This window comes from Moschus berezovskii, chromosome 21, assembly GCF_049115385.1.
Source record: "Moschus berezovskii isolate FMDL1 chromosome 21, NW_MosBer_1.0, whole genome shotgun sequence".
NCBI lineage: Eukaryota > Metazoa > Chordata > Mammalia > Artiodactyla > Moschidae > Moschus > Moschus berezovskii.
The window spans coordinates 45,271,082-46,424,514 of record NC_142480.1 but is presented as its reverse complement, the minus strand read 5'-3'; the positions used below and the strand labels follow the sequence as shown (position 1 = coordinate 46,424,514).

General features: G+C 42.5%; 6 protein-coding genes and 3 pseudogenes across 15 annotated transcripts; 4 read left to right on the top strand and 5 right to left on the bottom strand.

The window, feature by feature from the left end:
* Window positions 1-318,385: 318,385 nt before the first annotated feature.
* MEX3B (mex-3 RNA binding family member B) lies at window positions 318,386-323,736 on the bottom strand. The gene is made up of 2 exons (XM_055417901.2): window positions 322,105-323,736; window positions 318,386-321,282 (listed from the first exon to the last, which is right to left on the bottom strand). Exons 1-2 carry the CDS (start codon window positions 322,382-322,384, stop codon window positions 319,787-319,789), a joined length of 1,776 nt encoding a protein of 591 aa, XP_055273876.2. The 5' UTR covers window positions 322,385-323,736; the 3' UTR covers window positions 318,386-319,786.
* Window positions 323,737-396,986: 73,250 nt separating this feature from the next.
* Window positions 396,987-509,825, bottom strand: EFL1 (elongation factor like GTPase 1). Its single transcript, XM_055417902.2, has 20 exons — window positions 509,713-509,825; window positions 508,840-508,949; window positions 507,421-507,488; window positions 505,626-505,710; window positions 500,438-500,571; window positions 498,319-498,456; window positions 496,516-496,730; window positions 489,139-489,262; window positions 486,813-486,889; window positions 485,954-486,090; window positions 484,674-484,796; window positions 481,363-481,462; window positions 475,562-475,713; window positions 475,145-475,311; window positions 471,669-471,807; window positions 425,720-425,851; window positions 423,466-423,613; window positions 417,323-418,308; window positions 404,121-404,305; window positions 396,987-397,311 (listed from the first exon to the last, which is right to left on the bottom strand). The coding sequence occupies exons 2-20, from the start codon at window positions 508,928-508,930 to the stop codon at window positions 397,123-397,125; spliced, it is 3,390 nt and encodes a 1,129-aa protein (XP_055273877.2). The 5' UTR covers window positions 508,931-508,949; window positions 509,713-509,825; the 3' UTR covers window positions 396,987-397,122.
* LOC129550337 (dynein light chain 1, cytoplasmic pseudogene) lies at window positions 472,279-472,605 on the top strand (annotated as a pseudogene).
* A 27-nt stretch (window positions 509,826-509,852) lies between the features above and the next one.
* On the top strand, window positions 509,853-529,300 carry SAXO2 (stabilizer of axonemal microtubules 2). 4 transcript variants are annotated; one of them, XM_055417903.2, is made up of 5 exons: window positions 509,869-510,008; window positions 511,073-511,523; window positions 511,722-511,901; window positions 518,573-518,775; window positions 526,552-529,300. In XM_055417903.2, exons 2-5 carry the CDS (start codon window positions 511,309-511,311, stop codon window positions 527,493-527,495), a joined length of 1,542 nt encoding a protein of 513 aa, XP_055273878.2. In that variant the 5' UTR covers window positions 509,869-510,008; window positions 511,073-511,308; the 3' UTR covers window positions 527,496-529,300. The 4 variants fall into 4 exon arrangements, with proteins under 4 accessions (XP_055273879.2, XP_055273883.2, XP_088685724.1 ...); XM_055417904.2 differs by lacking the exon at window positions 511,073-511,523 and having other exon boundaries at window positions 509,853-510,008; XM_055417908.2 differs by having other exon boundaries at window positions 509,866-511,208.
* Window positions 529,301-545,809: 16,509 nt separating this feature from the next.
* On the bottom strand, window positions 545,810-568,218 carry LOC129550063 (ADAMTS-like protein 3). Its single transcript, XM_088829716.1, has 5 exons — window positions 568,115-568,218; window positions 567,037-567,116; window positions 550,869-551,052; window positions 548,164-548,368; window positions 545,810-546,016 (listed from the first exon to the last, which is right to left on the bottom strand). Exons 1-5 carry the CDS (start codon window positions 568,216-568,218, stop codon window positions 545,810-545,812), a joined length of 780 nt encoding a protein of 259 aa, XP_088685842.1.
* A 3,520-nt stretch (window positions 568,219-571,738) lies between these two features.
* LOC129550338 (ADAMTS-like protein 3) lies at window positions 571,739-979,785 on the bottom strand. Of its 5 annotated transcripts, XM_088829596.1 has the most exons (30): window positions 979,647-979,785; window positions 978,099-978,202; window positions 908,600-908,719; window positions 851,556-851,683; window positions 818,048-818,093; window positions 806,625-806,861; window positions 797,291-797,417; window positions 770,053-770,127; window positions 758,286-758,443; window positions 742,754-742,865; window positions 738,630-738,768; window positions 737,033-737,083; window positions 733,987-734,191; window positions 730,076-730,223; window positions 727,580-727,664; window positions 709,537-709,826; window positions 692,924-693,053; window positions 682,139-682,331; window positions 681,866-682,045; window positions 664,042-664,195; window positions 649,123-649,410; window positions 648,339-648,474; window positions 640,661-640,788; window positions 638,092-638,220; window positions 619,765-619,947; window positions 606,745-606,928; window positions 604,130-604,334; window positions 597,053-597,153; window positions 574,695-574,909; window positions 571,739-573,717 (listed from the first exon to the last, which is right to left on the bottom strand). In XM_088829596.1, exons 2-30 carry the CDS (start codon window positions 978,165-978,167, stop codon window positions 573,611-573,613), a joined length of 4,323 nt encoding a protein of 1,440 aa, XP_088685722.1. In that variant the 5' UTR covers window positions 978,168-978,202; window positions 979,647-979,785; the 3' UTR covers window positions 571,739-573,610. The 5 variants fall into 5 exon arrangements, with proteins under 5 accessions (XP_088685722.1, XP_055273888.2, XP_055273890.2 ...); XM_055417913.2 differs by having other exon boundaries at window positions 648,339-649,410; XM_088829595.1 differs by having other exon boundaries at window positions 573,554-573,717; window positions 574,678-574,909; window positions 648,339-649,410.
* Window positions 976,457-977,399, top strand: LOC148774551 (6-phosphogluconolactonase pseudogene; annotated as a pseudogene).
* Window positions 979,786-995,164: 15,379 nt separating the features above from the next.
* Window positions 995,165-1,104,516, bottom strand: SH3GL3 (SH3 domain containing GRB2 like 3, endophilin A3). 3 transcript variants are annotated; one of them, XM_055417551.2, is made up of 10 exons: window positions 1,104,329-1,104,516; window positions 1,048,622-1,048,690; window positions 1,042,473-1,042,545; window positions 1,040,054-1,040,197; window positions 1,035,531-1,035,664; window positions 1,031,522-1,031,680; window positions 1,024,679-1,024,782; window positions 1,021,368-1,021,477; window positions 1,007,913-1,007,963; window positions 995,165-995,822 (listed from the first exon to the last, which is right to left on the bottom strand). In XM_055417551.2, the coding sequence occupies exons 1-10, from the start codon at window positions 1,104,371-1,104,373 to the stop codon at window positions 995,617-995,619; spliced, it is 1,095 nt and encodes a 364-aa protein (XP_055273526.1). In that variant the 5' UTR covers window positions 1,104,374-1,104,516; the 3' UTR covers window positions 995,165-995,616. The 3 variants fall into 3 exon arrangements, with proteins under 3 accessions (XP_055273526.1, XP_088685915.1, XP_088685916.1); XM_088829789.1 differs by lacking the exon at window positions 1,007,913-1,007,963; XM_088829790.1 differs by lacking the exon at window positions 1,104,329-1,104,516 and having other exon boundaries at window positions 1,040,054-1,040,190; window positions 1,048,622-1,048,664.
* LOC148774550 (actin-related protein 3-like) lies at window positions 1,087,763-1,104,242 on the top strand (annotated as a pseudogene).
* Window positions 1,104,517-1,153,433: the final 48,917 nt, after the last annotated feature.

Below are 1,153,433 nucleotides of genomic sequence, written 5' to 3'. Positions count from 1 at the left end.
AAACTGGGTGCATTGTGTAGCCAGGCTGTTAACTCTGCTTTCATCTACATCACTGTTCAGTTCTCATCTGAGATCTTGTATATTCCTCAGAGCCTCTTCAGCTATTCTAATGTCCCAAATCTCAATCCCTTTCTCCTGTTTTGTTTCTAAATAGAGAAACTATCTAATGTAAAAGGCAGAAAAATAAAAGAGACACGAGGATGTAAGCAGTTGCCTTCCTTAGAAAAGAGACCTAGCTGCATCTAAAAATCTTTAATATCAAGATCATTGTGTTCATTTTTTTGGTTCTCTAATGTGTTTGTATTTCACATTTTTATATTTTGCAAAAATATTTATTTATTTGCCTGGTAAATGGTGATCTTCGGAGGAATTGCCTGAAAGCTTTTGTCATCATCCCTGGTGGCTTAGATGGTAAAGAATCCACCTGCAATGCAGGAGACTAGGGTTTGATTCCTGCGTTGGGAGGATCCCCTGGAGTAGGGAATGGCACACACTCCAGCATTGTTGCCTGGAAAATCCCATGGATAGATGAGCCTGGTGGGCTACAGTCCATTGGGTGGCAGAGAGTTGATTAACGTTTTCATTTTTAATCAATAGCTTCCTTTGCTCAATTGAAATTAGGGCCCAGTATGAACCCTGTTTCAAGACTGTTTTAGAACTCTCATGTTTGCTCTATGGTTTCTATATATGGAGCTCTCATCCGCTTATAGCATGATATGCATGTCTGGAGCAATCTGTCCCCATGCAGAGGCTGTGTCATTGTTCTTCTCTGGACTCCAATCCAATGCACTTGCATTGGCTCCCTGCCAAAGCACAGCATCTCCAAGGAAACCTGGGGCTGGTTGCCATGGACACTCCCTTTGCTGATAAGTCACATCACACCTCTCTACTTCTCTGCACACCCACAATAACAGTCCTTTGGGTGATCAGGCAATTCTATGCATTGACATTTCCAAACCTCACAAGCTCACATTCATTTCATGTGCAAGGAATAGATACACCAAGGAGCCTCTCAAATATTCGTACCTGTCCAGACGAGTCTGTAGTGAAGCCATCTCATTGCAGTTTGGTTTTGTGCCATGGAGAATAAGTAAGCTTTGGCAAATATCAGGCCTGAACTGGAGTGATTCCACTGAAATGATCAGAGCCCCAGGAGGGAGGATGGCTGTGAAATCTGGTCCTTGTAACCTTGTAATCACTTCTTCTTGACTGAAATTCTCATCCCTCTGTCTTTCCCGTGGGGGTTTATGACAAGACTGGGGTGGCCTATAGGGGTCATTCCTATTAGCACTGTAAATGTTCAACAAGTGACAATTTTTAAAAAGATTTTTTTCATGTGGACCATTTTTAAAGTCTTTATTGAATTTGTTACAATATTTCTTCTGTTTCATGTTTTGGTTTTTTTGGCTGCAAGGCAAGTGGGATCTTAGGTCCCTGACCAGTGATCAAACCTGCACCCCCTCTGCATTGGAAGGCAAAGACTTAACCACTGGACTGCCAGGGACGTCCCACAAGTGACAGTTTTTTAACAGTGAATGCTTTGTTTTTGATTTCACAGTGATTATGCACTAGATGTCTGTCACTTTATTATTATCACCTGAAAAGTTTTTCTCTTGAACCTGGTGAGCTGTTGGTAGTGGAAAAGTGAATTTTACTAAAAAATTTTCTGACCTGTTCTGTTTTCTAGTGAAAAAAGCTGCCCATTCACTGGAAATTCTATGTTAAAACCAAACAGGGTGATCTCCCTGGGATGTGGTCTCACGGTTCAGTTGGTTACTTGACCGTGCATCTTTTGGGTCTTTATTCACTACTTGACCGGTAAAATTAATCATGAAACAAAGGGATACCAGACAGGAACTATGGTTTCCCATTAGTCCACGGAGATGAGGTCATAGACATTTAAATGTTTAGCATAAACCAACCGTATATGTGAACAGACAGAGAGGAAACTATGAAAACATAAACTTCACATTTGTTATCTTAGAGGTGGAGGAGAGTGGGTGAAATTGGAGAGTAGGTGGAGGAAGATTACTCTTCCCTTTAAGTATCTCTGTAGTGTTGCCTTTTAAAAATGAGGATGTGTTATTTTGCAGTTCAATAAGCAAAGTATTATTTTTTAAAGGAAGCTGATGGCAATTTTTCTTTTGGAACTAATAGTTACATGCTATGAATATTAAAAAGTGGATGCAGATAAGTTGCAGGAAGAGGTATACTTTGTCTTTCCCAGGAGTACAGGCTAAAAAAGATTGCTTTATGCAAAGTTAGAAGGACTTAAGAGGAAAAAGGTGTCTAGAGTCCAGGAGCCACAATTACTGAGCCCATGCATCCTAGAGCCTTCTCCAGAGCAAGAGAAGCCATGGCAACGAGAAAGCCTTGCACCGCAAATGGAGAGTAGCCTCTGCTCACCACAAGTAGTGAAAAGTCTGTGCAGCATTGAAGACCCAGCATCAGTTCAGTTCAGTTTAGTCACTCAGTTGTGTCTGACACTTTGCGACCCCATTTACTGCAGCACTCCAGGCCTCCCTGTCCATCACCAACTCCCGGAGTTAACTCAAACTTATGTCCATTGAACTGGTGATGCCATCCAACCATCTCATCCTCTGTTGTCCCCTTCTCCTCCCACCTTCAATCTTTCCCAGCATCAGGGTCTTTTCAAATGAGCCTGTTCTTTGCATCAGGTGGCCAAAGTATTGGGGTTTCAGCTTCAACATCAGTCCTTCCAATGAATATTCAGGACTGATTTCCTTTGGGATGGACTAAATGAATAATTATTTTAAATAAAGGTGATTCTACCTGAGGGGTGTCATTTCTCTTGCTCTTCCCAAACATTGATAGCAATGACCACAGTAGTGTATACATAGGAAAATCTGCCCTAGCACTGAAAACCGAGGAAGAATGTCACACATCTACAGGTCCTTAAGGGAGTCCAGCTGTCCACTGCCTGTGGGGCCAGGCTGAAGGACCACTCCACATTGTCTTCTGAGAAAGTGGGAATGTAGCAGAGACAGTGTTCATGACAAGTCAGGTGGAAAGGCTACTTCAATGGGAATGTGCACAGGGACCATTTCACTCAGAAACAGTAACCAGAATCTAAAGGGAGTGTGGCTCGGTTGTGTCCGACTCTTTTTGACCTCATTGACTGTAGCCCTCCAGACTCCTCTGTCCATGGGATTTTCCAGGCAAGAATACTGGAGTGGGTTGCCATATCCTTCTCCATCTAAAGGGAGAGGGGCAAGCAAACCATCAACAAGCAGAAAGAGGGATATGGCAGGGCTCTCTTCACCCAGGGCAGGACATCTGGAAGGGACTTTAGGAAGACATGAGGCTGGACAGAAGACCAAGTGTGCAGACCTGGGGTTTGACTCAGAGGGGACAGGGCAGAGATGGTTTCCATGCTGAAACGTGGAGTCTTAGCTGTGGCACCACAAGAGAAGTCCCTCTCCTTTATTTTTCTTAATGAGTAAATGCATTCTCCCAGTCTGTCAGCTTTCTGTTAACTTTATGACTGTTCTTTATTAATGCAGATAGCTTTAAATTTTATTTAGTCATATAAAAAATAATGCCTTTTAAAGTTTTGTGCTTTTGGAAGCTTAAGAAGACCTTTGCCATCTAAAGGTAAGAAAAAAATTCAGATTTTTATTAATCTACTTAGAGTTGAAATTTGCATATATTGTGTGGACATAACCCTGCCAAGATCTTCTGTCCATGGAATTGTGCAGGCAAAAATACTGGAGTTGCCAGTATTCCAGTTGCCAGTACTCTGAGAAGAATGGATTAGCCATTCCCTTCTCCAGGGGATCTTCCTGACCCGTTGCAGGCAAATTCTTTACCATCTGAACCAACAGGGCAGCCCATATTGTGTGATAAAAACCCAAAATGATTTTCCTTCATTCAGTTCAGTTCAGTTCAGTTCATTTCAGTCATTCAGTCATGTCTGACTCTTTGCGACCCTATGAATCACAGCACGCCAGGCCTCCCTGTCCATCACCAACTCCCAGAGTTCACTCAAACTCATGTCCATCAAGTCGGTGATGCCATCCAGCCATCTCATTCTCTGTCGTCCCTTTCTCCTCTTGCCCCTAATCCCTCCCGGCATCAGAGTCTTTTCCAGTGAGTCAACTCTTCGCATGAGGTGGCCAAAGTATTGGAGTTTCAGCTTTAGCATCAGTCCTTCCAATGAACACCCAGGACTGATCTCCTTTAGAATGCACTGGTTAGATCTCCTTGCAGTCCAAGGGACTCTCAAGAGTCTTCTCCAGCACCACAGTTCAAAAGCATCAATTCTTCACTGATCAGCTTTCTTCACAGTCCAACTCTCACATCCATACAGGACCACTGGGAAAACCATAGCCTTGACTAGATGGACCATAAGTCATATTCCCCCCAGCAATAATTTCTTCCCAAGTTTGTAATATCTTTTAATTTTTATAAGATCAAGATTTCAAGATACCCAACTTCAGCAATCTTTTCTGTTTATTCCTTCTTGTTCCTGTTCAAGGATGCTTTTGGAATCCCAAGGTTATAAGTATATTCATCTGTATTTCTACTAAAGTACCACCTTCTTTTGATCTTTAAGTTTTTAATCCTTTTGGAGTTGATTTTTGGTTTTTGATGTAAAGATACAACTTAATTTTTCCTCCATATAAATAAATATATTTTCCAGCTTAATTTATTGACTAGTCACTTTATCCCCCAGTGATCTGTTATGCAACTTTCATCATTAATAAAATTCTATAATGTAGCAGTTTGTTTCTGAGCTCTCTATTCTATTCCACTGGGTACTTTGTTCATCCTTGTGTTACAACACAGTGTTCCAGATAATATACCTGCACAATAAGCCCTGACTTCTAGTCAAGCATGCATCCTGCCCTTATTCTTCTTTTTCAGACAGGTCTGTCTTTTTAGTAGCATTTTGTCAGAGTCCATGGAAAACTCTCTTAATTGGAGTTGTGTTAAATCTAGATTAATTTATGGAAAATTAGCATCATTTTTATATGAAATCTTCCTAACCATGCGATGAGAAGGAAATGGCGACCCATTCCAGTATTCTTGCCTGGGAAATCCCGTGGACAGAAGAGTCTGGAGGGCTACAGTCCAAAGATGTCTCAAAGAGTCAGACACGACTGAGCAACTTCTTTATGTCTTTTAGTGAGCTTTTATCATTGATATGTGCATATCCTCTACATTTATCAGATTCATTACTAAGGATTTTATTGTTTCTGTTGCTGTTGTAAGTATGTGCTATGTAAATTGCATTTTCCATTTGTCATTGTCATGGTACTTAATCAGCTACATTAACTTTTTCCTTGTTATTTTCTGTTGCTCTGCTTTTCTAATGCCTTTGAAACAGGGTCTTAACCTATTCTTCTGCTTATTAATTTGTTCTTCAGCTGTACCTATTTTGTTATTCACTTCAGGCATTGTATTTGTTATCCCAATTCTTGTATTTTTCATGTCTGGTATCTGTAATTGTTTTTATCATACAACTGCTTGTTTCTATTTCATGCTACCAAAATTTGCTGTTAAAACTAGTTTCTATATTTATTTTACATTCCAACATTTTCTTTCTCCGTAAAAACTCAACAATGTATGTTCTTTCTTATATGCAGATTATCTTAGATATTTTGACACTTTTCTCCCCAAGTTCCTGTTTTAAATGGCAACCCACTCCAGTGTTCTTGCCTGGAGAATCCCATGGACAGGGGAGCCTGGCGGGCTGCCGTCTATGGGGTCACACAGAGTCGGACACGACTGAAGTGACTTAGCAGCAGCAGCAACAGCAGCAGCAGCAGCTATTTTGGCAAGTCACATGCACCCAGGGGCAAAACTCTCAGGGAGGAAAGTTCGGGTGATATGCCACAGAGAAGAGAGTGTTGGGACTTCCCTGGTGATCCAGTGGTTAAAACTCGGCATTTCCAATGAAGGGGTCACAGATTCGATCCCTGGTTGGGGAACTAAGATCCCACATGCTGCCAAGGATTGCCAAAAACATAAATAATAGGAATCCCCCAAAGAGAAAATGGGGCAGATGGAGAAGACATGATTAAAGAAGTCATGGAAGAACTTTTCCCTAAAATTTAGAAAATTTCTCTTGGAAAGGGCTATTGGCATTGGAGAGTTATTAGGATGTGTGTGAGGTCAGTCTTAAGCCATCTTGTAACCTGTGAGGATTCCTGTATTATCTCCCTTCGTGTATTTATTCTTCACAAACCAGTCACTCAAGGACGTGTCACAACCTTCTGTGTGTGTGTGTCCTCAGTCTTGTCTGACTCTTCTGTGACCCTATGGACTGTAACCCACCAGGCTTCTCTGTCCCTGGAATTTTCCAGGCAAGAATAATGGAGTGGGTTGCCATTTCTTCCTCCAGGGGATCTTCCCAACCCAGGAATCAAAACTGCATCTCTTGCATCTCCTACATTGGCAAGGGGATTCTTTGTGTACTGCAAAGTTAAAGACTCTGATATGGGAAGGATGTGGTAGAGCAATAAACAATAAAACAAAAATATTTTTATTTAAATGTTTATGTATTGTCGATATGGTATGAGATTTAACACAATTATTCAGATATTAGAAATAACATTATTGGCACATCAGTCAGATTCTCTAGAAGATACAGAACTAATAAAGTATGCATGTGAGTGTGATGTGTGTATGCGTGTGTATGTGTTCAATGGGACATTAATTGTATAAACATTACACAGACACTTCCATCCATAGAAATTAAGTCATGCCCTGTGTTGAAATCATGTTTGTGAAGATTATTTAACAACATAGAAAAATCTTACATAACTTAAAGAAAATACAAAAGCCACCATATGATATATATGTGTATAAATATATATATATATATACACACACATGCTTTTACAAAGTTCATGTTGATTTCTATTGCCCAGGAAAATGTACCAAATGGTAATACATCAGTGTTAGCAGAGGTCAATTGTGGACAGTGGGAGAGTTTCAGGTGGCTCAGTGTTAAAGACTATCCCTGACAATGCACGAGCCGTGGCTTTGATTCCTGGGTTAGGAAAATCCCCTGGAGGAGGAAATGACAACCTACTCTAGTATTCTTGCCTGAAGAATCCCATGGACAGAGGAGCCTGACAGTATACAGTCCCTGGGGTCAGAGTCAGACACAACTGAGCATGCTTGCATGCATGGGGGAAGGGGTTAAGGATTCATCTTTTCTTCTTACTATTTTGTTTCCCAAATAGCCTCCTGTGGAAATATTCTACTCTAATAATGATTAGAAAAAGTTATTTTTAAAAGGGGATCATCTGGTTTTATCACATTTCGGGCAGATGGTCTGCCAACCTGAATGCTTTCAGTGTGCAAGAGTCTCAACATTCCCCAGATTATCCATTCCACTGTGTGATGATTATAATAATTAGAAAATGTGCCTTATATGGAGTCAAAGTCTATCTCTTTGTTAATTCTATCCATTGGTCAGAAATGCATCTTCTCTTCCATATGGCAAGTTCTCAGATATTTGAAGATGAATGTCATGTCTCTTTCCAGTTAAATCTCCATAGCTTCTTTAACCATCCCTAGTAGAGACAACGTCTAGTTCACTGGTGTTTCAGTTGCAGAATTAATTATATATTGGATAAGAAAAGCTTAACTATTAGAGTCAGTTCTGCTTTGCTGAGAAAGAAAACATCAAGCCTGCCTGTGGCCGTTTCTCCAAGCCTCAACCTGGTCTTCACTGCATTCTTTCATAACAAAATAACAAATAACCATATTTTAGAGTGTGTTTGGAGGCAACAGGCTCTCACTCTGGATCCCTTTCTTCTCCCTTACCCAGCCAGGTCTCAACCTCCTCCTCACTATCAGGATAGAATACAGGGACTTTCCTCATAGTCCAGTGGTTAAGAATCCACTTTCCAATGCAGGGGATGCAGGTTCGATCCTTGGCTTGGGAACTAGGATCCCACATGCTGCAGAGCAACTAACCCCCACCCCTCAACCCCGCAAAAAGAGCCTGCATGCCTCAGTGAAGACCAGACATAGCCAAATAAGTAAATATTTTACAAAAAACTTGTTAAAAAAATGAAACACAGTGCCTTTGTCTTGGTCCAGGCTGAGTTGCAAGGTGTCTACTCTTGCTCTGCTATTCTCTTTATGTCGTTTATTGTTTAGTCACTAAATTGTGTCTGACTCTTTGCAGCCCCATGGACTAGAGACCGCTAGGCTCTTCTGCCCTTGGAATTTTCCAGGCAAGAATACTGGAGTGGGTTTCCATTTCCTCCTCCAGGGGATCTTCCCAACCCAGGGATTGAACCCATGTCTTCCGAATCTCCTGCATTGGCAGGTGGGTTCTTGAGCACTGAGCCACTTGGGAAGCCCTTGGAGGGGTGGGGAGGAGGACAAATAGGCAACAGTCAGCACAATGTGTTCTTTGCTGAGATGCATAGAGGGAGTAAAAGCTTCCTCTAGGGCTTTACTTGACTTTTGTTAGAAAATAATAGATATCTGATGGTTTCCTCCCAAGCATAATCTAATTGGAGCACCTACAAAGAGTCCCAAAGCCTCAATTGTGTGAAGGGCAGCTGGGATTTAATGGTGAGCTAGGTCTCATTCTTGCCCACCGAGATGCCTTCAGGGCAGGCTGCCTGGGAGATCATATTACATTAACATCCATCTGGAGCAGGGCAGGAACACTGGAAAAGCCAGCGGCCTCTCAGCCACATGGAGAAGAACAAAGATATCTAGGCAGTGTTTCACGGGTCAGTGTTTGCCATGAGCCACATTTCCCACAGAGGTTAAAAGTCCTATAAGGTTTTCTTATGTCTGTATTGGTGTGTCTCAACTGTCAGCCCAACTTTATATCTCCAACCTCGGCTACCTTAAGGAAAAAGGGAGAAACAGTTATCCTTTGGATCAAGGGTGGGTTTTCCCAGGTGACCCTAGTGGTAAAGAACTCTCCTGCCAATGCAGGAGACGAAAGAGATGTGGGTTTGATCCTTGGGTTGGGAAGATCCCCTGGAGGAGGGAATGACAACCCACTCCAGCATTCTTGCCTGGAGAATCCCATGGACAGAGGAGCCTGGCGGGCTACAGTCCTTAGGGTCGCAAAGAGTTGAACATGACTGAAGTCACTTAGCATGCTTGTACCCAAGTTTCTGAAATTCCAGCTGTGTCATAGACAGATCTCATAACTCAGGGAGGGTGCTATTTCCATCTTGGGTGTGTACAATCCCAAAGATGATAGACACTGATATTTAAATGAATCTCCTATTCTTGGTGTCCTTATATATTTTATGATAATTTTGGTCTGGTTCAGGTCATGCTCTAAAATTTCCATATTATAGAAGAGAGATTTTATAGAGACAGATCTGCAGTGGAACATAGTATTTATTTTATTCAGGGTTGGGAATGTGGCCTACATGCTATCAGCTCTCCAGGAAAGAACTGTGCCTGAGGGTTTCCAAATCCTTATTAGATATGAGATTCTTCCTCAGTGTCTCAGTGGTAGAAAATCTGCCTGCAATACAGGAGGCCCCAGTTTGATCCCTGAGTCGGGAAGATTCCCTGGAAAAGGGAATGACAACCCAATCCTGTATTCTTGCCTGGGGAATTCCATGAACAGAGGAGCCTGGCATGCTGCAGTCCATGGTTTCACAGAGTTGGACTTGACAGAGTGACTAACACTAACACTATCAAATATGAAACAAATCCACAGATATTGCCAGCAACTGTTTGTCAAGAGATGCCCTCAATGTTCACAGCCTGGTTCCTCCCTGCCACCAAAGCCCTCCCACCACACCCCCTTCAGTGGATATTTCTCATTGTGCATCCTGTGTCTCTACTTTTTTGTCTTGCATTTGACTAAAATTATTGTGGTTAATAATCTTTGGAAACTCAGTCATCATTCAAACCTGTGCCAACTGGACATCTGTTTGCTCACCAACTTTGTGATCCATTTTGTGTTCAATTCACTTCCGACTGTAGCCAATTTTTTCCCCACTTTGAGCTTTTTTTCATGTATTGGTCAAATATTTCCCTTTATCTTTTACTTTTCTCTTCTTAGCATGTACCTAAACCTTTGATTAAATGGTGTTAGATTTACCATTGGTTCTGACCCATTTCTACATCATACCTCCATTTATTTCCCTGCCCATTCTTATTTTGTTTTTGCTTTTTAAAATTTCCCTTTTTTTCCCTAAAATTAATTTGTATTCTCATACTGTACAGCAAAGTGAATCAGCTGCATGAATAAAAATATCCTCTCTTTTTTGGATTTCCTTCCCTTTTAGGTCACCACAGAGCATTGAATTGAGTTTCCTGTGCTATACGCAGGTTGTGATTTAGTTATTTATTTTACACATAGTATCAGTAGTATATATATGTCAATCCCAGTCTCCCAATTCATCCCACCCTCTTTCTCTTCTTGTTTTCTATATCTGTCTTTCTATTTCTGCTTTGCAAATAAGATCATCTACACCAGTCGTGTCGGACACGACTGAGCGACTTCACTTTCACTTTTCACTTTCACACATTGGAGAAGGAAATGGCAACCCACTTCAGTGTTCTTGCCTGGAGAATCCCAGGGATGAGGCAGCCTGGTGGGCTTCCGTCTATGGGGTCACACAGAGTCGGACACGACTGAAGTGACTTAGCAGCAGCAGCAGCAATACCATTTTTCTAGATTCCATGTGTATGTGTTAACATGCTTGTTTCTATTTTTTAAGAAAAGTGTCATCAGAATTTTCAGTCTGATAGGTATTTTCGTGTTTTGAGTCTCCACTGCCTCTTTGTCTCTTTTCTTTCTAATCTCCCTTAAATTTTACTCAGCTCTCTATTATGGATTCGCAGTCTTTCTTATTATTAAATGTGTCTCATACGCCATATTATTACATCACTTTGTTAGACTACCTTCATGAGAATGTCAGCCTGCCACCCCCTCCAATTCTAGCCATCACTCAAGTCATGTATTAGCATGAGAAGATTTTTTGCCCATTGCTAACACTTGTTGCACTTAGAGGGCATGTGCCATATATTAATAGTAAAATTCTAGATAAAGGAGATTTCTTTAGCCAAGAGTGCATCTTGGATTCAACACTACCTCATATGACAATTATAGCTCCAAGACTGCCCTTGCCCTCTGTGCTGCAGCCTTTTTGGATAAGTTTTATTTGGCGAGAGAATTTTCAGGAAGAGAGAACCCTTGGAAATTGCAAATGATTTTTCATCCCTGCAAGAATAATTTCTTGAGTTTTTTTTAATTTAAACTACTCTGTGAGTTTTCTTGATTCCTCCTTCCCTTTTTCAGTCTGCAAATATTTAAGTGAGTTTCCTTATATAGTTAAAAGTTTTGGCTCCTGGAACAACAGCCCAGTTTCCTGCTTTTCAAAGACTTAAGTCCACCTGACTGCCCTGGCTCAGTTAGATCTAATCCAAAGTACTTTTTTGTTGCCCAAAGGTCTGTTAGAGGATGTAATTTCCTCAGTTCTGTCTCACTGCAGCAAAAATTTGAAGTGGTGGACTAGTGTTACAGCTTGGTTACAGCTCATTTTAAATGGTGGACCAGTGTTACAGCTCGGTTACCACTCAGTTTTATAATGCAAGCAAAGGAAAATACATCCTTGAGGCCTGAGGGTGGGCTGACCCAAAAGAAGAGAGCGGGCTCAATTTTGGTTCCTCTTTTTACATGTGTTTTTCTCCTCCCACTGAGCCTGCCCTATATGAATTGGGCTAGTGAGGAGGGCTGTTTGTTTCACCTGAGGTTCTCACTCCAGTCCTCAGACCTTTCTTTTCTCTATTTTTGCAGGCTTTTTCCTTTCTTTGTCTTTTAGCCACCTCTATTTTGAACTCTTTTTTCCTATTCCAACTACCTAACAGGTCCAAACCCTGAAGCTGTCTTTTTGGAGGATTTGGGATGAGCATAGACACAAAGGCAGAAAGACTATAGTCTAGGTATATGAGCATCCTATCTCCAGGGAAATCAGAAGGACAGAAGCTTCTGCTCACTGCCCTCCAGCCTGCCAGGTGCATTCTATCTCTGCCTCATCTCACTGAGGAGCAAGGTTGACCCTATTTGTTTCCCTGCCTGGAGTTTTTCTATTTCTGGGCTGACTGGTGATGAGATGCTCATGTCACCTCTAGATTCCAAGCTTTGTTTAGTATTCCAGTTCAGATGGACTTCCCACTAGGCAAAAGGGTGACTTCACCCTAACTGGTACAGAAGATGCTGTCATAAAGGTGTATTGGTGTGTCTCACCTGCCAGATGCTAGCTCATAAGTGGTATTTTCTGCTGAGAGGATAAGTCCTGTGCAATTATTTTTTTTTTGAAAATTCTTTTTTAAGATCAAACTCTTCCATGTAATCAATGAAAACACAAGGAGTAGTTTTGACTACTGCACTGAGCGATAAAATCCAGGGGTGGGATATTCTTTATTTTGCTCTGTCATTGAACTTTATCCAGTTATTTTGGTTCTTAAGCCTTCAATATTGCTGATACCAGAAGAGACAACCTCACCAACTTGAATAGACTCAGTCACCTCCCTTTTGAGAGTCAGTCTGTTGGACAACCATTAGGTCATTTGGAAGATCTCAGAATTCAGATTTTGGTTATTCTAGTAGGTGTGTTCTAATAGGACTTCCTTGATAGCTCAGCTGGTAAAGAATCTGCCTGCAATGCAGGAGACCTGGGTTCAACCCCTGGGTTGGGAAGATCCCCTGGAGAATACCCACCCCAGTATTCTGGCCTGGAGAATTCCCTGGGCTATATAGTCCATGGGATTGCAAAGGGTCAGACATGGCTGAGCGAGTTTCATTTTCAAAAAAATAAGCGTGCAGTGGTATCTTATTGTTGTTTTAACTTGCAGCCTGATGACATATGATGTGGGCCATTTTTCATGTTTATTGTCATCTGTATATCTCCTTGGTGAGGTGCCTATTCAGGTCTTTTGTCCATTTTTCAACTAAGTGGTTTCTTAAGTTGAGTTTTTAGAGTTCTTTTCATATTTAGGATAAGAGGTTTTTTTTTAATATCAGATATATCTTTTCCAAATGTTCCCTTCTAGCCTGTAGTTTATAGTCTCATTCTCTTGACAGTGTCTTTTGCAGAGCAGAATATTTGAATTTTAAAGAAGTTCAATTTACCAATTATTTCTTTCATGGACTGCACTTTTGGGGTTGTATCTAAAAAAAAAAAAAAAAGATCATAGCTATACTCCAGGTCATTTAGATTTTGTCCTTTATTATCTTAAAGGATTTTTACAGTTCTGAATTTTACATTGGGTCTACGATCCATTTTGAGTTAATTTTTGTAAGGGATAATAGGATCTGTGTCTGAATTCTTTTATTTGTTTTTGCATGTTGATGTCCAGTTGTTCCAACAGCATTTGTTGAAAAGACTACCTTTTCTTTTCTTGTATAGCCTTTGCTCCTTTGTAAAAAATCAGTTGACAAAATTTTTGTGGGTCTATTTCTGGGCTCTCTGGTGTGTTTCATTATCTTTTGTTCTATAGCGCTTGATTTTGATGTGCACCTTCAGCCATGACCTCTAACGAATGGTCAGTGGCAGATGAATTGCCTCCTTGACCTAATTCCTACTTCAGTGGCTTGTTTTGATTCATTCCTGGGTGTTTAGGACTCTGGAGGTGTCTCTGCCCCTTTTCCCTGAGCACCTTCCTCACTCAGTACTAATCTATCCCTCTGGTTTTCTGAGGCATGCACAGATGTCACCCCAGGAAGTAAGGCATAAATCACCTCTGCTCTTGGGTTCTTCCTACAATCCTCTGAATTTCTTGCCAAACCCATTTGGGAGGCAGCATGTCCTTCTTCTGCCAGAGTGTTGGATTTTTATTTTCTTTTGGGCAGGAACTAGATTTTATAACAATCTGCATTCTCTTTCCAAATTATTTTATTTTAGAAATTTTATGTCTTCCTTCTTTAGAGCTCTTAGTCTTTTTAGCTTCAAAAGACCTCCTTTCTCTCTCAAAAGCAAATAAACAAAAGACTTATATCCTGAAACTGAAAACCTTGGCTTTAAAAACTATTATTTATGAGTTTAATAAATCCATTTAGTAACTTCATTGATGTCTGTTGTTCCTGTAATTCCAGGGCCTGAGATCTCTGAGACCAGTCCATGAAACAAGTTATCATGACTTCCTGACTAGTGGAGAAAAGACAACAGTATTAAAAAGCATAAGAAAAAAAAAAGGTCTAGTTAATATCACAAAATATTCTGGGTAAGCGCATAGACACATGTGTGGTCTTCAAATAGGAAAATAAATAACCTTGCAGCTCAAAAGAAATGAAACACTATATACATGTTGGTGTATTTCTCACTAATCTTTAATGGAGAAACAGTTTTGCATAGAGATGACAACAATAGCGCATGGGTTAAAAGAACTAGCTAGGTTCTACATCTGCTTATACCACTAACTAGTGGTATAGCTGAAAGCTAGTTCTTATTTCAGTTCCCTTATCAGTTAAATACAATATTTAACAAAATATTTATCTAAATATGTAGTTCAGTTCAGTTCAGTCGCTCAGTTGTGTCTGACTCTTTGTGACCCCGTGAATCACAGCACGCCAGGCCTCCCTGTCCATCACCAACTCCCAGAGTTCACTCAAACTCACGTCCATCGAGTTGGTGATGCCATCCAGCCATCTCATTCTCTGTCGTCCCCTTCTCCTCCTGCCCCCAATCCCTCCCAGCATCAGAGTCTTTTCCAGTGAGTCAATTCTTTGCATGAGGTGGCCAAAGTATTGGAGTTTCAGCTTTAGCATCAGTCCTTCCAATGAACACCCAGGACTGATCTCCTTGAGAATGGACTGGTTGGATCTCCTTGCAGTCCAAGGGACTGTCAAGAGTCTTCTCCAACACCACAGTTCAAAAGCATCAATTCTTCAGCACTCAGCTTTCTTTATAGTCCAACTCTCACATCCATACATGACCACTGGAAAAAACATAGCCTTGACTAGACAGACCTTTGTTGGCAAAGTAATGTCTCTGCTTTTTAGTATGCTGTCCAGGTTGGTCATAACTTTCCTTCCAAAGAGTAAGCGTCTTTTAATTTCATGGCTGCAGTCAGCATCTGCAGTGATTTCGGAGCCCAAAAAAATAAAATCTGACACTGTTTGCACTGTTTTCCCATCTATTTCCCATGAAGTGATGGGAACATTGGGCTGGAAGAAGCACAAGCTGGAATCAAGATTGTCGGGAGAAATATCAATAACCTCAGATATGCAGATGACACCACCCTTATGGCAGAAAGTGAAGAGGAACTAAAAAGCCTGTTGATGAAAGTGAAAGAGGAGAGTGAAAAAGTTGGCTTAAAGCTCAACATTCAGAAAACAAAGATCATGGCATCTGGTCCCATCACTTCATGGGAAATAAGGAAACAGTGGTAGCTATTATTAATAATGGTACTTTGGTGTTTTAACTTTTCCTTCATTTGCATTTTCCAATATGTTTAAAAGACATGAAATGTTTAACCAAATGTCCTTTCCTAAATTAAAAAAAAACTGTAAAAGGTAAGGCTTGCTATGAGATCTCATCTTCACCTCTCATATTGGCAAATACCCCTTCTTCAAGTACCCCAAACACTTCCTAAAAGCAAATAAAAGTTCTTCCTGCCTGCTAGACCTTCTTATAATGACTTGCTGCTTCTCCTTCAAATGCAATCTTGAAAACTAAGCTCATCACCAGTCATCCCTCTGATACTTATTTGGTTTATTTGGTTGAACATCTATGACTCAGAAAGTTCATAATCTAGGGGGAAAGGAAGATGTAAATAAGTGCTGGACTAGGTGCTGGACTGTGTACTAGGTATTCCAAATATTTGGTTGGCCAAAAGGTTCATTCAGGTTTTTCTGTAAGACGTTATGGAAGTTTTGACCAGCATATAAATGCACAGCTGTTCCCTGGTCCTTTCAGGGGTTCTCCCTCCTGCCAGCCACTTGAGCATCATTTAGCTTTGGTTTCTCCTGCTCCTCTTCCCTCATATCCAGGTAAACCAAAGCTTATTAATTGCAGTTTCCTTGCTCTCTTTCCAGTCTCTACTGCCCTTGCTTATGCCTTTATTATCACTTCATATCAACCTTATGGGTTTTTTTGGTTGCTGGTCTTTGCTTTCCACAATTTTATACGCATAACTAGAGTGAGCATCCAAACCACAGCCCAGGGGCTGTCATCCAGGTCCAAATTGATCCACTGGCTCCCAATGTCAAGAGGATCAAAAGAATCAAATCCCAATTCTCAGCTCAGTAGTGAAGGATGGTACAGGGTTCCTGCTGACACCCCACCTCCTACATCATCCACCCTTTCCTGTATTCCCATGGGCTCAGCCACACCAGGTCACAGATCATCCTAGATTACCTGTGTGCCAGTTGGCTCACAAGTGTTCCCAAGCAGGACCCTATAGGGTCTTCTCCCATCCTCTGCTTTAGTTCCTCTCTAAAGTACCTGGCTTCCCAGGTGCCTCAGTGGGTAAAATAATTTGCCTGCCAATACAGGAGATGTGGGTTCCATCCCTGGGTCAGGAAGATCCCCTGGAAGAGGAAATGGCAACCCATTCCAGTATTCTTGCCTGGGAATTCCCAAGAACAGAGGAGCCTGGCGGGCTACGCTTTGCCTGGGGTCTCAAAGAGTTAACTGGACTGAGCAGAGATAGAGAGAGGACTGAAGTATCTAGATAATATTATATAATTCACATTTCCAGAGTTGTTTTGCAGATGTAGAAAATCTCCCCTCTTCAACAAATAGAAGATGTTAACTACTTGATACCCATAAGCACAGAGCCCCAGGCCTCTTGGAGCGTAAGGATTGATCAAGTTCACACTTGTGACACCACCTGTTACCTCACTATCAGCCAGTCAGAGAGTTGTGCACAAGCTGATCACAGACCCTGGATTTTATTTTATTTTATTTTATTTTTTTGAACAAAAGGAAACTTTATAATTCCATGCCCAACACAAAAGTGCTTTACATTTTGTATCTCCCCTTCCAGACCTTTAAAATGTTGAATCCTTACTTTAAAACATTTCTATTAAACAAACACGAGAACCAATTGTAGAAACCATCACAAAAAATTATAAAAGGAAAACAATTAGCATAATCTCTAATCCTTCTGCCCAGAGAGGAACACTGTTAATATGTATAAATGTAGTTCTCTCTTCATACATTAATGTATATATTTTTTATTTTTATTTTTATTTTTTTTGCTTTACAGATTTATTTTTATTTATTTATTTTTTTTTATTACAGTTAAAAGTATTTTTATTAAAAAAGCACAAATGCAAAGAAATGAACAGAGGAAAATTTATGCGTCGAACCTGGACTGGTCACTTATGATAATATACATGCTACAATTCCATTCTCCCCAATCATTCCACCTTCACCCTCTCCCACAGAGTTCCAAAGACTGTTCTAAATGCCTATGTCTCTTTTGCAGTCTCTTATACAGGGTTCAGGTTACCATTTTTCTAAATTCCATATATATGCGTTAATATACGGTATTGATGTTCTTCTTTCTGGCTTACTTCACTCTGTATAATTGGCTCCAATTTCATCCACCTCATTAAAACTGATTCAAATGCATTCTTTTTGATGGCTGAGAAATACTCCATTGTGTATATGTACCAAAGCTTTCTTATCCATTCATCTGCAGATGGACATCTAGGTTGCTTCCATGTCCTGGCTATTATAAACAGTGCTGCAATGAACATTGGAGTACATGTGTCTCTTTCAATTCTGGTTTCCTCGGTGTGTATGCCCAGGAGTGCAATCGCTGGATCATATGGCAGTTCTATTTCCAGTTTTCTGAGGAATCTCCACACTGTTCTCCATAGTGGCTGTACTAGTTTGCATTCCCACCAACAGTGTAAGAGGGTTCCCTTTTCTCCACACCCTCTCCAGCATCTATTGCATGTAGACTTTTGGATAGCAGCCATTCTGACTGGTGTGAAATGGTATCTCACTGTGGTTTTGATTTGCATTTCTCTGATGATGAGGGATGTTGAGCATTTTTTCATGTGTTTGTTAGCCATCTTTATGTCTTCTTTGGAGAAATGTCTGTTTAGTTCTTTGGCCCATTTTTTGATTGGGTCACTTAGTTTTCTGGAATTAAGCTGCAGGAGCTGCTTGTATAATTTGGAGATTAATCCTTTATCAGTTGCTTCATTTGCTATTATTTTCTCCCATTCTGAAGGCTGTCTTTTCACCTTGCTTAGAGTTTCCTTTGCTGTGCAGAAGCTTTTGATTTTAATTAGGTCCCATTTGTTTATTTTTGCTTTTATTTCCAATATTCTGGGAGGTGGGTCTTGGAGGATCCTGCTGTGATTTATGTCGGAGAGTGTTTTGCCTACGTTCTCCTCTAGGAGTTTTATAGTTTCTGGTCTTACATTTAGATCTTTAATCCATTTTGAGTTTATTTTTGTGTATGGTGTTAGGAAGTGTTCTAGTTTCATTCTTTTACAAGTGGCTGACCAGTTTTCCCAGCACCACTTGTTAAAGAGACTGTCCTTTCTCCATTTTATATTCTTGCCTCCTTTGTCGAAGATAAGGTGTCCATAGGAGCGTGGGTTTATCTCTGGGCTTTCTATTTTGTTCCATTGATCTATAGTTCTGTCTTTATGCCAGTACCATACTGTCTTGATGACTGTGGCTCTGTAATAGAGCCTGAAGTCTGGCAGGTTAATTCCCCCAGTTCCATTCTTCTTCCTCAAAATTGCTTTGGCTATTCGAGGTTTTTTGTATTTCCATACAAATTGTGAGATTATTTGTTCTAGTTCTGTGAAAAATATTGTTGGTAGCTTGATAGGGATTGCATTGAATGTATAAATTACTTTGGGTAGTATACTCATTTTTACAATATTTATTCTTCCAATCCACGAACACGGTATATTTCTCCATCTATTAGTGTCCTCTTTGATTACTTTCACTAGTGTTTTATAGTTTTCTATGTACAAGTCTTTTGTTTCCTTAGGTAGATATATTCCTAAGTATTTAATTGTTTTCGTTGCAACAGTGAATGGAATAGTTTCCTTAATTTCTCTTTCTATTTTCTCATTATTAGTGTATAGGAATGCAAGGGATTTCTGTGTGTTGATTTTATATCCTGCAACTTTACTGTAATCATTGATTAGCTCTAGTAGTTTTCTGGTAGAGTCTTTAGGGTTTTCTGTGTAGAGGATCATGTCATCAGCGAACAGTGAAAGCTTTACTTCTTCTTTTCCAATTTGTATTCCTTTTATGTCTTTTTCTGCTCTGATTGCTGTGGCCAAAACTTCCAGAACTATGTTGAATAGTAGTGGTGAGAGTGGGCACCCTTGTCTTGTTCCTGACTTTAGGGGAAATGCTTTCAGTTTTTCACCATTGAGGATAATGTTTGCTGTGGGTTTGTCATATATAGCTTTTATTATGTTGAGGTATGTCCCTTCAATTCCCACTTTCTGGAGGGTTTTTATCAAAAATGGATGTTGAATTTTGTCGAAGGCTTTCTCTGCATCTATTGAGATAATCATATGATTTTTATTTTTCAGTTTGTTAATGTGGTGTATTACGTTGATTGATTTGTGGATATTGAAGAATCCTTGCATTCCTGGGATAAAGCCCACTTGGTCATGATGTATGATCTTCTTAATGTGTTGTTGGATTCTGATTGCTAGAATTTTGTTAAGGATTTTTGCATCTATGTTCATCAGTGATATTGGCCTATAGTTTTCTTTTTTTGTGGGGTCTTTACCAGGTTTTGGGATTAGGGTGATGGTGGCCTCATAGAATGAGTTTGGAAGTTTCCCTTCCTCAGCTATTTTCTGGAAGAGTTTGAGTAGAATAGGTGTTAGCTCTTCTCTAAATTTTTGGTAGAATTCAGCTGTGAAGCCGTCTGGACCTGGGCTTTTGTTTGCTGGGAGATTTTTGATTACAGTTTCAATTTCCGTGCTTGTGATGGGTTTGTTCAGATTTTCTATTTCTTCCTGGTTCAGTTTTGGAAAGTTGTACTTTTCTAGGAATTTGTCCATTTCTTCCAGGTTATTCATTTTATTGCCATATAATTGCTGATAGTATTCTCTAATAATCCTTTGTATTTCTGTGTTGTCAGTTGTGATCTCTCCATTTTCATTTCTAATTTTATTGATTTGGTTCTTCTCCCTTTGTTTCTTGATGAGTCTGGCTAGTGGTTTGTCAATTTTATTCACCTTCTCAAAGAACTAGCTTTTGGCTTTGTTGATTTTTGCTATGGTCTCTTTTGTTTCTTTTGCATTTATCTCTGCCCTAATTTTTATGATTTCTTTCCTTCTACTGACCCTGGGGTTCTTCATTTCTTCCTTTTCTAGTTGCTTTAGATGTAGAGTTAGGTTATTTAGTTGACTTTTTTCTTGTTTCTTGAGGTGTGCCTGTATTGCTATGAACTTCCCCCTTAGCACTGCTTTTACAGTGTCCCAGAGGTTTTGGGTTGTTGTGTTTTCATTTTCATTCATTTCTATGCATATTTTGATGTCTCTTTTGATTTCTTCTATGATTTGTTCATTATTCAGCAGCGTGTTGTTCAGTCTCCATATGTTGGCACTTTTAATAGTTATTCTCCTGTAATTGAGATCTAATCTTACTGCATTGTGGTCAGAAAAGATGCTTGGAATGATTTCAATATTTTTGAATTTACCTAGGCTAGATTTATGTCCCAGGATGTGATCTATCCTGGAAAAGGTTCCGTGTGCGCTTGAGAAAAAGGTGAAATTCATTGTTTTGGGGTGAAATGTCCTATAGATATCTATTAGGTCTAACTGTTCTATTATATCATTTAAAGATTGTGTTTCCTTGTTAATTTTCTGTTTAGTTGATCTATCCATAGATGTAAGTGGGGTGTTAAAATCTCCCACTATTATTGTGTTATTGTTAATTTCCCCTTTCATACTTGTTAGTAATTGTCTTACATATTGCGGTGCTCCTATGTTAGGTGCATAAATATTTATAATTGTTATATCTTCTTCTTGGATTGATCCTTTGATCATTATGTAGTTTCCTTCTTTGTCTCGTTTCACAGCCTTTGTTTTAAAGTCTATTTTATCTGATATGAGTATTGCTACTCCTGCTTTCTTTTGGTCTCTATTTGCATGGACTATCTTTTTCCAGCCCTTCACTTTCAGTCTGTATGCATCCCTCGTTTTGAGGTGGGTCTCTTGTAGACAACATATATGGGGGTTTTGGTTTTGTATCCATTCAGCCAGCCTTTGTCTTTTGGTTGGGGCATTCAACCCATTTACGTTTAAGGTAATTATTGAAAAGTACGATCCCGTAGCCATTTTCTTTATTGCTTTGGGTTCAAGTTTATACACTCTTTCTGTGATTCCTGTCTATAGAAGATCCTTTAGCATTTGTTGGAGAGCTGGTTTGGTGATGCTGAATTCCCTCAGCTTTTGCTTGTCTGTAAAGCTTTTGATTTCTCCTTCATATTTGAATGAGATCCTTGCTGGGTATAGTAATCTGGGCTGTAGGGTATTTTCTTTCATCACTTTAAGTATATCTTGCCACTCCCTTCTGGCCTGAAGAGTTTCTGTTGAAAGATCAGCTGTTATCCTTATGGGAATCCCCTTGAGTGTTATTTGCTGCTTTTCCCTTGCTGCTTTTAATATTTGTTCTTTGTGTTTGATCTTTGTTAATTTGATTAATATGTGTCTTGGAGTATTTCGCCTTGGGTTTATCCTGTTGGGGACTCTCTGGATTTCTTGGACTTGGGTGATTATTTCTTTCCCTATTTTAGGGAAGTTTTCAACTATTATCTCCTCAAGTATTCTCTCATGGTCTTTCTTTTTGTCTTCTTCTTCTGGGACTCCTATGATTCGAATGTTGGTGCGTTTAACATTGTCCCAGAGGTCTCTAATATTGTCCTCATTTCTTTTAATTCGTTTTTCCTCTCTGTTTCATTTATTTCTACAATTCTATCTTCTAGTTCGCTTATCCTGTCTTCTGCCTCTGTTATTCTACTGTTTGTTCCCTCCAGAGTGTTTCTGATCTCATCTATTGCATTATTCATTGTATATTGACTCTTTTTTATTTCTTCTAAGTCCTTATTAAATCTTTCTTCCATCTTCTCAATCCTTTTCTTCAGGTTATTTATCTGTAACTCCATTTTACTTTCAAGATTTTGAATCATTTTCACCATCAAAATTCGAAATTCTTTATCAGGTAGATTCCCTATATCTTCTTCTTTTGTTTGTGTTGGTGGGCAATTATCTTGTTCCTTTACTTGCTGGGTATTTCTCTGCCTCTTCATCTTGCTTATATTGCTTTGCTTGGGGTGTCCTTTCCCTCTTCTTGCAGTTTGTGGAGTTCTCTTTATTATGTAGTTTCTTCGCTGTGTGTGGGGTTGGACAGGTGACTTGTCCGGGTTCCCTGGTTAGAGAAGCATGTGTCAGTGTTCTGGTGGGTGGAGCTGGATTTCTTCTCTTTCCTTTAGAAGACAATGGGCTGCTTTTCTGGGAGCCTGATGTCCTCTGCCAGTATTCAGAAGTGGTTTTGTGGACTTTACTCCACGTTCAAATGTTCTTTTGATGAATTTGTGGGGAAGAAAGTGGTCTCGCCGTCTTGTTCCTTCCTCCCCAGAACACTGGATTCCTATATTCCACCTGGTCGTGGAGTATCCCTTCCCAGCTGCTCCAGCAAGGCGCAGCCGCTGTACCCTACCTTGGACGAGGGGTATCTCCTCAAGGCCGCTCCTCCTGCTTTGAATGTGGATCAGCTCCTCTCGGCCCTCCGGTGCCCAAGCAGCCACCGCCTCCTAGACGTGGTACAGCTCCTCTCGGCCACCACCCCAACCCTGGGCGCGGGGCAGCTCCTCTCAGCCACGATTCTGCACGTGGTCGGTTGCGCCGGGAGCCGGGCGTCTCTCGCGTCTGCGCCGCCGGGAGCCGGGCGTCTCTCGCGTCTGCGCCGCCAGGCCCATCTGGATTTTAAAAGGAACTTGCCCAAACCCTTCCAGGAGCTTGCGGCTTTTTAGGGCATGAGCAACTAGTCTCCTTGCATGGCCCTGCAGTAAACCTTTCTCTGCTCCAAACTCAGACATTTCTGTTTGTTTGGTCTCACCATGAACCAGGCACAGAAACTTGCATTAAGCCTCCTTCCCTTCCTTCCTTCTCTCTCTTTCTTTATATAGAGGCAGAAAAACATCTCAATCTCTGGGTGGATTGAAGAGGGATTAAGAGATGAGGCAGTGGATAATTCATCTGTGAAAGAATAGCAGTGGAGAAGGAAATGAAGCCTGGTGTGGGAGTGTCTGTTGAAGGAGAGGAGAAATTGGATCCGTGGTCGTGTTGAAATGCTGATGGAAAGACAAACTTCTCCTGGAGAGGTGGGGTAGGGGTGTGAGTCAGAGCACAGGTGAAGGGGTTGGCCTTTGGTAAAAGGAAAGACATTTCCTTAAAAGAGGTCTTAGTGAAGAGAGACTGGAAATATCCTTTCCTTGGGGAGTGTTTACTGATAAGTGTCTTGAAATGTCATTAAAAGGCATCTGTGCTTATATTTCAGTTTAGAGGGAACTGCATCTCCAAGGTGGCATAACAGAATAGTTGTGAACTGCCCTCAGGAACAAAGAATCTCTCCACCTAAATATTGGAGTATCTTCCAACAGTCAGTAGATGGGGTAGGGGATGAGCAGTGTGTTTTATGGAAAAACAGGGACTGTGGGAGATGTGGGTTTGGGTTCTGTCTCTACTATTCACCAGACAGGTAACTGGGCCAATGCTCTCAATCCATCAGAAACTCAGTTTTCTCACTGCAAAATGGGAACAAGAATAACTCCTGTTTATGAGGTTCTCTGAGGATTAGATAGATCGCATATCATATACCTCCCATGCAATGTTCTTGTTGTTCACTTGTTAAGTCATATCAGACTTTTTGTGACCCCTGGCCTGCAGTTTGCCAGGCTTGTCTCCAAGAGTATGTTCAAACTCATGTCCATTGGGTCAGTGATGCCATTCAACCATCTCATCCTTTGTTGCCCCCTTTCTCCTTTTGCCTTCAATCTTCCCCAGCATCAGGGTCTTTTCCAGTGAGTGATCTGTTCACATCAGGTGGCCAAAGGATTGGAGCTTCAGCTTTAGCATCAGTGTTTCCAATGAATAGTCAGGGTTGTTTTCCTTCAGGATTGACTGGTTTGATCTCCTTGCAGTCCAAGGGACTCTCAAGAGTCTTCTTCAGCACCACAATTCAAAAGCATCAATTTGAAAGCCCATGTAATGGGTCCTTCACAATGTCAGGTTGCATTTTAGATAAGTGTCTTTCATGATTTCAGTATTTGACATTGAGCATGAAAAATTGGGATGAACACAGAACTGATGACACAGCACATCCTGTGACTGGTAATTCCCATGTTAAATATTCTTTTAATGGCTCCAAGTTTACATTAAAGCTCTGCTCAGCCCCACTACATCTTGCTCACTGTGTAAACTGGGTATTTTGTTGAAACCGAGGCTGTTGACTCTCACTGAGAAATCTTTTAGAAGGACCATTAAACTAAATGGGTTGAACAAAGGCTGGTACCCCTGCTGAGAGTAAGAACTGATTCCTGGGGTTCAGAGGAATAATTATATTCTTTTTTCTCCTTCTCCGTAGTTTGTTTATTGTTGAGAAACGTGGTACAGGAGTCAGGAAGATAGAGATTTAAAAAAAAACAGCAGTTTTATGACTGCAGTGCCCGATTGAAGAACTAGGTCTTGCATCTGCCATGCAATGGAGCCTGAAGACATCCTCCCAGACCTTCTATACCCGCCTCCCGCCCCTGCCTCCCCTTATCAAGGTCAACACCTGCCTTGGTTAGTCAACCTCATGGAAAGTCAGAGAATGGCCATTTCCTGCAGACAGGCTGATCCAAAATGAAATATATCTGGGACTTTCCTGGTGGTCCAGTGGTTTAGAATCCGCCTTGCAAAGCAGGGTATGTTGGGTTTGATCCCCGGTCAGGGAACTAATATCCCACATGCTGTGGGGCAACTAAGTGTGTGTGCCACAACTATTGAGCCCGAGCTATCGCTAGAGAGTCCATGTGCATGATGGAGTAAAGATCCTCTGTGTCACAGCTAAGACCTGATGCAGCCAAACAAATATATTAATTTTTTTAAAAAACAAAACGTATCTGAAGAGCTGCCTCACACACACACACACACACACACTGTTTTTTCCCACTTTCACCATGGAGAGGGAATGAAGAAGGTAGAAAAGAACAATGCCATTGTTATTCCAAACTGCTTCATTCTGGAAGATCAAGTTCTCTCTCAGAAACATGAATATGGGGAAATCAAAGCTCTCACCTCCACCTGATTCAGGATCAGACTGGAAGCAAATGCCTTGCTTTGTGGACCTATCAACAGGTGTGGTCTGGATGGGGAGTGATGCTGGACAGTGACAAGCCATGAAGCAGCCTTTGGAGGAACTGAAATATATGGTGGATGTTCAATATACAGAGATGCATTGACACACGGTTATAGAGTAGGGATTAATCATTTCTGCTGAGTAATTCAGTGCTTTTTTTTCAGTTCAGTCTTTTTTAAATTAATTTTTATTGGAGTATATTTGTTGTTATTCAGTCACTCAGTCGTGTCCGACTCTTTGCGACCCCATGGACTGCAGCATGTCAGGCTTTACTGTCCTTGACTATCATGTTCATTAAGTTGATGATGGAGTATATTTTGCTTGGGGCTGTTTTGATTTTTCAGCTATTCCTCAATGGTGCCCCCAAACTCTTATGCTTATTTTGCAATGGAGAAAATTCAAGAAGGACCAGAGAGATGAAGAGTTAAGACTTGGGCCTGAAACTCCTCATACTCAGGCCAAAGTCTTCAGAAAAACTGAATTGAGTGAGGAAAGTGAAAGATGTGGAGACCTGACCATAAAGTCCCAGCATTAAGAAGTTTCCCAAAGTGCCCACCTTAGGAAGCCCCTGTGCCACAAGCCCAAAGGGACAAGCACAGCTGTCAGTCAACAGCAAAGAAGGGTTGGAAGACCAGCCCCCTGGAGAGAGACTTAGCACATTAATGATGTGATTTGCATATGCTTAACAAGGCAGCCTTGGAGAAATTAACCATAAAGGAGTAGCATGGTTCTCAGAGCTAATTTACAAACTCTTCAAGGCAAAAGGCTTTTAAACATAATGAGGATGAAAGTTCACCAGCATGAACCCCAAAACATCTCCCAGAGGTGGCTGGGGGCTTCCTCTGGCTGGCAGCTCCCCTGGGATCCTCCAGGGCCAACAGCATTGGTGGCAGCAGCATCCTTTTCTGCTCTGCATCCTTTATACTAGAGAAATCCCTTAAATCTGGTCCCATGTCTCTCTCTTAAGGATTCCTTCTAATAACTGGCCCATGGGGAAAATGGCTTTTTGTCCCAGGAAGATGAGGACTGAATATAGGTCTGATAGGTCTTGCCCTCTCTAGGCTGCCTCAGCATTTGATTGCTTCTTGAATTTCAAAAGAAGTCTCTAGGGAGACTTCTTAGGCAGTCCACTGGTTAAGACTTCACCTTTCAATGCTGGCGGTGCAGGTTCAATTCCTGGTCAGGGAGCTGAGATCCCATATGTCTTGGGGCCAAAAAACCAAAATATGAGACAGAAGGAATATGATAATAAATTCAACAAAGACTTTAACGTGGTCCACCTCAAATATATCTTTTAAAAAAGTCTTGGACTTCCCTGGTGGCTTAATGGTAAAGAATCCATCTACCAAAGCAAGAGACATGGGTTTGATCCTTGGTCTGGGCAGATCCCATATGCTGAGGGGCAACTGAGCCTGTGTACCACAACTACTGAGCCTGTGCTCTAGAGCCTGGGAGCCACAACTACTGAGCCATTTGCAGCAACTGCTGAAGCCTGCATGCCCTAGAGCCTGTGCTCCAAAACAAGAGAAGCCACTGCAACAAGAAGACCATGTACGGAAACGAAGAGTAGCCCCCACTGGCTGCAACTAGAGAAAAGCCTGTGCAGCAACGAAGACCCAGCACAACCATAAAATAAATATATGTATGTATATATCAATTAATTCATTAAATTAAAAAAATCTCTAGTGCAGAGCCTGCAAAACACACATGCGTGAGAAAAATAAACACACATACAAAACACTAACTCCTTTGAAAGATAGGTAATATTGAGTTGGATGTCTATAATACAGTTTCAGAGAGTGTACTGAGAAGTTCCCTTGACAAAGGGGGTCGCAAAGAGTCGGACACGACTGAGCAACTTTCACTTTCATTTAGTACCTGCTCTACATGTACAGCCTTGGTTCATCAGTACAACAACCCTATTAAGTATACAGGTGCTATCTCCGCTTTAAAAATGAGGAAACTGTGGCCCAGGTTGGTTAAGTAGCTTGCCCAGAGTCACACAGCTAGCAGATGATAAAGTTGGGATATACATCAACACTATGTCCATATACAGACCCATAAATACTATATTCTCTATTGTCATTCAGTGGAGAAGATTAGCATGTGAGAATGACAGTTTCCTATCTTCCTTTTCAATCTTTATCTCATTTTATTTTATTCTACTTTATTTTATATTTTAGTTTAAATTTGGCTGCATTGGGTCTTTGTTGTGGCATGTGGGATCTAGTTCTCCGACCAAGGTTCGAACCCAGGTCCCCTGCTTTGAGAGCTTGTAGTCTCAGCCACTGGATTACCAGGGAAGTCTGTGAGCCTGTTTTGTAAATAAGTTCATTTGTATCATTTATTTTTAGATTCAATGCATAAGGGATAGCATAAGGGATTTCTCTTTCTCTGTCTAATTTACTTCACTCAGTATGAGAATCTCTAGGTCCATTCCTTTTGCTGGAAAGGAGTTATTTCTTTCTTTTTAAAGGTTAAGTAATATTCCATTGTATTTTGATAGTTATTCATCCTATTCTCTTTTTCAGTGATAACTTTTTTTTAAAACGGGTATTTTTGATATAATGAAGTCTAAAGTTAAAAATTAATCAATATATCTTTCTCCAGCCAGACAATACAAAGGGAAGCTTTAACTGCAATTTCCCTCTACTGCTTCCATGTTATTGCTATTAAGCACTTAATTTTATATTTGTAGAATGAATTATACAAATTAGCACTTTCTATAACATTTGATAGGGCATTTCAAATGAACCAAAGTATTAACCAATTTCTTGAGTAGATCCTTTCTTCTCATCCTGTTCTTTCCTGAGGGATTCCATTTCCGTTTTGCTGAAGAACATTCTTTAGTATTTTTTTAAAGTGATGGTCATTGAGAAACACAGTCTCTCAGTCTCAGGAAATTGAAATGACTTCTGCATTTACTTTTAAAAAAACTTACGTAGTAGTCTCCCATGTATTTGTAAAATACCAGGATGCATGTGATGATCAGAGAGATTATAATACAGATACTAAATTAAATTGGCTGCATGCTTGGAATTTGTTAACTCACTTTTGAAAAATAAACTTTATATTTTAGAATAGTTCTACATTTAGAGAAAAATTTTAAACATAGTACAGAGAACTTCCCTAGATCCTCTCTTTCAATTATGTTTATTTTTGGTGAGCAATCTGTTTATATACATTGCCCATGTTTTAATTGAAGTTTTGGTTCATTTGTTATGAGTTTGTAGGACCTAGTAATGCATGGGGAAAATTGGTGTGTGTGTATGTGTGTGACATATATACCTGCTGTATGTTAGTTGCTCAGTTGTGTCCAACTCTTTGCAACCCCATGGCCTATAGACTGCCAGGCTCCTCTGTCTATGGAATTCTCCAGGCAAGAATATTGGAGTGGGTTGCCACTTCCTTCTCTAGGGGATCTTCCAAACCCAGGGATTGAACCCAGGTCTCCTACGTTGCAGACAGATTTTTACCATCTGAGAGGCCACCACAGAAGTCTTACATAATTTGCAGTAATTAACCCTCTGATTTTATCTAACTTTAAATTTTGCTTCTCGTTTTTTTCACTATGCATAAATTTTGTATTTTTATGTAATTATGTTTATTAGTACAGAAAGTTACTAAACCACAAAGGTTTCTATGTTATATATCATCGCTGAAACTATTTTTAATTCTGAATTTATAAAATAGCTCATATTTTCTTCCTTATTTAATAGGCAGTCTTTTCCCCTAATGGTTTTAGATTCCCCTATAGGGACTATTGGAGAAGGCAATGGCACCCTACTCCAGTACTCTTGCCTGGGAAATCCCATGGACGGAGGAGCCTGGTAGGCTACAGTCCATGCGATCGCTAAGAGTCGGACACGACTGAGCGACTTCACTTTCACTTTTCATGCATTGGAGAAGGAAATGGCAACCCACTCCAGTGTTCTTGCCTGGAGAATCCCAGGGACAGAGGTGCCGGGTGGGCTGCCGTCTATGGAGTCGCACAGAGACAGACACGACTGATGCAACTTAGCAGCAGCAGCAGCATAGGGACTGTTAAAAAATGTTCCATTTTAGGGGGTCTACTTATGGCATGTCTATTCTGTTTTACTAACCTGTTTCTTCATATGTCAATATCATGTTGTTTTGTTAATGGGTCAATATTACACTTTTATATTTGGTACAGATTCAGGATGATATGTAATGTGTAGTATGTGTGGTTCCAAAAGGTACACACGGTAACAACTGATGTTGCTGATATTGACCGGGCATTGTGACATGTCCACGACTGGTGTTTTACTTTGGAATTTTAGAGGTCAGTAAAAAAAATATGCAGCCAAGTCCATAAAAGTAGTCTTATGCTTTGATTCAGCAATAGTATTCTTATAAGTTATCAAGAGAAATAATTGAAATAAATGAACATTTTATATGTATGGAGACATTCTCTGTTGTATTACTTATTACAGGGAAAAACTGGTAAGAATCTAAATGGATAGTAATAAGGAAATCAGTAATTAATTTTGGGAAATCTGAATGAAATAAAATCTATTCATTAAAATAAAAACTATGAAAGCCATGTAGCATACCAGGAAAAGTTATGGATTAACTAAAAAGCATATATGAAATTTAGAAACAGGGTAATGATGATCCTATATGTGAGACAGCAAAAGAGACACGATGTAAAGAACAGACTTTTGGACTCTGTGGGAGAAGGCTAGGGTGGGATGATTTGAGAGAATAGCATTGAAAATGTATATTATCATATGTGAAATAGATCTCCAGTCCAGGTTCGATGCATGAGACAGGGTGCTCAGGGCTGGTGCACTGGGATGACCCTGAGGGATGGGATGGGGAGGGAGGTGGGAGGGGGGTTCAGGAAGGGGAACACATGTACACCCATGGCTGATTCATGTGAAAGTATGGCAAAGCCAATACAATGTTGTAAAGTAATTAGCCTCCAATTAGAATTTAAAAAAATGCTACAACATACATGTAGGAAGCATATACATTTATGGGTAGTTAGCAATGATTAATTTTTGTTCCTTCTTAAGAGTTTAGCAAGATATTTTTCAAAGTTTTAAACTGTGTATATAAAATATTGTCATGCCCCAAATGCCTTTTATTTGGAAGTTCTCTAAAGGTTAGTAATTTGTCACGTATTTATCCATTATATTTTATTATGATTTTATCCTTTCCCACTAGTCAGTTTGAAACACTTAAAAGGAACACTTTAATAGTGTACTAATTATTTTGCTAGGAAATGGCTAATTCAGAGATTGCCATAGCAGAATGACATTAAAATCCAAGTCATTAAAAAAAAAATCACCTTTTTAGAACTGTCGACCCATAAAGCTTGCACCACAGTTAAATGTGTAACAGGAGGAAGAGGGGAAAGAGAAAATAAAAGGAAAGGAGTTTCAAGTTTTTCTTTTCTTCATATGAGCTGTAAACAGTGACACTTGCCCTGCCCACTTCACAGGATGGTTCTAAGGCTCAAATGAAAGAAAATGTGAACTTCAGTGAAAAGTTATTGTAATTGTAAAGGACTTATTAATGTCATTCCCCTTGTAAATGTGCTGTGTCCCACCTGCCTTGAAAGAATAATGCCACCGGTCCCGCTAATGCGTGTAGAGGTTGCTAATGTCTTACAGAGATTTGGTTTAAAGAGAGGCCAATTATGTCTAGCTCCACACTTCGCAGGGAGCGAACTCTCTCTCTCTCTTTTTTTTTTTTCCTTTGGGGACAGCATCTCTTCACAAGTCTTGACCTCACTGGAGACTGAATGAGAAAATGCACAGGCTGACATTGACTTTGAAATATCTGACAGGACACAGGGCTGAAAGCATCTATCAATAATTCATTTCAGGTTATGGGGTAGCACAGGATCCCCACTGGTTTTAAAGCCATTAATTGGTTGTTAGACTCCATTAAGTCACTATGGATGTGAAAAGCGTGTCTGAAGTTTTAAAAGAGACACATAATAAAGGCAGGTCATTTTTTATTTCTCTCTCTCTTTTTTTTTCCTTGTACAACTGATATGACTCCTTTGCCAGCGGGGGGAAAAAAAGCCTAGGTCAAAATGGGCTGAAAATTGAAAATTGACAGTTAAGTGTCATTCAGCTTTGCATATAAGACCCAATAAAAAATGGCAAGTCTCTCTCAAACCATTGCCTTTTCTTGTCAAAACATACTTTTTTTCTTGAATGTTAGTTTCCTGACGGTTGTGACCTAATTTTGTCATGAATATTATTGGCAGATTTTTTCTTAAAAGTGTGTGTTTTAAAGACCAAAAGGAACTCGTAGGCTCAAAGTCAATCTCCCCCTTCCCAAAATAAAATAATTTTGCTGAAAATCACCTATTCATCAAAAACTAAGACAGATTCCTAAAACAAATTCTAGGACAGTTTGCTGTAATCATCTGGCCACTAAAAGCCAGAGCAAAGGCAGAGACCAGGAGGGATGGGGTAGAAATCAATGCAGAATGACAAGGGACAATGGACGTACAGGGGTGGGGTAGAATCATTTGGTAAAGCAATGATGAAGTGAAATGGTGGTTCCAGAAACTTATTTTTTGATCAATTGACTTTTAAGAGAATTGTTTTTCCATTTTTTCAGTTATGTCCGAGTATCGGCCATCAGCAGGTGGCATTGTTCCTCTAGACTGCAGTCCCTTGTCCCATTGTCCCTCCAGACCTGACATTGCCATGGAGGAATTACAGGGGAAATCTTGAAAGCCCTCTTTAATTTTATTTATAGTATATTTTTAAATATAAATTTAATTATTTTAATTGGAGGCTAATTACTTTACAATATTGTATTGGTTTTGCCATACATTGACATGAATCCACCACAGATGTACATGTGTTCCCCATCCTGAACTCCCCTTCCACCTCCCTTCCCATCCCATCCCTCTGGGTCATCCCAGTGCACCAGCCCTGAGCACCCTGTATCATGCATCGAACCTGGACTGGCGATTCGTTTCACATGTGATAATATACATGTTTCAATGCCATTCTCCCAAATCATCCCACCCTCTTTTTGAACAGAGTCCAAAGGACTGTTCTATGCATCTGTGTCTCTTTTGCTGTCTCGCATACAAGGTTATCGTTACCATCTTTCTAAATTCCATATATATGCGTTAGTATACTGTATTGGTGGTTTTTTTTCTCTGGCTTACTTCATTCTGTGTAATAGGCTCCAGTTTCATCCACCTCATTAGAACTGATTCAAATGTATTCTTTTTAATAGCTAAGTAATTTCCATTGTGTATGTGTACCAAAGCTTTCTTATCCATTCATCTGCTGATGGACATCTAGGTTGCTTCCATGTCCTGGCTATTATAGACAGTGCTGCGATGAACATTGGGGTACATGTGTCTCTTTCAATTCTGGTTTCCTCGGTATGTATGCCCAGCAGTGGGATTGCTGGGTCATGTGGCAGTTCTATTTTGTTTTTTAAGGAATCTCCACACAGTTCTCCATAGTGGCTGTACTAGTTTGCATTCCCACCAACAGTGTAAGAGGGTTCCCTTTTCTCCACACCCTCTTCAGCATTTATTGCATGTAGACTTTTGGCTAGCAGCCATTCTGACTGGTGTGTAATGGTATCTCATGGTGGTTTTGATTTGCATTTCTCTAATTATGAGTGATGTTGAGCATCTTTTCATGTGTTTGTTAGCCATCTGTATGTCTTCTTTGGAGAAATGTCTGTTTAGTTCTTTGGCCCATTTTTTGATTGGGTCATTTATTTTTCTGGAATTGAGCTGCAGGGATTGCTTTATATTTTTGAGACTAATTCTTTGTCAGTTGCTTCATTTGCTATCATTTTCTCCCATTCTGAAGGCTGTCTTTTCACCTTGCTTATAGTTTCCTTTGCCGTGCAGAAGCTTTTAATTTTAATTAGGTCCCATTTGTTTATTTTTGCTTTTATTTCCAATATTCTGGGAGATGGGTCATAGAGGATCCTGCTATGATTTATGTCAGAGAGTGTTTTGCTTATGTTTTCCTCTAGGAGTTTTATAGTTTCTGGTCTTACGTTTAGATCTTTAATCCAATTTGAGTTTATTTTTGTGTATGGTGGAACAAAATTCTAGCAAGCAGAATCCAACAACATATTAAAAAGATCATACATCATGACCAAGTGGGCTTTATCCCAGGGATGCAAGGATTCTTCAATACCCGCAAATCAATCAATGTAATACACCACATTAACAAATTGAAAAATAAAAACCATATGATTATCTCAATAGATGCAGAGAAAGCCTTTGACAAAATTCAACATCCATTTATGATAAAAACCCTCCAGAAAGCAAGAATAGAAGGAAAATACCTCAACATAATAAAAGCTATATATGACGAATTCACAGCAAACATTATTCTCAACGGTGAAAAATTGAGAGCATTTCCCCTAAAGTTGGGAACAAGACAAGGGTGCCCACTCTCACCACTACTATTCAACATAGTTTTGGAAGTTTTGGCCACAGCAATCAAAGCATAAAAAGAAATAAAAGGAATCCAGATTGGAAAAGAAGAAGTAAAACTCTCACTGTTTGCAGATGACATGATCCTTTACACAGAAAACCCTAAAGACTCCACCAGAAAAATACTAGAGCTTATCAATTAATATAGTAAAGTTTCAGGATATAAAATCAACACATGGAAATCCCTCGTATTCCTATACACTAACGATGAGAAAACAGAAAGAGAAATTAAGGAAACAATTCCATTCACCATTGCAACAAAAAGAATAAAATACTTAGGAATATATCTACCTAAAGAAACAAAAGACCTATATATAGAAAACTATAAAACACTGGTGAAAGAAATCAAAGAGGACACAAATAGATGGAGAACTATACCGTGTTCATGGGTTGGAAGAATCAATATAGTGAAAATGAGTATACTATCCAAAGCAATCTATAGATTCAATGCAATCCCTATCAAGCTACCAACAGTACTTTTCACAGAACTAGAACAAATAATTTCACAATTTGTATGGAAATACAAAAAACCTTGAATAGCAAAAGCAATCTTGAGAAAGAAGAATGGAACTGGAGGAATCAACCTGCCTGACTTCAATCTCTACTACAAAGCCACAGTCATCAAGACAGTATGGTACTGGCATAAAGACAGAAATATAGATCAATGGAACAAAATATAAAGCCCAGAGATAAAGCCACACACCTGTGGACACCTTATTTTTGACAAAGGAGGCAAGAATATACAATGGAGAAAAGACAATCTCTTTAACAAGTGGTGTTGGGAAAACTGGTCAACCACTTGTAAAAAAATTAAACTAGCCCTCTTTAATTTTAGAACGTTCTCATTCTATTACTGGTCTTCCTCAATGACCATAAGTGCACCAAGAAAACCACAATTTCATATCTGATTGTGCAACCATATGTTGAGCAATGCTGTTTACCTGTCAAGAAGAGCTTTATTGACCCTCCTTTGTGCATGTAACGTCTTACATTTTGTTTGGAACACATTGCCCTTCCCCAAGCATTCCACTCTCATGAAAACCCAGACATGAAGCTGGAACAATTATTTGTATCTTCATTTTTCAGATGAGAAAAATGAGACCTGGAAAGTTGAAATGAATCTAAAGACAAAACAGATGTAAACTTACATACATTTTTAAAGAGTGTTTTTTTTTTTTTTTTTTTTTTTAATCTTGAGAACCTTCTAGGCAGCATTCTATAAAGTCCTCACCTGATTCTTAGGATAAGGGGCACTGGGGGAATGATGACAAAGTGTCTGTTGAGTCCATGAAAAATGCAGAAAAACTGTGGCTCAGGTGACTCAGCGATTCTGAAAATGAACCTTCAAAGTCCAAGAAAAAAACACAGATGTCTTCAGGCTTTTTGAAATCACTGTGTTTGTTTTATTTTTCCACCACCATGGCTGCTGGTAGCAGGGGAGCTCTCCAAACCAAACCCAAAGAATTGTATTCAGTATCTTCAGAATGCTAGCAAAGTAATGCTCAAAATTTTCCAAGCCAGGCTTCAACAGTACATGAACCATGAACTTCCAGATGTTCAAGCTGGATTTAGAAAAGACAGAGGAACCAGAGATCAAATTGACAACATCTGCTGTATCATCGAAAAAGCAAGAGAGTTTCAGAAAAACATCTACTTTTGCTTTATTGACTATGCCAAAGTCTTTGTGTGGATCACTACAAACTGTGGAAAATTCTTAAAGAGGTGGGAATACCAGGCCACCTGACCTGCCTCCTGAGAAATCTGTATGCAGGTCAAGAAGCAACAGTTAGAACTGGACATGGAATAACAGACTGGTTCCAAATCGGGAAAGGAGTACATCAAGGCTGTATATTGTCACCCTGCTTATTTAACTTATATGCAGAGTACATCATGCAAAATGCCAGGCTAGATGAAACACAAGCTGGAATCAAGATTGCTGGGAGAAATATCAATAACCTCAGATATGCAGATGACACCACCCATATGGCAGAAGGCGAAGAAGAACTAAAGAGCCTCTTATTGAAATTTAAAGAGAAGAGTGAAAAAGTTGGCTTAAAACTCAACATTCAGAAAACTAAGATCATGGCATCTGGTCCCATCACTTCATGGCAAATAGATGAGGAAAGAGTAGAAACAGTGAGAGACTTTATTTTGGGGGGCTCCAAAATCACTGCAGGTGGTGACTTCAGCCATGAAATTAAAAGATGCTTGCTCTTTGGAAGAAAAACTATGATCAACCTAGACAGCATATTAAAAAGCAGAGACATTACTTTGCCAACAAAGGTCCGTCTAGTCAAAGCTATAGTTTTTCCAGTAGTCATGTATCAATGTGAGTGTTGGACTACGAAGAAGGTTGAGTGCTGAAGAATTGATGCTTTTGAACTGTGGTGTTGGAGAAGACTCTTGGGAGTCCCTTAGACTGCAAGGAGATCAAACCAGTCATCTTAAAGGAAATCAGTCCTGAATACTCATTAGAAGGACTGATGCTGAAGCTGAAACTCCAATACTTTGGCCACCTGATGTGAAGAACCAGCTCATTGGAAAAGACTCTGATGCTGGAAAAGATTGAAGGCAGGTGAAGAAGGGGATGACAGAGGATGAGATGGTTATATGGCATCACCGACATGATGGACATGAATTTGAGTAGGCTCCAGAAGATGGTGATGGACAGGGAGGCTTGTCTGGACTGCGTGCTGCAGTCCATGGGGTTGCAGAAGTGGACACGACTGAGCGACTGAACTGACTGAACTGCTCAGAACGTACTATGTACTATGTAGTCCATTTCTCTGGACACAAGATGTCCCAGAAGAGTACCTACTCAAATTCAGTGGTTCCCAAAAATCTATTTTGAATTGCCTTATTTTTTTTCACATGGGTCAGCTTTCTAATAATTATCATTATGACTTCCATCATGAATATCTGAGTATGTGCATGAGCATGAAGTTAAAATAAGGAGATCTCTGATATAATAGTTCAATTCTGTTTTCAGAGGTGAAAAAACAAAGACCCAGGGAACTCTAATGAATTACTCCATGTCATGACTTGTAGGAAACAAAATCATAAAGTATTTTCATGATTCCATTCTTTACACAATATGAATTGTTCCTCTAGTCTTCTTGAATTCTGCTTATAATAAGGTGAGTACTGTTTTCAAAGGGGTAGTTCAATTGTCTCCATTGGAATATATTATATTTAAATGAGCTCTTGGATGTGTAGATGGTCATGTGCATGCACGTTCAGTCGTGTCCAACTCCCTGTGACCCCATGGACTGTATGTAGCCCACCAGGTTCCTCTGTCCATTAGATTTCCCAAGCAAAAATACTGTAGTAGGTTGACATTTCATTTCCTGCATTGACAGCAGATTCTTTACCTCTGCACCACCTGGGAAGCCTTAAAAGGCCATTTACTTCTGTTCTAAAGTAAACACAGGGGCTTCCCTGGTGGCTCAAATGGTAAAGAGTCTGCCTGCAATGTAGGAGATGCAGGTTTGATCCCTGGTTTGGGAAGATCCTCTGGAGAAGGGAATGGCTACCCACTCCAGTGTTCTTGCCTGGAGAATCCCATGGACAGAAGAGCCTGGTGGGCTACAGTCCATGGGGCCGCAAAGAGTCAGACACTTTGAGTGACTGACACTTTCACTTTCAAAGTGAACTGAGAGGTTAAGTAACCCAAAGGTCAATGCTGAATGCACAGAAATGGTTTCTGCATCAACAGGTAGGCAAAGGCTGGAGTGAAGCAGTGGGCCTTTTGCACATGTTTGGAAGACTCACAGAGAATCAATAAAACCCAGAGAATGATTTTGCAAAATAATTGATCTGCTCCATTAAAATAACTGTTTACTTTTTTGTTTCCTGCTGTCTTCTTATTGAAAATACGGTTTTACACAGTGACAGTTCTTAGCACCTGTACTTATTTATCATGCATCTCTCCTTAAATTTTAATATAAACATTTACTTCTGCTTTTCTGTGAGCCTTTTAAAATTGTTTCATAAAGGTCTTCGAGGACCCAATTGATCTGAAGCACCTAAACTGTGCTTTTTTTGTTATCTGACATCCGATTCTGAGTGACATCAATTTTATTTTCTGCAAAAGACTGTTCATTGAGTTATTAATTCCAAGTCATATATTTATTGAATTTGATCATTACTCAAGCCACGAATTTTGTTTTAAGAAATGCAGTGAATTTACAATGAATTAGTAAATGTAATAATTCCATTGGGGCATCCCAGGTGACGCTAGTGGTAAAGAACCCATTCAGGAGATGGAAGAGACATGGGATTGATCTCTGGGTCTCAAAGATCCCCTGAAGAGAGAATGGCAACCCGCTCCAGTATTCTTGCCTGGAGAATTCCATGGACAGAAGAGCCTGGCGGGCTACAGTTCATAGGGTTGCAAAGACTCTGACACGACTGAATCAACTTAGTACTCATGCTCGAATTAATTCCATTAATATTTTAGTATATCCCCTTCTATTCTTTGGTTCCATGTGTATATTCTGTAAATAAATTCTTTACACATGATACATAACAGCATGTGTATGTAACTTGTACTAATTCAATCATCCTGTACATTGTTTTGAAGTGTCTCCTTTTACAAACAGAAATATATCAAGACATTCTCTTCTGTTATTTTATATTCTTCACAACATCATTAAGTGGATATCTTATTGTTTAACAAGAATTTGCCCATCATCAGACATTTAGGCTTTCTCTCAGTTTTACTTTTAAACATATTTGAGCTATGATTACCTTTGTCTAATACATTTCTTAGGGTACTTGGCTGGATCGAAGGATATGTACTTTATAGGACTTTGATTAATGTTCCCAAAATGCCTCCAAGCTTGGACTCCCAACCACTGGATCACCATGGAATTCCCCACCATTAGTATTTTTAAATTATGAATATTTGTGAGATTAACGTTGTATATGCTCACTGGCCCCTGCCTTCCTCCTGTATTCCACCTCCTCTTTCATTTCCTTCAGTGCCTAGATTATTCTTGGTTCTTCCACAGTATTTTAATTAATACTTTATAATATAAATGAGGCTTACCAGGTGGCACCAATGGTAAAGAACTCACCTGCCAATGTTGGAGACTTAAGAACCCCGGGTTTGATCCCTGGGTCAGGAAGATCCCCTGGAGGAGGGCATGGCAACTCAGCCCTGGTGAATTCTGTGGACAGAGGAGCCTGGCAGGCAATAATCCATAGGGTCGCAAAGAGTTAGACATGACTGAAGCAGCTTAGCATGCACACATGCACACTCTACATTATTGCTAATGTAACTGTGATTTTATTTTTGCCATTGTATGCTGTAGGCTAGGGTTGTCTAATAAAATTTCTGTGATGATGGAAATGTTCTATATTTGCATTGATCAATAAGGCTGTCACCAGCCATGTGGCTCATGTGGCTACTGAACATTTGAAATGGAGTTAGTGTCATTGAGGAACTGAATTTTTACATTGTATTTCATTTTAATTAATGTAAATTTAAATGTCACACCTGGCTACAGGCTTCAATATAGGAAGACATATTAAGTGATTATTGATGCTTTGTAACAAGACTGTTTAAGGCAGTATAGTAAAACAGTTAAAAGCATGGACTCTGGAGTTATGTGTTATGTGTTTACATCTTAGTACCACCATTCTTAGCTTGGTGGGCTTATGCTGGACAACAACCCTAAGTACTAGTCTGCAGGTCTGAAGAGATGGAGAAATCCTGAGGAAGGTTAACTTTGTCAAATGGGGGACCTACATCATCTTAGACTTCATCACAGTCTCCATATGGGTCACATTTTCCTGTTTTTTTATATGGTGAGTAATATTGGTTAGCATACTTAACATTGTGAAAGATGTGTTTAGGAGATTACAATACTCTTTCAGGCTTCCCTGGTGGCTCAGATGGTAAAGAATCTACCTGCAATGTGGGAGACCAAGGTTCAGTCCCTGGGTTGGGAAGATCCCCTGGAGGAGGGCATGGCAACACACTCCAGTATTCTTGCCTAGAGAATCCCATGGACAGAGAAGCCTGGTGGGCTACAGGTCCATAGGGTCACAAAGAGTCAGACATGACTGAGCGACTTTACTTTTTTTACTTTATACTCTTTCATATTCCTCTAAAGAGCTTCGGTTTTTGCTTTTTGCTTTGTTTTACCAGGCATTTAATTTGTCTGGACTCAAACTCCAAACTCTTTCTCCCCTGGGTGAGATGTACTTAAAAATCTCCTCTTGTTATTTTATTCTTAGCCGAGCTAATGAGAGTCAGCTTGTACATTTGTAGTTCAAAGGCTTAGACACAAAAAGTTGTGACTCCTCCTCTCTGGTTCTTTCTTCCTCTCTGGCTACTTCTTATCTGCTGTGACCATACTCCCATTCTTCAGCCAGTAAGACTGAGAGTTTCTAGTGTAAGCTTGTGGGTTTCTGTGTGTTTTAGCAGCTTCTGACCAGAGTCTTGATGCTGACCAGAGTCTTCCCATAAGCAAAGAGCAGTAGAAATAGAAAACACCTGGCCTGACTCCCTTCCTCCAAGTGTCCACTCTTGCAGTTCAGAGTACCTCTCTAGTACCTCCATGAAGTTGTTTTAAAAATTTTGTCCAGAGTTTACAGTTTTCTGCAGATTTTGTCTAACAGGAGCCACTCGGCCATTACTGAAAATGTAATCTCTTTCTCAAATGTTAAAAATGATTTGTGCAGAAAAACATCTAGTTCCAAAACCTAGGTTGGGAGTGAGGTCATTTGGGTAGAAAAAGGAGAAGATACAAGAATTTAATTTTGGAATAAGCATCTGTATCTTTGTCTTTTTGAAGAGGAGATATATCTATACGTATAGCTGATTCACTTTGCTGTATAGTAGAAAGTAACACAACATTGTAAGCAACTATACTCTAATAAAAAACTTTAAAAGGGGGCTCAGGACCCACAGCTAATGTATTTAAATTTTGCATCCCTAAGGCCAATTTCTCTTGCCTGTGTTTGATATCATAAATGCTTGTTGCTCTTTTGTACACTAACTAATCCTTTCAATGTGCTTTTATTGAACACATATATTAGAAATGTGGAAAAGGCCCAAATAATAAAGATGCAACTTAATTCTTAGAAAAAATGAATAAAGGTTTTTTGGTACTTCCATTTTTGATGAATGATATGTTTTCAGTCATGAATTTCTATCTAGACTCATGGGCTTGGTAAATGTCTCTTTGAGTAAGTAATTTGACATCTTTGAACTCCTCCTCATCCTTGTTAACAGGGTTGATCATGCCCCCAAAAGATTCAGTTCAGTTCAGTTCAGTTCAGTCGCTCAGTCGTGTCCAACTCTTTGCGACCCCATGAATCACAGCATGCCAGGCCTCCCTGTCCATAACCAACTCTTGGAGTTCACTCAAACTCATTAGGCACTCCTTAAATGTCCATTTCTCTGTTTCAACTCCTTATCTATCACATGACTCATTCAAGGGTTAGGTCTGCATTTTATTCATCTTGGAAGCTACCAATCTAGATAATTTTTGTTGTCACATAAATGTTTGTACCATAGATAAATAGACTTGTTTGTGAATGTAGACAGTACTAAGGTAAAATTTGTACATATATTAAGCTATTTTTTTCAAAGTAGGGATATTTTATTACTCTGTCTACAGACTGAAATCTACTTTATTAATACCCATGTTCCTAGGAATGGAGTGACATTAGCTTAATTTTGATGGTAATTTTGATAGAGTGAACTCTGGGAGTTGGTGATGGACAGGGAGGCCTGGCGTGCTGTGATTCATGGGGTTGCAAAGAGTCAGACATGACTGAGCGACTGAACTGAACTGAACTGAACTGAACTGAAGAGTCAGCACTTCTATTTTTATGGCCTTTGTGTACTCCTTCAGTTCAGTTCAGTTCAGTTCAGTTGCTCAGTCATGTCCGACTCTCCGCGACCCCATGAATCACAGCACGCCAGGCCTCCCTGTCCATCACCAACTCCCGGAGTACACTCAAACTCATGTCCACAGAGTCGGTGATGCCATCCAACCATCTCATTCTCCGTTGTCCCCTTCTCCTCCCGCCCCCAACCTTTCCCAGCATCAGAGTCTTTTCCAGTGAGTCAACTCGTCGCATGAGGTGGCCAAAGTATTGCAGTTTCAGCTTTAGCATCAGTCCCTCCAATGAACATCCAGGATTGATCTCCTTTAGAATGGACTTGTTGGATCTCCTTGTAGTATAAGGGACTCTCAAGAGTCTTCTCCAATACCACAGTTCAAAAGCATCGATTCTTCGGCGATCAGCTTTCTTCACAGTCCAACTCTCACATCCATACATGACCACGGGAAAAACCATTGCCTTGAGTAGATGGACCTTGGTTGGCAAAGTAATGTCTCTGCTTTTTAATATGCTATCTAGGTTGGTCATAACTTTCCTTCCAAGGAGCAAGCGTCTTTCAATTTCATGGCTGCAATCAGCATCTGCAGTGATTTTGGTACTCCTTATTACTGTATAAATAAATATAGTTTTATGTTGTTGTTATCATTCAGTCACTAGGTTGTGTCTGACTCTTGGCGACCCCATGACCCACCAGGATCCTCTGTCCATGGGATTTTCCAGGGAAGAATACTGGAATGGGTTGCCATTTCCTTCTCCAGGGTATCTTCTCAACTTAGGGATCAAACCCTCTTCTGCATTGTAGGTGGATTCTTTACCACTGAGCCACCAGGGAATCAGCCATAATTTTATGTATATTTATTAATGTTTATGTATACTTATGAATAATAGTTATATTGAAAAGTTCTACAGAAATGCCTTGGTCTAAAATCAGGTTTCTTAGCTAGGTAATAAAAATATTTTTCCTGGAGCCATTTCTAGGAAAGCATTATAATAGTCTAAAATCTGACCATTGCCTAGTATAATAGTATAACTAATAAAAAATTTGTAATTGTAGGTCCCTTGGAGTTAAGTGACTTATATTAATGTTGTGGGGAACATTGTCCTTGAGTGAACAAAGTTCTTTATGTAACTAAGCTCTCAACTCTGAGAAGGCCATGCAGAGCTCAGTTTATAACAGCAGGTGATGGTAGGAACCACATCCTTAGCTGTTGGAGGGAAGAGTTTGTTCTCAGTAAAACATTTTGTCATGGTTGTTTATTTAAATAATTTAAATCTCGTTCTGAGCCCTCACCAACCTGAATGACAGAGTGTTTAATTATTCCCCAAAACTGGGCTTCGTTCCAATTCCATTCCAGTATGAAACAAATCCAGGTCTCATCTGTCTTTGCAAATCCTGTCCCAGTCCACCCATTTTTGCAACCGTCACTTCTGGCATTCTGATCCAGGAAGACATAGAGCAGTGCTGAGAATAAAGCACCTAGTACACATTGCAGCAAGAGCTGAGCATTGTGGGATATTTAAAGAAAAAAAACAGGGCATAATCTTTGCTTTCAGTGAAATGCAGGAAGAATTCCAGGATCAAAAACATACAATTTACAGGCTTTTGGACATAAACGTAGTCCAAATGTAGTACTTTTAGTGTTGCTACAGCCAGTATCAAGTGGAAGCCTGTAAAAAGCAGGACTGTGGAAGCTTTACAAAAAACATAATGAAAATGGCCGAAAATTCAGTTCTCAGCAGAATCCTGTCAACAGGAGAAATGCGACTTCCACAAATTCCTGAGGGGAGGAAGGGGTTCAGAGAGCCTCCCAGGCTGTCAATAAAACATGAAACCAAGTACAGAGCAAATGAAGAAAAGTTTCTATTTTCTTTCTGACTTAGCCTTAACTTGCGGTTTATGTAAAAAAAAAAAAAAAAAAAAGTGGACTAAGCTCTTCTTGGAGCCATTACAGAGCTGTGCGGCTATGTGCTTGCACTGACATTGTTTATTTCAGAACATCTGTGCCATAATCTTTGGTCATGCCTGTGGAATATATGAGGTCATCTCTTTGGATGTTTATATAGCTGAGAAATAATCAAAACCAACGCACCAGAGATGGATCCCCTTTCCCAGATCCGTAAGCACTTTTGCCCTTTTCGTATCACCACTCAATTTTGCTCCACCTAGCAGCAAATGGTTGTTGTGTTAATTAATGAGATCATCTGTCTCCAGACTTTGCCAGTGTTGTCCCTTCTCTCTCTCTCTCTACACACACACACACACACACAGTGCAAAACATGAAAGAAAGATAAGCAATATGGAATTATAATGAACCGAGTTCCTGGACTTGATACTATCATCAGTTCTGGAACATTAAGCAGATCTAGTCCCCCATCTGTCCACCAAGGTCAACTCTCTTTGTTCTTCTTCTCAAAATTCTTCTTTGACTTCCCATAGTGTTCAAGGCAAAGTCTACAAGATCCTTCACGTGGTGGCCTTTGCCTACCTTTCTAGAATCATCTTTCACAGTTCGACCAAAATGGACCTGTTAGTAACCACTCTTCACTACTTAAAACCTTCCACTTGAACAAACTCTTTCTCTCTACCCTCCATGTCTTTTTTTACATTCCCTTTCACCTGGCTTCCATGATAACTCAGTTGATAAAGAATACACCTGCAATGCAGAAGACCCTGGTTCGATACCTGGGTCGGGAAGATTCCCTGGAGAAGGGATAGGCTGCCCACTCCAGTACTCTTGGGCTTCCCCTGTAGCTCAACTGTAAAGAATCCACCCACAATGCAGGAGACCTGCATTTGATCCCTGGGTTTGGAAAAATCACCTGGAGAAGGGAGAGGCTACCCACTCCAGTATCCTGGCCTGGAGAATTCCATGGACTTTATAGTCCATGGGGTCTCAAAGAGTTGGACATGACTGAGTGACTTTCACTTTCACTTTTCACCTAGCTGCATTTCCTCACCTGTCTCTCCATCCTCCTTCACCTTCAGCACCTCAGGGATCGAACCCAGGTCTCATATATTGCAGGCACATTCTTTACTATCTGAGCCACCAGGGAAGCCCTCAGCACCTCAACCACATCTTTATAGCCATTGAGTTTTAGTTACAGTTGACTCAAAGGCAGTTCAGGGGCTAAAATGGGTACAATACTGTAGGTAAGTGATTGTGGTTCTTTTTAAATTGGGAAAGAATGCTCTTAAATCAGTAGATCAGTGCATCCATACATGTTTTTTTTTTTTTCAGTGCATCCATTTGACATGAGGAATTGGAAGATTTCTTCTTGGTACCTACAAATTTTGGACATCTTCAAGATCTTTATCTACTTCCAGTTTTTTTTTTCCTTTTCTCTTTTTCTTTTTCCTTCTTCCCTCTTTCATTTCCCCATTCCCGTCTTCCTTTCTTGCTTTGGTTTTTGTTGTTCTAGTCACATATATTGAATAAACTCTATTCTCTTTCCAACTTTTGAAGTAACAAAATCATTATATTCTACATTGCTACATATATTTAGAATTTTTTCTGGGGTTTCTGCTTTTTCTATTGATTTGCTTATCTGGTGACAGTTTCATTGTATCTTTATTGTTGTAAATAACAATTGTGTAAAAGTTAAAGAAAAATCACTTTGAGATTTTGATTAGGAAAATATTTTCTTTGTTAATTTAAGGAGAATTGATGTTTTTGTAATGCGTCTTTTCATCCAGAAACATTATGCTTCTCCATTTATTCTTTTATGCTGCTTAGTATGGTTTAGTTGGAGAAGGCAATGGCAACCCACTCCAGTACTCTTGCCTGGAGAAGTCCATGGACGGAGGAGCCTGGTAAGCTACAGTCCATGGGGTCGCTAAGAATCGGACATGACTGAGCGACTTCACTTTCACTTTTCACTTTCATGCATTGGAGAAGGAAATGGCAACCCACTCCAGTGTTCTTGCCTGGAGAATCCCAGGGATGGGGGAGCCTGGTGGGCTGCCGTCTATGGGGTCGCACAGAGTCGGACACGACTGACGCGACTTAGCAGCAGCAGCAGTAGCAGTATGGTTTAGTAACTTTTTTCCAAATGCATTCTATACATTTCCTTTAAATTTACTGGTAGACATTTTATATTTTTGGTGTTAGGAAAATACTTCCCCCTTATATTTTAATAGCTTATGCTTTATAAGAAAATACCGCTTTTTACAACTTCATTTTGTCACTGGTTTTCTGAATTGCCACTATTTGCAGTTTTTTAAATGATTCCTGGTTTATTTTCCAGGAATTAGAATTTCTTTGAAGTTTTGAGCTAAGTCAGAAAATCCAGAGACTAAGTGCTTCTGGTAAGATCTGAAGTCTATGTACTGACTTGAGAATGGCTATTGCATTATTGGCTCTGTTTCCTATTGACTATGCTGTATTTCCAGAGTTCATTTTAAAACTGAGGTAAAATTTATATCACTGGAAAAGACTCTGATGCTGGGAGGGATTGGGGGCAGGAGGAGAAGGGGAAGACAGAGAATGAGATGGCTGGATGGCATCACCGACTCGATGGACATGAGTTTGAGTGAACTCCGGGAGTTGGTGATGGACAGGGAGGCCTGGTGTGCTGTGATTCATGGGGTCGCAAAGAGTCGGACACGACTGAACGACTGAACTAACTAACTAAAACTAAATGCACAGAGATCTTCATGATACAATTCTGTGTTATCAATATTTATGCACCCACCACCCAGATCACTGTATAGAACATTTCCAACCCTCCAGAAACTTCTTTCACTCTCTTCCCCAAGCTTCATTTCCCCACAGGCAACCTCTTCTAATTTCTATCATTACAGAAGAGTTGTGCCTGTTGTGCAGCTTCATATCAGGGACATCATGTGTCATCTTTCATGTTTGGGTTCTTTTGTTAAACACACTGTTTTTGAGAATCAGTCACACTGCTCATTCCTCTTTATTACTGAGTAGTATACCACTTTACAAATATACCAAGTTTGTTTATCCACTCTTTTGTGAGTGGTTATTTGGGTTGTTTTCATCTTATTACTATGAATATAATTGCTATGACTCTTTCTGTAGAAGTCTTTCTATAAACATATTTTCATGTCTTTTGAGTAAATATCTAAGGGTGGAATTCCTGGATGATAGGGTAGGTGTGGACTTGCTAAGGGTCTCAGTGATAGATTCTGCCTGCCAGTGCAGGATATGTGGGGTCAGGAAGATCCCCTGGAGAAGGAAAGGGCAACCCACTCCAGTAATCTTGCCTGGGAAATCCCATGGACAGAGGAGCCTGGAGGGCTACACAGTCATGGGGTTGCAGAGTCAGACACGACTGAGCGACTCAGAATAACACAGCACAAACATATACTTAACTTCTCTCAGCAATTTTTACTAAAATGAATTTTTACTACTTCTGTTTCCTTCCCTATCAGAGACTGAGATGGAGTCTTTGTCTTCACCGGCCTATGAAGCATGACCTTCACATTCTGTAATGGTATAGACCATGAGATCCTTAGGGTTAATAAAAGATATATTGGATATTCTTGGATGATGGAGACCAAGATGATAATAACAGATTACACTGGTCGAATAATACTTTGACCCGGGTTTGTCTGATTCAAGTGCCTTCACTGCTAATGATAGCTTCTCTTAGCTCATTTTTAAAAAGCATCTTTTCTAAATTTTTGCAGTGAGATAGTTTAAAGGAGAGGCTTTCTTCAAGCTTGGGCTCTATCCTGTAACGATAGCCCAATCTTCAACAGATAGGAAGACTTGGCTTCTTGAAAGGAAAAGTTTTGTATTCAACAATAGTGAGAAAAATGTAGATGTGGATGGTTTTTTAAAGATTTTCTGATGTGCATCATTTTTAAAGTGTTTATTGAATCTGTTACACTACTGCTTCTGTTTATGTTTTTGGTCTTTTCAGCCATGAGGCATGTGGGATCTTAGCTCCCCTGCTGCTGCTACTGCTGCTAAGTCACTTCAGTGGTGTCTGACTCTGTGCGACCCCATAGACGGCAGCCCACCGGGCTACCCCGTCCCTGGGATTCTCCAGGCAAGAACACTGGAGTGGGTTGTCATTTCCTTCTCCAATGCATGCAAGTGAAAAGTGAAAGTGAAGTTGCTCAGTCATGTCCGACTCTTCGCGACCCCATGGACTGCAGCCTACCAGGTTCCTCCATCCATGGGATTTTCCAGGCAAGAGTACTGGAGTGGGTTGCCATTGCTTTCTCCACTTAGCTCCCCTACTAAGGATCAAACCCACACCCCCTGCATTGAAATGTGGAGATATAACCACTGGACCACTGAGGAAATTCCTAGATGTGGATGGTTTTTAAACATCCTTTTAGGGTTAATCAGTGGTTTGTAGCAGGGACAGGACACCATCACAGTCAAAAACAAACATTTGGAGAAAAAGGAAATTCCTCCAATAAACAAAGGTGATGCAGCAGGGTAAGCTTACAGCATTTGAGAAGTGACTGACTTCCTCATGTGGATATAATCTTACCAACTTCATAATGCTATTATGATGCTTAAATAAGGTAATGCCAGCTATTGTTAGTAGTATAAAAATATAGATACTCTTTCCATGCAGATTGGCTGTGGTGGGACTTGCTTCTATAATGAATTTCATTTTGATGTCATCTGTTTTTGCTATTTGATATCATCTTTCTGAGTGGCTCAGTGGTAAAAAAAAAAAAAATCCACCTGCAATGCAAGAGACACAGGAGTCACTAGCTGTTTCCCTGGGTTGGGAAGAACCCCTGGAGGAGCTCATGGTGACCCACTCCAGTATTCTTGCCTGGAAAATCCCAACAACAGAGGCACCTGGTTTTAAAGCGTTGTAGGGATATGGTGGAATTAAAGAGAGATTTGCATATGGGCTTTTCCCTTTGTGTTACACAAGGAAGCTTGAATCCTCCACTTCCAGTCAGGGAGGAACGACTTTACCATAAAGCTTTCACCAGGTCGGAGGTGGCCTCTTGGGTTGAGAGACCACATTCTCCTGGAAAATTAAAAACAAGTGCTTATTTTTAGCTACAAAAAGGCAATCATTCTTGTGCTCAAATATGCTTTACATTACCCAGAAGAGAGTTTATTGGCCCTGGGTCTGTTGTGTAACTGAGGAAACCATTGTGTACTATAAAAACATGCTAATGTGAAAACCAGTCTTGAGAGCAATAGGCTGATTGGAGACTGTTCTGGAGGGTGTATAGAAAACTGCAGGGAGAAAAGCTGCTTAGTGCTGCAAGTTTAGCACAAAGGCATCACACATGGTTTCAACACTTGAGCAAAGGAATTCAAAATAGAGGAATAATTGCATTAACAGTGAGTGGAATTATTCATCCTGTTTGGATCCAAATTTTCGTCTCCTGCCTGTGAGTGTCCAGGAGTCCAGTGGATGAGTGGGTTGGCAGTGGCCTGCTGCAGGGTCAGGGGCACTAAGGGTTGCAGTGCATGCATGGGACCTTTTGAAGGAGGTCACCATTATCTTCATTACCTCCACCATAGTTTGGTCTCAGGTCAACAACAGGGAGGGAACACAGCCCAGACCATCAATAGAAAATTGGATTAAGGATTTACTGAGCATGGCCCTGCCCATCAAACAACAGGGAGGGAACACAGCCCAGACCATCAATAGAAAATTGGATTAAGGATTTACTGAGCATGGCCCTGCCCATCAGAACAAGACCCAGTTTCCCCTACATTCAGTCTCTCCCATCAAGAAGCTCCCATAAGAAGGTGGACAGAATGAAAATCACAATCACAGAAAACTAATCAAACTGATCACATGGACCACAGCCTTGTCTAACTCAGTGACACTATGAGTCATGCCATGTAGGGCCACCCAAGATGGACGGGTCATGGTGGAGAGTTCTGACAAAACATGGTCCTCTGGAGAAGGGAATGGCAAACCACTTCAGTATTCTTGCCTTGAGAACCCCATGAACAGTATGAAAAGACAAAAGCTATGACACTGAAAGATGAACTCCCCAGGTCAGTAGATGCCCAATATGCTACTGGAGAAGAGTGAAGAAACAACTCCAGAAAGAAGAAATGGAGCCAAAGCAAAAACAACACCAAGCTGTGAATGTGACTGGTGAAGGAAGTAAAGCCCAGTGCTGTAAAGAACAATATTGCATAGGAAACTTAAATGTTAGGTCCATGAATTAAGGTAAATTGAAAATGGTCAAATAGGAGATGGCAAGAATAACCATTGACATTTTAGGAATCAGTGAACTAAAATGGACTGGAATGGGTGAATTAAACTCAGATGACCATTATATCTACTACTGTGGGCAAGAATCCCTTAGAAGAAATGGGGTAGCCCTCACAGTCAACAAAAGAGTCTGAAATGTAGCTGCTGGGTGCAATCTCAAAAATGACAGAATGTTCTCTGTTCGTTTCCAAGGCAAACCATTCAATATCACGGTAATCCAAGTCTATGCCCCAACCAGTAATGCTGAAGAAGCTGAAGTTGAACAGTTCTATGAAGACCTACAAGACATTCTAAAGCTAACACCCCTAAAAGATGTCTTTTTCATCATAGGGGACTATAATGCAAAAGTAGGAAGTCAAGAGATACCTGGAATAACAGGCAAGTTTGGCCTTGGAATACAAAATGAAGCAGGGCAAAAGGTAATAGTTTTGCCAAGAGAATGCACTGGTCATGGAAAACACCCTCTTCCAACAACACAAGAGAAGACTCTACACATGGACGTCACCAGATGGTCAATACCAAAATCAGATTGATTATATTCTTTGCTGCCAAAGATGGAGAAGCTCTATACAGTCAGCAAAAACAAGACTGGGAGCTGACTGTGGCTCAGATCATGAACTTCTTATTGCCAAATTCAGACTTAAATTGAAGAAAGTAGGGAAAACCACTAGACCATTCAGGTATGACCTAAATCAAATCCTTTATGATTATACAGTGTAAGTGACAAATAGATTCAAGGGATTAGATCTGAAAGACAGAGTGCTTGAAGAACTATGGAAGGAGGTTCATGATATTGTACCGGAGGCAGTGATCAATACCATCCCCAAGAAAAAGAAAGGCAAAATGGTTGTCTGAGGAGGCCTTAAAAATAGCTGAGAAAAGAAGCTAAAGGCAAAGGCAGAAAGGAAAGATATACCCGTTTGAATGCAGAGTTCCAAAGAATAGCAAGGAGAGATAAGAAAGCCTTCCTCAGTGATCAGTTCAAGGAAATAGAGGAAAACAATAGAATGGGAAAGACTAGAGATCTCTTCAAGAAAATTAGAGATACCAAGGGACCATTTCACGCAAAGATGGGCACAATAAAGGACAGAAACGGTATGGACCTAACAGAAGCAGAAGATATTAAGAAGTGGTGGCAACAATACACAGAAGAACTGTACAAAAAAGATCTTCATGACGCAGATAACCATGAGGGTGTTAACTCTCACCTAGAACCAGACATCCTGGAATACAAAGTGAAGTGGGCTTTAGGAAGCATCACTATGAACAAAGCTAGTGGAGGTGATGAAATTCCAGTTGAGCTATTTCAAATCCTGAAAGATGATGCTGTGAAAGTGCTGCACTCAATATGCCAGCAAACTTTGAAAACTCAGTAGTGGCCACAGGACTGGAAAAGGTGCTTTCATTCCAATCCCAAAGAAATGCAATGCCAAAGAATGTTCGAACTACTGTACAATTGCGCTCATTTCACACTCTAGTAAAGCAATGCTCAAAATTCTCCAAACCAGGCTTCAGAAATACATGAACTATGAATTTCCAGATGTTCAAGCTGGTTTTAGAAAAGGCAGAGGAACCAGAGATCAAATTACCAACATCCACTGGATCATGGAAAAAGCAAGAGAGTTCCAGAAAAACATCTATTTCTGCTTTATTAACTATGCCAAAGCCTTTGACTGTGTGGATCACAACAAACTGTGGAAAATTCTTCAAGAGATGAGAATACCAGACCACCTGACCTGCCTCCTGAGAAATTTGTGTGCAGGTCAAGAAGCAACAGTTAGAACTGGACATGGAACAACAGACTGGTTCCAAATCAGGAAAGGAGTACGTCAAGGTTGTATATTGTCACCCTGCTTATTTAACTTGTATGCAGAGTACATCATGTGAAATGCTGGGCTGGATGAAGCACAAGCTGGAATCAAGATTGCCAGGAGAAATATCAATAACCTCAGATATGCAGATGACATCACCCTTATGGCAGAAAGTGAATAAGAACTAAAGAGCCTCTTGATGAAAGTGAAAGAGGAGAGTGAAAAAGTTGGCTTAAAGCTCAACATTCAGAAAACTAAGATCATGGCATCTGGTCCCATCACTTCATGGCAAATAGATGGGGAAAAATGGAAACAGTGAGAGGCTCTATTTTTGGGGTCTCCAAAATCACTGCAGATGGTGACCATGGCCATGAAATTAAAAGGTGCTTGCTCCTTGGAAGAAAAACTATGACCAATCTAGATATCATATTAAAAAGCAGAGACATTACTTTGCCAACAAAGGTCTGTCTAGTCAAAGCTATGGTTTTTCTAGTAGTCATGTATGGATGTGAGTGTTGGACTATGAAGAAGGCTGAGTGCTGAAGAATTGAGAGTCCCTTGGACTGTAAGGTTACCCAACCAGTCCTTCCTAAAGAAAATCAGTCCTGATATTCATTGGAAGGACTGATGTTGAAGCTGAAACTGCAATACTTTGACCACCTGATTGGAAGAACTGACTCATTAAAAAAGACCATGATGCTGGGTAAGATTGAAGGAGGGAGGAGAAGGGGATGACAGAGGAAGAGATGGTTGAATGGCATCACCGATTCGATGGACATGAGTTTGAAGAAGCTTTGGGAGTTGGTGTTGCACAGGGAAGCCTGGTGTGTTGTAATCCATGGGGTCGCAAAGAGTCAGACACGACTGAGTGACTGAAACTGAACTGAACTGTATGGTCAAATGTCTTGGAGATCTCACATTTTTGTTTTCTGTAGTACCTTTCTGGAGGTGAGATTTTCAGACTCCTAAACTGCAAGGGTGGATAAATACTCCCAGTGATTCTTAGAGGGTGGGTAGAAACAGGCATTTTAAAAGTAGGCTAACCAAAGCTTCCCAGGTGGTTCAATGGTAATGAATCCACCTGCCAAGAAGGACACTCGGATTTGATCTCTGGGTTGGGCAACCCACTCCAGTATTCTTGCCTGGGAAATCCTATGGACAGAGGATCCTGGTGGACTGCTGCTGCTGCTGCTAAGTCACTTCAATCGTGTCCGACTCTGTGCGACCCCATAGACGGCAGCCCACCAGGCTCCCCCATCGCTGGGATTCTCCAGGCAAGAATACTGGAGTGGGTTGCCATTTCCTTCTGGACTAGGGGGTCTCAAAAGAGTAGGACAGGACTTAGCAACTAAACAGCAACAATGACTAAGGCTAAACTTTAATAAAAAAACTCAAAGGAAGACAGATTGGACTTGACTGAGCATAGACTTCTTGCTCTCCAGAATTACTAACTTGGTCTCCTTGTGCCTCTGGGTGTTATATTTGTAGCTCTTAGAAATTTTTATTTACTCTTAGTACAAGCGCATTCTTAGTAAATGTAATCATTAAAATAATTGATATTAAGATTTCTGTGGATAGTTTGGGGGCTGGAAAGTCTCAGCAGATAACCACAAATATTTTCCTCCACCTGATTTAGTGGCTGACCACCTGATCTAGCTAAGTTCCCTTGTGAAGGTTATTCCTCTGATCTGAGATGTTATGACAAGCCCTGTCCCTCATTCAGTCAGCTCCCTCCTAGACTAGACATTGCCAGGGTCTCTCTGACTTCCTCCTTGTTTCTATGGAAAGCACTTCTCCATGTTTCTAGGGACCCAGACCTTTTCTCATTCATTGTCATTAATTTTTTAGTAATCATATGCCCTGCCACCTCTGGGCAACACACAGGCAATGCGGTAAGGAGGAAATCCAAAAAAATCTCATTAGTGGGTGGGAAAATCGGAAAGAAGGAAATAGCTGAGATAAAAGCTGAAGTTCATGAAAAAGATTTCTCCTTCCCAAGAAATGATTTGATCAGCAAAACTGAAAGCTTTGAAATGACTCATAAAATGGACAAACCTTAGGCAAATAGGATCAAGAAACATGAGGTGCAAATAACATGAAACATGAACACAGAGATACAGAAAAGATTTGAAAATTATAAGAAGATACTATGAAAAACTCCTATGACAAATGTGAAAACAGTGTTGAAATAGGCAATATTTCTGGGACATAAAAAATCAGACTTGGCTCAGATTCTTACACATGCAGGGTCTATTTACTAGATTTAACCCTTGTATTTCCAGTTACAATTTTTTGACTCTGAATCTCATGCTGTCTGCAGCACAAACTCTGCCAAACACCTGTTCAGGTGTTATAATTGATTGCTCCAATTATATCTGCTTATTCTCATAATTTCATTATTATAAATGGCATTGATGGAGTGAACAGAGGATGCATGCACACTTTGGGGGCACTCAATACTTTGCACCTGATGTAAAGAGCTGACTCATTGGAAAAGACCCTGTTTCTGAGAAAGATTGAGGGCAACAGGAGAAGAGAGCAACAGAGACTGAGATGGTTGGATGGTATCACTGAGTCAATGGACTTTGAGCAAGCTCTGGGAGATAGTGGAGGTCAGGGAAGCCTGGCATTCTGCAGTCATGGGTTTGAAAAGAGTTGGGACACGACTGAGCAACTAACAACAGTGTTCTCTGCAGCATCCCCTCTGACTCCATGAATCCAGCCTTACCCGCTCCCCAAGTTCCCTGTACTGGGAACATTTTCCAGTTGTGTTCCTATTGTTTCCTCTTTCTCCACAAGGTGTCGGCGATCCACCATTCGTGTTCCCCTGAATGCTCCAGGTTCATTCACACACTCTCCTCTACCTCTGTTCACTAACCTGAGTGCATTTTTCCCTCCAAAACAAGAGTTTCCCCAGCAGATCAACATTTTCAATTCAACCTGTGTCTACATAGAAAGCTGACTGAAAGACTATACAGCAAAACGCTCAATGGGGTTTTCTCTGTGGAATGAGATTAGAGGTGTTTCCTTTCTCTTTGTGTTTTTCAGTTTTCTATCTTGAGGCCATGTTATACTATGAAAACTATTTTTAATTTATTTCTTTATTGGTGTGTAGTTGAATGACAATGGTGTGTTAGTTTCTGATGTACAGCAAAGCGAATCAGCTATACGCATATATATGTCCCCTCTTTTTTGGATTTCTGTCTCATTTAGGTCACCACAGAGCACCGAGGAGAGCTTCCTGTGCTATACAGTAGGTTCTCATTAGTTATCTCTTTTATGCATAATAATGAATATATGTCAACTCCAATCTCCCAATTCATCCCACATTCCCATCCCCTTTCCCTACTTGGTGTCCATACATTTGTTCTATATATCTGTGTTTCTGTTTTGCTGTGATTCATGGGGCTTCCCTGATATCTCAGTTGGTAAAGAATCTGCCTGCAATGCAGGAGACCCTGGTTCAATTCCTGTGTTGGGAAGATCCCCTGGAGAAGGGAAGGGCTACCCACTCCAGTATTCTGGCCTGGAGAATTCCATGGACTGTATATAATCCATGAAAGAGTCGGACACGACTGAGAGACTTTCACTTCACTTCACTTCATTTCATGGGGTCTCAAAGAGTCAGACACGACTGAGCAACTGAACTGAACTGATACCATTTTTCTAGACAATTTATTTTTTATTGACCTATAGTTGAATTGCAATGTTGTGTTAATTACTGCTGCACAGCAAAGTGATTCAGTTATGTATATCAGAATGTGTATATATACATTTCTTTCATATTCTTTTCCATTATGGTTTATCACAGGATATTGAATATATTTCCCTGTGCTATACAGTAGGACTTGGCTATTTATCTCTTTGTATGTAATAATTTGCCTCTGTTCATCCCAAGCTCCCTCTCTACCCTCCCCCTTGGTAACCACTAGTCTATTCTCTGGGTCCCTGATTTTGTTTCTGTTTCATAGGTAGGTTTATTTGTGTCATACTTCAGATTCCACTTATAAGAGATATGTAGTATTTGTCTTTGTCTTTCTGACTTAATTTACTTAAAAACAACTTATTTTAAAATTTAGATCAAGTTCTAACACCCCCTCCACTCCCCACCCCTCCTGTCCCTCTCTCTCTATTTCTTTTTACATTTCGTATGGAGAGTTCAATCTTATACCTAAATCATGTTATACTATATTTCTTGTTCCATGAATTATATTTCCCTCACTTAATAATGTGTCTGAAGAACTTCCCACCTTCATGCACATAGGTTTCCGACCATTTCCTTATAAGCCCTGCAGAGTCAGGATGTACAGTGTTTACATTTGTTACTGGTCTTATCTGCTCCAACACTGCTGCAATGAACTTGCTTGAACTTTCACATTGGGCACCTGCAGGTGTATCTCTAAGGTCGAAACTGAGACAGGGAGTTGCTGAGTCACAGACAATATTGGTCGTTTCATTCTAATAAGATATTGCCAACATTGGACTGTGGAGTAGCTATGAAAATTTACATTCACAAAAGTGATAAATAAGAGTATTCATTTCTTTGCAACATCATCCAAATTTTATATGAGTTTGTTACTCTGATGAGTACAAAATTACATTTCTTGGTTCTAATTGGTATTTCCTCCTTACTGGGGAAGCTGGGCATCTTGCCATGCATTCATTGGTCATTTGTATTTCATTTTTAGAAACAGGACTACCTGTTCATAACTTCTGCCCATGTTTCCACTGAGATTTTTAATTTCTTTTTGAAACAAATATCTTTGTATGTTCCAAATAATAATTTTGCTTTGTTGAAGGATACCCTTTCATAATGCATTCAGACAGGAACCACAGATGGTTTACTTTCCACATCCAAATAAATTGGTCTTGGATCTTGTATGAGTGGGATGTCCTTCCAGTCATAATTCCTTTGGGAAGAGGAGCTCCCCAATCCTCCTAAGGCTGCCAGTGGGGCAATATATTGTTTTATCTCTCAGATGCTAGCACCCGGTTATGTGATGCTTGGCCCAAGGCAACGAAACAGAGGGGCCAACCCATTCAGCTCTTCTCTGCTATCCCAGACAAGCATCCAGATGAATGCCTTAGATCACCTGCCTATCTGCACCTCTGCTGTCTGCTCTCTGGGCTGGCAGCACCTCCAGAGCAGCTCCATCTTTTCAACCATCCTGCCTGTACACACTTGAGCCTATGATTTCCATTTCCTATTGGATCCCATATTCTTTTCTCCTTTCAGGAATCTTTAGAGTTTCTCTCTCTCTCTCTTTTTCATTTCATTTTTTATTTGTCGATATTTCAACAGGGAGGGCTTCCCCCGTGGCTCAGTGGTAAAGAATCTACCTGAGGTGCAGGAGCTACAGGAGAAACAGGTTCGATCCCTGAGTCGGGAAAATCCCCTGGAAAAGGAAGTGGCAACCCACTCCAGTATTCTTGCTTGGAGAATCCTACGGACAGAGGAGACTGGTGGGCTAGTCCAGGGAGTGGCAAAGATTCAGACATGGCTGAAGCAACTGAACATGCACCCATGGAAATAGAACTATATAGATGGATTCGAGAGATGGAGTGTCATGCTGACCTTATTTATTTATTTTTTTTAGCTTTGTGAGGTCTGATTGGTGGCTCAGATGGTAAAGAATTCACCTGCAATGCAGGAGACCTGGGTTCAATCCCTGGGTTGGGAAGATCCCCTGGAGAAGGGCATGACAACCCACTCTAGTATTCTTTCCTGGAGAATCCCCATGGACAGAGGAGCCTCGCGGGCTGCAGTCCATGGGGTCATGAAGAGTTGGACACGACTGATAAATTAAGCACAGCACAGGTCTGATTGATAGCCTCGTCCTGTTTTCCAGTGTGGGCATGGATGGTGTGTTTGTCTGCATGTATTTCTTCTGTAGTTACTAGGTATATTGGATGTTGCATGTGTGTTTATTCTGACAGCCATCTTGTACTAGACGTGTTTTGTGATTTTAAAATGTCACTAAAAAAGATAAAGCTCAAGGAAGCACACAAATGTGAAAATCTTCCTACTGTGTCTTAAAAATAAAGTTATTTCATTTAAAAAATATTTTTTACTCAGCTACAGCACTGCTCTTGGCCCTTTACTGGGCGTCAAGGTCAGAGGGGTGACTAGAACCCAGCTCTCAATCTATGAAAATGCAGAGTAAAAGGAAGAAGAGGAAGAGGCATGGATCAGCTGCACATGCTTCAAATATATTACATCAGGGGTATTACCCAGAAGAAGGTTCTGCCAAAAGCTCTTGCCTAATTAGTAATTATAATCAGGCCTCTTCCACAATAATAACTAGACTATACATTATAATGAGCAAATTCATATTCATCAGCCCATTTATTCTGCAAAACAGCCCTGTAAGGTAAGAGCTATTTTTGTCCCACTCTGCATATGGGAACTATTTTAATACTCTGAGCAGACAGTATGTATCCTTCCCGTGCACTATATGCCATAAGAAAAGAACAATTGGTTGACATTTTGCTATGGCTTCTAAGGGGAAGTTTGAGGCCCCAAACAACTGAGAAAACCAACCCTACTCCCAAACCTATTGATAAGAGCTAAGGCCCACACTTTGTCAATTATATCATTGCTCTCCTAAGTATTCTTTTGTGTTAAATTGTTAAATCCTCACCATATCCTGTGAGGGAAGTGCTGTTATGACTGCTCATTTTCCTAAGGCACAGAATAGTTAAGTAACTCACAAAAGGTAACACAGCTTGTTAGTTTTTGAATTTAGTTTTAAAGTGTCAGGTTAGTTTTTAAATTTATTTTATTGAAGTATCAGTTCAGTTCAGTCGCTCAGTTGTGTCTGACTCTTTGCGACCCCATGAATCACAACACGCCAGGCCTCCCTGTCCATCACCAACTCCCGGAGTTCACTCAAACTCATGTCCATCAAGTCGGTGATGCCATCCAGCCATCTCATTCTCTGTCGTCCCTGTCTCCTCCTGCCCCCAATCCTTCCCAGCATCAGAGTCTTTTCCAGTGAGTCAACTCGTCGCATGAGGTGGCCAAAGTATTGGAGTTTCAGCTTCAGCATCTGTCCTTCCAATGAACACCCAGGATTGATCTCCTTTAGAATGGACTGGTTGGATCTCCTTGCAGTCCAAGGGACTCTCAAGAGTCTTCTCCAGCACCACAATTCAAAAGCATCAATTCTTCGGCGATCAGCTTTCTTCACAGTCCAACTCTCACATCCATACATGGCCACTGGAAAAACCATAGCCTTGACTAGACGGACCTTGGTTGGCAAAGTAATGTCTCTGCTTTTTAATATACTATCTAGGTTGAACATAACTTTCCTTCCAAGGAGTAAGCATCTTTTAATTTCATGGCTGTAATCAGCATCCGCAGTGATTTTGGAGCCCCCAAAAATAAAGCCTGACACTGTTTCCACCGTTACCCCATCTATTTCCCATGAAGTGATGGGACCAGATGCCATGATCTTCGTTTTCTGAATGTTGAGCTTCAAGCCAACCTTTTCACTCTCCTCTTTCACTTTCATCAAGAGGCTTTTGAGTTCCTCTTCACTTTCTGCCATAAGGGTGGTGTCAACTGCATATCTGAGGTTATTGATATTTCTCCCAGCAATCTTGATTCCATCTCGTGCTTCTTCCAGCCCAAAGAAAGGCAATGCAAAGAATGCTCAAACTACCGTGCAATTGCACTCATCTCACACGCTAGTAAAGTCGTGCTCAAAATTCTCCAAGCCAGGCTTCAGCAATATGTGAACCGTGAACTCCCAGATGTTCAAGCAGGTTTTAGAAAAGGCAGAGCCACCAGAGATCAAATTGCCAACATCCGCTGGATCATGGAGAAAGCAAGAGAGTTCCAGAAAAACATCTATTTCTGCTTCATTGACTATGCCAAAGCCTTTGACTGTGTGGATCACAATAAACTGTGGAACATTGTGAAAGAGAGGGGAATACCAGACCACCTGACCTGCCTCTTGAGAAACCTGTATGCAGGTCAGGAAGCAACAGTAAGAACTGTACATGGAACAACAGACTGGTTCCAAATAGGAAAAGGAGTACGTCAAGGTTGTATATTGTCACCCTGCTTATTTAACTTATTGAAGTATAGTTGATTTACAATGTTGGGTTAGTTTCTGCTGTACAGCAAAGTGATTCAGATATATATAACGGCCTTTTTCATTATATTTTCCATTATTTTTAAAAATTATTTTCAGCTTTTTATTTCTATTGGAGTATAGTTGATTAACAATGTTGTGTTAGTTTCAGGTGTACAGCAAAGTGACTCAGTTTTGCACATACATGTATTTGACTTAGGAAGTGACAGCTTTTGGACCCAGGCAGTCTTTCAGAGTTTATACTCCAAACCACAGGCAGCAAACTACAGCTGTTTTTGTTCCGTCTTGAAGCTAAGGGTAGCTTGTGCCATTTTCAAGGTGTTTAAAAACAAAGACAAGGAACAACAACATGTGATCAAGCTTACATGGCCCACAAAGCCTAAAATATTAACTCTCTGGCCCTTTACAGAAAAATGTTACAGATCTCTGCTGTGAACTAGAGAGTGTTGAATTAACCCTGAACCAAATTCTCTTCATTATTAAATTTTTATTGGAATATGATTGCTTAAAATGTTGTGTTAGTTTCTGCTGTACAGCAAAGTGAATAAACTACACTTATATATTCACTCCCTTTAGGATTTCCTTCCTGTTTACACCACCTTCTCTGATAGCTCTCTATCCAAAGCTCATCCCAGAAGCATGTTTGATTGTGATCAGGTTTCCCTGGTGGCTCAAATAGTAAAGAATCTGCCCACAATGCAGGAAACCTGGGTTTGATCCCTGGGTCGAGAATATCCCCTGGAGGAGGGCATGCAACCCACTCCAGTATTCTTGCCTGGAGAATTCCATGAACAGAGGAACCTGGTGGGCTATAGTCCATAGGGTCACAAAGAGTTGGACACAACTAAGCAACTAACACTTTCATAGCAGCAGAGTATGAAGAACATTACTGAATTAAAATACCAGAAAGAAACAACATTCGAATATAGAACATTTTGTTTGGCTCTTCGAGTTCTTTTATTGGCTATAGCAACTTACATTCCCATCAACAGCATAGGAGGGTTCATTTTCCTCCACACTCTCTCTAGCATTTATTATTTGTACATTTTTTTTGATGATGGCCGTTCTGACTGGTGTGAGGTGATACTGCATTGCAATTTTTATTCTCTAATAATTAGTGATGTTGAGCATTTTAAAAAATGTGCTTATTGGCCATCTTTATGCCTTCTTTGGAGAAATGTCTGTTTATATCTTCTGCCTAGTTTTTGATTGGGTTGTTTGTTTTGTTTTGATATGCACAGGGAACTATACTCAGTATTTTGTAATAAGTTATAAGGGAAACAAATCTGAAAAAGATACATAACTGAGTCACTGTGCTATACATCTGAAATGAACACAACATTGTAAATCAATTATACTTCAATTTTTAAAAAAAGAATCATTTATACTGACTAAAAAAGGAGTAATGCAATTCCAGGGAGGCCAGGGCAGTTTCACTCACAGCGAAGAGGCCACACTCTCCATAAAGTTCAATTAAGGCTTGTATTCAAAATTTTGTGTGTGATGTGATTACATATATAATTCTGTTGCGAGTGTGCTTAGTCATGCCCAACTCTTTGCAACCCCATAGCCTGTAGCCTGCCAGCCTCCTCTGTCCATAGAATTTTCCAGGCAAGAGTACTGGAGCAGGTTGCCATTTCCTGTTTCAGGAGATCTTCCTGACCCAGGGATCAACTCATGTTTTCTGTGTCTACTGCATTGGCAGGCAGATTCTTTACCACTGAGCCATCTGGGAAGCCATAATTCCAATGATAAAATTATATTTAATGAGACATATTTACTGTGTGGATATATATAATTTTGAAAGTATGAGTGTATATAGGGTGCATATTAAATATGTGTGTCCAGGCACTTCCCTAGCAGTCCAGTAGTAAGGACTCCACATTTCCACCACAGTGGGCCCAGGTTCGACCCCTGGTCAGGGAACTAAGATCACATACACTGCACAGTGTGGCAAAAAAACAAAAAATGTGTTCACATAAAGTGTGTTATTTGTGCATATACATACATATATACTATTTTGCACGTGCACATATTTCTCAAAGTTGGACTCTGGAGCATTATCAGAAAGGTAAATTAGAAACGCTTGAGTTGTATGTAGGAAACTCGGAAAATGTAATCATCTAGCAAAGGTCCATCATGCCCAGTGCCTCATGCAATTAGGGCTGCTAGCACATTTTATTTTTCACGATTTCTCTAATCATTTGCAGTTCTTCTATAATTAACTGTGTTCAGCTTTTGAATGAGTAGAGAAAGTATTTGCTAAGGGCAAAGACTCAATAAGACGCACGCAAATGTGTGTGCCTCTCTGACATGTGCTGATCTTAAAATCAGCAGCTATTTCTGTATACATCCCATATAGCAAGCCTATGCAGGAACCAAGTGACTCGCCTACTCATTGTCTGTCAATTACCTTGTAGGACATGTATTATTAATGGCAGTCATTGCTTTCTGACCTCCTTGCAGTGATCCATTTCTATCCATTAAGACATTACGTTATCCACTTTAGCAAAACATGAATCATAAATGAAATATTGATTTAAAAAAATCACAAACTGCTTTGCATTTATAAAAACACAGTTCCTATAAAGCAAAACTTCTGCTAAACTGAAATAAGAATGCAGACAGTTTAAAAGGCACAATGCTGTTCTAGGACTTCATAGTGATCCAAAAACATATTCCTGTGTCATTTCTTTTTATGATAACTTTATTTTTAAGATCTTAAAATTATTTGTTCTTCAAAGTTGTCATTACTTTATTGCATACATTTGGAGATATTTGTATCTTTTATTAAAGAAAGAAGAATATATTTTAAAAACCACAAATCTGTTTTCTAGATGCTCAGTGGGAGAAATTAGGTCTCAGTTTCAGAAGCAACAGTGAAGACAGTTCATCAGGAGGATGATTCTAGGGTAAGGTGTTATTATTAAATGTGTAGTAGCTTTCAATATTGTTAATATTCTTTGCAGAAGAATGAAAGAAATTTGATCTTCGGTGACAAGCAAGATGCTGGATATTTATGGAAGCATAAACTTGTCTCTCTAATTGGGGTAATGTGAGACAAGTGGTTAAATCCATCATGAAATACGATTGACTCTTTTGAATAAGACTTCACCCTCATCACTGGAGAAGAATTATGGTTTATGCAGAAGTGGTTAGTTCTGTCTTCATAAAAATAACATGTAGTGCTGAGAAACTGCGTCTCTGAATTGAACATTATGGCAAGGATGGGATGATGAATTCTGGCCATGTTCTGACTTCACTTTTAAAGCATGGAGAGATCCTTAAACACATAGAGTAGAGGTAGTTCCCTCAAGCTCAGACTCTCTTAAGGGAAAAACAGATCTACAGCAGGTATCTCTATCTGTGTCTATGTCTATACAACACCGCACAGAAAAGATGCACATCAGATAGTCCAGGAGCTCATTCACCTGCTAAGACATCCAGGTGAGTGCATCCTCAGTATAGATGCTTATACACTCACTACCAAAGTCTCCGCAAACAGGAAGGAAATGAATACTTTGACCCATGGGCCACAGTCCAGGGAGGACTTCCGCATTGTGGTCTATCACTGGCGTTCATTTCCTAAGCGTCTGACTTCCCAGAGAAGAGGCAAACCCGAGATTTGAATATTCAGCACTTGATGAGAAATGCTCTGGGTCGGTTGTGCAAGGCACAAAGGAGAAAGTAACACTGGATATTTTAAGGTCTTCTCTGGCTTAAAATTCTGAAGTGCTCTTTTCTTGGTCAAGTATACTCCATTAGGAAATATCATTGTGGGTAGATAATGAGGAAGACGACATCACCATAATGACTGAGTAAGAGACCAAAGAGTGGAAAGAAACAGGAAGAAGAGAGGAGAGAACAACAGGATGGGGGTGGAGGAGAGGGAAGGGGAGAGAAAGGGAGAAGGAGAGAGAGCCCTTGGGGGATGAGTACACACAGTTCAACCGAAGGATGTGAGCAGCATCATGCATGTGGAATTGACTGAGACGCAGAGAGATAATTGTGGGTTTGAGGTTCAGTGGATTGGCTAGTCCTTGACCACATGCCAGAGGATGTAAAATAGGGGGTAATCTGCCACCTTTACCCCTAGAGCCCTTACTCTGCAGAAGGACCAATGGCGGGACCAAGGATTGAAATTTTCCTGAGGGCTGAAGCTCAATGGGAGGGTCTGAGGGATGACACTGCTCTTGCAGAAGCCTGGGGGTTGGGGATGGTGGTAGTTCGGTGTGGCTGGCTTTTTCCTGTTAAAGGAGCCCACGGGGGAATTTGTTAGCTCAAGTATATTTCAAAGTGGTGAATCAATAGTCAGGACCCAAGTGTTCCTGTGAACTTCTCTAGGAACCAAAGTTTGATTATAAGAACAATGTATTTCAGAATGTGGGTTTTGGTTTCCAGAAACGTCAATCAAAAATGGAAATGAGAAACTTTGAGATGTAAAACCATCTATATGTCATGTCTTTTAACCCCAACTTTTATTAGGGTTTGAATTTCCTCCTTGAAATACCCGAGGCCAGGGGTTTCATTATACCTCAACAAGTAGTCTATCCCATCCCTAGATAGTCAAAAGAGATGAATTGATTTTATTCTTGCCATCCTCCTGTTCGCATGTGAAAGGGAAAGTGTTAGTCACTCAGTCCTGTCCGAATCTTTGTGACCCCATGCACTGTAGTCCTCCAGGCTCCTCTGTCCATGGAATTTTCCAGACAAGAATACTGGAGTGGGTAGCCATTCCCTCTTCCAGGGGATCTTCCTGACCCAAGGATGGAACCCAGGTCTCCTTGCTCTCTGGGGGTGCACAAAATAAATGTAGGACTTTTTCACCTTGACAGACACCTCAGTATTTGATAACAGTGATCATGTCTTCATTACGTTTCTTTCTTTCCTACCCCAGGTTTCTCATTGCCTTTAGATGTTCATCTTGCATTGAGTTACACATTATATTATTTATCCAACAATTAATTTACATAAGTAACACTATCACATATTTTTACATAAGTTTTGTCGACTAAAAAAGATGTACAACTTGAGAGTTGTGAGTTAAGTTTTATTTGGGGCAAAGTGAGGACTGCAGCCTGGGAGGTAGCATCGCAGATAGCTCTGAGAGACTGCTCCAAAGCAGCCATGGGGGAGGTCAATACATATGGTTTTGGTGAAGGGAGAGTTCAATACCATGAAGCACTCATTTTACAAAAGGTTTTTTGTTATTCATGGGGATCTGATGTCACCATGAAGGGATTTAGTGCTTCTCTAGATATGAGGAGATGCAAGGATTGAGATCATTAAATCATTCCTAAAAACATCCAACTATCTAAAGACCCATCCCACCAGATTCCTTGGAGCACAGAGTGCCTCAGTCCACCCTGAACTCCCTCAAGGGTTGTTGAAGGTCAATAGCTATAGCGGCACAGGGTTCAATCTCCATAGAGGCAGATGGCAAATGTCTTTGTTGTTCAGTTGCTGGCAATGCTCTTGGTAAGTGCCAGTTTGCAGTTGACAGTTTAAACAATAGAGGGCAAATCCAGAATAAAATGCTAAAATCCCTCTTCATTACCCTTCACCCCACCACTTCCTATGTTTCTCTTCAGAATGGAACACTTAATTTTAACAGTTTGATGTAGCTCTTTCCAGCTTTTCCCCCCCATACATTTACATTCTATATCAGTATGTACACAGAATGTTGCAGTTTGTACTTGCTTTTATTTAATGGAATTATATTACAGGTTTTATAGATTTCCATTGATTTATATACTTCCATTGAGCACTAGTTTTAGAGATGATAGTATAGCATAACTTACAGACATAGCTCATTCTATTTAATGGCTGCAAAAGTATCCCATAGTATGACTGCATCATAATTTATTGAACATTCCTTTATGGCTAGCCCTTTAAGTGCTTTTCAGTTTTTCACTGTTACAACCAAGGCTGAAATAAATATCTTTGTCCATGTATCTTTGTCCATATGTTCAGATATTTCTTACAAGATAGATTACTAGCAGTAGAATTGCTTATTAGAATGATAAACTTAACTTTTTATAGAGTCTGTTTTAGCAGCCTCCTATTATTTCTATAGTCTTGGTGCTAATTTGCAAACCTATAAACAGAAACATTTTCACATGACCACATATCTTCTTCCAAGATGACTGATACAGAAAACGGTAGTAGGAACTATCAGTACAAGAAAACATAGGCTATATGGCATAGACTTCAGGGCCTATGAAGTCTATGTTGAGCCTGAAGAGATGGTAACTTACATTATGCAGTAGTGAAGCAAGTGGTCAAGCTACTTCCCTGATAACTTGGAAAGCAGGTAATATGTCAAATGAACTGAGGGCTTTAGGCAAGGATGTTAGAAGCAGAATGCTAGTAGCAAGCCTTGGTGTTATTGACTCGAGGTGACAAAATGCTAAAGAGATGAACTCATAAAACGACTGCTGCCTTAAAGCGATTAGAGTCTAAAAATTCCAAGATTGCAAACTGAAAGATCCAAACAGCTCTTTTTCATCTTTAGTTCTTTGAACAATGAAGACCATTAACATGTAGTCTTGTCCAAAAGCAAGGCACGCACTCAGCACCCTGAGGCAAGGCATTAAGAAGAACCCAGTATCCTACGTGCAACATTCCTAGAAAAATGCACAAACTGAATGCACTGTGACTAAACAGACAAACCCAAACGGATACATAGTCAACAAAACAACTGACTCATACTCTTCAAAAACAATAATGGCGTTAAAGACAAAGAAAGGACACAAAAGACACATGACAATTAAATGCAGTCTGTGATACTGGATTAGGCAAATAACATCATTGGAATAATTGAATAAACTTGAACATGGAGGATATATAAGAATAGCACATCAATGTTAAATTATCTGAATTTGACAATTATACTGTGGCTATATAAAAACATATCTTCATTACACACTGAAATACTTGAGTACAATATCGTCAAAGCAACTTCCTCTCAGATGGTTCAGCAATAATGATGTGTGTGTGTGTGTCTAAAGCTAGCAAGCAAGAAATATCTAAAGAGAGAGAGAGAATGTGAATGTGACAAAATAATAACAATTTGTGAATCTGAGAAAAGGATATATGGGGATTTCTTATGCTATTCTTACTACCTTTGTATAAATTTGAAATTTGTGGAAAAAAAAAACTAAACCTTGGAACAAAGTCACAAAATCTTAGACCTGCTACCTTTCATTAAAAATCTCTGAATAAAATAGCACTTGATAAATCATTAAGTTGGACGTGACTTAAGGAAGTGAGAATAAGGGTGTGGTTCTTCCACAGAAGTTCAATACACTTAAGATGTTCATGTATAGAAATAATTTGGGTTGTCACTATTGGCATATGGAGCTGAGTGAAATCAAATAGATAAAAACCAACTAACTTTTTGATGAGTCCTATTGTCACAGAAATGCCAGCCTTGACTGAGAATTTGATAGATTAAAGCTCAGAACCGTCTTGTCTACAACCCTCCAGGAGCAAGAAATAGGCAGAGAAAGATGCTCAGCCTCTCAAGAGGGTTTATTCCTCAATGCTCTTTTCAGATGTGGTTAAGGAGAATATTGGAGCATGGACTTCCTGGAGCATGGAGTTAAAGGCTTAGAAAGCAATGAACCTGGACCCAAACAAGGAATATTCCCTGTCCCCCTTGTATGGAACCGTTGCAATAGCTGTACAATTTGACTTCAGAATGGCCACGGAAAACTAATTGCTATGAGCCTCCATCTTTCTGAATGTGGATGTTCATGGAGGTTATTCAGTTCTGGTCTCACTATTGTTTGCTGAGTTCGGGATGTATAATGTGTCCTTTTGCTTCACAGGACTCTTGGCCAATAGAAAGCATGAGAGGAAAAAAATAGCATGCAGTTCTGAACTTTGAGCCTAATAGAGTGATTTCCAGGCAGTTGGGAGTTATTTCTCTTGGGAAAGGAGTGATGAGGAGATTCTGTATAAGGAGAGAGCTGATGAGTCTGTTGGATTGTATCATCTTAAAAATATTCATCGAGCCTTTTAATAAAATTAGATATCTAGCCTCTTGATACTGGGCTTGGCCATTTGCTTTCCTTTGGTAAGGTTCAGTTCAGTTCAGTTCAGTTCAGTCGCTCAGTTGTGTCCGACTCTCCGCGACCCCATGAATCACAGCACGCCAGGCCTCCCTGTCCATCACCAACTCCCGGAGTTCACTCAAACTCATGTCCACAGAGTCAGTGATATGACTGTTAAATTTTCCATTCAAAAATAGCACACATCACTTTGGTAAGGTAAATATGAGCAAAAGTGATGTGTGCTATTTTTGAATGGAAAATTTAACAGTCATATCCACTTTTGACAATCTCTCTTTTCCTTCTTGCAGGAGACCAAAATTTCCCAGGTGGAAGTTACTCTGTCAGTCTGAGCGAAGTATATAAAGATGTTATGGGAGATTTCCCTGGTGGTCCAGTGGCTAAGACTCCATGCTCCCAATGCAGGAGGCCTGGATTCCATCCCTGGTCAGGGAACTAGATCCTGCATGCTGCAACTAAGACCTGGTGCAGTTAAATAAGTAAATAAACATGTATTTTTAACAAAGAAGCGTGGGATGGCCTTTAGTCAAATCATGACAGACATGTAATTTGAGAAAGAAATAAACTTTGAAGACTATAAAATAAATATTTTGAGGTTGATTTTTTTTTTTAATCACAAAATAGCTTAGGTTGACTGATACTGGAATGATAACAATTGAAAGAGATGGGAATCCCAGACCACCTGACCTGCCTCTTGAGAAACCTGTATGCAGGTCAGGAAGCAACAGTTAGAACTGGACATGGAACAACAGACTGGTTCCAAACAGGGAAAGGAGTATGTCAAGGTTGTATATTGTCACCCTGCTTATTTAACTTATATGCAGAGTACATCATGAGGAACGCTGGGCTGGAAGAATCACAAGCTGGAATCAAGATTGCTGGGAGAAATATCAATAACCTCAGATATGCAGATGACACCATCCTTATGGCAGAAAGTGAAGAGGAACTCAAAGGCCTCTTGATGAAAGTGAAAGAGGAGAGTGAAAAGGTTGGCTTGAAGCTCAACATTCAGAAAACGAAGATCATGGCATCTGGTCCTATCACTTCATGGGAAATAGATGGGAAAACAGTGGAAACAGTGTCAGGCTTTATTTTTTGGGGCTCCAAAATCACTGCAGATGCTGATTGCAGCCAGGAAATTAAAAGACGCTTACTCCTTGGAAGGAAAGTTATGACCAATCTGCTGCTGCTGCTAAGTCGCTTTAGTCTGTGAAGCGACTTAGCAGCAGCAGCAGCAGCAGGCTGGTCATAACTTTCCTTCCAAGGAGCAAGCGTCTTTTAATTTCATGGCTGTAATCAGCATCCGCAGTGATTTTGGAGCCCAAAAAAATAAAGTCTGACACTGCTTCCACTGTTTCCCCATTTATTGACCAACCTAGATAACATATTAAAAAGCAGAGACATTACTTTGCCAACAAAGGTCCGTCTAGTCAAGGCTATGGTTTTTCCTGTGGTCATGTATGGATGTGAGAGTTGGACTGTGAAGAAAGCTGATCGCCAAAGAATTGATGCTTTTGAACTGTGGTGCTGGAGAAGACTCTTGAGAGTCCCTTGGACTGCAAGGAGATCCAACCAGTCCATTCTAAAGGAGATCAATCCTGGGTGTTCATTGGGAGGACTGATGCTAAAGTTGAAACTCCAAAACTTTGGCCACCTCATGTGTCGAGTTGACTCACTGGAAAAGACTCTGATGCTGGGAGGGATTGGGGGCAGGAGGAGAAGGGGACGACAGAGAATGAGATGGCTGGATGGCATCACCGACTCGATGGACATGAGTTTGAGTGAACTCCGGGAGTTGGTGATGGACAGGGAGGCCTGGCGTGTTGTGATTCATGGGGTCGCAAAGAGTCGGACACGACTGAGCGACTGAACTGAACTAAACTGAACTGAAGTGTTTAAATATCCTCAAATTATGAAGCTTACATATAAATTTTATACTTCTTTGTTCACAGTATATTCTTAGGATAACCATTAAAAATAGAAGTAATATATGTAATATCTGCTGCTGCTGCTGCTAAGTCACTTCAGTCGTGTCCGACTCTGTGCGACCCCATAGACGGTAGCCGACCAGGCTCTGCTGTCCCTGGGATTCTCCAGGCAAGAACACTGGAGTGGGTTGCCATTTCCTTCTCCAATGTGTGAAAGTGAAAAGTGAAGTCGCTCAGTCGTGTCCGACCCTTAGCGACCCCACAGACTGCAGACTACCAGGCTCCTCCATCCATGGGGTTTTCTAGGCAAGAGTATTGGTAATATCTAGTGAGAAGAATAAAAAATAAAGTTTCAATCAAATTTTTTAAAGGTCAGGAAAAAAAGGAAAAATCATAAAATAAAAATAAGAGAAATAAAAGGAACAACATGGTAGAAAATGTACAAATATATCAATAATGCAAGATATCATAATGTAAAAAATATAATGAAACAATATCACCATTTAAAAGACAAACACTGTCATATCATATCAAATTAAATAAAATCCAAGTAAAACCTGTTTGCAGTCAGCACATCTAAAAGATACAGAAAATCTGAAAGTCAAAGGACAAAAATTGTAGATCAGACAACAACAAACCAAAAGAAACTTGTGGTAATTGCATGTTAACGCAGACATTATTCAGACAAAATAGACTTTAAAACAAAAAGCATTACTGGGGGAGAGAGTTTACATACATGGTGATAAAAGTTTTAATTCATGAGAGGACACAGCGGTCCTTAACAGTATGTACCTTATAACGTAGGTTCAAAAATAGAAAGCAAAGATTCATAAAATGACTGGAAGAATTCGACAAACTCTCCATATTAGTGAGCTTTTTAAACATACTTCCTTTGGGACCTCCCTGGTGGTCCAGTGGTTAAGACTTCACTTTCCAATGCAGGGGTTTGAAGGTTTGATCCCTGGCTAGGGAGCAAAGAACCCATATACCTCACAGCCAAAAAACCAGAACATCAAACAATATTGCAATAAATTCAATAAATAATTTAAAATGGATCATATTTTTAAAAATCTTTTAAAAAACACATTTTTAGATTGCTTACAGAATCAAAAGAGAAATAAAATTATTTTAAAATATAAAATAAATGTTTTGTCAAGCCATGAGAATGTTTACAATAATTGATCACACATTAGGTATAAAGCATGTTTCAGCAAAATACAAAGGACTGGTATCATACAGATAATGCCCTATTTTTTTTTCAAATCCACACTTTTGTTTATTTACTTTTCAGTTAAGTTTAAGTCTTTGAGAGGTACAGCAGCACAAAGATTCTGTGTCCAAAGGCCTTAGCAAGAAAATTGCTTTGAAATTGGGCACAAGCCATGACACTTTCCATGATTGTGAGTTATTAATACTTTTTCCCAGTTTGCTCTGGGTTTGTTCAGTTTTCCGCTGGGAGTTACTGTGTTGTTCTTTGCTTTGTACACATAAGTATGTCTCTTGTCTAGATAGGATTCAGTTTCATCTTGAGCATGAACATCTTCAACTGAAAATAAAAGCTGTCTTCCCTCTTGGTCCAGAGACCCTGCTGAGAACCAGCAACAATGGCCTTGAACCACAGCCTTCCAGACATCCTTCTTGTTTTAGAAGTCCTGTTCCCAACAGGTGTCCACAGGCACCAATGTGCTTTTAAGAGCCAGGTAATGCCATTTTGATACAATACATTTTAGAAATCAATACTAAAGAAAGAAAGAAATTCTCATATGTTTAGAAATTTAAAGCACATTTTCGAAGCATTTTTAAGTCATGGAAGAAATAAAAACGGAATTAAAAAAAAAAAGCCTAGAACGGAATGACAATTAAAATACTGTGTATCAAGCAGGAGGAATAGAGTAACTGCTATGTTTGAGGCAAACTTACAAGTAAAATACCATGTTTTGAAAAGAAGGGAGAATAAAAAGTAACAAAATATGAGCTTATGAAATTAGAGCAAAACAACTGAATAAATGGTAGTCAATTAGTAGAAAGGATCATCAAAGCCAAAAATTGCTTCATTGAGAAATCTAATAAAATTGACATAATCTCTGGCAATAATGACCAAGAAAACAGAGGGAAGATACTAAGAAACAATATTAGAAATAAAAAGGTAATTCAAAAGACAAGACAAAATTAAGTTTATGTCAATAGATTTGAAATTTGGATAAAATGTGTATATTCTTTTTAAAATAGCTTAGAAAAACTGAAACCAGGAAAAAATAGAAAGACTGGTAATTCCTAATATACTCACAGGCAGAAATGGTAGTTATCTCACCACAGAGAATGTTTTCCGAGGTGTTTTCCAAGCAAATATAAACTTTTCAAGGAAAGGTCATTAGACTTTATACAAACTATTCTAGAGAACTGACAAAGAGGAGATATTCCCAATTCCTTCTATGAGGCCGGTGTAATACTGAACTGCAATATTTTAAAAGACTAATATTAGAAATATGGTCTGCCCTCCATACCTGCAGGTTCTGCATCTCTGGACTGCTGTTGTTTTTTAGCCGCTCAGTCATGTCTGACTCTGTCACCCTGTGGACTATAGCCCACCAGGCTTCTCTGTTCATGGGATTTCCCAGGCAAGAAATCCACTGGAATGAGTTGCCATTTCCTTCTCCAGGGGATCTTCCCAACCCAGGGGTTGAATCCGTGTCTCCTAAATTGGCAGGCAGGTTCTTAGCCCCTGTGCCACCTGGGAAGCCCTACATCTCTGCATAGAGGGGCTAGACCGTACTGCATTATTTTATGTAAGCAGCTTGAACATCTGCAGATTTTAGTATCAACGGGGGTCCTGGAACCAGTATCCCCACAGATACTGAAGGGCGATTGTATTATAGGCCATTTCACACATAAATATAGATGCAAAAATTCTAAAAAATATACCAGCAAATTGAATTCAGCAGCATTAAAAAAAGATCTAATGAGGGAGTTGGGGTTATTCCAGGGTTTAAGTGGTTTCACATGGGAAAATCTATATGTGAAACAAATGCAGAAGGAATGGCAATTAGAAAATTACAATTGTGTAACTCTTAATAAAGTAATGGAACTCAGCAGTGATCATCAACAGATACTACAGCCATTAGGTGAAAGATTGATGGGAAGTGTGTAACGGAAAGACCATCCTAACTCCACTGATCAATACTGCCTTGACTTAAAGCAAGACAACAGGATGTGATAGGAGATTCACCATATCACCTGGAAGTATTCTTAACAAAACTGAGCCTGAGCCTAGAACCTTCTATGTTAACTATCATAGGAATAGAAGAGAACAAGTTAAAAGACAATACGAAGAAGCAAGCAGCCAAATCTCTTACCTAATTTCTACAAGGCAGTGACATAAAGAAGAGAAAGAACCATTTTTATAGAATTTTTAAAATAAAAGCAATGAAATTAAACAAAAATGTCATTCAGGTGCATCCCACACATATTCACACTGGAGTGTGTTGATGTATGGACTCATCTTGAGGAATTATCTAAAATTAATGTAAAAAGACTTCAAAAAACACATTTGCCTAGCCTTATAGAGATTTAGAGTGCCTGCCTGAGCTTCCCTGGTGGCTCAGTGGTAAAGAGTCTGCCTGCAATGCAGGAGGCACAGGAGATGCAGGTTCGATCCCTAGGTCTGGAAGATCTCTTGGAGGAGGTAATGGCAACCCACTCCAGTATTCTAGCCAGAAAAATCCCATGGACAGAGGAGCCTGGCTGGCTATAGTCCATGGGGTCACAAAGAGTCAGATTCAACTGAAGTGACTAAATACAAACACATAGGGATTTAGATTAAAACACTTATGCATATTCCTAGGAAGATACATTTACACATTACCACATAGGTTAAACTATGGATTTCTTTTCAATAATATTTAGTGCATAGATCTGTATCTTATCCTCAAAGAGTTAGAAATAGAGAAATTGGCGTGTGAAACTTGTATAATTGCACACAGACACTGATATATTTGCACATTCTTAGTGATGACAGATACTATGCACATACATACTCAAGTGTATTTACAATTACAGACCTAGTACAAATAAATTTACCTCATCCTGCTTTACTAGATGTACAGATACACTTGAATAATATTAAACAAGTTCCAGATCAGCCACACACACAAATATCTTTGTTGTCGCTCAGTCCCACTCGATTTTGTCTGACTCTTTGCCACCCCATGGACTGCCACACACCAGGCCTCCCTTGTCCTCACCATCTCCCAAAGTCTGTCCAAGTTCATGTCCATTGAATCGGTGATGCCATCCTGGCATCTCATCCTCTGACGCCCTCTTCTCCTTTTGCCCTCAATCTTTCCCAGCATCAGGGACTTTTCCAATTAGTCAGTTGTTCGCATCAGATGACCAAAATACTGGAGTTTCAGCTTCAGCATCAGTCTTTGCAATGAATATTCAGGGTTCATTTCCCTTACGATTGACTCGTTTGATCTCTTTGCTGTCCAACACTATCATATATATATCTTGCTGCTGCTGCTAAGTCACTTCAGTCGTGTCCGACTCTGTGTGACCCCATAGACGGAAGCCCACCAGGCTCCCCCGTTCCTGGGATTCTCCAGGCAAGAACACTGGAGTGGGTTGCCATTTCCTTCTCCAATGTGTGAAAGTGAAAAGTGAAAGTGAAGTCACTCAGTCGCGTCCGACCCTTAGCGACCCCACAGACTGCAGCCTACCAGGCTCCTCCATCCATGGGATTTTTCTAGGCAAGAGTATTGGAGTGGCTTGCCATTGCCTTCTCCGATATATATCTTACATAGTGTCAAATATGTGTCTTTATACAAAATCCCATACAGATATATGGGGAGCTCTGTTTGCATAATTCTATACTGATAGTGACATACATTTACAAGTTTTCATATAGAAAGAGAAGTTAGTGCTCTAAATAACATAGATACCATACTAAGCTAGGTTGTTAATTCTAAACATATAAAGTTATAGATACTAATTGATATGTGTAATTTTTGAAGATATATTTATGTGGGCTAAAGAGATAAAATTACTGGTATGGCAACATTCTGTAATACTAAGCAGACACCCATACGTTTATAGAAGACTATATAGACACTATTCATGTATTAGCATTCTATATGTCTATATAAATTGGAATAGATATCATTGTATAAACTAATATGGAATCAGAGGGAAAAAAAGTTTGGATCATCCTCTAGAATCATGGGTATATTTCCATAATTTTAAGAAAATGCCCTTTTGCATAATTCATTTTGTAAATAATCCCTTTGCATAACCCCTTCTGAAGGTACAGATATACCGACGTAACCATTACAGGAGCAGACTTCTGTGTAAATGTCTACATATCCCTATATAGATAGATGTATATGGTGATGATGGTCGTTTAGTTGCTAAGTTGTGTCTAACTCCTGAGACTCCATGGATGATAGCCTGCCAGTCTCCTCTGTCCTTGGGATTTCCCAGCTAAGAATACTAGAGTGGGCTGCCATTTCCTTCTCCAGGGGATCGTCATGACCCAGGAATCGAATCCGTGTCTCCTGCACTGGCAGACAGATTCTTTACCACTGAGCCACTTGGGTTTATTTACACAAATCCATACAAGGATTTCTGCACAGATATATTTACAAACTAGTAAATGTTAAAAATATAGAGAGATGCATTTCATAATTGTATAAGGCAAAACATGCTGCTGCTGCTGCTGCTGAGTCACTTCAGTCGTGTCCGACTCTGTGTGACCCCATAGACGGAAGCCCACCAGGCTCCCCCATCCCTGGGATTCTCCAGGCAAGAACACTGGAGTGGGTTGCCATTTCCTTCTCCAATGTGTGAAAGTGAAAAGTGAACGTGAAGTCGCTCAGTCGTGTCCGACCCTTAGCGACCCCACGGACTGCAGCCTACCAGGCTCCTCCATCCATGGGATCCTCCAGGCAAGAGTACTGGAGTGGCTTGCCATTGCCTTCTCCAAGGCAAAACATAGATACATTAATATGTGTATTTGCACATATATATTCCTACACACATTAGATTTATATACTTAGATACTTAAGTATGATTTTAAACATATGTGGAATAAAAATCTTATTCTGGTACAGATTTTTAAAAGTCTGATGAATAATCCCATACAGTCAGAAAATCTATTTTCATAATCCTATGCACCTATAGAAATATAACATCCTATATATAATTGTGTATAAAATGATTGTAGTCTCATCTAGATCTAGCTTTGAGTTTAATTTTATACCCCTAATTGCATTCCTATTCAGGTCCACAACCTCACACAGATGTCTATCTTCAACTTCATTCCATCTATAGCCATGACCAAAATTAAACCCTAACCTGAGCGCCTCTCCAACATTATATGCCATTCCAATCTCAAGTCCATGTATATACTTGTGTAAATATACACCCAATTATACCCATAATCTGATCATTTTCCATTGTTGTTGTTCTTTAGTCACTAAGTCATGTCCAACTCATTGCAAACCCATGAACTGTAACCCACCAGACTCCTCTGTCCATGGGACTTTCCAGGCAAGAATACTAGAGTGGGTTGCCATTTCCTTCTCCAGGAGATCTTCCTGACTGAGGAATCAAACCCATGTCTCCTGAATTGGCAGGCAGATTCTTTATTGTCTCAGTCACATGGGAAGCCCCATTTACCAAGACTCCTGTTTAAATGGACATCTTCATAATCTTAGATGTATTTGTTGTTGTTTAGTTGCTAAGTCATGTCTGACTCTTTGTGACCCTATGGACTGCAGCATGCTAGGCTTCCCTTTCCTTCACTATCTCCTGGATTTGGCTCAAACTTATGTCCATTGAGTCGATGATGCCATCCAACCATCTTATCCTCTGTCACCACCTCTTCTCCTGCACTTAATATTTCACAGCATCATTGGGCTTTCCTGGTGGCTCAGTGTAAATAATATGCTGAATGGTAAATAATCTCCTGCAATGCAGGAGATCTGGTTTCTATCCCTGGGATCAGGATGATCCCCTGGAGAAATAAATGGCTACCCACTCTAGTATTTTTGCCTGGGAAATCCCATGGACAGAGGAGCCTGGTGGGCTACATTCATGGGGTCACAGATTCAGACACGACTGAGTGATTAATGCTTTCACTTATATACATAAGCATCTACATATTTGTCTTCTACATACATAAATATATGTATATTCTATCATGTGTATATTTGCTTTCTTCCCTTTACACACTCACACACACTTTATTCTAAATACAAACATATACAGATACTTAACCCTATATATACTGAATTTATTATAATAATACTTTAGCTTATTTATTTGCCTAATCATATATATATTTCTATTCATAAAAATAATTCAATTTTTATACACAAATATGCATAGTTTTTTGTTTGGAAAGAGTTATTGCTGGTATGTATCTCATTCATTCATTTGATGGACACTACATTTCTTTCTCATTTTTGCACAACTAACAATGGCATAATAAATAGCTATGATTACGGATTCTTTGTAATGTGGCTTTTGTGTCTAAAGAAAATTTTGCCAGAAGTGAATTTCTAGGTCAAGAGCTATACGTTATTTTAATAGGTGTTGTCAGGTTGCTTTTCAAAAAAGATTAACAACTTACCTTGCCACTAGCAATGTGTAAGGGTACCTTGGGCTTCCCAGGTGGCTCAGTGATAAAGAATCTGCCTGCCAATGCAGGAGACCTGGTTTGATCCCTGGGTCCAGAAGATCTCCTGGAGAAGGAAATGGCAATTCATTCCAGTGTTCTTGCCTGGGAAATCCCGTGGACAGAGGAGCCTGGCAGGCTACAGTCCATAGGTCAAAAAAAGTCAGATGAGGCTGAAAATGCACACACAGAACCTTGAGACACAGTAACATTCAGAGTTAGAATGCAGGTTATTAAGGTTAACCTTGATCCAGTAGGACTGGTGTCTTTTGTTGAAAGGGCAGTTTGGATATATATATATAACTGAGGGAAGGCATTCAGTTCAGTCGCTCAGTCGTGACCGACTCTTTGCGACCCCATGAATCACAACACACCAGGCCTCCCTGTCCATCACCAACTCCCAGAGTTCACTCAAACTCATGTCTATCAAGTTGGTGATACCATCCAGCCATCTCATTCTCTGTCGTCCCCTTCTCCTCCCACCCCCAATCCCTCCCAGCATCAGAGTCTTTTCCAGTGAGTCAAGTCTTCGCATGAGGTGGCCAAAGTATTGGAGCTTCAGCTTTAGCATCAGTCCTTCCAATGAACACCCAGGACTGATCTCCTTTAGAATGGACTGGTTGGAGATGCAAGGAAAACACAGCCATTTCCAAGTCAAGGACAGAGGCCTGGAATGCATTCTTATCTCACTGTCTCTACAGGGAACCAAACCTGCTGACTCTGATCTCAGACTTCCAGCTTCCACAACAGTGAGCAAATAAATGTCTGCTGTTTAGGACACCTCATCTGTGGGGCTTTGTTGTGAAAGCCTCAGGGAGCTGATACAGTAGCCTCAATGCTGGGGAAGATAGAGGGGAAGAGGAGAAGGGGGCCATAGAGGATAAGATGGTTGGATGGCATCACCAACTCATTGGACATGAGTTTGAGCAAACTCCAGGAGATGGTGAAGGACAGGGAAGCCTGGTGTGCTGCAGTCTTTGGGGTCGCAAAGAGTCAGACAAGACCTAGTGACTGAACAACAATAAGACCAAGTTGGTGGTAATAGGAATATGGGGGAAAAATTCACATATCTTTTGGGTACAGAATCACAGATGTACTGATGAATTATCCAACATAATCATACAATGAAATAAAAGGTGTAAATATCAGAAAAGAAGAAACAATCACTAGCTGCTGATGACACAATTGTTGCCTTAGAGACCAGCCTAAAGCTGTAAATAAGCTAGGCAAGAGATCATAGAAATGATCACTGATGTGGGAACTTCCTTTAGCCATCTCACTTAACATTTTTTAAAGCTTAAAATATATATATATATAATATATATTATTTATATATTAGAGAGAGAGACTATTTTAAGGTCTTATTGAATTTGTTACAATATTGCTTCTATTTTATGTGTATCTGTGTGTGCTTTTTTGGTTTAGAGGCATGTGGGATTGTAGCCCACCAACCAGGGATTAAACCGGCACCTTCTGCATTGGAAGGGGAAGTCTTAACCTCTGGATTGCCAGGGAAGTTCCCTCACTTAATGTTTTTTTATTTACCAATTAAAAGACTCAGAGCCGGCAAAAGACCTGATTTTAAAAAACTAAGGGCAGTCTGGGGGTTAGGAAGGTCCTCAAAGGCTGAAAAAGAAAATGATAGAAATTCAGAGAGGCTCAAAAAAGTCATAACAAGATAACCATCCAACAAAAAGAGCCTCTTAAGTAATGAGTCTCCTGCCCTGCAAAGACTTAACCAAAGGCTAAAAGATGAAAGTGATGCCGCTTTCTAAAGGGAGAAAGACTCTGCCCTGAAAGGGAATTGAGATTAGACAATCTCATCTCAGTCCCCTTCCAATTCTGATTCAGTGATTCCAACAAGTACAGGGGTTTACAATTGTTTATTGGTGGCTTATGAAATACCTTGTGGATTTTAAATGCTGATACAGGAAAACATTTCTTAGGCCTATCTACCTGCTGCATATTAGTGCGTGCGTGCGTGCGTGCTTAGTCACTCAGTTGTGTCCAACTCTTTCTGACCCCATGGACTGTAGTCCACCAGACTCTTCTGTTCATGGAATTCTCCCACTGGAGTGGGTTGCCATGCCCTCCTCCAAGGGATCTTCCCAACCCAGGGATCGAACCTGGATCTCCAGCATTGCTGTCGGATTCTTTACCGTCTGAGCCACCACGGAAACCCAGCATATTAATGATAGCTTATTGAAGACATTCCCTAATAATTGAGGCTACCAAATCCAGTTTCTCACTATGGTCATTCTCATGTATTTTGTTATGTGCCAGACACATGATCATCTTACCAGCTCACTTTATTTTAGGCCAGCACATAGAGAAATAGCACATCCTTTGAATCACTATTAACATGTATCCAATTTTCACTTTTTTTAAGCAACATGGCCTACACATGTTTCCACTTTCTTTTTAGACTCATGTTACTCTATGGCTTTTTTGTCCCCAGGTTTCATTACAGATCAAAGAAGTCCCAAAGAGTATGTGAATAGGCTCTACAGCTTGCATCCTATAAAAGCTGGCTACAGGCTGTGGTTCATGAGCTAGTCACCATTCGTCAAACCCTTTCAGACTGGTCTTGCTGTATTTCTTGCCAGGAAATTGCTCAATCGCTACATACCTGATGTTTGTGATTGGCAAAAATAAGCTCTCTTAGAGTTGGGACATGTGTGTGTGTGCATTTTCAGTTGGGGCTGCCTTTTTTTTTTCCAGTTTTCAGATATTTAGAAAACATTCTTCACGTTGCTGATAAAATTGCAAACTAAAGTTTCCTTCTTGACATTCAGTACAAGCTTGTAATAAAGAAAATGTTGCAGCCACACAGACAACCTACAACTCCATCCTGCAATTATGGTTTGCAAAAAGTCATAGGACAAGAAGGGCTTCCCAGGTGGCGCTAGTGGTAAAGAACCCACCTGCCAATGCAGGAGACTTAAACAGACATGGGTTTGATCCCTGGGTTGGGAAGATCCCCCAGAGGAGGGCAAGGCAACCACTCCAGTATACTCACCTGGAGAATTCCATGGACAGAGGAGTTTGGCAGGCTAGAATCCATGGGGTCTCAAAGAGTTGGACACGACTGAAGTGACTTAATATGCACACAATGGGCCAAGAAAGGATCGTGAGCTAGTCCTTAATACTCTGGCACTTCAGCAGGGAAAGGCAGTTGCTCAAGTGCCAATTTGCAGGATCTCAACCCAGCTCAAGCCAGACCACAAGCATTCTGAAAGGGAAACAGATTTCAGTGACCATATGTGCAATTATGATTCATCCTTATGATAACTGAATAAAGAAGTGTGTTGGCCTATCTGGGGCCCCCATTGCTGAAGCTGGGAAAGGCGGATTTCACTCAACCCCCAAGCAAGTCCCACCCGTCCCAGAATCCAGATCCAGAATTACCCCCAAGGAGGTGGGGATGGGGGAACAATCTTAAGAGACCTTAGGTCAAGATCACAAGGTAAAGATTGTGTCACCAAAACACATGTCACCCAGATGCACATATATGGCTTTTCCTTATGGAATGCAGTTTCAGTTCACTTCATTGCTGATGCCATGTGAAATCCTTGGCTTTCACCTGACCCAGATTAATCCTGTCTCCCTAACATATGCCCCCATTCCTCTATGAGGGGATTACATACTACCTTTATATCCTAGTTTTTTTTAAGCCAAGAACCAAATGGAAGAGTCTCAATAATTTCACACCAGATATTTATAATAACACAAATTGATGAACAAACAAAGGGAGTTTTGATTCCTCCTGCTTACCAAATCTTTCTAAAAGTCAGACCTCCCCTGCTTTTCTCTTTGTCTAATATTGGGTTAACCCTGAAAAAGAAAATGGCAACCCACTCCAGGATTCTTGCCTGGGATATCCCATGGACAGAGGAGCCTGACGGGCTACAGTCCATGGCGGTGGTGGGGGGAGGTCACAAAAGAGTCGGACAAACTGAGCAACTAAAACAACAATAACATTATTTCTAGTATTATTACATCAGCTCCACCCAGATCATCAGGCATTAGACCCCAGAGATTGGGGACCCTTGGTTTACTGAGCCTCTACTACTAATATATCCCAAGCACTGTTCTAAGGAAATGCAGATGGCTAAGATTAAAAAGGAGGCTGAGGTTGCCTCAACCCACCGTCTGGCTTCAAGGAAGCTCCTAAATTAGTTAATCGGCAATTGGAATCATTTTCAATCAAATTCAATTATCTCAGCTCCTCATCTGAATGAGAAGTGTAAATTCCCATGGAGGGAAGTCATAAAAGATGCTCTTGAAAGGCAGTGATGGCAGACTGCTGCAGGGAATCCTACAATTTAGCACGGGCTGGCTCCAAAGCAAAGAATTAAGATTTCAAATAAAGTCCTCCTCGGAGATCTAATGTCCCTTAATGAAGAGTGGATTTCAGAGGTAATATCCTAAAACTTTGTGAAAATTCTGAGAAATGATGCTAGTAGGTCTCAACCCAGGGAACACTGATACCTCCAGGAACGGCATCAACTGATAGGAGAGTCATTTTTCAGATGTGGAAAAATGAAGAGATTAAAGAATGACAAAAAAAACCCACATGTATTTTCTTTTAAATAATTTTTTTATATGAACCACTTTTTTGAAAGTAATTGGCAATTTTTTATTGAAGTATAGCTGATTTACAATATTGTGTTAGTTTCAGGTATATAACAGCAATTTCTTTTTGTGTGTTTTTATTTTTTAAATTATGAAAATATGATAACACATTTACAGGAAACTTGGAAAATACAGAACAAGGTTACCTATACTTTCACTATATATTGCAATTATTTTTAAGTGGATAAATTAAGGTTTTAAGTTGGAGTTTCAATATCAAACTCTCAAAAATTAATAGAATGAATATACAGAGAAGAGAGTCCCTTGGACTGCAAGGAGATCCAACCAGTCCATTCTAGAGATCAATCCTCGGTGTTCATTGGAAGGACTGATGCTAAAGCTGAAACTCCGATACTTTGGCCACCTCATGCGACGAGTTGACTCACTGGAAAAGACTCTGATGCTGGGAAAGGTTGGGGGTGGGAGGAGAAGGGGACGACAGAGAATGAGATGGCTGGATGGCATCACTGACTCTGTGGACATGAGTTTGAGTGAACTCCGGGAGTTGGTGATGGACAGGGAGGCCTGGCGTGCTGTGATTCATGGGGTTGCAGAGAGTCGGACACGACTGAGCGACTGAACTGAACTGAACTGAACTGAGAAGGGTATAGTAGACCTGAAAAGCACTATGAATCAATTCAGCAAAATTAAGATTTATACAGTTTTCATACAACAGTAGGATACAAATTCTATTCAAGTCCTATAGACTATAAACTAAGAGACACTGGAATATATCCAGGGACATAAGACCAGGTGCAAAAATTTGATGGTTCTAAAGGTATTGAAATCATACAGTCTATCCTCTTATCACTGTGAAATTATGTTAGATATCAATATAAAAAGATATTTGAAAATAACCTACGTATTTTCAAGTGTAACATGACGTTTACCAAGAGAGATCTTTGATTTAGCCATTGAAAGCTTCAGTAAAGTTAGAATACTGAAAAAATATAGAGGGTGATTACAGAGAAGAAAGCATTTAAATTGGAAATTAATATCAAAGATATTTTAAAAATCCCATGTATTTGGAAATTAAATGTCCACTTTTAAGTGATGGGTGTGTATAAGAAGACATAACAGGAAAATGAGAACATATTTGCAATAGAATAAAAGTGTAAAGAGAATTTAACAGAATTTGTTGCATGCAACTGAAGTGCTTCAGTGCAATTAAATACAACGTGGAGTCTTGAATGAGGTATGAAAGCAAATAATGGACACTAACATAAAATTTTGTGTAATTTGAAGAACATCTGTACTTTATAATAATACTTTCAGTCAGTTCAGTTCAGTTCGGTCACTCAGTCGTGTCCGACTCTTTGCGACCCCATGAACCACAGCACGCCAGGCCTCCCTGTCCATCACCAACTCCCGGAGTTCACTCAAACTCATGTCCATCGAGTTGGTGATGCCATCCAGCCATCTCATTCTCTGTCGTCCCCGTCTCCTCCCACCCCCAATCCCTCCCAGCATCAGACAGTTATGTCAATTTCCCATTTTTTAACAACATATTTATTTATATTCTCAGAATTGGATTAGAAGAATTGGATTCAAGACTCATTCATTTTTAAAAAATCACTTGATAATAAATTTTCTAGATTTTAGCATTAATACTAGATGCTAAAATACATAGAACTATATCAATATATGAACCATTTTAAAGTCTTTATTTATTTGTTTTTTTAATCGAAGGATAATTGCTTTACAGAATTTTGTTGTTTTCTGTCAAACTCAATATGGATCAACCATAGGTATACATATACCCCCTCCCTTTTGAACCTCCCTCTCATCACCATCCCCACCCCACCCCTCTAGGTTGATGCAAAGCCCCTGTTTGAGTTTCCTGAGCCACACAGCAAGTTCCTGTTGACTATCTATTTTGCATACGGTAATATAAGTTTCCATGTTACTCTTTCCATACATCTCACCCTCTCCTCCCCTCTTCCCATGTCCATAAGTCTATTCTCTATTTCTGTTTCTCCATTTCTACCCTGTAAATAAGTTTCTCAGTACCATTTTTCTAGATTCAGTATATACGCATTAGAATACGATCTTTCTCTTTCTCTTTCTTACTTCACTGTTTAATAGCCTGTAGGTTCATCCACCTCACTAGAACTGACTCAAATATGTTCCTTTCTATGGCTGTGAGTAATATTCCATCGTGCATATATACCACGACTTCTTTATCCATTCATCTGTTGATGGACGTCTAGGTTGCTTCCATGTTCTTCCAGGGCGATGGGAGGGAGGTTCAAAAGGGAGGGAGTATATGTGTACCTATGGCTGATCCATGTTGAGGTTTGACAGAAAACAAAATTCTGCAAAGCAATTATCCTTCAATTAAAAAACAAAAAAGACTAAAAATGGTTCATATATTGATATAGTTCTATGTATTTTCAATTTAGCTATTGTAAATAGTGCTGCAATGGACAGTGGGACACATGCGCCTCTTTCAGTTTTGGTTTCCTCGGGGTAGCTGCCTAAGAGTGGAATCACTGGATCATATGGTGGTTTTCTTCCTAGTTTTTAAAGGAATCTCCATACTGTCTTCCATAGTGGCTGTATCAATTTACATTCCCACCAACAGTGCAAGAGCATTCCCTTTTCTCCACACCCTCTCCAGCATTTATTGTTTGCAGACTTTTTGATGGTGGCCATTCTGACTGATGTGAGGTGATATCTCATTGTAGCTTTGATTTGCATTTCTCTAATCATGAGTGATGTTGAGCATCTTTCCATGTGTTTGTTAGCCATCTGTATGTCTTCTTTGGAGAAATGTCTGTTTAGGTCTTTCCCCCACTTTTTGATTGGATTGTTTGTTTTTCTGGTATTGAGTTGTATGAGCTGCTTGTATATTGTGGAAATCAATCCTTTGTCAGTTGTTTCATTTGCTATTATTTTCTCCCATTCTGAGGGTTGTCTTTTCACCTTGCTCATGGTTTCCTTTGCTGTGCAAAAGCTTTTAAGTTTAATCAGGTCCTATTTGTTTACTTTTGTTTTTATTTCCATTATTCTAGGAGGTGGATCACAGAGAATCTTGCTTTGATTTATATCATTGAGTGTTCTGCCTAGGTTTTCCTCTAAGAGTTTTATAGTTTCTGGTCTTACATTTAGGTCTTTAATCCATTTAACCCATGGTGTTAGGAAGTGTTCTAATTTCATTCTTTTACATGTAGCTGTCCAGTTTTCCCAGCGCCATTTATTGAAGAGGCTGTTTTTGCCCCATTGTATATTCTTGCCTCCTTTGTCAAAAATAAGTTACCCATAGATGCATGGGTTTTTTCTGGGCTTTCTATCTTGTTCTATTGGTCTACATTTCTGTTTTTGTGCCAGTACCATACTGTCTTGATGACTGTAGCTTTGAAGTCAAGAAAGTTGATTCCTCTAGCTCCATTCTTTCTCAAGACTGGCTATTCAGGGTCTTTTGTGTTTCCATGTGAATTGTGAGGTTTTTTGTTTTTGTTCTGTAAAAAATGCAATTGGCAATTTGATAGGGCATTGAATCTTTAGATTGCATTTGGTAGTATAGTCATTTTCACAATATTGATTCTTCCTACCCAGGAACATGGAATATCTCTCCATCTGTTTATGTCGTCTTTCATTTCTTTCCTCAATGTCTTATAATTTTCTGTGTACAGTTGTTTTGTCTCTTTAGGTAAGTTTATTCCTAGTTATTGTATTCTTTTTGTTGCAATAGTGAATGGTATTGATTCTTTAATTTCTCTTTCTGATTTTTCATTTTTAATATATAGAAATGCAAGCAATTGCTATGTATTGATTTTGTGTCCTGCAACTTTGCTAAATTCACTGATTAGCTCTAGTAATTTTCTGATACTATCTTTAGGGTTTTCTATGTGTAATATCATGTCATCTGCAAACAATGAGAGTTTTACTTCTTTTCTTATCTGAATTCCTTTTATTTATTTTTCTTGTCTGATTGCTGTAGCTAGAACTTTCAAAACTATGTTGAATAATAGTGGTGAAAGTGGACACTTGTCTTGTTCCTGATCTTAGGGGGAATGCTTTTGGTTTTTCACCATTGACGATAAAGTTTGCTGTAGGCTTATCATATTGGACCTTTACTATGTTGAGGTTGGTTCCTTCTATGCCCATTTTTTGAAAGTTTTAATCATAAATGGGTGCTGAATTTTGTCAAAGGCTTTTTCTGCATCTATTGAGATTATCATATGATTTTTATCTTTCAGCTTGTTAATATGGTATATCACATTGATTGATTTGCATATATTGATGAATCCTTGCATCCCTGGAATAAACCCAACTTGATCATGGTGTATGAGCTTTTTGATGTGTTGCTGAGTTCTCTTTGCTAAAATTCTGTTGAGGATTTTTGCATCTATGACCATCAGTGATGTTGGCCTGTAGTTCTCTTTTTTTGTGTTGTCTTTGGTTTTGGTATCAGGGTGACGGTGGCCTTGTAGAAAGAGTTTGAAAGTATTCTTTCCCCTGCAATTTTTTGAAAGAGCTTTAGAAGGATAGGCATTAGCTCTTCTCTAAATGTTTGATAGAATTCTCCTGTGAAGCCATCTGGTTTGGGCTTTTGCTTTTTGAGAGATTTTGGATCACAGCTTCAACTTCAGTGCTTGTAATTGGGTTGTTCATAATTTCTGTTTCTTCCTGGTTCAGTCTTGGAAGATGGAACTTTTCTAAGAATCTGGCCATTTCTTCCAGGTTATCCATTTTATTGCCATACAGTTCTTCATAATAGTCTCTTATAATCCTTTGTATTTCTGCATTGTTTGTTGTAACCTCTCCTCTTTCATTTCTTATTTTGTTGATCTGATTCTTCTCTCTTTTTTTATTGATGAATCTGGCTAAAGGCTTGTCAATTTTATCTTCTCAAAGAACCATCTTTTAGTTTTATTAATCTTTACTATTGCTTCTTTCATTTTTTTTCATTTATTTCTCCTCAGACCTTTATGATTTTTTTCCTTCTACTAATTTTGTTTTTGTTTTTTTCTGTTCTTCTTTTTCTGGTTGTTTTAGGTGTTGTCTATTTGATGTTTCTCTTTTTTCTTGAGGTAGGATTGTATTGCTATAAACTTCCCTCTTAGAACTGCTTTTGCTGCATCCCATAGGTTTTGACTTGTGTTTTCATTGTCATTTGTTTCTAGAAATTTTTTGATTTCCCTTTTGATTTCTTCAAGTAACCTGTTGGTTATTTAGAAATGTATTATTTAATCTCCATATGTTTGTGTTTCTTACAGTTTTTTTCTTGTAATTGATATCTAGTCTCATAGCCCTGTGGTCGGAGAAGATGCTTAATAAAATTTCAATTTTCTTAAATTTACTGAGGTTTGATTTGTGACCCAAGATATGGTTTATCCTGGAGAATGGTTTATGTGCACTTGAGAAGGTGCATTCTTCTGCATTTGGATGGAATGTCCTGAAGATATCAATGAGATCTATCTCATCTAATGTATCATTTAAGACTTGGGTTTCCTTACTAATTTTCTGTTTTGATGATCTGTCCATTGGTGTGAGTGGGGTGTTAAAGTCTCCTACTATCGTTGTGTTACTGTCAATTTCTCCTTTTACATCTTTTAGTGTTTGTCTTATGTATTGAGGTGCTCCTTTGTTGGGTGCATAGATATTTATAACTGTTATATCTTCCTCTTGGATTGATCCCTTGATCATTACGTAGTGTCCTTCCTTATTTCTTATAATATTCTTTATTTAAGGTCTATTTTTTCTGATATGAATTGCTACTCCAGCTTTCTTGTGCTTCCTATTTGCGTGGAATATATTTTTCTATCCTCTCACTTTCAGTCTGTATGTGTTTTTATGTCTGAAGTGGGTTTCTTGTAGACAGCATATATATGGGTATTCTTTTTGTATCCGTTCAACCAGTCTGTGTCTTTAGGTTGGAGCACTTACTCCATCTTCATTTAAAGTAGTTATTGATATATATGTTCCTATTGCCATTTTCTTAATTGTTCGGGGTTGATTTTGTAGATCTTTTTCTTCTCTTGTGTTTCTTGACTATATAAGTCCCTTTAATATTTGTTGTAAAGCTGGTTTGGTGGTACTGAATTCTCTTAACTTTTGCTTATCTGAAAAACTTTTTATTTCTCCATCAATTTTGAATGAGATCCTTGCCAGGTACAGTAATCTTGGTTGTAGATTTTCCCCTTGCAGTATTTTGAATATATCCTGCCATTCCCTTCTGGCCTGCCAACTTTCTGAGAAAGATCATATGTGTGTTACTTGTTGCCTTTCCCTTGCTGCTTTTACTATTCTTTCTTTGTGTTTAGTCTTTGGTAGTTTGATTAGTATACGTCTTGGTGTGTTTCTCCTTGGGTTTATCCTGTATGGGACTCTTTGCACCTCTTGAACTTGATTGACTATTTCCTTCTCCATGTTTCAGAAATTTTCAATTATAATCTTTTCAAAAATTTTCTCTTTCCCTTTCTTTTTCTTTTCTTCTTCTGGGACCCTTATAATTCGAATGTTGGTGTGTTTGATATTGTCCCAGAGGTCTCTGAGACTATCCTCAGTTCTTTTCATTCTTTTCACTTTATTCCACTCTTCAGAAGTTATTTCCACGATTTTATCTTCCAGCTCACTAATTCATTCTTTTGCTTCAGATATTCTGCTATTGATTCCTTCTAGAGTGTTTTTAATTTCAGTAATTGTTTTGTTTGTCTTGGTATGTTTATTCTTTAATTCTTCTATGTCTTTGTTAATTGATTCTTGCATTTTCTCCACGCTGTTTTCAAGGTTTTTGATCATCTTTACTATCATTCATTATTCTGAATTCTTTTTCAGGTAGTTTGCCAGTTTCCTCTTCATTTATTTGGACTTCAGTGTTTCTAGTTTGTTCCTTCATTTGTGTAGCATTTCTCTGCCTTTTCATTTTTTTTTTTTTTAAACTTACTGTGTTTAAGGTCTCATTTTCCCAAGCTTCAATATTGAATTCTTTCTTCCTTTTGGTTTCTGCCCTCATAAGGTTGGTCTATCAGTTTTTGTAAGCTTCATATAGGGTGAGATTTTGTGCTGAGGTTTTTTTGTTTGTTTTTCATCTGATGGGCAAGGCTGAGTGAGGTGATCTGCTGAGACTGGATTTGTACTTTTGTTTTGTTTGTTGTTTAGATGAGGCTTCCTGCACAGGGTGCTACTGGTAGTTGGATGATGCCAGGTCTTATATTCAAGTGTTTTCCTTTGTGTGAGTTCTCACTATTTGATACTCCCTAGGATTAGTTCTCTGGTAGTCTAGAGTCTTGAAGTTAGTGCTCCCACTCCAAAGGCTCAGGGCTTGATCTCTGGTCAAGAACAAAGATTCCACAGTGATTTGTTATGACATTAAGTGAGATTAAAACTACCCCAAAATGGGAAACTAAAGATGAACCCCACACAAATGGCAGTTAAAAAACGAGGCAAATAATAATTAAAATAATGGAATATACACATATACATGTATACCCATAAGCAAAATCAAAACAGTCCAACAAAAATAAGGTACAGGAGATTGGCCCAGGAAACAAAGGAAATCAAAAATTATATCTACCAGTTAAGAAAAGCACAAACTGGAAAACAAAACTAAAGCAAAGTGCCAAAAGGGGAATAAAGCAATGAAAACAAAACTAATAAATATGTTGAGAGGAAAGGAAAGAAAGGGAAGAAAGAAACAATAGATATGCAAAGTTAAATAGAGGTAGATAAAGAAGATTTATATACATTAAAGATTAACTACGGGGGGCCGGGAAACAGTAGGAAAAGCAAACAAAGGAATAAATGTAGAAAAAAAAAATAATAGATTTTAAAAAATTAAAAAGAAAAAAAGAAAAGAAAAAAAAAAAAAAAGAAGAAGAAAGAAGGAAAAAAAAAGGCAGACTCCGCAGAACTGCAAAAGCCCAACCTAGAGGCAGAGGTTTATAGCAACAATAAAAAATGTGACTGAGATTAAGAAAAAAGCTCAAAAGCTTAATTAGACTTCATAGTGCCAAAAAAATTGACAACTACAACAGAGGGGCTGGGAGACAGGAAAAAAAAGAGAAAAAATCCAAAAGAATCTACAGAAAAGTCAAGACATATGAATAATAAATGTTTTCCTTGAGTCACTGCTGTCAGAGTCCTTTCCCTCACTGGGAGTCACAGTCCATCTCACCTACCTAGGATGCCCTCCAACACTGTGCTTGTCTCTGGACCTACTGTGGGGGCAGCTCAGATTCTAATCTGGTCCTACTCCTGTGTGTTCTTGCCTCCAACATCCACAGGTATCAGAACTAGTGCGTTTTCTTTTGTGGGAGCTTTCAATGACCTTTTATATATTCCATAGACACAGAGTCTGCCTAGTTGATCATGTGGATTGAATCTGCAGCTTGTACAGCTGGTGGGAAGGTTTTGGGTCTTCTTCCTTAGCCACACTGCCCCTGGGTTTCAATTGTGGTTTTATTTCCACCTCTGCATGTGGTTCATCCACTGGGGTTTGCTCCTGAGGCTGCTCTGGAGGACTTGGGTCTGTCCCAATGAGGGCCAGGTGTGGAGGTGGTGCAGCTGCTTGGGTTTCAGGGTTTCTGGCAACACCAGGTACTCATGGGAGTTGGTGGCTAGGGCAGCAGGAAATTCAGTGCTCTAGAAGGGTATGCCAACCAGCTTGGCCAATACACTCCAGTATTCTTGCTTGGAGAGCCCCCCTGACAGAGAAGCCTGGCAGGCCACAGGCCACAGGTCAAAGGGTCACAAAGAGTTGGACATGACTGAAGTGACCCTGTGTGCATAGATGCAAGACGTTTTTTGCCTGTGGCAGCTCTGCCCCAGTGAGGGTTGAGAGTGGAGCTCTGCTTGGCTTGCGGGGACGCTGGTGGTGCCAAGTGTGCAGGGACACGGACTGCCTCCACTGCAGGAGTTATGGCCCTATGGTCTTCTCTCAAGCTTCTTGTAGCTGGTGATCAGAAAGCCTCTTTGGCCAGTCTTTCTCCATAGTTCCAACTGTTCAGGTATTTAGAGGACTCCCTTGCCTGGGTCCTTCTCTGTTGTTCGGTGCGTCAGGCACATAGAAGGGCCCCCCTGGCTGGGGTCCTACTCTGTAGATCAGCACATCAGGCAATTAAAGGGGCACCCTGGGTGGTATCCTACTCTGCAGTTTAGTGCCACAGGGCAGGCGTTTGTTGGGCCAGCCTCTAATTGTTCAGCTGCTGATGCTGGCGGGTGGGGAGAGAGAGGCTATAGTGATGGCTCCACCCCCTACATGTGACTGAGCAGTATCACCTTGCTTCCATGGCTGCCTGGCTTTCCTCCACAGGCATTTCCCACCACAATCTCCTCTCTTACAACCCCACAATCTGTCTTTCTGCAGTCAATAGCAGCCCTCACCCTGGGATTGCTCCACAATCCCTAAACACCAGCTCCCAGCTGCTGCTCCTTCTAGGGAATCTGTGTCCCTGTCTGGGGTATATATGGCTGAGGCTGCCACAGATCAGCTGTTTCATTCTCAGCCTTAAATGTTTCTCCTCTGGCTCAGACAATTGCCCTAATGTGGGGTTCAGACCCCTGCTTTAGTTTCCCCACCTGCCAAGGGCAGGTCCAGTCCTGCTAACACTCCTGTTTTTCCCCCTAGTTCCTTCATCCTACCGAGTTTTGCGTGGTTCTATATATTATTTTCTGCTAGTCAGGTACTCCTGTCCACTCTCAGCTAGTGTTCTGCATATACTTCTGAGTCTGAAAGTGTATTCCTGATGTATCCATGGAAAGAGATGTACTCCATGTCCACCTACTCTTCTACCATCTTTGCACTCCCATTTTTAAAGTCTTTACTGAATTTGTTACAATGTGGCTTCTCTTTGATGTTTTGGTTTCAAGGTATGTGGAATCTTAGTTCCCCGACCAGGGATCAAACTTGCACCCCTTGTGTTGGGAGGTGATGTTTTAACCACTGGACTTCCAGGGAAATCTCATGTATTTTTGTTCAGTAGTTTCTTCTTTTCCAAAGAGAAATAAAATATTTACAAGTAACTCTATGCTTATAAAATTGAGAAAGCTACTTCTATTCAAGGACAAAAGTGCTATGAATACTTCAGCCACTAAGATGAATTGCTACCTGAATTGAATGTCCTTACCTGACACATTTCCTTCTGCCCTTTGCACTGCCTTCCACTCCCTTCACTGCCCCCTCAGGCCCCTTTGTCTGTTTAACACTCAGTTCAGTTCAGTTACTCAGTTGTGTCTGACTGTGCGACCCCGTGGACTGCAGCACACCAGGCTTCCCTGTCCATCACCAACTCCTGGAGTTTATTCAAACTCATGTCCATTGAATCGGTGATGCCATCCAACCATCTCATCTTCTGTCATTCCCTTCTCCTCCCATCTTCAATCTTTCCCAGGATCAGGGTCTTTTCCAATGAGTCTGTTCTTTGCATCAGGTGGCCAAATTATTGGAGCTTCAGCTTTAGCATCAGTCCTTCCAATGAATGTTAAGGACTGATTTCCTTTAGGATTGACTGGCTGGATCTCCTTTCTGTCTCCTTTCTGACTCTCAAGTGTCTTCTCCAATACCACAGTTCAAAAGCATCAGTTCTTCAGCACTCAGCTTTCTTTTTAGCCCAGCTCTCACATCTGTACATGACTACTATAAAAACCATAACTTTAACTGGATGAACCTTTGTTGGCAAAGTAATGTCTCTGGTTTTTAATATGCTGTCTAGGTTGGTCATGGCATTTGACACAGTAATCAGCAAAATGTGATCCCAGCCCACCGCCTGTTTTTTTTTGCAGCCCTTGAGCCAAAAAGAGTTTTTACACTTTTAATGGTTGGGGGTATGGGATTGTTTGAAATTTTAATTGAAGTGCTATAGACAATAATCAACAAATGAGAGTAGCTGAGTTCTAATAAAACTTTATTGGATGTTTTTGTACCACAATGGCTGAGTTGACTGGTGGTAATAAAGACCTCATGGGCTTACAGAGCCCAAACTGTGGACGGCCTGGTCCTTGACAAAAATAAAGCTGGACAATTCTTGGTTTACTCTAGCTCTATTATTTTTTTTAATTGAAATATAATTGCTTTACAGGGGGTCCAAAGAGTCAGACATGACTCAGTGACTGAATAACAATGGCTTTACAGTGTTCTGTTTGTTTCCATTGTACAATGAAGCGAATCAACCATGAAAAGTGAAAGTTGCTCAGTCATGTCCGACTCTTTGTGCCCCATGGATATACAGTCCATGAAATTCTCCAGGCCAGAATACTGGAGTGGGTAGTCATTCCCTTCTCCAAAGTATCTTCCCAACCCAGGCATCGAACCCAGATCTCCTACATTGCAGGCAGATTCTTTACCAGCTGAGGTACAGAGGAAGCCCAAATCAACCATATGCATACATATATTCCCTCCCTCTTGAGCATCCCTCCCACTCCACCCCCATCCCACCCCTCTAAGTCATCACAGAGCACCGAGCTGAGCTCCCTGGCTTTATAGAATGTTCCCACTAACTACGTATTTTCCAAGGAAGAAATAGAGATGTAGATGCAGAGAATGGATCTGTGGTTATTGTTCAGTCGCTCAATTGCATCTGACTCTTTGTGACCCCCATGGACTGTAACATGCCAGGCTTTCCTGTCCTTCACTATCTCCCAGAGTTTGCTCAAACTCATGTCCATTGAGTCAGTGATGCCATCCAACCATCTCATCCTCTGTTGTCCCCTTGTCCTCCTACCTTCAATCTTTCCCAGCACCAGGGTCTTTTCCAATGAGTCAGCTCTTCACTCAGATGGCCAAAGTATTGGAGTTTCAGCTTCAACATCAGTCCTTCCAATGAATATTCAGGGTTGATTTCCTTTAGGATTGACAGGTTTAGTCTCCTTGCTGTCCATGGAACTCTCAAGAGTTTTTCCCAGAACCACATTTTGAAAGCATCAGTTCTTTAGTGCTCAGCCTTCTTTATGGTTCAACTCTCACATCTGTATATGATAGGGGAAAGGGCAGGGTGGGATGAATTGGGAAATTGGGATTGACATATACACACTACTGTATGTAACCTTATTCTCCTTCTTGTACTTGGTCTCACATGTTGGCTCTGCTTGTGTCTCTAGCAGGTCTGTTTCACTTCTCTGGCCTCAAAATGTGTGTTTAGCACCTTGTCTGCTTCCTTGAATAATGAACTTGCATACCAGCTACATTCTCCCAAAGGTTAAGTGGCCAGTTGGCTGAAACTCAGCATTGCTGGCCCAGCCTTCCCTGCTGCCTCCACATACCCAACCTGCAGGGTAGGTTTCTTTAAAATAAATTTTTAAAGAATTATTTATTTGGCTTTGCTGGGTCTTAGTTGTGGCAATGGGATCTTAGTTCGTTGACCAGGGATTGAACCAGGACCCCTGGCACTGGAGTACAAAGTCTTAGCCACTGAACCACCAAAGAAGTCCTCCAACCTCTAGACTTTTTCTTGTCTTGGTGACTCTCACAGAGGCCATTCTTCATCATTTTATCTCTGGCACTTTTTTTTATCCCCCCTAGAGTTCTGCTATGAAGTCTTCCCCCAACCTTCTCTGCAAAAAGTTTAGTAGGCTTGATCCCAAGTATTCTGGACTCCCATGTCTCTTTCCTCATCTTCCAAGGCTCACACCACTGGAGACACAAGACCATTTCCAATGTGACCTTGACTCACTTCCTCCTTAGACTTCCACCTGAAATGCTTGGCTTCAATCAAAGGTTCTATGGGCTCCAAACATCTTTGACTTTCTCTAAATATTTTAACACAACTGATCAAAACAAAGCTGTTTTTTAGTGGGTGCAGTTTTTTTTTCCCCCTCTGGTAAACTGTTTGGAAATGTTTGTCACAGTACTTCTATTAAAGCCACATGGTTAAGACGAAGCTATGACTCATGATGTCAACATTCCTCTTGTCCCTCAAAGTTGTTTTCCTAAACAGCTTTTACTTTTCCATGGAAATGGATGAGCTGAGAAGGTGCAGAGGATCATGAAGCAGGGCTATCTGCTGATACTACTTTCTTCAATTCCTTACTCAACTCCAGGACTGAGTGGTTGGACTTCATGGGCTACTTCCTTTCTTCTAGGTCCTACACACTCTGTTTAAATAGAGAAAGTGACAAACAAGGAAGGACTCAATTATAGAAGTAGGAAGAATAAGAGTGAGAGACCCTGATTATCTTCCAGGAAATAAACTGAGTTTTCAGTATTTGAAGTAGGAGGAAGTTAGAAGAAGAGGTATACTATATTCACAAGAAGGTTGGTTGAGTTGCAGTACTGTTTATTACTTTTGAAATTAAAAGAAAACAAAACAAAATTGACTATTTTAACCTTCCTCAACACCACTATGAAAAGAAGTGTGGCCCTAAATTATTAAGACCTAATCTACTCATCCTTGTCATTGTCATTCAGTTGCAAAGTCACATCTGACTCTTTGCAACCCCGTGGACTATGGCTTGCCAGTATCCTCTGTCCATGGGATTTCCCAGGCAAGAATACTGGAGTGGGTTGCCATTTCCTCCTCCAGGTGATCTTCCTGACCCAGGGATCAAACCCACATCTCTTGCATTGACAGGTGGATTCTTAACCACTGAGCCACCAGGGAAGCCCAGTCTGCTCATTAGTTGGTCATTTATTCTAGTCTCATTAATATCAATAAAAGATGAACTTGTTTAGATCTCAGTGTTAGAACCAATACTCCTCAATGAGGGCAGGACATCCCCTACCTCTACATGGGAGCAATAGAAAACTGAAACCTCAGCAAAGTCAGGGGTGCAGCATGGATAACCAGATCCATGAGCTTCTCAGCTGGACAAGTTCTATATCCAAATTCTACTGGAATTATTCTCTATTGAATGGTGTGCTATATTGGCCATCCTGATTATTCCAAGCATACCTTCAGTAATTCTTTAATTCTGAAGCGTTCTTGAACCTGAGGCTTCTTCTGGGAGATGGAAGCCATTGAATCTTGAGAGGTGACGTTCTGATGTCTCTGGAAACCCCCAGACCTTTCAGACACATGCCTCTGTGCAATCAGTATAACTTTCACGTAAAAACCTACAATTGGGAACCTGGGAGCCACCTAGACTTTGCCTTTCCGTGAGTTATATATGCCTATATATTCTTTCCAAATAACCACACATATAAGATGGGGATCACTAACTCTGAAAGTGACTATAAGTTCAATATAAGAAAAATACAAATGTCACAGCTTTCTCTCTACATTCTTCAAATGAATCCAACTCTCCCATCCAGGAGTTAAAATAGAGATATGATCATTAAAATTTAAGAGAAAGAAATTTTAGGAAGTCTATGTAATGCCAGACATTACTTTGCCAACAAAGGTCCGTCTAGTCAAGACTATGGTTTTTTCCGTGGTCATGTATGGATGTGAGAGTTGGACTGTGAAGAAGGCTGATCGCCGAAGAATTGATGCTTTTGAACTGTGGTGTTGGAGAAGACTCTTGAGAGTCCCTTGGACTGCAAGGAGATCCAACCAGTCCATTCTAAGGGAGATCGATCCTGGGTGTTCATTGGAAGGACTGATGCTAAAGCTGAAACTCCAATACTTTGGCCACCTCATGCGACGAGTTGACTCACTGGAAAAGACTCTGATGCTGGGAAGGGTTAGGGGCGGGAGGAGAAGGGGACGACCGAGAATGAGATGGCTGGATGGCATCACCGACTCTGTGGACATGAGTTTGAGTGAACTCCGGGAGTTGGTGATGGACAGGGAGGCCTGGCGTGCTGTGATTCATGGGGTCGCAGAGAGTCAGACACGACTGAGCGACTGAACTGAACTGAACTGATGTAATGCCAATCTAGATTATATATAACTGTAAATAATAATGACTATTGCGGCTTAGGCAAATAAGGGATTATTTTTTTCATATAATAAGTAGCTCTATGCAGCAATCAACATTTCAGGAACCATCTCTCTGCCCACTCCACCATCTTTAGTACATGTTTTTATCCTAATATGTGTTACCTCATGATTCAAACAGGGCTGCTCCAACTCCAACGTGGATACTATGTTCCAGGCAGGAAAATAAATAAATGCTATGGTTTTTCCCGTAGTCATATATGGATGTGAGAGTTGGACCATAAAGAAGCCTAAGACCCAAAGAACAAATGCTTTCAAATTGTGGTGCTGGAGGACTCTTTTGAGTCCCTTGAACTGGCAAGGAGATCAAACCAGTCAATCCTAAAGGAAATCAGTCCTGAATATTCTTTGGAAGGAATGATGCTGGAGCTAAAGCTCCAATACTTCGGTCACCTGATATGAAGAGATGACTCATTGGGGAAAAACCTGATGCTTGGAAGGATTGAGGGCAGGAGGAGAAAGGGGTGTCAGAGGACGGGGTGGTTGGATAGCATCACCGACTCAATGGACATGAATTTGAGCAAAGTCCAGGAGATAGTGTAGGAACGGGAAGCCTGGCATCCTGCAACCCATGGGGTTGCAAAGAGTTGGACCTGACTTAGCAACTGAACAATAACAAGAGGGAAGAGAAACAGAAACAAAATGAAAAGAAACAGAAGAAAACAAAAGCACTTATCAAACATAAATCCTTGCTGCTGTTGCTGCTGCTGCTGCTGCTGCTGAGTCACGTCAGTCGTGGCCGACTCTGTGCGACCCCACAGACGGCAACTCACCAGTCTCCCCCGTCCCTGGGGTTCTCCAGGCAAGAACACTGGAGTGGGTTGCCATTTCCTTCTCCGATGCATGAAAGTGAAAAGTGAAAGTGAAGTCGCTCAGTCGTGTCCTTAGCTGACTTCTATTTGTATCTCATTGTTCATAATTCTAAACCATAGCCATTTCTATGCTTAATGCCAACTGGAAAAATGAATATTTTATCTGGGTTTATCTCAAAGCTAGCATTCTGCTAGTGAGATAAAAAAGAGAGAGAGTGGAAACAGGGTAGACAATGAGAGGTGTCTGCCACATATATATAATTTCCAATGGAGAGTTCACAAGACAACATGTTTAACTGTAGCTATCTATAGCTTTAGGCAGGGATTCTGTTCAAAGTGTTTCCATTTGATATCAAATATCTAGCTATATTAAAGCCATCTAAAATATCTTCACATTCAACAGATGTTTGGCATGCTGGAACCCCAGTCTCTGGCTGCTGATGTCAACCAGTGAGTGTGCATGCTAAGTCACTCAGTCTTGTCTGACTCTTTGCAACCTCATGGACTGTTGCCTGCCAGGCTTCTCTGTCCATGGGATTTCCCAGGCAAGAATACTGGAGTGGGTTGCCATGTTCTTCTCCAGGGGATCTTCCCTACCCAAGGATCGAACCCACATCTCTATTGTCTTCTGCGTTGGCAGATGGGTGCTTTACCACTAGCACAACCTGGGAAACCCAATGTTAACCTAGTCATCCTTAGAACTATGGCTCTGTGAGTTACAGAATTAAAATGAAATACAAAGCTCTCCCTTTATTAGAGCCAGTCAATTGTGTCCAAACATGGAAAGAATGTATGGAATGATCTATAAAAAACAAAGTAAATAATTTTGTTTTATGTGTGATATAGTAAAAATTGTTCTGAACTAGAGGCCAAAGCTGACATACTTGCAAGTGGAAGATGGATTCACTAATTACTTTTGAAACCCCAGGGTTAGTCATTCTTGCCCAATTCTACACATCTTGGGACTCTAAACTGCCAGAATTCAAGGTTTGGAAGTTTCAGATCCATATGGAAGCTGACTGAAAAGCCAACCCTCTCCAAGGATGAGGTTTGGCTGACTGGATATACTATGCCTTTACAAAATTATTTTATTTTTTTATGTCCAGATTGCATTGAGACTCTGCAGTTCTGATTGCATCTGAAGTTCATGCAGCTGGCATTCATTTCCAGATACTAAATTAAATAACGCCATTACCTGCTACCTTTCTTTCTATGAGAACAGAAGTGAATATGTTTAGATGAAATGAAATTTTTTTATGTGTCTGGGAGAAGCAAACTCACTTTTATTGAATAGCTACCATGAACCAGATCCTGTGCTAAACTCTCTGCGTATTTGCAAAGTAAAATGATACCTTAATGTGTAAGTCCTCTGGGAAGTGAACTTTTTTTATGACAAGGTCATGCTGAAAAGGTCTAAATGTCAACCTAAGAAGTTGAGTTGTATTGCAATCCACCTGAACAGAAGTTCTGTGTTATCGTTGTGATTAAAAGAGGTCAATGCGGTTGAAAAATCTTTGTGGTGAGCCCAGTTCAGCTTTTTCTCTTCAGGTCTTTCTGTTTTTTTCCTTCATGGTGAATTTTATGAAGTTTCTTCTCCACTTCCTTCTAACTGGTCCAAACTGGGAAGATATTATATGTTGTTTTCTTGACAGATTACAGTTACATATGTGAGTGTGTTGGGATGGGTACCAATTTAGTGTGCTATTTCTTTTTTTCTTAGATTTAATTTTTTTAAATTGGAGAATAATTGCTTTACAGTGCTGTGTTAGTTTCTGCTGTACAATGTTAATCATTCATAAGTATAGATATATCTCCTCCCTCTTGAGCCTCCCTCCTACCCCACCCCAGTACCCACCCCATCACAGAACACCAGGCTGAGCTCCCTGTGCTATACAGCAGCTTCCCACTAGCTATATGTTCTACACACAGTAGTATATTTATGTCAAATCTAATCTCCCAATTCATCCCACCCTTCTATTCCCCTCTCCATGTCCACATGTCCATTGCCTGTTTGATATTTCTAAATGCTTTTAATCCATACCTATGGGATAAAGACTTTGTTCCCATTTTAAATGTTAAGTCCAAAGGCACTAGGTCAGAAAATTTGACCAGCAAGTTTTAGAAACTATTCTAGGTACACAAAATTCCTATGTAATATAAGGTATTTTGGAGCAGAGAAAACAATGGATATCTGCCCCAACTGATTTTATTGACCTAGCAAAACCCTTGTAACAAAACCAGACAAGGATAACTTAAAAAGGAAGATTGTAAATCATTTCCCTTACAACTATAATTAGTCTAAACAAAAAATTACCAAACCAAATGCAATAGCAAATTTAAAGTAAGGCTCACGATGGCTCAAGAAATTCAGCCCATCCCAGTCCAAAGTGGCCTAGGTCCCTACAGGCCCTTGGAAAAGCCAACTAGGGACTTTTACACCCCTGGGTAGGCTAGGATCTGCGGACCCTGATCAGCAGGAAGAAACTTCAGAAGAGAACTTTGGCCCCTTACCCCTTAAGAACAAAGATGTAGAGTCTCTCATGGGGAATGAGATAGGCTGGAATCTGGGACCCTCTGCTGCAAAGTTTGCACCTGGACACACTTCTCCTAGAGCACCAAAATACAAAGAAACTGTATGGGACTGTAGCTGTGTACATGTGCAGCTGGAGCAAATTCTGGACCCTATTGACTCTGTAGGGAATACCAGACCATGTGACCTGCCTCCTGAGAAATCTGTATGCAGGTCAAGAAGCAAACAGTTAGAACTGGACATGGAACAACAGACCGGTTCCAAATAGGGAGAGCTGTATATTGTCACCCTGCTTATTTAACTTATAGGCAGAGCACATCATGCAAAATGCCAGGCTGGATGAAGCACAAGCTGGAATAAGATTGTCAGGAGAAATAGCAATATCTTCAGATATGCAGATGATATCACCCTTATGGCAGAAAGTGAAGAAGAACTAAAGAGCCTCTTGAAAGAGGAGAGTGAAAAAGTTGGCTTAAAACTCAACATTCAGAAAACTAAGATCATGGCATCCAGTCCCATCACTTCATGGCAAATACATGGGGAAACAATGGAAACAGTGAGAAACTTTATTTTTGGGGGCTCCAAAATCATTGCAGATGGTGACTACAGCCTTAAAATTAAAAGACGCTTGCTCCTTGGAAGAAAAGTTATGACCAGTCTAGATAGTATATTAAAAAGCAGAGACATTACTTTGCCAACAAAGGTCTGTCTAGTCAAAGCTATGGTTTTTTCAATAGTCATGATTGGCTGTGAGAATTGGACTGTAAAGAAACCTGAGTGCCGAAGAATTGATGCTTTTGAACTGTGGTGTTGGAGAAGACTGTTGAGAGTCCCTTGGACTGCAAGGTGATCCAACCAGTTCACCCTAAAGGAAATCAGTCCTGGGTATTCATTTGAAGGACTGATGCTGAAGCTGAAACCAATATTTTGGCCACCTGATGTGAAGAACTGACTCACTGGAAAAAACCCTGATGCTGGAAAGATCGAAGGCAGGAGGAGAAGGGGATGACAGAGGATGAGATGGTTGGATGGCACCACCAACTCAATGGACATGAGTTTGAGTAGGCTTCGAGAGTTGGTGATGGACAGGGAAGCCTGGCATACTGCAGTCCATGTGGTTGCAAAGAGTCAGACACGACTGAGCAACTGAACTGAACTGAACAGAGTGACTCTGCAGTTCAACTAAGTAATCACTAAGAAAGTATTTGCATGTGTATATAAGGATTAATGGGGCTTCCCTGGGGGCTCAGACAGTAAAGAATCTGCCTGCAAGGCAGGAGACCCAGGTTCAATCCCTGGGTTGAGAAGATCACTTGAAGAAAGGAATGGCAAACCACTCCACTATTCTTGCCTGGAGAATTCCATGAACAGAGGAGCCTGGCTCCAGTCCATGGGGTTGCAAAGAGTCTGACATGACCTAGTGATTGAACAGCAACCACACTGAGTGCTGCAGGGGAAAGGGAGAGGATTCTGTGGACAGCGGGCAACCAGCAAGGTCTTCTCTGCTGTTCTCAGTCATTTAGTTCTGACTTTGAAACCTCATAGACCCCTCAGCAAAACAATGGCCCTTCAGTAACTAGGCCTACTCTCCTTACAGGACAATTAATACATTTGCTTTCCAAGTCTTTTCTAACCCTGAATCTATATGCCTCATGACTTTAGTCATTCCAACCACACTTGCTACTCCCCTTAATGAACTCTGGCAAATGCAATTTTCTCCAATTTTTTCACCTGTTCCATGGTTGCATCAGTTTTCCACGGTTGCATCAGTTTTCCATGGCTGCATCACAAATGACCACATATTCAGAAGCTTGAATAGTATATGTTCACTACTCACAGTTTTCTGTAGGCTAGAATCCAAGAACAGCATAATGGGATTCTCCACTTCAGGGTCTCTTCAGGTAGAAAACCTGATGTAGGTCAAGATTAGGGTTTCACTGGAGGCTTGCCTGGGGGAAAGATCCAATTCAAAGCTCCCTTGGGTTGTTGCTGAATTTATCTCCTATAGGACTGAGCTCACTGCTTTCTTGCTAGCTGTCGGCCTCGAGTCTTTTTCCTGTTACGGAGGCTGCTCAAAGTTCTTCATCATGTGGTCCCTCTCCATAGCCCATCTGATATCATGGCAGCTCACTTATTCAGAAATGGCTTTGGACGCCACTGTCCTTGGGTGTGGGGTCATTGTTGGTTCTGAGGCTGCAGTGTTCATGATGAACTTACTTCAGATTATGTGTGACCACTGGGTACATAGTCATGTACCCATTGAACTTGTCTTTGGATGTTATCTAGGTAGAAAGAATGATGGAAAGCTAACTGCCTTCAGGAACAAGAATCTGTTATATAAAAGGAAATTGAGATCCAATGAAGAAGTCACCTGGATGTAAAGGCTGTGGCTGAATTACAGAATGTATTGTTGTGGTTTAGTTGGTAAGTCATGTCCAACTCTTTGTGACCCCTTGGACTTCAGGCGCCAGGCTTCTCTGTCCTCCATTGTCTCCAGAATTGGCTCAAATTCATGTCCGTTGAGTTGGTGATGCCATCCAACCACTCATCCTCTGTTGCCCCCTTCTCCTCCTGCCTTCAGTCTTTCCTAGCATCAGGGTCTTTTCCAATGAGTCAGCTCTTTGCATCAGGTGACCAAATATTGGGGCTTCAGCATCAGTCTTTCTAATGAATATTCAGAGTTGATTTCCTTTAGGATTGGCAGGTTTGATCTCCCTGCTGTCCAAGGGACTATCAAGAGTCTTCTCCAGCACCACAGTTTGAAAGCATCAAACTCTCTGATGCTCAGCCATCTATATGGTCCAACAGAATGGTTGCACTTTTTAAATTATAAGAGAAATAGAAACACATTCATTAAAAAAAGTGAGAGTGGAGAATCACTCTTGAACATATTTGCACATGCACACACATATACACACAGTAGTGTGATGACAGATGTTAACATCTTGCCACTTTGACCACAGTTTTCTTTTTTTAAAAAGTCTTTACTGAGTTTGTTACAATATTGCTTCTGTTTTACCTTTTGGTTTTTTGGCCATAAGGCATGTGGTATCTTATTTCCCTGACCAGGGGAACCCTGATTGAACCTGCACCCCTGCACTGGAAAGCAAAGTCTTAACTACTTGACCACCAAGGAAGTACCCACCATAGTCTTATTTTATATTAGTTTGAGGCAAGTCACAGGTTTCACCCACATTCAAGGGGTGATGATCAAGACTTGAACATAAACCCTTCAGTGACTACAGCTGCCCAGGGTGGGGGGTCTGTCTGCCCCAATGGTGGGTTTTTTACCATTTATGCATCAGTGCCCTATGAACCAGCTGACTGGTCTACTTCTTCATCTAGTTCTGGAGGGATGATAAAAGTCAGGACTAAATTACTCCCTCTCCCTAAATTCATGACAACTTCTTTCACTTCTTAGAAGATTAATGTGTTCACTTAAAAATGAGAATGGATTTTCAATTTTACATAATTTAAGTGTTTAAGTAAAGACAAGTATTTGAGCTTTATTTCTTGACCTTTGCTTCTGAGCAATCGCTGTTAATATTTATTTGCAAGTCAGCTCAGCTCTGCTTTTGCCAGTTTCCATTGAAGGGCAAAACTCATTCATCTCAGGGCATTTGATACGCTTGCAAATGAAATCACTAGAAATGCAGTGTGAAGTGGTAAGCCATCCATTAGGCCTCCATTTTACTTAAAGAAACAGGCTGTAAAGTATCATGCTTCAATTTAAAGAAATAATGGCTACAAACAACAGCCCTGATAGCTATCCTTACAGAAATGAATGAGTGTACACCCGTGATATTGGCACCTCCTCAAGAGAAGAAAGTTTTTCAGTGACGAGGCAGCATGACTAATGTTTCCACTGGTAAAAGGTTATTTCTTTCCATAGAAAGGAAAGGCTCTCAATGACCAGGAGATTGAAATTGAAGAAAACAAAATGAATAAACATGGAAAGGATATCTGGGGTCAGAAAGGATAAATCCATCCCCCCAATTCACACATACCCTCAAAGATAGAAATGGGACGCCACCATAAAGAACACATCTTATTTATCCAAAGGAGACAAAGGCCCGGTCAGGGAAGCTAATAGGGAACTTATTAACATAACACAGAGAGACCTCATGGCAGTGCCCTTTTTCATGTCTTTGGGGTGGTTGGTTTCTAGAATGGGTGGTAGCATTGCCCCCTTCTCTAATTGTGGCACTTCTCTCTATTTTACACAGCAGATCCATTCCTTGGATTTCAGGAAGGAGAGTTGTGTCGATAGCTCTGTTTGCCCACATCTGTCTACTCCCTAAGGTCACTCATGATGTTGACCCTCTCTTTATTTGCTGCCAAATGGCTACCCCCTCAAGTCCTTTCCTCTCCCAATTACAAGGAAATTTTGGGGGTAGTTCTGATGGAGACACTGGCCAGTTCACATTGGTTGAACCATAGCCTGGTTGGAATTTCTCAAAAGATTGGAAAAAGTGCCGGTCAAGAAGGTCCTCAATGTGTCTCTACAGTTATGGCACTCTTTCCTATTTTTCAAATTTCAAGTGAATTTTCCAATCCTTTATAGTTTGGTCTGGCTTCCCCAGTGGCTCAGTGGTAAAGAATTCACCTGCCAACACAGGAGATGCAAGTTCAATCCCTGGGTCAGGAAGATCCCCTGGAGAAGGAAATGGTAACCCACTTCAGTATTCTTGCCTGGGAAATCTCATGGACAGAGGAGCCTAGCAGGATTACAGTCCAAGGGGTCACCAGAGTCAGACATGACTTGGCAACTAAACAACGTAGCTTGGTTTTTCAAATAGGAAGATGAAAGGGTAAGGAATTAAAGATTAGTTCAAATCAAATCCTTTATTTCCTTTCCTCATAGCTCATTCATTACTCCTTTGTTTTTGTGGAGTTTATTTTCTTTGTGCTATGGTAAACAATGAAGGCATCTCAGGTTAATATTTTTTTTTCTGATTATAGGTTTGTCCCTCTTCCATGGGGTTTCATATGTAATGTTCTTCTTTTCATAATTGTTTATAATGTGTGTGTGTGATTTCCTCTTAATGTACCATACCTTTTTGACTTTAAAAGGGACATTTTCTCATATTTTAACATTTTCAAAATTGGATTGTGACAGAGAGTAATGTGAAGAAATAAATTAACATCTTTTCAATACAACTGTGGATACATAGGAACTATTAAATCATTCTTTGTGTGTATTTATATATTCAGAATATCTTAGAATTAAAATAATTTACATGCTTAATAAGAGAATAGGCTAAAAATTGAGGTATGGAAGGAAGTAGAGTAGGAAGATTAAAAAAAAACATCTAATCCAATCTGTTGCTTTCACTGATGATAAAACTGAGATCATTTTAGAGGAAATTACAGGTCACAGATTTTTAGGCCAAAATCTTAGGGGGCACTTCCCTGGTGGCTCAGTAGTGAATAATCTACTTGCCAATGCAGAAGACATGGATTCGGTCCCTAATCCGGGAAGATCCCATACGATGCAGAGCGACTAATCTCGTGCACCGCAACTACTGAGCTTGTGCTCTGGAGCCTGGGAGCTACCACTACTGAGGCCACGTGCAGCATCTCTGGAAGCCTGTGCACCCTGGAGCCCATGTTCCATGTTCCACGATGAGAGGGGCCACTACACTGAGAAGCCGAGCACCTGCCTGGACAGTAGACCCTGTTCAGTGCAACTGGAGTGGGGCTCGTGCAGGGCCGAAGACCCAGTACAGGCAATAAACACATTTTAGGGGCAAACTGTCTGTGGAGTGTGTCCTCTGAAATGAATGGCCTTCCAGATAATCCACCAGTACCAGGGCTCTTCACTGAATGTCTTTAAACTAGTGCAAAACTCTAAAAATAGCTCCTTAGCAGACTTTCTAGGATGTCTGGAGCAACCCTTATTCATTTCTTTAGACTAAAACACTGGATAATTCTAAGAGACTAGCCTCCTGAGAACATTAGCATCCTAACCTGGCACCTACTTTAAAACCTGGACCTCAATGTACTTTTTTTTTAAAACTGTGCTATGTCTTTGTTTCTGTGCAGGTTTTCTCTAGTTGCAGCAAGTGGGGGCTACTCTCCAGTTGCGGTGCTCAGGCCTCTCATTGCAGTGGCATCTCTTATTGCAGAGCACAGGCTCTAGGATGTATGGGCTTCAGTAGTTGCGGCTCCTGGGCTGTAGAGCACAGGCTCAATTGTTGTGGCGCACGGACTTACTTGCTCCAAGGCATGTGGGATCTTCTGGGATCAGGGATCAAACCAGTGTCCCTTGCATTGCAAGGCAGACTTTTAACTACTGGACCATCAGGGAAGCCCTGGTGGTTCTGATACAATCATATCAATGTATTTACAAGATTTGATTGCAGGTTATCTTTCAGCACCCAGATGGCATAGCACACAGAAAGATTAATTCTGAAGAGGGGAGAATGATGGGTAGGAGAAGTCCATTGCATATGAGTGCACCCATGCACAGCATCTGTTGATGGGACTGACTGTGAGCAGGGGAGGGAAAGGTGAACAGCCCATGGATGCCAGGGTTTAGCCAGGTCACATGGTTGCTGAGGCTGGGACCAGGCCAGGGCTGAGGGTGTACCCCCTTCAGAGTCAGGCTCCCCTGCACACTGTGCATGTGACCAGCCTGGAGTTGTCTCTAAGCCCTTGCTCTGTTTTCCAAATCTGTGAAAAAAACAACAACAAACAACCTTCTTGACCAAATGACAATTTGTTGACCTTTGAAATAATCTGAGCTGGGAGTATTTAAAAGGAAATCTATCATGAATTACCTTGCTGGAATGACATCTAAATGTTTTTGCCAATTTCACATCTGGAAATTAATAATAAAAATAAGAACATAAACATGAGAGATTTATTTAAAATTATAACTTTTAACTTGTTCAAGTCTTGATTTTATTGCTTATTTTGCAGCAGGAGAATTGAAAAATAAACATGATCATAAACGTGTATTTTTAAAATGACAAAATATTAAAATCACGTGTTGATGAACACTTTTAGAAAAATAATCAAGTGCAGATGGTATTTTGTGTGTTTAGCAGCAGAATTCTTTTATTCAGATGAAGTCTTATGGGAAAGCTGGTATTTAAAAGAGCAATGAGTGGAACTTTACCAGTTGCAGGTAGAGTTGGGGACCAAGAGGCAGCTCATTTGGGCTATGTATCAGTTAGCTTTTGCAGCAGTAGAGCTGTATAACAAAATTGTATCCCAATTTCTAAAAAAATTGTTTTTAATTTTTTCTTGGCTGCACTGCACAGCATTTGGGATCTTAGTTCCCTGACCAAGGATTGAATCTGTGCTCCCTGCAGGAGAAGCCAGGTGTCTTAACCACGGGACCACCAGGGAAGCCCCAACATCAAATTCTTAGTGGCTTACAACTACCAATATTTCTTTCTTGTTCACGGGTCTGTGCAATGGCTTTCATGGCTCTGTTCCAAGTTGGGGAATTGGTTTAGAGTTTTGCTCCATGTGAATTCTCACTGTAGGACCAGACTGAAGGACGATTTCCTATCTAGAACTCGATGTTCTCATGGCAGAGAACGGGGATGCAAGTGGTTAAAGTGGAAACATGAGATACCACTTGAAAGCTCTGCTTAGTGCTGGCACATAGCCACATCCACACAAATTCCACTGGGCAAAGCAAATCGTATGGCCATAACCAACATCAGTGGAGTGGGAAAAGTAACCTCCTATGGAAAGGTGGGAAGAGCATTTGCTAAACTGAAATTTTATCCACTTGATAAGTCCTGAGTGCTGTGTCCCCCTAAAATTCACATGTTGAAACCTATCTCCAAAACTGATGCTGTTAAGAGGTGGGGCTTCTGGGAGGTGATTAGTCACAACAATCTATTTCGGTTTCTAAATGATGAACATCCTTTTAGTAATATTTTCTGATGGGAAAAGAATGTTAAATATGTATTTTTGTTGTTGTTTAGCTGTTAAGTTGGATCGGACTCTTTGCGACCCCATGGACTGCAGCACTCCAGGCTTCCCTGTCCTTCACTATTTCCCAGAGTTTGCTCAAACTCAAGGCCACTGATGCCATCCAACCATCTCACTCTCTGGCCCCCTCTTCTCCTCCTGCCCTCAATCTTTCACAGCATCAATTGCTGCTGCTGCTGCTGCTGCTAAGTCACTTCAGTCGTGTCCGACTCTGTGCGACCCCATGGACGGCAGCCCACTAGGCTCCGCCATCCCTGGGATTCTCCAGGCAAGAATACTGGAGTGGGTTGCCATTTCCTTCTCCAACGTGTGAAAGTGAAAAGTGAAAGTGAAAGTGAAGTTGCCCAGTCTTGTCCGACTAGTAGCAACCCCATGGACTGTAGCCCACCAGGCTCCTCTGTCCATGGGATTTTCTAGGCAAGAGTACTGGAGTGGCTTGCCATTGCCTTCTCCGCATCAATTGCTACTAATTAATATTTTAGGGATAATACTAATGAAATAACCTGTCATCTCATCCAAAAAGATAGAGAGAGAGAGAGAGAAAGAGAGACCCCAGAGAGCTCTCTCATACCTTCCATGATGCAAAGACATAAGCAGGAGTCTGTGACCCAGAAGAGGGCCCTCACCCAACCATGCTGCACCCTGATCTCAGGCTCTTCCAGCCTCTAAAACTGTGAGAAATAAATCTGTTTAGCAGACGATTCTTCTCTGCTAAACGGTAATGCTCTAAACTGCTTAAATATATCTTCTAAATACTTAAAAATTTGAGACTTGAGGCAAAACTTATAATTATAGAGGATGCAGTGAGACCATTAATTAACTTGTACCTAGAGTGGATTCAGCCCACTAATTCATATCTTCTGATTTTGTAGATGTCAAAAGCATCTTGGCAAATATTTGCTGCCAACCGCAATCACTGGGCTTGGTCCTAAGGCCCCTTAGGATGGAAGACTGGATGAGATTTGGGAAGAAACAGAGTGTTTTGATTTTGTACTTGTCATCGATTTTCATTTCATGTTTTCAAATTTGTTTTATTTTATTTTTTATTTAATTTTGTACTGGAGTATAGCTAATTAACAATGTTGTGATAGTTTCAGGTGAACAAAGCAAAGGGACTCAGTCATACGTATACATGTATCCATTCTTCCCCAAACTCCCCTCCCATCCAGTCTGTCACATAACATTGAGTAGAGTTCCCCGTACTGTACAGTAGGCCCTTGTTGGTTATCCATTTTAAACATAGTAGTGTTTACACGTCCATCCCAAACTCCCTAACTATCCCGTCCCCTCATCCTCCACCCTGCACCATAACCATACATTCATTTTCTAAGTCTGTGAGTCTGTTTCTATTGTGTAAGTAACTTTATTTGTATCTTTTCCTTTTAGATTATGCATACAAGCGATATCTTTCTGAGTTCCTTTACTCAGTATGAGCAATCTCTAGGTCCTCAGCAATCTCTAGGTCCATCCATGTTGCTGCAAACAGCATTATTTCATTCTTTTTAATGGCTGAGTAGTGTTCCATTGCATAGATGCATCACTTGTTTGTTTTAACCTGGGACATTCTCCTGATGAAAACAAAGAGCCCACCATGGAGCTATCCTATAAGAATGACATGTAAGTCCCACCAAGCTCAGGAGGAGCCACAGACAAATATGATGGAAGGAAAAAACAGCCCATTTGTATTTTTCAAGATTCCCCCAGATTTTTATCCTTATACAGTTAGCAAACACTTTGGGAAGATTCTTAAACTTCTCTTTCTGCCACTAATGGTCATCACACCAGCCTGCAGATTTTAGAGCAAAGGGATTTCCTAAATCCTTAGCTCCTTCTTTATTAAAAAAAAAATTATTTATTTATTTTGGCTGTGCTGAGTCTTCACTGCTGCTCTCTGGCTTTCTCTGAGCAGCGGCTCCTCTCCAGTTGTGGCACTCGGGCTTTAGGATGCAAGGGCTCAGTATTTGTGGCTTGCAGGCTCCAGACAGCAGTCACAGTAGTTGTGGCACTCAGGCTTAGCTGTCACAAGGCATGTGAGATCTTTCTAGACCAGAGACTGAACCCAATGCAATGTCCCTTGCATTGCAAAGTGTATTCTTAAACCTTAGACCACCAGGGAAGCCCTTCCTTTAGAAGCAAGAGTACTGAAAGATCAGTATTGCTTACCAGTTGGCAAAAGACTTAAGCATAGCTTTCACCTCTCCTGTTATTAAACAGCAGAGAGCAGCAGTCCCAGACTTGCTTCATCCTTAAGAAGTGAGCTTTTGTGTTTTGGGTAGAGAAATCTGGCTGCCAATGGATGGGTGGTTCTTTGGTGCCTGTAAACCCATGGTCCCTGGAGAGCATCTTTGTGAGGTTGTTTGACATTTCTAGAGGCAGATTGGCAGCACCTTTACCCTGAGAGCTTCCTTGATGGCTTAGAGGGTAAAAAATCTGCCTGCCAGTGCAGGAGATGTGGATTCAATTCCTCGGTTGGGAAGATCCCCTGGAGAAGGGAATAGCAACCCACTCCAGTATTCTTGACTGGGAAATTCCATGGACAGAGGAGCCAGGCAGGCTTCAGCCCATGGGGTTGGAAAGAGTTGGACACAACTGAGCAACTAAGACTTTCGCCCTCCCCACCTGATGTTCCTGTGATCTGAAGATCTTGCAAACATTCAGGGAAGAAACTTTAACACAGAGTGGAAGTGTGTATCTCCCCAGAGAGATGGGCAGGGCAAGGGAGGAACCTGACAACAAAAAAATCAGGGCCAGAACAAGTGACTCTTCTGGTGCCTTCTTTCTGGAGTGTAAAATGCACAAGGAGAGAAACCTCAGCTTTTGGAAAAATAACCTAACATTCTCCTGAATAGATTTCACTGCCAATAAACCAACACAATACTTCAGCCACCTCATGCGAAGAGTTGACTCATTGGAAAAGACCCTGATGTTGGGAGGGATTGGGGGCAGGAGGAGAAGGGGACGACAGAGAATGAGATGGCTGGATGGCATCACCGACTCAATGGACATGAGTTTCTGTGAATTCCGGGAGTTGGTGATGGACAGGGAGGCCTGGTGTGCTGCGGTTCATGGGGTCACAAAGAGTTGAACAGGACTGAGTGACTGAACTGAACTGAACTGAACCTGGAAGCAATCAAGTTAATGATCTAGCTGAATGTCCATTCATCAAAAATCAAATCTTAATGATCTAGATCAATGCAACCAAGCAGAATGCTCTAATGTCTAGGTATTTGCAACCTTTTGTGCCCCTAAAATTTCATCTGTCTAAGACTTGAGCAAAACATAAATTATGTGAAACATTAGCTTTGTTTTAGAATTAATTTGGGAACCCCATTTCATTTCTATATCTCTTTTTAAAAATAGTTATTTGCTTATTTATTTATTTGGCTGCACTTGATCTTAGTTGCAGCATGTGGGGTCTAGCTCCCAGACCAGGGACTGAACCTGGGCTCCCTGAATTGGAAGTGCAGAGTTTTATACACTGGACCATGAGGGAAATTCCTCTGTATCGCTTTCAATGAAAAATACAATAGTTATTATAATCCAGCATGCTGCTGCTGCTGCGTCACTTCAGTCATGTCCGACTCTGTGTGACCCCATAGACGGAAGCCCACCAGGCTCCCCCGTCCCTGGGATTCTCCAGGCAAGAACACTGGAGTGGGTTGCCATTTCCTTCTCCAATGTGTGAAAGGGAAAAGTGAAAGTGAAGTCGCTCAGTCGTGTCTGACCCATAGTGACCCCACGGACTGCAGCCTACCAGACTCCTCCATCCATGGGATTTTCTAGGCAAGAGTACTGGAGTGGCTTGTCATTGCCTACCCTTTGAAATCAAAGTGTAGCATTTTAGATCTAAAAAGCTGACTATTACTCAGTCATAGAAAGGAATGAAATTGCACCTTGTGCAGAGACATGGATGAACTTAGGGACCACCATACAGAATGAAGTAAGTCAGAAAGAGAGAAACAAACATTGTATATTAACACATATATGTGAAATCCAGAAAAATAGTAAAGATGAACCTATTTGTAAAGCAGAAATAGAAACCCAGACATAAAGAACAAACAAAAAAATATCAAGGCGGGTAGAGGGTTGGGATGAATTGGGAGATCGGGAATGACATATAAATACACACTACTCTGTATAAAATAGATAACATGAGAACCTACGATATACCACAGGGAGAAGTAAAAGAAGGTATAATCTATTTGTTGGACATATATTAACCTTAAGAATGCATTCCAATACACATGAGCTGCAGAAAAATACTGTTTCATTTCACTTATAAGGTACCTGCTGCTGCTGCTAAGTCACGTCAGTCGTGTCCGACTCTGTGCCACCCCATAGACGGCAGCCCACCAGGCTCCCCCGTCCCTGGGATTCTAAAGGCAAGAACACTGGAGTGGGTTGCCATTTCCTTCTCCAATGCATGAAAATGAAAAGTGAAAGTGAAGTCGCTCAGTTGTGTTCGACTCTTAGCGACCCCATGGACTGCAGCCTACCAGGCTCCTACCTAGGGCTTCCCTAGTAGCTCAGCTGGTGAAGAATCCATCTGCAATGCAGGAGACTTGGGTGTGATCCCTGGGATGGGAAGATCCCCTATAGGGGAGTATGGCAACCCACTCCAGTATTCTTGTCTGGAGAATTCCATGGACAGAGGAGCCTGCTGGGCTACAGTCCATCTGGTCACAGAGAGTCAGACTCAACTGAGCAACTTTCTCTTTCACCTACAAGGTACTTAGAATAATGAAATTCATAGAGTCAGAAAGTACATTGGTAGATGTCAGGGACTGGGGGCGAGGAGTGGGGGTTGGGGAGGGTAAATGGGGAATTAGTGTTTAATGGGGACGGAGTTTAGTTTCAGTTCAACCCTAAAACTGAAAGTAAATGAATTCTGCCACTAACTCGAATGAACTCAGAAGATAAGATTCGGTCCTGGCCAAGATCTGTTGAGACCCTGAGCAGCAGAACCAACTAACCCATGCTGTAGACTCACAGTTGGTACAATAATAAATCTATGTTGTTTCTAGCCAAGTTTATGGTAATTCGTTACAGAGCATGGAAAACAAATACACTTAGATCAAACCTGGAACCCAGGCAAGAATGGACTTAGAAAAGTCTCTGCACTGACAACTTAGTTTCTTCCTGGCTAATTCCAGGAAGACCTCAGCTATCCCCCAAGAGGGAGACAAAGCAACACACAACCCCCATCAGAACCCTTGAGAAGGAGTACACCGAGCTGGGTTCCTACACTCAGTGGGATGAGCACAGCCAGACCCAAATGGGGCTTGTAGCTTTATCCTCACAAGTTCATGGCAGAAATCACAACACTGACAGCCCAGGGCCCCAAAACATCCCGCAGACATGGTTTGCTCAAATGCTTAAGAAAACTTGGGATTTGTTGCCAATATATATATAAATTCCCAGGTGGCGCCACTGGTAAAGAATCCAAGACACAAGAGACAAGGATTCAATCCCTGGGTTGGAAGGTCCCCTGGGGAAGGAAATGGTAACACACTCTTGCCTGGGAAATCCCATGAACAAAGGAGCCTGACGGGCTATAGTCCAGGGTCACAAAAAGTCTGATACGACAGATGCATGCATGTAAAAATCCAGAGATTTTATACAAAGATTAGAATTTCTGGCTTTTCTTGAAAACTTGGGAGATATGACAACATGAGGCCCATGGGGACTGAGCAGCAGTGCCTTTTTCAACTGGGACAGTCATGGCAGACCCCGTGGCTCCAAACTGTCTTGCACCTGGGCTGTTTCACTCGTAAGCTTTAAATGTCAGGTCCAGGGAGACTGTTGCTTTGGCACATGCTTAGGGCCATGTCCTTGTAAGGATCAAGTTGACAGTTCAGTACAGAGAATGCAGCAAGCATCCCTAGGTATGGGCAGGGTCGGCAGCCTTTCTTCCAGCGGTGCTGTGGTGTCGTGCTCTCAGCCTTTTGATACTCTGGCAGGGGAAGCAGGAGAGGGAAGGGGAGGAGAAGATGGGGTGTGTTGGCTGCTTGCCAGGCAACTCCAGCGTCTCGGAGCAGGTAGGAAGATACAAAAAACTGAGTGGCTGCAGCCAAGCTTGGCTGGAAGACTGAACAAAGAACAAACTGCTGGCGACTCCCGCCTGGAGCTCTCAGCTTGCCAGCAGCCAGGGGCCCCCCGGGAAGGCAGGCTGTGACCCCCACACCTGATTGCCATTCATTTCCAGCGAGGCAGCTCTTAGCAACGGCTACTGGAGCTGCATGTCAGCTAGAAACGCGTGGTCCCCATGAGCCCGGCCAAGCAGAGAAGGGAAGGCAGAGCAGAAAGGAAGACTTCCCCGGCTTGGCAGTGCAGGCAGCATCTTCGGCACCAGGCAGGAGATCCGCTTTTCACTGATGAGCATCCCTGAGCTCGGGCAGCCTCTCACTATCATGCACCAGCCCGCCGGGCAAAGCTCCCAGGAGGCGAGCTGTCTGGCATCCAGGGTGCATTGATAAAACGCAACCCTTGTTCTTTGGCTCACTTAGTCTCGCACACTCCAGATGGCCTTTGTCTGGGTCCTCACAGCCTGGGCCAGAGCGCAGAGAGAGGTGGGCAGCCCACCAGCTGCCAGGCATTGTGGAGATGGAGGCTGAGGCAGAAGCAGAGGCGCCGGTTGGCGGAAGGGGCAGAAACCACACTGCTCAGCTTCCCGGGAGGGAAAGGTAAGGGGGGTGGGAGGCACACAGGCCTGGATGCTGGACTGCCTGCTGTTCTTAAAGCGCTTTCCTGAATTTCATGAGGACTTGAGAGAGCAGGTTCCCTTTCCCCGTTCCTCACCCTGCCAGTGTCTGCTCGCTCCATCGGCAGCAAACACATCCTCTTACATTCCACCACTGGACTGGGGAGCAATGGCTACTTGGGAGGAGGATTAACAGGGTGTGATGGGGGGGGGGCTATGTCTTCCTGCCAGGCGAAGATGCCCATCCCTGCTCTGCAGAAAGAGTCCCACCCAGTGCTGTGCAATTAGGGATAACCATGGTCTTCTGTTCATCCCCCCAGGCCCCGCCCTTGGGCATCCCCTTGGGGCCCTGGTCTGGGTTTACGCACAGGGCAAAGTTGTCCTGTAGACATTCTGGCCCAGAGCCAAGTCCTCATCTGTCAAGTAAAGGGGGTGCCCACAGCTGTGATGTGAGCAATCTCTGAGTCTGTAGGTCACCCCTGAGGGCCTCACCCCCCACCCCAGTTGCTGGCACTGGCTGTACTTTTGTGTCTTCCCTTGGTCTCATTCGCATCCAGCAGCTGACACGCTCTTAGGTCTTAATGTAGGAGGGCTCAGAATCAAGCCAGTGCCCTAAACTGAAGTCAGTGCAGCACTGATAATCTAGCCTGGACATCAGCAAGGATGAATGCCTTCTGTTGGGTAAGGAAATGCATAGGAAAGCATTCCTGAGACTGTAAAGCACAATTTGTTGTTGTCGTTCAGTCGCTAAGTTGTGTCTGACTGTTTGCGACCCCATGGCCTGCAGCATGCCAGGCTTCCTTGTCTTTCATCATCTCCTGGAGCTTGTTCAAATTCATGCCCATTGAACCGGTGATGCCATCCAACCATCTTTTCCTCTTCTGTCCTCTTCTCCTCCTGCCCTCAATCTTTCCCAGCATCAGGGTCTTTTCCAATGAGTTGGATTTTTGCATCAGGTGGCCAAAGTATTGGAGCCTCAGCTTCAGCATCAGTCCTTCTGATGAATATTCAGGACTGACTTCCTTTAGGATTAACTGGTTGGATCTCCTTACAGTCCAATACAAATGCCCAAAGTGATCACTGGTAGTCCTACCATTTGAACACTAGAACCCTAAATATAATTATGCATTCTCCTGTTTGTTTGCAACTGACTTTGTACATAGAAAGTCATATATACTTTGCATTCCTTTGTACAGGCTTCTGTTGTCTCATTTGGTTGGAGACTATCTCTTCAGGAGATAGTGGCACTTGTCTCAGGACATCAGATGAGAATGCAGCCGACAGGGTTTTGCCACTTGCCTCTAGGCACCCAGGGGTGGTGTGAGGCTTCTTGTACTTCCCAGGGACTACCTTATATCTTAAACAGCCTAGGATTGGCTCAGTCCCCTGTGCTGGGCACGAGGTCCTCCCCTGGGTTTTTTTCCACTGGTGGGTTCTTTGAGTCCCATTCAAGAGCTTTGCCAGCTCAGATGGTGAAGAATCTGCTTGCAATACTGGAGACCCAGGTTCGATTCCTGGGTTGGGAAGATCCCCTGGAGAAGGGAATGGCAACGCACTCCAGTATTCTTGCTTGGAGAATTCTCATGAACAAAGGAGCCTGGTGGGCTACAGCCCATGGGATTGCAAAGTGCCAGATACAACTGAGCTACTAATACTAGCACATAACACTAGAACAAGGGCTTTGCCTTTTTGATGTGCACAGTGGAAAGGAGTAATTAACAAGGAAACACCTTCAATGTGTTCCTCCTCCCTGGTTCAGTTCAGTTCAGTCACTCAGTCATGTCCGACTCTTCGTGACCCCATGAACCGCAGCACGCCAGGCCTCCCTGTCCATCACCAACTCCAGAAGTCCACCCAAACTTATGTCCATTGAGTCAGAGATGCCATCCAACCATCTCATCCTCTGTCATCCCCTTCTTCTCCTGCCCTCAATCTTTCCCAGCATCAGGGTCTTTTCCAATGAGTCAGCTCTTCGCATCAGGTGGCCAAAGTACTGGAGTTTCAGCTTCAACATCAGTCCTTCCAATGAACACCCAGGACTGATCTCCTTTAGGATGGACTGGTTGGATCTCTTTGCAGTCCAAGGGACTCTCAAGAGTCTTCTCCAACACCACAGTTCAAAACCATCAATTCTTTGGCACTCAGCTTCATACATGACCACTGGAAAAACCATAGCCTTGACTAGACGCCCTGGTTCAGGGAACTGCAAATGACTCACCGGTGCCCCTCCCCCACTGGTGTCTTTCCCATCTCCCAGGTGAATGGTTCCTTTTCCTTGGTGCCAGCGTGGCTTAAGTGCCTCTGCACTAGATATTTCTCCTGATCCAAGACTCCTTTTGTTATGGCTGAATGAAAAAACATAGAACCTGCAGGAATCAGTGGCTAAAAGCCTTACATTTAAGGGGAAAACAAATCTTCCAACAAAACTGCTTTTATAAGATGCTCCAAATTGGAATGTGATGTCTGTCTTGGAATGGCTGGTCAGGATGTGTGTCACAGCTCTGCAGAGAAGCTGCAATTTGTTTCTTTCCAAGTCTTCCTTTTCTCTTGCTTTCAAAGTAAAGGTACTGCCAGAAACATTTCTTTTCTCAAGGACACACAAATTACCTCTTCTCTGAGTCACGCATTTATTCTTGATTCATTCAGTAAACACTCTGATTGATTTCCACTGATTGGGGATAAGGATACACAGACTGAGGCATTATTTGTAAAAAAACAAAAACCTCCCGGATCTTGCTTCTGTCTTACAGTACAATTAAAAACCATCTTTCGAAGACAGCGGGACAGTACGGAAAATGACTTGTAGAGCCAATACTCAAGTCCGCAGACCTTGTGTAACTTGTGATTTGAACAAAAGCATTGAACAAATGTTCATATGGTGTGGAATGATTTTTTTTTTTCCCCAATGTTGAACAATAAGCTGGTTATTTCACATTTTGAAAAGTCAGTTGCTTTTTTTTTTTTAATCTGAAAAAGAGAACCTGGAAAGGAATACAAATTCCTTCCTGGAAAACACATATCCCTTCATGCCGTCCCTCCACCCCCGATAAATAGCACGCGCATACAGCGATTAGCCAACTGCAGCCCCAGGCATGAGCGCCACATCTGTTACTGAGACGCTGGAAAGACAGTGGAAAGCAGCCTGGCTGCCTGCCAACCCTCAGAATCCAGATTTTTGCTGACAAGGCTGTCAATAAATGGGCAGATGGCATCAGCTCCGCTGGCAGGAAGGTTCAGTTCACCCAACACGGGATGTTATCACAAATTCGTGGTGCACTGGGCTGAGCCCTTTGTGGGGCCATTAAAATCATTCCTGGAAGGAGGAGAGAGAGCAGGACAGACCGAGAATTCAGGAGGCACTGGCTTCGTTTAATGAGATTAACTGAGCCGCCCACAATCGGAAGGCCAAATAAGATTATCCCTGGTGACCATGCAAGAGATGCGGAGGGGGAAGGGTGCCATATTCACACACTGCATTTTATGCCATTTAAACACAAGGATCTGATCCTTAGTGGCTATGTGTCCCTCTGTGAAGAGAACTTGACCTGAAATAAACACTCGCTAGGAAGGCGCTGCTTCTCTGCTTTATAAGCATATGTGCTTGCCAGCTTGTCTTATAAGAAATGTGTGCATGTCCTGAGCCTGGAGCCAGCAGCTCTAGATGAAAACTCGATGATGTGGGCTCTCTGTCATATTTAAGCCCCAGAATAAATAGCACAGGGAACCCTCAGAGAGGTCCCCAGGGGTGACCTGGGGACAATGCCCTTTCCTGTAGGTTGTTGTTGTTTAGCTGCCAAGTCCCGTCCAACTCTTTTGCAACCCCATGAGCTGTTAGCCCAGGTGATGCTAGTGGTAAAGAGCCTGCCTGCCAAGGCAGGAGATATAAGAGACCCTGGTTCAATCCCTGGGTGGGGAAGATCACCTGGAGGAGGAAATACTCCAGTATTCTTGCCTGGAGAATTCCACAGACAGAGGAGCCTGGTGGACTCCCATAGTCCATGGGGTCACAAAGAGTCAGACTTGACTGAGTGATTGAGCACACGTTCACACAACCTTTTACGCTGCTGATTCTCCCACTTCCTTCCAGCATTCTTGCACATCAGATTTAAATAATGAAGTCTCACCTCCATGAAAGGCTTTTTACTTTAGGTTCTCATTATCTGATGAGAATATACATCTACCCAACACTGGGCCTGGAAAAAGAGGAATAGAAGCCAGCCTTAAAATTGTCAATCGAATCCAAGGATTTAGGGGGTTAAAAGGAAATGAGGTGATTTCAGAATCTATGGGTTTGAGGGTTTGAGATTCAGCTACAGATGGTTTCTTTCTCATTTCTCCTCTTGGTTTTTTAGTTGCTTTGGACTGCCAGGAGAAGAGAGAGAACCCACACCCAGTTTTAAGGGTGTAGCTGCCCCTTTTAGGGGTAAACCTCTGATCCGCCTGCCCTCTGTCAAGAAGATAGGCTGAATTGTGCCCTCCCCGCATCCCCCCCACCGCCCCCGCCATTCATATAAGAAGTCCTAATCCCTAGACCTCAGAGTGTGATCTTCTTTGGATATAGGTCATGACAGATTCAGTTAGTTAAGACAAGGTCATGCAGAAGTTGGTTGGGTTCCTCATCCAACTTGACTGGTGTCCTTATAAAAAGAGAAAACTTGAACACAGACATGAACTCAGGGAGAAGACCATGTGAAGACGAAAGCAGAACTCTGGGTGATGCGTCTACTAGCTGAGGAACACCAGCAAAACCGCCAGAGAAGATTGCCAAAGATTGACAGCAAGCCACCAGAAGCTGGAAGAAAGATGTGGAAATTCAATTCTTCCTCACTGCCATCAGAAGGAACCAACTCTGCCAACACCTGGATCTTAGGCTTCTAGTTGCTACTGAAGCATTCAGCCTTACTTGCCTTACTTAAACCCTAGCAAACTAGTACAGTCAGGTAGCTAGGAAATGAAGCCAGATAATCTTTCTTACCGGAGTCATCCTCTACCTACCTCCCAGCCCCACATGGTTATTCCTAAAGAGCATGCAACTCTCTGCTCCACTTGGGCAGCCAAAGCTGCCACCCTATCCCATTGTGTGTGTGCTAAGTTGCTTTGTCCCACGCTGTGATCCCATGGACTGTAGCCCGCCAGGCTCCTCTGTCCATGGGATTCCCCAGGCAAGAACAATGGAGTCGGTTGCCATTCCCTTCTCCAGGGGATCTTCCCAATCCAGGGATCAAACCTGGGTCTCCTACAATGCAGGCAGATTCTTTACCATCTGAGTCACCAGAGAAGACACTCCATCCTCTTTCTAACAAGTAAAAAGAAGGAAGCTATCTGCTCTATGAAGAGCCTCATTTTTTAATTGGCCCATTCAAGGTTTCCAGGGATATCTGCTACATGGTTGGCAAACTCTTAAAAACATCATGACAGGGTGGCAGATGAAGGGGTGTGGCTGCTTACCTTTGTTCCTTCTACTCCATATCTTGGAGACCAGGAGTTTTGACACCCCTCGTAAGTAGGGTTGATTCAGTTGTGCTCACCTCTGGCCATGCATTAGCAACATCTGAGAACTTAAACAAAGCACTAGGATCTGGGGCCCCATCCAAAAATCTCTGGTCAGGGATGCTTGAGCATCAACCTCAGGTAATCCCAATATATAGCCAGGGCCGAGCCCCGTTGGACCAGAAGGAAGGGCAATGAGGCCTGTAAGGAGAGACTTGTAGGAGAGAGTGGGGATCTGCAGAATTTTGTGATCATGCTGTGGAGGAGGCAATGCCGAGACCCTGAAGAATTTTAAGCTGAGAAGTAATATCAGATTGCCATTTTAGCCGCGATAAAGGATGTTTTGGAAAAAAGGAGCTAAGGGAGACATGAAGACAGTCAGAGGCTTTTGTGTGGTCCAGGTGAGTAGTGGCAAGGATCTTAATGGAAGTGGTGGAGATGGGTTGTAATGGTGGGGATTTAAATGATCCATAAGCGATAACTTGCATGGCAATTTAGACAAATTAGATTTGGGCACTGAGAGGGAGGGAGGAGTCAATGGTGAAACCCAGTGGGTGTGTGGTGGCGACATTTACTGGACAGGAAACCCAGAAAGCAACCCCATCAATTCTGGTCCAGACATGCTGGGACACGGAGTGGGGAGTTGGGAAGCTTCAGGAGGAGACTGGAATGCTTTGGGTCTGGAACTCAGATGGGCACTTTAGGGTGAGTTGTACTTTTAGAAGTTGTCACTGTTTCTTAAAAACAGATTAAGAAAGAAGGGGTCACTGACAAAACTTGGGGACCACCAAGCCTTAAAGGGAATAGGAAAAGGAGATTAACAAAGTAAAGAACATCACACCAAGGACAAATGATCACGCACAGCCCTGCTTTGATGGGTCTCAGCTCTTATAAAACTTCACTCCTCAACATGACCTGTAAGACCTCCAGGATCCATGCTTTCCTCTTTGAGACAGGCTGGGACCTGAGACCCTTCACTGCACTGCTTGCACCTAGACACAGCTCTTCTAGAGCAACAAGATATAAAGAAATTGTACGTGACTAAAAATCACTGTATGCAGTGCAGTTAATAAATTCTGGACCAAAAGATACAAAAAGACAGCAACAACAAAAAATCAACTCAACTGCCATTTCTAAAGAGCTGGGAGCAAACACTGGGTGTTGGGAGGGAAAGCAGGGTACTACACATGTCCCCTGCACACAATACCCAACCCCTGGACACACCCCTACCCTCACACCCATATAAGGAACAAGCTCACCTCCCGCCTTGGGGAGAGAGCAAGGGAACCTGTTGCTTGTTTTTACCTCGCCATACCACCTGCTGAAGCACAGACCCAGTAAAGCCTTGCCTGAATTTCTTGTCTGTCCCCCAGTCAATTTCTATTGACTGGGGCAGGCTCAGAAGACTGGGGAAGGCTGGTTGGTATCACCTTTTCTAATTCCGTAATCTCATCAGCTGCTCCTCCACAATCCCCACCCCCACCAAGCCCCTTTCCTTCTCCCAGCCTCATGAAACTATTCTCTGCTCCCCTGATGCTCAGACCTCTTGCCTGATGGTCTCCATGCCCCTCAGGAGTCCTTTCTAATGTCCTTGATCTTAGAACTCTACTCATCCTGCAAGACACAGCTTCTCTGATCTTCAAGTCAGAATCAGTGCTCCCCAAGACCCTTCCATCCACATGATGAAGCATCTGTAAAGCCACGTAATTAATGGGCTAGCTTTTTGTTCCCGAGACTGTCTTCAAGGGCTGGGACTTGAATCTGACTCATCCCCACTCGCACTGTGCCAAAGGCAGCTCTTGGCACGGGGTAATTAGCTCCTTCATCAATGTTTACAGTCCACATGATTAAATCAATGAAAGCCTATCACAAAATCAAAGCCTTGCTTTTCAGTGGGTAGAACCATGCCGTTTCTCACCTGAACCTGGCGGTGGAAGCCAGCGTACTTAAGCTTGCAAAGAGAGGAGGGTGGCAGGGGTTAATGTAATCAAAGGTTAGATGATCTACCAACATCTTTCCAATTTCCTCTCCAGAAATCATCACCTTCTAAATGGCTGCTCAGAATAGGCGAACAAAGGAAGTATTTTTCTTCAATCATTAACGACACACTTAAGGATAAAAAAAGAGCAAGTTCCTCTAATATCTCTTTAATCCCTACCTGAAGTAGCCTGAGGGAATGAATATCTGATTCTGAGTTTTCCTGCCTAAAAAGAACAATGCTTAAAACTTGCAAATGTCAGAAGATGCTAAGGTTGGTGGCACTGTTTGATCTATAGAAAGGAACTCTAAACAGGAATACCTGAACTCCACATCAAAGCAAATCACCATTCCTCTTTTCAACAGCAATTAACACAACCATTTTATGATTTGTTTAGGTGGAGTCAGCTCAACTCTCTCCATTAAAAAAATGCATAAATTTTATCTTACGGAAAAATCCCGGCAGAAATATAAACTCCTCATCCTCTTCCTTTCCATAGCTAGAATCAAAAATATCTTTCAACGGGTAACCAACAAGGACCTACTACTGTATAGCACATGAAACTCTACTCAATGGATACATGTACATTTATGACTGAGTCCCTTTGCTATTCATCTGAAACTACTTCAACATTGTTAAGTGGTTATGTGCTAAGTCACTTCAGTCCACAGAATTCTCCAGGCAAGAATACTGGAGTGGGTGGAGTGGATAGCCATTCCCTTCTCCAGGGGACCTTCCCCACCCAGGGATTGAACCCGGGTCTCCTGCATTGCAGGGAGATTCTTTACTGTCTGAGTCCTAGGGAAGCCCTACAATAGGGATGATCTTAAATGTATCCACTTCATGGATCATCTCCTGGTGCTGTAAAGAGGATGAAAGCAGTCGACATGAATAAGTGTTTGGAACATGAACTACCACGGAGTAAGTGCTGTGAGTTTGGTTATTGCTGTTCTGAAGGGAGGGGGCAGGTTATCATAGTTTCCAGCTCCATGGTCACAGCTGACCACCGTCAGGGTGGGCACATGACTTACGAAGCTAATTAGGGTCTACCCTTTGGGGTTTTCTCCGCGGACCTGGGTAGGGAGAATCAGTCCCTCTGCAGTGCCTCCATTCTGAGGGGTGAGGTGCAGGAGCTTCTTCCAGGTGGGCTGAGGGGTTCTTTCCTCTTTTTTTTTTTTTGAAGTCTTTATTGAATTGTTACAATATTGCTTCAGTTTTATGTTTTGGTTTTTCGTCTATGAGGTACTTAGCTCCCGGACAAGGGGTTGAACCCACACCCCATAGTGGGAAGGCGAAGTCTTAACCACTGTGTGGCCAGGGAAGTCCCAGGGTTCCCGTTTATTAACTCACTTAATCCTCACAAGAAGTGGAAGAGTGACGTCTAATAACTGTGCCCAGTCTGCAGGTGAGGAGACTGAGGCGCAAAGAGCGTGTGGGCGTGAAAGCTCCTCGTAGCCCCGCTGTGGGTCACGTGCGCCTCCGATGTCACAGACGCTGGCAGGACCCTGAGCCCAGGAGGCAGGGGGAGGCGCGTGTGGGAGCCCGGCAGCCCCTCCAGTTCTTTGCTCTGTCCATCCCGGGGCCAGCTCTTCACACGAGACGGTTCAGAAAGGACGAGTGTTCATCTCCGCAGTGGGCTCAGGCCCTCCCCCAGCCATGGACACAGATTTGTAGAAACACACTGATGTCCTGGTTCTCTTTGCCAGCTAATGATAAGGTCAGAGCAAATGTGGTCAGATAATGATTCCAAGTCAATACTACACAGCGATCACGTTCTACCGCCCCTAATGCTTCCCTCAAGATCAGTCCCACTGGCATTAATAGAATGTTCTCATTAAGAATATATGAGACGTGCTGAGTGGCGTATGAATGGAAAATAAACATTAGGAGATGAAGTCAGTCACTGTGCTGAATCCATTCTTCATTGACTTCTCTTTTTCTCCAAATTCTCAGACCCCCACCTCGGATCATTGCTAACTTGTTACCACTGATCCATACAGAATCGCTGCCTGAATGACAGCTCCACATAGCAGGACGGACACTAGGCCTGGAGTGGAGTCTTGGCTGTGCCACCCGGGGCAAGTGTCTTAACGTCTCTGAGCCTGATGTTGCTTCTGTCTGAAATGCATGCAATTAAAAATCTCTTGACTGCCATTCAGGTCTCTATGAGCCCCAAAGGAGGGCACAGATGGCCCATCTCTACCACCACCCTTGCTAATGATCAGATTTTTGCAAGTGACATTCCTGTGCAAACCTCAGTCTCCATAACAGGCAATTGTGGATGGCAATCATGGAGTTGATGAGGGCAAGCAGGAAGGAATAGATGGACACAGTCTGCAAACTAGGATGTGCTGTGCAGGCATAATAGATGCCTCCTGCCTCCCGGTTATTTCACAGGTTAAATATAAGAACTAGAGTTTCACTGAAGCTGAGTAGGATCATCCAACTGGTTCTGGCCAATGAGATGTGTGTAGGAGTGACTTGTGTCATTTTGGGCCCAAGGAAGTAGAAACCCAAAGCCTGATTCTCCAGTCTTGCTTCCCTCCTGCAGCCACTAAGACTACCTCGTGGTCCAGACAAAGTGCTGTGTCTCCATTAGCTCAGCTCCCTGAACGGCTGAGTATAACAGAGTCCCTGCCAACTTGTGCTACAAAGGTATGAACGAGGAATAACCTTTGTTTTATCAAGTCGCTGAGAATCCGGAGTTCATTTATTGCTACAGTAAAACCTACCTGGGCTTCCCAGATGGCTCAGTGGTAAAGAATCCACCTGCTAATGCAGGAGACTCAGGTTGGATCCCTGGGTCAGGAAGATCCCCTGGAGGAGGAAATGACAACTCACTCCAGTATTCTTGCCTGGAGAATTTCATGGACAGAGGAGCCTGACGGGCTGCAGTCCATGGGGTCACCAAAGAGTCAGACACGACTGAGCGACTAAACAGCAACAATAAAACTTAGCTAACATGAGTAATATGCTATTTTTAAAATAAAATCACCACAAAAGATGCGTGTGAATGTGTGTGTGTTTAGTGAAATATTTGGAAATTTATATTCCAAAGTTTAAATTATGACTTTCTCTGGGTGATGTATTTCCATCATTGTAATTCAATCTATACTTTTTCCCCCTGAACTTTCTACAATAAACAGGTATTACTTTCACAATCAGAAACATTGAAGCTGTTTTCACTTTGACAAATAAAAAACACATTGATACTATCTCAGAGAGGATTATCCTGGTCATGTGAGAGTTTATGTATGCTCACATTCAGCTATTACTAGGGGAAGGCAATAATCCTTTAAGGATGCCTTTCTCAATAAACAAGCATATCATGTTTGGGTAAGAGCATGTTTTCCTTCAGGACCAGTACTGGGAGGGTTCAGAATGGAAATGCCAGAGTGGGTGGATGTCAGCTGAGAGGACCCTTGAACATCAGTTTACAAAGAAGCACCTAGAAGGGGAGAAAGGAGTAGAGAATAAATGAAACGATGGAGCCACGGGACTCAACATGTTGTCCCGACTCCACTCCAGTGAGGTCCCAGGGGAGCTTGAGTGGCTGTTGGAAAAGCCAGAAACCTGTCAGAAACTGTGAAATCAGCCACATAAGTTAGGGTTCTGTTTGTTCAACTTTGGTCACAGATTGTTATTCATCCTGTGAACAAGTTTTTTAAAATCATAATTTTTCTCAGGATAAAAAGTAAAATCAAAGCAGGAGATGTGGGTTCAGTCCCTGGGCTGGGAAGATCCCCTGGGGGAGGGCATGGCAACCTACTACAGTGTTCTTGCCTGGAGAATCCCATGAACAGAGGAGCCTGGGGGGGATACAGTCCACAGGGTCGCAAGGAGTCAGACATAACCGAAGCGACTTGACACGCACACACGCAAAGCATATATATATGGAATCTAGAAAAATGGTACTGATGGACCTATTTGCAGGGTAGTAATCGAGACGCTGGAGAAGGCAATGGCAAGCCACTCCAGTACTCTTGCCTAGAAAATCCCATGGATGGAGGAGCCTGGTAGGCTGCAGTCCCTGGGGTCGCTAGGGGTTGGACACGACTGAGCGACTTCACTTTCACTTTTCACTTTCACACATTGGAGAAGGAAATGGCAACCCACTCCAGTGTTCTTGCCTGGAGAATCCCAGGGACGGGGGAGCCTGGTGGGCTTCCGTCTATGGGGTCACACAGAGTCGGACACGACTGAAGTGACTTAGCAGCAGCAGCAGCAATCGAGACGCAGAAGTAGAGAATGGACTTGTGGACACAGCAGGGGAAGGAGAGGGTGGGACAAATCGACAGAGCGGCACTGAGACACACACACTACCATGTGAAAACAGCTAGCTAGTGGGAAGCTGCTGTGAGCACGTGGAGCTCAGCTCGGTGCTCCGTGATGATCCAGAGGGGTGGGAGAGAGGCTCGAGAGGGAGACGGCATGTGTATACTTACGGCTGGTCCACGCTGCTGTATGGCAGAAACCAACACCACACTGTAAGGCAATTATCCTCCAGTTAAAACTAAAAGCAAATTTAAAAAAAGAATGAAACCGATACATCAATAAATGTTTCACTCTTTCCATTGCGGGGTGCGGGGAAGTAAAGGCACAGACTTTGATGTCATTTCGTGATCGGACTCCACATCCTCACGGGCTCTGGGCTCCCCCTGCTCGTTCTGTGTCCTCCACCACTGCTGAGAGCTCACAGCTCATCAAGGGCAAGGAGGGACGAAGTGAGGAAGTAGAGTCCCGGTAGAACAAGGGCCCAGGAGGTGTTCTGAGGCCCGGAGATGGAGTCTGAGAGAGGAGGCAGTATTTTCCGATGACCCGCCCCCATGGGCTGTGGGGTGGGGGCGGCGGTTCAGATTTCTGGAATCTTTCAGTTCAGTTCAGTTCAGTTCAGTCGCTCAGTCGTGTCCGACTCTCCGTGACCCCAATCTCCCCAAATGTTCATTGCGGGTATAAGCAATCCAATAAGTATCAAAGGGACTTTGTAGGAGGAAGGGCTGGAGTGACAGGAACTCACTGATCACGTCTCAACTCCAAATCCACCCCCCCAACCACTCACCCGAAGTCTTTTCCAGCTTGCAGAGGGTGCCCCGATTCCATGGCTCACGGCTCACACCACTCTGACCTTTGCTTCGTCCTCACATCTTCAGACTCCCCTTCTTCTCTGATTCACTTACAAGGGCCCTCCCCAGGGAATCCAGGTTAATCTCCGCATCTCTGGATTCATTTCCCTAATCACATACACAGTCTTCTGTGTGACACAAGAAAACGGTGTTCACAGGTTCCGGGAATGGGGATGTGGACAACTTTGGGGGCCGTTACTCTGTCTCCCACAGGAGCCAGGAGAGAGGCTTGTGCACACCAATCCCTGTGACCTTCAGAAGTAGAGGTAGGTCACCTGCTGAGAGTGCGTGTGCTGACTCCGTTGGGTGAGGTGGCAGTCACATCACCCAGGTGTCATCTTGGGCTTCAGCAAAGGTGACAGAGAGGTGGAATGTGGAGAGTGGGCTCAGGATGGAGCATAGCAACAAGGATGGTGAGCAACAAGGTAAGAAGTTTCCATGACCCATTGTGCTGGGAAAGTCCATCTTTAGCCCTGAGCCCTAGGGCAGCCAAAAAGTGAACGTGTTTGTCGCTCAGTGGAGCCCGACTCTTTGTGACCCCTCTGTCCATGGGATTTCCCGGGCAAGAATGGGTAGCCATGCCCTCCTCCAGGGGATCTCCCCAATCCAGGGATCAAACTTGGTTCTCACTCATTGCAGGCAGATTCTTTACCATCTGAGCCACCAGGGAAGCCCAGGTGGAGTCAAGGTAAGTAGCAAACGGAAGGAAGGAGACAGGAGGAACGACTAGAGCAGGTATAGGTGGAGGCGATGCTTAGAAGAACCTCACTAGCATTCTAGTCCTGTCCGAGGAATATTGTTATGGCCAGAGTCCTCCCTGCACCCCTTGCCCCGGATGTCATCTCATAGAGAACCCACTGGGACAGGAGCCAGTTGGCAATAGTTACCTACTGAGGTTTTATTATTGGTGACTTAGCAGCCAGGGCTTCTGTTCTAGAACACCTGCCAAGTTGGCCAGCAAGAGAGGTTTTGTGCGCATGCTGGGCCAGAAAAAGCAGCCTCTGTGTGCTCACGTGGCTTTTGTCTGACAGGTTTAAGAAGCAGCAGAAGTTAATTATCTGCACCTTAATTTCCCAAGTGGAGTCATAAAGGAGCAGCGACAGGAATTAGCAGCTCCCATGCAACCTCTGGAGAGAGAAGCCTGCAACACAGACCCCTTCCCGCACCAGGCATGTCCTGGCCACCATCTTCCACGTCCCACCGCCATTTCATCCACATCAAGCCTTCCAGGCCCCTGGCTGAGAGGGCATGAAACAGATGCAGGCACAAAAATATGGACCATGACAAAGGTGTCACCTTCTGTCCTGGCACATCTCTGACTTCCTGGAAGACAGGGGTTCCCAGCCTCTGGGACCTAAGGCCTGATGATCTGAGGTGGAGCTGATGTAATAAAAATAGAAATAAAGTGCACAATAAATGTAATGGGCTTAAATCATCCTGAAACCATTTCTCTACCCCCCAATCCATGGAAAAATTGTCTTACACGAAACTGGTCCTTGGTGCCAAAAAGGTTGGGGAAAAGTGCTCTAAGACATGTTTTTTCCCTTCATAAGAGGCTCTCCAAATATTTCTGTCATCTTTGAAAGTGAAGTGACAGTCACTCAGTTGTGTCCAACTCTGTGCAACCCAATGGACTGTATAGCCCACCAGGCTCCTCTGTTCATGGAATTCTCCAGGCAAGAATACTGGAGGGGGTTACCATTTCCTTCTCCAGGGGATCTTCCTGACCCAGGGGTCGAACCCAGGTCTCCTGCACTGCAGGAGGATTCCTTACCATCTGAGCCACCTGGGAAACCCATAGCTCTAGGAAAGCGCACATTAATATGGATGGCTACCATAGATATTTTTAAACAAAAATCTCTCCCCCAAAAGAAGTAAGCCAAATTGCTTCATTTCAGATGATTTTCCATATTTCCTCCAAGTTTCCATAACTCACTTCCATGCATCTTGAGAAGAAAATTGTTTTCCAGGACGAATTCTCAACAAGCACCTCCCCTCTGAAACAGCTCCTGAGGCTGTCAGTGTGGCAACTCCGTGAGGATTCTTGTTGTTGTTGTTGTTTAACAAAGATTAATATCACTGGAAGAGATAGAGCCCACTCCTCGGGGGACCACTTCTCACACAGTGCTGCCTGCTTCCTTTCCTTCCCAGGGAAGACAAATGATGAACTGCATAGAACATCTCCTCCTTTGCCACTGGTGCGGGGGTGGGGGCTAGTTCTGAAAGTCAGCCTAAATGGATTATTTTCCAATTTAACTGGTGTGGTTTGGTTTGTTTGTTTTTCCGCTGTTTCCCAGGTGCCTTGCCGGAGATTTTCTTCCCCAGCGTGCTTTGTTTTATATGAACTTTTGTCAGTAAGTGGTGAAGACTGTCAGAGATCAGGACAGGGAATAAACAGGCCGGCCAGGGGACCATAGAGGTAGTAAGCTGGGGCTGCAGAAGCTGGCTTATCCTTGCTGCCCTGAAGATATGAAAGGTGAACCTGCAAATCAAAAGGAAATAGCATCCTAAGTAGAATCAAAACCTCATGTGATTAGAAGTGAAATCATTTGAGACTTCCCTGGTGGTGCTATTAAGGTTAGAGACTTTGCTTTCTAATGCAGGGAACCAAGATCTCACATACCTCAAAAGCAACTAAACCCTCACCACCACTATTGGGCCTACGTGCAGCAACCAAAGAGCCTTTGTCCTGCAGCGCAAGATCCCACATGATGCAGCTAAAGACCTGATACGGCCAGACAAAAAAATAAATTAATTAAATAATATTTTTAAAAGAAGGTGTTAGGAGCCCTAACATCTGAGTAGCCAGAATAGGCCTGAGACCTTGCTTAGGGCTAAGTTTCAATTTCTTGGAGACAGGGTGGAGGCTAAGTTCACAGAAACTCCTCCCTAAGAAGATCCCGCCAGCGCCAAAATTAAGAAACTCCTCCCTAGAAAAATCCCGCGGCGCCAAAATTGGGCCAATCAGAAGAAAAAGGGAAATCCCCCAGAGAAAACCCCGCGCGCGTATAAACTGGCCAATGAGCTTCTGCCAACTTGATCTTTTGAACAGAAATAGGTGCTTATGTAACCTGAGACTATAAAAACCGCTGTGACCTGGGCTCGGGGCTCTTGTCCCACTCCTCTGTGCTGGAGGAGGCATGAGCCCTAGCTCGAGCTAGAAATAAACCCCATTCTTGCTTTTGCATTGCTGCAAGTGTCTTATTCTACCAGTATGGGGGAACCGGACTCAGGGCATAACAAAGGTACTTTTAAATTGCATTACAGACAGAATCTTCTGCCTCCAAAATCTAATAAAATAAACAAAAACTTTAAAAAAAAGAGAAGTGAAATAGTTAAACACCACCGAGATGTAATAGGTCCTTTAGAATTTGTGAGTCTATTGAGCCTGGACCCAATCTGTAAGTTACCACGTGCACCCCAGAAAAGTATGAAAAATAACCTTCTTTCCATCAAAAGAGAACAGAAAGAGATTAGGCAGCTGAGGAATGTATACCCGGCGTAGTGGGAACAGAAACTGCAGGTGCGTGTCCCCGCTCGGTGATGTGGCCAAATTACGCAGGATGCCTGCCCTAACCCAGCTACTGTGGTAAGCCCTGGAAGTACAGCAGAAAACAAAACTGATCACATGTTCGTGGAAATTAAACACTATGCACTTGAACAACCAGTGGGTCAAAGAAAACAATTTAAAATATCTTGAAACAAACAAAATGGAAACACAGTATATCAAAACTTACAGGATGCAGCAAAAGCAGTTCTAACAGGGAAGTTGAAAGTGATGAATGCTTACATTTAGAAAGAAAAAACTTCACAAATATACAACCTAACTTTATTTCTGAAGGAACCATAAAAGGAAAAAAACTAATCCCAAAGTAAGTAGAAGGAAGGAAATAACAAATATAAGAGCAGAAATAAATGAAATAGAGACCAGAATAACAAGAGAAAAAATCAACAAAACTACAAGAGCTGGTTTTTTAAAAAGACAAAACTAATAAACCCTTTAGGTAGAAAAACTGAGGGAAAAAAGAGAGAACACTCAGACATATAAAATCAGAAATGAAAGAGGTAACATTATAACTGATATAACAGAAATTCAAAGACCCATAAAGACTATTATGAAAAATTATATACCAACAAATTGAATATTCTAGAAAAATGGATACATTCTTAGAAACGTACAACCTACCAAGACTGAATCATGAAAAAACAGAAAATTGAAATGGATCAATAAAGACTGAAAAGATAGAAACAGTAATCAAAAACTTTCCAACAAAGAAAATTTCAGAACCAGATGGCTTCACTGGTGAATTGGACCACACATTTAAACACCAATCCTTCTCAAATTCTTCCACAATATTGAAGAGGAGGATATACTTTCAAACTCATTTTATGAGGCCAGAATTACCCTGGTACCAAAGCCAGATAAGGATATTACAAAAAAAAAAAAAAGTACAGTTCAGTATCTCTGGTGAATATAAATGTGAATATAAATATAAATAAAAATTCTCAACAAAATGAGAGCAAACCAAATGTGTTAAATGACATTAAACTGATCGTACACCATGTTTAAGAGGGATTTATCCTTGAGCTACAAGGATAGTTCAACATACATGAATCAATAAATGTGATAGGCCACATTAATAAACTGAAAGACAAAAGATCATGTTATCACCTAAATAGGTGCAGAAAAAGCATTTGCCAAAATTTTTCATCTTTTCACAATAAAAACTCTCAACAAATGAGTATAGAAAGAACAGATGTTAGCATAATAAAGGGAATACATGATAAACCTAACATTATAATGATTACTTTTGGAAGGTGGGATTGAAAATGTCTTTTTATTTTATTGTTTATGCTATTATCTATTTCCCAGTTTTCCTTCTTTCTAACTCTACTATTTAAGAATCAAAAAATAAACAAACGTTATTTCAGAAAACATTGGCCTGAAACCACCCAAGTTCCAAGTATGAACTTGATTTGCACCACCTTGCTTTGAACAAGAGTAGCTGAAAAATTCTAGCAGATTCAGGAGTAATAGATTTAGGAGAGTGTTCCATTTTGAGGGAGGAGTTGGAGTGAGTGAGAAAGGTACCCCATTTGGTATGTTTGCCATATGGCAGGCATCAATCAGTCTCGGGTTGGTGGCCATGAACGGTTTTGCATGAAGGTTGTTGCTGTTCATGGGGTGGAGAATAGAATACTCTGGTTGTATTGAACATTTAGAAAGTCTATCTTACTCTAATTGTTAATTACATCAAGGCATGCACCTCAAAACCTCCAATAATAATACAAACAAAACTCATGGTTTTCACTCAAGGTGAGGGGTAAACAAAGAAAAGATAAATATTTGAGCACTTCATAAGAAGAAATTTGCAAAACAATGAAGGAAATTAAAGGGAAGGAAAAGGAATGGAGGAGGGAAGGAAGAAAAGAAGAAAAAGGAGGGGTAGATATGGAAATGAGAAGAAAAATCATGCTTTATTTTTTTTTAGATTTATTTTTTATCTGGACCATTTTTTAAAGTCATTATTGAATTTGTTACAATACTACTTCCATTTTATGCTTCGGTTTTTTTGGCCACAAGGCATGTAGAAATGTTAGCTCCTCGACCAGGGACCAAACCCAAAATCCCGGCATTGGAAGGTGAAGTCTTAACCACTGGACTGCTAGGGAAGTTACCAATAAACTTTTTAAAAAGCCATTGGAGAATGCAGAAAGCAATGTGCTTAGAGTCAGTGCATGGGCTGTGGCCCTAGTCTTGGTCCTTGTGTGACCTTAACCCATCTGGAGCCCCATTTCTCCTCCTCCTACAAAGCAGATAGGGTGGCAGGTGGGCTTTACAGGTTGTGGGGGAAGGTTTTAGAATAAACTGGCAGAGTAACACTGACATATATACACTAACATATGCAAAACAGACAGCTGGTGGGAAGTTACTATATAACACAGGGAGCCCAGCTCAGTGCTCTGTGATGACCTGGGGGGTGGGTAGGATGTGAGGGTGGGATGGAAGCTCAAAAAGGAGGGGATGTATGTACACTTATGGCCGATCTGCATTGTTGTATAGAAGAAACGAACACATTGTAAAGCAATTATCCAATGTAAAAAGTAATAAAAAAATATTTAAAAATAGAATACATTGCAACAGGATTTAACCAGTAATGATCACCCGTTATTTCTGTCCCACAGTAAGCAGTGCCATTTCGTACACATGCTTTCATTTGAACAAGGGCAGACTTGGTGGAAAAAATTATACCATAATCTTCATCTCATAACCGTCTTTGGGTGGTGTCACATCCAGAGAAAAATAGAATTTTAAGTTCAGGGAGTGATCATACATGCCAAACATGACCAAGAGGGCTGAAAATTGTGGCTTTAGTGAGAACGATGACATTGACGACTTTGGCAGTCATGGCTTTAGCCAGTGGTTGGAGCAGAAGATGCATTTAAGTGGACTCAGAAATTAGAGGGATGTTTGGAAATGAAAAAGTGAAGATGGGGCGGGGATTCACGCTTTGAAGCAGGTAAAATTCATGAAGCACAACTCTGTGCTGCTGTGGGAGAGCCAAGGTCATCCGGAGGTGACTGCAGCTTCCTTGTTATTTGTTTTCAGGTACGAGAGACTCGCACACCATTGTGGACCACAGATATGACAGGAGACAGGAAGAGATTAAAGGTTAGAAACATGGGACAGCATGGAGCTCCTGGAAACAGAGAAGCAGTGGGGATGAAAGTCAGGGATGGAAGGGGAAATATCAACCATAGCTGAGCTAGAAAGGAAGGGTGAATATAAAGGAGAAAAGAAGACAGGAGGTGGGTTGAAGTGGGATCCTGCCGATGGCCTCCCAAGTGGAAGATGAAGCCATCGGCTGATAGTGCACATACAAGGAGGAAATTCAGAGCTGGGAGGGGAGGGTCTGTAGTAGCTCCTGATGGTGATGGGAGCGAGGAGGTGACCAGGTTTGCATAAATGTCTTACAAATGTCTTACAAAGATATTCGCAGTTTTCAGTGATTTTTCTCCACTGCTGCTTGACTACTCCTGTGTAGGGTCAGAAAGTGGATGATTAAAATAATTCAAGACTGAGCAAGACAGGATGATAACTAATGAGAACCTGCTGTATAGCCAGGAACTCTCATAATGCTTTGTGGTGATCTAAATGGGAAGGGAATTTAAAAAAGGGGTGGGGGATATGTGTAAACAAATAGTTGATTCACTTCACTGGACTGTGCTCAGTCGTGTTCAACTCTTTGCAACCCCATGCATTGGCGCACCAGACTCCTCTCTCCATGGAATTTCCTATGCAAGACTATTGGAGTGAGTTGCCATTTCCTTCTCCATGGGATCTTCCTGACCCAGGGATTGAACCCACATCTCCTATGGCTCCTGCATTGTGGGCTGATTCTTTACCTGCTGAGTCATTGGGGAAGCCCGTAAAGGAACTTTAGCCTAATTTTTAAAAAGCTTGAATAAGACAGAATGGATTTTGTAGAAGAACATAGGACAGTGAGGGTTTGGGCGAGGACGTTTTCTCGGGTTCGGGCTGGATGGGAAGGACATGAGGCCAGGAGGGATGTGATAACCGGGGGAGGTGAGGAGAAGTGGACAAAGGATGCTAATCCTAGAGTGGGAGCTGCTCTTCCATCCTGAGTGTGAATCCAAGCTTTGGTTAAGGCCAAGGGTGAAGTAAGCATTTGGCAAGGGAGCTGAAATTTTATGAGCGTGTATCCTCACAATGGCTGGAGTTCTAGAGGAGACGATGAATAGGATTGGAAGGCTCCGTAGCGAAAAGCCAAGGAAGGAAGCATGGTGAAGCAGGAGAAACAGTAGGGAAAAGATGAGCTGAGAGGCTCACATGTTGAATGGTGCCAGGAAAGCATGCAATTAGCAAGCCTCCTGGTATGAAAAGACTAATGATTCAAATTTTATTTGGGAAGGAACTGAGCTGTTGTGAGTCACTGTTCAGGTGCTCAGAAAGTATTTGTTAAGCTGAATTTTCCCATCTGGGCTTTTAGAATATCCTCTTACCTAGTTAAAAAAAGAATCTTGGGGCTTTCCTGGTAACTCAGTGGTAAAGAATCTGCCTGCCAATACAGGAGACTCGGGTTTAATCCGTGGGTCAGGAAGATCCCCTGGAGGAGGGAATGGCTACCCACTCTGGTATTCTTGCCTGGAGAATTCCATAGAGAGAGTAGCCTGGCAGGCTACAGTCCATGCAGTCGCAGAGAGCCGGACACAGCTGAGGGACTAACACTTTCACTTTCTTTCACATGTTTTGGGGACACAGAGACATCAACCACCCAGATCTCTCAACCCAAGGCACATTATGACGTTTAACTATTTTGAAGGAAAAACTCTAAAGTGAACCACTAAATGCTATGAACAACTAAAATGCATTTTAATGAGCAACAGAAAGCTTATAATATCCCACGGCTCTAGCCAGCAATATGTCCTTTCCTTGCCAGTAATATTTTCAATGGGGAAAGTATCTACAAGTATTTCTCGCTGCCTTTAGTGTTGTTAAAAGTACCAGTGTAACCTAGCAACCACCAGGATACAGATATTAAACAGGCACATTATAATATATTTCAGTACTTTGCCATCCATTCAGTGTACATGTCTACATTCTAATAATTACCCATTCCTTATTTATAAGAATAATTTTATGTCATTTTTCCCACTGTCTTTTTAAGGACGCCTTCCTTTTACTTTCCTCTCTGCTCAGTGTTTTGACTGATCTATTCAGAGGTAGAGGTGAGTGGAAGAAAAGTCAGGTAAAGAAAAAAGAAGTGAAAAACAGTGTACCTTGATGGGCAGAGCAGGTGGTATGAAAGTATTATTGGACCAGGTTCAATGATATGAGTTGGACTTCCTCATTTTAAACCTGGACAGGCTGCTTTATCAGCAATGAAAGGGCGTTATTTTGGTAGAAAATCTATTGGATCATTTCACAAAGAGTCACACAGGCCCCTGTGATAAATATCTCTGTTGTTGTTTTCTTTGTTGTTTAGTCACTAAGAAGTGTCCAAATGTTTTGTAACCCCATGGACTGTAGCTGGCCAGCTCCTCTGTCCACTGGATTTCCCAGGTGAGAATACTGGAGTGAGTTGCCATTTTCTTCTCCAGGGCATCTTGCTGATCCAGGGATAAAACCCATGTCTCCTGCATTGGCAGGTGGATTCTTTATCACTGAGCCACCAGGGAAGCTGATAAATGTCTAAGATCAATGTATATTTCAGTCTGGGGATCTTCCATTTGGCTGAACCATAAGGCAATGAGCAATAGAATCCTAGAGATGAGGATTAAAAAGTCTTGAAAGTTGTCTCTGCCACACTCCCACATGTCTTTGACAAGCACCCACCCATCCTGATGCAATACTTTGGAAACACAGATCTCACTGGCAGGGTTTGTTACCACTTAAAAAAAAGACTGAGATCTAGACTAAAGGTAGATGAGGAGCATCTGAAGTCCTTTATTTTTTGTGAGGCTTGGCTATGAATGGAAGCAAGGGCACTGGGCATTCACTCAAGGCATAGAGGAAGTCAAACCAGATCCTTCTAACCTCCCACTCCCTGTAGCTGATATCCATGGGCTTCTGACGTTAACAGCCAATTTATTGGAAAAGACCCTGATGCTGGGAAAGATTGAGGGCAGGAGGAGAAAGGGGTGACAGAGCGTGAGATGGATGGATGGCATCATGGACTCAGTGGACATGAATCTGAGCAAGCTCCAGAAGATAGTGAAGGACAGGGAGGCCTGTGCTGCAGTACATGGGGTCGCAAAGAGTCGGACAAGCCTTAGCAACTGAACAACAGCAGCAATGGTAAATGAAGAGGGAAAGGCTGATGGTCTTAGGGAAATGTGCAAAAGAGAGTGCAGAGCCTGGAGGCTGAAAAGCCGGAGAGAATGGAATCAATGAAGTTCACATAGGTCAAATGGTTAAGAAAATCTCCTCTTAGGCATGAAAATGAAAGGAAAGCAATGTGTTAGAACTAACCAATGAATTCAGTAAATTTGCAGGATACAAAATCAACATAAAAAATTTGGTGTATCCTTATACACTAATAACAAACTATCAGAAAGAGAAATTAAGAAAATAATCCTGTTTACAATTATATAAAAAATAACAAAATACCTAGGAATAAATTTAACCAAAGAGGTGAAAGACCTGTACACTGAAAACTATAAAAACATTCCTGAAAGAAATCGAAGAAGACATATAAATAGAAACATAAGAAGTAATATTGTTAAAATGTCCATACTATTCAGAGCAATCTGAAAATTCAGTGCAATCCTTGTCAAAATGTCAATGGCATTTTTCACAGAAATGGAACAAACAATCCTAAAATTTGTATAAAACCACAAAAATACCTCAAATACACAAAGAGATTTTTGAGGACAAAAAACAAAACAAAACTGGAGGCATCGCAATTTCTAATTTCAAGCTATACTTCAAAATAATGGTAATCAAAATATCAAAACAGTATGGTACTGATATTTCTTTTTTTAAAAAAAAGATCAATAAAACAGAGTAGCAGTCCCAGAAATAAAATCACACTTATTTTAAAAAGGAAAGGAACATGAAATAATTGGAGATAGAGGTATAATTCTAAAAATGTTATTTCATTTAAAACTTTGATTAAACTATTCCTCTCTGCCAAGCACTGTCCTAGGCACTAGTGTTAAAACACAATTCCTGGTGTCTAGCAGATGTTCAAGCAGGTTTTAGAAAAGGCAGAGGCACCAGAGATCAAATTGCCAACATCCGCTGGATCATGGAGAAAGCAAGAGAGTTCCAGAAAAACATCTATTTCTGCTTCATTGACTATGCCAAAGCCTTTGACTGTGTGGATCACAATCAACTGTGGAACATTCTGAAAGAGATGGGAATCCCAGACCACCTGACCTGCCTCTTGAGAAACCTGTATGCAGGTCAGGAAGCAACAGTTAGAACTGGTCATGGAACAACAGACTGGTTCCAAATAGGAAAAGGTGTACATCAAGGTTGTATATTGTCACCTTGCTTATTTAACTTATATGCAGAGTACATCATGAGGAACGCTGGGCTGGAAGAAGCACAAGCTGGAATCAAGATTGCTGGGAGAAATATCAATAACCTCAGATATGCAGATGACACTACCCTTATGGCAGAAAGTGAAGAGGAACTCAAAAGCCTCTTGATGAAAGTGAAAGAGGACAGTGAAAAGGTTGGCTTGAAGCTCAACATTCAGAAAACAAAGATCATGGTATCTGGTCCCATCACTTCATGGGAAATAGATGGAAAAACAGTGGAAACAGTGTCAGACTTTATTTTTTTGGGCTCCAAAATCACTGGGGATGCTGATTGCAGCCATGAAATTAAAAGACGCTTGCTCCTTGGAAGGAAAGTTATGACCAACCTTGATAGTATATTAAAAAGCAGAGACATTACTTTGCCAACCAAGGTCCGTCTAGTCAAGGCAATGGTTTTTCCCGTGGTCATGTATGGAAGTGAGAGTTGGACTGTGAAGAAAGCTGATCGCCAAAGAATCGATGCTTTTGAACTGTGGTGTTGGAGAAGACTCTTGAGAGTCCCTTATACTGCAAGGAGATCCAACCAGTCCATTCTAAAGGAGATCTATCCTGGGTGTTCATTGGAAGGACTGATGCTAAAGCTGAAACTGCAATACTTTGGCCACCTCATGCAATGAGTTGACTCACTGGAAAAGACTCTGATGCTGGGAAAGGTTGGGGGCGGGAGGAGAAGGGGACGACGGAGAATGAGATGGCTGGATGGCATCACCTACTCTGTGGACATGAGTTTGAGTGAACTCCGGGAGTTGGTGATGGACAGGGAGGCCTGGCGTGCTGTGATTCATGGGGTCGTGGAGAGTCGGACATGACTGAGCGACTGAACTGAACTGAACTGAGCAGCTAAAAAGAAATCCAGAAATGGAAAATCACAGTTGCAATAAATAAATAAAGATAAATAGAGCAATGAAAGCAAGAGGTCAAGAGGAGGGAGATGCTTCATTCTTGCCTCGGGATGATTCCAAGGGGAAGTGGCATATAATTGTGATAAGAAGGAAAGATGGTCAAAGTTACTTTAAGTACGTAGTGATGGTTGTAGTTTAGTCACCAAGTCACGGCCAACTCTTACAACCTCACAGCCTATAGCCCGTCAGGCTCCTCTGTTCATGGAATTTTCCAGGCAAGAATACTGGAGTGGGTTGCCATTTCCTTCTCCAGGGAATCTTTCCAACCCAGGGATCAAACCTGGATCAAACCTGCAGGCAGATTCTTTACCCACTGAGCCACCAGGGAAGCCTAAGTAGGCAGTAAGTATTTTCTAACCCACATATTTTTTTCTTCCTTTGTAATTAAGAAGGATAAAACTATGTGACCACATTTAAAGTTAGATAAGAACTGAGAGAATGAGAGGGTGAGTAAAGCAATCAGGAAATTTTCTTATTCTTTTTGACTTACACGAACTTCATTGACTACATTTCCTCCAACTTTTCAGCCTCCAGGCTTTGCACCCTCTTTTGCTTGTTTCCCTAAGACCATCTTCTGTATCAGAAGAGAGTACCTTGCCCCATTCTAGAAACCTTATTTTAAGGGCATATACTGATACATGATAGATGCCAGAGAAGATGAGTAGATTGCAGAGAGCATCTGAGGGCATGTCATATAAGGAATATCTCAAAAGGTGTTGGTGCGTTCAGGCTGAAGCAAAGGGGATGGAGGTAGTCCTTGATCATGGCTGAGTACAGATAGAAACGCATCCCACAAAGGGTTGTAAAAGACCCTGATGCTGGGAAATATTGAAGGCAATAAGAGAAGGGGACGGCAGAGGAGGAGATGGTTGGATAGCATCACTGACTCAATGGACATGAGTTTGAGCAAACTCCAGGAGACAGTGGACAGAGGAGCCTGGCAGTCCATGGAGTTCCAGAGTCAGACACAGCTTAGCAACTGAGCAACAACAACAGATAGGAACCCTTTCTAGAAACCATCCAGTGATATATTGGTGGGAAAATGGCAGCATCGGTTTCCTATATCCACGTTTCTTGCTTCCTGTCCCCTTGCACCATGATTGGAACAAATGGGACTCTTTTTTCCCGGAAAAAAAAGTGCTGCCTGCCAAGCTTAGCACCATCTGTCATATGTCCCACTACAATCCCACTTTGCTGAGGGCATTGCCTCACGTCCTGGTTAGTAAATGTTGTCTGAATCGCTAGGATAAATGGGATGGGAGAGTCAGAGGGAGATAGGACCAAGCGGGTATTCACCAGGGTTAAAGATGGGGTAGAAATTCACACCAGACACAACGGAAGTCATCATCAGCCGGGGGAGTGGCGTATGGAAAGATTTCACATCTGCTGAAGTAAAACAAAGGTCCATCAACAGAGAAAGAAAGGGACTTCCCTGGTGGTCCTGCAGTTAAGAATCCACCTTGCAATGCAGGGGACACAGGTTCAATCCCTGGTCAGGGAACTAAGATCCCACATGCTGCAAAGAAACTAAGCCTGCTGGCAGCAACTACTGATCCCACGTGCTCTGAAGTCTGCACACTCCGGAGCCCAGGCACCACAATTAGAGAGTGGGTGTGCTATAAAAAACAAACAAAGAAATAAATATTAAAAAAAATTAAACATAGAAAGTTAGGGATGAAGCAGAATCAGGGCTCTTGAGCTTGGCAGTAACAGTATCAGGATGGATGAAAGTTGGCATAGAATTCAGGAAGATGGTGGAATCATAGTTGCAAACGCCTGAGGCTGTGTTCAGCTTCTCTTCTTAAGCCTGCAATGCCTCAGCTTTTTTAAAGAGCCAGAGGGAGGGCAAATAATTAGTGTCCACCTGAGAAACCAGGCATCCTTCTCCATGACCGTCCCATCACGCACCCCGCGCAAACCTCAGCTTCTCCTAACAATATCTTACAGAAATGACATAGACAATATGTGTGAATGTGAGCCCTTCTGCGACACTTCCTTACTGTGTGGCTGTCACCAGTAGCTGCAGACAGATGAGGGGAGCGAATGCTGCAAGAGTTTTCACAAACAGCTGAGGGAGCAGGGTCCTCCGAAGTGCTTAATTGCTTTGTTGCTCACAGGTCTGGTTAGCAAGGGAGCGCTTTTTAATCCTTTCTTATTGATAGCGCCACCTAGTGACCCTGCTGGGCAAAAATCCTCCCTGGCTGTCAGGCATCATCTGGTCACCTGAGGAGTCCTGTTGGTGGTTAAAAGCTGGTGCTGGTGATTACTGACCTCACACAGACAGCTCAGTTTCACTTTTTCATTCCTATTTTTATCAGTGCAGGAGAAAAAAATAGCATCATTGGTGTTTTATAATTGGAAACATGACCTATATATTCCTGGCCGCCCCAATCTTTCCTAGAAGCGGAGGGGGGTGGGGGGAATAAAATTCAATTTCAGAAACAAAGCTTTCTTAATCTGTGTACTGTGCATTAATGCCTCCAGGTTAATTAAGGACAATGAAATGTGGTTGACTGAAAATAATGTGCAAACGAGGCAGGGAACTTAGATTCCAGAAGCACAAAGCTTCCAAGAGGAAATTGAAGCATAGGATACATGCCTACAGCAGTCACGGGAGTTTTCAATAGCTGAATCTACTTAACTTGTAATTGAAGTCTTATGAACACAGCTGTCAGAAAGGGATGTTTCTGTGGGGCTTGGGAAGCCAGTCCAGTCATTCAATTCTGGCCCTTGAGAAATGAAGGTGCTAGTCACCACTTGAGGCTGAGCACTGAAGAACTGATACTTTCAAACTGTAGTGCTGGAGAAGACTCTCTTTTGAGTCCCTTGGACAGCAAGGAGATCAAACCAATCAATCCTAGAGAAATCAATCCTGAATATTCACTGGAGGGACTGATGCTGAAGCTCCAATACTTTGACCACCTGATGTGAAGAGCTGACTTGCTGGAGAAGACCCTGATTCTGGGAAAGATTGAGGGCAGGGTGGGAAGAAGGCGACAGAGGATGAGGTGGTTAGATAGCATCACCAACTCAGTGGACATGAATTTGAGCAAACTCCAGGAGAAAGTGGAGGACAAAGGAGCCTGGCATGCTGCAGTCCATGGGACTGCAAAGAGTCAGACATGACTTAGTGACTGAACAGCAACCTGAACACCACCTGCTTCAGAGGACCATGAGCAGGTGACTTGGTATGCCACTGGACCCAAGACAAGCACAGTTCCCAGAGAAGTGAGACTCTTAGACGCTTTTTCCTCCCTACCTTCTCCCCTGTTCCTATTATTGCTGTTCAGTCGCTCAGTCATGTCTGACTCTTTGGGACCCCATGGACTGCAGCACGCCAGGCTTCCCTGTCCTTCACTATCTCCTGGAGTTTGCTCAGACTCATGTCCATTGAGTTGGTGATGCCATCCAACCATCTCATCCCCTGCTGCCCCCGTCTCCTCCTGCTTTCAATATTTCCCAGCATTAGGGTCTTTTTCAATGAGTTGTCTCTTTGCAACAGGTGGCCAAAGTAGTGGCGCTTCAGCTTCAACATCAGTTCTTCCTATTTTCCTATTTTGATGCTATTGTCTGTCTCAAAGGTCCAGTGTGGACTCTCAGTCCTACCCAGCCCCTGAGCCAATGAGACTCCGGTCTGACAGTCACACATTGGATCTGATCCAGCCCAGATCCCAGGATCTCTTGAATGACTCCCAGTTCTGGGAATTAATCAAACTGAAACTTTCCTCTGGGATCCCTTATGGGCTTGGGTAGGATTCAGCCTGCTTCCAGACGTGCTCCCTTGTCAAACAGGAGTCAGTCCAGACCATTCAGAGGCAGGATCCCCTCACAGTTCCTGCTGGTCCCAGTCTAAGAAAGACACTGAGACCAGACCTTGTCGCCATGGATACCATGCTATGAAGCCTCACGGAGACAGCCTGCTAAACTCTCGTGGCAACAGCTTTCTTCTATCACCTGTTGCTTTAAAATCCTTAGGGGTTCTGCTTCCCACTCTGTGTCTTACTAACTTGATAACCTCAGAAATGTCACTTTCTTGGTGTGCTTCCTCTGCAGTGACATGGACACAATGACTTCTGTGCCTGTCTCTGCAATTCTCCACTCTCCGAGGCTGTTCCAGAACCTTAGGAGTGCCTTTCTTTAGCCCCTCAAGCAATATGTGGAATCGAGAAAAATGGAACAGACAGACGATCTTATTTGCAAAGCAGAAATACAGACACAGACGTGGAGAACAAATGTGTGGATACCAAGGCGGGGAAGGAGGGGTAGGTTGAGTTGGGAGACTGGGATTGACAGGTGAACACTCTTGATACAATGTGTAAAACAGATCCCTTGGACTAGGAAATGACAACCCACTCCGATATTCTTGCCCGGAAATTTCCATGGACAGAAGAGTCTTGCAGGCTACACTCCATGGTGTCACAAAGAGTTGGACATGACTGAGCACATCCACACATAAAATAGATAACTATTGAGAACCTGTGGTATAGCACAGCAAACTCAATTTAATGCGCTGTGGTGACCTGAATGGGAAGGAAATCCAAAAAAGAGGGAGTATGTGTGTATATATAACTGGTTCATTTTGCTATACAGTAGAAACTAGCACAACATTGTAAAACACTATACTTCAATAGCAATTAATTAAAAAAAGAAAAGACAGTCTTACCACCGTGGTGGAGATCAGTGGCCTTACCTACAAAGTAACTGAGGAACGAAGAGACACAAGTGAGTGACTTGGAATGACAGTTGTTGCTTTTTGCCCAGTAGGTTTTCATTCCTGTATTCTGATCACAGAGCTTTTTAACTTGGGCAATTTTCTCCCTAACTTCCTCCCCACCAAGTGCCCTACCGTCCCCTCCCCAGCCCATAGGGAAGGACATGAATAAGCTAAGCAGGCACTGGGTCCCTCCACAATGTGACCCAAAATGAACCACTTTGGGACATTTATGAATAGGAGATAATTAGCTATTAACGGTTCTTTCTTTTTACCTGTGGATTGAGAATTCTAAGGATGATAGACACACTACTGTTGATGATCATTTTTCTCAGTCACATAGACAAAGATGAGTGAAAATGAGGCTCTGCTCAGACAAAAGCAAGCAGAAAGGAGATGGAAAATGATTCTTGATCATCTCTCTTTGTTTTCTTAGATAATTTCCCAATAAACCCTCTTCCCACCACCAGCACCCTTGTGGGTGGGGGAGGGCAAAGTCAGTTTGAAAGTCTTTATTGTATTTGAATCTGAAAGTGTGTTGACTTCCTGCTCACTCTTGATCTCTCTGTGCCTGAAACCCAGCTCCCATCACATTTCAGTGCCTTGATTCCCTTCATGGCACAAAGCTGCCATGGCATGGACTTTCTGCCAGCCTGATGTCCCTGTGGTCCTTCCAAGTCTTTTAAGTATCTTTAAGCCCTTGTTATTGCTGTTGTTGTTCAATCACTAAGTTGTGTCTGACTCTTTGCGACCTCCTGAACTGCTGTATGCTATGTTCCTCTGTCCACCACTAACTTGTGGAGTTTGCTCAGATTCATGTCCATTGAGTCGGGGATGCTTTCTAACCATCTCATCCTCTGCCACTCTTTTCTCCTTTTTCCTTCAATCTTTTCCAGGATCAGAGTATTTTCCAATGAGTCAGCTCTTCACATCAGGTGGTCAAAGTATTGGAGCTTCAGCTTCAGCATCAGTCCTTCCAATGAGTGTTCAGGGTTGATTTTCCTTAGAATTGATTGGTTTGATCTCCTTGCAGTCCTTGGGACTCTCAAGAGTCTTCTTCAGCACCACAATTTGAAAGCATCAATTCTGGGGCACTCAGCCCTTGTGACAAACACACTCACACTCCCAAGAAACACAACCCAGGAGTCGTATTCAATTGTGCTCTCTTAATTTGGAGGCTGTGAAGAAAGCTGATTGCTGAAGAATTGATGCTTTTGAATTGTAGTGTTGGAGAAGACTCTTGAGAGTCCCTTGGATTGCAAGGAGATTCAACCAGTCCATTCTAAAGGAGATCAATCCTGGGTGTTCATTGGAAGGACTGATGCTAAAGCTGAAACTCCAATACTTTGGCCACCTCATGCGAAGAGTTGACTCACTGGAAAAGCCTCTGATGCTGGGAGGGATTGAGGGCGGGAGGAGAAGGGGACCACAGAGAATGAGATGGCTGGATGGCATCACCGACTCGATGGACGTGAATCTGAGTGAACTCCGGGAGTTGGTGATGGACAGGGAGGCCTGGCGTGCTGTGATTCATGGGGGTCGCAAAGAGTCGGACACGACTGAGTGACTGAACTGAACTGAACTGAATTTGGAGGAACAGTGTCCAGGTATGTGGGCATACCAGCCAAGAAAGGGAAACCCCAATGATGCCAGAGAGAGGTAAAACCCACATTTACAACGCTTGCCTTGACTCACCATAGACCTCCAGAAAACAAAGGCTCCCTCCCCTAATTCCCTTAGGTTAATCAACTCTATTCATCTCACATAAATGTAAATTAATCCCAAGTGGAAATGCTTAGATGAACTAACCTGTCCACTCAGCCTAAGGAAAGTGACCAGGATATATTATGTGTGTGTGTTGTTCATTCCAGTTACAGAGTCCTACAACCTCCATTTTTTCCCTTTGTGCTTTAAACAATTATTTGATTAGTTAATTTTTAAACTGGAGTATAATTACTTTACAGTGTTGTGTCAGTTTCTGCTAAAGTTTTTTGTTTTTATTTTTTGACTGCCACATGCAGCATGTGGGATCTTAGTTCCCCTACCAGGGATTGAACCCCTGCCCCATGCAGTGGGAGCGTGGAGTCTTAACCACTGGACCACCAAGGAAGTCCCACAACCTCCTTTTATTTTTTTAAGTTTCTGATTCCATAGGTCATAAAAGGATCATGCAGTTTTAAAACCCTAAAATAAAACATCAAATACAATAATTTCACACCTTAATTATTCCGTGAATAACCACATCCAATTTAAATGTGTCATTTGGCAGAGCCACAAAGGCAAAGGAAAATGCTCCTAATGAATAATCTTTGGTAAAACAGCCCTGGAAAAATCTTAGTGCTTTTTGGAGCACAGCATACTAAATGCAATTTTATTTTTCCATTTTTTCTCCCCAGGTTTCAAGCGGCAGAAGCAATCTGATGGGCTTATAGCTCTGTATGTAGGTCACTGGCACATTTGCATGTCCTCCCAAGAATCATTTTCCATAGGGTTTCTGCTCAGGGAGGGAACACATCTAAAATTGAAACTCACTTTGGTGAGGCTGATATTCGAGTGGGAAAAATTAGAGAGTGGTTACCAAGCTGTGCTGATAATGTTGGTTCCATTTCAAAGTGTCTTCAAGCTGATGGAAATTACAGAGATGACCACCTAAGCTCCCAAAGCGTCGAACAGCCTAAACTGTATTCAGGGGAAAAAAAAGATTGTGGTGTCATTTATAATTCACATGTGCCTTTCTAGATTTATGCTCAAAGACATCTTGTCATTTATCATTTGGCCAATGCCTCTTGGAGACATTTTTTTTCCTGTAATTATTTCCACGCATTTTCACAGAAGCATCTGCTCTCCGAAGGTGATGCCCAAGAAAAGAATTAGAGGGGCTGTATACCCAGAAAGTCCTGGAATCTGAGTTCTCAAAATGAGAAGCGACGAAAGTCGAGGAAGGACACAGGATGATGTTTCCAATTCTGTATTTAGAAATTCTATATTCGTCTACTAAGCTACTGAGGATGCAACAAGAATCGCTTTTGCATTTGCTTTCATTCTTCCTTCTCCTGCCATCCAACAAAGGGGAGGGTAAATCAGACAAATGTCCCTGCCTGTCCCCTTAATGGATACGTTGTTCTAATGGACTCTGAAGGAAGTTGAGCGCCTGATGCAGTTGCTTGTCTGTCTTCAGTCTGGTTTTTATCGTTGCCCTTTCCTGGGAGAAGAGAAAAAGGGATCACGGCAGCCTGCTAACCTTTAGGAAGACTTTAGGCCTTACCTCGGGCTTCCCAGCTGGCATTAGTGGTAAAGAACCTGCCTGCCAGTGAAGGAAACATAAGAGACATGGGTTCTATCCTTGGGTTGGGAAGATCCCCTGGAGCAGGACATGGCAACCCAATCCAGTATTCTTGCCTGGAGAATCCAATGGGCAGAGGAGCCTGGTGGGCTACAGTCCAAAGGGTTGCAAAGAGTGGGACACGACTGAGCAACTAAGCACACACAATAGATCAGAGCACTGCCTAAGTTTAAGGTGTACAGCATAATGGCTTGACTTATATATTAATATATCATGAAACGATTATCAGTTCAGTTCAGCCACTCAGTCATGTCCAACTCTTTGCGACCCCATGGATTGCAGCATGCCGGGCTTCCCTGTCCATCACCAACTCCTGGAGCTTGTTCAAACTCATTGAGTTGGTGATGCCATCCAACCATCTCATCCTCTGTCATCCCTTCTCCTCCTGCCTTAATCTTTCCTGGCATCAGGGTCTTTTCCAATGAATCAGTTCTGACTCATTGATTATCACAATAGGTTTATTGAACATCCACCATCTCCTATAGCTCCAACATTGAAAAATAGAAAAAATGGTTTTTTCTTTGTGATTAGAACTTGGAACTTACTCTCTTAACTTTCATATATAATGTGCAACCATGATAATTATATTTATCATATTGTACATCACATCCCCAGTACTTATTTATCTTCTAACTGGAAGAGATAAAATATCTTTTTGACTATCTTCATCCAATTCCCCCTCACCACTGTAGTCACAAATCTGATCTGTTTTTCGATGAGTTCGTTTGTGTTTTTTTGAAGTATAATTGACCTCCAACATCATGTTAGTTTCTGTTATACAACATAATGATTCGCTGTCTCTGTGCATTTCAAAATGATCATCACGATAAATCAAGTTACCATCTGTCACCATACAAAAATATGACGTAATTATTGACTATATTCCCCATAATGTGCATTTCATACCTGTGACTCATTTATTTTGCAACTGAATGTTTGTGCTTCTTAATTCCCCCTCACCTGTTTCTCTCCTGCACTGCCCCTCTCCCCACTCCTTTGGTAACCACCTGTTCTATTTATGACTGTTCTGTTTGGTTATATATGTTCATTTGTTTTGTTTGTTAGATTCTACATATAAGTAAAAATCATATGGTATCTGTCTCTTTCTGAATTATCTTACTTAGCATAACACACTTTCGATGCATCCATGTTGTAAATAGTAAGATAGCATTCTTCTTCTGGCTGAGTTATATTCTGTGTGCATTGTCTTTATCCATTCACCTATTTCTATTCATGGGCATTAGGTTGACTCTGTATCTTGGCTATTATAAATAATGCATCAATGAACATAGGGGTACATATATCTTTCTGAATTATCAATTATTCAGATAATTATCAATTCAGAAAATTATCAATTTTCTGCCGACAAATACCCAGGAGTGTAATTGCTGGATAGCGTGGTAGTTCTGTTTTAAAATTTTTGAGGAATCTTCACACTATTCTCCATAGTGACTGCACCAATTTACATTCCCACCAACAGTACACAAGTTCCCTTTTTTCCGCATCCTCACAAACATTGTTATTTGTTGTCTTTTTGATAATAGTCATTCTGACAGGTGTGAGGTGATATGTCATTGTGGTTTTGTTTTGCGTTTCCCTGACGATTTGTGGTGTTGAGGATTTTTTCACTTGCCTTTTTGCCATTTGTATGTCTTCTTTGGAAAAATGTTTATTCAGGTCTTCTGCCCATTTTTTAATTGAGTTGTTTGTTTTTCTTATGTTGAGTCCTATGAGTTCTTTGTATATTTTGGATATTGACTGCTTATTGGATATATCATTTACAGTTTTCTTCTCCCATTCAGTAAACAGCTTTTTCATTTTGTTGATAATTTCCTTCACTGTGTAAAATCTCTATAGTTTGATGTAGTTCCATTTGTTTATTTTTGTTTTTGTTTCCCTTGCCTGAGGAGACATATCCAAACAAAGTACTATTAAGACTGATGTCAAAGAGTATACTGCTTGTGTTTTCTTCTAGAAGTTTTATGGTTTCAGGTCTTACATTTAAGTCTTTAATCTGCTTTGAGTTTATTTATGTGCATGGCGTGAGAGAGTAATCCAGTTTGATTTTCTTGCACGTAGCTGTCCAGTTTTTCTAACACCATTCATTAAAGAGGCTGTCTTTCCCTGTTGTATGTTTTTGCCTCCTTTACTGTAGATTAATTCCCCATATACACATGGGTTCATTTCTTTTTTAGTGTCTTCTTGTTGTTGTCTTTACAAATCTTTAAGCATTTTAAGGATTTTTAATCGTTCACAATTTCACACTTATAATTAATAGCTATGAAATCTGAGGTGCAAGCCTACAGCCGACAACAGTCATTTCTTTGAGAACTCTCATTCTTTTCCTCTTGATTTAAATGGATTTAACATTTTATGTCTAAATTTTCTACACACAGTAACAACACATCCAAACTGTTCCTGATTAGATACAAACATTTCTTTAGCAACGTATGGTTGGTTAATTCTGATGTCTTTTACATTTTTTCATTTACTTTATGTTTAAAAACCTGTTAGAAATATATACAAGGCTAATTTGAGGTATTAGCAAGATAGTTGGAGAAGGAAATGGCACCCCACTCCAGTACTCTTGCCTGGAAAATCCCATGGACGGAGGAGCCTGGTAGGCTGCAGTCCATGGGATCGCTAGGAGTGGGACACGACTGAGCGACTTCACTTTCACTTTCATGCATTGGAGAAGGAAGTGGCAACCCACTCCAGTGTTCTTGCCTGGAGAATCCCAGGGATGGAGGAGCCTGCTGGGCTGCCGTCTATGGGGTCGCACAGAGTCGGACACGACTGAAGTGACTTAGCAGCAAGATAGTACTAATGATGGAAAGCTTTTTAGAGTAGAAAAATACATTCAAAACCTCCAGAAAGAAATCAGAAATAACAAAGATCTTATCACATTTACAAGTAGAAGATTGAGTGACAGAAAAATAGCACTTTACATGGAAAAAATATTCATTTATTGTGATTTCTCTTTTTAGCCAAACTTTTGGAATTTCAGAATTTGCTAGCCAGCTTCTCAGGTGGCAGAACAATTTTAGATTAGCTCATAACTAGAAGATATTACATAATCAGTAGCCAAACATGAACACTTATGCCAAAGCTCCTGAAACAGTCACATGAAACTACCACTGACACATATGATATGGATAATGAGTTGGTCATTTGAGGAATTGAATTTTGGCTCATTGGGTTTTTGAGACTTAACTGGTGTCCAGATTGCCTGATTTTGAAAAAGCCAATTCCTTTCCCCCAGGGAAGTCTGTTTCTACAACCCACTTCCCAGGGGCAGTTGGTCTCCAGGTTGGTTGTATTCTTATCCATCCACTCCTACTAGCACTTTCAATTAGATCATAAATCTTGGCCAAATCCAGAGCCCTTTTTGAGTCTGTCACTCTAGCTTCCTCCATAAGACAGGATGGGACTAAGATCAGGAGCTGTACCAACACCTTAGCAGCAACTGAGTCCCCTTCCATTAATCTTCCCATATATCTATCCACTAGGACCAGGAACTTTTCTTTCTGTCAGCTTCTAATGTAGGAAGGAAGCCTCGGGATTTCTGTTGAAATGCCGACTTCTGTTTTTAAGTGAGTCAGAGCCCCAGGGGCTATCCCTTTCTGACTGAGTGCCTCAATACTCTTGATACCTAAATCCCAGCCTTCTTGTTTTGAGACAATTTTTCTCCATTTTACCCTAGGAGTGTCATCCCAGGTTTGCAGAAGGAAGACCTGAGAATTTCCTTGAAATTGTATAAAATCTCCCACTGCCATTGGTCTGGGAGAACAACACAGGGTAGAGGAAAATTCTAAGCTCAAAGTCAGGAGACTTAACTCTATCCAGATACCTCTCACCGGGTGACACTGAGCACATTTCCTTTTGAAGACTTCAGAGCTTTTGTTTGTTTGTTTTAAGATTTTTGATGTGGATCATTTTTAGTCATTATTGAATTTGTTACAACATTGCTTCTTTTTTATGCTTTGGTTTTTTTTTTTTTAACCACAAGGATCTTAGCTCCCTGACCAGAGATGGAACCCACAGCCCCTGCCCTGGAAGGCGAAGTCTTAACCGCTGGACCACCTGGGAAGTCCCCAGCACCTCAGTCCTTCTCACTGTGCAGTCAGGGCAGGGTTAGGGGATGGGAGTAATGGTCTCTGCAGCCTCTCTCAGTTTTAACTCTTCTGTGATTCTATTATTCTTAGAGCTACTGCCCATGTGCAGAAAGTGAGACGCCCTCTCCGTAAGCCACTCTCTTCTGAATCATTGACAAACTACTTTCCTCACTTTTTTGTTTGTTTCCTATATTTGATTTCAAACTAATTAACAACTATCTCTATTCAAAAGAAGCCAAACTTCCATAACTGAGATAGGAAAGCCAAGGGAGCAGGTGTCGGCCATGCTGGTCCAACAAGACTCCATCGCAGGCTCCGTTCTGTCCTAAACAGAGCACCACCTCTATGCTTTCTGTCTTCTCCTTTTATACACAAGGATAATCATACTCCTCTTCTGCATCAAAAAGGGGAAATATGTTTGCCAAGATGTTAAAGTGTTTTAAAGTTCAAGTTGTCATTCTGTTCTAAAAGAGCGAGGTTTGGGGCTGGATAATTCTCTATTGTGGAGCAGCAGCCCTGGCTTTTATCAACTTGATGCCAGAGAACATCCCACCCCAAGCTGCGACAACTAAAAATGTTTCCAGATACTGTCAAATATCGCCTGGGGGCAAACTGGCTCTCACTTCTGAACCGCTATTATATCATAAATCTAAGACACAAAGCTAAAATTTAGGCAAGTCATTTAGTATATCATGTTAATGATTTGTTGCTGTTTAGTCACTAAATCATGTCCGACTCTTTGGCACCCCATGGACTGCAGCACGCCAGGCTTCCCTGCTTCTCACTATCTCTCCAAGTTCGCTCAAACTCATGTCCATTGAGTAGGTGATGCCATCCAACCACCTCATCCTCTGTCATCCCTTTTTCCTTCTGCCCTCAATATTTCCCAGCATCAGAGTCTTTTTCAGTGAGTCAGCTCTTTACGTCATGTGGCCAAAGTATTGAAGCTGTATGTTAAGGATTTACATATATTAATGGCACACGATGTCTGGAAGTCAAGAATTTTCAGGCATATTGAAAAAGATTAAGAGTAGACCTATGAGGAAGATGAACTTGGCTTTGAATCCTGCTTCCTCAACCTACTAGCTGAGTGATCTTAGGCAGGCAGCATTACCTCTCTGAGCTTCCATTTCTTCACCTCTCATAAAGTGTTGTTGGGAAGGTTAAACGTGATGACAGGTACTTAGCTAAGTGGGTGTTCCACGACGCGACGCGAGAGAGGCCGGCCCCGGCCCCGGCGCAATGAACCACGCAAAGAGGTGCGGCCGTGAGGAGCTACCCCACGCCTGAGGCCAGGGCCGGCGGCCGAGAGGAGCTACTCCACGTCCAACAGGCGGTGGCTGCGGGGGCGCAGGAGGGCGGAGAGGAGCTACTCCGCGTTCAGGGTCAGGAGGGGCGGCCTTGAGGAGATACCCCTGGTCCAAGGTAAGGTACAGCGGCTGCACTTTGCTGGAGCGGCTGTGAAGAGATTTTCCACGACCAAGGTAAGAGAAACCCAAATAAGACGGTAGGTATTGCTAGGGGGCACCAGAGGGCAGACAAACTGAAATCATAATCACAGGAAACTAGCCGATCTGATCACATGGACCACAGCCGAATGTGGTCCACTGGAGAAGGGAATGGCAAACCACTTCAGTATACTTGCCTTGAGAACCCCATGAACAGTATCAAAGGGCAAAATGATAGGATACTGAATGAGGAATTCCCCAGGTCGGTAGGTGCCCAGTATGCTACTGGAGCTCAGTGGAGACATAACTCTAGAAGGAATAAAGGGATGGCGCAAAAGCAAAACCTATACCCAGTTGTGGATGTGACCGATGATAGAAGCAAGGTCCGGTGCTGTAAAGAGCAATATTGCATAGGAACCTGGAATGTTAGGTCCATGAATCAAGGCAAATTGGAAGTGGTCAAACAGGAGATGGCAAGAGTGAACGTCCACATTCTAGGAATCAGTGAATTAAAATGGACTGGAATGGGTGAATTTAACTCGGATGACCATTATATCTACTACTGTGGGCAGGAATCCCTTAGAAGAAATGGAATAGCCATCATGGTCAACAAAAGAGTCCGAAATGCAGTACTTGGATGCAATCTTAAAAATGACAGGATGATTTCTGTTCGTTTCCAAGGCAAACCATTCAATATTAGAGTAATCCAGGCCTATGCCCCAACCAGTAATGCTGAAGAAGCCGAAGTTAATCGGTTCTATGAAGACCTACAAGACCTTTTAGAACTAACACCCAAAAAAGATGTCCTTTTCATTATAGGGGACTGGAATGCAAAAGTAGGAAGTCAAGAAACACCTGGAGTAACAGGCAAATTTGGCCTTGGAGCATGGAATGAAGCAGGGCAAAGGCTAATAGAGTTTTGTCAAGAGAATGCACTGGTCATAGCAAACACCCTCTTCCAACAACACAAGAGAAGACTCTACACATGGACATCACCAGATGGTCAACACCGAAATCAGATTGATTATATTCTTTGCAACCAAAGATGGAGAAGCTGTATACAGTTAGCGAAAACAAGACCAGGCGCTGACTGTGGCTCAGATCATGAACTCCTTATTGCGAAATTCAGACTTAAATTGAAGAAAGTAGGGAAAACCACTAGACCATTCAGATATGACCTCAATCAAATCCCTTATGATTATACAGTGGAAGTGAGAAATAGATTTAAGGGACTAGATCTTATTGATAGAGTGCCTGATGAACTCTGGACGGAGGTTCATGACATTGTTCAGGAGACAGGGACCAAGACCATCCTCATGGAAAAGAAATGCAAAAGAGCGAAATGGCTGTCTGAGGAGGCCTTACAAATAGCTGTGAAAAGAAGAGAGGCGAAAAGCAAAGGAGAAAAGGAACAATATAAGCATCTGAATGCTGAGTTCCAAAGAATAGCAAGGAGAGATAAGAAAGCCTTCCTCAGTGATCAATGCAAAGAAATAGAGGAAAACAACAGAATAGGAAAAACAAGAGACCTCTTCAAGAAAATTAGAGATTCCAAGGGAACATTTCATGCAAAGATGGGCTCGATAAAGGACAGAAATGGTATGGACCTAACAGAAGCAGAAGATATTAAGAAGAGGTGGCAGGAATACACAGAAGAACTGTACAAAAAAGATCTTCACGACCAAGATAGTCACGATAACGTGATCACTGACCTAGAGCCAGACATCTTGGAATGTGAAGTCAAGTGGGCCTTAGAAAGCATCACTACGAACAAAGCTAGTGGTGGTGATGGAATTCCAGTTGAGCTATTTGAAGTCTTGAAAGATGATGCTGTGAAAGTGCTGCACTCAATATGCCAGCAGATTTGGAAAACTCAGCAGTGGCCACAGGACTGGAAGAGGTCAGTCTTCATTCCAATCCCAAAGAAAGGCAATGCCAAAGAATGCTCAAACTACCGCACAATTGCACTCATCTCACACGCTAGTAAAGTCATGCTCAAAATTCTCCAAGCCAGGCTTCAGCAGTATGTAAACCGTGAACTCCCAGATGTTCAAGCAGGTTTTAGAAAAGGCAGAGGCACCAGAGATCAAATTGCCAACATCCGCTGGATCATGGAGAAAGCAAGAGAGTTCCAGAAAAACATCTATTTCTGCTTCATTGACTATGCCAAAGCCTTTGACTGTGTGGATCACAATCAACTGTGGAACATTCTGAAAGAGATGGGAATCCCAGACCACCTGACCTGCCTCTTGAGAAACCTGTATGCAGGTCAGGAAGCAACAGTTAGAACTGGTCATGGAACAACAGACTGGTTTCAAATAGGAAAAGGTGTACATCAAGGTTGTATATTGTCACCTTGCTTATTTAACTTATATGCAGAGTACATCATGAGGAACGCTGGGCTGGAAGAAGCACAAGCTGGAATCAAGATTGCTGGGAGAAATATAAATAACCTCAGATATGCAGATGACACTACCCTTATGGCAGAAAGTGAAGAGGAACTCAAAAGCCTCTTGATGAAAGTGAAAGAGGAGAGTGAAAAGGTTGGTTTGAAGCTCAACATTCAGAAAACAAAGATCATGGCATCTGGTCCCATCACTTCATGGGAAATAGATGGAAAAACAGTGGAAACAGTGTCAGACTTTGTTTTTTTGGGCTCCAAAATCACTGGGGATGCTGATTGCAGCCATGAAATTAAAAGACGCTTGCTCCTTGGAAGGAAAGTTATGACCAACCTTGATAGTATATTAAAAAGCAGAGACATTACTTTGCCAACCAAGGTCCGTCTAGTCAAGGCAATGGTTTTTCCCGTGGTCATGTATGGATGTGAGAGTTGGACTGTGAAGAAGGCTGATTGCCAAAGAATCGATGCTTTTGAACTGTGGTGCTGGAGAAGACTCTTGAGAGTCCCTTATACTGCAAGGAGATCCAACCAGTCCATTCTAAAGGAGATCAATCCTGGATGTTCATTGGAGGGACTGATGCTAAAGCTGAAACTGCAATACTTTGGCCACCTCATGCGACGAGTTGACTCACTGGAAAAGACTCTGATGCTGGGAAAGGTTGGGGGCGGGAGGAGAAGGGGACGACGGAGAATGAGATGGCTGGATGGAATCACCGACTCTGTGGACATGAGTTTGAGTGTACTCCGGGAGTTGGTGATGGACAGGGAGGCCTGGCGTGCTGAGATTCATGGGGTCGCGGAGAATCGGACACGACTGAGCGACTGAACTGAACTGAACTTTTGTAATCACAGCGACATCTATTGGCAAAATTTAATATTACCACTCAGCTCTGTTAGAACTTTGTTTTTTTAAAAAAAAAAAATTTTGTTAGATTATAGTTGCTTTTGGGTTTCCCAGGTGGCACAGTGGTAAAGAATTCACCTGCCAATGTAGGAGATGTGAGAGACACAGTTTCAATCCCTGGGTTGGGAAGATCCTGGAGGAGGAAATGGCAACCCACTCCAGTATTCTTGCCTGGAAAATCCCATAGACAGAGGATCCTGGTGGTCTGCAGTCCATGGGACTGCAACTGAGCACACTACACATCACATCATACCGACATGTAAGTCCTCATACAGTGAGGGAGGCAGTGCAAATGCAATCCAAAACAGTTCTAGGTGACTACAGGGTAAATCAGATTGAATTTCACTAGAACTGGAACATGGCCCAGTCTGAAGTAGAGTCCAGTTCAAAGGACTGAGTCTGGGTGGTGTATTTTGAAAATGATGGGGAATAAGAGTGAGAAACTGAGGCGATGTCAGTGGTAAAGAAATGCCAGTCAAAGGTACTTATCGAGCTGGCAGCTGCTGAGGGCAAATGGGCCATAGTCCAGTCCTGGAGGGGCCTTCTGGGAACCTGCATAGGATGTCCCTCAAAATCCACTCGAGATGTGGGAAAGGGAGGTTTTAATTATGGGCATCCATCCCACACTGATCAAGGATTATTCTGGAGGAGTTAACTCTCTCATTCCCATAGTCTTGAGCTTGCATCAGAGCCCTGGGCAGACTCTTGCAGGGATCCTATAATGGTAAGGGCAGAATGTGTGGGCTGTTGTGCAGAGCTGCTCAGGAGAGGTGTTGTCAGCTACATTGAATGTGGCTATTTGCTAGAGTGACACCTGAAACAAAGCAGTGGGCTGAAACATTCTAAGGGGAGTTCTATTAGGCATTCTGTATGACAGAAGCTCCATAGGAGGAAAATCCCCAGACAAAGAGGGAGAAACAGCAAGAGCCCAGAAACAACCTCTGTAGGCTTAATTATATTTATTAAAGATATGTTATATTTATTTAAGATATATTCAGGGACTTCCCTGCTGGTCTAGTGTTTAAGAATCCACCTTGCAGCACAGGGGATGTGGGTTTGATCCCTGGTCGGGGAACTAAGATCCCACATGCTACAGGGCAACTAAACCTGCATGCCATGACTATTGAGCCTGCGTGCTGCAATTAGTGAGTCTGTGAACCTCATGATGCAAATAAGGTCCCACATGCAGCAACTAAGACCAGAAGCAGCCAAATAAATAATAAACGAAATAAAGAATTTTTAAAATAAATATTTAATGAGCATTTACTATGTGCTAAACACTCTGCAAGGTCCTTTGAACAAAGCAAGATAATGTAGAGATAAATAAGACGAAGATCATCCTTACAGTCTCAGCATAAACTGAGAAAAATCGTGCTTTTTCACAAGGCCCACATGGCTTAAGAAGCCTTCTTGAACACCTTGCCGGAAGTGGATTGCTCTACAGCAGACCTCATTTTCCCACAGAAACCTTATCACCGTCTTTCAGTGTATTTCTGCATGAAGATTTGACATCAAATACCTATCTTCAATTTAAGAAGTAAAAAACAAAAGAAGGCTAAGACTTGATTTTTAAAGATTTTTTTGATGTGGACCATTTTTAAAGTCTTTTATTGAATTTGTTACAATTTTGTTTTTGTTTTATGTTTTGGATTTTTGGCCACAAGGCATGTGGGATCTTCGATCCCACAGGGATCAAACACACAGCCCCTGAATCAGAAGGTGAAGTCTCAACCACTGGACCACCAGGGAGGTCCCCCTTTATAACTTTTCTAAATTATAAAAGTAAGCTCTATTAAATAGGTTTCATAGAACTATAGATATTGTCCACACAAGCTCACTGTCCAGTCATGGGACAGAGCAGGGATTGGAATCTTCCAGACACAATCCAACTCTACAACTAAACATCCACTGGACTTGGATAAGTCATGGACCCTCCGTCAACCCTGGCTCCAGTTCATATCTGTCTAGAACCTTCATCTAAATAAGACTTTCTCCATCCTTTGAACTCTTCCAACATTTTAGGATTTACCTCTGATTTTTAGCATTTCATGTCTTTCAGTCTTGTTCTCATATTTCAAAGGTTCATGTTGAAGTAACCCTTCTCCAAAAGTGATATAAAATGACCTTAGTTTTTAAGTACCTTTAGCCTTAATGACGGAGAAGGCAATGAAAATGGCAAGCCACTCCAGTACTATTGCCTAGAAAATCCCATGGATGGAAGAGCCTGGTTGGCTGTAGTCTGTGGGGTCGCTAAGGGTCGGACACGACTGAGCGACTTCAGTTTCACTTTTCACTTTCACACATTGGAGAAGGAAATGGCAACCCACTCCAGTGTTCTTGCCTGGAGAATCCCAGGGATGGGGGAGCCTGGTGGGCTTCCGTCTATGGGGTCGCACAGAGTCGAACACGACTGAAGTGACTTAGCAGTAGTAGCAGCCTTAATGAAGTGAGAGGGTAAGATGGATAATGAAAGATAAATGAATTAATGTGTATGTGTGTGTGTGTGTTTGTTTGCCTGAGAAAAAGGCCTGGAAGTTCAGATTTGATCCCTGGAATCATAAACATTCAAGGTCTTGGGGTTAGAAAGCACTTTAAAATGGATTCTTGAATTCTTTCAGTAATGTTCCCACCCAGCGGTATTCACAGTATGCCTCAATACATGGACTACAGGGAGACATTAATAACAAAAATATGTATAATAATTAAGGGCTTATATGCTGGTTGCTACACTAAGCTTTTCGCACACCTTGTCTTTTTTAACCCTCATGACAACTTCAAGAGGTAGACACTATGCTTTTCATTTTATAGAAATAGAGAGAAGGCCAAAGAGGTTAAGAAACTCATCCAAGAACACAGAGCTATCCAGGCAGAAGGTCCAGAGCCTCTGCATTTTCATCATATTAAGACTTCAACAAGACTCTCCTCTGGTAAAGGCTCAGCTCCTTGGGGCTCCATGAGTTACATCATTTCTCGAATAGCTGCAGACTCCATATGGAAACAGGAAGCTCGGGCCCCTGGAGGTCGGTAGAGTAGAGAAGGGGGAAGGGGAATGAAGCTTTAGGTAGAAAAATAAAAATCTTTTAAAAAGTATATCAAGGAAGAAAAGGCCAGTAGGAAAAAGGAGGGATGTCAAGCTGGGAAGTGAGAGTTAAAATGAGAGGCACCCCTCTGAGAAGCTTAAGCTTGGTGCCAAGGGAAAGGCATGCAGGAATTCTGCAAGCAGAGCCAGGAATCCAGGCACATGTGAGCTACTCTTAAGTTGCTGGAGTGTGCCTAAGAATCAGAGGGAAAAAAGACTCCAATTTTTCAGAGATTCAAGACTGAGGAGAAAAATTTTGATAAACTGGAAACATGCTATGATGTGGGAAATGCAGGCACTGATGTCAGACAGACTCACTTACCACCTGTGCAGGCTGGGCAAGTAACTTCACCTCTCTGAACCTCAGTTTCTTGGTCTATTAAATGAGAATAACAACAGACTCTTCAGCATTTCATAAGGTCATATAGTTAATACACATAAATGAGTGTTTAGAACATGGTAGGTACTTAATAACATTAGTTCTCTTCCTAGAAAGAAAGAAGAGTATCCCAAATTGCCTCAGGAGGGACATGTCATGAAGGCCAGGAACTAGAAGGGGGAAAATGTTGGTAAAAGCCTAGAGGCAGAGAATTAATTATTTATACCATGCTAGCTACACGGGTTAGCAATAGGAGTGATTTAGTTACACATTACACATACATGTGTGTATATATGTGTGTGTGTGTGTGTGCTTTGCAAATAAGCTCATCTGTATTATTTTTTAGTTTCCACATATGTGCTGTGCTGTGCTAAGTCACTTCAGTTGTGTCCGACTCTTTGTGAACCCACGGACTGCAGCCCACCAGGCTCCTCTGTCCATGGAATTCTCCAGGCAAGAATACTGGAGTGGAGTGCCGTCTTCTCCTCCAGGGCATCTTCCTGACCCAGGGATTGAACCCTCATCTCCTGCAGCTCCTGCGTTGCAGGCAGATTCTTTTACCACTGAGCCACTGGGGAAGCGCTCCACATACAAGTTATATCAAATAATATTTACCTTCTCAAAATACAGTCATTTTGGCTTTTAGACTGTTCCCAGGACACTGGGTAACTTTGAAGGGCAAAGTCTAGGCTTCCCATTGATAATAAAGGCGGGGACAGAGGAAGAATTCCCGGGAGAATGACAGCAGGAATTCCTCATGCACAGCCTTGGCTGAAGGTTAACTGACCCCCAGAGAGAGGCTGACCACGTCCATGTGCATGGATATCTCTAAGCTCCTCAATATAAGAAGCCCATGGCGCAGGGACTGTCTTATTCACCATGATTTTCTTACAGTCAACACAGCAGCAAGTGTAATTTTGTCCGGTGCTCAGAAAATAGTGAATGAAACATCTTGGACTTCCTCTTTCAATTTTGGAGAATGTTTTCTGACTCTTTTGAATGACCTTGGAAAGAGAAGATTCTTCCTCTTTCAAGAGAACAAAGACAGGCACCACAAAAAATGAACAACAGATAGACAAACATACACCCATTGCAAACAAAGCAGGGTAGTTACTTTATCCTTTACTTTATTAAACAATATTTAGCCCCCTTCAGTGGAGCAACATTAGGCTTCCCTGGTGCCTCAGACAATAAATAATTCGCCTGCAGTGCAGGAGACACAGGTTCAATCCCTGGGTTGGGAAGATCCCCTGGAGGAGGAAATGACTATCCACTCCAGTATTCTTGCCTGGAGAATTCCATGGACAGAGGAACTTAGTGGGCTATAGTACATGGGGTCGCAAAGAGTTAGACACGACTGAGCAACTAACACACACTACCGGCGTATTCCAGCACATTCTACAGTTTGTGACTCAAGTGGAGAACACAACGGAGCATGAAGAGAAACCTGCAGCAAATCAACCAAACAGAAGGAAAGGCCTGGCAGAGGCCCGAACACCACTACTGAAGGATTTGGTTCAGGGCCTCAACATAATTTTTCTCCCACATGCTTAAGGGCCCGGGAGGAGGAATGGACACCCTCTCCCAGGCATCTCTACCCCAATAAAAAGATAAAAGCAGAAGAGTGGGTAATTGTCATGCCATGCAAATTGCCTTCTATGGCAGACTTTTAAAAATTAGGTGTATTATGTCTTACAAATTCATTTTCAATTATTTAGAAATGAGCTTGATCCAGCCATTGCCATAAGCAAAATGTTAAATGTAGCAAATGCGGATGCTCTGATACAATTGCAGTTAGGGGACCCTGTGTTCTGTGCTATGTCTTCACAGTATTGAACCACGCCCGCAGATCATCAGCTAATTGCTAAAGACAAGGAGAAAATACAGTGGACACATCTCTAAATCATGAAAACTGTTTATATCAAATAAGAAACCTGGTCAATACTAAGTCTCTGAAATGGTCTTTAATGCTGCCAAAAAAGAATAGGCATGGCTAACTGGATTTCCAGTTCAGGCAATTGTTATAATTTGCCAGTTATAAATCACCATTCTATAGCATAAAAATAGTCATTAAAAAGCTTCCAGGTTTTAAAAAAATCAGCTGATGGAGTGATTTATAAAAGCTAACTTAAACGTGAAACGAGATGCCATTAGTACGGAAGAAACAAAGAGAGGCAGCCTGAACTTGTACTTGCTGTGGATAATGAAGCGCCGTGGCCACTCTTGGTGGCATGATTCATTTCTGCTCCTAGAATTGTACTTTGGGATGAATTGGAACGGGGTGAAGCAATTTTTCTAAAAAGCCTTGATGAAGCCTCTACCGTTCTAATGGGGTAGAGCTGTTATGAAATTCCAATTGTTGATTAATTCACAGAAAGGTAATTATTTAGTCTTTTCAGAACAAAGAGTATGGGAAGGGAAAGTGGTTGAATATGAAATTATAGAACCTCAGCGCTTAAAGTGGCCTCATTTCTCTTAGCTCAGCTCTTTACAAATGGAGTGACTGACCCTCAGGAAGGTGTAGTGGCTCACCCACACCACCTTCTAAAACAGAGAATATTGAATACAGTTCAGGATACTGCCCCCACAAAGATGTCTATGTCCTAAGGTCAATGGCGCCTTTACATGACGAAAAGGTTTGCAGATGGGACCAAGTGAAGGATTTTGAGATGGGAGATTATTCTGCATTATCTGGGTGGGCCCTAGATGTAATCACAAGGGTGCTCATAAGAGGGAGACAGGAGTGTCAAAGTAAGGAGACGACTTGACAAGGAGATGACATGACAATGGGAGCAGAGGTTGGTGTGATGTAGGGAAGAATAGTTCTAGAGCACAGGGGTCCCCAGCCTCCAGGTCACAGACCAGTGATACCTCCTGTCAGATCAGCAGTGGCTTTAGATTAGAAATAAAGTGCACAATAAATGTAATACCCTTGAATCACCCTGAAACCATGCCCACCCCACCCCCAATCTGTGGAAAAAATTGTCTTCTGTGAAACCAGACCCTGGTATCTAAAATGGTTGGAGACCACCATGCTAGAGGAAATTCTGTTTAAACTGAGACTTAAAAGATAAAGAGAAATATACTAGGCAAAGAGGAGAGCTGCACAGAAAACTATTAAAGACAGAGGAGACAGCATGTGGAAAGGCCCAGTTTTTGAAAAAGTGTGGGCAAATTCGAGGAACTAAAAGCTGACAGTCAGTATGGCTGACAGTCAGTGGGGGCCGGCTTTTACATAGCTTTCTAGATCAAATTAATCATGATGAGAATTTATTCTAAGGGCAGTGGAAAATCAGTGGAGGGTTTTAAACAGGAGAGTATTATTAACAGATCTGCATTCTGAAGTGGTCAGTTTGACACCGTGGTTAAGGATAAACTGAAAAGGGTGGGAGAGGAAGCGGGTAAGCCATCCAAAGTGTGACAACGGAGGCTGATTTAAGTAACAGCGACGGCAGTAGGGAGGGAGACAGGCAGACACATCTGAGTGATCTTGAAATGACATAACCAACAGACCTGTGTGACATTTACATGTGGAAAGCTGTGGGGAAAGTGGAATAAGGATGCCTTTAAGGTTCCTGTTTGAAACAACCAAACAGAGTAATGCCACTTCCAAACTGAGGGAACACTTGAAGAAAAGCAAGTTTGGTCCTTTAAAAGAAGAGGACAGGAAGGACAACTTTGGACTCAATGCATTAAAAACCTCAGTGCCCATCAAGATGGTAACAGATTAATATATTCTGACAGTTGTTACAATGGAATACTCTGCAGCATGTACAAAGGAGGAGCTATAAGAAAAGATAAGAGATGGTCTTCAGTTAAGTGAAAAAAAGGCAAAGTACAGACAACAGGGTAGAGTGCGGTACCATTTTTTATTAACGTGTGTATGTACTTGTTCACTTATGTAAGCATAAAAACAGAAGAATATAAAAGAAATGACTGACTGTGACTATCACGAGCAGGTGTACTGGAGACACCAGTGGGAGAAAGACTTGCTTTTCATGGTACAGTGTTGTGCTACTTGAATGTTTTAATATGTGTATGAATTGCCTATTTATTGACATTGAATTTCAAATAAATACATAACTAGATGTGAAGTGTATACCTTCCTGAAAGAATGGAGGCTATAATGCCAAGAAAGTAAATAAAAGACAAAGAAGAGATAATATCAAACAAATTAGAATTCCTGCCAAAAACTTTTAACAGGACAAAACAGGTTATTTTGTGCTGAAGAAAGATACCATGCAGAATTAATATATAATTATCTTGAAAGTTTACCAAACATCATAGTCTAAAGCACATGAAATTTTAAATCTTGAAAATATGAAGATAAATTGAAAAAAACTAAAATCACAAGGGCAGTTATAAATTACCTCCTTTGAACAGATACAGAATAAAACCACATAAATGAAATTGAATAATAAAATTTAAAGTATTATTTACAAAAAATAATGAACTTTGTAATCTACAGTCTATCCATCCCTTTCAAATAAACAAGGAACTTTCACCAAAGTAAAAATTATATAGAATCCATTCCCTTCCCATAATGCAGAAAAATCATCAATTAATATTTGGAAAGCAATCACTAGGAAATTAAAAATCCATCTCTGAAAGAACATTTAAATTGCAATTACATGTTGTTTAGAAAAATAACAGCAGTGACACAGTGAAAACATTACATAAAAAAACGCAATGGGGTATGACTAAAATTGTATTCAGAATATCAATAGCCTTAAATGTTTTCATTATTTAAAAGGAAGAAATAATAACAAAAATGAATAAATTTAGATCAAACTCAAAAAGTTAAATGAAAGCAAGAAAATTAAATCTAAGGCAACATTTATCAAGTTGTTTGTTATTGAATATGAGTGAATCCCCTAGGTTCAGATGTAACACACCACACACACACACACACATTAAAGAGGAATCAGAACCTTCCATCCTTACATAGTTTGTGAAACTTTTACTTGTATACCCTCTCAGTTAAACACCAATATAGGGCTGTCCTGGTGGTCCAGTGGCAAAGAATCCACCTGCCAAGGCAGGAGACACAGGTTTGACCCCTCGTCCAGGAAGATCCTACACATCTCAGAGTAACTAAGCCCATATACCACAACTACTGAGCCCAAGCACCCTGGAGCCTGTGCTCTGCGACAGGAGAAGCCACTGCAGTGAGAAGTCTGCACACCGTAACTAGAGAACAGCCCCCACTCACGGCAACTAGAGGAAAGCCCACACAGCAGCAAAGACCCAGCACAGCCAAACATAAAATAAATAAATAAAATTATTTTAAAAATCACCAATGTACATTAGCATGTTGAAGTTGTGTAAATGTTTACCTTTAAACAAGAGACTGTTTAATTTTGTACAGCTCTACTAGCACAATATTGAGATCATCTTATGGTGGGATAAAGTATAAATTGGATAATTTTATGAAGATAAATGTGTCAATATGTATCTAAAGACAAAGAATTTAACTGACACTTTGGCTTCTGGGTAAATATTCTAAAAAAACAATCCTAGAGATGTTCAAATACTTACCTAAAAGGATTTTCAAAAGAATTATTACAAAACTTTGAATGTGCAGCATTGGAAGAGCAATGACTAATTTCTGGATCAGTCATATAGTAACATCCTCAGCAGCATTTATTATAAATTCATGCTGAGGATTTAATTACTGGCAAGTGGGAAAGCAGCTTATAAACACAGTGTATAGAGCCCCAATTTTGTAGAATGCCTTGGCTACTTTCAAAAACAAAATCGCCATGAATAAGATTCAGAGATTTCCAAATATAGTTATCTTTGATACTAGGAGAACGAGCTCCTGGTTCTAACTCTGTTTAGCTACATGACTTGGAAAAATTTATCTTCCCCTCTGGATCTGTCTGTTCATCTGAGAGGGATAACTTAAAGTAGCCTCTCCAGGTCTTAAATACCATGATTCTTTTATTCTATGCCTTCAAAATGATAAAGTCATTTTAGGTACCTACTGTAAATTCAGATATAAGTACTTATATTTTGTGAATGCCTATTTAATTCAAATCACTATTATAAAGATAACTCAAAGGCTCTGACATGATTATCCTAAAGCTAAGGTATATTAATAATCAATATACACAAATCAATTTTCATCTTATGGCAAAGGCAGAAAGCAAAGAATGTAAATCCATAAAACCACCTACTGTTTCAGAAATTTTATTTTGCAGATAAAGCCAAGATCAAACATGAGTTCTGTTTATTTCACATCATAGTTTTAATCATATTTGCTTCATCCTTCAACTTTCAGGTTATCTTAATTTGTGCGTGTGTGCTAAGTCACTTCAGTCATGTCCGACTCTTTGCAACCCTATGAATTGTAGCCTGCCAGGCTCCTCTGTCTGTGGGATTCTCCAGGCAAGAATACTGGAGTGGGTTGCCATTTCCTCCTCCAGAGAATCTTCCCAACCCAGGGATCTAAACTGCATGTCTAATGTCTCCTGCATTGGCAGGCTAGCTCCTTACCACTAGCGCCACCTGGGAAACCCTATCTTAATTCAGTCAACATCTAATTGTTACAACTTTCCTATGCACATGGTATGTTAATTTAGGGAACTGTGCAGCCATCTTTTCCCTTCAAAATGATTTTTTTTTCATTTCCTAAGAATAAACATTTCTAGACTTTTAATTAAAGCCTCCCAAATGCGAAGCATACTTTGATTCTTTCTCTTTCATCCTTTTGCTTTCTTTCCCCTTCATGTCCTTACTTCTTAGCTCAAGTTTCAGTTTTCAGTTTCTAGGATCTCAGCATTCTACAATGAATAGATAATTTTCCTTTCAATTTGTAAGTGCAAGGTAAATGGCACTGGATTTCCGGCCATGGAGATGTAATTTTCTCCAGGCTGGCTAACTAGGTGTGGGGAACTGGGAGTCAGGAAACCTGGCTCCAGCCCGTCAAGTCACTTCCCACGCAAGATCTCAACGTTCTCATCTGTTCAGTTGAGTTCAGTTCATCGCTCAGTCGTGTCCGACTCTTTGCAACCCCATGAATCGCAGCATGCCAGGCCTCCCTGTCCATCACCAACTCCCGGAGTTCACCGAAACTCATGTGCATCGAGTCGGTAATGCCATCCAGCCGTCTCATCCTCTGTCATCCCCTACTCCTCCCGCCCCCAGTCCCTCCCAGTATCAGGGTCTTTTCCAGTGAGTCAACTCTCGCAGGATGTGGCCAAAGTATTGCACAAAAAGGAAATGGAGGGAGAGAAAACTTCTTCCAGGAATTGCAAGCTGGGGATGCTTTCAAGAGGCTTTTGAGTTCCTCTTCACTTTCTGCCATAAGGGTGGTGTCATCTGCATATCTGAGGTTATTGATATTTCTCCCAGCAATCTTGATTCCAGCTTGTGCTTCTTCCAGCCCAGCGTTCTTCATGATGTACTCTGCATAGAAGTTAAATAAGCAGGGGGACAAAATACAGCCTTGACGGACTCCTTTTCCTATTTGGACCCAGTCTGTTGTTCCATGTCCAGTTCTGACTGTTGCTTCCTGACCTGCATACAGGTTTCTCAAGAGGCAGGTCAGGTGGTCTGGGATTCCCATCTCTTTCAGAATGTTCCAATGTTTATTGTGATCCACACATCAAAGGCTTCGGCATAGTCAATGAAGCAGAAATAGATGTTTTTCTGGAACTGTCTTGCTTTCTCCATGATCCAGCGGATGTTGGCAATTTGATCTCTGGTTCCTCTGCCTTTTCTAAAACCTGCTTGAACATCTGGGGGTTCTCAGTTCACATATTGCTGAAGCCTGGCTTGGAGAATTTTGAGCATGACTTTCCTAGCGTGTGAGATGAGTGCAATTGTGCGGTAGTTTGAGCATTTTTTGGCATTGCCTTTCTTTGGGATTCGAATGAAGACTGACTTTGTCCAGTCCTATGGCCACTGCTGAGTTTTCCAAATTTGCTGGCATATTGAGTGCAGCACTTTCACAGCATCATCTTTCAAGATTTGAAATAGCTCAATTGGAATTCCATCACCTCCACTAGCTTTGTTCGTAGTGATGCTTTCTAAGGCCCACTTGACTTCACATTCCAAGATGTCTGGCTCTAAGTCAGTGATCATGTTACCGTGATTATCTTAGTCGTGAAGATCTTTTTTGTACAGTTCTTTTGTGTATTCTTGCCACCTCTTCTTAATATCTTCTGCTTCTGTTAGGTCCATACCATTTCTGTCCTTTATCGAGCCCATCTTTGCATGAAATGTTCCCTTGGAATCTCTAATTTTCTTGAAGAGATCTCTTGTTTTTCCTATTCTGTTGTTTTCCTCTATTTCTTTGCATTGATCGCTGAGGAAGGCTTTCTTATCTCTCCCTGCTATTCTTTGGAACTCAGCATTCAGATGCTTATATTGTTCCTTTTCTCCTTTGCTTTTCGCTTCTCTTCTTTTCACAGCTATTTGTAAGGCCTCCCCAGACAGCCATTTTGCTTTTTTGCATTTCTTATCCATGGGGATGGTCTTGGTCCCTGTCTCCTGTACAATGTCACGAACCTCCGTCCAGAGTTCATCAGGCACTGTATCAGATCTAGAACTGAAAAGCCTCTTGATGAAAGTGAAAGAGGAGAGTGAAAAGGTTGACTTGAAGCTCAACATTCAGAAAATAAAGATCATGGCATCTGGTCCCATCACTTCATGGGAAATAAATGGGAAAACAGTGGAAACAGTGTCAGACTTTATTTTTCTGGGCTTCAAAATCACTGCGGATGCTGATTGCAGCCATGAAATTAAAAGACGCTTGCTCCTTGGAAGGAAAGTTATGACCAACCTTGATAGTATATTAAAAAGCAGAGACATTACTTTGCCAACCAAGGTCCATCTAGTCAAGGCTATGGTTTTTCCCATGGTCATGTATGGAAGTGAGAGTTGGACTGTGAAGAAAGCTGATCGCTGAAGAATTGATGCTTTTGAACTGTGGTGCTGGAGAAGACTCTTGAGAGTCCCTTGGACTGCAAGGAGATCCAACCAGTCCATTCTAAAGGAGATCAGTCCTGGGTGTTCATTGGAAGGACAGATGCTGAAGCTGAAACTCCAATACTTTGGCCACCTCATGCGACGAGTTGACTCACTGGAAAAGACTCTGATGCTGGGAAGGATTGGGGGAGGGAGGAGAAGAGGACGACAGAGAATGAGATGGCTGGATGGCATCACCAACTCGATGGGCATGAGTTTGAGTGAACTCCGGGAGTTGGTGATGGACAGGGAGGCCTGGCATGCTGTGATTCATGGGGTCGCAAAGAGTCGGACATGACTGAGTGACTGAATTGAACCAAACTGATGCTTTCAAGAAACAAGCAGGGACTTCCCTGGTGGCCGAGAGGTTAAGAATTCACTTCCAATGTAGGGGGTATGGGTTCAATCCTTGATAGCGGAAGTAAGGTCCCACATGCCATGGGGTGTGGCCAAAAATTAAATAAATAAATAAAATGAATGGTTCTTATAAAAAAAAAAAAGCCAAGCAGGTAACACAGTGAATGAATTGGCCAGGTGGGTAATGGGACAAAATGGAAGGGTTCATACCTCATCTTCAAGAGCAGCTGTGACTCAGCTTCGGCCCCTAAATCCAGTGCTGTATCTGATTTTTTTCTCCAGGGATGCTAGGAATGTGGGGTTTTATATGAAATCTCCCAATTATTAAATGTTGACTATTAATTCCATATTTTAACATGGTACCTCCATCCATGGGGTTTTCCAGGCAAGGATACTGTAGTGGGTTGCCATTTCCTTCTCCAGGGGATCTTCCCGACTCAGGAATCGAACCCAGGTCTCCCGCACTGCAGGCAGACTCTTTACCATCTGAGCCACCAGGGAAGCCCCTTAACATGATACAGACAGACACAAATGTCGACAGCCTGAATTCTTTCTGTAGGACAACAGTTGGCCACTTCTAATCCAGGAGACTATCAAGTCCACACTAGTGAGAAGATGCCACCTTCACAGACTTGTTTACAGTTCATTTCGTCACGTGATGCACAGCTCTTGTCACCATCAGTAACAAATCTGCCTGAAGCAACTACTGTCAACAGGGCACATGCTTGTCACTGGCCAAGCAACACAAGCATAGACCTCCACCCAAGCTCTAATGGACACAAATACCAGAGAAATTTCCTCCTTTAAGTGTAACTTGCCTGTCTCCTCCTTTTCAAAAACTTCCCTGTCTCCTGCTCCCATCATGTCCCAACCCAAGCAGAAGAAACGCCTCTCTCTTTTACCTACTTGTAGCATGTTGCACAAAACACTTTCAGACCTTATTACACCTTATTATAACTCTTTCTTTCAGCGTCTACTGTTCTCAATAGGCTGTGAGCTCACCGAGGGCAAGAAAGTACCATTTTCCTTTTGTATCCACAATGTTTCATTTAGGACCTGTCACACTCTTTGCAAACAGATATATTGTCAGGATAGGAATGCAGAACACACGAGGTCTGGGCTGGGTGCCCAGCATCCTTGAGAAATGAAGAGTTCAGAGGAAGCTCCATTTCTCGAGCTGAAAGAAGAAAGAGTGGGTTTTGTGGAAGAGATGCAGGTAAGCAGAGCACACACCCAGAGTCTACAGGAGGCAATCTGAGAGCAGAAGCGGGGCTCTCCTCTCCTCTCTTTGGCATGACCAACATCGTGGGGTAGGTTTAACCAAGATGCATCCAGGGTCTCCTTTTTCTCTAAAATGCAGGAAAATTGTTACGGATCCTCCAATTCTACAGCTTATGAAACTATGAAGCATTCTTACAACAGCTCAGGAAGTTTTGGTCTTCAGGACTACCTCCTCCTCGGGGTCTCAGCTTCACATGCACTTTGAATGTTAATCACTGTGAGGACCCAGAGACGAGGCCAGATCCTTCTCCATTCTCTACAAACACATCCCTCCTCCATCCACACGACTACAGATGCCTCACGCAAGGCTCACGTCAACGTGACCAAACTTGCTCAGGATCCAGGAGGGAGACAGATGAACTGGTCATATGACAGCGACAGAAACCACCCAGGTCCCACGGGGAGCTTCCTCGCCATCACCTCCTCCTCTGAGAGGCTCTGTTTTTCTGCAGCCAGTCAAGCCCTCGCATGCACAAAAGCCATGTCTAACTGCAACAACATTCTCCACTGTGCACCCAGCCTCCTGCCACCCAGAACCAGGACCCAGTACTTCCATTCCCCTTTTTTACCTCTGCTCCCTTTCATGGCTCAAGCCCCTGCCAGCTTCTGTGGCACATGGGGTCTCATTCTCAGCCCAGGGGCGCATCACAGACTGTTACAAGCAAAGGTAGCTTCCTTCACAGGAAGGTTTCTGCTGCTGGCATTGCCTCATACTGAGTCACAGAGCCTACAGGAAATCTGACTCCTGGTCCTGTCAAGAGCCCATCCAGCAAGCAGTCAGCACAGTCCTCACCTTGTAACATTTAGGATGACAAAGTCAGCCATGAGTTCATGGTCAACTGGACAGAAGACAAATTATAGAAGTTAGGGTCTCTCTCTTTGGTTTTAAAGAGCTGTTCAGGGGGGTGATGGGGAAGCTATGAAGTCACCTCTTTTCTTGGTTCTTTTCATTTTCTTGAGACCAGATTGGAAGAAAGGGACGAGATTTTCTGAGACAGATTCAAAGGAGGTAAAACTTGAGGGACTTCAGAATAAATTCAGCATATCTTTTGGCCTTCCTGTGGGAATGAACATGAAATCTAAAATTCTCTGATCAGGTGTTCCCTCATCAGGAAAGCATCTTTTCAACCCCAGGCCCAATTGGACCCAGGGGCAGCCCCCAGAGGTTGGGAGGCTAGCATGAGGGCCTCACTTTGCACTTGACTCTGAGCAAGGGCTCCTTCCTCTAGGTCCTCACACAGAAACATAAACATCTGCATTAGCCACTGCAGTTCCTTTTTGTTTTAATCCATTTTCTAAGCTAATGCAGTGTTTTCAATGTGATCCCACAGGGTCTTGGCATGGGAAGGGCCATGATGTCATATTCCAAGTATTCATTATGATTCTAATATGTGAGGGGAAATGGCCAATTCTCTTCTGGCTCTGTGTGTGATGGCAGTATGCACATTCTCTATCCCTTTAGGAGTAAATCAAGATGAAAAAGACCTATAATTTCCCCAAGAGGGCTGCAGCAGACAGCCCACATAAATTAGGAGTTGCTTCCTTGGAGGATATATAAACTTGGTAATTATTTTTAGGAGTAGATAACAGTGATCAAAGTCAAGAGTTCTATTGATAGAAAAGAGGGAAAGAGAGGCAGAGAAAGAGACAGAGCTATAAGGCAATGGAATCCATCTCAGGAATTTTGATTCCTGGGTGTATTTCTCAGAAGTGAGGTTAGGAGACAGCCGGGAGCCAGAGGAAGGGAGAAGCATGAATACCTTCCGTGTGGGCTGGTTCACAAATGGGTCCCCAGAGTCACAGACACTTCGTTCTGGAAGAAACTGAGGCCCAGGGATGGGAGGTAATTTGACTGCATCTCTCTAGCAAGTTTTGCCAGAATAAGGATGAGGAAATGTGTCTTCCAGTCTTCAGTTCCTAGCGGCAAGCTGTTTACCTTCACTCGAGTCCTCGGAGCTGTGTGTTTCAGAAGTACAAGCCAGCGTGGTCTGCCTAAGTCATATTTGTTATTTAGTTGCTCAGTCATGTCCCATTCTCTGTTGACACTGTGGATTATTGCCCACCAGACTCCTCTGTCCATGGGATTCACCAGGCAAGAACACTGGAGTGGGTTGCCATGCCCTCCTCCAGGGGATCTTCCCCACTCAGGGGTTGAACCCACATCTCTTAGATCTCCTGCTTTGACACACAGGTTCTTCACTACTAGAGTCACCTGGGAAGCCCACCAAAGCTTCTACTTAAGTTCTCTCCTTACTACCATTCCTTCAAATAAAGTAATTTTGTACCCTTCCCCACAAAAAAAAAGAATCCTAGAGTGGTTTGCTATTTCCTTCTCCAGGGACTCTTCCTGACCTAGGGATTGAACCCGTGTCTCTTACCTTGGCAGGCAGATTCTGTACTGCTGAGCCACTGCTGCTAAGTCACTTCAGTCATGTCCAACTCTGTGTGACCCCATAGACGGAAGCCCACCAGGCTCCCCCGTCCCTGGGATTCTCTAGGCAAGAACACTGGAGTGGGTTGCCATTTCCTTCTCCAATGTGTGAAAGTAAAAAGTGAAAGCGAAGTCGCTCAGTCGTGTCCAACCCTTAGTGACCCCACAGACTGCAGCCCACCAGGCTCCTCCATCCATGGGGTTTTCTAGGCAATAGTACTGGAGTGGCTTGCCATTGCCTTCTCCATTCTGCTGTACTTCTTCTGTACTGCTGAGCCACTGCTGCTGCTGCTGCTAAGTCACTTCAGTCGTGTCCGACTCTGTGTGACTCCATAGACAGAAGCCCACCAGGCTCCCCCATCCCTGGGATTCTCCAGGCAAGAACACTGGAGTGGGTTGCCATTTCCTTCTCCAATGTGTGAAAGTGAAAAGTGAAAGTGAAAAGTGAAAGTGAAGTCGCCCAGTCGCGTCCGACCCCTAGCGACCCCACGGACTGCAGCCCACCAGGCTCCTCCATCCATGGGATTTTCTAGGCAAGAGTACTGGAGTGGCTTGCCATTGCCTTCTCCGGCCGAGCCACTAGGGAAGCCCAAAGTTGTTTTTACTGTAACTTGGACTCCAGCTTTTTGCCACTCCTTAAAACAAGCCCGGGAGAAAATTTCCCCTCAGGAGTCATGGGGGATGTAGGGGTGGGAAGACTTTCAGGATGCAGGATCAGAAGGCCAGGATACTAGCTCAGACTTCCCTGCCCTTTGTTCAGGGAGACTTGGTTTTCTTGTCAAGATGAACAAGCCTAGCCTGGCTCACAGAGCCCAGTGCGGATCAAGCCAGATGAAGAAGGGGGAAGCGCTCATTGACTGTAAAGTGTGAAGTGCATTGTGTGGTGTTGACAGTGTGACTCTCATGATTAACAGCCCAATGGGGGAGGTCTTCCAAATGAGTGTGGGAGGCATCGCCTAGGGCTTTGTGGTCATTTGTGCTTGCCGCTTGGAATCCAAGAGACTCCGGAGATCCAGACATCAAACCCTTCCCCAGAAGGGACACAAAGGACCTGGGAGCCCGGATGGATGCGTAGGCAGGCTGGGGCAGTATTCTCAGATGATGCAGAGCCTCCACAGCCAGCTTCAGGGCATGTCATCAACCTCCAGACACCAGACACACAGAGGGAACACAGCTCACTCGATTTAAAAAGCATCACAAAAGGCAAAAAATCACACAGCGTTGACTTTTATCTCCAAAGTCCCAACTCAGTAGGTCTTAACTATCCAGTTTCTTTTTTAGGGTTGGAACAGGGTGGGGTCTTCTTAGTGGGAACCCGTTGAAGTAGTTAGCTGGTGTTTCAGCCCATATTGTCCCAAAAGTACAGAAGCATACACTCTGAGGCCCTGGAGACTGGCTGGGCTGAGCAGGTAGATGGGTCACGTTTCCCATCCTATGTGACTCAGGATGAGCTCATTGATGAAGAGGATGAGCAATGATCCCTCCACCACTTAGATGGCTCCCTTTCTCTCCCTGCCCCACTCTCATGTTTATAATTAAATTAGCCCATGTGATGTGACTCCTCTGAACAAGGGTTGGAGCTCTGGACCACTCTCACTATAGAGGTCATTCCCCTCAACTGTGTTTACCATTGAGGTTCCCTCCAGCCAGCAAATGTGTGCCGTGATGGGCTTAATCAGCGGGATCAGGCATGGTCAGCTGATCATGGGCTGGGGAGGCTCCAAAGAACCAGCTGAGATCCGTCTGCCTCCAGACCCTGCAGGAGTCCCATGGCAGAACTTCTATCAAACTCTCAGCAAAGGACTGAGAGGAGCATATTGGAAATGACCCCATAGAGGCCTTTCTCTTATTTCCTTGATCTGTGGACATGAGCTGTCTAGCCTAGGGTAATTCCTCTCCTTTCTGTGCTCAGTCACTCAGTAAAGTCTGACTCTCTGTGACCCCATGGACTGTAGCCCACCAGGCTCCTCTGTCCGTAAGACTCTCCAGGCAAGAATACTAGAATGGGTTACCATTTCCTTCTCCAGGGGATCTTCCCAACCCAAGTCTTTTACGACAAGTCTCCTACATTGGCAGGCAGATTCTTTACCACTGTGCCACTTGGGGGGCCTGGGGAAGCCCCCCAAAGTAGTGGATGCTAATACACATTCTTCACATTTTAAGAAATATTAAAAATATCAACAATACATTTTAAAAAATACACGTGCCTTGTCATTCATTCAATAAACATGATTTGTTTGAAAACAGGTCACAAAAGTTTGATTTACCAGAATTCTATACCTATTTCCTGCCTATTTATTTCAGTCTTAAATCTGACTTTATATTAAAAGCAGTAGTTTAACAATTTATTTCATAAAATTAATCCCAAGAGTTACTGGATAGTTTTCAAACTATTTCACCCTTTATAAATTTATATCCTCAGAAAGTCTTGACCAGTGGTTCCTTGCATCACACTTACCTGGGGTGCCCCTTACAATGTGCATGGGCCCTACCTAAGAACTAATGAGTAAAAGTCTTCCAGAAACTTTTCAAAAAAGTTTCCAGGTGATAATATGCAGCCTAGTGTGGAAACCTCCTTTCTGGGGTCTGTAAATTACAAAACTTGGACTAGATGAGCTCCAATCATCCCTACCATTCTACCTGGAGCAACAATGTACTATTATATACTGTGACTAAGTCAATTTCGAAGAGACTCAACATGATCAACACATTCATTTGTAGCAACATAGTGCTACATTCTACAATTTAAAACAAATTTTATTTTTTTGGCTGTGCTGGTTCTTCGTTGCTGTGCAGGCGGAGGCTACTGTCTAGTTGCAGTGTGAGGGTTTCTCATTGTGATGGCTTCTCTTGTTGTGGAGCGCGGACTCTAGGGCACATGTATTTCGGTAGCTGTGGCACGTGGGCTCAGTAATTGCGGTTCCTGGGCTGTAGAGCACAAGCTCGTTAGTTGTGGCACACAGACCTAGGTGCTCTGCTAAGTCACTTCAGTGTGTCTGATTCTTTGCAGCCCTATAGACTGTAGCCCGCCAGGCTCCTCTGTCCATGGGATTTCCCAGTCAAGAATGTTGGAGTGGGTTACCATGCTCTCCTCCAGGGAATCTTCCCAACCCAGGGATCAAACCCAAGTCTATTACATCTCCCACACTGACAGGCGGATTCTTTACCACTAGCACCACCTGGGATGCCCCCTTCTTACATTAGCCCCCTCCTATCCAATTACGAGACCCCAGGCTTGGATCCAGACAGTTTCACAGGAAAGTCACCCACAATGCCCACCTCTGAGTTTCCATTGGTCTGAACCAAGCACACAAAGCATCAGGCTCACAGTAGAGAAACTGCAATTTCTGGGGCTCACCCATCAGCCAGCAGACCCAATGGATCATTTTTCCTCAATCTTGGTAAGAGTCAAAGTAAAAATCATGTTGATTTTTAAAAATCTAAGTCTGAAATAAATCAGCAACAGCTGACTTCCTCGTCTGAGCCACAAACCTGCAGTCATGAAACATGAAAAAAAAAAAAAAAAGCATTGAGCCAGAAATTTTTTTATGATTTCCTATGAAATATCATGTTACCTCCCCACGTCCTGGAGTTTTCTCAGCGTTCGCTGGAAGAAACCCCCATCAGATAAGGGGCAGAGAGTAAGGAGCTGTGGCTGAAATTCCAAGCCTTTTCTAAACCCTGAGTGAGCTCAAGGGACTGTTCTCTTAGAGTTCTTCTAAGGTCAAGGGTATTTGTTTGCGGACAGGAGTGCCTGCTGAGAACATGCTACAAACAAGCAGGAGTTTCCACTCACTGTTCTTTGTAAAAAATCACCATGTTGCCTAGCTCTGTGAGATCTAACCAGGTGAATAATTTGGTCACATGCTCATTCCTTTTTTTTAAATAGTGCTTTATTATTTTTTAAAAATTATTATTTATGCATTTTTGGCTGTGGTGGGTCTTTGTTGCTGCTCGGGCTTTTCTCTAGTTGTGTCGAGTGGGGGCAGTTCTCTAGTTGCAGTGCATGGGCCTTTCCTTGCTGTGGCTTCTCTTGCTGCAGAGCATGGGCTCTACGGTGCCTGAGCTCAGTAGTTGTGGCACATGGGCTTAGTTGTCCCATGGCATGTGGGATCTTCCCGGACCAGGGATGGAACCCGAGTCCCCAGCACTGGCAGGCTGATTCTTAACCTCTGGACCACCAGGGAAGTCACACATGTTTGTTCGTTAATGGAGGGTTATGTATGGAGATTTGGGGCCAAAATAGAAGGAACACAGAAAAAATCTAGGTCTTTATAAACAAAGATAAATAACAAATAGGATTTTCTTAATTATTAAACACAGAATTATCTTCACATTGTAGATAGTATATCTTATTTTACAAATGGTGCAACAGACTCTGAAAAGTTAAGGAAATTTCTACAATCTCATTCAGATAGTCATTAATGGAGACAGATTTTTGAACAAGTTTATTTTATTCCTAATACTCAAGTCTTGTTACACTGAATTAAAACCATGAGTGAGGTTTAATTGTTAATGTTCTTTGTTTTATTGAGGCTCACTCAAGAAAAGAAGTAGCAATTTGGAGGATTCTGATTTCTTGATTCTTTGCAAAATCATCACTGAAATTTTTTGTTATCTTTTAATTGTCCCTATATGGAAACTAATAAAATAAGTCAGTTCCTAATTTGATTTGAAGATTTTTTTTATAAAAGCCTTTTCTCATTTCATTGCACTTACTATGAATGCTCTCTTTTATTCTCTCCCCTGTTTATAGAATTCCTAATGTTTCACATACTAGAAGGAAGAATTTTGCACTGTATTAAATACTTTTATTTATGCAAAGCACTTTTATCCACCTTATTTTATTTGATCCTCACAAGATACAGTCATTGACCCACTATACACTCTCTGAGGCTCAGAAAAGGTAAAGAAATTGCCCAGGGTAGCGTAGAGACTGATAAAAGTCTGGATTAAGAAGAGGCTGGACTTCCTTCTGTGTCAAATCCCAAAAGCATTGGGTAGATTCTCTTGTATGTTTATGGTTTCCATCCAGTGTTGAGTAGGTTCTGCCCATGTTAAACACGATATTCCAGTGTCCTGAGGCAAAGATGAATTTACTAAGGTATGGCTTGACTAAGTGCTTGCATCCTATGAAGAGCTCTTCCTGGCTCCCCAGGCCGGCTGCTGCCTGCAGTGTGGGTGCAGCCGCCAGGTGCACTGGGCCTCCTGGAGGATAACCACGCAATGCCAGCCGGCAGCCCACAGTACAGGTTTCCTGAAGCACATGATTCCATTCAGATTCACTGTAAACAACTCTATTTTAAGAGCAGAGAGTGGCTATTATTAACTTCGATTGCTATGTCCAGAAATGGAAGCAAAATGCAGAGGAAAAACAGCAGTGTGCGGTTTAATCATTTCCATATTAATTTTCCATGATTATCAACCAGCATTTGATCTATCCTTGACCTTTTCTCAGACTAAACTAGAAAATGGCCTTCCAGGGCAGCATCTGTCAGGGGCACATACAGAGCTGGGGCTCTATCCTGGCTGGTGGCTGTTGTCACCCCCTGCCTAGCTCTGTTCCAGGTGTTAAAAACATTCTACCCACCCACTGCTTCAGCACAACCCAGTAGAGAGTTTGGGAAATTTGCTCTTTCCTTGGATGTGGCATTCCAAGTGTCACCCTGCTGAGGACCTGTGCATACACACATACACACACACACACTTCAAAGAAGTGGGGCTGGAATATCTGAAAGATCATCTAAGACAAAAAACTAGGACCTCATTTTTTACCCCAGGATGAAGGTTGAACTTGGAATGGGAGGAGTGAATCAATTTTAAAGAAGCCTGGACAGATGTTGTTTTTCCGTCTGTTTCCACCAAGCTGGAAAGCCTTTAGTTAGCCAAACTTTTGATTGACAGCTGCCCATCAGTTCAGTTCAGTCGCTCAGTCGAGTCTGACTCTTTGCCACCACATGAATCACAGCATGCCAGGCCTCCCTGTCCATCACCAACTCCCAGAGTTTACCCAAACTCATGCCCATCGAGTCGGTGATGCCATCCAACCATCTCATCCTTTGTCATCCCCTTCTCCTCCTGCCCTCAATCCTTCCCAGCATCAGGGTCTTTTCCAATGAGTTAACTCTTCACATGAGGTGGCCAAAGTATTGGAGTTTTAGCTTCAACATCAGTCCTTCCAATGAACACCCAGGACTGATCTCCTTTAGGATGGACTGGTTGGATCTCCTTGCAGTCCAAGGGACTCTCAAGAGTCTTCTCCAACACCACAGTTCAAAAGCATCAATTCTTCAGGGATCAGCTTTCTTCACAGTCCAACTCTCACATCCATACATGACCACTGGAAAAACCATAGCCTTGACTAGACGGACCTTTGTTGGCAAAGTACTGTCTCTGCTTTTTAATATGTTGTCTAGGTTGGTCATAACTTTCCTTCCAAGAAGCAAGCATCTTTTAATTTCATGCCTGCAATCACCATATGCAGTGATTTTGGAGCCCCCAAAAATAAAGTCTGACACTGTTTCCACTGTTTCCTCATCTATTTCCCATGAAATGATGGGACCAGATGCTATGATCTTAGTTTTCTGAATGCTGAGCTTTAAGCCAACTTTTTCACTCTCCTCTTTCACTTTCATCAAGAGGCTTTTTAGTTATTCTTCACTTTCTGCCATAAGGGTGATGTCGTCTGCATATTTGTGGTTATTGATATTTCTCCCGACAATCTTGATTCCAGCCTGTGCTTCTTCCAGCCCAACATTTCTCATGATGTACTCTGCATATAAGTTAAATAATCAGGGTGACAATATACAGCCTTGACGTACTCCTTTTCCTATTTGGAACCTGTCTGTTGTTCCATGTTCAGGTCAGTTGCTTCCTGTCCTGCATACAGGTTTCTCAAGAGACAGATCAGGTGGTCTGGTATTCCTATCTCTTTAAGAATTTTCTATAGTTTATAGCTGAGTATTATAACTATATTTCATAGAATGTAGGTGTTAGTGGGTGAGATAAATATCATTATTTTGTGTATCAGTTTAAGAAACAAAATCACTTCGAATTGACCTATGACTTGCCTTCAATTCTAAGAGACATTCCAGCATCAGAAATGTTGAAATGCGAAAAAGAAAAAGGTCTTGGAAATGACAGAATAGTCTGTGTTTATTTTCTGGAGAGGAAGGAGGCTCAGAGAGGGTGTCTGGTTTACTCAAGGTCACACAGTTCGTCTGGTATGCAAGGCCAATTATTACCTCTGACTCCAAAGTCAAGATTCTTTCTTCAAAACACTTCTGTGTTCTACCCACCGAATTCAACCTTTCAGACAAGCAAATCCCTGAAGCCTGGATTCAAGAATAAATCTAACTAGTCCTGCGATCATTTTAATGATTATTAGTTTGTTCTATCTTTTCATCGATTTCTTAGAGGCATGTGGCATACTATTGTAACTCAATAGTGAGGCTAAGCTAGCCCACTAGGTACTGGAGACGAAAACTCAGTCAGATAAAAAGCAGGTCACCCTGGTATACACATACTGTATTTTTTTCCATGGCTATGCAAATTACCCCACAAAATTATAAAGAAGCTGCAGCTGAGGTCCAGGAAACTAAGAAAATAAATAGGTAGTCATTGAAAGAGTGTTTCTATTCAATAGAAAAAATAAGTCCTTGACACATTTATTCCCTATCCACCCATTTATTTATTATTCATTATAAAAATATTTATTAAGCTGCTACTTTGGGCCAGACTGGGACACGTGAGATAATAGAAGCAATTCAGACAGGACTTCCAAGGTACGTAAATAGAGAAATAAGAAGCACTACTGAATAGAACAATTATTATGATGTGTAAAATGTATGCAATGTGTGCATAAGAGGTATTTATCTTGTCCTGGGGAAGTAGGAAGGACAGGAAGAGTCAATGGAGGTAGTGATCTTGTGGTTGAAGCTTCAAGTGAGAGTGACTCCTACTATCACAGCTCAGTGATCAGGAGAAGTTAAAGTGTTCCAGGCAGAGCCTGTGTATTCAGTCATGTCCGACTTTTCTGACCCCATGGACTATAAGCCCACCAAGCTACTCTGTCCATGGAATTTTCCAGGCAAGAATACTGGAGGGGTTTCCATTCACTCATCCAGAATATCTTCCCAACCCAGGGATCGAACCTGCATCTCCTGCAGCTCCTGCATTGATAAACAGGTTCTTTACCACTGAGCCACCTGGGAAGGCTGTTCCAGGCAAAGAGAACCCCAAACCATTGATTGCTGGAGGTTGACAGGAGCTGAGATACCTTGCAACTTCATATTTTCATTTTAAATATAGGAAACCTGGGACTTCCCTGGTGGTCCAGTGGTTAAGAATTTGCACTTCTATTGCAGGAGGCATGGGTTCAATCCCTGGTCGGGAAACTAAGATCCCAAGATCCTGCATGCCACACTGCACAGTCAAAAAATAAGTAAGCAAAAATAAATGATAGGAAACCTGAGGTTTGGAGCAGACGTATCCCTGCACATAATCAGAAAAGCTAGATCCTAATTACTAAATTCAACTTTCTTGACTCAGCCTTCAGGGTTTACACACCAAGCTTCCACACAACCAGAGTGACTAGTTGGCTGAATTCTGAATCGGAATTCACGCATTCTTACTTACATTCAACCATTTAGAGATGACGTCTGTGTGTTTTAGATGATAAAAACATGAGTCTATCATAGACTCTGTGTTCAAGGACTTTGTACCAAGTCATTATAATAAAAGGTAGAAATTGCTAAGTTCAAAAAAAGGGATGCAACACTCATGCTCATGAGGATGAGAGGCAACTGGAACCCTCATTCATGGCATGTAGGACTGCAACACGGTACAGCTGCTTTGTTTTTTAAACTTATTATTTTGTATTGGGACTTCCCAGATGGTGCTAGTGGTAAAGAATCCACCTGCCAAAGCAGGAGATGGGGAGTTGGATCCCTGTGTAGACCCCCTGGAGGAGGAAATGGCAACCCACTCCAGTATTCTTGCCTAGAGAATCCCATGGACGGAGGAGCCTGGCCAGTTACATGGGGTCTCAAAGAGTCAGACACGACTGAAGTGACTGACATGCAGGGAAGGTCTCATTTGTGCTTCTTTGAGTACAGTACAGTCGCTCCCTACCCCTTGAGTAATGGAAGCAGAGAAAAATAAGCCGTGAGCCCAGGGCAGATGCTGTGGCTACCAGACCCTGCAGAGAGGGTGGGAGACCACATGCTGCCGCTTCTCAGCCGGATGGGAGGACATCAGCCAGTTAGGAAGAAGGATCTCGAGCCACTTCATTCTTGCCACAGCAAATGGAGCCCAAGGTTTTAACTCCCTGGGAGCCTTTCAGGACAGAGCCTCACATAATTTCTTATTTAGGAAAGGTTTGAAGAGATTTGCGCTGGAGTATTTAATCCTAAACACTGGAACTGTCCCAGCAGAGGGTGTAGATTAGGGGACAGTTGACTTCACACATTGATATTCAAAATAGAAAGTCACTATTCTTTCAGAGTGGCAGGGAGAAGGGTGAGTGACAGCAACCACAGCTGTGCGGAGGCACAGATCTCACTCCCTCAGAACCTTCAGGAGTTTCCAGAGCTCTTGGCAAACTGGCTTCCGGCTTGATGGAGGGCTCCCCTGACTCCCCTGAATACCCAGGACTTTGCAAGATCAACCACAGTCTTGCTTGCTTTCAAGAAGGAGCTTCATCACCTCTCTCTTCCCACCCTCTCCGGCCATCACTCTCTCTTTTCTGTTCTATTTCACCGGCTTTTCATGCCACACGCTAGGAATGTTTGCACTTGGCAGGGAGCCCATACTCATAAAATCCAGGAAGTCTTGTTTATAAGAATTCTGCCATTAGGGTAAGTTCAATAGAATGTTTCCATTGAAAGTAAGCAAGAAGCATCAGGTAATCCATCACCAATTTATATTTTCCATTGAGAGGACAGCATTTATCATGTTCTGAGAATAGCCACACGCTCCTTCTCAGGGTTTTGCCAAGTCAAATACCTGGCTGGTGGTGAATGTTAGACAACCCTGAGAGAAAGTGAACACATAAATCAAGTCTTGGGGGTTTGTGGACAACACACAGAGAGTCATAGGAGATGCCCACAGAACCTGGAAAGAAGGTGAAGCCTGATAGCCAAAGTTAGAAGAACTGACTCATCGTGCTTTATATTTAGTCTCAAAAAGAAGCGATTCACTGCAAGAGGCAGTCTGGAAGGTGGCATGGAGGAGATCTAGGGAAACTCAAGTTCAAACAGTGATCATGAAGGGTGATGCCAAGGATGCAGGGCTGGGGGAGTGATTGATAGCAAGGGAGGCTGGTGATGTGTCCCACCTATAGGAACACTGCAAACAAAGAGGAGATTAGAGAGCGCTAAGGCAAGGGGACCCAAAGATCAGGGTGTGGGTGAGTCCAAGAGCACCAGTCCTAGCTCTGGGTTGGTAAACCAGTAGATGAGAGTCCAGTTACAGAAACCCTAGCCAAGTAATGTATTCCATTCCTGGTGCACGTCCAGGCAGCCAGAGTGCCCAGTCTCATCCTTTTTTCTTCTCTGTTTCATCGCTGTGAGAAGTTAACGGCTTTCATTTTTCACTCTGTGGACTGAAAAGTATTCACAACCTAAAAGCTGAGAAAGAAAAGTGAAAGGGTTAGTTGCTCAGCATTGTCTGACTCTTTACGACCCCATGGGCTGGACTATAGCCCACCAGACTCCTCTCTCCTTGGAATTCTCCAGGCAAGAATACTGGAGTGGATTGCCGTTTCCTTCTCCAGCGGATCTTCCTGACCCAGGGATCGCACCCGCATCTCTTTCGTCTCCTGCATTGGCAGGCAGGGTCTTTTACCATTGCACCACATGGGAAGTCCTTTTGGTGACGTATCTGCTACCTTTCATTTGCCTCGGAAATTTGAGTTATTTTTGTGTAACAAGCAGCCGCAAAAATCTCAGCAGCAGAAAAAAGTGCATTTATTTAACTCACACATCTGTGGATCAACAGGAAGTCAGCTGTTGAAGGTCGAGCTCAGATGGGTGAATCTCCCAGTCTAGGGAAGCTCCTGCACACAACTGCGGATCAGCTGGGGACTGGCTGATGTGGGCTTGGCTGGGGGTGTCAGGCTGGTGTCACAGTGTTCCACATGTCTGCTGTCCTCCGCCTGGGACCACCAGGCCCGCCCAGGCACGTTCTTTCCAGAGTGAAAGGACAAATGCCAGAATGCAATCCCAAGTGCGTTGGACATTTTAAACTTTTGGTCTAGCTGCCCCACTATCATTCCAAAGGCCAAGGAAAGTGATTGATACACCCAGTGTCGGAGGGTAGAGAAGTACACTCCATCCATGGAGCATGGAGAAAGGGGACAGCAATGAGAGGAACATATATTTCTGAACAACAATCCACGGGCCTTCAGGTTTTAAAACGTTCAGAAACAATGAGGAATGAAAAGAAGGATCCAGAAGGCAAGAACAAAGGTAGGTCTGATTCCATTGCTACTTTTGTCAGACAAACCACAGGTACTCTGACTTCTCCTCCAAGAGAACAGATGACAGAAGTCAGATGTGAATACTTACTTTTTTCTGCCCATAACTGATACTGCATGACCCCCGTGTGCACATCTAGCTTTGCCCTCAAGAGAGACTTTAAAAGCTAACCTCACTTTCCCAACTCAAACATCCGTGGCAATCCTATGATGCAAACTGTTCAGCTGTCACCATCCAAATAGTTGGCCCATTTCCCAGAAATAATTATTCTTTAAGTGTGGAGTGGGGATACATTTTTAAAATCAATTAAAGGTCAAGTATGAATAGAAACCAACATAAGGACTTGAGATCAGGGTAACATAGTGCTCAGTGCTAGAGAAGTACTTCCACACACTTGCTTGGATCAGAATACTTACTGGTGATAAAGTATAGAAGTAGGTAAGTCAAATGACATTACTCAACTCACAATGAAACAAAAGTCTCTATGGATTAAAAGTGGAACAGAAGCCTAAGATACTGAACAGAAATGAAGTGGAGGAGCTGTTGGGCTTCAGATCCAAGAGACGATAGCAGTAAAAATGAATGAATATATGGGACTTCTCTGGTGATCCAGCAGTTAAGAATCCACCTTCTAGTGCAGGATGTGGGAGTTCAATCCCTGGTGAGGGAACTAAGACCCCATAAGCTTTGGGGCAACAGCCCACACTCTGCACCTAGACAGTCTGTTCACCATAACTATGATCCGGCATGCAGCAGTGAGGACCCAACGCTGCCAAACAAACAAATAAATATTTTTTAGAAATGAATGAATATGTGCATCAACATGGACAGGTCTTAAAAATATAATGATATGTGAAAGAAGTCAGACAAAAAAGTATATGAATGGTAATAATCCAGTATAAAATGAAGTTCAAAAGCAGGCAAGACCTATCTGTGGAAATCAGGATCATGGTCTGCTACTGTCATTTAGTGGTTAAGTCATGCCCAACTCTTTTGTGACCCCATAGACTGTTGCCTTCCAGGCTCTTCTACCATGGGATTCCCCAGACAAGAATACTGGAGTGGGTTGCCTTTCCCTTCTCCAGGGGATCTTCCCGACCCAGGGACTGAATCCAAATCTCCTTCATTGCAGGCAGATTCTTTACCACTGTGCTACCTAGGAAGCCCTAGAATAATGGTTACCTTGGAGAGAAGTGGAGAAGACAGTGGCTGTTAGGAGGCATAAGAATGATTTCTTGAATGCTATTAAAGTTCTATAGTGCTTAGTTGCTCAGTCGTGTCTGACTCTTTACAACCCCATGGACTGTAGCCCACCAGGCTCCTCTGTCCATGGGATTCTCCAGGCAAGAATACTGGTGTGGGTTGCCACTTCCTTCTCCAGGGGATCTTCCCAACCCAGGGATCGAACCCACTTCTCCTATGTCAACTGCACTGTTGGCAGATTCTTTATCTGCTGAGCCATCAGGGAAGCCTCCTGGGTGGTGGTTACACAGAAATGCTCACTTCATAAAAATTAATTTGTTGTGTACTGAGGATTTGCCCAATACACTGTATGCACATTATGCGTCCATAAAAAGTCTACCAAAACTGTAACCATTCTGCTTTCAGCAATTATGAACCATGTTATTTCATGTTGACTAACTCGTCTGCTGAACAATATTTATTTTAAAATCTAAATACATCAGAGACTTCCCAAGGCAGAGGCTAAGAGTAAGCTCTGTCTGAATTTGACACTGCACTCCATTGGTGTCAGGAAAGTGGTTAAAGAAAGCATTGAGTTCTATTATAATTTAATAAGTCAGGATTCCATGCTGTGCATCTAGAGTAACAACAAAAAGTATAATAATTTGATTGAATAGTCCAGTCAAGAGACAAAGATTTAAAGTCAATATCAGTTGCATTTCACAGATTTGGATTCTCATTTGTGTAGGGGAATAAAATGGTAGGGGGCAGCAGGGAGACCCTGGTTCAAAACACTCTATTGTATACTTGAAAGTTGCTAAGTGAGCAGATATTCAATGTTCTTACCACAAAAAAATGAAAATAATTATGCAAGATGATGAAGGTGTTAACGAACTTTACTGTGGTAATCATTCACAATATACACATGTCACTGACACCTCAAGTTTACACAATGTTTTCTATCCACTATATCTAAATAAACTTAGGGGTGGAAAAATCAGTAGAGATGGGAATCTAATAAAAGGTGAGAAGCACATATGAATGGGTAGATGGATGGGTGGATGGATGGATAGATAAAAAACAGTTACAGATAAAACAAAAAATTTCCATTCATAAAATGATTCTCTGAGGACTGTACAGAAGGAAGCTTACAAAGCATGTACTATAGACTGAGGATCCAAGAGTTTAGAATCTTGAGAAATGAAGATTCAACCACAGGTTACACCATCATTGCTTGTCGGTACCTGAGAACCATTTTTGCTGAGCAGTTTGTTGGTTTAATAATAGTTTCTTCAAGCACTAATGAAAAATAACCTCTGGAAATACTTCATTGATAAGTACAAGAAGAACAACAGTGTTTTCTTTTATTCAGAATGAACTGGGCAGGAGGAAATAAGGAGAAATGACTTCAGAAAGTATTACAAAGTAAAAACTGAAATTACATGATCAAGTACCATGTAGGAAGCATAATTCATGACTTCTGTGAGAATGAATGGAATTCAACATGTGGCACCAGTCACCCCTCTGTTCCAGGAAACAACACGAATACTGTGGTCATTCTTGTGTCAACACTGCAGACATTTCCACACATGCTACAGCACAGAAACATGGAGAGCCTGTTCCTCTAAAATCGTTTAGCACAACAGGTGCTCATATGCAAGCAATATTATAAAACATGAAGTTTACCATTGTGATAAATCTATCAGAACAGGCTTGACAATGACCACAGACTTTTATCTGTCAGGCTCAAATTATTTGGACACGTTTGTGAAATATTCATGTTTCTTTTCAAAGGGCTTACAATTCTTAACCAGATTTGTGTTAAAGAAAAAAAAATGTAGCTCTTGAGTCTCTCATCTTCCCATCTACCCCCAACTCATGTAGGATCATAGTCCATGGTGAAGTCTATCCATCTACCCCCACAGACATCATAAACACATTTGCACAGGGATTCCCCTGGTGGTCCAGTGGTTAAAAGTCTGCCTCACAATGTAAGGAATGCGAGTTTGATCCCTGGCCTGGGAACTAAGATCCCACGTGCTACAGGGCAGCTAAGCCCGTGAACCACAACTACGGAGTCCAGGCTCTGGAGGTGGTGAGCCACAACTAAGACCCAACACAGGCAAATAAACAAATATTTAAAAATAAGTAAACAAACACATTTACACACCCAACATGCCCATTCATTTTGGAAGAACCCGGGAAGATTCTCGAACATATTTGCAAATTCCATGTGTTATCGCGTGGCAGCTGCGGTTTCAGCCCTCTTGTCCTGTACCTGTCTTCCCCCTTGAGTATGTCCAGACAAACCCAGTACCTACGAGGGAGAATCCTATCTCTAATTACGTTGTGCAATGGCAAGCCACTCCAGTACTCTTGCCTAGAAAATCCCATGGATGGAGGAGCCTGGTAGGCTGCAGTCCGTGGGGTCGCTAAGGGTCGGACACGACTGAGCGACTTCACTTTCACTTTCCTTATCTGTTTATGCCCCCAAACGTCTTGCAGAGCTTTGTATGAGCCAGCACTCTCAGATTTTAAGACTGGCCCTCTGCTTCCTCACTAGCACTCAGCTGAATTAACTGGGAGCCAAGTCTAAGTGAAAATAGAGCAGGCTTGACTCAGAATGGCCCTTCCTCACTGATAAGTTTTTCTTACTTGGCCGAGATTATTCTGTTTCTTTAAAGCGGATGCTCGTCCACTAGGGTGCGTTCTGTGCCAAGGAGCTTCTACATCTCTCAGGCACACTGGTTCCTGGCAGGGCTACCTTGTGGTTCTCTAAATGGACAGGGGCTGAAACCCAGGGTCTGAAACCCAGGGATGGGCACTTATTTTAAAATTAGTTCCTGCCTCAGTTTTATTAATGACTTGTTTGAGGTCACAATCTTAGTCCTGAAGGTATTTGAAGTATCTATTTACAGTAGCCAGGATATGGAAACAATCTAAATGTCCATTGACAGAGGAATGGATAAAGATGTGGTACATATTATACACAATGGAATATTACTCAGCCATAAAAAAGAGTGAAATAATGCCATTTGCATCAACATGGATGGACCTAGAGATTGTCAGATTGAGTGAAGTCAGTCAGAGAAAGACAACTATCATATGGTATCACTTACATGTGGAGTCTAAAATAATGATAAAGAATAAATAAAATAATGGTATAAATTAACTTATTTACAAACAGAAATAGAGTCACAGATGTGGAAAACAAACTTATGGTTACCAGGGGATGGGGGAAGAGATGAATTGGGAGATTAGGATTGATAGGTACACACTACTATATATATATATAAAATAGATAACTAATAAGGACCTGTTGTACAGGAACCTCTACTCAATACCCTGTAATGGCCTGTATGAGAAAAGAATCTTAAAAGAGCGGATATGTGTATATGCATAACTGATCCCCTTTGCTGTACGCCTGAAACTAGCACAACTACACTCCAATGAAATTAAAAAAACCTCTTGTGGGAAGATTTTTAAAACCTAAAATAGACAAATTACACTGGCCTACTTTTCACCAAATCCCAACAAGTCACCGACAATAAAACTTGCCATTTTCTTTTGTTCTTCACCAGACTAGGAGAGTATTGAGGCTTGGTTTGCAATTTTCCGCTAGTCAAAAAGACCACTCTCTTAAATGACAGCCTAGAGGTATCGGCACCTATGAGATCCTGGGCTCTGTGGCTTCCCTCCCCGCCCCCCCAAAGGGGAAGGGCTGTAAGTGATCTCTCTGCCCATAGCTAATAAATTTATCATCTAAGAGAAATGTATCTTTGTTGGTCAGATCTATGATTCCCCTAATGAAAAGCACATTTCTAGACCTATTCTTAACAAGATCTCATGGAGGGCCTGTGAAGGATGGAGCAGCCAAAGCGTGCACAGCTTTCAAAGCTAACTGCCTCCAGGTGCATGGAAGAATATGACTTGAACTCAGCAAGCGCTATTTTCAACCTAGTGCCTGAGTGTCTTTGTTCCTACAAGTGTAAAGTTTCCCTCATTCCCCTTTTTATGGCCACAGGTTTCTGGGTTGCATAACACCCAATAAGAGGGCACCAAAGGGCTTAGTTTTATTGTTCTGCTGTGTTTTATTGACTCCATGTTTTATTCAACTAATGTGTGCAGTAGAGGCAGGCAATAACAGTTCAATTACACTGCTAGGGCGCTTCCTCTCCTCCCAGAGCCTGACCACAACCCAACATACTTTTATTACATCCACATGCAGACGAGAAAGGGAAGAATAAAGAGATGAAGGAGGACTGGGAGGCGCTTGGTTAAAGTGTTAAAGCTGGAACCTGTCCTCTCCCAAATGATCCTTGAAGGCCAAGAGATTTACAAAGAGCACTTTGTTCCTGCTGTGGCCATGGCGTCAGTCACCCAATCTCTTCTTGGGAGCAGAATGCTGTTGCTCTTTGGAGAAGAGCCAGAGGAAACTATTTGGAGGGTTGGGGGCACTGGGATTGTGCCATGAGGGCCCAGCAATCCCTGAGCTGTTGGTCCAGTCTTGGAACCAAAGGCATCTCATTGAACTCGGAGGAGTTCACTCACACCTCCTTCAGTTCAGTTCAGTTCAGTTCAGTCGCTCAGTCGTGTCCGACTCTCTGCGACCCCATGAATCACAGCACACCAGGCCTCCCTGTCCATCACCAACTCCCGGAGTTCACTCAAACTCATGTCCATCGAGTCGGTGATGCCATCCAGCCATCTCATTCTCTGTCGTCCCCGTCTCCTCCTGCCCCCAATCCCTCCCAGCATCAGAGTCTTTTCCAGTGAGTCAACTCTTCGCATGAGGTGGCCAAAGTATTGGAGTTTCAGCTTTAGCATCAGTCCTTCCAATGAACACCCAGGATTGATCTCCTCTAGAATGGACTGGTTGGATCTCCTTGCAGTCCAAGGGACTCTCAAGAGTCTTCTCCAGCACCACAGTTCGGTTTTGCTAATATTAATTTTCATGATTTTTTAAAAAAAATATTGGAGTACAGTTGTTTTACAATGTTGTGATTTTTTCTGCTGTACAACAAAGTGAATCAGCCATATGTATACATATCCCCTCTTTTTTGGGTTTCCTTCCCATTTAGGTCACCACAGAGCAGTGAGCAGAGTTCCCTGTGCTGTATAGCAGGTTCTCATTAGTTATCTATTTTATGTGCATTCGTGTGAAGTAGCTTCAGTCATGTTCAACTCTGTACGACCCTATGGACTGTAGCCCACCAGGCTCCTCCACCCGCCCATGGGATTCTCCAGGCAAGAATACTGGAGTGGGTTGCCATGACCTCCTCTAGGGGATCTTCCCAACCCAGGGATGGAACCCACATCTCCTGTATTGGCAAGCAGGTTCTTTACCACTAGCGCCACCTGGGAAGCCCCATCTATTTTATACATAATATTAATAGCATATATGTGTCAATCCCAATCTCTCAATTCATCCCTCTTTTGCGCCCACCTTGGTGTCTGTATGTTTATTCTCTTTGTTTGTGTCTCTATTTCTGCTTTGCAAATAGGTTCATCTGTACCATTTTTCTAGATTTCATGTACATGTGTTAATATACGATTTGTTGTTTTCTCTTTCTGACCTTCTTTACTCTGTATGACAAGTGATGATCTCACCCTAACTTGAACTAATGTTTGAAAGTAATTCACAAGCAGCCATAGGCTTCCCCGGTGGCTCAGATGGTAAAGAATCTGCCTGCAAAGTGGTAGACTCAGGTTTGATCCCTGGATTGGGAAGATCCCCTGGAGAAGGGAATGACAACCCACTCCAGTATTCTTGCCTTGGAAATCCCATGTACAGAGGAGCCTGGTAAGCTTCAGTCCATGGGGTTGCAAAGAGTCCGACACCACTTATCAGCTGAACAACAACAACAGCTAGCAGGCCAGGAACCAAATGCATCCAGCAGCCTGTTTTCATGGGGTCTGTGAGCTAAGATGATTTTTACATTACATCTTAAATCAGGTTTATGACTTCAGTTTCTGTAAGGACTGGGAGGAAAAAAAAAAAACAGAAAATGTAAGAAACATTATGACCCGCAAAGACTAAAATATTTGCTATCTGACCCTTTACAAAAAATGTTTGCCAACCCCCCAGCAGCTGATTTCTCAAGACTGATTTATTAAGCATATTTTCAAGACTCTGGCTCTGTTTTTGCATTTTAGATTTCCCCTTGCCTATCAAAATGCATGTACATTCTCAGTCCTGTCTGACTGTGACTCCATGGACTGTAGCCCACCAGACTTCTCTGTCCATGGGATTCTTCAAGCAATAATAAAGGAGTGGCTTGCCATTCCCTTTCCCAGGGGATCTTCCTGACGCAGAGATTGAACCTGCATCTCCTGCATTGCAGGCAGATTCTTTACCACCTGAGCCACAAGGGAAGCTGTGCTAGGAATGACATCACAAGCCAATTTGAATATATAAGGAGGGGGTGGCACCCTTTCCCACGATAGAAGATATGTGCAATGACATTTCATTAAAAAAAAGAAAAGTATTCTGCATAACTAATATTTAACCAAAGGAGCTGGGGCTGGGTGGTAAGTGAGAACATTGTGGAATATTTCCAAGAACAGAAGGAGCCCAGTGATTCCAGATTGAAGCCCTGGTTTCGTGGAGAGACATGCTGTTCCAGGAGCAGAGTGAGGTGAGCTCAGAGCAAGATGGCTGCTCATTAAGGAAAAATTAAAAATAACAAAGGATGCAATAAAAGAGTTCACTGATTACATTTCTTATCATCTACATCTCTGTTCATATGCCTTCAACATTTTCTTTTGAGAAATATGTATTCCTCATGTATGATGCTTGAGGTACAAGTGGAAGCAGGGAGGGGCTGCAGAGGGAGAGGATAGTAAAGAAGGGAATGGGAAGAAGAAATTTCTGTGGGAAATAAAATAAAACTAGAAGGATGAGTAGGTGCAGAGAGATTTCTAGAAGGGGAACCAGCTCCTAGGTGACGGTGATCAGGGTCTGCAGTCAGAGGCATTCCCACCTCCCTCTGGTCTTCCAGCATCTTTGGCTTTGCCAGGTGGGTGGGAAAGGCCAGGACCAACAATCGGACCTCCTCTTAGAGGCTTGGCTTCCTAGGTGGCACTGGTGGTAAAGAATCTGCCTGTTCTGCAGGAGCCACAGGCGACCCCTGTTCGATCCCTGGGTCAGGAAGATCACCTGGAGAGGGGCATGGCAACCCACTCCAGTATTCTGGCCTGGAGAATCTCATGGACAGAGGATCCTGGCGGTACAGTCCATGGGGTCTCAAAGAGTTGGACATTACTGAAGCGACTTGTCACACATGCATAGAGGCTCATCCTTAGTTCCAAGGAGACCTGGAGGTCTGAGTCCAGTCATGTCACTTGGAGTGCATGTAATATAAACAACTTCCAGCTATGGAAAGACTACTGGAATTTAGTGGAAGGGAAACTCATCTGAATATATTAGCTTCAATTGTCTTCCTTGAAGATGCAAATGCTCCAGGGGAGCATCTAATTAGCCTCCTGTGGGTCCTATGCTCACCTGCTCACCAAGAACTCCAGCTTTGGCAATCCCATTAAGACTGAAAAAAAATTTTTTGAAACAGTGATGGCCAGAAATGGGGTCATTATAAGGCATAATGGAGGCTGAGTGCCAAAGAACTGGATGCTTTTGAACTGTGGTGGTGGAGAAGACTCTTGAGAGTCCCTTGGACTGCAAAGAGATTAAGCCAGTCAATCCCTAAAAGAAATCAACCCTGAATATTCATTCACTGGAGACAGGAATGGCAAACCACTTCGGTATTCTTGCCTTGAGAACCCCACGAACAGTATGAAAGGGCAAAAAGATATGACACTGACTGATAAACTCCCCAGGTTGAGAGAATTATCTCTATTCATTTCCAAGGCAAACCATTCAATATCACAGTAATCCAAGTCTATGCTCCAACAGTAATGCTGAAGAAGCTGAAGTTGAACAGTTCTATGAAGATCTATAAGACCTTCCGGAACTAACACCCAAAAGAGATATCCTTTTCATCATAGAGAACTGGAATGCAAAAGTAGGAAGTCATGAGATACCTGGAATAACAGGCAAATTTGGCCTTGGAGTACAAAAATGAAGCAGGGCGAAGGCTAATAGAGTTTCGCCAAGGGAACACACTAGTCATAGCAAACACCCTCTTCCAACAACACGAGAAGACCGTACACATGGAAATCATCATATGGTCAATAATGAAACCAGAATGATTATATTCTTTGCAGCCAAAGTTGGAGAAGCTGTATACAGGGAGCAAAAACAAGACTGAGAGCTGACTGTTCCTCAGATCATGAAGCCTTTATTGCCAAACTCAGACTTAAATTGAAGAAAGTAGGGAAAACCACTTGACCATTCAGGTATGACCTAAATCAAATCCCTTACGATTATTCAGTAAAAGTGACAAATAGATTCAAGGGATTAGATCTGATAGACAGAATGCCTGAAGAACTATGGACTGAGGTTCGTGACATTGTACCGGAGGCAGTGATCAAGACCATCCCCAAGTAAAAGAAAGGCAAAAAGACAAAATGGTTGTCTGACGAGGCCTTACAAATAGCTGAGAAAAGAAGAGAAGCTAAAGGCAAAGGAGGAAAGGAAAGATATACCCATTTGAATGCAGACTTCCAAAGAATAGCAAGGAGAGATAAGAAGTCTTCCTCAGTGATCAATGCAAAGAAATAGTGGGAAACAATAGAATGGGAAAGACTAGAGATCTCTTCAAGAACATTAGAGACACCAAGGGACCATTTCATGCAAAGATGGGCTCAGTAAAGGAGAGAAATGGTATGGACCTGACAGAAGCAGAAGATATTAAGAAGAGGTGGCAAGAATACACAGAACTGTACAAAAAAGATCTTCATGACCCAGATAACCACAACGGTGTGATCACTCACCTAGAGCCAGACATCCTGGAATGTGAAGTCAAGTGGGCCTTAGGAAACATCACTACGAACAAAGCTAGTGGAAGTGATGAAATTCCAGTTGAGCTATTTCAAACCCTAAAAGATGATGCTGTGAAAGTGCTGCACTCAATATGCCAGCAAATTTGGAAAACTCAGCAGTGGCTTCAGGACTGGAAAAGGTCTGTTTTTTCATGACAATCCCAAAGAAAGGCAATGCCAAAGAATGTACTCATCTCACACACTAGCAAGGTAATACTCAAAATTCTCCAAGCCAGGCTTCAACAGTACGTGAACCGTGAACTTCCAGATGTTCAACTGGATTTAGAAAAGACAGGAACCAGAGGTCAAATTGCCAACATCCATTGGATCATTGAAAAAACAAGAGAATTCCAGGAAAACTTCTGCTTTATTGATTATGCCAGAGTCTTTGACTGCGTAGATCACAACAAATTGTGGAAAATTCTTCAAGAGATGGGAATAGTAGACCACTTTATCTGCCTCCTGAGAAATCTGTATGCAGGACAAGAAGCAACAGTTAGAACTGGACATGGAACAGCAGATTGGTTCCAAATCGGGAAAGGAGTACATAAAAGCTGTATATCGTCACCCTGCTTATTTAACTTATATGTAGAGTACATCATGCGAAATGCCAGGCTGGATGAAGCACAAGCCGGAATCAAGATTGTTGGGAGAAATATCAATAATCTCAGATATGCAGATGATACCACCCTTATGGCAGAAAGTGAAGAACTAAAGAGCCTCTTGATGAAAATGAAAGAGGAGAGTGAAAAGGTTGGCTTGAAACTCAACATTGAAAAAATGAAGATCATGAGATCTGGTCCCATCACTTCATGGGAAATAGATGGGGAAACAAAGGAAACAGTGACAGACTTTATTTTGGGGGGCTCTAAAATCACTGCAGATGGTGACTGCATCCATGAAATTAAAAGATGCTTACTCCTTGGAAGAAAAGCTATGACCAAACTAGACAGCATATTAAAAAGCAGAGATATTTCTTTGCTGACAAAGGTCTGTCTAGTCAAAGCTATGGTTTTTCCAGTGATCATGTATGGATGTCAGAGTTGGGCTATAAAGAAAGCTGAACACCAAAGAATTGATGCTTTTGAACTGTGGTGTTGGAGAAGACTCTTAAGAGTCCCTTGGACTACAAGGAGATCCAACCAGTCCATCCTAAAGGAAATCAGTCCTGAATATTCACTGAAAGGACTGATGCTAAAGTTGAAACTCCAATTCTTTGGCCACCTGATGAGAAGAACTGACTCCTTGGAAAAGACCCTGATGCTGGTAAAGATTGAAAGCAGGAAGAGAAGGGGCCGACAGAGGATGAGATGGTTGGACGGCATCACCCACTCAGTGGACATGAGTTGAGCAAGCTCCAGGAGTAGGTGATGGAAAAGGAGGCCTGGCGTGCTGCAGTCCATGGGGTCACAAAGGGTCAGACACGACGGAGTGACTAAATAAAAGCAACATGCCAAACAGGCGAAAACCACAGAAGGCCAGGACACTAGCCAGAAATCTCAAAGGCATGAAGTAATCCTGAGAAAAGCAAAATCACAACTTTTTCAGTCAATGGGATTAGAAATGAAAATCCATCAAATAGGGGATGATAGACTCTGGGAAAAAGGAGGAAAGAGGTGGTCAGTGGTCTTACTCTGAGCTCACATACCAGGCAACGTGCCTTGAACTTTGTAGGCACCACCTCTTCTGTCCTTAAGACAAACCAGTAAGGTAAGTTCTAATATTTATCCCTATTAAACCGATGATGAATGTGAGTTTCAAAGAAATAAAGAGATTTTCTTAGGATCACACAAGAGTAAACAGATGAGGAAGTGGGAATCAGAGAACTGATCAGAGAATTAACAAGTCACAGAGAAAATCATAAACCCAAGGGTAATTCCATCACAGCTTTCCCTGTTGACCTCACAGGTTTGGCCCTGAGCCATTGTGTTCTATGTAAGATATTTTTTTGCTCAATACATAATAAACACAACAATGCTTTTAAAACCTCTGATGGAGGTAAAAGTATAGAGATTTCCAGATTCCAGCCCATGAAGAGATAATAGGTATTGTGTAAAGATTCTACGGGCTTCCCAGGTGGCTCAGTGGTAAAGAATCCTCCTGCCAATGCAGGAGACACAGGTTCCATCCCTGGGTCGGGAAGATCCCCTGGAGAAGGGCATGGCAAACTATTTCAGTATTCTTGCCTGGAGAATCCCATGGACAGAGGAGCCTGGTGGGCTATAGTCCATGGGGTCGCAAAGTCAGACACTACTGAGCACATAATCACAGAAACTGGTTTCAGCAAGTATTTTATGCCACAGTGGCAGGAGAAAAAAAATCTGTAATTGGTTAAACTCTCATGTTAATTCCTTACAATTTGGCCATGGCTACAGCCCATGAGTCACTGAGCATATTTTAGATTTCAATCCCAGGCATGGTAATGTATTATATAGTTTAAAGTTGAAGCTTTTAAAGACAGAGTCAAAATTAAAACCATTTTAAAATAAAAAGGCTGAAAATTATTACATGTCACCTTGATGCTTTAAACTATATATTTAATGTTTTAGTTCTTATATCAATTATTACTGTGAAATGTTATTTATTTGGCACCTTTTTTAAACTCATTGCACCCAAACTATATTCTTTAGTCCTCCTATTAATTGGAAATACCCCACTATATCTGAACTTGTGTGCCGGAACTCTATTCTCATAACAATGACAGTATTCAATTTTAAAACTCCACTATATTATTGCAGAGTGTATAATTTGTGCCCCCAAAGCTTTTGTTAATATTTCCACAAACTGTGACTCTTTTATGTGGGCTTCGTCATAGCATTGATCTCTAAAAACTGAAATGCCTGTCCATTTCTTCCCTGTCTTTACCAAACAATTCAGCTTTCAGAATTACTATTTCTGAGCCTAACTTCACCAAAGGAAACCTTCATCCAGCTGTGACACAGAGTGGCCTATACACACACAGCCTCAGAAGGAAGGGGATGAGGATAAAAGGTCTGTGACTGTTGTATTTTCTTTCTGGAGTCTCTGTGATCCTTTTTAAATGTGTGATGCAATAGAGAACACATGTTTGGGGGCTGGAAACTCATATTGTAGAAAACCATCTCCATGGCTAAGCTCCTTGGACCTCAGTCTCTCCCTTTCTGGAGCTCTTTTCTAGCACACCTATCGTTTTTGTAATTATTTTTAAGAAAGTGTGTTATGAAGACGAACTAAGATAAAGTTGAGATACTACATGGTGAAGAATGATATTAAAGCACATTTGCATGATATTTCCTTTGCAGGTGACAAAACAATATGACATGCAAGTTCCTTTTTGATGGATTCAATAACTCCACGTGGTAGAGAGGAGACAGAGCTAAAAACATGGATTCACATGCCTCCGCCACAGTTAAGAGCATCATGATGCTGGATAAGTTACGAAATTACTGTGCAGTTCTATTTCACCTTCTCTAAAATAACAATTATAATAATATAAACATTTTGGAGGGCTTCCTTGGTGGCTCAGAGAGTAAAGAATCTGCCTGCAATGTGGAAGACCTGGGTTTGATCCCTGGGTCAGGAAGATCCCCTGGAGAAGGAAATGGCTACCCACTCCGGTATGTTTGCCTGGAGAATTCCATGGCCAGAAGAGCCTGGTGGGCTACAGTCCATGAGGAGGGTTAAGTGAGTAGAAATGTGTAAAGGATGCAAAACAGCACATGGCATGTGCTAAGTTCATAAATGAAAGTCAAGTTCTTCTGTCCAGGGGATTTCTCAGGCAAGAATACTGAAGTGGTTTGCCATGCACTTCTCCAAGGGATCTTCCTGACCCAGGGATGGAACCCACATCTCTTACGTCTCCTGCACTGGCAGTTGGGTTCTTTACCAGGAGGGTCACCTTACCTATCTCCTGCTTAAGATCTCAGCAGACTCCACAGTATTTTGTTATAGAAACAGCAAAGAAATGGGAGTCAGAAATTCTGGGTTCTTATATCTTTGCATCCATGCAAAAGTCACGCCCCCTCTCTGGACCACCATGTCCCAACTGTAAAATGAGCCCGCTGAGACATATAGTCTCCCAAGTCCCTCCAGTTCCAACAACTTGAATGCTTGTGCCTTTTCTGAGCCAGGGAAGTTTCTTTCAGATGCAGCTATAATTATGTTTGTTGATGATAATTGTGATGGAACATGAGTGGTAGAACATTTGTTTTTTAAACTTGTTTATAACTAAATGAGATTGAACTAAATATGGAGGTTTCTCTATCTCTGATCTAAGGAATTTAGGGGTGAAAAAAACAGACAAATTCTGAAAATGCCCACTCTAGAAGCATCTGATGGTCAGCCAGATGAAATACATTGTATGCATAATTCCTATAGATTAAATAACCCCCAAAATCTAACTATTAGTAATGAAACACAAATGTAATTTTATAATTTGGCCAGCTGGCTTTTACAGGCTTCTGTCATCATCTTGAGGAAATAGAACATTTTTCAAATCTAAAGCTGAATAACACAGGCTGAAATTAAATTACAAGTGCAGTCTGGACATTGTGGTTTCCAGGGACTGATGAGGACAGAGAAGTAGTGAGAAAACCTGGTTCTCTTTCTGGTCCTGGTTCCTGTTGTATCTTTGTGTGTGTTTAGTGGTTCAGTTGTGTCCATCACTTTGGGACCCTTGGACTGTACAGCCTGCCAGGTCCTCTGTGCATGGGATTTTCCAGGCAAGAATATTGGAGCACAGTCTAGGCAAACCAGGCCTATTGGTAAGTAGCTGAAAGGAGTCAAAAATGCTGATTCAGACAAAGACAAATATCATCACTTATATGTGAAATCTTAAAAAAAAAGATACCAATGAACTTATTTACAAAACAGAAACAGACTTACAGACTTAGAGAACAAACTTATGATTACCAAAGGGGAAATGGCCAGAGGAAGGGATAAAATTAGGAAATTGAGATTAATAGATACACACTCAGTTCAGTTCAGTTCAGTCGCTCAGTCGTGTCCAACTGTTTGCGACCCCATGAATCGCTGCATGCCAGGCCTCCTTGTCCATCACCAACTCCCGGAGTTTACTCAAACTCATGCCCATCGAGTCGTTGATGCCATCCAACCATCTCATTCTCTGTCGTCTCCTTCTCCTCCTGCTCCCAATCACTCCCAGCATCAGGGTCTTTTCCAATGAGTCAACTCTTTGCATGAGGTGGCCAAAGTATTGGAGTTTTAGCTTTAGCATCAGTCCTTCCAATGAACACCCAGGACTGATCTCCTTCAGGATGGACTGGTTGGATCTCCTTGCAGTACAAGGGACTCTCAAGAGTCTTCTCCAACACCACAGTTCGAAAGCATCAATTCTTTGGTGCTCAGCTTTCTTCACAGTCCAACTCTCACATCCATACATGACCACCGGAAAAACCATAGCCTTGACTAGACGGAACTTTGTTGGGAAAGAAATGTCTCTGCTTTTTAATATGCTATCTAGTTTGGTCGTAACTTTCCTTCCAAGAAGTGTCTTTTAATTTCATGGCTGCAGTCACTATCTGCAGTGATTTTGGAGCCTAAAAAAAATAAAGTCTGACCCTGTGTCCACTGTTTCCCCATCTATTTCCCATGAAGTGATGGGACCAGATGCCATGATCTTAGTTTTCTGAATGTTGAGCTTTAAGCCAACTTTTTCACTCTCCTCTTTCACTTTCATCAAGAGGCTCTTTAGTTCTTCTTCACTTTTTGCCATCAGGGTGGTGTCATCTGCATATCTGAGGTTATTGATATTTCTCCCAGCAATCTTGATTCCAGCTTGTGCTTCCTCCAGCCCAGGGTTCCTCATGATGTACTCTGCATATAAGTTAAATAAGCAGGGTGACAATATACAGCCTTGACGTACTCCTTTCCCTATTTGGAACCAGTCTGTTGTTCCATGTCCAGTTCTAACTATTGCTAGATACACATTAGTATATATTAAACAGATAAACAACAAAGTCCTACTATATAGCACAGGGAACTATAATCAATATCTTACAATAACCTTTAACAGAAAAGAATCTGAAAAAGAATTTATATGTATGATTGAATCACTTTGTCCTACACTTGAAACTAATACAATGTTGTAAATCAACTGTTCTTTAATTAAAATTTAAAAATGTTCCAACTCAGTGAAGAGAAGTAAGAAAAGCCAAGGGCCAGCACAGTCAGGCTTCCTCCTTGCAGTGCATTCAACAATTATTTCCCCAGACTGTCTCCAGATTACAGAGTCTGGGGAGGATGCAAATTACACTTAGTACCTGCTCTTGGGCTTCCCTCTGTGACTGAGCAGTAAAGAATCTGCCTGCAATGCAGGAGCCACAGGAGACTCAAGTTCAATCTCTGGGTGGAGAAGATCCCCTGGAGGAAGGAATGGCAACCCACTCCAGTGTTCTTGCCTCGACAATCCCATGGACAGAGGAGCCTGATGGGGTACAGTCCATACAGTCACAAAGAGTTGGACACAAATGAGCAACTTAGCACTCCTGCTCCTCCTTTCCAGGAGTTTACATTCAAGGAATAGAGATAAGACAGATACAGAATTGCTCTACAAGACTGCAGCAAATTTCTGGGTGTCTATCTGGAAAATCCAGAGAATGAGTTAGAAAAACTAACAAGACTTATTAGAATTAATGAGAGAGTTCAGGAAGATGGCCAATTAGAGAATTAATATGCATATGTATGTATATATAGGAACGCTACATATAGTGTCCTGATAAGCCAGCAGTAATCAGTAATGGCATACAATTTTAAAAGACTGTAATAGCAACAACTATATATGTGTGTGTGTGTGTGTGTGTGTGTTTGTGTGTGTACACTAAGTCATTTCAGTCGTGTCCAACTCTTTGCAACCCTATGGACTATAGTTCACCAGGCTCCTCTGTCCATGGGAAGAATATGGTACATCTTCTGATTGCTTTTCAGGTCTTCTGTGCTTTTTCAGTAAAGGTCTGTAGCTTTTCTTTTTATTCATATGAGTCTATTTTTTGTGATATACATAAGAATAATTATCACAAAAATAGATTCATATGAATAAAAAGAAAAGCTACAGACCTTTATTGAAAAAGCACAGAAGACCTGAAAAACAATTAGAAAATACACCAGGTTTCTCTGTGGGAAGAGTCTGCTGCTGCTGCTGCTAAGTCACTTCAGTCGTGTCCGACTCTGTGCGACCCCATAGACGGCAGCCCACCAGGCTCCCCTGTCCCTGGGATTCTCCAGGCAAGAACACTGGAGTGGGTTGCCCTTTCCTTCTCCAGTGTGTGAAAGTGAAAAGTGAAAGTGAAGTCGCTCAGTCGTGTCCGACTAGTAGTGACCCCATGGACTGCAGCCCACCAGGCTCCTGTCCATGTGATTTTCTAGGCAAGAGTACTGGAGTGGCTTGCCATTGCCTTCTCCGGGGAAGAGTCTAAATATAAAGATATCAGTGCTCCCCATGTTAACTCATTCATTCAAAATGCCTCCAGTCTAAATTTGTAAGGGGTTTTCAAAAATTTTGTCCCACCCCAAAATTCTAATATTCACCTTGAAGAGTAAATAAGGCCAAAATATACCAGACCATTTAACCTGCCTCTTAAGAAATATGTATGCAGGTCAGGAAGCAACAGTTAGAACTGGATATGGAACAACAGACTGGTTCCAAATCGGGAAAGGAGTATGTCAAGACTGTATATTGTCACCCTGCTTATTTAACTTATATGCAGAGTACATCATGCGAAATGCCAGGCTGGATGAAGCACAAGCGGGAATCAAGATTGCTGGGAGAAATATCATTAACCTCGGATATGCAGATGACACCACCCTGATGGCAAAAAGTGAAGAAGAACTAAAGAGCCTCTTGATGAAAGTGAAAGAGGAGAGTGAAAAAGTTGGCTTAAAACTCAACATTCAGAAAACTAAGATCATGGCATCCGGTCCTATCACTTCATGGCAAATAGTTGGGGAAACAGTGGAAACAGTGACAGACTTTATTCTGGGTGGACTGCAAGGAGATCCAACCTGTCCATTCTAAAGGACATCAGTCCTGGGTGTTCATTGGAAGGACTGATGCTAAAGCTGAAACTCCAATACTTTGGCCACCTCATGCGACGAGTTGACTCACTGGAAAAGACTCTGATGCTGGGAAGAACTGGGGGTGGGAGGAGAAGGGGACAACAGAGAATGAGATGGCTGGATGGCATCACCGACTCGATGGACATGAGTTTGAGTTAACTCCGGGAGTTGGTGATGGACAGGGAGGCCTGGCATGCTGTCATTCATGGGGTCGCAAAGAGTCGGAAACGACTGAGCGACTGAACTGAACTGAAAATCACTGCAGATGGTGACTGCAGCCATGAAATTAAAAGATGCTTGCTCCTCGGAAGAAAAGTTATAACCAACCTAGACAGCGTGTTAAAAAGCAGACAAGGGTTCATCTAGTCAAAGCTATGGTTTTTCCAATAGTCATGTATGGATGTGAGAGTTGGACCTTAAAGAAAGCCGAGCGCTGAAGAACTGATGCTTTTGAACTGTGGTGTTGGAGAAGACTCTTGTTGGAGAAGACTTTGTACTGCAAGGAGACCTAACCTTTACCATCTAGTCCCATCTTAAAGAAAATCAGTCCTGAATATTCACTGGAAGGACTGATGCTAAAGCTGAAACTCCAATACTTTGGCCACCTGATGTGAAGAACTGACTCACTTGAAAAGACCCTGACGTTGGGGAAGTTTGAAGATGGGAGGAGAAGGGGACAACAGAGGGTGAGGTGGTTGGATGGCATCACCGACTCAATGGACATGAGTCTGAGTAAACTCCGGGAGTTGGTGATGGACAGGGAGGCCTGGCATGCTGCAGTCCATCTGGTCGCAAAGAGTTGGACATGATTGAGCGACTGAACTGAACTGAAACAAAAGAGATAGCCTGCTAGATATTAAAATCTTAATAAAATAACTGAAATAATTAAAATACTGTGACACTGCTGGTGGACTAGACAGAAAACACAGACTAGAAACAAAGCAAAAAAAAATACAGAAAACAGTTTACGAATTTAGTACAAACAAAAGATTTCATTCAAGTAAACAAAGAAACCAAACAAATATATTGAATTAAATATAGCCTTGGGGCTATTGCCCAATAATTTAGAAAACAGGGAATGTAAATCCTGCCATATTTTCATACCTTTTAAATAAATTTTCAACAAAAATAAGATTTAAATATAAAAAATAAAATGTTTATATATACTTCAGGTAAAATGGATTTCAAAGCAGGATAACAAAAAGAGAAATAATAAATGAAAAAATGAATATAATGCAGATTTGAAATTGAATATATAGGGACTTCCCTCGCAGTCTAGCAGTTAAGACTCCATGCTTCCAATGCAGGGGGCATGGGTTTGATCCTTGGTCTGGGAACTGTTGTTCTTCAGTCATTTTGTGACCCCTTGGACTGTAGCACGCCAGCCTTCCCTGTCCTTCACTATCTCCTGAAGTCTGCTCAAACTCATGTCCATTGAGTCAGTGATGCCATCCAACTATCTCATCCTCTGTCGCCCCCTTCTCCCTCGCCCTCAATTTTTCCCAGCATCAGGGTCTTTTCCAGTGAGTTGGCTCTTCGCATCTGGTGTTCAAAATATTGGAACTTCAGCTTCAGCATCAGTCTTTCCAATGAATATTCAGGGTTGATTTCCTTTGGATTGACTGGTTTGATTTCCTTGCAGTCCAAGGGACTCTCAAGAGTCTCCTCCAACACCACAGTTCAAAAGCCTCATTTCTTCAGTGCTCAGCCTTCTTTATGGTTCAACTCTCACACCCATAGGTGACTATGGGAAAAACCATAGCTTTGACTAGATGGACCTTTGTTGGCAAAGTGATGTCTCTGCAATTTAATACAATGTCTAGGTTGGTCATAGTTTTTTTTTCCAAAATCTGGAAACTGAGGATCCCACATACTGTGCAGTGTGGCCAAAGAAAATAAATAAACAATAAAATAAAGTAAAACTGAATATATAATTTACCAGCCATCTCTTGAATACTTTGCCAGGCTTACCCTAAGTACCTAGACTCTACTACCTGCTTCTCATCTGGACAGCTCATATGACTAGTCTGGACGATAATACGTGGCTGGAAGAGATGTGAACCAATTCATTTGCCTGGGTCTACTCAAGAACAATCAACAACAAACCTCTTGGTCTTCCTCTCGCTCCCCTGTTTGCAGCAGTCTTGGAAGCCACATGTTGAGGATGCTGTCACACGATAAACAAAGACTTGATCCCACAGTCACCACTGGAAAAGGAGCTGCCAGTCCACGAACATCCCCTTGGAACTTTGCATGAGTAAAGAAGAAATCATTCTTATATTAAGCCATTGAGACTTGAAGCTGTTTGTTACAGCACTTTGTCTTAACTGACTAATACAACAATTATTACTGATATTGGGATTGGCTGAGCAGGCAGAGGCAGTGAGGAAGCCCATGGCAGTCTGGGGGGTTGGATATACATGCTATACAGAGGTAAAATATTCAGAAAAGACTGTCATCTGAAGTGACTCAAAAGGTAGATCAAAAAAAAGGTAGATCATGCATGCATGCTCAGTTATGTCTGACTCTATTTGACCCCATGGACTGTAGCGCACCAGGCTCCTCTGTCCATGGGATTCTCCAGGCAAGGATACTGGAGCGGATTGCCATTTCCTCATCCAAAAGGTAGATCTGGAGCCTGTTGATACTAGCGGAAGAGATAGAAGACACATCAGCTGTGCATGTTGGTTGTTACCTGCTGAATCTGGGAAGGCCTGATAGGAAAGGACTGACCCAGGAAAGAAGTAGTTGGTTTATAGGGAAAAACAAAAGAGAACAGAAAGATTTCAAATATTAATATTTGCAACAATGAGGGGCAATAAAGCCAACTGCTTCTAGACTCCAAACAAGAAGAAGATGGGATTGAAAAAAGCTGTTAGTGGCAAAAGGTCAGTAAAACGTTGTGGGGGAATCAAATGACCCCAGGCAGTGATTGCAGTAAGGGTGTATCCTTTTTCTCGAATGCTGTTTTAGATAGACTGGAATATGTGTGTGTGTGTGTGTGTGTGAGTGCATGCAAGTGCTCAGTTGCTCAGTCGTGTCCGAATCTTTGCAACCCCACAGACTGTAGCCTGACAGGTTCCTCTGGTCATGGGATTTCCCAGGTAAGAATACTAGAGTGGGTTGCCATTTTCTTCTCCTCCAGGGAATCCTCCTGACCCAGGGATCAAGCCAGAGTCTCGTGCATTGGCAGGCAAATTCTTTACAGCTGAGCCACCAGGAAAGCCCAGATAGATTCGATGGGGCTGCCTGAATCAAGACTGTATATGGGTAGGGAAGCAAAGAAACCAAAAAAGAAATTGGCAGGGTGGTGTGGCGAGATTTGTGTGTGGCGAGCACCTAGTATTGAATGAAAACAAAGTCTTCTAAGTTTTAAAGGGAGTTATGAATTGCTGAAGAAATTAGTGCGTTTTTTTTTTTTAAAGAGAGATTTGGTCAGGATACAAAACTTGGTTTTTCAAGTTGCAGGCAATATGAAGAAGGTAGTAAAGCTGCATAGCTCCCAAAAAAGGTCACCGCTTCTACATCACTTCCTATATGGCCAAGGAGGACAACAGAAAAGGAAAGGGTTTCCAAAGTGTGCAGTCAGGGGCCCCAGAGAGCATCCCTTGCACACCGTGCTCTCTGTATATCTGTCCCTGCCTCTCTCTCCTTTCCCACCCAGGTTCCCTTCCAGGACAGAATTAAGCCCTAAAGCCCCAAGGCATTGCTTCCCTTATAAGGGGCTTCCCAGGAGGCTCAATGCTAAAGAACTCGCCTGCCAATGCAAAAGACATGGGTTTGATCCCTGTGTGGGGAAGATCCCCTGGAGAAGGAAATGACAACCCACTCCAGGATTCTTGCCTGGAGAATCCCATGGACAGAGGAGCCTAGTGGGCTATAGTCCATGGGGTCGTAAAGAGTTGGACACGACTTCCGTTCCGTCCGTCCGTTGGTTCCAGTCATGTACCAACCATGGGAGAATTGGAAATAGTCACTCAGGTCATTTTCTGTATGGCTTTATTCTCTCACGGAACCCCAATTGAGAAAGGATTTCAGGGAGTTCCTTCCAGAAAGTCAAACCAGGGTTTAATAAGGAAATCTCCACGAGTAAGGCAGGAGAGTTCAGGATTTTGACATTGACAGGGACCAGAAATTTCTGTGTGGAAAAGGAACACTCCTAAATTACACTGATGGATGTGAAAACTAAGTCAATATCATTTGAGTGTAATGCAAAAGGGCTTTAAAAAGAGACAGCTTTTTAAACATTCTTAGGGTTGCATCTCAAGAAAATAATTATAGATACGTGCAAAGGTATTCACTGAAATGTTAGTGCTGGAGCAAGTCTTGAAAGATGATGCTGTGAAAGTGCTGCACTCAATATGCCAGCAAATTTGGAAAACTCAGCAGTGGCCACAGGACTGGACAAAGTCAGTCTTCATTCCAATCCCAAAGAAAGGCAATGCCGAAGAATGCTCAAACTACTGCACAATTGCACTCATCTCACACGCTAGTAAAGTCATGCTCAAAATTCTCCAAGCCAGGCTTCAGCAGTATGTAAACTGTGAACTCCCAGATGTTCAAGCAGGTTTTAGAAAAGGCAGAGGCACCAGAAATCAAATTGCCAACATCCGCTGGATCATGGAGAAAGCAAGAGAGTTTCAGAAAAACATCTATTTCTGCTTCATTGACTATGCCAAAGCCTTTGACTGTGTGGATCACAATCAACTGTGGAACATTCTGAAAGAGATGGGAATCCCAGACCACCTGACCTGCCTCTTGAGAAACCTGTATGCAGGTCAGGAAGCAACAGTTAGAACTGGTCATGGAACAACAGACTGGTTCCAAACAGGAAAAGGTGTACGTCAAGGTTGTATATTGTCACCTTGCTTATTTAACTTCTATGCAGAGTACATCATGAGGAACGCTGGGCTGGAAGAAGCACAAGCTGGAATCAAGATTGCTGGGAGAAATATAAATAACCTCAGATATGCAGATGACACTACCCTTATGGCAGAAAGTGAAGAGGAACTCAAAAGCCTCTTGATGAAAGTGAAAGAGGAGAGTGAAAAGGTTGGCTTGAAGCTCAACATTCAGAAAACAAAGATCATGGCATCTGGTCCCATCACTTCATGGGAAATAGATGGAAAAACAGTGGAAACAGTGTCAGACTTTAATTTTTTGGGCTCCAAAATCACTGGGGATGCTGATTGCAGCCATGAAATTAAAAGACACTTGCTCCTTGGAAGCAAAGTTATGACCAACCTTGATAGTATATAAAAAGCAGAGACATTACTTTGCCAACCAAGGTCCGTCTAGTCAAGGCAATGGTTTTTTCCGTGGTCATGTATGGATGTGAGAGTTGGACTGTGAAGAAAGCTGATCACCGAAGAATTGATGCTTTTGAACTGTGGTGTTGGAGAAGACTCTTGAGAGTCCCTTGTACTGCAAGGAGATCCAACCAGTCCATTCTAAAGGAGATCAATCCTGGATGTTCATTGGAGGGACTGATGCTAAAGCTGAAACTGCAATACTTTGGCCACCTCATGCAACGAGTTGACTCACTGGAAAAGACTGATGCTGGGAAAGGTTGGGGGCGGGAGGAGAAGGGGACGACGGAGAATGAGATGGCTGGATGGCATCACCGACTCTGTGGACATGAGTTTGAGTGTACTCCGGGAGTTGGTGATGGACAGGGAGGCCTGGCGTGCTGTGATTCATGGGGTCACGGAGAGTCTGACACGACTGAGCAACTGAACTGAAGTTTCTTAACTGTGCAGATTTGAACATGTGAGAAATTTCGATACATTTTGTCATTTTATAATACAAATCAGGATGTGGGGAAGGGATAGTTAGGGGATCTGGGATGGACAGGTACACACTGCTATATTTAAAATGAGTAAGCAACAAGGACCTTCTGTCTAACACAGGGAACTCTGCTCAATGTTATATGGCAGCCTGGATGAGAGCGGAGTTCGGGCGAGAATGGATTCATGTATATCCATGGAAGGGCTGAGTGCCTTCGCTTTTCACCTGAAACTAACACAACATTGTTAATTGGCTATATACCCCAGTACAAAATTAAAAGGTCAAAAGAATTTTTAAAAAGAGAAAAAAAAAACCTGCCACAACAAAGCTACACATCAATAAAAAAGAAAAATTGATCGTAAAATGGTTAACCAACCTACATAGCACAGGGAACTCTGCTCAATGCTATTTAACAACCTAAATGGGAAAAGAATTTAAAAAGAGTAGATACACGTACATGTATAACTGAATCACTTTGCCGCACACCTGAAATCAGCACTACATTGCTAACCAACTGTACTCCAGTATAAAATAGCAAGTTAAAAAATAAAAATAAATGAGTAAATGAATAGAAATAAACATGGTACCCCTACCGATCATACCAGGAAGGTGGAAAACCTGTCCTGTCTTTTTTTGAAGACGCTTCTCTCTTCTTGGGGTCTCAAGTCTAAGGAATCAGGAAGTTTGCATTGAGTCCAATCTTGGTGGACGCGGGTGATCTTTTCTACACCGCCTCATGTAGGTGGCACCCCCTTGATTCTGTGCCTTGCTTGGAGACAAGAATACTTGCCAGACTGGGAGTAACCCCTCCCTCCTGCCCCTCCCAAGCCCCAGCCCTATGTCCGCCCTGAGCAGCTATTCCCAGGGATGTCCTACACCCCCTCCCCACCCCTGGGGCACTGCCAGACCCAGACTCAATCCTTCCACTCTCTCCTCTCCCTTTTATGACTGCAGAACTCCTCTCCCACACAAAGCCACTTGGCCCGTACTCTTTGCATAATCCCCTCAATAAACTGAGACTTGCCCAACAAAAGCCAAGGAGAGAGAACTGTCTTCATGCGGGGCCACAAAGGCTCTCAGAGGCTTTGGGCTCCCTTCTTAAAAGGAGGAAGAGTGAAAACTGGGGAGTAGGGACACAAAGAACCCGTGTCCTTTCTTATTCCTTACCACGGTGAAAAGAAAACGCCAATGGTCTTTGTAAATGAGTCTGTACCTTTGCGATATCAAAGCTACTGGAAATAAACTCTATGATTTACAAAGTGAGGATGTTAAATTCATTACCATTTATTTAGTGCAAGAAATAGTACAAAAGAAGTAAAACAAAAGATACAGAAGATTTTTTCAAAAACTTTTAATTTTATATTGGAGTATAGCCAACTGACAATGTTGTGATAGGTTCAGGTGGACAGTGAGGGGACTCAGCCGCACATATGCATGAATCCATTTTCCCTCAAACTCCCCTCCCATCCAGGCTGCCATATTAACATTGAAAGCGTTCCCTGTGCTGTAGAGTAGGTCCTTGTTGCTCACTCATTTTAAATATAGCAGTGTGTAGATGTCCATCCCAAACTCCCTAACTAATCTCTCCCCCATTTCACTTTTCCTGCTCCCCCCGCCCCGCCCCAGGCAGCCATAAGATTTAATAACAGCAAAATGTTTTACAAAACAGTAAGTGGGGGGCAGGAAAGGTGAAAATAGGATGACAAAAAAGTATTTAAATATATCCCACTTCTAAAAACCCAAAATCATAATGTAAGAATGTGTGTAGGTAACTGAGCCTACAGACACGAATAAAGACGTTATTCCAAGACACATGGCACACACTAAAGTGTGTGGTTCAATGTCACATCTCTTGTCTATTTGCTTACAGGTATGTAGCATAGCTTTTATAATGACACGTATTTTCAGGATCACATGTTTATGGAGAACCTACATCCTCCCCCACCCCCCTGCCCCCCGCCGCCACCCTCTCCCGCTCCGCTCCTGCCTGGCTTACAGCTCTGGCAGCTGCCATCAGCCTGCTCGCGCAGACTTCGAACAGAGCCTGAGCTCTGTGAATTATAATTGAAAACATTCTTCAAGGGCTTTAAAAGCATTATTGGCTCCGGAGTTTGTGCTGAGGATGAGCCAGCCCAGGCTTCATGGGAACTGAAGGGCAGACGGAGAGCTGGTTTCCTGTCAGATCTGGAGGGAAGTTGTTGGGGGGGAGGTGAGGAAGGTGGGGGTGGGGAGGCAGAGGGCAGGGTGCAAAAGTGTTAGTCGCTCAGTCGTGTCCAACTCTTTGCAGCCCCATGGACTGTAGCTCACCAGGCTCCTCTGTCCATGGGATTCTCCAGGTACCAATACTGGAGTGGGTTGCCATTCCCCTCTCCAGGGGATCTTCCCAACCCAGGAATCAAACCTGGGTCTCCTGCCTTGCAGGCAGATTCTTTACCATCTGATCCACCAGAGAAGCCCTTGGAGCATCTCCTTTAAAGAAGAAGCAAAGTACGTGGATGAGCCAGGTTTGGATCCTTGTGAATCTTCCTTAAATAAGACTTGATTCATGTGAGGTGTTGAAGATCTTACAAGAGCGTTAAGTCTGGACATCTACTATTTACACTGCTCCCAGATTCAGCTTACTGTGTATTAACCTGTGGTTCCTCAAGTCTCATTAGAGGATCCTTTAGGGCCAAACCAAATGAAAGTCTTCTGAACTGTGCTCCAGGAAAATGACTGTGGGCAGGGCACCCATGGGAGCAAGATGGGCTCTGCTACTAATAAGATGCCACCTCCTGCAGACCTGTGTTCCCCAGAAAAATAGATGCCGGCTGAGCTGAATTATGCTCATCAGGGTCAGTGCAGAGACCTCTGAAGGGGGTAAATGGGGTGGGGGTATCACTTCTCCACTTGGGCAGCTCCTGATGGGTTGGCTCAGTACCTGTATGTCTGTGTGTGTGTATCTCTCCCTGTGTGTACGCGTGTCTGTGTGTGTGTCTGTTTGCATCTCTCTCACACTTTGTAAATGCTTTCGTGTCATTTTTTTTATGCTTTACAGCTGGAAAATGGTCCAGAACTATAACCCTTGATTTTTGCATTCCTTTTCTCTTCTATCATTTGGTGATTGTTTTAAAAATCAGTGCAGCAGCAACAGCAGGGTAATTCAATACCAGTGTGGGAAAAACACCTAGCACAATGTGGGAGCAGCACAGGGGTCTCTGCCACGGTCAGTCCTGGGCTACTCCACTGACTGTCTCTCTCCATCTCCTTAGAAAGGTTAGCACTTCCCGTGTGGGTGTTGAACAAGGACTTGTAAGAAAAAAGGAGAGAAATATAGAAAGTGGGAGATAGAGAGAAAGGCCCAGGGAGGAGGGAAAGAGGGAGGGAGTGGGGAGAGAGCCTGCCGCCTGGGGTGGTGATAGAACATGGATTGTATTATCACCTCCAGGGGCTCTCAGTGCTTTTGACTTCTTAGGCTTCTTCTTCCATAAAATGATGTTGTTGTTGTTTTTTAGTCACTAAGTCTTGTCTGACTCTTTGCGACCCAGTGGACTATAGCCCGCCAGGCTCTTCTGTCCATGGGATTCTCCAGGCAAGAATATTGGAGTGGGTTTCCATTTCCTTCTCTAGGGGATCTTCCCGACCCAGGGATCGAACCTGCGTCTGTGCATCTCCTGAATTGGCAGGTGGGTTCTTTCCCACTGAGCCACCTTGGAAGCCCATAAAACGATATTAAAAGTTCTATTTTACAGCTGCACTGATATGAAGACACATTTAATCTAGCTTTGATTATGTCCATGGTCTTTTCTCTGACTTCTGATTTTAAAACAAATGAAGGTGTTCTGCATGCATGCCTGCTAAGTCATTTCAGTCATGTGCGACCCCTGGACTGTAGCCCACCAGGCTTCTCTGTCCATGGGGATTCTCCAGGCAAGCATACTGGTGTGGGTTGCCTTATCCTCCTCCAGAGGATCTTCCTGGCCCAGGGATCAAACTAGTGTCTCTTGTGTTTCCTGTATCGGCAGGAGGATTCTTTCCTAACAGTGCCACCTGGGAAGCCCAAACGTATTTTAATGGCCTCTAAAATTATCCTGAGCCCCCAGCACTGATCCTGCTTTTGCCTGATGGGGAAATAGCCCCAGAGCCCCACCAGCCTCTGCCCCTTGTCCATGATCAGCTCCTTCTAGGATCGGCTTGTCCCTACCCTGACCCCACGCTGGGTGCAAATTCCTGAAAGAAGGATCTAGTTTTTAAACATCTGGGAGACGGAAAGTTAAGCATAATGTTCTGTAAGAATTATTAAGGCCTCTCTGGGGGAAACCATCACAGAAATGGTAAATCCACTGGAATGAACAAATCCCCCCCCCCACCTTCCCCTCTCAACCCCTTCACCCTCATCAAGAGAAAAGCAAGCAAATAAATAAATAATTGCTTGGAAGAAATTAGCAGATCGTTATTGAATGGTTTTGCTGGGTTTTAGCAAAGTGCAGTCGGCATTCTTTCTAGTGTAACAGGCAATTAACTGCACAGCAGAGACAAGAGGCAGAGGCTCATTATAAAAATAAAAGAAACGTGTGGCCCGGGTGCCAAAAAGGAAGAGACGCGGCTGCGTGTCATCCCAGCCTGGGGTTTTGTAAAGTAACTGGCCCTCCATCTGAGTGTTTAATACACAAAGTGAGCTGGGGGCCTGGGACGTGCATGACATACATGAGTGCATGCTCAGTTGTGTCTGACTCTTTGTGACCCCATGGACTGCAGCTTGCTGGGCTCCTCTGTTCATGGGATTTCCCAGGCAAGAATATTGGAGTGGGTAGCCATTTCCTTCTCCAGGGGATCTTCCCAATCCAGGGATTGAACCTGGGTCTCCTGCATTGCAGGCAGGTTCTTTATCATCTGAGCCACCAGGGATAGGGTAATTTAAATAGTTAAATGAGGATGTATTGTGCTAAGCCTGACTTACTCACAGAACTGTGTGCAGTATAGCCTCAGAGGACCCAGCCAAAGCAGCATGCTAAGCAGACGCCTGGTGCAAGTGAACAGAGGTAGACAGTTTCCGTCCTCTGAGCTCTGACTGATTGAGAAGGAGCAGGATAAAGTCTTGACTCTGTAAATAAACAAACAGATCCTCAGCTATATAAAGTCCAGGGCATGGAATAGAGGTCAGTGGGCTGGGTAAAACCCAGATGTGGATAAACTTTGAGGATAGAAATAATCCAATAAACAGAGCAGACACGGTCACGACGTCTGCAGTGAGAGACAGGCTGTGTCTGCCCTAAGCCTGGGGTCCACAGAAAGCCCAGAATCTGGCTGGAGGCCAGGGACCCGTGAAGCCGGATAAGTCCTAATGACTGATGGTGTTGGGTGAAGTTTAGACTTGAGAACCGCCGGGCTCTTCTCTGTGCGGCACAGCTGTTCGCCACTGTTCCCCTTCACTGCCTAGCCAGTGGCATCGCCTTAAGCTAAATTCTATCCCCCACCCCAGGGGCAGAAACAAACTAATCTCTCTGATACCTTCTTCAGAAGGTGACAAGTGGACCCAGTGTCTATGTGGTGCCACTCATCTGTCAACTTTCTCCCAGGACTCTTTTTTGTTCATTTGCTAAGTCGTGTGAACTCTATGCGACCCCATGGGCTGAAGCACACCAGATTTCTCTGTCCTCCAATCTCTCCCAGAGTTTGCTCAAACTCATGTCCATCAAGTCGGTGATGCCGTCCAACCATCTCATTCTCTGTTGCCCCCTTCTCCCCCCTGACCTCAATCTTTCCCAGCATCAGGGTCTTTTCCAAAGTGTTGGCTCTTCTCCAATGTGTTGGCTCTTCACATCAGGTGGCCAAAGTATTGGAGCTTCAGCTTCAGCATCAATCTTTCCAGTGAATATTCAGGGTTGATTTCCTTTAGGATTGGCTGGTTTGATCTCCTTGCTGTCCCAGGGACTCTCAAGACTCTTCTCCAGCATCACAGTTCAAAAGCATCAATTCTTCAGTGCTCAGCCTTCTTTGTGAACCAGCTCTCACATCTGTACATGATTCTTTGTCAAGTGTTAATCACTCAGTCGTGTCCGACTCTTTTGCAGCCCCGTGGATCTTTAACCCATCTCAAAATAGGTTAGGTTTTGTCCTCTTTCAGGAAGGCGGCTGTAAGGAGCTTGCACTGCTCCACAGAGCACTGGGGGCTCCCAGGATCTCCTTAGGCTCTGAGACCCGCCTGTAAGTTCTCTGCACTGGTCATTACTACCTGCAATGTCACTTGAAGAAAGGTCTCCACCTTGTTAAAAAGTTTGAAAAGCCCCGGGCATATAGTCAGTCAAGTCCCTTCCTGCTGTGTTCACCCATCATTCTGTGACAAGCCTCTTGAGCCAGAAATTGCAGGCACCAGGTGTGGGGGCCCTGCAGGCACAGACCTGGATTGATTTCTCTCTGGCCCCCAGCCAGGATCTGGCACGGTCACTGCACCCTCCAGCACTCCAGGGACCAGCCCTAGGAGACACTCTGGCTAGCTTTCCAGCTGATGGGCAACAGCTGGCCAGATGTTGGCAGCAATCTCATGGAGCTGCTGGCTCAACTTCTCCCCTCCTGCTTTCAGCGACCCAGGCCACCAAACTGAGGCCAGCTTCCCCTTGGCCAAGAGCGCCTCGGCAAAGTTAGAAAAGACAGACTCAGTTGGAGGCTTTCTGGGGGTTGCCAGAGTAGCCAGTGAGCCCCAGGGAGGGCGAGGTGAGCTTGCACAACCTCAGGAAGCCATTATCATGACCAGCATCATCCCCTTCTCAACCTGTTTCAGGTGGGAAGCCCGACCGAGGACGGGAACACCAGACCATGACCCCTTTCCCATACAGGGGCGAGGCCAAGGCTCAGAATCACATTTAGCCTCCTCACCTGCCTGGTCTCAAGCAGACCTGCATTTGGACAAAGGTGCATTTGAATCCTGGGTCTCCACCTTACCAATTAGAAGACTGTGAGAATTTATTTACCCTCTCTGTGCATCCATTCCCTAAAATGGAGGTATTAACGCCTACCTGACCGGGTTGCCGAGTATCCGATGAACTGTTTTTGTTGTTGTTGTTTTAAACTTTTTTTTTTTAATACTGGGGTATAGCTGATTAACAATGGTGTGACAGTTTCAGGTAGAGAGCAAAGGGACTCAGCCATACATACACATGTATCCATTTTCCCCAAATGCCCCTCCCATCCAGGCTGTCACATAACACTGGAGCAGAGTTCCCTGTGATGTATGGTAGGTTCTTGTTGGTTATCCAGTTTAAATATAGCTGTGTGTATGTGTAGAGAGGATCTGATGAACTATTAGAAGAGCATAACACAATGCCTGCATCTTAGAATGGGTTTTTTATTATTATTAAATTTTTAATGAGCTGTGTGTGTCTGAGGCTATTCAAAAATGCAAAATCTCTTTCTGGGTGCACGCTGGGGAAGAATCTATCATTTAAATGTTGATCACAGGCTCCAGGTGACCTCACTGCCCCATCCACCTTCTATTCCATCTGTGCCACGAATAAGCTGAATGACCTGGATCGGGTCTCTAAAACAAAGGACTTGGATTAATCAGTGGTTCTCACACTTTAGCATGTGTCAGCTGTAAAACATGGATGTCAGGGCCTTACCCACAGAGTTTCTCTTGAGAATCTGTATTTCTAATTCCCCAGCAATGCTGATAGTGCTGGTCTGGGCCATACTCTGAGAACTACTGGATCTTAAATATCTTTTCCAGTTCAAATGTTTTATATTTTATCTATATTCTACATAATTATATTTTAAATATTTATATTTTATGCTTTTAGGATTTTATAGTCTAAGACTAATATGGGGTTTGGACTGGATAGGTTTTTCCAGGAAGAAACTGCAATGTGGTATTAAAGAGCTGACAGCTGGAGTTTGTTAGTCAGCCTTGGGAAGCCTGGCTGCTTGTAAAGATGTATACATGTGACCTTGAAAAAAATTGCTCTTTTACTACATCCTTCTCATTTGGGAAATGGGTGTGATAACAATATCCTACTTTATAAAATTTGAGGTGCAGACTGATGGTCCTTCCTCTAAACCCCCAGGACAGAATACTTGTTTCATACCCAACCTCAAGGTATGGATCATAATTAGTCAAAGCCAGTTACATTCTTTTTTGCCAGAAACTGTTGAGGGGATGATCACATGATAATTCTACAAAGGGAAAGTCTGTTGGGGCCTTCTAGAAAAGACATTCACCCCTAATTAATGACAAGAATTTCTCAAAGGAAAGTCTTTTTTTCCTGTACTTTTTTTCACTGCTTTCCTGCTTGTGCTGATGTCCTGTGAAGATATAAAGCTGGAGCTGCAGCAGCCACTTTGCAATCATGAGGCCATCCACCAATGAATCACTGAAGATGGCACAATGGAGAGACAGAAAGGACCTGGGTCCTTGAGTGGGCATTTGAGTTGCTGGGCCAACCTTAGGTCCATCAACTTCCAGATTCTTGTTCATAAGATGCCACACTGGTGAGCACTTACTGTATTTACTGTGCATCAGATGTACTATTATATCAGATGATACATGTGAAGCATGTTTTTATACAATGCCTGGGACATACTTTGTAATTAGTAAATCCAAGCTCTGGGCAATGATGAAAACCCCAAAAGTTTCCTATAGAATCTTCTTTAATTTTTAATAAAGCTTTAGCTCAAGGAAACTTATTTTGAGAGGCAATGTACATTTACTGGGTTTTCCTGTTGGCTCAGTGGTCAAAGGATCTGTCTGCCAACCAGGAGACTCAGGTACAATCCCTGGGTCAGGAAGATCCCCAGGAGAAGGAAATGGCAACCCACCCTAGTATTCTTGCCTGGGAAATCCCACGGACAGAGGATCCTAGTGGGCTACAGTCCATGGGGTCACAAAAGGATCAGACACAACTGAACGACTGACTATAGCGCCACCACAAGACAGTTGATCAACAGTTGTATTAGTTTTAAGTGTACAGCAAAGTGATTCAGTTATGCATCTACATGTATCTATTATTTTTCAAATTCTTTTCCCATTTAGGTTGTTACCTAATATTGAGCAGAGTTCCATGTGCCATCCAATAGGTTCTTGTTGGTTATCTGTTTTAAATATAGCAGTGTGTACATGTCAATCCCCAACTCTCAATCTACCCCTCCCCCACAGCCTTCCCCGGGAACCATAAGTTCATTCTCCAAGTCTGTGAGTCTGTTTCTGTTTTGCAAGTAATTTCATTTATATCATTTCTTTTTAGTTTCCGCTTATAGCGTTATCATATGATATTTTTCTTTCTCTGTCTGACTTACTTCACTCAGTATATGACAGTCTCTAGGTTCATCCATGTTGCTACAAATGGCATTCTTTCATTCTTTTTAATGGGACCCTCTCCCATTTTCTTTATGAATGAGCCCAGAAGTTCCCTGGAGCATCTGCATTTTAACCATAGGTACAGTCAGGGATGCTGAGAACAGCAGAAGGACAGGGAGAAAGGAAGAAAAGGGAAGACTTCGGCTCCCCATTTTCCCTTTTGTTTATGTTATTAAGGTAACTGAAACTAGCCTCCTCATCCTGATGGCCCCTGCACCCTCAGGGGAAACCCCATGTACAATAATTCAGGATCTTCTTATTTCCCGCGTTAACACCCAAAGTTGTTATTTCCCACCCCCCAAGTCAGAATTGGATGCTATATTTGTAAGAATTCATTACGGGGATATTCCACCTGGCGACCAAATCAGACTGGCAGCAGAGTAAGGCTGATTATACAAACCCCCATCTGTCCTCATTAATCTGGGTAATGATGTGCACAGCCCCAGCCGGGTACCCTAGAAGCTGGCGCCGAGGGCCTCTGTGCGGGCGAGTCCAGGCAGTGACACTGCCTCCCTCTCTGATCTGCGGGAGCCACATCAGAGGTGATGACAGCCTGAGGTCTGAACATAGCCACAGAGACAAATCATTAGCTGGTGTCAGAGAGGACGGGACCAGTTTTCTACAAAATTCAAGTCCATCCCATTTCCAAAGGCTCAGGTGGCTCAGTTCACCTCTCCTTCCTTCCCCATCCTGCTCCACCATCACCACCCATCAAAAAATAATCTAGCTTACTTAAAATGTAATTTTACAACCTTGTGGATGTTTAGAAGTCAAAAATACAAATTCATGGGCTTCAAACTTTGTCAACACCCTCGCTGACCAACTCACAGGCAGACTCTACATCCTGGAGTTACCCCATGGGTTGCCATGGCTGGGACGTGACTGACAGGCACACCAGGCATATGCTCATGACCCCAGCCCCAAAAGGATCCCAGAGTTCCCCCTTTTCCAACAGTAAAAGCGCTGCCTGCTCAGCTCCCCTGCACCACCTCATCGGAGGCCCTGTTCAGTACCAACCCAGACATGCTGCTAAGAAGGCTGACATTACAAGTGGTTTCAGAGGGCCATTAACTCTGCTTGTCTGAAGCTGAATTGCTTCCCTCCACCCCACCCCCAACATTTGAATGAAGTACTTCTCCCAACACTTGAATTTTTATCCTGGCACCACTGCCCACAATCCAGGAGACCCAGGTTCAAGCACTGGGTCAGGAAGATCCCCTGGAGGAGGAAATGGCAACTCACTCCGGTATGTTTGCCTGGAGAGTTCTGTGGACAGAGAAGCCTGATGGGCTACAGTGCATGGAGTCACAAGGTGTCAGACACGACTGAATGACTAACACCACTCTCCTGGAGTTCACGTTCTCAGAACTGGAGCCTCACACTCCTCCGCTCCCTCTCAGAGCCATTGTCCTCACTGGATCAGCTTCCAAACTCTGGCATCATTTGGCTCCTTCCATGTCTACGTTGATGGCTACCAAGTTCAGCCATTCATTGTGCATGCATGCTAAGCCGCTTCAGTCACATCTGACTCTTTGGGACCCCATAGACTGTAGCCTGCAAGGCTCCTCTGTCCATGGGATTCTCCAGGCAAGAATACTAGAGTGGGTTTTCATGCCCTCCTCCAGGGGATCTTCCCAACGAAGGGATCGAACCCAAGTCTCTTATGTCTCCTGCATCGGCAGGCAGGTTCTTTACCACTAGTGCCACCTGGGAAGCCCTCCTTCTTGATTACCCAGTAATATGAATGCCCTCAAAAGTATTTGTTATTGACTAACTGACTGACTTCCTGGCTCCGTGAGATTTAGGAAGGACTGTCCTGGCACTTCCTTCAGTGCAGCCAGGGATACCTGGGCTGGTGAGGGTTCCCCAGGTCAGTTCTGCTGAGTGCCGCATGCCCTCTGACTGGGTGTCTGCCCTTTCAGTGTTACTTTGAGCTAGATTTCACAGCATAAACAAGCAGGTTCTCTGATGCCAGAGTTTGACTACGGAGCTTCATTTTGATCTCCAGCTGCCTTAAATTCGATGACATCACCAGGAAGAAAAGCCATCTGTCCAGAAATCCAGCCCCCAACTCTCAAGCCACCATTCTTGGAGACAGCCCCTGACTCAGATGAAAAAGAGGGAAAGATCACCTTGGAAAATCAACCACATCAGAGGTTCAGCGTGCCACGCTTCCCCGAAAGGGAATTTGGGACTTTTGTTACACGGTGCAGCATCTCTCAGTTCGAGAGCTCTTTGTTGTTGTTCAATCGCTAAGTCGTGTCCAGCTTTTTGTGAACCCATGGACCGCAGCACGTCAGGCTTCCCTGTCCTTTACCATCTCCCAGAGTTTGCTCAAACTCACGTCCATTGAGCCAGTGATGCTATCTAACCATCTCATCCTCTGCCGCCCCCTTCTCCTCCTGCCCTCAATTTTTCCCAGCATCAGGGGTTTTTCCAGAGGGCTCAAGTCTTGTTAAAATTTAGGGTCGGAGTCCCCTAATGTTCACAGCAGCACAAAATGCAAAGCCTCCCATGTTAGCACCTTGCCCCTGATTAGACATTGCCAGAAAGCAGCTGATTGCAACAACATCAGCAACATCCCTTCTCTGATCCACCTAAACAATAGATATAAATATCTTTATGTGTATAAATATGTTGTACAGTTATAGATACAAACATTTATCAGGCTAAAGAAACTAAGGAGACTAGTCTCATTTAATTCCCCACCCACACCCCCAGCTCTAATCAAGATGAATTTTTTGGAGTCTGCTTTCAATTCCAATTAAGGGATGCTTTTATACCTTTTATTGAGGAGCAACTATATTTAACAGTACCATTCGCTCAAAGTAGTAATTGGATTTTTTAAGATATGAAGCTTTTAAAACTACCTTGGGGCTCAGTAACCTTCTCTCTGCTGCTCATGAGCCAAGTTGACTGAACTCAAGATACAGAGCTCTCAGGAACTTCCTAGGCACCATAGAACCCACATCATGCCAACAGGACAACTGTAAAAGCAGGGGGAGAAATATGCAGAAATATATTCTGTTAGGAAAAATATATCCATTGGTGGGGGGAAGAGGACTTGTACAATATCCACTGAAATTAATCATGATGTGTCCCATCTCTGCTTTCATAACAAATCAGAATTTCTACATCTCAAACAATCACCTGTGCAAAATTCAAATAAAAGCAAGAACAAAACATCCATTGTGCCAACAGGATAAGTTTACAAAACTAAACTTTCAGATGTGAACCTGCCTTTATTACAGCCCAGGCATCTGCTAGTGGCTCCATCACTTTCCTCCAGAGGGTATTCAAGAGCTGATGGACACAAGTGCATCAGGACAGATTTGCTGGATCCTGGGAAGGTGGTAGAGTAGGAAGCACAAAGAATCTGTCTTCCCATCTAGACAACAATTGCACTGGAAGAATTTGTCTACTGTAACTATTTTGAAATTCTGGAGTTTATTGAGAGCTTGGAACTTCTATGGGAGAAGGCTTACAAGGGGTATTGCAGTTGGTGGTGGTGTTTAGTTACCAAGTTGTAACTCTTTGCAACTCCTTGGACTATAGCCCACCATGATCCTCTGTCGATGGGATTTTCCAGACAAGAATACTGGAGAGGGTTACCATTTTCTTCTCCCAGGGATCTTTCCAACCCAGGGATCAAAACTGGGTCTCCTGCATTGGCAAGCGGATCGTTTACTGCTAAGCCACCTAGGAAGCACTGTCGCTGCTGCTGCTGCTGCTAAGTCACTTCAGTCGTGTCCGACTCTGTGTGACCCCATAGACGGCAGCCCACCAGGCTCCCCCGTCCCTGGGATTCTCCAGGTAAGAACACTGGAGTGGGTTGCCATTTCCTTCTCCGATTCATGAAAGTGAAAAGTGAAAGTGAAGTCGCTCAGTCGTGTCTGACTCTTAGCGACCCCTTGGACTGCAGCCTACTAGACCCCTCCGTCCATGGGATTTTCCAGGCAAGAGTACTGGAGTGGGTTGTCAGTGCCTTCTCCTCAGTTCAGTTCAGTTCAGTCGCTCAGTCGTGTCCGACTCTCCGCGACCCCATGAATCACAGCACGCCAGGCCTCCCTGTCCATCACCAACTCCCGGAGTACACTCAAACTCATGTCCACAGAGTCGGTGATGCCATCCAGCCATCTCATTCTCCGTCGTCCCCTTCTCCTCCTGCCCCCAACCTTTCCGAGCATCAGAGTCTTTTCCAGTGAGTCAACTCGTTGCATGAGGTGGCCAAAGTATTGGAGTTTCAGCTTTAGCATCAGTCCCTCCAATGAACATCCAGGATTGATCTCCTTTAGAATGGACTGGTTGGATCTCCTTGCAGTATAAGGGACTCGCAAGAGTCTTCTCCAACACCACAGTTCAAAAGAATCGATTCTTCGGCGATCAGCCTTCTTCACAGTCCAACTCTCACATCCATACATGACCACGGGAAAAACCATTGCCTTGACTAGACGGACCTTGGTTGGCAAAGTAACGTCTCTGCTTTTTAATATACTATCAAAGTTGGTCATAACTTTCCTTCCAAAGAGCAAGCGTCTTTTAATTTCATGGCTGCAATCATCATCCCCAGTGATTTTGGAGCCCAAAAAAACAAAGCCTGACACTGTTTCCACTGTTTTTCCATCTATTTCCCATGAAGTGATGGGACCAGATGCCATGATCTTTGTTTTCTGAATGTTGAGCTTCAAGCCAACCTTTTCACTCTCCTCTTTCACTTTTATCAAGAGGCTTTTGAGTTCCTCTTCACTTTCTGCCATAAGGGTAGTGTCATCTGCATATCTGAGGTTATTGATATTTCTCCCAGCAATCTTGATTCCAGCTTGTGCTTCTTCCAGCCCAGCGTTCCTCATGATGTACTCTGCATAGAAGTTAAATAAGCAAGGTGACAATATACAACCTTGACGTACACCTTTTCCTATTTGGAACCAGTCTGTTGTTCCATGTCCAGTTCTAACTGTTGCTTCCTGACCTGCATACAGGTTTCTCAAGAGGCAGGTCAGGTGGTCTGGGATTCCCATCTCTTTCAGAATGTTCCACAGTTGATTGTGATCTACACAGTCAAAGGCTTTGGCATAGTCAATGAAGCAGAAATAGATGTTTTTCTGAAACTCTCTTGCTTTCTCCATGATCCAGCGGATGTTGGCAATTTGATCTCTGGTGCCTCTGCCTTTTCTAAAACCTGCTTGAACATCTGGGAGTTCACGGTTTACATATTGCTGAAGCCTGGCTTGGAGAATTTTGAGCATGACTTTGCTAGCGTGTGAGATGAGGGCAATTGTCCGGTAGTTTGAGCATTCTTTGGCATTGCCTTTCTTTGGGATTGGAATGAAGACTGACCTCTTCCAGTCCTGTGGCCACTGCTGAGTTTTCCAAATCTGCTGGCATATTGAGTGCAGCACTTTCACAGCATCATCTTTCAAGACTTGTAATAGCTCAACTGGAATTCCATCACCTCCACTAGCTTTGTTAGTAGTGATGCTTTCTAAGGCCCACCTGACTTCACATTCCAAGATGTCTGGCTCTAGGTCAGTGATCACGTTATCGTGACTATCTTGGTCGGGAAGATCTTTTTTGTACAGTTCTTCTGTGTATTCTTGCCACCTCTTCTTAATATCTTCTGCTTCTGTTAGGTCCATACCATTTCTGTCCTTTATCGAGCCCATCTTTGCATGAAATGTTCCCTTGGAATCTCTAATTTTCTTGAAGAGGTCTCTTGTTTTTCCCATTCTGTTGTTTTCCTCTATTTCTTTGCATTGATCACTGAGGAAGTCTTTCTTATCTCTCCTTGCTATTCTTTGGAACTCTGCATTCAGATGCTTATATCTTTCCTTTTCTCCTTTGCTTTTCGCTTCTCTTCTTTTCACAGCTATTTGTAAGGCCTCCTCAGACAGCCATTTCGCTCTTTTGCATTTCTTTTCCATGGGGATGGTCTTGGTCCCTGTCTCCTGTACAATGTCACGAACCTCCGTCCAGAGTTCATCAGGCACTCTATCAGTAAGATCTAGTCCCTTAAATCTATTCCTCACTTCCACTGTATAATCATAAGGGATTTGATTGAGGTCATATCTGAATGGTCTAGTGGTTTTCCCTACTTTCTTCAATTTAAGTCTGAACTTCGCAATAAGGAGTTCATGATCTGAGCCACAGTCAGCTCCTGGTCTTGTTTTTGCTAACTGTATACAGCTTCTCCATCTTTGGCTGCAAAGAATATAATCAATCTGATTTCGGTGTTGACCATCTGGTGATGTCCATGTGTAGAGTCTTCTCTTGTGTTGTTGAAAGAGGGTGTTTGCTATGACCAGTGCGTTCTCTTGACAGAACTCTATTAGCCTTTGCCCTGCTTCATTCCGTGCTCCAAGGCCAAATTTGCCCGTTACTCCAGGTGTTTCTTGACTTCCTACTTTTGCATTCCAGTCCCCTATAATGAAAAGGACATCTTTTTTGGGTGTTAGTTCTAAAAGGTCTTGTAGGTCTTCATAGAACCGATTAACTTCAGCTTCTTCAGCATTACTGGTTGGGGCATAGGCCTGGATTACTGTAATATTGAATGGTTTGCCTTGGAAACGAACAGAAATCATCCTGTCATTTTTAAGATTGCATCCAAGTACTGCATTTCGGACTCTTTTGTTGACCACGATGGCTACTCCATTTCTTCTAAGGGATTCCTGCCCACAGTAGTAGATTCTAGGAATCAGTGAATTAAAATGGACTGGAATGGGTGAATTTAACTCAGATGGCCTTCTCCTAGGAAGCACTAAATTGCACTTATGTCTTGTCAATTTCAGCTTGTAAGTTTTTAATAGCCACCATCTCCACTCCAGTCCCATGGCAGGCCACTGTATAGCTATTCCTAGAGTAGCTGGCATAAAGTTTTCAGAAGTCAGAGTGGACAATAAGAACCCTGTTCTCCCAAAATTAGGTATCCATGTTCTGGTCACCAATTGCCCATTCTGATCACAGAGGGGCAAACAGAAGCATGCAGCCATCGTTTCACCCCCATCATTGTTGTAAGCTCCTTTCAATCCTACTGAAGTAACTTCCAGAGGATTTAAAAGGCTGGCTTTCCCCTCCCCAGTCCATTTCTCTCTTTTTCTCCTTTAGGGAACCAGGCATTAAAGACTAGATCATTCAAAGGCAACAGCTGTATACAGTGGAAATTACAGTCACTATGTATGCCCAGGGAAAGGTTTAGGCTCAGGAGATAACTGAGGAGACCTTTAAGTTTACACCTCAACATTAAGAGAGCCTACAATAACTTTTTAAGGCAAAATAAAAACAGCAAGCCCTAGAAAAAGGGAAGAATTCTGACTTCCATATCATTGTTAGCTTCAAGTGTCCAGTTTTCAACAAAAAAATCAGACAATTCCCAAAGATGAAGGAATTTGTTACCACTAGATCTGTTGTGTAAGAAGTACTAAAAGAAGTCTTGCAGGTTGAAATGAAAGGACACTAGAGAGTAACTCAAAGCCATATGAAGAAATAAAAATTTCTATAAAGGTAAATACATGGACAATTTTAAAAGGTAGAATTGTTGTAACAATGAATTGTAACACTGCTTTTTATTTTCTACATTATTTAAAAGACTAATGTGTTTCTAAAATCACTTATTCAGTCATTCAGTCAATTCTGTTGCACAGTTGTATCTGACTCTTTGTGACCCCATGGAAATCACTTAATAGCTTACCCTTTTGGAATACAATGTATAAAAATGTAACTTTATGACAAAAATGACTGAAAGAGATGGGAACAGAACTCTGAAGGAGGTTTTATATTTTCTTGAACTTCAGCTGATATAAACTCAAATTAGAGTTGTATAACTTTAGGATGTTAAATGTAACCCCCATTATAACCACAAGGAAATAGTTGTAAAATATATACAAAAGAAAGTAGAGAATTAGAATGATTTACTACAAAAATCAACTAAGACAAAAGAAAACAGAAATGCAAGAAAAAGAGGACAAAAATGCTATACATATAGGAAACAAATCATAAAATGACAGAACTCTCTCCTTATCAGTCCGATTCTGTGTGACCCCATAGGCGGAAGCCCACCAGGTTCCCCCTTCCCTGGGATCCTAAAGGCAAGAACACTGGAGTGGGTTGCCATTTCCTTCTCCAATGTGTGAAAGTGAAAAGTGAAAGTGAAGTTGCTCAGTCGTGTCTAACCCTTAGCGACCCCACGGACTGCAGCCCACCAGGCTCCTCCATCCATGGGATTTTCTAGGCAAGAGTACTGGAGTGGCTTGCCATTGCCTTCTCCTCTCCTTATCAGTAATTACTTTAAATATAAATGGATTATACTCTCAGAGAAATTGAAAATCAGAAATTGGCAGAATGGATTAAAAAAACATGATTCAACTATACATTGTCTAGAAAATATTCATTTTAGGTCCAAAGACACAAATAAGTTGAAAGTGAACATGGAAAAGGTTATTCCATGCAATGGAATATCTTCCACTTTAAAGAGAAAGGAAATTCCCACACTTGTAGGGACATCTTACTAAATGAAATAAGTCAGTCACAAAGAGACAGATATTGTATGATTCCATTTATACTTGTACTAAGTCATTTCAGTCATGTCCGAGTCGTTGTGACCCCCTGGACTTAGCCCATCAGGCTTTTCTGTCCATGGGATTCTCCAGGCAAGAATATTGGAGTGGATTACCATGCCCTCCTCCAGCAGGTTGTCCCAACCCAGGGATCGAACCCCCATTTCTTATGTCTCCTGCGTTGGCAGGTAGGTTCTTTACCACTAGTCACACCTGGAAAGCTCTCCACTTATATGAGGTACCTAGAATAGGAAAATTCATGGAGACGGAAAGTAAGATGTTGGTCGCCAAAAGCTGGGGCAAAGGGAGAAGGGGAAGTTACTGTCTCATGCATACAAAGTCCCAGTTTTGCAACACAAAAAAGAGTTCTGGAGATGAATGGTGGTGATGGTTGGGCAACAATATGAATGCACTTAATTCCACTGAATTGCAGACTTAAACATGGTTAAGATGGTAAACTTTGTGTTACATATATCTTACCACAATAAAAATAAAAATGTAAAAAGAAAACAGATTTCCTGGTGTTGGCTGGGCTAAGCTCACAGTTTATGAACCCAATTCCACATCCTCCCACGATGTCATTTCCCCATTCTCTTGGTTTCATCTCAGTCTGGTTTTCATTGCTGTCCTGTGCTTAGTCATTCGGCCGTGTACGACTCTTTGTGACCCCATGGACTGCAGCCTACCAGGCTCCTCTGTCCATGGGGATTCTCCAGGCAAGACTGTTAGAGTGGGCTGCCATGCCTTCTCCAGGGGAACTTCCTGACCCAGGAACTGAATGGGGGTCTCCTGCATTGCAGCTGGATTCTTTACCAGCTGAGCTACCCAGGAAGCCCTTCATCTGGTTTTCATTATTACCTGGAAATGTTACAGCTGAAGGACACCACCCCAACTCCGAATCCCCCAAGTTTCATTCTCCATGGACTATGTTGTTCAGAGGCTAAGAGGACCGACTCTTGAGCTCGACCACCTGGGTTTGAATTCCAGCTCTGAAACCGAGTAGCTGGATGACATTGGGCAATTTATTTATTCTCTCTATACCCTCAGTTTTCCTATTTTTAAAGTGGAGATGATCATGGTCCTTTTCTGTCAGAGTATTTCTCAGAGTTAACTGTTAAATCGCATGTATAAGGCTGATCATAATTTCCAGTCCATACTGGGTGCTCAGTGATTCATGTTACCAACATTCCGCTAAAACAAGCACTGGAAAAAAAAAAAAAAACAATCCTCAGTCAGATAGATAACGAATGAGAATCCACTGTATAGCACAGGGAACTCTACTCAGTGATCTGTGGAGATAAAGAGTGGCTATATGTATATGTACATATACATTCACTTTGTTGTACAGCAGAAACTAACATAACATTGTAAAGCAACTAAACTTCAATTTTAAAAACAAAATCGTACAGTCCACATTCTTCTATTTCCCAGAGCACCCACCTTAGCTTTGCAGTCTTTAAGTGGTCTCCCTTCCTTCAGTTTTGTCCCTTTCTAAAATCCATTATCCCCCTCCAGGCTAAGGAGATCTTTCTAAAAGACAAATCTGGCAAGTCCCTCTCCTGTCGAAAACTGTTCAACCACCATGGCCATAGTATGGTTCCTGTCTTTTACTATTCTCCAGAATTTCACCCACACTCCAATTGCACTGACCTGCTTGCAATTACTTGAATCTGCAGTTTTTAATTTTCCATCTCAGTGCTTTGTCCACACAGCTCCCCCTCCTGGAAAGTCCTTTCATGCTTGGTCCACCTGGCAAGCATCAGTCACATTTGAGGCACAGTTTTGCAGCCTCTGTTCCATGAGGTATTTCCTGGTCACCTTGGCATCTGATCTCAGAGGTCCTAACATTTGAGTGAACCTCAGTTATATCTATCTGGTGGGACTGACGTTTATTCCACATCTCATTTCCAGTTCCTACCAGGGTTCTGGCTCAAGATAGACAATTTGGGGTGAATGGACCTCTGTGCACCAGCAGACAAGGAGATGTGAGTCATGACGTCTGCTCTCAAAGAATTTGGAATTATATTAAACTTAGAGAACGCAGTCAATGTGCAGTAAATGTCTCATTAAGGGTGCAGATAGAGCCTCACGTTCAAAATGAGGAAATCACCTGGGGAGATTTTACAAACATTCAAAGGGTCTTCCCTGGGGACTCAGATGGTAAAGAATCGGCCGGCAATTCAGGAGACCCGGGTTCAGTCCCTCAGTGGGGAAGAGCCCCTGGAGAAGGAAATGGCTACCCACTCCAGTATTCTTGCCTGGAAAATCCCAAGACCAGAGGAGCCTGGTGAGCTACAGTCTATAAAGTTACAAAGAGTTAAACATGATAGAGAACAACAATAAGCAAGCTCTGTTCCAACTGCAAGGCAGGTGCCTAACATATTGTAGCTTCAGCTTCAGCATTAGTCCTTCCAGTGAATATTCAGGGCTGATTTCCTTTAGGATAGAGTGGTTTGATCTCCTTGCTGTCCAAGGGGCTCTCAAGAGTCTTCTCCAACACCACAATTCAAAAGCATCAATTCTTTGGCAGTCAGCCTTCTTTGTGTAGTCACTTTGCTGAAGCTCAATACATAACAGCTCTTTTCCTTCCTGTGGAAGTCGTCGGTTCTAGTCTGCATTTCTTAAAGTTCTTCTAGGAAATGGCACATCTGTTTTCACTGAAAGGAAGTCACTCAGTGGAATCAAATCATTACTTTTCAATGGGACCTTAAAGAGCAGCCTCTCCATCTTTCTGCTCCTCTCATCACTATGGAAGTAGGCATCATGGCTATCAAGAATAGATCAGTGTGTATTGGTAAAATGCTCTGTGTGATTCTAGCTTGTTCCAGTATTAACTTCCTCTAAATTCAGAAGCCCCTACCCTGTATTCACACAGAGCTTAATATTCTCCACCAGCAGAATTCATTGCCATTGTCACTAAGTGGCTCTGTGTGGGACCTGAAGTTAAGACTCCTGGCTTGAGAGAGAGCAATTAAGATAGAAACTTGATAATGCTGAAGAATTTTCTATTTCTAGTTCATTATTATTCAACAGTAATTGAATTTAAATGTTAACAAATGTCATTTTTGCTACCATTGAGAGTTGTTTTTTTTTGACTTATGAATACATATTATAGTAAAATATTTCTGTATTTCTAGAATCATTATTGTATTTCTGGAATGTTGTTAATTTGGTCATGAATTCATCTTCACTTAAAAGAATGCTAGTCTCAAAAAAAAAAAAAGAATGCTAGTCTCAATTTGCTAGTGTTATAATCAGGAGTTTTTGTTTATTTTCATAATCCAAACTGAACTATATATTTTTTTGTATTGAGGTAGGCATCATCTCAGTTCTGTTACTAAGGTTATTAACACATGAATAAGAAAACTTTCCATATACTTCCTTGTTCTGTTTCTTATACATTTAGTGAAACAAACCAACAAAACCATCCATCCAGGCCCACGAGTTCTTGATTTAAGTGTAAATGTTGGCATCATTGGAAATCAGTCTTTAGTTATTTTACCTTTCAGAACTTCACTTCTAATGTAAATTTTTATGGGTGTACTTTCCTTAAAATTAGACTGTTTTGAGTTGCTCAGATTTATTTTTCTAATTACACGGAAAGTTTTCTATATTCTTTTATTTCTTCCTTCACCTAATAAGAATTAGAGTTTAGATTAATTTCTTTATAATTTCCATAGTTTACTGTCTTTTAATTGTTGATTTTTGGCTTAATACAGACAGACCTTGGAAATATCGTAGGTTCAGTTCCAGACCACCACAGTAAAGTAAACATTACATATAAAGCAAGTCACAGTTTTTCTGGTTTCTCAGTTCATAAAAAAGTTATGTTTATACTGTACTGTATTCTATTAAGTGCGCAATACCATTATGTCTAAAATCAATTTATATACCTTAATTTAAAAAATACATTTGATAAAACAAATTGCTAACCATCATCTGAACCTTCAGTGAGTCATACTCTTTTGGTGGCAGAGCCACACTGACAACCTGTTTGGTATACCCACCTTCATTAATTATCTTAGTCGGGTCTACTGGATGACTTGCCACATCTTCTACATCAGAACTTGCTGCCTCACCTTGCACTTCTAGGTCATGGAAGTGGCTTCCTTCCTTAAACCTCATGAACTAACCTCTGCTGGCTTCTAACTTTTCTTCTGCAGCTTCCTCACCTCTCTCAGCCTTCATGGAATTGAAGAGCATTAGGGGCTTGCTCTGGATCAGGCTCTGGTTTACGGGAACATTGCGACTGGTTTGATCTTCTCTCCATACCACTGCAGCATTCTCCCTATCGACAATAAGGCTGTTTTGCTTTCTTATTAGCCATGTATTCACTGGAGCAGCACTTTTAATTTCCTGTAAGAACTTTTCCTTAGCATCCACAACTTGGTTACTATTTGATGCTAGAGCCCTAGCTTTTCAGCTATCCTGGCTTTTAGCATGCCTTCCTCACTCAGCTTAAGCATTTCTAGCTTTTGATTTAAAGTGAAAGACATGCAATTTTCCTTTTGCCTGAACACTTAGAGGCTATTGTAGGGTTAGTAATCTACATAATTTCAATATTGTTGTGTCTCAGAGAATGGGGAGGCTGAGGAGAGGGAGAGTGATGGGGAACAGCAGAAAGAAGGAGCAGTCAGAACATACAAGTTTTTACCAAGTTTGCCACCTTATATGGGCACAGTTCATGGTACCCCCAAAATAATCACAATAGTAACCAATGATTACTGATGACAGATTATTATAAAAATATAATAATAATGAAAAAGCTTGAAATACTGTGAGATTTTCCAAAATGTGACAGACAAGAAGTGAACAAACGGTGCCAACAGACTTGTTCTACATAGAGTTGCCACAAACCTGCCATTTATAAAAATGCAATATCCAGAAAGTATAATAAGTATTTCTGTATTATTTTTTCCTCCTGTTTTCATCAGATTTAGCTTATCTTTCCTTTTCAAACTTGGATTTAATCTTTGATCAACTGAATTCATTTCTCATTCCTATCGTTTATTTTTACTTTTGAGCCAAAAACCTTCTTTTTATCACTGCTTCCACAACATCTTTACGTCTGATATGGAGAATTCTAATTTTCATTCTTTTCTAAGATGTTTGAAATCACAGATTCAAGCTGACTATTTTTTTAGGTGATTTCAATTTTTGGTCTGTGTGATTGACATTTGTGATCACAGAAAATGGACTATAAAATTTCTCCCATTTGAAAGGGGTTAAGGTTTTCATTGTGATCTAATTACATTTTATAGTTGTTCAATGAACTCTTACCAAAGGGTATTCAACTGCTTGCAAGGTACAAATTCCAATTTGGTCTACTTAATTAAGCTCAGTCATGTTATTATCCAGATTCTCTATATTCTCACTTATTTGGCTATTTGATCTTTCAGAAATGTAGAAAACTGTGCTCAAGTCTTTCTTTTCTCCTAGCTTACAAAATTTTTCTTCTTGTGTACCTTATGCAAAGTATTTTTCACTATATGTCAGTGACATGCATGTATATATCCTTATGTCTGTAGGGAGCCTTGTACTTTTTCTCAAAATAAAATAACCTCCACCAATTTAAGTGCTTTTATATGTTTAATTCTTAATTACATAGTACTTTTATAGCAGCCTTTTATTTGAGATGTTTGCTTTTTTGTTTATTTACCTGTGTGTATTAGCCCACAACTCCAGGAGATAGAGAAGGACAGAGGAGCCTGGCATACTGTAGTCCATGGGGTCACAAAGAGTAGGACACGACTTAGTGACTGAACAGTAACAACATCAATTAGCCAAACATTTTGGTTTTACTCTTGTGGTTTTCTTTCTTCATCTTTCCTTTCTTGGATAGATACAGACATACTTCAGGGATGTCATGAGTTTGAATCCAGACCATAGCAATAAGCAAGTTATATACATTTTGGAGCTTCCCAGGGTATATTATGTCTAAAAAAGCAATGCACATACCTTAATTTCAAAATATTTTATTGCTAAAAATCCTATCATCTGAGCCTTTGGCAAGTTGTAGTAGTGACACCAAAGATCCCTAATGAGAGATCCCCATAACAACCAGAACTAATCATTTTAAATGTTTGAAATAATGTGAGAATTACCAAAATGTGACACAGAGACACATAGTCAGCAACTGCTGTTGGAAAAATGGTGCTAGTTAGACTCAGTTGCGAAGCACAGTAAAAGGAGGTACGCCTCACTTTACAAGTAACATGCAATTTTATTTACCGTTTTATTGTTTTTCGTAGTTTTATATCATGTCTTATTTATTTTGTCTTCCCTGATGTTATTAAAATTGGTAATATTAAAAATTCATATCAGTAATTACTTCTAAATTTTGTAAAACTGTACTTGAAAATATACTTCTTTAATGATCAAATCAAAACTAAAATCTCTTGCATGGACAGCCACCTTTCTCCAGGCAAGACTATTAGAGTGGGTAATGAAACAAGTATCAGCTCAGTTCAGTCGCTCAGTCGTGTCCGACTCTTTGCGACCCCATGAATCACAGCATGCCAGGCCTCCCTGTCCATCACCAACTCCCGGAGTTCACTCAAACTCATGTCCATCGAGTCGGTGATGCCCATCCAGCCATCTCATTCTCTGTTGTCCCCTTCTCCCGCCCCCAATCCCTCCCAGCATCAATATAGTAAAATGTTAATGGTAGAATCTAGGTAGTGAGGATATTGATGTTCATTATAAAATTCTTTCAACTTCAGTGTATATCTCAAAATGTTCAGAAATAAAATGTTGGGAAATTAATTCACTATCAATTAGACAAATAAATAATATCAAATAAATAATAAAATCTCTTTCACTACTCCTCTATAAGATGGCGCATTTGGTTCACAATCACCTATGACTGTTTCTTTAAGTCTTTATTGAATTTGTTACAGTATTGATTCTGTTTCGTGGTTTGGGTTTTTGGCTGTGGTATGTGGGATCTTAGCTTCCTGACCCGGGATCAATCTGGCACTCCCTGCACTGGGGGTGGATTCTTAACCACTGGACCACCAGGAAAGTCCCAGCCTATCTGTGACTCTTACCTACTCTCTTCATAGTTTAGTTAATAATGCTTAGAAGTTTTTGAAACACTATTACAATGAAATGTTAATTGATCCATTTTATTTGTTCTGTTTTTGCATTTAGTTTACAGAGGAGGTATAAAACAATTCTATTTAATTCATTTAATTCTGCAAGTGAATACTTCCGTGCTGTAACAACCACATTTCCACTTATTTTGATTCATCTCTGGGCCAACTTCCATGGTTTTGTGGAATAATATTTTTTAAAGAGAGTTCATGGATATTTTACTTTCTGGAAACTTTTAGCCTCCTTCTCCCACACCAAAAAGAGGGAAGATTTTTCTTATCTTTTCTTTCAAAAGAGTGACTTGGAGAAGTCTGAATTAAACAAATAGATTTTTTAATCTTTATTTATATGTGGCTGCGCTGCGTCTTCACTGGTGTACAGGCTTGTCTCCAGTTGCGGCGAGCAGGGCCTACCCTGGTTGTGGTGCTCAGGCGTCTCACTGCAGCGGCTTCTCTTGTTGCAGAGCTCAGACTCCAGAGCACAGGCTCAGTAGTGGTGGTGCATGGACTTTAGTTGCTCTGTGGCATGTGAAATCTTCCAGGACCAGGGATCAAACCCATGTCTCCTGCATTGGCAGGCCGATTCTTTACCACTGAGCTACCTGGGAAGTCCAATTTGCTCCTTTACTATTTCTATTATTGATTTTGATTTGATGATTTCATTTTTAATGCCCAATACTATATTTAGTTTATTAGACTCATTCTAAACTTCGTGAAGTTGTATACATAATTCCACTATACACCTGTAGCTTTCCAAAGCTTAAACTCTACATTTAATTGGCAGCACAGGCCAAGAGGTTTAAAAGTCAGATTTATTAACACTTGGAGCAGTTTTAATGGTATATTTGGCATTCATTGATGTTAGGTTTCTTTGAAAAGCCAAAATAGTAAAGAAGGAAATTAATTTATAATTTTAGTATTTAAAAATAAATTTTGAACTACTGAAAACATCTGTCCAAAGGCGGGAGGAGTGCAGGATGTGGAATCAACTCCAACAACCACATAAATTGAAAAGGAATGCAATATTCTGTACATATTTGTACATTTTTTCTTTGCATCCAGATCTGTTATAATCCATTTTTAAAAGTCAATAAATTTGAGTTTCTTTAAAAGCTTTAGTTATCACAACAATCTCTCTTTTCATCAAAGTCTATTGTGTTTTTATCTCATTCTTGGCTTCCTGAAGTTTATGGAGCTCAAGTTAGATATTTTCTAAGCATTTTCTGCTCTTTCCTACCATAAATTTTTTTCCCCCAAAGTGTACTGTTCCCAGGCCTCTTGAGTCCCCTGTTCTCTCTCTTACATGTTCAGTCCTTTGATCAGAGAGAGATCTCAGCCTTGATATTTGCTCATAAAAGGTGTGTGCAGTTCTGCTTTGTCCTCCCCCGCCCGCCCCCGTCCTCCCACATGTATGTGTCTTCCATGGGACTGCACATCTCTACCTATTCCAAGCCGACTTGCCTGGGATTCGCAATCTACTTAAGCTAAAGAAGGAGCTGCCTGGTCAACTTTCTAAATCTGAAACAGTGTATATTTATTTCCGTGTTGAAACACTAAATGAAAAACAGAGTCTCCTGTTTGCGCTAATACCACAGTTTTTCCAGTTATGAGATTCTCATTTCTCCTTTAGCATATTAGGAGTTGTAGCCCAGGAGTCAGTTGGAGAGACTGAAAGCCTCTATAATGGGGAAAGAATTTCCTATGACCGCCTTTTCCCTGTATAGCGTTACTCCATTACTTAGCGTGTCTTCTGAGCTCAGTAAAGTAGAAATTCCTCCTGGCTTCTCATAAGTTTTTTAATCAGATTTCTGGTTCTCGGAGTTGTTGAAAATTTGAATCTCCTTCTGTATTTTTATAATTATGTCAGTGGGAAAGTGGGAGAGGGGTAGATTGAGAGTCATTGGTTTTCGGCCATCAGAACCCACAAATTAGTACAGTTACTCAAATGCATTAGGCCACTGATCAAAACTGCAATCGTCCTTGAAATTATATGGAATGACTGGTAGTGTTGGTTTTTTAAAATTATTTATTTATTTAGCTGTGTGTGGTCTTAGTTGTAGCATGTGGGATCTTTCGTTGCAGTGCACGGGTTCTAGAGTCATGCCACATGGGCTTAGGAGGCCCATGGCAGGTGGGATCTTAGTTCCCCCAGCAGGGATCAAACTGAGTCCCCTGTATTGGGAGGCATATTCTTAACCACTAGACCACAGGGGAAGTCCCTGAAATGACTGGTAGCATTGAGAGTGAATTTGTCCCTTGAATGCTAGGGAGTCAGTGGAGATCTTGTGTGTCTACATATGTATATGTGTGTGCCTATTTGTGGAACATGGACATATGTACACATGATACAGAGGTGGTAAAATAATCAAGGGAGGGACAAACAAGAAAGGTCACTGAATTTAAAATTGGAGTCTGTTTACTAATCTCTGGGTTGTTCCATACGGCGACTATTAATGATCAGTTATTTTCTCTCTCCTTTGGACTCGATTCTACTTGGTGCCTGGCATTGTCTGGTGGTTGTTGGTGGTTACTCAGCATCTACTCACCTCTTCTTCTATGCTCACACTACCCAATTTTATTTCAGCTCTTCAATTCCTTTATATTAACGGTTCCCTTACAGTTTGGGGAAAGTTGACCCAACCCTCAGTGCCCTGGGTGGATCCTGATGGATCTAATCCAATGGGGGTCTGACCCTCTCCCCTATCACAGGGTTTATTCAGGTAACTCACCTAAGCCAATCAATGTCTAGCTTTCCCCAGCCTTAGGGACTAATCTAAAATTAGCAGGTGAGGACTTCCCTGGTGGTCAAGTGGTTAAGAATCCTCCTGTCAATGCAGGTGACATGGGTTCCACCCCTGGTCTGGGAAGATCCCACATGTCTCACAGCAACTAAGCCCATGTGCCACAACTACTGAGCCTGTGCTCTGGAGCCTGAGAGTCACAACTACTGAAGCCCATGTGCCTAGAGCCTGCTCTGCAATGAGAGAAGCTACCTCAACGAGAAGCCCAAACACCTTAGTCAGAAAATAGCCCCCACTGGTCGCAACTAGAGAAAGTCTGCATGCAGCAATGAAGACCCAGTGCAGCCAAAACCAAATAAATAAGCAAGCAGGTAACCTGATGAGATATCAGGAGGGGTTTCTGAGAAATTCCGGGAAAGGAAAAGAGAGAACATATTGAAAGAGATGCTTTTTCTTTAGGTATATGGTATATCTATGTGAAACCTAGAACAGTGAAGACAGTTTTGCAAATATGAAGGGAAGTCACCTTGAAGTTGAAATTGATGCTGGAAAGAGTTGAGCAGATATGGGAAAGGTGGCTGGGTCCTTGAGAAACTGTCAAGTAAATAAATCAATCCCATCCTGAAGCCTCTCCATCTTTGGAATTTCCAGTTTCATGAAACATCGACCTTGACTTTTGTTGTTTAAGCCATTTTGAGTTGTTTTTTTTTCCTCATCTCCAAACAGAAAGTCCCAGCTAACTCAGGGATGAGGGGTCATGTTCACCTCTGTTTCCCTTCCCTTAAGCATGACATCAGCTGTTTCACTCCATCTGTTTCCAAAAGATTCACTTTCAAGGAAGGAACAGCATAATGATCCAGAGAAACCCACAGTGTCAGCACCAGAGTACTGTTCATCTCTGCAGGATGGAACCATGCCCACTGCCGTCCTCAGAGGACAGCCTCCCAATCAATTCAATCACCTTGGTTTCTATTTTATGGCACACACAGCATTATCAGTTGAGACCATAATCCCTCCCACAGCAAGAGTACTTGCTATATCTTTGACATTTCCCTCCAGGGTATTCTTGGCAGGCCCTCTCATAGAAAAGGAGATGACGGACTCTGTAAATGAAGATTTTCTCTGATTGGACTCAGATTACTGTCTATGGGACCCATTTCTATGTCCCCAGCACTAAACCCAAGGCCTGATTCACAGATTGCATCCCAAGTGTCTTGTCAGTGATGACGCAGGAAACCCAGCCTTCTGGAAAATGCCTGATCTTTGACATGTTGTTGTTGTTCAGTTGCTACATTGTGTCTGACTCTTGGTGACACCGTGGACTGTAGCCCACCAGGCTTCCCTGTCCCTCACTACCTCTCTGAATTTGCTCTAGGGATATAAATATCCCTTCTTACAATGCTCACTGTTAACCTAATCAAAGCTGCTGCTACTGCTACTGCTAAGTCACTTCAGTCGGGTCCGACTCTGTGTGACCCCATAGACGGAAGCCCACCAGGCTCCCCCGTCCCTGGGATTCTCCAGGCAAGAACACTGGAGTGGGTTGCCATTTCCTTCTCCAATGTGTGAAAGTGAAAAGTGAAAGTGAAGTCGCTCAGTCGTGTCTGACCCTTAGCGACCCCATGGACTGCAGCCTACGAGGCTCCTCCATCCATGGGATTTTTTAGGTAAGAGTATTGTCTCCAAATGGTAGGGTTTACTGCAGAGATGTTGTAAGAACAAAGGAACAAGAAATAGCCAATCCAGTTAGAAGTAACCAATACAGGTGAAAAGGCAACCAGGATGGCCTATGGATAGTTCACAGAAAGGAACACATGGTCAAGAGTCCTGGCTCACAGATATCTTTCTGTTGATGAACTGTGTGATTTTGGATGGTAACATATCTCATTCTCCCATTACACAGGAATTTTCAAAGAAGCCATACAGGGTTGTGGATACAAGAGGAAGTTTCAATGGCAACACAAGTTAGAACACATTCTAGGTTCTGGGAGCAGGCAAGGTGAATAAGGTTTACAGGGAATTAATTTTCAATCCAAAGAACTGACCATTCAAAAACTTCCTTGTGACGTTGGAAATTTGAATGAACAGCTCTTTCCATTTCCATTCACCTTGCCCAACTAGATTCTTATTAAAATAACAAATGGAAAATATATTAAAAGAGACGAATATCTTAAACATATGGAACACTGACATCCATAGTTCAGTATTTCATGATATATTCTAGTATAACTATGTGGGAAAACATAAAATAAGATCCTTACCACAAAGGATTCTTCAAAACAAATTACAAATTTCATTATATTATATTAAGTATGTTACAATAAATGAAATCAAACAACGAGGAGACAATTTACTCATTTATTTTTCCAGTTATATTTTTTTAGTTTGACTGTGTTTTAAATTTATTTTATTGAAGTATAGTTGATTTACAATGTTGTGTTAATTTCTGTGATACTTCAAAGTTATTCAGTTATATGCATATACATTATATTCAGTTATATACATACACACATATATATACATATATTTTTTTTCATATTCTTTTCCATGATGGTTTATTATAGGATATTGAATATAGTTACCTGTGCTGTATATAGGACCTTGTTGCTTATCCTATTTTTCCAGTCTTATAATGGATAGCTTCTTCCTTAAACACAAAATAAAATAAAGATTTCAGAAGAGAAAAAAAGACTGAGAAGTGTAACTGTATTTAATAGAATTGTCATATTTCATCTCTTTTATGATATTTTTAAACAGCTCTAAAAGTGGGATCGATGACATTGTTAAATTATATTCAGACACACAGTTGTTTTGAAGTAATTGTCATTACTTGCATGTGTCCAAGCCTGGTTATCACTATTTGTGTTGTCTTTGCTTCAACTGAGTCTGTTCATTATTTGCACTATGTGGCCAAGTAACATAACTGAAAATAAAAAAATAGAAGTTGCCAAATCTTCAAAGCATCAAGAGACTGGCACTACCAATTAACACATCAAGCAGGCCTGTAGTTAAGGTGTTGAGCACTGGAAACTTCCTGCAGACTTTGAATAGAATGTACTTAACTTTAGTGGCATGTGGTTCAATTAAAGAAAACACTAAGTCATGAATTAACTCAAATAGAGAAGTGGCAACATAAAAACTTGCAGTTTTGGCAAGGTAGGGGGAGTGAATAACAGCTTGGAAGAAAGTCATTAAATTAGCCAACGAGTACGTTTTTTAAATTACTGCGTCACCAAATTGGTCTTGATGGTACAAAGGATAATATTGTATAGAAAACATAGGTATCAATAACAAGTTTTAGGTTCTTTGAAAAAAATGCAACTTGTCAAAACTGACACTAAGGAGAAATAAAAAATGAAAACACTCCTGTATCTATGAAAGAAGTTGAATGCCTAATTTTAAACCTTCCCATAAAGAAAGCTCCAAGCGCAAATGGCTTCTAGAGTAAATTCTTCATATTTAAAAAATAACTCTTATCTTTTCCAGAGAATAGGAAAAAGTTGAAACACCTTCCAGTTCTTTTATTCTTCATGCAACATTTCTTTGATTTTAAAACCTAAAAAAAATACTATAAAAGTGTATAATCCAATGAACACTGATGTAAAAACCAAAAACAAAATGTTAGAAGATCAGATGATCTGGTGAAACAAGAAAAAGAAAATGAATAAGGATCAAAAAAGTTGGCTTTATTCTAAGAAGGCAACTTGGTTTAACATTTAAAACTTAATCACCAAATTAACATAAAAATGGAGAAGACTTTTCTCGAATAAGTGAGAAGGAAACACATTTGGGAAATTAACCACTTACTCATTTTTTTTTTAATTTTAGCAAATTGGGATATAAAAGGAAACTTTTTAAATCTGACAAAAGGAATCTGCAAAATATAAATATACAATAAACTTAATTAATGGTGAAATTTGAAACTGATTCACCTAAGTTTGGAAATGAAACACATGCCATTATCACCATTTCTATATAAGCTTCCCAGGTGGCGCTAATGGTAAAGAATCTGCTTGCCAGTGCAGGAGACCAAGAGACAGGTTCAATCCCTGAGTCTGAAAGGTTCCCTGGAGGAGGAAATGACACTTCACTCCAGTATTCTTGCCTGGAAAATTCCATGGACAGAGGGGTCTGTGGGGCTACAGTCCATGAGGCCACAAAGAGTCAGACACGACTGAGCACAGAAATGCTAATTAAATAAATAAAGCAAGCAAAAAAAAAAAAGTGTTAGGGAAAGTTTTGGAAGTAAGTACCCTTCTGCACACATGATGTAACATCCAAAGAATCTAGAGATAAGAAGTAAAAGACATCTATACAGAAAATGATAAAAACTTACTGGGAAGAACTTTTTAAAGACCTAAGTTACTGAGAGAATACACCATGACTATGGATTTGAAAATTCAATACTGTAAGGATGTCAGTTCACCCAAATTTATCAATAGATTCAGTGTCATCTTAATCAGATTCTAGAAGACCTTTCTGTAGAAATTGACAAGCTGATGGCAAAATTTATATGGAAATGCAAAAGGGGCACTACATTGGAAAACGAACTTCAAGACAAAGAACACGTTTGAATGATTTATGCTTCCAGACATGACAACTTATTATCAAGTTCCAGTAAGTAAGACTGGGTGGTGCTGGCACAAGACTAGACAAAAGAATTAATGGAGCTGAACTGAGAGTCCAGAAATCCATATATATGTTCACATAAATTTCAACAAAGAGAAAATTGCAGTGCATGTGGAAAGGATGATCTTTTTCATAAATGTTGCTGGGTCAATTCGCTCTTCAGAAAAATTAGAATATCTGAATCCCTAACTCTTAACATAAAAATCAATTCCACTTGGGTCATAGACCCAAATATATAATAGGTAGAATAATAAAGTTCATAGGTAGTAGCATGGGAGAACACAAAGTCTTCATGATCTTGGGGTAGGCTGATATTTCTTTATAAAGATACTATCTGCCCTCTCCCCCAAAACAGTTCAACCCTAGGTAAGAATTCCTATTTATTCTAAGTCAGGAGTGAAAACGTGAAAGACAAGCCAGTGAGTGGGAGAAGAGAACATTTACCTAGCATGTATAAAGGACCCTTACATAAGGATTTTTCGATTTTTTAAACTTTCCTAACTTTTAGTTTGGATGTGCTCCAATTGTGGCACATTGGTTTCTCTCTAGCTGTGCTGGCTTTTCTAGTAGTGGCATGCGAGCTTCTCTTGTGGTGTTTGGGCTCTAGAGCCCAGGGGCTCAGTAGGTGCCATATGCGAGCTTAGTTGTTCCACGGCCATGTGGCATCTTAGCTCCCCCACTAGGAATTGAACCTGCCTCCCCTGCATTGGGGAAGGTAGATTCTTAACCACTGGACCACCAGAGACGTCCTCGTATCAATTTAAAAGAGTTAACAGTTCAACCCTAGGTAACACTCTTGAACAGGAGATTCACAGAAGAGAATCTCCAAATAGCTAATAAATTATGAAAAAAAAAAATGTTCTCAACATTATCAATCACCAGGAGAATACATATTAAAACGCAAAGAGACTTCACCATGCACCTGCTAGAACATCAAAAAAATTTTTTTGATTAAATAATGCTCAGTGAAGTTCAGTGGAGTTGCTCAGTCATGTCCAACTCTTTGTGATCCCATGAACCGTAGCCTACCAGGCTCCTCCATCCATGGAATTTTCTAGGCAAGAGTACTGGAGTGGATTGCCATTTCCTTCTCCAGGGGATCTTCCCGACCCGGGGATTGAACCCAGGTCCCCTGCATTGCAGGCAGATGCTTTACCGTCTGAGCTACCAGGGAAGCCTGCTAGTAATAATGCTAGTTATAGCATTATTAAAGACATAGGACAATTGGAACTCTCATAGGCACCTAAGAGAAGTGTAAACAAAATACAATCATTTCAGAAAACTGTCAATATGTACTGAAGAATAATCTATCATTTTAGCTATAGTTTATGCATAGCATGAGACCCACTGGGGGTTCCCTGGGCTCAAATAGTAAAGAATCCGCATACAATGCAGGAGACCCAGGTTTGATCCCTGGGTTGGGAAGATCCCCTGGAAAAGGGCATTGCTACCCACTCCAGTATTCTAGCCTGGAAAATCCCATGGACAGTGGAGCCTGGCAGGCTACAGTGCATGGGTTTGCAAGAGTCAGACACTACTGAGCAACCAAACAGCAAGACAGACATGTAGAGATTTCCCATGGCCCACACAGATACTAAGTAATCAAGTTGAGATTTTAATCTAGGTCAACAGTATTACAGATGTCCTGCTGTCCTGTTTCCAAGCACTTATAAAAGTTGAACCTTTTCTCCTCACAGTAGGGAATCCAGAGATGTGAGTTCAGTGATAGAGATGCCAAGGGCTCACTCTGGACCATGAGCAGGTCACTTTTCATCTCAGGGACTCGGTTTTCTTATCTGTAAACTAAAAGGCTCAGTCCAGATGATCTCTAAGACTTCTTTCCACCCCATCACCTAATAACTCCTGAACAGAAAAAAAAAGGTATTAATCTAAGTCACTTGCAATATGTTTTTGCTGTTCGGTACAACTATTTTTAGACCATCACAGAATAAGAGCTCATTTCATGGAGCCAGTCACAGATTTCCCACAATCTTTGGGGGAAATCCAGGCATGAGGGATTCTAGTGCTTAATGAGATGATGTAAGGCAGGAAAATATATAGCTGGAAGAAAATTTTATTAGTGTGAGTAAATGTACATTTTCAAGTGAATTACAAGACTTTAAGAAGTAAATGTATATGCCCCATGGGGGAAATCACCTAAGACTTTAAAACAGAGCATGTAGTGTTCATTTTCAACCATTCTGAGAACCTCTGCAGATGTGAGTTATAAAGGAAAATTGTATAGGACATTTAACCCTAGAAAGAAAAACAAATGACCTCAGAAAAATATTTTCAATTAAACAAATTAAGAACACTTCTTGACAGGTGCAATTGTTAGATAAAGGGGCTTTAAACACAACTTGAGTTAGTATATTCATTCAGCAGAATCACATTTAGGTAAATCTGCTGATATGAAATATACAGGATTAACAACGTTTAAGAATAATGCATGAAACTGGTCTGGCATTCAAACAGGGAAGCTTGCACCCTCCAGCTCAACACACTTATTTAAAAAAAGAAAGAAAAGCATGTTGGCTCATGCAAATACAACATGTAACATTCTGGGTCATATAATTTCTTGAAGGGTTTTTAAGGTGTCACATACCTATCCTATGTTTGACACATGCATGCTGGCAAATTCCAATCCCGTGATGTCAATTTCAGAATTTACATCTGTGACAGGCTGTTAGGGACTGGGGAGTATGGTTCTTTCCATTATTTCAATAGCTAATCTTAAGTGAATAAAATAACAGAGACATGGAGTACCAATGAGAAAGATGCCCCAGAGATATGCTCCTTTGACCTGTCTTACCTGTTCTACCTCTTCAGAGGTGCTCCTGGTATTTTCCAGTCATTAAACAAGAATTAATCAGTGTGCAGGCCGTGGCTTAGTTGCTAAATCATGTCTGACTCTTGCGATCCCATGGATTGTAGCCTGTCGACTCTTTTGTCCATGGGATTTTCCAGGCAAGAATACTGGAGTGGGTTGCCATTTCCTTTGGCAGGAGGATTCTTTACCACTGAGCCACCAGGGAAGCCCAATGTGGCCACGCAGCAACTCTAATTCTTCAATAAATCTTGGTTCCCTCTTCTATTGGAAACTAAAATGTAGAGGATATGGTTAATACAAAATCCCCCCCCCCTCATCAAAGGGTTAATGCTATCAAACTCTGAGACTAACAGTCTGGTATTTAAATAATTTGTTAGCAGATGACTTTGAAAAAGTCAAGCTTTAAATTTGAAACCTCTGTGTTGCGGGGTCAGCCCTCAGTCTATAAAACCCTGCAATCTGGAGGGGAGAGAACAGGATGGCGTTCTGTGCAAGCAACATAAATGTGCCACAACCCCACGGAGTCAAAGCTTTACCAAAACAATGCAATTCTCTTACAAGCCCGAGATCCCTGACAGCTACATTATAGCTCTGTAATTATCTATAAAATGCCTGCAGATCATAATGGCCCTTCTTTCTTCCCCATGTCAGTGGCAGCCTTTCCCTGCCATTTGGGGTCTTCTCTTGAGCAGACGAAAGAAGTCAGACAAGACAATGCACTGAACCGTTTTTAAATTTTTTTCTTTAATTGGAGGATAATTGCTTTACAAAGTTGGGTTGGTTTCTGCTGTACAACAAAGTGAATCATCTACATGTATACATATATCCCCTCCTTCTTGAGCCTCCCTCCCACCCGCCATCCTGCCCCTCTAAGTCATCACAGAGCGCCAAGCTGAGCTCCCTGTGCTATACAGCAGGTTCTTACTAGCTACCTAGTTTACACGTGATAATGTATATAGAGAGATTCCATGGTGGCTCAGATGGTAAAGAATCTAGTTGCAATGCAGGATACTCGGGTTTGATCCCTAGGTCAGGAAGATCCCCTAGAGAAGGAAATGGCAACCCACTCCAGTATTCTTGCCTGGAAAATTCTATGGACAGAGATGCCTGGTGGCTACAGCCCACGGGGTCACAAGGAGTGTATATACGTCAGTGCTACTCTCTCAATTCAACTTTGAGGGTCCTGATTCAGGGGGAACTCATTCATCCTAGTGCCTCTCACCAGCCCCTTTTACAAACTTTCTGTGATGGACATCTAAATGTGTTTAAGCATCACCATCATCAGAGCAATGATAAAGGGGAGGGGAGGGGATTTTTCCACTGGAACAACTGGGAAGGACAGTGTGGAGTTCGAGTACCTGCTCTCCAGGCTCCTAGATTCTGCTTCTCTCTGGTCACCAACCTCCTTTTCTCTTCCTACACATGGCCTCCCTCCTGGTGCCTCCCACAGGTGTCATCTGATTTATTCTCCGTTTGTGGTCGGATTTCATGAAACAGGAGCTGACCCGAGATAGCTCCGTGTTCTCCTTTGACCCTTCCTCCCCAAACCACCCTAGACTCGTTTCTGTCCTCGCCCACTGTACTTTAAAACTGCTCTTCTGTTGCATTTGCTTCTTTGGCTCGCTCTGCATCCTGCCTCTCTTGCCACACTCTCTCCTGGGCTCTTCCCGTCCCCCTGGCTGACCCTTCTTGGGGTCCTTTACTGGGTCCTCTTTCCCGATCTCTTAAACTGTGTTATTCCCCAAGGTTCCGTACTGAGCTCTCTCTCTCTTTTCACACCATATATTTTCTTTGAATGTGATGTATCCACATTCTGGGCTTTGACACCCCTAAGTGATGTCTTTCTGTGTCCAACCTAGGTCTTTCTCTTGAATTCCAATCTTCTACCTGATAATTGACTATCTCCTTCCCAATGTCCAAAGGCGCCTGAATTCAACATGTCCAAACTACACTCAGCACCCATTCCATGGCCTCCAAAGTCATTTCCCTTCTTATCTGAATGGCACCATTCTCCCCTCGGGATCCCAAGCTAGAAGTTTCATGACCCTACAGGCGTGCATGCATGCTCAGTCGTGTTCAACTTTTTGCAACCCCATGGACTGTAGCTCACCAGGCTCCTCTGTCCATGGGATTTCCCAGACAAGAATACTGGAGTGGGTTGCTATTTCCTTCTCCAGGGATGGAACCCAAGCCTCCTGCATTGGTAGGTGGATTTAACTTTGTCATTTCCTACCTGGACAACTGCAAAGATAGCCTCCCGAGTGGTATCTGTCCTCAGTCTCCCCTTCCTATCTTCTTCTAGCCCAATCTCAAAACTCCATCTGAGTGAAGTAAGTCAGAGAAGCAGAAACATCATATGACATCCTATATTTACAGAATCTAAAAAGACACAATGCAAATGAACTTATTTACAAAACAGAACAGACTCAGACTTAGAGAAGGAACTTATGGTTGCCAGGAGACTGGCGGGGTGGAGTATGGAGAGATGGGATAGTTAGGGAGTCTGGGATGGACATGTACACACTGCTATATTTAAGATGAATGACCAAGAAGGACCTACTGTATGGCACAGGGAACTCTGCTCAATGTTATGTGACAGCCTTGATGGAAGAGGAGTTTGGGGGAGAATGGGGACATGTATATGTATGTCTGAGTCCCTTTGCTGTCCACCTGAAACTATCACAGCATTGTTAACCGGCTATACTCTAATATAAAATTAAAATTTTAATAAAATGAATAAAATGGAGAAAAGCCCCACAAAACTCCTACAAGTGTGCTCTTTTCTAACATACAACATAATCGTGATCGCATTAATCACCCCTCCCACTTAAATTCTTAAGTTGCTTCCATTGTTTTCAGAATAGTGTGTGTGTGCTAAGATGCTTCTGTCATGTCTGACTCTTTGCAGCCCCATAGACTGCAGCCTTCCAGGCTCCTCTGTCCATGGGATTCTCCAGGCAAGAATACTGGCGTGGGTTGCCCTTTCCTCTTCCAGGGGTTCTTCCTGACCCAGAGATCAAACCCACATCTCCTGCGTTTCCTGCATTGGCAGGTAGATTCTTTACCACTAGTGCCACTTGGGAAGTCTTCAACATCTCTTAGGGGGAAGGCAATTCAATTATTACTTATAAAAATGCTCCAGATCCACATGTAAGCACTTCCCCACTAGACTTTAGACACGTCTTCACCCAGAAATTCACAGGTCAAAACTAAGCAAAAGACCAAGACCCAGTGAGGTCACCTAACTCTGTCTGGCCATTTGTTCCCTCAGAGAAACTAAGCTAGTCTTTTCATCACCTTCCAGGCCAAGAAACAGAGCACAGATGTTAGCAAAGGGTCACCCATAGTGACAGGTCTGACATGGGCCCTTCCATATCCCACATTCTGCCACAATGATGAACAGCCGCTCCCTTGGGGTAAGAGTAAGCCAGAAGTACATTGGACTCCCTGCCACCAACTCAGCAATGAGGGGAGAGATGCTTTGGTGCTAAACAAAACAGGGAGAGAGGCGGTAAACCGACATTAACCCTTATGCAGAACTATAGCCCCAATTCACATCACCATGTACTCTAAATTCTTCTTTGTCTTTTGCTTATATCAAGCTACTGAAAAATGAGAAAGTATCTGTTTGTCCAAAAAGATGGACGAAGGGACAAAACTGAAATGATTGGTGGAAGAAAGATACAGCATCTTTAGAAAAAAAAACAATTTAAATCAAGACCATGTAATATTGATACAAATACACTATTTTTTTTTCTAAAAAAAAAAGAGTGAATGAAAAACTCTTTAGATTTTTTGGCTTGACACTTTAAAAGTTTTAAAATATAGTCTAACAGTGTATCATTTTTGCTACTGAAACTATATATAATGAAAATTCTGCATTGTTCTGACATCTGATTAAATTTCTTCACTTCTTTTGCTTTTTATGTCTTTTGTTTAAAAAAAACTATCTGGGCTTTTTGGACAGGAGGGTGTTATGACATTGTTGGAGAAAATTGCATTGCTTGGAATTCACGGGTTTTGAAAACATTAGGAAGCAGCAATGTTTTCATAATGTCACAGTCAAAACAATTCTCAGGTCAGGAGTTCTACCACCAAGAAGCCAGGCGCGGCATCCGTGGCCTCCGAAAGTTTGAAACCCTCTTCTTCACCTCAACACTGCAGTAAAATGTCATCCTCTTTGTAAGAAGGCAGGTGGTAAGTGAGATAACAGGATGGCTGTCAAATAAAATGAGGCATTTCAGGACTTGAAGGAGCCTTAGAAATCAATGTGTGTGACAGCTTAAGTGGATCCTTTTGTAGGACATAGTCACTACTGAGCTGTTTGTCACACAAAAGAAGCCCAGGTAAAGGAAATCAGGGTGAACAGTATAGAGGACAGCTTAGGAAGCTGTAGCACTGCCTAAAGATTTCAGTTCACTGCTTGATCAGGCGTTCAGATGGTGCTCAGGTTCCAGGGTCTCCTGATCACAGAGGGCTTTACCTCTAGCCAAGAGGTACAAAGGCCCAGGGTGTAAACATCTTCTAGGAAGGACAGGCAGGGAAATTATTTTGCAGAAAACTGGCTGAAAGAGAAAAAAGGCATCTCTACCTCCTCCGAATGTCAGACCTACTCTGACCTAGAGTTAGCATATTAGAGACTAAATAGCTGTGGTTATAAAAATACAGCTAGTAAAGACTTTGTCAAAGGGATTAAATTTGAGTTGTCACAGATAAAAAGACTGGAAATTGATTTTTTATTGGAGTATAATTGGTTTACAATGTTGTGTTAGCTTCCAATGTACAATAAAGTGAATCAGCTATACATGTACATGTATCTCCTCCCTCTTGAGCCTCCCTCCCACCCCCGCCCCACCCCTCTAGGTCACCACAGAACACTGAGCTGAGCTCCCTGTCCTACACAGCAGCTGCCCACTAGCTACCTGTTTTGTATATGATAGAGTATATATGTCAAAGCTGCTCTCTCAATTCATTCCACCCTCCCTTTTCCCCTCCTGTGTTCATAAGTCTGTTCTCTACATCTGTGCCTTTATTCCTGCCCAGCAAATAGGTTCGTCCTATTTTTTCTAGATTTTCCGTACCATTTTTCTAGATTTTGCATATATGTGTTAATATATTTGTTTTTCTCTGACTTACTTCACTCTGTATGACAGACTCTAGGCTCATCCACATCTCTACAAATGACCCCCCAAAAATTTCCTTTTTAATGGCTGAGTAATATTCCATTATATATATGTACTATATCTTCTTTATCCATTCATCTCTCAATGGACATTTAGGCTGCTTCCATGTCCTGGCTGTTGTAAATACTGCTGTAATGAACACTGGGGTACAAATGTCTTTTTGAATTATGGTTTTCTCAGGCTATATGCCCAGGAGTAGGATTGCTGTGTCCTATCCATAGGTACAAGTGCAGGTTCTGAAATAGGTCATGGCAGCACGGAGGGGTGGGTGAGATCTAACAGGGAGCATGTGAATGAACTGAAGCCGCGATGATTCAAAAGTGGGAGAGAGTTATTTCCCCTGGCCACACCTAGCTAAACCAGTCCAAGGTCCCCTAATGAAGTTCTTAACTGTTAATACCAGACCCACCAGTGCAAGAACGGAAGCCTGCTAAAATAATTATACTGTTAATGAACTGTGCAGCGTTTTTCCATAGGATGAATTCACTCATGCTCTTGTCATTTAAAGAGGCAGTTGTCATTTAAGGAGGTGCTAAGGGACTGTCAGAACAACAACTCTCTGGACCAGTTGGACCCAATTGGCAGACACAGCCAGGTCTTCACCAGAGTGGACAGACCTGTCCAGCACACCCTTGCCCCATGAGGTTTATTTCTTCCTGAGCATCTTCCCAAGGCACTTTTGTCTCTCTGGGCTTCAGAGTTGTTCATATAATGAAGGGGTTGGACAACATCTTCTGTGCCATCCCTTACAGCAGCCCAACGAATCACCACAGACGTGGTGGCACTTAAGCACAACTTTGCAGTTGTGAGGACAGAAGTCTGACATGAGTCTCACTGGGCTCAAATTCATTTGCCAGCAGGGTTATGTTTCCTCCAGATGCTTCAGGGCACAATCTGCTTCCGTGCCTTTTCCAGCTTCTAAAGGACACCGCTGGTGGCTCAGATGGTAAAGCATCTGCCCGCAATGCAGGAGACTTCCCCGGGTTGGGAAGATCCCTTGAAGAAGGAAATGACAATCCACTCCAGTATTCTTACCTGGGAAATCCCATGGACAGAGGAGCCTGGTGGGCTACAGCCCATGGGGTCACACAGAGTCAGACATGACTAAATGACTGAACAGCAACACAGGGCACAGAGCAATTCAAAGAGAATGGAGGATGGGGTTGGGGCGCAGTTTGGCTTCCTACAACTGCTGAGAGGGTCACCCCAAATTTAGACACTTCAAACAGCTGACAGCCTTTGTCTAGCAAGTTCTGTTGGTCAGGAATCCGGATGTGGCGTAGCCAGGTGTTCTGGGTCGGGGTTTCCGATGAGACTGCAGCCGAGATGTCAGCCGCTGGGTTCTGACACTCACTCACGTGCTGTCAGCAGGTGACCCCTAGCCTCTCCGTGGGGCTCTTGGAGTGTCTCTAGGACCTGGTAGCTGACTGCTCTCAGAAGGAGAGAGCAGAAAGAGAAAGCAAGGAGGAAGCCTTTGAGTCTTGCATGACCAAGTCTTGGAAATGGACACCATCATTTCCACTTTACTCTCTTCACAAAAAATGAGTCACTGAGTCCAGCCCAAACTCCCAGGAGAGGAATAAGACCCCACCTGAAGAAGGAAAGAGTATATATCAAAGCATTTGTTCATATTTTAAAACCACCATAGACTGGGTGGTGATTCAGGAAGGGAATGATGGCGGCGAATTCTGTTGTGCACATTACTTGGCAATAAAAACACTATTGTTGTTTTTCTTTTTTTTGGTGTGTGCACAATTTATTTATGGTTTTGCTATATTAACCACTAAACAACAGAGATACATAGACAGTGGCTTGCGATTAATAGTATTCTTATAGTTTCTTAGTACCAGTTAGTATTTCAATATTGTATCAGTTTCTGATATCCTTCAAATGTGAATTAAAGGGAAGAAGGAAAGTCTTTCATGGGTTATCATTTTTAACTTCTGAACAAAATAGACATCATACATTACTCATGTTCCTAAGAATTTAAGAATGCAAATGCCTAAGAAAATGTAGTGAAAAGTAAATGGCAGCTAAAAGTAGTGAGCTGCCAAACATAAGAATGACATTGTCATTATTAGCGATGTTTGAAGAAGAGCAGTTTATACATTCTGAATGTAAATAGGCTTGCATATGTTGTGACTCAGACAGTATAGAATCTGCCTGCAATCAGGAGACTTGGGTTTGATTTCTGGGTCAGGAAAATCCCATGGAGTAGGAAATGGGAACCCACTCCAGATTCTTGCCTGGAGAATCCCATGGACAGAGGTGCCAGGTGGGCTACAGTCCATGGGGTCACAAAGAGTCAGACATGACTGCGTGACTTTCATGTTATTGTTAAAATTAAAAATAAATACAGGGACTTCCCTGGTGGTCCAGTGGTTAAGATTCCAGGCTTCCAATGCAGGGGGTGTGGGGACCTAAGATCCTACAAACGAACAGCATGGCCAAAAACATAAATAAATTAATTTAATTAAATTTCAAAATATATAAATAAATACAGACTTAAATGATCCAGTCATCTATTTTGTTGACCACCTAATGGATATAAGGACCTGTTACAGATGTTCAGATATACAAAGAGAATTAAGATTTATCACTGCCTTATCCGGCCCTTTAAGGACTTGTTTGAAAATGAAATTCAACATGGAAAATTAAATCAGTTAAAACAGCCCTTTAAGTAGAACTGTCGTTAGGTAGTTTACTTTCTCACATAGTTGCTTCCAGACAGCGATTTCAACATGGCGGCTCCTTGACACGAATGTAGCATCACTTGTATCTCTAGGAAACTGATTCTGCATTAGCACAGCCCTTTCGTTTGGTTGCTCAACACCAATAAGCAATTGTATCGACTTATTAGGAAGGTCTTGCAGGTCATGGGCTCTTTGGGGGAACCCAAGCTTAGCTCACTGCCCCCCAGACCGACCTCAAGGCTGCCCTGAATGTAGCAAACTAAGCACAGTATGTTGAACCCTTTGCATATTTGTGCCGCAAATTAAATTCATATAATTTTGTAGCAAGAGATCGAGTTTTGTCCCTGCAAAGGCTCCCTCATTCCATCTCCGATAAAAATAAGCAAAGCTGCTTTTAGAAGCTTTGTATACTTTTTCCCCTTCTGACAGCCTTCAAGTGGCAGCATATGATTTGGTCCCCGAGACATACAAAGTGTTTTAATTAAAGGTTGTCTAAAAATACAGAACGTTTTCACAACCACATCTGCCATTAACTCTTCTGACATTCTGGCAGCATTAGGTCCTGGAAAATTCTTTACATATTAAAAAGTATCCAAGTGTGCTTGCTGTTTGCTGGCTGTTTGCACCAACAAAACCAAATGGTATGTTTACAAGTCAGTGACCACAATGATTAGAAGCACTGCCGGGCCTGTGGCAATTTGTTCTTACAACTTGAGAAGCAAGCTGATTTTGTGGCATATTGCTGAATGACTGTATGTAAACATCCTGTGAGGAAAGGTAACAGTCTAAGTGTCCCTTAGAGCAGAGGTCCCCAACCTCCAGGATTTCTGATGCCTGATGATCTGAGGTGGAGTTGATGTAATAATAATAGAAAAAAAACACACAATAAATGTGATGTACTTATATCATCCCAAAATTATTCCCCCACCGCACCCCTATCCATGATAAAATTGTCTTCCATGAAACTGGTGCCTAGTGACAAAAAGGTTGGGAACCACTGCCCCAACTCAGAGAACTTTTTTTTTCTCTACTGTGCATGCTAGGTCACTTCAGTTGTGTCTGACTCTTTGAGATGCCATGGACTGTAGCCCACTAGGCTCCTCTGTCCATGGGATTCTCCAGCCAAGAATACTGGAGTGGGTTGCCGTGCCCTTTTCCAGGAGATCTTCCCAACCCAGGGATCAAACCCAGATCACTTACGTCTCCTGCACTGGTAGGCAGGTTATTTACCATTAGTGCCACCTGGGAATCTCCCAGTTGGGTGCCAACTATTTCTGTGATCTTGAACAAATCAGTGAACTCTTAGTTTCATTTTTTTATCTATAATAGCAGCAATAGCTATTGAGCAGGAACAATATGCCAAGAAATATACAAACTGCTTTACGATGATGATGAAACCTGATCCTAACTACATCCCAATGAGACAAGACCTATTATTATGCTCATTTTATAAGCCTCCTTCCTTTTGCTTGTTTAAACTTTGTGTGATGGCAAAGAAAACTTTTCTCTGAGAGGCGATGGAGGGTCATGATAAACAACACTCAGACAAAGAGTGCCTAGTTTCTGTCATTTACCAGCTGTGTGATCTCAGGCTAACTACTTAACCTCTCTGTGCCTTCTTTTTTCCCTGCAGCAAAATGTGGGTAATAATAGGACCTACCTTATAGGTGTGTTGCTGCTACTGCTGCTGCTGCTGCATCACTTCAGTCGTGTCCGACTCTGTGTGACCCGATAGACAGAAGCCCACCAGGGTCCCCCGTCCCTGGGATTCTCCAGGCAAGAACACTGGAGTGGGTTGCCATTTCCTTCTCCAATGTGTGCAAGTGAAAAGTGAAAGTGAAGTCGCTCAGTCGTGTCTGACCCTTAGCGACCCCATGGACTACAGCCTACCAGGCTCCTCCATCCATGGGATTTTCTAGGCAAGAGTACTGGAGTGGCTTGCCATTGCCTTCTCTGATAGGCGTGTTAATAAGAATTAAATAAGTTAATATGTACAAAGTACTTAGAACAGTGTTTGGTATATAATAAATTTGGTGAAAAAATAACAAATCTGCATGATCTTGGGTTGGGTCTCTTCTAGACAGAAGAATTAGGTCAGGGAATTGGATCCTTGATGAGTTAGGGCAGAGAAAAAAGATGTGCTTTTGTGAATGGCCTTTGTCCAGATGGGCCTTTAGAACCACCAACCTGAGGCAAAGAGCCTTAGGGCTGCCCCAACGAGCCAGGTTGGAAGATGCAGAGTTGCCCTGTGGTCTCTGTCTGTATTTGGAGACAGCTTCACAAAATGTAGCAAAGCTCAACCAAACACACAGCAACAAGAGCCACATTCAATGAGGGGCAGAAGTAACCATGCTGCATGCACAATTCCAAGCTGCCAGTCCCAATCAGGCGCAGTTATGACCCTCTTTTCCTCCTTCTCTGCCAGCCCAACAGCAACCTTGCCAATAATCTATCAGAACCCAACAGCTTAAAGCCAGTGTTTGTTCTTGGTCCACCCTGGCCCACATATGGACAGCAACCTTGCAGGAACAAAGTATTAGCTCTTTCATTCCTTCTTCAGCCTAAATATTCTTCTCTTACAAATGAGAGGCTGCTGTACATATATCCCCAGGCTACTGTGGGTAGCATAGGAGTTCTCCTCTTTGAGATCACAGGTTGAAGGTCTTTATACCCAGGAACGCACCTCATGGATCTTCTCAGAGGCAACCAAAAATGAATTTTTCATTCATCAGAACTTAGGGAGTGAAGTAAGAAGTATAGATTAAGGAGAGAAAATCTGGAAGCCCCTCATATGGAAGATGAGGGGCTTCTGGAAGCTGGAGGTTATGAGTAGAAAGTGGATCTGCATTGAACAGGTTCAGGAGAATTAGGTTCAGGTGAATCAGAGGGAAGAAAGCAAGAGAACAGATAGGAGGTCAAAGAGAATCTGGGGCTGAGCATTGTTTCATGGGAGTAGCTGCAGTCCATGTGGGGGACACTAGAGGAGACACTGAAAGAGAAAAATTTTAAGAAATGTTGCTGAAGGGAATTCCCTAGTGGTCCAGTGTTTAAGACTCCATGTTACCAATGCAGGGGGCACAGGTTCAATTCCTGGTCAGGGAACTAAGATATCACTCGGTGCAGCCAAAAACAAAATAAAAATTTTGTAAATAAATAAGTGGGAGGAGCTGAGCCAGAAACCATGCAGCCTTCCATGGAGCAGGGAGGGACTGGGTGAGTTATCTCTTCTACCCTTCATAGCATCTCCTCTTCTCCCCTTACACACAAACACACTAGATTTCTTATTGAGGCTATCACCCCAGCAATAATATCAACAAGCCCCATGATGATTCCTGAGCCCCCTTCTGACAAGGCTTCACACAGGCTTCTGTGCTGGCGGGGACTCTCTCTGGTGGAAACCTTTGCCCCTCCTCCCTTCACCTTCCATGACGTCACACTGCCTTCAGTCCTCTGACTGTGCCTTCTCTACTTCTCTGCAGACTTGCATTCCCCTACACCCTATTTTATTTTTCCTAAGGTCTCCACGCTAGGGTCTCGGTGTATCACCGTGCATCCCTTCCCTGAGTAGCCTCATCAACACACACAGCTTCACTACCATCCAGAATGTAAGAGTGCTCTTCAGAGCTCCAAAGAGCCCTGTCTGATTGTGCGTTTACATCTCCACTTGGATATCTCAAAGATCATTCCTATTCAGTGTGTCCCAAATGGAACGTGTTATCTTCCCTTCAGACTTGGTTCTTTTCCAAGATTCCACCTCTCGGTAAATATCAAAAATAATTAGAGTGAGAGCAAACAGACACTCTGCTTCCCAGATCTGCAACACCATGCTACACATATTAAAAGTGACTTCTATAAATCTCTCACTTTGCACCAGAATCCTAAAGTGTGGTTCTTTATTATCACTTCTTTTACAAATAAACAAACAAAGGAAAAAAGAAGTTAGATTACTTCTATCCTTTAATAAGTGGTGGCTCACGACTACTGAGCCTGTGCTCTAGAACTGGGGAACAGCAACTTCTGAGCCCATGCACTGCAGCTGTCAAAGCCCACCTGCCCTAGAGCCCATGCTTCATAAGAGAAGCCACCGCAATGAGAAGCACACACACTGCAACTAGAGAGTAGCCATGCTTCCTGCAACTAGAGAAAAGTCCAGGCAGCAGCAAAGACCCAGAATATCCTAAATAAATAAAGTAATTTAAAAAAAATTTTTTTAAGTGGCGGTTCTAAGAGGTGGAAGTAATACATTCATTAATGGATGAATGGCAGAAGAAAGTGTGGTCTATACACACAACAAAACGTTATTTAGTCTTAAAAAAGAAAGAAATTCTGACATAGGCCACTACATGGATGAACCTTGAAGACATCATGCTAAGTGAAATAAACTAGTCCAAAAGATAAATCACTTTGCCAACAAAGTTCCATATAGTCAAAGCTATGGTTTTTCTGTAGTCATGCACAGATGTGAAAGTTGGATCATAAAGAAGGATGAGCATTGAAGAATTGATACTATGGAACTGTGGCGCTGGAGAAGACTCTTGAGAGTCCCTTGGACGGCAAGGAGATCAAACTAGAACATCCTAAAGGAAATCAATCCTGAATATTCATTGAAAGGACTGATGCTGAAGCTGAAGCTCCAATACTTTGGCCACCTGATACGAAGAGCCAACTCATTAGAAAAGACCCTGACTCTGGAAAGATTGAGAGCAGGAGGAGAAGGGGGCGACAGAGGATGAGATAGTTAGATGGCATCACTGACTCAATGGACATGAGTTTGAGTGAGCTCCGGGAGATGGTGAAGGACAGGAAAGCCTAGTGTGCTGCAGTCCGTGGGGTCGCAGAGCTGGACATGATTGATCAACTGAACAACAACAGCAAAGAGATAAATATTGTATGATTCTGCTTCTATCTAATGCAGTCAAATGCATAGAGACCCAGAGTAGGACTGTGGGTGCTAGGGGCTGGGAGAGGCAAGTAAGGGAATGATTGTTCTGTGGGGACAAAGTTTAGGTTTTGCAAGATAAAAACATTCTAGAGATCTAGTAGATATAGTCAGCACTAGTGAATTGTGCACTTAAAACCATGATGTTATGTAAATGTTATCTTCTGTGGCATTTACCACAATCAAAAAGAAGCAGATAAATTAAATAAATAAATGGTGGCTCCACTTTCTACATGGTTGTCAAACCAGAAGCCAGGAAGATGTCACTGATGCCAATGTCTGATGGATGGATGGATGGATGGATTATGGATGATAGAGGGATGGATGAATGAATGGATGGGTGACTGATTAAATAAAGAGGGACGATCAGAAGCCGAACCTACTTGCCCCTGTTTTTGTCCTCCACATTTATCTGAAAGATAATATTTTTTTGTCCTTTGCACACTCAACCATGTCTTCAGTATATTGTGTGGGTGTTAAGCACCAGAAGTCAAGTGATTCCTGTAAACCTAAAAAGAGGCCAGCTGCCAGACGCATGATAGCAATGAATAAAACTGGAGAGGAAAACAGAGTTCTAATCACAGCACAGGCGACAGTGAAAGAGCACTAAACCGATGTCTAGAAACACGCTTCCAGTCACAGCTTTGTGGCACGTGATTCGTGACCCTGGGGAAATCTCCTTGCTTTCTTAGTTTTTCCAGTGCTATTTTTTAAAAAAAGTTAAAGATAACAATGCTGTCTTCATAACTCAGAATCCTTCAGTTAAGTTTAGTAACTCAGTCGTGTCTGACTCTTTGTAACCCCATGGACTACAGCACACTAGGCTTCCTTGTCCATCACCAACTCCTGGAGCTTGCTCAAACTCATGTCCATTGAGTCAATGATGCCATCCAACCACCTTACCCTCTGTGGTCCCCTTCTCCTCCCACCTTCAATCTTCCCAGCATCAGGGTCTTTTCCAATAAGTCAGTTCTTTGCATCAGATAGCCAAAGTATTGAAGCTTCAGTTTCAGCATCAGTTCTTCCAGTGAATATCCAGGACTGATTTCCTTTAGGATTGACTGGTTTGATCTCCTTGCAGTCCAAGGGACTCTCAAGTCTTCTCCAACACCACAGTTCAAAAGCATCAGTTCTTCAGCGTTCAGCCTTCTTGTGGTCCAGCTCTCACATCCATACATGACTACTGAAAAAATCATAGCTTTGACTAGATGGACCTTTGTTGACATAGTAATGTCTCTGGTTTTTAATATGCTGTCTAGGTTGGTCATAACTTTTCTTCCAAAGAGCAAGCATCTTTTAATTTCATGGCTGCAGTCACCATCTGCAGTGATTTTGGAGCCCAACAAAAGAAAGTCTGTCACTGTTTCCATGTTTCCCCATCTATTTGCTGTGAAGTGATGGGACCGGATGTCTTGATCTTTATTTTTTAAATGTTGAGTTTTAAGCCAGCTTTTTCACTGTCCTCTTTCACTTTCATCAAGAAGCTCTTTAGTTCCTCTTCACTTTCTGCCATCAGGGTGGTGTCATCTGCATCTCTGAGGTTATTGATATTTCTCCTGCCAATCTTGATTCGAATCCTTACTTGGCTTATTAATGAGTTTCAGTTTATTTTGATTACAGCATTTGAATTCTTAGATGATTTCACATGGGGTACAAAAGGAAGGCTAAAAATCAGAAAATTCATTTAAGAAATAAGTATCACCTGTAATTTCTATCTGGTGTGGTTTCCAGACCAGGTACTAGTGTTTTGCTGCATTTAAAAATATCAGTTTTAATGTCCTGCTTTTATCCACTGTAGTCATTTATTTGGGGCCTCCCTGGTGGCTCAGATGGTGAAGAATCTGCCTGCCATGTGGGAGATCCGGATTTGATCCCTGGGCTGGGAACATTGCCTAGAGAAGTGAATGGCTACCCACTCCCATTTTCTTGCCCTGAGAATTCCATGGACAGAGGAGCCTGGCATCATTTATTTGCAGTTCTATAAACTCCTTGGAAGGAAAGTTATGACCAACCTAGACAGCATATTAAAAAGCAGAGACATTACTTTGCAAACAGTAGTCATTTATGGATGTGAGAATTGGACTATAAGGAAAGCTGAGCGCCGAAGAATTGACACTTTTGAACTGTGATGTTGGAGAAGACTTTTGAGAGTCCCTTGGACTGCAAGGAGATCCAACAAGTCCATCCTCAAGGAGATCAGTTCTGAGTGTTCATTGGAAGGACTGATGTTGAAGCGGAAACTTTAATACTTTGGCCACCTGTTGCAAAGAGCTGACTCATTTGAAAAGACCCTGATGCTAGGAAAGATTGAAGGTGGGAGGAGAAGGGGCCGACAGAAGATGAGATGGTTGGATGGCATCACCAACTCAATGGACATGAGTTTGGGTAAACTCCAGGAATTGGTGATGGACAGGGAGGCCTGGCATGCTGCAGTCCATGGGGTTGCAAAGAGTCGGACACAACTGAGCGACTGAACTGAACTAAAACTACACTTTAAATTAACATAGAGGAAGTCATGGTTATTTCATTATTAGAATGATTACCTTCTCCTTATCATAAATACTACTGAGTAAAGTCATTTTATGAACTGCAGTTCATGACTGCAGCATATCATATATGTGTCAGTCATCAAAACACATTTTTTTTTAAAAAGTTAATAAACTATAAGTACCACAAATTGAGCTTCATCTTCTTTCTATAATCACTGAATTCTGTTTGTGCCCTTTCCAGAAATTACTTCTGTAAAGGAAGAAAACCAAGCTTCAGATCTGCATTAAGTCTAATTAAGATAAGTACAGTGGATGACTTGAGTGAGACCCATACCACCAGGCAACTTTGGTTCATTTCCTGTCTAAGTGTAAATAAACACATCCACTTTGCTGTTAATAAAAGCAATGACAGGGCAATAAAAAGCTTAGCTGACATGAATAAAAATGCAGTTATGAATATTTAATGACAAAATGCCCCAGTTAAGAGACACAGACCTGGAATCTGTCAGTCCAAAAGCATGTGAATTTCCACCAGTGAGGAAAGAATGTGTAAGTTTCACAGTGATGCTGAGTTTCAGATGTGTGAGTTGCATAAACTCAACCTCAACCAAGACTTTGGGGTTTATTTTAGATTTGGTATTTTAAATGTGGGAGAGAAGCAATGCTCATAAATGGTAGATGCAATGTTCCTTTGTCAGGGGGTGGGTGAATGTGGTTGAAGAGAAGCCAAGTTATAGATTTAAAGAAATGTAATCCCATGAAATTAAAAGACGCTTGCTCCTTGAAAGGAAAGTTATGACCAACCTTGATAGCATATTAAAAAGCAGAGACATTACTTTGCCAACCAAGGTCCAATTGGTCAAGGCTATGGTTTTTCCCGTGGTCATGTATGGATGTGAGAGTTGGACTGTGAAGAAAGCTGATCGCCGAAGAATCGATGCTTTTGAACTGTGGTGTTGGAGAAGACTCTTGAGAGTCCCTTATACTGCAAGGAGATCCAACCAGTCCATTCTAGAGGAGGTCAATCCTGGATGTTCATTGGAGGTACTGATGCTAAAGCTGAAGCTGCAATACTTTGGCCACCTCATGCGACGAGTTGACTCACTGGAAAAGACTCTGATGCTGGGAAAGGTTGGGGGCGGGAGGAGAAGGGGACGACGGAGAGTGAGATGGCTGGATGGCATCACCGACTCTGTGGACATGAGTTTGAGTGAACTCCGGGAGTTGGTGATGGACAGGGAGGCCTGGCGTGCTGTAATTCATGGGGTCGCGGAGAGTCGGACACGACTGAGCGACTGAACTGAACTGAACTGAATCCCATGAAATTAAAAGACTCTTACTCCTTGGAAGGAAAGTTATGACCAACCTTGACAGTATATTAAAAAGCAGAGACATTACTTTGCCAACCAAGGTCCATCTAGTCAAGGTTATGGTTTTTCCCGTGGTCATGTATGGATGTGAGAGTTGGACTGTGAAAAAAGCTGATCGCCGAAGAATTGATGCTTCTGAACTGTGGTATTGGAGAATACTCTTGAGAGTCCCTTGTACTGCAAGGACATCCAACCAGTCCATTCTAAAGGAGATCAGTCCTGGGTGTTCATTGGAAGGACTGATGCTAAAGCTGAAACTGCAATACTTTGGCCACCTCATGTGTCAAGTTGACTCACTGGAAAAGACTCTGATGCTAGGAAAGGTTGGGGGTGGGAGGAGAAGGGGATGACAGAGAATGAGATGGATGGATGGCATCACCGACTCTGTGGACATGAGTTTGAGTGAACTCTGGTAATTGGTGATGGACAGGGAGGCCTGGCGTGCTGTGATTCATGGGGTTGTGGGGAGTCGGACATGATTGAGCAACTGAACTGAACTGAACTGAATCTTTATAGTCAAAATTATGGTTTTTCCAGTAGTCATGTACAGATGTGAAAGTTGGACCATAAAGAAAGCTGAGCACTGAAGAACTGATGCTTTCGAATTGTGGTTCTGGAGAAGACTCTTGAGAATTCATTGGACTGAAAGGAGATCAAACCAGTCAATCCTAAAGGAAATCAACCTTGAATATGCATTGGAAGGACTGATGCTGAAGCTCCAATACTTTGACCACCTGATGTGAAGAGCCAACACATTGGAAAAGACACAGATGCTAGAAAAGATTGAAGACAACAGAAGGAGGTGACAGAGAATGAGATGGTTAGATAGCATCACTGACTCAATGGACATGAATTTGAGTAAACTCCAGGAGATAGTGAAGGACAAGGAAGGAAGCCTGGTATGCCACAGTCCATGGGGTCACTAAGAGTCAGACACAACTTATCAACTGAACAACAACAAAAATCTTCTTTCCTGTAAGGGTTAACTCCAAAAGTACAATTTTTAAAACCTGTTTGAAAGTGTTTATATCCCAGAAAGCCAAACAAGAGATTTTATCCAAAGGAAAGAAAAAAAGAGATGCAGGTGGTAACCACATTTTGTTTAGTGCTCAGGCAACCAAGCAGATTGGAGAACAGATTTACATACGTCAGCAGGCGACCCTGGGCACATCCCTTTCCTATTCTGGACTCAGTTTTCCTGGCTACACACTTTAAGATGGAAGTCCTCCAAAGTCTCATTAGCTTGGGACCACACTGGTGGTCTAGTGGTTAAGAATTCTGCTTTGCAATGCGTGGGATGTGGGTTCAATTCCTGGTGAACTAAGATCCCACATGCCATGGGACTCTGCCCGCCACAAGGAAAGAACCCACGTGCCCGAACGAAGATCCTTCAAGCTGCAACTAAGACCTGACACAGCTAAATACATAAATATTTTTTTAAAAAAAGAATTTGGAATAATAAAGGGAAGGTATCTACTTCAAATGTATTACAAGAAAATTTCACTTTAAAAAACAAAACAACAACAACAAAACACAAAGTCTTTTAAGCTGGTATATTCCAGGATTATATTCAAAATCTTATCGAAGCATAGGTTGAACTTTTCCTGCTTCCAAATTTTCATAAGTGAACATTTCCCTTCTGACTTGCATGTGTGCTTAGTCGCTCACTTCCTGATAGATCAGTCCCTGATAGCTCAGTTGGTAAAGAATCTGTCTGCAGTGCAGGAGACCCCAGTTTGATTCCTGGGTCAGGAAGATCCCCTGGAGAAGGGAAACGTTACCCACTCCAGTAATTTTGGACTTCCCTGGTGACTCAGCTGGTAAAGAATTCACCTGAAATGTGGAAAACCAGGGTTTGATCCCTGGGTTGGGAAGATCCCCTGGAGAAGGGAAAGGCTTCCTACTCCAGTATTCTGGCCTGGAGAATTTCACGGACTGTATAGTCCATGGTCACAAAGAGTCCGACATGACTGAGCGACTTTTACTTTCACTTCCAGTTGCTCAGTCTTTCCTGACTCTTTGTGACCCCATGGACTGCAGCCCCCCAGTCTCCTCTGTCCACGGGATTTCCCAGGCAAGAATACTGGAGTGGGTTGCCATTTCCTCCTCCAAGAGATCTTCCTGACCCAGGGATCCAACCCATGTCTCTTGCATCTCCTGCATTGGTAGGCAGATTCTTTACCTCTAGCACCACCTGGGAAGCTCAATTTGCATGTGAACATCTCAAGTTTGGTTGTTGAGAGTCATTCCAGACAACTTGATCTATTTTATGGCTTTCAATCATTAACTCAGCAGACTTGCTGAATGCCCTGTACCTTGTTTTTAGAAAGTGTCAGGGAGCCACCCGGCTAAAAACCAAACCCTGAAATGAATGCCTTCACTTGAAATTGGTCCCCAGGGAAACCCTCCCTGTGTAGCAGATGCTCCCTGCAGCTACTATTTTATTTCATTGTTTTCTAATGCTATTGGTGTTTCTAATTTAATCTATAGAACTAAAATAAAATTTACATCTGTCTATGCCTTCTTTTTAACACCAGACTGAACAGAACTTCAACAAATGTAGTAAGAATGCTGGGAACAGACAACTGCACAGTATAGAGTCCGTGGCCCATCTAAAATTGCATGACATCCCTTCTATGTGGATTCTAAAAAGAAATGATACAAATTAACTTATTTGAAAAACAGAAACAGACTCACAGACTTAGAGAATTAACTTATGGTTGCCAGGGGGAATGATGACGTAGTTAGGGAGTTTGGGATAGACAGGAACACACTGCTGTACTTAAAGTGGATAACCAACAATGTCCTACTGTACAGCACAGGGGACTCTGTTCAATGTTATGTGGCAGCCTGGTTGGGAGGGGAGTTTGGGGGAGAATGGATACATGTATATGTATGTAGGTGCTGTGCACCTGAAACTATCACAATGTTGTTAATTAGCTATACTCCAATATAAAGTAGAAAGTTAAAAAAAAAATAAAATCTACTTTGAGTAGCCTACAAGTATGTCTCTTAGAGAGGTGGTCTTCCCTCAAGCCAGCTAAACGTGAGGTTCAACAGGATGTCCTGGTGTCTGCCCGTGAGGAAATCAATACACTGCTGCTGCTGCTGCTGCTAAGTCACTTCAGTCGTGTCCGACTCTGTGTGACCCCACAGACGGAAGCCCACCAGGCTCCCCCGTCCCTGGGATTCTCCAGGCAAGAACACTGGTGTGGGTTGCCATTTCCTTCTCCAATGTGTGAAAGTGAAAAGTGAAAGTGAAGTCGCTCAGTCATGTCCGACCCTTAGCGACCCCACGGACTGCAGCCTACCAGACTCCTCCGTCCATGGGATTTTCTAGGCAAGAATACTGGAGTGGCTTGCCATTGCCTTCTCCAAATCAATACACTAGGATACTATAAAATAAATACATAAAAATAAAGGAAATAATTAAAGTGAAGAAGAGTATACACAGTGCAATGTGAGTAAAACCTAGACAGAGAGAGAGGCTTTTGATAAGTGGTGAGAAGATAATAAACTTTTCATTTGACACTTTTTCGTGATTTTTGGGTTTTGGACGACATGTGGATATTATATCTATTAAAAATAAGAATTCAGGGACTTCCCTGGTGGTTCAATGGTTAAGACTTCGCCTTCCAATGCAGAGGGTGTGGGTTGGATCCCTGGTTGGGGAACTGAGATCCCACATCTCACACAAAAAAGTAATATTGTAACAAATCCAATAAAGATTTTAAAAAAATAAGAATGTAATAACTTACTTTACGAAAGAGTGTAATCACAACACAGGAAAGAGACAGAGAAAATGCCATCCACAGAAGAATGAACGTGGGCAGATTCAAGGTGACAGAGAAATTCAGTGTAAGCCTAGAATATTTGCTGACCTCATCTGATTATAGAGTCAAGGACACTCTGAAAAGACAGAAAGAACTAAAAACACAAAGGGGCGAACAGACCCTGGGCTGTATTTGTGGCAGGCTGGAGTATAGGTGATGAAGGCAAACTATTAAGCCTAACAGTCTTCACTACAAAAAAAATTCAGTGACTTTTATCAACTGTTCTATCACTCACTTGAAGAAGGAAAAGAAGCAAAACTCTTTGCCAAGCATTGTCTTGTCTCTAATGGATAAACCTATTATGCTGAATATCCAAAGTAACGATTATTGTTGTTTGATGTTTTCTATCCTATGTTCCATTTTGGAAAAACACTATAAGTATGAACCCCTCTGGTTCTCTTCTGATCCCTTCCTTCCTTCTTCTCCATCTTTCTGACTTCCACACTCTTAATCTACCTGGGGCAATTGCCCAATAATAACAAAATATCTAATGCCACGGTGGTTGGGAAGACCCCGTAGTTCAGCACCACACCCCTCCATCAGGGTATAAGTGCTGGTCTTTCTCTTTGAAGACACCAGGTGCTGAGAGAAAACAGCAAATTCATCCATAGCAGCTGCCTTCATCCTTCAGCAGGTGTAGAAGACATAACCATTATAGGAATTGCTACGCATTCCTCCAGATTTTGTTTCCATTGTGCATACTATCACTCTTAGGAACATTCAGGTTTTCTGCCAAGAACTGAAATGGGAGTTTAGAGGTTCGTTATTGCATACCCAAATTCAAGACTGTACCATTTGCATCTGTTAAAATGTTCTTTGATCCACCATTTCTATTTTAGATATCTATCTTAGAAAAATATATGTACCTTGGCAAAATAATTCATATACAAAGATGTCTATTGCACTGGCTCATAATAAAGCAAAAACCTAACTATTCATTAATATGGAAGTGGTTAACCAAATTATGATGTACCTGTATTATGACATACAAGATAACTTGTAAAAACAATGAGATTTACATATACTCATATGGACAGCTTTCCAAGACATATCAACAAAGAAGAAAAAAGTCAAGGTTCAGAAACACATATATGAGAAGGTGTTTATTCCAAACATACATCTATTCATATAAGAACATAAATATACTGAAAAAGGACAAGAAAGATTCACACCAAACTGATAATGGTGGCCAAGGGCAAAAGTATTAGGGAAGGGGTTGAAAACAAAGGATTCTATTTCTTCTAAATTGTTTGGATTTTTATACAACCAATATTTTTCATGTGTATTATTTGTATAATAAAAAATACTAATCCACTAACTTTATGAAAATTGTGAAAAATATAAAAACACATAAAAAAGAGTTAATAAATTTACTTAAAATCCCACTGCCTAGTGATATCTGCAGTTAATATTTGAATGCATTCTTCCAGTATCCTCAGGACATTTCTATCATGACATGTTCAAGGGTTTTCTTGATAAAGAAACATATAAAGAAATCTTCCTGGAGGACGGCATGGCAACCCACTCCAGTATTCGTACCTGGGAAATCTCATGGACAGAGGAGCCTGGCAGGTTACAGTCCATGGGGTTGCGAAGAGTGGGACATGACTGAAGTGACTTGGAAAGCACTCATGCAAAGAAACCTCTATAAAGAAACATAAAATCTCACAACACCTCTATGCATGTGTGGCAAGTCACTTCAGTCGTGTCCAACTGTTTGTGACCCCACAGACTGCAGCCCGCCAGGCTCCTCTGTCCGTGGGATTCTCAGGCAAGAATACTAGAGTGGGTTGCCACGCCCTCCTCCAGGGCATCTTCCTGGTCCAGGGACTCTTCCTGGTCCAGGGATCAAACCCACATCTCCTGTGTCTCCTGCATTAGCAGACTGATTCTTTACCACTGAGCCACTTGGGGATGTGATGTCTTACTTCTCCCATTGTCTTATTCAAAGAGATGGGTCATTGCCAAACTCCTAAGTGGGCAAGGCTGCGGGTACATTTTCTCGGTGTCTTTAGAGAATGACCGCACCTGCCACATGCTCCAGTGTAAGGGAGTTCCTGTAAGGACAGCTTGCTGGGGAGAGACAGAAGGGCCAGCAGTATATATTGGATGCATGTTCTTTGCATACCTTATTAGTTCAGCATATCAGAGAACAGAGATCATTGTGTTTCCACAAAGGAGAGTAAAAGAGATAAGTAAAGAGGAGAGAGAAGGAGTAACTGAAGTGGAAAAACAACTATAAGAAGAGTAAAAATCCTCATTGGACAGAGTAAATGACAAAATTGATGGTGCAGGAAAAGGAAACAGTAAAGTGGGAAAAAGCTGGAGAGCCATCCTCAGACTGAAAAGAATGGGAGGAATGGACTAAAATGATAAAAGATAAAATAATATGTAGAAGATAATGGATCTTATCTTGCATCTTCCCAGGTGGTTCAGTGGCGAGGGCCCCATGGAGAGGAACTAAGGTCGATCCACTGTCATGTCAACAAGTATGAATGTGCTAAGCATGTGAGGAGCCATCTTGAAAGTGGATCTCAGCCCCGCTCAAGCCTTCAGCCAACAGCCGACATGGTGGTTACGATTTCATGAGAAACCCTCAGCCAGAATCACCCAGCTAAGCTAATTCCAAATTCCTGCCCCACAGAAACTCTGCGAGATAAAATAAATCTTTATTTTTGCATTAAGCTGATAAATTTAGGGGTAATTCATTACGGCACAGGAGACAGACATGAAGCCCTACGCTACCTGCAGAGTTCAGCGGTTGCTCCAGGTGAGCTCTTAACAGAAACTGCCACTTCTCTTAAGGGATTGCATCTTTACTGAAAGAACAACTGGCAAATGACAGTTATTTAGAAGCGGATGCGTGACATGCTTTTTCTCAAAAATGAACAAAGTGAACCTGTCACTTCAAGGACAACTGACCGCAAGTGTTGCCAATGACAAAACTGAGGCTTTCAAAAGGAGATTAGACTTTTTTTTAATTTGTATCTGCCACACATGGGTCTTTACAATTTTCTAATACATAAAGTTTTTTTCTGATGAGACAGTGGTGATATTAACTAATGTGATTTTTAAACTATGGTTTAATGAAATGTGTGGGTATTTGGAAAGTCTATAGAACTCAGAGACTTAGTATATCTTCTAAAATGACCAAAGAAAGTGAAGTAAAAGAGGCTCAGTCATGTCCAACTCTTTGCGACCCTTTGGACTGTGGCCTGCCAGGCTCCTCTGTTCACGGGGATTCTCCAGGGCAGGATACTGGAGTGGATTGCCATTCCCTTCTTGGGGAGATCTTCCCAACTCAAGGATCAAACCCAAGTCTTCCGCATTGCAGGCGGATTCTTTCAAGTCTGAGCCACCTGTGAAGTCCAAATAACCAATGCATGATGCTATAAAAGATCCATTTGAAGTGCAAAGTAAGTCAGTGGATTTTAATGTAACAGAGGACAAAGAGTTCATTGATATGGTTTCAGCATTTACATTGTAACTCATCTTTAAGAAACTAACATTTGCCAAGTTTTGGTATAATATCAAAGAAAGTTTTTCATAACTATCCAAAAAGACTTTTAAAATATCCCTTTATTCTCCAACTACATAACTGTGCTGCTGTATTTTTTTTCACACTTCAATCAAAACAACATAATGCCACAAAGTAAATTAAAAGAAGCAGGTATGAGAATTTGGCTATCTTTTTATTTAACATTTACTAAAGAGATTTGTAATAATATAAAGCAATGCAACTCTCCTCAGTGAATTTTATTTTCCAGAAAATACAGGTAGTTTCCATAAAAATACATTATTTGCAAGATTTAGTGAGTTTATTATTCTATTTTAAATGAGTTAATAAATACTTTAAATTTTCACTTTTAATTTCTAACATGGCAAAGAATGATAAATATATCTCACACAAAGACAAGTTTTCGGGGAATGTTCTCAGAAATCTGTAAAACCAAGACCACCTAGCGAAACTCATGCAGGAATACTAGAGTGGGTTGCCATTTCCTTCTCCAGGGATCTTCCCAACCAGGGGGTCAAACCCCGGTCTGCTGCATTACAGGAAGATTCTTTACAGTCTGAGCCACCAGTGGAGCCCAAGACCACATGCTTGATAAAAACTGCTTTATATGAGGGCTTCCCAGGTAGCGCTAGTGGTGAAGAACCTGACCTTCAATGCAAGAGACGTAAGAGACGTGGGTTTGATCCCTGTGTCAAGCACGGCATTCCAGTACATGAGGGAAAAGATTGAAGGGCTCTGTTATTTAGAATTGATTGAGATATATTTAGATAGATAGGTCTATAAATATACACGTATATTTCAAATGATGTAAAAGATAAAAACAAAGCTATTTAATAAAGAAACAAAAGAAAAGTTTAAGAACAGAGAGCAAAAAAAAAGATCAGATACTATCAATTATGATGATGATTGAAACTAAATCAAAATCTTTTTTCAAACAGGAGGGACTCTCTAATAGAATATTAAACATGCTGTCTATAAAAAGCATTTTTAAAATATGGTGAAAAAGATTAAGAGTGAAACGAGAGGCAAAGTATATCAAGCAATAGCAAATAAAGCCAAGATATCAATTTACTTTACACAAAGTTCAAGCAAATAAAAAAGCATTAAAGAGCACAAATATGGTAATTTTATCCTGATAAATATGGGGTCGCAAAGAGTCGGACACGACTGAGCGACTGAACTGAACTGAAATATAATTTACAATGAAAAAGTAACTATAATGAATCTTTATGTGTTGAGTAACCGTGTATCCACTTACCTTTCAGTTCAGTTCAGTCGCTCAGTCGTGTCTGACTCTCTGCGACCCCATGAATCACAGCACGCCAGGCCTCCCTGTCCATCACCAACTCCCGGCGTTCACTCAAACTCATGTCCACAGAGTCGGTGATGCCATCCAGTTACTAAAAGAAATGAATGCATTAGATGTAACTGAATAAAAAGTGTCAAGGTGTGATAGATCAGGCAGGTAAAAACTTAATAAGGATATAAAAATAGGAATACAACAGAAACCAAGAGAATTGGAAATTTAGGCTATATCTTCTCTAAAATTCATGAAACATAAAATTGATCATAGAAACGATTAGAAGTGAAACATAAGTTTAATACATTTCAAATAGCAGAAATTGTATGAGCCAGATTTGCATATAAAGCATTCATGAAATTAAAAATTAATTTTCAAAAAAGGGGAAAATTTGATTTACTGCCATAAAGAAAGAATTAATATCAAGGTATCATTAAAATAAAAAGTCAAGAATGGCTTATATATTAGAAAATCTAGTATTATAATTTATAATGTTAATAGTTCATGAAGAAAATTAATCTTTTATTTTAAAATACTCACTGAAATGGAATTTGATAAAATTAAAAATGCATTCTTATATCAAGAAATATATATATACTTAGTAAATGAATAAAAGGAATGTGGTTTATTAACATTTTTAATGCCTACTTTGATGCAAGAAAAATTATCACTATTGATGGTGAAACACTACGAAAGTGAGGCCTCAAAGAATTCCTCCGCAAAGGGATTGCAATTCGACTAGCCAAAAATGTATGTAAAAGTAAATATAATGATTATATGATCAGAAAATTACACTCCTAGGTACACACCCAAAATAATTGAAAGAAGCAGTCAAATTGGTACTTGTACATCAATTTTTCACAATGGCCAATAAGTGGCCATCAACAGACAAATGGGTAAACAAAACGCCATATACAGTCAGCCTTCCACATTCACAGGTTCCAATCCATGGACTCAACCAATCCTGGGTCAAAAATATTCAAGGAAAAAAAATATCATGTGCCTGAATGGAAGAGCTTGATATTGTAAACATATCAATTATCACCAAAGTAATCTAGAAAGACAACTATAATGTATTTCTCATCAGAATTCGATATTCTTAACTTGAAAAAACAAATTTACAAATTCATTTGAAAGAGTACATGAATTAAAATGACTCAGTAAAAATGTGCTCTAATGTATTAGTTCTAATGATCTACTATGTATTCCTAGAGACTTCCCTGCTGCTGCTGCTGCTGCTAAGTCGTTTCAGTCATGTCCGACTCTGTGCGACCCCATAGACGGCAGCCCACCAGGCTCCTCCATCCCTGGGATTCTCCAGGCAAGAACATTGGAGTGGGTTGCCATTTCCTTCTCCAATGCATGAAAGGGAAAAGTGAAAGTGAAGTTGCTCAGTCATGTCCGACTTATCGTGACTCCATGGACTGTAGCCCACCAGGCTCCTGCATCCATGGGATTTTCCAGGCAAGAGTACTGGAGTGGGGTGCCATTGCCTTCTCCAAGAGACTTCCCTGGTGGTTCAGTGATTAAGATTCTGAGCTCCCAATGCAAGGGTTTTGGGTTCTATCCCTGGTTGGGGAACTAAGATCTCACATGCTGCACGTTCCGGGCAAAGAGAGAAAAAAATTTAAAAAAACATAAATAAATTAAATATATTCCAGTAACAGTTCAGTTCAGTTCAGTTCAGTCGCTCAGTTGTGTCCGACTCTCCGCGACCCCATGAATCACAGCACGCCAGGCTTCCCTGTCCATCACCAACTCCCGGAGTTCACTCAAACTCATGTCCACAGAGTCAGCGATGCCATCCAGCCATCTCATTCTCTGTTGTCCCCTTCTCCTCCCGCCCCCAACCTTTCCCAGCATCAGGGTCTTTTCCAGTGAGTCAACTCGTCGCATGAGGTGGCCAAAGTATTGGAGTTTCAGCTTTAGCATCAGTCCTTCCAGTGAACACCCAGGATTGATCTCCTTTAGAATGGACTGGTTGGATTTCCTTGCAGTACAAGTGACTCTCAAGAGTCTTCTCCAACACCACAGTTCAAAAGCATCGATTCTTCGGCGATCAGCTTTCTTCACAGTTCAACTCTCACATCCATACATGACCACGGGAAAAACCATTGCCTTGACTAGACGGACCTTGGTTGGCAAAGTAATGTCTCTGCTTTTTAATATACTATCAAGGTTGGTCATAACTTTCCTTCCAAGGAGTAAGCGTCTTTTAATTTCATGGCTGCAATCAGCATCTGCAGTGATTTTGGAGCCCAAAAAAACAAAGTCTGACACTGTTTCCACTGTTTTTCCATCTATTTCCCATGAAGTGATGGGACCAGATACCATGATCTTTGTTTTCTGAATGTTGAGCTTCAAGCCAACCTTTTCACTCTCCTCTTTCACTTTCATCAAGAGGCTTTTGAGTTCCTCTTCACTTTCTGCCATAAGGGTGGTGTCATCTGCATATCTGAGGTTATTGATATTTCTCCCAGCAATCTTGATTCCAGCTTGTGCTTCTTCCAGCCCAGCGTTCTTCATGATGTACTCTGCATAGAAGTTAAATAAGCAAGGTGATAATATACAGCCTTGACGGACTCCTTTTCCTATTTGGAACCAGTCTGTTGTTCCATGTAGAGTTCTGACTGTTGCTTCCTGACCTGCATACAGGTTTCTCAAGAGGCAGGTCAAGTGGTCTGGGATTCCCATCTCTTTCAGAATTTTCCACAGTTTATTGTGATCCACACAGTCAAAGGCTTTGGCATAGTCAATGAAGCAGAAATAGATGTTTTTCTGGAACTCTCTTGCTTTCTCCATGATCCAGCGGATGTTGGCAAGACATGCCAATTGTTCAATTCATTTAACATTGATCCAGTAAAAAGTATTGAGCATATACTATGTGAGATGTGCTAAAAATACAGTGATGGACAAACAAGGTCCCTACCCTCATGGACCACTGGGAGGCAGGGCATTAAGTCAGTGTGGAGGAAAAGGAGGAGAGAGAGTATATAGGCAAGAAAAAGTTTAACTTGTTCTCCTTTACCTGTCTTGGGTTTTTTGTTGTTTTGCTGTAGCTCTGCAGATTAGATTTTTAAAAGATGAATGAACAGGAGAAAAACAGCATTTGCTAATACATGCATCATGTGTACATGTGGGAGAACTCAGGGATGAATAACTCAGCCATGGTTAGAACTGGGGCTTTACACACCATTTTAACAAAGGGCAATAAATTTGTGAAGTGACAAGACAAAGGAAGAGGGATTTAGGCTTCTAGAGGTAGCAGACCATGAGAAGCTTAACACATGTGGGAAAGTAATAAAAGATAAGGGCTATTTTAGTGAAGATTGTTATATGTTCTTTTTGTGCTCTCGGCTGATAAGTGTTGGGAGTCCTGATGAGTTTTTTCCTTCCCGATACAGGAAAGAGACACCTTTTCAAACTTATGTCCTGCTTTCAGGCATAAGAAGAGGGCAGTTTCTTGTGTCTGTTTCTTCTCCTTTGCCTTCAGCTCAAAATAACCTTTATGCTTGGAGCACACTTAGGATGGCAGATTTTGGTTCCCTAGGAAGGAAAGAGAATTGCAATCAACCCTATGGAGAAAATAAACAGGATAACATAAGAAGAACTAACAGAAGAGGGATAAGCCCACCAAGACAAAATCGTCAAAGAAAAGGAAGGGAGACAATAGAAGTAAGAACTAAAGAGTGAGAAGTCAACTGTGGGGAAAATAGGGAAGGGTTTTTTGGATTCAGTAGGAGGTTGTGTCACAGGAGTAGCACAAGCTGGCCAGAGAGGTGAGGATGGGAGAGCTGGACACAGGACTTAGATCATGAAGAAACTGTAAGTCAAAGTAAAGACTTTGGATTTTATTTTGGTAAGATGTATACTTTATCTTGGTAAGAATTATATTTTATTTTGATAAGGATGATAAACGTTATCCTTGAGACTACATGATCAAATTTATACTTTTAAAATATTAGGCTAATTATTGTGTGAAGAATGGATTGTAGGGAGAACACAGATGAAGCACAGAGAATAGTTAGGGTTTTGAAGTAATGTAAGACAAGGATGTGGCTTCCCAGGTGGTGCTAGTGGTGAAGAACCCATTTGCCAGTGCAGAAGACATAAGACATTCGGGTTCAATCCCTTGGGTCCGGAAGATCCCCTGGAGGTGGGCATGACAACCCACTCCAGAACTCTTGCCTGGAGAACCCCATGGACAGAGGAGTCTGGTGAGCTACAGTCCATAGAGTCACAAAGAGGGCCAGTCACAACTTAGCAACTGAACAACAACAAAGATAGCTTTAAGGGATGCTGGTTAAGTATTTTGGAGAACATCCCTCAATTTAAATTTGTCCAATGCCCCTCTCAGGAACAGACTGGCATAACTTCCTTTGTAGAGGACCACAGAAGTAAAGTGCCATGGCATTACATCATATTGAGTGATGGCATGCCATTCGCACAACCTACCATGATGACTCTGAGTACCTCTCTTTCCTGCTTCCATACTGCACCCTTCAGAAGGATGCCTCTGTGTGCAGCCATGGTTAGGAAGAGGAAGTTCTGCTCCACCTACTTGAGGACAGAACTACCACACCACTTATTTGAAATTCTTCTCCTTGAGAGTTTTGTCCACTTTCCTCCCTTTATTTATTTGTTGTTCAGTCGCTCAGTCATGTTCAACTCTTTGCATCTCCATGAACTACAGCACGTCAGGCTTCCCTGTCCTTCATGATCCCCCAGAGTTTGCTCAAACTCATGTCCATTTAGTCAGTGATGCCATCCAACCATCTCATCCTTCAATCATTATATCAGTTTGGAGTCATGGATATTTATCTTATGCTTGGCTTTTAATCTAAATACTACTTTATTTCATTGTTCAAACTGTCCTAGCTTCAGCCATTGGGAGCTCTTTAGTTGGTTGCTGCGCAATTTTGTTGTTTTTTAGGTCTTCATTGAATTTATTACAATATTGCTTCTGTGTTATGCCTTGGTTTTTTTGGCCATGAGGCATGTGGAATCTTAGCTCCCCAACCAGGGATTGAACCCACACCCCCTGCATTGGAAGGCAAAGTCTTAACCACTGGATCACCAAGGAAATTCTGACATTTTGATGTACAGCCTTCATCACTTTCTTTTATGAGCACTTCCTTATTTCCTTGCAACACAGAACACTCTAGAGTTTCATTTTGTATATTTTCTACCCCACACCTAGAAGCAGTTTCTTTTCCAAGAAGTCCTGGTTGCCTTAGTTGGAAAATGGTATTAGAAGCCAAGAACTAGGTGCTGCTGTCTGCTGCTGCTGCTAAGTCACTTCAGTCGTGTCCAACTCTGTGCGACCCCACAGTTGGCAGCCCACCAGGCTCCCCCGTCCCTGGGATTCTCCAGGCAAGAACACTGGAGTGGGTTGCCATTTCCTTCTGCAATGCATGATAGTGAAAAGTGAAAGTGAAGTTGCTCAGTTGTGTCCAACTCTTAGCGACCCCATGGACTGCAGCCTACTAGGCTCCTCTGCCCGTGGGATTTTCCAGGCTAGAGTACTGGAGTAGGTTGCCATTGCCTTCTCCTAAGAACTAGGTACTAGGTGTTAAACTCTTTTCAAATAAATCTCATATGATTCAGTGCTGTCATAGTAAAATTGACGCTTTCATCCATTACGGATGGAGTGACTGATACAATTAAATTTTTCTGGAAAAATAAATTTTCAATATGTATACAGCCTTAGAACTTTTTATGCAGACTTTTATGTTGTATTTTCACATCTTAAATGCAAAACATTTTGCTGTATTATTTACAATACACAATATTAGAAAAGTCAAACAACATGGAAATGGTTAAATCAAAGAGTAAGAATCATTAAAGTTTAAGCCATCTTAAATTATTTCTTGTATAAGATGGCTGGGGAAATATATAGATACATAAATTTATGGATACCATAGAGCAATGGTTTTTAAGGGATGAGGCATAATAACACTGTATCTGTGTGTGTCTGTACTGAAATATATTCTATAATTTGTTTATAGGGAAATATCTTCTAAAACAGGAGGAAATTTTCTAAAATATTAATAGTGATGGCCTCTGGATTATGTAATTTTAATAATTATATTGTGTAATTATACTCATAATAATTATAAATTAGTACATATAATATATATATTATATATAATATAGAAAACTATGTAATTTTTACTCTATTTTTTCTGTTTTTCAAAAATTCTTTTAAAGGCTGATACTTATAAACATCCAATGCTAAATACAAAGAAATGTCTTAAATTTTGCTTATATATAGTTTATTTTGTCTTAAATTATATAATGAACTAAAATAATAGTATATAATGTAGCTCTTACATAATTGATATGATAGGAAATCATATAGCATGCATCAATCATCTAGATTCACAAAAAACAATTTAGTGGCTTGAAAATGATATATTAAGTTCTGAGGCTGAAGATATATTTATTTAGATATCTGAAAAATGAAAGTTACTAAAATCTGCAAAAGGATATATACACTCATGACTGTCCTGTGTTTATAAATTTGTCATTAAGTGGCACAAAGTGGCCATCTAAATAATTTTACTGTTGTTATTTAATTGCTCGGTCGTTTCCAACTCTTTTGCGACCCAATTACTGTCGGGCTATTTGTATTTCATGGATGACTAATTTACCATGATTTCTTTGTTTTTGAGAACTTATTATTCATTTATTGGCTGCAGTGGATCTTTGCTGATGTTCTCAGGGTTTCTCTAGTGGTGGCTTCCCTCTAGTTGTGGTGTGCAGGCTTCTCATTGTAGTGGCTTCTCTTGTTGCAGAGCATGGGTCTAGGGCGCATGGATTAGTAGCTGCTGTTCACTGCCTTAGTTGCTCTGTAGCATAGGAATGTTCCCGGACCAGGGATCAAACCCGTGTCCCCTGCAATGGCAGGTAGAGTTTTAACCACTGGCCCACCAGGGAAGCCCGACACCATGATTTCTTGACCGTAAGGGCTTGTATCTGCAATACAGGAGGGAGGCCTTAACCAGGAGACAGATTTTTGGGACAGATCTCAAAATCACATGGCAAGTTGATGGCAATGATTGAATTCAACACAGCATTAGACATTAGAAAGGGCCCTGGACTAAGGGTTAGGCCATCAAAATTCCTCTGGGTTGATTGGCTTTATCACTCTTCTCCTGGCCTTGCTAATGCCTTAGAAACAGACATACCCTCCTGGGTCATGGGGAGGATAAGGGAAAGCAACACACAGATCTGAGAGTTATTACAGGGAGTGGAACATGTTGAAATTACAAAGTCAAACAAACTTGGCTTTCAGATGATGGCAAGGCGGGTAATTAATTCACTTGGGACTTTGAGTTCTGGTTTTGTTTTTCTCTTATGCAAATCTGGGTTTGTTTTGGTGAAGAAGTAAGTAATAATTTCGTGTTGTCTTCCCCAGCTACAGAGCTAGGTCACGTGACCCAAAGTTTTACCAAAAGCAGCACTTTTATTCTGTAAAGTTGCCAAGGCAACACCAGCTGCTTATGACATCATGTGACTGAGGGGACACAGGCTGATTTTAGAAGCCTAAAATTATCACTCAATCTGCTCACCAAAATTCTGAAACAGCCAAGAAGGCCTCAAGCCCAAAGAAAAGCTTCATTAATACAGTTCTGTGAAAATGGTGGTGGTAATGAATTATGTATTCTTCTCAAAAGTCTGGTACCACAGCCTCAAATCACATACTAAAATACTCAAGATCAACACATGCTGGGCACGCAGGACATACTTGCTAATCTGTTTTCAATTAAAGTTTTTCCAACACTGTGATGAATAAAAATAATTTTTCATTTCTGTGGAGCTGAAAAATTCAAATTTATTTGTATTGAACTCAAATTGTTCAAGATCTATTAGAGATGAAGAAAAAAAGAATGATATATGGACTTCCCTGGTGGTCCAGTGGTTAAGAATCCACCTTCCAATGCAGGGGGGACAAGGGTTCGATTCCTGGTTAGGGGACTAGGATCCCACATGCTGCAGGGCAACTAAGCTGGAGTGCCTCAGCTATTCAGCCGGTACACCATCACTAGAGAGAAGCTGGTCCAGTGAGATGAAGTCCCATGTGCTACAACTAAGATCTGATACAGCCAAAAATAAATGAATACTTTTTTAAAAAAAGAATTATATTTTTCTATTATAACATGTAATTATATAGTAATGGGGAACATATATAGTCATTGTTTCAACATTTGCATGATAATTAACTGTAGTCTAAATTTCAGGGTCTCTCAGAGAGAATGAATTGCACACATGGACACATTGAAGAGAACTAAATCATTTGCCAGGCATTGAGAAGCTCGGACACTGGTCTTAACCTCACATTATCTTCTCTTAGAGGACAAATAAATTAGAATGAAAAGTAAAAACTAGACTTAACAGCAAATGTAAGACTTTAATCATATTGTGGTGCTCTGGCTTTCCTCTTTTTCATTCTCAAAAACTCACTTTTAAATTAAAATAGTTGCATTGAAATGTATGCTTATGCTGACAAACAAGTAAGATTCTTGTTGAAGGAAAACAACCGCCATATAAACACTCCTTGAAAACAGCAAGACTTCTCAACCCTTTACATTTAATTGTGTAAAGATGAATAGCTGAGCACCTACTATGTGCAGGACAATCTCGTGGGTCCTATGAGGGTACCAAGATGAACCAGACGTCACCCTTTCCTCCAAGGAGACAAAATAAATGTACAAATAGCTCAACAAAGGTTAAAATAATTAAAACTAAGAGCAGGGATTTGCCTGGTGGTCCAGAGGTTAAGTTTACCTTGCAATGCAGGGAACACGTGTTCAATCCCAGGTTGGGGAACTAAGATCCCATGTACCTCGGGGCAACCAAGCCCACATGCCGCTAAGTCCGCTCTGCAACTTGTGATGCAATGACGATCCTGTGTGTCATAAGCAAATAGCGAAAATATTTTTTCAAAACAAAACAGAAATCCCTAAAAGCAGTAAAGACATGGGAGCACAGGAAAAGCAAAGGTCCTTCCCTAAAAGGACCAGGGGAGGTTTTGTGAGGAAAAAAAGATATTTTGGACTGAAATGAAGGATGAGGAAGACTAACAAGTTGAATGGGGAAGAGCACATCAAGGAGGAGGCACAGTGTGAGCCAAGGTGGGGAGCCAAGGGGAAAGCTTGGGTGCCAAGCGAAGAGGCGAAACGTACTCAGGAAGTTGTTCGATGGGAATGGAAGGGTAACACAAATATTGCAGGGAGAAATCAATTCTGACTCCGTGTTGGAACTGTTTCTTTGACTGGCTTTGGTTACTATAATCACGCATAATGACCTGCCTCAGAGGACCCTGCCCCTCTGCTGACTGTTAAACTAAAGTGCCTTTTTTCAGAACCCTGTCCACCTGTAGATGGCAGGAAGGAAGAAATTAACACACCCATGCCTGAGGCTTGCCCTTCTAGGAGACATTTGCAAGATTAATGGCCTTTTTTTCTTCGTTTCCTCACCTCCACAGTCTCTGATCTGTAAAAGAATCTGGCATCTAGACCCAGAGAAGGTGGTCAGCTGGCTCTCCGAATAAAGTCGTATTCCTTACCTCAGCACCTCGTCTCTGATTCACTGGCCTGTTGTTGCGCGAGGAGAATGAGTTTGGACTCAGTAACGCAGAGACTGGGACCAGCCCCCAGAAGATGCTGAAAGCCGTCCTGAGGCACTTGGACTTGACTCCAAGAATAAAAGGAAAGGACTGCAGACTTTGGGCAGAAGATCAACAAGTATAATAAGAAGCTTAATTGGGGGACTGTCCACTGTAGGCAGGCTAACAGGGAGGAGAAGGAGTCACATCTAGAGCTGGTGGAAACCACCCGTGAGAAGCAATGGAGATGCAACCTGGATGAGGATGAGCAAGCAAATACCCTGAAGAGGTATGGGGGATAATCAGCAGCTCGTGGTATCCCTCTGCACCAGTGTGAGTGCAAGGAAGTACATCACAACAACACAGATGGGTATTTGTTATTGTTGTTTGGTTGCTAAATCATGTCCAACTCTTTGCTACTCCATAGAGTGCAGCACACCAGGCTTCCCTGTCCCAGAGTTTGCTCAAACTCACATCCATTGAGGTGGTGATGCCATCCAACCATCTTATCCTATGCTGCCCACTTCTTCTCCTCCTTTCATCTTTCCCAACAACAGGGTCTTTTCCAATGAATCAGCTCCTCGCATCAGGTGGCCGAAGTATTAGGTATTACATGAAGACAAACAATACTCTGACCCCCTGTGCTCGCTGAAAGGTTTAGGCTTTGTCTATTGAGCTTTTACCCACTGGCTTCCTTCTAAGGAGGAGTGTGTATGGGTTTGCGCCCCTGTACATGTGTTCACATGTCTATGTGATCAGACTTGGGAGGAAAGAAAGAGGAGAAATAGACTTGACAGGGCTAGAGGAAACACTGTCAGGAAATCTAGAAGAGAGAGAAAGCAGGGGATGTAATAGAAGAGAACTAGAACAGAAAGTGAATGCAAAAGTGGGGGTGCAATGTTGATCCCTTAATGCATAACAGAGCAAAGAATCCGATTCAATTAAAATTATTTTTCTCTAATTTCCCTAATTTTCCCCTGTTTAAATCTGCAGGCCACACGCCAGAATTGAAGCATTTAGATCACAGCTTCAAAAGGGTGACATATATCATCAACCATGGTTTGGTTGGGTATTGTCCTGAGGATGGCAAAGAAGGGAGAGATTTTTCATTTAATTTATTAATATTTTTTATATTAAATGTAAAGGTCCAGGTTGCAATGTCTAGAAGCAGTTCTAATCATTATAATAGAAATAATTGCCCTGAGATCCATGATCACTGTTGAAATGGATTTGTTCATCTGACCAAAATGACATGTGGCTCAAGAAATTAGGTAAATTAGTCAAATTCAGATTCTAGCTATAGCAGCAAAATTAGCTCTTAGAATATTAATCTGCTATAAAATATACATGTACATTCTAAAAATTACACCTGTATCTAAATACAAATTAAAAGAAAACGTATAGTATTATGTAAGTAATAGTATCAAATAATTCAATTGCATTTGGGAGCCCTGATTAAACCAAAGTTGTCTGAGTAATCATTTAAACTATATAAATTTGAAGTCTGTTAAGTATGTATCTTTTTTCAGATAACTCAAGGGCTTTGCTGGTGGCTCAGTGGTAAAGAATCTCCAACTCAGGAGACACAGGTTTAATCCCTGGTCCAGGAAGATCCCACATGCCTCAGAGCAACTAAGCCTGTGCACCACCACTCCTGAAGCTTCTGCTCTAGAGCCTGAGAGCCACAACTACCGAGCCCACATGCTGCAGGTACAGAAGCCTGAGAGCCCTAGAGCCCATACTCTGCAACCAGAGAAGTCACGGCAATGAGAAGCCCAGGCACCACAACTAGAGCATAGCCCCCACTTCCCACAACCAGAGAAAAGACTGTGCACTAACAAAGACCCAAAACAGGCAAAAATCATTCATTAATAACTGGTTTAAAATTCTTTAAAAAATACATAATTCAGTTTCATTTTAGAGAATTTGAAAGGTAGACAAAAGTTATCTTTTATCCACCATCCAAATAACAACTGCATGTTGATATATTTATTAATCTTTTTTCTTTATATAGATTTCTTGGTTGCTTTATATAGTTTAAATTATATTTTATGTAAATTTGTGTCACTTAATATGAGTATTTTCATGTTATAAAATTTTCATAATGATTTTAATGATAAGTAACAGTCCATCAGGTCAGTATACCATGATTATTTAATTATTCCTCTATCATTGAAACTGTAGATATCTGATATTTTTCTGTAATAGAGAAACATCTCATTGCATTTTTTTTCAAAGTTAGGTTTGTTCCCTTGAAGCATATTCTCAGAAGCAGGATTGCTAATGTAAATGTAATTTGATTTTAATAAAAACATCTCACCTGATGTATAAATTCAGTCTCTCCCATTTCTAATTTTGGGATGCTTGGTAGGAAAGAACAAAGAATCATAAAACTGCACATAGCAATCCCTAGCATGACATCATTTTCTCTCTTTTTTAAAATTTATTTTTGGCTGTGCTGGGTCTTCCTTGCTGTGAGGGCTTTTCTCTAGTTGTGATGTGTGGGCTTCTCATTGCAGTGGCTTCTCTTGCAGGTCACGGGCCCTAGGAGTCTGGGCTCAGTAGTTGTGGAGCATGGGCTTAGCTGCTCTGAGGTATGCGGGATATTCCCAGATCAGGGACCGAACCCGTGTCTCCTGCATTGGCAGGCGGATTCTTATCCACTGGATCACCAGGAAAGTCTTCATTTTCTCTTTTTCTGCTTTTCTCACTGTCAAGCAATCAATAACTAAAAGCAAGAAGGGTAAACTTTGAGGCTGGTGTCACATGCACTGTGCCAGAGGAGTGGGAAGCGTGTGGGGACCACTTGTTTCCCCCATCCTCTGGTTCTAACTGTGGGTCTCTGTTTTCTCCACCTAGTTCTGACTGGCCACTCTGAAACTTTGAAACTCTGAAACTTTTCATCAGTCTCCTCTGTCTGTACCCCTGGCCTGTACCTCAAAGCCCCAGCATCACGGAGAAAAGCAATCCAGATCTTGTAATATCCATATGTGTTTCTTCTCTCCAAACAAGCATTCTGCTGCTGTGGCTGCTGTTTAGTCGCTAAGTTGTGTCTGACTTTTTTGCAACCCCATGGACTGTAGCCCTCTAGGCTGCTCTGTTCATGGGCTTTTCCAAGCAAGAATATTGGAGTGGGTTGCCATTTCCTTCTCCAGGGGATCTTCCCAACCCAGGGCCTGAACCTGTGTCTTCTGAATTGACAGGCGGGTTCTTTACCACCTCTTTACCGCCTTCAGTAAAGAATCACCTGTTAACTTTACTGAATCACCAGAGAAAACCCAGAAGGCATTCTAGGCTCCACTTAAGAAAAATTGACTTATGTTTGTGTAACTCTTTCATGTTGTTGCCCCAAACTATAATTTATTCATATTGAACACAGTCAACCAGTGTTTTCCAAAATTCAACATGTGTCAGAATCATACGAAGGACTTGTTGAAACAGCATTGAGCCTCACCTCCGGAATTTCTAATTCTAGAATCAGGTCTGAAGAGGGGACCAAGGATTTGCATCCCTGACAAGTTCCTAGGTGATGCTGAGGCAGCTGGTCCATGGTCCATGCTCTAGAGTCACTAGAGTTTTCCATTATGTGAGGACACTGAAATGTGCTTATACTTTCTACTGTTGATGGACATCTCGATTCTAATCATTTAGGAGCTATTATAAATAATAGCTCTGTGAATTTCCTTGTACACAAAATTTGTTCACATATGTAACACATTTCTGTTGGGTCCCTGGGAATTATTGGGTTATAGAGTGTATATATGTTCAAAGTAAGTAGATCCTGCCAACAAGTTTCCCAAAGTAGTTGAACTAACTTACACTCTCAGGAGAAAAAAGTATTTGAGACTTCCTGTAACTCACAGGATCTCCACCAACATTTAGGCTCAGGGAGCTTTTAAGTGTCTGCCAATCTGTTGACGATGGGTGATTTCTCATTGTGGTTTTAATTTTCATTTCCCTGATGACTAATGAGGTGGAGGCCTTTTAATATGTTTATTGGGCATTAGGATTTCCTTTTATATGAAGTGCCTCTTCAAGTTTTTGCCCATTTTTCTAATTGACCTCAATGAGTTCTTTATACATTTTAGAGACTAGGTCTTTGTCAGTTCTATGCGTGGCAAACATTTTCTTCCATTGTGCAGGATGTTGCTTCATCTTTGCAGGACCTTCTTGTGAATAGCATTTCTTGATTTTCACGGAGTCTATTTCAGTGTTTCTCAGACTATCTTGGCGAAGCTCTATTCCGCAACCCCCCCCCCCCACCCAAATCAAATGGGAACTGAAATTTTTGAAAATACAGTAAAATGACTGAATATAAACATGAAAATTTTAAAAGGGCTTTCCTGATAGCTCACTTGGTAAATAATTCCCCTGCAATGCAGGAGACTCTGGTTCGATTCCTGGGTTGGGAAGATCCACTGGAGAAGGGATAGGTTACCCTCTCCAGTATTCTTGGGCTTCTCTGTGGCTCAGCTGGTAAAGAATTCACCTGCAATGTGGGAGACCTGTGTTTGATCTCTGGGTTGGGAAGATCCCCTGGAATAGGGAAAGGCTACCCACTACAGTAAAGTGACTGAATATAAACATGAAAAAATTTTAAAGGCATCCAAAACACTTTAAGCATTTTATTATCAAGCAGTATATTCAGGAGACCCCTCTCCTTCTCCCTAAGTCTCAACCAATTTTCTGAGAATATGGTACCCAGAATGAAGTGAAATTCAGGAGAGAGTGGAAATTTTGAGCTTAATACTTATCAATTAACCCTTAAGCAAAAGAACATTCAACTGCCAAGTTTTTTTATTGCTGAAAAATGTCACAAAATATACTCTTCCCTTATTCCCCTGAGTTTCTTTTCACCCCGTTCTTGACTTTCACTCCATTTATCTCCCCACTGATGACCCAATCACCCTGAAGCATAGGGATGGTTAAAGTCATGGACGTGTACACATGATACGTAGCAACGAAACCACATGACCCTGCAATCCCATTCCTGGGCATATACCTGGAGAAAAACATGGTCTGAAAGGATACATGCACCCCAGTATTCATTGCAGCACTTTGCAGCACTGTTTATAACAGCCAGGACAAAGAAACAATATAAATATCATCTACAGGGGAATGGATAAAGAAGTTGTGGTGTACACACACACACGTATATAATCAAATATTACTCAGCCATTAAAAAGAATGAAATAACGCCACTTGCAGCAACATGGATGGACCTAGAGATTGTCATACTGAATGAAGTAATTCAGACAGAGAAGGGGAAATATCATATCACATCCCTTATATATGGAATCTAAAAAGAAATGATACAAATGAACTTATTTACAGAACAGAAACAGACTCACAGACAGCAAACTCAGGGCTGCTGGGAGGGAAGAACAGGGGGATGGGATAGTTAGGGAGTTTGGGATGGACACGTACACACTGCTCTGTTCAAAAGGGATAACTGGGCTTCCCTGGAGACTCAGTGGTAAAGACTCCACCTGCCAATGCAAAAAACATGGGTTCAATCCCTGGTCCAGGAAGATCCCACAGGGCTTGGAGCAACAGAGCTGTGCACCACAGCTGTTGAGCCTGTACTCTAGAGCCTGGGAACTGCAACTATGGAAGCCTGTGTACCCAGAGCTCCTGCTCCACAGCAAGAGAAGCCACCACAATAAGAAGCCTGAACGCTGCATCCGGAGATAGCCCCTCCTCACCATAACTAGAGAAAAGCCCTTGCAGCAGCGAAGATCCAGTACAACCAAAAAATTGATTAATTAATTAAAAATAATTTTTTTAAAAAGGATAACCAACAAGGACCTACTGTACAGCAAGGGAACTCTGCTCAATGTTATGTGGCAGCCTGGATGGGAGGGGAGTTTGGGGAAGAATGGACACATGTATGTGTATGGCTGAGTTCCTTTGCCGTCCACCTAAAACTATCATAACACTGTTAATCAGCTATACTCCACTATAAAATTAAAAGTCTAAAAAATAAAAATAAAGTGATTACCAATTAAAATATTATTTTTAAATTATATCAAAATGTCTCCAGAATTTCTTTTACTCTGAGTTAAAATTTCATGTACACTAGGTAAGTTACCTACTCACACTGTTGCTTGATTTTTAACAAAGCATTTAAAACTCTCTTGTAGTATTTATTTACAGACAAAATGGCGCAATGAAACAGGAAGGTTATATGGTTAGGTAATAGAAAAGGGAATGTTTGAGCAATATTATTATATAAAAAGAAATTAGAATGTAATGACTGATTTAATTGATATGACTCTTATTTTCTTCTCTGTTAAGATGACTTACAAGGATGATTATGTGATTCATATACTGTTTCTGTGTTCATCTCCTTCTCATTTTGAACCCCTTGAGGGCAGAGGTTATGTCTTATTCATCTTTGCACTAGATTTTTTGTAGGTAAACTTTAACAGGTTAAGAAAGTTCCCTTCTATTCCTAGTTCATTACAAATTTACCATGAATGGAATTTCCGTGGTTGTCCAGTGGTTAAGACTCCCCTTCCAGTGCAGAGGGTGTGGGTTCAATCCCTGGTCTGGGAGCTAAGATCCCACAAAAAAAAAAAATACATAAAACAGAAGCAATATTGTAACAAACTCAATAAAAGACTAAAACTTTTTTAAAGCTTAAAAAAAATTTTTACCCCGAATGAATGCTTAATTTTTTTTACATGTTTGCCCTGCATCTATTGTAATTATCACATGGTTTTCTGATTTAATCAATGAATATAAAAGAATGCATGAATAGACTTTCTAAATTAAACTCTTCTTACATTCCTGGGACAAATCCAGTTTGGCTATGATGTATTGTTACCTCTACACATGGCTGGATTCAGCTTGCTAATTTTTTGTTCAGAAGTCCATGTTTGAAACTGGCCAGAAGTTTCCCTTTTTCTTACTGTCTTTATCTGACTTTGATATCAATGTTATGCTTGCTTTATGAAACAAGTAATAGAAAAATTCCCTTTTTTCCCTATTTTATGAAATATTTATGTGAGACTAGAAAAATACGTTCCTTAATGCACACTTAACTGTTTGTTAGATCCCAACTTTAAAGTCTTTAGACTTTAAGTACTCGGTTTAGGAAAAGTTTTTAACTGTTGATTTCTTTCTTTAATGGTTTCTAGGACAATTTACATTTTCCATATTTCTTGGGTCAATTTGATAAGTTATATTTTTCTAGAAAATTGTGAATTTTATCCATGTTTTAAAATGGAGCACAGAATGAAATTAGAATATTTACTCACACCATACATAAAAATAAATGCAAAATAGATTAAAGACCTAAATGTAAGACCAGACACTATAAAACTCTTAGAGGAAAATATAGGTAGAACGTTCTTTGACATAAAGCAAGATCCTTTTTAACTCACCCAGAGTCAATGAAATGAAAATAAAAACAAAAATAAATAAATGGGACCTAATTAAACTTAAATGTTTTCACATAGCCAAGGAAACCATAAACAAAACAAAAAGACAACCCTCAGAATGGGAGAAAATATTTGCAAGTGAGCCACCAATAAGGGATAAACCTCTAAGATATACAAACATCTCAGAGTTCCAAGTGGTTCAGTGGTAAAGAATCTACCTGTCAATGTAGAAGATGCAGGAGACATGGGTTTGATCCCTTGGTCGGGAAGATATCCTGAAGAAGGAAATGGCAACCCACTCCAGTATGCTTGTCTAGAAAATACCACAGACAGAAGAGCCTTATGGGTTACAGTCCATAGGGTCTCAATAAAGTCTGACATGACTTAGAGACCAAACAACAATACAAACAGCTCATAGAGCTCAAAAAAAAAAAAAAAAATGTACCTTGAGGAAATCAGGGTTGAAAAAGACACATGTATCCCATTGTTCTTTGCAGCACTATTTACAATAGCTAGAACATGGAAGCAACCTAGATGTCCATCAACAGATGAATGATATAGAAGTTGTGGTACATATACACAATGGAATATTACTCAGCCATAAAAAGGGATGCATTGAGTCAGGTCTGTATAATAGAACCTATTATACAGAATGAAATAAGAAAGAGAAAGATAAATATCATATTGTAATGCATATATACAAAATCTAGAAAAATGGTACTGAAGAAATTTATTTACAAAGCAGCAATGGAGAAACAGACATAGAAAATAGACTTATGGACATGGGGAAAGGGGAGGAGAGGGTGAGATGCATGGAAAGAGTAACAAGGAAACTTATATTACCATATGTAAAATAGATAGCCAACAGGAATTTGCTGTATGGCTCAGGAAACTCAAAAAGGGGCTCTGTATCAGTCTAGAGGGATGGGATAGGGCAGGAGATGGGAGGGAGGTTCCAAAGGGGGGGGATATATGTGTACCTATGGTTGATTCATGTTGAGGTTTGACAGAAAATAACAAAATCCTGTAAAGCAATTATCCTTCTATAAAAAAAAAAATTGAAAAAAAAAAAATGGGACATAGAGTTGCCCATAATAGTATCTTATTACATTTTAATCTCTGCAGTATATGTACTGACGTTGTGCTGCTTTAAGTTTGTGATATGTATGGCAGCCACCTAAAACTGATACACCACCCCTTAATATTAGTGTTTCTTAGGCTCTCTCTTTGCCTAACTGGCCTTCAAATTTTACATTTCTCTGGGGATGTTGTCAAGATTAAAAAAAAAAAAAAAAAAATCTATGTGCTGATATCTCCTAAATCAGCATATTCTGTCTGACATTCTGCTCAAATTTCTACACCCAGCTGCTCACTAGATATGTTCACCTCCACATTGCATGATTGCTCAAATTCAGTGCAAACAGAGCTTACCCAAACGTACTCCTCCTCTGCATCGCTCTTCTCTGAATTAGGGGCTTTTGACCCAAATACTTTGGCATCCTGATGCAAAGAGCTGACTCATTGGAAGAGACCCTGATGCTGGGAAAGATTGAGGTTAGAAGGAGAAGGAGGCGACAGAGGGTGAGATGGTTGGATGGCATCACCGACTCAATGGACGTGAGTTTGAGCAAACTCTGGGAGACGGTGAAGGACAGGGAAGCCTGGCGTGCTGCAGTCCATGGAGTCCCAAAGAGTCGGACACGACTGAGCGACTGAACAACCACCTATGACAACAGCAGGCACAGAGGACACGGAGAGGGAAACACTGGCACTGCTCTCAGGAGCTGGCGATCTAGCCCACAGTGAACTTGCACTGGGGCCCACCTGTCTTTAGAGGCGACATGGCAGAGTATCACAGATGCAGCTCTTCTCTGGCTCCACCCCCCAGTGGCAGCTCGCTCTCTGATTGGTGCAGCCGTGTACGACTCAGCTGCTCTCAACCACTGGCAATCCAGCAGGAAAAGGGATTCCAGGGGTGGTACTCCCATTCTGCCCTGTCCTTCTGTTTTCCAAACCAGGGTGTGTTTCCTTGCATTCTTTACCACCCTACGGATTCTCTGGAAAGGAAGCTACAGGCGAGAGATTAGTTCCTTCCTTCCTTCTGGTCTGCTCTTGACAGGACTGGGTAGAAATTTCTCCAGACTATCGCCTGTGGGAGGCCTCTTTTCTGAGACAGAATTTCCCGTGTTTAAGATCTTTTTTTGATTTTCAATTGGAATGGACATGGAGCAAAATGGATAAAGTAATTTCGTATATATACTATTCATACATGATAAAGTATATATAAAGTAATTCTATATGAACTAAATTTATATATATGTACTGCTGCTGCTGCTGCTAAGTCACTTCAGTCATGTCCGACTCTGTGCGACCCCATAGATAGCAGCCCACCAGGCTCCCCCGTCCCTGGGATTCTCCAGGCAAGAACACTGGAGTGGGTTGCCATTTCCTTCTCCAATGCATGGAAATGAAAAGTGAATGTGAAGTCGCTCAGTTGTGTCCAACTTACTATAAATTATTATAGTCAGTCAATCGTAAAGGAAATCAGTCCAATGAATATTCCACTGAATATTTATTGGGAGGACTGATGCTGAAGCTGAAGCTCCAATAAATACTCTGGCTACCTGATGAGAAGAGCCAACTCATTGGAAAAGACCCTGATGCTGGGAAAGATTGAGGTCAGGAGGAGAAGGGGTTGACAGATGAGATGGTTGAATCGTATCATCAACTCAATGGACATGAGTTTGAGCAAACTCTGGGAGATAGTGAAGGACAGGGAAGCCTGGCATGCTGCAGACGGTGGGTTCGCAAGGAGTCAGACACGACTGAGCCACTGAACGACAAGATAAAGATACAAACATGATAAAGCTACCATTTTACCCAGAATTGGAATGAGCTGAGAGATGAAAGAAAGAAGAAAGCTGGAAGCTAATTGCTACTTAATAGCAGAATAAGGAACTGAGAATGGCCTGCTTTACTTATTATTTGTCCTCCCTGAATTACAAAATAAACAGGATAAAACAGTATTTTATCTATACAGACTATAAAGTGTGACATTAAGATTCTCTGCTAATTAAACTTAATTGGAACCAGATTTACAAAATGGGCCATGAGCTGTGGAGGACAAGGACTCTGTGTCCTTCACCTTCCTCTTCTGTCCATGCTGGTTATTATTACTATTGTCTAGCTGCTATCTTAATTATCATGCGTAACAGAATTTAGAAATAGTCACTTTGGAGAATGATCAAAATGAGATTTTACTTTTATTGATGATTATAAGATTTTTCTAAGCTCCATTATGGGTGAACTAAAAGACCACAGACCTCTTCATAAAAGGAGACTTCCTACAGCAGGATTGATGATAACTAAAAGCTGCAAATCAGATTTTTGTTAAACTCTTAGAAAAGTTAATTATTCAAAACCAATTTCTCCTTTTCTGTCAACTGCACAGTCAGCACTTTATTGTTGTTAAGTCGCTAAATCCCAAGAACTACAGCATGCCAGGCTTCCCTGTCTTTCACTATCTCCCAGAGTTTGCTTAAACTCAAGTCCATAGAGTCAGTGATGCTTTATAGCTGCTTTATAGAACTTTATATATGTGTGTGAAAAAGAAAACTGCATATCTGTAAACATAGTCGGCTGCCCTTGTTTCAGACTGACTTGTTCCATCAAGGCAAAGGAGTGCTGTGTCACAAAAGCCAGCAGGGGCTCCACATAGCATACAGAGCACTTGGGAGATGGGAAGGTGGCAGGGAAGCACAGCCAGGAAGTACAGAAGGGGACAAATGCAGGAAGACAGTGTGTCAAAAGAGGATGGGAACCACGTGGGGGAAAGGAGAGGTGGCACCTCAGAGAAAGAGAAAAGGAAAATAAGAGCAAGAGGGGAAAGCAGTAGAAAGCATGAGTGAGAAGTGTGTGGGGAATGGATCTGGCCAAAGGGACACTGCAGTGAGGGTTCCCCTCCATACCTGGATCAGAACAAAGGGACAGATGGAGGAGGATGTGTGTGGGAAGTGAAATGAACTCTCAACTTTCTATTTCCTGTTCCAGAGTGTTCTTGATGGGGTTGTGTTATATTCATTTTCATCCATGTAGCAGGCACCACGCATGTCTTATCTAGGACAGATGATTCTGAAACTAGTATTTATTGAGCAGCTGTTTTGGGTCTTGCCCTCCCCCCAGGCATATTGCATATTGTTATTTCATTGAATCCTCATAAGTAGCCTGTGATAGAGTGTTTATCCTCCTGTTAGGGGTAAGGGAAATTAGTCTGAAGGGAGTCAAATAATTCTCATGGTTGGACCTTGAGTGATATTTGTGTGTGTTTAAAAAGTCCTTGTCCTGAACAAGAAGACCTAACGTACTTTCAAAGCAAAAAGTCAGAGAAACACATTGTCCCTAAAGCCACAGTTTCATCAGACAGAGACCTTGGTTTTAAAATTATCAGTAGTGGGACTTCCCTGGTGGTCCAGAGGTTGCATGTCTGAGCTTCCAATGCAGGGGGCACAGGTTTGATCCCTGGTGGAGGAACTAAGATTCCACATGTGCAGCCAAAAATAAATAAATAAATTTTTAAAAATTAAAAGAAATAAATCACACAAAAATTAACAGTGTTAACAGCTTTACTGAATGTTTGTTGCTGCATCATGTGGGCCTATGTCTTTCCATCATCCAATAGCCATTTCCTTGCTATGTGATGAAGACCTAAGAAAAGTGATATAGATGATCTTATTTGCAAAGCAGAAACAGAGACACAGACATTGAGAACAAACGTATGAACACCAAGGGGGACAGAAGGGGTGGGATGAATGGGGGGACTAGGATTGACATATACACACTAGTGATATGATACTATGTGTAAATAACATAACTAATGAGAACCTACTGTATAGCACAGGGGATTCTACTTGGTGCTCTGTGGTAATCTAAATGGGAAGGAAATCCAAAAAAGGTGGGATATATGTGTAATTGATTCAGTTTGCTGTAGAGCAGAAACTGACACTGCAGTGTAAAGGAACTATTAATATACTCCAATTAAAAAAAAAGAAATATTTTACAAAAAAAAAAAGTAAGCCAAGGACACATATTTTAGGTTTTTGTTACAGCATCACCTCACTCCAAGATACTGGGTACCAATTTCTGAACTAAATAAGTCACCCAGCTGCAACACAGCAGATAAACCACAAAATCTCAGGGCATAAGAGAATATTAGCTTATTTCTGAATCATATTAATCCAGAATAGGCATTTCTGATTAGCAAGTTCTGCTCTCTCAGTGAAAATTCAGGAACCCAGAATCCTTCCATCTTGTATCAACAGCTACCATCTCCAAGGTTGATGCAGAAAGTCAAGAAGAATGTGTGGGAGGCCTGAGTATTGGGCAAATCTCCTGAGCTCACATTTCATTGGCTAGAACTCAAACACATGACCACATTCATTGCGAAGGAGGCTGGGAATTGTAATCTAACTGTATTCCCAGAAAGAAGAGAAAATCTATTAATATATGGTTATCGGCTACCCCTGCCACATACACCAAGTTCCCAAATTTTAATTTAGCATTCTCTTCTGGTTTCCAGATATAGAAAGAGCCAAAATAATGATGGACTGTTTAAAGTACTTTTGCCTCAAATATATACTGAGCGTATGGAAATGAGTGGACTAGACAGGATATGAAATCTGCTTGGAACCATGGATGTCAGTAGAAGCTTTTCTGTAATATCCATCATGTTATTTGCTAACTGCCTTCTTTCCAAAAGAAGGAAGGAAACACGTGCTATGTCCTCGGCCTTTTATTAGGAGGGAAGATGGAAGCAATCGTTTTGATGGGGGCCAGTTTTCACTGGGGGAAAATGATGCTCTGGCTAAATGCTCACCAGAGGGTTCTGGTTTCCAACCTCTGCCCATCCTAGAAACACCAGGGACCCTCCCCGTACTTCTGGGTATCAGGATGCTCCTGCCTGATCCTCAGGGATACCCAGGCATCTCCCAGCTCTCTTCTCTCACACAGCAAGCACTGTCATGCCAAGTTCAGACTCGGCTGCAGGCAGATGACTAGACTACAATTTCCTTCCTCCCACCCCTTCCAACCTCATTAGAAACCCTGTATCATCCAAGATGGTTTTCCTGAGCCTCTACAGATTCAATTCCCCAGGCCTGTGTCATGGACAATGGGTACTGCAAGCTCCAGAGCATCCTAGCACATCTGCCAACTGTAACCTGGGCATCCTTTGCCCACGCCCTTAGGCTGGAGCTCCCTGAAAAGGACACATGTCCTTCTTACTTCCTCTAAGTTCTCTGAAGGTCCCTGTGCCCCAGGACCCACCAACCTCCCTCTCCCTGGTCCTTCACAGACAGCTTGTTTTTGCGGGGGCGGGGGTGTGAGGGGAGAGGTGGGGTTTTTCTTTTTGTTTTTTTTTGCAAACACATAGTCTCTCTTTTTAAAAATATTTTTAAATTGAAGTATAGTTGATTTACAGTGTGTGTTAGTTTCAGGTATACAGAAAAGTATAACTGATTCAGTTACATACATCTATCTGGACAGAGGAGCTTGGTGGGCTACAGTCCATAGGATCGCAAAGAGTCAGACACGACTGAAGTGACTTAGCACACATGCCATATATATTTATACTCTTTTTCAGATTCTTTTCCCATATAGGTTATTCCAAAATATTGAGTATTGTTCCCTGAACTATACAGCAAGTCCTTGTTTATCTACTTTATATATAGTTACTCCCAAATTCCTAATGTATGCTCCTCCCCGACCCCCTTCTTGGGCTTTCTTGGTGGCTCAGATGGTAAAGAATCTGCCTGCAATGCAGAAGACCCAGGTTTGATCTCTGGGAAGATCTGTTAGAGAAGGGAATGGCAACCCACTCCAGTATTCTTGCCTGGAGAATTCCATGAAAAGGGGAGCCTAGTGGGCTATAATCCGCGGTGGTCACTAAGAGTAGGACTCAACTGAGTGACTTTCCCCCCACCTTGGAAACAAGTCTGCTTGTTTTGTTCTAGACATCACATCTCAAAACTGATCAAGCCATCCCAAATGAAAACAGAAGGCTGAATATGACTGATTCAAGGCCCAAAGCCAATAGAAGTGCTCTCAGTTCATAGAACTCCTGGGGATTCCCAGTGAGGCAGTCCAAGGAAGACCCCCTGAGAACAGAACCCAGAAAGGATGATGTCATATAGCCAACATCCACGTGAAGAGACTCCCGCTTTGCTCCTGCTCAGCACCCTTTCCCCTGACTTTTCCAATGACAGACTGAGCCCAACATCCACACCTCTGGTTCTGGCATTTGTCTTTATGCTCCTCCCCAGAGTCGGACACAAATGAGCGACTAAACACACAGCACACCCTGGGTGTATCTTTGCCTTGGTGTCCAGAGAAGGATCAGAATTGGAGCTAGCAGCAAAGCACTATGGTGGTCAGCCTCCCTCGGCCTCTGGTTTCCCTGTGGGAGAGGAGTCCACAGCCGCTGGAGGCCAGCAGAGAGTACGTGGATGCAGCCGAGCCAAGAGGCATTCACCTCCTCTCATTCATTATCTAATTCATCTGATCAGTCTACAGACATATGCTGATGCCTTCTCTCTGCCAGGCCTGCTGCTGGACCGTGAGGACAGGATGACTCACACAGCCTCTCTGTCCAGACTTCATCCCGGGGGATTTTCCTCCCAGGAGCGACTCGGTCCCTTCTAGCACAATCCCTTGCAAAAAGAGTCAAGGAGGGCCCCTTCTCAGCACATTGGGCAACAGTCAGAGATTAGAATGGTAATGGATTTTCCCCCCCTGAAGGTATGGGTGAGGGATTTTAATAAAAAAAAAAAAAAAAAAAACAGTCCCCTTCAGGCCAAATAGCCTTGGATTCTGAATATGCATGCTTTCCTGAATCACGGGCTCTCCTCAGTTTTTTGCGAGGTTTTTGCGAGGTCTTTGCGAGGATCTCAGGATACACGTTTTCTCCCTGCTCTGGTGAGGAATGACGGGGAGAAAGGGGATGATGGTCTTCCTTAGAAGAAGAGATGTAAACTCATATCTCCTGCCCATGAGATTTCCTCACAGCCTGGCAGCTGCTCTGGTTTCTTCACATTTCGAAGAACTGTTTCCCTGGGTCAAAGTTCAGCCCCCTACACTCAACAGCTGACATTCCTAGAACCTCTTCCATCCACCCATTACCAACAGAACTCTCTCTCACGTTAACAGTGAGGTGCTGCTCGGGTGCTGAACTCCCTTTCCTGATTAGGGCCTGCTTCCACCCTCTTCTCTTGGGCTTGGGTGTCTCTCTAAGGTCAGCTATTCTGAGACTCTTCCCAGAACACCTGCTCCCGGGGCCGGTCCTGCTGGGCTACCCGGAGTGGGAGGGGGGATGTGTGGCCAATTCAAAGGTCCCTGCTGCGGAGCCTTGGAAAAAGAGGCCAAAACATTCCACTTGGTTGATTTCTGTTCCTAAGTTGAAGGTCTTTTTATCCTCAGTCTCATCTTAGGAGCAGGGGGTTCCTTGTCCTTCTGCCAAGGCTCCTGTTTTTTGCAGCCTGTCCAGCTGTTTTTCCAGCCTGTGCAGCTGCTGTCTGTGCTCACCCAACTGCTCTTACAGGACTGGACATGTTTCTTTCTTTGCCGTCTCTTATCTCTTGGCAGCGAGCCAAGCAGCAGAAGCCACTAATAGTAACCAGCTACTCCAGCTGAGGTCACTGCCTGGGGCCTTTCTTTCTCCTTTATCTCAGGAACAAGCTCTGCTAGTTCAGATTCTATCTTGTCTCCAAGGGTCCCCATGGAACTGTCCAGGGGTCCGGAGTTAGTTTTGCCTATTGGAGAACACTGCCCTCTCCTGTAAGCTCAAAGACTCGGCATGGAGGAAGGGGAACCTCAAGGGGTTAAAGACGTGGTCCCTGCCTCCCATTCAATGCTCCCCTCCCTTAGGGTCCTCCACTGATTCTCTGATGCCCCACAGTCCAGTTTGTTGGTCTCGGGAAAGACTCCTCCTTCACTGCCCACTGCCCTTTTCCTGGGTAGATTCTTCATTTGGACGATCCAGCCAAGGATATTTTCTCTTCCATAGTGGAAATCCCCGTGAGGTCTCTGGACCGCCCTGCTTGTCTATAACGTAGGGCAAATTCTCAAGCAGAGGCAATTTGACACTCCTGCCAAGGAATATTTGGTAATAACCTGAAGACATTCTCTTTTTTACAATTTATTTCTTTTTGGCTGGGCTGGGTCTTCGTTGCTGCACAGGCTTCGCCAGTTGCGGTGCCTGGGTTTCTCACTGTTGCAGAGCACATGCTCTAGGGTGCACAGGTTTCAGCAGCTGCAGCAAATGGGCTCAGTAGTTGTGGTTCCCCAGCTCGAGAGCACAGGGTCGGCAGTTGTGATGCATGGACTTAGTTGTTCTGTGGCATGTGGGATCTTCCCAGACTAGAGATCGAACCCGAGTCTCCTTCATTGGCGGGCAGATTCTTTACCACTGAGCCACCAGGGAAGCCCTGGAGACATGCTTGATTGTCACACGAGGGTGGAGGGATACTGCTGGTAGAGGTGGTGAAGGGCAGAGGTCAAGCACTCCAGTAAACATCTAAGAAGCACAGGACTGCTCCCTCAACAAAGGTTACCTGCACTAAAATGTCAGTGGTGGGGAGGTTGAGAAACTTTGCCCTACGGGTTTTGGTCTCAAGGGATCTGTGAGGTTCTCTCCAGCCTGGGAGTCTATGAAATCCCAACGGCTTTGTCCCACTCCCACCCCAGGAGTGGGTAACTCTTCCCTCATTTCAAGTTCTGAGGGCATATTACTTGGGGAATATCCAATTAGTGTGTGATTTCAAGCAGACTAATAATAGTAATACCTAATAACAAAATAGTATTCAACTTAAATAAAACATACCTTGTTTGTAGATGTTGTGGCCCATTTTGTGCATTTTGTGTTTGTAGAGTACTTATCAGTTTGTTTTTAATTCCAACATTTGGCTTTTTTAATCAAGCAGAAGTGCAAATATTTGTCATTGCCTTCTTTTTTTAAATTAGTTTCTATTGGCATATAGCTGCTTTACAATGTTCTGTTAGTTTCTGCTGTACAGTAAAATGAGCCAACTATACATTTACATATATCCCCTCTTTTTTGAGTTTCCTTCCCATTTAGGTCACCACAGAGTTTGGGGTAGAGTTCCCTGTACTATACATTAGGTTCTCATTAGTTACCTGTTCTATATATAGTATCAATAGTATATGGGCTTCCCAGGGGGCAAGGAGAAGGAAATGGCAACCCACTCCCATATCCTTGTCTGGAAAATCCCATTAATAGAGCAGCCTGGCGGGCTACAGTCCATGGGGTCACAAAGAGTCGGACACGACTCAGTGACTTAACACACACACACCCACACATCAAAAAGTGTATATATATGTCAATCCCAATCTCCCAGTTCATCCCAACCCCAATATTTGTTTGTTGACCATTGGATGAAGCTGTCCATTGGGACCTGGAAATTTTTTTTTTTGGTACTAAACTTTCAAAATGCAGTTTTATCTCAATAGAGGAGAATGTGATTTTCCTTAGTCACTTTCTAGTTTAAGTAGAAGAAATATTGACCTCTTTGAAAGTAAGACATTTTACATCAGCAAATATATTTAAGGAAGGAGGATGGATCTTTTCTTTCTGTTAAGGCTTTCACAAGATTTCCTGATACAGAGGTTTTCACTTTTCCCTCTTGATCATGTTCCAGTAGGTTATCTATAGACTTGAAAGTAATGAAATTGCCTTTCTCTACACATTTGCCTCTCAAGTCAAAGTTCTTGCATCCAGATTAACCCCTAGAGGGGAGTCAAATAATTGACATCTGCTGGTCTGAAATCTTTGAAGTCAGAAGCCAATTCCTCAGTCCAAAGCAGAGCTCAGGGAACTCAAAGGGAAGAAGAGTTTGTGAAAGTTTGTGTGTGTGACTGTGGTGTGTTAAGATGGCAGGGCTGCAGCAGGAAGTGGGGGGGTATCTGTCAGGAAGGGCAAAGGAAGAGGGAAGGGAAGCAACCAGAAGAGTGAAAGGAAAAGAGAAAAACAAGAGTTCAAGAGAAGCGTTGGGAGAAGCCACGGAAGAAGGAGAGGATGGAGAAAGGGAAATGGGACAACACAGGGCAACAGGGATGTGGGGCCAGGAAAGATGGACAAAAGAGTGAACCATGGCAGGATTCCAATGTTGAACAACAAACTCCATGTTCTCAAACTAGGCAAACTTTTTTCAATAAGAAAAATGTGACTGGATAAAGAAGATGTGGTACATACATACAATATTACTCAACCATAGAAAAGAAATGAAATTGTGTCATTTGCACAGACAAGGATGGACCTAGAGATTGTCATACAGAGTCAAATAAGTCAGAAAAAAATGTTGTACATTAGCACACAGGTGGAATCTAGAAAAATAGTACAAATGATCTTTGCAAAACAGGAATAGAAAAACAGATAATAGAGAACAAATGTATGGACACCAAGAAGGGAAGGAGGGGTGGGATGAACTGGGAGATTGGGATTGACATGTATTCAGGTGAAATTGCTTTAGTCATGTCTGACTCTTTGCGACCCCATAGACTGTAGCCCACCAGGCTCCTCTGTCCATGGGATTTCCCAGGCAAGAATACTGGAGTGGGTTGCCATGCTCTCCTCCAGGGGATCATCCTGACCCAGGGATCAATCCAGTATTCCCTGTGTCTCCTGCACTGGCAGAAGGATTCTTTACCACTGCGCTACCTGGGAAGACCATTCATTCCCTGAGCACTTCTTAATACAGAGATCCGATGCTGCCATCTTGCCCACCCCTCGGTGTATACACTGACTCTCAACACGTCTTCTTCTTTTGCTTAATCCAGTCACTTTCTCTGAGATGCTCCATCTCTGCTTCCCTAAGCACCGCCCATCAAGAGCTCCTTTTCCCTCTTAAAATGGTGAAAAATAAGGTCCACAAGGCCTTTATTCACTGGTAAATTTCTGATTCTTCTTGGCACATCACCTTTTGAGGATTCCTTGCTAAGCCACAGGACTCATGTCAGAGTAAACCCCCTGAAGAGGTTCCTGGGTGTGTGCTAAGTTGTTCCAGTTGTGTCCAACTCTTTGTGACCCCATGGACCATAGCCTGCCAGGATCCTCTGTCCATGGAATTCTCCAGTCAAGAATTCTGGAGTGGGCTGAATGCCTTCCTGCAGGGGATCTTCCTGACCCAGGAATCGAATGTGGGTCTCCTATGTCTCCTGCATTGGCAGATGGTTTTGTTTTTTTTAACCACTAGTGCCACCTGTGAAGCCCAAGGAGAGATTCCTAAACCCCACTAAACCCCAGGCAGTTCAGTCATCCCTGATGACTTCCTTCATCCTGGAATTCCTCTTGGAACTGGATGACTCACTGTGAGATCAGCAAGGAGGACCTCATCTCCACTGGACCTCATCCCCTGGCACAAGGTGGCTACCTAATTGCTATAGATTTCACAGCTGGTAACCTGAGATGTGGGCTTCACAGGTGACTCAGTGGTAAAGAATCTGCCTACCAAGCAGGCGACTCAAGTTCGATCCCTGAGTTGGGAAGATCTCCTGGAGGAGGAAATGGTAAACCATTCCAGTATTCTGGCCTGGAGAGTCCCACAGATAGAGCCTGGTAGAAGAGGACAGAGGAGTCCACGTGGTCACAAACAGTTGAACACAACTGAGCATGCATACCCTCAATTTTATCCTTTATCTTTACCAGAAAAATGTAAATTCCATTCAAGGTAACATTATGTCCAGTTAAAATATTTGATTTCCCAACCACATGAATAGTTCTGGCCAGTGAGAGGTAGACCCTGAATGAAAAAGCCAAGGTGTAGCAGATACATGCCTCCTTATGGTCTCCTTTGCCTTTTCACCCCAGCTTTTTCATGTTGGAATCACAGATAAGAGGCCTGGGGCTGGAGCAGCCATTTTTTGACCCTGAGGCATTAAGCACATAACAGATGACAAAGCAAAAAGATAGAAAGAGCTAGATAGAAAGAGCTATGATTCTGGTTGTGGCTCTGAGCCACCAAATGAGTGCTGAACTGCTTATTCTGGGACTGCCTATATGTAAATCCACTCAAATCCTGCTTAAGCCACTATAGAAAGTGTTATGGATTGACTTATATCCTCTGGAAAACAATATGTTGTGGTCCTGGTCTCCAGGAGCTCAGAATATGACCTAATGTGGAGATATGGTCCTTACAGAAGTAATCAAGTAAAAATGAGGTCATGAAGGTGGACCTGAATCCAGCATGACTGAAGTCCTCATCTTCAAACGAGATTTGAAAATAGATAACAGATACAGAGAGTGCATACAGATACTGGTTTCATCAAACAAGTCAATCCTAAAGGAAATCAACCCTGACTATTCATTGGAAGGACTGATGCTGAAGCTGAAACGCCAGTACTTTGGCCACCTGATGCAAATAACCGATTCATTGGGAAAGACACTGATGCTGGGAAGGATCAAGGGCAGGAGGAGAAGGGGGCAAAAGAAGATGAGATGGTTGGACGGCATCACTGACTTAATAGACATGAGTTTGAGCAAAGTCCGGGAGATGGTAAAGGAGAGGGAAGCCTGGCGTGTTGCAGTCCATGGGGTTGAAAAGAGTTAGAACCAACTGAGTGATTGACAACAACAATTTGCCATGAAGTGATGGGGCTGGATGCCATGATCTTAATTTTTTGAATGTTGAGTTTTAAGCCAGCCTTTTCACTCTCCTCTTTCACCTCCATCAAGAAGTTCTTTAGTTCCTCTTCGCTTTCTGCCGTTAGGGTGGCATCATCTGCATCTCTAAAGTTGTTGATATTTCTCCCTGCTGTCTACAAATCAAAGGGACCAACAAGAGAGGCTTTGCTCAGAGCCCTCAGAAGAAACCGACTCCTCTGACACTTTACTCTCTGACTTCACACCTCCCAGAACTGTAAGACAATAAATTCCTGTTGCTTCAGCCCCTCAGTGTGGTGTTTAGTTAGCCCCCACAAACAACTACAGAAGGGTTTTCTGTTATTTGAAACAAGATGCCTGCCTATATGATATGGCCACACAACCCCCATCTCCGCTGCCTCCCCCACACTCACCCTACCTAGGACCTCAACCGTCATCTGATCTAATCCAACATTTGGGGAAAAAAAACCTCTCTGACTTAAGATGACTGTTCAGTGAGCTGTGGGGATCATCAGTAAATTGTATTTAAACTTAATGAGCCATTAAGAACAACTGAACCACCAGAGAGATTTTTCAGAGCTCTTAACAAAAGCCAAGAGTTGAGTTCCTCCCACTCATGGGGGAGCCCATCGCGTTTGGAAAAGCATCAACTTGTGTACAGACTGCCTGTGGCCACAGTCCTATCACAGTCTTGAGTCAATAAGATAGGGCCAGGCAATAACATGGTTTTGCATTCTGACTGTCCTGGGTTCTACATCCTGCCTGTCTCTGTCTCTATCTTGAGAAGCTTTCTAAGACTGATGGATTCATTTTGGAGATTCATTTGGAGGCAGGAGTTTCAATATTCTAACCATTTGTTGTTCAGTTACTAAGTCGTGCCCCACTCTTTGTGACCCTATGAACTGCAACACACCAGGCCTCCCTGTCTATCACCAACTCCCGGAGTTCACCCAAACTTATGTCCATTGAGTCGGTGATGTCATCCAACCATCTCATCCTCTGTTGTCCCCTTCTCCTCCTGCCCTCAATTTTTCCCAGCATCAGCATCAGGGTCTTTTCTAACAAGTCAGCTCTTTGCATCAGGTGGCCAAAGTTTTAGAGCTTCAGCTTCGGCATCAGTCCTAACCATTAAGGGAGGATTAAATGGGTTGCCCCAGAAAGGACTTCATTCGGGTTTCCAAATTTAATATATAGCCTGTTCCACCAAGAACGTGGAGGCCTGGATTATTCTTCACTGTCATATAGTGAGTTACCTGGCAGCCCCAACTTTATGAAGCAAAGGGCAAGATACTTAGTAAATTCAAATTCCCACCCCATCCACGAGGTACTCAGTCCCAAACTTTTCATAAATGCTTGAGTGAAATTTGAGGTGCTCTTCCTCCCCCAAATGGAAAATATAGATTGGAGGTTTTCATTCATTTTGATCTCTTCTTTGGAATGAAAGTGCTGGAATCTAGCTGGCACTTAGTTCTAAATGTATATGAATGAAGACTGAGCTCTTGAAATTAAACTTTAATGACAATAACACATTGATGTACACGCTTATACAAACAAAAGATTTGAAACACTGCTACTAATGACAAATGGATCTTAAAAGCTTCCTAGGAACAAATGTTGGTCTTAGATATTTAATTACACACAAGCTGAATCCTGTGTAAGACACACTGTTCAGCAAATTCTAATGGTGACTGCTAAACTATTGTGATTCTTTATTTTGACATGTCATTTTAAATACAGTTAACATTTTTTTCTTCTCAGATTGAACATTTAGTGAGTCTGGGGGTCAAATATATTCCCTTTCTGTGCCTTACTTCTTACTTTGCTATCATATATGTACTATTGTTTGTAAACCTGCTTACAGATTACACTGTGATTCTTAAAATAAAGTGCCTCAGACAGAGCCCAAGTTTTAAAAGCTATATTTCTCTAGTTCTTAAAAATCTTCAACTTTTGTGTCATAAAGCCTTGGAAACACAAGATTCTTCTAAAAACCCTTTTAGTTACTGCAGTAAATTCAAAGTCAATAACAGATATTTAACTTTAATTGTTGTAGAATCTCTAAACAATTTCAAAAAAGATTAAATAAATGAACTCTCAGAAATGTAATCAACCTTATAAACAGAAATCATATTCCTGTCACCTATTAGTATCAATGTGTGTATAAAGCAGCAATGGAGATTTTCAGAAATCTATGAAAATGGTATATTCATTGGTTAAAACAATTACATAAAAACCACAGCCATGAGAGAATGGGTGCATGGATGGCTGGGTCACTTTGCTGTGCACCTGAAACTGTCACATTGTTAATCAGCTATTCTTCAACATAAAATAAAAAGTTTAACTTTCAAAAGTGTTATGAAGGCACAAAAATGATGATGTATATCTGCATTCATTGGTATTGAATAACGTCTATGGCATATTTTTAAGGGAAAAGGTAGATTTCAATTTTATCATGTGTAGTACAATCTCATTAAAATAAATATTTTTAAAATTTTTAAATTTATTTTTAATTGGAGGATAATTGCTTTACACTGTTGTGTTGGTTTCTGCCTTACAACAACATGAATCAGCCATAAGTATACATATGTCCCCTCCCTCTTGAACCTAAAATAGATATTTTTAAAATAAATTAAATATTTTAAAAAATAAAATTAAAAAAAAAATACCCATGAGAAGGCTGGAAAACTTTCTTAAGCTACACATACACACACACACACGCATCATTTTGAAATAAACAAGCACACTGAGCTCTCTCTAGATATTCACTTCTCCTTTATATGCCTGTCATGTCTTTGCTTCCAAATGCATCATTTGCCTAAGGATATGGAAACAGACTCTTTAATATACATAATCAAGATAAACCTAGCACAAATTGTTCCAAGTTGTATACAAACCCAGGTCCCTAATCTTCCTGTTGAAGAGCAGTTTTTTTATTTGAAATCATCCTCAACAGGTGGAGACCACACCAAGTCCTTACCTGGCTCTCAGGTGAGCCTGTGGGTAGAGGTGAGGAAGGTCTGACGTTTTAACATGGTCAGAATATTACTAGACTCATGTATGAAACCTCCTTTTCCCTGGACCAGCTTTTTTCCTGTCCATCTTCCCTGGTGGGAAGGAAGTCTGTGACAAACAGGAATATAAAAAGAGGGCTGTGACTTAGAATACACAGTCAAATTCATAGAGGCAGAAGGTAGAATGGTGGTTGCCAGGACCTGGGGAGAAGGAAGTAATGGGGAGTTATTTATTGTTTCTTGAAAACAGAGTTCAGTTTGAGATGATGAAAAGGTTCTGGGGGCTTCCCTAGTGGCTCAATGGTAAAGAATCTGCATGCTGACCAGGAGACCTGGGTTCAATCTCTGGGTCAGGAAGATCCCCTGGAGAAGGAATTGGCTCCCCACTCCAGTTCTCTTGCCTGGAGAATCCCAAGGACAGAGGAGCCTGAGGAGCTAGCACAACAAGGTAAATGTACTTAATGCTACTGAATTGAACACTTCAAAAGAAGATGTATGTATGTTTATATACATACACAATGGAATATTATTCCTCCATAAAAAAGAATGAAATTTTGCCATTTGCAACAACATAGATGGACCGAGGGGGTATTATGTTTAGTGAAATAAGTCAGACAGAGAATGACAAGGATGTTATCACTTAAATTTGGAATTAAAAAATAAAGATAAAAACAGATAAATACACATAACAAAGCAGAGACAGACTCACAGACACTAAGAACAAACTCTGGTTACCAGTGGGAGGAGGAGTAGGGAGAGGCAAGATGGGGGAGGGGATTGAGGTACAATTTACTACAGATAAAATAAATAAGCTATCAATACAAAAATATATTGTCATTTTAAAAGTAAGATTCTTAGCTTCTAACCCAGACCTATTGCACCAAGTATTTGCTGGAGAAAAAATCAAGCATCTGTATTTTAGACATTCCCCCAGGTGATTCTTACACACGGTAAACTTTGAGAACGACCCTATCAGGTAAATAGAAGCCCAAGGCAGTCAGCTTAAACTCCCAGATGAAGTTAATTTTCTCTACCTTTAGAGTATGATCTAAAGGATAAGGTGAAGGCAGGGCTTCTCCAACACATATTTCCCCCAGTGATACTGAGCAATGTTTGGACATATTTGGGGTTGTCAAATTTGGGACTATGCTGCTGTTAAAAAAAAAGTGATTAAAATGATAAGTTCATGTTAAGTATATTTTAACCACCATTTCTTTTTAAAGTTGTGTTAGTCACTCAGTTGTGTCCGACTCTTTGTGACTCCCTGGACTATAGCCCATCAGATTCCTCTGTCCATGGAATTCTCTAGGCAAGAATACTGGAGTGGGTTGCCATTTCCTTCTCCATCTTTTTGAAGTTAAACATAAACAAAGAAGGGCACGTTAGTCAAACAACATCTAGACTCATCATGTCTGACTCTTTGAGACACAATAGACTGTAACCCACCAGGCTCCTCTGTCCATGGATTCTCCAGGCAAGAATACTGGAGTGGGTTGCCATGTCCTCCTCCAGGGGATCTTCCTGACCCAGACCCAGGAATTTAACCTGCATCTCTTATGTCTCCTGCATTGGGAGGCGGGTTCTTTCCCACTAGCACCACCTGGGAAACCCTTTTCTACTCCTCTCCAATGAGTTCCCTTAGGAATCTGGAAAAAGATGTGGACCATATAGATGACTTCTTCAGCTGGCCCAGAGCCAGTGTTCATGGCAGAGCCCCTGCTTGGAGAGCAGGTCTGGTCCTCACTAACCTCCACATCCAGTCACTCACCAAATCTTGTCACACACCTGGCAGTAAGTGTGGTGCACCCTCCGTGGTCTGTGTCAGGACCACTCGGCATGGGCCAGTATGACTAAGCCACCAAGAAGGTGAATGCTCCCCATGGTGATGTGAATGGAGGTAGGTGCCCTGGCTCTGCTGCTGTGTGAGCATACCTGATTACGGGTGTCCAGTCATGCGCTGCCAGACCTCAGGGTGGACAAAAGCACATCATTTACAGAAAAGTGAAAGCCCTGGAGCTACACAGCATGGAAGAGGAAAGGTTCAAGTCTCATAGTGTCTTCAAGTCACTGGTGAGACGTCAGGAAAAAGGTTAACGTAACTTGGTTCATAACACGAAGGCTGCTGGGTGGGGCTTCAGCTTTAGACTCTGGACAAGGACCAGTTTTCTCACAGTTAGACCAGCCCAAGGGCAAAAGGGTGATGAGGTTCCAGACAGAGAATGACAAATACTGTGTGATTTTACTTATATGTGGTATCTAAAAGAAAGAGTGAAGATAACAAAACAGAGTCACAGATTCAGAGAACAAACAGGCAGTTGCCAGAGGGGACAGGGTTGGGGGAGCAGAGAAATAGGGGAGGGGATTAACAGGTATAAACTTTAAGGGCTTCCGGGTGGCTCAGTGATAAGGAATCCGTATGCCAACGTAGGAAACATGGGTTCAATCCCTCGTCCGGGAAGATCCCACATGCCACAGAGCAACTAACCCTGTGGGCCACAATTACTGAAGCTCACAAGATCTAGAGCCCATGCTCAGCAACAAGAGAGAAGCCCCCACAGTGAGAAGCCTGCACACCACAACTAGAGAGTAGCCCCTGCTCACTGCAAGTAGAGAAAAAGCCCACACAGCCGTGAAGACCCAGCACAGCCAAACAAATAAATAAGTGAAATTATTAACAAAAAAAAAGATATCAACTTTCAGTTACAAAATAAATGAGTTACAGTATGAAATGTACAGTGTGGGGAATGCAGTCAATAATTGTGTAATATCTTTGTGTGGTGACAGGTGACAACTAGACTTAGCATTTTGAAACATATAGAAATACTGCAACACTATGATGTATACAAGGAGCTAACATGGTCTTGTAGGTCAATTACACTCCAAAAACAAATTCCTAGAAAAAGAGATCATACCTATGATTATCAGATGAGGCAGGTGGGGGGAGTGGAAATTGGATAAAGTAGTTATAAAATAAATAAGTACTAAGGAGATAACATACAACATGGTAGAGATAATTAACACTGCTCAATGCTATATACAGAAGTTGTTAAGAGACTAAATCATGAGTTTGCATAACAAGGAAAATATGTGTATTTCTTTAAGGTTGTATCTCTGTGAGATGATGCATGTTCACAAACCTATTGTGATAAGCATTTCATGATATAGATGTCAAATCACTGTGCCATACACCTTAAATTTATACAGTGCTATAGACCAATTATATCTTAGTAAAATTGGAAGGAGGAGAAAAATGATGACTTCTCAAAACTCTTCAAGAAAATGGTGGCTCCAGCATTGGTAGAGGTGCTGTTTGAATTAGATCACATTTATTTATTTTTAGCAAAAAAAAAAAAAATATATATATATATCACTATCATGTAGCATAAAATTGTGAAATTGATTAACTTATTTAATTCCTTTTTTCAATTAAAAAAATTTCTTATTGGAGTATAGTTGCTTTACAATGTTGTGCTAGTTTCTGCCATACACCAAAGTGGATCAGCTATGCTGCTGCTGCTGCGAAGTCACTTCAGTCGTGTCCAACTCTGTGTGACCCCATAGATGGAAGCCCACCAGGCTCCCCCGTCCCTGGGATTCTCCAGGCAAGAACACTGGTGTGGGTTGCCATTTCCTTCTCCAATGTGTGAAAGTGAAGACTGAAAGTGAATTCGCTCAGTCGTGTCCGACCCTTAGCGACCCCATGGACTGCAGCCTACCAGGCTCCTCCATCCATGGGACATACACATATATCCCCTCCTTTCTGAACCCCCTTCCCATTTTGGCCACCACCCAACGTTGAGTAGAGCTCCCTGTGTGATACAGGAGGTTCTCACTAGCTATCTATCCTATTGTTTAGTCACTCAGTCGTATCCAACTCTTTGCAACCCTGTGGACTGTAGCCTGCCAGGCTTCCCTGTCCTTGGGATTTCCCAGGCAAGAATACTGGAGTGGGTTGCCATTTCCTACTCTAGAGATCTTCCCAACCCAGGGATCGAATACAAGTCTCCTGTGTCTCCTGCACTGGCAGGTGGACTCCTTACCACTGAGCCACCTGGGAAGCCCATTAATAGTGTATATACATGATTTAAAGTCCCTACTTGTGCCAAGATTCTCTAATCACCTCATTTCATTCCCTCCTTCTGAGTCCAGCTGCTATCTCCCTGGGGTGGGGAGCTCACCATCTCATCTTAGGTCACTGATCTTTTTTTGTGGGTACTCAACCCTGCCTCGGAGAAGGCACTGGCAACCCACTTCAGATCTCTTGCCTGGAAAATCCCACGGGCGGAGGAGCCTGGTAGGTTGCAGTCCATGGGGTCGCTAAGAGTCAGACACAACTGAACGACTTCACTTTCACTTTTCACTTTCATGCATTGGAAAAGGAAATGGCAACCTACTCCAGTGTTCTTGCCTGGAGAATCCCAGGTATGGGGGAGCCTGGTGGGCTGCCGTCTATGGGGTCGCACAGAGTCGGACACGACTGAAGTTACTTAGCAGCAGCAGCAGCAACCCTGCCTACCACCAGCAACCTCATTTTCTTAAAATATCATGTTCCTTCGGGTGCTGCTTCATTCCAAGTTTCCTTCCCAACCCTGTCAAATGTACATGCTTCTCTCTGCCTTCCAAATTTTCCATAATCTTCCTCCACCCCGATGAGTTCATAAACTGTGCTCCAGGTAGATCTTAGATCTTTCATGTTTCTTTTTTAGCAGACTGCTGCTTGGATTATATATATATATATATATATATATATCAGCATCTTTCCTAGGCAGAGGGAATGGTTCAGACAAAGGCATAAATACATTAAAGCACAAGATAAAGTCAGGAAATAGTAAGCAAAGCTTACTCTAAGCTTGCACTAAAATTCCATGACACTCCATTTAGTCATCACCTCAAACATCCTCATTCCTCTAATTTTAATAACAGTTTTCTAGCCACTGAGGCTTAAATCCCCAAATCACCCTGCCCAACATCACCAGAAATGCCCTCTGCCCCATCGCACTGTTGATTCTATTAGATTAAATGCATGAAATAATGGTCCAATATCAGCAATTTCACATGACTCAACCTAACGCTTTTCCCCTGCTCTCTCCTCCCATCATCCCGGATGCTCTGCTACTTAGTGCCTAACCACCCACCTCCTGGCGCTCCACTGGGCTCCCCACCCCAGCCTGTCCTGGAGTTTTCCCAGCCTGTATGGCTCACAGTTCTCAGAAAACACTATGGGATTTCCTTGCTGGTCCTGTGGTAAAAAATCTGCCTGCCAATACAGGGGGACACCGGTTCAATTCCTGGGCTGGAAAGATTCCATATGCCACGGAGCAACTAAAGCCCGTGTGCCACAGCTACTAAAACCCACAGGATCTAGAGCTCGTGCCCTGCAACGAGAAGCCACTGCACTGAGAAGACTGCGCACCACAGCAAGAGAGCAGCTCCCGCTCCCGCGATTGGAGAAAGTCACTATGTCATAGCCAAAGTAAATAGGTAAGTAAATAAGTGCATGCTTTCAAAAAGGAAGAGACCACTATGTTCTCTTCAAGGGAAACCATGTCCCCTGATGCCTGCAAGACACACCAAACCCCCATCCGAGCTTTCCAGGCTCTCCACAGCCTGTATCCAACCTGCTTTTGCAAACTTACCTTCTACTTGCCGGTTCACCTGAAACCATGGGTGGAAGGGGCCTCATACTCAGCCAGCCCAGTGATTCCCAAACCTAGCTACACATCAGAATCTCAAAGGGAGCTTCTAATTTATCAGGCTAGCCTTCCATTCATTCATACATAGGTCCACCATGCCTAGCACTTTTTAAAAATTTGTTTTCATTAGTAGACCTTATTTTTAGAGAACTGTTATGTTCACACCAACATTGGGAAGAAAGTAGAGTTCCCATCCCTCCCCACACACCCCCACCCACCCCGCCACACATGGCACGCACACACAGCCTCCTCCACCATCAACACAATACATATGTTACACTCAATGAACCAACACGGACACATCATTAACAACTACAGAAAATGTTTTTGAATAGGCAACACACAATTTTTTCTAAAAGATCCAAATGCTACAAAAAGATACATGTCTCTCTCCAGCCCCGGACTCCTGACTACCAGTCTCCCTCCCCACAGGTCTATTTTATGAATATACAATTATACTTGTAGTAAGTCTCCATATACAATTTTAATACAAATGAATAGCATGGCATACTATATACATTCTAATGTACCTTAAAGATTTCCTCTGAAGAATACATATTGTCAGTATCAACACAAGTTAATCTGCTTAATTCTTTATAATAGCACTCTGCAGGGTTGTCTAAGGTCTAGTATTTTTATCTTTAACTAACGATCCCCTATTGAAAGAATTGTTGTTTAGTAGCTAAGTCGTGTCCGACTCTTTTGTGTCCCCCATGGACTATAGCCTGCCAGGCTCCTCTGTCTGTGGAATTTCCCAGGCAAGAACACTGGAGTGGGTTGCCATTCCCTTCTCTAGGGGATCTTCCTGACCCAGGGATCGAACCTGCGTCTCCTGCATCGGTAAGCATATTCTTTATCACTGAGCCACCAGAGAAGAGAAGGAATAGAAGGAACTTTTTAAACTGCAGTTTTCCAGTTCAGTTCAGTTCAGTCGCTCAGTCGTGTCCGACTCTCCACAACCCCATGAATCACAGCACGCCAGGCCTCCCTGTCCATCACCAACTCCCGGAGTTCACTCAAACTCATGTCCACAGAGTCAGTGATGCCATCCAGCCATCTCATTCTCCGTCGTCCCCTTCTCCTCCCGCCCCCAACCTTTCCCAGCATCAGAGTCTTTTCCAGTGAGTCAACTCGTCGCATGAGGTGGCCAAAGTATTGCAGTTTCAGCTTTAGCATCAGTCCCTCCAATGAACACCCAGGATTGATCTCCTTTAGAATGGACTGGTTGGATCTCCTTGCAGTTTTCCAGATCTCATCCCAATTGTACTGAATAAGAATTCCAAAGGGATAGAGAATCCCATGGACGGAGAAGCCTGGTAGGCTGCAGTCCATGGGGTCACTAAGAGTAGGACACAGCTGAGCAACTTCACTTTCACTTTTCATTTTCATATATTGGAGAAGGAAATGGCAACCCACTCCAGTGTTCTTGCCTGGAGAATCTCAGGGATGGGGGAGCCTGGTGGGCTGCTGTCTATTGGGTCGCACAGAGTCGGACACGACTGAAGCGACTTAGCAGCAGCAGCAGCAGCAGACTCTGAAATATCTGTCTCATATATGTTTTCCAGGTTCCTCTCATATAGGGATTAATATGCTGAGAAAATTGGAAATGGAGTATGTATAGTGATTTTCCCAAAGGCTCAGAGCAAAGGCAGAGGTAAGAGAACCATGGGATTTCCTGAATAGGAAGTGTGGATGACTGATTGGATCTGGGAGGTACACCATAAAAATGTGACTGTGATAAGTAACCCCAAATATCATGGTCCATTTTATCAAGAGATTTTAAGTGATTATTTTCTTGCTGTACAATTCATTGATGTTGAAGTGCTTTCTGAGTCATCGAAGGAATATTAAGGCAATGTCATCATGATTTTTAATGAGAAGTATGTTTTACTGGCCTCTAAATCCATGGGTGGTAGGTTTGGATATTTTCAGCAAGCAGTCTATTAAATTTACTCGTAACTCATTGGAGTCACTCTGGGCTGTTCTATAAAAGCAAGAGTCTTCCGTGTATCTGCACAGGGCATGTTTAGAGAGAACTAGCTTTCCAGAAATCTCTAGTCTCCACTTCACCAAAGACACCCTGTTGGGCAACACATTTAAGCTCAGTTTCTCAGGCTATGAAGTGAGGATAATAATGAAAGCTATATTATTCACTACTTCATGGGGTGGCTAAGAGTTGATTCATATGAAAGCATTTTGAAAAGTGTAATGTATCCTCTATGAAATAAAATAATAGCATTGTATCACTTTAAAGATACGTTGTGCTTCCCTGGTGGCTCAGATGGTAGAGAGTCTGCCTGCAGTGCAGGAGACCCAGATTCAGTCCCTGGGTTGGGAAGATCCCCTAGAGAAGGGAATGCCTGGGAAAGCCCATGGACAGAGGAGCCTGGTGGGCTACAGTCCATGGGGTTGAAAAGAGTCGGACACAACTGTATGACTAACACTTTCTTTTACTAAAATGTTCAGATGTAGAAGATCAGGCCCAGACAAAATTGACTAACATCACTCATGCATCCAAGTCTAAATTCTTCAAATTATTTTCAACCTATGAAAGTGATAAAATCACATAGTAAAAAAAATTCAAAGGTCATGAGGATATTAAGTGAAAAAATAATAATAGCATAAGGACTGAAAGATAGATGGAAGGTACATATCATAAGCCATGCATTATCCTCGATGCTTTTCAGAGTAGCCTTTGGAGGTACGTTACCATTGTTATCTTCATTTCATAAGTGAGGCACATAACACAACATTATGAAGCAACTACACTCCAATAAAAATTAATTTTAAAAAAGTGAGGCACAGAGAAATCGAGTAACTTTCCCAAGATAACACAGCTAGGAAATGGCAGTGCTAGTTTTCTGTCTTCACCCCCAAATGTCAGCCTTCTTCTTCAAGGGTGACCACTGTTTTACAGTTAATTACCTGTCTGTATTCATTTCTGTTTCTACATAACAAATAGCCCTAAAACATAGTGGCTTAAAAGAACAAACATTTATTATCTCACTGTTTCTGTGGATCTAGAATCAGGGTTTGTCTTAGCTGGGTGTCTCTCTGGCTCGGGGTTCTTAGGAGGCAGTCAAGATGTTGCCCAGGGCTGCAGTCTCAACCGAACACTGGACTTAGAGAGGTTCTGGCTCCAAGTTTATTCACATGGTGGTTGGTGGGTCTCAATGCCTCACAGACTATTGGACTGAGCATCTCAGTTTCTCACGGCCAAGGACTCCCCTCTACTTCTCAGCACATGGACTTCCTCACTGGACTGCCTCAGGACATGGCAGCTGGCTGAGATCACACCCAAGAAGCCGGTCATTTTATAACCTAACTTTGTAAGTGATATCCCATCACTTGTGCCATATTCTGTTCACTAGAAGCAAGTCACAAAGGCCAACCCGCTCTCGAGGGGTGGAGGCTACACAACAGTGTGAACACCAGGAGGGTAGGGGATCTTTAATGGCCATCTTAAAGACTGTCTATTGTGGGACTTGCCTGGTGGTCCAGTGGTTAAGAGTCCATCTTGCAGTGCAGGGGCTGTGAGTTCAGTCCCTGGTCAGATCCCACATGCTGCAGAGCAACTAAGCCTGTGCACCACAACCACTAAAGCCTGAGCACTCGGTCCAGTCACAACGAGAGAGCCTGTGCGCAGCAGTGAAGGATCTCATATGACGCAATGGAGATACTGCGTGCTACAACAAAGACCCAACACAGACAACCAAATAAATTTAAAAAAATTTTTTAAAAACACTGCCTATCATGATAGCTTTCTAAAAATTGTTTGTGCATGCAAAGTGAAAGTGTTAGTCCTTCAGCCGTGTCTGAGTCTTTTTGATCCCATGTACTATAGCCCACCAGCCTCCTCTGTCCATGGGATTCTCCAGGCAAGAGGACTGGAGTGGGTTGCCATTTCCTTCTCCAGGGGATCTTCCTGACCCAGGGATTGAACCCGGGTCTCCTGCATTGCAGGCAGATTCTCTACCATTTGAGTCACCAGGGAAGCCCAATGCATACAAAACTTCTTTCCCAAAATATCCTTGGCGTGTGCCTTTACAAACATCAAGAGGATCCTCCCATTTATTATAACACAAAGAATTCCACCAATTGGCAGTTGCATAACTTAAGTCCACGATTGATGGGCATGCAGGCTTTTTCAAGTCAAATACCCTTTTTACTAGTTTTCCTGGTGTGTATTGAGCATCCCTGTGGGCAAAGCTCTGTGCTGGATGTGGGGAACACAGAGATGGAAAGATAAGACCCCTGACCTCAAGGCATCCTCAGCCTAGTGGGGAGAAGGACAAAGAGACGGACGATTGTGAAGGCCCCAGCAGACATGACTGTGGCAGGAGGTTCAAGGTGTCCTGTAAGCCCCAAAGAGGGACTAAGCACGTCTGATAATTCCAGGAGGAAGTAAACCCTTTCTCTTCCCACAGATAAGCAAAGTAAATCACAAACCTGCCATTTTTCTCACCTACACCTTCCCTCAAAATACACGCTTTTGTTGGAAACAGCATTACAGACTCCTGGGGTGAGCAGCATGCATGGGTGTGTGCTAAGTCACTTCAGTTGTGTCTGACCCCATGGACCGTAGCCGCCAGGCTTCTCTGTCCATGGATTCTCCAGGCAAGAATACTAGAGTGGGTTCCCATGCCCTCCTCCAGGGGATTTTCCCGACCCAGGGATCAAATCTGTGTCTCTTATATCTCCTGCATTGACCTCCATAATGCCATGTCTAGACCATGTCCAGATCCTATAAGGTCTAAGAAATGCCCTAGAAAAATGATGTCAGTGTGAAAGAGAAAAAAAACAAAACACAGAACTTGGCATTCTGGAAATCAAACAAGTGACTATATTTCACTTTTTAGTCAGGATGGTTTTGGCATCTTTTAGTCACTGTCTAAATTAGTTCATGTGACATTTTTATGGATTTTTTTTTTTAGAGAAAGAGAATTCCGTATTCACTTTACCCTCATTAAATGCTAATTTATTTTGTCTACCTGGAAAGACTATACTACAGAATTAGCTTATTGTTCATTGTTCATTTGGTCACAAAAGTCACTTGAGAATACATGTCGAAGAAATACCCCTGTGTGTGTAAGGTATTAATCATGCTTTGGGTTCTCAGCAGCATTGCTGTGTGTCCTGAAGTCATTATAGCAACTGGGCCCTGATCCATCTTTCAGATCAGTTAAAGGTTCGTAGAGTCAAAGCAATGGTTTTTCCAGTAGTCATGTACAGATGTGAGAATTGGACCATAAAGAAGACTGAGCACCAAAGAAACGATGCTTTCAAACTGTGGTACTGGAGAAGACTCTTGAGAGTCCTTTGGACAGCAAGGAGATCAAAGTCCATCCTAAAGGAAATCAATCCTGAATATTCATTGAAAGGACTGATGCTGAAGCTCCTATACTTTGACCACTTGATGCAAAGAGCTGACTCATTGGAAAAGACATTGATGCAGGGAAAGATTGAAGGCAGGAGGAGAAGGGGACGGCCAAGAATGAGATGGTTAGATGGCAGCACCAACTCAACGGACATGAGTTTGAGCAAACTCTGGGAGACAGTGAAGGACAGGGGAGCCTGGCAGACTACAGTCCATGGGGTCGCAAATAATCAGACATCTGACTTAGTGACTGAACAACAGCACTTATCAGTAAGAAGGGGACATCATTCCCATAGTTGACCATTTTGTAACAAATGAGTACTGGGTTTTCTGAAAATATCTCACTAAAAAAACACTTTTCTCAGGAATTTCCTGGTGGTCCAATGGTTAAGAAACTCCGTTCTCCTAGTGCAGGGGGTCGGGTTCCATTCCTGGTCAGGGAACTAAATTCCACATACCACAACTAAAACCTGGAGCAGCCAAATAAAATAAATAAATATATATATAATTTTTTTCTCAAATGGTAATAATAGAGGCTTTGGATTTAGGTACCCAAGTAGGAATCCTAGGTCCAATGCTTAGGATTGTGTGACCCGAGGTTAAGTCATTACTTTCCCTCCAACTCAGTTTCCTTATGTTTGAAATGGGCTTAGTCACACCTACCCCACTGGGTTGGATTAATGTAAAACCCTTAGCACAGTGCCTGATTCAGAGTGAGGGTTTATTGAACTATAGCAATCATCACCGATGTCCACTAGACCAGTGTAAGAAATGCTTAATTCTCTCTCACATTCTGCTCCCTGGAAAACAGATGGTTCTTAACAGAGGCAGGAAAGAGACATTAGCTCTTTAAGTATCACTGGTCAGGTTTTGACTGGGTCGGGGGGAAAGAGGAAAGCAAAAGAGGGGCAGGATTCAGCCCTAGAAGGGCCCTTGCTCCTAAGCCAGGGAGGGAGGGATTCCCTTCAGGTGAGAAGGTGTGAGTGAACTCACTTGTTTGTTGTTGTTTAGCTGCATAAGTTGTGTTTGACTATTTTGTGACCCCATGGACTATATAGCCCATCAGGCTCCTCTGTCCATGGGATTTCCCAGGCAAGAATACTGGAGTGGGTTGCCACTTTCTTCTCCAGGGGATCTTACTGATCCAGGGATTAGAACCTGCGTCTCCTTATAAACCCATCTCCTCCCAAGTTGCTTTGGCTCTATAAAGCTTTAAGGATAATTACTACAAGCATTGCACTGGCTAGCAGGCTCAAAACCCCCTGACATGGAGCAAATTTGTTTATATTTCTTGGAAAGATAAGGCTTAAGAGAAAAAAGTTCTGCATCACTTAATGCCTGTCATTCACTGACAGTAACAGAGCCAGTGCTGGTAGGATAAGGGGGCCCCATGCAATAGGGGAAGCAGGAAGAAGAGTGGCTGGCCCAGACCCATTTCTAGAGTTTACCCATAAATCTGCCTCATAGCTTCAGGCAACCTGACAAGACAGAAAGAGTGCAAACAGAGGCTAGAAAACCCAGGTTTGAGTCTGCAAGGGCTATAGTTTGAGTATTCATGTTTTACTACAAACATGCACCGGAGAATCACAATGGTTTTTCCCTTAGGTTGTAGGAAGGACGACTGGAGAGAATGGGAAAGAAAACATTTTAAATACTCCACGCAAACATTTTAATTTTTATTAAAAAAATAAAAATCATTATTCACTGAGTGCAAGCTACCTCTGTTTGGTGAATAAAAGTGATTTCCTTCATTTGGACCCCCTGCACTCACACATCTGCTTTTGACTTTCCCTATAATATTCCCTGATAATATCCCTGGTGGCTCAGTTAGTAAAGAATTCACCTGCAACATAGGAGACCTGGGTCCGATCCCTGGGTCAGGAAGATTCCCTGGAGGAGGAAATGGCCATCGGCTCCAGTATTCTTGTCTGGGAAATCCCATGGACAGAGGAGCCTGGCGGCCTACAGTCCATGGTGTCACTAAGGATTGAACACAACCGAGCGACTAAACCACATAAACCACAAAGTATTCCTCATATCACTAGAGATACCCTGGGTCATGCTGCTGCTGCTGCTGCTAAATCGTGTCAGTCGTGTTGGACTTTTAGCGACCCCATGGACTGCAGCCTACCAGGCTCCTCCATCCATGGGATTTTCCAGGCAAGAGTACTGAAGTGGGTTGCCATTTCCTTCTCCACCCTGGGTCATGGGCAATCCCAAAACACTACTGAGGGTCAACCTTTATGCATTTTCTAAACTTTTAAATTATTTACTTTCATCTGGTTGTACTGAGTCTTAGTTGTGGCATGCTGCATCTAGTTCCCTGACCAGGGGTGGAACCCAGGCTCCCCTGCATTGGGAGCACAGAGTCTTAGCCACTGGACCACCGGGGAAGTCCCAACCTTTATGCCTTTAAATGTCAGGATAATGTCACCAATTTCAAGGCAGTGAAAAGACAGCAGGGAAGATCCATTTAATTCTTTGTCTACATCAGGGTTTCTCAACCTGGGCTGGATAATTCTTTGTTGGGCTTTGTAGGCTGTTCAGCAGCATCCCCAGCTGCTACCCACTAGACATCCGTAGCACTCACTACCCCATGTGGTCATAACCTAAAGAGTCTCCAGAGATTGCCAAATTGGGAGTGGGGGTGGAGTGGGGGTTACAAGATCACCCCTAGTTGAGAACCAGATTGCATAAACAAAGGACACATGCACTAGTAATTTGGGGCAGAGATGTCTGCTGGCTGATATTTTGTTGCTGCAGAAAGATTTCAGGTGGGTAGATCCCCTGGAGAAGGAAATGGCAACCCACTCCAGTATTCTTGCCTGGAGAATTCCACGGACAGAGGAGTCTGGTGGGCTACAGTTGACAGGGTTGCAGAGTCTGACTCAACTGAGCCAGTGAGCTTGAGCATGAGAGCAGGGAGTACAGAGGATATCTGATGGCTCCTATCATGTTCCCAGGTGAACTGTCACCTCCACGGTCACTGACCACCTCCACCGTTGTCATTTGAGGGGACCTGGGGAATGGAACAAAAGGCCTCCCTTGGATCAGAAGTCAATATTATCTAACCTCACTAGCAGGATTTCCCTGGTGGCTCTGACAATAAAGAATCCACCTGCACTGCAGGAGACCTGGGTTCAATCCCAGGGTTGGGATTCATGTGTCCACATCCTCCACTCGTGACAAGGGCCTGCCCTGCAGAGGAAACCAATGATGGAAAGCTAGCTCCCTCTCTTCTCAAGAATCCTGGTTTTACTAACACATCCCCAAGTTTTATGTCAGCCAAGGGGACCCCTCACCGCAAAGAAATACAAGCCATCCAAGGGTGTGCCAGTAGCCTCCAAATCTGATATTTTTTTCTTTTTCATTTGCTAAAGCTTTTCAAAATTTGATTTTTTTTTCATTTTTATGGACCATAAAAAATCTCAGTGAGCAAGATCCCATGAGAAATTCAACCAGTGGAGGCTTTGATTTTTCCTCGCCGTCTGTGGAATCATTCTGCTAAAACAGCAAAGCAAAGATGCGTTATTAAAGATGTAAGTGCAAAAAAGACTCTTGGTTCTGTTCTAGGCACTTCGGAACAGCTGAAAGCGGGGATTGGACTGTCATGCTGCTCCTTGCCAGGCCTCAGCTAACCTCCAGTCCTTGAGGGTGCAAAAAACGGGGGTAAACACCGCCTGGGAACTTTCCAGAGCTGATGATGCCAGAAAATTCCCAAGCAGGGCCTCTCCTTTTTCTCCTCCCACCCCAAAGGCTGTCTCCTGCCTTTGCACAGAATCATTCTAACCAAACAAATCAGGAGCTATGATGTAGGCAGCGACTACACTTCTGGACAAATACAGATGAATACAAAGGGGAAAAGAGGAACCGTCAACAGAGGTTATAGTCTGCTCTTTGGACTCACCTGCTAAATGGTACCCATCAGCAAAGATTAAAATAAAAGCCTGCCACATTCCAGGCAGACACAGTTCTCCAGGAGCAGCTCAGCCTGGAAGTCTGCTGGCAGTTCAGGGGCATGGTCTGGTCATTCCTAAGTACTCTCTAGAAGGCAGAGTTGCAGGTCAAGGGAAAGCACGCTGGCTCCAGCCCTTGACAAAGCCCCACAGCCAGGGAGCAGGTGTAGCCTGCCAAAAACAGACAAAAACTTCTCCCAAACAACAACACACAGTTAACACCCGCAGCCTGTCAACACCAATTAGCCTGCCTGACAAGCAGAAGCCTATTAAGACCAGCACTCCAGCCCAGCCAAGGTCCCCTGCAAGCAGAAACTGGCATCTCCGGGGTTTCCTCAAGGAAGTGACCTTTAGTGGAAACCCACCACAACCCGCACAGCCCTCAGGTCCCCTGTAATTTTAGGGAGTCTTGCTGGGTGCAATTATGACTTTCCTGGGCTCTAGGCACTTTGGTTCTTTCCTCCATAATAATATTAAAATGTATTTGTGATACAACTTTCAGTACTTTGATACCTAGTTTTTTAATGTTTCAGGCAAAATTGAATAGATTTTCAAGGGCCTGAAAATATTTTGCAGTATTTTCATTTCTTTTTTTTCCTTCAAAGAGAAATTAAACATTTTCCTGGGCCCCTAAAAGTTTCTCAGATCCTTGGCACTGTGCCCACAATGTCTAATGAAGCCAGCGCTGATTCAATAGGTAACTTGCAATTAAAAAATAAATACCGTTACCCACAGCCTAACCATCTAACTAGGTACAACCTTAGCCTTTCTAAAGTCCATTCTATTGATAAAATACTGACATAATACACCTGGAAGTTGTTTCAATTCATCACTTAAGAATGATTCCTTACAAAGGGAGATGCTGAGAAGCTTAAAAAAAAAAATCAAGTCACCACACAAGATAGATTTTCTTCAATATTTTATTTATATAGAAATACTTAAAAAATGAAGTAGCACCATTACTTAAGTTTTACCTTTATTATGTAGAACTTTAAATGTCAGAAAAATAAAACTCTTGATACAATTTCAAATCTTGTCTCAGCAAATATAATATTAGTATTTGACCATGAGGTTAAAGGCCCTTTATCATAAAATAAAATATACTTTGTTTTTTTAAACTTTGCTCAGTAAAGTACATTTAAGCTCAAGTAACGTCACCTACATATACATAAACAAGTGGTAAACAAATGTATTAAAATAGAAATACTAAAACTATAGTGGTGCAACAGAATTTTTGTAACTTGCACTGAATTCTATTTATACAAATGTTAGAAAGCATCAACAGTTCCTTTTGACATGTTTATACATTTCCGTTTTTTGTAATAATATAGAATAAAATATGCTTTATATCACTGAATAGAAAATATGCTGGGTGAAGCAGTTCTAGAAGATTTGTCTGAACCTATAAAATCTCCATCCCAACAGAATACTGTTCAAAACATTACACATTTTATGGTTTGTAATTCCGTCACAATTGTGTGATTATTAAAAAATAATACAGTGTTCTTTGCCATAAGGCCATACTAAAATAAAAAGATTTAACCCAGCTACAAAAAAGTTCACTGAACTTAAATTAAAATACTTGTAAACATCTTTGCAATATGAAATATAATTTTTCAAGTCAGAAAAGAATAAAATACTTCAATCTGTATTAATGCAATTTCTCTTTAAAACTTTTAAACGTTTTTTTTTAATATATAAGAGATATGTTACAGTTTCTTTAACTTTAATAAAGCTGCAGTATCCTGGTATTACAGGAACTCCTGGCCCTTCTACGAACATTCAAAAAGGATCCACTGTGTTCTATAATAAGAATGGTAGGAACCCAGCCACAAAGGGGAACACACAGAAACAGTCCACACACATCCCATAGCACTATTATTATCCTCTTCATCATAATAATTATTGTTCACTTTTTTCCCTACTTTTAAGAAAATGGAAAACTTGTGGGATTTTCTTCTTTTGGAAGCTTCCTATTAAGTACAGTGTAAAAACTATCATTACTAGAATGTCGCCGTTCCTATTATTTATAGAGCATGCATTTCAGGTGGTTCGGAAGTTTCCCAGGCTACAGTACTCTGGATGCTGATATCCTGGCAAGTTCCTTTGTTTAAAAATTAAAATAAAAAAAAAATGAGCGGATACTACAGCTTTCCAAGCTCCTCTTCGGATCTCAAGAGTGTGAGCAGGAGGTCGGAGAGGAGGTGGGACACCTCGAGTTAGGCAGAGAGGCGTGGCCAGGGAGTGAGGACAGAAGGAAGCGGGGGTCCTCCTTCTGCGGTGCGCGCAAGCGCGCGCTGCCTTCAGGAAAAGATGCGGATGGCCTGAGTGACCGCGGTGTGGCAGACCGGGCACTCGGGCTCGCTCTTCTCGCAGATGCGGTTGGCGCACTCCATGCAGAAGAGGTTGTGGCCGCAGGGCACCAGGGCGGCGATGACTTCGCTCTCAAAGCACACGGAGCAATCGCGGCTGCCCTTACGCCGCAACCCGGAGGAGGAGGAGGACGACGACGACGACGACGAGCTGGAGGACGAGCTGGACGAGGACGATGAGCCGGACGCGTCCGACGACGAGGGCTGAAGGCCCGCCGGCAGCTGCGCCCCCAGCCCGTTGGCATAGGCAGCGTAGGCCAGGCCCCCTCCGCCTGGGTCGCTGCGCACACGACGAGCCAGGTGGTGCTCGCCCGCCCCCGGGGCCATGTGCAAGGGCGGGGACAGACGCGGGCAGCTGGCGCCTGGGTGCAGCCGGCGGTGCACCGGCAGCCCCAGGTTGGCGCCGGAGGGCGCGCTGGCTCCGCCCCCAGGAAAGACCACGGAGGAGGACGAAGCAGCGGACGAAGATGCGGAGGAGGAGCAGGAAGAGGACGCGGGAGCTGCAGGTCCGCCTCCTGGAGACCGCTCGAACTGGGCCCAGAGAAGGGGCGCCCCGGGCGGTGGAGCGGGAGCTGGGTCAAAGGCGGGCGGAAGATCGGGGCAGCCGTCGGGGGAAGGCACTGAAGCCTCCCCCGCCGCCGCCGCCGCCGCCGCCGCCGCGTAGGTGTATCCATTGCCGTTGTTGTTGTTTCCGTTGTGAGCAAAGCTGAGCGCGGGGCTGGGGGGGCTGTAGTCCGCCAGGCGCGGGGTGGCGGCAGCGCTGCCGCTGGTGCCCGCGCCGAAGTAAGAGTCTGTGGAGGCGCTGCCGAGCGAGCTGGAGCTGTCGTTGCGGTAGCTGGAGAAGGGCTTGCGGCCGGGAGTGGGCGTGATGCTGGGGGTGGGCTTGCTCCAGAGGCTGCCTGGGCCGGACCCGCCGGACCCATGATGCAGATCGAAGCCCACATCCGTGCCGTTGGCGTGGAAATCGTTCTCGTCGGTGAGCTCAATGATGCCGCCGGTGCGCAGGGCGATGTGGGCCTCGATCTCCTCGCGGGCGCGGTCCACGTTCTCCGGCATGCCCGTCACCTCGAACACCGGCTCCTTGTCGCGGCTGGGCGTCACGATGTACGTGTGCGTCTGCTGCTGGATGCGCTTGATCGTGGCGCCCTTGGGCCCCACCACGAGCCCCACCACGCGATAGGGCACGCGCACCTGGATGGTGGTCTGCCCTGGCAGGTTAGGCGGCCCGGGCACTGCGCCGTTCAGCGCCGTGTTCTTATTGCGCGAGGCGCGGATCATGGAGAAGTGCTCGGCGGCGGAGATGATCTCCCTCCGGGCCATGGCCACATCCTCCTTCCTGCCCGTCACAACAAAGACAGGCTCCTCCCCGCGAACTGGGGTCTTGATATAAGTGTTGGTCTTAGCCCGCAGCGCTTTGATTTTACAACCTGGGAGTCCGGGTGCAGGGGAGGGAGTGGGAGAGATAGAAGACACGCCCATTAACCGCGGAGACCTGGGACTGCCCGCACCCGGCAGCTGGAAGACAGAACGCGCGATGGGCGGAAAGGGGGCGGCTCCCTCAGGGACCCCCGGGTCGCGCCACCGGGCTCAGAAGCCGGTTCCACCCGTGAGGCGCTAGAGGACCAGCCCACTGGCTGCCCAGCCCTCCCCCAGTGACTGCAGTCAAATCCGAGAATCCCAGAAAAAAGTCAGCTGGGGAGATGCCGCTGGGACCCAGCGGGACGCGCCGTCCGCCCCGAAGACGCGGCAGAGGGGTTCGGGGAAGACTACCAAAAGCCGGGATCCTCCGGCGCGGGGGCCTTGGTGGGAAGTCGGGGGGGTGGGGGAGCAGTCCCGGGACCCATTGTTCCTCCTCGGGGCTCCATTCCGCTTTGCAGAAATCCAGAACCCTCCTCCCATCCGATGCTCACTCCTCCTCCTCCCCCCTCCCCAAGGACCGCTCGGAGGCCCCCTCCCCCAAGCAGCTATTTAAATTCTGTTTCCCCGGAGTGGGCTGGGTGGGGGGTGCCAGGGGAGAAGGCGGTGATTTTCTCAGGAGAGAGTGTCTCCCGCCGTGGCCGCGGCGCAGCTCTGGGAGACAGCTTGCCTGCACTTTCTTTGTCTGGGGCGCCGGCCCATCGCGCGGCTCTGCCTCCCTCCTCAAGGCTCCCCGGCACCACGGGTCTCCCAGCCTCCCTCTCGCGCCCTCCCCGAGGGGCGGTGGCCCGAGACCCTCTCTCCTGCATCCGCCCATCCCCGGCCGGACCCACCTTGCCGCCCCACGATCTCGGCGACATGCTCGGAACTGGGCACCGGCACGCACTCGGTCATGTTCACGCTCTTCTTTCGCGGCTCGCTGTCGTACAGAGACGCGCCCTCGTCACTGTCTAGCCCCAGCAGGGAGAGCTGGTCGAGTGCGAGCTGTAGGGCTCTTTGGTCATCCAGGGTCTCTCCACCGCCTCCTCCTCCTCCTCCGCCGCCGCCGCCGCCGCCGCCCCCTCCGCCGCCGCTGCCGTTGCGCTCCAGGTCTGCAAACAGTGAGCTGGGCATCTCTCGGCCGTGCGCGCCGCGCCCCCGCCGGCCCTGGGCTCGGCGGAGAGAAGCTTCGGCCACAAAGGCAGCCGGGAAGCGAGTGGTCAGGGGCGGGGAGGCCGGCCGGCTGCAGACAGCTCCGTGGCTCTTTCCTCGGCTCCGGGAGGAGTGGATCGCTCCTGGCAGTCCGCGCCGGGCAGAGGCTGCGGGAGCCGCCGCCTGGGTCCCCACCCCAGATCTGCTGGCGGGTGGGGTGGGGGCAGAGTTCGAGCGGCAGCCGCGCGTGCCCCCCGAGTGCCCGGCTGGCTGGCCACAATGCCGAGCGAGAAGCGAGCAGGCGAGCGACAGCAGCGTTTCTTTAAGGAGCCCCTCCCCGGCTCCTCCACTCCCTCCCTCCCGCCCGCCCGCCCGCCCTCACTCAGCGCTTTTTCCTTCTCTCCTCCCCGCCTCTTGACTGAGCCTCTGCAGCCAGACGGCTCCGGAGGGGGACGAGGGAGGCGCAACGTCACCGGCGGGAGCTGACACTACAATGCTACTGACACTATCGCTGGGGGAGGCGATTGGCGCGCGCCAGCCCGGGGGCGGGCGGAGGCCGCAGGCTGAGCGAGCTGAGAGCTAGCGCCCCCCACCCCCGCGCTCGCCGCAGCCCGCCCCGTCCGCCTCCCGGCCGCGCCCCTCCCCCGCCGCCGCTAACGCCTCTCTTTGTTGTCTAATGCGGGACCGGCCGGCCCGGGACACTTGCCTGCACCTCTCAGCCGAGGACAGTTACTATCCCCAGGTCTCCTCCCTCGCCAGACTGAAAGAAGGAAACGCGCCCAACTCTGATGCCAGGGCCCCAGCTCCAAGAGAGCGGTCCTTAGAAAGTCCCGTTAGCGCCCCCAAATAAAGCACCCCTAGAGCCAACGATGCCTCCGGGAGAAAGGTCTATTGTCTGCCCCCCAAAAGGCAGACGGATCCCTCGGACACGAAAGACAGGTATCGAGATCCTTGTGTGCACTGGCCAAGTGGCTCCCGGTCGGGGCTGCCCACCTGCACGCGAGCGCAGGAGACACAAAGGCATACGCCCGCTCGCATGCCCACTCGTGCGCGCTCGCGCCCGCAATTCTGTCCCCTTGGGCGGCAAATCGCCCAACTGGCCCCGAAACTGCAGATCAGAAAGCCAGAAACAAGCTGCAGTGCCGACCTGGCCCTCCCGGCCTCCGGCGACTTCTGGAATGCACCGCGCAGATGTCCTGCCCGTGCCCGGCGCGCGGGCAGAGACCCCGCGGGCGCTGACACGCGCACGAGCGCCGCGCCGCCACCGCGGGGACGCCAGTCATACCTCCAGCGGGCGCGGGCGCGGGTGTGCGCGCCCACCGCTCTCCGGTCCCTCCCAGCCCCACGGTCGGGCATGCGCAGTGCGCGCGACGAGCGGGCGGGCCCTTTAAGGCGAGCGCGGCGGAGCTCGCCCGCCCCTCCCGCGGCCCCGCCCCAACGGGAGGTGTGTGCTCGCTGCTCGGCCGCTCTTTGTGCGCTTCTCCGGGTGGGGGTGGCGGCGGAGGGAGGGTGCGATGGGACCGGCCGGCGGGGACGGCGAGTTGCGCCCCCTCCCGGATCTCCCGGGGGCCGCCTCAGAGCGCAAGGGAGAAGAAAGGAGGCTTTGAGGGGCGGGCCGGAACGGGGCGCGATGCCCGGCCGCCCCGCTGCTCGGTCCCTCTCCGCCCGAGTTCCCCCTCCGCCGCCGGCCCTAGCGGATGCCCCCGGGTCTTGGCGCGCGCTCCCCTCTTTTGTTCTGGGCTCCGCCTGGCTCGCCGGGCCCCTTGCGCCTGACCCCGGCCGTTGGGGCCGCGAATCGCGAGGATGGCCAGTGTCCGCGAAGCGGGGCTCCGAAGAAGACAATGAAGACAATGAGGCCATGTGCCCGAATCCACAGACGGGTTTACTCTGGAGTCCTCGCGGTGCCGCGGGGCGATCTCGGGGCTCGAAGGCAGAGGCTCCCCAAAGTGCCCCCTGCGTGACCCAGGGACGAGTGAGGGAGCGCCCTGGGTGGGCCTCGAATCTTTTTAACTCATAAAATAGGGGAAATCAGACAGCCTTCCCCACCTCGTGGGTTCTGGAAATTAGATGTGCCAATAGACGGGAGCGCGCCTAGTAGGCAGTTAGGCACACGCCTAGATTTCTGAGAACGCGAAGGTGTTTTTCCTGCCTCGCTCACCTGGAGCTGTCTTGGCGAAGAGGTGCTGATTATTTCCTTAGGGAAATGAGACTTGGAAGCCACTTGCAGTGGTTATTTCCGCAGGATGTTTACATCAGCTTCCTGGTGTGTGTGTTTCTTCAAAGGGGAAGCTTGGTGAGGGGGTGGGGATCGGGATGGGGGTGCTGAGCCTTCCCAGAGAGTCACTACCTGGACCCCCAGTAGAGAATTCTTCTATTTTTTAACCTAGTTTTTGTACTCAAGCCCTACCAATTTGAGAACCAGGAGGAAGTGTCCTTGAAGATTCCTGAGGGCTGGGAATAAAGGGTCCTGGCTAGGGGTAGGGGGGTGGCACAGAGAAGGCTCAGCCTGGAGCCCCTCACTAAAGGTCTGTAAACACCAAAGCAGACAGGAGAAGCCCTCCTGTCAAAGGCCTCAGCATTTGCATCTTGCCAACACAATCTACTTTTGGCCTCTCAACTCAGTTTCTAGGAGTTTCATACACTCCCATCAGGCCAACTGAGGTTTCTTTTTTCAAATAACAGACTTGATGAAGGTCAAATTTTTGCTGGACTTCCATGGCTGATGAGGCCTGTGCCCGGGTAAATGAAGACCCCCCCCACACCTGTTTCCTAGGCAACAGTCCTGTCATACATCCTCCCCTTCACACTGAAAGCAGTGTGAAGCTTTCAGATGGTCAGTTCAGAAACTGGACTGGAGATCTGAATGCTTCCAAGTCCCCGAGTCCTCCCCAGAAAGGTGAATACACTTTGTGGACGTGGGAGTGACACGTGTAATATCTTCCTTCCTTACTAAATCAGGAAGCCAGGAACTCCACCTGCCCGTAGTGCAATGCTCCATGAAGTCTCAGCCCCCATAAAGGATAAGCTAAAACTCTGACCACAGGACTTCATGGAAAACTGCCAATCCCGAGGTGCCCATGACCTGCCACTCAGCTCAGGTCACCCTCCAAGGACCAGAATTCTTCAGTTAAAACGTGTGCAAAGATAGCACATTTTCAGAAAATACCCATGAAATCTAAGGGCCTCCGGAGAGTAGGAGGGGTATGATCCTGGTAACTAGAGCTGGGATGGCCGACAGATCTGGTTCTCAGTCCAGTTCTGCCCCAATGTTTCTTGCCTACAAAAAGAAGCTGGTATCCAGCTTTCCATCTACTTCCCGAAGGAGGGGGTTGGTTTAGCAGGTAGACAATGACAGTGAAAAATGATTCCTTGTACATTGCAAAGTCCTAAGCAGAAGTATTGGAAAATGGGTGTTTTCCCCACAGCCACTTCTTACCTATTGTATTTATTAATAATACTGACTAGTCAGGGTATCTTCTGACACTTGAATGCTATTATGAAAGTAACAATCTGGAAATTTTAATTCTCAATTAATAGCTTTTATAAGCTAAGATGTCTTAGAGCTTGCAAGTCTAGTTCTGTTTTTAAATAGATAATAACACCCAACCCCAAAGTTTCTGGTTAGACTTTCCCAGGCTCCTTCAGGACCCCAGAGCTTAACTACTTTTCCTGACACAGGACATGTTCCCAAAGGACATCCCTGATGTGGCTGTATTATTTTTTGTTGTCATTAGCAGAAGAGAGAAACTTGCAGAATGTGATCTGGTAAGATAATAGGGAAATTCAGTTGTCATAAGAAAAGGTAAAAGTCATGCAAAAACAAGATTAGCAAGACACCGCCCTGTTCTCCAGAAGCTCCAAACTGTTTTGCACACATCTTGCTTCCCCTTGGCAAACTAATTAGCTGGCAAAAGAAACTAAGATCCTCATGGGAACACAAGTGCACTTTCAATCAATTCATTCAACATTATCTAGCAGCTACATACTTTATTATAGGTGCAGAGTAAAGTGCTGAAGCTACAGAAATGAACAAGGCAGAGGAATCCTTTCCCTTGGACCCCCTGCCTACATGGGTACATGTGTGCTAAGTCGCTTCAGCTGTGTCTGACTCTCGGCGACCCTATGGACTGCAGCCTGCCAGGCTTTTCTGTCCATGGGATTCTCCAGGCAAGAATACTGGAGTGGATGGCCATTTCCTTCTCCAGGGGATCTTCCCAACCCAGGGATCAAACCCATGTCTTACGTCTACTTGCATTGGCAGGTGGGTTCTTTACCACTAGCGCCACCTATGAACCGCTCCCTTGGACACTGGTCCAAATCCAGTTCACAGCAGAGGTAAGTGTCCAAATGGTAGTGAATCTGCCTAAGGTCCCAGGAAGACTTCGCAGTGGACATTTGAGCTGCGCTTTCAAAGAATGAGGTGGGTGAATTAATTGAAACTAGTGGGTAGCATAGCATATGATAGGACCTCAATAAGTGTTTATTAAGTGAATGAGTGAACCAGGATGAAAAGGCCTAAGGCATAATTTTCTTAATTATATGGATGAATACCAGTGTCTGGGAAATGGCTCAGATGACTTCAGCCGCAACTACATGATTCTGAATAATAATATTCACAGGTTATAATCATTAAGCACTTATTATGTGCCTGGCACTTTTACCAAATGCTTTATAATGCAATATCTTAATGGGCTTCCCAGGTGGCTCAGTGGTAAAGAATCCACCTGTCAATGCAGGACATGTGGGGTTGCTCTTTGAGTTGCGAAGAGCCCTTGGAGAAGGAAATGGAAACCCACTCCAGTATTCCTGGCAGGCTACAGTCCATGGGGTGGCAAGAATTGGACACGACTTAGCAACTAAACCACCACCACCTTCAGTATTCTTGCCTGGGAAATCCCATGGACAGAGGAGCCTGGAGGGCTGCAGTCTGTGGGTTCACAAACAGTTGGACATGACTGAGTGACTAAACACACACACACACATACAGGTGCAGCTTAAGTCTCTGGAGCCTTCCCTTACACAGGCTGTTCCTCAATCTAGGAGGTCAGTTCAGTTCAGTTGCTCAGTCATGTCCGACTTTTCGTGACCACATGGACCACAGTACACCAGGCCTCCCTGTCCATCACCAACTCCCGGAGCTTACTCAAACTCATCTCCATTGAGTCGGTGATGCCATCCAACCATCTCATCCTCTGTCGTCCCCATCTCCTCCTGCCTTCAATCTTTCCCAGCATCAGGGTCTTTACAAATAAGTCAGCTCTTCACATCAGGTGGCCACAGTATTGGAGTTTCAGCTTCAACATCAGTCCTTCCAATGAACACTCGGGACTGACCTCCTTTAGGATTGACTGGTTGGATCTCCTTGCAGTCCAAGGGACTCTTAAGAGTCTTCTCCAACACCACAGTTCGAAAGCATCAATTCTTCGATGCTCAGTTTTCTTTATAGTCCAACTCTCACATCCATATATGACTACTGGAAAACCATAGCCTTGATGAGACGGACCTTTGTTGGCAAAGTAATGTCTCTGCTTTTTAATATGCTGTCTAGGTTGGTCATAAATTTCCTTCCAAGGAGTAAGTGTGTTTTAATTTCATGGCTGCAGTCACCATCTGCAGTGATTTTGGAACCCCCCAAAATAAAGTCAGTCACTGTTTCCACTGTATCCCCATCTATTTGCCATGAAGTGATGGGACCGGATGCCGTGATCTTAGTTTTCTGTGTGTTGAGCTTTAAGCCAACTTTTTCACTCTTCTCTTTCACTTTCATCAAGAGGCTCTTTAGTTCTTCACTTTCTGCCATAAGGGTGGTGTCATCTGCATATCTGAGGTTATTGATATTTCTCCCGGCAATCTTCATTCCAGCTTGTGCTTCATCCAGCCCAGCGTTTCTCATGATGTACTCTGCATATAAGTTAAATAAGCAGGGTGACAATATACAACCTTGACGTACTCCTTTTCCTATTTGGAACCAATCTGTTGTTCCATGTCCAGTTCTAACTGTTGCTTCCTGACCTGCATACAGATTTCTCAAGAGGCAGGTCAGGAGTTCTGGTATTCCTGTCTCTTGAAGAATTTTTCACAGTTTGTGGTGATCCACACAGTCAAAGACTTTGGCATAGTCAATAAAGCAGAAATAGATGTTTTTCTAGAACTCTCTTGCTTTTTTGATGATCCAGTGGATGTTGGGAATTTGATCTCTGGTTCCTCTGCCTTTTCTAAAACCAGCTTGAACATCTGGAAGTTCATAGTTCATGTATTGATGAAGCCTGGCTTGGAGAATTTTTAGTATTACTTTGCTAGCATGTGAGATGAGTGCAATTGTGCAGTAGTTTGAGCATTATTTAGCGTTGCCTTTCTTTGGGATTGGAATGAAAACTTACCTTTTCCAGTCTTGAGGCCACTGCTGAGTTTTCCAAATTTGCTGGCATATTGAGTGCAGCACTTTCACAGCATCATCTTTTAGGATTTGAAATAGCTCAACTGGAATTCCATCACCTCCACAAGCTTTGTTCGTAGTGATGCTTCCTAAGGCCCGCTTGACTTCAAATTCCAGGATATCTGGCTCTAGGTGAGTGATCACACCATCGTGATCATCTGGCTCATGAAGATCTTTCTTGTACAGTTCTTCTGTGTATTCCACCAGGGATTCCATGGTGGCTCAGATGGTAAAGCATCTGCCTGCAATGCGGGAGACCCGGGTTCGATTCTTAGGTTGGGAAGATCCCCTGGAGAAAGAAATGGCAACCCACTCCAGTACGCTTGCCTAGAAAATTCCATGTATGGAGGAGCCTGGTGGGCTACAGTACATGGGGTCGCAAAGAGTCGGACACGACTGAGTGACTTCACTTTCTTTCTTTCTGTGTATTCTTGCCACCTCTTCTTAATATCTTCTGCTTCTATTAGGTCCATAGATTTGTCCTTTATTAAGCCCATCTTTGCATGAAAGGTTCCCTTGGGATCTCTAATTTTCTTGAAGAGATCTCTAGTCTTTCCCATTCTATTGTTTTTCCTCTATTGCTTTGCACTGATCACTGAGGAAGGCTTTCTTATCTCTCCTTGCTATTCTTTGGAACTATGCATTCAAATGGGTATATCTTTCCTTTTCTCCTTTGCTTTTCACTTCTCTTCTTTTCCCAGCTATTTGTAAGACCTCCTCAGACAGCCATTTAGCTTTTTTGCATTTCTTTTTCTTGGGGATGGTCTTGATTCCTGTCTCCTATACAATGTCACAAACCTCCATTCATAGTTCATCAGGCACTCTATCAGATCTAGTCCCTTTATTTCTCACTTCCACTGTGTAATCATAATGGATTTTATTTAGGTCATACCTGAGTGGTCTATTTTTTTTTCCCTACTTCTTCAATATAGTCTGAATTTGACAATAAGAAGTTCATGATCTGAGCCACAGTCAGCTCCCAGTCTTGTTTTTGCTGACCGTATAGAGCTTCCCATCTTTGATTGCAAAGAATATAATCAGTCTGATTTTGGTGTTGGCCATTTGGTGATGTCCATGTGTAGAGTCTTCTCTTGTGTTGTTGGAAGAGGATGTTTGCTATGACCAGTGCAATCTCTTAGCAAAACTCTATTAGCCTTTGCCCTACTTCATTCCGTGCTCCAAGGCCAAATTTGCTTGTTACTCCAGGTGTTTCTTGACTTCCTACTTTTGCATTCCAGTCCCCTATAATGAAAAGGACATCTTTTTGGGTGTTAGATCTAGAAGGTCTTGTAGGTCTTCATAGAACTGTTCAACTTCGGCTTCTTCAGCGTTACTGGTTGGAGAATAGACTTGGATTACCATGATATTGAGTGGTTTGCCTTGGAAATGAACAGAGATCATTCTGTTATTTTTGAAATTGAAACCAAGTACTGTATTTTGGACTCTTTTGTTGATTATGAGGGCTACTCTATTTTTTCTAAGGGATTCTTGCCCACAGTCTGGGAGGGGTCTTAGCAATTTATTTATAGGATCACAGATCTTAGCAAAATTTTTAAGAGTAAGGTTTTTTTTTTTTATTCTTTTTCTTAAGGAGTACCTCTAAAATGATGTAACCTTCTAATCTTAGATCCACTATTGCACCTAAGGTCTGGAAGCTAGTAAGTGGTACCTGAGCCTATGATCTTAATCACCCCTAAGTTCCTTCTCATTTCTGAGACACAGTTCCTCAGCTGGAAGTTGAAAATTTTTCCAGGCTTGCTTCTGTAACAATCACATGTTTGAGGGGGTTTGACAGCATTTTGTTTTTCTGATGTTCTATGGCTTTTATACCATTAACGTGTATGTAACATATAACACATGGAACTTGCACATATATTTTAAGAATATTTTAATAATATGGGAAATGTTCTTATGTTGAACAAACGCAAATAGGGAGATAAGGTATGTGTGCGTGTATACTACTAAACACTCAATAAGCTTTAGAAAAAGCAAATTAATAGGCTAGAAAGAGACATTAAAGTTTGACAGTGAATATTCTTTAAGTGGTGGGTCACAATTTTATTTTCATTTTGCTTTTCTGTGTGTTTCAGACTAGGCATACATCTTTATTCAATTTGTTTTTTAAAGTAATGCATGCTTAGTTTAAAAATTAAATAGTGCTAAAAGTCTTAATGCGCTTCCCAGGTGGCACTGTGGTAAAGAGCCCTCCTGCCATTGCAGGAGACATGAGAGATGCAGGTTTGATCCCTGGGTCCAAAGGATCCTCTGGAGGAGGGCATGGCAACCCACTCCAGGAAAAGACACCAGCATAGCGAAAAGTCTCAAAATCATGATGTATGAGAAATAATGGAGGGAATTATGACTCTTTGGACAAGAGGAGCTTGGGGCTAACAATATTTATTCCTCAGAGTTGAGAGTGACAAACAGATTAAAGTAATAAAATAGGGACTTCACTGGTGGTTCAGTGGTTAAGACTCTGTGCTTCCAATGCAGCAGGCACGGGTTCAATCCCTGGTCAGGGATCTAAGATCCCAAGTGCCTCTCAGCCAAAAAGCAAACAAACATGAAACAGAAACAGTATTGTAACAAATTCAATAAAGACTTTAAAAGTGGTCCACATAAAAAAATCTAAATAATAATAATAGAACAAAAGATAAAGTGCCTCACAATCATAAGTCAGTCCTGAATATTCATTGGAAGGACTGATGCTGAGGCTGAAGCTCCAATACTTTGGTCACCTGATGTGAAGCGCCAACTCATTGGGAAAGAACCCCAATGCTGGGAAAGATCGAGGGCAGGAGAAGAAAGGGGCAACAGAGGATATGTCAGAGGTTGGATAGCACCACTGACTCAATGGACATGAGTTTGAGCATGCAGGAGATAGTGAAGGACAGGAAATCCTGGTGTGCTGCGTCCATGGGGCTAAAAATATTCAGACACGACTTATTTTGTTGAACAAGAACAATAAAAACAACAGTCTTAAGTGCTCAGTAAACAGAGGTTTAAAAAATCAAAAGTGGGAAGAGGGGCAGGGAATGGATGGTTTTAGGATATTTAAAGAACTACTCAATGGGAGGTGAGTTCTGTGAAACTCTGTGGAGCAGAGCAAGGATAGAAGCTACTGGAAGGCATACTGGCAAAGGATAATAATTTGCTTAAGCAGCAGGTGATCAGGGTGGGCCACCTCACAAGGGATGCTCACAGACACGAGGACCACTGAACCAGGAGATACCTACAGAGGGTTCATGGGCTGGCTGGGCAGATAGGTGAATTTAATCAGTGGTAAAATTTTGAGGTTTTTTTTCCTTTTGGTCTGTTAACATTCAAGTAGTCACCTAGTCTCTGAGCATCAGTTTTCTCATTAGCAAAATAGAAATATTAGTCCTTATGTAGGCAGGTAACAAATGTGAGATAGTCCTTCTTGCCAGTGGGATGCAGGCATAGTCTAGTAGATGAGGGTTTCCTTGTTTTCTTGTCAGAGCTCTTGTAAAGTGATAGAATACAGAATGGGGGAAAAGTAGTAAAGGCTCTTTAGTCTTTTTCAAGACTTTCTATGAGCACATTGTCTCTGATCTCATAACTTTTTTATAAAAAGTAAGGGATACTTCTATAACCTAGAGAAGTTTTCTATGTATATTAAACATCACCCCCAAAGTCGGGATGCTAATTAATAAAATGCAGCTGGTGATCCGGTGGTAGAGACTTCACTTTCCAATGCAGGGGTTGCAGGTTCAACCCCTCGTTGGGGAGCTAAGATCCCACATACGTCAGGGCCAAAATACCAAGACATAAAACAGAAGCAATATTTAACAAATTCAATAAAACTTTAAAAATGGTCCACATTAAAAAAGAATCTTAAAAAAAAAATACAGCAATGATATTCTCACAAAGAACTCTGAACTATAATCTAGTTTATCCTCATGATAAAAGCATTTTTTTCCCATGCATTTGAGTTCAAACAATAAAAATTATGTTGAGGCTATTGAAATTTTAGCTAATAATAGAATCAGTTTTGTCATGTTAATATAATAAATCATGGGGATGATGGTCCAATGGTTAAGAATCTGCTTTGCAATGCAGGGGATGCAGGTTTGGCTAAGATACTAGTCAAGGAACTAAGACCCCACGAGCTGTGAGCATGCCATAACTAAGACCTGAAGCAGCCAAATAAATGTTTTTAAAAATAAAATCTTTGGCAATTTTATTAAAATTCTACCATCAGTAAAATGTGTAGTCAGCCATATCAAGAAGATTCACTGACCCTGACAACCAAAGAAATACTAGTGAAAGAACACTTTGGAGTAAGCATAATCGCTAGTAAACCTAACCAAAGAATTAAAACAGAGGTCATAAAGTAAATCTCAGGGGTAAAACAAGAAATGTGGTCTCTAGCTGGAAGCATTATAAATGAGAAGTATAAAGGAAAATACAATAAAGCATACAAGATCATCGTGTGCTTAGTTGCATCCAACTCTTCTCAACCCCATGGACTATAGCTTCCCAGGTTCTTCTGTCCATGAGGATTCTCCAGGCAAGAATACTGGAGTGGGTTGTCACGCCTCCTCCAAGGGATCTTCTCAACCCAGGGATTGAATGCAGGTCTCCCACATTGCAGGCAGGTTCTTTACCATCTGAGCCACCAGGGAAGTCAAAGAATACTGTAGTGGGTAACCTATCCCTTCTCCAGGGTATGTTCCCAACCCAGGAATCAAACTGGGGTCTCCTGCATTGCAGGCAGATTCTTTACCAGTTGAGCTACCAGGGAAGCCCATACAAAAGCATTAAACAACCAAATAAAGCAAATGCCAACAAGTTGGTAATAACAAATTGAGAATAGATTCCTTCTTAAAGAGAGTTTGATTGTCAGGTTTAATTTTACCTTGTAAAGGTCTAGGTCATGGTCTCTGGGAGAAGACTTTTGGGTTTGAGAGCTTCCAGTCCTGCTAGTTATGTCTCCTCTTCCTGGACTCAGTTTCCTTATCTGTAAAAGAGAAGTGGTTACAGCACCTGTCTCCCTGGGCTGATGTGAATGAAGTGTGAAGGGTGATGCTTGCCAAAGGCACAGGGTGGTGCTCACATATCTGATAAGGAAAACTCTGAAATAAAAAGAGCAGCACGTGCACTCTCGTGTTTAACTATGTTATGCAGCTGTAAAAAATTAAAACTGCATACATCGGCATCAGATGAGAGCTAGATAATTACAATGGACATAAACATTTAGAAATAAACACAAACTGTAAAAGTATTTACTATATGACAAGGATAGAAATGAAAATGAGTGGGGGAAAAGATACTCCAAAAATGATGGTGAGATATAGCTGGCTGTTTAGAAGCACTACATTGGGTTGATTTTCTTTTTAACCTCATTGCATACAATGGAATAAATTCAAGGTGGGTTGAGGAATTAAGTTTGAAAAATGAAATCATGAACGAACTGAAAGGAAATCACTGTTTCTATGATTTTTAAGTTGGAAAAGGGCTTTCTGAGCATGATCCTAATGGTGGAAATCATTTAGGGAAAGGCTTATGTAAAGAAACTATGAAACTCTAGTGCTGGACAAAATAATGTACAGCGGGACTTTCTCAAATGTGAGGTAGCAGCAAGGACCTTGGAAGGCACACAGATAAGTCTATTTTGTTTTAATCATTCTATATTTATTTTAATTGAATTATAAGATCTTAGTATACCAAACCTTAGAATTTACTGATATCAAGGCAAGGAAGAAGCTAAAGTTGATATGCATGCTTAAAAGGAAGTCAATTTGGACAAAATATTAGATGAATAATATAAGAGTTTGTTCTCAGCTGTAGTAACAAATACATAATAAAAATGTTTACTATTTACCATAGCCAAGACATGGAAGCAACCTAAATGACCATCAACAGATGAATGGATGAAGAGGATGTGGTACATATATACAGTGGAATACTGCTCGGTCATACAAAAGAAAGCAACGCCATTTACAGCAACGTGGATGGACCCAGAGATGGTCATACTAAGTGAAGTAAGTCAGAAAGAGGAAGACAAATATCATATGATATCACTTAAATGTGGACTCTTAAAAAAAATTATACAAATCAACAAATTTACAAAACAGAAATAGACTCAGGAAATAAATTTATGGTGACCAAAGGGGAAAGGGAGGGGATGGATAAATTAGGAATTTGGGATTAACAGATACACACTACTACACATAAAATAGATAAATAACAAGGAGGTACTATGAGCATAGGGAACTATAGTCAATATCTTATAATAACCTATAATGGAAAGGAATTTGAAAAAGTATAAAATATATGTAACTGAATCACTTTGCTGTACACATGAAACAGTAAATCAAATATATACGTACATATATATATAAACAAGTGTTGTATGTGTGAATGGTGATTAGAGGTGGAGCTGGGTGAAAAGGTGTTCTAATTAAGTTAATTATCTAAAATTCACTTAGAATTTTATATTAGGGCTTCCCAGGTGGGGCTAGTGGTAAAGAACCTGAAATGCAGGAAATGTAAGAGATGTGGGTTCAATCCCTGGAGGAAGGGGAGGAGGAGATCCTCTGGAGGAGAGAATGGCAACCCACTCCAGGATTCTTGCCTGGAGAATTCCATTGACAGCAGAGCCTGGTGAGTTACAGTCCATGGGGTCGCAAAGAGTCAGACACGACTGAGCAACTTTCAGTTCACTTTAAACATATAACCTACTGTACCATGTGGTACAGGGAACTCTGCTCAACGTTATGTGGCAGCCTGGATGAGAGGGGAGTCTAGGGAAGAGTAGATACACATATATGTGTGACTGAATCCCTTTGCTGTCCACCTGGAACTATCACAACATTGTTAATTGGCTATACTGCAACATAAAATTGAAAAAACATAAAAAAAATTTAAAACCTGAAAAACTAAAATAATAATTAAAAAGAGAAACTATTTGAGTTATGAGATATGTACTAGATGGCATCAACATCTGGTACTTGGATGGTATCACCGAATCAATGGACATGAGTTTGCGCAAACTCCGGGAGGTAGTGAAGGACAGGGAAGCCTGGCGTGCTGCAGTCCATGGGGTCGCAAAGAGTCGGACACGACTGAGCGGCTGACTAAACAGCAATAACTAGTATTATCTCCAGTTTCTCTGTGGTTAAAGATTACAAGCAACCCTATCATTGCTGGACGGGATAGTTGTAAAGAACCTTTCCACTTGCTTCTCCCTAGCTACTTCTTTTCCTTCCATTTTTTTTTTCCTCCCCTTCCCTTCCTGCCTCTGTTCCTTCCTTCCTGTTCTTCCTTCTTGACACAAATATGTAGAGTGCCCTGTGCACCAGGGACTGCCTGGGCCCTGAGATTCAAGGATAATCAAGATAAACGTTCTCGGGGAGTTTACAGCCTAATGAGAAGACTAGCATTGATCACACACAAATAAATGGATAATTACAAACGGGGACAAGTATGCTGGCAGACAAGCATGTGCTGATCTGTGGGTTGCCTTTGATTTAAGGTTTCCCACTGAGGTGGGAAGAAATGTAAATCTGTTTTTCTCTTAAAGTCAGGAGTCTTACATATTTTCACAAACCTCCCAACTCCCTACATCCATGGCCAGTGTAATGAAACCGTGAAGATTCCCCATGTAGGTTTAGGCAAAGAAGATCTGGGAACTTATGATTTTTAAAGGGCTTTGTGTTGAGGAGGAGAATCCTAGAAGGAAAAGCCACCTGTGCCTTTAACATTGTCAGTTTGGCTTTCTAATCACTCGTTGATCTTAGATCTTTTCACTAACAGTGTTTTTGGTTTCCGGTCTTGGGAAAGGAATGATTTTATCTTTACCATACCTAAGTGGCATTTAGGCAAATGTCCCCTAAGAGGCAGAAGCCACTGGTCTTCCCCTCTCCTCCTCCCCTGCCCCATACTGAACGGTCCCGCTTTTTGTTTATTTAGTATATACACACAAGACACAACACACACACACACACAATTTTCCTGTACTTTTTTCAGGTTTGGCGCAGGTGCCCCAGGCTTGGCCGGGGTGTGCACCTGTGGGAACTGGCTCCCCTTGGGATGGGTTTCCTATCCTTACTAGCATGTCCTGTGCTGCCAGACAGTCTCCAGAGAGCTGACCTGGCTACTGTGAATGAGCCCTTCCCTGCCCAGGATGCCTGGGTTCCCATCATCCGCTCCATCCTGCCTGTGGGGCCCACCTGCCAGGACTCTCTGCTAAGTCACCTACCAACTGCATAGCAGGAGTAAGTTGTTTTGGATAGTTTTGTTTTAGTGGGATTTTTAAAAATTATTTATTTATTTTTTCCAGGATTTGGAAAAGCATCAAATACCAGAATCAGAGCTGAGACAAGAATAAGGAAATGGCTCGGGGAGGGAGATGATCTTGTCTCCAGAGCATCTTTTATCCTTCGAGCCTGCGACTTTTTAAAAAGATGTCTTATATGTCCCCAAGCAGGGAGTGATCACCAGCCTGATCAAGGCTAAAGGCAGAGAGGATGGAAGCCAAACTCCCAGCGCAGCTTCTTAAGCACTTCTGGACTTAACCCCCACCCACCAGCACCAAGCACCACTATTGACATCAACGCTACTCTTATTGCTGCTCCTAATATTGTCACGACCACGCCTGTTACTCCTGCTGAAGTACTATTGCTATTCCTGCTACTCTTACTGCTGCTGCTATTCCCACCGTTACTGCTGCTGCTACCGTTACTTCTCCTTCTTCTCCATCTCCTCCCTCTCCTCTCCTCCGCCTCAGTATCATGGTTGATCAGTTAGCCATTATCAGGAAGCTCTTTTTAAGCTTGCAGGTTTGCTGCCACACCAGACGTGTATAACCAGCATGATGCCGCCATGCCTCCCTTTCTCATTTGTGAAGTGAGGGTGGTCCTAGGACTCACTCTGGATACTGTTGCTTTAAGTGAGTTGATGGACCTAAAGTGCATCCCACAACGCTCATCACTTAGGTAGGGCTCAGTCAATGCCAGCTGTTATCATCTCAACACCCACGGAGTTTTTCCATCAACAGAGCTCACCATAATGCTGCCTTGAATTCCCCTCTTCTAAAAATTCTTTTCCACATGTAATTTTTCAGCATTCTCTTAGGCGCCATTCAAAGGCCACCTCCCCGATGAAGCTTCCCGGGCCAACCCAGAATCAAACATGATTCCTCTCCTTTTCATCTCCCAGCCAAGAGTTAGGGTCTGTCATCAGCACCCCTCTCCTTCAGCCTGATACAGTAAGTCCCTTACAAATGACCCTTTAAGTTGTGAACTTTCCAAGATTCAAACATGCATCTGGTTCAGCAAGGAACCAGAACCTGTGCCATCAACGTCAGGCCTGAGTGAAACAGCAGCTTGCCCTCCACCTCCTACTGCTGATGACCCTTCAGCTCTACCATCTCCCACCATATCCCCCTCCTCCAGTAAGTAACTCTTCTTGCCTATTCACTCGACGCCAGCCCCCGTGTGCCTGCTGTTGTTCTGCACTACTGTACTTCTCAAGGTGCTGTAAGATTGAAAATATTTCCTTTGTTTTGTGTGTTTGCTTATTTTTTATGTATTATTTGTGTAAAGAGTATTATAAACCTATTACAGTATGGTACCATTTAGCCGATTGTGTTAGTTTAGGTACCACGGCTAACTTTGTTGGACTCACGAACAAATTGGACTTATGAAGGTGCTCTTGGGACATAGCCCGTTCGTATGTAGGAGACTTGCTGTATTATTTTTCTTCGTGGATCCTCTAACTGCCCCTGCGAGGCCACAGGTTCACTGGAGAAATCTCTATCCCACTTTTTCCTGTGTCACCCCAGAAACTACTTAACCCCTGTGTCTCATTCTCCACTTGTGAAAAATAGGGGTGCAAGTGTGCTAAGTCGCTTCAGTCGTGTCCGACTCTGTGTGACCCCATGGTCTGTAGCCCACCCGGCTCGTCTGTCCATGGAATTCTCCAGGCATGAATGCTGGAGTGCGTTACCATTTCCTTCTCCAGGGGATCTTCCTGACCCAGGGATTGAACCTGAGTCTCTTACATTGCCTGCATTGGCAGGTGGGTTCTTTACCTGTAGCGCAAACTGGGAAAATAGGGTGGGGGCTGCTGCTGCTGCTGCTAAGTCGCTTCAGTCGTGTCCGACTCTGTGCGACCCCATAGACGGCAGCCCACCAGGCTCTGCCGTCCCTGGGATTCTCCAGGCAAGAACACCGGAGTGGGTTGCCATTTCCTTCTCCAAGGCAAGAAAGTGAAAAGTGAAAGTGAAGCCGTTCAGTCGTGTCCAACTCTAAGCGACCCCATGGACTGCAGCCTACCAGACTCCTCCCATGGGATTCTCCAGGCAAGAGTACTGGAGTGGAGGGATATTAATTGTATGATGCTCATGAAGTCAGTACAAGAATTTTTTAAATGCCACATGTAATCACATCATGCGGTTCCCAGCATCAAGGAAGCAATGTTACCCAGTAAGATGCTCAGAACATGTTTGTGGAGGGTTGCTCATGACAGCTGACATGGTGAGGGTGAGAGGGTCTACAGCTGGAGGCCTCGGGGTCGCTGTGGTGAATGGAGTCAGCAGATGTGCAGGCCACAGAGAGCCCTAACTGTCCCCACTCACAGTGGGTGAGTCTGCAGCCACACTGACGCCACTGTCCCCACTGCCCTCCAACTGCAGGCCCCACTGTTCCGAGGGGCTGCATCTGTGGCTGCAGGCCTGACACCATCTGGGCGTCTGCCCCAGCACGTGTCGGCTGGCTCCTCCGAGGCACAGGCGTCACTGTCCTCCCAGCATCACATCTGCAAGGCAACACACCCGCCTCTCACGGAACACAGCCAGCTGAACTTGAAACAGAGTCAAGGCCCAGAAATTGGGAAAGAAAACTGGCCGTGACGAGTCAGTCTGAAGGGAGTGCTCATTCAACATTACCAGCCTCTGCTCCCTGTGTTTCAAAGAAACACATTGTATTCATCACACCTTTTTCTCTAGAGTGTAGATTTTTTCCCAAAGTCAGCAATTTTTTTTTTTAACTTCAGGTATTATTGTTATTTTTAATTTGGGGTATAGTTACTTTAACAATGCAGTAATTTTTTTTTAACTTCAGGTATTTTTCTTTTAATGGGGATATAATTGCTTTACAGTGAAGCAAAATTTTTAATCTTCTGTTTAACTTTTATTTTCCCTTTTGAATTTTTTATTTTGTATTGGGGTATAGCCGATTAACAATGTTGTAATGGTTTCAGGTGAACAGCGAAGGGACTCAGCCATACGTATACATGTATCCATTCTCCCCCAAACTCCGCTCCCATCCAGGCTGCCACATAACGTTGAGCTGAATTCCATGTGCTGTACAGTAGGTCCTTGTTGGTTATCCATTTTAAATATAGTGGTGTGTACATGTCCATTCCTGACTCCCTAGCTATCCCTTCCCTCCCCAGCGATCAGTTCATTCTGTAAGTCGGTGAGTCTTTTTCTGTTTTGTAAGTTCATTTGTGTCATTTCTCTTCAGATTGTGTACATAAGAGATGCCATATGATATTTCTCTTTCTCTGTCTAATTTACTTTGCTCAGTATGACACTCTGTAGGTCCATCCATGAGCTATTAATACAATGTAGCGATGTTTTTAACTTTTCACTTCAAACTTACAGAAAAGTTGCAAAAACAAGAATAGTGCAAAGAATACTCCTATACTCTTTACCCAGAATTCACCCAGTTAACATTTATCTCACTTGCTTTTTGTTGTCTCTTCCTCTCAATATAAACATAGATGCAGATAGTTAGATATAGATACACACAGAACGAGTATGTGCATCACAGTGTGTACATCATGGCCTTCACCACTAAATACTTCATCATACGTTTTCTATGAATAGGAGCATTTTCTAACAAACTCATACTGCAATTACCAACTTCAGAAAATTCAACATTGATACAACACTTCTATCCACTCTACTGTCCTATACCAGTGTTGTCATTAAGGGTCAGAACTTCTAAAAATTCTCTTCAAAATAAAAAAAGATGAAGTTATTTCCCTGGTGGTCTCATGGTTAAGACTCTGCACTTCCACTCAGTGGGCGCAGGTTTGACCCCTGGACAGGGAACTAACTAACCTGGGCTTCCCTTGTGGTTCAGCTGGTAAAGAATCTGCCTGCAGTATGGGAGACCTGAGTTTGATCCCTGGGTTGGGAAGATCCCCTGGAGAAGGGAAAGGCTACCCACCCCAGTATTCTGGCCTGAAGAATTCCATGGATTGTATAGTCCATGGGGTCGCAAATTAAAAATATGAAAAGCTCAAATAGGTTGAATAGGGTCATGTTTATTCTAAAACCTTCAGCTTCAGGGGGTAAATGTTAACATGTACACCTGAGTGCACACAAACACACACACACACACGACTGGCCGTGCTTCCAGCATCCCATCCTGGTTTGCCTTCAATCCGCTCATGTTCCTGTTACGCTGACAAACTGTCCAGCGTCCTGTGTCAGTTGTGGTGTTCTAGGAAGGGCACCCCTGCAGGTAATTAGCACCTCAGGGAACGATTGAGGAGGAGTGGGAGTGGGGTCTGCCCAAGCCTGTAATGACTGATGCATTCAATTCTTTCTACAGTGAGCCATCCAGCATCTCCCCCAGGCCAGGCATCAAAGACACAAATGTCAGAGACAATCTCTGCCCCAAACTTGCTTACATGAGAGCTGAGAGCACAAACTTAGGAGTAGAAGAACCTGGGTTTTGTTTACTTGTTTTGAGATGTAGGTGAGTTACCAAGCTCTGAGCTTCTGAGCTAGAAATGGAGGTGAGAGTAAAAACTACCTCGGATGTCTTCCCTGGCACTGCGGTAGTTAGGACCCTGTGCTTCTGAAGTATGAGACAATGGGCCTCTGGGCTGGACACCTGGTGTTCGTCAAGCAGAGTAAAACTGAGCTTTTGTTCTCATCCAGATACTCCAAGGACAAAGCTAGTGGCAAAAGTTGAGCTCTGCTAAAGCAAAGAGATAAGATGCCCACTCTGAGGTCAAGGAAGGCGTCCCTGTCTGTACATGCGCAGGAAGCCTTCTGCGGGTTGAAAAGGGAGGGGTGGCTCCACCCCATCATAAGTGTGGACAGGTACCCATAGGCCTCTGCAGTGGGATCTGTCTTAGCAAAATTTCCACATGCGTCTTGGGGAGGGTCCATGGACTAGTCGGTGAATGGTGAAGAAACAAGATAACTGGCCAAATGTCAACAAAGACCTGGAAGGACCGTCCTATAAAAGGGATGTAAATCGCCTCTTTACTGCATTCCTCCTCACTCAGGAGCCCCGCATTCCTCTCCTGGTATGTACCTCTGCCTAGTTTCTGACTTCTGACTTACTGCGCTACTCCCCGCTAGAAAGGACGGCCAGGCATACAGCGCTGCCTAGTTTTGACTTACCGTGCTCCCCACTCAGGATGCCCACATTCCTCTTCAGGAGTGCATTTCTGCCTTGCTTCTGTCCTAAATAAATAACTTGTTTCTCTGTGCTCTCTCCTATACATTGTGCTGTGTCTCTAATAATAACTTTTGTACCTGTTTTTACAGTGTTTGCCTCCTGAGAACATTCTTGCTCTCAAACATGGGCAGGGGTCAGGGCCACTTTGCCTTTAGCCTCTATCCCCTCGTGGTCTAGTGGCTAGGACTCTTGGTTTTCATCCAGGTTACCCATGTTCAATTACTGGGCAGGGAAATAAGATCTCTCTTCAGGATCTCTCCCTGCTCTTCCTCCGAGATAACTTCCACTGCAGGGGGAGCATTTTGGATCCCCATTCAGGAAGTTCTGCATGCTGCCAAAGGGAAAAAAAAAAAAGGCCACTTTGCAGAGTTGCTCTGATGATCCAGTGAGAATATTGGTCCAAAATTAGTATAATACCTGGTCCATGGAAATATTCCATAAGGGCCAACTAGCGTGATCAGGGGGAGACAGGCACATAACCATGCATTTATTATACACTCAACCTATTGTTATCATAGTGGTCCAGAGTGCCAAGGGATCCCCAGAGATGGAGGCTCTGGGTCTTTCAAGTGGAATCGGAGATGTCTTCAGAGGAGGAATTTGAGCCAAGATTGGAAAGGATGGGAGGGAGCCTGGAGGCTGAAGGGAAGGAAGAAGGAAGGAAGGGGAGGTAGTACTCATTCCATGCAGAGGAAATTGCACGTGCAAAGCACGGATGACCAAGAGATGACAAATTACTTCACTGTGGCTGGCCCCACAGTTAGAGGGGTTGGTCACTAGGAGGTGAGGCTGAAAAATGACCAGGGGCTCCGCAGCACCAGTGATGCGCAGGGAAACCTCCCTCAAACACTTGCATGCTAAAGTCATCAACCACACTGCCTTTGGTCAGCTTCAGACACGGGGACCAGGAATGGCTAGAACAGAGCCAGCCATGCATGTGGTCAGCTCATCCTTCTACTCTAATAACTCAAAATGACCAGACGCTTTTCCATGAGAAATACTCTTTTTCTGATTACAAAGTGAATAACGTTCATTATTGCTCTGTTACCTGATTGTGTGTGCTCCAGTCCTGTCCGACTCTTTGCAACCCCATGAACTGTAGCCCGCCAGGCTTCTCTGTCCAAGGGATTTTACAGACAAGAATACTGGAGTGGGTTGCCATTTCCTTCTCCAGGGGATCTTCCCAACCCAGGGATTGAACCCACATCTCCGGCATCTCCTAGGTTGGCAGGCAGATTCTTTACCACTGAGCTACTACAGAGGATTGCAAAAATATTTTCTTTAATCTCTTTTTCCACTTTCAGTCATGGCTCTGTTATCTGGTGTGTCGAGTTAATCAAAGGCTGGTTATAGAACTCCTGCAGTCTCCTCGCTTCCACCTTCCCTCCTTGTCTTTGGTATATGCTGAGTAAAAACCAGCTCCCTCCCATCGCCCCAGCATCACTTCTCATCTTGTTGCTTTCTTTTCTTTGGGTTGGGAAAGTGTCCTGTGATGCTAGTCATGTGCTGCTTTCCTCAAAAGTGGCCCATTTTAAAAGCAATGGATTTTGCCAAAAGTCAAAACTGAAGCTTTTCAATAAGACGCATTCACCGTGGTTTCTGACTGGAAACTGGTGGCTGAGTTACCAGGGAGCTTTGTCAGCTCATACAGCCACGCCCTCCCCCATGAGGGGTGGGGGTAGGGGCCGTGGGCTGGGGTAGGGGGCTGTATATGGGGCTATACCTCCCCCTAGGTGATGCAGAGGAACAGCCCTGGTTAAGAACCTCCCCATCGGAAGGGGTCTGTTTACTCACTTCACAGTCAGTGGAAAAGGACCCCAGAGCAAACTAGTTACACCAAACCCCAAAGCTGGAGTCCCCTCATTAGAGCTCCACTCACCCCATTGTTCCTTTAAACAGCACAGTCTCCTGGAGCTTTAAAGTGCAGTTTACTTTCAAAAAGTCAGTGCTCACTCCTTCTCTTCCAGTAATAGATTTGCTCAGTGAAGTCAGGCTCTATAATCTGGCCTCCACTTGGCTCCAACAGCAGTTAGTAAAAACAGCATGAAGCAGAAGTTGGGTCCATTTAGATGGTTAGTCCTGTTCACTGGGGCTTTTCCAACATAATGCTTTTGTTTTCTGATTTTCAAAATATGATCTTCCACACAGGCTCATGAAATGTGGTCCACTTCACAAAAGCATTTTAAAAGTATATAAGAGTGGGCTTCCCAGGTGGCGCTGCTGCTGCTGCTAAATTACTTCAGTCGTGTCTGACTCTGTGTGACCCCATAGACGGACACTAGCTAGTAGTAAAGAATCCACCTGTCAATGCAGGTGACATAAGAGCTCCAGGTTCAATCCCTTGGTTAGGAAGATCCCCTGGAGGAGGGCATGGCAACCCACTCCAGTATCCTTGCCTGGAGAATCCCATGGACAGAGGAGTTTGGTGGGCTACGGTCCACCTTTGAATGTGAGCCATTGTTAAAAAGTCTTTATTGAATTTGTTACAGCATTGCTTCTGTTCTATGTTATGGTCTTTTGGCCAAGAGGCATGTGGGATCTTAGTTCTGTGACCAGGGATCAAACCCACACCCCCTGCATTGGAAGGCAAAGTCTTAACCAGTGCACCCACCGTGGTTTATATCAAATGTCCAGGGTAGGCAAATCCACAGACACAAAAGCAGATTGGTGGTGACCAGGGACAGGGGAGGAAGTGGGGATGAGAAGCAACTACTTGACAGGTATAGAGTCTCCTTTGGGGGTGATGAAAATGTTTTGGAACCAGATAGAGTGGGTGGATGTACGAACGGCCACCAAGCTGTTCACTTTACAATGGTTGTTGTTGTTTAGCCACTCAGTCATGTCCATGCAACCCCATGGACTCTCAGCTCACCAGGCTCCTCTGTCCATGGGATTCTCCAGGCAAGAATACTAGAATGGGTAGCCATTCCCTTCTCCAGGGGATCTTCCTGACCCAGGGATTGAACCCACATCTTTTGCATTGCAGGCAGATTCTTTACCACTGGCAAGCCACCAGGAAAGCCCATAAAACTGTTACTTTTATGCTGTGTGAATTTCGACTCAACAAAACACACACACACAGTTATCCATTTCCCAGAACCCTCCTCCCTCTCCTCCTCCCATCAGTTCCTGGGGCCCACCCCCAGCCTCCTGCAGCTCACCCTTCAAATCCCAGGGTGCACCCCCTGACTCCCATGCCCCCAGTCCTGAGGCCCCATTGCGCTCCCTCGACCCTGGGAACATTCCTTCTCTTCCAACAGCCAACTGAAACACTGTTCCCTCTCCCAGCAAGTCTGAGTTTTCTGTTTTCCTGTATTTTCCCACGGATCAAAGTCTGGTTCTTTTGTATAAAGCTGTGTGTGCCCTGTCCCCATAGCTCATTAAACAGCCTCCCCTGAAAAAGGAAAAAAAAAACAACTTGTCTACATATTTCTCGTACCTCTGCCTTGGATCCCTTCCTTTGTGTCTCCGTGGAGATCTTGCTTTATCATTTATCCCCCTCACCTGGGCTTCCCAGGTGGCACGGTTGGTATAAAATCTGCCTGCTCAACACAGGAGACATAAATGACGTAGGTTCAATCCCTAGGTCAGGAATATCCCTTGGAGAAGGAAATGTAACCCACTCCAGTGTTCTTGCCTGGGAAATTCCCTGGACAGAGAAGCCTGGCGGGCCGGAGTCCATGGGGTCCCTAAGAGTCAGACACGACTCAGCCCGGTCGCACCCTCTCCACTCAAGTTCTATCTCCTGTATCTTTAAATTCTTCCTCATATATGCTCGCTTCCCATTAGAACGTTGGCCTGTCCCACTCTCTTCTTCATAAAGAATTTCCCTCCCTTCACTCCACACCTGATTTGAGCTCCTGCCCTATGTCTCTGCCTGTTCATGTAAGATTCCTGAAAGAACTATTGCCTCAGTTTCCTCCAGTCACCTCTGACATCACAAAGGCATCCTGAAGCCAGTCTCACCCTGCTGCTGAAAGGACTCATTCTGCTAGATAATTCCACCACCTTTACGTCCCAGAGTAGCTTTCTCTTCATCTAAGAAAGCTTTGCAGACGCCCAAGTCTGGACTGAGATCTCCTGGGTGTTTCCCAAAGCGCTTATGCTTACTTTGTCTAGAGCATCTGTCTTATTGCACTGAGGTTGCCTGTTCAGCCTGTGTCCCCTCCACAATAATGAACATCTGAAGGGACACATCTGTGTTAAAAACAACAACAACATTCTCCACTCAGCACCTGAAAGCACTTTGCATGTTTCTCAGCGCCTAAATCACGTGGCATGTTGAGTCAATGGACTTATCCTCCTATACTTTCCTAGGTGTCTGCTGTGCATTTATGCGTGTGTGTGTGCGTGCGCCAAGTTGCTTCAGTCAGGTCTGACTCTTTGCGACCCCATGGACTGTAGCCTGCCAGACTCCTCTGTCCATGGGATTTCCCAGGCAAGAATACTGGAGTGGGTTGCCGTGCGCTCCTCCAGGGGATCTTCCTCCCCTAGGGATGGAACCCACGTCTCCTGTGTTTTTTGCATTGACAGGTGGATTCTTCACCACTAGCACCACTTGGGAAGCCCCCAGATGTCAAGCAGCACTTATCAAATAATCTTTCATTGCTTTCTGGTTCCAAAATGCTAAATATTAAATTTTTATATTTAGCCAAGTATATTTCTGGACCTTTTGCTCTACTCCATTCATCTATATTTAGTTTGAATTTGCACATATTTTAATATTGAATTCTAAATCATTTTACTGTAACTATTTCATCTGTCTTTTAAAATAAAGTTTGAAATTATTTTCTGTATCTCCATTAAATAGTCTCTTGACTTTTTCATTCTGATTATAATGTCTGTAAATGCCTCATAGAGAAAAATCATCTTCAATAGCATTTAGCCTTCCCCCATGACACATAGTATAGTTATTTATTCAAATCTTTATTTATATCTTCCAAGAATATTTTATATATTGTTTTCTCTTTAGATATTTTGTACTTCTTAAACTGGGTACTGTGAACTACCACTTTCATTTTTTTGCTTTGTAATTCCCTGGTGGCTCAGACAGTAAAGAATCTGCCTGCAATGCAGGAGACATGGGTTAGATCCCTGGGTCGGGAAGATCTCCTGGAGTAGGAAATGGCAACCCACTCCAGTATTTTTGCCTGGAGAAGTCCATGGGCAGAGGAGCTAGGTAGGCTACAATCCATGGGGTTGCAAAGAGTTGGACACAACTGACCAACTAACACGTATATATATCTTGCTGCATGTGTATATATATATATTCAATTATGATATGAACCTAACAGAAGCAGAAGATATTAAGAAGAGGTGGCAAGAATACACAGAAGAACTGTACAAAAAAGATCTTCATGACCCAGATAATCATGATGGTGTGATCCCTCACCTAGAGCCAGACATCCTGGAATTCAAAGTCAAGAGGGCCTTAGGAAGCATCACTACAGACAAAGCTTGTGGAGGTGATGGAATTCCAGTTGAGCTATTTCAAATCCTAAAAGATGATGCTGTGAAGGTGCTGCACTCAATATGCCAGCAAATTTGGAAAACTCAGCAGTGGCCACAGGACTGGAAAAGGTCCGTTTTCAAACCAATCCCAAAGAAAGGCAATGCTAAATAATGCTCAAACTACTACACGATTGCTATCATCTCTGCTGCTGCTGCTGCTGCGTCACTTCAGTCGTGTCCGACTCTGTGTGACCCCATAGACGGAAGCCCACCAGGCTCCCCCGTCCCTGGGATTCTCCAGGCAAGAACACTGGAGTGGGTTGCCATTTCCTTCTCTATCATCTCACATGCTAGCAAAGTAATGCTCAAAATTCTCCAAGCCAGGCTTCAACTGTATGTGAACCATGAACTTCCAGATGTTCAAGCTGGATTTAGAAAAGGCAGCGGAACCAGAGATCAAATTGCCAACATCTGCTGGATCATCTAAAAAGCAAGAGAGTTCCAGAAAAACATCTACTTCTGCTTTATTGACTACCCCCAAAGTCTTTGACTGTATGGATCACCACAAACTGTGGATATTCTTCAAGAGATGTGAATACCAGACCACCCAACCTGCCTCTTGAGAAATCTGTATGCAGGTCAGGAAGCAACAGTTAGAACTGGTCATGGAACAACAGACTGGTTCCAAATCAGGAAAGGAGTACGTCATGGCTGTATGTTGTCACCCTGATTATTTAACTTATATGCAGAATACATCATGCGAAATGCTGGGCTGGATAAAGCACAAGCTGGAATGAAGTTTGCCGGGAGAAATAGCAATAACCTCAGATATGCAGATGACACCACCCTTATGGCAGAAAGCGAAAAAGAACTAAGAATCTCTTGATGAAAGTGAAAGAGGAGAGTGAAAAAGTTGGCTTAAAACTCAACATTCAGAAAACTAAGATCATGGCATCCAGTCCCAACACTTCATGATAAATAGATGGGGAAACAATGGAAACAGTGACAGATTTTATTTTGGGGGCTCCAAAATCACTGCAGATGGTGACTGCAGCCATGAAATTAAAAGACGCCTGCTCCTTTTTACACAAAAGCAGGGACATTACTTTGCCAACAAAGGACCATCTAGTCAAAGCTATGGTTTTTCCAATAGTCATGTATGGATGTGAGCATTGGACTATAAAGAAAACTGAGCACTGAAGAATTGATGCTTTCAAACTGTGGTGTTGGAGAACTCTTGAGAGTCCCTTGGACTGCAAGGAGATCCAACCAGTCTATCCTAAAGGAGATCAGTCCTGAGTGTTCATTGGAAGGACTGATGCTGAAGCTGAAACTCCAATACTTTGGCCCCCTGATGGGAATATCTGACTCATTGGAAAAGACCCTGATGCTGGGAAAGATTGAAGGCAGGAGAAGAAGGGGATGACAGAGGATGTTGGATGTTGGATGGCATCACTGATTCGATGGACATAAGTTTGAGCAATCTCCGTGAGAGTTGGTGATGGACAGGGAAGCCTGGTGTGCTGGAGTCCATGGGGTCTTAAAGAGTCAGCCATGACTGAGCGACTGAACTGAAGTATTTCATAATAAAAAAAGATCATAATATCTCAATTGTTTTATTCCCTTGTAATGAAATAATTTTATTAAATTCAAAAGGCCAATTTCCTTTTTAAGAATGTGGTCAAGAATGCTCCTTCAGCTAGTTACCTGGCATCTAGTACTGTATGTTATTATGTGTCCTTAAAATGATGACATCCTTGTGTCTCTTTCCAATGTTGCACTCCTTTTATTTTTCATGTTCAGTTACATTGTCTAGTCTTTGTATTGTGTCAAGCAATCATCCTCCATTTGTCAGACACTGTAACAAAAAATCAGAGTTCTGATGAGTGTGTGATTGAAGCTTACTCAGAGGTACAAAGGCAGTTGAGTTTCACTGACGGTGGTGAAAAGGAGTGGTGCCAGCTGGAAGTCAGGGAATTGATAGAAAAGATTTCTTCCACTTTAACTGATATAGACATTAGGTTAAGTTCACATTCAGTTTTGATGAAAACATTAGCCTTCCTTAGGAATCAGAACATTGGGCAGTACACAAATATGATTCTAAGTTTCATTTTTGTACTAAATGTTCTTTAACCCTGACAGCCAAAAATGTTTGCTTTTCCAGAAAGAGACAGAGAATGAATTTATAGTTGCCTGGGGGATGAGACAGTTAGGAAGTTTGGGATGTATACACTGCTATATTTAAAATGGATAACTAGCAAGGACCTACTGTACAGCACAGGGAACTCTGCTCAGTGTTATGTGACAGCCTGGATGGGAGGGGAGTTTGGGGGAGAAGGGATACAGGTATATGTATGGCTGAGTTCCTTTGCTATGGGTAGCAAAACTATCCTTTTTGTTAACTATCTTTTGCTATGGATAGTTCCTTTCAGGTGGGCAGTTTCCACCTGAAACTATCACAAAATTGTTAATTAGCTATAACCCAATATAAAAAGTTTAAAAAAATAAAAGAAAAAAATCTGATACAAAGTGTTTGTCTTTTATAGGTTCTCATGCTTTGGATTAATTTCTAAATTAAGAAGGATAGACAAAAAGTTGTCTTCAAGAAAGAATATCTTCTGTTTTGAAGCCCCGCCTTTTCCACCAGCCCCCCAGCAATACCTCATCTTCACTCTCACCTAAATCGCTCTCCTTTCTGAGCGTTGCTTCTCTGATTGATTAAAAAGTCATTGGACTAGATGACTGTCATGAACTTGTGGGACTGTGGATCTATGTCGAAAGCACATTTCCTAGTGGTATTAACTGGTTGATTACCAGATTTGTTGAGACACCAAAACAGAAAAATGTGTTTCCATGGGTGTTATTGCCAGAGACGGAACTTCTAAATTCCTTCTGAAAACAAGTGCCAAGTCCAGGACTTTAGAAACAATTATCTGAACACATTGTTCAATGTTATTTCTTTTGCGAACATTTTCCAAACGTCCTTCAGACACAGAATTTCCCATGCCTTCCTGAATGCTACTTTGTAGACACCTCTGTTGGCACTTTCCACCCTGCACCTGAATTATCTTTTCACTTGTTCTTTGTCCCCATGAGACAGTAAGTTCTCTGTAGCATGGGGCTGTGGCTTATGACCTCTGTAAGACTATCGGCCTTCAGCTTAGCATGTGGCAGGTATAAGATGCTAGGAGAACTTCTGCTGAATAAGTGAGACAGAGAGCGAGTAGGTGAATAAATGACTTGAACCTCCAGCTCTGGGGTACAGACCCACGCTATATGGCAGCCACATGTGGCCACTTAAAATTCATTATGATGAACTGCAATGAAAACTCAGTTTCTCCACCACACTGGTCACATCTCAAGTGCTCAATAGCCACATGTGGCTGGTGACTACGGTATCAGACATCACAGACTGTAGAAATTTTCCATTATGGCAGTAAGTGCTTTTGGCACTGGTCCAAACTCGTACGTGCATTGCATACACACATACACACACCCCAAGGGATTACAGGGACTCTCCAGTGGAGTTACGAGGAGGGTCATCTCACTCCGACTTAGTTGAGTCACTACCAGATACGTATGGCTCCCCTGCTTTTGATGGAAGGAAGAAGAGGTTCCAGAGGAAATAAAAGGGTGTGCCTTCCACTCCCTACTTCAAACCCTCTTAGAGGTCAAAGTGCAAGGAGACACCCAACTGCCACGATGTTAGATGGGATTTCATTCCTTTTCCAGATAACAAGCTTTCCATGATACTCCCATTACTCTATACTTTCGATTTATAAAGGGAAACTCCCATGTCTCACATGATAAATCATCTTTATTTATTTAAGGCTGGGAAGAGGCCAAAAAGCAAACTGTCAGCGAACAGCACACTGTAACCACAAATGCCTGCCCAGAAAGCCCTCGTGGAGTGCATGCGTTCCCTGCAGATTCCAAAACACTCTTTGTTGAGCAATGCTTGCTGGGACATTTTCAAATGTGCTGTGTGCTTGTCCCTGGGGCTTGATCTTAAGCTCTGCTCATCCGTCACCTTCCGAATATCCACTGCTTCGGGAGAGATGCCTGGCCACGGGGATGACAGCCCCCTTCAGCCACTTAGGGCTGTGCTCAGACACTGCCAAACTCCCCCATTCCCTTTTTGGAAACAATAAGCAATGGTTACTGTGTGCGACAGGGAAATCCCTGGGGCGATCACTGGATTCTTAATAAAAATTCAAAACTGCCCACAATCTTCCAGGCAGCAGCTTCTATGAATGGAAGATTTTTTACGGGACAGGGCTCCCAGAATGCTGCTGCACGACAAATGCTACGTAGAGCATGGATTGTCACCATCTTAGGCTGGACATATAGAAAGGAACCTTTATATCAAGAAAGTGTCAGACTTCCCAGGCACTCCAGTGGTCAAGACTCCTTGCTCCTGATGCTGGGGGCACAAGTTCTTTTGCTGGTCAGGGAAGTTTTGCATGCCACAAGGGGCATGGCAAAAAAAGAAAAAAAAGAATATACCATTAAAAAAGAAAGTAAGTGTCCCACTCTGTTTGGCCCTGGGAAGCACACATCAGTCCAGAACTTGGGGCAACACACTGGCGAATTGTCTAGAGCACAGGTCCTGAGGAAAGTGGCAAAGATGATGAGGAAGTATTGCCTTCCCAGGTGGCTGAACGGTAAAGAATCCACCTGCCAATGCAGGAGACACAGGAGACATGAGTTTGATCCCTGGGTTGGGAAGGTCCCCTGGAGGAGGAAATGGCAACCCACGCCAGTGTTCTTGTCTAGAGAATCCCATGGACTGAGGAGCCTGTGGGCTATAGTCCATAGGGTCCCAAAGAGTTGGACACAACTGAGTGTACACACACACACGCACAACCATTGCCTTTGGCTACTAGAAACCATATTGGCTGACATTTCTCTGGACAGAAGGATGAGGAATCAAAATATGCCATCAGGCTGACATTGTGATGAGGTAGATCTTAACAAACAAGAATAAACTCTGGCAACAAAAGAGTTTATTTGGTGGCAAAAATTAATTTGTAAAAGTAAATGCCTAAGAGTTTCAGATAACCACAAGCTCATTATAAGGCAACACAATAATTGTGATATTAAAAATAAAAATGTAAATGCTCGTGAATGACATGGACTGAGTGGGGGTGGCTAAGAGTGCCCCCAGTGCTGAACACCAGCAGTCACCTCCAAGTGCTTTCTTAGGAAAGGGGCTCAGAGAGGCACGATCAGGATGTCATGGGCTGGGAGCATTGACTCTGGAGAAAAAGTATTGGTGCTACTGATGGATCTCCACAGATCTCTTGAAGGTCACCTTATAGGGGAGAGATTCGATAGGCGTTTTACCTGTGTGGTTCATTGTTCTGAACAAGTCACTGGGCAGAGAAATGAGATGCTAGGGGAACCATGCTAGAGGCATGACTTCATTTAGTCCTTAGGATAACTCCAGCAGATCAGTCTTATTATTCTCATTTGACACATGAGAAAGATGCTTATGAATTATCAAGTTCAAGGTCACAAGTTTGTAAGTGGCAAAGCTAGGACTCAAACCTGCACCTGGGAGTCCCCTTCCTCCAAGAAGTCTCCCCTGATTATGTTCCCCCTAACCATTCAGGAGGGTTTCTCTGGTGGCTCAGATGGTAAAGAATCCACCTGCAATGCAGGAGACCCAGATTAATCCCTGGATCCAGAAGATTCCCTGGAGAAGGGAATGGTTACCCACTCTAGTATTCTTAGCTGAAGAATCCCATGGACAGAGGAGTCTGACTGGCTACCATGGGGATGCAAAGAGTCAGACATGACTGAGCAGCTAAGCGCGCACACACGCACGCGCACGCACACACACACACACACACACACAACTATCCAAGAAGTTCATCCCTTTGACCTCTGACCTCTCTCTCTCAGGTGCACCTTTCCTCTAGGGCTGCTTCTATCTCTCTCTTCATCCATTCCCTGGGACCTTTCCTCCTATGCCCTCCACAGAACCCACACACTCACAAAGTTTCAATCTTCATCACTCCCTGTTGGCAAGTCCCAATCATTACCCCCTTAGCCTGCCAATTTCCATTGCTCCATTTTATATCTTAGGGCAGCTTTATCACTGGTAGGTACATAAAGTTCCGGACAGTGACCAAACACAGCAATCAGCACTGCTTGAACATCTACCAGGCTCAGTGGGAGCAGGGGGGTGGAAGTTATCAGAAAGCAACCAATGGGAACAAAAGATGCTCAGAAACCATCATTTGGTTGTCAAAGAGCACATTCTCTGCATAATTAGCTAGTACTCAGTCCCTGACATCTAGGTATTCCCCATCCGTTGGGAGAAAAAAAGACAAAGATATGCTAACAAATAATTTCAGGTATTGTGAAGTGATTCAGGGGCTTCCCTGGTGGCTTGGTGGTAAAGGACCCACCTGCCAATGCAGGAGACATAAGAGACACAGGTTCGATCCCTGAGTGGGGAACGTCCCTTGGAGAAGGAAATGGCAACCCACTCCAGTATTCTTGCCTGGAGAATCTCATGGGCAGAAGAGCTTGCCGGGTTACAGTCCATGGGGTTGCAGAGAGTCAGATACTGCTGCAGTGACTTAGCATTCACGCACAAAGTGATGTAAGGGAGCGCAGAGGCAGAAGAGTGAGGACCTGCTGAGATGTCTCGGCCACTGTTCTGGAGGAGTTTGAGGGCAGACGGCGTGGCAAGGTCTTTCCACACAAAATCAGATTGAAATAGAGAGTGTGGGATGCCACCCACAGTGGTTGGCCTGCACTGTTTGGACATGCCAACAAGTATGGGGTGACTTGGGGTGTTAATCACAAAAGACAATAAGTTCCTCCATCCATGGGATTCTCCAGGCAAGAATACTGGGGTGGGTTGCCATTTCCTTCTCCAGGGAATCCCCCTGACCCAGGGATTGAACCCACGTCTCTTTCATCTCCTCCATTGGCAGGTGAGTTCTTTACCACTTGCACCACCTGGGAAGCCCCCACAATGGTCAAGCTGTCAGCTAATAATGAGCAGAGGTGAGGAGATGGGCATTTGGCATACATGTGACTCAGGCATACATGCTTGGTACTCATTAAGTGTATTTATTAGAAGAAAAGTCCAGAGACTTTGAGGAGGGAATTTGGACACTACCTGATGATCAATTAGAGATGAGATAATTTCTGACCCTGCAACTCCACTCTAGGACTTTATCTTACAAGAATGCCCGTTGTTCAGTTCAGCACTTTTTAAATTTTTTTGGCAATAGTGGAACACAGGAAAAGATTCCAAAAAATGTTTTTTGCCAAAGAATTACTTGGCAAATTATCAAAACATCATACAATGGAATATGATGGAGCTGATAAAAAGGAATGAGTTAAATAAATATGTATCCACATGGAAGGGCTTCCCTGGTGGCTCAGTGGTAAAGAACCTGCATGCCAATGCAAACCCAGGTTCAATTTCTGGGTCAGGAAGATACCCTGGAGAAAGAAGTGGCAACCAGCTTAGTATTCTTGCCTGGGAAGTCCCATGGACAGAGGAGCCTGGTGGGCTACAGTCCATAGTGTTGCAAAGGGTTGGACACAACTGAAGCAACTTAGCATGCACACATCCAGACTTTGAGGACTTATTACAAGGCTATACCATGCATTTATTCAGTCTTTCACCAAGCCCCTTACTGTATACCAAGCCCTCTTCTAGTATATTAGTTAGCTATTGTTTTTGGCTGCTAGTTACAGGGAGCCAAACAAGCTATAGTGGGTATTTTTCTCTCACATAACAAAAATCCCAGAAGTAGGGAGTCTAAGACTTGTATGGTGGCATCCTATTTCATTAATAACATTCTATATTTCTGCTTTACCTTTTTTTCACCATTCTGGTTTACAGTCTAAAAGTTGCCTAATGATCACAATATTACTGCTGCAATTCCAGTCATCACACCTAAATTCCAGTCAGCAGGGAAGAGGACAAGGAAATGGCAATAAAGGCATATTTTCCATCTGAATCAACCTCTTTCAAAACAGCTTTAATGGAAACTTTACCCAATTTTATTTGTATTTCATTGGCCATCTCTATGTGCAAGGAGAATGGGAAATGTAGATTTTTACTATAGCTCAATATAATACAGAGGGAGGAAAGAAAAAGATGCTGGGAAGATATTTCTCACAGCTGAGCACCATGGGTGATGCAGAGATTAACACATAGCTCTGCTTTCAAGGAGCTCAACCTTCAGGGAGAATAATTTCCTTCCAAAATGGTTAAAATAATAATTACATCTTGAGGCATAAAGTTTCACCTCAAGAAAGAGACTCTGTAATTTAGGACTGCACCATCTCAGAAGATTCTAGACCGTAGAGAATTTTTCTGAGTTTGTTTGTTTGTTTTCATTCACTAAGAACTGCATTTCTGTCTATGAAATCGCTTGGGCCCTGCTCCTACCCACCAGCATTTATATTTATATTGCATATAACTCTGTGGTAGGAAATGGGAGAATTATTTGCTGATAGCAAATGTCCACAGAATTTCTGGGCAGATTTCCCCGTGAGACAAATGACAGGGAGATGCAGAAGGTGTTGCAGTCCTGTCTGTCCCCTCCCCTCCCTTAGTTAACCTGAGTCATACTCAGGCTGCGGGCACTGTGGCTTTATTAAGAGAGGGATTCCTGTCGGAGGGGTTCAAAACCCTCTGTCTGTGCATTATGTAGCTCCAACTCCAGACACAGGAGAGACACATTTTTCTCTCTCTTGTTTTTAGACAAAGTCAATGTGGTGGGCTCTGGTGGTTTTCTGCCCCCAAGGGAAAAGAGTGATTTTTTTTTTTTTTTAAGCTGGTCTCTTCTATTTCTATCTTGGCTAGAGGTGAGGATTTCCCCCAGAGCTAAGAATAAAGCATTAGTTGCTCAGTTGTGTCAGACTCTCTGAGATTCCATGGACTGTAGCCTGCCAGACTCCTCTGTCCATGGGATTTTCCAAGCAAGAATATTGGAGTGGGTTACCATTTCTTCCCCCAAGGGATCTTCCCAACCCAGGAAACAAGCCCATGTCTCCTGAGTCTCCTGCATTGGCAGGCGGATTCTTTACCACTTAGCCACCTGGGAAGCCCCATTTTTTTAAGCAAGGAAGGGTCAAAGATCTGTGTGACTGGCTAGGTAGAGCACAGCTTTAGAGCAGGGCCACTCAGCAGTCAGGCAACAACCTAGGAAGTACAGCCCGAACTTAGACTAGTCAAGACACCAGAGGTGAGGGGCAGGTACACAAGCTGCCAAAGGGATAAACCAACAACCACTGGTGAGTGATGGGTATCAGGAGCCTGGAGAAGGACTTGGTTTGGAACTGAGCGACTTTGTCCCAGCCTCCCATTCTGGGCAGGGGAAAGATGAGTCCAAAGAGTCTCTGTGAGTGAGGGGTTTCGTGGGTTATCACAGAGAACCCTCGGTCAGATTTGGGCTCTGGGAAGACTATTTCCTCTCTTCTGCTGCCCCATAGGTCTAAAGACAAAAGAAGGGCTTCCCTGGTGACTCAGTGATACAGAATCCACCTGCCAATGCAGGAGACTCACGTTCAGTCCCTGGGACTGGAAGATTCCCTGGAGGAGGAAATGACAACCCACTCCAGTATTCTTGCCTGGAGAATCTCATGGACAGAGGAGCCTGGCAGACTACAATTCATGCGGTGGCAAAGAGTCATACACGACCAAGCAACCGAACAACAACAACATGAGCATAAGGTGCCATAAGAATGAAGCAGATGCCTCAAAACTCAGCAGGGGTGGGGGGAGAGGGGAATTTATATGAAGACTTTCTTGTCACTTCCTACAGGAAACACATTTCTTCAGAACACCTTGATAGGTGAGTCCTAGAATGAGTTCCATTTGACTCATAATGAATCTGGAATCAGAGACGGAGAGTGACTTACTCAAGGTGACCTAGTGGATTAGGGACAAACAAACATCAGGTTCCAGGTCTTTTGATACTTGGGTCAGATCCAGGCAGGGAGTTTCACCCAGTGGTCTGTCCATGGACTTTGGAGTTTGGTTTGACTTCATACTCTCCTACCTGCTCACATCTCTGAGCCTCTGCTTAGTCATTTGCAACTTGAGGATAAGGATTCTATCTGCTCACCGGGATGCTGTAGGACAAGACTGAGATAAGACACACCTGTAACACACTTCACACTGCACCTGATGCTAGAGCTGCAAAACTGCCACTGTGACTTAATAAAGGGACTAATGGGACGTCCCCGGCAGTGCAGTGGTTAGACTTTGCCTTCCAATGCAGGGGGAGACGGTTTGATCCCTGGTCAGGGAGCTAAAATCCCACATGCCTCAAGGCCAAAAAACATATAAAACAGAAGCCATATTGTAACAAATTAAAGACTTTTTAAAAAGGTCTGCATTAAAAAAGAAAAAAAACCATGAGGAGACTAGAGTGGACCCTGCCCCTACAACAGAGGGAGCTGGTCAATGGAATGTGAATTTCTCTGGATCAAAAAAGCTGAGTTCATGCTCCCTCCAAAGCTTCATGCAGACCAGAGTCTGGCCCCCAACTAGTACTCGAAGAAGAATTTAAAACCCACCCTCCTGGTGAGCCCGACTTAGCCAGAGACAGCAGACAACACCCCTTGCCCGGCGGACACAGCCAGGCTCCTCCCACTCCCCAGCCCCTCTTGCTCCTCCCTTCCTGCACGGTCCTCCCCTCTCGGAGTCGGGCCGGGTGGAGCCAGGCCCAGGAGTGGGGCTGCCAGGGCAGCATGAGGAGACGAGGCCTCAGGCAGGGGCGTGGCCGGGGCGGGCGGGGGCGGGGCCGGGGAGAGCAGGGGGCAGCATCTCTTTGGGAACCGCCTTCCCGCCGAGCGGGTGCCAAGGCAAGCAGAAGGTCTGACTCAGCCCAGCTGCTTCATCCGAGCCCCTCGTCACATGCTCGCGGTCGGGACCACAGGCCCCAGCGACGATGGCACTTAACCGTGAGCGAGCCAGCTGACGGCTCCGCTGTCCCATTCCTGGTAGGGCCCCTGAGGATTTCGTGAAATCTTGTTCCTGTGGTTGCTACGGACCACTCTTGGAGTTCTAAAGTTCAAATGTAGCCTTTTCTTTTAAAAAAAATCTGCCACAATTCAAAGTGAACTGTGTTTCTATAAAAAGGAAAAAAAAAATAGTACTTTTTCGGAAAAACCATAGCCCAAACTGGAACATTTAAATATGAGACCGATGTATAAATATGCATACCCTCTCATAAAAATAGAGTGGTTTCGGCTTATGCTTCTTTTTTCCCTTCATGTGTTGAGTGTCATTGAAAATCCACCAAAAGCCATCTTGTGGGGAGTAGAGTCAGTGGGTCATGCCCCTCCCCTACTGATGGAGACAATTTTTTAAAGCATTATTTATTATTAGCCATTTTATTCATTTGGCCACATGGGATCTTAGTTCCCAGACCAGGGATGGAACCCATCCCTGTAATGCATTGGCATTACAGAGTCTTATCTATTGGACACCAGGGAAGTTGACAGAGACAACTGTTAATCCAGGGAATGGATCTTCAAGCTGCGTACAGAGGCATGGTTTGTTGATTAAATAGTCATCCAGTCACCTATTTCCATTACCTTGCGTGGAGGTGTGTTTCCAGACCCCCAAGCAGAGATGAGGGATGGGCATGGCCTGAAAGGGATGGTGCTGAAGGGTCCACAAGGAATGTTTCAAAGGAAGGAAAAGTGGGGAAGACTTGGAGGTCCCTGTCCCCCTCAAAGAGGTGCAAGGACTGCGCTTGCTCCAAGAAGCAGCTAAGGGAGCATTTCCTCCAAGTCGAGGCCACTGAGTTGTGTAAGAGAAGCCTTGGGTTCCGGCCCCACTGCCTCTCTGCATGGTTCCGGCCCAGCTCTTTCACATCCCTGATGAGCTGGATGAGCTGGATGGTGCTGATGCAGAGGTGTGCTGGGGTGACGAACTGAAGACATGCCTGCTCAGCCAGGAAGAGACGTGGGCAGTCCCTGGGTCACCCACGGGAGAGGGCTGGGCGTGTTTGGTGCTCTGGCAGTCGAAGCATTTATTTTACTTCAGGAGAAGAAAGAATTAAGAACAAGACCAAGAATAGCCAAGAGTGGGGATGACAAGACAAGAAGGGAGCATCTTGTAGTGCCCAAAAGTAAAAAGTGATTAAACACCCAGGCACAGGTATGGACGGGAGTTTGTCAAAGGACCTCAAGGAGGATGAAAGAGCCCCCACTATGGCAAGCTGGACCGATCCGAGCAACACAGTTAAGGGACATTGGATTATAAACCAAAGTATAAAATAAATGGGCTTCCCTGGTGGCACAGTGATAAAGAATCCGTCTGCAATGCAGGAGACGCAGGAGATATAAGTTTAATCCCTGGGTGGGGAAGATCCTCTGGAGGAGGGCATGGCAACCCACTCCAGTATTTTTGCCTGGAGAATCCCCATGGACAGAGGAGCCTGGTGAGCTATAGTCCATGGGGTAGCAAAAGAGCGGGAAACGACAGAGTGACTACACAACAACATACAATAAATACCCCTGCCTCATACTGATAGATGGAGAAGGAAATGGCAACCCAATCCAGTGTTCTTGCCTGGAGCATCCCAGGGGTGGGGGAGCCTGGTGGGCTGCCGTCTATGGGGTCGCACAGAGTCGGACACAACTGAAGTGACTTAGCAGCAGCAGCAGCACACTGATAGAAATAAAAGATTGAATAATTAAGTGAGAGAGAAGAGACCAGTGCCCCGTGCAGAAGAATCCTGAGTCATTCCTGTTGGATGCTGACCCTTCCAGGAGTTGGGCATAACTCCCTATCCCTTATGTGCGTTCCATGTGTCCTGGCTTCCTTCAAAAGACCAGAGGATGGAAAAGCGGGGGGAAGGGGCAAAAAGAGTAGCCTTGGGACTTCCCTGGCGGTCCAGTGGTTAGGACTTTACCTTCCTATGTAGGGGGTGCTCGTTCAATCTCTGGGGAAGCTAAGATCCCACGTGCCTCAGGGCCCAAAAACCAAAACATAAAACAGAAGCAACATTGCTACAAATTCAGTAAAGACTTTAAAAATGATCCCTATCAAAAAAAGACTTAAAAAAGAAAAAAAGAAATAGAGTGGCTTTATGGTGCAGAAGCTAACACTCTGTCTCCGAAGTGATCAAGGCCAATGTGGGCAGCCGTATTTCACATTGAGAGTACGTACTGTTGATGTCGGTGTCATAGGCTCTTTCTTGCTAAAACCCATAACCCCAGTCTAATCATGAGGAAGTCACCAGATCTATTCCAAATGAGGGACATCCTACAAAATACCTGACCAGAATTCCTGAAAACTGTCTAGGCCACCAAAAACAAGGAAAGTTTCATAAATTGTCAGCCAAGAGGAACCTAAGGCTATGCAAAGACTAAATGTAATGTGCTGTCCTCAATGGGATTCTGGAACAGAGAGGACATAGGGAAAAACCAAGAGAATCCAAATAAACAGTGGCCTTTAATTAACAATAAGGGACCACTGGGCATATATTCAGAGAAAACCGTAATTCAAAAAGATGCATGCACCCCAGTATTCATGGCATCACTATTTATGATAGCCAGGACATGGAAACAACCTAAATGCTCATCGACCGAGGAATGGATAAAGATTTTATGGTTTACATACACAGTGGAATTATTCAACCGTGAAAAGGAACAAAATTGGTCCATTTGCAGAGATGTGGATGGACCCAGAGAATGTCATGCAGAGTGAAGGAAGTCAGAAAGAGAAGAACAACTATTGTATATTTAATGCATATATGTGCAATCTAGGAAACTGGTACAGACGAACCTATTTGCAAGCAGAAATAGAGATACAGGTACAGAGAACAAATGTATGGACACCAAGTGGGGAGAGCAGGGTGGGATGGGTTGGGAAATTGGGACTGACATATATACACTGTTGATACTATGTGTAAAATAGATAACTAACGAGAAACCATTGAATAGCACAGGGAACCCCTACTTGATGCTCTGTGGTGACCTAGTGAAAGAAAGTGAAAGTGAAGTCACTCAGTCGTGTCCGACTCTTTGCGACCCTGTGGACTGTAGCCTACCAGGCTCCTCAGTCCATGGAATTTTCCAGGCAAGAGTACTGGAGTGGGTTTCCATTTCCTTCTCCAGGGGATTTTTCCCAACCCAGGGTTTGAACCCAGGTCTCCCGCACTGCAGGCAGACACTTTACTGTCTGAGTCACCAGGGAAGCCCAAATGGGAAGGAAATCCAAAAAGGAGGGGAGATATATATATATATATCTGATTCACTTTTTTGTACAGCAGAAACTAACACAACATTGTAAAGCAATTATACTCCAATAAAAGTAAATAATATGGACCACTATTGTTCCATTAATTCTCACAAGTGTGCCATGCTGGTAGGTAAGGTGACAATAATAGAAACTTTGTTGGGGGGCGGGGGGTGTGTAGGAGAACAGTTGGTACAGTCTACTCAATGTTTCTATGAGTCTAAAACTCTTCTATTCTTAAAAAGTAGAGTCTATTAATGTAAAGGAGGAGGAGGAGGGCAGGAGGAGGGAAGGTAATTTTTAGTCCATGCCTCCATAAAGAGCTGACTGAGAGAGGGTATGGTCGGCAGAGAAGGTGAGGGTGACTCAGAGGAGGGGAAAATGGGGTATCCTCATACTCCCCAAAGTTTCAGGGAGATGGACAGACCTCCAAGGTGAGCCAGGGGGAGGAACAGGCATCAGGGACCTGAGTCCAAGGCTGTCCGTGTGCCTGCAATGCAGTAGGAACACCCAAGGTGGGGAATTTCTGGTTCTTGAAACTTGATTCTGTAAAGGAGGAAAATGTCTTTGCTATTTATAACCACAATAGCCCTCTAAGGAAGGGGTGCTCTGGCCCACAAAGACTCTTTTGTTCTGCCAAGCACCTCTATGAATGCAGACCCTCCTGGAGCTAACTCTGGAAGGGGATGAAAGGCAGAGGCAGGAAGAGAAGAGATGGAGAAGAACCAGCAAAGTGGCAGAAGGCCGGGGGCTCTGCAGGGTGAAAGGGCCAGTGAGAAGCCCTCCTGTAGGTCGGTCAGAAGGACTTTTATAACAGGAATGTCCAGTGTGCTGTTTTAAGTTGCTTGCACTCAAATCCACCACCTGAACTTCCTTGGTGACCCACAGCTCATCCATAGATGCTCCAAAAGCAATGGCCTGGGACTTCCCCGTTGATTTTCTGGAAGAGAAAGAAGGTGGAGAGTTTCCGTGGGTCATTACTTGGGTGGAGATAAAGAGGAAAGTGCAGGGAACAGAGCATCAGATAATTCAGTAGATGTGGAACACTGGGTATGGAGGTGACTGTGGGGATGGAGGCCCCCAGGGAAGCCCAGGCATCTTGGGGAGAGTTGAACCTTGCTTGCATCCTTTGGGGAGGGGCTACTTGGAACAAGGTGTCAGCCAGGATCTCCTGGACCTCCATGGGCTGGGAGATGCCCGCTGACGACTGGGCTCTCTGCAGTACTTTCTCAGTGTGGGAGGACTTGCCACGGTGACCAGGTCCATGTGGACAGAATGGCTGGGTTCGTATGTCCGAGAAAGTGTGCCTGGGGCCCTTCCTAGGGAAGACAGGCACCCAGAACTTGCAAACTCAGCTCACACCACGGAGCTCTGCACCTAATAGGTCCTCCAACCCTGCACACCTAGTTCCTTTTCCAGTGAAGCTTTGCTTAAAGAACACACCAGCCTGATTGCATCAAAAGAGCACAGTGCGGTGCTGTTCCTTCCAACCGGGAGTGTGTTTGCTTCATTGCTGACAATCATCTCTGGTAGGTAATGACGAACACACCATTCACTAATTAACACCCCCCCAAAACATCTGTTTTTCTTCTTTCTGGTTGTCATTTGGAAATAAAAATCACCGAAGATCTAAACTGTCCGTGTGTGTGTGTGTGTGTGTGTGTGTGTGTGTGTGTGTGTGTTGGCAGGGTGCAGGGTGGGACAGCAGGCAGGCAGCCAAGAGTGACTCTATTTAAAATCTCCCAGACCAGCCACAGCTTGCTGCCTGGCACAGAATAACTGGCATGGGTTAGGCTTTCAGTAAGTGGTGGCTGTGGTTGGCTGTGGTTGTTACTGTTGTCGGGAGCCGCTGAAGGGTTGGGGTGGTAGGGGATGAGCATCCGTCTCTGGTGGTAGAGTGAAGGGGACAGTGTGTTAGTTGCTCAGTCATGTCTGACTCTTTGTGATCCCACAGACTGTAGCCCACTGGGCTCCTCTGTCCATGGGATTCTGCAGGCAAGAATACTGGAGTGGGTTGCCATTCCCTTCTCCAGGGGATCTTCCTGACCCAGGGATCGAACCCGGGTCTCCTTCATTGCAACAGGTTCTTTACTGTCTAAGCCACCTGGAAAGCCCTTGGGTTCTGGCAAAGGATAAGCTTTAGAACATCACCTCTGATGCTGGACACAGGAGGATGAGCTTGTGGTTGGATGTGAGATATTTTCATCTGGATCAAAATTCTTATTTTTATTTTCTTAATTGGAATATGATTGCTTCACAACATTGTGCTGGTTTCTGTTGCACAATAAAACGAATCAGCTGTATGTGTGCATATATCCCCTTCCTGTGGAGCCTCCCTCCCACTCCATCTCACACCTCTAGGTCACCACAGAGCACTGAGCTGAGCTCCCTGCGTGAGACAGCAGGTTCCCCCTAGCTTTCTGTTTTACACATGGTAGTGGATGTATGTCAGCACCATTCTCTCAGTTTGTCCCACATGTGCATTCCCTATGTGGAGCAGACTTTTTAATATTACATGTGACTAGTAAGTGTATATGTTTCTGGGATGACATTAAAAAAAAAAAAGAACTGCACAGCTGAAGTTGGGATTTTTTTTTTTTTTGACTGTTCCATGTCTATACCCCCTTGAGTGCAGGCTGTTTGATAAACCGGTTATATAGGTATAGATGTGCATGTGGGCAAGTTTAGAAAACATTTGTCTGGAGAAAGATGGACATAAAAATCAGCTAGATAAGGAAAGAAAAATATTCACTTTTTTTTGTGAGTAACATTACAGTTTTGATGCAGTGTCTTTGTAACTTCTTATTTTGATGTAATGTCAAACTTGCAGAAATGTTGCAAGAGACCTACAAGGTGTTGCCCTGGACTGTCCACCCAGATTCACCAATTGTTCACAGTTTGCCTCATTTGCTTGATTTTTCTCCCTTTATTCTCCCTTTCTCCTCTTTCTCCCTGGAGATATATATATATGTGTGTGTGTGTGTGTTGATATATCCAATTATTTTTATAATATGCTAAGTATATTCTAATATCTTTATAGATATATTAAAAGTTATTGTGACTATTAAAAAGTAATAAATTTTAGCAATGTACTTATGTAATTTAGACAATTTCTGAACTGTTTGAGATGAAATTAGAGATACCAAGCCCTTTATCCCTAAATACTTTAGTGTCTATTTCCTAAGAATAAGGCTCTTTCAGACCCACAGTGCCAGTATCAAAATCAGGAAATTTAGTATTAATGCTATTATGTAATCCACAGTCTGTATTCAAGTGATATCAGTTGTCCTAATATTCTTTTTAAGTTTATTTCATTTTGGCTATATTGGTTTTTCACTGTGGCATGGGATTTTCTCTAAGTGTGGCATGCAGGCTTAGTTGCCCTGAGGCACATGGGATCTTAGTTTCCTGACCAGGGATCAAACCCAAGTTCTCTGCATTGGAAGGTGGATTCTTTACCACCAGGGAAATCCCCTAATAATCTTTACAGTAGTTCCCCGCCCCCCGGATCAGCAACCAACCCAGAATATCACAGTTCATTTAATTTTCATGTCTCTTTAGTCTCCCTTAATCTATAAGGGTTCCTCAGTGTTCACCTTCCACGACCTTGATATTTTAAAATACAGGCCAGTTAATTTACAGGAAGTCCCTCAGGTAGGGGTAGGCTGATGTTTCCTCATGTACAACCCATCCAGGTTATACATTTTTCTTGTTGTTACAAATGCCCTAGAAGTACTGAGCCTTCACTGTGTCTTACCACGGTGCACATGAAATGGACTTACCTCGCTGTCAGTGATGGTCAGATATTAAGGAAATTGGGTTGCACTGGAGGACACTGTTTTATAAACTGCTTTTTCACTTAACAATTGATTACAAATGTTTGGCATACTTTAAATATTCTTATACAGAATCACTCTAATAGATGCATCGTTTTCTACTGTCATATCATATTTGCTTATTACAACTCCTATTATTTTGCCAAATTTTAATGTTTTGCCAAATATCTCCTACCATGAGCAATGCGACGCTGAATATTTTTATAAATAATTCTTGTCTATATCAAAGACTACTTCCTGAAAGTAAATCCCTAGAATTGGAGTTGACAAAGTTTACAAATAATTTTGGCTCAGACGCTGAAGAATACCTGTAATGCACGGGACCTGGGTTCGATCCCTGGGTCGGGAAGATCCGCTGGAGAAAGAAATGGCAACCCACTCCAGTATTCTTGCCTGCAGAATACCATGAACAGAGGAGCCTGGAGGGCTACAGCCCATGGGGTGGCAAAGAGTAGGACACAATTGAGCAACTGAGCACGCACTTATGCTGTCATTGTTTCACACACTTGTAAATGTAGTTGTAAATAATTTTTCCACCGGTAATGAATTTGTGGAGTTAGGTCTTCAGTTAAAGAGCACAACCAAGGGACTTCCCTAGGGGTCCAGAGGTTAAGAATCCTCCTTCCAATGCAGGGAATGTAGGTTTAATCCCTGTTCGGGATTGGCAATGAACAATCCCACATACAACTAAGACCCGATGCAGCCAAACAAATAAAAAGAACATGACCTAGAAGCGTGGTGGTGAAGAGCACAGGCTTTGGGGTCAGGCTGACCTGATGTTGAGTCCTGGCTCCACTGGGTGACTCTGGCTGGGTCAGTCACAGTGGGTCTCAATTTTCTCAGCTGTAAACTAGGAGATAATAATAGGGTCGTGGTGAAGATTAAATGAGTTATTGTGTGTAAAACGCCTGCTACTGGGCACTCAGTAAATGTTGGTTGTAATGGTTGTTTTGTTATTGTAACCCAGTCTACTGAGGACTGTATTCAATGAGATTCTGATTCACCAGGAAGTATGTAAAAGAGATGAGAAGAGCAGACAGAGTCCAAAAAGGAGCAGCAACGGACAAGAAGAGGGGCTTTCAGAGACATTCTCGGTGGGGCTGGGTCCTGTACTTACTTGTTATGTAACATCCTGCAATGATCTGCTTTACCGACTCTTTCCAGGCTCAAAGTTAAGGAGGCTGAGTGGTTAGAAAAAGTGTTGAAGTGTGAGTCCCTGAGTTGTGTCCTACTCTCTGTGGCCCCATGGACTGCAGCCCGCCAGGCTCCTCTGTCCGTGGGATTCTCCAAGCAAGAATATCGGAGTGGGTGGCCATTCCCTTCTCCAGGGAATCTTCCTGACCCAGGGATCTCCTGCATTAGCAGGCAGATTGATTATTCACCATCCGAGCCACAAGGGAAGCCCTCTGAGTGGTTAAGGGGTTGTCATTGTTTTTCTTTAAGTATATTTTTAACTTTTAATTTTATATTGGAGTATAGCGAATTAACAACACAGTGCTAGTTTCAGGTGGACAGGGATTGTATCCATTCTCCTCCAAACTCCCCTCCCATCCAGGCTGCCGCATAACACTGCGTAGTGTTCCCTGTGCTGTACAGTAGGTCCCTGTTGATTATCCTTTTTAAATATAGCAGAGTGTACCTGTCTACCTCAAACTCTCCAGCTATAAGGGGCTGTCATTTTGATGGGTTTACTTTTCTGTGCTGCGTAGACGCCTGTCCCTTGGCGACTTTCCACAGCTTTTTAAGGTCCCTGGAGGTATGCACATCCGCAGGCTGCTGACCTGGAGTTTCAGCCTCAGTCAGGAGCACTTTGTTGTTGCTGCTCTTCTCCTTCCGTCTCCCTCAGCATCAGACTCTTTTCCAGTGAGTTGGCTCTTCGCATCAGGTGGCCAAATGACTGGAGCTCCAGCTTCAGCATCAGTCCTTCCCATGAATATTCAGTATTGATTTCCTTTAGGATGGACTGGTTTGATCTCCTTGCTGTCCAAGGAATTCTAAAGAGTCTTCTCCAACACCACAGTTCAAAACCATCAATTCTTCAGCGCTCAGTCTTCTTTGAGTTGAGTTTACTCAAACTCATGTCCACCGAGTAGGTGATGCCATCCAAGCATCTCATCCTCTGTTGTCCACTTTTCCTCCTGCCCCCAATCCCTCCCAGCATCACGAACTTTTCCAATGAGTCAACTCTTTGCATGAGGTGGCCAAAGTATTGGAGTTTCAGCTTTAGCATCAGTCCTTCCAATGCACACCCAGGATTGAGCTCTTTTAGAATGGACTGGTTGGATCTCCTTGCAGTCCAAGGGACTCTCAAGAGTCTTGTCTCCAGCACCACAGTTCAAAAGCATCAATTCTTTGGCAGTCAGCTTTCTTCACAGTCCAACTCTCACATCCATACATGACCACGGGAAAAACCATAGCCTTGACTAGACGGACCTTGGTTGGCAAAGTAATGTCTCTGCTTTTTAATATACTATCTAGGTTGGTCATAACTTTCCTTCCAAGGAGTAAGCATCTTTTAATTTCATGGCTGCAATCAGCATCTGCAGTGATTTTGGAGCCCCCAAAAATAAAGTCTGACACTGTTTCCCCATCTATTTGTTATGAAGTGATGGGACCAGATGCCATGATCTTTGTTTTATGAATGTTGAGCTTCAAGCCAACCTTTTCACTCTTCTCTTTCACTTTCATCAAGAGGCCTTTGAGTTCCTCTTCACTTTCTGCCATAAGAGTGGTGTCATCTGCATATCTGAAGTTATTGATATTTCTCCCAGCAATCTTGATTCCAGCTTGTGCTTCTTCCAGCCCAGCATTTCTAATGATGTACTCTGCATATAAGTTAAATAAGCAGGGTGACAATAATCAACCTTGATGTACTCCTTTTCCTATTTGGAACCAGTCTGTTGTTCCATGTACAGTTCTGACTGTTGCTTCCTGACCTGCATACAGGTTTCTCAAGAGGCAGGTCAGGTGGTCTGGTATTCCCATCTCTTTCAGAATTTTCCACAGTTTATTGTGATCCACACAGTCAAAGGCTTTGGCATAGTCAATGAAGCAGAAATAGATGTTTTTCCGGAACTCTCTTAGGAACCCCTAAGTGACAAGTGACGAATGAACTTGGAAAACATTGAGCTGAGTGCCTGGTACATAGTAGGGACTTATCTAAGGTAACCTGCTTCCCTTTCCCCCACGCCCTCTCTCCCCATTCCTCACGGACATAGCAGATGATGGGTAAAAGCATGAAGCAGAAACCTGGTCCCAGTCTGGTCCTGCTCATTACCTGCTGTACGATACTGGGCAGGTCAGGTACACTACCCTCGGAACTTCTTTTTGCTCCTCTATGAATCATGGTTTGGGGACAATGTGCTTTCAAAGGGCCCTTTCCACTCTAATATTCTATGAGTTTATCATTTAAGATTTTATAGAACTGCTTTTTCCTGGAAGCTCACACCTTTGCGATATTTACACACAGGAATCAAAATATAAAGCGAAGGGTGCAAACCACCCAAAGAAGGAATGCCCAGGGTGTTCAAAAGAACCTCCATCTGCTTAGCCTTTTATCATCTGACCTGCTTGCCAGGCACTAAGTGCCTCCGTAGAAGCTCCTCATGGCCGGTCCCCCTCAGAAGCCAGGTTTCCTATGGTGACTCCACTAACTCACTCCTTGTCAGACCCAAGCTATGCAGTTGTCGGTAGGGAGGGTGGAATTCTTTCCAGCCTCACGATGGAAATTTCAAGAAAATCATGTGAGACCTTCACAGAGAGCTGCACCCTCACCACCACAAATGGTATCATGGCAAAGACAAATATGTAACATTTCAGAACTTGGGGAGCGACCCATGCTCAGAAAGGGAGCAATCTGGCTGATGCACGGCCATCCTGTGGTCCAGCGGAGGGAAAAGAAAAACAACAGAGTTTCTAATTACCCGGCCACAATCCTGTATTTTGATGGCAAAGAAAGGAAATAACAGAGTTCTCCTCTAGTCCCAGGCATGCCAAAGGGGCCAGGAGAAAAGCCTTCAGCTGAGACGACTGCTGAGCCCAAGGCTGGCCCTCGGCCCAGGCGGCCCCAGTCGACACTCCTCAGATGAACCCCCAGAAGCTGATGGTGGTCCCCACTTCTTCCTCTGCCTCTTTTGCAGGAGTATCAGCAGCAATTACCCCCTCAAAACCTCTTAACTCTCTTCCATGTCCTTTCTCAGACATATGTGTTGGTGTGGGAGGAGTTGGGGTCAGGGAGATCAAGCAACAACACTGCTCAGTGATAAACCAGATCACAGCTCATCCACCCGGGGCATTTCCAATCTGGGTTCCCAGAGCTCCTTCACTCTGCACTCTCTGAAGCTCTGACACATCCTTTAGCTCTTCTGAATGTCACCTGTGGCCATGAAGTCAGTGAAGTTCTCCCGTCTTACTGGACTGCAACAGTAGCAGACTGAGCTTCAATCCTAAGATTTTTAGAGCATGACTCATCCCCCACCTCAATAATTTGTCAGAAGCGTCAGCACAGAGAGTCTGGCATGAAAGGATGCTGCTGTTGTTTAGTCGCCAAGTCACATCTGACTCTTTACAACCTCATGGACTGTAGCTTGCCAGGCTCCTCTGTCCATGGGATTTCCCAGGCAAGAATACTGGAGTGGGCTGCCATTTTCTTCTCCAGGGGATCTTTCCGACCCAAAGATTGAAACCCAAGTCTCCTGCATTGGCAGGTGAATTCTTTACCACTGAGCTACCTGGGAAGACCAGCCTGTCGCTATACCCATCATTTAATCAATGGGAACCCTGAAACCTCTCCCAAGATTTTGCAGCACATGAAGGGCAGAGCTGGATTGGGTGTCCTGGGCCAGATCCTAAACTTTGCTTAGGGTGTCACACGGCTGTGCTTAACTTCATGAGTCCAAACCAGGAGGTTCTCAGGGAGCGGGGATGATCCCTGGGGGACATATTAGAGACACAGATCCCCTGGCCTCTGACCCACTAACTCAGCAACTCTGACTGTGGGTCCCAGAACTCTGTGTTTAACAAGTCCTACATCACAGGAAACTAGTCGATCTGATCACATGGACCACAGCCGAATGTGGTCCACTGGAGAAGGGAATGGCAAACCACTTCAGTATACTTGCCTTGAGAACCCCATGAACAGTATCAAAGGGCAAAATGACAGTATACTGAATGAGGAATTCCCCAGGTCGGTAGGTGCCCAGTATGCTATTGGAGATCAGTGGAGAAATAACTCTAGAAGGAATGAAGGGATGGAGCAAAAGCAAAACCAAAACCCAGTTGTGGATGTGACCAGTGATAGAAGCAAGGTCCGGTGCTGTAAAGAGCAATATTGCATAGGAACCTGGAATGTTAGGTCCATGAATCAAGGCAAATTGGAAGTGGTCAAACAGGAGATGGCAAGAGTGAACGTCCACATTCTAGGAATCAGTGAATTAAAATGGACTGGAATGGGTGAATTTAACTCAGATGACCTTTATATCTACTACTGTGGGCAGGAATCCCTTAGAAGAAATGGAGTAGCCATCATGGTCAACAAAAGAGTCCGAAATGCAGTACTTGGATGCAGTCTCAAAAACGACAGAATGATCTCTGTTTGTTTCCAAGGCAAACCATTCAATATTACAGTAATCCAGGCCTATGCCCCAACCAGTAACGCTGAAGAAGCCGAAGTTGAACGGTTCTATGAAGACCTACAAGACCTTTTAGAACTAACACCCAAAAAAGATGTCCTTTTCATTATAGGAGACTGGAATGCAAAAGTAGGAAGTCAAGAAACACCTGGAGTAACAGGCAAATTTGGCCTTGGAGCACGGAATGAAGCAGGGCAAAGGCTAATAGAGATTTGTCAAGAGAACGCACTGGTCATAGCAAACACCCTCTTCCAACAACACAAGAGAAGACTCTACACGTGGACATCACCAGATGGTCAACACCAAAATGAGATTGATTATATTCTTTGCAGCCAAAGATGGAGAAGCTCTATACAGTTAGCAAAAACAAGACCAGGAGCTGACTGTGGCTCAGATCATGAACTCTTTATTGCCAAATTCAGACTTAAATTGAAAAAAGTAGGGAAAACCACTAGACCATTCAGATATGACCTAAATCAAATCCCTTATGATTATACAGTGGAAGTGAGAAATAGATTTAAGTGACTAGATCTGATAGATAGAGTGCCTGATGAACTCTGGATGGAGGTTCGTGACATTGTACAGGAGATAGGGACCAAGACCATCCCCATGGAAAAGAAATGCAAAAAAGCAAAATGGCTGAGGAGGCCTTACAAATAGCTGTGAAAAGAAGAGAAGCGAAAAGCAAAGGAGAAAAGGAAAGATATAAGCATCTGAATGCAGAGTTCCAAAGAATAGCAAGGAGAGATAAGAAAGCCTTCCTCAGTGATCAGTGCAAAGAAATAGAGGAAAATAACAGAATAGGAAAAACAAGAGATCTCTTCAAGAAAATTAGAGATTCCAAGGGAACATTTCATGCAAAGATGGGCTCGTAAAGGACAGAAATGGTATGGACCTAACAGAAGCAGAAGATATTAAGAAGAGGTGGCAAGAATACACAGAAGAACTGTACAAAAAAGAGCTTCACCACCAAGATAGTCATGATAACGTGATCACTGGCCTAGAGCCAGACATCTTGGAATGTGAAGTCAAGTGGGCCTTAGAAAGCATCACGACGAACAAAGCTAGTGGAGGTGATGGAATTCCAGTTGAGCTATTTCAAATCCTGAAAGATGATGCTGTGAAAGTGCTGCACTCAATATGCCAGCAAATTTGGAAAACTCAGCAGTGGCCACATGACTGGAAAAGGTCAGTCTTCATTCCAATCCCAAAGAAAGGTAATGCCAAAGAATGCTCAAACTACCGCACAATTGTACTCATCTCACACGCTCGTAAAGTCATGCTTAAAATCCTCCAAGCCAGGCTTCAGCAATATGTGAACCGTGAACTCCCAGATGTTCAAGCAGGTTTTAGAAAAGGCAGAGGCACCAGAGATCAAATTGCCAACATCTGCTGGATCATGGAGAAAGCAAGAGAGTTCCAGAAAAATATCTATTTCTGCTTCATTGACTATGCCAAAGCCTTTGACTGTGTGGATCACAGTAAACTGTGGAACATTCTGAAAGAGATGGGAATCCCAGACCACCTGACCTGCCTCTTGAGAAACCTGTATGCAGGTCAGGAAGCAACAGTCAGAACTGGACATGGAACAACAGACTGGTTCCAAACAGGAAAAGGAGTCCGTCAAGGCTGTATATTGTCACCTTGCTTATTTAACTTATATGCAGAGTACATCATGAGGAACGCTGGGCTGGAAGAAGCACAAGCTGGAATCAAGATTGCTGGGAGAAATAACAATAACCTCAGATATGCAGATGACACTACCCTTATGGCAGAAAGTGAAGAGGAACTCAAAAGCCTCTTGATGAAAGTGAAAGAGGAGAGTGAAAAGGTTGGCTTGAAGCTCAACATTCAGAAAACAAAGATCATGGCATCTGGTCCCATCACTTCATGGGAAATAGATGGAAAAACAGTGGAAACAGTGTCAGAATTTATTTTTTGGGGGCTCCAAAATCACTGCGGATGCTGATTGCAGCCATGAAATTAAAAGACGCCTTCTCCTTGGAAGGAAAGTTATGACCAACCTGGATAGTATATTAAAAAGCAGAGACATTATTTTGCCAACCAAGGTCCGTCTAGTCAAGGCTATGGTTTTTCCCGTGGTCATGTATGGATGTGAGAGTTGGATGTGAAGAAAGCTGATCGCCGAAGAATTGATGCCTTTGAACTGTGGTGTTGGAGAAGACTCTTGAGAGTCCCTTGGACTGCAAGGAGATCCAACCAGTCCATTCTAAAGGAGATCAATCCTGGGTGTTCATTGGAAGGACTGATGCTAAAGCTGAAACTCTAATACTTTGGCCACCTCATGCAATGAGTTGACTCACTGGAAAAGACTCTGATGCTGGGAAAGGTTGGGGGCGGGAGGAGAAGGGGACGACGGAGAGTGAGATGGCTGGATGGCATCACCGACTCTGTGGACATGAGTTTGAGTGAACTCCGGGAGCTGGTGATGGACAGGGAGGTCTGGAGTGCTGTGATTCATGGGGATGCGGAGAGTCGGATACGACTGAGCGACTGGACTGAACTGAACTGAACAGGAGATTGTCAGCCTTCCTAGGTGACGCAAGTGGTAAACGCAGGAGACATAAGAGATGCGGGTTGGATCCCTGGGTTGAGAAGATTCCCTGGGGGAGGAAACGGCAACCCACTTCAGTATTGTTGACTGGAGAACCCCACGGACAGAGGAGCCTGGTGGGCCGCAGTTCATAGGCTCACACAACTGAAGTGACTTAGCGTGCACACACAGGTGATGCTGAATCAGGGTCAAGTTGAAGAATTTGTATCCCTCAAGATGTGGATGTTTCTGGAACACTCAACTCCTCAAAAGCAACAGTATATGACTTTTCACTCTTCTTCCCACATCTAGCATGGGACCTGGCGGTCAGGCAAGTCTCAGCAACAGGCTGTGGTCCTGCGGCCCCCACAGCCTCCAAAGGAGGTGACCTTGATGGAGGGTAGAAGCAGGGGGCTCATTTTCCAAAAGGGGCATCTATTTAGTGATTGCTGTTTATGATAAAATGGAGATTATTAGGACTACACTGAAAAGATATTAGGGGAAGTGGTTGAAACCAGAGGGTAAGAAAGGCGGAGAAAGCAGGCAGAAGGTGGGGCCTGTTTTAAGTGGTCACTTCCCACCGAAGCAGCCTGCCCTTGTCCAGTTCACTCACTGACTTGCTTTCTGTTTGTTTGTTTCTTAAATATTTACTTATGTGGCTGTTCAGGGTCTTTGTTGTGGCATGCAGGACCTTTCAGCTGTGGCATGTGGGATCTAGTTCCCTGATCAAGGATCAAACCCGTGCAGCCTGCATTGGCAGCGTGGAGTCTTAGCCTCTGGACCACCAGGGAAGTCCTCACTCACTGTTTTTAGAGCTCCCCCAAGTGCCTATATTCAGGAACAGTGTCACCTGAACAAATGGACTGCTGGGGAAAATTCCTGAAAGCAGTTTGCCCAAATAGATCAATATTTAATTTCCAATGAGCAGCTTTCAATTAGATCCTCGGTTTGACCACTGTCTGACCATTCACCCGTGGCCTCGGCAGGCCTTGTGCTCCAGCCAGTGGCCAGGAGTGGCTGACTTTCTAGCCGTCCCACTGTTACACCTAGGCCAGTGGTTCCTAACTGGGGCAGCTTCACCATCCAGGAAACATCTGACGATATCTGGGGACATTTCTGGTTGGCACAACTGAATGATCTAATGGCCTCTAGTGGAGATAAAAACGTGGATGGTGCTAGACATCCTTCGTGCACAGGACAGAGGCCCCACAACTCAGTGACCTGGCCCCAAATGTCCATCATACTGAGGTAGAAAAATCCTGCTCCAGGCTTCCTCTCCCTGGTGATCAGTCACTTTCTTAATGACCTCTCCACCTCCAATCTCATTCTTTTTTGTTTTTCAGTATTTATTTATTTTTAACTATTTGGCTGCCTGAGGTCTTAGTTCTGGCACATGGGATCTTTGTCGCAGCGCTTCAGCTTCTCTGTATGAGGGTTTAATTGCCCGGAGGTGTGTAGGATCTTAGTTCCCTGACCAGGGATGGAACCCCTGCCCCCTGCATTGGAAGGAAGATTCTTAACCACTGGGCCACCAGGGAAGTCCATCCACTCATTCTTAGAAGCTTATTTTATTTTGCAAGAAGGCTTAAGTCAAACATTAATTGCACACACAAAAATTCAGACACATAATATAGAACTCAATCACTGCTTAGAAGCAGCTTTGTTCATGCCACAAGTGCACACATGCACACACACACACACACACTGTTCACAGCACTCATCACCCACAGTCCAAACTCCGACACCTGTTTAAGCCTTGCACACTTAGGGCCCACTTGCTCGTCTTTCCAGACTTCCCTGGTGGTGCTAGTTGTAAAGAACCCGATTGCCAATGCACAAGATCTAAGAAATCCTCCCTGGGTTGGGAGGATCTCCTGGAGGAGGACATGGCAACCCACTCCAGTGTTCTTGCCTGGAGAATCCCATGGACAGAGGAGCCTGGCAGCTACAGTTTCATGGGGTCGCAGAGAGTCAGACGCGACTGAAGTGATCCGGCGCACACTCGTCTTTTCATTGTTGTATCCTCATCTCTCTCCAGTCTCTGGACTAAAGTCCTGACCCTGGCGATTCTGCACCAGAATCTCCTGGAGGACTTGTTAAAACTGTGGTTACTGGGCTCCATCCCCAGAGGTTTTGATTCTGTCGGTCTGGATAGTGGGCTGCAGGATTTGCATCTATTCTAGATGAGACTGCTGCTGCAGCTGGGCTGGGGCCCACACTCAGAGAACCTCCACCCTCCACCAACTTCTCTTCGCCTCTGGTCCTGGCCCCCAGCCTCTGCTTCTGTCCAGAATGCTCATGCTTTCTGTCCCTCGACCCACCCAAGTTCTGTCCTTACAGTCCAGCTCAAATGCCACCAGGGATCGAACCTGCACCCCTGCATTGGAAGGCGAAGTCTTAACCACTGGACCATCAGGGAAGCCCCCTGGAGAGAGTTTATTTAGTCAAAGGGACTATTTAGAAAGACACTGGCAGGTTTAAGGGAAACTAACAAGTATGCTGACCCACTCCAGTGTTCTTGCCTGGAGAATGCCAGGGACGGGGGAGCCTGGTGGACTTCCGTCTATGGGGTCGCACAGAGTCGGACAGGACTGAAGCGACTTAGCAGCAGCAGCAAGTATGCTGAGGCATCCTAAGACCGGCCATTGCTGGAAGCCATGACCACTGTGAAGGACAAGGTGGGGAGATAGTTCCTGGAGTCGGGGGAGGAGGAGCCACGGGCTTGGGAAGAGGAGCACAGACATGGCTAGAGAGCAGCCTGGCAGGCAGGGCATCTGGGGAATAAACGCCCCAGCCTTTCTCTCCAGCGCCTCTGCTGTCCTGCTAGTGCCACCCACTGGCTGAAAGTTCACTCAATTGAGTCTGACTTTACGATCCTATGGACTGTAGCCCACCAGGTTCCTCTGTCCATGGGATTTCCCAGGCAAGAATACTGGAGTGGGTTACCATTCCTTTATCCAGGGGATCTTCTCGACCAGGGGTTGAACCCCGTCTCCCACATTACAGGCAGATTCTTTACTGTCTGAGCCACCAGGGAAGCGCACTGGCTGAACCCAATAAGAAAACAGAGACAAGGGAAAGTGTTGATCCAGTTCATAGAGGTCAGCCTCCAGGGGGCCCAGAGCAGGTGGAGAAGGTTAGCGAGTTGGCCTGGGCTGGGGGTGGGGTGGGGTGGGGTGGCAAAGAGAGAGTCTCCAGCACATGGCTTCTTTCCCTTCTGTGAAACCCTAGAGTATAGCATCCATATCAGAATTGCCCCCCATGACCCATGACAAGCCTAGGGCTTTGCATAATAGAGTGGGTTATTAATAACTATTTGGTGAGTGAATCTTTCATCATTAGCTGGTCAGTATGTCTAGTGATTAATTTTCAGACATCTCATGGAATTTGGTCACTCAAAGAAGCTTCTCAGAATATTCTAAGAATGTTCATAACTCCAGAGAGAAACCTGCCAGCTGAGGCCCCCATGACGTGGCTGGGAAAACCAGCTCATCGTATTTCCCAGCCCTGTCCACCAATTTCTCGCTTATATATCACTTTATCTTTCAAAGCAAAGAATATAAAATAGTGATATATCAGGCTTGTGGAGGAATGTTTTCTCAGATTTCAAGTCATCAAAGAAAACAGAAAAGAATGGAATCAACAACAGAGCAACTAGTCTTTTAAAAGTGAATTATAACCAAACTAAAATTACAGGGAGAAAATTATCTGCAAACCATCTTTGCATTAGAAGTAATCCTGAGTTAAAATGGATTAATGTTGTTGTTCAGTCACTAAGCCATGTCTGACTATTTGTGACTCCATGGACTGCAGCACACCAGGTTTGCCTGTCCTTCACTGTCTCCTAGAGTTTCCTCAAACTCATGTCCGCCGACAGTGATTCCATACAACCATCTCATCTTCTATTGTCTCTTCTCCTCCTGCCCTCAATCTTTCCCAGCATCAGGATCTTTTCCAATGAGTCAGTTCTTCGCATCAGGTGGCTTCAGCTTCAGCATCAGTCCTTCCAATGAATATTCAGTACTGATCTCCTTTAGGATGGACTGGTTTGATCTTCTTGCAGTCCAAGGGACTCTCAAGAGTCTCCTCCAACACCACAGTTCAAAAGCCTCAGTTCTTCAGTGCTCAGCCTTCTTTATGGTCCAATTCTCACACCCATACATGACTACTGGAAAAAACATAGCTTTGACTTTAGGGACCTTTGTCAGTTAAGTGATGTCTTTGCTTTTTAATATGCTATTTAGGCTTGCCATCGCTTTTCTTTCAAGGAGCAAGTGTCTTTTAATTTCGTCCCTGCTGTCACTGTCCACAGTGATTTTGGAGCCCAAGAAAATAAAATCAAATGGATTAATTTCTTGTAAATATGTAAAAAAACCCAACTTGAGCTTAAGAAAGAAGTGGTCCTATATTCTAGCACAACTGGTGATCATTTATTGAGCACTTAGTATGTGCTAGGAACTATACAAAGTGTTCTATGTATTTTATCTCATTGAATCCTCACAACTGGCATGTGAGCTCTGAAACATTGTGATTTTCATTTTTCACAGATGTTGAAACTGAAGTAGTGAGAGGACAAGTAAGTTTTCCTGGTTCTCATAGCTGGTAAAAAGGCAGAGTTGGAATTTAAATCCGGATTTGCCTCATTAAATCCAATTCTCACTAGAAAATAGATAGCTAAATGCTGAGATTGTAATCACTGTACAAATTCAATCTAGTGACTGAGTGCCATTCACACCTACTAAATAAGTTAACACATTTAAAAAACTGTTGTTCAGTTCCACTGCAGATCAGGCACTAGTAAAAGGTGTGCCCACAGAGCTGGTGACACCATGGATGGATATACACTTTGGGGAAGCAACACAGCGGAACCCCTCAGAAATTAAAACCACAGTCACAGCGTTTCTTCCGTGATCAGAAGACTGGTTCACTGTGCTGTTGGAACAGCATTCTGTATGAGGGGCAAGGATGTGCGGTCCGGGTCTTGGCTTTGCATTCTTTGCAGGAGAAAGACAAATGTCTTCAGATATGCGAGCCACTGTGCTCTTATCTATATGACCCAGCCCCACCTAGGAGCAGCTTCCCCCAAAGGATTGGGGTGGGGTGGAGTGTGGCATTGGTCAGCTGACTGGGCTGGATGAGGGACAGGATACGGTCCTACTAAAGCCTTAGGATGGGGTAGCCCAGGCCCTAGGACCCAGACAGATGGGCACGGCTATGTTCCAAGTTGTGACCTTACCACAAGACTCTTCGTTTGCTCCCAAGCCAGATTCTCACTCACCTGGCTATAGCTGCTCTTAGAGGTGCCCCATGTTGATGTCCAGATATTGAGCAGGTCGAGCCAGGAGGTTCCTAGCTAGAACGTACTGTCCTTTTCTGAACTGGAGGACAGCTGTCTCCCTGTGCCCCTGCTGTGAACTCTAGGAACTGCAAGGGACTTTCTGACATCCCCATCCTGATTGCTTCTGGAAACGAAGCGGGAATTTTCTATTTACTTCAGTCATCTCTTTGCCTGATCTATATTTTGGGCTTTCCTAGTGGCTTGGTGGTAAAGAATTCACCTGCCAGTGCAGGAGACATGGGTTTGATCCTGGCTCGGCAAGATCCCCTGGAGAAGGGAATGGCTACCCACTCCAGTATTCTATCCTGCAGAATTCTAAGACTAGAGGAGCCTGGTGGCTTACAGTCCACGGGGTTGCAAAGAGTCAGACACTACTTAGCGACATCAACAACAACAATAACCTCCCCCCCCTCCCATATTTTAGTGGAAGAAGCAGACTGAGCATCCCAGCACTGCCGCTCACGCACTTAAAGTCTCGTTCCCCTGCTCCATCAACACTATCACCTGCCTTCCAAGTCCGTCCTGAAACAAAATACACTGTGTTTTGTAAGGGCCTGGCACGTAACAGGCAATCAATAAAGATTCACTTTCCCTTTTTCTTTATTTTAACCCCTTCAACAGATGACAAGTGAAAACACCTCGGAGTGTCTTCATTTTATATGATAAGGCCCACCTCGTGTGGGGCTTTCGCTTCCCTCACATTTTTTCTTACAGGTTCAAAGGGTTAGACAGCGAATCCCACCTGGTAAATCAACCCGGGGCAGGCAGGGCAGTACAACAGGGATCCACCAGGGGGCAACAGAGAGCCGGGCTCCACCGGGCAGGGTCTGCACAGGTGACCTCAGGAGTAGGGAACCACACGAGGCTGCAGAAGCGCTGGAGACCCTCCCAGGCTCTGTCATTAGGGGCTGAAGATTTAGGGAGAATGAGCTGTGTCACCAAACTGAAAACTCTAGAGGCGCAGACCTAGGTGAGGTGAGCCCAGCATGGCTCTTAGGTTAAAGAGGAAGTAGCTCTATAAACTTCTATTATATTTATAAAATATAAGCATATTAGTTCAGTTCATTCGCTCAGTCGTGTCCGACTCTCTACGACCCCATGAATCACAGCACGCCAGGCCTCCCTGTCCATCACCAACTCCTGGAGTTCACTCAAACTCATGTCCATCGAGTTGGTGATGCCATCCAGCCATCTCATTCTCTGTCGTCCCCTTCTCCTTCAGCCCCCAATCCCTCCCAGCATCAGAGTCTTTTCCAGTGAGTCAACTCGTCTCATGAGGTGGCCAAAGTATTGGAGTTTCAGCTTTAGCATCAGTCCTTCCAATGAACACCCAGGCATATTAATATATTTATAAATATGAATATATAAATTATATTGTGTATACTATAAATACGTGCCTATAAAGCTATATGCTTTATATTTTAAAATATATTTATAATATAATATATATTTATATTATACACATATATAGAAGTTTAAGATCCCCCCAATAATATCCTTACTGTATCAGCACATTTGATGAATAGCATCTCTTATTACTATTACTCCCCTATCTGAGAGGGTTTCTTCTGGACTATATTTAGGCTGCAGCATGTGGGTCTTAGCTCCCCTCACCAGGGATCAAACTGGTGCCCGCTGCATTGGGAGCACAGAGTCTTAACCACTGGACCGCCAGGGAAGTCCAACCAGTATTTATTTTATCTGTGGTCATGTCTAATGTCAAACCCAGTATACTCAGGTAATAGAGATACTTCTGGAGCATAGAGAAGACAGCCCAGCAGTCACAGGCTTCAGGACCTGGGGAAGGAGGAGGTATTGTGTAGGAGGAGACTATCCAGACAGGAGGAAGACTTGGAAATCCTGCTGTCTCCTCTCCATTGCACCACAGAAGGAAGACAGAGGAGGAGACGCAGTGGAGCAGACACGTGCGTCATGGGCTCCCCGCTGCAGCCCAGCTCACAAGATGTGGTGGGGCTGGATGTTAAGATGAGGGAAAAAGCCAAAAATGGAGGGAGGGACCCGCCATAAAGGTTACAGAGTCCACAATTTAGCAGAGGTCAGGTGGAGGGTGTGTCTGAGATTCAGAAGGCTCTGCAGTATTGAGAACAGTTGGCCAGGGAGAAAAAGCAGACTTCAACTGCAATAAGAACACAGGCTTCAAGTTCATGTCCATACCCAGGGAGAAGTAGCCCACGGGGAGGGTGGGCATCCCTGCCTCTGTGTCTGCCTTCCAGCCACCCTCCCCAACCCCTTCACAGCAGCCACACCAATGTTCTCAGGCTTCAGTGCTGTCAGGCTTTCACCAGCCACAGTGCCTTTGCACATCCCCACTCTCCTCCCTTCAAACTCAGCCTCCTGGCTCGGTCATCTTCTTCTCCAGGCTCTCCTTTATGACAACACTTGTCATTTTATTGACTTGTAATTTTGTCTCTATCTTTTTTTAAAATTTGTTTTGAATTGGAGCAGAGTTGCTTTACAATGTCATGTTCATTTCTACTGTACAACAGAGTGAATCGGCTGTGAGTACACGTTTGTCCCCTCCTTCTTGGACCTCCCTCCCTCCTGTCACCCCCATCCAACCTCCCTATGTCATCACAGGGCACCAGGGTGAGCTCCCCGTGCTATACAGCAGCTTCCCACGCTAACTGCTTTATATGTGGTAAGGTATGTCTCAATGCTACTCTTTCCATTTGTCCCACCCTCCCCTTCCCCTGTCCCTGTGTCCACAAGTCTGTTTTCTACATCTTTCTATCCCTGCCCTGCAAACAGGTTAATTGGTACCATTTTTCTAGATTCCATATATTTGCAGTAATATACAATACAGGCTTTTCTCATTCTGACTTACTTCACTCTGCACGACAGTCTCTAGGTTCATCCACCTCAGTTCTGCCTCTGTCTTGGATTAACCCCCGCCTCCCCCACAAGATGATAAGTTCCCTGGGGGCAGGGATCATGTTTATTTTCACCCATCACTGTGTGCCCAGCACCCAATACAGACACTGGCAAATGACAGACCCTCAGTCAACCTTTGCTGAATGACTGGACACACAGTGGAATGAGTGAACATGTGGCAACAACTTCATTTCCACTTTTGGAAGAAGGAACGGAGGTCAGCAGGGAGCTATGTCTGCACAGAAGGTGGGGGAGACAGGTCAGAAGCAGGGCAGATCCTGCCCTCCTGGAAGAAGCAGACCCATTCCCACATCACACCAGCTTTTCCTTCACCCCCAGTCAGAGCAGCATTTTTTCTCTTCAGATGAAGAACCTGAAAATTTGCAGGGTCTTTTGGAGAAAGGAATGGCTACCCACTCCAGTATTCTTGCCTGGAGGATCCCCTGGACAGAGGAGCCTGGCGGGCTACAGTCCATGGTTACAAAGACTCAGACATGACTGAGAGATTAACACTTTCACTTTGGTTTTGCATTTACTTCTCATTATGAAAATTTTCAGCAGATAAGAAAAGTGAGAAGGACAGTATACTATCCATTGGAGAAGAAATATTTTAAAGTAAATTACGGGGACTTCCCTGGTGGTCCAGTGGTTAAGACTCCACTCTTCCGCTGCAGGAGCATGGGTTTGAAACTTGGTCGAGAAACTAAGATCCCACGTGCTGTGAGGTGCAGCTCCCTAAACAAGTTTATGACAGGACAACAGGAACAAAATGATATTTAGAAAAATAAAGCAAATTACAGTTATCGTGACAATTTTCTGTCAAGACTTCAGTTTTCATCTTTGCTTTATTTATGTAGCTTTGTGTCTGTTGTTAGGGGACTAATGGTTTATCTTCTTTGTGAATTGTACCTTTCATCTTTAAAAATATTCACCTTTGTTTCATTTAAAAATAAGTAAATAAATTTTAAAAGAGAGGGACACTTCCCTGCATAACCCAAATATGGATTGGGTTGATCCATAATAGGATGATCAAGAGTTTCTTACTATCATCTCACACTAGGGCCTTGTTCAGATTTCCCCCACTGGGCTCCAAAATGTCTTCTACACTTGGTTTTCCTAGAGCCAAATGAAGTTCTTGCCCAGAGCAGCATGTTTTGAAAACCATCTCGATTGTCTTAATTCAGACCATATGCTGACCAGCGTGGAACCAGATGTCTTCCATTTACACACCAGCATACTCGGTCCTTCGTGCTTCTCATCCATTCCTGGACAGCCTTGCAAGTCCAGGGAGGAATCGCCACAGAGCCCAGATCCCTGGGGGGAGAGACCCACAGCGCTCCCCCCAACCCCAGGAGAAGCATCATGCAAGTCAGAGGAGCAGAGAGATGAGCCAGATGGAAAGTATTTTCTTTTTCCAAACTTGCCAAACCCTCCCGGGAAATCTTGCCACCCCACCCCTTCTCAAGGAAGATGCTGCCCCCAGGCGAATCCTGGGGGGGCGGTGCTGAGGTCGCCTTTTGCAAAGTCACCCACTTAAGAGACAAGGCACTTTCTGTGGCTCCCGGCCCCAGAGAAGTCGGCCTGAGGTCGGCCAGAGGGGCTGTAGACGGGCGTGTCACCAGAATGCCTGGGAATTGAGCTAGGGGGTGGACCCAGGACTTGGCTGTGCCAGTGAGATTTTTTTTTTCCATCTTGATGGGATTTTGTGGTTTTCACATTGCCTTGGGATAAAGTAGGACCTGGGTTCATAGTCCCGTGAGGATGTGGCTGCTGAAGTGTCCTGCAGATGACTCTCCTAGGTCTCCAACTTACACCTTATTCCTTCGGGGCTTTGGGGGTAGAGCTTCCCCTGCCCCCTACCCTTGTGTGTGCCCTGTCACTCAGTCGTGTCCGACTCTTTGCAGCCCCATGGACTGTCGCTCGCCAGGCTCCTCTGTTCATGGGATTCTCCAGGCAAGAATACTGGAGTGGGTTGTCATGCTGTCCTCCAGAAGATCTTCCCTACCCGGGATCAAACCTGAGTTTCTTAGGTCTCCTGCATTGGCAGGCAGGTTCTTTACCACTAGCGCCACCTGGGAAGCCCAAAGCGTCTATACTCCAATAAAATTTAAAAAACAAACAAAAAAGGGTGGAAGAGACTCTTGGCTCACTGTCCCCTCCTGCCCCATCGGTGCAGACGCGTCTCTGAGGCAAGGCCTGTGCTGGGAGATGGAGGGTGTTCAGCAGAGGCCCGGCCTCTACCCATGAGAGGCCAGGAGCGTCTCCAGACATTGCCCAATGTCCTCTGGGGGCCTAAACCATCCTTGCTGGAAAATCGCTGGTTTAGGTCCTAAACAGAGACTTGTTTTAAAAGCCAGGAAAGTTCCAGAACTGTGCACACCAGGTCAACACAGGGAACTCCGGCGATGGGGGGAACTCCCGAGCATGGGGCCTGGCAAACCTGGGAGCGCTGATGTGTCCAGAAGGAAGCTTGTCTCCCTCCCGCTTCCCTCTACATCTGGCCTGGGCTGGTGAGAAGCGGGTAGATGGAGGGACTGGATGCAGCTGAGGTCTGACAGCCAGCTCAGGAGAAGAAGGGCGGGAATACAAGGATGAGGGGTCCGAGGGGAGCAGGGAAGAGACACAGGAGGTCCCGGGGAAGTGGGTCCTCTGGCAGCCCCTGCTGGGCAACCCTGGGAGAGGCGGGCTGAGGGCCATGTGAGCGCCTGGCAGGGGAGGAGCCCCTGGGATGGGGCCAAGGGGCCACGTGCAGTCCCGGCTCCCGCCATGGACTCTGAGGTAAAAGCTGGATTGTGCGACTCCGCTGGCCATTTCACCCCCCTCCCGTCCTCTGCAGGGGCTTGACGGCCTTGACCTGTCGGCACGTCAACCACATCCCCCTCCTCCTTCCACACAGGGCCTGTGGTGCTAGGCTCACCCGTAAGCATGTGGTTGCTCACTGTTACTTCTGCTGAGGCTCCTCCAGAGGAGGTCAGCGTCCTCAGGATCCAGGAGCCCCTTGGCTGCTGGCCCTCCTGCCTCTCCGAATCCCTTCTGCCGCCAAACCCGCCTACCCACCTCATGAGAGGTCCAGGCCTCTGCGTCTCAGGCTCCCAGGCCCCTTCGGGCTTCAGTCCGTCCTCTGACCATCTCCAAGCGGCCCAAACTCACCCGTCCTTGTGGCTCCTCGCCTGAGTCCCCGAGCCCGCCCTGCTCGGCTCGGCCATGTCCTCCGCCTGCCTCACCCGCCTGGGAACTTGCCGACTGACGCTGCTGTAAAGGTCGCCAAGCCCTTCAGGTCACCAAGCTCTCTGAGCAGCTGCCAGTCTACCACAAGCCTCTCTTCCGTGTTCCACGACCCCATCCTCACTGCTGCTCTCTTCCTCTTTCACTGAAGAGCAAGACCAGATGAAGTAAAGGCCACCAGGGGACTTGCTCTGTTTCAAATATGACCTTCTCTCCATAATCACAGTTGCCGCCCAGGTCAGACCACTGTCACCTTCTGCCCAAAGCACCACAGTCCTTCCCATCTGACTTCCACAGAGCTGCCAGAGTGACCACTTGTAACAAAAAAATGTAAGTCAGCTCATGTCACCCCATCTAGAATCCTCCAAGATTTTGATTGCCCCTAGGGAAAAGATGGGAGAAGGCAATGGCAAGCCACTCCAGTACTCTTGCCTAGAAAATCCCATGGATGGAGGAGCCTGGTGGGCTGCAGTCCGGGGTCGCTAAGGGTCGAACACGACTGAGCGACTTCACTTTCACTTTTCACTTTCACATATTGGAGAAGGAAATGGCAACCCACTCCAGTGTTCTTGCCTGGAGAATCCCAGGGACGGCGGAGCCTGGTGGGCTTCCGTCTATGGGGTCACACAGAGTCGGACACGACTGAAGTGACTTAGCAGCAGTAGCAGCAGGGAAAAGATGAAATTCCTCAAATGGCCTTTTGGGTCTGGCATCACTTCCCTCCAAGCTCTCTCTGCTCTGGCTGTGCTGCTTCGTCTAAAGTCTTCAGACCTACAAATATTCCCCCTGCCACAGGGCCTTCGAACACTGTTGGGTCTGGAACATGATATCCTCACCCATCCTGGCCTTGTGGTTGTCGTTCAGTTGCTCAGTCCTGTCTGACTCTTTGTGACCCCATGGACTGCAGCCCGCCAGTTTCCTCTACCCTTCACCATCTCCTGGAGTCTGCTCAAACTCATGTCCACTGAATCAGTGATGCCATCCAACCATCTCATCCTCTGTTGCCCTCATCTCCTCCTGCCCTCAACCTTTCCCAGCATCAGGGACTGTTCCAATGAGTTGGCTTGCCACATCAGGTGGCCAAAGAACTGGAGCTTCAGCTTCAGCATCAGTCCTTCCAAGGAATATTCAGGGTTGATTTCCTTTAGGATGGACTGGTTTGATTTCCTTGCTGTCCAAGGGACTCTCAAGAGTCTTCTCCTCGAAAGCATCAATTCTTTGGTGGTCAGTCTTCTTTATGGTCCAACTCTCACATCCATACATGACTACTGGAAAAATCATAGTTTTGACTCTACGGACCTTTGTCAGCAAAGTGACATCTCTGTTTTTAATAACTTTCCTTCCAAGGAGCAAGAGTCTTAATCTCATGGCCAAGATGTGCTCCAAGGTCACTTTCTCAATAGAAGCTTTTTTTTTGGTCCCCCAGGAAGTCAGGTTGCATTAGCTTACATCCCTTCCTTCCAAGACACTTACCCTAGAGAACTGAAATGTCATCTCCCCCAACTAGGACCACCAATATGTCCAGAATGCCTGGCTCAGCCTTTGGCATGCAGTTGGGACTCAGCAAATGTTGCTTGTTGGACGAATCTCACCTCCAGTCCTTCACTCTCAGTGGACCGTGTCCTGATCTCTCTTTCCTCCCTCTCTACCCACACCCCACATCAGAGAGTCTACTAGTGGTGAACTCTTAACCGCCGTTCCCTTCACCCCACGCCCAGCCATGCTCGCACGTCAGAAGTGGGCATTTGTGCCTCCACAGCCACTCTGAACCGACCACAAGAACACAGGGGGTGGATTCCACAGCTGTTATCGAAAGACTTTCAGAACGGCTTGAGTCTTTCCGCTGAACACTAGACTGGGTGAAATTCTTGGAAACAACGTGCTTCTTACGAAAGAGATGAAGTTGAATGTTTCTCAGCAGCTTCTTCCTGGTCTGCCAGACTGCGCCTTGCTAGCTGTGTGCTTTCTGGCATTTTCTGGCTCTCATTTCCATCAGGGAAACCATGTGCCAACGCCCCGGGGGGCCGTGTTGAGAGCCAAGGCCCAGGAACTGGAAGGGCTGAGTCTGAGGCTCTGTTGCAACCACTTATTAGCTGTGTGACCTTTTGGGATTTATCCAACTTCAAGGCACTTTAGATCAACATCTGTCAATGGGGGAAATAACTAACATGTACCTGAGTCAGTTGGGAGGCAGGGTTTGGGAATATGAGGTCTGCATTCCTTTTTAAAATTTTATATATTTTTTCTTTGGCTGCACCAGGTGTTAGTTGCAGCAGATTGGATCTTTAATTGCAGCATCTGGGGTCTTTTTTAGTTGGGGGAGAGGAATATAGCTCCCTGACCAAGGATCGAACACTGGGCCCTTTGCACTGGGAGCTCGGAGGCTCAGCCACTGGACCACCAGGGAAATCCCAAGGGCATCTGCCAAGACCTTAATTTTTGTATGTAAATAATGCTAACACCCAGAGGGAGGGTGATGAAAGTTCACTCCATTTAATGAAAGAATTAGTGATCACTGTGTGTGCGAGTTTTCCCAGAGCCCATAAGATTTGGAAAATATACCATTTATGGCAAAGCAGAGCTTCTTCAGACCACTATCACTGGAAAGCAGATGCAATTCCACCCCTCTGGCTCTCACCCACCTGCCATTATATGACCTGTAGCTCTTAAAAAGGAGGCCCCTAGTTTTTTCTTGAAGTTCCCTGAGAGTGTCTCTGAGGTGGGCCCTTGAGCTGTGAAGACAGAGCTGTGCTCCCTCGAGCCCTCTGGGTGTTGAGACTAAGCTGTGTCATGGGCGTTAGTGGGAGAGGTGTCTTTGCTCTCTCCTCAGCTGCCCTTTGGGCCAGGTGGAAGGAAATTGTGCAGTCTTATCTCTCTGGGGGCTCAGAGATTTAGCAAAGCAGCTTTTCCAGTGTTTACCCAAAGCCTGCTGTGGGTTCAGGGGGACAAATCTGAAATGCAGATCCTCGGTGAATTCACAGTTGCTTCTGTCTTCTTTCCTTGCCATTGTCAAGGGCATATGTGCTAAGCTGCTTCAGTTGTGTCTGACTCTTTGAGAGCCTATGAACTGTAGCCCACCAGGCTCCTCTGTCCATGGGATTCTCCAGTCAAGAATACTGGAGTGGGATGCCATTCCCTTCTCCAGGGGATCTTCCATACGCAGGGATCGAACCTGGCTCTCTCATATTGGCAGGCGGATTCTTTACTGTCTGAGCTTTACTTTACGCAGATAGCCATCTGCGTGCATCCCAAGCTACAGCTCGGGAGTACCTGTCTGGTCCTTTGGAGAACAAGGTGCCAAGGAGCCCGTTCACTCAAAACTCCATAAACCCCAGGACACCAGCTTCTGCTGCTGCTGAGTCGCTTCAGTCATGTCCGACTCTGTGCGACCCCATAGACGGCAGCCCATCAGGCTCTGCCATCCCTGGGATTCTCCAGGCAAGAATACTGGAGCGGGTTGCCATTTCCTTCTCCAATGTATGAAAGTGAAAAGTGAAAGGGAAGTTGCTCACTCGTGTCCGACTCTTTGCGACCCCATGGAGTGCAGTCCACCAGGCTCCTCCGTCCATGGGATTTTCCAGGCAAGAGTACTGGGGTGGGGTGCCATTGCCTTCTCCGCCAGGACACCAGGGCCCATCTCTTTGAGGCCTTTCGTATACAACACCACCAAAAGGAAGAGGGCACTCAGCACAGTAATCCGTCCCGCCTGGATGAAGGCAGCACATCACTTAAGAAATATTAACCTTTCCTAAATCATAATTGAAAAAGACAACATGCACCCCAATGTTCATCACAGCACTATTTACAATAGCTAGGTCATGGGAGCAACCTAGATGTCCATCACAGGATGAATGGATAAGGAAGTTGTGACACAGATACACAATAGAATACTGGCGGTGGTTGGTGGTTTAGTCGCTAAGTCGAGTCTGACTCTTGCGACCCCATGGACTGTCACTCAGCCATAAAAAGGAACGCATTTGACTCAGTTCTAATAAGGTGGATGAACCTAGAGCCTATTATGCAAAGTGAAGTGAGTCAGAAAAACAAATGTCATAGATTAACGCATATATGGGCCACAGTCCATGGGGTTGCAAAGAGTTGGACATGACTTATCGACTAAGCACAGCACAGCAACGCATGGATATGGAATCTGGAAAGATGGTACTGATGAACCTACTTGCTGGGCAGACAGAGAACAGACACAGAGGGGAAGAAGAGGGTGGGATGAGTTGAGAGAGTAGCGCTGAAACACACACATGGCTCTGTAAACTAGAAAGCCAGCGGAAACTGCTGTGTGAAGCAGGGCGCTCAGAGCCGGTGCTCTGAGACAGTTTAGAAAGGTGGGATGAGGGCAGTGGTGGGAGGGAGGTTCACGTGGGAGGGGACATGCGTATACCTATGGTGATGCATGTTGCTGTATGGCAGAAACCGACACAATATTGTAAAGCAGACATCCTCCAGTTAGAGACATTTTTTTTTTAAAAGAGAAATATTAACCTTTCCAGGGGAGAGAGTTATCACTGCAAGAGAGAAGCCTGGGCAAAGTCTCAGATTTGAGGGTATTTTTGCCTTCTTTGGAGAAATATTTGACCAGGAAGCACCACTTTTTCTATATCAAATTCCATCTCAAAGGCTAAATTCTATTTATTCCGAAGGGTTGAGGTGTGGTGGTGGTGATGGTAGCAATTTTAAAATGTTTCAAAGCCTCTGACAACAGCCAAATGAATTCACTTCTCATTGACATTCTCAAAAGTGCAGTTGTTTTAATAAAGGAAAATATATTTGGAAAGGATAGGCTGTAAAATTAAAACTGTGTACTTCCAATGATCTCATGTGCTTTGCTGGACAGAAAAATTCCCAAGCTCAGATTTTTCTAGCCGCTCTTAAAAAGAAAGATAAAAGAAGGGGAGTAAACATTCATAACTAGACATCTCATAAGGTCACTTCTTTTTTTCTTTTTTGAATTAGGGCACATAAAAAAAGAAACATCTAAATCTGATGTTCAAACAACCTTTCAGTTTGATCCATTCTCCTCGCCTTAAGAGTACATTTTATAAGTGCCCCAAATCTTTGAGCCTGTTCCTCCCTTTCTCTGCTCCTACCAGGTTTGAAAGGCAAATAACTTCTTCCTCCATCAATGTTCTGTCCAGAATGAACACCATATGGATGCTCTTTTTCAAACTGAATTATTTTTGGTTAGTTCTCTCCTTTGACCTTTAGCCTCCCAATCCTAAAATAACAGTGTACACATTTGAAAAGACTTAAGAGTTTCCATATCTACCATGGGGTGGAAGAAAGTTAATTATCCAAATGAGGCCTTGTAAATGTTACTTAAAATTAGACCTAAGAGGTATAGCATGCATTTTTGCTTGCAAATCAGGAAGCAGTTAAGAAAATTTTCAAAAAGTGCAAAGTATAGCTTTATTTCCTTTATTATTACTTTTTAATTTATTTAACTGTGCTGGGTTTTAGATGCAGCACAGGGGATTTTTAGTTGAGGCGTGTGGGATCTAGGTCCCTGACGAGGGATCAAACTGGGCCCCCTGCACTGAGAGGGCAGAACAACTGGACCACCAGGGAAGCCCCGAAAGTATAATTTTAAATAAATGGTAATTAAAATCTCTATGGCAGTTGCTTTCAAACTTAAGTATGCATCGGAATCCCTTGGAGGCCTTGTTAAAAAAAGAATACTGAGTTCACCTCAGTTTGATAGAGGAAGTCTTAGATGGGACTTTGCATGTCCCACAATCTATGACAAACCTAGACAGCATATTAAAAAGCAGACATCACTTTGCTGACAAAGGTCCATAGTCAAAGCTGTGGTTTTTCCACTAGTCATGTACGGATATGAGAGTTGGATCATAAGGAAGGCTGAGTGCCGAAGAATTGATGCTTTCAACTTGTGATGTTGGAGAAGACTCTTGAGAGTCCCTTGGACTGCAAGGAGATCAAACCAATCAATCCTAAAGGCAATCAACCCTGAATATTCATTGGGAGCACTGATGCTGAAGCTGAAGCTCCAGTCCTTTAGCCACCTGATGCAAACAGCTGACTCACTGGAAAAGACCCTGATGCTGGGAAAGATTGAGGGCAGGAGGGGAAGTGAGCAACATAGGATGAGATGGTTGGATGGGATAACCAATTCAATGGACATGAGTTTGTGTAAACTCCAGGAGATGGTGAAGGACAGGGACTGTCTTCAGTCATCCTCAGGACTCAAGATCAAGTCTCTGGCTCTCCAGCCCTGGGCCAGGACTGGCCAGGTTGGGAGGGTCTTGGTCCCTTCACTTCTGCCCTTGCAGGGAGCCCTTCTGTATGTCCTGCCCCCTTCCTTTCTTGGAGTGCATGGCATGTGACTCTCTCGTGAACTGCAGGGCTCACAGGCCACAGGCTGAGAAGCCTCCCCACGGCTCATCCCTGAATTGAGAGAAGATGCTGTCTGTGCCACAGGCTCTGTCTGTGGAAGAGGACCAAAAGAAAGTCTTCTCAACTTCCATGGTCCAGTTTGTGTGTTTAGGTTGACATTCGTAATCCTGTTTTTAGAATCTGATCTAAATGCTTGGCTTTTATTATTAATTTTATATATTTTTCCCCTAGTTTCCGAAGTCTCAGTGCTTTTTGCCTTAAAAAGAAAGGATTACTTGGATTGCTTCACGAGGACACACCTTCTTATTCTTGGATTTGTCTGTTCAGCTGGAGGGCTCTGGGCCTTACTTGTAAGACAGGTTCAGTCGCTCAGTCGTGTGACTCTTTGAGATCACATGGACTGCAGCACACCAGGTTTCCCTGTCCTTCACCATTTCCCGGAGTTTGCTCAACCTCATGTCCATTGAGTCAGTGATGTCATCCAACCATCTCGAGGGAAGGAATCTTACCCAGTTTTAAGGGCATGGGTTAACCTAATACCTGAAATCAATTATTTCTCTAAACTCACTGGCCATAAATCTGAGCAAGATAGGTAATGATTTTGAATCTTGGACACTGGCAGGTTTACCTAAGTTTGAGGCACAGGATAAAAATATCATCAATATGAAGACGTTCCTCTTGTCCTCTGTCATAGTGAAGATCAGGCTTCTGTGGATAAGTACTCTGACCCTGACACAAATCAGGCCACAGTCCCTGGAATCCTTTTGTGATGTACTCAAAGCAGGGCTTAACAAGAGGTGCAGCTGAATGAGATACGGGACCATGGGCCATGCAACATCTTCCAGGTCCTCTTCTCATACAGCACATGTGAGGATCCAGTGAGGATCTCTCTCCCTCTGTCCCCTTGCCCCTCAACACACACCCCCATACACCCGGGGTCATAACAGGAGATGGATATTTCTACTCAAGCCAAGTAGTACTAGTGGTAAAGAATCTATCTGCCAATGCAGGAGACCTGGGCTGGATTCCTGGGTCAGGAAGATCCCCTGGAGAAGGAAATGGCAACCCACTCCCGTGTTCCTGCCTGGAGAATCCCATGGACAGAGGAGCCTGCAGGCTACAGTCCATGGGGTTGCAAAAAGTAGGACATGATGGAGTGACTGAGCACGCTGAAAAGTCTCACCCACCCAGACCCGCCGCCCCTCGCCCACCTGTGCCCTGGGGTTGTCTTAGAAAAGTCACGGGATTGATGTTACCTATGTCTGTCCTCTGAGATCTCAGCACCTCAATGCCAAGGATCCTCCAGGAGTGAGGGTCTTGGTTTTGTAGCACCCTCACTGCCCCCCTGTCTAAAATAACTGCCAGAGACCAAGCCCAATGTAAGAATAGAAACACCGCCATCTCACTTTGGGACAGGTTAAATACTTGGTTCAGGCTTCCCAGGTGGCCCAGTGGTAAAGAATCCACTGGCCAATGCAGGGGACACAGGTTCATTCCAAGTCAGGAAGATCTCCTGGAGGAGGAAATGGCAACCCAGTCCAGTATTCTTGCCTGGGAAATCCCATGGACAAAGGAGCCTGGCAGGCTATAGTCCATGGGGTATCACAAAAGTTGTCTGGGACTGAGCGTCACAGCTTCTTGGTTCACTTTCACTGCATTTCATACGTGCAGGTAGGGTCTGAGTGTGGCCCAGGGACATGAAGTAGACACACACCTCCCTGAGCTGTCACACGTGATGGGGCATCCCTGGCTGGGGCCCCTTCGCCAGTTACACAACATGGCAGATGACTCACGTGGCAGATTAGCTGCACCCTGTGGCCTGCCTGTCTGCAGTCACCTCACTGCTCGTTGCTACCTCCCCAAACATGGAGAGGGAAGAGTGGCCATCTATCAGGCTGACGTCCTCCCCCCTCACCAGCCCATCTGGCAGGGCCGGCAGAACGCAGTGAGCGCTCCAGCTCTCTCGGGGCTGTGCCTCTTTTCTATTAAACGCAGAGTTTGCTGATAAAGTGGAGAGTCTAAGAATACTTTATATGGTACATCTGGGAGTCTGAATGATGTTATTCACAAATGCTATAAATCGATGTGTTAGCTCTTTCTGTGTCACCCAAGTTTTTAGATAAACCAGTATGTGGTGGAACTCTCCTCAATTAATTCAGATTATTGGTATCTGTTCAACTTGGACAGACAGTGAACTATCTAGCTACACTTTCCCCAAAGGCAGGGTCAATCAGACTTGACCAGATTTGCCAGGGCTCCAATGTTAAGAGTGACCTAGTGTATTAAAACAAAACAAAAAAATAAAAAAAAACCCTAAACAAACAAAAAAACCATTAAAAGCATTTCAAGTCTGGTCTTATAATTTTATGCATTTTGTTAAAAAAGCACAAATGCAAAGAAATGAACAGAGGAAAATTTATGCGTCGAACCTGGACTGGTCACTTATGATAATATACATGCTACAATTCCATTCTCTCCAATCATTCCACCTGCACCCTCTCCCACAGAGTCCCAAAGACTGTTCTAAATGCCTATGTTTCTTTTGCAGTCTCTTATACAGGGTTCAGGTTACCATTTTTCTAAATTCCATATATATGCGTTAATATACGGTATTGATGTTCTTCTTTCTGGCTTACTTCACTCTGTATAATTGGCTCCAATTTCATCCACCTCATTAAAACTGATTCAAATGCATTCTTTTTGATGGCTGAGAAATACTCCATTGTGTATATGTACCAAAGCTTTCTTATCCATTCATCTGCAGATGGACATCTAGGTTGCTTCCATGTCCTGGCTATTATAAACAGTGCTGCAATGAACATTGGAGTACATGTGTCTCTTTCAATTCTGGTTTCCTCGGTGTGTATGCCCAGGAGTGCGATCGCTGGATCATATGGTAGTTCTATTTCCAGTTTTCTGAGGAATCTCCACACTGTTCTCCATAGTGGCTGTACTAGTTTGCATTCCCACCAACAGTGTAAGAGGGTTCCCTTCTCTCCACACCCTCTCCAGCACTTATTGCGTGTAGACTTCTGGATAGCAGCCATTCTGACTGGTGTGAAATGGTATCTCAATGTGGTTTTGATTTGTATTTCTCTGATGATGAGGGATGTTGAGCATTTTTTCATGTGTTTATTAGCCATTTTTATGTCTTCTTTGGAGAAATGTCTGTTTAGTTCTTTGGCCCATTTTTTGATTGGGTCACTTAGTTTTCTGGAATTAAGCTGCAGGAGCTGCTTGTATAATTTGGAGATTAATCCTTTATCAGTTGCTTCATTTGCTATTATTGTCTCCCATTCTGAAGGTTGTCTTCTCACCTTGCTTAGAGTTTCCTTTGCTGTGCAGAAGCTTTTGATTTTTTAATAAAATTCTTTTTAAAAAAAAAAAATTTTATGCATTTTGAAAAAGAATCCTTCTTTTAAGTGGCTATAAAAGGTATTAGGGCAACATCAAAAATTACAAAATCTATTTTTGACTGGATTCATTTGTCCCTTATATGGGCATCTCCCTGAATGAGGAAACTGAGGAGATTCAGGGAAGACATTTACAATAAAGGCAATAATCTCATCATATAATACCCTTCAGTAAGGCTAAGAGGGAACAGCTAAGAGAATTACAGAAATTTACTTTTTTTTTTTTTAAAGAAAAAAGTATCAGTAAAGTCACTCAGTTGTGTCCGACTCTTTGTGACACCATGGACTGCAGCATGCCAGGACTCCCTGTCCATCACCAACTCCCAGAGTTTACGCAAACTCATGTCCATCCAGTCAGTGATGCCATCTAAACATCTCATCCTGTTGTCCCCTTCTCCTCTTGCCTTCAATATTTCCAGCATCAGGGTCTTTTCCAAAGAGTAGATCTTTCCATCAGGTGGCCCAGTATTGAAGTTTCAGCTTCAGCATCAGTCTTCCAGTGAATATTCAAGACTGATTTCCTTTAGGATGGATTGGTTGGACCTCCTTGCAGTCCAAGGGACTCTCAAGAGTCTTCTCCAACACCACAGTTTAAAAGCATCAATTCTTCGCTGCTAAGCTTTTATAGTCCAACTCTCATATCCATACGTGACTACTGGAAAAACCATAGCTTTGACTAGATGGACCTTTGTTGGCAAAGTAATGTTTCTGGTTTTTAATATGCTGTCTAGGTTGGTCACAACTTTTCTTCCAAGGAGCAAGTGTCTTAATTTTATGGCTGCAGTCACCATCTGCAGTGATTTTGGAGCCCCCCAAAATAAAGTCTGACACTGTTTCCATTGCTTCCCCATCTATTTGTCATAAAGTGATGGGACCAGATGCCATGATCTTAGTTCTCTGAATGTTGAGTTTTAAGCCAACTGTTTCACTCTCCTCTTTCACTTTCATCAAGAGGCTCTTTAGTTCTTTGCTTTCTGCCATAAGGGTGGTGTCATCTGCATATCTGAGGTTATTGCTATTTCTCCTGGAAATAATGATTCCAGCTTGTGCTTCATCCAGCCCAGTGTTTCTCATGATGTACTCTGAATATAAGTTAAATAAGCAGGGTGACAATATACAGCCTTGACATACTCCTTTCCCGATTTGGAACGAGTCTGTTAATTTAATTAACATTTATTTAAATATGAGTGATGCAATATATGAAGGAATTGTGAAAACAGAAGGTTTAAAGGCCAACAAGTGAACATTCCATTGTTTTGATGGACAAATAAACCTTAAGATGAATCAGCTGTAAAAGTGACTTGGTTTAACTAAAGGTAACTGGTCTTGCAAGTTTGTGGTCTCTTCAAAGGATGTTAAATGATGTGAACCAAAGATTACATATAAAATATGTTTCAGTGGAGGATGTAGTTGGAAGTGTGATGCTGACAACAGACAGAGGTGGGTTGTTCAGTATAGAGGATGCAGCCCCCACAGCAGGGTCTGCACACCCTGCCCTCAGCATTGCGCAGACTGCCCTCATCACAGCCTGAGTTTTACTGCCAGGGGCAGTTACACACAGGGTAGGGAGAAGCAGGGCATGGCAACCCACTCCAGGGTTCTTGCCCGGAGAATCTCATGGACAGAGGAGCCTGGCAGGCTATGGTCCATTGGGGTCGCAGAGTCAGACATTACTGAAGCACATGCAAAGGGAGAAGGTAACAGCTTCTTGCTTTGGAGCAGAATCAATTACAAAAAAATTCTGGAATGGCCTATGTAAAATATTATATGGATCAACTTTATTGAAAGTGAATGCACAGAGATGATGCAGCATAAAGAAACCTTCCCAGTATCAAAGCCCGGGTGACCTTTCCTCATTTATTACAAAGGGAAGGATCAGCTAGCAGGGGCGGTTACTTATTCTTGCTGAGGGTTCTCTGCTTTTCTGCATGCTCCACAATCTTCTCTTCCACATAGAGACCCTTCCGCTTCCGCACTGCATTCATGTACTTCCGGGCCTGGTTCTCGGAATCGGCCTTTTCCCCGAAGTGCAGGTACTCCTCCTCGGTGGTTGGTACCCAGAAGGGGTCGCTGGGGATGATCTTGTAAAGGAAGGTGACAGAACGTGCTAGATTAGACAACTATACTTTCATTCCCAATGCCGATTCATACAGTCTTAGCTTAAGAAACCAACACGAAGCAATGAAGAAGTAAGCTTGCTAGAAATGGTAATAACCATGAACAAATGGAGGCAGATTCAATGAAACCTGTAACATACATGTTAGTCTTTACTCTGAGAGCCTTTATAGAACACTAAGGAAGTAAGAAAACTATTACTTCTGAATAATATAGTAGGAAAGACTCTTCCCTACACTACAGTACCCCTGGGTAGAGGCATTACTTCATTGATTTCACCTTTGTCCTCAGCACAGATCAACACATGGGTCTGTTCTCGATTCTTCTGAGTTTTTGCTCCAAAGTTCAGCGCAGTATCAGGAGGTCAGTATTGCCAACACACTGACCACATTCTACACAATCGGCTTTACCAGTAAGGACAGTGAGATTCTGCCTTTCCTATTCCTTGTTCTTTTTGGTTTTTTTATTTTCCAATTGGGCAGAAAGAGGTGGTATGTCTCAAGTGGTCTCAAATCCCAATACTCTTTGGTTTAAGATACAGAAATGAAAGAAGAATTTATTATATAATAGTCACTCTTCAATACCAGAGTAGGAAATTTCTGTGGACCAGGAAGGGAGAGAAAAGAGCCCACAGTAATAAATGGAGGTACAAGCCCCATCCACTTCCCACAGGGAGCCAAGGCAGGAGTGGTCATGAGGGCCAGACTCTTCCTGCCCACTGAGGATGGACAGGCCCAAAGCCACATACCCAGGCATGTGGGGTCCAGAACCACCCAGTCTTCTTGGGAGGTGGAGTAACTGTGTCTGTCTGGGGCTGTGGCTAGAAGTGACTAGTAGGTCACGAGAGAAAAGCCATCACTTTCTGGAGACGAGGCTCAGCCCGTGCAGAGTCTTCGGTCCTGCACCATCCCCACTGGGGAAGGCACTGACCTGAGCCTCGGCCCTCAGGAAGGCAGAGGAGGAGAGAAGTCCCACTGCAAGTGACCCTGCCAATGAGGACAAGAGGAAATCCAGCACCATGAAAGACAGGTGCCAGACTCAACAAAAGAACAGTCAGATAGAGAGATAACAACGCAATCTGAAGACCAAGTTCTAGAGAGTTCATATAAAAATCCTCCAAGAAATAAAGGAGATGGGGATGGGGAACAGCAGAGATAAACAGTAGGCATAAAACAGTAAAAAAGAACTAGACCACACGTCACAGTTTCGTTAGTGTGTAAAAGCACAGCACAGTGCCCTTAGGCTCAAGTACTAGACATGAGGACTCAGGTGTCCTCAAAAGGTATATGTTCACACAGCATAAGCAACATCTCCAAGGGTGCCATTAGCAGAGGACTGGCAGGAGGCTGTTACTGTTCAGTCAGTCACTGAGTCGTGTCCAACTCTTTGCGACCCCACGGACTGCAGCACGCCAGGCTCCTCTGTCCTCCACTATCTCCCAGAGTTTGCTCAACTTTATGTCCATTTAGTTGATGATGCCATCCAGCCATCTCATCCTCCACTGCCCTCTTCTCTTCCTGCCTTCAATCTTTCCCCGCATCAGGGTCTTTTCCAATGAGTGGCCTCTTCGCATCAGGTGGCCAGGGTGCTGGAGCTTCAGCGTTAGCGTCAGTCCTTCCAATGAACACTCAAGGTTGACTTTCTTTTAGGACTGGCAAGTTGCTGGGGTCCTGCCCACTCCAGGTCTCATCTGACAAGGTAGCAGAGCAGTGCGAGGGGTGATGCTACTGATCTGGAAGTCCCCACATGTGAGAGGACGTGGAGTGACCAAGAGGCTGGTAGCAGCCTGGGCGCAGGACAAAGGCAGCTGCAGGTGGGGACTTCCAGAGATCAGTGGCTGTTGGAAAGGTTCCTGAGATTGTTTGGTGCCACCATACTGGCTCTAGCAGCTAGATGGGACTGGACCAGGCAAGCCACTTCCTGGACAAGGCCACTGAGGCTCTAGAGGGCACCATGCTGAAGCTGAGGTCCCCACCCTCTCCCCACAGAAGGCCCTCTCTTTCTCGGAGAGGGGAAAGGAAAGAAGGTCAGGAAAGAATGGTCCATTTACTTGGGTCGTCATCCACAAACACTGTACTTGTAGGAGACTAGTTCTAAGCCAGTCATTAGTGTCCCCCTCTAACTAGTTGGAAGATAAACACATCATGAAATATAAAGAAGCCACATATTCTTAGCAGGTCTCAGTGGTAGCAATGAATACATTTTTGTTGTTGTTGAGTCGCTAAGTCGTGTCCAATTCTTTTCGACCCCATGTACTGTGGCACGCCAGGCTTCCCTGTCCTTTACTCTCTCCTGGAGTTAGCTCAAATTCTTGTCCATTGAGTCAGTGATGCCATCCATCTCATTCTCTGCCACTCCCTTCTCCTCCTGCCTTCAGTCTTTACTAGCAGGAAGTGAGGGGCTGGTTTGGAGACAGAAGACTCAGACTGGTCAGTTTAAGACCAGAGTCCTTTTTTCAAGAAGGCAGCACCCAGGAGTTTCAGAAGGGTCCCGTTTTCCCTCAGCACGTATTTCTGAAGTTTGGTCAGTTTGCTTCCCGAGACTCTGGGGCTGTTGTCTGTGTTCATCTGCTGCCCAGGGACTTGCCTGACACGGTCCCAGTTGCCTGCACCTCCTCTGTCCTGCACCTGTCTTCACCTGTACCCCTCCTGTTTCTAGGTTCTTGCCTTGATATGTCGAACAAACTCTCAGGAGAGGGGAGATGGAGTACTTTTTGTCAGGAAGAGGCTAGCCTGGTTCAGCCCCATTAGACTGCATTAGGGTTATTATGAAATTTCTTTGTGGGCGATGACAAGGTGACCCCAAAGACAGGACAGGGGATGCTCATAGAAAAGCATCTCTGAGGCAGGAGAGCAGAGCTTGCTATCAGTTTTGAAGAAAAGGTGCTTTCTTCTAACAGGATCACCCAGAATTCACGTGCCTGCGGGGAGGGTATTTTTTGCACCTTTAGAATCTAAAGAGAACTTCATCTTCTAACTCACAGGAAGTAAGGCACCCAAGGGCTAGTTGCCCTGCGTGTTTAAAAAAAAAAACAAAACTAGAAAATAAAAAAGCTTTGGGAGCTCTATTTCAATACTTTGCCCAATTCTTCCTGTGATTATAGCTGGCAGGTGGGAAATATCACGTCCAAATTACACGCCTTCGGTGCTATTGCAATCACTTCCTCCTCACCCCGCATGGCCTTTAGAGCACCCCCCGGGGGAATCTCAGTATTAAACAGTGAGACTCGAGGTTATGCTGACATACATGTAGAACAGCACTGACTGGTAATATTTCTTTCTGTGTCCCTTATTAGCTCCTTTTCTTCCTTTTTTTGCAGAAGGGTAAAACATAGAAAGAGAAATTATGAGACTGCTGACTTCAAAGGTTTCCTCGTGGAAAATGCCTGTAATTTTATTTTCTCTATTTTTCCGAAGCACTTTCTCTCAAAAGCTCTTGATTGTAAATTATATGGTGTGGTAGAATACAAATGAAAAACAGTGCCTTGGAGTGAGAAGCCAGATCTCGACAACTGTGTTATTTCTGAACCTAACTATGCTGGGGGGTGTGGGGGGGGGGCGCGGGAAAAAATCTGAGACAGCCAGAAAATATCAGATCAGTGACATTTAAGTGTAATGGATTTTCAAGACTTTCAAAGATTTGAAGCTTTGGGGAATGGGACCATGGCAGGTGGCAAGGGGATGACAGAAGGATGGTATAAAACTTCAGCTAACTTTTCTTGACTACACTACCCCTACAGTTGTTTACTGAAGGATCGATTTGTAATAACAAGCTATAACTAAGCCCAAAACGAGTATTTTTTAAAAACTACTAGCAAGTATATAAGATTAACTTTCAACCCCTACCTCTTTTTTCACATTTTGAGAGAGAAAGAAGACTGAAGCAACCATCATGATTTTCATACTGACAAAATCTGCCTATTTGGTCAAAATTTGCTGTTTTATATTCAGTTCAGTTCAGTCGCTCAGTCGTGTCCGACTCTGCGCGACCCCATGAATCACTGTTCCTAAATACCTATTCTCCTCTTTTTCTTTGGTAATAGGTATTTTGGGTGGGCATACAGACGACCAAGGTTCTGGGGGGAGGGGTAAGATAGTCACACCTTTTCTATAAAGCCCAAGACAGTAGGGAAAATAGACTGTGGGCCACGTGGTCTCTGTCTTAACTGACAGTCCACCTGAGAGCAGCCATGTGAGATATGCAAATGAAGGGGTGTGGTCATTTTTTATTTACCAAAACAAGGAATGGGTCAGAGTCTGCCTACTCCTGGCTCTAGTGGCAAAGAAGCCGCCTGCCAAGGCAGGAGACGCAAGAGACACGGGTTCCATCCTTGTGTGGGGAAGATCCCCGGGGGAGGAAATGGCAACCCACACCAGTGTTCTTGCCTGGAGAATCCCATGGACAGAGGAGTCTGGTGGGCTACAGTCCATGGTGCTGCAAACAGTCAGACTCAATATGACCCACGTAAGACCACATTGCTAGCCTCCTTGTCAGGTGGAGCCTTGCCTGACGTGCTGGATGAGTTGTTCTGGGCAGTGGATGAAGGGGAGTGACTTGGGCAGCATTCTCTTAAAGGGATGGAGTGCGCCCTCTGCCTGTTCCTGGATCTTAATGGCTGGAATGCAGGAGTGACGGGAGAAGGTGGAACAGCCGCTCCAGACCACCAGTGGACGCTGAGTGCTGAGAAAGGCAGCCCTGGACTCAAGAAAGAAACTTCTGCTTTATCTGAGCCACTCTACCTTGGGATTCCTTCCACAGAGCAGCCTTATCAGTTTCATACACAATGTATTTGCCAGTTGGGAAAGAATGAGAAGTTTTACAGATTTAAAAAAAAAAATGTGCATTATAGAATCACTTTCAAGGATAAGAGTGACTATAAGGTGATGAAGTATTTTAAACAAACAATAGAATAAGCGAATTCCAATATAGAATTCTTTCAATGATGATGCCATTTCAAGAGCTCTGATTATGTGTCTTCCATCTGCATCTATAGAAAATCCCACTGATCACTCAACCTACACTCTGTTCTGACCAAACATCCTGTCACCCAGTATTTTGCACCAGGGTTGATCTAGGTCTTCTTAATGAGATGCACTCGTCATCTCTTAAGACATCAGGAAGCACAAGCTCTAAGCTCTGAAGGCTGTTTTCAGTAGTGGTAGCACAAGTGAATAAAGTGTTTCATTTCTCAAGGTCATTACTTGGAAGTGGAGTAAGTCTTCTGTTCTAAGTATCACTTTTCTTCACTGTCCTATAATCACATATCTGGTTGGTGGAACGTGTGGGATACAATCCTGTTTTTCATTAAGAATGTCAGTAGTATACTTATCCTGCTCCACTATGCTCGCCTGGAGGATCCCACGGACAGAGAAGCCTGGTGGACTTCAGTCCATGGGGTTGCAAAGAGTCAGACTCGATTGAGTGACTAACACTTTCACTTTTTCACAGACATAGTTCTTCAGAAGTTGCCTTTATGAATCCATTCCTTCTATTTTTCACTGGTTTGTGCTCTTATGTAAAAGTTGAGTGCCAAAAACCAAAACCAAAAAGCTAAAAGTCCGGATAAGTGGGAAATTATTACCCATAAGCATGGGGATTAACAAATAACTTACATGTTTTGTGCTACTGTTTTCTACATAATGAAGTCCAGCAATGGTATCTACTCAGACATAAGCCAATAAAGCCATAGAAACATCATTTAGTTTCGAGACAAAAATGCAAGAAAAATTTCATAGGAAATCACTGTTAAAATGTAACTTGTACCAAACAACCAAAAAATGTAACCTAAATTGGAACAGTATTAACTTTAGTTCTATCAAGCACAAAGTTCTGGACTAGCCACAGATTTAGATGATATAAACTTGCCCAATTAAAAGCAAATTTGCACTGTCCAAGGTTACTTTTTCTAAAGTGTCACCATTCTTTACTTTGCCAGATTCACTTGACTACAGGATGCATGTTAAAGAGAAAGCTCTCCCTCAATTATTTCCATTTCCCTATATTATCTAAATTTAAACTGTTCATTTGAAGTGTTCCAGAGAAGGGACCCAGTTGACTAAAGAAAGTAAAAGAAGTGAGAAGAGCTTAGCACAGAACCTAAACCATGAGCTTTGTTTAAACTGTTTAAGGACAAAGTCTGGATTATTTGTTTGAAGTTGAGTTCCTTGTGCTACACAGTAGGTCCTTGTTGGCTATCCATTTTAAATATAGCAGTGCATACGTGTCCATCTCAAACTCCCTGACTATCCCTTCCCCTCTGGTAACCATAAGTTCGTTCTCCAAGTGTACGTGTTTTGATGAGTCATTTTGTGCCACAACACCCGAAGCCCACAGGAGCCTTGAGTCTTCATAATGGGGACTGAAGAACATGAAATAATTTAAAGTTCTCTCTTGTAAGAAGCGTAACTGTTTGCCTTTAAATGTTAGAAGTGCTTTTCCCCCAGAAGAAACACTAGAGTTCCATTTTCAAAATATCTGTGGTTTTCTTACCTACAATATATCTTTGGAAGGGAAAAAAAGGATTAAACGTTCTATCTTAAATTTTCCATCAAATGAAAAATACATGAGTACGTGTGTGTGTGTGTATTACAAAGCACAAATAATCTCAGGTCTTCCAGTCTGGATGAAAAGAAGGCATCTGCTTTGTCCTGTTCATCTGACCAAGCAGGATGAGGTAAGCCCAACCGGCCTGGGAAGTGGTTGAATCCTGGGGGGGCCCCCTGTGGGGAAGTACAGCCTGAGATGATAAGGAAGGAACTCGGATTTGGCTTCTTACCTCCCAGTGGCTGAACACCAGCTGTGGGCTGGCCAGGCCACTGGTCCTCTTCCGGATCTCATCAGCAAAGCCGAAGCTCTCAGCCACGGGCAGCACGGCCTTGATGATGAACATGTCTGTCCCCTCTTTCATCTCCTCCTGCAGCACTCGTCCTTCTCTCTTTGACAGGACTGCGTAGACCCGACCTGCAAAGCCGCACATTTTTAAAATTCACCGACCAGTTACATGTCTTGAGCTGCACTGAGATGTGACTATTTCTACACTCTCTTAACACTCTATTGATGATTAACTATGATCCCAGTAATTCTGGCTTACAAAGGCATGGGAAATATCCAAGCATTTATTTAAAAGGATAAGCGTGACAATCACAGAAAAATTAGAAACAAGTAACAAAAGGTGAAATCACCCCAAAGTGCATTACCCAAGACAACCCCCTCCACACAGCATGGAAAGGGGGAGACCTTTAAAAGGACCCTGGGTACACTGTCACGAGGAGCTGTCTTTGAGTATGAGTTAGTGTGACTGGGCTTTATAAATGTTAAAAATATTTTCACAATTACAAGATATTATTAATGTGATGATGATAATTATAATGATGACGAGCTATTTGGGCCTAGTAAGCAAGCAACTGGCACGATGACATTTTTATATTAAAAATTAAAGCCAAATATGAGCAAGCATTTATATATATATATATACATATAAATGCTTGCTCATATTTAAGCTGATAGTATTTCAGTGGTACAAGAATATGGGTTTTATTCCCTGAAAACTGATTGTGTTTGGAATCTTTAACATCTGTTAAGAATTTTTGGCTTCTGGGCTTCCCAATGGCTCAGTGGTGAAGAACCCCCCTGCCATGGCAGGAGACCTGTGTTCAATCCCTGGATTGGGAAGATCCCCTGGAGGAGGAAATGGCAACCTACTCCAGTATTCTTGCCTGGAGAATCCCATGGACAGAGGAGCCTGGCGGGCTACAGTCCATGGAGTCACAGAGTCAGACATGACTGAGTACACACAAGTTTTAGTGCCATGTCACAGGAATCCTAGCAAATCCTCTTGGTTAACACCTTTATTTCAACTTCAGGCATAATTCTGCCCTCCACACAGAAGGGAAACAACCTCCCCTCGGACTGGCCTCTGTATGAGCACCACTGGGTACTCCAGATACCCCTCCAATCAGTAAGTAGAACAGACTGCAAAGAGCAGAGATAAACCAAAAATCACAGACAGTGGTGAGGAGTTTGCTCGAGTGAGGGGATACAAAGCCTTCTCCTCCAGCTACCACTTAGACAAAATACTTCTAAGGACACAGTAGTCTACAAACACGTGATCCTGGAGAATTCACATTGCATTGAAGCAGAGCACAAATCTCCTGGGATTACTGCATGGAGTCCGGGACTCTGCCCTCCTCAATAACTGGGCAGGGAGCTGGTGTGGAGGTCGCCCACCTTGTCTTACATTTTACTTTTTAGACTAGAAACTAAGTGCACAGAGCAAAGCTGTCTGAACTGGCAAACTTTTCTCTCTGACTCAGATTTCCCCCTGGTGGTGGTGATGAGGAAGAAGAAAGGAAAGCCAATGGCAGGAAACCCGTTGTGTCACAAGGCTTAAAAAAACAAAGAAAAACTTAAAAACTCTGATGGGCCTTCGCATCTCCAGGCTTAGCAGAAAAACAAATTAAAAAAGCCCACAGTGATGACAGGGACACCTGTCCTCTTTTCTAACCTGCTGAATGCCACCCCCCACCCCCGGCACTGCCCTCCCCATGTGCCCAGAGGGGCTGACACTGGCTTCTTCACCATGTGCTGTCTTTAACAGCCGGACTCGACCAGCTGCCCTGAGCTCTATTAAAACTGCTTCTTTTCAAATTTCAGCCATTTTCATATTCCCCCAGGTGGCACAGTGGTAAAGAACCCCCTGACATCACAGGAAGACGTGTGTTTGACCCCTGGGTTGGGACGATCCCCTGGAGAAGGAAATGGCAACCCACTCCAGTAGTCTTTCCTGGGAAATCCCCTGGACAGAGGAACCTGGCAGGCTGTAGTCCGTGGGGTTGCAGAGTTGGACATGACTGAGCAACTAACACACACACCTCATCATCAACCTAAGTGTCTTTTCCTCAATCCTCACTCTCTGTGACCTCTCTGCAGTTTCTGCAACTACTGAGTAACACTCTGACAAACCTCAACAATTTTAGGGCTACTTTCCTCTGACTCCTGGCCCTCTGACCATCATTCTACTGCCTCCGACAATAATTCTTAAGGGTATGATTTCTTCCTAAGAGTATTCTTTGAGGCTCCAAGCTCTTCTCCAAACCACCTTTCCCTTCAGAGAGCCCCTTCATTTCTCACTGGTGTGGTTTAAATGATTAACTTTATGTCTGGGAAGCCTGGGTCTCTATTTCTTGGCCAGGCCTCTCACTTGACCTCTGATCCCACATTTACTGAGACTGTGGCCCTCAGGGCATCTCCACGGTGGAGGGTGTGCTAAGTCACTCCAGTCGTGTCCCATGACCCCATGGGCCTTTAAGCTGCGTGAAGACAGCGTCAGCCTTCTCTCCTCCAGTCTTTCTCTGACATGACCTTCCTTTCCTCTTGCATCCTGACCCCTCTCCTGTTTGAACTACTATTAATACAACTTATTTACACAGCTTTTAGAACACAGTATCTAGAACTGAAAGCAATATTTTAGATACAGTGTGAAAAGTTCTTGAAAAAAGCAGAACAGTTAGTGTCTTTATTAGCGATTCCTCTCTGGGCTGTGTAAGATTTGCCTGAAATTCCTATGAGGGAAAAAAATTCACTGGAATTAGCCAGCGTGTGAACTAATCATCTTTATTTACTCTGCCACCTCATTCTAAGGAAAGTTTTAAGGTAGTTTATGGAAGTATAGCCAAAACAAGGGGGTAGGGCAGGAGAAAGAATGAGCAAACTGGGGCAAATGCACCATGAAGAGGTGGGCCAGTGGGGATGAGCCGACAGACTCCGTCCCTCCACAGAGGTTAGAAGCTCCTCCCCTTCCTTCACGGGTCATGCCACTAGGCGTGGATCAATATTTGTAATCGAAACTGAACGTAATTAATCATGCAAATTTGGCCCATTCCATCTTAATTCTGCTAAAACTAAAAAACTGGGACACAGTGATGGATCACTGAACAAAGGAAAACAGCCACAAAAAAAAAAACCACCGAGATACACTTGGTGCTCATGACAGGTGTGTCCAATTCTTGGAAGCACTCAGGGACACTCTGCACAGCCGCTGTTCAGCTAGGAAACAAATGCAGCCACATCAATGAGGATTCGTGAGCCTGTGGCTCCTGACTAGAAATATTCTGATGCCCTCTTGACTGGGCATCTGCTCCATCAACCCAAGTTGTTCGTTCACTCACTCAAAGGAAGCTCACTGTGCGCCCAACTGTATGCAAGGCAGCAGGGGAGAGGCCTCCTCCAGGATGGAGGCCAGCAACACAAAGGTTAATTGCTGAACTGGTTGTGATCAGGGCTCCGGTTTTAATGACTACATTATAAATGTCTCAGCCTGTACTCCAGGCCCTTTATGACCTGGCAGGAACCCAACACCCCAACTCCTGAAACGGCCAGACCCTAGTGCACGGACCCTACACTCTTAGCCAAGATAAACCGTGCACTGCCCACAGGACACGTTTGAGGTTTTTCCACTCTGAGCTCAGTTTCTCCAACTCCGAGCACACTCAGCCCAACTTTACAGTCAAATCCTTTCCATTGTTTAAAGCCCATTCAAAAACAACGTGTTCCATGAAGCACTCTGTGAGATCCTAAGATCAACATAATCTCTTCACCATTTGGGCCTCACTGGGCCTCATCTGTTCTTTTGTGGCATTATAGATTCTTATGTATCAATACATATTTTCTTCTTCCCCGCTAGGCAGTAAGATTGGTCTGCAGATTCTACAATTTTTAGAGCTAAATTCTGGCAATTAAAGTTGACTTTTTTTTTTCTTTTCTTCTGAATTAGCAAAGGAAGGAGTGGTTCATAGCAATGTTTTCTCTAATAGGAAACAAATAGGAAACAATGTGACTTTCCAATGTGGGGATGATGGGAAGTAAACTATAGCATATCAGATTGATAGGATATTATGCAGAGGTTAAAATGCAAATTATGACTACTAAGAAACCAAATGGAAGTGTGTTTATAAAGTAAATAATAAATGTAAAAAGCAAAACACCTAGCAGCCTCTAGCATAATACATAACAGCTATGCAAAATGCACTGTGGACAAAGATTGTACAAGAAAATGGAAAATGATGGGGTGATTTCCAAGAAGGAAGATCTTTCTTTCATCTTATGGTTTCTGTTACTGCTGGTGACACTTGTGGTTTAACTTCAACTAAACACACACACGCACACACACACACACAGAGAAATCGGTGGGCACTTCTTATTCCTACTACACTAACTTCTCTTCCTTTTGTCATAGAATACCCAGACTGCTAAATCAAGCCAGTGCGGTTGACAGGATGCAGATGGTCTTCAACCAAACATGAGATAAAGTGTGCTGTGGACACAATGCGGAGTGTGGGCTGGTGGCTATAAGATAGATGGATTCAGCCACAAGTCTATAGGAAATGGATGTTAACCCTCACTCCCACCCAGGATGGATGTCCTGAGTTTAGAAGGATCAGTGCTCTGCTCACAGTTCTGTCCTTATTATGATAATCAGCTACTTAAAAACCCAAAACGCATGGGATCAAATCCCAAGTTGACATGAAGCTGGCAAAGGTAATAAATACTTTGACAGGATTAGGATAACTATCTAAGAACCCAATTTAACAAGACAAAGTGTGGGTAAACGCAAGGTTTCACTGTTGGGTTCAGTCAACCAGTGGCCAGGATCAGAAATACAGTGCTGCATTTGCTGTTGTTGGTGGTTAGTCGTTCAGTCATGTCCAACTCTTTACGACCCCATAGACTGTAGCCCACCAAGCACCTCTGTCCATGGGATTCTCCAGGCAAGAATACTGGACTGGGTTGCCATTTCTGTTTCCAGGTTATCTTTCCAGACCAGGGATAGAACCTGCATCTCCTGCACTGACAGGCAAATTCTTTCCCACCCAGGAAGCCCCAATAATGCTGCAGAGCAGTTCCTAGAAAACCAACTAGAAAGGCATTTAAGTTCAATAGAAGTTTCTGGTGCTGCGGACAAAGACAATTTAATATCTAGTAGATAAACACAAAATTACTCCATCCGTCAAAGCTTATTTCAAAGTTCAGTCACTTTCAAAAGACTTACTTGGTTTTGAATTTTGCTATCCAAATGTCTCATAAAATTTCTCCAAAAATTTGTACTTATTCACTAAATTCAATTGTATTTTACTAACTGTTTTACAAAATCAAGCTCTTGTCACCTTAACTCATCTCTCAAAGCAGGAACCATGCTTAACATAGCATTGGCATATACAGCTCAATGAATTTTTGTTGCACTGAATTATGAGATGCTGGTGAAATATAAAAAGAATTACAACTATGAAAGGTTTTTAAAAGTAAACAGTAATACTAAATAGGCTTCTGATACATTAAAGTACATATATTTATAACAGTATAAGCATCTGTCCCTAAAATAAGACAGAACTACAATAATTGTAGATGTGATTAAAACTAACAGAAAAGTCATTTTTTATATGTGAAGTTCTCACCCAAAGATAAAAAACAATGAAGAGCATGAATGACAGATGTAAACAGTTGGAAGAAGAAATATGAAGAGAGACAATTTACTAGTTACATGATGATCAATTAAAAACACAAACCAATTCTGATGTCTATTCAAGCCCATTAAAAAAATTTTCATGGGTTAAAAAAATTCTAATAAAACTACACTGCTAGGAAAGTAGATTTTTCAAGTAAAGAAGGTCATTTTCTTGGTATTATTTCCCCAGACAAAACAATTTTAAGATGATTATTTTTTCTGTAATATTCCCCATTTTGACCATAAGCAATTCTACACATTTATAAAAGGATTTCTAATTTCAGCAATCTGTGTAGAAAAAAGTTTTAAGAGACTAACTCTTCTTACTAAGTAAAAAAGGCCTGAACTCGTCCTTTTGTCAATTTTTGCCAGTTCTTGGAGAGTTAAAGCAACTGGCAGCCTTCCATGGTGGCTCATGGTAAAGAATCTGCCTGCAATGTGGGAGATGAGGATTCAGTCTCCAGGCTGAAGTCTTGTTGGAAGATCGCCGACCATCCAGGTAGGAAGCAAAAAGTCTCAGGAATATAGAGATCTCCTCATTTCTTTCTCCAGTCATAGGTAGTGATTTAGAAAGAAAAAGCAAAACGTAGAGAACACAAGAGCTGACTACTCTGACAGACCTCCAATACTAAAAACCGGTTATCACAACCAAAGCATTCCCCCAAACCAGAGAAAACAGGTTTAGGAGGTAATTCTCTAGTTTAAGAAAACTTCAAACCAATTAAAAAAAAAATCGAACAAATTCTAGATCAAATCTAATTACAGTTTTTTGTAAGGCAGTGGGTAGGGCAGTCAGTCAGTCTCTGAGAAATGTTACGAAGGCCAACCAGTGACATTGGTACAAACTGTGTACAGCGGACCCTTGAACAACACAGGTCTGAACTGTATGGGTCCACGTACACACGGATTTTTCTAAGCACATACTATGCTGTTGCTGTTCAGTCGCTCAGTTGTGTCCGACTCTTTATGATCCCATGGGCTCCTCTGACCCTCTGGGCTCCTCTGACCCTATGTAGCCCGCCAGGCTCCTCTATCCATGGGATTCTTCAGGATAGAATGCTGGAGTGGGTGCCATTTCCTTCTCCAGGATCTTCCCAACCCAGGGATGGAACCCACGTCTCTTACATCTCCTGCTTTGGCAGGCAGATTCTTTACCACTGAGCCACCTGGGAAGCCCAAGCACATCCTACAGTAATACACAACCTGCATCTGAATCCACACATAGGGAAGGCCAACTCTAAAGTAATATACGGATGTTCAGCTGCATGGTCAGTCAGTGCCTATCATCCCCGTGCTGTTCAAGGGTCAACTGGATTAACCCTTCTCCACATTCACAGTTGAGATTTGTACCTGGATAAGGCAAGGCAAAGATGCGTTCTGTTTTTAAGGGAGAAGACGGCAAAGAACCCTGAGGGCTGAGATAAGCATCTCTTCCTAGAAAATGTCAGAACTGACTCTGCTGGCCAAGTGGAAAGTGCCAGGTGAAGATCAAAGAGCAGGATGACAAGAGATGCTCCAAGGACTGTGGGGCACGGGCAAGGGCCTGGTGGTGATCTCCTAACACAAACGAACACATGGGCACAGAGGACCAACTCCACAAAGGCGACTCAGCAGTCTGCTGGGGACTTCCGGTAAATGCCAACAGCTGATCCTGGCTTCATTTGCTGTGCTGAAAAAGCTGTCTTCTCAGAAAGGTCAAAAACTGCTTCGAATGGATAATGCAAGGAGAGATGGCAATCTGGGAAGGAGACATGTGTTCCCGTTACCCTGGGAGTGCAGTGGAGAGACAGGCAGGCACAGACCTATGTGGACCCTGGACCCGGGGAATGTATCAGAGAGAAAGACAGGCACAGGCCTGTGTGGACCCTGGATTTCAGGAAAGACCATTTCAAACACACAAAGGAAAAGAAAAAAACAACAAAACACTTTTCAGGATAACAAACCCTAAGATGAAACTCCTTTTTGGGAGTAATGGGAGTATGAAAATATCAATCGTGAATGATCCCAATGAAAAAAAAAGGAGGAAAAATCCTCCCCACCCCAAAGCTGTCAGGTCACAGGAGGTGCCTGCGGTGCCTCTGACTCCTGTTTTAAGAGGAGACACACAGGAGATGGGAGAAGAGGAAGACAGCAACTGAGACTGAGGCGGGGGGCGTATAGTATGTCCCGGATGGTGAGAACTGGAATAAGGTGAGCTGACCAAACTTACAGTTACGAGCAGCAAAAGGGTCTTTTCCATGACTTTCAAAACAAGGACGAGACACCCGTACAATGTGGAGAGGCTAGTGTAATGGTAACAGAGGACAGCGGGATAGCAGAGGCTCCTTCTCCACACCTACGTTAACTCCATTATCCCCAGCAAGGAGACTGGAGAAGAAACCAGAACAAGTAGAACAAACCTCACAGAGGAAATGCTCAAGTTCAAGACATCTGAGAAAGTGACAAGCAACTTCTTAAACCCTCTTGACCCTTCAAACAAGTTCAAGTCTCCAAGACCAGAAATGTATCCTGTGGTCCTATAGAAATCTGCACTTTTCAGAACTTATGCGTAACACGGTAGCTGCCAAACTACACACTAAGTAAGAAACTCTTTAAGGATAAAGGCACTGGATTCCATAAACTACAGACTAGAAAATCATATGCTAATCTCTTACAAAATTTTAAAAAAACATTATAAAGATTGGAACGCTGGGCTGGAAGAAGCACAAGCTGGAATCAAGATTGCTGGGAGAAATATCAATAACCTCAGATATGCAGATGACACTACCCTTATGGCAGAAAGTGAAGAGGAACTCAAAAGCCTCTTGATGAAAGTGAAAGAGGACAGTGAAAAGGTCGGCTTGAAGCTCAACATTCAGAAAACAAAGATCATGGCACCTGGTCCCATCACTTCATGGGAAATAGATGGAAAAACAGTGGAAACAGTGTCAGACTTTGTTTTTTTGGGCTCCAAAATCACTGCAGATGCTGATTGCAGCCATGAAATTAAAAGACGCTTGCTCCTTGGAAGGAAAGTTATGATCAACCTTGATAGTATATTAAAAAGCAGAGACATTACTTTGCCAACCAAGGTCCGTCTAGTCAAAGCAATGGTTTTTCCTGTGGTCATGTATGGATGTAAGAGTTGGACTGTGAAGAAGGCTGATCGCCGAAGAATCGATGCTTTTGAACTGTGGTGTTGGAGAAGACTCTTGAGAGTCCCTTAAACTGCAAGGAGATCCAACCAGTCCATTCTAAAGGAGATCAATCCTGGATGTTCATTGGAGGGACTGATGCTAAAGCTGAAACTGCAATACTTTGGCCACCTCATGCGACGAGTTGACTCACTGGAAAAGACTCTGATGCTGGGAAAGGTTGGGGGCGGGAGGAGAAGGGGACGACGGAGAGTGAGATGGCTGGATGGCATCACCGACTCTGTGGACATGAGTTTGAGTGTACTCCGGGAGTTGGTGATGGACAGGGAGGCCTGGCGTGCTGTGATTCATGGGGTCGCGGAGAGTCGGACACGACTGAGCGACTGAACTGAACTGAATACAAGCATGAGTTAAATGAAGACATGGACTTTCTAACACAAAGTCGTTATCAATCTAAGCTTATTTCTTCTTCTAACATGGCTAGTAAGTTGGTAATGAGGGGAATGCTATATACAGAAAGGACCTCAACTTCATCAAAATATCTGATTCACTACTTTTCTTTTTTGCATCATGGGGCATGCAGGATCTTAGTTGCCTAACCAGTGATTGAACCTGCATCCCCCTGCAGTTTAAGTGTGGAATCCTAATCACTGGAGTGCCAGGGAAGTCCCTGATTCAATACCTAGTGACCTTTCTTTCTCACCAGGACACATGAAAAAAAAAAAAAAGAAAAATCAATGTGTTAAGATTATGGTGTTGAGAATTTTCTTGGCATTAAAAAACAGCCAAACTTCCTTCATTACTGTAATGTTTATTACTATTTTACACACACACACATAAAATCTAAGAAAAAAAAATTGTATAGACCCAGTTTACTCATATGTAAATACAGGGGTTCTAGTAGGACTACATCACTTCAGTTACTGAAATTTAAACCCAGTTTTTTTGGGAACAAAATAGGAGCAACAACAACAAAAACTTATTAAAAAAAAAAAAAAAAGAAGTTGATCCTAACTCCTCACAAGTTAATGACAAGACGCAACTGCTGAGACTGCGTTAAAAGAACACTGTGCCACCCGTGGGAGGTAACAGCGTGTCGGTGTTCGGTCCTGGTGAGATAGTATCTTAGATTACTTAATTTAAGAGGGAGGCTGACCAAATAAAGTATGTCTAAAGGACAGCAACTGGATTGATGAAAGGATTAAAAAAAAAAAAAAATCATATCCTGAAAACCAGCTGAAGGATATGGAGAGTTTTCCCCTGGATGTAAAACTAGAAAATAAATGCTCCCCTCACACATATGAAGTGCTATGCATGTGAGAGGGACCAATGGTGGGATGAATGGCAAGATACTGGCAGGAAACAAGACTTTTTGCTCAATATGAGAAAGAAACTGTTTAATCTCAGAACTGGCTGTGAGCTACTCATCCACAGAAGTATTCAAACAGAGCACTTGTCAGGGTAGGAGAGATAGGAGGATACCTCTGAAGTCTTCTTCAAGGATCTGAAGGAATCAAGACTATTTGATTCTAATTCTACCTTTACCTTTTCGGAGAAGGCGATGGCACCCCATTCCAGTACTCTTGCCTGGAAAATCCCATGGACGGAGGAGCCTGGTAGACTGCAGTCCATGAGGTCGCAAAGAGTCGGACATGACTGAGTGACTACACTTTCACTTTTCACTTTCATGCATTGGAGAAGGAAATGGCAACCCTCTCCAATGTTCTTGCCTGGAAAATCCCAGGGACGGGGGAGCCTGGTGGGCTGCCATCTATGGGGTTGCACAGAGTTGGACATGACTGAAGCAACTTAGCAGCGGCAGCTACCTTTACCATTTAAATTAAGACGGTTAAGCTGGCTTAAAACTCAACATTAAAAAAAAAAACTAAGATCATGGCATCTGGCCCCATCATTTCATGGCAAATAGAAGGGGAGAAAGTGGAAACAGTGACAGATTTTCTTTTCTTGGGTTCCAAAACCACTGCAGACAAGGACTGCAGTCATGAAATTAAAAGACACTTGCTCCTTAAAGCAATGACAAACCTAGAAAGCATATTAAAAAGCAGAGATATCACTTTGCCAATGAAAGTCCATATAGTCAAAGCTATGGTTTTACCAGCCGTCTCATGTATGGATATGAGAGTTGGGCCAGAAAGAAGGCTGAGTGCCAAAGAATTGATGCTTTCGAACTGTGGTGCTGGAGAAGACTCTTGAGAGTCCTTGGGATAGCAAGGAGAGCAAACCAGTCAATCCCAAAGGAAATTAACCCTGAATATTCACTGGAAGGGCAGATGTTGAAGCTACAAAACTGCAGCCATCTGATGTGAAGAGTCAACTCCTTGCAAAAGATCCCGATGCTGGGAAAGACTGAAGGCAAAAGAAGAGGGCAGCAGAAGACAAGATGGTTAAATAGCATCACCGACTCAGCGGACATGAGTTTAAGCAAACTCCAGGAGACTGAAGGACAGAGGAGCCTGGCGTGCTGCAGTCCATGGGGACGCAAAGAGCCTGACATGACTTATCGACTGAACAACAATAGCAACAGTGGAAGTGTGAAGAAAACCTGGGAATGGTCTAGACCAGTGTTCACTGAACTCAACGGTGGATTCCATGAGATGTTAACAGGATGCTGTACTCCAGGTAGGCTGAGAAACACTGCATGTTCCAGGCCATATCAGCAGGTCTGACACCTGGTACACACCGACTTTAAGCCACCCAAGGGTAACCAAATCTCTGTGCCTTTGTTTAGCTCAACTGTTTTTGAAATGGTGCTATGGGTGCTCAATTCCTTTCACAGGAACTTTACTGTGATGCAAGTCTAAATTTCTTTGGGGGGGGAAAACCCCCAACAACTGAGATTTATGCTTTTAGCAATCAATTAGCAAAAGAACCAAACTAAAAGGAATGCAGAGTAAGCACATACTGACTCAAAGGGCCTCAAAGCTAGAGAAAATCCAGCGGTTTGGTCCACTTGCTCAACCAGTGCAGGATCCTCCATCTGCCCTCCTCACTGCAAAGCAGCTCCATGATCTCAGGAGGGTAGGGGAACTACTGGATGCCAGGCCTGCTTCTGGGGCCCGTATTTGTGTTCCCATGTTACTCTCCACAACTTCCAGTGAGTTATTACCTTCCTTTTTCAGAGGTGAAGAAAATACGTCTCAGTGAAGTCAAATCTTTCAAAAGTCAAAATAGCTACTGAGTCCCAGGCTCAACGTCTCCTCAAGAGATCCTAAACATTCTTCTCCCAAAGAGAGAAAAATCAGGAGCAGCATTTGGTATAATGTTAGCAGTGGGTAAAGTCCTCAAGTCGCCTCAGAAGAGATCCAGAATTCACAGAAGCCCTTTGTGTTAGGGGCACAAGAGTGCTGTCTGACTCTGATCGTTGTGACAGCTTTGCTTACCCAGATTGATATGGCGATTCCCTTGTGAAAAACTACTGCACAGGTTTGGATGGTAATGTATATGAGCAGTTTAAACCTCATTTACCGGACCTTTCATTACAGAAACGAGTCTTTCTACTTTCGCAGTATAAAATATCCTTAGTTGTCCAACTTCCATTCCCTTGCCCCCAAGATTTTTATTTTACGTGTAAGGCCTCTGGCTTTGCAAGATCTTGCTGTTGTTTAGGACTGTAGCCTGCTAGGCTCCTTTGTCCCTGGGATTCTCCAGGCAAGAACACTGGAGTGGGATGCTGTTTCCTTCTCCAGAGCGTCTTCCCAACCCAGGGATCAAACCTGCATCTCCTGCATTGGCAAGAGGATTCTTTATCACTGAGCCACCTGGGAAATCCTAGTCTAAGATCTTATGCCATGTGCTCAGTCACTCAGTTGTGTCTGACTCTTTGTGACCCCAGGGACTGTAGCCCACCAGGCTCCCCAGTCCATAGAATTTTCCAGGCAAGAATGCTGGAGTGGGTTGCCATTTCTTAGTCCAATGGCTTGGCTTTCGTGTTGGTAAAAGATGCAAGAATCCTACGTGGCTGGAGCCCCACACCTTGATAAAACTGAGAACACAGTAGCTGTGACAAGGATGGTATCGGCCCCTCTTGGGCCCCTCAACTGCGAGTTACCCTTTCCTTTGGCTCGGGGAGTCTCCAATATTCTCTCCAGGGTCCTTCTTGCCTCACCCCATCGTGGCCTACCTCGAGGGACTCAGAGCCTGAGTTTGGGGCTGTGCGCTAATGGATGCAGGGTGGCCCACGGGGAGGTGGCTAAGATCTTATTAGTTCCTTGATAAATCAGATAACAATGTAGCTTCTGTGAAAACATATTAAATGAGTTTGGTTTTCTATCTACAAGAGGTCACTACTACTCAGGGCATCTGTCTCTCCCTCTCCCGCCTTACCGAGAACATCGCTGGTGGCCATGATGTCGCAGGTGTACATCGCCGCCATCAGTCGCTGCGGCTTCACTTGCAGTGCGTAGCGACAGGCTTCCTTCATGGTGGCTATGAGCTGTCCTGAGAAGGGCCCGTAGCAGTCAGTGAGTGGAGACTCTCCTCTCTGGGAAGCCCTTTTCTCAAAGGGCTCAGAGCCACCGTCTGGCAGCTCCTGCTGTTCGTCGCCACCTGAGCGGGTGTCACCTTCCCTCTGTCCCTCCTTTGCCAGATCACCCGGTTCTTGATTCCGTTTATTACTTGCTGTCTGTTCTTCAAACTTACTCAGGTCCCATTTTTCCAGGACAAAACACACACCCATGAGCGGCTCCTCGCACATGGGGCCGGAGAGGGTGGCTAGCTGGAAGCCGCTCACAATGCTGTTGCCCAGGTCTCGGTACCGACTGGCTTCTTTTGAAGCTCTGCCATCGAGGCCTGTCCACACTGAATTCTGAAAATCCTCACTTTTATTTACCAGTATGTTGGGTCCACATTTTCTTGGGCCAAATGACCAGATTTGGTCCACCGTGTTCCTCCACTTCCTCCCGGTGAGGTGGTGCTCGAGCTTTCCTTTGAATTCCCAGATTTTCTCTTGGGTCTTCTGATGGATCATCTGAGAATTATTTTTGCCCTCGTTTAGAGAGGATGTTAACTGCTCCATAGAACGAATCAGGTCACTGCTTTCTTCTAGAATCTGAGTGACCTCCTCTGGGAGTGGCAGGGCTCGGACGCTGAGTGTGGCAAGTTTGTTGGGAGTCGTCATGGTGATGAGCCCATCGGAGTCAACCTGGATTCCTTCAGGGATTTTGCTCTGATCCTCCTTTGTTTGGTGGATGACCGCAACTTTCTGTTGTTTGCCAATTTCTTCATTGACCATGTCGACTTTCGGGGGTTTTGTGATTGTTTCTCTGAATGGAATGATGGGTTCAGATACACTGATTTGAATCTTTGCAAACCTACAAAGTTGAGAGGAATAACACAAGGTTATCATCAAAATGGCATCAGAACTCCCATGGAGCAATATTATATAATGAATATTCTGCAAAAATGCAGGTATATAAAAATTATTTCACTAGGAAATATTGGTGATTTACATTCTATCAGAATTCAAAAACTGCTTTCATTTCAGATCGAAAAGACTACCTCTAGTGGGAAGAGATCTTCAGGGAGTTCCCTGCATACACCAGAATCTCACTGCTTTGTTCATTCATTCTCAAAACAAATAAACCATGTATTTAGATAAGACTGTTGTGAGTGGAAAATAAAGGTTTTAATAAGATTGACATATTAATTCTTTAAAATAATATTTGCCAGTTGAAGAATCTGGATAAGGAAAGCTCAATGGTGAAAACAATAATAGAGAGAAAAAAAAAATTCACAGAACATTAGGATATCCACTCAAATCCTGACAGTGTACTTGGCTTTGATGAGGCTCACGGTGAGGCCAGCAAGGTCGAGGAGCTTGTTTAGAGCGGCTCTCTCCTAAAGACCTTCTGCTTTGATGGGAATGTTCCGTACCTGTACTGTGATTACTGAGCACTTGAAATGCAGCTAGTAAAATTAGGGAAATCAAGTTTTATTTTTATTTAATTTTAATTACATTTAAATAGCCACTCGTAGCTACTGAACATCTGAAATGTGGCTCGTGTGACTGAGGGACTGAATTTTCAATCTTATTCAACTTTAATATCTGGCCACTATATTGGACCACAGAAGTCTTGACCCTCAGTGTGGCATCAAGTTCGGAAAGCCCCTTTTCTCCCACGCCATCAAGTTTAGTTTCACGCTGCACTTTCTTTCAGATGAGTTGTAAGTTCACCAAGGGCAGGTTCTGGAAACTGGCATGGTTTGAGTCTGATGACAACAAAACCAGGCAATCTTTCTTTTTCTCTTATTTTCTGTCTACCTCATTCCCAGGTAATACTAAGGCTTTGGTCCTGTCTACCATTGGCAATGTGAATGGATATATGTATAAACGTACAGATATATGTACATACATAAGTGCATATGTATGTACACATATATGCTATGAGATTCTCTGGATCCTGGAATAACGCTTCTTCCCTGGGAAATGTGATTCAATAAGGAAATTAAATACTGAAAGTAAAACGTTTTGAAATGTTTACTTTTGATTATAGGCTTGTTTTTGCTTTCTACATTTTGTGGGTATAGGGTAGGTATTTGGTTTATCTGACTTTATGCTTTTTGATAAATTTGAAAATTCAATAAATGGTTTTCTAAAAATAACGTTATCACAAGTGGTTTTAGAATACAGAACCCAAATAGAGTCATAAAATGTGGAAGAAGATTAAAATGTTCTGAAAAAATAATCCCTTTCAAGGAAGATTTTGGTCTTGCCAGTGAGTATGTTTCCTTCCAAGGATTAGTTTATTCCAATGCTATATATATTGTTGTAGAATATACAACAAGATGGATATCTACCTGACACTTTACTATTGCTCTGACACTTCAACTTGATAAAGGTGGCAGACACACAAAACTGCAGTTCATCCTTACCTGAGAACTGGCACTTGTTTGAAACATTCACATGCTCTGCACTGCCAGGGTTTAAAGAACCTTTAGCCTGAGATGTAAAATTTAAGATAAAATAACAATGCAAAAAGATGTATATATATACATACATACATGTATGTGTGTGTGTGTGTGTTTTATTCCCACTAATCACTTATTATGTACGAGGCACTGTGGTACATGGTTCACATGTGTTACTTAGTAGGTGTATTACTATCTTCATTTTGTAGAGGAGAAAACCAAGTAAGAAAGATCAAATAATTTCTCCAAAGTAAGCTGGGTTTCAAGTCTACGTCTGACCTCAGAATCAATGTGTTTAGCCATTATGCTATCTGGAAAAATCCAATTAAACACCATATTAAAGGAATAATTCACTACAATACTAAGTAGTTTTTATTATAGGTTATAAAAATTGATTTGTATTAGGACATCTGCTCAAAAATCACATTTAAAGTATCTAATATATTTTTACAATGCTAACTGGCACTCAGTAAAATTTAATATCCATTCCTGGTTTTTTAAAAAGAAAAGCACTTAGAAATCTTAGAAATAGGAAAATGTTTTTAAAATTATCATTATTTAGAGAAAATAAGAGAACACTCAAGAAAATAGATTGCACAGCTACTGAAACTGTGAGAGTGAGTCCATCTACGACACTGTCCCGTTTTCCTTGTATTATAAAGTCCAAAGGGCGAAAAGTCTCACTAGTCCTTTTAATTTCTAAGGTTTCCAAGATTTGTCCCACAGTCATCACTTGTAAGATTGATTAGAATCACTCCACATCATGGAAAGGTTGGTGCGTGTATGGTTGTCATACCGACAAAGTGCCTCAGAGCTAAACGCTGTTTAAACCCTGACAGTGCAGAGCATATGAATATTTCAAAACAAGTGCCAGAGGCTCAGACTACATTAGTAATTTTTCCGTGGCTTCCTGCCATACCTGAGCATTACTACCTTGAGAGGTGGACGGTGAGAACTCTGACAGTTTTGCTGGTGAAAAGACCACTGGTAGCCTCCTTGTCTCCCACACCTGTACTAATGCATTCCTGAATATGTATATCAAAGTCAAAAGGGCTTATATATTAGAAGGCAGGTTCTGTCGTATGAGAGGTTAAAAAAAAAAACTTTAGAATTTTCCATATGTTCTTATTCTAACTATAAACTTTAACAGTCATATCGAACAGTACACAAAGCAAAACTCCACTGACCTATGACTTGTCAATGTGAACACTCATGTAAACCACTACTCGAGTTAAGAAACATTACTAACCCTCAGAAGGCCCCCTCATGTGTTCTCCCAACCCCACGAATGTAACGACTATCTTGATTTTCACTGTAATCCATTTTAAATTATTTTTTATCACCTAAACATGTAACCCCTATACTATATATGTTCAGTTTGGCCTGCTTCTTGGACTTCGTGTAAATAGAATCAAACTTATTTTTATCAATTGTCTTCTTCTGCTCAACATTATGCTGTGAGAGTCATCCATGTCTGCACAGTTAGCTTGAGATTATTCTATAAAATTTCATAATTTTTTTATCCATTTCGAGTTTTTCTTCAGCTTTTGCCTATTAAAATTTTTATTGCTATGAATATTCTTTTTAAAATTTATTTATGTTTTAATTGAAGGATAACTGCTCTACAATATTGGTTTCATTTCTGCCATACATCAAGCTATGAATATTCCTGACACAACTGTCCACTGTGTGTTACATGTAGGTGGAACAGAAACGAGAGTGGATTTGCCAAGCTATAGGAAATAACTATCTTCTACCTCAGGAGATAAACACCAAGTAACTGCTGACTTGAAGTAGAATTCTAAGTACCAAAAAGTATTATTTTTAAAGGCAAGTTAATGACCTGAGAAATGTAAGGTTACTTAACATTGGGTTTTAATTTGGTAGCAAAGAGTGCAAAAAGAAAGAAAATAGTTCAAAAACTCCAAAAAATAATATTTCAATATTGTTAAAAAAAAAAAAAATAAACCCTCTGAGGGACTTTCCTGGTGGTTCAGTGGTTAAGAATCTACCTGCTAATGTAGGGGACACTGGTTTGATCCCTGGTTGGAGAACTAAAACCCCACATGCCCTGAGACAACTAAGCCCGTCCACCACAACTACGGAGCCCAGAAAACCTACAGCCCACGCTCTCCAACAAGAGAAGCCACTGCAATGAGAAACCTGAGCACCATAACTACAGAGGAGCCCCCACTAACACAACTAGAGAAAGCCCAAGCACAGCAAAGAAGACCCAGCACAGCCAAAACTAAATATGTAAATAAAATCCCACACACACATATATACAGAGAGATACAGAATATAAACCCCAAGTAGGTGGTGCTGCAGAAGCTGCTCTTCTTATTCTACTGTGTTATTACTAGTGAAGTAGAACTACAATACCACGACCTACTACTACCACTAGTGCCACTACCACCAATTTTACTAGGTTGTTTTAAGAATTAAAAGAGACATGCAGACTTTAACAGTGACTGATATGTAATATTTAGTAGGTAATTATGTTGATTATTTATAATTATTATTTAACTGTAATGATTATGGTTATTAAAGTCCCAGAAAATTGAAAAAAAAAAAGGAAGGAAGGCCACTATAGGGCCATTCAACAAAGAAAAACAAATGATCAATAAATACATTAAAAAACGTTCCAGTATCATTACAAAGCATAGAAAGTGTATATTAACAATGAACAAACATTTGTCTTCCAGACTGATGAAATTTTAAAAAATTATGATATACAGGGCTGCCAAAAGTTTGGGAAAAGGAACACTTTCAAATACATTTTGCTAGTTACAGTGTAAATTGGTACAGACTTTAAGGATAATACGGATCATAAGCCTAAAAAATATGCCAGCGATATAATATGCCACCTTCCGAGTTAGCAGTTGTTAGCAGTTAGCAGTTTATCTGAACCAAATAATCAGAGCTGTATATATAGATATCTGTAGATATTTGAGTATGCATAGAACAGACTAGGGATTTATCAACCCAAATATAATGGTCATAATTATCTCTGCATGGTAACTGAATGATTCTTTTTATTCTTCTGTATTTTCCTAATTGCTGTAATAAACATATATTACCTTTGGAATTAAGAAGAAAAACAACTCACAAAAAGTTATTTGGGATGCCTATTTTATGACACATATCACTATGATAGAAAAATATGAAGATTTACTGAAGGTTTGTACTGCAGAGATGACATCAATAAGGAAGGAAGTCTATCCTAATTACAGCCTAAGTTCACAAAATATAATTTTGTTTTGTTGCCCTGACATGCTGTGTGTGTATATGCTTAAAATAAAATATGTATTTATGAAAACATTTTATGATTTACACTAAAAATGCAAAATCATGCATGTAAAGCAGAGAATACTATTAGTAAAATTAAATCTATGATCCAAAAAAAAAATAAATCTGTGATCCAATAACACAATAACAATTCATGTTTAAGTTGAGGACACTTAATTCTTCTCCAACAAACAATAGTATAAGTTCAAGGGGTTTAACAAACACTAAAATATCTCATTGATTTGGGGGCTCCATCTCAGTCATCACCTAACCTTTCTTTTAAGTCATCCAGGCAGCGCTGAAGGTGGACTTCCCCTGCTGTGACTAAAACGTGCTCTCCTGTTTCCTGAATTAAAATCTGGACACAAGGATCAGCTTGGTTTAACAGTTTCATTCCTTTGACGAGTTGAGGCATTTCACCTAGGTTAACAAAATGAAATACTGATTAAATACAAGGTAAGGACTAACATAATCTAAAGACAGCATCCATGGGAAAACTCACGACAAATTCTGAAGGGAAAAGCATAATGCGATGAACTTTTACAATAATGGTTTACTCTGTTTTTCCACATAATAAATATAGCAATGTGAAGAAAACTATCCTCTACCAATTTATTTATACAGATAGCTAACAAGAGACACATGTCACAAACTTAACATCAAGGCTCCCAAAGCTGATCCATACCACTTCTTCAAACTCTCAGCAGACATAAATTACCATTATTATACTTGTAAATCACCAAAATATATTACAAATGTATATATACGTAGAAATGTAACAGAACTCTTTCCATAAAGTAACTATAAAACTATAAAATCAGTATTCTAATTAGTATGAGAAAAACTGAGGTCAGAAAAAAAATCACCATCTTCATTTCATCAAAATCTGTGTAACTGGTAAGTGGGACTGTAAAAATTGATATCATGACTCAGTAAAGCCAATGACGCATGTCTTCCATTGGACTGTGTGTAACTTTGTGAGGTGCATTTTTCAGTAATAACAGTCACTAAAATCAAGTGCTACAATAAATGGAGCCTAGAAACAGATCTGTGCAGCTCTCTTACAAAGTGTTATGGTAAGGTTTTAAAAAATAATGAAGCCTCATTGTGGAAGGCAGACTCCAAGATGGCCCCAGGTCACCCTCATCTTCTGCTAGTCACACTCCAGCGCAGTCCTCTCCCACAGGGAACTGGGCTGGCCCATCGGACCAACACAATACTGCAGAACTGGTATGTGACTCCTAGGGCAGATCACAGAAGGCTTCTGCTTTAGTGTCCTGGACTCCTGGTGAAAGCCAGTCACCACACTGCACTCCAGGATCACTGAGCAGCTTTGAGGAGAGGTCCCTGTGGAGGAACCCAGGTCCCCATTGAGCACCGACTTGTGAGACCCTGTGAGTGAACCACCTCGCAAGTCCAGGCACACCTTCAGATGGCTGCGGCCTGTGGTTACACACAACCACAACTGCATAAGACCCCCTAACTGAACTCCTCCAGAACACCTGACCAGAAGAATCGCCAAAAATAATAAGTACATAGTTACTGTTCTCTCAAGTCACCAAATTTTGAAGTCACATGTTATGCAGTACTAGGTAACTAACAGAATTATAAACCACAATCACAAATGATTGGGCTGGCCGAAAAGTTCATTCGAGTTTCCCTGTACCATCATACGTATCTGTTAAGGGTCTCCGGGATCCTCAGTAGCTAGGATATGTCTCAGAACCTGGGGCAGAGACAAGCTTTCTAAAGGCCTGCCTCTGAGGAGAGAGGGGATATACAGATGCAGGGGCAGTGAGGCTACTACACACACCAACAGAAATCTGTGTTTGTGAGCAAATCACACGTTTGCTCTCTGGTTCCCCTAGAGCAGTCTGGAAGACACTTCACTGGCTACCCCTGAACGCTGGGAACAGCAGAGTTGCGGGGAACAGGGAGTGAGTGACAGTCACAGGAAGTAAAGTACAAGAGTCAGTGAGGATTGGCCAGGCACACGGTAGGAACCAAAGACTAAGTATTGGTTATTAATACGATAGGGCCTGGTGTATGTGGGTATCACACAGCCAGACAGAAAGGGGCAGGGAGTGCTTTCCAAACACAAAGGGAAAGCCAGATGATCTTGCACACCCACAGGGGAGCAGATGTGAATTCTGAATCAAGCAGTCTTGTATAAGATTCTACAGAACCAGTCACATAAAACATGAGCTTTGCTGAGACATGACCCTGTGCCAGGGTTCTGGGGGATGCAGAAATGACCCTGTTTCTGCCATGAAGACGACGATAAAGTCTCTCTGGATAGCAAAGGTGCCTAAATACTCCAGGTTCCTAAGATAGAGGTTAGATTCCCCTGGAAATGGTGATGGTCTGTATAGCCTTATGGCTGGGTAAGTTATATACCCCTGTTATATACCTCCATGAAAATTCACAGTCTACTACTGAAACAAACCAGGAGAAACCAAGCATTAAATGCAGGCATTTACAAAATGTAATGAACATCACATGCTTTTAAAAACAAAGTTATCTTACTTGGGTGTTTCGGTTCAATAGCAACCCTCACAATAGGGGTGGCTTCAAAGTTGAGAGGTATGAACGGGGGGCAGGATGGTGAGGTACACAGTGTGGCCGACTTCAGCACGAAGTCCTGAAGGCCTCCAATTCCTGCAGGGAGGAAAAGACCCATGGAGTCAATAAAAGATGACAAATTCTGAATTTATGTTAGAAAAATAACGTCAACCCAGTATATATGTCACAGAGAAAAAACACTTAAGAAATCAGGCTAAAACGTACCTACTTTGACCACAGCAGTGATCCTGTCCAGATATGTATGTCTGAAGACATCAATTACTTTTTAAATTGGAACTCTAAAATTTTTAAATACGTTAATCTGATGAAGATGAGGCTACTGAAATAACCTCTTTTGCCAAATTGACTTGCATGCGGGTAAATGGAATTTTAGAGACTTTCAGATGAGAGTATCAGCTACCCCCTACCCCATCCCTCCCCTGCCCTGATCCACTTCAGGCTCCCAACTGGGAGTTGCATAAGCTTCTAGAGCAGGGGTTTCCACCCTCTGGGCTGCATACTGGTATCTCCTGTCAGATCGGGTGGTGGCATCAGACTAGAAATAAAGTGCACAATAAATATAAAGTACTTGAATCATCCTGAAATCATCCCCACACCCCCAGTCTGTGAAAAAACTGTCTTCCATGACACTGGTTCCTGGTGCCAAAAAGGTTGGGGACCCCTGCTCTAGAGGATACATATTTGTCTTCGAACAGATAGGAACAGAGAGAATGCCTCCAAAAGTGAGATGAAGGGGTCATACTGAACCTCACATCCAGAGTAAGAGTAGACAACACTTTAGAACAAATTAAGAAACACATGGGCTTCCCTGATAGTTCATCTGGTAGAGAATCCACCTGCAACACAGGAAGATCCGCTGCAGAAGGGATAGGCTACCCACTCCAGTATTCTTGGGCTTCCCTTGTGGCTCAGCTGGTAAAGAATCCACCTGCAATGCGGAGACCTGGGTTCGATCCCTGGGTTGCGAAGATCCCCTGAAGAAGGGAAAGGCTACCCACTGCAGTATTCCGGCCTGGAGAATTGTCCATGGGGTAGCAAAGAGTCAGACACGGCTGAACAACTTTCACTTTCAGAAACACATAGAAGGGCCATTTTTGTGCTTTTGGTTTAAGGTAAACATTAAAGAGGGCATGGCAGGAGAGGCCCCCTGTTTTAGGAGAAAGTGACACAGGTGGAAGGGGCAGGGACATTCAAGCAGCATTCTGCTTCTCCATCTCCAGCTTAGAGACAAGTATGGAAAGGAAGTAACTCTGCTGCTGTTGGCTGACAAATGGATGTAAAGGTACAAGGTGCTGGGGTGCCACACCATGGACCACCCATCCTGGAGGAGGGAACTGAAGCAGAGCTTTCTGACACACAAGCCCAGAAGGTGGCAGAGGTCTCTCTGAGTCGGATCACACAGGGTGAAAGGCCCCTTCCAGCTGCCCCTCCTGAAAGTCTCCAGGCATCACTCTCCCCACTACATTACAGGGGCACTTCGGCTATAGGAACACCTTCTTCACATTGGCCTGGAACATGTCTCCCCCATCTCTACACACTGTTTTGAGTTCCATTCCTCAAAGGTCCACAGAAAATGTGCTTCTTCCACTTTTACCAACTACCCTTTGGGTTTCAGAGGCATCTGTCAGGCCCTTTTAATCCCTTTCTGTCTCACACTAAACTTCATTAGGTCCTTTGACTTTAACTCATGGCATGACCACTAGAATTTTCCTGTGCAGGGGACCCTCTTCAGACTGATGTCTCCAAGATGCCGCTGGTTCATTTCCTTGGTCGAGGTCTACACTTCTTACTGCTGTGCATCTTGGCACAGCACACAGAGACATCTATGCCTGGCCATGGCTTCCTGTTAACGTCCCCCATGTACCATGGCAGACCTGGGTCTACCCAAGTTTCCATCAAGTCTACTAGAAATAACAACACCTGCCATGAATACAGGAGGTGAGGACAACCTCACAGTAAATACTCTCCCTCAAACTTCATCCATCCTGCTCTGACTTCTGGCAAGCAGGCACTTCCTTCCTGCTCAGATAGCACGTGGTTTCAAAGAAAAGATAAATGCTGGCCTCTCTTCTGTGTCACCAGGCAAGTTGGCTGCAGATGGTCACTATATTCTGAACACTGTCTCTTTAAAAACTTCTGGTTTACATTTTTGCTGTTCTTGGTACTTAGATATGCCCAGATTTGTGAACATGATTGTAACTCCCCTAAAAACAGAAAACAAAAAGTCAATACTACAGTATTCCTAGTCAAGATTAAGATTTTAAGGAAAAGATTATGCTCCAATGACAGTCATTGGAGTTATTTGGGTGAATCACAATAAAACGACTAAAAGATCACTTTGAAAATTTCTTGTTGCACTATCAGATGATTATTACGTATAGAACTTTATATTTATACAAAACACATTTTAAAACAAGCTTTCTGTTTTAAAAATGATGCCATCAGATACAATTTAAAAAAAAAATTGGGACTTCCCTGGTGGTCCAGTGGCTAATACTCTTTGCTCTCATTGCAGGGAGCCAGGGTTCGATCCCTGGTCAGGGAACTAGATCCCACAAGCTGCAACTAAGAATCTGCATGACGCAACTAAAGATCGCACACACCACAACTAAGACCCAGCACAGCCAAGTAAATAAATAAAAATTGAAATAAATAAATAAATAAACCCACCATATCCCCATGTAATACCATTCTAATATTGTCACTATTTTCATTTGATATATTTCCCTTTTTAGTCCTTCCTCTATTGGCACACATAATTTACACTGTTAGAATCTCCATATAGCATCACTGACTCAATGGACATGAATTTGTGCAAACTCTGGGATGCCTGACGTGCATGTGGTCACAAAGAGTCGGACACGACTTAGTGACTGAACAACTATGACAAAATTTCCATATAATTCTGTGCCTTTTTTTTTTTTCCTATTTAAGTCGTGGGATTTTCACTTCACTTGTTTAAATCACAACTGTATCAGTTAAGGAGGAATGATTCCTTCACATACAGTACACCTGCTCAAGCATTTCTCAACTGGGATCAGGGCTGAAGGACATGTTCCCTTCAGGAAATTATTTTAGAATTTCTGGAATAGGAGACGTGATAGGCCAGAAAAAAAATATGTAAAATCAGCATTGCATGAATTTGTTTCAAAGATTGAAGAGGATGCAAAGTTTTTTCCATGCATATTTCTAAAAAAGCGTATGATTTAAAGAAAAGAAAGAAAAAACAAGGTGAAGAATATGGCGCAAACAGAATTTACTAAACAGCAAGAATTCTAGCTTGTTTTCATACAAACGCCAGTAACTTTTGTCTGACTGTAGATGAAGGATCCAAGTCCTCGCTGGTCCCAATTCTCTATATAACAAGGAATATTAGCTATTTTGGGAGAGTTAACTCTAGCTTGGGCTTCCCAGGTAGCTCAGCGGTAAACAATCTGCTTGCCAATGCAGGAGATGCAAGACACACCAGTTCAATCCCTGGGTTGGGAAGATCCCCTGGATGAGGAAGTGGTAACGCAATCCAGTATTCTTGCCTGGGAATTCCTATGGACAGAGGAGCCAACTGGGTTACAGTCCATGGGGTTGTAAAGAATCGGACACGACTGAGCAGGCACTCATAAACTCTAGCTCACAGACTGGGGTGACACCCAAGTAAACACTGAGTTCTCCCACTGGGTACACTGGCCCTTACCAGAGTGTATGCTGTACCCTTCAAATGCTTCTTAATCAAAAATCTGCATTTTTGCCAACACTGTCAGACCAAAATTTTTTTCCAGCCTGTCTCTATTACAAACTATTCCACTTTTCGTTTTTTGAGAAACTACTATACTGTTGTCCAATGGCTGTACCAATTCACATTCACACCAACAGTGTAGAAGGGTTCCCTTTTCTCCACATCCTCACCAACATTTGTCATCTGTGTTGTTTTTGATGATGGCCATTCTGACAGGTATGAGGTGCTGTCTCATCATGCTTCTGATTTGCGCTTCCCCGATAATTAGTGATGCTGAACATCTTTTCAAGGGTCTGTTGGCCAACTGTTTCCCCTTTGGAAAAATATCTATTTAAATCTTTGGCCCATTTTTTTAGTCAGATTGATTTTTTTTTTTTTACGTTGAGTTATACTAGCTGTTTATATATGTTGGATATTAACCCCTTATTGGTCATATCATTCACATATGATGATACGCAAAAAGATGTTTCAAATAAAAAGTAAATGTGTTATTCACAGTAGCCAAGATATGGAAGCAACCTGAGTGCCCATCAACAAATGAATGGATAAAGACTGTATGTATATAATGGAATACTACTACGCCATAAAAAAGAATGAAAACATTGCCATTTGCAGCAACATGGAAGCACTTGGAGGGCATTATGCTAACTGAAATAAGTCAGACAGAGAAAGACAAATCATGTATGATATCATTTATTCTTGGAACCTAAAAAGTACAACAAACAAAGAAGCAGACTCCCAGAGATGGAGAACAAACTAGTGGCAGCCAGCGGGGAGGGGTGAGGGCAATACAGAGGAGGGAGGACAAGGCACAGAATTACTGGGTGTACGAGGCTTAAGGGCGTACTACGAGAGGGGGAGTAGAGTCGATATGTTATAATGGCTGTAAGTGGAAGGTGACCTTTAATGTCTGTACACAAATGTTTAAAAAAGTATTCCATAAACAAGCAACATAAAGGGGCACACCTTTTATGATGTGAGACTGAAAATACTGTATGGGGCTGGAGAGATGGATGGGCCTTTTGTCGACAACTGTTTTCCTTTAATGACCCCCTGCTGCACAGGTTGAATCAACTGAAAATGAGGTCACACTGGCAGCAGGAACACGGTGAAGTCATTACCGAGTTCTAACGCCGCTTCGTGGGGACGAGACTTCGAGCTGTCTGGACAGAGGACGGCATTACTATCTTTAGCAAAGTTTAGATGTGTAAAGTGCTCTTTCATTGCTGGTATAAAAATATTATTGGAATTGAAAAAAAAAGAACTTTGTGGTAAAACATGTTAGGGCTCTAGACAGAATATGGTCACCTAATCTCCAAAGTTTTATTTCAGGCCAACTTTAACATCACTACAACCAGAACCACCAACCTGTTCCTCTTAAACTGTTTAATAAGCCCATGTTAATGGATTCCTTTAAATCTTCACAGTAAATCCAAGGTATGTACCGTGAATGTCTAAAGAGCCTCAGGCCTATGACAGTAATAAACACTACTTTAGAAGATACACGAGGATTCAGACAACTATCACACACAAAAAATGTTTTTTCTAAAGTACAGGTTCACAGACTAGTTGTTGAGAACCTAGAAAACCTTCGTTCTGGTCCTTCTGTCTTTGAATACCAAGGAAGGCCATGTCCTCTGCCTCTCATTTGTGTCTTTATTCTGCACCTTTCCCATCAAACTTGGATTCTGCTCTCTGTGAGTCAACTACAAAGGCTATCGGGGATCCCTGTGCTTTATAACCCTTGTCATGGAGGCAGCAGGCAGGCAGCTCTGATATAATAAATAGGAAACGGGTCTTTTCCAAGCCTGCTTTCCCAGCATCTCCAGCACAGACCAGTACTGCTAACGTTTTCAGAGGATTAGCAAGTCTGTCCATTATGCTAAACACGTTTCTTAAATCAACTGCCCTTTAGCTTCTTGGTGTTATAGGAGGCCCAAGGGAAAACTCTTACAAAATGACATCACTGTGTCAGGATTCTTTTTTCTTCTCCTAGGGACAGATGGAGCTCATAACCAGCTAATAACAGTTTTTAAGAAAGTTTCATCAGGATCTGGGGCCTTTTCCTCAATAGAGAGACTACAATAAATGGAAAATGTAACACTTTAAGAATAAAAACCTTTTTTTTTTTTTTTAAAGCACTGTGTAGGCTTGCTGCCTTCATCTATACTTGAGAACAGGTGGAAACTTGGCGTCAGGGTCCTGAACCAGGTTAAGGGAGCTATAATTAGGGTTCACTGTGAAGTTTCAATTTGTGCATCAGGACCACTTTCATTTATGCCCCCAATCACCATTCCTGTGAAACAGAATTACTTGGTAGAGCTGGCTGTCACCAAGAGAATTAACACAGTTGGAAGGGTCTAGGATTCAACAGGGGAAGAAATTTCATCGTGGACCTGGAGGCAACGCAGAGTGCCTGAATGGTGCCAAATGGTGTATCTCAAGGTGAATGAAAGGGCAGTCAGTATAAAACAGTCCTCTGGTTGTCTCCTGGCATGTGATATCATGATAAAGAATCTACTGATGCTAACCCAGGAGAAAGGATGATGCACATAATTAAAATATTTGCAAACAATGTTTTCCATTAGAACGGAAATAGAAGTGAAGGACTCTGGGGAAGGAACAAGCATATATTAATACAAAGTGCTGGAGTGCGATGGGAACCCAAAGTGGTTCAGAATACCTGGTGCACAGAACACAGGGGGGCTGGTGAAACAGGAGGCTGACGGAAAGCAGAGACAGATTGTCAAGAGATGTGGATATTAACCTGAGTTTAGACTTTACTCTGAAGGGTGTGGATGTGGAAGACCGTAGATAAACTAGAGAAGCAAGGGTAAGCTGTCAAGTCTTGGTGGTTACTTAGGAACTGGAAAGAAGGGACAAGGAAAAACGAGGATGAAATCCAGATTTCTAACTTGGAAAACTAAGCAGATGATTACTTAGTCAAAGCATTTCTCAACTCTTGAGGTTCATAATTTTTTCCTGCCATTTTTACTAGTTCTTTATGTAATAAACACTTTAACTCATCACATTTTTTCCTACAGACTACAGTTTCCCCATTTATTTTGCTTCTATTTTTTCTTTTTAGTATCTTTTTGAGCTTTTTCTATTTGGCGTCTAAACTCCAGAGCTTACAAAGTTGTGCTTTCAAATAACTGAAATTGATTCAATATTCAGTTAACTTTTTCAATACCTTGGTTTTAAGGACTGGGGCACAACTGGACACTTCATAAAGTTTCTTCAATGAACAAGTGAACCTGGGGGACTTTCCAGATGGTCCAGCGGTTAAGACTCTGAGCTTCCTCTGCAGGGGGCATGATCCCTGGTCAGGGAACTAAAACTAAGATCCCCATGCCACGTGCAGCCAAAAAATAGGGGGGAAAAATCTGAAGGGGGACGAAGGCAGATGAACAAGCAATTACAATGTAATGTAGTAAGTGTCACAACAGGAACAATACAAGGTGTGCTTATGTGAGGAGAGAAACTGCGAAGTTACAGACTTCCCAGAGAAGGTGACACTCAGGAGTATTTGAGACAACTCTGAGTGTCGAATGGGGGAGATGGCAAGAGTTGAGGCCCAGGTGAGAATCCAAAGTCATTACCTACAGGTGCAATGAGGATCAGAAAGCAGGAATGAAGAGACACTGGCATCCCGTTCATGCCTGATTCTCTGAGATCTTGCAACTGCCATCAATTTTCTCCTTAGGCAACACGCATTCTTGTTATATTCGATTTGGAATCAAGAGGGACTTGAATTTAATTAAAGCTCTAACCTTATGCCAGTGACCTGATCCCTCCCTAGTGTTAGTTTCCATATATACTTATGGCACATGGTACTTTTGTAGGGTTACCGTGAGCTTCAAGTAAGTTTAAAGAATAAGAGAGTCCCTGGCACAGAATCAGCACTCATAAACGGAGGTGGTGGCAGTGGTGGTTATAATGGTCATGGTGGTATCAGCAGCTGTCCTAGTAATAGTTTTGTTAATTAATTAGGGTTTTCTGGTGGATGTATGAAGAGCATATTTAATTTTTTATATATTCCATTAGTTAGTTAACTGTAATGAAGGTTGCAACAACTTCTTGAAAGGCAAAAGCTTATAATCATATCCATTTATAAGCTCTGAATCCCATCCCACTGACCTAAATTTATATTTTGTACAGTAACACATGATTTTAAGTGATGCTCCTTTAAAGATGTGCAATTCAAAGATTTCAATAAAATGGAGGAAATATATGATGTTTAGAATGTAAGGAAAATAAAACGCCTAGAACAATATTAAACAATAACAGAAATTTGTTTCAAGATTTTAAAAAAAGAGAGAGATGACTTTATACAACTGGGAAACTGTAACTGGATTTCTTCTAGCTTTAAACTAAAAATATTTCCTATTAAAAACAGGAGGCAGAGACACTTCTGGATGAAATGGCAACTTCATCACAAGTATACAAAAGATTCCAACTGAAATGACCTAAGGAAGAAAACAAAGAAAGAACTGAATGACCACTGAAACTATAGAGACCACTTCAAACTGTGAGCCATTTCTGCTAACCGTAGAGCAAATTAAAGAAAAATAGCAAGCGTCAGTTCATAACTCCGTTCTTGAGAAATCAACACAACTTAAAAAAAAAGATTGTATACACCATGTACTTCAGTTCAGTTCACTTCAGTCGCTCAGTCGTGTCCGACTCATTGCGACACCATGAACCACAGCACGCCAGGCCTCCCTGTCCATCACCAACTCCCGGAGTTCACTCAAACTCATTTCCATCGAGTTGGTGATGCCATCCAGCCATCTCATTCTCTGTCGTCCCCGTCTCCTCCCACCCCCAATCCCTCCCAGCATCAGACTCTTTTCCACTGAGTCAGCTCGTCACATGAGGTGGCCAAAGTATTGGAATTTTAGCTTCAGCATCAGTCCCTCCAATGAACACCCAGGATCGATCTCTAGAATGGACTGGTTGGATCTCCTTGCAGTCCAAGGGACTCTCAAGAGTCTTCTCCAGCGCCACAGTTCAAAAGCATCAATTCTTCGGCGATCAGCTTTCTTCACAGTCCAACTCTCACATCCATACATGACCACGGGAAAAACCATAGCCTTGACTAGACAGACCTTGGTTGGCAAAGTAATGTCTCTGCTTTTTAATATGCTATCTAGGCTGGTCCTAACTTTCCTTCCAAGGAGTAAGCGTCTTTTAATTTCATGGCTGCAATCAGCATCCGCAGTGATTTTGGAGCCCCAAAAAATAAACTCTGACACTGTTTCCACTGTTTCCCCATCTATTTCCCATGAAGTGATGGGACCGGATGCCATGATCTTCGTTTTCTGAATGTTGAGCTTCAAGCCAACCTTTTCACTCTCCTCTTTCACTTTCATCAAGAGGTCTTTGAGTTTCTCTTCACTTTGTGCCATAAGGGTGGTGTCATCTGCATATCTGAGGTTATTGATATTTCTCCCGGCAATCTTGATTCCAGCTTGTGCTTCTTCCAGCCCAGCGTTCCTCATGATGTACTCTGCATAGGAGTTAAATAAGCAGGGTGACAATATACAACCTTGATGTACTCCTTTTCCTATTTGGAACCAGTCTGTTGTTCCATGTCCAGTTCTAACTGTTGCTTCCTGACCTGCATACAGGTTTCTCAAGAGGCAGGTCAGGTGGTCTGGTATTCCCATCTCTTTCAGAATGTTCCACAGTTTATTGTGATCCACACAGTCAAAGGCTTTGGCATAGTCAAAGAAATAGATGTTTTTCTGGAACTCTCTTGCTTTCTCCATGATCCAGTGGATGTTGGCAATTTGATCTCTGGTTCCTCTGCCTTTTCTAAAACCTGCTTGAACATCTGGAAGTTCACGATTCACATATTGCTGAAGTCTAGCTTGGAGAATTTTGAGCATGACTTTACTAGAGTGTGAGATGAGTACAATTGTGCAGTAGTTTGAGCATTCTTTGGCATTGCCTTACTTTGGGATTGGAATGAAGACTGACCTTTTCCAGTCCTGTGGCCATTGCTGAGTTTTCCAAATTTGCTGGCATATTGAGTGCAGTACTTTCACAGCATGTACTGCTGCTGCTGCTGCTAAGTCACTTCAGTCGTGTCTGACTCTGTGTGACCCCACAGACGGAAGCCCACCAGGCTCCCCCGTCCCTGGGATTCTCCAGGCAAGAACACTGGAGTGGGTTGCCATTTCCTTCTCCAATGTGTGAAAGTGAAAAGTGAAGTCGCTCAGTCGTGTCCGACCCTTAGCGACCCCACGGACTGCAGCCTACCAGGCTCCTCCATCCATGGGATTTTCTAGGCAAGAGTACTGGAGTGGCTTGCCATTGCCTTCTCCGACAGCATGTACTAGTGGTGGCCTATTTGATAACAGATCAACAGAAATGAATGAAGAGCCCAGAAACATGTATGTGTGAAGGTGAAAAAGTTAATGAAATGGAGAAAATAATACAACTGTGTCTATACCATATACCATCTAGAAAAATAAATTTCATGTGGACTTGAAAGCACAAGTCAGGATGACATCATGAGACTGCAAAGTCTACTATATTGTAAAACCTATAAAACAAAAATACCATAAACTAAGTAAAAAGTTATAAAATAGATGATTTCAATGTCAAAACAAGACAAAGGATTAGTAGGCATAGTACATAAAGAACTAGTACAAATCAATGAAAAGGAAGGCAACCAACAGGAATGTAGGCAAAGAATATAAACAGCTTAAAGAAAAGAGACCAGAAGAAAAGGAAGCTCAAAACACTCAAAAAACATACCAAACAACTTAAATCTCATTAATAACGTTAATGTAAATGAAAATCATGAGATACTATTTGACACCAATACAACTGGTATAAATCTGAAGAATCCACATGCTGGCAAGTATGTGCAGAAATCACAGGTCTCATGAAGTGGAAATGGGAACAAAAATTGCTACAATCATATGAAACAAGTGAGAGAACAAGTCTGTGATGTTCCGCCAAATATGGGTAGATGTGCAACTCACTGGCTTGATTTCTGCTTGTATTTCCCAAATCAGCGTGAGCAGAAGGCTCAACAGTGTACCAGGAACATACCACGAACAGTGGTACAACCCTAGGTGATCTGGTAACTGGCGGGAACATTTCTGGTTGGGGCCGACCGCCAGCATTCGTGGGCAGGGCCAAAGATGAGGGTCTTGGAGCATGTGCAAACATCCCACCCAAAGAATTTTCCTAAGCTGCGTGGCTTCTGAGTATTCTGCTGGACAAGCCTGTTTGTAATGATCTGAGTTTAAATTTAACTCCATTGAAAAAACAAGGTACTTTTGGCACACATTAACACATGTTGCATTTTCAGGAGTTTTATTCTATTCACCATGAAAGTGAGCCTGTCACTGTTTTGGCAACAGCCACTTCTGGCGCCAAGTCATCAGCATGGTCCATGAGCATCACACCGTATCCACAGCCCTCACAGGCACAGTGACTACAAGCACGTATCTAACTCGATCTGTCATCTAGTGTAGTCACAGTGGAACATTTACTCACTGCAGGTTGAAAATGAGTCGCTCAGTCAAGTCTGACTCTTTGCGACCTCATATAGTCCATGGAATTCTCCAGGCCAGAATACTGGAGTGGGTAGCTTTTCCCATCTCCAGGGGATCTTCCCAACCCAGGGACTGAACCCAGGCCTCCTGCATTGCAGGCAGATTCTTTACCAGCTGAGCAGGTTACTTTATCGTAAAACAACAACAAAAATTTTTTTTAAACAGTAAGAAAACAACCTTTCTTAGGCTTCAGCACCTTGAATACTTGCATTGTTTGAATTATCACACAGCCATAGACCCTGGGATTATGTAGTAAACACATTACATTTGCATTAGCCAATTTAGGCCCTAGAAACCGAAACCGCTCTCACCTCTAGACTGCCAGCCACAGACTTCCCTGGAGCCTGGTGTGCGCAGAGGGAGTCTTGGATTCCTACCCGATAGGGAGCTGAAATGTTTCTCGAGGTTAAACAAGGTCCTGAGAGCGGGGCATATGGCAGCCTCAGACTCAAGGCCCTGCTCACTCTCAGTTCCACGGGAAGCCCCTCATCTCCGGGTCCACCCACAGGCTGCCTGGCATGAGAAGTGAGCCTGCGTCGCCTGATGCCACCTCTGTGCCTTTACCATCTATAATGACCACTTTTTCAGTGGTAAACATTTTCTTCAAAGTCAGTTCAGGAATTACAGAATTTAGTGGGGCCTGTTGAACACTATGTTGTTGTTGTTTAGTTGCTCAGTCGTGTCTGACTCTTTGCGACTCCATGGGCTGCAGCACACCAAGCTCCTCTGTCCATGGGATTCTTCAGGCAAGAATACTGGAGTGGGTTGCCATTTCCTTCTCCAACACCATACACAAAAACTCGAAATGGATTAAAGACCTAAATGTAAGGCCGGGCACTATAAAACTCTTAAGAGGAAAACAGGCAGAACTCTCTTTGACATAAACTGCAGCAAGATCTTTTTTGATCCACCTCCTAGAGTAGTGAAAATAAAAACAAAAATAAAAGATTTTAATTAAACTTAAAAGCTTTTGCATAGCAAAGGAAACCGTAAACATAACAAAAAGACAACCCTTGGAATAGGAGAAAAGATATGCAAATGAAGCAACTGATGAGAGATTAATCTCCAACACAACAAACAGCTCATGCAGCTCAATATCAGAAAACCCAAATAACCCCATGAAAAAATGGCCAGGAGATCTAGACATTTCTTCAAAGAAGACATACAGATGGCCAAAAAGTACTTGAAAAGATCCTCAACATCACTAATTATTAGAGAATGCAAATCAAAACTACAGTGAGGTGTCATGGACACCAGTCAGAATGGCTATCATCAAAATGTCTACAAACAATAAATGCTAGCAAGGGTGTGGGAAAAAGGGAACCCTCCTACACTGTTGGTGAGTATATAGACAGGTACAGTATCAGTTCAGTTCAGTTTTCAGTCGCTCAGTCATGTCCGACTCTTTGCGACCCCATGAATCACAGCACGCCAGGCCTCCCTGTCCATCACCAACTCCCGGAGTTCACTCAAACTCATGTCCATTGAGTCGGCGATGCCATCCAGCCATCTCATTCTCTGTCATCCCCGTCTCCTCCCACCCCCAATCCCTCCCAGCATCAGACTCTTTTCCAGTGAGTCAGCTCGTCGCATGAGGTGGCCAAAGTATTGGAGTTTCAGCTTCAGCATCAGTCCTTCCAATGAACACCCAGGATTGATCTCCTTTAGAATGGACTGGTTGGACCTCCTTGCAGTCCAAGGGACTCTCTCAAGAGTCTTCTCCAGCACCACAGTTCAAAAGCATCAATTCTTCAGCGATCAGCTTTCTTCACAGTCCAACTCTCACATTCATACATGACCATGGGAAAAACTGTAGCCTCGACTAGACGGACCTTGGTTGGCAAAGTAATGTCTCTGCTTTTTAATATGCTATCTAGGTTGGTCCTAACTTTCCTTCCAAGGAGTAAGCATCTTTTAATTTCATGGCTGCAATCAGCATCCACAGTGATTTTGGAGCCCAAAAAATAAAGTCTGACACTGTTTCCACTGTTTTTCCATCTATTTCCCATGAAGTGATGGGACCAGATGCCATGATCTTTGTTTTATGAATGTTGAGCTTCAAGCCAAACTTTTTACTCTCTTCTTTCACTTTCATCAAGAGGCTTTTGAGTTCCTCTTCACTTTCTGCCATAACGGTGGTGTCATCTGCATATCTGAGGTTATTGATATTTCTCCCAGCAATCTTGATTCCAGCTTGTGCTTCTTCCAGCCCAGCGTTCCTCATGATGTACTCTGCATATAAGTTAAATAAGCAAGGTGACAATATACAACCTTAATGTACTCCTTTTCCTATTTGGAACCAGTCTGTTGTTCCATTGCCAGTTCTAACTGTTGCTTCCTGACCTGCATACAGGTTTCTCAAGAGGCAGGTCAGGTGGTCTGGTATTCCCATCTCTTTCAGAATTTTCCACAGTTTATTGTGATCCACACAGTCAAAGGCTTTGGCATATGGAGGTTCCTTAAAAAACTAAAAATAGAACTACCATATGACCCAGCAATCCTAGTCCTGGGCATATACTCAGAGAAAATCATAATTTTAAAAAAACACAGTCACTCCAATGTTCACTGCAGCACTATTTACAACAGCCAAGACATGGAAGCAACCTAAATGTCCACTGACAAGAGGAATGGATAAAGAAGACATGGTACATATATACACAATGGAATATTAATCAGCCAAAAGAATGCCATTTACAGCAACACGGATGAACCTACTGGTATTGTAAAGAAATCAAAATGCTCTATAAAGAAGAAAGGAATCTATAGTAAAGAGTTGGATTAGTGTAGACTCAGTTAAAAAAACAAGTGAAAGTAATTAAAGCAGGATTTTACTCAGAAGATATAAAGAATGCCTACAAATCACTATAAAAAGGCAGACAATCTTAAAAAAAAAATGTAGGTAAAGACTTAATGACAATTCACAAATGAGCGAGAATCAATAGTTAATAAATAAAAAGGAGTTTAACGTCCCTGGTCATCAGGGAAACCAACTACTACTCCATAGACATCAGAGTGACTCAAACAAGAACAAAAACAAATGTTGGCAGAGAGATGGAGCAAGTGAAACTTGCAGGCCCTCCTGGTGGAGCATAAATTTGTACACTCACCAAGCCTCAACGTAAACCTGCCCTATCACAGCAACTTCTCTTCCAACAGATGTGTACAAATGTTCAGCAAAAAACATGCACATGAATATTCAAAGCAACAATACTCCTAACAGACCAATACCGGAAATAAACTACAATGTCCGCCAACACAAGAACAGAAAAATGGTGGCAGTCACACAATACAGCTACTAGAACAGATTACAACCATATGCAATGACATGGATGAATCCCACATTCAGAGTGAATGAATACAAAAAGCCCAACCCAAATGCACTGTCTATAACTCAGCCTGTACAAAGCTTAAAAACGTGTAAAATTAACCTATGTTAGAAGCCAGGACAGTTGCTGCTCTTTGGGGTGGAGGGTGCAGGTAACAGTGACTAGAAGTGCATTTCCCTTCTGCACTCGGGCAGTGTTCTATCAGGTCTGGATGCTACCAACGCTGGCCTATGTTCAGTTTATGAAAACCTATCAACCTGTGGTTTAAGATTTGCATTCTTTTCCATATGGCTACTATGCATTAATAAATTACTTAAGGGTGTAATTTAGCACAAATTATATGGGTATTTAAGGTGCTTCTGAGTCTTTCAGAGATGCCATTAGCTGCAGCTAACAAGAAGGCAGTGGAACCCCACTCCAGTACTCTTGCCTGGAAAATGCCATGGATGGAGGAGCCTGGTAGGCTGCAGTCCATGGGGTTGCTAAGAGTCGGGCACGACTGAGTGACATCACTTTCATGCACTGGAGAAGGAAATGGCACCCCACTCCAGTATTCTTGCCTGGAGAATCCCAGGGACAGAGGAGCCTAGTGGGCTGCCGTCTATGGGGTTGCACAGAGTCGGACACGACTGAAGCGACTTAGCAGCAGCAGCTAATAAAGATAAACCTTTTTTAGAGCCTTTCAAAAAGAACTGGCAGCAAGAGCGAGCGGATGGTCTGTCTTGTTTCTCTGCACATCATCCGAAGACTAATGAAAGGTATCACTCACTTCAATGTCCTCACAGAGGTTCTTCTGAACATGCCTGCCCTTGAGCAAATCACTTCTTTATTCAAGTAAGTGCATCCAGGAGGAGACTGGCTGCCCTCTGTTGCTCACACTCTTTGGTTCTTCACTCAGAGATTGGTCCTTTTAAAACATGCACTGGAAGATAACATAAACGGTTTAGAAAACTATCCTTTGGGTTTTGGTCTGTTTCATTTGTTCTTGCTCAGACTCTTAAGTTGTGTCCAACTCTTTGCTACCCCATGGACTGCAGCACACCAGGCTTCCCTGTCCTCCACTGTCTCCCAGAGTTTGCTCAAACTCACGTCTGTCGAGTCGATGATGCCATCCAACCACCTCATCCTCCGTCACCCCCTCCACCTCCTGTCCTCAATCCTTCCCAGCATCAGGGTCTTTCCCAAACGACTCAGCTCTTCACATCAGGTGGCCAGAGTGTTGGAGCTTCAGCATCACCATCAGTCCTTCCAGTGAATATTCAGGGTTGATTTCCTTTAGGAGTGACTGGTTTGATCTCCTTAATGTCCAAGGGAATTTTAAGAGCCTTCTCCAGCACCACACTTTGAAAGCATCAATTCTTCAGAACCCAGTCTTCCTAATGGTTCAGCTCTCACATCTGTACAAGTTTCACTGGGGGTGGGGGAAACCAATCCCCAGCAAACACCACATAATTCTCTAAGACTGCCTTTATTCAACACAATACCCAAGAATTTCCAAGTGTCTCATTCCATTTTTACTAGCTACCACTGCTGAAAACTAAGGACCATTAGAGTAAAATAATCTCAGCTCCCATCATCAGAAATGTTCCTTGGGCACTAAGGAAAACAGAGTAAGTGCTATGAAAAGTAGGTCAGCAAAGTAATGTGAAAGTTGTTTTCAGTTGACTATTTCCATAATATGATCCATGGCAGCCTTGTGTATATTCATCTCTTCAGCAAATATCCCAGAAATACTGAGGTAAGATGATCATTTCTAACTGACCCCAAATAGGAGTCCCGCAAGAAGGGCATGCCAGGCGGCCCTCCTTGACTCTACCAAGGCACCTGGCTCTGTTTTCTCAAACAGCCACGGGTGTCCTTCTGGTTTATGAACGAGCTCCATCTCCAGTGAAGTCTGTGGTAAACTAAAGAATTCTGCCACGACAAAAGGCAGAAATGTCAACTCAGCATCTAAAAAGCAGCTTTCACAATAGAGACTAATGGGAACCACTGACTCAAGACTTCCCAGACTGTGCCGACTGGGTGGAGCTGGATGCCAATAACCAAATCCCACTGGTGCCCTGGCCCCCACCAGTTCACACGGGATCTTCACCTTCCTGACCATCACCTTCTCTGGGAATCCCAGGGGCTGGTCCTCACGGGCTCATGAGCCCACACCTGCCACAGATACTCAGGTACTTGTGTTCTCACAGTGCAGAAACTCTGAGGGGTCTCCGATGCAGGGGCAATGCTTCCTTTGAATGCCATATGCCTTTCGAGGGTAGACAATGCTAATGACCCAATGTCTTAGAGTCAACTCTTCCGGCCTTTCTTCCTACCTTCGAAGGTCTCTGTCACGGGAGCAACAGGGTGGCGCCACAAGGCAAATCCAATGATAGGTGTCATGCCATTCCTCCCTTAGTACTGGACTATCCTGTCACATCTGGTTTCTTGTTCCTTAGGAGAAGCTTCCCTCCAGGAGGTCTCAGTCATTTTCAAGGGCCCTTTCCACTAATACTTTCGTATGCCCCTCATCTGAATCCTGGAAGGTGAAGTAGCCCATGCTGAAGTTGATCCTTGGTACTTCAACTATTTGAGTTACTATTCTATAGTAAGAAAATGACTTGTGGTATTTGGCTCAGGAGCAGAAGAGAAGGAAGCAGTGACAGTACTGAACACCCCAGGCTGTGGGGAAAGCCCTCAGGGAGATGGGAAAGCGGCCAGCTTCCCAGATTGAGTACTGTGTATCAAGTAGGTCACTGCTTCATGGAGGATAAAATCTGCTCTAGAAGTATCTAACGTTTGCACACAACTTTTACAGCTTGCTTGTAAAACATCACTGTCCCTAAATTAAAGACAGAAACATCAAATTTCTACTTCAGCAAGTTCTTGGGCTTCCCAGGTGGCAGAGTGGTAAAGAACCTGCCTGCCAATGCAGGAGATGCAGGTTCAATCCCTGGGTCAGGAAGATTCCCTGGAGAAGGGAATGGCTACCCAGTCCAGTATTTTTGTTGGGAGAATCCCATGGACGGAGGACCGGGCAGGCTACAGTTCACAGGGTCACAAAGAGTCAGACACGACTCAGCGTCTGAGCACGCATACCTCAGCACTCCCTAGAGCTCCTCCCTTTCAGAGGCGGGAAATCTGAGGGGTTCAGATGGGAGAGACTGATCTCACATCAGTTTCTGGCAGTTCCAAAAAGGGTCTAGTTTTCCTGACTCCCAGGGCAGGGTTTTCCTCTATGCCACGCTTCATCAGTGGATTCCACAGAAGATGAACTTCTTCTTCTGATGAAGTAGAAGATGATGCATTTTTCCAGCACCAATAAATAGCCACGATATTTCTTTTCCTTTCCAAAATCCATGAAATCTCATTCAGATCACCTGTCCTTCAGTGAAGGAAAAGTAAAAATGATGAATCTGGTAAAGAAGACGAGAGGAGGAGGAAGAACTGGTGGGGACAAAGAGCGATGGATCACTCTATCCCCGTAGAGCTGGTAACAACAGGGTGTAGGAGCAGGGTGGAGTGGATGAGGTGTAACTCCTAAAAGACTCCAGTACCTGAGCCCCTGTGCTTGCACTGCTGGGGGCACAGGTTCCATCCTTGGTCGGGGAACTAAGATCCCAGGATGCTGTCACACAGCCAAAAGATCTAAAAATAAATAATTTTTAAAAATCGTATTCCTTGTTATTAATACAACACCACTGCCTCTAGCTGTGCTCTTTGGAATTAAAACAAGCCTTTAAATACTTTTGAAAGCTAGCTATCACATCTCCAGCAACACTTCTGTTTCCAGAAAACTCCCTAAAAGCTTCTTAAATTTTTTAAAAATTTTTGGCTGCACTTGGGCCTTGGTTGCTGCGCACAGGCTTTCTCTAGTTTCAGCAAGTGTGTGTCTACTCTCCAGCTGTGGTCCACAGGCTTTTCACTGCTGTGGCTCCTCCTGTTGCCGAGCACAGGCTCTAGGGTGCCTGGTCTGCAGCAGTTGCCACCCACAGGCTCTAGGCACGCGAGCTCAGCGGTGGTGGTGCATGGACTTGGATGCTCCGTGGCATGTGGGATCTTCTTGGACCAAGGATCAACCTGTGTCCCCTGCACTAGCAGGCGGATTCTTATCCACTGTGCCACCAGGAAGTCCCCTCGAAAAACTTCTTTTCCCTCTGTGCTCCATATATAAATTTAACAAAGTACTACATTTAGGTCACAAAATAAGCTGCCCACACTGGTACAATTTCAGGCAGTCATTTGTGTGAAAAAGGTCTATGGTGTGTGGCTGACAGCAGGTTTGCTGCAAGCTAACAGTCTGAGGTAGCTGCTAGTTCAGTCTTAGGTTTCCTTCATGAAGCCTGGGAACCAGTTCATAAAGTAAAAGGTGCCAGCGACAGTCACCTATACGTGAAGTATTTTTCTGTGAGGAAGGGTAAGGACAAACCGGAGTCCAGCCAGAAATGGCAATAGAGGATGTCTGTGAACCATGTTCTATAGTTCTGAAGCATGAGGAGCCAAAATGTGGTCTGAAGTCTGGCTTAGTCACCAGAGCAGTCGGCCTGTGGAGGCAGCAGCAGACCAACAGGTGGGGGGGAAACCTGGGCACCCACCCTTTCGTCAGGGCCAGAGCCTCTCTGGCATGGGGCATCTGTAAAGGGCATGGGATGGGGAGACAGCAAGGAGGCTGCAGGTAAAAGGGGTCACCCAGCAGGAAAGGGGAAACGGTGCTGACAGTTGCTGAGACGCAGGTTTGTAGGGGAAATGGCAAAGCTAAGTGAGGACTTGTCCAGGGAACTGAACTATAGAAGCCCTTTGCTGTATGTTAAATATTTAAATGATCGATTTCTCCAATGAGGGAAGAAAGAAAAGTGGGTAATCATATTTTATAATAATTTTGCCCTGAAGAGCTAAACTTGTTTTCTCTAGTAATTCATAGAGCACTTTACATATGCCAGGGTATATCTGCCTAATTCTTTAAGCACATGGGATAAAAATAAATATGGCAGTGAAGTCTTTTTTTTTTTTTTAAAGCAGGCAGCTCTCTCACTTGCTTCTCTGGTAAGTTCATCTCTTTATTTTGCAGCAGGTAGGGGTGGGGGGAGTGAAAGTAAAAAAGTGTTAGTTGCTCAGTCATATCCGACTCTTTATGACCCAATGGACGGTAGCCCGCCAGGCTCCTCTATCCATGGGATTCTCCTGGCAAGAATACTAGAGTGGGTTGCCATGCCCTTCTCCAGGGAAATCTTCCCAACCCAGGGGTTGAACCTGGGTCTCCTGCATTGCAGGGAGATTCTGTATCTGCTGAGCCACCAGGGAAGCCCATTCTGGCAGGAGGGGCGAGGAATACCTGACTCCTTAGGATGTGGTATCACACCGCCACTCAGGGCACCTTCTAGTATTACTCACCGCCGGTCCTGACCCTGCTGTCCCTGTTCTACTGGGTGCGTCACTGCTCCACTGACCACAGCAGAAGCCAGCCGAGGAGAACAGGATTGGTGATAAACTGCACCCACCCAGCCCAAACATAATGGAAGGAGTTGAAAGAAATGGAATAACAAAGGTTCAAAGGATGGGCCAGCAAAATGTATTCAGTGGCTCTGAAGCACTGAATTTTTAGCCATTCAGAATATTATTGCTGGGTTTACAATAGGCCCCTGTGTTCTCTGTTTGTGAGCCGGGTCAGCTGGTAGCTGGCTGGCTGCATTTCTCTGGGCGCTACTGAAGGCAACAGTAAAACAAAACCAAGAACAGAATTCCCTAAAAAGTGCAGAGCAGTCGGAAGTCACCCAGAACACGGTCAGGTTATCTTAGGAGTCTAAGAGCAGAACACCGAACGGTACTTATTATTACTGAAGGGCTCACCTTTCCGGGGGGTGGGGGCACTCCAGGACCTCAGAGGAGAGGAGAGATGGTTGTCATTTCCCTGAACTTGAAACAGAGGTCACCATACCACTCTGGATGTTCTATTTCACCTTCTTACATAAGCTATTTTTGACCTATTTTTAAGAGTGACGTCATACATGTTCTCTATTATACGTCGCCTTTAAAGGAAGTTAGCAGGGGGATGATAACAGCTGGAGCTACTGCAGTGCTCTTCTACAGAGGAGCCATCTGCAGATGAGCAAAGGAACAAATGCTGTGACATGTACTTGGAGTTCAAGTTTCATTGTTTTAAATAGTGAAAAAAAAAATTGTGAAATGGGTATCACTTCCACTCAGGCTATTTGGATAAGATAAAATGCAAATGTTTTAAATCAAGGAATTACCTATATCCTACAGTTGCAAATTTAATTTCTAGTTTGTCCCAAAAGTGACTTAAATTGTATTTTAATATCAAACTGGTGAGAACTTTTTTGAATAACTTTTTACTACTAATTTCAAGTTTTAGTTTATAACAGCCTGTGCAGTTTGTATTAGGAGGGCTTCACTAAAATTCTGGGCTTCCCAGGTGGCACTAGTGGTAAAGAACCTTCCTGCCAACGCAGGAGATGTGAGAGACAAGGGTGCCAACACAGGAGACTTAAGAGACAAGGGTTTGATTCCTGGTTCGGGAAGATTCCCTGGACAAGGGAATGGCAACCCACTCCAGTATTCTTGCCTAGAGAATCCCCATGGACAGAGGAGTCTGGTGGGTTACAGTCCATGGGGTCGCAAAGAGTCTGACATGACTGAAGTGACCCAGCACACACAGCATTAAGATTTACTTGTGACCTAGAATCTAATTTTAAAATTTGATTTCTACACAGAACACAATGTTTCATGTATACGTAGTGAATCCACCTTACATTCTAATGGGGGAAACAGATGAGCCCAGAAGGTTCCACATTTTCCTCCCTCTCAGAGTTCTGGAGACAGAAAGAGAAGTTTGATGCTAACTTCATTTTCTTTTCTCTATTTTAAGTGGGTGTTCTGCTTTAAGCTACCTGGATTTTCTGTAATATTTTCTTTATTTTTGAAATTCAGACTTCTGTCTGACATATTTCTAGGAGTTTTCTTTTTCCCACAACCATGCCTATTACTAAGGGTGTCTTTTCACTACGAGGACTCAAGTCCACAGAAAACTGTATATTATTTCTTTCGAGCACAGACACATATACACATTCGTAAACCCTATTTACACTGAATTGTGTTTATTTTCCACGTTTTCAATCTTTTCACTGAAGATTTTAACCTTTTTTCTTTTTGGTTCTACTAGAATTTTTTTAGCTTTGTTTTCATTCACTGATTCAGGTTTCTTCAGTACTGAATCTGCTCCTCATTGCTTTGTTTTAAACTTCTACGGCCATGTTTTTAATTTCCAGTAATTTTTCCTCGTCTCAGACCCTTTATTTTTGGTGACTGTTGGCTCTGGTTTTATCAGGGTTGTAGTTTCCTAATCTTACTTGGATAGCTCATTTTTCTAAGTTTTTTCTAGGTCAAACAGTCCTATTCACTCCTGACGTCAAACTGGTCTTTTTCTTTTGAATTGTCTTCTATTTCTCTATATCCACGGCATCTTCTACATTCACTCCGAGAGGGGAAGTGACCATGTTAGTTTTCTGAGTGATGGACTGTAACAGACAGCACACGTTTTCTGTTCTAATCTAGACTGTTCACAAAGTGAGGAGGGAAGAGTTTAGAGTTATTGTAAATTTCTTTGTCATCTTGGTGATGAGATCATCTCTATGGTGTAACAAAGGGCCAGCAAGCAGAATCAAGGAAGAGGGTTTACTTCTCAAATAGTATCATTCTCATGTCCTGAGTAAAATAAGAGATAATACTGATTTAACAGGGGTATATGGGTATATGTATGTGTGTGTGCGTGCATGCACAAATTACCTTTAATGTCTGTGGAACCATTTAAAAATGGACTCTATGTCAAAACTGAAACCTCACTGAAGTCCTCAAAATATATTCTGTACAGCTATTATTTTAGGCTCTGATCTTCATGACTTTTTCCATCCTAGTTTACATGCTTATGCAATTAAAAAAAAGAATTATATACCAGGAAAATTATTAAAACTGTACTCCCTTCACCTTAAGTACTTAAGGAAAAGTGACAGTTTTCTTTGCCCCTCTTTTCTCCTCGGCTGCATCCACAGCTTTCCCTAAGCATATTACTTTCTCTCTACATCTCAGTAAATTATATATATTTGCTATAAAAAAGAAGAATAACAACAGAAGCACTGAGCTGCTAATTTCTAAGATTACTCCAAGCAATAGTTTTCTTTTACAGAAAAGAAAGTTTAAAGTTTCATTGTTCAAATGTAGCCTATCTGGAACACCTGGAAATAATTTCAAAGTTTTCAAAGTCACTATTCTAATAGATACTACTTCCAACCTTACCATTACTGGCCTTTGAAATATAGAAGCTGAAAGCTGACTGGACAGATCAAATACTGTAGATAAAAGCATTGTGAAATGCATACAGTGCTATAAAAACGTAAGGTGGTGGTATTAAAAATAGATTTGAACATGAAACCCCAAACTCATTCATTTCAATGATTGCCTTAAATCTTGGAACAAAGGCAGAAAATAGTGAGACTAATCCAGACCCAGTTCTGCATCTCTCTGGGATCATTTCAGGCCGGTCAACTCTAATCAAATTACACTCCATCCGCCAGGATTAGAAACAAACTGAGAGGTTTTGGTCAAGTGCCACAATTTTTCACTCAAAGCCATCATGCTCAGTTTATTGGGGGACGTCTGGAAATTTTGTGATCAAATCTGAAAGTAACTTTTCAAGCGCTGTGCGCAGTTGTTCTGACAAGAGTTTTATACTCGTGGTCAAATTAACATCTCTGGCTATAACTAGGTAGCTGGTGAGAAAATAATCAGGATGACAGTGGATACAAGACCTAAAAAAACCTCAGACTTTTAACACACCCATGCTAACTGAATAAAATTTACGGTACCACTCTCATCCATCCAGAAATAAATGGCCAAGATACAGTCAAAAACATAGAAGAAAAGGACTGCTGAAGATTCAACTAATGGGATTTTTTTTTTTTTACAACATCTGAAAAGGCAAAGAAAGTCAGGCACACTGCATCTTAAAGTAACAAATACAGTAAGAAAGATCAGGTACAGGAATGTACAGGACCTAGTGAAATAATTCAAATATTTGGTCCTTTTAGAATTATTCATAAATAATTATTAGCAATCATGGTGCTGACTAAACAAAGTGCTTCATGCTTAACCAAGTGCTTTAATAAACATTACCTTATTAGGGTTTCACAACAGCATAGTGAGGAAGCCCCCACATGAACTGTCAGGGGGTTAACAACGGTAATGAACTTGAAATGTGTCAAAGGAGACTATACACTCATAGTGCAGTGCCTCTTGACACTGTGAGCGAGAGCCCAATGCACAAGTGCTGAACTGAGCTAAACTGACAATATGTTCTCTAACAATTTTATGAGGCAGATGAAAAATGCAAAAACACATGCGTGCCTGTGCATTGTGTAAAGAAAACCTTCGGAAGGACACATGCTGGTTTGTTTTCAACAATTATATCAGAGAAGAGGCTGCAGGGAGGAAACTACTAATTTTTGACATTTCTATTCTGCCTGGATTTTTTATAGACATGTATTACTTTTGAAACCCAAATGAATGAAATAAAAATAAAACGTACCAGCTAAATTTGCCAACAAAGAAAGGGTGTAATTCTGAAGATAGAAAACAAATTGTGTGTGTGTGTGTATTTTTAAAAATAAACACACCCTAGGATTATGCTATGGTTTGTGAAATTATTGGAACTTAAGAACTGAATAGTGAACTTCATGATCAAATATACTTGCCAGAGGAAAAAAACACAGATTCACCTGTATTTATTGTGCATTAACCGTCATATGCTAAGCAGCTACCTACCAACTTAGGACTCAGAGAATTTTATTTGCACTACCAGAGCCTTCCTTATTTATACCCAGTTAGAGCACTTCCAGCTTTGCAGATGAGCAACCCTCACACCCTGAATATAAATTCAAAGATTGCTATACTTTCTAAATATCAAGTTTTTAGTCACGAATGTCTACAGCATTATTACATGTAAGCTCAGTTAGGCTGTCTACATTCTTCCTAAATTTGGAGGCAGGCACTTAGCTAGAGTAAAATTTGGCAAAGCCTTTAAAAAGGCTAATTTTTTCCTAGTGTTGTAAACTGCCTATTATGATAAAGTACAAGGCATATTTTGCAGCTCAAATTCTAAAAAAGGGCATCCTTCCCTCTTCTGGCTTATACGTGATTAACTGTTACTAAACACACCTAGCTTTCAAATCAAGAAGCCAAACTTATTCCTTAGAAATACACGTGGTTTGACCAACTGGATATGCTCACAAAAATCTCTTCTGTGAACCTGCACAGCTCCTCAACTACCATCCCACTTGGTCTCTCCCACCTAACTTGGTTCCCGCACCCCCACCCCACCCTGTCACCTCCTAACCCCAGACACAGTGCTGTCGCCGACACTGCTGGGGCCACAGTGGCTGAACCAAGCCGCTCTCTCTGTCTCAACCCTGAAAAACTCCTCGGCCTTTACAGTTAGCAGGAGTGCAAACTTCTAGAAAGAAAGTGAAAGTATTAGTTGCTCAGTGGTGTCCGACTCTTTGCGACCTTATGGACTGTAGCCCACCAGGCCGGGATTTCACAGGCAAGAATACTGGAGTGGGTTGCCATTTCCTTCTCCAAGGGATTTTCCTGATCTGGGGATGGAACCTGGGTTTCCTGCATTACAGGTGGATTCTTTACCATCTGAGCCACCAGGGAAGCCCTGTAACCTTCCAGAAAGGACTTTAATTAAAAAAGTTTACTGAAAACTTCCTTGAGAGTCTCCAGGTAAGAAAACAAGACAAATGGGATCTCTTCGACAACTGAGTTTGGGCAGTGGTACTGTGGGACTGACTGGATCTTCAGCTTCAGCCCCTTTACCTGAAGGACGTTATTCCCAGACAAGATCGAAACTCACCCTTCCTTCTGTCAGGCCAAAGGGTCTCCTAAGACTCATTCCACAAGTATTTCCTGAGCACTTACTTAGTTCAAAGCATCCTCCTGGACACTGGCAGAGACACAAGGACCAGGTGCCACCCTGAGAGGATTTACAGGCTACGTCTTATTTATGTGGCAGGACACATAGCATTTCAGTGTTGACTCTTAAGTTCAAAGAGCGCTTTGAAAAGCATAGAGGCCAGCCATTAACAGAATTAAAAATATAATAGGAAATGCCTTCTAAAACATTAGAGGATCTAAAAACAGAGGAAACTGTAATAAAATACACACTACAGAAGCACTAAAATCAAGCATAAAACAAAACAATCAAGGACAAAGCATATCAGTCATAACTAGAGTGACAACAGAATTCATTACCCAAGCTAGTTTTTTCAAAAGTGAAAGGGGGTGCTATTAGTAACATCTCCAAGACAACAGGCATAAGCCAGGATGTCTGAGCAAGCCAGGCAGTGAGGTTTCCCTACTTACAAAAACAGCTGCTTTACTAAGAAAGGAAAATGGAGTTAATAGGTTCAAATGATCATCTTCCTTTCAGAATCTGAAAATCAATGAGGTATACTGAAAAAAATGGAAAACAAAATCAGATACACAAAAAATATTCTTTCTACAATTTTTGCAAAGAACAAAGCTCCAGACTTGTTACATTTAAAAATAAATTTAAATTTGGTCATAATACTGTGAGTTTGGGAAATATATTATTTAAAGTCAGTATATCCAAATCATCTATATCAGCAAGCTAACACCCTCTACGTGTTCAGGCTTTTCATTTTTTAAAGACAACTCCATATTTTAACATAGATTTAACTTACTGGGCTCAGTTATAAACTTGTCTAACCTCATAAAGGGAAATCCTTCCAAATTTATTATGAAAAAATCTTTGAATATATTAGATTTATGTAGACAATTAAGACTTTTATGGGCCAAACAAATCCAGAAAACACTCAAAGGTACTCAAAATATGAAGATCTTTTGAAAGTCCTGAGAAGACTGATGTTATACTACTTACAAACTCCTATAGCCATGAGATTTCAGGCGTGAACAGCCCTAAGGTATCTCGCATCTGGCAGATTAATATACCTGCACATGTAAGACAGATGGCCACACTTAGGTCACGACACCCAGCCTAGATGTCTGCTCCAAGTTCTACACCTCTTGTAGATTAATTACACCTCTTGTAAATTAATGCAGGTTCTTGGGAGAAAGTAATTCCTGGTGAACACACTGAACATGAGGAACAACACAGCAGCAGCCCAGGAGCACAAGACTGGTGATCACGGGCTAGGAGTGCAAGTGCTCAGTACTCGGGTCTTCCATTTCCTGTTCCTGATCTGCAGTCCCTCAATTTTCCCATATGTAATCTAAAAGCCAAAATGCCAACAAACTGGTGAATAACTGTAGTAATATCTCCTAGAACTTCCACAGACTTTCTTTTCCTCCTGCTCAAAACTCTATTTCATCTCTGTGCAGAAGGTCCAGCTGGGAGGGGAGCACACAGCCACCTGTCTATTCACTTACACTTGACTTACAAGTGTCCCAGTGAAGTGCACTCCGTGTGTAACAGGACTGGGCTCAACACCAGAGATGCCCAAAGGAGGATGATCCTGGCCCAGAAGCTCAGAAACACCATCTGAAAACACACATGGTGGAATGGAAGAAATGCTTTAACGTTTAACATATTAAAAGAGGTATAAGGAACGAGAAGCAAGGAGCCAGATGTCTCTGCCTGGAGCCACTGGGGAGGCTTCAGGGAAGGTGCCTGTGAGCCGGGTCTAGATTCCAAGTTGATCAGGCAATAAAGGGAAAAGGAACATGTGAGGAGAAGAAACAGCAGGTGCTGAAACACAGGGTGATAAAAATCCTGATCTATTCACTGTTGGTGGGAATGTAACTGGCGTAGCCACTATGGAAAACAGTACGGATGCTCCTCAAAAAGCTAAAAATCGTATGTATGTATGATCCAGCAATTCCCACTTCTAGGTATACATCCAAAAGAAATGAAAACAGGCTATCGAAGAGAAGCCTGCACTCCCATGTTTATGGCAGCATTATTCACAGTAGCCAAGATATGGAAGCAATCTAAGTGTCCGTCAACAGATGAATGGACAGAGAAGTTGCCACACACACACACACACACACACACACAATTCAGCCATGAGAAGAAGGAAATCTTGCCTTTTGCAGTAATACGAATGAACCTTAAAGAGTATTACAGTTAGATAAATCAGAGGAAGACAAACATGGTATGATATCACATATACATGGAATATAGAAAAGCCAAACTCTGAGAAACAGAGAACAGAATAGTAACCAGGGGAAATTGGGAAGATGGTATTTAAAGGTACAAACTTGCAAGTAGCAAGTAGTCAGTCCTGGGCTCTAAACCACAGAACAGTGATTGCAGATGACAGGACTGCATAATAAACTTCACAGTTACCAAGAGACTAGATCTGAATTGTTCCCACCACAATAAAGATACACAAAAAAGAACCCCCCTGTGAGTGCAGGAAACAAAAGATGCGGGTTCTATCCCTGGGTCAGGAAGACCCCCTGGAGAAGGGCATGGCAACCCACTCCCATAGTCCTGCCTGGAGAATCCCACGCACAGAGGAACCTGGCGGGGTATAGCCCACAGGGCCACAAAGAGTCGGACATGATTGAAGCGACTTAACACAACAACAACACAGTAATGATGTGACACGACAGGGTGTGAGCTAACACTACTGTGGGATCATACAATACACAAATGCATCAAATCATGTGTTTTGTACACCTGCAACACAAACGCTGTTCAATGTCAGCTGTATCTGAAAAGAAAAAGCCTAAAAGTTCTGATGGACTCAGGAGCGGTGAGAACTAAAGCGCAGGGTTTGAGGTGCGGGGAAGCAGACGGTGAAGCGTCCGTGAGGCGTGGACACAGAACAAGTCCAGGCTCCCAGCAGTGTGACAGCGGCAGTGAGCAGGAACAAGGCGCCAGGGAAAACACTTCTCCCTGTGGGAGGGGAAGGGGCGTCTCACCACCTCACCTCTGAGTGGCCTCTCTTTCCCAAACTGGGTACAACCGACAGTCTCACTGTTCAGCTTCTCTCTCCCCCTTTTGAGAGGAGCCAAGCTACTTCTCCTCCTCTCCTTCCCAACAGTTTTCTTCCTCCATATAAAAGGACAGGCCTGAATTCTAGTTTTAACTCTCCCTTCACAAGCTTACAAAAGACCCAATCTTGCCCTGAATCTCGGGCTCCCTGTTTCCCTTTTTATAGGAAGACGGGACCGGACTACGTGAACCATGAAATTCAAGGACACCGTGAGCAGAATGCCCAAAATCATTATAGCATATTTTCATTTCAACACTCACAGGAAGCGAGGAGACCCTGTAACAGAAGTTTTCTGAACAATCTCAGCTGCCCTACCGTCTAGGACACAGCATCTGCCTCCTATAAAGGATGGCTGGGATGGTGTAAAAAAACCACCTCACTCCTGGTTTTCTCACGTGCAAACTGAAGATAATACATTTACCACTCGAGTTTGCTGTGAGACTTAAGCGAGAAAACTTATACGAAACTGAGTCACTGTACACCTGGCATGCAATAGGTGCTAAGTCAATGTGGGTGAAATTTAGCTTGATATATTACCTGTCAAGTACATTTCTGTATGTGACATCTCTATGAGTAGCAGTTAACAAAAGATACGCAAACATAACGACATTGATTAAGTAGACTATTTAGAAAACGAAATTTCACAATTCTCATTTTAGAAAAATTGAAGGCTTGAGGTAATGAAGAAAAACAACCATTATACAATAAATCTAACTGCCGCTTCTGTAAAGAACTAAAAGAAAAGGTTCCTCTCATTACCCTACTCCTACCCCCGGGGGAGAGGGGCTTTGCCTTTGATATTCAAAGCATATCTGATTTCTTCCAGCCATCACAGAGTCAAATAAGATGGATTTAGATACAGCAGTGAAGGAATAATAACTCTTACTTCAATTCTGCACTTGAACCAATAGACCCAAACCCTTTGAAATATGATCATCAATGCAATTGCATGCTGAACTGCTGTAAATTAACAAACAGTCATCTGGGAAACATAAAGCAAAACTGGTAACAATGTGCTTCTAATTGCACAGTAGAAGAAGGGAGATCAGGATATTAGTGCTATTTTATATGCTGCTTCACTGCCCAATGACTGGCACAGATTTTCGTAATAATGTTTTTTTCAAATAGAAACAACCCAAGGAGTCATAACTCAGTTTCCAAGGTGAAGAGGAAACCGAAGGGAAAAAAATATATGCAATTGAAACAATCCCTTCAGTATTGGAAGAGAGCAGGGAGTGGCAGGAGAGAGAAAGAAAGGGCCAAAATAAATTTAAACGACGGCTTGGAAATCAATCTTCTGGTTCCACAAGGAACTAAACTGATTTCAATTTCCTTATCTTAATGATTCAGACATCTCAACCTCTGATGATAAAAAAAATACCTGCCTTCATGTCTGCAAGACTCTGACCTGGGCAAGAGGGGGCAGTTCACAGCGCCTGCACAGAGTCCTATTTGTGTTGACAAACTCAGTCCAGCAAAGCACAGAACCTACTCAGCACTCAGATGCCCTTCACCTGACTGCTTAATACTCTTTATACCGACGTAGAGGCTACAGATTTTACATGGGGGATCTGGCGTGGAGCACAGGCTCACTCACACGTTCAACACACAGAAACCCGTCTTTGTGCCTCTGGTTTCTGATGTGGTGAAAATCCGTGGGAAAGGCTGCCCCCTGGTGGTCACCTAGGAGAAGCGCCACCCTTGCTGGAGGAGGAATAACCGCATAGTTGAACATGGCCTTCCATCCATCCTAGGATGGCTTCAGAGAGCAGACTTAGCCCACTCCACCACTGCCCAGAAATCTAGGCTGGTTTAAAGGATGATCTTCCCCTGCGCTTTCAGTGAAACTGGCAACGCTGCTGAGTTGGTTCAAGTCCAAGAAAACCATTCTGCACCTCGATTAAGGCACAGCCATGCGCAGCTGGTCCTAGTATATATAATCAGGATGAGAACCGCTTTTTGAAAGCTCCTGGTAGTTTAGATGTTTAGAGGGAAGGAGTTCCTATCTGTCAAGTGGCCTCTGGAACTCTGGTTTTCTGAATGTCATCTAGAGAAATCCAAAGATGGGGGCAGAGAGGGTACCAAGAACAGCAAAGCAACCAAAAGAGGTAGGAAAGCCCAATTTAGGGGCAATTAGGAAAGTTCCTGGAAAATCAGTAAGAGAGAAGGAAAGGCTTATCGTAAGAGATCATCTGACCCAAGGTTATTTTCTATGGATGTGCCTTCAGGTCTGGAACTTCCCACAAAAGTGGTCAACTTGCCAGAGGTCTCAGCTGGCATTACCAAGTGCCTTTTCTCATGTAAGTTCAGTTTAGTTCAGTCGCTCAGTCGAGTCCGACTCTTTGCGACCACATGAATCACAGCACGCCAGGCCTCCCTGTCCATCACCAACTCCCGGAGTTCACTCAAACTCACGTCCATCAAGTCGGTGATGCCATCCAGCCATCTCATTCTCTGTCGTCCTCGTTTCCTCCCGCCCCCAAATCCCTCCCAGCATCAGACTCTTCCAGTGAGTCAACTCGTTGCATGAGGTGGCCAAAGTATTGCAGTTTCAGCTTCAGCATCAGTCCTTCCAATGAACACCCAGGACTGATCTCCTTTAGAATGGACTGGTTGGATCTCCTTGCAGTCCAAGGGAATCTCAAGAGTCTTCTCCAGCACCACAGTTCAAAAGCATCAATTCTTCGGCTATCAGCTTTCTTCACAGTCCAACTCTCACATCCATACATGACCACTGGAAAAAACCATAGCCTTGACTAGACGGACCTTGGTTGGCAAAGTAATGTCTCTGCTTTTTAATATGCTATCTAGGTTGGTCATAACTTTCCTTCCAAGGAGTAAGTGTCTTTTAATTTCATGGCTGCATTCAGCATCTGCAGTGATTTTGGAGCCCCCCAAAATAAAGTCTGACACTGTTTCCACATCTATTTCCCATGAAGTGATGGGACCAGATGCCATGATCTCATGTAAGACGCTACCTTACTGGCTAGTTTGGGATCAAAGTTGTGAAGGGCCTAGAAATAATTTGGAAGATTAAATGTAAGCATTCAGCATGAGAAATCTAACCTACTGGATAATATATTAATAGAAATATATTAATATAGTGAGTATGAAATCCACGTATGTGAGAGAATGACGAGCCTATACAATTAAGAAAATAAAGATTTGTCTTTTCAGAGCAAATGACAGTTCACTACATGTTTAAAAAAAAAATCCATCTTTTTTTTTTTTTCTTTTAAGAGACTTTGGATCCTGAGAAAGAAGGCTTATCAGAGATACTGATAGCCCCTCCTCTCTTCCCTGAATCCCTAAACCTCCAATCTCAAGTGAAATGTACAAAGAAAGGGAAAAATGAGGGAAAGGCTATGTCAACTCAGGAAAAGATTTCATCCAAATGCCAGCAAAGTGTGAAAAATGGAGCTAAATTAAAGGTCACCTAGGCATCCTAGAATTAATAATATGCCACTCAGGGAGCAACTGGTCTCTCCAGAGTTGAAAATAAGAGATTCTGGACCTCATAAATACCTACAGTAAGAAAGCCCAGGGCAGGTATTTTCATTCCAGGCAAGACCCTGGTTGGGCCAGAATCAGTCATTCTGGATGCTGGCCAGTGGACACAGTTTGAGACAGCCAGACCCAGGGCCCACAACAGAGGCACTTATTTGAAAATAGGAAGAACTTCTCCCCAAACAAACTGGTACCGGTACAATTTAATGGTTTAAAATGATTCGGTCATAATTAAGTTAGGAGGCCAGAACAACACAGAGCTGGGTTTAAGTCACAGCCAGTTCCTAAGCTCCCCATCTCTAGAAATGGCTTAACACATTAAGGATGTCAGCTCTTCCCAAATGAATGTATCAATTCACACATATAAAATTATTTCTTACTGTAAGACATATGTATGTAGGAAAAAAACTTATGCATGGACAGAAGTTTGGAAAAATATACATTATACTGTATATTCTAAACACCTACAGTAATTACCCCTAGGATGGTAATTCACCTAGTTTTCTCAATATTTACTGAGCTTTACAGTAAAAGCAGGTGATCACAATTTACTTCTGTAAATAAATAAAATGTCTCAATACAGATATTTAATTTACTGGGATGAAATAAAATGATCTCAAGTTCATATGGAAAAATAAATGTTCAAGAAAAGCCAGAAAAAAAAAGTATTAAAACAAAAAGTGATAAAACCAGATTAAGAAAGGACTAAAATCATCAAACCCAAACAATACAGACTGAGGGTGGAAAACAAGAGCCCGGAAACAGACGAGTACAGTATTTGTAGAAATTTAACTGTGACAAAAGTGGTGGCGAAACTTAGGGTTTGGGGGGGAAGGTTTATTTGAGAAACTGAGGGCAGAATAGCTATGCAGCTGGAAAACAAACAAACAGAAACGCTGGAATATTTGACCAGTGGGTAACCTGGTCCATGCCAGAGCTTAGCTGGGCACACAGGAGCTATGTGACATGAAACAGTCCAAGAACAATGTAAGAAAGAGTATAACTGCCAAAAGTATGTGATACAGGACAAGAGAATTAAACAAAAAGAAAAGAGGAAAAGTATCATGGGTGGTCCCTAAACACCACAATATGATGCAACAAGTGGGGACAAACCAGTTCTCAGCTATGGGGGCTGAGTTCTGCCTTATCCAGGGAACTCTCTTAGTCAGGACGCTGGAAAAGGGCCTCAAACGGCTCCTGGGACGGGGGCAATTTTGGCCTTTACAAAGTCTAGGACAAGGCTCTTCTCTTGCCTGGACCAAGGCACACAGAAAAGAACCTAAAAAGACTCAGATATCTCTGCTTCTCCAACACCAAAAAGCCTCTTGTAGCCAAGAATGCACCCTGTGAATCTCCCAGAACACCTGGGATACACAGAATGGAGGAAGAAGCAATTCGTTTCAGTGTCTACATGAGCCAAAGGAAGACTCTCCAGTGATAACAACACCCGGCGCTGGGGCACCGGACAACCCTATTGCATTAAAACGTCACTGTCCTGATACACTTTTAAATGAGAAACGCTCAGACCAAGCAAGGAGTCTGCTCTCTTTTATGAAATCATGGAGTATTTATGATGAAAAGCAAATGTGTTCACTTCTAAAGGAAAGTTTTCCACATTCTTTCTTTTGTACTTGAGAACACTTTAAACTCTGGAGAAATAAATGATCAACACCAAGTAGCTCTGGCTGCTCATGTGTTCTTTCAACTAAGCTCAGTGATCTTCCGATCTGATGAACTGACTCATTCAATCAATCCTCACTGAATGCAGCGCAGACTTATGAGGCCCGGTGGGTAAGGTATCTGCAGTCGGTGCCTTATGCCCAAATTACAGCCTGTGTGAAGCATTAGGATAGTGTAAGCTAAGCGTCCACCAGTGACGCAGAAAGGGGCCAACTTCCCTAGGAAAAGGTGAACTGACCTTCCTCCCCATGCTACAGAACTAGAAAAAGGACAAGTACTTTTGAAAAGACCGCAATATAGTTTATTCCAGGGCAGAGCTGCTTTCAGCCCCTACTGCTCTTAATACAATTCTAGAGATCCAGCTAAGGATGTACCTTACAAATGACAGTTTAAGAAAATTAATGTATTTCCTTTCAAGAAAACAAACTATTCTGCTTTTTTTGTGAAGTGCTTTATATTTAGTAATCACTATTATTTTCAGAATAACATTTCAGAAGAATATATACTCAATTTATAGTTAATACATTCTTGAAAAGGTCTCCCCAAGTGGCTCAGAGGTAAAGAATCCACCTGCCAATGAAGGAGATGTGAGTTCAATCCCTGGGTCGGGAAGATACCCTGGAGAAGTGCGTGGCAATTTGGTTCAGCATTCTTGCTTGGGAAATCTCATGGACAGAGGAGCCTGGTGGGTTACAGTCCATGGGCCCATAAAAGAGTTGGACATGACTGAGTGTGTACACACACACACAAACACCCTCCTTCTTGTGGGGAAAAAAATTAAACATTAACTCTGAATCTACCCCAAACAGCTCATGGCTTTGTTGAGGCAATGACGTGGCCCCTCAGGGAAGAATATGGGATGATACCACTGACTATGTCTTCACTCTGTGTTCAAGCTGGTACACGTGCTTCTCAAGGAAACTAATTCTTTCTGTCATGTCTACTTCAAACTTTCCCTTGAGGAAGTTACTGAAAGTTCTGATTCTCTGATAACTCTGAATAACGAAGGATGAGAGGGAGAGTCAGAGAAATAGTTTCAGTAGGAACCAAAGCTTCCCTGGTGGCTCAGTCAGTAAAGAATCTGCCTGCAATGCAGGAGGCCAGGGTTGGATCCGTAGGTTGGGAAGATCCCCTGGAGAAGGAAATGGCAACCAACTCTAGTATTCTTCCCTGGAAAATCCCATGAACAGAGGAGCCTGGCAGGCTACAGTCTATGGGGTTGCAGAGTCAGACACGACTGAGCGACTTAAACCACTGCAGGAGGCAAAGCATCTGATTCCTTTTCTATACACATATTTTTGGAGGATTTTTTTCAAACAGCATTCACAAGAACAACAGAATGTTTATGGTGGCCGGCCTGAACTTTTTCAATTACATCAAAACAGCTGCATTTATTAATAAATAAGCAACATGCTAAATTAGAAAAGTGTTCTTTGATCTTCATAATTATATGCTTCACTTAAGATTTATTTTCTTAATATGTGTGACTATTGGCAGTCAATTAGCTAATGATAATGTTTTCCGTGGAAATTAATGTTTTCCGTGGAAATCAATGGAAAATAACCATGTTACTTAATTAACATTTTGCCTTTTGATATTTTTTTTTTTTTAACAAAATAAAGGGCATCCTCCCGCTGTTTTCCATTATCTTCATCTGCAAGATGAAATGAAGGATCAGAGGGGTTAAGTACCTTGCCCAAGGCTACAGCGCTAAAAAGTTGCTCAGCTGGAATTTTAACCCAGAGGATGCTATTTCCAATTCATATACTTCATACTTTTCCACTCAACAGCATAAATTCAATGGTGTCAAAGAAAGACATTAACACTGTCTTCTCTTCTGAACTTTTAAAAAATCAAATTAGATGATGTTTAAGGTATAAAAAAGGTAAAAAGAGAAAGAAAACAGGTGTCCTGCTGTCACCTGTTCTTCCAAGTGGTTGTACCAATGTACAAATTACATTAAAAGGTTATAAAAGTTTCCAAGGCCTCATCCCTACAACATAGGATATTGCCAGATTTTAAGAATTTCACCATTCTAACAGCTATCATGATTGAAAAATACATGCATTTCCTTGATTACATTCACATCTAATGAGTCTGCCACAGTTTAGTCAACTAGAAACATTTCTCTCTCCAATATCACACCTTCCTCTCAACCACATAGTTTGTTTTTTTCTGAAAAAACCAAGAGATGTTGAGCCTTTATAATTACTGCCACCACTCAAAATTCACAGTGACTGTTATCATTCAAAATCACTTCAAACTATTTCAAGATTCTTTACAAATACTTCTTTTTTGGAAAATTTTTTAAAAATTCTATTGAACCCTCTCTCCCAAGACTATAATAAATATCTTCACAGCCAAATCTTTGCGCACAATACTAATAATTTTCCTCTGAATCAATTCATAAAGGTAGCACTTTGGGGTCAAAGGATATGATGATTTTCCAAGGTGTAATTATCTTTAAAACTCTTGACACATACGCCAAGTGGTACTCCAATGGAAGGTATCAATTCTTCCTAAACTGCATAAGCCATTTACGGAAGTCAAATTATTTCCCCATTCTGGCAGGCATTAAAAACACTAAGAGGTCCAGTGCCTCACCGTCAGGCTTTTAAACCTGACCTTTGCATCATCCCTTACCACCTACTTTTTCCTACTTCCTATATCTGACATTTGATTTGCTCGTATCTGGGCAGCTTAGCTAACTTCCAGGCTCTGACTTCCCTGGCCTCCCCAGGGTTGGCGTTGGCATGAAAAATTATGCAGATTCAGCTCACAAGTATGTTCCCAATACCATCTGAAGTGGAATATGACCTGCAGTACATTTACTATTACGTGTAAGTTCTAAATACAACTGTTCACTTTTTCTATCTGAAGTAGGCTTGGCAGGTAGGGCCAAAATCAAATAGAAATGAGGAAACCGCAACAAGCTGATGAGCTGTCTGCTGAGGTGGCTCACTGATAGGTGAGCTCGCTCCCTCCCTGCCAACTAGGTCTCAGTGGTATTTCCTCCAGGTTTACACCTGGGACAGCTCCAAAATGTCTAAGAATAGTCTACAGTCCCTCCCTGACGGGCACCAGACTCAGGGCAAACTTCCATCGCTACATCTGAGCAATCCTCACTAAACGTCCCATCTCCACTTCTTCCCAAACCATCTGGCAGTTCCATCTAGTCAAGGTATAATCCTATGTTGTTGCTGTTCAGTCACTTAGTCGTGTCTGACTCTTTGCGACCCCATGGACTATAGCCTGTCCATGGGATTCTCCAGGCAAGAGTACTGGAGAGGGTAAAATCCTATGATCTACCAGTTAGCAAAAGTTCACTGTGGTTCCTCCATAAGTTATCACATGCTTTGAAATTTTCCAAGTCTTCCTTCGTCTTACAGCCAACCAGGTCTTTCACACTGTTGAGTTGCAGAGGTTATATTCTACATACCACTCACCACTGGAACATGTCACTGCATCCTTCATCTTTCCCCTTTCACGACCTCTTTTAAACTCTGAAAACAACTATCATTGAACTGTATCTCTCTCTTTCTCTCTCACACACACACACTCTCTCTCTCCCCCTTTGCTTTCACCCAACCACTCCTTCAGACTATCAACCCACAGCGTGCCTTCCTTTACTGAAAAACTTCAGCAAAAATCATTTCAATTATCTGTTCCTTTATTTCCTTTGACAAGCTAGTCTCTGTAACTGCCATGTAAGAGTAAAAGAGAAATACAGTATTTGGAGACGGATACCCTTCACAGGAAAAGGTAACCCAGTAGTCTTGCCTGGAAAATTCCATGAACTGAGGAGCCTGGTAGGCTACAGTCCATGGGGTCACAAAGAGTCGGACACGACTGAGTGAACTTTCACTTTTTCACTTTCACCCTTCATATACTCGTTTGTTCTCATATAATGTCTACAGTGGTAGCAGGCTAATTAACAGTCAATTTTTAGGTTATGAAGTTGTATTCATCTACCTACTCAAATGATGTTATGCAGTTTTAGCCAGTTACTCCAGTGAGTAAAAATGTGGATTCGACAGACACATCTGAAAATAAGCATTTTACTAAACCATATGGTAACAATTCCATCCGAGGTAACAGACAAGAGGGCTCCAGCCATCCCATAACCTGCTCAGCTGCCTCAAGGCTAAAAGGAGCAACAGATTGTCATATTTGTTAAGTGCAACTGCAGTACATGGGTTGAAAACTGCTGAATTATTTTTATTACACATAAAAATGTACTAATAAAAAGAATGTTGCATATAAAACTAAAGAAATCCAGCCAAAGTTATCAGTAAGATTCAGGCTATGAATACTTTCACTTGGAAAAAAAAAGAAAAAAAGATGAAACAACTCTTCTAAATAAAAAAGAAAGAGACGGTAACAACTCATAACATTATCGAATCACAACCTGACAACCAACCAGGTGTAAATTTCTTTTAAATGTAAACTGGTAATTTTTTTTTTTTGCTGTGCTGCACAGAACGCAGGATCTTAGTTTCTTGGTGAGGGATCGAATCTGTGCTTTCATGAGGTTTAATCAAATTTAAGGGCCAAAAAATTCTTGTGTTGATAAAACTGTTCTGCAAAATAAACAATGAAAATATCTCCTAATTTGTTATTCCTGCATATAGCTTAGTATAAAGCTGATATTTAAACTACACAAACATAAAATATTCAAAAAACTATAGACTGGGCAAACTTACAAATACTATAAACATTTTACAGAAAAAACTCCCCAAAAATTGAATTCACTGTTCTATTAACATATTGAAATACACTCATCAAATAGTTTACCCCAGAAATATAAAGCTGGTTTGATATTAGAAAACATGTTAAAGTAATTCACAATATAAGTGGATCAAAAGGGAGAAATATCTATCACCTGAAAGATGTGGAAAACACCGCTTGATACATCTTTAACATCAACCCACATTTAAAAAATTAATCGAGTAAGCAGAAACAAGAGGATGCTTTATTTTCATCATATAGACTATCCAAATCCAATCTCATGGAAACACTAAAACGTTTACAGGAATTCCTCTACCTTAAAAGAAATAAGATACTACTCTTACACTCCTCTTCAACACTGCTCTAAGAGTTATAGAAAATGCACTGAAACAAAAGGGCAAAAGCTATAAATGTTCTGAGAAGAGATTATCTCAAAGAGAAAAATAAACAGGCTATAAAACTTATACAGAAAATATGATTTTTTTGTATTAAAAATATACTACAGGGATTTCCCTTGTGGTCCAGTGGTTAAGAATGTGCACTTCCACTGCTGGGGGCATAATTCAATCCTCACCAGGAAACTAAGATCTTGAACTCTGTGCAGTACAACAACAACATCAAAAATTATCAGTTTACATTTAAAAATCATTAAGAAGGTAAATTCTGTGTAACTACATTTTCATCACGATTTAAAACCTAAGGACACACATGTAGAGATTTTAAAAAACACTGGTGGCTATCCCTATGTAAGATAGAATTCTTACCTGGCTTCTCTGCACTTCTCAAATAGATCTCCATTGTGACCCACATTATGCTGAAAATGTTTAAAGATGATTATCACATTCTATAGAAATTTCTCCAGAATGACACTGTCCAAAATGGTAGCCATTAGTAACATGTGGTTACTGAGGTCTTGAAATGTGACTAGTGCATCTGATGAAGTAAGCTTTCTTAATGTTATCTGATTCTAATCTTTAATGGCATATGGCAAGTGGCTAACAACTGTAGTTCTAGAGGGTAGAAAAGATGGAAGTTTCCCATTTTGGAATCACCATGACACAAAGAAAATAATGGCAATTTTATTAATCATACAAGAAAAGTCTGGATGAAATACTGGAAAATTGAATATAATAGTGTATGAAGAAAATATGCAATGCTCAAGTATTATTTTCTTCCAGAAACACAAGGACATCTTAATAATCAGGAAATAACTAAATATAATTCATGACATCAATTACAGCAAGGAGAAAAGCTCTATAACCCTGTCTTCAGATGCTGAGAATGCATCAGTAAGATTTAAGTATTTATTCCTGATTTTAAAAAAATCTCAGAACTTTCCTAGCATGATTAAAAAATACGAATCTTTGGGCATCAGCAAACCTATAACTAACATACTAGGAATATTTCCATTAAAGTCAGGAGGAACAAGACAGACGAGCAGCTATAACTATTATTATTTATCATACCTTTACATGCAATATAAAAATAAAAAGAAATAAGACAACTATTACAAAATCGGAGAATAAATTATCATCTATAAAACAAAAGTTATTAAAAATCAGCTGAAACTATTAATACTAAGAAATGAAGAGTAAGGCTGCTGGTTATTCTTTCCAAGTGGAAATGCTGATAATAAATATATTTAAAAGAAATCCACTAGTAAGTGAATTTAAAGTATTACAAAAGTACTACAAAGACTTAAGAGTCACAAAATGTTGAGCTTTCCCTTGAAACAATCAAATCAAATCTGCCAGTAAAACTCTTCAAAGGTTTCTGACTCTTCAGTCACCCCACATGAGTAAGGATACACACACTCTCTCATTCAGTGCACCCTGACTTCCTACCAACCCAGCAAACAACCACGGCAAAACTAAAACTATTTCAGAAAAAGGCTAGTTAATATTTATTTTCTTTATGTTGAAAAAAGAGAACTATCATGTTTCCTCTTGGAATATGCCCCTGAAATGTTAAAGAGTTAACCATATGGAAGAGATCTAAAAGTGTATGAGAGAAAGCTAAAGATTTGGAATCCTAATTCAATTTCCCCTCACATTTTAATAGGAGCCTGGAGCAAACATTTATTTTTAGAGATACTCTCAGTAGAGAACTGAACAAAAGACTATTGTGTGTTCAACCTGGTAAGGTCTCTGCGGTCCCATCTCTACCAACTTTCCAAACATCAGGTTGGAGTTAAATGATTTTCAACTTTCAATTGACTATTTCCAGACCATAAAATCTAACCACACTTATCAGACGGTGTAAGTATTCCAAGTGAGTTACAGCTGAGTTCAAATGTGAAATCTGCATTTTTCAAGTGCCAGTAAAAGAACTTTACTTTAGACTTTGACTCTATACACTAACTTGCTCAAGAATGCCATGTAATGTTTTCATTTCCTTCTCCAACAAAAATTTTCATCTGCAGCTGATAAATCTGACTCGGTATCATTTTGGATGAAAAGCATATGGGTATCAGTCATATCACTCTATGATTTTCTTATTAAAATAAGAACTGTACCTTTTCCTCTAAGTTAACAAGAATAAAAAAGATGAAGTTACTAGGCATGCCTGATCACTATAAACATTACTGTCTCAATTTGTAGTGTGTGTCCAGCCACAGGCCTGCTACGATATAAAAAGAAAGAAGAAATCACCTTTGATCCATGGTGTGGACATCTTAAAACATGTCCTCGAATTCTCTGACATATCTGTCACTGAAGGTGGAGTTAGTTCGCCCCTTGTGAGTCTGGACCAGGCTTAGTGACTCTTACCTCTTAATGAAGAAGATGTGGCAAAAATGAGGCTGAAGGCGTTAAGGGCTAGGCCACAGAGGCTGATGCAGTTTCCTCCTGGGATGCTCAGCTGCAGAACCCTATCAGTGTGCTGCAAGGAAGCCAAGCAGCCACGTGGAAAGGTCACACGTTCCAGCCCTAGCGCCACATCCACACAAGGTCCCAGCCAACAGGCAGCATCAGTCAGCAGACACATGAGTGAAAAGCACCTTCACATGATCCCAGTGCCCAGGCTTTGAGCACTTCAACTGACACCATGTGGCGTGGAAACAAGCTGTCCCACCAAACCTGCCTGAATCGCAGATTCATGAAAAATTTAAGACTGCCTTTGCTTGAAGCCACTAGGGCTTTGGGTGGTTTGTTTTGCAGTAACAGTAACTAGAACATGTATAATTCAACCATGTTTGGCCATTCAGTTTATTCTTTTCATTCGCACCCCACCCCATCCGACTCTCCCCCTCCCCTCCCTGCTCATCCCGTGACAGGAATACTTTTTAGTAAACAACAACAACAACTATGCTGGCACACCTGGTCTCAGTCAACTCACTCTAGAAACCATAGCTAGAGCCCCAGCACTTATTACCCCTGCTGGCGATCAGCTTTCTCTTGTTCTGTCTGCTCCTCACCTCTTAACACACCCCTGTCCTGCCTTAAACTTACTCCTCACTCTGAAAGGTTGTATTAAACACCTGGCTTATGAAACTGCTACTGCTGCTACATATGCTCCAGTTTTTAAATCAACGAACAAGTGAAATTTGCCTTACAAATTGGTAACTAGTTCAAGATGTTCTGATGGAGCCACTGAAACGGGTTCTCAACCCAACCTAGGAACCATATCAAAAATTTACTGTTCCTCTAATGAACACTAGGAAGAGAAATGTCCTAATAACTGACATAAGATTTTTCTTTAAAAAACACAAGCCTGAAAAGTTAAAGCTAGAGGGGACCTTGGAGATGATCTAGTGTAGGACTTTTTTTCAATCAGTGAGTGGTATACTGACATAATCCAGGGACAATTTTCATGACAAAAGTACTAAGCATTTTTATCTCACTCTATCCTCACTGAAATGTCAACCTGCCATAATATAATGGCAATTACAAACTTCAATTTTGTTTTATTTTATTTTTACATTAGTTTGTATGTATTTTAAAAACATGATGTACATAAAATTTTGTTTATATTTTATAGCTACGGTAATAAAATGTATCCGTACAATGCCGTTTAATGTTCTATCCTTAAAGTTTAGGATATACGATAAATATAATAAAAGAAGCTCTGAAAGTCCATAAGAGTCTTAGAAAAAAAAATTAAAGTAGCTATTCTATTTTTACAATAAGATTGTTAGTAAAAATTACTCTAGTCCAAATTATTTTGGAAAGCTGGGGACCAGAAAGGTTATACAATTGGCCTGAGGCCATAGACTAGTTAGTGGCAGAACTATGAGCAGAATTTTGGTATACTCATGCTTTATAGTTAAGCACATGGCTCAAAAAGATCTAGGTTAATAGACAGAAAACAATTTCTGTATGCTTCAATTTAGAAGGTAAGCTAAAGTGGCTGGCTGGATTCCAAACCCTTCAATGTTGCATTTATAATCCTTCTGGCAGACTATCTTCCTCCCTAACGTAAAGAAAGAAAACCGTAATGAAGGGGCTTCAGGCAACACCAGGCAAACGTGGAGGAAATGTGGTTGAGAGTGTGGACAGGCTCTTCAAAAACCATTCACCATCCCATATCCCCTGCCTTACTTGTAGAGACTGTGAGACTCAGCCTTTGGCTTTCACTGCAGCTAGGGGTGACCACATGACAAACTCACAAAGAAGCGAGGATACATATAATACATTGGTCACTAACCGGGCATTTCTTCCCAAATAAAAACACCAGTGCTTGCTCAACAGGGACCCCAGATGTGCCAGACTTAACCCTTTAGCCCTGGATTATGGGGAAGTCCAGGGGGAAAAAAGGTGCCAGGCAGTGGGGGTCGAGGAGCAGTGCCTGCTTATTCTAACCTCAGGTTGTGGTATTTCCATACGTTAAGACTGGCACCAGTGTGAGCTGGCTGAACACCAGCTCCGCTTCACACCTGCCCACATTTCCCACATCCAAACCGCTGAACTTCCTCATCACTCCACAGAGCAAACCAGACCTTTTCATCCCAAACATATCTTAGTTTCTAATTCCCTACTGAGAGAGATGAAAGATGGCATAATGGAATAATCAGAACACACATGACAACTGATATTTAGGAAAGATGTATAAAGCCTCTATTTATGAGCACTTCTTAGTAAGAGATATTCTAGATATCTGTCTAATAGACCATATATGGGGTGGTCACTGCCAAAGGGTTTTCAAGTAACATCAACCAAATCAACCAAAATAAAGAAACTAATGGCCACAAAAATAAACGAAACATCAGTGCTGTGAGAGGCCTTTGTGCCCTCTTCCTGCCAGGAATGTCGATAGAGAGAGATGCCATCTTGGTTCCATGGGGACAAAGCCCCATGCTAAAGACTGCGAACAGGCAAAGAGAGGGAACCTGCTCCCTGATGACCTAAGACAGCCATGACACCAGTCCTCAACTATCTATACTCTACCCTAATCTTCCCACTGAGGGAAACTGAAGACTGTGCGGTTGGTTTTTTGATCACTGGCAGTTAAATACAATCCTAATGCTTCTCCAAAATATATCTCACTTTTCTCTTTAATTCATTTTGTCCCAAAGTTGTGTGTCTACCTTATTTTTTTAACAACTGAATTTGATAAACAAATGTTTAACCAACAGGCACCTTTACCAACACCCTAGCTCTTACCACTGCTCCCAAATAACTTCAAAAGATCAGTAAAAGAGAATGAGATATTTCTCTCTTCCCCAAGACGAAGAAGCTTTCTTTAATCTGTGGTAGGTCTCCTGCAGATAGCAGGGTTACAGCTGCCTTAGGAGGCAGATGAGAGAGAGATGGTCTCCCTGCTCATAACACAGCTGGCCTCAGGGCTGAGCAGCACATGGCAATCTAGAAATAGACAGAAGGAAACCAGAACTACTGCACGTCATGTTCCTGACCTCTGCTGGGGACAGAGCACAAACAACGACCCTTGACTGGAGGGGATACGACAGAAACCATGCACTGAGCCCTTATTCAGGACTTCTCTTTTCACTTGAACGTTGTGTTAGGCCTCACCTTGCAAAGAAACAATTGAGTGTGAGGAACACAGGAATCACAGGAAGGCTTATAAACAAAAACAGTGCTTTCTATTCATCTTCCCATGTCCTTCCAGATAAAAAATGTTTCCTGGTTACGGAAGCTCATAAGTCATGTCAATTGTTAGGGTTCAACAGCACTTTCCAAAGCGGGTGAAAAGAATGGGTAACACTGAGGAGAGGCTAGAAGAAATTCATGCCCCCAAAAAAGCAATGAAAAAACAATTTTAATTACGTATTTCTGCAAGGGAGCATCAAAACGAAAATTTCTTGAACTAAAGTGGACAAAATCCAGCAGCTCCAGACCAGCAGTCTAGACCATTTCTCTAAAACATGAAATGAAGCTGGAGCCCAAGGAGTCCCCCTGTAAATAGCTCTACACCTGACAAGGGCTCCAAGGGTTCAGAACGGGGCCCAGCACTCCATATCACACTCAGAGTGACTATGACGACCCAAGGGAAATTCCTTCATCTGAGTCTCCAAGGTTGCACTGAGGACCTTTAAAAGTGAAGTCCGCAAAGAAGTGATGAACATTATGGAGATGAGGAACAGTATCTATGGATTTATAATATAAAACAACATTCAATGGATTAAAAAATCCTGGAAGAAGACAGACCCTTGTATCAGAATAGTTTCTAATACTTCAGAACCAGAAGTGTCTTATTCATCTGAACTGACTTTACTGTGAGCAGAAATTCTTTCTCATCCCCAAATGAATGGAACCTCAGCTTATTCACAGATTTCTTAAGCAGTTACTTTTTTTTCTACCATAATTTACAGCAAGTTATTGCTGTACATGGGCTTCCCTGGTAGCTCAGCTGGTAAAAAAATCTGCCTGTAATGCAGGAGACTCCAGTTCAATTCCTGAGTTCGGAAGATCCCCTGGAGAAGAGATAGGCTGCATACGCCAGTATTTTGGGGCTTCCCTGCTGGCTTAGACAGTAAAGAATCCTTCTGCAATGCGGGAGACCTGGATTCGATCCCTGGGTTAGGAAGAACCCCTGGAGGAGGGTATGGCAACCCATTCCAGTACTCTTGCCTGGAGAATCCCCATGGATAGAGGAGCGTGGTGGGCTCTGGTCCAGGGGGTCACAAAGAGTCGGACATGACTGAGCAACTAAGCACAGCACAGGACTACTGTACATGCTAATTACTGAAATGCACTAAAACCAAAAGACACGACCCAAATAAATAAACAAAAAAGACAAGAATGAGACCCAAGTCATCTCCCTCAGAGATCTCACGTGGTCTGGGTGACATGCCAGGCCACACCTCGGAGCGGAGCACAGATGTGACACATGGCACCAGCCTACCGAGCACGTTTCCAGGAGGCACCTCCTTGAGGTCTTCCAGTTCCCTGCCCATCAGAAGGTACAGGTTTTCCAACGTACAGCACGCCATGTGGGGGACCGGGGGAAGGGCCTCTAACGGAGCTGAGAAGCCTAACGGCACCTGGGCGAAAAAGAAAAAAACCAGAAGCTACATTAGGAGACGTCAAAGGAAAACAGGTTTGGGTTAATACCTACAAAGTTACTTTGATTCACAAGTAAGATACAGTGCAGTCACATTTCATGTAAACCTGAAACACTCAGATCTGAAATGGTATGATATAAAAATAAGTCTCAGTTTATGAGTAAATTCTGAACTAGAGACTTCTCATATACATAAAGCCTGTCAAGAATTTCACATAATTATAAACTTTATGGCTAATATAAATTCTGCTGTGACCTGGCAGCATGATATTAACACACAAAAATCCCATACCCTTTGCCAGTATTTATATGAACTATGTCAGACACGTTGGACACCAGAACCACTGTGTTATTATTTCAACACTCATTGTTACTATTATCAGTTAAAATAGCTTTACCATGAGATGCACCACGGCTTCGGTAGAGTCTGCCTCTCTACATGAGTGTGAGCTTCACCAGCCCCTCCCCCAGGAGACCGCTGCAGTCGGCCAGCCCCTGCTGCTTGGTAACCATGTGTGACCGAAAGGCCGTAATCAAGAATGCTGATATGTCGGAGGAGATGCAACAGGACTTGGTGGAGTATGCTACTCAGGCATTGGAAAAGTGTAATACAGAGAAGGATACTGCGGCCCGTATCAAGAAGGAGTTTGACAAGAAGTACAACCCCACCCGGCACTGCATCGTGAGGCGGAACTTCAGTAGTTATGTGACACATGAAACCAAACACTTCATGTACTTCTACCTGGGCCAAGTGGCCATTCTGTTCAAATCTGGTTAAAAGCATGGACTGTGCCACACACCCAGTGATCCATCCAATAACAAGGACAGCAGCCTAAATTCCAAATACCAGAGACTGAAGTCTTCAGCCTTGCCTAAGGGAACACCTCCATCTTTGAACCTTTATTTTGTTTTGTATAGGGCATTCTCTGTACATGTTTGGGGTTATAAAACAAATAGTAAAACAGCTCACATTTGTATTTATTTTCTATTCCATACCTCTCTGCCCCATGTTTTTTTGCTTCAAAATCCATTCCTTTAAGGAAATAAATCTATTGGAGAAATGTGCGTTAAAAAAAAAAAAGCTTTAACGTTATTATATTGTCACGTCAGTTACAACCTTACAATGTCCTTTAGGCATTTCACAAGGGCTGGTGCTAAGGCTGAGTAACACAGGACCAGGAATAACTCTGAGTAGTTAGATGTCATAAAAACGCCATGTAAGGGCCAGACAGCCACTATTCTAGGTTGGGCTGTTAAAGTGGGAGAGAGCATGCTGTGAAACATTGGGGACTCTGACGAGAAGACATACGACACTCACACAGCAAAGACGCACTACATGGAGCTCCTTCCACGTCACATTTACTCTCATGGAGATTCTGTCTCCAATTATTCAAGATATTATCTTGAATTATTCAACGATTTCCATATAAATGCAAGTGCCCCAACGTAATGTCAATGAAGGAACCGACTTATCTTTGGTACCCTAGGCACTGTGCTGGTGCTGTGAAGAGGAAAAAATGTCTAGAACATCACATACAAAAAGATAATTATCACTGGCAACACAGAGTGAGGGGCAAAAAAGGAACCACAGGTAAGTAAACGATAGTCTCAAGAGGAGAGAGAAGCTACTGTGTTAGGGCAGACTTGGAAACTTCATGAAAATGATGACCTCTGAGGTACAGGCTACATGTACAAGCGTGTGTTCTGACTCACTGACAACTCTATAGGGGAGCTCTAGAGATAGGCCGGAAGAAATTTAAAATATAAGGATCAAATTGGAAGAAACAGAATTATGCACAGACAGTAGGACCGTTCACTTAAAACAAACTACAGAAAAATTACAATTAGTAAGATAGTCATACGCAGACCAACATACAAAAGTTAACTAACTGTATGTCTATGGATTAGCAGTAGGAAAAAAAGTACATACATATATATTTAAAACAGTAGCTTTCAGAATACTAACAAAATACAGGAGAGTTAGGAATAAGTAACAAAAGTGATTAAAGATTTTTATGGAGAAAATGATAACACTTTAAATGACCTAAATAAATGAAGAACTATACCTAATACATGGATAGATGGTAACCAAGATGCTAAGAAGATCACAAGTAGATTTTTATACCCCTTATTACAATACTTTTCAGTTCAGTCTCTCAGTTGTGTCCGACTCTTTGCGACCCCATGAATCACAGCACGCCAGGCCTCCCTGTCCATCACCAACTCCCGGAGTTCACTCAAACTCATGTCCATCGAGTCGGTGATGCCATCCAGCCATCTCATTCTCTGTCGTCCCCTTTTCCTCCTGTCCCCAACCCCGTCCAGCATCAGCCACAACTGGGTATTGTTTTTGCTTTGGCTCCATCCCTTCATTCTTCCTGGAGTTATTTCTCCACTGATTTACCCTCCCCTAAAAAGTAACTCCAAACACACCAACTGCTGTACTCCTCCTTGCTAAATCTGAACATGTCACAGACTAGCACAAACTGCTCAGTCACCACTCGGCATGGCAACGAGTCCAAGGATTTGTCCAAGGATTCACCTGCTACTCACACTGATGGAATAAGCATTCAAGGCAAGGAGGAGTTGATGGCACAGACTTTCTTCTGCCACCACCTCCCCCTCTCATCACAGCCATGCACAGCAGCGCTCCTGGTTTACCTGTGCCAAGAGGAGCACGAGCATCTTAGAAGCCCCCAACCCACAGCTTCTTGCTGATGTTGCCTGGCTCCCTGAACCTTTGGCATTCATCCTCTGCCCTCTATCATTTAATTACCACATATGCACTTTCCATATGTCCAAAAATGTTCTGAGACAGCTCTAGCTTGTGGTTTATTTCCCCTTTGGTCCAGACATACTTAGATGCTGGCTGTTCACTGACTGTCAGACCCTCCTGATCAATGTTTGGGATCTGCCTGCCAAGAAACCACTGCCTATCACCTGCTCACCGCCCATGCCTTTGGCTCGTGCCACCTGGGTTTTGGATCTTTATGTCTTGAACACCTGGCATCGTCCTGGCTCCACCATGACATCTGTTCTTCTCAGTTCTTTCCTCTAGCCTTGAATTTCTAGAAAAGCCTTATAAATTAACTAAATAAGGTTTGAAAACTTGATTCTTGTACTAGCCTAATTTCCTTAATGCTATTACTTGAGACAGGTTTACCAAATGGTACCAAAGTGACACAAGAGGAAGTACAGAGATTCACTCAAATGCACCTCGCTAGAGATCAAATGCATCTACCAATAAGGTAATCACTAACCTAACAAGAAAGCAGAACCATGAAACAATATACGAATGTTTTACTTCCTGTTCTTACCTGCTGCAAAAACTCAAGTGGACTGTATTTGGGTCCCAGGACAAAAATTCTCTTTCCTCTTCGTGCCACACCACTGAACACTCGAGCGAAGGCGATAAAAGACTCCTGCTCACTTCCTTCCGGAGGCACGGGTTTGGGGGTCTCACCTTCCACCTCCTGCTCATCACCTGCCAGAAACAGAAGGACCATGAGTGCCCAGATGCTCTCTGCATCCAGGAGCTGCTGAGAAACAGAGAGGGGACAAGGAAGACACTATTGTTAGTTGAGACTGAGCAAGGAAACACCAAGGATGGAAGTATATTGATGAAAGCTACCTTCAAAGCTAAAAGCCCAAGAGCAGAAGGACCAATGTTCCAAGTTTGGCAAAAACCCCATCCGTATCACCGAGGATAGGGAAACTACTGAGAAAAGCTGTACCTTTTGGCTCTTCTCCCTGTGGACTCATTTCAAGGGTGCCTGCATCTTGGGTGGGCTCCACGGGTGCCTGGCCCTGTGCCGCTGCCAACTTCTCCGCGTGCCTTCGCCTTGCACGCTCTCGCCTCTCAGCAATCTCCTCCTGAGTGAGAGGTCTACAGGACACCACAGACATGTTAATACCTGGCCACAGCAAGGATCTCAGTCTGTTCCAGCCAAGAAACAGCTAGTATTAACATGGACAGCAAGGAGATCAAACCAGTCAATCTTAAAGGAAATCAACCCTGAATATTCACTGGAAGGACTGATGCTGAAGCTCCAGTATTCTGGCCACCTGATGCAAAGAGCCAACTCATTGGAAAAGACCCTGATGCTGGGAAAGATTGAGGGCCAGAAGGGAAGGGCACGACAGAGGATAAGAAGGTGGGTGGCATCAATGACTCAAAGGACATGAGTTTGAGCAAACTCCGGGAGACAGTGAAGGACAGAGAAGCCTGGCGAGCTGCAGTCCACAGGGTTTCCAAGAGTTGGACACGACCTAGTGACTGAACAACAACGTGGCTGGAGAAGACAGTGGTTGGGCCCTAGTCCCTTCCTGGTGGAAAGTTTCTCAGAGTTATCTCGTTCACTGCAGCAAGAGAAGAGAAGGCCTATCACACTTTCTCTGAGAACACTGCAGCTGTTGTTTAGTCACTCAGTCGTGTCAGACTCTTTATGGCCCCACGGACTGTAGCCTGCCAGACTCCTCTATCCAAGGATTTCCGAGCCAAGAATACTGGAGTGGGTTGCCATTCCCTCCTCCACTGGGAATGCTCGGTCCCCAGCTACTCTTGAGCTTATGAAACGACATGCAAGAGCCCGTGTCCCCACACAGTCACGCATAACAGCATGGAACCTTTCTCAGGCACCCATGTTCCTCCCCTATAGGGCAAATGGCTGGAAAAGAAAGGGAATCAGTAACAGATACCACAGCTCAGAACACACTAACAGAGAGAGAAGCAGATGCCCTCAGTAAGAAACCGAGCTTTTTTCCATGAAAGTAGGAAAATACACCTCCATGGGCAACTAGGGTCCAGGAGGAAGGGCCAGGCTGAACGCTGGCAATTCAGGCTGGACAGAGGTCCAACGGTGATTGTCAGTCACGGTGTTAGACCCGAGTTCCACCAGAGGAAAGGTGTGAGTGCACATGTCTGTGTGTTTGCTGGAGGCGCGCCCAGGGAGAGGGAGGGCCCTCGCTGGATCCTGTCACGTTGTGCCCGCCTCCTCTACCGCCCCCCCAACTTGGCACTATGACTCCTGCTGCACGCCTCCACTTCCGGCTGACAACCTTGTCTCCCATTCCACCATTCCCCTTCCCCTTCTCTTTCCTGGAAGCCACTCGATGGCTGAACCGAGAGTGCACTGGTCCCGTGCATGCTACATGCCACGTGCTGCTGGAGCTGCTCACTTCAGGTGCCCTAATCCCCTTTCTACATCACGTGGGCTGCCCCACACGTAAGTCACCAGCTGTCCACTGCTGTCCTCTTCGGACATCCACCTGCTAGACAAGACCTCCCCCCAGGACTGGACATCACTTCTATTCTCTTAGCACCTGCCCCTTGAAATGGATGAATTTGGTTCTAGGAGTCGGCCCCTTCTAGTCAGACCCACCCCAATGTAGGAGGCAGGGCTGTGCCATCAGATACTGAAAAAGAAAAGGGAGCGACCTTTGAGAATGGCTTGCTCAGGGTTGTCGGAAAGTCACATCTGCTGGCAGAAGCTCCTCTCCACTGGAAGCTCTCAGTGTTAAAGGCCTTTCACACACAGGATGAAATCTCTAGGCTCTTGTTCTGTCTTCTGGAGCAACACCCAACAAACGTACTCCCCTCTCCTCACCTTTCAATCATCTGCCCTCACACCCTTCCCCTCGCCCTTCTCTTCTTCAGGCTACACACTCCAGCTGCCCTGTCAATCAACCCTTATGTAACTTATCTTGCTTCTAGACTTTATACAAGAGTATCTGAAAAGTATGAATTAACCTATGGCTGATTCTTCTTGATATATGACAAAATTCTGTAAAGCAATTATCCTTCAATTAAAAATTAAAAAAAAAACATGGAATATCATATTATCACTATAAACAGAGAGGTAAAAAACAAACAAAAAAAAAACGGATGCACTGGTTAGTGCAGAGAGACATGGTCTCTTCCAATGGGCTTATCAGTTCAGCTGAGTTCAGTCACTGAGTCGTATCTATTTTCGACCCCAAGGACTGCAGCACGCCAGGCCTCCCTGTCCATCACCAACTCCTGGAGCTTGCTCAAACTCATGTCCATTGAGTCAATGATGCCATCCAACCGTCTCATCCACTGTCGTGCCCTTCTCCTCCTGCCTTCACCCCTTCTTAGCATCAGGGTCTTTTCCAGTGAGTCAGCCCTTCACATCAGGTGGCCAAAGGACTGGAGCTTCAGCTTCAACATCAGTCCTTCCAATGAATATTCAGGACTGATTTCCTTTAGGATGGACTGGTTTGATCTCCTTGCAATCCAAGGGACCTCTCAAGAGTCTTCTCCAACACCAAAGTTCAAAAGCATTAATTCTTCAGTGCTCAGCTTTCTTTATGGTCCAACCCTCATATCCATACATGACTACTGGAAAAACCATAGCTTTGACTAGACAAGCCTTTGTCAGCAAAGTAGTATCTCTGCTTTTAATATGCTGACTAGGTTGGTCATAGCTTTTCTTCCAAGGAGCAAGTGTCTTTTAATTTCTTGGCCACAGTTACGATCTGCAGTGATTTTGGAGCCCAAGAAAATAAACTATTTTCATAACTATGGCACAGACATTGTGTTAATCATTCTGCATATATTACAGCACATACTTATCCAGACAATTAGATGACACAGGTATTCTTACTCCTGTTTTACAAATAAGAACTGGAGCCTTAGGAAAATTACATAAGTTGACCCAGAGTCACATGGACAATAAACAGAGGAGCCGTAATTCAGACCCAGATCTGACTCCAAATTCCATATCATCATCTGTGGCTATACCCTCCATTCAGAAGGAATCAGAAATGATAAAATCATCACATTAAGTAAATGTGGTTTTTTTTAGCTTTGGTTAAGAAAGAAGCATATCTGTTCACGGATATTAAATCCTCATTTTGTCAGATATCATAATAAGATTAGCATTTACATTCATGAAGTTGACATCAAATGTACAGTCTTGCTGTCCATCAACGCATCTATCCATCCACCCAGTTAACACCTGCTATGGGTCAGGCACTGCTGTGAGCTCTGGGAGTGGTGACACAGGTAAACAGAGCAGGCAGAAGAGAAGGCAGCAAGGTTTTATTTGAAGAACCCATTGTGTCAACTAGTATTTACAGAGAATAAACAGGAATTCACTTGCAAGAGAACAGAGCTCTACTAGTCAAGGAACGTCTGTGGGTGCTGACTTATTGAGGCTGTAGCGAGCTAACTGTGGATGACAGTTCTGAGGGGACAGCAGTGACCAACAGTAGAGGTGAAGGCGACCAGAGGTGAGAATGAGGACTGGAGATTCAAAGGGCAGACTGGGGAGGTGAGGCTGGAGAAGGAAGGAAAGAGGTGACAACACAAAACCATGCACCCTCAGGCTTCCAAGCTGAATGTCCATGCCCTGGCCCCTGTGGAGCTGGCTACAGGGGCGGGCTGGGGGAGAGAGAGAGAGAGAGAGCTGAGGAGCTGGCTGCAGCTGGTGCTACCAGTAACCTCAGCGCCAGGGAGCTGAGATGATGGGAACTAAGGGAGCAAGGAGTGCAGTTTCTGTCTGAACATCACATCCTGCTACTACAAGAAACTGGTTCTTAAGAAGGAAGCCGAAGCAGCACACTCAGAGATTCAGGGGGAGAGGAACTGCCTGAAAACCTCCTAGCGGGATCTTACTTAGCAGGCACTTAAGCATTCAGTAAGAATTTCTGATAGAGTATTAGAGAAAACGGTGGTTGAGAATGGTCAGAGCAAAGGCCCAGAATCTAAAAAAAGCGGGCAGGCTGGAAGGCTGTTGCCAAGATCTAGCGGTGGAGATTAACAAGCTGCACAGATGATGGAAGCCAAATCCCACTGGTGAACTGGACGCCGGAGGCTGTCCACCTGGACAGATGTGGATTCACATACTCTCTGGCCTCCTTCTGGCTATGTGACCTTGAGCACACTCAGCTCAGTTCAGTCGCCCAGTCGTGTCCGTCTCTTTGCAACCCCTGGACTGCAGCACGCCAGGCCTCCCTGTCCATCACCAACTCCCGGAGTTTACCCAAACCCATGCTCATTGAATCGGTGATGCCATCCAACCATTTCATCCTCTGTCGTCCCTTTCTCTTCCTGCCTTCAATCTTTCCCAACATCAGGGTCTTTTCAAATGAGTCAGCTCTTCGCATCAGGTGGCCAAAATACTGGAGTTTCAGCTTCAGCATCAGTCCTTCCAGTGAATATTCAGGACTGATTTCCTTTAGGATGGACTGGTTGGATCTCCTGGCAGTCCAAGGGACTATCAAGAGTCTTCTCCAACACCACAGTTCAAAAGCATCAATTCTTTGGGGTTCAGTTTTCTTTATAGTCCAACTCTCACATCCATACATGACTACTGGAAAATCCATTACTACTTCAACTTTTTAAGGCCTCTTCACTTCCCCAGGTTAGACTGAAACAGTAAATACTTGCACTGCAAAACTACTGCTAGATTTAAACGGCATAATCAACAGTGAGGCAGGAATATTATAAGCTTAATAAACTGGAGCCAATTATTAGTGCTATTACCATTATTATTTAGAACCTAAAAAAGCAAGATTTGAGATGCTGCCTAAAGTACCAGGCCCTTCTTAAGAAGTACTACTGATTTACATTCATTCTCTCAGGTTATTTGAAAGATTCCCACACAGAAAGCTCCCAGAATAGATGTGGACAGTAAAGAAGAGGCGCCTTCAAGCTCCTGGGTAGAGTGAATCTTTTCACTCCAGACACCAATATCCTGATGGGAGAATGGCAAGTGGACCGGCCAAGTTAGACACTGGGACAGCAGAACCAGCTAGGCGGCTAGTGCCATGATTCCCACAAGAACAACTGGGATCTAATCACTCATACTAGTCGGGGAGGAGGACCTGTACCAGTTCATACGACGTAGAAGAGATTCTCCAAGACTTCGGAAACTTGAGAAAGGATCCATCTCCCACGGCTGTACTCCACCCCTCTCTCTCCCCACCCCTCTCTCTCCACACACACAATATACACAAAGATCAGCAGAGGTACTCACAGGTTCAAAAATCTCTACTGAAGCAGACAGGCTAAGATGAGAACTTGTCTGACTTTCAACAATTGCTAACTGTGGCTACCACTACTCTAACTACTCTTCTTCAAATTTATGCGAATTCAGGGACTTCTCTGTTGGTGCAGTGGTTGAGAGTTCACCTTCCAATGCAGGGGATACGGGTTTGATCCTTGGTTGGGGAACTAAGATCCCACAGGCCATGGCACATCTAAGCCTGTCTGCTGAAACTACAGAAGCCCGCATGCTGCAAAAAAGACCTGATGCAGCAAAAAATAACAATACCTTTTTTTAAACATGAATTTGAATTAACAGTCCCAGAGCTGATTACAACAACCGTTTCCTCCAGAGGGATCACAAAAAGATCAAGTACTCAGTGAAATTTACATTCCCACAGGGGCTGCTCTACATGAGTTCTGGGCTGAGGACAGAACTGCACCTTCCCCACCGCACAGCCTCCCTGCACCCCATCAAGTCCGCCCCACCTCCCTGGCCCAGCCTGGCTTCCCTATGATCCTTACCTTGGCTTATTCTGAGGCAAAGCCTTAGCATCAACTGCAAACATTTTGGAAACAAAGATAATGACTGGAGCAGTATCTTCACTTCCGCATTTCATAAAAGCTAAACAGACAGGAAAGAAAAATGTTACTTTAATAATCCAGGCTTTTCTGAAAACAAGAAGTTTAGAACATGGCATCATCTAAATACATAAGCAACCTATAATCTTTTACAACTATATGAAAAATTCCATTTAGAAAAGAATAAGATTGCTAGAAAAACAGTAGCGTGAGAGAGAGAGAACTGGCAGAAAGGAGAAAAGAAAAGCAAGACTGACAGGGTGAGAGAAGAGCTGGAGGAACTCCAGGTAGGAAATGGGCTGAACTACCCACCAGAAGCCCTCATAACTGTTTCCAGTGGAGAAGGGACAGAATTGAGGAGTTTTACCAAAGGACAATAGTCAACAAGGTAGCTTATTAATAAAATACATAATCAGAAGTTTTCTCAAACCCTCAGGAAAGTAAGTTAGAAAATAAAAGACAAAAATATCATAACAAAAAAAAAAACGTAGAAATGAAGATTAAGATGCAATACTATAAAGATATTGATTTCCCCTAAATCTATAAATTTTAACATAATTTCCTAATCAGCATATGGACATTTTTCTTAACTTACATTAAAAAAATATTGTTAAAGGGAAAAAAAAAAACTCACTGGTGAGTAATTTTTTCAAATCACCCTACATCAAAATAATTTACACATAAAGAATTCAAGAGTAAAATTCAAATAAGAAAAGAAGGAAGTAAGAATTAAGTATCTAACAGAAGTCTTGCCAGGGAAAACTTTGAAAGGCTTTGAGGAACAAAGTAACATGCCTTGACTCCGATTTTAACAGGCTCACCCTGGCTGCAAGCAATCAAGAACAGACTCAGGGATACCAGCTGGAAGGCTATTATACTACCAGGTGAGAGATCATGGTTGCTTGCCCCAGGAAGGCAGAAATGGAAATGTTGAAAAGTAGTTAATTCTGGATATATTTCAAAGGAAGAGTAAACAGGATTTAAAGATGGACTGGAAGCAGGGGCATGAAACAAATGCGGAAATTAAAGAGCACGCCACTGTCATGGGAAGCCTAGATATTGGACAAGATGAACAGGACAGTGACTGCAGGTAGAAAACAGATGAGATCCAAATACCAAGTCTTGCCTGGGGCATCCCACAGTTAAAAAGTCAAGGGGATAGAGAAGAATTGGGGAAAAGATAAAAACTAAACAGCCAGCTCTGATGGCAAAGATGTGGCTTGGTTTCTTAGCCTCAAGAGGCTATTAGAAGTTCAATCTGGAGATTCCTTATGAAAAGTTCCAGCAAGAGATTTAAAAGAGCCTACATGGTGAACTGCTATTCATGCTGAACCTATAAAAATAATGAGGCCAAGTTTAATGAAACTAAACTTATTCTGCAAACAAATGAGTCTTAATTTGGCTATCTTGGGTAGAAATGAGTGTGACTTTAGAGAGAAAAAAATTATGTTTCAACAGAAACTATAACACACACTTGGGAATATTAGATTCTAGTTCTGTTACCATCTTTGAGGTTGTGTTTTACTATCTGTAAACTGGGCTGGATCCTGAATTCTCCTCGTTTCCTCAAACATTAGGCTATAACTCTCCAAACTAACATTTCCACTTTTTCCTCCCACTTCTGATGTGGAAACACCGAGAACCAAAGTTGCTCCTTTCCTGAAGCCCTGCAACTTGAGATAAATTTGAGAGCGAGACCACCACAGAATAGCCCATTTGGGGGCAATATTCTGGCCCACTGCTGTGCAAGCCACTCAGGAAGTTTACCTGAACACTGGAGGACATCATCAAAGACATTTCAAATTGCAACTGATACTTGATTCTACCATCTAGAAATCTGGACTGGTTGCTCTCTGGGTTCAGAAGCTGGTTTATAATTTGCTCCAACCATGAACCTTTTTGTCTTCACAGAAATGCCTCTTAGAAATACCGGATTGCTTGCACCTTAGAAGCCTAACTTTGAGAGCCCACCTGCATCACTGCTTGCAGAAATGGATTTAAAGATGTCTAGTTAAACCTACTGTCAGGACTAAGAGACTGGCTTAATGAGATACAATCTACCATCTTGGCTTGTGGACTGTGAAACTCCACAAAGAAGGTTCAAAGGCAGAACTGCAGAAGAGCAAACTTCGCCACTCCATAAGGTGTTTCTTTAGCGGAGGGTTAATTTAGGCTGATTGTTTTCAAGGAGCAGAGAACTTAGGAAGTTGTTCTTTTTCTGTCCCCTTAGTTGTCTAAAGAATTGAGATAAAGGGCTTGTTCCTGGAATACAACTATAACCAGAAATATCTGCAAAGAGAAGTGGCTGGTGTGGTGGGGAAATCTGGAAGGGCCCAGCGATCACAGCCCACTCTGTGGCCCAGCAAACACCCTTTGTAACCAGACTTTGACTTTTTCATTTTCCATGGCAAATGCCTTTCTCCCCTTTGAGTTCTAAACCACTGACAGTACTTAAGGTGAGGGTTTCAGATGTTTTAGCAAGTTATTCTGTTTTCCCAGGTCTCTCCCTTGTATACATGTTATTATCTTCTGTTTGATTTTTCTCCTGTTTTAATAAAAAACTGGGGGGGGGGATGGGATAAATAGCTGGGGAGACAAGCAGAAACAGGTGGAAGGCCAAAAGTCAAAGAAGAAAGGGTCTCAAAGAGGAAGGAGGGACTGTGTCAAGTGGTAGTGACAAAGCTAGTCAGGAGGACTGGGAACTGGCTGAGAGACTGAACAAAGCAGAGTCAACCATGGGTCTGAGAACAGCAGGGATCTGAGGGCAGGGGCCGCAAATCCAACAGAACGGGAGAAAAAGAGGAGAGTGGTGAGCACCGATGAATTTCATGGAGCCACATGAACCCGGGAACAAATAAGGCTCCCTCTCATGGGGCGAGCATATGCGGGGCTTCAGGAGGGAACACAGACCCTGGAGTCACTGTTCCACAGGCCCTGGAGACACAGTCACCTCAGGAACGCATTCCTGGCTACCTGAGAGGATGGAACAGAGCATGATGATAAGATTATGAACTGTGATCGGCAAAAGGGAGAGGTCTCAGGTCTCCGCACTCCACTGGCAGAGTAAAATGGCTCTGGCGAAACTGAAATGTTAGAAAACAAAAAGCAACTGGAGAAATGTTTGTGAAATTGTTTACCCGGGGGAGTTAGCCATTTGGCCATTTAGCAAGCTAGCATTCAGCAAGTTGGTCTAGAGTAGTCTTGCCTTAAGATGACCAAAAATACACTGATGGCCGTGTTTGTCTTTACCCCACCTGCTTTCAGGGCTTGGGTTTCTGGTGGGAGAGAATCAAAAGTCTGTGATCCTGAACACATCAGTTTCTCCACTCTCTCAGCTGTAATGTCGAGCGGACTAGGAAGCTTCTGACACACCATAGCTGAAGTCTGCTGTTAAGGACTCAAAAGCCTGAGCAAGTGCTCGTCACCCTGGAAGAGACTCAGGCTGTGCACGAAATACTGAAGTAACAACATTGTCTATACGATGCCTGTGGCTACAATCTCAGGGAGTTCATGGACGCTCTAGAGCCCAGAAAAGATGCTCATGGCCGATACTCTAACACTGACATCCTATGGAACAAACGAGGAAGGAGAGCAGAGCTCAGGAGCTCAGCTGCCTGTGACCCAGTCCTCAAAACCTTCATACAGTTTCAGTCTCTATCAACTGGCATAAAATCACCATCAGCCGCTAGCTGCGGTACAAGCAGGGCCTCCAACAGAGCGAGGTCACCGTAGGGGTCTGTGTTTATCACAGCTCTGTGGTCTACTATTGGCCCACTCCCCAGACCCTGCACCCTCAGCCCACCCCACGGGTACCACTAAGTACACACAGATCAATGACAAGAAGGTATTAATAGTCTAAATTCCTCTATAAAATTACTTTGGTTGGGACTTCCCCGGAGGTCCAATGGTTAAGACTTCACCTTCCAATGCAGAGGGTGTGGGTTCGATCCCTGGGTGGGGAGCGAAGATCCCACATGCCTCTCAGCCAAAGAACCAAAATGTAAAACAGAACAAAAGTAAAGCTGAAAAAAATTCAATAAGGATGCTAAAATTGGTCCACATAATAAAAGTCTTAAAAAAAAAAAAAAGAAAGAAGATAGTCTAAATTCACCTATAAAATGACTTTAGTTAAGGTAAGCCGCTTAAAATCAAGTCCTTTTGGAATCACTAATTTGAGAGGAAGTATCAACAAAGTAAAGAAAATATGGGTTAAAATGAACCAGTGATCCTAACACAAACATCTAAAGTATCTACTTCTATGTAAATCTTAGCCTAAGAGTTTTGATTTTATGGATTAAGAGACAAAAATTTAAAATGTTTTTTAAGAACATTCAGATTCGTATTAATATTAATATATTAATTTCTAAAGTATTTAATACAGTTTCATGGTAAAATATTAAATAACCCCAGAAAAAACTTACTCTGAATTGGCATGCGTTATTTTCAGAGGACCTCCTGATGGCCAATAACACACTGTTTTTTCTTGTTCTGTCAAATCTATGATTTCATTTACAACCATTAATATAAAGGATACCAAGAACAGCTTGAGATATGGGCAGCCACTGACTGCAGATAGCATTGATCTGAACTCTAGGATCTGAATGCCGTGCCTCTCGGGCTCCGATTTTCAATCCTAAAGAAGTCACGATTTTATCAGTTTTTTCCTTGTCCCTATAGTGAACAAGAGATGGGTGGATGGGAGATGAGCAGAGAGAAAGGTCACATAAAGATGAAAAGGGACAGTGAGGAAGAGAAACGCAACATTACACGACACATTTACTCCTAATGCACTACTTGACTACAGAAAACCAACAATGGAGGTGGGCTCCTGCCATAGGATTAAACTGCTCAACCTCTACTTTTCACTTCCAAATCAAATTCTCTTGAAAATGTCCCATGAAGCACCATTCCACAATCATCTTAAACACGCTATGTCAACTGGTCAAGCGATTTTATAAATAAATACTAAAACCAAAAATCATTATTCCACCACTGGAACAACTTGGAAATTTACTAAAAAAGCAAACTTTCTTTTCCACTTGTATCGGGCAAGATTTTTTCCCTAAGTGACCCCATGAGTGATTCTCAATATCAAGCAGCTTTTCTGCTACATTTACATTTTACTTTAAACTGAGTTTGTAAAAATGAGAGTCTGATGTTTCTTCCCATCCTTTTATCTCTTTGCTTCAGCACTCTTTAAAATATTTCTGTTCTGTCCCTCCCGTAACCCTGTACTTGGGTTACCCATACTCCTTTAAATGGTTTCCAAGCTCGGGAATCAAAGCCTCTGTAAAGGCTTTCTTCACTTTCCCAGTCTACCTAGCTTTCAGAAGGGTAACTCGTCAAACTGCAAATTACACTGCCCAGAGATAAACAATTTATAACAGTCTTACTTTTTCAAAACAGCATCATACAAACTCCATATATTTTCCAGGATCAACTGTACAAATAAAGGTTTCTTTCCTTTTGCCTGTAAAAAAAAAAAAAAGGATGTATGGGTTTAAAATTTCTGAATATTTCATCACTATCTAACGTATTCATTCATTCTTGATGTGCTTTATTATCGATGCTTCATTTCTACTAGAAAATACTTACTCAACAACAAAGTGGAGGAAAGTAGCTATATGAATGCTTTAAACAGCCAATAATCCACAGTCAGTTACAACTCACTCTTCTCTTTCCGAACCGTGGACACCACAGAGGAAACCACTCAGGGTGCGGGTTGGGGGAGGTGGATACATCACTGCAGGTGCCCTCCCACTGCCATCAAAAGAACACATGGTACCCAAGCTGAGAGCTAAAACTCCACTCTAAAATGTCCATGGACTTCGTTCTAAAGGATATTCTTAAAATACGAACACTGTTCAACTTCAAGGAAGAAGATATTAAAAAAGACAAAACCCCTACTATTTCTCTTATCAAACTATACAAAATCACAGCAAGAGCACTTTGAGATGGATACTCTCATAGGTACAAGAGATGGAATATAAACTGAAACCCTCTTTCTCAAGAGCTACTGGCAAGGTATTGGGAAATGAAGTCATTACCTTTGAATGACTGGTTGAAAAAAATCATAAAGGCCTAAAAATGTATGCATCAAGATGCCTATATCGCAGCTTTACTTAAAATATCAAAATATTTGAGAAACAGAAATAAAAACTATGTTCAATCTTAGGAAAATGATTACATGAATGAAAATGATGTAACAGGGTGTTTACTTCATGACAGGAATTGCTCTTAAGACTTTTCTTGGCTATTTCATATAATTATCATAATCACTCCATGAGATAAATATTACTATCTTCAATTTGCAAAGGAAAGAAACAGACAAAAGTCACAGAACTAGAAAGCAGTGGAGCTGAGACTCAAAGAGAATCAGATTCTCAAACTATGCTCTTTGCTACTTCACTCCACAGGCTCCTTTTTAAATTTATTTTTCATTTATTTATTTTTTAAAATTTTACAATGTTGTGTTAATGCTACTTTCTCCATTCGTCCCCTCTCCCCCTCCCTGTGTCCACAAGCCATTCTCTACATCTGTCTCCATCCCTTCCCTGCAAATAGGTTCATCAATACCATTTTTCTAGATTCCATATATACGCATTAATATACTACTATATTTTTCTCTTTCTTACTTCAGTCTGTATTAATAGGCTCTAGGTTCATAAACCTCACTAGAACTGACTCAAATTTGTTCTTTTTTATGACTAATATTCCACGGTATAAATATACCACATCTTTATCCATTCCTCTATTAATGGACTTCTAGGTTGTGTCCATGCCTTGGCTATTGTAAATAGTGCTGCTGTGAACGCTGGGGTACCTGTGCCTTTTTCATTTATGGTTTTCTCAGAGTATATGCCCAGGAGTGGGGTTGCCAGGTCATATGGTAGATCTGTTCCTAGTTTTTTAAGCAATCTACACACTGTACTGTTTATAAAGAACTTTCAATGACAAGGGAAGATGGTCACAATAGGATGTCAAGCGGAAAAGCTGCTACATTGTATAAACAGCATAATCTCAATCGAGGGATATATGTTATCTAAACAGAAAGAATGAAAGAAATGAGAACCATAACATTAGCAGTGTTGGCCTCTGGTATTTTTTTTCTTTCCTGTAGCTTTATACTAAGGAATACCTTCTAAAAGGAATATATATGCTCTTCAATGAGAATACATTTATAAAATCCTTAATTTTACATTAAAAAAAAAAAGTCTTCAAGAAAAGCATCCTTCCTTTGAGGCTAGGTGACTCAGCAGCCCTACAAGACCTCCACCAACAGAATGAAGTGCTCCAGGGAGCACCTGCCTCACCCATCAGCAATCCATGGTGACTGGTGTTCAATGAGGGGGCCTTGGCTGAGGCTAGGAATACAGGCCACACAGTGACGTCTATAAGAGACGTCTCTTTAGGAAGGGGACACACAAATGCATGATGCAAAATATGTGTCTTGAAGTTCACCGGCCCAGGATCTGGGATTTCTGCTCCTCTTAAATAGGAAACAACAACAACAACATGCAGTCCTCTGATCCTGATAAAGAACTCTGTTTAAGCAATCCTTGGACATAAGACGCATGAGCTTTAGCCAAATATACACAGTAGAAAATCTCCCATAAACTGACTCACATAAACTGAGGCAAACTACAAATGTGCTACAGTGCAGGTTTTCAGAGGGCAAGAATGTGACCACCGATCAACAGGGACAACAGACCACATTACCTGATCCACCTTCATAATCTTCTTAGCCTTCATATTTATATAATAATCTCCCCATAATGTTTTCAAAAGAACTTCCTTTCTGATGCCAGTTTTTTGACTGTAGATTTTGGCAAAGTGTTCAATTCTGAAAGAAAAGCAAGTATTCAAATTATTAATAACAACAGAAATAAGTATGAGTCTAGCTAGCATTTGGGTGTTTCTGTGCCAGGTACTGTTCAACATGCTCTGAATTCATTTCAACTCTCTTACAAGGTAGGTACTAATTATCTCTCCCCTTTCACGGAAAAGTATAATGAAGCACGAGATATCACATAGGTAGCAAGTAAAGCTGGGATTCAAAGCCAAGCAGTCTCGCCTTTGTTCCTGTCCAACTTTCCCTACATTCATATGAATGAGAGTTCGTGCTATCAATCCCTTTCTTAATTCTGCAAGCATAAAACAAGAGGAACACTGGCCAAGGAAACAGGCTCCAGCTGTCCACTGCAACTGTGCCAACAATAAACTCTGTTTCAGCCCTTCACTGTAAGTTTCTATTGCTCATGAAGTAAATAAACCCTACAGCTAGAACCTGCCAAAAAAGGCTCTATAGCATCCGAGATTAAACAGGAAATACAGGGATTGCATTGAATGTATAAATTACTTTGGGTAGTATACTCATTTTTACAATATTTATTCTTCCAATCCACGAACACGGTATATTTCTCCATCTATTCATGTCCTCTTTGATTACTTTCACTAGTGTTTTATAGTTTTCTATGTACAAGTCTTTTGTTTCCTTAGGTAGATATATTCCTAAGTGTTTAATTGTTTTCATTGCAACAGTGAATGGAATAGTTTCCTTAATTTCTCTATTTTCTCATTATTAGTGTATAGGAATGCAAGGGATTTCTGTGTGTTGATTTTATATCCTGCAACTTTGCTGTAATCATTGATTAGCTCTAGTAGTTTTCTGGTAGAGTCTTTAGGGTTTTCTGTGTAGAGGATCATGTCATCAGCGAACAGTGAAAGCTTTACTTCTTCTTTTCCAATTTGTATTCCTTTTATGTCTTTTTCTGCTCTGATTGCTACCAACAATATTTTTCACAGAACTAGAACAAATAATCTCACAATTTGTATGGAAATACAAAAAACCTCGAATAGCCAAAGCAATCTTGAGGAAGAAGAATGGAACTGGGGGAATTAACCTGCCGGACTTCAGGCTCTATTACAAAGCCACAGTCATCAAGACAGTACGGTACTGGCATAAAGACAGAAATATAGATCAATGGAACAAAATAGAAAGCCCAGAGATAAACCCATGCTCCTATGGACACCTTATCTTCGACAAAGGAGGCAAGAATATAAAATGGAGAAAAGACAGTCTCTTTAACAAGTGGTGCTGGGAAAACTGGTCAGCCACTTGTAAAAGAATGAAACTAGAACACTTCCTAACACCATACACCAAAATAAACTCAAAATGGATTAAAGATCTAAATGTAAGACCAGAAACTATAAAACTCCTAGAGGAGAACGTAGGCAAAACACTCTCCGACATAAATCACAGCAGGATCCTCCAAGACCCACCTCCCAGAATATTGGAAATAAAAGCAAAAATAAACAAATGGGACCTAATGAAAATCAAAAGCTTCTGCACAGCAAAGGAAACTCTAAGCAAGGTGAGAAGACAACCTTCAGAATGGGAGACAATAATAGCAAATGAAGCAACTGATAAAGGATTAATCTCCAAATTATACAAGCAGCTCCTGCAGCTTAATTCCAGAAAACTAAGTGACCCAATCAAAAAATGGGCCAAAGAACTAAACAGACATTTCTCCAAAGAAGACATAAAGATGGCTAATAAACCTAGATGTCCATCTGCAGATGAATGGATAAGAAAGCTTTGGTACATATACACAATGGAGTATTTCTCAGCCATCAAAAAGAATGCATTTGAATCAGTTTTAATGAGGTGGATGAAATTGGAGCCAATTATACAGAGTGAAGTAAGCCAGAAAGAAGAACATCAATACCGTATATTAACGCATATATATAGAATTCAGAAAAATGGTAACCTGAACCCTGTATAAGAGACTGCAAAAGAGACATAGGCATTTAGAACAGTCTTTGGGACTCTGTGGGAGAGGGTGAAGGTGGAATGATTGGAGAGAATGGAATTGTAGCATGTATATTATCATAAGTGACCAGTCCAGGTTCGACGCATAAATTTTCCTCTGTTCATTTCTTTGCATTTGTGCTTTTTTAATAAAATTCTTTTTTAGATATAAAAAAAATTAAAAAAAAACAAAAAACAAAGATGGTTTTGCTGCACACTTCCATAGAACACGTGTATGTGTGTAATCTCTTCTCTACATCCTCACGCGCCCTAGGTGTTTTTTCCTGCTTCTTGATCTAGAGGATATAGTTAAAAAAAAAATAAACAGGAAATACATATACACTTACTTAGCTCTCTCCAGCCCTTAGAGAACAAGTTAGCAGCAGGTCTGCTCTACTGCAAACCCCAGCCAAATGGGAGCAGTCACCGGACAAATAAGGATGCTGTATATTATGACATCAGCAGTGTCTGGATAAAGGACCCCCCAAAAAAATACTTTTTGCAGAGAACAGTATGTTCCTACACAATCTAAGCTTTGAGTCCAACTCTCAAAGTACCAGCAACTTACAAGACACCTGCTGTATTTTCCAAAGCATCCAGGGGTTAACTACAACCAAGTCCAATTGGCTGACATTCTCTTATGATAACGAAAGCCTGGTGGGAGCAATAAGAAGCTGATAATGGAGTGGAAGATGATAATTATGGTTGGAACCAGAAATATGAAGAGCACCAGGCAGCAACTTAGAAGCAAAAAGAGACACTACAGAAACTACTGAAGATAAAAACCCAGTGCCCCCTCTCACTGAGAGTCACAGGAGAGAAAAATACCCAATCAGGAAGCAAAATTCGTATCACATGATTATAAGCCATCAACGTTCTGAAAGAGCTGACCTCAAGGGTCCATCTCATGCAAAGTAATTCACGATTTAAAGCTTTATTTCCCATTTGATCCAAAAGATATTAACTTAGTAGAGGTCTTAAAAATTTTTTCTAAAAGTTTAGTTTCTATTACATTATTTATAACTTTTATATATTTTATATAAGTTTATAGTGATATTAAAATATAAACTATAATATGCTATATGTAAATAAGTTTATACATTTACATGTTATACTGTTTCATACAAAACTTTTTATATAAGATTATAAATAAATTTGTATACACAACATGTATATAACAGGGCTTCCCTGGTGGCTAAGATGGTAAAGAATCCCCCTGCAATGCAGGAGACACAGGATTGATCCTTGGGTTGGGAAGATCCTCTGGAGAAGGGAATGGCAACCCACTCCACTATTCTTGCCTGGAGAATCCCCTGGACAGAGGAGCCTGGAGGGGTACAGTCCACGGGGTCGCAGAGTTGGATACGAGTGCACAACTCACATATATAACAATACATAATTTATATATAATTTATTTATTTATGTTGTTGCTTGCTCACTCATGATTTTTTTTTTTCCTAATGAAATTTCCTTCTTTTAAAAAAACAGTATCTCAACAGGGGGTACAAATACTTACTGTCACTTACTGTTCTGATCAGGCACATTCTATTCATGCTTCTAGGATTTTTTTTTAATGTTGATTTGTGCTTCCCAGACTGTTATATTTTCTGTTATCCTTTACAACATGTCAGATATATGTCCTATTTTTAACTCACAAAGTGGTAAACAAACACTTTCGCAAACACTGAAACTGCTATAGAGTCATAAATTAAAGTAAGACACTTGCCCATCTGCTTACAGGTCACGGTCTTCCACCGTTTTCTAGTCTGTCATTTCTATACACATATCTACACATACAGACACTTAAAAATCTTTGAAAATCTTGTTCTCCATCCTTTACCTTCTTTTTCATCCCCTGGTTACCACAAAAGTTGCTTATCAACATCAAACCGTTCTCCACTATTGCTCAGTGCTTTTATTCCTTTATCTGTCGTTAGTTATAATGACAGCTTCTAGCAGGACTTCTCCATTCTTGAGTTCTATTTTAATTCACTTCCTCTACTGAGTAACTTCAAACAGGATTCTCAGAAAAGATCTGCAGAACATGTTTTCCAGGACTTTACTGACCCATCAATCTTTGGCCAATCCTCCTGAATGAGGATGTGGCCACATATGAAATTACTGGGCCACATATGCTTTTGAGTCCGAGGTACCCAATGGGCTAATATTAATTGCAGGATTCTAAGATGCTGCGGCATGAAGAACTACTGGGAAGGGCTTTTCATCATCTCTTTCCTGTCCCTGTTGAATAGGGTCGGGCCTCAGCTCTGTTTACCATAACCGGAAACTATTAACAGATCATTGTTGCCACCTACCCAAGCCACTGTGTTGCTGGTTTTTCAGAGCAGATTCTCCTGGAGTAACAACTATTAACAGGACAAATTCAGGCCATACGGCCACTAGTCACACTTTTTAATCCTGTCCCACTACGTGAGAATTCATAGAAACATTTTCTAAATTCTGAAATGTGCTCATTTCTCACGTTTTGTGACACATGGAGTTCCCTATTCACTGACATTTTAGAGGAAAATTGGAAGGAAAGGGTCTCCAGTGCTTTCATTTCCAACAGCCTCTTCCCATAAGTTAACATGTCAACTAGCTGAGAACAGGCACTTGCAGACCTCCCCAATACAGGGGATTGACCTACTGACTGAACCTAAGTTAAAAATGGCCAAAGTTATGAGGGGTACTGAAGTTCCCTGATTTCATTCATTCAAATCTCTCCCCATTTCTTCTCCCATGATCAACTCTCCCTAATTCGTGAGATTTAGACTAAAATGCACATAAAACATTCAATTATTTATGAACATAAGTACTAGAAAAGGATAAGCCCCCCACCTTGTGGCTCACTAACAAAATGCTTACAAATTAAGAAATCAACAGGTCTGACTCTCTTATATGACTGAATGAATCTCTGAGCTTTTTAGCTCGAAGAAACTCTTAGACATTATCTTAGACCCACATTATTAGTTTTCAAATGAAGAAACTGAGGACCAGAAAGTTGATAAAGGTAAGTCAACTGCATATGAAAACTACAAATGTTCAGGTTTGTTAACTTCCACTTTCACTATAATCCATTATCTGAATGTATTTAAGTCTGATATGATCTCTACAGTAAACCAAGGAATCTATAATTTATTACAAACTAACACACAAAAAAAATTACAGTATTATAACTTATTATACTGCCCTAGGCAAATGTGTTCAGTCAAAAGGAAGTTGGAGAGTAAGTTCCTGTAAAAAGGGAGGTAAGAAATAACCAAGGTTGGTTTCACCTGGTCCCTTATTCCTGGTTCCATTATCCCCACAAACTGTATGAAAGGTTAAGCCCACAACTAAAGTAAATTTCATTATATCCCACAACTGTTTATCCAAGTCGAAGACATTTTTTCTCAAGGTAAAAAATCCTTTGAATTTTCTGATTCCACGAGTAAGCAATGGTTGTGGTTAGAAATGTAATCAATTACCTAGCACATTCAAAACTGCTATCACTACTACTTGGCCTGAGCATATACATATCCAGAAAGGCAATGAGAGGAAACAAGGGTCCCAGTATTGCACAGTGTAGATCCCACAGAAGCACCACGGTAAGAAAGCATGAATTTCAGTGCCAGGCAGTCTTTAAACTTAACAACAGCTCTGCCACTCAGTGGCTGGGTAATGTTTAAGATATCATCACATCATCTTCACTGCAGCATTACTGACAACAGCCAATGTATGGAAACCACATAAGTGTCCATTCACAGATAAAGATGATAAAGGATAAAGATGATGTGGTGCGCGCACACACACACACACACGAATAGTATTCCACCATTAAAAAGAATACAAACTTGTCACGTGCAACCACATGGATAGACCTTGAGAGCATCAGGAGATACGTCAGACAGAGAAAGACAAGAACAAATACTGCGTGATCTCACTTACACATGTAGACGCTTTAAAAAACAAAACCAAAAAAACAAGCATCTTACAGATACAGAGAACAGAATGGTGGTTGCTAGAGGCAAGGAGTAGAGGGTTGGCAAAATGGTTGAAGGGGGTCAAAAGGTACAAACTTCCAGTTATAAAATAAGTCATAGGATGCAATGTATATAGCATGGTAAGTAAAGTTAGTAACACTGCACTATGTAACTGCAAGTTCTTAGGAGTCAAAGTTAAAAATCCTCATCTCTCTCATATATACACAAATTTTCTAACTATGTAGTGTGATGGAAATTAGACTTACTGTAGTAATCATCTATATACAAATATAAACAAATATTTACACAATATGTACAAAGATAGATTATGTTGTATATGTGAAATCAATATAATGGTACACGTCAATTATACCTGAACAAAAACAAAGTGGGCAAAGAACATGAAAAGACATTTCACCCAAGAGGATATATAGATGACAAATCAGCTCATGAAAAGGTTCAACCTCAGAAGCTGTTAGGAAAATGCAAATTAAAACCATAATAACACATCAGTATACACCCAGCAGAATGGCTAAAAAAAGAAAAAACAGAAATAGTGATGATACCAAATGAGGGTTAAGATGTGGAGAAATGGATCACCACACATTGCTGGTGGGAATATGGTACACCTACTCTGGAACAATTTGATAGTTTCTTTAAAAATCAAACACATAAAAACCCTAGGACTCAGCAAATTCATTTCCGGGCATTCATCCCATAGAAATGAAAAACTTATGTTTACAGAAACACCTATACATGAATGCTTATAGCAGCTTTACTCACAGTAGCCCCAAACCAGAAAAAATCCAGACATCCTTCAATGGGTAAATATTTAAACAAACTGTGGTACAACCAATACCACGGAATAGGACTAGACAATGAGAAGCAAACAACCAGTGATGCATGCAACAATTTAGGTAAGTCTCCAGAAAACGATGCTGAAAAAAATCCAATCTAGAAAACATTCTATGCTGTTCAAGTGCATTTCTATAACATTCTTGAAATGACAAGTTATAGAAATGCAGGACAGTTAGTCGTTAAGGAGGAGCTGAGAGTGGGATGGAAGTAGGTGTTGCTACGTTAGTGCAACGCAAAGGTGCTCTGTGGTGATGGATTATATCCATGGTAACAGCCCAGCTGTGATGTCACACTACAGTTCTGCATGATAGTACCTTTGGAGGGATACTGGGGAAAGGAAGAAGAGAACGCTCCTTTTCTTTTTTACAACTGTATGTGAATCTACAATACCTCAAGATAAACGTTTATTTAAAGCACCAGTTGTAGACAGAATCCACAGAGATTTCATTGGAGTCAAAAACTTACCCAAAGCCCCACCCATCTATTGCACTTGTAAACACCACATTCCCCTGGTCAGGTGAGAAGTACAGGTGGGAGTCATCCGTGTCCTCCAAGCCGGTGCTCCAGTCATACACTTGCTCTCCTTGTTCAGAATTCGGGTTCACCTGGGATTCAGCCTCTCTCTCCGCTCTTTCTTCTAGCACTTTAGAAGTAAAAAGAGTTCCTGTGAGTGCATTAATCTAGGAGAGATGGCAAAATGGCAGAAGGTCATTCGGATGCATGGCACGCCCATGACAGGAGACACACTGTCTAACCCTCCTTAAGTCTAGACTCCTAAGTCACAGTCTGAAATCCTATGAAGCCCATGAGGATGGAACTGATGTTTATAGCAATCATTAACTTACATGTTATCAGCCACTTATTTCAATACCCAGTAAGGCTAAATCGTAAGGCTTTTGGAAGGTCATTTCTTTTTTTAACGCAAACACTGATCTGTCGTATCTTCAATTTGTTTTTCAGTATGAGGGCCAGGTGTCACTAGAACTCCTGGTTTCCAAGCCCTACAATCTGAGTTTATGACTTTTGTCAACTCCCTCTCTGTTTCTCATGTCAGATGTTTGAACTGTTCCCCCGTCTCTTCAGGCCCTCTTCCTGACCTCTAAGTCCCAAAGATTCTCACTCCTAGGTGACCAATCTTATTTCCTACCTCAGAGAGAAAACGGAATCTACTGTTCAAAGATCCTGCAGGCCCCCCATCATCCAACCTGTAAGTCCATCTGTACAAACACTGCGGGGTCTCCTCCTTCCGCGGCAGGGCAGGAGTATTCCACCTGTACCGTGCCTGACTGTCTCTTCAGGGAACTGGATCCACTGACCCAGACTTTCTCACTGATCTACCTTTATCATTTCCTTCCTGTAGCAAACAAACATTCTCAACATGGCCTCATCAATGGTGCCCCACTGTCTTGAAAAGGACATTTCAAACCTCCATGCATGGCATACAGGGTTCACCAGAATCTAAACTGCAATCCTTCTTTTCCCATCTCTTATCACTGCTGTACTTGATCTAGTTCTTCAACTGTAACCAATAATTTACATTTTTTGAATGAAATCTGCACTGTGTTTTCTTTCCTTTACAAAATGACTCTGCATATCTTATTTCTTCTCTCTTGAAGGCCTTTGCCATAATTCTCCCCTGGCACACATTACCTTCCTTCCATCTCGAGACTCCTATTATAAGACTCTCCCTAACTCTCCCCTTCCTATTGACCCATTCTGGGTGAGGCAGGCCTCATTTATGTTCTCAAATCATATTTAGGGTTTGTCTCATTGTTTCCCAAACATCTTTTACGTGTTTTTCTCCCCTACCCCACCGTGAGATCTTTGAAGACAGGGACTCTGACCTGTCTGTCTTTCAATCCTGAGCATGAAGTAAACCTCCGAGAACTCATTTACTCAACATACAGTTACGGTAATGTCTGCTGCATAAATGAGTGAACGAAAGTTTTGGTAAAATTTCACCCAAATACAGGTAATAAAAAAAGCCAAAGAGTTTCCTAATATTGGCTTCACTTAAAAACCCAACCACAAGACTTTAAACGAGAGAACATTAAGACCTACTGTCCAAGTTTTCTATTCCAGGATGCCCCCAGGAGCTGGAGGCGACTCCTGAGATGATGCTAGCTCTACTGCCTCTGCTGCGGTATGATGACTTCAACACATTTAAGTGGATTTTCTGCAGCAAAGCCTCATACTCAGCCTAGCAACTTCCTTACAACTCTCCTTTGAGCCACCGTTCTTAAAGTACTGAAATAAAGGATAAAATACCTGTTCTAATATATTCTTGAGGTGAGAGTAGGCCTCCTGTGGGGTGAATTTCAGTTCCACTATCAAGCGATCTATCTTATTGATCACTAAAACAGGACGGATGTTTTCGAGCCAGGCTTGCCGCAGAACTGCCTGTGTCTGATTAAAGCAGAAAAGAAAATGTAAAGCTCATGATTTCAATTAAAGCACATGAGAAAATCCTGATTAACAAGTAGCTTATTTTCGTCCTCCTCTATCACATACAACTCAGACCATGCCAGTCAGGCACAGGTATTCATTAGACAGTCAAAAATATATAACACAGAAGCAAAGAACTGCAGGCAGGAAATTGTTCTTGCTTTTATGGAACTGACAATTTATTCAAGAAGGATAAATAAAAATTGTGTACAAGATAGTAAGAGTTTTGTGAAATTAAACACACATGAGAACACACAGTTTGTTGAATAATCATTAAAAAAAAAACCAACCACTCATGCTATAACACACAGGTGGAAAAACAGAGTATGTCCCCAGAAGCTCCCTGTGTACACTTTCCTGATCATAAACGACTTCTTAGCATTAACCACTATTCAGCTACTTTGAAGTCACGTCTGTTAATTTAACTTGTCAGGACACCCAGCACACTACATAGACTAAGGTTTTGCTTCTCTAGATGCAGGACCTGTGCGCTTACAGGAAATCAGAGAAGTTACAGAATAAGTACAGCACAACTTCCCGGAATGATCAGATTTCCTCCATTCCTACAAGAAAACCTTATTTCACTGTGCTCTGCTTTACTGTGCATCATAGATGCTGCTTTTCTTTTTTTTAACAAACTGAAGGTTTGTGCAACTCTGCATCAAGCAAGTCTACTGGCATTCCAACAGCATTTGTTCACTTCTTGTTGTTCTTTCAGATTTCGGTAATTCTCATGATACTTTATATTTTTCATAATTAATATAGTTGTGATCTGCCATCAGTGATCTTTGATGTTACTATTATAACTCAATGAAGGGTCAGAAACGGTTAAGTATTTTTTAGCAATAGAGTATTGTTTTACTCAAGGTATGTATATTTTTTTAGACATAATGCTATTGCCTACTTAAGAGACTTCAGTATAGTATAAACGTAACTTGTATATTCACTGGGGAACCAAAAAAGTCACACGACCTGCTTTACTGCAATATTCACTTTACTGCAGTGGTTCAGGACCAAACCTGAAATATCTCCGAGGTATGCCTGTAATGTAAGCTTTTTACTCTTCTTTTTAAAAATCATTAAAACAAACAATGGTACAATAAGGAGGACACAAAGGTGACAACACTTTTAAAGAAAAAACATAAGGTTTCAAAGAAGAATTATTTTAAAAACTGAGATTAGAAAGCTACTCTGTTAAGTAATAATTATTTTTCTTCCCTCACACAATTCATTTCTCATCTAGATTTTTCCAAAGAAGGCTATGCTATTGTCACAGACCCTTCTGTTTTTAGAAAAATAATTATTACTTAACAAGAAAGTTGTTTTAATGAGTCTATGCTATTGTTATTTTAATCAACTGCTATTTTAATAAAGATATACATATGTATCTGAAGAAAGAAAAAAGAAAGCAAGCCACTCTGAGTTTCATGCTGACCAGAGCTGTATGTTCACTCTGGCCTCAGGGAGAACTATTTGAACTTTGGTGGGAAAGGTAAGAAAGTGCAGATTAAGAGTCTGGAAGAGAGGGCAGGAAGGGAGAGAGTGTGTGTAAATGTGAGGGGCCTGCAGACTGAGAAACCCACAGAAGAAGGGCAGAAGCAGCTCAGAGTTTCGCTGTCAACCACCCCTCACAGTTGAGAGATCTTTCACTGGAGGAAAGCCCCCAGACCCCGCCACATGCCTCTCTCATTTCCACTGAGCCCCTCTCCCAGAGAATACCACAGGCATGTCAAATACGTTAAAGTCACTCTCTCTAATATCCCTTCAGAACTTGGGTGACTTAACTCCACCACAGACTGGAACACTACGGAATGTGAAATGGAAAACTAGCTTTCTGGTGTAACAGGAACGTCTAAAGTGCCACGTCGTCATTGATGGTCACTGCCTCCTCTCCCGCTGCCTTCTCTAACTAGTTAAACATTTCCAGGCTACCATCCACTACCTGCGGGCAGACCCCTTCCACAGCGTCCACTACGATGATGCACCCGTCACAGATGCGAACAGCCGTGGACACTTCTGAGGAGAAATCCACGTGGCCTGGAGAGTCTATTAGGTTAATCAGGTACTCCTCATCGCCTGAAATGAGATTTGAAAACACATACTGAGCAGTGCAGGTATGCAACCCTCCTCCGCAGGCGACTGAGAGCAGGAGAGCTTCTAAGAAATGACTGAAGAAAAGCTCTGTCACATAAAACAAAAGCTGTGAGGTTCTTGAAATCATTCAGCATTTTCATAGCCCAACCCTTCATTTCATTTTAGCTTTCATGCTAAAGCTCCCAAAAGGGAAGAGATTTACCCAAGGTCACAAAAGCAGTCACAAGTCAGAAACGTACCCAGGTCTATCTATCAGCTTTGTTACTTCCTGTAAAGGTCACAGGTGTCTCTAGACTTTGCAACTGGGGAAACAACACTTGTCTGTTCATCCGGCTCAGAATCAGAATAAGAAACCCTGGAGTGAGAAAAGACTGATGGTCACTGTCTGGAACCCATGTAAATGTCCTAAGCCTCGGCAATCTACTTGGAAATTCTCTATGTTCATATGACCCTAGACAGAAAGTCAGAGATCAAGGACCAACTATGCTTCACTCAATTTCACACTGCAAACATGTGCCATTATCGTAAAGCACAGGGCCTGCTGTCAGAGTCACTGAAAGAGTAATAGCGGTACACTTTTGTCTAAGTCTTACACACAAATACACACAATTTAAGATGAGAGGCTTGAACACGCTTAAAAGTTGACAGCACCAGGACACAGGATGGAAGTCCAGAGCACAAGCCTTTCAGTGTGATAGCAGGCAAGCAAAGATACTAACTATATTTCACTTAGAGGGGTAGTGGCAAATAGCTGAGAGAATTTCCCTTTTCTCTGTACAACAGAATAGACAAATGTCTGCTGAGATTGTAGGGGAGGGGCTGAGAGGTGGACTTGAAGAGACAAGAGGGTTTAAGAGCGCTCCAGCGGGAGAGAATGAGCAAGGTCTGACAGAGGACACACGGAAGTCTGCCAGCAGCCCAACGACCAGCCGAGAGCCGAGCCCAAGGGTACGAGGCAAATGTGTAGAGTCAGCTCTACCAAGGGTTAGAGTTTTACTGGGAGGACAGGAGGCGAAGACAGCAGATACACTGAGGGCCTCAGCGAGACTGTCAGAAAAAGACAAGTCTGGATAGCAGGAGGCAGAGATGAAATGAAGGATGCCAATGGGGCGCAAGAGACTGAAGGGCTTCCTGAAGTCAAGTGGGTCCCTTGCTACACAGGTGAGAGAGCTGGAAAAGTAAAGGTCGTGCAGAAGGGAGTATTTAAATGGGAAATATCAGAAGACCAGTAAGGGGCGATACTAAAATGCGGAAAGTAGCCATGCCAGTGGGTGGGTGAAGCAGAGGGATACAGCACTACTGCTGAGAAGCCAAGTGCAAGCTGTTGGAAGGGGTCATTTTTCAGACACAGGAAAAGCTACCTTGGTGGATTTGGGTAAAAAGGAAAATGATGAACTAGGTGCCAAAGTCACTAATGAATGGCGACCAGGGACTGTAACTGGAAGTTGAGACGGTGAGAAGGGGTGGAGAATAACTGGACAGATGGTAAGAGGCTCGAAGGAGATGGAGTTTTAAAGCAATTGTGGAAGAACTGAACTCTGAACCAGAACCAGGGAACAAGGAGAAGGGTGATCCCATGTTCTCACCCAGGGACGGACAGAGTATGACAGTATAAACAGCATTCACTCAGAAGAAGGACAAGAGAGCAGTGACTAGAAAACAGCCAGGCAGGGGGAGGAGGGAAAACTGCCAAAAGACGCTGAGGACGGAGGGACATGTTTACCCTGGAAAGTTTTCAGAGAAAGGCGTGGGCAGGAAGGGCGAATAGTGAGGGGTTGAGGGCAGGTACAAGAAACACGGGGACAAGATGCCTGAGAGGCCAGATCACGTGACCTCCATTTTGGGCAGCGATCAAAGACGAGAGAGATGGGGGTAATGCCACAAGAGATGCCCGTAAGGAGCCAGAGCAACCCCTGGTGGACAGCAGAGAATTTCACTGAAGGGGGAATCAGTGGTGGCCTGGACTGAATGACTTTTGAGAGACTCCTGGTCCAAATAAACAGGCTGGAAATGTATTAATAATTCCTTGGTTCCCAGGACCCCTGAAGTAGGAAATGGCTACCCACTCCATTATTCTTTCCTGGAAAATCCCATGGACAGAGGAGCCTGGAGAGGTACAATCCATGGGGTCACAGAGAGTCGGACACGACTGAGCACGCATTCATTATGCAGGACTACTGCCACACGCTAACCACTCTGTCTCTGGGAAGGTCTCTTAATCTCTCTGAACTCCGTTATGAACACATGTAAAACGAGGAGAATCTCCATTTCCCAGGATTGCCATGAGGGTTAAACAAAATCACGCAGATGAGACACGCAGCTCACAATCAAACCGTGGTGCCCCCATCTTCTCCGATCTTGCATCATCTGAACGCTTCACAAAGTACAGCATTCACCATCTTTAGAGGAAAAAAGTCTGACCTTTAGTCAAACTAGGCACAATGGAAGCCCATCCTCCAAGCCTGGTCCCAAAGGAAAAAGACAGTGATCAGAAACACGAATGAATGTTTACGTGTCTGAAAGCGACAGTAGCTACTGATACGTGCCAGCCTTGTGTGCATCTGGATGGCATGAGTCAGTGTCCCCAGGGCCCAGTCTTAGAGATTAAGACCAGAGGGTCACAGAGCTGAAACCCTCTACTCGCCCATAACCACAGACCCCTGGAGGTGTTTGCCTAGTGGCTCAGATGGTAAAGAATCTGCCTGCAATGTGGGAGACCCAGGTTTGATCCCCAGGTCGGGAAGATCCCCTATGAACAGAGGGGGCTGGCAGGCTACAGTCCATGGGGTCACAAGGTGTCAGACACAACTTAGTAACTAACACTTTCACTTCCTGGAGGTGTTTACAGAGGGGTGAACTTACAAGTGGATCTGTCTGCAGACAGCCTCCACATCCTTGGTCTCCACATGTGGAGCACATCTAAGCTACAGTATGGCTGCCCCTTGGGTAAATACTGAGTGTCCCCCTGAACCAGGCTGTCAGCTAGCACATATGCCTGAAGTACAGACTGAAAGCCTATTAGTGAAAGCCTACTACAATCTGCTCTATACTGTACTTTACCATTTTTCAATAATTGCCAGTTTTTTAAAAAACTAGATGAGTTTACCAAAAATCTGGATGCTTTTTCTTGAAAACAAAACAAAACAAAACAGAAAAACACAGGGCATCTATCAGTTGGAGCTAAAAAGCACTAGCTACCCCAGGTAGAGGGGGTGTTTCATGGTGGACCGAGTCTATTCTCTGGCTCACAGCAGTCCCACCAGGACGGCCTCATTCATGCAGAGGTGCTGATGCCAGCACCACACCAAGAACTAATGATACAGTACTTAATAATCAAATGAGACTGGTGTTGGACTAAGTAGTTACCTCTTTGTGGGGGGTGGGATTTAAGTTAGAGACCTACCTCTCAGCTTGCAAGCAGACACATACACACGCACAGTTATGACAGGATTAAAAGCAAAAACATAAAGTAACTGGGGGTCAAACTAGAGTAATTTTTATTTCAATCTTGTGTTTTACTGCAAATTTTCTACAACACATATAAAACTTGTAAATTTTTAAAAAATTTTTAAACAGAATGAAAACTTCATTTTAGAAGTTCTGTGATAGCAATTATTTGTTCACAGGTATAAAGAGTGGCTGCTGCTGCTGCTGCTAAGTCGCTTCAGTCGTGTCCGACTCTGTGCGACCCCACAGACAGCAGCCCACCAGGCTTCCCCGTCCCTGGGATTCTCCAGGCAAGAACGCTGGAGTGGGTTGCCATTTCCTTAAAGAGTGGCTACAGAGTAGAAATGACAACAGGCCTTCTAAGACTGTTTAAAGAACAGTCCATGAACTTCTAAACTCTTCAAGTTCATAAAAATAAGGAGAAATAGGGAAAAAACTGACCACTGAGCCATTTGCTGAATCACAGAATTAGGACATACTCTTTAAAATGTGAGAGGTAGTTTTTTAAAAATTAAGGCATTACTTTAAATACATTGGGAATTCATGTACTTAAGAGCTTCAAAACTGGTTTAGTTCAAAACCGTTTTAAAGACTGACCTCAAAGAGAAGAGTCATGCCCCACACAGGACAACCCTTGGCATTAGTGTCACTGACATGACCCTGTGAAGGATAAACCACAGGGCAGTCTATCAGGGAAATGAAATACCTCTTTATTACTTCTTCTACTTATCAAAACTCACATGTTGTGTAAAATTTCCACACAGTACAAAATAAATATTTTGAAAACTGTGAGTTTTCACATAATCCAGTCCCTGATAATTATGGTTAAGGTTTTGGTATGCAGCCTTCCAGACACCTTCATCTACATACTTAATATATTCTTCTCATCAAAACACCTTCGTGTCTTATAAGTATTTACTCTGCAATTTGCTTTTTGTCTCTGACTGTCTTTTCTGTATAATCACACAGTTGTTCAAACAGCTGCAGAGCACTTCAGAGCATGGATCTATCAGTCTACTTAACTATTTTCCAAAGACAGACACTAAGGCATTTTTTTCATTGATACAGACATTAGGGTGAATATCAATGAACACACATCCCACATGCTCGTATGACTATGTCTGTCAGGCAAATCCCCAAAAGTATTACTGTCAGAGTGGCATCCTGATCTGCGGATAAAAGCTACAGTGACCATAGCAATGCAGAGTCAAGTAAATAAGACTCTAGATCAAACAGGTAGGCCAGAGGGACAGAACGAGGACCCAGCAAGGAAATGGGACGATAAGATTGAGCCAGCAAGGTCCTATGACTCCAGACCTTCCCAGAGAAGATATCTCCACAAGCACCTGGGTGGACGGGGACAGGTGTGAACTGCCAGTGCGTCTGCCCTCAAGCCAGTCAGAGGTCCCCATCTGTACCCAAGTTTGGACAGCCTGACTCTGATCTGAAAATTGATCATCTGGAAAGGCCAGAATGAAGTTTGTGGAAGGTAAAGCAAAAAAAACCTGAGGCGTGAAACTGACTTGGAAAGAGAAAGGAAGACACAAAAGATACGAAACCGCTGTTCTATAAAACGCAGACTGACTTACCTTCCGCATAATGCAGTGAGATGGCACTGGATTTCATAGTGATCCCTCGGACCTGTTCATCTTCTCTGCTGTCCATGTACCTCAACTGTAAAAACGCAACCTTAACGTTAAAACAACTGATGTGGACTTTTGTTTTAAATATTTAAATTTTTAGGCTTATTATTGCCGTGAAGTTGTTCATTAGGTCCCACTATTATTACCTTTTAAATCTCTGCAGCATTTTTCTTGCCTGCTGCTGCTAAGTCACTTCAGTCGTGTCCGACTCTGTGTGACCCCAGAGACGGCTGCCCACCAGGCTCCCCCGTCCCTGGGATTCTCCAGGCAAGAACACTGGAGTGGGTTGCCATTTCCTTCTCCAATGCATGAAAGAAAAGTGAAAGTGAAGTCATGTCCAACTCTTAGCGACCCCATGGACTGCAGCCTATCAGGCTCCTCCGTCCATGGGATTTTCTAGGCAAGAGTACTGGAGTGGGGTGCCATTGCCTTCTCATTTTCTTGCCTAGTATCATGTATTTCTTTCTCCTTTCCTTTTTCCTTGATCAGTTTTTAGATATTTATCAGTTGTAATGCAAGATAATCATACAATGTCTACATTGCTAGTAATTCTTTTTAAATTAATAGACTTTCTTTTCAGAGCAATTTTAAGTTTCTAGAATAACTGGAAAGTAATGAGGTTCCTAAGTACTTCTACACACAGTTCCCTATTATTTACGTCTTTCGTTGTGTGCAGTGTGGTACATGTTACAATCAATGAACCAATATCAATACGTTACTATCAATTAAGGTCTATAGTTTACATTAGGATTCACTCTTTAAATGTATAATGACATCTCCATCATTACTGTATCATATTTGTTAGTTGTATGAATCTTTTGAAGAACAAATTTGGCTTCTTTGATCTTTTCTACTTCATTAATTTATGCTTTATTATTTCATCTACTTATAGGAGGGTTATTGTACTTGTTCTAACTTCTCAAGTAGGAAAAATAAAAGCACTTTATTACTTTATTTCACCCAGTTTTTGAAGCCTCCTCTAGACAGTATCGTGGGCCAATTTCCTCGGGATACAACCTGCCTCAAAGGCCCCATTCTTCCTTTAGTATCTCAGGTCTACTTTTCAAACTCAATTTTGCTTCTCCATCTCCTCTTCTCTGTATTACCAATCACTGGATAAATCCTGCTGACTATATCTTAAATTCACTGAAGGAAGGAATATCTTTATTTTTCTACTACAGATAAATCATTCCAAGTCCTTTAATTCACAGCTAGAAACAAAGGTCTCTTTCATTTCCTAAAACACGATTTTCCTCACGACCCTCATACTTAAGAAGCCTTCTTTTGGTACTCAGGTTAGCCTTCAAGATCGTCATAATCTGATACATTTTTTTGTACCAGCACATTTTTCTTTCTCAGTAATTGCTAGGCAAATGTTCCACTCAAATCAAGTGCAACCCACAAATTAGCCTTTATCCATTTTATCCGCATTATTTCCTGCTGTGAAGCATCTATTCCACCTGTGAAATCTTCCACAATCGTGCCAGGTTATCATCTGACTTGCTGCAAAAACTCATTCCTGCACTTATAAAATATTAATATAAACTAATATAAAAGCAATACAGAAATAACTTTTTGTCCACAATCTATTTTGTCTTGCTAAACGGACTGCCAGTCTCTTAGATGCAAGAACTATGCTCGATACTTTTGGGGTCTTTATGAACACAGCAAATGCTTCATCGCATTGTAGATTTGCTAATACTTATGGAAATACAAGTTTATATCAAATATAATAACATACCTTGCCTGCCAGGCGGCTGGAGATGATTCCATTGCTAGATATAAGACAGTCAGCCAGAGTAGTTTTTCCTGTTAAAGTAACAATATTAATTTAAATAGACTTCTTTTCTTAAAGGGGGAGGTAGGTAGATTGCATCTACATATTTAACATTTAACCATAAGAACTGCTTTACCAAGTATTTCCTATTTACCTACAGTAAGTGAAAGAAGACACATGAGCATTTTAACTAGACTTTTGAACAGTGCACTGTCTGGAGGGCAAAGATTCTAGCACTCCACAGTGCTATAATCTGTATCTCCAACCCTATGGATCAACCTCACTTTAAAAGCTGTCCAATAACTTTTTTTTTTTATTGAGGCATACTTTACACAGGGGCTTCCCTGGTGGTTCAATGGTAAAGACTCTGCCTGCCAATGAAGGAGACGTGAGTTCAATCCCTGGGGGTGGGGAAGATCCTCTGGAGAAGGAAATGGCAATCCACTTCAGTACTACTGCCTGGAGAATCCCAAGAACAGAGGAGCCTGGTGGGCTACAGTCCAGAGGTTGCAGAGTCAGATACGACTGAGCAACTAAACAACAATCCTTATCCTAGTGCCTTGCTGGCAGGAAGGGGTCTTTAAGATACAGCAGAGCCTATCTCTTCACTTTTATCTCCTCCTCCCTCACTTTCAGGATGGTATACAGGTTTTATTTCACACTCCCACCTCTTATCACTTTGCTGTGACTGGGTGAACAAAAAGCAGTTTGAAACCAAGAGCAGGCTTAGCAGGAGGCGATGCTGTGGTATGAAAGCCATGTTTGTCGGGAGCTAAGTACCATGGATCAGCCCACCTTGCCCTCGTGTCCCAGCCTCTGGTCACATACATTTCTTTCTCCCCTTCTGACACTATTCCCACTTGAAATGAGTGTCCCCATCTGCCATCTTGAATCACCCTTCAGGGTGCATCTCTAATACTAATTATGCTATAAAGCCTTTTCTTAACCCATTCCGAGCTTCCTGACTCTCCAGCTCTCTCAACCCTTATCATCTACTTTTTGCCTGTCTCACTTTGTGTTGCCTCAACCCCCAAATCACCTCGACAGCTAAGGGGGTGCCCTGTTCATAAATTTCTACCGTCTGACATAGAAGGCAAAGAACCCTGAACTTAGAACACAAGTTCTGAGAATATTATGTTAAGACTACAGACTTGTTATATTAGAAAGCCATTTCAAAAATAATTGATAGTTTAACAAAAACTCAACTTCTCATTTAAAAACACAGTATACTATCTAGAAGAACACCAATCCCTAGTTGGCTGTGTTCTACCACATCAAACTTTTAAAAGAAATAAGACTTGCAACTTAGCATCACTCCAATGACACGTGTGGAGACACAACCCCTTAATTACTGAAAACAAGCTATTTAGAAAGGGCACTTACCATGGTCTACGTGAGCCAAAACACAGATATTCCGAATGTTAGCAGTGTTTTTCTGGAGCTGAATCATCTTATCCAAACTGTTGAGCACCATGGTCACTTATTTCCTGTGACTAAAAATTAAAGACGCATTACAAATGACTAAAGATCGGGACAATAAAAAAGGGTTTTTAATACTGTGAACTGAGAAGATGTTCTCAAGTTCCTTCAAGTAAAAACCCAACAAACCGCTTATTAAAGGCAGATACCCACCCAGACCTAAGTCCAATTTGAGCACTTCAGCAACTACCGTACTACGACTGTGGATTTTACTCGTCCTTCCGGATCTGCGATGAATCAGAGCTCCTTAGGGCTGGGTGCCCAGTGACACCAGAAACTCTGCCCTGTACTCTGTACTGGGGTGAATTTCCCCTGTTCAGTGATGACGTATCGCAAGGGTCGCAAGCAGGAGAGAAGATGCTGATATCTCTTCTTCCGCTCCTCGATCTTTTTCCAAGTCCCTCCTCCTATCACTCCAGCTTGCTTTCACTGGAGGGGAAACATTCAGCTTGATGATTGCTACGGAGCCCGAATAAAGTTTTGGGTCACGTGCTTATTTGCTGAGCAGGTGCAATGAACGTCTTTCATTCCTTCCCACACTGGGGAAAAGAAAAAATAAACCCTCATCTCCACCTTCCCTTCTTCATCACTCCCTTCTTTGAGGACTCCGGGTCCACACTGAAAAGCAGTCGGGCGCGAGCGGACACTAAGCTTGGACTGCAGCCGCTCCCAGCCCGGGTTCGCCCCCGGCCCCGCTCCGCCGCCGCGGCACCGGGTCCCCCCACCGCCTGGAGCTGCCAGAGGAGGACGCCCAGCGCCCTGCGGGCCCGCACTCACCAGCTCCCGCCGCCCAACTAGTCCCGCTCGGACCCCGGCGCCGACCACACCACGCAAGTCGCAGGCACCCACAACTAGGTGTCTCCCGAAGACCCGTGCGCCGGGGGCGGGGCTAGCGACGCACGACCTTTGACCCGCGCGCGTCTCTGTCGCCGCCGGAAGCCGGCGCCGCGTCCGTCTCCTGGGCTCCCGCGGTTGCCTTGACTACGGAGGGCGCGGTGGAAGCTGCGAGTTTGTAGGAGCGGAGGAGCCGGGAGCATGAGGACCTGGTGTCTGTGTCAGATTTGTACTTGCGGGTAAGGAACGTCCGGCGTTGCGGCGGCCGGGCTCGGAAGTGAGCTAGGGCCGCGGGGGGGACGAAGCCCTCACAGTGGCCGCCTCGCGGAGATGCGGGGACCCGGGCGCAGCGACGTCCCCACTTATTCCCTCGTCCCCGAATGCTGGCCGCGCACCCCGCCAGCTATCTCGGGTTAAGCAGTTCTGCTTTGTGGGTTCCTGGCACTTTCCAGGTGGCGCTAGTGATAAAGAACCCGCCTGCCAATGCAGGAGACCCAGGAAACGAGGTTCCATCCCTAGTTTGTGAAGGAGGGCACAGCAACCTACTCCAGTATTCTTGCCTGGAGAATCCCATGGACAGAGGAGCCTGGCGGGCTGCAGTCCATAGGGTCGCAAACACGATTGAAACGATTTTGCACGCACGCACGCATTTGTGGGCTCCTATCCAGGGGCGCAAACTCCAATGCCATCCAGCGGAGGGATTTATATGCCTGTGCAGCAGCGGCCGGAGGTCAGGCTGCTAAGTGGGGGAGATCTGATTCGACTGGGAGCGTGTATGCCCCACACTACTTTAAAAATTAATAAAAGGAAACAGAAGAATAGAACGGTGTGCAAGTCGATGAGTTTTCGACCCATGTTACGCTTTCTTTTATCCCTTGCTTTTTTCCCCACCCCTGCCTGACCTATATTTTCTTTCCCAAGCCCATCCAGCCTGCGCTCCTTTGGAATCTGACTTCCTGAAACCTAGAATTGGTCAGTGAGTCCTGCCTGACAACCTCCCATTACCTAAGAAATGGTCTTCTCCTTCCTCAACTTCCCTGTTGACCCAGGGATTAGATCACTATTTGCTCAGTGAATATTATGAATATGTCAGCCCTGTATTGTAATCTCCTCCAAAGGAAAGACACTTAGAATGTTGATGAAAGCGGTTTTCCCCTTAGTTTCATGGTAAATGTTTATAATTAATAATCCAGTGTGGATTAAAAGATAAATCGACATTTGAGGATTTGATTCATATTTGAAAACCCTGATGTGCACGAAAATTAATTATTATTTCTAATCTTTCATTTCTATTCAACCCAAGTTCCTTTCACATCCAGCTGTCAGGAATTTTCAGTCTTCATGATGTTGGAGGATCCCTTTTCTTCAGGCAGTTAAACGATCCAGGGAACTGAGGCATTGCCAAAGCAAGAGGAATCTTCTCTGGGCTTTAAACATTGGTAATGCTTCCCACTGACATGTCTCTTGCTGAAGTTCTAAGAATCCCCTCAGCAGTGGTGCCACCCCTACTTTCAAGTGTATGTTTGAGGTACAAGAATCATGGCAAAGCCGGGAGCCACTATTGAAGGATTCACCTCATCAACTCTTGAGATCTGGCCACCACCTGCAACTGTGATAGAGTGGGGCAAAAATCCCTGCTCTTCTAAGAGAACAATCTCATTGATGTTTCAATACACTGCCTCTGTCTATCAGGATCAAGATTGTTGGGCCCCTTTGCCTCTGTCTATCAGGATCAAGATTGTTGGACCCCTTTGGTAAATTTTGACCAGTGTCTGTTACTTTTTCATCTTGCTATTTTAATCTTTTTTCCTACTATGTAACTAAAAATTTCCAAATGTCTATTTCTTTCACTTTATCAGTCAAAACTGCCATCCGTCATATTTTCCTCTGCAGTGTGCACATGCAATTGCTCATGTGAGTTCAATTGTGATGAGTTTTTTATGTTTGCATAGGCGACATCATTGCCCACATGAAACCACAAGGATTTATGAAAATTCTGGCGGGTCTTGTGCCACAACTGAATATTTGGAAAAATATCCTACATACGGCAGTGTTCTTCCACCTCAGAGTATGAAACCCAAGGAAGAATTTCGAGCATATCGTGGCAAGATGGAAGGAATAACAACATTTAAGTAAATATCAAGAAACAATTTGCTTTACTTAGTTTTTCACCACTCTCTTGGTTTTAATAAAGTTTTCTTTAAACCATTTAGTTTAACTCTTAAAACTATTTAGTTGATTTAAGTTGAACCAATCTAAAAAGCAAGAAACTGGTTGAGTCACAACTTGAGAAAAACAGAAAGATGAGAACTAAGCTAGAATGACAAAAATGAGAATGTAAAAGGGAAATATAAAAAGTTCTGTTGATTTCTTTTTAACCTCCTAAAATCTTTTTTTTTCTGCTTTCCAGTGTGACCAGAATGCAATAACTTCCTAAAGGTTATGTTTGTATCTACTCCAGCTTTTGCATCTCTGATCTGTTTTCTAACTTTAGGTGACCAAGATGACCTCTTTCTTTTTTTAATTTTATTTTTCACTCAAGTATAGTTGATTTACAATGTTGTCCCAATCTTTGCTGTACAGCAAAGTGACTTGGTTATACACTTACAGACATTGCTTTTTTAACATTCTTTTCATCACAGGATATTGAATATAGTCCCTGTCTATACAGCAGGACCTTGTTGTTTATCCATCCAATAGATTCAGTTCAGTTCAGTTCAGTTCAGTCGCTCAGTTGTGCCCGACTCTCCGCGACCCCATGAATCACAGCACGCCAGGCCTCCCTGTCCATCACCAACTCCCGGAGTACACTCAAACTCATGTCCACAGAGTCGGTGATGCCATCCAGCCATCTCATTCTCTGTCGTCCCCTTCTCCTCCCGCCCCCAACCTTTCCCAGCATCAGAGTCTTTTCCAGTGAGTCAACTCGTCGCATGAGGTGGCCAAAGTATTGCAGTTTCAGCTTTAGCATCAGTCCCTCCAATGAACATTGATTGATCTCCTTTAGAATGGATTGGTTGGATCTCCTTGCAGTATAAGGGACTCTCAAGAGTCTTCTCCAACACCACAGTTCAAAAGCGTCGATTCTTCGGCGATCAGCCTTCTTCACAGTCCAACTCTCACATCCATACATGACCACGGGAAAAACCATTGCCTTGACTAGACGGACCTTGGTTGGCAAAGTAATGTCTCTGCTTTTTAATATATTATCAAGGTTAGTCATAACTTTCCTTCCAAGGAGCAAGCGTCTTTTAATTTCATGACTGCAATCAGCATCTGCAGTGATTTTGGAGCCCAAAAAAATAAAGTCTGACACTGTTTCCACTGTTTTTCCATCTGATTACAATCTGCTAATCCGAAACTCTCAGTTTTTCCCTCCCCCACGCCCTTGGCCACCACCAGTCTGTACTCTATGTCTGTGAGTCTGTTTTTGTTTTATAGATAGGTTCATTTTTGCCATATTTTAGATTCCACATACAGGTTATATGGTACTTGTCTTTTTCTTTCTGACTTACTTCACTTATGATAGTCTTTAGTTGCACTCGTATTGCTGCAAATGACTTTATTTCATTCCTTTTTATGGCTGAGCAGCATTCCATTGTATATATATGTACCGCATCTTCTTTATCCATTCATCTGCCACAGGACATTTGTTTCCATATCTTGGCTATTGTGAATAGTGCTGCTGTGAACATAGGGATGGTGCATATATCTTTTTGAATTATAGTTTTGTTGGATATATGCCTGGGAGTGGGACTGCTGAATAATATGGTAGATCTATTTTTAGTTTTTTGAGGAACCTCCATACTATTTTCTATAGTGGCTGTACCAACTTACATTCCTACTAACAGTAGAAGAGAGTTCCCTTTTCTCCACATCCTCTCCAGCATTTGTTATTTACAGACTTTTTAATGATCACCATTCTGACTAATGTGAAGTGGTACCTCGTTGTAGTTTTGATTTGAGTTTCTCCAATAATTAGTGATGTTGAGCAAGATGACCTTTTTAAAATGCAGATCCAATCCTATCACCTCCCTGCTAAAACTGCTCTTGTATTTTCCCATTATATTTAATATACAATCAAATCCCTTCATTGCTTGGTCCCCACTTTCTTCTCTGATTTATTTTCACTGTAATGCCCTTTGCACTCTTTTGGTTACATTTAATAGGACATTTTTCATTTCTTGAATGTACTAAGTTTCCCTTGTCACATAGCCTTCCAAGATACTATTTTACCTGCCTGAAATTCTTCCTGCATCTTACCCTAGTTTTACGTTGGTTCAACCTATGGATCTCAACTCAATTATTAATCTGAAAAGCCTTCTCTGACACCCAGTTTTTGGTGTGGTAAAAGTCCCCTATATAAGTTCTCAAAGTATCTGCCTGTTATTTATCGTTAAGCAGCAACTGTGTCTTCTTATCTCAGCATTCTATTTCCCGAAACCTATTACACTAGCAGCAGCAGCAGCTCATAGTAGGTGCTCAATATTTACTCAGTGTGAAAGACAGAAAAGTTCTTTTAAGCCTCAACTTTTCACTTGGCTCAGCACTTCTGATCTCTTTGTATCTTTGTTAATTCAGTTCTTTTCTTTATTCTGTTGATGTGCACGCTATATTCAAGGCACAATCTAAGGCGTTAAAAAATATCAATAAACATAGGTTCTTGCTTTCAAGGAACTCGTACATCAGATTTCTATTATTTAGGGTTTTTAAAATGCTCTAGAACAATGTTAACTTTTAGTATTATCCATTTTCATTTTCAAAGAAAGATCATTTTACTTACATAGCAGAGGTGGAGACCTTCAAACTTTTAGTCCAATACTTATACCTTTAACATTTCAGGCAACTCTTATGGTTCTTTCTGTAGGTGTGTGGCTCTTCCAGAAATGTGAAGATCTTCCATAGTCCTCAGACTTTTGTGTGATTTGGAATCATCAAGAAAGTTTACAGTTATAGGTTCCAGACTACCACCTAAAACAGTCAGTAGCTAATGGAGTGGATTCCGGGAATATGCATTTTTAACTAGCATCACTGGTGATTCTCTTGCTACAGACTCAATGCAGTGACCAGGTCCTGGACTGTCCACTAGGTCTGATGTGGAATGGAAAGAAGGGCTTTCCCACCACTGTTTATAGTCTTATGACTATAAATGGTCCCCAAACAAAAATCAGACAAACAAGATAATCCCAGATCGTAGTAAATGAGATGAAGAAGCTAAGCAGCTGATTGAGACACAGCAAGGGGAAAGGTTGCTCTTTTTTTCTCCACCTCTACTCCTTTCTTCCTTGATGCCTTAGTGATCCATAATGGAGATCTGAAATAAAGTTCACAATATTCATATTTGTTGAATAAAGAGTTTGCATTTAACCAACTCTAAAAAATGAAGAAAATTTAACCTGCCAAATGTTTCTTTAAGAAAGTCAATTGCTTTTCAATTCTGGGTTTTCTCCATTGCCTTGTTCAAGTAGCCTTAATAGTAAAAATAAAACTAAATAAAGATTCAGATATATCAACAAAACGAAATCTTCCATTTCTTAAATCATCTTTACACTTAGTAAAACACTAAATCTTTTCTTTATATTTTGACTAGGGAATTAGCAGTATCGTGGCTCAGATGGTAAAGAATCCGCCTGCAGGAGACTCGGGTTCAATCGGGAAGATCCCCCTGGAGAAGGAAATGGCAACCCACTCCAGTATTCTTGCCTGGGAAATCCCATGGACAGAGGAGCCTGACGGGCCGTAGTCCATGGGTCTCATAAAAGTTGGGCACAAGTTAGCAACTAAGAACAGAAGTATTTCCAAGGACCACATTCAAGGGATTTGGAACTCTTGCTTGACTCCCTCATGTTGACGATGTTGACTAGGCAGCAGATAGCAGCTGATTCATCTGTACAATTAAAAATAACGTGTCATTCTGTTCTATACTTTCCTGTACTGTAGGAAGAGACAGTAAAGAGCAGATGTCTGGACTTGTACAGGACTTTTGGTCCTTTAGAGGATTACAGTTGTAGCACAACCAAGGACTGCCAGAGTTGGCAGGAAGGCTGCCCTGAAGGTCTGAGTCCAGACATGTCCAGTGTTTTAGGATATATCAGATGAGTAAGAGTGCATTTACCCTTCACTACATCTCCATAGAAAGTTGCTTTGGGTTTGGAGGTACACTTTCTAACATGTAACTAATCTAACTAGAGAAATTAAGACTTCTAAGCTTTCTCTGTCCTCTCCCTGATTCTTCCACTTCCTGATTGCAATTTAGCCTGTTCTTTTCTAGCTGGTATTTGGGAAGAGAAAAGAACAATTCAGATATCTTGAGAAGCAGAGGTATGTGATGTCTACTATTGTTCATTTTCTAAATAGTATTTCTCAAGCCTTTGTTAAGTGTCAGGCGCTATGCTTGGTGCCTGGGATACAGTGATGAGTGGAAACAGTCCTGATCTCTGTGCTTACAGACACTGCAGTCTAGTGGAGGTGGCAATCAAAAACATCATTCAGAATGAGTATAAAATTCCAACAGTGATCAAATCTAGGAAGGGTAGGCACCAGGTAACTTGAGAGCCAGAATAAGAGGCTTGACTTTATCAGGGAAATGAGAAGAATGATCTAAAATCTGAAGGCTGTAAAGCACTTAACTGGATTAAGAATGTAAGAAAGCTTTCCAGGCAGAGAGCAGCATGAAGCAGGAAGCAGAAGACCAGCAGGGGCAGAGAAGCACAAGGTGAGTTGAAGCTAGTGGAAGGGGCCATCCTCAGTTTCTTCTGTATCCTTAGAGCAGTAAGAAGCCACTGAGGGTTTCTTTTTGGTGTGTGTGTTGAAGGGGGTATGAAAAGAGAGAGAACTAGTGAGTGAGTTTAGGAAGCTACTGAACTGACGTGGATGAGCTATTACAAAAGCTTAGAATATCAGGGTTGTGGATTAGACAGAGAAAAGCAGTTAGATTTAAGAGAGATTTAGGATAAAAAGCTGAGAGGAGGTGGTGATAAACTAAATTTAAGAGGGAGGTGAGGCTTAAAGTGGCTTCCCAGGTGGCGCCAGTGATAAAGGAACCTGCCTGCCATTGCAGGAGACATACAAGAAAATGGGTTCAGTCCCGGGAGGCATGAAGGGTCAGTCTAGGTTCCCGACTGTGCAGCTGAAGAAGTGGTGGTGCCATTCACTAAGAAGGAACAAGCGAAACGGGCCAGATTTGTTGGGGAGAAATATTTTGATTAGGGGTATAGTACTTTTTTTTTTTTTTTATAGTATGTTTTGAGGTGCCATTGACTACCTGAGAGGCCTTGTGAAAACTGGTCTAGATCTAAGAGAAGTGGTCTAAGCAGAGATGTAAGTTTGAGAGGCATTTCCATCTAGTTAGTGATGGCAGCTGTGGGGGTGGAGGAGCTGTGCTCAGGAGGGAACACGGGATGAGCAGAGGAGAGTGTGCAGACCCAAGTGCTGAGGAACTCTAGCACTTCATGACTGAGTCTAGGAGGGTGAAGCGACATAGGAGACTGAGAAGAAATCATGAGGAAGACAGGGAGAAAGAGATGTCCAGAAATAGAGTGGTCGGTAATGAAAGCTACTACTGGAGAGGTCTGGTAAGATGAGGACTAAGAGTGATGCATTTCACCATATAGAAGCCACTGTGGACGCCGCAACTGCTGAGAAACCAGGTTGAAGTGGATTGACAGGGGTGAGTTAACAAGTCTAAGAAGTCACATTGTGAACAGAGAAGGGATTCAGTGAGTTTTGTTTTTGGGAGGTTATGACCACATACAGAAAATACTGATTAGTAAAAAAAAAATGGTCTGAATAAATCATAAAATAAGTGACCATAGCCAATAGAAAAGAAATGCCAATAGAAAGTCAGTGCCAAAGAAAAGAAAGCCATTTGGAAGACTTTTAGTAATAGTAGTAGTAATCAAAATAATCATTCTTTATGTGTACAAAACAGTCATGTGTATGCTGTACATGCATATATGTGTCAGTCCTTAAAACAACCCTGTATGAGGTAGATGACATTATGGTTCTATTTTATATATAAGGAAACTGGAACAGACAGGTGAAGTTATCCAATATAATACATTTAGTGAATGACAGAGCCAGGATTTGGGCCCAGGTGGTCTGATCAGTCCAAGGCTGTGGTCTTCTCCAATTCAGCAGACAGCCTCAGTGTCTGCAATAACATAATGTTTATCAAATGCCCAGGGTGGCCGGGGTACCCTATGACCCCCATCCCTGGCAAGAGCTGCTGGGGGATCAGAAGATGAGTAAGACTTACGTCCATGCTATGAATATGATTGATGTCTAAAGGCCAGAGTCAGATGTACGTGACTCCTTTAACTGATTATTTAATGATGAGCAGGAAGACAGCATGGCTCAACAAAAAGACAGCACACCCAAACAGTTCATTAGAGTCTTTAATAAGATGAATAAGGGTTTTGACAAAGTGGACCCAGGGGATATAGTTAAAATTTTTTCAGATTCATTTAAACCTTTAACCTGTGATTTCCTTCCAGATTAGACCAAAAATTCAATTCTTGGAAGATTTTATTTCTGTAAGATCCAATTAACCAATGATCCATTGTAAAGATGTTTGGAAAACTGGGATTTAAAAATATATATATATATTTTTTTCCTTAAGATATTTAGTCACTGGGTAGGGCATAAAGGAATTCAATAATCTCTTTCAAGTAGTTTACCAACCATCACCATTTTAATATCTTCTAGACTTTTCCAGTGAAAGTCTTGAAAACTTTAATACTGAATTGAGAGAGTTAAAAACAAAAGAACCTGTGAGGCTATGTTTCAAACTTATATATTTCAGGTCGGATTATCGTCCTTATGAAATAGTCAAACAGCCTCGTCATGCACCAGAAGAATATAAACCAAAACAGGGGGTAATTGATCTTGGCACCACCTATAAACGGGATTTTAATTCTTACAAAGTGCATCCTGTGGTGATAGTTCGGCCTCTGGAGAGACAACAAGTTAAAAAAGGAAAGCTGGACACTGTCCCAACCTATAAAGGTAACTTGCCATTTCCAAAATTAAAGCGCCAAAAAACAAAAACTTAACCTTCAGCTTTGACATCCAACATCCAATTGCAATCCTGGCAGATTGCCAAACTTAAGTCTCCAAGGCTTAGGAGAAAACTTCTTTCTCTTTTGTCAAAATAATATTGTATAATGAGGGAAAAAGACCATTTGCTTCGTTGAGAGTTAAGAGACCAGGGTTCCTGTCCAAATTCAGCCACTAAGTTTTCTCTATCTCAAACCATGAAAACAAAGGATACTACTGAACAAGCATTATGTCCTATTTGTCACATTATGCCATTTTGAGTTGGCACTGCTCCTTTCCTCCCAGTATGAACTACTGAGTATACTGCAGCCTTTGATAAAGTCAAATAAATAGCAACCCTCTTCACCATTCAAGTTCTGAATCAACCAAAAGAGTTAGCAGGGAGAGAACCAAAATATTGCCTTTTATACTGATAAAGGCTGGGATAGAGGATGACGCTTACCTCTGTTAGCAGATGGTCCCTGCTACTGAACTTCAGAATAAAACAGGCATGTTCACCCAGTGAGACAATGTTGGATCCTCACACAGGCCACCTGCTCCTCTAGGCCTTCCAACATGGAATACCTTCTGCCTGCTGGCAACCAACTGCAGGGAGGAAGGGGCTGGATGATGTGTGACCAGTTTCTTTCCAAAAATCAATCTGGTCTTACAACACTGTTGCTTTGGGCAGTTCTTTATTTCCAACAATAGGCTATCTGGTTAGTTCATACTATTTCTATATTTTTTGTTAATAATGTAATTGCATATTTAGGCTTACAGCCTTTTCACTCATATGTGATATAACTGAATGGCTATGTCCTAATATGAAACCTTTTTATAAAAGTGATGCCATCCACAATAACAGTATTGATTTATATTTTAAAGAGATAATAACTGAAAACACACTTATTCTTTAAACATCACTCTTAGCAGTTTAATGGGTAAGTAAAGTGTATGTTCCCTGGAAAAGGAAATGGAAACCCACTCCAGTATCCTTGCCTGGGAAATCCCATGGATATAGGAGCCTGGTGGGCTACAGTCCATGGGGTCACAAAAGAGTCACTCTTTTTAAGACTGAATGACTAAACAACACAGTATATGGAATTAGTATAGTATGATCTATAAGTCAGCTCAGTAGGGAGATCAGGAACAATGTTCTTTGTTCTGTTTTTTAAGCTGTGAGCATATAAGACACCATACAAGGAACAAATTTTTAAGGCAACACATAGAGTGAATCTATCAGGGCTTCCCTGATAGCTCAGTTGGTAAAGAATCCTCCTGCAATGCAGGAGACCCCAGTTTGATTCCTGGGTCAGGAAGATCTGCTGGAGAAGGGAAAGGCTACTCACTCCAGTATTCTGGCCTAGAGAATTCCATGGACTGTATAGGGTCACAAAAAGTCGGACAGGACTGAGCAACTTTCACAAAGATTTTCACATACAGTGAACAAATACATTTTTATAATCTAATATAGCATATAGTAATTGCTAAGATATATATTAATTGGTATGCATATGAGATAATGTATTACATAGTAATTTGACATAAAACTGGTGAAATGCTTGTACTGGGTCTTTTAAACAACCATAGTACGATTTTCTTCTTTTTTTCTCCGTAAAGTTCACTTAAAATACAATAATACTGATAATCCTTGATGCCTTGACTATTTACACGTAGCATACACACACGTGCACACACATTCACACATCCAGTACTAGTTCTAGCTTTTCATTACCTGGGCTTCCTATAGGTTCATGTACTTCTACTCCCATAACCCAATGTTGAGGATTCCTGGGTTCCTTCTGGCCTCCTCTCTCCTGATCTTTCCTAGTGAGGAAGAGTTATCCTTGTATTTCCGGTTTGGGGGCATGAGACAAGAAAACCTATGGGCCAAGGGGACATGTTACCATCCTGTGTGATGACCACACTACGGGCTCTGTAGATCCCTCCATAAGGACAGATCTGTAGCTGAAGAGGAATCACAATGGGAAGAGCCTCTTGCTATAACCTAACAGAGAAGAGAGGGCAGATGGAAATGGGATATGATTAAAAACAAAAAACTACAAGATGGTGAGAAGGGCGTCATCTAGATTCTGGAGATGTGGCTCTATGGAACTGGTGACTCTTCATATGTCTTTCCCAAGCAGCCTTGGTTTAGAAACTTACTCAGAGTAAAGTGTACATAAAGAAAATAGATCAGTATTTGATTTGATAAATACTTTTTAGGGATTACTCTTCTGTGTGCCAGGCACACAAGGAATAGAGATCTGAATGGAGCAGGGTTGTTGACATTTAGAAACTTTACAGTTGAGGAAAGAAAAGAGCAATACAGCATGAAAAATTAAATAGTTATACAAGAAATAAATATCACAAGGAGAGGGGAATGATTCACTAGAAGATTTATGAAACAATTAGTGCTTCAAAAATTTAGACTGAACATCTTGTTCACTGTAGGCTAGTCTGAGAATGCATCAGAGACTAGCAAGTATTGATGTATGGAAAGAGGAGGGACGTCCTAAAAGCTAGGGTGAGATGAGCAAAAAGTCATAAAGCCAGAAAAATAAAAGGGTATTCAGTGAACATGGTGTGGACCAGAGAATTTCAGGATCTGAGTGATTGGTGTCTAATTCCAAAAATGTAGGTTAAGATTGTGATGTCTTGGATGTCAGACTGAGGAGCTTAACATTTTTCTAGTAGCCACTAAAATTTTTTGAGTTCTGCTACCAGATAGGATATAGTAGATGGCAGAAAGCCATAACCTCCACTGAAACAGCTAAAAACATAACATAAATTAAAAAAAAAAATTTTTAAATAGAAGCAAAGAACTAAATTTACAGAGATGGAGGAGCCCTTCCTAGATGAGCTGAGGTGGCCAACTGTTCAGTCCTCTGGAAGCATCTGTCAAGTCTAGGTGAGGCTGAAGATTGGGGTGGCATAAGCAGGGGACTCTTCTAGGGGGAAAGAAAATCAGTGGAGAACCTCACACATAGGTAGGTATGATAGATTAGAATCTATAAGTACCTCAGATGCAGGGCTGGTTTTCCTTGTGGGGTGTTTGCTAAGTGTTGAGGGGGCATGGTGGACTAGAAGACTGGGCTAGAAAGAGCTCACAGAAATGTCCCACAGCCTCTCTTGGGAACAGGTGCTTGGAAGACAAAGCCCCACTAGAATGAAGGCAAAGCTACAAACACATCACAGGTCTTGTCCGAAGAAATCTGTAATTAGAGGAAGACTTTGTCTAATTAAAGATGTCATTGAACGCCAGTCTTGCTCAGTTCCTGATTGGATCAAGGTGGTCTGCCCCACATCCTATCTGCCCAACAGAGGGAAGAGCAAGCTGTCTTCTGTTGAAAGTAACACTGATTTTAGTTTCTGTGATTTTCTTATGCATAACATCCAGCATATAATAAAACCTTATAAGACCTATGAAGAATCAGGAAGTATTTGAAGAGATAATGGTCAAAGAATTTCCAAAATTGGTGAAGGAATTCAGGCCACAGATTCAAGCAGCTTGCTGCTGAGTCACTTCAGTTGTGTCTAACTCTGTGTGACCCCATAGACGTTAGCCCAACAGGCTCCCCCGTCCCTGGGATTCTCCAGGCAAGAACGCTGGAGTGGGTTGCCATTTCCTTCTCCAATGCATGAAAGTGAAAGTGAAGTCGCTCAGTCGTGTCCGACTCTTAGCGACCCCAAGGACTGCAGCCTACCAGGCTCCTCCATCCATGGGATTTTCCAGGCAAGAGTACTGGAGTAGGGTGCCACTGCCTTCTCTGCAGCAGCTTATCAAACCGCAAAATAAACACAAGGCCATGTCTGGCAACTGTCATCAAACTTCTGAAAACCAAGTAAAGATAACTTCTTAGAAGTAGTAAGAGCAAAACTACACATTATCTACAAAAGAAAAGTTAGAAATATACTTAACTTCACCAGAAACTATAGAAGCCTGAAGACAATGAATGACATCTTTAATGTTAAAAGGAAAAAAAAATTGGGAATTTCAAACCCAGTGAATCCTAGAATTTTATATGTAGTGAAAATATCCTTCAAAATAATGTAAAATAAAGAGGTTTTTAGGGAAGAAAAAAAAAAAAGAAAATTTGTTAGTAGCAGATACATACTACAAAAGGAATTAAAGGAAGTTCTTCAGGTTGAAGGAAAATGATTCCAGAGAGAAGCATGAAGAGCAGCAATCAATGAGTCTGTAAAGAGAAAAAAAAAACAGTAGAGAAAATAGATGAAATGAAATGCTGATTCTGTTAAAAGATAACAAAGTTAAATAACCCTGACCACAATGACCAAGGAGAAAAACAAAAAGAGAAGACACTAACTACAAATATCAAGAATGAAATAAGGATCTTGCTGTAAACACAACTACGGAACCTTATTTTACAATATTTTTTCTTCTATTTCCTTGTTATTTTTGATTATTTCATCAAGTTGCTATTCATTGCATGATTGCCTCAGATGGAAGAACTTACAATTAGAAAGTAAAATAAACAGGATTTGAAAATGACTTGAAACAGAGAGAAGGGAGTGAGGGAGGAAAAATTAACTGGGTGAAATCATTACATGAGATGCCAAATTCAAAATAATGTTTTATTGTTGCGTTATTTAGGGAAAATGAGTCTGAACAAGATGGTGAACTCAGTTGGGGCAAACTAAGTTTCAATTTACCTCTTGGACATTTGAATAGAGATTGTCTGCTGCTGCTAAGTCACTTCAGTCGTGTCCAACTCAGTGTGACCCCATAGATGGCAGCCCACCAGGCTCCCCTATCCCTGGGACTCTCCAGGCAAGAACACTGGAGTGGGTTGCCATTTCCTTCTCCAATGTGTGAAAGTGAAAAGTGAAAGTGAAGTCGCTCAGTCGTGTCTGACTCGTAGTGACCCCATGGACTGCAGCCTACCAGGCTCCTCCGTCCATGGGATTTTCTAGGCAAGAGTACTGGAGTGGCTTGCCATTGCCTTCTCCGCAAGAGATTGTCTGCTGCTGCTGCTGCTAAGTCACTTCAGTCGTGTCCGACTCTGTGTGACCCCATAGACGGAAGCCCACCAGGCTCCCCCGTCCCTGGGATTCTCCAGGCAAGGACACTGGAGTGGGTTGCCATTTCCTTCTCCAATGTGTGAAAGTGAAGTCGCTCAGTCGTGTCCGACCCTTAGCGACCCCATGGACTGCAGCCCACCAGGCTCCTCCGTCCATGGGATTTTCTAGGCAAGAGTACTGGAGTGGCTTGCCATTGCCTTCTCCGCAAGAGATTGTCTAGGAGGTAGATAAATATGTTGGTTTGGATTTCAAGGGAAGTCTGGAGTAGAGATTCAAGTTTGGGAGTCATCAACTTACAGGTATGATTAAAACTGTGAGACAAGTTTGATGATATGTAGATTGAGAAAGAAAGGATGGAGCCCCCTAACTTTATGAAAATTGGTCCCACATTCTTGGTGCCATAAGACACCACAGAGAACAGAGCTCCAACTACCAAGAGAAAGAAACCACATATGCCGCTGAGGACTTTTGTCCTCACAGAGGAACCCAGAACAGCTCACTGTGTAAGGATGGAGTTGGAGCTCTGCATCTGGATGTTCATGATGAGCAAACACATGCGAGCACCTCATGGACTTAAAGCTGTTTAGAAGAAGGCAAACTTCCCATCTAAACTGAATGGCCCTTATCTAACAAGTGTAGTAGTGTAGTTGCCAAAGGACCAGATGCATTATTAGATGTAGACGGCATTGTTTGATTTTTTTTTCCATGTGTCATAAGATACTAAGAACCAATGATATTAATAAAGACCATGATGTTTTAAAGGTATTGCTTAGAGTGTTATTAATAAATATTATAGGAAAATAATAAATTTCCAGGCATATGAGCATAGGGATATTTAAAAGAGGCAAACCAATTTTCTGCACATCTCTGGAATTAATACATTGCTGTCAAACCTCGTCTCTCTAAATTTTTGCTTCCTTTTTGAAAACCAAACTTTTTTGGTAAGGGAGAATATTCTTTTCTATTTAGTTTCTGTCATGAAATTAACATCTTTTTTGTAGACATTTTGGCAACGGTCTCCCTGTATGTTTATATTGAACCACAGACCTTCCATTAACATCCTCTGGTTTCCTTTTAGTTACTGAAAAATAGTGCTATAATTTTATACTTGTAGCAAACAACAGAGATTCCTTCATGGTGACTCAAGAAAAAGCGAGTTTGTGGTAAAGCTTCATGTGAAGTGGAATTGGAAAACTATCCTGTGCAGACGAAGCTTGAGGGGGAACTACCCCTCGCCCACCCCACCACCGCCATGAGCTAACTGGCTTTTCTCACAGCATCCTCACTCCCCTGGACACATCATCTCTGATCGCCCTCCAAGGTCTAGCCTTCTCTGCCTATGTATCATGGTCTAGCCTTCTCTGCCTATGTATCATGTCACTGTTTCCTTATGAGTCTATTGCAAAGGCTTCTGCCCACATAGCTCTCCAATTCTGCTTCATGGCACCTTTCACATTCTTCTCCCACATGTATCTGAATTTGTTTTCAAATGTAAGTTCACAAGACCAAGAATGTGCATGACCCAGATCATCTTTTCTTACCAGGTCTCTACTATCCAAAAGATTGCGTGCTCTTAGGCTATTCACTCTCATTCAAACATCAGTAGTTTGAAGGTGGTGGAAGTAATCATTATTTGGTCAAAAACGTGGCTATTTTGGCAGAAATGCCTGTGACTGAGAAGTTTTTCTCTTCAAAAGAGGTATCCACAGAAGAAGCATTTGAACTTTTGCCTTTCCAATAAACACTGCATGACCTTTAGCCTAGACTCTAATTCTTTATCATGTATATCTTCTGTCTCTTATAAATTAATTTTTGGTATTTAGAGATACATATTTGGGGGTGAAGTCAATTCCATAGTATTTCTCAGCTTTCTCCCTTTCTCATCTAGAAATAGCCTAAATAACCTCAGTTGAAACATAAGCACTTCAGTTTTCCATCCATGGTCTAGGTGAGCTGCAAGAAGAATAATTAAGGTATTTAACACAAAATCCCAGGTTCAGCCCTGATGTTCATTTCTAAATTCCATACTTAGTCTCTCACACTTTAGAGAGCATTCAGTCTGGGCCCCTCACCTCCAGATGAAGCCCATTTTCCGAGGAGGAAAAATCGAAGACAGTGCCCCTCCTGGGATAATACAAGTTACCCTGGACCCTGTATATTTGCTCAGGGAGTCCTGTAGGCTTCCAGGGGTACAGTGGAGCTGAAGTTTTCTCTACTTTGAGGAGTCCCCCCAAAGTAAGGAGTAATATCCACATCACTCTTGCCCACACAGCAGGGCCCTTGGTTTTATGTTAATCCCTAGCTTTTATGCTTAACTTCAGCATGTTATAACAAAAATCCCAACCAGTTCCTGGGAACACAACCCTAATCTCCTAAATTGTCTTCACCCAAAACACAACCTTTTCGGTTTTCAAAAACAGTCTACAGTCAGGCTCAGATGTTCCATTCCCATGTTAAATCAGAAGAATCTGAAAGTGGAAAGTTGTGTGTATTAAAGTGGGGAGATAGGAAGAGGAAAGTAGAAGTGAAGGAAAAAAGGAATAAATCTGAGGGGAAATCAGTGGAACTTCCTACTTAATTGGTGTTGAGATACTTAAAGGAAATGCAAGGACAGCAATGAGAGAAGTCAGCCATGATTTTTTCAGAAGGTGGTGGTGTTCTTCAGTATTTAAAAATGCTGTCTCTCTCTTTTAAATTTTCAAGATGATTATAGAGCTTGGGACATTCAGAAAAATGAACTCTACAAGCCACAACAAACTTACTATCCCCCTACTGTGAGATTTGGAAATTCAACAACATTTCAGGATGACTATGTCCCTCGGGAGATAAAGCCTAGGCAAAGCTGTAAACCCAGCCCCGCGGTCGAACGCTTTACCATGCCCTTTAGCGGTAACACAAGTCATCGCCTTGATTATGTGCCTCATCGACCAGAATTCAAGTTGGCAAGGCCAAAAGACAGCTACAAGCCACCCGAGCAACCCTTGGAGGACCTCACAACTCACCGATGCGACTTTCAGGGTCTCGTCGGTGAAACAGCAAAGATCTGCAGACCTGCACACACCAGAGTGGCCCAGGATGCTCCATTTGAAGGAAGCACCGAGTTCCGGGACAGTTTTCAAGCGTGGGCACTTCCAGAACCGCAAGCACAGAAAGTGCTGGAGTACGTCCCTCCCGCAGGCACCATGCAGCTGCAGAGCACCAGCCACGTCGACTACGTCCCGCATCAGGCCACGCGTGTGCTTCCCATCAGGCCTGCTTCTCGTAGGAGAAATCTTAACTTTGCTTTCCAAGGAAAGAGCACCACGAAGCAAGATTTCCCAGCATGGGAAAGCTGCCGTCAGGGACTCATTAAGCAGGAGCCGCAGATCCCCAGCCCATCCGGAAAATTCGATGGCCTGAGCACTTTCAGGTCTCACTACGTGCCCCATGAACTAATTCCCACCGAGAGCTGCAAACCTGCGGACGCTCCATTGAAGAGGTCGCTTCCGTTTGATGACGTCACCACGTACTCTCTGGAGTATATGCCCAAGAAACTGGAGACCTGTCCGGCTAGCTACCCATCCCCTCCTGGCTACCTGTTTGAAACTACAAATTCCCGAGGTCATAAATTCTTCCGCAAGATCGCTCCCGCGGTGAAAGCCTTCTAATTCTCAAATCACGTTTAAAAGGAAGCGGACTCACAGCATGTTGGCTTCTCAAGGACAAAATCAATTTTCTATAGTAGAACAAAAAAAAATTTTTAAGTGAAAACTAATCATTTTTAAAATTTTTAAGCAAGAAATTTAGAAAAATCTGTCAGAGGAAATCAGGATTTTTAAATCCATTTCGAATTAATATTTTAACCAAGATTGTTCTTTAGTATGCGTTTCTGAGACTTAAATTATGTAGATTCCCATCAGAACTATTTTTAATCCCAACACACTGTTCGGTAACTTGTTTCAATCTATTATAATTTATACTTGTGTTTATACTTATGTCAAGTATATAGTTATTCACATAGGTGTTATCATTCATTAAGTGCCTTAGGAGTTTTCTAGAGCACCATGGAAAATGACACATGGATCTTCTTCCAAGACAACAGTATTTTTCTCCTTAGACTTCAAGGCATCTATGAGGTGTTCCCTGAGTCAGGTTTTCATTGGTGGCTGTTAAGATGGTTGCATTGCTCCTCACAGGGTTCAGGTTAGTAAGAGGCACCCTAACGTCGAAATCTAAGGCTCTGTGGGTTGAAAATCGAAGTACCTGAGTTCACAGTTCCAATGATGTTAATTTCTATTTGTGTTACCCTAGGCAAGTGACTCTTGTCTTTGAGTCTCAGTGTCTTCATTTGTAAAAGAATGTCTGCTCTGCCTACCTCACAGAAACTTTGCTCTGGGCATCAGGTTCCGTGATGCCTTGGAATCCACAACGTAAGAGTGCTAACCAAGAATCAGGGGTTGTTCGTAAGTCACCTAATCTCTTTTTGTACCTGTTCCTCCATTTTCATATTAGGAGAATTCCCCACTCAATACTCCCTTTCTGGCCTGTAGCAAGGATTGTAGAATAACCTAGCCTGCTTCGAGCTGATGAGGAGTATGATTTCTGAGAGGAGTCTTGCCCTCTAAAGCTTCACAAGCACCCTAGAAGTTGTTACAGAGAATGGAGAGTGTGGGTAGGGGAATAATGTGGTTTGAAGGACACTATTTCCAAAAAGGAAAAAGCATTTGCAGAAGTTTAGAGTATGACCTGGAGAAGGAAATGGCAACCCACTCCAGTGTTCTTGCCTGGAGAATCCCGGGGACGGGGGAGCCTGGCGGGCTTCCGTCTATGGGGTCACACAGAGTCGGACACGACTGAAGTGACTTAGCAGCAGCAGCAGCAGCAGAGTATGACCAGCCGCTCTGAAGAAAATGTTCAGGGTAACCGCAGGCAATTATGCACCTCATTGCCGCTCCCAGAATCACAGTGCAGAAGAAGAGTCAGGCTCAGTATGAGCACAGTCATGTCCTCCTACCCCTCCAGTGTGAAGAGCAGTGCCAAGAAGGGAGGGAGGGAGGGAATGGCGGCACCAAGTGAAGTAGACAGAACAGACTGCGTATATAAATGCTGAACATTCCCTGATGAATGACACTCTCTCCCCAAACCTCAGCCACGCCATGCCGCATGTGGGATCTTAGTTCCCAGACCAGGGACCGAACCTGTGCCCCCTGAATCGGAAGCGTGGTGTTCCAACCACTGGATCTGCAGGGGAATCCCATGAAATAAATTCTTATTGGGTGGTTTTGGGGTAATACGATTTATTTTATCTTAAAAGTTTAGTCTTATAGTTTTAGAATTGTTTCAAAATATATATCCATAACTGAGAATAAGTCCATCAACATTTGGTTAAAGTAGTTTTCATTATGTGGCAGTAATTTGTTTTTATTTACTTTTGTATTTATTAGGGGAAACTATGTTGAATTATATGTATCTAGTAATATTAATAAAGTATCACTGAATGAATTTTCATGAAGTCATTTCTGCAACCAATTTGTTAATAAATTTTCTAGGTTAAGGTATACATAATTCACAAACACACACACAGTCACACAACATTTTAAAAGTACTGGAAACTAGTAATATTATTTAACCATCTGCCAGACTTAGAATGAGTTTCCACTAAGCAAAACTTGGATGAATCTGATGAAGAATGGGGGACATGTGGAGACAAAAGGCGTAGGAAGTTTCACCCCTACCCTGTCTCCCTGCATATCCTTGTTGTGGAAAATAAGACCACAGAATTAGAAAGAAAGGCTCTGTCGTTCATAAGAACTGGAAGGACAACAACGCCAAGAGTGAACACTAATGTGCACCGTGGACTTTGGGTGATTATGCTGTGTCAAGGTCAAGCCGCCCATTGTGACACCCACACCCTCTGGGCACAGGCTATTAAAGGTGGGGAGGTTGTGCAAGTGTGGGGGCAGGAGGTACAGGGTAACTCTGTTCTTTCCACTCAATTTTGTTGTGAACCTAAAACTGTTCTAAAACAATAAAATGATTAAAGAGAAAAACCAAAAACTAGGCAGCAAGAAGAATGGAGGGGGCTGTTCAGCAGTCAGAGGCTGGGAATCCCCATTCCCCAGCCCCTTAAAACATCTGATTTATAGACTTTTGTACAAACTACCCAAGGCCCTCTCTGGGGCTTCCCTGGTGGTTCAGCTGGTAAAGAATCCTCCAGCCTTCACTTTCACTTTCACGCATTGGAGAAGGAAATGGCAACCCACTCCAGTGTTCTTGCCCGGAGAATCCCAGGGACGGGGGAGCCTGGTGGGCTGCCGTCTATAGGGTCTCACAGAGTCGGACACGACTGAAGTGACTTAGCAGCAGCAGCCAATGCAGGAGATACAAGAGATGCAGGTTCGATCCCTGGGTCGGGAAGATCCCCTGGAGAAGGAAACGGCAACCCTCTCCAGTACTCTTGCTGGGAAATCCCATGGACAGAGAAGCCAGGTGGGCTACAGTCCATGGGGTTGCAAAGAGTCAGACACGACTGAGCGACTGGTACACACAAGGCCCTCCCTGAGCGTCTCTGTGTGAGAGTAGCCTGGTAATGTGAGGGGAAGAGGAGACCTCTGAACATTCATCAAAGAAAGGGAAGATGAACCTGGTAATCCTAAATTAGCAAGCTTCAAAAAAACTGTTTAAAAAGAGTGCTGATAACATACTTTTCGAAGGTCACAGTGTCCAAACAACAACAAACTTTCACCTAGTCTTATCTCTCCACTCAGTGCTGTTTTACTCAGACACGCAGATTTTCATCTTGTGTCACAGACTTAGGATTTTCACCAATGTCACCATCCCCCTCCCCTTCAACAGGGCACACAGGTTGCCAGCTGCTCTCTAGGGCAGCCAGGTCTGTGTCTCCATCACCTCCAGTATCCCCAACAAGACTTCTTTACTTGAATCCTTTAGGGAGTTACAGTGGTTAGCAAGGAAACATGACCAGGAGATGCTGACAGTCAGCAATTGGAAGATGGGAGCCAGAAGAGGGGTAAAGACGCTAGTTTCTTCCACAGACAAACTAATGCATATGACCTGGTATAAGTTGCCTTCCCTGTCTGAGCCCTGTTTCTTCATCTACAGCACAGACTTCAAAGGTTGTGTATCCAGAATATATAAAGAGCTTTCAAAACTCAACAATAAGAGGAAAAATGGATAAAAAATCTAAACAGCTACTTCACTAAAGATTATGCACAGATGGTGCATTAGTTTGCTAAAGTTGCTGTAACAAAGTTTCATAAAGCAGGTGGAGTAACCATTTTACTTTCTCACTGTTCTGGAGGCTACAAGCCCAAGGTCAAGGTGTTGGTAGAGCTGGTTCTTCCTGAGGGCTGCAAGGGAGAATCTGTTCTGTTCTTTCCCCTGCTTCTGGAGCTTTGCTGGCAACCTTCAGTGTTTCTTGGCTTAGCAGTCTCTGCCTTCATCTTCTCCCTATGTGCAGGCATCTGGGTCCAAACTCCCCATTTTTATAAGACTACCAGTCATGGGACTTCCCTGGTGGTCCAGTGGTTAAGATTTTGTCTTCCAATGCAGGGGTGTAGGTTCCATGCCTGGTCAGGGAACTAAGATCTCACATGCCTCATGGCCAAAAAACCAGAATATAAAACGAGCAATATTGTTACGGATTCAATAAAGATTTTAAATAATGGTCCACAACCAAAAAAAAAAATACCAGTCATGTTGATGTTCACAGACTCAGGTCTTTTACCCACCCTAATGTTACACACGCTAATGGTTTCATTGTTCCCTGATCATTTGCAAAGACCCTAATTCCAAATAAGGTCACATTCTAGGAGTTAGAAATTTTGGGGGGGAGGAGGGGGAATGGACAAAGTTCAGTCCATAAAAGATGACAGAGAAGTATATGAAAATATACTCAATATCATTAGCCAACAGGGAAATGCAAATTAAAACTACAATGACATACCACTATATTCCTACTAGAATAGCTACAATACACACAGACACACAAACCTGAGAAATGGACATCATTAGTCAATAGGGAGATTCAGATTAAAACTATGAGACACCTATTACCCAGGTGTCCCACACTGCAGGTGGATTCTTTACCATCTGAGCCACCAGGGAAGCCCAATCAGACACCACTATGCATCTATTAGAATGGCTACAAAATACACATACACACATGCATGCATGCTCAGTTGCTCAGTCATGTCTGACTCTTTGCGACCCCATGGACTATGGCCTGCCAGGCTCCTCTGCCCATGGGATTCTCCATGCAAGAATACTGGAGTGGGTTATCATGCCCTCCTCTGGGAATTTTCCTGACCCAGGGAATGAACCTGCATCTTTTATGTCTTCTACATTGGCAGGCAGTTTCCTTACCACTGGCACCATCTGGGAAAGGCCACACATATACACATACAGACACAAACTGACAATCTTCAGTACTGATGAGGATTTGAGAAGCTGACACCTGTATGTCGTTAGTGGGAACATAAATTTTGGAAAACAGTTTGACAGTTTCTTCTAAACATGCACCTATCATATGAGCCAGAAATCCACTTCTAGGTATTTATCAAAGAAGAATGAAAACTTAAGTTTTACACAAAACTTAAGTTTTGTGTACATGAATGTTTATACAATTTGACTCATCCTCATTCCACACTGGAAACAATCCTGATGTCTTTTAACTGGAAAAATGACACATATCTCTGGTATACTCAAACAGACTAAATTCAAGGAACAAATTTTTGATTTGTCCAATATTATGCATGAAACTCAAAGGTGTTTTGGTCAGTGAAAGAAGCTGGGCCTCAAAGGCCACATAATGAATGATCACACTTGCATAAAATTCTGGAAAATGTAAAACTGTAGGGACAGGAAATATATCAGTAGTAGACAGGGAGTGGGGAATGGAGAAATTAGTGATTACCAAGAAGCAAAATAAAGGAATTTGGGGCATAAAGGAGCTGTTATGTGAGAAAATGTGGTGGTTGACAAACAACTGTCTGTATTTGTTAAAACTATGAGAACTGTAGGGGCTTCCCAGGTGGTGCCAGTGGTAAGGAGCCAATGCAGGAGATATGAGAAAATGTTTCAATCCCTGGGTTGGGAAGATCCTGGAGAAGGAAATGGCTACCTACTCCAGTATTCTTGCCTGGAGAATACCATGGACAGAGGGGCCTGAAGGCTACTGTGCATGGAGTCTGCGAAGAGTCAGACACAACAGAGTGCACATGCGCGCACACACACGAGAACTGTAAACCACAGAGTCAACATGACTGCGTGTCAAATGATAAAAACCATCACCGAGGAGGTGGGGAGAGCCCCAGAAGGCACGTAGACTGTGACAAAGGAGCATAACTGTACAACAGATGAATGCCATAACCACACTGAAGGGGGCGGGAAAAAAGGGGGTGACCTGAGTCACCCTGGAAGAGGGTTCTGCTTGGAAGCTCTAAGGCAACAGACAGAAAGAATGATGTAACCACTCTACATTCTCATTGGTCATATTTTTTCTTTTCACAGGGAGTAGGCATCATCAATTCTGAGACTACTTGATGTGTATATGAAAGTCAAACCAGAAAAATACTTTGCTGATAATGCACACCAGGCTTGTCCCTCTCAGAGAAAGAAGTTGCCAAAAAAAGAAAAAGGTATAATCATATTATACTTTTACTACGATCATGACCTTTATGGTGCTGGATTGGCATCCAAGATTTCAGTGTAAATTCATACATATGGAAGGAAAATAGTTGTGTGTGCATGTATGCACTTGTGTGTGTGTGCACATGCATGCATGTGCGTGTGTGTGTGCATGCATTCACACTAGTTTATATGCAGTCAACCTTTTAACTCTCCCAGTGGCAAAGATAGAATGAGCAACAAAATAATGACAGTGTTGGATTTCAACCCATTTGTACATATATATATATATATGGAAGGAAGGAAAGAAGGAGGGAGAAAGTAATGGAGGGAGGAGGGGAAAGAGGAAGTTAACGTATATTGGCAGTAAAGAAGGAAAGATGGGTAGAGAAAAAACACAAAGAGCCAAAAGACATACCAAACAGAAAAGTACAAATAACACTAAGATATAAAATTTCATTCACCAATTGGCAAAATTTTTAAAAGACTGGAAACCTATATAAACTTGGTAAAAAGGGGAACTCTCATATACTGTTGGTAGAGACATTTTGATGGTAATTTAGCAATATCTAGATGAGTGTGTCTGTCAATTTAAGTCCATATCTAAAATCTATCCTGTAAGAGTATTACCCTTTAGGAATAAAGATATATATTCCAGGATGTTTACTGGGCAGCATTTGTTTGTGATAGCAAAAAACAGAAACAATTAAATGTCATTCAGCAATGAACAAGAATGAGGTAACAGTAAGTACATTTCAAAAGAATGAAGTGACCCTTATGTACTCAGATGGGGGAAAAGTCAATAACATATTGATCAGTAGGAAAAAAAACAAGTTTCATAAAAAATATGTCTGGTTTATTATAAAGAAAGCACAAACCACGTGTGTTTGTAATATAAATATATCTTTGAGCGTGCATAGTAAAACATCTGGGATGATACATATCAATCAGTGTGTGGGCTCTATCTTCTGAACAAAATTGGAAACTAGGTTTTCTGTTGAGAATCAGGGCGGCTGTTCTGAACATTTTCCATTCGAGGAGAATGGTTCTGGATGGAATTGTGTTGGGAATAGGAAATGCAGCTGACACTCTGTTGACAAACCTTAGTGAAGGCTCAATGGAAACTGAGCCAATGGTCAGGGTCATCTCATTTTCCCCAGCAACTCACGATGTGGAGGAGGAAGGAAGAGCCATAGAGTGAGCATCTGCTATGACTCAGGCTGCTAAGTGCTTCACACTAAACCAGTTAATCAAAACCTCCCAGACACAAGACAGTCTACAGAATGGGAGAAAATGTTTGCAAATGATGCAAGCAATAGGGCTTAATTTTCAAGATGTACAAAGAGCTCATACAACTCAACAATAACAATAAAAAACCTATCCAAAAATAGGCAGAAGACCTAAATAGACATTTCTCCAAAAAAGCAATACAGATGGCCAATAAACACAGGAAAAGGTACTCAACGTCCCTAATTACTAGAGAAATGCAAATCAAAATTACAGTGAGGAACTACCTCATACTTGTCAGAATGATCATCATTAAAGAGTCTACAAATAAATGCTAGAGAGGGTGTGGAGAAAAGGGAACCCTCCTACCCTGCTAGTGCAAATGTACGCAGGTACAGCCACTGTGTAAAACAGTATGGAGGTTCCTCAGAAAACTAACAAGAGTTACCATATGATCCAGCAATCCCACTCCAGGGTATATATTGGACAAACTAAAAATCAAAAGGCTACAAACACCCCGATGTTCATAGCATCACTATTCATACAGTCAAGACATGGAAACCACCTAAGTGTCCATCGACAGAGGACTGGATGAAGATGTACTACATATATACAATGGAATACTACTCAGCCACTAAAAGGATGGAATAATGCCATCTGCAGCAACATGGATGCAACTAGACATTATCATACTCAATAAAATAAGGCAGAAAAAGAAAGACAAATACCATGTCATATCACTTATGAGTGGAATCTAAGCAATGACACAAATGAACCTACATATGAAACAGAAACAGAATCACTGACAGAACAGACTGGTGGTTGCCAAGGGAGAGGGGGTTTTGGGAGGGACTGAGTGGGAGGCTGGTGTTAGCAGACGTAAGCTTTTACATACAGGATGGATAAACAAGTTCCTAATGTGTAGCACAGAGAACTACATTCAATATCCTATGACAAACTATAATGGAGAAGAATATTAAAAAAGAATGTGTATATAAGTATAACTAAATCACTTGGCTGTAGAGCAGAAATTAACACACACTTGTGTCAATGAACTACACTTCAGTGAAAAAACAACTTCCCAACCATAATTTGATATGGACAGTAATAGCCCATTGTGAAGATTAGGAGCTCAGAAAGTTCAAAGTTACACCAAGAAGAGAGTGGCAGAACTCCAGATTCCATTGGTGGCCCTCTCGGCTCTCTCTGCACTTTCTCTGGCTGGAGCACGTTCCTCTAGGGTGGTGGAGCTGCCAGATGGAAGGCATCTGTGTCTCTGAGTGATCCCAGGGAGCAGAACTCTTCTACCCTCTAAACCATCTACCAGTTCAGACTTTTATACAAGACAGAAGCATTATTCTTGTGTAAACCCCTCAACAAGATAAAAGTTTACTTTATTCTCTGCCAACCCACTGTCCCAATGTCCTAATCAAACAGTTTCTAAACAGAGGAACAAATTTAGAATAATTGAAAACGCTAGGATCCAGATTGAATTTGTAAATTAAAGAGAACTGACGAATTTGGAAAACTCAGCAGTGGCCACGGAACGGCAAAAGGTTAGTTTTCATTACAATCCCAAAGAAGGGCAATGCCAAAGAATGTTTAAACTATTGTACAATTGTGCTCATTTCACATGCTAGGAAGGTTATGCTCAAAATGCTTCAAGCTAGTCTTTAGCAGTCTGTGAACTGAGAACTTCCAGATGTACAGTCTGGGTTTCGAAGAGGCAGAGGAACCAGAGATCGAATTGCCAACATTCACTGGATCATAGAGAAAACTAGGGAATTCCAGAAAATCTTCTACTTTTGCTTCCCCAGTAGCTCCGATGGTAAAGAATGTGCCTGCAATGCAAGAGACTCGGGTTTGATCCCTGGGTCAGGAAGATCCTCTGGAGAAGGGAATAGCAACCCACTCCAGTATTCTTGCCTGGAAAACCCCACAGGCAGCGGAGCCTGGGAAGTGACAGGCCGTGAGGTGGCAAAGAGTCGCACATGACCGAGTGACTAACACTTCTATTTCTTTGCTTCATTGACTATGTTAAAGCCTTTGATTGTGTGGATCATGTGGATCACAACCACCTGTGGAAAATTCCAAAAACAGAAGGGAATACCAGGCCACCTTACCTGTCTCCTGAGAAGCCTGGATGTGAGTCAAGAAGTAACAGAACAGGACATGGAACAACGGACTGGTTCCAAATTGGGAAAGGAGGACATCAAGGATGTATATTGTCACCCTGCTTCTTTAACTTATACATAGAGTCCATCATCCAAAATTCCAGGCTGGATGAAGTACAAGCTGGAATCAACATTGCTGGGAGACATATCAACAACCTCAGATATGCAGATGATACCACTCCACTCTAATGGCAGAAAGTGAAGAGGAACTAAAGAGCCTCTTGATAAGGATGAGAGAGCAGAGTGAAAAAGCTGGCTTGAAACTCAACATTCAAAAGTCTAGTAAGATCGTGGCAGCCAGCCATTTCATCCCAAATAGAAGGGGAAGCAGTGACAGATTTTCTTAGGCTCCCAAACCACTGCGGATGATGACTGCAGCCATGAAATTAAAAGATGCTTCCTCCTTTGAAGGAAAGCTGTGACAAAGAGACAGAATATTAAGAAGTGGAAACATCACCTTGCCAACAAAAGTCCGTACAGTCAAAGCTATGGTTTTTCCAGTAGTCCCGTACCAATGTGAGAACTGGACCATAAAGCAGGCTGAGCATGGAAGAACAGATGCTTTCAAATTGCGATACTTTCAAGAGAAGACGCTTTCGAGTCCCTTGGATAGCAAGGAGATCAAACCAATCAATCCTAAAGGAAATCAAAGTGATGAGATGGTTAGAAAGAATCACCGACTCAATGGACAGGAATTTGAGCAAACTTTGGGAAATGCTGAAGGACAGGGTTTCCCTACAGACTGCATGCTGCAGTCCATGGGGTGCATAGAGTCGGACACGCCTCAGTGATGGAACAGCAACAGCATAACATACACCACTGAGGATGGCACCATAAGAAATCATAATTGAGTAGGAACTGTGCATTATGAGAGGTGGTTTGCTGGAGGGGTGGTGCCATTTTCAGACATCCTAGTGCTTATCTGAGGTGGGAGAGGTTGTGTGCTGCCCTAGGGTGTTGCCAGTACCTCTTTGTGTCATCACAGCCGGACTCAGAACTGTTGGGGTGCTGACAAATTATGTGATGCTGCTGCATCCTCACAATGCGACCCAGGCAACATCCAGGACACTGAAACGAAAGCACAGTGCAGTATAAACAACCTTGTGAGAAACTTCCCTGTTGGTCTACTGGTTAAGACTCTGTGTTCCCAACGCAGGGGGCACAGGTTCGATCCCTGGGTGGGGAACTAAGATCCCACATGCGGTCAAGCATGGCAAAAATAAATAAAGACTGATCTTAAAAAATTAAAAGAAAACAACCTTGTGAGCTCATGTGTGTTGGGATACCAAAACCATGTGCTGTGGCGGCATTGCCTGAGACCAGCTATAGGGGGTTAGCTGGCCAAAGGAAAGCTGTTGTTCAGTTGCTCAATTGTTTCCTATTCTTTGTGACCCCATGAACTGCAGCAGGCCAGACTTCCCTGTACTTACTTCATCTCTCGGAGTTTGCTCAAACTCTTGTCCACTGAGTTGGTGATCCATCCAACCGTCTCATCCTCTGTTGCCCCTTCTCCTCCTGCCCTCAATCTTTTCCAGTATCAGTGTCTTTTCCAATGAATCAGCTCTTTCCATTAGTGGGCAATGTATTGGAGCTTCAGCTTCAGCATCGGTCCTTCCAGCGAATATGCAGAGAAGGTAGGGAGGAGGGAAGCCCAGCTGTAAGGATCAGACTGCCCTCCTTCAGAGCCAAACAGCTACCTAAGTTTCCTTTCATCCTCTTTTCCTCCTCAGAAACTGAGACCACCCCTGGGGAGAAGGAGTGAAAAGCACAGGGCCAATCCCTAATTGACTAGGTTAAGGTTCAGAAATCACTGTGCTTAAAAGCATAAGCTACAGCCAAGTTTGGGTTTTCCTGCTTAGAGCAAAAATGGAGGCTTGTGTGTAGGGGTGAGCTGAATTACAGGCAAAAATTAACATTCACCTCTTAAATTTTTCTGTACTAATAACACATATCAATTTTTTTTGTCATTTGTTTTATGCTTGAAAAGGTCTTTCCCATCTTGGTAGTTTTATTCCAGTTTAATGACAACACTGAAGCACTTTAATCAAGGCAGAATTTATTCTGTTGTATGCAGTGAGTATGGGTTCTCATTTTATTTATTCCTCTTAAAGTATTTGACCACTTTCTCTCTTATACACTTGTTTTTTATAATTTTCCAACAACATTATTGAGATACAATTCACATAGCCTAAAAGTCACCGTTGAATGTATACAGTTTACAGTAAGTCCCCTACATATGAACCTTCAACTTAAGAACTTTCAAAGATGCAAATGTGCCCCTGTATGTCAGCTATTGTAACTGTACTACTGTACTTTTTCAAGGTCCTGTAATGTAAGATGAGGAATGTTTTATTTTGGGTTTGCTTGTGTGAAAAGCACCATAAACCTATTACAGTGCAGCACTCTATAGCCAATTGTGTTTGTTGGATACCTAGGCTAATTTTGTTGGACTTACAAACAGACGTAGAAACAAGTTCCCTTTCATGTATATGATTTTTATATATTTTCTCCCATTCTGTCGGCTGTGCACTTTCTTGATCACATCCCTTGTAGCGACAAAGCTTTAAATTTTCATGTAGTCCCGTTTATCTATTTTTGTTGTTGTTGTAGCTTATTTTTCGTATCATATCTGAGAAACCATCTCCTAATTCAAAGCATGAAGATGTATGGCTACAGGGTTCCTTCCAAGGGTTTTATTGCTCTAGCTCTTAAATTTAGGTCTGTGATAAATTTTAAGTTAATGCTTTGTCTACCTTATATGCTAGGAGTCCAAGTTCATTTGCATTTGCATATTCAGTTGGCCGTCACCAATGAGGAAGAAGTTGTTCTTCCCTCATTGATTTGGTATTGTCACTCTTGGAGAAAATCAACTGACATAGACACATGGATTTGTCTCTAGACTGTCAACTCAGTTTCATCAATCTGTGTGTCTATGCTATGTGAGCAAACATGTTGCTGTTCAGTCACTAAGTCATATCCGACTCTTTGTGATCCCATGGACAGTGTGGACTGCAGCTTGCCAGACTCCTCTGTCCGTGAGATTTCCCAGGCAAGAATACAGGAGTGAGTAGATGGGATCAAACCCGCGTCTCCTGCATTAGCAGGTGGGTTCTTTACTGCTGAGCCACCAAGGAAGCCCATGTTGGTACTGCACTGTATTGATTATTATTATTGCCTTGTAGTAAGTTTTGAAATTGACATGTCTGAGCCCTCTAACTGTTCTTTCTCTAGATTGCTTTGGCTATCCTGGGTCCTTTATATTTCCATATGAATTTTAGGATCAGCTTGCCAATTTCTGCAAAGAAGCTGGGGTTTTTGATGGGGACTGTGTTGAGTCTGTAGATCAATTTACTGTCACGTGAATAATATTAAGTTTTTGGATCCATAAATATACAATGCCTTTTCATTTCTTTAGGTCTTCTTTAACAGTCCTTGGGCTTCCCTGCTGAATCAGATGGTAAAGAATCTACCTGCAATGCAGAAGACCTGGGTTCGATCCTCAGGTTGGGAAGATTCCCTGGAGAAAAGAATGGCTACCCACTCTAGTATTCATTGCTGGAGGAAGCCATGGGTACAGGAGCCTAGCGGGCTACAGTCTATGGGGTCACAAAGAGTCAGACACAATGGAGCAATGAACACATTCTTTAATGTTCTTAAAAAAAAACTTTCTATAGTTTTATAGTGTTCATTTTTTAAAAACTCTTCTTCCCTCTATGACTAACTCCTTTTAGACTTTAAATTTATTTTAAATGGGTCTGTTTCTGTACTTTTATTATACTGCAAGACTTAAAAGTGTGTTTCACACTGATGCTGCATTGTTTTACTTACAACAGTTTTGCAGGACACTCTGACATCAGATTAGGAAAGTCTTTCTATCCTCCTATCGATTTGTTTTTCTAAAAATCTCTTGTCCTCACTCACTCTCCCATATGAATGTCAAAATCATATGAGGTTCTGAAAAAAGAATTCTACGGCAGTGTGAATTGCAAGTACGTGTTCTGGTTCATTTAAGGGAATGGGCTCCTTTATAGCACTCAAGAATTCCTTTACTTATACAAAATATCTGTTATGTGTTTCAACAATATATTGTATTTTTCTTTTTGGGTTTGGCAAGGGTTATATGTGTCACTTCTCATCTGTACCTGACGAAGTGACATTTTAATGAGGTTTTGGACTTGGAATTGATGTTTGAATGGTTAGAGAATTCCGAGGATGTTGATGTAAAAGAACAAAATTAGAACATTTCCTAACACCATATACAAAGATAAACTCAAAATGGATTAAAGACCTAAATGTAAGGTCAGAGACGATAAAACTCTTAGAGAAAAGATGACATAAATCAAAGCAACAACCTCTATGACCCACCTCCGAGAGTAATAGAAATAAAAACAAAAGTAAACAAGTGGGTCTGATTAAACTTAACAGCTTTTGCACAGCAAAGGAAACTGTAAGCCAGGTGAAAAGACAACCCTCAGAATGGGAGAAAATAATAGCAGATGAAACAACTGACAAAGGATTAATTTCTAAAATATACAAGCAGCTCATATAACTCAATACCAGAAAAACAACCCAACCAAAAAGTGGGGCAAAAGACCTACACAAGACATTTCTTTAAAGAAGACATACAGATGGCTAACAAACACATGAAAAGATGCTCAATCTTGATTATTATTAGAGAAATGCAAATCAAAACTACAATGAGACTATCACCTCATCCCAGTTAGAATGGCCATTATCAAAACGTGTGCAAACAACAAATGCTAAAGAGGGTGTGCACTGTTGGTGGGAATGTAAATTGATACAGCCAGTATGGAGGACAGTATGGAAGTTACTTAAAAAACTAGGAATAAAACCACCATATGACCCAGCAATCCCACTTCTAGGCATATACCCTGAGGAAAACAAAATTGAAAAAGACACATGTACCCCAATGTTCACTGCAGCGCTATTTACAACAGCTAGAACACTGAAGCAACCTAGATGTCCATCAACAGTAGAATGGATAAAGAAGTTGTGGTTCATATACACAATGGAATATTACTCAGCCATAAAAGGAACACATTTGCGTCTGTCCAAATGAGGTGGATGAACCTAGAGCCTATTATACAGAGTGAAGTAAGTCAGAAAGAGAAAGATAAATATTGTATTCTTAAGTGTATATATGGAATCTAGAAAAATGGTGCCGAAGAATTTATTGGCAGGGCAGTAATGGAGAAACAAACATAGAGAACAGACTTACGGACATGGGGAACGGGGAGGAGAGGGTGAGATGTATGGAGAGAGTAACAGGGAAACTTACATTACCATACATAAAGTAGATAGTGGGAATTTACTGTATGGCTCTGGGAACTCAAACAGGGGCTCTGTATCAACTCAGAGGGGTGGGATGGAGAGGGAGATGGGACAGAGGTTTAAGATGGAGAGGACATATATATACCTATGGCTGATTCATGCTGAGGTTTGATAGAAAATAACAAAATTCTGGAAAGCAATTATCCTTTAATTAAAAAATAAATTAATTTTTAAAACAGAATTCTGGGGATGTTGAGATGGGCTGAGTGTATTTCACACATGAGCGGGACATAAATTTGGGGGGAAATGCAGAATGTTATGGACCAAACTGTATCCCTCAAAATTTATACAGTGAAGTCCTAACCACCAATGTGACTATATTTAGAGATAGGGTCCTAAGGAGGCTAGAGGTTATTGAGGCCAAAGTGCGGGGCCTTAGTCTGATAGGAAGCGGCCTTGTGAGAAGTAGAAGAGACACTCAGAGCTCTCTCTCTTTTCAGTGTGTCCTGAGAGAAGAGGTTATGTGAGGACAGAGACAGAGGAGCCTGCCAGGCTACAGCCCTGTCCATGCGGTTGCAGAGAGTCGGACATGACTTAGCGACTCAGCAAGAACAACAGTGTCAGAAGGGGGTTGTGTACAAGCCAGTAAGTGAAACCAACCCTAAGAACACCTTGATTTTGGACTTCTGGCCTTCTAGAACTGTGAAAAAATAAATTTCTGCTGTTCAAGGCAACCAGTGTGAGCTTTTTTCATGTTGCCTTGCAGACTATTGGGGCTTCCTAGGTGGCACCAGTGGTAAAGAGCTGGATTGTCAATGCAGGAGACCTAAGAGACGCAAGAGAAGTGGGTTCCATTCCTGGGTTGGGAGGATGCCCTGGCAGAGGGCATGGCAACCCACTCCAGTATTCCTACCTGGAGAATCCCATGGACAGAGGAGCCTGGCAGGCTACAGTCCATGGGATTGCAGAGAGTCAGGCATGACTGGGTAACTAACACTACAGACTACTAGTAATACACGGTTGTACACATTTCTTACAATTTTTTACTAGGTATTTTTTACTATAATGCTATTTAAGGCTGTATTTGGAAAAGTGGTTCTGCAACTTTTGTGGACCTATTAATAATGGTCCTCAGTTCCTTTTCTTGAAGCCTGTTCTCACTGCTATTGCCTCACATCAGTCTATCTTGTAGCTTCTGTCACTGAGCTGCTGCATTCAAAGGGACCTGACACTGGTTTACCTTCATATTGGAGGAAAAAGACACTGCAGTTTCCAAATGCTATCCTTGAATATACATTCATTTTTAGAGACCAATCAGAATTTTTATCCCAAAGTAAAAAAAAAATAGTATTAGAAACAGATGATGATTTTTGTGTGTGAATGTTTATTACAAAGTAGTCTCAAAACAAATTGAAAACAAAAAGTGGAGCTACAAACCAAAGTTTCAGTAGTACTAGCTTTTCATTTTTTTAAACTTCTGATTTTATACTGGAGTATAGCTGATTAACAATGTTGTGATGATTTCAGGTGGACAGCAAAAGGACTCAACCATACTTACACATGTATCCATTCTTCCCCAAACTCCCCTCCCACTCAGGCTGACATAGAATATTGAGCAGAGTTCCCTGTGCTACATAGTAGGACCTTGCCGGTTATCTGTTTTAATTATAGCAGTGTAGGGCTTCCCTGGTGGCTCAGAGGTTAAAGCATCTGCCTCCAATGCGGGAGACCCGGGTTCGATCCCTGGGTCGGGAAGATCCCCTGGAGAAGGAAACGGTAACCCACTCCAGTATTCTTGCCTGGAGAATCCCATGGACGGAGAAGCCTGGTAGGCTACAGTCCCCGGGGTCGCAAAGAGTCGGACACGACTGAGCGACGGAACGGAACGGAGCACTAGCTTTTCTAGTCACCCATCTATCTATTTTTACCAGATATCTTTATCTCTTCATAAGGCTTTGAGTTACTGTCAAAAATCCTGCACTCCAACCTGAAGGACTCCGCGCTGAGGCAGAACTCTCTCAACTCTTATAAACTGGGCATGTCTTAATTTCTCCTTCATTTTTGAAGGACAGTTTTGCTACACATAGGATTCTTGGTTGACAGCTTCCTTCCCTTCAACACTTCAAATACACTGACCCATGTCATCTGGCCTCTGAGGCTCCCAATGAGAAATCTGTTCATGATCCTCCCAGAAGATCTCTCCACTTTGCAGACATTAATTATGTGCCTTATGAGTGTCTTACAGAACAGAACAGGTTCTGATAGTATAGTCAAGTTCATTTAAATGGTCACTTTATTTTGAAACCAGAGTTTAAGGAAAAGGAATTGAATATTTCAACTTGTAGATGTTATGAGGTCCTTAACATTGTTACTGATCTTCAAACTAGACATGGGAAGGCTGCGGAAGAATTCTACAGCTTTTAATTTCTTAATTAAAGCTTTAATTCTAAAACTTTTCCAAGAAAGTGAATACCAGTCTCTAATAGTACATATAAAGAAAAATCTCTTTAGGACCGTTTTTCCTAAGTGTAAAGGGGCCTTGAACCTGAAAAGGGAGAAAACCATTAGGATTTATCCTCAGCCATGATTGGTCTGTTTCCTGCTCTGCCCTCACAGGGCACAACTGTGATGAAACTCACTAAAAACCTTATATAAGAGCCCAGCTGGCCCCAGGTTTTTGGTCCTTAGAGCCTAGGAAGCTGATACTGGTGACCTGATGGCTGGACCCACAGTTAGCATGTTTTTTTCCTGTGTTTTTGCCATTCTGTTGATATTATTTTTCCTTTTTTTCTCTCCTCTTTTTTATTTTTCTTTTCTTAATTAAAACATTTTTTTCTCATTTTTCTTTCATTTTGTTTTTTCCATTGTTTTCTGTTTTTTCCCCTTAGTTCTTTTCCTCACTTTTTCATTTTAGTGTTTCTCATTTAAATTTTTTTCTTTTTTCTTTCATTTTGTTTTTTCCCATTTTTTTGTTTTTTTCCCCTTAGTTCTCCTTCTCTTTTCATTTTTTTTTTAGTTTTTCTCATTTGTAGTGTTTTTCTTTGAATAATTTTCTTATTTTTTTTCCCATTCCCCGCCTTAATTCTTGTTCACACTTTATCTTTTATTTTTATTTTTTTAGTTAGCGCTGCTAGTATTAGTATAGTTAGTATCATTGGTACAGTTAGCATATTTGGTATAGTTAATAGTTTGTTAGCATAGTTAGTATAGATAGTATTAGCATAGTTACCATTGTTAGTGTATTTGGCATAGTTAACCCTCTTAGTATAGTTGGCATAGTTTCGCTGCTAGTATAGTTGTCAGCGTTTGTTAGTTTAGTTGGTATAGATAGGGTTTGTTCCTTTAGTTGGCATAGTGTTTGTTAGTATAGTTGGCATAGAGTAGTTAGCTGGTAGAGTAGTTAACTGGTAGAGTAGTTAGGGTTTACCGCCATGCAGGACCTAATGGCCATTTATTCAAATAAAGGAACTCAAATAGAGAATTATGAAATTGTCCACACTATCAGAGAAGGACGTTTTGCTACAGTTAAGTTGGCCTGGCATGTTGTGGCCAGGACCGAGGTGGCCCTTATGGTAATAAAGAAATGGAAACGGAGGTTATACAACCTCCAACAGTTCTCACATGAGAGAAGTATGAAGCTGCTATCCATTGAAAACATAGTGAAACTCCTCGATGTCACTGACATGGGAGATTCTACCATCATGGTTATGGAACACATGAGCAGGGGAGGCATGCAAATCTACTTGGATCGGCAGGGCAGCATGACTGAGAAGGAAGCCCAATGCCCCTTCTGGCAGCTCCTTTCGACCCTGAACCACTGCCACGAGCGGGGCATCGTGCACCAGAACCTGAAACCGAGCAACTTGCTCCTTGATGCTGACCAGAATGCGAAGACTGCAGACTTCGGCCTGAGCAACAGCTACCACCCTGGAGAGAAGCTATGTACATTCTGCGCCATCCCTGCCTTCGGAGCCCCGGGGATCTCATGGGGGTGGATATACTTAGGCCTGCCTGTGGATGTGTGGAGCCTTGGCGTCGTCCTGCACATCATGGTGACTGGGTTAGAACCCTTCCAAGGACAAGATTACCGGGAGATGAAGCAGAGTGTACTCACAGGGCATTACCTTGTGCCCGACTACCTATCATATGGAATAAGAACATTAATAGCAAGCATGCCGACCTTCAACCCGTCAACCAGACCTACTTTACCCCATCTTCAGCAGCATCCATAGGTCAAGATGGATGAGAAGGAGCCACTCCAGCCACTCTGTGAAGAGGACTCAGAGGTGACAGTGTAGAAGCTTCTGGGCTCTAGGTGGGCCGAAAGCCAGAGCTCAGAAAGCCTGAGCTTGAATAGACCCAGGGTGGGGCCCCAGTCCATCCTTGTGAAGCCCTTCCTTGCCATGAAGGACTTCATCCAAAAACCTCAGCCTCCAAGCCCTGAAATTTCTGCCATCATACCAGCCTGGCTATTCCTGAGGGAGACCATTCAGATACCGGAGACAACCCGCGATTCAGATGAGATCACTGACCTGACCACTCCCCCACCTACCCATCTTCCTGGTGTGACCATGGGGCCACTCCTTCCACCCGTGGCACCCCCGACACCCGCCACACCCGTCTCATGCCTGACATCCAGGGCACTAGCGATATCTGCAGCACAGGTGGCACCCGACACACCATCAGCATCTGAGACACCAGTGGCACCCATCACACCAGTGATACCCGTGACAAGAGCGACACCTGTGGCAAGAGTGGCACCCACGGCAACAGCAGCACCCATGGCAAAAGTGGCACCCGAGGCACCAGCGGCACCCGTGACACTCCCGGCAAGAGCATCACCTGAGACACCAGCGGCACCCGTGACTTCAGCAGCAAAGCCCCAGAGCGAACCCACTACCCCCTGGGTGTGGCCAACACCACCGGAAGCTCCTACCAAGCTGGGCAGTCCCACTCCCCAGCCACTCCCTCTGACCTCAGCAAGAAAAAGAGGGCCGTGGCTGGGAGAACATGGAGGATTATAAGACAACATTGCTGTTGTGGGCTGCCCAGCAAAATCCGCACAAGTAAAGTAGGCCCAGAACAACCCATGGATGACTGACCAAGACAAAAGGAGCCCTGCTGAGCTCCCTGGACTGACTCAAGTGGACTATGGGATTCAAATCCAGCACCTCCATGGCCTTCAGGAACCCTGGTCAGCTCAGAGGATAGTCTGGAGCAGCCTGGGAGATCAGAAGAGGAGTCACCCTGACCCAGCTGCCCCTCCTCCACCACTGGGTGAAACTTCACAGACTGGACTGTCCCCAGGGAATGACCCCCTTCCCCCATATTCCCCCCTTCCATGGTGGTAGTGGAAGGGATAGTTTTTGCCAACTCCTTGGTTCTTCATAGTTTTAAGAAACTTGATTTCTCCAGAAAGATGTATCTCCCTCTGTTTTGCATCCTCTCCAGTTAGACAAGTGTGTCGTCATGTAGGACTTGGAGTTAATGACCTAAGAGTTAGCTCAATCATTCTCAAGAGCAACAATGGCTGCACTGCAGGGCAGAAATGCAGAAAGAGGATACTATTCTCCCACACTGATAATGCTGAACATTTTCAGAAGGGCTGAGGGGAACTTTTGATCTGAGTATGGCCTGTGTTAATTATGACCGGGAGGTCTAGGATAGAATATTAAGTCCCTTGAACCAGCTGGTGGGTGGTGTGATCAGCTCCCTGTGAAGATGAGTTTCCTCAATGTCCAGCAGGAGTCCATGCTCTCCTCTCCCCTGTGGGGAGGGGCCCTGATGGGTGGGGTTTTGTTACAATATTGCTTGTTTTATGTTTTGGCCTCATGGCATGTGGGATCCTGGTTCCCCTACCAGGGATGGAAACCACATCCCTTGCATTAGAAGGCAAAGTCCTAACACTGGACTGCCAGGGGAAGACCCTTTTTGGATGTGTGGGTTTGACCACAGGGACTGGATGAATTCAAAACACTGGATTTGTCAGCATTACCTGGTTCCCTTGTTCAACGAGCCCTTGAACATAGGGGTGACTGGAGCAGGGTCTTCTCCCCAGAGGCCTGTCTCTGGGGACGCACACTCTTGGGGGCAACGCCTGCACCGTTCCGTTGGCTCTTGTGCGCTTACATGTCACTTGCCAACTGAGGAATCCTTCACCACAAGACACAGAGCACTCTGACCACGTGCCCGTGAGCCACCTAAGAACAGAAACTACAGGAGCTTAGTAGGACCGTCCCGATGGGGACTGTCTTCCAAATAGAAAGCCCATCCTAGCAGTATGACTGTTTAGGGCCAACACATGTCTCTAGGAGTAGGCCACAGCACAATAACTCCTAGCCATACTCTCAGAGTTCCTTTCACTCAGAAGCAACAGAATCACCATGTAGAGACAATAGCATGGGGGTGGGATAAAGTTGTCCTCAGGGATGTAAGAACCATCAGCTGCGCGGCCTCAGAGAGCAGAGCTAGGGCAAAATTAGGTGGACAGTTTGGAAAGGTGAATTTCAACTCATTGAAACCAAAGGGAAGAAAAAGGGAGGCAGCACCTGTGTGCTCCTTGTTGTTGTAGTTGTTTGGTCGCTCAGATTTGTCTGATTCTTGCAACCCCATGGCTGTTGCCCACCAGGCTCCTCTGTCCATGGGATTTTCCAAGCAAGAATACTGGAGTGGGTTGCTATCTCCTCCCCCAGAGGATCTTCCCAACGCAGGGATCGAACCTGTCTCCTGCAGCTTCTTCACCGGCAGGCAGATTCTTTACCACTAGTGCCATCTGGGAAGATGAACTGGGAGATGGGACTGACATATATACACTTCAGTTCAGTTCAGTTCAGTCGCTCAGTCGTGTCCGACTCTCCGCGATCCCATGACTACTATGTATAAAACAGATAACTAATGAAAACCTGCTGTACCGCAGGGAACTCTACTTAGCATTCTGTGGCGACCTAAATGGGAAGGAAATCTGAAAAAGAGGGGATGTATGTATACATGTGACTGATTAACTTTGCTGTACAGTAGAAACACATCGTAAAGCAACTACCCTCCAATAAAAAATAAAAGAAATTTCTGCTTACAGAGTGGACAAGGCACTCTAGAGAGGAGACAAAACTCAGGAGGCTACTGACGTGGCCATTAAGGGAATGACAAGGACATTGGGAACAGTGGGAAACTGACAGGAACGGATGGAAGTGAGAGGAAAAGGGGGTGGGTAGCTTAGGATGTAGTCATTGTGATCTGGAACATGAACTAGTGGCAAATTAGATTTGGTGGAGATCATGAGTTTGATTTTGGATACTTTTAAAACTATTGATTTGTGTCATCTATGATATCGAAAGTTTATTAATGGTTTTACCCCTGGGGATGCAGATGATACCACTCTAATGGCAGAAAGTGAAGAGGAACTAAAGGGCCTCTTGATGAGAGTGAAGGAGCCGAGTGAAAGAGCCAGCTAAAGACTACAAAGTAAAAAAAACTAAGATCATGGCATCCAGCTGCATGGCAAATAGCAGGGGAAAAGGTGGAATTAGTGACAGATTTCCTCTTCTTGGGCTCTAAAATCACTGTGGATGGTGATTGTAGGCATGATATCAGAAGACGATTGCTTCTTACCGGGAAAGCGATGAGAAACCTAGACAGTGTGTTGAAAAGGAGAAATATTATTACTCTGCCAACAAAGGTCTGTATAGGCAAGACTGTGGTCTCCCCAGTGGGCATGTACAGTTGTGAGAGCTGGACCACAAAGAAGGCAGAACACTGAAGGAGGGATGGCCCTTGAACTGTGGTGCTGAAAGTCCTTTGGATAGCAAGGATATCAAACCAGTCAATCTTAAGGGAGATCAACCTGAATATTCACTGGAGGGACTAATGCTGAAGCTGAAGCTTCAGCATTTTGGTCACCAGGTGAGAACAGATGATTCATTGGAAAAGTCCCTGATGTTGGAAAAGATGTAGGGCAGAAGAAGAGGGTATTAGAGGATGAGTTGGCTGGACGTCATCACCAATGCAATGAGCATGAACTTGGGCAAACTCCGAGAGTAGGTGAGGGGCAGGAAGGCCTGGCGTGCTGCAGTCTATGGGGTCACAAAGAGTCAGACATGACAGGCGACTGAATAACAACACCACCCGTGGGGGTAGAGTATAAGGAATGGTGCTTTTCACGAGCGCCTATTGTGATGCTGGTCTACTGCCATATCTTGAGGTGAACCCATGAAGTCAGTTCCCCTGTGCTCTTAAGGTCCATTGTGAGTGCAGGGAGCAGGTGAGAGTGGCAATTAAGAGCAGAATCTCTGAAATCAGACTAACCCAACTTGAATTCTGGCCCTCGTAACTGTGTGGCCTAGGGGAGTTTTTCCAACTGTATAACAGAGAATGAACAACACTGGAGACATCCCTGGAGGTCCAGAGGTTAAGACTCTGAGCTTCTGGTGCAGGGGACTTGGGTTCAATCCCTAGTTGGTTACACATTGTAGCATAACCAAAAAAAAAAAATAAATAAATAAAACAAATAAAATTTTTAAAAAGAAAATGAACAATATTGAGTTGATAGGTGACGGTGAAGTGATCCACATAAACTACTTAGCTGAGCACCTAGTATAGTCCACATAAAACAAATCTTAGTGGTTGCGTTATTCAGTCCAAATTATATGCATTTTAAAACAAGTCAAATCCTGGTAGCAAGGAGAGAAGAGTGACTGCACACACCTTGGGGGGCAGTCCTGGATGTTACAGGGCTGGAACGCAGCCCTTGGCTTCCGGAGCTGGTCACAGAAGGCCTCGCTCACTTCCTGCCCATTGGCCATCAGGCACTGGGGTCTCTGAACTTGGGCTCCCAAGTGGCCGCACGTGGCAGAACAAGGAGTCCAGTTGCCAAGCTCCCAGAAAGTCTCTGCAGAAAGAAAAGGAATGTCACAGATGGCCGCTGGAGCAAAAGGGATGATGGGCTAGAGACAACCTGGCCAAAGACCACCACGAGCTGCTTTCTGGTTAGCTGCCCGCCAGGCTCTCTGAGCAGCACCAGAGAATCTGCCATCAGATGGGGTAAAGGGGTCCTTTAAATCTCATTTTCCCTTGACTAGCTCAATGTCATAACTGGGGCAGGGGTGGGGGCGGTTATTATAGCCAGGATGGAGCCCTTGGTCCTGCAGCTGGACTGGAACCCAGTGTGTCTGATGCCAAATCTAACTCTTTCAAAATACTACCTCACATTTCACAAAGGCCCCTTGACAGTTCAAGGCAAGACATACAGCCTGGGACAGGGGTTGTCTCAGGCCAGGTAGGTCTGCCAGAAAAGTCCCAGAGAAGGAGGAGAAACTCTGTGCAGTGGGCCGGTTTCTCGAGACTCTCCAAGCAGAGCCAAGAGGACAAGAGAGGAGGGTCCCTCCATGGGATGCCCTAATGGAATCTCTTTCTCAAAAGTGGATCAGACTGAGAGATGAAAGATGATTTAGTGGGGAGCAGGGATTAAGCAGACAGGTTCAAGATACATTTCAATTCCATTCTTACTTCTCCACTAATTCTTAATCTAAACTTCAGATGAGTCCTGAGTCCTTTCACCTCTGGAAAGGTGAAAATGGGAGTTTCCTTCAAAAAAGCTGAAGCTGACCACCTCCAATAATCATGGCTTGTTTGCCTTTTAGTCCTTGTTCCAAGCAGCCTTTCCTTTCCCTTTTGACACTGGATAAAAAGATGAAGTAGGACATGACGATGACAGATTTGCGTATGATCACAGAAAGTGCCAGATTTTCTTGTAATAATCACAAGTGAGTAATAGCTACCAGCTGTGTCCCCAGGCTGGTCCATCGAGTACACCTATGCCTTTAGCTTAACTGTTTTCCGGTGCTTCCTTTCGATTTTGGAATTTTGTCCTACGTTGCATATCATTTGCAAAGCAGAACAGTACACATTTTTAGCTGCCCTACAGTTTATTTAAAACATTTCTTAGAAATAGCTAAATTTATTGAGAAGTTTCCAGGAGATAGGTACTGAGTTAAACACTTTAACATCAATTTTCCATTTAATTCTCATAGCCATCTTGTGATTTCGATTATTTTTACTTGCAGAAGTAGAAATGGAAAGAAGCTGTGTGACTTTTCCAAGGTCCTGCAGCTGGACTGGAACCCAGTGTGTCTGATGCTATACCTAACTCTATGTCACATTTCATAAAGGCAAGACAGTTCAAGGCAAGACATATATGCATTTCTTTTAAAAAAATACACGGCTTTTTATTGAGGTATAATTCATATATGAAAAAATGCTCATATGTCAAACATGCAGTTCTATGAGTTTTCACAATTGTATGTACTTAGGTAACCATGATCCAGAGCAAGGTATATACATTTCATCACTCACAAAGCGTCCCCTCATCTATGAAGCAGGTTAAAGGCTAACAGAGTGTTGCCAAGAGAACACACTGGTCATAGCAAACACCCTCTTCCAAGAACACAAGAGAAGACTCTACACATGGACATCACCAGATGGTCAACAACGAAATCAGAGTGATTACATTCTTTGCAGCAAAGATGGAGAAGCTCTATACAGTCAGCAAAAAAAGACTTGGAGCTGACTGTGGCTCAGATCATGAACTTATTATTGTCAAATCTGATGTAAACTGAAGAATGCAGGGAAAACCACTACCTTCTGAATGGAAGACCATACCTGACCATTCAGGTATGACCTAAATCACATCCCTTATGATTATACAGTGGAAGTGACAAATAGATTCAAGGGATTAGATCTGATAGACAAAGTACCTGAAGAATTATGGACTGAAGTTTGTGACATTGTAAAAGAGGCAGTGAGCAAGACCATCCCCAAGAAGAAGAAATGCAAAAATGCAAAATGGTTGTCTGAGGAGGCCTTACAAATAGCTGAGAAAAGAAGAGAAGCTAAAGTTAAAGGAGAAAAGCAAAGATATACCCATCTGAGTGCAGAGTTCCAAAGAATAGCAAGGAGAGAGAACGCCTTCCTCAGTGACCAGTGCAAAGAAATTGAGGAAAATAATAGAGTGGGAAAGACTAGAGATCTCTTCAAGAAAATGAGAGACACCAAGGGAATATTTCATGCAAAGATGGGTACAATAAAGGACAGAAATGGTATTGACCTAACTGAAGCAGAAGATATTAAGAAGAGGTGGCAAGAATACACAGAAGAACTATACAAAAAAGATCTTTATGACCCAGATAATCACGATGGTGTGATCACTCACCTAGAGCCAGACATCCTGGAATGTGCAGTCAAGTAGGGCTTAGGAAGCATCACTACAAACAAAGCTTGTTGAGGTGATGGAATTCCAGTTGAGTTATTTCAAATCCTAAAAGATGATGCTGTGAAAGTGCTGCACTCAATATGCTAGCAAATTTGGAAAACTCAGCAGTGGCCACAGAACTGGAAAACGTCAGTTTTCATTCCAATCCCAAAGAAAGCAATGCCAAAGATTGTTCTAACTACTGTACAATTGTACTCATCTCACTCACTAGCAAAGTAAGGCTCAAGATTGTCCAAGCTATGCTTGAACAGCACATTAACCGTGAACTTCCAGATGTGCAACCTGGATTTAGAAAATGCAGAGGAACCAGAGATCAAATTGCCAACATCCATTGGATCATCAAAAAAGCAAAAGAGTTCCAGAAAATCATCTACTTCTACTTATTGTGTACGTCAAAGCCTTTGGCTGTGTGGATCACAACAAACTGTGGAAAATTCTTCATGAGATGGGAATACCAGAACACCTTACCTGCCTCCTGAGAAATCTGTATGCAGGCCAAGTACCAATAGTTAGAAACGGACATGGAACAACAGACTGGTTCCAAATCAGGAAAGCAGTACATCAGGCTGTATATTGTCACCCTGCTTATTTAACTTACATGCAAAGCACATCATGAGAAATGCTGGGCTGGATGAAACACAAGCTGGAATCAAGATTGTTGGGAGAAATATCAATAACCTCAGAAATGCAGATAACACCACCCTTATGGCAGAAAACGAAAACAACTAAAGAGCCTTCTGATGAAAGTAAAAGAGGAGATTGAAAAAGTTGGCTTAAAACTCAGCATTCAGAAAACTAAGATCATGGCATCCGGTGCTGTCACTTCATGGCAAATCATGGTGAAACAATGGAAACAGTGATAGACTTTATTTTTTGGGCTCCAAAATCACTGCAGATGGTGACTGTAGCCATGAAATTAAAAGATGATTTCTCCTTGGAAGAAAAGCTAATATAAAAGCAGAGACATTACTTTGCCAACAAAGGTCCGTCTAAGTCAGGGTTATGGTTTTTCCAGTAGTCATGTACTGATGTGAGTTGGAACATAAAGAAAGCTGAGCACCAAAGAACTGATGCTTTTGAACTGTGGTGTTGGAGAAGACTCTTGAGAGTCTCTTGGCCTGCAAGGAGATCCAACCAGTCAATACTAAAGTAAATCAGTCCTAAGTATTCACTGGAAGGACTGATTCTGAAACTCCAATACTTTGGCCACCTGATGTGAAGAACTGACTCATTGGAAAAAACCCTGATGCTGGGAAAGATTGAAGGCGGGAGGAGAATGGGACAACAGAGGATGAGATGGTTGGATGGCATCACCGACTCAATGGACATGAGTTTGAGTAAACTCCGAGAGTTAGTGATGGACAGGGAAGCCTGGCATGCTCTGGTCCATGGAGTCACAAAGAGTCAGGCACAACCAAGTGACTGAACTGCACTACCCCTCCTCCCAGGCAACTACTTCTTTATTTCTGTCAATATACATCAGTAGTATCTGTTCTTGGACTTCATACAATATGTACTCTTTTCTGTCTGCCTGTTTTTGCTTAAGATAATGTTTTATTTTTCTGATCTATATATTTTTTATTATGAATTTATTTATTTTAATTGGAGGCTAATTACTTTACAATATTGTATTGGTTTTGCCATACATTGACATGAATCTGCCACGGGTGTACATGTGTTCCCCATACTGAACCCCGCTCCCCTCCCTCCCCATCCCATCCCTCTGGGTCATCCCAGTGCACCAGCCCCGAGCACCCTGTATCACGCATCAAACCTGGACTGGCGATTCTTTTCACATATGATAATATACATGTTTCAGTGCCATTCTCCCAAATCATCCCACCCTCGCCCTCTCCCAGAGTCCAAAAGACTGTTCTATACATCTGTGTCACTTTTGCTGTCTCGCATATAGGGTTATTGTTACCATCTTTATAAATTCCATGTATATGCGTTAGTATACTGTATTGGTGTTTTTCTTTCTGGCTTACTTCACTCTGTAGAATAGGCTCCAGTTTCATCCAACTCATTAGCACTGATTCAAATGTATTCTTTTTAATGGCTGAGTAATATTCCATTGTGTATATGTACCAAAGCTTTCTTATCCATTTGTCTGCTGATGGATATCTAGGTTGCTTCCATGTCCTCGCTATTATAAACAGTGCTGCGATGAACATCGGGGTACACATGTCTCTTTCAATTCTGGTTTCCTCAGTGTGTATGCCCAGTAATGGGATTGCTTGGTCATACGGCTGTTCTATTTCCAGTTTTTTAAGGAATCTCCACACTGTTCTCCATAGTGGCTATACTAGTCTGCACTCCCACCAACAGTACAAGAGGGTTCCCTTTTCTCCACACCCTCTCCAGCATTTATTGCTTGTTGACGTTTGGATAGCAGCCATTCTGCCTGGTGTGAGATGGTACCTCATTGTGGTTTTGATTTGCATTTCTGATAATGAGTGATGTTGAGCATCTTTTCATGTGTTTGTTAGCCATCTGTATGTCTTCTTTGGAGAAATGTCTGTTTAGTTCTTTGGCCAATTTATTGATTGGGTCTTTTTTTTTTCTGGAATTGAGCTGCAGGAGTTGCTTGTATATTTTTGAGATTAATTCTCTGTCACTTGCTTTGTTTGCTGTTATTTTCTCCCATTCTGAAGGCTGTCTTTTCACTTTGCTTATAGTTTCCTTTGCTGTGCAAAAGCTTTTAAGTTTAATTAGGTCCCGTTTGTTTATTTTTGCTTTTATTTCCAATACTCTGGGAGGTGACTCATAGAGGATCCTGCTGTGATTGATGTCGGAGAGTGTTTTGCCTATGTTTTCGTCTAAGAGTTTTATAGTTTCTGGTCTTACGTTTAGATCTTTAATCCATTTCGAGTTTATTTTTCTGTATGGTGTTAGAAAGTGTTCCAGTTTCATTTTTTTACAGGTGGTTGATCAGTTTTCCCTGCACCACTTGTTAAAGAGATTGTCTTTTCTCCATTGTATATTCTTGCCTCCTTTGTCAAAGATAAGGTGTCCATATGTGGATGGATTTATCTCTGGGCTTTCTATTTTGTTCCACTGATCTATGTTTCTGTCTTTGTGCCAGTACCATACTGTCTTGATGACTGTGGCTTTGTAGTAGAGCCTGAAGTCCGGCAGGTTGATTCCTCCAGTTCCATTCTTCTTTCTCAAGATTGCTTTGGTTATTCGAGGCTTTTTGTATTTCCAAACAAATTGTGAAATTATTTGTTCTAGTTCTGTGAAAAATATCATTGGTAGCTTGATAGGGATTACATTGAATCTATAGATTGCTTTGGGTCGTGTACTCATTTTCACTCTATTGATTCTTCCAATCCAAGAACATGGTATATTTCTCCATTTATTTGTGTTCTCTTTGATTTCTTTCACCAGTGTTTCATAGCTTTCTATATACAGGTTTTTTGTTTTTTTAGGTAGATATATTCCTAAATATTTTATTCTTTTTGTTGCAATGGTGAATGGAATTGTTTCCTTAATTTCTCTTTCTGCTTTCTCATTGTTAGTGTATAGGAATGCAAGGGATTTCTGTGCATTAATTTTATATCCTGCAACTTTACTATATTCATTGATTAACTCTAGTAATTTTCTGGTGGAGTCTTTAGGGTTTTCTATGTAGAGGATCATGTCATCTGCAAACAGTGAGAGTTTTACTTCTTCTTTTCCAATCTTGATTCCTTTTATTTCTTTTTCTGCTCTGATTGCTGTGGCCAAAACTTCCAATACTATGTTGAATAGTAGTGGTGAGAGTGGGCACCCTTGTCTTCTTCCTGACTTTAGGGGAAATGCTTCCAATTTTTCACCATTGAGGACAATGTTTGCTGTGGGTTTGTCATATATAGCTTTTATTATGTTGAGGTATGTTCCTTTTATTCCTGTTTTCTGGAGGGTTTTTATCATAAATGGATGTTGAATTTTGTCAAAGGCGTTTTCTGCATCTATTGAGATAATCTTATGGTTTTTATCTTTCAATTTGTTAATGTGGTGTATTACCTTGGTTGATTTGCAGATATTGAAGAATCCTTGCATCCCTGGGATAAAGCCCACTTGGTCATGATGTGTTGTTGGATTCTGATTGCTAGAATTTTGTTTTTAATGTGTTGTTGGATTCTGATTGCTAGAATTTTGTTAAGGATTTTTGCATCTATGTTCATCAGTGCTATTGCTCTGTAGTTTTCTTTTTTTGTGGCATCCTTGTCTGGTTTTGGGATTAGGGTGATGGTGGCCTCGTAGAATGAGTTTGGAAGTTTCCCTTCCTCAGCAATTTTCTGGAAGAGTTTGAGTAGAATAGGTGTTAGCTCTTCTCTAAATTTTTGGTAGAATTCAGCTGTGAAGCCATCTGGTCCTGGGCTTTTGTTTGTTGGAAGATTTCTGATTACAGTTTCAATTTCTGTTCTTGTGATGGGTCTGTTAAGATTTTCTATTTCTTCCTGGTTCAGTTTTGGAAAGTTGTACTTTTCTAAGAATTTGTCCATTTCTTCCAAGTTGTCCATTTTATTGGCATATAGTTGCTGACAGTAGTCTTTTATGATCCTTTGTATTTCTGTGTTGTCTGTTGTGATCTCTCCATTTTCATTTCTAATTTTGTTGATTTGACCCCTCTCCCTTTGTTTCTTGATGAGTCTGGCTAATGGTTTGTCAATTTTATTTATCTTCTCAAAGAACCAGCTTTTTCCTTTGTTGATTTTTGCTATGGTCTCTTTTGTTTCTTTTGCATTTATTTCTGCCCTAATTTTTAAGATTTATTTCCTTCTACTCACCCTGGGGTTCTTCATTTCTTCCTTTTCTAGTTGCTTTAGGTGTTCAGTTCAGTTCAGTTCAATCGCTCAGTTGTGTCCGACTCTTTGTGACCCCATGAACCACAGCACGCCAGGCCTCCCTGTCCATCACCAGCTCCCGGAGTTCACTCAGACTCATGTCCATCGAGTCAGTGATGCCATCCAGCCATCTCATTCTCTGTCATCCCCGTCTCCTCCTACCCCCAATCCCTCCCAGCATCAGAGTCTTTTCCAGTGAGTCAACTCGTCGCATGAGGTGGCCAAAGTATTGGAGTTTCAGCTTTAGCATCAGTCCTTCCAGTGAACACCCAGGATTGATCTCCTTTAGAATGCACTGGTGGGATCTCCTTGCAGTCCAAGGGACTCTCAAGAGTCTTCTCCAGCACCACAGTTCAAAAGCATCAATTCTTCGGCGATCAGCTTTCTTCACAGTCCAACTCTCACATCCATACATGACCACGGGAAAAACCATAGCCTTGACTAGACGGACCTTTGTTGGCAAAGTAATGTCTCTGCTTTTTAATATGCTATCTAGGCTGGTCATAACTTTCCTTCCAAGGAGTAAGCGTCTTTTAATTTCATGGCTGCAGTCAGCATCTGCAGTGATTTTGGAGCCCAAAAAAATAAAGTCTGACACTGTGTCCACTGTTTTCCCATCTATTTCCCATGAAGTGATGGGACCAGATGCCATGATCTTTGTTTTCTGAATGTTGAGCTTCAAGCCAACCTTTTCACTCTCCTCTTTCACTTTCATCAAGAGGCCTTTGAGTTCCTCTTCACTTTCTGCCATAAGGATGGTGTCATCTGCATATCTGAGGTTATTGATATTTCTCCCGGCAATCTTGATTCCAGCTTGTGCTTCTTCCAGCCCAGTGTTCCTCATGATGTACTCTGCATAGAAGTTAAATAAGCAGGGTGACAATATACAACCTTGACGTACTCCTTTCCCTGTTTGGAACCAGTCTGTTGTTCCATGTCCAGTTCTAACTGTTGCTTCCTGACCTGCATACAGGTTTCTCAAGAGGCAGGTCAGGTGGTCTGGTATTCCCATCTCTTTCAGTGTAGAGTTAGGTTATTTGACTTTTTTCTTGTTTCTTGAGGTAAGACTGTATTGCTATGAAATTTCCCCTTAGTACTGCTTTTACAGTGTCCCATAGGTTTTGGGTTGTTGTGTTTTCATTTTCATTCATTTATATGCATATTTTGATTTCTTTTTTAATTTCTTCTGTGATTTGTTGCTTATTCAGCAGTGTTTTGTTCAGCCTCCATTTGTTGGAATTTTTAATAGTTTTTCTCCTGTTACTGACATCTAATCTTACCGCATTGTGATCAGAAAAGATGCTTGGAATGATTTCAATCTTTTTGAATTTACCAAGGCTAGATTTATGGCCCAGGATGTGATCTATCCTGGAGAAGATTCCATGTGCACTTGAGAGAAAGATGAAATTCATTGTTTCAGGGTGAAATGTCCTACAGATATCAATTAGGTCTAACTGGTCTATTGTATCATTTAACTTTTGTGTTTCCTTGTTAATTTTCTGTTTAGTTAATCTATCCATAGGTGTGAGTGGGGTATTAAAATCTCCCACTATTATTGTGTTATTGTTAATTTCCCCTTTCATGCTTGTTAGCATTTGTCTTACATATATTGCAGTGCTCCTATGTTGGGTGCATAAATATTTATAATTGTTATATCTTCTTCTTGGATTGATCCTTTGATCATTATATAGTGTCCTTCTTTGTCTCTTTCACAGCCTTTATTTTAAAATCTATTTTATCTGATATGAGTATTGCTACTACTGCTTTCTTTTGGTCTCTCTTTGTGTGGAATGTCTTTTTCCAGCCCTTCACTTTCAGTCTGCATGTGTCCCTCGTTTCGAGGTGGGTCTCTTGTAGACAACATATATGGGGTCTTGTTTCTGTGTCCATTCAGCCAGCCTTTGTCTTTTGGTTGGGGCGTTCAACCCATTTACGTTTAAGGTAATTATTGATAAGTATGATCCCGTTGCCATTTACTTTCTTGTTTTGGATTCAAGTTTATACACCCTTTCTGTGTTTCCTGTCTAGAGAAGATCCTTTACCATTTGTTGGAGAGCTGGTTTGGTGATGCTGAATTCTCTCAGCTTTTGCTTGTCTGTAAAGCTTTTGATTTCTCCTTCGTGTTTGAATGAGATTCTTCCTGGGTACAGTAATCTGGGCTGTAGGTGTTTCTCTTTCATCATTTTAAGTATGTCCTGCCATTCCCTCCTGGCCTGAAGAGTTTCTATTGAAAGATCAGCCGTTATCCTTATGGGGATCCCCTTGTGTGTTATTTGTTGTTTTTCCCTTGCTGCTTTTAATATTTGTTCTTTGTGTTTGATCTTTGTTAATTTGATTAATATGTGTCTTGTGGTGTTTCGCCTTGGGTTTATCCTGTTTGGGACTCTCTGGGTTTCTTGGACTTGGGTGACTATTTCATTCCCCATTTTAGGGAAGTTTTCAACTATTATCTCAAGTATTTTCTCATGATCTTTCTTTTTCTCTTCTTCTTCTGGGACTCCTATGATTTGAATGTTGGAGCATTTAACATTGTTCCAGAGGTCTCTGAGGTTGTCCTCATTTCTTTTAATTCTTTTTTCCTCTCTGCTTCATTTATTTCTACCATTCTATCTTCTACCTCACTTATCCTATCTTCTGCCTCCGTTATTCTACTGTTGGTTCCCTCCAGAGTGTCTTTTATCTCATTTATTGCATTATTCATTATATATTGACTCTTTTATTTCTTCTAGGTCCTTCTTAAACATTTCTTGCATCTTCTCAATCCTTGTCTCCAGGCTATTTATCTATAACTCCATTTTGTTTTCAAGATTTTGGATCATTTTCACTATCATTATTTGGAATTCTTTATCAGGTAGCTTCCCTATCTCTTCCTCTTTTGTTTGGTTTGGTGGGCATTTATCCTGTTGCTTTACCTGCTGAGTGTTTCTCTGCCTTTTCATCTTGTTCATATTGCTGTGTTTGGGGTGGCCTTTCCGTCTTCTGGCAGTTTGTTGTTCCTCTTTATTGTGGAGGTTCCTCGCTGTGGGTGGGGTTGGATGGGTGGTTTGTCAAGGTTTTCAGGTTAGGGAAGCTTGTGTCGGTGTTTTGGTGGGTGGAGCTGGATTTCATCTCTCTGGAGCACAATGAAGGGTCCGGTGGTGAATTTTGAGATGTCAACGGGTTTGTTGTGACTTTGGACAGCCTGTATATTGAAGCTCAGGTCTATGTTCCTGTGTTGCTGGAGAATTTGTGTGGTATGTCTTGCTCTGGAACTTGTTGGCCCTTGGGTGGTGCTTGGTTTCAGTGTAGGTATGGAGGCGTTTGATGGGCTCCTATCGATTAATGTTCCCTGGGGTCAGGAGTTCTCTGGTGTTCTCAGGATTTGTACTTAAGCCTCCTGCCTCTGGTTTTCAGTCTTATTCTTACAGTAGCCTCAAGACTTCTCCATCTATACAGCACCGATGATAAAACATCTAGGTTAATGATGAAAAGTTTCTCCACAGTAAGGGACACCCGGAGAGGTACACAGAGTTACATGGAGGAGAGAAGAGGGAGGAGGGAGACAGAGGTGACCAGGAGTAGAAGAGTGGAAATCAAAGGGGGAGACAGCAAGCTAGCCAGTGATCACTTCCCTATGTGCTCTCCACAGTCTGGACCCCTCAGAGATGTTCACATGTTATACAGAGAAGAGAAGAGGGAGGAAGGGGACAGAGGTGGCCAGGAGGATGAAGGGGAGAATCAAAAGGACAGAAAGACAGCCAGTAATCAGTTCCCTAAGTGTTCTCCACAGCCCGGAACACACAAAGAGATTCACAGGGTTGGGTAGAGAAGAGAAGGGGGAGGGAGGAGATAGAGGCGACCTGGTGGAGAAAAAGGAGAGTCCAAAGTGGGAGAGAGCAGTCAAGCCGGGAATCTTGCTCCCAAGTAAAAATGGGCACTGAAGATTCTCAAAAATACAATATTAAAAAAACAAAACAAAGTCACAAAAATTATATATATATATATATATGAAGTTTGCTTTAAAAATAGGGTCTTTTTTTCGCAAGGTAATAGTAGGTTATAAAAATGAAAATTAAAGGAGTAATAGAGGACTTAAAAATTAAAAAAATTTTTTTTTTTAATTTAAAAAATGGGACTTTCTCTGGAGCTGTTGCAGACGGTGTGGGGTTAGTTCATTTTCAGATATTCCCTTGATCCAGCTTACACTTCTCAAGATCTACAGGCCCCTTCCTATGTTCAGTTAAGTTCAGTTCAGTTCAGTCGCTCAGTCATGTCCGACTCTTTGCGACCCCATGAATCACAGCATGCCAGGCCTCCCTGTCCATCACCAGCTCCCGGAGTTCACCCAAACTCATGTCCATAGAGTCGGTGATGCCATCCAGCCATCTCATTCTCTGTCTTCCCCTTCTCCTCCTGCCCCCAACCTTTCCAAGCATCAGAGTCTTTTCCAGTGAGTCAACTCGTCACATGAGGTGGCCGAAGTATTGGAGTTTCAGCTTTAGCATCAGTCCCTCCAATGAACACCCAGGATTGATCTCCTTTAGAATGGACTGGTTGGATCTCCTTGCAGTCCAAGGGACTCTCAAGAGTCTTCTCCAACACCACAGTTCAAAAGCATCAATTCTTCGGCGATCAGCCTTCTTCATAGTCCAACTCTCACATCCATACATGACCACGGGAAAAACCATAGCCTTGACTAGACGGACCTTGGTTGGCAAAGTAATGTCTCTGCTTTTTAATATACTATCTAGGTTGTCTACAGGGTTTTAATCTATTGCATCTGTCACTTCCGAAGCGGTTCCCTCTGTTTATTTTAGCTTCTTCTGTTTGCTGGTCTCTTCAGTGTCTAATTTCTTCCCTGCCACAAGGGGGCGGTGGTGGTCACTTTTTTAGGCTCACTTGTTCAGTCATGCTGAGGGGAGGCAGGAACACTGCAAACAAATATCACTGGCGTGTGGGGGGAGTACACGCAGTGACTCGGCCACCAGGTTTGCCCCTGCTCACGGAGTGTGTGCTTTCCTAGTCTACACTGCTCAGGCTCTAGGTTGCTCTGCTGGGAACTGTCTGAGGCAGGCCCTGGGTTGCATGCACTTCCCAGGTCTAAGCCGCTCAGGTTCAGGTTCTTGGGTACTCCACAAAGGCGCAGACTTGGTTGGGCCTGCATTTTGTGCCCCAGGTCCGAGCAGCTCAGCTGACCAGGTGCTTGGCGAGCGCAGTCGCCCCCAGTTGGAGTCTGCGTCTTGTTGCCTTCCCTGTCCCAGCCGCTTGGTTTTCTGGGTGTATAACAGGCATGCCTTCTCAGGTGTGCCATGTGTCTCTTCTGGGGAGCTGATCTCTGGCTGCGACCCTCCTGGCAGATATCAACCGTCCAGAATCCCTGTTAAGTCTTGGTTAGCAATGAAGCCTGCTTGCAGTTTGGTAGAGGATGCCTCTCTGGGGCCACGATTGCCCCCTTCTGGCTCTGGCTGCCCTCACCTGCCTGTCTCTGGCGGGGGATATGCTGGTCCGCAGCCAGATAGTTCTGCTCAGTCCTTTGTTCTGTGAGCGGGCCTGGCGCTGTCTTCAGTTCAGTTCAGTTCAGTCACTCAGTCGTGTCTGACTCTTTGCGACCCCATGAATCACAGCACGACAGGCCTCCTTGTCCATTACCAACTCCCGGAGTTCACTGAGACTCATGTCCATCGAGTTGGTGATGCCATCCAGCCATCTCATTCTCTGTCTTCCCCTTCTCCTCCTGCCCCCAATCCTTTCCAGCATCAGAGTCTTTTCCAGTGAGTCAACTCATCGCATGAGGTGGCCAGAGTATTGGAGTTTCAGCTTTAGCATCAGTCCTTCCAACGAATACCCAGGACTGATCTCCTTTAGAATGGACTGGTTGGATCTCCTTGCAGTCCAAGGGGCTCTCAAGAGTCTTCTCCAGCACCACAGTTCAGAAGCATTAGGTTAGGGCTTTTTGCAGGATAGCTATCCCACAGTCTGGGTTGCTATCTCAGGTTAGTTCCCTCAGATTGCCCTCGGGGCATTCAGGCCCGGTCCTTACCCTAAGCAATGCAGCATGCACCTCCGTCCAGCCCCACTGGTGGCGGAAGCGAGCCTCTGGGCTGCTGGGTGCTGACGATAGGTACGTGATCTGCAAGTTTTAATTAACTCTTTATTTTCCTCCGGGTGATGTTGCCCTCTGAGATTCCCAGGCTCGCCACAGGCCCGCCGGTGACAGTGTTTCCTGGTGTTTGGAAACGTCTGTCTTTTTTAAGACTCCCTTCCCCGGAGGGGATCACCGTCCCTATCTCTTCTGTCTCTCTTTTTATCTTTTATATTTTGTCTACCTCCTTTCAAGCACAATGGGCTGCCTTTCTGGGTGCCTGATGTCCCCTGCCAGCATTCAGAAGTTGTTTTGTGGAATTTGCTCAGCGTTCAAATGTTGTTTCGATGAATTTGTGGGGGAGAAAGTGGTCTCCCTGTCCTATTCCTCTGCCATCTTAGGGACTCTCCCATCTCTAACATAATGTTTCTGAGATTCACCCATATTGTTGTGTATATCAGTAACTCATTCTTTTTCATTGCTGAATACTATTCCATTGTACGAATATACCATAGTTTGTTTATCCATTCTCCTAATTATGGTCATTATGAAGTAAAGACTAAAAGAACATGCTTGTATGTTTTTCTTTTATGGTGAACATGTTTTCATTTTTCTTGGGTAAATACCTGTGAATGGAATTGTTGGGTCAAGGGTAGGTATGTGCTTAAGTTTATTAGAAACTGCCACATAGTTTTCCAATGTGGTTGTCCCATTTCATGCAGTGCATTGGGTATTTCTTTTGATGCCAAAAAGTTTACGTCATCAGTTGGTTTTCACTCTTCTGGTAGGTGTGATACTGCATCTCATTGTGCTCTCAATTTTCACTTTCCTGATTCCATCTGTCAGTCTTTTCTGTGACTGAGAGTCTTTTGCCATTGTCTTTCTCGCGGAGGGGAGAGTTCATTGTTAAACTGTAATAGTTCCTCATGTATTCTGGATATAAGTTCTTTATCAGACACGGGTACTGCCATCTTTCTCCCAGTGTAAGGCTTACATGTTCATATTCTTAATAGTGTCTTTGTTAGCAGATTTTTGATGAGGTCCAATTTGATCTTTTTTCTTTTTATGATGAATGATTTTTGACACAAATGAATTGAAAAAGTAGACCATTATTTCCTCCCAGACAGAACTCCTCAGTGGCTTCTCTTGTTCTGGGAATAAAACTCCAGTCTTTACCTTGACCTTCAAAGCCTTGAATGATTTGGTCCTCAGAAGCTCTCCAGCTTCATCTCACTCCCCTTCTCCTTCGACCCCACTGAACCCTCACCACATGAATCTTTCTGTTCCTTGACCACGCACAGCCTGTGCTTACTTTAGAGCCCTCGTGCTTACTGTTCCCTCTGCCAGAAATGCTCTTTCCTCACCTCTTGGGATGGAGGGCTCCACCCCATCCTTTAGGTCTGGACTCATGTTATCACCTCCTCAGAAGGCTAAAGTAGTGATGTGCAATCACCATTGGGCTCACCACCCTATTTCTTTTTCTTCATAGCACTTTCCACAGAGAAATATCCTGTACACTTGTTTACTGGTTTAGTATCCATCTCTCCGACTGGAATGCCAAATCCTTGAGACTAGACACATTATATACTTAGGTGCTCAGCTAGTATTTGTTCAGGTTACAAATGAATTTCTTTGAAGTGCTAGCCACTGAAGGCTTGGCATATTCCACCATGTACACATGCGTGTTTGTGTGGTGCATGTGTGTGTGTGCAGGAGGTGGTAGAACAATGTAGGCAGTTTTGATAAATCAAAGTTTTAAATATTCCAAAGATGTCACCTTTACCAGCAATTTCAGCTTCATGAGTATCCAATCTTTTAATTAACTGATTTGAAGGCATTCATTTGGTTTTGATGTTCCATTTCACATGGAACTTCTCTCTGCCTTTGCACATCCTGATTTCTCTGCTTGGAACATTCTTCTTCCTCCTCCCAGAGCAACATCCTGACTTATGTGGAAACCTGGTTGGCTTCTCCAGAGAGCATCAGGGACCCCTCCTCAGAGCTACTGTGTGCTTTGGAGCTGACTCACTGGAAAACTGCCTGATGCTGGGAAAGACTGAAGGCAAAAGGCAAAGGAGGTGGCAGAGGATGAGGGATGAGATGGTTAGATAGCATCATTGACTCAATGGACATGAATTTGAGTAAACTCTAGGAGATAGTGAAGGACAGGGAAGTGTGGCATGCTGCAGTCCAAACGGTCGCAAAGTGTCAGACATGACTTAGCAGCTGAACAACAGACAACTAGTACAGCGTTTGTTACTCTGCTTCAACATATCTGTTCACATGACCATCTCCTTCTCTAGACGATGAGCTTCTCAAGGGCTAGGTCATTTACGTATTCCCAGCTCTGGCAAAAGCAAGCAAGCACTGGGCAAATATTTGTTGAACATGGCTATGTTTGTGTCTCTCTAAAATTTGTGTGTCAAATATTAACATCCATGAGGTGGGGGCTTTGGGAAGTAATTAGGTCACATAGGTGGAGCCCTCATGAATGAGATTAGTGCCCTAATGAAAGAAGCCCCGGGGAGCCCCATTATCCCTTTGGCCATAAGAGGACACAGCAAAAAGATGACTGTCTGTGAGCCAGGAAGCTGGCCCTCATCAGACATCGGATCTGGCTCTACCTTGATCTTGGATTTCCCTGCCTCCAGAACTGCAAGAAATAAATGCCTGTTGTTTATAAGCCACCCCCTCCACGCTGGTCTGTGCTACGTTGTTTTGGTAGTACAAACAGACTAAGATGAATGTTGAATGAGTGGATGAAGGTGCTTGTACGGATGGTAGCATTATGTCTAAAAGAAGAGAAAACGGTGTCACGTCAATACCCCTAGATAATGATCTCATAAATAACATGAGCTGGCTTGTTGAATGGCGACTCAACATGATTTTCTCCTTCTATGCTCTCCCTGCATCCACATCTCTAGAATCTCTATTTGCAGAATTACATTCTATATGACATAACCTGAAAATGAAAGACACTAGCTAAAGATTTAAAAGATTGAAATGATATAGCCTTTCTGTTCCTATAGAGTAGACATAATAAAACATGAGGTCAGACAGCAACTTCTGTGTGTTCTTCTGCAATTCACTCATTTTAAACCACAAGGAGCTGAGATCGGCAGCTCCCTGTGATTCAAGCATTTCTGATTTTCTTTTTTATCCTAAGTACCAAGGATCTTTATTCTCAAGTCTGATATTGAATCTGTAGCTGTAGATAGATGTGTGGAGCCTTGGTGTCATCCTGTATGTCATGGTGACCGGGTCCCATCCGTTCCAAGGACGAAATTTCCAGGAGCTGAGGCAGAGTGTGCTCACAGGGCATTATCAGTTGCCCGACTACCTTTCACATGAAATAAGAACATTAATAGCAAGCCTGCTGACCCTCAACCCGATGAATGGAGCTACTTAACCCCATCTTTGGCAGCATCCATGGGTCAAGATAGGCCAGGAGAAGCCACTCTAGCTACTCTATGAAGAGGACTTGTTGGTGTCAGTGTGGATGTCTCTGGGCTCAGGTGGGCCAACAGCCAGAGCTCAGAAAGCCTCAGCTTGAACAGACCCAGGGTGGGGTCCCATACCATCCTTGTGAACCCCTTCTTTGCCACAGAGAACTCCAGCACCCAAAAACTCCAGTCTCCAAGCCCTGAGGTCTCCACCTTCATACCAGCCTGGCTATTTCCAGAGGAGACCATTGGGATGCCGGATACAACCGACAATTCAAAAGACAAGATCACCAATCTTACCACTCCCCCACCCCTCCCATCTTCCTCATGTGACTCTGGGTCCTCACCCTCCAACAGAGGCATCTATGGCATCTGAGACACAGCGACAGTCACGGCACCCCTGACACAAGGCGCCCGTGGACGTCGTGGCACTTGCGGCACCCCAACCCATGATAACCAGCAACACCCATGATAACCAGCAGCAAAGCCCCAGAGCGAAACCACTATCCCCTGGGTGTGGCCAACACCGCCGGAAGCGCCTACCAAGCTGGACAGTCCCACTCCCCAGCCACTCCCTCTGGCCTCAGCAAGAAAAAGAGGGCCGTGGCTGGGAGAATATGGAGGTTTATAAGACAACATTGCTGTTGTGGGCTGCCCAGCAAAACCCGCACAAGTAAAGTAGGCCCAGAAACAACCCATGATGACTGACCAAGACAAAAGGAGCCCTGCTGAGCTCCCTGGGACCCAGTCAAGTGGACTATGGCATTCAAATCCAGCACCCCTACAGCCTTCAGGAACCCTGGCCAGCTCAGAGGATGGTCTGGAGCAGCCTAGGAGACCAGAAGAAGCATCACCCTGACCCCGCTGCCCCTCCTCCACCACTGGGTGAAACTTCACAGACTGGACTGTCCCCAGGGAATGTCCCCCTTCCCCTACATTTCCCCCTTCCATGTTGGTGGTGGAGGGGATAGTTTTTGACAACTCTGGTTCTTCAAAGTTTTAATAAACTATTTCTCCAGAAAGATGTATCACCCTCTGTTTTGCATCCTCTCCAGTTAGAGAAGTGTGCACCATGTAGCAGTTGGAGTTAATGACTGAAGAATTAACCACAATCATTCTGAGAGCAAGAGTTGCTGCACTGCAGGGCAGAAATGCAAACATCCTCTTGCACTGACAATAGTGAACATTTACAAAAGGGCTGAGGGGAACTTTTGGTCCCTGTAATCATGACCTGGAAGCTTAGGACAGAATAGTAAGTGCCCTGAACTAGCCAGTGTTTGGTGTGGCCAGGTCCCTGTGCAGATAAGTTTCCTGAATGTCCTGCAGGAATTGGGCTCTCTCCTCTTTCCTGTGGGGAGAGACCTGATGGGTGGGGTTTGATTTGTTACAATATCTGTTTTATGTTTTGGTATTTTGGCCTCATGGCATGTGGGATCTTAGTTCCCTGACCAGAGATCAAACTCCCACCGCAAAGTTGTAACCACTGGACCACATGCACTCTTAGTCACTCAGTCATGTCCAAGTCTTTGTGACCCCATGCCAGGCTCCTCTGCCCATGGGATTTTTCCAGGCAAAAATACTGGAGTGGGTTGCCATGCCCCCCTCCAGGGGATTTTCCCAACCCAGGGAATGAACCTGCATCTCTTATGTCTCCTCCATTGGCAGGCGGGTTCTTTACCACTGGTGCCATCTGGGGAAGGCCACACATATCCAATGCAGACAATGAACAGTCTCCAGAGTGATGAGGATGTGAGCAGCTGGAACATCTGTATGTCATTAGTGGAAAACAGTTTGACAGTTTCTTCTAAACATGCATGTATAATATAAGCCAGCAAATCCACTCCCAGGTATTTATCAAAGAAGAATGAAAACTTGTTTTACACAAAATTTTACACATTTATAAACTTTACTCATATAATTGTATAATATTTGTACAATTGAGTCTCAATCTGCATCTGTTTGAGCATACAAGAGATCTGTGTCATACTAGAGATGGGTCATTTTTCCTATCTGTAGTATGGAAAAATGGCACACATCTCTAGTATACTCAAACAGACTCAGTTCAAGGAACAAACTGTTAATTTGCCCAATACTATGCATGAATCTTAAAGGTGTTTTGGTCAGTGAAAGAAGCTGGGCCTCAAAGGCACATAATGAATGATCACACTTGCATGAAGTTCTGGAAAAGGTAAAATTGTAGGGATAGAAAATATATCAGCAATTGCGAGGGGGTTAGTTGGGATGGAGAAATTACTGATTACCAAAGAGGAAGGTAAAGGAATTTGCGGGGTAATGGAGTTGTTAAGTGAGAAAACATGGTGGTGGTTGACAAAAAACTGTCTGTATTTGTTAAAACTATGAGAACTGTAGGGGCTTCCCAGGTGGTGCCAATGCTAAAGAATCCACCTGCCAAGGCAGGAGATTTATGCGATGAAGTTTCAATCCCTGGGTTGGGAAGATCCTGGAGAAGGAAATGGCTACCCACTCCAGTATTCTTGCCTGGAGAATACCATGGACAGAGGAGCTTGGTGGGGTATTATCCATTGGGTCTGTAAAGAGTCAGACACGGAAGAGTGCACACGCACGCGCACACACACACACACGAGAACTGTAAATCACAGAGTCAACTTGACTGCATGTCAAACGATACAAACCATCACCCAGGAGGTGGGGAGAACCCCAGAAGGCACACAGACTGTGACAAAGGAGTATAACTGTACAACAGATGAATGCCATAACCACACTGAAGGGGGTGGGAAAAAAGGGGGTGACCTGAGTCACCCTGGAAGAGGTTCTGACTGAATGCCCTAAGGAAACAGACAGGAAGAATGCTGTACCCACGCTGGTCATATTTTTTCCTTTTGCAGGGTGTATGCATCATCAGTTCTGAGACTACCTGATGTGTATACTAGAGTCACCAAGAAAGTACATTGCTGATAATGAGAGCCAGGCTCCCTCCCTGTCAGAGAAAGAAATTGGCAAAAAAAGAGAAAAAGGTATAATCATACTACACCTTTACTATAATCATGACCCTTATGGTGCTGGTCTGGTATCCAAGACTTATTTCAGTGTGAATTCACAGATATAGGAGATATGTGTGCATGTGTGCACGATACATATATCTATATGTATATATATATGGAAGGATGGAAAGTAGGCGGGAAGAAGAGATGGAAGGAGGGAAGGAGGGAAGGAATGAAGAAAAAAAAAAGAAAAGGAAGTATCAATACACTGTTGAAATACCTGCCGTGTTCCATTGCTTATCTCATGTGACCTTGGAAACTCCAAGGGGAATTTCAATTCCCACAACATGAATTTCCTGTAGAAAGACTCACTGCTAATCTTGAAGTGCTATACAGTTGAGCCTTAAACAATGGGTTGGGGTTGGGTGATGGAGGGTTGAGGTATCAGCCTTCCCTGCTGCGGAAAATCCATGTATAACCTGTAGTTGACCCTCTGGTACACTCAGTTCCTCTGTGTTCACCGTTCCGCATCCATGTGTTTTTTATCCGGCCCTGGATAGTGTAGTATTTACCAGTCATAGAAATCTGTGTGTAAGGGCACCCAAGCAGTTCAAACCCATCAACTGTATAAGAGCTGGATGGTATCGGGAGAGGTTACTCACCAAAACCAAACGGGTGTTAGTTTTTCCGTGCTGCTGCTTTCCCACCTACCGCCCACCTCCATTCCTGCTCCAGGTCGCACACTCAGAGCTTCTTTCCCCCCTTGACATTCTCTCAGCTGTGATTCACAGGAAGTAAGCGTCCGGGACAAGGGAGTGAGAGTGGATCTCTGTGTGTTCTGCTCTGAATCCTGTAACCCACACTCCCAAGTTCAGCCCAGAGCACTGAGCCCACCAGGGTCCAGCCCACCTGGATTCACAGAAATGCCGCCAAGGTGACATTACCCCAGGCCAACCAAAACCAGAATGCAAGTGAGTCGCCTGCATTTATGAGGATGCCACTGAATAATCAAAGTACATTTATTTTTGAATTACTAGTCAAAATCATGACAGAGGACTCTTATGTGATAGAAACAGTAGTAAAATACAGTACACAGTAATGTCGTTTGAATGATATCAAAGACAAACGGTACACCAGCACATGAAAAACAGCCATTTTAACTACAAAGATGAAGACATTTAATAGGAAATTTTGTTACTAAGAAAAATATATGCCCCATATCTTTATTACATACTGTACAAAATAAAATATTGCACCTATAAGTCATATAAAAATATATACAAAGAGTATTGTACAAATGCTCTCTCTTTTAACTTAAAAACCTCCAGCAATCAAGTGTGATTGGTGATGAACAACTCAGGGGCTGGTGTGTCCTCGTCACATCCCCATGCCTACTCCCCACCCTCCAGTACAGTAGCGCTCATCCTGGTGTCGGTGAGGCTGCAGTGACAAGAGCTGCAGTGCTCAGGATACGGCAGGGACTCAGCAAGCTTGTCTAGATACACCCAAAGCCAGAGCCCACTGTTCACTTACGTGTGACCAGGGACTAGGGCCAGCACACCTGCCTCAGCAGACTCTGCTGCCACAGGCAGTTGTGATCCCGAAGAAAGACTTATGACCACTTATTTGGGGCTGGGTGCCAACTAATGCCGTAACTGGTAAGATGGAAGGAAAGAGCCCCCTAACCAAATCAACTTTAGAACGTATAACATTCACTCCAAACTTCTTCACCCCGACACCATCACTGACCCCAAACCCAAACCAACTCTGACCTAACCCTAATCCATAAAGTTAACTCCAGCCTCAACCCCAACTTAACTTCCATTCTCAACTAACCCAACCCTGAAACTAAAACCAACCCTAAACTTATTCACCAAACCCCAACTCTAACCTTTCATCCTAACTGTACATTACAGCTCAACCCTAATTCACTTTGGATTCACTGAAAAATCAGTTCGAACTAAAACAGTTATTTACTATAAATGACTCTGGTCAGCTATCATGTTTTGTAGTTACATTACTTTCTTACAGTTTTTCCAAAATAAAAATCCTTAGGAATATTACTTTCTGCATAAATTAGGTCTTATAAGACTTTGATTTTCTGTTTGTGTGCAAGAGAATAGTGCTTAGAAAAGTCTCATTCACAGCTCTTAAAAGGATGCTTTGAATATACTTCAAAATCAGTAGACAAGGTGGACTTTCCCTCTCCTTTGGACTCATTTGGTCACACATTTCCTTCCACGGTTGTGAAACGGCAGCCACGTTTACCCTGTGTTTCTTTCCACAGGTTCTCTTAAGAGCGAGGACAAGGTGCCACTCCCCCCAGGACCTCTGGGTCAGTCAGGGTTACAAGCCTGTCCAGAGTCACTCTCACAGACGACACGTAACGATCCACAGAAACGCCATCAGAGCCAACATCTTAACGACTAGTGGCCAGAGCTCCTAAAACGCAGATGCCTCATCAACCTGCCGCAACCCTAGAACTGAGAGAAGCCATCGGCTGCTGTGTTTCCCAAGTCTTGAGGATGTCCCACTCTGTGCGAGTCTACAAACAACAGGAAGAGGCAGCGAGGGACAGTGCACTGGTGACCCTGGGAGTCTCCCGAGGTCTCAAGTGCAAAGGTGTGCCTGCTACTTACGGGATTTTATGTTAGTCCTGGAATATAGCACTTAAAAGAGTTGGAATTAAAAACCAGTCATGGGGACATGACAGCATCCAATGTTAACAGTGGTGATTTTGCATCGACTTCAGTTTGATCGTAGAATCGAGAGACTTTTACAGAAGTATTACACATGTTTTGGAACAAGCTACATGGGGGAAAAAAGAGCTTTTACATTTTCGTTTTACCTTCACAGCAGCATAATGACCCCCACAAAGTTTTATCCTTCTTGACACGACTGACAGCACCTTCGTTTGTAGTGGTCTAGCGAACACAAACGAAGATGCTTTACAAACGTACAGTAGTGAGTTGTGTCTGTGCAGTCTCCTGAAAAAGAAATATATACACATCCATTTAACAGGCAGCTCATTAGAGACCTAGTTTATGAAAAGCAGAAACCAAGAGCACGGAGTGAAGCAAAGCAACTAGGCTTGGGTTAGGGTCATTGCTCTGCACTAGAGTCAGAAGTGCCCTGAGGCTTCCCCGGTGGCTCAGTGGCTAAGAGTCTGCCTGACAGTGCAGGAGATACGGGTTCAATCCCTGGTCCGGGAAGATCCCACATGCCATGGGGTAACTCAGCCTGTGAACCACATAGGCCTATGCTCTAGTGACTGGGAGCCGCAACTACTGAGCCCATGCACCCTAGAGCCCATGCTCCGTGACAAGAGAAGATATTTCAATGAGAAGTCTGTGCACCGCAGCTGGAGTAGCTCCCTCTTGCCACAGCTACAGAGAAAAACCTGTGCAGCAACGAAGACCCAGTGCAGCCAAAGATAATAGATAAATAAAAAACATTAATAAAAGTGTCCTGGACCCACTTCTTAGCTGGGCCAGGTGGCTTCTCGCTGCCCTGTGGGGACTTCAGATCCCTCAGGCCACCTGCTCCTCTCACTAGCTTTGGGGGCGTCATTGACCCTGGGAAAGACTTACCAAAGCTATGGATCTGCTTTCTAGAAAAATACGTACATGATTCCATTTCACATAGAACTTCAGGACACTGGCATGCCTGCCCAACCCCATCCAGGGAAGCCCTGGCAGAGGGGCCGAGACTCTAGGCAAGAGGGATTCTGTGGAGAGGTGACTGGTGTCTGCGAGAAGGTCACTGGTCACCCTACTCCCTCAACTGGTTTTTCTCTAAAGAACACTGAGCCACACCCACATCAAAGCAGCTAACCCCCCAACATCCCAAGATCCCACGCCCGTTCAGAGTGGCCCTGTGGACGAGACCCTGACAAGGTTGGCTCCCTGAGGTCAGGGAAGAACAAGGTTTTGGGGTGGCTGTGATACCTGTGAGGGGTACGTACTGTCACAGGAAGGCTGCAGGCAGTGCTGCCAGGAAGCGGGTTTCTTCCCCGGTGCACAGCGTGTCTTAGTCACCGGCTTGCAGCTCCCTGGGTGGACACAGTCAACTTTCCGAGACTGGAAGCCTCGGCCACAGGCTGTGGTGCAGGGCTTCCAAGGGCCAGCACGCCAACATGCGTCACAAGCTCCCTGCAAGCAGTTCTTGTGAACGATGGGTCTGTGATGAAAACAAAGAAGCAAAACAATGGAAAATGGGAGAAGCCTGGGATCAACTCTTTCACTGTACCATCTTTTCAGTGTATGAAAGGTCTGACAGTTAGGACCTTATTCACTGACTGGCACTGTTCTTGTGGACTAAGCAAAGAGGTGGAGGAATCTGGACCTTAATGAAGGCAAGCAAAGCACATGTTTCCATGAGCCTCCAACACCCACTCAAGGCCTGCGCCCCCAAAGGCCACTCTCCAGAGAGAACAAGACGGCAGAGGAATAGGTGGGCATGGAGTACATCTCCACGGATACATCAGTAATACACCTTCAGACACAAAAGTGCCTCCAGAACACCAGCTGAGAGTGGACAGGAGTACCTGACAAGAGGAAAATAATACGTAGAACCACGCAAAACTCAGTAGGATGAAGGAGCTAGGGTAAAAAAACTGGAGTGTTAGTGAAGGAAAGTTGCATGGCTCAAGGTAGCCTGGGGTTAAAACTCCCCTCCAGGTCCTCCCCACCATTCTAGGCAAAACAAAGAACTCTCTTACCTGAAGAAAAAAATAGACATTAGGTTGATTACGCCCAGCTTCAAGCCAGCCCAGCCTCTGGCCGATCTCCAGAACTCCTTGCCCCAGCCGTTTAAGAGACAACTACTCCCAATAACCTTGGAGAAGAACTGGCCCCCTTAAGACAGTAGCTTTCTACATACATGCCTATATATACTTACTCTTTTCTTAGAGAAGTGCAGCAGCTCGCTAATCTGACTGCTGCCCCTTCTCGCCTCATTAAAGGTGATCTGTTCCTGTAGAGTGCTGGTCTCATTCTTTTTCCAAACCTCGCCTACTCTAACTCCGGACCTTACAGTTAGTAAGACTGGATCTGCCCTTACCTGCCCTTAGCAGGTGGGGGAAATGAAGCAGGGGCAGGGATCCCATCCCCACATCGGGGCAACTGTCTGAGTCAGAAGAGAAACGTTTAAGGTTGAGAGTGAAACAGCTGATCTGCGGCAGTCTAAATGGAATGAGAACCAGACAGTCCTTGCCACAGCCATTCATACCCCAGACAGGGATGCAGGTCCCCTAGAAGGCGCAGCCGCTGGGAGCTGAAGTTTAGGGATTGTGGAGCAATGCCAGGGCGAGAGCTGCTGTTGACTGCGGAGACATGGAGTGAGGGGAGGTGAGGGAGGAGATTGTGGTGGCAAATGCCTGTGGAGGAAAGCCAGGCAGCCATGGAAGCAAGGCGGTACTGCTGAGTCACGCATAGAGGATGGAGCCATCACCATAGGCTCTCTCTCCCCACACGCCAGCATCAGCAGCTGAATAATAGAGAGGCTGACCTGTCAAATGCCTGACACACTGAACCATAGTGTAGGACCTCAGCCAGGGTGCCCCTTTAAATGTCTGATGTGCCAATCTACACAGCAGGACCCCAGCTAGCGGGGGCTCCTCTATGTGCCTGACCCGTTGAACAACAGAGAAGCACCCCAGGCAAGGGAGCCGTCTAAGTGCCTGAACCAGCAGAGCAACAGAGAAAGACTGGCCAAAGAGGCCTTCTGATCGCCAGCTACAAGAGGCTTGAAAAAAGATTCTGTGGAGAAGGAAATGGCAACCCACTCCAGTGTTCTTGCCTGGAGAATCCCAGGGATGGGGGAGCCTGGTGGGCTGCCGTCTATGGGGTCGCACAGAGTCGGACACGACTGAAGCAACTTAGCAGCAGCAGCAGCAACAGCAACTAGCTCATTATTATGTGAAATGGAGTGCTATTGCAAGATGTCAAACATTAGGTATGACCTACAGGCTAATTCGAGTCTCTTGGACAACAAGGAGATCAAACAAGTCAATCCTAAAGGAAATCAACTCTGAATTTTACTGGAAGGATTAATGCTGAAGCTAAAGCTCCAATACTTAGGCCACCTGATGCAAAGAGCTGACTCATTGGAAAAGACCTTGATGCTGGGAAAGATTGAAGGCAGAAGGAGAAGGGACAGGAACAACAGAGGATGAGATGGTTGGATAGCATCACTGATTCAGTGGACATGAGTTTGAGTAAATTCAGGGAGATAGTGAAGAACAGGGAAGCCTGGCATGCTGCTGTCCAAGGGGTTGCAAAGACTTGGACATGACGAGTGACTGAACAGCAACAATACAGGCTAATTCATTCTAAGAATACTAATTACTGAATGAATTCAAGCATGGTTTAAAGGTTAAATGAACATTTTCTATTTTCTAGGAGATAGTGTTATTAAACTTATATAGCTCCCTACTTTGAGAGAGTTTAGAAAAACAAAAAATGGGAGATATTCCAAATTAGGGAAGTAGTAAGAGCAAATGAAAAGGTGAAAATGAGATGGTTTGAATCATCAGAATTAAAATTTAATTTTAGGTGGCAGTGAATCCCAGTGTTGTGTAAGGCAGTTTATTATAAAACAAAATCAACTGGCTAGTACAAAAGAAGAGGTAAGGAGAAAAATCAATGTTTATCAGCATTTAGAAACTACTTATCAAAAGGCAATAAAGTATACTTTTTAAAAAGCAAAAAAAAAAAAAAAAAAAAGAAAAAAGATTCTGATAGGGCCATAACTCCTATGGCAGAGGCAGTCTGTGTCCCTGCACACCCGGCATCACCAGGGTCCCCACAAGCCAAGTCGTTGTGCCACCTTCACGCTCAACCCTCACTGGGGCAGAGCTGCCACAGGCAGAAAAAGTCTCGTGTCGATGCACACAGGGTTGCTTCGGTCGTGTCTGACTCTTTGCGACCCTGTAGACTGTGGCCTACCAGGCTTCTCTGTTGGGGGGGGGGCTGCTTCTCCAAGCAAGAATACTAGAGTGTATCGGTCAATACTGGTTGCAATACCCTTCTAGAGCACTATATTTCCTGCTGCCCTAGCCGCCAATTCCCCTGAGTACCTGGTGCTGTCAGAACCCCTGCGACCCAAGCAGCTACACCACGTCCACACCTGGCCCTCATAGGGGCAAACCCAAGTCCTCCAGGGCAACCTTAAGAGCAAACCCCAGTGGATGACCGACATGCAGAGGTGGAAATAAAACCACAATTGAAACCCAGGGGCAGTGTGGCTAAGGAAGAAGACCCAAAACCTTCCCACCAGCTGTATAAGCTGCAGATTAAATTCACACAATCAACTAGGCAGATTCTGTGTCTATGGAATATATGAAAGGTCATTGAGAGCTCCCACAAAAGAAAACACACTAATTCTGACAACTGTGGGCATTGGAGGCAAGAACACATAGGAGAAGGACCAGAACAGAATCTGAGCTGCCCCCATCGCAGGTTCAGAGATCGGCGCAGTGTTGGAAGGCATCCTAGAGAGGTGAGGCGGATTGTGACTCGCAGTGAGGGAAAGGACTCTGATAGCAGGGACTCAAGAAAAACCCATGTTTTGACTTGTTCTGTCAATTCTTTTGGATTTTTTCTTTCATTTTTTTTCCTTTTTTCCCCCTCTGTTGTAGTTGTCGATTTTATTGGCACTATGAAATCTAATTAAGCTTTTGAGGGTTTTTTTTTTTTCTCAGTCACATTTTCTACAGTTGTTATAAACCTCTGCCTCTACGTTGGGCTTTTGCAGTTCTGTGGAGATTTCCTTTTTTTTTTTTTTTTTGCTTCTTTTCTCTTTTTTAATTTTAAGTTTTTAAACCTATTATTATTTTTCTACACTTATTCCTTTGCTTTTCCTACTGTTCTTTGCCCACTTGAGGTTAATCTTTAATGTATATAAATCTTTTACATCTACCTCTATTTAACTCTGCATATCTATTCTTTCTTTCTTTCTTTTCTTTACTCTCAACATTTTGTTAGTTTTATTTTCATTGCTTTATTCTCCAATTGGCACCTTACTTTAGTTTTCCAGTTTGTGCTTTAGTTAGTTTTGTTCTTAACTGGTAGATATAATTTTTGGTTTCCTTTGTTTGCTGGATCAATCTATTGTACTTTATTTTTGTTGGACGGTTTTGATTTTGGTCATGGGTGTATAAGTATATGTGTATATTCCATTATTTTAATTATTATTTGCCTGATTTTGTAACTGCAGTTTGTCTGGGATACATCTTTGGTTTCTCATTTTTGGATATTTGTTTTAATTTCATTTAATGCCATAACAAACCACTTGTGGAATCTTTATTCCTGACCAGAGATCAAGCCCTGAGCCTTTGGAGTGGGAGCACTGACTCCAAGACCCCAGACTACCAGAGAACTAACTCTAGGGAGTATCAAATAGTGAGAACTCACACAAAGGAAACCACTTGAATACAAAACCTGGCATCACCCAACCACCAGATGAGGTTGTTCACCTCATCTAAACAACAAACAAAACAAAATTACAAACACAGTCATCAGCAGACAGGATTACCACCTCACTCAGCCTTGCCCATCAGAGGAAAAACAAACAAACAAACAACTCAGCACAAATCTCACCCTATAGGAAGCTTACACAAATCACTGGATCCACCTTAGGAGGGCAGAAACCAAAAGGAAGAAACAATTCAACCTTGAAACCTGTTTGAGGAGACCTCAAACATAATAAGTTAAAAAAATAATGAAAAGGCAGAGAAATACTACACGAATGAAGGAACAAACTAGAAACACAGAAGTCCAAATAAATGAAGATGAAATAGGCAAACTACCTGAAAAATAATTCAAAAATAATGATAGTAAAGATGATAAAAAAAACCTTGAAAACAGGATGGAGAAAATGCAAGAATCAATTAACAAAGATCTAGAAGAATTAAAGAATAAACATACAGAGACAAACTACACAATTACTGAAATTAAAAATACTCTAGAAGGTATCAATAGATTCCTGAAGCAGAAGAACAAATCAGTGAGCTGGAAGATAAAATGGTGGAAATAACTTTGGAAGAGCAGAATAAAGTAAAAAGAATGAAAAGAACTGAGGATAGTCTCAGAGACTTCTGGAACAATATAAAATGCACCAATATTCAAATTATAGGGGCCCCAGAAGAAGAGAAGAAGAATGGGTATAAGAAAATTTTTGAAGAGATTACAGTTGAAAATTTCCCCAAAATGGAAAAGGAAATAGTCAATTAAGTCCAAGAGGCACAAAGAGTCACATACAGGATAAACCCAAGGAGAAACATGCCTAGACACATACTAATCAAACTAACAAAGACTAAGCAAAGAAAGAATATTAAAAGCAGCAAGGGAGAAGCAACAAGTAACATACAAGGGAAACCCCATACACTTAACAGCTGATCTTTCAGCAGAAACTCTGCAGGCCAGAAGGGAATGGCAGGATATATTTAAAGTACTGAAAGGAAAAAATCTACAGCCAAGATTACTGTACCTGGCAAGGATCTCATTCAAAATTGATGGAGAAATAAAATGCTTTTCAGACAAGCAAAAGTTAAGAGAATTCAGTACCACCAAACCAGCTTTACAACAAATGTTAAAGGGGCTTATGTAGTTAAGAAATTCAAGAGAAGAAAAAAGATCTACAAAATCAACCCCAAACAATTAAGAAAATGGCAATGGGAACATATATATCAATAATTATTTTAAATGTCAATGGATTCACTGCTCCAACCAAAAGACACAGACTGGCTGAATGGATACAAAAACAAGACCCCTATATATGCTGTCTACAAGAAACTTCAGACCTAAAGACACATATAGATTGAGAGGATGGAAAAATATATTCCATGCAAATGGCAAGCACAAGAAAGCTGGAGTAGCTATCCTCATATTGAACAAAATAGACCCCAAAATAAAGAAGATTACAAGAGATAAGGAAGGACACTCCATAATGATCAAGGGATCAATCCAAGAGGAAGACATAACAATTGTAAATATCTATGCACCCAACATAGGAGCACCTCAGTACATAAGACAAACACTAGCAGACACAAAAGGAGAAATTGACAGTAACATAATAATAGTAGGAAACTTTAACACCCCACTCACACCAAAGGATAGACCATCAAAGCGGAAAGTTAATAAGGAAACACAAGTCTTAAATGATACATTAGATGAGATGGATCTCATTGATATCTTCAGACATTCCATCCAAATGCAGAAGGATACACCTTCCTCTCAAGTGCACATGGAACATTCTCCAGGACAGACCACATTTTGGGTCACAAATCAAACCTCAGTAAATTTAAGAAAACTGAAATTGTATCAAGCATCTTCAACCACAATGCTATAAGACTAGATATCAATTACAAGAAAACATTTGTAAGAAACACAAACATGGAGATTAAACAACACATTTCTAAAAAACCAACAGGTTACTGAAGAAATAAAAAAGGAAATCAAAAAATTTCTAGAAACAAATGACAATGAAAACATGAGGACTCAAAACCTATGGGATACAGCAAAAGTAGTTCTAAGAGGGAAGTTTATAACAATACAATCCTACCTCAAGAAACGAGAAACATCAAATAGACAACCTAACTTTACACCTGAAACAACTGGAAAAAGAAGAACAAAAAACCCCAAAATTAGTAGAAGGAAAGAAATCATCAAGATCCAAGCAGAAATAAATGAAAAAGAAATGAAAGAAACAATAGTAAAGATTAATAAAACTAAAAGATGGTTCTTTGAGAAGATAAGATTGACAAGCCTTTAGCCAGATTCATTAAGAAAAAAAGAGAGAAGAATCAAATCAACAAAACTAGAAATGAAAAAGGAGAGGTTACAACAGACGATGCAAAAATACAAAGGATTATAAGAGACTATTATGAACAACTATATGGCAGTAAAATAGATAACCTGGAAGAAATGGACAGATTCTTAGACAAGTTCAATCTTCCAAGACTGAACCAGGAAGAAACAGAAATTATGAACAACCCAATTACAAGCACTGAAATTGAAGCTATAATCAAAAACCTCCCAAAAAACAAAAGCCCAGGACCAGATAGCTTCACAGGAGAATTCCATCAAACATTTAGAGAAGAGCTAATGCCTATCCTTCTAAAACTCTTTCAAACAATTGCAGAGGAAGGAACACTTCCAAACTCATTCTACGAGGCCACCATCACCCTGATACCAAAACCAGACAAAGACAACACAAAAAAGAAAACTACAGGCCAACATCACTGATGATCATAGATGCAAAAATCCTCAACAAAATTTTAGCAAACAGAATTCAGCAACACATCAAAAAGCTCATACACCATGATCAAGTTAATTTTATTCCAGTAATGGAAGGATTCTTCAATATAAGCAGATCAATCAATGTGATACACCATATTACAAACTGAAAGATAAAAACCATATCAGCTCAATAGATGCAGAAAAAGCCTTTGACAAAATTCAGCACCGATTTATGACTAAAACTCTTCAAAAAATGGGCACAGAAGGAACCTACCTCAACATAGTAAAGGCCATATATGATAAGCCTACAGCAAACATTATTCTTGATGGTGAAAAACTGAAAGCATTCCCCCTAACATCAGGAGCAAGACAAGGGTGTCCACTTTCACCACTATTATTCAACATAGTTCTGGAAGTCCTAGCTACAGAAATCAGAGAAGAAAAAGAAATAAAAGGAATCCAGATTGGAAAAGAAGAAGTAAAGCTCTCACTATTTGCAGATGACATGATACTGTACGTAGAAAATCCTAAAGATAGTATCAGAAAATTACTAGAGCTAATCAGTGAATTTAGCAAAGTTGCAGGATACAAAATCAATGCACAGAAATCACTTGCATTTCTATATACTAACAATGAAGAATCAGAAAGAGAAATTAAGGAATCAATCCCATTCACCATTGCAACAAAAACAATAAAATATCTAGGAGTAAACTTACCTAAGAAGACAAAAGAACTGAACACAGAAAATTATAAGGCACTAATGAAAGAAATCAAAGATGACATAAACAGATGGAGAGAAATTCCATGTTCCTGGGTAGGAAGGATCAATATTGTGAAAATGACTATACTACCAAATACAATCTACAGATTCAATGTGATCCCTATCAAATTACCAATGGCAATTTTCATAGAACTAGAACAAAAAATTTCACAGTTCATATGAAAACACAAAAGACCCTAAATAGCCAAAGCAGTCTTTAGAAAGAAGAATGGAGCTGGAGATTTCAAGCTTTCTGACTTCAGATTATACTACAAAGCTACCTACAGTCATCAAGATAGTATGGTACTGGCATAGAAACAGAATTATAGACCAACAGAACAAGATAGAAAGCCCAGAAATAAACCCATGCACCTATGGGTACCTTATTTTTGACAAAGGAGGCAAGACTATACAATGGGGCAAAGACAGCCTCTTCAATAAATGGTGCTGGGAAAACTGGACAGCTACATGTAAAAGAATGAAATCAGAACAATTCCTAACACCATACACAAAGATAAACTAAAAATGGATTAAAGACCTAAATGTAAGACCAGAAACTATAAAACTCTTAGAGGAAAGCATAGGCAGAATACTCAATGATATAAATCAAAGCAACATCCTGTATGAACCACCTCCTAGAGTAACAGAAATAAAAACAAAAGTAAACAAGTGGAACCTGATTAAATTTGAAAGCTTTTGCACAACAAAGGAAACTATAAGCAAGGTGAAAAGACAATCCTCAGAGTGGGAGAAAATAATAGCAGATGAAACAACTGACAAAGGATTAATTTCCAAAATATACAAGCAGCTCATACACTCAATGCCAGAAAAACAAACAGAATCAAAAAGTGGGAAAAAGACCGAAACAAGACATTTCTCCAAAGAAGGCATACAGATGGCTAACAAATACATGAAAAGATGCTCAAAATTGCTCATTATTAGAGAAATGCAAATCAAAACTACAATGAGACTATCACCTCACACTGGTCAGAATGGCCATTATCAAAAAGTATGCAAACAAACAAACAAACAAAAAGAAATCTACAATAAAAAAAAAAGTATGCAAACAACAAATGCTAACGAGGGTGTGGAGAAAAGGGAACCCTCTTGCACTGCTGGTGGGAATGTAAATTGATACAGCCACTATGGAAGACAATATGGAGATTCCTTAAAAAACTAGGAATAAAACCACCATATGACCCAGCAATCCCACTTCTAGGCATATACCCTGAGGAAACCAAAATTGAAAAAGACACATGTATCCCATTGTTCATTGCAGCACTATTTTCAATAGCTAGAACACAGAAGCAACCTAGATGTCCATCAACAGAAGAATGGATAAAGAAGTTGTGGTACATATACACAATGGAATATTACTCAGCCATAAAAGGAATGCATTTGCGTGATGAGGTGGATAAATCTAGAACTTATTATACAGAGTGAAGTAAGTCAGAAAGAGAAAGATAAATATCGTATTCTGATGCATATATACGGAATCTAGAAAAATGATAATTTTTTATTGCCCTGAAGAATTTATTTACAGAGCAGCAATGGAGAAGCGAACATAGAGAATAGATTTATGGACATGGGGAAAGGGGAGGACAGGGTGAGGTGTATGGAAAGAGTAACATGGAAACTTACATTACCATATGTAAAATAGACAGCCAAGAGGAATTTGCCATATGGCTCAGAAAACTCAAACAGGGGCTCTGTTTCAATCTAGAGGGATGGGATAGGGCAGGAGATGGGAGGGAGGTTCAAAAGGGAGGGGATATATGTATACCTATGGCTGATTCATGTTGAGGTTTGACAGAAAATAACAAAATTCTGTAAAGCTATTATCCTTCAATAAAAATATAAATTTAAAAAAATGACTTGGGAAAAAAAAAGACCACTCTCCTGAGGAGTTGAAACAGTTGGTTCAGGCGAGAAAGAGGACAGTGATACATTTGTTAACAAACTAAGTTTTGTCTGTATAAGCACTTGAAATATATTCCCGTATGAGCATGAACTTGTAGGTGAGTTATCGTGTCCATTATGGGAAGTGCCAGAGCTTACACTGAGGACACACTATCACTCGGACACTGGACCAACCCACTTCTTAGCTGGGCCAGGTGGCTTCTTGCTGCCCTCAGGGAACTTCACAGTCTGGCAGGCCACCTGCTCCTCTTGTGCTGACAGCTGCACTAGCTCTGTGGGCATCATGGACCCCAGGGAACACTTATCAAAGCTATGGATCTGCTCTTGAGAAGAAGACATGTGTGATTCCACTTTGGTAGTGAGACCTTTTGGGAAGAAGGATCTGCCTCCAGTTGCCTTGCCCTTTAAAGCAGATCAGAAAGTTAATGGACCTCTGCTTTTGTTGTTGCTGTCAGAAAGGATCCACTGTGTGTGTATATTTATGTGTATAACCATGCGCCAGAGAACTTTCCAAATACTTTCCCACAGACTGACTCATTTATTCCTCACAACTACCCTACATAGTAGGCACTTAGTTTTTTTAATGAAGTAACAGTGGATCACAATAAACTGTGGAACATTCTGAAAGAGATGGGAATACTAGATCACCTGACCTGCCTCTTGAGAAACCTGTATGCAGGTCAGGAATCAACAATTAGAACTTTACATGGAACAATAGATTGGTTCCAAATAGGAAAAGGAGTACGTCAAGGTTGTATATAGTCACCCTGCTTGTTTAACTTATATGCAGAGTACATCATGAGGAACGCTGGGTTGGAAGAAGCACAAGCTGGAATCAAGATTGCTGGGAGAAATATCAGTAACCTCAGATATGCAGATGACACCACCCTTATGGCAGAAAGTGAACAGGAACTCAAAAGCCTCTTGATGAAAGTGAAAAACGAGAGTGAAAAGGTTGACTTGAAGCTCAACATTCAGAAAACGAAGATCATGGCATCTGGTCCCATCACTTCATGGGAAATAGATGGGGAAACAGTGTCAGACTTTATTTTTTTGGGCTCCAAAATCACTGCAGATGCTGATTGCAGCCATGAAATTAAAAGACGCTTACTCCTTGGAAGGAACGTTATGACCAGCCTAGATAGCATATTAAAAAGCAGAGACATTACTTTGCCAACCAAGGTCCGTCTAGTCAAGGCTATGGTTTTTCCAGTGGTCATGCATGGATGTGAGAGTTGGACTGTGAAGAAAGCTGATCTCCAAAGAATTGATGCTTTTGAACTGTGGTGCTGGAGAAGACTATTGAGAATCCCTTGGACTGCAAGGAGGTCAAACCAGTCCATTCTAAAGGAGATCAATCCTGGGTGTTCACTGGAAGGACTGATGCTGAAGCTGAATCTCCAATACTTTGGCCACCTCATGCGACGAGTTGACTCACTGGAAAAGAGTCTGATGCTGGGAGGGATAGGGGATGGGAGGAGACGGGGACGACAGAGAATGAGATGGCTGGACGGCATCACCAACTCGATGGACATGAGTTTGAGTGAACTCTGGGAGTTGGTGATGGACAGGGAGGCCTGGCGTGCTGTGATTCATAGGGTCGCAAAGAGTTGGACATGACCAATTGACTGAACTGAACAGTGATTTGCAATATTATGTCAGTTTCAGATGTACAACAAGGGCTTCCCTGGTGATTCATATAGTAAAGAATCTGCCTGCAAAGCAGGAGACCAGGGTTTGAGCTCTGGGTTGGGAAGATCCCCTGGAGAAGGGAATGGCAACTCACTTCAGTATTCTTGCCTGGAGAATCCCATGGACAGAGGAGTCTGGTGGGCTACAGTCCATAGAGTTGCACAACTGAGTGACTAAGCACAGCACAGCACAGCCTATTCCCTGTGCTGTATATCACACCCTCGTATCTTGTTTATTTTATACCTAGTAGTTGACACCTCTTAAATCTCTTACTCCTATCTTGCCCTTCCTTCACCCCTTTCCCTGTTTCGTAACCACTAGCTTGTTTCTGTGTCTATGAGACTCTTTCTGTTTTAGACATTCATGTGTTTCATTTCTTAGATTCCACATATAAGTGATATCATATGGTATCTCTCTTTCTCTATCTGACTTGCTTTACTAAGCATATGTACACTCCAGGTCTATCCAAGATGCGGCAAATGGCAAAATTTCTTTATGGTAGCGTGCCATTTCATTGTATTAACACACACACACACACACACACCACAGCTTCTCTTTATTCATTCATTGGTTGATGGCTACTCAGGCTGTTTCCACATCACACACACACACACACACACACACACACACACACACACACACACACATCACAGCTGCTCTTTATTCATTCACTGGTTGATGGCTACTCAGGCTGTTTCCACATCCTGGCTATTAAAAATAATGCTGCTATGAAAACTGGGCTGCATATATTTTTTCTTTAAATTTTGAATTTTTTATTGGAGTAGAACCAATTAACAATGTCGTGATGGTTTCAGGTGAACAGCAAAGGGACTCAGCCATACATACACGTATATCCATTCACCCCAAACTCCTCTCCAATCCAGGCTGCCACACAACACTGAGCAGAGTTCCCTGTGTGGTATAGTAGCACATCATCTTTTTGAATTAGTGTTTTCATTTTCTTCAGGTTTATACTCAGCACTGGAATTGCTGGATCACCTGGCAGTTCTTTTTAAGGAATCTACATATTGTTTTCCATAGTGGCTGCACTAATTTACATTCCCACTAATAGCGTACAAGGGCTCCTTTTTTCTCATCCTCACCAACATTTATTATTTGGTGTCTTTTTGACAATAGACCTTCCGACAGGTGTGAGGTGATGTTTCACTGTGGGTTTGATATACATTTCTCTGATGATTAGTGATGCTCAGCATCTTTTCATGTGCCTGCTGAATGCCCTCTGATTACTGAAAAGATATATATCCTGGAGGGTGAGCCACCTCAAGAGGACCCATTTTGGGATATCTGTTATTCTCTAGGGCAGAGCTCCTGTAACTAATGTATTTGCATCACATGAGAATATCTCCCCATCCCCAAAGATGATTGGAAGAGGGCCCTAACCTGAGCTAGTTGTCACTGTCTTTCTCCCGGGAATTTGGAAGTTGCTGGAACAAGACATATAAACATGAAGCCTGGCGTAGCAGTGGCTGTACTCTGCCACGAGGGCCAGGGAAGTAGAAAAAATAACATTCTGCAGAGATGAGAAGAGAAACGACCCTAATGACTTCTCATTTCGTGGTGATAGTCCCTCCTGAGGTTTCATAGCATCATCTCTTTGGACTGGAATGTTTTTGTGTTCCTATAAAGACTCCTTATCCAAGCACACAATCTATAACGAGTGAGAAACACCACTGGAAATGTGATAAGATGGAGAAAATTTTGATAACCTGAACTTCTCAAAGAGAGTGTGTGTGCCTGCTAAGTTGCAAGAGTATTACACATAGTTGGAAGTAATACTTTGATTAGCAAGTAGGGGGAAGACTCCATCAAAGGGTTTCCTTAAGCAATATTGTCACATCAAACTGATTATAAGATTTATAAGAGGAAGAGGGATGAGGGTTTCCTGTTAACTGGAGGGTTTTTGTTTTCCCCAGTGGGTATGAATCTTATGGGGCCAAAAGTTGGGTTCCTTTAGAAAACAGGACAGAGATAGACCAATGTTTCTACTAAAAAGAGTTGAACCAACATTCCAAGAATATTTAGAGAATACATTTTATTTTTTTTTTGAAATCTCTTTCACCTTGTTGTTGGAGCAAAGATTTTTGTCTAGGCTTTGATAGAAAAGATATAGTATTGGAAGGACAGTAGCCTCTAAAGACTGCCATAGTTAGAAAGTAATTTTCCATATTTAATTGAAACTCGTTCTATACACTTGCTAGATGCTATTCCCATTTTTGCCTTTTTTTAAAATTTTTTTTTATTTATTTATTTGCATACATATTCTCTATAGAGAATACATTTTAAAAGATATCAAATTGTTGTATCTAAGAATGGCTGTCCTATCTTAAGTACTCTCCCACTATCTTTGTATAAATCATTGCAAGTTGACTTTTGTTGTTTCCAGCCCACAGGACCTTAATTAATACAGCTACTTTTTCTGCTTCAATAGAAGATAGGGTCAGTGGGAAGTCAGAAGAAACTATTTAGCTTCCTAAATATATATGATGATACAGGAACATGGAGCTGGACATTAGCGAAGATGCTGAAACCCAAGAGGCTGGTCATTTGAGAACCCAGTAAAAGAATGCAAGATTGCTCCAGCAGAGAGCATCACTTCCTCATGGCCAGGGATGGGACTGCAGATGGTGATGCCTGAGCTGGGGGGCTCATAGTCTGTGTTCCAACACTGAGCACACAGTGGAGCTCATATGTCTTTCTATGCAAAACATGAAAGTAGAAATGGCAGCAGAAATCACAAAGTAACCCTGTTTCTAGTCTTTCTCAATTTCTCATCCCTCTTCAATCCAGCTCTGTTCCTGCCTCAAATAACCTTTCATCATCAACCAGTTGGAACTACTGATTCTGTAGGGCAACAGATTTCAAGTCTGCCTTATTATCAGAAGTATGTGGCAGCTTAAAGAAGATGTAGATTCAGAAAGAATTAAAAAAAAAAAAAAGACAAAAGAGATGTAGATTGTTAGCTTCCATTCCCTTCCAAAGATTCTAATTCATTAAGTCCCAATTGAAAGCCCAATAGTCTTTATTTTAAAGAAACTTCCCAGGGAATTCTGACTTGTGGCTGAGGTTAGGAATGACTGCTCTGGGGAACAAACTCTCTCGGTCCTCAAGCATTTCCTCAGATCCCTGTGTTGTCTTCTCACCTATATGTGAGCTAGTTCTACCCTGATAATTCTCACTCCCTTTAAAACTCTTTCCACAATGGAAGCCACACCTCTCAAACTCTTCCCGGGGTCAATAAAAGAGGCTAGCAGACACCACGCTCACCACTGATTCTCTACCCATGGCCACGAATAATGTTCAGTTCAGTTCAGTCGCTCAGTCGTGTCCGACTCTCCGCGACCCCATGAATCACAGCACGCCAGGCCTCCCTGTCCATCAACAACTCCCGGAGTTCACTCAAACTCATGTCCACAGAGTCGGTGATGCCATCCAGCCATCTCATTCTCCGTCGTCCCCTTCTCCTCCCGCCACCAACCTTTCCCAGCATCAGAGTCTTTTCCAGTGAGTCAACTCGTCGCATGAGGTGGCCAAAGTATTGCAGTTTCAGCTTTAGCATCAGTCCCTCCAATGAACATCCAGGATTGATCTCCTCTAGAATGGACTGGTTGGATCTCCTTGCAGTATAAGGGACTCTCAAGAGTCTTCTCCAACACCACAGTTCAAAAGCATCGATTCTTCGGCGGTCAGCCTTCTTCACAGTCCAACTCTCACATCCATACATGACCACGGGAAAAACCATAGCCTTGACTAGACGGACCTTGGTTGGCAAAGTAATGTCTCTGCTTTTTAATATACTATCAAGGTTGGTCATAATTTTCCTTCCAAGGAGCAAGCGTCTTTTAATTTCATGGCTGCAATCAGCATCTGCAGTGATTTTGCAGCCCCCAAAAACAAAGTCTGACACTGTTTCCACTGTTTTTCCATCTATTTCCCATGAAGTGATGGGACCAGATGCCATGATCTTTGTTTTCTGAATGTTGAGCTTCAAGCCAACCTTTTCACTCTCCTCTTTCACTTTCATCAAGAGGCTTTTGAGTTCCTCTTCACTTTCTGCCATAAGGGTAGTGTCATCTGCATATCTGAGGTTATTGATATTTCTCCCGGCAATCTTGATTCCAGCTTGTGCTTCTTCCAGCCCAGCGTTCCTCATGATGTACTCTGCATATAAGTTAAATAAGCAAGGTGACAATATACAACCTTGACGTACACCTTTTCCTATTTGGAACCAGTCTGTTGTTCCATGTCCAGTTCTAACAGTTGCTTCCTGACCTGCATACAGGTTTCTCAAGAGGCAGGTCAGGTGGTCTGGGATTCCCATCTCTTTCAGAATGTTCCACAGTTTATTGTGATCGACACAGTCAAAGGCTTTGGCATAGTCAATAAAGCAGAAATAGATGTTTTTCTGAAACTCTCTTGCGTTCTCCATGATCCAGAGGATGTTGGCAATTTGATCTCTGGTGCCTCTGCCTTTTCTAAAACCTGCTTGAACATCTGGGAGTTCACGGTTTATATACTGCTGAAGCCTGGCTTGGAGAATTTTGAGCATGACTTTACTAGCGTGTGAGATGAGTGCAATTGTGCGGTAGTTTGAGCATTCTTTGGCATTGCCTTTCTTTGGGATTGGAATGAAGACTGACCTCTTCCAGTCCTGTGGCCACTGCTGAGTTTTCCAAATCTGCTGGCATATTGAGTGCAGCCGGGCCGGCGTCTCAGACGCGACGCGAGAGACGCCGGCCCCGGCGGCGCAGACGCGACGCGAGAGACGCCGGCCCCGGCGGCGCAGACGCGACGCGAGAGACGCCGGCCCCGGCGGCGCAGACGCGACGCGAGAGACGCCGGCCCCGGCGGCGCAGACGCGACGCGAGAGACGCCGGCCCCGGCGGCGCAGACGCGACGCGAGAGACGCCGGCCCCGGCGGCGCAGACGCGACGCGAGAGACGCCGGCCCCGGCGGCGCAGACGCGACGCGAGAGACGCCGGCCCCGGCGGCGCAGACGCGACGCGAGAGACGCCGGCCCCGGCGGCGCAGACGCGACGCGAGAGACGCCGGCCCCGGCGCAACGAACCACACAAAGAGGTGCGGCCCTGAGGAGCTACCCCACGCCTGAGGCCAGGGCCGGCGGCCGAGAGGAGCTACCCCACGTCCAACAGGCGGTGGCTGCGCGGGCGCAGGAGGGCCGAGAGGAGCTACTCCGCGTTCAAGGTCAGGAGGGGCGGCCTCGAGGAGATACCCCTCACCCAAGGTAAGGTACAGCGGCTGCACTTTGCTGGTGCGGCTGTGAAGAGATTTTCCACGACCAAGGTAAGAGAAACCCAAATAAGACGGTAGGTATTGCTAGGGGGCACCTGAGGGCGGACAGACTGATATCATAATCACAGGAAACTAGCCAATCTGATCACATGGACCACAGCCAAATGTGGTCCACTGGAGAAGGGAATGGCAAACCACTTCAGTATACTTGCCTTGAGAACCCCATGAACAGTAACAAAGGGCAAAATGATAGGATACTGAATGAGGAATTCCCCAGGTCAGTAGGTGCCCAGTATGCTACTGGAGCTCAGTGGAGAAATAACTATAGAAGGAATAAAGGGATGGAGCAAAAGCAAAACCAGTACCCAGTTGTGGATGTGACCAGTGATAGAAGCAAGGTCCGGTGCTGTAAAGAGCAGTATTGCATAGGAACCTGGAATGTTAGGTCCATGAATCAAGGCAAATTGGAAGTGGTCAAACAGGAGATGGCAAGAGTGAACGTTGACATTCTAGGAATCAGTGAATTAAAATGGACTGGAATGGGTGAATTTAACTCAGACGAATAATGTTACTCCCTATTAAACACACTCTAATATTTACTGAGGCCCTACTATGGCAACTGGGTGTCTCCAGCCTACCCACTGCATTGTAAAGTGAGATTTAATGCCTCACCTACCTTCAGCGAGCCCACCCACTCAGCAGAAGAGGCCTGTGGGGGACAGTGAGGCCAGTAAACTGCAAAGAAACCCACCCACAGAAGCTCTCTAAACTAACCTAGTCTCGCTTCCATAAACCACCAGATATTTGGGGAAAAGTAACAGCATGAAAGAAAAGCACTAGGATTAAAGCTGAATGGCCAACCTTGGATGAAGCAGAAACAATAGAGAAAATAAAAGGCAATTTGACTTTTTTTTTTCCTCCTTGGGTCAAGGAATTTTTCTTCTATTATTTCTTTTAAAAATGTCTCCCCTTTCAGTTCTTTTCCATATCTCTTTCTCCAAAACCCTACTTAATCGGATACCCTCTTGGTAGATCTTTCCACGCCTTGTTGTCCTCTCTATTATCATGAATATTTTTTCGCTTCCTGTTTTGGCTGCCAAAAAGTAGTTGGAAAGTGAATGGAATACTCAAGGAACTGAAAGAAGGACAGTGTGACTGGAACACAAAGAGTGAGACAGAGTGAGGACCTGGATGAGGCTGTGGAGGGAGGTGGGTCTTGACTGTGCCATGTTTACAGGCCACATAGTCAATTTTGTCAACCTTTGTCCTAAGAGCAAGTGAAGCCTCTAAAGTGTTGTTAATCTAGCAGGGAGATGGGTGTGGTGATGGTAAAATCAGATTTGCATTATGGAATCGATTGGCTGTAGTATGGAGCCTGGGTTAGAAAGGATCATGGGTGGATGGAGGGAGATTAGTAGGATGGCTTGGCCAAACAGATTGGTGGTAAAGAAGGAAGGAAGTTGATCAGTTAGGGAAAAAACACAAAGAGCCAAAAGTCATACAAAACAGAAAAGTACAAATTACATTAAGATATAAATTTTCATCCAACAGATTGGCAAAATTTTTAAAACATTGGAAATCTATATAAAGTTGGTAAAAAGGGAGACTCTCATATACTGTTGGTAGAGACATTTTGATGGTAATTTAGCAGTATCCAGATAAGCATGTCTGTCAATTTAAGTCCATATCTAAAATCTATCCTATAAGAGTATTACCCTTTAGGGATAAAGATATATATTTCAGGATGTTTACTGCAGCATTTGTTTGCAATAGCAAAAAATGGAAACATTTAAATGTCCATCAGCAATGGACAAGAATGAAGTAATAGTAAATACAACAATTCAAAAGAATGAAGTGACCCTTATGTACTCAACTGGGGAAAAAGTCAATAACATGTTGATCAGTAGGAAAAAAAACAAGTTTCATAAAAAAATATGTCTGGTTTATTATAAAGAAAGCACAAACCACGTGTGTTTGTAATATAAATATATCTTTGAGCGTGCATAGTAAAACACCTGGGATGATACATATCAGTCAGTGTGTGGTCTCTATCTTCTGAACAAAATTGGAAACTAGGTTTTCTGTTGAGAATCAGGGCGGCTGTTCTGAACATTTTCCATTCGAGGAGAATGGTTCTGGATGGAATTGTGTTGGGAATAGGAAATGCAGCTGACACTACATCGACAAAACTGAGTGAAGGCTCAATGGAAACTGAGCCAATGGTCAGGGTCATCTCATTTTCCCCAGCAACTCACGATGTGGAGGAGGAAGGAAGAGCCATAGAGTGAGCATCTGCTATGACTCAGGCTGCTGAGTGCTTCACACTAAACCAGTTAATCAAAACCTCCCAGACACAAGACAGTCTACAGAATGGGAGAAAATGTTTGCAAATGATGCAAGCAATAGGGCTTAAATTTCAAGATACAAAGAGCTCATACAACTCAACTACAACATAAAAAACCTATCCAAAATTAGGCAGAAGACCTAAATAGACATTTCTCCAAAAAAGCAATACAGATGGCCAATAAACACAGGAAAAGGTACTCAACGTCCCTAATTACTAGAGAAATGCAAATCAAAATTACAGTGAGGAATTACCTCATACCTGTCAGAATGATCATCATTAAAGAGTCTACTAATAAATGCTAGAGAGGGTGTGGAGAAAAGGGAACCCTCCTACCCTGCTAGTGCAAATGTACGCAGGTACTACAGCCACTGTGTAAAACAGTATGGAGGTTCCTCAGAAAACTAACAAGAGTTACCATATGATCCAGCAATCCTACTCCAGGGTATATACTGGACAAACTAAAAATCAAAAGGCTACAAACACCCCGATGTTCAAAGCATCACTATTCATACAGTCAAGACATGGAAACCACCTACGTGTCCATCGACAGAGGACTGGATGAAGATGTACTACATATATACAATGGAGTACTACTCAGCCACTAAAAAGGATGGAATAATGCCATCTGCACCAACATGGATGCAACCAGACATTATCATACTCAATAAAATAAGGCAGAAAAAGAAAGACAAATACCATGTCATATCACTTATGAGTGGAATCTAAGCAATGACACAAATGAACCTACATATGAAACAGAAACAGAATCACTGACAGAACAGACTGGTGGTTGCCAAGGGAGAGGGGGTTGTGGGAGGGACTGAGTGGGAGGCTGGTGTTAGCAGACGTAAGCTTTTACATACAGGATAAACAAGTTCCTAATGTGTAGCACAGAGAACTACATTCAATATCCTATGACAAACTATAATGGAGAAGAATATTAAAAAAGAATGTGTATATAAGTATAACTAAATCACTTGGCTGTAGAGCAGAAATTAACACACACTTGTGTCAATGAACTACACTTCAGTGAAAAAACAACTTCCCAACCATAATTTGATATGGACAGTAATAGCCCATTGTGAAGATTAGGAGCTCAGAAAGTTCAAAGTTACACCAAGAAGAGAGTGGCAGAACTCCAGATTCCATTGGTGGCCCTCTCGGCTCTCTGCTCACTTTCTCTGGCTGGAGCACGTCCTCTAGGGTGGTGGAACCACCAGATGGAAGGCATCTGTGTCTCTGAGTGATCCCAGGGAGCAGAGCTCTTCTACCCTCTAAACCATCTACCAGTTTAGACTTTTATATAAGACAGAAGCATTATTCTTGTGTAAACCCCTCAACAAGATAAAAGTTTACTTTATTTCTTCCAACCCACTGTCCCAACGTCCTAATCAAACAGCTTCTAAACAAAGGCATAAATTTAGAATAATTGAAAACACTAGGATCCAGATTGAATCTGTAAATTAAAGAGAACTGACGAATTTGGAAAACTCAGCAGTGGCCACGGAACGGCAAAGGGTCACTTTTCATTCCAATCCCAAAGAAGGGCAATGCCAAAGAATGTTTAAACTATTGTACAATTGTGCTCATTTCACATGCTAGGAAGGTTATGCTCAAAATGCTTCAAGCTAGTCTTTAGCAGTCTGTGAACTGAGAACTTCCAGATGTACAGGCTGGGTTTCAAAGAGGCAGAGGAACCAGAGATCTAATTGCCAACATTCGCTGGATCATAGAGAAACCAAGAGAATTCCAGAAAAACTACTTTTGCTTCCCTGGTAGCTCCAATGGTAAAGAATGTGCCTGCAATGCAAGAGACCCGGGTTCGATCCCAGGGTCAGGAAGATTCCCTGGAGAAGGAAATGGCAACCCACTCCAGTAGTCTTGCTGGAAAACCCCACAGGCAGAGGAGCCTGGCAAGCTACAGACCATGGGGTGGCAAAGAGTTGCACGTGACCGAGTGACTAACACTTCTACTTCTTCTTTGCTTCATGCTAAAGCCTTTGATTGTGTGGATCATGTGGATCACAACAGCCAGTGGAAAATTCCAAAAACAGAAGGGAATACCAGGCCACCTTACCTGTCTCCTGAGAAGCCTGGATGTGAGTCAAGAAGTAACAGAACAGGACATGGAACAACGGACTGGTTCCAAATTGGGAAAGGAGGACGTCAAGGATGCATATTGTCACCCTGCTTCTTTAACTTATACATAGAGTCCATCATCCAAAATGCCAAGCTGGAATCAACATTGCTGGGAGACATATCAACAACCTCAGATATGCAGATGATACCACTCCACTCTAATGGCAGAAAGTGAAGAGAAACTGAAGAGCCTCCTGATAACGATGAGAGAGCAGAGTGAAAAAGCTGGCTTGAAACTCAACATTTAAAAGCCTAATAAGATCATGGCGGCCAGTCTCTTCATGCCAAATAGAAAGGGAAAAAGTGGAAGCAGTGACAGATTTTATTTTCTCTGGCTCCCAAATCACTGTGGATGATGACTTCAGCCATGAAATTAAAAGATGCTTTCTCCTTTGAAGGAAAGCTATGACAAACCTAGACAGCATATTAAGAAGTGGAAACATCACCTTGCCAACAAAAGTCCATATAGTCAAAACTATGGTTTTTCCAGTAGTCACGTACGGATGTGAGAACTGGACCATAAGGAAGGCTGAGCATCAAAGAACTGATGCTTTCAAACTGTGATGCTTTCAAGAGAAGACTCTTTAGAGTCCCTTAGATAGCAAGATCAAACCAATCAATCCTAAAGGAAATCAAGGTGATGAGATGGTTAGAAAGAATCACCGACTCAATGGACATGAATTTGAGCAAACTTTGAGAGATCTGAAGGACAGGGCTTCCTTACAGACTGCATGCTGCAGTCCATAGGGTTGCATAGAGTCAGACACGCCTTAGTGATGGAACAGCAACAGCATAACATACACCACTGAGGATGGCACCATAAGAAATCATAATTGAGTAGGAACTGTGCATTATGAGAGGTGGTTTGCTGGAGGGGTGGTGCCATTTTCAGACATCCTAGTGCTTATCTGAGGTGGGAGAGGTTGTGTGCTGCCCTAGGGTGTTGCCAGTACCTCTTTGTGTCATCACAGCCGGACTCAGAACTGTTGGGGTGCTGACAAATTATGTGATGCCGCTGCATCCTCACAATGCGACCCAGGCAACGTCCAGGACACTGAAACGAAAGCACAGTGCAGTATAAACAACCTTGTGAGAAACTTCCCTGTCAGTCTACTGGTTAAGACTCTGTGTTCCCAACGCAGGGGGCACAGGTTCGATCCCTGGGTGGGGAACTAAGATCCCACATGCGGTCAAGCATAGCAAAATTAAATAAAGACTGATCTTAAAAAATTAAAAGAAAACAACCTTGTGAGCTCATGTGTGCTGGGGTACCAAAACCATGTGCTGTGACAGCATTGCCTGAGACCAGCTACAGGGGGTTAGCTGGCCAAAGGAAAGTTGTTGTTCAGTTGCTCAATTGTTTCCTATTCTTTGTGAACTGCAGCAGGCCAGACTTCCCTGTACTTCATCTCCCAGAGTTTGCTCAAACTCTTGTCCACTGAGTTGGTGATGCCATCCAACCGTCTCATCCTCTGTTGCCCCTTCTCCTCCTGCACTCAATCTTTTCCAGTATCAGTGTCTTTTCCAATGAATCAGCTACTTCCATTAGTGGGCAATGTATTGGAGCTTCAGCTTCAGCATTGGTCCTTCCAGCGAATATTCAGAGAAGGTAGGGAGGAGGGAAGCCCAGCTATAAGGATAAGACTGCCCTCCTTCAGAGCCAAACAGCTACCTAAGTTTCCTTTCATCCTCTTTTCCTCCTCAGAAACTGAGACCACCCCTGGGGAGAAGGAGTGAAAAGCACAGGGCCAGTTCCTAATTGACCAGGTTAAGGTTCAGAAATCACTGTGCTTAAAAGCATAAGCTACAGCCAAGTTTGGGTTTTCCTGCTTAGAGCAAAAATGGAGGCTTTGTGTGTAGGGCTGAGCTGAATTACAGGAAAAAAATTAACATTCACCTCTTAAATTTTTCTGTGCTAGTAACCCATATCAATTTTTTTTGTCATTTGTTTTATGCTTGAAAAGGTCTTTCCCATCCTGGTAGTTCTATTTCAGTTTAATGACAACACTGAAGCACTTTAATCAAGGCAGAATTTATTGTGTTATATGCGGTGAGTTTGGGCTCTCATTTTATTTATTCCTCTTATATTAGTTGACCACTTTCTCTCTTACAAACTTGTTTTTTATAATGTTCCAACTACATTATTGAGATAATTCACACAGACTAAAAGTAACTGTTGAATGTATACAGTTTACAGTAAGTCCCCTACATATGAACCTTCAACTTGAGAACTTTCAAAGATGCAAATGTGCCCCTGTATGTCAGCTATTGTAAAAGTACTACTGTACTTTTTCAAGGTCCTGTAATGTAAGATGAGGAATGTTTTATTTTGGGTTTGCTTGTGTGAAAAGCATCATAAACGTATTATAGTGCAGTACTCTATAGCCAACTGTGTTTGTTGGATACCTAGGCTAATTTTGTTGGACTTACAAACAGGCGTAGAAACAAGTTTCCTTTCATGTATATGATTTTTAAATATTATCTCCCGTTCTGTGGGCTGGCCACTTTCTTGATCACATCCCTTGTAGCGACAAAGCTTTAAATTTTCATGTAGTCCCACTTGTCTATTTTTGTTGTTGTAGCTTGTTTTTCATGTCATATCTAAGAAAACATGTAATCCAAAGCATGAAGATGTATGGCTACAGAGTTCCTTCCAAGGGCTTTATTGCTCTAGCTCTTAAATTTAGGTCTGTGATAAATTTTGAGTTAATGCTTTGTACACCTTATATGCTAGGAGTCCAAGTTCATTTGCATTTGCAGATTCAGTTGGCCGTCACCAATGAGGAAGAAGTTGTTCTTCCCTCATTGATTTGGTATTGTCACTCTTGGAGAAAATCAACTGACATAGACACATGGATTTGTCTCTAGACTGTCAACTCAGTTTCATCAATCTGTGTGTCTATGTTATGTGAGCACCATGCTGCTGTTCAGTCACTAAGTCACATCCGACTCTTTGTGATCCCATGGACAGTGTGGACTGCAGCCTGCCAGACTCCTCTGTCCGTGAGATTTCCCAGGCAAGAATACAGGAGTGAGTAGATGGGATCAAACCCGCGTCTCCTGCATTAGCAGGTGGGTTCTTTACTGCTGAGCCACCAAGGAAGCCCATGTTAGTACTGCACTGTCTTATTATTGTCTTGTAGTAAGTTTTGAAATTGACATGTCTAAGCCCTCCAACTGTTCTTTCTCTAGATTGCTTTGGCTATCCTGGGTCCTTTATATTTCCATATGAATTTTAGGATCAGCTTGCCAATTTCTGCAAAGAAGCTGGGGTTTTGATGGGGACTGTGTTGAATCTGTGGATCAATTTACTGTCACGTGAATAATATTAAGTTTTTGGATCCATAAATATACAATGCCTTTTCATTTATTTAGGTCTTCTTTAACAGTCTTTGGGCTTCCCTGGTGACACAGACGTTAAACAATCTACTTGCAATGCAAAAGACCTGGGTTCGATCCTCAGGTTGAAAAGATTCCCTGGAGAGGAGAATGGCTACCCACTCCAGTATTCAAGCCTGGAGGATGCCATGGGTACAGGAGCCTAGTGGGCTACAGTCTATGGGGTCACAAAGAGTCAGACACGATGGAGTAATCAACATATTCTTTAATGTCCTTAAAAAAAAACTTTCTGTAGTTTTATAGTGTTCATTTTTTAAAAACTCTTCTTCCCTCTATGACTAACTTCTTTTGGACTTTAAACTCATTTTAAATGGGTCTGTTTCTGTACTTTTATTATACTGCACAACTTAAGTGTGTTTCACACTGATGCTGCACTGTTTTACTTACAACAGTTTTGCAGGACACTCCGACATCAGATTAGGAAAGTCTTTCTATCCTCCTATCGATCTGTTTTTCTAAAAATCTCTTGTCCTCACTCACTCTCCCATATGAATGTCAAAATCATATGAGGTTCTGAGAAAAGAATTCTACGGCAGTGTGAATTGCAAGTACGTGTTCTGGTTCATTTAAGAGAATGGGCTCCTTCATAGCACTCAAGAGTTCCTTTACTTATATAAAATATCTGTTATGTGTTTCAACAATATGTTGTATTTTTCCTTTTGGGTTTGGCAAGGGTTAATTTTATGTGTCACTTCTCATCCGTACCTGACAAAGTGACATTTTAATGAGGTTTTGGACTTGGAATTGATGTTTGAAAGGTTAGAGAATTCCAAGGATGTTGATGTAAAACAACAAAATTAGAACATGTCCTAACACCATATACAAAGATAAACTCAAAATGGATTAAAGACCTAAATGTAAGGTCAGAGACGATAAAACTCTTGTAGAAAAGCATAGGCAGAACACTGGATGACATAAATCAAAGCAACAACCTCTATGACCCACCTCCGAGAGTAATGGAAATAAAAACAAAAGTAAACAAGTGGGTCTGATTAAACCTCACAGCTTTTGCACAGCAAAGGAAACTGTAAGCCAGGTGAAAAGACAACCCTCAGAATGGGAGAAAATAATAGCAGATGAAACAACTGACAAAGGATTAATTTCTAAAATATACAAGCAGCTCATGTAACTCAATACCAGAAAAACAACCCAACCAAAAAGTGGGGCAAAAGACCTACACAAGACATTTCTTTAAAGAAGACATACAGATGGCTAACAAACACATGAAAAGATGCTCAATCTTGATTATTATTAGAGAAATGCAAATCAAAACTACAATGAGACTATCACCTCATACCAGTTAGAATGGCCATTATCAAAACGTGTGCAAACAACAAATGCTAAAGAGGGTGTGCACTGTTGGTGGGAATGTAAATTGATACAGCCAGTATGGAGGACAGTATGGAAGTTACTTAAAAAACTAGGAATAAAACCACCATATGACCCAGCAATCCCACTTCTAGGCATATACCCTGAGGAAAACAAAATTGAAAAAGACACATATACCCCAATGTTCACTGCAACGCTATTTACAACAGCTGGAACACTGAAGCAACCTAGGTGTCCATCAACAGTAGAATGGATAAAGAAGTTGTGGTTCATATACAGAATGGAATATTACTCAGCCATAAAAGGAACACATTTGCATCCGTCCTAATGAGGTGGATGAACCTAGAGCCTATTATACAGAGTGAAGTAAGTCAGAAAGAGAAAGATAAATATCGTATTCTTAAGCATATATACGGAATCTAGAAAAATTGTACCAAAGAATTTATTTGCAGCACAGTAATGGAGAAACAAACATAGAGAACAGACTTACGGACATGGGGAACGGGGAGGAGAGGGTGAGATGTATGGAGAGAGTAACAGGGAAACTTACATTACCATACGTAAAGTAGATAGTGGGAATTTACTGTATGGCTCTGGGAACTCAAACAGGGGCTCTGTATCAACTCAGAGGGGTGGGATGGAGAGGGAGATGGGACAGAGGTTTAAGATGGAGAGGACATATGTATACCTATGGCTGATTCATGCTGAGGTTTGATAGAAAATAACAAAATTCTGGAAAGCAATTATCCTTTAATTAAAAAATAAATTAATTTTTAAAACAGAATTCTGGGGATGTTGAGATGGGCTGAGTGTATTCTGCACATGAGCAGGACATAAATTTGGGGGGAAATGCAGAATGTTACGGACCAAACTGTATCCCTCAAAATTTATACAGTGAAGTCCTAACCACCAATGTGACTATATTTAGAGATAGGGTCCTAAGGAGGCTAGAGGTTATTGAGGCCAAAGTGCGGGGCCTTAGTCTGATAGGAAGCGGCCTTGTGGGAAGTAGAAGAGACACTCAGAGCTCTCTCTCTTTTTGGTGTGTCCTGAGAGAAGAGGTTATGTGAGGACAGAGACAGAGGAACCTGCCAGGCTACAGTCCTGTCCATGCGGTTGCAAGAGAATCGGACATGACTTAGCGACTCAGCAAGAACAACAGTGTCAGAAGGGGGTTGTGTACAAGCCAGTAAGTGAAACGAACCCTAAGAACACCTTGATTTTGGACTTCTGGCCTTCTGCTGCTGCTGCTAAGTCACTTCAGTTATGTCTGACCATGCAACCCTGGAGATGGCAGCCCATCAGGTTTCACTGTCCCTGGGATTCTCCAGGCAAGAACACTGGAGTGGGTTGCCATTTCCTTCTTCAATGCATGAAAGTGAAAAGTGAAAGTGAAGTCTCTCAGTCGTGTTCGATCATTGTGACCCCATGGACTGTAGCCTACCAGGCTCCTGCGTCCAAGGGATTTTCCAGGCAAGAGTACTGGAGTGGGGTGAAATTGACTTCTCCGATAAAATAAGAACATTAATAGCAAGCATGTTTACCCTCAACCCTACAACCAGAGCTACTTTACCCCATCTTCAGCAGCATCCATGGTCAAGATGGATGAGAAGGAGCCACTCCAGCCACTCTGTGAAGAGAACTCAGAGGTGACAGTGCAGAAGCTTCTGGGCTCTAGGTGGGCCGAAAGCCAGAGCTCAGAAAGCCTGAGCTTGAATAGACCCAGGGTGGGGTCCAGTCCATCCCTGTGAAGCCTTCCCTTGCCATGAAAAACTGCACCATCCAAAAACCTCAGCCTCCAATCCCTGAAATTTCCACCATCATACCAACCTGGCTATTCCTGAGGGAGACCATTCGGATACCAGAGACAACCCACGATTTAGATGAGATCACTGACCCGACCACTCCCCCACCTACCCATCTTCCTGTTGTGACCATAGGGCCACTCCCTCCACCCATGGCACCCCCGACACCCGCCACACCTGCCTCACGCCTCACATCCGGGGCACTAGTGATATCTGCATCACAGGTGACACCCGACACACCATCAGCATCCGAGACACCAGTGATACCCATGACAAGAGCGACACCCGTGACACCAGCGGCACCCAAGACACCAGCGACAGCCATGACAAGAGTGACACCCGTGACACCAGCAGCACCTGAGACACCCATGGCACCCGTAACTCAGCAGCAAAGACACAGAGGGAACCCACTACCTGCTGAGTGTGGTCAACACCGCCGGAAACTCCTACCAAGCTGGGCAGTCCCACTCCCCAGCCACTCCCTCTGGCCTCAGCAAGAAAAAGAGCGGTGTGGCTGGGAGAATATGGTTTATAATATTGCTGTTGTGGGCTGCCCAGCAAAATCCGCACAAGTAAAGTAGGCCCAGAGCAAACCATGGATGACTGACCAAAACAAAAGCAGCCTTGCCAAGCTCCTTGGGACCCAGTCAAGTGGACTATGGGATTCAAATCCAGGACCTCCACAGCTTTCAGGAACCCTGGTCAGCTCAGACGATGGTCTGGAGCAGCCTGGGAGATCAGAAGAGGCGTCACCCTGATCCAGCTGCCCCTCCTCCACCACTGGGTGAAACTTCACAGACTGGACTGTCCCCAGGGAATGTCCCCCTTCCCCCACATTCCCCCTTCCATGTTGGTGGGGGAGGGGATAGTTTTTGCCAACTCCTTGGCTCTTCATAGTTTTAACAAACTTTATTTCTCCAGAAAGTTGTTTCTCCCTCTGTTTTGCATCCTCTCCAGTTAGACAAGTGTGAAGTCATGTAGGACTTGGAGGTAATGACCTAAGAATTAGCACATTCTCAAGAGCAACAACGGCTGCACTGCAGGGCAGAAATACAGAAAGAGGATACTATTCTCCCACACTGACAATACTGAACATTTTCAGAAGGGCTGAGAGGAACTTTTGATCTGAGTATGGCCTGTGTTAATTATGACCGGGAGGTCTAGGATAGAATATTAAGTCCCTTGAACCAGCTGGTGGGTGGTGTGATCAGCTCCCTGTGAAGATGAGTTTCCTAAATGTCCAGCAGGAGTCCATGCTCTCCTCTCCCCTGTGGGGAGGGGCCCTGATGGGTGGGGTTTTGTTACAATATTGCTTGTTTTATGTTTTGGCCTCATGGCATGTGGGATCCTGGTTCCCCTACCAGGGATGGAAACCACATCCCTTGCATTAGAAGGCAAAGTCCTAACACTGGACTGCCAGGGGAAGACCCTTTTTGGATGTGTGGGTTTGACCACAGGGACTGGATGATTTCAAAACACTGGATTTTTCAGCATTACCTGGTTCCCTTGTTCAACGAGCCCCTGAACACAGGGGTGACTGGAGCAGGGTCTTCTCCCCAGAGGCCTGTCTCTGGGGACGCACACTCTTGGCGGCAATGCCTGCACCGTTCCGTTGGCTCTTGTGCGCTTACATGTCACTTGCCGACTGCGGAATCCTTCACCACAAGACACAGAGCACTCTGACCATGTGCCCGTGAGCCACCTAAGAACAGAAACTACAGGAGCTTAGTAGGACAATCCCGATGGGGACTGTCTTCCAAATAGAAAGCCCATCCTAGCAGTATGACTGTTTAGGGCCGACACATGTCTCTGGGAGTGGGCCACAGCGCAATAACTCCTAGCCATACTCTCAGAGTTCCTTTCACTCAGAAGCAACAGAATCACCATGTAGAGACAATAGCATGGGGGTGGGATAAAGTTGTCCTCAGGGATGTAAGAGCCATCAGCTGCGCGGCCTCAGAGAGCAGAGCTAGGGCAAAATTAGGTGGACAGTTTGGAAAGGTGAATTTCAACTCATTGAAACCAAAGGGAAGAAAAAGGGAGGCAGCACCTGTGTGCTCCTTGTTGTTGTAGTTGTTTGGTCGCTCAGATTTGTCTGATTCTTGCAACCCCATGGCTGTAGCCCACCAGGCTCCTCTGTCCATGGGATTTTCCAAGCAAGAATACTGGAGTGGGTTGCTATCTCCTCCCCCAGAGGATCTTCCCAACGCAGGGATCGAACCTGTCTCCTGCAGCTTCTTCACCGGCAGGCAGATTCTTTACCACTAGTGCCATCTGGGAAGATGAACTGGGAAATGGGGCTGACATATATACACTACTTTGTATAAAACAGATAACTAGTGAAAACCTGCTGTACTGCACAGGGAACTCTACTTAGCATTCTGTGGTGACCTAAATGGGAAGGAAATCTGAAAAAGAGGGGATGTATGTATACATGTGACTGATTAACTTTGCTGTACAGTAGAAACACATCGTAAAGCAACTATCCTCCAATAAAAAATAAATAAAAGATGTTTCTGCTTATAGAGTGGACTCTATAGAGAGGAGACAAAACTCAGGAGGCTCCTGACATGGCCATTAAGGGAATGACAAGGACATTGGGAACAGTGGGAAACTGACAGGAATGGATGGAAGTGAGAGGAAAAGGGGGTGGGTAGCTTAGGATGTAGTCATTGTGATCTGGAACATGAACTAAGGGCAGATTGATTTGGTGGAGATCATGAGTTTGATTTTGGATACTTTTAAAACTATTGATTTGTATCATCTATGATATCGAAAGCTTATTAATGGTTTTACCCCTGGGGATGCAGATGATACCACTCTAATGGTAGAAAGTGAAGAGGAACTAAAGAGCCTCTTGATGAGGGTGAAGGAGCCGAGTGAAAGAGCCAGCTTAGACTACATAGATAAACTAAGATCATGGCATCCGGCTGCGTTACTGCACAGCAAATAGCAGGGGAAAAGGTGGAATTAGTGACAGATTTCCTCTTCTTGGGCTCTAAAATCACTGTGGATGGTGACTGTAGCCATGAAATCAGAAGACGATTGCTTGTTGCCAGGAAAGCGATGAGAAATGTAGACAGTGTGTTGAAAAGGAGAGATGTTATTACTCTGCCAACAAAGATCCATAAGTCAAGACTGTGGTCTTCCCAGTGGGCATGTACAGTTGTGAGAGGTGGACCACAAAGAAGGCAGAGCCCAAAGAAGTGATACCTTTGAACTGTGGTGCTGGAGAAGACTCCTGAAAGTCCACTGGACAGCAAGGATATCAAACTAGTCAATCTTAAGGGAGATCAACCTGAATATGCACTGGAGGGACTAATGCTGAAGCTCCAGCATTTTGGTTACTTGAGGGGAATAGATGACTCATTGGAAAAGTCCCTGATGCTGGGAAAGATGTCGGGCAGAAGAAGAGGGCATCAAGGATGAGACGGCTAGACAGGATCACCAATGCAATGAGCATGAACTTGGGCAAACTCTGAGAGATGGTGAGGGGCAGGGAGGCCTGGCGTGCTGCAGTCTGTGGGGTCACAGAGTCAGACATGACAGACGACTGAATAACAACACCACCCGTGGGGTAGAGTCTAAGGAATGGTGCTTTTCACGAGCGCCTCTTGTGATGCTGGCCTACTGTCATATCTCTGAGGTGAACCCATGAAGTCAGTTCCCCTGTGCTCTTAAGGTCCATTGTGAGTGCAGGGAGCAGGTGAGAGTGGCAATTAAGACCAGAAGCTCTGAAATCAGACTAACCCAATTTGAATTCTGGCCCTCACACCTGTGTGGCCTAGGGGAGTTTTTCCAACTGTATAATAGAGAATGAACAACACTGGAACAACTCTGAGTTTCCGGTGCAGGGAACACAGGTTCAATCCCTGGTTGGTTATGTGGCATAGCATAACCAATAAATAAATAAATAAATAAAATAAATGTTTTTAAAAAGAAAATGAATAATATTGACTTGATAGGTGACAGTGAAGTGATCCACTTAGCTGAGCACCTAGTATAGTCCACATAAAACAAATCTTAGTGGTTGAGTTATTCAGTCCAAATTACTGTGCATTTTAAAACAAGTGAAACCCTGGGAGCAAGGAGAGAAGAGTGACTGCACACACCTTGGGGGGCAGTCCTGGATGTTACAGGGCTGGAACGCAGCCCTTGGCTTCCGGAGCTGGTCACAGAAGGCCTCGCTCACTTCCTGCCCGTTGGCCATCAGGCACTGGGGTCTCTGAACTTGGGCTCCCAAGTGGCCGCACGTGGCAGAACAAGGAGTCCAGTTGCCAAGCTCCCAGAAAGTCTCTGCAGAAAGAAAAGGAATGTCACAGATGGCCGCTGGAGCAAAAGGGATGATGGGCTAGAGACAACCTGGCCAAAGACCACCACGAGCTGCTTTCTGGTTAGCTGCCCGCCAGGCTCTCTGAGCAGCACCAGAGAATCTGCCATCAGATGGGGTAAAGGGGTCCTTTAAATCTCATTTTCCCTTGACTAGCTCAATGTCATAACTGGGGCAGGGGAGGGGGCGGTTATTATAGCCAGGATGGAGCCCTTGGTCCTGCAGCTGGACTGGAACCCAGTGTGTCTGATGCCAAATCTAACTCTTTCAAAATACTACCTCACATTTCACAAAGGCCCCTTGACAGTTCAAGGCAAGACATACAGCCTGGGAAAGGGGCTGTCTCAGGCCAGCTAGGTCTGCCAGAAAAGTCCCAGAGAAGGAGGAGAAACTCTGTGCAGTGGGCCGGGTTCTCGAGACTCTCCAAGCAGAGCCAAGAGGACAAGAGAGGAGGGTCCCTCCATGGGATGCCCTAATGGATTCTCTTTCTCAAAAGTGGATCAGACTGAGAGATGAAAGATGATTTAGCGGGGAGCAGGGATTAAGCAGACAGGTTCAGTTCCATTCTTACTTCTCCACTAATTCTTAATCTAAACTTCAGATGAGTCCTGAGTCCTTTCACCTCTGGAAAGGTGAAAATGGGAGTTTCCTTCAAAAAAGCTGAAGCTGACCACCTCCAATAATCATGGCTTGTTTGCCTTTTAGTCCTTGTTCCAAGCAGCCTTTCCTTTCCCTTTTGACACTGGATAAAAAGATGAAGTAGGACATGACGATGACAGATTTGCGTATGATCACAGAAAGTGCCAGATTTTCTTGTAATAATCACAAGTGAGTAATAGCTACCAGCTGTGTCCACAGGCTGCTCCACCAAGTACACCTATGCCTTTAGCTTAACTGTTTTCCGGTGCTTCCTTTTGATTTCGGAATTTTGTCCTAAATTGCATATCAGAACAGTACACATTTTTAGCTGCCCTACAGTTTATTTAAAACATTTCTTAGAAATAGCTAAGTTTATTGAGAAGTTTCCAGGAGACAGGTACTGAGTTAAACACTTTAACATCAATTTTCCATTTAATTCTCATAGCCATCTTGTGATTTCGATTATTTTTACTTGCAGAAGTAGAAATGGAAAGAAGCTGTGTGACTTTTCCAAGGTCCTGCAGCTGGACTGGAACCCAGTGTGTCTGATGCTATACCTAACTCTATGTCACATTTCATAAAGGCAAGACAGTTCAAGGCAAGACATATATGCATTTCTTTTAAAAAAATACACGGCTTTTTATTGAGGTATAATTCATATATGAAAAAATGCTCATATGTCAAACATGCAGTTCTATGAGTTTTCACAATTGTATGTACTTAGGTAACCATGATCCAGAGCAAGGTATATACATTTCATCACTCGCAAAGCTTCCTCTTGTCTATGAAGCAGGTTAAAGGCTAACAGAATGTTGCCAAGAGAACACACTGGTCATAGCAAACACCCTCTTCCAACAACACAAGAGGAGACTCCACACATGGACATCATCACATGGTCAATACCAAAATCAGAGTGATCACATTCTTTGCAGCCAAAGATGAAGAAGCTCTATACAGTCAGCAAAAACAAGACTGGGAGTTTACTGTGGCTCAGATCATGAACTTATTATTACCAAACTCAGACTTCAATTAAAGAAGGCAGGGAAAACCACTACCTTCTGAATGGAAGACCATACCTGACCATTCAGGTATGACCTAAATCACATCCCTTATGATTATACAGTGGAAGTGACAAATAGATTCAAGGGATTAGATCTGATAGACAGAGTGCCTGAAGAATTATGGACTGAGGTTCGTGACACTGTACAAGAAAGGCAGTGAGCAAGACCATCCCCAAAAGAAGAAATGCAAAAATGCAAAATGGTTGTCTGAGGAGGCCTTACAAATAGCTGAGAAAAGAAGGTAAATTCAAAGGAGAAAAGCAAAGATATACCCATGTGAGTGCAGAGTTCCAAAGAATAGCAAGGAGAGAGAAGAAAGCCTTCCTCAGTGACCAATGCAAAGAAATAGAGGAACCAATAGAGTGGGAAAGACTAGAGATCTCTTCAAGAAAATGCGAGATACCAAGGGAATATTTCATGCAAAAATGGGCACAATAAAGGACAGAAATGGTATTGACCTAACTGAAGCAGAAGATATTAAGAAGAGGTGGCAAGAATACACAGAAGAACTATACAAAAAAGATCATCATGACCTAGATTACCACAATGATGTGATCACTCACCTAGAGCCAGACATCCTGGAATGTGAAGTCATGTGTGAGGAAACACCACGACGAACAAAGCTAGTTGAGGTGATGGAATTCCAGTTGAGTTATTTCAAATCCTAAAAGATGATGCTGTGAAAGTGCTGCACTCAATATGCTAGCAAATTTGGAAAACTCAGCAGTGGCCACAGGACTGGAAAAGGTCAGTTTTATTTTCAATCCCAAAGAAAGGCAATGCCAAAGATTGTTCCAATTATTGCACAACTGTACTCATCTCACTCACTAGCAAAGTAAGGCTCAAATTTCTCCAAGCCATGCTTCAACAGTACGTGAACCGTGAACTTCCAGGTGTTCAAGCTGGATTTAGAAAAGGCAGAGGAAGCAGAGATCAAATTGCCAACATCTGATGGATCAACAAAAAAGCAAGAGAGTTCCAGAAAACCATCTACTTCTGCTTATTTTCTATGCCAAAGCCTTTGGCTGTGTGGATCACAACAAACTGTGGAAAATTCTTCAAGAGATGAGAATACCAGACCACCTTACCTGCCTCCTGAGAAATCTGTATGCAGGTCAAGAAGCAACAGTTAGAACCGGACATGGAACAACAGACTGGTTCCAAATCAGGAAAGGAGTACATCAAGGCTGTATATTGTCACCCTGCTTATTTAACTTACATGCAGAGCAAATCATGCGAAATGCTGGGCTGGATGAAACAGAAGCTGGAATCAAGATCCTTGGGAGAAATATCAATAACCTCAGATATGCAGATGAAATGACCCTTATGGCAGAAAACAAAGAACAACTAAAGAGCCTCCTGATGAAAGTGAAAGAGGAGATTGAAAAAGTTGGCTTGAAGCTCAACATTCAGAAAACTAAGATCAAGGCATCCTGTCCTGTCAGTTCATGGCAAACAGATGGTGAAACAATGGAAACAGTGATAGACTTTATTTTTTGGGCTTCAAAATCACTGCAGACAGTGACTGTAGTCATGAAATTAAAAGATGCTTTCTCCTTGGAAGAAAAGCTATGACCAACCTAGACAGCATATTAAAAAGCAGAGACATTACTTTGTCAACAAAGTTCCGTCTAAGTCGAGGCTATGGTTTTTCCACTAGTAACATACGGACGTGAGAGTTGGACCATACAGAAAGCTGAGCACCGAAGAACTGATGCTTTTTAACTGTGGTGTTGGAGAAGACTCTTGAGAGTCTCTTGGCCTGCAAGGAGATCCAACCAGTCAATCCTAAAGGAAATCAGTCCCGAATATTCATTGAAATGACTGGTGTTGAAGCTGAAACTCCAATACTAGGCCACCTGATGCGAAGAACTGACTCACTGGAAAAGACCCTGTTGCTGGGAAAGACTGAATGTGGGAGAAGGGACTGACAGAGGATGAGATGGTTGGATGGCATCACTGACTCCATGGACATAGTTTGAGTAAACTCCGGGAGTTAGTGATGGACAGGGAAGGCTGGCGTGCTCCGGTCCATGGGGTCACAAAGAGTTGGACACAACTGAGCAATTGAACTGAACTGCACTGCCCTTCCTCCCAGGCAACTACTTCTTTAGTTCTGTCAACATACATCAGTAGTATTTGTTCTTGGACTTCATACAATATGTACTCTTTTCTGTCTGACTTGTTTTGCTTAACATAATGTTTCTGAGATTCACCCATATTGTTGTGTATATCAGTAACTCATTCTTTTTCACTGCTGAATACTATTCCATTGTACGAATATACCATAGTTTGTTTATCCATTCTCCTATTTATGGTCATTATGAAGTAAAGACTAAAAGAATATGCTTGTATGTTTTTCTTTGTTGTGAACATGTTTTCATTTATCTTGGGTAAGTACCTGTGAATGGAATTGTTGGGTCAAGGGTAGGTATGTGCTTAAGTTTATTAGAAACTGCCACATAGTTTTCCAATGTGGTTGTCCCATTTTATCCATCTATCTGCAGTGCATTGGGAATTTCTTTTGATGCCAAAAAGTTTACGTCATCAGTTGGTTTTCACTCTTCTGGTAGGTGCGATACTGCATCTCATTGTGCTCTCAATTTTCACTTTCCTGATTCCATCTGTCAGTCTTTTCTGTGACTGAGAGTCTTTTGCCATTGTCTTTCTCGCAGAGGGGAGAGTTCATTGTTAAACTGTAATAGTTCCTCATGTATTCTGGATATAAGTTCTTTATCAGAAACAGGTACTGCCAATCTTTCTCCCAGTCTAAGGCTTACATGTTCATATTCTTAATAGTGTCTTTGTTAGCAGATTTTTGATGAGGTCCAATTGGATGTGAGAGTTGGACTGTGAAGAAAGCTGATCACCGAAGAACTGACACTTTTGAACTGTGGTGTTGGAGAAGACTCTTGAGAGTCCCTTGGACTGCAAGGAGATCCAACCAGTGCATTCTAAAGGAGATCAATCCTGGGTGTTCATTGGAAGGACTGATGCTAAAGCTGAAACTGCAATACTTTGGCCACCTCATGCGATGAGTTGACTCACTGGAAAAGACTCTGATGCTGGGAAAGGTTGGGGGTGGGAGGAGAAGGGGACGACAGAATGAGATGGCTGGATGGCATCACCGACTCTGTGGACATGAGTTTGAGTGAACTCCGGGAGTTGGTGATGGACAGGGAGGCCTGGCGTGCTGTGATTCATGGGGTCGCGGAGAGTCGGACATGACTGAGCGACTGAACTGAACTGAATTTGATTTATTTTCTTTTTATGATGAATGATTTTTGAAACAAATGAATTGAAAAAGTAGACTATTATTTCCTCCCAGACAGAACTCCTCAGTGGTTTCTCTTGTTTTGGGAATAAAACTCCAGTCTCACCTTGACCCTCAAAGCCTTGAATGATTTGGTCCTCAGAAGCTCTCCAGCTTCATCTCACACCCCTTCTCCTTCGACCCCACTGAACCCTCACCACACGAATCTTTCTGTTCCTTGACCACGCACAGCCTGTGCTCACTTTATTTTTTTTTATATTACCTCTTCCATTCTGTTGTTGTTGTTGTTTATTTTTTGGGGGGGTTTAGCGCTTACTGTTCCCTCTGCCAGAAATGCCCTTTCCTCACGTCTTGGGATGGATGGCTCCATCCTTTAGGTCTGGACTCAGAAGGCTAAAGTAGTGATGTGCAATCACCATTGGGCTCACCACCCTATTTCCTTTTCTTCATAGCACTTTCCACAGAGAAATATCCTGTACACTTATTTGTTTACTGGTTTAGTATCCATCTCTCCGACTGGAATGCCAAATCCTTGAGACTAGACACATTATATACTTAGGTGCTGAGCCAGTTTTGTAAGGTGACAAATGAATTTCTTTGAAATGCTAGCCACTGAAAGCTTGGCATATTCCACCATGTACACATGTGTGTGTGTGTGTGTGTGTGTGTGTGTGTGGTACATGGGTGTGTGTGCAGGAGGTGGTAGAACAATGTAGGCAGTTTTGATAAATCAAAGTTTTAAATATTCCAAAGATGTCACCTTTACCAGCAATTTCAGCCTCATGAGTATCCAATCTTTTAATTAACTGATTTGAAGGCATTCATTTGGTTTTGATGTTCCATTCCACATGGAACTTCTCTCTGCCTTTGCATATCCTGATTTCTCTGCCTGGAACATTCTTCTTCTTCCTCCCAGAGCAACATCCTGACTTATGTGGAAACCTGGCTGGCTTCTCCAGAGAGCATCAGGGACCCCTCCTCAGAGCTACTGTGTGCTTTGGAGCTGACTCACTGGAAAAGAGCCTGATGCTGGGAAAGACTGAAGGCAAAAGGCAAAGGAGGTGGCAGAGGATGAGGGATGAGATGGTTAGATAGCATCATCGACTCAATGGACATGAATTTGAGCAAACTCTAGGAGATAGTGAAGGACAGGGAAGTGTGGCATGCTGCAGTCCAAACGGTCGCAAAGTGTCAGACATGACTTAGCGGCTAAACAACAGACAACTAGTACAGCGTTTGTTACTCTGCTTCAACATATCTGTTCACATGACCATTTCCTTCTCTAGACTACGAGCTTCTCAAGGGCTAGGTCATCTATGTATTCCCAGCTCTGGCAAAAGCAAGCAAGCACTGGGCAAATATTTGTTGAACATGGCTATGTTTGTGTCTCTCTAAAATTTGTGTGTCAAATCTTAACATCCATGAGGTGGGGGCTTTGGGAAGTAATTAGGTCACATAGGTGGAGCCCTCATGAATGAGATTAGTGCCCTAATGAAAGAAGCCCCGGGGAGCCCCATTATCCCTTTGGCCATAAGAGGACACAGCAAAAAGATGACTGTCTGTGAGCCAGGAAGCTGGCCCTCATCAGACGTCGGATCTGGCCCTACCTTGATCTTGGATTTCCCTGCCTCCAGAACTGCAAGAAATAAATGCCTGTTGTTCATAAGCCACCCCCTCCACGCTAGTCTGTGCTACGTTGTTTTGGTAGTACAAACAGACTAAGATGAATGTTGAATGAGTGGATGAAGGTGCTTGTACGGATGGTAGCATTATGTCTAAAAGAAGAGAAAACGGTGTCACGTCAATACCCCTACTTAATGATCTCAGAAATAACATGAGCTGGCTTGTTGAATGGCGACTCAACATGATTTTCTCCTTCTATGCTCTCCCTGCATCCACATCTCTAGAATCTCTATTTGCAGAGTTACATTCTACATGACATAACCTGAAAATGAAAGACACTAGCTAAAGATTTAAAAGATTGAAATGATGTAGCCTTTCTGTTCCTATAGAGTAGACATAATAAAACATGAGGTCAGACAGCAACTTTTGTGTGTCCTTCTGCAATTCACTCATTTTAAGCCACAAGGAGCTGAGATCAGCAGTTCGGGTTCCCTGTGATTCATGCATTTCTGATTTTCTTTTTTATCCGAAGTACCAAGGATCTTTATTCTCAAGTCTGATATTTAATCTGTAGCTGTAGATTATTTTGAGAATAAAGGGTCCCTTTATATTCATGCTTTGCAAGTCCTCAGCCACAGAGTTAAACATCATTCTCATAAACATTTTGATTTTCTTATCTTTGCCCCTCTCTCTTGGCCTCTTAAAGAGTTTTGCAAGACATACTTCGATTAGGTTCTTGTGACTAAGCACTGATACACAGCAGTTAATATGTGTGGGAAAACATACTTGTGAAAGAAGACCAATGAAAGAACTGATTCAACAGTCCTTAGGAAACCTTGCCTCTATAAACATTTACCAAGTTAGCAATCATTTTGCAACTAGAAAACCAATATCTGTGTTACCACAAATAATGATGCACATTTGGGATATGAGCTCCATGGGCTTCCTCAGGAGTGAATTTTTTTCTTAAGGTTCCATATGGAAGGGACAATTTGAACAGGTTCTTAGCTACACTAACACATAGCATCTCTACATATTTTCAGGGTTTACAGCAAGCTAACAAGGTAGGAAAAAATACATCCACCAGAATCCCAGAAGGGACTGGAGGAAGCAGCTGGGGCTGACAGGCTCCCCCGCCTCCAGACAGCTCTGGGCAGCGCATGACTCTAGTCACTTGACTGGGGAATCAAGCATGATGTCACACAATATACAGCATTCCTCCACTATTGGCTGCTCTTACACTTATGCTGCACAACCTTCCGAAAAGGGTGCACCAGACTTCTCAGGGACCTGAGGGAAGGCACTAGCATTAGACAGGATAAGCCCACTCCATCTGTTGAAAATCTACCATATTAAGATTCTAGAGGACCACAGAGGTCTTTGGGCCTGGCGTCCATGGGATCGCTATGAGTCCAACATGACTTAGAGACTGAACAACAACAACAAGAGGTATACCAGGGTCTTTCTGGCCAGCAGTGAGAGTCCGGGAGGGTGATATGAGGAACACTGAAAGAGACAACTATATATTTGGGCTCTAGCACACACTTTTATGTGTCTCAGGTTTCCTCATTTATACAACTGGATAAAAGATTACTGTCCCCAACACTGTGCTGTTGTAAACATCAAAAGAGGTAATGAACATTTAAGTGCTTCATGCGTGACTATTCCAACTCCCCATCTATTTATGTCTCTGTGCCTGCATGTGTGCTCGGTTGTGTCCAACTCTGTAACCTTATGGACTGTAGCCCGCCAGACTACTCTGTGCAGGGGATTTCCCAGGCGACAATACTGGAGTGGGTTGCCATTTCCTCCTCCAGGTGATCTTTCCAATCCAGGGATTGAACCTCGGTCTCCCAAATTGCAGGTAGATTTTTTACTGCTGAACCATCAGGGAAACTCATTTATGTCTCTGGGTTCCTCTAACTGCCAACAAGAAAAGCCATGGAGAAAGCTCTTTCCATCATCCTCTTAGTTCAGAATCTCATACCGGTTCTACCATTGATCCAATATTATCCATTTATGAGACACTTATTTAATATTTACACCTGTCTGAGGTGCTGGAGATACAAAGGGGGAGTAATGAATGATCTCTCATGTCAGTCTAGCTGACTTCTGTGATTAACTCTCAATCTCTTTCAAACTCTGAGGGGAAAGAGGAGCATTATTTATTGAGTCTTCAAACCATTGCAACTTAAAGCTCATTCTGGTGACAAGAGTTTGCTGAGCTCCAGATATTATCCCTAAGACAGCAGCAGAAGCATCCAAATGCCATCCTGTGCCAGGGGCTCACTGCAATGACCTTTCCCAAACTATAATACTGACTCCACTGATTAGTAATCATTGAGCACCTGCTGGGCGCCTCATACTATATTATATTCTTAGGGCACAAAACAAACATTAGACATGGTCTCTACCATGAAGGGACCCACAATTTTAGTGGAGGAAACAACTGGAGACTAATGTGTGTCAGGACTCAGTCAGGGACCAAGCGGTGAGACCAGAGACAGGAGAGGTCTAAAACAATCAGAGAAGGATTCACATAGGAGATGAGAATTCAGGTGGCTTAAAGGACGGTGAGAGAACTAATTCTTAGGTAGGTCAATAAGGAGACCAGGACCCTCGAGGAGGAGAAAAGGACAAACTTTTTTTCCACATTCCTTGTCTTAGTCACGTAAGATATTTTTTCTTAACCTCTGAGTTGCAACAACAATCTACTTCCCTTAAGACTAACTTTCTTCAAGCCCAGAGCTAACATTACTTTGCCAACAAAGGTCTGTTTGGTCAAGGCTATGGTTTTTCCAGTGGTCATGTATGGATGTGAGAGTTGGACTACAAAGAAATCTGAGCACTGAAGAATTGATGCTTTTGAACTGTGGTGTTGGAGAAGACTCTTGAGAGTCCCTTGGACTGTAAGGAGATCCAACCAGTCCATCCTAAAGGAGATCAGTCCTGGGTGTTCATTGGAAGGACTGATGTTGAAGCTGAAACTCCAACACTTTGGCTACCTGATGTGAAGAGCTGACTCATTGGAAAAGACCCTGATACTGGGAAAGATTGAAGGCAGGAGGAGAAGGGGACGACAGAGGATGAGATGGTGGGATGGCATCATCGACTCAATGGACATGGGTTTGGGTGGACTCCGGGAGTTAGTGATGGACAGGGAGGCCTGGTGTTCTGTGGTTCAAGGGGTCGCAAAGAGCCGGACGTGACTGAGTGACTGAACTGAACTGAACTGAACTAATGATTATATAACAACAATGTATCTTGAGGACATGTTTCTCCTTCTTAACAAAAACCTTCTGACTAATCCAGAGTTCCAAAGAACAGCTAGGAGAGATAAGAAAGCCTTCCTCAGCGATCAGTGCAAAGAAATAGAGGAAAACAGCAGAATAGGAAAAACAAGAGATCTTTTCAAGAAAATTAGAGATATCAAGGGAACATTTCATGCAAAGATGGGCTCGATAAAGGACAGAAATGGTATGGACCTAACAGAAGCAGAAGATATTAAGAAGAGGTGGCAAGAATACACAGAAGAACTCTACAAAAAAGATCTTCACGACGAAGATAATCACAATGGTGTGATCACTCACCTGGAGCCAGACATCTTGGAATGTGAAGTCAAGTGGGCCTTAGAGAGCATCACTATGAACAAAGCTAGTGGAGGTGATGGAATTTCAATTGAGCTATTTCAAATCCTGAAAGATGATGCTGTGAAAGTGCTGCACTCAATATGCCAGCAAATTTGGAAAACTCAGCAGTGGCCACAGGACTGGAAAAGGTCAGTCTTCATTCCAATCCCAAAGAAAGGCAATGCCAAAGAATGATCAAACTACCGCACAATTGCACTCATCTCACACGCTAGTAAAGTCATGCTCAAAATTCTCCAAGCCAGGCTTCAGCAATATGTGAACCGTGAACTTCCAGATGTTCAAGGAGGTTTTAGAAAAGGCAGAGGAACCAGAGATCAAATTGCCAACATCTGCTGGATCATCGGAAAAGCAAGAGAGTTCCAGAAAGACATCTATTTCTGCTTCATTGACTATGCCAAAGCCTTTGACTGTGTGGATCACAACAAACTGTGGAACATTCTGAAAGAGATGGGAATCCCAGACCACCTGACCTGCCTCTTGAGAAACCTGTATGCATGTCAGGAAGCAACAGTTAGAACTGAACATGGAACAACAGACTGGTTCCAAATAGGAAAAGGAGTACATTAAGGTTGTATACTGTCACCCTGTTTAGTTAACTTATATGCAGAGTACATCATGAGGAACGCTGGGCTGGAAGAAGCACAAGCTGGAATCAAGATTGCCGGGAGAAATATCAATAACCTCAGATATGCAGATGACACCACCCTTATGGCAGAAAGTGAACAGGAACTCAAAGGCCTCTTGATGAAAGTGAAAGAGGAAAGTGAAAAGGTTGGCTTGAAGCTCAACATTCAGAAAATGAAGATTATGGCATCTGGTCCCATCACTTCATGGGAAATAGATGGAGAAGCAGTGGAGACAGTGTCAGCCTTTATTTTTTGGGGCTCCAAAATCATTGCAGATGCTGATTGCTGCCAGGAAATTAAAAGACGCTTACTCCTTGGAATGAAAGTTATGACCAACCTAGATAGCATATTAAAAAGCAGAGACATTACTTTGCCAACCAAGGTCCGTCTAGTCAAGGCTATGGTTTTTCCCGTGGTCATGTATGGATGTGAGAGTTGGACTGTGAAGAAAGCTGATCGCCGAAGAATTGATTCTTTTGAACTGTGGTGCTGAAGAAGACTCTTGAGAGTCCCTTGGACTGCAAAGAGATCCAACCAGTCCATTCTAAAGGAGATCAATCCTGGGTGTTCATTGGAAGGACTGATGCTAAAGCTGAAACTGCAATACTTTGGCCACCTCATGTGACGAGTTGACTCACTGGAAAAGAGTCTGATGCTGGGAGGGATTGGGGGCAGGAGAAGGGGATGACAGAGAATGAGATGGCTGGATGGCATAACCAATTCGATGGACATGAGTCTGAGTGAACTTCAGGAGTTGGTGATGGACAGGGAGGCCTGTCGTGCTGTGATTCATGGGGTCGCAAAGAGTCGGACACGACTGAGCGACTGAACTGAACTGAACTGAACTGAATCCTGTTATTTTAAGATGTATGTTGTAGGAGTGGGTCTAGAAAGACCTTTAAAACCTTGAGATATTCTTTTAATTTATTGGTAGCAACCGAATGAAAAATTATATAAAGCCATACCCAAACTGGTGAGTTGGGGCACGCTCTGCCCTCTTCTGATGTCTATGTCAGAAGCTTTCTCTGTCCCTTTTTCACTGTAATAAAATTTTGGCCATTTGAAGTTCTGAGTGACTGAAACTGTGTCTTTGGTCCCGAAGCAAAATTCTCTCCTTTGGAGATCATGAATCTGACACTCTTCACCATAAGCTATCAATGGGAGGTATTGGGGCAACATGACTAAGGCAGTGAAGGGACAGCAGTATGAATGGAAGCCAGATTTCCAGAGAAGCTGCATGGTGTGTGTGTGTGGTGTTGGATCACAGGGTGGGAAGCTCTGTGTGTGTGTGTGTGTGTGTGTGTGTGTGTGTATGGTGTTGGATCACAGCACGGGAAAGTGCATTGCCTAGAACAGAGTTTAGTGCTAGCTTAGAACAGAGGCCATGGTTATAAATTAAGGAGATGTAGAGCCAGAATGGGCTTCCCAGGTGGTGCCAGCAGTAAAGAATCTGCCTGCCAATGCAGGGGATGAAAGAGATGTGGGTTTCATTCCTGGGTTGGGAAGATCCCCTGGAGGAGGACATGACAACCTACTTCGGTATGCTTGCCTGGAGAATCCTACAGTCAGAGGAGCCTGGCGGGCTACAGTCCATGGGGTCACAAGGAGTCAGACAGGACTGAAGCAACTTGGCACACAAGCACACACACAGAGGCAGAGTATGAAAGATCTTGATTCTGGGCAGAAAGTTTATCTCATGTAGGTTCTTAGGCATAGAAGCAGCAGCAAGGCAGTCACAGCCTTCTGAGAGAAGAACAGGTAAGACAGAGTATTAGGTTTAGCGCCTGTTTGTAAGTGGACAGTGACAGCAATAGTTAAAACCATATAAAGTCCACTTGTTTACTCCTTGACTCCAGAATCCACAAAAGCAGGTCATACTTTGCACGTATTATAGGAAGCATTTGAAGAAAACAAGGACTTGGTACTTACCCAGCAAGTGGAGGACGGATGTTGCCATTGCCTTTCCAAGAGCATTGGTGGCAGTGCAGACATAGGTTCCTTCATTTTCAAGGGAAAGGTTCTGCAACAACAGGGATCCATTGAAAAGCAAGGAAATATTGTCACTCAGAGATCCTCCTTTCTTCAACCAAGTTACATTAGGCTGAGGGACACCTTTGGAATAAAAACAGATATGACAAAGGCAAATTCCTTTAAGAACAGAGCCACAGAACCATATGACAAATACCATTTAGCATTCTGACCACAAGCCAGCAAATGGGTTTCATCACACGTAATAGGAAAAATGGCTCTTTCTATTTCTACCACTCCAGCAAATGGGTTTCATCACACGTAATAGGAAAAATGGCTCTATTTCTACCACTCCTCTATGGCAGGTGAGGGATGCTGCTGAAGCAAAGGGCTTTGGTCAGCTGAGCACAGGGGTAGTTTACATCTATGAGTCAAAGAACAGGAGCCAAAGAGGGTGGGCTAGCTCTGCAATGGAACGGGAGAGTAGTCTGAAGTTGAGTAAAAGTAACGCAAGACTGGTTGGAAAAGAGGAGCTGATGAAGCCAGATCAATGTGGAGGCAGAGAAACAGAGAGAAATTTCTAGCAGTGGGTTGTCAAAAAGAAGGTTTTCGGAAACAAAAATATCAAATATGGATCGTTAAGTGGCCCACTATGCACAGGCAATGTGACATTCCTCCTTCAGGAAGAATACAAAATCTTTAGGGAAATAGATTTTGCTCATCCCCACTTTTGTGAAAGAGGATAATATCAGGGAACACAAAGAAGGGTTGCGTTTTACATCTGGGTCAGTGTGGGGTGAACAGACTGTACTGACATCTCAGGACACAGAGAGGAACATGAGGGATTGAAAGAATTTCTTCCCTCACATCGTGAGAAGTCTTGATGTCTCAGCAGTTTGCTGGGCTGTGGGGTGTGAAGCTCAGAGGACTCGCCTTAGGTTCCTTCTTAAAAAATAAGTCCATTTGCATTTTTCTGAATTGGTGTCTTTTAATTTTTTAATTTATTTTTTGGCTGCACTGTGCGGCATGTGGGATCTTAGTTCTCTGACCAGGGATTGAGCCTGGGCCCCCTGTATTGGAAGCACAGAGTCCTAACCACTGGACCACCAGGGAAGTCCCTCATTTGATTCTTAAGAGCTGGGGTGACCTTGGATGATGTCTGAGATCCAGCAAGGTTACTGGTTTTGAGGATGTCCCATCTTCCTACAGTGCTCTGCCGAGAGAGACTGACAGACACCGCAAGGCTTTCTGACAAAAAAGAGATGTCACTGCTCTAATTATGAAATCTGCTATGCATCTCACAAAAGGCAAAACACATGCTTCATAAACCCTTAGATTCTCACAGTCTTTGTCCAACTCTGGGGAAGCAGTCATTGCTAGCTGTGTCTTACAAGTAAGGAAGCTGGTCAAGGCAAAACCAGCCCAGAACCTAAACATCCAGAGAAGTGCTAATCACAGGTGTACTTATCTTTTGCTATTTTTTCTTTTCAAATATAAACACAAGGAGAGGTTAAACTTCCCTAAGGACACCAGCTAGCAAACCCTGGATCTGAAATTCACACCCATGCACTTTCCTCCAGAACTTACTTCTTAACCACAGTGTAGGTAGGTCCTGTATATTTCTTGATAGATTACTAGGCATCTTATATTTTTCACTTCTATAGTAAGCAAGCTCTTTTAAAATATATTTTATAGTTGTTTATTGCTGACACTTAGGAAAGCCATAAACACTGGCATATTTATCTGGTATCTAATTATCTTACTCAAGTTTATTTTGAATAGTTTTCAAGTAATTTTCTTCTTTTTTTAATAGTAAACAATCATATCACCTCTATGTAATGACAATTTTATCATTTTTTCCTATATTTATGTCTATGAAAGTGAAAGGGTTACTCGCTCAGTAATGTCTGATTCTTTGCAACCTCATGGACTGTATAGCCCACCACGCTCCTCTGTCCACAGAATTCTCCAGGCAAGAATACTGGAGTGGGTAGCCATTCCCTTCTCCAGGGGATCTTCTGAACCCAGGGATCGAACCGATGTCTTCTGCGTTGCAGGCAGATTCTTTACCATCTAAGCCACCAGGGAAGCCCTATGTAACTACTGCATTGCATTAACTAAAGTCTCTAGAATAGTGCTGAATAATAAATTAGAGCAGGCACATTTCTTGCTTCCAGCTCTAAAGGGAACATTCAGTTCAGTTCAGTTCAGTCACTCAGTCGTGTCCGACTCTTTGCGACCCCATGAATCACAGCATGCCAGGCCTCCCTGTCCATCACCAACTCCCGGAGTGTTTTATCCTTAAGCAGGTGGTTTGCTTTTGTTTTCTGATAGCTATCAAAGAAATTTCCTTGTAACTCTAACTCACACGGAAATTTCTAAAACTTTGAGTTAGTATTTGTGAAAAAGGGAAAGTGTTAGTCACTAAGTCGTATCTGACTCTTTGCGACCCCATGAATTGTAGCCCACCAGGCTCCTCTGTCCATAGAATTCTCCAGGCAAGAATACTAGAGTGGGTTGCCCTTCCCTTCTCCAGGGGATCTTCCCAACCCAGGGATCGAACCCAGGTCTCCTGCATTGCAGGTGGATCCTTTACTGACTGAGCCACTGGAGAATTGGCTTTTAAAAAACTTAAAATATTTAAACCTATTAGTTTTGAGTACAATTTTGACTATATATCTTATACTTTGAAATGAAATAAATCATTACCATTATTTCATTCATTCAAAAATTTTTACAAAATCCCTATTATGTGTAAGACTCTATGCTGGAACTAAGGATATGATGTGCACTAGGTTTCCTCAAGAAACTTAATTTTAGAATGGGGCTTTGCAGTGGAACACATGATTGCAATAACATGACACAAGGGCTTCTGATAAACACTGGATGCCACTGGCATGTAAAAACTGTATTAATGCAGACTGGAGAGAGGGCTAAGATTTTAACATGCAGGAACAGCTAAGCTAATACATGAGGACAAGGGGGTGGGAATTGGGGAAAATTGTTTTACATAGAGGGAATGGTGCACAAAAAGGTATAGACATGAGGGAAAACATAATGCATCTGGGGAATCATAAATTGAGTTTTTTTATGACTGAAGTTTAAAGTACATGGAGTGGGATTAAGGAGAGATGACTAAATAGGTAAGCAGGTGCCCATAAAATGAAAATTTATTAATATCATCCATAGTAAGGAGTTTGGTGGAATTTATCCTAAAGGAAATAGAAAATGGCTTAATTATTTGAAGCAGTGGTAACATATGTGATTGGTGCTTTAGAAACACTGTCCTGGATGTGACGCAAATGGGGACGAGTCAGGCAAGGGTCAGCAGGACTCTCTCTCCAGTCTGCATTAAATACAGTTTTTATGTGCCAGTGGCATCCAGTTGGTCACTGAACCAACGGAGGTGAGACACAAAAGGGTGGGAGTAGGGGAACCAGAGAAAATAGATCCACTTAGTAAATACTCAAGAAGAAAAACCGATAGGACTTGGTGACTGATTGATACAGGGCAGTGGAGCAGAAAAAGGATTTAAGGAGGACATGCAGATAGAGGGTTAACTGAAACAGGGAAAATAAGAGGAGGAGCAGCCCTGCATAGAGAATTTGATAAACTTTTTTTTTCTTTTAAAATAACCGCATTTTATTATGAGGAGAGGAGGGGAGTTTGGGGTAGAAAAGACACACGTATATGCACAGCTAAGTCTCTCCACTGTTAACCCCAAACCATCAGAGCATTGTTAATTGGCTATACTCCAATACAAAATTAAAAGTTTTTTTTTTTTTTTTTTAATACTGTAGGCTGCTTCGACAAGCACAAAGGTTAGAGAGACAATCAGGAGCTGAGCTGAATGACAAATTCATCTGCATGAGGCTGCTCCTTCAAAACTGGGACACGTGGTTGCTTCGGCTACTGTACAGAAGCCAACACAGAGAGACAGAGTGGTTGAATGGATGAAAAATGAAGAGCCATCCATATGCTGTCTACAAGAGACTCCCTTTAGATGTAAGAAGGGCAGTCCAAGACGGGGCGGGGGGGATATATGTGCATATACGGCTGATTCATTTTGGTCTACAGCAGAAACTAACACAACATTGTAAAGCAACTATACTCAAAGAAAAAGAAATTGTTCTTCTCTGCAGTGTATAACTCTGGCTGTCTTCTAAAGAGAGTGATGCTTTTCCTTTAGAACACTTTGGAAGGTTTAGCTGCATGCGTGTGACGGCAGGGGCTGTATAAGAGGGAGAGAAGAACTTCAAGTTCCCATGGCAATCCCAGGAGGTTAGGGGTGAGGACAGGAAGGCTGAGGGTGAGCAAGAATAGAGAGCAGTAGGGCTGAGAGGTGACATGCCTTTGCCATGATCCCTGAATCTTTGGCTTTTTTTGAAATATTTGCCAAATGCTTGGTGTTCATGGATGTCTTGCTATGAACAGAAACTAGTCAAGGAAGTGAGTTGTGCATTCTTGGCTGATGGAGGGCAAACGAGAGACCACCACAGGTCTGTGTCAGAGTGAGTGAGAAGCAGAGGGCTCAGGGCAGTGCAAGCTCCCCAAGGATGATGGGAGTCACTTCCAGAAGGCTTTGGAATTTCCAAACCCTGCAAATGATAGGGATCATAGATAATTCCACTTTATTTATTGTTAATTGAAGGATAATTGCTTCACAACATTGTCTTGGTTTCTGCCACACATCAACATGAATCAGCCACAGGTACACCTATGTCCCCTCCCTCCTGAACCTCCCTCCCACCCCTTGAGGTTGTCACAGAGCCCTGGTTTGAGTTCCCTGAGTCACACAGCAAATTCCCTCTGGCTATCTGTTTTGCATATGGTAGTGTATATGTTTCCATGCAACTTTCTCCATTAACCCTCTCCTTCCTCTCCCCCTGAGTCCACAAGTAGAGATAATCCCACTTTAAACCTAAACCTCAGCATGGCAAGGAGTATAGGATACTGAGTTTACACAGACTGTGATGTTCTACACAGATGAGGGATTTCAGAAAATAAAGCCAGAGTTGGCAAGCTTGTAGATGTCGAAGGGGAGACAAAGGTCTCCAGCACCAAGGGAAGGAGCATCTCAACACCTAGAGCATCACCATCACACATGGGGATGTTTTCCAAGAACTGCAGAGGCTGGGGGAAACTCGGGCAGAATTCTTTATGGTTTTTCAAACCTACAAATGTTTGCTCTGTTGAAAAAGCTATAAAATATCAGAAATAGTTTAAACTTATTTATCTAACCTCAAAGACAGGCTATTCCCCTCAAGACTTACAGCTCTGAAATACTCAATGTTCTCTTTCCACAATGCTGAAATCATTTTTGGAAGGCAAATGTTATGGGGGAAAAAGTTCAGATCTGGAGGGGCTGTGAAACACGTGTTATAAAATGTCTGCACCTCTGGGGTGCCTTTAAAATAGTCACTGTTTAAAAACACATTCCCTTCATCCTTGAAAGGCCTATGAAATATTCTACACTATAAAATCCTTTGGCCTCTTCAGACTGCTCTAAAATGCTAGATTTTTCTGTCAATGGATTACATACATTATACTTGTATGTTTTGTTCATTGGTTGTTTCCTCCAGCTACTCAACACTCAGAAAATATTCTGTATTTTTTCCCCACATATGAAAATTGAAAGTTTAAGCTATCATTACTCACCTCCAGGGGATGTGAAGAAATGATGCTGCTGGTTTATAAGATTAGAGGTGAATTGAATACAGTGTAGGCAAGGCACAAAGGGAGTCATTACTAATAAAGAAGACAAATAAACAAGAGTCCACAGTTTCACTGTCAAAGAGAATATCTCAAAGCTACTAGCACAAAGGGTAGACACCCTTCTCCGCTGCAGAGTCTCCACAGTGTAGGACATTCTGCAAAGCATTTTCTTCTTCTGAGTTAGTTGCAGACTCTTTTGTTCTTTTGGCAGTAAATACAGTATAACTATGGGTTTTGGTTATAAAGGACCACCCATCAATGATGCCATGTCCAGAGGGTGTGTGTGCACTCGGTCGCTCACTCATGTCCGACTCTTTGTGACCCCATCAGCTGTAACCTGCCAGGCTCCTCTGTCCATGGGATTCTCCAGGCAGGAATACTGACCCAGGCAGGCATACTGGAGCAGGTTGCCATACCCTCCCCTCCAGGGATCTTTCTGACCCAGGGATCGAACCTGCGTCTCCTGTGTCTCCTGCACTGGCAGGTGGATTCTTTACCACTGAGCCACCTGGGAAGCCATATCCAGAACTTCCTCCACATACAAGGCTATGGCTTTTACTATTCAAAGAATTCTCTCAAATAGAAGAAATACTTCCTCTTCTCTAGTAAAATGATGTCAACAGACTTGTGTAATCAGACTCCCAAGTAATTTGACCTGAGGACCTTAGAGACAATCTAGGTCATCAGATCAACCCCCAGTTTCATCATCAAGAGTCCTTCCTCAAAGGTTTCTTTTTTAAATTGTGTTTATTTTTTCACCCCAGTTTGATGCTTTTTTCTTTTTAAAAAACATTTTTGGAAGATAATTGCTTTACAACATTGTGTTGCTTTCTGTCATACCCTCAAAGGTTTTTTTTTTTTTTTTATTGGAGGCTAATTACTTTACAATATTATATTGGTTGGTTTTGTCATACATTGACATGAATCCACCCCGGGTGTACATGTGTTCCCCATCTTGAACCCCCCTCCCACCTCCCTCCCTATCCCATCCCTCTGGTTCATCCCAGTGCACCAGTCCCGAGCATCCTGTCTTATGCATTGAACCTGGACTGGCGATTCATTTCACACATGATAATATACATGTTTCAATGCCATTCTCCCAAATCATCCCACCTTCGCCCTCTCCCACAGAGTCCAAAAGACTGTTCTATACACCTGTGTCTCTTTTGCTGTCTCGTATACAGGGTTATTGTTATCATCTTTCTAAATTCCATATATATGCATTAGTATACTGTATCGGTGTTTTTCTTTCTGGCTTACTTCACTCTGTATAATAGGCTCCAGTTTCATCCACCTCACTAGAACTGATTCAAATGTATTCTTTTTAATGGCTGAGTAATACTCCATTGTGTATATCTACCAAAGCTTTCTTATCCATTCGTCTGCAGATGGACATCTAGGTTGCTTCCATGTCCTCGCTATTATAAACAGTGCTGCGATGAACACTGGAGTACATGTGTCTCTTTCAATTCTGGTTTCCTCAGTGTGTATGCCCAGGAGTGGGATTGCTGGGTCATATGGCAGTTCTATTTCCAGTTTTTTAAGGAATCTCCACACTGTTCTCCATAGTGGCTGTACTAGTTTGCATTCCCACCAACAGTGTAAGAGGGTTCCCTTTTCTCCACACCCTCTCCAGCATTTATTGCATGTAGACTTTTGGATGGCAGCCATTCTGACTGGTGTGAAATGGTATCTCACTGTGGTTTTGATTTGCATTTCTCTGATTATGAGGGATGTTGAGCATTTTTTCATGTGTTTGTTAGCCATCTGTATGTCTTCTTTGGAGAAATGTCTGTTTAGTTCTTTGGCCCATTTTTTGGTTCAGTCGTTTATTTTTCTGGAATTTAGCTGCAGGAGCTGCTTGTATATTTTGGAGATTAATTGTCAGTTGTTTCATTTGCTATTATTTTCTCCCATTCTGAAGGCTGTCTTTTCACCTTGCTTATAGTTTCCTTTGTTGTGCAGAAGCTTTTAATTTTAATTAGGTCCCATTTGTTTATTTTTGCTTTTATTTCCAATATTCTGGGAGGTGGGTCATGGAGGATCCTGCTGTGATTTATGTCTGAGAGTGTTTTGCCTATGTTCTCCTCTAGGAGTTTTACAGTTTCTGGTCTTACATTTAGATCTTTAATCCATTTTGAGTTTATTTTTGTGTGTGGTGTTAGGAAGTGTTCTAGTTTCATTCTTTTACAAGTGGCGAACCAGTTTTCCCAGCACCACTTGTTAAAGAGACTGTCTTTTCTCCATTTTATATTCTTGCCTCCTTTGTCAAAGATAAGGTGTCCATAGGCATGTGGATTTATCTCTGGGCTTTCTATTTTGTTCCACTGATCTATATTTCTGTCTTTATGCCAGTACCATACTGTCTTGATGACTGTGGCTTTGTAGTAGAGCCTGAAGTCCGGCAGGTTGATTCCCCCAGTTCCATTCTTCTTCCTCAAGATTGCAAAGGTTTTTAAAAGGTGATTTTTGGGACTTCCCTGGTGGTCTAGTGGTTAAAAATACACCTTGCAATGCAGGGGACTCGGGTTTGGTCCATGGTTGGGGAACTAAGACCCCACAAGCCTCAAGGCAACAAAGTTCAAGTACCAAAATTACTGAGCCTACTTGCTCTGGAGCCCGGGTGCCACAACCAGACAATCCAGGCGCCACAAGGAAAGATCCCGGGTGCTGCAACTGAAAGTCAATGCAGCCAAATAAATAAAAATGAGCTTTTCCTGTCACAGAGGAAGGGTGCCAGCAAGTCCTCTTCCTAGTGTGCTCATCCCTGACCTCTCAACAGCCCTGAACTTCCACTCTGCATGGGCCCAAGCAGTTCTCTTTAGCTCCGACAGTCACATCTTGTGAGCACTACGTCGAATCTCATAGTTCCTGACAGATGTATCTCAGTTCACTGGTAGACAGTGTCTGCCAGGGTCCCATTATATAGTCTGGAAAGGGCCTGTGAGAGTTATACTATTTATTATTTCAAAACCCAAAACCCTCTAGGGTTCCCGGAAGAATAAGAGTCAAAGTTGGTGCAAATCAAGCATAGTGATAACACACTGGAGTTAATCAGTGGTGAAAACCACTGACCCTGGCACAGGGAAATCCCTCAACAGCTCAAATAGGGACAGTCTTGGGACATTCAGAGGCCCTTCCTGGTATACTGGATTTTTTTAATCCATCAGTATAACACTGGGGCGTAAATGAACAAGTAGCTTTGATATGTCCCTTAAAGCTACATTAATTGTACGGCTTGTTTGGCAGTCATGTACCAGGACCTACAAGTTGATCTTCCTCCTGTCCCCACCAAATCCTGCAGAACCTCATGTGGGTGGCATCAGTGGAGCTCCCAGGGTGAAACCTCAAGGCCTGGTGGGCTCCCCAAGGTTCCTCCTCCCCTTTCCTCCCCCCTCGAGGCGTGGGCTCTTCTCCTGTGTCTGAGTTGCTCCACTTCTTCTGTGCAGTGGTTCCCTTTGCCTTAGGAGTGATGGGGAGTAGGATTCAGTTTCCCCAGTGCCACAGCTTTGACTCTTCTTGGAGAAGAAAAGACAAAAGCCCTTCAACGTGCAGGTACCGCTGCTCACAGCAGCTCCTTCTCCAGCCCCGAGAACCTCACTCTTCTCAGCTAACTGTGTGTAACGCGAAGATTTTCTGTGTGTCTTCCCTCCCTCTTATCACTTGGAAAATTTCTACTGATTCTTAAAGCTCTCTCTTAAGGCTGCTCTTCACGACCCTCTCTGCCCCTGAAGCTGAGTTCTCCTTTGCGGAACTCTGAACGTGTTGACATGCCTGATTCCACCTCCAGAACGAGCCCAGAGCATGGATCCCACCCTGCCCTTTAACCCAAGCCTCCGGTTCACTCCTTGTTCCCCACTGTTCCCTGGGGGAGAGGCTCTCATTCTGAGAACATTTGAGGTAAGTTCCAGGAGACTCTTTGGCCCCACTTACTGGCTAAAGCACTGGTTCTTAACCTTGGCTGCACATCAGAATCGTCTTGGGAGCCTTAAAAAACCCCATTCTCAGGCCATATGGCAGAGAAATTAAATCAAGCTCTCTCAGGGCAGGGGGGATGGGGTGGGAGGTATGTCCAGGCCTGAACTGACACTGTATGTGTCAGGTACTCAGTCAACATCTGACCTTTTTGCGACCCCATGGACTGTAGCCCATCAGGCTCCTCTGTCCATGGGATTCTCCAGGAAAGAATACTTGAGTGGGTAGCCATTCCCTCCTCCAGGGGATCTTCCAGACTCAGGGATCAAACCCAGGTCCCCTGTATTGCACGAACATTCTTTACTGTCTGGACCACCAGGGAAGCCTCAAACTGACACTATCCACGATAATAAAATGATTTTTGTTTATTACTTGCCAGTCAGGAAAATAACCACATGGATGTTGAATTATCACAGAACCAGGGAAAATAAATGAATGAAAAATAAGAAAAATTAAAGGGGCTCCTAAACTGGGATATTACTAGAGATGTTGAAGTTGTATTTGGGTTCTTTGTTGTCACACCAGAATGTGGGCTGTTCTCTCCACAATGACAGTTTTTCTTTCATCAATAGTGTCTGAATGCCTTTTTTTCCAGCCTGAACCAAGAAGCCCTCATGCTTTTTAAAATTTCTGGAGGTTGAATTCCAGTGAAATTTCCTTTCCTTCAGTCCCCACCCAGTGTGGGTTCTGTGTACCCCTCTCTCTTACCAGGAAGGCACAGTTAGGGCCAAGGAGTGAATGTGGACAAACGAGTCATTCAAGGGCTTCTGATGGTCCTGTGTGTTTTACATGAGAGATGCCTTCAGCCTCCATAGCCATCCTGAGCTCTCCATCCATGTCCGGGGGTCTCACAGCATCAAAGAGTTGAAGTCGAGACCCATGGGACAGACAGCAAGTAGGGCCTTCCTTACAGGTAAGTAGGTATGATTGGTTTGAGGCCTTGGCTCTTACTGCCTATATTTTTTATCTTTTGGCCCCACCACGTGGCATATGAGACCTTAGTTCCCCAACCAGGGATTGAACTCCCTGCATTGGCAGCATCGAGTCTTAATAACTGGGCCACCAGGTTAGCCCCTCTTACTGCTTTTAAAGAAAAGCTCCCTCACTACTCCCTAGCAGATCTCAGACAGGTCTGGGGAGCTCTGCACCAGACACCCTGGCTTCTACTCCCACCACATTCTGAGGAGCCAGGAGAACTCAGGCAGGCCCAGCACCACTCAGAGACACGTGGGAGTGAAGCCACTTGTTACATTAGAACTCCAGCTTCAGATGCCAAGAGGAGACCTGATGTTGGAAAGTAGGGCGGAGGAATTGAGCCTCTGCCTCCAAGATGAGCATGCAGTCCAGCAAGTTCTGTCAGGGCTGAGTCACCTCCATCTAGAGGGGCTTAGTGAGTCTTCATATCAGAACCGTGCTAATGCAAAAACCACGGGGCGGGGGGGAAGCTGTGGTAAATCTGATATAAGATATCACTGTGCAGAGGTTATACATTAGTTTGGGAGCAGGAACCTGCCATAGGTCATAAGCCCTATTCTAGTATTCCAACCAACGGTTTGCAAACAGTAGCAGAACCAATTCTTAAAAAAAAAAAAATTTTTTTTTTTAAAATATAAGGAAGTCCAATTCACAAAACTGAAAAAACGTGGCAGTCTTTTAGTTACACTGTTATATTGGGGGAGAGAGTTGGTTTATCCACTGGTCTGCTGATGGTACATAGAAGAGAGGTAGGTAGTTATTTGCAGGGTAGAGAATAAACAGGTACAATGTGAAATGACAAGCTCAAAGGCCTGTGGGTCAGCTGTTTTCACCATGTAAAGGGCTGAAGGTTACCATGGGGCTGGGTGTCTGAAGTTTTCAGGACAGACACATATTGGTGGGACCGAAGGCAAGAACAGGTGTAGATATCTAGGGATGAAAGCAGTGTTGCTGATGACAGGACTGGCCCATGAGAGCTGCAGTCAGAATGCTTCAAGAGATGGCAGGACTCTGTAGACACAGAAGCCCAAGCACACGGCTCTTTTGCAATAAGAATGACATTTGCCAGGTGCTTGAACAGCCCTTTCTGTTTTTCATTCTGCACATCTAGCTCTTAATACCATATTCCAGCATTTCTTTTTTAAAATTTATCTGGCTGTACTGGGTCTTTGCTGCAGCACACGGGATCTTTAGTCACACGGGAACTCTTAGTTGTGGCCTGTGGGATCTGGTTCCCTGACCAGGGCTTGAACCTGGCCTCCCTGCATTGGGAGCACAGGGTCTTAGCCACTGGACCACCAAGCAGTCCTCCAGCATTTCTTTCTACTTCTTGATTGTATAGATACTCATGTTTTCTCCAAATGGGAAACTGAGATAGATCAAAGACGAGAAGAAAATCATGTTTCAAGAAGCATTCAGGATAGAGCTTTAGCAGATCCTCAAAGAACAGACAATTGGTTTACAAGTGAGCTTTTTCATCTGATAGACCAATAACCCAAGTGTATCAGCCTTAGGTGAGGCAGTGAGGAGTCGTTACCAGACCGACTTGCCATGTTCCTTTCCTGCTACTGCAAACAAGGGGGGACCTCCGTCCTGGGGACAGAGGGGGCAGACTTGGTCGGACCTCTGGCCTAGTGCTGGCTGGCACCCTGTAGGCCAGCCTCTTGGTGGACTCTGCCTGGAACCTAGAACTCCCACACCAGACGGCCCTCCAGTGAGTCTGGGCCCTGGTTTTGCCCATCCCTAAGGCCCTGACGCCTTGTCCCCAAGCTGCAGCACCTCCTCGGTCCTGCCTCAGACCTCGGCTTTGACCCTCTCCTCTCTGGTTAGACCACCTGGGTTTCCATTCTGCTGCCTCAAGCCCAGAGCCTCGTCCTCCCTCCAGTTCCTCAAGAGTCACACACTTGGGAATAAATCTCAGCTCACGCATCTGAGCATGTTTACTCATTAACTATACAAAGATAGCAATGATACCCACCTCACAGCCTGTTCAAGCTGACACATGTTAGGGACTCAAGTTAGGGTTAGGTTAAGGGCTACGTATTCTGAAAGTTATATGCAAAATGTTGTGGGTAAGTATATTTTTCTGGAAAGAGAGTCTTTTGTGTGTGTGTGGTGGGGGGAGCAGAGGGGCAGCCAAAGGGATTTGTGACTTAAAGATGTTAAATCACCGCCATTGAGTTCCACACCATACAGTATAAACCAACACTTGATGGGGGAAAATAACTGTCAGAGAGATGAGGCTGTGCCCAGGAATTCAAGCATATCATCTTGTTGCACAGCAAAAACTGTTCTCAAAATCCTCCCCTGGAATTATTAAAGCCAATAAAGAAAGCTAATAATTCACTTACACATCAACAAAACTCTAGGTGTATTTCATAGCATTCTAACTCTAAAAGAACCCCAATTAAGAGAGTACCTTTAAAACTATACAATCTATTTCTTCTGAAACTGATCTCCATCCCTTATGTATGAAAGGCTTTCCTTCTCTCTGCTCAACTCATCGAGTACCCAGCCCCCTGATGCTACCTGGTTAGAACCTTGCTTCTACCATCTGTTGTACACATGCTGTGTGCAGTCTCTTTTTGTACCTTCTACCCACTTATCATTTGAAAAGATCCTGATGCTGGGAAAGGTTGAGGGCAGGAGGAGAAGGGGACGACAGAGGATGAGATGACTGGATGGCATCATCGACTCAATGGACATGGGTCTGGGTGGACTCCGGGAGTTGGTGATGGACAGGGAGGCCTGATGTGCTGCGGTTCATGGGGTCGCAAAGAGTCGGACACGACTGAGAAACCTAACTGAACTGAACTGAACCCACTTATCGCCCACAACCCCTCCTATCAGTAGGGAGCTGAAAAATGACAGGGATGTAGGGCTTAAATCTATACCACAGTTAAGTTTATATTTTTTAGAAGGCAGTTTGCCTTATTTTGTTAGTTTTTCTTTAAATAACAAAGCATTACAGCTAAAGTTCTGTTTCCAAACTTTTTTCCTTCTTTTGTCTTCCAGCAGTACCAACAATCCTGACATTGGTACATATATATCCTTCCCATGAAAGTTTGTATATTTTTGCCATATGCTCATATGCTCACAAATAAAACATATGATTGTGCCATGGGTTTTAAAACTTTACATGCTATTATATTGTATTATGATTATGATTTTAATAAGATATAATTGAAACACTATAAAATTCACCCTCTCAAAGTCTACAATTCAGTGTTTTCTTAGTATATTCATAAAGTTGTGAAACCACCAGTCCTATCTCATTCCAGAACATTTTCATCATCCCCAAAGAGACACCCATGCCTATTAGTCATTAATCTCCACTCTCTTGCATTTTCCTCTCCTTTTGGCCACTGGCAGCCTCCAATCTGTCTCTATGGCCTTGCCCACTCTAGACATTTCATGGAAATGTAATCATATAATACATGATCTTTCATGTCTGGCTTCTTTCACTTAACCATGATTTTTAAAGATTCATCCATTTCTTAGCAAATGTCAATATTTCATTCCTTTTTATGACCAAATAAAGTCTCCTTGTATGGGTATACTACATTTTGTTTACCTATTCATTAGCTGATGGATACTTAAGTTGCTTCCACTGTTTGGCTATTAAAAAGAAAGTTGCTATCAGCATTTGGGTATGAGTTTTTGTGTGAACATGTGTTTTCATTTGCCTTGGGTATATACTTAGGAGTGGAAGTGCTGGGTCATATGCTTAACTTTTGGGGAAACTGCCAAACTGTTTTCCAAAGCATCTTCCTAGCTTAACCCCATTCCAAATCTGTGGACCAATAGAGTTTCTTAGAGACTGAAGAGGAGCCCAACCAACACACGAGAACAGTTTAGAGCAGAGGCTCAGATCAGCTGCACTGCTAATGAATTTAAGGGATAAGAATAACAAGCAACCCAACACAGACATCACAGAAAAGTATAGGATAAATGATGTTCTTACTAAGCATTAACACACGAAAAAATATGTAGCTATTGATATTTTTACTGGGCCCAGTAAATATCAATAGCTACATATTTTTCCAGTAAATATCAATAGCTACATATTTTTCCAGTAAATATCAATAGCTACATATTTTTCCAGTAAATATCAATAGCTACATATTTTTTCGTGTGTTAATGCTTAGTAAGAACATCATTTATCCTACACTTTTCTGTGATGTCTGTGTTGGGTTGCTTGTTATTCTTATCCCTTAAATTCATTAGCAGTGCAGCTGATCTGAGCCTCTGCTCTAAACTGTTCTCGTGTGTTGGTTGGGCTCCTCTTCAGTCTCTAAGAAACTCTATTGGTCCACAGATTTGGAATGGGGTTAAGCTAGGAAGATGCTTTGGAAAACAGTTTGGCAGTTTCCCCAAAAGTTAAGCATATGACCAAGCACAAGGAAATGGCAACCCACTCCAATATTCTTGCCTGGAGAATCCCATGGATGGAGGAGCCTGGTGGGCTACAGTCCATGGGGTCGCAAAGAGTCGGACACGACTGAGCGACTTCACTTCACTTCACTTTCTCAGATGAGCTTCCCTTTCTTACCAGAAGGTGGCAGAGAGTGTGCAGTTTAAACTCCCACCTCCCTCATTTTTACAGGAAACTTTCTTTTTCTTTTTTTAAAGAATAAAACAATCACAATCTCCCAATTCATCCCACCCCCTCCTTCTCCACTTGGTGTCCATACATTTGTTCTCTACGTCTGTGTCTCTACTTCTGTTTTGCACATAAGATCATTGATACCATTTTTCTAGATTCCACTTATATGCAATAATATTTAACACTTGTTTTTCTCTTTCTGACTTACTTCACTCTATACGACATAGGTAACTAATGAAAACCTATTATATAGCTCAGGGAACCCCACTCAGTGCTCTGTGGTGACCTAAATGGGAAGGAAATTCAAAAAAGAGGGGAAAATATACATATGTATACTGATTCACTTTGCTGTCAGTAGAAACTAACGTAACATTGTAAAGCATCTACTCCCCAATACAAATCAATTTTAAAAATAAAAATAAGACAAATAACACTTGCAACTTACAGCTTTTAACCTTAGAAATACAGATTCTCAGGTCCTATTATTTACTATCATTTATTAGAAAATCATGCAAGTGTGACTAGGGAGAATCACTATTGGTATCTATACCACATGGGTTAAATAAAACATAAGCCATAAGAAAGAACTAATAAATCTGTCTAAAAGTTATGAATAGATAAACCCACTCTAATTAGTATAAGGGCTTCCCTGGTGGCTCAGAGGTTAAAGCGTCTGCCTCCAATGCGGGAGACCCGGGTTCGATCCCTGGGTCGGGAAGATCCCCTGGAGAAGGAAACGGTAACCCACTCCAGTATTCTTGCCTGGAGAATCCCATGGACGGAGAAGCCTGGTAGGCTACAGTCCATGGGGTCGCAAAGAGTCGGACACGACTGAGCGACCGAACCGAACCGAACCGAATTAGTATAAACATTCTAAGGGCAACTGAAAAATAAAAATGTATACGTGCCACAGATTGACAGGAATAACTGCAATTTGCAACATGAAAGAAAATGTAATTTCAGAAAGCAGTATTCAAGTTTGTCAATGTTATGATGCCCTCATCTATCAAATCAGAGACTGAATTAGATAATAGTCAAGGCCCCTTCTTCCACCAATGCAGTCCATTTCCCATTTTAGAGAGACGAGTAGGACAGACACGTGACTCACCTGCTGTCATACACTAGGGTCACCATCTGTATCTAAAAATCTCCACGAACAACTACGTTAGTTATGGCTTCTGCCCATAAGAAAACACAGTAAGTTCACTTCAGGCTTATTTAAAATGGCACACAACTCAAAATGAGGTGTTTATTTTGAAAAGGAAAGGACTCCTGATGAGTTCCTGGGGTCTGGTCTGTAGGGGTGGCTGCCAGGTAAAGAGAGACCAAATGGGCCCATTCCTAGGAAGAGCTGAAAGTGGGGTAGCAGAGGGGGAGGTGGGAGGGAGGAGGCAGAAAAGGCCCGAGAGAATGAGAACTTGTACAGGGTGCAAGAGGCTGCAGGAGTCTGGAATGGTCAGAGACGGCCCACACACTGCTGGGGCCTGGCCGGAGAGTAAACCATGACAAGTTTAACGGTGTTAGCTGCAGGCTTCCCTCCTGAAGACAGTTTCTGCTGAATCCAGTCCCTGACCTATGAGCGCAAATAACACATCCCACTCCTTTCAAAGGCTCGTCCCCCACCACCCCGCTCCCCACAAGCCTAATTGTGAATTATTACGAGGAAATAAGAAGTTTAGAAATAATGTTAAAAGTTAAAGTTTCTCTTAATAGAAGTCAGATCTATTTTGCAGAATCCTTTGCAGGTGTAGGGCCGTAGAAATTCTAGACATTTGTGGCTTGGCAAACTGCACAGTTCCATTCTGCTTTTCTCCTTGCTGCAGCCAGAGAATGCTGGCCCTTCTATAATGGTGGGTGTGTTTCGCCAGAAAACACATATTTGCGGGTGGAGTCAGTTGGGAGGCTGGAGGGATTTTTCAAAAGTCTGGGTAGGGACTTCAAACACCACAGGGACTTACAAGGGGTGAAAAATACCTTGGGGTGAGCAAATTTCCACTTCTGGTGAAGCCGGAGGTGCAGTTCCAGAAACATGACAGGTAAGTGACCATCACAGGGAGGCAGAGCCTCAGAGCTGCAAGGCTGTGCTCTAGAATCCTGCCATCACATGCACCTTTTCTGTGGTATCCGGACCAGCAGTAAGGGCTCCTCAGGTTACCCTGGGCTCTCTGGCCTTGGTGAGATTTATCTTAAGTGGCTGCAACTACAGGTACCCCAAAGAATATGGAAACCAGGCAAATACAGTTCTCTCCAGAGAATTTAATCAATGCACAGTCAATAACAGGCATATGCAAGGTCATCTTAAAACAGTAGATCCTCATTTTGAGGAGTTTATAATATTGATCTCAGTTTGGGGATGCACGGGCTCAGGTTAAGTCTTAAGAATCTGTGGTTTAAAGACAGAATGGCCCTAGATTAAGATGAGATCGGATGAAAATATAGTTTCTCTTAAATAAAAGATGAATCAGTTAGAAAGAAGGTTTAATGGCTGTTGCAAATAGAGCAGAAAGAGCCACCGAGGCATAGAACGGTGACGCTCAGCCAAGGACAGTCCAGGACAGAGAGACTAGGCCAGAGGACCCCAACATTCCCCCTTGCTGACCTGGCCTTCTCCAGCACAGCCTTGGTCAAGCTGGAGGACACAGCTAATGATTTCCCACATAGCTCCTCGCTCTGACTCTGTACTCTTTAGGCAATCACCTGCTAGAAGTTGGCTTTTTGTGCAGATCTGCCACAGGGATGGAGAGCTGTGGTCTGGCCAGTATGAACATACCGGTTACAGGGAAGTTGTGTTCATGTCCTCCTAGCCCTCACTGAGAATGAGTAAACTGTACTCTATTTTACACACAAGCCTTATGAGCTGGTATATGCTCACTCTTGCGAGACAGATCTTCTGTCCGGGTGTTGAAAAATCAGATTTTTAAGCCCACGGGACTGTCTGAGCTACCAAAATGCTAGCTGGTGCCTCCTGGCCACCCTGGGCTGGCCTGTGCCCTCCTACTAGAAATGGCCACACTCACCTTTTACAGGACACTGTATGGTCACATTTGCTTGCAGGGGTGCCTCCACGAAGCCGCCAATCACAACCGAGAGATGGCCATGCTCTGGTCTGGTGATGTTTCTTCCAACAGACAAGATGACAGGTGCCTCTTAATTCACAGGGAGCAGGAAAATCTGTTAGATTCAGGCTTTTGCTCTGAGTGACCACACTGTACTTGGTAAGCTCTGCCAAGCTCCTGGAGAGCAGGTGCAGACTCCTGGCTTGGTCCGCATCCCCCGGGGTGCCCCATGGGGACTTGCATGCTCACAGGCTGGAGGTGCTCAATATACAGATGCACAGATGAGATATCTACAAAGAGATATCTAAAAACAGGCACTGCAACCACCATGTACAGACTGTGAGGATATTTTGGCTTTATAACCAAAACTGGGGATAAATTAGAGGATAAAATCCTCTTTGATCATTTGAAAAAGAAGGAAGTCAGAAATCCATTCAGGGAAACGCATGGCAGGGCAGGAGTGACATCTCTGAGGTGCATCCTTGGATGAGTAAAGGCAGGACCAAAACACACCAGGTCCTGGGACCATCTGACTCTCTTTCTGGAAGGAAAATGTGAATGAAACCTGCACAAAACTTGCATGGAAAAAAATAATAAAAACAAGGTCATAAAGAATCAGGAACTCATTCACAGACTTTTACTTTCCTGGATTTTAAGAACCATGTACTTTTACCAGATTCATTTATGAAGTCATTCAGGAAATATACCCTGTGCCTGGGCTGGACAATGGAAATACCAAGTTGGAATACAAACACTCTTGTCCTCAATCAACTCAGAGACTGGTGGGAGACATCACTACCATTACAGGGTGATAGGTGATGGGTAGAAAAACATGCTGGTTGCCCAGGGGTCTCTCAGGAGCATGTGGGGGTCAGGGAAGGCTACGTTCCTCTACTATAGAGTTACTGCCATGGCTGGTTTCCCCCCTCCACCTTAGCATGTAAGCGCTTGGAGGGAGAGGGTATGTCTTTTGGTTGAGGGGGGCTGTGCTGGGTTTGCATTGCAGCACACAGACTCAGAAGTTGCAGTGTGCGGGCTTAGTTTCCCAGAAGCATGTGAGATCTTGGTTCCCCAACCAGGGATTCAACCCACATCCCCTGCACTGGAAGGCAGATTCTTAACCGATGGGCCACCAGGGAAGTTCTCACATATTTCTTTACTTTTTATTTTTATCACTAATGCATAGCAAGTGAAAGAGTAACAACATTTAGCTGTTTGGTAACCATGTCTTCTGCAGAAGAGAATTTGGAAATGATCATGTTCACGTGACCATTTGCTCCTGGAGTGCCTGGGGCACTGAAACGGTATGCTGGGAGTTGAAAATACAGGGACTCTTGGGCTGAGAAAGGACTGTCGTTGTCATGTGTCCTCTGGCCCTTAAGGACCTTGCACCAGCTCTCCCACGAATCTGGGCTATCCTGGGACGGACTTAGGAGGAAACTTGCGAGCTGCAAGAGAGACTTCTCTTCCTCCCAACAATCCAGAACCTCAAAACTGAGGTTTTCTGGAAAGGAGCAGATGCTCACAGAGGAGAATCATCCAGGAGGATCAAGACACAGGAAATCAAGGTGTGAAGGCCCTACCATGGGAATGCAGCCAGGAGAGGGATGGGGCACCAAGCCATGCAGATCAAAGGAACTTTGAAAATCAATTGGTCCCACCTCCTCAGGTTATAGTGTGATGGACTGCCTACATCAATGCTTGGCTGTCTAAATGCCGGGTTCCAATCCCTGATAATTGTCTTTGTCCTTATCTTAGTTATTTAAGCCATAGATACCAGAAACCACAGAGTAGGGAGTTGGAGGAAAACTTTCGTATTTGATTTTTGATCCCAGAACATGAGCCTGCCACAAGGAAGCACTGCTTACAACTTTGCTAGCTAAAAATGTTCCTTCATCAAAAAGCACACTTTAATATTAAAATGATTTTGTCTACCTCCTGGGACAATTTACACTAATTTACAATGACAATTTCCTGAAAGTGTTTTTAAGGATTGGGCAGAGGAGTGCCATTGGGAGGTATATATCAACCTTTAAAGGATAATTATCTCTTTTGTTGGTTGGTGGCATTTTAAAAATGAAAAGTCAGCACTATTAACACCACCAATTAAATCACATCCTGTTAATTTCCAATTCTTAGAAAGTGAACTGTAGAGCAGCTGTTTTCAAAGTGTGGTCCTTAGGCCAGCAGTGTCAGCATAACCTGGGAACATATTAAAAAGGCACATTCTGGGACTTCCCTGGTGTTCCAGTGGTTAAGACTCCTTGCTTCAAGTTCAGGGGTCATGGGTTGATCCCAGGTTGGGGAACTAAGATTCCACATGCCTCAAGGCCAAAAAAAGTGCACATACTCAGACTCCACTCCAAGCCTGCTGTGTCAGAACCCCTGGGAATGGGGTCTGGAGATCTGTGTTTTAACATCCCCTTCCCCGGGGATTCTGCTGTGCGAAGCATGGAAACTGCTGCTCCAGGGTTTCATGTTAAAAAATAAGACCACACCCAGGCACTCCAGGCTGCATAACGGGCATCACCTGCATACAGCACAGAAGAACTTTCCACATCTGAACCGAGATGATTAGCTACAGCACATCCGTATATTCCTCGGTCTTTCCTTGTAGGTTTCCGTATCTGCATTTTCCCCATTCCATCCAAAATGACTCTGTAGAACAGTAGAAAGAGGATGTGTTCATGTGACACACTGAGAACCACAGCGACCCACAGAGAATGAGGACATTGACTTTGGGCTGGCAAGGATCCAGAAGACAATCTTGTCAAGCTTCCTGCCTATAAGCAGACCACTATGTAGACTGGAGCTGGAGGAGGGAATGGAAACACACTTCAGTATTCTTGCCTGCGAAACCCCACAGACAGAGGAATGTGGCAGGCTACAGTCTATGGGGTCACAAAGAGTCAGATACAACTTAGTGACTAAACAGCAACATATAGACTGGAGGGTGGAAAAGTCACTCTTCTTGGCTGAAACTCATTGAGATGGTAGAGCTGGACTAAGCTCAGAGATCCAGACTTCCTATCTCACCCTGCATGAGAACAGACTCTTCTGGATGGATTCAATGCTTAATTTACCACTTTTTAAAAAAGACAAACTAGTAAATGTTAGTTTGCTGGAGGTTAAGCCTGCATTTTCTGCCCTGAGCCTTTCTAACAGACTACAGATGTAAATTTTTCAGTTCAGATTTTCATGCTGGAAGTGAGTGGACCTTTAGTTACTGATCCCTGGCAATGGTTATTTTCTCATGGTATGAAAAGCTCAGTGGAAGTAACAAAGCTATTGCTGCATTATATTGGGTTTTGAGCATGCTGTTAAGAATCAGGGCTACACTATGTGAACCCCTTATGGTTTCCCAATTATTGATATTCACAAACACCTGCATGTAAATACCACTTAGAAAATCAGAGCTGGTCAAGAGTATCCTCACAGGTGAGACACTGATTCAGGGGATGGGAAAGAATATTGTTTCACTTTAATTTTATTTTTTTCCTATTGATTTGAAGTTGCTAATAGATTATCTGGATCAGCAGTCCATATACTATTTTTTTACCTGCCTTCTCCCACTTTACAGATCTTAGCAATATGGACTGTTCTGTTGTCGTTGTTCAGTCACCCAGTCGTGTCCAACTCTGGACTGCAGCACTCCGGACCTCCCTGTCCCTCACCATCTCCCATAGATGGCCCAAGTTCATGTTCACTGTATCAGTGATCCCGTCCAGCCATCTCATCCTCTAATGCCCTCTTCTCCTTCTGCCCTCCATCTTTTCCAGCATCAGTCCTTCCAGTGAATATTCAGGGTTGAGATCCCTTAAGATTGACTGGTTTGATCTCTTTGCTATCCAAGGGACTTTCAGAAGTCTTCTTCAGCACCATAGTTCAAAGGCATCAATTCTTTGGTCTTCTGCCTTCTTTACTTCTGCCTTCTTTACAGTCTAGCTTTCACAACCGTACGTGACCACAGGGAAGACCAAATCCTTGACTATACAGACCCTTGTCAGCAGAGTAATAATGTCTGCTTTTCAACACAATATCTAGGCTTCCTGTCAAAAAGCAATCATCTTCTGATTTCATGGCTGTAGTCACCATCCGCAGTGATATTGGAGCCCGAGAAGAGGAAATCTGTCACTACTTCCACCTTTTCCCTTCTGTTTGCCATGCAATAATGGGGCCAGAAGCCATGATCTTAGTTTTTTTACTATCTAGTCTTAAGCTGGCTCTTTCACTCTGCTCCTTCACCCTCATCAAGAGGCTCTTTAGTTCCTCTTCACTTTCTGCCATTAGAGTGGTATCATCCGCATATCTGGGATTATTGATATTTCTCCCACCTTCCGGCTTGTAACTCATCCAGCCCAGCATTTCTCATGATGTGATTGGCGAACAGGTTAAACAAACAGGGTGACAGCAGACAGCGCTGTCATACTCCTGTCTTGATCTTGAACCAATCAGTTGTTCCATACAGGGTTTTAACTGTTGCTTCTTGACCCTCATACAGGTTTCTCAGGAGACAGGGAAGATGGTCTGGTATTCCCATTTCTCTAAGAGTTTTCCACAGTTTGTCATGATCTATACAGTCAAAGGCTTTATCGTAGTCGATTAAACAGAGATAGATGTTTTTCTGAAATTCCCTTGTTTTCTCTATAATCCAGAGAATGTTGGCAATTTTATCCTCTTCCTTTTCTAAACCCAGCTTAGACATCTGGAAGTTCTTGGTTTGCCTAATGCTGAAGTCTAGCATGCAAGATTTTAGGCATGACTGACTGTTTTGACCAACTGCTAAATACTCTATGTTTCTTCATGAACTGAACTGGGCCACTTCATTTCCTGTCACTTTACATTGCTTGCTTACCCTCTGCTGTAGCCATAAAGAACCTCTAACAGTTTCCAGAACATTCCATGGTCTTTCATCACCCTGAGCTTTTGCATATGTTGTTCACTCTATTTGGAATGCCCTTCCCCACTTCTGGCAACTCTGACTTATCCACTGAGTCCTGAAGCAAATGTAATTTCCCTTGTAAAGCTTTCCCCAATACTCCTAGAGTTATCTTCTTCCCTCTCTGGGCTCCTTCTGGTTTGGCTCATATAGTTATTTGATGAAATATCTTTTTATTCTCATGAGATTGTGATCTTTTCAAAAGCAGGGACCAGATCTTATTCACAGCTGTGCATTTTCAATGCTTAGCACAGTACCTTTTATATAGCAAGTTTTCAAAAACATTTAATGACTCAGTGTATAAATGATTACAGTAGAACAGAATAATGGTAGAGAATGAATGTACTAGAGAATGCAAGCTCCCGTGCAACCCACAAATGAAGTATACAAAGGTGGGAAGAAACCAAAACAGCTGAATTGCCCAGAACAAAAACAGGAATAAGACAGAGGTAGCTATGACCAGTGTTAGGCTCTCATTGTCAAATCCCTGTTAAGGAACAGTTGATTAAGAAAAAAAGTAAAACTAATAAAGTCAAGGCTATGGTTTTTCCCGTGGTCATGTATGGATGTGAGAGTTGGACTGTGAAGAAAGCTGATCGCTGAAGAATTGATGCTTTCGAACTGTGGTGCTGGAGAAGACTCTTGAGAGTCCCTTGGACTGCAAGGAGATCCAACCAGTCCATTCTAGAGGAGATCAATCCTGGGTGTTCATTGGAAGGACTTATGCTGAAGCTGAAACTCCAATACTTTGGCCACCTCATGCGACAAGTTGACTCACTGGAAAAGACTCTGATGCTGGCAGTGATTAGGGGTAGGAGGAGACGGGGACGACAGAGAATGAGGTGGCTGGATGGCATCACTGACTCGATGGACATGAGTTTGAGTGAAATCCGGGAGTTGGTGATGGACAGGGAGGCCTGGCGTGCTGTGGTTCATGGGGTCGCTAAGAGCCGGACACGACTGAACTGAACTGAACTGAGTAACTCTACGTGACAAATGTTTATACATGAAAATCTTTTCTTAAATTATTTCATAGGTATGTTTGTATGATTTAGCAATTCTCAAAGGATTCCTTTGTTTTAGTGGCCTCAGTTTTACAGTACAGCAAGAAGTCACCAAGAAATAGCTGAGCACACATGAACCTTCCTGCCAGGTGATGTCACCCAGGATTCAGGCTGGACCAGTCCGTGGGCTGGAGAACCAGAAGGTAGATGTCTTTAAGGAATCTGATCTTGACCTCCACCACAAAATCTTATTCTTTACTTGAAGTGATAATGAAACTGATCTCTCCACAGACGTCACCCCTAGGGAATCCACCCACAGCCTTCACTTCTTAACTGTGATCTCTTACTCAGCTGGCGTCCAAACCCACTCCACGCCTACACCGTTGCCTCCTATTGGAGAGGGGCACTTGGAAACATCATTCCATTTCTGCATGACTTCAGTTGAAAAGATTTGTGAGAGTCAGAAAAATATATCTAAACTCGAGAACTTTTCTTGCATAAAGAAATTTAAACATAAGTTAAAAAAATAATTAGGTATATTAGAGAAAAAATGGAAATAAAAATAGATATTTTAAAAATTCCCTTAAAATATTAAAAACAAAAACTCTTACTAGCCAAGTAGGACTGCTTCAGTGTCAAATGGCTGGTCCTTAAAGTATGCAGAAACAGGTCTGAGTTAGGATGGTAGAATCTTTATGGTATCTTCAGGAGCCTCAGCCACAGAAACTAATGAAAATTCCACTTGAGCAAGTCAGATGATCACAAATCAACTCCGTTCAACAAACATTGACTTGAAATAACCACGGTCTTCTACCACATCCCTCTAGTACTTTATGGCCACAAATCAACTTTCTCAGCCTATGTTTCCTTAGAGTTTCTTTCTTTTTTTTTTGAAATAAACTTTATTTTGGAATGATGTTGGCATTACAGAAAAGCAACAAAGATAGTACAGATAGTTCTTATCTCCTTCTTTTTGGGTTTTCCCTGATGTGAACATCTTCAGCACCTGATACTTTCATCAAAACTAAGGCACCAGCATTGGTCCATCACTGTTGTTAACAAAACTTCAGTTTTTATGTAGATTTCATTAGTTTTTCCACTAATGTTCTTATCCTGTTGCACAATCTCCCATTCAGGACATCATATTGTATTTAGACATTGTGTCTCCTTAGTCTCTTCTGGTCTGTGACAATTTTTCTGTCTTCCCCCCACCCCCTCCCTTTTTTTTGATGACTTTGACAGTTTTGAGGACTATTGATAATAAATAGAATGTTCTTCAATTTGGGTTTGGCTGATGTTCCTTATAATTTCTAAAGTGAAATTGTTGAACAATCCTGAAAGGGTGGTCCTTGGATCCCAGGGGTCCGTGAGGTCAAAACTATTTTCATAATAGTAAATATTGATACTATACCACTATTGGCCTTTTTCACTGTGAGTGTTGACATTTGCACTGATAGTAAAAGCAGTTGTGGGTAAAACTTGGCACCAGAATGGAATCAAAGCTGTGGCAACAAGGTGTACCAGTAGTCACTGTATTCTGGCTATCACACACTTGCAGTAAAAACAAAATGTCAATTTCCCATAAGAATGTTCTTAATGAAGCAGTAGAACTTTTTATTTCACTAAATCTCTACCCCTGAGTGTAAGTTTTCTAACATTCTGTACAACAAAACAGGGAATACACACCATATCTCTGCTGTCTGCCAAATCCTATGGGTGGGACTGTTTGAACTGCTAGCTGAACTAGTTCCTTTTTCATGGCATACTACTTTACTTGAAATAATGACTGACAGATAAGCCAGGGTTATTTGGATTTAGGTATTTGGAAGATATATTTTTTTAATGAACAAAAATGAGCTGACCAAGGCAAGGAAAACAACTGACAGTAATTGTTGCCGATGATAAAATTCAAGCTTTTGAGTGAAAATTAGAATTTGAGAAAATCAGACTGTGAGTCTGACTGCTTCCCAAAGCTCAAAGACTTTTCTGAAAAGTTGGGATAGTAATATTAAAGAATACACGTATTTTTGTTATTGTATAACAGAATGTGTTAACATTTGGAAGATGTGTATAACTCAGTCAGCCAACATTTTCCAAATGACCAATGTATGATGTTATAAAATCTAGTCTAGTTAAAAGATCCATTCAAAGAACAAGATAAAGCAACAGATTTCATTGTAACAGACTACCAAAATCTCTTTAACATGGTTTTAGATTCCACATTCCACCTAACCTTTAAGAAACTACCGCTTGTCTATTTTTCAGTTCAGTTAGTCACTCAGTCGAGTCCGACTCTTTGCGACCTCATGAATCACAGCACGCCAGGCCTCCTTGTCCATCACCAACTCCCGGAGTTCACTCAAACTCATGTCCATCGAGTCGGTGATGCCATCCAGCCATCTCATTCTCTGTCGTCCCCATCTCCTCCAACCCCCAATCCTTCCTAGCATCAGACTCTTTTCCAGTGAGTCTATTTTTAGTGTCGCATTAAAGAAGAACAGCCATAATTACCTTAAAAGATTATGAATGTATTCCTTCTCCTCCCAACTAACCTATCTATATATGTATGAAGCCCAATTTTCTCCATAAACTTCAATTAAAACAACATATGGCAACAAACTGAATGTAGAAGCATTGAGGAGAAAACCCAGTTATGTTTTATTAAGCCAGACATTAAAGAGATTTGCAGAGATGTAAAACAATGCCATTATCATTAATCTTTAAAATACTGCTTTTCAAAAATTATGTTATTTACATGAACATGAATTGGGCTTACTGCTATTACTTCTAAATGGATTAACAAATAGCTATTTAAAATGTTTCATGGTTTTAATTTCTAAGAGCATAAATATCATGAGATATATTAACATATTAACATAAAGTTAATTCATATTAACAAAAGTTCTTTGGCTTCTCATCATTTTTTTAAGTTTGAAGGAGTCCTAAAACCACAAGATTTGAGAACTGCTAAGTTAGTTGATCTGGAAGGTTTATTCCACTTCAAAAACTATATTATACTATAATGTTCAGAGTTCCAGGCAAAAAAATTAAAAATTAGATTTGTTTTATCTTTCCATTCTAAGACAGCCCAATGATTTACTATAAAAATTGAATTTCACCTAGATTTCTTTTAATGCTTCACACATTAGGTGATGCAGAAAAAAAAGGATGGTAAAAATAAAACTTGCATTTTTAAAGTACCTTATGGTTTGCAAAGCAATTTAACATCTATGTCTCTTAACAATCCCTGGAGGTGGATAAGGAGCTGTTGAATGCAAATTGAAAGAAAGCAAGATGTCTACAGCCCTGTGTATGTTAACAGCAAGATTTGGAAACAGTAGAGAACACAAAATGAGCAAATGTTTCTGTTATTTTATGTAAAATGAATGAAATGTTGACATTTTTGCACTGATATGGATAGCTATTACAATAAAATAAGGTGACTGAATACTGTGTTTCAAACATCTCAAAAAACTTTGATCCTTATCATCTTACTTTTGGATTTTGTTACATAAATCATTGCCTGATATTAGAAAATGACTTCAGGTAATTTTTCTCCAAAGTTATTATTTGTGTGACCCTCTAACATCCCTGGCAGGGTCCAGAAGACATGGCCCCTGGTTCCGACTGGCCATGAATTAGTCATGAGATTATGTTCCTCAATGATCTCACTGAGAAAGTATCAACTCCTGCCTGGCTAGACTCATGGGGCTGGTGTCAGTTCAAACGAGACACCATATCTCCCAGATATAGAAGATTCTTGCAGTTCCTGCACATTCTAAGAGAACTGCAAGTATGTTTTTTTAATGGCCTGATTGATTTCACCTTTTTGGGGGGATAACTTTTTAATTTTTTGGCTGCACCATGCAGCATATGGGATTTTAGTTCCCCGACTAGGGATCAAACCTGCGCCCCCTTCATTGGAAGCACAGAGTCTGAACCACTAGACCACCAGGGAAGTCCCTGACTTTATTGTTAAATGTTAAGTGACATGCAAAGAGAGAGTCTGCAGATGCTTACATTTAATCTTATGATATCCAGTTTTGTACTACACCTTCATGGTAGGGACTATGATGGTACAATTTCATTTTTAGAATTCCAATGCAGATGTAAATGCCATGCCCTAACATTTTGGAGTTTCTTTCCTAAAGGATCCTGTTGGAAGCACATTCCTAGGAGAAGGAATTTGACAATATTTTAAGGAAAGCTGGAAGATACATTTAGAAGGCATCTCAGAGTAAACACTGTACTCTGATTGTACTTACTTTTCTGAGGGTTGTAACAGTGCTCCATCCTTGGTCCACGTATAGGTGGCCTCACTGGGGGTGACAAGCTCACACAGTATGTTGATGATCTCTGTTCTTCTTGTAATGTAGACTGTATTTCCAATCCTTGAATTTACTGTTTTATTAAAGGAAATTGAGGTGGGTTGGCTCTGCCTCAAGAGGACAGGTCCCTTTGGCTTGAATGTCAGCTTGCCTAAATTTTTCGATTTCGAGTTTTGGGGCACACTTCCAGTCTCCCCCCTTAGCTGAGCTGTGGGAGGCACCTCTCCAAGGATGCCCCTCCAGTGCGCATGTGCAGGTTGCGCCTTGGTTAACTCAGCCACCAGCTGATATATCACCTGGGATGCCAGGTCATCACTTATCTCCCCCGTTTCCATGAGCTGGCTCATGTTCCTGATCAACTCATCAAACTGGGCAGTCTCCATGCTATAGGCTCCCTGTTTAACTGCTGCTTCAAACTGCTTCTTTTCAAACTCCCAGGAGTTGGCGTTTCCTGCAGAAGGGCTGCAGTGGCCCAATAGAGCTCTCAGGAGAGACTGATTGTTAATTTGGCCATTGTGCAGATAAAGCTCGTTTTTGTTGTTCCACATCAGCCTCATCTTATGCCACGTGGCTCCCAAATTATTGGCCTCGTTGTTGTCCATCCCAGGATATTCCCTGGTGTGCCCTCCAAGGGCTGGGGGTACAATGAGCCGGTTGTCGGTGCCAATGAGCTTAAGCACTACGGTCTCCTGTGCAGGGCCTGCGATGCACCGGTACTCACCAATGTCGAGGGTCGCAAGGCTGTGAATCTTCAGTGAGCCTGACTTTGTGAAGCCAAGTCGCTTGGAGTTCTGTAGACAATGGCCATCCTTCTCCCACTGTATCCGAGATTTCTGGAATCGTCGCACTGGGCACTTAATAATCACAGATGTGTTGGGCAGCAGGTAGGCTCTGCTCCCAACTGTCAGGTTAATGCGTTTCTCTTCCCTTGTCTGGATGTAGACTCTCTGGACACCAAGGATCTGAGGACCCGGCTCCCCGAGTCTGGCCTTCATCTCTGGTTTCATTTCTGTTGGAAAAATAAAGAAAGCAAAACACAAATATCTTTATAATGACAACATTTGTCCATACTCTTCCAAGGCTGACAGAAATCATCAAATTCTTTTCTCTTTTAAAACATTTGCAAACTAAAAAAGGGATATATATATATATATATCTCATTATTTATGCTATATATGTATGTATATATATATACATATAGGAGAAGGCAATGGCAAGCCACTCCAGTACTCTTGCCTAGAAAATCGCATGGACGGAGGAGCCTGGTGGGCTGCAGTCCATGGGGTCGCTACTAGTAGGACACGACTGAGCGACTTCACTTTCACTTCTCACTTTCACACATTGGAGAAGGAAATGGCAACCCAATCCAGTGTTCTTGCCTGGAGAATCCCAGGGATGGGGGAGCCCGGTGGGCTTCCGTCTATGGGGTCACACAGAGTCGGACACGACTGAAGTGACTTAGCAGTAGCAGCATATACACATATCCATAGATGGGGACAAATTTCACAGATTTCACTTTAGCAGCAAAGAATGCAAGTTTGAATGAATTGCATGAAATCATGTCAATTATTTTATAAAGGAGCCTTTGGTTTGGAGAGGCATGAGATTAAATGGTTATGTTTCCATCAATAAGGGGATATCTGATGTGTGGGGCCTCTACCATCTGGGAGGCTCTTGAGGATCTAGTATGGCTCAGCCAAGGGTACCCAAAATCTGAAGGAGGCAGAGAGCGTGGGGAGGTGAGTGAATATATTGAAGGATCTGAAAAGGAGGATGCAGCTGGGGATCATAGCAGATCACCCAAGCAGGCCAGAGAAACTAGCATGGGGGCCTGAAGAAGCCAGTGATGGAAGAATAAAAGCTCAAACTGGCACTTGAACGCCAGCTGAACAGTGAGATGAATCTCAGCACTACTATCTGAATAAGTGATCTACTCTCTCTGAGCCTCAGCTTTCTCGCCTATAACATGCAGGTGATATTAACACCTTCACTGGAGGAATGTGGCAACTCAGAGCATTTTTATCAAGTGCACAGTAGTGGGATGTATGAGCTCTCAGACATTGCTGTCAGATGACAGAGGCAGGTCCAGACAGCATCAATGGGGCAAGGAGAGAGGGATCACAGGTGGGCTGACTCTTCCTTGTTCCTGGGCACCAGCCACAGGTAATGGATTGGAGGCCAGAGAGGATGCTCCCCAGATCCCATCTCCCAAGAGGAGCAACTCTCCTCCCTCTCCTACTCCCCCTCCCCCCAACCCCCTGCCACTCACTTGCAGGAAGGAAGGCCTCAATGTATCCTGGAATGATACTGAAGTGAGTAGGTAGGGGGATGTGATATGGGTGGGAGTCTGATTCCTCTTTGAAGATGTATGTGGGTCCATGGGCTAGAGGGCAGGAAGAACCAGGGAGTGACAGAAGAGAGACTGGACTCACAACAATGACACTGTGGAATTAAGGTCATGAGACAGGGGCCTAAGAACATCAGAGGACCCCGGTTATGGTTCTTCCAACGGTTACGGCTGTAACACTGGTAGGGATACACTGGGAGGAGAACTAGATTGAGACTCCATTTCTGTTTTTGTCTTTGAAACTTTTTGGCCTTGCTGCACAGCATGTGGGATCTTTAGTTCCCTGACCAGGGATCGAACCGGCACCCCCTGCAATGGAAGTGTGGAGGCTTAATCACTAGATCACCAGAGGGAAGTCCACTTAAGATGGACTTTTCAGGCCCTGGACACTACCCAGATTGTGTTTGTTGGAATAACTCTCGACTTCTCTTGGGTGGTTCATGATCCCGTTAAGGTCTGGCTGCTGCCTGCTTGGGTGAGGGGGTGGCAGTAGGTTCAGAAAAACAACAGGGGTAGACGCATAACTTCTGAAGTAGAGTGTTTTCTAAATGAGGGACAGGCGTAGTAAGTCTGCATGCAAATTCCACTGAGATGCCATTTCTAGGCCAGGCCCCTTGTCCATGTTTCTGCCAGTGAACTCTCCCTCCCCTCGGATCAGCTTAAAGTGGAGCCAGCTGGCCTGTCGTGTGTATATGTTTACCTGTTGGGATAGAGATTCTTCACAGAGGACATCAAGATCCCCTCAGTCAGTTAAGACATAGAGATTTCTTTTTAGGTTGGCAACACAGAATTTTAAACTTACTGCTGTTCAACAGTGGTCAAAAGCAGGAGGAGGATTCCTGCTAAATTTGTGGTTCACCCATTATTATAGGCAGAGATGCCATCTTTTTTTTTTTTTTTTGCAAGCCCCTTGGTCACAAAGAATCAGACACGACTGAGGTACTAACACTTCCACGTGCAAACACTGGGCTTCGCCAGTGGCTCTAGTGGTAAAGAATCTGCGTGCAATGCAGGAGACATGGGTTGATCCTTGCAGGAGATCCTTGGGTTGGAAAGATCCCCTGGAGAAGGACATGGCAACCCACTTCAGTATTCTTGCCTGGGAAATCCCGCGAACAGAGAAGCCTGGTGGGCTACAGTCCACTGGGTTGCAAAGAGTCGAACACGATGTGGCAACTAAACAACATTTATTTATTTGGCTTCACTGGGTCTTAGTTGACGCATGCGGGATCTTCAGTTGTGACATGTGGGATCTAGTGCCCTGACCAGGGACGGAACCCAGGCCCCCTGCATTGGGAGCATGGGGTCTAAGCCACTAGACCACTAGGGAAGTCCCAGAGATGCCATTCATAATAGCAGTCTGCACAACATGGGCTCAATCCACTGCAGTGGATGGCGGCTGTAGCCCTGTACCAGGTCTTGTTGCAACACTGTTGCTCCGAGTGTCTCCTCTCCCGTCAGTGTACATTATGAGGAGGTTGGACCATTCCCAGCAGAAGGTCCAAGCAGCTGGGAGACAGTCCTGGGGTTCAGGTCAAGGCTACTGACTAACCACCTGGGAGTATTTCTCTACTTTCTCAACTCACATAGACTCGTAAAGAGTCAGACATGACGTAGCAACTGAACAACAATAACACAGACATACTGGTGTGTATAGAGTTTCAGTATCAACTCTGACTAGAGGCAGTGGTTCTCAAACTTTGCTGCCAATTAGGTGCACCTGTTATCATTATTTTTTAATTTTATTACCCTGGGTCCCACTCTCCAGAAATTCTGACTTATGGGGAACAGAAACCTGGGCATCAAAATTTGTAAAACCTCCCCAGGAGACTGAAATGTAGACTAAAGACTGAGAACCACCACCCCAGAGAGTCTCACTGGGTTAACTCAAAGATAATTTGATGGGCTGCTACTGGTGAACAGGGAAGGGAAAATAAGAAACAGCCACTGTATTTTCTTTGAGAACCCTGCCAATATCTTTACAACATGCAGTGTCCTCTGTAGGAGGAAGCAAGAGGATGCTTTGTGGTCTTACCATCAGGAATCCTTGTATTTCCTCTGAGTAATCAATTCATTTCCTACCCAATGAACACTGAACTGTGTCATTGACCAGGTTGCCTTTTCCAAGACAGTGCTTATGTTTTCAAGTTTAGAGCTAAATTGGTGCCTGCATACGATGGAAGTGTAAAATTCAAGACATAATTCTATATTAGTTTTGCTTATTTCCTTTTTTATTAGCATGGGTAACTCAGAGGGGAAAGAATCTGCCTGCAATGCAGAAAGCTTGGGTTTGATCCCTGGGTCAGGAGGAGAAGGGAATGGCAAACCACTCCAGTATTCTTGTCTGAGAATCCCATGGACAGAGGAGCCTGGTGGGCTATGGTCCATGGGGTCACAAAGAGTCAGACACAACTGAGTGACTAACACTCACTAATTTTAATCAGCTGGTTGCTTTTTATGAATATTTAAAAGTGGCCTATTGTCACAATGCAGGGTATGTAATGTATGTGTATACACATACCTAGCCATAATACCTACATACATGTGTTTATATATACTGATACCTATACAGGCATCTTTTTATTACTATTTAAAAGAATTCAGTTGAACACCCTGTCTAGTCATAGTTCCTTCATGATGGATTATGGAAAATACAGATGGTGAACGTGGATGGCTTTGAAATTCACTCTTTAAATCAGAGTTTAAGCTGGGTCAAAGTCACAGAATTTTGAACTTGTGCAACTGAGGGAGGGGTGGAGAGAGACTCTCTTATGGCTGCTACAGATGAGGCCATAGCTTGAATATTCCTGCTTTTACTGGGAAGGGGTCAAAGCCCACATGGAGAAGGAAGCACGTACCTAGCTCAGAGTTCAGGCTGGAGATGACCTGAGGCTGGTATGAGCCCACACAGCATCCTGTGTGAAGATATGGAGATGGGTTCTAAATACCTTCAGAACTGGTAGCCAGATGTCCCCAGCTAAGCTTGGGGCTTAAAGTATTAATAGATGGGGCCATGATGCCTTCAAAAGCAGGTTGGGGAGTCTGCAGGTGACAGGTGGTGTTTAGCCTTGGGAAAGGACCGGCCCATGGCTGGGTGAGCCACATAAGTAGCCCAGTTGCTCCCTCTGGCTGCATGCCCATCTGCTGGAAGGCAGATCTATTCCCAACCAGGCCTGGTTAGCCACTTCTCATACCAGGTATAGAGCAGTTCGGTGACCAGGTGTGCCTGGGCAGTGCTCTGGGACCCAGCATCTGCTAGGACTTGGGCCAGTTTCTCTCTGTGACTCCTGTCAGTTCCTTCGGAGCAGTGCCTGGAGCCTGGCATCCTGACACAGCTCTTGGGTAGGAATCTGTCTGGTTTGCGGTGACTGCCTCCCTCTGCATTTGTATATGCCCCCAAACTGCTGAACCAGACAAGCCTGAGGAGACAGAGTGTGGACAGGAACCCATGGCATCCTACTGGGGGGCTGTGGGCAGTGTGGGGATACCAAGCCATCCCTCCATCTCTCCCATGGCACTGGGCATGAGAAACACCACATCGTTCAGCTTTTCTAGAAAATGAAAAGCTCTTCCTTCTGAAGGTCCTCTTTCCGGCCTCTGTGCCAGCCTTCCCTGACCAGTGCCCAAGGCTGTTTACATGCTCATGTCCTGCCATGATTCCAGTTGTATCCCTGCCATGACTCTAAGCCTTGGTGCCACACCAGGTTTCTGCCCCGAGCCATCTGTGCTGGGTGTTTACACTTGTCACACCAGCACTTGACTCCTGCCACTCCCAGATGGGCTTTGGCTGCAAAGCAGCCTCTAAGTCATCTTATTCCCATGCTGGAGTCCTGGCCCTCGGAGTCCAGCCTGCAGTTCTTTAAGGCAGAAACTGGAGTCGCCGCGATTCCTCCCTGTCCATTGGTCTGCTGGTCCTTCCTCTCATTGACTCACAGGTCCATGGGATTGTTAGTGTCCATTCCCAACTCTGCAGGTAGTGACGTCACACTGGTAGCAGGAAGCCACATGATGGGAGAATCTATACCACAGAAATCAGCAAAGGTAACAAACAACAGCTCCCTCTCCCTCCTCACCACCTACCTGGTCCCAGAGTTGCTTGTTAAACACAAATACACCCTTCTCCTTTGAACTCCCAACTCTAGCCAGGTGACGGATACTTAGATGGGACACCTGAAAAGTTAGAATTCATCCTCACCACTTCTGTCCTTGTATTCTCTCCCCTAGATACTGTCATATCCCCTTGACTAGACTCTACTTGCACATTCATATTTTCCCAGTATAGCTATGTGTACACCACTATCCACAATAGCCAGGACATGGAAGCAATCTAAATGTCCATCAACAGAGGAATGAATAAAGAAGATGTGGTACATACATACAGTGGGATATTACTCTGCCACAAAAAGGAATGAAACTGTGCCATTTGCAGAGATGTAGATGGACCTAGAGACTCATACAGAGTGAAGTAAACCAGAAAGAGAAAAACAAAAATCGTATAATATCACTTATATGTGGAATCTAGAAAAATGGTACAGATGAACTGATTTTAAAGCAGAAATAGACACAAAGGTAGAGAACAAATGTACAGACACCAAGGGGGAAGGGGGTGGTTGGGATGAATTGGGAGATTAAAATTGACATGCATACACTACCATATAAAATAGATAGCTAAGCAGAACTTAGTGTATATAGCACAGGGAACTCTAGTCAATACTCTGGGGTGACCTAAATGGGAAGGAAATTTAAAAAAGAGGGATGATATGAATTGGTGATTCACTTTGCTGTACAGCTGAAACTAACACAACATGGTAAAGCAACTATACTCCAATAAAAATTAATTGAAAAATATATCTATATAGCCATCCAAGTAAATAAAACAAAATAAAATCTGACTATGTCATTTCCTTCTTTAATAAAATCTAAACTCCTCAGCATGGGTTTCAAGATGCTCTCCAGCCCACTTCTCAAGCATTCTGTTTCACGACACAACCCATTTTCAGCCTCTGTTCTAATTCTACTGAATTTTTTTGTCAATAAAAACATTTGTTTTACATTTTATACAGAACAACCTGGAGTTTGCATCATGATAATTACCCAGCGGTCTACACACAGTATTATCCATTTCATCTGGGGATCAGGTATCCACACAAACACAAGCAGGAGTTATACAGGAAGAAGCGGGGCAGAGCAACAGTGTATTTTTAATTCTTTCTTAAAAAGAAAAAGCAATAGAACCTTCTGAGTTTTGAAATCTGTGCGTATGAGGCTTCTAAAACAAACAGGGTATTGGTAGCGCTTGGGGAAGGGGCAGGATAAGAACTCTGATAAATCAAGGGATATTTGCTTGGGCAAGGGGATGAGAAGGGAGGTTGACTATTTTTAATGTCCTAAGCCCCAGCACCTGATATTCAAAGGAGACCATATCCAATCTTAAATCATTTCCCTGTTACAAAAAGAGGCACTGGTACTCCTGGGATGAGGCCATGAAGACATCATGCTGGTCATTCCCAAGTCCCTGTTCTACAGCCAACAGCATATTAAAGGGGTGAAAAGGTCACAGGGTAGTGGTTTGTGTGCAGTTTCCCGAAATGTCCCATTCCATTTGACATCCCCCACTTTTGTTGACACTGCTCTCTTTTTCCTCAGACTGTCCTGTATCCCATGTGGGTCTAATGATCAGACACATCTTTCAGAATTCCGCTCAAAGCTTCCTCCTGTATGAAACTCTCCTTCACATCCCCTAGAGGGATCGAGCACTTCTACATCCCATTATGACATCACTGGCACGTTATTCTTCTTATTTGTTTATGTATGTCTCTCTCCTACTGGATTATGAGTTCTTAGAGACCAGACAAATGGATCCTTTTCATTTTGTATCATAACATCTAAAACACAGTAGCATCTGAAGAATGATAGTTGAAAGAACTGATAATGAAATACTACCATCTGACACTGAAAACAATATATGCCCAGGCAGAGAGATCATCTCTGTCCTTAGGGCACTGCATAGTGCCTGCTACATAGTAAACTCTTACTGTTTGTTGAATGAATAACAAATAAATGACAAGCAAAAGGTAAAATAAATGTATGCTGCTGGATGCTGCAGGAGGTAACAACCAGCCCAAGAAAAGTGCTGGTGAGGCAGCCTAGTGGCTGGCTGGGTTTCCAAGGGCTGCAGCTCTGTCAGGCAGGCGGGACTGGGTGTTCCTGGAAGCTGAGAAGGCTTAGAGGAAGAGCAGAAGAAGGGAAGATGATAGTTTGAGAGCTGAAGAGGCTGGTACAAGGAGGACCACCAGGAGCTGGAGAGAAGTGAGAGGATTCAACTTAACCTGGGAAGGGTATGATAAGGCATATTTTTCTTGACATTTTGGGGCTTCTCTCGTGGCTTAGAGGGTAAATCATCTGCCTGCAATGTGGGAGACCTGGGATCGATCCCTGGGTTGGGAAGATCCCCTGGAGAAGGAAATGGCAACCCACTCCAGTACTCTTGCCTGGAAAAATCCCATGGACGGAGGAGCCTGGTAGGCTACAGTCCATGGGGTCACAAAGAGTCAGACATGACTGAGCGACAACACATTTGTTTGTTTGTTTGTTCTTGACATTTCAATCATACAGGACATGTCTGGGTGCCTCCCCACCCTCAACCATTTTGATGTCAATACTTGGATTAAAAATAAGAATTCTTCACCAAATTCAGGAACCAGGAGCCATCACTGAAAAAAAAAAATCTAAATTCAAACATTATTTTCTTCGGATGCCTGATTAGACACTAAGACAGGTAGACATTTAATAGCAATCTGAGACTTTTAATAACAATCTGAGGCTGATCTAAGCCTGACACATTTGAAAAGCATGTCTTTGAGTACAACTCATTATACATGCTTTGGGGGCCTATATATGAAAAAAAGTCCAGAGCTATTGCTTAACTACCCTATATAAACTCATATCCTAATGATCCAGAAGACACAATATTAGTTACTGTTACATTATACCCCATCTTAAAGTCATGACAGGAATTAAAGGAAGGTGGTAATGACATTAAAAATAACTAACAGAGAAGCGAAAAGCAAAGGAGAAAAGGAAAGATATAAGCATTTGAATGCAGAGTTCCAAAGAATAGCAAGGAGAGATAAGAAAGCCTTCCTCAGTGATCAATGCAAAGAAATAGAGGAAAACAACAGAATAGGAAAGACTAGAGATCTCTTCAAGAAAATTAGAGATACCAAGGGAACATTTCATGCAAAGATGGGCTCAATAAAGGACAGAAATGGTGTGGACCTAACAGAAGCAGAATATATTAAGAAGAGGTGGCAAGAATACACAGAAGAACTGTACAAAAAAGATCTTCACGACCAATATAATCACGATGGTGTGATCACTCACCTAGAGCCAGACATCTTGGAATGTGAAGACAAGTGGGCCTTAGAAAGCATAACGACGAACAAAGCCAGTGGAGGTGATGGAATTCTAGTTGAGCTATTTCAAATCCTGAAAGATGATGCTGTGAAAGTGCTGCACTCAATATGCCAGCAAATTTGGAAAACTCAGCAGTGGCCACAGGACTGGAAAAGGTCAGTCTTCATTCCAATCCCAAAGAATGCTCAAACTACCACACAATTGCACTCATCACACACGCTAGTAAAGTCATGCTCAAAATTCTCCAAGCCAGGCTTCAGCAATACATGAACCATGAAATTCCAGATGCTCAAGCTGGATTTAGAAAAGGCAGAGGCACCAGAGTCCAAACTGCCAACATCTGCAGGATCATGGAAAAAGCAAGAGAGTTCCAGAAAAACATCTATTTCTGCTTCATTGACTATGCCAAAGCCTTTGACTGTGTGGATCACAATAAACTGTGGAAAATTCTAAAAGAGACTGGAAAACCAGACCACCTGACTTGCCTCTTGAGAATCTGTATGCAGGTCAGGAAGCTACAGGTAGAACTGGAAAAGGAACAACAGACTGGTTCCAAATAGGAAAAGGAGTACATCAAGGCTGTATATTGTCACCTTGCTTATTTAACTTATATGCAGAGTACATCATGAGGAACGCTGGGCTGGAAGAAGCACAAGCTGGAATCAAGGTTGCTGGGAGAAATAACAATAACCTCAGATATGCAGATGACACCACCCTTATGGCAGAAAGTGAAGAGGAACTCAAAAGCCTCTTGATGAAAGTGAAAGAGGAGAGTGATAAAGTTGGCTTGAAGCTCAACATTCAGAAAACAAAGATCATGGCATCTTGTCCCATCACTTCATGGGAAATAGATGGGGAAACAGTGTCAGATTTTATTTTGGGGGGCTCCAAAATCACTGTGGATGCTGATTGCAGCCATGAAATTAAAAGACGCTTATTCCTTGGAAGGAAAGTTATGACCACCAACTCGATGGACATGAGTTTGAGTGAACTCCGGGAGTTGGTGATGGACAGGGAGGTCTGGCGTGCTGTGATTCATGGGGTCGCAAAGAGTCAGACACGACTGAGCAACTGAACTGAACTGAACTGAGGCAGCATATTAAAAAGCAGAGACATTACTTTGCCAACCAAGGTCCGTCTAGTCAAGGCTATGGTTTTTCCAGTAGTCATGTATGGATGTGAGAGTTGGACTATGAAGAAAGCTGATCGCCAAAGAATTGATGCTTTTGAACTGTGGTGCTGGAGAAGACTCTTGAGAGTCCCTTGGACTGCAAGGAGATCCATCCAGTCCATCCTATAGGAGATCAGTCCTGGGTGTTCATTGGAAGGACTGATGCTAAAGCTGAAACTGCAATACTTTGGCCACCTCATGCGACGAGTTGACTCACTGGAAACGACTCTAATGCTGGAAGGAATTGGGGGCAGGAGGAGAAGGGGATGACAGAGAATGAGACAGCTGGATGGCATCACTGACTCGATGGACATGAGTTTGAGTGAACTCTGGGAGTTGGTGATGGACAGGAAGGCCTGGCGTGCTGTGATTCATGGGGTCGCAAAGAGTCAGACACGACTGAGAGACTAAACTGAACTGAACTGAACATTTTTGAGCCTACAGTATGCTCCTGGCACTGCTTCTAAGCACTTTCTAGGCATTAATTCTCAGAACACGTATAATTACCATTCCCATTTCATTGATTAAAAAGGCTCTGTGACGAGCCTCACAGAGATTGAGTCTGTGTCAATGTCACATGACAAGATACTGAAAGAAATGAGATTAGACTCTAGTTGGCTTAACCACAATGTCATAATACCTTTTGGAGATTAAAAAAATTGAGAAGTATTATAGAGGAAGTTAGGATTTGTTCTGGTCCTTCAAGAATGGGAAGAGTGACAGTCACTAGATGTGGTGAAGGGAAGAATTTATGGGGGGAAAAGTTGGTGGTGGGAAAATGCAGGGAAGGTTTGGGGAGGAGCAGGAAGGGGCCTCTAGCTGGAAGGACTGTATGGTGCGCCACTGGCCTCCAGGGAGAGCTGAAAACGTCTTGCCTACCCCCCTCAACCCAGTCTTTACCCCACTGCACACCAAAGGGTCACAATGAAGAGCAAGAAGACTCACCCCTCCAAAGAGGATAGTTTTCACTTAAACTCGAGGCACTGATTAGGACACATCTCTAAAAATGGAGCCTTGAAAGGGAATAAAGATCACAGCATAGACAGGCTTGATTTTTCTTGTCTTCAGACCCCTCCCATCACTGAGGGATCAGGCCTAAAAAGAAGACCATACATTTCCAGTGTGGTGAGCAAAGCAGGTGGATGTGATGTGAAGGAGAGAGGACAGTCAGAAGGTCACTATGCTATGCCACAAGCCTTGACATTTTTAGGGGAATAAAAGTGAGTTCATCCATGGAGACACGAGAACTTGGGAGTCAGTACAGTGATTAGGAAATAACTGCTATGATGAATTTCTTGGGAATAGGAAAGAAATCTGCATATTATTGCCCAGGTAAATCAGATAGCATGAATATGAAGTATGTCTAATCAGGATGGTGACATTATTTTCTTTAGCAAATCCCAGTAGCTCAGGTCAGGGAACTAAAAAAATAAGCCAACAAAAAGTACCTAAAAGTAGGTGATCACCCATCAGGGTTGAATGAGTAGGGTTGTTGAGGCGGTGGGTTAAGCAAGGGCATAGAGATCTGACTACTACAGCACTAGTTAAGTGCGTGATGATGACATGCCAGTCAAGAGGAGTGTTTTCTAGTGCAAGAGCAGGAAGTCTCAGGACAACAGCGCAGGAAGGTCACAATGAAGCATTAACTAAATAAACAGATGGTGAGATGGGGCAGGAGGAAGAGCAGAAAGCTATTTGAGTACCAAGGAATGAGGAATGAGGATGGGGGAGTTAGGGTGTTTGTGATGGACATGTACACTCTGCTGTATTTAAAGTGGATAACTAACAAGAACCTACTGTACAGCAAAGGGAACTCTGCTCAATGTTATGCAGTGTCCTGGATGGGAGGGGAGTTTGGCGGAGAATGGATACATGTATATGTATGACTGAGTCCCTATGCTGTCTACTTGAAACTATCACGACATTGTTAATAAGCCATACCCCAATACCATGGTGTCCCTATGTCAAGGTATGATGGTGGTCAAGGAAATTGATCACGCTGGGGATGAGGGACATTAGGGTATGAAAGTCATCAGCATGGGTGCAGTTTGTCCTGGATGTTGGCAAATGTCAAAGAGAAAGAATGGACCTGCAGTGGTCCTAGAGAAAGGTAGAAAGGATCCTGCGGGTCAGGGCATCTGAAGGTGGGGGCCATGTGCGTGCTGTGAGATGAAAGACAGAATATGGTGAAGAGGGAGCAGGGGAAGGATGTGAGTGCCAAGCTCATCCCTGGCTCATTCCTGGTGGTTGGGAGAAGAGGATGCCATTGTTTTCGCAAGCCAGGGCCACTGATCCCTGGGGCTGGCATGAAGCCAGACTACTACAGCTGAAGTTGGGGCCCAGTTCGGGGTGACTTGGTTGTGCTGGGAACACAAATTCCTGTCTCTTGTCTGCTTCCATGACCTACATGTTGGCAAGCTAGACAATGGTATGGAGTCCTTTATTTTTTCTCCTTAAAACTTACCTTTTGCTTTCTACTGCATGTCAAAATAGTTTATAATTGCATCTCATACCACACCGCATGCCCTAATAACCATGATGTGTTCCCACATGTTATCTGCTATTATTTTAGAGAAAGCTGCCAGAATTTAATTTCACTCTCCTCTAAGGTAGTTTATGGTCCAGCTGCATTGCTATGCAACCATCCACAATTAATAAAAATCAGACAGATAAGCAGCCTGAACCATGACACTGCACCATATACCATAGGCATTCTTAAAATCCAGGACACTATAAAACTTGGGATCTCAAAGTTATGGAATCTCAAAATTTTGAAGATTTAGTCTTAAAGAATTCCCAGGGGAAGGAAAGTGAATGTTGTCCACGAATCACCACACAGAGGTGGCTTAAAGCATGGGCGCAGGAATCAGCTGGACTCATGTTGAAGGAGGCCAAGAGGCCCATCCAACAGCCACGGGTCCTTGGTCAAATCATGGACCTTCTCTTCGTCTTGGGTTCCTCATCTCTCAATGGGGATGACACCTGTCTCACAGAATTGCTGGGAACTAAATATAATGATGCAATAATGCCTGCATGGAGGTTCACAGAGTAAGTGCTCAGTAAATGCTATAAGGCTATGACTTTTTAAAAATGTCATTATTGTTTTTCTTACTTTGTTTTGTAAGTTTCTTCAGGAAAGTTTTTGGTAAACTTGTGTGTGTGTGTGTGCGCATATATTTCTTTTCCTAAGAAGCATTAAAAATAATAGCTACCTTCTGATTTTTTTCTTACCATAAGTTCAGGAGGGTACCTGCGGCAGTTAATGTTCCTTTTTATGTGAATATTTAAAGACAGTGAGAAACAGTCAGGAAAGGGACCCTATCCCGGGGTCCCTAATGCCCAGGCCACAGAGCAGTACTGGTCAGTGGCCTGTTAGGAACTGGGTCACACAAGTGAGTGAGCAAAGCTCTATGTGTACTTTGGCTGCTCCCCATCGCTCTCTCATCACCCCCAGATGGGACCATCTAGCTGCAGGAAAACAAGCTCTGGGCTCCCACTGAGTCTGCATTATGGTGAGCTGTATAATTATTTCATTATATATTACAAGGTAGTAATAATAGAAATAAAGTGCTCAACCAATGAAATGGGCTTAAATCATCCCTAAACCGTCATTCCCCATCGGCCGTGGAAAAACTATCTTCCATGAAACTGGTCCTTGTTGCCAAAAAGGTTGGGGACTGCTGCCCTACCCCATTTCTCATGACCACACTCCTGTCCTATTTTCAGCTACCATGGGGGCAGCACTCCACTCATTTTTTATCACCCTCCTACATGAAACATGCATATGCACATGGACCTATACTAATTCACGTACACTGAAGATAGAGATGACTGCTACATGCATTTTAGCTTTTGGCTATAATGAAATCATAATATTAACTCTTTGTACTCAGTTTATTATTTATAATAAACTGAAGAAGTATCTAAACCTGTCACCTTTAAAAGCCAAAGCTATTTCACATTTTCATCCTTGCTGGTTTTAGATTATGAGTATCCAAAAGAAGAGATACTTGAATATTTAAAAATACTTAGCTCATCTACTTTAAATAGGATGAATCCCCACATATCATTAGCAAAGTGAATGAGAAAGTACTTCACTTAACTTATGGTTGCCAGGGGGAAGGATGGAGTAGTTAGGGAGTTTGGGATAGACAGGAACACACTGCTATATTTAAAGTGGATAACCAATAATGTCCTACCGTATAGCACAGGGAACTCTGCTCAATGTTATGTGGCAGCCTGGATGGGAGGGGAGTTAGGGGGAGAATGGATACATGGATATGTATGTATGGCTGAGTCCCTTTGCTGTCCCCCTGAAACTATCACAACATTGTTAATCAGCTATACACCAATACAGAATAAAAAGTCAAAAAAAGGAAAGTATTTCAGCTTAACTTCCACTAGGAACACTCCTGAGTTCTAAGTGGGGGAAATCATGATGAAGCGGAGAACACAAGAAAGTGTAAACCCAAGTGAGGAAGCCCAGGGGTGCATTTGTTAAGAGGGTGGACATTTCTTCAAGCTGACTTTTCTGAGTTGTACCTTGGTCATCAATATTATACCATTTGCCACCGATAACAATGCTGAGTTCTGCTTGATTTGCTGTACCTACAGATTAGAAATGAGTTGCTCTATGGAAAATGAAGCCACAGGAGGAGGAGGATAGAATGAGCAGATTCCACGAAGTGTGGACTTTCCATACTTACTCCTGCACACAGGCATCTGGCAAGATCTCACCAGAGAGGGTCCAGAAAGATGCCGGCACAGCGTCTCACCGAGGGGGACCCGACGGCCTTTGGCCGTCAGCTTCTGGCACATCTGCTGTCTTCGCTGGGTTCCAACACCACAACTGACAGAACACTGTAATGAGAATGGTGGTGACAGAGTCAAGCAGAGCGCGAGCAGACACACGTCCCCAGCAATAGCCACGTCTCCCACAGTGAAACAGGATGTACAGCTGTGCCAATAAGTAGGCAGTTCCCAGGCCTGAACATCTTTCAGAATATGGAGACTTTCTCTCTCCCCACCAGTCCCCTGCCCTCCCCGCCACCTTTTCTCTTTTCCCTCCTTCCCTTCCTTCCTTCTTCTTTTTTTTTTAAAAAAATCTATTTGTAAGGTGGGATTCCCTGATAGCTCAGTTGGTAAAGAATCCACCTGCAATGCAGGAGATGCAGGGTCAATTTCTGGGTCGGGAAGACCCGCTGGAGAAGGGACAGGCTATCCACTCCAGTATTCTTGGGCTTCTCTTGTGCCTCAGCTGTTTTGTAAGGTATGAGGCCCACTGTTTTTTCCAATTTTACTGAGATATAATTGATATATAACATTGTATTAGTTTAAGGTATACAGCATAATGATTTATATATGTATATATTGCAAAATGATTACTACAATAAGTTAACAGCCAGAATCTCACATAGTTACAAGGTTTTTAACCTTGTGACTGAATATTTTAAATGAATGTTTATAACTGACATAGTTTTGTTATAACATGAAGCAAAAAAATTTCAGAGACATGATAACATGTATGTTTTAAATAAATACTAAAAGCCCAATGAGATACCATTTCCCATTTCAAACCCATTAAGATGGCTATTATTAAAAAAAAAAAAGATGTAGATAAACTGGAATGTTGATGCACTGCTGATGCGAATATAAAATGGTACAGCCTCTATGGAAAAGTTTGTTGGGTCCTTAAAAAGTTACACAAAGAATTACCATATGATCCAGTAATTCCACTTCTTGAAAAACATCCAAAAAAATCGAAAGCAGAAACTCAGATGTTTGTATACCAGTGTTCACAGTAGCATCATTTACAACAGCCGAAAGGTGGAAACAACCATACGCTACATGGCCTTTTATGTCTGGCTTCTATCACTTGGCATAATTCCTTGAGGCTCATCCATGTTGTGGCAGGTGTCAGACTTTCGTTCCTTTTTATGGTGCGATGATATGTGGATATACCACATTTTGCTTATCCATTCATCTGTTGATGGACATTGCGATTCCTTCCTTCCTTCTTTCTGAGACAGTAACTAGTTTTTAGTAATTAACTGCCACGGGATTCTGGGGCCTTGTAGTTGATGTCCCATTTTAAAAAAAATCTAGGCAGACGCGAGAGACGCAGACGCGAGAGACGCCCGGCTCCCGGCGGCGCAGACGCGAGAGACGCCCGGCTCCCGGCGCAACCGACCACGTGCAGAATCGTGGCTGAGAGGAGCTGCCCCGCGCCCAGAGTTAGGGCGGTGGCCGAGAGGAGCTGTACCACGTCCAGGAGGCGGTGGCTGCTTGGGCACCGGAGGGCCGGGAGGAGCTGATCCACATTCAAAGCAGGAGGGGCGGCCTTGAGGAGATACCCCTCGTCCAAGGTAAGCTGCAGCGGCTGCGCCTTGCTGGAGCAGCTGGGAAGAGACACTCCACGACCAAGTGGAATATAAGAATCCAGTGTTCTGGGGAGGAAGGAACAAGACGGCGAGACCACTTTCTTCCCCACAAATTCATCAGAAGAACATTTGATCGTGGAGTAAAGTCCACAAAACAACTTCTGAATACTGGCAGAGGACATCAGGCTCCCAGAAAAGTAGCCCATTGTCTTCTAAAGGAAAGAGAAGAAATCCAGCTCCACCCACCAGAACACTGACACATGCTTCCCTAACCAGGGAACCCGGACAAGTCACCTGTCCAACCCCACACACAGCGAAGAAACTACATAATAAAGAGAACTCCACAAACTGCAAGAAGAGGGAAAGGACACCCCAAGCAAAGCAATATAAGCAAGATGAAGAGGCAGAGAAATACCCAGCAAGTAAAGGAACAAGATAATTGCCCACCAACACAAACAAAAGAAGAAGATATAGGGAATCTACCTGATAAAGAATTTCGAATTTTGATGGTGAAAATGATTCAAAATCTTGAAAGTAAAATGGAGTTACAGATAAATAACCTGGAGAAAAGGATTGAGAAGATGGAAGAAAGATTTAATAAGGACTTAGAGGAAATAAAAAAGAGTCAAAATACAATGAATAATGCAATAGATGAGATCAGAAACACTCTGGAGGGAACAAACAGTAGAATAACAGAGGCAGAAGACAGGATAAGCGAACTAGAAGATAGAATTGTAGAAATAAATGAAACAGAGAGGAAAAAAGAAAAACGAATTAAAAGAAATGAGGACAATATTAGAGACCTCTGGGACAATGTTAAACGCTCCAACATTCGAATCATAGGAGTCCCAGAAGAAGAAGACAAAAAGAAAGACCATGAGAGAATACTTGAGGAGATAATAGTTGAAAACTTCCCTAAAATAGGGAAAGAAATAATCACCCAAGTCCAAGAAATCCAGAGAGTCCCCAACAGGATAAACCCAAGGCGAAATACTCCAAGACGCATATTAATCAAATTAACAAAGATCAAACACAAAGAACAAATATTAAAAGCAGCAAGGGAAAAGCAGCAAATAACACTCAAGGGGATTCCCATAAGGATAACAGCTGATCTTTCAACAGAGACTCTTCAGGCCAGAAGGGAGTGGCAAGATATACTTAAAGTGATGAAAGAAAATAACCTACAGCCCAGATTACTATACCCAGCAAGGATCTCATTCAAATATGAAGGAGAAATCAAAAGCTTTACAGACAAGCAAAAGCTGAGGGAATTCAGCATCACCAAACCAGTTCTCCAACAAATGCTAAAGGATCTTCTATAGACAGGAATCACAGAAAGAGTGTATAAACTTGAACCCAAAGCAATAAAGAAAATGGCTACGGGATCCTACTTTTCAATAATTATCTTAAATGTAAATGGGTTGAATGCCCCAACCAAAAGACAAAGGCTGGCTGAATGGATACAAAAACAAAACCCCCATATATGTTGTCTACAAGAGACCCACCTCAAAACGAGGGACGCATACAGACTGAAAGTGAAGGGCTGGAAAAAGATAGTCCATGCAAATAGAGACCAAAAGAAAGCAGGAGTAGCAATACTCATATCAGATAAAATAGACTTTAAAACAAAGGCTGTGAAACGAGACAAAGAAGGAAACTACATAATAATCAAAGGATCAATCCAAGAAGAAGATATAACAATTATAAATATTTATGCACCTAACATAGGAGCACCGCAATATGTAAGACAATTACTAACAAGTATGAAAGGGGAAATTAACAATAACACAATAATAGTGGGAGATTTTAACACCCCACTTACATCTATGGATAGATCAACTAAACAGAAAATTAACAAGGAAACACAATCTTTAAATGATATAATAGAAGAGTTAGACCTAATAGATATCTATAGGACATTTCACCCCAAAACAATGAATTTCACCTTTTTCTCAAGCGCACACGGAACCTTTTCCAGGATAGATCACATCCTGGGACATAAATCTAGCCTTGGTAAATTCAAAAAAATTGAAATCATTCCAAGCATCTTTTCTGACCACAATGCAGTAAGATTAGATCTCAATTACAGGAGAATAACTGTTAAAAGTGCCAACATATGGAGACTGAACAACACGCTGCTGAATAATGAACTAATCATAGAAGAAATCAAAAGAGACATCAAAATATGCATAGAAATGAATGAAAATGAAAACACAACAACCTAAAACCTCTGGGACACTGTAAAAGCAGTGCTAAGGGGGAAGTTCATAACAATACAGGCATACCTCAAGAAACAAGAAAAAAGTCAACTAAATAACCTAACTCTACATCTAAAGCAACTAGAAAAGGAAGAAATGAAGAACCCCAGGGTCAGTAGAAGGAAAGAAATCATAAAAATTAGGGCAGAGATAAATGCAAAAGAAACAAAAGAGACCATAGCCAAAATCAACAAAGCCAAAAGCTGGTTCTTTGAGAAGGTGAATAAAATTGACAAACCACTAGCCAGACTCATCAAGAAACAAAGGGAGAAGAACCAAATCAATAAAATTAGAAATGAAAATGGAGAGATCACAACTGACAACACAGAAATACAAAGGATTATTAGAGAATACTATCAGCAATTATATGGCAATAAAATGAATAACCTGGAAGAAATGGACAAATTCCTAGAAAAGTACAACTTTCCAAAACTGAACCAGGAAGAAATAGAAAATCTGAACAAACCCATCACAAGCACGGAAATTGAAACTGTAATCAAAAATCTCCCAGCAAACAAAAGCCCAGGTCCAGACGGCTTCACAGCTGAATTCTACCAAAAATTTAGAGAAGAGCTAACACCTATTCTACTCAAACTCTTCCAGAAAATAGCTGAGGAAGGGAAACTTCCAAACTCATTCTATGAGGCCACCATCACCCTAATCCCAAAACCTGGTAAAGACCCCACAAAAAAAGAAAACTATAGGCCAATATCACTGATGAACATAGATGCAAAAATCCTTAACAAAATTCTAGCAATCAGAATCCAACAACACATTAAGAAGATCATACATCATGACCAAGTGGGCTTTATCCCAGGAATGCAAGGATTCTTCAATATACGCAAATCAATCAACGTAATACACCACATTAACAAACTGAAAAATAAAAATCATATGATTATCTCAATAGATGCAGAGAAAGCCTTCGACAAAATTCAACATCCATTTTTGATAAAAACCCTCCAGAAAGTGGGAATTGAAGGGACATACCTCAACATAATAAAAGCTATATATGACAAACCCACAGCAAACATTATCCTCAATGGTGAAAAACTGAAAGCATTTCCCCTAAAGTCAGGAACAAGACAAGGGTGCCCACTCTCACCACTACTATTCAACATAGTTCTGGAAGTTTTGGCCACAGCAATCAGAGCAGAAAAAGACATAAAAGGAATACAAATTGGAAAAGAAGAAGTAAAGCTTTCACTGTTCGCTGATGACATGATCCTCTACACAGAAAACCCTAAAGACTCTACCAGAAAACTACTAGAGCTAATCAATGATTACAGCAAAGTTGCAGGATATAAAATCAACACACAGAAATCCCTTGCATTCCTATACACTAATAATGAGAAAATAGAAAGAGAAATTAAGGAAACTATTCCATTCACTGTTGCAATGAAAACAATTAAATACTTAGGAATATATCTACCTAAGGAAACAAAAGACTTGTACATAGAAAACTATAAAATACTAGTGAAAGTAATCAAAGAGGACACGAATAGATGGAGAAATATACCGTGTTCGTGGATTGGAAGAATAAATATTGTAAAAATGAGTATACTACCCAAAGTAATTTATACATTCAATGCAATCCCTATCAAGCTACCAACAATATTTTTCACAGAACTAGAACAAATAATCTCACAATTTGTATGGAAATACAAAAAACCTCGAATAGCCAAAGCAATCTTGAGGAAGAAGAATGGAACTAGGGGAATTAACCTGCCGGACTTCAGGCTCTATTACAAAGCCACAGTCATCAAGACAGTATGGTACTGGCATAAAGACAGAAATATAGATCAATGGAACAAAATAGAAAGCCCAGAGATAAACCCACGCTCCTATGGACACCTTATCTTCGACAAAGGAGGCAAGAATATAAAATGGAGAAAAGACAGTCTCTTTAACAAGTGGTGCTGGGAAAACTGGTCAGCCACTTGTAAAAGAATGAAACTAGAACACTTCCTAACACCATACACCAAAATAAACTCAAAATGGATTAAAGATCTAAATGTAAGACCAGAAACTATAAAACTCCTAGAGGAGAACGTAGGCAAAACACTCTCCGACATAAATCACAGCAGGATCCTCCAAGACCCACCTCCCAGAATATTGGAAATAAAAGCAAAAATAAACAAATGGGACCTAATTAAAATCAAAAGCTTCTGCACAGCAAAGGAAACTCTAAGCAAGGTGAGAAGACAACCTTCAGAATGGGAGACAATAATAGCAAATGAAGCAACTGATAAAGGATTAATCTCCAAATTATACAAGCAGCTCCTGCAGCTTAATTCCAGAAAACTAAGTGACCCAATCAAAAAATGGGCCAAAGAACTAAACAGACATTTCTCCAAAGAAGACATAAAGATGGCTAATAAACACATGAAAAAATGCTCAACATCCCTCATCATCAGAGAAATGCAAATCAAAACCACAATGAGATACCATTTCACACCAGTCAGAATGGCTGCTATCCAAAAGTCTACATGCAATAAGTGCTGGAGAGGGTGTGGAGAGAAGGGAACCCTCTTACACTGTTGGTGGGAATGCAAACTAGTACAGCCACTATGGAGAACAGTGTGGAGATTCCTCAGAAAACTGGAAATAGAACTGCCATTTGATCCAGCGATCGCACTCCTGGGCATACACACCGAGGAGACCAGAATTGAAAGAGACACATGTACTCCAATGTTCATTGCAGCACTGTTTATAATAGCCAGGACATGGAAGCAACCTAGATGTCCATCTGCAGATGAATGGATAAGAAAGCTTTGGTACATATACACAATGGAGTATTTCTCAGCCATCAAAAAGAATGCATTTGAATCAGTTTTAATGAGGTGGATGAAATTGGAGCCAATTATACAGAGTGAAGTAAGCCAGAAAGAAGAACATCAATACCATATATTAACGCATATATATGGAATTTAGAAAAATGGTAACCTAAACCCTGTATAAGAGACTGCAAAAGAGACATAGGCATTTAGAACAGTCTTTGGGACTCTGTGGGAGAGGGTGAAGGTGGAATGATTGGAGAGAATGGAATTGTAGCATGTATATTATCATAAGTGACCAGTCCAGGTTCGACGCATAAATTTTCCTCTGTTCATTTCTTTGCATTTGTGCTTTTTTAATAAAATTCTTTTTTAGAAATAAAAAAAAATAAAAATAAAAAAAAATTAAAAAAATCTGTTTATTTATATAGTAAGATGACTTTGCTTTTTAAAAAATGATATAATACAGATAACAACTTGGTATCAATTTTGTATGGGGACTAGACTTATTGTGGTGATCCTTTCGTAATGGATACAAACACTGAATTTCCATGTTGCACACCTGAAACGGATATGCCAATTATAGTTCAATAGAAACTTTAAAATTAAAAATGGCATATACCCATGACCAAGAATTGAAGAACTAGAAAAACATGAAAGGTCTTTTTAAAAAACACCCAAGCTGCTATACATAAAATAACATTGATATGTGATAATCATTGTGTGTATAAAAATGATAGCTGATAATCATAATTACATGTGTACATGTAATTTTAATTTAACGTTTTACTACAATTTTATTAGGCATATTAGGAAAAAATGAAATAAGATGAAAAGAGTTCAAGTAACTAATTCCCAAAAGAACTCTCTGCAGTTAAGGAAGATGAAAGAAACCAACAAGAGATTCAGGTGGTTATTGGGTTGGCCCAAATGAACTTTCTGAGCAGTCTGATATTGTTACTGATATATTCTGACATCCGAGAATATCTATTGACTCACTGCAAAGAAGAGGGACAGGCACATTCACATTTCCTCTCACCTATCTCGTCTCTCCAAACATTCCATTTGTTTTTGTTAAATTATTTAGCTAATGTCAAGATTTTCTGATATTTATGTTCTGTTCTGAGATGCCAATGCTGGCTGATTAGTCTTAATTCTGCCCTTAAATAAATTTATGATTCATCTTCTGTCTTTTTTCACCAGATCTGTGTCTTTCCAGATTTTTTACTGTTAGTCATCTTGGTGTGTCTTCTTGACCCTGAAAGTCTTGATCCCATACCATAAGACAGACTTATGCGTGGATGATCTGACTGCCTCTCTGTTGCCTTTCCACATGGAGAAAAAACAAAATGAAAAGGAAAATACTTGGGTCATAGTTCCTTTTTAAAAAAATTTATTTATTTAATCTTTTATCCACACAGCATGCGAGGACCTTAGTTCCCTGACCAAGGATAAAACCAGTGTCCCCTACATTGGAAGCACAGTCTTAACCGTTGGATGGCCAGGGAAGTCCCTTTCCTTCCCTTTTGAACTGTGGCAAGTTTCACTGTCTGCTGGCATGAAATGCTACCGTGAAGATGTGTGAGACCAGGCAGGAGATTTTTGTTGTTTGTTTGACTTTTATGCTCAGAGGCCTTTTGCTCTTGTTTTTTATAACCCATGAAGTTCAGCACCTTATTTGCGGGCTGTGTCTTAGTAGGTCATATTTTCTTGGCATGTACTATGCCATTCCGACCTGAAGGTTAAAGTTTTTATTAGAGGAAGTTAATTCTCCTTATTGTCTCTGAATATTTTTTGTTCAACTTGTTTTGTTCTTCTCACAAATACCCATTATACTCATGTTTAATCTCCTCTGCCTTCCATATACATCACTGCCTCTAAAAACCAATTTTACATCTTAACTCTTTTCCATATCATTTTATATGAGTCATTCCAGCTTATATACCATAGCTCTCTGTTTTCAGTCGTTTAATTTTTTGTTGCTTGTAAAATAACTTTTATGTCTGCTATATAAAATTTTTCTTTTCAGTTTTTTCTCCTGACTATTCCAAGTTGTCTTTTCATCTCCTTCTGTTGACTTATAACCTCTTCTTGAACTCAAACTCATTTTAGAGCCACTCCTCCCTCCACTCCCTCCATCCACCCACCACCACCACCTCCGCCCTGGGCCAAGATATCATGACTATAATTTCCTTGGGAGTACAGAGACTATTTTTTGACACTTTTCTCAGGCTAATATCATTGTGATGCTGTTGTTCATGTGACTCTTGCTCCCTGTTCCTTTCCCCATGCCCTGACTTCTTTCTGATCCTTCACTTTCCCCCCTTTCAGTTTTGATGCTTAGTTTTTATGCTGGAGCTTTAAATGTAGCTGGCCATTCAACCATGTGAATAACATGGGTTGGTGGATGAGCTAGGGTGTTTCCATCAGTTTCTTCCACAGTCTGTCATCAAATTTTTATTTCCTCAGCCCACATCTCTCTTCAAACTTTGGCATTTGAAGGGCTAGGGTGACTCAGGGAACAGTCTCTTAAGTAACTGTAATCACCCAGCAAGCATCCTTCATGCCACTCCATCTCTGCAGCCTTCCTGGGCTACAGGGCCTCCACACGTGGTCTCTCCTGCAGCTCCACCTGCCCCACAGCTCTGGAGGGACATTCACGGTATTTTCAGGGGCGGCACATGGTCCCCCATCTAGTGTCTATAATCAAGAACCGCTGAGCAGGCCTTTTAGGACTCTCACATTTACTCCTTGGGAAATCTACCTCCTGCTCGTGCCTGAAGAAATATTTGTCAGCCCTCAGCCTTCTCTCTTTCATTTTGGTTCAGATTTTATGGTCTTTGGCAGGTGTGTTTCATTATTTATAGTTTGGGCTTGTGGCTGTTTCATTGTTCATTGAAGACAGAGTGTTCTCTCTCTTTCATTATCTTTGTGGGGTTTTTTGTTGGGTTTCAAAGAAGGGGAATGGAATTTTTAAAATGCTTTTATTCTTCTCTTCAACAGAAAGCGCTAATTATTAATAGTTATTCAGTGCCAAGGGAAGCTTTTTGGAAGCTTTTTGTAAGCTTTTGAACAGAATAAAAATTACCATTTAGCAACTTATGATGTACATTAAATCCCTTACATAGGAAAGGATTGGGTTCCAAGAGCACATTCGTAAGTCCAATTTGTTCCTAACTCCAACAAGGTTACCCTAGGTACCCAACTAACACAATCGGCTATATAGTACTGTCGGTAATAGCAATAGGTTTATAGTACTTTTCACACAAATAATACATTAAAAAAAACATTTTAAATCTTACAGTACAGTACTTTGAAAAAGTTCAGTAGTACCACCTACATCACTGCTGCTTTTTACGCTTGCTTCCAGACATCCTGGGCTTGAAATAAAGACATTGCACAACTGTATTCTACACAGGACTGTACAGGACTTTACAAACAGGCACAACCAGTTGTAGAGCAGGCATGCATGTGACATGTACATCAGACCCGTGAACTAACTTACATGATTGGACATGCAAATACACATTCTCATCTTTTAAAGTTTGCAACTTGAAGGTTGGTCTGTAGGGGATTTACTGTATTTTTTTAAACAAGTCAAATCATCATCTAGGATTTTTCCATATAATATAAAAACAGTAGTTAAATAATTGCCAATCACCATTCACAAGCCATTTTAACGATCAATATTTGACGTTTTATCCCCACTATGAATGGGAGGATCAGTTGCAATCCCCTTTTCTGGATGGAGATCTTACATAACCTTGTGTCCGCTAAGTTCAAGGTTAGCGTGCCACTTGCCCATGTCCACAGCTGAGAGAGTGGAGATGACAGAATCAGTGCCATTAATTATAAGTTACAAAACAGCAACTTTATGCCAAAGCTTTGTGATTATTCAAAAGAAATATGGTAGATTCCTCTGGAAGAGCACATGCAACTTTGTAACTATTTGTCTGCAACCTTCAAATTGGAAGGTCTTTTGGGCTCACATTTTCTTTTATTAGAATCCGAGGCTCACATTTTCTTTATTAAATACATTGCTCCACTGTTTTCTACTGTGATGTGGCATTGTTGAGAAGTCTGATGCTGACCTGATTTTCTTTCCCTAATAAGTGACTTTGTCCTTTTGCTGAGATACTTACACATTATTCTTTACCTTTAAAGTCCAGTGGTTTTAGTAGAGTATGTCTTGATATGGACCATTCTGGGTTGATTTTTCCATGTATGTGGTATGCTCTTTCAATATAGTGATTTGAATTTTCTGTTTATAGTTTTGTTCTGTTGTTTCGGTTTTCTTTTCTCAGGACTCTAATGATAGATACATGATTTTCTTTCTCTGTTTTTTTACAGCCATCATTTTTGCTTAAATCCTTTTTATTTTTCTTCAGTTCAGTTCAGTTGTTCAGTCGTGTCCGACTCTCCATGACCCCATGAATCACAGCACGCCAGGCCTCTATTTTTCTTCAGTTATTTTCAATTCTCTCCTTTCTTTTATTTCTCTTATTACACTTTCTGCATCTGGTCATTCTTGTGTTCCTTCTAGTTTAGTCTATGTTTCTGATTTTTTCCCCCTTCATTTTCTAATTCTTTCCTGAACCCTGTCAGCTAATTTTGCACATCCCCCTGTTATTTACTCACCTCATTTCAGAATTTTTTTATTTTTGATTTGTTTCTATAGATGTCTTAGTTTCTTTTAGCTGATTTTATAATAGTAAGTTATATTTTCACCCACCTCAAGGTCAAATTTTTATTATGTTGCTATGTTATTGATACTTTTTTCCTTGGGTATCCTTCTATGGGGTTTGCTGTTGGTCTTGTTTAAACAAAACAGATTTTTCTCTGTATTTCTGAAATAAATAAGGGGGTGTTCAAGGGAGTTATTTCACTATAAAGGACTCCCTCCTCTGGTGCTGAAATGAAGTATTCAAGGGTTTTGCCACAGTTTTGAAATTGATTCTTCTAGACTCTTCTACTCCCAAGGAGCTGAAGGAACTGAACATCTTTCCTTTACACCCCTTTGTTCCTTTTCAGCTTGGCTTAACATTCTGGCAGGTTTTGTTGCCCATTTCTACAGTCTTAAGGATGTGAATTCCTCCAGTGCTCTCCAATCTTCTTAAGGCCCGAATGGGTTTCCATGATTTTTCTTGCTCTAAACTACACACAGGAGCCTTGAGTCTTCTCTCGGTTTCACTGATATCTCAGACCAACATGCTAAAGATTCTTCTGTTCCATGGCTCTTATCCTTGTTTCTTCTCTATTAAAAAAAAACTCTGCTACACTTACTATTACATACGGTTTGCCTCCCCGCCTCCCACCTATATCACTTCCATTAAAGTTACTGTTATTTTTTCCTTTCTTTTGGCAATCCCAATTGCCCTGTTTTCTGTTTTGTTTTTTTTTTTAATGAGAGAGTTTAGAATATTAACCAACTATGCTACTATCATGATTTTGTTTCACTGGAAGCCTCCTAAGCATTTTTAAAGGAACTGCTATTAACGATATACTCTCTGATATCAAGGTACTCATTTTTCCATGTTCAGTTACCATTTAAATGCTGATGATTCCCAAAACTATAACTTTACTGTAGATCTTGCATGAGCTACAATTCTTTATTGATATCTTCATAGATCCTCAAACCACACCCGTTCCAAAAATCAACTCATTTTCTGTCCTTTTCAAGTCACCTTCCAAGCATGTATTTCTTTCTCTAATTGTTAATATCATCTTTGTCCATTAATTACCCAAGACAGAAATCTAGGACACTCCTCTTTTTTTTTCTCTCATTTTTATCAATTCAATTACCAAATTTGCCAGTTAGTTCTGCTAACTCTCACTCAAAACCACCCATGATTATTGATCCCAACTGCTCATTATCTCTCATTCTTTTTATTTCCATTTTCATCAGACAAGGTCCTTCCAACTCTAGGTTCCTTCTTCTTCTAACACATTGTTCTGTCTTTTATTTCTCTATTCAGACACCTCCTACAATGCCCTTAGTGACTGTTGGGGATAAATCCAAAGTCCTTCATAATCCGGCTGCCACCTCTCCTTCACCTCTCACCTTCCTCCATTTCTTTAACGCATTCTATCTTAAGCCACGTAAGATTGATAAACTCACAGCCTGTACCTGTGTATATTCTCCTGTCTCTGCCTAGGACACCCTGCTGTCTCATTTCCACACATCTGGCACTCATCATTTAACACCCAACTCTTAATCTACATCTTCTACAACACTTTCCTGGGACCCAGGGAGACTTAGATTTTCACAAAGTTCTGTAGATGGGATATCTTTATTCGTCTTACATATTTTTTCCATCTGTCTGCCTTTGAAGCCTATATTCTTGGTTGTCTCAGATTCCTGGTACCTGGGGCAATCAATCATGAAAGTGAAAGTTGCTTAGTCGTGTCTGACTCTTTGCGACCCCATGGGCTATATATATATATAGTCCATGGAATTCTCCAGGCCAGAATACTGGAGTGGGTAGCCATTCCCTTCTCCAGGGGAATCTTCTCAACCCAGGCATCAAACCCAGGTCTCCCACATTGTAGGCGGATTCTTTACCAGCTGAGCCACAGGGAAGCCCAAGAATACTGGAGTGGGTAGCCTATCCCTTCTCCAGCGGATCTTTCTGACCCAGGAATCAAACTGGGGTCTCCTGCATTGCAGGCGGATTCTTTACCAACTGAGCTATCAGGGAAGCCTGCAATCAATCATAGCAGTGCTCAGTAAATGACTATGAGGATGCAGGGCTGTGGCAACAGGCATATTCAAGTCAGAAGAAGCTTCTACAAGTCTCTTCATTTAAGTCTACAAATAAGGGCATTTCCATACTACATACCTGCTTATCAGTAAGCTAAAACTGTCTTATCGATAAGACAGTATACATGTGTGTGTGTGTCTGGAAAACACTTTCATGCAATTGTGTGCTAGTACATATTTTACAACAGGGTTCATGGAGAAAAGGGCCCTGATTATAACATTTGCCAATTTCTGTGGTGTAAATATTCCCATCATGGCTGATGTCAAGCTGTAATTGGAATATCACTGACTACACAGCAGGACGAGGTCACAATTGGTTCTCAAAAGCCAGTACGAACTGGCTCTAACATGTGTTGGAGTACTCCCTTCATAAGTCATAAATAAAACATCTACTGAAAACTGGAAAGCCATGTTTGGAAATTCATGTATCATTGGAGGGACTGATGCTAAAGCTGAAACTGCAATACTTTGGCCACCTCATACGACGAGTTGACTCACTGGAAAAGACTCTGATGCTGGGAAAGGTTGGGGGCGGGAGGAGAAGGGGACGACCGAGAATGAGATGGCTGGATGGCATCACCGACTCTGTGGACATGAGTTTGAGTGAACTCCGGGAGTTGGTGATGGACAGGGAGGCCTGGCGTGCTGTGATTCATGGGGTCGCGGATAGTCGGACACGACTGAGCGACTGAACTGAACTGAACTGAGGCATATCTTGAGCTGTACTTTGTAAAATGTCTCATGTATAGAGACCTTTTCCTTTTTATTTAGCATGTGGACAGATTTCAAAAATTGAGTTGGCAGGTATAGGTAGTTGAACACAGGAGGTGTACTCAGAGATGATCACAGGTGTTGGAAAGACAGTGCTACATGGACAGAGACAGGAAGCAGGTGGGGAAGCCGGATGGGATGAGGGTGTCCCTTTGCATGAGGATCTATCCTACTTGAAGAGCTAAGAATAAGGTATTGAAGAGAAAATCAGAAACTCTGTCCAGAAACAGAAAATCACCTATAGAAGTCAGGGAAGAAATCACACCACAGAATCATCTCTGGAGGGTAAATGTAGTGACAAATATCAAAGGGTCAAACATTGAGCTTTTTGAAAATTTGGAAGAAGATAAACCAATACAAAATATGCAGTCAGGTAAACAGGAAAAATAAAAAACACTAAGGAATATCCTGAAGGAGAATGATGAAAGTGGATGAAATGGTCAAATGCTCCATCGAAGCACAGAGAACAAAGAATTAGGAAAGGCTACTGGATTTCAGGCAGTGGGAGGGGCCACAAGACAACTTTTAGAATGACTGCCCCATAGAAGAGTCAACGCTCCTTTCTTGTAGCTACAAAAGCAGCATAAGAGTTGAGGCTCCTTTCCACAAAAAACTTGGTTCAGATCTAAGGAAATCAGGGAAAGGAATGATACAATGAATGAACAAAGCCCAAACATGCCATGAACAGAGTGAGTGAATTACAGTTGAAGCCTGAGAGGCCTGGTGTGGTGGAAAATGGAAATTCTGGAGTGGCTTTTTGGTTTTTCTGGGACCAGGGGTAGTGGTTGGTTCCAACGGGGAAAGGACACATCCAGAACCATGAAATGGATGGCTGCCCTGGAATGAGCCATCCCATGGCACAGGGGCAAGTCTGGCAGAAAGATTTAGGGAGGGTGGTAATTTGGCATTAGGATCTCTGCCGAAACAAGGCAACTTAGAAATGAGAGAAAATATTAAATATCAGCAGAAAAGCTGAACCATACAGGAAAAGACAAACTGCAGGGCAACACATGTGCCTGACTGGACCCAAGTCTGAACAGCAGCTCTGCCCAGCTGTGACATGGGCACACCTGCTTCTCCTCCAGATGCAGTTTTCCTGGAAATTTGGCCTTGGCTGAGTGCAGGCAGATGTCTTGATTGGGCTTGGGCTGACCTCTTGGGAGTGTGCACAAGCTTGCTCTTGCCTCCACAATGGCTGCCTAGGAAACGGATCTGCCTCTGGTCCAACCCAGCTCACGTGGATAACCTCCTTTGTCTCCTTTTCTTCCTCCCAACAAAATCTCTCCCAGTGAATGATTTTTCCTGTCCTGTTAGCTAGCCTGAGTTTTTCTACAGATCACGACTCCAACACACTTTAACATGTCTCCTGTCTTTGCAAAGACACTTGAGGAAGAATGTTTACCTGCTCAGATGTCTGCAGGGCCCAAGGACCTGTCAGCGATCTCATGGCCACTGGCTGCAAGGACACTATCAGCCAGATGAGAACACCATATGGGTGCTCAGGAAGTAGCTTCCCATTAAAATGCAATAAAAAAAGCTGGGTCATTATGAGTTAGAACTGAGAAATGCTGTATGATTTTAGAGACTTAGAAGACTTCAAAGAGGAGGGAAGCTCAGAGCTGGGCCTGGGGGTTTGAGGGTATCCACAAGAGCAAAGACACAAGGCAAGCCTGAGTCAACACAGTGATGGATGTTCATTTAGCGAAAGATAACCAAAGACTGCGGAGAAGGCAATGGCAAGCCACTCCAGGACTCTTGCCTGGAAAATCCCATGGATGGAGGAGCCTGGTAGGCTGTGGTCCGTGGTGTCGCTAAGGGTCGGACACGACTGAGCAACTTCACTTTCACTTTTCATTTTCACACATTGGAGAAGGAAATGGCAACCCACTCCAGTGTTCTTGCCTGGAGAATCCCAGGGACGGGGGAGCCTGGTGGGCTTCCATCTATGGGGTCACACAGAGTCGGACACGACTGAAGTGACGCAGCAGCAGCAGTAGCAACCAGAGACTGCAAATCCCATCATTCACAGCGAGAAGGAACAGTACAGGAAAGTGAGGGTGTCGCCCCCTGTCTCTCCTTTCTAAAAGGCCAGTGGGAAGAGTTTGCTCCAGTAAACGAGATGGAACTGTGAAGGCCTCTACTTTCTTGGAGAAAAGAAGAGATGAGGAGGGCACATCCAGATACAGCGGCCTTGTTTCCATGCCACCACTGCTCATACCTCGTCTTTCCCTTTCCCTGCCTCTTCCTCTTGGGTTAGGGCAGCATGTGCCCAAAGACATTACTGCCCAGAACAATCCTTACTGTGGACACACTGAAGGGTTCAACAACTCTCCCAAGGAGAAGGGGCAGGTGAGGAAATGCCTCCCAAAGGGTACTGTGCCTGACAGCACCTGGGGAGTCTCATTCAAATGCAGATTCTGATTACTTAGGTCTGGGTGGACTTGAGATCATCATCTCTTACAGGATCCCAGCTTCCAAAGAGATCCCTATGAGGTTGGGGTTGACATATACACACTACTATGTATGAAACAGACAACTAATGAGAACTTACTGCATAGGATAGGGAACTCTACTCAGTGCTCCGTGGTGACCTACATGGGAAGGAAAACCAAAAAAACAGAGGGGATATGTGTATACGTATGGCTGATTCACACTGTGGTATAGCAGAAACCAACACAACATTGTAAAGCAACTATACTCCAATAAAAATTTTAAAAAGAGTAAGCAAGACTGGAGGAGCTGGAATAAGAAGAAAGGGGGTTGGGATGTGAGTCCCATCCGTTCAAGGAAAGCCCCACAAGGATCTGAAAGTTGATTTTTCAGGCAACAAGACCTTTAGGAGTTGACTTGATAGACGGAGTGGTGGGAATACTATGAGGTGTTAAGATAGTTTGGAGAGGGGGAAGATAGTACAGAGGCAGGGAATCAGGTGGGCAGTGTAATACATAAAAGAGAACCCTTGCAATAAGGTCAAAAGGCAAGGATTCTATTCCTATTTCACAGCCTATTTTAGCTATTTGGGTTTAATTTTTCCCTCTTGAAAAACGGGTATTGCTACTAGACTATATTAAGTTCTAAATATGCACTAAAATGTTAGTTTGGAATTCTGCTTATAGCAATTAATGTGAGCTTGAGAGAATAAAGAGTAAATTCAGCAGTGGTGTCAACGGAATGCAGAGGAAGTAAAGGTATGAAACATTTTCAGAAAGTTGAAATGACAGGGTTTAATAAATAATTCTATATAAGGAGACATAAGGCAGAGAAGAACGAAACTGATTTTGAGTTAATCCTGGGATACAATGACTTTGGTTCTCTCAAAAGACAGGAGTCATGGGATTTGGTGTAGGAGAAATATGAGTACAGATTAGGTAATATTGAGTAAACACTGAAAATGAATCATTATGGGTGGGTCTGGAGTAGGGCACTCACACAACCCGGAGAGTAAATGTGTCCTGAAATTCTGCGCCCTGGACATTCCACTCACATCAAAGGAGCCCAGCTCTCATCTGAGGGAGGACATACTGAAAGATTGAAAAGGAGGAGGAGCAGAAAAGAAGGGGCTGTAAAGTTGGGATGGCCCTTACCTTGGACCAGTCTCCCACAGTCCAGTGTGGAGGACAGTCTGTCCTGGCACAGGACTTACGGGATGAGGCCTTGGGTCCTTGGCACAGTTCCTCGGAGAGATTCAAGAAGCTGCCATCCGTTAAGAGCTGCCGACAGGTGACCCTGCGATTCTGCGTTCCCCCTCCGCAGGTCCTGGAACACTGGGAGGACACAAAGAAATGAGTCCACAGGCTCAGCCCTCTTCGGTAAAGTGAAACACAGGGCTCTTACGATCATAAGCCTGGCAGCCATACCTGCTGCCACTCTTCAATATGCCAGCTAGGAGGGCAGTCAAACTGGTTGCATGCTTGTAAGGCATGGGGCTTCTCATCTCTGCATTCCTCAGGGGGGGAGGGGGACTCCCCAGGGTGCAGGCAGTACACTTCTCGAGTCTGGATGCCAACACCACAGGTGGCTGAGCAGGGTCCCCAAGAGCCCATGTGCCACCTGTACCAAAACAACAAGTGGGAAAAATTCACTGTCCAGTGGACTCAGTGGGACACCCAGAGCATGGACAACTGCATGCTCCTCTCTGGATTTCCAGCCTCCACCCTCCATATCCACAGCATCAATAAGTGCAATTAAAGTGCAGAAATACAATGTTTAAAGGCAAGACATGTCAGAAAAGTGCTTAAAGATTTCACCTGTCTAGGAAAGTCTGGAGTCAAAGAGAAGCAGATTTCTCTCCATCCTAGCCTACCACCATATATCATTAATAAAATCTTGGTTTTGTTTTGAATAGAGCCCCAAGGCAAGGATGATTTATATAAGGTGTCAAAAGAAATTTTAAATGCTTAAAAGCACACTTCAGGAAATTTTTAGGGCACCTGGATTCATTATTTGGAATATCCCTAAGAAAATTCTTTTATGTTAGGATTGGATTTACAGCACATATATATACATAATGTGATTCCTTTCCAATAAGATCTCGGAAAAATCAGGTTTTCTCATGAAACATCTGCAAAAATGAAAAACCAGGGCAGTTGCTTTGGGTACATATTTCCAAGTTGCCTTCAAAAATGATTCTCTCAATTCACGCTTTTGCCAGAAGTAGAGAGAGCCTGGCTTCTACAGCCATACCACCGCTGGACTGTATCATTTGAAAAAGGCTCTGCCCATCTGATGGGTGAAAAATTGTACACAATAATTCTTTTAAAACTTGTAGATATTTAATTATTAGTAACCATGAATCTTACTCCAGCTGTAAAATATTTTTCTAAGCTCCTGGCTTATCAAAAAGACAAACTTTAACAAGAATATAGAGAATTTAATAATATATTTGAAAATTTTGATGAAATAGATAAGCTATTCAGTTCAGTTCAGTTCAGTCACTCAGTCGTGTCCGACTCTTTGCGACCCCATGAATCACAGCACGCCAGGCCTCCCTGTCCATCACCAATTCCCGGAGTTCACTCAAACTCATGTCCACAGAGTTGGTGATGCCATCCAGCCATCTCATTCTCTGTCGTCCCCTTCTCCTCCCGCCCCCAATCCCTCCCAGCATCAGAGTCTTTTCCAGTGAGTCAACTCTTCGCATGAGGTGGCCAAAGTATTGGAGTTTCAGCTTTAGCATCAGTCCTTCCAATGAACACCCAGGACTGATTTCCTTTAGAATGGACTGGTTGGATCTCCTTGCAGTCCAAGGGACTCTCAAGAGTCTTCTCCAGCAGCACAGTTCAAAAGCATCAATTCTTCGGCGATCAGCTTTCTTCACAGTCCAACTCTCACATCCATACATGACCATGGGAAAAACCATAGCCTTGACTAGATGGACCTTTGTTGGCAAAGTAATGTCTCTGCTTTTTAATATGCTATCTAGGTTGGTCATAACTTTCCTTCCAAGATAAGATATTAGCTATTAAACTACAAAAAGTTCTTTTGAAGAAAAGGACTAGATTGTGCTAATTTTGTGATTAAGTTCCTACAAGTTTCTAAGAAACAAATGAATTATGTTACTTAAAATGTTCCAAGGTAAAAAAGAGGATTAAAATGTAAAGAAAACATTTGATTACAACCTATGATGATATTTTCTTAATTTTCAAAAGAGAGAAATAGAAATTTTAAGTAACAAGCATATTAATCATAGGATTAAAATAATATACAGTATAAACATTCATTTGGAAGGACTGATGTTGAAGCTGAGGCTCCAATACTTTGATCACTTGATGTGAAGAGTCTAGTCATTGGAAAAGACCCTGATGCTGGAAAAGATTGAAGGCAAAGAAGAAGTGGGTGACAGAGGATGAAATGGTTAGATAGTATCACCGACTCAATGGACATGAATTTGAGCAAACTCCGGGAGATACTGAAGGACAAGGGAGCCTGGTGTGCTGCAGTCTATGGTATTGCAAAGAGTCAGACACGACTTAGTGACTGAACAACAGCAATACACACTGTGAACTGAACATTTGTATCCTCCAAACCCCAAAGATTCCAAGAATACTTGGAATACAAAATAATATTATTTTCCAAATTGTTCTTATATTTTAATTTCTTCTGTAATGAATTCATCTTTCATTTGGCCTATCTGTGAACTATCTTCATTAGCATTAGATTTTTTTCATATGCTTTGGAATGTCATTTTGCAAGCTCAACTGGAAGGGGTTTTCTCTCCCTCCACCTCCTTTAATCCTTTTCTCTGTCTCTTAACCCTTTCCGTCTACAGTTTGGTTTGCCTCCAGTAAGCCCTCTGGGGTATCCAGGCTAGAACCAGGTCCATGTGGATAATGTGGCATAGAAGCACTATGAACACACTGACAACCCAACCACGTAGCCAACAGGTAAGCCAGGGCTGGATCTGTGCCCAGGGCTCTATTGTGTCTATCCTTCATCTTCACAGGTGAGTAGCTTCAGGTAAACACAGGTTTCTGGTTGTGGTCAGCAGCAGTTTTTCTTCACAAAGAAGTAAGGAATGTGGGTCCTTTTCCATGAATTAAAAGAAAGATGCTCAGTCTCTGTTACCCAGAGGATCTGAACTCTGATTGACCCCAAATGCTGTGGGGCTAAAGCCCAGAAGTACCACAGGTCCAGTTCCACTCACCACTTCCCTCTTATGTTCCTTTCCCAGCCTATGTAGTTATTTTCACCGTTTCCTGGGTGTGATGTTTCCCTTTTTTATACTGTAGCTATCACTGATCTGTATTTAGAGCAGAATGTGAAATTAAAACATGATCTGAATTGGAAGTATATTCGTTAACCTATTAATTAGGCTACTAATATACAAAGTTCCAGTAGCTTTAGGGGTGAGGAAAATCACCAATAGTAGATACTCTGATGACAATCAGACCACACAGCTAAATAATTAGAAGGCTTTTGTTGCACTATTAAAACAACTCAGTTTAACTATGTAATTTATTAGGAGCAACTTTGGGATGGTCAGTCTTCCAAGAAAGTATATAACTACTAGAATTAATCGGTGACATAAGGGACTGGAAGGGGAACCATTCTTATTCAAGAAACAGGTAACAATTTCTTATTAAGAGACAATGAACACAGCATTTTTTGTTTTAATTCAAGACCTGGGTAACAAGTTGGTAGAGAAACACTTTACTCTTGCCTTTTGTCTCCCCACCTCCCTGTCTAGCCATGTTGAGTCCTGTCGCAGAAGAAGAAGGCTCTTCTTGGACTAGTGGAACCATTATGTAACCCTGCCCGTTTCTCTCTCCTGGAAAAAGCAAACTCCATAAATAGCAGACACTCAGCAGTTAAAGGACAGACCAAAGGGAGTAACCCCAGAAGAGCAAATAAACATACAACGCCCCACCTTGGAGAGTTCAGGCTAATACATCAAACACATTTGTCTCTGGGTAAACAAAGATCTACTGACTGTCCAACCCAATCTCACTGGTAAGTTTCACCCTGGGGTGATATTTTATTGCGACTGCCCTTGGAGTCAGTAAATATTTGCATGGAAAGTATTGTGCAACACTCTGTTCCTGTTTTTCCTACACCACTGGTTTCTAGAACCTAAAACATTTTTGTAAACTTACCTTTATTTTGGCATCAACCCTTTGTCTCTGCTGGTTTTTTTCCAAAATAACTCTCAACCTTCAAAAACTTTATTAAACTTGCAACTTTGAAATGAGGAATAGTATTTCTCTTCACATAAAAACAGACCCTTAATTTTGCAAAGTGGCCAAGATATATTGTGTGCTGTATTATTCCCAGCTTGAAAGCTCTGTGGGCAGGACTGCTGAGGCAGATTATGTGCAAGATCCCTGGCCGAGGCTGAGTAATGAGGAACCTGCTCGTGGGCTAGTGCATGAATAAACCAGCATGCTCCCTTCAGTACCATAAAGGGACAGTTTCTAGATCTGTAGTCAGGTCTTGCCCCAATTTGGTGAGCAAAGGAAGGATGGCACTGCAAACCAAGCTCAGCCCTGCCTTGGCCTCCTAGGCAGGTCAAGCAGAGGCTGGTATTCTTATAACAAAGCCTGAGCATTTCAAAGGATTTATGAGTAGATGTGAGGATAATTGCAAAAATACTAGGCAGAGTCCTGCAGATGTGAGTGAGAAACGCAACCTGAAGCGTGACTCAACAATGAAAGACTAGAGCTGAAAAGGACCTTGGTGATGATAAAGTCTAACACCTTTCATCAACATTCAGATGAAGAAACTGGGCCCTAAGGGCCAAGGGACATGTCTGAAGTGTCCTGATGGAGGCAGAACTGGCCTCTACTCCATGCTCCAGATCCATTCCCACTTCTCTCTGCACTGTTAAGACACATCCCTATCATGTGTCCAAGGTTAGGATCCCATTTCACACTGTTGACTTCATATACCAGGGAGCAAAGAGCTGCTGATCACTTTTATGGGAGACTATTAACTTATTTCATGGATAAGGGCTCCAGGCAGAGGGCCAAGGTCTGGAGAAGACTCTTGAGAGTCCCTTGGACTGCAATGAGATCCAACCAGTCCATTCTAAAGGAGATCAATCCTGGGTGTTCATTGGAAGGACTGATGCTAAAGCTGAAACCCCAATACTTTGGCCACCTCATGCGACGAGTTGACTCACTGGAAGACTCTGATGCTGGGAAGGATTGGGGGCAGGAGAAGAAGGGGACGGCAGAGAATGAGATGGCTGGATGGCATCACCAACTTGATGGACATGAGTTTGAGTGAACTCCGGGAGTTGGTGATGGACAGGGAGGCCTGGCGTGCTGTGATTCCTGGGGTCGCAAAGAGTCGGACACAACTGAGTGATTGAACTGAACTGAACTGATTAGCTTATTTCATGGATAAGGGCTCCAGGCAGAGGGCCAAGGTCCAGAAGGCATGAATGAGCAGGAGCATGGGTCAAAGTGAATAATTCAGTGTCACTGATGGGAAAGTTCAAGTTCCTTTGGGTGTGTGTGAGTAAGCATGTGTGTGTGTGTGTGTGTGTGTGTGTGTGTGCGCGCGCGCACGCACGCACTGTGATAAGGTGAGAGAAGTCATGACAGGAAACGTGGTTCAAGAACCTAAAACCAGGGTCCCCAAGGACTTCATCTTCTCTCACAGGTTGAACTGTTTTCTTCAAAATGAAGCCGAAGTCCTAACCTCAAGAACTCACAAATGTGAACTTATTTGGAAATAGCATCTTTGAAGATGACAGAGTTAGACTGAGGCCATCAGATGTTGGGCTCTAATTCAATAGGAGCAGTGTGACCTGATAAAAGGGGAAATTTCAATGCAGAAACCTAGAGAAGGAAGATGCTATGAAAACACAGGGGAGATTTCCCTGGTGGTCCAGGAGTATGGCTAAGACTCCACACTCTCAATGCAGAGGGCCTGAGTTCCATCCCTGGTCAAGGAACTAGATCCCAAATGCCACAAGTAAGACCTGGTACAAGCGAATAATTAAATATTATAAACAGAAAACACACAGGGAAGGCCATCCACAAGATGCTGCTGCTGCTAAGTCGCATTAGTCATGTCCGATTCCGTGCGACCCCATAGACGGCAGCCCACCAGGCTCCTCCATCCCTGGGATTCTCCAGGCAAGAATACTGGAGTGGGTTGCCATTTCCTTCTCCAGTGCATGAAAGTGAAACGTGAAACTGAAGTTGCTCAGTTGCATCCAACTCTTCGCGACCCCAGGGACTGTACCCTACCATGCTCCTCTGTCCATGTCCATGGGATTTTCCAGGCAAGAGTACCGGAGTAGGTTGCCATTGCCTTCTCCCATCCACAGGCTAAGGACGTTCAAGCTACCAGAAGTTAGGAGAGGCACAGAGAACAGGTTTTCCCTCCGAGCTGTCAGAAGGAACCAACCTTGATTAAGGGTTTCTAGACTCCCCATATGTGAGACAGTGAACTTTTGTTGTTTAAGCCACTCAGCTTACGGAACTTTGTTATGGAAGCCCAAGGGAACTAATACATATGCCAAAGTAAAGAATGTGGCTTTTCCACAGGGAAAAGGAAGTCACTGGAGCGTTTTTTGTGGGAGTTCACATCGCCATTCTCTAATTTAGAAGACAGTTTAATAGTCATATGTGTACATATAAATCAGAGCAGGGAACACTAGAGGGAGGACTCAAATTTTATGATAAATGGTCGGGGACACATCTAATTTGGACTCAATCCGAGGATGCTTGCAGATTCACATGGAGGCAGGCTTTAAATGGGGGACACTCAGATGAATTATGGCAGACTAGCTATTTCGGTTAAGGTAATTAATTAAACATTTATAATTGATTTCAATATCTCTACCTTTGTTCTCCCCATCTCAGGGTTTGAGCAGTCTCTTTTAAGTGTACATTGTGTGTGTTTTTTTTTTTTTGCCACGCAGTGCAGCATGTTGGGAATTTTAGTTCCCCAACCAGGGGTCAAACACACATCCCCTGCACTGGCAGCTCGGAGTCTTAATCATTGGACCACCAGTTCAGTTCAGTTCAGTTAAGTCGCTCAATCATGTCTGACTCTTTATGACCCCATAAATCGCAGCATGCCAGGCCTCCCTGTCTATCACCAACTCCCAGAGTTCACTCAAACTCATGTGCATCGAGTCGGTGATGCCATCCAGCCATCTCATCCTCTGTCGTCCCCTTCTCCTCCTGCCCCCAATCAATCCCTCCCAGCATCAGGGTCTTTTCCAATGAGTCAACTCCTCACATGATGTGGCCAAAGTACTGGAGTTTCAGCCTCAGCATCAGTCCTTCCAATGAACACCCAGGATTGATCTCCTTTAGGATGGACTGGTTGGATTTCCTTGCAGTCCAAGGGACTCTCAAGAGCCTTCTCCAACACCACAGTTCAAAAGCATCAGTTCTTCAGTGCTCATATTTCTTCACAGTCCAACTCTCACATCCATACATGACTACTGGAAAAACCATAGCCTTGATGAGATGAACCTTTGTTGGCAAAGTAACGTCTCTGCTTTTTAATATGCTATCTAGGTTGGTCATAACTTTCCTTCCAAGGAGTAAGCATCTTTTAATTTCATGGCTGCAATTACCATCCGCAGTGATTTTGGAGCCCAAAAATATAAAGTCTGACACTGTTCCCACTGTTTTTCCATCTATTTCCCATGAAGTGATGGGACCAGATGCCATGATCTTAGTTTTCTGAAAGTTGAGCTTCAAGCCAACTTTATCACTCTCCTCTTTCACTTTCATCAAGAGGCTCTTTAGTTCCTCTTCACTTTCTGCCATAAGGGTGGTGTCATCTGCATATCTGAGGTTATTGATATTTCTCCCGGCAATCTTGATTTCAGCTTGTGCTTCTTCTAGCCCAGCATTTCTCCTGATGTACTCTGCATATAAGTTAAATAAGCAGGGTGACAATATACAGCCTTGACGCACTCCTTTTCCTATTTGGAACCAGTCTGTTGTTCCATGTCCAGTTCTAACTGTTGCTTCCTAACTTGCATACAGGTTTCTCAAGAGACAGGTCAGGTGGTCTGGTATTCCCATCTCTTTCAGAATTTCCACAGTTTATTGTGATCCACACAGTCAAAGGCTTTGGCATAGTCAATAAAGCAGAAATAGATGTTTTTTTCTGGAACTCTTTTGCTTTTTCGATGATCCAGCAGATGTTGGCAATTTGATGTCTGGTTCCTCTGCCTTTTCTAAAACCAGCTTGAACATCTGGAAGTTCACGGTTCACATATTGCTGAAGCCTGGCTTGGAGAATTTTGAGCATGACTTTACTAGCGTGTGAGATGAGTGCAACTGTGCAGTAGTTTGAGCATTCTTTGGCATTGCCTTTCTTTGGGACTGGAATGAAAACTGACCTTTTCCAGTCCTGTGGCCACTGCTGAGTTTTCCAAATTTGCTGGCATATTGAGTGCAGCACTTTCACAGCATCATGTTTCAGGATTTGAAATAGCTCAACTTGAATTCCATCACCTCCACTAGCTTTGTTCATAGTGCTGCTTTCTAAGGCCCACTTGACTTCACATTCCAGGATGTCTGGACCACCAGGGAAGTCCCTAAATGTAAATTTGATTTATCAAATGCTCCAGTGGCTTCCCAGCAACTCTCAGGATCAAGTCCAAATGCCTGCCATGGTCCTACTATGTCTGGTCTCGTCTCTGGTCTGGTCTCTCATCTCCTGACTTCCTTTCTGTCCAGTTTCTTGAACACACCAATTTCTTCCTTTCCTCGGGACCTCTGTATATACTGTTCCTTCTGCCTAGGACACTCCTTCCTCTACGCTTCCCCTGGCCAACTTTCACTCCTCTTTTACATATCAGCTTACATGGAACCCTCAGGGAAGCCTCCTCTGAATGCCTGCACCCAATCCTCAGTCCAAACCAATCTACATTAGGTCCTTATGCAACTCTTGTTCTTGAGACTTTTTCTGTTTCGTTATAGCATGTATTATAATTTAAGTAATATACTTATTTATGTTTGTTTAACTCTTCCTCCTACCCCATCCCAAGACACAAGTTGAAGGAACCAGATTATAAACCTTGTAGAGCATGATTCCAGTTTCTTGGGACAACAGGTTGAGATATTAAACTATGCTTTCCACCTCCTGCATTTCCCGTTGTGCTTCACCCTGGTCAGACAGGTAGTTTCCATTTCACAGAGCCTCACCGGAGGGATGTGGTGGGGGTTGGGGGAGAAGAACAGAAACTAGCTTCTCCAAAAATATCTAAATCATTGCTTCTGATATTAGATTAAGAAAAAACTGAGAAACCTAAGATGAGTAATTTGGATTCCTAAGGTTTTCAATACTTAACCTGAGTGCTATTTCCCCTGAGATAAAGGGGATGTTCCAAATGGACAGAATCTCAGCATCACCTCCCATATACTTGATGTTCTTGGAGTGCTCCGGATAGACTTGATGATAAAGTGGGCGTCCTGACTCCCAGTTAGATCAAACCTTCTATTACTCCTACTGTGTTGTGTCTTCTGCCCTTTTCTACTAGTATTCTGATGTGGATGACTCTAGAATTCAGTAAACCTGGGGGTGGAAGTGGGAGGACTAGGGAAGAAGATTTCCCTATACTGTTTCTGGGCCTTGCTAACCAAAGTAACTATGTAGGTTTTTACTGCCTCGTCTCAGTTGAGTACAGCACAATGGCTCTAATGTAAGAAGTTAAGAAGTTCCCTGGGGACTTCCCTAGCAGTCCAGTGGTTAAGAATCCTTCTTGCAATGCAGGGGATGCAGATTTGATCCCTGGTCAGAGAACTAAGATTCCACATGCCTCAAGCAACTAAGCCCACAGAGCAACCACTGGGCCCTTGCACCACAACTAAAGAGTCCATGTGCCACAGTGAAAGATCCCATGTGCCGCAAATAAGACCCTACACAACCAAATAAAGATATATATATATATTTTAAACAAGAAGTTTCCCGTGTTGCCTTAGCTGACAATCTAAGTCAGAAATATAGTAATGGATACAAAATGCTATGCCTGGTTCCCTGTAAATGTGGCCTCCTCTAAGACTGAGCAGGTTAGTGACCGAGACCCACAAAGAAAGGACCCATCTTCAGGACAGAGAAGCATGGATCTCCAGGATGCCCTCACTCACTGGATCCTCACCACCAGCACCCTGAGACCACCAAGGCAGGACTTTTTTCCTCACAGCCAACACATCTCATGGAATCAAAATCAGAAAAAGATCAAGAGACTTCCAGAAGCACAAATTATTTCCTGAATAACCATAAAAATCTATCTTTACTCGTGGATGTAACAGACATAATAAATATCCTCAGTTGCTTAGGATCCCAGACATAATTAAACTTACCTTTAGTGAATGCAGTGAATGCAGGTACCTAATTAAATGGGTGAAATAATTACTAAGAGGCAAAAAGAGAATCTGGCAATGAGGAAGAGAGGAGGTGACTGGGAATGAGCTTTTAACTTTTGGCTTTAAATATATCACAGAAGAGGGGTCAAGATTATACAAGTAAAGGATACGGAATTTTGGAACATCTTGTGAGAAACTAGTGATGCTGAGTTATAATCCTCTGTAGCTAACAATAGCCAGGGACAGAGAAACATGAGGAAAATCTACCCTTCCTTCTGATGAAAATCCCCAGCATCTTATAAGGACTGAAGAGAAGAAGCAGATTAATTTTTAAGGTCAACCTTTCAGGCCAAGGAGACCAAAAATAAGCCAACATCTCCCACTCTTTGGGGACTCTTAACAGTACCCGCCACAATCTGAGATCTCTGGCAGGTCAGTGGGAAGGGTGAGAACACACTGGTGTGACTTCTAGGTAAGAAGTAGCAGATCACTCAGTACACAAATATGGACTGAGCACCTTCTGTGTACCTGTGCTAACGTGATCTCAGAGCCTGTGTTCCCTGATGTGGCTTCAGGCAAAGAAGAACCCCTGAAGGGGCAGACATGAGACAACAAAACTGACGAGCTCATGGTGTTGCCAACAGCAGCCAGTTCACATTCACTCATGTTTGATGCAAACAAAAGGCAGGGTAAAGGAGATTCCTGCTTAACCTGGCAGTATTCGTGTATCTTAGTGAAAATCTGGCTGGCACATAGCTTGAACAGAGAAGGGAGAACTCTGATCTCCTTGGGTGACTCCCCCCCTCAGCCTCAATACACATGCATGATTCTCTTCAGGGAGCAGAAGACTGCACGTACCTGGGCGGGCAGGGCTCTGTGTTACAAGCCTGGCTCATCGCGGGAGGGCGGTGGACCATATCACACAAGGTGTCATTGACCGTCTGCTGGGTCTGGAGGTGTAAGCACACTGCAATGGCTTCTTGATGGCCTGGAGGTTGGAAAGAGAAAAAATAGAAATACGCAAAAGAAATATACAAATACTCAATGACCTCATTGTGGGGAAAAAAGGAAACAGGGTCTTTGAACCCCTCATTCTTAAGCCACTGCCTTTTTGACTGTATTGCTTGCCTGCAGGATGCATTTCAGGGTCCACATGGAGCAAATGATTGTGCCTTTCCCAAAGTCTCCCAGGCTCTATTATTTCCTCAGTCACTTTGTAAACTCCCAAATGGTCACTTTGAGATGTCAAGGACCACCCCTGAGACCCCATCCACCATCACACTGATCTGCGTTTCAAACACACTCAAGGCCAGTTCAGTTCAGTTCAGTTCAGTCGCTCAGTCGTGTCCGACTCTCCGCGAGCCCATGAATCACAGCACGCCAGGCCTCCCTGTCCATCACCAACTCCCGGAGCTCACTCAAACTCATGTCCACAGAGTCGGTGATGCCATCCAGCCGTCTCATTCTCTGTCGTCCCCTTCTCCTCCCGCCCCCAACCTTTCCCAGCATCAGAGTCTTTTCCAGTGAGTCAACTCACAGCATTAGGTGGCCAAAGTATTGGAGTTTCAGCTTCAGCATCAGTCCCTCCAATGAACACCCAGGATCAATCTCCCTTAGAATGGACTGGTTGGATCTCCTTGAGGTACAAGGTACTCTCAAGAGTCTTCTCCAGCACCACAGTTCAAAAGCATCAATTCTTCGGCGATCAGCTTTCTTCACAGTCCAACTCTCACATCCATACATGACCACAGGAAAAACCACAGCCTTGACTAGACGAACCTTTGTTGGCAAAGTAATGTCTCTGCTTTTTAATATATTATCAAGGTTGGTCATAACTTTCCTTCCAAGGAGTAAGCGTCTTTTAATTTCATGGCTGCAGTCAGCATCTGCAGTGATTTTGGAGCCCAAAAAAATAAAGTCTGACACTGTTTCCACTGTTTTTCCATCTATTTCCCATGAAGTGATGGGACCAGATGCCATGATCTTTGTTTTCTGAATGTTGAGCTTCAAGCCAACCTTTTCACTCTCCTCTTTCACTTTCATCAAGAGGCTTTTGAGTTCCTCTTCACTTTCTGCCATAAGGGTAGTGTCATCTAGTTCCTGCAAATGAATCATCTGCCTGCTCCTTCCAAACATATACAATAATTTCCCTAAGAGGAATTTCCATATCAGCTCCTAAAGAATAACACTTTCTCACATGAGTGGAATCAAACAATATTTGTCCATGCCTAATGTATATTGGACTGCAAGGAGATCAAACCAGTCAGTCCTAGAGGAAATCAACCTTGAACATTCACTGGAAGGTCTGATGTTGAAGCTGAAGCTCCAATACTTTGGCCACCTGATATGAAAAGCCAACTCACTAGAAAAGACCCTGATGCTGGGAAAGATTGAAGGCAGGAGAAGGAGATAACAGAGGACAAGATGGTTGGATGGCATCACTGACTGAATGGACATGAGTTTGAGCAAGCTCCGGAAGATGGTGAAGGACAGGGAAGTCTGGTGTGCCGCAGTCCATGGGGTTGCAGAGAGTCGGACATGACAGAGCGACTGAACAATGAATGTATATTGGGATGCATTTTTAAGGTTAACTTATAGCATGGTCAAATTCATAGAGTCAGAAAGTACTTTGGTAGATGCCAGGGGCAAGAAGCGGGCGAGTAAGTGTTAAATGGGGACAGAATTTCAGTTTGCGCTCAGTCGTGTCTGACTCTCTGATCCCATGGACCATAACCTGCCAGGCTCCTCTGTCCATGGGATTTCCCAGGCAAGAATACTGAAGTGGGTTGCCATTTCCTCCTCCAAGGGATCTTACTGACCCAGGGATCTAACCCTTATCTCCTACATCTCCAGGATTAGCAGGCAGATTCTTTACCCCTAATGCCACCTGGGAAGACCCTTTTGTACCCAAGGGGTTCCAAAATGCAATACAGCCAACCAGCTTCCCTGTTCAAATACAAACTTTCACAGGCACATTTTTCCTTTGAGGCTAGACAGGTCTGTCTGACTCCAAGGCCCAGTCTCAACCATTGTTTTGTTTGTTGAGACAAATTAAAAAAAAAAAAAAGATTATTGGGAAATCAGAACTGAGCAAAATATAAATCAAATTTTGATGGAAAAAATCAAATAAAAATTGTAATAGTAACCAACTATGCTATTTGAAATATGCAAATGTATTCAGTTTCATGCAAGAATGTGTTCCACATTGTGGTTCTTTTTCCAAATGCCATGTTTCAATTCAACCATTTTATAATATTTCGTAGAATACAGTATGGACCAAAAGTATATATAAAATATATATTAGAGATGTTGAGTTCTTTTCCCTAAAATTTCTTTGCTTTCTTCAGTTGTAATCTTATGTTCCTGGGCATAGTAGGATGCAGTCTTAAATCTCCATGCATCTTCCAATGAATTTTCTTTTAATAAACACTAACCTGAAACATGAAGAGACACTGCTACAACATTATAACTCAGGTTCCTCCCTACAAATGTTGAACTTTCTTAGTGATTTTACAAGGACACAGATGCTTATCTTCTAGCAAGTTTCATTTCTTTTTAATCTGAGAAAAATGCAGTTATCTTTCACATATATTCTAATTTATAACCAGAATTATTTACAAAATACACTTGGAGACTATTTTGGAACATGAGTGGGTGGATCTGAAAGCACCAAAGTTACCTCATTTTAACCATTTTTATGGAATTTCACAATTGTTGTGACAAATTAAAGCAAGTTTACTCAAAAGAATATAAGAGTTTAATGAGAGATCTAAGATACTTATTGAGGTAATGTATTTTCCCAAGATCGCCATGAGAATATCTCCCATCCCTCACACTGAACCTATGACATGACTTCACCACTTTCCACTTCAAGAGGTTTGAGCAAACCTTTATCCTCAAAAGAAAAAAGTTATAAAGATAAGTTTATTTCATCTCGTTTTTAACAAAATTTGGACAGTAATAACAAATACGCATTTAGAAGATATAAGATAAATCAAGTGTTGAAATTTCAACGCAATTTCTCTAATAAGTCCTTTGGTAGCATGAGGCAATGTTCTTCACCTCACAGTTGACTTCTGCAATGTCATAATATGAGGGTTATTTTATTTTTTGGCAAAAAATATCTAAAGCCTAAATCAAGAAATGAATTCATAATTAAAGGGTAAAAACACAGACGCTAAGAGGGGAAGCAGAGCCAATAAATGAGCTAATACATTCTCTTTTGTTGGTTTAAGGTTAGTTCTAGTTGGGTTTCTTGCAAATAAATCTTGACTAATTCAACATGCCAAGTAACATATCTCACACACACACACAGAGTAAGAAATACTCGGAGCAACAACAACAACAAAATCTACAGTCAGAACCTTTAAGGTGTTACCCAGTATTTAATATAATAAATACTTTTTAAAAGTTGGAAAATGATTTGAATAAGAAAATTATGTTGATATAATAACCAAATGGCCTTGGCCCTCAGAAATAGATGCAATATGCTTTTTTAAGCAGAGGAACATTAACAAAAATTGATCCTATATTAGTCTATAAAGAAAACTGTATTAAATTCCATAACCTAGAAATTATGTAGGCAATATTCCTTGACCATAATAGAGCCCAACTATAAATGAAAAATAAACAATTAAACCCCCCCAATCCAGACATCAGAATTTAAAAATAATCATTTCTGTTAAATGGCACTAGTGGTAAAGAAAACACCTGCCAATGCAGGAGGTGCAAGAGAGGTGGGTTCAACCCCTGGATGGGAAAAAGCACCTGGAGAAGGAAATGGCAACCTGCTCCAGTATTCTTGCCTGGAGAATCCCATGGACTGAGAAGACTGGTGAGCTACAGTCCATGGGGCCTCAAAGAATCAGACATAACTAAGTGATTGAGCACTCACACACAAAACTCCTAGGTTAAAAACAGTAATTAAGTTACACACTATTTGACAAGAAAAAGGAACAGAGGGTTTAAAGCAACTGGAGATTAGATGAACGCTTGATGATGTTATTAATATCATCAAGAAATGGATGATTTTTCCCAAGAAAATCTAAATTATGAAACTCACTTTAAAATTCAGCTTAGTTCAGTTCAGTTGCTCAGTCATGTCCAACTCTTTGCAACCCCATGGACCACAGCATTCCAGGCCTCCCTGCCCATCACCAACTCCTGGAGTCTGCTCAAACTCATCTTCATTGAGTAGGTGATGAAATCCAACCATCTCATCCTCTGTCATCCCCTTCTCCTTCTGCCTTCAACCTTTCCCAGAATCAGGGTCTTTACAAATGAATCAGATCTTCGCATCAGGTGGCCAAAGTATTGGAGTTTCAGCTTCAACTCAGTCCTTCCAATGAATATTCAAGACTGATCTCCTTTAGGATGGACTAGATGGATCTCCTTGCAGTCCAAGGAACTCCCAAAAGCCTTCTCCGCCACCACAGTTCAAAAGCATCAATTCTTCAGCACTCAGCTTTCTTTACAGTCCAACACTCACATTCATACATGACTACTGGAAAAACCATAGCCTTGATGAGATGAACCTTTGTTGGCAAAGTAATGTCTCTGCTTTTTAATATGCTATCTAGGTTGGTCATAACTTTCCTTCCAAGGAGTAAGCGTCTTTTAATTTCATGGCTTCAGTCACCATCTGCAGTGATTTTGGAGCCCCCAAAAATAAAGTCAGCCACTGTTGCCCCATCTTTTTGCCATGAAGTGATGGGACCAGATGACATGATCTTAGCTTTCTGAACGTTGAGCTTTAAAGCCAACTTTTTCACTCTCCTCTTTCACTTTCATCAAGAGGCTCTTTAGTTCCTCTTCACTTTCTGCCATAATGGTGATGTCATCTGCATATCTGAGGTTATTGATATTTCTCCCGGTAATCTCTATTCCAGCTTGTGCTTCATCCAGCCCAGCGTTTCTCATGATGTACTCTGCGTATAAGTTAAATAAGCAGGGTGACAATATACAGCCTTGACGTACGCCTGTTCCTGTTTGGAACCAATCTGTCCAGTTCTAACTGTCGTTTCCTGACCTGCATACAGGTTTCTCAAGAGGCAGGTCAGGTGGTTTGGCATGCCCATCTCTTTCAGAATGTTCCACAGTTTATTGCGATCCACACAGTCAAAGGCTTTGGCATAATCAATAAAGTAGAAATAGATGTTTTTCTGGAACTCTCTTGCTTTTTTGAAGATCCAGTGGATGTTAGCAATTTGATCTCTGGTTCCTCTGCCTTTTCTCAAATCAGCTTGAACATCTGGAAGTTCACGGTTCACATATTGCTGAAGCCTGGCTTGGAGAATTTTGAGCATGACTTTACTAGCATGTGAGATGAGTGCAATTGTGTGGTAGGTTGAGCATTCTTTGGCATTGCCTTTCTTTGGAATTGGAATGAAAACTGACCTTTTTCAGTCCTGTGGCCACTGCTGAGTTTTCCAAGTTTGCTGACATATTGAGTGTAGCACTTTCACAGAATCATCTTTTAGAATTTGAAATAGGTCAACTGGAATTCCATTACCTCCACTAGCTTTATTTGTAGTGCTGCTTTCTAAGGCCCACTTGACTTCACAATCCAGGATGCCTGGCTCTAGGTGAGTGATCACACCATTGTGATTATCTGGATTGTGAAGATCTTTTTTGTAGAGTTCTTCTGTGTATTCTTGCCACCTCTTCTTAATATCTTCTGCTTCTGTTAGGTCCATACCATTTCTATCCCTTATTGAGTCCATCTTTTCATGAAAGATGAAAAATATAAATAGAGCAAAGGTTAATAGAGTTTTGCCAAGATTCTCTTGGTATAGATTCCCTTGGTATCTCTTAATTTTCTTGAATAGTTCTCTAGTCTTTCCCATTCTATTGTTTTTCTCTATTTCTTTGCGCTGATCACTGAGGAAGGCTTTCTTATCTCTCCTTGCTATTCTCTGGAATTCTGCATTCAAATTGGTATATATCTTTCCTTTTCTCCTTTGCTTTTCATTTCTCTTCTTTTCACAACTATTCATAAGGCCTCCTCAGACAGCCATTTTGCTGTTCTGCATTTCTTTTTCTTGGGGATGGTCTAGATCCCTGTCTCCTGTATTATGTCACAAACCTCTGCCCATAGGTCATCAGGCACCCTGTCTATCAGATCTAGTCCCTTAAATCTATTTCTTATTCCACTGCATGTGGCTGCGCGGTGCTGGAGCAGCGAGAGGCCAAGAGGAGATACTCTACATCCAAGGTCAGTAGCGGTGGCCCTGAAGAGATAACTCACGTGCAATGTAAGAAGCAACGGCTGCACTTTGCTGGAGCAGCCATGAAGAGATACCCCAAGTCCGAGGTAAGAGAAATTCCAGTAAGATGGTAGGTGCTAAGAGAGGGAATCAGAGGACAGACAGACTGAAACCACAATCATAGAAAACTAACCAATCTAATCACATGGAACATAGCCTTGTCTAACTCAATGAAACTAAGTCATGCCGTGTAGGGCCACCCAAGACAGACGGTCTTGGTGGAGAATTCTGACAAAACGTGGTCCATTGGAGAAGGGAATGGCAAACCACTTCAGTATTTTTACCTTGAGGACCCCATGAACAGTATGAAAAGGCAAAAAGATAGGACATTGAAATATGAACTCCCCAGGTTGGTAGGTGCCCAATATGCTACTGGAGATCAGTGGAGAAATAACTCCAGAAAGAATGGAGAGATGGAGTCAAAGCAAAAACAATACCCAGCTGTGGTTGTGACTTGTGATGGAAGTAAGGTCCGATGCTGTAAAGAGCAATATTGCATAGGAACCTGGAATGTTAGATCCATTAATCAAGACAAACAGGAGATGGCAAGAGTGTACGTCGACATTATAGGAATCAGCGAACTAAAATGGACTGGAATGGGTGAATTTAACTCAGATGACCATTATATCTACTACTGTGGGCAAGAATCCCTTAGAAGGAATGGAGTAGCCATCATAGTCAACAAAAGAGTCCGAAATACAGTACTTGGATGCAATCTCAAAAATGACAGAATGATCTCTGTTCATTTCCAAGGCAAACCATTCAATATCATGGTAATCCAAGTCTATGTTCCAACCAGTAATGCTGAAGAAGCTGAAGTTGATCGGTTCTATGAAGACCTACAAGACCTTTTAGAACTAACACCCAAAAAAGATGTCCTTTTCATTATAGGGGACTGGAATGCAAAAGTACGAAGTCAAGAAACACCTGGAGTAACAGGCAAATTTGGCCTTGGAGCACGAAATGAAGCAGAGCAAAGGTTAATAGAGTTTTGCCAAGAGAACACACTGGTCATAGCAAACACACTCTTCCAACAACACAGGAGAAGACTCTAAACATAGATATCACCAGATGGCCAACACCAAAATCAGACTGATTATATTCTTTGCAGCCAAACACGGAGAAGCTCTATACAGTCAGCAAAAACAAGACCGGGAGCTGACTGTGGCTCAGATCATGAACTCCTTATTGCCAAATTCAGATTTAAATTGAAGAAAGTAGGGAAAACCACTAGACCATTCAGGTATGACCTAAATCACTTTAAAATTAAGAGTTTGTATATGACAGTACTTGAAAATGATGTTATAGATCCAGCAACAATTCCCCTCCCAATCCTGCCCCCAAGAGGGAAAAATAAGAACTGAATTTATATAGTTACAGAAACAAAATCTTTCAGACTTTTTAAAGATGTCATCTATGATAGGAACTATTTAAGATTACTTAAAGGTATGGAAAACTCCAATTCATTAAAAAAAAACTAGTATAAACCTGATGACAAAAATCTATAAAAGAGAAAAAAACAGATCTACTTAATATAGTGTTGCCTTACACAATTTTACATGACAGATGCAAACCTAGGGCCATATTGAAAAGGATAGTTAGCATACGTTTTCCTCTCTGCTGATTAACCAGTATGATAGTATAAATACTACTATAAACTCCCAGGTAATGAAAAAAAGGAGAAGCATAATATCGTATGGATCCAGAGGAATGACATTTTGGTGTTAAGATGCAAGTTTTCTAGGACTCCAAATAGGTGAGTTCTTTTTAGGGACCAGCTGAGGAGACAGCTGGTAAAAATAAGGATTGTTAAAAGCCATTTGGCCTCATGAAGGGCATCATAAACATCAGTGGAGCCTGAGAGGAAGTGATCAATTATATCAAGAGTAGCTGAAAGAAACTCCCGCTCAAGGCCTGTTAAGATTTGAAAGGATTTGAAGAGAACAAAATGGTGACTGCTAATGTACTATGTCGGAAACACATCTCCACGGGGAGTATGCCCAAATGAGCTTATGGTGGGCCAATTCAGCTTTCAGACTCCTTTCCCATTTGCAGGAAGGCATTCTTGTACTCCAACATGCTCAGTGGAGGCTACCAATTTGCATCAATATAATTCATATCTAAATGCAAAATCCTAAATTAAATATGGGGTTAGCCAAAAAGTTCATTTGAGTTTTTTCCATAACATCTTAACAGAAAAATCTGAACAAACCTTTTGGCCAACCCAATAGTAGCACACTGTAGTCAAGTCAGTTCAGTCGCTCAGTCGTGTCCGACTCTCTGCGACCCCATGAATCACAGCACGCCAGGCCTCCCTATCCATCACCAACTCCCGGAGTTCACTCAAACTCATGTCCACAGAGTTGGTGATGCCATCCAACCATCTCATCCTCGGTCATCCCCTTCTCCTTCCGCCCCCAACCTTTCCCAGCATCAGAGTCTTTTCCAGTGAGTCAACTCGTCGCATGAGGTGGCCAAAGTACTGCAGTTTCAGCTTTAGCATCAGTCCTTCCAATGAACACCCAGGATCGATCTCCCTTAGAATGGACTGGTGGGATCTCCTTGAGGTACAAGGTACTCTCAAGAGTCTTCTCCAACACCACAGTTCAAAAGCATCAATTCTTCGGCGATCAGCTTTCTTCACAGTCCAACTCTCACATCCATACATGACCACGGGAAAAACCATAGCCTTGACTAGACGGACGTTTGTTGGCAAAGTAATGTCTCTGCTTTTTAATATATTATCAAGGTTGGTCATAACTTTCCTTCCAAGGAGTAAGCGTCTTTTAATTTCATGGCTGCAGTCAGCATCTGCAGTGATTTTGGAGCCCAAAAAAATAAAGTCTGACACTGTTTCCACTGTTTTCCCATCTATTTCCCATGAAGTGATGGGACCAGATGCCATGATCTTTGTTTTCTGAATGTTGAGCTTCAAGCCAACCTTTTCACTCTCCTCTTTCACTTTCATCAAGAGCCTTTTGAGTTCCTCTTCACTTTCTGCCATAAGGGTGGTGTCATCTGCATATCTGAGATTATTGATATTTCTCCCAGCAATCTTGATTCCAGCTTGTGCTTCTTCCAGCCCAGCATTCCTCATGATGTACTCTGCATATAAGTTAAATAAGCAAGGTGACAATATACAACCTTGACGTACTCCTTTTCCTATTTGGAACCAGTCTGTTGTTCCATGTACAGTTCTGACTGTTGCTTCCTGACCTGCATACAGGTTTCTCAAGAGGCAGGTCAGGTGGTCTGGGATTCCCATCTCTTTAAGAATTTTCCACAGTTTATTGTGATCCACACAGTCAAAGGCTTTGGCATAGTTAATGAAGCAGAAATAGATGTTTTTCTGGAACTCTCTTGCTTTCTCCATGATCCAGCGGACGTTGGCAATTTGATAGTCAAGTCAAGAGTATAATAAAAAAATACTACATTGTGACTTCAAACCCTGGGCATTCACCAATCAAATCATTCACACACAAATATTCACACACGCTCAACCAGAAACAAACAGATAGAAACTTCCTATGATCCAGCAGGTAAACCCACTGGCCCATGCAGCAGATAAATCCATCCACCCAGGCATTTCCCTTGCCAGTTTCCATTAGGAGATGCAACTCTAACTAGTTAAGATTGAACTCCACAAGTAGGCTTTAGATTTCACTCCCTTCCATCATAGGAAGCTTGTTGACACTTTGCCTTTTGCTTTCATTCTGGAACTTTCTCAATGCCTTTATTTAAAAGAAAATTATTGATTTAGCTGTGCTGGGTCTTTGCAAGATTTTTAGTTGCAGCATGCAGGAACTAGTTCCCTGACCAGGGAGGGCTCCCTGCACTGGAAGTGTGGAGTCGTAGCCACTGGGCCACCAGGGAAGTCCCCTCTCACTGCCTTTTAAATGCACCTGGACTCTCTGTCATGAAGTGACAGCACACAGCCCTCCCTTAACAAACCATGCCTTCTAGCCATCTTCCTCTCTGTGGGCCCCCGACATCTCTTGTTATCCCATTTAATCCCTTTTTTACAATACAACTGGACTAACCTTTTTGAAATAAACATTTGATCATTAATTTCCATTTTAATGACTTGGATGGCTTCTCATTGTTCTTAGGATAAAGACCCAGATGAACATGGCCTGTAAGACCTTCACTGTCTGGCCACTGTTTTCCTTTCCAGCATCATCTCACATTAAACCCCATCTTTCTCAGTACACTAGCTGTGCCCAACTTCTTCAGCTCCTGGAATTTCCCATGTGCCCTCTTGCCACCTAGCGCCCTTCCACATGATCCTTTTCCTGCTGGAAATTCTCTTTGTATCACTGTCTCAAACTTCTTTTGCTTAATTAATTTCTCATCTTTTAGACTTAAAGTTGAAATGTAATTGTTCTTAGGGAATCTTCCCTTGACCTCCCAAATTAGGTCAAATTCCTCCTATTATGTGCTTTCATGGCATCATATACTTCTTTTAAAAATTTGTTTCTAGTTATTTTTTGGTCACACCACACGGCATGTGGGATCTTAGTTCCTTGACCAGTGATCGAACCTGTGCCCCCTGTGATGGAAGTGCAGATTCTTAACTACTGGAACACCAGGCAAGTCCCAACCATATCCTTTTTTGTAGCTGCAATAACCAGCTGTAAGTTTACACATATGTGTGTGTGATTATGCGATTTCCCCCTCTAGATCTGAGTTGCAGAGGTGGGAGATATTTGTCTCTATCACCTAGGTCAGCACCTTACACAAAAAGAACACACAATAAATATTTGTAGGATGCTGTTTTCAAATGAAACAATAAGAGAGATTCCTGCTACTGTCAAGACCAAGGCAAAGTTGATATCATCTACCTTATTTACTATTGTTCTTGCAATTCTGGACAATGCAATAAGAGAGAGATAAAACCTAAACAGGATAAACAACTATTGGAAAGAGAAAATCATCATTAATTGCAGATGATGATTTACTTGAGGAATTCAAAGAATGCATTTGGCACAGTTAGATGCATTAAGGGGTTCAGTAATTTAGTCTGTTTTCTTTTAAAAGAAAAAATCAATATTCTATGATGAATAACTTCTTATATTATAAACTTATAAACTCTTATATTATCCCACCAACACTTATAACACACAAGTGTCAGGCACAGTGATTAAACACTTCTCCAATATAACCTTGCTTAAGAATCACATTTAATCCTTTCATTAATCCTAATAATGTAGGTGTGGCTCTTCTCATTTTACAAAAATAAACCTCTGCAAATTTAAACATGTAGCCCAAAGGGAGGGGCAGAACTATGGTTCAAAATGAGGCCAAAGTCCATGTCTATGCTACTAGCCTGTGATTTTAGAAAAAAACACAAAGGGAGAAACGAAAGGTCATAAATGCAATAAATAATATAAGACACAAGAGAAAATGTTAGTGAGGAATGTTTACGGTGTGCATGTGTGTGTGTTCAGTCATTAAGTTGTATCCGACTCTTTGCGACCCCATGGACTGTAGCCTTCCAGGCTCCTCTGTCCATGGGAATCTCCAGGCAAGATTACTAGAGTGGGTTGCCATTTCCTCCTCCAGGGGATCTTCCCCACCAAGGGATCAAACCTGCATCTCTTATGTCTCCTGCATTGCAGGTGGATTCTTTACCACTAGCGCCACCTGGGAAGCCCATGTTGATAGTGTAGTAAATTACAAAACCTTATCAGTGGGTATTTAAAAGGTAAGCATAACTTTCAGGATGTACATACACATATAACATAATGCTGTATATCATATACTTAGAAAAACTCTGGAGACTGGAAATTGAGTATGTCTGCATTCTTTATACTTTTGGAAATTGAGAAAGAATTGTTGCCACTCCAGTATGAAAGCAGACTTGCAAAAGATTCTTAAACATCAATGATTACAACAAACTGATTTACTTTTATATCCTGTATGATGTGAAGGCAAGTTAAGACTATACAAATATACAATATTGGGATGGGAATCAGAGATTTATCTTTTTTAAAATATATCACTTGCCTATCTTATTTTTCTACCAGAAACAGGAATGCTGAAGAAATAACTGCATGTCTGTGGAAATTTTATTTTCCTGTGGTTTCCAGTCATTGCAGACTTACCCTCCCTGTTATCCAGGATAAGGGTTAAAATCCACATTCAAAACCACTCATAAGTGGGCTTGCAGAGGTTGAGCGTCTAAAGCCACATTAAAATGGATTACAGAGAGGCAAGTGTCACTGCCTGTAAGTAATGCAGTAGGGACAATAAAGCCAACATAACCGACAGCTGTGCTCCCTCAGGACAAGCACCGTGCCTTCATTCTCTATCATGGTACTGAGCTTGGAACAGAGTGGAGAGCCCAGAGTCTAGCACAGAGCAGGTGTTCAGTTTCCTGCATTTAGAGGATTTTATAACCCTCCAAGCATTCCAAGTACTCAATAGAATTGAGTTACATATTTAAAATGAAACTTTAAACTTGAACTCAATAAATTAAAAACATTAAGAAAATTTAAGCCTGAACGAAGAAATTAAACCATTGCTTTTTGCAAAGTGAAGAATCTTACTATAAGCACTTACAGTTCAACCCCTCAATAAAGAAGTTGTCCACTCTCTATTTTGGACTGGGTGATACACTCTGACTCTCAACTTCCCTAGCGATACCATTTGGGTTCATGGGCATGCAAGGTTCATCTAATGATATTACCCTGAATTACACAACACAGGATGGCCTCACAAGGCTAAATTCTGTTTAACTGAGAGTTGAAAGATTAGCAAGCTGAGCCCTGTTAAAATTTGCAAAATGTGTTCCAATTATATAAGAGGATGTCAGAAACAAATGGACACCATCCCATCCACCATGTGAGTCCTGAATTGCACTTCTAACATGTGCAAGGCCTTTCTCTCCTCACAGCTGGTCAAAAGGCCCACAGTGCCAATAAGGATAAATTGAACTGGTCAAGTTTCACAAAACTTGTATGCCTTAAACAGATACAGAGATCATTTTACTACTCCTAACTATATATCCAAGAGAAATGAAGATGTACGTCCACACAATAACGTGTACACGAATGTTCAGAGCCGTTTTAGGCATAGTATCCAAGACACACGAATAAACCAAACTCTAACTGATGAATGGATAAATATGGACATATCCATACAATGGAATAGGATTCAAACCTAAAAAGAAACAAAGTGCTGACTTATGTTACAACATGGATGAACCTTGAGAGCACACCAAATGAAAGAAGATGGTCACACAGATTGCTTATTGTGTGATTCCATTTACATGAAACGTCCAGAAGAAATAAAAAGTAGATTAGTAGTTGTGAAAGGCTGCTGGTAGCAGGAAAATAGGGGTTTGAGAGGAAATGGGGGGGGGGGTGATTTCCTAAGGGTACAGGGTTCTTTTGGGGCCAAAGTCTTCTAAAATTGTTTTGATGGGGTCTTCCCTGGTGGTCCAGTTAAGATTCCACCTTGCAATGCAAGGGACATGAGTTCGACCCCCGACTGGGTAACGAAGCCTGTGTGCTGCATTCAGAAGAGTCTGTGTGCTGCATGAAAGATCACACATGGCCCAACTAAGACCCAGTGCAGCAAAATACATCAGTGTTAAAAGAAGATTGTGACGATGGGTACACAACTCTGTGAATACACCAAAAAACACCACGTTGTATACTTCAGATACATAAATTGTATGGTATGTGAATTATATCTTAATAAAGTTGTTACCAAAAAAACAGAAAATCATGCCAGGGGGTCTAGGCCTCCTGGAGGTGGAACCCAAGGCCGTCTTAGTGGGCACTGGGATCATAGCAGATCTGAACATTTTGGCATAAGGCTCCAAAAATGAGGTCTAATAGACTATCTCAACTGAATCAGAATTCATCTGGTCAATTTTCCTTGGGCAACTCTATGCAACATGCCATGCTTTCCCACCTGGATGGCCTTCTTGGTCAGGAAAAAACTGAAATCAAGGATGACAGAATTAGATGCAAGACTAATTCTCTCAATGGCAGTATTCAAAAGCCTGAGATTAATACAGTAGATACACTGGAAAAGACTCTGATGCTGGGAAGGATTGGGGGCGGGAGGAGAAGGGGACGACAGAGAATGAGATGGCTGGATGGCATCACCGACTCGATGGACATGAGTTTGAGTGAACTCCGGGAGTTGGTGATGGACAGGGAGGCCTGGCGTGCTGTGACTCATGGGGTCGCAAAGAGTCGGACACGACTGAGCAACTGAACTGAACTGAAGCAATAGCCGGGGGCTTCCCAGGTGGTGCTAGTGGTAAAGAAATTGTAATCACTCAGCCGTGTCTGACTCTGAGACCCCATGAACAGCAGCCCACCTGGCTCCTCTGTCCATGGAATTCTTTAGGCAAGAATACTGAAGTGGATTGCCATTTCCCTGCCTGGCAGTGCAGGAGACGTAAGAGACTCAGGTTCGATCCCTGGGTCTGAAAGATCCCCTGGAGAAGGGCATGGCAACCCACTCCAGTATTCTTGTCTGGGGAATCCCATAGACAGAGGAACCTGGCAGGCTACAGTCCATGTGGTCACAAAGAGACAGACACAATTGACTGAGCAGGCATGCAAGCGTGCATGACTATCTCTGGAGGGCTTCCCCCGACTCATCAGGAAAGTACCAGTTCCCAGATTACGAAGGGTATATCAGTCTTAAGGCTTCCAAGATATAACAGAAGACATGTCCAGAACCCTGAACCCAGAGGTTTGAGCCAAAGCAGACATGAAAGTGAGGAGGAAAGTGAGCCTTCTATTTCTGGGAGGGAAGAGACACAGTAGACATTTAGTGTTGGGTGAAGCAGGCTAAACTCCTGGCTAGTTGAGGTGGGCTTCTAGGAACCAGGGAGAAGCAAGCAAGAGAGAGAGAGAATCTGGAGGCAGATAAGAGTTCTTTTCCTAATTGCACAGGGGTACCACCATATGAAAGACAGTAGCTTATTAATTGAGGCCTAGGGGTAAAGCACACGCCTGGGTTTACTGATGGGCTGGTATCCAGGATAGGTGGATTTACAGGTTGAACTACACAGGAAAGAGAAAGACAGATACCTCAAGTCACAGCGACTGGATGGCAAGAACGGAGAATGCACTCCACCTGCCTAGGGAAGAGGCCAGGGCACAAGGACTGGTACACGAGCTCTTAAGACCTGATGGGGAGTGCCTAGTAAAGGGTACAGGGCTGCCAGGAGGAGTGGAGAAGGCTGTTGAGCCAACTGCCTCCTAAGGCAGCAGCTTCCTTAGCTTTCTCACCACTGACTGGCACTGAAGTCAGAGCATTTCTTTCTTTTTTCTTTGACCATGCCACACAGCATGGAGGATCACAGTTCCCTGACCTGGGATCAAACCCATGCCCCTTGCAGTGGAAGTGCATGGTCTTAACAACTGGACCACCAGGGAAGTCTGATTAGAGCATTTCTAGCCCCCAACTTCAGCCACGACAGCTGGCTGGACGGCACAGTCAGGAGTCAGTGAGAGGATGTCAGGGGCCTGGATTCCTGAGACAGGAGTTCCCTTCATGTCAGTAGAGGACCTTGGTTTCCCACTGATTATTTCTGTCCTTTTACTTCTAGCAGAGAGAGAATGACTATCTGGACTTCCCTCTGCTCATTCACTCCATTTTGGATCCTGGAATGCTTGAAGCACCTTGGCGCTAATTTCCACCCCAAGGGGGCCACCTGACAATATGATCACTTCCTAGTCCTATCCGGGTTCCTGGCTGTGCGTACACACATGTACACACACATAAATCATGGTGATCAGTTTGCTCCATATTGGTTTCTGGTTCAATGTGCAGGTACGAACCTAAATTATTTTCTGAGGATAACTTCTGACCAAGACAGCATCAGATAAGGCACTCCCAGGCTGCTTCATTCTGTAATTCTGACTTACGCACAACACTACCTCAACTAATTTCTTGCATTTTCCTATTTATTCTCTATCAATCGGTGACCTCTGTAACCATCTCAGTTAGGCAAATGCTTAGGAACACAGGATCTAGTCCCACTGTTCTTTATCTATCTAAAATAATGATGATGAAAACTGATAGAAAGAAAAGGCACAGTTTTCAATTATTCAAATGAATTCTCCTCCTTTGGACTTCTGCTAGTTTGTAGATGAGGCTTTACCGATTTAGTATTGCTATTTCTCAAACCATCAGCAACGCCAGACACAGCTGTCCCTTAAGTAAAAGATCAAATACCTCCCAAACAGGTGGCGGTGCAGGGGGTGAAGCCAGCGTATTCCCAGTCGTAGGTCGTCTCACTATCCTGCTCCTGCAGGGAAGCGGCCAGCTCTCGGGTGGCAGGGTTCTCATCACAGGGCTGCAGGAGGCAGGGCCGCTCTGTGGGCAGCCGGGGGCCCTCACACTCTTCCTCTGGCAGCTCGGTCTCAGTTTGCGTGAAGGTCAGGAGCACGCGGCACTTCACCTCTCGCACCTGAACACCTGGCCCACATGTGGCACTGCAGGTGGACCAGGGCTCCGGAACGAACCTGCAGGCAACCGGGGAGCCCCAAGGTCGGAGCAGGGGAGGACACGGGCCATCAGTCCAAAAAGATCACAAAGGGAGAGTGACAAGCATTCTATGAAGGAAAAAAGTAATTTCATTCAGAGGGGATTCAATATGTTTCGGAGGCTGTCCTTTTGTTGGTGCCTGAAAACGTGTCATGGACAAACATTCCAACCTCATCAGCAACAGAAAGAAGCTTTTACCAGAGATACACTGAACTTTTACACCCATTTTATTTAATTCAAATTTTGTGCCCTGACCTTTGCATATCATCGTTAAAAGGTTTTGTGTAAGATTTGGTCATAATAAATCGTGTAGAGATAATCTCTACTCTGAGTTCTTTTATAACATGGAGATGTTCACCAGTATTTATTCAAGAAATCTTTTTGGTGCTTACCCTGTCTTAACAGGCAGAATTTTATTAAAATGTCTTGATATTTAGGAGCAAAACTGTAGGATAACAAATGCTTTCTGCAGAGTGGTGGTGGTGGTTTAGTCACTAAGTTGTGTCCAACACTTGCAACCCCATGGACTGTAGACCACCAGGCTCCTCTGTTCATGGGATTCTCCAGGCAAGAACTCTGCAGTGGGTTGCCATTTCCTTCTCCTTCTGCAGAGTAGATGAAGCTTTAATATTCTTTTTTATTTAATATGTGGGCTTCCCTGGTGGCTCGTGGTAAAGAATCTGCCTGCCATTGCGGGAGATACAGGTTTGATTCCTGGTCCAGGAAGAGCCCCTGGAGAAGGAAATGGCAACCCACCCCAGTATTCTTACCTAGAGAATTCCATGAACAGAGGAGCCTGGCGGGCTACAGTTTATGGGGTCCCAAAGAGTTGGACATGACTGAGCAACTAAACAACATACAACATTTTAATATATAACAACACACAAAACTTCTGAATTTTCTTGAAACTATCACAGCTGTTGCCCAATCTGACTGAATAAAGCATGTATTTCTTATCCTGAATCTTTATCCACTAAATCACAGGGTGTCCTCCTTTGGCCTACAGGTCAAATCCCATCCATCCATTTCTGCACAGTCTACCAGCTAAGAATGATTTTCATAGTTTTAAATGGATGGGGAGAAAAAAGAAGGATAATACTTTGTGTCATGTAAAAATGACATAAAATTCAATGTGTGTTCATAACTAAAGATTTATTGGAATACAGTCATGGTCACTTGTTCAGCCTTGTTTATGACTGCTTTTGTGTTACGTGCCAGGTCTGAGGATTTGCAATATAGACTGTTTGGCTGGCAAAATCTGAGATATTCATTATTTGGCTCCTTAAAGAAAATGTTTACTGATTCCTGCACTGAATTTAAGACACATTGAGACATATATTTTTAAGACAATCTGAAGCAACACTTGCATCATGAGATATTAATAACTGATAGGCCGGAAAAAGAGCAGTGATTGAGTAAGTCTGGAAAACACTGTTTTCAATAATGTTCAATAGGTTTATTTACCGAAAAAAATTTCCCAAAACTATATGAACACATACCATACATACTCAAGGCGGGTGGATAGGACGTGCATGATTTCCCAAATTTAAGTGAATATAGACCTCTATTCATGGGAAAATGTTGTACTAAATAACTTCAGAAAAAACGCTGCTGAGCTGTTCACTTCAAATACAGTTTCAAAGCTTAATGTTTAAAATCTCAGAATGAGCTGGTTGTAAAGATCTCTCAGAATCACCTAAGCATCTCTCTCTACATGAGGCTTCACCACAGTTGTACACAAGAGCACAGCAGAATCGAAACATAATTGCTCTCCATGAGCAATAAAGGAATATCAATAACACCTCCCTTTTTTCATTTTGTTTTGTTGGAAATTGTTCCTGGGAAACTATTTTCTAATCCTCATTTTCCATGACTCAGCTCCTTAGGATGGAGTAGTACTGGAGCAATATTTGCATCTTTACTCTTTTCTGTGCTTGCTGCTTTCCCATGGGAAAACTGGAAAGGAGACTGATTAAATTTAAGAAGACACAACCATACAATGTATTCACTAATAGGATGAGGTTATTGAAAAGAAGAAGGTGAATCTATGTAAACTGATAAGGAATATTCTCCTTTTGGAGGCTGTTAAATGAAATAAGTATGTCGTCTTATGAAATAAGTATCATAAGCTATAATCTTTTGTCTAACTACACAAAAGGGCACAGACATGCCTATATAGTGTATATATTACATATTGTTGTTGTTCAGTTGCTAAGTCATGTCCCACTCTTTGCAACCCCATGAACTGCAGTACACCAGGCTTCCCTGTCCATCACTAACTCCCTGAATTTGCTCAAACTCATTTCCAAGGAGTCAGTGATGTCATCCAACCATCTCATCCTCTGTCACCCCCTTCTCCTCTTTCCCTCAATCTTTCCCAGCATCAGGATCTTTTCCAATAAGTTGGCTCTTCGCATCAGGTGACCAAAGTATTGGAACTTCAGCATCAGTTCTTCCAATGAATATTCTGGGTTGATTTCCTTCAGGATTAACTGGTTTGATCTCTTTGCAGTACATGGGACTTTCAAGAGTCCTCTCCAGCACCAAAGTTCAGAAGCATGAATTCTTCAATGCTCAGCCTTCTTTATGGTCCAACTCTCACATCTGTACATGACTACTTGAAAAACCATAGTTTTGACTATACAGAGCTTTGTTGGCAAAGTAATCTCTGCTTTTTAACACAATGTCTGTCATAGCTTTTCTTTCAAGGAGTAAGTGTCTTTTAATTTCATGGCTGCAGTTACAGTCCACAGTGATTTTGGAGCTCAAGAAAATAAAATCTGTCACTTTTTCCACTTTCCCCCCATCTGTTTGCCATGAAGTAACGGGATTGGATGCCACGATCTTAGTTTATTGAATGTTGAATTTTAAGCCAGCTTTTTTACTCTCCTCTCTCTTTCATCAAGAGGCTTTCTAATTCCTCTTTGCTTTCTGTCATTAGAGTGGTATCATCTGCATATCTGAGGTTGTTAATATTTCTTCCTTCACTCTTGATTCCAGCTCATGATTCATCCAGCCCTGCATTTCTCATGATGTACTCTGCATATAAGTTAAATAAGCAAGGTGACAGTATACAGCCTTGATGTACTCCTTTCCCAATTTTGCACCAGTATGTTGTTTCACATCTGATTCTAACAGTACATATTTATAGCCTCTATGTTATCTATCGGAGAAGGCAATGGCAAGCCACTCCAGTACTCTTGCCTAGAAAATCCCATGGATGGAGGAACCTGGTAGGAACCTGGGGTCGCTAAGGGTCGGACACGACTGAGCGACTTCACTTTCACACATTGGAGAAGGAAATGGCAACCCACTCCAGTGTTTTTGCCTGGAGAATCCCAGGGACAGAGGAGCCTGGTGGGCTTCCGTCTATGGGGTAACACAGAGTCGGACACGACTGAAGTGACTTAGCAGCAGCATGTTATCTATGCTAATTTATATATAATTTCTCTTTTCAGGAAGTAATTGCAAGAGCTGGGAACTGGAGTTTATAGAAGGAGGCTTTTACGATATTTTGTTGCTGTTTTTTTAGAATTAATTTTTATTGGAGGATAGTTGCTCTATAATGTTGTTAGTTTCTACTGTACAGCACAGTGAACCAGCTATACGTATACATGTATCCCCTCATTTTTTAAATTTCCTTCCCAGTTAGGTCACCACAGAGCACTGAGTAGAGTTCCCTGTGCTATACAGTAGGCTCTCATGAGTTTTCTATTTTATATGTAGTATCAATAGTGTATATACATCAATTCCAATCTCCCAATTCATCCCACTCCGTTCTTTCTGCTTTGGTGTCCATGCGTTTGTTCTCTACATCTGTGTCTCTATTTCTCTTTTGCAAATAGGATCATCTACACCATTTTATAGATTCCATATGTATGTGTTAATATCTGATATTTGTCTTTGTTCATTTTCATTTTGCACCTTTTAAAGGCTTGAACTTTCTAACCATAAGCATACCATACTTCTATGGTCATTAATTTTTTCTCTTTTCTCCTTCACAATAAAAACTGAAATTGGGGATTATGTTTTAATGGGAAATAGATTTTTTTTCATTCAGATTGGACTCTTACGTCTCCTAGATTCAGAATCCTGAGAGAAGGTGGAGTAAGTGAGGAGGCCCATCTTAATTCCCAACTGGGCAAATGATGGTTACACTTGATGTTTTTCAGGTGTCCTGGATGTTCCAAGTTGGTAATCATTTTTTTTTCTTAGCTTGTGGGATCTTAATTCCCCAACCAGTGATCGAACCCCAGCCTTCAACAGTGAAAGTCTGGAGTTCTACCCACTGGCCCACCAGGGAATTCTATCAAGTTGGTTTTCAAAGATCCTTTTAAGTGTCCTCTTAAAAAACAAATATCAGAGCTGTCCAACTTATCCACAAGTGATCTGGGGGAGGCGAGATGGGGAGTCATGGTAACTAAAAAATGTATGCATCATCCTGCATGATTTTCTTTCACACATTATTTTTTATTTAAACAAAGGACATTATCATGTTCATGCAGTTCTGAATCTTGTTTTGTCTTTGTTCCTCCCTCCACACACACACACACACAAACACACACAGTCATTTTTTCTTTAAAGAAAAGAAAGTCACGCAGTTGCACACAAGCATTTGAAGAGTGATGTCGGGGCAGAACAACCAGAGAAACAGAGCATGTTCCCTGTGTCTTTGCACAATGCATGCATGCGTGCTCAGTTGCTCAGTTGTGTCCAACTCCACAACAGAGAAGATTTTTTTTAAAAGAGCAATTCAAGGGACTTCTCTGATGGTCCAGTGATTAAAAGACTTCATTTTCCAATGAAACGGTATAGGATCAATCCCTGGTCAGGGAATCCCACATGCCTTGAGGCCAAAATCCCAAAACATAAAAGAAAAGAACAATTCACTTATAAGAGAGCCTAGGCAGGAGATGATAAAACCACAGAACAAAACGGAAAAGTACAGAGCTGAAGAAACAAACTGTGAAACATAGCATCATTAGAAAGTAACAATTCAGAACCAAGAGAAAAAAATAGAAGAAACATGGCTGAAGGTCAAATTAATAACATGGAAGCAAGACTTGGAAGTGAATGCAGTGTTGAGAGAGAGAAAGAAAAGTTTTAAAGCAATCAGAGGGGTGAATGGAGGGCTGGGCTGCAAAGGAAGCGTCTGGGTGATGGAGATGTTCTCTATCAAGAATGCAGCTGGGGTTCTGTGTTTTGTGTCCACCTGTTACAACTCATCACTTTAGACAGACACAGATTTTGTATGTAAATTATATCTCTCTAAAATTGATTTTTAATGCAGTTTTTAGAGATAAAATGAGAGAGAATCCAATATTGAAGATAGTTGGATTCTTCAAGTAGAGGTTTCAACACATGAAACAGAAAAAAAAAAGTTCATAAATAAAATATGTGAAAAATGTGCCTAAAATGCCTGGAAAGGTTACACTGTCTTCCAGGAAAAAGTGATACAAAATGATTAACATAAAAACCTAGAGCTTTCAGCAGAATGCCCTCCCTAAAGCTACCCACACCCTAATACCTAGAATATATGAATATGCTGCTACATGGCATAAGGGATTCTGCAGATGTGATTAAGGTTATGGACCTCAAGATAGGGCAATTATCCCAGTGGGTCTAATCACACAAGTCCTTAAAAGCAGAAAGAATTCTCTGACTGGAGTTAGATGCAGCAGAACAAGACGCAAGAGTGAGAGAAAGAGAGGTACTCAACCCGCTGTGGCTGGCTCCAGGATGGAAGGGGCCAGGAGCCAAGGAATGCAGGAGGCCTCCACAGTGGGAACAGCTCCTGGCCAAGAGCCGGCAAGGAAATGGAGATTTCAGCTCTGCAACTGCATGGATCTGCACTCTGCCAACTGCCTGAATGAGCCTGGAAGTGGATTCCACCCTGGGCCTCCAGAGAAGAGATTAGACTGACAGACGTCATGATTTTAGCGTAGTGGGACCTATAGAAATCAGCTAAATATATTCGGTTTCTGGAGTTGGTGATGGATAGGGAGGCCTGGTGTGCTGTGATTCAAGGGGTAGCACAGAGTCGGACACGACTGAGCGACTGAACTGAACTGAAAGCACTGCTGCTGCTGCTGCTGCTAAGTCACATTAGTTGTGTCCAACTCTGTGCAACCCCATAGATGGCAGCCCACCAGGCTCCCATCCCTGGGATTCTCCAGGCAAGAAGATTGTACTGGGTTGCCATTTCTTTTTCAGTGCATGAAAGTGAAAAGTGAAAGTGAAGCTGCTCAGTCATGTCCGACTCTGTGCGACCCCATGGACTGCAGCCTACCAGGCTCCTCCGTCCATGGGATTTCCCAGGCAAGAGTACTGGAGTGGGATGCCATTGCCTTCTCCAGTCTTAAAGCACTAAGTTTATGTAAATAAATATACTTAAAAATTAAGACTTTGAGGATGAAAAAAAGAATTGCATAAGCATCTAGCTACAAAAATCAAGTCCCTTATAAGAATAAAAAGTCAGGTGGACTACAGACTCAGCAACATTCAAAACCAGAAAAAGATGAACAAAAGTTTTGAGAGAGGGAGTTTGGGTCCCAAAAATATTATGTCCAGTCAAACTGTTATTCAAATACAAAGGCAATAATTTCCTGTCATATAGCAACAGTAATAGTACCAACCTAATGGGGTTAGCAAGGAGAGATAAGAAAGCCTTCCTCAGCGATCAATGCAAAGAAATAGAGGAAAACAACAGAATAGGAAAAATAAGAGATCTCTTCAAGAAAATTAGAGATATCAAGGGAACATTTCATTCAAAGATGGGCTCAATAAAGGACAGAAATGGTATGGACCCAACAGAAGCAGAAGATATTAAGAAGAGGTATCAAGAATACACAGAAGAACTGTACAAAAAAGATCTTCACGACCAAGAAAATCACGATGGCGTGATCACTCACCTGGAGCCAGACATCTTGGAAAGTGAAGTCAAGTGGGCCTTAGAGAGCATCACTATGAACAAGGCTAGTGGAGGTCATGGAATTCAAATTGAGCTATTTCAAATCCTGAAAGATGATGCTGTGAAAGTGCTGCACTCAATATGCCAGCAAATTTGGAAAACTCAGCAGTGGCCACAGGACTGGAAAAGGTCAGTCTTCATTCCAATCCCAAAGAAAGGCAATGCCAAAGAATGCTCAAACTACCACACAATTGCACTCATCTCACACGCTAGTAAAGTTATGCTCAAAATTCTCCAAGCCAGGCTTCAGCAATATGTGAACCATGAACTTCCAGATGTTCAAGCAGGTTTTAGAAAAGGCAGAGGAACCAGAGATCAAATTGCCAACATCCGATGGATCATGGAGAAAGCAAGAGAGTTCCAGAAAAACATCTATTTCTGCTTCACTGACTATGCCAAAGCCTTTGACTGTGTGGATCACAATAAACTGTGGAAAATTCTGAAAGAGATGGGAATACCAGACACCTGACCTGCCTCTTGAGAAACCTGTATTCAGGTCAGGAAGCTACAGTTAGAACTGGACATGGAACAACAGACTGGTTCCAAATAGGAAAAGGAGTACGTCAAGGTTGTATATTGTCACCCTGCTTATTTAACTTATATTCATGAGGAACACTGGGCTGGAAGAAGCACAGGCTAGAATCAAGATTGCCGGGAGAAATATCAATAACCTCAGATATGCAGATGACACCACCCTTATGGCAGAAAGTGAAGAGAACTCAAAAGCCTCTTGATGAAAGTGAAAGAGGAGAGTGAAAAGGTTGGCTTGAAGCTCAACATTCAGAAAACGAAGATCATGGCATCTGGTCCCATCACTTCATGGAAAATAGATGGAAAAACAGTGGAAACAGTGTCAGACTTTATTTTTTTGGGCTCCAAAATCACTGCAGATGCTGATTGCAGCCATGAAATTAAAAGACACTTACTCCTTGGAAGGAAAGTTATGACCAGCCTAGATAGCATATTAAAAAGCAGAGACATTACTTTGCCAACCAAGGTCCGTCTAGTCAAGGCTATGGTTTTTCCCATGGTCATGTATGGATGTGAGAGTTGGACTGTGAAGAAAGCTGATTGCCAAAGAATTGATGCTTTTGAACTGTGGTGCTGGAGAAGATTCTTGAGAGTCCTTTGGACTGCAAGGAGATCCAACCAGTCCGTTCTAGAGGAGATCAATCCTGGGTGTTCACTGGAAGGACTGATGCTAAAGCTGAAACTGCAATACTTTGGCCACCTCATGCGACGAGCTGACTCACTGGAAAAGACTCTGATGCTGGGAAGGATTGGGGGCGGGAGGAGACGGGGACGACAGAGAATGAGATGGCTGGATGGCATCACCGACTCGATGGACATGAGTTTGAGTGAACTCCGGGAGCTGATGATGGACAGGGAGGCCTGGCCTGCTGTGATTCATGGGGTCGCAAAGAGTTGGACACGACTGAGTGACTGAACTGAACTGAATGGGGTTAGGTTGGGATTAAATGAGATGTGAGAGTGAAAAGATCAATAATTAAAACAAAAATGACAATAACTAACATTCATTACATTGTTATTTGTGTGAGACACTTTTCCAGGTACTTCACATATATTTTATCATTTACTCATAGCAACAACCCCATCAGGGAGTATTATTATTATTCCCACTGTACAGATGAGGAAACTGAGGACAATTTATCAAAGATAACATAGTAGCTCCTGGCATTATTTTACGCTGCCTCAGCAGTATCATAGGTGAGAGAAGCAATTTAAGATCTTCCAAGATGTCAATGAAATGGTCCCTGGAAAATCAGACAATACTATTTTGGGGCATTTATTTTTCTGATTTCAAAAATGAATAAACAAACACCAATATCCACTTGCTAAAATAATATTTTTTTGCTATTAAAGAAGAAGAATGTAACATACATCTGTGAAAGGAAAGCATATTTTGGGAAAAAATATTATCAGAAACAGAAGGAAATGTTACAGCATCTCCTTAAAATTTAATGCCAATAAAATTCAAGGAAACATTCTATAAAACAAAAGATAAATGAAGAGATTAAGAAAGTCAAAACATGAACTTCCCTGGTGGTCCAGTGGTTAAGAATCCATGTGCCATATAGGGGACTAGGGTTCGATTTCTGGTTTGGGAAGATCCCACATGCTATAGAGCTACTAAGCCCATGTGCCACAACTACTGAAGCCTGCACCCTAGAGCCCATGCTCTGCAACTAGAGAAGCCACCACAATGAGAGGCCTGCACACTACAACTAGAAAGCCCCTGCTTGCAGCAACTAGAGAAACAGAGCACGCAGCAACAAAGACCAAGGCAGGAAAAAAATAAACAGAACACGCAAAACATGGCTGGAAAAAATCTCTGGCTTGGTTGAGAAAAGACTGAAAAAAATACAAAAATAATGCAAAGTTTGCTCTATGACAGAAGAAAATCCAAATGAATAGTAGGAAATACATTCATGGTAAGGACAGTAAATGGTTGTTTGAAGGGCAGATGTGCATCCAAAACATAGAGGAAAAAAACACAAAAAGGTGAGGGAAGTATCACATGTTAAAAACAGAGAAGAGATTCAATACAGAGAGTTGATGAACCTTTAGAATAAATAAGAAAAACAAGAGAAAAGAGACACAAATACAACAGAAGAAAACTTACATGCACCTAAGAAAGATTTCAATCCATGTCCCCAAAATTCTGTTTACCAAAATTTGAAAAGAAAGTAATACCTGGACTGATTCTTTAAAAATCCTCTAATTTTAAGTATATGGAGAAAAATCCTATGTCTAAGTTAAAAAAAAAAAAAGGTTCACAACACAAGTATAAAGGACAGTTTAGGCACAAAGAAGATAGTTATTAAACAAGAGTTCATACGTCTGCTCATTTGAGGGTTTAAGAAAGGGACTCTTAAATGCAGAGGGTCTGAAAGATTTATGCCATCTATATAATCTCCCAGAAAAAAATGCACAAAGATACATTCCCTTTTAACGAGAATTTAATTTTTAAAATTACCATGGAAGAAAAACAGAAAGAAGATTCAGCACTGCCTGAACACCGCAGTATCTTTTGTTTAAATTTTAAAGAGGAAATTTGATGGTAGGAATTAAATGCTTTCAATGTGTCCATCTTCTGGCCCCCAAATTCCACCCCAGCAAATGTGTCCTAAAGAGACAATCAGAGATGTAGAGAGGTGCAATTTGAGATCTGCTACAGTTTTATTTATTATAGTGAATCATTAGATACAAACTGCAGAAGGCCAGAAAGATCTTTCTAAAAATGTAATCATTGTGATTACATCATTTGTTAAAAATCCCTAAATGACTCTCACTGCCTGCCTTCAGATGAAGTCCAAATCCTTTATGAGGCATGGAAGGCCTCCAAGACGTGCCCACTTTCCCGGCTCATTACCACCTCCTTAGCCTCCAACCCCCTCTCTCACTCAGTACCTCAGTGTCCAGGTGTGGTGGCCCCCACAGATCAGCTGGCCTACATACAACCTCAATGCCTGACGTGCTGTTCTGATACCCAGGTACATCTTAAGGGATCACTTCGTGTACCAGCTCTCTCAGGAAGCCATCCCTGAGCTTTAAGCTTCACAACACAGCAATCTAAACACTAACTTCTCTGTCTGCCCTATGAGACCAACCCAAGGATGGGAGAGCCTTGAATTCAGTTCTCCTATGAACTGTGGTGCTGGAGAAGACTCTTGAGAGTCCCTTGGACTGCAAGGAGATCCAACCAGTCCATTCTATAGGAGATCAATCCTGGGTGTTCATTGGAAGGACTGATGCTAAAGCTGAAACTCCAACACTTTGGCCACCTCATGCATTGAGTTGACTCACTGGAAAAGACTCTGATGCTGGGAAGGATTGGGGGAGGGAGGAGAAGGGGACGACAGAGAATGAGATGGCTGGATGGCAACACCGACTCAATGGACATGAGTTTGAGTGAACTCTGGGAATTGGTGATGGACAGGGAGGCCTGGCGTGCTGTGATTCATGGGGTCGCAAAGAGTCGGACACGACTGAGCGACTAAACTGAACATAAAATTGGAGCTCTTCCTCGAATCACACGCCAGAGTATCACCATCTGCCACTTAGTAGATCTGAAATGCTGGAGATAATTCCTGAGCCTAAATGTTTCTTTCTTCATCCCTAAAATGAAGCTAATAATAATGCCTCCTCATGGGGTCATTGTGAGAACTGGATCAGAATTAATCCATATACAACAATGAGGACAGAGTCTGGCACAAAGTCCTCAATATTAGTTGTTATTACTGTTGTGAGAAAAACAGAAAGTCTAAAATATAACCTGATTCAATTCGAGCAAACACAAATGGAGAGGCTAAAATGGCAGTGGAAAATACACAAAGTGTTCTGAATCTGTCTCATTTCCTTGGTTCTCATACATGCTAAACAGAAGGGAGGGCAGCGTGACTAAGGAAGCTCTGTGAATCCCGTAGAAACTAGGAAGGCTCCGGGGAAGAACTTTTAAAGCAATCATGAACCATATCAACTGTCAACACATTCCACAGCTGAAAGCTAACACAGTTAAAACTGCAGTTCCCCTGGCTTTGCTTTATAAGTTGTAATTTTTATTTTCCCAATTAAAAATAAAAGCCTTTTGAACATCCGTTCTCTCTGTAAAGTCAGAGCTTGAGCCACAGTAAACCACAGAGGCAGAAATATTTATCTTCTCCAGGCGGCTTTGGCAGGCATTCTTCAGGGATCCAAAATAGAGCTATGTTCATCTTCTCGCTCACTGTCAACAGGCAAGCATCCCCAAACCACAAAGACAAGGGGAATAAAAGGATGAACTGGAAGCTGAGCTATGCTGTGGTTTTGTTTGGAAATCAAGGGAATGACTAGAGTCAGAGTGGTGGGAGGAAACCATAAACTTCACACTAGACGCGGGAACAGGGCAGAAACCGCCAGGTAGCGTGACTTATAAAGGAAAATCGCAGAGAGACCACAGAGGGAGGGAGGGGGAAGGTGGAGAGAGGCAGCCGTTCAGGCCCAGGAACAGGTGTTGGGGAGGAAGAAGCAGTCCCACAGAAGGAGAGGGCGGATCAGCTTTGCTCAGTGAATGTGAACAGGAAGAGCCACCACCAAAGTCAAGTGGGGCTGATAAGCCTTTGACGATGAACATGGGGCCAGACTCTGCTGCAGCTTACACGACAGGGCCCTTTTCCAGTTAGGGAAAACTTAAGAAAGAGCCTGGTTTCACTGGTGGCTTAGTTGGTAACCCACCTGCCAATGCAGGAGACATGAATTCGATCCCTGGGTCGGGAAGATCGCCTGGAGAAGGGAATGGCTACCTACTCAGTATTCTCGCCTGGGAAACCCCAAGGAAAGGGGAGCCTGGCAGGCAACAGTCCACAGGGCCACAGACAGTTGGATATGACTGAGCGACTAAAACCCCCACCACCAAAAGGGACACAAGAGATCATCTGATCCGATAGTTCCCAAATTTGGATGCACCACCCCCCTTGCCAGTCACCCAGGGTGTTTGCTAAAACATGCTGCTGACAAATCCATAGAGATGGAAGTAGAACAGAGATGACCACGGGCTGCAGGGAAAGGGACAGGGGATGGGTACAGTGCTTCCTGGGTACAGAATTTGTGGTGGGGATGATGAAAACTCCTGGAGATGGATGGTGGTGAGAGTTGCACAATAGTGTCAATGTACTTAATACCAGTGAACTGAACACTTAAAAAGGGTTAAGATGCTCCATTGTATGTCTATTTTACCACAATTTTAAAAAGAACTGGCAGAGCCAAAAGGAAAAAAAAAATGCTCCCAGAATGCCTGACTTGGTGAGGTTCAGAAATCTGCATTTTAAATAGCATCACAGGTGCTTCTAAAAGAAGCAATCTGAGGACCACACTTTGAAAAGTGGTATTATGGGGACTTCCCTGATGGTCCAGTGGTTAAGACTCCGAGCTTCCAATACAGAGGGCACAGGTTCCATCCCTGGTCAGAGAACTAAGATCCCACATGCCATGTGGCATGGCCAAAAAAATTTTTTACAGTGGTATTCTGATGATCAAAAACAAATCTTTCTCTTTTAAAGAGACACACTTAAGTATTTATGAATGAAATGACATGCTGTCTGGGTGTGCTTCAAAAATGCCCCATTGTGGGTGGAGGCAGCCGTGCGGATGAAACAAGAGTGGCCCTGAGTTGATAACTGTTGCAGCTGAGAGACAGACTCATAGATGGGGTTGTCATACTGTTCTCTCGTCTTTCATACAGACTTGATATTTTCTATAACAACCAAAAAAAGCTTTTTCAAAATCGAGGTGGGTGCCATTCCCAACAGAAAGGAGAACATGGTTAAAGTGAAGGAGGCAGCTCATTACAGGCAAGGAACAGCCAACAGCAGCGAATGCTGGAGCACCCCATTCCAGTCTAAGTTGGGGGTGGGGGGTGTGGTCAGAGATGAGGCTGGTAGTCAGGAAGGGTGATACCTACCCCACTATGACTTGTTGGCTGGTGAACAAGCATAAGTCTTTAGGAAATGGGGAAACATTGGGATATGATGAATACTGTAAGAAAAGATTAGACTTCTGCCTTAGCCAGACTGGGTGGATCTGAGGAGATCAAAAGTGAAAGTGAAAGTCGCTCAGTCATGTCTGACTCTTGGTGAACCCATAGACTGTAGCCCAGTAGGCGCCTCTGTCCATGAGGATTCTCCAGGCAAGAATACTGGAGTGTGTTGCCACCGTTTTTTCCAGGGGATCTTCCCAACCCAGGGATTGAACCCAGGTCTCCTGCATTGTAGGTGGATTCTTTACCATCTGAGCCACCAGGGAAGCCCCATGGAATATTACTCAGCCATAAAAAGGAACAATATTGGATCATCTGTAGAAGCATGGGGAATGTGGAACTAGAGAATGTCATAAAGAGTGAAGTCAGAAAGAGAAAAATAAATACGATCTATTAACACATACATGTGGAAGCTAGAAAATGGTATAGTGAAAGTGAAGTCGCTCAGTCGTGTCTGACTCTTTGCGATCCCATGGACTGTAGTCTACCAGGCTTCTCTGTCCATGAGATTTTCCAGGCAAGAGTACTGGAGTGGGTTGCCATTTCCTTCTCCAGGGGATCTTCCTGACCCAGGGTTCTAACCCAGGTCTCCTGGATTGCAGGCAGACGCTTTACCCTCTGAGCCACCAGCAAATGGTATAGGTGATCTTATTTACAAAGCAGAAATACAGACACAGACGTAGAGAACAAATACTAGATAACAGCTCTGTTCTGAGAAGAGACCCTGGCAGGATGTATCATTCAAGACTGAGAACTCCCTGACCATCCTTGTGTGACAGCTACAGACTCCCTTGCAGGCGTCCAAGTTCCTTTTCTTCTCTAGATTCCATCCCTTACAGAACCACAGGAGATCAGAGCTGGGAGAAGCTTCCAGTAGCATTTAGCCTAACACCCTTCTTGTACAACTGAGAAGTCTAGAGATGGTAACTGTCTAAAATCCTTATGACCTTTTTAATATGTTTAAGGTTGCCCTAACTTCAAATGAAAAACACCAACAAAAATAAAATACATACCTACAACCCTTCCTTTTCATCAACTTGACTACCAGTCTTCCTTCTTGAGTAGTCAAATACCCATTGTCCCATTTCCTTGTAATTCAGAATTCATTCCTTAAAGATCTGCAACATTTTACTTCTCTACACTTTGAACGCTACTGCTCTAAAATTAACTGAATTTTCTCTGCTGGGAACTGTCTGATGTGGGCCCTGGTTATAAGCAAGGTGAAAAGACAGCCTTCAGAATGGGAGAAAATAATAGCAAATGAAGCAACAGACAAAGAATTAATCTAAAAAATATACAAGCAACTCCTGCAGCTCAATGCCAGAAAAATAAACAACCCAATCAAAAAGTGGGCCAAAGAACTAAACAGATATTTTTCCAAAGAAGACATACAGATGGCTAACAAACACATGAAAAGATGCTCAACATCACTTATTATCAAAGAAATGCAAATCAAAACCACAATGAGGTACCATCTCATGCCAGTCAGAATAGCTGCTATCCAAAAGTCTACAAGCAATAAATGTTGCTGAGGGTGTGGAGAAAAGGGAACCCTCTTTCACTGTCAGTAGGAATGCAAACTAGTATGATTCCTTAAAAAGTTGGAAATAGAACTGCCATATGACCCAGCAATCCCACTTCTGAAAATACACACCGAGGAAACCAGAGTAGAAAGAGACATGTGTACCCCAATGTTCATCACAGCACTGTTTACAAGAGCCAGGACATAGAAACAACCTAGATGTCCATCCCCAGACGAATGGATAAGAAAGCTGTGGTACATATATACAATGGAATATTACTCAGCCATTAAAAAGAATACATTTGAATCAGTTCTAATGAGGTGGATGAAACTGGAGCCTATTCTACAGAGTGAAGTAAACCAGAAAGAAAAATACCAATACAGTATACTAACACATATATATGGAATTTAGAAAGATGATAATGATAACTCTGTATGCAAGACAGCAAAAGAGATACAGATGTATAGAACAGTCTTTCAGACTCTATGGGAGATAGCAAGGGCAGGATGATATGGGAGAATGGCATTGAAACATGTAAATTATCATATGTGAATCGAATCACCAGTCCAGGTTTGATGCATGATACAGGATGCACTGGGATGACCCAGAGGGATGGGATGGGGCAGGAGGAGGGAGGGGGTTTCAGGATGGGGAACACAAGTACACCCATGGTGGATTCAAGTCAATGTATGGCAAAACCAATACAGTATTGTAAAGTAAAATAAATTAATTAATTTTTAAAAAAATAAATAAAATTAACTGAGGAAGACTTTGTCAAACAAAACAGCTTTTCCTCAGTCCCCGAAGCTGTTCCTTGGTTTCCTGTGAAGTCTGAATACTACCTGCTGCCTCTCCTTTAAGGCTTTGCTTCCTTGCTCTTTCTAACAGTGAGCCTTCCTTGGATCTATTCCTTCTTCTGTTGACGACTCCTACTCTTTCATGATCCACTTTTTTTTGAACACATGATCCACTTTAGAAAAAAATATTTATTGATTTGGCTGCACTGGCTCTTTGTTGCAGCATATGGGGGAGCTTCAATCTTCATCTTCAACCTTACTTGTGGGCTGTAGGATCTTTTTAGTGTCAGCATGCAAACTCTCAGTTGTGGTATGTGGGATCTAGTTCCCCGACCAGGAATCAAACCTGGGCCCCCTGCGCTAGGAGCTTGGAGTCTTAGTCACTGGACCACTAGGGCAGTTCCCAAGATCGATTTTTGACTCCACTTTTCCCTCTAAACCTCCACACTTCCATCACGCGCCAAACATTCCTCTCTTCAGTCAGTTACTCTGGGGTCATTCATCTCACGGTGCTCACAATGTCTTCTGGGTTCACATCCAGATGTTCTGCACATGTCATAGTGTGATGTGCCAGTTTTCTTGGCCACCTTGGTCACTGGAAGCAAGGTGCCTTCTCAAAGAAAAGGAATCCATATGTCCATGGGGCTCACTGCTGGGTTGCAACACAGTGAAAAGGGACATTGACGGATGAGAGCCTGCTCTGAGACGAGCAACGGGGTTGGTAAGGGATCTAAAAACAATACACAAAAACCACTGAAAAGGCTAAGAATGATGAACCTGGGAAAGATAGTGCTCCAGGGATTCAGTTTTCTGCAAATTTGTGAAAACTTGTCACGTGGGATGTGTTTTTTTCTGTTTTAGAAAGCAGAAATTGGAAGGTTATATTCTGGCTCAAAAGGAAAAAATACTGCAAATAACTCAGGTTGTTCAATCCAAGAAAGAGCTCTCAATGCATTGAACTGTGCCCTTGCTGAAGGTGTTGAAGAGAGAGACTGGCCACCCAGCCTCTGATATCTGCTTTCCTCTGACTCCCTGTGAATTGTTCTCCCTATGACAGCCTGTCAGCACTGCAGGCTTCACATATCTGATGTGGAATCAGCTGTCCTGTCCAATTCCTCAAGTCTATCACTGATGCTGTTTTGCTTCTAGATTCCTGGGTAAGATTCAATCTCTTTGATTCCTTGCTCTCTTTATCTCTTTAGGTCCCCATACCTTCACCTCCAGAATGTTTCTTGACATGCTCTTGATACTATATCTCCATGGATACCATGACAGCCCAAACTTGCCAAATCTCATGTGGACAGAAGTCATTGGATTTTTGATCTCTCTAGAGATTAAGCCTGGCCTTCTCATTTTGTAAGTAAGGAAAATGAGTTACAGAAAAATGAAAGACTTGTCTAAGGTCACACGGTTACAAGTGGTGGTTCTAGGCTCCAAGACTCCTGGTGCAATGTTCTTCCATGCCCCATACCACAGCAGCTCTGGGAGTTCTCCTGATAACTACTCAGGCCATCATTTCAGCTTAACTGGTTTGATAAACATTGGCCGAGTCTTATCCACGGAATGATTGGTTTATTTGGTTAACACTGTGATGGTCTTTGGTCAAATCATACACGTTAATCTAGATCTAGATATTACCCCCAATCTGGTGACTGTAACAGACTACTGAGTCTGCTTTGAGTTAAAAGGCACTGTTCTTTTCTGTGCTTCTCGTAGACGCTGCCAAAGTAAGACTGCTGAATTGTGCAATAGAGGAGAATTCTAGCCAGTTCAGGCTCTCTAGAGTCTGCAAATCCAGGTCATTTGGATCTGAAACATATCATTGTACTCCAGTGAGTACAAAAATGACATATATCATGTTAACTGGCTAGGCCCTGAATACTCCCATAAAAGGTCCTGGACTCACGTTGGTTCTTCTGTTGCTATTCTGGTCTCTTCTAGTTCTTGAGCTTGTTTCAGCCAAGGTAATTTAGCTTCCACTGGACTTTTTTCTAAGGAAAAAGGAACATAAACAACAAGCTTAATTACTGTTAATCATTCAAGAGTTGGACATGTGATTGTTATTTACTGGAGAGTTCATCAATTTTTTTTCAAATGAACAGTGCATGAAGTGGCTTCTGGATGGAATCAAAAATTTCTGTCATATATTTTTTTAATTAACACATTATCAGAATGCAACCAAACAATCCCATGACACAGTTGAATACATTCACCAAGTTAGCATAAAAACACCTTTTATAAATCAGTACAAATCTCTGTTGTTTGCATATTAAAGCTCAGATTTCAACCAGATCGGTTTGCTTTCTTTTGCCACACATCTTTTGCCCACTGAATGAAGAAATTAATAGAGACAAGCAAATAACAAAGAAGGCTTAGAAAACTGCGAGGAGGAAAGTCTGTACTATGGTTTACTCAAACTTTAAAATGTCGTAGTTGTTAAGAGAGATAATTACCAATTACAGTTGGCCTGCAGGAGCAAGCTGGTGCCCTTCTCTGTCCTTTGAAGCTTCCTAAGATGTGAAGAAACCATCTAATTATGAAGTGAGAAGGGAAATAATTTTGGACTGCTTTGGAGAAATCGCAGACGCTAAGAAAGTGGCTATAAAGGTGCCACTGACTGCAGAAAAGAAGGAGAAAAGACTTCCCTGGAGAAGTTATATAATCAGTATTAGTACCTTGCATGGAAACCAGCGATTTTTCCAGCAGACAGACATCGTGAAAGAAATGAAGAATTAGTTGCTTATGAGGCTATTTGTATGAAGAATGCACCCAGAAATCATGAAGAAGAATCTTACCATCCTCTCTAATGGGCTAATAAGGACGATTTCTTGGCATTGACACTTGGAAGTAATTCTTTTTCCATTTCCAAAAGGAAATACTTGTCACAAGGATTGGTAATACCTTACTAAAGTGTGTGTATGGAAATAATCCTGTCTAGAGGGAAACACATACATACCCAAGAGGTGGTGCCAAGGTTTGCTCATCCATGGATGCTACCCATGTCTGCTAATTCATGTGGAACAAATGGAACCACACAAAAATTTCTGAGTTCATCTATAAATCTAAACTGGAGATTTAGTCTATAAATCCAGACTTTCACTCTAGAAAGTTTTCTTTGCTCATGGTAGACAATAGGACGTACAATGAAGAGGACACTGTTCCTTCCACTCTGGTGGAAGGCAGGTAGGAATTTTCCTATTCCTCTCTCTCTTCATCCTCCTCCTCCTTGTTCTTCAAAGCAGGCACTGCATCACGTAATTTTATGTCCACTTCTTTCTGGAGTTATTTCTCAACTGATCTCCAGTAGCATATTGGGCACCTACTGACCTGAGGAGTTCATCTTTCAGTGTCCTATCTTTTTGCCTTTTCATACTGTTCGTGGGGTTCTCAAAGCAAGAATACTGAAGTTGTTTGCCATTCCCTTCTCCAGTGGACCACGCTTTGTCAGAACTCTCCACCATGACCTGTCCATCTTGGGTGGCCCTATATGGCATGGCTCATAGTTTCAATGAGTTAGACAAGGCTGTGGTTCACGTGTTATGTCCACTAAGAAATGTTAATATAAGCCTAAACAGACAGAAGCCACTGTACCTGTACAGTAAGTCTCCTACATATGACCCTTCAAGGTGTGAACTTCCAAAGATGTGAATGTGCATCTGGTTGAGCAAGGAACCAGAACCTGTACCATAAACATCAGGCACGAGTGACACTGCAGCCTGTCTTCTGTATCCTATTGCAACAATCCTTCTGCTCTACCATCTCCCACGCCCTCTCCCTCCTCCAGTTAGTAACTCTTCTTGCCTGTTCAGTCGATGCCAGCCCATGTTCTACACTACTGTACTTCTTAAGGTACTTACTGTAAGATTAAAAGTGTTTCCTTTGTGCCAGTACCATACTGGATGGGGAGGGAGGTGGGAGGGGGGTTCAGGATGGGGAACACATGTACACCCGTGGCAGATTCATGTCAATGTATGCAAAATCAATACAATATTGTAAATTAATGAGCCTCCAATTAAAAAAAAAGTGTTTCCTTTATTTTTTTTAATGTATTGTTTGTGTGAAAAGCATGATAAACCTATTACAGTACACTACTATATAACTAATTGTGTTAGCTGGGTACCTAGGCTAACTTTGTTGGACTTACAAACAAATTGGATTTATGAACCAGCTCTCAGAATGGAACTCATCCGTATGTAGGGGACTTACTGCACTGAATCAACAGATCGAAGTTTCTCTTCAAGATTAATTAATGACATAGGCTTCACTTCTTTATCTAGGTGGACAGGTCAATCTGCCAGTGAACAGTTTTTGTAAGAAAGTTAGTATGTTTAAATGCAAATGCTGCAGTAAGACAGCTGGAAAGCACCACCTGATTTCACTTTAAAATGCACCACAAATTTACCTTTCGGTTTATAACAGGGGATGGGAATGATACATTCTTCTTTGATGTGTAACTTCAGTTGTGGGTTACAGCCACCAACGTGCTGTCCACGGTGGTTGATGCACAGCACAACTCGATAACGTAACCCTCGGCCACAAGTCACTGTGCACTTCAGAGATAAAAAGAGAAGTCAATGAAATTCTACATAAATATTAAACAAAAAAGATCATCAGATAAACATTATATAAGGAAGGGGGTGGAGGCTAATTTCCCATGATTCTTCTGCTTCAGGGCCCCTCCCTTACAAGATTACTTCCAATTCTCACTTTGAAAATTACTGCAGGTGAGATCACAGCACAAGAAATATTGAAACGTCCTAAAATATTTCTATACAAATATGAAAGAAACTTAATATAGGTTTTTCTCAAACTTGATTAAAAATTCACACAACATCATTCAAAACAATCTGTGAAGACAAAAGAAACCTTTTGAAACAGTTAATTATAAAGATATCAAATTTTGCTCAACCATGCTACAAGATTACCTTTCTAGTCTGTGTATAGAAACTTATCTTGCAAAAATATCATATGAAAAGGCCTCCTAAGAGTATTCAGCCAAAAATGTAGGAAAAAATACTATAGGTGTAATAAGGCAGTTAAAATGAATGAAAACATTATGCTATTTTCTCTAAATTTTGTGAATTTTATGTTGTCAGTATTTCTTTTTTTGAATAATTTGCTTATGATTTAGAAGGTACTTTTGCCTATGAATGGAATTTTCTCAAGTCATGAATATCCAGGATATCTTTTCAGTTTATGTACATTATGTTGGTAAGTTTATATCTATGTATGCGTGTTTTTTTTTTTTTAATCAAGACTAGTTTTTAGGACTACTGACTCACTGGAAAAGACTATGATGCTGGGAGGGATCGGGGACAGGAGGAGAAGGGGATGACAGAGAATGAGATGGCTGGATGGCATCACCGACTTGATAGACATGAGTTTGAGTGAACTCCAGGAGTTGGTGATGGACAGGGAGGCCTGGCGTGCTGTGATTCATGGGGTCGCAAACAGTCGGACACGACTGAGCGACTGAACTGAACTGAACTGAACTGAAGGTTTACAGAAAAATTGAGCAGTGATTATAGTGCAATAAAAATAAAATAAAATAATTTTAAAAAAGAAAACTGACCAGTTAGTATAAGAGTTAACATATGCCCCCTCTCCCTTACACACAGTATCCCCCAATATTAATATCTTGCATTAATGTGGTACCTTTGTTACAACTGATAAACCAATACTGATACATTATTCTTAACTCCAGTCCAGGGTCCCATTAGGGTTGTCAGCTTTAATATACTTGTAATTTCTTACAATTTCATTATTCTAAATAAACATTTATTTAGATACTCAATATTTGTGTTTTGTATTCTTTTTTCTTAAAAGTCACCTCTTTGTGTTATTGTTAATTTCCCCTTTCATACTTGTTAGCATTTGTCTTACATATTGCAGTCCTCCTATGTTGGGTGCATATATATTTATAATTGTTATATCTTCTTCTTGGATTGATCCTTTGATCATTATGTAGTGTCCTTCTCTGTCTCTTTTCACAGCCTTTGTTTTAAAGTCAATTTTATCTGATATGAGTATTGCTACTCCTGCTTTCTTTTGGTCTCCATTTGCGTGGAATGTCTTTTTCCAGCCCTTCACTTTCAGTCTGTATGTGTCCCTCGTTTTGAGGTGGGTCTCCTGTAGACAACATATATGGGGGTCTTGTTTCTGTATCCATTCAGCCAGTCTTTGTCTTTTGGTTGGGGCATTCAACCCATTTACGTTTAAGGTAATTATTGATAAGTGTGATCCCATTGCTATTTACTTTATTGTTTTGGGTTCGAGTTTATACACTCTTTCTGTGTTTCCTGTCTAGAGAAGGTCCTTTAGCATTTGTTGGAGAGCTGGTTTGGTGATGCTGAATTCTCTCAGCTTTTGCTTGTCTGTAAAGCTTTTGATTTCTCCTTCATATTTGAATGAGATCTGCTGGGTACAGTAATCTGGGCTGTAGGCTATTTTCTTTCATCACTTTAAGTATGCCCTGCCATTCCCTCCTGGCCTGAAGAGTTTCTATTGAAAGTTCAGCTGTTATCCTTAGGGGAATCCCCTTGTGTGTTATTTGTTGTTTTTCCCTCGCTGTTTTTAATATTTGTTCTTTGTGTTTGATCTTTGTTAATTTGATTAATAGGTGTCTTGGGGTATTTTGCCTTGGGTTTATCCTGTTTGGGACTCTCTGGGTTTCTTGGACGTGGATGATTATTTCCTTCCCCATTTTAGGGAAGTTTTCAACTATCATCTCCTCAAGTATTTTCTCATGGTCTTTCTTTTTGTCTTCTTCTGGGACTCCTATGATTTGAATGTTGGGGCATTTAACATTATCCCAGAGGTCTCTGAGATTGTCCTCATTTCTTTTAATTCATAAATTCAATAATCACTTGGACTCCAAAATTACTGTAGATGGTGACTGCAGCCATGAAATTAAAAGATGCTTGTTCCTTGGAAGGAAAGCTAGAACAAACCTAGACAGTGTATTAAAAAAGCAGAGACATTACTTCGCCAACAAAGGTCCCTACAGTCAAAGCTATGGTTTTTCCAGTCATCATGTATGGATGTGAGAGTTGGACCATAAAGAAGGTTGAGCACCAAAGAATTAATGTTTTCAAACTGTGGTGTTAGAGAAGACTCTTGAGAGTCCCCTGGACAGCAAAGATATCAAGCCAAATCAATCCTAAAGGGAATCAACCCTGAATATTCATTGGAAGGACTTATGTTGAAGCTGAAGCTCTTGGCCACCTGAGTAAAAGAACTGATTCATTGGAAAAGACCCTGATTCTGGGAAAGACTGAAGGCAAGAGGAGAAGCAGACAACAGAGGATGAAATGGTTAGATAGCATCACCAACTCAATGGACTTGAGTCTGAGTAAACACCGGGAGATAGTGAAGGACAGGGGAGCCTGGGATGCTGCAGTGCACAGGGCCCCAAAGAGTCAGACACGACTTAGTGACTGAACAACGATATCTCAGTGGCTTCCAAATAGGCTGTCTGCCTCTGAGCTTTCCCAGCATCAGTCTATCTTACCTCATTTACTTAAAATATAACATATTTATTCTCTTCAACAAAAATAGTGAAGCTTCATAGTAACCATCATATTAAGAATACACTTCTAGGGACTCCCTTGGTGGTCCAGTGGCTAGAACGCAGCCTTCCCAATGCAAGAGGCCTAGTTTCAATCCCTGGTGAGAGAAGAAGATCCCATATGCCACAACTAAAGATTCCTCATGACACAACTAAAGAGAGCCCACATGCCACAGAAAAGATCGAAGATCCCACGTGCCTCAAGTAAGATCTGGTGTAGCCAAATAAAATAAATAAATATTTTAAAAAAGAACACACTTCCAGTGTCAGTTTTAGCATCTCTGTCTTAATCTTCCAATTCTTAATAACATGAGTTCCCTCTTTAATCCAGATGAATTAGGGCCTTTTCAGCCTCCAGTCGTTCTGTGTCATTTCTGCTTTACTCCACCATCCTGGCTTAGCCATACCCCACAGTGAGGCCTTCTTTGGGCTCCTGCATGGTTAAAGTCGGAGAATCTGAAACAAGGGTTAAGCACTACAAGGGCAACAAAGACTTTCCAAATAACTGTTTCAATACCTGTTTCTTTCAGATATACCACGGTTCTCAATCATTCTTACCTGCTCTGATGCCTCCAACATTCTCCCTCACATCATCCTTCAACTGTCTTCTCAGCTCTTCAGGAGTAGGAACCGTGTTCACATACAACTTCTGCATCTGCCATGTTGCCCAGGACAGTATTGGCCACAGAGCAAATAATCATTAAAGTCTGAGACTGAATCAAAAGTGGCGTGTTCTCAAATCTTACCTGAGACCACTCCATGGCAATCCACTTGGGACAGTCGAACAGATTGCAGGTTTGCATCACCTTGGGTTTGGGTGCATACATGCACTTCCATTCTTCCACTTGAAGTATCTCTCCATGCATGGACTCCTCCACACACACAAAGGTCCGTCTCTGAATCCCACCTCCACAGGACACTGAACATGCAGTCCAAGGGTTATGTTCCCAGCTCAAAAGCAAATAAGTGAAAACACATTATTCATTTGTTGCTTGCTTCAAGTTTCCAAAGTTGATTACAACAAGTACAGCCATAAAACTTCAATCTTAACTACTACACACTGTGTTGTCTTAACTGCTTGGTCCTGAAGCTTATTGTCAGATGGGAGTAACACACCTGCCCCAGTATAACAACAGGGCCGTTGAGTGAAAGCATCTTCAATCTGACTCTAAAGTATAAAACACCAATAGACAGTATTACCAGGGAATCATACAAACTAAGAGTCAGAAAAAACCATCCTAACATGTCTAGGTATAAAAGGGAATGCAAAATCTAATCAACTGGAATGTGTTACCTCCCTCTGTAACATGCTGTGCTTAGTCACTCAGTCATGTCTGACTCTTTGAGACCCCATGGACTGTAGCCTGTCAGGCTCCTCTGTCCATGGGGATTCTCCAGGCAAGAATACTGGAGTGGGTTGCCATGCCCTCCGCCAGGGGGTCTTCCCAACCCAGGGATCAAACCCAGGTCTCCCACATTACAGGCAGATTCTTTACCGACTGAGCCACCAGGGAAGTTCCCCTCTTAATACCTAGGTGTAAATGCATGCTTGACATCTCCAGTGACAGAAAATATTACCTTTGAGGCAGCCTATTCCATCTAATTCTTAGAAAAATCTTATTATGTAATTAAAGTCTTTGTTCCCTTAGCTCTCTGTAAAGGGTCTAGTCTCATACATTTAAGACTACTGCTACAGATACCATGGGCTTCCCCAGTGGCTCAGACAGTAAAAAGCCTGCTTGCAGTGTGGGAAACCCAGGTTCCATCCCTGGGTCGGGAAGATTCTCTGGCGAAGGAAATAGCAACACACTCCAGTATTCTTGCCTGGAAAATCCCATGGACTGAGGAGCCTGGTAGGTTAAAGTCCATGGGGTTGCAAAGAGTTGGACATGACTGAGTGACTTCACTTTCACCTTTCACAGATACTAAAGCTCCCTGCTTTTTCCATGATCCAGTGGATGTTGGCAATTTGATCTCCGGTGCCTCTGCCTTTTCTAATCCAGCTTGAACATCTGGAAGTTCACGGTTCACATATTGCTGAAGCCTGGCTTGGAGAATTTTGAGCATGACTTCACTAGTGTGTGAGATGAGTGCAACTGTGCGGTAGTTTGAGCATTCTTTGGCATTGCCTTTCTTTGGGATTGGAATGAAAACTGACCTTTTCCAGTCCTGTGGCCACTGCTGAGTTTTCCAAATTTGCTGGCATATTGAGTGCAGCACTTTCACAGCATCATCTTTCAGGATTTGAAACAGTTCAACTGGAATTCCATCACCTCCACTAGCTTTGTTCATAGTGCTGCTTTCTAAGGCCCACTTGACTTCACATTCCAAGATGTCTGGCTCTAGGTGAGTGATCACTCCATCGTGATTATCTTGGTCATGAAGATCTTTTTTGTACAGCTCTTCTGTGTATTTTTGCCACCTCTTCTTAATATCTTCTGCTTCTGTTAGGTCCATACCATTTCTGTCCTTTATTGAGCCCATCTTTGCTTGAAATGTTCCCTTGGTATCTCTAATTTTCTTGAAGAGATCTCTTGTTTTTCCTATTCTGTTGTTTTCCTCTATTTCTTTGCATTGATCGCTGAGGAAGGCCTTCTTATCTCTCCTTGCTATTCTTTGGAACCAGAAAAACATCTATTTCTGCTTCATTGACTATGCGAAAACCTTTGATTGTGTGGATCACAATAAACTGTGGAAAATTCTGAAAGAGATGGGAATACCAGACCACCTGACCTGCCTCTTGAGAAACCTGTATTCAGGTCAGGAAGCAACAGTTAGAACTGGACATGGAACAACAGACTGGTTCCAAACAGGGAAAGGAGTCCGTCAAGGTTGTATATTGTCACCCTGCTTATTTAACTTATATGCAGAGTACATCATGAGGAACGCTGGGCTAGAATAAGCACAAGCTGGAATCAGGATTGCCGGGAGAAATATCAATAACCTCAGATATGCAGATGACACCATCCTTATGGCACAAAGTGAAGAGGAACTCAAAAGCCTCTTGATGAAAGTGAAAGAGGAGAGTGAAAAGGTTGGCTTGAAGCTCAACATTCAGAAAACAAAGATCATGGCATCTGGTCCCATCACTTCATGGGAAATAGATGGGAAAACAGTGTCAGACTTTATTTTTTTGGGCTCCAAAATCACTGCGGATGCTGATTGAAGCCATGAAATTAAAAGACGCTTACTCCTTGGAAGGAAAGTTATGACCAACCTAAATAGCACATTAAAAAGCAGAGACATTACTTTGCCAACAAAGGTCTGTCTAGTCAAGATTATGGTTTTTCCAGTGGTCATGTATGGATGTGAGAGTTGGACTGTGAAGAAAGCTGATCACCAAAGAATTGATGCTTTTGAACTGTGGTGCTGGAGAAGACTCTTGAGAGTCCCTTGGACTGCAAGGAGATCCAACCAGTCCATTCTAAAGGAGTTCAGTCCTGGGTGTTCATTGGAAGGACTGATGCTAAAGATGAAACTACAATACTTTGGCCACCTCATGTGAAGAGTTGACTCACTGGAAAAGACTCTGATGCTGGGAGGGATTGGGGGCGGGAGGAGAAGGGGACGACAGAGAATGAGATGGCTGGATGGCATCACCGACTCAATGGACATGAGTTTGAGTGAACTCCGGGAATTGGTGATGGACAGGGAGGCCTGGCGTGCTGTGATTCATGGGGTCGCAAAGAGTCAGACACGACTGAGCAAGTGAACTGAACTGAACTGAACTGAAAGCTCCTTGCAAACTGCTTAGAGCATATTACAGAAAGGAAAAGGAAACATGTAACTCACCGAGGGAGGGGCTGGAAGTGGTCATAGGGCATGATCTCTTTAAATCCATCGCTAAAAATGAAATTGTGAGAATATAATTACTATTCAATACATTTACTCATTTGACTAGTACAGGTCTCATACGACAAAAGACAGAGCTATTTCAAATTATAATGACACTTAATATGCCAACTGTTCTGAACCATTTCCCCCCAAATCCCGTTTCCACTTGTACACTTCTGCTACCATCTCCTTAATTTTCAGTAACATCTCTGATATACAACTTACCCAATTCTATATAAAAATGAAGAAAATGAAGCTAATAATATATACTCATTAAAGTAGTATATGTTCATCATCTCTTAATTTAGATAAATCTATTTATTCACTTTTATCCTCTTAAATTATTGTGATAAAATATATTCATGATATAAACACACTGTCTTATTAGCAGGATCTTTAGAAAACCACTTTGTTTAACAGAATCTATCTTTTGAAAAGGCCTCTATTCGTGATTGTGTACACCTGGGATTACAGGAAATGCACAGCTTCGTGATAGGAAATGAAATCCACTGAGAACGCTTCCCTTTCCACTTGCACACTGCCTCAGCCAGCTGGCAGAGAGCTGGGGGATTCTGGGACTTGATAGTGTGCTGTTATTTTAGGATCCTGTAGCAAAGCCAAGAAACTTCCCCAATCCAGAAGTTGGTAATCCAAGTCTCCAGGTACTAAATTATGCAGCAGGATGGTTTATGCATAGCTTTTCTGCTCTGGCAGTCAAACTCTGAACTTCCTGCACTATGCATTATTTATACTGAGTTTAAGGTGAACACCTCAAAAGTTGAAATGTGGTCATCGGTAACCCAGTTTAAAAAGCTAAAATGGTGAATTATCGATATTCACAGATGGTAGGTGGACTAGATGTACTTGAATGAAGAGACCTTTCATGTTGTATAAACAAGACATGCTCAGAGAGGTTCATGACAAAAAGTGAAAGGTCACAGCACATGGACACAGAGCCCACAAGCGCGAACCAGATGAGTGAGCAGATGAGCCTAATGCCTCCTGACCACAGTTATAAATAGGTTCGCAGGTACCTGCCACCAGGGTATATTCAAGGTCATGCAATGGAACTGTGTTGCTTGATAAGGATGGATCAGTCACAGCTGCTGTTGATTTCTTTTCTTAAATTTTTAATTGAAGAATAACTGCTTTACAAAATTGTGATGGTTTCTGCCATCCATCAACATGAATCAGCCTGTGTCACACAGGCTCCCTGTGTCATACAGCAAATTCCCACCAGCTGTCTGTTTTACATATGGTAATGTATGTTTTAATGTCATTCTTTCAACTCATCCCACCCTCTCCTTTCCTCATTGCGTCTACAAGTCTGTTCTCTATGTTTGTGTCTCCATTGTTGCCCCGCAAATAGGCTCATCAGTCCCATCTTTCTAGATTTCATATATACGTTTTAACATATGATATCTGTCTTTCTCCTGACTTACTTCAGCCTGTACAACAGGCTCCAGGTTCATACACCTCATTAGAACAGACTCAACTGCATTACTTTTAATAGCAGAATAATATTCCACATGTACCCAAGGGCAGTGACACAAACCTTGATGGGCAAGGATCCATGCTGCATTCCTTCAGTTTGGGTTTTGGTTTCACATTTTCAGGGTAGTAATGGCAATAATGGTCAGGAACTACCCTCTTCAAGCGGATATCCACACATTCAGCAGAATTGAGCTGATACCCTAAAGTGGCAGAACAGGAGTGTCTGAGTATTGCATCCATTTGGGATTTCCTTGGCAATGTTATTGCTTGCCAGACATTTTTTTCTTTCTTCTTTAAGAAACTCAACTCAGTGGTTCTCAACCCTGGTTGTATAACAAACAGAACCATGTGGGAGCTTTTAACACATACCAGCACCCAGGTACCCTCCTTGTCCAATGAAATCAGAAGCATTACAGTCAAGAAATCAGCATTCCCACAGGTCAAAGTGGGAGGACTGGGTCCTATCTGTTCCCATGGTCACACTGCAACTGAAGAAATACGGCAGTTCCCTTATTCCCAGGCTACCTATAAGGTAGAAGCAGCAGATATCCACTGCTTAATCGGAAGAGGGTGTAAGGTGCTTTAGCAAAAGCACTTATGGAGAGCTAGCAATTGGACTGAGTGCTGCTTCCAGCTTCCCAAACTCCTTTGGGTTTACAGTTACTGTGGGGAGTGAATAAGATCATGAGTGTCAAAGCTTTGTTAAAAATGCAAATCTTTAAACAAAGGCTGGGTGATATGGTACAGCAGCAGCAGAAAAGTTATGACCAACCGAGACAGTATATTAAAAAGCAAAGACATTACTTTGCCAACAAAGGTCCGTCTAGTCAATGCTATTGTTTTTCCAGTAGTCATGTATGAATGTGAGAGTTGGACTATAAAGAAAGCTGAGCACCGAAGAATTGATGCTTTTGAACTGTGGTGCTGGAGAAGACTCTTGAGAGTCAGAAAGGAGACAGAAAGGAGATCCAACCAGTCAATCTTAAAGGAAATAAGTCCTGAATATTCATTGGAAGGACTGATGCTGAAGCTGAAACTCCAATACTTCGGCCACCTGATGCAAAGAACTGACTCATTTGAAAAGACCCTGATGCTGGGAAAGATTGAAAGCGGGAGGAGAAGGGGACGACAGAGGATGAGATGGTTGAATGGCATCACTGACTCAATGGACGTGAGTATGAGTAAACTCTGGGAGTTGGTGATGGACAGGGAGGCCTGGCATGCTGCAGTCCATGGAGTTACAAACAAAGAGTCAGACACGACTGAGCAATTGAACTGAACTGAGCAGCAAAAAAAAAAAAAAAACAAGATTTTTAAAAAAAGACTCTTGGGTTCTTCTAAGATGACTGAAATATCTGACCAAGATTGAGAATGACTACTTGCATTATAACTTGCATTATAACTGATTTGTGTTATACTTAGAACTTACTTTTTAAGATTTTTGTTTTGATATGGACCATTTTATTTTTAAAGTCTTTATTGAATTTGCTATAGTACTGTTTCTGTTTTATGTTTTTGTTTTTTTCTTTTTCTTTTTGGCCACAAGGCATGTGGGATCTTAGTTATCCAACCAGGGATCAAACCTGCAATTCCTGCATTGGAAGGCAAAGTCCTAACCACTGGACCACCAGGGAAGTCCCTGTTTTCAGCACTTATGATTAGAAAGTTATAATAGACTCCTTTGAAAATTTTTGGAGCTCATGTACAGAAGGTTATTCAGTGTCATATCTCTTTACAGTTGTCATGGCACTGTGCAAGGCTCTTGTTTCCTTATATTTCCCCTTCTTCCATTACAATCCCCCAGAGACATCTATTTATTGTTAATGTGTTAAATATATATCCGTCTTTTGTAATGTTGTTTCATGTGTATCTGCTTTGACTAAATAAATGATACTGTGTCTTAAATTGTCTTTTGTTTTCTACTTTTCCCACTCAATGTTACATTACCCTTGTACTGAGCTGTTGTTTCGTTCTTCTGTATAATATTCCATTAACCCACTCCAGGGTTCTTGCCTGGAGAATCCCAGGAACGGGGGAGCCTGGTGGGCTTCCGTCTATGCGGTCACACAGAGTCGGACACGACTGAAATGACTTAGCAGCAGCAGCAGCAGCAGTACACTTTACTCATTTCCTGCCCTGGGCTACCTAGGTTACCTCTGACAACAATGAACTTTCTAACTAGGGAAATAGCATTTTCTATACAGGGAACAAAACCCTCCCATCTACATCTCCCCCTGCCTCAGAAGCCTTCAAAGAAGAAGGAATGAAGACTTATTCCTGATTCTATTCCATCAGTGTGTACAGTCTCTGAGGAAAGTGAACATTCCATATGGATTCAAAAAGCAACTCACAAAACGATGCTTCTACTTCCTGAAAGATCTGATTCCAAGCTTCCTGTCACTGTATAAGTGTCATGTTAAGTTTTTTAAAAAGGTAATTTTTCAAAACCAGAATGAGCTCTTCAGAAGAAAAAAAAAGTCCAAAATTAAGTTCTCAGCCTTAGTCAACTGGTATAAAGTTCCAAAAATACATTTAAAGGCCCAATGGCTGAAAGCAATCTGATTTTATAAACACTAGACAGCTTCCTACAAGTTGTGGCTTAAATGTAAGCTGAGCGTAGAAGGACAGACTGGTATGCATTATAAAAAGCAAGGTCAAAAACCACAGGAACGAAAATCCAAATGGCGTCAATAAAATTTGACTTGGGCGCCAATATCGGCCAGAAAGTCTGCAACATCAGATGGCAATGCCAGTCCAGGTACTTTCCCTGAACTAACCTCACGTGTCCCACACAGATGACTGCAGACAGAACTGAGGAAGTCCACCCAAGTACTTGGAGACCAGCATACTAGTCTTCCTCATTATCCCAAACTCTGAAATGCCATTTACATAAATCATGTAGATTCGATTACTAATATAATTAGATTTTGGTAATGTTTTCCTTGTGGATTTTACGTGTGTGTATTTTCCCCCAAATAATAACAGAATGAAATTACAGATCCTCGAGTCGAAGAAAAATTTCTTTGTTCTAAATGGAAACATATTTCTAGAAGGAGACAAAGAGCATACAGGTGTTTATAATTTGGGGAGAGAGACAATTAATTTTCCTCCTTAATTTTGTCACAGTACACAGATAACTAAAAGAGAAAGAAACAAGACAGACTGCTTTCCTACATTAAGAACAAATGTACTGAAATTCTGCTGGTGTACAGAAAATGGCAGGATGTTGGGGGAACCTCCAAAAGGAGCCTAACATGTTCCTTCTGTCCTCACAGATAATGCCATCTTTGGTGATGGACTCACAGCCAGGCGATTCCCATGAAGGTTGGAATCCCGACCAGCAGGGCTGATTGTGGCTTTCCTTGGGCATCCAGATATGAGAAAACCTAAGGCAATGGCAACCCACTCCAGTCCTCTTGCCCGGAAAATCCCATGGATGGAGGAGCCTGGTAGGCTGCAGTCCAGGGGGTCGCGAAGAGTCGGACATGACTGAGCGACTTCACTTTCACTTTTCACTTTCATGCATTGGAGAAGGAAATGGCAACCCACTCCAGTGTTCTTGCCTGGAGAATCCCAGGGACGGGGAAGCCTGGTAGGCTGCCGTCTATGGGGTCGCACAGAGTCGGACATGACTGTTAGTGACTTAGCAGCAGCAGCAGCATTCTCCTCCCAAGAACTGAACCAACTGAACTAAGCTGAGTCCCACTGTATATGTCCCTCCCAGAATGGAAAGTGTCTCTTTTAACTTCGGTGTCCAAATGAAAACACATATTTAACTGTGTGTGAAAGCTAGAAAATAGATTAAAACTAAAGAGATATTTGTTGTTTTTCTCATGGATAATTAGAATGAAAAAGAATTATTTAGGATTAGAATTTTAAAAGGCATAGAATTTGAAAGCCTCCCTATCTCTTTGCTCTTATTTTTGGGTCCATGAGAGACATGCAAACATGTTTCCAGTTCTTTGCTCAAAGGAAAGGGTGTTCTCTAAATCCAGTTTTCAACTGTTTCAAGAATAAGGCAGATGCATGCTCATTAACCCCACTGTGTCCCAGGCCGTGGAGTAAGATGCTGCGTGGTTACACATCTCTAATTAGCACACTAACTTTAAAGCCAGCTTCAAAAACACAAACATGTCATTTTTAACTCTGAGCTCTAAATATTTAGGAACAAAGCCTGTGCCTCACCTCCTCCACATGTCACAGTGCAGGGAAAGAAGTCAGTTTGTCTCCACTGATGGCTGATAGGCTGGTAGAAGAAGAACTGGACCACGCTGTCCTTAGTCACAGTGTACCTAGTCTGGACAGAGAGAATTGTGATAACACATCTGCATGCAATGAAACAGTGCCTTCCACATCTTTCAACATGAGGTGAATACAAGTCACCTAGGTAGATAAACATGTCTATTACAACACACTCTCGTACATGAAGATTCCCAGAATGTTAAGATGTGATAGCATTTCAACTAAATTTGTCATAAACGGGATTTCAGAAGATCTTCAACCATTCTCCCTGGAGTCATTTTTCCAGGTAATTCCATGCTTGTGAATGAGTTCACAAAAATGTAGGCAGATTTTTTAAAAAAATACTTATTGGCATATAGTTGCTTTACAATGCTGTTAGTTTCTACTGTACAGCAAAGTGAATCAGCCATTTGTATATATATATCCCGTTTTGGATTTCTTTCCCATTTAGATCATCACAGACACTGAGTAGAGTTCCCTGTGCTATATAGTAAGTTCCTATTCAGTTCAGTTCAGTTCAGTTGCTCAGTCGTGACCGACTCTTTGTGACCACATGAATCAAAGCACGCCAGGCCTCCCTGTCCATCACCAATTCCTGGAGTACACTCAAACTCATGTCCATAGATGGCCATCCAGCCATCTCATTCTCTGTCGTCCCCTTCTCCTCCCGCCCCCAATCCCTCCCAGCATCAGAGTCTTTACCAGTGAGTCACCTTGTTGCATGAGGTGGCCAAAGTATTGCAGTTTCAGCTTTAGCATCAGTCCTTCCAATGAACACCCAGGATCGATCTCCTTTAGAATGGACTGGTTGGATCTCCTTGCAGTCCAAGGGACTCTCAAGAGTCTTCTCCAGCACCACAGTTCAAAAGCATCAATTCTTCGGCGATCAGCTTTCTTCACAGTCCAACTCTCACATCCATACATGACCACGGGAAAAACCATAGCCTTGACTAGACAGACGTTTGTTGGCAAAGTAATGTCTCTGCTTTTTAATATACTATCTAGGTTGGTCATAACTTTCCTTCCAGGGAGTAAGTATCTTTTAATTTCATGGCTGCAATCAGCATCTGCAGTGATTTTGGAGCCCAAAAAAATAAAGTCTGACACTGTTTCCCCATCTATTTCCCATGAAGTAATGGGACCAGATGCCATGATCTTTGTTTTCTGAACGTTGAGCTTCAAGCCAACCTTTTCACTCTCCTCTTTCACTTTCATCAAGAGGCTTTTGAGTTCTCTTCACTTTCTGCCATAAGGGTAGTGTCATCTGCATATCTGAGGTTATTGATATTTCTCCCAGCAATCTTGATTCCAGCTTGTGCTTCTTCCAGCCCAGCGTTCCTCATGATGTACTCTGCATATAAGTTAAATAAGCAGGGTGACAATATACAACCTTGACGGACTCCTTTCCCTGTTTGGAACCAGTCTGTTGTTCCATGTCCAGTTCTAACTGTAGCTTCCTGACCTGAATACAGGTTTCTCAAGAGGCAGGTCAGGTGGTCTGGTATTCCCATCTCTTTCAGAATTTTCCACAGTTTATTGTGATCCACACAGTCAAAGGCTTTGGCATAGTCAATGAAGCAGAAATAGATGTTTTTCTGGAACTGTCTTGCTTTCTCCATGATCAAGCAGATGTTGGCAATTTGATCTCTGGTTCCTCTGCCTTTTCTAAAACCTGCTTGAACATCTGGAAGTTTACAGTTCACATATTGCTGAAGCCTGGCTTGGAGACTTTTGAGCATGACTTTACTAGCGTGTGAGATGACTGCAATTGTGTGGTAGGTTGAGCATTCTTTGGCATTGCCTTTCTTTGGGATTGGAATGAAGACTGACCTTTTCCAGTCCTGTGGCCACTGCTGAGTTTTCCAAATTTGCTGGCATATTGAGTGCAGCACTTTCACAGAATCATCTTTCAGGATTTGATATAGCTAACTTGAATTCCATCACCTCCACTAGCTTTGTTCATAGTGATGCTCTCTAAAGCCCACTTGACTTCACATTCCAAGATCTCTGCCTCCAGATGAGTGATCACGCCATCGTGATATTCTTGGTCATGAAGATCTTTTTTGTACAGTTCTTCTGTGTATTCTTGCCACCTCTTCTTAATAGCTTCTGCTTCTGTTGGGTCCATACCATTTCTGTCCTTTATCGAGCCCATCTTTGCATGAAATATTCCCTTGATACCTCTAAATTTTCTTGAAGAGATCTCTTGTTTTTCCTATTCTGTTGTTTTCCTCTATTTCTTTGCATTGATAGCTGAGGAGTCTGACAGAATGTGGTCCACTGGAGAAGGGAATGGCAAACCACTTCAGTATACTTGCCTTGAGAACCCCATGAACAGTATCAAAAGGCAAAATGATAGGATACTGAATGAGGAATTCCCCAGGTCGGTAGGTGCCCAGTATGCTGCTGGAGATCAGTGGAGAAATAACTCCAGAAAGAATGAAGGGATGGAGCCAAAGCAAAACCAATACCAAGTTGTGGATGTGACTGGTGATAGAAGCAAGGTCTGATGCTGTAAAGAGCAATATTGCATAGGAACCTGGAATGTCAGGTCCATGAATCAAGGCAAATTGGAAGTGGTCAAACAGGAGATGACAAGAGTGAACGTAGATATTCTAGGAATCAGTGAACTAAAATGGACTGGGATGAGTGAATTTAACTCAGATGACCATTATGTCTACTACTGTGGACAGGAATCCCTTAGAAGAAATGGAGTAACCATCATGGTCAACAAAAGAGTCCAAAATGCAGTACTTGGATGCAATCTTAAAAATGACAGAATGATTTCTGTTCGTTTCCAAGGCAAACCATTCAATATTACAGTAATCCAGGCCTATGCCCCAACCAGTAACGCTGAAGAAGCTGAAGTTGAACGGTTCTATGAAGACCTACAAGACCTTTTAGAACTAACACCCAAAAAAGATGTCCTTTTCATTATAGGGGACTGGAATGCAAAAGTAGGAAGTCAAGAAACACCTGGAGTAACAGGCAAATTTGGCCTTGGAGCACGAAATGAAGCAGGGCAAAGGCTAATAGAGTTTTGCCAAGAGAATGCACTGGTCATAGCAAACACCCTCTTCCAACAACACAAGAGAAGACTCTACACATGGACATCACCAGATGGTCAATACCGAAATCAGATTGATTATATTCTTTGCAGACAAAGATGGAGAAGCTGTATACAGTCAGCAAAAACAAGACCGGGAGCTGACCGGCTCAGATCATGAACTCCTTATTGCCAAATTCAGACTTAAATTGAAGAAAGTAGGGAAAACCACTAGACCATTCAGATATGACCTAAATCAAATCCCTTATGACTATACAGTGGAAGTGAGAAATAGATTTAAGGGACTAGATCTGATAGATAGAGTGCCTGATGAACTATGGATGGAGGTTCGTGCCATTGTACAGGAGACAGGGACCAAGACCATCCCCATGGAAAAGAAATGCAAAAAAGCAAAATGGCTGTCTGAGGAGGCCTTACAAATAAATAGCTGTGAAAAGAAGAGAGGCAAAAAGCAAAGAAGAAAAGGAAAGATATAAGCATCTGAATGCAGAGCTCCAAAGAATAGCAAGGAGAGATAAGAAAGACTTCCTTAGCGATCAGTGCAAAGTTCCTATTCGTTATCTATTTTATACCCAGTAGTGTACATATGTCAATCCCAGTCTTCCAATTCATCCCACCTCCTCTTCCCTGCTTGGTATCTTTAAGTTTGTTCTCTACATCCATGATTCCTTCTTTAAAAATTAGTTTGTCTGTACCAATTTTTTCAGAGTTTTTAGTTTGTTTAACATTTTTTTTCTTCCTGATACATATGATTTTAATTTCTATGAGAACAGGAACTGAGATGTAATCTGGGTTAGCTTACAACATGGTACATAATTAGGAATCTTACATTTTTAATAACAACATCCCTAAGCATCTTTTAGCAGAGCCTTCTGAAAGCACAATTACAGAAACTCGAAACGTACACAAATCCACAGTGTTTGCGTATGAGCCTTGCTGCATCTCGTTAACAGAGAGAAGGTGCACTGCTGAAAGTGAGAAGGCAGTTTCAGACAGAGATAAGTTTACTTTCGGTTTATTTTATTTCAGCAAGTCCTCTCCTTTCTTCTTTCTTTTCTTTTCTACTGATTGAACAAATGAGTGAATTAAGGAAAAGTCCCAGAATGCAACACAAAGAGAAAAATAGAGGGAAAACAAACATTAAGCTTGTGGGGAACAGAACCAGAAATGCCAGTATTACATGGAGTTAGAGAAAGAACAGAGGGACTTCCCTGGTGGTCTAGTGGTTAAGACTCTGTGCTTCCACTGAGAGGGGTGCAAGTTTGATCCCAGGTCAGGGAACTAAGAGCCCATGAGCTGTGCAATGTGGGAAAGACAGAAGTGCTCAGTCTAAAAATATTCATAAAGTTCTGAGCAGACATCAGAAAAAAATGCAACAACAAGGACAAAGAGAAATTCTAAAAGTTATCAGAAAAAAGATGATTCCCTTCAAAGGAGCGAGAATCAGAATGGCATCAGATTTCTCATAGGCAATAATGGACACAAGAAAACGAACACCTTTAAGACGATGAGGGACAATAGTTTTTAATCTAGAATTCTACAACCAAATTATTCACTACCAATCAATGATCAGTTGTCAACTTATAAACAATCTAAGATCAAATTAACAATCAGTAATCAGTGAAATAAAGTTTTCCTCCGAGACAAAATGAGAAAAACTTGACCACTCAAAGACTAGAAAAATAAACTACTTAAGGGTATACTGAAAAAGAACTAATATAAATGCACGGGACAGTAATGAGATGCAGGAAGCAGTAATGATGAAATGATCAGTAAAGTTTATTAGTAAATATAAATAAGAATTGACTGAAAAAGAAAAGTTTGATGTACTTACTTATAAAACAGTAAAAAAGTTGTAAAATTATCAAATGAAAAATTCCAGACAGGAGATGTGTATGGAAGAAGGGAGAGTTACAGGAATGGGATGAGGTTGCCGCTGCTGCTGCTGCTAAGTCACTTCAGTCGTGTCCGACTCTGTGTGACCCCATAGACGGCAGCCCAACAGGCTCCCCCGTCCCTGGGATTCTCCAGGCAAGAACACTGGAGTGGGTTGCCATTTCCTTCTCCAATGTGTGAAAGTGAAAAGGGAAAGTGAAGTAGCTCAGTCATGTCTGACTCGTAGCGACCCCATGGACTGCAGCCTACCAGGCTCCTCCGTCCATGGGATTTTCTAAGCAAGAGTACTGGAGTGGCTTGCCATTGCCTTCTCCGTGGGATGAGGTTACAGAAGCAGAAAAGACTTCTAAGGAGTCTAAGAAGTTAAGATATTTTTAGATTCATGAAGCACCATGAAGCTCAAGCAGAAGAAAGTTACTAATGACATCATAGTCAAATTGATGAAAAACCAAGAGAAAATGGTTGAAAACAGACAAGATACATTACCTTCTAAGGGACAAAAATAAGTCTGACAGCTGATGTCTCAACAGAATAAATGGAAGCCGGAAGACAGGGGAGAGATATCTTCAAGAAAGAGTTTCACAGTGACAAAGAGGTCAAGTCACTACAAGAGCTAATGATTCTAAAAGTTAGTGTACCTAACCACCAAGCTTCAAAATATGCAATTCACAAGTTGACAAGAAGAAAAAATACAGACACCTCCACAGTCATAGTGGTGGAGTTTTTTCAGATCTCTTGTGGTAACAGAATAAGGAGATAAAATTCAGTAAGGCTATAATTTTGAATAAAGCCATTAATAAACATGACCTAATTGATATATGGAGAACACTGTGCCCAACAACAGACGACTACATATCATACTCTTCCAAAATTTGCCACAAATTGTTTTCACAAATTTCAAAACATTGAAATGATACAATGTTCTCTGACTACAGTAGAATTAAGGTATAAAATGATGTGATTTCTTGAAAATTCTGACATACTTGGACACTACACTTGTAAATATACTATAAGTCAATATATCACTATGAAAATTATAATACAATTTAACTGAATGATGAAGGAAAAGATTTCATGTTAAGCTTTGTGGAATGAAATTTAAGGCATGCCTTGAGGGAAATTTATAGAGTTAAAATTGCATGTTATGGAAAAATTGGATGAAAAATCACCGATCTAACCATCCATTTCAAAAAGTTAGAAAAAGAAAAGCATATTCGATTCAGAGAAAGTACAGAGATGGTAATAACAAAGACAAGAGCAGACATTAATGATAATGAGAATGAAATTACATATTAGCGGCTTATAAAGCCAAACAGTGTTTCTCTGAAAAGTTTAATAAAATTGATAGCCCTCCAACATGAATGATTAAAGGAAAAAAAAAAGAGTAGTGACAAATAAGCAATGTTAGGAATGAGACTCACCACAGATTCTCTACATAATGGAAGAAATAAGACAATACTATAAAAAAAAACTATGTCAATAACTTCCAAAAAGCTAGTTGAAATAGACAGGTTCCTTGAAACAAAACTGACACATAAGGAAATCAAACATCTGACTAATTAGATAACAGCAAACTCGCACAAACCATTACAGAATAGAGGAAGTATTTCTCAATGTATTTTATAAAGCTAGCATAAAATTAACACAAAAATCTGACAAAGACATTACAAGGAAAAAAACTCACCTCTCCTGGACATAAATACCAAAAAATAATCATAAATAAAAATAATTTAAAAGAATAACTAGGAATATATAAAAGGGTAACCTTTTTTGTTAATAATAAAATAACAAATACTTGTAAGTAAATACTGACAATAAATTCTAATAAAAAATAATGACCAAAAAAGTTTATTACAGGAAGGTAAGATCAGTTTAACATCCCCAAATCAATGTAGTTCACTATATTAAAAGGAAAGAAAGAAAAAAACATAATCACTACTTCTATTGAACATTGTACTAAATGTCCTAAGTAATGCAAGAAAGCTCCAATACTTGCCATCTGATGCGAAGAGCCAACTCATTGGAAAAGAACCTGATGCTGGGAAAGACTGAGGGCAGGAGGAGAAGAGGATGGCAGAGGATGAGACGGTTAGATAGCATCACTGACTCAGTGGGCATGAATCTCAGCAAACTCCAGGAAATAGGGAAGGAAAGGACAGGGAAGCCTGGCATGCTGCATGCAGTCATGGTGTCTCAAAGAGTAGGACATGACTTAGTGAGTGAACAATAACAACAATGCAAGAACATTTGTTTAAAGTATACAGCAACTGGAAAAGAAGAAACCAAACTCATTATTTGTGGGTGTCATAATTGTGTATGTACATAATCCAAAAGAATTCATAAACTATTAACATGTGAATGCAGTGAGAATATAATGTCAGTATATAGATACCAATTAGATTTTCATTCTCCAGCAGAAAACAAATAGGAAAAAATTAAAACATTTACAATAGCATTAAAATAATAATCAAATATTTGGAAATTAATAAAAGATATGCAAAACATGCACACTGAAAATTATAACCATTATTGAGAAGAATTTCATAAGAACTAAATAAAGGGATGAATATACCATATTTATGGACTAGAAGACGATATTGGAAAATGAATTTTCTCCAAATTGACCTACAGATTCAAAGCAATTCAAATCAAAATTAGCAGAATAAATGTTTAGGAGCATATTTCAAAGTTGATATGGAAAGGGAAGGAGGCAAGAATATTAAAGATAATCTTCAAGAACAAAGCTGAAGAAATTACACTGCCAGACACTGGCTTGTTCTAATGTTACAGTAATTAAGTCACAATGGTATTGCTGCATATAGATGAATAGGTCAGAAGAGAGTGCAAAAATAGAGGCACATATATATAATTTGGAATTTAAGATAGATGGGGAAAGGACTGTCTTTTCCACCTGATGGTTTTGGCTCAACTGGATAGTCATGGGGGAAAAGATACTGATTCTACTTCATATACAAGAATCAATTCTAGCTGGATTATAGCTCTCAGTGTGAAAGGTCAAATAGTAATGTTTCTAGACAAAAATATACAAGAATATTTTTATGATCCAGAATAAAGCAAGGATTTTCTAGCCAGGATACAAATAGCTTACACATAAAGTTTAAAATTAACAACCTATAGCACAACAAAATTAAGAACTTTTGTATGGGGACTGGTAGCTGTAAATACATTTAATGGAGAACAAAAGTTGAAAATGAATTAAGAATTTAACTCTAGAAATTAAAAATACAATACCAAGATAAAACCCATGTAAAGAGAAAAGAAACAAAAACTAAAATTTACATGAATAGAATTCTTTATAAACTCTGAGATCTAACAAGACTAAAATCTAGTTCTTAGATTCCTCAGAGACAAGCCTTTGGATGGTTTGAACAAACAAAAATTAGACAAAAGAACCAGAGAACACGTTTAGGAATGAAAGAGACATGGGTACAGGTGAGTTTTTTATTGTTGCTGTTTTGTTTTGTTTTAGTGATAAAGGAAGACTATGATTACATTTCAAAAGTTAAATTGGAAAAATTACATGAATTGGACACTTTTCGAGAAAATAATAAATTGCAAACGTTTCTACCTCTGTGATTCACGGCACACGCTTAAAATGAGATGGAATTCTGACTGAGAGGAATGATGAGATAGGCAAATTTTATTTTCTGTTAGACACTGAACTGTATCCCCCCACAAAAAGTTATGTTGAAGTTCAAACTCATAGAACCTCAGAAATGATCTTTTTTGGAAATAGGGTTTTTGCAGGTCTAGTAAAGCTAAGATGAGGTTATTAGGATGGGCCCAACCCAGTGTGACTGGTGTCCTTATGTTACCGACCAGGGTTCTTGGCCTCCTTGATCAATAGAAATTGATCAGAGGTCAGATAAAAAATTTAAGTGAGACTTTATTACAGCTCCTTCTGCAGTGCTGGGAGAGAGAACAAACAACAGATTCCCCTGCTCCCTGAGGGGGCAAGAAGCAATCCTTAAATGGGGTGAGGGCAGGGGTGTGTCCAGGGGGTCAAACTGGAGGGGTGACTTAGGTGGTTTGTCCACCCCTTAGGTAGTGACATGTGCACGGGGCATGCTCAGTACTCTGCCTTTGTTCCCGACACCCAGTTTTGCTCTGGACACCCAGTTTTGCTCCAGGCTCTTCAAAAGTGGCAGTTGGGCTTTTCGATCTCTTTGGATCTTTTGTCCAGAATCTGCCCCAACTGTGCATGCACATAGTTATTTTAGCCCCATATAATTTATTTATATTTTGTCACATGAGAGGTGTGTCCAGGTGCAATCACTTCAGCGAAAGGTTCCAGGTCCCAGCCTGTCTCACTCATATAAAGTGAGACATGTGGGCACAGATGTGGACATGCACAGAAGGAAAGTGGGGTAAAGAAAAGGTAGAAACGCTGAGGATTCAAGAAGCGAGGAGAGAGGCATGAACAAATTCTCTTTCATATACCGTTCAAGGAACCAGTCCTGCCCACATCTTCATTTTGGACTTCTGGCCTCCGAAACCGTGAGGTCAATAAACATCTATTGTTTAAGCCATCCAGTTTACTGTGCTTTGTTACTGTAGGTTCAGGAAGTGAGTGCATGCACTGACTCTGAAAACTGTTCTGCTGTGTTTTGAAACACCTGTGGACATGCGGATTTAGCCACCATCTGCACCACAGTACAAGGCTAAAATCTTCTCTTTGAGAGAGAGGAAAACAGATAGTTTCAAACCCTCTCATCCCTGGGTAAGTTAGATGTGCTACCATAGCTCCCCAGAAAGAAAAGAGAGACTTTGTAGGTAGAAAACATACACAGTCTCCAGAGTTGTGGTTGGAGGAAACCACAGACAGAGGCTTGCCCAGCTGAAAACCAACATGAATGTACTTAGCACCACTGAGCTGCACAGTGAAACATGGTGAAATAAAAACATTTCTGATTTTGTGACAATAAAAAAAAATTAAAAAAAAAGAATGAGAAAATATTTTTCTACAGGAATACAAAATATCCAAATAGAAGAAAGAAGAGAGACAGCTAACATAAAAAGGAAGATTTAGACTATGAGGAAAACTTTTTTTTTTCCTTGAAGAGGGACATACGTTTTAAACAGGGGAAAAGCCACCAGCAATCTTTATTAAAATAGTTAACCATGGAAACAGATACCTTTCTCAAAGCCACTTATGTTTATTTTACTAGATTATTCTCATACACATATACTGTAAGCAGATATTCACAAACATCTACTTACAGATACTCAGTAAATTCTTACTGAAAGGATAGCGCCTCAGGATCCAACCAACAAAGCACACAGCATCAACTACAGACTCGAGACTCTACTGCTACATGGTGGCACATGTACATACTGCAGAAGCAAAATAAGAATATCTCAGGGGCTCACATGTAAAATACTGTGACTCAGTAACAGAATGACAAGAGTCATCCTCTAGAAATAGATCATTCAGGGAAATAAGGATGCTTAGTGAGAAATCCACTGGGAAGAAGAAAAAGCGCACTTTTTCAAGAAAGGTCCAATCATGAAAATACAGCTTCTGAAAATGTAGAAAAAAATTTCCATCTCATTGGTGCAGTGAGTTGCCAGATTTCAGAATCAGCACAATAGCCATGAAAGAATCCAGCATCCCATGGATGCCTTCAATTTTACTCATCACATTAGAATATAGTTGTTTTCAACTTTCCATTTATTAAAACTCCATGTTGCTGTTGCTGTTGTTCAGTTGCTAAGGTGCGTCCGACACTTTGTGATCCCATGGAAGCAGCACAACAGGCTTCCTTGTCCTTCACTATCTCCTGGAGATAGCAGAGATGTCCATGAAATGAGGTCTAATCTAGGAACTGTATGCAAAGGGTGCCTTTGTATTTCAGTGTACCCAGGACTGAGTGAAATTATTAACAGCACTCCGTAGGGAAGAGCTGATGGAGGTGATGGAATTCAAGTTGAGCTCTCTCAAATCCAGAAAGATGATGCAATGAAAGTGCTACACTCAATATGCCAGCAAATGTGGAAAACTCAGCAGTGGCCACAGGACTGGAAAAGGTCAGTTTTCATCCCAATCCCAAAGAAAAGCAATGCCAAAGAATGTTCAAACTACCACACAATTGTACTCATCTCACATGCTAGCAAAGTAATGCTCAAAATTCTCCAAGCTAGGCTTCAACAGTACATGAACCAAGAACTTCCAGATGTTCAAGCTGGATTAGAAAAGGCAGAGGAATCAGAGATCAAATTGCCAACATCCGTTGGATCATAGGAAAAAAGCAACAGAGTTCCAGAAAACATCTGCTTTATTGACTATACCAGTCTTTGACTGTGTGGATCACAAGAAACTGTGGAAAATTCTGAAAGAGATGGGAATACCAGACCACCTGACCTGCTTCCTGAGAAATCTGCACGCAGGTCAAGAAGCAACAGTTAGAACTGGACATGGAACAACAGAGTGGTTCCAAATTGGGAAAGGGGTACATCAAGGCTGTATATTGTCACCCTGTTTATTCAACTTACATGCAGAGTACATCATGCGAAATGCTGGGCTGGGTGAAGCACAAGCTGGAATCAAGATTGCTGGGAGAAATATCAATAACCTCAGATATGCAGATGACATCACCCTTATAGCAGAAAGTGAAGAGGAACTGAAGAGCCTCTTGATGAAAGTGAAAGAGAAGAGTGAAAAAGTTGACTTAAAACTCAGCTTTCAAAAAACTAAGATCATGGCATCCGGTGCCATCACTTCATGGCAAACAGATGGAGAAACAGTGGAAACAGTGACAAACTTTATTTTCTTGGGTTCCAAAATCACTGCAGATAGTAACTGCAGCCATGAAATTAAAAGATGCTTGCTCCTTGGAAGAAAAGCTATGACCAACCTAGACAGCATATAAAAAGCAGAGACATTACTTTGCCGAGAAAGGTCCATGTATCCATGATTTATCCATTAGGCATGTATGGATGTGAGAGTTGGACCATGAAGAAAGCTGAGTGCGCAAGAATTGATGCTTTTGAACTGTGGTGTTGGAGAAGACTCTTGAGAGCCCCTTAGACTGCAAGATCAAACCAAATCAGTACTGAACATTCACTGGAAGGACTGACGCTGAAGCTGAAAATCCAATACTTTGGCCACTGATGCAAACAACGGACTCATTGGAAAAGATCCTGATGCTGGAAAAGACTGAAGGCAGGAGGAGAAGGGGATGACAGAAGTTGAGGTGGTTGGATGGTATCATCGACTTGATGGACAGGAGTTTGAGCAGACTCTGGGAGATGGTGATGGACAGGGAAGCTTGGCGTGCTGCAGTCCATGGGGTCGCAAAGATTCAGGCGTGACTGAGCAACTGATCTGAACTGAACTGAACTGAACTGTGGGGTAGAGCTGGTCTTCACATTCTCTCTCAGGTTGAAGCCAGTTCTTCCTATTTTTCTTTTTTTTTTTAAAGATCAGCTGTTCTTAGTTGATTGGAATGGAAAGAGATACAGTGAAATACAAGGTTGACCAACAACAGGGACCTCACAGACATTCTTAACCTCCCACTCGAAGGAGCACCATCACTTGATTGCCTCATAGGCCAAGGAGAGGGAAACAGAGTTTCCAATCTTAGTAACAACACAGGCTGGGTAGTACTACAGTGCTCTGACCAAAAAAAAAAAAAAAAGTATCCCATGGAAAAGGATATTTCCTAGAAACCCACAGAATTTGGACAAGCTTGTAAGTCAGGGAAAACCATCAGAATTATTCTTGCTTCATCACAGCATCTCTGATTTGCCAAATTCTCTTCCACCAAGTACACCGCATTCATGAAAGAAAATGGTTTGGGCATGAAAATGAGGCTTTATTTATGCATGAGTCAGACAGTTGTGTGTAACACCCTCTTTGATAAATAATATATTTTTTTTAAAAAAACCTCTCTAGTCAAGAGAGATCAAAAGCTTTGCAGAAATTGAAGTTAAAACCCAGAATTGTTTATTAAATCTGAGAAAACTAGAACTCAAGAAACAGGAAAGTAGAAGACTGAGTACAAATTCATACAGTGGCAACATGCAGCTGAAATGCATTCTATTAAGAGGTGAATATATAATTTGGACATAAAGGTGTAAAGTAATTTTTGAGTGTTGTTTTTCAGTTGCTAAGTTGTATCTGACTTTTTTGTGATCCCATGCTCTCCAGGCCCCTCTGTCCATGGCATTTCCCAGGCAAGAAAACTGGAAAGGGTTGCCATTTCCTTCTCCAGGGGATCTTCCCAACCCAGGGATCGAACCCACGTCTCCTGCATTGCAGGTGGATTTCTTTTTTTTTTTAACCACTGAGGCGACCAGGGGAAGCCCAATTTTAACTACACATATATGACTGCATTTCTAAGAATTAAATTTTAGAATATTACAAGTAAAACTAAGATCACTCTCCCAAAGCACTGATACCCTCTAAAATAGCCACTATTTTCTCAGTGTTTTCAGTTTGGAATATATCCTCTCAAATCTTAAAAAAATGTATATACACACAGACAAACACATATTCATATATGTACATGTGTGTGTATACAGACACACTCAAAGTAAATAGTTAATGTGTGTATGTGTGTTTATGCATGAAGTTAATAAACAACACATTTTCCATGTTAACACCTTCACCAAACAGTACTGTAAAATGTTAATAACCTTGTGGCTATTTTCCTCATCTCGTCACTGTACTAATGTTTCCTACTTGGTCAGAGGCCTCTAAATTGACTTGAGAGGAATTCAGATCTTCTGAGTAGGAATGAAAAGAGAATCTTTTAAGAGGGTATGTTTGTGTTTGTGTGTGTGGGTTTTACTACTTTAGCATCAAATGGGAAAACCTAAAGAGAAGCAACCCAAGCCCAGAATTTATGTACAACAATGGGTGAGAAAGAATAGAAGGCAAGAGAGATGACAGTTAGGGCTTCCCCAGAAGACTTTCCCAACGCTGCTGTCAAGGAACAGCGTTGGGTTGATGCTTCAAGGGTCTGACACAAAAGTCACTTCAAAGTCTAGGAATGGCAAGTGATGTCCAGGAGTGGCAACTTGAACGTCTATAAATGTCTATACCTTCAGCTTCAGGATCACACGAGGGCCCGGTGTGGACCATGGCAAGTGAGGACGTGTGCCCTGTGGAGAAGGCAGCTGCTACACAGCTGCAGCCAATTATCACCATGGTGGAACCCAAGCTGGTGGTCAGACCTTCCCATTTTTAAAGTGAAGCAAGCAGGGAAAAAAAAAACACTGGTATTTTACTGTTAAAATCTCTTGTTTTTTAAAAAAGGTTGACAATTTAAAACCCAAAGTTTCAAAACAACAACTCCACCCAGACTGACACTTGGCTGGTCACACTGGAGGCTGACTTTGCAAACAGGACAGCAGTTTGCAACTCTCCTCCAACTCCAAATGTCTTTCTCTGCTGGCACAACCAATGCTTTGACGAAACTTTGACAAGTTAACATAGAACAGTTCTTTAGAAGGCACTAGGTCTTCTCACTGGTAAATATATTCCTGGCAATTGGAGCCCTTGTCTTTCTTCCCTTTCCATTTTGAATGAGTTTCCCAAAAGGGATAGATAGGACAAAACCATCCACTGAAACACCCCTTTCTGCATGCCTTAGGTATTTTCCAGAGAAGGCAATGGCAACTCACTCCAGTACTCTTGCCTGGAAAATCCCATGGACAGAGGAGCCTGGTGGGCTACAGTCCATGGGGTCGCTGACTCAGACAGGACTGAGCGACTTCACTTTCACTTTTCACTTTCATGCATTGGAGAAGGAAATGGCAACCCACTGCAGTGTTCTTGCCTGGAGAATCCTGGGGATGGCAGAACCTTGTAGGCTGCCATCTATGGGGTCGCACAGAGTCGGACACAACTGACGTGACTTAGCAGTAGCAGCAGTGGGTATTTTCGGTTGTATCAGAAGAATTTCAGATTGTGTCACCTTGGAAATCATTGGCCACTGCATTTCATGTCCTCTGAGTGAAAGAAGATGCCCCCAATTTACCCAAGAGAGGGGACACAGAGCCCTGGTCACAGGAAAGAAGAGTTCTTGTGGGAGACCTCGTGACAGATATCCAGACAAGGCTCATGATGAGACACTATTGACGAAACAGGAAAGGAAGGTAAGGGAGGGGCCTCTGTCTTCTCTGCTCTGCTTTGCAAGGAGAGCAACAGGGAAGTCGTGGTTTAAGACATGGAGCATTCAACCACAGACCATTCTCACTGAACTCTATCGAGAGGTTTAAAACTGAACACAGCAACCAGAGACTACAAATTCAAAACAATCATTCCCCTATTAGAGTGAAGTTTGTTTCTTAATTATTGGGGTTGAGGAACAGAACCTTGAGAGAGTTGAACGATTTTTAAGAACTGGCTGTCAAGGTGAAAATATTAATGACACATGCCCTGTATAATAACAGTCATTGGCTGCCAACCAAACAAACTTGTTCTTTTTCAAATTCAGATATGCTGGGCCCCTGATGCATGACATTTTATGAAGAGACTTGTCCTACCTTGAAGATGAAATCAGCCATCAGAGGTCCTGGAATCTTAAAGGTTTGCCTCTCTGAGCCCTTCTGAAATTCCACTGTTGTGTTTTCTACAACAAAAACTCCAGGGCTGTTAAAGCTGTGCTCTCCTTTGCTTCCTTGAAGTGTTTTTGATTCAATAACTAAAATTTAAAAATAAAATTTTAGTGAAAGTATCTTAAAAGCATTTCATTTCAAAAGATATTTTAATACATATAATTGCATCTGATATCAACACAACATCAGTACATCCACTCAGTTTACACTGATTCAAATTGGTGAAATAAATATATAAGCTTTTTGTGCGTGCATGTTGTTGCTTCAGTAGTTTCCGACTCTGTGCGGCTCTATGGACTGTAGCCCACCAGGCTCCTGTGTCCATGGGATTCTCCAGGCAAGAATGCTGAAGTGGGTTGCCATGCCCTCCTGCAGGGGATCTTTTTAGTTGTCTATAAAAAGAAGCAAACAAGACTGCTAGCTCCACTAAGGTCTACTCAACTCTTTGGAGTCATAAGGGCAAGAAGAAAACTTCTCTCTATATTTTTCATGATTTAGTTATTACTTAAAGGTATGTACTAATTTTCTCACCCCTTCAGATCATAGGCCTAGACTTCACTAAACTACAATAAAATTTGAATTTGTTTTAAGATTATTTTTTATTTTGAAATAATTATAGATTCACAGGAAGTTGCAAAAGTAGTGAAGAGGTCCTGTATACCTTTCATTCAGTTTAACCCAATGGAATGGTTACATCTTATCCAACAATAATACAATATAAAAACTAGGAAATAGACACAATGTGTGCCTATAGTCCTGTGCTATTTTGTCACACATCACCACAACCAAAACACAGAACTATGATATCACCACAAAGATCTCTCTCATGTGTCACCTCTTTAGTCACAGTGGCTTTTTTTCAAAATTTATTTTTTGCCCGTGTCACAAGGCATGCGAGATCTTAGTTCCATGACCAGGGACAGAACCTGTGCTCGCTGCAGTGGAAATACAGAATCTCAACCACTGGATAAACAAGGACGTCCCCCATATTGGACGTCCCTCATATTGGCTTTTAAATGAACACTAGTTCTTTCCGATCTCTAAAAGAACACTGCTAATGGTTTAACCAAAATAACACTCCTACTTTATTTAAATGATTTCTTTCTTTCCTTTTCCTTTTTTTTTCCCTTTCATTTTATAAATGTTCCCATACTCAGTGGAGCTGATTCACCTGCATTTCTGGCTCCAGCTCTACTCCTAACTCACTGCCTTGGCTTTTTATGGCCTATTTCTAAAATGAGGAGTCAGAGCAGACAATCTCCCAGGTCCTCTTCTCTGAAACCTATACTTGACTCACTGGTATTCAGTGGTTCTTTAACCATCTCAAACAAAGGACACAACAGAACTACAACTCCATTCAAGCTAATAAAAAGCAACAAAATGATCTGGTTTTAAAAGGCTGTAATCCACATGTTGCTGTGCTTTGGCAGTTTTTTTTTTTTTGTTTTTATTTTCTGATTTCTCTCCGCCACTGGAGCAGCTGCAGGAATTCAAGTGCCCTGGACAGACTGTGTAACAGGCATTAGGAGACATCCCTGATTATCTCTGACAGGCAGGCTGGGAACTTTTCTGGGAAAATTCAAAGACTGGACACAGGCTCCTTGATCTGCAGGAGCCATTAGCGGTCAAAGAATAATTCTGGCTACTCTCAGGCACACAAAACCCAACCACTTTGGCCCTGATCTCCGTGACCGCAGTAGATTTTTGGAAAGTGTGAGATTAAATTCATTTCCTAGTTCCAATGAAGATATAAAACTGAATGCTATAAAGCGAGTTGTCAGTAAAAACGAGATGGGAAACCAGAGATGGTAAGAGGGCCCTACACTGGATGAATTAGATCTTGAAATTAAAGGAGGAAAAAATCATGAGCATTCAGGCAACATCAAAACATGAAATGAAGTTGGGCAAAATCCATCACTGCCAAGAAGAAGGCATACAAAACAGCAAGCTTCTAGATGGAGATTGAGCCTGAAGTGACTTGATTAAATTCAAGTAGCGTCCAACGGATTCGGCGGCTGTGTTGGGGCAGTGATTGTTTTACCACTGAGCTGACCTTCTGCATCACAGCTTGCCAAGCTCCATCTGGTTGCAGAGTTATGGCGGTGGGGGTGGGGGTGGGGGGGTGGGGGGGGGTCAGAATCTGGAAAGGTGATCTATGGGGAAGGGAAGACCAACATGACATCTATCTTTTGAACCATTTTTGTTCATTTGGTTTTCATTATTTTTAATGTTTATTTAATTATCTATTTGGGCTTCCCACGTGGTGCTAGTGGTAAAGAAACCACCTGCCAATGCAGGAGATAAAAGAGACTTGAGTTCGATCTGATCCTTGGGTCGGGAAGATCCCCTAGAGGAGAGCACAGCAACCCACTCCAGTATTCTTCTTGGGAGAATCCAATGGACAGAGGAGCATAGGGTCACAGAGTTGGACATGACTGAAGTGACTTAGCACACATGCATGCAAGTATCTACTGCATTTTCTGCCTCCTTTAATTTTTTTTTCATGACATTTGGTTGTTCTTTTGTTTTCATTTATTTTTAGGCAGTGTCATACAGCATATGGGACCTTAGTTCCCCAACCAGGGACTGAACCCATGGTTCCTGCATTGGTCATGCTGAGTCTTAGCCACAAGACCACCAGGGAAGTACCTGATGTTTTGGTTTTTGATTCTGAGTCCATTCTATTAACTTCAATGGTGTCCAAGATCTTTAGTGATGAAGATATGAGAATACAAGGTGCAAAACCAGTTTTCAAGTGCATATGAATTACCCAAACTACTCCTTTCCTCCACTTCTCATAAAATACCTTTATTCCAATTATTTCTAAAGGTTTCCCACTCTCTGGGTCACAAACCCTGGCTGCATACACAGGAGGTCAAAAGCAGGTGCCCTGACCTCAACTGCGTGACTTGATTTAGAAATGGGTGGTCAATAAAGCTAAGGGAAGTGCTCTGATGAAGCCACCTTTTGACGGTTTGTGGATCCCAACACTGCTGACACTTTGGATTAACAAAGCCACTGTGATGAATTCACAGTGAAGCAGAGGCCAGTGTTGTTCTTCAGGAGTCATAATTTTTACAGGGGTAAACTTGCTTCTCCTTAGTGCCTATGCCTCTTAAAAGTAATTGGCAGAAAAGGGGTTTTTGAAAATCAACAATTCAGACAATGTGTTGATTTATGGATATGTTTTTTAAGCTGTTATTTTAAAATTATTATTTATTTAAATTGGAGGATAATTACAATATTGTGATGGTTTTTGCCATATATCAACATGAATCAGCCTTAGGTAAATACGTGTCCCCCATCCTGAATCAGCCCGCCATCTCCTCCCCACCCCATCCCTCCAGGCTGTCCCAGAGTGCCCTGGGTGCCTTGCTTCATGTATCAAACCCACATTCGTCATCCATTCTACATATGGTACTGTACATGTTTCAGTGCTATTTTTTCAAATTAAGGTCCCACAACTGGTGTATGTGCTGCAGGTTTACATTGTGATGTGCAATCCACAGCTCATGAGAACTGCACTCACAGCCCTTCAATCCTCAGAGCTCTCAAGGACCCTCTGTGTTCCTATAGTAGGACAGCTAGTGCTAGGTAAAGGCCCCAGGGAATGTATAAACGCTCCCACACTGCGAAAGGCAGAGATAACAGCCTCTTTTCCTGCTGCTGCTGCTGCCTTCTTTCTCCTCTTCAGGTTTAAATGACTGGGGTTGCAGAGAATAGTCAAGGAAGAGATGCTATGCATAGTCAAATAGATGAAAGAGAAATATCCTATGATATTGCTTACATGAAATTTTAAAGAAAGATACAAACAAGCTTTGGCATTTGTTAGCTGGCTTAACAAAGACATATATTGGAAATCCCCTTATCCTCTGCTGCTTAATCTGAAGAATGGAGTTAGTGTTGTCGCAAGAATAAATAAAATTACATACCAGGAAAAAAAAAAAAAGAGGATCAGAAACCAAGACGCTCTTTTATCCCCAAATCTTCACAACTAAAGTCTACAATAGTACCTTTACATATTTTGATCCATATTAGTTATTTTTAAAAGAAATGACTAGAAAGATGATGAATGGTCCTAACTGCTTCTAGCTGAAAGGCCTGCCCTGAGAAGTATCAGTCCAGGCTTCTTTCGAAAGAGACAGCGTCATGCTAATTATCCCAAGAGGTCTCAAATTCTAAGAAGGCCACAAAGTATTGTTAGATTAGCATGTGATGAGCATTTAGCGTGGCTGCCTTGGTTATAAATACATCAAACTTATGCTTTGAGTTGTATTTTATAGTGTATGCACACTTTACTCAGCACTCATTTCCTTTGATGCTTATATTTATACATCTCTATACAGTGAGTCCCCTAAACATAAACCTTCAAGTTGCAAACTTTCAGAAATCAGAATGTGCGGTCACATGTTCAATTAATAAGTTAGTTCACATGTCCGGTGTACATTGTCACGTGTGTGCATCCTCTACAAGTGATTGTGCTGTGTGCACGTACAGTAGTACAGCATCTTTATTTCAAGCCCAGGATGTCCAGAAGCAAGCATAAAATAGCAGTGATGTAGCTGGTACAGTGTACTCAATTATGTTAGTTGGGTACCTAGGGTAACTTTGTTGGACTTAACAAAACACTCTTAGGATGGAACTCATTTGTATGTAAGGAACTTACTGTATATGGTCATCAGACAGCATTTAGAAGACCAAAAAAAAAAAAAACCCAAATCTTACAATTAATAATTGAGGTTTTCAGTTTATGGCATCTTGCCCTCTCCAGTTGATTGCCAGTCAACATATTTCGTGTTGAAGTTTTGCTTCAATTTTTGCAGTAACCCTCTTATTATTTCCATTTTTGAAATTTTAGGGAAATCTGGAGCTGTGTGCTTGATACAATACTGAGGCCAAGCTTGCAAAAGGGCTGGAAATTCAGGCTCTAATCACTTTGAGGAAATATGCAAGATGGATATTCTGTAATTAAATTCCACAGCAAAGAGACTATCATTATGTTACTGAGTGTCCTCAGTTTTTAATGATGTAGCCTTTTGGAGGGTGGCACTTAATACAGATCTTAAAAAGAACGATTTATTACTGCAAAGTCAGCTTAATTTCAGGACTATATCTTTGGAATAAAATTAAGAAAACACTTGCACAAATCAAGAAAATAAAGCCACATCTATATTAAGATGATAAGAAATGCTAACTAATTCCTTTGTAAATGAGGCCAGTTCATTCTCTTCACTGGCAGAGAAAGGTAACTTTCAGAAACACTTCTGAGCCAGTTTTGAGAATATTCAGAAGGAGAAATACTCCAAGCAAGAGATCTTATCACTTTTGGAGAAATGGGAATATTTTGAACTCTGTTCTTGGGACAGTGCCAGTCTTGAGTATTAAAGTTATATTTAATATGCCAGAACAGGTATGTATGTAAATGAGTATTTTGCCTCAAAGTATTCATCTTTACTAAACCTGTTTACTGCCTACTTATTCTGCTTTTTGAGTTTACAATAAACAGTGGAAAATTCTGAAAGAGATGGGAATACCAAACCACCTGACCTGCCTCTTGAGAAATGTATATGCAGGTCAGGAAACAACCATTAGAACTGGACGTGGAACAACAGACTGGTTCCAAACAGGAAAAAGAGTAAGTCAAGGCTGTATATTGTTACTCCGTTTATTTAACTTATACACAGAGTACATCATGAGAAAAGCTGGGCTGGATGAAGCACAAGCTGGAATCAAGATTGCCAGGAGAGATATCAATAACCTAATACACGGATGACACCACCCCTTTGGCAGAAAGTGAAGAAGAACTAAAGAGCCTCTTGATGAAAGTGAGAGAATGAAAAAGTTGGCTTAAAGCTCAACATTCAGAAAACTAAGATCATGGCATCTGGTCCCATCACTTCATGGCAAATAGATGGGGAAACAGTGTCATACTTTATTTTTCTGGGCTCCAAAATCACTACAGATGGTGACTGCAGCCATGAAATTAAAAGACGCTTACTCCTTGGAAGGAAAGTTATGACCAACCTAGAAAGCATATTAAAAAGCAGAGACATGACTTTGTCAGCAAAGGTGCATCTAGTCAAGGTTATGGTTTTTCCAGTAGTCATGCATGGATGTGAGAGTTGGACTATAAAGAAAGCTGATCGCCGAAGAATTGATGCTTTTGAACTGTGGTGCTGGAGAAGACTCTTGAGAGTCCCTTGGACTGCAAGGAGATCCAACCAGTCCATCCTAAAGGAAATCAGTCCTGAATATTCATTGGAAGGACTGATGTAGAAGCTGAAACTCCAGTACTTTGGCCACCTGATGCAAAGAGCTGACTCATTTGAAAAGACCCTGATGCTGGGAAAGACTGAGGGCAGGAGGAGAAGGGGACAACAGAGGATGAGATGGTTGGACAGCATCACTGACTCAATGGATATGAGTCTGGGTCAACTCTGGGATTTGGTGATGGACAGGGAGGCCTGGCGTGCTGTGGTCCACGGGGTTGCAAAGAGTTGGACATGACTGAGCAACTGAACTGAACTGAGGTAATAGTGAAAACACTTTGTGTTTTGTTTAATCCTCCACCAGACAATGGAGTAATTATGATGATCTCCATTTTACAGATGAAGCAGCTGAGGAACAGATCAGTTAAAAAGCTTACATACATTTTCTTTTTTTTTTATTGGAGGCTAATTAGTTTACAATATTATATTGGTTGGTTTTGCCATACATTGACATGAATCCACCCTGGGGTGTACATGAGTTCCCCTTCCTGAACCCCCCTCCCACCTCCCTCCTCCTTTTATCCTCCCTCTGGGTCATCCCTTCAATTAATAAAGGATGGAAAAGGAATTCAAACTCAAGGAATTTGGACTCCATGTGCATATTTTTCACTACCATGCTAGATTTAATACAGTGATTTATGAATATATATCACTTATTGCTGCTGCTAAGTTGCTTCAGTTGTGTCCAACTCTGTGCGACCCCACAGACGGAAGCCCACCAGGCTCCGCCGTCCCTGGGATTCTCCAGGCAAGAACACTGGAGTGGGTTGCCATTTCCTTCTCCAATGCATGAAAGGAAAAAATGAAAGTGAGGTCGCTCAGCCGTGTCCGACCCTTTGCGACCCCATGGACTGCAGCCTACCAGGCTCCTCCATCCATGGGATTTTCCAGGCAAGAGTGCTGGAGTGGGGTGCCATTGCATTCTCCATATCACTTATTAGTGTTGTATTTTCAAAATTCCATCTGACATTTTGCATGCCTGTCAGCCACTTCCCTTTGAATGTCCAGGTAATTTCAAATTTAAAATGTCAGACAATATTCTTCTCTAAAATTGGGTTGCCATTCCAGATTTCTTTCAATGATGTCTTCCAGGTAAATAAACAAACTGTATAAGACATACTCATTGGCAAATAGCTGAAAGCATTTCCTATAAGATCAGAAGCAAGAAATGAATGTTTACTCTTGTCACTTTTATTAAACACAGTTTTAGAAATCCTAGCCATGGCAATCAGAGAAGATAAAGATAAGTAAAAGAAATTCAAATTGGAAAAGAAGAAGCAAAACTGTCACTGCTTGCAGATGACATGATACAATATGTAGAAAATCCTAAAGGTGGTACCAGAAAGCTATTAGAGTTCATCAATGAATTCAGTAAAGGCTGGAGAATCCCAGGGAAGGGGGAGCCTGGTGGGCTTCTGTCTATGGGGTCACACAGAGTCGGACACGACTGAAGTGACTTAGCAGCAGCAGCAGCAGCAGGATACAAAATTAATATACAGAAATCTGTTGTATTTCTATACACTAACAACAAAAGATTGGAAAAAATTAAAGAAACAATCCCCTTTACCATCACATCAAAAAGAATAAATTACCTAGGAATAAACCTACCTAAGAAAACAAAAGACATGTACTCTGAAAACTACAAGATGCTGATGAAAGAAATCGAAGATTACATAAACAGATGGAAATATACACTATGTTCTTGGACTGGAAGAATCAGTATTTTCAAAATGACTATACTACCAAAGCAAACTACAGATTCAATGTAATCCCTATCAAATAACCAACAGCATTTTTCACAGAATTATAACAAGAAAACCTTAAAATCTGCATGGACACACAAAAGACACCTAATAACCAAAGCAATTTTGAGAGAAATTGAGCTGAAGGAACCAGGTGCCCTGACTTAAGACTACACTACAAAGCCACAGTCATCAAAACAACAGGTACTGGCACAAAACCGAAAATATCACTGTAACAAATATCACTGCTTTTCTTTGAGTAAAACATAGGCAGAACACTCCCTGACAGAAATCACAGCAATATCTTCTTCAAGCCATCTGCTAGAGAAATGAAAATAAAAACAAAAAAACTAATGGGACCTATTTAAACTCAAAAGCTTTTGCACCACAAAGGAAACCACACACATGAAAAGATCCTCAACATCACTAATTATTAAAGAAATGCAAACCAAAATTACCATGAGATATCACCTCACACTTGTTATAACGGCCATCATCAAAAAAAAACAAAAAACAAAAAACCCTACAAACAGTAAATGCTAGAGATAAAGGAGATCGATCCTGGGTGTTCATTGGAAGGACTGATGTTAAAGCTGAAACTCCAATACTTTGGCAGCCTCATGCGACGAGTTGACTCACTGGAAAAGACTCTGATGCTGGGAAGGATTGGGGGTGGGAGGAGAAGGGGATGACAGAGAATGAGATGGCTGGATGGCATCACCGACTAGATGGACATGAGTTTAAGTGAACTCTGGGAGTTGGTGATGGACAGGGAGGCCTGGCGTGCTGTGATTCATGGGGATGCAAAGAGTCGGTCACGACTGAGCGACTGAACTGAACAGAACTGAACTGAATTGAAGCTCTCTTTAGAGCTGAATTTTAAAGAACTGTCTTTAATATCATGAGAAAATCAGGCCCAGTCATTGTATATTTTTATTTTCTAAAATATTTTTGATATGCTGTAAAATTCACATGCCATAAAATTCACTCATTTAAAATATAGTTTTGTGGTTTCAGCATATTCACAGAATTGTGAAACCATCACCACAATCTAAGTTTAGAACATTTTTGTCACCACTCCTCCAAAGAAACCCCATATCCATTAACAGTCCCCAGACCTGCCACCAACCCAACTCACTCTCGCCCTACGCAAGTGCCAACCAACTTTCTATCTCCTTAGATTTGCTTACACGGGACACTTCAGATAAAGACAATCATATATTAATAATACATGGCCTTTTTGTGACTGACTTCTTTCATTTGGCATAATGTTTTCAAAGATCGTATCTATTGTAGCAGGCTTCCCAGGTGGCACAAGTCATAAAGAACCTGCCTGCCAATGCAGGAGATATAAGAGACTTGGGTTCCATTTTTAAGTAGGGAAGATCCCCTGGAGTAGGAAATGATAGCCCACTCCAGCGTTCTTGCCTGGAGAATCCCACGCACAGAGGAGCCTGGCAGGCTACAGTCCACAGGGTCACAAAGACTCGGACATGACTGAGCACAGAGACATCTATTGTAGCACATGTCAGGGACTTCATTCTTTGTTATAGTCAAATAATATTCTACACATGCCACATTTTATTTACCCATTCATCTGTTAATGGACATTTGGGCTGTTTTCACATCTTGGGTATTATGAATTATACTGCTATGAATATTCAGTACTTCATAGTTTTGAACCAAAATGTTATTTTACAACGTTATCATTCAAATCATTCACAGAATTAGGATCTAAATGATTTTCACCTGTTTTCAAACATAAAGTTGGTATTTACAAGGATGAAGATTATTCTCATTGAGTTGTGGGCTGAGACTCCCCTGGTGGCCCAGTGGCTAAGACTCTGTGCTCCCAATGCAGGGGCCCGGGTTCCATCCCTGGTCAGGGAACTAGATCCCACATGCCACAACTAAAGATCCTACGTGCCACAACTAAGACCTGGAACAGCCAAATAAATAAGTTTTTAAAAAGAAGGAGCTCTGGTGGGCTTTAAGCCATTTTAAGAAGAAGCCTTAAAAAATGCTTTGATGCATCATTCTAGAGAAAGCCTTCAGTAAACTGACCACTATATGGTTGTAAATATTTTAATACTTTAAATAGATCAATCACACTCTTTTAGCCGTAATTCATACAATAAAGTAGGGTTAAAAAAAGACTTTCCAATAATGGCTCACTCTCACTGTCCTAAACATATTCTCTTCCTTCCCTAATTTAGGCCATAATGTACTATGGAATTTCTTTTTTTTTTTTTTTAAAGATTTTTAATCTATATCCTTAGTGAGAAACACATTTTGATATAAACATTCCTCAAAGGACATTGCTGGTTAGAATATCAGTACTGAATCTAAAGCATACAAACACACACATACACATGCACATACACACTTGAAAACTATAGAAAATGTACGACGCTTGTGGCCCTGAGAAATTCTTACAACTTGAAAATCTAAGATGGTGGCTCAGGAGAAACAAAAAGGCAAAATATTCAGCACTTTAATCCAGTGTACCTTGATTTGTGTGGTTTAAAATAGCTATATTTATAACTATTTAGTGTTTTGTACTTTTTACAGAAAGATAGAGCTGAACACAGTGAGCTTCTTCAAGGCCAGGGACCCAGTCTTGACAGACTCAACTTCCCCAGAAAAAGACTAAAAAAGTCCTTCCCAGTTTCTTTGGGTCCTAAGAGACCAGAAAGGGCTTCCCTCATAGCTCAGTTGGTAAATCATCTGCCTGCAATGCAGGAGACCCCGGTTTGATTCCTAGGTTGGGAAGATCCCCTGGAGAAGGAAATGGCAACCCACTGCAGTATTCCTGCCTGGAGAATCCCATAGACAGAGGAGCCTGGTGGGCTGCAGTCCATGGATCACAAGAGTCGGACACAGCTTAGCAACTAAACCACCACCAAGAGACCAGAAAAGCTAAGACAGAGGAGATGCCATGTGACTTTGACCAAGGAAACATACAATCCCAACCCTTCACTGTTTCAAACTCTTAGGATTCTGGGAAACCAGTGTTTACTTTCAGTGTCCCCTAGATCTAGGCTATGATGTGCTGTCAACAGAGCTTGTACTTGTCAGCTGTATTCACTGATGTGGCTCTGTATTTTAAATTTTGTTTTGCTATTTTTTATCCCAAACTATTGAGATCTCCAGAAGACTCTTGAACCTAAGCTTACTCTCCACATAAAAAATAGTTCATTTCACATATAACTTGATTTCCTCTCCTGTGAGGGGATTAATCCCAAACTGGTATACTTCCCACTAGGACATGAGAACCAAAAAAATCAGGGTCATAGATCATTCCCTAGAGATATAGACTATTTCAGTGGGTGTGCTCAGTTGTATCTGACTCTTTTGCGACCCCATGGACTGTAACCCACCAGGTTCCTCTATCCATGGGATTTTTCTGGCAAGAATACTGGAGTGGATTGCCATTCCCTTCTCCAGGGGATATTCCTGACCCAGGGTTCAAACCCACATCTCCTGAGGCTTCTGCACTGGCAGGCGGATTCTTTACCACTGATCCACCTGGGAAGACCTAGACTATTTCAAAGTGATAAGCAAAACCATTAGGATGTTGACCTATTAATTAATACAAAGAAGTGTATGTTTATACACATACATTTTCTTTACTAAATAAGCTTTCAGAAAAGAAGGAAAATGTTAAGATTAAATCTTTCTTACAGAGATGTGCAGGTCCTTTCACTGTAATTCTCACACTTCGACTTCCCAAAGGAACAGCAATTACATTTTCTTCCCCTAGGAAAGAACACAAGACAAATGTAATAAAACGTCTGCACTAAAGGCCCACTGAAATAAGCAACTCAATCAAAACTAAGGGCGTGTATAAAGTGTTCTTAATTGTATTTCATTTCCATCTTCAGTCAGGAAATCTTCAGAAAATGGCTATTGTGTCTAAGGCATATTAATACACTCACATAATTTCATTTAAATATCGGGTTGGCCAAAACATTCATTTTTTATGTAAGATGGCTCTAGTAGTGCTTAGTTGTCTTTAACGTCATTAGAAACAATTTTGTTAGACTATATTAAGACAGCTGTCATATCAGTGTGCATTTAAAAAAATAACTTACCAAAACTGGTGAATTTTTGTGGAGCCATGTTAATAATAAAGAAGGAAGAAAACAAGCAACATTTTCAGCATATCATGCTTTATATATTTTATTATTTCAAGAAAGGTAAAAACGCAACTGAGAAGCAAAAAAAGATTTGTGCAGCGTATGGAGAAGGAGCTGTGATTAATTGAATGTGTCAAAAGTGGTTTGTGAAGTTTCGTGCTCAAATTTCTAGCTGGACAATGTTCCATGATCCAGTGGATCAGTTAAAGTTGACTGAGTTACTGAGAACAATCGAGTTACTGAGAACAATCTACGTTATACCACGCAGAGATAACCAACATACTCAGGTATCCAAATCAAGTGTTGAAAATCATTTGCACCAGCTTAGTTATGTTAATCATTTTAACGTTTGGGTTCCACATAAGTTAAGCAAAAAGAATCTTCTTGACTCTGCACGTGATTCTCTTCTTAAATGGAACAAAAAGTCCCATTTTTAAAAACAAATTGTGACAGGAAATAAAAAGGGGATGTTGTACAATAATGTAGAACAGAAGAGATCATGGGGCAAGGGAAAAGAACCCATCAACAACACCAAAGGCCAATCTTCATCCAAAGAAGGTGATATTGGGTGATACTGGTGGAATAGGAAGGGAGTCCTCTATAATGATCTTTCAGAAAACCAAATGATTAATTCCAACAAGTAATGCTCCCATTAGACCAACTGAAGACAACACTCGATGAAAAGTGTCCTGAATTAGTCAACAGAAAACCCATAATCTTCCATCAAGATAATGTAAGATTGCATGTTTCTTTGATGACTAAGGCAAAAACTGTTACATCTGGGCTGGGAAGTTCTGACTCATCTGCCATACTCACCAGATACTGCTGCTTCGGATGTCCCTTCAATTTGGTCTTTACAATATTAGCTTCAGGGAAATTTTTTCAATTCCCTGGAAGACTGTAAAAAGCACCTAGAACAGTTCTCTGATCAAAAAGATTAAAAGTTTTGAGAATATGGGATTATGAAGTTGCCTCAAAAATGGAAGAAGGTAGTGGAACAAAATGGTGAATACATTATTCAATAAACTTCCTGGTGAAAATGAGAAATGTGTGTTTTACATTAAAAAAACTGAAGGAATTCTTTGGCCAATCTATTTTTAAAAAATATTAAAGAAAAATTTAAATAAATGCACTGATCAACTTGAGTGAGTCCACAAACTAGGGCCCTAAGGTCATACTCATTCATTTGAGGATGCTTGTGCCCTACAAAGGCAGAGGTGAGTGACTGTAACAAAGACAATACGGCTCGCAAAGACTAATATACTTACTACATGGTTCTCCACCAAGAATTTTTGACAATACCTGGCCAAGATAATCATTTAATGGAAATCCTGGCCCCTGTAGATTTTTTTTTCATGCTGTTACACATTCTGAAATTAATTTTCATGACCACATAATAATCCTGGGGTATATGAAATTCTATCCCCCAGTCTCCTATTTGATCATAAAGTCTATGATTAAATGATATTAGTACATCATCAAAAATATGAATTACTTCAAACAGATGTTGTGTTTTGTTTGTTTAACTTACAAAGAAGAATTTTTTATCGCTTCTGGGTGAATTTGTTGAATCAAAGGATGTCACTATGTTTACTGACTTATTTATAAGTTTTATTAAATAAAAATACTTATTCATGATTAAAATTAGAAAATTCGAAAGAGCATTCCAGACAAAACAAAGCTATTTCCAATCCAACTGCCCAGAGATCATCAGTTCTAGCACTGTGATAAATATCCTTTCCTGATTTTATATTTGTTTGTTTTTGACACACATACATGTAAAAAAACGAACATTATTTAAATGCTCACTATTTGGGGAGGAGTTAGATAAACAGTGATACATCCAGGCTAAGGATCTTTCCAACCCAGGGATTGAGCCTGTGTCTCTTGCATCTCCTGCATTGACAGGTGAATTCTTCACCACTAGCATCACCTAGGAAGCCCTGAAGGAATACTCTACAACTGATAAAAGTAACAATAGGAGGCTGCATTACTTGATGTAGAAAGACTGCTAACATATATACTGATTGATGAAAAAAGCAAGTTAATACATGCTTTAACCCAGTGTTAGTTAAGTACAATCCTTTGTTTTCCTGGTAGTTCCATCTCTTGTGAATGTATCCTCAAGCAGCATATTGCTTAATTTTGCTAGTTTGGGACCCTGGTTAAAATTGAAAGAAACTACATATGTATGTGTATATTCTTATGTGATTTGCTTTTCTTTGAACAATGCTGTTTATTTGAAATCAAGTCATGTTGATAAACCTAATTGTCCTCCATTCACTTTCACAACTGTACACAACGTAATAGTTAAATTAAACAGCTTTGAAACTCCTTTTCCAGGGGAAAAAAAGAGAAAAGAATAAAGCAAGTTAAAAAATAATTATATGGCCAACTATTTCTTGAATATGATGTCAAAACCATAGGTAACAGATGAAAAACATAAACTGGACTCCATCAAAATTAAACTTTTCCATGTCAAAGGGTACTATCAATAGAGTGAAAAGGCAAGGCATGCATTGGGAGAAAATATCTGTAAATCATGTATCAAATAAGGGGTTAATATTCAGAACAGATACAGAGTTTCTACAACCCAACAACAATGACAACAAAAATCACCCCAATTCAAAAAGTGGGCAAAGAACTTGAACAGACATTTTTCCAAAGAGGATATACAAATGTCAATAGCACAAAGAAATAGGCTCAGCATCACTAATCATTAGGGAAATGCAAATCAAACCCACAAAGAGATATCACTTCACACTCATCAGGATAGCCATTATTAAAAAAACCAAACAAACAAAATAACAAGTGTTGGTCAGGATGTGAAGATATTAGAACCCTTGTGAACAGCTGATGGAAACATAAAATAATTTTTCAATCACTATGTAAAACAGTTCCTCAAAACATTAAATATAGAGTTACAACATGATTCAGCAATTCCATTTCTGGGTATACCCCAAAGAACTGAAATCAGGGACTCATACAGATATTTGCACATGCACATTCACAGCAGCAATATTTCAGCCAAAGATGAAATCAACCTAAGGGTCCATTCACTGAGGAGTAGAAAGCTATCACGTGGTAAATATACATAATGGGATATTTTTCAGCCTTAAAAAGTAAGGCAATTCTAGGACTTCTCTGGTGGTTCAGTGGTTAAGAATCTGCCTTACAATGCGGGGCATGCAGATTCAGTCCCTGGTGGGGGAAATAAGATCCCACATGCCTCAAGTCAACGAAGTCAGCACACTGCAACTACTGAGTGCATGTGCTCTAGGGCTCGTGCGCTACAAGAGAAATCCACATACCACATACTGCAACTAGAGAAAGCCCGCATGCTGCAACAAAGGTCTGGGGTAGTCAAAATGAAAAAAAAAATTAAAAAGAATTTTTTTTTAAAAGTGATCAATGCAAAGAAATAGAGGAAAACAACAGAATAGGAAAAACAAGAGACCTCTTCAAGATAATTAGAGATTCCAAGGGAACATTTCATGCAAAGATGGGCTCAATAAAGGACAGAAATGGTATGGACCTAACAGAAGCAGAAGATATTAAGAAGAGGTGGCAGGAATACACAGAAGAACTGTACAAAAAAGATCTTCACGACCAAGATAGTCACGATAATGTGATCACTGACCTAGAGCCAGACATCTTGGAATGTGAAGTCAAGTGGGCCTTAGAAAGCATCACTACTAACAAAGCTAGTGGAGGTGATGGAATTCCAGTTGAGCTATTTCAAGTCTTGAAAGATGATGCTGTGAAAGTGCTGCACTCAATATGCCAGCAGATTTGGAAAACTCAGCAGTGGCCACAGGACTGGAAGAGGTCAGTCTTCATTCCAATCCCAAAGAAAGGCAATGCCAAAGAATGCTCAAACTACCGGACAATTGCACTCATCTCACACGCTAGTAAAGTCATGCTCAAAATTCTCCAAGCCAGGCTTCAGCAGTATGTAAACCGTGAACTCCCAGATGTTCAAGCAGGTTTTAGAAAAGGCAGAGGCACCAGAGATCAAATTGCCAACATCTGCTGGATCATGGAGAAAGCAAGAGAGTTTCAGAAAAACATCTATTTCTGCTTCATTGACTATGCCAAAGCCTTTGACTGTGTCGATCACAATAAACTGTGGAACATTCTGAAAGAGATGGGAATCCCAGACCACCTGATCTGCCTCTTGAGAAACCTGTATGCAGGTCAGGAAGCAACTGTTAGAACTGGACATGGAACAACAGACTGGTTCCAAATAGGAAAAGGTGTACGTCAAGGTTGTATATTGTCACCTTGCTTATTTAACTTATATGCAGAGTACATCATGAGGAACGCTGGGCTGGAAGAAGCACAAGCTAGAATCAAGATTGCCGGGAGAAATATCAATAACCTCAGATATGCAGATGACACTACCCTTATGACAGAAAGTGAAGAGGAACTCAAAAGCCTCTTGATGAAAGTGAAAGAGGAGAGTGAAAAGGTTGGCTTGAAGCTCAACATTCAGAAAACAAAGATCATGGCATCTGGTCCCATCACTTCATGGGAAATAAATGGGAAAACAGTGGAAACAGTGTCAGACTTTGTTTTTTTGGGCTCCAAAATCACTGCAGATGCTGATTGCAGCCATGAAATTAAAAGACGCTTGCTCCTTGGAAGGAAAGTTATGACCAACCTTGATAGTATATTAAAAAGCAGAGACATTACTTTGCCAACCAAGGTCCGTCTAGTCAAGGCAATGGTTTTTCCCGTGGTCATGTATGGATGTGAGAGTTGGACTGTGAAGAAGGCTGATCGCCGAAGAATTGATGCTTTTGAACTGTGGTGTTGGAGAAGACTCTTGAGAGTCCCTTATACTGCAAGGAGATCCAACCAGTCCATTCTAAAGGAGATCAATCCTGGGTGTTCATTGGAAGGACTGATGCTAAAGCTGAAACTACAATACTTTGGCCACCTCATGTGACGAGTTGACTCACTGGAAAAGACTCTGATGCTGGGAAAGGTTGGGGGCGGGAGGAGAAGGGGACGACAGAGAATGAGATGGCTGGATGGCATCACCGACTCTGTGGACATGAGTTTGAGTGAGCTCCGGGAGTTGGTGATGGACAGGGAGGCCTGGCGTGCTGTGATTCATGGGGTCGCGGAGAGTCGGACACGACTGAGCGACTGAACTGAACTGAACTGAACTGAAGACAATTCTGACACATGCTATGACACATAGATAAACCACAAAGATACTATGCTAAGTGAAATACGCCAGTCACAAAAGGATATGTATGATTCCATTTATATGAGGTATGTTAAGTTCAGAGACAGAAAGTAGGATGGCTTTTGCCAGGGGATGGGGTAAGACATATTATCAAAATCTATCTCTAGAACTTTTCCCATTTTGCAAAACTGAAAGCCTGAGCCCACTAAATAATAACTCCATTCTCTCTCACCAAACCATTGACAGTGGTTTCCTCCCAGGAAAGAAAAGAATTCTGGGAGTTCCTGAATGGAAACATAGTTCTATATTTTTTGAGTTTTCTATAATAAAAATGCACCAATGAATTACTTTTAAAATACAATTTTTATAAAAGCTAAAAACATTATTTACAGAGGAAAAAAAGAAAATAAAGGACCGGGGCCAAAATGTTTTGCTGGATGAGTTTTGCAAAACCTTAAGCAAACAAGCAAGTTGCAGATAATAGGAAACTGAAAGCTTCCCAGTTAGTGAATACCAGCTAAAATAATTGATACCCAAACCAAACACAGAGATTAATAAATAAACATGTGAACTAAACCTTAATTATAACTATGGATGTAAAAATAATAAATACAACAAAGCAAATAAATTTCACAACTCTATCCTAAGGATCACACATCATGACTAAATATAGTATATTATAAAAATGAATGATTGACTTAACATCAGAAAAAGTATTAATATAATTGGCTATATTAACAAATCAAGTGAGCTAAATATTATGAACATTTTAATGAATATTAAAAGGTATCTGACAAAATTCAGCATGCATTACAATAAGATTCCTTTTAAAACCAAGGACAGAAAGAAACACCCTCAGTTTAATAAAGAATCAGAAGCCATAAACAGATTCAATGGTGAAATATTAGAATTATTTCCACCATGGTTAGGGACACAACAAAAATTATCATCATTTCCCCACACACTCTTATCTTTGTCAGTGTAAGTAGAAAATAAATTAGAGGAATATATATTGGAAATAAAAAAATTTAAAACCTTAGTTGTATATAATATAACTACTTAAAATTCATGAAGAAAAAAATTACTAGAGACCAATATTCCTAATGAATATAGATGCAACAAGTCTCAATAAAATACTGGCAAACCAACTTCAGCATTTTAAAATGATCATACAGCACGATCAAGTGGGCTTTACTCCTGGGATGTAAGGAGATGGGATAGTTCATCAAATATGAATTAATCAATATAATACATCATGTTAATAGAATAAAAGAAAAATCCTATTATCATCTCAATAGATACAGAAAAACCATTTGACAAAATTCAACAATGATTAGAACTCAACAAATTAGGCATAGAAAGAACATATCTCAAAATAACAAAGGGAGTATATGACATACCCACAGCCAACATCATACATAATGTGCTTTTTATGCTTTGTTCTGTATTTTCCAATTTTATATAATAAAAATGTATTTTTTCTTACAATGTTATTTTTTTAATTATTTAGGAAATTTTCCAGTGGCTTCAGATTTTATGATGGCATCTCCAGTAATAGAGAGTGACAAGGATCTCCAAATGGAGTCAGAAGAATAACAATTCTTAATAAGCTGAGGCTGGCCAAAATCCAAAGGACAATAACCAAAAACCAGTATACTTCATTGTGTCATTATTTAAGGTTCAGTTCAGTTCAGTTCAGTCCAGTCACTCAGTCGTGTCTGACTCTTATTTAAGGTAGAAGAGTCAATAATATTTTGTTGATGAATACACAGTACAGACTATTTAACTTTTTATTTGCTGACTTCTGTGAGAAATACCTCTATTTTAAAATGATAAAAATAAGGAAATCATAAAATAAGCTTTAAAAAGGTCCACAGATACATGGTCTTCTTTTTTCTTTCTTCTATACTTTCAAAGTTCTCTGCAATGAAAAGGGCTTGGAAGCAAAGATTCCCCAGTGACAATAAGTATTGCCTATGTCTTGGGCTCTAAATACCATTCCCACTAATAAGAATCAAGACTTCATGGAAAAAAAAAAAACAGGCAATTCTAGGTCTGGAGAAAGAAAAAAAAAATTCAAAGTGAGCCTACAACACCCTGTTGTTGTTTCAGAACGCAAAGAAGTGTTTAAAGTCCAAAGGAATTATGTCAAAAGGGTTCAACTTGAACTGCTCCCACTGGCCACATTTTGGACAATATGCAGCCCCAGATGAATAGTGTCTATAATATGACAAAACATTTAAAAACAAAAAATCTCTGAATACAGAGTGAGAAACGAAAAACACAAAAGACTGGGGAGCTTCTTTACAGAAGAATATCAGAAAGTAAAAACAGAGGTAAGGAAAGAATTAAAAAATTGCCATTTGCAACCAAACCCCAGAATAAGCACTATTTCAAGCAAGGATCAACAATAGATGCTAAACCCCATGTGAGAAACTGTTGCGAAACAGAATATTTAACACCTTGAGATAACATTCTGTAGGTTTCTTACAAGGAAACACGGATCTGCATAAGATAGTGATCTGTTTCCCCACCTTAGACCACTGATCAAACTCAACACTGCTATGTCACAGACTTCCTGAAGTGATGCAACATAAAGCACTTTGTACCATGGTTGACGTGCTCCTACCTGAACAGACGTTCAGTCCAGTTCCAATCAAGCCTTGGACCTCACTGCTCTGTTTATAGGAAATATTGAGAGAGATCCACAAATAAAGTGGCAATCAGATAAACCCAGAAAACGGGAAATTCTATAAGACAAATGGGATGAACACTTTACAAAGTCAATATTATGAAAAAATAAATGGTCTAAATAAGAGACACATCTATTGAGAAGGAATGTTTTGGAGGCTTTTTCACAGAATAGCTACACTGGCCAGGGCTTCCTTGGTGGCTCAGTGGTAAAGAATCCACCTGCCAATGCAAAAGACCTGGGTTTGATCTCTGGGTCAGGAAGAACCCCTGGAGAAGGAAATGTCAACCCACTCCAGTACTCTTGTTTGGAAAAATCCCATGGCCAGAAGAGCCTGGTGGCTACACCATGGGGTTGCAGAGTCAAACATGACTGAGCCACTAAACAATAACAACAAGAGAGACATCTATGTAACGAAAATTGTTTTGAAAATAATAAATAATAAATCTTTCCTAAGAAATCCTCTTTGGGTAGATCAACTAGGCTAAGTAACTCTCTTAGAAAATCTTCGTGAACTTAGGCTGTAGTGTCTTTGAGAAGCATTTATCCTGTGTGGGTATGTGTGTGTGTGTGCACACATTCCAACTGCTATTCATTGACAAATACTCGAGTGAAACCTCTCAGACTAGAAACCCTGGCACTTTATTTTAGTCAGATGGTTCACACTTGGGGGAAATACATGGCTGCGTAGAGAGAAGTGAACCCCCAGTTGCTTACAATACTACCATGTCAGAAAACGCACATCGCAGGGCAGCTGGGCAAGGCTAGGAAGGCAGCAATCTATAAGAGTCCTCAATTAAGGATTTAACATTCTTAGATTACAGAAAACTTATCTCCACTGTACAGTTTTAAATGCCATCTCTCCTAAACCGCAATTCCCGTCTGTTTCTGTAACTCTCCATAGTATATTAATATTTGATACATCTCATGTCCTTGTGGTACTTTTACAGAGCAGCACCTCCCAGAATTACCTTGAGAATGGATTAAAACACAGATTCCTACTCCACCCACAGAAATCCTGTTCCACAAGCTTAGGGGTTAGCCCAAGAATGTGTCCATCCAGCAGCCTCTGTGTGATGCTGCTATGGAGCATCTGTGAGCTGTGTTTCTGACAGCACTGAACCAGGGCAGAGTGATGGAAAACTCCAGGTCTTTAGGACAGGAAGCAGGGTGGTTCTACAGTCACAACTTCTCAGGATTTCTCCACCATTCTGCAGAAAGGCACAATTCTAGGTCTGACCAGAAATAGAGAACCCTGATGAGGAAGAGAATTTTAAAGAGGGAAGGGCCAGCAGCACTAAATGCTCTTACACTGGAAGCTTCAAGTGTCTTTTGGATGAAGCAGTAAAAACCTTGCTAATGGGATTCATAAAGACAGTATCAACTGGGCAGTAAGCACAGGAGGCTGCCATCTGAGGAATAAATGAAAAAAAAGGAGACACAGGGAATGTAGACAGTTTTTCCAAAAGTCGTCAATAAAGCTAAGTGGAAGATTAGGGTGGCAGCTGGAGATGGGGAGAGTTTAAAAGATCTACATACATATACACAAATATTATGTATATAATTATGTAAAATATATATGTTGTTGAGCTTCTAAGTCGTGTCCAACTCTTTTACGACCCCATGGGCTGTAGCCTGTCAGGATCCTCTGTCCATGGGATTTTCCAGGCAAGAATACTGAAGTGGGTTGCCATTTCCTTTCCCAGAGGATTTTCCGAACCTAGGGGTTGTACCTGCATCTCCTGAGTTGGCAGATGGATTCTTTACTGTTGAGCAACCAGGGAAGATATATATATCTTATACACACACACATATATATGCACACATACACACACACACATATATTTTGCAAATTATACTTCTATTTAAGATGGAAGAGATCTGGTCACATTTAACCCTGATGGGAAAAGGAGAGAGACTCGAAAGAGGATAAAGGAGAGAGACGGTAGGTGAGGTGAGATCTCTGAGGAAGCAGAGGGGGCTGGAATCCAGGATGCAGATGGAGGGATTAACTAGCCTTGGAAAGGAAGATGGACACTTGTTCCTCTGTAATGGGAGGGAGCAAAGAATGGATGGGCGCAGCTGCAGGGCACAGTCTATACTAACAGTTTCTGTTTTACTGAGTTATGGGGTTTTTTACAATCTTCTTTGGAGTCTGGCACAGAATTGGTTTTTGTAAATGGTCCATAAATGTTTGAAAAGACAATATGTTCCCTCAAAATGCAATGCTCAATAATACCTGTTAATGTAACATGACTTAGTTCCTACTAAGTGTGTTCAAGTCTTCATAACAGTTTTGTTTGCGTCAATTTCTTCTTACAGACCTATAGGGCTATTGTTTTCTTTGTACATTTTTTAGTATTTATTTTTGGGGCTTTCCAGGTGGTGCTGGTGGTAAAGAAAATGTCTGCCAAGCAGGAGACATGGGTTCCATCCCTGGGTTGGGAAGATCCCCAAGAGAAGGAAACACCTACCCACTCCAGTATTCTTGCCTGGCAAATCCCATGGACAGAGGAGCCTGGTGAGCTACAGTCCATGGGGTCACAAAAGAGTCAGATCTGAGTGACTGAAAAGAGTCAGATCTTAGTGACTGAGCATTCATGCATGCAAGATTCTACTAGCTTTGATATTAATACTGCTAACATGCTTTCTCATCTCCCCTGTCACACTGGGTTACTTAAAACCCCAGACAAATAGCTTCCAGGTAAATCCCCCTCAGTATGGAGCTAACAGGAGCAAGCTGTATCTTGTGTTTCAGGACAGGTGAAATAGACACCACTTAAAACCTCCTCTCACAAGTTTGCTTATGAGGCCACAAATCAGGTCTTATTTTGGGGCCACTTTAAAATATTATACTCTCTAATGGTACAGAATCCAATGGTTGAGAACATGGCAGACGGCAGAAGGTTTCTTCTCTACCCCATCTAAACAATGTTCATAACAGCAGGTCCACGACTAGGAAATCTAGATTTGGTGGTGGTGTTGGGAACTTGTTCCTGTTGAACACCTTCATTGTTTCAAACTACTTCAAAACATTTTCATTGAAATTTGGGGTGAGAGATCCTTGATACTGCTACTCACTATGTCATCTTCCAGGGCTTCTATTCAACACACTCTGCATTTCTTTTTACTCTACAAACTACTGGGAGAAGAAATATGGAATCATGGCTAAGATCACAGACCAGAGAGTCAGGCAACCTAGGCTGGAATGCCAGCTTCACCACTTACAACCACTGTGTGACTTTGGGCAAGTTTCCTACCTTCTCTGTGCCTCAGTTACATGTGTAAAATGAGGATAATACTACTTGTTTCAAGGAGTTGTTGAGAGGATTTGATAACATAATACATGCAAAGGATGTAGAAGAAAACCAGCAGTCGGGCTGGCTAAGCGCAAGTTATTAAAACCAGGCTGAACACATATGATGCCCCCAGGCACGATCCTGAGTAACTTGAGAAAACTGCCTTCTTTGTTCTAATAAAAAGCCATTCCTACAATTAAGAAAACTGAACTTTTGCAAGTTTAAGTGACTTGTCCAAGATCACAGACTTCCCAAGCAGCAGGGCTGAGGTCAGAACCAAACACTGCACTCTTAACCCTTCTACTGTTGAGACCCAGTTGTCACTGTATAAACTCCCACTCTCCCATCACAAGCACATTTATTACACTTTGATTTTATGGGCTTCACTTGTTTGATTTTGCAATCACTGGGCTGACCCAAGGATCTATTAAGTTTGCTTCCACTGACTTCCCTCCCACACATAAACGCTCAAGTCCAGCTGTTCCATCATACTTTTTCTATGTCTCATTTCCTGCCGCAGAGATCACCGCTTTGCTAAGTAGCAAAATGTACAGGAAATAAACTGTCCACACAATATTAACTAATCAATAAACATCAGTTTCAGCCTCAGGAGGACTGCAACTTATACCAGATCATGTACTTGCACTATAAAGTCAAGTTAGAACTGCACCCACCTAAATACACACATTCCAACGTAACAGAAAAAAGAGAGACTCTCCCATTCATTACCCTCACTTGGACAATCTCATTCCCACTTTTCCATCTCTGTTTTTTTCACTTTTTTTTCAATTTGGTTGGGTATTTTGCTGAACAAAACTTTCGGTCTTGCATATTTCATGTTATTTTTTGACCTTGCATCTTTTATTCTTCTGCTTTTTTAGGCTCAAACACATACACACACACACACACACACACACACCCCACCCTCCACCTTCTCTCCATTCCCAAAGAATAGAGGAGCTTTTTTTTTTTAAAGAAGAAAAGTATCGAATAAATGCTAATGCTAATAATAATTCTATGAAAAAACTGAAAATAATACTTATCTTCCTTTAAAACAAGATAACAAGTGTGAAAGCATTTTGTAAATTGAAAAACATATAAACACAAAAATGGTGTTTACTAATACTCTTACATATAACCACTTGGCATCATTTAACCTAAAACAACATTGTATAGAACAGGGGTTGACAACTTTCCAAATTAGGGTAATCAAGTTCTGTTCTGTCTTGTTTTTACTTCTTGGTCTTGCACCATGCTATGTGGGATCTTAGTCTCCTGACCAGTGATAGAACCTGCACTTCCTGCATCAGAAGCACGGAGTCCTAACCACTGGACCACCAGGGAAGGCCGTAGGATAGTCAAGTTTGATTTAAGTTTATCTGTGCCTTTGTGGGTGTGGTGGAGGACTGGGAGATGAAAGAAGAGAAAGCCAGTGTGTGGCTACATGGATTCTGAAAATGGAGGGCTGATCATATACTTCCTTTTGACACAGAGGTGGGACACATGAAATGCGCCAAGGAACAAAGTTGGGCAAAATAAAAATCAGAAATTAAAAACCATCTTTAAAAAGCAGACAGGGGACTTGAAAGGGATTGGATTTGGTGAGAGGAAACTGCTGCAGCTGAAACCCAATTTCTACACCTCTGCTGTAATTACATCCCTGCCCTGAGCTACTCATGTGCTACATCATGTATGGCGTTTATTGCTGCATCTGCAAATGAGTGTCCTTAGCTATTAGCCTTGGTATCTATGTAGAAACATCTGCTCCCAATCTGGAGGTGTAGATCTTTAATGGCTTAAAACGCCTTTACCCAGAAGAATATGTAACAGGCAGAGTGTCTAACAGTGCATACTACTGTGCTGGTTTCCAGGACTAGTTTTGAATAGCAAGTGGCAGAGGGAACTGTGGCCTTCCCTGGTGGCTCAGCAGTAAAGAACATGCCTGCCAATGCAGGAGACATGGGTTTGATATCTGGGTTTGGAAGATCCTCTGGAGAAGGAGACGGCAACCCACTCCAGTATCCTTGCCTGGAAAATCCCGTGGACAGAGAGGAGCCTGGTGGGCTACAGTCCATGGGGTCACAAAAGAGTCAGACACAACTTAGCTACTAAACGTGAGAGGGCTCTGTTTTACATACAGCACCTGACAACATTGTTCTGTCCGATGTTTCCCAAAATCAGAGTACAACCTTTCTCTGCCGTTTACACTGCAGCTAAGAAATCCAGAGCCTGGTAAGGACTAAATGGCCACTTGCCTCTGACTCTGTAATGGGATACCCCCAAATATGCCATTTTGGCATACCGATTACTGGCATACAGCTGGCGGCGGCTGCGCTTCGCTGGACCAGCCTTAAGGATATATCCCACGTCCAAGGTCAAAGAAACCCCAGTAAGACGGTAGGTGCTGGAGCAACTGTGAGGAGATACCCTGCATCCAAGGGCAAAGGAGAAGCCCCAGAAAGATGGTAGGAGGGGCGAATTCGCATTTAGAATCAAATCCCATTCCCGCCAAAGATGCTCAGTTCAGTTCAGTCGCTCAGTTGTGACTGACTCTTTGCGACCCCATGAATCACAGCACGCCAGGCCTCCCTGTCCATCACCAACTCCCGGAGTTCACTCAAACTCATGTCCATTGAGTCGGTGATGCCATCCAGCCATCTCATTCTCTGTTGTCCCCTTCTCCTCCCGCCCCCAATCCCACCCAGCATCAGAGTCTTTTCCAGTGAGTCAACTCGTCGCATGAGGTGGCCAAAGTATTGGAGTTTCAGCTTTAGCATCAGTCCTTCAATGAACACCCAGGATTGATGTTCTCTAGAGTGGACTGGTTGGATCTCCTTGCAGTACAAGGGACTCTCAAGAGTCTTCTCCAGTACCACAGTTCAAAAGCATCAATTCTTCGGCCATCAGCTTTCTTCACAGTCCAACTCTCACATCCATACATGACCATTGGAAAAACCATAGCATTGACTAGACAGACCTTTGTTGGCAAAGTAATGTCTCTGCTTTTTAATATACTATCTAGTTTGGTCATAACTTTCCTTCCAAGGAGTAAGCGTCTTTTAATTTCATGACTGCAATCAGCATCCCCAGTGATTTTGGAGCCCCAAAAAATAAAGTCTGACACTGTTTCCACTTTTTCCCCACCTATTTCCCATGAAGTGATGGGACCAGATGCCATGATCTTTATTTTCTGAATGTTGAGCTTCAAGCCAACTTTTCACCCTCCTCTTTCACTTTCATCAGAGGTTTTTTAGTTATTCTTCACTTTCTGCCATATGGGTGGTGTCATCTGCATATCTGAGGTTATTGATATTTCTCCTGGCAATCTTGATTCCAGCTTGTGCTTCTTCTAGCCCAGCGTTCCTCATGATGTACTCTGCATATAAGTTAAATAAGCAGGGTGACAATATACAACCTTGATGTACTCCTTTTCCTATTTGGACCAGTCTGCTGTTCCATGTCCAGTGTAGCTTCCTGACCTGCATACAGGTTTCTCAAGAGGCCTCTTCAAGAAAATTAGAGATACCAAGGGAACATTTCATGCAAAGATGGGCTTGATAAAGGACAGAAATGGTGTGAACCTAACAGAAGCAGAAGATATTAAGAAGAGGTGGCAAGAATACACAGAAGAACTGTACAAAAAAGATCTTCACGACCAAGATAATCACAATGGTGTGATCACTGACCTAGAGCCAGACATCTTGGAATGTGAAGTCAAGTAGGCCTTAGAAAGCATCACTACAAACAAAGCTAATGGAGGTGATGGAATTCCAGTTGAGCTATTTCAAATCCTGAAAGATGATGCTGTGAAAGTGCTGCACTCAATATGCCAGAAAGTTTGGAAAACTCAGCAGTGGCCACAGGACTGGAAAAGATCAGTCTTCATTCCATTCCCAAAGAAAGGCAATGCCAAAGAATGCTCAAACTACCTGCACAATTGCACTCATCTCACACGCTAGTAAAGTCATGCTCAAAATTCTCCAAGATAGGCTTTAGCAATACGTGAACCATGAACTTCCACATGTTCAAGCTGGTTTTAGAAAAGGCAGAGGCACCAGAGATCAAATTACCAACATCCGCTGGATCATCGGAAAAGCAAGAGAGTTCCAGAAAGACATCTGTTTCTGCTTTATTGACTATGCCAAAGCCTTTGACTGTGTGGATCACAGTAAACTGTGGAAAATTCTGAAAGAGATGGGAATACCAGACCACCTGACCTGCCTCCTGAGAAATCTGTATGCAGGTCAGGAAACAACAGTTAGAACTGGACATGGAACAACAGACTGGTTCCAAATAGGAAAAGGAGTACGTCAAGGTTGTATATTGTCACCCTGCTTATTTAACTTTTATGCAGAGTACATCATGAGGAATGCTGGGCTAGAAGAAGCACAAGCTGGAATCAAGATTGCCGGGAGAAATGTCAATAACCTCAGATATGCAAATGATACCATCCTTATGGTAGAAAGTGAAGAAGAACTAAACAGCCTCTTGATGAAAGTGAAAAGGGAGAGTGAAAAAGTAGGGTGAAAGCTCAACATTCAGAAAACAAAGATCATGGCATCTGGTCCCATCAGTTCATGGCAAACAGATGGGGAAACAGTGGAAACAGTGGCAGACTTTATTTTTTGGGGTTCCAAAATCACTGCAGATGGTGATTGCAGCCATGAAATTAAAGGATGCTTACTCTTTGGAAGGAAAGTTATGACCAGCCTAGACAGCATATTAAAAAGCAGAGACATTATTTTGTCAACAAAGGTCCATCTAATCAAGGCTATGGTTTTTCCAGTAGTCATGTATGGATGTGAAAGTTGGACTATAAAGAAAGCTGAGCACCGAAGAATTGATGCTTTTGAACTGTGTTGTTGGAGAACACTCTTGAGACCCCTTGGACTGCAAGGAAATCCAACCAGTCCATCCTAAAGGAGATCAGTCCTCGGTGCTCCTTGGAAGGACTGATGTTGAAGCTGAAACTCCAAAACTTTGGCCACCTGATGCGAAGAACTGACTTATTTGAAAAGACCCTGATGCTGAGAAAGATTGATGGCGGGAGAAGAAGGGGACAACAGAGGATGAGATGGTGGATAGCATCACCAACTCAATGGAGATGAGTTTGAGTAAACTCTGGGAGTTGGTGATGGACAGGGAGGCCTTGCACGCTTCAGTCCATGGGGTCGCAAGGAGTCAGACACGACTGAGTAACTGAACTGAACTGATTATTTTGAATTAAAGGTACTAAGAAACAGCCAGTGCAAGGATACTGTGTCCCTCCACTGGATGAAAGCAGGAGATAAAGCTTCCAGGGGAAGAAGGCATCCTTATCATCAGAAGCCCATGTAAACCAATATAAACATGTAAAATTTCCTGGACTCTTTAGGAAGACAAGTCATCTCTGTGGAACCTTTTCATCAGAAATTTGGAAAATTCTTCCTATGAGATCCTAGGACTAACTTCTCTGACCTCCATTCCACCTCAAGGTCTGTGCTTTATAAAATAAGGAATAAAGTACAAATATATTTAATAGATTTTCAGAACTAAAAGATGTCTTAGACATGATCTGTGCTAACACATTCAGGACACAGATGAAAAAGTCCAAGTTCCTATGATCTTGCCTAAGATCACAGACAGTGGCCAAGCAGAGGTTATTACCCTAGTCCAAAAATTCCTGTCCCAAAATTCTGTTGCACAATGTTTAGTCTCACCAAAAACACAACAGGAAGCAGAATTATCTCCAGTGAAGAACCTGTATTCATTCGTGCAACATTTATTGAGCTCCTCTGACGTGCTTGGTACCCTACAAGTTCCAGGAATAAAATGATGAAAATGATAGATACACAGTCCACTTTTGCAACATTTGTCCAGCAGGAGAGATGAATTAAGTAAACAAATATAGCTCTCTCTTGAACAACACAGGGGTTAAGGGCACTGACCCTACATGCAGTTGAAAATCTGGGTATAATTTATAGTTATCTCTCTGAATCTGTATCTAAGTTTCCACATCCGGGGATTCACCCAGCTGAGGATCATGTTGGTAATGTAGTATGTACTACTGACAAAAATTTGTGTATAAGTGAACCTATGCAGTTCAAACCCAGGTTATTTAAGAGTCAACTGTAAATGAAACAATTACTTCTTGCAATAAAGAGTAAGAAGGAAATAGAAAACAGAAGGGCTGACTTTAGGCAGATTGGTCAAGGAAAGTATCTCTGAGGAGGTGATGCTTAAGCTCAAGGTTGAGAAAGAGACAGCCAAGTTAAGAGCTAGAAGAAGTGTGCTCAGGGCTCAGGAATTGGTCAGTGCAAAAGCCATGGAAGAAAAGTTCCCTGGGAAGTCAAAAATCTTCCAGAAAATCAAGACAACTAGAGACTAGTGAATGAGGGCAAGACAGTACACATGACATGATATAAAAGCCAGATACATCAGATTTTGAAAGTCATGGGTAGGGGTATAGATTTTAAAATAAGTGTAAATATAAAGGCAATTTACAAAGAGGTATTAAGCCAGGAGTCCCTGGTGAGTGTGGCTACTCTGTGAAAAACAGCCTGCATAAAATTCCTTCTTAACAGAACCTACATGTCATTGTCCTCTTGTTTTTCTTTGCAAAGGACATAGAAGATGCACAAAAACATGTGGAAGAGCAAGGCAAGGGCCCTACATTTTCAATCTTGGGATCTCCTTCCATGCCATGCTCTCTCTTGTGAATTAAATATCCCATGAAAATGAATGGAGTCTGGGAATTCCCTGGTGGTCCAGTGATTAAGAATCTGCCTGCCAATGCAGGGGGCAAAGATTCTATTCCTGGTTGGGGAACTAAGATCCCCACAAGCTGTGCAGTGGGGCCAAGAATATTTTTTTAATGTAAAAAATAAATAAAATGAACAGGGTGCTTGGTTTGAATATTCTTTTGCCAGACACAGTTCTGGCATACAGCACTATCTATCAGAATCTTACCCTACAAAGACGAAGGCAGGGAGGCAGAAAGAGATGAGGTAAAAAGGCAGGAGGAAGGGAGAGCAATCTGTTTACCACCTCAGCAAGCCCGTTATAGTCAATAACAGTCTTCTTTGTCATGTAATAAGTTAAGTGGACAGATGGTTTTTGGAAATAACAGTCAAAACAGAAACAAAGAGCATATGAAGAGAAAAAAAAAGTGTGTATGAAGAGAAAACGTTCTAAGAACCGCCCTGTGAGGTAGCCCCACAGTCTGCCTAGCCCAGGATTCTGTATTTTCTAGGAGACCAAGGATGCTTGGTAAGAAGGTGTGGGGTTCCAGGTCAGCCTCAGGTGTCACTGCATCAATAAGCTTAGCTGTCACCAGGGAAAAATGTACAGTTGACCCTTGGACAATGCTAGGGGTGGGGATGGCGGCAATTAGGAGCAACAACCCCCTCCAGTCAACAATCCAAGCATAGCATAGGGACTTTCCAGAGTGGTTAAGACTACACTCTCAACTCAGGGGGCTGGGTCAATCCCTGGTTGGGGAACTAAGATCCCAAATGCCATGCATCGCAGACAAAAAACTCCACAAAATATAACTGATAGTCAGCTCTCCATATACACTTTCTCTGTTATCTGTGGTTCCATGTGGGTGGGTCCAACCAACTGCAAGTCATTTATTCATGTAGTATTTACTGCTGAAGAAAATGGAAAACCATGCAGTTCAAACCTGTGTTGTTCAAGGGTCAACTCTACAAACAGATCAGACAAGGTGAGCTTATTTATTTGTCTCAGGGGTGCATGGTCCTTCTATGGACAAGGTCAAAACAATGGCAAAATCTGGAAATACAAGTGAGTCCCCCAGTACCAAATCCAAATGATCCAATCAGGGGTGTATACTTTTTTGTTGCTGTTTTTAGACTCTTCTCTCCTTAAAAAGCTGAGTGGCCTCCAGCTCTTCGTTCCAACAGTCAAAGCTATGGATGCCAGTTGTGAGTTCAGCCTCTCTCCTTCTCCCTCTGAACAGGAAATGTGCATGTTGTATGTGGATTAATTTCTGATATTTCTCACAGCGAAGATTTTGGCTCCAGGCTCTTCCACCTTGAATTTGCCTCCCTGCAGGATGGAAACAGGGCCCAAGAGCAGTCTCATGCACTTTCTTGCTAGCAGGGCTGTGCCAACAGCATCTCCCTGCCCTGGCCTCCTTCAGCGTGAGACTTGGGGAAGATAGGAATGACGGCTTGGCAAGGTGAGGCCCAAGGAGCTTGGTGGACTCTGCAGGCCTGGGGATGCACACTCAGGGAGAGACGTGGCTTCATTTCCCACATTTCTTTCACACAAAGCATCATTACAGGGAAGTGCTTCCATATGGCCCACAGAAAATCTCAGCCAAAAACAGCTTCAGTTGGCCAGATTCAGAGCAGTAACAGACATGAAGGGGCCATAATGAAAAGCAAGGATGAGAAGCACCAGGTTTTCACGCAGGCAGGCAGTCAGGCAGGCATCTTTGCTAACTTTAGCCTCAGCCCTAAAGCAGGCAGACAGAGCCTGGACTTGCCAGCGGCATGCCCTCAGCTCTACTAGCTCCCTTTAGGGATCTGTCTCTGAGCTCCAGCTGCTCTTCTTTTGCAGAAATTATTCAAAAGTATTAAATGTTTAGGGACCCTTCACTTGAATTGTTCTGAACTGGTATCAGGGGTCCGAGACCTCTTCAAAAACTCAGAATGGCAAATTTGAGGTTTATGGGGACACATGCATTTTTTTCTGGAGAGAAGAATGCATAATTTTCAATAGATTCTCAAGAGGATCTATTATCCTAAAGCTGAAAATCAACGAAAAAGAGAGACAGAGAGACACACACAGAGAGAATATGAAGTATCTTACCAAGTGTGAGGAACAGTGAAGTCAAGCAGTACAGCCCCCATTACAATCCCCTCCCAGGGTTTCCTCAGAATACTTCTTCAAAAAGACTAGTTTCTTGACACAATATCACTCAGCTTCTACTCTAGTTCAACTAGAATTTTCTCAATTTCTAATCTCTCCGAGACCCTCAGAAGACGCCACCTTTCCTGATGAGATTTGCACACTCTTTCAAGCCAACACCATGTCAGCACTTTCCTGATGCCCAAGCCGACAGTGACTTTCCCTACTGTCATCTCAGCCCAAAGCCACTCTAGTTAACTCTCCACAGCACAGCCTGGCTCTTCACTCTCTTCCTCTGGGTCTGACTCTTTCCTCTATTTTTGGTTTGTCGTTGTTCAGTCGCTAAGTCCTATCTGACTCTATGTAACTCCCACGGGCCGTAGCCCTCCAGGCTCCTCTGTCCGTGGAATTCTCCAGGCAAGAATACTGTAGTGTGTTGCCATTTCCTCCTCCAGGGCATCTTCCCGACCCAGGGATCAAACCTGCGCCTCCTGCACTAGCAGGAGGGTTCTTTACCACTGAGTTACCCGGGAAACCCCACAATTCACTGTTTTTTAACACCTTTGACGTGATTTTCCTCCACACCCATCAGTAGCACTCTCAAAAACAATGCCTGGGTGGAATAAGCACTGGTTTTGAAATCTGTTTACATTTAATGTTATGTTAGACAGTGACAGCCTTTGGTACCTAAATGACAATATTTCTAATAAAAATATTGCTAGCATTTACTGAACAGTCTCTGACATTATTTGGAATGCTTGGCATGACTGAATTATCTAGTATTGACAGCAACTCTACAGAGGTGGTACAACTTCTGTTCCCAGATTAAAATGAGAAAGTCAAGATACACAGAAGAGTTCAAAAACTTGCCCTGTTTACAGAGCTAGTAAACAACAGACCCAGTATTTAAACCCAGGCAGTCTGGTCCCAGACACCAATTTCTTAACTGTCTCTCTTCTCTCTTTCTTAGTATCCTCATCTATAAAATGGATTCAGTTCAGTTCAATTCAGTCGCTCAGTCGTGTCCGACTCTCCGCGACTCCATGAATTACAGCACTCCAGGCCTCCTGTCCATCACCAACTCCCGGAGTTCACTCAAACTCATGTCCACAGAGTCGGTGATGCCATCCAGCCATCTCATTCTCTGTCGTCCCCTTCTCTTCCTGCCCCCAACCTTTCCCAGCATCAGAGTCTTTTCCAGTGAGTCAACTCATCGCATGAGGTGGCCAAAGTATTGCAGTTTCAGCTTTAGCATCAGTCCTTCCAATGAACACCCAGGACTGATCTCCTTTAGAATGGACTGGTTGGATCTCCTTGCAGTATAAGGGACTCTCAAGAGTCTTCTCCAGCACCACAGTTCAAAAGCATCAATTCTTCGGTGATCAGCTTTCTTCACAGTCCAACTCTCACATCCATACATGACCACGGGAAAAACCATAGCCTTGACTAGACGGACCTTGGTTTGGACAATATCAAAACTACCATGTACAGGGATTGGAATTAAATGATATGCATTTATTATAAACCATTAGATCAATATTAGCAATAATAGAATGGATGCAATGTGGTACACTTGATTTCCCAGCTCCTAGGAAGCCAGGTGGAGAAAGCAATGGCAAGCCACTCCAGTACTCTTGCCTAGAAAATCACATGGACAGAGGAGCCTGGTGGGCTGCAGTCCATGGGGTCGCTACTAGTCGGACACGACGGAGCGACTTCACTTTCACTTTTCACTTTCATGCATTGGAGAAGGAAATGGCAACCCACTCCAGTGTTCTTGCCTGGAGAATCCCAGGGACAGCGGAGCCTGGTCAGCTGCCGTCTATGGGGTCGGACACGACTGAGGCGACTTAGCAGCAGCAGCAGCAGCAGGAAGCCAGGGTGTCACATGCCACAATTCTGGCCAATGAGGCAAAATTCCCTGGGGAGGACTTCTCTCCCTGACTAAAGGTACGGTATTAAAAGAATGCCTTTTGCACCACCTTCTTCTTTATCACCTGACAAGCTGGATGTGTTGTCTAGATGTTTAACAGTGACTTAGCAACCACAAGTAAAAGCTATAGTCTAGGCTGATGAAGGAGAGACAAGAGCCTGATTCCACAAAAACATAGTAAAACAGCTTCCCCAAACCTGACTGCCTACTCCAGACTTCTGTTAGAAGAGATATGTAAACTCCTGCATCTATAAGTTGGTCCTCCTGCGATTTGCCATGGAATGCATCCCTCCCTGGTACACATCTCTCAAAGCCAGCTCCTTGGGGAATCTCATGGGACCTCCACGAATTCACGGTTCCCAGTCTCACCTAGGCCCCTTGCAGCTACTCCTCTGCCTCTTTACCATCCTTTGGGGAGGAGGTCGCGCATGGGGCTTGTGGGATCTTAGCTCACTGGCCCCAGATTGAACCTGGGCCCCAGCATTGAAAGTGCAGAGTCCTAACCTCTGGGAATTGTCCTCCTTACTGTGTTTGAAGAGTTCCTTACCCACCTCAAGTCTTTGACAGTCCTCTCACTTTTTTTTATTGAAGTGCAGTTGATTTACAATATTGTGTTAGTTTCAGGTGCACAGCACTGTGATTCAGTATTTCTGCAGATTATATTCCATTACAGGTTATTACAAGATATTGGGTATAATCAGTTCCCCATGCTATGCTGTATATCCTTGTTGTTTATCTATTTTATATACAGTAGTTTGTATCTGTTAATCCCATACTCCTAATTTTCCCTCCCCCTTCCCTCTCCCCTTTGGTAACCAGAAGTTTGTTTCCTATATCTGTGATTCTGTTTTATTTTTATTTTTTTTAGGGAGTCTGAAATCTTTTTATAATTCCTTGGCATCATAATATTAGCTCACCAAACACCAACTTGGGCTTACTGTCTGCAACAGGCAAGTCAGACTATAGTACATTTTGCAATTGAAAGAATATTAAAACTGTTTCTCAAGTCACTAAGCACCCTCCTGCCACAATCATTCTCAAAGCTTGCACGGATATTTTGTTGTACTCAAATTGTTTTTTCTACTGTTAATCCTTTTGCCAATGTTTTATCCTAAAGAAGAAGGAAGTGACGTAGAGATCATAGCTTCGAATGAAGAAAAGGATGGCTGGAGAGTAAGGTCATCTCCCTTTATCCTTCAGCCAATGTTAACTACATGTCAGACACTTTCTCATACGTAGTTTAATTTGATCCTCACAATGACCCTAAGAGCTGAGCATAATTATTATCCCCATTGGTGAATCTGTTTGAGAGCCTTCACACTCAAGCAGCTGATTCTACCTCCTAATGAAGAGTATTAAAAGAAAAAATCAAAACTGTATTGGAACACAGTTAATGTCTCACCATGTTCTCCAAGGGCACCTAGAGTTACTCAGTTCTTAACATGGTGTGACTGTGTACCCCCTCCTTTAGTCCTGGGAAAATCCTTCCCTCCATTCATTCTCTCATCTTCTATTTACTTCTAAACCCACTGCAATCAGGCTTTGGTTTTAGCCAGAAATTCATTGAAACCACTCTTGCTAAGGTCACAGATTTGGCTTCAAATTGCCAATGAGAAATTTTTGGATTTTTATTCCAGTCGACCTCGAAACAGCATTTCACATGGCGGACTATTACCTCCTTTTTTGGAATTACTTATTCCTTCAGCTCCCATACTGCTTCTGCTAAGTTCTGAGTTTACCTACTCTTCTCATTATCTTTTCACTTGAATCCCCTCAAACTTTCTCCCTGGGTAAATTCTCATGCCTTCCTAATATATTGTACATACTCTCTTTGGATAAACTCAGTTAATTTATAACTAAAGGGAATTCCCTGGGGGTCCAGTGGCTAAGACTCCACGCTCCCAATGCAGGGGGCTCAGGTTTGACCCCTGGTCAGGGAACTAGATGCCACGTGCTGCAACTAAGAGTTTGAATGCCACAGCTAAAGATCCCATGCGTCACAATGAAGATGGAAGATCCCATGAGCTGCAACTAAGACCCAATGCAGCCATAAAAAGTTAATTACCTAAAAAATATATGTATTAAAAAATGCATAACTGATCCAGCAATCGCACTCCTGGGCATACACATCGAGGAAACCAGAATTGAAAGAGACACATGCTTCAATGTTCATTGCAGCACTGTTTATAATAGCCAGGACATGGAAGCAACCTAGATGTCCATCTGCAGATGAATGGATAAGAAAGCTTTGGTACATATACACAATGGAGTATTACTCAGCCATTTAAAAGAATGCATTTGAACCAGTTCTAAAGAGGTGGATGAAACTAGAGCCTATTATACAGAGTGAACTAAGCCAGAAAGAAAAACACCAATACAATATACTAACACATATATATGGAATTTAGAAAGATGCAAATGATAACTCTGTATACGAGACAGCAAAAGAGACACAGATGTATAGAACAGTCTTTGGGACTCTGTGGGAGAGGGTGAGGGTGGGATGGTTTGGGAGAATGGTATTGAAACATGTATATTATCACATGTGAAACGAACCGCCAGTTCAGGGTCAATGCAAGTTACAGGATGTTCAGGGCTGGTATGCGGGGATGACCCAGAGGGAGGATAAGGGGAGGAGGGAGATGGGAGGGGGGTTCGGGAGGGGGAACTCATGTACACCCGGGGTGGATTCATGTCAGTGTATGGCAAAACCAACCAACATAATACTGTAAAATAATCAGCCTCCAATAAAAATAAAAAAATAAAAATAAAAAATGCATAACTAAAGACCATTAACAACAATGGACTGTCACATTTCAGATCAACTCTTTCACCCCAAACAAAATATAATTAACATCTGTTTGAAGGTATCAGAAAAGTAACAAATCACTGAATACTTATGGGGCCACATTTCTGGAAAGAAGAAAACCCAAGGAGGTGAACCCTTATTTTTGGTATGTATCTCCTCTCCATGCATTCCTTCTCCAGATGGACAGAAAAGAAATCCACCCAACTGCTCAGGCTGGGAAATCTGCATCACTCTAGCTTCCTGTCTCTCTTACAGTTTTCACTCTATGAATTAGCAAACTCTACTGACTCTCGCTCCTAAATCTCTCTGCCCCCTCTGATCCCTCCTCTACCTCTCCCACCTCGCTACAACCCCAATGAAGACATCATTATTTCAAACACCCTTGAGTATTTAAATGTGGCATCCTAGTTGGACTCCTTGCTTCCAGGCTTACTTCCACAAGTTGCCAGAATCACTTCATTAAAATGCAAATCTAATCAAGTCCCTCCACTGCCTAAATTGCTGTAATGACTTCACTTAACCTGAAACGTGACTCGCAACAATGAAGGCCTTTATGATTCCTTCTGAATGCCACTGTGTCTTTCCTCCCACCCTAAGCGATGTGCAATCCTAGGTTACTCAAGAAAGTCCAGGCTTCACTCTAATGTCACGCCATGAACTTTGTGTTTCCTCTGCCTGGAAAACCCTCTCCACCCTCCACTCCTCCTCTAAGGTTCTCCCCATTTTGGGAGAATGAGTAAAATCCCCATTTCATAGACTTCCCTAGAAGTCCAATGGTTAGGACTCTGTGCTCCCAATGCAAGGGGCACAGGTTCAATCCCTGGTGGGGAACTATGATCCCACAAGCCAATCAGTGTGGCCAAAAAAGATAAAATTTTGGCTTCCCTGATAGCTCAGTTGGTAAAGAATCCCTCAATGCAGGAGACCCTGGTTTGATTCCTGGGTCAGGAAGATCCCCTGGAGAAGGGAACAGCTACCAACTCCAGTATTCTGGCCTGGAGAATCCCATGGACTGTATAGAGTCAGACAGGACGGAGCGACTTTCACTTTCTGTTTCATAAGTTAAATCCAAATAAACTCAAAGAAATACGATTTTAAAGTAGGAACACACATACAAAAAAGCACTGGCAGAAGGCATACATGTATAATTTTTTTCTCTTTAAGGCAGTGGGTAGGCAAACTATACCCGGAGGCTCAAATTTAGCCTGCAGGCTAGTTTTGTGAATAAAACTTTATTGGAACACAGCTCTTCCCATTGGTTCACTGGTTGCCTGTGGCTGCTTTTCACCAGCAGCAGCAGTGCTGAGTAACTAAGACAGAAACTATATAGGCTAAAAAGCCCTTAAATATTTCCTCTTTACCCCTTTACAGAAAAAGCTGACTGACCCCTAATTTTAAAAAAAAAATTTAAGCAGATATTACCAAACTTAAAAGGTGGAGAAATCTGTGTATCTATAATTTAGAAACTACCGATTCTACAAACACAAACAATACTGAAAGTCAAATGACAAACTAAGAATATTAAAAACAGTTACAACAAATAGTATATATTCATGATACAAGTAAGGAAAAGATCACCATCTAAATAGGGAAAGAGTAAATGACTTCATCAGCTAATTGAAAGATAAAAATGTATAAATGGATAATAAATGCAGGACAATATTTCAATAAACAGAGGATGGTATTTTCTACCTTGTTAGCAATCAAAAGGGGGCAAAAGAAATAATGACTCCTAGTTTACCTTAGAAAAATCAGCAAATTAAAAAAAATCAGTTGTACTCTGTATTGGCAAAAGTTCAAAGAAACAGGTAGTCTAAGAAGAGGTAATGGGAATAAAAATTTGATCTATTACACTTTGGGGGAGAAATGTGTCTTTTAGAACACCAGTCAAAAGTTCTTACTACCTAAAAACCTTAGCAATGGGAAAATGTTATTTTACTATCAGATGGTCTAAAGCACATGCTGTTGTATGGTAATGTATTGGGTTTAAAACCTACTTTTTTCAGGAGACACGTGTGACTTTGACTGTCCCCGCACCAGCCTGCAGGTGGCGCCGTCACCAGCGCAGACACCACAGTTGTCTTCCTTGGCGTTGCTCCCCAGTTGCCGGTCGCAGCCCACTGCCTGCAGACAGAAGATGGCAGTCAGGAGTGGGTAGAGATATGGGTGTATCAGACCTTATGTATTTCAGAAATCATACTGATGGTGTTATCCTTCTTAAATGTATGTTCTCTTTGATGAGAACATAGATTTTAAAATATATAATAATAAATAGACTTCCCTGGGTGTCCTGGGGTTAGGACCTCTGGATTCGCCTCCCAATGCCCAGGACATGTGAGTTTGATTCCTGGTCAGGGAGCTAAGATCTCACATGCCTCATGGCCAAAAAAAAAAAAAAAATCCCAAAACATAAAACAAAAACAATATTGTTTAATTCAATAAAGAATTTGAAAATGGTCAAATCAAAAAAATCTTAATAATAATAATAATATATAAAGCTTTACAGCACCATGTCATTTATATATAAGATTCTTATCCGAAGACCAAAGAATTAAAGATGAATGGAGGCTGCCCCTTGACACTCTCACCCTTAGTTTTTTACTTATACTTCTATTCAGCTATTTTATATACATAAAATGAAAGGAACATTACAAATACTTCCTCTCTCCTCTTCCCCCAACCCCTTCCCTCTCTTTCTATCCCTACCCTAGTCCTGTTCTCTCATTTCTTCCCCCAGATGACCACTATTTTGAGGCTGATATATATCCTTCTGGTCCAGAGTTTAATTTTTTTCTGCTTTTACTCTCAATCTATACCTGGCATCCCTGGTCTTCAGATCATAAAGAATCTGCCTGCAATGCAGGGGACCCGGGTTCAACCCCTGGGTTGGGAAGATCCCCTGGAGAAGAGAATGGCAACCGATTCCAAGATTCTTGCCTGGAGAATCACATGGACAGAGGAGCCTGGTGGGCTACAGTCCATGGGGTCGCAAAGAGTCAGACACAACTAAGCGACTAACACACATACCTATATCTTATTCATATTGATAAATCCATATCTCTCAATATCCTGTATCTGGATCTTTGAATCTCCTTCTGTATCATTATCTATATTTATACCTACATATCTTTCAGTTCAGTTCAGTTCAGTTCAGTCGCTCAGTTGTGTCCGACTCTTTGCGACCCCATGAATCACAGCACGCCAGGCCTCCCTGTCCATCACCAACTCCCAGAGTTCACTTAAACTCATGTCCATAGAGTCAGTGATGCCATCCAGCCATCTCATTTTCTGTCGTCCCAGTCTCCTCCAGCCCCCAATCCTTCCCAGCATCAGAGTCTTTTCCAGTGAGTCAACTCGTCGCATGAGGTGGCCAAAGTATTGCAGTTTCAGCTTTAGCATCAGTCCTTCCAATGAACACCCAGGATCGATCTCCTTCAGAATGGACTGGTTGGATCTCCTTGCAGTCCAAGGGACTCTCAAGAGTCTTCTCCAGCACCACGGTTCAAAAGCATCAATTCTTCGGCGATCAGCTTTCTTCACAGTCCAACTCTCACATCCATACATGACCATGGGAAAAACCATAGCCTTGACTAGACAGACCTTGGTTGGCAAAGTAATGTCTCTGCTCTTTAATATACTATCTAGGTTGGTCATAACTTTCCTTCCAAGGAGTAAGCGTCTTTTAATTTCATGGCTGCAGTCAGCATCTGCAGTGATTTTGGAGCCCAAAAAAATAAAGTCTGACACTGTTTCCACTGTTTCCCCATCTATTTCCCATGAAGTGATGGGACCAGATGCCATGATCTTTATTTTCTGAATGTTGAGCTTCAAGCCAACATTTTCACTCTCCTCTTTCACTTTCATCAAGAGGCTTTTGAGTTCCTCTTCACTTTCTGCCATAAGGGTGCTGTCATCTGCATATCTGAGGTTATTGATATTTCTCCCGGCAATCTTGATTCCAGCTTGTGCTTTTTCCAGCCCAGCATTCCTCATGATGTACTCTGCATATCTTTACTTGTGTGTATATATATATATATGTGTGTGTGTGTGTATAATTCTTATAAAAACTTTTATAAATAATTTTTAAAATATAAGGAATTAACAAGAGAGATATCTCAGAATACGTTTATACTGACATCCTTCAGTCTCTTGTGAATTATTACTTTTTGTGAGTGAAATTAATTGAAGTGAAGTGAAAGTTGCTCAGTCGTGTCCAACTCTTTGCGACCCCATGAACTTATTAGTCCATGGAATTCTCCAGGCCAGAATACTGGAGTCGGTAGCGTTTCCCTTCTCTAGCAGATCTTCCTGACCCAGGAATTGAACCAGGGTCTCCTGCATTGCAAGCGGATTCTTTACCCACTGAGCTATGAGGGAAGCTTTTGTGAGTAGTGTGTGTGTATCTGCTGAACTGTGAGCTTCCTTATATGAGAAAAAGGGCTACATCTTGTATTTCTTTTTATTAAATATGAATTTTACATGACATACGCCCAGTAATATTAACAATAACTAATGAGTTGGTTTATTTCTAACTCTCTGCACACATTCAGTGTTATTTGTATTTATATGCCCGGTGATTAAGTGCAGAGACCTTGGAGGCAATCAGCCCGATTACAGTAACTACCCAGTCCTAACACCCCTTTCAAGATGCAGAATGTACAACAATGAAAACTACTCTAGGAGACTCATTTTCCTCAAGAGTAAAATAGGGACACTTAGACATACTTCACACAGAGTCTATTCTAGGAATGAAACAAGAAAATACATGTAAATCTCCTAGTACAGTGATTAGAATACTCGAACGGCTCAACAAAAGAGAGCCCCTTGAATCACCTCTCTCTGTTTTTCATTTTGCCTGGACTCTCGGGTTGAGCCCCTACGCTTTGGCTTGGGGGAACTGCCGGATCAGAGTCTGTATCCAAGGTGTTGACGGGAATATAAAACTGGAGGAAGTCGAAACCACATCTATAGACTATTCTTTCCAAAGTGCTGCTGCTGAAGGGAAGGAAAAAGATCAAATGAGAGTTTCAGGGAGAGGTGGGAAAAGTTCCAAGGACGTTTGAGGAAAAGCCTATGACTAGAGATATTTTCCGGAGAAGGCAATGGCAAGCCACTCCAGTGTTCTTGCCTGGAGAATCCCAGGGAAGGGGGAGCCTGGTGGGCTTCCGTCTATGGGGTCACACAAAGTCGGACACGACTGAAGTGACTTAGCAGCAGCAGCAGCAGAGATATTTTCAAATTCACAGAGGGATGTCGTGAAGAAAGGCTTTACATTTGTTCTGTGTATTTTCAAACGGTGAAAGCTACAGGTTTAGGTGTAATTTAGTTCAAGACGAGAATGTTTTTAGAGTCAGAGTTATCCAACAATAAATATTCAATCACAGGCTAGGTAGGAGACTTTGGAACAGGAAAACTGGAGAGGGGATTAAATTATTTGATGAGCAACTGAATCCTCTGAGACCCTTTCATTCTGATTATATGATTTTTTATAAAGATAATAGTGACATAGTAATAATAATAGTTGATTTTAATTGAATGCTGGTGCTATGCCAAGCATGTAATACACATTATTTCATTTAATTTTCATGGCCACCTTTTGATACCTTTTATCTCTATTTTACAAATTAGGCATCTGTTTCTGAGGTTACATGACTTTCCAAAATTACACAGCTAGTATATTGTTTGAATATCCAGGTCCTCTGACACCAGAATCTTATCACTATGCTCTACCTTCCTCACCTTTAGTATCAGCAGATGCAAAAGAACAAACCCAGTTACACAAGCTATTATATTAATATTTACTAAGTACATGTGGAATAACTTAAGAGTGATTGATTTTGGAACCATACTTGCATGGTTAAGATTCAATCAATGAGTAACTTGTGTTCAAGCAGCTTTCTCCAAGGGGAGTAATTCTACCATTAAATTATAGAAATATTGTTCCTGGGCCAAGCTCTGTCCTCACACATGTGAGTCCCTGAGCACTTCGCATTTCATGAGAATGAGAATTGCTCTTTATCTGGTCATCCAGGAAGGGTGTGGGTTTAGGAGCTAGGATGGGCTTATTTTGAAGAGTGTTTAGAGCCTTGTAAGATCTTGGGCAATCAAATACCTCCCTGAGCACTGATATTTATTTCATAATTTTTAAAGCTACAGTTCATCCAAATCTTGCAGCCAAAAAAAGCATGTGAAAACATCACAGAAAAATAATATCTGAAAAGATCTGATTGCCTTGTGATTCTTAGGAGATAAGCCAAAACTGCCCTTGAAATTGAGGGACTACTGAATATTGGCTCTCAGATCTCTTCATAATCAATGATGAGCAACTTTTTAAGAATTGTCTGAAGCATTTTCAAGTTCAGTGACTTCTCCTGAATTCAAGATCTCTAGCTGTAATGATTTAAAAATCACTAATTGATAAACATGTTGATAAATTGTATTAATATCCACACAGCCAATTTGTATAGAGCCAGGCGTTACAGAGTCTAAATTAATAAGATGGGATTCCTATTTTACAGTGCAGTTGATGAGACAAGTTACACAAGATAGGGGATAATATAAATAAAAATTTAAGATATATGAGCAGTGCTTTGGGGAATAAATACTCATATATAAATCGTCACTTCAGCGAAGGATTATTTCATAGTTCCAGCCTATGATTTCTTACGCTGTTCACAGAAGTGTTTAAATAAGGGTCTTCACTGCAGATGGAGCAAAGTATGAATTTCCCAGAGCAGTCAAATTTAATCCTTCAAGAAGCAAATAATTTTTTGAGTCAACTTCTGTTTGAGATCTCTGAAAATTGAATTCTACATTATAAAAAATTCTAACATTTCTGCCTGAAAAATCAGAGTATATGGAGCTAAGGCAGTCATTAGGAATATTCATAAATAATTAGTTTCTCCCTTCAGCCCATGGAGGACTGCACTTCCCTACTCCCTTAGAAATAAGTGTGGTCACTGACTGTCTTTGGCCAACAAAATATGAGTCTAAGTGTCTGCATCACTTTGGTTAGAAGCTTCAAGGGTCAGCACATGAGTCACACATTCCCCTCCTCACTACTGTAGTTATTATGCAAAATGTGTGTGCAAATAAAGGCTCCTTCAGTCTGGGTCTCTGAGACATGCAAAGGCAGAGACCCCTGCTGACCCACATTGGCCAAGTAGCATGAGTTAAAAGTAATCTTTGTTTTAGCCATGGAGCTTTGGGGAGGGGGTTGTTTATTACTGAAGGAAAACCTAGCCTGTATTATATCGGAGTTCTACTTAACTATTGATGGATAGAGCAAGGTCATTAACATCATGGTGTTGCTTGAAATTGAACACTTCACACTAAAATCCTGTTGACAAAAACCTTGACATGTTTATACATGGTTGATCCCTTGAGCACATCATCAAGCAGGTATATATTCTCCAGCTCATGACAGCCCTTATGACTCACTATGACTACACCTGAGCAGTCTTCCTCCCTTAAGGGGTGTAGATATTTGAGTTTCAACCTCTATCCTAAACTGTCTAAGCATCACTAATCTAGTGTGCTATCGTCTACTAGAATCGCATCTCATTTCCAGTTACAAGCTTCAGTGATACTTGCAGCAACACAAAAAGTACAAATATCATCAATACAGCACAAAGGTTAAAAAAACAGATTTTGGAATTCAGTTTCTTGGGTTCAAATCCCAGCTCTACCATTTTCTAGCTGTATCATCGTGGCAAATCACTTAGCCTCTTCAAATTCCAGTTTCCTTATGAACAGAGTGAGGATAATAACTACCCCGGCTTCCGAGTGAGTGATGACCTAACACAGCCAAGGGTTTAGACAGTGCCTGACCCCGAGTAAGCATCAGTATGTGTTGGATACTATTCTTTTTACTATAAACAGAGAGTGATTTCTTCATTTACCCAGTTGTCAAGGAATTCAATAAATCTGAAAGATACTTTGGACTTGTTTTGCAGATCTGGTTCCAAACAGGTCCTATTTCTGGTAAAAACCAGGCCCCCAAAGCAGAAGCAAATTTCATTGAGTGAGTATAGTTGTCTCATGCTAGATGCTGTACTCAGACTCATGGCAGGTTGTTCTTAGGAGCACGGTGACACAGTCATGTAAATAAGCAAACTCTAAACACACTTGCAAAAATTGTTTGTAGTCTTTACCACGTGAACATCAGGGCTCAGTTCACTGATCCAGAGGCAACCAGAGAGAACCACACAGCTTTATTTCTCCCATCCCAATAACTATGGACAGCCACAGCCACACTGTCCAGGAAAGGGAATTTATGTGAACATTATCCCGTGGAAGGAAAGATACTGAATTCAACTGAGAAGCATGTGAGTCACTTCTGAAGAAGTGTATACAATTCTTTTGACCTGAACAGCCTTACCAGAAAAGCACTCAGCTTTCAGCAAGGTACCACCTGCCCAAAAAATCTGCTTGCCCATCAGACTCACAAAAACATGATAGGAAGCACACATTCTACTTTAACTTTTTTTCCATCTGATCCAACTTCCCCAACCAAGGATCAAACCTGAACCCTGCCCTCTGCATTGGAAACATGGAGTCTTAACTATTGAACCTCCAGGGAAGTCCCAAGAAGTACATATTCTAGAGGGACTAATAGAGCATTGAAAACAACTTTTATCCTGTGCACCTGCTCAGTTGCTCAGTCGGGTCGGACTCTTTGTGACCCCATGGACTGTAGCCTGCCAGGCTCCTCTGTCCATGGCATTTCACAGGCAAGAATACTGAAGTGGGTTGCCATTTCCTCCTCCAGGGGATCTTCCTGACCCAGGGATCAAACCTGGGTCTCCTCCACTGGCAGGTGGATTCTTTACCACTGAGCCACCTGGGAAGTCCTCTTGTTATCCCAACTTAACCTATTATCTGTTCCGACCCCATCTTCCCCAGATAATCTGCCACATTGCCACTTGACTGACCTTCCTAGAGACAATCCCAACTGAGCTATTTCTTAAAAAATTCTTCACTGGCTCCTCTCACAACTTTCAGAATTAGTTCATGATTGGTTTCCACTTACATCTGCAGTCTCAACTTCTAGCATTGTCCCACAGGTATTTTTTTCACCTCAACTCTACAGAATGAGTCAAAGATGCTTAAACACACTTACTGTCACATCTCTTTAAAAATTCTATTCTTCTGCCTGGGATTCTCTTCCTCATCTTGGTTTATGTAACTTCTACTCAAGTCTTCAAAGCCTCAGTGTCCAAACATTACCTGGATTGCACTGCTCCTCTTTAGCCCAGACTAAATTGTTTTTAGTGAATCAAAAATTCACTGTCAAAAACTTGGAAAACTAAAAAGCATAATCTCACTGACCAAAAATGCTATTATTATTATTTTGTGGAAGAGCCCAAAAGTTAACTGGTGGTTATAAAGGGAAATCACTGACAGCACATACAATAAAATAATAAAGTCAAACTCCAAACTTTGGGAAGATTAGTCAACAGTAAACATCAAATAAGATGGTTTAAGAGTAGAAGAGAAAGGAAGATCGATTTTAGGCCACCAAAGGAGATTGGCTAGTCTAGTTTTGAGGTAAAAAGGTGAAAGTAGAGAGGGAAAAAAAGTGAAATGTGAGAAATCTGATAGAAGTACCAGGATAGAGGACATGTAAGCAAATACACTCGGGGACCACAACGTGAATTCAGGAAGGTGACACTGAGAATTGTGGTGTCATAAACAGAAATGAATGGATAGCAGTTTGAATAACTAGTGGATCTGGAAAGAACAATACTAGCTCATTTGAGAAGGGGTGGGGACTGGAGGAATTCCCATGGTGTATTGGAGGAATCTGTGGAATCTCCCAGAATGGAAATCAAACTTGAACCAGAAAATTCAAGATTGGAGGGTGAGACAGAAATAAAAGAGAGACCAAGAGATATGAACAACCTTTGCATTTGCAAGTAGATAAGACTCATTTATTCAACCAGTTTTTAACCGAGGACCTTTGATGGGGACAGACATTGTGGGAGTACTGGGGTATGGCAGTGAGTTGAAATGTACAAGTTAAAAAGATAAAGAATGCCACGGCAGCTCAAAAAACAAGATCCAACTATGTTGTCTGAGGGTAGAATTGACTCAGCAATGGATTACATGTATAGATTGAAAGAGAAGACTCAAGAATGATTTTTTAAAAAAGGTACAGATGAACCTATCTGCAAAACAGAAATAGAGACACAGTTGTAGAGAACAAACGTATGGACACCAAGTGGGGAAAAGGGGGTGGGATGAACTGGGAGATTGATACTGACACATATACACTTCTATATATAAAATAGATAACTAATGAGAACCTACTGTCTAGAGAGTAACACAACACTGTAAACAACTGTACTCCAACAAAAATTTTTTAAGAAAAGAATGACTCCAAGGTGTTGTGGTGAGCAACTGGAGATTGTTTTCCAGATGGAGGGATATAGGAAGGAGAAGCTCATCTGATAAGCAAGACCACAGTTCTTCCAAGCATAAGAAGTCAGAGATACCTGGAAGGCTCTGACATTTAGTAGATGGTTAGGGACATTTGCTACTGTTAACTGCTGTTTTTGTTATGAACATAATAGGGTAGAGGGAATAGTAATCATTCCCTATGTTGACAATTTTTTCCCAGTGATCAAAGGAATGGAGTAGAATTCTCTCCCTTCCCAACAATCCCCACGCTGTCTCAGCAACCTGTCGTAGTCCCCTGAGTCCTCACCCCCATTACAAGCCGTGGGGGGTTATACCTCAGTCACATTCATCACAAGTCTGCAAAGATCATTCTAAATAAAGTCTGCTGGAGTATAATTATGCTAATTACTTAGTAAATAAGCCACTGCTCCCACAGGCCTCAAACAATGAATTACTTTTAACAAGAAAATTCAGAGAACCTATCAATACCAATAAATCAGTAGTTCTCAAAGTGGGGTCTCTGGGCTAGCAGCATCAGCACCTCCTGGGAACTTGTTAGAAAGCAAATTTTGAGGCCTTACCCTAGAACTTTTGGGTCAGAAGCTCTGGAATTGGGGTTCAGAACATTGTGTTTTAACAAGTCCCTCAGGTGATTCTGATGTACTTTCAAGTTGGAGAACCACTGATCTAGAAAAATCCACAAGTCATATATTATAGTTTTTTGACTCTATATGGGCAAAATTTACTTATTTTGAATAAGTAAAATATAATCTACAGATGAGTAACACTCCTTAAAATACATTTTACATTAAAATCCTCAAAGGCAATATTTCGTCTGCATGAACAGAAGTACAGAAGAGAAAGGTTATCTTTACTGACTGGTTGCAGCACCAGCTGGAGACAGGGGCCTGGGAAGCAGGTGTGGCTTACCTGGCAGATGCCACTGATACACATGTCCAAGGAGTCAGCGGTACACCGAGTCCCATCCAGGACTTTGGGTGCCAGCTCCACCACCAAGTTTTGTCCCCGGGCCTGACACCTGAGCGCACAGGGGGCGGCAGGGTCGTTGTACTGTGGAAGCCATTCATAATAACGTCCCTGGTACTGAACATCATTGTAGGCTGAACACTGCTGGGCTCGGAAGTCCTCTGCATCCGGAGGGCAGTCCTAAGGCAGAGAAAAAGGGCCACAGGCACATCACGAGGTGAACTGGGCCAGCACAAGGCTGAGCAAGAGTCCCATGGGAGCAGACCCCCACCTCCTTCTCTCCGGAAGTCACTTTATTCCTTCGTTGCTTTCTTTTTTTAAACTTCAGAATCTGAAGGAATCTGTGGAATTCTTCTACTGTGGAATTTTCTGATCACGGAGGGAATCACCTAATTTATTCTGATTATTTTTCCACTCAGGTAGTTTTTTCCAGATAATTAAAGCTTCAGTTCAGTTCAGTTCAGTCGCTCAGTCGTGTCTGACTCTTTGCGACCCCATGAATCACAGCACGCCAGGCCTCCCTGTCCATCACCAACTCCCGGAGTTCACTCAAACTCATGTCCACAGAGTCGGTGATGCCATCCAGCCATCTCATTCTCTGTCGTCCCCTTCTCCTCCCGCCGCCAACATTTCCCAGCATCATAGTCTTTACCCTATGTAAATGCCAAATTCTGCTCTATTTTAAGCATACTGAATATAAATTTTTAAACATATTACATAACCTCTTTGTTTTTGAAACAAGGGAAATGGAATATTTTTGGAGTTTTCCCAGTGACCTAAGGTCTTCCATAGTTAATATTAATCATCATCCATGCCTTCAGGAGCCATTTCAACGTAAATGATTACTAGCCATTATTTTAACTGGCCCCAAATTGCTGCACTGATGTGGGAACTTGCATTTGTTTCCCTGTTCTTGTCATCTAGTTCATAGCCTTTCCTCTCTTGCTCTCAGGCCCCCAGCCATCACTTTACTGGAACCCAGTGCCTGCCTTTGACTGGCTCTAGAATGGAAAGAGGAAACAGAGCTTTTTCAAATCTTGTCTACAATAAAAAGCAAATAAACAACCCCTAGGAGCTCTCATGTGAAAGTCGTGGCCAACTGTTTGTGACCCTACTCCATGGAATTCTCTAGGCCAGAATGCTGGAGTGGGTAGCCTCTCCCTTCTCCAGGGGATCTTCCCAACCCAGGGATCAAACCCTGGTCTCCCGCATTGTAGCCAGATTCTTTACCAGCTGAGCCACAAGGGAAGCCGAAGAATACTGGAGTGGGGAGCCTATCCCTTCTCCAGGGGATCTTCCCAACCCAGGAATCGAACTGGGGTCTCCTGCATTGAAGGCAGATTCTTTACCAACTGAGCTATCAGGGAAGCCCCAAGGAGCTCTCATACTAATGGTAAAAAGTGTTTGTACAAGTTTTGATGACTCAAGAATCTTATTTAATTACTAACCAATCTCACCAGACATTTCCAAAGCAAGATGCTAAATGACAAAAATGCTAATTTACTCTTCAAAACTGAGCACAGACTTCCCAATTAATGGGAATGAATTCACTTTTTAATTGAAAATACATTCAAAGAGGTGATTTTTTTTTTGTATTGCAAAAGAAATAAATGTTCATTGTAAAAACTCTGGGAATAGTTTCTATTCAAAAAAAGAATAAATAATGATTCTTATACATAAATCTTTGACCAAATTTTATTATTTCACAAGGACAAACTTCTGGAAATAAAATTTCTGAGAAAAAGGGTATGTTTCATGAGCATTTCAAAATATTGCCTCATTGCCCTCCAGAAAGGTCTTCTTATTATCATCAGTATACATAAGTTCCCTTTCCTCAGTATCTCTTCTCGGTTTGGATATAATTTTCCAAATTTTTTTTCTAATCCTAAGTGTTAAATAGAATTTCAATTTTTTTTTTATTTCAGTGTTTTAATTTGCATTTCTTTTCATTATTTAGGTTTAGTACCTTTTCATGTATATTTGCTTCTTGCATTAATTCTCAAAAATTTGGTTTTTGTCTTTCATTTATCTATGGGAAGTTTGTGTTTTTATTATTTTAACAGATAAAGCTATTAAATTTCATAGTGAAGTTATCAACTCTTTGTTGTTTGTATTGAAAATATTTTTCTCATTTAATTTTGTTTCCGGTGCTTTGTGAAGTCAAGAAGCTTTAAATTTTTATATAGTCATATCCATATTTCCTTTCAAGGTTTCTTTCTTTACTAACGATATATGCTTTTCCCACCCTGCCATGAAAAAAGATAAACACGTAAATGTATTTTTCTAGTTCTTTTACAGTTTAGCAATTATGTTTAACTCTTTGTTGCATTTGGAATTTATTTTGATCTATGGGGTAAGGGATTCCTGGTGGCTCAGAGGTTAAAGCATCTGCCTCCAATGCGGGAGATCCGGGTTCGATCCCTGGGTCGGGAAGATCCCCTGGAGAAGAAAAGGGTAACCCACTCCAGTATTCTTACCTGGAGAATCCCATGGACGGAGAAACCTGGTAGGCTACAGTCCACAGGGTCGCATGGAGTTGGACACGACTGAGCGACGGAACGGAATGAACGGAATGGGGTAAGGCAGAACTCTATTTTTCTGCAAATAGTTATTAACAGATTATCAGCCAGGATTTTAAAATATAATTTCTTCTATTTATCTCCTTTTCACTAATTGATTTTTGCATTTTACTGTGTTTATGCTTTGGAGCTTTATAAAATGCCTCAAATCCTTTTTGAATATAGTATTGTCCATGGAATTCTCCAGGTCTGAATACTGGATTGGGTAGCTTTTTCTTACTCCAGGGGATCTTCCGAACCCAGGGATCAAACCAAGATCTCCTGTATTGCAGGCAAATTCTTTATTAACTGAGTTATCAGGGAAGCCTTTTTTGAATATAGGTAGTCTTTGGGGTCGCAGAGAGTCGGACACGACTGAAGCGACTTAGCAGCAGCAGCAGCAGGAAATATATAAGATATAATTAATAAACTTTCTCCTAGAATTAGTTGTATTACTTTGTTGTAACTCAATCTAAAATCTTATACTGTGTCCACATTTTTCTTTGTTTTAGCAAGATTAACCCTTAACCAAGGTTACACATATGAAAGAATCAAGTTGAAGAAGATTAAGACTGGATGACATTTTTCTCTTGGACTAAAGGCTTTGTCTTCCATCTAGCCATAGAGAAAATCATCAGCAATAAAAATATCTCAACTCCTCTTTCCTCAACCATGGCCTATTCTCTCTATATCTGACTCTTTGAAATCCAAACCAGAGAATTTAAGTGAAAGTGAAGTCGCTCTGTCGTATCCGACTCTTCGTGACCCTATGGACTGAAGCCTACCAGGCTCATCCATCCATGGGATATTCTCCAGGCAAGAACACTGGAGTGGATTGCCATTGCCTTCTCCATTTAAGAGAGCAAGGTAAAAATAACTTCCCTGGCATCAGGCCCACTTACCATCCTAAGCGTGCTCCAGGAACTGCAAGTGCTAGCTGACTCCTGAATGTCTTAAATCCCCCAAACTAATGAAGCTTTACAAATCAGCTAATTAACAGAAAGCAGCTAGGAAGCCAGCCGAAGCTGAGCCCTTACTGAAGGGGTGGCCAGGTTGGTCTGTGTGACCCAGCCTCCTTTGCCAAGGCTGACTGTCAGATGCAAACAACTAGTCCATGCCAGGTCAACCTTTCCCAGGAATTTGGAATTGCAACAGAAGAGTTGAAGCTGAGAACTCACATTAGTCTGGGCTAGGCTAGTCATTTTTTTATCTGATGCATGTTGAAGCAAAGTGAGATAACACAGCAAAGAAGAAATAACTAGACATGAAAGAAGGTCAGATCATAAACCATGGGTTTCAACTGAAGGAGTAAGTAACCCAGGCTTCACTTTCTGATTCCTGTGTCCTCAAGATGTGCTTATGCCTAAATTCCACTAAACATCCACCCACCCATTCAGTGAATTCCATTTTTTTAAGCTAATCTGAGTGGGCTTCTATTCCTTACAAATGATGACCCCCGATTAAGACAGCCATATATCTGGACAGTGTTTTCTTGTTTACCAGGAAGTATCACTGATGTTCTCTCGTCATAACCACCCTTCACATGGGGTAGGTCTGGATTATCACTAGCTTTGTTTTCAAAAAGGGAGGAAACAGATCCAGAAGGTCTTCAGTCACTAGCCCAAAGACAGACAACTAGAATATGACAAAGCCAAGACTGAGTCCCAAAGTAATGAGCATTCCATTCCATGATACTGCTTTCTAGTCATTCTGGGGGACAGTGACTACTTATATTAATGCTTTCATTCACATGATCTTCCAGTGTCAACACTAAGCCTGTCTAGTCTGTTTCAGCTGGGTCCCATGCCCTGGATCAAGACAATCTAGGGATCCTAGTGTCTAAAGTTTAGCTGATGTTTAGGAAGCTTGGATGCCAAACATCCTTCTGCTTTCCTTTCCCCGAGAAGTATTTCTTCACATCAGTTAAGTTCAAGACAACACTTATTTATTAAATATATTTTATGGGTTTTGCCCAGGTGACATGCTGTGAGGAACACAAAAGAATATCATCCATAAGCTACCTAGTGAGCCTGTTATCTTATTGGAGATGTAGAATCTATGTACATAGAATTCATTGCAACAGTAGGTTATCTATTGCTGTTTGTAGACTTATAGCAGGACTCTGCAATGAAAGAAATAAAATTGTTATCCAAGAATTAAATTTAAAATTGAATAAATAGAGTTGATTAAGAAAGAATCAATCTGATAAGGAAAGAATAGATCCCAATCAGGAAGACTTGACTCAGTCAGGAAGAAGCTGCCAGACTGGGAGGCACAGAAATGGAAAAGGAGAAAGAGGAGGAGAGAGATGAAGAAGAAGATAAGGAGGGGAAGAGATGGGGGAAGGGAAGATGGAGAGGGAGGTGGAGAGGGAATGAGATACAGCAGACAACAAACAGCACCCATTCAAGGACCATTCTAAAGACAGAGGTCTCCCTTCCTTTCTAAAGCCATGCTGCTGCTGCTGCTGCTGCTAAGTCGCTTCAGTCATGTCCGACTCTGTGCAACCTCATAGACGGCAGCCCACCAGGCTCCCTCATCCCTGGGATTCTCCAGGAAAGAACACTGGAGTGGGTTGCCATTTCCTTCTCCAATGCATGAAAGTGAAAAGTGAAAGTGAAGTCACTCAGTCGTGTCTGACTCTTAGTGACCCCATGGACTGCAGCCCACCAGGCTCCTCTGTCCATGGGGTTTTCCAGGCAAGAGGGCTGGAGTAGGATGCCATTGCCGTCTCAGGCTAAAGCCATGATAATACATCAACTAGTATGGACGAATTAGGGAGAGAAGTTGAGACAGAGACTATCTGATAAACTATGCAAGAGAGACCATTTCCTAAGAGATGATTTATATAATTGGATTGGACCAAACTTTAATTTGGATTAGATATATTCCCCTAGATAACCAGTGAGTAGGGACTCACGAGAAATACAATTTTTGTATAAGCAAATTTGAACAATTTATCTTATCTTCCTATCCATGTTGTAGTATGAGCTAGATTTCATGATCCTCTTACACAGCAAATGCCAAATTTCCCAACATAAAAATAAATTACCATAGGTGGCCATTATCAGCTAGAATAAGCAAATGATGCATCATGAAGAAGTAACAGTTCAGAAGGGACCTAAAGGGTGATATGACGTGAATAGGACAAGATGTGAGAGACAACATAAGCAAAAGGCAAACAGTAGAAATAAGTTCAATATCTATGAGGCACAGCCTTGTCCAGCCAGGGTGAATAAGATATAAATCTCACCAACTGCTGGAGGGCCTGAAATGCAAGTGAGGGGAACTGAAAGCAATAAAGACCTACAGTGGGGAGTGACACAGAAAAGGGACACAATACATGGCATTTTAGGAGGACCAGGATGATAGCAAGATGGGCTGGAGCTCTGGAGACAGATATGAGAGGAAGAGGTCCTTGCCTAAAGCAGGAGCAATGGGGAAAGAAAAAAAAAACAGCTCTAAGAAAAAACTGTCAGAAATTAGCCTATGAATATAGGATCCAGAGTATAAAGGATCTTTCAGGGGTCACAACAAATGTTACCTCTTCTGGAAAATTGTCAGGGAGCCCAGGGAACCCACTGTGCACAATTACACACACCTCAGTCTGTGTTAGTATAAAAATGTGTTCAGGCTACAAAAACACTCTTTCCAAATTATAATATACTCATTTTAAAAAATATGTTCCCTTTGCTCTCTTCTGCTGCTGCTGCTGCTGCTAAGTCACTTCAGTCGTGTCCGACTCTGTGTGACCCCATAGACAGAAGCCCACCAGGCTCCCCCATCCCTGGGATTCTCCAGGCAAGAACACTGGAGTGGGTTGCCATTTCCTTCTCCAATGTGTGAAAGTGAAAAGTGAAAGTGAAGTCGCTCAGTCGTGTCCGACCCTTAGCGACCCCATGGACTGCAGCCTACCAGGCTCCTCCATCCATGGGATTTTCTAGGCAAGAGTACTGGAGTGGCTTGCCATTGCCTTCTCCGTTGCTCTCTTCTAGCTTTACCTTTAATCCCATAAAGCCTGGTATAAAAACATATGAGTGAGTGAATTCAGGTGTAAGGCCTCCTTGCTGATGTGCATGACTGCCCTTGGAACTTCTCCACTTCTCCATATACCCCTGATAAGGATAATTCTTCCCTGAGGCCTAAGTGGCCCAGTCCTGGCTGCAAGAGTCCATGCTGAGTGCTGATCAGAGGGTCATGTCTGATGACAGCCATTATCTGAAGCCATAGGTCTGCACACTGGCATGTTCTGTTCCCTTCACCTCACAGGCCTTCCAGCCCAAAGTCTCATCTCCCCTAATCACTTTCAACTTTGTAGGGAGTATGAGGATTAAACTTACTTATTCATTAAAAGGCACTCAGAATAATGCCTAGGATTTTTAGTAGTACTTAATGAGTCTGAGCCTTTGTTGTTGCTATTATTATTGATCTTGGTTAGGAGTTAGAAAGCTGATACACATGTGAAAAATTACATGGTCCTAAAGCTGAAAGCCTGAGCCTTCAAATAACCAGGAACAGAAAAGTATTAGCAACCTTGGAAACAGGACCGAATTTCAGGTCTCCAGGGCTCACCGGCAGAGGCTTCTGCTTCTCAATACAGCACACTCCCCTATGTGGCCACTGAGTGACATCCCTTGGATGGAATGGGAGATCTTGCAGTCCCATCACATAGAGCTTTCAGGTCCCCAGCACTGTAGGTGCAGGCATCTTTGGATCACAAAGCAAGTTTCCCTTATAAAAGAGTGCCTGACCTGGGAATCACTGAAGGCAGCTTCCTTCAGAGGAGTGGGTGACGTGCCCCATCCCCAGGGACAGGGGAGCCACTGACTGCTGAACGAGTGTGGCCTGTTTCAGTGAGGACACTGGAAGCACTGAGAAGCAACAGCAGGACTCATAACTCAGTTCTCCCTCCACTTGATGAGGGCTGAAGAACAGTTCCCACTCCTGCTCTCTGGACTCTCTGGAGATTTCAACAAGGTTATTCTAAATCCCTAATTAATGAAACAGGAAGCATCTCAAGTAATTACATGTAAAAAAAAAGAAACGAAGATGTGACTATATTTGAACCCTGAGTTCATTCTGGCTACATCCACTTATGGGGCTTCCCAGGTGGTTCTAGTGGTAAAGAACCCGCCTGCCCAAGCAGGAGACATGAGAGACATGGGTTCGATCCCTGGGTCAGGAAGATCCCCTGGAGGAGGGCACGGCAATCCACTCCAGTATTCTTGCCTGGAGAATCCCATGGACAGAGGAACCTGGTGGGCTACAGTCCATGGGGTCAGAAGAGAGTTGGACACGACTGAAGTGACTCAGCATGCACACATGCACATAGACTTATGGTATTGGACACCCTTGCAAGGTTTCTATAATCATTTCTGTAAAGGAACAGATCTTACAGATCATCAACCCTGCAGCTAGGGCTGCATTTATCCACGTGGTCTGCAGCAGGGCTTGAGTATGGTGGCTGCAGATACTTGGCACATGGAGAGGGAAGGGTACCCTGAACACTACTGATATGAGAGACCTGCCACGGGGTGCCCTTCTTCCCTGTAAAGAATGTTGTTGGAAACTCTGCATTTGTAATGGCAAGTGCAGAAATTAACGTACTATTCTAATGAATTCTCTCTAACAACCCTCGTAGGACTCCAACTCTGAGAAACTGAAGAGGGTGACATTTACATGACTGTCCTCTCCACTAGCTCCCACCTCCTAAGCATCTCCTTCTTACCAGCCTAGAGGTGGTAAAGACTTCTGCAGATTCCTCTAAGGGGGGCATCAGTTAGAGACCAAGGTACTCTCAAGACCCTCAGAGCCTCAAAGGCATCAGACCTTCACTCAAACCAAAATTTGAGTTTGACCATTGCAACCAATACGCACCAATTTTAGAGATTACGTTTTATCTCTATATCGTATGGCACAATAATCCTAGACCTTTATCACCCTTGTGCTGAAAAGAGCAGTCTTTTGGAATTAGCTAGAACAGAGTCTCTCTCACACACACACCCTAGAATGAAATCTCAGAATGCAATATCTTGATCTGGGCATTTAAGATGAATCCCCCAGATAGCTTCACAGAGTACTGCTTGGAAATTTATTCTGGAATGACTGCAAGCAATTTACCATACCATTTTGAGTATGGAAAATTTGAGAGAAGACAAACTGTTCCATGGTGTTCATCAGAATAATGTACTTTACCCAAAGATGGTCAAAACATAATCCCTAGGAACTGTGATTAGGCTAACTTGTATGGCAAAAGGGGCTTTTCCCAAAGCATTCTTTGGCTACAGTTAAGGACCCTGAGGTGGGGAGATTATCCTAGATTATCTGGGTAGGCGAAACTTGTTCAGTTGTCATCAAAGGCCAATGTGACTACATAAAAATGGAAAGAGAGATGTAGTGTTGCTGCCTTTGAAGACAGAAAAGGGGTCCACAAGCCAAGGAATGAGGCAGCCTCTGCTGCTGCTGCTAAGTCGCTTCAGTCGTGTCTGACTATGTGGGACCCCACAGACGGCAGCCCACCAGGCTCCCCCATCCCTGGGATTCTCCAGGCAAGAACACTGGAGTGTGTTGCCATTTCGTTCTCCAGTGCGTGAAGGTGAAAAGTGAAAGTGAGGTCGCTCAGTCGTGTCCGACTGAGTGACCCCACGGACTGCAGCCTACCAGGCTCCTCCATCCATGGGATTTTCTATGCAAGAGTACTGGAGTGGCCTGCCATAAGGCAGCCTCTAGAAGCTGGAAAAGACAAAGAAATAGATCCTTCCCTGGAGACTCCAGAAGGAATGCAGACATGCCGACACATATTAATTTTAGCCCAGTGAGGCCATTATCAGACCTCCGACTTTCAGAACTATAAGATAAATTTGTGTTGCTGTAAGCAAGTGTGTTGTAATGCATTACAGCAGCAATTTAAAAATATAATATACCCAGGCAAAAGGCAGCAGATCCAAAAGTCATGTGTGTAAGTCCCCCAGGCTGTTCATGCATCCACATGCTGCTGCTGCTGCTGCTGCTAAGTCACTCCAGTCGTGTCCGACTCCATGCGACCCCATAGACAGCAGCCCACCAGGCTCCCCCGTCCCTGGGATTCTCCAGGCAGGAACACTGCAGTGGGTTGCCATTTCCTTCTCCAATGTGTGAAAGTGAAAAGTGAAAGTGAAGTCGCTCAGTCGTGTCTGACTCGTAGCGACCCCATGGACTGCAGCCTACCAGGCTCCTCCGTCCATGGGATTTTCTAGGCAAGAGTACTGGAGTGGCTTAACATTGCCTTCTCCGTATCCACACGCTAGACTCTGCTTACACCTAAATGCTAGCCTGTATCTATGCTCAGGTCAAATTCTCTCCCTCCTTCATCCCCTCCTGGATTCCAGCTCACTTAATTGTGTACCTAAGCAAACGTGTGTGCTGCTCGATTCTCCAAGCTCATCTTGTCATGACGACACACGAAACCTATTTGCTTTGTCTCCCAAAATCCCTTTTAGGACATAGTGGACACAAATATATCTACCTGAGGGCTGGGTGTCATTGTATTTTGAGTGCCCTAAAAATTTGTTGCTTCCATTCAGTCGCTAAGTCATGTCTTACTCTTTGCAACCCCATGGACTGCAGCACGCCAATCTCCTCTGTCCTTCAATATCTCCTGGAGTTTGCTCAAACTTATGTCCATTGAGTCAGTGATGCTGTCCAACCATCTCATCCTCTGCCTAATAAATAAGAATTTTTCCCACCCATGTTTGAGAGAGAAACTTATTAAAACAGACTGAAAACATGGCTTGAGTTCCACAGACAAAAGGTCTTGCTAACACTGTGTGTTCTCCACTCCCCAAGTCCAGAGCTGCCCATGGAAGAGATGTTCTAGTCAGTAGAACAGAAATGCTTACTCAGGACTGCAGTCTCACACTGGCCCAGGACAGATGAGGAGGAGGGGAGAGGACAGTCCCCCAGTAAGTGAAATATTTAGAATAAATGGATTTATATCTCCAGGGTTTCAGAATTTCCTTTGAACTCCTGTCATTTCAATTTGGGTATAAAATAGGATTTGTGTTTTCTGACATTTATTTTGCATTGCACATTTTTATTGGAATTTTATTTTGTGTTCACTTTGATCACTGTAGGATGAGAGTAAAGTTTATAAACCCTTCCCCAGGTGTGATTTTCTTGAGTCATGACCTTCAGTACTCCTTAATACATTTTGCAGGGGGCAGGACAGGTGTTTTGGAGCACGAGAAACAGCACTAGAGAAGTTCAAGTCTGTACTCTTCTCTCAAGAATGGTCTCTGGAAAATAATTTCACCTCCCTCAATCCCAGTCCCCTCATTTGAAAAACTAACGACACCTCATATGCCAACATCTCAGAGATGGTTTGGAGAAGGAAATGGCAACCCACTCCAGTGTTCTTGCCTGGAGAATCCCAGGGACGGGGGAGCCTGGTGGGCTTCCGTCTATGGGGTCACACAGAGTTGGACACGACTGAAGTGACTTAGCAGCAGCAGCAGCAGCAGAGATGGTTGTGAGGGTTAGGTGAAATCCCACACAAAGAGCACTTTGAACTTGGAAAGCATTTATAAGTATTATGTATTGTTTCTATGAAATAACAAATTATTAAATGCTTACCAAATTAGACCATAAAGTGACCTAAAAAAGGTAGTATAAATGGAAGGTATGAGATACAGAAAATCTGTCATCAATTAAACAAATATTCAAAATTTCCACAAAGACTACCAAGAGGCCATTAGCTTTACAATACATAATATTATTACTTAAAACATGAACATATTGTATGGGATTATATATTTTTATGACAGAACTTACATGATTGCTGCATGTCTTGTATCGAATGTTCTGCCCTTCACAATTCCTGGGGGGGGAAAGAAAATATGGATTTCATGGAAGTTGAAAGCAGGGGGAAAAAAAGCAAAAACAAGGTACTTGTAAAACTTTTATTCATGAACACTGACTCAAAGATTCGAAGTTTAAATTCTAAGATTTAACTTTTAAGAATCAGGAGGCCAAAAAGTCTCACAGAACTGTCACAATAGTGAATTCTTTAGCTGAATTCATGTAATAGTATTACTTAAGCAGTTTTAACCCTAGGGTTCATGTAGCCACTGAAATTAATAGTATTATAGTATTGTGTATAGTGTCCGTGTGCGTGCGTGCGGCATGCGCCCATGTGTATAATGTGTGCATATATGTTTTTTTCCCCTATGAAAAGGAAAGGAAAGCTACTGGCAGAAGCATTTTGTGTAGCGCCCCCCTGTGGGAGAATTTCTCTTCCTTACTTGCTGAGGTCGCCAAGTTAACTGGGCCCTCTATAACCTCCCTCTCTAATCAAAACAACCATCTCACTTATATGTGAAATCTAAAACATGACACAAATGAACATATCTATGAAACAGAAACTGACTCACAGACGAGGAGAATGGACTTAATATTTGCCAAGGTAGGGCAGTTGGGAAGGCTGGACTGGGAGCTTGGGATTAGCAGATGTGAACGAGTATATTTAGGATGGATAAAGAACAAGGTCAGACTATACAGCACAGGGAATTATATTCAATATCTATGATAAACCATATGGAAAAGAATATAAAAGAGAATTAAATATGCATAACTGAGCCACCATGCTGTAGGGCAGAAGTTCTGTAAATCAACTATACCTCAATAAAGTTTAAAAAGCAAAAATACTTTAAAAGCATAATTCCTAAAAAACAAAAAATGTCCTAATGCATTGAACAGGTATATTTAATCATATTTTCATGTGTCACTACATTCACATTAACTGTTAAAATAGTCTAAAGAAATACAACTGTCTCTGCCAGGAATTAGCTTGTGGAATGCTTATATTTTACTGAGTGACTGAACTGAACTGAACTGAACTGAATGCTTATATTTTACTTCAGCCACTGGTCTTACTAAACAAACGCTACAAAATAGTGTTGGGGCAACTTTCTTGGACTACCGATACTGGAGGGTCTGAAATCATATCCCCATATTCATATAGGTTTGAGAATCCAAGATGACCACCACACACACTCCCCAGCTGCCCTCCAGCCACTTGCTCTGGGACCCTGCACTCATCTTCCGGCAGACTTTCCTTCTGGACGTCTGGAATTCCATCTGGCAGGTCCCTTCCTCAGTGTAGGGCTTGCTGCTCTATATTTTCTATATACATTAACTCCTTAAGATAACTCACCTGTAAACTTTTCCAATTTTTCCATGGAGTTATGTTTTTACCCTTTATGTTTCCTTGGTCCATTCAACGGCAAATTTGGAGCCAGAAAAGCTAAACACAGGCTTAACTCGCAATCTTGAATTAAAAGTCAATTGTCACTCTGTCATTTGTTTTAGAATAGTTAATCAGTGTCAGACTTTGTTTTTTTGGGCTCCAAAATCACTGCAGATGCTGATTGCAGCCATGAAATTAAAAGACGCTTACTCCTTGGAAGGAAAGTTATGACCAACCTTGATAGTATATTAAAAAGCAGAGACATTACTTTGCCAACAAAGGTCTGTCTAGTCAAGGCAATGGTTTTTCCCGTGGTCATGTATGGATGTGAGAGTTGGACTGTGAAGAAGGCTGACCGCCGAAGAATCGATGCTTTTGAACTGTGGTGTTGGAGAAGACTCTTGAGAGTCCCTTATACTGCAAGGAGATCCAACCAATCCATTCTAGAGGAGATCAATCCTGGATGTTCATTGGAGGGACTGATGCTAAAGCTGAAACTGCAATACTTTGGCCACCTCATGCGACGAGTTGACTCACTGGAAAAGACTCTGATGCTGGGAAAGGTTGGGGGCAGGAGGAGAAGGGGACGACGGAGAATGAGATGGCTGGATGGCATCACCGACTCTGTGGACATGAGTTTGAGTGAACTCCGGGAGTTGGTGATGGACAGGGAGGCCTGGCGTGCTGTGATTCATGGGGTCGCGGAGAGTCGGACACGACTGAGCGACTGAACTGAACTAACTGAACTGAATCTGGGAAGAATAGAACTGTTACAAATTGAATCCAAAGAGATAATTTTTTTTTTTTTTTGCTGGTGTGATTTAAATATGAGCCTATATGAAATGACTGAACCAGTGTATGTCAGCAATATATAACTCACTGCAAACCCTTTCTGATGATTCTATTTTTATCAACTATAAAAAGAATAAGTGAAAACTAATAATGTGCCAAGAAGTATAAAGGAGGAAAATATATCATTAAAAAATCCCATCATCAAGATCTTTACCCTTAATATTTTAGCATTTCATCTTCCAGTGTTTCTGCCATAATTTATTTACAGATTTATTTATAGCCAATTCATCTGTGTATTCAGTTTAATATTATAACCATATTCCTATTTTATTAATAATTCCTTGGAAAAATTGTTTGTAATGACTACATAATAAACCATTATAAATACCTTACTTGTCTTGTAGTTTTGCATTTCAATTTTTTTTTAATTGTAGTAAAATACACATCACATAAAATTTACGATCCTAACCAATTGTAAGTATACTATGCAAGACTGTAAGTATACTCACACTATTGTACAGACACTGGGCTTCCCTGGTGGCTCAGATAGTAAAGAATATGCCTGCAATGTAGAAGACCCAGGTTCCATCCCTGGGTGGGGAAGATCCCCTGGAGTAGGAAATGGCAACTCACTGCAGTATTCTTGCCTGGAGAATCCCATGGACAGAAGAGCCTGGCAGGCTACAGTCCATGGGGCCGCAAAGAGTCAGGCATGACTGAGCAACTAATACACACACAACACACACACACATTAACTTTTGTAGGCACTTGTGCTCTCTTATTTTCCCCACTTTTAAACTTTATGTTCAGTAAAATTCACTTTTGCGGGGGTTCACAATTCCATGAGATTTAATAAACCCGTATAGTTTTGTAAGCACTGCCACAATCAACACGTGGAACAGATCCATCATCCCATAAATGCCCTCAGGTTGCCCCCCTGTAGCCAACTTCTCTCCACCCTCAGCCCCTGGCAGCCACTGACTTGTTTTCTGCCCCCATTAACTTTACCTTATCCTGTAAATGGAATCACACAGTATATAGTCTTTTGACTATATCCATCCATGTTGATGTGTGTACCCGTAGTTCACTCCTTAACTGCTGAACAGTATTCCACTGTGTGTATCACACAATTTACTTATTCACCAGCTGGATATTTGGGTTGTTTCCAGCTTTTAGCAATTATAAACACAAATGTTGTAAACATTCACACACAGGTTTTGTGTGAACACAACTTCAGTTCTCTTGGGTAAATACTCACAAGCAAGATTGCTGAGTCTCATTTTTTATAATAATTTTCTGCTAAACATTGTTATGCTTCCATTTTTGTTCAAATTTAGGATACATATCTAGAAATGGATAACAAATACCAATCGTTTCATCTTATGACTCTTTCATGCATGTATTTTTAACTCTTGGTTGGCTAAGTATTATTTGACTTGGTTGTTTCTTCAAGAAGGGTAAATGTCTCCCACATTACTGAACTTTGGATTTCACATAGGAAAGGTAATGCTGCAATATCCATTACTCTTTTCATGATCCTTTCCCCTCAAAACTGTAGACATGCTTTATTGACCTTTGACATTTAGACTTGCAGAAGACAAGTCTGAGTTTTAATCTATTGTACATGTATTTTATTTTTTTGTGGGGCATATAGTGTTTTTTTTCATTAGCATTTTAAGTAAAAACCTCAGTCAGGGTGTACCTATTAACAGTCATGCGTTTATTTTCATCTATTTTGACTAAAAATGTTTGGCCTTTTTGACTGGAATATTCAAGGTCTTTATTTTCAGTGTTGTGTATTATTCTCAGATTATAATTTTGATTACTGCTCTTGTTCCAAGAATATTTGTAATTCTTAAATGCTGTGCAGCTTGTGGCATCTCAGTTCCTTGAACAGGGATTGAACCTGGGCCACGGCAGTGAACATGAAAGCCTGGAATCCTAACCACAAGGTCACCAGGGAACAACTCTGATACACTTTTTCTTTCTTTGCAGTCCTTCATGAACTCACCCTTCTCCATCTACGTCTCAAACTATCCTCTCCTTACTTTCTGTTCCAATTGCAGCTTGTATCCTAGTCTCTTCATATCTGTTTTCTGGAAGATGCAATCCCTAATGGGAGTTAGAAAACATACAGGAGAAAGACATTTTGGAGTGAAATGAAGAGCACTACAGCTGTCTCCAAAAGCATGACCTAAATGATAGTTACATTTCTGAACTGAAATACAGACCAGAAACCCAATTTTCATTTGGTTACCTCTTTTTATTTTTTTTGGTCTTAATTTATTATATTTAAAAATGTATACATGTGTACATTCCCTTATACATTTTGAAGATGAATGTTATAAAACTAAACCCATAGCATTAGAGTTACAGACCTCATACTGGTTGAGAATTACCAATCTAAGATACAAAGAGCAGAATTCAATAATGGTAAGATTCAGTTGTCCTTGAGGTATATGCTAGTTTTAGAAAAGGCAGAGGAACCAGAGATCAAATTGCTAACATCCGCTGGATCATCGAAAAAGCAAGAGAGTTCCAGAAAAACATCTATTTCTGCTTTATTGACTATGCCAAAGCCTTTGACTGTGTGGATCACAAGAAAATGTGGAAAATTCTGAAAGAGATGGGAATACCAGGCCACCTGACCTGCCTCTTGAGAAACCTGTATGCGGGTCAGGAAGCAACAATTAGAACCGGATAAGGAACAACAGACTGGCTCCAAACTGGGAAATGAGTACGTCAAGGCTCTATATTGTCACTCTGCTTATTTAACTTATATACACAGTACATCATGAGAAATGCTGGGCTGGAGGAAGCACAAGCTGGAATCAAGACTGCCCGGAGAAATATCAATAACCTCAGATACACAGATGACACCATCCTTGTGGTAGAAAGTGAAGAAGAACTAAAGAGCCTCTTGATGAAAGTGAAAGAGGAGAGTGAAAAAGTTGGCTTAAAGCTCAACATTCAGAAAACTAAGATCATGGCATCAGAACCATCACTTGATGGCAAATAGATAGGGAAACAGTGGAAACAGAGGCTGACTTTATTTTTGGGGGTTCCAAAATCACTGCAGATGGTGACCGCAACCATGAAATTAAAAGACCCTTACTTCTTGGAAGAAAAGTTATGACCAACCTAGACAGCATATTAAAAAGCAGAGACATTACTTTGTCAACAAAAGTCCATCTCATCAAGGCTCATCATACATTCCAGTAGTCATGTATGGATGTGACAGTTGGACTATAAAGAAATCTGAGCACCGAAGAATTGATGCTTTTGAACTGTGGTGTTGAAGAAGACTTCACATTCCAAGATGTCTGGCTCTAGGTCAGTGATCACGTTATCGTGACTATCTTGGTTGTGAAGATCTTTTTTGTACAGTTCTTCTGTGTATTCTTGCCACCTCTTCTTAATATCTTCTGCTTCTGTTAGGTCCATACTATTTTTGTCCTTTATTGAGCCCATTTTTGCCTGAAATGTTCCCTTGGAATCTCTAATTTTCTTGAAGAGGTCTCTTGTTTTTCCTATTCTGTTGTTTTCCTCTATTTCTTTGCATTGATCGCTGAGGAAGGCTTTCTTATCTCTCCTTGCTATTCTTTGGAACTCTGAATTCAGATGCTTATATCTTTCCTTTTCTCCTTTGCTTTTCACTTCTCTTCTTTTTACAGCTATCTGTAAGGCCTCCTCAGACAGCCATTTTGCTTTTTTGCATTTCTTTTCCATGGGGATGGTCTTGGTCCCTGTCTCCTGTACAATGTCACGAACCTCCGTCCAGAGTTCATCAGGCACTCTATCTATCAGATCTAGTCCCTTAAATCTATTAGGTGATGGAATTCCAGTTGAGCTATTTCAAATCCTGAAAGATGATGCTGTGAAAGTGCTGCACTCAATATGCCAGCAAATTTGGAAAACTAAGCAGTGGCCACAGGACTGGAAAAGGTCAGTCTTCATTCCAATCCCAAAGAAAGGCAATGCCAAAGAATGCTCAAACTACCGCACAATTGCACTCATCTCACACGCTAGGAAAGTCATGCTCAAAATTCTCCAAGCCAGGCTTCAGCAATATGTGAACCGTGAACTCCCAGATGTTCAAGCAGGTTTTAGAAAAGGCAGAGGAACCAGAGATCAAATTGCCAACATCCGCTGGATCATGGAAAAAGCAAGAGAGTTCCAGAAAAACATCTATTTCTGCTTCATTAACTATGCCAAAGCCTTTGACTGTGTGGATCACAATAAACTGTGGAACATTCTGAAAGAGATGGGAATATCAGACCACCTGACCTGCCTCTTGAGAAACCTGTATGCAGGTCAGGAAGCAACAGTCAGAACTGTACATGGAACAACAGACTGGTTCCAAACAGGGAAAGGAGTATGTCAAGGTTGTATATTGTCACCCTGCTTATTTAACTTATATGCAGAGTACATCATGAGGAACGCTGGGCTGGAAGAAAGATTGATGGTAGGAGGAGAAGGGGATGACAGAGGATGAGATGGTTAGCTGGCATCACCGACCCAATGGACATGAGTTTGGGTAGACTGGGAGCTGGTGATGGACAGGGAGGCCTGGGGTGCTGCGGTTCATGGGGTCTCAAAGAGTCGGACACAACTGAGTGAGTGAACTGAACTGAACTGAGGTATATGGAGGCAACAAATTAAACTAACTCAGCCTTTGCTGTGTGGCACTCCTACCTAAGAGTTTTAATACCTGTTCCAATTTTCAAACAATGAATTAGGTTATATTTTATCAGTTACACATTCATTCATTTAATCAAAACTATTTGAGTACAATATATGTATTAGGCACAGGGCTGAGTGCTGGTGATACAGAAATGAATGCAAATTGTTATTGAGCTAAAAAGTAAAGATACAGCTCCAAATTGATGTGATGAGTTTAAATAAGCTATACATGAGACCTATAGAGACAAGTATCCAGGTATATAGTTCTCTTGACTGTTCACTGAGAACATCTTTCTATATTATCACAATAAGCTGATCCAGTCTTAGTATATCGTAACACTGTATATTTCCATCTTTGTGACTCATCAAAGGTATAAACTAAAATTTATTAAACTCCCAACCAGGATACATTAAATTTTAAACATTCCAGAAGCACCAAACTGGGGGTCCGGCAAGGAAAATTTATGAGGGTGGAGAACTCTCTTTCTTAGTCAAAAGGATAAGGCTCCATTCTCCTGGGAAACAACAGCCAGGCCAGTGGACAAGGTCATCTACTTACATGACTCATTTCATTGTGCTTATTATGCGTGGATAAAGGGAGAAAATAAATTACAGAAAAAAGTGAAAGGGTTATTTGAAGTGCTCTGGGTTTTTTTGGAAAGATCCCAACTGAGGAAAGAGCTAACAGAAGAGGGAGTTCAGTTCAGTCGCTCAGCTGTGTCTGACTTTGCGACCCCATGAACCGCAGCACCCCAGGCCTCCCTGTCCATCACCAACTCCCAGAGTCTACCCACACTCATGTCCATTGGGTCGGTGATGCCAGCTAACCATCTCATCCTCTGTCGTCCCCTTCTCCTCCTGCCGTCAATCTTTCCCAGCATCAGGGTCTTTTCAAATGAGTCAGCTCTTCACATCAGGTGGCCAAAATATTGGAGTTTCAGCTTCAACATCAGTCCTTCCAAGGAACACCCAGGACTGATCTCCTTTAGGATGGACTGGTTGGATCTCCTCGCAGTCCAAGGGACTCTCAAGAGTATTCTCCAACACCACAGTTCAAAAGCATCAATTCTTTGGCGCTAAGCTCTTTTTATAGTCCAGCTCTCACATCATTACATGACTACCGGAAAAACCATAGCCTTGACTAGACAGACCGTTGTTGACAAAGTGTTATCTCTGCTTTATAATATGCTGTCTAGGTTGGTCATAACTTTCCTTCTAAGACTTCTAAGGAGTCTTTTAATTTCATGGCTGCAATCAGCATCTACAGTGATTTTGGAGCCCCAAAAAATAAAGTCTGACACTGTTTCCACTGTCTCCCCATCTATTTGCCATGAAATGATGGGACCAGATACCATGATCTTAGTTTTCTGAATGCTGAGCTTTAAGCCAACTTTTTCACTCTCCTCTTTCACTTTCATCAAGAGGCTCTTAGTTCTTCACTTTCTGCCATAAGGGTGGTGTCATCTGCGTATCTGAGGTTATTGATATTTCTCCCAGCAATCTTGATTCCAGCTTGTGCTTCTTCCAGCCCAGAGTTTCTCATGATATACTCTGCATATAAGTTAAATAAGCATGGCGACATATACAGCTTTGACTTACTCCTTTTCCTATTTGGAACCAGTCTGTTGTTCCATGTACAGTTCTAACTGTTGCTTCCTGACCTGCATACAGGTTTCTCAAGAGGCAGGTCAGGTGGTCTGGTATTCCCATCTCTTTCAGAATTTTCCACATTTTCTTGTGATCCACACAGTCAAAGGCTTTGGCATAGTCAATAAAGCAGAAATAGATGTTTTTCTGGAACTCTCTTGCTTTTTCCATGATCCAGCAGATGTTGGCAATTTGATCTCTGCTTCCTCTGCCTTTTCTAAAACCAGCTTGAACATCTGGAAGTTCACGGTTCACGTATCGCTGAAGGCTGGCTTGGAGAATTTTGAGCATGACTTTACTAGCGTGTGAGATGAGTGCAGCTGTGCGGTAGTTTGAGCATTCTTTGGCATTGCCTTTCTTTGGGATTGAAATGAAAACTGACCTTTTCAAGTCCTGTGACCCCTGCTGAGTTTTCCAAATTTGCTGACATATTGAGGGTAGCATTTTCACAGCATCATCTTTTAGGATTTGAAATAACTGGATTTCCATCATCTCCACTAGCTTTGTTTGTAGTGATGCTTCCTAAGACCCACTTGACTTCACATTCCAGAAAGTCTGGCTCTAGGTGAGTGATCACACCATCGTTATTATCTGGGTCATGAAGATCTTTTTTGTACAGTTCTTTTGTGTATTCTTGCCACCTCTTAATATCTCTGCTTGTGTTAGGTCCATACCATTTCTATCCTTTACTGAGCCCATCTTTGCATGAAATGTTCCCTTGGTATCTCTAATTTTCTTGAAGAGATCTCCAGTCTTTCCCATTCTTTTGTTTTCCTCTATTTCTTTGCATTGATCACTGAGGAAGGCTTTCTTATCTCTCCTTGCTATTCTTTGGAATTCTGCATTCAAATGGGTATATCTTTCCTTTTCTCCTTTGCTTTTCGCTTCTCTTCTTTTCACAGCTATTTGTAAAGCGATAACCAAAATCTTCTTGTATCATGCTGATTTATAACCCTAGAATGCTTTTGATTCTAATTTCAAAATTAGGGAGGGAAATTATAAAACCATGGCTTAAGATTATATTTGAAATGACTTAAATACAGGAACACAAAAACTGTGGAAACTTACAAAGAATGACTTTTTTTTAAGTGTATTAGAACTTCAGAAATAATTTTTCAGATGCATTTTTAGTAATTGTTTCATTTTAGTGGTTTAATTAAAAACAAAACTAATTTTGAACAACTTAACACTGAAAGGAAAGCACTTATTTACTGGTGGCAGCTACGGTTATGTCTCATAACTACTGGTTATGATCATATGGTTTGGGTCTATACCCCAGTGCCATCTGTTATATCCTAATTGTGAGGCACTAGCTGGAATCTTGAATGCTGGGCCTGAAAATCTAAACCTAAATTTAAGTGTCAGTTCAGTTCAGTCGCTCAGTCGTGTCCGACTCTCTGCGACCCCATGAATCACAGCACGCCAGGCCTCCCTGTCCATCACCAACTCCCGGAGTACACTCAAACTCATGTCCACAGAGTCGGTGATGCCATCCAGCCATCTCATTCTCCGTCGTCCCCTTCTCCTCTCGCCCCCAACCTTTCCCAGCATCAGAGTCTTTTCCAGTGAGTCAACTCGTCGCATGAGGTGGCCAAAGTATTGCAGCTTCAGCTTTAGCATCAGTCCCTCCAATGAACATCCAGGATTGATCTCCTCTAGAATGGACTGGTTGGATCTCCTTGCAGTATAAGGGACTCTCAAGAGTCTTCTCCAACACCACAGTTCAAAAGCATCGATTCTTCGGCGATCAGCCTTCTTCACAGTCCAACTCTCACATCCATACATGACCACGGGAAAAACCATTCCCTTGACTAGACGGACCTTGGTTGGCAAAGTAATGTCTCTGCTTTTTAATATACTATCAAGGTTGGTCATAACTTTCCTTCCAAGGAGCAAGCGTCTTTTAATTTCATGGCTGCAATCAGCATCTGCAGTGATTTTGGAGCCCAAAAAAATAAAGTCTGACACTGTTTCCACTGTTTTTCCATCTATTTCCCATGAAGTGATGGGACCAGTTGCCATGATCTTTGTTTTCTGAATGTTGAGCTTCAAGCCAACCTTTTCACTCTTCTCTTTCACTTTCATCAAGAGGCTTTTGAGCTCCTCTTCACTTTCTACCCTAGAGACACCGGCCCGGCGGCGGCGCAGACGCGACGCGAGAGACGCCGGCCTGGCGCAACGAACCACGCAAAGAGGTGCGGCCGTGAGGAGCTACCCGACGCCTGAGGCCAGGGCCGGCGGCCGAGAGGAGCTACCCCACGTCCAACAGGCGGTGGCTGCGCGGGCGCAGGAGGGCCGAGAGGAGCTACTTCGCGTTCAAGGTCAGGAGGGGCGGCCTTGAGGAGATACCCCTCATCCAAGGTAAGGTACAGCGGCTGCATTTTGCTGGAACGGCTGTGAAGAGATTTTCCACGACCAAGGTAAGAGAAACCCAAATAAGACGGTAGGTATTGTGAGGGGGCATCAGAGGGCAGACACACTGAAATCATAATCACAGGAAACTGGCCGATTTGATCACATGGACCACAGCCGAATGTGGTCCACTGGAGAAGGGAATGGCAAACCACTTCAGTATACCTGCCTTGAGAACACCACGAACAGTATCAAAGGGCAAAATGATAGGATACTGAATGAGGAATTTCCCAGGTCGGTAGGTGCCCAGTATGCTACTGGAGCTCAGTGGAGACATAACTATAGAAGCAATAAAGGGATGGAGCAAAAGCAAAACCAATACCCAGTTGTGGATGTGACCAGTGATAGAAGCAAGGTCCGGTGCTGTAAAGAGCAATATTGCATAGGAACCTGGAATGTTAGGTCCATGAATCAAGGCAAATTGGAAGTGGTCAAACAGGAGATGGCAAGAGTGAACGTCGACATTCTAGGAATCAGTGAATTAAAATGGACTGGAATGGGTGAATTTAACTCGGATGACCATTATATCTACTACTGTGGGCAGGAATCCCTTAGAAGAAGTGGAGTAGCCATCATGGTCAACAAAAGAGTCCGAAATGCAGTACTTGGATGCAATCTTAAAAATGACAGAATGATTTCTGTTCGTTTCCAAGGCAAACTATTCAATATTACAGTAATCCAGGCCTATGCCCCAACCAGTAATGCTGAAGAAGCCGAAGTTAATCGGTTCTATGAAGACCTACAAGACCTTTTAGAACTAACACCCCAAAAAAGATGTCCTTTTCATTATAGGGGACTGGAATGCAAAAGTAGGAAGTCAAGAAACACCTGGAGTAACAGGCAAATTTGGCCTTGGAGCACGGAATGAAGCAGGGCAAAGGCTAATAGAGTTTTGTCAAGAGAATGCACTGGTCATAGCAAACACCCTCTTCCAACAACACAACAGAAGATTCTACACATGGACATCACCAGATACCGAAATCAGACTGATTATATTCTTTGCAACCAAAGATGGAGAAGCTGTATACAGTTAGCGAAAACAAGACCAGGAGCTGACTGTGGCTCAGATCATGAACTCCTTATTGCCAAATTCAGACTTAAATTGAAGAAAGTAGGGAAAACCACTAGACCATTCAGATATGACCTCAATCAAATCCCTTATGATTATACAGTGGAAGTGAGAAATAGATTTAAGGGACTAGATCTGATTGATAGAGTGCCTGATGAACTCTGGACGGAGGTTCGTGACACTGTACAGGAGACAGGGACCAAGACCATCCCCAAGGAAAAGAAATGCAAAAGAGCGAAATGGCTGTCTGAGGAGGCCTTACAAATAGCTGTGAAAAGAAGAGAGGCGAAAAGCAAAGGAGAAAAGGAAAGATATAAGCATCTGAATGCAGAGTTCCAAAGAATAGCAAGGAGAGATAAGAAAGCCTTCCTCAGTGATCAATGCAAAGAAATAGAGGAAAACAACAGAATAGGAAAAACAAGAAAATTTTCTTCAAGAAAATTAGAGATTCCAAGGGAACATTTCATGCAAAGATGGGCTCGATAAACGACAGAAATGGTATGGACCTAACAGAAGCAGAAGATATTAAGAAGAGGTGGCAGGAATACACAGAAGAACTGTACAAAAAAGATCTTCACGACCAAGATAGTCACGATAACGTGATCACTGACCTAGAGCCAGACATCTTGGAATGTGAAGTCAAGTGGGCCTTAGAAAGCATCACTACGAACAAACCTAGTAGAGGTGATGGAATTCCAGTTGAGCTATTTCAAGTCTTGAAAGATGATGCTGTGAAAGTGCTGCACTCAATATGCCAGCAGATTTGGAAAACTCAGCAGTGGCCACAGGACAGGAAGAGGTCAGTCTTCATTCCAATCCCAAAGAAAGGCAATGCCAAAGAATGCTCAAACTACCGCACAATTGCACTCATCTCACACGCTAGGAAAGTCATGCTCAAAATTCTCCAAGCCAGGCTTTAGCAATATGTGAACCATGAACTCCCAGATGTTCAAGCAGGTTTTAGAAAAGGCAGAGGCACCAGAGATCAAATTGCCAACATCTGCTGGATCATGGAGAAAGCAAGAGAGTTCCAGAAAAACATCATTGACTATGCCAAAGCCTTTGACTGTGTGGATCACAATAAACTGTGGAACATTCTGGAAGAGATGGGAATACCAGACCACCTGATCTGCCTCTTGAGAAACCTGTATGCGGGTCAGGAAGCAACAGTCAGAACTGTACATGGAACAACAGACTGGTCCCAAATAGGAAAAGGAGTATGTCAAAGCTGTATATTGTCACCTTGCTTATTTAATTTATATGCAGAGTACATCATGAGGAACGCTGGGCTGGAAGAAGCACAAGCTGGAATCAAGATTGCTGGGAGAAATATCAATAACCTCAGATATGCAGATGACACTACCCTCATGGCAGAAATTTAAGTGTATCTCTACTAAAAATCCCACTACAACTGCAGCAAAGTGATATGAAAAAAAAGCATTTTATTTCATGAATTCTCAAAATATAAAGTACCATTTTAGACACATTCCTTCTCCAATGACTTTTTATGGTGAACCTATCATGTACTAGGATGTGGATATAAGGATATAGGAAGGTTATCTCTTGGTTCCCTTAATAAGTCAGTAGTAAGGGTTTTTAAACTCAAGCATCTGGTGGACATTTTTTCACATCCTACTTCACTATGTCCAACTGAACATATGCTGAACCCACACTAACTGGCCTCTATTGATGTGGCATGCTTTGGTTACAATTTAGCATGAAAATGAATGGCCACTTTATGAAGAGGAATAAAGTAAAATGCAAGTTATTTTAAAGTTAAGGACACTGAAGTTCTAATTCCCCAAGCAGGAACGTGCCAGCTTATTCTGGAAATAATTCCTTTGGCTCAAAGCAGCTGAGCTGCAGAAATATGACTTCCAAGTTTTTAATTTCATTCTAATTATTATTTGTAAGAGCTAATGGTTATCAGGAGTATATAAAAATTCAAGAACATCATTTCACAATTATGTATTTTCTAGCCATTACAACATTCATAACACCCTGAAACTGAAGATTTTTGAAGCCATAAATTTTATGAATATATAAAAAACATATGTTGATTCCACATGAGGATACAGTAAAAACATTAATAAAATTTCCCTGGAGTTTATAGCACTATAATTTATTGCATTCATTTGCTGATATATTGACTCAAATACTAGTGTCTTAAAAACTAACAAGCATGTGTTCTGAAGAATAGAAATATATTAATTTTTTAAAACAGTAGTTAACTTAAACCTGTCTTTCCCATGGTTGGCACTTGACAAGAATATCAAATTGCAAATTTCTGCAAGCAAAAGAGACATTCTGGCTGGCATATGGTCCACAGTGCAAAAGAACTATGTGTATTTAAATGTAATCAAATTCTGAAATAACTTTATCCACCAAGAAACACATAAGCAAAATAGCCACACTCATGTCCTTTCCTAAATCATGAATTTAAAGGACACTGACAAAAAGAGAAGGCACTGAAATGCTTTCTAAAACTTTGGGATAGCTTTCTGTTGGTTTTTATGTAACCACCTCCGCATACCTCTTCCAAGAAAAGTTGACCACAAAAGCTCAATATTTATGAAGATTTAATGAGTCTCTAAGGCTGTTCAAGGATAAGGAGACCTGATAAGCTTTCCAGGGGAAGTAGATTTCCTTAATAATCTCAGCGTACTTCCAAAATTACAGTGAAACGTCTCAATATGGGAGTGGGTACATAAGGTTTGGGGCTGCCTAAAAGGTGGGGAGCAGGAATGACAAAATTATTAATGACCCTGCTGCCTTTCCTCTGAAATAATCTAATTTAATTTTTATGGAGAGAAATAATGTTACTGCCCCTGTTTTTTATCAGTCATGGAAAGAGTGAGTATATCACAGGCCTGGCCTTGTATCAGGAGCTAAGCTGAGAACATAGATCCCCTCACCACACACTTGTCTTCCTGTAAACATCCCAGAACACACTATACTCTCATTTAACTTTTTTTTCTTATATTTGGTAAAGAATCTTCCCTACTTTCAAATATGTATTCAAATTGGATGAGCTCAGGGAGCAAGAAAAAATTTGGAGAGTCTCAGGACCAAATGTAAATTTTAAAATATAGGTTAAGATGTATACATAAACAGACTAAAAAATACTACATAAGTCCTAAAAAAAAAATACTATTTCAAGAATGGTGACTTGAAATACAGTAGCAATATTTAGGATAGAACTGTTTTGGGGTCCCTACAATTATTTGTGAAATATTTTAGATCCAATAAAATGTCAGAAGGATGCAAACTCATGTCTACACCAGTAAGCTTCATCATTTCTTAAAAGTTTTCTTCAGATTTAAGAAACATGTCATTATAAATATGGTGGAAGCCCCTTGCCAAACCTCCTCAATCCTATTCCCCTGCCTCCCACCCCTTGGTGAGAAGTAACCAAGTAAATGGCATCATAGTTTACATAATCTTCCACAGCTTGATTTTTTTGTCTCAACATTATGTTTCTGAAAATATCCTGTTGATATTTGCAATTCTAACCCACCCATTTTTATGATTCTAGAGTAATCCAATCTATAAATACAGCTCAAATTCATCAATCCTTTTTATTTATTGATTGATTTTCTTAAAAGTCTATGAAGGTTTATGTTGGTTCTGCAATGATCAATCTTATACTGTCACCTAGGGTACTACATTTGCGGGCTTCCCTGGTGGCTCAGCAATAAAGAATATACCTGCAATGCAGGAGACATGGGTTCTATCCCTGAGTCAGGAAGATCCCTAAAGGAAATGGAAACCCAGTCCAGTGTTCTTGCCTGGGAAATCCCATGGACAGAGAAGCCTGGCAGACTACAGTCCAAAGAATCACAAAGAGTTGGATACAACTGAGTGATTGAGCAACAACAACAAAGGGTACACTTGCACTAGTTCCTTAGGATACATACTCTAGCGGGACTGTTCCGTTGTGGGCACTTACAGCTTCATTAGTACCAGATAATGACACACTGTCCTTTAAAGTGGGAATACCAATTTTCATTCCCATTAGTAGTGCTGAAAAATTCTTGTTTTTACACATCAAGGCTAATACTTGGCATTTTTAAACTGAAAAGTTTCCCAGTCTGAAGAATATGGAATATCTCACTTTGTATTTTTTGCATTTTTGTTGTTAGTGAGGTTAATATTTTCATGTTTTAGACTATGCAAGTTCCCCTTCTGTGAATTTCCTGTTCATATCATTTTCCCATTCTTCTACTAGTTTGCTTTTGTTTTATTGTATTTCAACATCTCATACACGAATTCCTTATTGGTTATATTCATTATCAAGATTTTCTTCCACTCTATGCTTTTCTTTCTTTTTTTGGTCACAACACAGGGCATGCATGCTGGATCCTTGTTCCTTCACCAAGGATCAAACCCATCCCCCTGCAGTGGAAATGCAGTGTCTTAACCACTGGACCACCAGGGTAAGTCCCTATAGTATATGTTTTTATGATACAAAGGTGTTTGCTTAGTCTGCTTGAATTTATAAATATTTTCCTTTGTAACTTATGCCCTTTGTGTCTTAGTTAAGGACACAAAGCTCACCCAGAGATCATACTGATATTCTATATAGTCTTCTAAATGTTTTCAAGATTTGCTTTTCATAAACAGATTTTAATCTACCTGGAATTTATTCTTTAATGGATTGAAATTTTCCAATATTTTCCCTTTGGATATTAATAATCATATTTGAACCCCATGAATGGAATATTCATCATTTCTCTACCAATTTTTAAATTGCCGTATGGTTGACATTAATTCAGTCAATACAGAACACTTCTTGTATTGAGGGATTCTTTGTTCAGTTCAGTTCAGTCGCTCAGTCGTGACCGACTCTTTGCGACCCCATGAATCACAGCACGCCAGGCCTCCCTGTCCTTTAATACCAGGCAATTACCAATGTGTTCTACACGTCTGTAATCTTTGCATTTCAAGAATATTACATACAGTTCCCGCAGGGAGCGCGTTAAGAAGCGGATGGCGGCCTTCCACCCGGCGCCCTCCAGGTCCTCTGGCCTCCGGTGGGCAGGTGAATTAGGGGCCCGCAGGCCGGGACCTCCTGCGGGCGGGCGAACCGGGGCCCCTGGGCCGGGACCCCTGGTGGGTAGGTGAACTGGGGGCGCACTCACTCGGGCAGCTTGGGCTGTGTCTTGCGGGGCCTCAGAGCTCTCACCCCTGCCACCTACGAAGCCGCAGCAAACCTCATCCTCACCCTCACCTCGCAGCCTAATGGCGGCGGCCGGTCAGAGCCCGGATCTCGCCGACCACCCGCCCAGTTTCTTGGCCCAAGGCTGCAGGGTTTAGGCCAAGCCTCTGCCAGGCACCCGCGCGGATCGGGTACCTGAGGTGCCCGCTCACCGCGTGGGGGCTGACAAAGGCTTTAACGACCCAGAAAGGGAGCAGAGCCGCGGTGGGTGACAGGTAGAAATCAACGGTTCGGCAGTTGGTGGTGGTTCTACCAAGACCTTGACGTCGAAAGATACTAATAGAAATGATGGAATAACTTACCGCATGCAGCCAATAGTTACTGCCCATCGCCCTTTGGGAAGACTTACTGTCCATTTATAGAAGGTCTGTGTCTGTAATATGAAAAAGCTGCTCTCAACATTCCCCTCAACCTTTCAAAAGAAAACTGTATCTAGGCCTTCGAGATGCAAAGTGGTTGCTGAAGTATGATGAAGTCAAGTTAGAAAATCACCTCTCTTGTAAATGCCCCCCTCTTTTTTTAACCATAGAAAAGACATGTCTTCTGGAAATGACTTTTCTAAATGGAGTTGTTGACCACCTCTAGAAGAGACCTCAGGAGCCCCCAAGGTCCACATTTGTCCAGTGGGTTAAAGGAAATGGAATGGATGACATTGAGGAAGTAAAGCAGGTTCTAGGGCAGACTGGCCATCCTTAGAAGACATTTCCATATTATAACCATGGTTTTGTGTGTGCGTTTTATTCCTCACTACTGTATAAATATAGTTCACAATAAGTACTTTTTGGCAATGTCTGGATTATATTCTTTGCAGCCAAAGATGGAGAAGCTGTATACTGTTAGCAAAAACAAGACCAGGAGCTGACTATGGCTCAGATCATGAACTCCTTATTGCCAAATTCAGACTTAAATTGAAGAAAGTAGGGAAAACCACTAGACCATTCAGATATGACCTCAATCAAATCCCTTATGTTTATACAGTGGAAGTGAGAAATAGATTTAAGGGACTAGATCTGATTGATAGAGTGCCTGATGAACTCTGGACGGAGGTTCGTGACATTGTACAGGAGACAGGGACCAAGACCATCCCCAAGGAAAAGAAATGCAAAAAAGCAAAATGGCTGTCTGAGGAGGCCTTACAAATAGCTGTGAAAAGAAGAGAAACGAAAAGCAAAGGAGAAAAGGAAAGATATAAGCATCTGAATGCAGAGTTCCAAAGAATAGCAAGGAGAGATAAGAAAGCCTTCCTCAGTGATCAATGCAAAGAAATAGAGGAAAACAACAGAATAGGAAAAACAAGAAAATTTTCTTCAAGAAATTAGAGATTCCAAGGGAACATTTCATGCAAAGATGGGCTCGATAAAGGACAGAAATGGTAGGGACCTAACAGAAGCAGAAGATATTAAGAACAGGTAGCAAGAATACACAGAAGAACTGTACAAAAAAGATCTTCACAACCAAGATAGTCACGATAACGTGATCACTGACCTAGAGCCAGACATCTTGGAATGTGAAGTCAAGTGGGCCTTAGAAAGCATCACTACGAACAAACCTAGTGGAGGTGATGGAATTCCAGTTGAGCTATTTCAAATCCTGAAAGATGATGCTGTATGAAAGTGCTGCACTCAATATGCCAGCAAATTTGGAAAACTCACCAGTGGCCACAGGACTGGAAGAGGTCAGTCTTCATTCCAATCCCCAAAAAAGGCAATGCCAAAGAATGCTCAAACTACCGCACAATTGCACTCATCTCACACGCTAGTAAAGTCATGCTCAAAATTCTCCAAGCCAGACTTCAGCAATATATGAACCGTGAACTTCCAGATGTTCAAGCAGGTTTTAGAAAAGGCAGAGGAACCAGAGATCAAATTGCCAACATCCACTGGATCATGGAGAAAGCAAGAGAGTTCCAGAAAAACATCAATTTCTGCTTCATTGACTATGCCAAAGCCTTTGACTGTGTGGATCACAATAAACTGTGGAACATTCTGAAAGAGATGGGAATACCAGACCACCTGACCTGCCTCTTGAGAAACCTGTATGCAGGTCAGGAAGCAACAGTCAGAACTGGGCATGGAACAACAGACTGGTTCCAAATAGGAAAAGGAGTACGTCAAGGTTGTATATTGTCACCTTGCTTATTTAATTTATATGCAGAGTACATCATGAGGAACGCTGGGCTGGAAGAAGCACAAGCTGGAATCAAGATTGCTGGGAGAAATATCAATAACCTCAGATATGCAGATGACACTACCCTTATGGCAGAAAGTGAAGAGGAACTCAAAAGCCTCTTGATGAAAGTGAAAGAGGAGAGTGAAAAGGTTGGCTTGAAGCTCAACATTCAGAAAACAAAGATCATGGCATCTGGTCCCATCACTTCATGGGAAATAGATGGAAAAACAGTGGAAACAGTGTCAGACTTTATTTTTTTGGGCTCCAAAATCACGGCAGATGCTGATTGCAGCCATGAAATTAAAAGACACTTACTCCTTGGAAGGAAAGTTATGACCAACCTAGATAGTATATTGAAAAGCAGAGACATTACTTTGTCAACAAAGGTCCGTCTAGTCAAGGCTATGGTTTTTCCCGTGGTCATGTATGGATGTGAGAGTTGGACTGTGAAGAAAGCTGATCGCCGAAGAATTGATGCTTTGGAACTGTGGTGTTGGAGAAGACTCTTGAGAGTCCCTTGGACTGCAAGGAGATCCAACCAGTCCATTCTAGAGGAGATCAATCCTGGGTGTTCATTGGAAGGACTGATGCTAAAGCTGAAACTGCAATACTTTGGCCACCTCATGCGACGAGTTGACTCACTGGAAAAGACTCTGATGCTGGGAAAGGTTGGGGGCGGGAGGAGAAGGGGACGACGGAGAATGAGATGGCTGGATGGCATCACCGACTCTGTGGACATGAGTTTGAGTGAACTCCGGGAGTTGGTGATGGACAGGAAGGCCTGGCGTGCTGTGATTCATGTGGTCGCAGAGAGTCGGACACGACTGAGCGACTGAACTGAACTGAACTGAACTGAGTCTTTCTAAATGTTCTGAAGTCCTGATATATGTTAAAAGTAGAAGTAGTAAAAAGATATTTTGTAAACATCTTTATGTTTATCCTTTGAAATTTTGTTTGGGGGGCGGTGGTTGTGGCCAAACCACCTCTTTGAACATTGCATTGTATCTATGCACTGGTTGAAGGTTGGGGGTGGCGGGGGAAGAAGGAAATGCAAAGAGTTCTGTGCCTGAGTGTTTATAGTGGGGCAAGACTAAGCGCTGTGTTTTTTATGTTTGTGCATTTTATTTCACTTTGCTGTGTATATAGTGTATATAAGGGACAAGTGAGTCCTAATTTACAACATTTAGTCTTTCTAGATATTAAAGAGATTGCTAGTGTATGACAGAAATAGAGTTAGGAAATTCATACATTTTGTACATTTTGTGTGAAAATTTCCAGGTAAGATTGTCTTCTGAAAAATTGAGCTTTATTGCCCTCTGGGTTGGTGGAGGGGCTAGAGATGGGAAGGGGGTTGGTCTTAAGCTAGAATGCCTGTAGTTTGAAGATATTTTCAGATTATAACTGTTTCATGTGTGCAGTTTATTCAAGACTGCCCTGTAAATAGTGGACAAATGAAGTCCTTATTTGAAACATCCAGTCCATCTTGAAGTTTAGAAGTGCCTGACGTAGGTTAAATGTAGAAGTCATAAAATATCATTTTGTAAATATCTTTTTGCTCAAATTCATAGGAACTGTTGTCTTTGGGAGTGTTGAATGTTAAACCACCTCCATGAGCAAGTATACTGTTGTCTGTATTTGTTCTGTGGTTTGGAGGAGGTGGGAGATAAAGAACTGCAAAAGGTAATATGCTAGTGTGTTCGTATCTGGACATATTCAGACCAAACCATTTTCTGTATGTTATATGCATTTTGTTTGGTGGTGTATATAATGGACAAATGAGTCCTAATTTTGCAACATCTAGTTTCCAGATTCGGAGAAGGCAATGGCAAGCCACTCCAGTACTCTTGCCTAGAAAATCCCATGGATGGAGGAGCCTGGTAGGCTGCAGTCCATGGGGTCGCTAAGGGTCGGACACGACTGAGTGACTTCACTTTCACTTTTCACTTTCATGCATTGGAGAAGGAAATGGCAACCCACTCCAGTGTTCTTGCCTGGAGAATCCCAGGGACAGGGGAGCCTGGTGGGCTTCCGTCTATGGGGTCACACAGAGTCGGACACGACTGAAGTGACTTAGCAGCAGCAGCAGCAGTTTCCAGATTGAAGGCAAGAGGAGAAGGGGATGACAGAGGATGAGATGGTTGGATGGCATCACCGACTGAATGGACATGAGTTTGAGCAAACTCCAGGAGGTGGTGAAGGACACAGAAGCCTGGCATGCTGCAGTCCATGGGGACACAAAGAGTCGGACACTACTGAGCAACTAAACAATAACAAAGTCTCTGCTTTTGTAAACATCTTTTTATTAAAATTCCTGTGAAATGTTGTTGTTTGAGGGGGGTGCCCAAACTGCCTCTTTGAATACTGCATTGTATTTGTGCACTGGTTGAAGGTTGGGGGTGAATGAGGTTGCCAGTGAATGACAAAGTAGTCAGTAAAAGAATTAGCACATTTTAAGTAAAATTAGCACATTTTGTACACTTTGTGTGGAAGTTCATAGGTCAGCTTGTCTTCTGTAAATGACTTTTGGATATGAATTTGTTCAGTTGCCTCTAAGCATTACACATGCCTGTACTTGTCTACTTAATTGGTGGTGGAGAGAGGAAGTGAGGGAGGGAATCGTTCATATTTAGAAGATACCCTCGATGATGAGCACTGTTACGGGTCTTCTCTTGTGCTCATGCTCAGTCGTATCCAACTCTTTGTGACTCTTTGGACTACAGCCCACCAGGCTTCTCTGTCCATGGGATGTCTACTTTAGCCTCCAGAGGATCTTCCTGACCCAGGGATCAAACCCACATCTCCTATGTCTCTTGCATTGCAGGTGGATTCCTTACCTGATGAACTACTGGGGAAGCCCCCAAATAATTATTATTTCTTGTCTTGTTCAAGACTTAGATGGGTGAAAGTCTATTTAGCAGTGCTGTGTACACAGTGGACAAGTATCTAGTCTACTTTTACAAGTATCATGTATGGATGTGAGAGTTGGACTGTGAAGACAGCTGATCGCCGAAGAACTGATGCTTTTGAACTGTGGTGCTGGAGAAGACTCTTGAGAGTCCCTTGGACTGCAAGGAGATCCAACCAGTCCATTCTAAAGGAGATCAATCCTGGGTGTTCATTGGAAGGACTGATGCTAAAGCTGAAACTCCAGTACTTTGGCCACCTCATGCAACGAGTTGACTCACTGGAAAAGAGTCTGATGCTGGGAAGGATTGGGGGTGGGAGGAGACGGGGACGACAGAGAATGAGATGGCTGGATGGCATCACCGACTCGATGGACATGAGTTTGAGTGAACTCTGGGAGTTGGTGATGGACAGGGAGGCCTGGCGTGCTGTGATTCATGGGGTCGCAAAGAGTCGGACACGACTGAGCGACTGAACTGAACTGAATAAAGGATAATATCTAGTCTTTTAGATATTTAGAAGTGCTTAATGTGTTTAAAAGTAGAAGTAGTAGAATATGCTTCTTATAAATAGCTTTTAAAAACTGATGGGAAATACTGTCTTTGTAAATGGGATTGTTAAACCTCTCTAAACAGTACACTCTATGCTTGTCCATTGGGTTGAAGAAGGTAGGAGGGAAGATTGCAAAGATGTTTTGCTATTGTGTACTAGAAACCTTTCAACTTATCCATTGCTCTGTGTGTTACATGTATCTCATTTACCTTTACTGTACATATTATGTATGTACTGGACAGATGGGTCCCAATTTTACAATAGCTAGTCTCTAGATATTAAAGAGGTTGCCAATATATGATAAAGTGAAGTTGCTCATCCATGTCCGACTCTGTGACCCCATGGACTGTCCATGGAATTCTCCAGGCCAGAATACTGGAGTGGGTAGCATTTTCCTTCTCCAGGGGATCTTCCCAACCCAGGGATCAAACCCAGGTCTCCCACATTGCAGGCAGATTCTTTACCAGCTGAGCCACAAGGGAAGCCCAATGTATGATTAAAGTAGAGTTAGTAAATTAATATATTTTGTATACTCTGTGTTATAATTCATTGAAAGGCTGTCTTCTGAAAAGGAAGTTGTAAATCACATCTAAGTGAAACATGTGAGTGTACTCCGCCCACTGCTGAATGGATGGCAAATAGGAGGAATTGGGAGAAATGAAGGGTTCTAGGCTAGAATATTCCTTCATAGAAGACACTTTTGGATATAACCACTGTTACACGTGTGTAGTTTATTCAATACAACTGTGTACACAGTGGACAAACAAGTCCTTATTTGAAACATCTAGGTTTTCTAGATGTGTAAAAGTATACAGCCTATGTTGAAAGTAGAGTTAAAGTAACACCTTTTAAGTAATTTTTCTGTTAATTCATAGGAATGGTTGTATTTGGGGAGTGGAATTGTTAAACTTGAGTAAACTCTCCAAGAAAAGTAAGTTCATTGGGTGGTGGGGAAGCAGGGGCAGGGAAGGAAGTACAGAGAGAAGCATTCTGTACCCATCAGTCTTTAGACAAGTTCAGACTATCTAACCATTATTCTGTTTATGCATTTTAGTTAATACTGCAGTGTTTTAATGATAATTCTGTTTTAATGATAAATCTTTATCTAGAGGCCTGTTGCCATTTTTGTACTTTCTGAAATTTTTGTTGCTAAGAAAGTCAGGATTACACTTTTTTACCTTCTAGACTGAGCTGGTATAGTATATTCTTAGTTATCAAAATACTCATAGCATTGGGACTTTGAAATGGTGAATATTCATGATGTGTGAGAAACACAATACATAACTATATGGTCATCCAGGTCATTGCATCTATCAGTGGTTCAATCTTTTTACCGCTGTGTAGTATTCCATGGTATTGATATACTATAGTTTGTTTACCTATTCACCCACTGAAGGGCATGTGTGTTGTTTCCATTTTTTTTTTCTTTTTTGGATATTATGAGTAAAGCTGCTAAAAACATTCAGGTTTCCATGTGAAAACAAGTCTTCATTTCTCTGGGATAAATGCCTAGTTGTACAACTGCTGGGTTGTACAGTAGTTACATGTTTAATTTTTTTAAGGAACTGCCTGTGGCCATACTGTTTTACATTCTCACACCCAGTATAGAAGTGATCCAGTTTATCTGAATTCTTACCTGTATTTCATGTTGTCAAATTTTTCATTTTTTAAAAAAAGCTATTCTGATACATATGTAACAATGTCTTGATTGTGACTTTAATTTGCATGCGACGAGTTGACTCACTGGAAAAGACTCTGATGCTGGGAAAGGTTGGGGGCGGGAGGAGAAGGGGACGACGGAGAATGAGATGGCTGGATGGCATCACCGACTCTGTGGACATGAGTTTGAGTGAACTCCGGGAGTTGGTGATGGACAGGGAGGCCTGGCGTGCTGTAATTCATGGGGTTGCGGAGAGTCGGACACAACTGAGCGACTGAACTGAACTGAACTGAACAGCTAGAGATGCTAAAGCTGAAACTCCAATACTTTGGCCACCTCATGCGATGAGTTGACTCAACTGGAAAAGAGTCTGATGCTGGGAAGGATTGGGGGCGGGAGGAGAAGGGGACGACAGAAAATGAGATGGCTGGATGGCATCACCAACTCGATGGGGGTAAGTGTGAGAGAACTCCGGGAGTTGGTGATGGACAGGGAGGCCTGGCGTGCTGTGATTCATGGGGTCACAAAGAGTCAGACACGACTGAGCTACTGAACTGAACTGAACTGAACAGCTAGAGATATTAAGTTCATTTTCATGTACCTATTTACCACGTGTGTATCCTCTTTAGTGAAATATCTGTTCAGCTCTTTTGTTCATTTTCTAATTGGATTCTTTGTTTTTTTTAAATTGTTGGCTGTTTTGTTCTTAATATAAATCCTGGTCTTTTATCAGATACATGGTTTGTAAATATTTTCTCCCATTGATCTAGGCACTAATACTACACTTTTGGCTATGTAAGTCTTATATCAGGTGGACTGATTCCTTTTACTCTATTTTTTTTTAAAAATTATTTTAAGTATTTTTGGCTTATACCTTTTGATATAAATTTTAGAATAATCTTATTTAATTTACAAAAATAAAACTTTGCAAGAATTTTGAGTGAAATAAATCTATAAATAAATTTGGGCCCAGCTTTATGCCCCACTTGTCTCCTAGAATATTGAAATCAGAGGATCCTTGACTGAGAAATTAGAGCAGCACAAATAAAAATACCTAAAAAACATATCAGGCAATGAGACAGACCAGCCACATCTCCTTAAAATTAAGCTCACACCTCTTTTCCTCAAATATGAACAACCACCAAGGATCACCAGAAATCTTAGAAAAGTCTTTATTATGAAATATCATAACATAAACAAGACAGAAAACAGTAATTCAAAAGGAATGGAGACAATGCAAGGGAAAGAAAACCACCCCCCTCCAAACTCTATTTATATGCTGAGAGATAAAAGAGAAGATGTTGCATCTGAAAACCAGGGACAGATTGCTTTAAAAAATAATAAATTAAGGAACAAAAAGTATCTCAGAGAACAAAAAAAAAACAGAGAAAGAGGAAAAACGAAACTACCCAGAGAATTGGAATGTCAGTTCAGGTAAAACTCCCAGAAAGTAGGGCAAACAGACACAGAGAGGAAAACAGTTAGTCTAATATCTGAGTGATACATACATATACAACTGTTTAAAAATTATAAATAAAAATTAAATCTTAAAAATATCTTTTTTATTAAAATTGTATAATCTCTAACATAGTTTTCAATATTCTTCACAAAATTACCCATTCTTACCTATCCCCTAGAGCCATACTATAGTCAAGAAGGCTTTTTAAAATCAGTCCGGGATCTATTAATTCATTCATCTGATGCTGGGAAAGGTTGGGGGTGGGAGGAGAAGGGGACGACAGAGAATGAGATGGCTGGATGGCATCACCGACTCTGTGGACATGAGTTTGAGTGAACTCCGGGAGTTGGTGATGGATAGGGAGGCCTGGCGTGCTGTGATTCATGGGGTCGCGGAGAGTCGGACACGACTGAGCGACTGATCTGATCTGATCTGATCTGATTCATTAATGGAATAAAATATACTAAATTTTCTCTACATGCCAGTGGTAATGTGGGGCACAGCACAGAGAGGAAAAATACATCTATACCACATAAAATTTTGTTTCAATTATTTTTAAAAAATTTTAAAACACAATATAATAAACACTCTGATAAAACTATATTCACAAGATCCTATAGAAGCACAGAAGTACTGCATCTAACCTAGAAAATGGTAGAAACTGCCAAAAAATGCTTTAAGGAAGAAATGGAGAGTCAAAGGAGTTTCCAAGGTCAACTATGTGTTAACAACCAAAAGGAGAAAAAGGATGATTCAGGCAGAAAGAAGAGCATTGACAAAAGATGTGAAGTGATAGGTGAGCACACATTCACTTATTTACCCATTCAAGTAACAATGTTTAAGTCTAATCACATGTTAGATGTTAGACCTCAGAGTGGTAAAGTCAATGTCCCTTCCTTAAAAGGAGTCTTACCTGCCAATAATGAGAAGCATAAGAAAGGAACATCAAAGTTATACTCAGATGTCAAGACAGATTTCCTAAATGAAGATGACCATGAAGAATAAGTAAGAATTAGCCAGCTATCACACTAAAAAAGACACAAAACAATACAAGATAAGATGTAGATGTTTAAGACAACAGATACACAAAGAAGGACCAGGTTTAAAATGAAGGAAAGAATGTAAAGTAACAAATACACCATAGCAGTATTTTCAAACATCATTAGAAAATAAATTAGAAAAAAATTCAAGTGGCAAGGATCTTGAAAATCATTCTCAAACACACAGGAAAATAAATAGATGAAAGTGGCTGGAGTAAAAGTAGATGAACAGAAATAACTAGCATTCATGAAAAAGAGGACAGAACAAAAAGGCAAGAACCAAGAGTAAATGATATAATAGAAGAAAATTTTTCCTATAATGAAAAAGGATCTAAATCTGTACAATAAAAGTGGCCACTGTGTGCCAAGAAAAAAATAAAAGAGACTGATATATAGAAACAACATTGTAAAACTCTTGAGAGAAAAAATAAAGCCTTCCATAGGCAGCCAGGCAGAACAAATAATGTTATCTACCACAGAAGAGCCACAAAAACAAAAGCCAGCCTGAGAAGTCTATGAGCAATACTGTATGCCAAACTTTGTGGATGAAAACCTTCTGAGGCTTGAGAGGGAAAATTTGTGTCTCAGGAATTTCATATCCAAATAAGCCATTCATTGTTTATGTGTGAAGTCAAGAGAAAAACATTTTCAGATATAGAAGGATTCATAAAGTATAAGACCCACAACTTTTTCCTGAAATTAAGAAAGCTATAAAGTCTTATTGCTTGAAGTGTGGTCCACAGACAAGCAGCATTGACATCACCTGGGAATTCATTAGAAATGAAAACTCCTGGGCCCCACTCCAGATCTACTGAATCAAAGTTTATATTTTAACAAGATCCCTAGGTGATTCATATATGCATTAAAATTCCAGAAGCATAGCTCAAAACATATCCCTGCCAACAAAGTGATGATTCAGAAAGAAGAACTGAAAGTACTGACAATGAACATTGAAATAATATATGTACACAAACTCAATTAAGCTTCAATGATGGTTTGAAATATGATTATGAAAGAAAAGATAAAAAGGGGATAAATGCTGCCAATAAATTGAGTATAAGATCCCAAGTTATAATAACAAAATCCTACTGAGTGGAAATGAAGAAGAAAAGCTCAGAACATGCATTGACTTACAAATAAAAAGAGACTAGTATTTTATTATTGGCATTGATAGTTATAAACCAATTATTAAAGTATGATTTTCAAACATCTTAAATTCAATCATCAGAAATATAGAAACAAAATGTCTCAGCAAGTAAAGAATCTGCCTGCAATACAGGAGACACAGGAGACTTGGGTTCAATCTCTGGGTCTGGAAGATCCCCTGGAGAATGAAAATGGCACCCCACTCAAGTATACTTGCCTGAAAAATCCTATGGACAGAGGAGCCTGGTGGGCTACAATCCAATGTGTCACAAAGAATCAGACACGACTGAGAAACTAAGCATGTACATATATATATATATATATAATTTTGAAATTACCAGAGGTAAAGTTCAGCAAAATAAAAGAATGAAAGATTTTAAATAGAGAAGGTCATCCAAGAACATATATTGAACTCTCTCCCTCTTATAACTACCTAGTGAAATAACCAACAAAGCATATTAATAGGTTAACATCTCTACATCATAGCTAAAAATTCATAGAGGCTATACACAAGCCAGAAATTTCAATATACATATGAATAAGACTGAATTAAAGGACAGTACACGAATATACTATTCACTTACACAAAAGAGAAGTTTGCAGGAGACGCAGGTTCAATCCCAGGGTCAGGAAGATCCCCTGGAGGAGGAAATGGCAACTCACTCCAGTATTCTTGCCTGGAAAATCCCATAGACAGAGAAGCCTACAGTCCAGAGTCATGGGGTCACAGTGAGTCAGACAAGACTGAATGACTGAGCATGTGCACACAAGCATGCGTGCACACGCATGCACACACACCTCTTCAAACAGTACTTATACCCTATTCTCTATCTCACGTTTCCTTTTAGGACTCCAATTATACATGGTTTAGACCTTTTTATCTTATATCCGTATCTTTTCATCCTTATTCTATGTTTGTTCATTTTCCTTGTGTAATTTAGCCTGGATATTTCTACAAACTTATACTCTCTTCTGCTGTTTCTAATCTGCTATTATGGCCATCTATTTAGTTCATGATTTAGTTATCATTTGCTTCTATTCTCAAATTCCTATATAATTTCATTTTATGGATTCCAGTTCTTTGGTGAAATCCTATATCCTGCTATCTATTTTTGTAAATACTTATTACAGGGGTTTTGTTTCTTAATATACAGGTCCTAGGACCTATTTCTAACTCTAGTACCTATTTCTATCATCTGATTTTCCTCTTGTTCTTGTCTCATGGTAAGACTGATAATGTTTTATTGAATTATTGTCATAATCTATAAAAATTTGTATACTCTCTGGTTGGTGTCATCTTCCTCTAGGGTGATTCTTTAAGCTTCTTGGAGGCAGTTGAAACAGCAACAGATTTCATTATTCAAGTTAGGGTTGACTTAATTAAGACTGGGTTTCAGTCTTTGTAATATCTAGTCTATTTAGGTTTAGATTTCCCTTTCTCCTACGGTATAGCCCTTCAAGGATACAAACTATCACCTGAGGTGTTTACCATAGCTTTGAACTCCAATTTTTATGTCCTAGGACTAGGAAACTGCCAATAAATCTGGTCAGTTTCTCAGCTTCTTAGAAGCTGGTTTCTGCTTGACTTCTCTGCCTCTTACTGCTTAAAAATTGATAAATGCCTGGATAAAAAAATATGACTCAAATAAAGTCATTTTCTGCATATCACTGCCTTCAGGGATCTGGCAGTCTCAAGTTCTAAGTCCATGATTATTTTTCTCAGTTTCTGGTTCCCGGGCTCCCCTGGTGGCTCAGCTGGTTAAGAATCTGTCTGCAATGCCAGAGACCTGGGTTTGATCCCCCAGAAAAGGGAAAGGCTACCCACTCCAGTATTCTGGCCTGGAGAATTTCATGAACTGTATAGTCCATAGGGTTGCAAAGAGTTGGACACGACTGAGCAACTTTCACTTCTGGTTCCCGATTACCCATCATTAGACTGCTAATATCTGTGATAGTTTTATTACGTCCAAAGCATGGTCCAAAGTGAAGTGAGACAAATAAGGACAAAAAAGTCAATTTTTATAAATCTACATGAATTGAATTTAAAGGCATGTCTTTTAATCTAAGATTATGTCTACTTTTTAATGCTTAAATGCAAAAATTCTGATTGTAATTCTTTCTTGAAAAGCCTGTGATGGTGGACCATAGTTGAATTTTTGGTTTGTTTTTATTTTTTCCTTTATTTGACCAAATAAAATATTTGACAACCTGTATCAGTTCCAAATATACTTTTTCTTTTTGGACAGTTTCCTAGTATTTGAAATCCAAAAATCTGAGATTCTTTTCCGCAGTCTACTAATCTACCTCCTTCTTCAACACTGGCCCTTTCTGCTTTCTCCCTTATCTACTGTTTTTCAGGAATAAAAGCCTCTTTTCATTTCCTGCTCCAGCAACTTTACATATGCTGGCTCCAGTATCTGGATTTTATGGCCCATTACCCTCCACCCTCATATAATTTGCTTCCTCTAAGCAGTTGGGTCTCAAAAAGAGACTTTCAGTACAGAGGACTTCCCTGGCTTGGCATTATCTACCCCCTTGACAAAATGTTAATTTCATATAATTTGACTACATACTTGTCTATTGTTTGTCCCTCTAGATTATAAGAATCATGAGGGCAAGTTCTGTGCTAGTTTATTTTTTTAACTTATTCATTTGGCTGTGTTGGATCTTAGTTGAGGCCTGCAGGATCTTCACTGCGCCATGCAGGATCTTTTGTTGCAGTGCACAAACTCTCTAGTTGTGGAACTGGGTTTCCAGAGAGAGAGCCAGTAGTTGTGGCACGCAGACTTAGTTGTTCCATGGCTTGTGGGATCTTAGTTCCCCAAGCAGGGATTGAACCCACATCCCCCACATTGCAAGGTGGACTCAACCATTAGACCACCAGGGAAGTCCCTCTGTGTTAGTTTAATTCACAGTTGTTAAACTCCTTGCCCATACCAATGTATAAAAAACATCTTGGAGCTGGAGACTTGGGTAGTATAAGGATTTCTGAAGATTTCTTTGAGAAATCTATGCTGGGAGCTAATCCTCAGTCTGCTGTAATAGAAAGAGAAGAGACAAGGGCTTCGATCTGCTAACCCCCTGTCAAGAGGAAGAAATTTTGGGAATGCCAGCTGAAGAGTTCAATAGGTGTCTCTTGCAGTTGGTTGGTATCTAATTCACCTTGAGATACATAAGGGCTGAGAGTTCAGCTGCAGTGGACTGTGTAAGCAGATAAAGTGTTGCCGTATTGGCTCCTAGAACTGGGGAGTTTCTTTAGCAAAGTTCACAGGAGGGTTTCCAGTCAACCAGATGTGGGCTGTGTGCAAGACAGTCAGTGAGAGTTGTCTTAGGAACAAACGTACCAAGACAGCTGCTGAGGGGGTGAGTATATATACAGAGGGAGAGGTTGGGACATGTCTAGGTATCCTAGAATAGGAAAGAGCAGCATTACCAAGTTAGAGGATTGTGAATACCACATCTCAAGTGAATTCCACACAAAGGATCCCAAGGGATTGGGTGGGGAGAAAAGGAGGAGATAACGTCTTAGAGAAATCCATCAAGGTGCTCACAACAGATAAAAAGTAGCTTTAAATACCTCCTAACCAGAGGTGTTGGAGAAGACTCTTGAGAGTCCCTTGTACTGCAAGGAGATCCAACCAGTCCATTCTAAAGGAGATCAATCCTGGGTGTTCATTGGAAGGACTGATGCTAAAGCTGAAACTGTAGTACTTTGGCCACCTCATGCGACGAGTTGACTCACTGGAAAAGACTGATGCTGGGAAAGGTTGGGGGCGGGAGGAGAAGGGAACGACAGAGAATGAGATGGCTGGATGGCATCACCGACTCTGTGGACATGAGTTTGAGTGAACTCCGGGAGTTGGTGATAGACAGGGAGGCCTGGCGTGCTGTGATTCATGGGGTCGCAGAAAGTTGGACACGACTGAGCAACTGAACTGAACTGAAATGAACCGAACCAGATAGCTCCGGGATTTGGTGATGGACAGGGAGGCCTGGCGTGCCATGATTCATGGGGTTGCAAAGAGTCGGACACGACTGAGCGACTGAACTGAACTGAACCAGATAGCGTCAATATCTGTTCCCTAAATTAATGGCAGGAGGTTCCCAGGTGACTCAGTGGTAAAGAATCTTTCTGCCAATGCCGGAGATGAGGGTTAATTATTGAGCTGGGAAGATGCCCTAAAGGGAATGGCAGCCCATTCCAGTATTCTTGCCTGGGAAATCCCATGGACAGAGGAGCCTGGCAGGCTAAGTCTATGGGGTCGCAAAGAGTCAGACACGACCAAGCAACTGAGCGCACACACACACAAGATCATGGCAGCACTCTACACCTCCTCCTCCTCCACTCTTGCCAAAATCTCTTTTTGTGAGTATGTACAGAGAAGGCAGAAAAAGCAGAAGAATTGCCCTTCCTAACTTGAAGCCCTTCCAGTAGCAGGCAACCACAGTTAGGATAGAGAAGACACAAATTCACACTGAGATAGACCACTTGGAAAAAATCATATTCTAGGCAAAATCAAAGCACTTTTAAAATACAGTAATAAGCATGGAAGCATTTTGGTTGTATGACAACAAGATGAAAATGCCCATTCATGGGCCTTAATATATTCCTCTAATTCTTTTTAACAAATACAAGTACATACCATTTTTATTTTTTAATTTTGCCTTTATCTCTTCTGCCAGTGGATAAGTGGAATTTATGGTGTTTAACTGATCCTTGATTTGAATAAGGACCATTTATACCAGTGATTCAAATGGAACCTTGATCAAAATTTTGAGGTTTAGTAGTCTCATCCCCTCTATTCTTCCTAATTATTGCCTTGGCATTTATCACAGGATATATTGTTTATGGGGGCAGGGCATGAGAGATGATGCCAAGGAAATATAAAATGCTCTAATATATGGGGTTTGGCTTTTATATTTAGTTATTGGTGATGAGGGAGGTACACACCACTTTTAAAAAGTAAAAGACAAATAAACCCCACTCTTTTCCTATCTGAAAGTGTAAGTGTCAGTCACTTCCAACTCTTTGGGACCCCACAGATGGTAGCCTACCAGGCTCCTCTGTCCATGGAATTCTTCAGGCAGGAATACTGGAGCCAGTTGCCATTTCCTAGTCCAGGGCATCTTCCTGACCCAGGGATCGAACCCAGGTCTCCTGCATTGCAGGCAGATTCTTTACCATCTGAGCCACCAGGGAAGCCACCAAATATTTAGACATTGCATATGTTATACCACCAGCACAGTACTTCCTAAAGCCATGAAGCCAAATTGTCTTCCCAACACCACCCATCCAAAGGGGCTGAAATCCCACAGAGAAGAGCAGATAAAGCTGCCACTTACCTGCCAGTCAGACATCTCCGTAGAGAATATGAGGCTCCTCCCCCACAAGTCCTTGAGCAGTCACTCCAGTCTCCCCAAGCGTCCCAGTTGCTATCTTTCTCTTCATCTGAACGAGTGTTTCTTGAGGTCTAGAAAGTGGAAAGCACAATAAATTATAGACAAAATGCTAGAGATATCCCAAAGGCTTTCCGAGTTTTTCCAGAGTCTTAGTTTAAGCTGTTCACAAACACTAAAGTTGCCTGAAAGTGCTTTGGTTCAGAATGGTTACATCAAACACACACAATAGTTGGGTCTTTTTAAAAAAATATTTATTTATTTATTTGGCTGCACTGGGTCTTAATTGTTGGTACATGGGATCTTCAATCTTCACTGGGGCATGTGGACTCTTAGTTGTGGCATGCAGGATCTAGTTCCCTGACCAGGGATTGAACTGGTTTCAATCCCTGCATTGGGAGACAGAGTCTTAGCCACTGGGCCACCAGGGGAGTCCCACACATAAGATAGTTTTATATGGAAACTAGAGGCACATGAATCAGTTCAATTCAGTTCAGTCACTCAGTCGTGTCCGACTCTCTGCAACCCCATGAATCACAGCACACCAGCTTTCCACTTATGACGGTTTTATCCAGATGGCTTCCTGCTGCTGCTAAGTCACTTCAGTCGTGTCCGACTCTGTGTGACCCCACTGATGGCAGCCCACCAGGCTCCCCCGTCCCTGGGATTCTCCAGGCAAGGACACTGGAGTGGGTTGCCATTTCCTTCTCCAATGTGTGAAAGTGAAGTCGCTCAGTTGTGTCCGACCCTTAGCGACCCCATGGACTGCAGCCTACCAGGCTCCTCCATCCATGGGATTTTCTAGGCAAGAGTACTGGAGTGGCTTGCCATTGCCTTCTCCGAATTATGAATACAGTTGTTTTAATTTGTTTTCTGGACTTGCCACCATTGATTTATATCAATAGTGTGTGTGTGTGTGTGTGTGTGTGTGTTTGCTCAGTCATGTCCGACTCTTTACAACCCCATGGACTGTAGTCCACCAGGCTCCCCTGTCCATGGGATTCTCCAGGCAAGAATACTGGAATGAGTTTCCATTTCCTCCTCTAGGGGATCTCTCTGACCCAGGGATTGAACCCAGGTCTTCTGCATTTCAGGCAGATTCTTTACTATCTGAGCCACCAGGGAAGCCCTTATATCAAGATACATTAGAGAAAAGAGAACTGGGAGAGTTTAAAATTTTTTAAATATATAGATGGATATAGGCTCGGCCCCGGCGGCGCAGACGCGACGCGAGAGACGCCGGCTCCGGCGCAACGAACCATGCAAAGAGGTGCGGCCGTGAGGAGCTACCCCACGCCTGAGGTCAGGGCCGGCGGCCGAGAGGAGCTACCCCACGTCCAACAGGCGGTGGCTGGGCGGGCGCAGGAGGGCCAAGAGGAGCTACTCCGCGTTCAAGGTCAGGAGGGGCGGCCTTGAGGAGATACCCCTCGTCCAAGGTAAGGTACAGCTGTGAAGAGATTTTCCACCACCAAGGTAAGAGAAACCCAAATAATACGGTAGGTATTGTGAGGGGGCATCAGAGGGCAGACACACTGAAATCATAATCACAGGAAACTAGCCGATCTGATCACATGGACCACAGCCGAATGTGGTCCACTGGAGAAGGGAATGGCAAACCACTTCAGTATACTTGCCTTGAGAACCCCATGAACAGTAACAAAGGGCAAAATGATAGGATACCGAATGAGGAATTCCCCAGGTCGGTAGGTGCCCAGTATGCTACTGGAGCTCAGTGGAGAAGTAACTCTAGAAGGAAGGAAGGGGTGGACCAAAGCAAAACCAGTACCCAGTTGTGGATGTGACCAGTGATAGAAGCAAGGTCCGGAGCTGTAAAGAGCAATATTGCATAGGAACCTGGAATGTTAGGTCCATGAATCAAGGCAAATTGGAAGTGGTCAAACAGGAGATGGCAAGAGTGAACATAGATATTCTAGGAATCAGTGAACTAAAATGGACTGGAATGGGTGAATTTAACTCGGATGACCATTATATCTACTACTGTGGTGGTCAACAAAAGAGTCCAAAATGCAGTACTTGGATGCAATCTTAAAAATGACAGAATGATTTCTGTTCGTTTCCAAGGCAAACCATTCAATATTACAGTAATCCAGGCCTATGCCCCAACCAGTAATGCTGAAGAAGCCGAAGTTAATCGGTTCTATGAAGACCTACAAGACCTTTTAGAACGAACACGCAAAAAAGATGTCCTTTTCATTATAGGGGACTGGAATGCAAAAGTAGGAAGTCAAGAAACACCTGGAGTAACTGGCAAATTTGGCCTTGGAGCACGGAATGAAGCAGGGCAAAGGCTAATAGAGTTTTGTCAAGAGAATGCACTGGTCATAGCAAACACCCTCTTCCAACAACACAACAGAAGACTCTACACATGGACATCACTAGATAGTCAACACCGAAATCAGATTGATTATATTCTTTGCAACCAAAGATGGAGAAGCTGTATACAGTTAGCGAAAACAAGACCAGGAGCTGACTGTGGCTCAGATCATGAACTCCTTATTGCCAAATTCAGACTTAAATTGAAGAAAGTAGGGAAAACCACTAGACCATTCAGATATGACCTCAATCAAATCCCTTATGATTATACAGTGGAAGTGAGAAATAGATTTAAGGGACTAGATCTGATTGATAGAGTGCCTGATGAACTCTGGACGGAGGTTCGTGACATTGTACAGGAGACAGGGACCAAGACCATCCCCATGGAAAAGAAATGCAAAAGAGCGAAATGGCTGTCTGAGGAGGCCTTACAAATAGCTGTGAAAAGAAGAGAGGCGAAAAGCAAAGGAGAAAAGGAAAGATATAAGCATCTGAATGCAGAGTTCCAAAGAATAGCAAGGAGAGATAAGAAAGCCTTCCTCAGTGATCAATGCAAAGAAATAGAGGAAAACAACAGAATAGGAAAAACAAGAAAATTTTCTTCAAGAAAATTAGAGATTCCAAGGGAACATTTCATGCAAAGATGGGCTTGATAAACGACAGAAATGGTATGGACCTAACAGAAGCAGAAGATATTAAGAAGAGGTGGCAGGAATACACAGAAGAACTGTACAAAAAAGATCTTCACGACCAAGATAGTCACGATAACGTGATCACTGACCTAGAGCCAGACATCTTGGAATGTGAAGTCAAGTGGGCCTTAGAAAGCATCACTACTAACAAAGCTAGTGGTGGTGATGGAATTCCAGTTGAGCTATTTCAAGTCTTGAAAGATGATGCTGTGAAAGTGCTGCACTCAATATGCCAGCAGATTTGGAAAACTCAGCAGTGGCCACAGGACTGGAAGAGGTCAGTCTTCATTCCAATCCCAAAGAAAGGCAATGCCAAAGAATGCTCAAACTACCGCACAATTGCACTCATCTCACACGCTAGTAAAGTCATGCTCAAAATTCTCCAAGCCAGGCTTCAGCAGTATGTAAACCGTGAACTCCCAGATGTTCAAGCAGGTTTTAGAAAAGGCAGAGGAACCAGAGATCAGATTGCCAACATCCGCTGGATCATGGAGAAAGCAAGAGAGTTCCAGAAAAACATCTATTTCTGCTTCATTGACTATGCCAAAGCCTTTGACTGTGTGGATCACAATAAACTGTGGAACATTTTGAAAGAGATGGGAATCCCAGACCACCTGACCTGCCTCTTGAGAAACCTGTATGCAGGTCAGGAAGCAACAGTTAGAACTGGACATGGAACAACAGACTGGTTCCAAATAGGAAAAAGTGTACGTCAAGGTTGTATATTGTCACCTTGCTTATTTAACTTATATGCAGAGTACATCATGAGGAACGTTGGGCTGGAAGAAGCACAAGCTGGAATCAAGATTCCCGGGACAAATATCAATAACCTCAGATATGCAGATGACAGTACCCTTATGGCAGAAAGTGAAGAGGAACTCAAAAGCCTCTTGATGAAAGAGAAAGAGGAGAGTGAAAAGGTTGGCTTGAAGCTCAACATTCAGAAAACAAAGATCATGGCATCTGGTCCCATCCCTTCATGGGAAATAGATGGAAAAACAGTGGAAACAGTGTCAGACTTTATTTTTTGGGGTCCAAAATCACTGCAGATGCTAATTGCAGCCATGAAATTAAAAGACGCTTGCTCCTTGGAAGGAAAGTTATGACCAATCTTGATAGTATATTAAAAAGCAGAGACATTACTTTGCCAACCAAGGTCCGTCTAGTCAAGGCAATGGTTTTTCCCGTGGTCATGTATGGATGTGAGAGTTGGACTGTGAAGAAAGTTGATCGCCGAAGAATCGATGCTTTTGAATTGTGGTGTTGGAGAAGACTCTTGAGAGTCCCTTGGACTGCAAGGAGATCCAACCAGTCCATTCTAGAGGAGATCAATCCTGGATGTTCATTGGAGGGACTGATGCTAAAGCTGAAGCTGCAATACTTTGGCCACCTCATGCGACGAGTTGACTCACTGGAAAAGACTCTGATGCTGGGAAAGGTTGGGGGCAGGAGGAGAAGGGGACGACGGAGAATGAGATGGCTGGATGGCATCACCGACTCTGTGGACATGAGTTTGAGTGTACTTCGGGAGTTGGTGATGGACAGGGTGGCCTGGCGTGCTGTAATTCATGGGGTCGCGGAGAGTTGGACACGACTGAGCGACTGAACTGAACTGAACTGATAGGCTCAATGGTAAACAATCCATCTGACAGTGCAGGAGATGTAAAAGACGTGGGTTCAATCCCTTGGTCAGGAAGATCCCCTGGAGAAGGAAACGGCAACCCACTGCAGTATTCTTGCCTGGGAAATTCCATGGACACGGGCACCAGGTGGGCTACAGCCCATGGGGTTGCAAAGAGTCAGATACAACTGAGTGACTGAGCACACACACACGTAGAAATGAAAAGAAATGATGTGTATTACTTAAATAAAATTACAAAACTTTACAAAGAGGACTAAAGCAGACTCAAAGAAATGGAGAAACATACCATAGTCCTAATTAGCTGAACTCAATACTGCAAAATGTTAATTCTCTCCAAATTCATCTATAAATTTATAACAACTCAAATCAAAATCCCAAAAGGGGGTTTTCTGGACCTTAACAAATGATTCTAAAGTTCAACCAGTAGAGTAAATGTCTACAAGAGCCAAGAAAAAACTGTAAAAGATGGAAAATTAGAAGGAAATTGCCTCAATTAAAAGAGTATAGAACTGTCATTGCAATAAACACTCATAAAACCATAGATAACTTCTTCACAAGATACACCAAAATTAATTCAGATATATTCCAGAAATCAATATTTTAAATGTGGAAACTGTGAAATAGTAAAAACGTTATAGACTAAAAGTCATACAGACTTGATGTAACAAAGATTGTCCTAGATATATCAACCAAGGTAGAAATCCTAAAGGAAAAGGCTAGCAGATGTAATTACATTAAAATGGAAACACACATAGCATTTTCTATCTCACCTATAGATAAAGGGATAAGTATGTGAATATCCAGGCTTCCTCGGTGGCTCAGTGGTAAAGAATTCACCTGCGAATCCAGGAGACATAAGAGACGCAGGTTTGATCCCTGGCTTAGAAATATCCCCTGGAGTAGGAAATGGCAACTCACTCCAACAGTCTTGCCTGGCAAATCCCATAGACAGAGCCTGGCAGGCTACAGTTCATGCAGTTGCAAAGAGTCAGACATGACTTAGTGACTAAACACCACCAACAAATGTGAATATCCACACGAAAAAGGAGCAATAAAAGCACAAGCGTACGGTCTGGAAGAAAACCACCAAGATGCCGCTAAGGATGGAGGGAACAAGACGAGGAGTGAAGGCTATTGGGGAAACACACAAAGGAGTGCCAAAGGATCATTTTATTCTCCTCCCACCCGCCATAAAAGATCTGAAACAAACATGACAAAACATTCAATTTGATGAAGCCAGGTGGTACTAGAATGGATGTTAGTTTTCCCCGAACTTCTATGGATTTGACATTTCTTTTTAAAAATTTGGGGGTTAAAAGGCAATCATTGAACATCTATAGAATTTCGGAGAAAAAACCCATTCTAGTACCACCTGGCTTCATCAAATTGAATGTTTTATCATGCTTGTTTCAGATCTTTTATGGGAGGGGTGCCCAGAGAAAAGAGGCAGAGATTAATTAAAATGTTAGCAGCTGCTACCTCTAGGTGGAAGGATGCTGAGCAATTTTACTTTTTTATTTGTGTCTCTGCATTTTGTAAAGTTCTTTTGTAAAGCCAACACTTTAATATTTTAATCGAAAACAAGCAAGCAAACAAACTTTTAAAACCACATCCTGTTGACATACAGAAAAACTCAAGTCAGACAGGACTTCATAGGTGAGTTCTATGTTAGAGACCAGGAGAGTTTATGCAGGAAACCCTGACATCTAATAAACTGTAACAAGAGACTCCACTAGATATTACACAGATTTCCTTAAGCCTTTAGGCCAAGTTACCTCATCCAACCAAAAAAATAAATAAAAAATTAAGAGCGGGATCTGCAGAAAAGACCTTCAAATGTGAAATGAAGAAATAATGACTCCTAGCAAGGAGGAGGTTTTCCAATAATTTTTACCCACGTCTCACCGGTCAGTCGGTTTCCTGGCTTCTTACCAAGTCACCTATTTATAGCACAGTAAGCAGCCCTACTAGAGGCAATATTTCAGCAAAAGTCAAGTGAAAGGAAAGAATAAATATCTGGCAACTGATCAAGTCTGTCATCGGGGATAAGGGCTAATTAAACCCATATTATTTACTGTTCTAATTAGACCACTGTTCAGTTCAATGTTCTACACCAAATGTCACCACACAGAACTGTGTCCTATCTATAATGTAATATAAAATAAAGTTTTAATTCATAAAAAATACAATAAGCAGTTTAATACATTCATCTGGGCTTTTAGGTTGGTGAGTTCAAATCATTTTAGGTAAACATTTAAAATATACACAGCTGAAATTGATTTTTCATTTTGTCACTTGATATACTGATAGGTTGAATGTGAAAAGTTGAAAAACATCATCATATATATTTTAAAGTGAAAGTCGAGAGTTCATTGCAATATTGTTTTAATTTGTTTTTATTCCCACTGTCCCATCTGTTCAGTTTAGAGTTTCTTTCCATAACTTCTTCACCTATACTTACCAAAAAAAAAGTATCTTAATTCTAAAATAGGCAAGTTATAAAGGCAGGTCTTTGGTTTCTCTGACTGAATCAATAAGACCTTTTTTTTTCCCCTAAGAAAACAGAAAATGACATCTCAAAAGGATCCTCGAGTTTTTCTCCTCTCCCTGGCCATGAAGACAGTTAGCTTTTGCTTTGAAATGGCACTGCTATTTCCTTCCAGCCAATCTTCCTGCCCATCTCATCTATCTTCTTTTCCCAAGAGTAGCAATGACATCCCCATTTTATACCCAGTTTTCATCTCTTCCATTTGATGCCAACAGCATGATGATAATGATGATAACACAAACATTTAGAAAACCAAAACCTCTTTTGGATCTGAACAAAGTGCCATAGGGTCATTTCTAAGCATTTATATTTGTGTGTATTCTTCCTTATAGTGAAAGAGAACATGCTTCCCTGGAACTTTTAGCCTTCTAGAGCAGTGGATGGTGAGTCTCCATCCTCTGCTACAGAAGAGCTCTTCTTGAGGTTTCTCAAACCAGCTGGTGCCCTCAATTGCCCCAGCTGTCTCGGGAATGTTTCCTCTCTGCACACTCTGCTGTCTCCACATTTATTATTTTAAAATATAGCATCCAGAATATAACATTGCTGTCTGAGAACAACACAGACCCCACAGGTTTCTTTTGATGAAATTCAAGTTTCCATCTCCCTTTATTCCCTCCCTTTCCCTTCCTCCCTTCCTTCCTCCCTTCCTCCCTTCCTTTCTTTCCCCGTTCTTCCTACATTTTCCAGTCACATCATTTATTGGATCTCATTATGGAGGCAGTACTGCATAATGGTTAAAAGTTGTATGATTCTGGTTAATAGTCATAGCCTTCTTAGCCTTTCTAAAACTCATAAAAAAATAGAGATAACTTTACTCCAACAGTATTTAAATAAAATACCATCTATATAGACTGTATCACACAGCATCTCAGTAAAGATAATAAGTGACTGTCTCAATCTCTCACTCAATGTTACTCAGTTGTGTCCTATTCTTTGTGACCCCAAGGACTGTAGCCCGCCAGGCTCCTCTGTCCATGGGATTCTCCAGGCAATAATAGTGGAGTGGGTAGCCATTCCCTTTTCCAGGGGATCTTCCAGACCCAGGGATCAAACTTGGATCTCCCGCATTGCAGGCAGATTCTTTACTGTCTGAACCACCAGGGAAGCCAGAATGTCTCAATAAGTATAAGCTAGCTATTGTTCTTCAAAATAATGTATTTTTTTCTCCAAACAATGACAGGAGAGCCCGCTCTCTCCCATCTTAACTTAGGCAAGACTTAACATTAATCACTACTGAATTTCCTCTTATTGGTTTTAGCCCAGAATACCAGCCTGCTGAGATCTGTTTGAACCCTGATCCTGTCACCCCATCGACAAGTCACTTTGCTCAGCTTTGCAGTTGCCATGCTCCACCCAAGTCTCTGATAAACATGCTAGACACAGCTCCCTCATCTTACAGAATTCCACATGCACATTTCTGCTTTTTTTACAATAGTAAGCAGACCCTAATGCCAAGTAAGCAGCCAACTAATCAGACTTGGAATCTGTGAACACAGTCTAACGTTACAATAAAAATATGAAACAAAAACCAATCACCATCATCAAGCGTTAGAGGCAGAAAGATTCGTGGGAGGGAAAAAGCCAGCCGTCAGGAGGAATTGAATCAGAGATGCTGGGGTGGGGTCTGTATTCTTGGGCTACATGTTGGTGGTGAGTCTCCTGAAAGAAGAGGTATTTAGCAGCCCCACTTCGGTCAGCTCCAGCTCTGAAATCTAGTGACAATAAAGTATGTTTGACTGGTATTAGTTCCATATTTGACCTGAGGGTCACCCTGAAGAGGCAACTTCTCTTTGAAAGTTGGGTACCACTATTCCCCATTCCTTCTTCTCAGACATCCCCATGAGCTGTCTGAAAAGTGATTAAGTGATTAATTAAATTCCTTGTTATTAACATTTTATAAGGTAAGTTGTTATCTGAATCCTTTGTTGTTGTTCAGTCACTAAGTCATGTCTGACTCTTTGAGACCCCATGGAATGCAGCATTCCAGGCTTCCCTGTCCTTCACTGTCTCCCAGAGCTTGCTCAAGTTCATGTCCATTGAGTCAATGATGCCATATGCTAACCATCTCATCCTCTGCCACCTTCTTCTCCTCTTGCCTACAATCTTTCCCAGCATCAGGGTCTTTTCAAATGCGTCAGCTCTTTGCATCAGGTGGCCAAAGTATTGGAGTTTCAGCTTCAGCATCAGTCCTTCCAATGAATATTCAGGGTTGATTTTCTTTAGGATTGATTGGTTTGATCTCTTCACTGTCCAAGGGACTCTCAAGAGTCTTCTTCTCCAGCAATAGAATCTGAAACATCAATTCTTTGGCACTCAGCCTTATTTATGGACCAACTCTTATATCTACACATGAAGCCTATCCATAGACTTTACCCCTGAGTCAACCGACATCATGTCACTCAGTGACCCTGTTCTGGGCCAGACTCTGAAATGTGCACAAAGAAAATGCTGAAGAATCTAGTCCTGCACAAAGCAGCTACCATGTTTGTACAGAGTGAGCATCCTTGTCATAGTTGGTGTTGCTGTTTTAATTGCTAAGTTGTGTCCACCTCTTTGCAACCCCATGGACTGTAGCCTGCCAGGCTCCTCTGTCCATGGGATTCTCCACGCAAGAATTCTAGGTTGGGTTGCCATTTGCTTTTCCAGGGGATCTTCCCAGGTCAGGGACTGAACCCATGTCTCCCATGTTGGCAGGTGGATTCTTTACCATTGAGTCACCAGGGAGTCCCATCCTTGCCAATACTTTTCCTATATTGCTTCTAACATTCTCAACAAACCCTTGAGGTGGATATTACCAATCCTTATTTTATAGATGTACAACTGTAGTTTCCAGAACCATATGCTCAAGATGTGGGGGAGCCCACGCACAACTCCTTACTGCCTGACCCAGATGAAGTCTGCTTCTGTTCCCAGATCCTCCTTGCCTGCCCTTCTGGACCAGGAATCCAATCAAAAGCAGCAGCAACTTATCACCACTCCCAGTCGGCATTTCACATCTTGGATCGAACAGATCTGCTGCTGCGATTCACTTGACCACAACATTCCTTCCATATCTCAATGAAGTCTTTTTGCTTTCCTCCCCCTCTCTATGTTGTAAGCCTACTAAAAAAACAGAGACATCACTTTGCAGACAAAGGTCCATATAGTCAAAGCTATGGTTTTTCTAGTAGTCCTGTACGGATGTGAGAGTTGGACCATAAAAAAGGCTGAGTGTCGAAGAATCGATGCCTTCAAATTGTGGTGCCGGATAAGACTCTTGAGAGTCCCTTGGACTGCAGGAAGATCAGACCAGCCAACCTAAAGGAAATCAACCCTGAATATTCATTGGAAGGACTGATGCTGAAGCTGAAGCTCCAGTACTTTGGCCACCTGATGTGAAGAACTGACTCACTGGAAAAGGTCCTGATGCTGGGAAAAATTGAAAGCAAAAGAAGAGGGTGACAGAGGATGAGATGGTTAGATGACATCACTGACTTGATGGACATGAATCTGAGCAAACTACAGGAGATAGTGAAGGACAGGGAATCCTGGCGTGCTGCAGTCCATGGGGTCACAAGGAGTCGGACACAACTTAGTGATTGAACAACAACACCATGTTGCAAGCAGAGCTCCACTTACGTTTTTCCAAAATATTTTATTTTATCTAAATTATTCCATGAGGAAAGCCTGCCTTCTTTTACTTTTTATTTTGTATTAGAGTATAGCTGATTAACAATGTTGTGATAGTTTAAGGTGGACAGCGAAGGGACTCAGCTATACATATACATGTATGCATTCACCCCTGAACTCCCCTCCCATCTGGGCTGCCACATAACACTGAGCAGAGTTCCCTGTGCTATAGAGTAGGTCCTTGCTGGTTATCCATTTTAAATACAGCAGTGTGTACATGTCCATCCCGAATGCCCTAATGAGCCTTTCCCCTCATTCCTCCTCCTGGCAACCATAAGTTTGTTCTCTAAGTCTGTGAGTCTCTTTCTGTTTTAAAGTTCATTTGTAGCATTTCTTAGGAATATTCTTGACCAATGTTCACAGGCCAAGATGCATTTGTTAATTCTCTCATGCAAACATATACCAAGGGCTTGCAATTTTCAAGGTTCGGTGAGGATGATGATCAGGTCCTCAAGACAGTGAGTAGCAGGTGAGAGAGTCTAAAGGATCAGAATCAGCCCTCAGTCACTGAGAGCCATAGACACAAGGGACCAGAGCAAGTAGATGCTGAAACAGAAACAATTTCCACCTTGGTTACTTTCCAGTTTGTTGTTCAGTCACTCAGTTGTGTCTGAGTCTTTGCAGCCCCATGGAATGTAACCTGCCAGGCTCTTCTGTCCATGGAATTTCCCAGGCAAGAATACTGCAGTGGGTTGCCATTTCCTTCTCCAGGGAATACACTAATTCTGCTGGAAGCACTGGGCTAACCCTTGAATGTCCCCATCAACTTCTCCCATGTAGTGGAATTGCAAGTGTGTCCTTATTTTTGACTCAAATTTATTTTCTAATTGTAATGGAATTACAATACTTCCTGTTTTCTTCCTTTTGCTCATTTATATCTCCCCGTTTTATACAATGAACATGTATACTTTATGCAATAAAACACCCAATAATAGTTCTTTTTCTTAAGGGGGAATAAAAACACTAAAGGCAACCTGTGAAAACACATCCAGAGATGCAACATGTTGTGCTGTTAGGTTAAAACTATCAAGCTTCAAGATCTTTTAGGAAATCCTATTTTCCTAAGTTCTACCTAGGGAATATTCTGGATGAAAAAATTTTAAAACTATATTGTTTACTTCTTATATAATAGGACAAGTTAAAGCCAAGAATATTGCAGGAATAAGTGTGCTTACAATCTCATAAAGGCTTGAGGACTTCTTGCCTTCCTTGTATCCCCATGCATAAATCAAATCATAAAATATTTCCCTGACAAGTTCTTAAATCTGTGACTTATAATGAATAGTACAGTTCAACTAGTCTTACAAAAACGTTAGTAATTAAACACAGATTTCACGTATAAGGTCACTTATTGCAAATGCTACATTAACAACTCCATATTAAAAACAACTCAAAATAAAATAGGTTCCACTGGGATACAACTGCCCAGACATCAAGTAAATGTTCATTCCAGTGTTACCACAAAGGTTATTTTAGGAAATGACAAACCAGATCTTTGTTAACAGTAAATACAGCCTTCCAAGTTAATACTACCTTAAGATCTTTAACAATAATTTCTTAATATGAATTGGGTAAATGACATAAAATGTCACTCAAGCTGTCACAGTGATTCAATAATTCAGTTCAGCTAGAATACCTAAAATACCAACAAATTGAAAGCTGTATGCTAGGCATATGCCTCTGTCTTCTTGGTTCATTCTACACTCCACTGAGAGGTACATATATCCACAGGTCATTACCATGATGGTCAGTGACCACTAGGATTTGGTCCCCACTTTCCTAACCAATGTGTTACCTATTATTTTGTTGTTGTTCTTCAGTTGCCAAGTTGTGTCCGACTCTTTGCTACCCCATAGACTAGCTCTCCAGCCTCCTCTGTCCATGGGATTTCCCAGGCAAGAATACTGGAATGGGTTGCCATCTCCTTCTCCAGGGGATCTTCCCAATTCAGGAATCGAACTCGTGTCTTCTGCATTGGTAGATGGATTCTTTACCATTGCGCCACCAGGGAAGCCCACCTACCTTCTGAAAACTGAAAACCCTTCACTGATTCCTCGGGACACCTGTTCTGTACCTCCAGACTCTCCATGACCTGCTCTGTCTCATCCTTCAGCTCTAGTTCCTGCAGATCAGACTTATACCACATCCCATATTCCAAGCACACCATATTTCCCATGATTGCCCAAACACATTCGTCAAGTCCTGCTTCCTTTTGCAACCCCCCCCCAAAAAAAAAACACCAAGACACTCCTCTTGGAGCAGCTCTATTTGCAGGTAAAAAGTGAGTGGAAATCTAGGACCAACCAGCCCTCTTTCCCTAAAGCTGTGGTCAGTATAGTTTGGGAGAGCTTCTGAGCAAGCCTCTTGCTTCTGGAATTTTCCTGCCATCCCATCACTACCTAGGAGGCTGGCCCCAGGTCTGGGATTCCTCACCTCGCTGAGTCTTCTTCCCTAGTTAGCCAGGCACAGACTGACCTGGTTATGTACTCCAGTCACCGTCACTCTCAACTTCCTGGTATAGAGGTTGATGCAGCCTATTGTTCCAGTCAATCCTAAAGGAAATCAACCCTGAATATTCATTGGAAGCAACTATGCTGAAGCTGAAGCTCCAATACTTTGGCCACCTGATGCAAAGAGCTGACTCACTGGAAAAGACCCTGATGCTGGGAAAGATTGAGTGCAAGAGGAGGAGTGGGCAGCAGAGGATGAGATGGTTGGATGGCATCACTGACTCAATGGACATGAGTTTGAACAAACTCTTGGAGACAGTTAAGGTCAGAGAAAGACAGGGAAGCCTGGCATGCTGTAGTCCATGGGGTCGCAAAGAGTAAGACACAACTGAGCGACTAAACAACAAGAATTATTCTAGTAAAAGAAAAAAATCTCCAACAGATGCCATGAAGAGGTCCCAAATCATGGCAACCATAGCTTCTCTGTGTCAGGATGAAGGAAAACCAACTAAACACTTCCAGACTTCTGCAAGTGAGGCAGGCCTTTCATATACAGCAACTTAGTCCAGCATGTTAGGTGGGAGAACTAGGTCCCAGCAGGAAAGAGGGCAGACTCAGATGGGGATAATTTGAGGAGTGATTTATTTTTTATACATATTTTATTTTTAAAACTAATTTATTTGGCTACCTGATCTTCGTTGCAGCATGTGGGATCTAGTTCCCTGTTGTTTTGTTGTTCAGTTGCTAAGCTGTGTCCAACTCTTTGTGACCCCAAAGACTGTAGCCTGCCAGGATCCTCTGTCCATGGGATTTCCCAGGCAAGACTATTGGAGCAGGTTGCCATTCCCTTCTCCAAGGGATCTTCCTGACCCAAGGATCAAACCCGTGTCTCCTGCATGACCAGGGATTAAACTCGGGTCCCCTGCATCAGCAACATGGAGTTTTAGCCAGTGGACCACCAGGGAAGTCCCTTGAGGAGCATTTTAAAAACACACTTTGCATATAGCTTAAATTAACACAACATTATATATCAGCTGTACTCCAATCAATAAAAGAAAAGCTTACACACACTCTACTCAGATGGGGACAAGGTAAAGGGAAACCTCAGGGCTGGTACAGCACCCCGTAAGACAATTCACATTATCTGCCTGGGCCATGCTTGCAAGATGGGGTAAAGGCAGGCAGGGGCTACATGTAAAGGGCTGGTTGATAGAAACTAAGGCCTTTGCTCAAGAATTACAGAGGACTTCCCTGGCAGTCCAGTGGTCGATACTTCACCTTCCCATGCAGGCGGATGCAGGTTCAATTCCCGGTGAGGGAACTAAGATCCCACATGCCTCACGGCCCCAAAACCAAAACATAAAACAGAAGCAATACTGTAACAAATTCCATAAAGGCTTTAAAAATGGTCCTCGAGATAAAAAAAAAAAAAAGAATTACAGCCCACAGCAACCTCATAAAGTGAGACCTGGGCAAACAAATACACTTCTCTCCTCCCTCAATCCACTCCTCTGCAGTGCTCGCTATAGGCCAAACCCAACCAGGAGCCAGAGGGCCTGGGGAGACCACTGACGCAGTCCACACAGGTCAGCTTCCCAGGGTGGGCGGGGTATATAGCACAGGGTGGGGAGCAGTGAAGAGTGGATCTGGAAGACAAAGGGAAGCTTTCCAGCCCAGTAATTTATTGACTCACTGGAATATTTTTAAGCAGAGGAGTGACTTTGGTAAATTGTATTTTGGAAAAACTACTCCGGGAGGAGTGTGGGGAAGGACTGAAGGAGGAGAGCCTCACTTAAGTGCAGAGCTGGAAGGGCCACTGCATAGAGCAGACAGGAAACAAGAGCCCAGGCTAGACACCGCCAGTGTCTGAAAGAGGAGGGCGTGGATGTGAGGGGCTTTGTTGTTGTTTGTTCAGTTTTTTCATTGAGACAGAACTGACGCGTTAACATTACATTAGTTTCAGGTGTACAACACTGTTGTCATTGTTCGGTTGCTCAGTTGTGTCTGACTCTTTGTGATCCCATGGACTGTAGCGTGCCAGGCTTCCCTGTCCTCCACGTGCTTGCTGCAGCTTGCTGAAGTTCATGTTCACTGAGTCAGTGATGCCTTCTAACCATCTCATCCTCTGCTGCCCCGTCTCCTTTTGCCTTCAATCTTCCCCAGCACCAGGGTTTTTTCCAATGAGTCAGCTCTTTGTATTAGGCAGACAAAGTATTGGAGTTTCAAATTTAGCATAGTACAACATCAGTTCAGTTCAGTTCAATCACTTAGTCGTGTCCAACTCTGCGACCCCATGAACCGCAGGACGCCAGGCCTCCTTGTTCTTCACCAACTCCTGGAGATTTGTCCATCGAGTCGGTGATGCCATCTAACCATCTCATCCTCTGTCGTCCCCTTCTCCCCCTGCCTTCAGTCTCTCCAATGATTCGTTATTTGCACACATTGAGAAATGATCACCATAATAAGTCTAGTTAATATCCATAACCATACATGCTGCTGCTGCTTTATTTTTTCTTGTGAGAAAAACTTTTTTCTTAATTTAATTAATTTAGTTATTTTTGGCTCCACTGGGTCTTCACTGCTGCATGTGGGCTTTCTCTAGTTGCAGAGAGAAGGCATTACTCTTCATTTCGGTGTGCAGGCTTCTCTCTTGTGGTAGAGCACAGGCTCCAGGGCACATGAGCTCCAGTACTTGTGAAACATGGGTTTAGCTGCACCACTGCACCTGAAATCTTCCTAGACCAGGAATTGAACCCATGTCCCCTGCACTGGCAGGTGGATTCTTAACCACTGGACCATCAGGGAAGTCCAGGAATACTTTTAAGATCTATTCTTTCAGACATGAAGTTTTAGGGAGCTAGCAGTGAAGGGGATCAAACCTGAGCTCCTGCATTGGCAGGCAGATTCTTAACCACTGGACCATCAGGGAAGTCCAGGAAAACTTGTTAAGATCTGTTCTTATAGACATGAAGTTTCTTATAAAGAACTAGAACCAACAGGACCTGGCAGCTGACCAGCTGCAGGGAGAAAGGAGACCCTAGGATGACTCTTGGGCTTCCAGATGACACAGGAGACACAGGTTCAATCCCCTGTCAGGAATATCCCGTTGGAGATGGAAATGGCAACCCACTCCAGTATTCTTGCCTGGAAAATCCCATCGATAGAGGAGTCTGGTGGGCCACAGTCATGGGACCTCAAAGAGTCGGACATGACTGAGTACAACTTAAAAGAAGAATGCTTTGTTGTCTTCACTGGAAACTGAGTCCAGTAATGTACTCACAGAAGTAGAGTTTAAGGAGTTATTCCATGGTGCTTAATGTCTAAACTCTACTCTCCTTAAACCCCTGGGCTTTGTCTCTGGGGTATTTCACTAATATAATGTATTAGTGTATTTAAGAAGCTCAAATAAAAATTCCCAAAGTACAGACAAATCATACTCTGGAATTCACCTGTGCTATCACTAACACAGGACATCATGGTCCCCAGAGAGCCCATACCAGGAATTACACAGACCACCTCTCCACAACATCCCTACACAATCCCATATTAAGGATGAGAACATCTAGGCTATTTTTTCCATGAGTGCAATGTTCCCGGCTATTACACAAGTTAGAAAACAATCATAACCTCCAACCATAGCAAGAGACATAAATATAAGTGAACCCATACAATAGGGTTTGGTTTAGTTTTGACTGTATTTTTGGTTAAAAAGAAATTCCTAAATACAAAGCTACTTTATATGAAGAAAGATTTGATAGATATTATTGATAATACTTTTGGTAAGTTGGGGGAGAGTGAATACATGTCTGTGTATGGCTGAGTCCCTTTGCTATTCACCAGAAACTGTCACAATATTGTTAATTGGCTATACCCTAATACAAAATGTTTTTGGTGTTAAAAACAAATAAATAGAAATAAATTTTTTTAAAAAAGATTCTGGAAGGGGAAGAAATAGATAATATTTTAGTAAGTCATCCTGAAGCACATACAGCACAACAACAGGTAAGACTGAATAGAGAGGAAAACCAAACGTTGCCGAATATAAAAGTCTGATGGAGCGTAATGGCGGGCTAGGTGACCAACTATCCCACTGAGAACAACTAGAAAAGCAAAAATATCGTCCATAAATGAAATCAAGACATTTTCAGACAAACAAAAACAGAGAGAATTCACCACTGGCAGACCAGTCCTGAAGGAAATATGAAAAGGTGTTTTTAGAGGACTTCCCTGGTAGTTAAGAATCTGCCTTTCAAGCCGGGGATGCAGGTTTGATCCCTGGTGGAGGAACTAAGATCCCACATGCTGAGGGGCCACTAAGCCCTTGCACTGCAACTACTGAGCCTGCCAGCCACAACTACAGAGAAGCCTGCAACAAAGATCCCACATGCCGCAACTAAGACCCAATGCAGAAATAAATAAATACATTTTTAAAGGTGTTTTTAAGGTTAAAGGAAACTTGGAGATATGGAAAGAAATATACAGCAAAAATTAAAATGGTAAAGAAGAATGTGGGTCATTCTAAATAAAGAGCAACTATATAAAACAGCAATTATTGTGGCTTATGGCATTTAAAATATCTCTATGGCATTAATATATCTGATAACAATGTCATATGAATCAGAAGCGTGATAAATGACATTAAAGTATCCTGAGACCTTTGTATTACCTAGGAAGAAGATAAAAGGACTAAATAATACTTGACTTTGATGAATCAGAATACATGCTTTGCTAAATGTAGAATTACCCTATGATCCAGCAATCCTACTCCTAGGCATATAGTCAGACAAAACTGTAATTCAAAAAGATACATGCCCTCATATGTTCAGAGCAGCATTCTTCACAACAGCCAAAACATAGAAACAATCTAGATGTCCACTGACAGATGAAAGGATAAAGAAGATGTGGTACATATATACAATGGAATATTACTTGTCCACAAAAAAGAATGAAATAATGCCATCTGCAGCAACAAAGATGCAACTAGAGATTAACATACTAAGTGAAGTCAGAAAAAGAAAGACAAATAACATATGGTATCACTTACATATGGAATCCCAACTATGGCACAAATGAACCCATCTATGAAACAGAAACAGACTCACAGACATAGAGGACAGACTCACGGTTGCCACGGGGGGAGATGTGGGGGAGGGAAGGACTGGAAGTTCGGGATTAGCAGATGCAAACCTATATACATATGTATGTTAGTATTGTTGTTGTTCAGTCGCCCAGTTGTGTCCGATTCTTTGTGACCCCATGAACTACAGCACACCAGGCTTCGCTGTCCCTCACTATCTCCCTGAGTTTGCTCAAACTCAAGTCCATTGAGTCAGTGATGCCATCCAACCATCTCGTCCTCTGTCGTCCCCTTCTCTTGTCCTCAATCTTTCCCAGCATCAGGGTCTTTTCCAGTGAGTCAGCTCTTTGCATCAGGTGGCCAAAGTATTGGAGCTTCAGCTTCAGCATCAGTCCTTCCAGTGAATATTCAGGGTTGATTCCCTTTAGGATTGACTGGTATAAATTAGTATATATACAATAAAAATTGGAAAGCGAGTGGAGGAGACTTGCAAGGAAGTTAAGTAATATTGACTAAAAATTAAACATGAAATTTTAAAACATAATAACTCCACCCTCCCAATGTTTTTCATAATCTTTTGTCATATTCTAAGAGATATCTTTGAGGAAATAATTTTTTATTATTCTGTGGAGGAACTTTCATTCCAAGTTTGGCAAGTCCTTCAATCTCACATTTCCTTATCATCTATTAAATTCACAAAATTAAATAATTTTAATATAAAATAGCATGCATCATGTGATCCACTGTTATAGAATTATGAAGATTTATTAATCCTATTCAAACTCCTATTTGTACATGTGTTTGAAAATGTCTAGAAATGCTATTTACAAAGTATAAGCACTAGTTCTTTCTAGAAAATGTAATATAGGGTGATTTGTAGTTTTCTATAATGCTGGAGTTTAAAATAACAAAATATAATTTTAGTGTTAATTATTCTGATAAACAAATAAAGCCAACCTGCATTCAAAGAAGTCATTCCACTGTGGCTTCAAAACCCAAGGCAATTCAGGATCTCCCTAGTGAATGCTTGCCAAGAAGCCTTCATTGGAGGCTGGCATTCCTGTGAGCAATATTTATGGAAACTGCCTCAGGGCATATAGAGGCTGTGTCAACAAGGTACACAGTCCAAGGCTTCCAGCCTCACACATCTCAACATATATTCTAGAAATGAGACAGGCTGGGACCTGGGACCTTTTGGCGGCAGTACTGCAGTGCTTGTACCTGAGCGAACATCTCTTCAAGTAACAAAATGCAAAGAAACTATAATAGACTAAAAATAACTGGGTGTATGCACAGCTGTGGCAAATTAAGGATCACAAGATGCAAAAAGACCAAAAAACCCCTACTGCCATTTCTGAAGAGCCTGGAGCAAAAGCAGGGTACTGTGCATGCCCCCTGCACACAGCATCACCTAAGGGGTGGGCAGATCGCCTAAGCCACCCATCCTGTCCATGGACATACCCCTACCCTCACTGCATAAAAGGAACCAGCTTTTTGGGAACGGAGCAAGGGAACACGTTAATTGTTTTTGCTATTTCCGACAGCTACAGGAGCCCCAAGAAAGTCTTGCCTGAATTTCTTATCTGGTTTCTAGTAATTTTCTATTGATTGGGGAAGGCCAAGAACCATGATCAATATTGGTTGGTATCAGAAGGATATTTCTCAGTTGAGTAGTTTTGTCCCCTGGGGCATTTTGCAGTGGAGACAGTTTTGGTTGTTGCAACTAGAACAAGGAGGTTTCAATGGACAAAGGCCAGGGATGCTCTAAACACCCTCCACTATATAGGACAGTGCCATCCCCCTGCTCCCAGCAAAGAATTATCTGACCAAAAATGTCAACAGTGGCAAGGATGAGAAATCCATTCAAGAAGGATGTATGTCCTTATGACCCAGATGCTTTACTCTCATAATGAGTTATGTTGGTTAAAGTGAAAAAAATTCTTTTCTAAACAAACTTAACAAACAAGCATCATTAATACCCTCAACCTTCAGCTAAGTCTTAACAATGAAAACTGCTTACTTTCACTCCCCACACTGGAACAAAATAATACCCTGCATATGTACAACACTTCTCACCATTTTATAGCAGGTTCATGAAGATTATATACTCTTTTGCCCTACATTAAGAACCGCAGAATCATCGTAAGAAGCTCTTAATTTCAACATGCCTCAAACCATATTCAAAGCCTTCAAATTTGACAATCCACAGTAGACTTTTCTTTCCAAGGAAAAAAATAAGCATAGACTTTCATGTTTAATGATATCAAGTTTTTAAAAAATTCCTTTTTGACTTCTCTGAGTGATTTACTTCCATCCATGGTTAGCCATTGCACATAGAAAAACACAGGTTTTGTGCCAACAACTCATCAAGACTATTACCCAGACCACATTGGAGGGGCACAGGCTTGAAACAAACTCCCACAAGAAATATTATTTGACAGCCATGAAAGGAAGTAATGAAAGAAACCAGCATGTTGTTTTTATCTCATGCCTCTCCTTCTGGGATCAGCTGAATATCTGCATGCTCTGGGCCACCACGGTCACCCCAGGTAAAGAAAACTGAGACATTGTGCATATCTGAGACTGGTGACTCTGAGACTGGAAGAGATGACAGCAAAATCCCAATTCCTTCACTAGAACTTGTGGTCTCTGGTGGCCCAGTGGTAAAAATTCCGCAGGCTCAAAACCTGGGCCTGGAAGATCCCACATGCCGTGGACCAGTAAATCCCATGTTCCACAAGAGAAAGCACTACAAAAAGAAGACTGTGCACTGCAGAGAGCAGCCCCTGCTCGCCACAACTAGAAAAAAGCCCTAGCAGCAATGAAGATCCGGCACAGGCAAAAGTAAATAACTAAATAAATACAAATTTTAAAAGGCAGCATTGGGAACTTCCCTGGTGGTCTAGTGGTTAAGACCCCGTGATCCCAATGTCAGGGGCCCGGGTTCAATCCCTGTCCAGGGAACTAGATCACACATGCCACAACTAAAGATCCCACATGTCACAACGAAGAGCTGGCACTGTCAAGTAAATTAATTAAAAAAAAAAAAGAACACGGAAGGATAACTACTCCTCAGCCTGGGAGGCCAGGAATGTCTTCTGGGGAGGTATCACTTGAGCTGAATCTGTATGGAGTGCAGGAATTTAAGAAGCCTAAAGAGTGAACTGCTGCTGCTGCTGTGCTCTGTCATGTCCAACTCTTTGTGATCCCATGAACCATAGCCCACCAGGATCCTCTGTCCACAGAATTCTCCAGGCAAGAATACTGGAGTCTGTTGCCATTTCCTACTCCAGAGGACCTTCCCAACCCAGGGATCAAACTTGTGGAGAAAGGAGGAAATATTTGCATGTATTCTAGACGGTTGTATGCAGAATTATCAAAGAAATATGGTAACATCTAGATGACTTTATTTTTTGGGCTCCAAAATCACTGCAGATGGTGACTGCAGCCATGAAATTAAAAGACGCTTACTCCTTGGAAGGAAAGTTATGACCAACCTAGACAGCATATTAAAAAGTAGAGACATTACTTTGTCAACAAAGGTCTGTCTAGTCAAGGCTATGGTTTTTCCAGTAGTCATGTATGGATGTGAGGGTTGGACTATAAAGGAAGCTGAGCACCAAAGAATTGATGCTTTTGAACTGTGGTGTTGGAGAAGACTCTTGAGAGTCCCTTGGACTGCAAGGAGATCCAACCAGTCCATCCTAAAGGAGATCAGTCCTGGGTGTTCGTTGGAAGGACTGATGTTGAAGCTGAGACTCCAACTGAGTTTGGGTGAACTCCAGGAGTTGGTGATGGATAGGGAGGTCTGGGGTGCTGCAGTTCATGGGGTCACAAAGAGTCAGACACAACTGAGTGACTGAACTGAACTAAGAGATCTGTTATCATCTCAGTTGATTTTTATCTACTTCTTTAATATGACCTTATGTTTACAATAGCCTTATTTCAAGTACCAGTTATATATACACGTGGCTACTAGCCATCACATTAGACAATGCATGTATAGAAAATTTGTCATTACAAGAAGTTCTGTTAGATATCAGTGGTATAAATAATTGTCGAAAATATGTTCACAAAATTGAAAGCAAAACCAAAAACTTCTTTGGAAAAGAAAGTTTGCATGTGTGTGTATGTATACACACACATATGGATTTAAAATACAATCTTATGTTAAATATTTATTTGATCATGAATTTAATTAACTTTAAAAATATCCAGTGGGAATTTTTAATAATAGAACTTCAACTTTCAAAGTCATCAAAGACAATGAACTCAAGTAAAATATGATCTGTATAGCAAAGTACCAAGAATAAAGAAACATATCCCAAATTTTGGCTGTCCCAAAAAATATGAACATGATAAAGTATACCAAAAGTAACAGAAATGAGAGTAAGTATTAATAAAATTGGGCACTTGGTTTTCAGCATTTTAATTTCTTTATATTCTATGTAATGGGTTCCGTTTTCCACAATGTCAGCTTTGCTCTTCATTGCTTCTCGTGCTACCTAAATCCTGTTATTGCATCATGTTTATATTATTTCCTTAACTCTGAAGCTCCTTTTTCACCTCATTTTGTGCTTCCATACACTCAAGTGTTTTCTTCAATTTTATCAACAGCTTAAGCAAATGTTATTTAAACTGTATTTGTTTCCTGCAGTAAATTCCCTTCTAAATATTCCTGGTTTGGAATATAATTTTGTGTTCGGAGGCAGAGTTTTTTCATATTTCTCACATTATTACTGACTTTTACTCATTGTACAGGGAGAAATCTCTCATAGGCTGGTGACTGTCCCACAGAGTTACGGGGTAGATTCTTGTTGAGTGGACAGATTCTCATTTCTTACCCGGACACTACAGGCAAATTTCTTACATCTAGGCTTAGGTGATGAATGAGGAATAGGTAGTGAATCAAGACTAAAAGTGGAAGGGAGGGGGTTGGAGGGAGACTCAAGTTAGAAGGGATATATGTATACTTAAGTTGATTCACTTTGTTGTACAACAGACACTAATACAACCTTGTAAAGCAATTATACTCCAATAATAAAGTAATAAATAAAATAATAAAAAAATGTTTGAAACTAAAAGTAATCCCAAAGAGAGAATATCAGCTCTGTAGTTTCTCCTCTACATTCACTAGAGACACTGCATCAAAGAAGATGTTTCCAGATGCTGTTTCCTGTCCATACCAGTCTCCACACCACATCAAATGAACTTCCAACACAGCTGCTCACCTTCTTAGAAAGGACCCAGACATGCTGGGGAAAATCCACTTCAGAGAAAGGCACAAATACCCACAGGTTTTCGTTTCATCTGGCTCCTCTTGAGCTTGATATTCCTGGACCAGGAGCTTCCAAGTTAACTCACGACAGCCAACAAGGTTCCAGAAGCAATCACGTCCATCTCCCTGTCATCTATCTGAGACTTAATTTCAAGGCCACTTTAAATTTGACTCTGCTTCTAACTTACTGGATGACCCCCAGCATTTAGTTAAGTCAGTATATGTCTTTCCTTTTCCCCCATAATAATATAAAATGCCAAAATCCTCAAAGATCTTGAAATTACATTCATCAGTAATTCAAAGCGCAAATCTAAGTTAACTTGAATGAGTGCCAAGTCACTTCAGTCATGTCTGACTCTTTGCGACCCTGTGAATGGTAGTCTGCCAGGCTCCTCTGTCCATGGGATTCTCCAGGCAAGAATACTGGAGTGGGTTGCCATCTCCTTTAGAGGATCGTCCAACCCAGGGATCGAACCTGCATCTCTTGGGTCTCCTGGACTGGTAGGTAGATTCTTTTACTACTAGCACCACCTGGAAAGTCCTCTAGTTAACTGAGCCCTTCAGTTTGCAGCTCAATTGTCACTTTCTCAGAGGAACATTACCTGACTTCAGTCTACAATTATAGAGCAAACCATGTGATTCATTGATTAATGTTTGTCTCATCAATTAGACTGTAAGCTCCATAAAATTTGGTATTTGATCTGGTTCATCTGCCAGTGCATCTCCAGCACTTAGCGTGGTACCTGACATACATGAGGAACTTAATGAACATATTTACTAAATGAATGCATGAATCGATAATTTATTTAATAAATGCATAGAGATGATACTTTTAATCTAATGTATTTGGGGGGAAACTCATGTTTTGAGATAATAAATCAAGGAATTAAAATTTCTCTAGGAACCATTTTGAAAGAGAAGTGGGCCAGAGCCCTGAGCAGTGAATTTCTCTTTTGTTTATTGACTGAAATGTGTTCTTCCCTAAAGTGGCCAAAGAATTGGAGCTTTTGAATTGTGGAGCAGAGAAGACTCTTGAGAGTCTCTTAGACTGCAAGAAGATCAAACTAGTCAATCCTAAAGGAAATCAACCCTGAATATTCATTGGAAGGACTGATACTGAGGATCTAATACTTTGGCCACCATCTGATGTGAAGAACCAGCTCATTGGAAAATACCCTGATGCTGGAAAAGATTGAGGGCAGGATGAGAGGGGGTGACAGAGGATGAGATGGTTGGATGGCACCCCTAACTCAATGGACATGAGTTTGAGCAAATTCCAGGAGACTGACCAACTGAGAGCATGCGCGCGCAAACACACACACACACACACACACACACACACACACACACTCGCACACACACTGGGAGATGGTGGAGGACAGAGGAGATGGCACAACACAGTCCATGGAGTTGCAAAGAGTCAGACACAACTTAGCACCTGAACAACAACAAAGTAGCTATTGATTCTGGTCATGACACCAAGCTATTCCATAGAACCCACAAGAGAGAAAAACAAACAAACAAACAAAAATATATATATACACTATCCAAGTTCTCAGGAAGTGTGGGCCCAAACTGGCTCATTTTTGCCAGTGTTAATCCTCTTTTCATTACTATTTAAGTAGAAGCTTAAGGAAAACTAATTCTGTCTTCTGTGGAGCTGGGTTGAGTTAGTGGCTATGTTGTAACTGATAAAGAAACAAAACCCTCAGGCTTGTAATAGCTGATACCTGATGCTGGTTCAGCTTGAATCCATAATCCATTGGCTTCAAAAGTTGTGTGGAAATATGGGGATTTGGAAGGTCATGAAAGTGGAGGACCCAATTAATAGCTGAACATCCCAACTGAAGCCTCCAGAAGTCTGGTCTTACATTAAACAAGCCTTCCACATCTTTCCCAAGGACACAATGAAGAAACATGAATAGGGATAACTTCAATGTGGAATCAAACTGTTAGAGCTGGAAAGGGCCCTTCAGGCTCACCATGTTTACAGATGGTGAAACAAAGCATCAAGAGGAAAAACTATACAGTCAATCTAGTGACAAAGGTCTTAGCTGAGAATCTCTGCTTTGCAAACTCAGGACACTTCCTCACTCAGCACAAAGCCCACTTTCATGAATTGTTAGTCAACTGCCATCTTCCCATCTTTTCCCTTCTCCACCATCCATCCTAAAGAGCTAAGCCAGATATGTCCCTTTAAAACATCATTTCACTTTCTGACTTATTTTCTGACTTACTTCACTCTATACGGTAGACTCTAGGTCCAACCACATTTCTAGAAATAATCCAATTTCATTTCTTTTTATGGTTGAGCAATATTCCATCGTATATGTCTTCTTTACCCATTCTTTATCCATTTCTCTGTCAATGGATATTTAGGTTGTTTCCATGTCCTGGCTATTGTAAATAGTGCTGCAATGAACAATGGGGAACAACAGACTGGTACAAAATTGGGAAAGGAGTGTGTCAAGGTTGTATACTGTTACCCTGCTTATTTGACTTATATGCAGAGTTCAGTTCACTTCAGTTCAGTCGCTCAGTATATCATGCAAAATGATGGGCTGATGAAGCACAAGCTGGATTGCAAGGAGAAATATCAATAACCTCAGATGACACCACCCTTATGGTGGAAAACAAAGAGGAACTAAAGAGCCTCTTGATGAGAGCAAAAGAGGAGACTGAAAAAGCTGGCTTAAAACTCAACATTCAAAAAATGAAGATCGTGGCATCCTGTCCCATTCAGTTCAGTTCAGTTCAGTTGTTCAGTCATGTCCGACTCTTTGCGACCCCATGAATCACAGCACGCCAGGCCCCCCCGTCCATCACCAACTCCCGGAGTTCACTCAAACTCATGTCCATCGAGTCGGTGATGCCATCCAGCCATCTCATTCTCTGTCGTCCCCGTCTCCTCCCACCCCCAATCCCTCCCAGCATCAGAGTCTTTTCCAGTGAGTCAACTCATCGCATGAGGTGGCCAAAGTATTGCAGTTTCAGCTTTAGCATCAGTCCTTTCAATGAACACCCAGGATTGATCTCCTTTAGAATGGACTGGTTGGATCTCCTTGCAGTACAAGGGACTCTCAAGAGTCTTCTCCAGCACCACAGTTCAAAAGCATCAATTCTTCAGCGATCAGCTTTCTTCACAGTCCAACTCTCACATCCATACATGACCACATGAAAAACCATAGCCTTGACTAGACAGACCTTGGTTGGCAAAGTAATGTCTCTGCTTTTTAATATGCTATCTAAGTTGGTCATAACTTTCCTTCCAAGGAGTAAGAGTCTTTTAATTTCATGGCTGCAATTAGCATCTGCAGTGATTTTGGAGCCCCAAAAAATAAAGTCTGACACTGTTTCCACTGTTTCCCCATCTATTTCCCATGAAGTGATGGGACCAGCTGCCATGATCTTAGTATTCTGAATGTTGAGCTTCAAGCCAAAGTTTTCACTCTCCTCTTTCACTTTCATCAAGAGGCTTTTGAGTTCCTCTTCACTTTCTGCCATAAGGGTAGTGTCATCTGCATATCTGAGGTTATTGATATTTCTCCCAGCAATCTTGATTCCAGCTTGTGCTTCTTCCAGCCCAACATTCCTCATGATGTACTCTGCATATAAATTAAATAAGCAGGGTGACAATATACAACCTTGACGTACTCCTTTTCCAATTTGGAACCAGTCTGTTGTTCCATGTCCAGTTCTAACTGTTGCTTCCTGACCTGCATACAGGTTTCTCAAGAGGCAGGTCAGGTGGTCTGGTATTCCCATCTCTTTCAGAATGTTCCACAGTTTATTGTGATCCACACAGTCAACTTCATGGCAAATAGATGGGGAAACAATGGAAACAGTGACACTTTATTTTCTTGGGCTCCAAAATCACTGCAGATGGTAACTGCAGCCATGAAATTAACAGATGCTTGCTCCCTGGAAGAAAAGCTATGACAAACCTAGACAGCATTTTAAAAATCAGAGACATTATTTTGCCAACCAACGTCCATCTAATCAATGCTATGGTTTTCCCAGTAGTCACATATGGGTGTGAGAGTTGGACCATAAAGCTGAGCACCGAACAATTGATACTTTTGAAATATGGTGTTGGCAAAGACTCTTGAGAGTCCCTTGGACTGCAAGGAGATCAAACCAGACCATCCTAAAGGAAATCAGTCCTAAATATTCACTGGAAAGACTGATGTTGAAGCTCCAATACTTTGGCCACCTGATGTGAAGAACTGATTCATTGGACAAGATGCTGGGAAATATTGAAGGCAAGAGAAGGGGATGACAGAGGATGAGGTGGTTGGATGGCATCACCAACTCAATGCACATGAGTTTGAGCAACTCCGGGAGTTGGTGATGGCCAGGGAAGCCTGGTGTGCTGCAGTCCATGGGGTCACAAAGAGTGGGATGTGACTGAGCATCTGAACTGAACTGAACATTTGGGTGCACATGTATTTTTGAATTATGGTTCTCTCAGGGTATGGTGCAGTGGTAAAGGATCTGCCTGCTAATGTAGGATATACAAGAGATGCACGTTCCTAAGTTGGGAAAATGGCAGCCAACTCCAGTATTCTTGCCTGGGAAATTCCATGGACAGAAGAGCCTGGTGGGCTATAGTCCATGCGGTCGCAAAGAGTCAGACACGGCTGAGTGACTGAACACACACACACACACTCTCTCTCTCTCTCTCACACACCCACAGGGTATATACCAGTAGTGGAATTGCTGGGTCATATGGTAGTTGTATTATATATTAGTGAATATATGTGGAATCAGGAAAAATGGTACTGATGAAACTATTTGCAGGGCAGGAATAGGGATCAGATAAAGAGAATGAACTGGTGGACACAATAGGGGAAGAGGCAGTGGGATGAGTTGGGAGAGTACGATTAACACATATACACCACCATGTGTAAAACAGAGCTAGTGGGAAGCTTCTCTATAGCATAGGGAACTCAGCTCAGTGTTCTGTGATGGGGGAGGTCTAAGAGGGAGGGGATATATGTATACATATAGCTGATTCACTTCACTGTACAGCAGAAATTAACACATCATAAAGCTGGAGAAGACTCTTGAGAATCCCTTGGACTGCAAGGAGATCCAACAAGTCCATTCTAAAGGAGATCACTCCTGGGTGTTCATTGGAAGGACTGATGCTAAAGCTGAAACTCCAATACTCTGGCCACCTCATGCGACGAGTTAACTCACTGGAAAAGACTCTGATGCTGGGAGGGGTTTGGGGCAGGAGGAGACGGGGACGACAGAGAATGAGATGGCTGGATGGCATCACCGACTCAATGGACATGAGTTTGAGTGAACTCCGGGAGTTGGTGATGGACAGGGAGGCCTCGTGTGCTATGATTCATGGGGTCGCAAAGAGTCGGACACGACTGAGCGACTAAACTGAACTGAACTGAAAGCAATTATAAACCAATTAAAAAATAGAATTAAAAATATAATTTCATGTCTGTCACACCCACTTACTGGTCAATTATTTAGTATATTCCTACTAGCCACAAGACAAAATCCAAAGTCTTCAGCTTGTCCATCAAGACCCTCCACCTTCTACCCTCCTACCAGCATTCCCACATCACCTTTCTCTATACGCACCAGCCACTACAGGTCAGTTTTTCTGGTCATCACTCAGCATCGCACTGGCTATGCACACATTGGCTTATGCCATTCCCCTTATGGTGACACACTGATGCATGCTTGCTAAGTTGCTTCAGTCATGTCCTACTCTTTATGACCCCATGGACTGTAGCCTGCCAGTCATGGGATCCTCTGAAGACTCCTCTGCCCATAAGATTCTCCAGGAAAGAATACTGGAATGGGTTGCCATGCCCTCCTCCAGGGGATCTTCCCCACTCACAGATTGAACCAGTCTGGTGCCAGGGAGTCTGCGTCCACCAGATCTGATGACCACCCCGCCGCAAGCTGCCCTTATCCATCTAGGGTGACCCAGAGTCTGAAATAGGAGCCACTTTTCCATCCTTGAAACAGCCAAGCAAAACTATCCCTTTTATTTCCTTCTCATGGAGAACAATGGATGTTTGGGAGCCATGGATTTGCCTTAAAACAAAACAGGATCATAATAATCCTTAGGAAGTAGACAAAAAATAAACAAAAGCCCATTTTGAGCAGTTAGAGCCAAGGCTTGGATTTTGTGATATATGAGCATGTTCTGAAAAGGAAGGAGGAATCTTCTTACTCTCCAGGAGAAATCTTAAAAGCTAACACTGGAGAAAGTCCTCCTGCCAAGGTCACTGCCACTACTGCTCTGGGAAGGGAAAAGCCTTCTTTCACAGCATCCAGCCTTCCCTTCCACGTGTGGACAGATCTGGCTGGGTACCTGACAGGAAATATAATGCGTGGGAAATGGAAAAAGTTACCAAGACCATTTCTCCTGCCAGGGCAGAAAGAGTCCAACGTGGGGACACTACTACTGGTTTGAAGTGCCAAATAATGAAATGTTTCCACACTCTTTCCAAACGAGGGAAGAGGAAGCAAAAGATGAACAGCAGAGGAAAGCAAAACAGGAAAAGGATGCAAGGGGAGAATCAGGGAAGCAGAATGACCAGAACCAGCTCTTAGAGGACAAGAATTTCAGATGCTTGCAGCAAGAGGGCAGCCCAATACTTCCTGAAAGAACTTCACTTCCAAATGACACCAGGACCACATTATCCGGGCAGCATCCTTTGAAACCTAATCTAGACTGTCACTTCTGCAAGCTTTGGACATTTTCTTGGTGTCCAAACACAGACAAAGTTTGAGAAAGTTCCAGCCCTTTAATTATCCCTCAGAAAATTCCATAACAGAGCTCTGTTTGACATTATTGAAAATTATTTATTCCATTGAATGTTAAATAAGGAAAATTCCTATTTTACTTCACTTATTAGAAAAATGATAAACTACTTTAAACCTGTACTGTCTTCACCTAAGCCTAGCTTCATGTAAAGACCCTTGTAAATATCATTCACATTACACAATGCCCTTCATAAAATGACGCTGGTTACTGGATAATAGCCAGAAGCAAGGGCTTAAAAGTGAAATAGACTTTATTTGATGTACTGTCACCCAAGAACCTTTGGCTTTGGTCTAATTACTTATCCGATCTCAATCTAAACTTTCCCAAGGGTATAAATAATACAGGATTTGTGTCAAGACACTAAGACTCACCCCCAATATCCACGTCTTCCTCCTTTTTGAAAAAAGATTATTTGATGTGGACCATTTTTAAAGTCTTTATTGCATTTGTTACCATATTGTTTCTCTTAAAAATTTTTTTTTGGCCCCAAGGTATGTGGGATCTTAGCTCCCCAACCAGGGATTGAACCCATGTCCCCTGCATTGGAAGGTAGATTCTTAACCACTGGACCACCAGGGAAGTCCCAGATCCTTTATTATTATATACATTAATTATTACATGACTGAAATACAGCACTTTTAATAACCTTTTAATAATCTCCTCACACAACCATTATAAAATTGTGTGTTATGTTTTCAGACTAGTGTTAATTAGACTCTAGTAACTTGGACAGGGAGGCCTGGCGTGCTGTGATTCATGGGGTCGCAAAGAGTCGGACACGACTGAGCGACTGAACTGAACTGAACTCATATCTACGTTTTAATTAGTTTCCCCTACCCCCAACCATTATAGGCAGAGAAATTAGATAGCTGTAAACATCAAACTCATCACAAATTTATATGCTTTTCTTTAGGGAAACAAATGAGTATATCATTCAAAAGGCAAAGGAAAGCACACTTTTATAAAAAGGTACTATTATCACATGTGAAACAAATCGCCAGTCCAGGTTCGATGAATGATACAGGATGCTTGGGCTGGTGCACTGGGATGACCCAGAGGGATGATATGGGGAGGGAGGTGGGAGGGGGGTTCAAGATGGGGAACACATGTACACCCGGGGCAGACTCATATCAATGTATGGCAAAACCAATACAATATTGTAAAGTAATTAGCCTCCAATTAAAATAAATAAATTTTTAAAAAATCAAAAGAGGGTTATGTTAGATTCCTGATTTCACTCATTTAAATTGAAGGCAAATGGACACAAGGGTAGAAGAGATAAAAATGGAATGATGAGGGAAACAACTCTTACCCAAAGGGAGATGATATAGGTAAAGTTAGAATGTGAAGACAGTTACAATACCATAGGAGAGTTAAAAACTAAGTACAAACAGCAACAAACAGAACAGAAAATACATAAATAAAAATCCCATAATCAGCAGGCAAATATTAAGGCATCTCCCAGAATGCTGATGAAAAGGATAAGGAAATTCAAACACTTATGGGATTAGCTATGTATTCTCATTTAATACACAGAACTTTTGTATGGTTCTATTATTCCTTCCTTATTTCAATAAGATGTTTTAACACGAATAGGATACTAACTAACAATATTCACAAAGAAATTTTCCTTATGGTATTACTGAACTGAAAAAAATTGATTGGTATTCTGGTGCTGGAGTGGCTGTGAGGAGATACCCCACATCCAAGGGCAAACGAGAAGCCCCAGCAAGATACCTTGTCTAACTCAATGAAACTATGAGCCATGCCGTGTAGGGCTCCCAAGACGGATGGGTCATGGTGGAGAGTTCTGACAAAACATGTCCCACTGGAGAAGGGAATGGCAAACCACTTCAGTACTCTTGTCTTGAGAACCCCATGAACGGTATGAAAAGGCAAAAATATAGGACATTGAAAGAAGAACTCCCCAGGTCAGTAGGTGCCCAATATGCTACTGGAGATCAGTGGAGAAATAACTCCAGAAAGAATGAAGAGACAGACCCAAAGCAAAAACAACACCCAGTTGTGGATGTGACTGGTGATAGAAGAAAAGTCCGATGCTGTAAGCTGTAAAGAGCATTATTACATAGGAACCTGGAATGTTAGGTCCATGAATCAAGGCAAATTGGAAGTGGGCAAACAGGAGATGGCAAGAGTGAACATTGACATTTTAGTAATCAGCGAACTAAAATGGACTGGAATGGGTGAATTTAACTCAGATGACCATTATATCTACTACTGTGGGCAAGAATCCCTTACAAGAAATGGAGTAGCCATCATAGTCAACAAAAGAGTCCAAAATGTAGTAGTTGAATGCAATCTCAAAAATGACAGAATGACTTCTGTTCATTTCCAAGGCAAACCATTCAATATCACAGGAATCCAAGTCTATGCCCCAAACAGTAACGCTGAAGAAGCTGAAGCTGAATGGTTCTATGAAGACTTACAAGATCTTCTAGAACTAATTCACAAAAAAGATGTCCTTTTCATTATAGGGGACTGGAATGCAAAAGTAGAGTGTCAAGAAACACCTGGAGTAACAGGCAAATTTGGCCTTGGAGCACAGAATGAAGCAAGGCAAAGGTTAATAGAGTTTTGCCAAGAGAACACACTGGTCATAGCAAACACCCTCTTCCAACAACACAAGAGAAGACTCTACACATGGACATCACCAGATGGTCAACACCGAAATCAGATTGATTATATTCTTTGAAGCCAAAGATGGAGAAGCTGTATACAGTCAGCAAAAACAAGACCGGGAGGTGACTGTGGCTCAGATCATGAACTCTTTATTGCCAAATTCAGACTTAAATTGAAGAAAGTAGGGAAAACCACTAGACCACTCAGATATGACCTAAATCAAATCCCTTACGATTATATAGTGAAAGTGAGAAATAGATTTAAGGGACTAGATCTGATAGACAAGGTGTCTGAAGAACTATGGACGGAGGTTCGTGACATTATACAGGAGGCAGTGATCAAGTCATGCCCAAGAAAAAGAAATGCGAAAAGGCAAAATAGTTGTCTGAGGAGGCCTAACAAATAGCTGTGAAAAGAAGAGAAGCAAAAGGCAAAGGAGGAAAGGAAATATATACCCATTTGAATGCAGAGTTTAAAAGAAGAGCAAGGAGAGATAAGAAAGCCTTCCTCAGCAATCAGTGCAAAGAAATAGAGGAAAACAATAGAATGGGAAAGACTAGAGATCTCGTCAAGAAAATGAGAGATACCAAGGGAATATTTCATGCAAAGATGGGCTCAGTAAAGGACAGAAATGGTAGGGGAATAACAGAAGCAGAAGATATTAAGAAGAGGTGGAAAGAATACACAGGAGAACTGTACAAAAAAGATCTTCACGACCCTGATAATCACAATGGTGTGATCACTCACCTAGAGCCAGACATCCTGGAATGCGAAGTCAAGTGGGCCTTAGGAAGCATCACTACAAACGAAGCTAGTGGAGGTGATGGAATTCCAGTTGAGCTACTTCAAATCCTGAAAGATGATGCTGTGAAAGTGCTGCACTCAAAATGCCAAAAACTTAGAAAACTCAGTAGAGGTCACAGGACTGGAAAAGGTCAGTTTTCATTCCAATCCCAAAGAAAGGCAATGCCAAAGAATGCTCAAACTACCGCACAATTGCACTCATCTCACATGCTAGTAAAGTCATGCTCAAAATTCTCCAAGCCAGACTTCAACTTCCAGATGTTCAAGCTGGTTTTAGAAAAGGCAGAGGAACCAGAGTTCAAATTGCCAACATCTGTTGGATCATCAAAAAAGCAAGAGAGTTCCAGAAAAACATCTATTTCTGCTTTATTGGCTATGCCAAAGCCTTTGACTGTGTGGATCACAATAAACTGTGGAAAATTCTGAAAGAGATGGGAGTACCAGACCACCTGACCTGCCTCTTGAGAAATCTGTACGCAGGTCAGGAAGCAACAGTTAGAACTGGATGGACATGGAACAACAGACTTGTTCCAAACAGGGAAAGGAGTACATCAAAGCTGTACACTGTCACCCTGTTTATTTAACTTACATGCAGAGTACGTCATGAGAAATGCTAGGCTGGATGAAGCACAGCTGGAATCAAGATTGCCAGGAGAAATGTCAATAACCTCAGATATGCAGATGACACCACCCTTATGGCAGAAAGCAAAGAAGAACTAAAGAGCCTCTTGATGAAAGTGAAAGAGGAGAGTGAAAAAGTTGGCTTAAAACTCAATATTCAGAAAACTAAGATCATGGCATCAGGTCCCATCACTTCATGGCAAACATACGGTAAAACAGTGGAAACAGTGACAGACTTCATTTTTGGGACTCCAAAACTAATGCAGATGGTGAATGCAGCCATGAAATTAAAAGATGCTTGCTCCTTGGAAGAAATGCTGTCACCAACCTAGACAGCATATTAAAAAGCAGAGACATTACTTTGTCAACAAAGGTCCATCTAGTTAAAGCAATGGTTTATCCAGTAGTCATGCATGGGATGTGAGAGTTGGACCACAAAGGAAGCTGAGCACCGAAGAATTGATGCTTTTGAACTGTGGTGTTGGAGAAGACTCTTGAGAGCCCCTTGGACTGCAAGGAGATCCAACCAGTCCATCCTCAAGGAGATCAGTCCTGAATATTCATCGGAAGGACTGATGTTGAAGCTGAAACTCCGATACTGTGGCCACCTGATGCAAAGAGCTGACTCACTGGAAAAGACCCTGATGCTGGCAAAGATTGAAGGCAAGAGGAGAAGGGGATGACAGAGGATGAGATAGATGGATGGCATCACCAACTCAATGGACATGAGTTTGAGTAAACTCTGGGACTTGGTGATGGACAGGGAGGCCTGGCATGCTGCAGTCCATGGGGCTGCAAAGAGTTGGACATGATTGAGTGACTGAACTGAACTGACTGATTCCATGTTAAATAGGGCTTCCCTGGTGGTTCAGAGGGTAAAGAATCTACCTGCAATGCAGGAGTCCCAGGTTTGATCCCTGGGTCAGGAAGCTCCCCTGGAGAAAAGAATGGTAACCCGTTCCAGTATTCTTGCCTGGGAAATCCCATGAACAGAGGAGCCTGGCAGGTTACAGTCCATGGGGTTGTGGAGAGTCGGACTGATAGAATAAACACACAAGTTAAATATACCACATGCCTACATGACAACTTTTGAGACAATTCTAAAGTCTTTTTTAATGACTAAATTTTTCATCTAATAATGACTGAAGTGTAAACTATTTTTTCATCCCTAGGAGAACCACATTTGGTCATGATGTATTAACCTTAAAAAAAACTTCCTGAATTTCATTCACTAATATTTAGGATTTTAGACTTTGGCTCATGAGACTGAAGTATAATTTTTTTCTCTGTGCTTTCTTTGAGATGTCAGTATTATACTAGTCTTTTAGATGGCTTTCCATATCTTTCTACACTCTAGAACAGTTTATGTTACCTAGAAAAACATGTTCCCTTAAATGATTGTTAGAATTCATATAGAAAAGTACATTGATGACTTTCTAATTAACAGAGAACTGGCTGCTTTTTCAACTTTTCCAATGGATATTGCTCTGTTTATGCTTCCTTTTTTATTTTAGGAGTTTAAGTTTTATTTTACAATTATCCACTGTATTCAATTTTTCCATTTTATTATGAAATTACACATTGTAACTGCTCATAATTCATAATTCTTTCTATAGCTGTCACTCTGTTTCTGATTATTTGTGTCTTCTTTATTCCTTAATCAGTTCAGTTCAGTTCAGTCGCTCAGTCGTGTCTGACTCTCCGCGACCCCGTGAATCACAGCACGCCAGGCCTCCCTATCCATCACCAACTCTCGGAGTCCACCCAAATCCATGTCCATCGAATCGATGATGCCATCCAACCATCTCATCCTCTGCCGTCCCCTTCTCCTCCTGCCCTCAATTCCTCCCAGCATTAGGGTCTTTTCCAATGATTCAGCTCTTCACATCAGGTGGCCAAAGTACTGGAGTTTCAGCTTCAACATCAGTCCTTCCAGTGAACATCCAGGACTGATCTCCTTTAGAATAGACTGGTTGGATCTCCTTGCAATCCAAGGGGCTCTCAAGAGTCTTCTCCAACACCACAGTTCAAAAGCAACAATTCTTTGGCGATCAGCTTTCTTCACAGTCCAACTCTCACATCCATACATGACCACAGGAAAAACCATAGCCTTGACTAGATGGACCTTTGTTGACAAAGTAATGTCTCTGCTTTTTAATATGCTGTCTAGGTTGGTCACAACTTTCCTTCCAAAGAGTAAGCGTCTTTTAATTTCATGGCTGTAATCACCATCTGCAGTGATTTTGGAGCCCCCAAAAATAAAGTCAGCCACTGTTCCCCCATCTATCTGCCATGAAGTGATGGGACCAGATGCCATGATCTTAGTTTTCTGAATGTTGAGCTTTAAGCCAACTTTTTCACTCTCCTCTTTCACTTTCATCAAGAGGCTCTTCAGTTCTGCTTCACTTTCTGCCATAAGAGTGATGTCATCTGTATATCTGATATTTCTGCCGGCAATCTTGATTCCAGCTTGTGCTTCTTCCAGCCCAGCGTTTCTCATGATGTACTCTACATATAAGTTAAATAAGGAGGGTGACAATATATAGCCTTGACGAACTCCTTTTCCTATTTGGAACCAGTCTGTTGTTTCATGTCCAGTTCTAACTGTTGCTTCCTGACCTGCATACAGGTTTCTGAAGAGACAGGTCAGGTGGTCTGGTACTCCCATCTCTTTCAGAAATTTCCACAGTTTATTGTGATCCACACAGTCAAAGGCTTTGGCATAGTCAATAAAGCAGAAATAGATGTTTTTCTGGAACTCTCTTGCTTTTTCGATGATCCAGTGGATGTTGGCAGTTTGATCTCTGGTTCCTCTGCCTTTTCTAAAACCAGCTTGAACATCTGGAAGTTCATGATTCACGTATTGCTGAAGCCTGGCTTGGAGAATTTTGAGCATGACTTTACCAGCGTGTGAGATGAGTGCAATTGTGCGGTAGTTTGAGCATTCTTTGGCATTGCCTCTTTGGGATTGGAATGAAAACTGAACTTTTCCAGTTCCATGGCCACTGCTGAGTTTTCCATATTTGCTGTCATATTGAGTGTAGCACTTTCACAGCATCATCTTTCAGGATCTGAAATAGCTCAACTGGAATTCCATCACCTCCACTAGCTTTGTTCGTAGTGATGCTTCCTAAGGCCCACTTGACTTCGCATTCCAGGATGTCTGGCTCTAGGTGAGTGATCACATCATCGTGATTATCAGGGTCGTGAAGATCTTTTTTGTACAGTTCTCCTGTGTATTCTTTCCACCTCTTCTTAATATATTCTGCTTCTGTTAGGCCCCTACCATTTCTGTCCTTTACTGAGCCCATCTTTGCATGAAATGTTCCCTTGGTATATCTAATTTTTTTGAAGAGATATCTAGTCTTTCCCGTTCTACAATTTTCCTCTATTTCTTTGCACTGATCGCTGAGGAAGGCTTTCTTATCTCTCCTTGCTCTTCTTTGGAACTCTGCATTCAAATGGGTATATCTTTCCTTTTCTCCTTTGCTTTTCACTTCCCTTCTTTTCACAGCTATTTGTAAGGCCTCCTCAGACAGCCATTTTGCTTTTTTGCATTTCTTTTTCTTGAGGATGGTCTTGATTCCTGTCTCCTCTACAATGTCACGAACTTCTATCCATAGTTCATCAGGCACTCTATCTATCAGATCTAGTCCCTTAAATCTATTTCTCACTTCCACTGTATAGTCATAAGCGATTTGATTTAGGTCATACCTGAATGGTCTAGTGGTTTTCTCCACTTTCTTCAATTTCAGTATGAATTTGGCAATGAGGAGTTCATTCCTGAGCCACAGTCAGCTCCCGGTCTTGTTTTTGCTGACTGTATAGAGCTTATCCATCTTTGGCTCCAAAGAATATAATTAATCTGATTTCGGTGTTGACCATCTGGTGATGTCCATGTGTACAGTCTTCTCTTGTGTTGTTGGAAGAGGGTGTTTGCTTAATCAGACTTGTCAAAAGTTAGTGTATTCTACTGGTTTTCTTAAAGGAAGAATTTTTAGCTATATTGATGAAGTATATTGTTTTTTGGATGTTACTCTTCTATTTTATCATTTTTTTTATCCTTATCTTTACTTCCTTTGTGTTACCTTAACATCTCCTTTTACACTTTTTGAGTTGAACATGTGTTCATTTAATTTTATTTTAAATCTTCCCTGCTTTTGAGACCAAAACCTTTCTTTCAGTACTGCTTTTATATAGGGTCTAATTTTTAAAATATAACTATGTTTCTGATCATTAGCTGTTCTAATCATTGGGAGGACCTCAATGCCAGGACTAATAGAAAATCCAATATAATCCCAGCAGGATTGCTAAAGAATGGAAGGACTGCTTTCCCCTATTGTGGACTCTAGATTATTACACAAGATGATATGTCAGATAAACCTGAGGGAAATTTTTGAGAATACTGCTCATGTGTACCTTAGTAGTATAAAGGTTAGTCATTTTTGTTCTTCCTGTCCTTATGATGCCTATTGTAGATCAAGTCAAAAGGGACTATTTCTCCCTTGTTTGCACAATATGCATAGCTTCCCCATATCCCTTCTGCCAAGTAATTAGATCAAAGTAAAAGAGACCGAGGGCTTTCCAGGTGGCACAGTGGTAAAAAATCCATCTGCCAAGCAGGAGACAAGGGTTTGATCCCTGGGTCAGGAAGATCCCCTAGAGAAGGAAATGCCAATCAACTCCAGTAGTATTCTCTGGATAATCCCATGGACAGAAGAACTTCATGGGCTACAGTCCATGGGGTCGCAAAAAGTCGGACATGACTTAGTGACTGAGTATGCGCCAAAGGAACTGAGGCACTTCCAAACCTTATTGGTAACCTCTGCCTAGGCAAAAGCTCCTTCAAATTCTACTGTATGTCTTAAAGGTGAGGATTCCTTCTTGTAACCAGCAGATTGTGAATATCTCAAACCCAGTTAATTTACTGAGAGTTCTTTGGAAGCTGGTTTGACAAACGCTGGGCTTCCTGGTGGCTCAGACTGTGAAGAGTCTGCCTGCAGTGCAGAAGACCCAGATTCTATCCCTAGGTTAGAAGATCCCCTGGAGAAGGAAATGGCAACTCACTCCAGTACTTTTGCCTGGGAAATCCCATGGACGGAGGAGCCTGATGAGCTATAATCTATAAGGTCTCAAAGAATCAGACATGACTGAGGGACTCACACTTTTCACTTTGACAGACATTGCTCAGTAGCAAAATACAAACAAACAAGCATTAAGGCTACTGAGATGCACAAATCATACATATGTTTTAGTTTATGAAAATTTTTTCATTGACCCCAGAAGTGTCTTTATAAATCTTATAAAAAGATTTTTAATGGGAGAAGCTTCTGGAACATGATCATTGATATGAATCTGGTAAGCAGGTTAAGGAATCCCAACATTGGAATGTTTTATTTTCAAAATCAAATATCTCCATCTTTATGATCTAAAGCCTGCTTTTTAAAATAAAATCAGTAGCTTTTTCCATCTTAAAGGAAGGAATATATTTTTGTTTCTGAGAAACACTTAGGTTATTATCTTATGGTCCCCACAAGTTAGGTAACTGATTGGGTTTATCCTTCTAAGTTGGCTGGGTTTATGCCTCCAAATTGGCTTCTAGAAATCTCAGATTCAAATATGTACCCCCTCCTACCCTGTAGTATTCATGTAGACCTCTCCAGTGTGCATTTCTATTTTAGTCTTATTCCTGGCTATAACATATTTTATTTTAGCCTTTTTTTGGCTATAACATATGCCCCTATTCTTGTCTTGTCTTTGTCACCTACTGCTGGGTTATTTCATATTAGATTTTGTATCTCTTTATAGGCTGCCTTGTTTAAAATTAGATATAATTTTTTAAAAAATAAAAACTCTTATTCTGCAATATTTGCCTAGTGAGGCTGCCTGATACAGTTTTACTCACCACTAGATATACGTAATTATGGGTGAAGCTCAGAAAATAGCACAATCACATCAGAAACCAGTACAGGGAGTAAAGGCTCCCCGCTTTCTGGAGACGTTCAAAGAAAAGCTGGAGGACTTCAGATCAGAGGTGCATTATCAAGCATGGCATCTCTTCCCTCCCTACCAGCAAAGGAGAAGTTGGAGAAAAGATACTTCTACTACCTGCAGCCATCATTCACTAGGTGAGATGAGAATTACCCAGGCTGCCCATGATGCCCTCTGGGATCTGAAAAGGAGACTCCTTTCTCCTTAGCTGCAACAATGATTTGTGCTTACATAGTTTGGAAGAGAAATGTTCTAACTCCTTTGTACCTTGGTGTGTTCATATCTATAAACCATGAGTCTATTTACTGAGCATCTCTTCCTCCCAGAAATGGCTACACCTATACCTGAGCTGGCACATATAAGTGAGCAGAGGCAACTTGCCACAAAACAGGCACACAGGTGTTGTGACACTGAAGAGTTATAGCAATTTGATCAAGGAACTACTATATGAGCATCTCCAAGCCCAGGGAACCTGGACTCCCATCCCTAGCTTTCCTACCTCTGATCTTGTTTTGCCCATACCAACTTAGAGACAGCTTGAGGATGAAAAATAATTTAATTAACAGAATGCTATTTTTTAGGTTATGATTTTTGTCATTGTCATTAATTACAGAATAATGTCTACAAACCCAAATTAGCATAATAGGTGACTCAATAATTCCTTGTGTGCTCTGCTTAGTCACTAAGTCGTGTCCAACTCTTTGGGATCCTGTGAAAGGCAGCCCACCAGGCTCCTCTGTCCATGAGATTTCCCAGGCAAGAATATTGGAGTGGGTTACCAATCATTTTCTCTTCCAGGGGATCTTCCCGACCCAGGGATCGAACCTGCATCTCCTGCATTGGTGTTCTTTATCACTGAGCCAGCTGGGAAGCCCCAGTAAATCCTTACAATTGCTATTATCAATCAGATCACAAAAACTCAAAAGAGAATTCTTTTTTTTTCCTAAAAACTGTAAAATATGTGTTGAAGACTTTCCGCTTGAAAGAACCCACACAGATGCATCATAAATTGCTGCCATTAAAAATTACTATTTGGACTTAATATTGTTTTGAGTTCATAGTCTATATTTTATAGTTCCACTCTTCCAAGCTGTAAAGCATTATAATAAACAAAAAAATATTAACAATGTTTGTCTCAGAGACTCACTATTCCCTTTATGCTAGGAGGCTCACCACACTTTCCTCCGGTCTGAACACCAACCTTTAATTAAATGTATGTCTGCAATGTCTATCCCTCATATACCATTCCAGATGTCTATCCAGTGAGAAGGGGTCCCTGGGCCTTTTTGTGGTTGATGTCCGAGTCACTTTCCTGCTTTTACTGGGCAGTAAGCCAAATAAATGATCTAAAGCATTCAAAGTAGACATCAAAATTAAAAAATTTTATTCATATGAAATTCAGGATCATGCACCCTGTTTTATGAAGCATGAGTGCTGTCAACAAACTAGAGGAGATTTTTTAAAATAAAGTCATCCCCCTGTAAATTTACTCAACACCATTGTCTCCAGACAGGGAGACAGTTTACTTCAGACAAAGCAGAGTGAGTATGGCATAATCATCTGAAAGATTTGAGCTAAAATGTAGCTTATTGCAGAGCGAGTTATTTTCCAAATCTCTAGACCCACAAACTTTCTCTGGTGAGTTAAAATGACATTAAATTCCATGCATATGTGTGCAGCCCACAAAAACACCAAAAGACAATGAATTTAGCACCAGCCCAGAATTCCAATCACACTGTGAAGCTGTGACTCACAGTTTCTTCCCATCAAGGTCAGTACCTAATGTGTAGACACCCAAGTTCCTCACCCCCAGGAAGAAAATGTTCCTCTCTAATTCTCTGCTTTCCATCAACACCTTCAGCCTAGCATCACATTAGGATTAGTTTTGACCATTCGTCTCTCCTGCTGGGCTGCAAGAGAGTTGGAAACAGAAACCATCTTGTTACTAGTTTTATCACCAAGAGCTTCTGTATCATAGGTGATCGATTTGTTGGACTGAATAAAAGATCTAGTTCCTTTTTGTTTAGGAGAGTTTAAGGAGACATTTCACCTTACCTTTCCCAGGACATTCTTGTGATTACACCCAGACGGTCAATTTTAATGAAATGCTGAAACTGGAAATAATGTGGCAGGTCATAATAAATGCCAGTTCAGGAATGCCTTAAAAGTGTGTTTCTCCAATACAATGCAGTATTGTGCTCTTTCCAAGGGCCATAACTTACCCAACCCATTTTGACAGATTCTAATGAACCAAATGTTGTGTATGACAATATCCATTACCTGTGCTCACTGCAGTTTGACAGCAATTGCATCCAGAGAAACACTGTATCCTAAGCAGGCTGTTTCTAAAGAAATATATCCCTTTCACACAAAGAAAGATAAACAAGAATGCATGATGATCTGATGAAAATCCAATCTGATTTAAGAAGTAGAAAAATAATCTAGCACAAGTGAGGAAAATTCAATAAATTCCATGAAATGCAATGGAAAAAAAATAACAGCTTTCTGGAATATGATCAACTGGTTAAAACAGAGCTGAACATTGTTTAAATAGCTTCTAATATAGTTCTACAGCATTTCCTGTAATATATACTTATTATTAAGGATAAAAGCTACAACCTTGGTATATATTATTGCCCATTATTCAAACGGAATAGTTTTCTTGGAAAATCCATTTTTAAGGAAGAACATGGATCCCAACATGTTCCTTTAATTTCCACTTTTACACGTATGTTCTGATCTGATAAAGGAAGCATCTGTTAGATGGATGAAATATACAGAGATGACTCATTTATCTGACAACGTTAGGGAAATGAGTAATTTTCCAAATAAAGAAGGATGCCCTCCAGAGTCTCATTTTTAGCTTAACTCTTTTAAAATGGAAAGCATACATTAAAGTCTTTAAATTAGGGACCTAGGAAATAAACTTGACAACTTCTTGATGCTCAGCATCATTTCAGGGAACATGACATAGATACACTACCACGTATAAAATAAATAGTATGGGAACCTGCTGCATAACACAGGGAGCTCAGCTCCACGTTTTGTGATAACCTAGAGAGGTCGCGGAGAGTCGGACATGACTGAGCGACTGAACTGAACTGAACTGAGAGGGGTGGGATGGGGGTAGGAGGGAGGCTCAAGAGGGAGAGAATATATGTATATACTTCGCTGATTTCACTTTGTGTACAGCAGAAACTAACACAACATTGCAAAACATTTATACTCCAATAATAAAATTTTAAAAATAAATAAATAAAAAGCTAACTGCTCCCAAGCACTAAGCTTTTGAGTTCTTGAGGATGGTTTTGGCTTTGTTATGAAACTGAGCTATGGTCTCTCAAACCCCAATCTCCACCCCACCACGCCCCGCCCCAATTCTTGCCCCTCTGCCACACAGAGTGGCCCAGCACCACTCTACGGAGGATTCTCCAGTCTCAGTCCTCTGTTCAACACTCCAGGCTGCGGGTGGCATTTCAGACGCAGCTCTGCAGGTTGCATTCCTGGAGTTCCCACCTGGACAATGCATCGGTTTGGAACCTCCTTCCCAGGTGACTCAGTCGTAAAGAATCTACCTGCCAACGCAGGAGATGCAGGAGATGCAGGTTCTATTTCTGGGTTGGGAAGATCCCCTGGAGAAGGAAATGGCAACCCACTCCAGTATTCTTGCCTGGAGAATCCCATGGACAGAGGAGCCTGGCGGACTGCAGTCCATAGGGTTGCAAAGAGTCGGACACAACTGAGCGACTGAACACAGCACATTTAAGACAAGAGAGATGACCAGTGCTCCTGGTCTTATCACTAGCACCTTCTCTGGGTAATCAGTACCCATAAGTGACCAAGCACCTTCTAAAATGTTCCATATCATTTTTAAACATCAGATTTTTAATGTCAGTTTTATTGGGTTGGCCAAAGAGTTCATTCAGGTTTTTCCATAAAATGTTACAGAAAAACCCAAACAAACTTTTTGGCTAACTGAATATCCATGGTGTTATCCATAATGTAAAGAAAAGTTAGGATCTACAGGTCAGCTACCACATCGCTAGATTACCTGCTCTTTGACAATTCTGTCCCTCTGAAATTAATGCAAAAAGCCTAGTCCTGGGTGGTCTTTTTCAATTTGAGATCCAGAGAAGTACAGTATTTTTGAATTTTTTATACTGAGTTTCCATTGCTGACATAATCTGAAAAATTAATCTAAGCATGTTATGGCCCAGCTGAGGGGTGGGGGAGCGGGACATCTGACATCTGTTCCCTTTTGTATTTATGTTGCTGATTGTTTTCAAGTTGATGGGTCACCCAAAGTGATGGGTTTTACTTTCAAGGAAATCTTTCCTAAACCAGAGTGCAAGTTCTCAGGTTTTGAGCATTACTGCAAGGGAACATTTCCAGAAGGTCTTCTTCCAAGGTCAAACATGTCCAACCTCAATTTTAATACCCTTTTCATCACAAAATTATTCTATTAAATGATTTAACATGAACAACTTTAAAGAGCAATGCAAATTACTGTTTCAAACTAATACTTTATTGATTAGCATTTGTATCAATAGATAGATATTCATGTTCACGTTACAGTATGAATTTTACCCAAATGTGGGGTGAAGGGAATCAATGCGTACGGGTTTATGTAGGGGAAATTGAACACCTGCACGTAAACATCTCCCAAGGCTGAATCCTGCAGACATCTGTGCTCTACAAACTGAAAAAAAGGAAAAGGTTTCCATAGGAAAATAAAGTTTCTCCATAAAAGACAAAAGTAAAGGTGAGGTCTTCTGCCTTATTATGATCCATGAGACATAGAACTTGGTGGTCACTTATTCAGTGTGAGTCTTGAGTATATCCATTCCCTAATCTTTTCCATTTGTTAAAACTGCCCCCACCCTTCAAAGTATTCCAGTATTGTTAGCCACTCCCCCTGAGTGACCCTTCCTCACTATTTAGAAAGAATATTTATCATGTTTTAAATGATCAAAGTATTGTACAGTCATCTGTAGAAAGCCTAGAGAATATACTTAAAAGAAAATTTAAAACATCCATAATTATGCAGTCCAAAGATAACCACTGTTAACAGCTTGGGGTATTTCTTGGTGTTTTTCTTTCTGTCCACATATGAAAAAAATTGAAGACTTCTATGATTTTGTGACCCAATCTTACAATCTATGGATATAATGTTAATGTTTCCCATGTTATTTTGAAAGCGCACATATAATAAAAATTTTGTAATAGTCCATGTTAGAAATCCCATAATTTATTCAACCATTTCCATATGGTTTAATATTTAAATTGCTCCTGGTTGTCACATATTATGAATAATGATGAGATCACTGTAATTTTGCATAAAACTTTTTAAAAAAACTTAAAATATTCCCTTGACTAATTCCCAGAAAAGACATAAGTTGGCTAAAAGTAAACATATTTTTAAGGCTCCGAATAAAGATTACAAAGCTGCTTATCAAAAAGCATTGCACATATTATTATTCAATAGCATTACATAGCCTAATCTTTTGTGTCACAATTGCCAGCACAAGGTTTTCATATTTTTCCTTTTTTAAAGTAAAGTTGTGGTGGGGGATGCTATTTGGTCATTGTAATACATTTTATTGATTACAAGTAAAGTGGAGCTTTTCCTCATGAGTTAACAGGTTTTTGCTTTCCTTTTAGAAGAATAAATTATTTTCCTTTACTACTTTTTTTACTTTTTCTCACAAAGTATTTTACACAGTATTTTAACATAATTTGTATATATTATTTTCCTTTAACTTTTCATTTGAATGATTTTCAGTAAATGTACATTTTTAAGCCTTCTAAATAGTCAAACCTACCAATACACTCTATTTTCCATTCATTCTAAGTTTCTCCATTAGAAATTTGAGAAACATCTACTTTTACAGTCTATTATATTTTTATGGTTTAATTTTTATTTAACTCTTCAATCCATATGGAATTTATTTTGGCATATGGAAAAGACTTTAACGTTCTCTAAATAGTTAACCGACTATTCTATACCACATGTTGAATATAGTAAATGTGTACATTTACTGAAAGTATTTGAGACTATAAGTTTACCTCTTAATATAGATTGTAGTTAATTATGATTTTTTGATACAGTATTCTCTTTTTGGTTATTTCCTACAAAGTCTGTAATTATATTTCTCATGTCCTCTTTGGCCAATAATTGCTTTAGGAGAATATTTTTAAATGTCCAAGAGTTTATACTTTTTGTCTTAAAAACGTCTTGTCTTAATGTTTATTTGGATTATTTAGATTCAGAGAACTTGGGCTACATTCATCTCCATATGCTAATTTTTCTACATTTGCATTTCCTAAATTTTAAAATGCTGCTTCTCACTTTTTAAAAAAATCAGAATGCAATATAATTAATACATATATTAGCGATATTTGTGAATTTTCTTCACAAAATCTTTTAGTAAATCAAAAGTGACTTATAGCATTTATTTAATTTCTTCTTCTCTTCCACTCAATCTCTTCTGTCATTTGTGAGTATATATTAATAAGTTAGCTCTCTGAGATCTGTATAACATAGCTACTACCATCTTCTTCTCAACAATTTTATTACCCTGTCCTTTTCCTCTGTTACTAAGTTTCTGAAATTTATTTTCATAATGCAATTTTCTGTAAAACCAGAATACTTAATACTGACTACATCTTGATTTCTTTGAAACTGTGTGTGTGTGTTTGCTCACCCACTCTTTGCGGCCCCATGGACTGTAGCCTGCCAGGCTCCTCTGTCCATGGGATTCTCCAGGCAAGAAGAGGAATGGGTGTCATTTCCTACTCAAGATATTCCCAAACCAGAGATCAAACTGACATCGACGCAAGGATTTTGGGAGAGGGGAGGAAGCAGAGAAGGATGTGTGTAAAGACAGAGATGGAGAAGAGTCCCATGAATGGACACACAAAAGCGTCATTAATAAAACCAGGCCTAGACTTCCCTGGTGGTCCAGGGGTTAAGAATCCACCTGCCAATGCAGAGGACGGGGGTTCGATCCCTAATCAAGGAACTAAGATACCATATGCCACAGGGCAACTAAACCCATGCACAGCAAATACTGAGCCTGAGAGACACAACTAAGACTTGTCACAGCTAAATAAATAAATAATTTTTTTTAAGTTTTGGCTTTTTTTCCCCAAAATTATTTATTTTTAATCAAAAGAAAATTGCTTCACAATATGGTATTGGCCTCTGCCATACATCAACATGAGTCAGCCAAAGGTATACATGTGTCCCCTCCGCCTTTAACTTCCCTCCCACTTCCCACCCCTTCCCACCCATATAGGTTGTTATAGAACCCTGGTTTGAGTTCCCTGTGTGAATTCCCAAGGGTTATCTATTTTACACATGGTATATGCTTCCATGTTACTCTCTTGAAAAACCCAGGCCTGAAAATTTATTGGAAGACAATGCCAAGTGAATGTCCAGATGGACACCCCTAACAGCTACACTCTTGTTCCCCACTGGCTCTTGGAATGACCCACCAAGCACAGTAGCCAGCAGCACCTCAAACTCAGGTCCACTGATCTCAACTGGTAACTCCAGCCCAACAATGCACAGAAATGCCCTGGTTGGAAAGCTGAGTGACCACCTGTCCCAGTTTGCCTGGATGATTTCAGTCCTAAGAAAACTGGGACAGTTGGTCACCCTACAAAAGTGGACACGAGACTTATATTAAAAGTATCATAAACGGTTAGATAGAAAATAACACTAGAGACACTTTTATTTTTTTTTAAGCAAATGGATCTTTTATTTATTTATTTTATTGGAGGCTAATTATTTTACAATATTATATTGGTTGGTTTTGCCATACACTGACATGAATCTGCCCCGAGTGTACATATGTTCCCCTTCTTGAACCCCCCTCCCACATCCCTCCTCTCCTTATCCTCCCTCTGGGTCATCCCCGCACACCAGCACCGAGCATCCTGTATCATGCATTGACCCTGAACTATTATCATATGTGAAACGAATCGCCAGTTCAGGGTCAATGCATGATACAGGATGCTCGGTGCTGGTGTGTGGGGATGAGACACTTTTAAAGATATTTATGATTTCTTTATTTGGCTGTGCTGGGTCTTAGTTGTGGCATATGAGATCTTAGATTCCTAACCAATTGACCCCATGTTCCCTCCGTTGACAACATGATTTAGCCACTGGACCACCAGGGAAGTCTCTGTGGACACTTTCAAGATACTTTTCCAACTGGTCTCAGGCATCCATGTGTCAGAACCATCCACCTACCACCTGAACAGCCCTCCAGAGGCTTCTGCTACCCAAAGTCCACACCCAAGAAATACTGTCCACAGTGATACAGTCTCAAGCATGAGCAGATAAAAGCATCCACGAAACGTCCCAAACCTCCCAGAGCCTTAGCCCCTCAAGAACCTCTTTACAAGCCATGCCTGCACTTTTGTGCTGTAGGCCAGGACTTGCCCAACCAAAAACAACATTTCCAAACTCCAAATCAGCCAATCAAAACATAATGCTTAATATCCCTCATGATAGGGTATAAATTCCACTATTGCCTGGACATTTAGCCCTTACAACTTCAGCTTGCAGAGAGTCAGCAAAGTCTTTTCTGGCCTGACATGGCTCTCTCACCCAGCCAGCAAATCCACTCACCTTTGTCTTATAGCTCTCTCCATCTCTGTTCTTCCTCCTTGACAAGAGAAAGAAATAACATGCTTCCATCCAGTCTTCTATCTGCCACTTACTCCCCATCTGCATAGCAAGCCTGAAAGGCCAGCTTCCTGGCCCTAGCCCTGCCTTGGTCCAAGACAGCAGACACCACTAAAGTTCACTCACATTGCTATGCCTGAAGCGGAAGAGACCACAGTAGATTGTGAACCCTGACATTCATTAAAAAGAAATTTATATTTTGTAGCAAAGAAGAGGGGCCCAATGGCTTTTGTGTGTGTGTTTGTGTCTGTGTGTGTGTGTGTGTCCCAATAAAGTTTTATTTACAAAAACTGAAGAGTGGGGCAGGTTTTGACCTGTAGGCAGTACTTTGGAGGCTACTGATTTAAGTGACTTGTTCAAGGTCATAGGTCTGATGAGTATCAGAATTTGGATAGAATTCAGATCTCTTGATTTCCAATGTGCTTTTCCATTCCACTATGTTGTTGCCTTTATAATTTATTTTGCATTCATCACACACTACCTTGTTTTATTATTAATCTTATATGGCTACTTATGATCTTTTGGTAGTCCAAGAGGCAGTGGACATCCAAGGACTGAGGGTGACACAGTAGAGCGATTACAAGTAACCTAGTCTCAAAGTGCTTGAAGACCAAGTACATCCTGGGCAGGGACAGGTCAGACCTCAGAGAGAAGAGAAATCTGGGCACAATCAGCAAGGCTGCACTGGGAACTGTTTGGAACTTCAACAGCTTGTATCTACCGTTTAACTCACCTGATGAATGTAATTTGAAAAATTTCACAGTACCCCAAAAATGAGTCAAAGAAGACAGCATTAGAAGAGGAAAATGTCTGCATGGTTCAAAAGCTCAACTGACTCTCCATTAACATCTCTTTCTTTTATGCTTGAGAATGAGTTGATGTGCAAAAAACTCCATGATAATGAAATTCAGAGTGCACGTATACCAAAGTGAATCAGAGCAGCATGTATGGCTACATGTGCAGTATTCATGTATCTGCAATGTGCCTGAATTAGGAATCAAGTACAAGTCATTCCAATTACTGTGTTCCTGTCTTCTAGCACCGCTCTAATGAGAAAGCAAGCTCGTGGTCTAACTCTTTGGAATACTGAAGGAGCCTAACTACATTTGACCAAGATTACTCACTAACAAAGGAATGAACTATTCAAACTCAAATGGCTCGCTGCTTAAAAACATTATACACACAGGCCAGAAACAACAAAGAAAACTCTCCTATGCAGAGAACATATGAGCTGCCCATTTAGATCCTCAGAGACACTGGCAGTGTCCTATAGGTTCAAGGGTCGTGTCCATCTCCCTTCATGAGAAACTTCAGAAGCTGGTATATACTTTCTAAGTTAAAAACTATTATATGAATAACTTGGGAACATCAAGTGATATTTCTGAGGCCTGCCAATAATTTAACCACAATGAAGCTCCTGGCCAAGATATTCATAAAAAGTTCAGAAGAAGTTACTTTGAGAAAGATGGACTCGCAGCAAACAGATTTCTTGTCCTTAGAAAGAATATATAAATCAATACTCAAACTAGCAAAATGAAAATTCAGTTTGTTCATAATCATTGAAGAAAAAAGACATTTATAAGTTTAGAAAGAAGACTCCACAAAGAGTTCATTATTAACATGTTATTGTTACGATGCATTTTAAAAATTCATTCAAACATTGCTCTCATACTTTTCCTTCCCACAGATTAGATGTAAAAAATGTCTTAACTGAGCTGCAGGGCAAAAAACAGACACTTGGCTTTGCTACTTCTTGGCTGTGTGATCTTGGGTAAGACACTGTTCCTCTCTGGAGCTCCACTTCCTCACCTGAAAAAACAGAATCCCTAAACTTCCTTCCAACTCTGTCATTCTATAATTCCAGGGCCACGCATCCTCCCTGCTGATGGAAATAGTAAAGAAAATACAAACTGAAGTGGCATTTTGAGACAAGAAATCATACAAGTAGGCAAAGAGTTAACTTGACTCCAATGATGATGTTATGATACCTCAGATGACGTTATTCTGATTTTTGACAAACAGAATTTTACAATCATAGAGTTTTACAGATGTAGAATGAAACTCTGAATTTGACTTCAGGAAAGGAAATGAAATTCTTGAAAATAATGCTGTCTAAGGTGAGAGGGGGTATGGAGGAAGGAGATGCTAGAAGTCAGACTTAAAGAGCTAAAAGGAGGAGGGAAAAGCAGTAGGAGAAAATAAGAATTTGGAAATCAAGTAGTCACTGAAAGCAACGGTAGATGAGAGCATAGGTGACAGTGATTTTAACTTGAAAAAAAAATCTTGAATCCACTTAAATGTGGGCAGAAAGAGACAAAATAAATACCAGATCGGTCAGTGGCAGATGGTGACAGGAAAGAAGAGATGGTGGGTGCGAACAGTATAAAAGGATCTCTGCAGGGGACTTCTCTGTCCAGTGGTTAGGACTCCATGCTTCCAGTGCAGGGGGCTCAGGTTCTGTGCCTGGTGGGGAAGCTAAGATCCCACATGCCTTGAAGCCACAAAACCAACAAAATATAAAAGGGCCTCTGCAACACAAAGTCCAGGTGGTTCTCTCCCAAATGTCCATAAGCTTACATTAAAACTTACCCTAGGTTAATTAAGCTCCAATACTTTGGCCACCTGATACCAAGAGCCAATGCACTGGAAAAGACCCTGGTGCTGTGAAAAACTGAGGGCAGGAGGAGAAGGGGGAAAGAGAGGATGAGATGGTGGGGTGCCATCACTGACTTGATGGACATGAGACTGAGCAAACTCCAGGAGACAGTGAAGGACAGGGAGGCTTGACGTGCTGCAGTCCATGAGGTTACAAAGAGTCAGGCATGACTTAGCAACTGAACAACAAACAGTTAATTCCAAATTCTCAAGGAGTTAAGAATGAGCTCATGCAGCAGCTCATGAATATGAAATTATTCCCTTGGATCTGCTAAGGTCTCCAAAGCCCTATTCATTGTAATAGTGATGGTGGTTTAGCTGCTGAGTGGTGTCCGACTCTTACAACTCCATGGACTGTAGGCCACCAGGCTCCTCTGTCCCTGGGATTTCCCAGGCAAGAATACTGCAGTAGGTTGTCATTTTTCTTCTCCAGGGGATCTTCCCAACCCAGGGATCAAACTCAGGTCTTCTGCATTGCAGGCGAATTCTTTACTGATTGAGCCACCAGGGAAGCCCACTGTAACAGTGGAATTGGGATTTTTAGGAAAAGAGATAATTTTTGACATGATTCTTCCAAGAGAAGCAGCTGGGTGTATCTCAGAGTGGGAGAACCTAAAGTTTAGAATATAAGTTTCAGCTTTTTTCACATAACCATCTGGGTGTCCTTGAGTAAGTCATCTGCATGTTCAGAGTGTCTGTTTCCTTGACTCTTGAAATGCAGCATTTGAGAAAAGTCTCCACCAGCTATAAAATCCTATGATTCTCTAAGTAATAGTTTACCGCATCGCTGGCATGACTGCCTTGATCATCAGCACGATCCAATTAACACTCTTGGCAATGTAGAATATTTCTGTAGTTTAGAAAAGTAGACTATTTAGGACAGGAAGGAGTTTGGAACATGAAATACTGTTACTTTGTTTTTCAAAACAAATAAGGGGGCTTCCCTAGTGGCTCAATAGTAAAGAATCTGCCTGCCAATGCAGGAGACATGGGTTCCATCCCTGGTTCGGGAAGATCCCACATGCCACAGGGCAACTAAGCCCATGCACCACAACTGCTGAGCCAGAGCCCTAGAGCCCAGTGCTCTGCAACAAGAAGCCACCATAATGAGAAGCCTGTGTACCGCAACTAGAGAGCAGTCCCTGCTCATGGCAACTAAAGAAAAGTCCGCACAGCAACAAATACCCAGCCCAGCCAAAAATATTTCTTTTAAAAAAAAAATGAGGACTCTGAGGTCCAAAGATGCTGAATGACTTTGTTCAATTACAAGCCAATTAGTGGCAGAAGCAAGACAAAGCCTGCCTGGCTAGTCCTGCCTGCACTAAAATGCATGGCTACCAACTGGCTTCAGGATGGCGTACTTCACTAGAAGCTGCCCCAGTCCCTTTATAACCCATAGAGCGCTTTTTATGTGACTCATTAAACACAGCCTACATCACAGCTGGGCTTTACTGGCCTCGGGGCTCTTAGTTTTCCAGACATCTAATCCAGGGGACATTGGAAGAGTGACCTGAAGGTCGTCATGAAAATACACCAGAATCGAGTACTTTAAAAAGTCCTACAGGGTCGTCGAAGACAGCAAGTATCTACACACTGTCTGCCCACTTCCCATTTTATCAAATGAATATTCGACAGGCGGAAGTTCCTAGTGAACCCAGTCCTGACCCACAACTTCAGGGACCAGACAGCAGCCTCCACAGCATAAGCACTTTGTCACTCTGGCTTCAGGCTGCTGGGACAGTGGGATGGCTGCCCTGAAAACCTCTGAGAGACAACCTGGGGATTTCTGTGTAGGAGCGATGCTGCCTGCCACGCAATATGCTGCGAATATGCTCTGAGATGAGACAGTTGGTTGCAGATAGCACAAGGTATAGACATTAAAACCTGACTACATCGGATCCAGCAACCTGGTTGAATCTCTCAGATATCATAATGTGGGAAAGAAGTTGAACACAGATGAGTATGTGCTGTATGATCCCATCAAAACTGGGTCATTTGTAGAGACGTGGATGGACCTAGAGTCTGTCATACAGAGTGAAGTTATAAGTCAGAAAGAGAAAGACAAATATTGCATATTAACATCTATATCTAGAAAAATGGTATGGATAAACCTCTTTGCAGGGCAAGAATAGAGACAGCGACATGGAGAACAAACAAATGGACATCAAGTGGGAAAAGAGGAGTGTGAAATAAATTGGTAGATTGGGAATGACATACACATTGATACTACATATAAAATAGATAACTAATGAGAAAATACTCTTTAGCACAGGGAACTGTACTCAGTGCTCTGTAGTGACCTAAATGGGAAGGAAATCCAAAAAAGAGGGAGTATACGAATATGTAGCGCTTCCCTGGTGGCTCAGCGGTCAAGAATCCACCTGCAACGCAGGAGACTCAGGTTCAATCCCTGGGTCAGGAAGATCTCCTGGAGGAGGGCATGGCAACCCACTCCAGTATTCTTGCCTAGAGAATGCCATGGACAGAGGAGTCTGGTGGGCTACTGTCCATGGGGTTGCAAAGAGTCAGACATGACTGAAACAACTGAGCATGTATGCACGTGTATACATATGACTGATTCACTTTGCTGTACTAACACAACATTGTAAGGCAATTATATCCCAATTAAAAAAAAACAGAAAAAATAAAATAAAAACCAAAATGAATCTATAACAGTGATAGAAGTCAGACTAGTGATTACTTCCTGGGTGAGAGATATTGACCAGAAGGGGTCCATGGAGCTTCCTAGGGTGGGGGAATGTTTAATTGCTGGATCTGGGTGGTAGTTACATAGTCAAAAAGATTTTTAAAAACTGGTCAACTTCTACACTTCAGATATGGGTGTCACTTACTATATGTATGTTATACTTTAATAAACAATGAATTTAACATATCGTGTGCAGACCCTTGATATGACTGAAGAGTATGCTTCTTTTCTTTTCCATAAGAGTATCTGAGATTCTCTGAATTGAATCTTCGCAAATAATATTACTAGCAATAAGAATAGCTACATGAAGTACTTTTATGCATCAGAACCTGTGCAGGCAGACCTAGGAACTACCTGAATTATCTCCTCTAATTCTTAAAACATTTCTGTGAGGTTGACCAATACCATCATATATCTCACAGATGACAAAACTAAGGCACAGAGAAGTGAAGTAACTTGTCCAAAGTCACACAGAAAGTAAAATATCAGAACTGAAATTCAAACCCAAAGCAATCTGACTCCTGAGTCTATGTTCTTAACTTTTCGTCACATTTGATGGTATGTTGCAGGACGGGGGATGTTTTCAAACTAAGGAATATTTTATCTAACTTTTCTCTGATATTACAGTGCAGTTTGCACACTCAGCATGAAGAGGAAAGAGGATCCAGGCTTGGGTTGATAGGTTAACAATTCTCTAGTTGATTACATTCTTGAGATTCATCCAACAGATACACCTAGTTTGGTACCAATGCCTCTTTTTTTTGCCTTTAATAGCAGAGGGTAGGTGCTATTATTGGCTTGTTATAGTTTGACTTTGTTCCTTCAGTGAAAAGAAACACACGGTGGGAGCAACACAGAATGTTTTCACAGGATATCCACTGGGCCCTTCAGAACACTATGTCCTAGGACAGAATTTCCACCGCATGCCACATGCTTTTAAGGTCTGCTTTAGGCTTTTTGGAAAGACTGAAGGGGCTTACTTTCCTCTTCAGATAGCGTTTATATTGTTATGATATTAAATATAATTTATCTGTAGAAGCTGGAGAAGGCATTAACCACTCTTTAATTAAAAAACACAAAGCTCGTGATTTTCCAGACATCCTCTTCTGTCCTTTACTGGCTCCTCGATTAGTTTCTCTGAAACTTTCCTATGAAAACCTATTAAATCATTAATTTCTCGATTGAAAGGAGACATAAATCATAGTTGAAGCTCCAACACTTTGGCCACCTGAAACAAAGAGCTGACTCACTGGGAAAGATTCTGATGCTGGGAAAGATTGAGGGCAAGAGAAGGGAGGGACAGAGGATGAGATGGTTGGATGGCATCACTGACTCAATGGACATAAGTTTCAGCAAACTCCAGGACACAGTGAAAGACAGGGAAGCCTGGTGTGCTGCAGTGGATTGGGTTGCAAAGAGTAAGTCATGATTTAGTGACCGAACAACAACAAATCATAGATTCTCTAAAAACCCATCCAGGAGAAAGGGCAGAAAGCAACTTGATGGTTTAGCCCCTTAGCAACCAGGCCCAAAGCATTAACTGAGGTCTATATTATGAAAATGACTTCCAAGGTGGATCAGTGGTAAATAATCCGCCTGCCACTGCAGGAGATGCGGGTTCAATCGCTGGGTTGGAAAGATGCCCTGGAGAAGGAAATGGCAACCTGCTCCAGCGTTCTTGACTGGGAAATCCCCATGGACAGAAGAGCCTGGGAGGCTATAGTCCGAGGGGCCACAAAAGAGTCGAACATGACTTAGCAACTAAACAACAACAAGGCATCAGTGTAAAGCGAGAATGAGAAGGCATGGTACTGAGGGTGCAATTTTGCTCTCTGCATCTCAACCAAGCTCAAGTCTTGCTCTCCACTGGGGTTTTGTGTAGTGATGTAAACACACACCCATGTGCACACAAGCACACTCACACAGAGGCAGGCATCTGTTTTCCTTTCTGGAAAATGGGCTTGAAAAAGGTAAGTTTTGGTACTGGTCAAAAAAAATTAAATAAGAGCTCAGAGGGCAATGAACGCAAAGCTTAATCAGAAAACAGAACTTTTAGATAATTTCAGAATTACATGATGAATTTGGCAATAGCTAAAATGAACAAATTTAAATATTTATCTTGGTATTTAAATATTTCCGATGAAAATCAGAGACCGTGTCTCTCAAGCCAATGCCACAACCAAAGCAGGAGCCACACACTGTGCAGGAAGCTACACGCAAGTGTGGGCAGCCCGGGGTTTCAGGGTCCTTCCTGATGTCATGGGTCTATTGTACTAGTTGTGCCGAGGAGGAAATAGAAAGATTTTGAAGCTATTTTTGAGAAACTGTTTCCTGCCCACTGGCAAATGGCAGAGCCAAAAATAGGCTCTCCAGGGAGGTTCTTACCTGGTCGTCATAGCGATACGTGAGGAACTGCTCCCCGGTTGTGTCCTCCAGAAAACTTCCCTGAGGGGAAAGTGCAAACTCAGGAAGGAAGTAGGCCCCAGGAGACTTCTCTGCTGTGGTCTGAAAGACAAGATTGCTTGGTTACAAATAAGGCAGTAAGGATCCCCAGTGAGCTTCCCTGGTGGCTCAGTGGTAAAGAATCTGCCTGCCAATGTAGGAGATGTGGGTTAGATCCCTGGTTCAGGAAAATTCCTTGGAGAAGGAGATGGCAACCAACTCCATTATTCCTGCCTGGAAAATCCCATAGACAGAGGAGCCTGGCAATCTATAGTCCATGGAGTTGCAAAAGGGTCAGACACAACTTAGCAATTATACAACAACAACAAAGGACCCCCAGTAGGCAGTCTCTGAAAAGGGTGAGTCCAAAAGAATCCAACCATGAAAGGTTTCACCAAGAAAAATGGAAGTGCCTATTTACAATAGCCAAGACATGGAAACAACCTACTTTCTTTCTGTTGTGATTGTTTGGTGAAGGAGTAAGAAACACACTTATTTTTTCCATCCTAACAGAAGTGCATATATCCTCTCTTTTTTGGAGTTCCTTCTTATTTAGATCACCATACAGCACCGAGCAGAATTCCCTGAACTATTCAGTAGCTTCTCGTCAGTTAGTTATCTGTTTAGTGCACAGAATATTGTGCTGGACATTGTTCCTAAAATGACCCTGGGAGGAAAAGGAAGGGATGCTAAAGCCACAGCCCCTACAAAGAAAAGAAGATCCCAACATGTGTTAGCAGTGTTCCTCGGAGCGCTATGTGAACTATCAGAAAAAGTAAAAAGTCTTCCTGGTATTAAAGCTTGTCACCCCTCAGTATTCATTAGTGTGGAAAAAAATAGAAGACACTTATGGCTTAACTATAGCTGATTATCTTCTGCTTTGTGAGCCACTGTTCTGACTTTAAATTGTATTTATTAGACTTCTACAAATAAAAGCTGGAGAGGGTGTGGAGAAAAGGGAACCCTCTTGCACTGTTGGTGGGAATGGAAACTGATATGTCCATTATGGAGATTCCTTAAAACCTAGGGATAAATCTTCCATATAACCCAGCAACCCTACTCCTTGGCATATACTCAGAGAAAACCATAATTCAAAAAGATACATGTTCCCGAATGTTCATGGCAGCATTATTTACAATAGCCAGAACATGGAAGCAACCTAGATGTCCATTGACAGAGGAATGGATAAAGAAGATGTGGTACATATACACAATGGAGTATTACTCAGCTATAAAAAGGAACAAAATTGTGCCATCCAGAGATGTGGATGGACCTAGAGACAGTCATACAGAGTGAACTCAGAAAGAGAAAAACAAATACTGTACATTAATGCATATTTATGGAATCTAGAAAAATGGTATAGATGACCTTATTTGTAAAACAGAAATAGAGACACAGACACAGAGAACAAACTTGTGGACACCAAGCGAGGAAAGGAAGGTGGGATGAGTTGGAGATTGGGATTGACATATACACATTATTGATGCTATGCATAAAATAGATGACTGATGAGAATCTACTGCATAGCACAGGGAATTCTACTCAGTGCTCTGTGGTGAACTAAATGGGAAGGAAGTCCAGAAAGGAGAGGAGATATATATATATATATATACATATAGCTGATTTGAGCTTCCCTAGTGGCTCAAATCGGAGAAGGCAATGGCAAGCCACTCCAGTACTCTTGCCTGGAAAATCCCATGGACGGAGGAGCCTGGTAGGCTGCAGTCCATGGGGTCGCTACGAGTCAGACACGACTGAGCGACTTCACTTTCACTTTTCACTTTCACACATTGGAGAAGGAAATGGCAACCCACTCCAGTGTTCTTGCCTGGAGAATCCCAGGGACGGGGGAGCCTGGTGGGCTGCCGTCTATGGGGTCACACAGAGTTGGACACGACTGAAGTGACTTAGCAGCAGCAGTAGCAGCAGCAGCAGTGGCTCAAATGGTAATGAGCCACTCAAATGAGTCTGCCTGCAATACAGGAGACCAGGTTCAATCCCTGGGTCAAAAAGATCCCTTGGAGAAGGAATGGCAACCCACTCCAGTATTCTTGCCTGGAGAAGTCCATGGACAGAGGAGCCTGGGGGTCTATAGTCCATGGGGTCGCAGAGAGTCAGACATAACTGAGCCACTAACATACACATAGCTTATTCACTATACTATATAGTATAAACACTATATTGTGAAACAACTATACCCCCAATTAAAAATAAATCTTTAAAAAATCACTTTTGAGGACTAGGTGAATTACTAGGAATAAATTTCTCATCTAGCTTATGTTCCTTATAGTGTAGAAACTCAAATGTATTTTCCTCCTCCTTTTGTTCCCCTCCAGTCTCCAACAACCTGTGTAGTAATTTCCAAATACTGACGTTCATCTGGTTAAGAATTCACTGAGGAAATAAACATAGATTTCTGGATCATATCCGGAAAAAATAATAAAAAAAAAATAAAAACTGAGATGGGAATAAAAACTTGCACATGAAAATCAAAGGTGAATTTGATGGCAAAATTTATTTCTGTATTTGCTAAGAAGCTTGAGTATATGTAAAAGTATTGTTTTTCTCACCAAAATAAAAACACATCTAGGTAAACCTCAGGGCCAAATTTTATATACTACTGGAAAATAATGGATTCCATCTTAAGATAATTCATGGAAGCTGATAACCAAAATGCTCAGCAAAGATCAATAAATGTTACCTGCCTCTATTGGTTTCAGAGATCATAGAATCATAGTTTTAAACACCTGAAGAGGCCTTAGAAGTCATCTAGGTCAAACTCCTAAATTTAGAAATGAGTGAACTAAGGCTCTGAGAGTTAAGATGCTTGCCAAACAGCACAGAGGAGGAGCCAGTGGTGAAACCTGTTAGCAATCATGTGCAAAAACACAGTTAGGTCATTTCACCAAAGGCTGGGGTCTGGGAGCAGCCTAAGATCACCACCCGAAAAAACCTCCCTGAGGCTTCTCAGATGCCTCAGCAATACAGAATCCCCCTGAAGTGCAGAGGACGAAGGAAATGCGGGTTGGATCCCTGGGTTGAGGAGATCTCCTGGAGAAGGAAATGGCAATCCCCTCTAGTATTCTTGCCTGGGACAAGAGTAGGGACAATCTTAAGGACAGAGGAGCCTGGTGGGCTATGGTCCATGGTGTTGCAAAAGAGTTGGACATAATTTAGTGACTAAAAAACTACAATCCTGTATGATGCTTATCTTTAGTTGACCATACATCCAACACATATTTATTGAGCACCTACTGTATGCCTGAAACTGTTCTGAGTGCTTTGGATACAGTGACATACAAGAAAGAGAAGGTATCTCTTTTCATGGAAATTATACTCTAGTGGAAGAGATAGATTCTTTAAAAAGCAAACAAATCGCTAAATATGAAAATTAAAGCTCTAAGCGCTATAAAGTAAATAAACAGAGGGATATGCGAATAAAGTTGGGAGAGGGTTGTTTAACTTTATATAAGAAGTGGGGTGTTAGAGAAGGCTTTTGAGAGTCTCTTGGATGGCAAGGAGATCAAACCAGTCAATCCTAAAGGAAATCAACCCTGAATATTCATTGGAAGGACTGATGATGAAGCTGAAGCTCCAACACTTTGGCCACCTGATGCAAAGAGCCGACTCATTGCAAAAAGACCCTGGTGATGGGCAAGACTGAAGGCCAAAGGAGAAAGGAGGAGACAGAGGATGAGATGGTTGGATGGCATCATCAACTCATTGGACATAAGTCTGAGTAAACTCCAGGAGATAGTGAAGGACAGGGAAGCCTGCTGTGCTGCAGTCCATGGGGTCGCAAAGAGTTGGACACTACTAAAGTGACTTAACACACACGCACATACTAGGTCCCAGGGATGCCTGGTTCCAAGATCATCATCCGTTTATCCCCATCATCTTCTCTAACCCTCCCCACCCCAGCTCCCTTCAGCTGTCTCACCTCCAAGCTGGCTCTCCTTCCTGGGCTCTTCTGAAGCTGCCCCATCACTGAAAAAAACATGCTGCCACATTCACTCCTAAGTGGCTGCTTTTTGCAGCAAGGGGGACTGTCCTAAGCCTCTGTGATCAGAGTATTCGTCTGCTGTGCTTCTTCTATGCTATTAACAACAACTACAAACATTTCTTAAGCTCCAATGAGCTGTTTATTTTTTTTTTTTTGGCTGCAGAAATTCGATTGGGTAAAATGACATGTGTTTGCGTTACATTTTGTTCACTGTATTCCTATTCCAGGCTTCTGCCTCTCCCCAAAGGCATCTCAGTGCAGCATTGTGGAGGCAGTTCCAGAAGGCTGAAGGCTGTGTCTCCATCATGTCTGTGTTCCCCATGGAGATGTCTGGTGTGATTCAGTGCGAGTATAAGACTGATGGCCACACTATCTGAGCCATGCAGTAGCGGGCGAAATTTCTTGCCAAACCCATTCTGTGGGAATTAAAGGCTACCAGTTCAAAGAGGAAATGGCAACCCACTCCAGTGTTCTTGCCTGGAGAATCCCGGGGACGGGGGAGCCTGGTAGGCTGCCGTCTATGGGGTCGCACAGAGTCGGACATGACTGAAGCAACTTAGCAGCAGCAGCAGCAGCAGTTCCTGGACTAAGGCTTCCCTGATGGCTCAGACAGTAAAGAATCTGCCTGCAATGAGGGAGACCTGCGTTTGATCCCTGGGTCGAGAAGATCCTCTGGAGAAATGAATGGCTACTCCAGTATTCTTGCCTGGAGAATCCCATGGACAGAGGAGCCTGGTGGGCTACAGTTCATGAGGTCTCGAAGAGCTGGATATGACTGAGTAACTAACACTTTCACTTTTTCTTTTCAGTCCCTAAGCTAGACCAGATTCTCTCTAGGCTCACGTCACACCCCGTGTCACTGATAAACTGATTTTACATTCACCTCTCTTGACCAAAATCCTTCCTCCCGAGTCAATTTTCAATCCTGTGGGAGTTGATGCTGCAGCCTGGTACAGCCCAAGTCCTTTCCATCTGTGATGGTCAGCGTGGGCCGCCATGCTGGTGTGAAGTCTGAAGTGCTGACGTGGAGCATCCCAGGATAATGAAAGCTCAGTGCTGGAAGGGACCTTCTCAGTCATCCGATCCAGCCTGTCCCCCTCAGCAATCCTGCCCGATGCTCTGCAGCCTCTAAGTGAATACCTTTATGACAAGGAGCTGACTCCCTCAGAAGGCAACAGGGGTATGTCAGAATCTAGCAAACTAGGGTTGGGGCACTGGGATTGATACAGCTTCCCTGGTGGCTCAGCAGTAAAGAATCTGCCTACAATGCAGAAGATGCAGGTTCGACCCCTGGGTCGGGAAGATCCCCTGGAGGCGGAAATGGCAACCCACTAGTCCAGTATTCTTGCCTGGAGACTGCCATTGGCAGAGGAGCCTGGTCAGCTACAGTCCATGGGGTCACACAGAGTCAGACACAACTGAAGCATGCAAAATGCACACATAATAGATAACTAATGAGAACCGACAGTACAGTTCAGGGAACTCCACTCAGTGCTCTGTGGACCTGAATGGGAAAGAAATCCATAGAAGAGGAGATATATGTTAAAACAAAAAATAAAAGAATTCTAGCAAACTATTCTGAAGTGGCCCATTCCTCCCCAAGGGTGGAATGAGGTACCTTTCCACTTTCTGTCATCCTCCCTGACAGCCTTCCCCTGTCATCCCCTCCCCTGTAGGAAACACACATACACTAAGTTGAATTCTGAAGTCTAAACACAGCAGAATCTAGGCACGGACTAACATCTGAGTCACAGATCTATATAACTGGAAGAAACTTTTGCTGTTGTTGTTGTGCAGCCACTAAGTTATGTCCAACTCTTTGCGACCCCATGGACTGTAGCCCAGCTGCCAAGTGAAAGTTCACCCCCATCCCATCCCCCCAGCTCCCTCCAAGGGGACAGTCTTAGGAAAACCAGACTTTTCTTTAAGGAGAAATGGCTAAGTTCTCTTATGACTTCAGAAAGTAAACAGCCTGGGCAGCAACGAACACAATACTGACATTCTCACCGGATAGGGAGCCAACTTCCTAAATGTTGGGGAGACTTGATGCCAGGTGGCGCCTCACAGGACAGGGTGACTGAGGAGGTCAGGCCCCTTAGGCAGCAACAGTTGAAGGGAGGACGGGGAGGTGGAGTGGGGGAAGGGAGGCTGGACCAGGATATGTGCAAGCTTCCCATGACACAGATCCAGAACCAAGGAGGGAAGCTGCCAAAATGCATCATCCCACCAGCCACTGTCCACAGCTGCTGAGTCACCCGGGCTGGGGGTCAGGAGGAATCCAGACAGCCCCTTCAGCAAGGATGCAGCTCACTCACCTCCCCCTCCAGCCGAAGGCTTTGACTTTGGCAGGAGAGAGTAAGTATGGGATGGCAATTCAAGGACAAGATTGGCATGTCCTAGACTCCATCCATATAATCAGAGCTATGGTTTTTCCAGTAGTCATGTATGGATGTGAGAGTTGAACCATAAAGAAGGCTGAGAGCTGAAAAATTGATGCTTTCAGATTATGCTGTTGGAGAAGACCCTTGAGAGTCCCTTGAACAGCAAGGAGATCAAACCAGTCAATCCTAAAGGAAATCAATCCTGAATATTCCTTGGAAGGACTGACGCTGAAGCTGAAGCTCTAATAACTTTGGCCACCTGTTGCAAAGAGCCAGCTCATTGTAAAAGATCCTGTTGTTGAGAAAGATTGAGGGCAGGAGGAGAAGGGGGCGACAGAGGATAAGATGGCTAGATGGCATCATCGACTCAATGGACATCAGTTTGAGCAAACCGGGAGATGGCCAAGGACAGGGAAGCCTGGTGTGCTGCAGTCCATGCATCGCAAAGAGTCGGACATAATTGAGCTACTGAACAACAACAAGCCTCCATCAACACCCCGGGTAGGATAGAGACTGTCTCTCAAGACTTGGCAAAAGGTTTGGCTGATGTGATGGAAGGAAAGACAAGTGGAGGAGCAGTGGGTGTTTCTATACAAAAGAATGGGAACCCAATATGCCTCAAAAGTCAAGTGGCCACTGTTGACATTATACAGTGGGATTCCCACTGAATTTCAATAAGTCAGTTTAAACCCTTCTCTCAAGCTTGGTCTGAGCACTATAGGTGGACATCCATCTCTCTCCAGAGCATGAACACAGACAAGCACCATACCACTGACCTCTACAGAACTGTGGTCCATAAAGGTCACTAAGGTTCTTCCCTGGGCTTCCCTGGTGGCTCAGACAGTAAAGAATCTGCCTGCAATGCAGGAGACCCTGGTTTGACCCTTGGGTTGGGAAGATCCCCTGGAGAAGGGAATGGCCACCCACTCCAATATTCTTGCCTGGAGAATCCCATGGACAGAGAAGTCTGGCAGGCTACAGTCCCTGGGGTTGCAAAGAGTCCGACACGACTAGTGACTAACACTGACTTTTCACTTTCAAGGCTCTTTCCTACCTGTCACTGTGAAGTCAAGTCTGTACTGGAGAGCTAGACTGTACTATCCCTGATCATTCAGGCTCTCTTTGGATCTGACCCATCACCCCAGCCTGCCAAGGCTCTTTTTGTGTTTTTTTTTTATATAAGATGTAAATTTATTTCCTTTGGCTTAACCATCTGAAAGCAGACAACTGGTGGGGCTGAAAGAGTGTCTTTGCTGTCCCCCGTGTATGACTTACATTTCTGTGTTTATTTATTTATTTTTTTAATTAATTAATTTATTTTTTATTGGAGGCAAATTATTTTACAATATTATATTGGTTGGTTTTGCCATACATTGACATGAATTCACCCCGGGTGTACATAAGTTCCCCCTCCTGAACCCCCCTCCCACCTCGCCACCTCCCATCCCCGCACGCCAGCTCTGAGCATCCTATAACATGCATTGACCCTGAACTGGCGATTCGTTTCACATATGACAACATACATGTTTCAATGCCATTCTCCCAAATCATCCCACCCTCACCCTCTCCCACAGAGTCCCAAAGACTATTCTATACATCTGTGTATCTTTTGCTGTCTCGTATACAGGGTTATCATTTGCATCTTTCTAAATTCCATATATATGCATTAGTATACTGTATTGGTGTTTTTCTTTCTGGCTTACTTCACTCTGTATAATAGGCTCCAGTTTCATCCACCTCATTAGAACTGATTCAAATGTATTCTTTTTAATGGCTGAATAATACTCCATTGTGTATATGTACCAAAGCTTTCTTATCCATTCGTCTGCAGATGGACATCTAGGTTGCTTCCATGTCCTGGCTATTATAAACAGTGCTGCAATGAACATTGGAGTACATGCGTCTCTTTCTACTCTGGTTTCCTCAGTGTGTATGCCCAGGAGTACGATTGCTGGATCATATGGAAGTTCTATTTCCAGTTTTTTGAGGAATCTCCACACTGTTCTCCATAGTGGCTGTACTAGTTTGCTTTCCCACCAACAGTGTAAGAGGGTTCCCTTCTCTCCACATCCTCTCCAGCATTTATTGCATGTAGACTTTTGGATAGCAGCCATTCTGACTGGTGTGAAATGGTATCTCATTGTGGTTTTGATTTGCATTTCTCTGATTATGAGGGATGTTGAGCATTTTTTCATGTGTTTGTTAGCCATCCTTATGTCTTCTTTGGAGAAATGTCTGTTTAGTTCTTTGGCCCATTTTTTGATTGGGTCATTTATTTTTCTGGAATTGAGCTGCAGGAGCAGCTTGTATATTTTGGAGATTAATCCTTTATCAGTTGCTTCATTTGCTATTATTTTCTCCCATTCTGAAGGCTGTCTTTTCACCTTACTTATAGTTTCCTTTGCTGTGCAGAAGCTTTTGATTTTAATTAGGTCCCATTTGTTTATTTTTGCTTTTATTTCCAATATTCTGGGAGGTGGTTCTTGGAGGATCCTGCTGTGATTTATGTCGGAGAGTGTTTTGCCTATGTTCTCCTCTAGGAGTTTTATAGTGTCTGGTCTTACATTTAGCTCTCTAATCCATTTTGAGTTTATTTTTGTGTATGGTGTTAGGAAGTGTTCTAGTTTCATTCTTTTACAAGTGGCTGACCAGTTTTCCCAGCACCACTTGTTAAAGAGACTGTCTTTTCTCCATTTTATATTCTTGCCTCCTTTGTCAAAGATAAGGTGTCCATAGGTGCGTGGATTTATCTCTGGGCTTTCTATTTTGTTTCATTGATCTATATTTCTGTCTTTATGCCAGTACCATACTGTCTTGATGGCTGTGGCTTTGTAGTAAAGCCTGAAGTCCGGCAGGTTAATTCCCTCAGTTCCATTTTTCTTCCTCAAGATTGCTTTGGCTATTCGAGGTTTTTTGTATTTCCATACAAATTGTGAGATTATTTGTTCTAGTTCTGTGAAAAATATCGTTGGGAGCTTGATAGGGATTGCATTGAATGTATAAATTACTTTGGGTAGTGTTCTCATTTTTACAATATTTATTCTTCCAATCCATGAACATGGTATATTTCTCCATCTATTAGTGTCCTCTTTGATTACTTTCAGTAGTGTTTTATAGTTTTCTATGTACAAGTCGTTTGTTTCCTTAGGTAGATATATTCCTAAGTATTTTATTCTTTTCGTTGCAACAGTGAATGGAATAGTTTCCTTAATTTCTCTATTTTCTCATTATTAGTGTATAGGAATGCAAGGGATTTCTGTGTGTTGATTTTATATCCTGCAACGTTACTGTAATCATTGATTAGCTCTAGTAGTTTTCTGGTAGAATCTCTAGGGTTTTCTATGTAGAGGATCATGTCATCAGTGAACAGTGAAAGTTTTACTTCTTCTTTTCCAATTTGTATTCCTTTTATGTCTTTTTCTGCTCTGATTGCTGTGGCCAAAACTCCCAGAACTATGTTGAATAGTAGTAGTGAGAGTGGGCACCCTTGTCTTGTTCCTGACTTTAGGGGAAATGCTTTCAGTTTTTCACCATTGAGGATAATGTTTGCTGTGGGTTTGTCATATATATCTTTTATTATGTTGAGGTATGTCCCTTCTATTCCCACTCTCTGGAGGGTTTTTATCATAAATGGATGTTGAATTTTGTCGAAGGCTTTCTCTGCATCTATTGAGATAATCATATGATTTTTATTTTTCAGTTTGTTAATGTGGTGTATTACGTTGACTGATTTGCGGATATTGAAGAATCCTTGCATTCCTGGGATAAAGCCCACTTGGTCGTGATGTATGATCTTCTTAATATGTTGTTGGATTCTGATTGCTAGAATTTTGTTAAGGATTTTTGCATCTATGTTCATCAGTGATATTGGCCTGTAGTTTTCTTTTTTTGTGGGGTCTTTACCAGGTTTTGCGATTAGGGTGATGGTGGCCTCATAGAATGAGTTTGGAAGTTTCCCTTCCTCAACAATTTCCTGGAACAAGGCTCTTTTTGGATCCTGACTCCATTTATCAAGGTTTGCATCGCTCTCTCCCCGTTTCGTGTCAGCCCGAATTTGAGCATGCACTCTGCCTCCTTGTTTCAGCCACAAACACTTCGCTGGGACAAGACTGAGAATGAGGCTCTTCTCCAGGCTGATGGGGACTTTACCAGCTTTGAGTCTCCTCATTTCACAATCCCCTACTTGGTCACTAGAGAGTCAACAAACAGACTGTCAGATTCTGTAGTGACACAGACAACACATGGAAGTGAGACGCTAGTTCCAAGAACTGAGCCTCCAGCTGCGCTTCATAGGTCAGGACAAAAGCCAAAGGATACGAAGGCATAACCCTGAGTCACTATTTTTTAGATATTTTTCATGTTAACCATTCTTAAAGTCTTCATTGAATTTGTTACAATATTTTTTCTGTTTTATTGGGGTTTTTGTTTTTTGTCATGAGGCATATGGGAGCTTAGCTCCCCACTGAACCCATACCCCCTCTGCATTAAAAGATGAAGACATAACCACTGGACCACCAGCGAAGTCCCCTAAGCTACTACGGCACTATAATTCCCTGTGACACCAGGGTTTCAGTTCAGTTCAGTTCAGTCGCTCAGTCGTGACCGACTCTTTGCGACCCCATGAATCACAGCACGCCAGGCCTCCCTGTCCATCACCAACTCCCAGAGTTCACTCAAACTCATGTCCATCCAGTCGGTGATGCCATCCAGCCATCTCATTCTCTGTCGTCCCCTTCTCCTCCCGCCCCAATCCCTCCCAGCATCAGAGTCTTTTCCAGTGAGTCAACTCGTCGCATGAGGTGGCCAAAGTATTGCAGTTTCAGCTTTAGCATAAGTCCTTCCAATGAACACCCAGGATCGATCTCCTTTAGAATGGACTGGTTGGATCTCCTTGCAGTCCAAGGGACTCTCAAGAGTCTTCTCCAACACCACAGTTCAAAGGCATCAATTCTTTGGCGATCAGCTTTCTTCACAGTCCAACTCTCACATCCATACATGACCACTGGAAAAACCATAGCCTTGACTAGATGGACCTTTGTTGGCAAAGTAATGTCTCTGCTTTTTAATATACTATCTAGGTTGGTCATAACTTTCCTTCCAAGGAGTAAGCGTCTTTTAATTTCATGGCTGCAATCAGCATTTGCAGCGATTTTGGAGCCCAAAAAATAACACCAGGTTTTAATAGAGGCCAATTAAAGTCACCATCAGGAATTTGAATGCATAAGAAGTCAGTCTCAATTAATGGCAGCTAAGGTGAAGAAGGCTGATTGCTGAAGAATGGATGCTTTTGAAATGTGGTGTTGGAGAAGACTCTTGAGAGTCCCTTGGACTGCAAGGAGATCCAGCCAGTCCATTCTAAAGGAGATCAATCCTGGGTGTTCATTAGAAGGACTGATGCTAAAGCTGAAACTCCAATACTTTGGTTACCTCATGTGACGAGTTGACTCACTGGAAAAGACTCTGATGCTGGGAAGGATTCGGGGCAGGAGGAGAAGGGGACGACAGAGAATGAGATGGCTGGATGGCATCACCGACTGGATGGACATGAGTTTGAGTGAACTCCGGGAGTTGGTGATGGACAGGGAGGCCTGGCATGCTGTGATTCATGGGGTCGCAAAGAGTCGGACACGACTGAGCGACTGAACTGAACTGAACTCCACAGGGGAGAGTTCAGCCCCAGGATGGAAGGTGCAGACCACTCCTACAGGTGAAAGGTCCCTTTATATATTTTTCCTTTTTTTGGCTGCGCTGTGTGGCATGTTGGATCTTAGTTCCCTGACCAGGGATCGAACTTCTACCCCCTGAATCCGGAGCACAGAGTCTTAACCACTGGACCACAAGGGAAGGGAGTTCATCTCAGTCATGTCCAATTCTTTGCTTGCAGCACGCCAGGCTTCCCTGTCCATCACCAACTCCTGGAGTTTGCTCTAACTCATGTCCATCAAGTAAGAGATGCCATCCAACCATCTCATCCTCTGCTGTCCCCTTCTCCTCCTGCCTTCAATCCTTCCCAGCATCAGGGTCTTTTCCAACGAATCCTCTTAAATGATAATATTTGTTGAGTCTTAAAGTGTATGTTTTAAACAGAATCCCCAGACTTTGGGTCAGCCTGCAAGGAATACATTCCCTGGAGGATCTCTGGGTGTTATTCCTCCCATCCTGGATTACACATGGGATTTTACAGTTTCTACCTTCCAAGGTCCATGAGGGAATAATCAAGTTAACCAACATTATTTAAATTCAGGATACCAAGTGCATTTTTGTTCCAAGATGCACGATGTGCATTTTGTTTTCTGAACCTGAAATGAAGGCTCAAAAAAAACCTTCTGGATCATTTTGGTTTTTCAAGTAGGATGTCATCATCCCAAGATGTTTTACTTCATAATTAAATATGAAATATATTTACTTTGCCAAGGTTGACAGGATCAACTGAAAGAAAATGAGTTTTCACAATTATTTGAGTCTTTTAAAAAATGATACTAGGAATTTAAGGTTCCTCTTCTCTATTTACCATCAACAGATGAATACATTGGGCTTCCCCGATGACTCAGTGGGTAAAGAACCCACCTGCAATGCAGAAGGCACAGCAGATGCAGGTTCAATCCCTGGTTCAGGAAGATCCCTGGGAGGAGGAAAATGGCAATCCACTCCAGTGTTCTTGACTGGGAAATTCCATGGACAGAGGAGCCTGGCAGCCTACAGTCCATAGGGTCATAAAAAGTCCGACATGACTAAGCGAATACATTCTATCTTACTGGGTTGAAAGGCCTATCACTTGAATAAATGCCTGAGTACGAGTACATCTCAGCTAAAATATTGGATTGGTCAAAAAGTTTGTTTGAGGTTTTCCATACCATGTTACAGAAACAGCAACACCAAGTCATTGCAAACTTCACTTCACTCTGAGTCACATTTTCCAAAGAAACATGAGTGGCAGACCCTTCTGGGTGCCTCCTGGTGCTAAGAGGAGGGTGATGCCTGTGGGTGTGCATATTCGGAATGAACTGTTTCGCGGAGAAGGTCTTTCCCTGAGTTTAAGTTTATCCTATTGAGACTCTCTTTAGGAAACAGGAATGTGGATCTTATCAATGACATTCATGGCAGCACTCTTCCACCTGCCACTGACCACAGGGTGTACTGGTGTTTACTTGCTGAGTTGTGTCCCACTCTTTTGCGACCCCATAGACTACAGCTCACCAGGCTCCTCTGTCTATGGGATTTTCCAGGCAAGGATACTGGAGTGGGTTGCCATCCCCTTCTCCAAGGGATCTTCCGGATTCCTGCATTAGCAGGCAGACTCTTTACCACTGAGCCACCAAGGAAGCCCCACTAAACACATAGTCTCTCTCAAATTTCTCTTTCTCTCTTCCATCTCCTTCCCCTGCACACACACACACACACACACACACACGCACACACACACACGCACACACACACACACACACGCACGCACACACACGCGCACACATACACACACCTTTAATCCGCCCTGGCAAGCAGGGCCAAAAGTAGTAATCTGTGAAAAGATATTGCTGGAACAGACTTCACCTTGTATTAATAGTTCCTTGAAAGGAGAAAACCTGAACATGAAATCACAATACTTCTTTATATATGTGAACCCTCTTCAGTCCTCAGCAATAGGCTTGGTGCACATGAGAAAGTCAATAATTAATAGTCTTTCCTAGAAAAACCAACATAGGTTGCCCTTCCACTTCCACGGAGAGCCCGGCATGACTGATGTTTGAATATTCTTTCTGCCACAGAAAGACGAGAATGCTCTGGCTGAAGACCACGCTGGCACTTCACAAGGGGTTATTTAAAAACTAGACTATTACTCTAAACGGGGAGAGGAAAGAAAGCCTGCCTGTGCCAATATACACAATATAGATCCTCTTTCCCCGGAGCCCACCCCTCCCACAAAACTGTACTTAAGAGCCCATTTTTCAAGGACTTGAAGTAAACTCACCCATTGGAAAGAGCCTCAATCACCAAAATGTCACGTGGAAATAATTCTAAAACACTTCAGGGGAAAGAAATTGAAAATTGTATTCCCTGAACAGCACTCCACAGGTAAAGAAAAAAGGTGGATGGATGAGCATCATAAATCTTCATCAGTTGTGAACTCCCTACCCAACTCTTTCCTTCTCCCAATCCCTCCCCTCCTCCTGGTCCCGTCACACTGGTGAGAAGGAAGTGATCATTTATTTGAGGAAAGTGAGCAAAACTGTGGTTGCTGAGAAGTGCTATGTGTGAGAATGATCCAGAAAGGAAAAGTGCCATGGAGAAGGGAGGTGTTTCCTGGGAGAATCTCTGTAACTCCCTCCCCAGCATCATCATGTCCACCCTATCAGGGGTACAAGGCTGAGGGAGAACCAGTCTCAGGGGATCCAGTGTGGGAAGTGGAATCTACCCTTTGATCTCAAAGTGAAATATGTATTTTTCCCATAGCCCCTTCCCCATTGACACTCATGATTACCTCCCTGGCAGAGAAAAGGCATCTTTGCTTTTTAAACAGAGTGTAAATCACTATTTTACTTTACCCCAAATTGCAGGAGGTGGGACTCCCCAAAAGATTGCTGTCCAGATACTTCTTGATGGTATGGCCAGGGTCAACATACTGTTTGTTGACCACCTACTAGGCACTGAGGCTGTTTTAGACACAGAGAATTCATCAGTCAACAAAACAGACAGAAATCACTTTTCTCAAGAAGTTCATATTCTAATTAGGGGAAACAGAAAATGAACATAATATATAAGTTGTTTAATGTCACATGGCTTCCCAGGTGGCACAGTAGTAAGGAATCCACCTGCCAATGCAGAAGATACAAGAGACGTGGGTTTGATCCTTCGGTTGGGAAGAGCCCCTGGAGAAGAAAAGGGCAAGCTACTCCAGTATTCTTGCCTGGGAAATCCCACGGACAGAAAAACCTGATGGGCTACAGTCCATGGGGTCACCAAGAATTGAACGTGACTGACCACGCACTCATGGCGTGGCATGGCATGGCATGGCATAATATCATACGGGAAAAAAAAGTTGGAAGTGCTGGAGGGTATAAATTGCAATGGTTTTTTGTTTTTTGTTTTATTTAAGGCTTTTTTTTTCATGTGGATCATTTTAAAGTTTTTATTGGATTGATTTGTTATTAATACAGTATTGCTTCTGTTTTTTATGTTTTGGCTTTATGGTGGCAGGGCACGTGGGATCTTAGCCCCCCAATCAGGGTTCGAACCCGCCCTCTCCTGCATTTAAAGGTGAAGCCTCAACCACTGGACCCACTGGACCACCAGGGAAGTCCCTGATGTTTTAAATAGAGTGGTCAGGATAAGGGGGGCAAGATTGGGGAGGGTTTCTTAGGGAAACACTTCTTATTTTCCACTTTTCCAAACACACGAGTTGGAGCCTGCCCTTTTCCTTGCAGGCATCACAGCGTTGACTCTCTCTAGGAACCTGGCTGGGATCTGCCAGGCTCTGGAGTCATTTGCTTCTACCTACAGCAGCGCTCTGACGCTTTGCTCCTTGGCCCCAAGTGCCTGTCTGCCTCCACAGCTCTCCAACTCCAGCCAGGCCAGGCCCCAGCCCTCCTCTCTGGCTGTTCCAATGTCTCCCGCTCCCAGTGAGCCACAGCCCACCCCGCCCAGGCCTCAAGAGCACAAGTGCAGGCCTACGTAGGCAGAAAACACCGTTACTGGACAACAGATTGATTACATGGGTACAGTGTCTTTGTTGCCAACATCAGAGTCCAACACTAAGCATAATGCAAATCAGTGTATATCCCAATAGATGAACTTGTATAAGCCCATCAGTGAGAGAGGAAAGGGAAGGAGGGAAGGGAGGCAGGGGGAGAGAAAGGGAGGAACAGAAGGAAGGAAGGAAAGGAGGGAGGGAGTGGGAAGCAGAGAGAGAGCAAGAGACAGGGAAGGAGGGAGAAAGATAAAAATGGAAGGAAGGGAGAGAGAGGATGAGAAAAACAAGGAGGGAGGGAGGGAGGGAAGAAAGGGAGAGAGGAGGAAGGAAGAGAGGGATGGAGAAAGAGAGAAGGAAGAAGGAGAGGAAAAAGGAGGAAAGAGAAAGAAAAGCAGGAAAGGGAAAAATGTTACCATTGCTTCCCCATTTGGCAACGAGACATCACCCAACCTGACACAGTCCAGAAACACATCGGGGACACAGTCATGTTTATTCAAGGTCTTTCTCACCCTCACGGCTTTCTTTCTTTCAGGAAACAGCTCGTCTATGTGGCTGAAATCCTACAGGCTTTCAAAACGCAGGCTTCCAAGAGAAGAAAAAGACAGAAATGTGCTGTTTGCACATACTCCCAAAAACATTTATATTCATCCTAAGCCCGTTTGTTTTTCTAAGCTCAGCAGGGCAGGAAGTCTTCAGTGCTAACACGTCAGCAGAGCTGCCAGATTTGCCTTTTGGATGCTCCTGCCTTTCAGAATTCTTAAACAAGCAAGGCAATAGGAAGATGGTGATTTACAGTCAGGATGTCTTTGCTCCCTGTGTAGAAAATGGCATCGCTCGAATTCCCATAAACCATCCAAAAATACTGGGGGCTTAGCATCAAATGGTAAAGACTTCTTGAAAACCCAAAGTGATGCTTTTATAAAATTAAGATGCTAAACAATTCAATGGTTAACAAAGCTATACTGGAGGCATAAATCAAAAGAAACTGTAACAAACAGATTATCTTCTGTTTTTTTAAAAAAGGAGAAAGGCAAACTACAGTGTTTGTTCCAAGCAGGAGGTTGGGTATGACAAAGGTTTGGGGATTTAAGTTGGTATACTTTTAAGGTATAATTTTAATTTTTTAATGATGTATGGAATGATAGTAATTTTCTTTTCCAAGCTTAAAAACACAACCCCATCGTTCCACGTTTGTTTGACATGAAAATGTCACTGAGGTTTAAATCTTGAATAAACATAGGATAAGTTTTACGAACAGTACCAGACACATGGAAAGTCACACTCATAAGCCAAACTTGGAGATGCTGGACACCTGTTAAAAGTGGGGATGGATATTCACATTTAGAAATGAGGCCAGATTTGTGGTGGGGAATCCAGGGGTCCAGCCCACCTCCCCATAAACTCCATGGGTCCTGCCATGTTCTTTCACGTCTCTAGTTCTTGTTGTTTTCTTTTTGTTGTTTGTTGTTTAGTCACTAAGTCAAGTCCAACTCTTTTCGACCCCATGGACTGCAGCCCACCAGGCTCCTCTGTCCATGGGACTCTCCAGGCAAGAATACTGGAGTGGGTTGTCATTTCCTTCTCCAGGGGGTCTTCCCAACCGAGGGATCAAACCCACATCTCCTGCATTGCAGGTGAATTCTTTACTGCTGAGCCACCAGGGAAGACTGGTAGTGCAATTGCAATTACTCAATTAATCACTTAATTTGTAAGAAGTTGTACCAATGAATGCCACGATGATTCATGTTATCACAAAGTTCCCAAAACAGTGGATATGTGTACGTATGGCTGATTCACTTTGCCGTATAGCAGAAATTAATGCAACATTGTAAATCAACTATACTCCAATTTAAAAATTAATTTTAAAAAAGAAGTATGAAATCCATTGATGACTATCAAAATTTCTCAGTGTAACTTTCCATCTTAATCTTACACAATATCTGTTACAATCCCTCTATATTTCAAATGACTTCTTAAATTTCTTCTAAGAAACATGAATTTTCTTTGACCAAAAAAGAAAAGTTCCCAAAACAAGTTTTTGATGTCAACAGTAATATAAGAATGTATTGAGTATCACCTCAATGGGAGTGTAGAGCTAGTCATCAGAGACTGAACAGGAGACACTCCATGTTCTCAGGGAGCTCACTGTCTAGGGTTGGGAGTGGACTGAGAAGAGATCAGCAAGTAGATCATTCAAAGTCAGGTGAGAGGGTCATCCAGGAGAGGGAGGGACAGGATGCTGCAGGGGCCCATGAGAGGGACACGCCCAAGGCAGTGGAGGTAATGGGCGTAACGAACAACAGAGCAAGCTGGATGAACAGTGTATGCACCTGGAGTGAGAGAAGTCAGCAAGGCAGACTCAGGCTGGTCTCGACGTGGGTCTGGTGAGGCAGGTCAGGAAGTCAGTGTTTATTCCTAGGAAGCATCCAAAGGATATTATGTGGAAAAGTGAAGCTATTCTTATGGAGAATGAATTGGAGGGGAGTGAGACAGAAGGCAGGCTCCTATAGTACTCCAGGAGGCAGAAGACAAGAACGATAGGATACAGAGAAGAATATGAGCCATAACAAAGTAATGTATCTCAGAACTTAGGGGGACATGTGCACCTGTGACTGATTCATGTCAATGAATGGCAAAAACCACCACAATATTGTAAAATAATTATCCTCCAATTAAAATCAATTAATTAAAAAAAGAAAACAATTATGCCAGTATATTTGAAATACTGGTATATTCAAAATTTTAAAGCTTTAGAAAAAAATTCTAAATAAGCAAAACTGACTAAAATAAAACCAAACAAACAGAAAGGGGCTCCCCTGGTAGTCCAGTGGTTAAGACTCTGCACTTCCACCACAGGGGATGCGGGTTCAATCCCTGTTTAGGGAACTATGATCACATATGCAGTGCAGCTAAAAATAAAGAAATAAAACAGAAAAACCTCAATGGGTCTTTAACTATTACAGAAACACAATCAGTATTTAATATTCTTTCCATGAAGAAAACAGAAGATCCAAATGGTTCAACATGTTGTAGGAATAATGTGGACTTTCTTGAGTTTTACACATTCATAAGTGAATGGTCTGTATCTCGTGCCTTTGTTGGTTTTCTGTGAACTGTAGTTTCTGGGAAGTGAGCAGCTCTCATTCCTGTAACTCTTGTAATCCAGTCATTCGTGTGCCTCCTTCATGAGGATTCAGTACAGCTGTGGCGCTGTTATCCCTCTGATAGGAACTCTGACTCGGTGAAAAGCCCCAAAGGTCTGTTACTTATTTTTATTTTATATTGTACTATATTTTATTTACAGTGTTGTTTTTGTTTCAGCTGTATAGCAAAGTGATACAGTTATATAATATCAATTAACAAAAGCAGTTCCCATCTTTTGATGGGATGCTCATGGTTTATAACATAAATGGCATTATTTTGAGAGAGGGATAACTTAAGTATGGTATTGGGTTTTTTTTCTTTTTGCTGCTTGAGGCAGTTGTAAAATAACTTAATGTAGTTAAGCTTTTTACAACTGTGTATTCTATAGTATTTTTTTCATTTGATGAAATTTTAACTGTTAATGTTTTTGGCATTGTGCTTTGTACCGTTTATTAAATAAAAATTAAAAATAAATACAAAACATTCAAAGTGTAAAGAATTCCAATCTTAAACAAAAAACTCAAAGAACAGAAAACAAGGAACACCCAATAATTCATTTTTATGAGATTATACACTTGATAACAAAACTAAACAAGAAAAAAATTACATATCAATCACACTCTTGAAATGAAGATAAAACTCCTAAAGTAGATGTAAGCAAAATAAATCTACCATCATATAAGAAGAGACCATCTACAGAAGAATGCATCAATAAACTTTGGTCTATTTATACCCTGGGACACAATGGAGCAATGAAAATGAATGATCTCAGCTCCACATATCGAGAGAGATGACATTTTAAACCACAACACTGAGCAGAATAGACACAGTATGATTTCATTCAAATAAAACTCAGAAAAGGATAACCTCCCATAGTACATTATTTGGGGATAGGCACTCAAGTGGCTAAAATAAAATTCACCTTTTGTTGTAGTGATGTCTGAGCAGAGGGGAGGATGTAGAAAGGAAGGAACACATAAGAGGCTGCAGGGGGATTGACAGCATCCATTGCATAAGCGCCACGGTGGGTACACAGGTGTTCATTACACTATCATGGCTGCCACCTCATGTATGGCTGTGCAAGCTGGGTATTACATTCAGTATACGGCCATCTCCCTTTAAGCACCGTGTTAGATAAGGAACATTGTCCGTGTATGCAAAATAATAAAAATAAATGTTATAAAAATTAAAATATATATGCAAAATAATTATAATCAAATGACTTATGATAAATTCATAGTAATATAATAAGAAAATAAGCTTTAAGTCAAACCTGTAAGTGTATGAATGTTTATATTTAACACGAGATGAACACGGCTTTTTATTTATTTTATAAACATACCCTTTTATGTCAGTGGGAAAGTGGTAGATTAGTCAATAAGTTCTTTGGGACAATAGGTAAATTAGGAGAAAAAGGGGCAAACACAGATTCCTTCTTCAATCAATGATTCAAAATCAACTTCATATGGATAAAAAATGTAAATGTTAATATATATATATGTGTGTGTGTGCCTGAATGTGTGTGTATATACACACTCAATATATTCCAGAAAGTGGTGGAATTTTGCAAGATCAAAAACTGTGAAAAAAAAACTCTGATATCTGTCTGATTGTTTACCCATTGTAAGTTACTTTATCTTTCATCTGAAAGTTTTGAACATATTTATAATTATCATTGTTATAATTATAATATTTCTAATTTAAAGTATTACAACTAGACTTAATCACAGTGATCACCTTGAAATGTTTAGAAATATTGAAATATTATGTTGTACACTAGGAACTAATATGATGCCATAGGTCAATTATACTTGGAAAACTAAGAAACAAACAAACTCAAAGAAAAAGAGGTCAGATTTATGGTCACCAGAGGCAGAGGGTGGGATGTGGGAGCACTGGATGAGACAGTTAAAATTTCCAGCTATAAGAAAAATTACTAGGGATGTAAAATACAAGATGTTAAATACAATTAACACTGCTGTACATTATATATAAAAGTTAAGAGAGTAAATCCTAAAAGTTCTCATCACAAGGAAAAAAAATTTCTATTTCTTTAACGTTGCATCTATAGAAGATGATGGATGTTCACCAAACCTATTGTGATAATCATTTTATGATATACTGGGTTGACCAAAAAGTTCATTTGGGGTTTTCCATTACATCTTACAGAAAACCCTGAATAAGCTTTTTCACCAACCCAACATGTAAGTCAAATCTTTATGCCGTACACCTTAAATGTATACAGCATTGTGTGTTAATTATGGGACTTCCCAGGTGACTCAAATGGTAAAGAATCCACCTGCCAATACAGGAGACGCTGGAGATGAGCGTTGGATCCCTGGGTTGGAAACATCCCTTGGAGAAGGAAATGGAAACCTACCCCAGTATTCTTGCCTAGGAAATCCATGCACAGTGGAGCCTGGTGGGCTATGGTCCATAGGGTCACAGGGAGTTAGACATGACTGAGCTATTAAGCACATACACACACACACACACATTAATTATATATCAATTAAATGGGAAGCAAACATAAAATTTAATCTTCCAAAAAGAAAAAAAAATAGTTTAAGAATTCTAGGGAATTCCCTGGTAGCATAATGGTTAGGACTCTGTACGATGATGGCTGAGGACCCGGGTTCGATCCTTGATGAGGGAACTAAGATCCCACAAGCCACGAAGCATGGCCAAAAAATGAAAAAGAAAAAAGTTTAACACTTGGCTTCCTAAAACATTTCTACTGTGTTTTTTCCTGTGTGTTAGCCACACTTTCCTATTTCTTTGTGTGTCAAATTCTTATTGAAAACAGGACATTTTAAATAATATAAGGTAGCAACTTTTAACCACCACCCTTAGAAGTCATAAATTTTACAGAATATGTGTATGTTTTTCTTTGTGTCTTTTTATATCAGTCCTGATGGTCCAGGGAGTCCTTTCATACTCAAGTCTTTTCTTCTTTCCCTTCTTTTCATTCAAGGAAACATTCTACCAATAGTAGTTTCACTGTAGTCTCTTTTCCATCCACGGCTTTTTCTCCTTCTGCTGCTTCCATGGTTTGAATACCAGGTCTCCAAAATCTGTTCTCCAAGTCCCTTAGCTTTTCCCTCATGATTTACACTCTGTGGTTTTCCACTGTTGTAGATGGTATTTCCTCCACTTGGACGTCCTTCAACTCATCCCCTGGATTTTTTACTTTGAAAATTTCATTTGTTTTTCATTGGGGAAAACCATCTGGGGCTGTAGTGGAATCTCCTTACATACTCTTAGTTTGCGGTTTTCCAGTTTCTTTCTGTTTCCTCCAGGGCAGTTCTATTTCTATACAAGAGGAAAACTCCATATAAGAGTTCTGTAATAGAGATGTCTGTTCTGAGCTGGCTGCTTGTTATTCCTCTTTCCGGCTGCTGAGTCCCCTTCGATGCTGCAGCTTTTAAACTCTTTTGAGTATAAATATTGGTGCTCAGATACGGTAGAACAAAGTGGCTACCACCTCACCATGCCAGGGAGAAGGCACAGTCAATGTCCCTGAGGGACCTTAAAGAACCAGCTGGCCAGGTAGCAGTCTTCTATCAAGACACCAACAGAAAAATTCTCCTGGGACTTCCCCGGCGGTCCAGTGGTTAAGACATCACCCTCCTATGCAGGAGGTGCAGGTTCAATCCCTGGTCTGGGAGCTAAGTGCCATATGTCTTACAGTCAAAACACCAAAACATAAAACAGAGGCAATATGGTAGCAAATTCAATAAAGACTTTTTAAATGGTCCACATCAAAAAAAAAAAAAAAAAAACTTCAAAAGAAAAAAAAAAGAGAGAGAGAGAAAACTTCTCTGCCCCAAAGCCCTATTCTCTTCCCAGAGGGAGAAAAGCTCAGAGCCACCATTAAGCCTGCATTAGGATCAGCCTGCCTGCCAGTCCCAGAACCTACCCATGGCCAGAGGGGCAGCTGGCATCAGATAACTACAAGATTACATGATCCTGAATTACTCTGATATAGCAACCATACAGAATGAAATATATTTATATGCTATCAGATCTTGATGTGGGGAAAATCTTTAGAAGTACAACATCAAAGGCAGAAACTAAACAAATATTTATACAGCTAATATTAAATCTGAAAAGTGAAAAACAAACATGAAAATACTTGAAACACACATAACAAATGATTGTTAATGCCAACATATAAAAATAGCCCTTAAAAACAAGTAAGAAGATGAGGAACAGATTCATTTTTAAAATGGGCAAAAGACATGAATAGGAAACTCGCAAAAGAAGAAAGGTCAACAACCAAGAAAGGTATGATATCAGTAGCAATAAGAAAGAAAGTTAAAACACTTACCAGACTGGCATAGATTTTAAAGAATATACTACTCAGGGCCAGCAAGGATCAGGTTTGAAACACATTTTAGCAAGTTGGACTTTCAAATGCTTAAATGCAAATGAAGAACAAACCTCAATCTTAACTTTCTAAATGTACACAAAAATTGCTACACTCCAGACAAAATCTCAGAACAAATTCGTGTTTAAAAGCTTAGACAGCTAAAACCATAATATGGTTATGAAGCACTCTTGGTCTTATTCACGCATTCATTCTGTATTTCTGAGCACCTGCTCCATGCCAGGCCATAGGACTAAGGATGACAGTGGTAAAGGAGAGATGTAGTTCTATCCTCAAGGAGTTTAAATTCTAAAGAAACTATTATGAGAGCATTTCAGACAACTTTTGCTAATTTTAAAACACGATAATTACATGGTTACTTAACCTCCCAATCTAAAAACTAATATTGAGGGACATCTTGAAACATTACTCAAAACACATTTAAATCATAAATAGCCTATCAGTCGGAGAAGGCAATGGCAAGCCACTCCAGTACTCTTGCCTAGAAAATCCCATGGATGAAGGAGCCTGGTAGGCTGCAGTCCGTGGAGTCGCTAAGGGTCGGACACGACTGAGTGACTTCACTCTCACACATTGGAGAAGGAAATGGCAATCCACTCCAGTGTTCTTGCCTGGAGAATCCCAGGGATGGGGGAGCCTGGTGGGCTTCCGTCTATGGGGTCACACAGAGTCGGACACGACTGAAGTGACTTAGCAGCAGCAGCAGCAGCTTATCAGTACAGTAAAGGGAAGAAAGAGCTTCACTTACTCCAGCTTTTGTAAAGATTCAACTCCAGGGACTTCCCTGGTGGTCCAGTAGCTAAGACTCTGTGCTCCCAATGCAGCAGGCCTGGGTTCAATCCCTGGTCAGGGAACTAGAGCCCACATGCCGCAACTAAAGATCCCAAGTGCCACAACAAGACTTGGCACAGCCAAATAAATAAACAAAAATAAACATTCAAAAAATAATGGAACTTCCCTGGTGCATGCTAAATCACTTCAGTCATGTCTGACTCTTTGCTATGGATTATATCCCACCAGGCTCCTCTGTCCATGGGATTCTCCAGGCAAGAAAACTTGAGTGGGTGGCCATGCCGTCCTCCAGGGGATCTGCCTAACCTAAGGCTCAAGCTCGCGTCTCCTGCATTGCCAGGCAGTTTCTTTACCACTAGCACCACATGGGAAGCCCTCTTTGGTGTCCCAGTGGTAAAGAATCTACCTGCCAATAGAGGGGACACAGGTTCGATCCCTGGTTCAGGAAGATACCACAAGCCACTGGGCAGCTGAGCAGAGCTCTAGAGCCCATGAGCTGCCAAGCAGAGAAGCCACCGCAACCAGATGCCCACTCACCACAACTAGAGCAGCCTGTGTGCAGCAACAAAGATCGAGTACAGCCAAAGATAATAAATAAATGAATAAATAAATAATTTCTAATAAATTTTAAAAATGATAATAATTCACTGTGACTACATCTAATACTTATATTTAGTTGATGGCTGTCCATTACTATGAATCTGTTGGTTTCCCCCCTCGCCACAGCAAGTCAATGCCAACAGTAAAGAACTGACTGATGTCATTGGTTGAGTTTAGGAATAACTGAAAAGCAAATGGATCACAAACCTTCCTTATGAAGAAGGCAGCCTATATCCTTGTTTGAAAAGCAGTTCTGTCCTGATGAAAAGTGTCTTTAAGCGTTCAGAAGGAAAAATGGTGTAGCGGCTCAAACGCTTGCCTGCATCTACTCAGGGATTTGTGACAGGCTATAAAAGAGAGGCGTTTGCTACTTGGCGTAGTGCAGAAACCCAGGCTGCAGAGATGAGGCCAGACCAGGAGGAAGGCAGAGGGAGGATGAGCTAGCTGCCAGAAAGAAGCTGGAAAGGGCCCATCATGGGTTTCTCCTTGTCCACGGAGAAGTCGCTCACATGGGGAGACGGTTTCATATTCCTAGAACTTTGCCACCCTCAGTTAGGAGACAAGAGAAGGAAGAAACAGCTACAGTATTGAATGGCTTATTATGTGCCAGGCATGTATTACATGCTTGACAGTTTATCTAAATTAATCTCACATCAACCCTGCAAGGCAGTTCATATCACCACCAATTCTTTAAATAAGGGGATATATTGAAGTTCCTTTGCCTTTTTTTTTTTTTTTTTTGGCTGCACTGGATCTTAGCTGTAGCATGCAGGATCTAGTTCCCTGACCAAGGGTTAAACCCAAGCCCGTGGAGTCTTAACCACTGGACCACGAGCAAAGTCTCAATATTGAGGTTCTTGAGGTAGAGAGAGCTGTTGAGTATCACAGTTAGTGAACGGCAAAGCCTGTTGGAAACTCATTTATTTCTTCTTCACAAAGCCATAAAGGATATAAAATAACTCCCTTGGGCAAAAAATATATGAGGTTAAACATCTAGAAGAAAATATAAGAAGATATCTGTGTGGTATCAAGGTAAGAAGGGATTTCTTTAAAAAGCATACAGAGCCAACTATAAATGATAAGATGAATAAACAACTATCCATTCATTCAATAAACACTCTTGAACATCTACTAGAGACTGCTTGAGGCACTTGGGATCCATCATTAAAAAAAAAAACCCTAAATCTCTACCAACAGAGGATTAGTATCCAGCATATATAAATGATGTCTACAAGTAAGAAGACAAAAAAGAAACTCATGGGCAAATGGTATGACAAGCAGTTTACAGAAGTAGAAACTCACATGCCAGTAAACATAAAAAAAATGGGTATTTAACTAGCCATCAGGAAAAATACAAATTATGAACATCAAAAAAACACATGTAACAAATATGAAACTGGCAAAAATGAAAAAGCTGGAAAATACTGAGTATCACTGGAGATGATATGGTACAAGAAGGATTCCTAGATTTTTGGTTAGACTATAAATTGGTACCATGACCTCAGATAATAATTCGTGCAATAATAGCTAGTAAAGTTGAAGATGGTGTATTGTTTCTCTCAGCAATTTCCTCCCTAGGCACAGACCCTAAAGAAATTAACATATAAAAGAACATGTAATAAAACTGTCCATAAAAACAAAAGTGGAAACACTTTAATTAGATGTGCAACAGGAGGGTAAAAAAATATGTGTTCTGATGTCTTCGTACAATGGACCATTACTCAGCAGCAAAAATGAGTGAAAGCGACACTTAACAACATGGATGAATCTCACTAACATAATGTTGAGCAAAAAAATATGAAGTTGCAGACTATTCACAGTATAATTTAATTTGCATAAAGTTTTAAAAGTAGAAAACCACAGTAGAGGAACTTCCCTGGTGGTCCAGTGGCTGAAATTCTGCACTCCCAATGCAGAGGGCCTAAGTTTGATCCCTGGTCAGGGAACTAGGTCCTACATGCCGCAATTAAGAGTTCACATGTCACAGCTAAAGATCTCGCATGTTGCAACTGAAAGATTCAAATGCCACTACAAAGATGAAAGATCGTGCCTGAACTAAGACTTTGCACAGCCAAATAAATAAAATATTTAAAAAATAAAAATAAATAAAACAACCTACATATTTTGTTTAGGAATAGGCAGTAAAAGTATAAAGAAAAGTAAGGGAATTTTAAACTCTAAATTCAGAGTAGTTATTACATCTGGGGATAAAAGAGGAAAATGTACCTACTTCTTTGTACTGATAGTGTTTCACTGCTTAAGCTGGGAAGATGTACATGAATAGGTACTGTATTACTATTTGTGTGTGTGTGTTCAGTAGTCTCTGACTCTTTGTGACCCATGGACGTTAATCCACCAGGCCCCTCTGTCCATGGAATTCTCCAGGTAAGAATACTGGAGTAGGGTGTCATTTCCTACTCCAGCAGATCTTCCCAACCCAGGGATCAAACCCAGGTCTCTCACGTCTCCTGCATTGGCAGGTGGATTCTTTACCATTAGCACCACCTGGGAAGCCCTATATTACTATTTAATCTGATCTAACTCTTAATCATTACATAATAATAAATTTAGCAAACTAAGTATAAATCTATAAAAATAAACCTTGCTTATGAGAAATAAGCAAGGACTCCTCAAATATAAATTAATGCTGTTCTTTGTAAGTTGTAAACAGCTAATCTTTGCTTTGGGTTTCGAATCTACCAGGAAACCCTGACTTAGAGAATCAGCACAAAATGTGCAGCCAGGGACATAAAGTACTGAAAACAGTGAAGGAGATGTCTTAACAGCTTTTCCTAAAAGCACAATGAGAAAACAAAGACAAAAAGTCAGATTAACAGTGTCAGGTTGTCGAAGGCTACCTTGGAGATATCTCAGGGCAAAGGCTGTAAAGTACAAGAGGCCCAGGTTTTTAAAACATGGGCAAGTGTGGGAAAGACCCAGAATGGTCTGGGGAATGGGGCACTGCTGAACTTCGAGACTGAGGGTACGGGAAAAGCAGAGGGTTCATTACTAGAAGGATTTGGGGCATGCCTGGATCAGAGACCCAGCAAAGCTACAATAGTAACCACTCTGTGTTTCTCATGCTGTTTACTGGGTTGGCCAAAAAGTTCATTCAGGTTTGTCCATCATGTCCTGCAGGAAAGCCAAATGACCATTTGGTCAACCCAATACTGGTCTCCGCAACTCAGTATGAACTTCTTCCAAGGCAGAGAGGAGGTGGTCAGACGAGTTCTCACATGTCCAGGGATCTGTGCTACACTGAGACGGGCCCAAAGGTAAAGACCTCAAGGAGTGAGGAAGCAGGGTCAAAGGTGAAGTCCAACGGAGGAGAAAGACATGTAGAGAACGAACTCAAAGTCAAACATGATGAGAGGGGAGATGAACGGTGGTGAGAGGACTGGGAAAGACTGCCAAAATCTTGAATCTTGACAGAGATAGGACTAGGAACAGAGGGGCAAGTGGAGAAAGGCTTGAGAGGAGGGGAGAATAAGCAGAGGAAAGCAAGAGGCAACAGCAGTTCTATATGACTATGACATGGATGCACACCCAAACACACCACCATTTGAAGGAAACAATAAGCCACATACAAGGGCAGAGTAAGAACTCAGTGATGCCTATCTCAGTCATCAAGAAATTCTGACCAAGTGAAGTTTGCCCTCAGCATCCACAGGTTCCACATCTGCGGACAGAAAATATCCAGGAAGGGATTTCCCTGGTGGTTCAGTGGTTAACACTCCACCTTCCAATGCAGGGGGTGCGGGTTCAATTCCTAGTCAGAGAACTAGTGTCCTGCATACTGCAGGTTGCAGTCAAAAATTTCAAAAAGCAAATAAGCAAACACAACATATAAATCAACCATACTTCAAATTTAAAATGTTTTTAGAAAAGAAAAGAAAATATTTAGGACAAATTTTTCCCAGAAGTTCCGAAACAAAACTTGAATTTGTCATGCACCATCGACTACTTCCACAGCATTTACATTGTATTGATAGCTATTTCCAGAGCATTTACCTTGTATTAAGTAGTATATGTAATCTAGAGATGATTTAAAGTCTACAGAGGATGTGCTTAAGTTACATGCACATACTTGAGCATCCTTGGATTTTGGTATCTGCAGGAGGTTCTGGAACCAATTTCCCTACAGACAACAAGCAATGATGCACCTACTTCCTTTCATTCTCCCCACTAATGCTAGTTACATCTTGACTCAAAGGAATGACCTGTTTTACTGAGCCAATACCTTAACCTGAATTTGTGGCCAAAATTCAAATATTTCCAAGTGAATTCTCATAAACTTCTATACCTCTGATAAAGACTGTGCAAGCTTAGGAAGCCTGCCTGGGATGTCTTCCTCAACCAGTATTATAATAAAGGCAGTTTGGTCCAGATGACATTGGGCTGGGTAATGACCCAGTGAGAAATGTGCTTGGGAAGCAAATCAGAATAGATTCACATTTCTTTACAAGTTATAAACAACACATTTTTGTAACCAGAGAAATAAACAGAGCTCACTTCTAAGAAAGCAAACATTTGTAGGAAAGTCACTAGATGACATCTGCTCTCTGATGGAAAATTTACGGAAAACAGCATGATCCAGGCCAAGCCGAGGGAAAGACCAATTAGTATTATTTAGACTACATCACTATTACACTTCCTTGTACAATAAACAATCACCTACCCTTTCACCTACGAATCTCTCTACCCTTTAACACCAATGTTCTCCAACTGGACACTAAATGCTTCCTTCTTCCAATAGTCAGTAATCTATTCAGTGCTCAGTGCCAACAGCAAGGATGAACATTACTGGTAGGCTCCTTTGGATGACCTAACATATATTAGGAAAGAAGGGTGAAAAGGGATGGAAGAGAAGAAAGAGTGAGAAAAGAAGTAAAATTAGTAAAGGAAGAAGTACCTAAGACTGTGACAGGTAGAGTAGAGTCCCTCTACTCAGTCACTAGCCACTTGCATTGATGCTATACATTGAGAAAGACATCAAGGGAATTAGAGAAGTGAGTTTATCTTAGCTCTGACTCTCACCAGTTCTGAACCTCGGTTAGGTCTGTTTGGGGATCCATGATCTCTGAGATGCTCTTTATCCTGTCCTTGAGTTTTCAAATACAACTGATCTAACACATACCATGCCACAGAGGATAGAGACAAGCCTCCTACAAGGAGTCCACCCGCAAAGCGACACAGTCACAATGTCAGCATTCATGTAACTATGGTAACCAAGCCCCCCTACCCAGAAACTGTCCCAGATGACCATAGGAAAATGGGACACAAGACTGTCAATAGTTTTGAATAACTATTTTGAAATAATGTCAACCATATGATAAAAATTTTAAGGATTTTTTAGATACAGCATTTATTTATTTATTCGGCTGCATCAGGTCTTAGTGGTGGCATGTGAGATCTTGGTTGCATCATGCAGATCTTTGGTTGTGGCACACAGACTCTGTAGTTGTGGTGTGTCGGCTCAGTAGTTGTGGCATGAAAGCTTAGTTGCTCTAAGGCATGTGAGATCTTTAGTTCCCCGACCAGGGATCAAACCCACATCCCCTGCATTGCAAGGTGGATTTTTAACCCCTGGACCACCAGGGAAGTCCCTTAAGGATTTTTTTTTTTTTTTTTTTTGGTGTTAGGTCAAGTATAGGCAGGATCCAATAAAGAAAAAATCACCAAGGGCAGATTTTTAAATATTCATTCTTAAGAAAGTGGTGCAGCTGGAGACCATGACAAAGCACAGGGAAACCAGAAAGAGCTTCACTTGAAGTCACTCTCTTACCAGGGACCAATAACAGTCAAAGGCGGTTGGGAGAGGAGCCACATTAAAATAAGTAGCTCTGTGCTATGACCCCAGCTCCCACAATTAGTCCTTTAGGATGCTAGATGAATCAAGTTGCAATTAAAAAAAAGCTATATGATCAAAATTATATTTTTTTAAGATTCTTTTGATGATGACCATTTTTAAAGTCTTTATTGAATTTGTTACAATACTGTTTCTGTTTTGTTTTACTGCTGCAAGGCATGTGGGATCTTACATCCTCAAACAACACCTCCTGCATTGGAAGGTGAAGTCTTCTCCACTGGAACCACTGGACCACCAGGCAAGTCCCAATATTATATTTGAAGTACATTCCAATCCCAAAGAAAGGCAATGCCAAGAAATGTTCAAACTACCACACAATTGCACTCATCTCACATGCTAGTAAAGTCATGCTCAAAATTCTCCAAGCCAGGCTTCAGCAATATGTGAACTGTGAACTCCCAGATGTTCAAGCAGGTTTTAGAAAAGGCAGAGGCACCAGAGATCAAATTGCCAACATCCGCTGGATCATGGAGAAAGCAAGAGAGTTCCAGAAAAACATACATTTATGCTTCATTGACTATGCCAAAGCCTTTGACTATGTGGATCACAAGAAACTGTGGAAAATTCTGAAAGAGATAGGAATACCAGACCACCTGACCTGCCTTTTGAGAAACCTGTATGCAGGTCAGTAAGCAACAGTTAGAACTGGTCATGGAACAACAGACTGGTTCCAAATAGGAAAAGGAGTACGTCAAGGTTGTATCTTGTCACCCTGCTTATTTAACTTCTATGCAGAGTACATCATGAGGAATGCTGGGCTGGAAGAAGCACCAGCTGGAATCAAGATTGCTGGGAGAAACATCAATAACCTCAGATATGCAGATGACACCACCCTTATGGCAGAAAGTGAAGAGGAACTCAAAAGCCTCTTGATGAAAGAGGAGAGTGAACAGGTTGGCTTGAAGCTCAACATTCGAAAACAAAGATCATGGCATCTGGTCCCATCACTTCATGGGAAATAGATGGAAAAACAGTGGAAACAGTGTCAGACTTTATTTTTTGGGGCTCCAAAATCACTGCAGATGCTGATTGCAGCCATCAAATTAAAAGACGCTTACTCCTTGGAAGGAAAGTTATGATCAACCTTGATAGTATATTAAAAAGCAGAGACATTACTTTGCCAACAAAGGTCCGTCTAGTCAAGGCTATGGTTTTTCCCGTGGTCATGTATGGATGTGAGAGTTGGACTGTGAAGAAAGCTGATCACCGAAGAATTGATGCTTTGGAACTGTGGTGCTGGAGAAGACTCTTGAGAGTCCCTTGGACTGCAAGGAGATCCAACCAGTCCATTCTAAAGGAGATCAATCCTGGGTGTTCATTGGAAAGACTGATGCTAAAGCTGAAACTGCAATACTTTGGCCACCTCATGCGACGAGTTGACTCACTGGAAAAGACTCTGATGCTGGGAAAGGTTGGGGGCGGGAGGAGAAGGGGACGACAGAGAATGAGATGGCTGGATGGCATCACCGACTCTGTGGACATGAGTTTGAGTGAACTCCGGGAGTTGGTGATAGACAGGGAGGCCTGGCGTGCTGTGATTCATGGAGTCGCAGAGAGTCGGACACAACTGAGCGACTGAACTGAACTGAATGGTAGTTAGAGCACAGGTACCAACCAATCAGATGGCAGCCAAAATTACTGATTTGGCCATGTAGGTAGGTATGGCTGGTAGATACTTGCTTAACTAATCCCAGATCCATTCCTGACCATCTTAAAGACACATTTCTAGGGTATACAAACAAACCATCAAGGAGCCTGTGGTAGCCATTACCGCTGTTCACTACGTATTTCCAGTTCTCCTCGTGGGCCCATGGTACGAGTGCATGACGCCAACCCTTTGAAGTTAGGCATGGCCATGTCACTTGCTTTGGCTAACAAAGCAACAAACACCTAACAAAATGTGAGTAGTATGTGTCACTTCTATCCAGAAAATTTAGAGAACCAGTGCTCAACTTGTCACATTTCCTATTCTCCACATAAATGGCAATCAGCAATGTCTTAGATGGCAACAGCACTGAGAAGAAATGTGATAGATATACAAATGAGTGAAAAAAAGCCCTCTGTGTATTATGCTGCTGAGATTTTTTTGAAGGTTACTGCAGAAGATCTAGCCTATCCTGACTGATGCCAGGAAAAATCTGCCCACTAGTTTTGGGAATAATCAAAAGGTGATGGGGCCATTGGAAACAGCCATTCAAGGACATGTGAACAGATTAAAACCAACTTGGAAACAAGCATCTGCAGCAATAAACAACAGTAGCAGAACATGGAAGAGGTAAAATTTTGGAAACAAAGTTTTACCCTAGGACTCTAAACTTTAGGTAGCATTTGCTGTAAACACTTAAGAAAACAAAAGTGATCTTGGACTTTGAGAAACAAGATATAAAAGATGAGTTGATAAGACGATAGTTTTAAATGAAAGGGAAGCTGACATTAAAAAAAAAAACAAGGAAACAATCTTAATGCATTAAAAGGAGTAAAGAACAGAAACTATAGAAAATAAACTAGATGTAGTTTTTTAGAATACTAAGATGAGAGATCAACAAAAATGAAAAAGAACAAGGGAAACTATTTAATCTAAACAACAGAGAAAAAATATTTTGAAGATAAAATTAACAGAGCATCAAGGACCTATCATAAAATAACAAAAGATATAAAATTTATGTTATCAGAGTATAAAAAGGAAAAAAGAAATAGCATAGGGTTAAAAAATATATTTGAAGAAATAATGGCTAAAATTCTCCCAATTCAGGGAAAACCATAAAACCAAAGATTCAAGAACCTGAATAACAAAAGAATAACATCAAAGAAACACACACACCAAAAAAATACCATAATCAAACATCTGAAATCTAAGGACAAATAAACACTGCCTATAGGAGATCAATCCTGGATGTTCATTGGAGGGACTGATGCTAAAGCTGAAACTCCAATACTTTGGCCACCTCATGAGACGAGTTGACTCACTGGAAAAGACTCTGATGCTGGGAAAGGTTGGGGGCGGGAGGAGAAGGGGACGACGGAGAATGAGATGGCTGGATGGCATCACCGACTCTGTGGACATGAGTTTGAGTGTACTCCGGGAGTTGGTGATGGACAGGGAGGCCTGGCGTGCTGTGATTCATGGGGTCGCGGAGAGTCGGACACGACTGAGCGACTGAACTGAACTGAAATGAACTGATAGGGGAACAGCAATTAAAATGGATAATGGATTTCTTATCTTAAACCAAAAAGGCCAGAAAGAAGTAGCAGACATTTCAAGTGCTGAAATTAAAAAAAAAAAAAAAAATTTGGACCAGAACTCTATGCCCAGCAAAAATACCCTTCAGGAATAAAGAGGAAATCCAGACATTCTCAGAGGAAGGAAACCTAAGAATTGTCACCAGAAGACCTACCGTTAAAGAAATTATAAAAGAAGTACTCCAAAAAAAAGGCAGGATTTCTTCGGTAGTGCAGTGGATAAGAATCCACCTGCCAATGCAGGGAACACAGGTTCAGTCCCTGGTCCAGGAACATCCCATATGCCATGCAGCATCTACACCCGTGCATCGCAACAATGGAGTCCATGTGCTGCACCCACTGAAGCCTGAGCTCCCTAGAGCCTGTGCCCTGCGACAAGAGAAGCCACCTCAATGAGAAGTCCACGTGCCATAACAAAGAGTAGCTGGGCTAGTCACAGCAGAGGAAGTCCATGATCAGCAATGAAGACACAGTGCAGCCAAAATTATTTTTATTATATTATTTTTAAAATTATTCTTTTAAATTTAAATTAATTATTTTTTTAAAGATATTTGAAAGAAGGTAAATTATAACAGAATATCTGAAACTCCAAGAAGGAAGAAAGAACGATGTAATAGATAAAAACAGAGTAAAGATTATAGAATGCCCTTGTCTTCATGAACTTATAAAAAAATTTTTTTATTTATTATTTTTGGTTGCACTGGGTCTTCACTGCTGTGCACAAGCTTTCTCTACTTGCAGACAGCAGAGACTACTCTTCATTGCAGTGAGCAAGCTTCTCACTGTGGAGCACAGGCTCTCGAGTGCAGGCTCAGTAACTGTGGCACAGGGGCCTAGTTGCCCTGGGGCATTTGGGATCTCCCCACAGCAGAGATCAAACCCATGACCCCTGCACTGGCAGGCAAACTGTTAACCACTGAACCACCAGGAAAGTCCTTCATGAGTTTTATTAAAAACTACGTTTGAGAAAGAAATCTTAAAAATTAGGGCAGAAACAAATGCAAAAGAAACAAAAGAGACCATAGCAAAAATCAACAAAGCCAAAAGCTGGTTCTTTGAGAGGATAAATAAAATTGACAAACCACTAGCCAGATTCATCAAGAAGCAAAGGGAGAAAAACCAAATCAATAAAATTAGAAATGAAAAGGGAGAGATCACAACAGACGATAAAGAAATACAAAGGATCATAAGAGACTACTATCAGCAACTATATGCCAATAAAATGGACAACTTGGAAGAAATGGGCAATTCTTAGAAAAGTACAACTTTCCAAAACTGAACCAGGAAAAAATAGAAAATCTTAACAGACCCATCACAAGCACGGAAATTGAAACTGTAATCAGAAATCTTCCAGCAAACAAAAGCCCAGGTCCAGATGGCTTCACAGCTGAATTCTACCAAAAATTTAGAGAAGAGCTAACACCTATTCTACTCAAACTCTTCCAGGAAATTGCAGAGGAAGGTAAACTTCCAAACTCATTCTATGAGGCCACCATCACCCTAATATCAAAACCTGACAAAGATGCCACAAAAAAGAACTATAGGCCAATATCACTGATGAACACAGATGCAAAAATCCTTAACAAAATTCTAGCAAGCAGAATCCAACAACACATTAAAAAGATCATACATCATGACCAAGTGGGCTTTATCCCAGGGATGCAAGGATTCTTCAATATCCACAAATCAATTAATGTAGTACACCACATTAACAAAATGAAAAATAAAAACCATATGAATATCTCAATAGATGCAGAGAAAGCCTTTGACAAAATTCAACATCCATTTATGATAAAAACCCTCCAGAAAGTGGGAATAGAAGGGACATACCTCAACATAATAAAAGCTATATACGACAAACCCACAGCAAACATTATCCTCAATGGTGAAAACTTGAAAGCATTTCCCCTAAAGTCAGGAACAAGACAAGGGTGCCCACTCTCACCACTACTATTCAACATAGTTTTGGAAGTTTTGGCCACAGCAATCAGAGCAGAAAAAGACATAAAAGGAATCCAAATTGGAAAAGAAGTAAAACTCTCACTGTTTGCAGATGACATGATCCTCTACACAGAAAACCCTAAAGACTCTACCAGAAAATTACTAGAGCTAATCAATGAATATAGTAAAGTTTCAGGATATAAAATCAACACACAGAAATCCCTTGCAACATCATGTTCAACAAAAGAGTCTGAAATGCAGTACTTGGATGCAATCTTAAAAATGACAGAATGATTTCTGTTTGTTTCAAAGGCAAACCAATCAATATTACAGTAATCCAGGCCTATGCCCCAACCAGTAATGCTGAAGAAGCCGAAGTTAATCGGTTCTATGAAGACCTACAAGACCTTTTAGAACTAACACGCAAAAAAGATGTCCTTTTCATTATAGGGGACTGGAATGCAAAAGTAGGAAGTCAAGAAACACCTGGAGTAACTGGCAAATTTGGCCTTGGAGCACGGAATGAAGCAGAGCAAAGGCTAATAGAGTTTTGTCAAGAGAATGCACTGGTCATAGCAAACACCCTCTTCCAACAACACAAGAGAAGACTCTACACGTGGACATCACCAGATGGTCAACACCGAAATCAGATTGATTATATTCTTTGCAACCAAAGATGGAGAAGCTGTATACAGTTAGCGAAAACAAGACCAGGAGCTGACTGTGGCTCAGATCATGAACTCCTTATTGTCAAATTCAGACTTAAATTGAAGAAAGTAGGGAAAACCACTAGACCATTCAGATATGACCTCAATCAAATCCCTTATGATTATACAGTGGAAGTGAGAAATAGATTTAAGGGACTAGACCTTATTGATAGAGTACCTGATGAACTCTGGATGGAGGTTCGTGACATTGTACAGGAGACAGGGACCAAGACCATCCCCATGGAAAAGAAATGCAAAAGAGCGAAATGGCTGTCTGAGGAGGCCTTACAAATAGCTGTGAAAAGAAGAGAGGCGAAAAGCAAAGGAGAAAAGGAAAGATATAAGCATCTGAATGCAGAGTTCCAAAGAATAGCAAGGAGAGATAAGAAAGCCTTCCTCAGTGATCAATGCAAAGAAATAGAGGAAAACAACAGAATAGGAAAAACAAGAAAATTTTCTTCAAGAAAATTAGAGATTCCAAGGGAACATTTCATGCAAAGATGGGCTCAATAAAGGACAGAAATGGTAGGGACCTAACAGAAGCAGAAGATATTAAGAAGAGGTGGCAGGAATACACAGAAGAACTGTACAAAAAAGATCTTCATGACCAAGATAGTCACGATAACGTGATCACTGACCTAGAGCCAGACATCTTGGAATGTGAAGTCAAGTGGGCCTTAGAAAGCATCACTACTAACAAAGCTAGTGGAGGTGATGGAATTTCAGTTGAGCTATTTCAAGTCCTGAAAGATGATGCTGTGAAAGTGCTGTGCTCAATATGCCAGCAGATTTGGAAAACTCAGCAGTGGCCACAGGACTGGAAGAGGTCAGTCTTCATTCCAATCCCAAAGAAAGGCAATGCCAAAGAATGCTCAAACTACCACACAATTGCACTCATCTCACATGCTATTAAAGTCATGCTCAAAATTCTCCAAGCCAGGCTTCAGCAATATGTAAACTGTGAACTCCCAGATGTTCAAGCAGGTTTTAGAAAAGTCAGAGGAACCAGAGATCAAATTGCCAACATCCGCTGGATCACGGAGAAAGCAAGAGAATTTCAGAAAAACATATATTTCTGCTTCATTGACTATGCCAAAGCCTTTGACTGTGTCGATCACAATAAACTGTGGAACATTCTGAAAGAGATGGGAATCCCAGACCACCTGACCTGCCTCTTGAGAAACCTGTGTGCAGGTCAGGAAGCAACAGTTAGAACTGGGCATGGAACAACAGACTGGTTCCAAATAGGAAAAGGAGTACGTCAAGGTTGTATATTGTCACCTTGCTTATTTAACTTATATGCAGAGTACATCATGAGGAACGCTGGGCTGGAAGAAGCACAAGCTGGAATCAAGATTGCTGGGAGAAATATCAATAACCTCAGATATGCAGATGACACTACCCTTATGGCAGAAAGTGAAGAGGAACTCAAAAGCCTCTTGATGAAAGTGAAAGAGGAGAGTGAAAAGGTTGGCTTGAAGCTCAACATTCAGAAAACAAAGATCATGGCATCTGGTCCCATCACTTCATGGGAAATGGAAAAACAGTGGAAACAGTGTCAGATTTTATTTTTTTGGGCTTCAAAATCACTGCAGATGCTGACTGCAGCCATGAAATTAAAAGACGCTTGCTCCTTGGAAGGAAAGTTATGACTAACGTTGTTAGTATATTAAAAAGCAGAGACATTACTTTGCCAACAAAGGTCCGTCTAGTCAAGGCAATGGTTTTTCATGTGGTCATGTATGGATGTGAGAGTTGGACTGTGAAGAAGGCTGATCGCCGAAGAATCAATGCTTTTGAACTGTGGTGTTGGAGAAGACTCTTGAGAATCCCTTATACTGCAAGGAGATCCAACCAGTCCATTCTAAAGGAGATCAATCCTGGATGTTCATTGGAGGGACTGATGCTAAAGCTGAAACTGCAATACTTTGGCCACCTCATGCGACGATTGACTCACTGGAAAATACTCTGATGCTGGGAAAGGCTGGGGGCGGGAGGAGAAGGGGACGACGGAGAATGAGATGGCTGGATGGCATCACCGACTCTGTGGACATGAGTTTGAGTGTACTCTGGGAGTTGGTGATGGACAGGGAGGCCTGGCGTGCTGTGATTCATGGGGTCGCGGAGAGTCGGGCACGACTGAGCGACTGAACAGAACTGAACTGAATAATGAGAAAATAGAAAGAGAAATTAAGGAAACAATTCCATTCACCGTTGCAAGGAAAAGAATAAAATATTTAGGAATATATATACCAAAAGACCTATATATAGAAAACTATAAAACACTGGTGAAAGAAATCAGAGAGGACACTAATAGATGGAGAAATATACCGTGTTCATGGATTGGAAGAATAAATATTGTTAAAATGATTATATTACCCAAAGTAATTTATAAGTTCAACTCAATCCCCATCAAGCTACCAATGGTTTTTTTCACAGAGCTAGAACAAATAATTTCACAATTTGTATGGAAATACAAAAAACCTCGCATAGCCAAAGCAATCTTGAGAAAGAAGAACGGAACTGGAGGAATCAACCTGCCCGACTTCAGGCTCTACTACAAAGCCACAGTCATCAAGACAGTATATTACTAGCATAAAGACAGAAATATAGATCAATGGAACAAAACAGAAAGCCCAGAGATAAATCCATGCACCTATGGACACCTTATCTTTAACAAGGGAGGCAAGAATATTCAATGGAGAAAAGACAATCTCTTTAACAAGTGGTGCTGGGGAAACTGGTCAACCACTTGTAAAAGAATGAAACTAGAACACTCCCTAACACCATACACAAAAATAAACTCAAAATGGATTAAAGATCTAAATGTAAGACCATAAACTATAAAACTCCTAGAGGAGAACATAGGCAAAACACTCTCCGACATAAATCACAGCAGGATCCTCCATGACCCACCTCCCAGAATATTGGAAATAAAAGCAAAACTAAACAAATGGGACCTAATTAAAATTAAAAGCTTCTGCACAGCAAAGGAAACTATAATCAAGGTGAAAAGACAGCCTTCAGAATGGGAGAAAATAATTATATATGAAGCAACTGACAAAGGATTAATCTCCAAAATATACAAGCAGCTCCTTCAGGTCAATTCCAGAAAAATAAATGATCCAATCAAAAAATGGGCCAAAGAACTAAACGGACATCTCTCCAAAGAAGACATTCAGATGGCTAACAAACACATGAAAAGGTGCTCAACATCACTCATAATCAGAGAAATGCAAATCAAAACCACAATGAGGTACCATTTCAGGCCAGCCAGAATGGCTGCTATCCAAAAGTCTACAAGCAATAAATGCTGGAGAGGGTGTGGAGAAAAGGGAACCCTCTTACACTGTTGGTGGGAATGCAAACTAGTACAACCACTATGGAGAAGAGTGTGGAGATTCCTTAAAAAACTGGAAATAGAACTGCCATATGACCCAGCAATCGCACTCCTGGGCATACTCACTGAGGAAACCAGAACTGAAAGAGACACATGTACCCCAATGTTCATCGCAGCACTGTTTATAATAGCGAGGACATGGAAGCAACCTAGATGTCCATCTGCAGACGAATGGATAAGAAAGCTGTGGTACATATACACAATGGAGTACTACTCAGGAATTAAAAAGAATACATTTGAATCAGTTCTAATGAGGTGGATGAAACTGGAGCCGATTTATTATACAGAGTGAAGTAAGCCAGAAAGAAAAACACCAATACAGTATCAGTTCAGTTCAGTCGCTGAGTCGTGTCCGACTCTCTGCCACCACATGAATCACAGCACGCCAGGCCTCCCTGTCCATCACCAACTCCCGGAGTTCACTCAAACTCATGTCCACAGAGTCGGTGATGCCATCCAGCCATCTCATTCTCTGTCGTCCCCTTCTCCTCCTGCCCCCAACCTTTCCCTGCATCAGTCTTTTCCAGTGAGTCAACTCGTCGCATGAGGTGGCCAAAGTATTGCAGTTTCAGCTTTAGCATCAGTCCTTCCAATGAACACCCAGGATTGATCTCCTTTAGAATAGACTGGTTGGATCTCCTTGCAGTCCAAGGGACTCTCAAGAGTCTTCTCCAACACCACAGTTCAAAAGCATCAATTCTTCGGTGCTCAGCTTTCTTCACAGTCCAACTCTCACATCCATACATGACCACGGGAAAAACCATAGCCTTGACTAGACGGACCTTTGTTGGCAAAGTAATGTCTCTGCTTTTTAACATACTATCAAGGTTGGTCATAACTTTCCTTCCAAGGAGTAAGCGTCTTTTAATTTCATGGCTGTAATCAGCATCTGCAGTGATTTTGGAGCCCAAAAAAATAAAGTCTGACACTGTTTTCAGTATACTTATGCATATATACGGAATTTAGCAAGATAATAACAATAACTCTGTATACGAGACAGCAAAAGAGACACAGATGTATAGAGCAGTCTTTTGGACTCTGTGGGAGAGGGCAAGGGTGGGATGATTGGGAGAATGGCATTGAAACGTGTATATTATCATATGTGAAACGAATCACCAGTCCAAGTTTAATGCATGATACAGGATGCTCGGGGCTGGTATACTGGGATGAACCAGAGGGATGGAAAGGGGAAGGAGATGGGAGGGGGGTTCAAGATGGGGAACATATGTATACCTGGGGCAGATTCATGTCAATGTATGGTGAAACCAATACAATAATGTAGAGGAATTAGCCTCCAATTAAAATAAATAAATTAAAAAAAAAACTATGTTTGATAGTTGAAACAAAAAATTATATCATCTGATGTGGAGCTCAATGTATGAAAAGAACACAGTTAAGATAATTACCATATTAAAAACAGGAAAAGGTAAAACCTAAATTAAGGTAAAGTTTCTACACTTCACACAGTGTCTGTGATAAGATAGCACCACCATAAGAGGGTTAGGGAAAAGAGAAAGATTCAAAACCTTTACAGAGAAATCAACATGCAATTCTAAAAAAATGTCAAGACCACAGGAAGGCAATAAAAGGGAACCACAGAAATAAGAGACAGAGAAACAAAACATAAAGTGGCAAGCTAAACCCCTAAAATAGGGACTTCCCTGGTGGTCCAGTAGCTAAGACTTGGTGCTCCCAATGTAGGGGGCCTGGGTTTGATCCCTGGTCAGGAAACTAGATACCACAGGTCACAACTAAGAGTCCACATGCCACAGCTAAAGATCCTGCATGCCACCAAAAAAAAAAAAAAGATCCCACATGCTGCAACTAATACCTGGTTCAATCAAATAAATAAACATTTTTAAATAAAAATAAATAAACCCTACAACTATAACATACAGTTATAACAACAATAATACATATTTATATAACATATAATTAAAACATATCAATAGTTACTTTAAATGGTTGAAATACACCATATACCAGATAGAGACTGGCTGAGTGGATTAAAAAAAGTATACACAACTCATATATGCTTGCTATAAGAAATCACTGCAGATATAATTACATAGACAGGTTGAACATAAAAAAATATTAAATTAACAGAAAAATATATTATGCTAATAGCATATTTAATAACTATTTCTTTAAAGGAGTGGCTACATTAAAAGAGATAAACTTCAAAGCAAAGAAAATTTCCACAGAGGAACATTCCACCAAAGAAATATAGGCACACTAAACATGTATACACCAAATAATAGAGCTCTAAAATACTAAACTGATAAAATTGAAAGGAAAAATATGCAAATTTATAATTAGAGTTGGAACACCCCTATGTCAGCAATTGATTGATAACTAGATAGAAAGTCAACAACGTTACAAAAGAACTAGACAATACTGTCAATCAGCAAAATTTAATTGACCTTTAAAGAACACTTTACCCAACAATAACATAATATACATTCTTTTCAAGTGCCAATGGAACATTCACTAAAATAGACCATATTTTTGGACATGAAACAAACCTCAACAAATTTAAAATAATTGGAATCATACAGTGTGTTCTCTGGTCATAATGGAATTGAGCTAGAAATCAGTAACAAAAAGGTAACAGGAAATTCTCCAAATAGAAACTAAATAACATATTTCTAAATAATTCATGGGTCAGAGAGAACTGCTCAAAGGAAACAGAAAAATTCAAAAAATGAAATAAATTAAAACATATCAAATTTTGTGGAATATGGCAAAACAACTTACAGAAAGAAAAATTTATAGCACTAAATGCTTTCATTAAAAAAAAAGAAAAGATCTCAAATTAATGATCTAATTCCACTCCAAGAAAATAAAAAACAAAGAGGAAAAAATCCAAGGCAACCAGAAGAAAGAAAATAATAAAGAGCACAAACCACGGAAACAGAAAACATAATAGCAGCAGAAGAAATCAATGAAAGGAAAACTTGACAAGTTGAAAAGGTCAACAATATGCATCAACAAAACAATAAATTGACAATGAAAAAAATCAAGACTGATGAAGAATAAAGAGATGATAAGTCCCTTGTACTGCAAGGAGATCCAACCAGTCCATTCTAAAGGAGATCAATCCTGGGTGTTCACTGGAAGGACTGATGCTAAAGCTGAAACTGCAATACTTTGGCCACCTCATGCGACAAGTTGACTCACTGGAAAAGATTCTGATGCTGGGAAAGGTTGGGGGCGGGAGGAGAAGGGGATGACAGAGAATGAGATGGCTGGATGGCATCACCGACTCTGTGGACATGAGTTTGAGTGAACTCCGGGAGTTGGTGATGGACAGGGAAGCCTGGCATGCTGTGATTCATGGGGTCGCAGAGAGTCGGACACGACTGAGTGACTGAACTGAACTGAATTGAACAAACTACCAAAATCAGGAATGAAACAGGGTATCACTACAGATACCGCAGTTATTAAAAGGACAATTAGGGAAAACAACAAACAACTCCACATGCATAAATTCAACAATTTTGATGAAATAGGCCAATTCCTTGGAAAAGCAGAAACAACCAAAATTCACCCAACATAAAAAAGATAATCTAAAGAGTGCTATAACTATTAAGGAAATTGAGTTCATAGTTTAAAGCCTGTCCAATACGAAAGCTCCAGGATCACATGGTTTCTTTCAGTGGAGAATTTTACCACACATTTAAAGAATTAACACCAATCTTACACAATCTGTTCCAGAAAAGAGAAGAGGAGGAAACACTCCACAACTCATTTTATGAAGACAGTATTACCTTGATATCAAAATCAGATAAAGACAATACAAAAAAAGAAAGTACAGGTGACTAACTCTCATGAAGCTAGATGCAAAAATCCTCAAACAAAATATGAACAAATAAAATTCAGCAGTATACAAAGAATGATACACCATGACCAACTGTGGTTTATTCTAAGAATGCAATGCTGTTTTTATTTGAAATTCTAACAGTATAATGTATCAAATCAAGAGGGTAAAAAGATGAGTCACAAGATCTTATCAACTGATAAAGAAAAAGGCATTTGACAAAATTAAGCACTTATTCATGATAAAAATTCTTAGCAAACCAGGAATAGAGAACTTCCTTAGCTTAATAAAGAGCAATAACCTACAGACAATGTCATACTTACTGATGAAAGACTAAATGTTTTCTCCCTGATATCAGGAATAAGGTAGAATGTCCACTCTCAGCACTCTTATTCATAGAACTGGAAGTGACAGCCAGTGTAAAAAGGCAAGAAAAGAAAACAAAGGCATACAGATTGAAATGGAAGAAATAAAACCTTATTAATAGATGATGTGATTGTCTGTTTAATCACCTTCTAGTCACCGAAGGGATTCCCAACTTATTGTTAAAGGAGTGGCAAAATACTTGACACATGACATTAGACAGATGAGACAGACAACAGTTTATTAATCGCATATACTCAAAGAGCCGATACAACATCCCATGCATGCGTGCTTCCATGCTAAGTCGCTTCAGTTGCGCCTGACTCTTTGCTACACTATGGACTATAACCCACCAGGCTCCTCTGTCCATGGAATTCTCCAGGCAAGAAATATTGGAGTGAGTTGCCATGCCCCCCCTCCAGGCGATCTTCCCTACTCAGGGATCTAACCCATGTCTCTTACGGCTCCTGCACTGGCAGGCAGGTTCTTTATCACTAGTGCCACCTGGGAAGATCACCACATGCCATACAGGAGCAAGCAGGGACAAGGGACAGGCTTTGTAGTATCAAGAGTGTGAAGTGACCTCTGGCTTTCTCAGGAGGATATGACTGGCTTGTTTGAGTAATTCTGCAGGCTGCAGGGAACAGAAACCCACTACTCGGTTATAAGCGGGAACTTTGACTCAATACTTAGATAAGGAAGGTTGTATGCCTAGGAGACCATATCCATGGGAACAGAGTGAGGAGGGGAACCATCAGATACACATTCAAGGCCCTCGTGGGTTCACCAGTTATCAAGGCAGCACATAATACCAGGCCTTAATTTTAGGCCACACTGTCTACACAGAAAATCCCAAGGAAGCCACCAAAAAACTCCTAAAGCTAATATTGTGGCTCAGCTAGTAAAGAATCCGTCTGCAATGTGGCAGACCTGGGTTTGATCCCCGGGTTGGGAAGATCCCCTGGAGAAGGGAACGGCTACCCATGCCAGTATTCTGGCCTAGAGAATTCCGTGGGCTATACAGTCCATGGGGTCACAAAGTCAGACACGACTGAGCAACTTCCACTTTCACTTTAGACTGACTGCAGGATTCAAAGTGAAAGAAAGTGAAAGTGAAAGTTGCTCAGTTGTGTCCGACTCTTTGTGACCCCACAGACTACACAGTCCATGGAATTCTCTAGGCCAGAATACTGGAGTGGGTAGCCTTTCCCTTCTCCAGGAGCTCTTCCCAACCAAGGAATGGAACCCAGGTCCCCTGCATTGCAGCCAGCTGAGCCACAAGGAGAGCCCAAGAATACTGGAGTAGGTAGCCTATCCCTTCTCCAGCTGATCTTACTGACCCAGAAATCAAACCTTGGTCTCTTGCATTGCAGGTGGATACTTTAACAAACTGAATTATCAGGGAAGCCCAAAGCAACATCCAGAGTTATACTGTATTTCTGTGTTTTAGAAAAATAACATGTGGATAATAAAATGAAAAGCCCAACACCACTTACAATCACTCCAAAAAATGAAATATTTAGGTACACATACAAAAGACATTGTTCAGAATTTTACAAAATGCTTATGAAAGAAGCCAATAGATCTAAATACTAAAGAAACAGATTATGTTCATGGATTGGAAGATTCAGCATACTAAAGATGTTAATCCTCCCCAAACCAATCAATAGGTTTAACACAATTCCTATCAAAATTACAGCAAGATTTTCTGTATAATATGGTCAAGCTTATTCAATAGTTTATATGAAAATGCAAAAAAATAGCAAAAATAATTTTGACAAAGAAGAGTAAACTGAGAGGAATGATTATATACAATTTTAATACTTACTATATAGATAAAATAATAAAGATGGCATGGTACTGGAGGAGGAATAAACACATAAATCAATAGAACAAAATAAAGAGTCTGGTAACTTCCCTCGTGGCCCAATGGTTAAAGGCTGCCTGCCAATGCAGGGGAATTAAGAGATACCAAGGGAACATTTCATGCAAAGATGAGCACAATAAAGGACAGAAATGGTATGGACCTAACAGAAGCAGAAGATATTAAGAAGAGGTGGCAAGAATACACAGAAGAACTGTACAAAAAAGATCTTCATGACCCAAATAACCATGATGGTGTGATCGCCCACCTAGAGCCAGACATCCTGGAGTATGAAGTCAAGAGGGCCTTAGGAAGCATCACTATGAACAAAGCTAGTGGAGGTGATGGAATTCCAGTTGAGCTATTTCACATCCTAAAAGATGATTCTGTGAAAGTGCTATACTCAACATGCCAGCAAATTTGGAAAATTCAGCAGTGGCCACAGGACTGGAAAAGGTCAGTCTTCATTCCAATCCCAAAGAAAGGCAATGACAAAGAATGCTCAAACTACTGCACAATTGCACACGCTAGTAAAGTATTGCTCAAAATTTGCCAAGCCAGGCTTCAACAGTATCTGAACCATGAAATTCCAGATGTTCAAGCTGGATTTAGAAAAGGCAAAGGAACCAGAGATCAAATTGCCAAAATCTGTTGGATCATCGAAAAAGCAAGAGAGTTCCAGAAAAACATCTATTTCTGCTTTATTGACTATGCCAAAGCCTTTGACTGTGTGGATCACGACAAACTGAGGAAAATTCTAAAAGAGATGGGAATACCAGACCACCTGACCTGCCTCCTGAGAAATCTGTATGCAGGTCAAGAAGTAACAGAACTGTGAAATTCCAGGCAGACTGAAGCACAAGCTGGAACCAAGATTGCTGGGAAAAATATCAATAACCTCAGATACACAGATGACACCACCCTTATGGCAGAAAGTGAAGAAGAACTAAAGAGTCTCTTGATAAAATTTAAAGAGGAGAATGAAAAAGTTGGCTTAAAACTCAACATTCTGAAAACTAAGATCATGGCATCTAGTCCCATCACTTCATGGCAAATAGATGGGGAAACAATGGAAACAGTGACAGATTTTATCTTCTTGGGCTCCAAAGTCATTGAAGATGATGACTTCAGCCATGAAATTAAAAGACACTTGCTCCTTGGAGAAAAGCTATGACCAACCTAGACAGCATATTAAAAAGCAAAGACATTACTTTGCCAACAAAGGCCTGTCTAGTCAAAACTGTGGTTTTCCCAGTAGTCATGTATGAATATGAGCTTTGGACTATAAAGAATGCTGAGTGTTGAAGAATTGATGCTTTTGAACTGTGGTGTTGGAGAAGACTCTTGAGAGCCCCTTGGACTGCAAGGAGATCAAACCAGTCCATCCTAAAGGAAATCAGTCCTGAATATTCATTGGAAGAACTGATGCTGAAGCTGAAACTCCAATACTTTGGCCACCTGATGCAAAGAACTGACTCACCAGAAAATACCCTGATGCTCGGAAAGATTGAGGGCAGGAGGAGAAGGGGATGAGGAGAAGGACAGAGGATGAGATGGTTGGATGGCATCACCGACTGGATGGACATGAGTTTGAGCAAGCTCTGGGAGTTGGTGATGGGCAGGGAAGCCTGGCGTGGTCCAGTCCATGGGGTTGCAGAGAGTTGGACAGGACTGAGTGACTGAACTGAATGCAAGGGATATGGGTTCAATACTCAGTCCAGGAACTAAGATCCTGGGCTAACTAACATGCCAAGGGGCAACTAAACCCATATAAGACAACTCTGAGCCCCTGCTCTAAAGCACATGAGTCGCAACTACTGAACCGATCCAGCTAGAGTCCGTGCTCCACAACAGAAGTCACCACTATGAGAAGCCACACACTGCAACCACAGAGTAGCCCCTACTTGCCACAACTAGAGAAAACCTGTGGGCCACAATGAAGACCTGGTGCAGCAAAGTAGATAAAATATTTTAAATTTTTGGAAATAGACCCACAGAAATACTCCTGGTTAATTTTTGACAAAGGAACAAAAGTAATTCAGTGGAAGAAGGACAGTCTGTCTCACTCTAATCCTGAAACAACTGGTCATCCACAGGCAAAAGTGAGTCTTGACCTTAAACTTTCACCTTATAAAAAAAAATAATTCAAAATGGATCACAAACTGTAAAAGTATAAAACTTTCAGAAGAAAATATAGGAGAAAATTGTCAGGACCTAGCATAGAGTTCTTAGCCATGACACCAAACACCAACATGCACAAATGAAAAAAATGATAAGCTGGGCTTCATCAAAATTTAAAACTTTCGTTCTGCAAAAGACTATAAGAAGGGGTTAAAAAACCTAGGGACTGCCCTGGTGGTCCAGTGGTTACAAATCCTCCTTGTAATGTAGGGGATGTGGGTTTGATCCCTCGTGAGGGAACTAAGATCCCATATGTCATGGGAATACCAAACCTGCAAGCAGCAACTACTGAAGCCATGGGCTCAGGAGCCCTCACACCACAACCAGAGAACACCATTAACCGCAACAAAGACCCAGCACAGCCAAAAAATAAATCAAGCTATAGACCAGGAGAAAAGCATTTGTGAACCACATAGCCCATAAAAGGAATTCTAACATACCAAATGAAGTGAAAACTCCTTTACATAAATTCACCTTGCGTGTGTGTATGCTAAGTCACTTCAGTAGTGTTCAGCTATTTGTGACCCTATGGATCGTAGCCCACCAGGCTCCTCTGTCCTTGGGGTTCTCCAGGCAAGAATACTGGAGTGGGTTGCTGTGCCATCCTCCAGGGGATCTTCCCTACCCAGGGATCGAAACCATGTCTCTTTTGTCTTTTGCATTAGCAGATGTGTTCTTTACCACTAGAGCCACCTGGGAAGCAAAATTCACCTATGGTTTTCCCGTGGTCATGTATGGATGTGAAAGTTGGACTGTGAAGAAAGCTGATCTCCAAAGAATTGATGCTTTTGAACTGTGGTGCTGGAGAAGACTCTTGAGAGTCCCTTGGACTGCAAGGAGATCCAACCAGTCCATTCTAAAGGAGATCAATCCTGGGTGTTCATTGGAAGGACTGATGCTAAAGCTGAAACTCCAATACTTTGGCCACCTCATGCGACGAGTTGACTCACTGGAAAAGACTCTGATGCTGGGAGGGATTGGGGGCGGGAGGAGATGGGGACGACAGAGAATGAGATGGCTGGATGGCGTCACCGACTCGATGGACATGAGTTTGAGTGAACTCTGGGAGTTGGTGATGGACAGGGAGGCCTGGCGTGCTGTGATTCATGGGGTCACAAAGAGTCAGACACGACTGAGCGACTGAACTGAACTGATCAATGAAAAAAGAAAAAAAATCTATGAATTATAAATACTGAACACATATTAGGACTCCATTTGCACTTTTACTGTCAACTCTAGTCTTCATTAAGATGACTTTCTATCTTGACCTCAGGGATTGTCAATGGATTCATTCATTGAATCTCAGAATTATGTGCTAACCTCACAATCTTAAATTAGAAACAAATCTCTGAACTCAGTAAGTATTTCCACATGACAGTTTAAAAAAGCTTCCCAGGTGGTACTAGTGGTAGAGAACCCGCCTGCCAATGCAGGAAACATGGGTTGGACCCCTGGGTCAGAGAGACCCCCCTGGAGGAGGGTACAGCAATGCACTCCAGTTTTCTTGTCTAGAAAATTTCATGGACAAAGGAACCTAGCGGGCTGTGGTCTATGGGGTTACAAACAGTTGTACACTATTGAATCAATTTAGCACGTGCATGTGTCCTGTGTGCCATGGTCTGTTTTTTAATATTTATTTATGTGACTGTGCTGGGTCTTAGTTGCAGCTTGCAGGATCTTTAGTTTCGGCATGCAGGATCTAGTTCCACGACCAGGGATCAAACTCAGGTCCCCTGCAGTGGGAGCACAGTTTTAGCCGATGGACCACCAGGGAGGTTCCTCCATGTGTCTTTTGAAAGACAAGCTTCCTTTGGTAACTGCTGAAGTGGGAAAAAACTCAACATCTGTCTGTGCTGGCAAGGAAGAACCTTGGGAGCCAAAGCTCCCTCGATACACCTTGTGTCCTGGGGTGGGCATCAAAGAAGATCAACTGACAATATAGGAACAAATCAGCAGTGAGGCCAAAAAGGACAGAGACATGTGGCCTGTCACACTTGAGGGATTCACCAAAGTCCCACTGTAGAAAGATGAAGGGTTATATCAGCATATAATATGTATTGCTCTGTCTGTGTACATATATGTATATATGCCTATCTACTAGACACTTTAATCAATTAACTACAAAATAAAGTGAAGCTAGTTCACTCCCTAGTGATTGGGCTGTTTCCCAACCCTCGTGCCCAATCTTTCAGTTGTCTTTCAGAGTGTCTGGCTGCTCCTAAATGTCCATCAACAGAGGAATGGGTAAAGAAGATGTGGTACCTATATGCAATGGAATATTACTCAGCCATAAAAAGGAACGACATAGTGCCATTTGCAGGGATGTGGATGGACCTAGAGCCTGTCATGCAGAATGAAGTAAGTCAGAAAGAGAAAACCAAATATTGTATATTAATGCATATATGTGGAACTAGGAAAACGGTACAAATGACCTTATTTGCAAAGCAGAAATAGAGTCACAAATACAGAGAACAAACTTATGGATATCAAGGGGGATGAATTGGGAGATTGGGACTGACATATATATATACACTACTATGTATAAAATAGATAATTAATGAGAACCTGCAGTACAGCACAGGGACCTCTTCTCAATGCTCTGTGGTGACCTAAGTGTAAAGGAAATCTAAAAAAAGTGGATATAGGTAAACGTATCACTGATTCATTTCGCTGTACAGCAGACACTAACACAACATTGCAAATAAACTATATTCCAACAAAAATTTTCATAAATAAAAACAAACTAGAAAACCAGCAGCAAAAAAAAAAAAAAAGTGTCTGGGGAAATTCCCTGGAGGTCAAGTGGTTAAGACTTGGAACTTCCACTGTAGGGGAGTTTGATCCCTGGTTGGGGAACTATAAGCCTGAATGCCGAAAAGTGCAGACCCCAAAAATTTTAAAAAAAAAATTATTTTTAAAGTATCTGGTTGCTAAAAACTTCCTAAGGATCCACAAGGAATCAGCCAGATGCAGAGTGGGCATCACCCAGGCAAATGACCTCCCTGCATCAGGGGCTGCACAGAGCCCCTCAGAGCACAGTCCCTAGCCACTCCACATGTTCCTTCCCTGCTCTGTGCACCAAATGCTTTCCTGGCTCTGATGAGGGAGCTGCTAACACATCCCAGAAAGTGTTTACAGAGTGAGCAGCCCCGGTGCTCCTCCTCCCAGAGCTGTGACCACAGATGCCTGCCACATGCCGGACCTCCCAAGGACCGGGTGGAGGGCCTGCAGGTCAGTCTGGAGCCCCTGGGCTCCCTCCAAGATGTCAGGCCACCAAGCCTGTCCTGAGGAGGGAGGCAAAGGACTAGCTGGGGTCCTGGGAGGGCCTGCTGCCCTCAGAGAGCCGCAGAGGTAGGGAGTAAGTGTATTCCATACATACGCTGGTGTCCTACCAACCACCACTGCATGGAAAGGAAGCTCCGCGTTCTCAGTATGAAATGATTGCACTGAAAGGAATTTCACTTTAACAGCTTCAGAGCATTGGACCTGCTTCCCTCTGCCCATTCCAGCAATTCCTGCCTCTCTTCCGTTTCAGCATCAGTGAAGGGTGACTACAGTAATCGCCAGCAAATGAACAACCCTTTCTCCAGAAAGGTGGTCATGGCCCCATGCATTCAGTCTGGCTCCTCCCCACTGCTGGCTTCCACCTTCCATCCCAGCAAGGGACGGTCATCCCCTAGGCTCCAGAGAACCAAACCAAGCAGGAAGAGGGTCTTCACAATCCCTGCCTGCACCCCATGGCTTTCCCCTTTCCAAACCCTCCTAGAGTCCTGCCCCCCCAGATTTCACTGAGCACCAAGTCTTGCTTATAGTTTTACCCCCCTCCCTGACTGGCACCTTATTTGGGAGACTTTAATATGTATGGGTCTCTCTTTTCATAACTTATAGTTGTTGTTGTTCAGTCCTTAAGTTGTGTCAGACTCTTTGTGACCCCAAGGACTGCAGGACACCAGGCTCCTCTGTCCTCCACTATCTCCTGCAGTTTGCGCAAATTTATGTCCATTGAGTTGATGATGCTATCTTCTCCTACTGCCCTCAATCCTTCCCAGTATCAGGGGCTTTTCTAATGAGTCAGCTCTTCGAAGCAGGTGGCCAAAGTATTGGAGCTTCACCTTCAGCAATAGTTCTTCCAATGACTATTCAGGGTTGATTTCCTTTAGGACTGACTGGTATGACCTCCTTATAGACTAATTTCTTATTCACTTTATAACACAGCTTAACACGTACCTTTAAATGAGCATACCACCACTCAGAATTCCCTGCTCTCCTAACCAAGGTGGCCATTTCTATCTAGATTTAAGGGTGACAGTTCTTTATTTTATTGCAGCATAACTGCTTTACGATGTTGAGTTAGATTCTGCTATACAATGAAGTGAATCAGCTATATGTATACACACATCACCTCTGTCTTGGACCTCCTTCCCATCCCCCCACCCCACCCCTCTAGGTTATTAACACAGAGCACCCAGCTGAGTTCCCTGTGCTATACAGCAGCTTCCCAGTAGCTATCTGTTTTACACATGGGAGTGTATATATGTTAATGGTGACAGAGTTTAAAATGTCTGGACTGCTACTAAACTGACATTTTTTAGGAATATCAAATGCTGGTGGCTACACAGTGAGAGGGGCTTCTTTGGTAGCTGAGGTATTAAAGATTATCCACCTGCAATGCAGGAGACTTGGGTTCGATTCCTGGATAGGGAAGATCCCCTGGAGAAGGGAATGGCAATTCATTCCATTAGTCTTGCCTGGGAAATCCCATGGACAGAGGAGCCTGGTGGGCTAGAGTCCATGGGGTTGCAAAGAGTCAGACGAACACACACACACACACAGTGAGAAGGGCACTCTCCTAAGTCACAAGTGGGAGTGTGAACAGGCACAACTTGGTAATTAAGGAAAACACTTGTGAATAAACATGTTGAAGATGTAATTATTTATCCTAAAAAACTAAAAGGCAACCAAGAGGCGAGATCAGAAAATAGGGAAGCAGGGTTCAATCTTAGTTGACACCTGGACCCATTATTCCTCTTCAAGAAAGAATGAGCTCTGTGAACAAAAACAGCTAGACAAGGAGTTGGTGAGTTCCTGAAGACAAAAATCAGTAAAAGCAAAGGGGGGAAAAATAAAGAGACAAACCATTCCTCTCTAGAACTAAACAGGAATTAGTATGGGGAGTGAGGAGACAGAAAGAACCGATGAAGATAGAAAAGGGATACATGAGAACAACACTACTTAACACAGAGAATAAAATTCACTGTCCAGTATTCACAGATGTTTAGAAAAAATGAATTGTTAAATATGCTTGCCACATTCATAAAATGGAGCACTTTGAAACTGAGCATTTAAAAACTTCAAACTTTACAGCCTGCATACCCTGGGAGGGGGAAAAGATCAGAAATTAAAGCAAAATAATTTACAAATTTGTTTGAAAAATGACAAAATACTTCCCTTTCCTCTGTCCTATAAAATTTCTAACTTTATATATATATATATATATATATATATGTATGTATTTATTTATTTGGCTGTGCTAGGTCTTAGTTTGCAGCATGCAGGATTTTTAGTTGCAGCATGCAAAATTTTAGCTGTGGCATGAAGGACCTAATTCCCTGACCAGGGATTGAACCCAAGCCCCCTTCATTGGGAGCACAAAGTTTTAGCCTCTGGACCATCAGGGAAGTCCAAAAAATTTTTGACTTTTGTTTATACGGAAGGCTTCTAGGAAAACGTAAATTACCAAAATTGATTAAAGAAGCAGGAGAAAACCTGAATAATCCAATAATCACAGGAAAATGTTTAAAAAGTTGTCAAAGAACTACTTCCCCCAAAAGGTCTCGGGTCCCATTTACTATCAAGGTAAAACTACCATTTATTTTGCTTTCAAACCTTCCAAAAATAGGTTATTCCTGTGGTATATAAACTGATCCAAAAAAGGAAAAAATGATGGAAATGTTCCAATCCATTTTACAAAGTTAACAAAAATTTTGATATTAAAAACCTGGGAAATATAGCACCAACCAACATTACTTATGAATACAGATGTAGTACTTTTCAACAAAATATTTGCAAACCAAATCCAGCTGAATATTAAAAAGGCAGTATGTCATGGCCAAGAACAGTTAATGCCAGGAACACAAGGAGGATTCAGTATTAGAAAGCCTATTAATATGATTCATCATGGTAGAAGGTCAGAGGAGGAGAAGATATGATCATCTAGATAGCTCTGAAGAACCTTAATAATCAATCGTCTTGGAAATTGTAGCTTTAAATGGAAACAACTGGCAATAGTTGCTTCAGTGAAGGGACATAGCAACCCAGGAAAGCAGGCTACACTAGGTGATGGCCAACCAGAATTTAAAAGCTGTGCTAGGAGCCTCATTTTCCAACCCCCTCCTTCCAGCCAAATATCAGAGGAGGAGATCAACATGTACAAAAGTAACCCTAGAATGGGGACTGTGAAGTAAGGCCCTGTTTATTTTTTTCAAACTGTAAACACAGCCCATTAATGGGCGATGAAATTCATTGAGTCTTAGCCAGCCATTTTTTCATAGAATCATTTGGAATGGAATGGATATAAAGGACAAATACCATAGTGAACCACTCATGGAAAGAATTAGCATTGTTTTCTGAAACTTTTGTTCGAGAAATATGAATGCATAGATATATACATGAATTGAGTCATGATGTTAAATGTACTTTGACTGACATAGAGAACAAATGTATGGACACCAAGGAGGAAGAGGAGGTGGGATGGATTGGGAGACTGGGATTGACATAGATACGCTGCTATGTATAAAAGAGATAACTAATGAGAGCCTACTGTATAGCACAGGGAACTCTACTCAGTGCCCTGTGGTGACCTAAATGGGAAGGAAATCCAAAAAAAGAGGAGATATATGTATACATATGGCTGATTCACTTTGCTGTACAGTAGAAATCCACACAACACTGTAAAGAAACTATATTCCAATTAAAAAAAAATCTTTCAAAAATAAAAAGTTTTTTAATATAAAATGTACTTCCTCCCATGGGCTACAATTAAAAAGCTGAAGTAACACTGAACTAGGGGATTAAGAGGAATCAATTTTTAAATTTCTACTTGCTACAGACTAAAGTTTAGGGCTAGGGTTAAAATTATGAGTGAGACAGAGAAGGCTGAGCACTGAAGAATTGATGCTTTTGAACTGTGGTGTTGGAGAAGACTCTTGAGAGTCCCTTGGATTGCAAGGAGATCAAACTAGTCAACCCTAAAGGAAATCAGTCCTGAATATTCATTGGAAGGACTGATGCTGAAGCTCCAATACTTTGGCCACCTAATGCGAAGAGCTGACTCGTTGGAAAAGACCCTGATGCTGGGAAAGACTGAAGGCAGGAGGAGAAGGGGGAGACAGAGCATGAAATGATTAGATAGCATCACCGACTCAATGGACATGAATTTGAGCAAACTCCAGGAGATAGTAAAGGACAGAGGAGCCTGACATGCTGTGGTCCACAGGGGCTCAAAGAGTCAGACACTACTTAGCGACTGAACAATAACGACAAGACAGGAAGAAAGGTGTCATAGCCTCCCACTCTAATAGGCACACCTACCTCATGACGTAAAGCCACTAGCTTCGTGTCATGAGGTGAGACCTGGCTAAGTTCCTCATTACTGAGACTCTTCCCAATTCAGGAATATTAGTTTGTGACGGTGGTGTCAGTGTAGCCACAGAAGTTTGCTCTCTGGTACTATATTACCTCAATGCAAAACCTGGCTTTGCCAGATTAGAATAGATTATTCAAAAATATTCACTGCCACCTCTCACTCCACACACAGAAAATCTCTAAGGGAGGAGCATACTTGCCCACTCCAATAATTTTGTTGGGATTTTTTGGGGGAGAGGCTTATAATTTAGGCAGCTTTATTTTTTTTTAACTTTCTAAATTAATTTTTATTGTAGTTGTTTTACAATGTTGTTCCTGCTGCACGGCAAAGTGAATCAGTTAAACATATACATACATCCCTTCTTTTTTGGATTTCTTTTCCATTTAGGTCACCACAGAGCATTAAGTAGAGTTTCCAGGGTACACAGTAGGTTCTCATTAGTTGTCTGCTTTATACATAGTAGTGTGTATATGTCAGTCCCAACCTCCCTGGCCATCCCACCCGCAGCTCCCCTTCTGGTGTCCACATTCTCTATGCTTTCTACGTCCGTGGGTTCCACGTCTGTGTGTTCTCTATGTCTGTGTCCCTATTTACGCTTTGCAAATAAGTTCATCTGTACCATTTTTCTACATTTCACATATAAGCAGTATTATACAATATCTGTTTTTCTCTTTCTGACCTACTTCACTCTGTATGAAACTCTCTAGGTCCATCCACATCTCTCAAAATGGCACTACGTCATCCTTCTTGTGGCTGAGTAATATTCCATTGTGTCCCACTGTGTATATATACCAATCTTCTTTATCTAGCCCACTCCAATAATTTTGGACTTGGCCATATAACCTGCTCTGTTCCTCCCTCTGACGGTCTTCTACGTGAGTTGCTTTGGCCAGTGGGATTTTACAGAAATGACATAAGCAGAATGCATAAGGAAATTCCTTGTACTCTTGGACTTGCTTTCATGTGTCTCTTTCATCACCAAGAGAAGAACACGTTCTTCTTAGCCTGCTAGTCTGATGAGGAAGATGACAGACATGTGAGGCAGAGTCTCATTATAAAGAGAATCCCTGCTGGAACAGAAGCCTCACAAGATTGATGCATACAAAGTTTTAAAAACAGAAACAAGTATAAGAAAAATACAATGAACGTGTATCACTAGATAAATTACTCCAAATAAATTATAAAGAATCTGATCTTGCTTTTAAAAAGTTCAAGAAGTAATATAAGAGTTTAAAAAAAAAGTTTTTTCTATCACAACATTGTAAAGCAATTTAACTCCAATTAAAAAAAATAAATACAAGTAAACATTTTAAGATGACAGAATAAGTGAGTTTAGTGAAAAAAATGGCAAAAATAAAAACATTACAGATTTGAAGAGCACACTAAAATAAAAAAACCTTTCCAGAAACACATGTACATGCTTATGAAGGTTAAAAATTATCTACATCATGTCCACATGAAAATATGGACTTCAGGATAAGGAAGAAATCGTGTACATATCATGGCAGAAAAGTGAGACACAAACAAGAGTTAAAAATCAGATTGGCCCCAAGTTCTCTTCAGCAATGCTCTAATCAGTGCCCAAAACTGCAGAATCAAGATTTACAAAGACCTGAAGAAAAAGAGTGAGAAAAGTTTTATTTGATTATGTTGTTGAATTTTTTTCTGTTCTTATTGAGAAATATTAACGTTTGTTAGGTCTCCTTTGTTACCATTTATTTTTAATCATGTGTGTTTTCCAGGTCATCTCCGAGAGTATTCATTCTGTACCCAAAACACATCCCAGTTGCTTACTGCTTTATATTCTCTATATTTCTGTCCTAAGATCTACTGTTTGCTGAAGAACAGCAGGAGAAGGACATGAGGTGTGAGACAGGGAATGAACCAGACTAGTAAACAGCTTCCATACCGCATTGTTGCCTGACTCCTTCTCTTATTAAAGATGCTCTTTCCTTCTCTCTAGAGTCACATCTTCCTCTTATTTTCAAAATTCAACAGTTGTGAGATTCTCAAGAAACCCCCTGGGACTTCCTTGGTGGTCCAGTGGTTTAGAATTGGCCTTGCAATGCAGGGGACACAGGTTTGATCCCTGGTCGGGGAACTAAGACCCCACATGACTTGAAGCAAGGAGCAGCAAGGGAGAACCTGTGTGCCACAGCTGTCTCAATGCAGCCAAATAAATAAATAAATATTTTAAAAAGAGAAAGAGACTTCTGGAGTAGGTAACTTGAAAATTTTAAATGTCAGTTCATTAAAAAAACATAAATCAAATGAAAATATTAATGATACAACAGAGAAATCATTTGCAACATATTAAGGACAAAAGACTAATATTCTTTATCTATAAAAGGCACACACAGGTTAATGAGAAATTCTCAGCTGAAAAATGGGCAAAAATATGAAAATAAAATTTTTTATTCTATTTCTAATGCCTCAAAGAGACCATACACAAAAGCAGTAATACAAATGTCCCTAAAGTATTTTTCAGAATCTCTCACTACTAAGATTTCCTTAAATCTTATACTGCCAACTACTGCGAAGTAAGATGACATTTTTATAGATGCTTTCTGAAAGGCAATTAAAAAAATTTATTTATTCATTTGGCTGTGCCAAGTCTTAGTTGTGACATAAGCGATCTTCAATCTTCACTGTGACATGCAGTATATTTAGTTGCGGCATTTGGGATCTACTTCCCTGACCAGGGATCAAACATGGGCCCTGGCATTGGGATCTTACAGTCTTAGCCACTGAATCACCAGGGAAGTCCCATGAAAAGCAATTTGATAGCATAAACCAAAGGTCTTACAACTGCACATAGTTTTTGACCCCAAGATTTTGCTTCAACAAATACAGTTTCCTAGAAATGTATTCAAAGAAAATAATCACAAATATGAGCAAAGATGGATCTGCAAACATATTTTCATAGCAGTGTTATTTGCAACTTCAAAAAAAACTAATGAACTTAAATGTTCAGCAGTAAAGAATTCGTTAATAAAATGTAGCACACCAAATGATGCAATATTATGAAGACATTAAATAGTATTATAATGTGATAATGAATATAAAAATATCCAATACATAGATATATGCCTTATATTGTTAATTCTTTACAAAGTTATCCAAATACAGTGTAATCACTTTTTAAAAGATACATATATATGCTACTAAGACTATTGGAAATATATACAACAAAATCCTAACAGCTGTTAGAATGAAAGGTGATTTTATTCATCTTTGTCTTTTCCTGTATTTTCCACATTTTTTATAATGAGTATGTTTCATGCTTTTAAATCAGGAGAAAAAAATGGAAATTTCAAAAGAGAGAGTGAAGGGAATTCAGAGTCCTTTAATACTAACAATGAGTTTTTATTCAGTTCAGTTCAGTCGTTCAGTCGTGTCTGACTCTGCTACCCCATGAATCGCAGCACGCCAGGCCTCCCTGTCCATCACCAACTCCCAGAGTTCACCCAAACTCATGTGCATCGAGTCGGTGATGCAGTTTTTATTAATAAAATACTTATTCTTCCTTTTTAAAAAAATGTTTTTCAACATAACATGCTATTATATTTATAAATGAAGGCTTAGGGAACAAATGCATTTCTGAGTATTTGACCACAATAATTTATAGCATACACTGGCTGGAGCTGTTCAGTGCTGACAAATTCCAGAAAGTAATTGCATAAAATACTTGGAGAGGAAATTGCTTTATGCTTCCATGCTATTTATGGAAATTAGCATCTTTGTAAAAATAAACTGAGAGCAATCACAATCATAGACCTTGAAATGTGGTTTCCATAAGATGTTAGCTTTGCTGCTTTAAGATCCATTAGCAATGTGGAGGGGAAACACTGCCTGCTTTTTTTTTTCCTGTTATGAAACTGTTGCATATAATTGGTTTTTTCCTCTTGGATCCTTAATCCCTCCCTTTCTCCTGACTGCTTCCCTTTGGAATGCATATATACTGAAGTGTTCACTTTGCTCCTTAAAACCTTACTAATGATCCTGTTCCCTTCTCAAAGAGTATTACCTATTTTCTTTATTCAGTGCCTCCTCACCTTTTGCAATTCACAGCTTGCCCCAGAACGACTCCTTCAAACATAACTGACAATTTCCCAAGATTGGGGTGAATTTTCACCTCCTCGTGTTCCTAAAGCAAGCTCAAAACCTAAAGGAATCTTCCATACTTCCTTTGTTCTATCTCAATCCCACATAATCACTAGTCAAGTTCTATCCTTTCAGGTTCAAAATGGTGCCCAGAATCACACCCTCTGGTCAATGACTAACTCCCCCACCCCTCTCCTCACTTAACTCCCATCTCCCACCCCATGTACCCTTGTGAACAGTTACAGTTCTCATCATTACCAACCTGCCCTGGTACCAACAACGTCCCAAGTATCTCTGACTCGAATGTGCTCCTAGTGGTCCAATGGAGTCATTCTAAAATTTTTTAAATATTTATTTAGTTAGTTCTTTGGTTGTTCCAGGTCTCATTTGCAGCACATGCAATCTGGGATATTTAGCTGCAGCATGCGAACCCTTCATTGTGGTATGCAAGATCCAGTTCCCCAACCAGGGATTGAATCCAGACCCCCTGCATTGGGAGTGTGGAGTTTTAGCCACTGGACCAGCAGGGAAGTCCCTCCAATGGACTCTTAATAGCGTCTCTTCCATCACTTCCTGATCAACACCCAAGGCTTCTGTACTGCCCATTGAGCCAAGCCCTCTTTATCATTTATTTATTTATTTACCACGTTCGGCAAGGTCCTCTCCAGTGGAGCCACAGATTAACTTTGTTTATCCTTACTTCATGCTGTCAAATATCTTACTCTTCAAATTTAGTGTCAGTGGAAACCAAGAGGACAAAACTGAATGAAGAACCATTTCTGAGATGGAAAAAGGGAAGTTGAGGGGTATGGGGCAGGGGCAACAGAGAAGAAGGTCTCCAGAGAGATCCCGGGAGTCTGGGTCAGATGAGCAGAACATGGAGAATCCGGGCACTGAGACAGAGCTGGCTGGGTGGGGAGGACTTCTGCTGAGGGAGTACTGAGGCCTCCAGGGGATATCCTGGTGGAAGCATGTAGCAGTTCATGGATATATTAATCTGCAGCTCATGGAAGAGGCAGGCGGAAACCTCTCGGAGATACTGGGCCTCTTCCATTTTAGTGAGGTTACCAAGAAGAAAGGAAGGAAGAGAGAGAGAGAGGGAGGGAGGGAGGGAGGAAGAAAGGGAGAGAGAGAAAAAAAGAAAACGAGAGAGGGAGGGAGGGGAGGAAGGAAGGAAGGGAGAGAGAAAAAGTGAGGGCGGGGGGGAGTTACCAAAATTGTGTTTTATTTCCAATATTTACATTTAACAGTTGATGTAAAAATACACACTTTTTTTATCTTTTTGGTGTAGATATAATCCTATTTGAAGAGAATATTAAAAGCCTATCTTTGAAAGCCTGAATCACTATGAGACCTGGTTCCTCAGATGATAACCCCAGGCAGGAGCCTCTGGAGAGAAAAACCAGCAGAGTGATTGAGGCTGCCGGGGGCGAGACAGAGAAGAGGGTGAACAGCAGAACTCTGGAACTAAGCTTTTAGAAAGAGTCAGAGACAAGACGATGGCTCAGATGGGAAAGAATCCGCCTGCAGTGCAGGAGATGCTGGTTCAGTCCTCGGGTCAGGAAGATCGCCTGGAAGAGGGGATAGCAACCCACACCAGTATTCTCCAGTGACTTCCCTGGTAACTCAGACAGTAAAGCATCTGCCAACAATGCGGGAGACCCGGGTTTGATCCCTGGGTTGGGAAGATCCTCTGGAGAAGGAAATGGCAACCCACTCCAGTACTCTTGCCTGGAAAATCCCATAGACAGAGGAGCCTCATAGGCTCCTACAGTCCATGAGGCGCAAAGAGTTGGACACGACTGAGTGACTTCATCATCATCATCATCCAGTATTCTTGCCTGGGAAATCCCACGGTCAGAGCAGCCTGGTGGGCTATAGTCCATATGGTCACAAAGAGTCGGAAACCCATGCCTTCAAATAAATGATCAAAAATGTTCACTTTCTATTGCTGTTGTTTAGTCGCCAAGTCATGTCTGACTCTTTGCAACCCCATGGACTATAGCTCGCAAGGCTCCTCTGTCCATGGGATTTACCAGGCAAGAATACTGGAGTGGGTTGCTATTTCCTTCTCCAGGGGATCTCCCCAACCCAGGGATTGAACCTGTGTCTCTTGCATTGGCAGGCAGATTCTTTACCACTGCATCACCTGGGAAACCCCAGCCCTAGGACTAGAACCAATTAAAATCAGTTCTATCAATTAAAATTGGTATCTATCAAAATATTCACAGAGACTTTTCTCAATTCTAAAACACTGGAATTTAGGGGGCAAAGCAGATGACAAAGAGGATCTAAGTATCCACATTCTAAAGGGAACTACCAGGCTTTCCCTGGGGGTCCAGTGGTTAAGATTTGCCTTCCACGGCAGGGGGCACAGGGTCAACCCCTCATCAGGGAGCTAAGGGACCACATGCCTTGTGGCCAAAAAACCAAAACATAAAACAGAAGGGATATTATAACAAATTCAATAAAGACTTTTTTAAAAATGGTCCACATAAAAAAAAAATCTTTTAAAAAAGAGTATAAGAAGAAATAAAGAGAACTACCAACATAAGATGGATCTCTCCCTTGGAGTTCCTTAAGAAGGGACACCAGCCAGCACCTCATTCCTTCCCCTCTAAGAAGGAGAACTGAGAAGCAGTGAAGAAAAAAAAAGGAATCACTCACAGAGATCAGGGATCTCTGCAAGGAGGGACTGTTGATCCGCTCTCCAGGTGGGCATCAGCTTAGACTGGATCCACTGATCTGTCCTGGCAGAGACAGACTGGAGAAATGAAGGGAGCTGGCCAGACAGGGAGGAGGCAGCCTCTACCCCCAGCATCTGCACAGCACGCATGTGAAGACTGTAGCCCGCCAGGCACCTCTGTCATGGAATTCTCCAGGCAAGAATACTGGAATGGGCTCCCATTTCATTCTTCAGAGGATCTTCCCAACCCAGGGATCAAACCTGAGTCTCCTGTGTTTCCTCCATTGGCAGGCAGATACTTTACCACTGAACCACCAGGGAAGCCCATGGATCAAGTGGTCAACACCCAAAGATCTGGATTCAAACCATCCTGCCAGCATCCACTCAACTGGGCTGCCTGGAGATAAGAGGATCCCAGCAGTATGAAGCAAGCTGGAGCTGGGCCTCCTGCTTCAGAAAAGGCAGACGCTGCAGAACCCTCTGAAGAACTCACATGTGCCACCCAGGAGGGCAGAGAGTCAATGAGAGCCGGACAGATGATGACAAGGACCAGACAGTGACATCCAGTTAAGTTAAGAGCTGTTTGCTCTTCTCCCCATCCCCTCTCCTTGCTTCCAACTTCAGGAAAGCTGGACCCAGAATAACTAAAAGGAAGAAAGATCTCCAAACCAGTCCTCACCCCTGGTTGAGGTGAGAGAAGAATGGGTCCCAGTACAAGCCCACTTCAGTTACCTGGCACCCTGTGTTAAGGCTAGACTAGACAGAAGGGAGGTGAGATTTAAATCAAGTGGGGAATTGAAATTTTAAATTGGACTGGACTTTTAATAAATGCAGAGTTTCTCTGGTGATCCAGTGATTGAGAATCCACCTGCCAATGCAGGGGACACAGGTTCGATCCCCAGTCCAGGAAGATCCCACATGCCGTAGAGCAACTAAATCCATGTGCCACAACTACTGAGTCTATTCTCTAGAGCCTGGGAGCAGCAACAACTGAAGCCCATGGACTCTAAAGCCTGCGCTCCACAAGAGAAGCCACTGCAATGAGAAGCCCCCACTCGCCACAACTAGAGACAGCCTGTGTACAGCAATGGAGACCCAGCACAGCCAAAAATCTAAAAATAAATAAATAAATAAAATTTTTAAAATAAATGCAAGTGAATTTGCCCAAGAGTGCATAGAGGCATGGAAACAGACTGGATTTGGCCAAGCATAGCTGGAGCCCGTGACTGACTCTATGTTTATATCTGCCTGAGCTGAGACTTCTCAATGAAGAAGGCGGGAAGAGGGTTGGAACAGCAGCAGCTGTCTTCTCAGGGAAGATCTGGATCCCTGAGGAGAAGGCCCAGAGCAACAGGAAGCATCCAGGGCCAGGGCATGACAGGAAGAGGGGAGGCCTCTCCAGCTGCCTGACTGAAGGGAACAGCGAGCTCCTCCAGAAATGGTCAAGAGTGAGTTAGGAAAACACGAGGCTGCCGACCTCATGGCTTGCTCTGCAATCTATCACGATTATTGTGGTCAGTGATTATAAAGGCTTCAGTTTTAGCTGATTCAATAATCTAGTTTTTATTAAGCGAATTGGCACATCCCTTGCTCCTTGCATCTCAGCCTCACAGGGCTGTTAACTCTCCACCAGCCAACTGCAGCAAAGCCCACGTGCAGCAAAGAGGACCCAATGCAGCAAAAAAAAAAAAAAAAAAAAACCCAGAATGATTCATTCAGTTCAGTTCAGTTCAGTCGCTCAGTCGTGTCTGACTCTTTGCTACCTCATAAGCTGCAGCATGCCAGGCTTCCCTGTCCTTCACTATCTCCTGGAATTTGCTCAGATTCATTGCTATTGAGTCTGTGATGCCACCCAACCATCTCATCCTCTGTCGTACCCTTCTCCTCCTGCCCTCAGTCTTTCCCAGCATCGGGGTCTTTTCCAGTGAGTCAGCTGTTCACATCAAGTGGCCAAAGTACTAGAGCTTCAGTTTCAGCATGGTGGTGGCAGCACTTATAAGGAAAAGTGAAAGTGAAGTCCCTCAGTCGTGTCTGCAGACTCTTCGCGACCCCATGGACTGTAGCCTACCAGGCTCCTCCGTCCATGGGATTTTCCAGGCAAGAATACTGGAGTGGGTTGCCATTTCCTTCTCCAGGGGATCTTCCCGACCCAAGGATCGGACCCAGGTCTCCCGCATTGTAGGCAGATGCTTTTACCACCTGAGAGAGACTAAAGATGACCCCAAGCGGAATTCCCTGACTGTCCAGTGATTAATTAAGACTCTGTGCTTCCAATGCAGGTGGCATGGGTTCAATCCCTGGTCAGGGAACTAAGATCCTGCATGCCATGTGCTGTGGCCAAAAAAAAAATTTTTATTTTTAAAAGAAGACTCCAAGGATCCCCCAAACAACCAAATCCTCAGAGGAGGGGCAGCTTTGAAACAAATCCAGGCTGACACTAAGGAGATAACCAAGTGTCCAACCCCCGGGCAGGAGCAGAAACTGATCTAGCCTTCACTGTAACATTCATCCAGGCTCTGTGATGGGACCACCCACAGCTGCAGGAACCTTCCCTGAGAAGATCAAGTCCCACCTCCCAGCCTCTGCAGCATTCTCCCTTCTCAGCTAATGCCTCTTGGGTGCTCCCTACAGTTCCCCAGCAGAAATTACAGGCACTTCCCTTGTTTGCTGCTGCTGCTGCTAAGTTGCTTCAGTCGTGTCCAACTCTGTGCAACCCCATAAACGCAGCCCACCAGGCTCCCCTGTCCCTGGGATTCTCCCGGCAAGAATACTGGAGTGGGTTGTCATTTCCTTCTCCAATGCATGAAAGTGAAAAGTGAAAGTGAAGTCGCTCAGTACTTGTTTGAAGGACATCAAATCAGTCAGTCCTAAAGGAAATCAACCCTGAATATCCACTGGAAGGAATAATACTGAGCTCTAATACTTTGGTCACCTGAGGCGAAGAGCCAACTCACTGGAAAAGACCCTGATGCTGGGAAAGATCGAGGGCAGGAGGAGAAGGGGACAACAGAGGATGAGATGGTTGGATGGCATCACCAACTCAATGGACACAAGTTTGAGCAAACTCTGGGAGACAGTGAAGGACAGGGAAGCCTAGCATGCTGCACTCCATGGGGTCGCAGAGTCAGACACAACTCAGTGACTGAACAACAACAACATTTGTTTTAAAAGGTTAATATATCAAGGGCATTTACTATATGCTGTTGTTTAGTCACTCAGTCAGTCGTGTCTGACTCTTTGTGACCCCATGGACTATAGTCCCCCAGGCTCCCCTATCCATGGGATTCTCCAGGCAAGAATACTGGAGTGGATTGCCATCTCCTTCTCCAGGGGATCTTCCTGACACAGGGATCAGACCCACATCTCCTATACTGGCAGGCAGATTCTTTACCTTTGAGCCATCTGGGAAGTCAGGCCAGACAGCTTTTTTTTCCGTTCACAATGGATTAACTCCTCCAGAAAAGTCTGTGAGGTAGGCACCCCCTCTCTACAAATATGGACACTGAGATGCAGAGATGTTTGTATAACAGGCCTTGAAGTGGTGCAGCTGGGATTCCAATAGCTGATGCTGCAAATGATAAAGACAACTAGCCTGAAATCTCCATTTACAACCTCCTGTGCACACACTGCCCCATACATGGAAACAACACTGCCAAGCCACACCGATATGGAAAAATCCAAAAGTGGTCAGTGAGTGATTCAAGCTGGGAAGACACTGCCCTTGGCCAAAGGTCAACAGACTGCCTCAAAGCTCATTTTAATTTTATAGGGTGGAAGAAAACAAAAGGAAACCCCATGCCGTGAAGCCTCAGCCCCATTTGACCAGGAACAAATCTCCGTTTCAGATCTGATGAGATGGGAAAGAAAGTCTCCACCCACCATGCCCCAACGCTACACCTCGCTGACCACAGAAATCCTAAGATTACCCTGAAAAGATTTACATCTGTTCTAATAAAAGCAATCTATTAAAATGTGGATGGGGTAGCATCAATAAAGTGAATAACAGGGGAGAAGCTGTACCTCACTAACCAGTTCTGTATGAGTCAAAGAGATCATGGGACACGGGAGCTGAAAGGGGCCTTAGAAACACTAAGTCTGAGAGTGAAATGCGAAGCAGAAAGGTCTGATTAATCTCTCTCAGGGTCTATCTCTATTTATGTGCACAAGCCCATCTAAAAGATGTTAGAGCCTTATTAAGCGTCAGGCCCTTTGCCAGACCCTGAGAGTACAGAGGCCACTAAGCCATGTGATGACAAGTTACATGATCAGGGAGGGGCTGCCTTGTTCTAATTCACACAAGATACCGAATGGACCAGCGTGTTCTAATTCACACAGGGTGCAGTATGGGTTCACAGCAGCTCTCAGGACAAAATACTTAGATGTGCTCTGCACTTTATTAGTTTTTAAAGGTTTTATTGATGCGGACCATTTTTAAAGTCATCATTGAATTTGTTACAAAAGTGCTTCTGTTTTATGTTTTGGTCTTTCAGCCACAGGGCATGTGGGAGCCTAGCTCCCCTACCAGAGATCAGACCCACACCCCCTGCATTGGAAGGCGAAGTCCCAACCACTGGACAGCAGGAAATCTTGCTCTGCATCTTCCCTGGTGGCTCAGTCAGTGAAGAATCCACATGGAATCTACACACAATGCAGCAGACTGCCTGAGATGCAGGAGACCCGGGTTCACTGCCTGGGCTGGGACGATCCCCCGGAGAAGGGAATGACAACCCACTCCAGTATTCTTGCCTGAGAAATCCCATGAACAGAGGAGCCTGACGGGCTACAGTCCATGGGTCTCAAAGAGTCGGACACAAGTTAGTGCCTAATCATCAACAAACTGCTTGGCTGAATCCAGTCTACAAATATATTTGTCTGGCTTTCAACCCTCTAAAAACTTCAAGATCGCGTAGGAGGTCTGGATAAGTAGCTATCTTGAGCACCAATATGATCCAGCAATCCTGAGTTTGCACTCTCATTTGGCAATGATGGCTGGAATTGAGCAGAGGCTGCCCTTAAGAGATGGAGAAGGTACCATCAACTTGGCCACAGTCTCAGCTATTCCCAGTTGCCTCTCAGGCAAGGCAAGCTTCCTTCCTTTGTTGGTGTCTGCCCAGGAAGTATATGATGATACAGTGCTAGAGCTGTCCTCCCCAGACTGGTGGGAAAGACAAGAGACTAAAGAAAGGTTGCACGGGGCAGGCGTATTGGTGGCCTCCACTCCATCTTCTGGAGCCTGCAGGAGCTGGGCCAGTTGCTGGCACAACCAGTGGGCAGCTTTGCACTTGGCCTGTCGCTGGTATCCTCATCTGGATGCGGGGCTGTGAGCCATGGGCCACTGCTGCCCCGCCCACCAGGTGCACCAGCCTCCTCACTAGACGTTGGGCTTCTCCAACGAGCACCTCGTGTCCTTCCCCTCCAGCAATCTGAAAGCCCAGATGGCCTCTCCAGGACCCACCTGCTTGCCATGCAGCCCGGCCCCACCAGCCAAGTGATCACCACTGACCCCAAGCCGCTCGTGGAGGCAGCGGCTGAGAACTGCACCAAGAAGCTGAGACTGGCCTTCCTAAGGGATTCCATTTTGGTTTTCAATCTGTTGATTCTGGGTGTAGATCCTGATGGCAGCCCCCTGCTCACCCTTCCCAGACCCCAATCTCCTGCATGATCAGGAGTCACCCCCATCTGCGATTCCCCCAGCCACCTCGGCAGCGCGGGACCCTCACACTTCCCTGCTGAACACAGCTAGAACTGTTATCTTTGTGGCCAGTGGAGCGGGCAAGGCAGCCATTCTAAAGCACATTTGGGAGGATGAGGAGGAAAACCGGTCTCCACTACCCTGGTCCAGCTTTGCATGGGGAGACTTTGCTGGTTTCCAGGGAGGCAGCATCCCAACTCCTGACCTTGCCTCTCAAGAAGTATCCCACTTTGTAACTGGCACCAAGAGATGCTAAAACTGAGACTACGCACAGCCCGAGCAGGCAGACGCCTTCCGGGGCTGGGACCTGCTGCCAGCCCACTACAGGCTTCATTTTAGAAAAGCAGCATTGTGCCAGTGGAAGCTGAAAGGGTGCGGCCACCAGTGCCGCCAGGGCGCTCAGGCTATGTACCGTGACTCTAGGTGACGCAGTTATTAGAAAGAGTATTTGTGTGTATAAAGAAAGAGGGAGGGAAAGGGGAAAAAGGGAAGACAGGGAGAAAGAAAGAGTGAAAAGAACTACAAGACAGTATAATATGTGTTGATGGACATACACCCAGAATACTTATTGAGTGAACTAAGGCCAGAACCTGGGCTCTGCCCATTCATCATGCCCTGGCCTCCAGCAGCCGTGTGCCTCTCCAGGGCACATGCAGACAGCCATTCCAGACTGAAACAGATAGGATCCATCGCAGCCCCAAGTCACCCCTTGCATATAGTATCCACTGTGGTATTAGGACTCAGAGAGGACCCAAGGGATTGGATTATTCTTACAGCTAAGGCAACGAGAAATACCATTTGCAGGAGGTAAGAAGCAAAATTAGATTCTCTTTGGTATGCGATTAACATCAGTCATACCACATCTTAGGTGATTTAGAACAATACTCCTAAGTAAACTGAGGGATGCCTACCATTCCTCTTCCCCATCTTATTACCTGCAAGAGGGCAGAGTGCATGAAGACCAGCCACATTAGCAGCCACCAGGGGCTCTTCTGGGAAGCCATGGGGTCGGGTCTCCTGGGGGTGTCTCACTTGTAGCCTAAAGAGGAGGAAAGATTTGGTTTCCATTCAGCTCCAGACCCAGCAGTGGCAAAACTCACGACTTACCAGATCAACAGAGGGAGGAACCCTGAGCCCCACATACTGTCTTGGAAAGCTTTGTGTTGGCCCTGGATGGAGCTACCTACTGTAGAGTACAGGCTGTCTGGGCTCTCTTTAGGAGGAGTCCATATCAAAGTCAGGAGGGCAGCTAGACCTGCCTGCACGGTGCAGCCCATACCTCCAGCCTTCCAAAAGCGAAGCCATCTCTGCACCAACCACTTCCCAGCCCATTTGTCAGCAGCAGGGTGTGGCTGTTGGCATCTGCCTCAGGGAAGCCAGCGTGGAGCCAAGGGTTAGGGCACCTGCCAGTTTCTGCTACTTCAGGCACAAATGAGTCTAAGCCCTACTAAGCCAACCCAGAGAAGGGAAGGAACCTGCCTAAGATCACACCGCAAGACAGTGACCATTCTAGGACTGGAATGCAGGTCTTCTGCTAGTTCGAGGCTTTCCCCACCAGAAGACACCGTTCATCCTCCTCAGAGTACCCGCCCTGCAGCCAGAGAGCTGAGTGAGGAGAGGTTCAGAGGGTACAGCCTTGGAGAAGCCAACGAGCACAACCTCCTAAAAGTAGGTGAGAGCAAACCAGCGGGAGGCTGGAGGGCAGCGGGGGCTTTCCTCAGTGTCCTCCCGACGGTTTGCAGGGAAATCAGGATGGGTCGAGCCTGGAAAAGCCGAAAAGCCAAGGTCACCCTCGCCTCTCGCTTCGCCTCGCGGGCGCCTTGGCGAGCTGGTGTCCGGGGGCGGGTCGGTGGCTTCTCTCCATCTGGAGAAAACATTAAGGGCCTGGCCTAATGCGATCCGCAAATGTGCTGCTGTTTCCGACCTGAGGCGGCGACTCTGGGCCGAAGGGAGGCGGCCAGTGCGGGGCCCTGGGACTGTGCGACCCCTCGCTTGCTCGCACCAGCCGTCCCCAGCGCGCACTCCTCCTCCGAGTAGCCGCCGCCTGGCGGTCCCCGCGCCCCCGCCGGGTCCCGGTCCCGCACGCCCACTGGCCGAGGCGGGCGCATGGCGCAGCCTTTGGCGCTCTAGGCGCTCGCAACCCGCTTGCCAAGCGGCCGGACCTTCCGACGCCCGAGCCCACTAGCTGCTGTCAGCCCGTTTTCTACCTAGAAAGCCCCCAATCCGAAGATTCCCCAAGTCGGTGGAGTTCCCTCACGCTCAAGCGTCCTCGAATGTCTCTCCCCCAAACCACTGGGACCCACGGAGCCTGCCTGGCCAGAGGTCCCCGAGCCTCGCCGAGCGCCCGGGTCCTGAAGTTCCCGGGAACCGAGCCGTGCCCTGCCGCTCGGAGCCCCTCCACCCCACTGCGCCGTCTTGCTCCCTCCCCACACCCGCGGTGGAAGAGCCTTCCCGCCTCCGGGCGCCAAGCTCCGAGCACCCACCTGGCGCCGCAGAAGCGTCCGGAAGGTGCAGCCGGGCGGCGCGGGCTCGGCGCGCGCTGGGGAGAGGCGGACGGGAGCGGCCCGGTCCACACCTCGTGCGGGCTCCGGGAGCCGGACCTTCCCCGACGCCGGCCTCCAGCCCGCGGCGCCGCAGTCGCCGCCGCCGCCGAGAAGTTAAATGGGGCTGGGACGGGGGCCGCCCCGCCTCTCCCGCCCCCTCCGGGCGTGCGGAGCGCGGCGCTGGCCCCGGCCCAGAAGCGGAGGGCGCGCGCCGCCACCTGCACCGCCCGGCAAGTGCACGGCGCGCCCGGGCGTCCGCCCGCCCTCGCGTCGACCCTGCGCCCTGCGCCCGTGCCGGGGACGCCGCGGGCTCGAAGGGGGCGCGTGAGAGGCGGGAGCCGGGCGGCTCGGAGCGCGCGGGGCTGCGGCGACGGCGAGACTCGGCTGGAACGCTCCTCCGCCCGCTTCCTGGAAGCCACTCCTCGGCCTGGGCCGGCCGCCAGGCGCGGTGCCAAGAGCCGGGACTGCCGACGCCGCCACCGCCGCCGCCGGCAGGCGCGCAGGGAAAGGCGGCCGCTGCGCCGCGAGCCAGCCGGGACGCCCCGCCTCAGCCGGAGCCGGGAGCGGGGATGCCATCGCCACCCCCCACCACCCCCCAACCTCCCCGAGCCTCCGCCCGCCCCGCCCAGGCCCGGGCGCCGACTCTGCTAAGTCAGGCCCAGCGGCCACACGGAGGTTTGCCCGGAACCGCTGGCTCGTGCCTGCGAGCCTCCGGCGCTCCGGGCCAGGCATGACCAAAGTCGGAGATCAGTGGCCCCTCCCGGCCTGCCCGCCTTCGCCTCCAGCGGCGCCCAGAGCACACTCCGGGCCTGGGCCAGTGGACTCCGGTGAGCTCGCTCCCCACTCGGCCCCTTGGCTACCAGGGACCACCAGCGACCTGGTGCCTCTTGCTATGAGCCGAGCTTGGGTAACAGAGTTGCGCAGCTGCCCAAACCCTGGGGTACTCAGGCCTGAGATTTGGGGTGGCGGTGTCAAGGACCCGGAGTGGGGTTAATTTCCTCGTGGAGGTGGTGAGAAGTAGGTGGACTGCTTGTGCCTGCTGCTGCTGCTAAGTCACTTCAGTCGTGTCCAACTGTGTGACCCCATAGACGGCAGCCCACCAGGCTCCCCCATCCCTGGGATTCTCCAGGCAAGAACACTGGAGTGGGTTGCCATTTCCTTCTCCAATGTGTGACTGCTGCTGCTGCTGCTAAGTCACTTCAGTCGTGTCCGACTCTGTGCGACCCCATAGACGGAAGCCCACCAGGCTCCCCCGTCCCTGGGATTCTCCCGGCTAGCCTTGACCTAATCTCAGAGGTATGAATGCAAGGGCCTCGGGATGGCTTGAAAAGTTTCATTTTGCCTGGGGCTGTCTTCACAGTCCCCATTTCCTTGGGTGCCTAGTGTGTGCCAGCCACGTGCCAAGTTCTTCATGTGCAGCTCATCTTCACAAGGGCCCCATGGTGTTAGTAGCATTCTTCCCATTTCATGGATGGGGAAGCTGAGACCCAAGGGACACATAACTTGTAGGCAGTGAGTTGCAAAGTCAGGGCTGGAGCCCACATCTCCTTTCTCTAAAGGCTCCACTGTTCATCCCAGAAGGTTGTCTCCTGCCTGTTCTGTGGTTGGTACCTTACAGGAGGTGGCAGAGTTTTACCCAGAGGAGCTGGTGCTGCCTGTCTACCTCCCTCATCTTCCCTTCCTTACTGTGGGACTTCCTCTGGCCCAGAGGAGGACCTCCAAGACTGTCTCTGTCTCTCCACTCCAGGTAAAATGACTGGAATCTTTCGGGAAGTGAGCAAAGGACATTCAGTGTGAAGGGGGCAGCGGAAAGACTGGTCACTAAGTGCAGGGGAGGCTGGGCTAAACCAGAAAGAATGCAGCCGTGTACAACTGACTCTTTATTTGCCATGTAAGTTTTGTTCTCATAAAGTCAAAGAAACTTTAAAATGAATTTGGGAATACCAAACCATTGCTCCTGGGGAAAGCACAGGATTAGACTACTGCCAGCCTCTGAGCTAAAAGACTACCTGGTGGCTTAGGTGGTAAAGCAGCTACTTGCAATGTGGGAGACCCAGGTTCGATCCCTGGGTCAGGAATATCCCCTGGAGAAGGAAATGGCAACCCACTCCAGTATTCTTGCCTGGAAAATTCCATGGATGGAGGAGCCTGGTGGGTTCCTCCATGGGGCCACCACAAGTCAGACACGACTGAGCCTCTGAGCTAAGTTCTTGTCAGCTGATCAATACATAACATTAATTTATGTGTGTTTCTCCTTAAAGACATATTTGTTGTTATTGTTGTTGTTTAATCCCTAAGTCATGTCCGACTCTTCTGTGTCCCCATGGACTGTAGCATGCCAGGCTCCTCTGTCCATGGGATTCTCCAGGCAAGAATACTGGAGTGGGTAACCATTCCCTTCTCCAGGGGATTTTCCTCACCCAGGGATGGAACCCATGTCTCCTGCATCGCAGGTGGATTCTTTACCACTGGAGCCACCAGGGAAGCTCTAAAGACATCTTACTTAACATATATTAATGATTCTTAATGCTGAACCCATAACTTGTGCCCAAATAAGTTTATCTCACAGGTATCTCATCTAATGTAAGGGTTTTCTCCATAGGGCACATCGCAGGGTTCCTCTGCTTAGGAGCATGAGACAGCAAATCAGCACTGCTCTTGAGGGCCATTTTAAACAACAGAATCACCAAGGAAAAAAAGGAATAAAACGTGAAAAGTGGCACTGACTAGACCATCAGAGAATGCTTGTTTACAGTATGAGAGCTGAAACAAGGTGGAACATGGGGCCTGGATGAACCTGAGCTAGGAACATGTATATCAGGCAACTCAAATTTCCACCCCTCATCAGAGAACCATGAATGTGCTGCAAATCTTGATTTGGGGGACTGCAAATAAATTTTAGCAAGTAGGCAAGTTCGCGGAGAAGGCAATGGCACCCCACTCCAGTACTCTTGCCTGGAAAATCCCATGGACGGAGGAGCTATAGTCCATGGGGTCGCTAACAGTCAGACAGGACTGAGCGGATTCACTTTCACTTTTTACTTTCATGCATTGGAGAAGGAAATGGCAACCCACTCAGTGTTCTTGCCTGGAGAATCCCAGGGATGGGGGAGCCTGGTGGGCTGCCGTCTCTGGGGTCGCACAGCGTCGAACATGACTGAAGCGACGTAGCAGCAGCGGCAGCAGCAGACAAGTTCGCAGATACGGAATCTGCAAATAATGAGGATTGATTGTGTGTGTTCTCCTGTCACGGTGTAAATTCAAAACCTGAGCATAACATGCCTGCATGATCAATTGCTCAGTCATGTCCAACTCTTTGTGACCCCGTGGACTGTAGCCTGCCAGGCTCTTCTGTCCATGGGGATTCTCCAGGCAAGAATACTGGAGTGGATTGCCGTTTACTTCCCTAAGGAATCTTTCAGAACCAAGGATCAAACCTGCGTCTCCTGCATGGTAGGCTGATTCTTTACCACTGAGCCACCTGGGATGCCTCTGTCAAGGTATAGTCGAGGAATAATGATTCCAAACACAATATACCAGACTCTGTTCCAGGTACTTCGCTGGTATTGACTCTGTCCTTAGACCAGCCCCTGGTAGCTCAACTGGTAAAGAATCCGCCTGCAATGCAGCAGCTCCCAGTTCAGTTCCTGGGTCGGGAAGATCTGCTGGAGAAGAGATAGGCTACCCACCCCAGTATTCTTGGACTTCCCTGGTAGTTCAGCTGGTAAAGTATCCGCCTGCCATGTGGGAGACCTGGACTTGATCCCTGGGTTGGGAAGGGAATGGCTACCCACTCCAGGATTCTGGCCTGGAGAATTCCACGAACTGTATAGTCCATGGGGTCACAAAGACTGAGTTAAAGACTGAGCGACTTTCACTTTCACGCCAGCCTATGGGGTAATTATCATGTTTATTCCACTTCACAAACTAGGAGACTGATGTAGGGAAAGGTTTAGAGACCACATGTTCTTAGCGACTAGACCATACTGCACCTCACATCATTCACATTCCAAAACAGAGCCTATGGCAAAAATCACATGAATATTCAAAATGAAATGGAGAATTCAAATTGAGATTATGCTTGTGCAGTGGCAGTTGGGCACTCCCTCTGATTCAGGAAGGCACCAAGAAGGCTCCTGCAGTGGAGGCGGGTGGGGTAGTTGGAAGCATTTGAGCTGCTGGGTTCTCAGGTATTAATGGCTCAGCGGGGACTTCCTGTCTCATGTTCCTTGGCACACTCTTGACTCTGGAGTCAGCCTCCAGGGACTGCTCACACCAAGGAGGAGGCCAGAGATGAGCCTTTCTCTCCCACAAGTGCCGGAGAACATCAGGCCAGCCCCCTTAAGGAACAGCTGGGAGAATATCAAGGAACTGGTGAAAAGCAGAAGGCGAAGCATCACCAGTTCCCTGATGGAAGTTCGCCTTCCTGCTTACCCTAGCGGGTTGAGTAGTCAGTCCTGTGAGTGCCGTTAAGACACTGTGAGTTAGTGTTACCCATCCAAGCTCTGTCTGCTTGCCGCACAGCAGACCAATAATCAGGAGACCATGTGTTGAAACAAGGAATAGTGACTTTATTCAGAAAGCCGGGCATCCGAGAAGATGGAGGACTAAAATTCTAGACTACCATCTTATGGAGTCTGGACACCAGTTTCTTTTATAGAACAGAGAGAGGGAAGAGGTGAGGAAGTAAAGTAGAAAGACCTTGGGTCTTTCAGAATATCTCCTGGCTTGGCCAGCACTGGGGAGCTAGGAGAGGATGTATTAATTTCTTCAGGGGTCATGGTGTCTCCCTGAGAGCTGAACAGAGGTACTTTAGTTTAACATCAGGCAGAGGGGCAGGGTTCCCTGAGGCAGGCCATTATGTGTGCTTATGGTGACAGACAGCATCCTTTTAGTGATGAGAGTACCAAAAGCAACAGGCAGCAAAGCTTAAAAGACACAGATCCTACGTGGAGTCAGGTATGCTCTTTCCTGTTACATCAGGATAGCAAACTGCCCAAGTCTGGGAGAGTGGGCTGAACCTCACAGGTTCTGTCCCCAGATTCACCATCTAATCACCCCCACTCTACCCAAGTATAAATGCGGAGCCATCCTTCAGTCCCTGTACCTACTCCCCCCTGCCACCCATTCCCCTCTCCCCTGAAACCTGCCACAATGTTTAATCAAGACATTGCCAAAGACGTGGAGCTGGGGAAGATTGGGGGATGCTAAGAACAGAAGGGAATGAACCCCTAAAAGCTATATCTGTCTGATCAGGCCATGGGGTGGGACTGCAGATCCAATCTCTCTCTGGTGGGTGGGGGAGAGGGGTTGGGGGTGGGCAGAATTCAGACCCCTCACTGCCTAGCTCCTGGACTCTCCCCCTGTGAGAACCCCCACCACCTGGGAGCAAAGGCAACACCTTTCAATTTAGAGAGGTCTAAGAAACCAAGTTCCATTTCCTCCTTAAAATCGATCCTCTTGCATCTTCAGTCTCCCTTATCTGTTTCCTAACCATGCTCCCAGCATCGCCTACTGACCACAACCAGACAAACACAACAATGAAGCATCTGTATCAGAGACATATAGAGAGGCAGAGAAAGAAATGGAAACCCCTTCTGTATTCCTATCTGGGGAATCCCATGGACAGAGGAGCCTGGTGGGCTACGGTCCACGGGGTCACAAAGAGTCGGTCACGACTTAGTGGCTAAATAACAACATACAGAGAGGACCAGGAAGTTCCTACCAGTGATGCTGCTCTTGGGGTATGTGTGGATTTTACCCTGAGAAGTGACGTCACATCAGGGCTTTGGCCTGAATTTGTTCCTGATACAGAATTACTCTTTCTGGTTGCAGGTCTTGTAGATGGGCTTGGGAAGCACGCTCAAGACTGTGTTGGAGGCTTGGCAAACAGGAGCCCTTGGAGACAAATCCTAGAGAAGTTAGAGTTGACTGCAGAAGGCACAGAGGATCCACTGGGGAAACATTAGGTGAGCAGGGTGTCTTCCAGGTGTGAGATTGCCCGGGGAGTGCTTTTACATTAAAGACCTAGAAGGGAGCAAGGGACACAAATAGGGATGGGTGGAGAGCAGAGACCGCCTGTGCGTAATGGTATGTGTGGATAGACACACAGACAGGCTCAGAGACTGAGAGTCATGCCCTCATGGTAGTTTGAGTCACTTTTATGGAGCAGTTCTTCTGGGTTTCTTTTGGCCAGTCGTCTTGCTTTGCCTGGTTCTGAATCCGTATATGGTACATCTCAGGATCCTCCCAGGTTGACACACTCTCTTAGCCAAGATGGATTCTAGTGAAGAGGCCTATGGGTGGGTTGACATCACCTACTATGGGGTGGTGCCCCCTCCCTTTTCCACCTTCGAGCAGCCTTTCTGTGCATGTGAGGTTGGGAAGATCTCCTAAACCTTGAGAATGAGGAATATGTGGTCTTTTATCTCTTATCTGGGCAGGACTCAAGCTCCTCTCTCGCTCCTGCTATTTTGGGGCATCTGTCCGCTGGGGAAGAACTCCAGCAGCTCAGCCTGGGGCCCATCTCTCTCCTGTCTCACTCTCATAAGCCAAAGAGGATGCTTCAGAGAGGGTCCTGGCTTTAAGCCCCTGGCTGCCACACTCACATAAATGGGAGGTGGGTGTAAGTTCCCATGACTAGGGTTTGGACAGAGCATCTGCCCCAACAGCATCTAGCACACCTGGCTTCTCAGGTGTTCCCCACCCCACAAGGAAAACAAGCTTAGCTAGAGGTGGTAGTTTTCTGTCTGTCCAGAGCCTGTCTTTGGAACAGAAATTTGCTTCATTAAAAAGTGTTCAAGTCTCCTGCTTCATAAGCAAAAAAAAAAAAAAAAAAAAAGCCCTTGGGCAGAGGTGTGACAAGAGTGAAGGTTCTACTTGGCGAGGGGCTCTGTGCACACTGGCACACCCTCATTCTTGGTTTCTGCTCTTGTCCTGCACCAGATACCCAGGGAGCCCTTGGGGAGCCGGATCCATGATTTCAGGATTTCTTAGAAGCACTAGATCCATCATGTCAAGGCAGGAGGCTTGGACATTCATACTGCTGTATCACGGGAGGTCTGAGCCAGTCAGAATCTCTATCAGGAGAGTGAGGTGGTGTTGGACAGACTTTCTAGAAAGCTCCAAACCTTTGGGGTTGGGCAGGGGAGAGCTTTAGTCCGCCAAAGTGTTGCAAAGGAATGGAATTGGATTTTGGAGACCCTTCTCAGGGCCAGCAAACTTTCCAGGCCCCAGACCCAAGGCTACCTTCATGTGGCCTCTAGGGCTAAGAAGGGGCTGACCTGACTGTTTTACGTGCATCTCATACTCTGATTGTATGTGTGTGTTTTGTGCTCAGTCATGTCCAAGTCTTTGCGACCCCGTGGACTATAGCCCACCAGACTCCTCTGTCCATGGGGTTTCCCAGGCAGGAATACTGGAGTGGGTTGCCATTTCCTTCTCCAAGGATCTTCCTGACCCAGAGATCGAACCCTTCTCTCCTGCATTGCAGGTGGATTCTTTACCACTGAGCCAGGGGGAAGCCCATAAGCTTATTGCCTACAAGTAAATACTTAGGCCTCATTCGAGACTATGGCTTCTTTCTTTGCACATAATTCTAACAGGTTTGTTCATCTAGAACAGTTTTCAAGAGTAAATTAGAGGCTCTGAGTTAGAAAGGGACAGAATCCCTACTCAGAAAAGGGATACTGGCAGCCTAAAGGTGCTACAGAAAAACTGTAAAAGGCACAAAAGAAGTAAAAGACACCATAAGTCTGGTACAGTTTTGTTCACACTGGTAGGGCCTGAGAGGATCACAGGGTCACTGCAAGGGCTTTGTTCATACTTGTGAGCCCAGGTTATCTACAAATGCACTTGTTCATCACATTAAGTTTATGGATGTATGGAAGTGCAGGCTACATTTCAGAAAAATAGTCACTCATGAAAGGGCTAACTTGTGCGAAAAACAGAGGCTGCTGCTGCTAAGTCACTTCAGTCGTGTCCGACTCTGTGTGACCCCCATAGACAGAAGCCCACCAGGCTCCGCCGTCCCTGGGATTCTCCAGGCAAGAACACTGGAGTGGGTTGCCATTTCCTTCTCCAATGTGTGAAAGTGAAAAGTGAAAGTGAAGTCACTCAGTCGTGTCCGACCCTTAGCGACCCCACAGACTGCAGCCCACCAGGCTCCTCCATCCATGGGATTTTCTAGGCAAGAGTACTGGAGTGGCTTGCCATTGCCTTCTCCGAAAAACAAAGGCAGGCACCATCTATTCCTTTAACAAGTCACCTTTAGCTCAAGTTCACACCTGTCGTGAACAGTCCTGCAGTGAACATTGGGGTACATGCATCTGTTTCGATTATGGTTCTCTCAGGGTGTGTGTCCAGTAGTGGGATGACAACAAAGGTCCGTCTAGTCAAGGCTATGGTTTTTCCCATGGTCATGTATGGATGTGAGAGCTGGACTGTAAAGAAAGCTGAGCGCTGAAGAATTGATGCTCTTGAACTGTGGTGTTGGAGAAGACTCTTGAGAGTCCCTTGGACTGCAAGGAGATCCAACCAGTCCATCCTAAAGGAGATCAGTCCTGAATATTCATCGGAAGGACTGATGCTGAAGCTGAAACTCCAATACTTTGGCCACTTGATGCGAAGAACTGACTCATTTGAAAAGACCCTGATGCTGGGAAAGATTGAGGGCAGGAGGAGAAGGGGACAACAGAGGATGAGATGGCTGGATGGCATCACCGACTCAATGGACATGGATTTGGGTGGACTCCAGGAGTTGGTGATGGACAGGGAGGCCTGGCATGCTGCGGTTCATGGGGTCGCAAAGAGTCGGACACGACTGAGCAACTGAACTGAACTGATGGTACTTTTATTCCCAGTTTGTTAAGGAATCTTCAAACTGTTCTATATAGTGGTTGTACTGATTTACATAACATGTGTAAAATAGATAACTAGTGGGTGGGGCAGTGGGAAGCTGCTATATAGCACAGGGAGCCCAGCCTGGCGCTCTGTAACGCTCCACCTTAGAGGGTGGGAGGCTCAATAGGGAGGGGATATATATATATATAAAATCACCCCCAGGTGGCGCTAGTGGTAGAAAAAAACAACAACAACAAAAAACCGCCTGCCTAAAGGCAATGGCACCCCACTCCAGTACTCTTGCCTGGAAAATCCCATGGACGGAGGAGCTATAGTCCATGGGGTCGCTAACAGTCAGACAGGACTGAGCGGCTTCACTTTCACTTTTCACTTTCATGCATTGGAGAAGGAAATGGCAACCCACTCAGTGTTCTTGCCTGGAGAATCCCAGGGATGGGGGAGCCTGGTGGGTTGCCGTCTCTGGGGTCGCACAGAGTTGGACACGACTGAAGCGACTTAGCAGCAGCATGCAGGACTCACAGGAGACATGGGTTCTACCCCTAGGTCGGGAAGATTCCCTGGAGGCAGGCATGGCAACCAACTCCAGTATTCTTGCCTAGAGAATCCCATGGACAGGGGAGCCTGGCAGGCAACAGTCCACAGGTCGCAAAGAGTCGGACACGACTGAAGCAACTTAGCATGCATATATATAGACACACATATATATATGTAAGAAAGTGTTAGTCGCGCAGTCGTGCCTGACTCTTTGCGACCTCATGGGCTGCAGCCCACCAGGCTCCTCTGTCCATGAGATTTTCCAGGCGAGGTATGTACGTATATATATATATATAAAACTGATTTGCATTGATGTATGGCAGAGGCCATGACAACGCTGTAAAGCAATTATCCTTCAATAAAAAAAGTTCACACCTGGCACATCATCTCTGACAATTCCAGGAGACCAAGCTTTTATTCCAGAATTGATTCATTTGAGCAAAAAGAACAGAGTGCACTTCACTGTTTAAAACTGTGATACCAGTTTTCTTACAAGTTGTCAAGAACAGTCGTGTCCCAAAGCATTTTCTCCCGCGCTGCACTGCGTGTCACTCACCCCTCACTGCAGAATGAAACCCGCCTGTTTAGTCTGCTTCCTTACGTGTACCTTACTCTGTCCGCTTGGCAATATTTGGGTTGGAAACATCACAAAGAAATACTTGAAAAATCTTTTTTCAAATATAAGTTCAATAAAAACTTTTCTATGTATTACATTTTGCAAAACACACTTAACTTCAGGAGAGTTTAGATAGCCAATTAAGCATTTTTATCCCTTCTTTACCAAGACTTGAGCAGAAATCTTTTATGGATGAGTATGAAGAACTAAATTCCTTCAGATGCCACCATTCACATCTGGTCAGTTTTAGGCTTAAAGAACAATTCAAGTCAATGCAGCAAAATGCAATATTTATATTTTTTGCAATATATATTAAATTTTTGCCAGGTATGTCTAGGTCCTGGGAATACAGTGGCATGATAAGATACAGCCCTGCATGGAGGAGCAAATGAGATACAGTGTGATAAATGATTTCAGAGATATAAGCACAAGGATCTAGAAAAGTTGTGCATAGGATGGCAACTAATTCAGTCATGGGGCTTTTAAAGATGTCTTAGGAGAAGTGATGTTTCAGCTATGAACTAAACTTTCTATTTTTTTTTTCCTTTGAGGAATCTCCATACTGTGTTCTATAGTGGTTGCACCAACTTACATTTCCACCAACAATGTAGGAGGGTTTCTTTTTTTTCCCACACCCTGTCCAGCATTTGTTATTTGTAGAGGGGGCTCAGTTGGAAAAGTATCTGCCTACAATGCAGGAGAACAGGGTTTGATCCCTGGATCAGGAAGATCCCCTGAAGAAGGAAATGGCTATCCACTCCAGTATTCCTGCCTGGAAAATCCCATGGACAGAGGAGCCCGGTGGGCTATAGTCCATGGGATCTCAAAGAGTCGGACACAACTGAGGGTCTAACACTTTCAAACTTTCATTCTGCCTGGTGTGAGGTAGTACTTCATTGTAGTTTTGGTTTGCATTTCTCTGATATTAGAAACACTGAGCATCTTTTCATGTGCCTGTTGGCCATCTGTGTGTCTTCTGTAGAGAAATGTCTATTTAGATATTCTGCCCATTTTTCCATCGGATTGTTTGGTTTTTTGTTGTTGAGTTGTGTGAGCTGTTTGTATATTTTGGAAATTAAGTCCTTGTTGGTCCCATCATTTGTAAATGTTTTCTCCTAGTCTGTAGATTGTCTTTTCTTTTTGTTGATGGTATTTGCTGTGCAAAAGCTTGTAAGTTTGATTAGGTCCCATTTGTTTACTTTTGTTTTTATTTCTGTTGCCTTGGGAGACTGACATTGGTATGATTTATGTCAAAGAATGTTTTGTCTGGCTGTATTTTTAATAATTCAAGCAAGAGCTCATGATGGCCTAAGCTGGTACAAGTGGTAGTGAAAACAGAAGAAAACAGAAAGATTCAAGACAGTTGTTAAAGAATTTTTAAGACTTGGTGAATTACTTAAAAGAGTAGAGACAGTCAAGGCTGATACCCTGATTCTTCCATGGGCCATGGGTGATGGCAGTGTCATTTGTGGAGATTGGGAGTGTAAGAGGAAGAGGAGTGTATCGGGTGGAGAGAGAGAGTGAGAGATGATGACCTAACTTGGAACATTCTGAGCTGGAAATCCCTCTGGGTCTAGAATCAGGATGACAACCTGGGCTGGAGATTTAGCTTCATGACTCATCACATATGGTTGATACTTGAAGCCATGGAAGTTGATAGTGTGGATGAAAACAGCCAGCTCATCCACCATCTATCCATACATCCATTCATCAGAAAAGGAATTTCTGTATGTTCTCCAGTGTGCATGCAGTATATGGATGAAAGTTTGGAAGTTTAGTCACTCAGTCGTGTCCAACTCTTTGCGACCCCATGGATTGTAGCCTACCAGGCTCCTCTGTCCACGGGATTTTCCAGGCAAGAGTACTGGAGTGGGTTGCCATTTCCTTCTCCAGAGGATATTCCTGACCCAGGGATCGAACCCAGGTCTCCCACATTGTCGGCAGACACTTTACCATCTGAGCCACCAGGGAAGTCCCTATATGTTTAATTTCTCCTAAACAGTGAAAATATCACACGTTTCTCTTTCTCAAAAACAAAAACAAAACATCAAGGAGCCGTCATTGTGAGGCACTTCTGATTTCTGTCTTTCTTCACCACTTGCTCATAGGGTTGAGTGCCTCTGGCCAGAAGGATGTTTCCTCAGCTCTATTCTTTTGCTCTTTCATTGTGAACTTCAGTCTGAAAGACACACCCACCCCTGAATCCTCCAAGGCAAAGTTTGACATTCAACCCTAGCCTGGGGCTCTGGTTTACCATCAAAGCCTGAGTGGGTCTTATTCAGCCTTTCCCATGAAATTGCTAAATGCTGTTTCATTAAATGTGTGCCAAAGAAGTGTACTTTTATTGTTGTTTTTTAAAAACCAAGAAAGAAACCAAAAAACTCTGTGAAACAAGTATCCCCAAATTCATGTATGGTGTCAGGAAGATTGAGAACAAAGTGACTAGTGTTCTACAAAGCATAAATAAGAAAAATGGAAAAGAATTTTTTCTTTAAAAAAGGAAGTCCCTAGGTATATCTATGGCTAATTCATGTTGAAGTACAGCAGAAAACAAAGCGATATTGTAAAGCAATTATCCTTCAATTAAAAATAAATAATTTTTTTAATAACCCTGATATTGACATGAACTATCAGATTAGGTAGAGACTTCAGATCAAAGATGATTTGAACTCAAATGTTGTATTCAAACTACCCCTGAAACCACTAAATGGATACTGTATGAAATTCTCTATGAATGCTGGAAGCTGAGGAAGGGAATTGCCCCCATAACTGCAACTCACAGGGTTGATGCGATACACCAGTAGCCATTGCTTTGGTGACAGTGGCCCTTGTGACAGAGGAAGAGAGCTGTGCACTGTGAATGTCATCTTATGACGCTGCCAGGAAGCTAAGGCAACTGTGGTTATCTTGTGGGAGAGTCAACATCACCTGTTCTTTTCTTTTTAAATTTATTTTTATTTATTTATTTAATTTTGACTGTGCCGCGCAGCATGCAGGATCTTAGTTCCCCAACCAGGGGTCAAACCCGTGCCCCCTACAATGGAAGCATGGATTCCCAACCACAGGACTGCCAGGGTTAGTCCCAACATCACCTGATTCTTTTACTACATCTGGCCTGCGACCTCTCAGGGATGGTCCCACTGGAGGGCCATCTCCCTGTGTGGTATGCCCCTGAGCTGCCCCTCCTGGAGTGTATGCAAACCACAGACCATGGTTTTCACAATGATCAGTTTAAGGTGACCAAAGTGTGTCACCCTTCTGGTGAAGGTTCTGAGGAGCAGTAACCCTTCCATCCTTGGAATCTCAAGAGTCACAGGTGCCTTTGAAGAGCGATCATCTTCTGAGCTGCATCTAGATGCACTGGGAGAGTCGAGAGGCAGAGGCGGTGACAGCTGAGAGCAGCACAGCCTCGTGTCCTCCCGTTATGGGTGCTCAGTTATTACCATGCCTGTGGCATCGCATGGACAGTTACTAATATGTACATAAGGACTGAATAGGCTTCCCAGGTGGCACTAGTGGTAAAGAACCCACCTGCCAAAGCAGGACGGCATGGCAACCAACTCCAGTATTCTTGCCTGGAGAATCCCATGAACAGAGGAGCCTGGCGGGCTATAGTCCATGGGGTCATAAAAAGCTGGACACAACCGAGTGACTAACACAATACTGCATCAGTTTCCTAACAAATGACTATGGCTGGGTGACTCCAAACAACAGAAACTAATTATCTCACTCTTCTGGAGGCCAGATGTCCAAAGTCAATGTGTCAGCAAGTCCGTGCAGCACCTGAAGGTTCTGAGGAGAATCCTTTCTCTCCTCTTCCTTGGCTTCTGGGAGCACCACTCCAATCTTTCTCTCTCTTCACATGCTCTCCCTGTGGCCTGCTCACCTATGTCTGGTTCTATGACAAATCCCCCTCTCCTTTCTCTTTGGATACCAGTCACTGGGTTCAGTGCATGTGTTTAGTCACTCAGTCATGTCTGACTCTTGCGACCCCAAGGACTGCAGCCCACCAGGCTCCTCTGTCCATGGGATTTTCCAGGCAAGAATACTAGAATGGGTTGCCATTTCCTCTTCCAGGAGATCTTCCCGACCCAGGGATTGAGCCCATATCTCCTGTGTCTCCCGCATTGCAGGTGGATTCTTTACTCGCTGAACCACTGGGGAAGCCCCGTTGGATTCAGGGCCCACCCTAAATCCAGGATGATCTCACCTTAAGACCCTTAACTTGACTCCATCTGCAAAGACCTTATTTCCGGAGTCACATCTTCAGGTACTGGAGATGATGACTCAGACATTTCTTTTTGGAGGCCACTCCAGCCACCAATACGAAAGTTTACTCTACATTCTGTGTCCCACTTGAAATAATGCCCAACGAATTTGTCCAACATAGCTTATCAGAGGTCCTATGACTGAGACCAAAGGACATTAAGGCACTCTAATAATAACATACTAATATAAATGTAGACACAGACAGAATGTAGAAAGAATTCTCACAGGTCAATAATAAACAACTGAAAATGGTCAAAAGATTTGAAGAGGCACTCACAAAAGCTACACATATGCCCAATGAGCATATGAAAAGATGCTCCACACCATCACTCATCATCAGTGATTGGCCATGGGAGGCACAAAGGGGCTCAGAATTACAGCACTGTATATTAAATAAGAGGCTTTCTACACTAAGTCCCCTATATACGAATGAGTTCCATTCCAAGACTGTGTCCATAAGTCCAGTTTGCTCATCAATCCAACAAAGTTAGCCTAGGTACCCAACTAACACAATAGGCTATATAGTACTGCAGTGTCATAAGTTTATAATACTTTTCACATAAATATTACATAAAAAACAAAAAATAAACATGTTTAATCCTACAGTATAGTACCTTGAAAAGTACAGTAGTGCCAGCTACATCACCACTGCTTTTACGCAGTACAGGGGAGTGCTGGTTCAATTCCAGGTCAGGAAGCTAAGAACCCACATGCCTTGCAGCCAAAGAATCAAAACAAAACGGAAGCAATAGTAACAAATTCAACAAGGACTTTAAAAATGGTCCAGATTTTTTAAAAATTAAGAAAGCAAACAACAAAAGAATATCTAGTATCTATTTATATTTAGAATTGTGGTGGGTTAGTGTCTGCTTCCTTACCTTTGTGTACAGGTCTGGAGGTTGGCTAGAGTCACTCAGTTCTGGCCCACACATCTCCCTGCAGTCAGCCACCTTGGGCATACTCTCCTGATGGAGATGCACAGGTGCAGAGTACAGGTAGAAAGACTTGAGTATTTTTCAAGTCTCCGTTGGTATCCAGTCTGCTACCATCCCACAGGCCAAACAAGTCACCAGCCTGCACCCCAGGTCAGGGTGGTCACAGGAGGAACTCGCAGCTGTACGACTGCACTTCGGAATCAATTCAACATTAAGAATGACCAAGGCCTTTTGCCAACAGAGTGTGTCATGTTTATTGGGTGATTCATAGGTCAGCTAAAACACGTGAAGGGGAAAGACCGGAGGCCATCAGTCATGTCAGGAAACAAAATATTTAGCAGTTCTTAGCTTCAAGTGTTGTCTTCCATCACAGCTTGAGGAAGATGGGCCAGTCCCTGACAGACCTGGAGTGGGTGCTGTTTATTTTTAGCAACAAGAAGCACATACATTTATTTAACCAGTGACTTTTAGGACAATCAGCAAAAGAAGAAACTGTATTTCCACGGAGCCAAGACAAGAAAATCATTTATACAAATTAAACTGATACAAAATACATTATAAAGAGAACCACACATACAAAAGTCATTAAGTTGGTCAAAGAGCAAGAATGCCACAGAACAACCACGCTGAGAACACTGGTGCGAATTCATTTCGGTTATGAAACTTATGTCCAAGAGAGTCTGAGTGAACACATTTACTGAGGTAAAGGCACAATCACTTCCACATAGTTAATGGGGAAGAAGCCAGATTCCCCGTGCAGAATCCCTTCATACCAGTTTTCATCTATCTGATTGGTTAACGTAATGATGTCCCCTTCTTTAAATCCTAGTTCTCCTTGGTTTTCAGGCTCAAAGTCATAGAGACCACGACAGCAGGGCTGGTCCATGGGAACGTTAGAACCTGTCCGCATCGTGTGGAGACAAAAAGCACATGGTTAACACGACAGTGCATCCGTGGGGAGTTGCAAAGGTGGACAGTTGCAGAGACCAGGAACAGCAGGCCCCTGCCTGCCGCTCCAGGCCAAGGCTGGCTCAGCACCCGTTGTGGACCCTGTGTTTGTGGCCTCGGCCCCCCTCAGCTCTCCCTCCTCCCCTAGCTGACTTCCTGAGCCCATGGCTTTTCTCATCAGTTCTCCTAGCCAGAAAATTCAGGCCCAGCCCCCGTTCTTGAAGCAGCTGTTCAGCTCTGCCCGCAGCCCAAGGGAGGTGCAGAATTTTACAAGGTCTAACCCCTGCCCTCAGGGAGCTCATAGTTTCTTTCTGGAGAGTGGACAACACATGAGAAACATCTGAAGAACAAAGATGAGGGACTTCCCTGGTGGTCCAGTGGTTCAGACTCTGTGCTTCCAAAGCAGGGGATGCGGGTTCAATCCCTGATCAGGGAACTAAGATCCCCGAATGCCATACAGTGTGGCCACAAAATAAATTGATAAGAAACCAAGGCTAAAACAACAATAACAACAAACAACAAAGACAATGTAGTGTATCACTTATAACTCAGAGAAGAAGGAAGCAGAAAAGGCCTGGATGGTCAGGGCCATATTCCTAGAGCTGGTAACCAGAGGGTGGAACATGGCAGGGTGTGAGACTAAAGAGACATTCTAGAGCAGAATTTCTACAGACCAGCCTGCAGTCTTGGGATTGCTGTACCAAGCCACTAGTTCTGAGGACAACATTTTTAATGTAATTAGTTTTTCATTTCAAAACAAAAACTAAACATGGTAAAAAGAGACAAAAAGAGTAAATACACGCAAAATTGACTGCTAATGAAGAGGTGCATGTGTGTGTGCTAAGTCATTTCAGTCATCTCTGACTCTGTGTGACCCCCATGGACTGTAGCCCTCCAGGCTCCTCTGTCCATGGGGTTCTCCAGGCAAGCATACTGGAGTGGGTTGCCATGCCCTTCTCCAGGGGATCTTCTGGACCCAGGGATCAAACCCACATCACTTACAACTCCTGTCTTGATAGGCAGGTTCTTTACCACTAGTGCCACCTGGGAATCCCCAATGAAGAGGTCACCAGTGTTAAATTAATGTGATGGCATAGAAGCTTCCAGATAACTTTATGAATATATTTGTGTATGTATTTAACATATAATTATTTTCATAAAAGAATATTCCTATTATATTACTGTGAACATTTTCCAGGTTACTTTTAATTACTGAACAGTTGTCAACTATATCAGGATAACATAATTTCTTTATTATTGTTGTTTTGTTTTGGCTCCATGGTGTGGCACGTGGGATATTAATTCCCTGACCAAGGATCAAACCTCTGCTCCCTGAATTGGGAGCTCAGAGTCTTAACCACTGGACCACAGGGAAATCCCTAACATAATTTCTTTAACTGATATCCTATTATAGGATATCTCCTTCCTTCCTTCCTTCCTCTTTCTCTCTGCCCTTCTATATTCCTTCCTTTTCATTTTCCCATTTGTTTCCTCTTGGCATTCATTGGTAACTCTTTGAAAAATATCATAATATATGTGTATTTACAAATATGTACATTTAATTCCTGAGGGTAAACTTCTAGAAGGAAATTTGCTCTTCATAGACATAAATTTTTCCAAGACTTTTAAATTTTACTACCAGTATATTTTTCTATTTTCTTTGTCTTAAAAGTATTAGATGCCCCTAATATATTATGGACTTTTATACTATAATTATTAACCTCGTGTCTGTCATGTTTGATATATACACTATTTCCAGCTTATTATCTGTATTTTTCCTTTCATTTTGTTTTTGGAGAGTGTACTAGGGGTGGGGCAGGGATGGGGGTTTCTGTTTTATTTTGGCATCCATGCAGAAATTTTAAACCACATAAGCAGTCAAAGTGATGAAACTTTTCATTCATGGTTTCCCTTCCACAGTTATATATAAATATTCAAATAAATTTATCCCAGAAATTTTTTTAAATTAATCTTGAATGTGAAGATGCTTTCCTTCAATCGATTTAGATTTTTGCAAATAAAGATTATTTATTTTTAATAATGTTTAAGCAGCTATCTCAACACAATTTATTAAACAGTAATAATCCATTATTCTCCACTGATTTCAATACTACTTTTGTCTTTATGATATGTTTAATTATCATGTGCCCTTGGATCTGTTTTAGCATTTTCTACTTTCCCCCACTATGCATTTCAGTAACTGTACCACACCATTTTAAATAGTGTAGCTTTAAAGAAAATGTCCCTTGGACTACAAGGAGATCAAACCAGTCAATCCTAAAGGAAATCAACCCTGAATATTCATGGGAAGGACTGATGCTAAAGCTGAATCTCCAACAGTCTGGCCACCTGATATGAAGATCCAACTCATTGGAAAAGACCCTGATGCTGCAAAAGATTGAAGGTAAAAGGAGAAGGGGCAGCAGAAGATGAGATGGTTAGATAGCATCACTGACTCACTGGACATAAATCTGAGCCAACTCCAGGAGATAGTGGAAGACAGGGGAGCCTGGCATGCTATAGACCATGGGATTACAAAGAGTCTGATACGACTTAGCAACTAAACAACAACAAAAAGTAAAAGTAATTAGTAAAGCAAGTTCCTCTCTATTACTCTTCTACAGGCATCCCTTGGAGATATTGCAGGTTTGGTTTTAGACCATTGCAATAAAGCAAACATCTCAATAAACCAAGTCAGACACATTTTTTGGTTTCCCAATGAATATGAAAGCTGTTTACACCATCCTGTAAATAGCATTGTGTCTAAAAAATACAGTGTATACACTTTAATTTTAAAATACTTTATTGCTGAAAAATGATAACCATCATCTGAGCCTTCAACAAGTCAATCATTTCTGCTGGTGGAGAGTCTTGTCTTGGTGTTGATGGCTGCTGACTTACCAGGGTGGTGGTTGCCGAAGGTTGGGTGTCTGTGGCAACTTCTTAAAATAAGACAACAGTGAAGTCTGCCTCATGGATTGACTCTTCCTTTCACAAACGATTTCTCTTGGATAGCATTTTAGCCACAGTAGAACTTTTTTCAAAATTAGAGTCAGTCCTCTCATACCCAGCTGTTGCTGTATCAACTAGGTTTATATAATATTGTAAATCCTTTGTTGTCATTTCAAGTCTTCACAGCATCATCAGTAGATTCCATCTCAAGAAACCTCTTTCTTTGCTCATTTATCAGAAGCAGCTCCTCATCTGTTCAAGTTTATCATGAGGTTGCAGCAGTTCAGTCACATCTTCAGGCTCCACTTTTAATTCTATTCATTCTCTTGCTCTTTCCACTACATCTGCAGTTATTTCTTCCACTGAAGTCTTGAACCCCGCAAAATCATCCATGGGGAATGAAAGCCACTTCTGATAATGTTGATATTTTGACTCTTCCCATGAATCACAAACATTCTTAATGGCAAGCAGAATCCCTTCCAGAAGGTTTTCCATTCACTTTGCCCAGATTCATTAGATGGATCACTATATGTGGTAGCTACATTGTTCATTTGCTCAGTCATGTCTGACTCTTTGCGACTCCATGGACTGCAGCCCGCCAGGCTCCTCTGTTCATGGAATTCTCCAGGCAAGAATACTTAAGTGGGTTGCCATTTCCTTCTCCAGGGGATCTTCCTGACCCAGGGATCAAATCCGTGTCTCCTGCATTGGCAGGCAGATTCTTTACCACTGAGGCACCAGGGAAGCCCCACATAGGCAGAGTAGATTTAGCATAATTCTTAAATGCCTTAAGATCTTCAGAATGGTAAATAAGCATTGGCTTCTACTTAAAGTCACCTCCTGCAATAGCCCCTAACAATAGAGATACCCTGTCCTATAAAACTTTGAAGCCAGGCACTGACTTTTCTTCTCTAGCTATCAAAGTCCTAGATGGCACCTTCTTCCAATAGAAAGCTGTTTCATTTACACTGAAGATCTCTTCTTTAGTGTAGCCACCTTCATGAATTATCTTAGCTAGATCTTCCTGATAACTTGCTGCAGCTTCTACATCAGCATGTGATACTTCATCTTGCAGTGGTTAAGAATCCACCTGCCAATGCAGGGGACATAGGTTGAATCCCTGGTCCCAGAAGATCCCACACGTAGCAGAGCAACTAAGCCTGTGTACCACAACCAGTGAGCCTGTGCTCTGAAACAAGAGTTCCTCTGCCATCCTGTGTTTTCCATTTCAATTTCCTCTTTCTATTATTATGAAACGTTATTTCTCTCCCCATCCAGACTTGAAGTAAGAGTTGAAACAAGTTCTGCTAGAGACTGTGTTCCTTCCTCAACAAGTCTTTTCCAGCCAAATAAAGAAAGAAGATAAATTTGGGGCTGGTCAAATGAGAAGCCGCTTTGTCCAGGCGAGGGGCCAGGAAGAGGCAGAAAATTCAGCGAGCAGCACCTGTTCTCTGGGGGCGGTCCACCCTCAGTACCACCCCCACTGCTAACCTTCTGCACACATGTCCACCCCACGTGGGAGTGAGAGCCAAGCCCCACCCCTGCACCTCGCTTAGGGAGTGTGTGTCAGTGAAGTTCCCCAGTTGGACTGAGATGGTCCCCTCTTGCCTTCCTGCTGCAGTGGTTCTCAATCTGGAGGCACGATAAACACCCCCTGCCTGGGCTGACCCCAGACCAATTAAATCAGAAGCTCTGGCAGTGGGACCCAGACACTGGAGTTTAAAAAATTTCTCAGGTGTTTCCAATTTCCAAGAGAGGTTGTGAACCACCAGCCCCATGGCCCTCTTTCCCTCCAAGTCCTTTGACAAGAGGCTGGGAGTGTCTGGGGGCTAGTGGGGAAAGAGGGGTGGGGAGTGATGGCGGGGGAGGGGAGGCTGTTCTTCCTCTTCAGGTGAGAAGCTCCTTCCCAGGTGTGACTTCCAGGTAGGTCAGCATTTGAAAATCTGGGCCCCCTGCCCCATTATCTCTAGAATCTTCCTGATGCTTCCAGCATGTAGACGGCTCCTTCCATGACAGAACCCTGTCCCATCCCAAGTTTGTATATTCCTTTTGTCGTAATGATGGGAATTGGGGATTGTTTAGTTGCTCAGTAATGTCCAACTCTTGGCAACCCCATGAACTGTAGCCTGCCAGGTTCCTGTCTACAGGATTTCCCAGGCAAGAATACTGGAGCAGGTTGCCATTTCCCTCTCTAAGGGATCTTCCCGGACCAGGGAGCAATCCTGTCTCTCTTGCATTGGCAAGTGAATTCTTTACCACTGAGCCACCAGGAAGCAGGAGGATTTAAATAGGGGGCCCGGTTCATGATCTTGAATGTGAACAGAATAACCTTCACTGATTTCAAAGCACTAGGGAATTGTGTGTTTCCAGGCCAGACTTTCCATTTTCCTTTGGAAATACAGCTCGGATCTGGGTGGGGTGGGGGGCTGTGGGAGCTGGTCACTGAAACCCTGTAGCAAGTCAAGCTGCTGAGTCAAAGTCAATTCTACTAGTGAACAACTATTCCAGAGTGGTCTATTAAAACGATCAGTATCCTTTTGTGATTTCTCCCACTACCAGTTTTTGACACAGAGGGAGTCAACTGCCAAACCCTATGATGGTTTTGGGAGGCATTTCCTGGAACATAAAACGTCCATCCTAGAAGGGTCTTTGGTGGTCTTCCACAAGCTTTCTTTTTAAAGAAGAGGCAGTACGTGCCCCTGAGAGGTCACAGCAGCCTGGCCCCAGAGCTAATGGCAAAGCCAGAAAGAGACACCAGGGCTCCACCCGTGATCTACTCTCCTGATGTCACCTCCTGCATGCTCTATGCCGCTGCTAAGTCTTGCCAAGAAACTTCATAGGCTATCACACTGACTACAGGGCTGTGTGTGTGTGTATGTGTGTACACATATGTTGGGTTGGCCAAAATGTGAGTTCTAGTTTTTCCATAACGTCTCATGGGAAAACCCAAATGAACTTTTTGGACAATCTATTTTTCCTCCCATTCACTTTGGAAGCTACCTGTGATGACTGAAATAAATACTAAATGGCAGACGTTTACCCCAGCCCCCACTTATGCATGCATACATGTGCCCTCGCTGCACACACGCTCTGAACCAATCCAAGGAGAGACACGTCCCTCCCGTCTCACTTCATTTACTCCAGGTGAGGGACCACTGCCATACTTCCCACTTCTGTCTCCTAAGAGCTGGAACTCGACCAGCACTCACATCACACTCCATCAGCAAATCAACCCCAAACGTGGCATCTCTCCCAAGATCCAGGAGTGGAGAGCCCCTGAGGGAGAGTTCCCCAACTCCAGTGAGGCATGAGTGCTGGGTTCTCCCCAGCCTCCGCACTGTCCCCCCACCCCCCACATCCACCCACCGAACACAGTTCTCAACAACTGTGCAGGCACCAGGTAGGTCCACCCCCAGCAGAGCTCGGCCCACTGTTATGAACTGTACATGGAGCAAGATGATATTGAGAAGTATCATCCGATGCCTTCATCACGCTGGGTCGTCTTGGCCGTCTGGGGCCCCCAACCCAGAGAGCCATGGCCTCCTGTACTTTAGGGAGAGGGTGGAACCCGCACATGAGGGATTGATGTTTAACTGGTAAGTTCCAAAACAATGCCATTTCAGTTGTGGGATGGTGTGGATGCTGAGGCTTCCGGGCTTTCGTACCTGAGCCAGGTAGGCTTTTATGAGATTTGAAGTTGGGGTGGTGGAGACTTCTGGGCTCCAAGGAACCAGGGGTTGAAGAACTCGGAGCACAGAGATTTGTCTTACAAGCGTGGGGAGGGAGGGACTGTTTCTTGCCACCGGAGAAGAGACAAGAGTACTTCCTGGAGTCAGGAAAGGTGGAAGAAGAGGGCAGTTTGAAAAGGCTGAGATGCTTCCTGATCCCACCCTGGGGTGGGGGTCTTGGCCCCACTTCCCACTGGAACTGTAGGAGAAGGTAGGCTTCAAAGAGCTCTAGACTTGGGAGTGCTGAGCACAGTGGAAATGGTGGGTTGTGTAATTAAACAGGGGCTTCCCCTGTGACTTAGCAGTAAAGAATCTGCCTGCAATGCAGGAGGCGCAGGTTCGATCCCTGAGTCCATAAGATCCCCTAGAGGAGGGAATGCAACCCACTCCAATATTCTTGCCTGGAGAATCCCCATGGGCAGAGAAGCCTGGAAGGATACAGTCAATAGGGTCACAAAGAGTCGGACACAAGTGAAGCCACTGAGCACCCTCACATGTAATTAAACAGAGAGGGTGCCTGAGGGGGTCACCTGGTCCCCATGCACTGTGAATACATCTCCTCATGACCAGGCAGGAAGTGAGGAAGTGCTGAGGGGGCGTCTGGACCAGAGATGGCCTCCCAGTGCAGAGGTCCAGTAACCCAAGGGCAAAGCCTTGGGCCCCTGACCCAGGCCCAGACCTGGTGTGATAAATCTCCTCTGTGGAAGCAGTTAAAACCCTGACAAGCTTCCCTACCCATCACCGTGATGTTCCCTAAACACCCCCTGTACCCAGGCAACATCTTGAGGGTACAGAAGGAGGTAGGAGAGAGCCTTGGAGGAAAAACCAATAGCCCTGGCAGGAAATTTTAGCTGAACTGACCAGGTTTAAATCCTGAATCAAGCAAGCAATAAATGGACAGTCTGCGCTTTCTATTGGAAGAGACCAAGTTACCTTGAAATGGCCAGATTACGTTTTTTTCCACCATTAGAAGAAATGGAAAAAAGATTAATTTTTTTTTTTTCTCTTGGCCAACAGTAGAAATGGAAAAAAGATTAAGTTGTTTCCGCCATCGGCCTGAAGGGAGGCTCACGAGCAAGTTCGGTTAAAGAGGAATCGAGTTTGTGCTCGCTCCGTGACAGTGTGTGAACTTTCCCTCTGCACAAAAGGCAGGGCAGCGTTACCACAGATGGGACACTGGAAGTGAAGGCAGAAGAGTGACATGTGCTCAGTGGGATCTTTTCAAACTGGCCGTGCTTGGCACAGACGTGTGCAAGGAGCCTGAGCGCCTGGTGCCCGAGGATAAGCTGCACCTCTACCCAGATCTTCCCCAAAGAAAGGAGGGGTCCCACCCAGCGCCACATCTTTGCTAAACACCCACTCCCCTTTCCCCTGGGACCTTCCACCACCACCTCCGTGCACAAGCTTTCTCGTGCATGGTACTTGGCACCTGAACCCACTGAGAATCTGTGCACGTGAGCTCCTGGCAGCCGAAGCCCCAGCCCTGGGCCATCCAGTGAGGAGGCTGCCTCCTCCTGCCCTGGCCGGGGAGCCTGTGTTTATTTTCTCTCACTCCTGAGGCCTGGCTTCACGTAATGTGAGAGTAGAGGTGGGGAAAACACAGTCTTCCTTGTTAAGGCACTGAAACAAAGATTATTTTAACAGAGAGAAGGGAGTGTCCCTATTGAATATTTATTATTCAAGCTCTGTTCCACACCATTAGGGAGTAAAAAAAGAGACCCAACCACAAGAATTTTAAGGAAGGTTGTCGGTCAGTCAGTACTGCATCGGCAACATGCAACAGGTCGGGAAATTGTGTTCTCTCTAAAAGAAATTTCACTCCCTTCTGGGCATTAATGTGGACCGGCTTCTGACAATATTTGGTCCCCTCTTGTTTTAAGGTAAGGAAGATTCTCTGGAGGCTCTTCTCTGACTCCAGCTTTTATCTCCCCAAGTCCCTGCTGCAAAGGGCTACTCACGTGGACAGAACTGCCAGGCACGTTTTATTCTGGTAGCCACAGTCCCACAATGAATATCACAGTCCTGGTCAGCTAAAGGGATAGAAGACTAACCCTCAGTTTTCAGTATTTACCATGTGCCAGGAAAACATTCTAAGTGCCTACAAGCAGATCTAATTCTCAGAGGAACCCTTTGATGAGGTACCATTTGTCATTGATGCTGTTTGGTAGCTCAGTCGTGTCTGACTCTTTGTGACCCCACGGACTGCAGCCCACCAGGTTCCTCTATTGATTTCCCAGGCAAGAATACTGGAGTGGGTTGCCATTTCCTCCTCCAGGGGCTCTTCCCAACCCAGGGGTTGAACCTGCATCTCCCACATTGGCAGGTGGATTCTTTACTGCTGAGTCACCTGGGAAGCCTGATGTACTATTATTTCTCCGAATGTGATGGAGAGAGAAATGGGGGTTCCAAGCATTTAAGCAGCAGTGCTGAGATCTGACCTCCATCTAGGTCCAGAGTCCGAGCTCTTGATCACCGTGGCAAGCACCCACTCTGAATATCATTGGACGGTGAGTTTATGCCCACTAGGTTCCGAGCCAACCGCAGTCTATGGGGTGGTCCATCAGCTGGGTTGGAAAGAGCCATGGGTCCTCAGCAGGGCAGGCTCCTGGAGCTCCCAGGCCTGGGATGCTCTTCAAGAGTGCTCTCCACCTTAATCCTTCTCTGATCCTAGAAGGTCTGACCACATCCCACCCCGCCCTGCCAGTCACTGGAGGGATGTCCTTCAGGGAGGGCCTTACTCCCTGTGCAGCTTCAAACTGAGCAGCTCAGGCTTCAATCAAAAATACCATTAAGTCCCCATACATAGGAACAAGTTCCATTCCAAGAGTGCATTTGTAAGTCCAGTCTGTTCGGAAGTCCAACAAAGTTAGCCTAGCTAACCAACTAACTAATCAGCTATATACTGCTGCTTTGACGCTTGCTTCTAGACATTCTGGGCTTGAAATAAAGACACTGCACTACTGTCCTCTATACAGGACTGTACGGTAAAGTGCACACAAGCACAGCCACATGTAGAGGAGGCATGCACATGACAATGTGTGCCAGACACGAGAAGTAACTTGTGATAGCTTTGATTGGAAATGAGAACATTCACATCTTGGAAAGTTCCCAACTTGAAGGTTCATATGTATCGGACTTAGTGTAACAAGCGAATAAAAATGGGCAATGTGGTGTTGGAGAAGACTCTTGAGAGTCCCTTATACTGCAAGGAGATCCAACCAGTCCATTCTAGAGGAGATCAATCCTGGATGTTCATTGGAGGGCCTGATGCTAAAGCTGAAACTCCAATACTTTGGCCACCTCATGCGACGAGTTGACTCACTGGAAAAGACTCTGATGCTGGGAAAGGTTGGGGGCGGGAGGAGAAGGGGACGACCGAGAATGAGATGGCTGGATGGCATCACTGACTCTGTGGACATGAGTTTGAGTGAACTCCGGGTGTTGGTGATGGACAGGGAGGCCTGGCGTGCTGTGATTCATGGGGTCGCGGAGAGTCGGACACGACTGAGCGACTGAACTGAACTGAACTGATTCCGGGTGGTGGATTAGACGCCAGCGTGGAGCTGGTGTGCTGGTGTTTCTGCAGCCCGGCCACCAAATGTGCTCCCTCCCTCTCTCTCTCTGCCACCAGCCAGGACCTGGAGCCTGTGGTCGAAAATATATTTCTCGCCCTGACTTTGAAGGAGATCAAGGAGGAAGCAGAAGTGGTAAGAGGGGCAGGGACATCCTCCTCTCTGTGACACTAAAAGTCACAGCTCTTTCGTTGTCCTTGAACTTGCCGTATTTTCAGATCACCCAAGGAACCCACTGCACTCTCGTCTCCTCTGGTGGCCCTGACTTTGGGGATTTCAATACCTGGAAGCATCTGGTCAGAGCATCACAATCTAAAGGTAAGCGACAACCCCCACTCCTACTTTGTGGTGAGCGGGGAAGGGGATGGAGAGAGAAGTAAAATTCACACACCTGCTGTCAATATGCGTGCCTATCAGTGTACAAGGTACAGAGTCTACAGAAGCTACTGACCTGAGGAGGGTTCTTTGTCTTTTAGTAAATGCCCCAAACTGCTGTGCCTTTTAGAGATTTTGTTCCTGCTCTTTATAGGGTTTCTCTTGCCTCCCTTGTCATCAGGCTGCGACCTGTCACTTTTTCCTGCCGACAGTGGGCCTTCCCAGAGCAGTCCTCCAGGCCTTTCTAATCTGCTCCTTGCAGTCTGCTGTAGGCTGGGAAATCAGATAACCAGTTATGAAATGTTAACAACTGCTGTGTCCTGGGCGCTTTACACTATGTAGCAAGTACCATGTGTGCCCAGTACCTTATTTACAGGATCTGATATAATCCTCAGAATAACCCTCTGCAGGTGAGGTGAGAATCCCTATTCTTTTGATGACAGAATTCTGACTGAGAGGGATGGAGTGAAAGCCAGGACTTGGGCCTTCCTCTGAAAAGCAGGTGACACCTGTCCTGGCTGGGTGAGCCTATTTTCTGCTCACTTCCTGGTCTCAAGTCTAGAAGGCAGAGGTGTCTGCAGCATGTGACTTCTGCTATCCATGGGGAGAGAGGAAGGTACCTGACAGCAGGTGGAATGGGCAGCCAGTTAGGAGGAGTATGGTCAACCACCCACAGACTCACTACACCCATACCATCTAACTAGAGAGTTCATCTCTTTAATGAGTTGGGTCAAAAAAAGACTTGGAACTTTCAACTTTCTATTTCTGCTTCAGACTCAAACACTGAGTGTGTACCCTGGGCCAGGCACCATCTCTCTTGAATTAGAACCAGCATATCTAGTTCAAGCTCCCTTCAAAAGTTGTCATTTTTTTCTTGATCAAAAATCTCAAGCTCTGGTAGCAAACATTTTTTTGAAGCTAAAACTTTTGCTTGAGCTGACCCAGATACAGCATTGGTATATAACTCTGACGAATACTACAAAACCCATTTTTGTTCAATGTCTGTAAAGGACTATTTTCGTTCATTTGGTAAGACCATATGGGACAGACAGTTTGGATCCCTGGCTTCTAGCTCTGGGTGAGGTCACCTCTGGACCCTGGTTTCCTTACCTGCAAATTTTACGTACGCTGCTGCTGCTAAGTCACTTCAGTCGTGTCCGACTCTGTGTGACCCCATAGACAGAAGCCCACCAGGCTCCCCCGTATAGATCTATGGCTAATGCCACGGACAGAATGTCTGTGTGCCCCCAAAATTCAGATGTTGAAGTCCTAATCCCCAAAGTGGTGGTATTAGCAGGTGGGGATGTTGGGGGATGACAAGGTCATGAGGGTAGAGCCCTCATGAATGGCATTAGTGCCACCAGGGACAGACGACGAGAAGACAGCCATCTGCAAACCAGGAAGGGGTCCCTCACCTGACAACGAGTCTGCCGGCACCTTGATCTTGAACTTCCCAGACTCTGAAACTGTGAGAAATAAATGTTGGTTGTTTTAAGCCACTTGATCTAGTATTTGTTATAGCAGCCCGAGCTAAGACAGTTAAGTCATAAACTAGTGAGTAAGGTCTAGTAAAGGTTTATGAACAATCTAGAAATAAGAACGCTGTATTTATCCATAGGAGATGTGATTTGTTAAAATAACTTGTCAGTGGAACTCAAGCTTAATATTATAATCTATAAAAATAAGCACCTGTAATTTGTTTTTACCTTAACACCAATCCTCTACCACTCACACAGATTACAGGAGATGGATTTAACTAGTGAGGTTTGTGTACGCCTGCAGTCATTAACAAAGTTTCCCTTGTGTACCAAGATGACTTGCACAGACTTCTCAGGAGCTGTGGCCCATTATTTAGCAAAGTTTCCTGGGAGGTGAGCCCTCTGCTACAACCGGGTCCAGGGCGTGTGGGTTGCCTTTGCCACTCTGAGTTAAGGGAAAGGAGAAGACGAACAGCAGCCTTAATCAGAGGTGGCTTCCTGGCCACTGGCAGGGGGATCAGCTTGCAGATGGTGTTTTGCTTGGCCGGCTCCTTGCTTTGTACAGTGTGGATTAGTTGCCAGTATTTAAAAATCAGGAGATTGCACATAAATATGTGATTTCTGGCTTCTCTTGGAAAAATCCTAAGGGCTGGCTATCCTCGGTCCACATTCTCGGGCAGCAAGCAGCTGCAGTTTGGACAGGGTGAGCATTTACTCTCTCCACTACAGACTCCTCTGCCTGCGGTGCTCCTGACTTGGAGGTCTGCAGTCAGACATCACTGGCCTCGCTGTTTTCTTGTTGTTGTTGTTGTTTAGTTGCTCAGTGGGATCCAACTCTTTGTGACCCCATGGGCTGTAGCCCATCAGGCTCCTCTTTTTCCCAGGCAACAATACCAGAGTGGGTTGACATTTCCTTCTCCAGAGGATCTTCCCAACCCAGGGATCAAACCCATGTCTGCTGCATTGGCAGGAAAATCTTTTACAAATGAGCCACCTGGGAAGACTTTCCCACAATCTGGCATCAGGATTTGCACCCGCGGCCACACCCACTCAACAACTCCAGAGGGGGTGTCACCCATGTGGATTCAAACACAAGGTCTTCTGGAACTGTGCTGCATGGCCGCCCTGTTTGTAATTCTTGGAGACTGACTTCACTTGACTATTTTTTTTTAAACATAAGTACATACATGAATATTTAGATAACGTTAAGCTTTAGCTTAAAGACCAAGCATATCATTGTAGAATATATGCTAAGATTTTAAAATATGCATCTGAGATAATAGAACCATTTCAGCCAAGGAATATTAAAATTTTGACAACTAAATTGGAAATTATGTCCAAGAGGCTTTTCAAAAACTCTTTTAACAGACTATTTAGCAGAGTTACAAGAAACCATCCCCAGAAGCAAGAAAACCTTTCCCTCTGAAGCTTTCTTGAGATAAAGATTAAAAAAAAGGGCCCTTCCCCCTTTCTCACATCAATGCTTATTGATCAAGAATAATAACCAGAGCTCACACTTTAATTTTTAATAGTATTTTTTAAAATACAGAAAATATTAAAACGTTCAGTCTGTGCACTTTGCACATTTTTAAGAATGCTGAGTACTCATAAAAGATAAATTTTGAAGCCACAGAATTTAGAGCTGGAAAAGAAACCTGGAACGTATTGAGTCCAATCACTTCATTTAGGAACAAGTATAAATCAGTCCAGAGATGTTAAGAAACTCTCCCAAAGTCACACAGCGAATACGTGCCAGAATTCTGAATTCCAACATATGACTCCTGTTTTTTGCTTATATCTCTTTGTCTATAACTCTGACTCTGAACCACTACTGAAAATATACAGACATGGAGATTGCAGGCAGGCTGATGGTAAGGGAAAAAAAGACCAAGGAAAGAGTGGGAAGGACAGGAGAGAAAGAGTAAAAAAGGAGCTGCTGACCGAGCAATCACTGTTGTCATTGCTGTGTGAAATTTTAATTTCCTCTTTGGAAATTCAGGTTAAAAATACATCCATTTCTACGTGCAGAGTGCTCGTCTTCTTTAAGTTTCACACTTCACACTTTACTTCTGAATAAATGTTTATTTTCTAATGTAATCCTAGAGATTTCACTCCAATGAGGGGAAGGACTTAAGCCCTAGACATTACATCCGAGCCCCCTAAGAAGTGTCAAGGAATTTATAAAAAGTCTCTTTATACCCAAAGGGAGTTAAAATGTCTTAATATACATCATTTGAGAGATTTATTTCACCTCGCTCTGAAATGCCTGGAGCACATGTTTGAAACCCACACTTATTCACTCATCTCTGCCTTCCACATTCTAAACGTCAGTCTCAGTTTGGTCCATACTAACCCTCAGTTGTGATTATACAAAGTGGCGCCCTCTTTAAGAACAGCAGTGCAAAAGAAAACCTCCGTAGGGACTTCCCTGGTGGCACAGTGAATAAGAACCCACCTGCCAATGCAGGGGACACAGGTTCAATCCCTGATCCAGGAAGATCCCACGTGCATGCCGGGCAACTAAGCCCATGCACGATGACTACTGAGCCTGTGCCCTAGAGCCCAGGAGCTGCAACTACTGAAGCCCTCACACCTAAAGCCCGCGCTCCGCAACAAGAGAAGCCATCGCAATGAGAAGTCCACGTACCGCAAAAATAAAAACATAAATAAAATTAGAAAAATGAAGGCCTTCATAAATGAGTTGATTAAAAAATGTACAATAGCCTCTGTTCTCTAGTCTTTACATTTAGAATTCAGCAAGTGACGACTTACCCAAGGTAGGGAAGATGCCTAAACATAGGTCACAAGTTCCTTTACTATTTTCCTGAAAACCAAGGGTTTTCTGGGAACGACCCAGGCACACATTTTAGCGCGAAGACTTTTCTTGGCTTCCCTTTCTCTTTGGGGACAAAGAGGCAGCATACTCTGATGAAGCCTCATGACCCCACACTCGGGGGCTTGGACAGGCAGCGGTTTCTCCTCGCCAGAGCCTAAACTTGGATTTTGTCTGCAATCCATCATTTCAAGATGTGATTTCCACCATCAGCCCCCTCTCCCTTTTTGGCTCACTTTATTCACTCTCTTAAGTACCTAGAAACCATATTATCAAAGATTCCATCTCAGTCCCACCATGGATTCAGCCTAATTGATCTACGTCCTTTCATCTCCCCCCACCTCTTTTATTTTTTTCTTTAGAAAGAAGAAATGATGAAGAAAATGTTCTTGGAATTCATTTCTGGCAGAGTCCTAGGAGCTTTGCTTTAAATTGTTAGTGAAATGCTTGACATTTTTCCTTCACTTTATAAACATTATGTGCAAATCATTCAGAATCCTAATGGAAAGTAATTTCCCATTAATGCCGGCTATAAAATGCCATTTTCTTTTGAAACTGTGCCTTAGAAACAAACAGTACGGGACCCCTTCACACTCGCAAATTCTACCCACAAATCAATGAAGAAGCCCAGGGCTGGGATTGGGGACTAAAGTAGAGGCAGATGTTACACGGTGGCATGGCATGCAACGTGCTGTAATGGAGAATCCAGTTGTGGACACTGAGCCTTCCTGAAAGCCATCTTCTACACATCTGTGATCTCTGGCTGACCATTACCCAGCTAACAACTTAATCTGCCTGGGGACTGAGCTACTGGCCAAGAAGGAGGGGACATAGTACTACATGCACAGTCTGGATGAGGAAGCCAAGGAACGGACTGTCCTATCACTGTTTTCTTCTTCCAAGTCAGATGCATACAACAGACTCCCTTTGCAACCACTTGCTGGCCCGATTCCCTCTGATCAAGAATCTTGGAAAGAAATCTTTCCTGATGTTCTTGAATGTTTGCTGACATTCCCCAGTATTATTTCTTAACGAGACAAAATGAAAAATCTGTAAGATGCACAAGTACCATATGACTCAGCAACCACACTCATGGGCAATATACCCAGAAAGAACCATAATCCCAAAAGACACATGCACCCCAATGTTCACTGAAGCACTGTTTATAATAGCCAGAACATCTGTCCATGAACAGATGAATGGATAAAGAAGTTGGGGTATGTATAGATAATGGAATATCATTTGGCCATAAAAAGGAACAAATGTCTCTGCCATTTGCAGAGACACGGATGGACCCAGAGAATGTCACCCAGAGTGAAGTAAGTCAGAAAAAGAGAAGAACAGATATCGTATATTAATGCATATATGTGGAATTTAGAAAAAGGTTACAGATGAACCTATTTGCAAAGCAGAAATAGAGACACATAGAGAACAATGTACAGACACCAAGGGAGGAAGGCAGGAGTGGGATGAACTGGGAGATTCGGATTGACATATACACACTACTATGTATAAAATAATTAATGAGAACATACTTTATGGCATTGGGAACTCTACTTAATGTTCTGTGGTGACCTACATGGGAAGGAAATCTAAAAAAAAGGAGGGGGGGACATTTGTAAATGTGTGGTTGATCCACTATGCTGTACAACAGAAACTAACACATTAAAACAACTATACCCAGTTGTGTCCAACTCTTTGTGACCCCATAGACTGTAGACTCTGTGCATGGGATTTCCCAAGCAAAAATACTGGAGTGGGTTGCCATTCCCTTCTCCAGGGGATCTTCCCGACCCAGGGATCGAACCCGCATCTCCAGTGTCTCCTGCATTGATAGATGAATTCTTTACCACTGAGCCATTTGGGAAGCCCTTCTGGGGTTCTAGGGTCTGCTGATTCTAATTCATTCAGATATAATACAGGAAGGAAGGAAGGCTGGGGTTGGACTTGCTTTCAAAGTTTTTAGTTATATTTATAACCAGCTTCTTTCTAACAGAAATTTTGAAATGGCTCACAATAACATATGTATTCAGAAGAGAGGTTTCACAGACCAGAAAGAGAAAAGTAAAGTCATAAAAAGTAAGGAAACAATGTATTTTCATACAAACAATAGAACTCGTGAGTAAAGGTGGGAGGGGACTATTAAAAATGATACCAGAGGGACTTCCCTGTTGGTCCAGTGGTTAAGAATCCACCTGCCAATGCAGGGGACACAGGTTCCATCCCTGGTCCTGAAGATCTCACATGCTGCTAGGTAACTAAGCCTGCACAGCACAACTGCTGAAGTTCATGTGCCTAGGCTGTGCTCTGCAATAAGAGAAGCCACCACAATGAGAAGCCCACACACCACAACTAGAGAGTAGCCCCCGACTGCAACTAGAGAAAGCCTGCGCATAGCAACAAAGACCCGGTGAAGCCAAAACTAAATAAATACATTTTTTCAAAAATTATACTGGAGCAACAGACATATGCTGGGACTGTCCCAAGCAAACTAGGATGCATGGTCACCCTCATCAAAGGGGAGGAGGTGCACATGGACCAGCTCTGGCCATTTTATAATGATTGCTGTGCTTGAACTTTGCATCTGGCACTAAGCTTCCTGGGGGTAGGGAGAATAGGGAATATCATGGGTACACAGTTTTCTTTAAAGAAGGAAGTATGCCTATTCTTCAAAAGCCATCGACTTTCCCATTATTAAATACATGCTTGTTTATTCAAATACGCTTACTGAAATACAATTCAAAGAATATCTTTTTAAAAAGGAAAATATTGCCCAGAATCCTATCATTTAGCCTGGCCTACATGCAACTTTATTTTTTTGGGCTCCAAAATCACTGCAGATGCTGATTGCAGCCATGAAATTAAAAGACGCTTACTCCTTGGAAGGAAAGTTACGACCAACCTAAATAGTATATTAAAAAGCAGAGACATTACTTTGCCAACCAAGGTCCATCTAGTCAAGGCTATGGTTTTCCCCGTGGTCATGTATGGATGTGAGAGTTGGACTGTGAAGAAAGCTGATCGCCGAAGAATTGATGCTTTTGAACTGTGGTGCTGGAGAAGACTCTTGAGAGTCCCTTGGACTGCGAGGAGATCCAACCAGTCCATTCTAAAGGAGATCGATCCTGGGTGTTCATTGGAAAGACTGATGCTAAAGCTGAAACTGCAATACTTTGGCCACCTCATGCGACGAGTTGACTCACTGGAAAAGACTCTGATGCTGGGAAAGGTTGGGGGCGGGAGGAGAAGGGGACGACAGAGAATAAGATGGCTGGATGGCATCACCAACTCGATGGACATGAGTTTGAGTGAACTCCGGGAGTTGGTGATGGACAGGGAGGCCTGGCGTGCTGTGATTCATGGGGTCGCAGAGAGTCAGACACTACTGAGCGACTGAACTGAACTGAACTGAACCGAACATGCACATATTGATTTACAAGGTTGTAATCACAGTACATGGATAACTCTGTGTCTTTCTTTTCAACTTCATATCAAACCATAAACATTCGAATGTTTCGACATAATTTCCATGTCAGTGAGTTTGAAAAGCTGCACAATATCCCATTTGATATACCATCATTTACTTAACCATTATCCTAATGTTGACAAATATATATAAATAAATATTGGTCATTAGGCTGTTCCGATTTATAACTGGTTCTTCCTCTGTATAGTGCTCTAATAGGTACAGGAATATGCTTTTGCTTAAATTATTTCTTTAGGATACATTTCCAGGAATGAAGCCACTGAGAGTATGCAAACATTTTTATTAATTTTGATTGATATTGTTGAGTGGATTTCCCAGTGAGTCACCCCAGGGTTGGCAAACTCTGGCCTGTGGGCCCAAGTAACGTTTGAGTGGAATACAACCATGCTCATCCATTTCCATACTGTCTGTGGCTGCTTTCACATCAGAACAGAGTTGAGGGGTTGCAACCAAGACCAAATAACCGACAAAGTGTAAACTTTTTATGACCTGTCCCTCTACAAAAAAAGCCTGCCAACTCCTAGGTTATCCTTAATGTACATTCCCATACCACTTGCACGTGGTACCACATTCTCATGGAAATGAATTGTGTGGGGTCTGATGTGTTCTTCCACAATATATGTGTAGTAGATAGATGTATATGATAGAAACTGCAAGCTGGCCCCCAACTCTCTCTTCATCCTCTTCACAGTAATATAGTGGTGGGATGTGGCTCTCCAGCTAAACTCACTCCCCCAACCTCTGCAGCTAGTTGTGGTCCTGTGACTAGGTCCATCCCAGGGGGGTGGGAGTGGAAGTAACATCAACCATCTTTGGTTTACTTCCCTAAAAGGAAACCTCTAGACCTGGACTTCCATTCTTAATTTCTATCTCATTTGAACCATTGCTTTCTTGAGTCTCTGTACAATAGTAACTATTCTTACCCTAACTCATGCAAAAACTGGTACCAGAAGTGGGATATTGTCATGATAAAAGCTAAAATTAGTGGCCAAACCGAGATGAAGAAGAAACAGATATAATTGGTATGAAAGTCAGTGATCCTAGTTAGGGTGTGGAAAAACATTTGGTAAAACTTTTTGCCTGTGGTAACTTTCAAAGCATGCCGCATATCAGGAGCTCTAAAGGAAGAAATTGGGGAAAATAGAATGTGACTGGATGGTAACTGCTCCTTGGTACATCTAGCTACTTATTGTAAGAAAGGGAAGAATTGCCCAGTTTGCAAGCAAAAAGGGAAGAGAGAAGAGTCAGAGGTTGGGTCCCAGAGCATTTGAAGTTTCTGTACCACCAAAGAATGGACGATGGGCAGGCTGTGCTCCAAGTCATTCTCAGAGACTTCTGTAAACTGAATGAATGCACCTCATTCTACAGCAAAGATTTATCTAAAGGTATTGCCTTCCCACTCATCTGCTATTCCACATGGCCTCAAGGTAGCCTCCATAAGTTAAGAAAGATTAGCCAGGACTTCCCTGGTGGTCCAACAGTTAAGAATCTGCCTTGCAACACAGAGGACACAGGTTCGCTCCCTGGTCAGGGAACTAAGATCCCACATGCTGCAGGACAGCTAAACCCACATGCCACAGCTAGAGAGTCTATGGGCCACAATGAAGAGCCTGAATGATGTGAAGAAGATTCCATGTGCCACAGCTAAGACCCAAGAGAGCCAAATATAGAAATATTTAAAAAAAGAAAGGAAAGGTTAGGCAAGAAAGGAAAGAAGGCAGTCTTGAGAGCTATATCTAAGAAAGAAACTTGGATGTGATAACTGGCACATGGGAGTGCTTGGGAGAAACAGATCAGAAGCTATTACATTTTTGGAGGCCTTGAATTGGGAAAGGGAAGTGCTGGTCTAACCTGAAAACATCTGCATCTACTGAACCTTGAAGAACCCTCAAGACACCTAAGCAGCAGTAAACACAATTGTCAGAGGAAGCGGCTTTCCAAAGGCCACTTCAGATGTGAAGACGTGGAAGCTATGAAAGACCTCTGAGAAGACAAATCTAGGGACCTGAAGGATAAAGGACAAGAGCTAGGCTTCTCACACCTTCCAGGGAGCAGAACCGGGGTCTAATGTTCTTTCATTGACTCAATAGGGGGTCCCACAGAATCCATCATTTCTTTGGACAAGTGTGTGCATGCTCAGTCACTAAGTCATGTCTGACTCTTTGTGACCCCACGGACTGTAGCCCTCCAGGCTCCTCAGTCCATGGGGATTCTCCAAGCAAGAATACTGGAAGGGGTTGTCATTTCCTTCTCCAGGGGATCTTCCAAACCCAGGGATCAAACCCGCATCTCCTGCATTGGCAGGGGGTTCTCAGGCTCCTCAGTCCATGGGGATTCTCCAAGCAAGAATACTGGGAGGGGTTGTCATTTCCTTCTCCAGGGGATCTTCCAAACCCAGGGATCAAACCCGCATCTCCTGCATTGGCAGGGGGTTCTTTACCACTGAGCCACCAGGGAATCCCAGCCAATCACTAAGGATTATAAAATAGGTATGTCTTCCAAGGGGGAAGAAGCAGGATGGGAAGAATTGGGAGATAGAGATCGACACATATACACTATTGATACTATGTATAAAATAGATAACTAATGAGAACATACTGTAAAGCAAAGGGAACTCTAACTCACTTGGTGACCTGAATGGGAAGAAAGTTCAAAAGGGAGGACATATATGTATATGTATGGCTGATTCACTTTGCTGTACAGTAGAAACTAACACAACATTGTAAAGCAACTATACTTCAATAAAATCAATTTTAATAATTAAAAAATAAAATAGGTGTGCCTTTAATTTCAAATAATGTTGGAAAAAAAGAAGGACCATAAATTATGAGAACTATAAGGAATATCTGAAAGATGGAAATCAAGCAACTGGAGAAAATGAAGCTCAAAATGGTCCCCAGAGAGAGATGCAACAAAAGTGGGTTTGAAGGGTGCCCCAAACTCAGAGGAAGTAGTTTTGGGAGCTGAAGGACTAGTTGGCATTCTGGGAAAAGAGCAGCCTGATGACTCCTCCCACCCTGACCTTGTACCAAGTACCTGGGAGACCAGGTGTCTGCCTCCAGGAAGGAGTATGGAATGCAGGGACCTGACACAGTGCCGTGAGGGAGGCAGCCAGCCAGAAAACTAGAAACCACTGCACCTCACTCAGCAAAGCATCCGTAATCCCTCAAAACCACGGGAAGTAGGCAACAGTAACAGACACAGCACCACAGGCAAACTGACATGGAATTGCAAATGAGAAGTTGCACACAGAGCAGAGAATTGTTTTTTATCCATTAGTACTTGGCAAAAATTGAAGTCTAATGACACAGGAAAGGGGAAGCAGGTATTGCTATATTAATGGTAGTGTACCTGTTTTAGCAGGTAATTTGGCAGTATCAACGGTGTCTTAAATGCATTCACTCTAACTCAGCAATTTCATTTCCAAGAAGGACTTGCCCATCAGCATGTAAAGGCAGATAAAGGACATTCCTTTTAGAAAATAACTGGAAGCAACCTTAATGTCTATTAATAGGGGAAATGGTATATATAATGGAAAACTATGAAGCCATTAAAAAATAATGGGATAACACCTATACAATGGAATATTACTCAGCCATAAAAAGAACAAAATAACGGCATTTGCAGCAACATGGTTGGACCTAGATTGTCATACTCAGTGAAGTAAGTCAGACAGAGAAAGACAAAGTCAGAAATATATATACATAAGTGATATATATAATATCACTTATATGTGGATTCTAGAAATATGGTAGAAATGAACTTATTTACAAAATAGAAATAGAATCACAGATATAGAAAACAAACTTGTGGTTACCAGGGAGGAAGGGGGAGGAGGGCTCAACTGGGAGATTGGCATTGACATATACACACTGCTGCTGCTGCTAAGTCACTTCAGTCGTGTCCGACTCTGTGTGACCCCATAGACGGCAGCCCACCAGGCTCCCCCATCCCTGGGATTCTCCAGGCAAGAACCCTGGAGTGGATTGCCATTTCCTTCTCCAATGTGTGAAAGTAAAAAGTGAAAGTGAAGTTGCTCAGTCGTGTCCGACCCTTAGCGACCCCACGGACTACAGCCTACCAGGCTCCTCCGTCCATAGGATTTTCTAGGCAAGAGTACTGGAGTGGCTTGCCACTGCCTTCTCCGCATATACACACTACTATATATAAAACAGATAACTAATAAGGACCTATTGTATAGCACAGGGAACTCTACTCAACAATCTGTAATGACTTATATGGGAAAAGAATCTTAAAAAAGTGAATACATGCATATGTATAACTGATTCACTTTGCTGTACACCTGAAACTAACACATTTTAAATCGACTATTCCGCAACAAAATTAAAAAAAAAAAAAACAAAACAGTGGGATAGATCCATATGCATGATGTGGGAATAACTCCAAGAAACAGTGGTACATTTACAAAAGCTAAGCGTAGCACAATACCTCTAGTACAAGATCTTGTATTTGAAAAACAGTGAAGGGTCTAAAACAGTAAATATACAGTATATCTATGCACATAAATAGATATGACAGTGTTTATACCAAATTTTTAACACTGGCAACATCTAGGAAGAGGCCTGGGGTAGAGTGGGTGATCACAAGAAACTAAAGTATGACTTGCACCCCTTGAATGCTATTTTTCTCAGTTCAACCATTTTCTCAGGCATATATTTGTGCCATTTGTCTAATTAAAAAATAATGATGCAACACTTATGACGGTGCCTACTACACAGCAGGTGCTCAGCCAACGCTGATTAAATTTTATTTAATTAGGAAAATATTTTACAAGAGTTTAAAATTTAAATATAGAGGATAATGCAGCATGATGTTTCTATGGCCAAGGTCTGACACACGAGAAGGCGGTAGGTATAGATCTGATAGAGTGCCTGATGAACTATGGACAGATGTTCATGACGTTGTACAAGAGACAGGGATCAAGACCATCCCCAAGAAAAAGAAATGTAAAAAAGCAAATGGCTATCTGAGAAGGCCTTACAAATAGCTGTGAACAGAAGAGACGTGAAAATCAAAGGAGAAAAGGAAAGATAAACCCATTTGAATGCAGAGTTTAAAAGAATAGCAAGGAGAGAAAAGAAAGCCTTCCTCAGAGATCAATGCAAAGCAATAGAGGAAAACAACAGAATGGGAAAGACTAGAGATCTCTTCAAGAACATTAGAGATACCAAGGGAACATTTCATGCAAAGATGGACTCAATAGGGATAGAAATGGCATGGACCTAACAGAAGCAGAAGATATTAAGAAGAGGTGGCAAGAATACACAGGAGAACTGTACAAAAAAGATCTTCATGACCCAGATAATCACAAATGTGTGATCACTCACCTAGGGCCAGACATCCTGGAATGTGAAGTCAAGCGGGACTTAGGAAGCATCACTACAAACAAAGCTAGTGGAGATGATGGAATTCCAGCTGAGCTATTTCAAACCCTAAAAGATGACGCTGTGAAAGTGCTGCACTCGATATGTCAGCAAATTTGGAAAACTCAGCAGTGGCCACAGGACTGGAAAAGGTCAGTTTTCATTCCAATCCCAAAGAAAGGCAATGCCAAAGAATGCTCAAACTACCCCACAATTGCACTCATCTCACACGCTAGTAAAGTCATGCTCAAAATTCTCCAAGCCAGGCTTCAGCAATATGTGAACCATGAACTTCCAGATGTTCAAGCTGGTTTTAGAAAAGGCAGAGGAACCAGAGATCAAATTGCCAACATCTGCTGGATCATTGAAAAAGCAAGAGAGTTCCAGAAAAACATGTACTTCTGCTTTATTGACTATGCCAAAGCCTTTGACTGTGTGGATCACAATAAATTGTGGAAAATTCTGAAAGAAATGGGAATACCAGACCACCTGACCTGCCTCTTGAGAAACCTGTATGCAGGTCAGGAAGTAACAGTTAGAACTGGACATGGAACAACAGACTGGTTCCAAATAGGAAAAGGAGTACGTCAAGGCTGTATATTGTCACCCTGCTTATTTAACTTATATGCAGAGTACATCATGAGAATTGCTGGGCTGGAAGAAGCACAAGCTGGCATCAAGATTGCTGGGAGAAATATCAATAACCTCACATATGCAGATGACACTACCCTTATGGCAGAAAGTGAAAGAGCCTCTGATGAAAGTGAAAGAGGAGAGTGAAAAAGTTGGCTTAAACTTTTCAGAAAGTTAAACTTTTCAACATTCAGAAAACTAAGATCATGGCATCTGGTCCCATCACTTCATGGGAAATAGATGGGGAAACAGTGGCTGACTTTATTTTTCTGGACTCCAAAATCACTGCAGATAGTGATTGCAGTCATGAAATTAAAAGATGCTTACTCCTTGGAAGGAAAGTTATGACCAGCCTAGACAGCATATTAAAAAGCGGAGACATTACTTTGCCAACAAAAGTCCGTCTAGTCAAGGCTATGGTTTTTCCAGTAATCATGTATGGATGTGAGAGTTGGACTGTAAAGAAAGCTGAGCAAAGAATTGATGCTTATAAAGTGCTGTGTTGGAGAAGACTCTTGAGAGTCCCTTGGACTGCAAGGAGATCCAACCAATTCATCCTAAAGGAGATCAGTCCTGGGTATCACTGGAAGGACTGATGTTGAAGCTGAAACTCCAATACTTTGGCCACCTGATGTGAAGAGCTAAGTCATTTGAAAAGACCCTGATGCTTGGAAAGATTGAGGGCAGGAGGAGAGGGGGTCAACAGAGGATGAGATGGTTGGATGGCATCACCGATTCAATGGACATAGGTTTGGGTAAACTCCGGGAGTTAGTGATGGACAGGAAGGCCTGGCGTGCTGCAGTTCATGGAGTCGGACATGACTGAGCAAATGAGCTTAACTGAATGTGGCGGAATTCATCCTTGATGTAAGTACTCAATACAAGGAAGCAGGAAAGGGTGCATTACTAAGGGGGAAAGGGAATTCACCAAATAACCTAAGAGAGAAATTCAGGATCTCGATGTAGCCACACAGAACACAGCAATGAGCAGTGAGCAAGCACTTCAGCAGAGCCTTGCAGAAGGGCATGCGGTACCCACAGAACGGTCAGCTCACCTGCTGTCTTTGCCGAGGAGGCGGTGGACACCCCATTGAGCTCGCTGGGACTCCTTTTTATGGGCCGTGGCTTGTATTCCCGCTTAGGGACGTTCGATGCAGCCGATATCCTGTGATACACATTTTAAGATCAGTCCGACATATGATGAAAAATTCAAAGCCTCCAAACCTACATTTGCTCTGCCTTGTGGACCTACACATTTAGGTCCTAAGGTGATGGTCATGAAGAGGGTGATTTTTACACATTGACCTTTGAGTAGCCCAAAGTGAAGGCTTTGATATCCCAAATGCAGTTTTTTGGCTATATGCAGACATACCTCATTTTATTGCACTTTGCAGATATCTGCTTTTTTTAAAAAAAGAAAAAACAACTGAAGGTTTGTGGCAACTCTTTGTACAGCAAGTCTCTAGATGCCATTTTTCCAAGAGCATTTTCTCACTTTGCATCTCTGTATCCCATTTGATAATTCCCCCAATATTTCAAACTTTTTTTAGTTATCCTATCTGTTGTGGTGATCTGTGAATAGAGATCTTTGATGTTTACTGTTGTAATTAATATGGGCTCCAGAAACAGTGGCATGTGAGCTGGCAAGCTTCATTGATAAATGTGTGTTCTGACTGTTCTACCTACCACCTCCAGCTGTTCCCCCATCTCTCTCCTTCTCTTCGGGCCTCCCTATTCCCTGAGACACAACAATATTGAAATTAGGCCAATTCATAACCCTATAATGGCCTCTAAGTCTTCAAGTGAAAGTCTCATATCACTCACTTTAAATCAAAAGCTAGAAATGATTAAGCTTAGTAAGGAAGGCACATTAAAAGCCAGGAGAAGTCAAAACCTAGGCTTCTTGTACCACACAGCCAAGTTGTGGATGCAAAGGAAAAATTCTTGAAGGAAATGAAAAGTGCTTCTCCAATGAACACACAAATGATAAGAAAGCCAAACAGCCTCATTGCTGCTATGGGGAGAGTTGTAGGGGTCTGGATGTAGCTTATGGATGACTTTGTGGGGTTCAAGACTTCAGTGAAGGAAGTTACTGCAGATGTGGTGGAATGAGTAAGAGAACTAGAAGTGGAGCCTGAAGAGGTGACTGAATTGCTGCAATCCTCTAATAAAACTTGAATGGATGAGGAGATTCTTCCTAATGATGAGAAAAGAAAGTGGCTTCTTGAGATGGAATCTATTCCTGGTGAAGATGCTGTGAAGATTGATGGAATGGCAACAGAGATTTAAAATATGACATAACTTAGTTGATAAAGCAGCAACAGAGTTTGAGAGGGTCGACTTCAATTATGAAAGAGGTTCTACTGCGGGTAAAATGCTATCCAACAGCACTGCCTGCTACAGAGAACTCGTTTGTAAAAGGCAGAGTCAACTGATGCTGCAAGCTTCATTGTCTTACTTCATGAAATTGTCACAGCCACCCCAACCTTCAGCAACAAGCACCCTGGTTATTGAACAGCCATCAACATTAAGGCAAGATGCTTCACCAGCAAAAAGATTAGGACTTGCTGAAGGCTCAGGTGATGGTTAGCATTTTTAACGATAAATATTTTAAAATTAGAATATATATTGGGTTAGCCAAAACATTCATTTGGGTTTTTTCCATAAGGTATTACAGAGAAACCCCAAAACAAAGGTTTTGGCCAACCCAATACATAGTGGGTTTTTTTTTTTTTCTTAGACATAATGATATTTCACATTTAAAAGACTACAGTTTAGCATAAACATAACTTTTATATGCATTGGAAAGCCAAAATATTCATGTGACTCACTTTACTGCAATATTCACTTTATTGTGGTAGTCTGGAACCAAATTCTCAGGATCTCCAAGGTATGTCTGTATTTGTAAAGTATTTTCTCTCATAAAGTCTCTGAGGCATCTAGCAAGTACCAGGGATGAACTGGGCACTCAACAATGTTTACTTCCTTCTCTTTTTCCTCTTATAAAGATAGAATTATGAAAAGACACACGTGTTAGTAGGAGATGAACTACCTGCCTTCGAAAGTGGATGATTCAGAGACTGGACACACCTTTTGTCTTCCTTTTATAATTACTGCACTGATTTGCCAAAATCCCTCCAAATTTATTCATTATGATAACCCCATGTAAAACAATTATCTGTTCTCAAATTTGGTCAAAAAATAGGGTAGTATTTCAACCCAGTATTTCAATTAATAGGGTTACCAAGCATGACACCTATATCACTGATTTTCAGAAAAGTAGCCAATACGCTCATCAGTAAAGTCATAAGGAACACAGCAATCTTTCTTTGACCACTCAGGGGCATTTTTGGCTCTTTCAGTATCAGAATCAATATTATAAACATGCCCTGATATTTGTGCTGGGGAAGTAAAAATACATCTTGTTCGAGATAATTACATACTATCTGGTGGGCTTCCCCAGTGGCTCAGTGGTAAAGAATCCACCTGCCAATGCAGGAGATGCAGTTTGACCCCTAGGTCAGGAAGATCCCTTGGAGTAGGAAATGGCAACCAACTCCAGTATTCTTGCTGAGAAAATCCCATGGACAGAGGGGCCTGTCAGGCTGCACTCCATGGGGTCACAAAGAATCAGCTATGACTGAGCGACTGAGCACACACACGAGAACCTGCTGTATAGCACAGGGAGCTCTACTCAATACTCTGTAATGGCCTATACAAGAAACTAATCTAAAAAACGACTGAAAGTGTTAGTAGCTCAGTTGTACCCAACTCTTTGCAACCCCGTGGACTGTAGCCCGCCAGGCTCCTCTGTCCATGGGATTCTCCAGGCAAGAATACTGGAGTGGGTAGCCATTCCCTTCTCCAGGGGATCTTCCCAACCCAGGGATGTATGTATATGTATAACTCATTCACTGTGCTATACACCTGAAGCTATTAATAATACACACTGTCTGAAGACCATCTCACTCCTCCCCACATCCCTAGATGTTGGGGAGTGGCCCTATGCCATCCCACCTTCAGCTAAACTGTCATCATGTCAGCAACGAAGACAGGACCACTCTGAAAGGGCTGAACTCCAAGGCAAGTGTGCAACCTGGGTTGCCCTAAACACAGGTCATGGAATAAGGGACTTGAGTGAAACGAGAAAGGAGAAAAGCTGCCAAACCTCCTTTCCAGGTTCTGTCCTATTGGACAGAGTCATACGGTTATTATCTCAGCACAATCCACACCCAAACATGAGAGCCAGTGGAAGAAAATTCAAAACAGAAAGGGGCAGTGGGAAGGGGGAACTGGAGAGAGGGAAATGATTTCTACTGACTTCAACTCTGCAGCCCTCATCTGTAGTCAATGGGGAGGCACTTACCTCATCTGTAGCTTGCTCTGCAGCTCCTGCAGAATCTCTGTGGACTGTCTGTGATAATCTAAAGCGGCCTCGACAAACACGGCCAGCTGGCTGACTTGTTCTACCTGCGGCACAAGTGGAAAATGACTCCGTGGAGGCCAGCGGCGCCTGGGTCATGTTCAGATAGGGGAGAGACTGGTGACCCAGACCCAGCTTTTCAGGGAAGACCCCCAGCCCACCACCACCACCAACCCTGTCTGCCTTGGCTTTGGTCGATTTCGTTTCATTTCATCACAAAGTAATAATCACACAGGTCATGGTAGAGAGCTAGACATGCTGGAGAAACATGTTCAAATCTACTTTTGATTATGAAGCTGCTTTAACTCAATAAAAAAAAGTCTGTTTTTCCAATTAGATGATATTCTCAGGAGATGTGTATGCTATAAAGCTCATGGATCCGAAAAAGGAGAGATAAAACTTTTCCAATGACAACTCAAGCCAACATTTAGTAAATGAATGTGCTTCCTTAGTGAAGTGTCTTTACGGGTACTTTCGAGCTAAGTCACATCAAGAAAGTAAGTAAATTAAGCTGTTTTCAGGCTTCCCAGGTGGCGCAGTGGTAAAGAATCCTCCTGTCAATGCAGGAAACACAGGAGATGCAGGTTCCATCCCTGGGTCAAGAAGATCCTCTGGAGGAGGAAATGGCAACCCACTCCACTATTCTTGCCTGGAGAATCCCCATGGACAGAGGAGTCTGGTGGGCTACATTCCACGGGGTCGCAAAGAGTCAGACATGATAAGCAACTGAGCAGCACACAAGCTGTTTTCAGACAAGAAAAGAAGCCAGGGAGCAGGTCGTGCCCCAGGGCAAAGATATGCCAGCCCCCTATATGTGTTTATTGCCATCAGCACAAAATAATTTCCCTGAAATAAACAACCCAAAGGAATGAACTAGGAAGACTCTGGCATCTCTCTTTCCTATGAACCAAGACATTCATGAAATTTGAGACCAAATTACAGTGGATGAAAAAAAAAATGAAATAAAAAAGTTATGTTATATAGAGAGCCCCAAAGACCTGGGGATGCAAAATTTGAGGAAGTGACATCTCCAGTGGGGTATCAGAGCTCTGCCCCCCGCTTCCCTATATGCCTGGGGGGCTGCAACAGAAAGGAGGGATGAATGGACCTGATTTCCACAAGCCTCAGAGGAGGGACCACTGGGTGAAGGTGATGCGGAGGGAAGGGGTTCCAAGAGTGAATGCCATGAACTCTAAAACCAGACAAAGCACAAACCAAAATCAATCTCTCTTTCCTAAACTTCCCCAAAGTGTATACCTCATCTCCTTACTTCATTTCTAAGTAACTTAGGGGAAAGTCTGAGTTCTTAGTCCCTCCTACACATTCACCCTGCAAAACCAATCATGAGCTCCTTTGCCTTCAAAGGCCCAAGCTATTTTCATTTTCTATTATTGAATGTGCTTTATCTGTCTACACTTTAATTCTCCTTGCCCACACATGTCATTTTAAACACAGGCTCACTGTTCACGTAAGGTCTACATGGACTTCCGCTTGGGTCATTCTGTGATCCGCGTCTGCACAATGAAATCCCATCATATCACATTTACATAACCACACTCTGTGGCTGGAAAAGCAACAAGCCTAAGCCTGAAATTTCCAAAAACAAAATAAACAAAACAAAGACAGCCTGGCCCCTGCAAAATTCTAAGGATTTAAGTTTCACCTCTTTGGCTTTTACACACACTTTTAAATAAGTCCAGCACCATGGTCTAACAGGATCACAGCAGAATCTGCTTCAGATTCCTTACAGTGCAAGAGCTGTGGCTGGTTAACAACTGCACCACACTCCTCTGTTTTTAGTAAGGTTAATTTATATATATATATATACATACATATTTAAAAAACAATTTTATTTATTTACTTTTGGCGGTGCTGGGTCTTCACTGCTGCACAGGCTCTTCTCTAGTTGTGGCAAGTAAGGGCTACTCTCTAGCTGCAGTGCGTAGCCTTCTCATTTTGGTGGTTTCTCTTCTTGTGGAGCATGGGCTCAGTTGCTTCACGACATGTGAGATCTTCACGGATCAGGCGTTGAACCCATGTCTCCTGCATTGAAGGTGGATTCTTTACCACTGAGCCACCAGAGAAGCCCAACTTTTTTTTTTTAAGAGAGTGTATTTCTTTTTAATGTGAACCATGTTTAAAATTTTTATTGAATTTGTTAAAATATTGCTTCTGTTTTATGATTTTTTTTTTTTTTTTGAAGCCACAAGGCATGTAGGATCCTAGTTCCCTGACCAGGGCTTGAACCCGCACCATCTTCATTGGAAGGTAAAGTATTAACCATTGGACCACCAAGGAAGTCCCAAAAGTCACTTTCTAGGGGCATGTGACTAAGCAGAAGCAAAACCAAAACCATATAACAGGTCTTTCACTCTTTGTTGGATGTGCTTTCTTTCTACTAGTGCAATACTTTCTAGATGTCTTCTTCCATATATCACAAGTCCCTTGATATGTCAATAAAATAATAGCTATAAATTGCCTGATAGCTTAGCACATAAAGAAACCGCCTGCCATATAGGAGACACAGGAGACTCAAGTGACTCAGGTTCGATTCCTGGGTCAGGAAGATCCCCTGGAGGAGGAAATGGCAACCCACTTCAGTATTCTTGCTTGAAAAATCCCATGGATAGAGGAGCCTGGCAGGCTATAGTCCAAAGGGTCGCAAAAAGTTGGACACGACTGAGCACACACTCATTCATTCAATAGTAATAATAGTGGTGTGAAAGAGTTCTATGATCAAATAAGTTTGAGAAACTGCCTTGTATATTCTCTCTTAGGACTCTCTTAGAGATTAATTTTTCATATATTCATATAATGAGTCTGAAAAGCCTTTTGATAAAGAAAACCTGTTTAGTTTTGGTTAACACAGGGTTTCCCAAACTTATTTGACCATGGAGACATTATTGACAAAACAGAAACTACATCCTGTGGAATAAATTTTGGGAAACTCCACTCTAGATCAATGAAAAGCAACCAGGAATCTGGAATCTAGTCAGTACATTGTCCTGGGAGCCCATGGACAGAGGGAGGGTTCCCAGGCTGGGCGTTTGTATCAAGAGAGCATAGAGAATACTGCAGATGCCTGCCTTCATGGAGCTGGGGAAATGGCATCTTCTGTGTGGTATTTCTGGCTCTTGCCAAAGTCAAAGACCTACATTCCATTATGTCAAGTCATGAGGAATAAATCTCTCTGCAAAGACAGGAGAGAAGCATGTTAACAGGTCTTGGGGTGATTCAGCATTCCCAAGAAAATGGCAGTGGAGGGACTTCCCTGGTGGTCCACTGACTAACACTCCCCACTCGCAATGCAGGGGGCCTGGGTTCTATCCCTGGTCAGGGAACTAGATCCCACGTGCCACAACTAAGAGTTCACATGCCTCCACTAAACATTCTGAGCATCATAACTAAGACCCGGCACAGCCAAATACATAAAAATAATAGAAAAAAAATGGCAGTGGAGACTGGGAACCAACTTCTGAATACCCTGTGCCCCCACCTCAGAGCTCACTGCCAGGGGTACAAGGGCCCCTCTCCTAGGGGGCGCTGCTCTGGGTGCCTCTGAGGGCACTGGCAGTCCCAGCCTGACCCAGCGAAGGAACCATCCTAGACCTGCCCCTCTGGGCTCCTGGGAAATCTCAGGGCCCCAAACACCTCCTGCTTGTACCTGCGTGTAGAATAAGGAAGCTACTCAGGCCCCAGCCAGAGGTGAAGTAATGCTCAAGGTCTCCAGTCCCACTCTTACTGACAAGTCCCCCAGGGACAACAGTGGGGGTCAAAGGGGACTCTTCTCCGATTCTCGCATTCCCAACTCTGCCCCAAATAGGCAGGAAAACAGATGCCACTTTCTCTTAGGAATGTTGATGTGAAACACTCAGGTCCTTCTCACCACCCCTTCCTTCTTTCCACACCAGAGGAGGAGGAGGAGGAGGTCTGTTTGATGATGAGATCAGGGCGAATGAATCCTGCACTGGAAAGGCAAGAGGGTCTTGGGCCGGGAGGTCTATTTTCTTGAAGAGAGTGGGTTTGTGAAGCAACTTTTCTGCTTGGCGCCCCCACTACCCGAGGGTGGCTCTACAGTGTAGACCCGGCCTGGGGGAGGCAGCTGGAGCCCCACATGGGCACAGGCCCAAGCTGCCCACATGATTTTCCAGACTGTCCTGTCCTCCAGGCAGGGGACTGGTTTGTCGTCCTTGTATGCCTGACCCCTGTGTCTCAGTGGGGAGAAGGTAGATGGAGAAGACAGACAAGCAAGCTCACCTGGAAACCCCTACAAATGGCCCATTGGCCAGAGAATCAAGGGGAACTGGAGAACATTTTCCAGACCTTTCCTCCTCAACAAGACTGCCAGACCACCTGGATGTGGCCAGACCCTGTCGTGGAAAAAGACAAGGCTGTCCCTTTCTGGGTCTAACTGCGGTTGCCATAAGAAGAGGATGAAGGCAGTCTTCCGGAGCTTCCACAATAACTTGTGCGTCTTCTCGACTGTAAACCTGGGAGGGGCAAAGTTAAGAACAGCCTCCCTCTCATGAGTCACTTCGTAAATGGTAGCTCTCATCACTGTCATCATCACCACCACCATCAGTCTCCTTAGCACTGTCATTATCTCGAGAATCAGCAACCACAGCACAGATGGGTAAGGACCACTGTGGCTAAAAACAGCACAAGGAAAGGTGGAAAGAGAAAGAGAAGGAATCTAGCACCAAGGAAGCCTGCAAAGGCCTTCACCCTTTCCTTATTTCAATCTCTTCCCATCTCAATGGTCAACTTCCATGGAGATGTGCACCCAGGTCCTAAAATGAGGGAGCAGACCATGCTCCTCAGAGCTGGATGAAACCACCCCACCTTTACCTGCTAAAGGAAACTTTAGGGGGAACCCTGAAATTCATGCCTTTGTGAGGCCTGAGTTACAAACTAGCCTTTTTGCAGGGTAGCATGGGAAGGGGTTAACTCATTTGAGACAAGCAGAGTACTGTCCCTGTCAACAAATGGACAAATGACTGAGCTTTTATAAGGAAGGGATTATTTCTGATTTTGACTGATACTAGAAGGAAAACTGAGGTCTCTTGGGTCAACCACCAAGGGTAGATAAACTGATTCAGGCCTCTCTAATGGAGTACTTTACAATAGCTTACCACAGATCATGAACGAAGGTCACAACAAAGCACACGGGTTAGACAGCATGTTTGCCTTAGAGTCTAAATCCATCTCTAAAGGGCACAGGGCTGGAGGGGCAATCTTTACGCAGCTCAATAAGGGATACACGCATCTGATGCCTCTCAAAACACTCTCTAAATACTTCATTTTTGAATCAATATGGCAACCCAAGACAAAACTGAACCAAACGGCCTATGGTTTGGGGATAATTTCAAGGAAATTTGTATTTTTAAGGGAAATCAAACAAGGGAAAACTGTTATACCGCTTCTCATTTTTCATAAAGTGTAAAAAAGAAAAAAAACTGATAAAATATTTAAAAGGAGAAACATAATAGAATGTGCTTTTCGGCACTGGGGTCTAATGGACATGGGAATTTCAAATTGTTTCCTCCAGGATTAATGTTTTGTCAACATTGAACATAATCTTCCCTGACATCACCATGGCAGATAAAAGGTGCTCAGGACACTTGACTTGACTCAAAAGATACAAGACCTCAATGTACCTTTTAATAAATTATTGTAAGTAGAACATAGTTTTGCAGACATATAAATCCTCTGACTTGTTCCAACAGGTTGGAAAGTTCAACAAATAGGTCCAAAATAATGCTGGGCTGAGGTGGCTCATGGCCTCACCAAGGCCAGGCTTAGGGCAGGAACTCCAGAGGGAGGTAGGTGGCCAAGCGTTCTTGAAAAATGCCAAATGACCTCTCACTGCCAAGGCAAAGAAGAGTGGCTTTCAACCTTCATGGTATCCACTTGGGGGTTACCATCCTGTTTAGTTTCATTTCCACCTGGGCTTCCCAGGTGCCTGCAATGCAGGAGACACAGGAGACGCGGGTTCCATCTCGGGGTCAGGAAGATCACCTGGAGAAGGGAATGGCCACCCACTCCAGTATTCTTGCCTGGGAAATCCCATGGACGGAGGAGCCTGGTGGGCTACAGTCCATGGGGTGGCAAAGAGCTGGAAACGACTGAGCAACTGAACATGCACACAAAATCTAACTTTATTTGTACAAATAAAATAAGAGCCGATGGCAAGAATCATGGGACGAGAATGTTAGCATTTCTGAGGGATCTGTGTCAAGACCTTCACAATCCCCAAGTTCACAGGTACTACAAGGGTACAGCTGGCCATGCTTTTATATCCTGAAGGTTCACTGTGACAAGCAAAGGCATCGGAGGGTTGGATGATGAGTGAGGCTTCCCATGAGCCAAGAAAGCTGCTCCTCCTCAAACACCTGCCTCACAGAGCACATTTCAGTTTCAGCAAGACTGCAAATTACCATATTCTTGGGCTTTCCATTCACCTGCAAAACCACCAATAGTATAGCCTCAAATATCACAAGGGCAGGTCCACCGCGCACTTCACCCAAGACAATCCCGCCTCCCCAGGGCCGACCTGAGCACATCTCTGAGGTAATCCCAGGATAAACAGGACCCTCTCCAGATCTGAGATTTGAGTCAGGACTTGCTGGATGTCTGAAGCTATTTCTGAGGCAGGAGCAAATGGTTATGGAAAATTCCAAAAATTTGTAACAACTAAGGTTCCCGAGTTCCTCAACATGCTGACCCTCGTCATACAGTCAACGTTTTCATTCACATTAAAGTCTCCTGTTTGGTGTAAATACTTACATCATTTTCTAAAAAATTAAACATGCTTCTTTCAGCCAACTCCTTTGACTCTTCAAATTTTTCTACTGCTTGTCTGACTTCTTCATCTGGTATCTTACCTACTCGCTTCTTTTTATAATCGTAATCCAGGCGGCGGCCTTCCAGCTTTTTCAGGTGGTGCTAAGAGACAAAGGAGTCAGTCCTTCAAAGAACTGTTACACTCAAACACAACACAAACAAATTGCTGGCATTTCTATGAAAATAATCACTGCTTTTTCTCAGCATAAATTCTAGGGGGGCAGGCCCCCACCTTATACTTCTTTTGCATGAACTCAGCAACTATTAGCAGCTCCTTTCACTGCTGGTCAACAAGGAATATTTGTGGAATGATTGAATTGGTAGACGGATGGATGGATGGATGGAAGATGAATGTCTGTATGGAACATAAAGATGCAGTATCAGTTTTTAATTTTCCAAGGTTCTCTATAGAACCCTTCAGTCGAGCTCCATTAATTTCCAGGTAATTTCCAACCAAATTAACTATACTCCCAAAAATGTATGTTTCTTTTGGCAACTCCTCACTAAGAACTAGACTATAAAACACAAGTTTCTAGTATCCTCTTGAATACTTAGGGATTTTCCATAAATTTCCCAAATAATTACAAAATAAGTTGAATAAACGCTATTGATGAATGTATTACACACAGAGGACCGAAAGTATGATCTCTTTAACGAAGTAAAACAATTACTAATATTAGACGTGTCCATTTGTGAAACACAGTGCCTTCTGTGGTAGTAAGTTCTCCATTACAGTCTGTGTTAAAGCCGAGGGATCTCATGTCAGAAATACTATAGAAGGGATCACTATACAGGTCAAAGGAGTTTATGATTATAACCCCTGGAAAACAGATATTTGATATTGAAAGTGTAAGTCAAAACAGATTCTCCCACAGAAGCATGTGGGTAGCTTGACTATTCTTTTTAGTGGGAAGCACTGGTTCTAACTTCCACAATGGTTAGGTGAAAAAAATATGAGACAAAAAGTCAGAACCATCTCTCTTACATGTTCTGTGACTCTGGGCAAGTCTCTAAACCCCTCCATACCTCCACAACTATGGTTATAAATGGGGACAACCAGGCTTAACCTGGCTACTTATGGGTGATGAAATGTCTGTAAAAGCTCTTTGAATCCAACAAGACCTTTTATAGATATGTCAGGCATACGTTAAATGAATGGACTTTCCACTCAGGAGGTCCAAGATACATAAAGCATAGTTGAGACTATGAAAAGCCTACTGAATATTGGACACAAGTCTTGATCATCTATAGTATTTAGGTTTAAATGTATACAGTTTCTCCATCAAACCAGAGCTGAGTAACAAGAGGTACCACTTAAAAATTATCTTTTGCATAGGGAAAAACATTTAAGGCTATGTGTATTTTGAACATTTATCCCACTTTCTATTTAGGATCCACATTCATATCCAGCCACCCTACTGAACCACGTCAAGTGGAAGAACAATGTCGTCCAGTGAAGTTCCTATCTTTCTTCAAGGACAACAGCATAAGAAGAAACAGCATATTATGTACTTCCACAAAGGAGGTGTTTGGTTTAAAGGTTCTGCATTTGGGAAAGATACCTTGGGGTCCCCACAGCTCATAATACCTCTTCTCTAGATCAACTGTTCAATAATAATCTGTGAGCACAAAGGCTGTGCTAGTCATCGTGACTACAAAAGTGAACAAAATCTGACTCCTTACTCCAAAGCACTTTGTCCCAAACAACAGAAACAGAGAAGCCATGACACTCACAGCACAAGGAGCACCTGATTAAGTCCAGCAGAGAACAAGAGCTTCCCACAGGACAGAATATCTGAGCTGAGACCCGTGAGGTGAGATGGCTTAGCCGGGAGAATGGGGGAAAAGGAGAACGACAAAGAATAGAGAGAGCCCAGTGCCACTGGGACTGTACATAATTCAGCAAGGCTGGGCAAAGAGTTCAAGTGGGAAGGAGCTATCAATCCCAACCAGTCAATCAATAGAGAGAAGGAGGGACTGGGAATTAGGGACTAAGGTGCTTGATCTTTACTCCCAGTAGGCAGCTGCTGAGGGGCTTGTCCCTTAGGAAGACCGCTCTGGCTGCGATGTGGAGAGTGGACTGCAGGGGCCGAGATGTGAGGCTGGGAGTCAAGGGCTGCTGTGCTGATGTGTTTAAACATTAACCAGAAGAAGTCAACAGAGAGAAAGGAGAAGACAGGAGGTTCTGGAGAGAGGATGAAGCATGTGGCAAAGGCCCTGAGGAGGTGAGGATGAAGGGCTCTGGGGCCCAGTGGAGGACTGGCCTGAGGGAGCAGAAGAGACACCAATTTCCCTGATATGGAAGAGAAAAAGGAGGATAGTGGGAGTAAGGCACTGAGCAAGGTGCTGGGCATGGGGTAGCGGAATGCTCTGGGAGTTCCTTAACGGATGCTTTCATTTTTCATTCAACCTCCCTGAGTTCCCCTCCACAGCCCTTGGTTTCAGTGTGAATTCTAAATGTCTACACGGGCACCAAGGACTCTCCCCTGGGAAGCTCTGGGATATGGCCCAGGAATCTGCATTTCTAACATGAGATGATGATGCTGTTGCTCGTCCTGGGACCACACCAGGAGAATCACTAGGCCTGAAAAAGAAAAAGGGGGATCTCCCCAAAGTTCAGATGACTTCCAAGCTGGTCCCCGGCTGCACTCAGATCACTCCTCAAGGCCCCATGAGTTAGGTCTTCTGGGCAGCTTCTCAAGAGGTGCCCAAAGAAGGTCTCAGTGCAGGCTGTCCCTCTAGAATAAAAGTCCCTAGTGGGGTGGAAGTCTCAAGGCTGCTTTTCTGCATCTGCCAAACACCACCAAGCAAGTGGTGTGTGATTATTTATGGGTCCCTGACAGCTCCTAGATATGCTCCGGAGGGCCATTTTTAACATTTTCCGAACACAAAATTGGGCTTCCCTGGTGGCCCAGATGGTAAAGAATCTGCCTGCAGTGTAGAAGACTCGGGTTCAGTCCCTGGGTTGGGAAGATCCTCTGGAGAAGGGAATGGCAACCCACCCCAGTATTCTTGCCTGGAGAATCCCATGGACAGAGGAGCCTGGAGGATTACAGTCCATGGAGTTGCAAAGAGTCAGAAACAACTAAGAGACTCACACTAACACTAAACACAAAATGCTGATTCCTAGATACTGATTTCCATGAGAAGTAATGGAAAATAATGATCACTAGTGCAATGAATTGAAATATGCAGCCTGGATGGGATGGGAGTTTGGGGGAGAACAGATACATGTATACGTATGGTGGAATCCCTTTGCAGTCTACTTGAAACTATCACAACATTGGCTATATTTCAGTATAAAATAAAACATGTTTTAAAACTAAAATAAAAAAGATTTGAGAGAGTAACACTGAAACATATACATTACCATATGTAAAGCAGATAACCAGTGGGAATTTGCTGTTTGACATAGGGAACCCAAAGCCAGCCAGGGCTTTGTGATAACCTAGAGGGGTGGGATGGGGAGGGAGGTGGGACAGAGGTTCAAGAGGGAGGGGACATGTGTATACCTATGGCCAGTTCATGCTGATGGATGGAAGAAACCATCACAATATTGTAATTATCCTCTAATTTAACATAAAAGTTAAAACAATAAACAATAGATGGTGGCATCAAAAAAAAAAAAAAAAGATGCAACTACTACCGCCTGATTTTGATGATCAAAAAACGAGTACAAAGTTTTGGAATCATTTTGTTATGTGAAAAACGACTGTAGAAATAGGTATCTTGAGCTTGGCTTCCAGCTGGCTTCAATAAGGCACAGAATAAAGGTCTAACTGTCCTGGGACTCTTTCCTGGTAAGCCAGGTTACCATAACTGAGTTATTATTTTACCACCCACAGTCAGATGATGCTTTCGCTGAGTCGCTATGGAAATGTTCTAATGATTTGAAACAGTATAAGAATCATATTAAGTAGCAACAGGCAGATTTATAGCCTAGAAAACTTACCCCAATCTCTTTTAAATCTTTGTCTTGTAGTAACTGAAGTGGATCAATAAAAGTTTGCTTTACATTAATATCAAGAGAGTCTTTCACCTCAGCCATGAGCTTCATGGATTCACCAACTTCTATCAATGCACTGCCTTCAACAGAGAATACAAACATAAAAGGTTCTTTAGCAGACTTAAATCTAAGTTAACAGGGATATTTATTTAATTCCTTCCCCAAAGTTTGTGATGATCGATGATGCGAAACAAGGCCCTCAGCCTGGGACCTCTGAATCTTGACCCAGAGAAAAGAAAATGTTAAAAGGAGAAAGTGTTTCTATTTTACACATATTCCTCACGGCTTCTGTACTTTCCACTGCAGAGAATTAAAACCAAAGCTCCGACAGACTGAGGCACTTGCCGTATCCGCCACTAGAGGGGGGTAAAGCTCCTTGATTTTAAACTGGTGGTTTTGTGACCTGGCACCAAAGGTTCCTTAGAAACTAGAACAAAATCCCTCTTTGTAAACAATGAAAGGGATTCATTCACGGGGGCTACGTATTAACCAATAAAGATGACAATAGAAATAAGTGAACAAATCCTCATCTCAACTTCTGGCTTCTAGGTCTTCTTGAGGCCTTGTATTGAATACTCCTTGTATTCTTGAGATGGTTCTAAGGCTCCCGACCCTTTCGGATCAAAGAAAGCCTGGCAGTGTCACATGCACAGGATGGGCAGGATCTTCTCCTGCAGTGAGGTGCAGGCCAGCTACACCGGGCTTGAGCAGCCATAGGCAGCTTTAGCTGGATTGAACACTGATATTTGGCGCCAGCTAAAGAGTGAACTCCAGTAGTTGGTGACGGACAAGGGAGGCCTGGCATGCTGTGATTCATGGGGTCGCAAAGTCGGACACGACTGAGCGACTAGACTGGACTGAACTGAACTGAACTGAACCTGCAATAATGGCACCCCACTCCAGTACTCTTGCCTGGAGAATCCCATGGACGGAGGAGCCTGGTAGGCTACAGTCCATTGGGTCACGAAGAGTCAGACACAACTGAACGACTTCACTTTCACTTTTCACTTTCATGCATTGGAGAAGGAAATGGCAAACCACTCCAGTGTTCTTGCCTGGAGAGTCCCAGGGACGGCGGAGCCTGTTGGGCTGCTGTCTATGGGGTCGCACAGAGTCAGACATGACTGATGCGAATTAGCAGCAGCAGCAGCAACCTGCAATAGTACGCAAGTAGGCATTCGGGGGGTGGAGGAAAAGGCAGTGGTTCTAGGTGGCTCGTGGTAAAGAATCTTCCTGGCAATGAAGGAGATGCAGGAGCCTTGGGTTTGATCCCTGGGTGGGGAAGATCCCTTGGAGGAGGAAATGGCAACCCACTCCAGTATTCTTGTCTGGGAAATCCCATGGATAGAGGAGCCTGGCGGGCTGCAGTCTATAGGGTCACACAGAGTCAGACATGACTGAAGTGACTGAGCATGCATGCACACATTCTGGTAGCTGAGCACAAGGAGGGTTGTAGTGACCAAGCTGACCAAACTGTCTTTGCATCGAAGCCCCTGCCCTGTCACCTGACCAGATGCACTGCAGGACTGTCCATGGATGTCAGGGCCTGCCTGGCGGCCTCTCCTGTTCCCTTCACTGGTCAGCCTTCAGAAGAAGCAATAGGCCATCTTGGTCCCAATCACCCAGGAAATGAAATAAAATTCACATTATACTGCTCCAAAGGACACTGATACCCTCTGAGACTAATTAATGTTTTAACATTTGAGGGTTTTTTTTTTTCAAGTTTTCAAAAGATTTTCCCCCTAGTTTCCTAAATGGATACTATGGCCTAATATCTGAATTCTCAATTGCCATATCTTGCCTTGTTACCACTACAAGAGGCGCAAACATGCCAAATTCTCCAGGAAGACTTAACAATTCAATTCACCCACAATTTATCCATTTAAAGTAATCTCAATCAAATTTAATATGGTTTTTTGTGGAATTCCCTAGCGGTCCAGTAGTTAGGACTTGGTGCCTTCACTACCATGGGTCCCAGGTTCAATCCCTGGTTGGGGATCCTGCAAGCTGTACAACATGGCCAAAAATAAAATTAAATTAATATTTTTTTTGTTTTTAGTAGAGGGAACTTAAAAGGACTCTAAATTCCATCTGGAAAAATAAAATAGGTGAGTATGTCTGTGAAATTTTTATAATATCTAGGGGAAATTTTAGTTAAATATATTTTAAAATGATGATATTTAAAACAACATTGATTTAAAACTTAATCAAAGCGGAATACAGATCCAGAAAACAGAAGAGAAAGATCAGAAACAAATTAAAAATATTATATATAAAATTTTATAACAGAAAAGCTATAGCTGAGAAAGGTTGAACTTTTCAATAAAGTATTAGGGCAACTAGCTATGTATTTGTGAGAACACAAAATTAAAACCCCATTGCACAGTATTTGTCCATTAAACTCAAGAGCTTGGAAATTTAAAGGTAAGGAAAGAAAACATATGTATGAAAATGAAGTATAAATAAACATTTGCACAGTTTACTACTGGAGGGGAAGGGGTGGAAATGTTTTTCTAAATATGATACCAAAGCCATAAACCACAAAGGAAGATCAATGAGCCGCATTAACAAAAAAGCAAAAGATTTTTTCCATTAAAATGATCTCTATCTACAATAGCAGAAGGTACATGCATACCTGGGGCAAAACTTCATCCAACATATGTGACAGACAAATAGTAAATATTCTGACCACTGAAATAAGCTCATAGGGACTTCCCTGGTGGTGTACTGGCTAAGACTCTGCACTCCCAATGCAGCGGGCCCAGGGTTTGGTCCCTGGTCAGGGAACTAGCTCCCACAAGCCACAACTAAAGAGTCCACATGCCACAACAAAGATGGAAGATCCTACATGCTGAAACTAAGAGCCAGTGCAGCCAAATAAATATTTACAGAAAAGAAAAAGTTCACAGAACAGTAAGAAAAAAAAATGAACACCCTAATATAAAAATAAGCAAAAGACGCAAATATAAAACTCACAAAGATGATGACAAACATGACTGAAAAACCTGCCTCAAACACAATCCAAAAAATGAAGTTAAAACAGTGCCCAGATACCAGTTCTATTTGCTAGAAATCAGGTTATCAGTTATTTAAAAGGAAACTAAAAGGATAACTCTCAGAGTTAGTATAACTGTGCAGGGAAACATTCTCATATCCTCCTGGCAGGAATATCAATATGGTATAACCCTTCTGGAGGGTCATTTGAAATTATGCTTCAAAACCCTGAAAACTAAGCATACTCTTGACTCAGCAACTTAATTACTAGAAATTTCATCTAAGAACATAATCTTGGATATTTCCAAAGCTTTATCTAGGAAAGTGGCAATCATAAATGCTGTGTAAATTTTTTTCACATTAAAAAATTTAAATGTCCAGTAAATGGGATTAATTGAACAAACTATGGATATATGGAATATTATGCAGTCTTTAAAAAAAGGACTGTGTGGAATATTACTCAGCCATGAAAAGGAATGAAACTGGGTCATTTTTAGTGATGTGGATGGGCTAAGAGTCTGTCATACAGAGTAAAGTAAATCAGAAAGAGAAAAACAAATATCATATATTAAGGCATATATATGGAATCTAGAAAAATGGTCCAGATGAGCCATTCCTGCAGGGCAGGAATAGAGATGCACACACAGAGAATGGCCATGTGGATATGTACGGTGAGGAGGGGAGAGTCAGGTGAATTGGGAGAGCAGCACTGCCGCAGACACGCTGCCACATGTAAGACAGAGAACTGGTAGGAAGCTGCTGTATAGCACAGGGAGCCAGGGAGCGCAGCCCGGTGCTCTGTGATGGCCTGGAGGGTGGATTGGTGGTGGGCGGGAGGAGGGCAGGGAGGGGATACATGTATACACGTGGCTGAGTCACACTGCTGTACAACAGAAACTAACATAACATTGTAAAGCAATTATCCTCAAAAAAAAAAAAAAAAAAACCAGTGGAAAGTACTGTGGAAGATTGTTTAACAACATGGACCGTGTTACAGTCAGTGGGAATAAGCAGATTACAAAAGGGAATTAGGATATATATACTATCACCCCACTTTAATATTTTTAAAACTGTATATGAATAAATACAAGAATAAACCAAAGGTATTAATATAAAGAACAAACAACAAAGAGCGTAACTGGGGAGGGTGATGCTGGCATCTTCTTTTATTTTACTTGTCTATGTTTTCTAAATGTCCTACGATGAACATGTATTATTTCTTAAATTTTAATTAATTTAATTTTTGACCATGCCATGTGGCATTCGGGATCTTAGTTCCCTGACCACGGATAGCACCACGCCCCTGCATTGGAAGTGTGGAGTCTTAACCACTGTACTGCCAGGGAAGCCCTGAACATGCATTTCTTTATAATAGGAAAAATTAATAAGGGTTGCTAAAATGAAGGCTTTATGCATTACGAAAACTCAACGAAGGCTGCGTGCTCAGCTCTCCCCAGTGACGTGCTAATACTCACCAAAAGTGGAGCCTTCCCCGAGCTCCTTGCCGTATTTCAGCATGCAGTCACCCAGCAGGCCCTCCGTCTGCGGGTACCCAGTGGTTTTCACCTGGCCTCGGATCTTCGACACAGTGTTCAGCATTCCCAGCTTAGCTCTGTATGCTTAAAAACATTATCATTTGTAATTCCTTAAAGTGGCATGGCAAAAGTAGCAGGTACATAGCATTTAACAAATGCAGCTGCGAAATCAAGGTCGCCCTAGACTCAATGTCAGACACCTGAGACAGGAAGGGCCTGTGTGACCCAGTTTCCCACATGGCTTCCTAGATTATTAACTAGGATGGGTGCTAAGGGCCATGATGAAAAAAGAAATTAGGGCACACACTGTTGACTCCCAAATAATGTCATAGTAACCGAGGCTATCATTACCCTACCCACAGCTAACTCATCGAGTCAAGACGCTGACACTGGGGAAGACACATTTTCCAAGGGACCGACTGCAGACTAAGAATAGAATGGCTGAGGCAGGCGTTTCAAACCAATTGGTGGTTAACACCCACCCCACGCCCAAGAGTGTACCCAGACTGATGCTCTTCAATGTCATGGTACAAGGGCACTGCGTGGCACACTCCTATTTAGGAAGCAGAACCAGGAGGAGACGGACACTCCCACGGTGAACAGGAGTCTGTGTTGATGGTCTCTTGGGCGCAGCTCCACTTCTGGACCCAAGGAAAATGGTGGGTGGCCACTAGATCCTTTCTCTGACCTAGGCCACGAGGTTTGACTGATCCCAGCTCTGTGCGACACCCCAGGCTAACGACTAGGGCCTTTGAGAGGCCTAAGACAGGGACACCCTGGTGAACCAGTGGTTAAGACTCTGTGCTTCCACTGCAGGAGGCATGGGTTCAATCTCTGATCAGGGAACAAAGATCCCCCATGCCACTCAAGGTGGTCAAATAATAATTTAAAAAAAGAGAGACACCTAAGACATACTCTGCCCTCAGGGAGTTCGCACATAGTTCTTGGAAGGCAAAAAGTCTAAGATGTCATTATACAAATAAAGTCTTATGTGGTATACAGAAAAGAAAATATAACAATATGCTGAATAAAGATGGAAAGATGCCCCCATCTCAAAAGTTCAGAAATAGTGTAAGATGCAGAAAGGGAATGCTTATGGTTTATAACCAACAGATATAGGGCAGGCTGCTTTGACTGAAGAAGAAATTAATACAGAACAAATCAGGAAATACTTAGGGGGAAATGGTACTATGAACTGAACTCCAAGCTAAGGATCTGGGATTTTATTCTGCAGGCTAGGTGATGTTTGAGATAATTTTAGGCAGTAAAGGGATAAACTTTTATTTTCTCTGATTTTAATAATTACATATTTATTTTCATGTATTCTAGGTTAGTGTTTCCCAAACTTTAATGTGCCCACAAACCAACCAAGGATCCTGTTAAAATGTAGAATATTTTATCCAATGTATGTTTTTAGATTTATTTTCTAGATTATCAGATGTTTGGATGTGTGCTGATTCCTACAGCCGAGGAAATCGCAGTAATTATGTACAAATAATAAATTCATACAAAGTAAACACAGATTTGGAAATCCACAGAATTCAAAGTTTGGACGCCCTCTGTTGGTCTCTATAATTTAGAAGTTAGGAAAACTTCATCAAGGGAATCCTGCTTCAGTGCCTAGGAACAAAAGACCTCCTGTCAAGAAGCTGCAGTAACAGTGGATCTTCTCCTGTTTCTCAGGTTTATCCGATTCACTTCACCAGCATTTGAGCCATTAAGCGAAAGCAGTTTCAAAGTCACTGACACTGTTAGAACAGGATGGCAGAATTAAAAAAAAAAAAAGAACTGAATAAGAAAGTATTGACAAAATATTTAGTGGGTTTCCAAAGCATCTCTTTGCTTAGAAAAGTGTCTTAGGGCTTCCCAGGTGGCACTAGTGGTAAAGAATCCATCTGCCAATTCAGGAGATGCATGTTCAATCCTTGGGTGGGGAAGATCCCCTGGAGAAGGAAATGGCAACCCACTCCAGTATTCTTGCCTGGGAAATCCCATGGACAGAGGAGCCTGGTAGGCCACAGTTCATGGGGTCACAAAGGATCGGACATGACAGAGCACATACGCGTGCATGCAGAAGTGTCTTGCTCTAAGATCAAGACTCCATCCAAATAACGTCTCCATAGTTCACAGAAGTCTCTGCCCTGTTCGTCATCAGCTAAGAAACACTGCAACTACCTTTAGTCACTCAACTTTAAACTACTTAATTTCACTATTTGGACATAGAGGACATTGCTTCTAGATCATGTCAACCATACAGTCAGTAAACACTGGTTATCAGAATCTGTGATGCCCAGTAAAACTTGGTTATTAAAATCTGTGAATGAACAGTTGAATATTTCAAGACATTTTCTAACTTTACCTGGATTTGGCTGAAGATATTCTGTGGCTTTTGAAAGAATTTCTGCAACAGCTTTATTGGTAATGTCTATTTTCTTTTAAAAAAAGAAAGAAACATAAAAATATTAGTAAATGACAAACAAACTCAACAGAAAAACAGAAGAATAAATTTCATTAAGTTAGTATTTATAACAACACTGTTATAATGATTTTAATTCAAATGAGCCTTTCAACATTTCGGATAGAGGAAATATTTTCTTAACTTTTAGATTCTGGGACATCCTTTCAATAATTGCTCCTCCAAATGACAGTGGAGAACACTAACTTCTTTTTCAGCATTAAAATGAATATTAATGTAATATTTAGGAAACTTGGAAAAGTTATTATGCTCCACTAGATTACTGGATATACTTGAAGGTCTCTCAAAACCAAGTCTAGCTGTTTCTGAGCCAAACTTTCGATGAATGTTGGGTGAACTTGAATTTCTGTACTTCTATAAGGATGCCAGAATAAAGATTCACATGAGAAACCATGGGCTTCGCTGGTAGTTCAGTGGAAAAGAATTTGCCTGCCAATGCAGTAGACTCAAGACTCGGGTTCTATCCATGGTCCATGAAGATCCCCTGGAGAAGGAAATGGCAACCCACTCCAGTATTCTTGCCTGGGAAGTCCCACGGACAGAGGAGCCTGGCAGGCTACAGTCCATGGGGTCACAAAGAATCAGATATAACTTAGCAACTGAACAACAACATGGGAAACTACTTCAGTAAGCACACAACAAAGGAACCACCACGAGTACTATCACTAAAATACACATTCTTCTGTTCTGTGGTCAGAAGATGTTAACCTCAGAGGTCTCCCTGCCAGATTAAGACTGAATCTCCTTCCACAAAACCAATTCTAGACACTCTGGCTGTTGGTTAACCAGAAGATAAATGTGAGCATATACAGTTAACTATGCACATTTCAATAGCTTTATTTTATACCATCAATAGGCAAAAAGAGAATGTTTTAAAGGAAAAGGATATTCTACTCATGAGAACAATTTAAAAATCATCAAAATAATGAGAATAAATATTTGTTTTAGGTCTGATGTTAAGTTTGAGGGAAACCTAAGCAATGCATTTGTATTGTAGTTTGAAAACTCTAAGGGAATTTGCCTAATTATACAATGAGTTGGTGATAAATGTGTAAGCATTTCATCTGTTAAGTGTATGACTTACTGGAACCTAAAGTGAAGTTCACTAAAAATGATCGCCATTTTTCTATACTGAAGTTGTTCTTGTTTAGTCACTAAGTCATCTCCAACTCTTCTCAATCCCATGGACTGTAGCCTGCCAGGCTCCTCTGTCCATGGGATTTCCCAGGCAAGAATACTGGAGTGGGTTGCCATTTCCTCCTCCAGGGGATCTTCCCGTCCCAGGGATCAAACGCATGTCTCCTACACTGGCTGACAGATTCTTTACCACTGAGCCACAAGGAAAGCCCAATACTGAAATTACTAAATGTATGAATAAGATCCATATGTTTAGCTTAAGGCTTAAGACCTGGGTTTGAGATTTATCAGCTCAGTTCAGTTCAGTCGCTCAGTCATGTCCGACTCTCCGTGACCCTGAGATTTATAACTTTGTATAAATTCAATATTAATTAAAGCACAACTTGGAATGCTCATTCCATGTACACAATTCTCTTGGGACATGAAAAGCCACCAGGAATCTAAGAATCACCTCTGAAGGGTGAGGATGAGAGCAGGTAGAGGCGAGAATATTTTTTACTTAGACTCTTCTATTTCTTTGGGGGAAAAACGCCAAGAAACAAATGGCCCAAAACTCAACAGGCCTTGCTCTGCACATACTGGCGGTGCTTCCAAGACAGCCCAGCAATCAATACAGGGAATGAATCCTTTACAGATGAAAGAGGACCCCACTAACCATGTTGGCAAATATGGTCAATCAAGATAAACACTGAAAAAATAACTCATTGCATAAAAACAAAATTAAAAACAAAACCTTGCTTCTAGAATAAGTGGAAATACTGGGGGTAGGGTGGGTATACGTGTTCAGATTAAGAAAATGCAATGAAGGGATTTCCCTGATGGTCCAGTAGTTAAGACTTCACCCTCCAATGTAAGGGGTGTGGGTTCAAACCCTGGTCAGGGAGCTAAGATTCCACATGCCTCTCAGCCAAAAAAGCCAAAGCATAAAACAGAAGCAATACTGTGACGAATTTGATAAAGACTTTTAAATGGTCTACATCAAAAAAAGAAAAATCTTTAAAAAAAAAAAAAGGAAGAAAATGCGATGTACATATCTCAGCAAACCATTGGGACATATAGGAGAAAGCAGAGAGGTGATGATTATTTTTGTAATGTCTCCCTGGGCATCTTTGGTGGCTAATTACCCCTAGAATTCCCATGTGTGTTGGTACCTACCTCTGAGGTGCCCCAAAGTCTAGGTCCCTGACATTCCCAGATCTCAGTCCTTACAGAGCTGCTGGCAGTCCTGGTTTATAATATTCTCTTTAAAAAGAAACTATTTAAAGAATCCACATCTGTCTTTGCATCTTTCTTTTTCCCTATGTAGTTTACTGTGTTTTCCCTTTTCCCTCTCTTGCTCATGCTTACTGGAAGTGGTCTTTCAAAAAAAGATAATTCTTGGTTTTATTGATTGATTCTACCTTTTTGCTGTTATTATTGTGTATTTGATTAATTTCTCATTTATCTGTATTGATTTCTTCCTTCCACCTAGAGTGATTTGTTTTGTTGTTATTTTCCTACATTTTTGGTTTGAATGATTTATTCATTCTCTTCCAACATTTATTTTCTATTAAATGCATTTAAGACAGCTATATATCACAGGTTTTGACACATAGAGTTCTCATGACTAAGTGATCTTTAATTTTACTTTCCATTTCCTCTTGAGATAGAATTATTTTTGCATGTTCTTCCATTTCCAAACATCCAGAATTTGGAAACTATACCCTCCTTGTAATTTTTGCGTTCTACGATTTTTTAGGAAATTTTTTTTTTTTTCCCTACAGTCCAGTAAATAATTGATTACTGAAACTGTTTGGAAGGAATTCTCAATTTGAGAAATGCATACATCTACATTTACTTAACAATCAAATTTATTAGTCATATTTTATGCAAATTCCCTATGATCCTATTTATTATTGTCAATTTAATCTGTTATTTTATGGGAAAGCTATGCGTTTTTGTCAGTTCTCTATGTATTTCTGATTGCTTTTGCCTTCTATATTTAGATGCCATGTTATATGATGCATAATGTTATATGATGTCATAGTATTCCGACAGACTACATGATACATCTTCCTACAATGTTTTAAAATCTTCTTTCTCCAGTTAGTATTCTTTTGGCCTCAGATTTTACTTTGACATCACTTTTATTCCTCTGTCGTGTATGGTTAGCATTTGTCATGGTTTCTTTCTCCATTTGTTGTTGCTCCATCGCTAAGTCCCATCTGACTCTTTGTGACCCCATGGACTACACCACACCAGGCTCCTCTGTCCCTGGGATTCTCTAGGTAAGAATACTGGAGTGGGTTGCCATGCCCTCCTCCAGGGAATTTTTCTAACCCAGGGATCGAGCCCACAGTTCTCATGTCTCCTGCATTGGCAGGCAGGTTCTTTACCACTGAACCAACATTAACTTTGTCATTTCGATGTTATGTTTCAGGTGAGTCTAATATCATCTAATTCACTCCTTGTAGAAAGTCCTTAAAGCTTCTTGTCACCTATTAGATATTTCCATGCTTTTCGATGCTGTAATAAAACAGATAATAGATTTTATTTTTATATTTCTTCTCACTCATTTGGGTTTTGAGAGGAAAAAGAAGTAATCAAGAGAGGTTTCCATCCAGCAACTGAAACTAAAATTCCTAAAAAGTGCTTTTAAATTTAACCTTTCAACTGAATCACTTTGTTAGTAATAAAGTTGCATAAAATATCTTTATCAAGAAATCTGAAAGTAATTTTAGGTATGCCAGTGATGTTTAAATGTTCTGTGTTTCTCATTCTTCCAAAACTGTATCCAAAAACAAAACAAAATAAGCTTTCTGTCAAGGCATTAACATTTCTAGAAAATTAACTGTGCTCACTCAGAAAACAAAAAATTCCCTGGAGGACAGTGAGGCCAGGTCCAGAGCATCCTGTAGAGGGTAACCCCACACATATAGCCCATGGCACAGTCTGGGGCTGGACTCCCTTCCCCAGCATCTGCTGAAAGCCCTGCTACCTGCTACAGCCTGTATCCTCCATGTTACACCCAAGGAAGCCTTTCCTTGGAAAGCAGAGAAAGCTCTAATTTTTCTCAGTCCTCTCTCATTGGGGGAGTCTGGTTATTAACACAGGGTTATGTTTAAAGGTCCCAAAACAAAAGGGAAGGGAACTGAGGAGACTGATAGTTAGTAATGGTCCCACTTTTGCCTCCACCTAAACTATGTCATGGGCTTCCCTTGTGACTCAGTGGTAAAGAACCCGCCTGCCAATGCAGGAGACGCAGGTTCCATCAGGTCAGGAAGATTCCCCTGGAGAAGGTAATGGCACCCGCTCCATTACTCTTGCCTGGGAAATCCCATGGACAGAGGGGCCTGGCAGGATATAGCCCATGGGGTCACAAAGAGTCAGAAACGACTTAGCGACTAAACAACAACAACAAAGGACTTCACACAGGTGACCAGGAAGCTTGTTCAGAGACGCAGAGCCCATAGTCTTCCTTTGGAATGTGATAACAATCATTTTGCTGGGCTGGAGGAAGCACATGTTGGAATTAAGATTGCCGGGAGAAATATCAATAACCTCAGATATGCAGATGACACCACCCTTAAGGCAGAAAGTGAAGAACTAAAAAGCCTCTTGATGAAAGTGAAAGAGGAGAGTGAAAAAGTTGGCCTAAAGCTCAACATTCAGAAAACAAAGATCATGGCATCTGGTACCATCACTTGATGGGAAATAGATGGGGAAACAGTGGAAATAGTGTCAGACTTTATTTATTTGGGCTCCAAAATCACTGCACATGGTGATTGCAGCCATGAAATTAAGACACTTACTCCCTGGAAGGAAAGTTATGACCAACCTAGAGAGTATATTAAAAAGCAGAGACATTACTTTGCCAACCAAGGTCCGTCTAGTCAAGGCTATGGTTTTTCCAGTGGTCATGTATGAATGTGAGAGTTTGACTGTGAAGAAAGCTGATCGCCGAAGAATTGATGCTTTTGAACTGTGGTGTTGAAGAAGACTCTTGAGAGTCCCTTGGACTGCAAGGAGAGCAGTCCTGGGTGTTCATTGGAAGGACTCATGCTGAAGCTGAAACTCCAATACTTTGGCCACATCATGCGAAGTGTTGACTCATTGGAAAAGACCGTGATGCTGGGACGGATTGGGGGCAGGAGGAGAAGGGGATGACAGAGGATGAAATGGCTGGATGGCATCACCGACTCGATGGACATGAGTTTGGGTAAACTCCAGGAGTTGGTGATGGACAGGGAGGCCTGCTGGCGTGCTGCGATTCATGGGGTCGCAAAGAGTCGGACACGACTGAGCGTCTGTACTGAACTGAATAATCATTTCTATAGTACACTCACTGGACTTTTAAAATGCTTTCACACATAGATTTTTTTTTTTGCATAATTCTTAAAACATCCATGTGAGGCAAGCAGAGCACACATTATCATCCTTGTGTCACAGGTCAGGAAAGTTTGAAACAGCTTACTCAAGTAGACACAGCTGGTTCCAGTGGCAGAACCAAGATAAAAATTGTTATGCAGCTGCTGTAACACATGGAAACAGAGTCCTCCACACATTAGATCAATGTTTATGTATTTGAAGAGTCTCCTCCCAATAATACATTTTGACTCTCCAAGATACTTAATCACAATTACTTTGTCTGAAACTGTTCACCACTATGGGCCATCATTTTAGCATTCTGACTTTGTCCAGTAGACAGCACCAGTTAGCCATAGCCCATCTCTCAAGAGCCAGGGTCTTCATTTGAACTTGGAATTAATGAAAGAACTGCCTTTTGGAGTCCATAATCTACACTTTAATTCATACCTCCTAGATCCCCACTCTAATATCCTTTACGATACCAGTATATCTCATATCACAGTAAAAGTCAAATTTATGAGATAATTTACATTAAAATGTTCTCTTACCCTTTCCATGTCAAGAAATTCGTCATCTAGTTTTGTTCCTTCAACACCACTTATTTTTTCACTAAACAGCTGTAGAAATAAACACAAGTAATTGTTTGTACAATCATTCATTATCACAGTATTTGAGTCGAATTATTACCAAAAAAAAAAAGAAATATTCAATTTCAAATTGTTGGATATTTTTGGACGAAATCCTTTAAGAAAATCATTGGAAGGAGTAACCATAGGCTAAGAATATGGGAAAATACACACTCCTCACTCATTCAACAGACACCTATTATGCACCTACTATATGTAAAACACAAGGCAGTTTCTCTATTAGAATAAATAAGATCTTTTATCTTTGTTGCAGCAAGTGGGATCTTGTGGTATGTGAGATGTAGTTCCCTGACCAGGGATCGACCCAGGCCCCCTGCATTGGGAGTGTGGAGTCTTAACCACTGGACCACGTTATTTTGAACACACTAAGGTTCATCTGTGTTAAGAAGGAGATGGAGAATGAATGGCGTAACTGATTTAATAATGTATGAGAAGTATCTGCTTTATGTAATTAGTGGTAACTACTAAAAGCACAAAACAATTAATATACATATAATAGTATGAGTTATAACATAGTATCCATACCAGCACATCAGTGGAAAATCAATGTTTACCTATCCAAAAGAAAACAAAGATAAAGGATATTCAGGAGAACATAAAAGGTGACAAGTGGAAACTACAAAATTAAGATAGTAATCACGAGTCCAAAAAGGTCAGTAATCATTATCTATGCAAATAAGTTCAACACATGAAAGGATAATTAATAGAGTCGATTTAAAAAATCCAGCTATATAGAGCTTTTAAGAGACATACCTAAAATGCAACGTACAGGAGAGTGAAAATGCTAATAGATAAATTATCTTCTTGTTGCTGTTTAGTTGCTGGGTCATGTCCGACTCTCTGTAGCCCGACAGGCACCTCGGTCCATGGGATTTTCCAGGCAAGAATACTGGAGTGGGTTGCCATTTCCTTCTCCAGGGGATCTTCCCAACCCAAGGATTGAACCCAGATCTCCTATATTGCAGGCAGATTCTTTAGCATCTGCAGCCATGAAATTAAAAGATGCTTGCTCCTTGGAAGAAAAGCTATGACAAACCTAGACAGCGTATTAAAAAGCAAAGACATCCCTTTGCAGACAAAGGTCCATATACTCTAAGTTTTTCCAGTAGTCATGTGTGAATATGAGAGTTGGACCATAAAGAAGGCTGAACACCAAAGAATTTGATGCTTTCAAATTGTGGTGCTAGAGAAAACTTGAGAGTCCCTTGGACTGCAAGGAGATCAAACCAGTCAATCCTAAAGGAAATCAACCCTGAATATTCATGGGAAGGACTGATGCCCAAGATGAAGCTCCAAAGCTTTGGCCACCTGATGTGAAGAGCCAACTCACTGGAGAAGACCCTGATGCTAGGAAAGATTGAGGGCAGGAGGAGAAGGTGAAACAGAGGATGAGATGGTTAAATAGCATCACCAACTCAGTGGACACAAATCTGAGCAGACTCCGGGAGATAGGGAAGGACAGGGGAGCCTGGCCTGCTGTAGTCCATGGGATCTCAGAGAGTCAGACACAACTTAGTGACTGAAGAAGAACAACAAACTTAATAATGAGAGACCTGATCTAATAATAAATGGAGCAATTCACCAAAATTCTGGTAAAATATAATCTATCTAACAGCATAACTTAGAAAATAAAATTAAGCAAAAACTGAGAGGAACAACCGAAATAACAAATCCACAATCATTAAGGAGATTTTAACACAACTCTCTCAGAAAACTGGCAGATCAAACATGATTAAAAGAAAATAACTTGGAAGGGATACAGATAGTTTAATGATCAAATTAATATCCTTGATAAAATATGCATAAATATATATATATATATATCCCTCCAGCTAATAAACAGATAATATATAGTCTTTGCAAGTACAGATAGAACATTAGAAACAGTGATCATTTACTAGGTCACAAATCAGTCAACACCATACAGAACACAATTTAACCATAATTCAATTAAATTAGAAATCAACCCAATATAAATAAATATGCAGGTATAAAGTTTTAAAATTTTTAAATTAAAATTCAGTCCTAAATAACGATGAGTTTAAAAGGAAGTCCCAAGAGGAGTTACCAAAAAAAAAAAAAAAAATTTAATAATGAAGATACATCAAAACCTGTGAGATGCAGCAAAATCAGTGTTTTGAAATCAACGTGGTACTTTAAATTCATTAAAAAAAAAAACCACCTCCATGTTTCAAACTGATACATGTCATTCAATCTAATTCAACAAACATCTGAAAGTCTACCAACTAGGTCAATATGCTAAACGTACAAAGATCAATCAATCTAAATACATTTCAGGTCTTCCCCAGCAGCAACAGCTGGTGGCTCAGTGGTAAAGAATCTGCCTGCCAATGCAGGGGACATGGGTTCGATCCCTGGTCCAGGAAGATCCCACATACCGCAGAGCAGCTAATCTCATGCCCCACAACTACTGAGCCTGTGCTCCAGAGCCTGGGACCCACAAGTACTGAGTCCACATGCTGAACTACTGAAGCCCGTGCTCCGCGACGAGAAGCCACTACAATGAGAAGCCTGAGCACTGCACCTAGAGAGTAGCCCCTGCTCACCACAACTAGAGAAAAGTCCGTGCAGCAACGAAGATCCAGCACAGCCAAATATAAATAAACTTCCTTAAATACCTTGCAACCACTTACACTAAGAAGCAGAAGTAAATGGCCGTAACACAAGAGATGCAGAATAGAGAGAAGTACAATTTGCTCTTCAAACCCAGACGGAGGAAAGCAAATTAAATGGATGAGAAGGTGCCAAGAAATTCCCAGAACTAACCAGAAGGGAGACAAGGAGATTCATTAGGAGATAAGGGACACACACACAATGAAGAGGCAGACAGTGGAAGAGTGTCCAGATTTTAGTCTAAAACTCTATGTACCCTCTTCAGCCTTAAACTACTAGTAAGCGCCCCCATCCAGCTTCTCCATCACAAACACTGCATCTGACCTGGGCTTGAGAGATGGAAGTAACGAATCTAAAATACACATAGCTAAGGAAATGTGTCTCCTGTGATCTTCCCCTCATGAGAAAAAGGGTCATGTTGGCAATTAGACCTGTCCCAGGATGGCCTGTTGCTATAATCAGAGATGACAATCTACATTCACCATCTACTTTTCGGTGGGCTCCAATTTAACCAATGATGGAAAAATAAAAACCGCTTTCAAAGACCACAACAGAGCAGGGATGCAAAAGACATTTATTTGGGAGACATGAATTTTTTGCTTTTCATCTAGATGTGTTGGGGTTTTAGTGGTAAATGTTAACACAGCCTTGGACTTCTGCTTGTGCAAAAAAAAAAAAAGTTTTCAAAGAACTCTTGGTTTCTCCAACTTCTTCCCTTTTATGAAGCATGAAATTTGACAGCAAGAAAGCCAGAATCTAGGAGAAAATGTAAAGAAGCAGATTTTATACCTCAGGATTTCAGAATGTGCTTTGGAACGGTATTTTCCAACACATGTGCCACAAAACACCTGCTGCACGGGACATGAGTAAGAGTCGCACAAAAGAACAGCTCCTTCACTATATCCTTGGAAGCATGGCGATAAACAAAATTAAGCAGACCTCTACTAAAAGAGACTTTTCAGAGACTTTAAAGTGGAAATGGGCATTGTTGATTTCCAAGGGGGTGCATGTAAGATAGAGCATTTCCCACCCATATCTGGTCATGGGAGATGTCTCAGCCGAGTAGTATGTGCTTTGAGAAGCCCTGAACCAAAAATTTCACCTTCTCTACTGGCTCCATTTTTCTTTTCATTCAACCAGTCAGTAGTCATGTCCTGCTATTATCACTTGAAAACAAGGCAATACTCAAGTGTAAATCTAAATCATGAAGGTTATTGGTAAGTTGTTAACATTAGGAGACGAGCACAGAGCACTTGTGAGTTCTCTGTGATAGTTTTGCAACTTTTCTGTAAGTCTAAAAATATTTCAAAACACAAGATGATTTTTAAAAATCTCTGAAGGCAGCAGAGAGCAACCAAGGCAATCAGGATCTCAGAGGCCCAAAATCATGAAGGGAAACGCACTGAGAGGAGCAATACATTCACAGCTGCTTTTTCCCTTTGGGGAAATTCTTGCCTTGCAACACATGATATAAAAGCTAAACAGAAAGCCTCAGCCTAGAACCTGCAGCAGTTTTGCTGGGCTGGGAAGAGGGAAACTGAAGTACACTGTAACCTAGGAAATCAGGCTGCTGCTGGAGGCCAAAATTCCAGGAAAAGATAAAAGGACATATAAAGAAGCAAACCCAATAGGCTGTGTGCAATTTTCTCTCAAGGCTTTTGACAATTCTTAAGCTGCATATGCTTGCCTGGAGAATCCCAGGGAGGGGGGAGCCTGGTGGGCTTCCGTCTATGGGGTCACACAGAGTCGGTCACGACTGAAGTGACTTAGCAGCAGCAGCAGCAGCAAGCTGCATATACGCACAAGGCAAGATAAGATGCTTGGCTACCAGCAAAAGTGGCTGCTAGAAGGCTAAAGATCGAAGTGGAGATTTCTGCATTATCACAGTGATCAAGAGACAAAATTATAAAGTTCAAGTTGCCCCAAAACAGGGAACCTCAGTAAACACCCTGGGTTTTTGGTTCAAACCCTGAAGGCCTAAAGGCCTAAGACTAACTGCAAGGTTGAAAGAGATGGGCCCTCACAAAGCCTGATATGCAAACTTGAATTAGTTCAGTCCCTGTTTGCATCAAGGTTATTGACCTTTACCCTCATTATGTGGCAGAATAAAACTTTCTCTCTGGAGGAAATCTTCATATACAGCATCTACCATTAAAATAAAAAAATCATTTATCATGCCAAGAGACTGAACCAAACAACTGAAAATTAAGGGAAAAATAATAATCCAATAGGCAATCCCAATACTGACATTAAAAATTATCTTTAAGATAATTATGATTGGCAAACCCACAGCTAATATTATACTCAGTTGTGTAAAAAGGAAAGCTATCCTTCTAAAATTAGGAACAAGACAAGGATGTTCACTCTTACTACTCTTATTCAACGTGGTATTTGAAGGCCTATAGTTAGGCAAAGAAAAGGAATAAAAGGCATCCATATTGGAAAGGAAGGAGTAAAACTGTCACAATTTTCAGATGACATGATTTCGTTTATTGAAAACCCTGAAGATTTCACTTAAAAACTATAGAGATAATAAATACAGTAAAGCTGCAGGGTATAATATCAATATGAAAAAGTCTGTTGCAGACGTAGAGAATGAACTGACCATTGTTGGCAGGAAGGATGGGGGAAAGGGATAGTTTTATTCAATTCACATAAAATTAAAAAACAGAAAAAACTAACCCATGAGGATAGAAATAAATGTAATGGTTATCTTTAATTCAGGGTTACCAGGAAGATTTCAAGGAGCTGGTCACTTTCTACATTGTTAATTGGTTTTGTGGATGTGTTCATGTTGTTCAAATACATCAAGCTACAAAAGTGTGAGCTGTCACTTCCCCGTATGTATATTTTATTTCAATCAAAAAAAAATGTTTAACTCACTCTCCCATGAGCCCTGCATTCAATGCTTTCAATATTTGCAATTATCATATTTTCATGATTTATTTATCCACAAGGAAGCTTAATAAACAATACTGGTCCACTTCTTCCTCCCTTGTCTCAATAAAAGAAATAAAGTTCATTGTCTGACTTTATATCTGGAAGGGTCTGCTCTTTAGGACTGTGACTAAACCATACAGAATCGAATCACCTAGATTCAAAAGACCAAAAAGCCTCTAGGCTATTACATGGTATTGCATCCACTGTGCCCTAAATGCTACTTTCAGTTTAATCGTTACAGCAGCAGGATAAAGAAATTAACAAATGTCAACATGAGAAAGCAGATAAATAAAATACCTACAGAAAATGTTGCAGACATTGAATCAAGACGGTGGCTTGAACACACACATCTTCCTCGTCACTGTACCAAATACCTTTAAATAAACTTTATACATATATATATATATGTCTGTATATAAAGAGAGGCATATGACACATACATAACAGTGCTGAAAAACAAAAAGGGTACTAGCAGCAGATCAGAAATGGCGAGAAATTCCTAGAAGACAGAAAGCAGATGGGATCAGCAAGCTGAGGAAATGGACCAATATAGACATGGCAGAAAACCGCTCCCAAGATAAAAATTAATACAGAGAACTTCCAAGTCTGAATAAAATGAGCACAGATAGAACAGAGTGGGCTCCCAAGAACTGATCCAGAGACTTGATAGAAGAACCATACAGAAAGCTACAAGGATCAACGAAAACTGTCCAGCCTGTCCCCATTCCCACATCTGTACCTGAGAGCAGGGTCTGCAGTTACTTCATTTTTGGTTCAAACCCCTGACATACTCCTGATTAGAGAATAACTGGGCAACTTATGGAAGCTCTCTGTGCCTCCAATTCCTTATCTGCAAAATGTAGAGACATAAGGGTTATTACACATATATACATATATATTCAATATTATATATGTGAATATATATAATATAGGTATATATTATATAATAGATATACATGGGTGCACGCGTGCTAAGTCACTTCAGTTGTGTCTGATTCTGCGACCCTACAGACTGTACCCTCCCAGGCTCCTCAGTCCATGGGATTCTCCAGGCAAGAATATTGGAGTGGGTTGCCATGCCCTCCCCCAGGGGATCTGCCCAACCCAGGAATCAAACCCACGTCTCCTGCATCTCCTGCATGGGCAGGCAGACTCTTTACCACTGTGCCATCGGGGAAGCCACAGCTATAATAACTTGCAGCCAAACTCATTCCTACTTGATAGACCTTAGTATTGATACACCTTGAACAGTTCTATTCAACCTGCTCTCACCAATGACCTTTTAGTTTCTAAACTCCCAAAATAAGTTCTCACTTTTCACTAACATGAGCTCTCTGGGTATTCTGACTCTAGTGACCAATCTCTTCCTCAGAGTTCCTCTTTTCTTGGCCTGTGGGACCTAAGTCTCTTCTCTTTCGTCCCTGGATACTCCTTTATCACCACTGAAGTTTTTTGTTTTTTTTTTTTTCTCATCCTACACACATTCCTCCCCTTCCTACCTCCAACTCATCAGCCACTAAGTCCCATCCTACATCCCAAACATCTCTTGACTCCATTGCCTTCTCTCTGCTTCCATGAACACATCCTCCGTTCAGGCCACTACTCTGAGAACCTCCCAGCTGGGCTCTTTCAACCCCTCCTCCACACTGCTGCCAGTCAGCTATCCGAAATGGCAACTGAATAATGTCATTCCCCACACTGATTCAGTGGCTTCCCGTTGCCTTTAAAATAAAACCCACCTCAGCTTCCCTGGCGGCTCAGTGGTAAAAAATCTGCCTGCCAATGCAGGAGACACAGGTTCAATCTCCTGATTGAAATAAAATAAAATAAAATAAAACCCACCTCAGCTTCCCTGGTGGCTCAGTGGTAAAAAATCTGCCTGCCAATGCAGGAGACCCAGGTTCAATCTCTGATACAGGAAGATCCCACATGACACACAGCAACTGGGCCCATGCGTCACAATTACTGAGCCTGAGCTCTAGAGCCTCAGGAGCTGCAGTTTCTGAGCCAGCGTGCCAAAGCCTGAGCCCCTGAACCTGAGCTCCACAACAAGAAGCCACTACAATGAGACGCCCGCGCACTGCAACAGACAGCAAGCCCTGTTGGCGGCAATTAAAGAAAAAAACAAAACGCCCATGCAGCAAAGACCCAGCACAGTCAAAAATAAATAAGTGAAATTATTCTTTAAAAGAATAATAAAAAAAATAAAGCCCTTAACAAAAATTTTTTAAACAAAACCCATCTCCTTAACACAGTGGACCAGGCCCTCCGTGATCTGACTGCTCCAGTCGCTTTTCCGCCACTCTTGATCAACACTGCACATGCCTTCCTTCCTAATCCTGAGTCCCTCGGAGTACCCTGCCCTTTCCAGCCTTTGCACACGCTATTCCCATTGCCTCGGAAGGCTCTTCCCATCTAGCTAAACCCTAACAAGGCTTCAAGGCTCAGCTCAAGTGTCTCAAGGATGACCTAGCTGGGTGCCTCTCCTGTGGGTCCCCTTCACACAGTAAGTGTTAACACAGCACTTATCCCACTGCACTGTCAGCCAGCCCCATACAGCGGCCCGTGAGATCCCTGAGAGCAGGATCCTGTCTGTCCTACTCATGACGGCATCCGTGACACTAGAAGAGTGCATGCCAAACAGCAGGACTCCTGGCCAATAACTGCTCCCCCTCCCACTCCCCGTCAATGCACCGAAGGACACTGAGGTAATCCAGGGAAACGTTAGGAATAGTGTTTGAAATTCTATTAGTGACTCTCTGCTCTGCTCAGTTGCTCAGTTGTGTCTGACTCTTCACGACCCCATAGACTGTAGTCTGCCAGGCTCCTCTGTCCATGGGATTTCCCAGGCAAGAATATCGGAGTGGGTTGCCATTTCCTCTTCCAGAGGATCTTCCCGACCCAGGGATTGAACTCTCGTGTCTCTTACATCTCCTGCATTGGCGGGTACATTCTTTACCACTAGTACCACATGGGAAGCCCTTTCTATTAATGACACTTTTCTCCAGGAAAAGTCCAGGAAAATTTGATCCTGAATGATAGCAAGGAAATAACTATGCTATGTCTAACCATGTGGTCTCCAGTGAAGATAAGAAGATACCAGTCAGTGAAATTAAGAAGGTTAAAAAAAATTCCCATCATACAGTTGCTGCATGGCAATAACAGAAAAGCAAAGCATGATGATTAACTGAAGGAAAGCAAACCTGTTGCTTTAGTAACTTCAAGATAAGAAAAAACTAGTAACTACTGATTTTGTCTGGGTCACTTTACAAGAGCTATGTGGAATGCAATCTCAGAAACTTAGAAAAAAAAAATTCCTCCTATCAAACAAAATAACTGAACAGAGTTACAAGTGAAAGGCATGAACTATATGACTTCTCTTTGGAAATCGGAAGACACATTGTTCATGAGAAAACAACAAAGAATATAGTATTTAGATTTCTTTTTAAGTCAACTGAGCAGCAACTTGTAAGTGTCGAAGCTTTCAGAAGAAAATGCTGATTCACCGACACCATCTTGCAAAAAAAAAAAAAAATCTCCAGGACCACAAAGCTTTAGGCTCAGATCTCCCTAACTGTGCACACACTCCACTGTCACTTCCTCTCATGCCGACCTTACTCATCCCCCAATACGCCAAGAAGAGCCAGACTAGAGAATTCCCTGGTGGTCCAATGGTTAGGACTCAGTGATTTCACTGTCAAAGGCCCGGGGTTCATTCCCTGGTCTGGGAACTAAGAACCCACAAGTCTTGCAGTTCAGCAGGAAAAAAAAAAAAGCCAGACGCATTTGAAAAGTCAAAACAGGTGGAGAAGAAATCACCTTACATAGTTTAATCCCTTTCTACAGCCTCTGTCATATCCTCTGGCCCTAGCTGTTGGGTTAAATTTAACATCCTGTACACCAAATATGACCATCTCCATTCAGTAGAAGGTTTCGGTGACCACTGGGATAGTTGTTTTTTTGCTAACACATGGGCCTCAGGGAGGAGATTCCTGACTGATTTCACATTCAGTTGGTATTGGAAATGTGATACCACTGAGAGATAACGAAAGATAACAGCAAAATCAAAACTAAACAAAATAACCCCACAAGTATTTCAGACCATACCGGACGCTTAAGTTAAACTTGGGTCTGTATCTGGAGCTGAGGGCTAGATGTCATAAAAGCTCCCCAAGTTTGGCCCCAGGGAGCAAAGAAACTACTAACATGAACTCCTCCTGCAGATCCTGCATGTGTGCTCGGTTGTGTCTGACTCTTTGAGACCCCATGGACTGCAGCCCACAAGGCTCCTCTGTCCATGGGATTCTCCAGAAAAGAATACTGGAGTGGGTTGCCATTACCTCCTCCAGGGAATCTTTCAGACTCAGGAACTGAACCCACATATCCCATGTCTCCTGCACAGCAGGCAGATTCTTTACCACTGCGCCACCTGGGAAGCCAATAACATGACCTTAAACACAATTGAAAACTTGAGGTAAGAAAGCCTCAGTGCTGCTTGGAATGGCTTGGGTGCACCACCCATGTCCCCTTCAACATGGCACCCTCATGTAGAAAAGCCAGTCTCAGCAGGTTCCTGGGAGATGCAATTCTGGACCTTCTCTGTCTCTTCTCCAAAGAGCCTCCATTCTCCTCCAGGGCACCCACCCCGTGCTTCCTCCATAAACCCTCCCACACAGCCCTGCCCTTGCAAACTCCTCTGAGGACATTTTTAAAGTACTCGCTTGTTTCCGCAGGGTCATTTGAGCTCAAGGCTAAAGGACTCAAATTAAGTGAGACGTCACTGATATTGCAGCCATGAAACTGTAACAGTACAATGTACAGTTGGTCTATTTTGAGATGCTGATAAGGGGGAAAGAAGAGGTAAAAAGCAATGTTACATTCTTTTCCTTCCCATGAAAGTTTTCATGACCTTGCTCTATACTTTACAACAATACTTTCCTTCTGGGGTGTGTCCCTGAAAAAATGTGTAAATCTGTTTTTTCATAATTCAAAACATGCTTTTAACTCACTTTAGCAGCTTGTTTACTTAAAGGCATCATCAAGAACCCTTTTAAAATAAAACGATGCTAATGATGTAAAGATCACCCTTATATCTATTGGTCATATAAATTCAGATTCGGGTACGTCTTCTATTCTCAAAATGTGGACCATCTCTATGGTTTGTGGAGGGGGGGAAGATAACTATTTGAGCTTTTTAAAATTTTTTTTTCTTTTTTGTTCTTTTGTTTATTTTTTAAATTGAGATATAGTTGATTTAAATTCCAGGTGGCTCAGCAGGTAAAGAATCTGCCTGCAATGCAGGAGACACAGGAAAAATGTGTTTGACCCCTGGGGTGGGAAGATTCCCCTAGAGGAGGGCATGGCAACCCACTCTAGTATTCTTGCCTGGAGAATTCCACAGACAGAGCAGCCTGGAGGGGCTACAGTCCAGAGATTTGCAAAGAGTTGGACACAACTGAGAGACTCACACAGCCTTGATTTAACAACAACTAGTACAAATCTTCGGAGAAGGCAATGGCAAGCCACTCCAGTATTCTTGCCTAGAAAATCCCATGGATGGAGGAGCCTGGTAGGCTGCAGTCCGTGGGGGCGCTAGGGGTCGGACACGACTGAGCGACTTCACTTTCACTTTTCACTTTCATGCATTGGAGAAGGAAATGGCAACCCACTCCAGTGTTCTTGCCTGGAGAATCCCAGGGACGGGGGAGCCTGGTGGGCTTCTGTCTATGGGGTCACACTGAGTCGGACACGACTGAAGTGACTTAGCAGCAGCAGTACAAATCTTTGTGCACGACACAGTAATTCAAAATTTGAACTGAACTGAACTGGTACTCCATTTAATGTTATTGTAAAATAAGTGGCTATATTCCCTGCACTGTACAATATACCTTTGAAGCTTATTTATTTTATCCAGAGTAGTAATATTTTTTTCAATTCTACTTGCTCTTACCCATATAGGCTTTTTTTCACTGGACACTTTAATCAGGAAAAGACCTTTCTGTGATCTCAATTCAGATTTCAGAGCCTTGCATGCATTTTGCCTCTTCTTTGCCAAACTGAAACTATTGACTAAGAAAATTTAGTAATTTTGCTTTTTAAAAAGCAGCTATAATGACAAAGCAAAAAAGAAAGTCAATGGATCAAACTCAATTCCAGAGCCAATTTAAGGCAGCAACATTAGTGTGACCACAAAGTGTATGCAATTTCCAAGACAGGTACCAGAAACTTGCAGACATGGGGACAGAAAAGGCCAGTCCGGAAGCAAAGGGACAGGAATGTGGACTCTGCCCACATCGTATTTGTAGAAGATGTCATTTGAGGAGACTATCTCCAAAAATCAGCACTTTGGGATCGGAGCTTCCAACTGACATCACGGTTGTTGAAGGTATCTTCTATTACAGTGCAAATAAGTAATACCCAGGATGAAAGGTGCAAGCAAATAATCAGGTCAAAAGAAGAGCTTTCTGAGACTCCCCTGGCAGTCTAGAGGTTAAGACTAAACCTTCTGATGCAGGCGATGGGGGTTCCATCCCTGGTGGGAAGCTAAGAGCCTCACACATTGCAGCCCAAATACCAAAACAGAAGCAATATTGTTTTTTTAAAACAGAAGCAATATTGTAACAAATTCAATAAAGGCTTAAAAATTGGTCCACACCAAAAAAAAAAAAAGAACAGTTTTCTATCAGGATGGTCTCTCTTGTCTCCACAGACTCCTCTCACTTTGAAAATGCTGAGGGTCCTACAAGGTCTGGTTTCAACTCTGCCCTAAACTCTTGCATTCTCTCCTGGGAAATTACGTACACTCTCAAAATCTTCACTTACCACCAAGCACCCAAATTATTATCTTTAGCCCCAAATCACTCCACTGAGATACAGATTCACATATCCAGCCGCCTCCTTAATGTCTCCATTCAAATCCTGCCCCACAATGAGCTCATCATTTCCCTCCTCCCTTGCCTACCTGCCCAGACAGCACCAACTTCCCAGGTGGTAAGAGGAGACCATGTCAAAATCTCCGATGTTGTGACTTTCAGCTTTGACCTCAGAAGTGCATATACATCCCAAACTAATCCAACTTGACTTAGCAAAATAATCAGACGCATAACAAAGAGCAAACACAGCCCCAGAGCCTCCTTCCATAGTCAGCAACACTGCCCTCCACTAGCCTCAGCTTGGACACAGCCCCTGCTGAGGGGCTGGGACATCAGAGAGAGAGACCAGAGAGCTGACCACCACTCCACATTGACCCAGGACTGGCAATAAAATGAGCACTACAATTCTCGAACTGTTGGAGGATGTTCTAATCTGAACCGTTTGCTGCTGGGAATCTGTGCTGGTTATTTGCCTACTGACCCTCAGCCCAGCCCCACCCTCCTGCATCTACTAGGTGATGCCAAGGCTGGGGCTCTGCAATCTACATTCGTTAGGCTTGCGTGCCGCTGGCTTCTGTGAGGTTCTGATGGTGGAACAGGGAGGAGGGGGGAAAAGGCTCTGTTTCTGCTTTCAGCCTCTGTTAGCATCCACCGAGCAGCAGCACAGGCTCCATTTCCTAGTCTTGGCTCTTGACTACCAGCTCTGGGGTGTCCCCCAGGGGATTCAAGTCCCAGCTCTCATCATTCCCTCAGGGCAGAGCCCAGCCATGGCAGCCCTCCTCTGACCCCTCAGGTTTTGAGATCACAGCTCTTCCTTTTGTCCCCCAGCATCTAGAGGTAGCAGCCGTTTCCACTTCCTGAAGTTACTCGTGTCTGGATGACTTCAGCATCTACTTGTGTTCTTTCAACCTTCCAAACCTGGTACAGTCAGAAATCCCTCTTTTTTGTTGTTGTTAATAATTACTTATTTTAACTGAAGGATAATTGCTTTATAATATTGTGTTAGTTTCTGCCATATAAGAACATGAATCTGCCATAGGTACATATATATGTCCCCTCCCTGTTGAGCCTCCTCCCACCTCCTACCCCATTCCACCTCGCTAGGTTATCACAGAGCATCGGAGTTGAGCTCCCTGCATCATGCAGGAAATTCCCACTGGCTATCTATTTTACATGTGGTGGTGTATATGTTTCCATGCTGCTCTCTCAATTCTTCCCGCCCGCTCCTTCCCCCACTGTGTCCACAAGTCTGCTCTCTGTCTGCGTCTCCACTGCTGCCCTGCAAAGAGGTTCATCAGCACCATCTGTCAAGATTCCATATATACCCCGAGGAAACCATAATTGAAAAAGACACATGTACCCCAGTGTTCACTGCCACACTATTTACAATAGTTAGGACATGGGAGAAATCCCCCTTAATTGAAATACTTCGTGTGGTTTCTGTAACCTAAATGGACCCTGAGTTATGATACAGAATTTCTTTTGCTCTGTGGTTTGTTTTCTTTTGTTATAGATTTTACATTCTCTGTTCACAAAATATCACTTCCCATGGCTGAAGTCTCTACCTTTGGTTACCATTTGTTCTGCCAAGGAGACTGCTCTCCAGAGTGGAAATGGAAGAATACACATCCGTCAGAGGAAACTGAAACCTTGTGAAGGAGGCTGACTGGACCCGCAGATAATTCTGGGTCCACGATCCACATAACTCAACTCGCAGATTCTAAATTCAATTTTATACTGAATATTTAACAGGTAAAGAGAAGCATAGGCCTATTTTAAATGTTTGGGTTTTTCTCTCTGTGGACACAAATACATCCTAAGATCTGATGAAAAAGAATCTTTTTCTGATTCCTCTCCCTCTTGTGGACCCTCTCCCAACAAGCCACCATCCTATGTAGTCCTGTCCATTCAGGCTCAAGCTGCAGGAACCCCAGTCTAACTCACCAGGACCTGACCCTGGACAGTCTCACACTTGTCCAGGACATGCTATTTGGATAACGGCATGGAATTAATCATTAGCATGGAAAATTACAAAGCTGACCTCCCTTCACAGACAAATTAATACCAGGTAGGTTACACCGGCGTGAGATAATTCTCACCAGATCTCTCATTTCTCTGCATGTCTTATAAGCAGAGGCTTTGCTACCTTTGTCCCAGGCTATCTTTTCAATGATGCTCATGCAGCGACCAGTCTTAGAAAATATGGTGTTTCTCTCCAGGGAATATAACAGATGTGTTGTGTGCATACATGAAGCAACTTGGCAAACAGGCACACAAACAAACCCATCTTTTTTCCTGGAGAGAAACATCATATCTTCCAAGACTGGTCGCTGTGCAAACATCCTTGAAAAGATAGTCTGGGAAAAGGGAGCAAAGCCTCTGCTTGTAAGACAGAAATAAAAGAGGGTGTCTCCCTTTGGAGCAAAGGTAAGGCAGGCTTACTGCCCATAACAAAAGGTTCAGGTTTCCTAGGCTCAGGATTCCTCACCCACAACACAATCTACTTTGTGTACAGGAGTTATGTGACCCTCTTCACATCTGTCTTATGGGAATTTGGTCTCAGAAACTAGCACTAGAAAATTCTGGTACTCTGGCTACTACTATTTTTGTGAGAAATAAACTCATTTGTCAGGGCTTCCCAGAGGGCACTAGTGGTTAAAAGACCTGCCTGCCAATGCAGGAGACTGAGAAACTTGAGCCAATCCCTGGGACAGGAAGATCCCTGGAGAAGGCATGGCAACCCACTCCAGTATTCACGCCTAGAGAATCCCATGGAGAATCCCTGGAGGGCTACAGTCCATAGGTCGCAAAAAGTCATACATGACTTAGTGACTTAGCGCACACACATGCAAAGTCATTTGTCTCTGACCCAGAATCCTTGTATCTTTTGCAGCATTCATGAAATGGTACAAGTTAGCTTATTAGCTTGCAAGGAGAGGAAAGTTTCAGACCCTCCACAGTTTTTAGCACACGCCAGCTAATGTGAAAACAAAAACTATCACACTTTAGAGGATGAAGTAAAGAACTGCTTCATAATTTGGAACCGGGAAAAATGTCTTAAACAAAATACATAAAAGGAATACCATAGAGGGAAAAAATAGATAAATTTGACTACACTAAAATTAAGAAATTCCATTCACCAATGGACACTATTAGGACAGTGGAGAAGATGTTCACAATAGTAAAAAAAAATATGTTGATGTACAACTGACAAAGGTAAACGCAGAATGAACATATATCCTGTAAGTCAGTAAGAAAAATACAGAAAATCTGATAGAAAAATTGGCAAAATAGTTGAATACAACCTTCACAGAAAAGGAAATCCAAGGGCCAGTAAACAGAAAAAGGTGCCCTAGCCTCATTCAAAATCAACAAAACTAAAATGAAAGCACCATGGAAAATCATTTTGGAAAACAGTTTGCTGTTATCTAATGATGGGCACCACAGGACCCAGCCATTCCTAGCAGCAAACTGGAAATAACTCAGAAGTTCACCAACATGAAAATGGAAAAATAAGTCAGGTGTTTTATACCCCAATGAAAATGAATGAACTGCAGCTACATAAAACAACATGGATGGCTCTTACAAAATAAATGTTGAGTTGAAAAGAAGTCAAACACAGAAGGGAATATATATCATGACCTTGTAATTACAAGTTAAAAAAACAGGCAAAAGTAACCCATTGTACTTAGGGATGTTTGGGTTGTACAATTTTAAATAAAAACAATACGTGATGGGCTAAAAAAGGCAGGATAGCAACTGCTTCTAGGGAGAGAGAGGGGTATATAACTCTGAGAAGCTACATGGGGACAGGTGGTGTCTGGGATGCCAGCAATGTACTATCTTGTCCTTGATGGGATTACACAAGTATTCAGTCTACAGATAAACCAACAATCTGTACACTTATGCTTTATACCCTTAAAAATTAGTAAATATATACCAAAAAGACTGAGGAAACGACATCCAGGTCATGAAATTGAACTCAGCCCGTAAACCAGCAGCTCACACATGCCCTTTCCAACTCAACCCTCTCCCCTACCTCACATCACTATCCTGACTTTTGGGCTCCCCTGGTGGCTCAGACAGAAAAGAATCTGCCTGCAATGCGGGAGACCTATGTTTGATCCCTGGGTCAGGAAGATGCCATGGAGAAGGAAATGGCAATCCACTCCAGGTTTCTTGCTTGGAGAATTCCATGGATGGAGAAGCCTGGAGGGCCACAGTCCATGGGGTTGCAAAGAGTCGGACATAACTGAGTGACTAACTCTTTCACTCTCACTTTTGACTTTTACCCTCAAGCATACATTATCAAATACTATGGTTTACCTTGGTCTGCTTTTGATTTTTCCCTAAATGAAATCAATAAAATATTTGCATTTGAGTCTGAAAATTATTCTTGATAAATCAACTCACTCCTGCGATGCATATGCTTCTTTGAACATATTTTTGTAATGAATTAAACAGTTCAGTTGAAACAGAACTTTACAAGTGTGTGTGGATTCATGAGAACAGCAACTGAAATTAAGCAAGGGAACCTTATCCATGGGATTCCCTGATAGCTTAGTTGGTAAAGAATCCACCTGCAATACAGGAGACCCAAGTTCAATTCCTGGGTTGGGAAGATACCCTGGAGAAGGGATAGGCTAACCACTCCAGTATTCATGGGCTTCTCTTGTGGCTCAGCTGGTAAAAAATCCATCTGCAATGCGGCAGGCCAGGGTTTGATCCCTGGGTTGGGAAGATCCCCTGGAGAAGGGAAAGGCTATGTATGGATTCATGAGAACACCAACTGAAATTAAGCAAAAGAACCTTATCTATGACATTAACTCAGTGGTGTTCATTTGAATTTTACTGGATTAGCAGTTTTATTTGCATTTAAGTTGAAATAAGTTTGGAGTTCATGCTTAAAGCTACAGTGAAGTGAAGTGAAAGTCGCTCAGTCGTGTCCAACTCTTTGCGATTCATGTCCATGGAATTCTCCAGGCCAGAATACTGGAGTGGGTAGCCTATCCCTTCTCCAGGGGATCTTCCCAACCCAGGGATCGAACCCAGGTCTCCCGCTTTGCAGGCAGATTCTTTACCAGCTGAGCCACAAGGGAAGCCCTTAAAGCTATAAGCATAAGTTAACAGTTTCAAGTTCATCCATATTTAAGTAACAATAAAATAAACTAAATTTAATTCGACACATGGAGTCCCTTATAAAAAGGGGTCCGTGTTCACACACATTTGAGAAACCCTGCCTAGGAATTGCACCCCCCCCCATGCAATATTCTTCCATCTCACTCTCCTGCCTACACCCTACTCCACCTTTATGCCAAGACAAAACCACAGCTTGCTTTTTACAGCCGGGAACATTTAAGCAAAATGCTTTCCAAACCACCCATGTCATCTCTGTGAAGTATGTCAGGCACTCTGCGTGTCAGCTTTGGAATTCATTCCAATTCCATTTGTCATATAGGTGATCAAAGCTGGGGACCAAAATCAGGCACAAGCAACTAAGGGAAGTGTGAAAACAGTTTATTTGGGCCGGGTGACAAATCTTTGAAATGCTAATGACAATTACCCATAGCTCATACTTTGGCATTGAAGCTGCTTCCTTATGAACTCAAGAGTAGAAAGCCCTCACCCAGTGCTTTTCTTGCCTACCGCCCCTGTAAAAAATTAGCAAAACCTTAGGGGGTTAAACAACACAGATTGAGACTTTCCTGGTGGTTCAGTGGTTAAGACTTTGTGTTCCAAGGCAGGGAGTGAGAGTTCGATCCCTGATCACAGATCTAAGATCCCACAAGTTTCTTGGCCAAAAAAACATAAAACAGAAGCAATATTGTAACAAATTCAATAAAGACTTTAAAAATGGCCCACATCAGGAAAAAAAAAATCTTAAAAAAAAAACACAGAAGTCTACAATTGGTGTTTCCAGGCTAATATCAAGTTGCCGGCATGGCTGGTTTCTTTCAGAGGCTCGGGAGAGAAACCGTTTCTTTGCCTCTTTGGGCTTTTAGAGGTCATATTTGCCTGCATCCTTCGCCCCTGACCCCTTCCTCGCCACTCTCCAATCATTTACTTCCATCTTCACTTTGCTTCTCCTCTGTCCTGCCTCTGTCTTATTAAGGACTCTGTGATTACATCAGACCCAACCAGGAAATTCAAGGTAGTGCCCCCATCTCAAGATCCTTAACTGATACCAAGCAGGGCCTGTGGGGCTCCTGGGCAAAAGCCTTTCCGTGTCCCCCATTTCTTTGATTACAGGAAACAACCTTCATTCAGACTCCATGAGTTTCCATGAGTTTCAGTGGGCAGATTCGAGTATTTGTTAATTAGGGAAGGGAGGGGACGTGAGACCAGGGAGAAACAAGCAGCCTTGGGGCAAGGTCCTGGATCCCCATCAAGGGATATGCGCAACAGTATCTTTGAGGTGTTCTGCAGATACTGCAACCCCCTGCAGATGGGAGAAGTTAATGATTAATGATGGTATACTGCCCACAAGCAGGTAGACCCCGGACCAGTTGGACCTGAAGATTGAGGATGCTGACTCCTTCTTCCCTCACCATCCACCCATCAGAAGAATGTCCACGAGCTGATGACGTCCTCTTTGAAAAATTCCTATAAAATTTCTCACTGTCCTCTCCAAGTGGACATGTAGTTTTTCAAGGAAGGCTCTGGCTATGTCCCCATTTGCCTGGCCAAGCAATACAGCTATCCTTTTTCTGTGTGTGCTAAGTCACTTCAGTTGTTTCCGACTGTGTGTGACCCTATGGACCGTAGCCTGCCTGGCTCCTCTCTCCATGGGATTCTCCAGGCAAGAATGCTTGAATGGGTTGCCATTTCCTACTCTAGGGGATCTTCCCCACCAGGGACTGAACTCGTGTCTCTTATATATATCCTGCATTGGCAGGCAGATTCTTTACCACTGGCACCACCTTTTAATATGTGAGAAGCAGGAAAAATGTTGCCAGTTGCTCCTTTATCGAGTTAATGAGGATTCTCTGAGTGTTCTCTGCAGAATAACACCTTATCTGGAGGGAGCCAATGAGAGAGAAGGAGTGAGGTGATAGCCAGGCCAAGAGGGGGAAACACAGTGCTGGTCACATTGTGACTCTGCGTATGTGTGTGTGTGAGAGAGAGAGAGAGATGGGGGATGGACTGATGGAAGGAGGGAGGGAAGGAAGGGGAGGAAGAAAACGAGGAACGGGGTGAAGGTCAGGATATGTTGCTGGTGTCTGACTACACTGTTTGGCACCTCTGGTTTCACAGAAAGACAGGAGAGCTTTCTAAGACTGAGCTGGAGGAAAAGTCTTAGGTGAGCATTTTCCATAGAAGCAGGACCAGCTCTTCAGACGCTGGTATAGGCAGAGCTCATTCCTCCACACTGCAGCTGCTGCTCAAAAGCAAATTCTTTGGAACATAAGTACCTCTAGATACTCTAACAGCAGTCTTTTTAAATTTTTAATTGGAGTATAATTGCTTTACAATGTTAAGTTTCATTGTACAATGAAGTTAACCAGCCATAGGGATACATAGATCCCCTCTTTCCTGAGTCTCTCTCCCACCCCACCCCCAGCTCACCCCTCTAGATAATCACAGAGCACTGAGCTAAGCTCCCTGTGCTATGCAGGGCTTCCCACTAGCTCTCTATTTTATACCTGAAGTGTGGATATGTCAGGTCTACTCTCTCCATTTGAAATGAAACTATTGGGACCTCAGAGAAGCCACGGATTAGATTAATACTAAATAAAGGTAGAGTTTAAGAAGATGAAGATCATTAAACATATTTTACTGGAGGTGTACTTTTAATCAACTGAACTACGTATCTCTACCTCTTACATTACGAAGCCAGTGTGAATGTATCTGGCTTACAGAAAGGTCACCTCACCCACAGTCCACCAAGATGCTGGCAATAAGAGCTCCTGAAGAGGTTTTTCTGATCCTCATTAACGGACAGAAGCAAGGATGGGCCAAGTACCCTGAAGAGACCAGTGACATTTATCTCCCTTGAGAGGACCCGTCAGAGCCATCCCACACCTCTCCATGGGACGAGGTGTTTAGGCCCCTGTGCCACGTGCTTCCGCATGGGGAACCTCACCACAGAGAGTCTGTCTTACCTACACTGTGGGTAAGTCCCTTATGCCGAGGGACTAGGCATCCAAGGGCCTGGCTCCCTTAGGTCCAGCATTTTCCCCAACTCCACTCTGAGTCTAGACCCCTGTGAGCTCGTAGCTGTCCACCACTAAGGCACCATGATAGCCTACCACCCTGTGGGGTGGGGATGCTAGGAGGAGATCCCAGAAAGGATGGGGAAGTGTGGCTTCTCAGAAGCCAAGGTGAGTTGGGCAGGGGATGGGCACACTCTCAGAACACTGGGGGAGCAAACTGGCATGTTTCACTGGGACCCTGAAGATTAAGCAGCTGGCGGGGATGCTCACAGGCCAAGAGAAGAGGAGTCTCTGGACTTTGGGATTTTACAGCAGTAAATACCAATAATGGCAGTAGTAGCAATAATAACAAAAATGTAAAACATAATTTTTATCATTAATTGGAAATGGCTACCCATTCCAGTTTTCTTGCCAGGAAAATCCTGTGGGATGGAGGAGCCTGGCTCCTTCAGTCCTTGGGGTCACAAAGAGTCAGACACAACTGAGCACACATACACACTTTTCATTATCCAATCATATTATAAAATACTTTGTATTAAACCAAAACAATAGATATATAATAATAATCCTATTATCATTAAATACAATAAATCGGTGTTTGTTATATTAAATATAAGAGTGATATTATTAATTTTTTATTGTTACCATATTAAAAATTTTTAAGTTTTCATTTTATTAGGAAAGTATTTCTTTTTTATTGCTGTTTCATTTGAATAAGGTCCTTTCAATACAAAAATTATACATATATATTTGCATGTCTAAACTTTTTTTTAAGCCACTCCAGTACTCTTGCCTAGAAAATCCCATGGATGGAGGAGCTTGGTAGGCTGCAGTCCATGGGATAGCTATGAGTCGGACATGACTGAGCAACTTCACTTTCACACATTGGAGAAGGAAATGGCAACCCACTCCAGTGTTCTTGCCTGGAGAATCCCAGGGACAGGGGAGCCTGGTAGGCTGCCGTCTATGGGGTCGCACAGTCGGGCACGACTGAAGTGACTTAGCAGCAGCAGCAGCAGAGAAGAATATAATCTTTGAAATCAGGTAAATTCAGATTTGCTAGAAATTCACTTCGTTCCTTTATTTGTCCTTATATTTTTCTCACTTTGCTAAGGACCAGTGACCACTTCAAAGGAGGCCAGAAGTTTACATGTGGAGCTGGAGAGTCAGAGGGACTGGACACCAAACACTTCTGCCAGCACTGTTTCTACTTGTCACACAGGTGGCTCTGCAGAGGACATGCCTTCTATAAAGAGCAAGGCCTAAGGCTCAGACAATGGGATGCCAGGGCCCACAGCATCCCCTCATTCAATCTGCTCTTCTGATTGGCCAATTTTCTTTTGAAAGAAAGTGAAAGTGGCTCAGTCGTGTCTGACTCTTTGTGACCCCATGGACTATAGCCCACCAGGCTCCTCAGTCCATGGAATTCTCCAGCAAAAATACTAGAGTCAGTAGCCATTTCCATCCCCAAGGGATCTTCCCAACCCAGGAATCGAACCTGGGTCTCCAGCACTGTGGGCAGATTCTGTATCATCTGAGTCACCAGGGAAGCATCAGGGAGACAAGGGCAAGCCTCACTCCCATAATCCTGCTTTCTGGTGAACATGCTCTAAGTGACCCTTTCCAGAGCCCCAGAGAAAGCATTAACTGGCTGCTCCCCTCTTTTCTTCTTTTCACTTTGGCTGCCAGGAAGCTCAACAACAAAGGTGAGGATCAATAATAGCAACTCTATGGACCGTCTCACATGTGTATTTACATGAACATATATTCCCATAGGGGGCTTCCCAGCTGACGCTAGCAATAAAGAACCCACCTGCCAGTGCAGGAGACATAAGAGACTTGGGTTTGATCCCTGGGTCAGGAAGATCCCCTGGAGGAGGGCATAGCAACCCACCCACTCCAGTATTGTTGCCTGAAGAATCCCCATGGACAGAGGAGCCTGGCGCACTACAATTCATAGGGTCACAAAGAGTTGGACACAACTGAAGCAACTTAGCACACATGCATATTCCCACAGACCTCCACAAGCCTGGACTTTACAACAATGCATTTCTATTTTCCCTGGTCACAATTATTCTTTTTCACATTTTAATTCTAAAATTCTTGTAAACTGTTTCAAATCCTATGTGGTATAAGAGAATATAAATACTATACGCCAAGAAAAAAAAATGTTTAGGCTACAATTATAAAAATTTGTGAAAGCAATTCACAGACAACTGAGGCAGACATGATGTCTTTTACATAATAACCAAACTGCAAAAAATCACTTAGGCCACCAGATAAGGCAGATAAGGCATCAGGGCCCAGTCTTGTCTAAAGCAAAACGATGTTTTTTCCCTGAAAGATAGAATATAATGTGTTATCAGCTTAATTTAAAATGCACACAGCTTCTAAACAATAAGAGGCACTTTTCTTTTCCATGAACAAAGACGTTTTATTCATATGTGAATAAAGCAAAGATTCTTTCTGTTCTATCTACATGAAGCAACTCTGCATTTCTATACAAAATGAGGTACTTGGCGCCAGGCAGAGCCGTATTACAGAACCACTGTGCATTCTGGATGAGGTTGTCTGATTGCACATGCATTAATAACAAAAAGCACTTTGTATCACCAAATAAGAAAAAAAATACTTAAGCCCTCCATGACACTCTCCTCTGTTTCTTCTTCAACACAAGCGCTGATGAGCAAGCCATACATTAATGCAGCCACTGCAACCCTAGCACTGGGCGTGCTCCGTAAGGGTGGCGACAGTGTGTGGGCCCAGAGGGAAAGCACCGAATAAAAGAACCATGAACCTCCATACCAACTATTTTGGAACAGCTGTTGGTTAAATTTTTTCCAAGGGTATAATTGTAAATAGGTTTTGCGAGGCTGGGGGTCGGAGGTGGGGCCCAGGGAAGAATCTCCCCCCAAATGATTGCAAACTCACTAAGACAGCAAAGGATTGTTGCTGTTCAGTCACTAAGTCATGTCCGACTCTTTGCGACCCCACGGACTACAGCACATTAGGCTTTCCTGTCCTTCACTCTCTGTCAGAGTTTGTTCAAACTCAGGTCCATTGAGTCGGTGATGCCATCCAACCATCTCATCCTCTGTCGCCCTCTGCTCCTCCTGCACTCAATCTTTCCCAGCATCAGGGGCTTTTCCAATTTGTCTCTTCACATCAGGTGGCCAAAGTATTGGAGTTTCAGCTTCAGCATCAGTCCTTCCAATGAATATTCAGGATTGATTTCCTTTAGGATTGACTGGTTTGATCTCCTCGCATTCCAAGGGACTCTCAAGAGTCTTCTCCAGCACCACAGTTTGAAAGCATCAATTCTCAAAAGATAGTTTCTACTTATTCTAGGGTTAAATCCCTGAATTATTCATATTTCAGGATAATTACAGAAGCATTATAAAAATAGCATATTCTTTAACAAATTTTGCTCTTTCGTCTCCAAAAGTTTAAACTGACTTCTTAAGACTGTAAATATAGGGACTTTCCTGGCAGTCCAGTGATTAAGATTCCACCTTCCAATGCAGGGGGTGGGGTTTCAATCCCTAGTCAGGGAGCTAAGATCCTACATGCCTCGCAGCCAAAAGCCAAAACATAAAACAGAAGCAATATTATAACAAATTCAATAAAGACTTTAAAAATGGTCCACATCAAGAAATCCTTTTTTAAAAAAGAGCATAAGTATAGTTCTTAAGTTAAAGAGGATCCAACACTGACCAGCCTATTAACAGGAACTGACACTTATCACAGCAATAAAACTGGATTTGAAATATGAAGTCTTAACTTAAAAACAAAATTCTTCATTACTCCCACATTTGAGCAACAAATTACCGAGAAGTCCTGATCTCCTGGGTGAATAGCTAGTAAGAAATGAGACAGCAGAAAATATAAACTAATTTAAAACTAGAATCCAGACTTCCCTGGTGGTACAGTAGATAATAATCTGCCTGCCAGTGCAGGGGACATGAGTTGAATACCTGGTCCAGGAAGATCCCATATGCCATGACCAACTAAGCCCATGCACCAAAACTACCAAGCCCATGCACTAAAGCCCACCACGTTCCACAACAAGAGAAACCCTGGCTCACAGCAACTAGAGAAAGTCCTCTGGTAGCAATGAAGATGCAGTGCAGTCAAAAATAAATAAATATAAAAATAAATAAATAAAACTAGAATCCACAATGATCATTTGGAAGCAAAACATGAATATCATCATGATAGTCCTTGCTGTCCCCCAGCCCTCGGCAGTGTGCGTGGGAGGGACTTTACTCCAATAACAATATCCTTGGGTTCTCATCTTAGTATATGCAGGGCGTGCCTCCCCAATCTTCAACTCTGAAGCAGCCCAACCTATGTTATCCTGTATTCTTCACCTAAGACAAGGCTTGAGCAAAATGGCCTGCTCCATAGACAATTCCACTGCCTCACCTTTATGTCTCACCCTTTTCCAAGAAACATTTCTTAAATGTGTGGTTCTTTTAAAAAGCATACTCTCCTGCCCTGATACTCAGACAGGCTCCTGTCCCTGGGCCTTTGCACAGGCTGTCCGCTCTGCTTAGCACACATTTCCAGCAGATACCTGCACAGCCACCTTCCTCACCTCTAAGTATTTGCTTAAATGTCACCTTCACAGTGAGATGTACACTGACCATCCTATATAAAACAGCAATTTAAAACTGCTCAATGAGTATTTTTTTAATTAATTTATTTTTTATTGGAGGCTAATTATTTTACAATATTATATTGGTTGGTTTTGCCATACATTGACATGAATCCGCCCCGGGTGTACATGAGTTCCCCCTCCTGAACCCCCCTCCCACCTCCTTCCTCCCTTTATCCTCCCTCTGGGTCATCCCCGCACGCCAGCCCCGAGCATCCTGTAACATGCATCGACCCTGAACTGGTGATTTGTTTCACATATGACAACATACATGTTTCAATGCCATTCTCCCAAATCATCCCACCCTCACCCTCTCCCACAGAGTCCCAAAGACTGTTCCATACATCTGTGTCTCTTTTGCTGTCTCGTATACAGGGTTATCATTTGCATCTTTCTAAATTCCATATATATGCATTAGTATACTGTATTGGTGTTTTTCTTTCTGGCTTACTTCACTCTGTATAATAGGCTCCGATTTCATCCACCTCATTAGAACTGATTCAAATGTATTCTTTTTAATGGCTGAATAATACTCCATTGTGTATATGTACCAAAGCTTTCTTATCCATTCATCTGCAGATGGACATCTAGGTTGCTTCCATGTCCTCGCTATTATAAACAGTGCTGCAATGAACATTGGAGTACATGTGTCTCTTTCAATTCTGGTTTCCTCGGTGTGTTTGCCCAGGAGTGCGATTGCTGGATCATATGGCAGTTCTAGTTCCAGTTTTTTGAGGAATCTCCACACTGTTCTCCATAGTGGCTGTACTAGTTTGCATTCCCACCAACAGTGTAAGAGGGTTCCCTTTTCTCCACACCCTCTCCAGCATTTATTGCATGTAGACTTTTGGATAGTAGCCATTCTGACTGGTGTGAAATGGTATCTCATTGTGGTTTTGATTTGCATCTCTCTGATTATGAGGGATGTTGAGCATTTTTTCATGTGTCTGTTAGCCATCTTTACATCTTCTTGGAGAAATGTCTGTTTAGTTCTTTGGCCCATTTTTTGATTGGGTCATTTATTTTTCTGGAATTGAGCTGCAGGAGCTGCTTGTATATTTTGGAGATTAATCCTTTATCAGTTGCTTCATTTGCTATTATTTTCTCCCATTCTGAAGGCTGTCTTTTCACTTTACTTATAGTTTCCTTTGCTGTGTAGAAGCTTTTGATTTTAATTAGGTCCCATTTGTTTTTTTTTGCTTTTATTTCCAATATTCTGGGAGGTGGGTCTTGGAGGATCCTGCTGTGATTTATGTCGAAAAGTGTTTTGCCTACGTTCAATGAGTATTTTAAAATATTAATTCCATAAAGGCTCATGTATGCATGCTAAGTTGTATGTGACTCCACAATCCCAAGGACTGTAGCCCGACACGCTTCTCTATGGAATTGTCCAGGCAATAACACTGGAGTGGGTTGCCATTTCCTGCTCCAGGGGACCACTCTGACCCAGGGATTGAACCCACGTCTCCTTCTTGGCAGGCGGATTCTTTACCATCTGAGTTACTTGGGATACACCCATAAATGCTCACCAAGTGTTTAATTTGCAGTAAGATCCTAGGGGAGGCGACTTTGTGACAGCCTGTCTCCTGTTCCCACCTCTGCCCCTCTTAGGTCTATTCTCAAAGGAACAACAAGAATGATCTTGTTAAAATTTAAGTCCACCTCAACCCCCCAGTATTCCAGAACCCTGCAATGGCTTCTCTTTCCACTCCACATAAATACCAAAGTCTTCGCAGCAAGGCCCCACAGCAACAGTCTCATCCTCCCTGACCATCCCTCCCTCCTTTGCTCATTCTGCTCCAGCCACTCTCCTGCCCTGGTACTCAGACAGGCTCCTGCCCCTGGGCCTTTGCACAGGCTGTCCCCTCTGCTGATCACACGTTTCTAGCAGATATCTGCACTGCCACCTTCTTTACCTCCAAGTATTTGCTTAAACGTCACCTTCTCAATGAGATGTACACTGACCATCCTATTTAAAACTGCAACTGCCCCCATGCCTACCTCTATTGCCCCAACCCATTCCCCCTTCTTAAAAAAGTTATTTATTTATTTAGCCACACTGGATCTTAGTTTTGATGGTAGGATCTTCACTGGGTCATGCAGGATCTTTGGTTTAGATGCACAGACTCTCCAGTTGGGGCACTTGAGCTCAGTAGGTACTCCCCCAGTATATGGAATCTTACTTCTCTGACTAGGGATCAAACCTAGGTCCTCTGCATTCCAAGGCAGATTCTTAACCACTGGACCATCAGAGAAGTCCCAATCCATCCTCCCTTTGTTCTACATTTTCTTTTTCTCCCAAGGCCTTATGACTTTTGAACCTACCATGTAATATACTTGGTTTTTTTATACAAACACATCCCAAGCACCTATAAAAGTGTCTGGTACATAGTATGGACTCGATAAATATGTTTCAAATGAACAAATGATTCCTTGGAAAGATCCAAGATGAATCACTGAAAAGAAATTAAAACCAATGAAAGATATCAGTAAAAGTCATTAGCTAAAGATAAGTACACACAAAAATGAATTTTCAAACCGTGATAATAACCAGCTAGGAAAATTACATTTTTTTAAGGAGAAGAATTATTTATATAAATAGAACCTATGACAGTAAACAAGGAAGAACAGAGCTATGATGCTACCCAGCTTCTCAGCCACTCCTAGAAGCCTCTGATCTCTGAAGGAGAAGGGGTTTGAAAAGTTACACACTAAAAACACACAGAAGAAAAGAGCCAATTCATGCCAGCAACAAAAAACATTAAGTATTCCAAGTACTTAAGAAGAATTTGTTAGACCTATACTGAAATAAAGCCTACAAAATTTTTACTGAGGAACAGAAAAGAATTCAAAAGTAAATGGCAAGACATGGTAAATTCTTAAGTGGGAGGATTCAAAAATCCCAAACAAGCTGTTTTTCCACAGGTAATTATATAACACACTCCCAACAACTCTTAACAGCAATATTTTGAGAAAACTGATAAATAGATCCTAAAACTTGTCTCGAAAATAAAAATGCAAAAAGAAATAAAAACAGAAAGTGCCCAAATCCATAGAAAGAGCAACAATCAGAATAGAAGGTTTAGAAATAGAGCCAATATGTAGGATCTGGTTTGACAGTGCAGGTGGCATTTAAGATCAAGAGGAAGAGGCTAAATTATTTAGTAAACTCACTAACCACATTATGGATGAGGAAATGGCAACCCACTCCAGTATTCTTGACTGGGAAATCCCATGGACAGAGGAGTCTGGCAGGCTACAGTCCATAGGGTCACAAAGAGTTGAACAAGACTGAGCAACTAAACAGCAACAGTTAACCATAAGAATGACATTGAGGGGGAAAAACGCATCGCTGTGCCATGCTTAATCGCCCAGTTGTGTCCATCTCTTTGAGACCCCGTGTAATGTAGCCTGCTAGGCTCCTCTGTCCATGGGATTCTCCAGGCAAGAATACTGGAGTGCGTTGCCATGCCCTCCTCCAGGTGATCTTCCCAAACCAGGGATCGAACCCAGGTCTCCCACATTGCAGGCAGATTCTTTATAGCTTAAAAAAAATTTTTTTCTGGTGATTTCACAGTTTAAATATTTTAAAAAAGAGGGACTTTCTTCATGATCCAGTGACTAAGACTCCATGTTGCCAATGCAGGGGGCCTGGGTTTGATCCCTGGTCAGGGAACTAGATTCTACATGCCACAACCAAGACCTGGCACAGCCAAATTAATAGATAAATATTTAAAAATGAAACCATATAAGTAAAGCCACCATAGGTAGGTGAACATTGGTGTGATCAAAGTTGGAAGCCTTTCTAAGTATGATTTCAAAATCAGAAGCTATGATAAAAAATACTAATAAAAGTTCACTATCGTAAGTAAATAAATTCTATTACATTAAAACAATTTCATTTTGTCCAAGGACACCATCCAGTCATAGAGAGTGAAAAGACAAGCCAGAGAATAGGCTTGTTACATGTGCACAACATGTAACAGTAAAGGCCAGTACCCGGAATGTATTTTAAAACCGCCAAAAATAAGAAAAAGAAAACTACTTTTAAATGGACAAAGTACCTGAACAGGCACGTCACTAAAAGGGAAATTCAAGTGGCCGATGAATAAATAAAAATGTTCAGCCTCTTGGTCTTCAAGAAAACATAAAGTAAAACACCAGTGTGTTATCCTTACATACATACCAAAGTATTGGCAATACCAAGTGTTGATGAGGATGTAAACTGTATGAAGAGGTTCTTAGAAATCAATAAAACCCAAACACCACGTAAGATGCGAAGCCCTATTCCTGAGTAGTAATGGGAGACAGGTGTGCTGAGAACTGGGCGCAATGCGAAACTGAATCCGGGAGTAGCAGCAGTTAAGTGCAGCAGCCTCACTGTCTTCTACTGGGTGTTTTCTACCTACACTCACATCCCATGAAATGTGACAATTGCTACAGACATCACTTACACTGAGTACCAGAACTGCTGGAGCTCTGAGGCAGCCCAAGAAAGGTGCAAAAAGCTTTCTATTGTGATTACCAAGCCCTGGAAACGATTCACACCTATGATCTGCAAGTCGGCTTTCTATTTCCACCACACCTGTGAAGAAAATGCATCGTCCCCAGGAGAAGGTAATTCCTGAACACTAACTAGACCCTTGAGGCTTCCCTGGTGGCTCAGCAATAAAGAATCTGTCTGATCGATTCCTGGGTCAGGAAGATGCCCTATAGGAGGAAATGGCAACCCACCCAGTATTCTTGTCTGGAAATCCCATGGACAGAGAAGCCTGATGGGCTACAGTCCATGGGGTCACAAAAGTGTCAGAAACAACTGAGCAGCTAAACAACAACAACAAAACTAGACCCTCGGAGAGAAGGCTGTAATTTAGACACAGTTATCACAGTCTGAAACCAAAGCCACATATTCAGATGCCTTTGTCATTCTTCAGATCAGAAGTTTGTATTATTCCTGGAGAGAAATCTGATCTCTATATAACTTGTCTGAAAATGAAACTACTGCAGTTAATATGATTTATAAAGTACCTATTTTTCTAATGAATCATCAAATCGCTTTCCTTTCCTACAAGCTGTCTGAAAGGAGGCTAATAAATCTTACAGGCAAGATAGGTTCTCATATTTAACTAAGATCTTACATCCTAACAAGAAAATAATAAATCGACCTTTAAATGTCTGTTCTCCTTGTGATATCAATAACCCCATTCTGAATTCCACCTTTTCCTTCCCATTAAACAGGACCATGATAAGCAAAGTGAATTTAAAAAAAAAAAAAAAGTATAAGTCAACAGGAGACAAAAATATTGGAGCAAAAAGTACTTTTATGATGTTCTTTACAAATCTAAAATTGAAATTTCCTTAAGATATATCCTTAATAATTTGGTTTATATCAGCATACCTTGGAGATATTGTGGGTTTGGTTCCAGACCATCACAATAAAGTGATGAACACAATAAAATCCCAGAAATTTTTGTTTTCCAGCGCATAAAAAAGTTATGCTTAGGCTGTACTGTAGTCTTCTAAGTATGCAATAACATTATGTCTAAAAAAAACAGTTGCATAACAGTTTTTAAAAAGCTTCTTGATAAAAAGTGCTCTACATCATCCAAGCCTTCAGCAAGTGATTATCTTTTTGCTAGTGGAGAGACTCAAACGGAAGAATCAGGGAGAGAATCTCATGAGATGCTCCAGGTTTGGGTTCAGTATAGAACCTTTCAAGAATTAAAGCTCTGTCCAATTGCTTTAAGGTACTCCGTGATCACAATCAGCAATGTCTGCCCTGTTCATTCATTCATATGTATGTAATGAGTGACTACCAGGATCCTGTTCCCCCTCTGTGCTAAGTCCCCGCAAAATAGTAAGACAATTCCAGTCCTCAAGGAGATCCAAATCTACTCAAAGAAACATGCGTCATTCACTAAACAAATATTTACTGAGTGCCTAGCTGGAGTGCTAGACTCTCTTCTTGGCCTGGAGACTCCATGATTAATAGTCAATAAAATGACCACAGAATGGTAAACAATGAGAACTATATTGATTATAACTCCAAGTAATACAAGTTCAGTCATGTCTGGCTCTTTGTGACCCCATGCACTGACCCCCAACCTCCTCTGTTCATGGGATTCTCCAGGCAAGAATACTGGAGTGGGTTGCCATTTCCTTCTCCAGGGGATCTTCCCAACCCCGTGTCTCCTGCATTGGCTGGTGAGTTCTTTACCAATGAGCCACCAGGGAAGCTTGAGTAAATGATTAGTAATGTTTTAACAAGTTGTACTGGGACCTGAATCAGGTATATGAAATCCCATCACTATAAAGGGTTTTAAGAAGCAAACAAATAAAAAACAATTATGAAGCTCCAATACTTTGGCCACCTGATGCAAAGAACCAACTCACTGGAAAAGACCCTGATCCTGGGAAAGACTGAAAGCAGGAAGACAAGGGGACAACAGAGGATGAGATGGTTGGATGGCATCATCAACTCAATGGACATGAGTTTGAGCAAACCTGGGAGATCGTGAAGGCAGGGAAGCCCGGCATGCTGCAGTCCATGGAGTTGCAATGAGTCAGACATGGCTGAGGGACTGAAAAAGAACAAATACGAAACAACAGGGCCTGGGCACCGAATGGGGAGATCTGGATAAAGTCCTGGAAAATGGAACCAGAATCCATTTAGAATCCAGTCTAGCAAATCCTTGATATTTTGCAGGATGTCTTCTTTCAGGAAAAGGTGCCAGTCTGCTGAAAAACTGACCTATGAAATTGGATAGGATCCCACTGAAAGGAGTGGAATAGGGAAGTCCTGTTGAGCACTTGACACCAGCGAGGGAGCCTCAGAACAGATGCCAGCTCACATTGCATGATTCTGAAGGAAGGACCCACAGTCTGAGTCCAGGTCCCAAAAACCAGTTCCAAGGAGCTTGATGACATTTTGGTTACCAATGTTTTGCAGGGGACTACAGGTGTCACCCTGCTTATTTAACTTCTATGCAGAGTACATCATGAGGAACGCTGGGCTGAAGAAGCACAAGCTGGAATCAAGATTGCTGGGAGAAATATCAATAACCTCAGATACGCAGATGACACCACCCTTATGGCAGAAAGTGGAGAGGAACTAAAAAGCCTCTTGATGAAAGTGAAAGAGGAGAGTGAAAAGGTTGGCTTGAAGCTCAACATTCAGAAAACAAAGATCACGGCATCTGGTCCCATCACTTCATGGGAAATAGATGGGGAAACAGTGGAAATAGTGTCAGACTTTATTTTTGGGGGCTCCAAAATCACTGCGGATGCTGATTGCAGCCAGGAAATTAAAAGACGCTTACTCCTTGGAAGAAAAGTTATGACCAACCTAGATAGTATATTAAAAATCAGAGACATTACTTTGCCAACAAAGGTCCGTCTAGTCAAGGCTATGGTTTTTCCTGTGGCCATGTATGGATGTGAGAGTTGGACTGTGAAGAAAGCTGATCGCCGAAGAATTGATGCTTTTGAACCGTGGTGCTGGAGAAGACTCTTGAGAGTCCCTTGGACTGCAAGGAGATCCAGCCAGTCCATTCTGAAGGAGATAGATCCTGGGTGTTCATTGGAAGGACTGATGCTAAAGCTGAAACTCCAATACTTTGGCCACCTCATGCGACGAGTTGACTCCCTGGAAAAGACTCTGATGCTGGGAAGGATTGGGGGCAGGAGGAGAAGGGGATGACAGAGGATGAGATGGCTGGATGGCATCACTGACTCGATGGACATGAGTTTGAGTGAACTCCAGGAGTTGGTGATGGACAGGGAGGCCTGGCGTGCTGTGATTCATGGGGTAACAAAGAGTCGGACACGACTGAGTGACTGAACTGAACTGAACAGGTGGCCATAGTCCCTTTTTTGGTGTGTGGGATAAAGAAATAAGCCCCTGTATTTGAATATAATGATTGTAATAAGGTATAATGACAGTAGTAACTTTGCAGGCATTTCTATATACATATACTTCCATCTACTTTTTAAGCCTTATGAGAATCATACATATTGGACCTGTAACTATAAAGTATTTAAGAGAAATTAACAGAATGTATAAATGGTATTGTTTGTGGGATTTCATTGGTTAAATTTATAAAACTATTCAAAGAGCAAGTGAAATGAGTGCTTTTCATTTTCAACACCAATATTACTAGATTTGCAAAAGAATCTACAAGATTTCACCTATGGGTGATGCCATGCATGTGTGCTTAGTCATGCATGCTAAATCTTGTCCAACTCTTTGCGAACCCATGGGCTGTAGCCTGCAAGGTTCCTCTGTCTGTGGATTTTCCCAGGCAAGAATACTGGAGTAAGTTGCCATTGCCTCCTCCAAGGGATCTTCCCAACCCAGGGATCAAACCCGCGTCTATGCATTGGCAGGCAGATTTTTACCACTGAGCCACCTGGGAAGCCCTATGGGTGATGCCATGACCTTCCAATGCATCACATCAGGAAGTAAGGGCCTCTAATAACGGAAGATTTGTCTAGCTTTTAACCAACTTTTCTCCTCTTTCATTGGTTGGCTAATATTCCTTAATTCAACATATTCCCAAGCAGGCTAACTTCTTCCAAACGCTATGGAAGCTCAGCAAATAGGAAGTAGACAAGCCAAGCTCTGTGTCATCCAAAGGTCTTGCTTGAAATTTTCAAGCAGGGTTCGCTTGTGACTCAGAATATACACCCTAAAATGTCATTTATTCTCCCACTCTTCAGAGCACATTTCAAATACCAACCTCCTTTTGAAACCAACTTCCATACCACAACAGTGCACGCACCACATGTGTCTCTCTGGCTCTGAATTCACTCACACTTTAAGCTTCAGCACATTCCAAAGGGAAGAGATGTTCAGATCCTGTAAATCTTAGCCACACCACTTTACAAAAGTCTGCCCTATTGCAAGAATGCATGCTCAAGAAACAGGTTAAGACTCTTGAAGAAATGACAAAATTAAATCCAGAGGATGTTCTAGCCCAAAGAAATGCTTCACAAAATACTGACAAGTTGACAATCTTCAGCCATTGATGTTTGGTAAAGAACCTTATTGCTGTTTAATTATCCAAGGTCATTTCCACTTGCCTCCATCAAACTTTCTCCAGATCAGAGTCCCTGTTGTCAATTCACTCAATAAAAAAACATATGACCTGACCCTGTGAGCTCAGGAAGGGCACCAAGCTTCCTGGGAAGGAGTTCTCTTTCTCTCCCCTGTGATGTCAATTCTTTCAACGTCATCCCAGATTCACAATGTTCCAGCCTGTGTATCTTCTTACAAAGGTATCAGAGACAAGGGTCCATTTTTACTCAAAACACCCTGACACCAGATAAGTGGGTTTTTCTTTCGACCCAACAACCAATTCCCTAATTCTCCAATACCAACTGAGTGTCTTACAACTCAGTTCGGACACTGATTACCTAAAGCTGGCATCAGACGCCACAGGTTTCAAGCCTCCATCCCACAAGACTGCCCAGACTTCATATACCAGGCACAAGTATGGAGTCTCCAGGCTACCCACACTTCTGTCTGACTTGGCTACTGTGGACTTAACAAATATTCACAACCTAAAAGTGAAGAGTTATGTTTTATTCAGTGGGAATTTTTAGGACTTAAGCCTGGGAGGCATCATCTCAAATAAGCCTAAAGAGCTGCTCCAAGGAAGGGAGGGGAGGAGTCAGATTAAATAAAAGTTTTGCAACAATGAGCAGGTAGTCAGAGCATCAAAAGATTGAGCTTAACTGAGTCCGATTCTTTGTGACACCACGGACTGTAGCCTGCCAGGCTCCTCTGTCCATGGGATTTCCCAGACAAGAATACTGGAATGGGTTGTCATTTCCTCCTCCAGGAGATCTTCCAGACCCAGGGATCAAACTCACGTCTCCTGTGTCGGCAGGGAAATTCTTTACCCCTGTGCCACCTGGGAAGCCCCTACTGACAACAGGTACAAACTGTCCAATAGGCTTAACTCCCCTTCTTGATTTCACCTGGAAAGGACACACTGGTTCAGCCTCTTCATTTTCCATAAAAGTGGAGGCCCAGATGGGTTAAGTGATTCTCCCAAGATCACAAAGCAGAGGCAGATTGAAATCTAAAACTGCTGTGCCCCAGGGTTACTGGACCATTCAGTATGAAAGGATGCTTGTGTTTCTAGTTAAATAGGAAGAAAGATACTGTTTGCAAACACATCAAGTTGCGCCTAGGCTGTCAGCTACTACTGGGGACTAGTGAAAGGTTCACCCCCAACACAAGAAGCAGGAAATACCCTGGAAAAGCAAACCGGATGAAAGTCGAGAAAGGGACGAAGAAACGGAGGTAACAGTGGTTAACCCTGTGTGCATGCACGCTCAGACGTGTCTGACTGTTTGTGACTCCATGGACTGTAGACTGCTAGGCTCCTCCATCCATGGAATTCTCCAGGCAAGAATATTGGAGTGGTTAGCCATTCCCTTCTCCAGGGGCTCTTTCTGACCCAGGGATCGAACCTGGGTCTCCTGCACTGCAGGCAGATTCTTTACCTTCTGAGCCACCAGGGGAGCCTTCACCCAAGGCTCTGCCCCTTCCTTAACCTGCAAATTGTCCTGGGTCTTGCCTTCTCAGAGAGACATGACCCCATCCCAATAGCTTTTGGTTAAATGGCTTGGCCCTCCCTCTCTGTTCCTCCTATGGACCCCTGCGTTCTCCTCTGCCTCACACCCACCTTTTCTCACTGCACCAAATACCCTCAAGAGACCTCAGTGAGCAAATCAATAGCCTTATCAAAGAAAGAACATGTCATGCTGTCTATAGTGCTTTTCGTCCTTGGAGAAGTAAATTAAATAAATCCAATATTTGTTCTTTAACAATCTATGCCAGTCTTCTGATATTACAGTCCTTATTTTGATGACAAGCTTCCAAGAATTTTTCAATTATGGCAATTTCAGCTTATTTCCATTCCCAAAGAACCTCCACCTAAATCTACCAAGGAGAATAGATACACCATATTTCTTTAAAATATGTGTGTCTGGCAACTCGAAAGGGTACCATCTGGTTCGCATAATTTCTGCATGAAATTATGCAGTTTCTGAAAAGCCTATACAACTTATATGAGCCACTCCTGCTGCAATAGAAGCCAAAACATTCCATGGCTATTGTACAAATCGACTCAGGTTAACTGAGGCTGAAACTGGCCATGGTCCTTATACTGATCACCCTGAGAACACAGCTCACCAATTAAAATATACATATTTAATCAATGTCATGCTAGAGAGGAAAGATAAACATGGAAATGACATCATCCTCAAGAATCATTTTTGAGCCCTGGGAAAAGTAAGTAGAGAACTGGCAAGAAAAGCAATTGGGACTCTTTCAAAATGAAGCAAAGGAGAAGGCAAAATGAAGTCGCAATAATTAAAACAAGAAGGGAGCAATCATGGAGAGGAGGGAACCCAGTGAGGGGAATCGGTACTGTTTCCCTGGAGAGGAATCACAGTGAGACGCATGGCAAAACATCTAACAACCTGTATCCCATCCTAGTAAAAACATCTAGGTCATTCCTTGTCAGCAGTGTAAACTCTGGATAGAGGAGTCCATAGGTGTGTGACAGTCGGTGACCTTGGGGTACTCAAGTCTCCTGAATTACAAAGTAAGAATGTATTCCAGCGCAGGACTCTACCCAGGTCACCAGGACGAATCAGACTTGTTAAGTGACTGGAGAGCCTCCAAAAACACACAAGCCAATTGCAGATGCAGACAAAATGTTTTCAGCGTTGTGTCCAGGGCTTCAGGAATGCTCACACCAGCATATGTAAATTCCCTAGACGTACAGCTCAGAACAGAGGTTGGCAAACATTCTCTGTAAAGGACCAGAGAGTAATAAATATCTCAGGCTTTGCGTTCTATGTTGCCCCTTGTCACTACTATTTGATTCTGCTTTGTGCCAGAGACATATGAGCATGGAAATGAGCTGGGCTGTGTATGCCAATAAAACTTTATTTACAAACACTGAAATTTTAATCATATGTCATTATCATGTGTCATTAAAAATGTAAAAATCATTCTTAGCTCACAGGTTATACAAAAAAATAGACGATGGGCTGTCTTTGACCCATGGACCATTTTACCAACTTCTGACTGACAACTTCTATTTAATAGAGGCTGGGTGTTCATTGGAGGGACTGATGCTAAAGCTGAAACTCCAATACTTTGGCCACCTCATGCGACGAGTTGACTCACTGGAAAAGAGCCTGATGCTGGGAAAGGTTGGGGACGGGAGGAGAAGGGGACGACAGAGAATGAGATGGCTGGATGGCATCACCGACTCTGTGGACATGAGTTTGAGTGAACTCCGGGAGTTGGTGATGGACAGGGAGGCCTGGCGTGCTGTGATTCATGGGGTCGCAGAGAGTCGGACACGACTGAGCAACTGAACTGAACTGAAACAAGTGACATGGTTCAAATGAACGATAAAGATACCCTGAATTTATGCAAAGATTGAAAATCCTCAGGAAGAGAGTGGAGGGTATGAACAGATTTATCTCATGCACTGGTGACAAATACTGGACTGGATTTGTCTTGGAATCACAGAGGCCTGTCCTTGAGTCCTTACAAGACCACTTGCCAGCTGTAAGACCTTGAACAAGTTTCACTTAACCTTGCCAAGCCTAATTCCCTCCCTTGTAAAAGGAGGGATACGATGAGTATCTTCTTTTTTATAATCATTTTAATTGAAATATAGCTCATTTACAAAGTTGTGTTAGCTTCAGGTGTACAGCAAAGGTATTCAGACATATGTGTGTGAGTGTGTGTGTGTATATATATATAGGTGCATTTTTTTTAGATTCTTTTCCATTATAGGCTAGTACCTTCTTGATAGAGGTTATCAAGGATATGAAATGAGATGCTGCCTCTAAAACTACTTTGCACAGTACTCAGCACCTCTACAAAAAAAAAAAAAAAGCTAATTAGCATTATTATTATACTCACGGAATGATGAGTTGATTGACCGCAAAACATTGTTCCTAGATATGAACACAACATCTCCTGGATGAGAAGAAGTTCAGATTCCTAATTTATGGAAGTCAAAGCTCAAAATAAGGTAGATGCCAGAGACGAACATAAAATACAAAAACAGAATATTTTAATTTGGTGCAACACCCCAGTTATTCACCTATTGGGAGACTGTGCTCAGTCACTCAGTCATGTCCAACTCTTTGTGACCCCATGGACTGTAACCCGCCAGGCTCCTCTGTCCATGGGATTTCCCAGGCAAGAATACTGGAGTGGGTTGCTATTTCCTCCTCCAGAGGATCTTCCAGACTCAGGGGTCTAACTTGCATCTCCTGCATTGGCAGGTGGATCCTTTACCACTGTACCACTTGGGAGTCTCCATTTTCTATAAGAGTTGTGAGCCTGAATTCATGAGAAAAGAATGCAAGCATCAACAGTCATTCAGTCTCAATAGGCATTTCTAAAGACTTCCATGAGAGCCTGCCTGCCTGGTTGTATAAGAGGTAACCAGTGACCAAGTCTGCCTCCACTTCTGCTTCCTGTCTCTAACCCTTAGTAAGTGAGTGAGTGAAGTCGCTCAGTGTCCAACTCTTTGCCACCCCATGGACTGTAGCCTACCAGGTTCCTCTGTCCATTGGATTTTCCAGGCAAGAGTACTGGAGTGGGTTGCCATTTCCTTCTCCAGGGGATCTTTCCAACTCAGGGATCAAACCCGGGTCTCCCGCATTGCAGGCAGACGCTTTACCCTCTGAGCCACCAGGGAAGCCTCTAACCCTTACTCCATGACAAAGATAGTGGCCAGCTATGGATGGTCAGACAGCTTCTATCTCCCCATGCCCAGTCCTGGCCCCGACCAGCACCAAACAGACAGTGGCAGTGGCAGCAGCAGGTGACAAGGAAGATGTGGGTGGCTGCCCGCTTGCGTAGTAGACTGTGGTACAGGGCATTGCTATTAAGAAGTCAGCAAAAATGGATGAGCATATCAAAGGCAGCGGATGAAATGTGTTGGTGGCCCAGACTTCTTTGTTGCTGATGAAGCAACAGGAAAACCTTCATATGTAAAAGAATTTTTTAAAAAGGCGGCCAATCGGGACTTCCCTGGTGGTACAGTGGCTAAGACTCTGCGCTCCCAACGCAGGGGGCTCAAGTTCGATCCCTGGTCAGGGAACTAGATCCCACAAGCAGCAACTAAAAAAAATCCCACAGGCCACAACTAAAGATCTCAAGTGCCACAACTAAGACCTGGTATGGCCAAGTAAATAAATACATAAAAATAAATATTAAAAAAGTGGCCAATCTGCCATGGCATAGTTGAAGACTGGTACTTGATGGAAAGCTTTATGGATCAATGATCTTTAAGAGCAGAACCTGAAGACCATTTTTTGGATTGAATCTCCACTGAATACTCCAGACAACAGGGAATACACTACTGAAATAATGTTCTAGGCTTGTACATTTCTGGGCAGGCCATTCTCGCCTAAGCTGCATACGAGACTTCAAGACAAGCAGGAGAACGGTCTGTCTATTGGTACAACACAAGACAGTGGAATCAGTATCACTCAGGTCATCCCTGTGACTGAAGGGCATGTGATTGTCAGCTATATTAAGCACACATTCCAAACACAGGATGAAATAGAACATATGTTATTCAGCAATTGCTGGGAGATGGAGACAGAGGAATCCCTCAGAGCAATCCTGGGAAACTTCAAAGAACACTATAGCTACGCCTGCTAGATTTAGTAAAAGAACTTAATAAGTATGAACAGATGGATCAAAGTGGATTAAACAGTATACAAGAATCAATGCTATCTCAAAGGAAGAATTTTCCATTGGTGTTGCTTTTGTTTTGTTTAACATTTTGGATATCTGATTATATAGCAATTTTTAAATTTGTATTTTATTTATTTATTGGCTATACTGGGTCTTCATTGCTGAACAGGTTTTTTTCTCTAGTTTCAGAGAGCAGGGGCTACTCTCTAGGTGTGGTATGCAGGCTTCTCATTATGGTGTCTTCTCTTGTTGCAGAGCACGGGCTCAAGTAACTGTGGCACTCAGGCTTAGCTGACCCACAGTTTACGGAATCTTCCCGGACCAGGGATCAAACCCATGTCCCCTTCATTGGTAGGCAGATTCTTAACCACTGGACCACCAGAGACGTCCAGGTGCTGGTTACTGAGGGAGTCTTAGGACCTGAACTTTCTTTTCATCTAGAGTGTGCTAATTCAGGCTTTACTCAGCCTGTCTCATAAGTTGTAGATGAAGGCATTGACAATTGTCCTACTGATGTCAGACGTCTTCTCTAAAAGAAGATTGTCCTCTCTGGAGGTTCAACCATATTCAAGGACTTTGCACATCGCTTGCAAATAGATTTGAAAAGAACCATAGATGCCAGGCTGAAATTCAGGGAGGAACTGAGTAGTGACAGATTGAAGCCAAAATTTATCGATATACAAATCATTACACCCAAAACGCAGTGACAGGCAGTTTGGTTTGGAGGATCCATGCTGGCTTCCACATCAGAATTTTGCCACAAATGTGCATTCTGTGTGTGCATGCTCACTCGCGTCTGCCTCTTTGCAAACCCCTGGATTGCAGTCCACCAGGCTCCTCTGTCCATGGAATTTTTCAGGCAAGAATACTGAAAATAAATAAATTAATTTTAAAAAATAGAATGGAGGCTATATGTATACCTATGGCTGATTCATGTTGATGTATGGTAGAAACCAATGCAATAGTGTAAAGCAATTACCCTTCAATTAGAAATAAATAAATAAATAAACATACACTTTTCAACTGCTACTGCTGCTAAGTCGCTTCAGTCGTGTCCAACTCTTCGCGACCCCATGGACTGCAGCCTACCAAGCTCCTCCGTCCGTGGGATTTTCCAGGCAAGAGTACTGGAGTGGGTTGCCATTGCCTTCTCTGGACACTTTTCAAAGATATATGTAAAAAAAGAATACTGCAGTGGATTGCTATATCCTCCTCCAGGAGATCTTCCCCACTGAGGGATCGAACCTGCATCTCCTGTGCCTCCTGCAACTCCTGCACTGCAGGCAAATCCTTTACTATCTGTGCCACCAGGGAAGCACCATACCCACTTCTACTCCTTCAAAATAAATCTGAGCCTCCATCCACTATTTCCCAGGAAAGAAATCCACTGCTGAAAACCAAGAGAAGTAAAAGTGAATTATTGGCTTTGAGCTTCCAACTGTCTAAGTCGTCCCTGCTGCTGCTGCTCAGTCTCTAATTTAGTCGGGTCTGACTCTGTGCGACCCCGTGGACTGTAGCCCACCAGGCTCCTCTGTCCATGGGGTTCTCTAGGCAAGAATACTGGAGTGTGTTGTCATTTCCTTTTCCAGGGGATCTTCCCAACCCACGGATCGAACCCGGGTCTCCTGCATTGCAAGCAGATTCTTTACTGCTGAGCCACCAGGGAAGCCCCAAGTCTTTGCTATTTATGGCCAAATTAGGGCATTGTATAGGTTGTTTCACTCTGAAATTTCTACATTACATGCTAACTGCCAACACTGCACCTAATCCTGAATATCACTGCATCATACTGAGAACTCAGCCCTTGAAGAGATGTGACCGCAAGGTTTAGATGAAAACTCTGTCTTTTCTTGGAAAAAGTGCTTGATCTAAGATGTCAATTTGAATAGCAGGGATCCAAGATAAATAAAATTCAAGGATATTGGTTAATTTTGTTAAACAAATTTAACAAGTTATTGGGTTGGCCAAAAACTTTGTTCAGGGACAGCATACAGAAAAACTCAAATGAACTTTTTGGCTTCCACCCAATACATAAAATTAATCAAAATCTTTCTTAAGATACATAAGTTTGACTTATGAGATGCCAAGGTTCAATGAGAACATCGGGGAAGGGGTCCTATCTGCCTTAGACTATTGTAAAAACCATCTATTCTCACATCCTCTTCTCAGATCAGTCCCAAGTAGGTCACTAAAAGCAAAGCGCTCGCTCCCTCTCTTTTCTTGTCTACGTTCTCACAGTCACGTGAGGCTGCCCACTCACTTCACAGCCTGCCTTCTGCTGCTCTGTCTGCTCAGCACTGATGAATTCGTATCAGGACTCCACAGCTCTCTGCCCTCACGCCCGATCGTTCCACAGTTCCCACATCAAGCCAGCCAAGTTCCATCAAAAAGTCTAACACAATAGCACATGGGCAAACACTCAGCTTGGTTCCATCCAGTCTGCCTTCCAACAAGGTTTCCAGGAAACGTCCAGAACAAAAAGCCAAGAGCTGTCTCTACAGAGACCATATTCATCTCCTAAGCAAGTTCCTGGCCACACCACAAGTGACCAGGAATTGTCCTTCTACTATTCACACTTGAGGAGAAGTTAACCCGCAGATAAACCATGTGAGCTAGTTGGCCGTTTGGCGGTGCACCATGTTAATTCACCACACATGCTTCTTCTGGGCCCACACAGCTCTTTTAAAATGTAAATGAATTGCCAATATTTCAAAACTAGGAAATTCCATTTTTTAAAAATCTGGATTTTGAGCATTCCTCCCACCTCCCTCCCAAATTAAGAGCATCGAGGCAAACAATAGGTTGGAGTTCAACAGAAGCAGGTTATCCAGGTTCCAATCCTCAAAAACTGCTGAAATATTCATTCAATATTAGCGGATGGTTCCAGTAGTGTTCAAAAGACTTAGGATTCCACAAGGGACAAACTGGGCAAGAAATGACCAGACAGTCAGACCCTCTAAGAAGGGATTTGATTTGGGTAACTCATAGGACTTCTGCTTCAGGGAAGATGGAATAGATACACCTTCTCTATTCCTCCCATTAATTACAACCAAAATCCTTGGCATTATATATAACACAAACCCAGGAAGGCCCAAGCAGGTGGAGAAAAGGAGATACACTGAGTAGGCACCTCAGGGCCCAATAAATGACACAGTAGTGAGCTTCCATTTTCTTTCATAATCCAAGACTTGAAGCTGAAGAAGCGGCAGTCTAGAAATACCAACAGACGCAGGAAAACAGACAAATAAACTCAATAAAGGCCTGCTCTCTCTAGTCAAGGGACCCGGCAAGGGGCAGTCTAGCAACATAGAATTATTAGACAATATCTAAACTATTAGAAATTACTAGATAATACCCACATCCCCGATGGCTCAGCAGTTAAAGAATCCTCCTGCAATACAGGAGACACAGATTTGATCCCTGGGTCGGGAAGATGCTCTGGAGAAAGAAATGAAAACCCACTCCAGTATTCTTGCCTGGGAAATCCCAAGGACAGAGGAGCCTGGCGGGCTACAGTCCAAAAAGGCGCAAAGAGTTGGACACAACTGAGCGACTGAGCATGCACACACTCTACTCCAGCTTTACTCCAAACATCACAGAAAGAACTGTGACCCCATCCCCAATGACACTAGTAAAGGATGAGTGGAATGCAGGAACTTGCATCTTTGCCACATTATTACAAGATGACCCGGCACCCCCCAGGTGGTGCCAGAGAAAGCCAAGTAGGGAGTCCCTACCAGGCGATAGCAAGCTCCACCCGGCTCCTCCCACCCCTTCAGTGTCAGCTGAGACCATGTCGGGGAGCCTGGACCTCCACTTCCACAGCAGTACTAAGGAGCCCACTCACCCTTCTTCTGGGTGAGGAGGCCAGAGGAGGCCTTGTAGGAAGTCAGGACTTCTACCACCACCCAGGAGTAATGAGGCCACCCCTCCCACGGGTGTGAGTTGAAGCCACGTGGGAACCAGCAACAAGGCACGTCTATCCATCTCAACCAGAGGGGTATCAGCAGAAGCTTAGTGAGGTACCAGAATGTCCACTCCCACACAGCAGTAAGGAGGCACGAACCCCAAATGTCAGTAGTCTAAGTGAGAAGCCTGGACACTAACCCCCACTTGGAAGTAACAAGGCAATGCCACCACCTTCCCCTGCCAGAGCAGAGGAAAAGAAAGCCAATACAAACAGAAAATTTAAATAAGATCTAGATTCTCATAAAATAATACTGAAAGGCCCGAGGTTCTATTTAAAAAATACTGCCATCATGAGGGTATGGCCAAGATGGTGGTGTAGGATGACCCTGAGCCCACCTACCATGGGTACACCAAAATTACAACTATTTACAGAGCAACTATAGATGAGAATGACCCAAAGACTAGCAAAAAAAAAGTTTTTCACAACAAAAGATGTAAAGAAGGAACCACAGTGGAAGAAGTAGGAGGGGCAGAGACACAGTGTAGTCAAGATCATACCCTCAGCTAGACATCCACAAACGGGAGGATAATTACAATTGCAGAGATTCTACCCAAGGAGTAATGGAAACAGTGACAGACTTTATTTTCTTAGGCCCCAAAATCACTACAAATGGTGACTTCTGCCATGAAATTAAAAGACACTTGCTCCTTGGAAGAAAAGCTATGATGAACCTAGACAGTGTATTAAAAAGCAAAGATATCATATTGCCAACGAAGGTCCATATAGTCAAAGCTATGGTTTTTCCAGTAGTCATGTACATATGTGAGAGTTGGACCATAAAGAAGGCTGAGTGCTGAAGAATTGATGCTTTTGAACTGTGGTGCTGGAGAAGACTCTTGAGAGAGTCCTTTGGACTGCAAGGAGATCAAACCAGTCCATCCTAAAGGAAATCAACCCTGAAAATTCATTGAAAGGACTGATGCTGAAGCTGAAGCTCCAATACTTTGGCCACCTGATGCAAAGAGCCAACTCAATGGACATGAGTTTGAGCAAGCTCCAGGAGATAGTGTAGGACAAGGGAAACTGGTGTGCTGTAGTCCATGGGTTGCAAAGAGTTGGACACAACTGAACAACGACAAAATATCCACAATAAGTAGGTAAATGTTAAAAAGATATAAATGTGAAGTGAGGGGGAGTAGAAATGCAAGATTGTTAAAATGCATTCAAGCTTAAGAGGTTATCAACTTAATCATGTATATATATGCTGTTATATATAAATCTCAGCTGGTAAAGAATCCGCCTGCAATGTGGGAGACCTGGGTTCGATCCTGGGTTGGGAAGATCCCCTGGAGAAGGGAATGGCTACCCAGTCCAGTATTCTGGCCTGGAGAATTCCATGGACTACATTCCATGGACTGTATAACCCATGGGGTCACAAAGAGTCAGACACAACTGGGTGATTTTCACATCACATATACAGACCTCAGGATAACAAAATCTACAATAAACGCAAACACACAAAAAAAGAAAAGGGACTCCAAAATAGATTTAAAGCAGAGACTGTAACAAGAGATAAAGGCATAACAGAATGATAAAAGGATCAATCCAACAAGAAGATACAACACACACACATATACATATATATATTCTCATACATCAAATGAATAAAATACATCAAAATTAGTGAAATGCAACTAAAGCAGTGCTGAGAGGAAAATACATAGCACTCACTGCATATGTTAGGAAAAAGGTCTCCAATCAATAATCTGCTTCCCTTAAGAATCTATGCTGCTAAGTCACTCCAGTCGTGTCCGACTCTGTGTGACCCCATAGACGGAAGCCTACCAGGCTCCCCCATCCCTGGGATTCTCCAGGCAAGAACACTGGATTGGGTTGCCATTTCCTTCTCCAATGTGTGAAAGTGAAAAGTGAAAGTGAAGTCGCTCAGTCGTGTCCGACCCTTAGCGACCCCACGGACTGCAGGCTACCAGGCTCCTCCATCCATGGGATTTTCCAGGCAAGAGTACTGGAGTGCCTTGCCATTGCCTTCTCCATAAGAATCCATAAAAAGAACAAAATAAATCCAAGCAAGTAAAAGGAAGGAAATAATAAAACAAGAGCAGAAATCAATGAAATTGGAAAAGCGAAACAACGGAGAAAATGAAATAACAAACTGGTTCTCTGAAAAGATCAATATAACTGACAAACCTCTAGTAAGACTGATAGAGGAAAAGGGAGAAGGTATGGAATTACCAGTCTCAAAAATCAACTCTATACACATATAATAAGGGGACTGATAATGATTAACAGAAGAATACTACATATAATTCTCCACACATAAATCTGATAACCCTAAATGAAATGGATTGATTCCTTAAAAAATCACAAACTAATGAAATTCTCAAATGAGAAATCGCCAAGCCCAAATGATTTTACTGGAAAATTCTACTAAATATCTAAAAAAAAATTAACATAAGTTTTGTGTAATTTCTTCCAGAAAACAGAAGAGTGAGCACTTCCCAATTCATTTTAGTAAAGCAATATTAACTGACACTGAAATTAGACACAGTGCAAAAAATAAAGACCAATATTTCGTATAGAAACAAAGATCCATGACAAACCATTAGCTGATTCACATCATACAGAAACCAACATAATACTGTAAAGCAATTATCCCCCAAGTTTAAATATATTTTTAAAATAAAAATACATGGGATTAGAAAGGAAACCATCTGTGCTGAATATAGTCATCAAAATATTTATGATACAGCTTTTTTTTTTTTTTTTTAAGTTAAGTAACATGGGCTTCCCTGGTGGCTCAGTGGTAAAGAATCCTCCTACCAATGCAGGAGACACGGATTCTATCCCTAATCTAGGAGGATCCCACATGCCTCGGAGCAACTAAGCCCTTGTGCCACAACTATTGAGCCTGTGCTCTAGAGCCTGGGAGCTGCAACTACTGAAGCCTGAGCGCCCTAGAGCCCGTGGTCCACGAGAGAAGCCATCTCAGTGAGAAGCTCATGCATCGCAGCTAGAGAGTAGCCCCAGCCCGCCTCAACTAGAGAAAAGCCCATGCACAGGAACAAAGACCCAGGACAGCCAAAACTAAATAAATAAATTATTTTTAAAATATTTTTTAGAAGTTACGCAACGTGATAGAGAGGGCATATGCCATTTGAATTGCATGGTCAGGAAGACATTTCTTACAAAGTGGCCTTTAATCTGTGCTTGATCTAAATGACAATAAGGAAACACTTTGCAAAGATCTAGAGGAAAGGCATGCTAGGCTGAGGGAACAGCTCTGGCCAAGGCCCAAAGAAAAGAAGACCTTAGCACATTAAAGGAGCAAAGAGAGGCCGGTGTGGCTCAATGGCAGCAGGAGAAGGAAGGGAGAGGCCAGGTTATGTGAGGCTTCACAGGCCAGAGGAGGAAGTTTGGGTTTTATTCTAAACACAGCTGGGCGCCACTGAAGCACTGAAGACTTGTAAGCAGCCTACATTACATTCACAGAATGACATGGTCTGAGATACATTTTCAGAAGAGCATTCAGGTCATTCAGGTCACCCACAGGTCACTGTGGGTCAATGCATTGTACCTGGTAGGAATCTGCTAGGTTCCAAAGTTCTCGAAATTGGTGAGGAGGCTCCAGCAACCATGTGGGCAAGAGGTGACAGTCAGGACAAGGATAGTAGAAGCAGAGCCAGAAAGAGATAATGGAAGAGGGATGTATTTTGAAAATAAAACCAAGAGTTATTAGCACTTTCTGATGAATTAGGGATGAGAGGAAGAAAGCAATCAAAGATGAATCTTATTTTTGTCTTATTTTGCTTGAGCAGTTGAACACATGTTGGTACACTGACTTAAATAGGAACCACCAGCAGAAAAACAGGTTGGGGTAGAGAAAATTAAGAGTTCAGGTTTGAACAACTTAAGTCTGACAGCCTTTCAAATATCCAAGAAGTGAGGTGCTGCAGGCAGTTAGACTTAGAAGTCTGTTATGGGCGTGTGATCAGGAGGAGTGTCTAGGCCAGAACCATAATTTAGAGAGTCATCAATGTATAGATCGTTTATAAATCCATGAGGCTGGATAAAACACCCTGGCAGAGTTCGAGGCTGAGAAAGAGGAGCTATTTTAATCCAGAGCCCTGGGGCACTCCAGGATTTAGGGTTCAAAGGGACAAGAAGGAGCCATTAAAGGAGATCTGAAGGAACAGCCATTGAAGCCAGAGAAAAACCACACAAGTGTAGAAGGGTTGTAAGTAGAGAACGGTACACTGGGTCAAAAGCTGCGGAGTGCCAGCTGGGGAAGTGACTCTCAGACTCAGCAACTTGGAGGTCACAACACCCAGACAAGGCAGTCTCTGCCCAAGAGCAAGCAGGAACACATATTCAGATGAGGACGTGCCGGGAGCCAGTGAGGGAAATCCTACCCGTGGCAAAGGTCAATTAGGGAAGAGGCCTGACAGGCAAAGGCTAATCAGGACTCCAGGAACCCCCTGGACTTACCTGAGCATCTACCCCCAAAGAAAACCGGAGTGTGACTGCCTTACTATCTTACGCCTCTTACCAAGTCCTCTGACACTTACGGGGGCTTCCCCCCAACCACCTTTCTCTGAAAACATTAATTCAGAGCTGTAGTTTAAAAGTACTCCTCGGCTTAATAGGAGTGTTCCAATCCAAGCCCCTCCGATAGCTTTCTAACTTGCATGACAAGTTTGTCCGGGCTCTTACAACTATGAATGTGACTGTTTACAGCCTCCCAGCCACTCAAGGACAGAAAGCCTAATATTCTAAAATACAGGAATTTGTTGAAGAAGTTAAAATCATTAGAATAGTACTAAAAAAGATTTCATTGTTGAATCAATGCTTGCTGCAAAGTTTCCATATTTTCTATCTATTGTATCCTTGGAAATATATTAATCACATATAGAGAAAATAAGTAGTAGCCTTTGATTTAACCACATCAGATCTAAGTTAATAAATTCCTTTCTTGTAGCTCACTACACCCTTGCCTTATAGGAATGTAACTTTGTCATGTGTCTAGCACCTGACTTTAGGAAAATCACCTTAAAAGAATATAACTTTTTCTAGCTAACTAACCTTTATTAGGAGAGAGGGCCATAAACTGTTAGCAGGCCTCCTGGCCAGAAGATGATGTAAACCACCTAAAACTTTTGTATATCATGAGACATACAAAAATAAGCCCTGATCCTGATAAGGGTCAAGACTGCTGACCCCGCGTGATTTTGGCGTGACTCTATACCTCCCTTTCTCTATTTTTTATATGCACAACTTAGGGTATAAAAGCAGCACTGGAAAATAAAGTTTTGGGCCTTGCTCACTGAAGCTTGGTCTCCCCGTGTCGTTCTTTCTCTTTTTCCGTCCTTTTCTCTATTCTCCTTTTTCTGGTTGAGATCCTTGGAGCGCTGGGCCCCTGCGTTTACTTATCTGCCTGGGCTTCTAAGACCCACTCGAGGGGGTGCCCTGGTGGGGTGCCTCCAGTGATTCGAGAGGGCGCCTGCGGCCTACGTAAACAGAGCAAACCCCATGCTGGGGTTTTATTGGTTTCCTGCGTAAACCAAGGAATCATCAGCCCCTGTCTCTCTCTCCCTCTCTCTCTCTCTCTCTCTCTCTCTCTCTCTCTCGCTGACGCCGACGCCGTTCATCCCGAGGATACCCTGGGCCATATCGAGGCTGGTCCCCGATAAGGACGTACGACTCAGATATCAGTTTCTTTGGAAGGGAGTACCCACGCTATCAGGCCTGAAATAGCAGCTTCTACCACTGATGGATGATTTGATCTGGCAAAGCACTTAGTGATGTCAGTGCTTGAGAAAGACTTAGCCAAATGCCAGTGGGAAAGACACTACCACCCAATGAATGACAAAGTCAGAAGGAAGGCCACTGGGCTCAGGAAGGTCACTGCTGCTGGTGATGTGGTGAAAACAAGTGGGGATGAGCCTGGGAATTGCAAGGGAAGAGCTCATGATAAAGGCATCTCACAGAAGAACTCAAATAGTTACAATTGCAGCAATGTCTTCCCAATACCAACTGGATTCCTCCAGATTCCTTCCCCCAATTTAACACTTTCCCAGGTTTCTGGTGAAAAGTAAGGGCTTCCCTTATAGCTCAGTTGGTAAAGAATCTTCCTGCAACACAGGAGACCAAAATCTAGCTATCCTCACTTGGCTGATGTAGAATCTCCAGAATACATTCACCTATTATTTAGTCAAATAAAGTCGTGTATCGGTTCTGTTTATTGGCAGTTTCATTTTCTGGGTAAAGTATGCCAACAGCAACCTCCGAATACATAAGATACACCCCCTCCACTTAATTTTGGGAAATATATAGTCATTTTTTTAATAAAGTTGAAAAATTAATCTGAAACAAACAGTATATCCATACACACACACACAAAAAAAAAATCCCTGCTTTTAAATGAATTTTTAATCAAATTCTAAGAGATAGCCTAAATTACACTTACTTTAGAGAAAAGGCATGGTAAGAAACACTTGAATTATACTGTGTTCTTCAGAGATTAAAAAATTAAAACCAATTTAGTTTCAGCATCTACTCTAGCATCCCAAGTTAAAAATATATGGTTAACACATAGACCCAAGGATTAATTTATCAAGCAGTCTATGTGGAAAGGAGCAAGCAAGTTTCAGGTTAACACATTTTCTGATGCACCTACATAAAAAGCAAAGAATCATTATGGACTTTGCAAAGTGCATTTTTATCTTTCTCTCTAATGAGAAAATGAAACAAGAGACATTCACCACATTCACCACCTCCCTAGAGATTCTCATAATTTACAAAGAATATCCTTCTCTATAGTGTTTACCCATAAACGGCCAGCCTGTGCACTTAGTCATTACAGAGAGAATGTCTTGGCCCCTTAGGACCACTCATCATTTTTCTGATTCAGGCATCAAAAGGGAAAGAGGGGGAAGTTGCCAAAAAAAAAAAGCTTTGTTAGGAGCTCCCCACACCCTATTGTGTTTCTGGGTCACGTGACAGAACACTGCTAGGTAAGGGTAAAAACAAGGAAATTTAACATGAAGGGTCATCACCCCTCTTGTGTCCTCACTAGTTGGTTAGTTTGAGGCAAGAAGAACAAGAGGAAAGAATAAAATCAGGCTTTCATGGGATGGGGAACCAGGCTCCTAGAAGTGCAGAAAGGTTACAAATACAGCTATTAGAACAGTGTCCATGTCACAGTAATCAAAGATGTGGCCTAAACATCCTGCAACCAAAATAAAATGCTGTCAAGTAAATTACTATAAAGTGAACATAATTAATACAAATCAATGAGTGACGACATATAATTATTATGAGTTACATTTTTATTGGTCAGGCACACCACTTAACAAGAAACCACAATGACCTTTCTAAGCTATTCCTGTGTGTTAGTCACTCAGTCTGACTCTTTGCGACCCCATGAACTGTAGCCCACAAGGCTCCTCTGTCCATGTAATTCTCCAGGCAAGAATACTAGAGTGGGTTGCCATTCCCTTCTCCAGGGAATCTTCCCCACCCAGGAATCAAACCCAGGTCTCCTGCACTGCAGGCAGATTCTTTATCATCTGAGCCACCGGGGAAGCCCAACCTATTTGTATTTATCTCTAATAACTCAAACTGCATCCCTACCAGTAGAAGAGTAAACCTCTCTACTAAAAAAACCTTTTCAAGAGAAAAAAGTATTTAATTATGATCTTGGGACGGAGAAGGCAATGGCAACCCACTCCAGTACTCTTGCCTGGAAAATCCCATGGGCGGAGGAGCCTGGTAGGCTGCAGTCCATGGGGTCGCTAAGAGTCTGACGCGACTGAGCAACTTCACTTTCACTTTTCACTTTCATGCATTGGAGAAGGAAATGGCAGCCCACTCCAGTACTTTTGCCTGGAGAATCCCAGGGACGGGGGAGCCTGGTGGGCTGCCGTCTATGGGGTCGCACAGAGTCAGACACGACTGAAGTGACTTAGCATAGCATAGCATTGGGACACTTGGGTAATAATCCCAAATGTTGAAGGAGAGGATTAATTAAATTTTGTTATTAGCTCAACATGTACACTTCTCATTTTAGTTGATTTCTTCCTCTTTCCTTTTAGTCTCCATGTGCTGCCAAAATGATGCATAATCCCTGGGATTTAGAGTTCTTCATTCTCTGTAAAGGGGACTTTTTATTCCCTGCAGGGATAGGTAAGGTATCAAGAAAGCCAGAGCACTTAACCAGGAAGCTATAAGTTATTTTGCCTTTTCTATCATTGAGAAAAATCATCTCAATTTGTCAAGGTCTGGTTCCCTTATTTATAAAAGGTCCACTTTATAATCTTTATCTTTCTCTGAAATACTTTCAGCGAATTACTTAACAATTTCAGAACTGAGATATATTAGATATAAAGATAGAGATATACTTTCTTGAGATATAATTTATATACCATACAATTCACAACTTAAAGTCTATAATTCAATGGGGTTTTTTTTTTAGCATATTTACAGAGTTGTACGATCGAGTTGACTCACTGGAAAAGACTCTGATGCTGGGAGAGATTGGGGGCGGGAGGAGACAGGGACGACAGAGAATGAGATGGCTGGATGGCATCACCGACTCGATGGACATGAGTTAGAGTGAACTCCGGGAGTTGGTGATGGACAAGGAGGCCTGGCGTGCTGTGATTTGTGGGGTCGTGGAGAGTCAGACACGACTGAGTGACTGAACTGAACTGAACTGAACAATCAACACAAGAAATTTTAGAACAGGAACATAGCTTCTAAGGGCTTCCCTTGTGTCTCAGCAGTAAAGAATCAGTCTCCCAATGCAGGAGACCTGGGTTGCATCCCTGGGTCAGGAAGATCCCTGGAGGAGGAAATGGCAACCCACTCCAGTATTCTTGCCTAGGAAACCCCATGGACAGAGCAGCCTGGGGGGCTACAGTCCAAGGGGTTGCAAAGAGTCAGACATGACTGAGCATGCAGGCATACAGCTTCTAAATCCTCTCATTCACTATACAGATGGGTTAAATCATGTTTCCCAGGTCATAGATCTGGTCAGTGGCACAGCCAGGCCTGGATCCCTGGGAATTATTAAACCATTGACATCATTCCAGCCTCCCTTTCCCCAGCCCTGGGAAAGTTCTATGTGAATTAAAACCTGCTGTTAAAATGTTGCCTGGGAAGAACATCTGGCACTTTTTATGATCATGCTCCCTCTTATTATATTAAGCCTGGTCTAATTTCTCCACCAAATCTGTCCCACTGCAAGATTTCTTAGAAAGCCTTTCAGAACAGATAAAAACGTATCTATTAGGCACTTGGACCACAAAATGTGATTTGTGAAGCCCAGAGAGAATCTGTGATGTCTTTCTTTTCAGATAAAGTCACAAAAGATTTTGGTTCATGCAAAAAGACTAAATTAGACCCTCTGCTCACTTCCTTTTTTAATGGACTGGTGATGAGTAGTTAAACTAAACGATCTCATCTTTAGCATATTATTTACCAATGTCAATAACTTCCTGGGATTTCAACCATTCATTCCGGTTAGTGGTCAGAAACCAATTTCAGTCCTCTTAGGGCTGTGTCCTTTTCATCTCTAAGGTTTGCTCCCATGAAGTCCACTCTCAATAAAAGAATATCTTTCAAAAGAGGTTAGTACCCTGCAGAGGATGAGATGGTTGGATGGCATCACCAACTCAATGGATGTGAATTTGAGCAAACCCTGGGAGGTGGTGAAGGACAGGGAAGCCAAGCAAGCTGCAGCCCATGGGGTCGCAAAGAGGCAGACATGACTGAGTGACTGAGTTAAGAAAGCTCCTGTAGCAAGCCTAGCTAGCTAGTGATTAAGCTGACACTGCCCTGACCACAGAGGCGGTAGGCCTCTGGGCTGCCCACCCTTCAGTACTGAGCTCACGGCAGACTCGCTAACTGCTCCCACCTTTGATTTGATTTTATTTTTACTTTCTGGCTGCATCACATGTGGGATCTTAGTTCCCCTACCAGGGATCAAACCCACACGCCCTATTCTTGAAGTGCAGTCATAACCCTTATACCACCAAGGAAGTCCCTGCTCCCATCTTTAAATGCACCCTCTTGTTACTTTCCATGATACTCCTCTCTCCTCCATTCTACTAGTTCTTCCCTTCTTGTGCTTCTCCACCCCTACGCTTTCACTTATCCAATAAATATTTACTGAGTGGTCCCGGCCTAAACATTGTCCTTAAATGTGGGTGCTCCCTACAGTCTATGAGTATAACTCACCGTGCATTTTTTGACTTCCATTTGCACTTATATTTTTAAATCTCCACTGAGGCTGGAAATCCCCCCAAGTCTGTAGCTCCAATCTGGATCTCACCCACTGGCCCCCAGGCCAGAGTCATCTGAGTATCTCACGGATTTTTCAAACTGCCCAGGGCCAACTTGCAGTGACCCCACCATCTCCCTGGTCACCTAATTGGCCCCTCATCCAGTACTCCTCATTACCCCAATAGTACCACCAATCTCCCAGCATCCCCAGCTGGAAACTGCACACCACCCAGTTTATTCATGGAAGGGACGTGAGTGAGAGAACAGGCAGCACTTTTCAACATGAGACAGACAGAAAAGCATCCTCTAATTCCAGCTGCTTTTCAGGGACCAATGTGTGAAAGAGGCAAGCTAAGACCTCATCAGAAATGTGAATTCTGAATGAAATCTGTCCAACAGACCCAGCAGTGCCGGTGTAGGGTTGATTTTACAATGTAAGTTCTGCCATGGCTGGGAGGCTGAAATCGTAGAAAACAAATTTGCTTGTCAACAGATATCCAGACACACACAGGCACACACCAATCACATGCCAGCTTGCCTGTCTTCCTGTTTCCTCTGCTCAGAACACCTATCCTTTCCACCCACACCCTCCACCACAATTCCTTCTTATATTTAATTTTCAAATGACAGCGACTCTTCCTCCGGGAAGTTCTCCCTGATGCCCCTGTCTTATTATCTGCCATCCACTGTGCGTGGAGGTGTGTCCAACACTATATGTTTACGTGTCTGTCTCAGTGTCTTCCGACAAAACTGGCAGCTCTTAGAGAACAGGAGCCTGGTGCCCAGGCCCGGGCCGACACCGGGAAGACTAGGCGGGAAGAAGGACGGCTGTAGACAGCCCAGCCCGGAGCTGCGGGCAGGCAGGCAGGCGGGGTCCATCTCCAGGCCGGGAGTGCCAAGTACACAGCATCCCCGGATCCGCCGACGCCAGCGCGGCTGCCCAGGGATGGCAGGACGTGCCCCGGGGAGTCTCCCAACCAAAAGGTGGGGGGCTCGAGGGAGGCCCTGCGGGCCCTGCATTCTCTATGGTCCTCCTCCCGGCGCGGGTCCGGGAATAGAGGCACGGAGCAGAGCCTCCAGGCCTCGGGACGCCCAGTCTCTGCTCGCCCGAGCCCCTGCGGCCCGCCACCTCTGGTCTCCCCTCCGGAGAACCTCTCGGAATTTCAGTGGCTAGGGATGGAGCAGGGGCCCGGGAGATGGCAAGAAGGAGGCGCCAAGAAGCGGAGGAGAGCCGGCGGCCCCTCACTCCACCCCCGCGCCCGCTTAGGCGGGAAGAAATCGAGCCCTAAAAGAGGCCCCTAAGGGCGCCGGAGCCTCAGAGGCCCCGGAGCCTCGAGGGGACCGCGGCTCCCCTAGCCCTCCTCCCTCCCTCCTCCGTGCATCCCTACCTGGCTGGCTTTGTGGAACTGCTTTTTCAGCCCCGCCACAGACATCGCGACGGCGCGGCGGCCGGGGCTGCTGGTCCCTGGACTCGGCGGGGCCACGCGGCCGCGATGCGCTGGGGGAGCGGGCGCCGGGGCCGGTCCCCGCGAGGCTGGGCTCCGCCGGGCCGGCCTCCCACGGCCACGGCCACGGCCACAGCCGCTGTCACACGCGCACACACGCGCGCACGCCGATGGCAACACTGCGTTCCAAAGCCCCTGCGCAGCCCATTGGCCAAGCCGCGGAGATATGCAAATGAGGCCGCTGGGGCCGCCCACGCTTCATTGTTGCGTGGAGACCCGGGAGGACTGGAGCCGCAGAGAAAATGGGCCTGCGAAGCTGGGCGGCGTGGGGATGTCCCCAGGTCCGGAGAGCAGAGCCATACAGGACTATCTGCAGGGCGTGGGACCGGATGTATCTGGCCATAGGACTGCCCTGGATGGGACAGAGGAATCGCCTCTCTATGCTTCTGGGCAATATCACCGCCCTCAGGGGCATTTTTGGTAGGTTTCTGTTTTTAAAAACGGATGCCCCCATAATACAGGCTTCCCTGGTGGCTCAGGTAGTAAAGAATCTGTCTGCAATGCAGAAGCCGCGTAATACGCCTTGTTGTTCAGTGGCTCAGTTGTGTCCGGCTGCAGCACACCATGCTTCCCTGTCCTTCACCATCTCCCGGAGCCTGCTGAAACTCATGTCCATTAAGTCAGTGATGCCATCCAACCAATTCGTCCTCCGTCGTCCCCTTCTCCTCCTGCCTTCAATCTTTCCCAGTATCAGGATCTTTCCTAATGAGTCGGCTCTTCCTATCAGGCGGCCAAAGTATTGGAGCATAAGCTTCAGCATCCGTCCTTCCAATGAATATTCAGGATTGATTTCCTTTGGGATTGACTGGTTTGATCTCCTTGCCGTCCAAGTGGTCCACTGGAGAAGGGAATGGCAAACCACTGCAGCATTCTTCCCTTAAAACCCCAGGAACAGTAATATGCTTAAGGGGAGAGAAAGGTAACAGGACACAGAATCTGTAATAGGAGGAATGGGTCTGTGGGTGGCGCATCTGTTTCTTCTCAACCCCACTGGATTTTCTCTCTGGGTACAATCCGGCACTCTAGGAGCCCAGGGGTTACTAGGTAATTTATTAAATATGGTGCTGCCTCCATACAGCACTTAGCCCACTGTCAACTATATTAAGAGCAACTGTCTCCAAGGAGCCTTAAAGGAAGCTCTCTGTATCCAGGGGAACTCACCCCAGGAGGAGAACAACTCCCTCCGTAATTCTTACCATGTCAGCTACAGGGCACCCTTCTGGATGGAGGCCAGAGCACCCATGTGCATGGAGGCCTAGCCAGCGATCTGAAGCATCCCATTGACCTTCGAGTCAGAGCTGCACCCAACAGGCCAGCATCTGAGCTGGAAGCTGGCCTCCAAAGGTCCCTGAATTAGTTACTCAGTCATGTCTGACTCTTTGTGACTCCATGGACTGTAGCCCGCCAGGCTCCACCGTCCATGGGAATTCTCCAGGCAAGAATACTGGAGTGGATTGTCATGCCCTCCTCCAGGGGATCTTCCCAATCCAGGGATAGAACCCAGGTCTCCCACATTGCAGGCAGATTCTTTACCATCTGAGCCACCAGGGAAACCCCCAAAGGTCCCTACGGCCCCCAAGACCTAGAAACCACTTTTAGCAGCACCTAACACTGAAAGAAGCATATTTCTCCTCCAGTCTCCACCTAAAAGAAAGAAGCTCCTCTTTCTGCACCTTCAACAGATCCCATCTGGGATGACCAAGTTCAGTTCAGTTCAGTTGCTCAGTCGTGTCCGACTCTTTGCGACCCCAGCACACCAAGCTTCCCTGTCCTTCACCAACTCCCAGAACTTGCTCAAACTCATGTCCATGAAGTCGGTGATGCCATCCAACCATCTCATCCTCTGTCATCCCCTTCTCCTCCTGCCTTCAGTCTTTCCCAGAATCAGGGTCTTTTCCAAGGAGTCAGTTCTTCGCATCAGGTGGCCAGGTGGTATTGGAGTTTCAGCTTCAGCATCAGTCCTTCCAATGAATATTCAGGACTGATTTCCTTTAGAATGGACTGGTTTGATCTCCTTGCAGTCCAAGGGACTCTCAGAGCCCCGGTTTACACCTGTTCCCTGGCATCCACTCCTGAAATCGGCATTTCTCCAGGATAAAAGTCACACAGCCTCTCCTTTGACATTAGCTCCCAACTCCCTTATTCCTGAGGTCATCCTAGTGAGAATCGGCTAGTATCTACATCTCCCTGTGCCTGAGTCCCCTCACTTTCCCTTTGGAGGGTGTGAATGGGAGCATTCTTCCTCGGATAGGGGAGGTAATGAAGGAACCTAGTGAAGGAGATAAAGGCAGCCATCCAGAGGGTTAATTAGCATGACTTGTGCAAGTGCTCGAATGGCCTACATAGAGCTGACACCGGCTGGTGTCAGATAGGTAACTAGAAGGTGTGAGGGTTGCAACAACTAGGTCCAAAGAGTACAGCAAGATGACCTGTTCATTCGACAGGCTGACCTCCACTCAACAGCAGGGGACCCGCTACTACGGCAAGGGCAACTAGGGGCCAGGGCCACCTGGAAGAGGCTCACCTGCCTTCTTTCTCTGTGTCCAGGAGTCGTTTAAATAGAACAGGTTTGAAGAAATTTCTCCTTAAATCAGTCTGACTCTGTGCCTTTTGGGAAGCGGGGAGGGGTCTGAATTTTTTATTAATAAAACTTTTTAGCCTTCTTCCCTTGGTTGATAGCACATTCCAGTTTAGTTAATTTCAGTGATCTCTTAATTTTATCAAGTGTAGAACTGTCATCATAGTCTCATCATTTCTTTTTTTTTTTTTCTATTTTTTTTTTAGGTGTATTCATGTATTTATTTATTTTTTTTTCTTGTTTGATTTATTTATTTTTAATTGAAAGATAACTGCTTTGCAGTATCGCACTGGTTTCTACCAAACATCAACATGAATTAACCATAGGTTTACCCATGTCCCCTCCCACTTGAACATCCCTTTCACCTGCCTCCCCATCACAGCCTTCTAGGTTGTGACAGAGCCCTAGTTTCAGTTCTCTGAGTCGTACAGCAAATTCCCACTGGCTATCTATTTTACATGTGGAAATCCATGCTTCCATGCACTTTCTCCACACCTCCCACCCTCTCCTTCTCCCCACCACAGCCGTGTCCACAAGTCTATTCTCAACGTCTGTGTCTCCACTGCTGCTCTCTGCAGGTCGTTAATATGGGCACTGTGTTCAGGATCTGCAAGCTCTGGGAGGGTTGAAATCACAGCGCTGGTAGGGTTATGTTACTTTTTGGAGCTTGAGGGTCTCTTTCAAGTTCATGCTGATGTTGGCAGATATTAGTTCCTTGAAGTTGTAGGGTAGAGGTCCTCATTTGTCATTTGCTGTTGGCCAGGATCCACTGCTGTTGCTAGAGGCCACTCACAGTTCCTAACCATGTGGCCCCTTCTAAAGGTTTCTCCTACTTCAAATCCCCTGACTTCTGTCTCTGACTTCTAGATCCAAACTGAAGAAGTCTGTGATGAGATGCACTCGGATAATCTCCCTTTTGATTAATTCACACTCAGTTTATTAGTAACCTTAATCACATCTGCAAGAGTCCTTTGCCATCTTTTTTTTTTCCATTCATATTTTTTTTAATTTATTTTTTTGTGTGATTTATTTTATTTTATTTTTTTTAATGAGGCTTTTAATTAATGTTTGACAGAGCTGATTCAAGTTGAACAGACTAAATTTCTTTAAACAAACTTACTTATACTCCAGAGTCCTTTAAAAACTTAACAGCATTTATACATTAGAAGGTATTTGATTTTCTTGTAACTAGTCATCATAGTCTCATCATTTCTTAACTTCAGAATCATTCATATACATTTTTCCTTCATACAGCATTTGTGACTTTTCTTAATTTTTTCTGTGATAAATCTCAGAAGTTTGCCAGTTTTATTGGTTGTTTAAAACAGTTCTTGATTTTTATTCATCATTGCCATAGTTTTTTTTTTCTCTCATTAAATTATGTCTTTATTATACATTCCTTCCTTCTGTTTTGTTCAGGGGATTGAAGTTATTCACACTAGAAACTGACCCTAGACGGGAAGAAGAATGTACTGGAGAAGGATATCATGCAGCCCAGATGTTCAGGGGTTGTAGGGAACCAGGTGAGAGGATGAGCAGAAACTAGGAATCTGAGTGGTCAGATCCCCAGCTTGTTGGGATGTGCTGGTTGCACCACATGTTCAGGCTATGGCTACCAGGATGACCATTAAGCTGCTTCTGTTTCTTTTAGGGACTCATTCCAGGTTCAGAGTTCTAGTTCCAGAGAGCAGCATCTGATCAACTAAGTCTAGATGTTCTGCCCCAGCTCTCCATGTCCAAGACCAACATGGGATTCCTTCATTCCTTCAGTTGAATATGTTTTATTTATTTTGTTATACTTTCTGGTTTTATAGTCAGCATATGTAAAGCTATGAATTTTCCTCCTTGATATGGCTTTGGCTTCACACTTTGTTTTCATTATATAATATAGCTCTTCTGCTTGTGTTCTAAATAAATTTATAATTGCAGTTACAAAGAGGAAGTTACCCTTTGATCCAAATTTTATTCAGGACAATTTTTAAAAACCTTTTCTAGGTGGTTTGATTTTTCTTATTCATGGTATATGAAATTTGAGACTTGTGGCACTATTGTCAAACATGTCTTTAAGTTCTTTTCTTTCAACATAGTCTGTTATGTTACATTTTATAAATGTACCACAGAGGTTAGAAATAATGTGTATTCTCGGTACAGTTTTTAAGTTCATGGGTAGCAGAAGCATGTGTTCTACTGAAGTTCCTAGCTCAGAGGGAGATTTCAAAGTCCCACTAACTGGACACATGTTGGCCAGTTCAAGGTTTGCCTTTTACATCACTGTCAACCCTGCAGGGCCCAAAGTCCCATAGCTCCTCAATCTGCTTAGGGGAAGAGAATACAGATGTCTGGGGCTATTTGACAGAGTTGTCTGCATGGAATGAAACCAATGGGAGAGTCTTGAGACACAAACAAGCATTGTCCTAATTTGAATGATCTTTGGGCTCTTGATGGTCTTCAAGGTCCATGATAAGAGGGATGCTGTCATGGCACTCTGGACAGATGGCCCATGTTTTGCCAGAGGTTTGGGTGTTCTCCTGTGTTCCTTTCCTTATAGTATTCGGCTCCCTCTTCCCCTTTCCCTTCCCTGGTCCACAGAGGACAGTGCTGGTGTGCATTCACATCTCTCTTGTCTTGTGGTCAGGCCAGCTTGTCAATTAGGCAGTCCTCATGCCTGGCCCGGTCATGAGTGACACATCTGTCTGTGTGGACAGGAGCAGAAGAGCCTTGGGCAGGGGGCTGACAGGAAAGGAAGCTCACTGATTAACATCTCCAAATATTATCCCATCATGCATGTTATCTGTCCCTGACTCCCTTCAAATAATTCCCTTGGGACTTCTCTAGTGGCCCAGTGGCTAGGACTCTGCACTCCCAACGCAGAGAACCCAGGTTCAATCTCTGGTCAGAGAACTAGATTCCACATGCCACAACTAAGAACTGGCACAGCCAAAAAAATAACTTAAAAAAAAAATAGCTCCTTTTATCACTCTTATCTATTTGTTTCAAAGTTTTTTTGCTTTTCCTTCTTTATTTTTGGAAGTTATATATTCAATTTTTACCCACTAGTGGCTACCATTGTTCTATAAAATATTTGGCCTTATATTCTCTATCAACATCAATAATTAAACATTTAGGGAAGCCATAGCATGACTAGAATGAGCAGTGGCCAGGGCACCTGCACTCAGGTCATCTCGTCACCTCCATCAGCTTAAACCAGCTCACACTCTAGCCCGAGCCAGCTGAGAAGCTTCCACCAGAGAACAGAGTGAGTCCACTTTCCTTTGTCTGAAATAGAAAATGAACCAGTTTGAGACTAGGATTCAGGGTATTGATTTTTAAGTAAGGGAGGAAAGATGGAGAGAAGACGACAAACAGAAATTCTAAGATAAAAGAATAATGAAATTATTTTAAATTCAAAATAAAAGCTTTCACAAGTATAGATTTTCCATGACACAATAACACCTACAATTTGAAGTTATCAAAAAGTAAAAAGGCAGGGAACTTCCCCGGTAGTCCAGTGGTTAAGATTTTGCCTCCCAGTGCAGGGGGTATGGGTTTGATCCCTAGATGGGGAGTTGAGATCCTACATGCCTTGTGGCCAAAAGGTCAAAACATAAAACAGAAACAATATTATAACTAATTCAGTAAAGACTTTAATATTGGTTCACATAAAAAATATCTTTAAAAAAAAGAAGGAAATTTTACCTTGGGAATCACCACTGAAGCAACTGCTCTTAATATTTTGGCATGTTTTTCTTTCACAGCCTTTTTCTATGCAAAATTTAAACACAGCAGGATCATGACTATGCATACTACTTTATTTTCTTCTTTATTCCCTTAATTATGAGAGCATTTCTACACTGTCTAGTCTTCACACACATTATTCTCATGACAACTTAATAACCAATTATGTAGACATGTCAAATTATATTTGATCATTTTCTATTACTACTCATTTAAAGGATTTTCCCCCAAATTTTTCATCACTTAAATAATGCTACATAAAACGTCTTTTTCCATATTAGAACTTCTTTCGGTATTTAGAAATAGTTCCTTAGAACGATCCCCAGATGTGAAATTAGTGCATCAAAGACTTGAACAGTTCTAAGTGCAAATTGCCATTTATGGAACATAGTTATAATTGCTCCCACTGCCCATGGTCATTAGAGAACAATATTATAAAAAGTGAAGGAGTTTCAAAGAGACATAGATCTGTGTCTACCATTTGTCTTGAATTCCATGACATGAATCCTGTAGCACAATATAAGCTTCAGACTTCAGTTCTTGGCTGTCTTTGGAGAGCTGAGTTCAAACACATCAGTCTTGAATAATCCTAAAGTGTTAGTTTAACCATGGCCTCTCAATTTCCAACTTTACTCTCTTTTTTTTTTTAAAAAAAGCTTTCACCCAGACTCTGTTCTGGGGAGGCACTGTGGGTCACTTGTGCATGAAAGGGTGGAGCTCTGGTCGGTGAAATGGCATTTGTACAATATGCCAAGTATTTAGATAAACTTGACCGAGAAGCAGTCCTTCTCCCAGTTTAATATCTCCACATACCTGCTTGCAGCAAAATGTTGAGAGCATGGCTATGATTTTGCTTTCCTTGTAACTCCATAGGCCTTTCACTGCACACATGTGGAAAGACATGTGCCCATCAATGAGGTAACAAAGCAGACATGATGAATCCCAGATGTTCACTGTGGCAATTTGCCTTGAACTTGCAAGACCACAGCTGGGAACAAACGTATAGATTTTCTTCACTTATTGTTTTACATGAAGCTGATGGAAAATCAATTGATCAGTTCAAGAAAAGGCCAGAGAAATCTTCCTATTTTAAAATGGAGAGGAAAAGAACTGAAGCATTCTTGTGTTTCAAAATGAGGATTGGGTGAAGGGCTACAATCAACAAACAGTGACAGTAAATATAATTAACTGGTGAATTAATCCATTTAATGGTTATACACAATACATGACTCCGTTATTCTACACTCGAAAAACATTCAGTTAAACATTCTAGGTCATGGTGAAATTCTAATTAGTCTTTGTTAATTGCATAGTGCAGTTTTCATTTTCACATTTTACCCCACAAGATTTATTTTGAAATAAATGCCAGAGATGAGCAATTAGAGTGGTACCTTGATGGCTTTTGTAAACTACTGCTGCCACCTTGTGGTGCTTCTGAAAAGTGGGAGACATGAACATTTAGGAACTGTAAGTTTATCTGATGATGGTTAGTTGTAGGTCGTTTACAAATATTTCAGTTTTTTAAGAGCACACTAACACCTCTAGTCTTGCCACAGCAGCTCATCTGAATGGTGTTGAGTATAAAAAATGTTGCTGGAATTTGGAAACCTTGAGATTCTGGGTCGCTTCTGGGACTGGCTAATCAAGGGTTGCCTCACAGTTCTTATTGTGTAGGAATCTCAAGAAGGGCTGCTCTGTCACCAAGACATTATCCAGAGAGGAAGCAGAATAATAAATAGAGGATGGTGGTCACAGTATCAAAGGAGGAATTTCAAGGAAGGAAGTAGTCAGCAGAGCCGGTGGTTGCTAAGCAACCCCCAGCATCCCAATTCCATCACTCTCTGTCCCCCTTTCCTCCCTGTATTTTTTCTTCCATAGATCTTTATTCTAGATGCCTGATACTTTAATAATATCTAATCTTTAATTTTGTATTATCCAACACCACCACCAGAATGAATGAAAACTCTACAGCCGGGACTTCCCTTGTGGTCCAGTGATTAAGAATCTACCTTTGCGCTGCAGGTGACACAGGTTCGAGCCCTCTTTGGGGAACTAAGATCCCACATGTCTCAGAACAACTAATAAGCCCATGCACCACTACTAGAGAGTCCATGCGCCACGACAAAAGATCCCATGAGCCAAATAAATCTTAATTTTACAAAAAGTTATTTAAATAAAAAAAAATTTTTTTTAAGTTCTATGGCAGTAGGACAAACAGAAGTTCTAATGGAACTTTCCACGATGATAGAAATGTTCTCTAACTGTGCTATCCAAACCCAAGAACCACTAGCCAACTGTGGCTATGAGTCACTTAAGAAGTGGCCGCAGTGGCTCTCAGTTTCTACTTTAGCTTTAATGAATTAAGATTTAAATAGCCACATGTGACTAGTGACTACTGTGTTGTATGGAACAGCCCCAGAAGGCTAAGAGTATTCTACTCTATTTCCTGCCATGCTCCCAACACCAGAAGATAATGTGGAGGCCTAGAGCCCCTCCATAAGCATATTCATTTAGTGAATACGTGACTATGAACACTCAAAGCAATGTATTCTATTTAGTAAGAAGTTGTGGTTGAGGCTTCCCTGGTGGCTCAGACAGGAAAGAATTTCCCTGCAATGCAGGAGACTTGGGTTTGAGCCCTGGTTCAGGAAGATCCCCTGGAGAAGGGGATGGCAACCCACTCCAGTATTCTTGCCTGGAGAATCCCATGGACAAAGGAGCCTGGCGGGCTTCAGTCCATAGGGTTGCAAAGAATCAGACAGGGCTGAGCAACTACCACTTTCACTTGTGTGTTGAGGTGAAGCGATCAGGGAGGAGCTGTGGTCCAGGCAGATGCAGTTAGAAAGCCAAGGAGATGTGAGGGGTCATGTTCGTGTTGCATGTCCAAGGTGATGTGAACAAGGGTCCTGCCAGCACTGACTCCCATGGTCTGGTGGGCGTCAGTTCTGCGGTCAGAGACTGAACTAAGAGCCAGGAATCCTGCCAGGAGGGTCAGCGGAGGGAGGGAGCATAGGAAACCAGCTTCTCCCGTGGGCCCATCTGGGCAGGTCCACAGCAGTGCTGCCATGGGGGGACAGAGAACTCCTATTTGTCCGTGGCCTTGTCCTTGAAGCTGCAAGTTCCCCAGGTCCTTCCTTAGACCATGAGGTTGACAACAGTGGCCTCACAGGTGTGACAGGACTCAGGGAAGAGCTTTGTTAAGTGCACCAGACAACCTCATTAGTGTCATTACTACACATGCTTTCTTCCTCTTCTGGTCACTGCTCATGGAGTTTCAGGGAAGACTGTGACCCTCCCAGGCCAGAGCCTCTGACCCTGGCCCCCCAGCAGTCCAAGCTTGCATGTCTCCTCTGCCCGTCTGCTCCAGGCACCTACTGGGACTAATGCTCTAAGAGTGTCCCCATTCCCCCAGGGGAAAAATGTAAGATTCCTTTTATAATATGTGCTAAATGAAGCACTGAAGGACATTAAGACACCGTTTCTCAGGATTTAGAGGTAATAATCATGGAATTATAGATCACAGGATCATTCTGAAAAGACCCCCAAAGACACAGATGTTCGATTTTAAGAAAAGAATGCTTGTCAGGCTGCTAAAAAGTGTGTTTTCCACCCATTTTCCTATGTGTGTGTGTGTCAGTCGCTCAGTCACGTCTGACTCTTTGCAACCCCGTGGGCTGTAACCCACCAGTCTCCTCTGCCCAAGGAATTCTCTAGACAAGAATACTGGAGTGGGTTGCCATTCCCTTCTCCAGGGGATCTTCCAGACCCAGGGAAAGAACCCTGGTTTCCTTCATTGCAGGCAGATTCTTTACCATCTGAGCCACCTGGAAAGCCCCCATTTTCCTATAAGCCCCCTTATTCCAGAGGAGAAATCAATCCCCAGATTGACTTTATATTCTCTTTCCACTGCCTTTGTGAGAAGAAATTATGGTTTCCTTTAAGTGTAGTATTTGGTGCATTTACAAATGTTGCAGAAAGGTGCTTGCTGCTGCTACTGCTAAGTCACTTCAGTCGTGTCCGACTCTGTGTGACCCCATAGACGGCAGCCCATCAGGCTCCCCCGTCCCTGGGATTCTCCAGGCAAGAACACTGGAGTGGGTTGCCATTTCCTTCTCCAATGTGTGAAAGTGAAAAGGGAAAGTGAAGTCGCTCAGTCATGTCTGACTCGTAGCGACCGCATGGACTGCAGCCTACCAGGCTCCTCCGTCCATGGGATTTTCCAGGCAAGAGTACTGGAGTGGCTTGCCGTTGCCTTCTCCGAGAAAGGTGCTTAGCATTTGGTATTTCAAGAATCTCCCATTAGTTCTTTTTTTTAATTTATTTTAATTGGAGGATAATTACTTTACAATATTGTGGTGGTTTTTGCCATACATCGACATGAATCAGCCATGGGTGCACATGTGTCCCCCCATCCTGAACTCCCCTCCCACCTCCCTCTTTACCCCATCCCTCTGGGTTGTCCCAGGGCACCAGGTATGAGTGCCCTGCTTCATGCATCGAACTTACACTGATCATCTATTTTACATATGGTAATATACATGTTTCAATGTTATTCTCTCAAATCATCCCACCTTTGCCTTCTCCCAAATACTTTGGCCACCTGATGTGAAGAACTGACTCTTTGGAAAAGACCCTGATGCTGTGAAAAATTGAGGGAAGGAGGAGAAGAGGATGATAGAGAATGAGATGGTTGGATGGCATCACTGACTCAATGGACATGAGTTTGAGCAAGCTCCAAGAGTTGGCAATGGACAGGGAAGCCTGGTATGCTGCAGTCCATGGAGTCACAAAGAGTAGGACATGACTGAATCACTGAACTGAACTGAATATTCCATAGTGTATATGTACCTCAACTTCCTTATCCATTCATCTGCCAGTGGACATCTAGGTTTCTTCCATGTCCTGGCTATTATAAACAGTGCTGCGATGGACATTGGGGTACATGTGTCTCTTTCAATTCTGGTTTCCTTGGTGTGTGTGCCCAGCAGTGGGATTGCTGGATCATATGGCAGTTCTATTTCCACTTTTTTAAGGAATCTTCACACTGTTCTCCATAGTGGCTGTACTAGTTTGCATTCCCACCAACAGTGTAAGAGGGTTCCCTTTTCTCCACACACTCTCCAGCATTTATTGTCTGCAGACTTTTTGATAGTGGCCATTCTGACAGGCGTGAGATGATACCTCACTGTGGTTTTGATTTGCATTTCTCTAATAATGAGTGCTGTTGAGCATCTTTTCATGTGTTTATTAGCCATCTGTATGTCTTCTTTGGAGAAATGTCTGCTTAGTTCTTTGGCCCACTTTTTGCTTGGGTTGTTTGTTTTCCTGGTGTTGAACTGCATGAGCTGCTGGTATATTTTGGAGATTAATTCTTTGTCAGTTTTTTCTTTGCTAGTATTTTCTCCCATTCTGAAGTCTGCCTTTTCACCTTGCTTATAGTTTCCTTCATTGAGGAAAAGCTTTTAAGTTTAATTCGATCTCATTTGTTTATTTTTGTTTTTATTTCCTTTACACTGGGAGGTGGGTCACAGAGGAACTTGCTGTGATTTATGTCAGAAAGTGTTCTGCCTGTTTTCCTCTAAGAGTGAGTTTTATAGTTTCTGGCCTTACATTTAGATCTTTAATCCGTTTTGAGTTCATTTTTGTGTATGGTATTAGAAAGTGTCCTAGTTTCATTCTTTTACACGTGATTGATCAGTTTTCCCAGCACCACTTGTTAAAGAGATTGACTTTTCTCCATTGTATATTTTTGCCTCCTTTGTCAAAGAAAAGGTGTCCATAGGTGCATGGATTTATCTCTGGGCTTTATATTATGTTCCATTGATCTATATTTCTGTCTGTTTGCCCGTACCAAGAATCTCCCACTTGTTCTGAATGTGCCTTTTGTAATCCTACAAGTTTACACAGTGTCTGTGCTGGTGTGTATTTCAAAGTTGGTTTGTTGCTGTTACGATGACTGTCCACAGTGGGTAGCGAGGGACCTCAAAGCAAAACAGCAGAACTTAAAACATGGTCATTCGTGATTCTGCAGCTCTGTAAAGCAGTGCTTCTCAATCTTCCGGTTTCTCTGGTGGCTCAGACAGTAAAGAATCCACCAATAATGCAGGAGATCTGGGTTTGATCCTTGGGTCAGGAAGATCCCCTGGAAAAGGGAATGGCTACCCACTCCAGTATTCTTGCCTGGCAAATTCCATGGACAGAGAGGAGCCTGGTGGGCTACAGTTCATGGGGTCACAAAGAGTTGGATACAATGAGTGACTTTCACTCACTCACTCAATCTTTATTGTGTACACAAATCCCCTGGGTATCTGGGTAAAATGCAGGCTCTGATTCGCTGGGTCTTCCCCAAGGGCTAAGATTCTGAATTTCTGACAAGCCCCCAGATGATGCCAATGCTGCTGAGCTGGGGACCACCCTTTGAGTAGCAAGGCTGTAAGTGACAAGTCCTCAACAGTCTTAGAGAAACCCCAGGATGTAGCTTTTCTTATTTAACACAGGCTCATTCTCTGAGCAGTGGAAATGCACCATAAACAGGATTCTTTGTGTTTAAATGACCTGGACGGCTGAGTTCCAGGTTTGTCTTTCCCTTGCCCATGGGAGCAACATTTTCTCTTCTGTGGCACAGCTACTCCTCTGGTAAACATCAGAGGCTGGTATTGTTTGTCATCACCTTCGCCCCAGTGGGTGTGGGATTCCAAACCTGATTTTGCCAGATCTTGTCCCAACAGTAAAACGTGGCTTTGCCCCTGAAATATGCAACTGGTGGCTTGCAGCTACTTTCTGTGACCCGGACCATCAGAGGCCCCTGGACATGCAAAGGGAAAGAAGCCATGGTGTGTATGGGACATGCCACTGTGCACTCTGACAGCAAGCCTGGGAGACATGTACAGTTCCTCATTCAATGCTGAGACCGAACTCAGAGAGATGAAGCAGCCCCAGTGAGAGGTAACTGACCCACCTCCCAAACTCTGGCCTCAGAAGTCTACCCATTGGCCTGGAGAGAATCAGGATTTTGATGTGTATGAACAGTCCTTGCTCTAAAGTACTCTAGGGAGCTTCCCTGGGGGTTTGTGGTTAAGACTCTACCTGCCAATACAGAGGACTCAGGTTCAAGAAGACCTAATCCGAGAAGATCCCACATGTCATGGGATAAATGAGTCTGTGAGCCACAACTACTGAGGCTGTACTCTGGAGTCCATGTTCCACAACTGGAGAGTAGCCCCCGCTTGCTGCATCTAGATAAAGCCCACGCACAGCAAGGAAGACCTGCATGTGTGAGTGCTAAATCACTTCAGTCTTGTCTCTTTGTGACCCCAATGGACAGTAGCCCGCCAGGCTCCTCTGTCCATGAAAATCTTCAGGCAAGAATACTGGAGTGGGTTGCCATGCCCTTCTCCAGAAGATCTTCCTGACCCAGAGATCAAACTCACATCTCCTGCATTGCAGGCAGGTTCTTTACCACTGAGCCACCAGGGAAGCCCCAAGGAAGACCTAGCACTCCAAAAATAAAAGAAAGAAAACACCTTTAAAAAAAAAAAAAAAAGAACCTGATGAACTCTATCACCCCACAAAATCTGAGAAGTAAATGAGTGACTTAAGATCTCACCTGAGGGTCTGCAGGTCATAATTGGAAGGACTTTTAAGTTCATTTAGTTTTAAGCAAATCTGACCTAAGCTATTAGAAATCAGGAACCTACTGACCCATGGGAGGGGTAGTCATGACTGGAAGGGGTCCCAGTGAGGCTTATGGGGTCTGCTAATGTTCCATTTCTCAGGCTGGGTGCAGGGTACAGGAGAGGGCTCCCCTGGTGAAAATACAGTAAGCTGTACCCGTAAAACATGTGCACTCCTCTAGCTGCACTGAAAAATTACCTAAAGTTCATAACTTGGAAAGATTTTGACTACAAAGAGCAGCCATTTTAAAAACAGGAATTAAATCATAATGCTTAAATCAATGACAATGAACAAATGCCCTGAATTCTCCTCTTTTGCAAATCTATCACTTCTGCTTAAAAACAAAACAAATCACCAATTACCTAATCTCGGCCACCCCCATGCAATGCATTGTAAGGTTAAAAACTTCAAAAACGGCCCGTCTCCTCTCTGTTTTCCAGTCTGCTTTTCCTCTCTCCCCACTGATGCTTGGGGAACGACCTCACCTGATTTTTATGTAGAAAATTGAGTCCATCTGGCAATAGCTCCCTCCCGCCCCCTCCCCCCAACTTGAATGTGGTCCTGGGAGCCCATGTTTCCCCACCATGCTCCCCTCTGACAGTGAGGAGAAGGAGCCCCATCTCCTCTCGGCCTCTCTGCAGCTCACACTCCACGAGTCTGGTCCTGACACACACCCCCGGGGCGAGGGGGTAGGGGATGCGGATTCCGTCCCCACAGACAGAAGGCCAGATGTTCAAACCTGGCCCCAGCCGGTTTCCAAGGTCTTCAGTTTCAGGAAAAGAACCTGAGCCATGGCCCCACTCCCTGAGGATACTGGTAGAATCCTCCCTTGAGATCTGAGTTCACCTTTTACACAGTCTTGACCCTTTGACTTTTGTCTTATTTCCTGACTTCCAGGCATACATAAGGGCCTAATTTTAAATGGCTTCGGAAGTTTAGGCATTCAGGCTTTTGCAAATGATTTAATTGAATGGCCGGAAATGCTCAAGTTTCTCAGAATACCTAGAACCTCTTAAACTCTTTAAACGGTGCTTCAGCTGTGCAGTCAGAGAGCTGGAGGCCCAGGCCTGGTCTTCGTGTCCACAAGACACAGATCAAGTGTCTAGTGAGGAATTTACCCAGTGTCACACAATCTGGGGCCCAACCTTCTGGAGGGCCCTGGAGAAGCCTGATTTCCATTCCCTTAATGGTGTGCTATGCTGGTGCTATGCTAAGTCACTTCAGTCACATCTGACACTTTGTGACCCTTTGTTCGCTTTGTGAACGTGAGGCTCATCTGTCCATCAAATTTTCCAGTCGAGAATACTGGAGTGGGCTGCCATTTCTCCCACCAGGGGATCTTCCTGCCCCAGGGATTGAACTCCCATCTCTTTTATCTCCTTCACGGGCAGGCAGGTTCCTTACCACTAGCGCCACCTGGGAAGCCCCTTAATGATACATTTCCCGAAAGTTCATAGTTGTGTGATCCATTTAGTTCACGTATGATAAAGTAATCTCTGCTCCCATAAACCCTACAGCATTCACGCATTCCCAGGGGCACCTAACTTGGGGATTGGAATGCAAGTTTACTTCCTCAGCTGAACATCCTGTTCAGGCTACAACCTGCACAACTGTTCATGGCACCCCTATCCATTATTTTGGAGATATTTTAGGTAACTTTTGATATCTTTCTGCTTCCTCTACTTTTAATCATATCAACAATTATTTTCAACCACTCCTTCTAAGGATACTTTATTTTCATGCTTCAGTTCAGTTCAGTTCAGTTCAGTCACTCAGTCGTGTTCGACTCTCCGCGACCCCATGAATCACAGCACGCCAGGCCTCCCTGTCCATCACCAACTCCCGGAGTGCACTCAAACTCATGTCCACAGAGTCGGTGATGCCATCCAGCCATCTCATTCTCCGTCGTCCCCTTCTCCTCCCGCCCCCAACCTTTCCCAGCATCAGAGTCTTTTCCAGTGAGTCAACTCGTCACATGAGGTGGCCAAAGTATTGCAGTTTCAGCTTTAGCATCAGTCCCTCCAATGAACACCCAGGATTGATCTCCTTTAGAATGGACCAGTTGGATCTCCTTGCAGTCCAAGGGACTCTCAACGGTACATATTTAACAAATCCCCAGAATCTTTACCCAAGGTATCAGATTTATCTCTTTAAAGTGTCTTAGTTCCACTTTCAGTTCAGTTCAGTTCAGTTCAGTCGCTCAGTCGTGTCCGACTCTTAGCGACCCCATGAACCACAGCACGCCAGGCCTCCCTGTCCATCACCAACTCCCGGAGTTCACTCAAACTCATGTCCATCGAGTCGGTGATGCCATCCAGCCACCTCATTCTCTGTCGTTCCCGTCTCCTCCTACCCCCAATCCACTTTACTGTTTAAAAATGGATTTTTACAGAACTTGGTACACCATAGGGAATTATTTAATCAAATTACATAGCATATATAGAGAGGGTTTATGCCAAATTAGTGAGGCCTGCCCAGACAGAATGTAAAGAGGCAAGAGTTGTAACACAAGTGTATTCAGCTCCATTGCACTTTGTTTTCAAAGCTAATATATTACACTTTGTTTTTCAAGCTAATATATTGCAATTTCTTTAAAACATAATATAAATAAATAAAAGGATTTGGAAATCACAAATACTAATTAATGCATCCAACATATTTAAAATACATTTGTGGGTTTTTCTCCTCCATTCTTTTCCTAGAGCCCATGGCTTGCAAGGCTAAGATAATTCAAAAGGATGCTCCTAACATAACCCAAGTCTGGGGAGAAGGCAGATATTCTTCAGAATGATAAAATACAGGAGATATGCCAACAACACGGATAGCTGATGTATTTTAGATAATCCACCTGGAGACCAGATGACCATAATGGTCTTTTTCCATCCAACCAGCAGGATGTGAGACTCCCTCCACCCTCTCTCCAACAACGAACAAAAGAGAGAAATTCACTGCTAAGGACTGATCCATATATTGACAATGCACACCCAAGGCAATGACCAATAGCAACCATTTTAGGGAGATTATAAGGAATAAAAAAAACTGGGAGTGGGGAGTAGGAGATGGCAAGGAAGCATTCCAAAGGGAACTGTTTTTGCTCATGCACTGAGTAGTTACTACAGACTGGGGTCAAGCATGGGAGATATACTGAGAAGACAAACATGATTGTCCATAAAGGTCCCTTAAAACTCTATGGCCTACTGAGACTGGGATTGACATATACAAAGTACTGTGTACAAAACAGATAACTAATGAGAACCTATTGTATGGCACGGAGAACACTCAGTGCTCTGTGGTGACCTAAATGGAAAGGACATTCAAAAACAGGGGGATATCTGTATATGTATGGCTGATTCACTTTGATGTACAGCAGAAAACTAACCCAACATTGTAAAGCAACTATACCCCAATAAAAATTAAAAAAAAAAAAACCTCTATGGCTGACTATTCCTAAATGGTACATGGCATGAACCTGGGTAGACTCACCCCTCCCACCCCTTTTGACTGCAAACAGATTGATTCTATCACTAGAACAGAAGTTAAGAATTGATTGAAGGAGGTTTTTCAGCTAAACAAAGCAGACATAACACATGTTTATCTCCACCTCTTCCCCAATTCCCACAGAAGGACACTAAGAGAATTAGAAAGGGAGTCAGAGAAGAGATGACAGACTAGAGATGTCAACCAAATTTGGGAAAATTGAAAACAGTTGAATAAATGGTACTGCCTTCACTGAGCTCTGAGAGCAAAAATCCGACTGCCTGCAGAGGAAATGAAACTGGTTAAAAAAAAGAAAAAATTGATTCCCAGTAAAGAAGCCTGGAAAGTTTCAGAAATCAAGGCACAGACACCTTCAAAGAGAAAGAATAGGGCGGGTTTGGCAGTGCAGGGCAGAAAGGAGAGCTGGTTTAAAGCTCTAATAAGGAGGAGTTGGGCCCCCAGATTCTAAGTGCGGGCTGCAAAGCCATGGGAATGACCCTGCCTCTCTTTGTGGAAGACAGGAGACTTACTCTCCAGAAGGGCTGGACCAGAGAAATGCTGGGTGAGAGTGGAGAAGTGAACTCAGTAAGGCCCTCCTCCCCCCCCCACCCCCACTCAGTTCTGACATGTGGGCTTCAGGAGGGCTGCCTATAAGGGAAAAGCATGGAACTGATAGATGAGTTGGTGTGTTTGACCCCTGTAAGAGGATTATTTTGGCTTCTTAGATGGCACTAGTGGTAAAGAAACTGCATGCCAATGCAGGAGATGTAAGAGAAGCAGCAGGTTCAATCCCTGGGTTGGGAAGATCCCCTGGAAAAAGGCATGGCAACCCACTCCAGTATTCTTGCCTGGAGAATCCCATGGACAGAGGAGCCTGGTGGGCTACAGTCCATAGGGTCGCACAGAGTCAGATATGCCTGAAGTGACTTAACACACATGCACAAGGGGATTGTTCAAGTTCTTTTAGAATGTTTGGGGCTGAATCAATGATAAGTAACTGCTATGAAACTAAGTAAATTAAAAGTAAAGCAACTATTTTAAATGTTATAATAAGGAAAATAAAATCATAATATAATACACAATATAGCTGAGAACAATATTTGCATAATCAAATATTATTATTTGACTTCTAAAATTGTGTGCACATATCACTTCAGTGAGAATCAAGCTACATTTTTAAAAGGAATTCGTTGGACATTCTTTAGAATTTGGTGTGCATGTGCTCTGGATGGAGAGGGGATTAGACCACCTCTTTGCTCCCCTAATCACCAGCAGATGTGTGGATTTCTTCAGAGTCTGACAGAGGGGTTTTAAGAGACCACAACACAGAGACGGCCTCGCAGCTGACCAGTCAGACTGACTTGCTTTATTGGTGGCTCTGTCCTTCCTTCCAGCTGAAAGGCCGTAGATGTCTGGGATGATGGAAGTGTGGTGAAGTGCCTGCTCTGCCCATTTGAATTCCATAAAACTTAGCCAAGAGGTTCCTGCCTTGGCAGCTGAACAGTGGTTTTCAGGGGTAAAATATCCCCAGAATGAATGGTAATGCTGCTTGGAGGGGAAAGGGTCTATGTAGAAGCAACAATGATATCTGAATTAGAGCTACTGGAAGGACACCCAGTGTGGCAATGGATGTGTTAGCTGAGGACTGGGATTACACCTTATTTGGCAGCATAGAAGTCACTTCCCATTCAGGCCTCCCAGAGGAGATGCTCGGGGAGATGGTGTAAAAACGAGTGTATAGCTTCACTGTGAGGTACAATTAGAGGAATGGCAAATTTATGGACAAAATGGAGCTGCTCTTGCACATGCACTAGTACAGTACCTAGGCAGGCTTTGGGGGTGCTTAATGAATGTGTGCATGGGACAGGTTTTCATCCTTTAGGTTTCACCCATGTATGTCTTTATTTTAAAGCAGGTTCCTGTAGATAGCATATAGGTTTTTTTTTTAATTCAATGTGATAATCTCTGACTTTTAATTGGAGTGTTTAAACCATTATAGTTAATTAATCATCAATATGGTTGCATTTATAGCTATCATCTTGATATCTGTTTTCTATTTCTCCATCTGTCCTCTGTTTCCCCTTTTCCATCATAAGATATTTTAAGATATTTAAAGTATACTGTGTGATGATTATATATATCTATATATAGTGTGAAAGGATCCCTCCACTGAGTTAATTAGCACATCTATCCTTCACCTCACATATTTATCCTTTTTATGAGAACATTTAGGTTCTATTTTCTTAGCAAATTTCATTTATACAATACAGTGTTATCACCTACAGTGACTGGGACATATATATATTAAATCCTCAAACCTTATTCATCTTATAAATGAAAGTTTATACCCTTTTATGAACCTCTCTCTATTCCTCCCAACCCTCTGCAACCACAGTTCTGCTCTATTTCCATGCGTTAAACTTTTTTCCAGAGTCCACATACAAGTAATGCCATGAAGTATTTGTCTTTCTCTGTCTAATTTCAGTCAGCAAAATGCCCTCTAAGTTCATCCATGTTGTCACAAATGACAGAATTTTCTTTTTTAAATAAATAATAGTTACATGTGTCTATACACACACACACTATGAATTCTTCCAGTCCAAGAGCACAGAGTATCTTCCCAATTATTTGTCTTTCAAATTCTTTCAACAATATCTTATAATTCTCAGTGTAGATAATTAATATTGTTTAAATGTCCATACAACCCAAAGTGCCCAAAATGTTCCATAGACTTGACTCAGTGCAATCACTATCCCAATGGCATTTTTCACAGAAACAGAAAAAACAATCCTGAAATTTGTATGAACCCACAAAAGACCACAAATAGCCAATGTAATCTTTAGAAAGAAAAACAAATTAGGAGGCATCACACCTCTTGATTTTAAACTATATTACAAAGCTATAATAATCAAAACCATGTGGTATTGGGGGAGGAAAAACAGACATACAGATCAATGAAACAGAATAGAGAGCCAGAAATAAACCCACACCTCTGTAATCAATTAATATATGAAACAAGAGCGAAGAATATAGAATGGAGAAAGGGCAGTCTCTTCAATAAATTGTTCTGGGAAAACTGGATATCCACATGCAAAAATGAAATTGGACCTCTCTCTATCTTACACCATACACAAAAATCAGCTCAAATGGATTTAAAACTTGAACATAAGATCTAAAATAATAAAACTAGAAGAAAACAGGGGTAAGATCTTTGACATCAATCTTGGCAACGTTTTTTTTTTTTTGGACTTAATACCAAAAGCAAAGACAAAAAATTTGGAAGAGTTCCCCACTGTCCCACCCCCACCAGGGCTGAGATTCAGACCCTGATGGAGAGGGTGTATGGGTGTGGCCCATTGGATGGTGGAGAAGTTCACTGAGGTATCTCGGGCCAGGTCTGACAAGCAATAAACCATGTGCTAGGGTGTGGACTATACTTACTGAGAAGCTACCCTCTGGGATGCGAGTGGAACTTACTGAAAAGCTTCTTCAGGGAAATGTACTGGAAAGTTGCCCATCAGGGCACCAGTGAGGCTTGTTGGCACTCCTTCTGCTGGGTGCTTGGGAGACTTGCCAGAAGCTGGCTGCAGTGCTAGCAGAAATCACTGGAACCACCCACTGGGGTGGCCCTGAAACTTTCATGAGGATAAGCTCCATGGGGTTTGGCCAAAAGCCCCAGAAACAAGAAGAGAGGCGGGAAAATCCAGAAGCAGGAAACGAGAAGCTTCTTTGTCCTCCAGCACCGCTCCAGCACCCTTCTGGGGCAAAGCTTGATACTATGCCAGCAGATGGAGGAGCAATGTTTACATGGCTAACCCTAGTATGACAAAGCAGAGCAAAGGAGGGTGGTAGGAACTGAGAGGCAAAAGTGATAACTAGCACAATTCAGGAAAATTACTTAAATCACCATCATTAATTAATTGCTTAACACAACCCTATGATACATTTTTCCTACCCTTTCTGGGCTTCATACACTTTGAGTGCTTGTTCATATGACACTGATTTTGTAACATTGTTCTCTATTGACAGACTAGAAAAGTAATTCAGTATTTCTTCTAGCATGCTTGATGGAAATCTGTTTTTTTAGTGTTGATAGTTCAGAATAGCTGCCTTCAACTTCAAAGCCTTTTGTAAATGCCCCTGAATCTGCCTGCCAATATAGGGATGCAGGTTTGATCCTTGGGTCTAGAAGATCCCCTGGAGGAGGGTGTGGCAACCCACTCCAGTATTCTTGCTGGGAAATCCCATGGACAGAGGAACCTGGCACGCTAGAGTCCATGGGGTCACAGAAGAGTCAGACATTAGTGACTAAACAATAACAACCAGTTGCACTCCTGGTCTCTTCAATAGCTTGGAATGAGGACCTGGGGTGTTACCGGTGTTGAGTGGGGGGCACGGGGAGTGGCTTCCTAGCACAGAAGGAAGGAGGGACAGGACACACGTAGAGGATGGACATGCAGCTCAAGCATCGCGGCCTAGCAGTGGTAGACTGGGGTGGCTGCTTTCTCCACTTAGCTCTGGAGGGGAACCTGCTGACCCTGAGAAGGGACCCCAACAAGCTAGAGACTCTGAGACTTAAGCTTCATTAGCTTGGGCATCAGTCAACTTCTGTCACTACAGAATCGCAAAACTGACTTCTTACCTGTCTTCGAAGGATTTGGGATAGTTTCTGAAATTCTGCTTTAACCTCAAAGGGTGTGGACTTTATTCAAAGAACATTGCACTTAAGAAGAGTTTTAGAAACAAGGCAGCCTCTTGGGATAAACACCCAGACCCCTCCCATAAGGGGTCATTTTAGAAGCAGCAACAGTCACAGAAACTCCAGCTGGTTATTTTTTTTAAAGACAGAATATGATGATTCTAAGTCATATTAAGTAGAGATATTTTTATCTTCTTTTATGAACTATATCACTTCTTTCAAACATGAAGTGAATTTTGAGACAGGGAGAGCTGTGGTCAGAATCAATATTCCCCCCAAGACGAGCCTCCTTCAGAGAACAGTGCACCTCCTCCAGTTGTGCACAGATCTAACAATCTCCCGGGCAGGGAGCAGGAGGGCAACTAATGATCTCCCAGTTTTGTACCCTCCACTCCCCCCCAAACATCAGACCATCTGTATTCTGGGTCACACTTTCTTGGATAGAAAACTAGAAAAATTTGACATGTCAGTTCAGTTCAGTTCAGTTCATTTCAGTTACTTAGTCGTGTCCGACTCTTTGCAACCCCATGAACCGCAGCACACCAGGCCTCCCTGTCCATCACCAACTCCCGGAGTCCACCCAAACTCATGTCCATCGAGTCGGTGATGCCATCCAACCATCTCATTCTTTGTCGTCTCCTTCTCCTGCGCTCAATCTTTCACAGCATCAAGGTCTTTTCCGATGAGTCAGCTCTTTGCGTCAGGTAGCCAAAGTATTGGAGTTTCAGCTTTAGCATCAGTCCTTCCAAAGAACACCCAGGATTGATCTCCTTTAAGATGGACTGGTTGGATCTCCTTGCAGTCCAAGGGACTCTCAAGAGTCTTCTCCAACACCACAGTTCAAAAGCATCAATTCTTCGGAGCTCAGCTTTCTTTATAGTCCAACTCTCACATCCATACATGACCATTGGAAAAACCATAGTTAACTATATTCTTGCTCATGGTTTTTACCCCAGATTTCTTACACTCTGCTCCTGAGTAGAAAAAAATACAGGCACTGGAAAGTTTAGGGCCATTATTTCCAAAGGTTACTATTAGCATGGGCCAGAGGACAGGGAGGGGGCTGAAGGGGGAGCATTCATCCCATAACAGGGCAGGGGTGGGGGAATTGAGGCCCCAGAGAAGCGTACCTGCTTCAGCCATGTCTGCCCTCCATCTGATATTTTCAGATGCCAGCTATGCCAATCTCCTTAACATTCTCTGCCATTTTATTTATATTCATCTCTATCACAAGAGAAATCTCCAAATATCACTCATTATCCAAAAGCAATCAGTTTTTAATTATGTGGGTTTTTTAAATGATCAAAACAAAAAGACAAATAGGAAATATTTGCAATATATCACCAACAATGAACTTCAATACCTAATACAACTAGACCCTAAAAATTCTACATACCAACATCATCCAAGTAGGAATAGACTAATATAAAAAGATACCATTTGTAGAAGTCACTGTACTTTTGGTGTGCCAGAGAAAGGCTGGGGTGTGAGAACAGGTGGTAAAAATCTGTCCCACAAATTCATATGTTGAAGTCCTAACCCTGAGTACATCAGAATGTGACTGTAGGGACTTCCCTCATGGAACAGTGGATAAGACTCAATGCAGGGGGCCTGGGTTCAATCCCCAGTCAGGGAACTAGATCCCACATGCCACAACTAAGACCCAGCACAGCCAAGTAAATGTTATTGTTTTTTTCAAAGAAATGTGACTATATTTAGAGATAGTGCCTTTAAAGAGGTAATTAAGTTATAATGAAATCATTAGTGGGCTTTAGTCCATTATGATGAATTGAGTAGAGTCCTAGACACTGTGGAAAGTTCTGAGAACATATGTGGACTTCTCATTAGATGATACCTAATCTAGGACCCCCGGGATCCTAGATTATTAAATAAAATCTACAAGTTCTTTGAAATTACTTATCTCTCAAGGTACCACAATTTCACCATCCACTCCAAAAGAGAAAGTCAAAGAAACCTCAAAAAAATTCCAGCTTCTAGGTTCCACCATCAATTAACTTTTTTTTCTTCTATTTTTTGGCTACACACAGCGTGCAGGATCTTAGTTCCCTAACCAGGGATCAGACCTGCGCCTCCTGCAGTGGAAGTGTGGTATTCAAACCATTGGACAACCTTAAAATTAGGCACAAAAGCCCTGTCTTCCCTGGGTCACTGGCTTTTAGAAGTTTCTCAGTGTCAAAGTCTTACTGGTAACGAGCGGCAGTCCAACCTCATGTTGTGTCGTCATTCACCGGGGTGGAATGAGGAGAAGAGGGCTGGGAATGGACCCAGACAGCAGGTGGACAAGTTCCAGGAGGGCAACTAGGACAGGTGATGGTGAAGCAAGGGGCGGGGTTGGGGGGTAGGCAGGGGGTTGGACCAAAAGATCCAGGGCTAAGAATTTGAGGAACAATGAGCAGAATCTCAGAACACAAAATCTGGATCCTAAGACTGAGCCAATGTCTAGGCAAGGGACTTGGGTGACAGGCTAGAGCGAGTCTGTTTGAGGATCCTACACAGAAGCTGATGTGCTGGAGACTTCCTTCCCTTCTGCATATGGCCCTGAGCAAGGTCGAGTGCCAATGCATTTCCTGGTGTTTGTAAAACTGTCTCCACTATCCCATGAAAGTGTTAGTCGCTCAGTCAAATCTGACTGTTTGTGACCCCATGGACTGTAGACCGCTAGGCACCTCTGTCCATGAGATTCTCCAGGCAAGAATACTGGAGTTGCCATTCCTTTCACCAGGGCATCTTCCCGACCCAGGCATCGAACCTAGGTCTCCTGCATTGCAGGTGGATTCATTACCGTCTGAGCCACCAACCTCAATCCTCTATCTGTCTCTGAATCTCCTAGTTGACTTATTCAAAACGTAGATTACAGATACTCCTCATTCAGAGCTGCCTCCTACCAGGCCAACCGAAGGGCCCGTACTGAAGAAAGAGCCTTTGCAGAACTCCCCACAATTATTTTTATATTTCTACATTTTTACAACTTCACTACAGTAGAGATTCCTGCCTTCAAAGAGTGGTAAAGAGATACAACTAGCTGGAAAGGTAGTCTGGATTCTAGGACAGCAGTCAGAAACACCATTTTTTCCAACTTTGTAGACCTAGGAAGTTTTACCATGAGCCCTGGTCTCATCCCCTGACCTTAGCCCTTCCAAGCTCCTCATTCCTACTGTCCCTACTGAAAAGCTCAGTCTGACTCCTATATCTCAGAATGACAGACTTAGGTAAGAAATTGTCAGGCTCCCTTCCCAAAATGAGTGTTGTTGTTCAGTCGTTCAGTTGTGTCTGACTCTTTTGTGACCCCATGGACTATCATCCACCAGGTTCCTCTTGTCCATAGGTTTTCCCAGGCAAGAATACTGGAGTGGGTTGCCATTTCCTTCTCCAGGAGATCTTCTTGATTTAGTAATCAAACCCAAATCTCCTGTGTCTCCTCTAATGGCAGTGAGATGCTTTACCACTGTGCCACCTGCAAAGCCTCCAATGGATAGGGACTTAAAATAAGGTCACTGCTCCTGGCAGACTGGCTCAACACAAGGAATTCCCACCCGCTTTGGCTGCACCTCCAAAATGAGGTCCAGTTCACTGAGGGAGCTACTTGGACTCCCATCTTTAGTGTGTCTCTCCTAGCACTTTGGGGGACTGATGCCCGGCCCCAACTGCTAGCTGTTGGGGTTCATTTGGCCTGAATCATTTCTGGAGACTCTGCTTTGTGCCTGGTTGTATATCCCCTTCAGACTCCATCCTAAGTGTCTGTCTATTTCCAAACCTAGCATGTAGTAGAGGCTATGAGAGGTAGCAAACATCTAAGGGTTTCCCCAGTGGCTTAGTGGTAAAGAATCTGCCTGCAATGCAGGAGATGCAGGAGACTTGGGTTTGATCCTGGGTCAGGAAGATCCCCTGGAGAAGGAAATGGCAACCCACTCCAGTATTCTTGCCTGAGAAATCCCATGGACAGAGAAGCCTAGAGGGCTACAGTCCATGGGGTCACAAAAGAGTTGGACACAACTTAGCGACTAACAACAAAAACAACAAACAGGATCCATATGCTATAATGAAAGAATCATCCCCTCTCTGCTTCACTTTGACCCCCCAAACACAGCCTCACTTGGAGGCTCATTAAACTATCATATTGAAACTTGAGATTCAGCCACATGAAAAAAAAAAATCACTCCAGTTACAAACATGAAGCATTTGAGGGAGACTGAATACGTACTTACTCGATACAGCCAGGTCTCAGCTTCCCCATCTGTAAAACAAGGCTCAGTCCCCAGATCCCTCAGGATGGACCAGCAGCTCCCGATGCCAGGAAAGTGCTTCAGCAAAATCAGGTGAGCTGTACAAATGAGAGGTAATTTGACAAGTCAGCCAGCATGGAGCAGCCCGTCGAGTCAATGCAGAGTGCTCTAATGCACTTAAAAGCCCAGAAGCCAGCCCAGGCTGAATGGTAATAGCCTCAACATCACCAGGGATTTCCCAAGCCTAATTTCCAGGCCTGATAGCCACAGTGTTCCATCTCCATTGGACTAATGAAGGCACAGCGGAGACAGAATCTGACAGAGAAGCTCACCCTGGACTTTGTCTAGATTTATGGAGAAGAGAAGTTGCCAAGCAGGTAGGTTAGACGTCAGCAGGGTTTCCCACAATGTGATGGGCATCACGGCTGTGAGATTTAACGTGAGTGTGGATCAGTGCTGTACGCGGAGACCAGGAGGTGTGGGAGTTACTAAAAGGTCTCTTCTACTTTTACCCACGTGGCCCCAGTGCGCTTCACTATTCAAATCCTTAACTTCTTCATCTGTCAACTACAACTAACTGTCATCTATCCCCAGAGGCTGTTGAGAAAATGAAACCTATGGAAAATGGCAGTATTGGGCCTAGCACAGAATGGGTGCCCAATAAATAGTAGCTTTGTTTTTTTTTACTTTTTTTGGCTTCTTTGGGTCTTAGTTGTAGCAGATGGCATCTTTGATCTTTGCTGAGGCATCCAGGTGGCTCAGTGGGTAAACAATCCACTTGCCAGTGCAAGGGATGCAGGTTTGATCCATGAGTCGGGAAGATCCCCTGGAAGAGGAAATGACAACCCACTCCAGTGTTCTTGCCCGGAGAATCCCATGGACAGAGGAGCCTGGTGGGCGACAGTCCATGGGGGTTGCAAAGAGTCCAACACAACAGCGAATGAGCACACCACGCATGCAAGATCTTTATTTGCAGCATGTGAACTCTTAGTTGCAGCATATAGGATCTAGTTCCCTGAAGAAGGATAGAACTTGACTCAGCCCCCACCCCGGCACTGGGAGCGTGCAATCTTAGTCACTGGACCACCAGGAAAGTCCCAGGTAGCCATGTTTATATTATGTTATACTTGTCATATTTTCTGCTACAGTGAAACATTCACCCCAGTGACCAGACCTGAGAAGTGAAAGTCTATTTATCTTTCAGACCCAAAGACAGCCGAGCCCTGAATGGGACATATGTTCTTTTGGGGAAGATATATTTACATGGGATGTATCTGCCTAAGATGGCTACTTTTTCTCTTTTTCTCTCAGCTTCTTCAGATACCAGTTATTAGCCAAATGCGTACAATTGATCTCTCCCCCAGAATTCCCTAATCTTAGCTCTAGATGCTCCCCTTCCCATTTCTAACCACCCCTTTCCCACACTGGACCTTCATACAGGAAAGCCATAGCCCGTGCTCCCTACAAGTACAGAGAGAAGAGTCCATGCCTCTCTCTCCTATTCCCATTTTTGGCCACACCTAGTATATGAGATATCAGTTCCCTGACCAGGAATCGAACCCATGCTCTCTGCATTGGGAGCACAAGTCTTAACCACTGGACCACCAGGGACGTCCCTCCTATTCATTCTTATCGCTAACTCTTCCCAAAATCAACTTATCTTTAATACATAATCTCCCCGCTTCTAAGCCAGGAAGGTAAGTGCTCACAGTTAAAGTTTTCAGCTCAATGGAAGAAGAGTAAAGAAATTTCTACAGAGTAGAGTTGACCAACATATGCACATATACATAGATGTACACAGACTTTGTGAGAGAGAAATTCAAAGGGTCAAAGTCCAAACCAAAGTTCATACATTAAAAGACACATTGTTGTTAAGAGTTTATTTCTCCCCAAAATTAATCTGTAGATTAATTCCAATTGAATTTCCAAAGGACATTTTTTGTTGAAATATATGAGTTAATTATAAGTGGCAATGCAAAGGACCTAGAGTAATCAAAGGAATCTTAAAAAAATAACAAAGCTTAAGGACACACACAACTTGATTTCAAAATGTACTATAGGACTTCCCTGGTGGTCCAGTGGTTAAGAATCTGCCTGCCAATGCAGGGGACACAGGTTTGATCCCTGGTTGGGGAAGATCCCACCTGCTGCAGGGTTACTGAAGACTGTGTGCCCTAGGAGCCCATGCTCCACAGCAAGAGAAGCTACCACAATGAGAAGTCCACACACCACAGCTAGAAAAAGCCCACACACAGCAATGAAGAGCCAATGAATCTAACAATAAATACATTTATTCTTAAAAATGTACTGTAAAGCCACAGTAATCAGGAGAATGTGGTATTAATGTAGGAACAGATAAATAGGTTACTGGCAGAGAATAGAGTCCAGAAATAAGCCCACATATATAAAAACAACTGATTTTCAACCAGGGCACCAAGGCAATTCAATGGAGGAAAAGAAATATTTTTCAATAAGTAGGAGCTGAAACAATCAGATAAACGTGTGGGAAAAAATGAATTTGACTCCAATCACACACCACACAAAAATTTAATTTGAGATGGATCATTGATTTAAACATGAAAGCTAAGACTACAAATTTTCTAAGATAAAAATCCAGGAGAATAGGCAAACATTTTTTATAAAAGACACACAATACAAACAAATTTTTGACAAACTGGATGACATCAAAATAAAAATATTCTGCTTGTCAAAAGACACCACTGAGGGACTTCCCTGGTGGTCCAGTGGCTAAGACTTCATGCTCCCAATCCAGGGGGCCTGAGTTCAATCTCTGGTCAGAGGCCAGAGAACTAGATCCCATGTGCCAAAACTAAGACCCAGTACAGCCTAATAAATAAATAAAAATTTTAAAAAGACATCATCAAGTAAATGAAATGGAGAACCACCTGGTGACAGAAAAATAATCACAATACATCTATCTGAAGAAAGACCTGGCAACAGGAAGACTAGAATAAACCCTGTAGTGTTGGACTGAATAAAAAGATCAGTATGAATGCCTTACAAAGTTTTTGATTTAGGAATTGATATTTTTCCCCGCCCTGAGAGCTGGAGGGCCTAGAAGCAATGATTCCAGTAGCAATGAACACTCCCAGGACCCACATGTGATTTCTAAATATTATTCTTCTATAATAGGATAATGGTTCCTTGGAGAAAGAGCTGATTCCAGGAATGGAGCAAGGTATGGTACAATATCGGAGTAGGCAATGGCACCCCACTCCAGTACTCTTGCCTGGAAAATCCCATGGACAGAGGAGCCTGGTGGGCTGCAGTCCATGGGGTCTCTGAGTCAGACATGACTGAGCAACTTAACTTTCACTTTTCACTTCCATGCACTGGAGAAGGAAATGGCAACCCACTCCAGTGTTCTTGCCTGGAGAATCCCAGGGACGGCGGAGCCTGGTAGGCTGCCGTCTATGAGGTCGCACAGAGTCGGACACGACTGATGCAACTTAGCAGCAGCAATAGCAGCAGCATGGTACAATATACCATGAGATGAAACATCTCATCCCACCATAAGACACGGATATGTTTTTTTAAAATGGTGGGAACATATCTAAAGGACACAGGAGCCTACCTGACAAGATCCCCACTACCCAAACCTCAAATAACTTGGGAATCAAATTATTTAATTAATCAAATTATTTAATTATTAAATAATAATCATGAGAAAACAATTTGAGCATCAAATTGGATGAATTCTAACCCACAGAATAAAATAAAGAATCCACATGTCCACTCTGATATAAATAAATATGTGCTAACAGCTCTTCCTTATGCATAGAAGAAATAACAATTGGAAGAAAAATTGTTTTAAAATTATCAATGAATGCTAGAACTAGTAGGTGAAAGTTTGATACATAAAGGGGTATTTACATAATCTCAAAATATCTCGCATAATTTCAAAGGGTAAAATAGAACTTTACAGAGAAGAAACTTGGTGGACACGGTCTTAACCAAGTGATCAAAGTTAACATCACCAATATTATGACAAAATCACATTATGTCCCTCCTAAGGCGATACACTGGAGAAGGAAATGGCAACCCACTCCAGTGTTCTTGCCTGGAGAATCCCAGGGACGGGGGAGCCTGGTGGGCTTCCATCTATGGGGTGGCACAGATTCGGACACGACTGAAGCGATGCAGCAGCAGCAGCAAGGCGATACACAGACAGTAACACATCACACCTGGGGCATGTCTGCCAAACATTAAAAATTTTAATCAGTGGAAACACCAAGTTGACCCAAATCAAGGGACATCCTATTAAATACCCAACCTGTATTCACTGGATGAGAGCCAAGGATGGAGAGGGAACCCAAGAGAAGTTACAGAAGCAGGGAGAACTAATACAACAAGACTTCAAGAGCGATCCAGTTCAAATCAGGTGTGAGAATAGACTTGGAAAGATGCAAAGCCACTTCAGAACTTAGCAGAAAAGTGAAGATAAATCACCTTTTAAACAGCAAGCAGGAGAACAGTATGGAGGTTCCTTAAAAAAACTAAAAATATGACCCAACAATCCCACCCCTGGATGTACACCCAGAGGAAACCATAATTCCAAAAGATACATGCACCCCAGTGTTCACTGGAGCAGTATTTACAATGGCCAGGACATGGACACAAACTAAATGTCCATAAAAAGAGGAATGAATAAAGAAGATGTGGTACATACACATATACAATGGAATATTACTCAGTCATAAAAGGGTCATTTGCAGAGATGTGGATGGGCTTAGAGAATGCCACACAGTGAAGTGAGTCAGAAAGGAAAACAAATACTGCACATTAACACATATACGTGGAATCTGAAAAAATTGGCTCAGAAATAAAGACAAAGACAGAAAGAACAAATGTGTGAATACCAAGGGGGAAAATGGGGTGGGATGAATTCGGACTTTGGGATTGACATATATACACTGTCAACACCCAAGACGGATGGGTCATGGTGGAGAGTTCTCACAAAATGTGGTCCACTGGAGAAGGGAATGGCAACCCACTTCAGTATTCTTGTCTTGAGAACCCCATGAACAATATGAAAAGGCAAAAAGATAGAATACTGAAAGATGAACTCCCCAGGTCAGTAGGTGCCCAATATGCTAGTGAAAATCAGTGGAGAAAAAACTCCAGAAAGAATGAAGGGATGGAGCCAAAACAAAAACACCACCCACTTGTGGATGTGACTGGTGATAGACGAAAAGTCTGATGCTGTAAGCTGTAAAGAGCAATATTGCATAGGAACCTGGAATGTTAGGTCCATAAATCAAAGCAAATTGGAGGTGGTCAAACAGGAGGAGGCAAGAGTGAACATCGACATTTTAGGAATCAGAGAACCAAAATGGACTGGCATGGGTGAATTTAACTCAGATGACCATTATATCTACTACTGTGAGCAAGAATCCCTTAGCAGAAATGAAGTTGCCATCATAGTCAACAAAAGAGTCTGAAATGCAGTACTTGGATGCAATCTCAAAAACGACAGAATGATCTCTGTTCATTTCCAAGGCAAAGCATTCAATATCACAGTAATCCAAGCCTATGCCCCAACCAGTAACGCTGAAGAAACTGAAGCTGAACTGAAGTTCTGTGAAGACCTACATGACCTTCTAGAACTAACACCCAAAATAGATGTCCTTTTCATTATAGGGAACTGGAATGCAAAAGTAGGAAGTCAAGAAACACTTGGAGTGACAGACAAATTTGGCCTTGGAGTACAGAATGAAGCAGGGCAAAGGCTAATAGAGTTTTGCCAAGAGAACGCACTGGTCATAGCAAACACCCTCTTCCAACAACACAAGAGAAGACTCTACACATGGACATCACCAGATGGTCAACACCAAAATCAGATTAATTATATTCTTTGCAGCCAAAGATGGAGAAGCTCTATATAGTCAGCAAAAACAAGACTGGGAGCTGACTGTGGCTCAGATCATGAACTCATTATTGCCAAATTCAGACTTAAATTGAAGAAGGTAGGGAAAACCATTAGACCATTCAGGTATGACCTAAATCAAATCCCTTATGATTATACAGTGAAAGTGACAAATAGATTCAAGAGATTAGATCTGATAGAGTGTCTGAAGAACTATGGACAGGGGTTCATGACATTGTACAGGAGGCAGTGATCAAGCCCATCCCCAAGAAAAAGAAATTCAAAAAGGCAAAAAGGCTGTCTGAGGAGGCCTTACAAATAGCTGTGAAAAGAAGAGAAGCAAAAGGCAAAGGAGGAAAGGAAAGATATACCCATTTGAATGCAGAGTTCCAAAGAATAGCAAGGATAGGAAAGCCTTCCTCAGCGATCAGTGCAAAGAAATAGAGGAAAACAATAGAATGGGAAAGACTAGAGATCACTTCAAGAAATTTAGAGATACCAAAGGAACACTTTATGCAAAGATGGGCTCGATAAAGGACAGAAATGGTATGGATCTAACAGAAGCAGAAGATATTAAGAAGAGGTGGCAAGAATACACAGAAGAACTTGACAAAACAGATCTTCATGACCCAGATAATCACGATGGTGTGATCACTCACTTAGAGCCAGATATCCTGGAATGTGAATTCAAGTGGGCCTTAGAAAGCATCGCTATGAACAAAGCTAGTGGAGGTGATGGAATTTCAGTTGAGCTATTTCAAATCCTGAAAGATGATGCTGTAAAAGTGCTGCAGTCAATATGACAGCAAATTGGGAAAACTCAGCAGTGGCCACAGGACTGGAAAAGGTCAGTTTTCATTCCAATCCCAAAGAAAGACAATGCCAAAGAATGCTCCAACTACCGCACAATTGCACTCATCTCACATGCTAGCAAAGTAATGCTCAAAATTCGCCAAGCCAAGCTTCAACAGTACATGAACCATTAAGTTCCAGATGTTTAAGATGGATTTAGAAAAGTCATAGGAACCAGAAATCAAACTGCCAACATCCACTGGATCATCGAAAAAGCAAGAGAGTTCCAGAAAAACATCTATTTCTGCTTCATTGACTATGCCAAAGCCTTTGTGTGGATCACAAGAAACTGTGGAAAATTCTCAAAGAGATGGAAATACCAGACCACCTGACCTGCCTTTTGAGAAATCTGTATGCAGGTCAAGAAGCAACAGTTAGAACTGGACATGGAACAAAGACTGGTTCCAAATCGGGAAAGGAGTATGTCGAGGCTGTATTTTGTCACCCTGCTAATTTCACTTATATGCAGAGTACATCATGTGAAATGGCAAGCTGGATGAAGCACAAGCTGGAATCAAGATTGCCGGGAGAAATATCAATAACCTCAGATATGCAGATGACACCACCCTTATGGCAGAAAGCAAAGAACTAAAGAGCCTCTTGATGAAAGTGAAAGAAAAGAGTGAAAAAGTTGGCTTAGAACTCAACATTCAGAAAACTAAGATCATGGCATCTGGTCCCATCACTCCATGGCAAATAGATGGGGAAACAATGGAAACAGATTTTATTTGGAGGGGCTCCAAAATCACTGCAGATGTTGACTGCAGCCATGAAATTAAAAGACGCTTACTCCTTGAAAGAAAAGTTATGACCAACCTAGACAGAGTATTAAAAAGCAGAGATGTTACTTTGCTGACAAAGGTCTGTCTAGTCAAAGCTAGGGCTTTTCCAGTAGTCATGTATGGATGTGAGAGTTGGACTATAAAGAAAGCTGAGCACTGAAGAACTGATGCTTTTGAATGGTGGTGTTGGAGAAGAAGCTTGAGTGTCCCTTGGACTGCAAGGAGATCCAACCAGTCCATCCTAAAGGAAATCAACCCTGAATATTCATTGGAAGGACTGATGCTGAAGCTGAAACTCCAATACTTTGGCCACCTGATGCGAAGAACTGACTCCTTGGGAAAGACCCTGATGCTGAGAAATATTGAAGGTTGGAGAAGAAGAGATGACAGAGGATGAGATGGTTGGATGGCATCACTGATTCAATGGACATGAGTTTGAGTAGGCTCTGGGAGTTGGTGATGGACAGGGAAGCCTGGCATGCTGCAGTCCATGGGATTCCAAAGAGGTGGACATGACTGAGAGACTGAACTGAACTGAACACTGTGTAAGAAATAGATTACTAAAGAAAACCTACTGTATAAGACAGGGAACTTTACTCAATGCTCTGTGGTGACCTAAACGGGAAGGAAATCCAAAAAAAAGGCTGGAAGGAGGAGGGACAGGGGGTGGCTTCCCTGTTGGTTCTGGGGTAAAGAATCCTCCATCAGTGCAGCAGACGCAGGAGATGCGGTTTCATTCTCTGGGTTAGGAAGATCCCTTGGAGGAGGGCATGGCAATCCACTCCAGTATTTTTGCCTGGAGGATCCCAGGGACACAGGATCCTGGCAGGTACACAGTCCACGGGGTCTCAAAGAGTCAGACACGACTGAAGTGACTTAGCACACATGTATAGCCGATTCACTTTGCTATACAGCAGAAACTAACATAACATTGTAGAGCAACTATATTCCAATAAAAATTAAACAATTTTTTAAATGGTAAGCAGGTTAATCAGTTTATTCATGGACATCTAAAAACCTAAGATATGTTTGAAATGAGACAAAATTCTGCCCTGTTCCCAATCCTAGTTTATTTTATGACTTATGAACATAGATGAGCTTCTTTCATGTGCTGCAGAAGGTATGGTAAAAAAGCTAGAAGTGATACTGGGCAGACACCCTGACATTTGTTGGTAGAAATATGGGCTTGTCACAAGTCCAAGCTGGGCTCCTGATCCAAACACCAAAGAAAATGAAGCTTTCCAACATTGTGATGCTATGCAACTTGTATTGGAATATGGACAGTGCAGTAGCCCAGCTCTTACAGTATTCCCATCTGTCTTTGAACCTGGATCCAAGAGATCTGTAGCAGCCCTCATGGGCTGATGACAACATTCTTTATGTCTCATTAATAAATTTTTTCTCAATTACTGTGTATGCAAGATTCTCAAAAGTGATTGATTTTATGAGAGCCAGCTAGCAACAAAAAGCATGACCAAGATAAACTATGTAACTGATTATAGGGACTGCTTGCCTTTTCATGTCTTTTCTTTCTGCTTTGTCTTGAAGCCTAGTTTTACAACAGGAATACAGATTCTCTCCCTCTTCCTTAGGATGTATGCTATAGAGGACACATCCTATTCACTCCTCAGGAAGGTCCAACTTCACACTCTAGGGTACAGAACCTATTTCAAGGAGTTGTGGATTATTGCCTCTTCTAAAAATCTTTCATGCTCTTTGTCACTTATGCCAGGGTTTCTCAACCTTGACACCACTGACATGTTGGACTGGATAATTCTCTGCAATGATGGAGAGCGGAAGATTCTCTCCTTTATGGGAAGTTTAGCAGCATCCCTGGCTTCGACCAGAGCTTCTCTCACCAATGGCGACAAAATCTCTCTGGGGAGTGCCAGATGTCCTCCCAGGGGCAAAATTGCCTCTGATCAAGAACCACTGCCTTAGTGAGAAAAACAAATATCATATGTTAACACGTATATGTGGAATCTAGAAAAATGGTATAGATGATCCTATTTGCAAAGCAGAAATAGAGACACAGATGTAGAGAACAAATATGGAAACCAAAGGGGAAAAGGGAGGGTGATAAATTGGGAGATTGGAATTGACATATATACACTGCTGATACTACATATAAAATACATAACGAATGAGAAGCTACTGTATAGCACAAGTAACTCTACCCATTGCTCTGTGGAGACTTAACTGGGAAGAATATCCAAAAAAGAGGGGATATATGTAAACATATAGCTGATTCACTTTTCTGTACAGCAGAAACTGAAAGAACATTGTAAAGCAACTACAGTCCAACAAAATTAATTAAAAAAAAAACTACTACCTTAAACTGAAATCTTACAAAAGATTGAAACATTGCAGCTGCTAAACTTTATAGCCAGTCTGTTTACTCCCAGTTCCAGGCTTTCATGAAAACCTGGGTGAGATGTAATCCCAACATCCGACTGTCTCCCCGGGCATCTGTCCATCTCTCTCTGATTGCAAATTGCAGTACCTCATTGATCCTTCTTTTCATAGAGTCCATTATCAATTCATATGTTGACTCTAAGAGATGTTTGCTCAAATCATGTCTGCTGTGCATAATGGTCTCAGCAATTTAAAAGCTTCCTGCCAGCAGGCATTTCCCACTATTGACCATGGTCTTCTGGAAAACGTATGGTGCCTTTTCATAAGTATGGTTGGGTCCCTCACTCTATTCTGTGGCTTTGAGTGTCATCTTGTCTACAAACAAATGATTGAGCGTTAAGAGTTTGTGTTCATTTGCTGGCAATTCTGGTCCTGTGGAAATGCTGACCAGACAAAATCTCATGATGCTAGTACAGGACAGAAGCAGCAGAAGGCTGGGTTCACCTTTGGGGCAGAGAATGCTTCTGGACATCGGGGCTTGACATAAAGATACTGCATTAATGTCCTCTATAAAGTCCTGTACAGTAACGTACACACAAGCACAACCATGTGTAGAGGATGCTCGCAAGTGACAGTGTATACCAGACACATGAACTATCACACAGGCACATATTCACATCTTTGAAAGTTCACAACTTGCAGGGTCATATGTAGGGGACTTACTGTACTCTCCAAGAGTGTAACTCTTCCTTCTGGCCCAGACCCGCAGGGGTTTGGTCCTTCTGCTCTTCAGGGAAGGCCACAAAGATCTCTGAGATATGCATTTTACGTTGGCTTTATTCCCGACAGGGTCTGGGTTCACCTTTTGGGCAGAGAATATCTATCCTCTCCTCTGCCTTTAAGTACTAGGACTTGCTGAGCTTTGACTGAACACTTCCTTACTAGTTATAGTCAGCATTTCCCTGCTTTGTAGCTAAGTACAGACTGGTGTCTAAGGTCAGCCGATAGTAGTGGCAAAGCTAGGATTCAAATCTACGTAAACAAAGAACATAGTCTTTCTATTTCTCCCCTTGTATCCCCAAAGTGAAAATGATGAAAACAAGGAGCTTGTTTGTGGGTAAAGGAGAGAATTCTTGGAGACCAGTGTGACTGCTCTCTTCCTTTCCGGAAGTGATTGTCTTCCATTGTTGTTTTTCAGTCATTCAGTCGTGTCCGATTCTTTGTGAAGTGATATGGATGGCCAAAAGGGAAGGGCTGAGAGGGCAGGTGTCATCTGCCAGGGAAGGGGAGCTGGGAGAAGAGGCGGTGCAGGGCAGGAGAGGAGTCTGCTATGCACAGGCTCAGCAGGCAGTGCTGGGTATCGTGAGCAGGCCGGTTATGGGGTGAGTGGGGTGAGGTAGGAGGGAACCAGACCCAAACGGCCACATCCAGGGTGGCCCTTCCTTGACCACACGCAGCAGCCTCGAGCTGCAGTGAAGGAAACGGGTGGCTATCTCAGACACAGAACCTCAGACATCACAGGTTTACAAGGGAGTCTGCCACATGTGGACACAGTGGAGAAGGGGAGGGTGAGACGAATTGGGAGGGTAGCACTGACATACACAGTGTAAAAAAGATAGCTAGTGGGAGGCTGCTGTGTAACACAGGGAGCTCAGCTTGATGCTCTGTGATCTGTGATGATCTAGAGGGGTAGGGTGGGGTTGGGGGGAGGGGCGGGTGGTGATGGGAGGGAAGCTTAAGAGGGAGGGGATAAATGTGTGCATATAGCTGATCCACTTTGCTGGGCAGCAGAAACTATCACAATATTGTAAAGCAATTATACTTCAATAATAAAATAAAACAACCAAAAAAAGGGCCCTTGCCAGATAATTAGTCCAACCTCTGGCTCACCATCTGCATCTCATCCTAGCATTTCTTGAGCACAACCATCAGTACAGACCCTTTGCTGAGTACCTGTTCCTTTTTTGAAAGAAAAAAAAATGCTACAGAACTGTTAGAAAAAAATAATACTTCTTTTCATCCCACTTTGGGCATACATCTGGCATTATGATTTTTAAAAATTAATATGTAGGACTTCCCTGGTGGTTCAGTTGTTAAGAGTCAGTCTGCCAATGCAGGGGACTTGGGTTTGATCCCTTGGCCAGGAAGATCCCACATGCCTCAGAGCAACTAAGCCCATGCACCACAACTACTGAGCCTGAGCACCCTAGAGACCGTGTTCCACAACAAGAGAAGCCACTGCAGTGGGAAGCCCAGGCACCACAAGGAGAGAGTAGCCCCTGCCTGCTGCAACTAGAGAAAGCCCACATGCAGCACGGAAGACCAAAAATACATAAATAATAAATATACATTATTTTAAAAATTAATATGTATGGTCAGTAATGTATTTGTCTTTATTTGCAAGGCTGATTTAAATTTCACAGATACAGATACTTCCTGGATGGCCCAGTGGTTAAGACTCCACTCTTCCACTGTAGAAATGCAGAGCATGTGGATTCAATCCCTGGCAGGGGAACTAAGATCCCCCATGCTATGTGGGGTGGCCAAAAAATTATTTTTTTAATTAATTTTTAAATAAAAAAATAAAATTAACAGATACATATCCTCTTTGGTGTTTGAACATGAGCATGTTTTTTCTTTAGATATTTTAAAAGGTGAGATTCTGTGGCCCAAGAATTTTCATATGTGATACTGTCCTCCTAAAAGGATTTATGAAAAGTTATCTCAGGATTTCTGCTTTCTCGCTGCTGTTAAAAGCTGCTGGCTACAATGTCTCTGCCTTGTGCAAAAAAAAAAAAAGTGGAGCTTTATTTTAAAATTAGATCCCAGGGTTAATTTAAAGATTATGCCAAGTGTATGTTGCAAATCCACTCATTCCATCTGACCTGCAGGAACACATCTGCTCTGTGTTCACCCCACCCGACTTCTGACGGTGGCATATGTCTGATGCCTTTGATTAAAGAGAAGGGTTTGTCGGGATGTCATGTACAGTATATCAAAGGAGATCAGGCACCCGTCTGCAAGTCAGATGACAAGAGGGGTGATCAGGATGGTAACTGGCTGAGCAGACACTGAGAAGAGTCAGCTCAGTGGAATGAGTCATAATTTGGAAGTGTTCATTACCGGTGGTTTTAGCCATAATCACGCACAAGTCCCAGGGCCTGCAGTGTCAAGTGAAGCTAAGTAATCGCCTCAGCATCCATTTGTCCGAAGCACAGAATTCCAACCAAACTGTAGAACCAGCCTGGTAAGGGAGAGTCCACATTTGGCAATAATTTTCCAAACTGGGATCTCTGACCAGCTGTTTAGTCCACGGGTCCAGATTAAGGAAGTGCCTTACCTTTAATCAAAGCGTGATGAAAAGCTTTTGTTCCTTCACAGCAAGGCTGGCCCAAGAATATCATTTCCTTTTTCTTTGAATGGAAATATACATTGTTTTCTGGTATCTTCTCTAACTTCTAGAGTAACTAGTTTCTACACTGGACCATCACTTGCATTTTCTGTATCTCATGAGACGTGAGCTGTCCATCGTGATGCCGAGAGATGGCAATAGAGTCAATGCTTCCTGCGTGGAGCTACTTCCCAGACTGTTAAGTTCTCTTTTTTTTTAAATTAATTAATTTGGTTGCATGGGTCTTAGTTGCAGCACGAGGACTCTTCACTGTGGCACATGAGCTCAGTAGCTGTATGGCATGTGGGATCTTAATGCGCTGACCAGGGAGTGAACCTTCATCCCCTTCATTGGAAGATCCAGATTCTTAAGCACTGGACCACTGGAGAAGTCCTTGTTAGGTTATTACTGCTGTGATGTACCCCAGCAGCACTGGCTTGCTGTGGACCATTGTTAGAAATGGAGACTCCCAGGCCACCCCAGACCTAGTGAATCAGAACACCATGTTTCAGGTGAGTTGGACACTGCATTCTTTCTTTTCATGGCCCGATCAGTCTTAAAAGATGAAAGGATGCTATTTATTAAAACTACAGGGCAGGTTCTTTATAAACCGCTTTTGTGTTACCCTCAGTCTTCAAAACATATTTATAAAGTGATGAGTTATGTGTCAAACCCAGTTCCAGGAGCTAAGATAAAAGGTTGACCGGAGAGACTTCCCTGATCATCCACTGGTTAAGAATCTGCCTGGCAATGCAGGGGACATGGGTTCATTCCCTGGTCCGGGACGATCCCACATGCCTCAGAGCAACTATGCCAGGGTGCCACAACTACATAGCCAGCACACCGCAACTACTGAAGTCCACGCACTCTAGAGCCTGTGCTCCGAAACAAGAGAAGCCGCCCCAATGAGAAGCCCGTGCACCACAATGAAGACCCAGGGCAGACAAAAACAATTAATTTAAAAAGAGTGAATGGAAAAGGGCCTGTCTTTTCCTCAGTCTTCACTGTCACATGTGTCTTTTAATGCTAGAGGGTTTTTTTTTCTTTTTTTTTTTTACACAAAGCTCTGTTTTCTGGTATCCCTTTAACAGTGTCTCCAGGTGGCCAGTGGCCAGTGTCCCTGGGAGGCTCCATCTCCCTTTCACGCCTGGGGCTGAGGGCAGGTTTCCTGACCTTTGTTCTGCAGGGGAATTGGGGTGGGGAAGTGATCTCCATCCCAGTTCTCCAGGCAATTCAAAGAGCCCACACCCAGCACGCCCGGAAGAAGCTCCCTCTTGTGACTCTGGCTGTTGTTTCAGAGGATAAGGAGGGGAAAGCAGAACATGATTCTGGATTTTAAGTCCTGCCTGTGCATGAAGCCAGGAGGAAGCCTGAAGGAGAGATCTTAGCAGTCTCCTTTTCCTCACCCCAGGCATCCTCTGCCGATGACAATGTCTTCCCTGCCCCCCTCCCCAGTCTCTGGTGGGCGTAGTCATTTATGTGCCAGAGGGCAAGACGCCTCTAGACAGGCCAGGGGAGTCCTGCTGGCAAAGCAGTGAGTTAGGGGCTGTTGGTGTGGAGAGCAGCCAAGGCTGGGTCTCACTTGGCATTGTTTTACAGTTAAAGGCATGGAGGATTTAGCTGTTAATCCAGCCCCACAGAGCTGTTTGTAGTATCTTCTCCTCCTAGATTCTGACACATGTTTAATTTTACCCTCTGTTCCTGACACTGAGGGAGATTTGTTTTTCTATTTGCCTATCATCATGGATATTTGATGAGACAGGAAAGGAAGACCATGTGCTTTTATTTTACTCTGTCAATTTCTACAGAAGTCAAGGAACTACATTTCAAGGAAAGAATTAAATAAATATTGATGAAAAGCACTTCTTAACACTTTAAAGAGGTGGCTACCCTGAAACACTGGAAAAGACTCTGATGCTGGGAAAGGTTGGGGGCGGGAGGAGAAGGGGACGACAGAGAATGAGATGGCTGGATGGCATCACCAACTCGATGGACGTGGGTTTGGGTGAACTCTGGGAGTTGGAGATGGACAGGGAGGCCTGGCGTGCTGTGATTCATGGGGTCGCGGAGAGTCGGACACGACTGAGTGACTGAAATGAACTGAACTGAACTGAATTGAACCCTGAAACAAAAGCCAAAACTGTATCAAATGCCTAAAAGCTAGTAGTCCCTTTAAGCAAAGGAACAGAGATTACCTATTTCCTTCTTTATTTCTTTTTTGTCCCCTTTATTTTATTTTTTATTTATTTTAAGTTGGAGGATAATTGTTTTACAACGTTGCATTGGTTTCTGCCGTACAACAGTGTGAATCAATGTGAATCAGCCATACGGGTACATATATCCCCTCCCTTTCGAGCCCTCCTCTCACCCAACCACCCGCTGTCCCACCCCTCTCCGTCATCACTGAGCACTGAGCTGAGCTCCCTGTGCTGAATAACAACTTCCCACTAGCTGTCTATTTCACACATGGGAGTATATCAACGCTACTGTCTCAATTCACCCCGCCCTCTCCATCCTCCTCTGGGTCCACAAGTCTGTTCTCTACATCTGCATCTCCATTCTTCGTTTAATGTGGGTTTTTTCCTGTTTTATTGAAGTGCAATTGGCAAATAAATATTATATCTATTTACGGATACCGCCTTGTGCACCTTAAACTTACACAGTGACGTGTCGATTATATCTCAATAAATTTGGGGGGAAATTGTATCTACTTAGATTTCCTAACTATATTTCATTCTTTTCTTCCTCCCGCCAGTAATTACTGAGCATCTACTCAGTGGAAGTAAATGAAGCCCAAACAAGTGAAGAAAGCAAAGGCTACTTATGCTTAATCTGCTAAGGGAATCAACTACTATCACATGCATTTTGGCAGAGATTCAAAGCCAGGCAGAGAAGTGAGTAAGCTGTATGGTGGGAAAGAACAGGTTTCAGGTGTGCCCTGATTGGATGCTGTTGGCAAGGGGAAGCTGGAGGTGGACTAACTAGTTGTAGGGTATCCTTTATGATGGGGTATCCGTGGTGGCTCAGCTGGTAAAGAACCTGCCTGCCAATGCAGGAGACACAGGTTCGATCCCTGGGTTGGGAAGATCCTCTGGAGAAGGAAATGGCAACCTGTTCCAGTATTCTTACCTGGAAAATTCTGTGGACAGAGGAGCCTGGTGGCCTACAGAGGCTGCAAAGAGTAGGACACAACTAAGCAACTAACACTTAACGCTTTCCAAGAGGATGAAGTCAGAGCACAGAGATGAAAAGAAACACCACCCTTAATTTCCTCACTAAGCTACTGGGTCAAGCCAGTCCTCCTTCTGCTCTACAAGTTACAAAAACCAATAAATCCCTTTATTGTTTGAGCTATTTTGAGTTGGGTTTTCTCTTTCTTGACCTTGAACTTATACAGAGGGGATTCCTTTTCTGGAAGAGAGAGGCCCAGCTGACTTCTGAGGCAGCTTCATACTTCCAAACACTTTCCAGACAAGATAAACATCCGTATCAAAGACTACTGCTGAGCAAACAAATTGCATGCTTAAATTCAAGCTAAAATGGAAACCTAGACTCTATGGGAATCAGGAATGCTTCTCTTGAAGTAAATACATATTGCATAAGGGACTGAATGGGATCTGGGGAGCAGATAAAAGGAGGAAGAGGCTTGGCTATGGTCTGTGATATTCAGTACTTAACAGTACACTTAATGTGCCCAGTATTTGAAACTGTCATAGCAATGCCCCATTTGCTGATAAATTTGGTTTTGTTTGGCAGCAGCAGCCCTGCTGTTTCTCAGACACGTCAGCATCCCAGCCACTAATGATGATTAAGGTCTCAGAAGGCCTATGGTGTACCTTTTCCCTACATCCCTTCAGAGGACTTCCACTTCTCCAGCAACATCCCCACCCTGTGTATTTTATACAACAGGGTCCATGCCAGAGCCCTGCAATGGATTAAAAATTATAATCTCTGGGATCCAAGATAACTCTTTTTAAAATAAATAAAGACATGACTGTCACTTGGATATTTCCCCTCTATCTTGGCTCTTTTATCTCCTCTGACAGAGAGGATGAGCTGAATTCTAAACCTGAATTTGAACCTAAGTGTGCTTGTTACGGTTCCAGAAACACCAGGTCATGTTTCCTCCACAGCAAGGAGAGAAGACACGGCTTGTTGTTTCTCTTACAAAAAGGAATTCATGGGGCTTCCCTGGTGATCCAGTGGTTGAGAATCCACCTGCCAGTGCAGGGAACACAGGAGACGTGGGTTCGATCCCTGGGTCAGCAAGATCCCCTGGAGAAGGAACTAGCAACCCACTCCAGTATTTTTGTCTGGGAAATGTCATGGACAGAGGAGCCTGGAAGGGGTCACAGAGGTCACAAAGAGCTGGACAGGACTGAGTGACTCAGCAGACACCCAACTAACTCCACTCCCAAGAAGAGAGTAAGGAGTGGGACGAGCGGTGAGTAGTGTCCCTCGGTGACACAAGTCCTTGCACCCGAAAACAAGGGACGTCCAGGTTTGCCTTGTAAACTGATAGCCCTTGTCCCATAGCAGGAGTCCTCAACTGTTTTGTCACCCGGGACAGATTTCATGGAAGACAATTATTTCACGGACCAGAGGCAAGAGGATAGTTTCGAGATGATTCAAGAGCATTGCACTTATTGTGCACTTTATTCCTATTATTATTACATCAGCTCCACCTCAGATCATCAGGCATTCAAGCCTGGAGGCTGGGGACACTGCCATAGAGAACCATAATGGCTCTTTCAATAAGAGGTGTTAACACTGTGAAAGGCAGGAGAGTCTGTGGACAAATGCTATCACTTGGCATCAGATCTGGGCACAAGTCACTGGCAGAAGAGCTGCAGTCACAATACAGCAACTAGATGGAGAGCTCACCTCCTTCCTTCCATACCTTCCAGGTCCAAGGTCATTACTCAGGGACATGGCCTGGGGCAGCCACGGGCTGAGCCTGGGTGGAGATCCTAGCAAGGCCCTGTGTCTATGAGTGTCTGCCTAGCAACCTCTCACAACATTTCACTAAACACGCAGAGAACCATTTGACATGTTCCACCCTCTGCCTGGATCCTGCCCGTCCCTGCCCTTTTCATAATCTATTCCTCTTCATCCTTTGCTCTGAGCTTATTTGCTCACTGTTCACTTTTTCAGGAAGTCGCTCTCCTAACACCCTCAACCCCTGCTCCTCAAGCTTTCCTGTCCACTTTCAAAGAACTATGTTCCTTCCTTTGAAACACCTATTTGGGATGTGTTGTGTGTTTAAGTGTGGGTGTTGTGCTTTGGTGAATTTCTTTTGGCACCAATAGACTGTCAGCCTCAAGAGAATGGCGACTGTGTCTGGTTTTACCTCCTGCTGTATCCTCAACAGAGTGGCTGGCACAGAGAGGGAGTTTGAGTATTTGTGGAAGAGTTGAATCAAAGAAGAAATTAATGATTTTACTAACACACCAGAGAAGGAAGATTAAAACCAAGGTAATCCACCCTCCCCATCCATCGTGTGACGATGAAAAGGGATCACGGTCAAGAGCTTGAACAATCAAGGCACAGTTAGGATTTGAAGCCCACTTGTCAGTCATTACTGTAGCATGACCTGAAGCAAATTACATAACTTGGCATCTTTCTTATCCTGTTATCTGAGGATAATAAGAAGACCCACCTCATACAGTTGTGAGGATGAACCACATGCAAAGTGGCTAAAAGAGTGCCCAGCACAGAATAAGCACTCAGTAAATACCAATCTGATCCCACGGACCACAGCCTTGTAAGTCAATGAAACTAAGCCATGCCGTATGGGGCCACCCAAGACGGGCGGGTAATGGTGGAGAGGCCTGACAGAATGTGGTCCACTGGAGATGGGAATGGCAAACCACTTCAGTATTCTTGCCTTGAGAACTCCATGAAGAGTATGAAAAGGCAAAAAGATAGGACACTGAAAGATGAACTCCCCAGGCTGATAGGTGCCCAATATGCTACTGGAGATCAGTGGAGAAATAACTCCAGAAAGAATGAAGGGATGGAGCCAAAGCAAAAACAATACCCAGTTGTGGATGTGACTGGTGATAGAAGCAAGGTCTGATGCTGAAAAGAGCAATATTGCATAGGATCCGGGAATGTCAGATCCATGAATCAAGGCAAACTGGAAGTGGTCAAACAGGAGATGGCAAGAGTGAACGTTGACATTCTAGGAATCAGTGAACTAAAAATGGACTGGAATGGGTGAATTTAACTCAGATAAATATTATATCTACTACTGTGGGCAGGAATCCCTTAGAAGAAATGGAGTAGCCATCATGGTCAGCAAGAGTCTGAAATGCAGTACATGAATGCAATCTCAAAAACGACAGAATGATGTCTGTTTGTTTCTAAGGCAAACCATTCGATATCACGGTAATCCAAGTCTATGCCCCAACCAGTAATGCTGAAGAAGCCAAAGTTGAATGATTCTATGAAGACCTACAAGACCTTTTAGAACTAACACCCAAAAAAGATGTCCTTTTCATTATAGGGGACTGGAATGCAAAAGTAGGAAGTCAAGAAACACCTGGAGTAACAGGCAAATTTGGCCTTGGAGCACGGAATGAAGCAGGGCAAAGGCTAATAGAGTTTTGCCAAGAGAACACACTGGTCATAGCAAACACCCTCTTCCAACAACATAAGAGAAGACTTTACACATGGACATCACCAGATGGTCAACACCGAAATCAGATTGATTATATTCTTTGCAGACAAAGATGGAGAAGCTCTATACAGTCAGCAAAAACAAGACCGGGAGCTGACTGTGGCTCAGATCATGAATTCCTTATTGCCAAATTCAGACTTAAATTGAAGAAGGTAGGGAAAACCACTAGACCATTCAGGTATGACCTAAATCAAATCCCTTATGATTATACAGTGGAAGTGAGAAATAGATTTAAGGGACTAGATGTGATAGATAGAGTGTCTGAAGAACTATGGACAGAGGTTCGTGACATTGTACAGGAGACAGGGATCAAGACCATCCTCATGGAAAACAAATGCAAAAAACAAAATGGCTGTTTGAGGAGGCCTTACAAATAGCTGTGAAAAGAAGAGAAGTGAAAAGCAAAGGAGAAAAGGAAAGATATAAGCATCTGAATGCAGAGTTCCAAAGAAGAGCAAGGAGAGATAAGAAAGCCTTCCTCAGTGATCAATGCAAAGAAATAGAGGAAAACAATAGAATGGGAAAGACGAGAGATCTCTTCAAGAAAATTACAGATACCAAGGGAACATTTCATGCAAAGATGGGCTCAATAAAGGACAGAAATGGTATGGACCTAACAGAAGCAGAAGATATTAAGAAGAGGTGGCAAGAATACACAGAAGAACTGTACAAAAAAGATCTTCACGACTAAGATAATCACGATGGCGTGATCACTCACTTAGAGCCAGACATCCTGGAATGTGAAGTCAAGTGGGCCTTAGAAAGCATCACTATGAACAAAGCTAGTGGAGGTGATGGAATTCCAGTTGAGCTATTTCAAATCCTGAAAGATGATGCTGTGAAAGTGCTGCACTCAATATGCAAGCAAATTTGGAAAACTCAGCAGTGGCCACAGGACTGGAAAAGATTAATTTTCATTTGAATCCCAAAGAAAGGCAATGCCAAAGAATGCTCAAACTACCACACAATTGCACTCATCTCACACGCTAGTAAAGTCATGCTCAAAATATTCCAAGCCAGGCTTCAGCAATACGTGAACCGTGAACTACCAGATGTTCAAGCTGGTTTTAGAAAAGGCAGAGGAACCAGAGATCAAATTGCCAACATCCACTGGATCATGGAAAAAGCAAGAGAGTTCCAGAAAAACATCTATTTCTGCTTCATTGACTATGCCAAAGCCTTTGACTGTGTGGATCACAATAAACTGTGGAAAATTCTGGAAGAGATGGGAATACCAGACCACCTGATCTGACTCTTGAGAAACTTATATGCAGGTCAGGAAGCAACAGTTAGAACTGGACATGGAACAATAGACTGGTTCCAAATAGGAAAAGGAGTACGTCAAGGCTGTATATTGTCACCTTGCTTATTTAACTTATATGAAGAGTATATCATGAGAAACGGTGGGCTGGAAGAAGCACAAGCTGGCATCAAGATTGCTGGGAGAAATATCAATAGCCTCAGATATGCAGATGACATCACCCTTATGGCAGAAAGTGAAGAGGAACTAAAAAGCCTCTTGATGAAAGTGAAAGAGGAGAGTGAAAAGGTTGGCTTGAAGCTCAACATTCAGAAAACAAAGATCATGGCATCTGGTCCCATCACTTCATGGGAAATAGATGGAAAAACAGTGGAAACAGTGGCAGACTTTATTTTGGGGGGCTCCAACATCACTGCAGATGGTGATTGCAGCCATGAAATTAAAAGACACTTACTCCTTAGAAGGAAAGTTATGACCAACCTAGATAGCATATTAAAAAGCAGAGATATTCTTTGCCAACAAAGGTCCATCTAGTCAAGGCTATGGTTTTTCCAGTGGTCATGTATGGATGTGAGAGTTGGACTGTGAAGAAAGCTGAGCACCGAAGAATTGATATTTTTGAACTGTGGTGTTCGAGAAGACTTTTGAGAGTCCTTTGGACTGCAAGGAGGTCCAACCAGTCCATCCTAAAGATCAGTCCTGGCTGTTCATTGGAAGGACTGATGCTAAAGCTGAAACTTCAATACTTTGGCCACCTCATGAGAAGAGTTGACTCATTGGAAAAGACCCTGATGTTGGGAGGGATTGGGGGCAGGAGGAGAAGGGGAGGACAGAGAATGAGATGGCTGGATGGCATCACCAACTCGATGGACATGAGTTTGAATGAACTCCGGGTGTTGGTGATGGACAGGGAAGCCTGGCATGCTGCAATTCATGGGGTCACAAAGAGTCGGACACCACTGAGCGACTGAACTGAACTGAACTGAACTGAAATACCAACACTGATTGGTTCCTCAAGGAGGAAAAGTTAGTGGGTGAGTTGGAATTGAGAAAGATCCAATAGAACATATGTTTTCATATAGCGGGCTTCCCTGGTGGCTCAGACGGTAGAGAATCTGCCTGCAATGCAGCGGACTCAGGTTCGATTCATGAGTCGGGAAGATCCCCTGGAGGAGTGAATGGCTACCCACTCCAATATTCTTGCTTGGAGAATTCCATGGACAGAGGAGCCTGGGGGGCCACAGTTCATGGGGTCGCAAAGAGTCGGACACTACTGAGAAACTAACACACACTTTCAGATAAAAGCTGAGGTTATCTGCTGGTGATGGGGTTTAGGATAAAGTAGATGGAGCTTTGATAATGGCTATTACA

What these genes read in the sequence shown, in the direction of transcription:
- LOC129550063 (XM_088829716.1), bottom strand. Translation starts at nt 568,218, where the DNA reads ATGGGTTGGGGTGCCGCAAGTGCCACGACGTCCACGGGCGCCTTGTGT. An exon ending in ATAGATGCCTCTGTTGGAGG is followed by an intron (nt 567,117 to 568,114) that starts GTGAGGACCCAG and finishes CTCTTCTTTTAG; the next exon opens with ACATAATGCTACCATCCGTA. An exon ending in TCGTTGAACAAGGGAACCAG is followed by an intron (nt 546,017 to 548,163) that starts GTAATGCTGACA and finishes GCTCGGTTTCAG; the next exon opens with GTTCTGGTGCACGATGCCCC.
- SH3GL3 (XM_055417551.2), bottom strand. Translation starts at nt 1,104,373, where the DNA reads ATGTCTGTGGCGGGGCTGAAAAAGCAGTTCCACAAAGCCAGCCAG. An exon ending in CAGAGCAAGCTACAGATGAG is followed by an intron (nt 1,021,478 to 1,024,678) that starts GTAAGTGCCTCC and finishes TGTGTATCACAG; the next exon opens with GATATCGGCTGCATCGAACG. An exon ending in GCCGGCAGACTCGTTGTCAG is followed by an intron (nt 995,823 to 1,007,912) that starts GTGAGGGACCCC and finishes CGATGCGGACAG; the next exon opens with GTTCTAACGTTCCCATGGAC.
- EFL1 (XM_055417902.2), bottom strand. Translation starts at nt 508,930, where the DNA reads ATGGTGCTCAACAGTTTGGATAAGATGATTCAGCTCCAGAAAAACACT. An exon ending in TATGATGCTGTTTTGAAAAA is followed by an intron (nt 486,091 to 486,812) that starts GTAAGACTGTTA and finishes TGTTCACTATAG; the next exon opens with GGACAAGGAAAAAACTGATA. An exon ending in TGGTGTTCAGCCACTGGGAG is followed by an intron (nt 397,312 to 404,120) that starts GTAAGAAGCCAA and finishes TTCCTTTACAAG; the next exon opens with ATCATCCCCAGCGACCCCTT.
- LOC129550338 (XM_055417913.2), bottom strand. Translation starts at nt 978,167, where the DNA reads ATGGCTTCCCAGAAGAGCCCCTGGTGGCTGCTAATGTGGCTGGTCTTC. An exon ending in GAAAGGACCTGCACATCTCT is followed by an intron (nt 758,444 to 770,052) that starts GTAAGAAAGATT and finishes TTTAAATTTTAG; the next exon opens with TTATTGAATCAAAAACACTT. An exon ending in CCTGCAGCCTTCCTGTGACA is followed by an intron (nt 573,718 to 574,694) that starts GTACGTACCCCT and finishes TTTCTTTTTCAG; the next exon opens with GAGACTGCACAGACACAACT.
- SAXO2 (XM_088829598.1), top strand. Translation starts at nt 511,309, where the DNA reads ATGGCAAAGCCGGGAGCCACTATTGAAGGATTCACCTCATCAACTCTT. An exon ending in AAGATTGTTGGACCCCTTTG is followed by an intron (nt 511,524 to 511,721) that starts GTAAATTTTGAC and finishes ATGTTTGCATAG; the next exon opens with GCGACATCATTGCCCACATG. An exon ending in CACTGTCCCAACCTATAAAG is followed by an intron (nt 518,776 to 526,551) that starts GTAACTTGCCAT and finishes TAAATTTTCAAG; the next exon opens with ATGATTATAGAGCTTGGGAC.
- MEX3B (XM_055417901.2), bottom strand. Translation starts at nt 322,384, where the DNA reads ATGCCCAGCTCACTGTTTGCAGACCTGGAGCGCAACGGCAGCGGCGGC. An exon ending in CGAGATCGTGGGGCGGCAAG is followed by an intron (nt 321,283 to 322,104) that starts GTGGGTCCGGCC and finishes CCGGACTCCCAG; the next exon opens with GTTGTAAAATCAAAGCGCTG.